The sequence below is a fragment of the Macrotis lagotis genome, chromosome 6, assembly GCF_037893015.1.
Source record: "Macrotis lagotis isolate mMagLag1 chromosome 6, bilby.v1.9.chrom.fasta, whole genome shotgun sequence".
Taxonomy (NCBI): domain Eukaryota; kingdom Metazoa; phylum Chordata; class Mammalia; order Peramelemorphia; family Peramelidae; genus Macrotis; species Macrotis lagotis.
In genome coordinates this window covers 58,222,190-59,172,189 of record NC_133663.1, presented here as the reverse complement: position 1 = coordinate 59,172,189, position 950,000 = coordinate 58,222,190, and the positions used below count along the sequence as shown (strand labels likewise).

Sequence of the window (950,000 nt, the reverse complement as noted above, 5' to 3'; positions counted from 1 at the left end):
TCTCTAAGGATTTTCCCTTAATAGTTAGCCTGTGGTTGTCTATTTGAATAGACAAGTGCTTCACTGGAATAAGAGGGGTCCCACTAAATTTGCACCCTTGTCCAAAACTGAAGGCAAAATTGTACTGTACATTGGTGTCCTGTTGAAAGTCATATTGAATGACTTTACACTGAATCACTAGCCAGGGTCTTCAAGACAGTGCTGATGGGCAAACATCCAGAGACTGAATTCAACCAAGTCCCCCCAAAGTCTGGGTTTTATCAGAATCTCCTGATCCTGAAAGAAAAAGGGGAAGAACAACTTCATTGAAGTTCTCATGAGATTTATAGAGTCCCCTTGCAGTCCCAGCTGGAGCAAGGACGTTTATATGTGTGTGAAAGCTTGTGTTTTTGTTTTGCTTTGTTTTGTTTTTAGTTTCTTAGCACTACCTTAACTTTCTGTGAGCCTCAAGACAATTCTGGTTTTATCAGCTTTGCTTTTGTTTTAATGGGACTACTTACAACCTAATTAAAATCTAAGTGAAGTAAGTTGGCTACCAGCTGCAAAGAAACCTTTACTAAGGGTGAACTGAAAAGCAAAAAACCAATTTCTTTGAAAGACAGTTCAAATAGGAGGGACTAGCAATAGACTGAAGACATGTTCAGTGAATTTGGAGGGGTCAGCTTCAGTTTACTATTCTGTAAAAAGGGAATGATAACAACAAAATCTCCTTCATAGACCTGTTGTTAGGATTAAATGAAATCACACATTTCAAGTATTTGTTAGCAATCATTACATGGATAAAGTCATCAAACAAAAAAACTCATTAGTAATAAAAATTCAAATTTCTGTAGCAAAGGTCTTTCACGAAGGCCTCCCTATGTCATGGATGTGACCATTGGTTCTCAAAGGCTAGGCCAGTAATAATATCAGTTTCTACCAAGTTATAAAGGCTTCAAGTAGAATCCACGTAATAGACTCTGCCTTTTGAACTAGGATACGTTTTATAGGATTGATTTATCAACAAGAGGTTGGCCATTGTCCGTTGTTGAGTTGTTTTAGTTTAGTTTTTTTTTTTAAGTCATGCAACCCATTTCTATGTTTTTAGGTTACAAAGCATTTTTCTCTCTGACCATTTTTAATCATAGTTAATGTGATCATCTTTTTCTTCCCCTATGATAGCAATCCCTTTCACATCATGACTTTCCCTATCAAAGTTTCAATAAGTCAGTATAAGAAATTAAGTGACAGCTAGGTGGTGCAGTGGATAGAACACTGACCCTGGAGTCAGGAGGACTGGGTTCAAATTTGGTCTCAGACACTTAACAATTACCTATGTGACCCTGGGCAAGTCACTTAACCCCAATGCCTTGCATAAAAGAAAAATTAAAAACAATTAATTTTAAAAAAGAAATTAAATGGGAATTTTGAAGGAGTTTTGCAGAAGCTGCAGAAGATGAGGAGACAACACCAGAGGAGAAAGAGGAGGAGAAGGAGAAAGAGGAGGAGGAGAAGAAATGTATTAAATATAAATATATATATATATGTATAAAAAAACACATTGTATAATATCAGTACATTTTATCTTTTAATACTGTAAATACTGTATAAAAGAAATAATTTAGACTTTCTCTTGTAAAAAAGAGGACCAAAAAATTTTATGCAGATTTTCCAGATTGCAGGGTAGCAGCATTACTTACCCCTAAAATGTCAAAGTCTAACTGTAGGTTGTAAACTCCTTGAGGGCAGAAAGTATATCTTATTCATCTTTGAATCAATCTACAAGGTAGATGGCATAACAGTTACTAGCCCAGTTTACAGATGAAAAATTAGAGAATGACCTAAAGTTATGAAATAAAGAAGGCTTGGTGCCAAGATTTGTGACAGAGAAGTCAAAGGTTTCCCCACTATAGACATTGCACAGACCCAAAACTCATACAAAATCAGTGTTAGGTTTTTAAATGGCAGAAATATTTTTCTTTTGGATCAGACTTATGATTTCATTAGTTTAGGAACTTTTTAACCACTGTACATTGGCATCTACTACAACATATGGTCTTATTGGGAGCACCAGGTGACTAGTTCAGAATCACTCAGCCAGTAAATATCAGAATCAATACATGAAGCCATGCCATCCTGGGTCTGAGGTGCTCTTGTTATCCACTGTGCCACACTGCCTCTCAGAGAGACAAAATGGTGGGAAATGACATTTGAATAAACCAAATTATTGTCAGGGGATCTCAGTGAGGTTCTGAGAAGGAACTCATATACTCAAAAGATCCTAAAATAGGCAATCGATTACTCATGCAAGCCATATACACAGCTCTCCAGACCTTCACTCCAAAGGCAAGCATGTTCATTGGAATGGGATAGACAATCCTTCTGTCTGCGTGTTGTAACTGGACAGATGCACAGGACTAAATGGGAGAGGAAGCTTACAGGCAATGGAACACTGGTGACCTGAACTATGATCCCTCCTGTTGATAACCAGGGCATTGTGATTAGGAAGGTTTGCTGACCTTGCATATATGGATTAGATAACACATGCTAAACAGATTATGTTCTGGAGAGCCTTACATTCTTGGCCTGAAGAAAGCTGATTAAAACAGTTATTGAGTACATAAGAAATTCCTGGTACATAGGCAGGGTCAATCAATGGTTAAACATGAAGTCACTTCTGGTGATAGGGATTAGGGATAGACCGGTCCTCCCAATTATTAGCAGGTTTTTGTATTTCTGCAGCAATTAGGAAACATAGCATCTAGATGCTGACATAAAGACAAAATGTCTGTTTCTCAAGTGCTGAAATGATCTGTGGCTATGGTCCAAGTTTCTTGATTAATTTAGGGCTACCAAATGAGGTCATTGATGTTTGAGTTTCCTCCATTTTTCCTGGTCCTTTCACTCATGTAATCGAAGAGGACATTACTCCTTAGAAGCTAGTCCATATCTCACACTTCTGTCACCCATCATACAACATAGCTACATCTCTTCCATGGGTCAACAAACCTGTGATTGATGGACTGAAGAAGTTGTATTTGACATCTTGTTCTCTGATTCTATTAATGGTTCATTTCTCTGAAGCTGGCTACTGACTATGGCCATGTACCTAATGAACACATGATATGAGAGTGGACATTTGTGCAACAAAAAGGCAGTGGGGTTGTTAAGGCAGACTGTCAAATTCAAGACTGTTGTTCTATTTTAGAAAAGGGAAGAAAGAACTCAATATGGTAGATGATTCAAATAGTGGCTTCCCATGGGCCAGGAAACAGTTTATTAGAAATAATCTCCACCCATACCCTTGAAAAAAATCTTCAACCTCTTGGAGTTGCCAACACTAACATAATAGTGCCTTGTAATTAATGGGCATGTATCAATAGTTGAATTCTTGAATTAAATTCTAACAAATTCAAAATTCAGAAAACATTTATTAATTGCCCACTATGTGTGCATTACTATGTTATTCATTGTGGGAAATACAAAAATTAATAAAGAAGGCATAATCCCTGTTCTAATGGAACTTTTTCAGGAGAGATGATATACACAAATAACTATAATTCAAGATATGATGAAAAAGGGGAAATATAAGATATGAAGTGTTAAGGGAATCCGGAAGGAAGACAAAGTACTTCTACTTTGAGCTGGAAGGAGATAGGCTAAAGGAGGCAGGAAAGCCATAAAAAATTAGCACATTTGAGTTAGTCCTTGTAGCAGCAGATGACTTTTTCCAAAAAAAGGAAAAAAAAAACTTTTGGAAAGCTTGACATCAACAAGCTGCATATCCTAAATTCAAATGGAATGAACACAAGGCTGGAAGTCATTGCAGAATCTTTGTCTGACCAGGCTTCTCCCAGGACTAAAGCTTTAGGTACCAGACCTTTTGTCAGGCTGGAGCAGGAGTTTAATGTGCATTACATGGACAACTTAGTTCTTGAATAGCTTAATCCTGGTCGACTGGAAGAAAGAAACTGGCAGTCAGTAGGAATTCAGTCAGGACCTTGGAGACCCAATTATCAGGTATTTCCAGAAAAATGCCAGATCCAATCTCACTTCTTAGAAGTATATAGGTCACACGACAGATGAAGTGCTGGACTCTGAGTAAGGAAGAGTCTTCTAATCTATATGACCATGAAGAAGTCACACAAAGAAAGAAGAAGGAGAAGGAGAAAGAGGAGGAGAAGGAGGAGGAGAAAAGAAGAAGGAAGAGAAGGAGAAGAAGGAGGAAGGGAAGGAAGAGGAAAGTACTTTGCTTATTTTTATTCATTTGATATTGTCCTCTCTGTAGGCCTCAGTTTTCTCATTCAGAAAATGGGTATAATACTAGCATCTGATTCATAGGATGATTGTGAGGAGCAAATACGCTATCTTAAGCAAAATATTTTACAAAAATTTAATCTACATGCAAATGCAAACTATCGTTTTATTCTTCCATTATGCTTGAGAGAGAATCCCTTGATGTGGCCCTCTATTATCACAGAACTCTTAAGGGTAGAAGACCCAGTCAAAATACTACAGGGTATTTCCTGCTATAACTAGAAAGCTCTCACCTTCTCCTGGATAACCTCTCCTCCCTCAGATTTCATACTACCTTCCTATGGTTCTGCTCCTTCCTCCCTGACCACTTTTCTTCCATCTTCTTTTTTGGATTTTGAATTATCAGTCATGATGCATAATGCCCCTAACAGAGATGGGAGGTCCTATTCTAGACTCTTTCCAGGTCCCATTCTAGTCCCTTCTTTTCTTTCTGTATTATCTCATTAGCTCCTATGGATTCAAGAATTTCATGCATGAAAACAACTACCAAATCTACATATCCAGTCTAATTCTCTCCTAATCTCCAGTCCCATATCACAAATTACCAACTGGACTTAATAATCACACTGAAGACTCATTAAGGATCTCAAACTGTCTAAAATACAACTCATTATCTTCTCTTCCCCATACCATTCCTCTTCTCAAGACTTCCTTATTACTATGAAAGTACCACTGTGTGTCTAGTCACCCATATGTGCAACTTGGGAGTCATCCTTTCTTCCTTGCTCTCTTACCCCATGAAATAGAATTAGCAGTCAAATCTTTTTTTTAATGCTAAGTTCAAAACATCTCTTGAGTGTCTCTTCACTCATGTGATCACCATCCTTGTTAAGTCTTACCTAGGCAATTTAATAGCCTCTTAATTGGTCTCTCAACTTCCAATTTCTCCCCCTTTCCAACTGATTCTCCCTATGTGTGCCCCAAAAGATATTCCTAAAGCTCAGTTCAGCTTCAGTCCCTCACTAAAAATACTCTAGACAAAGTACCAACTTGTCAGTGAGGCAGTTAAAACTGACTCTGTTCAACCCTTCCAGATTTTTTTCCATCATACTTGCCTTCATTTGCTCTCCATTCTAACCCAACTAGTCTTCTTGTTTCTCAGATTTGAAATTTCATCTATTGCTCCCACATCTTTGGACAGACTAACCACATGTGGTTAGTACAGATTCTACCACTTAGAATCCTTCTCTTCTTTTAAGTCTCAACTCAGGAGCCAAACTTCCACAAAGAAGCCTTTCTTGATCCCCAGTTGTTAGCAGCCCTATCTCCCTTATACATTTATTCATCGGTTTAAGTGCTTTTCCCCCAAGTAACCTCCTAAATGGTAAGAATTTTTTTTCACATATTCACTAAGTCTATACAATATTTTACATGTAGTAGACACTCAATGCTTATTGAATTAAATTAAAATGTATCGGGGAGGCTAGGTGGTGCAGTGGATAGAGCACCAGCCCTGGAGTCAGGAGTCAAACACTTAATAATGACCTAGCTGTGTGGCCTTGGGCAAGCCACTTAACCCCATTGCCTTGCAAAAAAAAAATTAAATGTATCCAAAAATTCAAAGGAAATATTGTACAATTTTTAATTAGTTCAAATGTATGAATTAAAGGATAGGGTAATGAGGAATAGAGTACATATTTATAAAGGCATTCAAGCATTTATCCCAACCTACCTATCAGATGGCAGGCTAGCTTCGAAGAAGGGTCTCTAAATTCTCATATCCCCAGCTATAAATATTATGTTGGTCTTTCTGACTCAGTTTCTCTATCTGTGAAATGGGAACACTCAAGTTATTTACTTCTCAAGCATCTCAGAGGAAAACTGCATGAAATCACAAGGCCATGCTCCCAAGAAAGGATTTGCACTCCTTAGGAAGCTGTGCTTTTGAAAAACAAAGTTTCACTGTTATCCTCTTCCACACAAGATGTAATTTACCTCAAATAAATTAGTACCTTCGTTCCGAGAGAGAGCATGTCTTATTAGCTTGGTTGAGCTGGGGAACAGAGCTCCCTATTATAAAATCCACAAAATCAAGCATAAAATTAAAAATAATATTAAATGAAGGCGCCTGGCTAAAAAAAATAATAATAAAAGGAGTCCAAAAAGCCCCAGAGGGTGCTCAAAGAAAGAATGAAGGTCTTCGTCTTCCCCAGACTGAAGTAATTTATTCTGAGACCATTTACCTAGGGACTTTTCCCTCCCATTACTCAGGGTCTGGCAAGGAAGAATCTTTAATGATACATCCAACCAGAAATGCCTTGGAAGGTGCTCCTAGTACTTCTGGACAATTCAACAAGAGGACAAGCTTAGGAGGAAGGAAACATTTGGCTGGTTTTTAATTTAAAAAAAAAAAGGAAAAGAAGAAATTTATTCCAGCTTCTATTACATGCAGCTTTGGTCAAAATAAAGCAGCTGCTTGAGCCTGATTTTTGAGAATTTCCATTGAAGCCAATCCATTTGTGTGTGTGTGTGTGTGTGTGTGTGTTTGTGTGTGTGTGTGTTTTCATCTGACTTCTCAGGCTGAAAACATATGTGTGTACCACTTGAGAAAGAATGCACATTTATTTTCTTCCCATTTTAATGTTTGAACGTGATTGTTGTCACCAGATGGGGAGGAGAAGCCAATGATTGGCCAGACTACATCTTCAGAGTTTATCAATCTGATTAAATAGAGAGGTGGGGCTCAGGGAGGAGAGAAGGTAGATTGTGCTCAAAATTCCATAAACCTAAAACTTGGAGTACAGAAAGAGTTTACTACAGTGGCTTCTTTTATTATAGTCTCTCCCCTGCCCTGTTATCCTGTTTTCTTTGATGTCTATTTTCTTTACATTGAAAACAAAAACATGACATTCCCATTATATTAGCAAGGTGTCCATGCCCCTATGCTGATTAGCCAAACGAAAGTATGTTGGCCCTGCAGTTACATTGGTGAGTCATGTGTCTGCTCAAGCAAGTTGTGAAACTTCTTTTGCCAAAGGTCTGTGAAATATGAAAGAATATAACCTGTTTAGTCGGGATCCTAGTTACCTGCCTAGGATATGACCTAGATAAATCTGCCTTTTTTTTTTTCTCAAGTTTTTCTTCTAGGTGTTTCTCACTAATCCCACCCAATTCAATGAAACCCAAAGCCTGTAGCAGATAAACTTTCCTTGAAATCCTGGATTGTTCCATAAAGCACACCCTTGGGTTTCTGGTCTTTTTCAGGGTAAATAATTGAACATGCCAGGTATCTTCAATCAGGAGACCTTCCTTATCTCTGTTGACATCATACCAGGTCCTGCCAGTGGTAGATAGGGCTTGCCATTCAGTGAGTTCACCCTATCTAAAAGATGAGTCAGGGAAATTGTTTGCCTCTGAAAGTAGATCAAATAGTCTACTCAAAATGAGGGGGGGAACCTCAACTAGCCCATCATCCATTAAGCTTAGGCTAAACTAGAAAAAAATGTCCTCAACTGGATGGACAATCATTAGACAGAAAAGTGTTTCAACATAGAGCAGTAGCTAAATTCATGACAGTCACCAGGAGAGAGATAGGAACTGGATCTGGGATTTCAATAATACTGTGAAACTCTAGAAGAGGAAATTCCCTCTCCTGATGCAAGTCAACACTCACAAAGTCTTAAAAAGTAGCCTATGACAGTAAGAGGTTTGGTGACCTGCCAGTATGTGTCAGAGATAGGACAGGAACTCAGGTTTATCCTGGCTCCTAGGTCAGGTTTCTAGCTACTTCCTCTATTCATGTCACAATCATCAAAAGGAGTCTTAATGGCCTTTGTAATTTTGCTACCTGTTTGAAGCTAAATATCAGCTTCATGATACTAGTTCATAAATTAGCTTTGAAAAGGATCTCTAAACTCTCACATACCCAGATATAAATAACATGTTGGTTACCCAAATTCTTCAGGGAGGCTTCATAGAGATCATCAAACTGACTTTCCTATAATATCATGTTATAGAATGTTAGATCGGAGAGACCTCACAGATCCTCTTGTCTAGCCTCCCCATTTTACAAATGAAAAAAGATAATATGGGAATATATGAACTGTCTATAGAAACATAGCCATTAGGTAGCATAGACAGATCTAGAACCTCAGGTTTTCTGACTTTCAGTTCTGTATTATATTCTAAATCATGTGACAGATGTGTTCATTCTCAATGAACACCTAAAAGAATAGAAAAATAATTGCAGTCATCATTCAACCATATTTTACCTGTTCACTTGGTATGCTTATGCTATGATGGGGGGTGGGGGAACTGCAGAATATGTGCCAGAGAAGATAGTAAAATTAGATGAATTTAGAAGCACGCATTAATACTGTGATTCAAAAAAGGTCTCCATTGGAGTGTTCCAAAGACCTAGACCCTGGATTGTTTCATATATTTTAACAATTGCATAAATGCAAAAATACTATTTTTATCAAATTCATGGAAGACATAAAACTGGAAAAGCTAGGTAAGGTGAAGTTATAGTTAAAACCCAAAGAAAACACTGGGCCAAATGAAAAAAGATTAAATTTAAGAGGAATAAGTCTCAAGTCAGCTGAGGTTCAAAGTATCAACTTCACAAGTGAAAATGGGGGAAGATTAGCAAGGTAGCGGCCCATCTGAAAACAATCTAAAGTGATAGTAGATCACAAATTCAACATTAGTCCTTGATGTGACCCTGCTGTAGCATTAAGTTCTAAATTGTCCAGGATAAAGGAGGTAATTTTCTTTGACGCTCATCAGACCACATTGGAGTTCATTGTATAAGGTTCTGCACACAACATTTTAGAATGGATGTTGATGAACTGAAAGGTGTTAACAGAAAAGCAAAGACAGTGAAGAGGCTCAAGTTCATGCCTTAAGAGAATCAGCTGAAGGAACTGAGAATGTTTAGCCTGGGGAAGAGGAGTCTCAGGTGATACACAATAGATAGCATGATAGCTATTGCCAGATATTTGAAGGGCTGTCACTTGGCTGAATGATTAAACTAGTTTTGCCCAGGCCCAAAGGGCAGGATTATGAGAAATGGGCGGATGTTTCAAAGAGGCAATTTTAGGCTTGACCTAAGAGAGGAAAAAAAGATTTTCTAGCATATAGAGCTACCCCCAAAGTAGCCTGGCCTGCTTTGGGAAATAACACATCCCCCTTCTCTTTCAATCAAAAGCTGATAGTCACTTATTGAGTGACTTGAAAGGGGTATTCTTGGTCTACTATGGATTGTTTTAGCCACCTCCATGTTCTCTTCCAATTCTAGTTTATTAGAGGAGGCAAAATAAGAGCTATGGTTTCAGAATGATTCTTGTTCAAGAATATATTAGTTGAGTAAAATTTAGTCAATCTTAGTAAATTCGTAAAAAACTTAGAAAAAATTAGAAAAAAATAGTAAAATTTAGACATTTGCATTTAGCTGAATAAGTGAAAGAACAAATAAATATATCTGAAAATCAGAACTAATAACTGGACCCATGATTTCACAGGGAAAAAAGAACTCCCTGGTGACCTCCTCTTCCAGTGCTGACCGTCACCTCCTCAACTCATAGTTTTAAAGAGCTGTCCAAGACACGAACATGTTCATTGCCATCCCTGGGGTAAATAGCCAATTCATAGCAGATGGGGGACTTGAACCTAGAGCTTCTTGGTTCTAAGACCAAAATACTATCCATCACACACACACTGTCTCTCTTCCCCTATAGTCTATCCCCCTATGTCTAAGAGATAGAAGTTTGGGGAAATTTACCATGAACAGCACACAAATAATTGAAACTGTTGCTGAGATGTAGAAGGACATGAAATACGTGTCCAGCAAAGAGTTCCAATAGAAGCAGGCAAAGCTATAGAACTATAAAACTATAGAAGAGGGAAAGTAAGAACAGGCCCAAGGTAAATGGTAGGAAGAAATGGGTTCCAAACTTATAACCTTTAATTTTTTTTTTTTTGGAGGGGGATAGTATTTGTAAATCTTTTTTTTTCCTACCAAGAAGGTGTGACATGTTTGTAGTCTCCATCTGAAATGAAGAAGTAAGATACTAAATACTCAAAAACTTCCTTTGTATGGTTCCTTTTTATCCTTCAATAAGTTTTGGCTTACACAAACCATTCAAAGGGATAACATCAAAGGATTATTTTATCAATTAGTGGAGGATAATAGACTCTGCTTGAAGTCTATCTGGTAAAGAAAAACTTTGTCAAGCTGAAAATTGAAGTTCAATCTGTTATTCTTGGCAATTAGCCCAAGAGAAATAGGAACTGGGGCAGAAGTCTGTTGGTCATACAGTCATCTGATCTAAGCCAGTTGCTATTAACGGATCACCTTATAGAATGATCAAATGAACTTTCATACACCTCTAACAATAGCATGCATTCCCACTCTCCCTGGACATCTCTTAAGTTGATATTCTATTTAATGCATAGCCCAGAGAGGAACAGGCTATAAGTAAGCTTATACAGGCATGCCTGCAAGTGTACTTACTCCAAGAGTTACTGGAATTTGGGATAATTAAGACTTTAGGTAGAAGGGGCTCAAGTTTCTACCTTTTATTGATGCTTTTACCCAGAATTCCAATCAAATTGGCAAAGAGTTCTTTCCTTTTCTTTGAATGGAAAAAACACAAAAGGATTCTGAGGGCCACTCAAAAAAATGATGAAGGCTAGGTGGCACAGTGGATAGAGCACTGACCCTGGAGTCAGGAGTACCTGGGTTCAAATCCAGTCTCAGACACTTAATAATTACCTAGCTGTGTGGCCTTGGGCAAGCCACTTAACCCCATTTGCCTTGCAAAAACCGGCGGGAAAAATGATGAAAAGCAGTCTTTTACTATACAGGGATTCTCATCCTGATGTCCAAGGTCTTCTGAGGCAGTGGCTTGCACTAAAACACCTAAGGACACCTCAGAAGCAAATCCTACCTAGTACTGATACTGATGCTTATATATGTGACATTAGGGAAAACCTTTAATGCATTTGGGTCTTAGTTTTCTCACTGTTAAAATGAGTTTGGACTAGATGGCTCCTTCTTGATTTATGATCCTTTGATCCTGGACAAGAGAAGGAAAGAGAAAGAGAAAGAGGGGGGAATATACATTCACTACATATTATTTCACCTAATACATAGAAATATTTTGATAGTCAAGTCATTTAAGTCATGTCTGACTCTTTACAACCAATTTGAATTCTCTTAGTGAAGATAATGGAATAGTATACCATTTCCTTCTCCAGCACATTTTACAGATGAGGCAAGCAAGGTGAAATGACTTGCCCAGGATCACACAGCTACTAAATGTCTAAGGCTAGATATAAACTCAGGATCATGAGTCTTCCTGATTCCAAACCTAACCACCTATCCACTGTACCACCTAAATGCTCACATAGAGACATAGAACTATCTCATTTTAATAATATAATCATTGGTCTTTACATAATACTTTAGAATTCACAAAGTACTTTGACAAGGCTATCTCATATAAGCCAGAACAACCCTGAGACTACAAGCACTATTATAGCCATTTTAAAAATGAGAACCCTAGGCTTAGAGAAGGTAATTGGAGGTCATGGAGACAGTCTCGGAAGTGGAATTCAAACCCAGTCCTTCTTTACTCCAAGTCAAGTCCTTTACTCACTAATCTAGGCTAGAAACCCCTCATTTCCCACTTAAAAAAGCTATATGACCCTTAACAAGTCATTTAACACTCTCAGTTTCAGTTTTCTCATATTTTAAGTGGGGATGTGGGTAGGAAAAGAAATAGTGAGATGCATTACTTAAATCAGGTAACTGAAAAAAAAGAGCTTCATAAATCTTAATATGTGCACAAATGTGCCTTATTTATTTTTTATTTGTTTTCCCCATTTCTCTACCCTAAAGCTAAAAAAAATGGAAACTTATATGGAATAAGTGAATTCAACTGGACAAATATTTAAGTATCTGGTATTTAAAGAATGCGTCTGCCTTCTCATACTCAACATACTCATATAATTCATTAAATATTGTAAATTGAACTGTTTGATTATAAAATTAAACAATAGCTAACATGTATATATACATGTATAAATATATATATATATATATATATATATATATATATATATATATATATACTTTGTAACCTTAAACTGTTTACATTACATTATCTCGTTTGATCTTTACAATTTCAGAAAAGGACTTGAGATAATTTTTTTCCTCATTTTATAGATTAGGAAACCAAAGGTCAGAAAAATTAAGTAATGGTACCATAGTTTATATCAAATCTGGTATTTGAGCGCAGTTCTTTATGAACACAGACACACTTACACATACATACACACACACACACACACACACACACATACAGAGCCAAGTGTAGCCTTCAAACCTCCATCCCCCCAATCCCTTGTTAATAACATACAAGATTCCTGAACAGACACAAGAGAGAACTTTGTTCAACTCTGATTATCAGTATCAAATGAGGTGTTTGTCACAGTCATGGAACATGTCCAGCAAAGAGTTCCAATAGAAAAGAAATTCTCAATAGAGGATGAGGTCATCCATACGCTTCTGATTATGTATGACATTGTGCTGATTATATCCAGCCTTGAGGCAATACAGAACCTCCTCAATGGACTTCACAATCTTTCAAAAGAGTGTGGCCTAATAATCCACATGGAAAGATCCAAGGGGAAGAAGAATGCTTCTTGTCAAGATAATGTGCAATTGAATAGACAGATCATAGAGGTGTTTCTACAGTAACTTCGATAGACATATCACAGATGAGGAGTGAATTGACCCAAGATGGAAAAGGAAGAACAAAATGTTCAGGATGCCTTTAGATTGACAGCACTTTCAAGGATCCCATACTACTCTCTGGAACAAAAACCCATATTTTCAACACAAATATTCTTCTGAAGGATCAAAATTTCAGGTGAGCCAAAGGACAATGGGAGTATGTGTGCAGAACAAATATAATCTTTAACATGTTATCAGCAATGACTTGCATCCAAGAATTGGAATAAAAATATCATCCTGGAGGTGTGAGATCAAAAAAAGAAATAGACCAGACATATCATATGAGAGGGGGACAATTGATAGTTTTTGTACTGCCCTGGTGATTATAAAATATGAAAAGAACTAGAGGAAATCTTTATCCCTCTAAGGTGGAACATTTAAGGAGATTTGATAATAGTTTACATTTAAATAGTGCTTTAAAATTTGCAAAGCATTTTACATATATATATGTATATATATATATATATATGTATATATATATATATATATATATATATATATATATATAGTCAAGTCTTCTTGGCTATATTTCCACCATCTTGCACATTTGTTCCCTTCTTTCTACTAATACAGTGGCTTTTTTGGGCCATTTAGGTCATCATCTCTTAGAATATTTCAATATCCTCCAAATTAGTCTCCCTGCTTTCAGTCTCTCTATTCCTCAAACTATTTTCTATAGAGATGCCAGATTGGTATTTCTAATACATGAATCGCAGAATTTGATAAATTGAGATGGACCTCAGCAGATATCTAGCCCAAGTTCTTGGAATCCCTACTGTAAAATAACCAACAAGTGGTCATCCAGTATCTGTCTGAAGACCCCTATCTGATGACTTTTTAATGCATTCCACTCTGCTTTTGGAGAGTTCTACTCAGGAATTTTTCCCCCTGACTTCAAGTTTAAAGTATCTTTTAACTTGGGGTTCAAGCTAAACTAGAGTCAAAGAGATCAAGTATGATCCCTTCTCCATAAGACAGGCTTGAAGGTAGATATAATCTCCCCTATTTTGAATCTTCTCCATGATAAAAACACCAAGTTCAACCAGTTCTCAAAAGATATAGATTCCAAGGTCATTCATTATCCTAATTACTGCCCTCTGGGACACCCTCTGACTTACCTACATTCCTCAAAGCCAGAAATGAAAGAAATATTTTCAGATGGGGTTTGATGAGGACAAAATACACTGGGACTATTACCTCCCTCCCCCATGCCTGAAAGCTAAATCCTTCTTAATATAACCCAAGATGGAATTAGTGTGATTTGTTGGGGTTTTGTTTTTGTTCTTTACTGTTATATCACCTTTACAAGTCACATTGAGCTTGCAATTCAGTCAATAGGGTTATAAAGATTGGGGCATGACTAAAACAATTGAATAACAAAATCAATGGATTCCTTTGTAATCCTATATATTTCATTTTATTCATCTTAAAAACATTCAACAGAGTCCTTAGGTTTTACCACATTGCCTAAAGAGTCCATGACACACAAAAGGATTAAGAACTCCTGGTCCAGATCAAGGAAAGCCTTGAATACCAAGCTTCTAAGAAGTTAGAATTTTATTCTGCAAACAATTGGGAGCCATTAAAAAGGGGTTTTTGGCAGAACAGTATGATCAGCTCTGTACTTTAGAGTTTAGACATCCCTTAAGTGGCAGAACTAGAACTCACACATCTTCCATCCCCAAGCAGAGAACTTTATACAACATTGGCCTCACTACAGCGTTAAATATATTCCCTCTTGTTTACTCAAAACCAGAAGTCAGGAAAACTCATTTCTTTCTTCATTCTCTTTTGGACTATTCCCTCAAACAAATCTCTAGATTGCTATTTGCCTCTGCCTTCATCACAAATTAGAGATGATTATACTTCCCTCCTCTTTGAGATCATAATAAAAATATTTGCAAGAAAATTTCTTGCTTGGTGGTGCAGGGAACAGAGAGGTGGGCCATCTTCCTGAGTTCAAATTCATCCTCAGACACCTAGAACCTATATGAACTTGAGCAAGTCACTTCACTCTGTATGCCTCAGATTCCTCATTTGTAAAATAAACTAGAGAAGGAAATGGCAAACCATTCTCATTTTTGCCAAGAAAACCCTACATGGGGTCACGAAGAGTCTGACAAGATTGAAAATAACTCAACAACAACAACAAATATAATGTCTATAGAAAACTTGGACATTATCTAGAAAAAGACACCTATTGTAGCCCTATGGTGGAAACTGCCCACTTGAGACACTTGAATGAAACCAAGATGCTTGAAAAATGCCTACTGGAACTTCTGTGCTCTTTCAAGATGAAGATTTGGTTACAGCTCTCACAGATGTGGTTTTTGAGGATTTCTGTCTCTGTCTCAGGGGGTAATGATCACTTGATGGAACAATTAAATCAAATTAGTCTTCATAATACAAGTTCCATGTGTGTGTTTTTTGCTTTGCCCCTTTTGCAATCCTTTAGACAATGCTAATTATCAGAATAAAGAAAGAAAAGACAGTAAAAGGTTTCTCATGACACTGATCAGACAAATTTGAGATCAGAAGGCAACTGGTTGCAGAAAACCAAGGTCAAATGCAAACAAAAGAAATCTAGCTAAAAAGGCAGAATAATGCCCTTTAGTCAATAACCTTAAGGACTGAATCTCTATTTAGTCTAGCCAGCATCTGCCGAAAATCTCCATGAAATGCCTCCAATAAATGAAACAATATTTATGACACATTTGGGCTAAATAGCTTGCAAAGAAACCAGCCCCATTTATTACCCAGTTGTGCAAGTTAGTGCCACACTTGTCTATATGCAGTCTTATAAGAATTGCAGATGTAGATTTTAAGAATAGGAAATTTCATTACTGTAATAGTGAAAGGAGAGAGAAGAGTTACTAGAATACAAGATAGGGACTCTGTCGCTGAGGAACAAGAAATTCATTTTTTTAGGGATACTTGAACACCAAAGACCAAGCATGATCAACGGCAAGATCAATGCAATACTGAAATGGTGAACTATCAAGTTTGGACTCCTTATATTCTCCCTGCTAAAGACAAGAACAGTCATAAAGAAAGGATTGGTCCTATAAGGAGCTGCTAATTGGTCCCATCTGCAAAGGCTACAGAATACAGGGACAAGTAGCATGGAACCAAGGAAGACATTACAAGACGATATTTTTTCCCACTAGAAGAATCATGAAGACAGGTTCAGGACAGCTACAGGGCTCCAACTATCTCAGCCTTCTTTTTCAAATTTCTGTATTCAGCATTTAAAACCTTTCACAATCTGGCTCCAGTCTGGCATTCCATAAAGATCACACATCACTCTCCTTCAGGCACTCTACATGCCAGTCAAACTGGTCTATTGGCTCTTGTTTGTATTAAAAAAAAATTTTTTTTAAATTGATTCCCTCCTCATCTCCATGCCTTTCCACAGGTCTGGAGTGCTTCTCTACCTTAACTGTTTTTAGAACTTTGAGCTCTTTTCAAGGTTCACTCCAAGTATTTCCACTCTTGAGACCTTTCCCATTCTGCCTCTCCCCCCAAAATTTGTTTTTAATTGCTCCCTGACTTTGAAATCATATGTATTTTGTGTGTGTGTGTGTTTATGGTGTGTGTAGTGTGTATGTGTCTCCTTGAAAACAAAGTTCATCTTCCTTTTGTTTTTGAATCCTCAACATCTCACAGTCTTGAAAACATAGTGTGTGCTAAATAAAAGCTCACTGGTTGACTGAATAATTGACTGCCAGTGCCAAAAACTGTTTTTCCCAAATAAAAGTTAAGGTAGGTATGGCTAGACAGCTATTAAGCTGGTGAGGGGGAGAGGGAAAGGGGAAGATGTGGAGTATTAATGGACTCCATATACAATGAGTCAATAATATGACCAAGAAATAAGCATTTAATTAGCATTACTTTAGTGAGCCAGGTACAAGCCAAGATACAAATACTATCTCATTTGTTAAGACAGCCTCAAAAAGCTCAGGTGATTTTAAGGTATGTTGAGAAGTAGATCCATCCAAGAATAAAGCAGCAGTAGTCCCATTGTGCTCTCTCTGCCCAGTTCGGATAGCTTGTTGAATATTGTATTCAGGTCTGTGCACTACATAATTGGAAGGGTATTGATAAGGGAGCAAATTTCTAGAGTATGGTAACCATGCTGATGAAGGACCTCAATTTCATGCTCTGTTGAGGATTGGTTAAAGGAACTAGAGATGTTTAGCTTAGAGACAGAGAAGGCTCACTGGATGGGGGTGGGGGGAAGAGACATGTTAGGTATCTTTAAGGACTGGAAGTTCAATGATAAATAGAGGGATTCTTCTTGATCCCAGATGGCAGAAGTACAAGCAGTGGGTGGCGATGGCAAAGCCACAAATTTAGGATAGATACAATGAAAAAGTTTCCAAAAATAAGAATAATATGAAATATGTTTACAATTTGCCTCAAGAAGTTAGAACATCCTCCCTTGCATAAGGTTTTTAAGAAAAAGCAAGGAAGACCACTTGTTGGGTGTTATATAGAAGAAATTCTTGGATGATAAGGGGTAGGGAACATCTGACTGACCTATGAAATCATTTAGTCTGGTTCTGCTACACAATTGCAAGCAGGACTCAAAATCCAATAAATCTAGGAGCCTTTGAGGGGTGAATTAATTAAATGTTTGATCAAATATAGCAGGCTAATTTTTAAGTTGATAATTTTGCATGACCCACAAATGATTTTATAAATATCCAAATAAAAAATAATAAATAAATAAATATCCAAATGACCCTTGGCAGAAAAAAAGATTCCCTACCCTTGGATTGGTTGATCTCTGAACACCTTCCAACTTTGCAATTTGGAGATTTTAGGATTCTTACCTTATTTTCATGAAGCATGACAATTCCCTCTGGTTAAGTCTCTTAATTTCTTGTGACCCAGACAATTCTGGCTAAGAATCCCAACATTGCAAAGTTGGAAGGCATTTCTGAGACCAATCATACCAAGGGTAGGAAACCTTTTTTTCTGCCAAGGGTCATTTGGCTATTTATTTATTTATTCATTTATATATAGGTATATATTTTAAGAATGAAATTGCAATCTAGATCAGTTTATTTGAATTCCAGCTCTGGAGTATTCACTTTTTTATATGGGCACCCAGAAAAGCTATCCCAGGTTTGAGATAACATCTGGGTAAGTAGTTATTCAAAATCATAGCTCAATAGTCCCCAATGACACCAACCCACCAAAGGAAACATTCATCTGAAGCAAAAGACATTTAATCAAACAACATTCAAAATAATTAACAAGCAGAAATTCCTTTGTGCATCCATGGGGGAATGCTTTCCCATGACTTAGTACTCCCAGTAGGAGAACACACAGGAAAAACATGTATAACCCAGAAACACACACATGGAAGGCATATATGGAGGAATCGCATATGGTCAAAGAATGTATCTGAAGAGGGACTTGCCAGGAGTCTATGTAACCAAGGTACATAAAGATGGTCTTAGATATCTGAGTAAACCAGCTTTTTTAATACAATTTTAATATATAGATATATTTTCATGTATACATACATTATATATATATATTTATATACTTTCAAAGTTTGTTGTCAGCAAGCATTTTTACTTTGCCTCTTTGTATACAGAATACATACAAAAACAATGAATGATACGTTGGGGATAGGAGAGTTACACCAATATTATTTTTGAACTTCATGCTTTATTTTGCTAAAACTAGAAGGCAAAGAGCAGATTTAGTTTTATAATTTGTGTCTAGTGTAGATTCCACATTGGAAAGAAACCACAGTATATTTTAGTTTAAGGAAGGGAGAAAAAATGTCATTTCACCATTTCTCATAATGCAAAACTGCTTCATGCATCACCCTGAAATTTATTTGGGAACACTTGGTTAGAAACAACTCTTGCACATTACTTATTCCTTGTGTCCTCCTAATTTACATAATATGCTGTGATGGGTTTGCCAGCTAATTCTGTAACTTGGGGAGAAGAGTGTGGCAATCCATGTTCATTAGAATTTTAGGTTATTTCCTTAAATATTCCCTCCCAGTTCATAGATGGATAAGTCAATCAAAAAAATAAGCATTTTCTGTTCCTTTACCAATGGCTCATTCTTTTTTTTTCAGTTTATATGGTAAAGCAATTACTGTATAATCCTGAGACCAAACCACAGCTTTGTGTTTGGGACTGTTCTGCTCTTGACCTACTTAGGAAAGAATTTCTAAGATGGATTAATACTGATATAGCTCTTGAAGTTTTTCAAATCACTTTCTTCACCACGACAAAAAAATGCAGTATAAGAATTATGATCCCCATTTTATAAGATGGGAAAATCGAGGCTCTGAGAGATTATGTGGAACATTCATAGGAACACATGAACAAGAAGCAAATGGAAGGACAGGGCTTGAAGGTGCCTCATCTGCCTTGGGCAAGGAAGAACCCATACCACTGAAACTACTGACTTACCAAAATAGGAATAGTAAAGTTTTCATTTGTCTTGGATATCACAGTCACTTTATCAGCTGGATAATTTTCAAAGGAAACTTCTATGTGCTCATTAGATCGAGGCTGAGTTTATATCCTCCATATATAATTATGAAAATTATGATGCTAATTCAGGTAAAGCCACAACTTGAAATAAAAATGTTTTATAGCGAAGTAACTTTTTCCCTTACTCAGCATCCCACAGCATGCAAATCAATCTCTTTTATTCCCTAATATTCCAGTTCCAAAGTGTATCTAGCATGTTATCTGCAAGACACTCAGAGGTCATGATGAAGACCTTAAGCATTACTTGGATATTTCAGTTGTAGCTCTTGATGTTTTTACCTCAGATTCATCCATAGTTGCCCCTGAGAAATTCAACACTGTAAAGACAGGGCCTTTTGTTTTATGGGCTCGGATAGAAAAACCAGTCACCATAAAAGGATGTGATACTTGAAGGATTTAAGTGAGTCATCAACATATCCCAGGGGACTAGGTCTGCCCAAACTCACTCTTAAGCCAGTTACTTAGAAGTTTACTTAGAAGACTTGATAGAAACCTATATTACATTCTGGATCTGTGTCTTTAAAACAAAGTGCTATCTCTAGATAAGATGTAGAAGTCTCTTCCCATCTCTTGGAAATATGTATGTTTCTCTAACATATAAGAGAGAAGTATCAATCTCTCTCCTCTTAATTTGTCTCCTATGCTAAAAAAAACAAATTCCACCCCCCCCCCCACTAAAAGTTGGTATTTTCATGAGGCATGACAATTCCCTCTGGATAAGTCCCTTAATTTCTTGTGACCCAGACAACTCTAAGACTATAAAGGTAGAGCAGTCATAGACCTTCGTAGGTAGAGGGAGTTTGACTGTTCCTTATACCAACGAAAGACTCCCAATATAAAACTCATTCACTTGAATATTTTCTGTCCTATTCAAATCTGTACAACTTCTCCAATTTCTGTTTGGAGTTTTTTTATTGATGTTCGCTATCCAGTTGCTATTTATGATGGTCTTTTGTGTAATCAACTTTTGATGGGAAGGAGTCAAACTGATAAATCTAAGCTAAGGATTAGTAGCAAATCAGGAAATGGCTTTTGTTCTGAACCAAACTCAGCAATATGTGAGGGAATAAATATATTTGTCTAGTCTGATACATCTTTGAAGATAAGCAAGGGAAGAAAACAAGTATCCAGTCACAGCCTTTTTCTCAAGGAGCAATTGCAGTCTCCCTTATAGATGAGTAAGGTAGATTTAGAGATATCTATCCAAGTCACCAATGAGTCACTCTTATACTTGTCAGCCCTCCTATCTTACATGCATACTCACACACACACACACACACACAAACACATATAACACAGTAATAGGAATTGATATGTATAGAAATAAGAAAATTACTAAATCACCAAGGTAGCTAGTACAAGGCTCTATAACATCCTAAGAACAATGTCAATTATGTTATGGAAAGGGAAATTCCTGAATTGAATCCACTAAATGAAAGTCCTAGAGCTGCCTACAATGCCATCCTATTCATGTAAAGGGAGAAATGAAAATTTGCTCCACTGACATGTCTCTTGAATCATAGGCTTATGAAGGGTAATAAAGACTATTCAACATTACCTTCCTTTTTACAAAAGAGATAGCTGACACCCTGAAGGTCTAAGACTGAAAAGGCACTGGAACCTAAATGGCTCCTAGTCTAATATGTCGTGCATATCACACCATCTTTCATTTTGTCTTCTTACATTAGCATTAGATTATTTTCTAATTGACTTATATGAACTCATCTTTGCAATTATACAGTAATTGTTTTACCATATAAACTGAAAAAAATGAATGAGTTATTGGTAGAAGAGCAAAAATTCCATAAGAGCATGAATTATGCCTTTTTTTTATAATGCATTCCATTTCCCATGTAACAAAACCAGGAACATGGCAAATAAATAAAAATGTTGGATGTTTGACTAAATGAATCTTCAGGGTCTTGAGTCTAGCTTTTAACCTAAAAGTTGGAGAATTAGAAAATGTATTTTTTATATTCCTTGAATTCTCAAGGAGTATCATCAGTCTAAAATCAGGACAAAGATAAGGAGAGTCCTTTTCAGAATGACTCTGTTCTTCAATGTTATAACTAAATCAAACTTCTAACCGCTTCAAAGAAGCTAATTTAGTTAGCGAATTGGTCCAATGATTCTGGAAATCAATTTAGAATAAATGATTCATGCCCTTTGACACAGTGACCGTTTCTGGACCTATATCCCAAGGACATCCCCTAGGAGAAAGAATAATTCTCTAGAGTAGTAAGTTATAATGACCATGTGTCATGAGACAAAACGAACAGGAAAAATTCAGAGAAGCAAGAGAGGACCTTTATGAAGTGATGTAGAAAGAAGAAAACAGAATCAAGAGAAGAAAAAAATCAATGATAATAAAATTACAAATTACAAAAGCAGTGGAACTATGATAAATTGTTGGTGGGCAATCTCTCTTCTGGAAACCTGATAAGGAAACAAATATACCTATCTCCTCTCAGCAGATAAGTGGGATCTACAAATGAGGAATTCAGTACACATTGTCAAATGCGGTTATTGTGTCACCTGGTTTGCTTAAATGTTTTTGATTCTTTTACTACAGGAGCTCAATGGGTCAGATCGAAAGTATTTAGGGAAAACTATGGCATAAATAAAAATAAATAAGATTCTATAGGAAAAAATTCCATTATAATAAACATGCTGCTACTATTATAGCTATTTTTTAGTTATTAGTCACTGAAATTTTTCTCTCATGTCTTTTCTCTGTCTCTTTGTGTCTCTCTGTCTCTGTCTCTCTCTCTCTCTCTCTCTCTCATTGTACCCTCTCCTGAAAAAAATAAATAAATATCAGGGAATAAAACTCCAGAGACCATGAGTCAGTAAATCAGAATTGTGTAAAATTTCATAGTGGAGACAGTAGTAAAATATTATCTATTCCAAAATAGACTTACTCTTGTGGGGGGAAAATCAGCACCATGCCTTCCTCTCCCGTAGAAGATGTTCTTCTCTTATATAATTCTCTTGTCAAAGTACTTCAAAAAAAGGGTGTCTTTTCCACCCCTAGTGAATTTACTTTTGATTGTGAGAGTGGCCAAATATCATGAATAAGTAAAAATTATTAGAGGAAAAAGTCATGACTGGAAAGACAATCAAAGTCATGAGGAAGAGTTTAAGGAGGATGGGAGGAAATGAGACAGATCTCTTGCAAGATCCATTGAATTTGGTCATGGCTAATAGTAAAATTTCTAACAATCAGAATTAGTATGTTCCCAAGTCATGGGCAGTAGCAATTTTTCCTATTTATCTAATAGCTGTTTATTTTATTCAGAAAAGAATCTTCTAATATTTATAATTAAGGGGTTGTTCTTAATGCATTTATTGCTTGGCATGGAGAAAACATTCGAAGTGACTAAGTATTCCAGTGTATTTGTATCACTACCTAGGTCACTTCCTCTTTCTGGGCCTCAGTTTCCTTACTTGTAAAATAAGGGCTTTGGAATACATGACCTCAAAAACTATTTCCAACTCAAAACCTATGGTCCTAGGACCTAGAAAGATAAGAGGCTGTGGTCAAATTGTGATTAAAAAATAATACTGTGTTGGAGAAGATGTGGGAAAACTGGGATCCTAATGCATTGTTAGTGGAGTTGTGAACTGATACAACCATTCTGCAGAGTAATTTGGAACTAAGTCCAAAGGACTATGAAATTGTGCACCACTTTCATTCAGCAATAATACTACTAAGTCTGTATACCAAAAAGATCACAAAAAAAGGAAAAGACCCATCTGCATAAAAATATTTTTAGCAGTTCTTTTTGTATTAGCAAAGAATTGGAAATTGAGGGAATGCCTATCAATTGGGGAATGGCTGAACAAGCTATAATATATGAATTTGAAGGAGTGCTATTATTCTGCAAGAAATCAGCAGCAGCCAGACTTTAGAAAGGACTGGAAAGACTAGCATGAACTGATGCTAAGAGAAGTAGGTACAACCAAGAGAACATTGTACACATTAAGAGTCACATTATGAGATGATCAACTGTGATGGACTCAGCTCCTCTCAACAGTTCAATGATCAAAGACAACCCTGAGGGACTTGTTAAAGAAAATTCAATCCATATCCAGAGGGGGAAAAAAGTATGGAGTCTGTATGCAGAGCAAAGCATAGTATATTCACTTTAAAATTTTTCCTATTTTTTTCTTTCTTTCTCATAGTCCCCCCCCCTTAGCTCTAACTCCTATTTTACAACATGACTAATATAGAAATTAAACACGATTGTACATGTGCAGCTAATAAAAACCAATTGTTTAAAGCCATAGGGAAGGGGAGAAAGGAGAGTGGTAGAAAAAAATGTGGAACTCAAAAAGCTTGCAAAAGATGGTTAAAAGGTAGAAAGGTAGAAAATTACCTTTGCTTGTAATTGGGAAAAAAATAAATAAAAATATTATGATTTTTAGACTGTAGTCAGAAGGTAGTAGTTGTACTATCAAAACGACTTAGGGTAGTTTAGGTATCACATTGAATAAAGCATTGAAATTGGAGTCAAGAAGTCCTGAGTTCAAATTTTACCTAAGAAATTTGCTAGTTGTGTAACTCCAAGTCACAACCTCTGCCTGCCTCAGTTTTTAATCTATCAAATAGGAAGCTTAATAGCATCGACCTCCCAGGATGGTTATGAGGATCAAATGAGTTAGTGTTTATAATGGGTCTTGCAAGGCTTTGAATGTTCTATAAATGCTAGCTGTTATTATTGTTATGACCTCAAAGCAGGAAAACTCCTTAGGAAACAATTATTCCAAACCGGATTTATAGCCTCTTGAATTTACAGAACTCTTTCCCTCAAGATGGTTAAAGTGCCTCATCTCTACCTGCAACTTTCCAGAAAGGCAGTTAGGACCCACATGTTATAATCCTCATTTTAGAGTAGAGCATCCATGTGCAATCACTAAGCCAAAAGCGGGTTAAGGCTAGAATTGATGGTTTCCTAAGTAGAATGCACGTTCTTTGAGGGCAGGGACAGACATATTTTGTAGTTGTGTCCTTAGCTGTAGATAATGGGTGCATGATATCTCCACCATGGCGCCTTGAACTTAGTAGGCATTCTACAAATGCTTACTGAAATAAAATGATTGTTCTGTTTTCTATCTGTGACCCCAACTTCTCTGGGCATGCCCATTTCTAACAAGGAGATGGCACTGAGCAACCTTTGGAAGATGACTCATTTTCCTTTCCTGGTAGCTTTAAAACTGGTAAAATAGAGACAATTGCTTTTTCAATTGCATTCCTTTTCATCATTTTTTTGACTAGAATCCTTTTCTGCCATTCTCTTTCTGCTCTGATCTTTTCAGCTGCTTTAATCTGCTGTGTCTAATATGGGTGCCATGAATTGAAATAGTAAATGGAAAAGGATTTTTCCTACTCTAATCCCCTTCTTTTATCCTAACCAAGAAAAAAAAAAAAACCTAGGAGTAGCTGTTTCTCTTCTCGATAGCGATATCCTTCTCAGTTTCAGGTACCAGAGGTCAGCCCCATGAGATCAGGAATTCAGACCATGGTTCCCTTGGAGTCAGGTTGGGTGGTGTAGAAGCCCTGAAAAGCCAGGATGCCTACTACTTGTGAGATTTTGAACTTGGACCTTGAACTGTGCTCTACAGGATCTGAACAAAGGTAAGAACATAATTTCCATCTAGTCCAGAATGAGATGGTACAAGGAAAGAAGATAACTACTTTGCCTTGTTGAGGGAGGAAGTTTTTTTTTATTTGTGATTATACATTCTGAAGTAAATATTCTTTTAAGAAGGTCAGGGTTTTAGATTTCATATAGATGTATGCATATGCACTATATAAAATATGCAATTAAAATATATGCATACATATAATATACATGTGATTCCACTTTATAACTTTCTGTCAGTTACACTGACAGTGCCATTTTATTCACAATAAACTGCAGACTGATTTCTAAAGAGAGTCAACTGCTGTAGATTAAACAATCTGAGAGGTGACCCAGGTTGGACTGGATACCAGGCTTAAAGAAATCCTCTCCATTCATTATTTCTGAATTTCTGAATGAAAACCCACTCTTTTATTTGTGAAGCTTTTGTCCTCTAATTTCTCTCTGTTATACCCCCCTTGGGGGGTGCACAGACAAAGAAAAAGAGAAAATACTGAGATGAGGAAGCTTAGGGAGAGAAAGGAGGACAGAAATTAAATCATGAATGTGTACTCCATCACCACCACTATAATAAAGACTTGGTTAAAGATATTTTGGCTGAAGAAAGACTCTCCATTAAAGAAGAGGAAGGAAGAATTCCCTCTTAGAATCTCCTGTTTTATTCAAAACTCAGATTCTACTCCTTCACTGACACAGAGTCTTTCTTAATACTCCAGTTGTTATAAATCTTTCATCCTTGAAATCACTTTGTATTGTTTTTTATTTACTTTCATATGTACCTATTAAACCCCCATCCCCAGTAGACAGCATTCTAAGAGCAGAAACATTTTCGGTTTTTCTCTTTTTCCCCTGGAGCCAAATACCCAGTAAGTATTTAAACATATCTGTTGAGAAAAGAATAATTGGAGAAAGATGATACTTGCAGATGACTTCATCATTAGTTTTTCTTTTCTAGGAGCTACTAATTTGATTATTAACAATTCTGCTTGGCTCCCTTAGTCTCAGCACACTTGGAGAGAGGGGTAGAAAAAAGAGTTCTTTTAATTCAGATCTCATTATGCCTAAGTAGCTAAATAAATCACATATTTCATCAAGTGCATTAATATTATTTTTTCACCAGGGATAAGTAAAGATCTGGTTCAGTTCACTAGATGTTCACTAGTGTCCAGAAAGGGTTAACAGTAGCTTCTACTTTTCCTTATAATCTCTCACACTTTTAATAATGGGAGAAAACTTCCAAATAAGGACAGCAGGTCTCCATTAAATATTTGTTGAGTTTCATTTCACTTCTCACTGTATGCACGTTTCCAATTCTCTCTCCCTGACTTTCTCTCTCTCTCTCTCTCTCTCTCTCTCTCTCCCCTTCCTTTTCTCTCTGTTTCCTCTTTCTTTCTGTCTGCCTCTCCTTCTATCTCTTTCTGTGTCTCTTTTCTTTTTCTGCCCCTCTTTTCTCTGTTTTTTCTGTCTCTCTGTCAAATTCTACCTCTTTTTCTCAGTTTCAGTTTCTCTGCATTGTTATCTTTATTTCTCATTAATTTTCTTTGTTTCTTTCCTTTGTTCTTTAGATTCTGATGTCCTTGCATTACTGAAAAAAAAAATGGTATTTGCAGACCTTAGACACATCTCATGTTTTCCTGTTACCTTGTGGGAAGAAGTAACCAACCTTTTTGCCTTTCATGATTCCCCCTTTGCTTCTGATTCCTCACTGAGATGCTGCTGCCTCTTCCCAGACCAAGCCCTTCTAACACTGTGATACTTGCAACAGAGGACTCTTGGACATAGTCCTTGGCTGGTTTCACCTCCTGAACCTACCTCTAGACAGAACTTTGAATAACAATATAGACTGCTTTCTCCTTTTAGTCACATCTTTTCCACTCCTTCAGAACTTTGTCCTTTCATATTCTTTGCCTTCTTTTCTTTATCAAAGCCTTCTCCCAAAAGACAAACCTGATGAAACTTAAATCCAATGAAGTGTTAATGATCGATATGCCATTATGGGTTACCTCCCTAAGGAGTTATCTATATTTTATCAGGGAGAAATGATGAATCCAAAAAAATTCATCTTTACATGTGGAATTTCACACATAAGTAAATAAGTGAGAGAAGTACATTTTGGGGTAGGAGGGCTATTTAAGAACCCCTAAAATTCTAGGATCTCATCCATTCCACCCATGTATAAATCAGTTTAAAGGATATGATCAAAGAGATATGCAAGAAGAAAATAAAATGGCATCTGATATTTTGCATGTGATTAATACAGGTTGATTGGTCACACAGATAAAGCAAGGGCTAACCAATGTTCAGCCACTATGCTCCATTGGGATGTCTACCATATGAAGAGAAAATAGGAAAAGTCTCAAGAATATTAGATGGACCCCTTATAGTAAGTTCATGGACAAAATCTTGTAGACAAAAATCATAGGCAAAAGACATGGAGGAAAAGCAGATGGATGAGCTGAGATCTGCATCATTGGTTAAGTGGGGTGGAAATCCCATCTCAGTGAGATCACAGACCCAAATGCAACTGTGGACATTTGAGTATTTTGATATTGTAAGAAAAAGAGTGGATGTCTCTCTCTTGATTTGACTAGTTTAGCTAACATTGACATTTTCATCAGTCATGTGAATAATTGGAGCAATGGGTGGAGGCTAGATCTGAAGCTCAGGAGAGCTGAATTCAAATATAGTCTATCACTTTGTAGCAGTGTGACCCAGAACAAGTCATATAACCTCGACTTGCCTTAGTTACCTCGTCTGAAAATGAGGATCACAAAGAAAATGTATATTACAAAAATTGTTATGGGGGTCAAATGAGAGAATAATTGTAAAGCACTTAACATAATGTTTAGCACAGAGTAAGTACTATAGAAATATTAGCTATAATTATTATTAATTAACACAATTTGAATAGTTTATCTTTCATAAACTGGTAACTCCATGTCAGAACCTTATACAAAAATATATCAATATAGTTCTCAGCATCTCTCATAATTCTATAAATGAGTGAAAATGAGTTATCAAAAAACTTTGATTTCCATTTTAGTATTTAGAGCTTCTTATAGGTCTCTAGTCACTGAAGAACTAATATTTCTTGGATGGCAATTATAGTCATAATCTCTAATCATGATCCAAATGATCTGAGTTGTTGAAATTAAAAAATAGACCTCCAAAAATGAATCCTTAGTCTATAGTGTACAGCTGCCAGATACTGGTGATTAGAGAATAAATGAATTAACTGGGCTTTTTGACCATTACAGAGAACAACAGAGGGCATCAGAATCATGGTGGTCACTGTTGTTTCTTAGGGATACTAGTTGATGAAGATGTCAAAACAAAGTGAAAAGGCAAGAGTATCATAAACTTGCCATTTTGGAAATGGGACCAGGAGAAGAGAATCTGTCTTCATATAAAGGAGGAAGTGAAGGGAGACTCAGTATGATGAATATAAAGAGATAATCAATAAGTATATTTAAATTCTAGATTCCAATAGATAAAGTCAGAAACATAGGACTGAGCACAGCTAGCCAAGTCACTTGGGGTGAGCTAGAAATAAATACAAGAAACCAAAGGCAATCTTAGTCAAAATTAAATTTCACAGATTAGATTAATTCTCCAAGTAAGGAGTTGGTGGTGATTACCTTCATTCTCCAAGAAAACCATGACATCAAGGAGTGATGCCATGACAAAAAAGTGATTTGGATTTGAGTGAGGGAGAGCTGTGCCAAGTCACCAGCCTCACTTTCTCCTCTAGAGCCATCTGGAACAAGTAGTCAGATATGGATCAGTATGATTGGAGATAGTTCTGGATGTGAGGCTATCAGTGTTAAGTGACTCATCCAAGGTCCCAAAGTTATTGAGTAACAAGGTGTCTGAGGCTGGATTTGAACTCCAGTTTTCCCAACTTCAAGGCCAGTACTCTAACCATTAAACCACCTGGCTGCCAAGGAGTTAGTAGATTTTTTTTTGACCAAGCATGAGGCTCTTGAGCATTTCAAACTTAAGGAGTTCATGTCCCTGAAAGTCTGGGTCCTAATATTTGTTTGCAAAGAGTGAGCCTTCTCAGGAGATAATTTAACCAAACTCAGTTCCTGAATGTTGGAAATAAAATTGTAATAGTTACCACCCACGTAACTCAGGAACAATATTGTGACTAATAAATTATTTTAAAGCATTCAGCAAATTAAAAATAATAGAGAAATCCTTAATAATCTTGTTTCAAGAGGCCAAGAAAACTCCAGTGATGAAAGTTCTTATTAAGCTCAAGTGAAACTTAGACTAATTAGATGGTAATCACAGTTAGCTAGCATGGTGAAAACACATTACAAATTCAAAACAATAAATAATCGATCTCAGCATTCAGTACTGTGTTGGCTTCTCCTCCTAGACATTGTAGTCTTTTTAAGTGAGGAACTATCTAAATACATTTTATTCAGCTTTCACATTTCTGATTAGCTTTGAAGCTTACAAATATCACCAAGTTCTTTCATGTAAGAAGAGTTGTGTCCTAACATGCTGAAATGTCTGTCAAACATTATGCTATTAAAATACTGCCTAGATAGTCCTTTTCTCCTCACTGACTAAAGACCAGAGCACACTCAGCAGAATCCTATTTGTTTTGATGTCAGACTCTTGGTCTATCAGTTAGGCTGCAGAGAGTTGCAGTTATGGTGTATGGCAGAGTGATGAAAGATGCTGCTTATTACTTGTTTGTTTGAGAATCATTTTGCTAATCAGATATGAGTGCATTCATTTGTGTTCATCTCTGAAACTTTTCCCCTTCTCTAAACTTCTCTTCACCAAAGATAGATGTTATAGATAGATAGATAGATAGAATGGATGATTGGAAGACTGGATGGAGATAATAAATAAATAAATAAATAAATAAATAAATAAATGAAGGCATGAATAAATGAATAAGTGAATGGCTATAACCTTTGCTATAAAAGTCTAGGTAAGACACCATGCATAATACATGAACCCACTTAATAAACTGTATTTATATTACTCTCATTAATAACAGCAGCTGTTTATAATAGAAATTTAAATGCAACAGAGCCACTAAGGCAGAAAAAATTATTTCCTGAAAAGACTGAAAAAACTACATATTTGCTTGTCTTCTGTTTTTTTTTCTTTTTCTTTTTTTTTTTTTTTTACAGAGAAATAGAGTGATAAATCTTTGGCAAAATAGCATAGGCCCTAAACCCATAGGAAAGGAAGAAAGAAATTGTAGCCTAGTTTGTTGGGCTACAATGGGATGCCTCTTTACTAATCCTCTGTGCCTCTAGGGATGCATGACCTGGATTATCTATATACAAGCTTGCTGATGAATTCAGTCTGGGCCTCCCCATATCTACACATCCTGTAGTATATAATAAGCAAAGCTACTGGTAGAACACCTCCCTCACAAAGTAATCTTCTTCCTGTGAATCTCCTCCATAGCCCAGTGAAAAATACTTACTGTTATAATGATGATGACGCAGGAGAAGATAAGAATGGAACAAATTACACACTGTAGAAGTGACTTATTGCTAGGACACATTTTTTGATACTCCTTGGATACATACATACAATTAGATGGCATGATGGAAAGAGTGTTTGACTTGGAGTCGAGAAGACCTGAATTTGACTCCTATCTCAGATATAACAGCTTGTACGATTCCTGGGCTAGTCACTATTTAACTGTTCTCAGTCTGTTTGCTCATCTGAAAATGGGGATATTAGTAGCTATTACCTCACTGGGTTGTAGAGAAGATAGATTGAGACACCTTATGTAAAGTGTTTTGGGAACTGTAAAGTTCTATCCAGTTAAGTTTCAAAGTGACTAATGAATCTCCTGAAAAAGTAATATTATATGAATTTACACTGCTGCATATTTACATTGTGCTAGAGTCAATGACCATATTTTATATAATCATAACTTTGAATAGAGCAAATTTGAGTACATTCAACCCCATCCAGGGATTCATTATTTCTTCTAATCAGAACCTAGTTGTATAAATGCTAATTATTATTATTATTATTATTATTGGTCAAGCTTTGCAAATTTTTTTTCTGTTGTCATCTATTTGTGGCAGTTATGATGCCTAGGAAAGTATAGTCACTAAACAAGAACAAATGATTATGGAGAAGTGGATCCACAGAATGCCTCCTGCATCTTGAGCAGATCACTTATTGGGAATTTATAAAAGGCAAGAGATAAAAATTGTCATATGGGATGAGAATGTGAAGAAGGATTGCAGTCTACATCACTGGAAGGAATAATCAATGCAGTCCTGGAACCATTGAAACATTGAAATAAAATTGCCTATTTCAGGGTAAGGAAAACATGTTGCACTTGAAGCAGAAGGAACTCAACATTACAAATTGAGATTCCCATTATATTTTCTTGTCTTTCCCCCTTTACATATCCTGAGCTAAAGATAGTTTCCTTTAGATGACTTTTTATATGTTAAATGTGTTGTATGATTGTAGCTAGGTGGTGTAGTGGATAGAACACTAGCCATGGAGTCAGGAGGACTCGAGTTCAAATCTAACCTCAGACATTTGACCCTTACTAGCTGTGTGACCTTGGGCAAATCACTTAACCCTGATTGCCTCAATTCCAGGGCCATTTCCAGTCATCCTGATGTATACCTGGACACTAGCCCCAGATGGCTCCAGAGGAGAAAACGAGACTTGGTGACTTAGCACCATACCCTCTCACTTAATTAAGTTCAGGAGAAGTATTCAATTGGGAGACCCTAATGCAAAGACAACTCCAACCTCAGAAATGTGACTAAAGAAAGAGAAAGCCCAGACCCGAGCTCAATACTTAATACAGATGAGATTCAATTATGGATCTTTCTCTTATGTTCTTTTGCTCATTTAAAAAAAAATTAGAACTTGCTCTGTATCTAGGTCTCCTTAGCTCCCATCCAAACAAACAAGGCATAGAATAGTCTTTAATCTAGTTAAAAAAAAAATAAAAGGTCTCATCCAAGTCTATAAATGGTCAAGATAACCCTCCTTCCCTCTCCAGTGAGCTCCACCTATAAAGTTCTCTGGACTTTAGCATTTCACCTCCCACTCCAATTTGAAAAAAGAATTCTGAATCACTAGAGTGAACTCTGTCCTGAACCTCTAGAGTCTACATAATACAACACAAATGGCAAGGTGCAAGTTCATCCTTTCTTGTCATGGCTTCTCTGTGCCTTACTATTGCTCCCTCTTTGTCCTAGATTCCTGGGTTCAGGAGACTAGGACCAGGAACTCTGCCTTTGATTCAGGAAGTTTATAGAAATTCATCAACATAGACATAAATAACATCTCTAGAGTCACATGATTCCCTGATATAATTACATAATCACACAATCTCAGGGTTAGAAGGAACCTCAAAGGCGTTGGAGTTTAAACCACACAAGATTTCCTGGCACCAATGATTCCATGAATGGGGCTCATTCTAAAAGATTCTTCCCTTTCTGACATCGTATTCAGGTTTTTTCCACCTTTCTGGTCTCCTTATTAAAAAAAAAAAAACTTGTCTGAAGTACAAGTCAGATGTCTGAATTGGATACAAATTCATCAGTCTTCTTAGATATGGGGTCCATGATGTGACTTAGGACAAAACAAAATAATATATACTTTATAAAGAAGTTAATCTTGTCAAGATTTCACACCTTTTAAGAAAACATCTCCATGCCAAAATAAAGTTCTTACTGGGAAACAAGGAGAACCCAGAATGGTGAGTTCACTCCCTTCATAGTTATCACTGGGCCTTGGAAAAACCCCATGTTTAGAATGGGACTTCAGAAGGAAAAAAAAGAGATAAAAAAGAGGGGGAAAGAGACAGTAGCATTGTTTAATAAGAAGATCTACTCATCTGGGAAAATCAGGAGACAGGGAAAGCATGGTAGAAAGCATTTGAGGGAAGATCAACAGAAGAAGAAATAGGGGACAGAGTATCTGGACATAGAGTTCAATAAACATTGCATCACTCACTAAACATGCATTAAGTTCTTGCTTTGTGTGCTAAGTGCTGGCATAGATATAATGGTGATGGCAAACTTTAATTTTCTATACATTTCTTAGACATGGAATAGTTAATGATTTCTTGACTTACCATAAAGACAATTTCAGTATTTGAAATGAGGAAGAATTAATAAAAAGAATTGTTATTTTTGGACCAATTCTCTCCAATGATGAATAACTAGTGATGAAAATGGAAATGATGATAAATTTCAGAGAAATGGACAACTCGGTCATATAATTTATGAAAGAAAAGGAAAATTAAGAGGAGGGTAGAATTTGGGAGAATTCATCAAATAATTCTATTTGGGATAGAATCTATTTCTGTTTTGGAGTTTGGAAACCTATGGAACATACAAGTGAGGAAGTAATTAGTTGGAAATGTGGAATCAACAGTCAAAAGAGGATAAGGGCTGGTATATAGATTCGGCAGTCTTCTGAATAATGATAATAGTTAATTCATTGGAATTGATGATACCAGAAAGTGTGGAAAATATGTTGAAATAAAAAGAATTGGGGGCGGAGCCAAGATGGGGACATGAAGGGATCCAGTCTTAGGAGCTCTCTGATAAAAACTCATAAACTAAGGACTCTAAACTTTCGAGAGACAGAACTCACAAAGGGACCCAGTGAGGCAGTTCTCCTACTCAGGGTAACCTGGAAAAGAGCAGAAAGGCTCTGCTCCCCGGGGCCAGAGGGGCGGTCAGCCAGAGGGGTGGCCTGCCAAAGCCAAAGAACTTCAGCCTCCCGGAGGCAGCCCCAGGGTGCTGGGAGCCTCAGCTCACAGCAGCGGGGGCGTCTCCTGAGCTGTACCCGGGGAGCACCAGCACAAAGTGGGGGAACAGTGGGGGACCTGTGCCAGAGAGAGCACGAGGAGCCCAGCCCTCAGGGCACACAGAAGCAGGCGGAGCCGGTAAGCAGGAGCCCCCAGGGCATGAGCCCATTGAGCTGAGGGAGGGGAGTGAAGAGAGACTGCAGAGCTCTGTCCTCTGCCCCTGGAACAGGACTCTGGAGCTCTGACCACATTCAGATCCTGATCGCAGTCTAGGCCCCCCCCCCCCCCCACCTCAGCCCAGTGGCAGAGAGGGCGCTTATGGTCATTCACAGACCAGGAGGGAAGACAGAACCTCACACACTGAGACCCTTGTGGGAGTGTCCCAAAAGCTCAGGAAGCACCCCCAAAAAACAGGCTTAGGCTGGGAAAATGAACAAAGAAACAAGAGGAAGACCATTGAGAAATATTTTGCAAATGAGCCCAAGAAGGATCAAAATACTCAGTCTGAAGATGAGGAAGCACAAGCTCCTGCATCTAAAGACTCCAAGAAAAACAGAAATTGGGCTCAAGCTATGATAGAGCTCAAAAAAGACTTTGAAAATCAAATGAGGGAGTTAGAAGAAAAACTGGGAAAAGAAAGAAGAGAGATGCAGGAAAAACATGAAAATGAAGTCAGCAGCTTAGTCAAGGAAATTCAAAAAAATGCTGAAGAAAATAGCATGCTAAAAAACAGCTTAGGTCAAATGGATAAAACAGTTCAAAAAGTTATTGAGGAGAAGAATGCTTTAAAAAGCAAAATTGGCCAGATGGAAAAAAGAGATAAGAAAACTCTCTGAGAAGAATAAATCCTTCAGACAAAGACTAGAATTCAGGGAGATTGATGAATTTACCAGAAATCAGGAATCAATACTTCAAAACCAAAAAAATGAAAAATTAGAAGAAAATGTGAAATATCTCACTGAAAAAACAACTGATATGGAAAACAGACTTAGGAAAGATAATTTGAAAATTATTGGAATACCTGAAAGTCATGATCAGGAAAAGAGCCTTGACATCATTTTCAAAGAATTACTACAGGAAAATTGCCCTGATATTCTAGAAGCAGAGGGCAAAATAGAAATGGAGAGAATCCACCGATCACCCCGAGAAAGAGATCCCAAAAAACCAACCCCCAGGAATATTATAGCCAAGTTCCAGAACTCCCAAGTCAAAGAGAAAATATTACAAGCAGCCAGAAGGACACAATTCAAGTATTGTGGAGCTGCAGTCAGGATCACACAGGACTTAGCAGCAGCTACATTGGAAGTTTGTAGGGCTTGGAATACAATATATCAGAAGGCAAAAGAGCTTAGAATGCAGCCAAGAATGAACTACCCAGCAAGGCTGAATGTCCTCTTCCAGGGGAAAAAGATGGACTTTCAGTGAACCAGGGGAATTTCAAAGGTTCCTTTTGGAATGGCCAGAGCTGAACAGAAGGTTTGATCTTCAGATACAGGACTCAGGTGAAGCATGGAGATTGGAGGAGAGGGGGGAAATATGAGGGACTTAATGAGGATGAACTGCATGTATAGAAAAATGATACTGATAATATTCATATGAACCATCTCAGTTAATAGAGCAGGTAGAGGGAGCTTTTATAGTTGAAGCACAGGAGAAAGCTGAATTCGAAGATAAAATATGGTGTAAAAATGGAGTTAATAATAAAAAAAGGGAAATGGAATGGGAGAAAGAAAAAGGAGAGGGGGAATAGTCCAAGCTATTTCACATAATAAGATTTTTTTTTATTACAATGAGCTATTGCAATGATATGGGAGGGAGGAGGCAAGGGGGAATGAGGGAACGTTTGCTCTCATCAGAGATGGCTAGGAGAGGAAACAGCAAATATACTCAATGGGGTATAGACAACTGGAGTAAGAAGGAGGGGGGAGCAGGGGGAAGAGGTGGGGATGTGAATAAAGGAGGAGAGGATGGACACTGGGGGGACAGTGGTCAGATATAACACATTTTCTTTTTTTACTTCTTGCAAGGGGCTGGGATTGGATGGCCTGTCCAGGACCATAGGGCCAGGTGGATGCTGGGCCTAAGGGGTGGTATGGGGGCTCAGGGCTTCTTGGCCCCAGGACCAGGGATCTGTCTGCTGTGCCACTCAGCTACCCTATAGCAGAGTCAGAGTGAAAGGAGAGAGAAAATATAGTACATAGTAGTGGAGAAATAAGAAAGGAGGGAGTTATAATCAACAATGGCAAGGTTGGAAAAATATGGAAGTAACTTTTGTGATGGACTTATCATAAAGAATGAGATCCACCCATGACAGAGTTGTTGGTGTTGGAACAAAGACTGAAGCACATTTTTTGTTATTATTATTTGGGGGAGGGTGCAGGGCAAGTGGGGCTGGATGGCCTGCCTGGGGCCACATAGCAGGGTGATCTTTGGCTGTCTGGGGCCAGATTCAGACCCAAGGTGCTCCTGGCTCAAGGGCCAATGCTCTGTCTGCCACCCAGCCACCCCTACTATTATTACTATTTTATTTTATTTTGGGTCTTTTTTTTTCTTTTTTTTGGTTTTTGCAGGGCAGTGGGGATCGGGTGGCTTGCATGTCACACGGCTGGGTGATTATTGGGTTTACAAGGCTGGATATGTACTCAGGTGCTTGTGGCTCCAGGGCTGGTGCTTTGTCCATTGCACCACCTGGCCATAGCTACAATTATTACTATTATTTTTTTTTATTTTAATTTTTTTCTCCCCCCTTTACTTTTTTGCCCAATCAAGTCTATCTATATTCATGGGGGAGGGGTATTTTGTTTACTTGTAAACAAGTATATTTTATTAATGTAAAGAAAAACATTTGTACAAAATGAGAATAAAAAATAAATTTAAAAAAAAAAGAAATAAAAAGAATTAAGGATAGCCTTAGGACAAAATCCTAAAGTCAATCCACGAATAGAGGATGGGAATTAGATAAGGAACCCCAGTTTTGTTATATGTTACATAATTTTATTTTATGTTATATGTCCTGTTCTTTAATAGCCTTGAAGGCCAGGACTATATTTTCTATCACTTTGGTCCACCCATTGCCTTACCCTTATCACTCCCTCATTCTCCCAACCCTCCCCACTTCTAGTAAGGTACTACACAAAGATGTCAGTCTATTAATAGTATTGATTTATTGATTCAAAGTAGGTGTTGTCCAGAACAGGGTGGAGAGCATAACAGTATAAGAATAATCATTTTCCAGTTCAACAACTCTGTTACTGATGCCATGTCTACCAGGAGATGAAGAACTGCTGGGATTTTGAAGAGATTTTTGCTATTAACCACTTTTAGTAGTCATTCATTCCTTTGTTTAATAAACATCTATTCAGATACTACTCTATACAGCAAAGTGGGAAAGATTTAAATTTTAGATAAGACTGTTCTGGAGTTCACATTCTATTAGTAGCATTAAGTGAGATGGTTTTTAACCCCACCCACTTAATCTTAGTACATTTATCAGGTGAGAACTTGTTTAGATTGAGTCAATCAGGTAGAGGTTGGAACAAGGTGTAAATACCTCTATTCACAATCAAATAAGGGGTGGCTAGGTGGTGCAGTGGATAAAGCACTGGCCTTGGAGTCAGGAGTACCTGGGTTCAAATCCGGTCACAGACACTTAATAATTACCTAGCTGTGTGGCCTTGGGCAAGCCTTGCAAAAAAAAAAAAAAACCTATAAAAACACCCCAATCAAATACTGTGGTTTTAGATAAAAGGTGAGAAGTCCTTTGATGAACTGGAGTGAAGTTGAAAGGAAGAGAAAGATAGGTCAACTCTTATGGGTTACCTAAAATTTATCTGAGTAGTTCAGAACCAAGAAATATGATCAAGTCGAGAGGAGAAGGTGGGAGGAGATCTGAATTCTCAGCTTTCATGTCTCAGTCTCTTCCAGTCCTCTTGACCAGAAGACCCAATGAACTTTGGAGGTTTAGAGGACTTCCCATCTTCCCATAGACATCCTAGCAGTATCCTCTGATTGGATAAAGATCAAAAACCAAGGCCTGACTAGATGCAGAATCACAGCTACACAAGAGTCCAAAGGAAAACCATATCATTTAAGAGAAGAACCTTGAGACTCCAACAAAAGTACTTCCAGTAAAAGAGACTCCAGCAAAATTTACCTTTTGCCACGTGTGTTCTTTAGGGTTGATCCCACTTTCCCCAGACATGCTATGTATTTGTGGAAAAGTATGTCATGTGTCACAGACTTCTTTGGGGGGTGGGGAGGAACAAGGAGCTATTTTGGACTAACTTTCCTTACTATACAACTTTATGGCCCTTCTAAGGATATTAGCTGACCAAATAATATCACCTGGTAATCATGGCAGGAAACACACACACCAGTGGCAGCCCATGATCTCTATATGACTTTAATAAAATACCTTCCAACCACTCAGGGTTAGCCAGAGAACCCTAAGGGGTGGTGTACTTGTATCCCAGGGACCAGCCTGCCAATACTGATAGGGGGTCAGAAAAGTACCTCCAGAGCATACATGTACTACATAAGAAAGAAGTATGGTTATAATATTCAGTATTATGTATGAAATGCATTAGGGAGAAGAAAAACAAAGTTTAGACAAATTCTCAGAGGAAAGGTTTCTGAGTTGGGCTTTAAGGGTTGAAATTCAGCAAGTAAAGATGAAGAGGGGAGGGGACAAATAAGGGGGAAGTATGCTTCAAATATTTGAGATAGGATAAACATAGGCACCAAGATGTAAAATTACAGGTCACATTTGTAGAGCAGGGATTCAGAGAGCAATGCAGTTTGATTGAAGCATAGAGCATATTCTAAGGAGTCATGGGAGATAATATAGAAAAAGTAGAATGTTCTCAGATTATGAAGAGTCTCAAATGTGAAGCAAAATAATTTGAACTTTAATCATTGGATTATGAATTTGAGGCAAGAAAGAATCTTACAGGTTATCTAGGTTCACTTCCACTTTTTATAGATGAGGAAACAATCTCCCAGAGAGGTTAGTGGTCAAACAAATGGGAAGCAGAGAGCTAAGGTTAGAACTGAGAATCTCTGAATTGAACTTCTGTACCCTTTCTGCTTTGCCACTGACAACAGGTAGTAGCTAAAGACATTTGAGTATAAGCGGAAAATGGGTTTTTCCCATAAGAGTATGAGGGGTTATTATTCCAACAGGGATCTAAACCAGTGTAGGAACAGAAGCAGAAGCAGTAAAACCTATTAAGAGACCACTGTGGTAATCCCGGTGAGTGATAAGAAGTGACTATACTCGGATTAATTAGCAGTAGCAGTAGAAAAGAGAGACCAGACACAACCAACCCTATTTATTGACTGGTGGAAATATTGACAGTTTCTCTTCTGGGGATGCAAGGTGTAATCATCTGAATTTTAAGTTGGATTTCAAATTTTGGTTCTCTCACTATACTAATTCCACATCCATGATTAAGTCATTTAGGTGCCCCCCCTTCCATCTACTTTGGCTGCATCTTGCACATACCATGGGGTTTTTTTTGTTTTTGTTTTTTACATATTATCTCCCACATTCAAATATAATCTCTTGAGGATAGGAACTATTTTAGTTTTGGGGGGTTGCTATTGTTGGTTTTTGTTCTTTTTTTGAATCCCCAGCACTTAACAGTGTCTGACATGTGGTGGATGTTTAATAAATGTGTGTGGTTGCTTTTTTTGATTGATTGACTGCTTGATTAGTAGTTAAGAAAATGAAGACATTTCCTCCATGTTATTCAGAGAACTTACTGTCTTCACATATAAAGGGCAAGAACCAGAGGGCCAAAGAGCTCCAAGAATGTTCCTCCCTGCTTCATAGCTCCCTATCTTAACAGGGGAGGCTGTCAGCAATAATATTTAAATCTATGAGTGAGGGAAAAAAACCATTAACTAAATGTCTCAGGTGCAAGATGAAACTTGTAGGACCTTTTGGCAAAACTTGAGGGATCTAATTCTAGTTCTCTCCAACTCTTTTTATGGAGGTGGAACAAACTGCTAACTATGCTGTCATCTGCTCCCCAAAGTCCAACCTCTTTTTTTTTAAAGTTGGTCACAAGCTCATGATACCTTCTAAGCAGTTCTGGGAACTTTATATTTTAAGGTGACCCCACTGGTTCAGTTTGTTCCCTGTCCCTGAGGTGTCAGGCATGTGAGCTTCACAGCCCGAAAAGTATGCCCTAGGCTGATGAGCATTTGAGCTCACTTATCTTCTGATATTCCTCACAGGATCGACAAGTATTTTCTTCTGCTATTATACCAAACTATCACTCAGAGAAAGAGATATTTTTAATCTCTTAGTGAATGACTATAATGGCAGCCACTCACCTTTGGGGAAGAGAGCTGAAGAAACTAAAAGATGGAAATAAAATGAGATCCAAGAAATGACACCGATACTTCAATGGCACAGTAGAAAAGGGTATGGATCCTCCAGTGTAATGAGGAAGTGAAAAGTACTGGCATCAGAACATCCAGCTAAGGAATCCCAGCTCTATCTTTCATTAACTGTGTAATCTTGGAAAAGTCTCAAATTCTTTGAGATTCAGTCTTCTCATATGTAAAATGAAAGGGTTGAATTAAACCTGTGGAGTCTCTGCCTCTAAATCAGAGACCTTCTATCACTAGGGTCAGTAAGAAAGCTCCTAGTATCTTAAATGTTTATTGATAAGATTGGGGGCAACTAGGTGGCACAGTGGATAGAGCACCAGCCCTGGAGTCAGGAGGACCTGAGTTCAAATGCAATCTCAGACACTTAATAATTACCTAGCTGTGTGGCCTTGGGCAAATCACTTAACCCCATTGCCTTGCAAAACAAACCAAAAAAAAGATTGTGGGCAGCTAGGTGGCACAGTGGATAGAGCACTAGCCTTGGAGTCAGGAGGATAGGAGTTTGAATCCAGTCTCAGACATTTGACTTATTTAGTTGTATGACCTTGGGCAAGTCATTTCTCCCTGACTGCCTCCCATGCAGGGTCATCTCCAGTAGTTCAATTCATATCTAGCCCCAGGTGGCTCTGGAGGAGAAAATGAGGTTGGTGACTTAGCACCTCACTTAAATCCAATTCATGTGCTTGTCATGGCATGTCCTTAATGTCCTAGCTTTCTTCAAAAATGAAGGACAAACATTATTGTCATTGATAAGACTGAGGACCCAAGTGATAGGAATGAAACAAAGGAAAATCTATAACATTCGGTTCCATAACTGAACAAATTGAGATGCATTAATATAATAGAGCATTTTTGAGACCCAAGAATTGAAAAATATGAGAGAAACATGAGACAGCGAAAAAAGCGAAACTAGGGGAACAGCATCTCACAATGACTACAATGACTACAATGACACAAATGAAGACAACACTCAGTAGCTGAATTCAAATTAAAGACTTATTTTGATTCCAGGAAAAGATGATGAGATTTTGTTTTGTCTAAATGATGAGGAAATGTATTTATTGGTAGATATAGACCATAATGAAATGGTTTTGTTTAAGTGATTTCTTTGTGACAAAGGGACAGGATGGGTGTTGGTAGGAAAGGAATTAGGACTATAAGGAAATGTTCCTGTTGTTTTATCAAAAAAGTAATCAATTAAATTAACTTTTTATAAAAAAAGTTTAAAGCAATTAGCATATTATCCAAATAGTCAATAAATAATTGATTTAAAATCCTTAGAAATACCTTCCAATCATATAAATATATCTAGCTATAAATATCTCTATTTATAGGTATATGTATGAATATATCTATATCATCTATATTTATAATAAATATCTATAGATATATGTATTGGTATACCTATATATTATATAGCTAGAGATGAAGAGAGATATTGAATTCTTATCAACAATATCAATATTTCAAAAGATTCATGTACTTTTTAGTGTGGACATTCCTTTCACACCTTAGAACAGTTATAGAAGAAACTAATCACTTATGTGTAACTATAAACAGGTAGTTGTAAAAATATACTGATATATCTATCATATCCATCATATCTGCCTATTATATCTATAGAATATGATCTATCATATTTACCAATAGATATCCATATGTACATAATCATAAGAGAGGGAGGAAGGGAGGAAGGGAGGAGGGGAGGGAGGAGGAAAAGAGGAAGGCATGAGGAATGGAGGGAGGAAGATAGATTATTGTTTCCTTCCATGACAACTCATGAAGACTATATACTAAGGTGTGGAAGGAATTTCATGGATTTTAAAATATTGATATTTAAAATATTGATACCTTTGAAAATAACTCAATGTCTCTCCATTCTTAGTTCCACTGCACATTTTAGTGGAGAACGAGTCAGAATGCCAAAAGGAAGAATCGATTATCTCCACTTTTCTAATACTTAAAATGCTTGCATATTAAAATTTATGATTATGTTGAAAATCCCATGAAGATATTTCTTGCTCAATAATGAGGTTATAATTTGCATTAAGGAAGTGAACATCCACACCAGTGATCACTGGAAGTACTGAAAGTTTTATTGTCTTATTGTCTTATATATATAGCATTGTATCACACACATATCATACAGCACATATAGGCTGTGTCACCTAGATGACATTTCAGCGCTTAAGGCAACTCCCTGAAACTTAGAAGTTGCAGAGAAGATGCTAACCAACATTAGTAGAGAAAGTTCCCAATGAATCACAGATCCAGTTTCTTTCCCTATTTTACAGTAATATATTATAGGATGAGCACCTCCACTCCCCACATCTACCTAGACAATCCTATAAAGAATTTATAGAGATAAGAAAGTTGGAACAAGGGTTAGTAAAAAGTCCCATTAATATATTGCTTTCTGGTTTCAACAGAATCACAGAATTTCACCATTGGGCAGGACCTCAGAGCCAATCAATTAGGAAGTATTGTTAAGCCCCTACTATAGCCAGGTATTGGGGGTGCAAAAGCAAAAATCAAGACCTTTATATCTCATTGGAAGTTATGACATGCATTTGTATATGCTATGTGCTGAATAAATCAAACTAAAATCAAGGTAGCTATGGAAACGAGGGCTTTGGGGGAGGTTCAGGAAAAGCTTCCTATGGAAGGGGATTGCTTATTTTAAGTCCAAAAGGAAATGAGGGATTCTATAAGGTGAAGATGTAAGCATTCCAAGCATGAAGGACAGCCAATCCAAATGCATGGAGACAAGAGATGAAAGTATCTCATGTGTGAAAGACAGGAAAAGCCAGAATATAGGAAGGAGACAAACATAATGAGATTAGAAAATACATTGGGGCAAGTTACAGAGAACCTTAAAAGTGAAGAGCCAAACCAGGTAATCCAACATATGTCAAATCAAATATATTTTCTAACACTTCACCTATCAATGATAAGTTGAAGACTTCCAAGGAAGGGACATCCATTAGCACTAGCATTTTGATGAACCTCCAATTGGTAGAAAGATTGTTTTTCCTTATATGAAGCTAATTCTGTCTCTTTGCAATTTCTAGGCATTGCTTCTCTTTCTGCCCTCTAGGGCCAACCAGAATGAGTCTTATTCCTTTTCAACTTGATGATCTATGAAGACAGTTCTCATATCTCTCACAATGTTTCTCTTCTCCAAGCTAAACATACTCAATTCTTTCAAATGTTTCTTAAATGGCAAAGTCTCCAAATCTCTCACCATCTCTGATATGAATACAAAATACTTTTGCCTAGCAATGGCATAAGATTGACAATGTAAGACTATTATTGAATCATTTAAAATAATTTAACTATTTTCAATGGAAATATTTCTAATATGTATTTGATACTTTCCTATCTTCTTAAATCGATCATGTCAAGCAGAGTTTTTAGCTTATTCTTGATGATTAGGAAATCAATCATTTATGCTACATATGATACAGAAATATCTATAGGACCCATTTCAGGGTCCATTGAATTATGCTCATTGGTATTTTCAATGGATTCTGGTTGATACAAATCACAGTGACTGGACCTTACAAGTAACATGGGTATATTCAAGACTGCTTCCAAAAGACCATAAGCCCATGCCTGTGCTTCTCAGAGTATCTTACTTCTAACAGCCTGGCCTCTACTTGTTTATTAGTGGACATGACATGTGCAGAGCAGTTTTCCTCCTACCCCTAAGACTGTGCTTTGCATTCTGAAGCATTTCATTGGTGGAGATGACTTTGGCATCAATTGTGCCACAACAGACATACCACAGACAATGTGATCCTTGCCCTCAAGAATTCTAACTGGAAGATCAAGAATTAAACAAATATAAAAGCTATAAGGATTACTTTGCAAGAGACATAAGTGAGTGGAAATTCAAAGTAAGTTTTTGTCTGTTTGCCTGGGATTCGTCTCAATAAGACATATCTGGGATATTAAATGCCCTTCAGTCATCCAGCCCACTTTGTCTATATAGACTCATATTCAGACAGTAGACTTGGAAATGAATCTGGGAAATATTGAAGTCTATTGTGAGGTGAACCCATCAAATTCAGACTGTGTGAGTTGAGTCTTGAGGATCTCTGGGTCATCAGGTACATCCCTTTATTTAAGAAATGCAAAAAAATAGCATTTTTATTAAGTAAGATCACAAAGAAAAATTAATTCTTAGTTAATATATGTTGCTGAATTCACCTAATTTGCTTCCTTCCTATTTTCCTCCTCTTTCTCACTCATTCAACTGACTAAATACCATAAATCAAACATAATTCCTAAAAAGTTGTGTTTATTTGATTTAGTGTTTAACTAATTAAAGGGTTCTGTTTCATCTTTCATGTTACTTTAAACCAACTGCATTCACTGAAAGAGAAAAATTTAGCTAATTAGAGAATTTTATATTTCATGTTCCATGTTATTTTAAAGCAACTGCACTCACTGAGAGAGAAAAATCTATTAGTTGTAATAAAAATATCATCGGAGACCTGGATTCCAGTCCTGACTTAGCTATAATTCAATTTAATTCAGATGCATTTATTTAAAATAATAATGATAATCATACATAAGTAATGCTTTCTCTAAGTACTTTATAATTATTGTCTCATTTGATCCTCACAACCATCTTATTGCTATTATTGTCATTTTACAGATGAGGAAATTGAGAACAACAGAGATGAAATGACTTGCTCAGGGTCACAAAGTGAATATCTGAGGCCAGATTTGAACTCATGTCTTCCTGTTTCTAGAACTAGCACTTGATCCACTATGCCACCTAGCCACAATATTTAAATACTTAGTATTATAAACTAAACTTTACTGGAGGAAAACCCCCTATAGGGAGTAGTCATTGAACCAAAATTTGAAGTGAACTAAATGAGTTATGTGACTTTGGACAAGTCATTTCCTCTCTCTGAGACTCAATTTCTTCTATAAAGTGAGCAAGAGGGTTGGATTTAATTTTTGAGCTCTCTTCCAATTTTAATGATTCAGTGACAGTTGTTGCCAAATTCCTGGTCACTGAAATAATTTGGGGAGTTCTGGTTTATTTGAAACCTTTGTGTACCATACTCAACACCAAAAAGAGATGAATATAAATAATATCTTTCATCACTGACCAAGCTATAGGAATCACACGTGGAAGAAGGCTGCAGTCTTTATTTATTCTCTCTTCCTCATCACAAATTGCCTAAACTATAACAAAAAAATTTGCCCTGAGTGACTAATAGTACACATTAAATCTGTGGCTGTTTAAAACTTAATCTCATTATCCCAGTCCTGAAGGTTCTACCTGAGTCTCCAGAAGCATGTTTGCCACTGTGTAGGAGAGCTGCAGGGCAGAGAGGACTTGGGCAGGTACCCACCACCAGCTGGCAACAAGATAAAAACCCAAAATTGTCTGTCCCAAACCTGGAGGTATTTCTACATTGCAAGAAGAGAACGGAAAACTGGCAGGTCAGGAAGAAATGGAGATGGAAACTGCAAAGATGAGATTAGACACCAGTTTTATATTTGGATTTCATGTTCATGTCAAGCAAATTCTTTCCAATCAAGCTTAGAGTTGGACTTCACCTTCCAGATGTTTTACTTCCTCATTTCAGTCTCACATCTTTATGTACTAATAGCTACATAAGGTTCCCTCTTTTTGAATAAGAATAACTCTAGACCTAACTTAAAGATTAGTACTTAAAGGTATGAAAATTGGTTATTTCCGCCCCCCCCCCAATCTACCAATGAGCAAACTGAGGCTCCCGAAGGTCATGGTCTACTCAGGTTCATGAAACTAGTAAGAGTTTGAGAAAGGATCTGAACTTGTCTTGATGACCCCAAATCCAAAGCTCTAGCCACTGTACCATGTAGTTGCTTTATTTTTATTTTCTCTTTCAAAGATCTCACTCTTCTCTTGATTCTGCATCTCAGTAGAGATTCAGAAGTTCAGAGTGAATGGGCCACAATGATTTTCCTTATCCTTGGTAAAAGTTGTCATCTACCAAAAAACCTAAGCTGATCAAGGAGCAATATGCTTGTGTCTCCTCATTCATCACCACATTCCTCTTATTTAAATACAAAGTCCAAAATAGCCTTAAAAATCTTCAACTATTTTTGTTGCTTCCGTTCTTCTTTTAGAATGTTATAGACCAAGTATTTCATTCCTATCCCACTTAGCTTGTGAAGTCAAAGTTGTTTACTTCTTTTATGTGAAGATTCTAAAGGCGAGGATAAATCATTCAATAGGCATTCTCCAAACATTTTCACTCTTCTGGATGATAGAGATAAAAGTCAAATGGTGAAACAGTTCAAGTTTTCCAAGTGTTTCAATCCTATTGGGGAGATAATATACATATATATATATATATATATATATATATATATATATATATATATATGTGTGTGTGTGTGTGTGTGTGTGTGTGTGTGTGTGTGTGTACATATATATATATATATATATATATATATTGGTGTTGAATCATTTCAGTTCCATCCAACTCTTTGTGACCACTTTTGTGGTTTTCTTGGAAAGGACACTAGAGTGATTTAACTATCTGGTCCAGCTAATTTTACAGATGGGGAAACTGATGCAAACAGGGTTAACTGACTTGCCCAGGGTCAGCTAGTAAATGTTTGTGGTCAAATTTGAATTCATGGAGATTAGTCTTCCTGATTCCAAGCCCAGTGCTCTATTCATTGAGTCACCTAGCTGCCTTAAGGACAATTTCAGATTTTGGAAGTGACAGAAAAGCTTCCTTGTAGAAGATAAAGGTTGAACTTTGTCACAAGGAAGTAAAAATTCAACAAGCTATAGACAAGAAGGGAATACATTCCCACCATGGCAAACAGTCAATACAAAGATGGGAAAGAGTTTTTCATGAGCAAGGAACTTCAACATCTAAATCACTGAATGTAGGAAGTGGAGCATTATATGATAGACTGATTATATAATTTTCCATATTGTTCCCTTCACTCCTTCTCATAAGGGTCAGGTGTCTATGACATAGATAAGATTAAACCAAGAAATTCAGTCATCATGATCATTTTCTATGTCTTCCCTGTACAGCTCATCAAGACACACGAAAGCTCTACCCCTACCTCATTGACATCCTCTGTGGAACTGGACAAACTGAATTCCACTCCCCTGTTTTGTTTTGCCCACTGATTTCCATGGCGAACCACTCTTTTCTTTCTTCTGTCATGTAACCAAAGTAGGACAACCACATTGAGTCTCAGAGTCCTGAAATTTAAAGGATACCAATAATATTAATCCTTTAGTAGTAGGAAAAACCACCTCATTAGCAAGAATAAGAAGCCAAAACAAAAAACTAACTTATGGAGGACTTTGTCTCATGGTCTCTATCTCCTCTCCACATGGCAAGGTATCCTGCAGGACTCTTTCCAATTCAGCTGAACTTGTTTTTAAAAATTAATTTGAAAGTATATTTGGTGCTGCATGCCTCAGATATTAAAAAAAAAACTATCTCTAAATCTGTTTTATTCCTTCAATTTTTTCTATATTTTAAACCTAAGATGGTACATTCAGATGATGGTACTATTAATAATGTCTGACAATGGAACAGACTAGATATGAAAGAATAGAACAGACTAGACAAGAATCAGAAATAATTGAACATAATAACCCAGTGTTCAATAAGCCCCCAAACATAAATTACATAGGAAAGAACTTCATATTTGACAAGAATTTCTAGGGAAACTGAAAAGACATCTGGCAGGAAGCAAGTTTTGACAAACATCTTCCATCTCATGCCTCAATAAACTCAATATGTTATCTGGGTATTAGAGATATACCATTAAAAAGTTAGAAGAACATAAGATCAGGTACCTTTCAGAAATCTGACTAGCAAGTGAATTCTTAATCTGGCAAAGAGAGAGGCAATTAGAAAAGATCAAATAGTAGTTTTGATTACATGGAATGGAAAAAGATTTTATGTGAATAATATAAAAGCAACTAAGATGAGAAGGGAAGTGGCTTACATCTGGGAAAATGGGACCCTTTATTTAGGGTCAGATATCCAAGATTTATAGGCAGATAATAGAAATACATAATACCACAAGTTATTCTCCCATAGAAAAAAATGATCACATAATAAGAATAGTTCTCAAAGCAAGAAAAACCAACATTTAATGACCATACAGAAGAATGTCCTATATCACTAATAAAATACAAATCAAAACAGCTCTGACATTCTACCTTACCCCCAGCAAACTGACAGAGATGATAAAAATAACGAGTCAGTTTTGCAAGCATTGTGAAAAGATGGGCACACTGCTGCATTGCTGTTGGACCTATGGATTGATCTGTTATGGAAAATAATTTGAAATTAAGTAAAGAAAAGGATCAAATGTCACCACCCTTTGGTCTATATATAACACTTCAAGGCATATACCCCAAGGAGGTGAATATAAAAATATTTATGGTAGCACTTTTTGTAGCAGTAGGGAACTAGGGAAAAGGGGAAATAGTTACCCCCTGATTGGGGAATGGTCAAACAAATTGTGCTAAATGATTGTAATAGAATATTACTGTGCTATAAGAAATTATGAACATGAAATTTCTTTTCTGGGTTCTCAGTAGCTGTGGTTGAAGCACCCATAGAAGCAAGTGCTGGTTCTACTTCCTAGCATGATAAATAAATGGGCTGTGACTACTACAGAGAATATGATCTGATGGGAGATTGTCACTACCAAGGCTTTGGGGCTTACCTGCCAGTTGCTGTCATTTGGTTAGGGCTTAGTGTGGCGATGAGAAAGATGGGCTCCTTTTCCAGAACGATTGCTCTTCTCAACAATGTCTGTGGGGCCTGGGCAGGAGACAGGAGATAAGTTAAATTACTGCATTCAGTTGATGGTATACATGGAAATTATTTAGAGGAAAGAATCTTTATAGCTTTTATTTCAAATGTTTTGTTTCTCAAGTAATAACATGTTATTGAGCTAGAAATCTTGTGGGTGTAGAACAAATAAATGATATGTATGTGAGAAACAGCATTATGTGGTAGATAAGGGACTAGTCTTAAAGTCAGAAAAACTGAGTTTAAGTCATTCTCTTAGACATCCAAGCCTATGGGAGTCACTTAAACCTTAGTGTTTCTAAAATCATAAATTCAGAGTTATTGATCTAAATTGGTACAGAGAGTGTTCACATTGGGAGTCACCTATATTGATGAAATCATAGTTCTACATAAATATTATATAAATATATAAAATATGCATATGTGCTAGACACTCTACTATATGCTTTTATATGCTGTAAGATACTCTATACATGCTACATTAAATGAGAGAGGAGAGAGAAAAAGAGAGAGTATGTATGTGGGAAGGGGCATAGAAAAAGATTTACAAAAAGACACTGAGAGTGAGATGGAAAGAGGTAATTTGTCATCTTATTAATAACTCCCAACACCCTTTTAAGTTTTCAGTTAATATGTTTAATCATGATAAGCATAAATACCCCCATCATCACCAATGATAATTATCATCATCAATACCAATATCATTGAAATGAAAGAATGAAAATAGTCCAAACTTTGGGATTCCCTCCTCTTGCTAGAGATTAAATAGACACAAGGATTAATATACTTAATGGAATCAGTACTTTTGATCTTACCTTTTAATAAGAAAATGGTAGGTGCATAAAAAATCCCTCAAGCAAATGCACTGTCCTTTGAAGTGGGAGGAAAGACCAAAAGAAGTACATTTTATTAGGAAATGTCCTTACTTTCTTATGTGACAGGTGGAGCTCCTCTTATGTTCAAGTAGGAAAGAGTGAGAGAAAAAGGACAATTCTGAGTAAGTTGCTGGTTTATCCTCATGCAACAATGATGAAGTTGTTATTTTGCTTTGTTGTGCAACACAAGGATAGGTGGTTTGAATAAAGGATTGAAAATGTAGAATGTCCTAATATCTCTGCAAAGATAATTTAAGATGCCAGTTGAATTATCAGAGCATACCACTATTTCAATACCTATCCTATTTTTTGCTTTAATTTTTTAATCTGAACATTTTTTTTTATTCTGAAGGTATCCTACGGAGGAAAATGTCAAAGGAAAGGTCCCACATACACCAAAATATTTATAGTAGAACTTTTTATAACATCAAAGAACTGGAAACAATAGAGGAAAAATAATATTTTCATAGACAGAATAGAAATTTTGCATTTGAAACACCAACTTTTTTGGACAACTTGTTTTGTTTATAAGTGTATGACAAATTCAATGTTCCTTTCAAAGTTGTCCTGCCTCATCTATGATTTCTTTTGAATTTCCTTCTTTCTTCTGTGCATTTTAAAATAAATACCTCAATGGTCCTCATTTCTATCTTTTCACTTTTAAACAGCCCTTTCACTTAAATGTTGTTGTACAGTCACATCTGACTTGTCATGACCCTATCTGGGGTTTTCTTAGCAAAGATACTGGTGCAGTTTGCTATTTTCTTCTCTACTGGAGGCCCTCTCCTCAAAATTAAAAAAAAAATCTTTGAAATGAATAAAACATGTCATGCAAAAGAAATCCATATATACATCACATTCAAAAGAAAATAATAATGTATGTAATTCTTCATCTTCAATCCATCACCCTTGTTTCATGATGTTCAATTAACCTGTTTAAAACAAAAACAAAACAATGCAGTTCAACTTAAATATTTATCAAGTGCCTAATATGTACAGGATATTCTACTAATTACTGGTGATGCAAAAACAGAATTCAAATAATTCTTGACCTCAGAAAACTCACATTCCAGTTGGTAGATAAAACAGAAACACCAGAAGAGGGGCAACAGGGCAGACTGGCTAGGGAATTGGACTTAGATTCTGGAAGACAGATTCAAATCCAGCCCTTATATATACCTTATCAATTCACTTAATTTCTCTCTGCCTCAATTTCCCTAAAAGCAAAATGAAGAAGAATTAGGTTTAATGACCTCTAAGGACTTTTCCAGCTGTAACATCTATGATATTAAGATAAGAGACTTGGCTATTCTAATCAAGTAAATAAACCAAGACAATTCCAAAAAACCCCATGAGGAAAAATACTAAACACTTCTAGGGAGAGAATGGATCAGATTTTATTTTTAACTTTATTTTTTCTTGGTTGTATGTGTATGCATGTGTGTTTGTAAGTTTTCTTTTGCAGCATAGCTAATATAGAAATGTATTTTGCATGATTTCACACATATAATTGATATCATATTGCTTGCCTTCTCTAGAGTGGGAAAATAGGAGGAAGAGTATAGAAATCAAAAAATAATTTTTAATCAATGTAAATGAATTTTATATGTAATTGAGAAATATTAAGTGAAAATAAATAAAAGTTATTTTTTTAAATAAGTAAATTCAAAAATAATTTAAAGACAGGAGAGTCAGGTCACAAACAACTATGGAAATCATGAAAGAATTGTTTTGGCATTGAGGTTTGAAAAAAGGTAGATATTTTGGGAGGCAGAAGTGAGAAAGGAAAAATTGAAGCCAGCGGTTATGCAGAAAAAGCAAAGGGGACAAAGCAAAGGCACAGAAATACTTCACCTGACCGATTGAATTTTTAAAAGAAAACTATTTGTCATATATATCAAGACTGTGATTTTCATTTTAGGTAATAAGTTTTTTAGCTAGAAGCTCATTGTTTTTTGCATGTTTTCTGAACTATTTTTTCAAAATCAATTTATAATATGTTATTATTTCCATTTTATTTATTTTATTTTTAATTAATGGAATGAAAAAGCATTTCTATAACATAGAACAGTAAAAAGATGATTTCTCATGAAATTACAAATCTTATTTTTGAATTTTTTGGAAGTATTCTATAAATAGGCTACAGGAGCAGTTTTTCCTTCTTACCTCATAACTATAAACTGATTTCTGATTGGCTTTGAGACTAAGGTAATCTCTTGAGAATGCAGGAAAAATATAGTCACATATTGTAACATACTTTTTCTGAGTTTTTCTACTCCTACCTCCCAACATTTCCAGTTCCATCCCCTAATATAATAACATCTGTCTATGATCTCTTCCATTCATGTCAAAAACAAGCATCTAGGGACAGCTAGGTGGCACAGTGGATAGAGCACCAGCCTGGAATCAGGAGGACCTGAGTTCAAATTTGACCTCAGACACTTAATAATTACCTAGCTGTGTGGCCTTGGGCAAGCCACATAACCCCCATTGCCTTATAAAAACCTAAAAAAAGTGTCTAAAAAGGTTTACTTCTACACTACACAAAGAATAGTAAGTCAGATGGAGTTTTATTTTTAGTTTTAAAAAAAGAAGGGGGGAGAGACTCATCATCTCTCTTCAAAGCATGTGTTCTGAGAGTTTCACTAGTGCTAATGATGACATCAGAGAGAAACCACAAATGTGGGTTATATTCAATTTACTACTTAACCAAGGTCATGATCAGAATCTGTAGGAATCTATAAAAATTGTATGAGAAAAATGCTCTCAAATTCTTAAGAAAACTTGCCAAGGCACCTTCAGCATCACTTTAAAGGAATAAGAAAGAAATGGAGGGGGGGAGTAGAAGAAAGCATTTCAAATGAATAAGAAACTAGGCAATGCTCATAGAACATGTCCAGTGACTCTGTCAAATCATGTTACAAAATATAGGGTTTACATAACTTTTCTACCATTTGTCTACTTCTCAGTAACTTGTCAGAGAACAGCCTTGACAACAACTTCTTGGAGGGACATACAGTTAAAAGCTCCAAGTGGTCAACCACCCTTTAGAAAGAAGATGGGTCATTCAGTCACATGCTTTGTTTAGCATCTCAGGCATCTTGTTCCTAGCTGTAACTCTTCACTAGCATAGCATTTGCTCCACAAGTTATAAACATTCTTGATATGGAACATTCTATATATATAACAGCTGGTTGTACATATCATCAGTCTCCCATTCCTACCTTCCTAAGATCATTAGTGCATAAATACATATTATTCCATCAAGTAACCAAACCACCCCAGGAAAGCATCTAATAGCCTCTTAGCTACCATGGTCCTTCTTCTCCCTCAGGATGATAATGGACACAACATTCTTCTGCCTTATCCTTTGTCTTTCATCATTCTCAGTCCTATTAATCTATTTCGGACATCTGTTCTTTTTTACAAATAACAATAATATTTATATAACACTCTGTTCCAGGCATTATACCAAGTACTTTACAATTATCTCATTTGACCCTTACAAAAACCACAGCATGTAGATAGTATTATTATCATCATTTTACAAATAAAAAAAAAAAACTGAGGCAGAAGTTAAGTAACTTGCCCAAGGTCACACCTGATAAGCATCTGAAGCTAGATTTATATTCCTAGCTTCTTCTAGTTGAGAATAACATATCCTTTTAATTTTTTTCTTTCTCTTATTTAAGTCTTGTCCAAAATATTAGGAAAATCTCCCTTTCTCTCGTTTCCTTTTCCTTTCTCTCTTAGTCTCCTCTCCTAGCTTTGTTCAGTTTGAGGGCTATAAAATAAGTCCTAGGAATACAAATTATAGCAGCAGCATATTTATATCAATGAAAAAGAAAAGCATAACGCCTGAAGTGAAGATAAGCTATAATAGAATAGCAAACCTATGTTCTTTCAAATGGCTCCAGAAGTTGTCTTTATAATAAAAGTTCCCTGGTTTTCAAATTAGGCCTCTGGTTTGGCTCCTTCATTTCACATAAGAAGCTCAGGGACCCAAAAGAGTAGAAACCCAAAATACAGCACTGCCTCTCTCCTAGCTTAGCCTCTTCTCATTTAACCTACTTTTTCCTTAATTAACAAGATTTTAAATGAAGAATTCTTTCTTATTTATTTGATTAGTTTTTGTTTCTGGCTGTTGACATCATTTTAGACTTGTTTGCTTCTCAATTGGCCAGCATTGCAGCAGTATTATGTTTTATTACTTTTCATTGCCAGTACACAATGCTTCAGTGACAAGGTAGGTTCAATAAGGTTTATTGGCTAAGTTTCTAACAGTTGCTATGGGGAAGCAAGTTACAAAAGATTTACAAAAGAACTCTCTGAACACAAATAGTTTGTAAACTGGGAACTGACTCTAGTCTAAGTATTTCATAGTAACAACACTACACACACACACACACACACATTCATTAATTTTAGTTGCATCTGACTCTTCATGACCCATTTGGGATTTTCTTGGTAAAGATACTGGCATGGTTTGCCATTTCCTTCCCAATTCATTTTACAGATAAGGAAACTGAGGTACACAGGGTTAAATGACTTGCCCAGGGTCACACAGATAGTCAATGTCTGAGGTAGGGTTGGAACTCAGGAAGATGAGTCTTCCTGACTCCAGGCCTGGAGTCCTGTCTATTGTACCACTTAGCTGCCATATATACTTACTCAAATTTGACATATTTCCCCAGTATTTCTGCCTTTTCTCCTACCCCTACACTTCCAAAGATGTAACTTTATAAATGCAAAATAACCAAGTCCTCAAATTTCAGAAATGAATGAGAGAGGATAATAGAAAACCCTCAGACAAATTTTCTATGAAGCCAAGTTTTTGTTAGAAATTGAATTAAAATAATCTTTTCAAGGGGAAACCAGGCTTCTTAATTCTTAATTCTCTTTCCTTTAGAATTCTTTTGCTTTGTTGAGTATCCTTTTGTTTTGTTGGATATCCTTTACCAACATAGTTAATCCTGTCATTTTTTTAGTTTAGCTTTACATTTGAGCCAGACAAGTGATAACATCCTGAAGAACAGAAGCTCCTTGAGGGCAAGAAAGATACCATTTTTGTCAATATGTTCCTTTGTACCTTGTACACAGTGTCTGCTGAATTAAACTGAATTAAATTCTAAATGCATGTACTCATTTCTGCTTCTCATTCATTAATTTAAAAACACTAAATATTGAAGATGCCTGCCTCCTTTTCCCCAACCTTCTGAAACATGAGGTTTCCTAATAGTTCATGTTTCTAAGTGCAATCTTTTTATCACAAATACTCTCTAAGGTAAATAATGGACATTTTTTTATCCCAATATTAAGAGATAAAGAAACTGATATCAGAGAGGAAAGTGAATTATTTCACAAGGGTTTTGTTGTTATTTGGTCAATTGGTCATATGCTACTCTTTATGATCCCATTTGGAGTTTTCTAGGAAGAGATACTGTGCTTTGCCATTTTCTTCACCAGTTCATTTTACAGAAGAACTAGGGAAGGCAGGGTTAAGTGACTTGCCCAGGGTCACACAGCTTTCTGAGCCCCCCTTTGATTTCAGGTTCCCCTGACTCTAGGGTCTAGGCAGTGGCAAAGCCTGTATTCAAACCCAGGTCTTCAAACTCACTACAACCAATCCCCTCACCAGCACTTCTTTGTATTTAGATACCCACTTTGGGAGGGTGTCTTCTGTTCAGGCAAGGGGTTGTGCTTTCATTGGAAGCTTTTATAAGACCAAGGATTTAGAAACATAAGGACCTTGGAGTTCCTCTGATCCAATTCCCTTATTTTACAGCACAAGAAACTGAGGCCCAGAGAAAGGAAGTGATTTACCCAGCATAATAAGAATAGGAAAAGATAGTTAGAAGTAGGGTTTGAAATCGGGTCTCCTCCTCACTTCAAATCTTGAGCTTCCTTTCTCAAACCCTTCACCAATTCTTTCGCCACTCAGCAAATTTCTCACAAAAGGCACATTTCTCTCTGAATTTAGCATTTACAACTCAGAAATTTCTAATGTCACAGATCAGGTAATAAAGGCAGAAAGTGCTGTTTGTCCTAGAATGATAAATGAAAGTGTCAACCTTTGTTCTAAATACTTGGAAGCAAATAGACAGGGCAAGGACCACTAGTGGAATCTGGGGGTAAGGAACTGTAGATACAAAATCAAATCTGAAGCTTATGTTTTACTGGACAGTTGAAGGGGATGTATGGTGGGAAGGAAAGGGAAGACAAGGAAAAGAAAGGGAAGGCAAGGCTAAGGAAGTAAGGAAGGAGAGGGAAGGGAAAGGAAGAAAGGAAAGAAAGGGAAGACTAGGCAAAGTAAAGGAAGGCAAGAGAAGGGAAGGGAAGGCAAGGGACAAGGGAAGGGAAAAAAAGGAGAAGAGAAGAAAGGGTGAGAAAGGGAGGAGAGACAGAAATTGAGTCAAGAGGGGGGAAAGATAGAAAAAGAGAGAAGGATAAAGTAAATCACTGAAAGTGAAAGAGGAAAGACAATAAGAGAGAGACAAATGGGGGGAGGGAGAGAGGGAGATATAGAGAGAGCGACAGAGAGAGAGAGAGAGAGAGAGAGAGAGAGAAACTAGCAAGTGGAGATAGGCTGGGGAAAGCCTTCGAGAGAAAGTGGTACCTGATTCTTAAGGAAATTTTAAAGAAACTTTAAAGGAAGTTAAGGATTCTCAAGGGCAGAGGTTAGCAGAAAGAGCATCACAGACATAGGGGACCACTTGTACAAAGGTGGGAATACAAGGCCACTTCTAAAGAACTGTCCCAGGCTCTTTTGACTGCCAACAATCACGGACTGTGGAGTAACAAGGATCATAGGTACATGTGCAGCTAAGACTATAATCCCTCTCTGGGCACAAGGTTTCCCTAGTTTACTGTCTAATTTATGACACTTGTAAAACTCTTGCTGACATTTTCAGGATAAAGAAAATAAGCCAAAATGACACTTTATTTAAGATGCATTTGGCAAGAGGAACAGTTCCTCGAGGAGAGTATCATAGATTTCAAATTAGAAGGAAACTTGGAGGTCATTTAGACCAATTCCTCCATTTTGCAAATGAAACAGTAGAGGGCTAGAAAAGTTAAGAGACTTTTCCAAGTTCATACAGTCAGTGAAATAGCAGAGCTAGGATTAGGTAGACCAAGAGAAAATAGTTTGCACTTTGGCTGTTCCCAATTTCTCAGCAGTGGTCCTACTCAAAATGAAGTTTTCGTAAGCCTTGCCTCTAACCTACCAACACCAGCTTGCAACACGACACCTTCCAGAACAATACACATGTTATTGAATACAGGTTTAACCTGAGTCTACCACAGGCTTCTTAAATAAGAAGACATTTTTGGGAAAACCAAGCTTCCCTCTTAAAATTCACTTCCATCTTTTAGGGAAACCACTGTTTATCTCTGCAAAGTGCAAGGCCATCTCCCTGAAAGACGGCCAAAGTTGACAACCAGTCACCAGTCTTTACTGGATCCATTTCCCCCCACCTCCTCTCTTAGCCTCATTATTCCCATTCCCAGGACAGATTAGAGTTTGGAAGTCTCTGAATGAATTCACAAGCATTCCAGTTTGTACTTTCAGAGACTGCTTACAAGTACAAGTATCAAATTTCACAGCCCCATGAAGAAGCTGGCAATGACTTCAAAGCCATTCTGAAGCATCTATTACTTTATTAAAGGAGGGCAATAATGAACTACAAAGTGCCAGCTTGTTCATGTTTTTTCCCTGTTCCTGTGTGTCATAGTAAATACCTCAGTCTTATATATTCCTTCCTTAAACACCAGCTTGTAGATTGACTCTAAAATTATAGATCTGACAGCATTTACAAATAAAAACTGAAACCCCAGTTAAGTTTGCAAAACTGCAGGAGCCATAGAGAGGTAGGAAAATCATGTGCTTCTTGTCGACTGGTCTCAGGTCCCATGCAAGCTATTTCCCAACCCTCTTCTGTCCTCAGCATCTTTCTCTAAAGGATTCAGGAACTGACAGGCAACTAGAGATAACTGATGCATTAGACAAGCAGCATCTTTTCCTAAACTCTTCCTTGAGTTCAGCACTGTGAGAATTTTGTAGAGATAAAGAAGTATAAGACAAGGTCCTTTCCTGTCTCTAATTAGTATCGTTCCTGTTACTATAGTGCCTGGAGGTTTTTCAAAATGTTTTTTTGACAGATAGCCCTTTGAGGTAGATACTTCTGTTTTATTGATAATGAAACTGAGGACCAGGAACATAAAAAGACTTTCCAAAGAGCACCAGCTAATAATCATCTGGATTCAAACTCAGATCCTCTGACTCTAAGACCAATGAAAGGAATTTTTTTTTAGTTTTTGCAAGGCAATAGGGTTAAGTGGCTTGCCCAAGGCCACACAGCTAGGTTATTATTAAGCGTCTGAGGCCGGATTTGAACTCAGCTACTCCTGACTCCAGGGCCGGTGCTCTATCCACTGTGCCACCTAGCCGCCCCCAATGAAAGGAATTTTAAAGAATATTTTATGTTTTTTAAAATATTGTCCATTCCCAAAGACCAAGTTCCCATTCAATTATATCTGTCCTGTTAACAAAGAAATGTGGTAAAGCAACTCAAGCCAACATATTGCCTACATCTAGTACCATATTCAGTCAGCAACTATAGGTCATCTACTCAAAGGGAGGAAATTCATTGTAGGTCCTCTTGCATTTATCAAAATCCTGATGCTTTCCCATGTGGTTTTACTTGAGAATATCTTAATCAATGCAAAAATTATTCTTTTGGTTTTCTTTGCTTCTCTCTATAATGGTTCAACAGGTTTTATTCACTGGTTATTAGAATATAAAAGTATGCCATCGTGTTTTTATATAACAATTCTTTTAACCATTTCAGATTTGATGGATACTTTCTCTCTCCAGTTTTCCAACCAGTAAGAAGAACTATTATAAATTAGTGTATTTGCTGGGGGGGGGGATGGTTGGGAAACCTATATATAAAACTTCTCATTTCATTTTTGGCTCCTGGAGTAAATTTTGACTCCTGGAATATAATTGGGTCAAGAATTAGCTACATCTTTATGTCTTTTCTAGTATAGTTATAAATTATTTTCCAGAAATCTTGGGCTAAGTCATAGCTCCACCAAAAATCCATTAATATTCTTCTACCCACCACCATCCAACATTTTCCTTTTCATATTTTTTGTCTTCTTTGCCAATATGTTGAGTTTGAGATGAAATCTCAGCATTACTTTTGTTTTCTCTCACTAACCAATATACTTTTAACTACTCTACCTCTCAAGAAAAATTAGTCTACTTCCCTTCTCACAGAATCACCTTCTTATGTGTAAAATGAGAGGTTTAGAAGAGATCTCAGGGGCAGCTGGGTGGTGCAGTGGATAAAGCACTGGCCTTGGAGTCAGGAGTACCTGGGTTCAAATCTGGTCTCAGACACTTAATAATGACCTAGCTGTGTGGCCTTGGGCAAGCCACTTAACCCTGTTTGCCTTGCAAAAAAAAAACCTAAAAAAAAAAATAGAATAGATCTCCAAAGATCCAGTTCTAGAAGCCTATGCCTATATTTGAGGAGGCATAATGATCTAAAGCAGAGGTGTCAAACTTCTGGTCACAACACTCCAGGGTGTTGCCCAATGAGATTAAAATGCAATTAGAAATTTTTTTAAAAATAAATGAAAATACAATGACAGAGATAATTTATGGTTTTCTATTGTTGATGTGCAACTCCCAAAGATCCCTATGCATAGTTTAGTGGCTTTTGTTTCTATTTTAATCTGACACTATTGATCTAAGTCATGTAAGATATAATAAAGGATAACAAAAAGAAAAAAAAAGACTAACTTAGTGAATAACACTGGGCAAATCATATCCCCACCTCCAAGTTTTAGTTTTCTAGCTATGAAATGAAGGTGTAAAACTATATGCCTTCCAAGGTTCCTTACAGCTTGAACATTTTTTTGATTCTAGCAGAGTAGGTAATTTAGTTCTAAATTGCACCAAATCTGCTCCGATTACCACAGGAGTTCAGCATGGTAATGGTATTCTGGGTGATCCCAGAAGTAACAACCTAAAAATTGAACAGCCATCCAAGAAACATTACTTGTATGTTTTTTAAAGAGCTGAAGCCTTACTGGATGATCCCTGGTTCTTTCCGGACCTAGGAAAAATCAGTCCTAGTTGGTGACCCCATTTCCCTTCCCTTTAATGTCTAAACTAGTTAGAGTAAGTCACACTAAGAAGAAACTTGACTTTTGGAGTTCAAGAATTCCCCCCTTTGGAGCTTAAAAAATTATCCAAAATCATTTTATCTCTTCTAATCTTCTACTTCTAATCTCCAGACCCCACAAAGATATCAGTATCACAGATTCTGAATTCTTTTTTTTCTTGACTACTGCTTTTCACATTTGTATGGAGAATATCACCATGGGACAGCATCTGCCAGGCTGAAAAAGTGACATGGGGTTACTCTAGGAAAAACAAGATACTGTCATGGAAAGAACACTGGTCTGGATATTGGAACAAGATTTGTTGAGCTCCCTGTATTTAAAAACTCAAAAATCTGTAGGTCACATTTATATAATAGGTTAAGCTTAAGCATGCAAGGACTCATTCACAACAACCCTGTAAAATGGATAGAATAAAGATTATTATCACTACCATCATGCCCATTTTATAGGTGAATTAAGTGAATAAGAATTTTTTTAAGCAATTACATAAGATCAAAGACCTAGAGATAGAAGGGACCTCAAATAGCCATAGAGTCCAACCATGACATTTGACAGATAAGAAAACTCAGCCCCAGGTTAGTTAAGTGGTTTTTTAAAGATCACAGAGGCAGAATTTTCAAGATTACCACATGGAAAATGGAGGCTCTTTCCACTGTACCATAATTGGCATGGGGGAAATGAATGAGGAAAGTGGCAGTTTTGCAGGTGAAATTCAACTTTAGGTGCAATTCAATAGAAGAAGAGGCAGCAGGTTCTCCCCCTCTCCATCCCCCCCACCCCTGACAAGCCCTATAGTACATGGGATGGGAGGAGGATGCTAAAGAATGAAGCAATATGATGTCCCACCTTGTGAGTCTCTGGGTCACAGCCCCAGCTGCCCGAGCTGTGGAGACCACACAAACAAAACTGATCTAAAAGTTAAAGATTAACAGAACTGATGCTAAAACCATTCATTCATCTTAAGAAAAGATATTTCTCAGAGTTCTGCCCAATCTAATGCAATGAGATGAATTCTAATCAATGAAAAAGAGCATCAGCTAAAGATTTTCTTGACAAAGTAGATTTAGAAGTCTACATCTCTAGTTTTGGTATTGACATCCAGATATCACTCTAAATACAGCTAGTAATAGTCAAGTGTCTGTGGTCAAATTTGAACTCAGGTCCTCCTGACTCTGGGGCCAGTATTCTATCCACTGTACCACCTCCCTGCTCAATAGCAACAATCTGGAGTCAAGAGGATCCTAGTGCAGAAGCTGGGATATAAATACAAGATGAAATCTGGCCTCAGACACTTGACACTGGTTGTGTGACCTTGGATAAGTCAATTAACCCTGATTGCTTCACATTCTGGGCCATTTCTATCTGGTCACTGGACCCAGATGGCTCAGAGGAGAAAGTGTGGCTGGTGACTTAGCACAGCCCCCCCTCACTCAAATCTAGTCCCCTTGATTGTCATGGCATCACCTCTCTGATGTCATGATTGTCTTTGAAAACAAAGGACAGGGGCAGCTAGGTGGTGCAGTGGATACAGCACCGGCCCTGGAGTCAGGAGTACCTGGGTTCAAATCCGGTCTCAGACACTTAATAATGACCTAGCTGTGTGGCCTTGGGCAAGTCACTTAACCCCGTTTGCCATTGCAAAAACCTAAAAAAAAAAAGAAAACAAAGGACAAATATCATCATCATAAATAAATAAATGAGACTCATTTTTTAACAGATATGAAAGAATTTAAAAGGTAACATAATATAGTAGACAGACATTAGATCTTAGAGTCAGAAAAATCTGACCTCAGGGTGAGTCCCTGACGCATAGGATATATGGTACCTTGGGCAAATCCCTCTTAACAACTGTAGGTGTTCTAAAAATAGTCATGGGTTGACTAATGGGTTGATTTAGAACCTATCTTCTATCTAGTGTTTTCTATTTGAAACCCTAATAGTTATGCTAAGAAATAGAACCAAAGGAATTGGCCCCAAAGAAAATTCTTTCAATTTCCTGTTAATTTAAATTCGATTTCAATTTCAATTCCATTTTCAGTTCCAAAATCCCTTTGGAAATCTTTGAGCTGGTATGGGTTCCTGATCTTAGCCAAAAATTTCCTTTAATTGTAAGAAACGGAAGCTAGTGGATTCCTTTCTTCCAGACACAACACTGGGCCTACATTGGTTTGGGGCCAAAGGCCCTTTTTTTTTTTTTAGGTTTTTGCAAGGCAAACGGAGTTAAGTGGCTTGCCCAAGGCCACACAGCTAGGTCATTATTAAGTGTCTGAGACCGGATTTGAACCCAGGTACTCCTGACTTCAAGGCCGGTGCTTTATCCACTACGCCACCTAGCCGCCCCTTCAAAGGCCTTTTCTTAAAGATCATTTTACTTCAACTCAGACATGACAGATTCTTTAGAAGTGTGGACCTGATTGCCCTCCAAAAAGCATAGCCAAGTCTACCCTGTCACTTCCCTTTGTCACCTTGGTCTAAGCCACCAAGAACTTGCTGAACTAGAGATTTAAAGTTTCAGTAGGAAAATCCTACTGTTCAATAAAAGAAGAGATAATACATGAAAAGCAGGTAAAGATTTCCATTGGGAGATTTCCAAAAAGCAAAAATAGTATTAAATTGACCCCAAAAGTAAATAAGATAAAAGATATAAAATGATTAGAACTCTTTTAAGTCAGTTATTCAATTATGGGAAAAAAACAACCAATATGAGAAAGTCAAAGAAACATGGAAAGACTTGTGTAAATTGTAAAGTAATAGTAAAGAAAGTACAATTAGAAAGTATCTAAGGCTATAAACTGTAGAGAAGAGGCTTATCTGCCTTGGTAAAGCTATCATATGCTGAGATTTCCCCATGCTGATGAAAGTTCTTATAAGAATTTACAAATATATACACACATACACATATGCACATATACATGTATGCATACATATTAAGTCCAGGGCAATAGAAATATGCATGTTTGGGATGAACCAGGTATCCTTTCTTACATACTTATTAGGAGGAATATGATATGATAAATTTGATCATTAAATTATTTATCACTTTATCATATTAATCAAATGAGATATTTATAAAGTGCTTAGCATAGTGCCTAACATACAGGAGGTACTAAATAAATGCTTACTCTCTCACCTTATTCACTTTAACTTTTTAAGAGACATTTAATAGGGGCAGCTAATAGGTGAGTAGATAGAGAGGGCTAGCCCTGGAGTCAGGAGGACCTGAATTCAAGTCAAGTCTAAGACTCTTGACACTTATAACTGTGTGATCCTAGGCAAGTCACTTAACCCCACTGCCTCACAAAAGGGGGGGGGGGAGATTCTAATAAATTTCTTTAAAAGAAAGAAAAATGGTTAAAAGCTTGGTCCATATGAAAGCATTAAATAAACGTGAGCTATTAAATCTTAGTGGTGTGGTCAAAGTGCTTGATTTTAAGCAGAAAGATTTAGGTTCAAATTCTGTCTCTTATTAGCTGTCTACATTTTGAATCCAAGCTATCTTTTCGGTCTCATTGTAATTTATTCCCTTTGAATGGAGCCAAAGTCACCTTCCCTTTTGTTCCCACATCTATGCTCTCTGTCACTCATCTTTACCTTTGCACTACCTATACCCATGCCTAGACTGTACTTTCTCCTCACCTCTGCTTCACAGAAAGCATCATTCCCTTGGTTATGGAGCTCAAGTCATAGCATCTATACTAAATCCTTGAAGATCCCCCCCTCCACTTGCAGATACTTCCCATCATAAATTATATTGTATTTCTTTTCTATTGAGTTGGTTATAGATAGGTTTTGCTTTTCCCCAATAGAATGCAAGCTCCCTAAGAGCAAGAAACATTTCATTCGGATGCCCGCCCCCCCAAGGGGGAGGGTAGTATCTCCATAGCTAGCACAGTACCTAACATATAGGAGAAGTCTATCACCTACTTGTTTAGGTGGTTGAGCAGACCATGTCACCTACTATTTCTTTCTTTCTTCTTTTTTTTTTTGGCAAGGCAATTCAAGTTAAATGACTTGCCCAGGATCACACAATTAGTAAGTGGCAAATGCCTGAGGCTGGATTTGAACTCAGGTCCTCCTGACTCCAGGGTCGGTGCTCTATCTATCCCTGTGGCCCCTAGCTGCCCTCACATTTCTGAGCCCCAATTTCCCTACTTTAAAATTCAGATGAAAAGTTAGTTGTGAAACTCTAGCATGTTGACAAAATGCTTTGTCAAATTGAAAGTACTAAATAAATGTCAGTTGCTATTTTCTCTAGAACCAAAGGATGACTTTCTAATGATGCAATCTGAGGCACTGCGGTATGAGGGTAAAAGATATTTTGGGTCTGAGGTTCTTTCCATGGCCCCTCTGACTGACCCACAGAGGGATCTACTCTATTTCTGTATATGTCAGATAAGTCATGACATCTAAGGCAGAAAAAAAAGACCCGTCTCTGCCAATACCTCATCATGTGACTCAAGGCAGGTCATTTAATCTCTCTTGATTTCCCTTTCCATATTTACAACATGAAAGGGCTGGTCTAGTTGTTATCAAAAGTCCCTTCCAGGTCCACAATACTACAATGTAGGGAATATACTCTCCTGTGCTGAAAGAGAAAGAGAAATTCTGGGACTTTTCCCTCTTTTGTCTGCTTTTTCCCATTAAAACCTCAATGCTTCCTCCTGGGTCTAGCCAGTCCCTGGAGCCCTAAAGAACCAAGTGTTACATCCGTACCTCTCCCTGGATGCCATCCTCATTAGTTTCAGCATCTCTTGCTTTCTAAAGATTCCAGCCGTCTTGGCTGGATCATCTTTATCTCACAACCATTTGGATTATTTCCCTGTAAGTGACTGCCATCTGTTTTTTTCCCCTTAATTGACTTACTGCAATTAAACAACTAAAGCAGTTTTCTTCTCAATGTACATCCTTTCCCTTCAATGTTTTTTAAAGATCATTTTCTCAGAAACTTCATCTATTTTGTTTCAGGGGTATGATCCAAAGAGAAGGATAGAAATAAATATTTATTAAGCACCAACTGTGTGCTAAGTCCTTTAAAAATATTATTTCATTTCTTCTATGAATACCTTGAAATATTGTGGCTGTTATTTTCTGTCTTTGACTTGCTTAGGGGATCACTGGGTTAAAAGATATGAATGGGTTAGCTATTTTTCTTATATAATTCCAAATAAATCCAAAATTCATCAGTATGCTTATCATCCCAGAGACCCTCCAACATTAACAAGTTTCCATTTCTTGGCATCTTTGCCAATCTGCATTTTATAAATTTAAAAAAAAAACTGTTTTAATTTACGGTTCTCCTGGGGGCAGCCAGGTGGTGCAGTGGATAGAATATCGACCCTGAAGTCAGGAGGACCTGAGTCCAAATACAGCCTCAAACACTTAATAATTACCTAGTTGTGTGACTTTGGGCAAGTCATTTAAACCCATTGCCTTAAATAAATAAAAATTTCTAAAAAAATTTTTTTTCTCCTTTAAAAAATCAATTATTTCATTTTGAAAGAGCAGAAAAGGTGCTTGGTCAATGTGAGCCACAGAGTAAAAAGAAGTAAATACAATGATGAAAAAACATGAAGAATTCATCAAAGACATATAGGAACACAAGAACATGGGTGTGAATATTAGCTTTGTCATTTACTACCTATGTGATGCTGAGCAAATCACTCCATCTTTCTGGGCCTCAGTTTCTTCATCTATAAAACTAAGACAGTGGATTAGATGAAGGATTTTTCCTATGTCGTCTATGATTTTATAATGTTTAAGCACTTTGTGTCAAGCACTATGAGGTCATTGAAGATGCACATCCAATGAATAAACCAATAACTACACATGAGAAATCAATATTCTTATGAGAAAAACACCAAATACATATTCAGAGTCAATTTAAAGAGAATAAATATATAGTAGTTAAATAAAGAATTTTTGAGGGAGGGTAGTAGTAGAAGTTGGGGCAATCTGGAAAGTCTTCAAGCAGATGGTGGTGCTTGGGGGTGCCTTGCCTGGAATGGACCTTTCAGGCTTGTAGTACTACAACAACCCATTGATGGCTCTTTCTGCTTCAAGTCTTCCCCACTGAAATCCATGCTCTATTCAGTCACCAAAGTGATTATCCTAAAAGCGGGTTTGAGCCTGTCACCTCCCTTCCCCCCAGCTCAGTAAACCACAGTGACTCCCCTATTATCTTGAGAATCAAATACAAAATGCTCTGGCATTCAAAGCCCTTCATAATTTCATAACCTGATCTTCTACCTGGCCAGTCCTCTCCCTACCTCATACTCTTTGAGGAAGCAACACTGTGACCTTGCTTTTTCATGAACAAGACATTCCATCTCTCCAGGCATTTTCTATAATTGTCCTTCATAAAGGACTTTTTCTCCTCAATTCTACTTTCCTTTAACGGAAACCTTTCTGAAACTGTCCTAATTCTAAAGACTTCTCTCTCCCACTTAACTTGTTTACAATTTGTGCAAATTTGCTTTTTTGTGTGTGTCACGCCCATTGAATTGTAATTCCCATGAGGGCAGGTTCTATCCTTTGCCTCTTTTTGCATCCCCAAGATTTAGGACAATGTCTGACACAATGGCACTTACAAATGTTTATTGATTAACTGAAGAAAGAGAGGGATTCTCTAAAGGGGAATTGAAAAAAAAAAGCAAATTGTAGGCATGGGTGAGGGCCAGTGCAGACACAAAGATGGAAACTGGAACTTTGTGAATGAAAAATGATTGTATGAAAAAGTTGACTGATTAGCTAAGTCATATGACAAGAGTGAGATGTATCTATATACCTATACACCCCACTGGTAGGGACTTGGTCAAAAGAATGTAGCCTAGCCTGGCATGATGACACAGGCCTGAAACCCCTGCTACGGGAAGAGGCTGAGGTCCTAAATCCAATCAGGTGTCTGAACTAAGACCAGTGCTAACTCAGAAGCAGAGGGTCACTGGACTGGTCAAGGAGGGGCCATCCGTGTGATCCATAGTGGGATCAATAGCCCCATGGGGGGGGGGGCTATTGTAACTTTGAGTTCAGAGAAGGGACCAAAGGGAAAGAGCAAGAGAGGGGTGAAGGGAGGGAAAGAGAGGGGGTAATGAGAGAAAGGAAGTGGGAGAGGGAGAAGAATAAAGGGAGACAAAGAGGAAGGAAGGGAAAAGGAGGAAGAGAGGGAAAACAGAGACGGGAAGAAGGCAAAGAGATAAAGGGATACAGAGACAGAGATGAGGAAAAGAGGACTCAGGGAAAAATTCCCTTGCAGTGAATTTAGGCTGCCATGAACCAAAGGTGAATAGAATAGCAGAGCAAAATGAGCCGTGATCTTTAGCCTCAGAGGGTTACCCACATTGATTAACAGACTGCAATTTACAAATAAAGAACATCAAAAAAAAAAAAGTTATCAGATAAATGTTTGATAAAAGATCAGTTGATGGCTAGAGCAAAAAAGAACCAGTGGGCAGCCTTATCTATTCCCCTGTATCTTCCCAATGTCAAGGAAAAAAAACCTTCATCATGTTGGGTGAACCTTTCTAGGAACAACCTTAGGGGATGGCATAGAAAAGAATCATATAAGATCAACTGGGTGGGTGGGTTGCAATTATCTTTGGAGGGAACTTCTGAATAATAGATGAGAACATAAATCCATTGTAGAATTTGCATGTTTACTATCATTGTGAAGACAAGAACTCTCCACACCAATTACATATTTAGAAGTCCCAACTGTCAGTCAATGGGCAAATAATATGTATTAAAGAAAACAAATTTTCATTAAACTGATTACTCAACATATCCATTAGTTTGGGAGAGTTTAGGTGAAGGGCACTCAAATTCATTCCTGTAAGAAGTATACAAAAGAAATTTGCCAATTCAAGTCAGCCAACCATATGACCAGTTTCTTAATCTCGAGATTGATATCTTCCATTTTACAAAATATTGACCCTTCTAAAGCCCAAACAGTAGATTAGACTGAGCAGTAGTAAAACTATAATTATAATTTATTATTTGCACTGCCAGAGGTATTGAATGCCAGAGAAACCCTCTCCCCTCTCCGCTCTCTGACCCAGCCCTTGACAAAGGACAGTGTGCTCTGGGAGACATCCAGTTTCAGACTGTGCTGCCAGATCAGGATCCCTTCCTCCTCCTTCATGCTTCCTCATGCCTCCCTCACCCATAACCCTCCTCCCCCTCCTTTTTAAATGGATAGAGCAGTCTTAAACTCATGATGACCTGGATTCATATACTGACATATACTGATTCTACATGACTTTACTAGTTGTGTGACCCTGGGCAAATCACTTAACCACTCTTGCCTCCTTTTACCTTAATTGTAAAATGGGCATAATAATAGCCCCTTTCTAGCACCGAGGATTGGCAAGAGGATAGAAAGAAACATTCATAAAGTACTTATTATGGGGATTAGTATATAGTAAACTCAATAAAAGCTTTTTCACTTCCCTCTCCCCTCCTTCTGCCAAGAATCCTTAAGACTAAATTGCAGAGCAGTTGAATAAATAGATTAGTAGAGAGAATTTCCCTGAGTTGGGCTGGGGGAGGGGGGGTAGAGTGTTGCGGCTCCCTATAGGGAGAAAAATCACAGATCCAGCCAGACCTCCCCCCCAAAAATGAAAAAATTATCCCTTTATAAAATGATTCTTCAATTCTCTGATCCTATGTGTGACTGACTTCTTAGAAATATTTTTCCTTGACTAAGGGAAAAGGGGAAGCCTCTCATTGTTTCTATACTTTTATTCTCTCCACCATACTACAATATCAAAAGAACACATGATGATAGTCATCACCTCCCTCCCTGGATCTCAGTTTTCTTACCTACAAAGGTGAGGGAGAAGGGCAGAGCTTCTTATTTCTCCAGACCCTTTAATCAATGAAATAATAGCCACTTCCACTTTCTTCATAATTTTCCTGCAAAGTAGGCTGTAAAAGGGATATTATCCCAGTTTGCAACTGACAAACTGAGACTATAGATATATTCATTGCTACTCCAAGCTCCCCTTACTAATAAGCAATGAAGTTAAGGTGATTTGCTTTTGCATCCTCTTAGAAGGTTTTTAGTAAAATTACCTTCAACAGATGTAAGCCCTGCTGCCTTCCTTATAGAACTGATGCCAAGGTCCCTGGTAATAACCTGGAGATTTTATTGCCTGACAGCCTTCTCTATGGTATTTGTACACCACATGGTTGTTGGGATTGTTGTTTAGACAAAAGCAAGGGCATTTACGTTACTATAGGTTGACTATAAAGGCAGGCTCTGGGGGTAGTTCAGAATGCTCTCTCCTCAAACCCTTTGATGATATCCAGAACCTTGGAACAGTAGACTGGACTGGCCAGTAGTAAAACTATAATTACAGTTTGTTATTTGCTCTTCCAGGGAGAGTGAATGGCAAAGAAACCCTCTCCCCTCTGCACTCTGACCCAGCCCTTGACAAAGGACAGTGTGCTCTGGGAGACATCTAGTTTCAGATTGTGCTGCCAGATCAGGATCCCTTCCTCCTTCCCCACACCTCCCCCACTTATTAAGGAACAGTCTTGTGGAGCCAAAAAATAAGGGTCACCTTTAATTTGCAGGTGCAGGAGACACTGCCTCCCAGCAGGCTTTTCAAATGTCTCTAATTGCTTAGGTAGCTCTCCATGATGCCTTCAATTTAACTTTCTTGATACATGCCAGAATTAAAGCACTGATTTCATAATCAACTCCCAAGGATAATAAGAAATCATTGGGAACATTTATGGGATGAATTAACTTTGACCCCGAAGACTTGATTCTTAAGATGTCCCTCTCTCTGACAGCTTCCTATCTAGCTTTGGGCTACCATATCATACAATGGAAGTATTTTTAGCTTTCTCTTTCATTTGATGCTAGAAATTTGTCAGGATTGGGCTCCCTGACTTTTTTTTTTAATTATTTATTTAAGGCAATAGGGTTGAGTGACTTGCCCAAGGTCATATAGCTAGGTCAAATTTGAACTCAGGTCCTCCTGAGTCCAGGACTGGTGCTCTATTCACTATGCCACCTAGCTGCCCCACTACCTGACTTTTGACCTGGATTCCTAAATTGATTTGTTTCAACCAGGTATAGATTATGTTCTTGCAGGAGCAACTCTGCCCCACCTGAACCTTCTGAAGTCACCTCTTTCAATCTGCAAGGATCAGCTGTTGTAAATAGAATGTTGCACTTGAAGATAGAAAAACCTGGATTCTGATGCCTCTAGTATTATTCATTAAGCTCAGATTCTCTATTTATAAAATGGGGCTACTAATACACCACCCATTTAACAGTAGCTATATGGCTCAAATAAGGAAAATATGTGGATATTACTATATAAAAAGAAACTAATATTGACCTAGCCCCTTAGAATACAAATGAATTTGTTGGGTCTTTGATAAAAGCGCTTTATACACCTTAGAGCAGGCTCAGGAAATGTCAGCCTGTGGGCGATAGGGTTCTTGAAATCATTTGGAATGGCACTGCCATGGCAAGTCAGTGGATCTCGAACTCAAAAAATCTAGGAGCTTTTTAGGGGGGCAAATTAATTAAATGTTTGATCAAATATAACAGGCTAATTTTTAAGTTGATAATTTTGTATGGTCCACAAATGATGTTATAAATATCCAAATGGCCCTTGGCAGAAAAAAAGGTTCCCTACCCTTGTCTCAAAGTCTTATGAATAATAAATAGTTTATATTTAACAAACTAATCATTGTTATACCATTTGATTTTTAATCCCCATATTTCCTCTTCTGCGCCCAAAAACCTATGAATTCATTGTAAAGAGAAAGCTTAGATGATGAAATTCTGTCTATCAATGGAGGTCAGCGCTTGAAACTAGTTAAGTGAGATCAAAAGGCTTAAGAAGAGGAGATTTGAACCTAGATCTTCCTGCTCCCAGGTTTAGCTCTGATTGACCAGGTCATACAATTTTAACTTGATAAATGTTGGTGAATGGAGGTTTATGATGAGGAAACGGGGGCACCATTAACTTATTCAGTCAAGGGTTTTTAACTTAGTTAACTTGCAGTCCAGGATTCCTACTTCTAACACCACAATCATCTGTCATACTCCATGATCTTTCTGTAGGAAATAAGTGTTTCCTTCCTGAGTATTATATATTATATACACAAAATATGGGAGGAGGGGAGCCAATTGTCCCCTTTAATTTCCTGATGGGATGCCAGTTAAGCATCTTTTCCTGTGTGAATTCAAGATGATATCCTCTCTGTTGCCTTGCTCTCTGAGAAGAATGCCTTTGGCCTGGCACTCAACCACATGGGCCTGGGGAAGCAGCCAACTATATAGTAAATAAGTCCATGAGTATTTATTAAGAATTACTTTCTGCCAGTGCTGGTACATTGCTAAACCACCTAGAGCTACTGCAGACTAAGAAGTACAGAAAAGTTGAGAAAGTTGTACTGAAAAACAAAATAAATCTCACATTTCCTTAAGAGCTTAAGATTAAGGGGAAGCTAGGTGGTATAGTAGATAGAGCACCATCCTTATAGCCAGGAGGTCCTGAGTTCAAATCCAGCCTCAGACACTTAATAATTATTTACCTGTGTGACTTTGGGCAAGTCACTTAATTCCATTGCTTTGTCAAAAAAAAAAAAAAAAAGAAGCCAAGACCTTAAGGTTTTGGATGACGTTTCAACCAGTGAGTTAGGTAAAACAAGTATGACCATTTTACAAATGAGGAAATTGAGGTACCATGAGATTGTGTTTTACACAGGGTTACATAGTCAGTAAATGTTGGAGATGAAGTTTGCTCTTCTAATGCCAATGCCATTTCCACTATACCATAAGACTTTCATTAGGATACGGTTTTGTGGTACAGTCAGTAGAAAAGCATTAGATTTTGACTTAGAGGACCCGAGATCATATCCTACCCTGCAACATGCTAACTTTGTGACCTCAGAATATTAAAATTAACCTTCCTGGGTCTCAGTTTCCTTATCTGAGTAAAATAAAGTCAATGAATAAGATGACCTTTGGGATTCCTTCCACTCCTAATTGATTCTGTTCTGGCCCATTTTGGCAGTGTTCCCTTCAGGAGCCCAATTTCATGAGGGAGAAGGAATGAAAGCATCTTTTCCCTTTATTTTGCCCTTTTCACAAGCACAGACGAGGACAATAAGAACCTTTACATGAGTTTGTTTATTATTATGCCTTCTTTAAAAAATAATAAAAAAAAAACTAATAGTTATTTCTCAACATAACTCCGCCTCCTTTAAAACAAAGGAAAACAGTTAAACAAAAGCCAATCTACACACTCACCCTATCTGACAATATCTACCAAGAGTAGGGAAGTAGTTTCATCACCTGATCTTTGGCCCTGAGATTGAATATTACAATTTATCAGATTTTTTTTTTACTATTTTTGAGCAACTAGGAAGCTAGGAAAAAGCAATGGGCATGAGGTTAGGAAGATGTTCAACTGCTGACTCAAATATTTACTTAGTCTTATGATCATAGGAAAGTTTTCTTTCAGTCTCAGTTTTCTTATCTGTAAAATGGAAGATGATAATAGCACCTACATTATCTTACAAATTTTTATACCATTATATGAATGATATTATTGTTGCCAGAAAATATCTGGCAGGATTTGTCAATTACCAGAAATGTTGTTCATGGAAAACTTTTTTTTAAATATGATTTGAGTTCAACAACTGTTGAAATATCTTAAAATTCTGAAATTCTGTGAATCCAAAATTCTCTGAATTCCTCAGATTCATTTTTCTTGCATTAATATTTCATTACCTTTACATGCTACAATTTTTTTTAGCCATTCCCCATTCTATTTCTTTAAGATAAATGTTTATAAGTGGGATTGTTGAGTCAAAGAATATGTATGAATAGTTTAGTGACTTTTCTGACATATTTCCAAAGTGCTTTCTGAATACTTGGACCAATGTACTATTGCAACAGTGCATTAGTGTGCCTGGTTTCCCATAGCCCCTCCAACATGGACTATTTCTACCTTTTATTATTTTTGGCATTTTCTGGCATCTGAAATAAAGTCTTAATGTTTTTAATTTATGTTTCTGTTTATTATTGATTGGGAACATTTTTATAAGTTGTTGACAACTTGCTGTTCCTCTTTTGAAAACTAACTCTTTCATGTGGTTATTAACCTACATGTGCTTATAAAAGCTGGAATTCCCCAGAAAACACATCCAGGGGCTCAGAGCTGAATTCATTTAGAGCAGTAACCGTAGTAGATATGGATAACATCTAACGAGGTTAACAACTTCATCCTTAGGTATTAATTTGGTATTTTGAAAAGTATATTAACTCCTTTGGGTCCCAGGGTTTCACTTAGCCTGAATCAGTAATTTTCAAAATGGTAACCTCATGACTTAGACAGAATTATTGTGAACATAATTTGCACAGAAGTAGTAGCCTACCCACCTTGGGAGTATCTTAACTATTGTTAATAAATAGCATTTGAGGTATTCTGCACTCATCCAATCACAAATATTCCCCCAACTTCCTCCTATTAAGACAATATCAAACCAAGCTGGGAAGAACATAGAAGTAAGGAATTTCAAATTGGAAGAAACCATATGGAGTCCAACCTCTTCATTCACACATGAGGTACATAAGATGAGAAGTAATTAAACCAGGACATAAAATCCAGATCTCCTGATTCACAGAGCTAAGGAAGCACCAGAGCTGAGATTGGGTCAATAAGAAAATTCATACTTCCGGCCAAGGTGGCGGAGAGAAGACAGGCACAATGCTAATCTCCTGATCTTCCTCCCCATATGTGATAGGAAACAAACATCTTAACAAGAAATTCACTTTTCTTAATCCAAGGGAAAGAAGACTTGAACTTAGAGGAAGAAGATCTAGATTGAAATGCAGGTTTTGTCATTACTGTCTGTGTCACCCTGAATAAATCATTCTCCCTCTCTAGATTTAGAGAGTGCAAAATAGGGGTGCTGCATTAGATGAGTTCTAAAGTCTCTTCACATGTTAAATTCATGACCAGGCACATCAAAATCATTGTTGTTCCATTAAGTCATAATCCAGAAATTTAATAATGTTGTTTCCATTTGAATAACTGTTCCTCATGTCTCCTGATAGAGCCCTCAAAAGATATCTTGTTGTCCCTTGCTGGGACAGGTAGCTAGAAAGAAGGTCATCAGTTGCCAGCATATAGAATCTGTGACCCTTCACCTCTGTTTTCTTCTCACCTCCCAAAGGTGGGTTTGCCAGAATATATTGGGAACAGGATCTATTCATTTTTCTTCAATATAAGGACAAAGAAGTCAAAGAGTGCAATTGACTTTGCCACATGAAGTCCATCCCTACTGTTTGGGTAAAATTAGGCTTTGAGAAAGAACCAGGAGAAATGTCGCAAGACTTGCTTAACAAATACTATTTGCTAATATTCTGATAATGTCAGGGCCTTTGGGGCCAAAGTTTGATGTGGTATAAAGAGCACTAGACTAGAAATCAGGAGACCTGCTATTATGACCTTGAACAAATTACTTGATGGACTTCATATCAGAGACACCTGGATTTGAATTATGCTTTTGAAGTATAGTAGCTGTGTGACCATGGCAAAATCACTTAATTCAGACTCTATAATGATACCTATAACCAACTTCTCCTATTAGAGATATGAGGGACTCAAGTGAGGTAATATATATAAAACATTATGAGAATCTTTAAGGGTCACATAATTATCAGCTATTATTATTTCTCATATACTAGTCTCAGTTTACTAATTTATTAAATTAGGGGGTTAGACTAAATAATCTTAGATATCCTTTCTAAGTCTAACATTCGGTATTTCCCACATGGATAGCTAAGAAAATATAAAGGAAAATAAAACCACATCATGCCTTTCATTTTACAGATGGGTTATGAGTTCTTTTCTCTAAAATAGAACATTTACATTTTCTTTTTTTTTAGTTTTTTTTTTTGCAAGGCAAATGGGGTTAAGTGGCTTGCCCAAGGCCACACAGTTAGGTAATTATTAAGTGTTTGAGACCAGATTTGAACCCAGGTACTCCTGACTCCAAGGCCGGTGCTTTATCCACTACACCACCTAGCCGCCCCATCCACATTTACGTTTTCTAAAAGCACATCTCTCTTTGAGAAAAATTATGCCTGCTTTTCTCCACTAAATGAATGTTGAACAACATTTCCACTCTTTATTCTAAGTGATAGACCGCTGTCTTTGAAGATACTTTTTGGACATCTATGCCAAAAATAGCTTTAGCAACTCCTGCATGCACCATCTTTGTGATGGACAGTCCTGATTTCATTTTAACCAAGTGTCCAGTGGCTCAGACCACCAACTTAAACATCAGGGAGGGACAAACAAAACTATATATCCTCTTCCTTCTTTTCTGAGCTTCAGAGGGATGGGAAAAAACTTCATGAGGTAAACACTCTGAATTCAACTGAAATAAACTGATTAAGAAGATGGAAAGAAAGCAAATGGTGAAAGAAAGGTGCTGATCAATTCTTGTAAGAGAAATTAATTTATGCAGTACCAGTTTTCTCTGGTAGCACAGGTGAGAAACCTCTTTTCAGTGAATATTTTCTAAAGTCATAGAACTGTTAAGAAAATGCATTTACAATTCATCAGGCTGTTAACTTTGTATTATTTACTTGGTTGATACTCGTTTCCTCTTTTAGACAATCTATCACTTTTAGAGGGGGGAAGATTTTAATTGGGAGGTGGGAGAAGGAGCTCAAAAGCCAAAACAGATCTTCATTCAGTGACTATGTTAATAATAAAAAATCTCAAGACTAAGTCCATCCATAGATCAAGGTTAACAGTTGCCTACAGAGGTTTCATAATGTTTTTGTCCTTCATTCTCAAAGAAGGCCATGACATCAGGGAGGTGATGCCATGACAAGCACATTAATTGAATCTGAATTAGGGGATGCTGTGCTAAATCATCAAGCTCACTTTCTCCTCCAGAACTATCTGGAACCCTCCTCTCAGCAGCAAACAGTCAGGTTAGCATTGCACATATATATTTTTGATAAACATGTTTACAGATTGCTCATTTTTGGCATGAGGAATTAGGATTATGGGAAAGAGATACAGAAGATATATGTTTTATAAAATGTTCATCAGATTCCGAAGGATTGAATTGTGTGTGTGTGTGTGTGTGTGTTTTGTTTTGCTTTTCTTCCTCTGGATGGGGATAACATTGTCCATAGTTGGTCTAATACAAGATGACCCTGGACGCAAGGCAATCAGGATTGGTGACAACAATTAGATGCACACTTCCTTCAGAAAGTGATCATTTGTCCTCTTGACCCTGTAACTTATGGTCCTCTATCATCCCCACACTAAAAGACACCCAACTCATTAAAGGATGCATTATTCAATTTTACTACTTCTGACTATGGAAGAATGTCCTCTAGGTTACCTATCACTTTCCATCCCTATGTAACTCTACCCAACCTTTTACTCAACTGAGTTGAATTTGTCCTAAGAACTAGAATTCTTTGTTATAGTGTCATTATGAAATAACATTTTCTGAACACTAAACTTTACCTTCTTCCCTGTCAGTTAATCATTATAAATTGATTATTATAATTCCAAAGAATAATGCTTGGTGATATTTGTGGCCAGTAAGCATTGTTCTAGGAGTCACGAGATCTGAGTTAGAGTATTGGTTCTACTATTCTTTTAATAATATATAAGAACCAGGAAAATACTGATTTCCTTTCCAAAGGGAAGGCTATGTAGAATGAGAAATAACTGTGTTGTAGGAGAGAAAACTCTTGGACTAAAAGGACTGAGTGGTTTTGCTCTAACATCATCATCATCTCATCATCATAAATATCTAGTATTTATTATAGAAATTTAAAGTTCGCAAAAACTTTGTATATATTTTTGGAGGCAATTGAGGTTAAGTGTCTTGACTAGGGTCATTCAGCTGGTGTCTGCAAACCAGATTTAAAATCAGGTCCTACTGATTAAAGAGCCAGTGCTCTAACCACTATACTATTTAGCTGTCTCACATTTTATACATAGCTTAACATTTATTCCTCATACAACCAGGGTGTAGGTACAATGATAACATTCTATGAGTGAGGGAAAACTAAGGCTGAGAGAGGTTAAGTGACTTGCCAAGGTCATAATGTTATACAGTTAATTCAATTCTCCCTGATTTCAAATCCAAAATTTCACCTTCTATGCCACCTAGCAAGTCCCTCTAAATAAGAATTTTGATACTGAGGGCAAACCCCAGGCAAACTGGGGCACAGGTAGCAAGAATCATACCCTCAAATCAACTCTGTGATTTAGAATGTGGAAATTCTACAAAAAATAAGACATATTCGACTGAGTAAGAGTTAGTTGCTAGAGTGGGGTAAGTAAGGCTGAAGTCTGCAAAAGCAGGAGGTCTGACTCAATATTTGATGTGAAACAGGGCAAGGCAGGCCAGGCCAGAGTAATTGCAGACCTTGGATGGAGATTGGGAGCCCAAACCCCTTTGCCTTACTGACTCATCCTTCTTCCAGAGTCAGTCTGGCAAGGTTTCTTTATGTTAAAGGACCTTCAGGAATATTTATCTAGGATAGAAACTAGTCCAGGGAGAGCTACATCTAATCCTTCTCCACAAAAGAAAGATCTACCCTACTTTAAATAATTCCAAGCAATGGAATTACGAATGTTTCACTGGTTATTGGTTCACATTTCTAACATATACACTCTAAGGTCATTTTCCTTATACCTTAATATTTCACCCTCTACAAAAATTCCTTTTTTTCATTTTTTTCCTTGGGGTGTGTAAATTCCCCTGGGTTCTCAAAGCCTCTGCCAACAGAATACAAGCTTTGGCAGATGATACCAAGGCAAAAATACTTTGAGCACAGTACACCATTCAAGTAGCTACCTAAGTGCTCCATAGAAATCCCTCATGGTGTAATAAAAGCCTATTTTAAGTTCATTAGAAATTAGGAAGAAATAGGAATCTAGTCATACCCATATCCTGGCAGCTAGGTAGCTCCATGGATAGAAGACTGACTTGGAATCAGTTCAAATACTAATTCCCACATGCCTTAGCTGCGTGAATTAGCATAAATCTAAGCAGTATGGGAACTCAAGAACTGGATCTGGAGTTAGGAAGACCTGAGTTCAAATGTTATTTTTTAAAATTTATTTATTTATTTTCATCCATATGCACATGTATATTTTTAAGTTACAAAATTTCCTTCCACCCTCCCTTCCCATCCTGCTCCTCTCAGCAGAGAACAGTCAGGTTAGCATTGTACATAATAGTTTTGATAAATATGTTTACAGATTAGTTATTTTTGGTATGAGGAATTAGGATTATGGGAAAGAGATACATGAGATAATTTTTATAAAATATTCATCAGATTCTGAGGGGTTATTGTATGTGTGTGTGTGTTTTGTTTTGTTTTGTTTTGTTTTTCTTCCTCTGGATAAGGATAATATTGTCCATAGCTGTTCTTACACAGTTGTCCTAGTTCTCTGAACTGCTGAGAGAAGCTGCTTCCATCAAGGTTGTTCATCTCACAATGGTGTTGTTGATGTGTACATTGTTGTCTTGTTTCTATTCCCTTCCTTCAGCATCAGATCCCATAAGTCATTCCATGCTTCTCTAGAGTCTGACCATTTATAGTTTCTTATAGAACAATAGTATTCCATAGTATTCATGTACCATAACTTGTTTAGTCATTCCCTAATTGATGGGAATCCACTCAATTTCCAATTCTTTGCCGCTACAAAAAGAGCTGCTATGAATATTTTGTAACATGTAGGACTTTCCCCATTTTTACAATTTCTTCTGGATAGAGTCCTAGAGTTGGAATTGCTGGGTCAAAGGGTATGAACTGTTTTATTGCTCTTTGGGCATAGTTCCATATTGCTCCCCAGAAAGGTTGGATCTGTTCACAACACCACCAGCAATGCATCAATGTCCCAATCCTCTCACAACCTCTCCAACATTGATCATCTTCTATTTTTCTCATCTTGGCCAATCTGAGAGGTGTGAGATGCTACCTCATTTTTGTCTGAGATTAGAATTACTTCCCCTGATATTTCAGCTGAGGCACAATATATTTTGCTCCAACATTTTTACCTTTACCCTGTGTGTATCTCTAGTATACAAGTGTGTCTCTTGTATACAACATATTGTAAGATTCAGGTTTTTAATTCATTCTGCTACCCACTTCCATTTTATGGGACAGTTCATCCTATTTACATTTACAATTAAGAATGCTAATTCTGTATTTTCTTCTATACCATCTTTTTCCATTTATATTTTTCTCTTTCCTTTTCTTATTTTCTCTTTCCTTTTCTTTCATTTCTCCTTACCAAAATTTTACTACCTTTACCCTTTGACTTTTAAAAAACTAACTTTGAAGAAGCAGCTAGGTGGTGCAGTGCTTAAATCATCGACCCTGGAGTCAGGAGAACCTGAGTTCAAATCTGACCTCAGACACTTAATAATAATTAATAATTACCTAGCTGTGTGACCCTGGGCAAGTCACTTAACCCCATTGCCTTAAATAATTTTTTTAGAAAAGAAAAAATAGCTTTCAGTTTATATATATATATATATATATATATATATATATATATATATATATATATATATATATATATATATATATATATGCTGAATTTTTCAGGGTAGTACATTTTGGGTTGTAATCCCAGGTTCTTTGCTCTCTGATATATGTTATCCCAGGTCTTCTGATCCTTCAGTGTTGTGACTGATAGGTCCTGTGTGAATCTGATTCTGTTTCCTTTATATTTGAATTGTTTTCTTTTTGCTGCTTGCAATATTCTCTCCTTTATTTGAGAGTTCTGGAATTTGGCTATAACAGCTCTTGGAGTTTTTATCCTGGGGTCTCTTTCTGGAGGAATTCTATGGATTATATTGTTATCTTGTTGTAGTAGTAGATTTTGACAGTTTTCCCTTATAATTTGCTGCATGATGTTTTCAGGTTCTTTTTTTTTTTTGATCTAGGCTTTCTCTAGTAGTCAGATAATTTGTAGATTGTCTCTCTTGATCCATTTTCCAGTACCTAAAATGTTTACATTTTCTTCAATTTTTTTCAGCCCTTTTATTTTGTTTGATGGAATGTTATAGTCTTGTAGATTCATTGGTTTCAATTTGTTCAGTTCTAATTTTTAGGTTTTATTTTCTTTAATTAGCTTTTGTGTTTCCTTTTCGAATTGGTTATTTTTACTTTTAATGAAGTTGATTTCTTTGGTCAATTTTTTATAATTTCCCTACATGACTCTCATTTCTTTTTTCCATTTTTCTTCTTCCTCTCTTCTTTGGTTTTTTAATTCTTTTTTAAACTCTTCAATGAACTTTTGTATATGAGTCCAATTTATAGATTGTTTTGATACTTCCTCTGTGAGTGATTTTTCACTGCTTTCTTCTTCAGACATGGCATTGTTATCATCTTTGTCTGTAAAGTAGTTTTCTATAGTGAGCACTCTTTTAGCTTTTTGCTCATCTTTGTTGTTTTAACCCTGCTTGTTTTGTTAGGTATAGGGAGTATAGATCCAAGTTGTTTTTTTGTTTTTGTTTTTGTTTTTTGCTGGGACTGGGGTCTGGTTCCTGGCTTGTTGTTGGCCAAGATGTTACCTATGTAGTCCAGGCCTTACCTTTGCAGAAGTTTTTCCCCTCCTTTATGTCTAGGTCCTGACTTAGCACTGGTTTGTTCCTGACCCAGTCCTGTTTTTTACCACACTGTTCTCAGGGTTTAAACTTTGTTTGGGGTTGTGATCCTCCTTGCTGATTTGCTATCTAGCTGCAGGACTTCTGCTGTTGTTAAGCTATTGGGACCTGGATTGCACTGTGGCTTAAAGCCTCCTGCTGGCTTTCCTGCTCCCCTGCCTCCTGGACTTTACTTCCCCTTTTCTCCTAAAGAGACAGATCTTCACTGAAGATCCTTCAAGATGTCTACGGTTGGAAACTTCTTTGAATTTTCTCTTTTTCTGGTTGGGATCTGTAGTGTGAATGTTAGAGTAGAGGCTTCATTTTATCTTTGTTAGCTTCATGCTACTATCATAGTTCCATCCTGAAAGACCTCCTGAGTTCAAATCTTAGCTATGAGATCCTGAACACACTTAAATCAGTTTGCCTCCATTTCCTTAACTATAAAATAAAAGCAACTACCTCACAGGAGTATTACAAGGATCAAATGATAAAATGTTTCTAAAACACTTAACACAATGTCTGTTGAATTGTAAGCATAAATGCTTATACTCCTTCCCTTCCTGTTTGATCCTGGGGCAACTCAGTCTCAGTTTCCTGTCCTGTAAATATATAGTGGTTCTCATCAAATGAGATAACGTAAAATGTTTCATAAACTTTAAAGCATGATAAAAATGGTAGCTATTATATAATTAAAGACTAATATAAAGTTATTTATTCCTTTGATAGAGTTTTTTGTTTTGCTCCTAAGGTTGGAATCTTTTTTAAACAAATAATTTTTATGACTTGTTTCAATGTTTATGACCTACTAAGGATCTCAGAGAAAGGACACATTCTATTAACATTTTTATTTGCAAACAGCTGCCAAAATATGGAATAAAAGTACCATTCTCAGATTAGTAGATAGTGTACTCCATCATCTTAGGTTCTGCTTATTAATGCTGTCATCATCTCCTTTTTTTTCTGCTCCTATGTATGGAATCATTTTGTGGACAGGGTCAAAATTTTTATGACTATTTCAAAAGTCTATTGGGGGGGCAGCTAGGTGGCACAGTGGATAGAGCACCAGCCCTAGAGTCAGGAGGACCTGAATTTAAATCCAGCCTCAGACACTTAATAATTACCTAGCTGTGTAGCTTTGGGCAAACCACTTAACCCCATTTGCCTTACAAAAACCTTTAAAAAGTCTATTTATTAAGAGTCTCAAAGAAAAGACACATCCTATTAGCATTTATTTTTTTGAAAATAGCTGCCAAAATTTGGAATAAAAACACAACTCTCAGATTAGTAAATAGTGTACTCTATCTTAGGGTTCTACTCATTAACATTGTTATCATCTGCCCTTCCTCATTGGATAATAGATCTAGGGTTGGATGGGACCTTGGAAGCCATCTATCCAAGCCCCTCATTATACAAAGAAAGAATCCAAAGCTCAGACACTGACTTGCCCAATGTCGTACAGGCAGCAAATGTCAAAAGTAGGATTTGAACACAGGTCTTCTAATTCCAGAATTAGTGTTCTTGTCACTAGACTGTGCTTCTTCCTGGATGGAGTTCAAAAGGAAATGGTCCTAGCATAAGTTTCAATCCCACTGTTAGGAACAAAGTTTGAATTTGGGTTTCCAAAGATATAAAGAACTCCCTACATCATTGCTAATTGGTGCGTTTTCTGAAATTTGGAGTCTTAGAGAAGGCTAATTTAGTGTCCAATGATGCATTCAGGGTAATAAGTATACATACCAGACAAGATGAACCAGTCTTCCAGGTTCTGAGGCCAGCACTTAATTCACCATCACAGTTGCCATCATTCTCTATTATTCTATGGGTTGCAGGTTGATAAGATAATTTCTATTTGTTATTGAATAAAAGTATTAGGAGATCAACTTCTGGAAGCTAACCGAAAGCATCTTTCATTAACAGATAGAATGATGAGATTGATGTGATCAAGTTCCCACATAGTTCTGAAACTTTTTCTGTTATTTATGTATATGTGTATGTATATATGCATTTATAGGTGGAGGTATGTGTATATAGAGTTACATACATATATGTGTGTATGTATATATATACAACTATATATATACACATAAACATGTATAGGTTGGTTATTATTATTATTATTATTATATTTGGTAAGGGTAGAACCTAGAAGTGGCAATAAAAAGTAAAGAATATTCTACGTCTCCCACCTCAACTAGTAAGGCAAGGTGAATGAGTGAAAGTACAGCCAGTGCTGGAAAGGGTGGTCTAGGAAGGCTTGTCTGACTATGGCTAATCAGGCAATATAAGCACAAAAGATTCTACCTCAGGTCAGGCACAAAGAGTCCACATGAAGATTCAGGATTCTCTAATTTTTCACTTCATGCATTTCTTTTGAGCTATTTCAGTTCTGCTTTGCTCATAGAACGCAAGTCCATTCTTTGATGTTGGCATGTCCTTTGCCTGTAATCCCTCCTGACAGGTAATTAATCCCAAAGTTCTTCAGAGAGAATGTCCTTATATCACTTCTTCTGATCGACATGTGAGCACTTGTGTCATGTGAGTACTTGTCTTATATGAGTTCTCTATAAAAATAGTCTTTTAGGCAGGTATACGTTTGGCATTCAAACTGTCCAATGCATTTGATAGGTATTTAAGAAATGTGTATTTAAATATACATTGGAGTTTGGACTTATATGTATGCATTGGATATATGTATTGTATATACATGTGCATAGATGTACATATGAATATATAGACATATCTATAGCTAGATTGATAAAGATCTGTATCTATCTATCCATCTATCAATATCTATATTACTTGAGTCTTACAAGATCTCTATGTTACAGGTTTCATGATCTCCATTTTAAAATTCCTCAGGGTCAGGGGGCAGAGCCAAGATGGTGACAGGAGAAGAACCTTTCATAGGTGTTCTCTCCAAAATATTTCAAAAGTTTTAAAATTATGACCCTAACTAAATTTTCAAGAGACAGAACCCACAGAAAGATCCAGTAAGGCAAATCTCCAGCCCAAGGTAACCTGGAAAATAGCAGGAAAAACTCTGATCCACAGGGTTAGAGGGGTGGCCCCACCAGAGTGAAGGAACTTTATCCTCCCAGAAGCAGCCCCAGGATGCCTGGGAGTCGTGACTCCCTGTACCAGAAGCAGTTTCATGACCTGCACCCCAGGGGAGCACTGGGCACAACTTGGAGGATCAGTGGGAAGACCCCTGCCAGGGCCAGCAGAAGCCCAGGCCCTCAGGGCAGTTGTTGAGGCATGGAGGCAGCAGCTGCAGCAGCACAGATCCAGGAAACAGAAGCAGGTGCCTCCAGGTAGATGCTCCCTGAGTGCCCAGCCCACCGAAGGTAAGAGAGTGGAGGGAGACTGCCAAGGTCTGTCCTCTGTCCCTGGAATAGGACTCTGGGGCTCTGACCACACTCAGATGCTGATCACAGACTAGACCCCTCCATAGATCAAGAACCCCAGCCCTGTGACAAAGGGGTGTGCTTGTGGTCATTCACAGACCAGGATAAGAGTTAAAGCTTCACAGACTGAGATCCTTCTGGGGGGCGGGGTATCCCAATAATATTCAAAAGCTCAGGAAGCAGCTCAAAACTATGCACAGTCTGGGGAAATGAGTAAACAAAGGAAAAAAAGAGGAATACTATTGACAAATACTTTGTCTATGATCCCAATACAGATCAAAATACTCAATCTGAAGATAAGAAGTACAAGCTTCTGCGACTCAAAGAAAAATAGTAGTTGGGTTCAGGCTATGACAAAACTCAAAAAAAGATTTTGAAAATCAAGGAAGGGGGGCAGCTAGGTGGCGTAGTGGATAAAGCACTGGCCTTGGAGTCAGGAGTACCTGGGTTCAAATCCAGTCTCAGACACTTAATAATTACCTAGCTGTGTGGCCTTGGGCAAGCCACTTAACCCCATTTGTCTAGCAAAAACCTAAAAAAAAAAATCAAGGAAGGGAGATAGATGAAAAATTGGGAAAAGGAATGGATGTAGGAAAAACATGAAAAAGAAGTCAGCAGTTTAGTCAAAGAGATCCCCCAAAAATGCTAAAAAAAAAATAACATATTAAAACCAAGCATAGGTCAAACAGATAAAACAGTTCAAAAAGTTATTGAGGAGAAGAATGCTTTAATAAGCAGAATTGGCCAAATAGAAAAAACAGATAAGTAAGCTTTCTGAGGAAAACAAATCCTTCAGATGTAGAATGGAGCTAATGGAAGTTGATGACTTTATGAGAAGTCAAGATACAATACTTCAACACCAAAAGAATGAAAAATTAGAAGAAAATGTGAAACATCTCATTGAAAAAACAACTGATCTGGAAAACAGATTCAGAAAAAATAATTTAAAAATTATTGGGATATCTGAAAGTCATGATCAGGAAAAGAGCCTTGACCTAATTTTTAAAGAATTCCTACAGGAAAATTGCCCTGACATCCTAGAAGCAGAGGGCAAAATAGAAATTGAGGGAATCCACTGATCTCCCCTGGGAAGAAATCCAAAAAAACAACCCCCAGGAATATTATAACCAAGTTCCAGAACTCCCAAATCAAAGAGAAACTATTACAAGCAGTCAGAAGGGCACAATTCAAATATCGTGGAGCTGCAGTCAGGATCACATAGGACTTAGCAGCAAGTACATTAAGGGCTCCTAGAGCTTGGAATGTAATATTCTGGAGGGCAAAAGAGCTTGGAATGCAACCAAGAATCAACTAGCCAGAAAAACTGAACATCCTCTTCCAGGGGGAAAGGTAGACTTTTAATGAACCAGGGGAATTTTAAATATTCCTGTTGAAATGACCAGACTTGAACAGAAAGTTTGACCTTCAAATATAGGACTCAAGTGAAGCATAGAGAGCAGAAGAGAAAGGTAAAATATGAGGGACTTAATGATAATGAACTGCATGTATTTCTGCATAGAAAAATGATACTGATAATACTTATATGAACCTTTTCATTTAATAAAGCAGGTAGAAGGAGCTTTTATAGATAAAGCACAGGAGAGAGCTGAATTTGAAGATATAATATATTGTAAAAATGGAGTCAATAGAAAAAAGGGAAATGTACTGGGAGTAAAAGAATGGAGAGGGGGAATAGGCTATGATATTTTGTATAAAAGATTTTTTTATTTTTTATTGTATTTTTGCAATGAGCTTTTGCAATGATATGGAAAGGGGGAAAGTGAGAGGGGATGAGGGAATCTTCACTCTCATCAGAAATGGCTCAGAGAAGAAACAGCATACGTACTCAATAGGGTATAGACATCTAGATTAAAAAGGAGAGAAAGAGGAAAGGGGGAAGGGGGATGTAGGTGATAGAGAAGAGGGTAGATCATAGGAGAGGATAGTCAGATATAACACATTTTCTTTTTTACTTCTTGCAAGGGGCTGGGATTGGGTGACCTGTCCAGGACCACAGGGCCAGGTGGTTGCTGAGTCTCAGGGGTAGTATGTGGACTTGGGACCTCTTGGTCCCAGGGCCAGTGCTCAGTCTGCTGTGCCACTCAGCTACCCTACAGCACATTTTATAAGAGGAACAGAGTGAAAGGAGAGAGAAAATATAATATATGGTAGGGAGGAGGAATGGATGGAGAAAATTACAATCAGCAACAGCAACACTGGAAAAATAGAAGTAACTTTTATGATGGACTTATGATAAAGAATGTGATCTACCTGAGACAGAGCTGATGGTATCAGAACACAGACTGAAACACATTTTTTTTTCTCTTTCCTTTACTATTTCTCATGAGGTTCTATATTTTTAGGGGGAATGGGGTATTATGTATATTCCTAAACAAGAATATTTAGTAATATATAAAAAAATCACTTGTACAAAAATATTCATAGCAGCTCTGTTTGTGGGGGCAAGGAATTGGAAAATGAATGAATGTCCATCAATTGGGGAATGGCTTAACAAAATGTGGTATATGTATGTGATAGAACACTATTGTTCTATTGGAAGCCAGGAGGGAGGGGGATTCAGGGAAGCCTGGAAAGCTTTACCTGAACTGATCCTGAGTGAGATGAGCATAACCAAAAGAACATTGTACATCCTAATAGCAACATGGGGGTGATGATCAACCTTAAAAGACTAGCTCATTCTATTAGTGCAACTATCAGGCACAATACTTCATTTTTATTCCTTAAGGATATGATTTCTCTCTCATCACATTCAACTTAGATCAATGTATATCATGGAAGCAATGTAAAGACTAACAGACTGCCTTCTGTGTGGGGGTGGGAGAGGGAAGAAAGATTAGGGGGGAAATAGTAAAAAAAATCAAAATAAAAAAAAATTCTCAGGGTCACCATGCTTATAGGTTCAATATTTGGTCTTTTCCTTTAGCAATGACCACTTACTTCATGTCATAAATTTGCCAATGGCAACAACTTTCTCTGTACAGTGCTCCTTTGGTCCTTGGCAAACATCTGTTTTCCCAAAGGCATTGCAATCCTGCTACTTGTGGCTCGCTGTCCTCATCTAATACGTCCATACATGCTCAAATGTTGCAAAATTGAGCAGTATTTCAATAACATGATTACCCCTGTATTAACTGCATAGGCCTTTATGGCCCCAGGATAAAGGGACCATTGCTGGCACAGTGAAAAACACACTGGTCTTAAAAGTCTAGAGATCATGGTTTCAGATTCTGCCAGAATACTATCTAGCTGTGTAAAGCCAGGTTGCTTTACCTCCTTCAACCTCATTATCCTTATTTGTAAAATGAAGTCTTCATGTCTGATCTATTCATTTTACAAATGAGGCAACTAAGGATTGAAATATAATTTTTAGTAACTCAAAAAGTAGCAAAACAAAAATGTCATTATATAATAATAATAATAATAATAATAATAATAATAATAATAATAAATTTAGTCCTTTCCTTACAATTATAGATTAGGTAGAAGATAAATAGTATTCATATTATTAGTCCTATTTTCCAGAAGGAGGAGCTAAAACTCAAAATAAATTAAGTGATTTGCCCATGGTTACAAAAGTGTATGAGCTAGGATTTGAACTGAAGCTTAGTGATAGCATGAGTGAGAGGGTGAATGCATAATAATGTCTTTAAAAATCCTCAATCCTTATCATCATAACTTTGCTTCTGAAATATTTACTTTTAAGGTTTCTTTCTGATCCAGTGACATGGATCTCTATGTGATCTCTTGCATTTTCATTGGCTATTCCCCATGCCCAGAATGATCTCCTTTCTCATGTAGTTTTCTGACTTTCCTGGTTTCCTTCAGGTTCAAATTAAATTTGTAGTCTGAAATTTCTTCTCCAGAAAGAAGTTATCAGTCTTTCTTAGTGCTAGTGTCTTCCCTCTGTTGATTTTTCCTGTTTATTCTGTAAATGACTTGCACGTATGTAATTGTTTTCATGTCTCTCCCATAAGACTGTGACCTCCTTGAGGGTATGGGCTTTTTTGCCTTCCTATGTATTTCCCAGAGCTTAGCACAGTGTTCTGTAATATATTAAGCTTTTAATAAATATTTATTGACTTACTGACTTCTGTATGCAGTCCACCACCACCCCAAAGTCCTAAAGGTTACCTAATACTTCCACTGTACCCTCTGGAATATCTGTTCCATAGGCAACAGACATGTTTTCATCTTAAATATTTTTCTTTCCCACTCCTTTCATCTTTTGACCTTCACTGAGACCTGATTCTCTGCTGATGACACAGCCTTCCTAAACCACCCTTTCCAGCACTGGCTGCCCTTTCACTCATTCTTGCCTCACTAGTTGAAGTGAAAGACATAGACTATTTTTTGCTTTTTATTGCCATTTATTATTTGCTTTTTATTATCCAGGTTCTACCCTTACCATTATCAATTAGTAGAAACCTCTCTTTCTCTGAGGTTCATGCAATCTAAATTTACAATCCAATCAAAATTCTGGTAGCTGTTATCTACAGACATCCAGGACATTCTTCCTCTTTCCTCAATGAGTGACCCACAATCTTTGCCTCCCCATCTTACTAGAGAATTTTAAAACATGTATATTTTTTAAATTCCTCAACTACTTCCCCATCTTCCATGTTTATTCCTCTAACCTATCTCAGTCACGCATCAAGATGACCACACTCCTGATCCTGCCATCTCCCACAAATGTACCATGTTCATGAACTCCAAAATTCACTTATCCTCCTATTTGACTGCTCTTTCTCAGTCTCCTTTGTTGGCTCTTCACTCATGTGCCCGGTAACTGTGGACATTCTAGAGAATTCTATGTTGGGTCCTCTTCTCTTTTTCCTTTATACTGTTTTACTTGGTGATCTCATCAGTTCCCCAAAATTAAATTATCATCTCTATAATGAAGATTATCAAATTTATTTATTTCATCCTAACACTCTGATGACCTTCTGTCTCACATCTCCAACTATTTATTAGACATCTTGAATTGAATATCCTATAGGCATTGTAAACTAGGTATATCCAAATTGAAATCCTTTTATTTCCCCATAAACTCTTCCCTGTTCCAAATTTCTCAATTATTGCCCTCTTAGTCCCTATATGATGTCTTTGACTATTCACTGTCTCTTGACACCCCTCCTATATCCAATCTGCTGCCAATGTCTGTAAATTTCACCTTCACAACATTTCTCAAATCTGTTCCGTTTTCTCCTCTCACATTGTCACTATATTGATTCATGCTTTCATTATATCATGACTGGATTATTGCAAAAATGAGTTGTATGGTCTCCCTGCCACAAATCTCTCCCCCCACTCCAGTATAAGCTCCATTCAACTATCAGTTTGAGTTTTCTGAACCATGGGTTTGAACACACAATAAATTACAGTGGCTCCCTATCACCATCAGGGTCAAGTATAACATTCTCTGTTTGATGTGATGTTCAAATCTCCACTTTCCAACCTTCTTATACTTCATTCTTTGTTCCTCAACAAAACACTCCATCTCCCAACTCTAGACATTTTCACTGACTGTCCCCCATGCCTGAAATGTTTTCCCTTGTCATATCCACCCCCTAGCTTCCATAGTTACCTTCAAATTCTAGATAAAAATTCCCCTAGATGAAAGCTTTTCCCAACCCATCTTAATTCTAGTATTATTTCTCAATAACTTAATATTTTTCCTACATGTAGTTTGTTTGCATATAACTATTTACATGTTGTTTTATCCATTTGACTATAAATTCTTTGAGGACAAGGACTGTCTTTTGCCTTTCTTTGTATCTCCAGAAATAAGCCGATTCCTTTCACATAGAACACATTTAATATTTGCTTTTTGTCTGAGTAGTGATTTCACAAGTGTGGACTCTGACTAAAAATGGAGATCTCAACCTTTTGGTGCCTCACTCAGAAACAGCTCTTTGTGATTTGCAACTGCTCAGGTCTTCTTCACTCTCATTCTGGTGAAGGGCATTTGTCAGTCATGGCTAGGCTGGTCATTGGATGACAGCCTGTCACCATGTACATTCTTGAAACATTCTTAGCTTGGCAGAACCTTCCTTTGCTAGTATAACCTTTCAAAATCTGGGGTCACCTCCACACCATCACGAAACATCAGATTAATTCTTTAGTGAAGGGTTATTTCAACAACTAAGAAGAGATCACTGGCTGTGGATCCAGTTTTCTCTATTAGCATTTTCTTATAGCAATTATTAAAATTTTACCTCAATCAACAGTTTTTGGATTTCTTTTATTACAATGTTTGTATAATAACTAAAAGTGAGAAAACCTCCATAATGTCTAAGACCTGGACAAAATGATAGAAAAAGTCTTAGTAACAATAAATTACTGGCAAAATCAATGCCTGCAAGTAATTGGAGTCAGAATAAAATATAATTAGAAAATGTTTAACAAAAAAGTAATAAAAAGTACAATACAGCATAAAAACCACTAATTTATAGTTTTCTATGTCAATATGCATTCCACAGATATCTATTGCTATTTAATTTTATATCACTGACTAATCTGATCCCTACATTTCATAAATGAGGTAACAGGTCCAGAGGTTATTTTCTTTTGCAAGGCAATGGGGCTAAATGACTTGCCCAAGGTCACACATCTAAGTAAGTATTAAGTGTCTGAGGTCAAATTTGAACTCAGTTCCTCCTGACTCTAAGGCCAGTGGCCTTTCCACTGCATAACCTAGCTGCCCCCTGCCCAGAGAGGTTAAGAAACTGGTCCAGGATAACAAAACTAGTAAAAATCTGAGGCAAGATCTGAATCTAGGTCTTCCTGACCCTACTGGGAAAGGCTTTTCAAAGTCTTTTATAGAGAAATTGAAGCTCAGAGTCTTGTCTAAGATCACACAGATATTAAGTAGAAAAGTAAAAAATTCAGTCCAGGTTCTCTGATTTCAAATCCATTATATCACACTTAATACATAAGTGTTATGGGCATTTATGAGGAAAAGAAAATCTACTGAAATCTGGAGTGTTCAGAAAGATTTCACTAGAGAAGATGAAAATTGAGCTAGTCATTGGGAGTTCGATAAGATCTGGCCAGGTTAAAGAGCATGGTTATAATTTAACCCATGAGGATTGAAAGTGACCTCCATTATTCATAAAATTAAATCCTTTAACTCACTCAAATTTTATTTTTATACTTTGTCAACTTCAAAAGAAGTCTATCATCTATTGAGGGTACTACCTAATAATGAATAAAATTTGATAGGGAAAACCTGCTGTTGATTACTTAAAACCCCAGAAGGATGGAAATTTTCTGATAGAAACTTAAAGCCCATGTTACAAAGAAAATCCCATGGATGCCCATGAATGATGTCCACAAGAAATCTTACCAAAGGGATGCTACCAGTCAAGATACATTGTTAATGATTAGAATCTATAATGGAGAGATAAATTATTGACCTAGAGAAAATTGATTAGCATTGATTCATTGAAATTCAACAAATATTTATTAAGAGTCAATTATACACAAAACACTGTGCTAGATGCTGGGATACAAAGACAAAATGATGGACTCCTAGCCATCACAGGAGTCTACATTCTATATTCAACCTGACTGGGGGGTGGGGGAGGAAAGAGAGCAGGAAATAATAATATGACTAGTATATATATAGTTAAGTAAAATAGAAGATAAGGACAGTTACTTTAAAAAGGGTGAAGAAAATCAGGGACTCACTGAAAGTTAAGGTAGGAAAAAACTTTAAGACCTTAGAATCATTAATTTACAGCTAGAAAAGATGTTAAAGTACATAGATTTTACAACTGGAAAGAACTTTTAAAGCCATCAAGTCTAACCTCCCTACTAACTAACTCTCCCTACAGAGAGAGAAACCAAGGCTCGTAGATTAATTATGTTGCCCAAAGTCTCTATATCCAATGATCCAACTCATCTAAACCACCTCATTTTATGGAGTAAAAAAATCAAAGGACTGGATAAGGCTGCTTATGCTATAGCCCCACAAACTGATGAATCTGTATGATTTTGTCTATTTCTGTAGGGAGACAGATGTATGGTCACATTTATCTTTCTTTGTATGTATATGGTACCTATTCTGTAGTGTTTACATTTATATAACATAATATGTATGTATTTTTAAGAAATCATCTTCATTGCAGTTTTATGCACATTTTAATGACCAAATTTTATTTTATAGAACCTTACCCAAAGGTCCCATTGGTTAATATGACCCTGAAGTCCAAAGAAGCCCAAGAGGCTTGTCCAGGGTCACACAGCTAGTTATTCAATTGTATTTGATTCAATAAACATTTATTAAGTGTTTGCCATATGCAAGTCACTTTGACAGAATAAAATGAAAGGGAAAAAAAAGAACACCCCTGACCTCAAGAATCTTACGTCCTTCTGGAAAGTCAGATTTCAAACCCAAGTTTCCACAGTCCGCTACTATTTCCATTATTGTTCACTATGTCTCTAGGATTCAATGGATTCTTCCATATAGAACATTCATTAGCTAAGTTATTTATGAACTATTCACATGATTGTGGATGTAAATTCATGGTGCTATTCAGAAGGTGACTATAAAACAGTGAGACAGATTCCCCAAACCTTATAAAAATTGATTTCATTTCTCAAACATGGGGAATAAGATATGGTTGGTTTTAGAAGTTTTAGATGTAAGTTTAGGCTCATGTCTGTTATGGAAAATAACAAAAATATAGGTCTTCTGTGTGCTTAGCACTAATGACTGAATGGCAAGATGCATTTTTTATTTAAATCAGGTAGAAGCTGGATAAAAGAAGCAATAAGAAAAACTCTCCCTTCTCAAGTGAACCATAAATCCCTATTTTCTCCTTGCCCTGTCTACTTTGCCCATCTTCCATATCTTTCTACAAGGTCCTTCATAGATACATACATATATACATACACATATACATACATATGTATATGTACACACACACACACACACACACACACACACATATATTTCAGAGCAATCTTTCCCCCAGATGAACTATCCACCTTTGTGCTTCTCTCTTCTAGTCTCATTAGTAACAGGGTCAGGGTATACAGAGTCCTCTCAGATTCTGGAATGGTCAAGATTTCACTGGTGGAAGTAGAAACAGCTAATAATTGAGGGTTAGATAAGATCTGGATAAGTTAAAGGGTAAAAAGGACAAAGGGCCAAAGACATATTTGTAGGGATATGAAGACTCCTCCCTCAAAAATTCTGTTAAGCTAGTCTGTCTATCTCAGCTACAGTTACTCCTCTGATCCTAGGAGCAGGAATTAGGGGAAAAGGTGGTGTGAGCATGAATTCCAAGAAAGACTTGGGGAACCTGAAGACTTTGTTTCTCAGGTCTCACATAACAATTATTGAATGGTCTTTAATTAGAGGATATAAGTTCAAATCTACCTTTCCTATGAAAAATAGGCTAGTCAAGTACCAGGAAAAAACCTTGTCAACTGCTCAAAGCACCCAACAGAAATACCCAGGTTTAAACCTGTAGACATCCTGCTATAAGTACACCAGAATCCTCAAGCTGAAAATTTGTCAGCCATTTTCAATAAAAAGAAGATCAAATAACATGAATAAAAAATAATTCTGGGCTCCTAAATTTCAGCACCTCAGAAGATCTATGATTCCTTGAGGGTGTTCACTTCCTCCACCAATGGAGATTACAATTGCTCCACACAGCAGATGATTTCATGAGTTGTGGTCATAACCTTCATTACCTGGTACCAAACTTTTGATGGTAAGCTTCTGGGAAAATAGCCAGGCTGGACCTCAGACAGTCCATCCCTCAAATCCTTTACAATTTGGTAGAATCTACCAGAAATGGCAAAGGTTTTGAGAACCCATGACCACATCCTCACCACAGTGAGGTAAATGCTGCTATGTCATTGTAGCCCCAACCAAAGTTGAAAGGACAAGAAAAAATTTAATAACCAAAAAAGGCAATGAAATGAAATTGTTAAGGGAAGCAAGATTCAGTTTTGAAGGTATCTTCCCAACTCCCAACTAGGAGAAAGCAATTTGTACTGCATTAAATCTTCCTGTGAAATATATTTTTAGATCCTAATGCAGATTACTTTAGTAGAGTAAGGGTTAGAGAAGAGAGTAACTATGGGGAATGTCCTCCTTCTGTCTGTATTCTGTGGTAGCAAAGGTCCCAGAGGTCAATATGTAAGATTAAAACAATATGGAGTGTGTAGGCACAATTTGGGGCTATCTGCAATGGAGAATACTATCTGTATCCAGAGAAAGAATTAAGGACTTTGAACAAAAACCAAAGATTATTATCCTTAATTTAAAAAAAAAACATCCATTACCTTGTTTTGTAATTTTGCTAGCTCATACTTTATTTTTCTTCCTTAAGGATATGATTTCTCTCTCATCACATTCAACTTAGATCATTGTGTGCCATGGAAACAATGCAAAGACTAACAGACTGCTTTCTGCAGGGGGGGTGGTGTAGAATCATGGAGCCAATTTAGTTCACCATTTCCATTTTATAGAGGAAGAACCCAAGGGTCATAAAAGTAAAGGTTCCTCAGTCACACAGTTGGCAGAGTCAACACTGGAATATGGGATTTCTGACTCCTGACTTATACCCTTTCAACTATAACTGAACCTCAAAGTTAAAGGTCTTGGTGTTTTTATTAAGATTACTATTGTAATAGAATTAAATATAAAAAGAAAGGACAAGGACTGTCCTTTGCCTCCTTTTTTATCCCTATTATTTAGTGTAGTGTCTAGTACATAGGAGGAGATTAATAAATATTTGATTGATTGTTTATTGATTCATTATTGATTTAACATACAAATAGTGCGGTATTTTCTAAGAGAATATAGTAAAAGGAAATGTTTTAATAAAGTATTGAAAAAATATTTGAACGAATAAGAAGTTTATGGTATTGTGAATAAAACCATCCTTGGAATTAGGGAGACCTAAGTTCTAACACATACCAGTTGTATGGCCTAGGGTAAGTCATTTAATTTCTCAGGGTCCCCAGGAAATTTTTTGAGTCTATAAATTGTCCAGTTATGGCACTGGTAGAGGATGTCCTTCACTGAAGTCTTCACATGGAACCTAAATTGGCTTTAACAATTAGAATGGGACTGAAACTAAATTTTATAGTACGTGCCATTTGGGAGAAGTAGGGAGGGAGAAGTAAGCAGGGGATGAGGGGGAGGAGAAAGGGCCTGGAGTTTACATGTGTGATTTCATCAGTATCAGTATTTAGATCGATCAATAATATATATATATATATGTATATATATATATATTCATATATACATAAATGTATATACATATATGTCACTTAACCCTGACTGCCTCCCATCCAGGGCCATCTCTAGTCATCTGGATTTATATCTAGCCACTAGACACAGATGTTTCCTGAGGAGAAAGTGAGGTTCGTGACTTAGCACAGCACCACCTCCCTTAAATCCAATTCACTTGCTTGTCATGACATTACTTTCCTGATGATACAGTCTTCTTTGAGAACAAAGGACTAGTATCATCATCATCATCATCATCATCATCATCATCTTCATATACTTAGATTGAGTTGTCTTTGGTTCACTCATGGCCACACACAGCAACATCCTGAAACCAAGTCTTCTTGATTCCAAATCCAGCCCACCATGTTGTGTGCATCACTCTCTCTTATGGCACATAGTTAGTGCATAATAAATTCCTTAATTGAACTGGATTGCTTTAGGAAGTTCATTCACATAAGTAGCTATTAGCTACTTGACTGGATAGCATATTTAGCCAGATGCTAGCTGAGCAACCAGAAGGCTGGATCTGGGGTCAAGGAAGACCCTCATTCACATCCTGTCTTAAATACTTATGAGCTGTTTCACACTAAGCAAGTCATTTAAGTTCTATGCCTGCATTTCCTAAACTAGAAAATGAAAGACTCAAGACCCTTCCAGCTCTTAGCTGATGTTCTATGAACTTTTTTGGCAAACCATAACCATTTGATATAGTCCTAATTGTCATATGTTTCAGAAGAGGCTACCCAATCCATTCAGGAAGGGGAAAGTTCGGCCAGTCCTTCCTTCCATTTAAAAAATGTGAATTGGAAAAGTAAAGTGCCTTCCTGTTTTCACATATAAGGGATGTGATTTTGTTGAAAAATAGTTGTGGGAAGTGATGGAAATGTAAAATGGGATAAAGTCTTTACAGTTAATCAAAAGACAAATATTCTGTCCATGAAAAATGCCTGACAATTCAAACTGATACATCTGCCTTGGATTTTTCATTTTGTATTTTTTTAACTCATTTCCACAAGAAAATAACAAGAAGTTACATTATCCAAGTGTCAGGGCACAGTTTCACAGCCAAACATCGTGATAAAATACTTCTTCAAATCCATTCCCAAAAGATTACGCAAGTTTTAAATACATCACCAATTACAGATGACAATTAGTCCAAACTACTGAAGGGCAACTTTAGAGAAAGGAATTGTGAAATGGTTTGGGAGGACTGCAGAAGGCACTAACCCAACTTTCTAAACAGCTATATTAGCCTAGAAGGGGCAGGTTCTTCCTCCCTTTAAATCCCATGGTCCTGTGATCTTTATAAAATTAGTAATACAGAACACAGATTTGGGGAGTCAGAGGTCAAAATCTATTAACTTCCATCAACCTCAGTCTTCTCATTTTAGGGAACTTTTGTCTGAGTCAAAATAAAACAAAAACCCATGTTATCCTATATTGGGGTGGGGGATAAATCCTAGTGACGTCCTGAATTGGGAAATATTTACTTACTATGCTTGTGGTAGGTGGTCATTAAATAAGTGAAATATAAAAGTGAAATAATCAAGGGATCATGGTTCTATAGTTGGTAAGAGTCTCAGAAGCTGACTAATCCATTCAACAGATGTGGAAACTGAGGTCCTCAGAGCTGAATTAATTTGCATGTAATTAGTAAACATCACAGGCAGGATTTGAACCTGATTCTATTCCAAAAATTTCACCTTTTTCCCACTGTGCAATACTGACCTCTAGAAGATTATATTCTGGGAAGAGATGATGGGGATAAATAGACATAAACTGTGCAATAAACAGGTTAGTTGAGAAGTGGCAATAGCAGCATAGGCCATCAAGAAAGGACTCTTGAAAGACATTGACTGCATATGAGCTAAGTCTTGAAAAGTCAACACTGACTTTTTAATGCCATCACAACTCAAAGGAGTTTGGAAACAAGTGGAAAACCCAATATCTTCATATATTTTTTTGGTTCTGAACTGATGAGGCACAGCTAGAATATTTTATACTGAGGGGTCAATTCAAAACTATAAGGATCAATTTCTGTTACTCTATTAGAGAAGCTAAACAGAAGTCTCATACACTATAATACTGTCTTTTGAGTACTATGCTTTGAAGTTATTCTTCAGGTATCACCATTGAATAAACTCTGAGGGTTTAAAAGATCCATATTTTACCAGATTCTGCAAGAGAGTAAAAATGCTGTTATAAAGTAGATCTAACATATATAAATCATGTTTGATACATTTGAGTATCTAGAACCCCTCAATAAAGGACCTTCTTCTCCATACTCACTGTTATCTTTAATAAAGTTGGATGATATATGGTTCCAATGCCATTTGAAATTTTCATCCAAACTTCACATAGTTTTTGTACATTAACACTTTCTTTAATCCTTTAATAGTTCTATTATCTCATCAATGGAGACATTACCTCCATATAAAAATTGATACCTTCTTGTCATATCTGATTATTGTCCTTGCCCTAGCACAAATGCTCCAGAAGACCAAGGGAACATGCAGGAAACCTTCCTGTAGACCTCTGAATACTAAGTGTATCAGTGAAGCATTTAGTGTCTCTATCATTTACTCTTGCTTCTGAGGGGAGGAGTCCACCTTCTTTCCTTGTCAGCTATGCCTTTGTCATCTTTTATCTGGCCTCTTGCATGCTCATCTCCATTGGTCATGTAAGTAGTAAGTTGCATCCTTCTTAGATCCACTGAGAGTTTCTCCATAGTCATTTGGTTCAATTAACACTACACAAACACATGCACTGAATCAAACCTATTCTGGCCCTTTGTCTAATTTCCTTTTAATTGCTTGGCACTTTTAAAAATTAAATTGTGCCATGGTCTTTCTAATTTACTTTTAATTACTTGGCCTTTTATTTGTTATTTATCCAGTTTTTACAGTGGTCTTGAGCCAAAAACTTTGAAGTGTTTGTTCTTGCACTTATTATTCTAAATCTTGTTTTCATTCTCATTTTCTTTGACCTTTGTGCAGGATTGGACATGTTTGGTTAACTCTTTCCTTGAAGTCTTGCCTTTGCCTTTGCCATTACTAGTCTCTTGAATTTACTTCTAAACTTGAGTTTACTCTTGAGTTTTACTGAGTTTACTCCCGTTTCCTTTTCCACCCTTCACGGGTTCTGCCCTCAGTTTATACTGTTCATTCCACCTAAAACACACACTCTACCCCCACTCTTAATTTCTTCCTGTTGAAATCTCACCCATCCATGGAGACCTAATTTAAAGATCCTGAAGCTACCTCTTGAAGAGTTCCCAGGCAGAAGTGAACTTTTTCTTCTCACTGCAACTCATGGCAACATTTGCACCTTCTTTGCATTCAACTTTGTATTACAATCTGTAAGCTCTTTGAAGTTAGGAACTGTCTTATTTTATCCTTTTTTTTCCAGTACACTGCACATGGTAGACCCTTGATACTTATTACATATTAATATTGAATACTGTACAAGCTGTTTGAGAAGTTCAGCACTTCAGATACTTTGCCATAAAAGGGGTGAACCTGTTACCCAGCCCCACAACCTCAGTGTTGGCCTCGATTGCTCTCATCCACTCTACATCTATATCCAATTTGCCACTGATTATTTCTACCTTTAAGTATCCTCTTTACTCAAACAACCTTAACTCTGGTGTAGACTTTCATCACCTTACTCCTAGACTGTGCCCCGTGTTCCTGCCAAGGCTCTCAAGTCTTTCCCTGGATCAATCCACCCTCCATTCTGTTGCCAATGTGATTTTTCCAAGGGGTGATCATGTCACTACTATCCAGGGACGGGGAGGGGGGGCCTTTACCACTGGGATCAAATAAGAATTGTTGTTGGATATTGAAAACCTTGTCCAAGTTGGTCCTTTTCAGTCTTTACTCCCTCCCCACCCTCTTAGTGAAATCTAGCTGTTCCTCAAGCAGGACACCTTTCCACAAGCTGTGCCCTCTCATAACTGGACAACAAACTCTCTCATCACCTGGGTTTCCTTGGTTGCTTTGAGATTCAGCTTAAATTCCACCTTCTGTAGACCCTTGACTACCTTTTACCTAATTTCCATTTGATAATAATGTGTGTCCTTTGTTATCAAAGTAGATCATGACATGCACATGAATTGGATTTGAATGGGAGGGTGCTGGGCTAAGTCACCAGCCTCACTTTCTCTTCTGGGGCCATCTGGGGCCATCTATGAATCAGAACTAGAAATGGCCCTGGAGAGGAGGCAGAGTTAAGTGACTTGCCCAAGGTCACTCTGCTAGTGCCTGAACCTGGATTTGAACTCAAATCCTCCTAAGGTTAGGCAATCTCCCCACTGTGAAATCTAGCTGCCCTGCTCTCCATTTATATCTTGTATTTATAGTTGTTTACATTTTTGTCCCTATTAGAAAGTGAATTCCCTTAAAGGCTGGGATTATATATTTTGCCTTTCTTTGTAATCTTTGTCATACTGGGATTATAGCAACTGCTTAATAAATTCTTATCAGCTGACCTGGATCTATTAACAAACTTATGAGAAAGTTCACTTATCAATCCCAAGTATTCTTTTCACCACCAACTACATCAATGAGGTCTCATGCCTTTCTTTTTCACTTTTGGAAAAGGGGTAGCAGTTTGGTATTGAGAGGAAGAAATGGATAAGGGGGTAGATTCTTTAGCTCATTTTCTCATGAAAAGATGAGAAATGGAAGGTTGAAGTTCTGAGAGTCAAAATGTTGAAAAAGGACTATTCCTTTGCAGGAACAGACTGATTAAAAAAAAAAGGATCAACAGTAGCCGTTAAATTTAATTCATTCACCTTGGTTTGCATTCTAAAGTAGAGCAGAGCATTTCAATCCCAAAGCTGCAAGATGAACTTATTTAGAAAAACCTTAGGGAACTAAAAAACTTTTTTAGCACAGGTGAACTAGGACCAAAAACAAAAGTGAAGAATAGAAATAAGCATTGGGAAAAACTTCATTAGTTGGGATCCTATAATTTTATATTCATGGGATAGGCTTAAGTTTATTCTTTGAGTAGAAAAAAAAGGTTTAAAAATTAAGTTTATGAAAGGGGGTTTTTGGAGGAAGGTAGATGTTTTGTTTTGTTTTTTTTCCAGAGGACAAATTGGTTTCTGGGTATCAAGTGTAGTGGTGATGTGGTGCTCCCTTTGGACTCAGAAGGCCTCAGTTTAAATGCTGGCTTTGCCACTGGTTCTCACACCTGTATGACATGGGAAAGTTACTTAACCATTCTGAGCTGCCTTACCAATAAAATGAAGGTGATAACCTCTAAAGGTCCTTCTAGCTCAACACTGACCATGCCATGAACTCCTTGATTTCAGAGAATACTTTTAAAAACAGATCCTGATTAAAAAAAAATAGTCCTATTCATCCAAAGTGTTGGCAACATTTTATTAACTATAGTTTGGGTTTATTATATGGACTTGGAATGAATTAAAAACAATTTTTAAAAAATATTCTATAAATCAGACCTAGAATTCAAGCACTTACTAAGCAAAGATACTGCAAAGAAAGAAGAAGCTCCTTAACAATTAAGGGCAACAAATGATTTAAGCACTGAGTCACTTGGAATTCTACAGTTAAATAATGAGTATGTTAATTATAATTGATTCTCATTTAAAGCCCTTAAAAGATTCTCTAAAACTTAGAACTCAGCTTCCTGGTCCCCTGATAGCACCATACTTGAAAGAAATAGCAAGACTTCTTTGAAAATATTCTGAAACAGGCTTTTCACTGCCAAATTAAGACAAATTAACAAACTTTTAACTTAACAACAATAAAGGTGGAACATACATTTAGACTGCTTCTGTGCTGTCTCGGAACCTTCCAAGTTGGCTTACAACTAGCATAAAAGATTATTGAATTGAACTGAATTCTATGCTGAAAACAGGCAGTTTATCTTCAAAACTTCTCTTAGACTCTGTTTATTTCCTAAGTCCTTTCTAGAAGTCCTGGCATTTTTAAAGTGGTCAACACAATAGGATGTTCTTGCTACCTAAAATAATCCTCAGAGGTTTTAGATAATAAAGTCACTCTGCGGGGATGAGGGTACGGTAAATCTAAATTATGGTAGTGACTTTAGAGCTACTCAAACTTCTACAAATGGATGTTTGGCCAGAGCACCAGAGGAAACCAAATGCTCAAGTGTGTCTTTTGGGGGGTTTTTGGTTTTTGCAAGGCATTGGGGTTAAGTGACTTGCCCAAGGTCACATAGCTAGGTCATTTTTTTTAAAGTGTCTGAGGTCACATTTGAACTCAGGTCCTACTGTAGACTCCAGGTCTGATGCTTTATCCACTGCTCAAGTGGGTCTTAAAGTAAGCTTGACTGGTTGTTTTTGATCTGTATTCTTTTACCAAAGACACTGAGAATCACTAACATTAACATCAGTGAATTCATTTCCACAGTTTTCTTTAATCAGGGATGAAGACACTACAGTTCTAAAGTACCAGACAGAATCTTAGAGACTAAATCAAGAAAAACAAAACAAAACAAAAAAAAAAACTTAAAATCAGAACACTACCAAAACCTTGAAAAGTGAAACACTTCTAAATGGAAATATACAACTGGCCTGGTACCCATGACATATATAGATATATGTAATATATATACACACACACACACAATACATTTTTCAATACACATCTATACAAGAGAATGTTTTGGTAGTAATACAGACCATGCCTTGGTCTCTTTGTACACAAGTGAAGTAGCACCACGGGTAGCACCTTCATAAGCTAATGAATTGAACTGTACAAACATTTTCAGTGAAAACATGTACCTTTTATTCTTCCCATCCTAAAGGCAGTCCCTGAGGCGTGAAGAAAGAATTGTGCCTTCAAGTAGCATTGTACTGAGGAAACAGGGCCTGCGCCTACCATAAATTACTAAGAACTGCGACACTACAAGTTGTTTGTGTATACAAGTGAAGACAGACTTGCCTAAAGTTATCTACAAATGTAGATTTTCTTGCTTTGCTCCATTTATGCTTTCACTGGGAGGATGCTTAACCCTTGGGAAGTGACTATAAGCGACATCTGGATTTATTGATAATTCCACATCATAGATGCCAGGTCAGCAACTTTGGCCAAGGCAATGCTTGTGCCATCCAGTATCACACACACACACACACTCACATACTCACACACTCACATGTACACACATTCACACATGCATGCACATGAATACATATTCCCCCTGGGGTGTGGAATCTTAATTTAAAAAAGAAATTAGACTGCAAATTCCTTAGTAGTAGAAACTTCTTAAATGATAGGGACTCAAGCATTTATTTTATATCTCCTACAGCACTTTGGATGTTGCTTTACCAGCTGATTACATTTTTCATCCATGTGTCAAAAAATTATGTCATTGGTATAGGATTTCCTGATGTAATAACTCCCTTCTCCTAAAGCAGATCACAACCTCTAGACTATAACTTAAAAGTCTCAGAGATATGTTTGAGGTCGAGGGAAGTTAAGTGACTGCCACATGGTCAAACAGGCAGTATCAGAGGTTGCTTCTAAAGTCAGCTCTTTCCTCTTGAATCCAAATTCAATTGCATATCCACTATATCCTGCTTTCTTCATCCATAGTATAGAAAATACCATTGCTTTGGGAATAAAGGCAATGTTATTGCTTGGAATGGATGTTCAAGTAGCAGGAGTGGCAGAAAATTACTACGTTCATCTCTGGTTGGTACTTTCTTATTTGCATACTGAAAAGGCAAAACTTCCACAACCAACCCCAAAAATGGCAGTCACTCTTCTCTTGGATTTGATAGCAATTTATAAGCCAGCAATGTTGCCTTAGCTTGATTTTTGTTATATTCTCGAAGCACTCCCCTCCTGCAACTTGCTGGGAGGTCACATTGGTCAAAGTCCACGTTTTTACATATGCCATCCCATCAGATTTGTCTATCCAAGATCATGGTCATAATTCCCATAATTCCCATAATGATAAATCTTATCATTTGATAGCTAATATTTATATAGTGCTTTATGGTTTGAAAAGTTTTTACATAGAGCACTCCAATCAATCTTGGCAACATCGCAAAATGAGTCTACTTTGATGTATTCTGTCACAAGGACCACGAACAGCCACTCACTTGATCATATTTTCTCATCTTTCACTGAGACTGTAGAAGGTGAACAGTTTTCACCTGTGTAAATAATCTAATTAAATAAGGTACATTATAATTAGGACACAATGACAAAAAGATAAAGTTTAGTAAAAACACTGAAAAGGCTCCTTGGTATTTCACAAAATGTTACAAAAGTTGAAATACTTGGGGAAAAGAAAGGCTTTATGTATTTGCTGTTAGGAAAATTTTAAATCAATGCATACTGAAATAAACCTAGATCTATTAAAAATAAAATTTAATGGAGATAAATGTAAAGTCTTATGCTAGGTTTCAAAAACAACTTTATAAGAACAATCCAAATAATAAAAGTTGTTGTGGAATAACAAACCAAACAAAAAAGATATAAACCAGGCCAGTGAAAAAAAAAGTCCTTGACCTTTAGGCAGGTATCAGCAAAAAGTCAGATATATAAAATCATTTCTGATTTATCCTCATTATCAAGAGGCTCATCAGTAAAGGAATTACTTCATTTTATCTGACTCTAGAACCAATTTGTTTTTTAACAAATGAGGGTATTGTCTTAAGTTGGAAACATACTCGATATTTCCAATCATTTTAATGTCTGTAGTTGAGCCTATAAGAATGAATGCTATAAAATGGCTGTAGGTGATATAAAAGAGGAACTATTTTGCTAACCAAAGAACATTAAAAATTCTTACTTTTAATTTCTTGTTTAATTCAAGTTTGACTCTTCAATTGGTTCTAAAACACTGAACCTAATCAATTACTTGAACCCAATCAAGACTCAGGCAGCTCAAAACGGCACCTGCATAGAATTGGGACTGAGATCTCTTCATTCCATTCAATCCTTCTAGCTTATACATAAGTCAAATAACAAAAGTTGTTTTTTTGCCTTCATCAAACTCAAAGTCCAGAAAAGGGGAAAAAAGTTAGTATCCCTTAAACATTTAACATTCAACCCTTTAATAAACCAAAGGCATAAAAAACTGGGAGAGGGAGATCTCTTTTTCAATATTTAATGTTCTGTTGAGTGTCAGTCAAAAACGTTGTGTCAATTCCACAAAGAGAAGTGCCTAAGGTAATAGATCCGTGAAAAGGTTAGGTTTCTTGAGCTGAAGGAAAAATAACTGGCTTTATAGGAAAACAGTAGGTGCTGACTTGGTTCATTGATTTCTCTCTTAACTACTTGAGTTCTTAATGGAAGAGAACAGGAAAGCTTGCTTTTGTTCTCTATACTATTAAAAAGATGAGTCAAAACAGGTGAATAATGCAAGTCAGCTCAATTATGGGAGTCTATTTTTTATAAAAAAAAATAGTAAGAAGTCTTTCATAGCAGGTTTTTCAAAATTAATAGAGAGAATTTCTACAAACAGTAATCATATTCAGTGAGGTCTTCAAAAATATTTAAATTGATGTTTATAATTACAGGCTTATTCATTTCAGCCACTGTTGAACATGCAAAGAACTGGGATCTGCGATGATAAATCAGAGTATAACAGCCTGTGAGACACATGCCATTCAGTTGATTGAACATTCACACAGGCTTTGGCAGCATGATGGGCTATTCATTTATCTCTTTCCTCCATCACTTCATTCCTCTACAAAAGAGTAGTGCATGAGTTCCCATCTAGTCAATGGCTGGGCAGTGGCTTCTATTATGCTCTTCTCCCTAGTGATTTCAAGTTTTAAGGAAATAAAAAATAGCTCATCCCCACAAAAAAATTGGGGCCCCCTGATACAGAACTGTTACTGACTTCAGAGGGAGCCTGTTTTCTAAGGTAAGTCACTAAAGTATTAGAAAGTTCACCAGTGAAAATATAAAAATCTGAAATTAGGCCTCTTACTTTAAAGGTAGATTCATTGTCATTTCTTTGATCAGACAAAAAATTCCCAGGATGTTTTTATGTCTCCCAAACAAGAAAAGGACAAACTGCTTTGGGACTGCTTTGATGCCCCATTAGTATTCCTTTAAGAATTCCTGGTTTACTCGTATTTTGTTAAATAATCACTAACAGGTCAGTTAGTGCCCTTTAAGCAAAATAGTCTAATTACATTCTTTTAAAAGCTTTACACTGAAAGGTCTCAGGAAACATGAGATAAAGGTCTTTAGTATAGTGAGATGTTGTCCTAGCTATCATAATACACCTTCTGGAATTTTAATTTCGTTTAGCAAGCACTCACTTGTCCTGCTGCCATTCTCAAGACAACATGGGAAATGAAATATTTGCATGTGTGCACAGAGGAAAAAAATCTGTGAGAATGGAGACAGCTTAGAGAAGGGGGAAAGGAAAAAAAAAAAGATAAACAGCATCTAGTTTATTACGCATAGAAAGAGATTTCCAGAATTTACAAACACCCACATTGTTCATTCCAAGGAGAGATTTAGATTTGATGGGATCACCAATGTTTCTTTTTTTCTTCTTCTTTTTTTTTTACAATATATACAATGGAAGACTTTGATTTCTTTTTTGTCATATTATTTTTTTCTGTGCACTTGCCGAGTTCAAGCTGACAGTTGCTATAGAAAATTTGTCTTCAGTTTAGTTAACATGGCCTACTATTGTATTATGAGAGAAGTATAAAATTGTGATTTCATTGTAAGGAACTCAGATCAACATCAGGTTTATGTTACAAGAAATATGATCAGTAAATATAGCTGTACAATCGAGGGTCATCTGTGGACCTAGGAATAATATTATATTATTTTCTGAATTACAATCTTCAAACAAGAATAGTACCCTACTCTATTCTCATTAGCCTTGTTTTAAGCAGTTTCCCCACTCTGTTTACAACAGAACATAGTGTACCTCAGTTCCACATCCAAAAAAAAGATGTGCTGTAGGAAAAAAAGTTACATTTTAATTAAAAAAATTACATATAGAAATCAAAACCTATGTTAAATATTTAATACTCTCCGACCAACATCAACAGTTTGGTATGAAATAATTTACAATGATGATCTGTCATACAGGATTTTCAGCAGCAAATGAAATTTAGCATACTGTGTAAATTTGCTAATAGTAAACCCAGTCTCATATGATATAGTGGTGGGCACATCAGTTCCTTGTGGCCAGCTAAGTCCTTGCGGTTGCCGATGAAGCGATGGAGACTCCTTGTTCTGATGTCACAGTGCTTTTTTTTTGCTTGGCACAACAGAGAATGTGCAGTTCAGTCAACGGACTCCTGAGGTTTGTGTTAAGTAAACAAACTGAACTGGGTGCATCGTACCATCTACAGAGGAAGAGGATGTGAGGTCCTAGTTGTGAGACATGAAACACTTGGCGTCTGATACCCATGAGTTAAGAAGGATTTGCTGAGGTTGTGTAGGTCATCATTCTGCAAGTGAGAAAAAGAAAAAGAAAAGAAAGTTATGATCACAGGCGGTGTTCACAATAATGATTATTTTAGAACATGAAGGAGGCCTATATAATGAACAATCAAAGGTCCCAGATACAATAAACACTGTGCTGCATCTCTAAAGAAAGCCTGTGGATCTTGACTTTAACTAAAATGTCAGAATCCAAAACAATTCTAAACTAAAGCAAATATTCAAGAGGCGAACAGATCAAGATGTGTTTCAATATACCAGCTAATGAGAGGTTTTAACTACTAACTGAGGCAATGTGTATGGCTACTGGGTAAAAATGCAATCCTGCATTATTTGGGGGCGGGGGATGAAATAATGCCATAAATATAAGTCTATCCTTGAGGAACATGTGGTGGACACAAGTTTTTGTTAAGAATCAAGTGAGAAACACAAATATGTAGCACTGCTTAATAGAAGAATTTGGGAGTGGTAGGCAAATCAAGAAAAACTTTAACAACAAGAGCCAAGATGGAAGCTCATTCAAATTTAATTTTATGATACAGTTCGAAGAAGTATCATTTAATTTATTTTGTTTGGTTTAAAGAAAAAAATTTATTTTCAGTTCCAAATTTTTTCCCTTGCCCATCATTAAGAATACAAAAATACAATGAGATATCATGGGATTGGGGGTGGGGCTAGGTGGCTCAGTAGATACAGAGTTTGGGTCTGGAATCAGGAAGACCCGAGTTCAAATCTAACTTCAGATACTTATTGACTATGGAACCTTGGGCAAAGTCCTCAACCCTGTTTGCCTCAGTTTCCTCATCTGGAAAATGAGCTAGAGAAGGAAATGGCAAACCACTCCAGTATCTTTGCCAAGAAAATGCCAAATGGAATCATAAAAAGTCAGACATGACTAAAAAAAACTGAACAACAATAATAAATAGTGGGATTTTTTTTTATTTTGGGTTTTTTATTTTTTTTATTTTCAGTTCCAAATTCTCTCTCTCTCCCTCTTTTGCCCAATGAGAAGGAAAGAAATATGATGACATACCATAAGATTTGGATATGGAAAGGGATGTTTGAGCATATCTATTTTAGAGATGAGGAAACTGAGACTCCAGGAAGAAGCAATATGTTTAAGATCACAAAGTGGTAAAGTGTTAAAAACTTATGGTCTGTGATCTTTTCACTGTACTACAATATATGCAATTCTAGAAGGCAATATTTACCAAAAAAGTGTCATTCATTCCCCTTCATATAGAATTGTGGTGAGACAGATTCCTTTTATAACCTGAGTCCTCAAAAAAAAATACTCTTAATGAACTCTCATCAACCATCCCAAGTCTGCCACTAAGTCTATAAGGAGATGCTAAATCCCTACGTCAGGAAAAGAAGGCAATGAAGAAGTTAACAATACTGGCCCCAGCTCTTACCCTCCCTGCCTTTTGCTCCATATCTCCTTTCTGAAGGGGGGTTTTGCTAATATTTACACTCTGGCTTTCAGGTAAGTCCAAACTCATGAAACTAAGATTATAGGTTTATATATGAGAAGAGTTCTGTATATTTTAAAATATGAACTCTGCTACTAAAAGATAGGCAAACAGTCTATTTTTCCCCATTTGCAAATAAAGATTTGCCATAGAGACACCAAGGTAAAAACTTTAAAAAGGCCTCCCTGTCCTGTGCCCATTAATTGCCAAGAAACAGAATTTACTTTGTGTGGTCCTCAAGTGAAAGGGAAGCCTATCTTTGCAAATGATGTGTGGTATGCTGGGAAACTCCCTGGAGAATTATCTCACAGATCTCTTATTTACTCTCAACTTTCTCCTGAACCCCACTAGCAGCCGCCTGGAATGTCCCTCCCAGAATATCTCCATGCAGCTTACTTCACAGAACTTCGAAGCGAGGGGCCTAAAATTAGACAGTAATGCCATACTTTATTACAGGACTGGTGACAAACAAAGAAATTGCTTAATTTAAACAGGGAAAGAGTGAAGGGTGCATAGTTTGCTTTGCATTTCATATCTGGCTCTCTTCCAAAAGAGCTGAATGAATAGCTCTGCAGAGGAACAAACTGTACCCGGTGAGCTGTGGGAACACACGCTCCAACCTGCACTGGTTGTACGGGAGATGAGGTTGGGGGGCCATCAGGGAGAGGAGGGAATGCAGGGCTTCACTGGATGTGTTGAAATTCACTGCTTTAAATACACTCAAGCAATTTCTGGCACGTAAGCTAAAATCACGGGAGATAAGAGGCAATCTGCTGCTTGTTATGGGACTACTTACACCTGAAAACAGCAAACTGCTCAAAGTGGTCTAAGGCCAAGCATGTCCTAATGCTCACTGGGAGCCAATGAATGTCAATGCTAATCAATGTCTGGGTTCTCCTATAATATAAGTCAAAAGATTTAAGGAAATCAGGGTTGGTTGAGCTTCAACTACTTTAAAATGCATTCTCCATCTTAACACATACAATTAAATTTTTCACTGTGTGGGTAGGGGGTGTGCATATATGTACCTAAACACACATATGATGTGATATATATATATATATATATATATGTAAATGTAAACTCAATCATAAGCATTTTAGTGTCTACTGTAACCAAGCATTGAACTAAGTCATTACCTTCTTTTTTTTTATTTCTAAAATTTAAATCTTAATTTGATTTCATTAAATTTTTATTTCTATTCCCAGCCAAAAAAAAAAGTTACATCATGGGGAGCCCACATCCCTAACATGCATTCCTCTACCAGGGATCCTGTGCCCCATTCACATCCTTGTCCCAAAGCACCCCTGTAGTAGGGGGAGAAGTCTAGAGTTCTTTACTGTGTACCATCAATAAAGTCACCATATTCAGTCAAAAACAAAATTTCTATTTCTAGACAAGAAACCCACTCTCCCAGTGTAAATCTATACTACAACATGGAATTTTTGTAAGAATATACTCCCCAATGCTTTGACCTTTGCTGCTGTGGTTGAACCAAATCTTTAGTCTTCCAGGTGATTCCTTTAATTGGGATAACATATAGTTAATATTAGGTTTCTAGGATGTTTATTAATTTACTTTCTTCATGGGATAATATCTTATACATGTGGGTGTCTGTACATATACCTATTTATACACGCACACATACATGAATACATGCATGCACTATCAAAACCTAGAAAACAAGTCACCAGGTACTGTATGGATATGCCTTCAAAATTTCCATGATTTAAAAAATACAGAAAGTATTAACTACACTAATCTCACAAGCCCAGATCTTTGGGCATAGTAAAATACAAGACATTTCCTTAGAGAGAAAAAAAATCAGGACAATTTCCCTTCCACCATTACCATTCCTGGGATCAATTCTTGCAAGTCATATCATCCTGAGACAACTTGTGAGTAAAGTAACAAAACACCCTCAATAGTTACAAGGTTTTGGGTGGGAAATTATTCTGAGATATTGTCATGTCCCCAGAACTACTGCATACTGCAATGTATTATCAATTTATTAATACCATTAATTACTATTAATTTCATGAAAATAAAATGCTTCAATGGTCAAGAAAGGGTCAGTCTTTTTGAAATGGGTCATTGAAACTTATGTATTATTACATTACCACATATGGTAAAAATTCACATATTACTAGACCATAGTTACTGAAGCCATTTTTCCAATGATGAGGGGGGCAAGAGGGAAGAGAGGGGAAAAAAAGAAATCAAAACAAACAACTTTGATTATGGAAAATGCAAGTATTTTTGCAGGACAAAAATCAATTTAACTAGAATAAAATAAAGCTGTCAGCTGCAGTGAAAAAAAAATCCTCAGAAAATATGTCTGATCAAGATCTGCTACCCAAAATATATAGTAAACTGATACAAATAGATCCATTTCCCAATAGGTGTGAAAGAACGTTGACAATTTTCAAAAAATAAATAAAAACTATTGACAATTATATAAAAATGTTCTGAATCTCTAAAAGTATTAGAAATGGAAATTAAAATGATTAAGATTTCACCTCATATTAATCTTACTGGAAAAGATGAAAAATGAGGAAAATGCTACATGTTGGAAGGACTGTGGGAAACCAGTTGTATTAACATACTGCTGGTAGAGCAGTCTCAGTTTTCTGAGAAAAGTCACAAGAAAGAAGACTTATATGAACTATTATAAAGTAGAAAGTGTAAGTTTGAGAACAATAATCATGATAAAGTAAAGAAAAAATTCACTGAAGAAGTGTTCAACAAAGGAACTATTGAGAGGAAATTTAGTGCAACCTATATCTCCCTCTTCTTGGCAGAGTAGTTGACTATAGTATGGATTGAGACACTTGGTTTTAGACACAGTCAGTAATATCTTGGTTTCTTTTGAATACTGATCTGTTACAAGAGAGAGATTTCATTGTTGGCAGAGGACAGGAAGAAGTGTCCCTGAGAAATAATAAAGATATAAAAAAAAAATCAATAACTTTTTTTTATAAAAGTGTATACAACTTCTGCTACTTTTCAAGTTGCTTCATTGTATAGGATTATTTTTGTTATCATGAAAGCAGCCAATATGATGTATGGTTATAAAACTGGTACAATACGTACCACCAAAGTAATCCATTTATTGAAGGGTGTGTTTACAACCCCTGAAATCTACTCACAATTTGTTTATCGATGTGCAATACAGCGGCACACATCTGATGAGTCCACTAGGAGTAATTTCTATTTTACTGAAGACAGGTAAAGAGTGGTAAAGCTGGTCAGCAGATACCATTAACATTGCCAGAAATACCACATTTCCTAGTCTAACTACACTTAAAAATTATTGCACTAATTAGTTTTTTCAATGGAGCTTACTATCTAAAATCTCACATACAGCACAATGAAAAAAATAATTCTACGAATTAAATTCAACTATTTGAAATAAAACAATGACAATCCAAAAAAAAAAAAAGAGTTAAGTCACTGAATATGGCAAATATAAACAAAGCAGAATCTAAGAACAAGAAAGATAACTATCCCAAAATAGTGTTATTTGTACCCTTTCAGATAAAAATTTTGGAAAGGGAGCCAGGTGGTATCATCATAGTGTTCATAGAGGACCGGGTCTGGAGACAAGAAGACTCATCTTCCCAAGTTCAAATCTGGCTTCCAGTACTAGTTGTGAGATCTTGAGGACCTGAATCTAGAGGACCTAACTTTAAATCTGATCTCTACACTTAATAACTGTGTGATCCAGGGCACCTGTTTGCCTCAGTTTCCTCATTTGCAAAATGAACTGGAAAAGGACATGGCAAACCATTCCACTATCTCTGTCAAGAAAATCCCAAAGAGTGGAACATGACTGAAAACAACTGAATAGCAACAAAAATTAGTACAGACACATTGATAAAACTAAAATCAAAATTCCTAAATGTGGTTTGTTGGTTCATTTATTTAAAATCACAGAAGACCACACTCCCCAAAGAATTGAATTTTAGGGCTGCCCAAAAGACAATGAAGAGCTGAACATAGTCTGGATGAGTCTGTTTGTAGCAAGAGAAAGGGCTAAGCAATGGATAGCCCTGTCATTCCATTGGTATTCTTGCAATGTCAAGAGAAATTAAAAAATCCTTAACACATTGGGTGGACCCCCTTTGAGGAACTTAACTAAAAATGAGCTCAAGTACTACAGGATATATTCATATAAATGGGATCACAGATAAGGTGCTTTTAAGTGTTTAATTCATTTACTAGTGAGTCTAAGATCATGGGTTCTTTCCACATGTCCCCCAGTTAGCTAGGCTATTGCTATATGAACACAGATCATGATTAAATCCTTCTAGCCATCTTATAAATGCATATCACACAAAGAGACTGGGTGAGAGAATGAGGATAGAGTAACAAAAAAAAAAGCATGTAATGGTAAATCTGCAAGGTCATCTCCACATAAAGACAATAATACCTTTTTATCCACTCACAGTTCAATAATTTGAATTATCATTTCTTTCAGAATTTAAACCTGCTTTGACATTCTACATCTGACCATCTGTCCTTAAGCATTTTTTAATGATTCAATACCTTCAAACTACAATCCTGGGTTCCTATTCATAGACACAGTTTTTTGAAATGGGTAGTCCACAGCTGCTGCTTCTATTTCCATGCCAATTCCATTCCTGAACCACCACAATCTGGTTTCCATTTTCACCAGTCCACTGAAACTTTCTCAAGGGTCATGACTGACCGCCTCTTAGATAAATCCAATAGCTTCCTCTTCATCTTTTGTGATCTCCCCACTGCCCTAAGCACTTAACTCCTTAGTACTACTCAAATCATAATTCTTCCCACTACACAATCTGGATATATTTATTAATTAGAGGGGGAAGGAGAGGCAACTAGGGTTAAGTGACCTGCCCAGGGTCACACAGTTATTAAGTGTCTGAGATCAGATTTAAACTCAGGTCCTTGAGATTCCAGGGCCAGTGCTCTATCCACTGCACCACCGAGCTCCCCTCTTAACTTTATCTTCTCCAAATTGTGGAACCTAAAAGCTAGGAGAAATCTCAGAATCCATATTTGATCAAGCCTTATCACAACATTCTCAACAAGTAGTTATTTAGCCTACTAGAGGATCTAACATAAAGAAATCCATTTTTTTTTCCTTAAGAGATTTTTTTTCTTTCCATTTTCCAACCTGGAAATAGGATCTGAAGGGATAGGACTAGATGACCTCAACAGTCCCTAACTCATTCTAATTTTGGATTGCTCTAATGATTAGGAAGAGTTTTTCCTTACATTGCTGGCATGCAAGCTCCTTTGAGAGTAGTAGGGATTGTTCTATTCTTTCTATTTCCAGCACCCATGACAGTGCCTAGCATATTAGAAATGCTTCATAAATGCTTGTTGGTTGGCCTGGCTCTTTCCATCTTCTACTCATTGAATTTAGTTATGCCTTGGAAGAAGAACAAGACTAGGTCTTCTCCAACATGGCGGCCCTTCAAATTCTAGAAATTAGAGACTATTTCCCCCTGAGATTTTTGTTTTCTTCAAATTAAGCAATCCAAGTTCCTTCCACTGAGTAAGATTTATGAGGCAAGTTTCTCTAACCCTCCCACTCAGCCTGGTTACCCACTATTATTCATGGGAACATGTCTACTCTCCATCCTTCCCAAAATATGGTGCCCAGGACTGAACTCATCACTCATTCTCAATTATCCCATTATTGTCAAAAGAACCAAACTCCTTGCAGAACTTAAAATGATCTCACCCCTTAAGTCATATCATCAGGCATTTATTATCATCGAATTTTTCTCATCATTTAAGCACTACACATATCTGAAAATAAATAGTGGATCTTAAACCAACAGGGGAGGCAGGGAAAACTACTAATATGATTTGATATTTATAAAGTGTTTATGGTTAATACAAACTATACCAAATATGAGACACTAAGCTAAAACAATAAAATATCCAAAAAGAAGAATTTAAATGTTATCAGAAATAAAGGTACCATGCCCTCTTTCTCTATTCTTTCAGACCCAACCAACCTGGCCAAATTCATCTAAAATTATATTTCATAATGATAAAATAATTTTAAAGATAATAAAAGATCAAACTTTTTATGATGTATGCACATTTTAAAACCACGATAAAAACGTTGATTTCTAAATGTGCTTTAATCTCACAAATGTGCTCTCTTAAAGAACAAGAGCTAAAGGTATTATCTATAAACAAATATGCCTATGCATAAATATATGCATATGGAGAGAAAGAGAATACATAAAAGTATCTTTTGTTTTAAACAAGCTCTTTTGTGGTATTAAAAAAGGGGGAGATTATGCCTAGATTCAAGTGTTGGTAGTCTAGCTAATTATAAAAATTCATAACAAGAAAAGATGAGAAAATGAGTTTTGGAAGCTCTAACTATAAGATATGGGGCACATCATGCCAGGAAGGAATCCCTCAGCTCTTAGCAGGAGTGAAATTGGAAAGTGGTCCGTGGCAGTGGATGACAGAACACAAGTCCAGAAGCTGCATACAGCAAATGCTATATGAACTTCCATACTAACCCCTTCTTCTAATAAAAGTTTTCATTTGATTCTATTTCAAGTGAGAGAGAGTACTAATAACTAGGAGATATATGAAGAAACTTTGATGGAAACTAGAGATTCTTATAAGGTGCAGTTTAGTGAGGGGGGGGTTTAAAATGCATGGGAGAGAGTTGGAATGCTATATTTTATGCTAGAATAGTAATAGGGAGCCACTGAAAAATTTCAAAGTGGGATGGGGGAGGATAATATCTAAATTCCCCAAATATCAATTTGGTAACTGTGTGGAGGACAGATTGCACCAGAGTGAAGACTGCTGCAATAAAAATCCATTTTTGTAACTAAAGTCACTAGGGAAAATAGTATTCATTTTAGAATCTACTTAGATAAAACACAGTCATTAAAAATGAAGAATAATAGCTTAAATGTTTACCAAGCACAGACAAGTCCAATGAATAGAAAGGATGTATAAGATTCCCCCTCCCCTTTTATTTGAGCTGAGAGCCTTTTTAGATCTTTTCCCTAACATCCAATAAAAATAAAGAGAATCTGAGATTATGACTAATTTAAGCCCTAACTACAGTAAACAATTTGTGACATACTCGTTCCTTTTCTAAAACCATTCTTAAAATACAACTATTAAAAAACAGAAGCAAAAGAATAGGTATTCTTATGAAAAATGAAGTTGGAGCTGAGCTAGCTAGAAGCAGCTAAAGAGATTTGCCACTTGAAGCTGAAAGGGGGGGGGGAAGTCATTTCAGCAAATGAAAAGAAACTTAACACACTTGAATAGGCTAAAGTTGGGCTGTTACTTGGCGACTTGGTGTCTTTGATGGCAAAGGGTAACCTCCTAGCAGAGCCAAAAGCTTTAATGGGGCTGCTTAAATAACACTTTTGCCTGATCCAAGTCACATGGGAAGGGGCTGAAACATGGCAAGGAGGCTAGCCAACATTTCAGAGCATTCATTGCCAAGGAAGAAAATGCAAGGAAAGCTGCCAACAAGGAGAAGGCACTCTCTCTCCTGTCCTTTTGTCCCAAGGAAAGACCTTCTGGCAGGACTGGTGTCTTCTTCAGACCACCAAAGAAGAAAGGTAAATGTAAATGGCAAGGCAGGAGCCAACGTCCACGGACGACACCAAGCCATCTGTCAGCTCCCTGGAAGGTCCAAAGGAGAGAAAGGATGCTGGTATTGTTGACTTGCTCTTTTCTACTGAAAAGTTTTTTGTTGATTTAAAAAAAAGGTTCAGAGAGAATTTATTTTTAAAAGGTTAGATGTCCTGTAAAGAAACGGAAGGGGGGTAAAACCCACTGATTAACCAGTAATTAATGGTAGCTGGATTAAGTAGATACTAGCAGCCTACAGTCATTCAGTCTGACTGGTTCTCAATCTATCTATTGACACTGAGTCACTATTAACCAAAAAGATTTGCCAAATGGGGCAACTATGGGAGTAAAATACGGGTGAGAAATAAAAGGAAGGCAAGAAGGGAATCAAACCAATCAAAAAACCAGTAATTATTAAGCATCTGCTATTTCAGGGATTCCAGGAAAACAAGGACAATGGACAATGAATGAAACAATCCTCACTTACACAGGGCAGGAGACAAATTCTACAGGGAGGGGACAAATATAAACATTTTACACACACATATTCAAATATATATAAAATAACTATCCAGCATAGTTAGGAAGGAGGGTCCTAGCTATTAGGGATGTCAGGAAGGGCTTCATGTAGAACATTGGAGTGGGGGTTGCAGTGCTGAGGGTGTTCCTAGTAAAGGGTGAAGAATGGACAGCAATTTGGATTTGGGGTGGCCTGTTCCTATTCCTCCACACCAAAGGACATTGGTCTGGGAGTCAGGAGACTAGGAGCCTTGTCTTAACTCAATCACCAGTTATGTTGCCTCTAGCAAGTCACTTTACCCCTGTGGGGATAAATTTTCTCATCTTCAAATTGGAAAACAGTTTGAAAGCTTAGTTCAATTCGACAAGCATTTCTTAGATACCTACTGTCTTAGGAAACTATAAGTGTCTTGAGGGCAGGGACTGTTTGGTCTTTGTTTTTAAATTCACAGTGACCTTACAGATGTTTTAATATAGATGTGCTGATTTGAACTGGGTAGGATTCAGCAAACAATTTCTCATATTCTTGCCAAATCTAACATTCTATGACAAAAAGTTGATACCCCAAATGTCTCCCAATTCTGGGAACACATAATTTCCCTCAAATGTGGATGAAATGAAGGTGAAGGATAAATGTGTATATGTTTGTAGGTGTACACATACACACACACACATAAAATTCAAGTGCAAATACTAAAAAGATAATTTTCATTTATAATTTTAATTTAAATAATTTAAAATGATATATATGTTGTGTAAAATTAGACACACCTTTTGTTTACTTTCATGTGTGTTGCAGAATTGGAAGAGATATTTTATATATACAGCCATACACATATATAAACACATGCAAGTTGGCTGTATATATGTAAATATTTTTATTATTTATATATTAAATATACACAATATACCCATTTTCTTGTTATCGTTCTTCAGTCATGTCCCACTCTTCATGATTCCATGGCTCACATAACATACCAGTCTCTTCTGTCTTCCTCTCTCTCACCAAGTCTGCTCAAATTCACATCCATTGCTTCCATGACACTAACTATCCAAACACACATACACACAAATATATCCATATATATGTATATGTGTATATATATATATATATATAAAGAAACACATACTATATGTGTATAACATTCACTATTGTTTTCATATGGAGATGCACACATGGAAGAATGTAATGTTTTCAATTTAATAGGTACAACCAAAATCTATTATATAGCATTATCCAATTCATTTGCAAATCAAGAAGACATCATTCTTCTTAAGTCACTGGTTCTCGTGGAGAATGAAGGCTGAACATTCAGTAGTAACTGAACGCTGGAATATTAAACTGAAAGGCTCTTAAAGAATATCTAGTATATCCCTTCGTCTTCACTCAGATTACAGTCACGGTAATAACAACAACAACAATAATAATGACGCAACACTGGCAACATCATCGAGCCTGTGCTTTAAGATTTATAAAGTATTTTATACAAATTATCTCCTCTGCTTGGTCCAGAGTCAAAACTAGAATTCTGATTTGCTAACTTCTTGGTCTACTCGGAGGTCCATACAATGCCCCACAGGTAAGTTATAACCTCTTGACCTGAGGTAACAACGCAAATGGTCCTTAGGGGTACACAGAGTATTTTCTACTACCTCTCATGCTGCCCCATCTTCCTCCCCTCCAAGGCCTGAGCTTCATGTTACACGTTTCTTAATTTTCACAAATGCACCCCATCCAACACAAACGTCTTAATTCTGATGCAGTGCCACACTGAGATTCAAAGTACAACCTCAAGGATAAGGTATAGAACGTGGACAACAGAATTCTCCATGCACGTGTCCCTTTTCTGATCTGGCCCACAAGGATCGATGAAGTTTACTTTCTTCCTTTGATAACAAATGGAGGTTTCTAGTAGTTGGCCTCTCACTGGAGCCCTCTCATAAATGATTTCAAGGAAAAAAGTGCTTCTTTATGCATCTAAGTCATCGTCTGGATACTCCATTGTTTCTTATCAACAATTCTTGGTGTTTCCTTAACAACACACAAAAACAGTTCACAAGACAAGTGTTTGAATAGGGGGTGCTAGGACTGCAGTGAGCTGAGGTAAGGATCATTAACATCACTGACATCACTATTGGCATCTGGAGAAAAGGGGAAACCTGTGTTTAATCTATTTCCTACTCACCACAAACTTTAGCTGGAGTCCCCTAAAATATGGTTTGTGGTTGACTTTATGGAAGAATTGGGTAATGCAAGAAAAATGTATTGAGCCCAATAAGTATCTTTAAAAGTTACTACAAGGTACCTTTGACAAGTGGTCTCTGTTTGACATCTGTTCCGGGATCCACATAGATAAGACTCATGTTGGGTCCAACTGGCAGAGTTTTCCTTTCCACAGGGCTTTGATTATTAGAAAAGCCAGTTTACAGATCCTAGTATTTTTGAGGCTTACTACAAGACTTTCCTCATTGTACATACTTAATTTACATCTCCTGGAAAACATAACTTTTAAAACCACAAGCTAAAGGTTTCAACCTTCATCTTCATTCCAGTCTTAAGGAGGAGGGGAGAAATAAAGGGGGATATCAAGGGAGAAATGTTGGAGGGAATATATGAGCCAGGGTTCTTGATGTTAAATAAATTATCCTAAAGATCAGGGTCGTCTAGACAATGAAAGAATGCTATCTCAAGCCAACTGAAATTTGTTTTAAAATGCATAGGGGGAACATAATTCAAAAATGCATGCATCCTAAAAATTCTAATTTTTTTCTTCTGAAACTATTTTAGATAAAGTACAAATGAGATTTATTAGCTGTGGGAAAAACACAACTGGACTACCTTAAGAAGAAGTCTGTAAAAACAATTTTCACTTTACCAATCCCTCCGTATCACTAAGGCCCAAGGGGGTGGGACCTGTCTAATTGGGTCAAGTTAATGATAAGCTATAATTTGGGGTACAGTGAAGTAGTTAACTATAAACTTACACTGCTTTTGTATTTTTACTGCTACAATTTTTAAAGTTGCTTTTAAAAAAATTATATAAAGTAATTGAGGAAGTTCAGCAACAACCAAAAAAAAAAAAAAAAAGACAAACAAAAACCCACAATGAAAATGCAAACAGAGTGATTTAATGGGACACCAAAATAGATCTGAGCCAAATCCAGTTCCATTCAAACCTTTGGAAAAACGCAAATTTCCAAACCACAACAAGACAACTTGTACCAGCTCTTCCCCAGTCTCTTTCTCCTCAGAGAATCACAGTAAGAAATATCTTATCTTGTGTTCTTATGGTACTTAAAAAATGATCAAAGAGAGAAGGGGAAAAAAAAAAACACCAGAAGCCAAAACAACTGAAAAAGGATCCACTAGCAGGAAACAACTCAACTGTAAGGGGGAACCTAGAAATCTGGGGGAACCTTAAAGGACGAAAGAGGAAATTCTTTTCAAAAGACAAGCAGACGAATATTACATACCCCAAAGAAAAGGCAATTACAAGTTAAGATCTAAAAGAATTGTACCATAGTACAATTTCATATTAAAAAGTTGCATACCCACAAAGGGAATATCATGAGGTGATATGTTAAATATTACGACAGATAGCATTAGTCTAGCTTGTAGGGACTTTAAAATTAATGCTTTCCACAGAAAACCTTTGAAAGACCACTTCTATCGTTTTCAAAGAAGAAATAAAAAACGTGAGGCCCTGCCCTTTGCAGTCTATCACTGACGTCATAACTCGGCAAAGAATGAAAGAATTCCCAAAGATTTCTTATGAATAGGCTTAAATGAATGTTCAGTGAGTTACTCATGCACTATTTCCAGGTTCCCAAGCAGAGCTAATAATATTTTGGGAGGAATTGGGTGTTTTGGGTGGGCTTTTTTTCAAATTCTCAAACGAAGAAACTGCACCAGAGGGGTAACATAGCCAAAGCTTGTATGACTAACTTTGTGAAAGACTGAAATTGCTGCCAGATGCAAGTCTAATTGTTCTCAGCTGGGGGAGTTCAAATGAAATCTGAAAGATGGACTGAAATCATTGATAATGTACTTATTGTTTACCCTCTAAGTCCTTTTGAGCAGACAAGGTCTAGAAATTTCAAGGTCCTTCCAAACTTTTTTTTTGAACTCCAGTCAGGAGGGAAAAGTCTCCCAATTTGTATCACTCCTTAACCTATGATTTGGTCCATACAAAAGTTCCTAGTTCTTCTCCAAGACTTATTTCCATTAGACTCCTGGAGATCCTTTTCCTCTACTAGCTGATGTCTAAGCTTTTCTTCTTTTATCTGAGAAACGGCATTCACTCAAAGGTCCCCTAATATCATTCTGAATTAAGCACTATCCTGCTTTTCTGGTGCTAAGTAGGTTGCCTGGCAGAACTTGAGGTACTCTGAGGACATCATCCTGGCTGCTGATGCCAAATGAGGCCATTTCCTTCTCTAGAATTTTCTCTTAAAGGAATATTTAGAAATGACCCTGAGATGATCCCAACCTGACTGGAATCACCTAAGGCATTTCTAGACCTCTAAGGTATACCACCCATGAGGTGTCCTTACATCCACCGACCAAAGTTGGCTGAGTTAAATTCACTGTTCCTATTAGGAGGATCTGTGATTTGCCAGACCTCTTTAACAACCGTTTCTAATCGTGGTGGAAATACAACTTGCTGAAAATAGCAATATCACTGAACTGGACAGATAAGAGTAATAATGATGACAATGATGCTTATAGAGCTTTCAGATTTATAAGGTGCCTTAAATAGGTTATCTCATTTGGACTTCACCTCGTAGCATCACCTTCCTGAGGTCACTGACCTCTTTGAGAATGAAGGGCAAACAGCAAGAAGGTGGGGTGCTACCGGTTTGTAAACTTATTTCACAGATAAGAAAACTGAGAAACAGATGAGAAATAACTCGTAGGACTTCCCCATGGACATACAACAGGTAAGTGTCAGAGATGAGGGAAGGTCAAATGAGGTCAATGACGCTTTTTCAGCAGGTTACTCCCAGCGTGATCGGTCATGAAGACTCTCATTCTAACGCACAGAGAGGCTGAAACTTGATCTGTACATTGTGGGAACTGAAAATTTTTTTCTAAATTAGAGAAATCTTAATGGGCTAACACAGAAAAATTAAAGGAGGGAGCACTCCCCTTAATATAAGAGATCTTAGGCTTATGTTTATATATTCATATGGAAATATGAGTGTACATAGAGATAATGACATATATATATATACAAACTTGTATGTATATATGTGTGTGTGTGTGTATACAAATATATATTTAATAGGCATAGGATAAAAAGGATGGGAAGAAGAGGAAAAAGCAAAAGGAAGAAAAAGGGAGGTAGGAAAAGGGAAGAGAGAGAAATCTATATACTTAGAAAGGTACCTAATTAAGGGAATTTGAAGATTCATAGTAGACTATGAGGGGAGAAAGAAGCTAGCTTGGCTTTATATTATTATCCTATTTAATATGATAAGTAATTTGATTATTTTTGCATTTTTGTTACGCTTTCTCCCTTTTTGTTCACACTGAAGGTAAGGAAAATAGAGTGTAAAGAAGGAATAGGTTGCCAAAAAATGGAAAAAAGAAAAAAAGGGAGTCATCAAAGCAGTTTTTAATGCATCAAAGAGAACAGAAAACAAGCAAGTAGGGTAGCTATGAAAGTTAAATGTTGACATTTACTTAAAATGAAAAGTTAGCTTGCTATAAGGAAGACTCAAGTTTTCAAATATAATCCTTTTTCTGTTCTATTTTGTACTTCAAAATATTGATTTGATTCGAGTATTTTTTAAACTATATGTGTGTGTGTGTATACACATATGCAAGCAAAAAAAATGAAATAAAATGAGAGGGCTGGCCTAAATAACTTCTAAAGTCCCTCCTAACTCTACAGCTAGGGTGCCATAAACTATCCATAATTAATTGCCCAACAGTAAAGAATATTAAAGATTAGATTCTGAACCTTCTCATTCCCATTAAGTGATTAGGGAAAACATCCTAAGATTTTCTTTTCTTCTTCCAGTGCCTTTGACTAAATCAAAGCATCAAGCTCAGGGAATCACAGAATTTTGGGTCAGAAGCAACTTCAAATGCCACTGAGGCCAACTCATCCTTGAAAAGGCATTTTAATGTACCCAACGAGGGTACATCCAGACTCTGCCAGAAGCCTTCTAATGAGGGAAAACTATTGTACAGTGGGATGATGACTCTTCAGAAAGTTTTGTCTCTCCTTACACATTTCCATCTATTGCCTCGATGGTCTGCTGAGATGTTAGGCACCGGGAATGTAAAGTAAAAAAAAAAAGTTCTAGACCTAAGGAAACTCACAAGCTATATGGGGGAAACAATATGTACAGACAGAAGTAAATACAAAGTCAGTTCAGGTACAGGAATAGCTGGAGAGATCAGGAAAGGCTCCATGTAGAGAGTATCACTTAAATGAACATTAATTAATTAATTAATTAAGTGGAGGCAGTGCATTAATATGCATTCCAGAGGGACAGCTAGTGGTGCAGTGGATAGAGCAGTGGCCCTGGAGTCAGGAGGACCCGAGTTCAAAGTCAGACTCAGGCACTTACCTAGCTGTGTGACCTTGGGCAAGTCATTTAACTTCACTGCCTTGCAAAAAAAACAAAAAATAAAAATAAAATGTATTCCAATCTTTGCAAGGACATGGAGACAGAAAATAGAATGTTATATGTAAGAAATCAGCAAGTAGTTCAATCTCACTGAACGGAAAAGGGAGACGGCAGTTTAGTTGTTATGGATTTTATATGACAAATGGAAGAGTTTGTATTTGATACTTGAAGAAATAAGGAGCTGTTTGAGTTTCTATGGGGAAACAAAAAGAGCACTGGACCTGGAGTCCAGAAAATTCATTCCCTTTTTTGATTGCTATGTGACAAAGCCTGTAGTCCATTAAAATCCTGATAGCTTTCACACAGGCTTCTGTCTAATCATCTTTCCTCCATGATGTTCTTATGAAGTTGATTTTTTTTAACTCAAGTATAAGATTTTACCAGATCCCTGGTAGATGCTTCACTTAATGAAGCAAAAAGGCTTTATGGGGAGGATGATTACATAAACAATGTCAAGGTTCATTGAATAAATACAGAAGCAAACCTAAGGGGACAAATTTCTTGTCTGTAATAAATGCTAACATGGGGAAGTAGAAATCTATGTGAGCCACGTAGGCTGCTGCTAACACCACACTTCTGTGATATGTATCCCTCTACCCCCCCAATAAATACATTTTCTGCTAATAAGAGTATTACAGGATTTAAAATACTGAAAAACTGACCACAGAAAGAATATAATGATTTCCAAATGGCTAATTCAAAGATATCCCAGATTAAGTAGCAATGGGATGGCCAGCAAAAGAAGATAAACTTTAAACTCAACCACGGAAACTGTTGGAACTATGTCACACAAAGAAAACAATAGCTGCTATTCTCTCTAGACTATAGCCCCAGACACTGACAAAATGAATTCAAAATACTACTTAACCACATAATTACACCATTACTATTGAACAGTGACAGGCTACAATTAGCACTTAATTAACAACCCTAAGATGAGCTTCGCTTAAACCAGGTTCAAAAATGTCTCAAGTTTTTTTCGGAACAATCAGGTCACAAATGGGTAATCTATTTGGCATGACCTGATTCTGCCTTCTTTCACCAGGAAAACAAAGTTGTGTTCCATGTTAATTCCCATTTTAAGGATAAAGGTTAGGGTTTCAGATCAGGTTCTAGTGTCCATCACTATGAATCGTTTTTAATTTATCTCTTCCTCCATAAATTTCCATTTGATAGTCTTACCACGTGCCATGTATGTTGGTCTAGGACAAAACACTTGACCTTCTCCAAGGGATCTATTAACAAAATACAAATGATGGAAATAAAGGAGAGAGAGGCACAGAATCTTTTACTACTGTCACTGCAACAAACCAGAATCATGGTCCTGTTCCTCCACTCCAAGTTTCTCCTCTGAAGAAACTAATCTAGACATTCTTCAAGATACCAGGACCCAGTCATTTTGGGCTTCTTGCCATCTTCTCTGCCATTTGACTCTCAGATCATTTCATAAAGAACATAATTCCTCCAAATCCAAATGCCCAGAAGTTACTCTCCTCTTCTCCCCTTCCACTCTGAATATATTTAACTTTTGAGACACCCCAGAGATGTATTCAAGGATGAGGCAATTCTCATCTCGGTCCTTAATATCTAATTGGTCTGACTATACTCATTCCAACTACCATTCAGCAGGATACTAAAGTCAAATCAATATAGGCATTCTATTATCTGCCCTGTCAATATGCCTATACCTTTTTCCTAAATCCTCTCCAGACTTCATCCCCTTTAACTTCTTACTTAAGAAAAATAACAGAATCAGTAGCACTACTGCTACTGTAAAAGTTCACAAAAAACTACTGCCCTATGGTTCCATTCATAATTGTGAGTTCCTGGGACTAAGTGCTTTTCCCCTGTTACTGCTCTTCCCCATCTTCCCATATATGATGACTTAACAGGTCTGGAAATTTAAAAAAACTTGAATAGATTTCAAGGTTCCCCAGAAAACCATCAAAAGGCTGTACTACCCTCTTCAATATTCTCTATTCTTACTTTCTTTTGGTGAAAACAAGACAAGTAAAGTGGAGTGGAGAAAGAAGGAAATGGACATGATAAGCTTAATTCATATTAGTTCTGAAAATTAAAAATCCAGTAATGTCTTAAAAGATAACTTATCTAACTCTTGACAAGTCTCAGCCGACAGAAACTGGTAGGAAAGCCACTGGTTCAAGCTCAAAGATGATGAAGATAAAAGAAAAAATGGCATTCTAAGCTCAATGAAATATATATATCCAGTCACTCACCATTTTCAAACAATACCACTGAGTTTTTCAATTTGACATTTTTATTCTTTCAAACAAGAACCAATGAACAAGTGAATTCTGATGCCAAAAAAAGATAAGATGATAAAATGAAAACAAAAAGCTAGAGAAATTAAACAATATATTTTCTTTAAAATGACTTTTTAAAAAACTCTTCTATATTGTTATCAAAAACATTAAAATATGAAAATATCCTTTTCTCCATTTATTTATGCAGTCAGTAATCACTCTTGGGGATAAAGAGGTTTCTTTCAACACTTTCTCTTCTACAAGATCTTAGCTGCCTGATAAGACAGAGGGAACTGAGAAGCCATCTAAGGCCAATTTATGCCATATTTGAACAAGAATCCCATCTATGGTATCCAATAGGTGGCCATTCAGCCTGTGACTGCAAACCTCCAGGAAGATAAAGAGAAGTCATTACCATCTGAGGTACCCAGTTCATTCCTCTTCTGGACAGATCTAATTATTAAGGTGCTTTATTTTTTTCCTATGTCAAGACTCAATATGCTTCTTACAACTTTTACCTTTCATTCCTAATTTCCTAGTTGTCTTTTCTAGGGTCATGGTCACTAACGCTACCCCTTTTCTTCTACATGGTCACCAGCCCTTCAAATACTTTCAAGTCAGAGTCTATCCCTCTCCAAGTTAAACATTCCCAGCTCTTTCCAATGATTCTTGAGAACAATTCCTTTCACCATCTTGCTTGTCCTTTGTCTGAGACATTCTCCAACTTATCACTAACCTTCCTAAAATGCGATACTTAGAATGGAACAAAGTCCTCTGAATGTGGGCCTCTCAGGGCAGAGTAAAAAACTGAAGCAAGAAAATTAATCCAAATGGAGTCATTTCTGTGCAGCAAAAGTAAGAAACTAGATTTGGAATTCAGGGACTAGAGTGAAAATCCCAGCCCAGCTACTTATTACTGGTGTAATCTAGAATGACTTCCATCTTTCTCTGGACTTATTACTGGTGTGATCTAGGGTAACTTCTATCATTCTCTTGCCTCACTATCAAATCAGGTGAAGCTAGATGGCTGATCTTTTCCAACCCTAAATCTATGACTCTATATTTTACTCTGTCAGTAAGTGTAGAATATACTTATTAAATGAAGCACTAATAAAATGAAGCATGGCAAACTGGAATTTGGTCCTATTTATCCAAGGGTAAGGGTACAGAGGTAGAAGAAGATGAGGGAAAAAGACAGGCACAAAGGCAAAGAAGAGGGACACACACCAGAGAGGAGGGGAAGGGAAGTTAAAAAATGAAACCTGGTAGAAATCACAGATATAATTCTTGCTAACTGTGCATTTCTGAAACAAGAAGAACAAACTAATGTTGTTTTAGACCTTGGCTACTCTAATAAACTTTTATCACAAGCACCCTTCAAGGTTACAAAAGTGATTTTTCCCAAAGCAAGTTCAGAACATGTCATTCCCCTAATCAATGAACTCTAATGGTTCTCTATTATAAACTCCAGAATAAAATGGTAACTCTTCTTTTGGGCATTTAAAGTATTTCAGTTCATCTTATGTTTCTTCTTTTCATGGTCTTTCTTACTGTTACTCCAGCACCCACTACTTTTTTAATATTAATAGCGATACCCTGATACCTATTATATATCACTTCCTCACGCCTACATTTTTAGAAAAAAATTTGTCCACATACACACCCCCTTCTAGATATTAGGAATGGGAATATGTGTGTGTGTGTGTGTGTGTGTGTGGTGTGTGTGATATACAGTGTCCAGTTAGTTGTTTTAGTCATGTCCACCTCTTTGTGCTCCCATTTGGGGGGTTTTCTTGGCAAAGATCAAAAATAAAGTCATAATTTAACAGTCAAGTAACAAATGACCTTGAAGAAAGGTTATCCCTTCATATACACTTCTCAACATGTAAAATAGGATTTAATTAGCATTCTCTGGATAAAGAACACTTTACTTAAAATCCCATCCCCTGAAGTACTCCTTAAATGTTACCCTTAAGGAAGAAGGATCATACTGGATTCTATTTTTGTCAATCCAATGACATATAATACAGAATAAAAATTATAAAAATATTTATGTCCTCCCTCCTTCCCCCGGTCACTAAACATAAGTATCACTTCATTTAAAATAACACAAAACCACAAAGTATTCATCTAGGATAGATTCCATTGTAAAAAAAAAAAAAGAGAGAGAGAGAAATCTCACAAGAAATCTGATATATTTCATTGCAATGGAACACTATTAAATTAAAGGCATTGCTAAGAGTTGTGATTGTGATTCTACTCCACAATACCTTGTCTTTGACACGCCAACCCTTTTTTTCTCTCTAAACTCTTGGATCTTTTTTGTGCCTTGGTTGATTTTAGTGAGTGTCTTGAAAATCTGGGAAGGCGTTGGAATATTTGAGGTGGTGAGTGGAGTGGACAGCTAATTGTCCTTTGAGTAAAGAGTTACGGTCCTCCTTTCCCTGTCTGTACTGCAAACAAAATGTGACCAAGTTTTTGTTATAAAATGATGATCAAATAGACCTGATGAAATATTTCTTGTTCTGGGTAAATTCTTTATAACAAACTCAACAATAAAATCTGGACCATCTGCCAAGATCTAGAAATAGTTTAATTTTACAGAGCTACAGTATCTTATACACAATAGATGATTAATAAATGTTTGTTGAACTGATGTAAATAAAATACTGGGTTTTTTTTTTTGGAAATAGAATGTCACTACTTGTATGGATCTCATGACATTCAACCAAAGATGCCATTTTGATGTCTTTATGGAATATTACAAATGACTATGAGAAACTCTTTCAACTACTGCATTATGCAAATTTCTAGCCTCCTCTGCAGTCTTTCTTGCTAATGAATATTGATACACATGCAGTGTTTTAGCTGTTTCCCAAGAAACTCCTCCAAGAGACAAAATTAGGAAAGACTTGCTAGAGTCCAGACCTATTGCTTTTATTAATTCCATATTGGATAACTGAGAAAAGTTAACAGGATCAAAAGGACCGTGGCCAGGTTGGCTTTTTGGAGAGCTTTCTAGAATGGCAAGTCTCCAGGACTTCTACCTGCTGAGTAGCTGAAGCCACTCATTGCCTCAGCTCTGGCCTCCAGGCTGGAACAAGCCATCTGCTAGCTTGGTGTCTTCCCAGGTCCCCAAGTCAAACTGACTGCTTCCAACACTGCTGTTCCAGCCACAATGACAAGATCCCCAAACCTATTCAGGATTTCCTTTTTTTCCTTAGAATTATAGAAAGCTAGACTTGGAAAAGACCTAATCTAACTCTTCTCGTTCTACTGATGAGTAAAGAGATGGGAAATGATTTGCTAAAGGTCAGTTATTCAATACTTCAAAAGAACTGAGATGGCAACTCACATAGACTACAATCCACCTCCTTAGTAAAGTAACCTTTTTTTCCACTATGGAGCCCCTTTGGCAGTGTAGTGAACCCTATGTATGGGTCCCTTCTCAGAATAATGTTTTTTAAATTACTAAAGAAAAGAGATCATCAATCATCAGTGAGAGATTAGTGAAAATATAGATTTTTTTTCCTCACCTAAGATCACTGACTCTCTAAAACTTATTCATAGACCCACGGTTAAGAATCCCTGCCTTACTGACCCAAGGTTAAGAATCCCTGCCTTACCGATTTCAGAAAAACCTGAAAAGACTGAGATGAACTGATGCTGAGCGAAGTCAGTAGAACCAGGAGAATGTACACATTGACAGCAACATTATGTGACAATCAACTATGATAGACTTAGCTGTTCTCAACAATAGAGAGATGAGACAATTTCAAAAGATTTGTGATGGAAAATGCCATCTACATGCAGAGAAAGAACCAGAGAATCTGAATGCTGAGTGAAGTATACTATTTTCACTTTTTAAAGTTTTTTTTCTTTCTTGTGGTTTCCCTTTTGTTCTGATTCTTCTTTTACAATATAACTAATAATAGGAAATATGTTTGACATGATTGTACATATTGACTGGGGAGAGGAGAGGAAAGGAAGAGAGAAAGAAAAATCTGAAATTCAAAATCTTACCAAAAACATGGATGCTGAAAACTATCTTTAGATGGAATTGGAAAAAAAATATACAAAAAGAAATCAAAATCAAAATCCCTGGGGGCAGCTAGGTGGTACAGCAGATAGAGCACTGGCCCTGGAATCAGGAGTACCTGAGTTCAAATGTGGCTTCAGACACTTAACAATTACCTAGCTTTGTGGCTGTGGGCAAGTCACTTAACCCCATTTGCCTTGCAAAAACCTAAAAAAAAACCAAAACAAAATAAAAATCCTTGCCTTAGAAATAGTTCTTAGAATGGCTTCATAAATTACAGAATGAAAAAATAAATTAAAAAATTTACAGAATTAGACATATTTTCCTTGACTTTATATATTTGCCAAAAGATTTTGTTTTTCTTTTTTTCTCAACTGAATAGGGAGAGTGATAAGAGAGAAGGGAACTAAGGATTTAAAAAAAACAGAAAAGAAAGGAGGGTCATTAAACATGCTTTTGAAATATAAAGAAGACAATTTCAGAAAAGGAAAGCCAACAAGGAATTTTAGGCAAGTAAGTTATCTTGGAAAGTAATATGTTGAGTTACCATATACTTGAAAAGAAAAGCAGGCAATATATGGACAGATCTGCGGTTTCCTGTACAATCCTAGCCTTTCAACTATGTAGAAGAAAGTTGTCCATTTAAGTTAATGTTCAGAATTTAACAAAACAACAACAAAAACAAAACAGGTTTTGTGTCCTGAAATCATGTCCATTGAGGCTTTTCTGAATTTAGGTTGATGTCCTCAGTTCATCATTTGGGTTTGTACCTGAAGCCTCTCCAACAACTCCTCATGCTCTACTCATTCTGACACCTAACTGTGTCATTTTACAGATGAAGAAACTAAGGTTTAAAGAAATTACTTACCTAACTCCCAAGTTTTCCAAATCCTCACTCCAAATCCATCACTTTTGAATGCACCAGGATATCCCCTCGTTCTGGGGGAATATTTTTATAGAGTCTATAGTAATGTATTTTAAAATTTAGTAGGATTAAGCTCAGGGAAAATAGAAGCACCAAAGGGTTTACCTAAATTGACCTTCTCTTGCCTGCATGGGTCAGTGAAGTAATACTCACCAGGCCTCTATGATAAGATTTCAAAATATTATTGGCCTGTGCCATAAATTTCTCTAGTGGGAAAAGATGAGTTCTAAAGTGATGAGAAATATAAGACTCCCTTGTGACCAGAAAGGCAGCCCTGGAAATTGAAACTATGGTTGGTGAACTCAAAGTCCTATTACTTGTAATACTACAATGAAAAGTGCAAACAATGAATTTACCTTGATGATTAGTTGTGATGTACACACTAGTAGTATGTCTATCTTGGCTAAAAGACTACCATTAATAAAAACCATTATTGGCAAGTTTACTGTTGAGTTTCCATTTAGTCATATATTTCCAAGGCTAGCTGCCATTATTATAACCCACAGTAAATAAAACTGTTTGTACTTGAAAAGTTTTGAGTTTCACAGAAAGGCTAAATTACTTTCATGGGATAACACCCTTATTTAAGAAAGATACTTTTAAATAGTTAACCTTGGAACTAGAAGACCAAAGAGAAACACTCTCTTTTCCTAAAAGTTCTTTCCTCACTATAGATTTAGAGAAATTTAAGTTAAAATGTCAAATATCAGACACCTGCAGTAAGGAGGCAGGGTTTCTAAACAAAAAGTTCTCATTATTGCATCAAAGCATAAACCCTAGAAACAAAAATTCTCTGAAGTGACATATGATTTTGTAATCACTTTCTTAAAACTACTTCTCAAAATTTTGTTGGTTAATACCCAATATTCAAGTAGTACAGTGGCTTTGTGGGAGAAATGAACTCTGGAGGTCTCTGACTAAAATTATTTATACATAAAAATAAAACTATATACACATAGACATAACCATTTACATAAGGGTAACTAGGTGGCAAAGTAGACAGGGCTGGAATCAGGATGACTCATCTTTATGAGTTCTAATCTGCCTTCAGACACTTCCTAGCTATGTGATCCTGGCCAAGTCACTTAATCTTGTTTGCCTCAGTTTCCTCATCTGTAAAATGAGCTGAAGAAAGAAGTGTCAACCCACTCAGTATCTTTGCCAAGAAAATCCCAAACATGGTCACAAAGAGTTGGACAGAATGACTGAAAAAATGACTAAACAGAAAGAGGGAGGGAGGGAGGGAGGGAGAGAGGGAGAGAGAAGGACAGAAAGAGAAGATGATAATGGTGAAGACGATGATAATGAACAGATATAAACAGATAAAACAGACGACAGACTGACAGATGGATAAAATATAGATGGAGAAAGGTAGTTAGATGCACAGGTAGATACAGTTGAAAGAAAGAAAAGGAAAGAAAAAGATGATATAGACTTATCAATAGATAAAGATATAGACTTATCAATAGATAAAGGACCTATGTCCTTTTCAGTCCTCTTTAATGTTCCTTAAGGGAAGGGACAGTCTTTTGCTTTCATTTATATTTTCACCATTTAGTATAAAGTTTCCATGTATAGTAAGCTTGTAGTCTTGTGGAAATTGGCCTAGAATTATAGATCACAAGGGACTTTAGAGACTATTTAATCCAATTTCTCTTATTTTTTTCAGATTAGTAAACTGAAGTTTCTAAAACAACTGGGCGGCTAGGTGGTGTAGTGGATAAAGCACCAACCTTGAATTCGGGAGTACCTGGGTTCAAATCTGATCTCAGACACTTAATTACCTAGCTGTGTGGCCTTGGGCAAGCCACTTAACCCCATTTGCCTTGCAAAAATCTAAAAAAAAAAAAAAGAAGATAAAACAACTTGCCTCAGGTTACTTAGGAAGTAAGTGACAGAGGCAGAATTTGAACCTTTCTACATGAGAAATTACACAGGGATCAACCTAGAGAGCAACAGATTGGTCAGTCTCCAAAGTCAGTAATAAACCAATAACAACATCCTTCAATTCTTTTAATAAGATTCGGCTTGAAAGTCAATGAAATTTTCCAACCAAAGAGAGACCCTACTTATTTTATGATCATCTGAGACCCTGAGATCTCTTAAGTTATTATCCCAGAGGTGTCATTTTACTATCCTAGAAAAAATTTTAAAAGGCAAGAAAAAAGGTGCTTATTTTGGTTTTAGGAAATAAATAGTTAATGAGGAACCAGAGTCACTAGGTAGATCTAGGACTCCAACAAGTTTCTCGCTACTTCAGAATACCCTCTCCTAAAATCACTGTTAGTAATACTAAGAATAAGAGTTTATTGAACACAAGGTAATTCTTTAAAGAGAACATTAAGGAAAAACCCACCCAGAAAGAGCTTTAAAGATTATTGAGAGGAGGAAAGACTTGTGGTAAACAGCATTTTTTTGTTTTGTTTTCATAGTGGAAAAACAAAAGGATTAAGGAAGGAATTGCTCAAGGAGGATGGGAAGATGGTAGCTGATGACAATCAGAACCCAGACCTACACAAGTTATTCTGCTTCTATGCCTTGGAAAGGCCAGCAAAAAAAAAAAAAAAAAAAAAAGATTTACTGAATATTGATACTCCAAATGTCTCTTATCATAAGAGACATCCAGCTGTCCTTGGTGATCTCAACAGAAGAGATGAACCATATCTCAGAGAAACAATTTGCATTTCCATTACCTCTGAGATTTACCAAGTACTTTCTCACAGTATCCAGTGCAAGTCAGTTATAAAAAATAGTATTAGTCCCAGTCTTTCAAATAAGCAAAGCCCAACTAGATGAAGTGACTTGTCTGGTATTAAAAAGATAACTACAAAATGGGATTTGAAAAAACTATATAGAAGGGATTGTTGACCCAATGTCATTAACCAATTAAAAGATCATAGCAAATGGGAAAGGAAGCACAGTTTAGGGCAAATGATAATTCAATTATTTTTTCGAGTCTACAAAAATATAGGAGAGTAAGTCTAATTGCTGAAAAAAAACCATTTAGAACATATCATTAAAGAGAGAATAAGTAAACATTTTGAAAAGGAAGCAATAGTCACAAAAAACCAGCATGGATTCATCAAGAATAGATCACGTCACACTAATTTTATTCCCAGTTTTGACTGAGTCCCTAGATTGGTAGAATTGGGGAATTTAGATTTTTGCAAAGTCTTTAACAAGGTATCACATATTCTTTTTGTAGATAAGATGAAGAGAGGTAGATCAGACAATAGTGCTAGTGGGTAGATTAGTGGACAGAAAGTGCTTTGTAGTTGGATTAGTCATGGTTTACTGTCAATTTGAAAGGTTCTAGTGGAATGTACCAGAGGTCTGAGCTTGGTCTGTACTATAGAATATTTGTTTGGTTTTTTTTAATCAGGGAATTAGATGAAGACATAAATAAAAAGGAAATGTGGAGCAATGGAAAATTTATTGAATTTAGATTCAGATGACCCAAATTAAAATCTCAGTTCTACCAGCTATATGGTGGTATCTTAGTTATGTGTCTTCTTTTCATCTGTATAATGAGGGCATCAGCTCTCTAAGGTTCTTTCTGTGTCTTGAGTCTATCTATGAACCAAGAACTATGCTTATCAAATCTGCAGATGACTCAAATCTGGGGGCAGAGCTGATATACTGAATGACATTCAAGATCCCAAAATACTTCAGCAGACTAGAATACTGTGCCAGAACTGAATTAAATGGGGATGAATGCAAACTCTTATATTTGAATTCAGAAAATCAACCTCCCTCCTACAAGACTGGGAAGATGTGGCTAGAGAAGAGTTTGTCTGGAAAAATGTAAAAATATTAATGCACTGAAAGCTCAAAATGTAGGTCAACTGGGTAATATGGAGTCAAGGAAAAACTTACAATTTTTTGTCAAATTTAGAGAAAATGGGCACCTAGAACTAGAAAGAGAAGTCCACTATACTCTGTCCTGATCAGACCAAGTTTGGTGTATACCGTTTGGTCCGTTTGGTCCCAGATACCACACATTAAGTAAAACATTAATGGGGCATTCTGAAAAGTATCCCAGAGGAATAGTATCCCAAAATAGAGAAGAATTCAGAAGTCACAATCAACTAAAGAAACTGGGGATAGCCTATTAATTAACCTAAAGAAAAGAAGACCAATTGGGGTCATGTAAGATTGGCCACAAGTACCTAATAGGTCATCCTATGAAAGAGCGATTTATCTTTGTCATCCCTGACTTTAAAAGAACTAATAACAATGAGTTAAAAACTTTTTTTTAAAAAAACAAAAATTTAGGTTTGATGTTAAAATAAAACTTTCTAATAATTAAAGTGATCCAAAAATATAGGGTTTTCTCCCTCCAATCTCCACCACCACCAATAATCTTTAAATAAAAGTTGGATGATCATTACTCAGTACTCTGTAGAGAGGATTCTTGTTAAGGTATGTGCTACACTATAGGGTCTCTCCTATCCATTCCAAAACTGAGATTCTTTTTTTAAAAAAAATTATTCATTTATTTTTCTTTCTTTAAGATTTTATTTTGAGTTTTACAATTTTCCCCCCAATCTCCACCCCCCCCCGAAAGGCAATCTATCTTTACATTGTTTCCATGGTATAAATTGATCTAAGTTAAGTTGAATGTGATGAGAAATCATATCCTTAAGAAAGAAAAATAAAGTATAAGAGATAGCACAATTACATAAGATAATGGGTTTTTTCCTAAATTAAAAGTAATTCTCCATTGCAGAGACCCTAAAATCGTCCCTGATTGCAAAACTGAGATTCTTTATGTACATGTATAAAAGAAATGAAGAATATGCCTTTAGAGATTGGGTTAGCACTATGTGGAATTGGAAACTAATATGTGCACCCCCCAAAAAACAAAAAAACCTCACCTGTCCCCAAAATACCTCCTAGACTAGTGTGTGTTAAATTCCCATGCTAGTCACTTCTTTGAGCTAAGATATAACCTGTCAAAAATAGAAATCAGTTACCTGGAAGCCAAGCACCCTACCTTATGCTCAACAATTGTCTCTTCATAATTAAGTCAGTATTGGTCATTAATATCTTAACCACACATTAATTTATCAGATGAAGTAACAAACTAGCTGCCTGCCATTCACTGCCAGAACCCCAAGACGCAGGCCAGATTTGATGGTGGACAGCAATGAGTGGGATCTGAAATAGAGGATACCACCCAGCTAAGCAGATCTATACAGGATGCCACAGAGAGACTCACTTTTAGCAGTCATTAGCATGCAGGAATAAAGTAGTTGCTATAATGGAAATGAGAAGCAAAAAATTGAAGGTGGTGGAGAAGTTACTGAAAGGAAAATGGAGGAATTCATTAAGCAAACTACACCATTCCTAATTATTTTAAAGGAGTGTAATTGATAGAAAACATAACACTTAAAATCAATTGATAACTTTGCATGACCTAACTTAGAAATACTGTATGATATTATCACTTCATTGTTAAAGTGTCTTGACATTAAAAAAGCTTTTTTTTCCCATTTATCTTTGAATTAAAATTTTAATACCTGACTACTTAAGTTATCCCTAAATAAAAGATATTTTTAAAACATTCTAACCTTAGATTTTTAGATTTAACCATTTGATTTCCTAAACTATCTACTCAAATCAAGGACTGAAGAGACAAAATCAAAAGTTCTCAAATCATGGTAAGATGAATACAAAAACCTTAGAAAAGAAGAACCCACATTAATGATTTCTTTATTTCTTCTCATTTGCATTTATAATAGTTCAATATATCTGTGATCTCTTCAATGTAAATACTGAGAAAATCAATCCTACATAGGGTTTTGCTCTTGACATTACACGGGATCCCAGGCGGCCCAATTGTAACTAAATTCCCACAAAGGTTTAACAATCCTATGTTAAGGCCCTTTTACATTCAAGGCATCAACCAAGGCACTGAAAACAAAAGACAAGAATTAAAAAGTCTTTGTCTTCAAGGAACCTAGAATCCACTGCTCCATGAATGGTATTGTTATTCAGTCACTGCAGTTTTGTCCAACTATTTGTGATCCCATTTGGGGTTTTCTTGGCAAAGAACCTGGAGTGGTTTGACATTTCATTCTCCAACTCATTTTACAGATGAGGAAACTGAGGCAAACAGGGTTAGGTGACTTGCCTAGGTTCACCCAGTTAGTTATTAAGTATCTTGGGCTAGATTTTATCTCACATCTTCCTTAATCCAGGTCTGGTATTCTAACCACTACCCCACCTAAATAATCATATGCGTGAATTGTACCTCAATTTTATTACACGAGTAAACTGCTTCATCTTCTGGTCATACACCTGGACATGTCTTATGCCACTTCATTTGAGCTACTCACCCCTCTAATTGTGTGGTGACCAATTAACTCATCATTTATCTTTTCATTGTTCTTTTAATGTACAAAAATGTTCATTCCTCACAGCTAATGATATAAGATTCAGGGTCTTTGAGCATCACTGTAAGGCTTTTTGTTTTAACCAGACTTGGGGATTTCATTCATATTGGGCTTAATTTTCTCTCAAAGGATATGAATTGGTAACTGCTCAGCAATTTAAGATTCTTAGAGAATTAACTGAGGCCTTAAACTCCAAACTAACTTCTCCAAATTTCATTGGTAAATCTCTAACTATATATATATCCCAATGACATCCAAAACTCTAAAGGTCTAAATCCAAATCTTAGCAGCTTTTCTGAATCTTCTTTTCCCTTTACTATTTTTGCTATGTCAGCAACACTTAAAGACAACTTACTTGGTATCTGGAACCTTGGGGTTCTCATAGTCCCTTCTTTGACCTTTACCTCATATATTTACTCAATCTCCAAATTCTGTTGATTCTACTTTTACAAGATGGTTCACATCTCACCCTTCCTTTCCATTTTCACAATGGCCATATTAAGGTCAGCATAATCATCCAGAGTATTGCAAAAACCCTCTCCCCTCTGCCTCACAAAATCCTGAGTTTCCTTCCATGTTAAAACCTATAGCAGTTGGTTCCCCACATCTTCCCCTGATTAGCCCCTCTTGTGAAATCACTTTGCACATATTTGCATTTATTTCCTTTGCAAGTTCTATACACTTCAGTAGAATAAAAACTTTTTTTTGTTGGGGTGTTTTGTTTTTTTTTTTTTTGCAAGGCAATGGGGTTAAATGGTTTGCCTAAGGCCACACCACTAGGTAATTAGAAGGTGTCTGAGGCCAGATTTGAACACAGGTACTCCTGACTCCAGGGCCAGTGCTCTATCCACTGTGTCACCTAGCCGCCCAATTAAAAACTCTTTGAAGCTAAAGACTTTAGTTTTTAATCTCAAAATATCTGGTGCCTAACAAGGAGCCTTATAAATTTAACCTTCACCTCTAATAACATTAATAGAACAGATTGCCATCAAAAATATAAAGGCACTGTAATAAATGATTAAAGTATCTTTCTATATAATAACTAAATATAAAAGCTCTGATTTAAAAAAGTATTACCAGCAGAGGATAAAAATAAGCAACTAAGACAAATAGATCCTAACATAAAACACCAATACAGCCTAAAAGTAAAGTATGAAGGTTGTCATTTATTGACCTTATAAAACACAAAACTTTTTCCACTCTAGATGACAGCTTACACTAGCTTGTTGCTTCAAATTCAAGGTCTGGTAAATGTGGGGATATTTATAACATGTGACTTTCCCTTCAGTCTCCCTTCTCTTTACATAGAAAGCCAAAACAAAACCATAAGAAGTATACTTATAAAATCATAAGCCATACACTATAATAGGTAAACAAAAGCCCTTTAACATCAGAGGCCACAAAAGAACAGAAGATTAAAAAGCAAATCATAAACAGCTGCATTTCCCCCACCAGTTGTTTACATTTCTTAGGCATCCACTCCTAAAAAATATTCCCTATGTAGATCAAAACATTCTGTACTTCAAGAAGGCTAAAACAATGACGTGATCTTTAAAATATTATACAGTTTACATATAAACAGAGTTCAGCTTATGCATATTATCCCGTTGGTAGTAACTAATTTGAAAGTGCTTAAAAAGGATGGCTCTATAATTAAGAATGTTAATTATCATCATCTACAGAAATATCTAACAACTTTAACCTTATTAAAAAAATAAAAGAAAGATTTCTATCTTGAAAATTATGTGCTTTCCTATATACTTGAGATGGTATGTAATCTGGGTAAAATTAGCTCAACCAAAACATAAACAAAATGCAAGTCACAATTTTTTTTTTCCAAATCAATCTAGACTAGAGTGGAATTTAAGTCAAAATGGTGACAAATCCTGCTTCTCTTCTCTATGTCTTTCTTCTTCTTTTCTTGCCATTCCCATAGCACATATGGGACTGTGTGGCCCCACCAAACTATAATAATGAAGACACTGCTGCTCCCTGCTACCCAATAGAAGATACCTTTAACCAGAGTTATCTTTAGTTCTTGTTTTGATGTATCAGAATACCAAACTCTAAAATAATAGGGTAATAAACTCAAATATAAAAATACAAATATATTTATAGTAGACATAGATTTCTGGAACCAATGTAGGATCTAAAATTTTTTTTATCTTCCTAGAGTAAGGAAAATTACAGTTTCATGTGATCCTGTCTTTTAATCTTTCTGGAATGTTTGTTTTATATTTAAAAAACCAAAAGTCTATTCAATACAAAAAGATATGTTATTTAAAAAAGAAGAAAGGCATTTTTCCATTTGGGTTTTGCCAATCCAGTCTTCCAAAATTGAACTCCCTCTGGAAAATTTCTCTGATTAATGACATCCCACTGTAACTACTTTTTTATTTTTAATCTCCAGATTACTTCTGTATTTTATGTTTCTTATTATGCTGATATGTAATTTTTTAGCATAATTATTCAGTTTCTGATTTAGAATGTAAGCTCCACTTAAGCTGAGTTTTCTTTACCCCTTTATTGTTATCTAATATAGAGTTTGACATACAGTGAGTCTCCAACAAGTTGATTGCTAACTTCTTTTCCACTAAAACTAATGAAAGTAACACCCTACTTTTCTGAGTATCACTTCATATTGATTAAAAAAACAGAAGTAAGAAAAATGGCATCTAGGCAGTCAGGAAAATGCCAGAATACTCATGTACATTTCTCATGTGGAAATCTTTTGGATGCTCATTCAAAGTTTACTCTAAACAGAATTCTAATAAGCTTGGTGATCTTGATTCCTAAGCCACAAAAGACAAAAAAAATGCAAAAGAGAAGTCAGTCTATTAATTAATAAGCATAATTAAGTAAATATATGTGCCAAAGAGAAGGGAGCTACTGGAGGTAGACAAAACAACAGGAATGAAAAGTAAGAGTTGACATACCAAGAAAACAAATGCAACCAAAGTAATCACACAACTCAAAAAGAAGTTAGTGTAAGACAACCACCCATATATACTTTAATGTATCCAAGGTCAGAAATAAATTAAGATCATAACCAAGAAGAGGTTAAGTTATGCTCAGTGGACACTATTTAAGAATAAAAGGAAATGAGTTATTAGTCAACTAGTTAAACAGTCCAAAGAAGGAGTCTCAAATCTGAGGGAAGGTGATTTTCTAACCAAATGGACTACTCTTAACTGCACATATGACATACTTTTATGATTAAAAAACCACTCACTGAGGTTTAAATTGGGAGGTACATGTTCTGTTGAAATTCCTCTAACCTTAAATGCCCTGACACACTAGTCTGAAAATTCTTCCCATGAATGATTCCTTACTCCACTCCTTTCTCATCAGCATGACATCCTTTCCTTTGATTCTTTTCAGCTAAGACAGTGATGATTCCACTACTTTATCTTGTCTTCCAATTTAATTCAATAAAATGTTGGGGTCCAAAGCAATTCTCCCTCTTGCCCAACTGAAGTTGGTATTAATATCTGAAATAAAAACACAGTTTTTCCAATCCGCAGTAGTGAACTGTGGATGTCATCAATATGATAAGCAAAAAAGTTAATGCCACCTTAGGCTTCATTAAGAGAAGCAAAGGATCCAGAACTAAGGGAAATGTTAGGTTCACTGGACTTTGCCTTGATCAGACAACATCTGGAGTAATGTAGGAGTACACTTAAAAAAAGGTAGTGACTGAATGTGGTTTGTTGAGAAGAGGGCAATTAGAGAGATCACAACTTGCCATCAAGATTTTGAAACTGTGGAGTTAAAATCTTGCTTATCAGAATACTTCCAAGTCAGTGTATTGGTGCTAACAAATGGAACAAAAGGGATTCCTGAATCCTCTAAAATTATAATTAAATGCAAGTAACATTAAAATTTAAGTATACTACCTTTCTGGTCGTGAAAAGATATTAAGTCAATTATCTTCCAAAAAAATAAAAAAGATAAATGTTTTCTGCAGCTCTGATTTTATCTTCTTTGTTCAAATGGGCTAAGAATGTATCACAATTCTAAATCTAAAGTTATTCTTTAAATGAACTACAATATTGAAATCTTTGTATAGCTTTCTTGTTATTTTATCATCAAAGTCACACAAAAACAATGCATCAGTTTAGCATCAGGTAACCCAAAGCTCTATTCTAGAAACAACAAAATTATGCAATCAGTTAAAGTTCATTAACATGCAGCCAATAGCAAGTTAACAATAAATCACATATACTGGTGATTAGACTCATGTAAAATGTGTTGGGAGTGCATTCAACACAGATATTCCCCTTGCAATGGGATTTTCATTTGAACTTTTTAGAACCCTTATCAACAAATTAACTTCTTTTACTTGATCTTCTCTTAACATTAACATGATAACAAACATTGCTTTGAATGGAAAATTATCAAGATGCTGTTTTCTTAAAAACTGTATTTGTTGAGAGGAGGAAAACAGGAAAGAAGAAAATTATAAGTTTCATGAGGACACGTACTTTTGTTTTTGACTTTGCATTCTTAACACCCAACACAGAACAGAGATTCTTAACTTGGAAATTAAGAACTTTTCCCCCCCTTTTATTAAAGATTTTATTTATTTTGAGTTTTACAATTTTCCCCCAGTCTTACATCCCTCCCCCATCCCCCCCACAGAAAGCAATTTGTCAGTCTTTACTTTGTTTCCATGTTTTACATTGATCCAAATTGAGTGTGATGAAAGAGAAATCATATCCTTAAGGAAGAAACAAAAAGTATAAGAGATAACAAGATCAGACAATAAGATATCTTTTTTTTTCCTGAAGGGAATAGTCCTTGAACTTTGTTCGATCTCCATGTTTCTTCCTCTGGATACAGATGGTATTCTCCATTGGAGACAGCTCAAAATTGTCCCTGATTGTTGCACTGATGGAATGAGCAAGTCCATCAAGGTTGATCATCACCCCCATGTTGCTGTTAGGGTGTACAGTGTTTTTCTGGTTCTGCTCATCTTGCTCAGCATCAGTTCAGGCAAATCTCTCCAGGCTTCCCTGAATTCTCATTCCCTTCTGGTTTCTAATAGGACAACAGTGTTCCATGACATACATATACCACAATTTGCTAAGCCATCCCCAAATTGAAGGACATTTACTTAGAAATCAAGAACTTTTAAAACATATTTTGTAAACTTTTTTTTTTTGATCTAGTTAGTTTCCTTTGCAAACTCATCATTTAAAAGTATTTTTTGGAAGAGTTCATGGGTTCAAACCCAACTACCAAAGGGGTTTATGATGAAAACAAGAAAAGGTCAAGAAGCCTTAGTCTAAATGAAAATATATTTTTACTTTATCTGGAGAACTTACTTATGGGGATTAATCTTGGACTTGGCAACTGGGAAAGCCAAAAACATGTACACTAAAATATAATATTATGCTGACTCTTTTGCTCTCCAATGTCCCTTTAAAATACCTTCATGTTCTTTGTCTAACCCCAGAGATTAAGAAAAAGATTACAAAGGGATCTACAGTTTCTTTTAAGAAACAGAATTAAGGTGGGCAAAAAAACCCATCTCTAAATTAATATTTAAATAGAAATTCTCAGACATTCTCCTACTTAGCTGAGTAGAACAGAAAATGAAGTCTAAAACTGATACTTTTAAATGGGTACCATTTTGAGGTTATATCCAAATCATGAAACTTGAATGCATCATTTGTATTTCATGTAACTTTAGCAAGTGATTATGGAATAAGAGAGGCTGTTGAAATTATAAATTCCACTTCTGTTTGGCCCCAGAGGATGACCCAGAGAGGCCCTCCAAAGCATGAGGGAAAAAAATATGCTTCTAGGATATAAAATTGCATAGTACAAGGAAAAAACCATTACACATGACTCAAAGTCAAACCAAGAATCACCACTATCAACAAATGGTTGATGTTGAGCATCTATGTGGTTTCTCAAACATATTCCAAAAAAATACAAATTCAAAACTCTGCAAAAAAAATGGGATTTTGGTAAATGCAGTTTTCTTTGAAACAAACAATGGCCAAACACAAAAAAATGGTTGTGGAGTCCAAAGCTATTGTGCTCAAAAAGCACATTCTTTTTTTTTTAACTTGTTAGATGTATCAGCTTGAAGTTCTTCAGCCTAAAGCTACAACAAGACTTTAAATATACATAATATTAACCATGGCAGCTGGTAAGCGTCCTGAAACAATAACCGCTGAACAGCAGCTGTAGCAAATCAAATTCGGAAACTCTGTAGCACCTCCTATATTTTGGTATGCACTGACATTTATTTCTGTACTCAAGTTGAATGGAGGTCACATGAGTAGAGAAGAATGGTTATGGCCAAGGCAAATACATCTTTCCAAACCCATTAAAGACTACAGAAAATGAATCTCTTAAAAGTCAGTCGTGGAGGAAGGATCAAGGTCAATCCTGCCACTAGTGATAGTATTTTTTTCCCCTCAGGATTGAAGAACAGTGAGGGATCTCAGAAGAAATTATAAAATATCAGTACTTGAGGAGTGCCATGTGTCACCAAACTAAGAAAATATGTTGAAATTCTTTGGCTAATACAAATATATTGGAACATCTGCATAGACTTGAATTGGATTTAATAGTCACGCAAAGAGGAAGCAAAATGATCCATGCTACATACAATTAACACTGCTCTGGCTTGATACTTTTTTTAAACAAATCAATTTAGAAATTGAATTAAAACCCTCAAAATCATAAGCACTGTTTTACCAAATGAGAAAATTTAAAAATAAACAAAAACCTTTATTTTGCTTTGCTAACATTTTGCATTTGGAAGCTTCTTCCTATTCCTTATGAAGGTGAAAATATATCTAAATAAATTATTTGGAAAATGGCAACTTGAGAAGTATTCTATGATTGACAAGCAGGATAGCATCCTCATTTATATTTGATTACAAATACAAAAGATCATAATTTTTTAAAAAATTCTCTTGCTCCCTAAAACTGTAACCTGTCATTTATACCCATGCCCATCTGGAATATCTTTATGTCAGAAATAAGCCTTCAACACACTTCTGCGGAAGTATGTGAGCACAGCTGGGATAGATTTTGGCACATATATATATACAGGAAGCATGCCTTATAAGCTACCCCTAATGACAAGCTCCTCCAAGTTGCATCTTTGTAAATATCAACAGATTCATAAAAAACTTTCTATTATGAAAGACAGTTAAGGATAAGACAATAATATATAATAATAACTAGAATTTAATGTTTACAAATCAACAATGATATATAATTATTTCATTCAATACATATTATTTCATTTAATCCTTACAATAAACCTCGGAAGGTAGCTGCATTATAATTCTAGTTTTAACAGACGAGGAAAATGAGGTATAGAGAGGTTAGAGGCTAGTAACGATCTGAGGTTGCATTTGAACTCAGGCCTGCATTACAAGCTGGAAAGTAGCTTGCCATTAGAAATGCCCCAGAAATTAAAGGTGTTGTCATTTATAAGACTTTTGCAGCAATTAATAAGGTTTTCCACACTGCTTCAATGAAAACTGATATTATCCATGTGGATTATAATGCTACAACTCCCAGCAACAAGGGGTTGTCATATGGATAAAATGTAGCAAGTGACATGAGAGCTATTATTTATTATATGTCAGCAGGAATATGGCTATGCTGTCAATCCTTGGTTACTTATACTAATGGAAAAGGACAGGTGTGGATAATTCAAAGTAGTAGCTAACAAAAAAATCATCTACATTTACTTAAATAACGTAATGGATGTGTTTGGAAGACTTGAGTTTTAATAGGGATATATTGGTAGACTGGTGAGCATTTCAAAGTAGACCCATCAAATGATCTACTTTGCTTCCCCTTATACCCATCCTTAAACACTTCCCAAATTCAATTTCTCTCAGCAGTTTATTCAATATTGGGACTAAACTATAACCACACTCAGCATAAAATAAAAGTCAATTAATCAATGAATATTTAATAAACACGGTCTTATATTCCAGTTACCCCCCACTACCAAAAAAAAAAGTTCTCCCCAATGGAATTTCTAATCCATGGGAGAGAAGAGAGGTCTCAAACTTCCAAGACTCAATGTTTATACTCTGCCAAACACAAATGAACTATATCTAAGATTAGTCAAAATTGAATGAGTATCATAACAAAAAAATTTAGGAACCATGAAACTCTAGAGTTTTTATAATTAACACTGCCAATGATTCAGTTTTGTGGAACTTCATCTTTCCAATTTTTTTAACCAAAAATCACATTTCACTATATTACATGGGCAGGGTGAACCTAATCAAAAGCAAATAAATAAAGGTTGTATCAATAAAGAAAGAAGGCTAGTGATAAGATCATGCCTTTAGACCTAGAGAGAAACTCAGAGATCATTTAGTCTCCATTTTACAGACAAGGAAATCCAAGTTAAGTGCAAAGACAAAGCCTGAACTCAAACCTTGGTGTTATGACTCCCAAGTCAATCAACCAACAAACATTTATTAAGTGCCTACTGTGTTTAGCCCTATAAATAAGAGAGTCAACAAAGCAAATTTGGGTCTTACAAGAGGAAAAGATTCTTGAAACTATTTAAAAGTGGAATGAGATGTCTTGGGAATTGATGAATTTTTGTTCATTGAGGGTCTTTGCAAAGACTGACCACTGTGGGGTTTGATGTAGAAGAAATTCTTCAATAGGTATGGGTTAGACTAGTTAAAATGAGCTCTGGGGTCACTTCTGACTGATTTTCTGTGAATTTCATTCTGCCTAGGAAATTCATTCCTAAGGGAAGCAGTGCTACTCTAAGACCTACTGCCACTCAGAAAAGCCCAGAACCACGCAATAAACGAAAGGAGACACTATCCATACAGTTCATGCTTACTGGGAAATATTTTTAAAATATAAATTATAGCCTTCAAAAGTTTCCATTGGTTGCAACAACTACTAATGCATTCTTTTCTCTTAGGAAAAAAAAAAACTAGATTCTTATCTGATTTAATTTGTGAATTCAATTAGGTAATTTTAATTCTCTTCTCTATGAATACTGATTTACCCCACCCCTATTAAAATACAGCATTCTAACCTGATGTCATCATCAAGCAAAGTTGAAATTATCACAGATGAAATGATATTGTTAATGAAACACAGGCACCAACCTCCAGAAGCTTCTACCTTGAAATATGCTAAGATCAACCCAAGGGACAGAAGTTCAAAAGTGTAATTCTCAAATCACAAAAATTATTTATTTAGGGAACTGGTGATATAATTTTAATAATAATAGAAATAACAACAACAATGATAATTGTGCAAAAAATAAATGTTAAAGTAAATGAAAAGCACCTTAACGGGTTTATAAAAACTTTTGCATACTTTACAAGAAAAGTGCTAAAACATGTGGACTACTAGAAAGTGAATTCTAGGCATTAACTCTAAAAAATGTAAATGTAGAAGATTCTAACTTCTACACCCAACATGCACTATTAGCAAATGGTTTGCTGCCAAAAGAACCATGAAATGTTAATTTTACAAAATAGTGTCTCCCAAGAATGAACTTCCCAAGGAAAGAATAAAATCAGAGAGCAATTCTATTGTTATCATTATCTTTCTTCAAATGCTTTTAGAACAAAGCAAGCAATTTTCTGAATGAAAAGATAAAAAGAGGAAAGTTTCAAAGGAACAAAATTCACTATGCATATCAAGTAAAGCAGAAGGGAGGGGATAAGGGGGGGGGGGATGTATTACTGAGTTCCTAGTTAGTTTCCACTTACCATTTCTAAACATTTCCCATACTGGTCTATTTTTAGTTTCTTTTTATTCAAATTACTACATTTTTGGGGTTTTCTTTTTATACCATCTTGTGGCTTCTGCAGTCCTAAAATTATGCAAAACTCTGAAAGTACTGTATTAAGTCTCCCTGAGAAGGCTACTGCCCAAGTTTATGCCAAAAATATAACAAACAAAACCCACAAAAAAAATGCCATGGATGCCACATCTCAGATTTTGGCGGTCACCCTTCAGAAAGCCACTAGAAAGAAGAATGAACTTACCAACACACAAATCTTAAGTTTGAATGGACTTTTTTCAAAGAAGAGCATATTTCTTCCAAATAGCACAATGAAAGCTTTAACAGTCATATATCCTTCATCAGATCTGCTCAATCCAATATTAAAAAAAAGATATCAAAATCTTTGTGGTTTTCTCTTACTCTTGGATTTTATGATATCAACCAATTTAGACCATTTTCTCATCTATATAAAGTGCCTATTATTCTTTTAAAAACCAAATAAAAAATCTTAAACTCTTAAGTTACACACACACACACACACACACACACACACACACACACACAAACCCTAATCCCACAAACAACTCATTCTTTGAAACAGCTATAAAACAATACCAAAAGCCCTTCATTACCCACTATGAATTATACTTCCTATTATTAGTCTTGGAATCACTGTGTTTTTTAATACAGTAATTTTTCCCTAGATAAAAATCAAAACTTGAACTTTAAGCAAGTTGCTTGTATCAGAAGACAAGAGTTAAAAAGTACTAAAATTAGAATGCCATTCTAACTCTCTTCATAGTTAAAAGAGGAAACCATGACATGGGTAACTATAAAGATCTGATAACCCAATCATGATATCTCTTTGGTTTATAGTAGAGTAGGGTTTTGTTTAAGCTAACATTAAAATCAGCTAATGTGAGGAAGGGTGGCCATGAACCATGCTTAAAAATTAAGAATAAAACCTTATCTTGAAGAATACTTAAAAGAGAGGATGTCCAGGAAGAATATTTAAAAAGTACTTTAGAATCATCAAATCTTAGAGTTGGAAGATCTCAAACCAATTTCCAAATTCCAACCTAATAAGTTTACTTATTTTGAAAAATATTCAATACAATAAACTATTAGTTGAAAACTATTTGGGCAGGATTTGACTTGTACTGAACTCTGGAATATGCATATCATTCAAGACAGGAAAGATGCACAATACACAAAAAAAATAATTAAAAAAACTCTTATTTGGAATATGGTTAGAAAACTGAAAATCACTTTTAGAATGGGGTCAGAGACATAATTTAGTGCAAAAACAATGAAGGTCCATTTCTCTCCCCCCAACAATCTCATCCTCCCTCCCTTCCTACCATAGTCTAAGACCTTCTTTCTGCTAAGTTCTATCACTGACATCAAACTGGACAATTAAGGGGGCAGGTGGAGGGTAGGAAGCCTAGTTCTCTGTAGATAATTCACCCAGTAGATAGGGTAGTTGTAGCTAACTCTAACAACAACTATAAAAGTCTGGTGAATATCTTATATAGGAAAATGGGAGATATGTTTCAGTCCATTTAAGTTCAAAATGATTCATTTTTTTTTTAAAAACTTGGTAGTTTCTCGCATGAAGTAATAAAGTGAGGGTCATACAATTAATTTCGTATCAGCCAATTGTCTTTCCTGAAGAAGAATAATTTACCAAAGCTACTGGTTATGCCTTTAAATTTCAGCCAATCCAATGAGGAATAATGTGATAGATAATTCAAAAGTTAGTCTGACATCAACACTGAAAACCAACTTAAAGTAAAGGGATATGCTCTATTGATTTTGCATTATTCTCATTGCATAATACTTTTGAGGAGCACAGCTCTTTAAAGGCAGAAATGTTTGGCTGCCTTTGTATCCTTAGGACCTTGAAACTTGGACAGTGAACTGTTGAATTGATGGGAAGCCATTGGCATTATTTTCATAAGTGGATCCCAAAGCAATTGATCGTGGGAAAAATCAAATAATTTATTTTGAAATCAAGATCAGATAGCAATGCACACATATCAGGGTGCAGAATAGGAAACTATCAGATGTCTAAGTGATTTTTCTACGAAATTAGGGGCATCAAGAGACACAAATTAACTGTCCCCTAAGGACACCAAGCAGTATGTATTTTATCACCAGCTGTAAAATATTGAATATGGGAAACCATCATTAAAAAAACCCTTATCTCTATCAACCTCATTTCATGTAATTTTGATGTTACATGCTTCAAATATATTTACCTTTAAATCCAACACTAAACAAGTTGCTATGTATGATGGGCAGCTACACTGGTAAAAATTCATGTCTTATTTCCATTACATAAAAGAGGTCAGGGACCTAGTACTCCATCGTTTAAAAGGAATGTTGGCAGACAATCTCACTTGTCCATCAAGAGTTGGTGAGGATGATACTGTAAACATTTAGATCCCATAGAGAGCATCTATCCAATGGCTGATGGATGATACAGGTCATTGGTATGCTTTAATATTTTAATCTCTGATGGTAGCTGACTAGAAACTATCCTAATACTTCTGATACCTTCACCTGTGAGAAGTTTATGAGAACAGAAACTGGGAACTTGCTCTAAGGTTCAGTCACTGTGACTTATCTATTGAGGCTTGGTTCATATTTACAGATGAGGTAGGGGAAAGTTGAATTTATCTAGGGATTTCCTTGAGGTCTCTGCAGATCATCTCCTGGACCTACCTTCAAGTCTGTTCGAATCAATCTGCTTCTCAGTCTGAGACCAACTCTGATACAGTTCCATAAACCTCCATAGTAGCTGCATGGAGCAAAGGAGATACCTCAAAGAAAGGCATCATATACCACAGACCTTTCTGACGCAAGTTTAGTTATCTAAATGTGAGACTTCTCCCAATGCCTCAAACCTGTGGGGAATTTCAGTTCTCACTCACTGTAGTATTGTAAAAACTTCTCTATCTTTCTAAGGAAAGGGAAGATGTTTCTCTATTTTTTCCCTTTTTTTGTTTGAAGGTAGCATCAGAGAACTATGAGATCTCTAGCAAGATTAGATTCCTTCAGCCCATCCACAAGACTAGAGAAGATGCTGCAGTAGGCTATGAATTAGAACCAACACATGCCCCACCACCACTTCCTATAAAAGCAATACCAAATATTAAAATTCATCGAACACTATTTCCCAGTTTAATGGGGAAAATAAACTTTTTTTTAAAGAAAATCTTCTAGTTATTTTTATATAGCTCATCTCTGGCATAATTTCCCTATACTTTTGAAAATGATAGCTAACCAGTGGCTCTGAAAGGTGGTTATAGAATCAAACTAATGAGATATAGTATAGGGGAGATTAAAAAATTAAAATAAAACTTCAGTTCCTGAAACATATAAACTTTCACAAGGTGCCAGTCCCTTAGTACCCAAGTGTTATCAGCAAGTCTAAATTTAGATTTCATACCCTAAAAACAACTCAATCTAAGAGTTCAAAAACAAATGCAATCTAAAACTAAGGACCAGGAGAGTAATAAGTTATTTCAGGTGATATGGAAGGGAGGGAAGAGAACTAAACAAAATCTAAGACTAAAGCCTAATTTGAATTTAATAGCTAGAATCTCAGAAAGAAAGATCCGATTCATTCTATAGAAAAGTAGTCCCAGGTTTCAAGTTAACCAGAGTAGAAAAATCAGTTATGTTAATTAAGATGCAGATTAAAGTAGCCATGGATTTGAGCTATTAGCTCATCGAAAGTCAGACATGACTGGGATGAAGCTCTACAAACGGAGTCCCAAGAAGTCCACACCCAGGACCTAGATGGACTGGTTTCTCAGCATGTATCTCAGGGGCTAGGATGACATAATGAGGCATGGCTAGAGATGAGGCCATCTTGTAGTAACCCCCTTACCAACCTATGTAGGGCTCTAATTAAGGGCTATGAGGAACTCTAACTATGAAGATTCATTCCAGATGTGGTTGGTTGGTTCATATCCAAGTATGTGACTTTGTAGCTGAGCTTATTAATATATCACCAAAAAAGGTATGGCTCAAAAGTTTGCAAGGAGAAAGTCTTTTCTTCCCTACCTTTCACACATGCAAAATGTTTCTAGAATGAATGACATGGAACTTCAAAGCTGGAAGAAATGTTAGACCCTCATCTGCTTAGAGGTAGGCATTTTGAGAAGTCATGGCAGATACAGTAGTCTTTTCAACAAGTACATTACTTAGTTGAACCTAGCCAATCAATTTTATTATTCCTTATGAACCTAAAAAGTAATAAACACAGAAATCATTTATGAAATCCATAGGGGAAAGGGCAGCCAATGAATAGACTAAGCTGTTTAAGTCTTTCTCCACCATGATGAGCTATAAGTTGTTTAGGAGAACTCCTCTAACCTCTAAATATAATGAAATCCCTAGTAGATGTCTCTCTGGCAATTACTAAACAAATCCAGTTGCTCTGAGAAGTTTACTAAGATCCTGAGATTACTTTTGGTTACCAGAGCTAACTAAATCACCAGAACTAAGCACACTTAGCCTGATCCATTCCCCCCATTACTGCCATAATACTGTATTACAATATCAGAGTCATTCTTAATCAATACCTTATATAGCTATGCTTGAAGACATAGCAAGACCCTAGAAAGTTGGCTGAGGATAAAAATGCTCTTATCTCAATATTATCACAAGTCATTAATATCCTCATTCAGAAACTGCTATACTTTAGTAATAATACTCTTAAAGTAATACTTATGTAATGGCATGCCACTTGGCAAGAGTAAGCCCTGAATTTCAGACTAGCAAAAAATCTCAAGATACCTATGGCTATGTATCAGTCAATAATACCACGAAAAATTTGATGCAGAATTCAACACTTCCACTAAAACATCCTATCTGGGAAGCTCACAATCTACCTGAGCTGAGGAACAGACAAATCAATGGTAATGATATCTAGGTAATCCAGATTGCTCTTTGAGAGACCAGAATCATACCCAATGTACAGAACTTACTGAAATGTGGACATGCTTGTGACAGACATCATACTGGATTTCCAAAGAATTTCATAAACACTGACATATGGCTGTGTTAACACACTAGAGACAATGCACATACTTGAAAATCTTCAACCCATCAACCTATTATTATGAAATCTAGATCCTTTTAACAAGGCTATCATTTAAATGGTAACACCATAGCTAATGGGAAAAGATTCACCCCAGTCATTATCTTTAGGTTAATTCAAATCCAAGATTCCAAGAAACAAGACAATCACCTTAGAATAAGTGCCAGGACAATCAAAAGAGAGGAGTTTGATATCTATCCTGATAGGTGAATAAATCTGGATAATTAACAAAAAGCATATGCTCCTACTGGGTGAAAAAAAAAATACAATCTATCATAGTCCTACTTCTTATGAAAGCATAGGGTTTAAGCCCTAAATCATATAAAATTTTAGTATTCATCTTTGCTTTTCTTGATAAAACCACTACTATTGTGCATTTATAACAAAATATTCACGTATGCAGGCTAAACATGGAAATTATTGTATATAGCCAAATATGGTTTAAATACATAGATCTGTAACTAGGGCAGGATGACTAGAGCTGTGCCTTGTGGGGTACTGAAATTTAGGAGGCACTTAGTTCAGTATGGAGAACCAACTGAACCTAGCAAGAACTATTCTTTAGCAAACATTATTAATGAGAACTTCTTCACACACACACACACACACACACACACACACACACACACACAAAGACACAGCAACAACATCAGCTGTCCCCCCAACATAGCCTCATGGTGTTCCAAAGTCTTTCCCCAATGGGGTCTTGTGTCTCTAAGTCCAAGGGATCTTTCTGAGGTCCAAAAGCTGTGCTTTTAAGTGCCTTTTGGAAGAAGACTCCCTCATGATGGCTCTGTTTGGAACACTGTAGGGTGGTGGAAGGAGCACAAGAAACCTAGTTCTACATCCACCACCAATTCAATAGGATACTGAACAAGATATCTGAGTTATCAGTTTCCTCATCTGCAAAATGAAGGAAATGCAAAAGGTACCTAATGTCTTTCCCAGTTCTAAAATTGCATACATTTTTGATAAATGTAAATAATGGGATATGTACCCATACATACAAACAATGGAACTTCACTATAACTTCTATTATTGAGAAGAATCTAATTTTTTAAAAAGTCTGCTTCATCTTCACAAGCATCCAACAACCCTTTAATAGGCCACTTTAATCCATAAAGAATTCCATCAGCCCATAACCATTTGTGTATGCTTGCTGTATTATTTTGCTCAAATACAGTTACAATACACCTTCACCAATATTAAAGTCCACCAAAGAGACCACCCATCTATAAGTCCAATAGGTCTAGCCTACATCGCAATCAAGAATAGCTAACTGCACCTGGTCACTACTAGCTCAATGCCCTTGAACAAATGCTCACCTAGAAATGGACCTCTACAACCTCCTCCATTGTTTCTGCTTAATTCTATCCTCCTCTTTTTGTCCTTCTTTCTGTTTCTAATAGTCAGGTATTAGAAGTAAATTATGACAAATGTGAACTGACTTTGAACTAAAATATAATAGTTACAGTTCTCATAGCTAATTGAATGAGTGCTAGACCCAGAAGAGAAGAACCAGCTGTAAATTTTGAGGGCAGCCACGTTGTACCATGCCCTGAATGACAGCCTCTGTTTTGACACTGAGAAATTTAAATCAGGAATAACCAACAAGAGCCCATATTTAAGGATTTTTTTTTCCTTCCTAAGGGTAAAAACATATGAACAAACACAAAAGCACAATACTATCAAAGTTACTCTAATTACAGTGAACATGCAAGAAGAAACAACATCTGGCCAACTTCCCCTTTCTCCCGGTTCTCTTCTCACACCCTTCCTTTCTTTTTCTTTGGGATTGGTCAGCTGTGCAGTTCAGATTTCTAAGACTAAATTTGAACAGCTGACCCAGATAGCCAAAGGAAATCAGCATCACTCTGGAATGTGATCTGATTTTTTACCTATTTCCTGTTGTGTCCCAAGTCCACATCAGGGCTCTCTCTTCTATCCTCTCTTCCAACGACCACCCAGTCACTGTAATGCCTAAACCTCAGAAGGGTTTAAGTAGCAAGAATTGTGCTAGCAGGAAATATCCCAGCAAACATTGACTGGCAAATGAATGATACTTTTATTTTCCATATTTAAAAAGTAATTAAATGCAGAGAAAGTACTTACTATCTCAACAAAAACTAATAAAACATAAATATGCTTTAAACTCTAGGTGTCTAATGTGTGCTTTTTGCTTAAAAAAAATCACACAATCCAAGTGAAATGTTTTGGGGAGGGTTCTCTTTGCCAAGCTATAAATACAACCCAGATCTCCAGGATTTGATAGTAAAACCTAGTCATTCTTCATGACAAGAATGTCTCCCTTCAATAGTGAACTTATGCATCTTTTCACACTAGAGTTACATAAATGAGACACTTAAGGAGAGAAAAAGAACTATCTGAAAAATAGTTTCAATCAGATGCAAAAAAAAAATCAAACCAACTGTATACATCCTGGTGTGTGTGGAGAAAGGAGATGAAGAATTCAAACAACTATGAACCTCCAAATTCCCAAATTTCCATCGGTTTATGCTGTATTACATAGAGATTAAACTATGCTTATGGGAGGTGGGGGAATTGGAAGTAGGAAAGTATCAGCAGACAGACACTTTTGCTCTATGTCTGACCAAACTGAGAGCAGTGGGAGGGAGATCTTAGTAGGAGAAGGAAAAGGTGGCACCAAGGTGCCAATGAAAATATTTTGCAGACTCAGAAATTTTTGGAAACACTCAGTAAGGCTGATTCTAAATAAAAAGATGTGTGTGTGTGCATGTGTGTGCGTACGTGCATAAGCTCATAAGAAGATCAGACTACTTAAAAAATAATCTATCACTTATCATCCTGAAGAGGAATATTAACCCTTGACTTCCTATGAATGGGGCCTTCTCAGAAAGGCTAAAAGCCATCATTGTCCACATAACCTCACATGTGAGGGGCACTTCCTAAAATAGAAGCTTTCAGGGCTTGAGCTCGCAGACAAGGCTGTTTCATAAATAGCCAAATATATGTACTCCAGGGGCTGCTAACACTCTTAATGCAAATAAAGTCCAATTGTGTCAATTCCCCTTGGATATCAGTGACTGGAGAACAGATTAAATTAAAACATCACACAGTGTCTATAGAGGATACCATCCACGTCTGCACTGAATGAATCCCACAATGCCATATGGTTTGCAAATGAATACGAGACATGAAGTATTACAAGCTATACTGAGGGCACCAGCAAGATACCATAATGTAGTGAAAGTAGAAGAATTTATCTACACCTTGACTAGCTGCATGACATTCCCCACTTTTTTAGGTTTTATATATTATCCTTCCCCAATTAGATCGTAAACTCTTTGAGGTAAGGGACAGTCTTTTGTTTCCCTGTCTTCCTTCCTTTCCATCCTTTCTTTCCTTCTTCCTTTCCTTTCTCCTATCTTTCCTTCTTTTCCTTCCTTGCTTTCTTTTCTTGCTTCCTTCTTCCCTTCCTTTTTTTTCCCCTTCTTTCCTTTCTTTCCTTCCTTCCTTCTTTTTTTTTCATTTGTATCCCCAGAGCTCAGGACACTGTGAGGCCCATAGTAGGTACTCAATTAATATTGACTACCTGTTGATTGTCCCTGGACAAGTTATATTGCCCTGCATTGTAAGTACCACTCTAAGAGCCAAGGTGCCAACCTGCATAGGCAGAAGGAATTTTCCCTACCCCAAACTAATGCAAACACAGGACTGGTTCCTTTCCCTATCCACCTTAAAAAGGTTGTTATGAAGAAATATTTTGAAAGCTATGTTTCCAGGGCCATAAACTGTGACCCATGAATAATAATAATATTTTTTACCTAGAGACTCACTTCAGTGAAAATAATGCATAACAACCGGCTTTGGCTTTTCTATTCTGAGTTTATTTCCCAGTAGCCTTCTCAATCAACAAGTACAGACAACAAGAGAGATTATAAGGGAATGTGCTTGAAAAATTACCGATGTAATCCAAAGTTAAATATATAGAGAAAGTAAAACCCATCCCTGGTTGTAATCTTTTATGATCTAGGCTGTAAAGAATCTTACTGCCAGATCTACAGGACAAGCTGAGACAGATATATATATATATATATATATATATATATATATATATATATATATATATATATACATATATATGTATTTTTTTTAATGAGCATCTGACTCTTCTGAAGGGAAGAGAAATGACATAGGATGCATATAGTTTTTGAAAGTTTGGGATTCTGTATAGATTTGCTTTCTACCCAGAATATTTCACTATCTAGGATGATCCACCTTCCTCTCTATCCCCATCACTACCATCCCAAAATCAGCCTCATTTATTATAAGTCAGGGAAAAGGGCAACAGAAACAGCTGGTGTAATAGAAGTGCCCTGAGGGCCTCAAGCCTCAGGAGACAGGGCTTTCACTGCAAGGCTCTGGCTCTCATTAAGTAGCTATGTGACCTGAGACAAGTTATTTAACCTCTATGGACTCAGTGTCCTCATCTGTAAAATGAAAGAGAGGGGTTTTCCAATTCCAACATTCAAACATTCCCTATGATTAATGAGAATTGGTAGATGCAAGTCACAGAGGTGAGTAAGGATTGTCCCAGAAGAAAAGAAGGGGAAAGAATCATACTATGTTCCTCCTTAATATTCATGCAGACAAAATATGATTAAAAATGAATGTACAGGTCAATCTTGAAGAAGAAAATGAGCAACAAAAGATCAAAATGTGGCCCTGTACTGATGTGCATGGTATGCCCTCAAATACTGGGTAAATGAATCCATGCCAGTGAATGCAGAGGCTTATTCACCATGTTCTAAGGAGGGAAATGCCCTCTGCCCCCAAGCCACATTATCAAAACTGGAATCTGCTCAGGACATACAGATATAGACCAAGTCAGTCTCTGGAGAACTCAAACATGAACTAGGTCCAGCTTTAGCAAATTAAAGAAGTGTTGATGTTCTGAAAAGAATATTCAAGAGACTGTGATCCCAGGCCTGACTTTGCCATTTGACCTTTGGTAAGGTCCTCATCTCACTGAGCCTCAGTTTCCTTACCTGTGATGTAAGGGCTTTGGACTAAATGATCTATGGAGGATGTGGGTACAATAAAAGAGGTATCCCCATACAGGGACCAGGACATAAATTTTCTATCATATAAGTCAGTGCTTGTTGGACATTCTTCTACTATAGTCATGCTCAATTATGAGCTCCACAACTGGAATATGGTGTGGAAAACTTCATGAAGGTTCCAGAGTAAGGCACAAAATTGATTAAAGGGTAGGGAAAATAAAGTCTATAAGTAGAAGCCACAAAACTTCTAATTATGAAGAGAGAGTTGAGGGGTTATCTTCAAATATTGAGGGGGCCAGCAAGTTATTTTCTGATGACTCAGGTTCCTCACTATAAATAAAATTATTTTACAGGGACATGATTAAAACAACAGTAGTAGCCACACCTGTGAAGAGCTGACATAAAACAAGACTTGGATACTACTGATCCTACAAGTGCCCCTATTCTTGTTTTCTTGAAAAAGTAACTGATGTCAACCTATTTGTGTTCATTTGCCTCTGACTCACATGAGGAGGCACATTTACACTATAGTTTTGTCTTTAATCAATCAATGGATCAGTCAACAAGTCCCTACTATGTTGCTGCTCCTAGGAGTGCCTAAAAGTGTGGATGCTGACATGTAGTTTCCTTCCAGTACCTTTAAGAAATATCTTAGACAACGCTTTAATCTTTAATGTCAAATAGAACCATGAATGGCTCTGTAAAATGTTTAAAACCATTAGTAAAAGAAAAAGTACACTCATCTCAACTCTTTCAAGGACTATGCTAGAAAGCAGACAGTCTCTGAGAACAAGGAATGAAAACTGCCATAAACTTTTACTTTCCTAAAACACTGGAGCCAGACTATTAGCCCAATATTTATTTTTAAAAAGAAAAGGGTAGTACAATAGATTTTGACTATTTGCTGAACTAGCAGTCACAATACTATTTTACTTCCTTATTTTTACAAAGTTTTGATTTCCTTTTAATTAGGGAAAAGAAGACCTAGTTTTAAGTTTCATTAACCTATTTTCCTAAGACAGTTGCAGGAAAAAAATGCTATTTGAAAATGTAAAAAGATATCTAATTTATAGACTCCAAAGGTTATTGTAGATATAGATATAAATAGATACCACACATATGTTAATATATAGGCACAGACGTCTATCTACCTATTGTTGTTGAGTCCTTTTCACTCATGTCCAATTCTTTTTGATTCCATTTAGGGTTTTCTCGACAAAGACCCAAGAGAGGTTTACCATTTCTTTCTCCAATTCATTTTACAAATGAGGAAATGGAGGCAATCAGGGCTAAGTGACTTGCCCATGATCACACAGTTAATTTCTGAGGTCAGATTTGAACTCTGGAAGATGTCATCCTGATTCCAAACCTAGTGCTCTATCCACTCTGCCATCCAACTGAAAAATGTGTGTTTGTAAGTATATGCATGCATACATAAGCATACATACATAAATATACATATAAATACATATGTTTATATATTAATATATTCAAATACATCATTTGTATATATTGTTTATTATCTTCTATATGTTATATGATGGAATATATTTATATTATAGATAAATATAAAACACACATGATATATATTCATTATGTTATATGCAATATATATATTTATAACATATATAAATATATAGTCAATTAACAATTTAATTTAAAATTTTAATGATTACCTACAATTTGCCAGGCAGTGAGGAAACAAATATAATAATTTTATAAAAAGTAAATTTCCCTTTACATTATGCTCAATGTCTGGCAATTATTTGGCAATTATTAAATTTTTAAAATTATACTGTTAATTGATTAACTTCTTTAAAAACTGGAGTTGATTCTAACTAATAATAGTTCATATTCATATAGTCTTTTCCATCTCAAAGTTGTATGACATACATCATCTCACACCTCACAACAATTCTGTGAAGGAGGTACAGTTAACCATCCCCAATGTTGAGAGATTGAAAAGCTACTCACAGTTTATATATGAGGCATATTTGAACCCAACTCTTCCTCACTGCAACTACTGTCATCCACCGAACTGAGGACAATTTAAAGTTTAGAGGCACAGAATAAAGTTCAATGAGCAACTCAGTGACTTTTCAGTGCTAAAATGCTGAATTAAAAAACAGTGATCTTGGGGACTTGTGTCCCCTAAGGTTAATGATATTTGACTGAATGCAGTTCTTTCCCAAAATACAACCAGACCCACACTATAGCTTAATCCTTCTCATTACAAGTCATGTTCAAATGGATTTTGACTGCAGCTGGTGTAGCTAATTCTAACAATAGGAATTCCGTAACTTTTGCCTTAAGACTAAGGTCCACTTTCTCAACTATCTATGGAAATGAGGAACAAGGAAAAAGCCTCAACTCTGGCTGCAATCCCCAGATCTCAATTTCACAATCACTTTTAACTTCTCTTGCTCAGCTGATGTTTTAGCAGAACTGGTAACAAAACTGACTGATTTGAATTTCACTTCTCCTCAGTCTAAGCTATGCTGGTGCAGGGGTGCTAATGAGCAATGGCATGCCCAAGAGGAAGACACAAGAGCCAGAGGAAGAAAATAGGGACCCAAGGGGCCCACACTATCCAGGGAGCTTAATAACTAGCTTCTGAATAACTAAGACTGCTAAAGTAAAACAATTATTTTTAGTAATTTTCTTACTGCTTTCGATTTTCGATTTCCTTAAATCCAAATGCAAATACTAAACTGTGACCTGAATCTGCAAAATGCAATTAATATCATAAGAATTATGCTAGCAGAATAAAAGCTGACAAGGTGCTATTTCAAGCAGAGAAATAAGCAAACCCCATCAAAACAAAGCAAAAAATGTGTCTATCTTCAAAAGACAGTGTCTTTGTGGAAAATAAACAGAAAAGGTTTTGAGATAAATCAGACACAGAATCATTGATCATTTATTCAGGTCCACAAATAACTAAGTTCTAATTAATTTTAACTGTGATTCATATTTGGTTAAAGAATATTGTAAGAAATCAACAGGTAACTTGCCATAGACTTTCAAAATCATTAATTCTGAATGTGTAAAATAAAAATATTGTTTAGGGAAAAGGAATCTGCTTAAGTTACTCAAAAATGGCAACAAAATAATCTCTTTCTACATTGCGATTATTTTTCTATACATGAGATTTTTTTCCTACACACTTCCTGATTAAAAAAAAATTCTTTTTCCCTCAAGTTTTGAAAATCATAGGAAAAAAGTTACAATGTCTAATATAGGAGTGGACTCAATACTTCAGAAAGGAAAACAAAAATGGGAAAAACCAAAATGGGCAAGGGTTAGGAGAGGAAGGGAGAAAACATTGAATACTGCCATTTTGTTTGGTCAGTTCAATAATCATACTGATTTTCATAGGATCAAAATTCATTAATGTGAAAGGGATTTCAGAGATGCCCTAGTCTAAATGCAAACTTGAACCTTCTATGATATTCTCAACGAGTGATTACCCAACTTTCATGAAAATCTAAAGTGATGAAACACTTACTATGCTTCCTTCCAAGGTAATCAATTATATTTATAGATAGCAGTAAATATCCATAAACTTTTAGAAGTTCTTCCTTGTAGTAGGCCCAAATCTTCCTCTCAGTAACCCCAGAGGTCTATTATAGAATCCTGTAGAATAAATTTAGTTAGTCCCTGGTTCCATAGAGCAACTCTTTAAATATCTAAAGATAATCAATACATTTCCCCCTTCTTTTCTCCAGACCAAAATCTTTCAATTCTCTCAACTAATCCTCCTGTGGCATGTTTTCTAATCTTCTTGGCATTCTAGTTGCTTCCTCTGACCATGTTCTTGAAAGTTGCCAATCTTTGCTGCTGTTGAGTCATTTCAGTTGTGTCCAACTCTTTGTGACCCCATTTGGGGTTTTTTCTTTGCAAAGAGACTAGAGTGGTCTGCCATTCCTTTTCCAGCTCATTTTACAACTTGCCCAGGATCACACAGAACTCACAAAGAAAAGTCTTCCTGACTCCAGGTCTGGTATTCTAACTACTGTGCCAACTAGCTACCCAACATGCCATATGTTTCCTCAGAGAGAATGCCCTAACCATTGGGAAACAGCACTCCAACAAGAAACCAAAGACATTGTGAAGAAATGTAGACCAGAAAAAGAAATGGGTCAGGTTGACCAAATGAAAAACACAAGTAGAAGAAAACATCAGAATCTCAAAATAGTGAAAGCAACAGAGAAAGGTCTCCAAACCTGAGTTCGAAGCAGACAGTTCATTCATGTGGGTCAATCACTTAATGACTCAGAAATTCCGTTTCCTCATCTATAGGGATAATCCTACTAATACTTCTTACTTCATAGGAATGATGTGAGGAAAGAACTTAGTGAACCTTGAAGTATTACATAAACACAAGTAATTATTATAAGGCAGAGCCTTCCTGGAGAATTTATGAGATAACAAAAATCAGCAGGAAGGACGATGACCTTGTACTGGGGAAAAGAGAACTCACAGTGATAAAATAACAGGGTCATCAAAGGGTCAGAATGAAAAAATATTTCACATCTTTAAAACTACCAATCTGTTAGCCAGGGGCTATAATGGAGTCAAAAGACCTGAATTCAAATGTGACCTAAGACACTTACTAGCTGTGTGACCTTAGACAATTCACTTAAAAAAAAAAAAAACTACATGCCTCAGTTTCCCCATCTGTAAAATGGAGACAATGATGGCACCCACCATCTCTCAAGATTGTTGTATCAAATAAGATAAAAGTAAAGCAGTCAGCAATAGTGCCTGGTTAGCATATATGTGAAATAGAGAGAGAAGCACTAAATACATGTTAATTATTATTAAGTTTATCATCCCCCTTACTCCTACTGCACAATCTCCTCAAAAAAGGGGGGTGGGGCTACAAATTGCCAACAATCTGGACCTATCACAAAACAGTAAATGAGAGAAATATGGCTCTGGGTAGTTTTTCTATTAATAGAAAAAAAAGTTAATTAATTGAAAGCAAACATACCACATTGTAGGCTCAAGGATATTTAAGCTGCCCCATTCAATTAGATCAGATTGAGTGGTTCAGAGTTTTTGTTGTGTATTTGATAATGCAAAGACATTACCAGAAATCTTGTCTAACAAAGCCTAGTGTGAGACAGACTTTGAAGACACAAAAACATTCCTCCAGTGAGCTTGGAGCCCAGAGGCTAAAAGTCCCAAACAGCCATTCATTCTTCCATCTTGAGACACATTCCTAACCCAGTTCAAAGAACTAGCTGCAAGCCTGCACACCTTCTAAAGGTCTTCCCCTGTAACAACTTGTGAGGGACAAAGGCTTGTGTTGCAAAGAAAAAATGTAAAGGTAGGGCTTTAGGAATGCTAAATCCAATAAGGAGGGTGCTTCCCATACTTCTGAGTGTAATTTTTTAATACACATCTGTTTAAAATTGAAATTCATCAATGAATGTGCAATTTTTAAATCCACTTCTAACAACTTCTAGGGTATTCTCAAAACAGGAATAAAATACTGTTAAAACTCAGTTGTTATCTATTTTAAAAGACAATACTTATGTAGCAAAATTTTGCTAAAGAGAATGGGCTGACTGTAATTGAAGAAAAAGGGTGCTCCAGATAAAGTAATGATGAGAAAATTGCATTGTGTGCTGGGAAAAATGAGAAAATTACAATTCAAAGAGAAACTCTCCAAATTCTCCAAAAGAAACCCAGAGAGATTCATCCTCTCCCTCAATCAGAAAGCTCCCTTGAAATTAGGCAACAGAAACATTGAAGGCATTTGACTATGATAAGATAAAAATGTCTAAGTAGGCTAGATCAAAGATTTATAAGTAATATACCACACACACATACACACATACACACACAAAACACATCTATTTGTTTTTCATAAGTAAATCTGTCTTATCAAAACCTAGACTTGCATTCAAAAGGAAAAAAATCCCTCCCTCAACCCTTACAAAGGTCTCTAACTCAAATGACCTTGCTTTTACTTGTGTCTCCCTTTTACATTTCAGACCTGGAAAGAGACCTTAAAAGAGCAGATCACAGGATCATTGATTAACTTAAGAGCTGAAAGGAACCTTACATTTCATTCAGATCTTCTAATAATAATTCATTCCTTCCAGCTTCTAAATCTAACATGTTATGATCTAGTTCAACCCCCTTCATTTTTTAGATGGAAGAAACTGAGGTCCAAAGAAGGTTGAATAATTTACCCAATGTTTATATAGATATTAGCCCCAGATTACAAGTTCTTTCTACTGAGTCAGGGTCTGACCTCCTGTATTCAGGCAGTTAGGGTGTTAATTAAGACCCAGGGTAATTGAGTTACATTAATCATGGATAGAAGAGTGGGGGGAAATGGTGAGGAAGAAAAATGGAAAAAATAGAAACCTAGTCTTCCTCTTGGTGTCTTCCACTAAAGCAATTTGGGTAGACTATAATGTTAAAGAAAAACACTGCTCTTCTAGTCAGAGGTTCTGAGTTTGACTTTTAATTTATGGGATCTTAACCTCTCTGGTTAAGTTCATCTATTATATGAGGGGTATAGATTAGATGATCTCTAAGGTTCCTTCTTTTAAAAAAAAATAATTGTTTTGAAGCCTCGAGATCCATTCTGCAATCAAAAATCATTGAAAGACTTTTCAAGGGGGAAAAAATCCATGCCAACAATAACTATGAAGAACTGCTCCAAATCACTAATAGAGAAATTAAAATTAAATTACCTCAAACCCATCAGAATAGCAAAGATGACCAAAAAAAAAGGGAAATGACAAATTCTGGAGGGGTTGTGGGACAGGCACATTAATCAAACGGGCACAGCTGGAAACGCTGTAAATTAGTACTGCTTATTCTGAACAACAATTTGAAACTATGGCCCCAATGTTACTAACTTGTGCATACCCTTTGATCCAGGGATGCCACTACAAGATCTATACACAGAGATTAGTGAGAGAGGAAATTGACCCATATCTACATAAAGATTTAGAGCAGCTCTTTTTGTCCTGGAAAATACCTGGAAACTAACAAGATGTCCCCAATTGGAGAATTGCTAAACAAATTATGGTACATGAATTTAAAGGAATAGTATTGTGCCATAAGAAATGCTATAACAGTTGGTTTCAGAGAAATCTGTAAAGACTTTTTTGAACTGATGCAAAGTGAAGGTAACTGAACCAGCAGAACAACTTTACTTTGTATCATAAACAAGAAGAATTTTAAAAGATTTAAGAGTTCTCAATCATGTCAAGAACCAACCACAATTCCAGAGAACCAGCCTGGGACACCTGGGGCTTCCATTCTGAGTGTTGTCAGCAGGCTGGTAGGGCAGAAAGGACAGGGTAGCAATGATGGGCAAAGCCAGTGCTCTCACTGGCTCCATCTGGGGGAAGCCAGATTCAGAATCAGTCCAGGGAGAGATAAGATGCTAAGAGGCATCATGAAATTCCAACACAAGGAGGATCATCTCTTCTAGTACTAGAAAAAAGCAGGGGTGAAGACTGGAATAAATATCCTAATAAAGTCCCTGAAATTGTGGAGAAGGCTCCTAAATGCCAGAGTCCCTGATCTGGACAAAGGAAAGCATCTGGTGCCCTGAGACCTTCACCATTGTCAACAGCATTATCCTACCTACAAGGACTGACTTCATGAGGACAATCATGCAAAAGACTATTCTTCTACAGAGTCTATAGTGATGAGGGTGTCTACGAGTAGAAGATGACATTGTAGGACAGAGTTGCTTTGACATGTCTTGGGGGGGGGAGTTTTTGACCTGTATGATCAAGAAATGGTGAGGAAACCCAACCTTCTTGCCTCTTCCCATCCTGCAAATTGGTCTTTGTTGTATTACATAGAAGTCTTGAGAATCTTAAGAATTTTTCAAATGTCTCTGTCCATGAAGGGGTTCCCAGTGTTCTTGCCCTGGAAGGTGGGAAACTCATTTAGATATCTTGGTAGAAGAGGTGTGGATGCTCTATACCCAAGTATTTAATTAAAATTGTTTTTATCATCCCTCCTTGGCAAATCTCTTCCATAGCCTACTATGGCCTTGATCCTCTCCACTATCCCTAAGTATCATTCTCAAGGGAAATATGACTAGAATTATAACCACTATTGCCTGCCTTATTTGGCTTCTTTCTATAGACTTCACAGAAAAAAATGGAATGTGGAGAACAAGGAGAGAATATTGGCTTCTCTATGTGTTTCAGGTAGGTGTTGAGTCAAGAACTTGCATCTCTTCCTGTCCTTCTAAATTGAGGGCCAGGCCTGGGGACCAAAGAGGAAATAAGAACCCTGAACTCCTTTCTACACCTTCCTGCCCAGTGGTCTCATGAAATGTCCCAGGGATGGAGAAATTACAAACAGAATGTGGCTCTGAATTCTGTGGATTCTGGAAAGGCGGGGTAGGTAGGCTATATCACTAAACTGATGTTATTGAAAATCTCTGTCCCAACCTCTTTCTCTGGTTATCTTTTAAATACAGAAAAATTAAACTTATCTGCCCTGGATTTAAGTAACCTTCAAACATTCCAACAATATGTTGGAAGTTTTTAAACACTACCATTCTGGGTATAAGGAGGAAAGATTTGGGAAATAGGGGGTAAGAGGAGAGCTCCCTACTAGCATTCTTACTCCTATATACACATAAATGGCTGATAAATACAACTCCTTTGCTCCATATTCATTCATTATTAACCAAAGCAGCTGGTTAGAAAGTTCTGGATCAAGATGTATTTAGTTGGTTTTGATTACTGTTTTCTCTTTTTGGAGAGAAGAGAAAAGGGTGTTGAGCACAGCCATTTAATCCCATCTTTGCTTTAATGAAAACCTGGTTCCCTCTCTCTAATGGGGAGACACCTCTCTTTGCCAATTTTTGTACTAGCTACAGGTTCCTGTGTAAATTAAGTTCTTGCTACTGGGGCAAGGAAATAAAATAATTGCACACTTAAAGATCAAAAAATAAAAATGAAACTATATAAAATGAAAGCACAGACATTATCAAGAAAGTATGATGTTCAACATGGGGGGTGATGATCAACCTTGATGTACTTGCTCATTCCATCAGGGACAATTTGGGGCTATCTGCGATGGAGAATACCATCTGTATCCAGAGAAAGAACTGTGGAGTTTGAACAAAGACCAAGGACTATTACCTTTAATTTGGGAAAAAAACTGATATCTTATTGTCTGATCCTGCCATCTCTTATATTTTATGTTTCTTCCTTAAGGATATCATTTCTCTTTCATCACATTCAATTTGGATCAATGTATACCATGGAAACAATGTAAAGACTGGCAAACTGTCTTCTGTGGGGTGGGGTGGGGGGAAGGAAGTAAGATTAGGGGGAAAATTGTAAAACTCAAAATAAATAAAATCTTTAAAAAAAGTTTAAAAGAAAGAAAGAAAGAAAATATACTGGTGGTTGTTGTCCTTAGTATAAAGAAGGGTGGGAAGATTGAGATGAGGTGAATCTCCATGAGGTCTTTCAGAAGATTTATTTAACAGTTGGATGTTTGACTAAATTTGCTGGGTTTACTAAGCTTCAAAGTCTGAGAAATAATAGCAAGATATAAAACTTACTGAAGACAAGAAAGTCCTATTTATATCTCTGTAAAAGGCTGTTAGAAACTCTTTGAGAAGATTATGTTGTTTTCTTTTGGGGTGGGGAGGAGGTATCAAAATGCAAGGCTTCCTGAATGCTTCAATCCATTCACAAAAAGAAAGACAGAGAGAAAGAGCAAAGAAGGAAGAGAGAAAGGATGAGAGGAAGAAAAAGGGAAGGAAGGGACAGAGACAGAGAGACAGAGAGTGGAAGGAAGAAAGAAAAAGAGAATGAGAGAAAAAGAAAGGAAGACAGAGAAAGAAGAGAAAGAGAAAGGAAAGAAGGGAGAAAGAGAAAAAGAGAATCTAACACAGTAAAGTCAAAAACCTTAGAGAAGGCTAGACTTGCAGCTGAAAAATGACAAAAGTTTAGAGTTCTCAGGGTTAGCATCTTTTTCTACTAAAAATAAAAATCAACCACCCATAGCCAAAAAAAAAAAAAAAAGGTCCTTGCAGATGCTAACTTTAGATTCAGGGGCTTCATTTGAGCATGAGAAAACTCATCAAACCAAAAAAAAAAAAATAATCTGCAAATGTTTGAATAAGTTCACATCTCTGATTTATAACATTTCTGAGTGATCTCACTACTTTTTCAAGTCAGGATAAGGAAAGTTCACAAAACCAGTAACAGTTCATATGTTTGTGTATTTTATGGTTTATAAATCCCTTTAAATGGAGTGGTCTCATTTGGCCTTCATGACTAGCCTGTGAGATAGGTAGTATGAGGAAATTGAGGTATTTTTCTCAAGGTCACAAGGTTTATAGGTGTTATGGTCAGACACACACACACACACACACACACACACACACACACACACAAACACACAGCCTGGGAAACTGTTTTACTATTTACTGGGTTACTTTCCAACATCCCAAATAGGGATAATCACCTAATAGGTACCAAATTAAAGACTTTTATTGATCTGATTACCATTAACACTTTCTCCATTAAAAAGAGTAGCTTCCTTTTCCAAAGAACGGGGAATTTTATAATGGGGAAGAAGGAGATTAAGAAGTGGAAGATGAAAGGGAAATAAGGTATACTACCTGTTCCAGTTCATTCAATCAACAAGCATCTAAAACACCATTCCCCATGATATACGAACATACCAAAGTCTATCTAAATTAAATTATAATAATCACTAGTTTAGAGTTTTAAGATTAATAAGGTACTTAATGTCAATCTATGACCTATCATTTTATCTACCACCTATCAAATATCACTCATCTATTATCCATCTTGTTTTCACCAAGATCTCTTATTTATGTTATCTGTATCAGCTACCATCTACCACCTCTAGCTATTTAGATGTATGTATGTATGTACGTATGTATGTATGTATGTATGTATATATTTGATCCAAAAACCTCCCTATGGAGATTGAGAAAAGATAAGTGATTTATCCAGGTGCACACAGGAAGCAAAAGAAGCAGGATTTATACCCAAGTCTTTCTTTGTGATTCCAATTCAGATACTTTTTCTACTCTGACACCTAGATGCCCACAAAGTATGTTTGGGAGGTGGGATGGGAAGACCCTGGCAGCTGAAAAGGATGCCCAAATGCCTCCACAACAAGATTTTATGTGAAAATTGGGGTTTTTTTGATACAACAATGGGGAGAATTGAGGCCCTAAACTCAGATACCCCCCCCACAGACATACTCTCTAGCTCTATGATTTATAACAAGTCACAATTTCCATGAGACTCAGTTTCTTCATTTGCAAAAAGAGTTAGATTAGATCAGAGACATTAAACACAGTTGCCTTACTTGCCAGTGAGACTAGAAGCAGATTAAATCATAATTGGGAAACCAGTGATCAAATAATTAAAAATACAAAACAACAAAGACAATGCTAATTTGTGGTTTTCTAAATTCCTATTCTATTTGAGCTGGACCTTTAAGGCTCCTTCTGGATCTGAACCTATGATCTTTTAAAGACAGTCTGAACTACCTGAAAGCAAAAAGTCCAATTGAAGAAAATGCAGGCTACAAAAGATATTTTTAAAATATTTTAAGTGAAAACAATGAGAAGCAATGATAAACTGCAAGCACCTCCTTTGATCACACCAGACAACACAACTAGCAGCTACTTAGGATTAAGTGATGCTTCAACAGTGTGACCCAGATGTGTCAAAGAAGATCAGAGGATGCCCATCACTGCCTTTGAGTTAACAAAACAAAACCAATGGAGAGTTGATGAAAGACTCTTTTACTCACCACAGCTTATAACCTTTTAGGTTCACTTCCCATGCTAAGAATAAACATATCTTAATTTATTATTTGTTAAGGCATTTCAGCACATATTAATACATTACCGAAACAGTTTGGTACAATACAATAAGGAACTGAAGATAGGACTAAAAAGAGGAGATTCACCCTCTGATTCATGACAGTCTTAGATGCATCTATGGATACAGGACAGAGTTTTGGTATTGCAAATATCATTTTAATTAAAAACAGAATATGAGATTTAAAAGCCTATAAAGTGGCCCTAAATCTAATTATTTCAAATTATGTTTTTTAAGTGACTGAATCATACTATATTTATCTAACAAAAAAAACCCAGAGATTTTAAGAGACAGATCATATATAAACCCTACACCAAGGCTTTCTTTTTTTTGAAGAACTCAAATGACCTAAGGCATATTATATAAAAAAAAAAAGTATTCCAATCTTTGTGAATTTAGTTGAAGACAAATATAATCATCTCTATGTGAATGACCAATCAAAAAGAAACTTCGATTCATTGCGTATGGTTGGCCAGAAACTATGCTAATCACTAGAGGTAGGAAGAAATAAATGAAAAAGTACCTGCCCTCGAGTGGGTTCCTGTCCTATAAGAGAGAAAGGAAAAGCAAAGAAGTGATGACTACAACAAGCCTACTTTTCTTTGACCTACTAAGATAGTTCTCTTTCATTTTCAAAAGGGATGCTTTTTTGGAAGGGGGAGGGGTAAGAATCCCAAACTATGATTTTCATTTATTTAGGGAACTCCTGGTAAACATTAAGTATATCCACCAATATAGACTGACAACTCATCTGTAAACTGTAGTCTTGCCTCTAGGCCTGAGAAGAGAAGTGCTTTCGGTATAATCATACAGCTAGTATTATATTCCATGATTTGAAAGCTTTAGGTCTCTAAAATCATTGCGGCTGTTGTTCAGACATGTCCGACTTCTTGTGATCCTGTTTGGGGTATTCTTGGCAAAGATACTGGCGCGGTTTACCATTTCCTTCTTCAGTTCATTTTGACAGATGAGGAAACTGGGGCAGAATCACGTGACTTGCCCAAGGTCCCACTGCTAGTAACTGTCTGAGAATGAATTTGCACAGGTCTTCCTGACTCTAGATTGGTGCTCTATTCACTGTCCAATATTAAAATAGAATTCAATAAAAATAAATCAAAGTGTTTTTTTCTCCTTCAGAATTTATCTGAAAATAAAAATGAAGGAAAAATTGTAAGGGCTGTTTCTTAAACTTGGGCATATCTATGAATCGAAAGATACAGAAACTATAGAAGAAAAATGCTTACTTTAAAAACAAAGTATTTTCATCAGAAAAAAGAATTTATAATACCCTTGTTTCTTCATGGGACCATTTATAGAAATCACTCCACTCTAGTAGCTATTATAAGAGAATGCCTCTTTTGAATGCAATTACCAAAAACTCTATAAAGTAGAAAAATAAACTGCTACCTTAACCAATATTTCATTTCTTGAAGGGCAAAGAAAGTAAGCAGGACAGTGATAGTTTTTCAGATTGTTAAGAGCACCATTAAACTGAATTGCCATTAAAACTGAAAAGGTAACATTTATATATTACAGAGCTAAGAAATTTATCTGATTACTACCATGGTTAGAGAAGGATTGGAAAAGGCTAAATCAATGAAGCAATGAATGAAAAAAGTCAATGGACTATTCTAATGATTTATGAAATTCTCCAGGTGCAAAGTACAGAAAGCTTAGAGTTCCAGAGTACAGCAAAAACTCAGTCCTCAGGAGAAAACTGGAAACACCATGCATAATCCAATGTAAACTGCTCAGAAAACCTAAAGAAGAAAATTTGAGACCAAACTACTTTAATCAGCGCAAGAAATGTTTAAATATTTTTTCCTAAACAGGAAAAACCAATCCATAGGATTTCTCAACAGAGAAAGAAACTGGACCTGTGATTTAAGTGACACAGAGAACTTCTGAATTAGGAAATTCTCTTACTATTTCAGGTTTTCACCTTTTTTTTTTTTTGCAACTTATAGGGGACTTGCCCTTATAGAGACATATGGACTAGTTGTGCCCAACCTATGATGGAGCCCTCTGAAATAAAATTAGTCTGATCAGCCACATTATACCTTGACCTAACTTTGTGAGGTCAGTTGGGTCTTCTTCAAGTAAGGACAACAACCCAGGGTCATATAGCAAGCATGTATCAAAGGAGTTTTGTTTTTCCAGGTTCCAAGGTTGTTTCTTCAATTCACCAAATCACTCAGGCGTAAAAATGCAAAGGCACAAGAAAGGCAGCTAGCCGGTGCAGTGGATAGACCCTCAGGAAGACTTGGGTTCAAATTCAGCATCAGATACTTACTAGCTATATGACGCCAACCAACTCATTTAATCTTTTTTACCTCATCTATCAAATGAACTAGAGAAAGAAATGGCAAATCTTTATCAAGAAAATCCTAAACGAAGCCAAGGAAAATTGGACACAACTGAACAACAACATAAATGCAAAAGCACCACATTAAGTGGGTGAAGCTTTTCAGATGCTTTCTTCTTGCCTGAATGTCTAACTAAATCTTATGGATGCTAAAATAGGACAAAATTAAACTGAACACCAAGATTAGTCATAATAAGAGTACATTCATGGCTGCACAACATGGTTGAAATATGGCATGCTCTAAGTGGTACCATCCAAGCTTCCACCAACAACCCCATGACTGACAGACCAGAATTCTTCTCAGGTGGATTGAAGAGAAGGATCTATTACTGAGTGTCAGGCCTCAAGTTTACCTATTAGAATCTGGACAATTTCTTTCCAAACATTAAAGATACCCAAGTATTCCCTAATTTATCGGGACCAACCAGGGAATAAGCTGAGGATCCTCCTTCAGGATCTATGTCTGGGTAATACAGTATCTATACCTCATAAATCTACAACTGGTGAAACAAGGGTTTTGTGATGTCCACTAGGCTAAACCCAATATACAAAAGGCATATCTTTTTATACCTGAATGTGCCTTTAAATCTGACCCAGTAAAGAAATAGTAGTAGTAGTTACCTCCTGAGAACTCGGGTTTCATTTTAGGACCTGATTAAGAGGATTTATCCACAAACAGAAAAACATCCTGGATAATTCCAAGTCCTGGCTTTTAAAGTCAATACCATGGACAGCATTTATTTATTCTTTGGACAATAGCGGTGGCGGGAGCTCCTAACTATTCATCCAAAAGTAGACTATCATATGAAAAAATGGTTTGGGGGAGGAAGAAGTTTAAGAATTGACAGTTATGGGATTTTATTTTTAAACCTTGAGAATTAGTCTAAACAGGGTTAGAGAGGTAATTTGTGGGTGACTTGAACTCTGTTGTTAAAGTTATTTTGAAATCAAAGGACTTCACATTCTGCTTGGAAGTTGCTCTAGGACATAACATTTTTTTTAATATAACATGCCAAATCATACACTGTTCCCTTATGATGTTTCAATCAGCACCCAAAGAAAAGCACTGCCTTCAGGACATATGGTTCAGTGCAGGAAGGGAACTCTGAGTTGAGCCAGTTGAAGCCAGAAAGGGAACAAAGGTCACACAAGTCAGTCCTGAGGAAAAGTGCTTCTTCCCCACATCCCCTTCTTTTCATCTTTCCTTTTTTTTGTTTAAGAGAGGAAGAGATCAGAAGAGATGATCATATATGAAGATGGCAAGTCTAGGTTTCATATTAGATATGTAATTTATGCAATTTGTGTCTATATTTCATATTATAACATGTAACCGCAACAAAATGCGACTAACTTTGAAAATCCATGTTATTAATTCAATAAATTAAATAACTTAAAACTATGCTAGACTGATTTAAAATTTATAATGACCTAACAAAATACTGAAGCTTTTGCAAATTTAAATGTCCATAGCTATTACCTCTTTAGCTCCCTAATTCATAGTTACTGGTTAGGATTCTTTTTAAACCTTTTGGAATTAGATATGGGCTTTTGGAAGGATGAGTCATTAGAGGAGAATGTCACAAAAGGCTTGAATTACTGTATCTGTATTTCTCTCATTGAATCCCTCCTTTTCCTTAGTAAGATTAAAACCCAAGGTTCCCTTGGAAACTGCCAGCCCAGCCCAGCCCAGCCCACTGCAGGCCAGCCCAGTCCTACATGAAATTTCCCCAGCACATGCAGTTAAGGAGACCTCCAAATAAGAGTCAAGGAAGAGACTGGTAAGAAAACAGCCCAGGCACCAGTTTAATTATCTTTAGCAATAGCAACAACAACCACAAGCATTTATTAGGAGCCTACTAGACCTCAAGAGCCATTTATTAAGCACCTTCTGTGAGCAGGGAAATGTGTTGGGTGCTGGGGATACCAAAAAAGGAGGGGGGAACATTTAAGGGCTTTTCCTTATTTTAAAACAAGAGGGCTCTATGTTTCTAGCCTGCCATCAAGCTGTTCTGATCTATTTTCCTTCCTGAGTTCAGGAGGAGGAGTAAATGCAAAGGGTTTACAAACCTTGGGGGAGGAAGGGAAGAAGGGGGTGCTCAATGTTTAAATCAACACAGTAGCTGGATCGTGGCTGGCTGACACCTCCTGGCCACTGGGGGAGACCCCCCCCCCCAAGGGAAAGGGCCTGGGTTGGCTAAAGTGGAGCCCCAGCTGCAGCCCTGCCTCCGTCCCCAGGGCCCCTTCCCCAAACCAAGTCACCACTGCCAGTTCTTCCATGCCTGGCCCTTGCCAGTCTTCACAGGCTGTGCCAGGCACCAGAGCCACTGTGCTCACCCTGCTGCCACCCAACCTCCCCCTAGAGCCTGGTCATCGGGGAACCCTGTCCACATCTGCCACCTCCGAAAAAGGTGGGTGACGGGGGTCTGGCAGAAAACTGAAACTAGGGAGCAGGGCAGGCGGGGTGCACAAAAAAGGGGAGAGGGGGCATTAGGAGTGCCCTGGGACGGGGGGGGGGGAACCCAAAAGCTCGGGGGAGGGCAAGAATTTGGGGTATGGAGGATCACCCAGGAGAAGTCTCGGGGATACATTAGACCACCTAAAATCCGCAAAAGAATAAAAGGTAGTGCCCTAAGTCAAAACAAAGGACCAAAAGGAAAGGAGGAGGAGGACAAAACAAGAACCCACATGGCTTGCCAGCAAATGGAGGTGGAGGGTGGGTTGGAAGCTGGATGGGGACCAAGTCCCGCCAAGGTCCCGCGGGCTCTTTTAGAGTCCGAGCCGACCGGCTAGCCCACAGGCAAGTAAAGGGAAGGCTCTGGGAATCCCCGGGGTTAGCCCAGAGACCCAGATTTCCCAGCTCCCCCAGATCTTCTGTTTTCCTCCCCTCGGATCCACGCCCATTCCTCTCTCCCCGCCTAGCTGAGCTCCCAACTCCTCCTTCTGAAGGTGAACAGCTTGACAAACAACCACCAGGGAAGGGGGGGAAGGAAGAGGGGGATGAAAAGGGGGGTCAACACTAAACAAAGGCGGGAGATCAGAGGATAAACTACACATGCTTCCCTTCCCCCCTTTCCTAAACTCAAAGGGATCCTCCCCCTACTAATCTCTAGTTCTTCCCATCTGTCTAAAACACTCCTCGCATTCTAACTTGTGTTCCTCTGAGTGGTCTCTAGCCCTCCTTTAGGTGGCCTGGAAGCTCCCGGAGGGCAGGACATCACCCAGAGAGTGGCACCTACTTAATCTTGTTGGCTGAAATGGGGAGTCTGCATCAGAAAGGAAAATCAGAACAGACCAAGAAACCAGAGAGAAGGAGAGAGGCAGTGAAAAGGGGGGCTGGGGGGGGGGGGGGAAGAGGAGAAGGAAAGGGAAAGAGAAGGTGGGGAATGAAAAAGGAAATAAAAGAGAAGGAAACAATTAACTAGTGCCTCCGGCCTCTCAGAGATCCACATTCCCCTTTGCCCAGGAAGTTTCAAGGGAGTTTTTTTTTTTTTTTTAACAAATGCAAAACTTAGCTCTAGGAGTGGCTGTCTAGCCATAGACTGATAGGATTCAGGTTTGTATCATGATAAGAAAAGTATCTCTTAACTGAACAATTGAAAACAGGCCTAAAGCAGACATTCCTCAAGAAAATGGGTCCCAATTTAATTTTAATAGCCCTCCCCAACCACACAGAGGCACTGTACAGACCCCATACTTCCATTTCACTAAGCAACACTGAGGAATTACCCTCCCCCCCACCCACACACACTCCTTATTCTGTGATTCTTTGGATTTGATTATCCCAAAGCATTATTTTTTCCTGAAAAGACAGGAGTGCCCATTTTAAGAACATCTCCTCTACTGGGAAGCAAAGGAAAGGTCACAATAGAAATTAACAGACTGGCCTAGAACTGGAAGCTTAAGGCAAAATAAAGAACAATATTTTATGAATGAATATACTTTGGAGAATCTCTTCCACCTAAGGTGAACACATATCTCTTTGGGAAGAATATTACTAAAGATCTATTTTCTTGCTCACTTTTTTGGCTCAATTACGGAGTAGCTATGAATAAATATGATGAAACAACATTTTTTTTTTACTTCTGTCTACTCTACCAGTGATTCATACTCCAAGGAATCTAATTTCAAAGAAACAGGACAGTTCTTCATTGATAAATTTAATTCCAAATATTTACACCCAAGACACCATAGCCCATCTGGGTCAAGCAAACACACTGAAAATAAACAAGTGAGCATCATTCTGCTGATGCATCCCAGAATCTAAAGTCTTGATTTGATGTCACTGCCCTTCTGTCAGTATGTTTTCATACATCTAAGACAAAACAATGATTGATGTGGGTCAAATATCTAAAGCCACCAGAATCAAGGAAATTGTCCCTTTAGAAATTAACTTACTTGCCTGACAAGGTCAGTACCAAAATTAAGACTTTATGAATGAACACGTACCCTTAAGAAAGAAAAGATAAAAAAAAAGTTTATCTTTGAAACACGAATAAGAAAGGATCACAAGATAACTAGTGCACCAGAATAAATTGTTTCCAAATGGTGAAAACTTCTTAGTAGCCAATTCTAAAAGTACAGCTATGACCACCATCCAGGCAACATACTCAAGGGAAGGAAAGGATAGGCAACAGTAATTTTATTTATTCTCAATACAATTTTAGCCATCACCTTTCAACATTTACTACTGAAACATCTATTCTCAAGCTTAGAGATCAACAGCAAAGGAAATGGACAGAAGACAGCATTTAATATAGTTCATTTGTGCTCTATGTAATGAAAAAAAAAATCACTTTAAAAACATCCCCTATGTTTTCTGACTTAACTCTCCTTCCTGTCAAACATCACAAACAGAAATAGCCTAAGTAATTTTAAATAAACTGGACGGCAGCCCCCAATAGATATTTCAGTCTCAGCACAGACATTTCCAAAAGCAGACTACTGTAATACAGACACACTGTAATGAACCTCCATAACTCTTCACTAATAATGGGTCCCAGTTGCATGCAGAGGATTACTACATATCCTGTCTGAAAAACAGTCATGCCTAAGAGATGATGTGTCTACGTGTGAATAATATCATTGGAATATTGATTCAGGAACAAAGAGAGATCTTATTTCTTTGCCCATTATTACTTCATTCTTAATAGTTTTTTTTAAAAAAATGAGATCAGAATTTTGTGATAAAAATCTTTTAAGGGCATTTTGAATGTGGTTTCCCATTTCTGATGCTTAGCATTCTGAAACAAGAGACCCCAGAGTCCCAAATTGACAAGACAACCTTGAATGTAAGTTAAATCAACCTCAGATGGAGTGGTAAGCCAATTCTTTAAAACTCAAGAAAATGTTATTTTGTAGCAAGATATCCACCCTCCTCCTCCTCCTCCTCCTCCCCACACTAACCCTGGGGGCCTGTCTGTGGATATTGTTTTTGTTCTTAAATACTGTTGCAATTACTGACAAAACAGACTAGGATCCTTCCTCTTACACATGCCTTAGACCTGGTGTTGTGTAAATATCCACATGTATACACATGTTCACACACGTGCTATATATTTGCATATATAGACATCTATAAACTTAGTTACCTGCATGTGTCACATTAAGTAGAGCCCTTAGTCTCCTGACAAAACAATGACAGGGGTTTTTCAAATATAGTTTGAGCTGTTATAGTCTAAGCTTTGCCCTTAGACTACTGTGATAATTGTGTCTGTCTCTCAAGTGTGTGTCTATGGTGTCTGTGTTTGTGTATGTCTGTGTGACTGTGTACGTCTATCTGTGTGTGTGTCTATGTGTCTGTGTGTCTGAGTGTGTCTATATGTCTATCTGTTGTGTATGTCTGACTGTGTCTGAGTGTATGTTTGTGTCTGTGTGTGTCTCTGAGCACGTGCCTGTCTGTTTTTGAGTGAATCTGTTTTGTCTGTGTCTGTGTCTGTGTGTGTGTGTGTGTGTGTCCCTCTGATCTCTGGGCAGGACCTGCAAGGTGCGGGGGGGGCGGGGGGGGAGAAGTAGGAAGAAGGGTGGCAGTCAGGGGCAGGTGGCATTTCTCTCTGGGACACTCACCTGCTGTGATTTTTCAGGAGGAGCTAGGGAAGGTCCTCAGGCTGCTTCTGAAAGCTGATGCTCGCATAGGCGTTTAGGTCCTCGCCAGAGCAGCCGTTGCCACTGGCCCCACCACTGCTGCCACAAGGCTGATGAGGAGGCTGCAGCAGAGGGGGACACTCCTGGGGCCGGTGATTAAAATCCTTGACCAAATCCAGGTCTATGTAGTTGAGTCCATTCTCTAAGCCGGCTGTGGCCCCCCCACTCCCTTGGGATGCCTCCTTCCTGCTGGGTGGGCCCCCTAGATCCCCAGGCTTTAGCCAGACATTTTCAAAGGAGGCAGAACTGTGGCGTTTGACATCTTCTCCGCTGCCAGGGGCCCCAGAGCCACCTGCGCCAGCGACCCCAAAGGGCAGAGCCACGTTGCTGCCCCGGGCAGAAGTAGGAGTAGAGGAAAAGGTCTCCGAGCTGTGCCGCCTCCGGCACCCTTGGGGGTCGGCCCGGATCACTTTGGCACTCTGGTTGCGGCCGGGGCTGAGGCTCACCCGGGTGAAGGCGCTGATCCCTCCGGGTCCCTTTGGACCCCCTAGCAGGGATGGGCGGCCAGCCAGCTCCGCCTGTCCTTGGTGCTGGGGGAGAGAAGGGGAGGGGGCCGTGAAAGAGGGGGAAGGGGCGGCAGCCGCGGCGGTGGCGGTGGGCACCCCGGACTCTTCGGAGGCCCCGCTGGTCTGCATGACCACATAACCTAGGGAGGCATCCGCGCAGCCCGGACAGGGCCCACCCACCTGCATGGTCACATAATCCTGGCTGCTGGGCACCACGCGGCTGGGCCTACACACGCCACCCACCCCGGCGGGCAGGGGGCAGGCCCTGCCGGCCTTGGCCACAAAGCCGTCTTGACAGGCGGGCCTCCGGGGAGGCCTCAGGTCCATGTTCATGTACTCCTCGGAGCCCGTGTCCTCCCCGCCCCGGGGGGCCGGCTGTCGCTGGGCCGGACACCTGACCGCGGGGGAGCAGAGGGAGGCCGCGGGGCCGCGGGGGTAGCCCGGCGGGTCACCCACAAACTCGATATTCACGTACTCTCCCGGGCTCTTGGGCTCCGGAGGCAGAAGGGGCTGCTGGGGCTGCTCCCGGGCCCTGGGTAAGGTGCTGGCCTTGGGGCCGTCCAGGGACAGCCTGGTGGGCCGAGCCAGGCGGTTCTTGGTCTGGGCCACCACGTCCACCTTGCGGGGCAGGTGCGGCTGCAGGGGCTGGTGGTGGTGGTGGTGGTGGCGGCCGTGGGCCCCCTCGTGGGCGCCGCCCCCTCCTCCGCCCAGGCTGTCGCCGGAGGACGAGTCGTCGGCCGGCACGGGGCAGAGGAGGCGGCCGGGGGCGCCGGCGAGGCGCAGGGGGTGCAGCCGGGGCCCGTCCTCCGGGTCCCCCCGGCGCTGCGGCGGCGGCGGCGGCGGCGGCGGCGGCGGCTGCGGGCTGTGCTTGAAGGACCTGGGCAGCGAGTAGAAGGAGTAGGCGGCCTTGGCCTGCGCGTCCTCGGCGCCGCAGCAGCAGCAGTCGGAGGGGCTGCCGGCGGCCGAGTCCCCGGCCGGGGACATGTTGATGTAGTCGCCGCCCTCCCCGGGGAGCTTGGGGTGGCCGGGCGGCGCGGGGTGGGGGCCGGCCAGCCCGTTCGTCCACAGCTTGGCGTAGGCGCCGGCGGGGGCCCCCGGGGCCGGGCCGGCGCCGTCGGGGGAGCAGCTGCCGCTGGGGGACATCATCATGTAGCCGTTGGGGTCCACGCGCTGCGCGTGGCGCCGGCCGGGGTGCAGGATCTGCTGGGGCGCCGACACGCTCTTGGGGCTCATGGGCATGTAGTCGGCGCCGCCCTTCCTGCCGCCGCCGCCGCCGGGCAGCGGGGCCACGCCGGGGGACATGGGCATGTAGCCGTCGTCCGTGGGGAGCGCGGGCGCGTCGGCGCGCGGGTGGGGGGCGGCCTCGGCGCGGGGGAGGTCCGGCCCCTCCTCGGGGTAGGGCCGGGTGGGCACGAAGGCGGAGTGGCGGCAGGCCGGGCGCGGCGGGTAGGGCGGCGCCATCTCCGTGTACTCCTGGATGGCGGCGGCGGCGGCGGCGGGCGGCGCGGGCGCCTTGTGCAGCGCGGCGGTGGGCGAGGTGCCCGCCGAGTGCGTTCTCTTGCGGAAGCCCTTGTCCAGCTCGGCCTCGTCCCCCGGGCCGGCCGGGCCGGGCGCGCGGGGCCCGCCGCGGGGCAGCGGCGCGCACAGCCCGTTGGGCGCCCGGCCGCCCGGGCCGCCCATGCAGATGTAGTCGCTCAGCTCCTCGTCCGGCCGCGCCGGCGGCGTGTGGCCCAGCGAGTCCGGCGTGACGCTGCGGAACGAGCCGCGGAAGTCGCCGGGGCTGGAGCCGTACTCGTCCGAGGACACGAAGCCGCCGTCGCTGGGCGAGCCGGACACCGAGGCGCTGGAGCGGCGCGGGAAGAGGCAGTCCGAGGTGGAGCCGTGGCCGCTGGTGCTGCTGGACGACAGGCTGACCGGGCTGGTGGCCGAGGGCGAGCGGCGCGCCGCGGGCATGGGGATGGAGCGGCTGTGGTGCAGCGGCGGGTGCAGGCGCGCGGGGCCGCCGCGCTGCCGCGGGCCGTGGCTGCGGCCGGCGCCCGGGCTCACGGGGCTGCCGTCCACCGAGGCGGGCCGCGACATGGTGCCCTCGCCGTCGCTGGAGGCGCGCACGCGGAACGAGCAGGGCCGGGCCCCGGCGGCCGCCGCCCCGGCCGGGGACGTGGCCGTGACGCTCTCGGTGCGGGAGCGGCGGCTCAGCCCCACCTGGCTGGGCGGCGGGTTGTTGAGGTGGTGGCGCCGCAGCGGCACGCTGATGGGGTTGGAGCAGCCCGACGACGACTGGCTCTTGCTGCGCGGCCGGAACTCCTCGCTCATGGCCCGCATGGCCTCCAGGATGGTCTCGTGCATGTTCTGCGCCACCACCGAGTCGTCCACCTGCATCCAGAACTCGCCGGGCCCGGTCACGGCCGAGCGCCCCACCTCGATGAAGAAGAAGTTCTCCGAGTGGCCGCAGCGCCGGATGTTCATGAGCTGCAGCACCACGGCGGCCGCCTCCGAGTTGAGCTTCACCAGGCTGATGGTCTTGCTGGTGAGGCACAGGCGGTAGATGCCGATCAGGTTCTTGGTCTGGCCCAGGCCCTTGGGCTTCAGGATCACCTGCCAGACCTCCCTGAAGGCGGGCCCGGGCGCCGCGTCGCCGTAGCCGCCGTCCTCGCCGGCCTCGCCGGGGCCCGGGCTGCCGCCGCCGCCGCCGCCGCCGCTGCCCGGGCCGCCCGGGCCGCCGGGGCCCGAGGCCTCGTGCGGCGCCGCCGGGTGGCCCTTGGCGCGGTTGTGCAGCTGCAGCAGCGCCTGGTACCAGCTCTCCTGCTCGGACTCGCTGTCGGCCGCCACGGCGAAGTGCTCGTCGCGCGTGTAGAGCGCGACCAGGTGCTTGTTCTTGGAGTCGGCGCGCTTGTTGATGTTGAAGCAGCTCTCCAGCGGGATGGAGCGCTTGGGCGCCCCGGACTTGTGGCGCCACTTCTTCTCGTTCTCGTAGTACTCCAGGCGCGCGGGGCCCCCGGCCTCGCTGGCGGCGCGCAGCACGAAGAAGCGCTTGTGCATGCTCTTGGGCTTCCGCAGGTAGCCCACCTTGCGCACGTCCGAGAAGCCGCCGCCGCCGCCGGGGCCCTCGGGAGGGCTGGCCATGCTGCGGCCGCGCGGAGCCGGCTCAGGGGCGGCCCGTGCCCTGGGGCCGGGAGCGCGGGGCCCGCTCAGCCGCCCCCCGGGAGGGGCGCGGGCGCATGGCCCGGATTCCTGCACGGGGAGGCGGGCCCGCGCCGCCCTGCGCCGCGCTCCTCCTCCGGCCGCCGCTCCCGGCCCTCCACTGGCGGCCGCGCTTCCCGAGGCAAATTAAATATCCTTGGGCCAGGGGAGGCGCGCCGCCGCCGAGCCCGAGCAGGCTGCGCCGCCCGCCTCTTCCTCCTCCTCCTCCTCCTCCTCCTCCTCCTCCGCGGCCCCGCCCCGCCGCCCCGGGCCCGCGGGCGGGAGGGAGGAGCCGGGCCGGCGCCCCCCCCGCGGCGCTGCGGAACCCCAACAAGCGCGGGGCCTCCCGCCCGGGCCGCACGTGACGGAGGGGCCGCGCCGGGGGCGCCCCGGAGCGGCGGCGCGCACACGTACCCACAAACACGCCCCCCACCCCGCGCGGGCCCCACTGAGCATGCCCGGCCCGCCCGCCCGCTGCCGAGCCCCGCGCGGGCCGGGGCCGAACCCCCCGGGGGGGGGCGAGGACCGCGGAGCCCCCCCCCCCCCACGCGCGCCGTGTCCGCCGGGGCTGGGGCCATGCTGCACTCGTGGGGGGCTGACAGGTGGGTCCCTCACCCACTCCCGTGAACCAGCCAGCTCACACGCACAAACACACGTATGTGAGCACAGGCACAAACATGCGCGTACGCCTGCCTAGCGTGTCACATAGTTGGGCAGCCCCGGCTCCAGGGCTGAAGGGAAACTTCGGGGCGGGGGTTCCTTCTTTTACACTGGGGAAAACTTCGGGGGGGTGCTTTTTACACTGGGGATATTTCGGGGGGGGTGCCTTCTTTTACATTTGGGGAAACTTCGGGGGGGGTGCCTTCTTTTACACTGGGGATACTTCGGGGGGGTGCCTTCTTTTACACTGGGGATACTTCGGGGGGGTGCCTGCCTTCTTTTCGGGGGGGTGCCTTCTTTTACACTGGGGATACTTCGGGGGGTGCCTTCTTTTACATTTGGGGAAAGGGCAAGATCCTTAGCAGGCGGGCGGCAGCCCATTCCGTATGCAGGTCCCGGGCTGCTGCACCGAAGGGGGGTCCTCGGCCGTGGCTCTTTAAAAAAAAAAGAAGCTCCATCTCACTCCGGACTGAGCCAAAGGGAGGGAGGGAGGGAGGAAGGGGCTAACAAAGATGCATGACAGTGCTGCAGTAAGGCCGGCCCTTCCAAGGTGGGCTTGTAGCTGTGGGGGCAGAAGGAGGACACGGATCCCTTCAGAACTCCAGGGACATCTCAGAACTGGTTTTCAATGGAAAACAACAAAATCAAGAAACCAATTGCATCAAAATGCAACATTACTCGCCCCAAAAATTGAAACTCCAGTTCAGATTAGGGAGCCCTGGACTAAATGATGCCTAAGATCCCTTCCAACTGGGTCTGCGATCCAGGCACGGAGAACAGGTGAGGACAACAATCGCTGCTCTCCTCCCTCGGGCCTTATACAAGTTCTCCCTCTTCCCTCCTCCTCGTCAAAATGATAGGCAGACACAGATGGGGAGGGTCTCCTCAAAGTTTCATGCCTTGGCCATAGCGCGAGAGGGTCTCTTCCGCTTTGTTTGGTTTGGTTTTGAAGGTAAGTAAAGGGGGTGCCAGATAGCTAGAGAGCAGACTTAATTAGGCTGCCATGAAAGGTTCAATCTCAGTATATGGTCCAGTTAATGAATAGCCAAAAGAGAGAAGGGAGCCCTGCAGCCGCTGATGCTGCGCAACCATAACACCAGGAAGCCGTGTAATAAACGCGTGGGTCCTTAATCACAGGGGAAATGGGAAGAAAGATTATGGATGATTACAAACTCATTACTACCCCTGTCTGCCATAAGCGAGGTCAGGAGCTGGGCTTGTCCAGACAGCCCAGTTGGAAAGCTGTTTACCTTCTCCAAGGTGTTTACCTTCTTCCTTATCACAAGTAAACGTGGCTCCGGAATTCTTTTTTATTTTTCTTTCCCTTCAGCTGACCTACAAACACAATGTAGCCTCTGCCCATCCACGTCACCTGAAGGAGCAGATCGAAATGATGCCCATCAGGAGAGGGCAAAGTCAGACTGATGCTTCATCCCCGCCCGCCCCCCACCCCCCACCCTCCTGCAGTCCTTTCTAGCCTCCAGCCCCAGTATTGATCTGCTCCGGTCCCTGCTCTCGCCAAGGCTTCCCTGAAATGTGGGATGCTCCTCACTGCGATTCCACTGACTCCAGCCAAGGAACTGAGCATGCTCAAGAGCTAAGGGAATTGGGGGGGGGGGGGAGTTTAAAAAAAACGGTCTGCAAGTCGGAAACCTTCCCCGAACACATGGGCTGCTGCTCCGGGAAGCCCGCTGATTGGTGGAGTTCCTTGTCTTTCAGTACACCGCAGGGTGGGGAGGTGGGAGAGAGGATCAGAGTTCCAAGGTAGGTTGAAATGCGTAGTAAAAAATAAAAAATAAAAAAAAAAGGAGGCAGACGCCATTCAGTGGTGTGTTATTTATAAACCGAGGGCTGTGAATCTCTGCAGTGTGGCAGCTCAAGTCTGGTGACTCGTGTTTTCTCCTTCCTCTCCTCTCCCCTTCCCTCCCCTCCCAGTCCTCTGTCTTCTCTAAACTCTATTCATCTGCAGCGTGCATCATACACACACACACACACACACACACACACACAGACACACACACACAATGACAGTCTGGTAACACTGGCACACGTGCCCACATCAGTAAGGATATACATAGGAAAAATTTGTTAAAGGGTGAAACACGTGTGTATACATACACACACACACACACACACACACACACACACACACACACACACACAGAGCCTCACAGCCTGTTAGCTGTAGTTCAATGGATTCACCAGATTCTAGGATTGGAGAATTGGGAGGGAAGGCTATCAAAGCAAGCCAAGTTACAAAGAATGCTTCTTGGACTCATAATGAGAATAAAAGCTATGTTTTTAGCAGTATGATAATACAGGGAGGCAGTGTTCATTGTAGGTCCAGTTAGAATGTCCATAGAACCAATCATTCAGACTGGTTTGTTGTGTATTTGTTTAAATGATTTTGAATAATTTTTTTAAATAGTCCTTATTGAGATCATAGTGATGCAGCATCTTCTCTCATCAAAAAAGGACATGGAGGGCATAACTTAATCTATACATATTCTGTTGGTGAAATTGATTCAGAACAAGGTATAGGAGAAAGATGGATGCTTCTGGAGTAAGGCTACATTCAAATCCTGCCTCTGAAGCATTCTGTGTCTGTGTCTGATCTATAAAATGAAATGGTTGACTTTAAGGTCTTTTCGATCTCTAGGTCTCTGATTCAGGCAGTCTCTATAACTTACACATATTTTTTTCCCTTGGCTATGATCTAAATAAAGCCCATCTTCCTTATAAATATAACTAGAAAGACTGAAAAACAAGATTTTGCCAATTCCTATTTGGTTTCAGCATTTATACATTTCATAAAAACAAGTTATGATCAACACAAATACCATGTTTGATATTCCTTACATTTCCTATTGATCGGTAGATATACAGATAACCAGATGGGAGGGAGGAAGGGAGAGAGAGAGAGAGAGAGAGAGAGAGAGAGAGACTGCTCAAGTCTGTTGTTAGAAAATCCCACTTAGGTAGGGCAAACAGTAGGAAATGTCAGCTGCAAATGCCTTTGAGTATTTATGTAACAAATAGCCCAAGTCAGAAATACAATAGGAAATCCTGTAGTGCATTAGAATAATGGGACAAGAAGAGTTCTGGAAATGCTAGTCTACTTTTACTCTATACTTTATAGGTCAGCAATGGGCAGCTAGGTGGCACAGTGAATAGCTCACTGGCCTTGGAGTCAGGAGAACAGGAGTTTGTATCCAGCCTCAGACAACTGACACTTTTTAGCCGTGTGACCTTGGGTGAATCACTTAACCCTGACTGCCTCACATCCAAGGCCATCTCCAGTAGTCCTGAATCACATCTGGTCACTGGATCCAGAGGGCTCTGGAGGAGAAAGTGAGGCTGGTAACTTAGCATAGCACTCAAATCCAATATATATGCTTATCCTGCCATGATCTCCCTGATGTGATCCTATAGATCTGGAAATAAGATGTTTTTTGTAGAATTTTACTGCAGTGTTTTCAAGCAATTAAATACACTTGCCCCAACCATTATATTCCAAATTCGATTTGTAGCTTACACAAGTGAAATAAGCACTTAGACAAGCGACCAGCCAATCACAAAAACATGAATTGCTCAATGCTGCCATCTATAGGGAAATTAAATATAACTCAATAGTCTATTCAATAACATGGTAAATCATCTAATCCCATTTTTAAAATTGAAGGCCAATCTACTTTTAAAAAAGATTTTTAAAAACTTATAAGTGAAGCAGATCATGATTAAGTCTTTGCTTTTGGATCCTTCTCTAAATTGTACTCCAGTTCTTCCAAATACTATGAACAAACTGTTCTTTTCATCTCCATTCTAATATTTAGGTCCATGTTATATTCCTTTATGTCCAAATCCATAATGACTTTGGTATTATGATCCATTCCTTAGTAGCTCTGGAGCTAAAACACTCCTTGTCTTTGCCAGTTTTCCTAGGGACTAGATACCTGCTCCAATTCACAGCTTCGTCATCTATTCCCAGAAGTCTCTGGAACCTTCCAAGATTTCACTAATTGCCTACTATCAGACTGCACTGGTCAGCAAATGGATGGAATGCATGAAGGAAGCATTGCACTCTGAGATCTTTAAAATCTGCTGCAGTCTTGGACCTGGGCACCTTGTGCTATCTACTCATTATGAAGATCCTTTCAGATTACTGGTCCTACCCCTGCCCTTATAGTTTGGAAATTCCAACTGACCTATACCATCACTAGGGCCTGACTATGTGGAGACTGGAGTCATGAAGGAGAGAGTAGCTCTCTAACTTTCAAGCCAGAGCACTCTTGAAATGGAGATTTTTATTCCCTTCTTCACTATCTCCCCACCTGGGACTGTGATCTCATAATATAACTGAACTTCCTGGTTGAGAAGGTAGCCTATAGGATTCAGAGTTGGAAAGTATCTAATGTATATATCTAGAGCTAGAATGGTCATTTAATGGCCCATTTAATCCAACCCTTTAATTTTATAGACGGGGAAACCCAACCAAGGCACAGGGAGGTCAAGTGTCAGATTGATTGTAAGCATCAGAGATGGGATTTGAGCCCAGGTTCTCCAGTCTCCAAAATCAGTGATCTTACATGGCAGGAAGATCATCTAATTCAAACTTTTTTTTCATTTTATCATTGAGGGAAATTGAGACCCAGAGACAGAAAATGACTTCCCAGTGTTGCATAGGAAAGAAGGAAGTACTGAGGATTGAGTCCAGGTTTCCTCACTCCAAATTCAGTCCTCTTTTTTTTTTTAGTTTTTTTTTTTTGCAAGGCAAGTGGGGTCAAGTGGCTTGCCCAAGGCCACACAGCCAGGTAATTATTAAGTGTCTGAGGCCGGATTTGAACCCAGGCACTCCTGACTCCAGGGCCGGTGCTTTATCCACTACACCACCTAGCCGCCCCCAGTCCTCTTTCTATTACACCAACATGGACTCTAACAAACCATTACAAGGTTACTGTTTAGCACCACCCCAGTTTCTGGATCCAACCAAAGATCCTAAAAACCCACAGACCAAACCCATCTTACTTCAAGTACAGAAATGATTTCACATATTGCCTTTTTTTTTTGCAAGGCAATGCGTTTAAGTGGCTTGCCCAAGGCTACACAGCTAGGTAATTATCAAGTGTCTGAGACTGGATTTGAACCCAGGTACTCCTGACTCCAGGGCTGGTGCTTTATCCACTGCGCCACCTAGCCACCCCCATATTGCCTTTTTTTGAGGTAAGCACATTTAAGTAATTTTCCAGGGTCACATACCTATTAAGTGTCTAAAGATGGATTTGAATTCAGAGCCTCCTGACTTCAAATTCAATATTCTATCCATTGTGCCACCAAACTGCCCCATTACTTTTTTTTAGGGTTTTTTTTTTTTTTAGCAAGGCAAATGGGATTAAGTGGCTTGTCCAAGGCCACACAGCTAGGTAATTATTAAGTGTCAGAGGCCGGATTTGAACACAGGTACTCCTGACTCCAGGGCCGGTGATCTATCCACTGTGCCACCTAGCTGCCCCCCCCCCCAATTGCTTTTTGATTTTAAAACAACCAAGCACAAGGGCAACTGGAGTAATTTGCCTGCTTCCTTCCCCCTGAACATTTTCATTTCCCCTTGCCATTTAAATCCTTTATCCTTTAATAATAATTATTATACTTTTTTAAAGCTACTAAAAGGAGGGGAATTAAAATTGAGTTGAGTTAAAACCCAGTTGGAAAGTTAGATTTGACACTGAGAATATATTAAATTGTTAAAGATTAATTATAAAGCCTAATAAAATTATGATGTGGAATAGAAATGAGTTAATTTGGAGACTTATTTGGTAATATGGACATAAAAAGATAATACGAACAAAAATCCCACTTAAGAATGGTATAAATATTCTTAGTTCCCATGTATGAGATAATAGATAACAAATCATCCTGACAAATATCACAAGGAGTTGCCTTAACTCTTTAAAAATTAATTTTGAGCTTAAGCTCCAAAATATCTTTAGCTAGGTACAGCTATGGCAGGCAACACAGCTGTGAGATCAACCTAACCTGATTAACGAAACTTCTAAATCTGTAGGCTATTACTTGCATTCATGCAAAAGAGATACCAGCCATCATGGCCCACATGTGGTAGACCCAGTAATAGCAGACTAAAGTCTCCCCCCCCTCCATCTTGAGTACTACTGATAGCTTAGATTTGAGGGTGATACCTTCACTCCTTAATTGCCCCCCACTTCCTTTTTAGGGCTCTGTATTTTTCCCAATTTCTCCTCTCCCTTAAATATCTGAACCCATTTTCCTGTGATCTGGATATCTGGAAATGTGGAGCTAGACATCTCTATCTCAGAGTAACTCAGACACTTTAAACTGAATAGACCCAAATCAAATCTGTCTTCCCCCTAAAATTTTCCTCTTCACTTGACTTTTCAATTTCTGTTAATGGCACCACTATTCTCTCATTTACTCAGATTCCTAATGTGAGTCATCTTTATTCCTTCTCCTCTTCAAACTATAATCTCATTAATTTTCAAGTCCTGTCAATATTGTCATCATCATTAAATATTCTTTCATCTTCTCTGTCCTTTCAATTCCTCAGTGCTATCAACCTAGTTCAGATTCTCATTCTCTGTCATCTGAGTTGTACTGGTCTCCTAATCAGTTCTCTCAACTCTAATCCACCTTGTACAACAATGCCAGGTTATTCTTCCTGATGAGCAAATATGAAGTTGTTGCCATACTACTCCAAAATCTTCCACATTTGCCTTTTGATTAATTTTTTAAAAGTCTTAATTCATAAAATACAAACCATTCCTCAATCGATAAATGCTCAAAGGACATGAACAGGCAGTTTTCAGACAAAGAAATCAAAGTTATCTATAGTCATATAAAAATGCTCTAAATCACTATTGATTAAAGAAATATATATTAAAACTCTGAAGTACTAACTCACACTTATTAGATTGACCAATATAACAAAAAAAAAAAGAAAATATTGAATGTTGGAGAGGATGTGAGAAAACTGGAATACTAATACTCTATTGGTGGAGTTGTGAACTGATCCATTCATTCTGAAGAGCAATTTGGAACTATGCCCGAAATGCTATAAAACTGCATAAACCCTCTGATCCAACAATATCACTTCTAGGTCTACATCCCAAAGTCATCCAATAAAAAGGAAAGGGGCCTATTTGTAGAAAAAAAAAATTATAGCAGTTTCTTTTGTGGTGGTTAAAAATTAGAAATCAAAGGTATGTCCATAAATTGGGGAATAGTTAAACACTATGTATGGTTAAACAAATGGTTAAACAAAGACTGTATATGATTATAATGGAATATGATTGTGCTATAAGAAATGACAAGCAAGATGATTTCAGAAAAATCTGGAAATGTTTACATGAACTGATGCATCGTGAATTGAACAGATTCAAGAACATAATAGCAATATGGTTTCATGAAGAACTCTGAATGACTTAGCTGTTCTCAGCAAGCAATACAGTGATCTAAGACAATCCTAAACAATCAGTGATAAAGCATGCTTTCTGTCTGCAGAGAAAGAACTGGTATTGATTGAATTCAGACTGAAGCCTGCTATTTTTCACTTGTTTTCTTTCATTTTTCTTTTACTGAAGTCTTCTTAATTAAAATGTTTAATATGGAAATAATTTATAATAATTGCACATATATATATATATATCCTATATCAATTGTTTATCTCAGGAAGTAGAGAGGAAATGCAAGGAGGGAGAGAATTTAGAACTTTAAATAATACTTAAAATTTAAAAGAAAGTTAATATGGGGATATGGTTTTAAAAGTTTTCCCACGTTCTTTAGTCTGGTGTTCAAACTTCTCTGTGTTTTGGCACCATTCTACTGTTATAACCTTATTTTTCCCCTCCCCACTCCCCAATCCCATTCCATTTCACATACTTAAGAAGAACTGAATACAAGCATATGAATATGTTGTTAGTGGAGCTATGGATTGGTTCTTCTTTCTGGAAAATTATTTGAAATTATGTTAGTAAAGTCACTAAACTCTCCATTATGTCTAGTCACTAGGTGATAAAGGAAGATCCAACTACTCACATAAGAAAAAGGTCTATTTTAGATACATAGATAGTAGATGGAGATAGAGATAGCAAAATATTTATATCAGTGATTCTCCTGATGGTAAAGATATTGATCCAAAGTGGATGACAATCCACTGGGGAATAATTAAATAAACTATGGTTTATGAACAAAATGAAATATCATTGCATTTGAAGAAGTGATGAATATGATGAACCCAGAAAAGCTTAATTGCTATTTCTAAATTGATAATTCTCAAATCTGCCCCAATTTCTCTGAGATTTACCTCCAGTCTCACTTCTCCAACTTTTAGACATCTAAAGCTGGATGTTCAGTAGACATATTAAACTCAACATGACCAAAACAGAATTCATTATTTTTCCACCTAAACTTATTCCCTTTTATTGTAGAAGGCATCACCATCCTTTCAGCCCATCAGCCTCCTCACTATCTCTCAACCCCCCCCCCCATATCCAAGCTGTTACCAAGGCTCATTGATTTAATTTTTGCATCATTTTTCCAATACATCCCCTTCTTTCCTCTGATGCTGCCACCATCTGATATATTCCCTCAAGACCTCAAGCCTGGATTATTGCAATAGCCTGATGTGAGTCTGCCTTACTTAAGTCTCTCTAGACTCAGTCACCAAAATGCTTTTCCTAAAATGATGTCTAGGGGTGGCTAAGTGGAGCAGTGGATAAAGCACCGGCCTTGGAGTCAGAAGTACCTGGGTTCAAATCCGGTCTTAGACACTTAATAATTACCTAGCTGCACAGCCTTGGGCAAGCCACTTAACCCCATTTGCCTTGCAAAAAAAAAAAACCCTAAAAAAACCCTAAAAAAACCCCTAAAATATGTCTAATCATGTCACACACAAATACCCACCCTTTACAACCTATTTATTAAATTCCAACTGTTGCCTCCAGCAGCAAATGCAAGATACTCTATTTGACATTCAAAGCCTCTTTGTAACCTAGCCTCCTCTTACCTTTCCAGTGGTATTACACCTTATTCTTCTCTTTGATCCAGTGACACCAGCCCTCCAGGCTCTTCCACAAACTAGACAGCCCATCTCCCATCTCTTAAGCATTTCTCTGGCTGTCTCCCATGCCTGGAATACTCTCCCTCCTCTGCTTGAATACTGACCTCCCTAGTTTCCTTTCAGTCTCAATTAAAATTCCACCTTGCACAATATGCCTTTCTCAACCCTCCTCTCTTCTAATTATTTCTTGTTTATTCTACAAATGGCTTGTTTTTTTATGTATTTGTTTGCATGTTGTCTCCTTTGCTAGGGTGTAAGCTCCTTGGGGTCATGCCTCTTTTTGTATCCCTTTTGCTTAATATATTTCCTGGAACATATTAGGTTGTTAATAAATGTTAATTAGTTATTGATTGATCGAACAGTTGCAAAATGAAGAAAAACCAAAAATGCAATTAATAGAATAGCCACAAATAATGGAAGAGAAAAGAACATTGAAAGATATGGATATGAGAATTAGCCAATGAACAATCTTGATCCCAGAGAAGTGGTGGTGAAACAGATGGCTTTCCAAAAGGAAAGAATGGACTTTAAGTGAAGAATGGGCTATAGAGTAACAGATATTGCCAATTTTAGTCTGTCTCCATTACTTATACTTCTTTGCTACCAGGGGGAATTCTAGTTCTTAGTGGGATTCTCTGGGGAAGAAAAAGCAAGATTTTTCTTAAAGCAATGAAACATTTATACAAATATATTTTTAAAATTTTAAAGAAAAACATTAAGCTGAAACAAAAACTTTCAACAAAGTAATTGCTTTCTATATTATCAGAGCTCTAAATCTAGGATTCTGTTATGCAAAGATTTATCTCATTTACAATAAAAATTTAATTGTTGCTTGCAAAAAAAAAATTGAATCTATTCCTAAATCATACAGGATTCTCTAAAACGAATAGACATGATGCCTTCACTGCTTTTTCCAAATTTTTACTTTTCTTGCTACAAAGCAGAAATGAAGCAGTAGCTTTAATTAATAGAAAACACTATTAGCATTGTCCTCTACAAGGCCATTTTCTTCTCCATTTTCTAATTGATTATTTTTTTCCCTCTTATATTTTCCATCTATTACAAAATGGCAGTTTATCTACCACTTTGGCTAAAGTCTTTAAATTTTTCTTAGTTCCCCTTAGAAAGGTCCTTTAGCTGCTTTCTCTATGAAGAAGACCAAACGTTTTATCAGAGAAATGATATATGGAAAGTTTAGCATTCTTTGAGTCTCTACTGGCAGCTTTTTCTAGTTTCATGACCATAAAATTGTTCTTATAATGTATTTGACCCCATTTAAAATTTGGGAATCCTATGCTTCCACTTTCAGTTCATTATTTCCTCAGAATTACTGAAACATAGAAACATTGACACCCTGTAGAAAGGGGCATACACTGCAAGATCCTAAGACACAACTTGAAAAGAGACAGCACCAGAAAAAAAAATCAAAGGATCATAAGTTTAGAGGTCTAGGGAACCCTAGAGATCATCTAGCCTAGTTTCACAGATAAGGAAGTGAGACCCATAGAGGTTAACCCAAGCTCACTTAGGCAGTAACTCTCCAATGTGAACTCAAAACACACTGTCTTTAAATTCAGTACTCTTTGCTCTATTGTTCACTGATTCATCCTCAAATTAGCTCTGAGGATTCATGACTGATAATATATCCTTTCTTTGAAATCTGGAAGAGTAGGGTATTATAGATCATGGATTTGACACTAACAGTTGTTTAAACTCTAAGTTTTTTGTTTCTTCCTTCATAAAGTAAGAATTATATGTATAAATTCAAAATTTAGTCTCCCAGACCCAACACATGCTGACAAGTTGAGTATCTAAAACAATTTTCATCTTAGAGTTTGGAGATAGCCCTGAAACGCTGGAGGATATTTGTCTGCTGTCAAAATTTATGACAATCAGAGGAATTAATTCTCTAATTCTAGCAAATATTCAGCCAGTTTCTAGAAAGGGTTATTTATCTAAAGTGATAGGTATATAAGGCACCTAAACAAATACAAAGGGGGGAAATGACAATTCAAATCTTCAAGGTAAGGCAATCATTTGGTACAACTAAAATCACTAAATAAATCTGAGTTATTACTAATATTATGGGAACATGTAAAGAATTAGGGCAAAAATTCTCACCTCATAACTATCCAATAATTTCATAGTTAAGTCCCAGAGAATTGCCTAAGGCAAACAGAGACTTGGTCAGGATGACAAAGTTAATAAATTTCAGAAGTGAGATTTGATTCTAGATTTGTTAAGTCCAATACTCTATCCATCACCCCACCCCATAATATTTCCATCATATTTTGGTTATTTTTGCTATTATTATTATTAGCAGCACATAAATATTTTTGTGGTTGTTGTTCAGTCATTCCAATTGAATTTGACTATGTGACACCATTTATGGTGTTCCTGGCAGAGAGTAGTTTGCCATTTCCTTCACCAGATCATTTTATAAATGAGGAAACTGAAGCAAACAGGATTAAGTGACTTGCCCAGGATCACACAGCTAGTGTTTGAGGCCATATTTCAATTCAGGAAGATATCCCAACTCCAGATGCAGTGCCCTATCCACTGAACTATCTAGCTACTCTAAGATGTAAATATAATATATATAACAATTGTATTTTTCTCATCTTTTTGAATGGAGTTCAGCTAGAAGCAGTCCTAAGAAAAGTAATTATCCTGAAATTACTCTTTTACTGTTCTATGGATTATTGCAAAGTTGGAAAAATAACTTATTTTTTTATAAAAAAATAAAAATATTTGGATGTAAAATTATTTTTGGTCAGCTCACTGAAAACACCTTTAGGAAAACTCTGGTAGCAGATAGAACAATACCAATGTTACATACTTCATCCAATTTTGGTACAAATATAGGCAGACTGTAAATTCCATCCCCCCTTTTTTTATACCAAGTTGCATGTCCCTCACTTGGATAATAGCCCCATTCTACTCTGGGGTAGCTAGAATCTTGTCTGGAGTCAGGAAGACTCAAGTTCAAATCTGACCCTCAGATCCTTATCAGATGTGTGATCCTGATCAAGTCACAACCTTGTTTGCCTCAGTTTCCACAATAAAATGAGTTGGATAAGGAAATGGAAAACCACTCCAGTCTCTTTCCCAAGAAAACTCCAAATGAGGTCATGGAGAGTTCAGGAGTATTTTGCTATGGCAACTACTATTAAGACATAATTCATAAGTTGTTTTTAAGGATCAATGTTTTACCTGAGTGATTACTGACAACAATTTGATCTATAATAACCCCCTGATTATTTTTATTGATTAAATTCTTTAGGTTATTTTTAAGGTTTATATTTGTAGTTGTAGATTTGTCATATGTTATTATAAGAAAGATAGCAAACTTCTGATGGATAATTCTAGTCACTAGGTCATGTTAGACATTCCATTTATAACCTGCCACAATAGCCTGCATCATTTCTTCTACTTCCTTGAATAGTATATATTGATCTCTAAATGTGGACTTCCATAGGATACCCTTGAATAATTTTAGCAGTGATAATGTGATTCTGAATTAACATCATAAATTCCTCAATTTCTGTAAAAAATTTAAATAATGCAGCTATTTATTTGTTTAGATTTTTTTGGTTTGTTTTGTTTTGCTGACTTATATTTGCCTGAGTTTATATAGATATCACTCATGAAGGGCCTTTTGATTCCACTCTTGCATCTTAGCTAGTTTATAGCCTTCATTTCATGGTAAAGGACTTTTGCTTTTATTAGACAAATCAATGGCACGGACACATATTCATCTTGCTATTTGTAACATGATTGTTCAATTACATGCTTTGCTATTCTTTAAAAGTATTCTTATAGGATTTTTAAAATCTTAAATAGCATATACTGTGAGAATGTCTGCAAATCCTCCTTTTTGACAAGGAGCTGCTTTGAAGTTATGGGTCCTCTGTTTCATGGACAGATCATGGGTTTCAATGATATCAAAGGCAGGAGAAAAGAATAAATGTACAAAATATTTATAAAAACTCTTTCCTTGGTTGAAATTGGGAAGCAATTGGAAACTGAAAAGGTGCCTATCAATGAGAAAATGACCAAACAAGTTAGGGTTTTTAAAGGTGGTAGGGTATATGATTGCAAATACTATGTGCTATTAAAGATATTGAAGGGGATGGTTTCAAAGAAACCTGGGAAAACTTGTATGAATTGATGTAAAGTGAAGTAAACAGACTAGGAAAATAATTTACACAATAGCTATAATATTTTAAAGACAAACAACTTTTAAATACTTAAAAATTGATTACTCAGTCAATCAACAAATATTTGTTAAGCATCTGCATTCCAGGGATACTAAGGGTTGAGGATCAAAGAGGCAAAAGACAGTCCTTGACCATCTGAGTCAATCTGAGACTACATGCACACAAATACATACATATATATATATACACACACACATATATGTGTGTGTGTATACAGAGCAAGCTACAAAAACAGGATAAATAGATTAGTAAAAGAGGGAAAGCACTGGGATTAAGAAGAGTTAGAGAAGACTTCCTGTAGAAAATGGGATTTTAGTTGGGACTTAAAGGAATACAGGGAGCTCAGAGGTCAAGCAAAGGTAGGAGAACATACCAGGAATGAGAGATAGTAAGAGAAAATGTTCAGAACCAAAATATGGAGTGACCTGATTTGTGTTTTAGGAAAATCACTTTAGTGACTGAATGGAAGATGGCCTGAAATGGGAAAAGACTTGAAGCAGGCTATTACAGTAATCCAGAGTGACTGGCTGTGTCAGAGAAGAAAATGAGGGAAAATTTAGAGATATTGTAAAGATGAAATTGGCAGGCCTTGGCAAGAGTTTAGCTATGGTGGGTAAGAGGTAGTGAGGAATCCAGGAAGACTCCCAATCTTGTGAACCTAAGGGAATGGGAGAATGGTGTTACCCTCTACAAGAACAGGGAAAGTAGGAGGGGAAGAAGCTTTAGGGGGAAAATATTGAGTTCTAATTCAGACATGCTAAGTCTCAGATGTCTACTGGACATCCAGTTAAAGATATCTGTAAGGCAGTTGAAGATGCACCAACCACAGTTCAGAACACTCACAATAAAGTATGCTATTCATCTCCTGTACTCAAAATACAGATTGGTACATTTTGGGGAGGGGGTAAAAGGGAAAAAACTGCTGCTAATGTAAGAATTTGTTTTGCTTGACTTTATGTGTTTATCACACGTTTTTTTTTCCCCTGCTTTCTCAGCGAGTGAAGAACAAGGTTGGGAAGGAGAAAATTCAGCTGAAAATTAAATAAAATAAAAAATTTTAAATGCATATAGGTTTTTATTGAGATATTTTCCAAATATGTTCTGGTAAATTTTCAGTTCCAAAATTGTATATTAAGAATTGTATAGCATAGGTGTTAATTGATTTAAATGTGTTTTTCCAGTTGAGGTTTGATTTTAGGTGCCAGTAAGTCTCCTAATATTTTCAGCCACAGCCTTTACATTAATAACTCTACTTCAATTCAAAATCTTAGCTGCAGAAGATCAATATATTCATTTGTTTCTTGACATTCTTAACAAATAATAAACAAAGTGAGCATATCTCTATATAAAATAAAACCGAAAAAGATTTGCATATGAAAATAGGAAACTATCATTCATAAGTTTCTTTTCTGGTTAAGTATATTTAAAACTTCATCATATAACATTTATAGTTTGTTCTGCTATATGTATTTTCTTCCATTCTTTTCATTTTTTTTCAATTTTTCAATTTTCTATTTAAAGTATTGGGTGTCAAATTTTTTGTCCTTCCCTTTCTTCCTTCCCTGAGATGATGAGCAATCAGATCTAGGTTATTTATGTGCAATTATGTAAAACATTTCTATATCAGTACTTTTGTACAAGAAGTCTCAAATAAAAATATGAAAGAAATAAAATTAAAAATAGCATGTTTCAGTCTGTATTTCATCAATATTATTTCTTTCTTTGGAGGCACTTATTAGCTTCATCATTAGCCCTTTGAGATTATCTTGGATCATTCTATTGTTAAGAATTGCTAAATCATTCACAGTTCTCCATTTGAACAATATTGCTATTATTGTGTATGACATTCTCCTGGTTCTATTCACTTCACTTTGAATCAGTTAATGTTAGTCTTTCAGAAATCATCCTGCTTATCATTTTTTATAGCACTTCTTATATTCCATTACAATCATGTACCATAACTTTGTTTGGTCATTCCCCAATTGACAGATATCCCTTTGCTTTCTGATCTTTAGCCACCACAAAAAGAGCTGTTATAAATATTTTTGTACAAATGAATCCTTTTCCTGTTTTTTTTGGATGGCTTTCAGACATAGACCTAGCAGTGAGATTGATGGATTAGAGGGTATGCACAGTGTTATAGCTCTTTAGGTCTAGTTCTTGATCTTTGGAGTCAAGCTTGAGGTCTTCAATCTCTATCTTTCCTGGGAATACATTAACAATTTTACATTTACTGAGACCAAATTATATTTTTTTAAAAAAATCATTAGGGAATGATTCCATTATATGTAGCTATTTAACATGATTTTTGTTAGAATTGATGTCATCTATGCATACCAAGTGACCAATAAAATATTTCAAACCATCTGCCTCTTTTGTGTGAAAGCAATACTTAGTTCTATTTAGGAGAGATGAGAATAGTTTTAACATGAACCAAAACCAAAATAGGCTTCTTGAATGATACTAAATTTTGTATCAATTGTCCTTAATATTTTAGAACCATCGGATCCTATATTAAAAGCTGGATTACAGAGACTCTCTAACCCAACTCCAAAATTTTTAATGCAGTATTAAAGCCAGAAAATGTAAATAACTTAATCAAGATCATGTTGCTAATAAATATCTGAGACTAAGTTTGAACCTGGGTCTTCCTGAATCCGCATCAAAAGTTACCCCATGCATTATTTATTAATGAATTATTAAGTCATTAATTAATTCAGCATTAATCTATTCATTGTGTCATATCACCTCATTATTGTATTGATGGAGTTTTTAAAATAGAAAATAGTTTTCCTTGTAGACATTAAATAATGCTTCATGTCTTTATAATATGTGAACAAGCTGTGAGTATGCAATTGAATCAAGTTTTGTGATGATAAAGACAATACAAAAGTTACAGGGAATTTTTGAATTCCTAAACATCTCCTTTTTAAAATTATCTGAGATATTTTTTAAACAATAATATTTTGTTTTAGATAAAATTGATTATGTTTAATAAGCGTCAAATCGGTAATAAATTGATTTTATTCCCCTGTGGGTTTTTTGGGTATATCTTTTGTGGTCCTTAATCAATTTATAGCTTTTATATAAAAATTTTTAGATTATGTGTGTGTGTGAAGTGTGAGGGAAAGAGCAAGAGAGAGGCAGAGGCAGAGAAATAGAGAGAGAGAGAAACAGACACATATATACAGAAAGAGAGAGAGAGAGAGAGAGAGAGAGAGAGAGAGAGAGAGAGAGAGTTTGAACTACAAAAATTAAAATTAAAATCCAGCCTCAGATGCTTACTAGCTGGACTTTGGGTTACTCACTTAACCTCTGTTTGCCTCAATTCACTAGAGAAGGAAATGGCAAATTCCAGTATATTTGCCAAGAAAATCCCATGGACAGTATTGGTAGGCTGTGGAGAGTCAAACACAACAAAAGTAGTGAACAACAATAAATGTCTTAGAATTATAGAATCATAGATTTAGAGCAAGAAGGGACCTTAGAGATCATGTCCACCCCACCTCCTATTTTATAGATGAACCCCCAGAGAGACTGATTCAGCCCCAAGTCTGAATCCCTGAACTTTTGCCCTTTTTATTTTCCTTTTCAACAACTTACTCTCTTGACTTCAAAGAATGTGTTTTGCCAATCAACACGTAACTATGATCAGACAAAAGTGTGTATAATAGATGACAAAGTAATGGATCAATCAATCAATGCCTGTCTAGCCACTAGGACCAGCTAATCTTTCGCAGTACCCAGGCCAGCTTCTCTGGAGAGCCTCCAAGGTCAGCAGGAACTATGGTTTGGGGTTAGATAATTTTCTAACCACATAAAGCTAATTTCAAATAATATTAATAAATAATAAAGTATTTTCCCTACAACTTCTACTATCAAACTCAAAAAGGGATTTTTGAATTCTAAATATACCATCTCCTTTCCAAAATTATCTGAGATATTTTTAAACAATAATATTTTGTTTTAGAGTTTTTGTTAAGTGAAGATTTCCAGTTGCCTTGAATTCTTTGACTTTTCTTACTTCAGAGTTTCATAATTCCTCAATTTTATTTTTTACTTCATCAAATCTAGGCTTGGGGATAAAGTTACTTCTTACAATTGCCCTGCATTTGATATCAGTACATTGTTGTGAGATCTTAAACTTAGGGTGCCATGAACTAGAGAACTGTAAAAAAGCCTTTGTCTATCTTCGATGAGATCTATTTCCAGTTTTATTATGAAATAATACTGACACCTAATGAGAGTGCTCTTTTCAGTCCATTTTATATGCACTCCTATTTTATGCACATTATGCATTGCCATTTGCTTGGAAAGATTTTTCAGCAACTAGGGTATTGGAATTTCTGATTGGTTCAGGTTTAGTTTGCCTTCTTGTGGTACCAAAGTAGGAAGGAATAGTCCTCACTCTCTTCTCTTCTATGACAAGATGAAGATCATAAAGATTTCACATACAGTTTGCCTCCAATTCTATGACATCCCATCTCAAAGGAGCAATGGCATCTCACTAATTGGGGTGCTAAGTCATTGTGAGGAAAAATAGGAACCACAGTCACTTTCTGTCTTGTAGAAATGATCCCTCCCACCAGCTGGTATCTCACGGGGAAAGTCCTCAATCACTGTTGAATAAGATGTAATGTACAAGGAGATGATAAAGCAGATGAACATCAGTTGTTGAAATAGCTGTTTGCTGTTTTTCGATAAGAGGATGTTAGGGGAGGCTAGGTGGCTAAGTGAATAGAGCACCAGCCCTGGAGTCAAGAGGACTCGAGTTAAAATCCAGCCTCAGACACTTAATAATTATCTAGCTGTGTGACCTTGGAAAAGTCACTTAACCCTATTGCCTTGCAAAAGTCTAAAAAAAAGGACCTTGCATCCCTGTTTAAAGGGTTATCATAGTACTGTCATTTTGGCTAAATGGCCTTCTTTAACAACTGTAAAAATATTTGATTATTTCCCTTGTCTTCTACCCTTGAACTGGGAATATTTTCTCATTCTGACTACAAACTCTGACAGAAGCATGGCAAATCTGACTCTGAACTTTCAATTCATTGCCCTTAATTCTGCCTTTTAGAATCAAGTTAATCTCTCTTCTCCAGGTTGCTCTTCTTGCTCCCTAATTCTGCCTACTAATCAGTCTGATTAAGTTTTCTGTGCGATCCCATTAGATCAGACTTTCTTGAGGAAGAATCCTCTTTCATTAATAACCAGATACCCTTTTAGCTATCTTGGGATATATATTTATTTGCCCAATTAGCATCTTCTGAAGAAAAATCTGATCCTTTTTGAAGATTTTGAAGAAAATAGGATCATTCTTCAGTGAATAATACAATCATTTTTACCCCAAAATGTATTTTGGTGAAACCTTTAAGGCTATGAATAACTTTTTTCACTTAAGTCTCTGACTGGACCAATGTTTTACCTAGAAACTCTTGAATCCATCTCATCACAGTTAACATTTGTTAATTTTGTTTTTCTTGAAGCAAATGGAATTTACTTTAACATAAACTATTATATATCTTACCCATCCACCTCAGAATATTTCATTTTAATGAATTGGATCCTTGTGGGACAAGGATGATGTGCAAAAGGAAGACCCTAATTTAGCTTTTCATTTAGATTAAAATTTGAAACCCAAGTTTGAATGAATGAATCCTCCATATCCCTAAAAATCAAAAGCAATTTAAGAAGTAAAAAAATGTTTTATTACCTACAGAAAAATGATTCCTTTTTCTACAAAAGATGTTTGCTGCCAGCTGTCCTGGAGTGGCTTGGAGAGTCTGAGACTATTAGGCAAAACTAGGTCTTTCTGGATCTCATACCTCAAATTCTGTCTGGAAGTAGTACAGGGAACTGCTTGTGCTTAAGTAAACTTGGCTTTTATTTCCCCAAAAAAATTTGAGCAAGAAATGTAAATGATAGCTTTGCTCACTTTTAGTTGAAGAAAGCTACAAAGATGAATATGACTTACAGAGTGAGAGAATGACCCTATGATCAGAGTCTATGGGCACATTTCCAAAATGAGAAAAAAATCTAAAACCCCCTAAAAATTAAAACCCTAATTCATTATTTTTGCTTGATGTCTTCTAATTCTCACCCCAAATCATTTTCCCATTATTAAAATTGAAAATTATTTTGGGGTAAAATCATTTTTCTATAATTTTATATATGTATTAAAATGATTAGTCTTGAAAACTTCCTCAATACCAAATCAGAATTTTTATTTTCCTATACCATAAATGAATTAAAAAGAAATTTACATTCAAAGGATGAATATTGCCAAACTCAATTTTAAGTGACAGTTACAAATAAGCCTTCTGAAAATTAAATGCTTTCATGTAATCATGTCAACTAACAAAAAAATGCCTTCATAATTAATGTGAAATGTCAAGTTATTCACCAGAAGACAATATTCACATCCCAAGGCCCATAGTCTTAGTGAATTTTCCACGAAATGATGAAATCATAAGGGAAAAGATGGGCTTAATGTTGCTATTGGACAATATTCATTCAAAAGAAGACAGTCCTATACAATAAAATAGGATAAATCCATTTATATGGAATCCTCTAGGAATGAATCTTTCTTAGATAATCAAATTTTCTGGAAACATGATTGTTTACTGAAAAAAAAACCCAGAAGAACACTTTTAAAAATGTATTACTTCTTGCCTTCTTAGAAAGCATAATATAATCTTTTCTTGATGACTCAGTCATCATGGTGAATCAATTACTATACTGAGCTGCAAATTCAGTGATATAAGTCCTTGGAAGCTGTTGAAGCCAATAAAAACTCAGATTGTTGATCATTTTCCATTCCTGTGTCTGCTTTTTTTGGTTTATTTTCTTGTCTTCTTTCTTTCAGAAATAAAAATAACTAACATCTATATAGAGCAAGTTAAGATTTGCAAAGCACTTTATAAATACTATTTTTTTTGTTCTCATAAATAGCCCTTAAGAAATAGGTCCTCTCCCCCCCCCAACTCCAAAAGCCAGAAAATTATAACTAGCCAAAATTCAGAGGGGCAGAACCCACAAAAAGACTGAGTGATACATTTTCCCTGTTCAATATAACTTAGAAGTTCTGCAGGAAAGGTGTGTTTCACCAGGACTGGGGGTTGGAAAAAAAAAGCTGTGGCTGCAGCACAGCACAGCACAGCCCAGCCCAGAGATCACTGGCAACAGCTTGAAGGGGCAGTGAGAGAACTCTGCTGCACCTGAATGAGTGTGAAGTGAGGAGCAACCGGCTGCAGAACCTGCAGTGAGAATTTGGAGAAAGCAGCCTGAACTCCCTAGAGGCAGTAAGGGAAGACTGCAGAGATTTCTCTGCTCTCCCTCAGGGTAGGACTCTGAGGCTAGCCTACACACTGATCCGGGTTTCAGTTTGGACTTCCAAACAAAGTAGCCAAGCTGGATCCCTCCTTATAGCTCCAGGGCAGAGGGAAGTATGGGGGCCATCTACATAGCAAAGCACAGGCAAGAGAGCATAAGACCTTGGAGGAATAAAGTTCCCAGTTGGGGTGTCCTCCCCCCAAAAAAATCCCAAAGTCTTGGAAGTGCTGTCTTGGGTTGAAGAAATGAGTAAACATCAGAAAAAGAAGAATCTGACCATAGAGAATTACTTTAGTCCCATGGAAGATCAAAATACATAACTCAGATGATGACAAAATTGAAGCTCCATATCCAAAACCTCCAAGAGAAATATAAAATGAGCTCAGACTATGAATGAGCTCAAAAAAGACTTTGAAAAGCAATTAAAGAGGGGCGGCTAGGTGGCGTAGTGGATAAAGCACAAGCCCTGGAGTCAGGAGTACCTGGGTTCAAATCCAGTCTCAGACACTTAATAATTACCTAGCTGTGTGGCCTTGGGCAAGCCACTTAACCCCATTTGCCTTGCAAAAACCTAAAAAAAAGCAATAAAGGAGATGGAGGAAAAATTGGGAAGAGAAATGAGAGCAATGCAGAAAAAAATCATGAAAACCAAATCAACAGCTTGGCGAAAGATATACAAAAAAATACTGAAGAAAACAATGTGTTAAAAACCAGTTTAGGCCTAATGGAAAAAGCAAAACAAAAAGCAAATGAGGAAAAGAATGCCTTAAAAAAGCAGAATTGGTCAGCTGGAAAAGGAGATAAACTCTCTGAAGAAAATAATTCCTTCAAATGCACAATGGAACTAAAGGAAGCTGATGACTTTACAAGAAATCAGGAAGAAATACAACTTCCACAAAAGCCAAAAATTAGAAGAAAATATGAAATATCTCATTGGAAAAACAACCAACCTCAAAGACAGATCTAGAAGAAATAATTTAAAAGTTATTGGGATATCTGAAAGCCACAATCAGGAGAAGAGCCTAGACTTCATTTTTCAAGAAATAATACAGTAAAATTGCCCTGAGATCCTAGAAGCAGCAAGTAAAATAGAAATCAAGAGAATTCACTGGTCACCCCCTGAAAGGGATCCCAAAAGAAAACTTGCAAGAATATTATAGTCAAATTCCAAAAGTCCCAAATCAAAGAGAAAATTCTAAAAGCTGCCAGAAACAAACAACAAACAATTCAACTACCAAGACTCCATAGTCAGGATTACACAGGATCTGTCAGCATCTACCTTAAGGGCTCATAGGGATTGGAATACAATATTCCCAAAGGCAAAAGATCTTGGTTTACAACTGAGAATCAACTACCCAGCAAAACTGAATATCCTCTTTCAGGGGAAAAGAGGAATTTCAATGAAACAGGGGACTTTCAAACTTTCCTATTGAAACAACCAGAGTTGATCAGAAAGTTTGATCTCCAAGTACAGGATGCTGGTGAACATAGAGGGGGTGGAAGAGAGGAACTAACTATAAGGAACTTAATGATATTGAACTGTTTGTGTTCCTTTATGGGAAGAAGATATTGATAACTCATATGAGCTTTCTCATATATAAGAGCTGTTAGAAGGAACATATATATATATATATATAGATAGGACATAGGAAGGAGCAGAATATAATGGTATAATATAGTAAAAAGATGGAGTCAATGGGTGATAATGGAAAGTACTGGGAGGAAGGGAAAGGAGATGGAGAAGAAGCTAAGAAATTTCACATGAGAGTCAAGATAAAGCTTTTTCAATGGAGTGGAAAAGGGGAAGGCAAGGGGAAATGAGTGAGCCTTCATTCATACCAGAGATGACTCAGAGAGGAAATAACATACACACTTAATAGGGTGAGGAAATCTATCTTAACCTAGAGAAAAATGAGAAGAAAGGTATGGGATAAGGGGGAATGGGGGAATAGGTTATAGAAGAGAGGGAAAGGGGCAGCTAGGTGGTGCAGTGGATAGAGCACTGGCCTTGGAGTGAGGGGTACCTGAATTCAAATCTGACCTCAGAAACTTAATAATTACCTAGCTGTGTGGCCTTGGGCAAGCCACTTAACCCCATTTGTCTTGCAAAAACCTTAAAAAAAAAGAGAAGATTGAGGGAGAGGGTACTCAGATTCAACACACTTTTGGACAGGGCCAGGATGAAAGGAGAGAGAAAATAGAATAAATGAGAGTGGGGAGAAATAGAGTGGAAGTACAGCTAGTAATAGCAACTGTGGGGAAAATATTGAAGCAACTGCTCTGGTGACTTATAATAAAGAAAGTAACCCAGAGTCAGAGCCATTGGAATCTGAATACAGACTGAAGTGCATTTTTTCCCCTCTCTATTCATGAGATTTCTCATCTTCTTGGTGGGGAGGGGGTTTATGTTTACTCTTATGTTTACTCTTATAACACATTCAGTGTACATCAATGTAAAGACTATCAGACAGTCTTCTGTGGGGGATGGAGGGAAGGGAGGGTGGGGGAAAATTGTAAAATTCAAAACCTTTCAAAAATTATAGGTACATACTACTATTGTATATAATTGTAAAACAAATAAAATGTTATCAAATTAAAAAAAGAATAGGGGAAAATTGTAAAACTCAAAATAAATAAAATCTTTCTTTAAAAAAAATGAAGGACAGGGGCAGCTAGGTGTTGCAGTGTAGACAGAGCACTGGCCCTGGAGTCAGGAGGACCTGAGTTTAAATTTGACCTCAGACACTTAAAAATTACCTAGCTGTGTGACCTTGGGCAAGTCACTTAATTCCCACTGTCTTGCAAAATAAATAAAAAGAATGAAGGACAATTTTTTTTTCAGAAGGAATGCATCATAAAGATAAAACCCCTTCAAGGTACAGTTACTACAACAATCTTCTACTCCTGTAGATGGAGTATGTTCCTTTAATTACAAAAGCAAAACCCTTTTAATCTTTTATGTTCTAGGTGTTGATTTTTTTTTTGTCCAGGTGGACCAAGATTCTTATTGTCCTTCCTTGTCAATGATAGCATTCCTTTCTGTCAGTAAACTTGTCAATCATTTTAGACTCTGGGAAGAAAGCGAGCATCACTTCACTATTCCTGGCTTGGGAAATTTTCCCTTGGATGAGCTCTTTCTCTTTCAGTTTGGGTTCTTTCAGTTTGGTGGAATTTCCAGTCCCAGTGGCAAAGTTCCTTTCCTCTATATTGTCTGATAATATAGTTTCCTATATATACTTTCTCTGACTTTTCTTTTATTATGATTTGAATAAATGAGCTTCTTTGCTAAAAAAAAAAAGAAACTGAGGCTGAGAATATTTAAGTGACTTGCCCAGGGCCATGCAGTTAATTTTTTTATTTGCTTGTTTGTTTTAATTGAAATTTTATTTTACTTTTGCAATTACATGTAATAGTAGTTAACATTCATTCATTTGCAAATTTATGAGTTCCACATTTTTTCTATCACCCTCCCTTCTTTCCTCCTTCCCCATGGTGACTAACAGTCTGGTAAAAGTTGTATATGTACATTTGTGTTTAATATATTTATATATTAGTCATTCTATGAAAGAGGAATTAGAACTAAGAGGAAAGGAAAAAAACCATGAGAAAGAAAGGAAAATCATAAGAGAAGCTTTTTAAAAAGTGAACATAGTATGCATTCAGATTCTGTGGGGTTTTTTTTCTCTGAATGTGCATGACATTGTCCACAACAGGTCTCTCAGGGTTGTCCTTGATCTCTGAACTGCAGAGAAGAGCTGCATCCATCATGGTTGATCAATGCACACTGTTGTTGTCAAGTGTACAATGTTTTCTTAGTTCTGCTCCCTGCACTCAGCATCAGTTCATGTAATTCTTTCCATGCTTCTCTGAAATCTCTTCTCATTATACTCTATGACATTCATATACCACAATTTGTTCAATCATTCCCTAAGTGATGGGCATCCCCTCAATTTCCAATTCTTTCCTACTACAAAAAGAGTTGCCAGAAATATTTTTGAACATGTGAGATATTTCCCATTTTTTATGATTTCTTTTGGATATAGGCCTAGTATTGGTATTGCTGGATCAAAAGGTCTGATCAAATCTACTGCTCTTTGGGCATAATTCCAGATTGCTCTCCAGAAATGCTAGATCAATACATGCCAACAATGCATCCCAATTTTACCAGATCCCCTCTGACATTGATTATTTTCTTTTTTTTTGTCATCTTAGCCAATCTGATAGGTGTGAGGCAGTAATTCATAGTTGTTTTAATTTGCATTTCTCTAATCAATAACAATTTGGAACATTTCTATATAAAGCTTTAATTTCTTCTTCTGAAAACTGCCTGTTCATATCCATTTGGCTGGGCAATGACATGACCTCATAAATTTGATTCAATTCTCCATATATTTTGGAAATGAATCCTTTATCAGCAACATTAGCTTTGAAAATGATTTCCTAGCTTTCTATTTTCCTTCAAATTTTGGCAGCATTGGTTTTATTGGTGCAAAAACTTTTCAATTTAATATAGTCAAAATTAACTATTTTGCAATTTATAATGTTCTCTATTTCTTGTTTAGTCATAAATTTCTCCCCTTTTCCTTTGGCCAGGCAATTGGGCTAAGTAACTTGCTCAGGATCACACAGCTAGGTAATTATTAAGTTTGAGGTCACATTTGAACTCAGGTCCTCCTGATGCCAGTGCCAGTGTTCTATACAATGCACCACCTAGCTGCCCCAATTTCTCCGTATTTCATAGATCTGAAAGAGTATTTCTTGATCTCTAATTTGATCTATGGTATTGCCCTTTCTGTGTAAATCTTATACCCATTTTGATCTTATTTTGGTATAAGTGTGAGCTATGTGTCTATGCCTAGTTTTTGTCATACTATTTTCCAGTTTTCCCAGCAGTTTTTGTCAAATAGCCCAGAAATTAAAGTCTTTGGGTTTTTCAAACAGTAGACTACCATAGTAATTTGCTACAGTTTCTTTTATACCTACTTTAATCACTGGTCCATTATTCTATTTCTTAACCAATACCAAGAAGCTTTGATTACTGCCATTTTATAATACAGTTTTTAGATCTGGTACCTCCTTCCTTTTCATTTTTTTTCATCAATTCCTTTGATATTCTTGGCCATTTGTTGCTCCAGATGAATTTTGTTACTATTTTTCTAACTCTGTAAAATAGTTTTTTTGGTACTTTGATTGGTATGACACTGAGTAAATAATTTAATTTTGGTATAATTGTCACTTTTATCATATTAGTTCAGCTTAACCATGAGCAATTGATGCTTTTTTTCCAATTGTTTACATCTGACTTTATGTGAAAAGTATTTTTTCTTTCCGGATTTTTTGCAAGGCTGTGGGGTTAAGTGGCTTGCCCAAGGCCACACAGCTAGGTAATTATTAAGTGTCTGAGGCCACATTTGAACTCAGGTACTCCTGACTCTAGGGCCGGTGCTCTATCCACTGTGACACCTAGCTGCCCCATGTATGAAAAAGTATTTTGTAATTTTGTAATTGTGTTCATAATTTCTGGGTTTGTCTTGGGAGGTAGATTCCCAAATATTTTATATTGTCTATAGTTACTTTGGAATTTTTCTTTCTATCTCTTGCCTTTGAGCTTTAGTGTCCTTATATAGAAATATTGATGATTTTTATGGGTTTGTATGCTACCTTGCTGAAGTTGTTAATTATTTCAAGTAGTTTTAAATTGATTTTCTGGGATACTCTTAAGTATACCATCATATTGTCTGCAAAGAGTGAAAGTTTTGCTTCCTCACTAACAATTCTAATTCCTTCAATTTTTTTCTTTTCTTATTGCTAAAATTAAGATTTCTCATACTATATTGAATAGTAGTAATGATAATGGGCAGTCTTATTTCATCCCTGATCTTACTGAAAATGCAGATAGTTTATCCCCTTTACATATAATGTTTGTTTATGGTTTTTAGATGGATACTATTTATTATTTTAAGGAAAACTTCATTTACTCCTATATTCTCTACTGTTTTCAGTAGGAATGGGTACATGCAATTAATAATGAAGTAGGATTTGAACTCAGATCTTCCTGATTCCAGGTTCAGCACCCTATCTGCTCTGCCACCTGATGGTAACCTAACAGTGAGTTAGCTAGCTATCATTTTTGATGTCTTTGGAATATTTATTTGCAATAACTCTCTCAGTCTTTTTAATCTGCTGCTGCTAATTTACATGATTCCAAAACATAAATAAACATACTTCTAAGAATAAAGTATACTCTCAGACTGTCCAATATGATGAGAAAGGACAATGATCAGTGTTGGAAAGGATGTGGGAAATCTGGGACACTAATACATTGTTGGTAGAGCTGTGAACTCATCCAACCTTTCTTGAGAGCAATTTGGAATTATGCCCAATGTGCAACAAAAATGTGCATACCCTTTGATCCAGAAATACCACTACTGGGTCTATACCCTGAAGAGATTATGAAAAAGGGTAAAAATATCACTTGTACAAAAATATTCATGGCAGCCCTGTTTGTGGTGGCAAAGAATTAAAAAGTGAGTGAATATCCTTCAATTGGGGAATAGCTTAACAAACTGTGTTATATGTATGTGATGGAACACTATTGTTCTATTAGAAACCAGGAGGGATGGGAATTCAGGGAAGCCCGGAAAGATTTACATGAACTAATGCTGAAGCAAGATGAGCAGAATCAGAAAAACATTGTACACCCTAACAGCAACATGGGAGTGATGTTCAACCTTGATGGACTCGCTCATTCCATCAGTGCAACAATCGGGCACAATTTTGGGGGTATCTGTAATGGAGAATACCATCTGTATCCAGGGAAAGAATTGTGGAGTTTGAACAAAGACCAAAGACTATTACCTTAAATTTAAAAAAAATCTTATTATGCAATTTTGCTATCTCTTTTACTTTATGTTTCTTTCTTAAGGATATGATTTCTCTCTCATCACATTCGATTTGGATCAGTGTACAACATGGAAACAATGTAAAGACTAAAAGACTGCCTTCTGTGGGGGATGGGGAGGGAAGCAAGATTAGGGGAAAAATTGCAAATTTCAAAATAAATAAAATCTTAAAAAAAGAATAAAGTATTATTTGGAAGTGATATCTGCCTCATATAATTTCAAAGCATTCCTTTTAAGCATTTATAAAATTATAATTTCTATTGTATTTACCTGTCAGCTCCCTTAATACCCATTTTAAACTAAATATTTTAAAAGCAGGAATCACATTTTATTTACCTTTTTATGCCCCACAGCAAACTATCATGATAATAACATATGGTAAGTAGATGGTATAAATGTGCTTAAGGAGTAAATGAATGAATGAATTTATGGCTCCTCCATATTGTCTTCTTTTCAGTTTGTTGACTGTGTTTCAGGGAGGCATTTAAGGTGGACCTAAATTCAGACCTCTCAGTTAAGTTCCATGTTAGAAGAGTAACTCTTGGGTCATTTGACAATCAACAAAAGGAAAGTTTAGCTCTTGCACAGAAAGAATATTCAACAAAGACATAACAGCATTTGAGTGGACTCAGACTCTTCCTTGTCTCCATGTAGAGACAGGTGGTTGGTAGGACTCCAAGGGTCTTGGAAGACCCACTAAAGACTCAATCTCTTTGTGGACAGGTCTTTTATGTCCTTGTGTTGATGTCATAATCATAATATAACAGGCTACTTGGAAGTTACATCAAGGGAGATACAACTTGAATCTTAGTCCCCTGGACCAAACATGTCTCAAGAATAGCTCAATTTTGTCTTCTTTCAGAGAAAAACTAGTCTAACTTGCATGGGGAAGAAATTAAGATATTTATCCTATCATATTCCACTCCTTAGCTACAGGCTTCTTCCAGTCTTTCAGAGAAGCCATCACTCAAATGACTTTAGGCTTGTTACTAAGCACCCTTGACTTCTTGTATTTAAGAACTCTATTATAAGAGTAAATGAAAAACTAAATTGGAAACATAGCAAAAACAAAATAAGTAAAACAATGTAGCAGCTCCCTGAAGGAATAACTAAATCCAGGAAGGGTCCCAGGAAGGACAAAGTTCTTCATCCATGAGATGGATAATGCCAGTCGGTCTCTCAATGGAAAAATGTGATAATAGATAGAAGAATCCCAGGAAGCATCAGAGCTATGATAAAGATGATGTAAAATCAACTGTCATGATCCAAAGTCAGGGAGAATTTCACAGTAAGATCAGAGAGAATCTGTCCCACCTGGGCAGGAAGGTAGAGTGGACAAAGAAGACATTACCTCATTAGAGGCCTGCCAAGATCTGCCCTTCTTCTTTCGTGGGGGCTAGCTAGACACTTTAATCTCCCCCTTGCTGACAGAAATGAAGTCCCCTCACAATAATATCATCCCTCAATCCTCCAATTTGGGAGCGAGGGGAATTTTATAATGATCACTAGGTTTTTGAACTGGCAGCAATTTGGAGGGGTTCAATGAGTTTGACAGTTCAGTAAACAATGGGCTGACAGTGGACCTCATTTAGTCCCCATTCGTATCAGTACCCACTCTTCTACCTCTAGGAACTTCCCCACTAACCCCCACTTCTGGGCCCCAGCCACCATTGCCCACATCTGTGTCTACTTTCCCCCATACTGGGACCTGTGACTCTGCTCTCCAATATTTGGGGAGCACTAAGGGAGAGTGCCTTTCATCTGAGTTTTGCAATGGTATCTCCTAATTCATAGTCTGGGTATGAGAGTGGAAACTTTAAACCGATGCAGTCTTGCCTAACTTTAGCAAACTGTTGAAAACTGGCACGTTGATTCATATTCTCTGTTCCCTAAATTTCTCTCTGATGCTAGAGAGAATTAAGTATCATACTTTCAATTGCTTTTCCGAATGACTTGTACAACCAAATCACAACAAATTGCATGAGGCATAATTCCTTTTGACTAATAATAATAATAATCAGAGTTCTAACAACTTTTTCAGAACAGTTGTTAGACAATCCTTAAACTCTGTGTATCTGTCTTAATTAGTTGGGATTCACTGTTGAGGTCCCTTATGTTGCCCTTCAATATTAGCTATATCTGCATACAATCAAAGAACTGAGAAACTGTTTTTCCCCTAGCTGCCTTATTATTTCCAAAAAAGCCATTCAAAATGAAGTGTTTTCTTCCCCCATTCACATATACTTATATTATTCCCTTTAAAGGGGAAGGTCTTCTTTCAGTAATCTTCCCCTAGATGAATTTGGTGATAATGACCATTAACTTCTAGTCCCAAGAAGGGTAGAACATAACTCTAATGCATTTGCCCTTTAAGGATGATCAGATTTCTTTCCTCTCCCTAACAGCTTACTCTAATATCTACTGAGCCAATTGTTCTATATTTCTCTTTTCCTTTGAGAAGACTGACCACACCTAAAGAGTCCTTTCCACAGGATGAAACTGTCAAATCTCATCACTTTATCATTCTTATTTGTAATACCTTTCGCCCATTGTCAAGTGTGATGTGAGTGAGCCACAATGGCATCTTGTCCTAATTATTATGATAAATTCTAGAGATGGGTCTGATTCAGACCACTATCTTGGTTGTTCTGGTTTTATATTGGAACAAAATAAGGCGCCCATGGAGTCATTCAACGGTTAACAAAAGGAAGTTAATGGAAACACATTTGGTCATCATCTTGGAATGTGGTGACTTATATGATTTTTGGTATATCTGCCCTATCTGAAAGGTCCAAACGTCATATGGATGGACCCTTCGGTGCTTAAGTGACCAGGAAGTCATGTCAACATGGAGAGAGGATACCAGGAAGCTGCAGAACTAAGCTTGATCCTTCATACACTGAGGCAATCAAATCCTGGGGATAGCTCTGATACCTTTCAGGGCAAAACAATCCTAACTTTCATGGGGAAAGGACTAGGATAATCCTCCTATAACACATTAATTGAGTTATCATAACATTTTATACTGGAATTTTTTTGGTAATTGAATAGAATTATTAGTATGTAATCTCACCTTTTGAAAACATCTCAATTCAACTCTAATTTATCATCATTATTGGAAATAACTTATAAATTTTATACTGAAACACCAACAAAAATTTAAGAATAACATTTTATAGGAATTCCTATACCAAAAAATCCATGCTCTCTAAGATACATGGAATCTAAAGCTATCAAAATATAGAACCCCACATCAAAATTATGTGGTAATGCAAGTCACTTCCCTTTCCTGTTGTCCTATTGGCTTCTGCAGCTGTACCTAAGATGCTTTGGGATTACAGAAGATGAGTTACATCTTAATACTTTTCTTCAATAACAAAAAGTAGTTATTTTTGCCCAGTTGCGCAACATTGTGTGCCAGACATTGAACAAAAAAGAATAGAAGTGTGACTCTGAGCAAATGCTTTCATTTGCCAGAGCCTTGGTTTCTGTTACTGTAAAATGGGGAGAGTAAAATGGAGTTATTTGTACTACCTGCTTCTCAAGGTTGTTGTAAATCTCCAAGCACTACAGAAATATGAGCTATTATTATTCCCCTCTGGTTGTCAGTGGTTTAGAATATAAAGGCAGCTTTCATAACATTTCTCAATAGCAGTTCCATGAAAAATTGAAAACTTGGAATAAACATGAAGAAAAATTTTATCACTACCATAAAAATAGAAGTGGTAAAAATTCATGTAATTAACATTTTCCCCAAACAACCCCCAATAATCAATGCTCATATACTCATAATACTCCCCACAGCTGCCAAAACCCAGAAAAACTGTAATTAGGAAGTATTTAGCAAAATAAATAAAATACAATAGACATAATGTTGATGCTTGCCTTTCCAACTCAACATGTAGCTTATTGGAACCCTCATGTACAGTGTAGTTGCCTGGTTTCTACTTGACTTTGACAACAATGTTCTGGAGCCCCAAAACTTTATGTAAGGACACACATTTAACATGCATTTCTGTGTTGTCCCAATTGTCTACTCTTGGAACAATACAAACTGATAATGCAAAATACTTTTTTTTTTTTTTAGCAGGGCAGAGTATTTCAGTAGCATTCTAGGGATTTTCATCCATACTATTCAAGGTTTTGGAAAATATATCCTCATTAGATTATAAGCTCCATTCATCTAAATTTGCTATCTCCCTCAGCACCTAGTATAATGTTCTATACAGAGTAGATGTTTAATAAATATTTGTTGGATTAATTTGTATTACTTCCTAATCATTGTATAACTGAGTTTCAATTTCCTAGTGGAAAAATGTAACATATAGTTGACAGAATATTATGCATAGATTTTAAAGGATTTGTGAACTTGAATGGAGAAAAATTGCACATTTTCTCTAATCTTTGGATGAAATTTATATTTACTTCAATTACATTCTTGAGATATGAGATGACAACCCTCCCCGCCACAACCCACCTTTTCAGGATGGGTTGTTATTACACATTTTAAGATTCTTGATTTTTCCTTTTTTTTCTATCTGTTGTGTTTCTTTTTTCTCTATTTTTTTGTTTTGTAATATTAATATATGAAATGACTCTGGGAAAGAATACTAGTGAAAACTATGATGATATAGAAGTGGAAGAGGCCAATGAAAACTCATTTTAAAAAAATAATATTCCTTTAAGAAGGGGTTCAAAGGTTTCACCAGATTACCAAAGGGGGTTCTGTCAAAAAAAGTTAAAAACTCAGACAATCGTAGATAAGATTTCATTTTCTTCCAAACTCTATGATCCTATGATCTTGTAAATAACAAAGTCCCTTTTAAATATTTTAAATTTTATACATTGAGAACTAGGAAGACCCTCTTGTGTCATCAACATGGCAATTAAAGATCATATATAGTAAATACTTAGAAAATAATAAATAAGATAATACCTTTTCTAGATCATTTTTTATAACCAGAGGGTTATAGTCTCCCTCCATATAAAATATTCTCTATATTTCCTCCTCAAGATTCATCATATACTGTAGAAAAATCATGCAATTCAAGAACTGTCATTATGTGTAGTAGATATATCTAAAAGTTATCTTTTTTCAATACCCATGGAGATAATAGACTTTAAATATTTCTCATCTCTTCCTTAATATATTTTCCATATAAATTTAACTGAGCTCCATACCTTTTTTATTATAATATTATCCTTCAGAAGTGAAAATGAAGGTCAACACTTTGGTTGGAAGTTATGGCAGGGGAGGAAAAAGAGAAAGGATGATTACAGTTTAGAAATCCATTCTTGCAAGAATAGTCAGCCCTCTGTGATACTACAGTCTGCATAATCATGCTGATGACCCAGCTATTGACTTGCAGGTATGGTTGCATGTGACAAGGCAGACCAGTTTAATCTGAGAGGTGAATTCAATAATGGAATGCTGACTTGCAGTCTGTAGTGCCTCTGATTAAGGGTCATCACATCTGGTACCTGATTTTATGTCAGTAGCTGACCTTTTTTTCACCTTATTCTCTGAGGATCTCCTAACTCAGTATTCCTAAGGATATTATACAGTATCATCTTGCTGACTTCGACTAGGCAGTGACAAATTTAATGTCACTTCACCTTTGCTAAGAGTAAATTCAAGACCCATTTCTGTGTCCAGAAGCCCAACATCTTATTTGAATACTCTAAAGGAAGAGTCTCATTGCATTAGTCAGAACTGGAAACAAATGATGAGAAAGACAAGGTTAAACAAGGACTTCACCATTCCAGGTTGTACAATGTTTGATCAGAATTAAAGAAGAATGGAAGCTGGGACCTTTCACAATTATTAGGAATAAGAATCATATCCTAAAAGAATTACAGACATTCACAAAAGAAAATAGATCATTTTGATTATATAAAATTAACAAAGATTTTTAAATGTACAAAATCAATGTATCTAGAATAAGAAGAGAAATGAAAAAAAGGTGAAATGATTTCTATAAAGTACCTCTGATTTTATAGTCTAGTATCTATAAGAAAGAACCTGATATTTAACAAAAATGCATATATGTACATGCATACACACATACATATATATGTATAAAATACAAGTGTTTAAGAACAAGAGCCATTCCTCGATAAAAGATATACATATTTTGGAAAGAAAAAAATGCAAATAAACAGCAACCCCATGAAAGATTCTTTCAAGTCACTAAATGGTATATAAGTCAATGAACAAGCATTTATCAATTGCCTCTGGTTTGCCAAGTACTATGACAGACAGCATAATGGGCAGAAGGCTACCCTTACAATCAAGAAGAACTTAGTTTGGGGCAGCTAGATGACACAGTGGATAGAACACTGGCTCTGGAGTCAGGAGTACCTGAGTTCAAATTCGGCCTCAGACACTTAATAATTACCAAGCTGTGTGGCCTTGGGCAAGCCACTTAACCCCACTGCCTTGCCAAAAAACCCCTAAAAAACAAAAATAAAAATAATAATAAAAAAAGAACTTTGTTCAATTTGCTACTGCCACATATTAGTGGTATGACCCCAGGCAAATCCCTGAACCTCCTCATGATCCTAGTCAACTCTTTAAGACCATGAATTACAAAAAAAACTGTCAATCAGCATTAGTAGAAGATGTGCCTTACACCAATGAAATGGAAGATCTAGATTTACAGCAACCACTTAGGTCCTTCAAAGTGACAATGATGACAAAAGTTACAGCTAGATTCTGATTAGTGTCAACAAAGAATCCACTAGAAGTGGTTGCATTATTTGAATATACACTGCAGATTTTCACTGGACTGGAAGCAGTGACTGATTTTTATATAATTATAATTAGAAGTATATGAATTTGAATACATGAGAGAATTTCTGGAAATACATTATGTACATAGTGGGAATGCTATAGAAAGACAAACATATCAATAAACTGTTGCTGACATCAGAAAGCTGAACCAATCTTTGACTTAGTAATTGAGTTCTGGGGAGTTGCTTAAAGCCTGCAGAGTAAAGTTACTTGTCTAAGGTAACACAGACAGTGTTTTGCCTAGGTCTTTCTGATTCCAAATCTAGCATGCTGCCTCTGAGTGAATTATACATATACAACTTTTCCTATTTTTTACTATTTTAACATTTCCTATGATTTTACTTAGAAATCTTAGAACTTTTTACTTCACACAAAATTAAAGTTCTACTATCATCAATTAAGACAACAAAGTAAATTGAGACAATTTCATTATTTAATAGTGTTTTCTATTTTTTCTTACCATATGCCTATTTGGTATGACTGGGGTGGGGGAAGAAATGTGATAAAAAGATAACATCTCTAAGAGCCTATTAGTTTAGTTAGGCATTTAGAATAACTGCTCTATAATAAGAACATCTCAATATGTTTCAGGCTATACCTACAGATGTGCACTCATTTTAGGAACATTTTACATGATTTTGAATTTAATAATCAAATAAGTTAGAAATGCTTTCATTTTATAGGATCCTTTATGATAATTGATTTTATCAGAACCTTTCCTAATATATATATATATATATATATATATACGTGTATTATGATTTAATCCTTTTTAAAATGGACACATTCAATTTTTCAGGAATACCTTGATTTTATCCTAGTTAACATGCATTCCATTATAAAGAGAGTGATTTGGACTACAGAGTCTCTAAGGTCCCTTTCAATTCTAAAATCCTATGAATTGGACAGATGTGATCTCCAGTTTTTATAGCTGCCTCTAGTCTCTTCTTCTCTCCATCTCATCCTACATATGGTTGCCAAAATAATCTTCCTAACATACAGATATTAGCATATCTCGTACTTAAAAACCTCCAATGATGATTCCCTTTTGACTCTACTATAAAATTGAAACTCCTTAGTCTGGCATTTAAGCCCATCTGCAATCTGGCTCCAGACTACCTTCCCTGCCTTACTTCACATTTCTCCCCTTCATCCTTTCTACATTCCAGCCAAACTGAACCACCAGCTGTTCCCTAAACTTGGCATTTCATTTTCAACCTCTACATTTACCCAGACTACCTGCCTATGGCTGGAATGAACTCTGTCCTTGTTTCTGCTCTTTATGATCTTCTCCTACCTCAGGATTAATATCCTCCCTCAAAAGGGATACCTCTTCTAATTTGTTTTTTTTAATATATGGACTTACCTTCTACATTAAAATGGAACTTCCTTGGAAATTGAAATAATTTCATTCATTATATTCATATCCCAAGAGTTTAGCATACAGTAGGTATATAATAAATGCCTACTGATTGGTTGGTTCATATCAACTGAAAATATTTTCTTCTAATGCACAATTTTCTTCTCATTGACACACAACAAAATCTAGCTTTTGTTAACATTTATCCATGTAAATGCTAGTGTCCTCCTAATTAAACTACAGGTACCTTAAAGACAGGAACTATGTTATTTGTCATCTTTGGATCACTGCTTTTTTTAAATTGTGCATCTAATTCAATGCCTTAAAGTAGTAACTTCTTAATAAATGATTTTTTTTCATTCAGGCATTTATTCAACAACAAAAACTTAGTTAGCATGTACTACATGCCAGCCATTACTAGGCAATGGGAATATAAAAATTAAAAAATGGCATTTGGAAACATATCTAATTAGGGGGTTGTTATATCTACTCATTTACATATACATAGGATAGATTTTGATAAGGGGAAAGAAGAGAAGCAGATGAAGTATTATAAGGAAATTTAAGGAAGAAATAATAGATTGCTCTGGTTTTAATAAAGTTTTGTTTGTGTACTGCTAAGTGAGAGCCACTGGAAATTAGAAATTTCCAGATGTCATTTAGTATTACATCTATCTATATTCATTTATGATACCCTATACACAGGTTGCTAGTTCAACATGTGTAAAAACTATAGTTCATGAACACCACCAACATATTTCTTTTATCAACTAATCAAAAATTATTAAAGTAAAATATATTTGATTAAATAACATAACAAAATAAGTGATGATGATGATTTTCATCCCCACACTCCTGCATTCTTTGACAGATTATCAAACCACTAGAAGGACAAGAATGAGAGGCAATTCTCTGGGAATCCATGCCTCGAATACTTCTGCTTGTTCCCCTGGAGAGCAGCTAATGTCCTTTGGTAAGATCATCAGGTAAATTATTTTCTTTCTTGATCTTAGATTTTTTGCTTATCTTCCGGTATTTCCCATGAGCTACTATTTGCTACTATTTTGAAGTGATTGCTACTCTCTACTGCCATCTTTTGGTATTCAGCTGTTATATATAGTCTTTTCTTCTCTCAGGACAAGGGGTACACCAGCTCTTTTAGCTCACAGTCCCAGGAGTTATTTCAGCACTTTTGTGATGTGAACATCAGCCATATAGCTGTATCAGGTCTTGTATCTAGAGAAAACTTTAGGTATTGTAGTCTACCTCTTGAACTGAAGTCTTCTGCTGTCATATAATAGATTTGAATTAAAGTCAGAAAAAAAATACTTTTGAACTACTATCCTACTCTAGTCAACCTGACCTATGTCTTGTCACTGGATTCCAATAACTCTAGAATAGAGAATGAGGCTGATGACTTTGCATAGCCCTGTCGCAGTTGAATCCAATTCAGTTGCAAGTCAAGACATCACTTTCCTGATGTCATTGGCTCTCTTCAAGAATGAAGGACAAACAACAACTCGTGGATGCCAAACTTGTTCCCTGAAAAGTTCTCCTGAGAGTCCCATTCAACAAATCTATAGAGGAACAGAGTAGAGCCTTGGTGACAATGTTCTTTTGAAGCTTCATGATATCCCATCTATGTTCAATAAAATTATCTTGGAAGCAAGACTGAAAGTTTGGGTGGAGCTGATGGAGTAACCTTCACCCTGCTTTCCCCTAGCAACTAAAAATTTCCACTAGAGATCTGGCAACCTTTGTCCTACTTTCCCCCCAAGCAGCCAAAATCACTGTATTTCCTGCCCAAGTTTTTATGATTTGTTAGAGTCTGAGAATGCCAGCAAAAAAAGGGAACAGCTGTGTATTGAAGGTAATGAAGTTCTACAGCTGCTCACAGCTGCCTGTATACTTTGAGCATATACAGAAAGCATCACCATATACCTAGGCACTGGAGTTAGAAGCATGATAGAAGAAACTAACCCTTGTGTGAGAGAAAGAAGAAACAGAGTGAACTAACAAAATGATTGAGTTGGAGTGGTAAATGAGTTGGGGGGAGAGAACAATATAATCAAGCAGGGACTCAAAAGAAATGGAGTCTGCTAAACCCTTCTCTTATCCCTCTAATGGTCTGATTACCTGTCAAAGATATTAGTATAGTGCCTTGGTGCAAGGAGAGTGAGAATCATCATTGTTGTTTAAATTATTTTATATTTTAAATTATTTTCCAACATTCCCTTGGACTCTATGATATTTTAGTTTCAAAATGTAAGATTATCATGTTCTAATGTATTTTTATTTATTTTGTTAAATATTTCCCAATTACATTTAAATTTGTTTCCAGCAGCTCCTGGGAGTGTTGAGGGCTACAATATGGCCACCTGTTTCTCACCTTAATGTAAAGCAGAGTTATTTTAGCATGTGCAAAAGACTGTTGAAAATGTTAGCAGTTGGGAGGGGGATGTTAAGAAGAATGAGTAAATTTGTGTTCATAACAAAGAAAATATGTGGATTAGAAGTAATCTTATGTACCAGCAAGAAAAAGGATTGAGACCAGGTGTGATGTGTGTTATGGTTAAGGTCTGTATCTCTAGGAAGCCAGTACAAATGTGAGTTCCTATGGCAGGTGAGTTGCCTTCTTTGTCCTGGGGCTTCCCCCACATTGCAGTATCATTGCTGGGAAGCTATGACAAGAAGCCTGGATAGCTGCTGTATCACACAGTATATGAATAACAAGTTTCTGAGTTATCAGTCATCTCCACAAGGGGAGATTGTGCCAAGAGAGTCACAAAGGGAAATGACAGCATGGGGTGTGAGTGAGAACAGGGCTTCTGAATGATGGATTCCCTAACAATGATCATGACTTTTGTCTTTTTTTTTTATTACCTTAGAGGCTATTTTAAACTCAATTTGTTTTGAGAATTATTTGATCACAAAGACTGACATTTCATGCTCAGACTTGTTTTACCCAGATCCCCTGGGGTGCCTATACTACAGTTCTTGGGCAGAATTCAGTCTAATTCAGCAAAAGTATAACCCAGTGCCCATTAATTAAGCAAAAATCTGACTCAAATTTCTTCCAAGGCTACACAAAGTGCCAAGTTGATGTGAAGCAGATCCAGTATTTTGGAATATTATTGGGGTAAATAATTTGCAGAGAATGTTATTTTACAGGAAGGAAAGATAAGTGTTTACCAGGAAAAATCATCAAAAATAAAAGTTATTGTATTTCCAAATAAAAGATGACTGATATTTGTTTAAAAGTCTATTTCAAATATTTTTAAAATAGCAAATCATACAAAAGAGTCTAATAGAGAGCAAACCATAAGCTATTGTCTTTTTATACTTCACATATTAAACCTGTATTTTTGTAAGAAATATAAATAAAATCATATGAATTATTTCTCTACTTAGACCAAACAAAACCCAGCAACCAAGAAAGTGATCCCAGAGGGTTCTAGATTACAAAAAGATAGGGGACCATTCTACCTTGTAGACTGGAAGACATGGGCAGAACTGGGAATAGGTTATAGATAGCCATGGCCCAAAAGTGGTCCAGAAATTCCATCAACGGTAACAACAGAAATAATTATTACCATTATCTAATGGGATGAGGGAATGAGGTGAAGGAAAAATATCATCAGCAAAGGATAGAGCAGAGTACTGGCCATGGTACTGATAGTGACTGGCACTCAGCTATTTTTTTTTTATGTGAGTTTCTCTGGAAAAGTATACCTGGAACATTTACAACTACTGAGAGCTTCAGGGGCTTTGACTAACTAGTGGGCACCAATTCAGAGCCAGCATGGACATCCTACCCATTGTAAGTTATATATATGTTAGAGCAATGTTTCCTAATCTAAATTATGACCCATGACCATTAAATACTGAAATTCCCTACCCAGAATTCAAATAGAATCCTAGATTTTGAGTTAGAAGGAGTTCGATGACCATCTAGTTCAAATCCCCCAGTTTAAAGATGGCAAAGCTGAGGCTTTTAAAGGTTAAATAGTTTTTGCAGCTTTGTTTTAGGATAATCTTATGGAATAAAGGTGAGAAGTTGGCAAAGAGAGAATAAGAATGCTGAGAAAGAACCAGCATAGACAATAAGGAGGCACCAGATGTTTAAAGTTATAGATTTTAAAAGGACATTTGATTGTTGAAATTTGTATCCTAATAAAATGGGATAATAGCAATGTATCACTTGAAGGATCATAAGATTTTGTTTTAGGGTTTTTTTTTTTTTTTTGCAAGGCAATGGGGTTAAGTGGCTTGCCCAAAGTCATACAACTAGGTAATTATTAAGTGTCTGAGGCTAGATTTGAACTCAGGCTCCTCACTCCAGGGCCAGTGCTCCACTGTGCCACCTAACTGCCCCTAGGATCATAAGATTTAAATTTTTGGGGGGGCCTTCAGAGATCACTCTAGCTTGATTTTGTTACTTTACTAATGAAGAAACTGATGCAGAGAAGTTATTTGCTCAAGAGGTGACTCAGGTCCATCAAAATTCTTTCAATTATACATCTTACTCTATCTCTTTGTGTTTGTCTCCCTTGTCATTTCTTCTCTCTTTTGTTTTTTCTCCCTCCCTCCTCTCTTTCTATCTCTGTTTCAATCTCTCCTTCTTCTTCTTCTTCTTCTTCTTCTTCTTCTTCTTCTTCTTCTTCTTCTTCTTCTCTCTCCTTCTTTCCTCCCTCTATTTATAGAAAAATTCTGAACCTCAATATTTTTTTATCTCACTCAAGAGAAATAACTTTGAGAGCTAACAGTCATTCTAAACTGCTAATTGAATAGTGCTTCAACTAATAACAAGAACAGGCAAAAAATCTCTCTCTAACTTCTGAAGTATATATAGAAAATTCCAGCACATTCAAACTAAAAAAAAAGCTCCATGAGAAAATTCCACTCTCTCTAAAGAAAAAAAACAATATACCATCTGACCCCTTGGTAATCACTCTAGCCTGAGAGTAGAATATACAGATCTCACGACATTAAGACTGAAGGACTGAATCTTGAGATATTGTCAGGGGTGGGGGGAAATCTTCAATGGGCAAAATTTTTCTGATCTATTTGTGGGTATATCTGTGTCATATTCTTTATATATATTGCATAAATCATACTTTTTGTTGATATGTTCATTACAAAAATCTTTTCCCATTCCTCAATTTTTTGTATTCTAATGATATTGATTTCATTCAAATAGAACTTTTTAGTTGTTTTTATTTTAGGTTTTTGCAAGGCAAATGGGTTAAGTGGCTTGCCCAAGGCCACACAGCTAGGTAATTATTAAATGTCTGAGGCCATATTTGAACTCAGGTACTCCTGACTCCAAGGCCAGTGCTCTATCCACTGTGCCACCTAGCCGCCCCAACTTTTTAGTTTAATATAAACAAAATCACTTTTTTTTCCTCTTATGCTTGATTAAGATTTTCCACTTTGCCATATTTTTAAAGGGAATTTCCTCCCATTCTCCTCGAATTTCTTTATGTAATGATTTTCACACACACACACACACACACACTCACACCATGTAACTTATTTTTAGGTTTATTTCAATGTATGGTGCAAAATGCTGAACTAAGCCCATTTTCTGCCCAACAGTTTTCCAATGTTCTCAATAGCTCCTATTGAATGAGAATTTCTTCCCCCAGTAGATTTTTTTAACTTGCTAGATTACAATATTCACTTATGTCTAGGTTTTGCTCATCTATTCTGTTCCACTGATTTTCTTTTTTTTTTATTTTTAAACTACTACTACTACTAGATTTCCCCCCCATGAATTCTGCTTTATGCTATGATTTTGAAGCCCATTTCATTTTTTAAAAAATCTTCATGATGAGGAAACTTTTTCACCTTCTAAGATCAGTTGTAAATTCCTCTCTATGCTTTGAAGACTTTTACAATCTGTTCCCTATCTATATTTTTGCATTTATTATCATTACTCTCTTTCATGCTTTCTATCATTCAAGGAAACTGGCCTTTTTAATATTCCTCATTAATGTCATTCTATATCCCAAGTACATCCATGTAATACCATTTCTCCTCAACTTGTACTCTAAAAATCACGAATTTCCTTCAAAGCTCAGTTCAGACAGTACTTCTTACATGAAACTTTTTCTGATCCAACTAGCCAATTCTGCTATGTGCCTTTCCTACAAAATTACTTTGCATGAATTTTGCATATACTTATATATGCACATGTTATATTCCTAATAGTGTTTCAAAGTTCTTGAAGGAAGAGATTATTTCTTTCTGTGAATTCTAGCACTAAGACCCCTAGGTGACATATAGGTAATTAATAAACAAAAGTGTATTGATTGGTTGACAAGAAAAACTGACAGTTACACTGTGACATGGTCTTGGAGAGTCAAGGATATTGCTCAAGTCATTTTCTTTTCTCCAAGGTCAGATCACTATTATATCATTTTGTCTTATCTTCCTTTAATAGCACATAAATAATAATATATTATTTGTAGCATCCCAAGGTGTCCCATTCAGTCATTCATCCACATGCAACATTTTGTGATTCACTTAAAGTTATTCCAGGTTTGAGGTACAGTGAAAAGTCAACATCTATGTTAAACTCCCAAGTCTTCTTTAACATGTTTCTATTACAAGCATCCAAAGGGCTCAATACTGCAAAACAAAGGATATAAAATTAAATATAACAAAATAAATGACAAGATAAATGACTACTATAGTATAGCAAATTAATGACTCCTCCTCTATACTCATGGACCACGTTCCCATAGGTTACCACACCACCAGTGGGAAAACTTCCAATGTCCTTTGGTCATACCATAAGGAGAACTGTTCATTCTACTGACCTACTCTGTGCTTTCAACTTCTTGACTTCCATTACAATGTAGTCTCTTCTACTTGGGAGATCTTTTAACTGAAAGCCTCAGGGAATATTTTCAACTCTTTTCTGATTTAGACTCCAGTCCTAATCATTCAGAGAAGTCTTTAGACATTATCTTTTGAACTGAACTCTTATTGCCATTGGGACTTGAGGAACCAAAATTTCTAGACTTGGATGGGATCTCACCTGGCCATTTATTCCAAACCATACCTACTCATTCTCACATACATTTAAATAGGTATCCAGATTCAACTTGAAGATTTTTATTAATGGGAAAAAAAAACACTACCTCCTGAGACCTCCCATTATCTTTTTTTTAGGCTACTCTATCTGATAAGTTTTTCCTGCTTCAAGTCTAAATTTGCCTCACTGCAAATTCTACCCCTTGTTCCTGGTTCTCCTTCTTGTGACCAAACAGAACAAATTCAATTTCTTCTCACATGAAAACTCTTCAAATACTTGAAGACAGCTATGGTACACCCCCATTCCACCCAATTTTCTTTACTGCAGGATAAACATGCCCAATTCCTTCAAAATTGACAAATCTCATAATTGTATTGTCTGCTTTAGTCTTTCTTTTCTGAAATTCAATCCTGCATTTATAACTACTTGCTGTGTATCTTCACAAGGATGTGCCATATGGGAAGAAAAGAAGAAAAAAGGAAAAAGAAAGAGAAGAAGGTAGAAGGCAAGAAGGAGGAGGAGGAAAACATTAACACAGACAGGAGAAACAGGAATAGAGAGAACTGGGAGACAATAATATTGCAAAGGTGTGGTGGATAGAGCACTTGACTTAGTGTCAGGAAGACTCCTCTGCCTGCATTCAAATCCAACCTCAGACCCTACTAGCTGTGTGACCCTGGGGAAGTCACTTAACACTATTTGTTTCAATTTCCTCATCTGTAAAATGAACTGGAGAAGGAAATGGCAAATGATTCCAGTATCTTTGCCAAGAAAACCCCAGAGTTAAACATGACTGAACCACAAGTAAACAAAAATCCAGAGATGAGAAAGTAGAAGTTTAACAGAATCAAATGCAGCAATATCATTAAGAATAATGAGAATCGAGGTCATTAGATTTGTTAATTAAGAAATACCTGATGACTTTCAAAGAGAGCAGTTTCAGTTCAGGGATGATAACAATCAGGCTGAAGAATATTTAGACAAGGAGTAGACAAAAACAGAAGGAGGCATGGAATGTGATAGATTTTTAAGGAATTTGACTGCAAGGGCAGATAAAAGAATAACCAACAGAGATGGTGAGATCCAATGAGCTATTTTTCAGGATGAAATTTGGATATGTAGAATCCTGTCTAGAATATCCTACTGTTAAGTCCCTTCACCTTTGAAAGGATGAAATTATCAAATCAAAAAGCTACTCTGCTTTAGAAGAGAAAGTGTTCCAACAGATGTCTGGATAATTAAAATCTCCTTTAACTACTGTATCATGTTTCTGTGCCAGCCTCATAAGCTGTTTCCTGAACTCCTCATCTAGTTTCTTTTTCTGTACACGTGGCCTGCGATGCATTCCAGTGACAAAAACACTTCTGTTTCTTCGTTTATTGACCCTTTGCCCGTTGCCATACTGCCTCACTTTGGTTCCTGGTTTTCCTCACATTACCAGATCTTCTTAATATACCACAATAAGGTTAAAAATAATGAGAATTGAGTTCATTAGATTTGGCAATTAAGAAATACCTGATGACTTTCAAAGAGAGCAGTTACAGTTCAGGGATTCTTCCTCGGACCCCCTGTTACTTTTGACAAGTCAAACCAAACCAGAACCATATTCCAAACATAGACTTTATCCTGTCGGCCTCCATTATACCACTGAGGTCAAATTTGCATCCTTTTGTTGGGATCTCGGGTCTCAACTACTGTTTTTCTTCTGTCATTTTTACTTCTTTCAATGGTTCTTTGCTAGATGGATATACACAGGCAGTTTTCTTCCTTTTTTTCTCTTTGTTTTAAAGCCTTTTTGATTAGACTTGAAAGACCACAGGCAAATGCATTCTTACCGGTCTTTGGGGAGTTCATTCCATCCCTGTCATTTTTAGCTGTGATCTAAATTTTAGCTATGGTAAGAATATTCTTTTTAAGGACTATCATATTTCTTATTGCCATTGTGAGTCCCTGCAAATCATCCCAGAACTGAAAGGAAATGGGTGGAATGTATGAAGCTGGTAATCTTTATCCAACTTCCCAACCCCCACCCCCCAACAACCAAATAAATTACTGCTCTGTGGTGGAGTTGATGACCTTTGTCCTACTTCATAATAGGAGTGAAGTCCCTATTTCCCTATATGTTTGCTGAAGACTTTTCTTTAACTTTGGAATATTCTAGTACAACTTTTCTGTATTGTCTTTTCATATTTTTGTGGAATATTTTTATTATTGTGTGAATATTCTGGTATACATATGTAAGTTTTCAAAGTATTTTACTAATATTTGATATTTGACCATTTAAACTGGATGGAATGATTTCAGATTGATAATTCCTTCTTTAAAAAATTGATGGAAATTAATATTTGTCATAGGTGGCACAGTGGATAGAATGCTGGGCCTGGAGTCAGGAAGACTCAGCTTCCTGTGTTCAATACCAATCTCAGACAACATGTGTCCCTGGGTAAGTCACTTATTTGCTTCACTTTATTCATCTGCAAAATGGTCTGGAGAAGGAAATGGCAAATCATTCTAGTATCTTTGCCCCAAATGGGCTCACAAAGAATCAAACATAATGGAATAGCAATAACAACAATATATTTCATGCTCTGGCATCTACCTAAAATCTGGCAGCTCCATAACTGAACAAAGAAGTAACACCAGAGAATTGTTCAAAAAATGTTTTTCACTTATATTTACCACTGTAGCATAAATACTGTCTAGATTTCCCAATTTGTAGATATTTCTCTATTAGGGAATTCTCTAAACATAAAACTCCTTTATGTAAAATCAGCTGTATTCATTATTGTTATTTTTAATTGACACAGATCATTCCAAGAAGAATTGTCTGCATTTGTATCCTCAGAACAAAATTCTCTCTGGTTCCAGGCTGGTATAACAGAGATAGCCCTGGTCTAGAGCCAAGAAATTTTGTTCCAGTCTGATCCTATATATGATGCTCTTTGGCCCTATTCCCTCTCGATCTTTTAACCCTTCCAAGTTATATTAAAATATATATAGGGAGGGACCTGATAACCAATCAATTACATGGAGTGATTGATGCCAATTTGATAATACATTCCCAGTCATGTACTTCAATCAGCCCTTGACTGTAGTTGATACTCAAGGACAAGTGATTTCCTTAATGGTGGAGTTCTCTCTCCTAATGCAGATGGTGACCTATCTATAACTTCTATTTTTAGGAAATCAAAGGAGTAACTTATCCATAACCACACAGCAAGAATCTGGATGGCAATTCTGATAATCTTGAATCCAAGAATTCTATCCACTGGTCCCATTTACTGGAATGTATAAAATGAGATGATTGTACTATATGGCATCTGAGATCTTTCTAGAAGTCAAAGTGTCTTTGCCATTTACTTCCTGTGTGACCTTGAGAAAGTCCCTTATCCATCTTGGACCCCAGTTTATTCAGTTGTAAAATGAGAGGGCTGTACTAAATTATTTTTGAGGGATGGTATACTAGTGATGGAGGTCTTTAATTATCCAGGCATATACTGGAGCTCTCTGTCCCATTGGAGCAACCCCAAGAACTTCTTGACTTATGAATATTTTCATCCTTCAAAACTACCCTTCCCAGAATCCTGGTCTGCATTTGATTCTAACTAACAAGGTAGGGGAAAGGGCATTGTGGTGGGAAAGATGGTAACCTTGAGCTATCATATTCATGTTTGGCATAAAGGAGAGAAAATCTGGCATAGTATAATTTCTTAGATTTAAGGAAAGCAGGCTTCAAAAGGCTCAGAGTAAAGATTAAAATGATGTCAGGAATACTAAGGCTTAAAGAGAGGTCAGGCTGACAATAACACCAATATCTACCAAAGTTCTCACCTCCCCCAAATGAGTTAAGCTAGATTTCCTCTAAAAGTCAACATATCTGGAACTTAATTGGGAAGGGAGGGGGAACTCTACCCTACTAAATGAAACTTTCTGGTAGCCTCTGACTATGTTGTAACTCACTGATAATGTGAAGGAATAAATATTCAAATATATTTACAACGGACCTTTCAGACTTGGAGAGATGTCCCAAGATTTTGTGAGTCATCAAGTCCTGCTCTGACCAGAACTTTTTCCATATGGAAATGGAGAGAGTAGGGCATTTCTGGTCAAGGTAAGCCCTACTATTCTTCACTATATGATGCAAAGTAAGTCATTTCAATGATCTTTAGGATGTTCATCCCAACATCAAATCTGAACCAAGAACCCTACCTAACAATATGATGTGGTGTGGATATGATGGCCTTATGACTCATATTTTTGTTGTGTTGGGGAAAGTACTACAAAGAAGGAGTTTGGGGTAGTTGAATAGCTGGATACAACCCACTGTAAATGTCTTTCTGGTAATTTGTACAAAAGTCTTCTGTATGAGAACAACTCCTGTTCATACAGATTGATGACTTCTTTGGGTGCCAGAGGTGGGGCTGTCAGGGAAAATTCTGAAAAACAAATAAAAATGTACATGTATACACATACACACACACACAAAATAAAAAAGTTAAGTATTCTCTCCTTTATGTTAACTATCTTGTAGAAACTGGACTATCAGCATAATATCACTGGAAGGTAATTGACCCAGATCATTCAGCAATTGGACATAACCCTCTCAACTTTGAAGTACCAGACAACGAAGACCAAAGGGTACCTAATGAATTTAGAGACCAAAAAGAAGCTCTGTTGATGGGCATGAGGATTAACAGGTCACAGCCAGGAGATGGAAGTACATATAACAAACTGTTCACTTTCCCCATGAAACCCAGAGGTTTCACTGAATCCCAATGAGATCAGAGTGATAATAGAAGAGAATAAAAGCAAATCGAGAAAGAGAACCAGGAAACTTGGTTCGGGTCCTATCCTATATATGCTGTTCTTTTAACCCTTTCATCAATGATGAAATACCTTTCATCACTGGTTAAAAAAAGAAGCCTCATACTTATTATTCTGGGGAGCAGGGTGATTTCCTCCACTGAGGGAGAAAGGAACCACTGCCAAGGAACTGGTTGTAAGAGAAGGTTGTAAGAGAAGTTCAAAGACCAATCTGATGAATCACTGGAAAATTGTTCCTGAGAGCACAGTCTAATATGGAGCCAGGGCTGAGACACTCTGCAGGAGAGCTTCAGAGACTTAGGGAGCTCTCTGAGTTATTACTGTTACTGATTCAGTAAATCAATTAGAAGCTCCAGATGAAGACTGCCCTTTGACTCTATTTAGGTGTGAGATGAGGAGTTGCTCCTATCTGGCCCCAGAAAGATGAATTCACATGTTACCTGGTCCCAGGATGGGGACCTCCTAGAGAAGGGGTGAAGTTCCTGAAGGAAATGAACTTGATAGATTGGATCAATGTGAGCTGCCACACACACACACGTACACCTGCTACACCCTATGATGGGCAGACATCCTCGGCAATTAGATCCTACCTTCTGAATGGAATCCTAGCCAAAGGGCTTCAGACATCAGCTACAGGTCTCACCTGCCACAAAACCATACAAGTGTGGTCTGATTAACTAGTGAAATTTGAGCAGGGATTCAGGACAGCTGTGGCTTAGACAATACTTCTGTCAGTGCAAACAGGCATTCAGGGAATGGGCAATAGGAGGAGGAAACCCAGAGTTTATACCCTGCTAAGTGGGAAGAATATGAGAACACATTCTGTACTTGTGGTTTCTAAAATACAAGTTTGGTAAGAAAACAATTGATAGCAAGTCTATGGAGGTAATAATGAGACTGTTCAGGGAAATTCATCAACAGGAATACTCATCTTCTGTCCTACATAAAATAGTCTTTTAAAAATCTCTGCTCCATTTAAATCATATGGAAAGCATGGAAAGATTATCATGGTTTCTATGCAGTTTGTTTCATCAGCCTCTATACAGGTTATCATGAGCAAGGTCAAAATGATTGCCTAAATCATCCCATGGAGTTAACAACAAACAATTCTGAGTCATCCGGGTTGGGAATGGGAAGGGCTGGGTTGGAAAGAGATTTCTGCTCAGAAAAAGAAATTAAAGAAACAATAAATGAGCTTCCAAAAGGGGAAAAATGCAGGATCAGATAGGTCTACAAACTGAATTGTAACCACATACAAAGAACAAGAATTTTTTTTATTATATAAATTTTTAATAGGAAAAAAACATCTTTTCCATTTGTTTCTATGCTGCATATGTGACAGGCTAAATGGCACAGTGTATAGAGCAAATCAAGAGGTCTTAAATTCAAATCTGACCTCAGGCACTTACTTGCTGTGTGACCTTGGGCAAGTCACTTAACTCTGATTGCCTCATATTCAGGACCACCTCCAGTTGTCCTGATTCATATCTGGTCACTGGACCCAGACGTTTCCACAGGAGAAAGTGAGGCTGGTGACTCTGTACATCCCCCTTCACTCAAAAACAACTCCTATTTATCATTGCCTCTCCTGATAATATGGTCTTTGAGATAGAAGGACAAAGAGGCAGCTAGGTGGCCCAGTGGATAGAGTACCAGCCCTGGAGTCAGAAGGACCTGAGTTCAGATCTGGCCTTCAGACACTTAATAGTTACCCAGCTGTATGATCTTGGGCAAGTTACTTAACCCCATTGCCTCAAATAAATTAAATTAAATTAAAAATTTTTTTTAAAAAAGAGAATGAAGGATAAACAACAATAAATGATGTTTGAATCTAAACCAAGAAGAGAAAAGGCATGGAAAAAAATTATAGACAAATGTCTTTAATGTATATTAATGCAAAAAAGGTAGTCAAATATTATCAAATAAGCTACAACAACATATTAACAAGATAGTAACAAGATAATATGGGTTTCTACTTGAACTTCAGAGTTGTTTCAATATGAGGAAGATTTAAATATAATAACACAAGTGATAAAACTACATGATCATATCAGTAGATGCTGAAAGGACTTTTGACAAAATCCAATACCTGTTTCTATTTAAAACTTTAAAATTCATAAGAATAAATGGACCTTTCCTTGATGTGATAAATATCTCTCTAAAGCTAAGAAAAAAACTTAATATATTGAAGAAAAGTTAAAGGCTTTTCCAGTAAGATCCAATATCAAGCCAAGATGTCCATTATCATCATTAGTATTTCACAGTGCAAAAAATGTAAACTATAGCAATAAGACAAGGAAAAAGATAAGAAACTATGCATGTACAAACTCTGCTATAATAGCTATTAATTAGAGAAAAACAACTTGGAAAGACTTTAGAACTCTGAGCCATAATTATAAAACATAAGTCCAAAAAAACAATAAAGATAAAAGATGTTATTTCCATCTTTCCAGAGAAGTGAGCATGGAGAAAAAGACAAAGAGTTTTTGGACAAATCCATGTTGAGCTTTGCCAGATAGGGCATATATGCAATACTAGCCTTATCTTTCAAAATTTAAATGTTTTAATATTTTAAATTTACCAAAATTAATTAAATTATAAATATTAATTTTAGAATTTTATTTAATCAAGTGTGGGACAAAAGGGATGGTAAAAAATGAATTTAAAAATTTAAAGATACTTCTTTTTAATGATGGAGATGAAGGAATTCTTTATTGTTCTGTTATGTTGGCTTTCTTTTCAATATTCTATGTTGTCAGTGAGAAAAGCAAATGACATCTGGCACCTTATGGTGGACTAGAGGGAGCTGAACAAATTCATCCCTCCTATTTCTCTCATTACAGCTGTTCCTGATGGTCTGACCTCATCAAGACCATAGACCAGATATAACAAATAAAAGGTTAGTGGAATGAGGTTATTGACCTCTCTAATGACTTTTTCTCTATTCCTGTGGCTAAGAAGGTTCAGGTTCACAAGTACAAGAATAAGAAGACATGGATGAATAGTTTTTCTAAAAGATCTTAGGATTTTGGTAAACCACAGGCACAATATGAGTCAGTGGCATTATGTAGCAGCCAAAAATAATGAATGTGCTATTTAGCTTGTTTGGAAAGGCTTGTTATTCTTTCTGGGAATAGAGAGATGATGCGCTCTCTCTATTCTGATTGTTAGACCTTAATAAAAATTATGTTTGTCTTTTGTCCTCAAAGATGACCATGACATCAGGGAAGAAATGCCATGACAAGCAAATGAAATGGATTTGAGTGAGGAGATCCAGTGACCAGATGTGAACTAGGATGACTGGAAATGGCCCTGGATGCAAGACAATCAGGGTTAAGTGGCTTGTGTTAGGACACTGATGAGCTAGAGAATGTTCAGAGGAAGACAACTAAAATGGTCAAGCAATGGTCCATAGATCATGACATATTAGGAGCAGTTGAAGGAACTGGGCATGTCTAGTTTAGGTAAAAGAAATCTCAGTGAAGACTTACGAGCTATCTTCAGATATATGGACTGTCTTATGGAGGTGTGATAAGACTTGCTCTATTTGGCCCCAGAGAGAAGTACTTGGACGCATGCATGGAAATGGCAAGAAGGTAAATTTAGACTTCATAAATAAGAAAAACGTCCTAATGATCAGAGCTGTCAAAAGATTAAATGAATTGCCTAGAAGTTTTCAAAGGTCTTTAAGCAGAGACTGAGTGACCACTAGCTGGGAATGTTGTAATGACTCTAGCCACTGAGTCACCTCATTCCCCCATCCTATCATGTATAGCTTAGGCTAGATGGTCACAGAGATCCCTTCCAAGTCTCAATTACTGTGATTCTCTCCCTTTCATCTTTCGATCTAGTAGTCTATGAAAATACATGGTTTTGAGACCCGAACAGTACTTTTCTCCCAGCAATTCTCTGAAGCAGCTACAATAGGTATTATTAATCCCTTCATACAGATGTGGAAGAAGAGAAGTTAAGTGATTTGCCCTCAGACATGTAACTAGAAAATGTTGGAGCCATGTATATGAAATATCTTGCAGCTTCTACTCAGTAGTTGCTTACCAAGGGACAAGTCACCTGGCTGACCCATTCTCCTCATCTGCAAAATGACAGAAATAATATTTGCCTTAGCAACCTCACAGGGCTGTTGTGAGGACAAAAATTTTCAAACTTCAAATTCTAATATGTGTGAGCTACCAAATGGATATGTCACATCTTGGGGCAGCCAGGTGGCCCAGTGAATAGACCTCTGGCCTTGGAGTCAGGGAGTTTGAATCTGACCTCAGACATGTGATTCTTTGTTTTTCTTTTTTTGAAAGATTTTCTTTATTTTTGAGTTTTGCAAATATTCCCCCATTCTTGCTTCCCTCCCCCGCAGAAGGCATTCTGTTATTCTTTACATTGGTTCCATGTTATACATTGATCTCAGTTGAATGTGATGACAGAGAAATCATATTCTTAAGGAAGAAAAATAAAGTATGAGATAGTAAAATTACATAATAATAATATAACTTCCCCCCCCCCCCCAATTTGATGGTAATAGTGTTTGGTCGTTGTTCAAAGCCCATAATTCTTTCTCTGGATACAGATGGTATTCTACATTGCAGATAGCCCAAAATTGTCCCTGGTTATTGCACTGAAGGGATGAGCAAGTCCATCAAGGTTGATCATTGCCCCCATCTTGCTGTTAGGGTATACAATGTTTTTCTGGTTCTGCTCATCTTACTCAGCAGTAGTTCATGCAAATCTTTCCAGGCTTCCCTGAATTCCCATCCCTCTTGGTTTCTAATAGAACAATAGTGTTCCATGACACACACACACACACACACACACACACACACACACACACACACATATATATATATATATATATATCACAGTTTGTTAAGCCAATCCGCATTTGAAGTACATTCACTTAATTTCTAATTCTTTGCCACCACAAACAGGGCTGCTATAAATATTTTTGTACAAGTGATGTTCTTACCCTTTTTCATAATCACTTCAGGGTATAGACCCAGTAGTGGTATTGCTGGGTCAAAGGGTATGCACATTTTTGTTGCCCTTTGTGCATAATCCCAAATTGCTCTCCAGAAACATTGGATGAGTTCACAGCTCCACCAACAATGTATTAGTGTCCCAGATTTCCCACAACCCTTCCAACATTGATCATTGTCCTTTCTGATCATATTAACCAGTCTGAGAGATGTGAGGTGGTATCTCAAGAGATGCTATAAGTTGCATTTCTCTAATAAGTAATGATTTGGAGCAATTTTTCATATGACTATGGATTGCTTTGATCTCCTCATCTGTAAATTGCCTTTGCATATCATTTGTACATTTGTCAATTGGGGAATGGCTTTTTTTTTTGAAAATTTGACTCAGTTCTCTGTATATTTTAGAAATGAGTCCTTTGTCAGAAATACTAGTTGCAAAAATTGTTTCCCAATTTACATTTCTTTTGATCTTGGTTACAGTGGCTTTGTCTTATGCAAAAGCTTTGTAATTTAATGTAGTCAAAATTAGCTAGTTTGTTTTTTAATGATGTTCTCCATCTCTTTCTTGGTCATAAACTGTTTCCCTTTCCATAGATCTGGCAGGTAAACTACTCCTTGATCTTCTAGTTTGCTTTTAATACTGTTTATGTCTAAATCCTGTGTGCATTTGGATCTTGGTATAGTGTGTGAGGTGTTTATTGGTCTAATCCAAGTTTCTGCCATACTAACTTCCAATTTTCCCAACAGTTTTTTTTAATCAAAGAGAGAGTTTTTATCCCAATATCTGGACTCTTTGGGTTTATCAAACAGCAGATTACTATAATCATTTCCTGCTGTTGCACCTAGTCTATTCCACTGATCCATGACTCTGTTTCTTAGCCAATACCAGACAGTTTTGAGGACTGATGCTTAATAAAATAATTTTAGATCTGATAAGGTTAAGCTGCCTTCTTCTGCACTTTTTTTTATTGAATCCCTGGAAATTCTTGACTTTTTATTTCTCCATATAAATTTACTTACAACTTTTTCTAACTCATTAATTTTTGGAATTTTGATTAGTAGGGCACTAAACAAGTAGTCTAGTTTTGGTAGAATTGTCATTTTTATTATATTATCTTGACCTATCCATGAACAGTTGTTTGCCCAGGTATATAAATCTGATTTTGTGTGAGAAGTGTTTTGTAATTGTTTTCAAAAAGTTTTTGAGTCTGCCTTGGCAGGTAGACTCCCAGGTATTTTATTTGGTCTGAGGTTACTTTGAATGGGATTTCTCTTTCTAGCTCTTTCTGCTGCATCTTGCTGCAGATATGTGATTCTTAATTGCTATATGACTTTGGGCAAGTCACTTAACCCTGATTGCCTCACATCCAGGGCCATCTCCAGTCATCCTGATTCATATCTGACCACTGAACCCAGATGACTGGAGGAAGAAAGTGAGGCTGTTGACTTAGCACAGCCCCCCCTCACTCAAATCCAGTTCACGTGCTTATCATGGTATCACCTCCCTGATGTTGTGCCTTTTTTGAAAATGAAGATCAAACACTACCATCTCACATCTTAATGTTTTAATTTTTTAATCAATAGACCATAAAATTATCCCTATTTCATTAGTTTTGTAAGTTAAATATGAACACTTAAAACAAACAAGTCATCATTTTATGTTAGAATCATTTCACTTGATTCCATGTCATTTATGGAGCCTATTTTTACTTTAGGAAGTTTTTCCTTATTAAAGATTTTATAAATATCCTTTTATTGTATAGTATTAACTGGTGACTGTTAACTAAAATTGGAAGTGCCTTTACAGATGTCCCATTGTTCTGATGTTTATGGGAACACGGGGAAATTTTTCTTTCTTTTTATTTGCTTTTTTCCTCTAAAGCACTAAGCCCTAAATCAGTAGTTTCTTCTTAAAATGTTTCAAATAGCATATTTTGACATCTGTGATGCTACATTTTTAATATCAGCTAAAATGCAGTTGTTTCATAGACTAAACTGTACAATTTTCATTTAAACTTTACAAATTCATTTCCTAGATGCCATTTAAAGATGTACGCCATCCTTTCAAATTACAATTGCTTAAATATGGCAGAATGCATTATGACAGATAGATGTCCTATGGAAAAAATTCATTGAGATATTGAGTCTTTTTTAAAAAACCAGTTGTGAAGGATTGGAGGTGGGTGAGGGGTGCAGGCAGAGAGGATGCATATAAAAAGATTTTACAAAGAATATGAGAACAAATGCTTTTTATTTCCTTTTGGGAAAATATATTTCAGTTAACATTAATAACTGTAACTTGTCATTACATTACTTCAGCTATAAATGTCAGCAGTTCAATAAATAACTTTATGGTAGAAGTTTATAGGCCAATGATGTGGGCTAAAACTTGAAAAAGAAATAACCTCGAGATGAGATTTTTCAAAACAAAAGCCAGTCTGTTGAATTCAAAGAAAAAAAAAGATGTGAAAAACAATGGATATAGACTATTGCATATAATGACAGAAATTATTAAAATGCTTGCTTATTTTACAGAATTGCTTTTTTTAAGAAAGTTTTTTTTAAATCTGAGCAAGAAGTATAATCTGAAATGGAGATATAAAAATTTTTAAAAGGCAGACAAAATATTTTTCTGTATTACTTTTATGATGTTAGTGCATTTTTGTTTTTAGCAGGTAAATCAGCCTAGCTGAAATAGTAGGGCACCCTAAGGAACAGATGGTTTAGAGCATGACAGCCAAATCAAACTACCACCACCACCTAGACCACTCACTATCTCCTCTCAGATGAGAAGAGATGGTCTAGTATCTTGATCCCACAAACCTTTGTGAAAGCAATGCTGCCAAACTACTGCTGGCAACCATCTTCCTGGGAAGCCCATGGAATGAAGCCTGGAAATTGTTTCTGTATGTACTACTGCAAAATCTTTTGAAGATCTAGAAAGAAAACTCTTGCTACCTAAGCCAACTGGTTCAACATCAGAAACTAAAGTGACCTTATCAGTACAAAGGCTTTGCCATTTGATTTGCTGCTGCATTCTAAGAAGCATTGGATCCTTTCCAGCTAAAATCTTCCAAATGCCTCAATAGTCTCATTAGGATGTGAACTCCTTGAGAGCATAGTTTCTTTTATATCTTCATCTTTAAGGTTTAGCATAGTTTTCTTGTACATAGGAAATGTTTAATAAATACTTCATTCATTCATTCATTTATTCTTTGTGCAGATTAGCTAGGTGGTGCAGTGGATAGAGGACTGATCTTGAAGTCAGGAGGATTGGAGTTCAAATCCAGCCTCTGACACTTGCCACCTATTAGCTATGTGATCTTGCCAAATCATTTAACCCTGATTGTCTTGAATCCTCCCATTGTCATGGCATCACCTCCCTGAGGTCCTGGTCTTCTTCAAGAATGAAGGACAGATAGTATCATTCTCTTAGCCTCCTGGCTTCTTTGACTTCCTTGAAATTCAGCTAAAATCTCACCTTCTGCAAGAAGCCTTTTTTTTTTAATGTTGATGCATTCCCTCTGAGATTACTTATGATTTATCCCGCATATATCATGTTTTTACATAGATTGCATTTTTGTTTCTCCTCTTTTAGAGTATTGACTTCTTGCGAGCAGGGATTATTTTATTTTGTCTTTCTAAGAGCACTTATCACAATATTTAACATTTGGTAAGCACTTAATAATTACTTGTTGACTAACTCAATTTTGGAGACCATGAAGGGCATCTAGAGGCAGCCGACAATCAGCATGGAGAGGAAACCAAGACTAAGTCAGTATGAGGATAAACTGATACAGTTGTCCATGTTTAGTCTAGGGAAGAGAAGACTTATGGGAACATCGAGACTGAGAGGAATGTCATCTGCCAGGTGGACAAATATAGAAACAATGAGTAAAAACTACAGAAGAGAATTTGATATAAGGAGAAAAATTTCCAAAGATTTGGAGCTATATAAAAGTGCAATGGGCTTCCTAGGTAGATAGTAGTGGATCTCCATACAATAAAAATCTTCAAAGTAAAGCTTGACGACCAATAGATGGGGATGTTATAAAGTGGATTTGTGTTCAGATGTAAGTTGAATTATGGTGCTCCATCAATTCATTTTAATAATAATTTATTAAATACCCCCTATGAAGGCACTGTGAATAAAAAGACAGAAGCTTAGGGATCTTGCTTTCTACTTCCATTCTTCCAACTGTGAAGTAATTCAATTCCAACTATTGTATAATCTAGCCTCTGATACATACTAGCTGTGTGACCCTGGGTAAGTCACTGAACCCTTGACTGTCAAATGAAATGGAGAAGGAAATGGTAAACCACTCGTATCTTTGCCAAGAAAACCCCCAAATGGAATCATAAGAGTTGGACACAATTAAAACAATAGAAAAACAACAACAAACTATTATCTTACCCAAAAGTAAGGGATGGAGCAGTTCAAAGATTTCTTCAGACCTATATTAGCCTATCACCCTGGTTTATGTCTCCCCTTACTTCTACATGGCCTTCTTGAAAATAACCTCTTGGGGTGGCTAGGTTGTGCAGTGGATAGAGCACTGGCTCTGGAGTCAGGAGTACCTGAGTTCAAATCCAGCCTCAGACACTTAATAATTACCCAGCTGTGTGGTCTTGGGCAAGCCACTTAACCCTATTGCTTTGCAAAAACCTAAAAAAAATATAAAAAAAGAATAACCTCTTGCTCTGATTGTTGAGTCCTTCCCCAAAATTTCTATTTGAGAAAGGACCAGGCATGTGCTACTAAATGCTTCTAAAAAGACAGGAACCATTTTTAAATTTAATTTTCTTTATTAACATTTTTCTCCTTAACCACTTGCTCTGATTGATGAGTTCTTTCCCAGAATTTCTTTATGAGAAAGAACTAAGCATAAGTTAGTAATTATCCCATCCATTTAAAAGTAATTAGTTTTGTTAGGTAAGACCACTTGTTGATTGAATCAATCAACCTGAAAACCTAGGGTGAATAGGATCTGAAATTTATATGAAAGAAAGGAGCTTTTTCTAAACCACAGAAAGATTATGAGTGTCTGAAAATGGAGAGAATGGAGCAAATGTGGGGGAAACTCTGAATAAGGAAAGACTGAACTGAGGTGAGATTCCCCTTCTGCACTCTACCCAAAGAGATAATCAATAAACCAAAAAAACAAAAGGAAGTCATCAAAAGTGATCAGCTCATTAAAAATACATGATATATAATATTATATATGACATAACATAACATAACATAACATAACAACATAACATAACATAATATAATAAATATAATAATATAAATATCATTTGTGGAAAGGAACAAGAATTGTCTTCTCTTATCTCTTCCTTGAGACGAAGCTTTTTTTCTTCATAATTTCACATTTAGTTTTGCTTTATGGCTTGTTCTTTCAGTGACTTACCCAGGATCACACAGCTAGTAACCCTGATTTTCTCACATCCAGGGCCATCTCCAGTCATCTTAATTCATATCTGATCACTAGACCCAGATGGCTCTAGAGGGGAAAGTGAGGCTGATGACTTACACAGACCCCCTCCCTCAAATCCAATTCAGATGCTTGTCATGGTCTTCTTTGAGAACAAGGACAAACATCATCATCATCAAGCATTTTTCAAGTATATGGTATGTATCAGGCATTGCGCTGCCTGTTGGGTATACAAAAAGAGGTTAAAAATCAAATCGATTTTGTTTTCATTTCTTTGCTACAATAAAAAGTGCTGCTATAAAGTTGTTGGTGTATATGGGGACTTTCTTTTTGCTGATGACTTTTTTGGGATATTTGGTCAGTAGCAGACTCTCTGAGTCAATAGATTTGGACATTTTAGCCATTTTATTTACAAAATTTCACATGGCTCTGTCAACTATACTCTAGTGTCTGCCTTTCCCTGACCTTCTCAACATTAACTAATCAAATCTTTTGTCAATCTTCCCATTTACTCGATGTGACCTCAAACCTCAAGATTGTTTTGATTTTGATTTTTCTTATTATTAGTGATTTAGAGCATTCTTTCATATACTTAATAGTTTGAAATCATTCTTTTGAGAATTATTTTTTATAACCTGTTATAAATAATAGTCATTTTATTACAAATGACTGTTATATAATCATTATAACATATTATAATATATACATATACAAATATATACATATACAAATACATATGTATTTGTTATTGTTGTTTTAGGTTTTTGCAAGGCAAATGGGGTTAAGTGGCTTGCCCAAGACCACACAGCTAGGCAATTATTAAATGTCTGAGGCTGGATTTGAACTCAGGTACTCCTGACTCCAGGACAGGTACTCTATCCACTGCACCACCTAGCCTCCCCCAAACATATGAATTTGTATACAATGCACAAATATATGCACATATATATACAAATATATAATCTATATTTGTTATAATAGACATTATTCTTCTATAATATTCTTGTGTATTAATCCTTCCATTTGTTCTTTGGCATTAATGAACAAGCAAGATGCTGACTGCTCTTTATCATAGCATTGAAGATATTCAGACTCTGAAAGAGATCCAATTGAAATTTAAATGGGATTTGAACTAGATTTCCACAATAAGAACTGTAAAAGATCCAGTCCATTCACTGCATGATAGAGTAGAGCAGGTAAGGTCATATAGGACAGTAGACCAATTTTATAGCCTCTAAAATGTGCAAGAGATTTTCACTGACATTGCTTGGAGTTTCACAATTACCTAAGAATAGAATTTGCTCCTGTCTATAATTAACTTTTGCATGATGTTCTTTTGTTAAGAATGTGTGATTTGTAGACCTGCTTAAGATCACCTTTGCATTTGATGTATTATAAGAATAAGAAAGATGATGCAATTATAGCAAAGGGCAGTGACTTGTAGAATTCAGAAGAAAGATGAGATTCTTCTTAATTGAATTGAGGAATATATTTTTTTGGTAAGGAAGAGATGGGATATATAGGAGATTCCTTGATTTTTTTTTTAGGAAGCAGCTTTTGTTTTCAAAAGAAAATATTTTAAAAACTCATATTAGCAACTTATACTCTGGGAACTTAAATTTATACCTTATTTTTTCAACTCCATTCTCTTTCAAAGTCTCTTGAAATCAAGAAGGATAGTTTATCTGGCTTGTGCTTTTGGAATTATATACAATTTTCATGTTTTATGACATTTATTTGGAATTTGTGGCAAATATAGTCAGAAGACCTGAGAGACAATTGCCTCATCTTTGCTTTAATTTCAGTGTTCAAATTGAGGCATAGTTAAAGAGGAGAGAAAATAATTCTAAATGGTTTTGTATCATTGACATCAATTAGAAACCTCCCTGATTCTTTAATCCAAAATGCTAAAATGCAAGCTGGAGTAGTTACTGAGAAGACAATATGGTGTGGTAGACAGTATACAAGGTTTTAGAGTCAAGAAAACATGAGTTATTTTTCCAATACACAATAATAAATATGATTTAAATTCATAAGACTAGAGCAGCCTTTGCCTTAGAAAAAAATAGGTCAATCTCATCCGTGCCAGTAACCTCAATAAATAAAACAGCATAAAACCAATAGCATGTCCTAGGAGCAACCGTGTTAATCAAATGGGAGTCCTTCTAAGAAAAGGAACATATTTACCTTGGTTATCTGAATATAGACCATCCAGGAGATAACTTTTTGTATGGGAAAATAAATATTTAAGAAGGCACCTACAACTCTATGTAAAACTGGCTACAAATTAGCAAACTGAAATTTAAGTTAAAATAACAATAGCCATTTGGTTCAAATTGCAGGACACCGAGTTCCTTCACATGGAAATGATAAAAAAGAGGAAGACAGTCTCAGTCTAGCTTACAAAAGTCTTCAGGGCCACAGGTGATCTTGTATCTCAAGCATAACCTACCAGCTGAGACAGAGATAAAAACAATTTGCCACTCCTCCGAGTCTGTGGGTACAAAAGTCCAGAGTTCACTTCATAATCTGCCTTAGACTCTGATACCCCCGTGGCACTCATTGTTCTAATAATTTCTTTTCTTAGAGAAATCACAAATCCTTTCTATTTTATAGCAAGGCTGTTCCCAGGGGTCTTATCTGCTTCAAGGAAAAGATCCCATGTCTTCTCTTTCTACACACACACACACACAATGGCTGTTTGTACGCAGGGTGAACAGGATCTGAGATTTATATTTAAGAAAGGAGCTTTTTCTAAGCCACAGAAAGATTATAAGTGTCTGAAAATGGAGAGAATGGAGCAAATTGGGGGAAAATGAGTGAGGAAAGACTGAACTGTAGCAGCGAGGGGAGATTTCCCCTTCTGCTACTTTCTTACTCTACCCAGAGAGATAACCATTATAGATTTCAATGGAATAGAATATTAAGATGAATATAATTTTAAAATGTTATTGAGTTCATTAGATTGTCGAAGGAGTCCGTGACTTAAAAAAAGTTAAAAAGTCCCTGATCTAGATCAACCTTCCTCCCCGCCTAGTTTTTACAAATGGGTAAACTGAGGCTCAGAGAGGAAAAGGGTCCTACAGGTAGTAGAGCCTGGGGTCCAGCCCTCCTCCAGAGTAACCCCAACCACGTGCGCCTGGCCGTTTGCGAAAACAGACTCTCAACCTGGGCTCCGCGGCCCAGGACCGGCTCCAGTTCGCTGGGATGACGTAGTCTCCTTCCCCGCCCCTCCCCGCCCCCCACTCCGGCCTGGGCGGAAGGTGAAACTGAAAGAGGCTGAAATCGACGAGCTCCGCCCCTCGCGGGGCGGGGCTCGGAGCTCAACGGGCGCGATCATTGGCCAGAAGGCGCTCGAGGGGGCGGGGGACCGGCCCTGGGCTCCGCCTGGTGGGCGGCACCGGCGGAGACGGGTCCGCCCACCCTCCCGCCCGGCAGCGAATGAAAAGAGAAGCCTTGTGGGAAAGCCCCGCCCTGCGGCGTGGTGATGCGAGTGCGTGCGAGGAGACGTGAGGACGCACGCGTGCCACAGAGCGTGCCCCCGAGGAAGCGTGAGTCCCTTCTGGCTTTTCCTTCCTTCCCCCAATCCGGAGGCTTTCTTCTTCCTTCGCAGTTTCCTGGGATCTGGGGTTTGGGGGCCCTCGTGGCCAGGAAGTGGGGCGGGGCTGGGTCTCTAGGCAGGTGAGCTGCTGGATGCTGGGAGTTCCCCCCAGGTGAGTTTGAGATGTGGGGGGGGGGCCTCCCAGACCCATCTCCGCCCCCCCCTCGAGGTAGCACAGAAAAGCTCAGAATATTCCCAAATAATCAGTCATGGTGCTGAATAAAGAAAAAGGAACAGAAAACTTTCTAAAGTGCTGTCGAAATCACTTTTTCTTAGAACTCTCCAAAATACTCTCAATTCCGGAAAAAGTTTATTCACTTGTGTGATGAAGAATCCACAGGCAACGAGGAGTTGTGGAATCAGGGACTAACTTGGTCCTGGCTCTGCATTCAGGATCTGGGTTCTGATCTTGCCTCTGATGCTTCATTAACTTCCCTGAATCTCTCCTTCCTCAATTTTATTTTTATTATTTTTTTAGGTTTTTGCTAGGCGATGGGGTTAAGTGGCTTGCCCAAGGCCACACAGCTAGATAATTATTTAGTATTTAAGTGGGATTTGAACTCACGTACTTATGACACCAGGGCCGGTGGATTGGATGTTTTTTTGTTCCTTTCCAGCTGTAGATATATGAGCTTATGGCCTGGATTCAAAATTGGGTTATTTTATCTGTGACCACAGTTCAGATGCTTATCGCTGAGTCTCTTTGGACTAAGTTTGAAAGGAGGTTGGGCCCACAGGTGTAGGAACCCTTCCTCAAGAAATCTCAAGTCTTTTGTCAATGCTTGTGAAAACAAGCTTCATTATTTAGAGTGCTGAAGTTTTCCAGCCATCCAAAACTTTCATTTAATCAACTCAAAATATCCAAAGCATTTGAAAAGAAAATTTAAGGGGAAAAAAAGTGTACACTTCCTTGATTCTACTCCCTAAATTTCAATAGTATACGGAACATTATTCAGCCTCAGTATGTTGAATTGATTTGAATATTTTCTGTTGCAATACTTTGAAATCCTCTGGACCTTTAACTTGCAATAGAACTCATTGTCTCTTTAGGGACCTATGCTGAAGTGAGAGAGAGCTGGGTTCCTTTTTTTTTTCCTTTAAACTGGCAGTTTTTCTTTTCTTTGGTCTGGGGAGTAGAAACAGATTCACAAAATTTGCATCCATGTATTTATTGGATCCAGGATTGTCCCAAAAATTGTAGAGAAGTTTTAAGTTTTAAAAGATCAAAATTCAATACGAATTTTGGGATGCTGTATATTGAATCATAGAAATTACTATTGTCATTTAATGATGAGACTACTGGGATTTGAATAATGTAAGATGCAGGGTTAAATGCATTTTAGAGGCATCATGGTTCAGAGAGGTAGAAGACGGGTTTGAATCTTGCCTTTACGTTTTACTTCTTTACTGCCTGTGTGACATTAACTTCCTTGGGCCTTATTTTCTTCATCTAAAATGAGAAGGATGGAGAAAGTGACCCCTGAGATCCCTAGCAATTTTATATCCCTAATCCTGTAATCTGTTAGCTGGTAGTTATTGGAAGAAGTATTAGAGCCAGGTCTGTCTTGATTCCACATCCAGGATCCTTACTACAACACTGGTAACCTTACTTGACATTTGTGCTCAAAGTTTGAGTGACTTCTTAAAGAGATTTGTTGCATTGCTTAGAGACCTTTTTTGTTTCTGGTTTCTCACCTGTTATAAACATTGCTGGATAAATGACCTTCTGATGAAACTTAGCATGATAGTACACACATATATTTCAATGGTATTACTGACCAATTTTTATAAATTAGTTCATTTTGTTTATGTCCCCTTCACTTTCTGATTGATTCACCTCTCCCCTCCTCCTCCACCTATTCAGACATCTCTTGTAACCTAGCTTGAGAACGAAGAAAAAAGTTCAGAAAAATCAATCAATAGAAAAAAACTTTTTAAAAAAAGAAAAAATCAGTCAACATATCAACTGTGTCTTATAGGCAAGGCTCAATGTCTATCATCCTTGGACAAAGAGAGGAAAATGCAGTTTTTCTTTAAAATAAATTTTTATTGATACTTTCTTATTTTTATTGTGGTGGCTGAAAGATGAAATAAGTGAGGAAACAAAGCTTTAAGCTTCAGAGCAAATTGATTTATTAGGCAATTAATGACAATTGCCCAACAAATTGGGACCAGTTGGGTCTCAACAATTAATTAAAACTAATTGAAAGAAAATCAGAATAAAGTATTAGGCAATCTGATTTCTTATTGGAGGAAAAATTGAAGACTTCTTAAGTTGGAAGGGAGAGAGTGAACAGAAAGAATTCTGAAATCAGGAAAAGGCATGGCCCAGTCCCTCCCCCCATAATCAATAAACAGTCAAAGGAACATGAAGATAGTAACTGATCAGAATGGAGCTCCTTTTCAGGTAAGATATGTGTGTTGTTTGGGGGATATACAGCCTGGGTTTCTGATTATCATCTTCCTGAGTTGAGTCTTTCAGCAGCAGGAAGAGATGGTCCAGTTTCCCACAGTCACCTAGGACCCGATTCAAACAATATAATCAAGTTTTCTCACAAGACAGGAATTGGACTAGACTATAATTGAATTGAGCTAGCTTCAGAATTGAGTCACAAGATTGATTGAGTGTGTTTTGCTCATTTGCCACAATTACCATCCCCTCAATTCCCTCTTTATATCACCTATATTTCCTGTAAAATGGAGAGGGGGGAGGGGAACCCCATTAGTTCAGCCCAACTGATACATCAAAAACAACAACTGACACATGCAATTTTTCACATATAGTACCTCTGAGCAAAGAAGATAGTGAACTGACTTCTTCTACTTTCTCTTTGGGCCCAAACATGGTTTACATCAGTAGTGTCAAACTCAAATGGACTATATGCAAGGATCCCAGCAGGCTGCATATTGACACCAAAAAACCACATATTAACATTAGCTGGGTTTGATTGTATTTCTATTTATTTAATTAATTATTCCCAATTACATTTTAAATCTGGTTAGTGCTACATGCCTTTAACATCACTGGTTTAGATTGTCTTTTTTCCATTTGCAGTATTGTAAATTTATATTATTTTCCTTTGCTGATTTGTCTTCATGTCTCTGACTTCTTCATAATCATTGTTTCTTACCAGTCATATCCCATTGTGATTTTTAATAACAGTTAAATTGATATATCATTGTTAAGGGTAACTAATGATGTAGGTGACCTCATGAAAGAAGATTTTCCCCCAAAAGTGATTATTGTGCTTTTTTGCTTTTATAACCTTTAGAGGTATGTGATTGATCATAAATAGGAGGGAGACTTGGCATTATATAACTAATCTAATACTAGATATTGGATACTACAATGTTACTAATGAACTTATGAATATGAGTTTACTTTGAGTATAGTATCACTTAAAGCTTTGTGGTCTTGACCTTCAGTTGCAATGTCTCCTGCTTATTGTATTCTAAAATGAGCGCTTTCTCATCATGTAAAGCTTATTTTTCAAAAATTTATTATGTGGCACTAAAGAAATGGTCCAAACCTCCTCTTCTCCAATCCTGTCACTTCCTTCACCCATACTCCTTGCTTAAAATAAGGAGCTTGCCTTGATTTTAGAACCAGATGAAAGGTCAGAATGAGACATTTCTTATATAAAGGATGTATTCCTTGAAAAATAAAAATCCATGTCTGGGAGCTAAATACCATATTCATTCCAATCACCAGGGTAACAACAGTGACCCCCACATATTGTTTTGGGAAATGGGTGGGAATCCAAGGTCAGGGAAGTCAGTGTTTTGAATACCAAATGTTGAATTGACAGGGAATTGGTCTCTTAACTCATAGATGATCAAAGGGGCCTCACTAAAATTTTGACTGAAATTGGTGTGAGTGATTTGATCAGTGTCAGAAGCTCCTGTTGCCCTCAGTTCTTATTTTTCAGTATGGATGCTAAATAACAGCTTGCAGCCTGTTCCATGTTTCACCAGCAAAAGGAGAATTCTATGCAAATTTATGAGCTCTAATCTAAATTGTTTCCCTTTTTTGTGAGTTGTGACAGCTGTATGGTTCTTAAAAGCTATTTAGTATTGCAACTGGCTGCTATTTAGCATTACAAATGACTCAGGAATAATAATAAAAAAAACATGGAAATACAGTACTTGGCTTTACTGGTTCCAAATTTTTTTGTTGTGTGAAACAGCTGGTTTGTGTTCATGTTTATGATGTTTTTAAATAGTTGATTTTTAATTAATAAACATTTAGCACATTTAGCTATCATACAGGAAATGCTTTGAAATGCCTATTATTAATTATTAATAATATTTAATTATTTAAATTAATTAGTATTTTTATTGAGAGGCAGAATGGTGTAATAGATAGAGGGTAAGTCTTGACATCATGAAAACCTTTGTTTAAGTTTGCCTCTCTAGATTAGTTGTATGGCCCTGGACAAGTCACTTAACCTCTCAGTGACACTCTAAAATGTAGATGAGTCTATGTAGGTAGGTAGGTAGAGGAGTCTTCACACTAGAGCTATCCATACTCCTTCCATTCCCAGATTTCACTGATTTTTATTGTTGATGTTGTAGTTATAGTTAATTTATTTTTCCATTTTTGGAAGGTTCACTGGGGAGAGCTCAAGTTACCCTTTATTCTGCCAATTCCATTGTACTCTGTTGTAGTAGAGTTAAAGTCCCATGAATGATTTTGATAGTATCCAACACATAGGGCATATTTGATTGCTCATGCTTTTGAGACACTGCCATATTGTTGGTAATAAACCTTTGCAGGTTCATACAATGACATTTTTTAGCTTGTATGACTCCCAGAAGTCAGTAACAAAATTTTGGTATTTTGAGCAGGTTGCATTATATAATATACAACATTATGTGTGGGTATATATATAATCATATATATCGTATATTTTAAGTTATGATATATCATGCATATATATATATGTATTTGCATTTCAAGAAATCTATACTTCTATAACTATGAGGGAGATTATAAGGGTAAAGCATGATGCCACCCATGATCCTGAGGCAGCTAGTTGGTAGGAGCAGAAACTAGCTGCCTTGGAGTCAGGAAGACCTGAATTTGAATCCTGACCCAGGCATTTACTAGCTGATTTCCCCGGGGCAAGTCACTTAGCCTCAGTTTCTTCATTTTCCCAACGAGGATAATACTAGTAATTATTTCACAAGGCTGTGGTGAAGATCACATGAAATAATTGTAAAGTGTTTCACCAGAGTTTTAAGAGCTATTTTAAAATGCTGCATTTAAAATAGTTATTAAGATTATTGAAGTTATAAGAGAAATTTTCATTAGCCATGTGTTACCATGAAAAGGCAAAGGTGATGATTTGCGATTTTTGGGGGGAGGGGAGGGGGGTTTGGTGAGGCAGTTGAGGTTAAGTGACTTGCCCAAGATCTCACAGCTAGTAAGTATCAAGTGTCTGAGGTGGTATTTTGAACGGGGGCCAGTGCTTTGTCCACTGTGTTACTTAGCTGTCCCTTGTTTGTGTTCTTTAACAGTGATTCTGCAAAGGTTCATCTCCTTTATAGTTGACCATTTGGGCTTGCCTGTAGATGTCTTATCAGAACGAGGTTTTAAAAGGCAAAAAGTAAAATGAAAATTACAAAGGAAATTATCAAAATATGTTTAAAGAAAAGAATCCACAAATCTCAGATTAAACAGCTGTGATCTAAAAAATTACTTATGATTACATAGAAAGATTTGCAATTATGAGTGACTCACAATAAGTTTTATGACATCACCTTCTGAAGATCTGGGCTGAAACTTCCTCCACCCCACCCCCCACCCCCGTCTTCAGGCAATTATTTGAAACATCATCATCATCATGATTTGGCAAATAATCTAAACTTAAAATTTAGGAGACATCATTGGATGTCCTAGTGACTTAGTAGTCTTGCATTTGCCATGATGTTTATTGCTCCTATGAAAAAAAACATTGTGCAGTCCTATTCTGCTTTATATGAAGGCTTACCAGGAGAGGACAGCCTTGGTTTCCTTACTTGAAGATCTTTTTAATTTGTGCTACAGTATACCAAGGGATTTTCTGAAATATTCCCTGGGGAAAGATCCCAGAATTTTAAAGGTTCATTTTGTGGTCATTGATTAATCAAGCCACTTTGGTAATGATCATTATCTTTAATTAAGCTTGATAGTCAAAATCAACTCTTTCACTTTAGAGAGAAAGTGCTGGGGTTTTGGACCATACATATGATTCTTTTCCTTCATTGTTAGAGGTAAGTATGTTTTTGTTGTTCAGTTATGCAGTCTCATCCAATTATTTTTGACCCTGTGGACCATAACACTCAAATTCATGGGGTTTTCTTGGCAAAGATACCGAAGTGGTTGCCATTTCCTTCTCCAGTGGATTAAGGTAAACAGAGGTTAAGTGAGTTGCCCAGGGTCTCATGGCTGGATTTGACTCAGACCTTCCTAACTCCAGATCTAGTACTCTATCTACTGAACTACTTACTTCTGTCAAAGGTAAGTAAACCATGATACCATTCGTAGAATTTTGTGTCGATATTCTCTCTCTCCCTTCCTCCCCCCCTTTTGCCTCTCTCCCAACCTCATCATTGCAGAAATTTGCATATTCTACCAGATCATCTTCTAAATGGTACTGTTAAATCATTTTTTTTAGGAATGATGCGCTTCTCTCTACTCTTGACTGGGGGCCTCTGAGGCTGTCTAGTTTCTTGACTCCATGAATTTGAATTGATATAAAGGGCATTGTTGGGCCTTTCTAATTCAGAATTTTCATCTTTTTGATGGAGATAATATCTCTTATCTCACGGGATGGAGAGGATCAAATGATAGAACATAGGTAAAGCAATATAAGTGCTGGCTATTACAAGCAAAAATTCCTCCTTCAGTAAAGAAGGAATTTGGGATATATTATTGGAAGCTCAGCCATTCCCCCCCCCCCCCCTTTTTTTCCTTCTTGCTTTTGTAGGAAATTTAGAGTTGAGACTATGGAGGAACTAGGAGATTTGGTCATGTGATTGCTTGCGTATTATTTATAAAATTGACTCAGTGATCATGGAAGCATCATCAATAACCTCTTCCTACTTTTTAGACTGTTTAGACCCTTGGGAATTTGCATGAGTAACTTAGGGAACTTGACGGTATGTGTAGTGGAAAGCATTGGACTAAGGGTGTGTGGATAGTAATAAGCTAGAGAAGTTCCAGAGGAGGTAGTGAAGATGATAATGTTCTGTGAATCCATGGGATCTTTTGAAAAATCTGTGAGTCATTAGTTTGGGAACTTCCCACTGACATGTAGATGTCTTCTTTGCACAAAGACCTCCAGTGAGAGGCAGGCCTACTACCTCCCGAATTAGTCCGTTCCATTTTGGATAGCCATAGTCATTGGGACGTTTTTCTGGAAACCAAACCTAAATTTTCCTTCTTGCAATTCTTACCCTTCCAGTTTTTTTTTTTCTCTTTGGAGCCAAATGGAGTAAATTTTAATCCTTCCTTCATATGATGTTATTTAAAATATTTGAAGATTAACCCTTATCCTCTGATCTTTAATCTTTTCTTCCTTGGGCTAAATATTCCTGCTTTTCTTTCTTAGAATTTCCTGGCATGTACCAGGCCCCTGACAATTTTTATTGCCTGTCTCTGGACAAAATCAACAAGCATTTATTAAATTCCTGATCACTGTATGAGGCACTATGGATAGAAAGACCAAAAAAATGAAACCGTCTCTTCTGTCAAGGACCTTCATTCCTTTAGGGAAGACACCATGTCCACATTAAGTATCTGAGTAGGGGTATGGATTTAAGTATTAACTAGTGTCAACTTGTAACTTGCCCAGGGAGGTAGGAGGAGAACCTCTGAGCCTTGAAAACCCAGAGAAGACAGAATATGTATCCATGATAAGATAAAAGGAATAGACAGCTTATCAATATTAAACTATGGGATCCAGAATGGAACGTAATTCTCTAGATATGACCTAACCAGGGTTCTTTATTGTTGTTGATGTGTAATCTTGTGAGTTTAGGGAACTCCTGATAAGGAAATGTTATCTATCACCACAGATTTAGCATTTTATAGTCATGAAGAGTTTTCACTGAGAGATGTGTTTATGCTCATATAGCCAGTGTGTGTTGTAGGTTATGCTTGGAGCTAAGTCTCACTCAGGACCCAACATTCTCTCTATTATGACAGGTTCTCTGTCCACAATGGGAGCATAATCTTACTATACTTGGAAGCTTCTCAGTGTATCTCAAAATTAATTAATTTAGATTTTTGTTGTTTTGGGGGGGGGGAAGATAGGAAGAGAGTCTCCCTAAAAATAAAGGTAACAACAGCAACAATTACAGTAATAGCATTTACATATATATATATATATATAATATATGTATATATATATATATATATATATATACTTTAAGCAAATATTATCTCATTTAATCTACACACAACCACGGTAGGTGGTATTTACCATTGTTATCCTGCTTTTACCGATGAGGAAACTTAGGCATGTTGAACTTAAGGGACATGTCTGCTAAGCTCACAAAGTAAATGTCTAAATCAGAATTTGAATTCAGTCTTTCTGACTTCAGGTGTAGCCCTCTAGTCATCCACTGTACCATCTACTATCCTTATCATAATGTTTTTTAAATTGAATTTCAGTTTGATTCAACACAAATTTATTTAGCCCCTTTCTGTGTGAAATGTACTTCACTATTATTAGTTCATTTGATCCTCACAACAACCCTGGGACTGGTGGGTACTCTTATTTCAAATGTGGAGAATGATACAAACAAAGCTTAAGCGATTTGCTTAGGATCACACAACGAGTAAAGTATTTGAGGTTTGAACGAGAGCAATGCAGTCCTCTCAAAACCTCAGACCTTCAGACAGACTGGTTCCTCCAATATGTATATGTGAAGTGGGCTTTTTTCGACTTAAGTGTAAGACTTTAAATTTATTTTGGTTTAGTTGAGTCTGACTTTGTGTGACCCTATTTGGAGTTTTCTTGGCAAAGATACTGGAGTAATTTGACATTTATTTTTTTTTAGGTTTTTTTTTTCCAAGGCAATGGGATTAAGTGGTTTGCCCAAGGCCACACAGCTGGGTAATTATTAAGTGTCTGAGGCTTGGATTTGAACTCAGGTACTCCTGACTCCGGGACCAGTGCTCAATCCACTGTGCCACCTAGCCACCCCCAACATCTCCTTCTCTAGCTTATATGATAGTCAAGGAAACTGAGGCAAACAAGGCAAATGACTTTTTCAGGGTCACATGGTATCTGACTCTGAATTTGAACTCAGGAGAATAAGTCATCCTGATTTCAGACCCAACAGTTTTATCTACTATGCTACCTAATTTCCACTTAGGGGCTATTAAAGTTCATCTTTTTAGGTTTTAACCCAACAAGAATTTTTGGCATCTTGGCTATTAATTGAATGTACAAGCAATCTTCCCCAGTTCTTTGTCATTTTCAGATGGCATAAGCAACTTTTTAACCTTTTAATCATTGGCCAAATCGATAAACCATACATGGCCAAAATTGGATGTTTGAGATCATTTGCAAGTTGAAATAGAATGATTTGAGACCACTTTGTCAATTTTGACTGTTCAACCAATTTCATTTCATTCTGTTCTCATCTAACCCACATCTCTGTCTTTCCACAAATGTAGCATGAGGTATTGTATGCTTTTATGTTATGACATATTTTAATACTTTTGCTTGTAATTAGGTAAACTATGTCGATACATGCTACTCCTCACATGAGTTTCCAGTTCCCTCCACTACCCTTTCCTTATTATGTTTTTAGAATAAATTATAGCCGTCCAGAGCCCAAGTCTAGCCAAGAGTCTCCTCTCCCAAAAGGTCAAAATTTGTCTCTCTATTTGAGGATCTCCCATGCATCTTGCTTGTTGTCTAGATTTTATATATGATATGTGTCCCTTGAGGACATGTTTTTCTCCTTGGATCCAGTCTCTTGTTATTTTTGAACATCTCTGCAGTTGTTCTTTCTACACCGTGGCTACTCTAGTTGGAATCTGGTATGGTGGATAGATGTAGACAGTTTTTCTCCTTCCTTTTGCTACCTGCTCTTTTCAGTTGACTAACTTTCCATTTATTAGACACTGCATTTTTCTTTCTCCCCCCTTCCCTATCTAATTTGGACTAGATGTAGTGGGAATATGCAACCACAGCTACTGAGAAGAATTTCATATGCTTTAATGAGGCCTTGTGAATACTTGTCCAGAGGATAATATGAATGGTGGAGTTGCATGTTTTCATTGATTTTGGGGAAAGGATATAAGGAAGTTGGGTGCAGGATAGACTTGAATGTTGAATTTCTTAAATCAGCATGAAGCCCATGATCTAGGGAGGTTGCCCTCACTGATCCCTGTGTGGCTTCAGTGTTAAGGACTTAGAACCTTGAGGACTGTCACTCTGAAAACTTTAATGAGCACTCATTACACTAAAACCTGTGTCCTGTGAGCATCGGAGCCAGCTTGTGATTGATACAGGAAATCATCAATGGTGATGGACAGAAATTAAACTTGGCACTAATTCACCTGGCTGTGGAACAAAATTTGAGATTATCTACAAACTTCAGCAGTTACATTTTTCAGTCATTATTTTTCATGTATAAAGGTGATTTTAATAATTTCTGTTAAGCATGCATCACTTTAAAAAATAGTGGAGGGCATATGAATTTTGGAAAACTGACACCACTGTTTTCAAAATGGAAACTCATTAAATTCCCAAAGTACTTCCAGATAATACTGACAGCAACTCTAGAGTTTGAAAAGTGGGGGGTTTTGTGTGCAAAGTTTATTTTAATTAAAAATTAAAATTGAAAATTCCCTCCTCCATCCTCCTAACAATTTTACATGTGTGCATTTTTTAATCCCACTTATTCATTTAATATTTATATATGGAATTTAGGGGAAATGGTGATTAGTTATTTTTTACAGAAAAATTTTTGTTATTTTTAAAACTTCAATATGATTCTTATTTTCATTCATTTTCAAGTTGACTAAAAAAGCATAATTTCCCCCTATTACTTGATAATAGAATAGTACAACTTATCTAATTTATGATTGACCACTAATTATAAAAGTAACATTTGCAGTAGATCAAATAGTGAAATATTACCCAAATAGTCTAAAAATTACATAAATGAGGAGTACTTTCCTATAAGATATGAGTTCAGCTCAGATTCTAGACTCTGAAAGTTGTTTATATTTTCATCTCTTGCTTTTTTTGTTTGCTGTGAACAGATACAACTCAGTGGTGGTGTCTACTTTGTAAAGTCTTTTATGTTTTGACCTCGGAGTAGCCTGGAAGGTAATAAAGCTGGGGAGGATGACTCTTTTTTTTCTTTTCTTTCTAAGTGAAAAAAATTAAATGCTATTTAAGATGTTTGATTAACAAGAAACTGCTCTGTATAAATTAATTGCTGCTTTAATGATGTCACAGCCTTGTCTATTCTTATTAGTCAGTTAATTGACCAGAAGCCTCAAAGCTTATTGTAACTGACAGTCATCTGACCTTCTAGACTATATTCAAATGACACACGTACAGTGAATGTAAATGTAGCTTGTTCATCGTTTGTATAGTTTCTCGGGTACTTGATTTGGCTTTCTCCTTTTTAACTCCTACAGCCTTTTCCTTTAAAATTTATGGTTTGGAATTTTTCGCTTTATTTCTTTCACTAAATAAACTCCATGATAGGATGAAAGAAAAATATTGTTCTCTTAACCCATTTAAACCACTACTGGCTAATACTAGTATATTTAGGGTTTGTAAACTAGTAAGCACATAGCAGTGAAAATGTATTTAAAAAGCATTTACTAATTTTTTTTACTTTGTACCAAATATTTTGACAAGCACTAATAATAATAATAATCATCATCATCATCATCATCCTTTATTTTGGAAGAAGATCATTACATCAGGGAGAAGTTGCTATGACAAGCACATGAACTGGATTTGAGTGGGGGGGAGGGCTGTGCTAAGTCACCAACTTCACTTTCTCTTCCAGAACCATCTGGGTCCAGTAGTAGCCAGATGTGGGGCAGGATGACTGGAGATGATCCTGAATGCGAGGCAATTAAGATTAAAGATAATTGGGGCATAATACATTTTTATATGTTTGCACATCACCCATAACACCCTTAGTCCCTTTAAAAAATGAAGGACAACCCAACAAAAATAACTTGTTTGCTTAAGTTGAAGAGGGAGATTTCACAAGAAAAAGTTTCTATGTTTAGGTCACTTAAGGAAGAGAATTCTCTATCTTTTAATAGTTCAGGTGGTATTTTCAAGGGAACTCTTAATAAGGAAAGAGAATACAGTTAGTGACTTGAGCTGGGGAAGGATGTTCTCAAGTATAGAGAACCCAGTAGAGTAGGTTGAGTATTTTTCTTTGGAAGGAGTGAAATGAGAGATTTGTCAGACATGCCTAATGAGGACCACTCAAAGGATAATTAAAATCCTTACCCCAGAGCCTGGAAAAAGGGAAAGGAGATTGGGTTGAAGAAGTGAAAAGATCAAGTAATCTTAAAGGTTAACTTATAGAAAGTCAATCAATGAGAAAGGAGCTTGTGGTGTGGTTAGTTTAATACAAGTATTTTTGGAGCCTCTGTTGTGTTTAGTGGTCTATTTTACATGTTGAGAATTACCAGAGTCCCTGCCCCCAAGGAGGTTACATTCTTGAAACCAAATAAACCTAGTCTTTCTGGAGATCTCCAAGTGGTGGTTATGTGAGTACTTATCATTCCTGCTATGAGATTTTTCAGAGGTAAATATAACACAGTATTGTGCTTAAAGATTTTATTTATTTTGAGTTTTACACTTTTCCCCCTAATCTTACTTCCCTCCCCCCACCCCTGAAGGCAACTTGTCAGTCTATATATTGTTTCCATGGTATACATTGATCCAAATTGAATTATACACAGTATTATGAGTAAGGATGTGCTATTTATAGAGTTTTGTGGGGGAATCAAGAAAGGTTGGACAGGAGAGAGACAGTGAAAGGGAAAATCATTTGAGACTGTGACTGTAATGAAGATAAGATATTAAATTTGAAGAATGTCTATGAGGCCAATTTGGTCTGAACATTCAGTATGTGTAAGGTATTAATGTAAAACATATATGGTAATTTGGAGCTTGAATTATGGATAACCTTAAATACCAGACTAAAGATTCTCTATTTAATCCCAGAGATTGTCCTAGGGAGCCAGTGAAGGGCTTTTTTGTGTGTTTTTTAAGCAGAGACTTGAAATGGTCACACTTCCAGAAGCTAAGTAGGAAGATCTGTTAAGAGGTGATGACACAAGATAGGCAGGTAGGTGGTGTGGTGGATAGAGCACCTGTTTTGCAGTCAGGAGGACCTAGGTTCAAATCTAGCCTCAGATGCATAATACTTACTAGCTTTGTGACCTGGCAAGTCACTTAATCCCAAATGTTATACACACACACACACACACATGTCCAAATGAGAGGTAATAAAGGCTTGTAGTAGAGGGGACAAAGATGCAAGAGAAGTCATATAGGAAATTTGACCTTAGTAACTAAATAAAGTAAGTGAGAGGAAAGGAAAAAGAGAGGGATGACTCCAGAGGGACGTTAGTGATTTCTTAGTCCATCTGGATCTTTTTAGATATCAGACCCTAGACAGAGCAAGTACTTTGCCTCAGGATCCACAGCTAGTAAGTTGTAGAGACTAGAAGTGAACCCAGATCCTTTAGCCCTAAACCCCTTGTTCATTCCCATTTTATCTATAGAACTGGCTAGTTTCTGGATTAAAGCAGAGAGGTTTTTATTAACAGGGAAAGTGAAGATTTGGGGGATCTCACTTTATTTTGAGGGCTTTTCAATTTATAGTTTAATATTTTAATTAACAAAAATACATTTCTTCCTTCTCCTCTCACTCAGAAAACAAAGCCCTTGTAACAAATATTGAGTTACACAAAATGAATTCATTAGTTGACCATGTCCAAAAATATATTTCCCCATTCTGCATCATCATCTTCCTTCTATCAGGAGGTGAGTACCATGTTTCAATCACTGATGACATATCTATATTATGGCCATCTGAGCCCCTCCAGTCTCTGTCTGAAGACCTCCGAGGAGGAAGAATCTGCCATCTCTGAAGTAGCCCTTTCTACTTAGGGATAGGAAATTTTTCTTCTGACCCTCCACAATCCCCCCCCCCCCCCCAGTTACAGTCTACCATCTGTCCAAAACTGAACAATTCTAATCTTTTTTTCCATGAAAACAGCTTCCAGCTCTCCTTTTCTCAGCCCTGCCTTTGTCTTAAGGGCCGAACATCCCTATTTACTTAAGTTGTGACATAGACTCAAGGTCCTTCACTATCAGGATGTCTATATCTGTTTATCAATATTTTTCTTAAACTAAGACCTGGAACAAAACTTCAGTTGTGGTCTGACTACAAAGGAGAGATCACTGAATCTGGAGTCAATAAGTATGACTGTTTTCAAACTACCTGGACTTCACTTTTCTGTATAAAAAAAAGAATTACTTGAAATATATATCCCTAGAGATCTTTTTTTTGCCCTAGTTTTGAGGTGAATTCACTGTGAGCAGTCTTTTCCCCCCTTTTCTGCCTCTTTTAATGCAACCCAAGATCTTTTAGGCCTTTTTTGACTGACACCATATTACTGACTCACACTGAGCATGCACACCCCCAAATCGCAGATAAAATGTTCTGTACCCCCTATGATAGGGAAACTGAACAGAGGGTGACTAATGGGAATGGAAGGTGGAGAGACGCTGCACAAGTTGGTTCTGGGAGATTGAAAGCAAGGGAAAGAAGACCTGAAATTATGGATAACATGCTCAGTGAACCCCTCCCAGAGGGGCAGTATAATCACATTGGACCTTCACCTATTAGAATGCATAGAGAGAACCCAGGAAGCATTTGGCTAGAGAGTAATGACTGAATTAACAACAAAATTCGAGTTTAAGTTATTTTTTAGCTAGAATTCAATAATATCTTCCCAAGGGATTTTGTCCATTCTCTGAAAGAATATGCTAATCCATCAATTTAATGCTAATGATACTCAGTATATGATGCTTCTAACATTGTCAAAGTTCAGACACCATAGAGATCCTTATGAGATGGGAGGGCATTTGAAGGGAAAGAAAGCAGAGTTGTAGAGAAATTGTAACTTAAGGTAATAGAGTTTTTTTTTAATGATTGAGCCCTAATTTGAATCTGTGGCTTCCATCTCTTGGTTTCGACTCTTCCCACATGGACCTCAGACCTAAGATAAGGAATGGAAGGGCTCTCTATGATAAGGCGTATACAATGCACATAGGCAGCAGTGATCACAGTTTAGAAGACTAGGAACCAGGAATTTTTATTTAAGACTGGCATGGGGACCCCTCCCCCAACAGTGCTCTCAGTTTACCTTTAGTGACTCAAGTGACACTGGAAGTGAGTCTTCTTCCAAGGAAAGGTGAGTATGCTCATGGACTTTGATTTTTAAAAAATGAGTAGGGAGACCAGGTGATTGTTTGACTCATTCTATTTGTGAAACTTTTGCGAGAGAAGAATATGTTTCTTTAGTTTAGAGTGGCATCCTTTTGTGTGGGGTAGAAAAATGGTCTTTTTTTTTCATTTTCCATTTTCACTCATGGAACACATGAACATGCTATTTGGATTTATATGAATATTTATAGGAGGAAGGCAACAAACTCTTGTCTAATAACCCAAAGGTGAACCACTGTAGGATGAGACCTATTTTTTGGATGTAACAAATATGGAAATTTGTTTTGCTTAATTATGCATATTTATTGCAAACCCTTGCAGCTCTGCATTGGTGGAGGAGCCTCCTCACTGAGGATTCCTTGTCCACTCCAGTTCAAATAAAAAAATGCCTTTAATAACCTTGTGTCTTAGATTGTAAATTGCTCTAAACCATAAACTTCTAGGGTATAGATAGGCAAATTTCAGCTTGGCTGACTATCACCTATTTTTGTTTTATCTGAAAATGAAAAATGTATTTTACATTTTAAAATAAAGTTTTATTATATTTAGAAATGTAAAAGTTATTCCCAGATTCATGAGCATCTCAAAAGAAAAAAAAAGATAGGGTTTCACTTTCAGATGTAGTTTGATGATTTTTCTGCTTTCGAGGACTGAGAAATGCAGTATCATCTATAGATTCCATGTTGAGATAAAAGATGCCAGATCTATATGCACTTCCTCCAAAATATCCTTGGAACTAGAAATCCAAACCAGTACAAAGCCATGAAAGGTATTTAAATTGTCATTGAGTGAGGAAGCTTCCCATGTCATACTGTAACATCCTGCCAATTTTGGTTTTCTGTCTTGTCCTGAAGAATCAATCATGAAGTTAATCAGTGGGGAGTTTGGGAGAAAATTTGGTCATTTCTCTTTAGATTTTCAATTCAATTAATGCTTATTGTGCTTAAGATACACTAGCTAGGTGATGGGAATACAGTCAAGTAGCAAACAGTATCTGCCCCTAGGGAACATAATTATGTTCTTTTGGAGTGGGGAGGTAGTAGGAGACAATATAACATTTTTTCTTTTTTTATTATATAAATATTTTATTTGTTTTCCAATTATATACAATAGTAGTTTCTACCTATCATTTTTGGGTAAGGTTTTGAATTTTACACATTTTCACTCACTCTCCCTTCCCTTCCCCATCCCCCCACAGAAGGCAACTTGATAATCTTTACTTTGTTTCTATGCTATACATTGATCAAAATTGAATGTGTTGAGAGAAAAATCATATCCTTGAGGAAAAAGTAAAATATCAGAGATAGCAAAATTATATACTATATAGGACTTTTTTTTTTTTAAATTGAAGGTAATAGCCTTTGGTCTTTATTTAAACTTAAGTTCTTTCTCTGGATACAGATGGTATTCTTCATCACAGATACCCTAAAATTGTCCCACTTGATGGAACAAGCAAGTCCATTAAGGTTGATAATCACTCCCACGTTGCTGTTAGGTTGTACAATGTTCTTTTGGTTTTGCTCATCTCGCTCAGCATCAGTTCATGTATATCTTTCCAGGCATCTCTGAATTTCCATCCCTCCTGATTTCTAATAGAAAATAGTGTTCCATAATGTACATGTACCACAGTTTGTTCAGCCATTCCCCAATTGATGGACATTCACTTAATTTACAGTTCTTTGCCACCACAATAGAACTGCTACGAATATTTTTATACAAATGATGTTTTTACCCTTTCTCATGATCTCTTTGGAATATAGACCCAGGGGTAATATTGCTGAATCAAAGGGTATGCACATTTTTATTGCCCTTTGGGTATAATTCCATATTGCTCTCCAGAAAGGTTGGATGAGTTCACAGCTCCACCAACAATGCATTAGAGTCCCAGATTTCCCATATTCCTTCCAACATTGATCATTGTCCTTTCTGGTCATATTGGCCAGTCTGAGAGATGTGAAGTGGTATCTCAGAGATGCTTTAATTTGCATTTCTCTAATCAGTAATGATTTAGAGTAATTTTTTCATATGACTGTATCGCTTTGATTTCCTCATTTGTAATTGCCTTTGCATATTCTTTGAGCATTTGTCAATTGGGGAATGGCTTGGTTTTTTATTTTATTTTTTTTATGTTTTTAGATTTTTTTGCATGGTAATGGGGTTAAGTGGCTTGCCCAAGGTCACACAGCTTGGTAATTATTAAGTGTCTGAGGTCAATTTGAACTCAGGCTCTTCAGTGCTCTAACCACTGTGCCACCTAGCCACCCTGATGGCTTTTTTTTAAATATATTTAACTCAGTTCTCTATATATTTTGGTATTTTTTTTTTTAGCTTTTTTTGCAAGGCAAATGGGGTTAAGTGGCTTGCCCAAAGCCACACAGCGAGGTAATTATTAAGTGTCTGAGACCGGATTTGAACCCAGGTACTCCTGACTCCAGGGCCGGTGCTTTATCCACTACACCACCTAGCCACCCCTCTCTCTTTATATTTTGGAAATGAGTCCTTTGTCAAAAATACTAGTTGTCAAAATTGTTACTCAATTTACTACATGTCTTTTTGATTTTAGTTACAGTGTGTTTTGTTTGTTCAAAAGCTTTTTAATTTAATGTAATCAAAATTATCCAGTTTGTTTTTAATGACGTTCTCTATTTCGTCTTTGGTCATAAACTCCTTTCCTTTCCATAGATCTGACCGGTAAACTATTCCTTGATCTCCCAGTTTGCTTAAAATGACAGTATAACACTTGAGAAGATAATATGTAATTATCCTGCATAATTTCTATTAACAAGTGGGGAATTGGGAAAGGTCCTGTATATAGATGACATTTGAGCTTTACTTTGAAGGATGCTAGGTACAAAGTGAAAGGTTAATGCTGAAACCACTTTGCAAAGGTAAAAACATAGTCTTTTAAAAAAACAGAAATAAAAAATTATTCCATTTCTGAGTGACCTTTCTTCCTTCCTCAAAAGCCAGGAATGATAGTTTATCCTCTAAAATGTATCAACACAGGATTTTTTTCACATTTGGCCTCATAGGAAACACCAACATAAGAAAAATGATAGACTGTGCTGGGCTGTGGCTCTGAAATGCTATTCATTTTAAACACAAAGTTCTTTCAACAATCTCAAACATTCTTCTCCCAGCCTCTACAGTGTTTGTTAAAAGGCTAGTGAGACTTGAGACAATGACAAACTTATTTCGTTTCTCTTCCATTGATTTCCCAAACACGCCACAACCTCCAAAATGTACAAATTTTCAAACTGGACTTGAAGTGAACATTTGTCTTAAATAGAGCCTGCCACATGGATGCATTTTTTGTCACCTACTCAAAATAAATGGAAAGTTTCAGAAGTTTCCATAAGGGAAATACGTTGGGTTCCCCTATGAAAGTAACAAAGGCTGCCTTAGCATTCCAAGAATTTTGTTTTTGTTTATTTTTTACTCATCCACTGAAGAGCATTTTAAAAATCTGAACAGCAGGAAAAATTCTTGGGTAGACTGATTGAAGGAAGGCTGCTTCCACTTCTATAGTAAGTTATGGTTAAAGACCCTGCTTCAATTAATAACTTTCTCTAAAGAATTTTGTTGATGTAACCTATTTCCTGTTACTGGACAGGTGATTCTTTCCCTGAAGACCTTGCAAATTAAAGCAATTGTTTCAAACCCCTTTCTGCTGCTATTTCTGCTGCCACTCCTTCTATTAGAGGTAGCTGATCATTAACAAAGTGGACCTTTCTCTTCCATGATTATACAATCCATAGGAAGGCCATAAGATACCTCTGCTTTGGTGATTGATAAGTGTTATAGGAGGGGAGAGCAATGAGGATTATATTGACCTGAGATGGCCTCATGGAGGAGTGGGAACTTGTACTGGGTCTTGAAGGATGGCCAAGATTTAATCAGCAGACAGTAAAAAGGGAAAGTATCCCAGATAGAGAGACAAGGGAAGAGATGGTGTAAGTATAGTAATGAGCTTTGAGCAGAGGTCATATCTTAATTTGCATCTCTTCCAACAATTGCTTAATAAATGGTTGTGAAAGAATTAATTAATTTTCTACAGAGAGAAAAGTAACACATGGAATAATTTAATATTCATGAAATGAAGAGTAAGGCTAGTTAGAAATTCTTAGGATATTACTTTGGGGTGGTAAGGAGTTGTAAATTTTAAAAATTTTAGATCCCAAAGGAAACATTTCTGAAATATTATCCTTATCCTATTAGGAACTTTCTCATCTTTCATACATGTCTACTTTTTTTTAATTCTCAATGCTTCCACCCTCTACTCTTATTGCATTTGTTGTTGTGAATAGGTGTGTGTGTGTGTGTGTGTGTGTATTATATTTCCTATGCTATACTGGTAAACTCCACCAGGCCAGAGATCATGTCAGTTTGTATCTGCTTAATAAATGGTCATGCTATAATTAGTTAATTATACAGGAAAAATAGAATTGACACTTGAAATAATTGATTTAGCAATATTTTCTGAACTTAGTCTGTGTATATGTATATATATATCAGATATTATATCTATATATAAGAATATTAAAATGAAAAGCGATCTTGTCCTTGACCTCAAGGAGATTATGGTTGACTAGGTAAGATATGACATGTATGATAAGATTGGGATTATATCTCAATTTTATTAATATTAGGGAACTCCCAGGTCAAAAAACTTCCTATATCAATGTAGGCCACCTTCTTCCCAGCAGTCTTAGACAATTGACTAGAGCTTGCCCAGGCTCAAAGTCATTATGTGTCTGGAGGAGGACTTGTCTCCAGGCCTCCTTGGGACTTTGAGCTCAGCTCTCTTACTTGGTCATGTTGTCTCTCTGTTATGTGCACTACAAAGCAGAACTGGTCAGGACAAAGAAGAGATCCGACAAAATGCTAAAAAAGATATTTGAGAAGTAAAGGGAACAAAGAAGGTTTTTTTTTTTTGGATTATGTAAAATTACCTGACCTGGACCCTGAAGGAAGAAAAAAGATTTTATGAGACTGAGGTAAAGAAAATATATATTGTAAGCATGAGGGATGACTTTCATGAATTCATAGAGGCAGTTTGGCTGGAGTGTAGAATGTGTGGAAGGGGAGTCATGTGAATCAAAGGGGGAAAAACCCAGATGCTTTGCTAACAAGCTCGGATTTTTCTTCTATATGGTAAAATGGCTAACACTCTAAGGCAATTCATGGTGAATACCAGGCAGTCCAATATGAGCTACTTTGAATAGATACCCTCTAAAACCTCATAGTCAAAGATTTTTAAAATTTGAATATTACAGGGAATCTAGGAGAATCCACTTTGAGGAGAAGAAAAGTTAGAATAAGTAAGGAAAAAATTCTTATGAAAGTGGTCATCTTAGAGTGTTATAGGGAATTTGGGAGAATCCACTCAGAGAATAAGGGAAGTTAGAATAAATAGGGAAAAAATCATGAAAGCTGTCCTTTGAAGGACAGATTTGACTATTGGAGAGGAAGGATATTTCAGGCAGATGAATGAAGATCCAGAGGCAATAATGAGTGCCTTACTTGATATATAGAGAGTAGAATTTGTTGTGAAGTATAGGGGGAGATTGATTAAGGATGATCCATATGAAGCAAATATTAAGTGCCTTCTGCTTTGGGCAAACCTGAAAGTCAGAAGTAGGAACATAGGAGGTTCTGCCCAGTAAATATGAGGGGGGAAGGAGTTGTATGACCTTTGGCAAGTTGCTTAACCACAATTTTCTTGCCTTATATTATGGGTAATACATATTTACTACCCACCTCAGGATTGTTGTAAAGGAAATGTTTTGTACGCTTTAAAAGTCATATATCAACCAGAACTATTAATATTATTTGTGATTATTCCTAAGGGTAGGCATGAAGAGGTAAAATTTGCAATAGCTACTTCAATGACAGAATTATAAAAAATAGCAAGAACAGTAGATCATTTTAAAGTACTGAAGCTAAGAAAGTAGAATATAATCATTTTGAAGTGGTAATTATTTTAAAAAAATGTATCACTGAGCTACAATTTAGCAGTGAATATTTTAGGGTTTTAAACCATGAGACCTTTTGGACAGCCCATGACATATGTAGGGGAAAGAATCCTTTAAGAATCCACTTCTCATTCAGGATGAATGAATGAAAATAAATGGGAAAAAAAAGTTTATTAGTTTCTTCCAGCATATCAAGGCTGCAGGAAAACAGAGCACAAGACCTTTGTGTGTTATCTGGGAGGCATGAAAATTGTGCCTCTTTTGTTCTAAAATTGTATGGTTTTGGTCCCCTGGAGGCTTAAGTCTTCCCTTAACAAATGGGACATGACTTATCACAAAATAAATACTTGTTCACTGACATAGGAAGTGGAATTTCCTGGAATTAAAGTGTGCATATTTTTTTAAAGTATGAAGTGGTAATCATTGAACAACTTGTGGCATAGGATTGTGATGGAATATTACTGTGCTATAAGAAATGATAAGCTCCATAGAAAGACTTGGCATGAAATAATGAAGAGTAAAATGATTAGAACAAGAGAATTTTGTATACAATAACAGCAACATTATTTTAAGAACAACTAAGCAAATAGATTATTTTGACTAATATAAATACCCATTTGATTTACTAGTAGTCAATTCTATATAGTCAATTATTCATAGTCAATACTAATTTGACTATTATAAATTAACTATAAAGGTCATATGAAGAAAGTTGCCATCTGTGCCTAGCAAAAGGACTGATAAATAGAAACATATAGAATAATTTTACAAATGTATACCTGTGTCCAATGGTAGCCACCTCTAGATGGGTATGGGGAGGAAAGGGGAAAAAATTATATGATTATTAAGTATAAAGTTGTACGTAACAGATTTGGCAATTTCTTGTGCAGTCATTTTTTTATTATACTATATTATGGAAATGCTCATTCCATAAATGAAAAATAAAATAAATTTTTTTAAAAACCATGAAGGATGAGAATGTTATCAAGGAGATTTATAGTGGGGGGGGGATAAAAGATGGATTAATCTGACGTCCAGATTGATCTCATGACTAGCTCATCTTCACTGATCCATTGTTATCCATGCAGTATAAAGCACTTTCAAGAATATTGGGTATTTGGGGCGGAGTGGTGGATTCTGGAGGGAATAGACACATTTTAGATTTCTTTTAGCAAAAGTTTGACTTTTGGTCTTGTGCTCTCTTCATTATTTCATGATGTCTTTCTAGGAGATGAACTTTATAATAATGGAGACAATAATCAACACTCAATTCTGTATTGAACTTTCAGGTTTTCAAATCTATGAGGTATAGGTAGTGCCAGAGTTTATCCTTATTTTACCTGTGATAATAAACCACAAAAAACCCCTGACATTTAAATAGCACATGAATCTCTAAATATTTTGCAAAAATTTCATTTGGTGATCACTTTAACTCTTGAGGAAGGTAAATTGAGGTTTGGAGAAGGTCAGCCACTTGAGAAGATTAAGCAACTTGTCTGTGACCATATAACGTGTAATTGGGGGAACTGATCTTCAACCAGGCCTCTTTATTAGTCTCCCTGCTCTTTCTGCTACACTATACTATATTATTTATATTATATTATACTAATTTTATACAAAACTTCCCCAAGGTTTAAGGCTCATTTTCTTTTCCCTGAACTGTGATACAAGCTGTACTGTCCTAAGAAATGATTATCAAATCCTGAATTGACAATTTCTTCACTGATTCTGCTTCTTACCTTAGGCATGGATTTTCATTGTTCAGATAATTTAATCACATGGAATCATTTTCCTTATTTAATTTAAACTCCTATGTGCAAACACACTCATATACTTCCCCCCCTTTCTCTTTCCCCATAGTACCAGGTTAATTTTCCCTTAATTACCTTTTTAAAAAAATTTCCTTATTAACTTTTAAATGTATAAAATAGAAATTATTTTTACTTTAGTGAAAACATTTGACATTTTTCTTTATCTGGTATGTCTTTCCAGACCTTAATTGCCCTTAGTTTTATTGGTTGGGTCACCAAACCATGTTAAGGCTATTTTATAAGAATTCTCTTTTTTAGGAGCCTTTTATTCATCCCCTGGAATCATCATCTTTTGGAGTCATAGATTTAGGCAGCCCAATTTTTGTGATTCAAGTCTATTAGTTTTTTCTTTCTGCTGTCCTATGCTGACCTCTTAGTCTTCATTTTTTTAAGTTTAAAGTCTGAGTATAAGCTAAACTTTGCTATCCTTCTCTGCCCTAGTCTTAACTCACTGGCCCTCAGAAATTCAACGAGTATTTCTTTGGCACATTTTTTTTCCCCAGTAATATATTAGATACTATGAAACCCAATATTTCAATATTCAGAGAAGGGATGGGTGGTTGTTCTAATTACCTGGGCTAGGATTGGAGGGTAGAGAACAAAAGGTAAGACCATGGACAGTGGGGGAGACAATCAAAAGTCTGACCTCACTGAAGAAGACAGATCTGTCAGAAGTTGGAAAAAAGAAAAGTTAGTTGGTTGGTTACATGGGAAGTTTAGTGAAAATTATTTGGGTAAAGATGAAGAAAGCAGAAATAGAAACTAACTATTATCATTATATTATGGTCCACTTGGACTTAAAAAAGGATGGATGGAAAGATGAGAAATGTGGGTAACAATCTGACACAGTGATGGGAGATTTATTTTCTCATTTGCTGGACCTCTCTTTTAGCCAAAAATAGAGGTAACTAATTGACTTGCCTTAATGATAATTCCATCCTTCTGAAAGGAAACAAGGAAAATGTCTTGTCTACATCTGATTCTCACCAAGGAGAGGAAGTGTTTTCTGGAGTGAATATGGGTATCTTGAAGGGGGAAGACTACTCCCCACTAGAATTTGTCAAAGAGAAAGAGAGGAAAACCAGAAAAAGTCTGGCATGTACAATTGTTTATGGGAAACAGATTTCAAAGAATTTAAAGGAAGGATGTGGTAGGATCAAATTGTCTAAACTTCTACAACCCACATAAGGCCCAGGAGGGATGAAGAACTCAAGAAATTCTGAAGATGCCGAGATTCAAGTTCAGTGAGGAAGTGTGGGATCTGAAAAGGCAATATTAATGCACAAGAAATTCATCAACCAATTTAAAATTTTAGAAAGATAAAGATAAGATGGAACTAGGACAGATAAAAGAGAATGAATTTTAAAACATGCCTTCCAAGAGTGTCATTGCTAAAGCTTAGATTGAGGAGATTCTTCTTTGGATATAGATTGGAAGAGACAGCCTGGGAGGTTTCCTTCTTGTTCTTAGATTGTGGAATTTTATAATGGGTAGCCATAAAGCTATGAGAAGAGCCTTGAACTTTAGCAGATGAGGGGGTTATGGTATAAAAATCCTAGAATATTAAAGCTATCAGAAATCTCCAGCAAGCTAGCCTCATTTTATAGACAAAGAAGGCGTCTGGGGAAGGTGAATGAATACCTTGGAATCCAAAGCAGAGTAATAATATGGAGGGAAAAAAATTTGTTTGAAACTAAAACATTAGTCTATAATGTGGATTATAGGAGGGAGAAATTAGAGCCAGAAAGATAAGATAGTTGATAAGGTAATGGTTGGCAGCAGGAAATCACTCCTACTTTAACTCCTTGAAAGATGGTGTTGGGAAGACACATCTGTCTCTCTTCCCACGAAAACCTAAAATTATTATAACTCATGGGATCAAAGGTTCAGTTGTAGAAGGTCTGTTAAAAATCACCTAGTTAAGCCCAATCTAACATATGAAGAAAATAGGTCTGTTATACAGGCAAAACGAATTATATAAAATCAAAGAACTAATCACCACAATATCAGGACTTAGAGTGGATCCTCTGGCTCCAAATTGCTTGTTTTTGTTATGACTTAATTGACTTTTTTACTGTAGTTTGCAGTTAGCCATTTTGCATGTGTATTTCAAATGATATTAATATTATTTATTGACTTAATGATTGTATTTCATTGCTCATTTTTTTCTACGTGTCCATTGTGTCTCATGTTACTGTTGTCCATCTTAGATAAGTTTCTAGAAATTAGAGACTTCTGTTTAATAACTCCCTTTTTCTGAATATCCATGCCAAAGCTCAATTAAGCTTTCCTAGTCTGTACTTCTTTATTTGGAGACAAGAGAAGGGAGGATATAAGGAAGAGAAGATATAAGGAATAAGAACATCTGCTAAAGTTCAAGGCTCTTCTCATAGCTTTATGGCTACCCATTATAAAATCTACAATCTAAGAACAAGAAGGAAACAATCCCAGGCTGTCTCTTCCAATCTATATCCAAAGAAGAATCTCCTCAATATAAGTTTTAGCAATGACACTCTGGGGAGACATGTTTTAAAATTTATTCTCTTCTATCTGTCCTAATTCCATCTTATTTTTATCTTTCTAAAATTTTAAGTTGGCTGATGAATTTCTTGTGCATTAATACTGCCTTTTTAGATTCCCACACTTCTTCACTGAACTTGAATCTTGGCATCTTCAGAATTTCTTGAGTTTTTCATCCCTCCTGAGCCTTATGTGGGTTGTGGAACCCTGATATTGCTGATATTTTCAGAAATTCTCTTCTTGATAGCCAGGTACAAGAATCTGTCCATCTTGCTTTATGGAGGTGGTCTATTATTGCAGTCACTCATAGACCCAGAGTTTGATTTATTTTTAAACAAACAAGTAAAAAAAACACTTCACCATTTTTTAAAGGGAGGGGGTGTTAATGATGACTAGGGGATCATAGGATTAATGAAAGGCTCACTGGGGCAGATGGGAGGCCTTCCAGGCAGAAAACAGCTCCCTCCCTCCCCCCGATTTCTTTTGGAGCATAGCCAAAGTTGGAGGTACCTCAATTAACGGGCTGCCTCAATCTCTGAAATGTAATTACTGAAAGCTTTACAGTATTCATAGAAATCTCATGCCCCCTTAACCTCTGACACTCTTGTATCCCAATCTTCATTTCTTATTCATGAAATCTGTTTGCATTCAGTTGATTTCTACTTTTCCCATCTATTTTTTGCTTTGAGTATCAAGCAAAACAAGAAACCCTCCCCGATTTCCCTGGGTTTTAACTTTTAATGTAGCTCGTCAGGTCATAGTGGTTTAGGAGCCAGGAGACCGTTTTTCATGTATAACTTGTCATTGTAGAATTATCATGCTTTGGCTAATGGAAACAAGAAGGCAATTCCATATTGTACCCCCAGGACTCTCTACCTAATAACCTTCTTGGGTATATTAGACCTTGTGGTCAATTGAATGCATTGTGGTGGTATATAGCCATGTTATGCGCAGTTACATCAAATGCATTAGATCTATTATTTTAAATGTATAATTTCTATGGACACATTCCCATAGCCCTCTCTATATAGATACATTTTCTCATTTTCTTTGTAGCCTATGAAATACTTACAAGCCATACAAAGCAATAAATTATGAAACCCTTAAACATAATTTTGAAATGGGGAGGCAATTTTCTTTTCAAGAATTGAGTTTAAAAACTCATGCATTTTTCACCAAACTCACATACCCCTTATTGTATACCATTTTCTCCTAAGAAAATTTCATAAGTTTTCATCCTTTATGGAAGGATCTTTTAGGGTCCCAGGAGGGCAAAAAAAATGCCTTAGAAATAGTGGTTTCTGTGGAAAGACTATTCAAAGCTGCTTTCAACTTGAGACAGTTCTGTTGTCAGTTTGGGATGGAAGAACCATATGCAAGTTAAGCTTCTTTCTGGTGACTGTTGTTTGGTAGAGATTTACAGAGATTCTTCAACCTGCTTCTGAGTTCAGAAGAAACAAACTGGCTTAAATTCTCTGTAATAATAAGGCCTAGAGACAGGGAGAAGAAAGCAGAGGATGCAAAGAGAGAGAACAGAGACAGACCAAATGCTGTGATCAGAGTGTATTTTGGATAAATGAATAAGCCAGTTAAATGCCCCAAGCTGTTGTTCAGCTTGTTCCTTTTAGAAGCTAGGAATGTTTTGTACCTAATGTACCATTGGCTACTGTTTTTTTAAATCGCTCCTTTTGTTCTGATCACTTAAAGCACCTCAGTCTTGTTCCCTTCAAAATGAAATGTCTGTCTTTATTGTATTTCCCATGTAATTTGTTTGGGTAAAGGCATTTTCAAAGTATAAAACTTGCCAATGTTCCTTGTCTGTGTGTGCCCACCCATCCTATGGGCACAGTCTAGGAATCAGGAGAAGCCAGAACTAAAGTCCTAGAATGTGTGACCCTGGATGAGTCAGTCAGATGTCTCCTTACTTAGTGCATTGGGAATGAATAATTCATGTAAGATTATCATGATGATTGAATGAGCAAGGAGGATAAGAACAGGATTTATAAGTTTCCTGTAAGTAGGGAACTTCTTTACCTCTTCTTATTCTTTCATCTTCTCCTCCATCTTCTTTTCTTCTTCATCTTTGTTTTCTTCTTTCTTCTTCTTCTCCTTTCCCTTTTTCTTCTTTTCTTCTCTTCCTTCTTTTCCTTTTTTCTCTTCTTCCTTTTCCTTGTTCTTCTCTTTCTCATTCTTTTCCTTTTTTCTTCTTTCCCTTTTTCTTCTTCTTTCCCCCTTTCTTCTTTCCCTTTTCCTCCACCTCCTCCTTCTTCTTCCTTCTCCTCCTCCTCTTCCTTTTCTTCCTTTTCCTTCTCCCACTTCTCCTTCAGCTTCTTTTTCTGCAGCTTCTGCTGCTTCTTTTGCTTCTGATTGTTCATTTTCTGGTGCTATTACTTCTTCTCTTCCTCCTTCTCTGCCTTCTTTCCCTGAAAAAAATGTTTACTGTTTTAATTGAGTGATTATAGAACTTCAGTGCTATGAAGATATAAGTTAGTATTGTCATTTTAGGTTAGGGTAATGCTGGAGCTCCTGGTTATGAGTTTCACCAGTAAGATTTCTTTCTTCTCAGTTCCATCTCTGATAAGGAAAATGAGTTTTGACTTGGTTTTTTGAAAAAGGGGAAAAGTAAATTTAAACTGTCATTTTGTTGGGTATTTACAGGGAATAGCAAGTTGTACATACTGGATTTGCAGTTTCATGTGTAATCACCTCTTATTATGTTATGGAAATGTTTATTTTATTCCAAAAATTAAAAATAAAAAATTATTTAAAAAAGAAACATTTTCTAGCCACATTTTCTTTTTCCAGGCTCATATATAAGTAGAGAACTGGGAGGGAAGTTTTGAATACATTCTCTTTTTTTTTTTTTTTTTTTTTTTTGCTGATGGAAGTTGAGCGAGTATGCCAAAATTTTCCCCTTAAAAAAATAGTAATTATATTTTGTGTTGTTATTGTAACCATGCTTATTTGCTTTTAAGGCTGGTTGGGGCCTTTCATATGTTTAAGTTATATTGGCAGCATCTTATTTATTTTCCAAAATACCATCTTAAATAGAATAGTTTGGGGGAAAAATTGTCCACTTTGTTAGCATTGTGCTCAGTTCTGTGACCTGGGCTTTTTCATCCTGGGATGTTCTTTTCTAAATAGCTGCATTAAATAATAGGTTTTATTGGCTCTTAAAGTGCATCTAGTCCATCTTCCTCACTCACTACCCCACCCTTTTTAATAGGTGAAGAAACTGAGGTACAGAGAGCTACAAGTCAGTCTAGATGAAATTTGAAATTAGGTTTTCTGATTCCAGATCCTGTATTATTTTTGCCATGCCCCAGAACACCAAATGTTTTACTATAATTCTTTTCATATCTTGAGAGTGTCAATGTAGCATGCATTGATCACAGTGTCCTAATCTGTAGGGTTAATTTAACTCTTCCTCCTCCCCACCTTTGAGGCTTAATAAGGTCACACACAATAAATAGCAGAAGCAGGATTCAAACTATTGTTTTTCTGATTAATGCCAGTGCTTCCCTCACCAAGTAGTGTGCTCCTCAAGTTTTCCATCTTCTTTATATGTGTAAGATGTCTAATTATATAAAAATAAAGAATTTAAAACATCAGCAGGGCCATTTTGTTTTGCCTGGACATAGCAAGTGGAGTAGCTGGGTGGCACAGGAGATAGAGTTCAGGGCTTGGAGTCAAGAAATTTGTTTGTTCAGTTGTTTTCAGTTGTGTCTGACTCTTCATGACTCCAATTGGGTTTTCTTAGCAAAAATGCTGCAGTGGTTTGATATTTTCTTCTGCAGCTCATTTTACAGATGAAGAAATGGAGGCAAACAGGCAGGGTTACGTGACTTGCCCAGGGTCACAGCTGAGGATTCTGTGCTCTGAGCAAAGCAGAATTGAAGCAACCCCAAGAAAATATGAGATGTGCAAGTTTCGAGAACTCAGGCAGTTGTTCACATGGACTATTTGTGTTTGTCCTGTAGTAGGGCATTCTAAACTTTATTGATCTGATCAGCCACAATTGAACACACTGTAACTTGTGTCTAAGGTAGCAATGTCATTTTAGTTCTCTTCTATAATGAAGGAAAAGAACCAACCAATCAGTTTGGATGCTTAAAGGATCAAGTCCACCAGAAACTATGGATCATCTTTCACCTTTGTACCTACTAATTTGTACTGTGCGTAGTGCCTCAACAGATGCTTGCCCATTCATTTGAACCAGGCAGGATTATCTCTTTCTCCCCATGAACATTTTTTAAATTGGCAGGGATACAGTTTGAAATGGAAATGACCAAAGACTTAAGAACAGTTGTAAAATAAAATAATAAATATGTTGCTAATAGAATGAATTAGCTATGTCTTAAATATAGGAGAATAAACCTTCTCCATTTGCTTCATAAGAAACACAATTTAAGAGAATTTCTTAGTGAATGGTTTTGTTTGTTTACTCATTTGAAAAAACTGAGCCAGGTAGGCTGCTCAGGATATAGTGAAAGGTGCTGGATCTAGATGCATTGGAGGAGAGGGAGAAATATTTATTCTATTTATAATGTAAAGTTATTTACTTGTTTTCATTGTGTACAAATCCTTGTGACCCTATTAGGGATTTTCATGGCAAAAATACTGGAGTAGTTTGCCACTTTTCTTCTCCAGTTCATTTTATTGATGAGAAGACTGAGGCAAACAGGGTTAAGTGAATTGCCCAGGGTCACAGAGCTAGTGAGTATCTAAGGTTGGCTTTGAACTCAGGTCTCCCTGACTCCTGAACTAATGTTCTGTCTATTCATTTTTCGATCTAACTGCCTCAGCCTTACTACTTTGCATTTTTGTGTACTTTGACCTCTCACTGCTGCAACTTCTCATGTATAAAAAGATAATTATTCTATTAACTATTAGGAAATTATCTATTGTTCCATTTTAATTAGATTCCAATTTAATATGATTACCCCCTTCCTCCCCCCAATTAAATTTATGTGTGTTTTCAAAACTTTTGAGATGAAAAAGTTACTTTGCTCAGTTACTGTGGTGCAGGGAATACTTGTTAGCTGAGTGATCCTGGGCAAGTCACTTAACCCTGTTTGCCTCAGTTTCCTCATCTATAGAATGAGCTTGAGAAGGAACTGGGAAACCACTCCAGTATATTTGCTAAGAAAACCCCAAAAAGGGTCACAGAGAGTCATATACAACTGAACCTTTGATTTGTTTTGGAATCTTTTAGTATGAAAATTCTTTCCACCAATACAATTTACTAATATAATTTGCTTCTGTAAAATCCCAGAATCTTGTACATTTGAAAGGATTTCTTAGCATATCTATTATAACCTATCTCAAAAGGAATCCCTTCTATAACATCCTAGATGGTTTTTCTGCCCCTACTTGACCACCCAACTCTAGTGAGGAACAATTCACTGCCTCCTCTGACAGCCTACTTGGTTTTCAAACAGCTTGGTTCTTTGGAAGTTTTTCCTGGTTGGTTGGTTCTTGTCCTTCATTCTGGAAGAGGACCAAAATGACATCACTATGTTAGCGATGTTCTTGATATTTCCGATAGGGATATCTTGACACCCCTCAATTCACTTTGCAACTTTCCCCCAGGATTCCTGGTTCTGCCCTCTGGTACCAAACAGAACAAGCCTACTTCCTATTCTCCATGGTATCCTTTGAGATGCTTGAAGATGGCCACCATGTTTCCCCTGAAATTCTTTCTTTTCCAGATTAAATATCCCAATCTCCTTTACCCTATCCACTTATTCTAGGGACTGAAGTCCTTTCACCATCCTAGTTGCTCTCCCTAGCATTCTGTCCAGTTTATCAAAGCCCTTCTTAAAATCTGGCCCCACAAATGACCACAGTAATTCTGGTGTGGTCAAATCAACGCTGCACGAAGAACTATCATCTTCTTGTCCAGAAGCCTTGAAGAATGTTTCCCTTTCTTCTTGGGCCAACTTTTCCCATTTTGATTCATGGGATTTTTAATCTTTCTGAACACTTTGAAATTTATTCTCCCCAGATCTAGGGCACATGTCAGACTTTGTCGGGTTTGCTCTTCTCTATTAAAAAACTCTTAAGAAGGAGTAGTCACTTCTCACCAAGGGGACATTGCCATCATTTCCATTCCAAGCCAGTTCCTCCAGAACAGAATTTGTCTTTGTTGGTTCCTTCAGCTTGTGAATGATGAACTTCTCATTAAGGCAAGTCAAGAAGTTAATAGATTCTTTGCATCTAGTAGAGGGAGTGCACCAACAAATGGCTGAATAACTGAAGCTCACTTCCCTCCTTCTTTATTGGACCAGCCAGGTTTATTGCTGTTTTTCGATTTCCTCCTCTATTTCTGGTACTTAGCAGAGTTCTTCACATAGTACGTACTTAATAAACATTGATTGATTTCCTTTTTCTGACCAAATAGTATATTCTTTATTGACAAAATTACTTCTGTTCTCACTCATAGACCAAATAATTGAACATTTATTTGAGTGCCTTCTCTTTGGTTGGTGCTTCAGATATAAAGACCAAGAAATTCAGCCCTCAAGAATCTTAAATTCTTTCAGAGGAAAAAACATGCATACTTATAAATAAATAAATAATGAAATCAATACCATCTTCACCCAAATGCTCTCCACAGTGCTTCTCCTCTTGAAGGGATTTCCTTTTATGGTAGAATGTACATTATTACATTGTAAGTCCTTGAGAAGGCAGGGATTTTTTTTTGTGTCTCTTTCTTAGCCACTAATAATAATCACTTCAATGCTTATTGACTGACTAACCTTATTATGATGACTCATGGCCACTTTTCCTTATCTTGTTTCTTTGAATGAAGTAGGTTATTTGTCAGTATGAGTTTCATCCCATCATGTCTCAGTGATACCTCAGAGCTCCTTGTTTCAGTGACTTTAAGAATTCTTTGTTGTATTAGGAATTTTTTTTTCTTGTCTTTGACCCTAATTTTGGACATTTATGTTTAGATATTTGAGATCGTGGATTTTTATTACTGCCTACTTTCATAGATATTATCTCCTGTGAATTCAGGGTCTTTAAATATTATTTGTGTGTGTGTGTGTGTGTGTGTGTGTGTGTGAGAGAGAGAGAGAGAGAGAGAGAGAGAGAGAGAGAGAGAGAGAGAGAGAGATATTTTAGTTGCTTGGGGAACTGAAAGGTTAAATGAGTCACACAGCTATGAAGTAGCACTTGAACCCAGGTTTTAACTGATGCTAAGATGGCCCTCTATCCATTGTGCTATGCTTCTCTCTCCTTTTCTAAGGTCTTCTACAGAGAGTTTTCATTCATACTGAATGTCTGAAATGTAAAAATTGAGATATTTTTATTCTCTTGCTAAATGATAATATTGAAATATTTGTTGTGTTCACTAAGAGCTGAAAATCACTCCCATTCATCCCTCCTTCCCTTTCTACTTGAGCTTTCTCCCCTGAGACCCATCCAGTTTCCAAGTTATAAACTTCCTTTCTCATGTTGGTTCTAGCCACTTAGGTTTTATTACATTCCCGTTTAATTTTTAATTTCTCATTAAAGTAAATATGGCTCATTTTCCGATCAGTATTCCTAGAAGCTCTCCATTTCTCTCTGACACAGTGTTGGCCAGCAGGCATAACGAAAAAGTGATGCTTTTCTGGGAGATTTTGGCAAGAAAGCTCATCCATAGACTCACAAAGGACACAGAGGTGTCTGTTTCTGTGGAAGGCTCCCCATGTTTTAGATAACTGCCTGTAGGACTTAGGTTTTGGGATGTGAGGAAAGGATGCCCATAGCCTGCTTAAAAATCAAGTTTTGCTTCCTGGAAAGTCTTTTTAAATTACAAATAAAATACTTAATGACTGAAGGAACAAAGCTTTTTATACTTTTTATGTTTTCAACCAATCACAATGGATATCCATTCTACAAGAATTTCAGCATTTATTAATCACCTACAGTGATTAAGAGAGACAGCTAGGTGATGCAGTGGATCTATAGTACCAGGCTTGGAGTCAGGAAGACTCATTTTCCTGAATTCAAATCTGGTATCCGATATTTTCTAGTTGTGTACCCCCTGACAAGTCACTTCACCCTGTTTGCCTCAGTTTCCTCATCTAAAAATTGAGCTGGAGTAGGCAGTGGAAACCATTCTAGTATCGTTGCCAAGAAAACCCCCAAATGGGATCACAAAGAGTTGGACACAACTGCAAAACAACTCAACAAATTGTGCTAATTGAGCACTATTATTGTACAAGGAGATGTTAAAAAAGATTTAAAAAACTCAAAAAACCCCTGCCCTTAAGTACCATATTATGTATCCAGATAAATAGATATTAAGAAAATCTCAAGTAATACAGAACAATTTAAAAAGGGAACAAACATGAATGAGTAGGGGAAAAGAGGGAGATTTAGAGAGCTCTTAGTGGGAGGTGGCTCAAAGTGTATGCACTATAGCTTTTGGTCATTTAGCCTCATTTTTCTGGTCTGCAAATAGGGCTAATAACACCTGAATTATGTATCTCACAAATTTGCAATAGGGTTGAATTGATAGAAAGTATATGAATTACCTTGTAAACCATAAACCATTATATACACCCCAGCTGTTATTATTTTATATATTAACTTAGATATCCCTTTAAAAAATAAAACAAAACCAAACAACCCTTTGCATCCTGTTTGGGAGTCTGGGTGGAGAGTCTGGGGAGATAGGGAATAAAGTGGACATCTCATTATTTCCCAAAGCTGTGGCCCCAAGCTACAAATTGTTAGATCAATCATTACTTTTGTGGTCCTAGTTCTGAAGAGATTATTCTGTCTATCACCCTCTGATTGACTGTTCTAACATAGTTTTTACACACAGCAATGTTCTCTGAGGATTTTCATGAATTTGACAAGCCAGGCAGAATATTAATTTCCCATTCAATGAACCTATGCACAGCTGGGCTGTGACTGGCTAGTCCGATGAGTTAGAGCCCTATACTAATGAGGTTGCAGTTATAGCATCATGCAAACCATTATGTGGGCCACTTTGCTCTGTCCCCTGATCCCAGACTCACTGGTTTAGCCCCAAGCAGCCATCATATTCCCTTGGTTGTGATGATGTCTGGGCCTAGAAAAATAGGGATGGAATTGTATTAATCCATATTTAGTTATGCAAAAAACTCCAATAACCCTACCATCCTGGGGCGTAGAGGTACTGAAGCAGGCTATGATTCTTGCTATATTTGAGAAACTTTATTCCATTACCTGTGTGGAGGAAAGACTGAAGGGGAAGGGGGTGGGAGGGGAGACAGAAAGAGAGGAGGAACAGGAGGAGGAGAAGGTGTCAAGAGAGAAAATTCTAGGACAAGATTATTTGTAAGAAAAAAACATTTTGTAAACTTTAAAAGTGCTCTAGAGTCATTCTGAAAAATGAGAGATGGAATAAGAGGTCAGAATTTGGGAATCATCTGCTTTAAGGAATTCGTTGTAACTGTGACAGTGAATGCATTTTCTTAAAGAAATGTTCAACTAGGGGAGATGTTTATAGTTGAAGGCTCAGCCAGAATAGAACAGTGAGGACTGGACAGAACTATTAGTGGAGAACTTTTGTTGGGGAAATAGGACCAATCAATCAGTGAGTATTTATTAAGCCTTACTTTGTGCCAGCTCCTGTTTTAGAATATGTAGATAAAATCATGAAAGTTGGGTCTCATTTCTTATTAAAAAGAGGCAGTAAATTAAGTGAAATTATGGGTTTTTCAGATGGAATACTCTTGGAGATCGAATGGAGAGAGATCAATTTTGACAGCAATAAACAATTTGGTGGGTACTTTCAGGAGGAGCAGTGGTGTAATGAGAAGTATGGGATTTGGGTTCTTGTTCTTACACTTAGAGACTGTATGTGGCCTTGTCATTTTCTCTTTCTGCGGTGAGGCCTCTGTCTTCTCATCTGTATAATGGACTAGTTCATCTCTAAGGGCCTTTTCTGGACTCTGATCTGTGGTACCCCATGAGCTTAGCCACAGGTGTCTTTATAGGGATGTACCTTCCCAGTGAGAGTAGATTTTTTTTTCATGTCCTTTATCTACAATGGTATTTGCCTTTTACCTTTTTAAAAAAAATTGCCTTTTTTTGTTACTATCTTCCTTTCCACCTCCCCTTTACCTACCAAAAAAAAAGAAGAAAAGATAATATCCCCAAAAATGTCTGTATTCCTCTGCATGTCTAGTCCATCAGCTCTTTCTGTGCATTCTGTATTTAGTCCTCTGGAACTGTGGATGGTCCTTATGCTGCTCAGAGTTCCCAAATCTTTCAGAATTTTTTGCTTTTACAGTATCATCATCATAGTATACCTTTTTTTTTTTTATTCTTCACCTTTTATTTTTATTTTGTTTGTTTTTTTCATTTTGGAAGCAAATAGAGTTAAGTGACTTGCCCAGGGTCACACTGATAGTAAGTGTCTGAGGCCAAATTTGAATTCAGACTTCTGAATCTAGGGCTGCTGCTTTATCCATTGTACCTGGCATCAGTTTAAAAGGAGATTCAGTATCCCTTACCATCTCCCAGGATTGTTTTGAGCTTTAAATGAAGAAATAATGTGTAGAAAGTGCTTTGCAAATTGTAAATCACTCTATAAATGCAATTTTATTATTGTTATTGGTGTTAGTATGATGCTGGTCCTCATTTTTATAGAATTGTTTCTATTTTACCTTTCTTTGACAATTTTAGATAAAAAATTATTCCCTCATCCATTCCTCCTTTGTATTTGTTTCTACTTGTACCCCTTTATTATAGGAGATAGGCTCCACTTTCCTTGCTTTGTTCCCTTTTTCTCCTCTATTGTATTCCAACCCTGACTCTAACTTTCCTCTGTTTTTAAGATTATTAAAACATTACAATTGGCTGTCTTGGCCAGAGAAGTCTGAAAGACTGTTGTTTACTTTTGTCCTACTTCCTATAAGCAAAAGTTCTTTTAAAACTTTTTCATATGTTTTTTTTTCTTTAAGGCTACTAATATTTTTTTTGAAAACAGTAATAAATGTTACTTTTTTAAATAAAGGGCTTTATAGCAAAGAATCTGTTGAATTTTTTTCTTAAAGTGGAAGAATTTTACCACTACTTAATCAACTTCAGCCCAGTCCCTTCATTTTACAGTCAAAAAAATTGAAAGCTCCAGAAACTGATTTCCTAAAATGGTCCAGCTGAGTAGATTAGTAACATAGCCAGACTTAAAATACCCCTTTCCCCCTCATTTCATGGTGACTTACTTTAATTAGTAATTGCTTGCATTGTTCAAGACACTTTGATATAAAGGAAACAATTTCTCTCCTTCTGGAGCTTACATTCTCTTGGATTGAAATAACATTTATATGAAGAAGTGGAAGGTAAGCTTATTCCAGGCATGGGGGCTAATGAATGCTTTTTGAAAAATGGCAGAGACTAAAGATATAGAGTCATGACTTACTTTCATAATCTGGGCCTAAGTTTTCTTGTTTGTAAAATTAGGGGGTTTAGACTATGACTTCTAAGACTCTAAGGCAATCAATCAGTCAGGTGTTAAACATCCAACTAGATGATGTAGTGGATGGAGCTCCAGACTTGCAAGCAGGAAGACTTGTCTACCTAAATTCAAATATGACTTCAGATCCTTATTAGCTGTTTGATCCTGGACAAGACACTTAATCCTGTTTACCTCAATTTCCTCATGTAGAAAATGAGTTGGAGAGGAAAATAGCAAAACACCGCAGCATCTTTCCCAAGAAAACCCCAAATGGAATTACAAAGATTCGGACAACTAAACATCCAATTTATCCATTAAATTACAATCTTTTGATTTGATTTTAGTAAACCCATTTCTCTTAAATGCAATAATGTCTCACTGTCTTCAACCTCTGATTGTTGTTTGTCCTTCATTCTGGAATATCATATCAGGAGATGATGCCATGACATGCTTGTGAATTGGACTTTGCCACCCTCACTTTGTTCTCCAGAGCCACATATGAATCAGGACCACTGGAATTATCTGTGGGAACTTTTTTCTGTCTGTTTCTATCTTGGACTTTCTAACTTGTACTGTGAGAATATCTACAACTTCTCTTATCTCCTTCCTTCTTACTTCTCCTTCCTAGGGTTCCCCCTGCACGTTGGTTTTTTCCTCATGTTGACTTTGTCTTATTCTCTGGAGTACTATCCATGGTTTGTGTGAACTGGATGATCTGAATTCCTATCTTGATCCAGATCCAGTGTCCCGGGTGTTTTCTGAGCAGGCAGTTTAGCTCAATCGGAGAGAGCTGCTTGTCCTAGATTCTGGCTCTTGGATTCCATCTGTTGACCATTTATAGCATTACCCCATCTGGGCAACAGGCTGACCTTCTGGACTGATTGGTTTGGGGTCTAAGGCCCTAATGGAGTAAGGCTTTTTTGTTCATTGTGGAAGGGATTCTAGGTGTCATGAAGACTATCTCCCTTCTCAGTGCATTAATCCCTTATATGATTCTTCATATAAAGGGAAGAATCGAGCCCTAATTTATGGTCAGAAAACCTATTTTAGTTTAGACTGTCTCTAGACAATCTTCCTATCCTTTCTGCACAAAATTCCACTTAATATAATCAAAAGGAATGACCAACCATCCACCAATATTGTCTCCCATCTCTGTTTGCCTAAACTGTTCCTCATCTCTATCTAACAAAATCTTTATTAACTTTCAAGGTGCCCACTCTTCAGTGAAGTCATTCAAGAGTCTTGCCTACCTCCACTCCCACCCCAGTTCCCTCCCTCAAATTACTTTAGAACTGGAAAGGACCTTTAGAAACCCAGTTCAACCTCCTCCATAATTTACATGAATTAAAAACAACTGCTCCGAGGCAGATGGGGGGAGAAACACCAAATAGCAATTTGTGTGAGGGAAAAAAAAAGTCCAGTTTTAGTTCATTGCACTTCAGCAGTGTGGTTTTGCCAATGAAAGCAATAACAATAACAAGGTTAACTTGATCTTAAGCAGGACTATAATATTCAGAAAAAATCGAGGTAAGAAATAAGTGATAATCTGTTTTTTATTGGTCATATTTTGAATATGGGTGGCAGTGGATGCTTTGACCTAAAGTCAAAGGAAATGGATCTACAATCAAGGATTAAACATTTGCCAAGTCCCAGGGTTAAAAATAGGGTTAGACCAGCAAAACAAAACACATAAAATAACGAACTCCAGATCCATGGAATATTTAGAAATCAAGGGTGAGTGACAGCAAAAAGGGACTGGAAGGAATCTTTCAATGCTTTAGTCTTCTTGATCTGTACAGTAGTGTGTATGCTCTGTTACCCACCCTCTGTATAAACTTGAAAGTTGCCATGATTTTGTTTTCTGGTGTTTACTGAGTGATAATAGAATTGAATTGAACCAGCCCCCCCTTTCCCTTCTCCCCCCCACCCCAGTTGATTTTGCCCATTTATTCTAGCTCTGCCTTCTGGGATTGAATAGGATATGTCCAATTCTCTTTCCTAAATTCTTTAAATGTTTGAACACAACTCAGGTGACTTCTCGAATTTTCTCTTTTCCAGTCTGCATATACCTAGATCTTTCAACTATTCCTCCCCAAGTTTACTGCCAGGGCTCCTCACCAGCTGTGATCCACCTTCCAGTGGGCCCACAATAATAGATGACCCCACATGAAATCCATATTCATTTTATGGGAAGCTAAAGTCCAGGAAAGTTAAGCTCCCTGAGGGCAGGGATCGTCTTTTGCCTCTTTTTATGTCTCCAACACTTAGCACTGTGCTTTGCCCAGGCAGTTAGATGACTTGGTGGATAAGGACTATCACCAGTCCTGATTCATATCTGGACTCTGGACCCATATGACTCTGGAGGGGAAAGTGAGGTCAGGAGCTTACCACAGTATGCTTCTCACTCAAATCCAATTCACTTGCATGTCACGATAGCATCTTTCTGATGTACTTGTCTTCTTCGAAAATTAAGGACAAACATCATCATTGTGCCTCGCATACAGTGGGCCAATAAACGTTGATTGGTTAAATGATTTGCCCATTCTGGATTTGAAACCAGCTCCTCTAACTTCAAATGTGGCCCTTCTCTTCATTATGCTACTGCCTTACTGGTGCAGGATGATAAGAATCAAGAAGTTTAAAGCATTAAATAATTCCTTCCAGGCACTTCTTGCTGTCACTAATCATCTATTCCCAAATACTCTATGGATCTGGAGTTCATTATTTTGTATGCTGTGTTTTACTGGCCATTCCCTGCTTTTATCACTCGGACTCAGCAAATGTTTCCTTTATCTTTGGCTATAGATCCATTTCCTTTGACTTCAAGGTATGACTTATCCCAAAATAGAAGGTTTCTTGATTCCTGCCTTGTAGCTCTCTTATTTCAAGTGCTATATTTATATCAGTACAGCCTAAGCTCAGCAGCCAGATGGTATGGTGAATAGAGTGCCAGACCTGAAGTCAGGAAGATGAATCTGAAGTTCAAATCTGGTTTTAGACACTTAACTACCTGTGTGACCATGGCCAAGTCCCTTCACCCAGTTTGCCTAAATTTCTTTATCTGTAAAATAAACTGGAAAAGGAAATGGCAAGCCACTCAATTCCAAATGATTTCACAAAGAATAGAACACAACTAAATAACAAAGGTCATCAAGTTAGCTTTTGTTGTTGTTAATTTAGTTCAGTTGTTCAATAATTTTGAAATGAAGCACTGAATTATTATTAAGTTTCATCTTGTTAGATTCAGCTCATTGTTCTAGTAATCTTTTGAGATCTTTTGGGATCCTGATTCTGTCATGTAGTTTTCCTTGTGGTAGACCTCTAAAGGACATCTCTTCAAGTTGATCTCAATTAGTAACATCAATCTGACTATCATAACATCTAGGCCACATTTCAACATCTCGTTCACAAAACACTGGAAAAGACCAATAAATGTTTTAATGAAATCTTCCATGCTTTATCTTCACTATTGACCTTTTCTTACCCTACCAGCAGCCAATGTCCTTACAAAAGTATTTTGTACTTATTCTTTATCTACTTAAAGATAGGCTTATTTTCTCCCAGATAGACTTCAAACTTCTTGAAAGCAGGAACTGTTCCATTTTTATTTTATATCGTCATCATTCTAATTTTCTGTATGTTAGATGTTTCATAGTCCAGTCTTTCCTTGGTTTTCTAGTCTGTGATTTTATAATATAGGAAACTCCCATTACTAATGTAGATTGCTTAACTGAACAGATTTTGAGAGATTAAGTGATTTACCAAGGGTTACCTAGGCAATGTATGCCAGAGAAAGGGGTTGTGAGCCCAGGTTTTCCTGACTCAAAGGACTTTCTTCATCCATTATACTATGAAGCTTTGGTGTTATTACCAGTTCTATTACATGGTCAAAATGGGAAAAGAAATGAGTCTGAGGTTTTTCTAATGACTGTGAATCACTACAGGGGTGTCTCAGGGGATCTGTATAGAAAAGTAGTTTAAAACTGCTTTTTAAGTATTTTTTTCCTTTAACAATACATTGATGGATCTAGTGATCTCATTAATGTAAGTATTCCCTTTAACAATTCAGAGTGCATCCCATCTATGCCTTCTCATCTCATCTGAGAATATAGACCCCATTCCTTGTAAATCCTTCATTTTAACCAATACATTTGGGAAAAACTCTGACTAATTCTCCTGAAACTGGGTAAATGGCAATGGATCAGAACTTTTCCTTGTTGGCAGGGACATTTATATTTTTATGTTTGTTTGAAAATATAGTGAATAAAATAATAGCATTCAAAGTGGTTAAACCTTAATTAATTATTTTTATATACACACTGCATCAACTGGTAAGTTGAAACAAAATATAAGAAATGCATTATCAAGGTACAAATTACTGCCTTCTTTCTCCACTCTCAAGCATTTTCAGGTCACTGATTAGCTTATTTTAATTCTTTCACCAAGATAATGTAAACAACTATACATCTAAATCTTTTCTCATTGTCAATGACTAGGTCATACTAAAATTTAAAAATATATCAAGCTGCTTTTCCCCTATGTCTTTCTAAATTATTTTTAAATGATACAGTGAAGAGAGGAGAGAGACCTGGAGCCAGGAAAATTTTGAGTTCAAAGCCAGACTTAGATGTTTACTAGCTCTGAATGAACCTGAGCAGATCACTTAACCTCTGTAGTCATCCTGATTTATATTTCGTCATTGGACCCAAATGACTTGGGAAGAGAAAGTGAGACTGATGACTTAGCACAGCACTTCCCTCACTCAAATCCAGTTCATGTGCATGTCATGGCATCATCAGGACAATCAGGGTGGCTAGGTGGCGCAGTGGATAAAGCACCAGCCCTGGAGTCAGGAGGACCTGAGTTCAAATCCAGCCTCAGACACTTAATAATTACCTAAGCTGTGTGGCCTTGGGCAAGCCACTTAACCCCATTTGCCTTACAAAAACCTTAAAAAAAAAAGATTACTGGTAGACAAAAAATCCTCATAACATATATATATATATATATATATATATATATATATATATATATGTATAGCCAAGCAAAACGTATTCCTATACTAGACATGTTGAAGAAGTGTTATCAACAGAGGATTTTGAAATACTGTAGAAGTGACCCCATCTACACCATTTTAATGAACTGTTGGTTGTTGATTTTTGATTTTTTTAATGAAATTTTTACTTGTGTAACTGAAAAGACTTTGTAGCTCTCTACTCCATGGTCTTTTTTTTTTTTTATACAAGTGACTGAAAAGCTTTCAAATATATCCAGAATATACAAGAAGTCACATTTTTGGCCAGTGCTTCTTAAGGAACTGTTTTTTTTCTTGACATTGATTATGTTCTATTAGCAGGGAATCCAATAGAATTCTTCTATGTTATATGATAATAAGATTTATAAAGCACTTTATGTTTGTTTTCTTAAGATCCTTAAGACAAGTGATGTGGAATGAAAGTATTGCTGTTGTTTCCATTTTACAGATAAGAAACTCTTGAAACTGAGTTACAGTTAAAAATGGGACAACCCAGGTCTTCCTGACACGAGTTCATGTTTTCTTGATTACAAAGTTGAGTACTCCATCTGCTATGCCATCCAGTTGCCTTTTTCATTTTCATTTAAAAAGAAATACAGTCTTCCTTACATGTTGATAATTTCTCTTGTCATCATCAACAGCAGGAAATTGTCATTAACGATTTCCCCCAGTATTGGTTTCAAAAATATGTTTTTTACAAATATTATCCAATGAACATCTTTAATTATTTTGTTGCTTTATTAGCTTGCAATGGAAAAGAAGATTTTTGGTTTCTTAGCTAACTGATAACAAAGATCTACAGTCAAATGGATAATTCCCTTTCCATTGTATATCAATCTATTATTCCCACTGTATTAAATAATTTGTAAATAGAATTACTTGACTTTTTATATATAATTTCTCAAACATAATTTTGATCTTACTAGTCTGTTCAGGCAGCTCTAATGTTTATCATGTTGAATGATACTTTTTACAGTTAACAAATTCTCAATTGCTTATTTCCATAATGCAAACTAAGTCTCTGACTAGAGACATCAGTTTGCCTCTACTTTTGAAAAGTAGCAAATTTTCTCTGGGGGAAAAATAAGTCTTAGCAACCTAGTCACTGGTTACACTTTCAGTGTATTTCAGTCTTATTAAGTTACACACTAAAGTATTTATACAAAGCAACTCTAGTGGCCTTTTGACTTCTTCAAAAATAGACTTGTGAATATCAGTGATAAATAGAATGGATTATTTTTCTGGATTTGGACTTTTTAACTTTGTGTTTCTTTATTTCTGCCATTGAAAACTGTTTCTTGTCTTTGCTTATTAGTCTTAGCTTCTTGAGTGAATTTCTTCATCAAGCTTGTGATATATTTATCAATGATGAAAAAATAATTTTACTTTAAAAACTCAAGACAATTAAAACTTAAAGAAATTGAATTTGAGTTTACTCCTTTAAAATATGTTTATCTAGGACTATTCTTGAGTTTTTTCAGTCTTCCAAAATTTTCAGGGTTTTGTTTTATTTTTTGAAAGCAGCTTTTTAATTTACTTAACAAAATGAATGACAAGTAGAAACATAATATTATGATACTTTTAAATTCCCACACAAAGACTGTTTAACTTTGAATTTGTTGTACATTGCACTGTACCATGTCCCATGTCCCATGATATTAACTGCATTCTGAATCTATATTATAGTCAAAAATAGCTTGTAATTTTAGCCATTGTGTCCTGCCCTCCCCAATTTTGAAAGCTATACAAAGTAGGCCTTTCTCTGGTTATGTACATCAATAGCATTTTAGCTTCTTACCAGGATTTGAAACAACCTGTAATTCTTTTCTTTTTACTTAATAGTATTTTTTCCAATTACATATAAAAATAATTTTCAACACTCATTTTTTTAAGATTTTGAATTCCACATTTTTCTCCCTTTTTCCCTTTTATCTCCCCTTCCCAAGAGAGCAAGTTATCTGATATGGGTTATACATGTACAATCATGTTAAACATTTCTATATTAGTCACACAGCCTGTAATTATTTTTTTTTTAAATGAGCACACACGTGGAGCATTAAAAGAAGGTTGGGTATGGAGAAGCTGCAATTCTTTTACCTGATAAAATTATAGCTCAGGATTTAGGCTACAATTTTGTCACTAAATCTTACCTTCTTCCAGAGATTCCCTTTTCCTTTCCTCAAAAGAAAGAAAGCAGGGAAGAAATAAATTAAAGAGGCTATTAAAAAAGACATTATACTAGGATACCTTTGGAGTTGGAGGATTGGATTCAAATTTTGCCTCTGATGATTACTACCTCTGTGGCCTTGTTGCTCGTTTTCTTTAGCTGTTAAAGGAGGGCTAGTTGTCTTCTAAGGACCCTTACAACTCCAAATCCTTGATTCCATCAGATGTCTACTCGTATCAAGTCCTACTATTTCAGGAATGGTTCTTTAATCCTTGAGTACTCACTTTGTTATTCTTTTCTATTTTTAACTTTACCAGAGGTGATAGTGTGGAGATTTTTCTTCACCTGGTTTCTAACCAAGGACTTTCCTCGAAGAAGGAACTTAACAGAAAAATATATTTCCATAAATATTTCCCAGGCTTGGTTCCTGAGAGTCCCTTTCTGCTCTGGGCTAGCATTATTCCAGTTTTCATATCTTATCAAGATATATTCTATTTCCATTTCTGGGAAAACCTAACAGTCCAGTAGACTTTTTCTCTTGGGAGAAGAGACAGCATTGAGAGCCATAAATGACTTTAGATCAGTCTTGTAGATCATCTTTCTGACCCATATCTGCAAAATGAAGAGATGGTTATAGAATTCTTGATTCTGTGAATTGGGAAGGGTATGGCATCAGAATCTAAGATCAAACTAGAAATTCATATTTGTTCACTATACATTGTTTTAACTTATATTTCAATTTTATTTCAGATATAACTGCTAGTGGGCTCCTTTTGGATTTTGAAAATCAGATATTTTGCTTCCATTGAGTTAGTCTTCTGAACTTTTAAGCATCATGCAGCGGAGGTCAAGAGGAATTCATCAAGGCCTGCTTTTACTTTTTTTTCAAATCATGCAAGTTGGGTTCACTAATATCCCTCCTGTCACTCTGGCATGTATGGCCCTCAACATCTGGCTTTTTCTCAACCCCGCAAAACCTATCTATGGGCTTTGCCTAAGTGTAGAATCATGTTATGAGAAAAAAGATTGGGAGCGCCTGCTACTTTCTCCTTTCCACCATGCAGATGACTGGCATTTATATTTCAACATGGTGTCCTTGTTGTGGAAAGGACTTATATTGGAAAAAAGACTAGGAAATATTTGGTTTGCCTACATCATAGCAGTTTTCTCCTTGCTCACTGGTGTGATCTACCTGGCAATAGAATATACTATTTCAGAACTTCTGGACCAACCTGACTACAAAATCTACTGTGCTGTTGGTTTCTCAGGTAAGGCAGGATAATCTTTGGGACAGCATTTATGAAGATCCTCAGGGAGGAGTGAAGGATTGTATCCTTTCACTTAGTGTGTGTTCTCCATGGGTGTTGGTGACCTAATTACTCTCTAGGAAGGACATCGGGAAGGTAGAACATTCTGTGCAGAAACCAGAAATGGTGGAAGTCCTTGAGTCTCTCCCATATGAGGATTGCTGGAAGGAACTGGGTATGTTTAGTCTAAAAAAAATAATAATAATTGGGTTCAGGTATTTGCAGGACTGACATGGAGAAGAGGGAATTCAAGTTGATCTTCTTATGCCCAGAAGCAGTGACTAGGAGGTACAGAGAAGAAAATTTGGGATCAGGAAAAATTTCCCAACAGTTAGAGTTGTCCAAAAGTGAGAATGAATGAATGAATAAATGAATGAATGAATGAAGATATATATTAAGCACCTACTCTTGGTCAAGATTGTGCCAAACACTGGGTTAAAAAAGAAAAGTAGTTCTTGATCTCAAGCCTTCAGTGGAGAAACTACTTAGATCTAGACACATAGATAGACATATAGCTATGGATAAGGATAAAGAGTAGAGGGAGGGGGCAGTTAGGTGGCAGGCCCTGGAGTCGGGAGGACCTGAGTTCAAATCCAGCCTCAGACACTTAATGATTGCCTAGCTGTGTGACCTTGGGCAAGTCTTTTGACCCTATTGCCTTAAATAAATAAAAATTTTTTTTTTAAAAAGGGTAGAGGTGGTTAGGGAAGGCACTGTAATGTGAAGATGACAATAGATAATGACTGGGCCATAGGGGTAGTAAATTGAAAATAGCCCATCTATGAGGGACTAGATGACTGGGGTAGAGGAGAAACTAACCAGAGGAGGAGACAGCCAAAAAGGTGGGAATGAAGTGAAATATGTCATGGAACATTTGATGAAAGAGTGATTCAAGAAACCCATTGAAAAATAAAGTCATTTTTTTTTTACCTCCCACCCCCTGTATTCAGGAAAAACTAAAGCAGAGAAGATTACAGTGAGACCTTTGTGGTGAGAGAGAGAGGTGATGAATGGGTGGGATACCTTCTAACTTTGATATTCTCTGATACAGAGAGAGAGTCATGAGTGACCATTATCCTAGAGAAGGGAAAGAAACCCAGTATGGTAGTCAAGGTCAGGAGTCAGGAGACTTGGGGTCATGTACCCAATTTTATCACTCACCTTGGTGAGACTCCTGACTAATTCACTTAGCCTCATTTTTCTCATCTGTAAAGTAAGGTTGAACTAGATGGTCTTGAAGGTCCCTGCCAGAGGTGACATGCTACAATTCTAGGAGAAAGGCAGAGCATTGTTCACAGTGATGAATCTAAATTAAGGCTAAGAGGAACATAGTAGTTTTTTCTTCTGTTCTTCCCCCTGTGACTACCACTGTTACATTGATATTAGGCCATTAGAAAGTGGTTTGGTGCTGAGTGAAAGGTCAGAATCCCAGAAGTCTACTTTGGGTTATTAACAAATGGTGTTGGAATGGTAGGAGAGCTAATTTATGCCAGTGGCATTCATAGAAAATTCAACCATAGGAATCATTAGATTTTGGTGTTGAATTGCTTGTAATGGAAATTTTTTCAAAAACTATTGAGTATTCCTTTGACCAACTCTTGTTTCCAACCATCTCCCTTTTTTTAAATATAGATTTTTCTTGTGTTGAAATTGTTAGCAAGATTTCAATTCTGTATTTTAAGATTTAGAGAATAGATTGAAGGAGGACCAGAAAGCACAAGAATGTTGAAGACAATCAATTCCTTTTTCCTCCGACTCTATTTACCCTGAATATCTCTTCTTTCTCTGAGCCCTTATAACATATTAAGTCTGAGAAGTACTTTCTGATGAAATAATAATAATATAAATAAAAATCCTAACAGTGATTATCATTCATACAATACTTTTAAGGTTCACAAAGAGCTTCTCATGTGCTATATAATTTAATTTTCAAATACAGATGAGGAAATTGAAACTATGAGAGGATAAATGATTACCCAGAGTAATATAGGAAGTAAGAATCTGAAATAGGATTTGAATCTAGACCTACCTAATTTCAGGCCCAGGGTTGTAAAATCTGTTATGCCATTGTCATCCCTCTTCTAGTTGAAGTCAGGAAGAGAGTATGGTGTGGACTTAAGAGCTCATGGGTAACACCTTAAGTGTTTTTTTTTGCAAGGCAATGGAGTTAAGTGACTTGTCCAAGGTCACACAGCTAAGTGTCTGAGGTCGAATTTGAATTCAGGACCTCCTGACTCCAGGGCCAGTGCTACCTAGCTACCTCTCATTAGTAACACTAATTAGTAACTTCTGAATTGAATTAGTTAGAGGAATAATTTCATTGAAACATTGTCTTTCTTCCAAAAGCTAGCTTGACAAGTTTAGGGGAAATAATCGTTCCTAGCACTAAGTTGTAGACCTTTTTTTTGCTTTGAATTTGTTTTGTTTATATAATTGTGATGCCATTTGTGTGGTGTGCTTTTTCTTTTTTAAAAGATAATATATGTATTTCTTTTTTTAGGAGTTTTATTTGCCTTGAAAGTTCTTAACAACAGTTATAACCCTGGAGGACACACGAATGTTATGGGCATATACGTACCCATCAAGTATGCCTGCTGGGTAGAACTGGTGATGATTCATATACTCTCTCCAAAGTAAGTGTTACTTTTTTTTTTTTTTTGAGAATCAAAATGGAGGAGCTCAATTTGGATTGTGAAATGCTTCAGGAGAAATGGGGTTAACTCCTAATTCAGTTGTTGGAAAGTGTTAAAATAGTTGCCACTAGTGATGGTAGTGATGAGAAGCCTCACTGAATGTTTGAGCTATAAGGGACTTTATTGGTTGTACAGTACAGCCTTATTGTTTTTACAGATGAAAAAGCTGAAACTTAGAGAGATTCAGTGGGTTATACTGAGTTACACAACTAGAGACAGAGCCAGGGTTAGAATCCAGAATCTATTGGCACAATACCACGATACTCTTTTGTTTTTGTTTATTTTGTGTTATTAAGGCTATTTGAGATGATTCCATCTTAGCCATCACGACTTATTATCGAACTATGAATTGGTTAGCCAACAAGCATTTCTTAATGGGTTAGTGAGGTGGCACAGTAGAGTCAAGATCTGAGCTCAGATGCAGTTTCAGATGCTTTCTAGCTGAGTGACCCTGAGCGAGATGCCTAATCTCTCTTAGTCTTAGTTTCCTCATTTGTGAAATGGGCATCTCTCTTAAGGAACTGTCAAGTGAATTAGATGAGATGGTGTTTCTAAAATGCTATGTAAATCCTCTCATCATTAATTATTATTATCTTATTATGTACCAGACATTTTACTGGAAGTAAAAAAGACAAAAGTAAAACAGTCTGTGCCCTCAAGGTACTTAACATTTTACTGGGAAGGACAACTTTCCCAACAAATTATATGTTTGTGCCAAATATTTTGAGAGGGTTCAATATTACTAAGAAAGTAGATTCGTTTTTGTTGTAAGCACCCTGCAACATTGCTTGAGAAAGAGAGGAGACACTGGGATAAAGGAGAAGAAATAAGGGATTAAAGAAGAAATTATGGGAAAGGGAATTGATCATGAGATTATAGATATATAGAGCATTCAGGGACCCTGAAAGACTTCTTGTTCAATCCAAAGAAATTGAGCTGGGTCATCCAACTTCAAATCCAGTTCTCTTTCCCCTGTATCTTACTGCCTTTCAACATTTCTTCTTGAGTGGGGGATTTTTATACATTTAATAAGAATATGTTTACCTTTATTTGAGAATATTCTTTCTTTGCAGGTCTGGCAGGCTGAGATTGTATAGTTTTCTTAGTCTTCAGTCTCTCTTTAGTGCTGATTTCTGAAATTGGACAGCCATCATTTGAAATGTATTGTTCTCCAGTGGCACTTTAGCTAAGAGAGCATAACAGAATCATCAAAGTTTTCCCTTTAAAAAAAGTCCAATAATGTCTGACCTTTTATCATTTGAATAGTTCTTTCTCACCTTGTCACACCAAAGGGCCTCTGACGGGTTTGATCTAACTGGGGATGGAAAGCACAGGCTTTCTCCAGAGACACTTAGAGATGACAGTCTCCAGCTAATATTCATATGCAAATTGGTTTTCTTGGCACTTGAACTTTGAGATCACGTCGTGAATCTATTGAACAGCAAGGTCCTTTAGCATTCTTACGACACTATTTCTGAGGAATTCTACCATACTGCTTTCTTGTCATTAAAAAGGCAAGGCCTTGTTTTAAGTGGTATGGCCACTCTATGGGGAAAGACTTGACATACCAAGCAGGGAAATGATGTCAAATTTCTCTTCCTTCAGGTTTGCAAGAGCAGTGCTTTGGATTTTCAAGAATAGGGGCTTTGAACGATAACTTTGTATATTCAGACATCTGCATATGTATGTGAACACATGAAGTCTGAGGAAAACAATGGACAAGGGCAGGGGGTTGGGAGTAGCTGACAACAATCCAGTGGGAACATGAGAACGAAAAACTTTTTCTGCTTTGTTTTTTGGTTTTTATCCCAGTAACCAAAATTTTCATTAGACATAGTCTATTTCTTTATATTAGAGGTGGCCTTTGTCAAGAGAATCGGTGGCCTGCCCTTTGGAAGCAAAGGATTTCCTTCTGACATAAATATGCTAGCAGAATGCTGACCTGAAGAACGCAGGGCTAAGGTCAGGTTGTTTTCCGTGCTGCTGGCTTTACCAGGCCTGCTAACTGCCATTTCAAATGGTCAACCATTAGCCCTGCTAAGGGATATGAAAGCCATTAGACAGGTTATTGTGACAGGCCTATATCCTATCATTAACTTGTGTTCTGCCCTCTGAAGTCATAGTGTGTAGAAATACTGTCTTTTATTTAAATAAGATGTATTGTACTTAACAGAATGCCCTCAGTGTACATTACTTCAGGAGAAGTTTCACTAGATTATAGAGGGAAAAAATGCTTTTCATTTTCCCGGAGATTTGTGATCACTGTGAGATAAAGCACCTACTATATGCCAGGGACCAGGTGTACAGAAAGACAAAGGAAAACAACACACTCATCCCAAGAACTGAACATGCTGTGGGGGAGAAACAGCATATTACCACAGATGAGGGCCAGGACAGTCCAGTCTGATGTATAGATAGAGGACAGGAGTTCTTAATCTGGGGTGGAGTGGGGTTAGGGTGTGGGGTCTATGAATTTGGGGAAAATGACATTTCACAACAATTCTGTTCCTTTGTAATTCTACATAGTTTATTTTCTACTTTTAGAAGCATCTTTTTGAAAAGGGTTGCATAGGCTTCAGAAGGCTGCTGAGGGGTCTAGAATTCACAGAAAAGATTCAAAACCCTTGGTGCAGCAGAAAGGGCACTGAAGACCCCGGACTTTGGGCAAGTCCCCCAGTCTTCTTGTTCCTCGGTTGAGGGTTATGTAGCATTAAGGTTTCTTTTCATCCTAAACTCTGTGGCTCCTGAGGAGAAAGAGGATTGCTAAGGACCTGAGCTTGGTGAGGTGAGGGGTGCTGAGGAGGCAGCTTCTGGACAACTTCATTCTCTCCCTTCCCCATCATTCTGGACATGCCCATGAATTAGAAGACAGGAATGTCATAGGATTAACAATTCACAATCAACCAGGTTGGTTACCTGGTTGGGGGATATGGGAATTATCTTATTTGATCCTCACAACTTTCCTTTTAGGCATATTGGGTAAATATTACTAATTGTATTCTGGACTAGACCAGACTCAGGTTAAATCCAAGGACAGAAGACACTTTGTAGGTTATCTAATGTTTAACTAAAAGATTTTTTCCCCTAATGGCTGCAAGAGACAACCCTCCTTTGTCTCCATATGGAAATGGAAGTTCTGACTCACTTCTTTGGTATCATTCCATATAGCTAGTCTGAGGGACATAGATTCCTGATGGACTAGACTTGTTATGTTCCAAGCAATCCAGAAGCTTCAGCAACTTGAATGAGCCCTGCCCCTTTTGAAACAATCAAGGTTCAGGTATGGCTTTCCTACCTGTCAAGGAAAAACTAGCCCAGTTCACACATCAAGGACTCTAGTCAGTGTGGCTCCTACCACAGGCCTGTCTGGCAGATGAGGAAACTAATATTCAGAGAGGTTGTGGCTTTCTCAAAATAACACAGCAAACTTGTTGATAGAACTCAGACTTCCTGTCTCCTAGCCCAGTACCCTTACCACAGTATCGCATACCAGCATCATATAAACACTCAGAGTGTTCATAGGAAAAAAAAAATAACACTTATTCAGCTTATCCACAAACAGGCCCCTGAAAGACCTCATCATTTCTAAGTCTTCCCTTTGGACTCCATATTGTGCTTTCTTCAAATTGGTGGTATATAACTTTAGCGACCATGTATCTCTTTTTTATGCCCCTGATGATAATTAGAGGATTGTTGGGCAAAATCCCCCTTCCCATAACACTTAGCACTTTTCCTTGAAACAATCTTATGAATTGGGCAACTTGAATATTTTCAACCCCACAGTACGCATGAGGAAACCGAAGCCCAGGGTGTATAGGGGGCTTGCTGAGGCCACATATAGCTAGTGGTAGAGCCTGGATTGGAATCTGGGAATAGCTTCTATGGGTCCAGTGTTCTTTCTCCTACATTATTGCTACCTCACACATTACTATGATTGATCACTTCTGAGACCGTAGACCGCTTGGCGGCATTATAATTGGGATGTTGCTGATTTGTAACGAGCAATTGAACTTTGGCCCTCCTCAAAAAGTATTTGCTGAATGAATGAATGATTGGATTAGCTTTTAAAGTGAATTGCTTCCATCATTATAAAAGTAAGTGATAAAACCTGCTGGCACTTATGGGTTATAACTGAATGATGTGAATTCCGTATTCTCTTATATTTCTCCTATGTGACCATAGGAATGTTCTTTAACTTTTTTTTTTTTAAAGATCAAATGGAGCTAATAACATAGCTCTCTGCATCTTAAAGTCTTAAAGAATTCTACAGTAAGAGAACAAACCTTGGTTCCAAAACTGCAGAATATTTTCTTTGCTTGAATCTGCCTTCCAATGGGCTCCAGTGAAAAGGGAAAGTTTTAGATTCATTGATGTCTCAGACATGTTAAAATAGAGTGAAAATTTACACTGGAAAGAATAAAGACAGAGTTTTTATCCCAATAGCTGGACTCTTTGGGTTTATCAAACATCAGATTACTATAATCATTTCCTGCCATTGCACCTAGTCTAGTCCACTGATCAACCACACTATTTCTTAGCCAATAGCAGAAATTTTGATGACTGATGCTTTATAATATGGATCTGGTAAGGCTAAGCCACCTGAAGAAGGAGAGTTTCTAAGCCCTTTCCAACTTGGAACAACTTTGGGCTTAAATTCAACCCAATTTTGTTGACTCTGGATCCAATGAACTTTCTACTGTACCATAGAGATAGTTTCCTCCCTCCCTTCCTTCTCCCTCCTTTCTTCCCCCCCCTTCCCTGATTCATCCTTCTCTCCTCCCTCCCTCCCTTTTTTCCTTCCTCTTCCTTTCCTCCCTTTAATTCTGGGAATTCAAGCTTGGGAAAAATCCTAGGTAAGCTACTTCCATGCTACCATAAAGCCTTGCAAATAGGACTTTCATAGAGGGTTCAGAAATGAAATAGCATTGTAAATAAGTCTCTCTGAAGCTCTAGGTTGGTGGGTACTAAGGGTAATAATGAGTGATGCTTCAAGGAGGGCAACTTGTTCCCATTGAGAGGTCAATCTAGAGACAATTGACACTTAGTATTCTGATCAAATTCCTGGTCACCTTCTCTAGAGCTTCCTGAGAGATAGAGTGAGTACGATTGCTCTGCCCTTGGACAGAAATCTGTGGTCACAAACATGGGCAAAAAGCAAACTGCCATACATTTACCCATCAGTTAGCATACATTTATGGAGCATCTACTGATTATTGAGCATCTTCTCATTTATTGAGCCTACACTAGTTACTTAGCATATAAATACGAAATTGAGATCATCCCTGACCACAAGGATCTTACATTCAGAGTACAGAAATCAATCGGAATATCCTTGCCTTCAAGGAGTTTATGTTCTAATTTATAAACAGGAAGTAGTCTAAAAGAAGGCTAGATCACTGTATCATGTTGGGACCAGGTGGGGGCTGGTGAGGGCAAGAAAAGCAGGTGGACCAGATGAATGTAGTTAGTTCTCATGGAAAGCAAAACCACCTAGAGGAAGAAGACCTAGTATATTGGGCAAACCCTTTATTGAGGACCAATGGAAGAAGGTGGATATAGAACCATACTGGGTGAGAAGGAAAGCTCAGACTCTTCATTTTATGTATGAACTAAGGTCCAGAGGAAAAAAGTGACTTATCCAAGTTCTCATGGATTTCAGGGGTCAAAGGAGGATCTCAAACCCAGTTTTATTTACTCCAGATCCAGTGAACTTTCAACTGTATCACACAGTACAGGGATATTGTTTCCCCCCCTCCCCACCTTAGAAGAGGGAAATTCCCTCCCCAGTGCACCTTCTCAGTGACTTATAGACCCAGTTGCCTAAGTTGTTGAGAGTTCTCAGTTCTTTAAATGATCTACCCAGAATCCGTACCAGCTAGTAAGGATCACAGGTGCCTCTGAGGTCAGCTCTGTCTCCACGCTGACAGAGCAGGCACTTAATAAATGCTTGTTGATTAATTGATGGAAGGGATACCCACATGGGTGAAATTACAGAACCATCAAAATCTACCTATTCAAGAGACTGCACAAATGGGGTGCCAAAAAAGGTAGGTACATGTGTGGGAGCGGGTTTTAATGATGCTTTAAATCATTACTGGGTGAATATTTGTGTGATCATTAACTTCTTCCACCTTTGCATTCACATTCTTTCATAAGCACTAAATTAGAATGATTTCAAAATAAGTTTTAATTTAGTAACAGGAGGACAATATTGCCTCTTGTAATTGGACAGACCTGCTGTGACTCTGTTTGGAAATACATACGTCATTAATAGAGTCGAATTAAAGCCCTATTGATTTAGGAAACTTTGTTATTGGGTACAAGGACCAAAACCAAAATGGAGGTCTTTTTGAGTAAATAAGCTAGGAAATTTGTTACTTAAGGCATGTTTTACCTCCAGTAAAGGAGGCAAACCCTCTGTGGAAATAGGGTAGCAGCTGTTTTTTCCTATGGACCACAGTGCTGACTTGAAACCAGGATTTGCTACATAGGCTTCAACTAATTGGCTGTCATACTGTGATGTAATTGTGGGTGTGTAGATGATAACACCTACCTAATCTCTGCTTCAACTAAGAGTACTGTTAATGATCAATAATTGGGTTGTGGTGACAGGTGTGGATCTGTCATATAATGATGACTATAGGTTATTTTAAGGAGATTAAATGAATGTTAAAAAAAATCATTTGTCCTTGCTTAGAAATGATGCTAATAAGCGTGGCTAATTAAAATGTAGAGCCAGTGTATTTTGTGAGGAATGTGATTCATTTTTAATCATAAAACCAAGTGCTAAATGTAGCAATTATTTTGACTTGCCTTTTTTCCTCTTACTAATATTTTTTCATTAAAAAACGATAATGAAGCTGGTGAAGTTCAGTTATTTCCCTTTGGAGTATTTAGGACTTTGCACTTTGGCCTCCTTAGAAGTGTCTCTGGGAGAAACTGTTGTAGACATGTGTTATACAATTAAATATTCTTTCTCCTAATAAGATGAAAAATCGGATCTCTAGGGATTTTCTTACTGAATCCTTCCCATTTCAGTGCAGAAAAGAATCTAGTTAGCCCTTTTATATATTTGCCTATTTTTTTTTGCCTACTCCTTTGAAATATTAAATGATTTTGGTTTAAAAATCATGAGAGTCAGAACTGTTTGCTATTTTAATTTAGCTTTGGTTCAGATTATGTAGAATTAAGAAGGTCTGTACTGTGAAGTCTCATCATTAGTTCATCAATTATTCTCCAGGAAGCAGCTGAGAACCAGCTACAGTGTGAATGGTACTATTAGAAGGTGGTTTCCCATTAGCTATCTTAGAAAGAAAACAATAAAGCTCCAATTTATCTCTTGTTAGATGGCCCTTATATTCCCTTCTGAATTCAGGAGGCCAGAATTTTACTTTCCAAGGCATTTTATGACTTTGAGGTCAAATAAATAATACTTTTTTTAAAAAAAAAAAAAAAAAAACAAATCTTTTCTGTTATTATAGAGCTATTGTCATCTTGAAAGAGATAAATGGTAGCCATGAATTTTTGAACAAGCTCATTTTAAACTGTAAATTAACACTACTTGACTTAACCAAGAGATATTATTTCTCATTCAAAATTCAATAAAAATTTTCTATTTTTTGCATTGTTTTTAAAGAGTGATTTGAATTTAGCTTTTTTCTCTTCTCTCTTTTCTCACAAGCTAGAAGTTTGTAATGGGTTTGTTGTCATTGGTAGTTGATGGTATCAAGAATTTAAATATACCATTAGTGACTAGTAAACTTTATAGGAGATTGAAATGCCCTTTTAAGTATTTTTTGAAAATAGTACTTTTTTAATTTTAAAAATGCAGTGGCCCTATTTATTGGCATGTTTTTCTCATAAAGTAAGAGCACAATTAAGATTTTTACGATTCAAAAGACATTTTCTACAGTTTTTTTAAAAAATGAAAGTTACTTAGTTAAAAAATATTCATTTTCTAATGCATCCAAAGTGACCAAGTACATTTTTGTTTGTTTTGCTTTTGCCAAGGGAAATCTCCATTACTGTAGTAATTGCTTGAAGAAAATTGTACCTGTTTTTTTTTAAAGAGAATTTGAAGAAAGGTCTCCACATACAGGGTTTAGGGGAAGGTTCCCAACATATTGGGAAAGTTATTATTTGGGGACAGAACTCCTTGAGTGATTGTAGACCATGTGATTGATTATCTTTGGAAACGAGAGTCACAATTCCCCCCCACACATTTCTTTGTTTCATTGTGTCGTTTCAGTTAATTTTGACTCTCCGTGATCCTATTTGGCATTTTCTTGGCAAAAATACTGGGATGGTTTGCCATTTCCTTCTCCAACTCATTTTACAGATGAGGAAACTGAGGCAACCAGAGTTAAGTGAGTTGCCCAGGTTCACATAACTAGTAAGTGTCTGAGTCCAGATTTGAATTCAGGTCTTCCTGAATCTAGGCGAGCTCTCAGTTCCCTTTGTCAGAAAGATTTTGTGAAGCATTAGTTGGTAAATATACTCGGCAACTTGCTAATGAAAGACTGTGTTTGTGTATAGGATCTGCTTTCATTGCACATATTTTTATAGATCCTGAAGATGCTGTTGACAAACAGTATTTTAAAAACTGTCAGGTGTATGTGTGTGTTTTTGAGATGAGTGTTAAATAATTCAGTACTGTGTGCAGTGGGGAGAAAAATGACTTTATCAAGTAGGAATGCTCTTTTATACCAAAAATGCAATGAAAAGCTTGAATTGGAAGTGGGGTAGCATCTGTTCCCTTTTTTTAGTTATGACCGGCATTGTATTGATGGAAAACTGTCTGACCTGTGCTCCCCCTAGATTAGCTGAGGGCAATTTAAATATAGAGGTGATATGTGTTCTCTTTCTGGAATGAGCCTGCTCCCTAGCACTGGTCTAAGGTAATGGGATAGACCAGTCCTATGTTTGGGGCCGGCGTCTTGAGCTCCGTTACAAGATTCATTGACCCATCCTTATTCCTGCCTCCTTATGTGTGCCACTGAATCCAGAGTGAGGGGAAGAGCAAAATGGGACAGACACCTTTGCAGGAAGGTGTGGAGGATGACTCTCCATAATCTTTTGACTTCTCAGAGGTTTGACTATCTAAGTCAAACAGGTAATGAGCTCATTTATTGTGGACTGAGTTACATAAATGGGAGATACCCCAAAATTAAAAAACCTACCCAGATCTGGAGGAACATTCAGACTAATCACAAGCAAGAAATCAGGAGGATTGGGAGGAAACCTGGCTACGAATCGTATGTAATTGCTCTCTTTTCTTTTACCCCTCCTATTTGACAAGTCTCTGCACATGAAAAATGGTGTGTTGACGTGAAAATGCATTTATATGAAATAGCTAAGTGTATAGTACAAATGACACTATCACTCAATCTTGAATCCTTTGCAGACAGGCATTCATCTCCCCTCCGCCCCCCCACCTGAAACTACTCTCTCCAAGGTCTCCAGTGAGCTCAGGTGCCAAATCCAATGAATGGCCTTCTCTGGGGCCTTACCCCACCCTGACCTTTTGGTAACATTACATTCTGTAAACCCATTCCTTCTTTCCTAATATTCTCTCTGCCCTTGGCTTCAGGATCGCTTGGGGGAGAGGCGGGGTGGTGGTGGCAGCAGGGGGACTTTTTCTTTTCTTCTTTCCCCTTCGCTTTTTTATTTTAAATTTTCTAAATCTAAATTTTAAATAATCATAAGTTAAAATTTTAGAATCAGTCTGACTTCTTTTATTTGTAATTTTCCTTTAAGAAATGGACTTGATAAATGTCAACAAACATTTCCATATACAAAGAACAGAAAAGAGGATTGAAGACTCTCCATATATACATATATATATAATCACACACATGTATGTATGAAATGTTTCCAGTGTATATTTTTTCTAATATTACAAATTTCACTTGATAATACCATTACTGCTTTGTTATTCCATGTCCCCTTCAGAATTTCCCTTCTACTCTTTTATTTATTTTTAATGATTCATTGATGTTTTCTTTTTTAGTATGACTATCATTACTACCTTTTCCTCTCCTAACCTCAGTCCCCAAAAGCTCTTTTTCTCTCTCTCTCTCTCTCTCTCTCTCTCTCTCTCTCTCTCTCTCACTCTCACTCTCACTCTCACTCTCACTCTCTCTCATGGTATACCACAAATAGTTGTATTTTCTGTGTCTAAAAACATTTGTCCCATTTTGCAGTTTTAGTCCATCACCTCTTTGCCATATCCCTTGCCATACCAAAGTGAGAATTACCCAAAGCTTTGTCCTCATAATTTTATTTTTAATTTCTCTTGCTTCTTTTCTTTAGTGAACTCTCTCATGTCATCTGTTATCACGTGTAACTCCTGCCAGCATACTAAACTTAGCATGTCCAAAACTGAACCCTTCCCTCCCCCAACACCCCTCTTTTCAGCTTACTCATTTCACTGATGGTTTCATGGTCCTCTGTCTTCTAGGCTTGAAAAATTTCATTCATCTTTAATTCTTCCCAGTCCTATGCTATTCCAATCCTATCAGTTATTAAGAGTCTACCTATATATTATATATTATATATTATATATATATCTTAAATTATTATTTAGATTATCTTTATTATCTATTTTATTTATCTATATTATCTATATTATTTAAATATCTTAAATATATTTAAATATCTTAAATTAAGATATAAATCTTATATCTTAAATTCTATAGTCTACCTATACAGTATATCTTATACAGTTTCCTCATCTTCATTAATACTGTCACTATTACTCATTCAGAACCTCATCATTTCTTTTAAATTAAAAAGGTTTTATGTCTTTTTTAACATTTATGGTTTTTAGTCACTTTTGAATATCCTCCCCATCATCATCATCATCATCATCATCACCATCATCACCACCATCATCACCACCACCACCACCCCTAGCGCCTTGGCCAACCCAATGAGACTTCCTTATAACAAAAATATTTAAACCAAACTATCCCTGAAGCTATGAGTGACAGTTGATACTGCATTCCATATCCCTAGTCCCCTTCTTTTCCAAAACAAAAGAGAGAGGAAAATTTTCTTACCTATTCTTTGGGACCAAGATTGGTCATTGAAATTATACAGCATGTGGAATTATTGTAATATTATTTTTTATTGTGTCTATGGTTTTCTTCATCCTGATCCCTTTGCTCAACTTCAGTGCTCACAAATTTTCCTATGTTTCTCTAAATTCCTCCATTCATCATTTCTTATGGTATAACAATATTAGATTTTATAAATATGTAAAGATATATACATATAAAAACATACTTATACACTGTACATATCACAATATGTATAGCCATCTCTTAATTGATTGGTACTGACTTTGTTTCTGATTTTTGCTACCACAAAAGTTATTTTGCTGTACATGGGACTTTTTCTTGTGTTTCTATGACTTCTTGTGGTATATGTCCATTGATAGGTTCTCTTGGTTGAAGGATATGGTCAAAACTTACTTTTCTTGAACAATTCCTAATTGATTTGTTTTTTTCTTTTTTTTGATTGGTTGGTTTGTTTCATAGCTTCACTTATAATGTTTTAGGGTTTCTGTGTTTCTCCAGCCCATCCAGTATCAGATATTCCTGCTTTTATAATCTTTGTCAATTTGCTGGATATGAGGGGAAACCTTAAAATTAATTTGCATTTCTCTTATTATTAATGATTTGGAATAGTCATGCATATAGTTGTTTATAGTTTGTAGTTCTTTCATTAAAAAGCTCTAGTTGTCTTTGGACTCCTTATCAAAGAAGAAATTCACTACCTCTAGCCTGAACTGCTATAATAATGTTCAAACTAGTCTTCCTCCAGTTTTTTCTTCTCTCACATTCAGCTTTCTTTGTCAAAATAATATTTATACAAACAGATAGGAGAATACCATTTTATCTGCTCAGAAATCCTCAATGACTCCCAACATCTCGACTTGGCATTAAAAGTCCCTCTGTAATCTGCTTTTTTCCTTTTCCAGACAAATTTTACTCTATTCTGTCTCACATATTCTTTGTTCTACTCATTCTGTCTCACGTGTTTTTTGTTCTACTCGAGTAGTGTAACTCACTTGATCTGCCACCATCCTGACTGCTAGTTGACTCCCTTCTCCTTTCTCTCTGACTTTCAGAGTCTTTCTCATTCAGAGTCAGCTCAGGTACCATTTCTTTTTATCAAGACCTCAAGGGTCACCTAAAATTTAACCTTATACCTAGACAACAATCTTGTCTCTATCATCCCTGAAAAATGACCTTCAAGGAGAGGGAACCCCCTCCCTCTGGAAGTAAACCATTCTTCATTTGTATAGCTCTACTTGTCAGGAAGTAGTTTCTTCTTTTTTAAAATTTTATATTTACTTTTCTCATTTGTTTGTTTTTCTTTTTGCTCTAAATTTGCTTTTCTAAAATTTCCACCCTTTGCTCTGGGGCCCAAGCAGAGCAAGTGTCTGCCAAATCATTCACATACAAATTATTATGTCTTGCATCGTTTCTTCTCCAGGCTAAGTATCCCCATTATTAAGATGAAGCTTGCCCTAGCTGAGAGCAAATGATCTTTCAAATTCCCTTATAGCAATTTGCCTAGAGTTTTCCTTCTCTGTTATCATATTCTAACAATGTGACACATCTCTATGTATGAATTAGATTCCTTCATTATATTCTTTAAAGTTTCCTAAGAACAAAAGATAATTAGGGTTTTTGTCTGTTTGGTCTGCAAATATCTCAAACATATAGTATTTAAAAATCATTTTGAATTGAAATTTTTTGTCTTTAATAGTTTTTTATTTAGGTAGTATTTCCAATTATATTAAAAAATTAACAGTAAATTTAATTAGAGAAAAGAGCAGGTGTAAAAGCATTGTATGTCAGGAAGAGAACATGGGAGAATTACATGCCAAGGCAAGAGATAATGGATGAACAGCCCAACTGCTCTCCTCTGATATGATATGGATTCCAGAAGAAATTGAGGAAGACCTCCTGTGGTCAGCCGGCTCTCCTATGGTGAATTTAGGAAAGGACATGGCTAACAGGTGCAACAGGGTAGGCAGGCATGAATGAATTGGGAGGTAACGTCATCTTTGGGATCACAGATCTGTTGAAGGATTTAAGTATTAGGTGATTTGCTTATCACTGTAATAGACCCAGTATAAAACAATCTGTCTTCTGTGAAGGATTATATAAACATCCTTGGGTTTTTCTCAACATTTCCTGATGGTAGTAGCATTAAACAATAACACCAGTCATATTCAGGGGCTACCCAAATCATCAATTAAGGTTTCGCAGAGTTTACAAGATCAAGTGTAGTTTCCTTCTTGGCAAAACTTGGTTCACACGCTCTGGGTCTAAGTCCCAAAGAAACAAGATCCTTTCCATAGAGATATGGGAAATGGTTACAGTCACATCCACACAGATTATAGCATTGTAGTTGTATGTGGAAAGCATGGGAACACCTGTTTTGGCATATTAACTTTAAAGCCTTCTGCCTCGCTTCTGCAGTTTTATAGATCTGCCCAGAGAAACTATAAAAGTTCATTTAAAATTCACAAAATTCCAATTGGGTTGTCTCTGGGGCACCCCACATATTGCTATGGAGTGTCTGGGGCATGCTGATTATATACTGTTTAATGGACTTTACATTAATTATATGTTGATTGCTCTAGAAGACACCAGGGTGGCTGGGCCTCTGATCTTCTCAGGCCCCTGGTGGTTCTGTTCTGGTCTAGGTAAACTTTATGCTCTGCTGATGAGAGTTGCATTCTTAGTGTTCATCTTTCTGAGATACGTCATTAAAGCCCTTCACTATTTTCTCATGGTGGATGTAAATTCACTTTTGATCTAGATTTCATAGTTTCTGCACAATGGTCTTATTAGTTCACTTTTCCAAGGTTTGTAGAAAAATAAGAGAATGGAATGAAAGAGAAGGAAAGAAAAAAAAATCAAAGGCAATTAAAGAAGGTGTTTGGGGACTGGGGGTGGGGAAAATGACCAAATGAACCTTTCAGACATCAATTGATTAATAAGCATTTATTAAACTTTTCTGTGGACTAGCAATTCTGATAAGAACTGGGGAGACAGATATAAATATTTGTCCTTGCCCTTCAGGTTCATTCTTTCTCCCCTGATTTTACAGATCAAGAAACTGGAGAGAAGGGGAAACTTTCCTCTATGTCCCTTCTAGTTCTCAATCTATCACTAATATGTCTCTGACATTGGATATATCTAGGCTTTATTAGATGCTGAAGAGTCAAGACACCAGTGCAGCTAGGTGATGCCAAGTACATAGTATCCTGGAGTCAGGAAGACCAGAGCTGTGTGATCCTGAGCAAGTCACTCAGCCTCTGTTTGCCTCAGTTTTCCAGAGTTGTGACGAGTTAAAAATGACATAGAATTTGTAAAGCATTTTTCATAGTGTCTGGCACTATATATATATATATATATATATATATATATATATATATATATACATATATATATGTATATATATATATATACACACACATACATATATATATATATATGCTTATTTGAATAATATTGTAATTTGGATAAAACTAATCCAATTTTTGGTGACTCGTTTTGCAACATTGTTTCCAATCTGGTTGGGGCAAAAGGTGGGCTGTGTGCAATTGGGAATCATTAGATGGCCAGAGTAGGCAGATAGATATTGATTGATCCATTGCCATGTCATCTGTTGCATACATTTTTGTCTGATCACAGCATGGTCACTTGAATCACAGTCTTTGAAGGCAATATAGGAAGTCATTCAACGGGGGTGGGGTTGGGGGGAATGGGCAGAAATAGTTAAAAGATTCAGACTTGTTATGCTAAATGCATTTGATATCTTTCCTATATCCAGAGTCCTTATAGAGCACTTGTTTAGTGCCTACAGATGTTTCTAGATATAGCCTAATATGACACAAACCATTTTTCTCCATTTGATTTTTAAATCCTTTAAAAAAAATTCTTAACTTTGAAAACACCTAATAAATCTAGCATTCCTGTGGTAGAAAGATTATCCATGAAACTGGTAAATCTATTCTATATGACTTGCTATTTTTTAAAGTATAAAATAATTTTAACATGTAACTTTCTTGTCTGTGATTCATTATGGCATTTTTCTTTTTATTTACAAAAGATTTTCAATAATACTCTTCTTTATTTTTTTCCATTTTTTAAATTTCTTATCCTTATATATCACCTTTTCCAAACTGGAAAAATAAAAGACAAATGAAATTCTTATTTGAAAATATATGCATGCATGCATATATACATAGTAAAGTAAAACAAACTCCCACAATAGCCATGTCTAGGAATCTGTGTCTTATTTTGCATCCTAAGACTGTCACTGCCCCATCAGGAAGTAAGCAACATGCTTCATCTTTGGTCCTCGAATTGTGGTTAGTTATTGATCAGAATTGCTAAATCTTTCAAAGTTATTTGTCTTTGCACTGTTTTTCATTTTGTAAATTGTCCTCATTTCTGCTTATTTCACTCTACATCAATTCACATAAGTCCTGCCAGGTTTCTCTGAAGCTGTCCTTTTCATCATTTCTTAGGGAACAGTTGTATTCTATTATATTTGTATACCATAATTTGTTAGGTCATTCCTTAGTAGATAGTCACCCCTTCATTTCTGGTCTTTGCCACTTCAAAAAATGAGGCTATAATTTTTTTTGTACAGATGCATTCTTTTCTTCTTTCTTTGATCTCTATGAGATTCACTTAAAGCATTTTGCTAACGGTTGCTCATTTCATCAGCTCATCATAGAACAATGAATAGGTTGCTGTCCATTTTTCTAGACATGTGTGAATGGAACTGTGTTTCAGTCATCTTAGCCTCTTGTGTTGGTGGTGGTGGTTTCAAGGACTTGGGTTGTTATTAATATGACTTTTGTTGTTTAATCCTAAAATAACCAAAATCTTTGATTTAAAGCAAGAAGGGTCTTCAGAGATCATGCTGTCCACTATCCATTTTTTATTGTTACTGTAGTGTGTCCTTTGTTCTTGAAGAGGGCCATGATTTGCAAGGGAATTGCATTTGAGGGCATTAGAAAAATTAAGATTCAGTCACAAGCCTGAATCCCTGCACTATTTTTGCCTATCTTCTCTTCTTTTCAACAATTTACTATTTTGCTTTTAAAGATTATGATTCAGCCATTATCTCTGAGGGTGATCAGACAAAAGAGTGTATAATAAGTGACTCAGCATTGGACCCATCACTCCTGTCTACTCATTATAATTGGCTAATGTCTCACAGTACCTGAGATCTTAGCATTAATAGTCCAGAGCTGAGATTTGAGCCCAAATGCAGCATTCTTTATAATATTACACTACCTCTCCATAAATCATGCTAACAAAACTGCATGTCCAAGACTTTGAGCCTTGTAGAATTATTGTGGAATGTTAGAGGAATTCTAGAGGAATGTTAGTTTTTCAGATAACTGAAAGATGATCTTTCCCAAGATCTTCCTTTTACAGATGAAGAGGCTGAGATCCAGAGAGGGTAAAATGACTTGCCCACAGTTATGCAGCTAGTATGTATCATAGACATGATTTGAATCCGCATCTTTTCTAGAGTTACACAGCTAGATGGTGACTCAGTGAGTAGGAGCACTGGGCCTGGAGTCAGGAAGACCAGAGCTCAAATTTGGACCTGGATGATTACTAGCTGAGTGACCCTTGGCAAGTCACTTCACCTCTGTTTGCCTCAGTTTCCTCATCTGTAAAATAGGGATAATAAAGCACCTACCTTCTAGGCTTATTGTGAGGATCAAATGAGATTAAAAAATTTGTAAAATGCTTTGTGCAATGTCTGGCTATGTAAATGTTAGCAATCATCATTATTGCTGTTGTTACCATTACTATCAAAATTTGAATCCAGATCTTTTCTGACTAAATCTATTATACCTACCTTGCTTCCTGGGATAATAGGGATAGGGTGGTAAGTCTGTGAATGAGCCATGGTTTAAAAGAAAAAAAAAGAGAGAACTGCCTGCCCCCAAATATCTTTGGTATACTGGCATGATGTATTTCCTGCCTTTTAGAGACAAAAGTATTGATTTTAGTCATTTCTTTCTTGTATTCCCTCAGCATAATATAAATACATGACCTGGGAGGGGTGACATTTTACTTTGTCCTCCGGCTTTGTTTGAAGTAGAAAAAGTAAAAGCCCTTTTGTAAGATACTTACTTAGGGCTCAAGAATCTCTAGCAAATTCCCTGCTTGTGAAAATTCTTCCCTTGACTGAATTTTTTCACCTCCTAACAGTAGCACATGGCAATGTTGTGCCAGACTCGATCCAACTTCTCTTTCATTCCATATTAACTTTCTAGAAGTGATGTGAAAAATAGTCGTTCATGTGGCATCTAAAAATGTTTGTTGTCTCTAGTAATAACAGATGGCCGAATAGTTTTCACATGCTGGGCTGCATTTCTTATACCACAATGCAATATGGAAACCATCATTGGTTCTTTCAAATGCTCTCACTTTCCATGTGCAAGACAGTTGTCCTGGATGAGAATATGCCAGGTGAGGCTGTTGCTGATTTCTTGGACTCTATCCTTGGAACTGTAGCAGGAATGGCCAGATTATAATGAATGCCTTTGTTTTATAGTAGCTGTTAGTGGCATCCCCTTGTTTTAAAGGGAGATTGTGTTTAGATGCTTGATGATCTCATTTATGTCCCCAGTAAGTCATTAAATAAGTGATTAAATACTCAGAAGTATACCACAGGGATGTGGAGTCCCTGGTGAGTCATACCAGAAAGGCTGTTTTCCCCCTAAAGAATTTCACTGAATCTTTAACATCTGTTTCAAAATTAAATGGTTGACTTTATTGTTCATTCTTGATGTTGTTTTATTTACCTATCGCTTTCATTTTGTTTGGGGGAAGGGAGAATTTAATACCAGAAAGTACAAAGAAATAAAAGAGCTTTATTCAGTGTGAGTGAAAGGCCTTCCTCTGGGTGTTACTTTTGAATAATTGTATGTGCTTCAAATTTTTCTAATCCAAAGAAAACATGTTAGATGCCCCCACTGGTATGAACACATGCACAAAGATATATAGCTATATACATATATATGTACACACATACATATATGTGTGTAAACACATGTATATATGTGTATATTTTTATACAATTTTTTTTCTGTTTCTAGTAATAGCTATATTTTTGAGTCCAGATCCTGTTTTTGCTAACTTTTTTGGTATTTAATATACACTTAAAGAGCCAACTTCTATCACATTTCCTACCCTAGTAGATCAGTACATCTGTTCCTTTCAGTGGAAAGGATGACAGCTCATCTATACCCTCTTATTTTCTGGGACTCCTGTTCATGCTCACCCACCAAATGTTCTGGATACCTTTTTTTTTTACATGCCATAGTTTTGCTTAGAAGCCCAGAGTCCAGTGATTCTCTTTTGCTCTTCCCAGGTGCTGGTCCCCCTAGCTAGTCTTACATCTCTGATGATCCCCTTTATACCCTTTTCCATATATAATCCTTCATTAGTAATATATTCTAGCATATTCACACATAGCAGCCACTTCCTCATTGTCCTATTGGTGACATGCAATTTTAATTCTTTAACATTCACAGTCTGTAGTATTCCTTCTAAAACTTGCAGCCAGATCTGTTCACCAGAAGGAAGACTTAATGTTCACATGCTGCTTCTTTGTTTCAGGGAGAAGGGGGGTAATTCCTAGTAGGATGCAATTTTCCAAAGGTAATCCAAGTCATAGTCTTCCTCCTACTCAATTCTGTCTCAGTTATTATTTTCCTCCAGTACCTCTCTACCCACCATGCCAGGTAGCCTGATTACTTCCATTTCTTAAGGTTTTTAAAAGGTTTCTCACCCACTCAACTTATAAGGTAATGCATGTTGTCAGCCTCCTTTTACCAAGGAAGAAGTTGAGGTTGAGATGGATCAAGCAATTTTCTCGGTCATATCTCTGTTAAGTAAGCATGGTTGAGAATTTTGATCCCAACTCTCCAACTCCCGAGGGAGCAGATTTCTATTCACTGGAGCTTTCTGCCTTCCAAGATTGTGGACCCATTCCCAGTTTCTTCCAGTGTTGCTATGATCACCATTCTCTAAACTATCAAACTCTTGGTATTTCTTATGACTTTAGTCCACAACCAGGACTTGGAGTTGTTCCTAGGTTTTGCCTAGGATCCTGAAGCTGCAACCCTTTCTATCTGACTGAAAAGACCCTTTTAGGTCTTGCCTCAACTGAACTGAATGATTAGCATTCTTCTGTTGATAACTTTGATAGGAATGAGTTATGAAAAGCACAATAAACCACTTCCAGTTAACTGCCCAGGCCTTTTACCTTATCCTCTTCTCTTTGTATATTAAGGGCTCCATTCTTAATGAGGTCATTTATCCTGCATAAGCAATGGGATTGTCTCCTGGCAATACATTCTCCACTCTGGGCTGAGCTGAAGAAGGGCAGCCTCTTCAAACTGCTGAAAGAATTAGCCTTTTAACTGGGGAGGGGCAGTGGGGGGAACCTTTGTAGCTTGTCATAGCTTTTATTCACATCTCTAGTTTCTGATTTCTAAAGATGTCACTAATGAGAGAAGGAACAGTTTACATAACTACAGGACTCAACTTGGCTTATAATCCCTTAGTAATAGTGAATATTAACCCATGGTAGGAGGTTGAGAGAAAATGCTGATTTGGGAGTTTTGCTTGGGTTTGGTTTTGATGGCTGCATTTAACCCACAGTTAAGTAAAAATACAAAAGGGGATTAAGAGGAATTGATGGCTCATGATTTTCTTAATATATTTGTAAATCTCATCCAGCTCATTGCAGATAATTTGCCTGTTAATATCTCCTTATTTCAAACTTGTTCTTATTAGATGTGCACACTGCTCAAGGCCTAACTAGTGCTCTTTGCACATATATAAGTAGAATAATTCTAGACTAAGGGGTATAATTTGACCACTAATGAGAAAGACCCTTTACATCAAAATATTCCTATTGACCTATTGTCTGTTATTGGGGACTCAGAGTTGTCCTTTAAAAAACTTCAAAAGGAAAAGAGAGACACTGAGCTATTTCCTGTCCTATTTTCAAATTTTAAAAACCCATTCACAGAAAGGAAGAAGTTTTAGAGGTGGCAATTCAGTCCAATTGGTACCTGAAGAGTAACCTCTTCTATCATACAGACATGACTGTCAAGTGGTTGGCTGTCTCTTATCTTCAGCTTCAGCTTAAATAACTCAGACTTGTCCTTTAAAAAACTTCAGATTATGAGTTTTGAGGGAAGGATAAGAGAGACATTAGAACCTGGCTTCTGGATTTCCCAGAAATGTTTTATGATTTCTTATAACCAGGCATGGTGGAGAGGCATCCCTTTACAGTCTTTCACAGATCTTTCTAGAACTCAACATCTAGAGCGTCCTTTAGTTTGAAAAAGTCTTTTATGTACAAAAATAGTTATAGCAGCTTCTTTTGTGGTGGCAAAGAACTGGAAACTGTGGGGGTGCCTATCCACTGGGGAACAGCTGAGCAAATTCAGGTTTGTGAAAGTAATTGAAATGAAAAAGAAATAAACTCTGCCCTGGTGAAACCATATAAGGAGTATGCTTTCATTTCTGGATCCTATATTTAGCCAGGACATTGATACACTAGAGGTAGCCCACAAAAAGACATCTGAGATGATAAAGGACCTTGAGTCCATGCAATACAAATATCACTGGAAGAGACTGAATATTATTAGTTTGAAGAAGAGATGATTCCTAGGGAATGTGATAGCCATCCTCAAGAATTTAAGGATTGTCTAGTGAAAGAATGGCTTGTATCTCTTTGGCATCAGAGGGCAAAACTCAAGAACATTAAGTGAAAATTACAAAAAAAAAAACCCAAACAAACAAATTTGGGCTTGTACCTGGTCTTCCTTAATGGTTAAAGATATTCACAAGTAGAATTATATGCTTTAGGAGGAAATGGGTTCTCACATCATTGGGTGATCACTTTTTTCTAATTTTTTATTTAATGTTCTGCCTTTCACCCCTCCCTGAAATGATAAGCAATCAGATATAGGATACATATTATGTAAAGCATATCCATAATAGTGCATATTTTGTGCAAGAAGACTGGAATAAATGAAAATGAAAAATAGCATGTGGCAGTCTCTATTCTTTCTGGATAGTCTGTTTCATCATTAGTTCTTTAGGATTGCCTTGGATCGTGGCATTGCTGAGACTTAGATGAGCCATTCACAGTTCCTTGAGTTGTGTTGCTGTTACTTTGTACGACACTCCCCTAGTTCTGTTCACTTCACTATGCATCAATTCATGTAAGTCTTTCTAAAATTGTGCTGTTTGTCCTATCTTAGAGCCCAATAATGGTTCATTACAATCATAGACCACAACTTGTTTAGCCATTCCCAATTGATGGAAACCCTTTTGATTTCCAATTTTTATCCACCTCAAAAAGAGCTGCTATAAGTGCTTTTTTGAATGGTGACCATTTTTTTGTATTTGTTCTCATAAAGATTCTTTTGAGGGATGGGTTGGTTTAGAAGGCTACTTACCATGACCTTCCTAAAATGTGTAACCCAGATTCAGTTTACTTAAGGCAGAATTCAGTAGGACTGTAGTTCTTTATTGTAATGCAGTTTCTTGCCATATCACACTGATGACTCATATTGAGTTTTCAGTCAATTCAAACATCAGGATTCTTTTTTAGTTAATTTTTTTAAACTTGTGTAAGATTTTGTATTTATACTAATTAAAATTTCCCCCGATTAAATGTGAACCAACATGCTACTAGCCTGTTGAGGTCGTTTTAGTTCCTGGCTTTCTGATATCCTACCCTCTTTGTGCCAGCTTACAGATTGGTATAATCATGACATCAAATTTGTTAGCCATCCTTGATAAATAATAGTAGTTTAACTGGTTATCTTCTTAGATGGCTTTCATGAACTGGTATGTTCTGCTAAATAAAAATTGCCCCTTCAAAATGAACAAACTCACTTTGGTTCAATTTGGTGGACCACTTGATGGACCAACCTATATCATTGTTGCTGTACTGAAACCTGGCCAGCCTTTTGGTCCTCTGACTAGGGTGTCAGGGCCACCTCTTTCTATTTATGAAGTATTAGAGTAGGATATCAATGGAATCATTACATTTTAATGGGACAACTGAGTCAAATTTCCTTCCATTTTTTAATTTAAGGCAATGGGGTTAAGTGACTTTCCCAAGGTCATACAGCTAGGCAATTCTTAAGTATCTGAGGCCAGATTTAAACCTCAGGTACTCTTGGCTCCAGGGCTGGTGCTCTATCCACTGTGCCACCTAGCTGTGCTGGTGCTCTATCCACTGTGCCACCTAGCTGCCCTGAGTCAAATTTCTAATGGCACCTGAAGAGCAGTCTTTGCTGGGAGGCTTTGGGGAAATAGATGTGGGGAATGGGTCAAACCTGGATGGTTGACTCCAGGGAGGCAAGGGCATCTGGGTACTGGAAGTTTGAAAGGGGAAAGTTCAAGAGAAACCAAAAGAATAAATAAGACACTGAAAGGGAAAACCAATAAGGGACACCTATGGCAAAATCTGATACTGTATAATTTTTTCCTAGCCCTGACCCTACACATATGAGAAACACATCCAAATATTATATGTCGATAATCTTATCTCCCTTCTATTCTTTATTACATTCCTTTCTGCTCTTTACCTAGACGTTAATACCATTAATAATCTAAGTTTGGTTCTAATTTTTTGGCTTTCTATAGAAAACTATATAATTTAAGAAAATGAAGTTTCAAATTAATAATTTTGGAGATTAATCTAACCTGATTTCATTATTATTTTCTTCAACTAGATGAAGGATTTTTAAAAATAAGTTAATGAAAGGGACAAAAAAAACCCCTACTTAAATCTGATTAGTATCTTTCCCTATAGTTTGTCATGTTTGATGCTAAAATAGTATTTATTCAGAGTCCCTTTGCAGTCTAAATTTTTATAATACTTTTCTAGAATACAAAGTTTTCAAAATCACTCACCTACTTATCACCTTGTTTCAAATGTTCAAATTTATTTAAGGGAAGGGGAGGAATGGAAAAATCATAGATAGCTAAGTTACCCATCCTAACCTTGTTGGTGAGAGGGAGGGATTGTTATGAATTGGCAGGCATGATGAATCTGGTTTTTTTTTTTTATTGTAAAGCACTAACTTGAATTCAGTAATAGAGTTAAAAACCATATCTGATGTACCTTGTAACTGTCCTTCATAAAAAATTATTAAAATCATAAAAACATAAAAAGTGCAGAAGAAATATTTCCTTTCCATAAACAAACCAAGTGCTTTATCTTAGAGACAGGATCTCTTCACATCTCCCTACGAGAATATGTTTCTGTCCCATACTGGTCCTTAGACGGCTGGTCTGATACCTTGTTATTTAGTCTTTTCCAGTCATATCTGACTCTGAGGTTTTCTTTGCAGAAATACTGTAATGGTTTGCCATTCCTTCTCCAGCTCAATTTCCAGATGAGGAAACTGAGGCAAATAGGGTAAAATGACATGCTCAGGGGCACAGGTTTAGTCCTTGATATATATATATGACCTGGGCAGAGTATGCTGTGACACTGTCTTTTTTTCAGGCCTGTCCATGAGTTCCTAATTATATCTATGTTTTCAGAAAAACAACTAAACTTTTTTTTTTTTGCATTCATAAATCAATAGGGCATGAGAATAGGTCTGATCAGGAATGTTCTCAAATGGATTTTTTCCCCCAAATTAGCATTGGTATCCTGGACCCCCACAATATATCCTCTTCTTGATCAGGAATGAGTACCCTTATTTGGGAAAAACCCAATATCGGATTATCCAACAAAGCACTTGTCAACTGAGTTGCTATTCCTGCTTCCTCTGTAGTACACAGAATGATGCAATGGTCCAGATATTTGGCCTGATTTTGCAAGGAAGGAAGAAATAATTTTCTTACCCTTTGGAAGAACAGTATCTCACAAGACATTGGGTATCTTTCTGTGTACTAAAGGACTTAATTTGCTAAATGATTACCAGTGGGGTGAGAAAAAGTCAGTGTCCCTTAACAGATGATTATTGTTATTTCTTTCTCGTTGCTAAGATCAGTCTACTTATCCTCTTCCCTCTGTTCCTCCTTGCCACCCTTCCAGATATTCAATTTTGGTGGCTCTCATATTCCTCATCTTTCTTTTTGTACTTTTATTTGAAGTCATTTTTAAGCCCCTAGTTCAGACAGTCAGATCTTTTAAATTGTTGAAATGGAATAATTATGCATAAAGTCTTTATGTTTGAAGATGACCTAAGACTCTCTTTTACCAGCTTGGTTTCTCTGCCATTGATGGCTTTCTCTGTTCTCTTTAAGCAGAGCTTATAACTTCAGCTTCTAAAAAGTTAAGAAATTAATTTTGTTAAATTGTAGCAAACTTTGATTTCTACATGTGGTTCAAGATGAAGTCTTCGGTTTGCTTATGAAAAGGAAAATATTCCTTCTGCATTTTTTACATTGATGTGATGTTAATAATTTTCTATGAAGGGTAGTTACATGGTACATCAGATATTCATATTTTTACTCTATTATTGAATTTAAGTTAAATGCTTTACAATATAAAAATAAACACCAATCCTGGTTGCTTCTCCACATCCGCCAATTCATAACAACTCCATCCTCTCATTTAACTTTTCTTTTCTGAAAATAGTATTGGGGTTTCATCCAGCTCAAACAAACACTTTATTAAATTCCTCTGGAAAAGCTGAGGGCCAAAAAATACCAGGTTCATGCTGTTCCCCTTAGGAAGTGATGTGCTAAGTGTGTGATCCCAAAGCTCTTTCACTTAAGTGGTTTATGTATTTAACAAAAAGAACACATCTCTTTACTGAATCATTAGGTATACTGTGGGAGGTATGTATTAAGTTTTAACAAATGCTTTGTAATTTGTTCATATATTTGAAGAACTGATTTATGTGTCCAGGAGTTTGTTTTTTGAACCGTGAAGATTTGCCCAGATAATAGAACAAATATCAATTTGCCAAGCTTCTAGATTATCTACCCCCTTTCTCCTGCTTCTGAAAACTTCTTGTCCTATTTCTCTCTAAATTAAGCTTCTTCTCTGTTGACTGAATTGTTCCTTAGCACAAAGACCTTGGCATTCCCATAGGTATTGTTCCTTTTGTCACATTCAACATCTGGTAAAAACAACTTTAAGAATCCTTCATATACTGTTTCAGATACTATGAGAAAGCCTGTGGGTGGGAGCTTATTCCATTCCACTGTTCAGAGGGTGGTAGAACTTTAGCCCTAGGATGGATTTTAAAGATCAGCTAGAATAATCCCTTCCTTTTCAGGTGAGGAAACTGAGGCATGGTAAATGGAACAGTTTGTGTAAAGTTGTATAAGAACTAGAGCAAAATGAAGCTTCAAACCTCAGATCTGCTCTTTCTACCTCACAGTTACATTTGTTGACTTTATGTATTCTGAAATTTATCAATCATTCATTTAGTAAACATTTATTAAGAACCAGCTGTTATGGTGTGTTCCAAAGGTATTTAGCCTCTCTGGTATGAGGTCAGACATTGAAAACATCCCTTGTATCCCAGGACATTTTCAGTTGTCCTAACTTTTGTTCTGCCACTAGACTTTGATGACTCTGGAAGAGAGAGCAAGGTTGATGACTTTGTGAAACTTTTTCTAACCTAAATCCAATTTATGATCGAGTCAAGACATCACCCCATGATGTCATTGGTCCTGATAAGGACCAATAAAAAAGGAAGAACAAACAATAACATTAGGAGCCTACTATGTCTCAGGCCCTGTGCTAAAGCACCAGGATACAAGGAAAGGTAAAAGACAATCCCTGCCCTCAAGAACCTTACCACCTACTGAAAAATGTGAGAAATGTCTTGTAATTTTGTATTGTAAATTGAATGGTGAGACTGGTAGCATGGTGTTCAGTAGAAAGCCCTGTGTTTGAAGTAAGGGAAAAAATGTAAATAAATAAATAAAACATATTAAAACACACAAGTATGGGGTGGGGGGGGGAGAGAGAGAGAATGAGAATGAATATGAATCTGGGTTTGAATCCTTGGATGAGTCTCTTGGAGCTTCACTTTTCTTATCTGTAAAATGAAGGACTTGTACCACCTGACACCCTAAGGGTCCTTCCCACTGTAAATTTACAATTCTGTAACCCAATGTGGTCCTGCATAGCACCAACCTTCAGAAAACCCTCAAAGTACTAAGATATTTATAAGCCCTATTATCTACCTTGACTGTTCTTGTGATCAAAATGAGCTTCAAGCAGTCCAAACAGACTTCCTAGAAACCTGCTGCTATCAGATTTCCTGTCTAGCTGGGGCCACCTAAATTAAATTATGGTATTCCCTGTGATTATGATCCCCCTTTTGTATTTTTTCTACCACCACACAAACTCACTGTCAAAATTTACCTTCCTTTGTTGGTGCAAAAGCATTAGATTTTTAAGCCACATCCAAGGTCACAGAATCATAGAATTTGAGTTTCAAAGAATTTGAAGGTCAAATAGCCCATTCCTCCTTATTTCAAAGTTAAAGAAACTGTGAGGCCTCCTATAATTAAGTGACTCACACAAGGTCATGCCAAAAATAACTGGCAAGACCAGAATTCTAAACCCTATCTTCAAACTTCAGTTCATTATTTGTTTTTTTTTTCCCAGACTGAACACAACAATGTAGTTTTTTAAACCTACATGTGCTTGTACTCTCAATCCAAACTCATGAGCCTGCTCACTCATTCTTCAGAGTATGCCCCACTTCTCTTTCTTCTCCCCTCCCTCTTTCCTTGTCTCTTTGGCTCTCATGGTTACCAATAAAGCAAGGTTCCCTTTGGTTTGGTTTACAGGTGTAAATCACACGTCTCTGCTCTGGCTCTAGATCAGACTTGTGATTCTTCATTTACCCTGAATTAGGACTATCCTCATTCTTTTGGTGATTCCCTCAGTGAATTTCCTCGCATTGGCCTCCCCTCTCCAGTTCAGAGTTTAGGAAATTATCTAGGAAGCTTCTGTACCCTCACTTCCCTTTTCCTCTTTTCTTCCCTTTGCCTGGTATTATGTTCGTCTCTGATTTTCAAGCTATTTCTAGGTGAATTATCTTTAAACAGGTGGTGGACAATGTTTTCTTTATATTAAATCATTCTGACATCTGATTTGATTTCTCCAAATAGTTCTTTTCTGATTTTTCTTCTTTTTAATTACTCCTCCCACTCTTCCATTCCTGATTTCTACTAATCAATGATCACTATTTTTTAAGTGGCAATACAAAGACAAAAAATGAAACAGCCCCTGTACTGTAGAGTCTTTCATTCTATTTAGGGAAACATCTAGGTAAATACAACATAATGCTCATTCAATACTAGGTAATGGGTAGGGGAATGGAGGGAGGGCTACAGCTTGTGGATAGAGTCAGGGAAAGAATCCTGGAGAATTCTTATTCCATTCAGCTGAACTTTGAAAGGAATCATGAATTCCAACAGACATAAGGGAGGAGAAAGCTAAAGTGGAAGTATAAGAATATATAATTATTATTTATAATTACATAAGAAATATAAAGAGAGTGCCTGTACTCATAGGAACAGATGGAATGTTGTGTTTGAGCAACAATCAATTGATCACTTTGGCTGAAATATGTAGGGTGGATAATAGGGAATTATGTGTCATAAACCTCGAGATGTAAGTTGAAACCAGATTGTGAAGTGTTTTGAGCATCCCCCTTTCATCTTCAAGGCAATATGGAGCCACTGGAGGTTTTTTTGAGCAGGCAAGAGACAGAGGCAAGCTTTGATTTAGGAAGATCACTTGGGCAGCTATTTGGAGGCTAGATAAAAGAGAGGAGAGACTTGGGGCTGGAAAACTAATCATCACTAAGAGGTGATGAGGGCCTCAACAGGGTATCAAGGATGGTAACTCTGGTAGGAAAAAAAAGGAGCTTGGGAGCTTGGAAGCAGAAACAATGAGATTTGGCAACTGATTGGATAAATGCAATGAGGGGAATGGAAAATTGAAGCTAGCTCTGAGGTTGTGAACAGTAATTAGAAGAAAAGTGATAGCCTAAACAGAAATAGAGACATTCGGAAAAAGGGTGGATTTCAAGGAAAAAGATAAGTGATCTTTTGTGGACATGTTGGGAATTGATGTCCTTGGACTGTTTTGCAGTATATATAATTGACAGTGATACTGGACTGGAATTCAGGAGAATTCCCATATATTTTAGGGCTAAATAGTTGGATGTGAGAGACATTATCACAAATATGACCAATCAGTCCCTGAGAGCTGATGAGATGACTGAGAAGAACAGTGAGAGAAAAGAAGAGTGCCCTGGTGGAAGCAATGGGGTAATGCCCACTGGTAGAAGGAGAGACATATATGATGATAGAAGGAATCTGAGGAGTGGCCAGCCAGGTAGAAAAGGGAGCCAGGTAGAAAGAGAGCCAAGAGAAAGCATTTTTCCCCCTGAGAATCCAGGAAATAGAGAATATTCTAAATGAAATGTTATTCAGCAGCAGTGTTGCTAGACTGGGTGACAGAGACACCAGAAGCTCCTGCCTCTCCATTGCCCTCTTGCTTATTTATGGATTCTGATAACATTCCTAAACGCTCCTCTTCCATGTTCAATAAGTTCATGTACTGGGAAAGAGGTGGAGTATACCTGTAGTAATTTGGGAGTTAGAGTGATTGAAGAAACCTCAGTTGATCAGGACTTGGGAGCTTCTCTGCATTTTTAACCTTTTCTTGTCTCTCTTGTACACAGAATTGGACCTTCTGGTAAGTGTGATCACAAGTATCACTGGTGTGCTGTTTGATAGCATGGTCAGAAACATTTTTATTTTTAATTCTTCCATTTATTTTTAGCTATTGTTATGTTTGTTTGAAAATTTTTTATTCATCAAGTATATATTAAGTTCTATAGATGCTCTTACATTGAGAATAATTGCTCAATTATGAGATGTCATGATGGCTGAGAAATCATAGTGATGGACATAGGATGTCCATAATAATCATAATAATGTTGATATTTTACTGATTTTGTCCTTATGAAAATATTGTGGAATAGAAAACAATTGTATTTCATAGATATGTTTATGAAATAAGCAGAGGAACCTTTACAGTTGATGCTGTGAGAACTCTTCAGAGATGCTTGTCCTTTTTTTCACTATTCTTGACTATTTCATTTATGTTTCTATTTCTTCTCCAAACATATTTGAAGTATGGACAAAAGCCATGATTGGCATGGTGTGGTTAGGTGATTGGACTGAAGACTTAGAAAGCTATTGAAGGATTGGGAGATGGTTTTCACACAAGATACTGTGAAGAGCTAGTCAAATGCTACTTTGGTGGCCAAGACCAGTCAAACTGTTGCAATTATTCCATCTTTCCCAAAGCTACTGTTTGAATATTTTTGAGAGCAGAGAAGGTTGGGGAACCATTAAGAGAGGCTTATATGAATGTAAATTTTATTTGGGAAATAAAATTAAAATCTTTTGAACTCTGGAAACCTGAATTGTAGTGGGTTATGCTGATCAGATGGTATCTGAGAGAGAAAGGTGTTTAAGGAGGGATCACCCTGTTTATATCTGGAGAAGGAAGGAAGGTAAGAAGGAGGGATGGAGGAAAAGGAAAGAAGAAAGGAGAAAGGAAAACAGAAAGGAAAGAGGAAGAAAAGGAAAGAAAAAAAGAAAAGGAAAAAGGAAAGGAAAGGAAAAGAAAGAAAAGGGAAGGAAGAAAAATGGAAGAAAGGAAAGGCAGAAAAAAGGGAGGAAAGAAGAAAGAAAGGGGAAAGGAGGAAAAAGAAGGAATAAATGAAAGGGAAATTTTGAAAACTTACTGTAAAGCAATGGCATATTTGAAGTATGTTACAAAGATGAAATTGAAAGATTTGGCAACATATTGGGAGATCTGGTATGAGTAAGGGGGAATGGGAGACAGACAGACAGACACACACACACACACACACAGGTGTGTGTGTGTCTCGAATGACTCAAGTGCAGACACTGTGGCTTGCTTAGGGTCCCATAGGCAGCATGTATCAGAGGAAGGGACTTGGCTTGGAAGAACCCAGGAGGAAATATAAATGTCTTATCAAACCACCCAAGTTTCAATATCATTTCCAGTTTTAAATTGTAGCGAAGGCCTGGCAGATGCAGCCCCAGCCTGGTTTCCCTTTGGGAGAGGGGATAGAAAGCCACATGCTGCTGCTTTTTTTTTTCTTTCCACTGGATGCGCTCCACTCAGAACTCCCTGATGCTCCCATTTGTAGCACTCATCAGTGCTTAGAAAACAAATAGCTCAGCCCTCCCTCCCATTGGCGGGTTGGCGCGGCGCTGAACCCAGAGCCCAGCAAACTGACAGCATGTGACTGCAGGGAGAGGGCAAACTGGATGGGGATGAAAGCTCCCCGATGGAGTGGAGCAGACTTGTATTTTTATCTCTGCTGAAGGATCCCCATCTCTCCCTCCCCCTTCCTGCCTCCCGTCCATGGGCCCCTCTCCCCCCTCCTGGCTTGACCTGGGTGTTTCCATTTCAGCAAGTTCTGATTCATTCATCTGGCCTTAAAAAAAAAACAGCAGAAAGGTGGGAAGGGTTGGTCCTGGGCCTGCGGATGGGGGGCCTGGTGGAGTGTCATGGTGGTGGTGGTGGGGCTGAGAGAAGATACGGTGCATCTAACGAGCAGCAGCGCCAAGGCTCACCAAGGATTTCCTTTGCTCCTAGGACATCCTTTGCTGGGCATCTGGCTGGGATTCTCGTGGGCCTCCTGTACACGCTGGGGCCTCTGAAGACCATCATGGAAGCATGTGCAGGTGCAGAGCCAAACCCCTTGGGGCCCCCAGACCCGATGCTCCAGAGGGAGCCTGAGCAGCCCTGCCCCTCTCCTTGTGACCCCAGCCAGCACAAAGATAAAAGCAGCCCAGGCTGTTTGCTGCTGCTTCAGCAGTTAAGGAGGAAGGCTGAGCTTCAGTTTTGACTTTTAAGGCTCCTACTTTTCAGGAAAAGGGATTCTTAGCTTTAGAGCTCCCTGAGGAACCTCTGAGATGTCTTGGAACGTGGCAAATGTTGAGGGTCTTTAAATCAGCCCATTTTAGGGACTGCTCTAAGGACGGGTCCTGGACTTGGGATTTCATTGGGAGGAGGCACTCCTGGGTGAGGAAGTTCTTCCTTTTGTCAGCTCAGGCGATGCCCTGGTTAAACTCTGGACTTGATCCAGGATGAGAGTTAGAATCCAGTCTCAGACATCCGACTCTAAATAGCTGATTGCTGTGCATCCAGGGCCATCTCCAGTTGTCCAGATTCATATCTGGCCACTGGGACCCAGATGGCTCTGGAGAAGAAAGTGAGGCTGATATTGTGAGTGAACTAACATCCCCCTCACTCAAATAGAGTTCGTGTGCTTGTCATGGCATCACCTCCTTGATGCATGCCGTGGTCGTCTTCAAAAATGAAGGATAAATATTATCAGGTCCAACTTAATCATCTTAAAGAATTACCTGAAACTGTTAGGTGACTCACAGGGCTGGAGTTAGGAGGACCCGAGTTCTAATTTGGCTTCAGAAACTTGTTACTAGCTGTGTGAACTTGGGCAAGTCATTTAATCCCATTTCCTGGCAAAAAAACCAAAACAACTGCCATGTTTTTTTTTCCCAAAAAAATTCTATCACAGTAATCCAAAATCCAACACAGTTGGCTTTCTTTTGGGGGGCGGAGGTATTTCTGCAAGATGATGGGGTTAAGTGACTTGCCGAAGGTCACACAGTTAAAGTAAGTATTAAGTGTCTGAGGTCAGATTTGAACTCAGTTCCTTCTGACCCCAGGGCTGGTGCTCTATTCACTGTGCCATCTGGCTTGCCCCGTAGCTGACTTTCCATCCCCTTTTCAGGTCAGACTTGTACATGGCCGATTTGTGTAATATTAAAGAGAAGCCATGTGGTATAGGGGCTAGAGAGTAAGCCTGGAAGCAGAGGGATTGCCCAGGCTTGTCATGAGGATTAAATAAGAATGTATGCACTTTGGAAATATTATTTTATTTAATCCTCATGATAATCCTGGGCAGTAGGTGTGATAATCATCTCCATTGTATAATTGAGGAAACTGTGGCAAACAGGTTGAATACTTGACCAGGGTCACCCAACTCGAAAGGGAACTTAGGTCTTCCTGACCCTAGGATCAGTGCTCTATAGTAGGAGTTGAAAGCAGATATCAATTACTTCTGCTTCCACAAATACTTGTGTTTACAGCATTTAAAGTTGACTTGAGACTAGTTTACTTTTTCTTGATCCATAAATAGCTAGTTTCCATAGGTTTTGTTTATAATCATTTACAAAAAGTATTCATAAAAGCAGAATATTTTCAAACCATCCATTTTCTCCTTTATTGTTGGATTGAATTCCCTTTGCTCAGAGGCCTTGCAGCCCACCATGCTATATCCAGGGAGTCAATGCTTGCTTGTTGCAGTATTGAAACATGCATATTTGGGGAAAGTCAAGTGAATATTGTTTGATAAAAGTGCTGTCCATCTTTATTTTCTTTGAGAGGAGATGTGATTAATGGAAATTCCTTAAGAAGTTTTATTTTCTGAAAGCTTCGATTGCAAAAGAGATCTGGTTCCTCAGTAGTATATGCATTGTTTTAATATGGATTTTTGTGACTGAGGGATTTATGTGCAGGGATGCTAAATCTAGATTTTTTTTCTTTTCAAATATTCAGACTTTTAACCAATTTTAATGTTTAGGTTTTTTCCTTAAAAGTTTTCAGATTTTCTCTAGTCTAATTTATGTAACTCATCTTGGTATTCTAAGTTTGAAAGATAAAAAGAATCGCAAAGACCATCTTACCCAACTCTACTTTAGAGATTAAGAATTTGAGGCATAGAGAAGCCACACTTGTATTAAATAGCAAAACTAGAACTCAGAAATAACACCCACCCCCCAAAAAATAGACATTAGTAGTAGCATCAAAAATTTATTTCTCTAAAGTTGATGAATCTGCAAACACTTAGGAGAAAAACAGTGAATCAAGTGTCAGAAGATCTGGATTGGAATGAGCAGTTTAATATGTCTGTGACAATGGATAAGTCACATATACAGGTCTCAATTTTCTTGGTCTGGCCCTCTCATCTTATTGCTAAGAAAACCTGAGATCTGAAGAAATTAAGTAACTAACCCAAAGTCACACCAATAGGGTTAGGATGGAATTTGAATTCACCTCTTTGACTATGAACTTTATCTTGTATCATTTATTCATTGTAGAAAGAGGGAATTTTAATAGATGATTTTAATAGAGTATTTCCAGATGAGCCTTTATTAGGTACTTACTATATGTGCCAAGGTACTGTGAATAACTGGAAAAAAAAACAAGTAAGAGTTAAAAGAAAGACAATCTTCATGCTCAAAAAATTTGCATTCCTTTAATTAGGGAAGATAGTGCAAAAAAAAGGAAGTGAAAAGTATTGGTGAAGGTACCCATTGAAGGACTAGGGAGAGGAGTACAAATGAATTAAATGAAAGGATGATATGAGTTAACCTATGTAAAGCACTTTTTTATGCTCAGTTTTTAGAACTCTGAGACCCAATTTTGGGTTTTCTTGGCGAAGATGCTTGAATGGTTTGCCATTTCCTTCTCCAGTTCATTTTCCAGATGAGGAAACTAAGGCAAACAGGGTTAAGTGACATACTCAAGGGCACATAATTAGTGTCTGAGGTCAGATTTGAACTTAGATAGATGAGTCTTCCTGACTCCAGGTCTGCCACTGTACATTGTGGCACCATCCAGCTAGTAAAGCACAAAGGAATTAATAAATTAATAAATTAATAAATATACATTTTTTTATTTGCACTATGATAGGTGCTTAATAAATACTTAAAAAAACCATATAAAGCACTTTGCAAACCTAAAAATGCCACGTGAATGCTAGCTGTTGTAGTCATTAGGCCAGACTGGTCTGGATTGAAATAAGTCAATTGGAGGTCCACCATCCTCAATTGGAGGATCAAGGAGAAACTTAACAATTGGAAGAAGACATTTAGGATAAGGACTTATTCCTGCTACCATCTATAGACAACATAATGATGCCAATTCTGCAAGAAATGAATTGTATAAGGGAGAAAATAAACCTTTCTTTTTTTCCTGGAAAAGTCAAAGACATTATAAAAAATTTGCAGTTTACCCCAAATATCAGCAAAATGATTATACTTTTAAATTGTGCTTTTTAAAAAAAAAATTCAACTTAGCTATCATTGCCAAATAGAAATATTTTGATATATGAGGAAGAACAAAATACAATCATCTCTATGAAATGAGAAATGTCTATCACTTAACAGTGTTTTTTTTAAAAAGCAGGTATTAAACTGATAATAAAATTATTCTAATTTACTTATATCTTATATTTTTATTTGCTGAATATATTTAATATGAGTATAATTTATAAAGTATAAAAATCTCTTGCCTTTTTTAAATTTTTCTTGATTTAGGCATATTCTCCTTCAACACCCATTACCCAAGACAGCAACATTACTTTGATAATTCTGGTAAGTACTTTATGAAAATGGTTTCATCCATGGTTTTTAAAATGTCTTTTATGTAATTTCATCTATGTGGGACTCTTTGCTATCAAAGGAGATTAATTAGGGCTAAACAATTTTCCCTTGGTTACTTAGCCAGGAATTGTCAGAGATTAGACTTGAACCCAGGTCTTCCCCAGCTCCAAATCTAGCACCCTATTCAGTATACTGTAATACCTATTATTGATTATTCTATTTTTAATGCATCAATGTATTATTTCATTATTATTATCAAGGTATTGTTTTATTAATATATTTTAATATAACTGTTTCATTCATTAGAATTTATTTTTATTTATTTTATTTATTGAGAAATAAAATAGTTTCCTCCTTTACAGTACAACTAGAATGTCTCATTGCATCCTAGAGATAACTATGACTTCTGAAAAGCTCTTTCAGGAAAGCTCAAAATCTGTCTGATCCTATTCCATTGAGGAGATTGCAAATATAGTCCCATTGATGACCTTTGTGTCCATGCTCCTAGATGCAGAGTTGCTCATTCCTAACTTGACCATAGGGTGTGTGTGTGGGGTGTCCCCAACAACCCTAAAGCAGTTCTCACTGATGTTGGAAGAGTGAATGCTTGTTCTAGTGAAATCTGAGATCTTTGAAGGGTTGACACAAAGAATGCCTACTTCAGTCTCCATTTTTAAATAATGATGATGGTGATAATGATAGAAATAATACTCTATTCTAATGTGGGACTCAAAACTCTTTCAGACATATGATAGAGTGTTTCATCTGTCCCTGAAGAGAAGCTATAAATAAGATAATCCCATTTTAAAAGAGGATATGGACTAGGAAGGGAAGTTGCCAATAGGGATAGTGGACCTTAGGCATGAAAAAATGTGTAGGACATGTCACCGGCATGGCAGAGTTCAAGCTAGAGCATGGGACATCTCGTTCCTAGTCCAGATATCTTGCTATTTAGCTCATACTTCTGAGTGTTAGGGACTTTCTTCAATAAAACAAGACTAACACATTTTCTAAATATCAAAACCATACTGAGAGGGTACCTCTGAAATAAGTGATTTTTAGATGGGATGAACAGAAAGCATTGTTTCCTCTCCCTACTTTTCCAGTAAATAGGTGGGGCAGAGTGCCGGCTTCAAGTATATATATAGGTCAAGGGCTGGGTGTCCCACATTCCAGCTACCCCAGGGAGCACAGGGGTAACTGGAGCATTGCCAGATGACGTGCTAGGGAAGCAGCAAACTTGGGAAGTACTCTATGTACTTTGCATGCATGCTAATTTAGAACAGCTATAGAGTTCAAAATAAAGCTATGGACTTATTTTAAAGAGCCATTCCAAAGAATCCACTCTTTAAAATAAACCTATATTTTGATCTACATATCCAAATCTACTCCCTTTTCTTCATTTGATCATAAAGTATTGAAGATCTTTTTTTAATCCTTAAGTCAATTATACTTATCAAGTGACCACTGAAGAGACAAGGTAGAATGGTGACCCATATCACCTTTATATTTTATATAAATTTATTTTTTATAATTATATATAAATTTATAATTTAATTGGTGATATAGAGCCAACGCATAACAAAGAAACAATCCTGGGCAAATACTATGATGCCTTTGCTTAATGGACTACAGAATAATGAAAATTGACTTATTCTAGGGATAGTTAGTGAGGAATAGGTGAGAAAGAGCAATGAGAGTGGAATGTGTATAGGACATGTGGAAGGAAGCAAAGTTTTTTGTGTTTCGAAAATTGATGATATTGAAAATTTTAAAAAGAGAAGACATTATAGCTTTATTTCAGGATTAAAAAAAATATGGAATAGGATGTATTCTGCTTGGCCCCAGGTGGCAGAACTAGAAGCAATGTGTAGAAATGATAAATAAGCTTTTTAAAGCTTCCCCCCCCTTTTCAATTAATAAGCATCATCCTTTCCTCTCCACCCTGGTCTTCTCCCTCCTTTAGGGTGACAACAGGCTGCCTCTCTGATAACTAAGCCATTAACTTAACCTGACAGAATTGGGAAAAGAGTAACTTTCCTTAAACAGTCAAGTCACAAGCTATCCCACCCCCACATAAAATAGATGTGTGTGCATGTATGTGTGTATGTACTTATATAGTTAGGTGCAACTGGTGGTTCAGTGGATAGAACACTGGCTCTGGAGTCAGGAGAATCAGAGTTTGGATCCAGCCTTAGACTTTTACCAACTATGTGACATTGGGCAAGTCACTTAACCCTGATTGCCTTGCATCCAGGGCCATCTCCAGTCATCCTGATTCACATCTGGCCACTGGATCCAGATGGCTCTGGAGGAGAAAGTGAAGCTTGTAACTTAGCACAGCATCCCCTCATTCAAATCCAATTCATGTGCTTGTCGTGGCATCATTCCCTGATTTGGGGGCAGCTAGGTGGTGCAGTGGATAGAGCCTTGGCATCACCTCCATGATGTCATGGTTTTCTTCAAAAATGAAGGAGAAACATTATTATTATTACATATATAGTCAATCATACCAAATTCTTCCACAGCTCATATCTAAAAACAATCATCTCAATTTGCATCTTGAATCTTTCACCTCTCCATCAGGAGGTAGATGGTATGATTCATCTTTAGTTATCATGTTGGATTAATGCTTTGATCAATTTGTTTATCTTTATAGGATTGTTGTTGGATCAATTCACTACACTGTGGCTCAGTGTATACAGTACATCTTCCCAGACTTCTCTAAAGCTTCCTCTAATGTCATTTTCATTGGTATAGTGGTATTCTCTTCCATTCATAGACCATCATTTGTTTATCTGTTCTCCAGCCAATAACATGATGGGGAGAATGATTGTAATTTTTAATTGTCCTTTCATATGATTAACTTATTCATCATAATCAAATAAAAATACTTCAGCATATCAGGAAGACTAACATAAAGGAGTGTATGTATAACAGGTTGCCTTTCAAGGTAAAGTTCTATCCCTTCCTGGAGTTCTTAAAACAATGGCAGACAACCACTCACTGAGCATGTGATAAAGGAGGTCTTCAGTTCAGATAATATAGAGTAGATTATCTTTGGATCTCCTTCCAGCTCTGGTAACCCATGGACTGTGATAATTATCTTGTTTGCCCATTGAATTTTTTATCAGTTTTCTAGCTCTGCTGATAGGATTGTCTCAGCCACTAAGAAAATGTTATTGAAGAGACTGGTGCGTGATCACCAATCATGTTCACACTGTATGATGTTAAAGACTGTTCTACTGGTTTGCTGCCTGTGTTGGTAGAGGCTTATCTTTTTATATATACTGATGTTTGTGATTTATTAAAACCAAGACCATAGGGCATTTTTGGGGGCAATGGATAGGACAGAATATTTTATAAAACTGACAGAGACAAAAGCTTTTTTTTTTCTTTAACACTGTTCTGTCAGTGTTAAATCAGAAAGACTGTGTGTTCACAGCTTATTTCTGGTTGTGATAGTCAGGGTGACAGCAGGTTTGCTTCGCTGCATTTACATTACCTCTGGTAACTAGGCACTTTAAACTTAACCTAGCAGAATTAAGAAAAGAGTAATTCTATAAATAGTCAATTCATAAGTTATTGCAGTTGGTGACTGGAAAAGGAAAAAATGAGATTGGGCCTCACCATTATAACTTTGAGAAAGTAATATTATAGCCTGAAAACTCTATTTGCAAAATAGCAAAAGATGTAGGAGAGATAGTTATGGGGAAGGGTCAGGAATGGAAAGATAAATCTGGGATTCATCAATGTGAGGGTTATAATCAAGGGCATGGGAATGGATGAGATCACCCAGGGCGTAGATAGGAAGAATCATCCTTGAAAGAATCATCCTTGAAAATATGTAGTAGCCCTAACCTCCCTTGGCATAGAACACTGATCTTTCGCTAACATTACAGTCAAAATGTTCTTGATTTCAAAAATCCAATTTCAAAAAGAAAAAAAAAAGAAAAATCCAATCTTAATCTCAAATGTTTTCTGTGGCTATGTCCCCTATTCAATTCAAAAAACATTTTAAGTCCTATTATGAGTAAGAACCTATATGAGGTACTCAGGGCTACAAAGATAAAAATTGTGTAGACGCTACCTTTAATGTGTCCATTTTCTATTGGGGACAATATATTATGTACAAAAATAAAATACAGCATGGGTAATAAAGGGAACAAAAGGCTGTAAATCAGGGAAGGTGTCCCTTGGAGGAGGTATTTGAACCAAGCTTTGGACAGAAGATAGGCATGCTGAAAGAGAAAGATGAGTATTGCATGTATATTCCAGACATGGAATGGAAGCCAGAGGAGAGATGTTAGATTTGTGGGAACACCCAGTAGTCATCTTTGGCTATAATGGAATTTGTGGAAAGAGTAGTAATATGAAACAAAGTACTCTAGTTATCCTAGTTTCGAAACTAGAAGAGATTTTAGAGATCATCTAGCCAGATTTTTGGAGCTCATAACACAGTGCCTGGCTTGGAGCAGGTCTTTAATTAGTGCCGGTTAATTGATTGATCGGAGGACCTTTATTAAGTTTGTATTTTAATGCTAGAAGCCATAGGGAGCTATGAAAGTTTCTGTTTTGTTTTGTCTTCATCAGAGGATTGACACAGTTCGATTTGGTGCCTTAGGAAAATTGCTCTGACAGCTAAGTAAAGAATGGATTGGAAATGGGAAATACAGGGAAACCAAGTTAGAAGCTTATGCAATACTTCAGTCAGGAGGTGACAAAGATGCCAAAAAGACTGGTAACATAGTATAGATGGAGAAAAGGGACGTGATAAAGATAGAAGTGATGGGTATTGGCAGCCAGTATCTACAGGGGCAGGAGGAAGATCAGAGGATCACAGAATCAGATCTAGAAGGGACTATAGCATCTACTGAGTCCACATCCACTACTCTCCCCTTCAAATTATAGATAAAGTGAGATACAGAGAAATTAAGTGGCCCAGGGTCACACGCAACTAGTAAGTCATTACGGTTTTGCTTACTCTTGAGTCCAATATGTGCCTACTTTTCCATACTGTATCTAAAAATATCAAAGACTAGGCAGTTTCATATTTGGATGACTGAGAGGAAAGTGATACCCTTAACAGAAATAGGGAAATTCACAGAAGGGGCCAGTTTTGATGGAAAGATGATGAGTTCCATTCTAGAAAGGTTGAGTTTGAGATGCTCTTCAGGAAATTGGAAATTAAGGACTATATTTCAGGAGAAAAATTAGGGCTAATGTAGAGATATGGCATGTTTAGCCTCGGAGAAGACTATTCACGGGGTAGAGGAAGACATGGTAACTGTCTTCAAGTATTTGAAGTGAAAGACTTTGTGTGTAGGAGAGATAGAGAAACAAATTGTTTTATTTGGCCCTGGTTATCTATTAAGGCTTCTGTGCTCCCATTTTTTTGTGATATCACTGAACTCCTGTAGGGCTTAAAAATAAAGTAGGCAATACTTATTTATTTGTAGTTTCCTCCAAGTTTCCGTTATCTTTTTTTTTTTCCTCCTCACATACTGGATTTTAAATTGCTTTGAGCATTTAAATCCAATGCCCTTTGTCATCCTGTATAGCACCTAACATAGTGACGAGCACACAATAGGCCTGCCCCAGTAAGGAAGACCCAGTAGCAGTGGGTGACAAAAGAAGCACTGCCATCTGGGCATGGTTCCTCACCATCATAGCTATCCTCAAAATCAAAATGACCACCTTGGCAGATGGTGGCTTCCTTCTCTTTGTCAATCTGTAGACAGAAGCCAATGACTACTTTCAGGCATGTTCTGATGAAGGTACCTTTCTCATATGAATTGGACCAGATAGATTGCTATCTTAGGGACTGTTGTTAGGGCCTGTTGTGTGTGGGAACACTGTAAACTCTCATCACCTGGTGTCCTTGAGCACCAGATTTACTAAGTGCCACAGGAATGGCTTAGAGACTGGAAAGGTATTTAAGCACTGGTATTTCGGTAAATAAACAGAGCACTTGGAGATCTTGAAGGAGTACTTGTCTCCCTTGTGACCCTTGTCTCCCACCCCTCCAATGCTTGCCTAGGGAAGATTAAGGGAGTCCAGAAAAGGACTCAACATAAGAGTCCAGGAAAGGGACGCAACATGGTATCCCAACTGGGACTCATCACATTGGCCTCCAAACTGGGACTCAACAACTCAGATCTCTTCCAGATCTCAGATTCTGCAACTCTGTATCTTAGAATAATTATTTGAGAGCTGGGTGGAAAATGGGTTGGAGGGAGACCAATTAGGAGGATGTTGTAGATAAAATTTATAAGTTTGAATGGAATGGCCAATAGAGATCCAGCCTCAGTACCAGGAAGAAATGAGTTCAAGTGTTTTATATATATATATATATATATATATATATATATATATATATATATATATATATATATATATATATATATATATATATATATATATATGTGTGTGTGTGTGTGTGTGTGTGTGTGTGTGTATGTAGTGGGGTTGGACTAAATAATTCCTACCATCTTTAAAATCCTGTGATCCTCAACTCAGAAACCTACTTACTCATTGCCTGCTCGCTCTCTCTCTCTCTCTCTCTCCCCCCATATATACATACGTGTGTGTGTGTGTGTATACATATATATGTATGTGTGTGTGTGTGTGTATATATATCTTTAGGTTGTGTGAGACCCTGGGTCAGTCACTGAATCACTCTCAGTCTCTAGGCAGCTTTATAAGATTAGAAGTTTTAGGGAAGATGACAATTGGCCTTAGTATGGGAAGTTTCCTCTCTTGTTCTCTTTGTCAAGGAAATCACACAGGAAGACCCTCTCCCTTAATAGCAAAATAACACTTGTCTCAGAGTCATTTCTATGAAATCTATTGAGGACACAGCCTGGTCTTTTTTTTTTTAATTTCTCTTATATTTCTCCTGAGCTGTCTTTTCCATATCTGTGTTAGTTCCATCTCAGTAAGTTGTTTATCTGTGAGTCTTTCCCCTCTCTAATTGCTTCAGAGTACAACTGCCACACTAGTATTTCTTAAACACATTTTCATTTGGACTCTGTCTACATGGGGAAAGAGTCCTGGCTATATCAAGCATCAGAGGACCTGGTTCTGGGTTCCAAATGTCATTTACCTATACAACTTATGGACAAGATTTTAACTTTCCAGCTGTAAAATGGGGGAAGGGGGTGGGGTTGGACTGAATAATTCCTACCATCTTTAAAATCCTGTGATCTTCAACTTAGAATCCTACTATTCATTGCTTTCTACATCCCTGCCAGTTTTCCGAGTTTTTCCACCATTTGGATTTGTCTCATTTACCCCAATTTTCTCTCTCATTCCTCCCAAACTTGTATCTTTTGCCTAGTTTAAGCTAGTCTCATTCTCATCTATTGCATACACCAAGCATTGCCAATTCTATATGCTTGTCTTAGTTTCATTCATTAATTTAAAAAAACTCCAAAAAACATTGATTAGCTTCATTTGTACTAGGCTCTGTGCTAAGACAAAGAATAAAAGACAAAGAAAACAAATAAAACATAAAAAAAAAAATCCTTTCCCTCATGTCATACTCATTCTATAAGAGGAAAAACAATAAATTAATAAGAGAAGGTGACTGTCACATTTGTACTAAGCAATTTTCAGTGGGGGAGGGGGAGTGAGGAGGGATCATCTGGAGGGGCAGGGGCACCTGTTCTGAAAGAAATGAGAAATTATATCAAGAAGAGGTGAAGCTGTACAGAGGGCATTTGAGGCATGGGGAACAGATTATACAAATCTTAAGGCTAAGAAACAAATGGAATGTGGAATTCTTTGAGTCAGTAGGCCAGTTTGGCTGGAATTTAGGATACATAAGGTGATCTGTGAGCCATATTGTGAAGGACTTTAAACTCCAGAGGAGTTGGTATTTTATTTTAGAGACAGAAGGGAAGCCACTGAAATTCATGGAACAGTGGTGACATAGATAGGTGACAGGGAATAGACCGATGCCTTAGGAATATCAATATAGTAGCCAAGTGTAGGCATATGGATTTGAGAAGGAAGGGATTGGTGGCAGAGACTTTGCCAATTTTTCTCCATTTTCTTCATCAAGCTATTTCTTTATTAAGGCTTTCTTGATCCCATTTATTTGTGACATCACTGAACTCCTGTAGGACTTAAAAACGAAGCAGGCAACCACACACTTATTTGTGGTTTCCTCAAAGTTTCCAATATCTTTTTTTCCCCTTCACATACTGGATTTAAAACTGTTTTGAACATTTAAATCCAATGCCCTTTTTGGCTTCCTGAATTGCACCTAACATAGTGAGGAGCACATAGTAGGCCTGCCCCAAACATTTGATTTAAACTGGTTTTTTTGTAGGAGCCCCAGGAAAGGAGAAGCAATTTCCTTCAGAATCTGGGTACAGCTACATTTCTGGTAAAATTCCAGTAGAGCTCACCATAATGAATCTCTATGAAGGTAGGCCATATTAACCCAAATTTGCCATCGTTGTAGCTCATTTTGGCTCTGATATGGCTACAGCAGAGCTAAGTCTCAATGGCACACTGAGAGTTAAGTAAGTTAAGTAAGAAGATGACTATCACATTTGTACTTAAGTAAGTTACTCTTAGCAAGAAGTTCATGGAAGAAGACACATCCAACTTAAGTCTTCTCACAACTGCTTTGGGCTTAGATTGTTGAGATTTACATTGATGGAATTTATATAGTTTAAGGAGAGATTGAGGCTGATGACTCTCTTCTCCTAGAGAAGATAGTGAGGCAGAGCTATCCAAAGTCAATTCACTTACAAGTCAAGACATTGCCCTCCTGATGTAATTGGTCCTCTTTGAGCCTCCTTCCTTCCTTCCCTCCCTCCCTCTCCTTTCTCATCCTGTCCATGTATTCATACCCTTATCTGTGGATGCTCTATCTAAAGGAATATAAGTTTTGATCGCTAAAACCTCATAAGATATCTTGGGGTTTTTAGGGTCATATTTTTCTTCTTCTTTCTTATTTATTTTATCATTAAAAAAAAGAACTGGGACAATTTAACCTATGTGGTTTCATTTATGATTTTTTGAAATATAGCACTGGAAAACCAGATCTTGATAAAGCCTATTGAAATTCAGATAGAGCTATTTGACCTTGTCTTAAACCCTAATCACTCTGGCTTTCACTAATTGATCTACAAAGGTTCCAGCACAAACCTCCCTTGGTCCCTGTTTGGGTTTTGGTGGCTCACAATGAGTGAAAGTAGCAATAGTTTTTGTCCTGGCCAGAAACCCCAAGGGTCTTCCCTTCCCAGTTTGATTTTTTTTTAAGTAGGCCACCTTTTCCCTCATTTCTTAACCAGCCTTAATTCACTGAATGGGTATTGTCTCAGACAATCTGAGACCTGTGAAAGACCTTAGCTTAAAAAGGCCAAAGTCTCCATTGCATCTAGGGTCATCTCCACTCATCCTGATCTGTATCTTGCCAAGGGACTCAGTTAACCTTGGAAGAGAGGTGAGGCTGATGACATATTTCTGCCTCATTTAATCCAATTCACTTGCAAGTCAAGACATCTCCCTCTTCTTAACATTGTCTTCTTTGAGAACAAAGGATAAACAACAAACTATAAGATCATCTAGAGACCATAAGACACCTAGGCATCGCAGGTTGTCCTGAGTTCAAATTTGGTTTCACCACACTTATTAGCTGGACAAGTCACTTGAGATCTTTCTGATTCAGTTTCCTCATATCATAATAAATTACCATAATTATAATAGCACCCATCTCCCAATTTTGTGATGTAGATACAGTGATCAAGTAGTTCGATGCTGGACCTGGAGTCAGTAAGATTCACCTTGAGTTCAGATCCAATCCCAGATACTTCCTAAACTGTATGACCCTGGACAAGACACAACCCAGTTTCCTCATCTGTAAAAGGAATGGAGAAGGAAATGACAAATTTTCAAGGAAACCCCAAATGGGGGTCACAAAGTCAGTCACAACTGATAAGACTGAACAACAATAGCAACTCTCCCAGGATTTAAGTTAAAATGAGGTATTTTCAAAATGCTTTGTCAGTCGTAAAGCATATATCAATTCTAGGTAGAATTATTATTTAGAGTGCTTTTTAGAATTGTAGTTAGTAGAACATAGGGATTTTTATACTTTGGTCTTTCATACACTGGTCTGGATCCAGAGAACCACCATCATTTCTGTAAAGCCTAAACAATAACCTTGAAAACAATAATAGAAAAGATTTTGGCCTACTTCAACTGGCCTGTTTTGTGTTTTAATGGAATCACTGTGTTTTGACTTTGGAAAGCATCTCAGAGTTTATCTCAACCTAATTCTATCTAGGAACCTTCATTTTCTCCTAGGAAAATTTGAACCTCATGTTAAGATGTGTGAGCAATGGGGTTCATCCACATTGCCTTTCACATCGTTTTTGAAGTCAGTATTTGTGAGTTCCTTAATGGGGAAATGTAAAGATTCCTCCACCAGCAGCTGTGAACTGATTCAACCTTTCTGGAGAGCAATTTGAAATTATACCCAAAAGGCAATAAAAATGAGCCTACCCCTTTGATCCAGCAATACCACTACTGGGTCTACAACCTGAAGAGATCATGTAAAAGGGTAAAAATATCATTTGTACAAAAATATTCATAGTAGCCCTGTTTGTAATAGCAAAGAATTGGAAATCGAAGGGATTTCCATCAATTGGGGGAATGGCTGAAGAAATTGTGGCATATGTACATTATGGAACCTCATTGTTCTATTAGAAATCAGTGTGTGGGATTAAAAATTCACTTAGAAATATAGAGACTCTGAGCAAAAAAAAAGTTTATTTTGGCTTTTCTCAAGAAAAGGGCACACTCCAAATCTCTCAAAAGTAGTGAAGATCAAGGAGCTGCCCCAAATTGATAGTCAAGCAAGATTATATGGTCTAACACGATTCCCTCCTCCTTCCTATTGTTCCTATGTGTCGACTCATTGGTTAGTCTTCAGTTACTGTCTGGCTACTTGTGAAAATCTACCCCAGCAACAAAGAAAAGAATGAAAGATTTTCATAAAATATTACCTCACCATCCAGATGGTGAGAATAACCTTCAGGATTATAACTATTTTATTGAAGTAATGTAACTTGTCACGGAATGCAAGGTTTAGAAACAGTCTACTTATCATCAAAAAAGAGGACTCTTATGGGCTTCTTCGGAATGCAAGGTTTTTCTCACAGGAACAGCTACTGTTCTCCCAGTTAAGATAGTTTTATCATCAAATAGGTGACTAACTAAAAATGCAAGGTCTCTCTGGAAATATTCCACAATTTCGCCCTCTAACAGATTGGGAGGGTGCCTGGCTTGGAATGCAAGGTCTCTCTCCCTCTTTCTTCTAAGAGTAGTCTAAGAGTAATAGTTTGTCATTGTTTTAATGATTTTTAACCCTGGAAGGCCTTCACTGGGAATATTAACTGTTAAGAGAGAATATTCTACTCATCAGGAGGGATAGGATTTCAGAGAAGCCTGGAAGGATTTACATGAACTGATGCTGAGCCAGATGAGCAGAACCAGAAGAGCATTGTACACCCTAACAGCAACATGGGGTTGATGGCCAACCTTAGTGAACTTGCTCATTCCTTCAGTGCAACAATCAGGGGCAATTTTAGGGTATCTGTGATGGAGAATACCATCTGTATCCAGAGAAAGAACTGTGAAGTTTAAACAAAGACCAAACTACTTCCTTCAATTTTTTTTTTTTTAAAAAAGAGGTGTCTTATGTACTACGTAATTTTGCTATCTCATTTTATTTTTTCCTCAAGAATATGATTTGTCTCTCAACACATTCAATTTTTGATTATTGTATATCATGGAAACAATGTAAAGATTATCAGGTTGCCTTCTGTGGGGGGGGAAGGGATGGGAGGGTAGAGGAAAAATTGTAAAATTCAAAACTACAAAAAATGATAGGTAGAAACTATTGTATATAATTGAAAAAATAAAATATTTATTAAAAAATAGATTCCCCCCACCAGTGCAGATCCAGAGCTTGGCTGTAATGTATTACCTTGGAGAGTTGCATGGGAGGAATTGTGTGCGTTTTTAATATACTCTGTATCAGAGACGGGACTGAAACTCAGGTCTCTCCTGATGCCAGCACCACCCTCTCCACCTACTACCATGCTGCTTGTCATATAGTAGGCAATTAAGAACTGTCTGATCACCATCCATTTAGATTGAGTTCTTTGAACTCAAGGATTATCTTTTGCCTCCTTTTGTTTCACTAGTACTTAGCACAGTATCTTAATATTGAATGATTGATTGATCTCAAATCAATTCATGTTCTTGATTCTTTTCATGTTGAGTATAAGGATAGCTCTTGGCCCTGTAGAATCATTGTAGAGTTCTTTTTATGTCTAATGTGACAGAAGAATGTCTCCCCCCCCATCTATATTGTCAATTTTTAGATCATACAACTCTAGAGGGTATTGATTAGGTTTGTTTGTTTTGTTACCTTTCCTGCTCCCTGGGAATGGCTACAAAGAGAAGGACGAGTATATGAAAATGATGCTATACATGAGCCAGGAAGGAATTAAGATTTCAGACTCAGAGAGGGGAGGTGACTGGTTCTAGGGTCACCAAACTCATTTGATAGCAGAGCTAAGAGAATATTGCATGGGTGGTGCAGTGGATAGAGCTAGACCTGTGTTTCAATCTAACTGTGTGACCCTGGGCAAGTCACTTAACTGTTTTTGCCTCATTTTCTTGAGCTGTAAAATGAGTTGGAGAAGGAAATGGCAAGCCACTCAAGTCTCTTTGCCAAGAAAATCCCAAATGGTGTTATGAAAAGTTGGACATGACTGAAATGATCACACAATAAAAAAAAAAAAGACTAAAAAAGCTTGAGTCATTTGGTTTGTAGTACAGTCTTTAAGAGCCCTGGCTATGCAGTTGGGGGACCTAGATTTAAATTCTTCCTCTAGTGTTTTCTACCATGTGACTTTTGTTCTCAGTTTCATCTTCTGTAAAATGGGGGGGGGAATAGACTGAATAACTGAGACCCCTTCTAGTTGTAGCTTGATGATTCAGTGATCCATGTTTTTGCCTCTTAGTCTGGATTCTTTGGAAGAAGTCAAGATTTCCAAAGGCTGATTTAGCTCTAAATTGATGCATTTTAGTGACTCGCCTGTCGCCTGACCAGTCTGTAAAATGGGAACCTCCTTCATAAGTCTTTTCCATGGAAGATGCTCAGAATCCACAAACTAGATCATTAACAGGGCAAAAAAAAAATGTTCTTTGGAACATTTTTTTCCAGATCCTTCTCTACCCCCAAAGAATAATCACAAGATTTGCATTCTTTCATATGATTCGGGTACAGATACTCTGTGACCATGGGAAAATCACTTAACCTCTCTGATCTTCACGGTCTTCATACTTAATATGAAGAATTTGGACCAAATGATTGGCAGAGTCCCTTCCAGTTCTAATTCCAGGAAAGAATTTTAGCTTTGCAGAAAGAAATATATTATGAAGCTGAGAGTTCATGTCAGCAACCAGCTGAGGAACATTTAAGAGTGAATCTTTCATAAGTATGAACTTAATGTTAATGTGACCATGCCCAGCTAAGTAAGGCTTTATAAGCCAATGAACCTCATGAATGTTTAAAAATCTGTGACCAATTTTTCTAATCTTGGTATTGTTTCTTGATCTCCTTTGCCATGAAAATCTAGTATGTCTATAAGGAACAGATGGAAAGCTAATGGAATAATGATAACCAGAATTTCTTTTATCAAAGTGCCAAAGTATATAGCTATGAAAGATTGTTCAACTAGGTTTGGTTTTTAAATATAATTTAAATGTATTTCTCTTAAGTGTTTGAATGTTGGAGTTTTGCAGGAATGTAAATTATATCTGTATAAAAAGAAAGCTAATTGGACCATTAAGAGAAAGTACTGGGTACCCAAAGGCCCCTTCTCTTTGTTGCACATGTCATTGAGATTCTCAGGGTTATTGATGACTCAGATATAATACCTTTAATCACACAAGTCTTTGACTTACAGTGCTGCAAGTCCCCTTCAGCCCTCCCTCCTTTGTCTGACAAGTACCAAAATTAGGTTTTGTAGTATTCAGATGTTCAGACTTGTAGACTATATTTCAGTTAGGCATTGGCTGGGATGTTTGAATGAGAAATCACATGAAGAAAAAGACATTTTCTAAATCAAGAAAATGTTCCCTCAAATCAATGTAAATGTGTATGACAGATAGATTATAAAGATATAAGACTCAGTAATCAGAGGCACTCAGGCATTTTAGATTTTAATTTTAACTGAATGTTAAACAATAATCCCCCCCAAAAGAGCCCCCTGCTCCAATGACACAAAAATTCCCAAAATGCATCAGAAAGAACTTTTTATGAGAGAATGAGTTTTTATAGGAGGGTAAGACTAGTAGTAACTACCCATTATGCTTTTTCTAGTCATTATCATAATGATGAGGATGAGGATGATGTTATTGTTCTTTAATTGTTTCAGTCATGTCTGACTTGACTCTCTGTGAATCAATTTGGAGTTTTCTTGGCTAAGATACTGGGAGTGGTTTGCCATTTCTTTTCTGGCTTATTTTACAGATGAGGAAACTGAGGCAAACCGTTACGTGACTTGCCCAAGGTCACACAGACGGTATGTGTCTGAGGCTGGATATGAACTCAGGTCTTTTTGACTCCAGACCTGGCGCTCTCTCCACTGTGTGCCAAGATGCACCTAAATGGTAATAATTGATATTGATATAGAACTTGAAGACTTTCAAAACAGCACAAATTGCCTCAATTTCATCCTCACAATTAACATTTATACAGATTTGGATACTGAGGTTCAGAGAGTTTCAATGACTTCCCCGTGACTACACAGGTAGGAAGTGCCCTCCAAGTATAAGACTTTTTCCTACTGTACCACAATGGCTAAGGGGTCATTAGAGAAGGAGGTTTCATCTCTTTCTGTCCAAGGAACAACTAGACTTCCTTTAGTAAATTCATATTCCTGTTGGTAAGCATTTTGTCTTTTTTCAGGGCTAACTTATATACTGCTTATTTATTCTGAATTGAATGTTAATTTTTTTACAGCACTGACCATCATGGAAGGGTCTGTAATTTTAGGGTGAAATGTGAAAATTGATATTCGATCTGTTGAGAAAAGAATCATTATTTCATTCAACAACCGTTGTTAAATGTTCACTGTGTATAAAAGTCTGTGGGCTGGACATCATTATGAATGTAAATAGAACATGGGTTCAGAAGTCATTAGTAAGAGCAATAATACAAACCCTAATAAATAGCAGACATTTACAGGTAAAGGTAGCTATCCTAAGTGCAGAAGGAGTTCACAGTGGGCCACTGATTATCTATCCCATTCACTTATTTTTGGCTGTAGATCATGTTTCCCACTGGTGGTTGGAGAAGCCCAGGCCTCCCTGGTGGTTCCTTTGCCTGAAGGTCAATTTGTGGAGGATTGCAAATTTAAAAATTATGTCCAGATCCTTCTACTTCCCCATTCTGTTATGATGACTTAGAAAATGGAATTCATTTTAGCCCTCCCTTTCTTAAATAATAGTAACTGTAACACTTTGCATTTGAGGATGAAAAAGAAATTTAAGTTGTTTAAGATGGAGTAAAGCCTCCCTAATTAGGATAAGTGGAGGCAGTTTGGCTAAATTAAGATCACAGTATAACAGATGTGGGGCTGGAAGGAATCTCAGAGGCCATCAAGTCTAGGCCCCTTATATCCTCATGAATGAAAACAGGTAGCAAGTGTTATAGGTGGAATTTGAACCCAAGCCATCAGACTCCAAGAAGCTAGTGTTCATTTCAATTAATTAACTAAAATGACACTGTAATATCTTCTTAAAGAATGACAAATTTGTTGTTTCAAGGCTATATTTTTAATTGGGCTGCTAGAATATTGCCTAAAAGGGGTCTTTTTTTTTTTTAATTTAAGGAAAGCAGTATGTGACATAATGGATAGAGTGATAACCTTGGAGTGAGGCACATTGGGCACTTAACAGCTTAGCTTTATGATAGGTTATTTGACTTCTCAGTTTCAGTTTCCCCATCTTAAAAATGGGGACATTTTTGATGGAGGATAAAACACGTGGTGAGGAGAAAATGATACCTTAGAGTCCATGCTTTGTAAACTAATACAGGTCAATATGAATATTAACTGCTATTTGTCATTATTCATTTATATTAGGTTGACTTAAGCAAGTGTAATTTATGCTCTTGGATACTTCTTTAATACTAAATGTATCAAGCAATTATTTAATAGATTAGAGAATATGACAGTAACTGCCCTTTCTTCCTCTTCAACCAACTGGTCTGTTTACTGTTCCCTATATAAGAGATATCTCCCCACTTTTTACCTCTGTACAAACCATTGCTCAGGCCTGAAATGTTTTTTCTCTTCATCTATACTTCTTGGAACTTATTTTGTGATAGACAAAGCTTTTCTAACTATCTTGTTCATCACAGAGAGCCTATGAGTTAGGTAATATGGAATCAGGAGGTCACAAAGCCTCACTGAGTATCATTTTAGTCCATTCCCTTCCTCCATGCAGCTCTGCATTAAAATCTTTCCAAACTTTTCTTAATTTTATTTTCACTAAAGTATCCCAATGTTCTACACCCATATATTACTCTCCCATCCTTCCAAATCCAATTTAAACTAATTTCTTCCAATTCAACCTTCAATAAATGGGGGGTGGGAACATAGTAAATGCAGGTATCTCTCATTGTGTTATGTATTTCCAAGTTTTAACACTGTTAGGACCCCTTTAAAATCAGAAAATATTCTTACTGACAAGATGGAATAATGTCACACATAAGATTAGCAATGGTTTCTATATTTTCTTTTCATCTTAAAACTATAGTGAAGCTGGATCTAAACCTCACTTCTGACCTTGAAAAGACAGCTTTGGGCAATTCAATCTTCTTTAAGTTTCAGTTTCCATAAAATGAATATAATCATAGGCATAGTACTTTATCATCAGATAAGATTAATATATGTAAAACTCTTTGTTCTCTGCATCGGCACATTTTTTAATTTGTTTATTTGGATTCCTAAAGGCTATAGTGGATATCAAGAGAACTTTTTCAATCAACAACCTTACCAAGAGATCCCAAGGAACTATGACATCTATACAGCAGGACTGACTGAAGAGGAGCAGCTACAAAGAGCTCTCCATGATAGCATCCGTGACCGAGGTAAGAATCCCGTGGCCTTGCTTGTTTTCAACTATGGATCACATGGTGAGGTAATGTCTGCACAAGGACTGTTTTGCAGAGAAGCAACCCTAAAATAGTTTGTAAAAAGCATATGTAGGTGAAGAAATGTGTGCAGAATGTGATTACAGGGAATGTGGTGTGATGCCATATTGCCACCAACCTAATCTAATAAAGTGCTAGACTATGTATGTACGTATTGTTAACATTGTTCCTTTTATAGGTCTGCCCAACTCAATTACTTTGACAACAATAAAGTCAGGAAACTTCCAAAAACAAGTCTTCTTAAGGACCTGCAATGGTTTCACAGTGAAAGCACATTGCTGTAAAATAAGTTGTGTATCATTCTTCAACCTTTCTTCTTGACTATTCTTATTAGGACTTTATTGCTGATTTCGTCCTTATTACTTCTAACATCATAGGACAGCTTGGCATAGCTCTAGAGCACCTAAAGTTACTTCACAACTCTAATGAAGACATTGGAATTGGATGTTAGGGAAAGCTGCTTAGATAAACAGGTGTATTGGTGGGGGCGGTACAGCCAATCAGTTGATGTGGCCATCTAAGGAACTCTCTGATGACCTTGTGCTTAAAAAAAAAAATGGGTAAAAAGTATGGACACAAGAATAGGTGAAAACAGCTCCTAGTAGGCAGGCACTATTTCCTTTTGATTTGGTATTCCAATTTCCTGGCACATACTAGAAATTTTATAATTGCTTGTTGATTGATTAACTTTAATCTCAGACAGACATACTTAGCCATTTAAAGATGATTGTCACATCCATAAAATTACCTTTTCTCCTGGCTACATATTCTGGACAAGATCCTTGACCTCTCTGAGCTTCAGATTCATTTGTAAAGTAGGGGTGATAAAGCTTGCAATAATACCTCCTAGCAAGTTGGGAAGATCAAATGGTATATTATTCATATATATATATATAAAGGATTTTATAAACCATAAAGAACAATGTAATTGTAATTTAAGAAGTTTTTGTTTGACTATAACCTCATTATAAATTTCATGTTCTTCCTGTGTTGTTATATTTCTGTAGCTTATCTTGAGCCATCAGTTTCGTTTCACAGAAAACAAATCATTATAAAGAAGTTTTATTTCCTTTTTGACATCTCCATTGATAAGATGACATTATACCAATAGACATGAAATGTGAGTCTGTTGATAAACATTTTTTGGGTGTCTCTTATATGCCAGCCATTGTGCTAAGATAGGTAGGCAGATGGATAGATAGACAGAGATAGAATTATATAAAAGGTAGATGTAGATAATTATATAAAAAGGTAGATAGATGTAGATTATATAAAAGGTAGATAACAGAATTGTAAGATAGATTGATGGATGGATGGATGGATGGATGGATGGATGGATGGATAGAGATAAAAGTAGGTAAATATAGATAATTATATAAAAGGTAGGTAGATGTAGATAATTATATATAAGAAGTAGAGATAGAAAGAAAATTATATGAAAGGTCGGTAGAGAAAATTATATAAATGATAAGAGAATTGTATAAAAGGCAAGTAGATACAATTATGTAAAAAGTAGATAAATAGATGGGTAACTATATAAAAAGTAGACATATTTATATAAAAGGTAGATGGATAGAGAGAATTATATAAAAGGTAGGTAGATAAATTAATAAAAGATAGATGTAGAGATGGATAGCTAGAGATAGAATTGTACAAAGGGTAGGTAGATACAGATACTTATATGAAAGGTAGATGGGTAGATAGAGAGAGGGACAGCTAGGTGGTGCAGTGGATAGAGTACTATCCCTGGAGTCAGGAGGACCTGAGTTCAAATGTGGCTTCAGACACATAATACTTGCCTAGCTGTGTGACCTTGGGCAAGTCACTTAACCCCATTGCCTTACCAAAACCAAAAAAAAAAAGATTCCAGTTCAAGCATTATCTTCTCCAGGGAGTCTGTCCTAGATACTAGAATCAGTCATTTAAGATTACTTCCTGCATATTTATTTTGTACAAACACACAGACACATAATCAGGGGAAAAATATATATATACATACACACACACACACACACACACATATATATACATATGCACACACAGAGACATGCATGTACACATTATAATACATATACACATTTATTTAATTGAACATCCATTGAAGCATAAACTGCTTGAGGGCAGTGACTTTTTTTGTATCCACAGAGCCTAGCCCAGTACCTAACCCTTAGTCAACACTTCACAGGTGCTTATTGATTGGTTATTTGTTGATTATTGACTATGAATTCCTTGGAGGGAGAGCTCTGTAGTAGCATCACATTGACTTCTCTTCTGAATCCTATGATAGTTACCATATTTTTTCCTATAATGAAAGGAGGTATAGTATTAAATTTGAAGAGGAGATACAGTTGAGAAAGTACTCTTATTTATCAGCTCAAAGGTTTTGATAAGAGTTTTAATCTGAAGCAAAAACTAATGAGGTGAACTTTTATTTGGGATAAATGTAAAATTCCGAAATTTATTTTTAAAACTGCACTGTAAATAAAAATAAAAATCAGCTGTAAAAAGCACTTGTTGGAGAAGACCCAATTTAACAGTAATGCATTAGATAAGACAACATGGCCTAGAGGGAAATGTACTTGAACTTGTAGTCATGTGAGATCTAGTTTCAATTTTGTCTCTAAAACTTACTTCTTGTGTGGCCCTGGACAAGATCCTTGACCTCTCTGTGCTTCAGTTTCATCTGTAAAGTAGGGGTGATAAAGCTTGAACTAATACCTCCTAATAAGTTGGGAAGATCAAGTGGTATATCATTCATGTATATATAAAGGACTCTATAAGTCATAAAGCACAATGTATTTGTCATTTAAGAAGTTTTTGTTTGACTATAACCTCATTATAAATCAATTGTGTGATATGACTGCCAGTCGCAGAGTTCCTCTTCATTAATAGAGTCATAATGTCCCACCAAGGGGAGATAATAGATTGTAAACAGGTTCTAGATGTCTTACATTAAGGAGACATAGATGGAGTTTTTCCAGAAGAAAGGGATGAGGGAGATAAGACAAGTTAAAAATCAGGTTCTTTAGGAAATGTTAATAAAATCATTAATAATGAAGGTCATCAGGACTAAAAGCCTTCATTTTCCAGATGAAGAAATTGACCCAGATGTGTACAGTGACTTGCCCAAAGTCACATGGGTACTTAGAACTAGGATTCAAACTCAGCTCCTCTGACTCCACATCCATTATGTTTGGCTTTGAAGAAGAAGAAATGAATAATGCTTAATCTGGAAAGTAGTTGGACTTGGATTGAAGTCCTTCTTCTGATCCATTAGCTACATGACCCTAAACAAGTCATTTTAGATAATTCTCTAAATACTACCTACCAAACTTCAACCCTGGAGGTGTTAATCTGCAAAGGTAGATGGCATTTTCACATATGGAGTACTCTTAATTTCATAATGAATGAGGAGATCATAGGTCCTGTTCTCATTTCTCACTCTCTGCAAAGATATACTAACCACCCCCTTCTCCTCAAAAAATAAACAAACAAACAAGCTTAAGGTGTTTCATTGTCGAAAATTCTGTTATCACAAATTAAAATCTAGAAATTGATTTTATTATCTTGCATGTTATTTTTGTCAAATGGTGAACAGATTTGTTTTCAAATCAAGTCAAAGCAACTGATATTTTAATTTGTTCCATTGGAGATAAATGATGCTTAGCAGGTTAAGGAGTCAGACAGTGCTGAGTAGACATATTTGTACGGATTGACAAGTACCCTTTGAACACCTGTCATGGTGAAAATGAATCCTGATTCTTGGAATAGGATTATTGACAAAGCATTTATCTTCCCTCCTGGGCAACAGAGTAGATAAAGTGCCAGACCTACCTGGAGTCAGTTGAGAAGAACTGAGTTCAAATCCAACCTCAGACTCTTTATTAGCTGTGTGAACCTATGAGCCTGGGAAAATCATTTATCCACTGTGTGCCTCAGTTTCTTATCTGTAAAAGAGACATAATAATTTCACCTACCACACAGGATTGTTGAAGATCAAATGAGATAATATTGGTAAAGCATTTAACAGTGTCTGGTTCAGGGTAAGAGCTGTATAAATGAGTATATAGATAGATAGATAGATATAAATATAGATATAGCTTGTTCCTTCTCTCTACTTTTCTTCCCTTTTTATCAAAATACCTACTCAAATCCAGAACTTAATTTACCAAATAATGAAGAATACCTCAGTTTTTCAGAGTGGCTTTTCTTCTGAACTGCATTTTCATGAAAAAATTACAATGAATGATGATGACATTGATATAGCACTTCATAATCACAGAATCTTATTTGACCCTTATCATAATCCTTACACAAATTTTTTTTATCTTTGTCCTATATAAGAGGTAATTAAGTCTCAGAGAAGCTGAGGAATTGTCTAAGATTATGCAGCATCACTAAGTGGAAGGTTCATAGTTCCAGTTGAAATCTTTGGACTTCAGGGTCAATGTTCTTTTCACTAACTCTTTATGAAATAGTTAAAAGACTTGGAAAAAAACTGAAAAAGAGATAACATTTTTTCAGCTGCCAAAGATTGAGACTAAGAGGAGAGAAAGTGAAGAGGTAATTTTTTTTAACTACAGTGCCCCATTTTCAATAAGTCTTTCATTTGCTTAGAGGAAATTTTGGTTTTTGATTTTACTAGTCAACCTTTAATTTCATCATTCCCGCTGGGTTTGCCCTTACCCTGCAGACTGTATTATTTTGTATCCTCAGTAAATTGAGTTTATAGCTTCCCTGCCAGGAAAGTACACACTGCTTGCTATTCTGTTGGATGGGCTGGGGTTGGAGTTGGGGGCAAGAAGAGAAGGTGTGTGTGTCAAAATACCTTTTGTAATTGTAAATTATGCCTTTTCCTAGATTATAAAAACCTGTAGTTAAAGACTTCCTTGAAATAACACAGGTAATAAAATAGTATAGAGTCTTTTAAAAACAGACTGATTAGTTAAATTAAAAGCATATATAAAGATCTTCCATGTCTAAGGCATACTGCCTCATGGTTCTAGATCATGTGCAGCCCTAGTCTAGTGAGTAACTTATCTTTCATTGCCATCAAAAACCAAAAGGGAGTTATTGGGAATGGAGCCATGGAGTCATTGAATCCATGCATTAACAGCACTCACCCAATTGCTGATCTCAATGCCTATCCTCCCATTGACCACGACAACCCAGGAAGCAAGGTTTTACTATCCATTTTTTTGAGAACAACCTTTAAAGGTGGTGATACCAATTTCCATACTATGCTGGTGTTCAATAGGAAAGTGTATGTTATTGACCTAGTGATGCCACTAATAGGCCTATTACCCCCCCCCAAAAAAAAAAGATCCAGGGACAAGGAAAATGAAACATCTGTGCAAAAAATAATTTAAATACTTTTTATAATAGCAAAGGGGGTGGTCGCCAGCTGGGGAACAAGTTCTAGTATAGAAATGTAATGAAATATTGTGTGTGTATGCTGCATTAAGAGTTAATAAAAAGAGATAATTGTAATGAGACTTTGGTGGAACTGATGAAGAATGAAAGGAGCAGACCAAAAGGACAATACTACAATAAGAATAGCCTTCTAAAAGCAAACAACTCTAAAAGACTTAAGAATTATCAACTCAGGGCCAGCTAGGAGGTGCAGTGGATAAAGCCTGGACCCTGGAGTCAGGAGGACCTGAGTTCAAATATGTCCTCAAACACTTAATAATAGTTTAGCTGTGTGACCTTGGGCAAGTCACTTAACCCCATTGCCTTGCCAAAAAAAACCCCCACAATCCCAGGGCCGCACTGATGAAGGACACTAACCGTCTCCTGCCTGCCTTGGGCAGGCAACAAGTAGGTCAATTGAGCAAGACCACAGAGTGCTAGAATGTGCCTGGAGAGGTGGGCTGGAGGCCAATGAGGAGAGGCTTTAAATGATGAGCTTAAGAATGTGTATTTAGTCAATGGGCACAGAATGAAACACATATTTTTTGGACATTACCACTCTGGGAATTTGTTTTACTTCACTATGAGTATTGTTGCAAAGATTTTTTTGTTGTTTTTTAATTTCCCCATTGCAGGAGAGGGGCTAGTAGTGGGAGAGATGTTTTTATTCATTGAAAAGAAAATTAATTGAAAAATGAAAAATAAAAAAATGTTTCCTAGCAGAAAAGAATTTGTCTAGGGAAAGAAAGCCATTTTAATGGGATAACAAGTAGGAAGGGTGTGCAAGACTAATAGAGTGTGTACCCTAGATAGTCAGTGAGTATTTATTTAGCACACAATATGGTCTTCTGTGTATGGAACAGTGGGCCAAACTCTATTTTCACTTTTGTCTTTGTTCGTCATTTCTTAGCAAGTGGCCTAATACCAGGTGTGGATATTTTTGTTATTATCTGTCCCTCATTCTCAAAGAGAACCAATTATATCATGAAGTAATGTGTGGACTTGCATGTGAATTGGATTTAAGTGAGAGAGCTGCATGAAGTCATTGAATGGCCAATAGTAACCACTTAATTAATCAATTAATTAAACAACTTAATACATGTTTATTGAATGGTTGAGAGTGAGGCAGAAGAAGGAAAGTGTGGTTTACTTTAACTGGTGACAGATTTGGTGCCTCTTATCACCTCGTATCTTTCTCCTTAAGTTTAAAAAAAAATTACACACACACACACACACACACACACACAGACACAAACACACTCATGACCTCTTTTGTAGCAATGGGTATAAATCAGAATATAAGCTCCTTCAGGACAAGGACTCTTATCATTATTGTCATAGTACCTAATTTCCTTAATGAAATCTGTTGCCTTAGATTGTACATGGGCTTAGAAACTGCATTTGGAGGTAAAAGTAGTAAGGGTACCAGGTTCTAATAAATTAGGTACCAGGAAAACCTTTATCAATCTAAGCATAGAGTTATTTTTCAATTAAGTTTCTTGTAGTACACATTTAGGAAGCATTATCTGTTTATGATCTTACTTTTGCATTGTGATATTTTCTGTTTGTTTGAAACCCTTCAGCCTAAGTCTTGGAGCTTTTGGAAGCCAGAGTAACATTGTAGGTGCCAGATTTGATGTTGCGTAGGACCATCCTCTAACACAAGCCATGCTGAGGAGTAGGTAGATTTTCAGAGTAGGTAGATTTTCAGACTTGGAGGAAGGAAGACCAAAATGCAGATCCCACCTCTCTCACTAACTGCTCATGTGGACAAACTTCATTCATTCCATTCAACATTTAACATATATATATATATATATATATATATATATATATATATATATATATATATATATATATATAATCTTTCCCTAGATACTATGCATAAATAAATGAGTAAATGAATGAGCAATGAGGCATTTAATCTGGTAGATATTACAAAAGCTAGACAACAAGAAAGCAGTCTTTGGATTCAAACTTACTACATTTCTTGGGAGAAATGACATGCATACTGATATTTAAATGCAAAGTAGAAATTGCTACCCTTCATACAATGCTTTAAGGTCTGCATGATGCTTTTTGTTTGTCATTTTATCAAGGTCTCATATATGAAATAAATGCAAATTAATTCCTTGGATTGAGTGGAGATGGCACTAGCTACTACAGAGATGACAAAAGGCCTTCCAAGAAGTGACAAGAAGGAAAGGAGAGGACGACAGCCTAGGCAAATGAGTAGGGATAGGAGATGGGGGCCTTGGGCAGGCAACAAGTAGGTCAATTGAGCAAGACCACAGAGTGCTAGAATGTGCCTGGAGAGGTGGGCTGGAGGCCAATGAGGAGAGGCTTTAAATGATGAGCTTAAGAATGTGTATTTAGTCAATGAAATAATTTTATCCTCTGGTGTGAGCAGTGGTGTGATGTGGTCAGGCCTGTATTAGTATTTGATTTGGTTTGGTTTGGTCTGGGCTTGTGATTTAATCAGGGGAGGGAAATTCCCTTTACCAATATAGACAAGCATCGTTCCTGCAAGTTATCATCTTAGAGAGACCTGTCTGACACCCTGAGAGACTGACCTAGGGTGGCACACAGTCAGAATATGTCAGAAGAGGAACTTAAACCCATGTCTTTGGACCTGGAGACCTGCTCTCTGTCTGCTATACCAGGTTGCCCCAGAATTTAGGAAGATTAATCATTTACTCTCTCTGACACCAAGATTTTTCTTCTGTAAAATAGAAATAATGGTAAACTCCTATAGTTCTCATGAGAATCCACATCAGATACTATGTGAACTGTGCTTTATAAACCTGAAAGTGTTTAAAGTTGTCAGCCACCACCAACCCCTCCTCATTGTCATTATTTCTAAGACAGTTCTTTTTTGGTAAAAAACACTGATTTCAAGTGGATTAAGCATTTAATGCTTCTTTTAAAACAATCTCCTCTCCTGTTGGCAATCTCAGCTTTTATAAACATGTGTCCAAAAGACAGCTGATGCCCCCATCACCAGGAGAATGGTCCTGGATAAGTGCCATCTTTTTTTTTTTAATCCAAAGGCAGATGCCCACTTATAACACAAGCTCGAGGTTTTTGCTTCCTTTGTGTTGAATAATGCACTCCTTTTGTGAGTACAAGGGTAGCCTGCCACCCAGGTCCAACTGGAAGCAAGGCCATTTTCTACCCCGGTCTGCCTGCCCAACATGCTTGATGTGATTAATGCCGGAAATCCTTTTTGACACATGGAGTAACTAGTGATTCTCGTCAACCCTTTTCAGAATGCTCAGTGGGCACAGAATCATATTACATAGACCATTCTTGAAATCCCACATTTGTATACCCTTGCTACTTCCATTCATTTTTTAGATTCTGATGGAAGAAAGGACCTAGTTTATCAAAACACTATTCTCTCTCCTCCTTATTTCTCTCCCTCCTTTGTCTTCTTCTCTTCCTCGTTCTTCCTCTCCTCTTTTCTCCCTTTTTTCTCTCTCCCTCCCTTCTTCCATCTCTTCCCTGTAAGCTGCCACCAAAGCTCTTTTAGAAACTGAACCTAATTTTTGATACTATAATAATAGTATCATGTGAATTTTCAGATGAAATATTTGAATTTTTAATAGAACTTTCTGTTATGATACATGTATTTTTAATTAATATTTTCCCAAAATTATCAAATAGAGATAAATCAAATTTTAAGTCCCATAGAAAATAAGTTTAATGTGACCTATTATGTTTAGTATGGATAGAAATTGGCATTCGTAGTTGAATTAAGAATATTTTGAATACTTTGGAGGGTTATGTTTATGTTACTTAAGGCTACTGTGTGGTACTGTGGAAGGATCTGTGACTTAAGAGTTAGGAAATCTATATGTTAGCTCATCATGGATTAGTTTAACTGGTTAACAAACTCTGTGCATTGGCAGGAAAATTAGTCTTTGGGCTTCTTGTTTCTTTATCTTCAAAATGAGGAGTCAATCTAAATAGTCCTTGAGATCCCTTCTTAGGGCAAGATTCTATGAGTATAATCCATAGGGTAGGTAGAAAGTAGGTGGGTGTAATGAGGAGATGATAGGAAGAGTATCAAGGATTGTTGGCAGGACTCTCAGGAATCTTGGGTATGGGTTCTCATTTCCTCTTGGAAACCTTAAGGTTGGTCTAGATTTTTGCAGCACTAAGGTCATTTTCTACAAGACCAGTCAGTACACATTGCATCACTTACATAACCCAGCATCTCAATAGTTTGTATGTTGCCAGCAGACTCAAATCTTATTCCATTATAAACTTGTACTGAGCTTAGTTGGCCCACATTAAACATGCTGCCATTAACAGTTTCTGCCAAATGGAAATAGCCTTGTCTGGCCTGGCTTGGTTAATAGAAGTGGTATAGTCCAAGCCCAAAATGTTCTGCTAATTCTGTGGGACCGCTTCATTTTTTTTTTCTTTAGCTATTTAATGATGCTTAGCTTCCCCCAGGAAAACATCTCCTCAATAGAAAAAGCACCACCTGTCAGATAGATTTACTATAGGCAATATCAAAAGCAGACCAACTCATACATCCTGAGGACGATTTCTTGAATTGTTACTCTACTTAATGAATAGTTGACAGGCTACAAAATATGTTCTCCCCTATTTCTACTTGGACATATATGTGATTTATGACTTCTTAAATATATATTTTAGATGTACATATATTTCATAATCTTTTATATTTGTAGGAATGTAAATTTGAAACTGGAAGAAATCTTTGAGGTTATTTAGTCCCATCTTAAAAGATGAATAAATTGTTGTCCAGGATTAGGAAAGAGGAAATGACTAAACTAATTTGCAGATCCAGGTCTTCCGCCTCCAGCTCAGTGTTTTACTCTGCTATCTCATTTTGGGGTATCAATGTGTGCAGAGATTGTTGTTGTTCTTTGTTCTGGGAAAGGACCGTGACATCAGAAAGGTTATGCCATGACACAGAAGTGAATTGGATTTAAGCGAGGGGGACTGTGCAAAGTCACTAGTCGCACTTTCTCCTCCAGAGTCATTCCAAGACCAATGGCAGGACAGATCTGGATAACCGTAAGTGGCCCTGGATGCAGTAGAAGACCTAGGCCTTTTTTGAACTAAGGTCTCTAACAGCTTTCAGTTTGCCTGAGGCAAAACCCATTCATTGAGTGAGGCTAGGCAAGAATTGAGGCAAAGAATAACTTCTACTGCCTCATCAAAAAAGAATCAACCTGGTAGGGAAGACCCTCAGGGTTTCTGGTTAAAACAGAATGTGCAAAAGAATTATACATTTTGGGGCATGTACTATTTGTAAGTATATGCAAGTTATGTATGATACATGTATATGGTTGGATTGCTGCATTGATATGTGACAGAGTGGCAAGGATGATGGATGGGAGGGCTTGAGCTTGGCTAGGAGAAGGACCATCTCCTTATCAGAAACAGAAGAAAGGTAGAGAGAGTGGGGGGGGGGGGGTTGAGGCCAAGAGAAAGAGGGAGAAAAGGGAATTCAAAGAGAATGGCCTCAAGTTTTCTCATCATATAAATAGTCAGGTTTCTAAACAACTCTTTAAGACTATAGATTGTGGAACAGTTTCAGATCAACACTGGGAAAGGAAATTCTCTTCATCAATGGAATTACAGGTTCAGACCCAGACCAGTTTTTTTCAGTCAAATATATGTAGTTTTCTTTATAAAAGCCAGTGACCTGTAGGTTTGATAAGATTCTGGTTGATTTGAAGTCCCCATAAAGAGATTGCTGTCTATGACAGGATCCCAACTGGAGGGAAAACATTAAATCTAAAAATAAAAAGCAATCCCAAAAGTGCTTTGTACTGAGTATTACAAATTTTAGTGATTATTTGTTAATTATTAATAATAAATAGTTTGGTAAATGTTAATATATAATAGTAGTATACAATAAATGTTTAATGAACAAATATATGTTGTATTAATTCAGATGTTCATATGAAATTCTTAAAAACATAGATTTAGTGCCAAAAGAGCCCTTGGAAGAAATATATCCCAAGTTGCCTGTATTTCAAATGAAAAAAAACCAAGACCCAGAGTGACTTACCCAAAGACACATTTTGATATCAGTCTTCTTATCTCAAGTACTCTTTCCCTTATACTGAACACTTGATCATCTCCTGACAAGTTCTAATAGCTTTAATGGAAACAAAATCTTTAGTAGTAAAAGTATGAAGTAGTAAAAGTAGTAAAAGTATGAAGAGAATCCTAATTAATGGAAGCAGATTGTAGTGGAAAAAACATGGGATTCTTTTGGAAGATCTGAGTTCAAATCATAGCTTAGGCAATCTTGGACAAGATGCTCAGTTTCTGGGGGGCTACCCTCAGCAAAATTAAGAATCACAGAGTTTTTAATTAAAAATTCTTTGATAAATTTGGTAAATTTTAATAGCCATCATACAGAATCCCTATTTCCCTTTCTAGTCTTGGTCTGCTTGTATTCTTCATAGTCTTGAATTCTTGGGAGGAGGAGGAGCAAAGGGGTATCAGTGAACTGGAGTGAGAATGATTTTCTTCCAGAATTCCTTCCATCTACTGCCATTTTGGCAGGTTACCATATAGACAAGAGCAATTTCCATAAAATGACTACTCTAAGAGTATTTAATCAGGACTATGCTTCATATTATTAGTTGGGGGATGGGGGTGGTGAAGATGAGGGAGATGAGAGGATGATGCAGAGAAGTACTCAAATCCTACTGTATCTTGAATAAATTTATGGTAGCCAGCACATCTCTGTTATTTGGCTATGTAAATATAATGGAATGAGCCCCAAAGAAACAGCAGTAGGCAGCTGCCTGCACTGTGTGTCTCCTCAGACCCTGACACAAGACACAGGATACATTTACAGTGCTAATGAGCAATTAGGATGTTCTTCCTTGTCAATTAGCTTGAAGAATAATGAGACTGAATGAGCACTGTCCTTTTTAAAGGAAGCATGTCATTCTCTGCTGTTTACAATTACATGGCTCCGAAACAGCTACTTAAGATGAGTAAGAATTCAGTTGTGCCTTGGAAACAGATGGATGAGAGACAGACAGACAGGTACCATTTGAAAGTTGGAATTTCCTGGATTTCTTTCCCCTTCGGTTGTAATGACATCTCAACTCTTGCTTTCGCTGTAACTGTCTTCACGATTTACAGATGGGAAGTATTTGTAGCTAACATCTTCTCCCTCTCTTTTTTCTTATTCCCACTATTTGGCGATGTCTGGCACATGATACTCACTCCATAAATATTTGATTGACCAATTGATTATTGATTGCTGAACGGATGCATAAGTATATGTTTTGGCTTCCCAGAATTAGCGTTCTACCTGCTTGCCTAAGCAATCTGGGGGATTTCTGCGAAATCAAAGACAATAAAATAGATGGATGGTTGTCATACAGAGACTTTAAAAATCCATATGACAACTTGCAAAGACAGAAATTTGGACTCTTAGACCAGTAATCATAGTAAAATTAGGCTCAGGATACAATGAGCTAACATTAACAAGCACTCTTTCTTAGAGCTTAATTACATTTGTAGCTTTTACCTTTATCTTGAAACAGTGCCATGGGCCCCACACTTAATTCATAAATATTAAACTGATTTTAAATCGTTTTTACCAGAGTCAGAGAGAGCGATGAAGCTGCTGAAAGTAATCCAAGAATCCACTTTTTGAGAGGTTTATGAAATGGGTCTCCTGAAATGCCAGACCTAAACGATGGTGACATTTATATTTAATAACATTTACAAGATGTATTGCATGCTTTCTTCAAAATTATTTTTGCTGATTTATCTTTCATTTTTGAAGTCTAGCTTCCTGGCTTTCCCTTTCTCTCAAAGATGTCAGAGACCAGCCCATTTTAAAGCCCTATTCCCACCTAAGCTTTTCTATTGACTGACTAGGCCAGTATATAGAGAGAAGCAAACAGTTTTCCAATATGGCTTGGCCTTTTTAGGGCTCTGAAGCATCTTAATATTTTCCCCCTCCACTTTCTATCTGATAAACAATTTAAAAAAATCCCATTGGGGCCTTTATAATTCATTTTGATTTTTTTACTGGTATTCTCTTCTAGAGTGTCTCTCTGAATCGAGTCTTACATTCTGATCTGTATTGACCTTTTAAACCAGAGCCGATTGACTTCCAGATTTCAGAACAGCACAATTTATTTTATGGTGTATGTATACTAAGACACAAACAACCTCCGAGTTTAGTTTTCTTTAGTTATAGAATGGCGATAGTAATAAATGTTGTAATACACATTTGTAAGCTAAAGTATTAAGTAAATAGCATTATTAGTAATCTTATTATCATGTTGTTGACCACCTAATAGATGTTTTCATTCAATTGACCAAGGTCACAGTGATGGTGATCCATCCAGAATCCAGGCTTTACATTTACTCATGCAATTGAATTGTTGATATTGTAACAGGAGCCCTGGACCTGGAGTCTTCCCGGTTTAGTACCCAATTGGCAATGGGACCTTGGACAACTCCATTCAAGAAACATTTATAGGGTTTCTATTCTGCCCAAGACACTGTTCATTCATCCACTCATTTTTCATTCATTTATTTATTGGTTCATTTATCCATTTATTTATTTATTTAGGTGATGGAGAATTATGTAGTATATTCTCAGTAAGTTCTGTTTTCTGTTATTGCAGCATTGTAAAAATTACATTTAGAGAGAATAATCTTCCAGTGCTCACACAGTAAGGCTTGAGGGATCACCTTGTTGGAGAAGGAGCTCTTATGTATGAAAGAGAAAGAGAGATGAGTTTCAATGAAAATCATTCACTATGACTATTGCCAAGAATTACATCTGAAGAACCAACAAGGTTGGCTTTTTGCCCCAAGGTCAAGTTCCTTTTTTTTTTGAAAGGCAAATGGGGTTAAGTGACTTGCCCAAGGCCACACAGCTAGGTAATTATTAAATGTCTGAGGCCGGATTTGAACTCATGTACTCCTGACTCTATCCACTGTGCCACCTAGCCACCCCAAGACACTCCTTCTTATTGAAATTAGTTTTTGTTCTAAGCAGATTTCCTTCACTTAAGTTTTATTTCAAGGATGACTATATTCTAAGTTAACCCGACCTTACTGTCTGCTTTCCAAACAATTCATCATTTCAATATCCCCCTGAAAAAAACTTCTACTAGTTATTAAATTTAAGTTATCATTTGTTAGAAAACAGGTTGGTTGATTGCTTTTATCATTTTCCATTCAGTTGTTTGGCTATCTTAATTTTGATGAATAATTATTCCCATCTCTCCTGTTCTGCAAAGAGAAACATGTTATATTCTCTGTTCTCTTTTCTTTGTAAATGTCAGTGATTATAGGTGTTAAGATTAGTATTGATGGCTTGATTGGATAGTATTTATTGACATCAGAAAGGTGATGTCATGACTTGCAAGTTAATGGTATTTGGGGGTGTCCCCCCACCAAATGATGCTAAGCAGTCACCAGCCTCACTTTCCCCTCCAGAGGCATCTGGGTCCAGTGGCCAGATTTGGATAGGGATGATTGAAGATGGCCCCCAGGTGTTTTTATTGAGTGTGTCCTATTGATTACTAGAATATATTTAGATCTGGCAGGTTGTAAACTAATGAACCTCAGTCTCAATGACAGGATCTATCAAACCTCTCCAGGCTTCACATTTCACAATGCTATGCTGAAAATTCATTTATGAAATTCATTCAACCAGGCAGTTTGGGTTAGCCAGTCAATAGGCATTTATTGAATGTTGTGTACCGGGCAAAAACTTGCCCCTCAGAGAGCTCCCACTGTAATGGGGAAGATAATAAATAATTAGCTAAGTATGCATAGCATCTATACAGAGTAGATGGAAAGTCATCTCAGGGGGAAGGCAGCAGTGACCTCAGGGAACTGGAATGCCTCTGATAAATGGTGGGATTTGAGTTGAGACTTGATGCTAGAGTTGGGGGGCAGCCAGGGATCTTTTTGTGATAGATTTTTCCAATTATGTCATTGGAATCCTTTTGCATATTATTTTCTTGGCTCTACCTATATCACTTTGCATTAGATTGTGTAAATTTTGACATCCTTTTCTGCGTCATTGCATTTGTGGTTTCTTACAATCTAGTAATATTTCCTTACATTTACAGACCATGAATTAGGGCACAGCAATATTGTAAATAAATGTAAAGAGGCAGAAATGGTAAACACATCCTTTATAAATCATAATAGTAAATGGAGTTCTAGAAATATGATTTAGAGAGAGAGAGAGAGAGAGACCATGGTAATAAATATAGTATGATATGCATTTCATACTATATTTATGGAATATAGAATGATATATATATATATATACCAAAAAAAAGAGAATGAGAGACTATAATAATAAATATTGGCAGTCAGTCAGTTTTTTTAAGCGCCTACTATGTTCCAGTGCTAAAGTTAAAAAGACAAAAGAAAAGTCCCTCTTCTTAAGGAGCTTACATTCTAATGGAAGAAATAACATAGACAAGGAAGATATATGCAGAATAAATTGGAGATAAGTAAGATGCTCGCATGAAGGGGGATTTAGGAAAGAAGCATGTTGTATCAAGCACTTCATAATTATTTTCTCAATTGATTCTCATAACAACCCTGGGGGGGGGTCGGTGTTATTATCATTATCCCCATTTTACAGGTGAGGAAACTGAGACAGACAGAGGTTAAGTGACTTACCCAAGGTCAAGTTATGCATCTGAGGCCAGATTTTGACTCAGGTCTTCCAGTTTCTAGACCCAGAGCACTGTCCTGTTTTTTTTCAGTTCTTTATCTCCTCTGTAAGTAAAAGGATTATCATCACCATTTAAATTATCTTGACTATTTTTTCCTCCTCCTCCTCCTCCTCCTATCAAAAACGTCAGTGTTCCATAATTTTTGTTGCTACTTATTTTTTAAAGTATGCAATTATTTTTATCGATAGCTTGATTTTTTTAAATCCCATTTATTTGTAAGTACAAAAGTGTACCAATAGTATTAACATGGTATTAAGCTATTAAAGCCTGTCAGATATCCCTATCCTTCCTCCTTCCCCTACCCAGTGCAATTCTTGCAACAAAGAATAAAAAAGAAAGAAGGGGTGTATGTGTATTTGTGTGTGTGAATCATGTCAAAAAAGCTAACCAGCACATCCCCTGAGAATGTCAGAAGCATTGATCCACACCCCTAGTTCTATACCTCTGCCAAAATATAAGGAAGGTGTATTTCTCTCTTCATTTCTTCAGGGCCAAGTTTGCTCATTAGAATTAGACTTTGTTTCCATTTTTTTTGCAGTTATTATTTCCAATTACATGATTGCTGTCATTCTTACATAGTTATTTTAAAGTTAAAATGATGACTGGACTGATAGCTCAAAAAGAGAAATTAGATAATCCCCAAAGAATGTAATTTATTTAGTGCTTCTTTAAATAAATTTGAAAAAGAAATAGGTTTGCTACCCAGTAGATCTGAGTTGGGACCTCAGAAGCTGTGTAATCTAGGAATCTCATCTCTATAGTGCTCTCCACAGGTGAATATTCAGCCTTTCTCTGAAGACCTCCAATGTCTGGGAACTCACTCCTGCCAGGGGCATCTCATTTCAGTTTTAGACCATTCTAATTGTTAGGAAGTTTTTCTTTTTATTGAGCAGGTCTGCCCCCCAGCAGGACCCCTCAGTAGGACTCCTTAGTTCCAGATCTGATCCCTGGGGCCTAGCAAACTGTGGCTAATCCTTCTTCCACATGACAACCCTTCGATCATTTGGAGACAGCAATCATATATGCTGTAAATTGTCAGCTGAAATATCCCCTCTAAAGTCCACTCCTTTCTATATTCAAGAAAATTGGAATGTTGGAAGGCAAGGGGATTCAAGAGTTCATTTATTGCACTCATTCAAAAGAGGAATCTTCACTACATCTCCTTTTTAACAGATGCTTGTCTGTTCTCCACTGGAAAGGTTTTAGGAATAGGAATCATTGACAGGACTTTGGGAGGGAAAGTAACTATATGTGTATATGTATATGTGTGTATATTATTTGTACATATATACACATGTATGTGTATGCACATATATATCTAAACACATGTACAGACACTGTATGTGTGTAGATAGATAAGAGTAGATAGGTGAAAGATAAACAGATTATAGATTATAGTAGATAAATAGATGAATAGATAGATACAGGTAAGAAATAAATAGATGAGAAAGACATAATAAGTGGATAATAGGGAAATAGGTGAGAAACATAAATGTAGATGCTGGCAGATAAATGATAGAAGATATATATAAATGGATGGATGCATGTATAAAATGGACAGATGGATGAAACAATAGAAGAGATGAATAGACAGATATAGATAAGAGATAGTAAAGGGATAATAGAAAGGTGAGTAGTTAGAAGAGAGAAATTGGAGAGATAGACATAGATTAGATATAGTTGAAAAGAGATAAATAGATGAGAGATAGTTAGATATAGTTAGATAAAGGAATGAACCTTTAATTTCATTGAGAGAGGAAACCTTCAAATGAGGAATATCCTCCTTCCAGTGCAAGTCAATACCTCCTCTGCAACTTTAAATCACTTGCCCAGAATTCCACAACCTCTCACATAGTCTCTTTGTCCACTGTGCTACACTCCCCTCTGTGCCCACCTCATCCCCCCAACCCCTTGATTATATGAAATGTATTTTGTGTTTTTTGGCAAGGCAATGGGGTTAAGTGTCTTGCCCATGGCCACACAGCTAGGTAATTATTAAGTGTCTGAGGCTGGATTTGAACTCAGGTCCTCCTGACTCCAGGGCCCAGTGCTCTATCCACTGCTCCACCTAGCTGCCCCATATGAAATGTATTTTGGAACTGAAGCAATCATTTTCTAGATTTTCTCATTCTTGGACCAAACACAAGCCCATTTTCTCTTCCATGTGACATTGAAATGTGTGCAGACAACTGCCCACTCATCCAAATCACTTGTCTTCTAGGCTAAACAAGCCCAGTTCCTTCAGCAGATCCTTATGAGAAGTGAAATCCAGTCCTCTCTCCGGTCTGATCAGTGACCTCTGTACATGATTCAGTTTGATGGTGACCTTCAGAAAAAGTGTCCAGAACTGAATGTTATATTCCAGATATGGTCTATCTTCTCAGCCAGTAAACACTGAGCAAGTGTTTACCACATGTTCAGCCCCTGTGCTTAGCAGCTTGGATATAAATATTAAAAAAAAAAAAAACTAGTATAACAGCTGCCCTCAAGGTTCTTACAGTCTAATAGGGGAAAGAGCACCCTAAAGAAAACTGAAAAGGGAGAGGAAGAAGAGGTTCCTGGTGAGGTGGGGAATTACAAAGACCAAAGAGATGCAGTCCAGCAGAGAGTAAAGAAATGGCTGTCCAGGCGGCCCCCTTAAATGAAGAGATTCTCCATGCCTCTTTCCATTCGGAGGATGTGAGTCATCTCACTCATCCTGTCCACAAGACCCTCTGGGAAAATCAGAAAAGCTTCTTCTGAAGCATCATCCTGTTCTACTAATAAAGTGATAACCTTATCAGGAAATAAGGCTAAGTGTGGCACGATATGTTCTTGATGAACCCATGCTAGCTCTTAGTGATCCCTGCTTCCATTTCTCAGTGATCAAAAATGTTCTTGAAATGTTGCTGGGAATCAAAATCAAGTTTCTTTGCATAGAATTAAGTTCGATGAGGCAAGGAATGGAGTGATGATTAATGTAACAAACTCCAAAAGAGTCAAAAGTGAAGAACAACGATGTAGAGAAGAGTCGGTCTTAGTAGCAAGCAGAATCACCTCAACATCCAGTCGTGGCACAAAGGAAGAAGGAATTGATAAAGAACTAAAGAGATTTTTGAGGTTGGAGAAAAGGGAGTGAGGGATGGATGGAAGCGAGAAAACTCATGACAAATTAATATGCTGTTATTAAACAAAAGGTGAGATTTATGATTGAGAAAGGAGATAGTAATTGTAGTAGAATTAGGGATTTAAGAAGAAGAGTTATAGTAGGGAACCAGTAAGAGATGAATAAAGGTGATTGTGCAGCATAAAGGACCCAGATGAGATGAAAGAACATCCCTTTGTAATGCTCCCAGTAGCATGGCTTTTGTGCCTCCCTCCATCAGTATCCAGTTGGTAAAAAAGCAATGGACTCTAGCCTTCTAGCTCCTTGACGATGAATTTTTTTAAACTATTAAGCCACATTGAATGAGAAGGTCATCATGGAAGGACAGCAACTCACCACCTACTCATCACTATAGCAAGAAATATTATTTCAATCTATTCATACATTTCAAATTTTATAAGGCTCATGAAGCTGATGGACAGGAGGAGCTGCAGATTCATACTGTTAGAGCTTCTCTCCATTAGCATGGATAATTGACAGCTGCTGATATTGCAGGACCAAGTCACTACAGTATGTTCTTTTTTGAAGAAAATGTTACAGTAATTGGATGAATATAAATGATATGTTAAGTACCTTGTCCTTGAATTATTTTCATAATTCTGGTGAATATATTCTTTCCTGAAGCTTCTTTTCCTCTTGTAGATTCATTCAGAAGCTATTTCTAATGTTAGTGATTTCAAAAAAAATTTAGTTTATTTTGAAAGCTCTGTGTATTTTTCAAAATTAGAACAAAAAGTAAGGCAAAGTCCTTAGACTGACCTAAGACCAAAGAATTACAATTTCAAATGCATTTAATGAAAGATTATGAAGTGCTTAGACTAGTATTTTTTCAGTGTATCCATATTTGATTTGATTTGATTTTGAGATATCCTAAAAGTTCCCTATTATTAGGCATTTCTTTTTGCAACTGACCATGTTTCATAAAATGGACCCTGTGCTAGTAAACCATTTCCATTGCTTTTGTTAGTAGAGTTCTCTTTCATTGTGGAGATATGTACTCTTGAATGAAAGCCTGGAGAAAAGGAAAACAATCATGGCTTTTGTTACTGTATAGATACCTGAAAATTGAGTTGTATCAGCATCATGATCACTTAGTGCGCTGAAATGTGTTAGATTAACACTGCTCACTTGAGAAAACCAATATGAACTTTCTAAGTCAGTCGACTTTCTTACTCTGACTACAAATTGATGGACAGAGTAGATGACTCCCTACCCCAAAGTGAACTGATCTTTTTGCCTTTCAATAAAGATGATAGTTGCTGGGTCTGTAGCATTTTAATGTTTACAGAGTAGATTACCAACATCATCTGAACGTCTGTTCGTGCTTATTGTGAACTGTAATGTCATTCGGCTATCTGTTGACCACCTTTCAAAGGTTTTTGACATTTTGGCTATTTTTCAGTTCAACGACGTTTTGTAAAGGTATTTATGTTAGCCTAGTAGTGGACCGAAGCTGAAGTAAGGCACGTGCCCTGGCATAGTGAACTTCACTGTCTTGTAGATCAGGGTTGTCCAGTTTTGCTTTTAAAAGTTTTTATTGAAACAATAAACAATATATTTTGACGTGCCATTTTAGTGAGAGCTCTGCTGTAGTTAGGCATCATTAACTAAAGCATTTAGTAAACCTACCAGGGATTGTATTTTGGACAGCCCTGTTGTAGATGATCCTAAATAGTTCCCTGAATTTAAATGATCTGAGAAATAATATTAAAAATGATGATAATGAATTGTATAGTAATGTAAGGCTTATATTACTTGTATCCCTTGGGTAATTGCTATTATTATCCTGATTTTATAAGTGAAGAAACAAAGGCACATAGAGGTTAAGTGATTTACCCAAGGTCATGTAACTAACTAGTTAAGTGTGAGGAGCTACATTTGAATTCATGTCTTAATGACTTCAAGTTCATCTCTTCCTACTCTGCCTCTTGAATATTTTAAAAAGAAACTAGGGGAAAAAAAGGAAATTAGAGATTCCTAAGGGATAGAAGTGAGGTGAGAGTGCATGGAGCTAAGGTAGACTATGAAGTGTCATTTGTGAGGAATAGTAATAAAGCTACTTTGTCTAAGCTATGGTCTAAGGGAATGAAGAAGTTGGGGCTGGATTGTGCAGGGCTTTAAAGATGGTGAGGGAGTAGAGAGGTAAATAGATGGAAGGCTATGTATATGTGTATAGTATGGGAAATTTGTTAAAAAAAAAACTACAATGAGATTTCCACAGTAGAGTTGGATAGGATTGAAATCAGGCCCTAAGGAGGATAGGACTGACATAGATGTCTATGGTAGTGGTAGCCAGGAAAGACCTTTCTGGTGGAAGCAATCTATGGCCTGAATAAGAATCCCCATGAATGGAGGGATGGGACACTATTTCTATGCCCTTATCTCCATTTGATAGATGAGGAAATTGGAACTCAGAGAGGTGAACTTGCTTACTGTCACTCAACTGACCCCAGTGTTAGAGGTGAGATTTGAATGCGGGTCCCTTTTGGGTTGATGTCCCACACTTTCCCTACTGCCTCTGCATTTATCATCACATTGAACATCCTGCCTTTCATAGGAAAGATCATTAAACTCACTTCAAAGAAAATAGCTCCCAACATTTTTTTTAGGTAATGACATTTCTGGCTAGTTGGATCAGTCAGCAAACAAGAACATCTGTCCATTGAGGCAGATCAAAATAGGAATCACATTGGTCTATGTCAGACATCTTTCTAATTTTTCAGCAAAGGGAATGGGGTGGGGGTCTGCAAACCCAAGCTTATTTTGCCCAGCAGTTCCTCAATTTTTAAGCCCATATGTATTTTGAAGGAAATTTAATCCATATGTTTCTGAGTCACTTGTGCTTAAGTCATTAAAATGTTATTTCCTAAATGTAATTTTATGTTTGAAGCACTTTTCAAAATATATTTTTAGTAAATTTTCATTTTTCATAATATTCAATCTTTCAGGATTTTGTGCCTGTGCGTGTGTGTGGTTTTTTTTTTTTAATGATCTATTTAAATACACAGTAGATAATCTTAACACACATCCTGTGGTGAGACACAAAGAAAATCCCAAAAGCTGGGGGAGGGCCCCCCAACCACTGGGGGTGGGGATCACTTCCAAGGGAGTCAGTTTCTATTCTCAAAAGTTCACAGCTGCTGCTTCTCATTTATTCCTTTATTACATCCCGGCTGTAGTTAACCTGGCCCTTTTCCATCGGGGATGAGGACGGCTAGAGAAGGGATCAGGGGCAGGCCACCCCCTCCGAGGACATGTGTCCATGAAAAGTGGAGGGATTGTTGAGGGCTGAAGCCTCCCTCCTGCCTGCCATTGACTGATGAGAGCATCAGGGCTACTTTTAGAATGCTTGCAGGATGGGGAGTGAAAAATTCTCAGCAAGTAGAGTCTGTCAATCTTTTTTTGTGTTCCTGAACCCCATCTGGTGAATCCTATGGCCCCCCCTTAAAATAAAATGTAGAGGATTACCAAGGGAACCAATTATATTAAAATACAGTTAATGTGGGTATGTCTTTTTTATATGGAGATATACATAGGCACATGCATGTGTTCATAGGCATATATTACATGTGGACACATGTGTGCATTGTGGAAAATTATACATGTGTATACTCCTGATTACATAGCTACATTGGATCCAAATAAGTCTTTTTATTGGTCCCTAGAGTTCCCCATAGCAAATGAAGGTTTTACTCAGTGCAGAGACTTTGAGCATTCAACTGGCTCTCAAAGCTGACAGAGACACTTGGTGAATGGTGGAGATGGGTCTGTGCTCTGAGCACTAGGCAAGGCTCAAGACCTTCCCTCTATTGATATCATCTCTATCTTGCATCTTCTTGGTGGTTGTCTCTCCTGTTAGTCCGGGAGCTGCTTGAGGACAGAGACCTTATTTTTGTCTTCTCTATATTCCCAATGCAGAGTAAGTCATGGTTTAGTTTATTTACTGATGGACTGGTTTGTAGCAGGTTTATAGTTCCCAGGTTTCCTATGAGACTGATATAGGTAAAGCAAGTGTTATTGGCTCTTTTATAGGTAAGGAATTAAAATTCAGCAAAGTTAAGGATCTGCTCATAGCCAGTGAGAGTTCAAACCTGGACCCAGCATCAGAGATTTTGTCAAACTTTCTTTCACAACATCCCATGGTGTAGTATGAAATAAATTGACAAAGGTCAGATAGATGGAGCTGATATTCAGGGAGGCTGTGGCGGACCTTTTAAAGACCACCCAGGACACCCCTGGTAGAGCTGAGAGGACTCAGGAGCTCTGTTTTCCAAGACCATCCCTTCTAGCTTCTTTCCAAACTTACTTCTCTGTGCCAGCTCCTTTTCTCTGATAATATGATTGCATTACAAGAATAATCGGATATTAGGAATATAGTTCTTGGCAGTTCTCAGAATTGTCTTATGATCAGCCATAGTCTCAGCCAGAGTCACAATTAAGCGTCCATTTTAAAGAAAAATATTTACTCCAGAAGGCTTCAGGCATATGGGATCATTTTAGTTATGGATGCTCCAAAGTTCTGGAATATTCTGTTCATTTAAAGGAAAGGGGCCCTTTTGGTAGAGTTTTAGGGAGTCTGGTATTAACCAACCCCAGGCATTTCTAGACTATGCTTTTATTTTAGTAAGATTTTTATTTTATTCACAAAGAGTCTTTTTGCTTTCTGAACATGTCTTCCATTTTTGACACTTAATAACATTGGTAACACTTTTAGGTCACTCATTCAATCTTTCTGAGCCTCCATTCTCTCATTTATAAAGTAGGAACAATAATACTTCTTCATGGGTTTGTTGTGAGGAAATGAAGCATACTGCAAATCACAAATGCTACATAAAATGTGAGCAGTTATTATTCCGGAATCCCCAATTTTCTGGAGAAATTAAGCCAGGAACCTATTTTGTTGGCAAGAGAAAAATAAGGAAATAGCACAAATTGTTGAGGGAGATCTCACTCCTATTAGGCAGGTACTATTCTGCCTAATGATAGAACAGGTAAGCATCAGGAAAGTAGGAGAGATACAGAAAAATTGATTTCCAACAGGAAATTCACCTATTCCACTCCCTCTTCCTCTACTTCTCTCTTCCCCAATACCTCTCTGCAGTCCTCTGTAGGGCTACTGGAATGAGAAAGGTTGGTTTTCACCTCCTTCTGAACTATCAGAACTAGCCCATAACCTAGATTATACCTTGCAAATGTCTATGAAGAGTATTCCTTAGAGACTCAAAATTTCTAAGCTTAGGCAAGGGTGGAAGATCCCTCCTTCTCTCCTTTATGCTTGTCATATGATCCATTCACATTCTTTTCCTAGACCTCCATCTATCTGATGATATGCTTTGTGCCATTTTTCTTGTGAATTTCCTTATTGACTGCCCTCGATTCAATCCCATCACCTACCTCTTCATTGGCCTTCAATCTGAATTATCTCTGGGGACAGTGGTCGATGCCTTGTTAGCCAATATTAAAAATCATCTTCTTCAAAATGTCCTTAAGTGCCTTCCTGTCTTTCCTCCAAATTCATCTGGGCCCATTATCTTCAGTTGGCTATATGGAGGAAGCCTAAGTAGATGTCTCAAAAGAGAAAGAGAGGGGAGGAGGGAACAATGGGAGAAAGTGGGGGAAGGAGATCTGAAATTTTTTTGCAGACTCTATCCTTGAAATAAAGATCAACATGCATCTGCCAGATATTGTGCTCACTGTTTTTTATAAATATTATTTTATTTGATCCTCACAGCAATAAAACTGAGGCAAATAGAGGTTAAATGACTTGACCAGGGCCACGCAGCTAGTAAGTGTCTGAGACCCAACTTAAGCCTATGCCTTCCTAACTCCAGACCTGTTGCTCCATCCCTCACTATGGGTCAGACAAAAAACACCCCTTCACCTGAAGGAAATCACAGTCTAATGGGGAAGGGGAGATAACATGTAAATTACTAATTACCTAGTTATTTATACATTAGTTATATATGTGATACCTGCATATGTACATTATATATATATTCATTTATTTATTTGCTTGTGTATGTTTATTTGTGTATATATGTGTTTTATGTATACAATATATTGCATGTTTTATTGTACATATCTTATATTGTACATGGATGTTAGATTTATGCAGAATTAATGAAAATAATCTAAAAGGGAAAGGCCTTAGCAACTGTGGAAAGACCAGAAAGGCTTCTAGAAAAAAATCAGGATTTGAACTGGGTCTTGAAGGAGCTAGGGAAGCTATGAGCCAGAAGTAAAGGGTTACAATATTCCAGAAATGAAAGATGGCCCACAAAGTAGAAGATGGAGGTCAAATTTCAAAGTAGTGCAAGAAGGCTCATGTAATTATATCATGTCAGGAAGTAATAGATTAAAAAGCAAGAAAAGTAGGTCCATGCCAGTTTAAGCAGAGCTTTTTATTTTTTTTTAAATTAAATCTTTTTTTACCTTCAGTTCTAAATTCCCCCACCTCTTCTAATCATTGAGAAAACAAGAAAAGCCAAAGCTATTTCATAACAATCAAGCAAAGCAAATTCTCACACTGGCCATACCCAAAAGAGAAAGAAAGCTTCCATTTGCCCTCTTAAGTCCATTACCTCTTTCTCTGGAGGACATAGCTTTTTGAAGAACTTTAAATGACAAATAGCAGGCTTTGTATTTGAGCCTGGAGGTATGGAGACACCACAGTTCACTGAGCAAGGAGATGACATGGTGAGACCAATCATTTAGACAAGTCACCTTGGCAGCTGAGTAGAGGATGGATTGGAATGAATTCCCTGAGCTAGGGAAACTAGAAAGAAGGCTCCTATAGAAGTGATGGAACCTGAGTTAGACTTTTGACTGAGTGGGGAAAGGGTAATGTATATGTGATTTTGATAAGGGAGAATAAAACAGATTTTGCAATAAACTGGATGCATAGGGTGAGTGAGAGTTGAGTAGACATTAATTCTGAAATTCACTGTCATTCAAAGAATGGTAGTACTCTCAACAGTAACAGGAATTTGGAAGGGAGGCAAGAAGGTTGGTAAATGGGTGAGTAAATCACTAGGCTTAGTAGCCCCTTTACCCTGTTTTAGTGATATTAGATAGCATAATTTTGTAGTGAATCTGGTTGGCATACTTTTGTGATGTCTTCCAGGTCTATTAGCAACACATGAATAGCAAAAGAGGCAGATGTTGGGAATAGTCTAGGATTGTCCTTGTCAAGGTAGAGATGATCAACAATCGGACAAGATGGGATGAGAAAATAGATGGTAGATGGTAATGTAGAACCCAATTATATCATCAGTAAGTCAAAATATGGAAGAGGGAAGAGGGTAGCTAGAGCAGGGATGATGGTCTGGGGGAAAAAACTGAGAAGTAGAAGGAATGGAGGTACTGGTGATGGCAAACAGTGGGGTGAGGAGTTATAAAGAAAAAGAAGGATGCATTGATAAAAGCTTATGGTCAGATAAAGGAATCTCAGAGTTTGTGAACGTGAAAGTGAAACATTTCTGCATTATAGTAAAGTCAAGAGAATTAACATCTGTGTAGCTGACGAGGGGTGGATGAATAGGCCGGGGGATTGAGTAGGTTGAGAAATTGAAACAGGGAATTTGAGGGGATCTTTGTATATGTGTTGAAGTCCCATTAGTACATACATTCAGTAGGTCAAGGAACTGGGATTTTAGAGTATTTGAGAGGTTCTTAAGTATATACATTGAAGTTTCCTAGTATGAGGGCAGGAGATGGAGAGAAGAACCAAACACTGATCTCACTGAGGAAAAAGAATGTCTTGGAGGTCTGTAAATAACAACCATCAGGATCTGAATTGTTTGATAAATTTGGAATAGCCTGACTCTTAAAAGGAGGAAATTGCTTAGTGAAGGTTGACAAAAGAAGGTTCGCAATAGGGATCAAATTTCTCTATTATGAACATTGAATGGGGGTATAAAAGAAAAAGTGGCAAGTGAATCCATGTCATCTGGAGGATACTATTTCTCAGTGAATGTAAGAAGATTTAAGGGTAAAAAAAAGAAAAAGTTGTAGATTTAAAGATTTAATGGATGTACAGAGGGCAAGAGAAAGAGAGGAAGATACTATTGAATGTATATATGGGAGTGGGGAGGTGGGTGCATGTGGGGGAATGTGGAGAGAGGAGAGAAGGAGAAAGGAGAGAAGAGGTGGATAAGCATGAGGAAATGGTTAGTAGAGGATTGGAAGTGGGCTTTGTACACTGGAAGCCAGAAGTCAAAGATCTTTGAGACAGTGTGAATATAAAAGGATGGAGGTTATGTAAACTATTTAGTAGCAAGTTCAGACACAGTATCACTAGTGAGGGAAAAGTTTCTTGAGGGAAGCATAAAATCCTAAATCCTTCCTTGATATTCAGCCTCCTGGCAGATGGAAATATTGTTCTATGGGACCCAAGATTGTCACCATTAATGCCATATTCTATTATTGACATGGATTTGAATTAATCAAGTATCCAATCTTTAAATCATCTTCCCAAGTCTGAAAGTCTTTGGGGCTATAATTAAAAAACTTAAAACTTTCAAGAATTTTGGCTCTGTTGGAAACTCCAAACCTTTCCATTTTGAAATGAGTTACATAGACCTTGTGAATCTAAAATTGAACTTTTGGCCTGGTTTACTGGATGCCAGAATGAATGTGATATCTTGTACCAAATCTGTGAGTCGTTGAATGGCCCTCGGGAAACTTCAGTCTGAGAACTGAATTCATGCTGCTGCTGCTTCTTGTTAGAAGTTAACCCCTAAGACTCCTTTTTTAAAGAAATTTTGCGCTCAATTGAGTGAGTACTTTCTTTTCACTTGAGAGCCTTTAAAAGGTAGGACCAATTCAACTTTTCATGTGGTCTTTCATGTGCATATCTCTGGGTGCTGTGCCCCAAACTCGGCAGCCAGCCAACTAATGCACTTTTTCATCCAAGTTTAAATTTTAGCCAGCACTGTATGTTGTAACTGCTTGAGTCAACAGCTGGGACCCAGTCTTGTCAGCCTTCTATATACTGTCGAGGGTGGTTTGCTGTCAACTGTTGGGCTTAAATTAGGTTTGAAGTTGGCTGAGCCATTTGGTCACTATTGAACCAGGTGGGAGACAAGTCAATTGAGGAACACAGAATTCTTTGATGGAAGGTGAAACGCCTGCCAAATGTACGTCTGAGTATTTGTGGCCCAACTTCAAAGACTAATAGAACTTTTCTAACCAAGTCATGTTATTTGCAATATATAGCTTGACTGATAGTGCTTTGTGGGAGGCTGAGCAATTTTAGAGTTGATGTTTTGGTTTTTTTTTTTATTCGAAAGTATAATGAAAGAATTTATTACTCTTGTGGTAGAAAGAAGAGTCAGTGGAGTTTGCATCAAGGGAGACCTGGGTTCTAGATCTGTACTTTCCTTGTGATTTGAAGTAAATTACTTCAACCAAAAAGAATTGAACCCTATTTTTCCTAGCACACAATACAAGGTGGTATCATACAGTCCTATGGCAATTTTATTTTTTAATTTTTTACAGTTATCAAATTATTCCTACTTTTAAAAAATTAATTCAGTTTTCATATTACCTTTTTTTAAATTTGAGGTTCCAGATTATTTCCCTCCCTTCAGTTCCTCCCCCACCCATTGTGAAGGCAAGCAATATGATAGCCATTATACACGTGAAGTCATACAAAACAAAAATATATTTCCACATTAGCTGTATTGGGGGGAAGAGCAAGAATAATAGGAAAATGAAAAAAGTATAATTCAATTTTCACTCAGAGTTCATAGCATAGGTTAATAAAGCAGTCTAGACAAGAACTGAAGGTCTGAACTTGGGTGGTACCAAGAGATGACAACACTGTGATGCTGTGAGAACTGAGATGAATTCTCACTAGGAACAGAGTTTAGAAAGGTCATATAGTTCATTCCATTCCTTGAAGTATCAATAATCCATCCCAGATCATCCTTGGAAGTTTCAAGATTTTGAGTGACTAGGAATGCATTGCTTCTCCACCCCAGGAAGGTTTGGGGTATGATGTCTCTTTTATCAAACTGGTCTTTAGGTCTGCCATTTTGAGGTCAACCCTCATGTCCCCTTTAAATCATTTCTTCTTCAAGCTCTAATAGTACAGTCAGTGTTCAGTTTTGAGTTGGGATTCTAGATTCTAACCCTGGCCTTGCCTTTTGCTACCAGTGTAACCCCAGGAAAGTAATTTCATCTCTCTGACTCTGTTTTCTCATATGCTAAATGAGTGTCAAATTATTTATATCCCTTATCTTAGCAATTTTGAAAAAGAGGAGAAAAAGTCAATTCATGAAATTGAAAAGCTCTTTTAATGACCCCCCAAACTTCTCCTAGGAACAAGGACTGGTCTTTTTGGCACCAGTACTAAAGTTGTATTGCAGCTAGTCACAAAAGTTGGAAATCTCTTAAATTATGTGAACCGGGGCAGCTAGGTGGCATAGTGGATAAAGCACCGGCCTTGGAGTCAGGTGTACCTGGGTTCAGATCCGGTCTCAGACACTTAATAATTACCTAGCTGTGTGGCCTTGGGCAAGCCACTTAACTCCATTTGCCTTGCAAAAAAAAAAAAAAGAAGAAATTATGTGAACCACCCAAAACCAGTGCATGAGAGGTACTTGGTGGGGATGAGCAGTGTGTAGTATGTAACAATAAGGAACTTGGAAGAAGTGGAGGAAAGACTTTGTGAGGGAAGGGTGTGAATGAAAAAGATGGGCATGTAACTAGACCTGGGTGTAATGGGCATCCAGTTAGAGTGCTGTCCTTCTGATATCAAGAGGAAAAGGTCCTTAGCATGTTGAGTGGACTTCTGTGACAAATTCAGGAGAGGGACACAAGAATCACACAGATAGTCAGACATCATAGCTGGAGATATACCATGCTAGAGGAATAAAACATTGGAATATTTGATTTGTTCACTCATTTTCCAATTTTAACCAATTCTTCATGACCTCATTTAGAGTTTTCTTGGCAAAGATATTAGAGTGGTTTGCCATTTCCTTCTGTAGTTCATTTTTAGATGAGGCAACTGAAACAAACAGGGTTAAGTGATCTGCCCTGGAGTCAGGAAGACCTGAATTTATATCCATCCTGACTCTTACTTAGCTATATGACCCAAGGAAAGTCAACTAAGCCCATTTGCCTCGATTTCCTCATCTGCAAAATGAACTGGAGAAGGAAGTGGTAAACTACTTCAGTCTCTTTGCCAAGAAAACCCCAGACAGGATCATAGAGAGTAAAACATGACTGAAATAACTCAACAACTACAGAATGGCTTACAATTTTGAATGTGACTTTTCCAGTGCTATTGTTGTATTAATGCATCCTGAGATTACCTTATCCTTTTTTAATGTCATGGCATACTTGAATTATCTTGAGCTTCTAGCTTACAACCAGTCCCTCAGATTTTCTTTATATGAACTCTTTTCCAGTTGTGAATCTCTGTACTTGTGCAATTGACTTTTTAGTTTGGGGTAGATTTTTTTTTTGCAAGGCAATGGGGTTAAGTGATTTGTACAAGGTCACACAGCTAGGTAATTATTAAGTAACTGAGGTCAGATTTGAACTCAGGTTCTCCTGACTCCAGGGCCGATGCTTTATCTGCTGCACCACCTAGCTGCCCCCATGCAATTGACTTTTGAATGCAATTATTAGATTTTATACTTATTGACTACTGAAATTTTATCTTGCTTAATTCAGTAGAAAGGACACTGGAATTATATAGCAGCCCTGTTTGTGGTGGCAAAGAATTGGAAATTGAGGAGTGTCCATCACTTGGGGAAATGGTTGAATAAATTGTGGTGTATGTATGTTATGGAACATTATTGTTCTATTAGAAACCAAGAGGGATGGAAATTCAGAGAAACCTGGAAGGATTTGCATGAAGTGATGATGAGCAGAACCAGAACATTGTACACCCTAACAGCAGCATGGGAGTAATGTTTTTTTAAGGTTTTTGCAAGGCAGATGGATTTAAGTGGCTTGCCCAAGGCCACACAGCTAGGTAATTATTAAGTGTCTGAGACCAGATTTGAACCCAGGTACTTCTGACTCCAAGGCTGGTGCTTTATCCACTATGCCACCTAGCCGCCCCTAATGATCAGTCTTAATGGAACTTGCTTATTCCATCAGTACAACAATCAGGCACAATTATAGGGTATATGGGATGGAGAATACTATCTGTATCCAAAGAAAGAATTGTGGAGTTTAAACAAAAACCAAAGACTATTACCTTTAATTTTTTAAAAAAAAGTTATCATCTTATGAAATGTTGCTCTCATATTTTATTTTTTATCTCTCAACACATTCAATTTTGATTAATGTATAACATGGCAACAGTGTAAAGACAGACTGCCTTCTGTGGGGGGGGGGGAGAGGGAAGGGAGATTGGGGAAAAATTGTAAATCAAAAACAATAAAAAAAGAGAGAGTACTTCAAAAAAAAAACCACACTGGAATTAGACCCTAGTTCTAACCCTGGCTCCTTGATTCTCAGTTGTTTTCCACTACTCTCCCTATATCAGTATAGATTATGAGACCATAGTTGAATGTGACCCTAGAAGTCATCTGCTCCATTCCCTTCATTTTACATGTAAGGACACCAAAGTCTTGAGGTTGTCACTTACCCAAGTTTACAGGGTAATAAATGGCAGGGCCCTAATTCAAACCCAAATCCTCCAGCTCCAAATCTCTTTTGCGTTCTGTTCTACCTTGCTGCAACATGATGAAATTCTAAAGATAATGTGCTGACAAACCTGCCTTCTATCACTATGTCCCAGACCAAGGGTAGATCATCTTCAACTAGATATTTTATCTAAAAGGAGAAGAGGAATCATGGAAGAGATCCGTGTGTATTGTTTCCACTGAGGCAGATCAAACCTCTCCTCATACTTTCCTTAATAGATGAATCTTCACAACGAAGCACTTTCCACAATTCAGAGGCTATGCCCACAGTGTCTTTCATCCAAACAAACCTGGTAGCCTTCCTAAGCCTTCCAGAGCTTCGGGTTCAGCTGTTCGTGCTTTCAGGATCCCCAGGATTATCTTTTCTCCACACCATGGTATTGCCTTGGAGTAGGTCTCGGGGACAAGGACATTTCTGCCTTTACAATTTGGCAAGCTGATTCATTAAGGTTATTGAAGTCCCCTTGCAGGCAGAAAACTATTTTGTAATAGTCCCTGTTTGACATTCTGGTGAGAAAGGTGAATGAGGATAAACTAGCATGAATCTTATATTTCGTTTTTCTGCCTTGGTTGGCAGCAGATGGCTCACCTGGCCTCTTGGTATTTATCCTTGAGGGCAGGAACTGTATCTTCTGTATGTTTGGTGCGCTCCTAGGTAAGGTCTCTGGAACAGTGTGGGTACTCAGTCCATGCCAAGTGATCTTGGATAACACTGTTTATCTTGTAATCCCTTTCTACTATTAAAAATAATGAGTCCAAGGATAGATTTTCCTAAGATTCAGATAGAGTAACCTTGGGGTTTATCATTTTGTTCTTTTCTTTCTTTTTCTCCTATTTTCTTTTAAATGGTGTCTACTAATTATGAAAATGAGGTCCTTTTGGTAAAAAGTACAGCTAGGGACCTGGCCTCTATTTTTCTGTCCTTCCTTCAGTCTTGCCTAAAGTAATCTTTGTTATTCTGGACATTGCCTTGCTATGTCAAGAATAAACTATGTCCTCTTGCCTTTTCTATTTTTTTGTTGTGTAGGACAATCATAGAGTCCTAGGATGGGAGAGTTGAAGGGAACCATAGAAATCATCCAGTCATCTCATTTTTTCAAGGAAGTAAACTGAGGCCCAGAAAGGTGAAGAAATAGTTTCCCTTAAGTTACACTAAGTTACAGAGCCTGTTAAGAAACCAGATCTTCTTAAGTCCCACCATCCCTCTGTAGCATGAAAGGTATTTGACCTCCCAACTTGGATTCTTTTTTTTTTTTTAGCATGTTAATGTAGTCTTGGCCTAATAACTACCTCCTTTCTTCCCTTGTAAACATAAAGATAAAGTATATTTTTTTGCTTTGATTTTCAGCCTTTCCCGCCCTCTGTGTGTCCAAAATAGTTGGCTGGAATTCATGAGAATGCTATGTCTTCAGATGTTTATAATCTGAAAAAATCCCTTATGGTTTTTATAATAAAACTCCTTGAATGTCAGTATTTTTTTATGTTGGAAAAGCATACCAAGTTCACAATACAGCAATTACAATGTAATGCATTATGTATAATTTGTACCATGCCCAGGAGCAATTTGTGAACTCTGAAATACTGTCCTGGCACTCCAGCATAATTAGCAGGATCAAACATCGTTAGTAAAAGAATTGCAGGATATGTCTTCAGAGGTAAATAACAGTCAGGAAGGAGGTTTAAGTTTCGATAGAGGTAGGTCGACCCATATGGTGCAGGTGGGACTTGCTTCATCAGACCCTCACATCAGTCAGATACTTGGATGCCTTCATCAATCATCTGGGGGGCACAGAACCTTTTAGGCTTGACTGGCCTTGCTTTAACAGCAGGAATCACCCCATTGTTGAGAGGTTGGGAGTTTTATCTATGAAATTTAACAGCGCTGTATTTATGGGGCTTCCTTCTAAAACTACCATCATAAACATGAAAAATGTACATTTTTTTTCCTTCTTGAAGCTGAATAATGTAATTTTATAAGGGAAGGATTGGCACATCAAATGAAAAGTAGTTTCTGTGTGTGTGTATGTGTTGGATTTTTTTTTTAATCTCATTTTTCTACACAGTATTTAAAGCTATGTATGACTCATGGAAATGTGTCCTATTTAGAATAGTCATTGGTTCGCAGCTCTAGATGCAACTTTGCCCCTCCTCATTTTTTTTCTATACCAGGATAGATGCATGAAAATAACATCTTGGCCTCTTTACATTTCCGGCTTCATATACTGCCTTTCTGATCAAAGTAATAAGCCTCTCGGTGTTATTATTAACTTAAATATCTGATGACTCTGCCCTTTTCCAAACTCAAGCTTTCTGTCTCTGTCTCTCTCTCACTCCTCTCATTTTCTCTTTCTCTTCTTTCTCTGTATATATAAAACATATCTATATAAACATGCCTACATATATATATATATGGAGATAGGCATAAATATTATATCTAGATCTAAACAAATATAGAGATATACCTAGATATAGATGTCTATGTCTAGATATAGTTATATAAACATTGAAATAGAGACTTAGAAACCTATTTTTGTATGTTTTTGCCTATATCTCTATGTATTGGATACATGTTTATAGATAGGTAAGAGACAACAGAATGGTACAATGGATAGAGCACTCAGCATGAAATCAGAAAGACTCATCTTCTTAAGTTCAAATCCAGCCTCAGACACTTGCTATCTGTGTGACCTTGAGATAGTCACTTAACCCTTTATGCCTTGGTTTCTTCCTCTGTAAAGTGAGCTGGAGAAGGAAATGGCAAACCACTGTAGTAGAGATACCCCAAATAGAGAAAACCCCAAATAGGGTCATGAAGAGTCCAATTCATCTGAAATGACTGAACAACAACAAAAATTCCCAGTCCTTTTTATAGTACCTTGCAGATAAGTAATGTTTATTGATTGAGGCACATGCAGGTAACCCTCTTCATTTGAATTCCAATATTCACTGATTCCCCCATATTGTGTCCTCCAGTGGTGACCCTAGTTTTTTCTGAGTCCCTTCACTGAGGAACCACTTTAAAATGAAGATTTAGAGAGTGGGTGTCGGAGGTTGTAGGCTTCTGATTGGTGCTGTGTCCATTGGCAATTCCAGTAGGTTCTAGAGACCAGTAACCTGGTGGAGTAGGCAGGAAGCACCAGAAAACACCATTTCTACCCTGCCTTGTACATGATCTCCCCCTCTAAGCCTCACCCATAGTCTAGGAGGAAATGTTTAGTCCCTATTTCAAAATGCATATGATCATAGGAAAAGTTTAAGAATAATTACTGGTCATTCACTATCAGTAAACTGTCACTATATTAAATGTAAGGCATTTAAAGAAAGGCAAAAGACAGTTCCTGCCTTCAAGGAGCTCATAATCTAGGGACACATAGTGCCAGTTAGTTGCCTTTGTTAGAGTAAGTTGGAGGTCAACATGAATGACCTGGAAGGTTTGATTTCAAAGTATTGGGGTTGAATGGTAAAAGAGGACGAGAAGTGGGGTGGGGGGAAGAGATGTGGGACCAGTTGAGGTCAATCTTGTATTCTTTCATGCCCTTTTACTTGTAGTTCTTGTTCCCTACTCTCAAGGACTCCTAGAAACCTAGCCCTGGACTACTTTCCTTTCCTCTAATAATCCCTGTACATGCACAAGACTAAGGGTGTGTGTGTGTGTGTGTGTGTGTGTGTGTGTGTGTGTGTGTAGATTGAAGAAGAAAGTGAAAGATGGATAAATATAAATATCTGTGTTTACAGATAGAGATAGATTTTCTTCCAAGGACTTAGGATAGAAACAATTCTTCTCAGCAGTAGTTCTTAGGAAGCAAAGCTCTCAGCCATAGAATATAAACATGTCCTTAGAATGTTAACTTCTCTGATAGACTATAAGCTCCTTGTTTTGTTTTGTTTTTGTCTATGGATTTTTCCCCTACCCACCCCAAACTTTGCACATTGACTCCCACTTAGTAGGAAACTTAATAAATATTTATTGATTGATCAAAGAAAGACATATCTGCTTACTCAAGATTCTGGATGGTTTTTTTTGCCTTTAATGACCAAAGACTTTTAGTTCTCTGACTAAATTCCTTGCTTTTGCTAGGAATTGCCTTAGACAATTGTATCCTTTCAGCATGCACATAAATTTGTTGTTAGAAGTAAGTATATTTTCTCTTATGATTTCAAAAGAGTGTAGGGTAGTCAGACCTGGGTTCAAATCCTTGCTCTTCCATTTGGTACCTGTGTGTTCAGTCATCTTTCAGTTATGTCCAATTCTTCATGACCCCATTTGAGATTTTCTTGGCAAAGATAATAGAGTGGCATGCCAGTTTCCTTCTACAACCCTTTTGACAGATAAGGAAACTGAGGCAAATAGACTTATGTGACTTGCCCAGGGTTATTCAGCTAGTCACTGTCTAAGGCCAATTTTGAACTCAGGTCTTCCTGACTCTAGCTTGGTACTCTATCCACTGTACCCCCCTTCCTCCCACCAACTTCTCTATCAATTCGTTTGTAAAATGATGATGTCAGCCTGGTTCAGCTTGGTGATTTTTAAAGCCCTGTCCAGCCCATAAAACCTCTGATTGAATGAACCAATCACTTGAGGTGGGACTTTCTTATTTCTTTAATCATCTTGGGACAAAGTTGCAAGAATATCATCTCTCCCATTAGCTGAAACTTCTTGAGAAGAGGGTCCATCTTTTACCTTTCTTTGTATCCCCCAAGTACCTAGGCCAGAGCAAGCCCTTAATAAAGCCTTGTTGACTTACTGTTCTTCTACCAGTTGGTGGGCCAACACTAGCAGTCAGACACCTGTCCTAGAAGAAGTAAAAGAATCCATTTTTAGGATTACAAAGAAAAAGCAAAGTCTGTGCTCACTATCCACTTAACAATCCAAGGCTATGTAGAAAACATTTTTAGGGCATAACATTTTAAAGACTTAAACTAGCTTGAACTTGCTTATTTATTCAAGGCTAGCTAGAGAAATTGGGGGCAGCTTAGGACAATGGGAAACTCATTTGACAGATTCAAAATAATAAAAACAACAACAACTTATGTTGACAGAGAACTGTAGAGTTGGCAGATCATCTTCCCCACAACTGTCAGGCTCCAGTTCAAGTCTACAAACATTGATCTAGTATCTGCAAAGTCCAAGACCTAGCTGTGATAGGAGCCAAAACACCAAGGTAAAAACATGCCAGTCCCTGCACTCAGACCACCCATAGAAACCCCAGAGGTTTCCTCTTGGCCTCCGGCATCTCTGGTTTAAGTTCTCAAGATGACTCCCATACTTTCCTCCTACCATCCTCATACTTTCTTCCTCTCTTCAGACTACATTCCACTCCTCCAGTCTAATGGATGACCTCCCATTTCCCACCTCACTGTCTTTCCCCTGACAGTCCCTCCCTCCTACATGCTTTTCCTCCCTCTGCTTCCCAACTTCTCTAACTTCTTACATTTCTCAAGTCAAATTCTACCTTTTCCCAGTCTATCCCAGCTGCTAATGTCCATCTACATGATATATATATGTATATGGTATTGACATGTCATCTTTCCCATAAGACTGTGAGCTCCTTGGGGGAGAAAAGGAATTTTGAGGGGCTTTTTTTGTATCTCCATCACTTAGCATAGAACTTTTTGATTGATTTATAGCCCTCCAGAAGCATTCAGCTTACTAGAAAGATGCAATAAAAGAATAAATAGTTAAATAGTCAATCAAAAGTATATTATGTTTCTGAAGTTATGCAAGGCTCTGGGATACAAAAACAATCATGATGAAACACTTTAAAAAAATTTTTTTAAGGCAATCTGAATTAAGTGACTTGCCCCAGACATGCAATTAGTAAATTTTGAGACTGGATTTGAACTCAGATCCTTCCTGATTTTAGGGCCATTGCTCTATCTACTGCACTACCTAGCACCACCTTGCCTTACAAGAGCTTATAGTTTCTCAGGGTAGATAATGTGTCTGAATACTGACAGACATATAAATTCAGAGGTGGGGGAAGAGACAGAGACAGAGAGAGACAGAGAGGAGGGGGAGAGAAGGGGGGTAGAGACACAGAGAGTCAGAGAGAGAGAGAGAGAGAGAGAGAGAGAGAGTGTGTGTGTGTGTGTGTGTATGCATGCATGCATGCAGGTACATCATGTGAGGCACTGTAGAAGATACCAGGAATACAAATACAAAGAATGAAACAGTCTTTACCATACCAGTTGAATGGAGAAGATGAGCACTTGTAAATTAAAGATAAACAAATTAAAAGAGAACAAATAAAAATAAACTTAAGGGAGTGAGGAAGAGGAGCTAACAGTAAAGGCATTTGACAAAGGATCCATAAGAAGATGGCACTGGAACTGTGTCTTAAAGGAAAAGGGGGATTCTGTTAGATGGAGATGAAGAATCCCATTCTAAAGAGGGAAATGGCCAATGGAAAGGCTTATGGCATGTCTAGATACCAAGAAGACCAATTTGGTTGTATTGAAGCATGGGGGAGGAGAAGGGATGTATAATGAGGCTTGAAAGGTGGGTTGAAAGGAATCCCAGTGTAAAGGACTTTAAATCCTAATTAGATGAGTTTATACTTTATCACATAGGCAAATAGAAGCCACCAAAGTTAACTTGAGTTAAGCTAAGCTGATGGTACAAGAAGAATCTTATTTAAGAAAAGTCACTAGCAGTATACAATGATTTGAAGGAGGGAGGTCAACTGGGAGAGGTCTGCTGTACTCTTGGGATGAAGTCTTGAACGAAGTTATACAAATAGAGAGGAGGATTGGGGTAGATATGGGGGAGTCCAGAAATGGCATAATGTGGCAACTGACGAGGTGAGAGAAAATAGAATTGAGCTTAACAGTAAGGTTTTAGACCTGGGAACCGAGAAGTGGATGGTACTTTCAGCATAAACCACTTAAATCAGTACAGTTTGAGGAGGGAGGGACTAGACTGTTGGAATCAGGGGAGTAGAAAGTGGGATTTAAGCCAAGTCTTGAAGGACAGAAGTCATTCTAAAAGGAGAAGTGAAGAGGAAGTGTGCATCAAGCAAGAGGAAAAGACTATGCAAAAAGCATGGAAATGAGGGATAAAATGTCATGAGAAAAGAACCAGTTAGACCAGTTTCAATGGATCATAAAATGAGGCAATAGGAGTGATGTGAAATAAAACTGGAAAAGTAGAAGATAAGTAAATTATTATTATTAAAATAATAAAGAATAGTTAGAAGAAGGGAACTTATTGCTGAATCAGGAAATCAGGAGAGGGCTCATTTAAGAAATGGTGCCTCAGTTGAAAGAAATGAGTTATTTCAAGAGGTAGAGAATACATTTTATATCTGGGAGCCATCTGTAAAAAGTTTCTTAGGAGAACAGGATATCCTATTTGGGAAGACAGTATGATTGGAATAGAGAGAATGTGAAGGTTGACAGTGTGAGACAAGACTGAAAATCTAGGTGGAAGACCTAGAAGCTTCTTTCCAGAGGCAGTAGGGAGTGACTGATTTGGGGGAAGAGGTGAATAGCATGGTAAGAGCTGTTTTAGGAGTTTGACTATCTGGAATGTCATCCTGTCTTTGCCTATTTGGCTATTTTTTAATTCATTTTTTTCAATTAATGAAAATCCAACTTCTCCCCTTTCCACTTAAATAGAAAGAAAAATGAAACTCTTTTGACAAATATTTATAGTCAAGCAAAACAATTTCTTGAATTCACCTTGTCCACAACAAGTAAGAAGGAGAAAAAAAGCAAAAAATGAAGGGGGAAAAAGATGGACATAGAATAAATAGGGTAGTTGAATTTCATCCTCTGCAAACTTTCCTGTTCTTTTTCTCTCTCTCTGAGCTTCAATTTGTAAAATTGAGAAGGAGGGAATGGATTTATATGATCTCCAAGGTTCTTTTACATCTAACTTTCTGTGATTCTATCCTCCACACCTACATGTAGCATTTTAAAAGTCCAACTTTTATCTTACCTTTCCAGTCTGGACTCCGAGTCCATCATTTTTCTTAAATTGGAAAGTAGGGAGCACAGCATGCTTCATCAAAACTCCTTTAAAATCATGGTTGTTCATTATATTGATTCTTTTAGAGTATTGTTGAAGTGTTCTCCTGTTCTGCTCACCTTCCTTCTGTATTGGTTCAAGCAAATCTTAACTAAGTTTCCCTGAAACTATCCCTCCCCATCAAATCCATATAGCATAATTTGTTCAGCCACTCCCAATGGATGGCTACCTCTAAGTTTGTCATTTTTTTGCCATTTCAAAAAGAGCTGGTATAAATATTTTGTATCTGTGGATCCTTTCTTGTTTCTTTAGTCTCTTTATAGTAGAGACCTAGTGTAGTGGTAGTGCTATGTCAAAAGGAATGCATACTCTAATAATTTGGGGGGGGGGGGATGGGGCGGGAGGGAGGTAGTTCCAAATTGCTTTCTAGAATAGTCAGACTAGTACATGAATATATTTTCCCATAGCCCTTCCAGCTATTGTCATTTTTCTTTTTTTGTTCAGTTTTATAATTCTGATTGATGTAAGCTGGAATCTATTAGTTGTTTTAATTTACATTTCTCTCATTGTTAGTGATTCAGAGTACTTTTTTAAAAGATCAATTTATTTTTCCAACTTTATGTAAAGATAGCTTTCAACAATTTTTATACGGTTTTGAGTTCCACATTTTTCTCCCTCCCTTCCTTCCCTCCTCCTCCCCCTGACAGAAAGAAATTTAATATAAGTTATTCATGTTAAACATATACTATGACAAACATATTTCCATATTAATCATGTTGTGAAAGAAGAATCAGAACAAAAATGAAAAAATCAAAGGCAAATTATAAAAATTGAAAATAGGAAGCTTTGGTCTGCATTCAGATCAGAGTATTTTTTCATATAGCCATAAGGTAACTTCTGTAAACTCTCCTGTTGCCTTTATTTCTCTTGAGTTTCAGTTTGTAAAAATTGGGGAGGAGGGAATGGATTATGTAATCTCTAGGGTCCCCTTTGCCTCTTAACTTTCTGTGATTCTACCCTCTACTTTTTTATTTACTTATTTGTTTCTTTGTTGATTTATTTATTTTTAGATTTTGCAAGGCAATGGGGTTAAGTGGCTTGCCCAAGGCCACACAGCTAGGTAATTATTAAGTGTCTGAGGTCAGATTTAAACCCAGGTACTCCTGACTCCAAGGCTGGTGGTGCTCTATCCACTGTACCACCTAGCCGCTCCCTACCCTCTTCTTTTTAATGGCATCTTCAGAACATTTTAAAAGCTCAACCTTTAATAATGCAGTATCCTTATTACCAAACCCCAGCATGCACCCACATCTTTCCAAAGAAGCTGAGTGAGCAATGTACTCATCCACCCTTATTATCTAAATTGTCTGCTCTCCAAGGTAAACAGGATTCTACTTGGTGTGTCTCTAACACTATCTTAACTGTGAATTCAAAGACAAATAAAATTTAGTGAGACATTGCCTTTTCTAGACCTGTGGTACTTTTTGTTGTTGCTCTTGTTGTTCGTCCTTCATTCTTGGAGGATCTTGACATTAGCGAGATGATGCCATAATATGCAAGTGAATTGGATTCGAGTTGGGGTGGCAGAAGGGGTGCTGTGCAAAGTCACCAACATCACTTTCTCCTCTGGAGCCATCTGGGTCTAGTGTTAAGATATGTCAGGATCATTGGAGATGACTCCAGAAACAGTGGAAGACCTTGTTCTTTTTAAGCTAAGGTCTTGAATGGTCTCACATGAATGAGGCAATACCCATTAGTGATTGAGGCTAGGTGGCACAGTGGATAAAGCACCGGCCCTGGAGTACCTGGATTCAAATCCAGTTTCAGACACTTAATAATTACCTAGCTGTGTGGCCTTAGGCAAACCACTTAACCCCATTTGCCTTGCAAAAAAAAAAAAAAAAACCCTAAAGAAAAAAAAAGAAATGAAGCAAAGAATGTCAACATTTATCTAGTCAAAAAAAAAATCAGTCTCGGGCGGAAGATCTCTGGGTCAGTACAGAAACAATTGATATTTACATTCACTCTGAGCCAGTCAAGACCCAGACAGTGACTAAATGGGACTTGACTTGGGACCCATTATTGGTTACTAGACAGTGTATCTTCTAGGATATGAACTCTAGCTGGCAGTTGAGACACTTTGTCTGGACTTGACCCCTTGGAAATGATCCCTTTCTTGGCATGACATAGTCAGGTCCAGAACATGATATGGTCAGGTCCAGAACACTGAGGTCCTTTCTCAAGGTGAACAGTTCAGCGTTCATGCTCTGCTGCAGAGAGTGCAGCTCTGATGGACTGGCCATGTAGTTTGAAATTCAAATGTACTTTTATTTAAAAGACTTTATGGAGAACTCATGTGGAGGTCAGAAGAAGTGATGTAAGGTCACTCAAGTTCTCTCTGAAGAACTTTGTAAGTGATTGTATGACATGGGAGACACTGGCAGTGGATACCCAGTATGGTGTGTCTGCATCAAAGAAGATGCTGTGATCTATGGGCAAAACTGAGTTGCAGTTACTCAAGAGAAATGTGAGATGTATAGATTGCATAGATTTGGAGACATCCAACTTTTCATATGAACTATTTATGGCTGACCTGTGGTAGAGCCTACTGAACTCATACTGGTCACATTCAGACATCATGTACCTGACCCCATCATAGTGATTTCATTTTGATCCTGTTTGAGCATGAAGGACAACAACCAACCAACAGCTAGGCTTGACTCCTTAATAACTAGTTAAATGGGAGTCTCACCTCCCTTGAAATGGGGAGGAATAACTTTAAGTATAGAAAAATGCAAGGATGGAGTTAGGAAATACATAGCACCCATTACTTATGCTGATGCTGCCAACTTGTTCTGCTCCACTCTTATTCTCTTTCAAAGGTGCTTCCTGCCCTATTCTCATCCATCTTTTCTCCTCTTTACGTTTTTACTTCAAAAATATTTCTTCCCAGCCTTCTTCACTTTTTCTAATCTAATATCACCCCAGATTTTGCCACCAATAATAATAATTATTATTGTCATCATTTCTATTATTACTTTTAATCATTATAGCTAGTATTTATATACTATTTTACGGTTTGCAAAGTGCACTACAAATACAAACTCATTTAATCTTCAACAATTCCAGGAAGTAGTAATAATTAATAAATAATATTAATAAAGTGCTTTAAGGTTTGCAAAGAACATTATTTTCTCCTCACAACAGCATTGTTACCAAGTTGCTATTGTTATCACCATTTTATATTTGAAGAAACTGAAGCAAAGTTAAATGACTTACCTAGAGTCACACAGCTTTGTGATTCCAGATGTAGTGTTGTACCAACCCTTGTTGACTACTGCTCATGTCATCTTCCTCTGGGAGATAATTTTCTTTCATGTAGTTGATACTTATATAGAAATTAAAGTTTACATAGAGATGAAAGGTAGATTGCATGTCTAAGGAACAGCAAGAAGAACCAATTTGATTAGCCTTAGCAAAAAACAAACAAACAAACAAAAAGCATTGGGGAGGGAATTAGTTCCCATTGGAATAGTGTTATAAGTGGGTCATCAAATGTAATTACAGCCAGATTTCACAACTCTAAAGTAGGATTTGTTTCTAATGAACTATTAATAATATTATTGCAAAAAGATTTTGGTTTAGACACACTCTTAGATGAAGATAAATCTGTAACGTTGAAGAGATTTCAGCATTTGTCTGTTGAATACTTTGGATGATTGTGGGAGAATTATGGTTTCATTTGTTTTTCTATAATTTCAGGAAATTCAATCTCTACTTTATACCTGCTGGTATTCTTGGATTATCTGTTTGAAATTCAACATGATTCCCTCCACCCCCCCCCCCCCCAGAAATGGCATGGTAACTTACAGCCTGGCTCTCACACCAGCCTTCAAAAAATAAAAATAAAAACCAAAAAAGTTCACTTAACTTTATATAACATACCTCAATTGCCATTATCACTATTGAACTTGATCACTATGTGCAAAAATATTTCTATGAGAAATATGTGTATATTATTCAGTTTGGGATAGCAAGAATACATTTACTCTCTCCTTCTGTGTCATTACCCCCCCCCCCGCCCACTACTTCCAAGCAAAAAGCTGGAATTTGGGGCTATAGATCTGTTTTTGTTTTTGCAAAGCTATGGTGTTAAGTGACTTGCCCAAGGTCACACAGCTAGGTAATTATTAAGTGTCTGAGGTCAGATTTGAATGCCTTTCATAACAGCCATGAAGCTGTTCCCAGGGACTATAGATTCTTAAATCATGGATCTAGGACTGAAAACAACCTCAGAAGCCAAGGCTGTCCTTTTAGAGATTTTATTTTCCCTTCTTTCCTTCCCTTAACTTCTGTTCTATGGTGGCAATTAGAAACAAGGCCTGATGCTAAAAGAATGGGAGAGGAATTCTTCCATCCTACTATCCTCCTATCCATCACATATCCCTTCTATCTTCTCCTCCCCTGGTGCCTTATCTTCCTCCTTTTCGTTCCTCCTTTCATTCTTCCTACCTTCCTCCTGTTCCTCCTCCTCCTCCTCCTCCCTTCTCCTCCTTCCCCTTCTTCCTCTTTCCTTTCCTCCTCTTCCTCCTCCTTCCCTTCTTCCTTCCTCCCTCCACCTTCCTCCTTCCTTTTTTCTTCCCCTTCCTTACTTCCTCCTTTTCTTCCTTTTGCCACCTCCTCCCTTCCTCCTCCCATCTCCTTCTCTTCTTCCTCCTTCTTTTCTCCTCCTCCCTCTCTCTCCTTTCTCCTTCTCTCCTCTTCTTCCTCCCTCTCTTCTTCTTCTCCTTTCTCCTCCTCCTCTCCCTCCCTTAAGGGCAGCTGCTGAAGCCACTTGGTGGAGGTGGTATGTGAGAGAAGCTCAGAAGCCAGGATTCATCGAGACCCAAGGATAGATAGGAGCAGTGCCTTACAAAGCACCAAACATATTACTCAGTTCAGAAAGGATGGTCTCTCCCTGGGTTAGTGGCTCAGGTGACCATGTCTTCAACCCAAGTCTCAGAAATCTGGGCCGAGTCCCACATCACTCCTCAATGATTACAAGGAGCTCTTAGATCTTTGGAGAGGCTTCTATTCAGCCTCAGATTCCAGAAGCCAACATATGGTGAGTGATGGGGAACTTTGCCTGTCTCTTTGGAGAGGGTAAAAGGTTCAATCCCTGATGACATTCCAGTGAAGCTTCCCACCAGGACCAACAAGCTCCCTAGTTGGGTGTTAGAAGTGCATAAATTCAATCCCCCACCATGTTGAGCTCCCTGCCAGGCAGGCCAGCCTCTGGGGGTATTTGCAATCAGCTGATGCTTGAGCCTGGCACCACAGAGCACAGAGCATGTTTAGCCTTCTTTTCCTTCATTATTATCATGCTATCTTGTTCTCAGATGATACCGTTCGCCTTGGCCTTGCTGATTGGTTTACCCTCTGATACCCCACAGTGATATCCTAGAATGTTCCCTGGAATGGTTTGTCTCTGTCTGGCTGCACCTGCAAAAGAAGACGTCAAGGGGCTTTCAATTCTTCAGGAAGACATTGAACTGGGGTGTTTTTTTTCCCTTAGATTACAAGGACTTTAGGGATGTTTCCCCCTAGGTCAGGGATGCTTTGGACAGATAGCAGTATCTCTACTTAGAGCTTGGAACAAGCCATTCTTCCCTTATTTTAGAGAATAAATTCAACAGAAGAGGTTGAGATAATCATTTTTCTGTTCCCTAAGTGATCCCTCCAATCCTCCAAAAGAAGTGTTGACTTTCTGATTTGGAAGGGACCTTGTTAGCTCCCCAGTCCAACCTGTACCTGAAAAAGAAATCCCATTATAATTCTTACTGGCTCAGCCTTAGCAGGATTCATTCTGAGACAATCACTGTTCTTTCAAGCTTTTATCACTTCCTGCCCCTGGACAGGGTGGGAGGGTCCTGGCCCAGGAGGGGGATGGGAGGGAAATGGAAAATCATCAGTGAGTTGAAGGGACTACTTGGGGATGCCATATTCCCATCCTCTCTGAGAAGATACCTGCTTCTTGGGAACAAGGTTGGAGAGAATTCTCCAGAATGCTACGAGAAATGGGAAGACATTTTATCTTGAGATGAGATGTCTCCCTCTAAGATAAAGGACACAAATTTGGCAGAACCATGCCAGTGGGGAATTCCCAGTGAACCAGCATGAGTCTGAGAGGGCACCTGCCCCTATCACTATTCTACCTGTTGATCAGAGGAATGTCAAGTGAAGATGGGCCAGTGGTTGCTGCCCATGGATGTAGCTCCATGAATCAAGAGAGAGAAGAAAAGGCTAGTGCTTTGGAGAGAAGATACACTGATGGTTCAGGATCATAGCTGCCTTTCCCAGCCCAGTATAGTTTTCCCTAGAAGGAAGAATTTGATTCTTGTTCATAACATTCAAATAGGAAGCCTAGAAATCTGAATCTGGTCCCCTGACTCTCCCTAACTCTCAATTTCTTCCTGTAAGATAAGACCAGCAAGTCCATAGTTGGCACCTCCTGTCCCCAAAGGTGTTGAAGGCTTTGATTGGTCCCTCCACCCCTTGCACCCTTCATACCATGGGCCAGATGATCTTCCAGGGTCCCTAAAAGCTCAAAACTCTCTGGTTCTATACCTCATCCTATAGTAAGGCTTTGTATAATGCATTAATCATAAAACAGGTGAGCTAAAATTTCATCCCTAGGTCCACGGTTTTAAATGCCATTGACAAGTCAAGTTGTCTCTCCATTGGTTCCAAGAAATGATTACCAATTGGAAATTGGGCATTAGAAACCTAGTCAAAAGAGAATTAACACAAAATGCAGATATCCAGCTATAGGGAACTCTGCTTCTGGGAAACCTCCTCTAGAAAAGAAAGGTCGGAGCTTAGATGGCAAGGATCTTGTGGTTTGGGAGAATACGATGGGACCACGCATCACCTGTCAGAGGATGCTGTTCAAGCCACTTGTAGACCCCCTACCTCTTGACAGGCCACAGGCCCCCCAGCCAGAAGGAACAGAGGGTCTTCCTACAGATCCCTAGGCCCAGAGGAAGTAAAAGAGGCAGAACCTGCTGAAGCCACCCCCTGCCAACATTGCAGCATCAAAGAGCCCGGCCCCACCAGGACGGAAGCAGCCAATTCATTTAAGGTTATCAGCCAAGTAATTAAGGGGAAAGGGGAAAAAAAAGAAAGGGGGAAAAAAAAAACTTCCCTGGCAGGAAATGTCAAGTTAATGCTAGAGGCATTGATGGATTTCCTGGATTCTTTGCACTAACAGCTATCCCCCAGAGCCCCACCTATGTAAATGAGCACAGGCTGAGGCCCCGAGAAGAAGTGGGTTGAGCCTCCCCAGAAGCCTCTTTGATAGACCCCATCATAGAAGAAATGATATGAAATTTAAGAGCAAGATCACCCTCTGGTATCCTGAAACTGGGAAGACTGGGAGAAATATACAAAGAGGGAAGAGTTTTAGAGGGGAATTGGTACAAAGAGGGTCCTTTGAGAATACATCATAGAAACACTTTAATTGCAGTCAATTGATTTTTTAAATTGTTTTTTGAAAAATCAATAATCATTTGTTAAAATCAGTAACCAATCAAGGTTCAATAAAGGAGCAGCAGTGGCAGGGTTGGGGCATGGGTGTTAGGCTGCTGTTAGGTTTCTAATTGAGAGCTGGAATCATAGAGAGTCTTCAGATACTTCTAGAAGGAGCCCCCCAACCCAACCAGTTAGAGTATATAAGAGGAAGTCTAAGACGTAGATCTAGCTCTGAATCCTGAGTAGTTATTTTGTGTGTTGGGGAGTGGGGGGGGGGGGTCTAGCTCTGTATTTATGTCTCCAGTGAACTTTCCCTTTACTCTGCTGTAGGGAAACCTGACGTGACATAGAAACTGCTAGATGCTGGCAAATAGTCCCTGGGTATCGGACCAACTAGACAATAAACAACCTCATAATATCCAGTGCAGCAGCTTCCGTAGAGCCCATCTGTTTCAAAATAACCCGAATTCTGCTTACTGTGCGGAATGCTTTGTTGACGGGAATTTGTCCTAGTTTCTTTCAGCAATGTGCTCTGCAAGGCTTTGCTTCCATCTGCTGGAAGATGCAAACAGAGAGAGGGCCTGGAATTCAAACTCTGGGGAGCTTGGAGGCCTACTATGTGCATAGCATTGGGGGTGAAGAATAAAGAGAAAGATAGAGACAGATGAAGAGGGGGGAGATATAGAGAAACGGTGAGGGAGGAAGAAGGAAATGGGGGAGGGAGAGATTGAGTAATGGAGACAGATAAAAGTCAGAAACAGAGACATGGAGAGAGGGGAGTAACAATGAGGGAGCAAAATGGATAGAATATGGAGGGGACAGAGAGAGACAGAAATGGAATGGGGAGAAAGAAGACCAAGAGAGGAAAGAGTGAGAGAGAAGAAAAGGAAAGATTGAGAAAGATATTGAGAGAGGAGAGAGATTGAGAAAGAAGGTTGTTGAGAGAGAGAGAGGAGGAGATTGTGAGAGATATTTAGAGAAAGGTAGGAAAGAGAGCATGAGAGATGGAGAGAGATAAAGAGGGAGATTGAGAGAGGAACTAGAGAGTGAGAGACAGAGAACAAGCATAAGAGTGAGAATGTCCAATTACTTTTGCAGGCTCAGACATGTACAGGTTGGTTGAGGGTGAGAGGCAAAGAAGAGATTCAGACAAAGGAAATAATCTTGGGAAATCTGAGGAGGGCAGGGATGTTGATTTAGGGAAGGATTATAGATCTAACCAGAAGAAACCTCAGAGGGCACTGATGCCAGGGGTGTCAAACATTTCCAAGTGTGGCTGAAACCAGATTAATTTATAATTGGGAAATATTTAATGAAATTAAGAAAAATATAAGAAAATGTGGATAATACTCCATTTAAAAAACTTAAGCCATTAGGCAGCTATCAAAAACCCTTATATGTGGATTGGCATCTCCCATTTCTATTTGAGTGTGACAGCACTGATCTAAACCACCACCCTGATTTTAGAGGTGAGGAAACTGGAGCCCAGAGAAACTGTCCCTTTGGTGTTAAAGATCTCCAAAAAAGAAGGTTTCTGAGCATTATTGATAGCCCTGAAGGGGATGTATGTGGTGTGTATTCATGCATTCATACATTTTATGTGCTTGGGAGTGATGTAGAAAAATCACGTAGCACTAGGGTTCTACTGATACCGGGGGCTGATCAGGTAAAGTAGCTGTAACAACCAAGTGATGTTTCTCTTTCAGTCCTCTCAACAACCTTAGAAAATAGGTGCTATAGGTATCAGTTCTCCCATTTTACAGATGGAAAAATTGAGGCTCAGAGATTGCGCATCACACCACTACCAAGTGACAGACAGAATTTGAAACCAGGGTTTCTCAATACCATTCCCCCCCTTTTTTCTAATGTAAAATTAGCTTTTGTCTTACATTCCTTTATTCTCCCAGGCCATGCCATTTATTCCTTCTAAGATCATCCCAAGCTTATTTTTTAATTGGGAGAAATTTCCAGGACAGAAGAACTCACAAAGAGAAAAAGCAGTCTTTTGAAGCTAACCATGATGTCTTTGTAACTTCCTGACACACCAGACAGATGTGATGGATTCAGCCAGGGCAACTTTGGACCGTTGACCAAAGACAATCTTTTTGCTAGAACAAGGAACATTGGAACTTGCCCCAAAGCATTGCTAATTGACAGTTCCTTAGCCAGAGCTCTACCCTGAACACACTTGTCTTATACAGCTCAGAAACCTTTCTCCAAAATACACATCACCCCCTTTGCTAAAATTTAATGACCAGTGGGTTTTTACAAAGATGCAAGGAAGTTGCAAAGGAATACTCTAGAATGCTATATTTACAAAATACATTCATTTTCACCTAGAAGTATGGGATTATGTTTCCTGTTGAAAATTTATTTCTTGGGGCAGCTAGGTGTCGCAGTGGATAGAGCACTGGCCTTGGAGTCAGGAGTACCTGAGTTCAAATCCGGCCTCAGACACTTAATAATTACCTAGCCATGTCACCTTGGGCAAGCGACTTAACCCCATTGCCTTGCAAAAAAAAAAAAAGGAAGAAAAGAAAAGAAATTTACTTCTCTCCTTACATAAACAAACTGTTCAGATCTTAGCTTGTATTTAGAGGTGGGAGCTCATCACCCACTTCTCTCCCCAAGTAGTTGTTACAGCAAAAATGTTCATTTTGATCTAAATGGTCCTGAACATTGTTGGGGGCTCTTAAAACAAATCAGAAGAGTTAGGAAGTCATAGGATTTCACATGATACTGGGAAAACCTTAAAGGGTCTGGGATATAATCCCCTTATTTAAGGTTAAGATTGAGAAACAGGCCTAGAGAGGGCAAGTTATCTAAATAATAGCACTTGACCTCCTAGGGTTGTCTGAACCTCAAATGAGATAACATCTATAGAGGGCTAGCTATGGAACTTCTGTCATCGAAGCAGTCATTGGCTTAGCTACTGTTTAGTTTGAAAGGAGGAAAAAGGCTCCAAAATGATTGATGTAGTTATCTTAATCAACAAATTGGTCTTGATTAATCTGGCTCTTTAAGAGATCCCACAGAAGTAATTGCCTAAAAAGCCAGTGGTCATGGGTGCTCTCTTAATGTGTGCAGCTCTCTTTATTTCTCCTTTTTCAACTTTTGACCCCCCCCCCCCATCAAGGCTTCAAACAGATCTAGAAGGTCAAGTTGCCTGTGTTCTCTCATTTTCTTTCAGGCACTGCTAACTTGGGTTCTGTGGAGTTTTGTTGTTGCTGTTATTATATTAGTTTGGTAACCATATTTCAGTATACGTGATTCCCTTTGCAATTCCATATATTTTATTTTATTCTTTTAAAAACATCATTCTGAGAAAAGAGCATCCATAGGCTACATCAGACACTGCCTCAAAGGGTTAGAATAAATTAAAAGTACTTGGTAAAACTTAAGAGCTCTTTAAAATGCTAACTGCTCTTAAAATTTTTAAAGGGTACAGAATACAAAAAGAGCAAGACCCCTTGAATTTTAAGTGGTTTCTCCTTTGTAAATTATAATAAAGTGTTGATACACATGATGATTAGGGTTCCTTTTGAGTGAGGTGCCGTGGCTCATTGTATAAAACTCATTCTTACTGAATTATTCAAGAAATGAGTTCCTTCTTACTATTACCAAAAATTCCCTTTTCTTTCTCAAAAAGTCAACTTTATGGTTGGTTCCAAGTTCTTATGTTGACTATTTTTTTTTTGTCTTTGTCAGTGAAACAAAAGATTTGACACTAATCCCTTTAGGGAGTTTTTTAAATGTTTTTTTTCTCTGCTATCCATGGAATTCAATCAAAGTAACAACCTTGGAAGAGAGAGACAGAATTTGAATCATCCACTGCCTTTATTCAACAATAGCAAGCCCAAAGGATGGTGGTGATTTATTTGGATGCTTATCTGGCAAAAAGAAGAAGAAGAAAAAGGAAAAGAAATAGACATTTAAGCCACCTCATTTGAGGAGAAGGTGGAATGCCCTCTGAACTCATTTTGGTATGATTTCACTGTTCAGTGCAGAGCTATTGTCAGGTCATAGATGAGGGCTGTGGCTCCTAGCCAATCAAATACCTTTGCCGGGCTGATAGGGGCAGCCAGTGGAATTGAAACTTGTCAGCCTCTAAATCTGCTAGCTCTTTTTAGCAATTCTTATCAGGGTGGAATTGCCTCTGCCCCTTGGAAGGAGAATAGGAAGGTCGGTTGTTGCATTATACATCAGGCTGGAGATCTGGAGCATCTTTGATAAAGTACTAGGAACAGATGGAATGAGTCAGTAGATCTTCCTATCCAACTTCCGTTGGGATGATTGAGCTAAATCATTTTAATCTGGAGTCGTGTTCCTGGGGGTCCTTCAAAGCCAGTTCCATTCTTCTCTGAGTCAGACTGGATTTGTTCCAGACCCTGCATTTTGCAGCTGTCCATCACAGTCTCATGATATTGGTACTTCACCCCCCCCCCCATTTCCACAAACCTATAAAACATTCTTGGGCAACATGTCAAGCCTCTGTAAAGAACTCCATGTGGTGTAGGGTGAAAAGCTAGAAGAGTAATCAGACAGTCTGAGCTAAGAGTCCCACCTCTGCCCCCTTTTTGATGACTTTTGGCAAGTTATTAGCCCCCTGGGCTCCAGTCCTCTGTCTTTTATACTCACCTGTTTGCCTGGAATTGGGAAGAACTGAGTTCAAATCTGACCTCAACCTCTTACCGGCTATGTGACTCTGGGCAAGTCACTTAACCCCCCCCCCCCCAGCCTGTTTCTTTATCTATATGATGAATTGAAGAAGGAAATGACAAACCACTCCAGTATTTTTGCCAAGAAAAGTTGGGGGTCACAAAGAATCAGACATGGCTCTTAAATTCCCAATTCCAAGCCTGGTACTCTTACCTATTGTGCCACTTGGCTGTACTCTCAAAAACATGAGAAATAACTATTAAAGTCTAATCACCTCATTTTACAGAGGATTCTTTTTTCCATATACACAGTTTTGACATTCTTATTTTTTTTCAAGCAAGATTAGATCCATTTTAATGAAAAGCATCAACCTTAAAAAAAGGATCAGTGATAGGTTCCATCTTCTGCTTTGAATGGGGTCCCTTGGTCTCTGGACAAAATACTTGCTGATGCTAACAGTAACACCATATATTCTAACAGAAGTCACTTTACCGGTCTTTCTCAAATAAAATGTTTCTCACTTAAAGTGCTGATCAGAGAATTTTAAAAAGTCTGGTTCTAGAATCCTGTGAGAAGATACCTGAATTCCACAAGCCCAAACTCCCCTTCCCCCATATCCCTATCTAAAGAATTCCTGTGTTTCACAGAGAAGAAGGCTAGATCCTGGGGTGTTGGTGAAGGAACCAAAAAGAAAGAAGGGAATAAAAAGGGGCAAGAGGGTCAAACTGGCTCCCAGCAGCCTTGTACCTCTCCAGTACCCAACAACCGTTCAGGAATCAGTGTTGATAGACTAACTGACAAGAAGGCACCCGAAAAACAAGGTGTTGACGTACATCAAATTTACAATTCCCTGGGAAGGAGCAGAGGTCAAAATTCAACTGAGAATATTCAAAGCAAAAAGAAAGCAGAAAGACCAACTCAGTGTCCAGATATGAAGTAATCCAGACTCCACACATCATGCCTAGCTTTCCTAGGAGCACAGAAGGACACGGATGTTGAATTTACTCAACTACCCCCCAGCATAGAAAATAAACACATGGAGAATAAACCAGCATGTGCAATGCGATAAAGTATTACTCAGCAATGATAAGTCAGAATCAGACTAAAGAGACAGTTAACAACTGTTGGAGATTGGAATCTCAAGAAGAGGATGCCTTTGCATCTTATTGCATTCTTTTCATTTAATCCTCATATTCATCAAGTCCTCCCCTGTCTGTCTTTCTCTTTCGTGCTCTTTCCAAGTACTGTAGGCGTTATTAGCTGCATTTTACAAATAAAGAAATTGAGGCTCAGACACAACCTCAGAATGACTTGTCCATGATCACAAGGCTATTAGACAGCAGAGTTCTTTCTTGAACTAGGATCATAGATTTAGATTAGCAAGGGGCTTGAGCAGTCAGCAGCTAGGCGACACAGCAGATAGAGTGTGAGTTTGGAGTCAGGAAGTCCTGTGTTCAAATCCTACCTCAGACATTTACTAGCTATGTGACTCTGGGCAAGATTCTTAAGAGCTCATACTATGTACAATGTGGTAAATCCCAAGAGGAAAGACCCTCCTTCCTTCCTTCCATTACTAAAGATAGATACAAGGGAGTATGACAGGTTGAATAGAGTACTGGCCTTGCAATCAAGATGACCTGGGTTTGTTTGTCTGCTGCCCTACATATGCTATCTGTTTGACAAGAAACAAACCTCTTATCTATCCACTCATTGACTCTCTTTCAAGGCCACTCTTTAAAACTGCAATACTTAGATGAGAGAGGGAGTTACCTTAACAGGAGTTTTCACATCAATGAAGTCACAGATCCAAGCCAAAAAACCCAAAAATGATGATCAGTCTATTTTATATCTTTAAAAAAGAACAGCCCCCTCTCTGCTTACTGTACATAGGATGGATCTGTCTGCTCTTTTGACTGGCTTCATGGCTTGCTTTTGTATTGCTTAGTGTATCCTTAGGGCATTTATTTTGTCTACCCAGCCTTTACTCCCCTTCCCAATCAGCCATGCCAGTCTAAACAACCGTCTTCTTCTTCATCAGTCTTCCCCTCGATACCATCATCTTCTCAAAGCCTTGTAGCCCAAAAGGTAACTAACTCCTTGGGTAACTCTACAGTCTGCCCTTTTGTCCTTCCCATTTCAGAGAAATAGTTTTTTCAACGCCCTTTGTTTTCAGAGCAAGCTGAAGTAAAGGCCAGAGTACAATGTGGGCCCCTCTGGGACCTTGCAGTCTACTTCAGCTGCATGAACTCATTCCCTGTGACTCTCTGGAGTGAGGTTGCCACGTTGAACTTGCTTCTGAATCTGCTCACAGCCAGTTGTGAGTTCCACAAACATCTGGAATGGGTTGCCACATGTTGAACCACAAGAACCAGTGCGATTGAAAATATTTAGTTGTTGGTTGTTATTAAAAACAACTGTTAAAAAAGTCAGCAGAAGGAGAATCTGGATGTCATCATATTCTAAATGAAATAACATAGGATGTTGACCATACCATTTGCAGGTGTATCTGGAACTCCTAAACCATTGATAAGTATCCTATACAGAGGAGGGGCTGCTATGGGAAGAGTACTTAAGTTCACAGAATAGGGACATTTTCATCCTTGTATTCTTCCTAACACCTCTCATATTCCTCTGTACATAGAAGGTGCTTGATGCAGCCTCTTGAGATACTTTTGATCTTAATCCTTCAGTAAATCTCTGGACCCAAGATCCATGTCTTCTTATTCTATGCAGCTCTCCTCAAGGTCTTTCTTTGGATCATAGATCTAAATCTAGAAGGGACCTTCAGAGTTATCTAGTCCAAACGTAAGAACTCTGATCACTTTAATGATCAACCATCATCAGAGGACTGATGATGAAGGGTACTACTTAGTTCCTGACAAATAAATGGTAGATAAGGAATAAAGTATATTTTTCAGGCCTAGTCAAAAAAAAAAAGATTTTTTTAATGTTATCTGGTCCAACTTCTTCATTTTACAGGTGAGGAAACTGAGACCTAGAAAGGTTCATTCACTTGACCAAAGTCATAGACGTAATAAGTTGCAGAGGCAAGATTTGAACTCAGGTCCAGGTCTCTGTAGAGAGGATACACCCAACCAGCTGTAAGCCTCCCTCTAAAGTTTGTTTTTCACCTATCATGGGTGCCATGGCAACCATTTGGCAAACATTTAGTAGACACCTCTTATATGTTGGGGATACAGGGACCAAGCCCCAGGAGTTTGTGTTCTCAAGACAATTTTTTTCCACTAGGGGATGGAGGTGGGGGGAAGGCAGGGAAGATGACAAATGTCTTCACAAATAAATCCAAAGTAATTTGAAAAACGAGAGAATTCACAATTGTGGAGAAGAGGGAAGTCTTCATGGAGGATGTGGTATTTGATCTGTACCTTGAGATGAGGCAAGGGGGTCATATCATTCATGAATAACAACAGCCTTTGGTCAGTGCTCCAAAATACAAGTGGAATATTAGGGATCCTTGAGTAATGGACAGAACATAGATTATATCAAAGGAGAAGGCTGAAAAGGTGAACTAGAACCCAACTAGAGAAGACTTTAAACACCATGCTTAGGCATTCCTATTATATCCTGGAGGTAGTAGGGAGCCACTAGAGGACTTTGAGCAGAGGAAGAGGCATGCTTGGACCTGATACTTAGAAGCTGGAGATCAGATAGAAGCTGCTTATTGTGGTCCAGGTGAAAGGCGATGAGGGCCTGCCCTATGATGGTGCACGTATGAGTGGAAGGAGGTGGAAAGAGACAAGAGATGTGGAGTTTTGATTCATCAGGATGGGGAGGCAACAGATGGAAGAGGGGAACAAGGGGAAAGTCAGGGACTAATTACTCTTGTCTTAAATCTGGGTGGTGCATCAGAGCATAATTCTATCTACAGAAATAAGAAAATTAGGGTTTGGGTGAGGGAAGTCATGGCTGCCTCTGGAAGGAGTGGACCCCCTTCTCCCCACCCCAATCTCTGCATCTCCCCCCGTTCCCTGCCCCCTTCTCCTCCCCTTACTCTCCCACCATTAAAGGCTTCCTTTCAGGGAGATGGCCAGGTGACCACTCCCAGATACCAGTCTATAAAATCTCTTCCACTGGATATTCTAGTATTACAGAAAACCTTGAATGCCAGATTGAGGAGTTCAGACAGTATTCTATAGGGAGTGGAAAGTCATCTGGATTGCTCTTTTTACTTGGAAAATGACTCTATGATTCTAACAGTATCCCATGCACTTGCCTCCCCCTGGAAAAGATGGGAGGCATTTTATTAGATTAGATGGCTAGCTCCTTAAAGGAAGGGGGACATCTGAACTCCTCTCACAGTGCTTGATGCACCCTTCAACAACAAATAGTGATCCCTTAGTAAGTGAGGTTGCCATAAGCAGCTTTAGAAAGGGTTCAACCACCCTGGACCAACAAAAGCTCTTTTGATACCTGTTTGTCAAAGCAAGGGAGGCTTCCAGTTGTTATTTTAGGAATGAAAAAGGCCACATGATATCTTGCAAACATCCTGCCTGCATTCCTCATTTGCCAGTTGGAATGTTCTGATCAATACATGAGCACAGCATCCTAGCATATGGTCCAAGGTCCCCCTGTGGATGCTTATGCAATTCAAGAAGGTGGAGGTTGGGAAAGCCGGGGCGAGGGGACACCAGAGGAAAGGGAAGCCTCTGAAGAGGGAGGGGGGAGAAAGAAGAGGAGGAAGAGGAAAAAAGGGGGGAGGGAGACACCCAAGAACATAGGGAAAGCTGTGTGTTTCTTCTGCCCGCTGGAAACTCACATCTGACTTTAACATAAGTGAATCCGAAGCTCAAAATAAATTACCCTCAGGTCTAGAATAGTGTAATGTTCTGACAATTACAGATACTTTTTAAAAACGTTTTTCAAATTCCGTTTTTAAGTCCTTCACCTTCCTCGCCACCACCTACACACCCTTATTGTGGCATATTTGACTCCTTTACCTACCTGCCCTGAGACAGCCTACCTTGGCTGACTGACCTGAAGCAGCTTGGTGATACAATGACTAGAACCCTAGGATTGACGTGAGGAAGGGCTGAATTTGAATTCTTCACCAGACCAGCTATGGGACCGACAAGTTAGTTTACCTTTGTGGACCTCAGTTTCCTCATTTGTAAATAGAAGGTTTTACCTTGATGACCGGAGTCATGATAAGTTAACCCTAGCTCCCAATGTTTTACTGTTGTTTCAGTTTCCAGGTATATACATTCGATGATAAGTATCCAAGGGTTGCCATGGGGTGATCTAATTTTCATTTTCCTTTCTTTTTTTTTTTAATTGCAGTTGATGTTCACAGCAGTCCCCCTCCCTATGGATTCAATATTTCTCCAGAAGATGAAATGAGAAGGCAAAGACTCAGAAGATTTGACCATCATTGAAATTACCCAACATCTTGTGAATCATCAGTCCAGTTTCCTAAGTGTCAACCACCTTGATTCATTCCAGAAACCTCCAGTTTATTCTGAAGAAAACCAAAGCTCTTTTCTTTAAACACTCTCCCAACTTGAATGACTCATTCAACAGACCTTGCAAGTTCAGAGTCACATCTTTCACTGGCTCTCTTCAACTCCAGGATAAATTAAATACTACTGGCAGCTTTGTGAAAAGGGCTTGCATCTTGGTGACTTCAATATCAGCTGCATCCTCTGAAGGGTGCACCACCGCCACTGTCCATTGGAAGGCTCTTAGAGTTTGTGACCTTTCATTTCACTTTCCCCTATTCAGGAAGATCAATCCCCTCATCCTGGACAGTGGACCTGATCTTGGAGGTGGACAGAAGGATGGCTCCATCCTCATCTTCCTGGCAGGCAGACCACCTTAATGACTCTGGTGGAGTGGAGAACCACCTTGACTTCCGACTTCCCATTCTCCCCAGGCATCTTTGGATGGCTGTGATGTTCACTTTGTGGTTCCTTTGTTTGTCAGTGTTGCTATTGTTTTACAACACATTGCATTGAAAAGTCTCAGGAAGAACTTGGGGGCAGGGATACACATATTAACCATTATGAGAGACCAGCATTTTGTATCTATCAACTCTGCCTCAAGTATAAATCTGTCTAAGTTATCTGAATACCCTCAGGGAATTAAGAATTGAAAAGTCCTTTTTAGAGCAATGTTATCTTGTAAAATTGAAACACTCCTGATTCAGGCACCATAACTAGCTCCACATTCAGCCGTCTTGGCACCCTCCCCCACCCAAGCGGATATCTGTCAATTAGCATCATCTCCATTTTGAAGCTATACTTGTGCTAATGCTATCAGCTGCCTCAAAGACAAAAGTCAGGGGAACACTGATGTGATCTTAGAGATGGTTTTAATAAAAGTTGGAAGCAGGTGTCCCCAAAGAGAATTTTCCCAGTTTGGGTTTAATGTTGGGCTCTAGCTTCTTGAGACAGAAAATATCTCTCCATTTGTGTCCCGGGTGGTGCTGAGAGATAGGGAGACATGGTGGGTAGGCAGTAGGGTTCAAGGACAGGAACAGGAAGACTGGGGCTTGATCCTACCGGGGTTACACACACGCTCTTGGAGGGCAAAGACTTGTCATCTTCAATGCCTACCACAGGGGGGCTTGGCAAAGGTTTGTTAAATGAATCGAGTAGATGTATGAACATGGACAACTCACTGAACTTCTCGAATCTTTTCCTTTTCCTGTAAAAATGGCAATACCTTTAGTACCTATCTCACAGGGCTGTTGTGAGGTTAAAATGATTGTAAAGCCCTTTGTAAGCTTTAATGTGCTAATTTAAATTTATATTATTACCCTAATCTCTGACAGATCAATAGAGGATCAGTTGAGTTCCTTTACCACATATATGTATACATGTATATAGGTATTACATGTCTGTTCTTATGCACATATATATAACATGTGTGTATAAAAACTTAAGAGTAGAGTTTGCTTACAATATTAGGTACATTTGTGCCTTAGCTTCACATGATCTTTTCAACTGAGAAAAAGGAGTCTAATAACTTTGCTGCAGAATTGGGAGGAGGGTGAATAAGTGATTACTTCTTTCCTTCCATTGAAAATATTTGTTGTTTAACACAATAATATGTCTAATGTACAAGGACATAGGGCCTGAATTTTTGATAATAAGAAACTGGGGAAGCAGGGGCTAATTAATCCCCAATATCACCCTCTTCTCCCCAAATGAAAACAAATGTAAGACAAGAATGTTGACTGCCATTATGACTGCTTTATTTTTATCTTCTCAAAATAACCATCTTTTAAAAATCATAGTTATTATAGTTATTTACTTAAGCCAGAATACCTCTCTAGTGCTAAGGCATATGATTTTGTGTATTATTTTTATTTTCATCCTGAACTCTGGGTTAGGAGAGAATGTATGGCCAGCAATATGATACAGAAACCTTAATAGATTACATGGATTACCTAATAGATTACCTAATAGATTACCTTTCCCAACCTGACACCCTTATACACTTGATCTGTGATTTGACAATAGGATTTGAGTCCTCAAATTGCCTACTGGTTAGTAGCCCCATTTTAACTCACACCAGCCTTTACTTCCCTCCTTAGAACAACTTTGAAAAAATGATATTATTTGTTCAGAATGACTTTGAGTATTCCACACGGAAGCAATGCCAAAGAGAAATGTGTACCTTTTTTTTCCCTTTTTTTAAACAATGGCTCCTCTTTGAATACAAAGTAGTGTTGGCACCATGCTAAGTTGTCCTAGACCAAAGGTGGGTATTTCTACTGTCAGTCAGTGGCATTTCTTGTGTCTTTTTCCAGCATTCACCAAAGCAGATGCCTTGAGGCATAAGAGAATGACCCCAGCAACTGAGAGACAAAGAGGTTGTCCTAGACTAGGCCTTTCTACTTCTACTGTTGGTTTCCTGGGAGGACTTTTTGAATATTATAGGAAATGGTAGCCAGGACTGTTGTAGTGCCCTTTCCTTTCCTTTCTGTGCCATCACATTACATCACATCAAGCCCTTATAATGGCCACTTGAACTATTGTTCGGTCTCTCCCAGTTCCATTCTTGCCACCCTCATTTGTCTCCCTTCATCCTAAAACACTGCCTGTCATGTCACCCTGCTACCCACAAAACCTTTAATAACTTCTCATTATTTGGAAAGATATATTATTCAGGGTCAGATTGTATTCAGCTGACTAGTCAGGACTTTCTCATATAGAATATTTATGTGCCTATCTGATAGAATATATATAAATGTGTCATATATATATACACACATAAGATATGGATATATAGATATGCACAAGCACATACATATGATATATACACATACATAGAGAATACACACACACACACACTCACACATACACATACCTTTTTTATCTTCGTCACCCTCCCTCACGATGCCTCTTTGAAAACAAAGGACATGTCCCCTTGAATGGGACATGAGCACACTCCACTCCTCCTCCTCTTCCCCCCACCCTGGCTTTCTTTTTTTTTTATTTTCTTTTTTGTTTTTTGCAAGGCAGTGGGGTTAAGTGACTTGCCCAAGGTCACACAGCTAGGAAATTATTAAGCATCTGATTTCAGATTTGAACTCAGGACCTCCTGACTCCAGGGCCGGTGCTCTATCCACTGTGCCACCTAGCTGCTCCCCTGGATTTCTTTTTATATTATTCTCTCCAGTTAGACTGTCCTCTCCTTCCTCTGTATGTGATGTCTTATTTGTTCTTTGAAGTCTGAATCAGTCTCACTTCTTCCACTGAACTTTTCCTGCCTTTTAACTCCCACCCACAGCACTCTCTCCCTTCCCTAATTTTACGTTAAATTTTTTAAAAATCCTGTATTATTATTATTTTGACACTTAGCATATGTGGTTTTATAGCACTGATTTCTTATATAACTGTGCCTTGTCTCCATATTTAGATTGTAAGCTTCTTGAGGGCAGGAACCATGTTAGACTTCCTTTTGTCCTCCAGTGTTCAGCCAATAGAGGTTCATTAAATGTCTTTGAAAAGAAGTGAAAATATTCAGTTTTGTAGTCAACAGAAAGATAAATAAAAACAAGTGAGCCCAGTTTCTTCCTGGTATATGTTCTTTTCTCTCCAGCACCATGTGGAGAAGGGGCAGGCACGCACACCACATCAGGATACACATTCCCATCTGACATTACAAGTAATTTTGGCTTCAGCTTCAGTGTGTGAATAATTCACACATCTCATTTACAACAACATGTGGAGAGAAGCCTTGGCTCATGGGAAAAGGGAGTATCAGAGCTATTCCAGAATCTTCAGGAATTGATTAGTCAGCCGAAGTAGCATCACCTTTCTTCAAGTGCTTCTGATCTGAACCCAGAAATCCCATTCATACCAATGAGAGGTTCACTCAAGAAGTATCAGATTTGGTAGCATCTCCTTGTTTCTAGGAGTTTAAGCTTCATGTGGCATTTTCCTACTGAAATGGCATTTGATGACAACATGGTGAGCTCTTGCAGGGTAGGGAACCAACCCAGTCAAGTTGCCACGTTGCTTAGGGAGACAATTTCCAACTTGGTTTCATCAGAAAACTCTGTGTGTATGTGCACATGCATGAATATAATTTAATCAAGAAAGAGTGATGGTTTAATTTAGACTGTTTATCTTCATTGTCTTTCCTCCTTATGAGAACAGAAAATTAGAACAGAAAATCTGCAATATAGTTGGTAATTCCCAGAGGTCTGAAGACATTCGGAGAAGTTGGAGGTCATGGAAATAGTCCAAGAACCAAAGCAGCAGCTGTCCATGCATGAAACATCTGGCTACTCTAGCAACAATACTCACAAAGGGTGTGAGCCTTGGGCAAACTGGAATTTTTTCCTGCCATTAAAAGTTGTGAGCACAAGTTGCATGGACACTTGCTCCACTGGTTGAGAAGGAGTCCATGGATTGTATTCTATGCCATTCACTGGGGAATTACCACAGTAGTGAGATCATGGATACACATAGATGTAAGTCTCCCCATCTTGCCTTGTAAAATGTTAATCTCCCAAAGGTGAGAAAAGTGTTGGGGCTTTTTCCTGCCTTGATCAAAATTGCCTAACAAATTACTTAAATTTCATGGACCTAAAATTATCAGAGAAGGAGTGGTAAAATGCAACATATACTTCAAACAATGTTCATTAAGAGCTCACTGAGTGGTTGGTATTATGTTGGCTGCTATGGGACTACCACACTTTGATAAGACATAATCCCTGTCTTCATGTATACAAAGTCTAGAAAAAAAATCTTAGATATTCATATGGATGGATAGAGAGATGAACTTGGAATTTCATTGGCATAGAGAACTCCATAGATGAGGAAACCTTTCACCAATCAGACCAGTACTTTCTCTTCAATACATAGTCTTATTTGCCTAGAGCCCTGAGAGGTCTTGCCCAGAGTCACATAACTAGCAGGTATGTAAGACTGCACTTGAACCCAAGACCCTCTTTCTCTACTACACCATGCTGTCCCTTATATGAATAGCTTGAAATTATCCAATAAATTCATTAATAATAGGTTTAAGAAGCCAATGTCCTCTAGAGCTTCTCACAGATTGGTACCAAGTTCTGAGTATATGGCAGCCTGTCAGGTGGGACATCTAGACATTCCCGCCTCTGCACAAGTAGCCACCCTTTTGCTTTTTTCTCTACTCCAGCATACACTGATATCAGAATAACGGCAACCCTATACTCTGGCCTGGCCTCTACCTCTGGGAAGCATTTTGGATTATGCCATTAGCTCTTGATAGTTCCCAGAGTTCTCCCCTATAATCTCGTGGATTTGGTTAACTTCTCTGAAGTCTGCCTGTTTCATTTTGAATTTTCCCAAGCCTTGCACATTTAATTGGAGCCTGGTACTCAGGTAATGTTCATATTATTTTTTGAAAGATTTGTATTTTTTAAGGAATTTGCATTTTTAAAATTTATTAAATAATGATCATAAAGGTCATTCTTTTTATTGCTCAAGTTAAAGAAGCTTAAACTCTATTGTCCTTTTTAACCACAATAAATTAAACTTGGATTCCCTTTAAATTAGCAAGTAAAGCCTTATTTTAAATATATATATACCTTGAAAAAGGCTCTTTTAAATCAAACCCTGTTCTTCACCCTGGACAGAGAACATTTTCAGTTTTAGAGTCTAGGCCAAAAAAAAAATAAAATAAATTTTCAACTCCCCAATCCCTGTACTTTGGTATAAAGGATGGAAGGTAGAGTTTAAGACTTTGTGGCCTTAAAGGGCATCCTTTTCAAATTATAACTCCTTATCTACCATATGGCATCCAGAGCTCCAGGACCACAGACTCTAAACTGGGCCACAAAAAAACAAAATGGCCAGGGGAATCAGGTGTGGAATTTGGAGCTACTTAACTTGTGATCCATGAACTTGTTTTTAATGTTTCTTGAAAAATAATGTATTTCCTTTGTAATCCTATTTTTATGTATTTTATAATTTTATTCTGAGCAGGGATGCAAGGGCTTCACTAGATTGCAAAGGGGTTCAGGCCACAACAACAAAACGAAGAGACCAAAGCCTAGTGGATATTTCACTGACCTGGCTGCAGAGGAGTGGGGGACCCCAGGGCATCAGGAGGAGGAGAGTAGAGTGCCACCTTTACCCAGAAGGAGTAAGGCTCCACTGAAACCTGGGAAGGCCTTGATAAAGGGACCCAAGTGTCCAGAGAAATCGCCTTTTTCCTGTTAGTTCATGGTTGTATAGAAGTTGATGGAGATGGGTATAACAGTGGGGCTAGCTATAGTACCTGAGTCCCAGAACCTTGGAAAGCCACCCCAACCTCTGGTAGACTTTGGATTCCCAGTCATCCTCACTGTGGCTTAGAGGATAGGCACAACTTGGATGGGTAAATACCCAATTCAGGCAGAATCTGGTTTTTAGACTTTGAAATTCTTTTCACTCCATCAAATTCAAAAAGGAACCACTTGAGGTGGAAATAATGAATACAATTGAGGGAAACAATTCATCCAGTGTAGCAGGTCACACATTCCTTCTTGTAAACAGTCTAACCTGCCTGTGAAGTATTGCAGTGGGCAGCTAGCTAGATGAATTTTGTAGGGCACAGAGAATAGACCACTGGCCCTGGAGTCAGGAGGACCTGAGTTCAAATCCAACCTCACACTTAATAATTGCCTAGTTGTGTGACCTTGGGCAAGTCATTCAACCCCATTGTCTTAAATAAATAAAAAAATGTTAAGTAAAAAGAAATATTGTGCAGGCAACTTGGGGAGCTGTGTAGTATTTTTGTGACTCACTTAAGTACCCAGCATAGAAATTGCTATAATTACAACTTATTTATTAGGAGAACAGATTTTGACTTAAGAACTCGACACAAATTGTTAGCATTCACAGAACTACCAACTGAACTTTTCCTTAATAATTGCCCTTCCTTTGTCCACCTCCTACCCCGAATACCAATGCAAGAATACAGCTAGTTAGTATACCCCCCCAATATTTATTTATTATTGATTTGGGATTTTCAGTTCTTATGCCAATGAAGAACAAATACGCAATCATTGAGAATGATGCCCACCCTCTGAACAGATATTAAATGAAAAATTGAAATGATGATAAAAGCCATAATTGTAGATGTGCCACCTAACGATCAATATGGTATCTATTTGACCTTTGGCATCTGTATTCCACAGCCAAAGAATAGGGGGCCATATGTGAGTGACTTGACTTCAGGCTAGCCTTGGCAGTGATGTGACTTTTAGAAGTGTTGGGCAATTAATTGCAAGGCAGCTTTGGGAGATTGGAGTTGCATTCTTTTGGGGGTTCTTATTGGCTATAAGATTCATGAGACTTTGCAAAAAAGCAGCCAGGGGCAGCTAAATTTTCTTTATGGACCCTTGAACAACTCTAATCCAACATGGCAGGCCAAGACAACTCTAGATAAGAGTACACCTGCCTTGGGATGGATCCACACCACTGACCAAAGTAAGCCAGGTTTCATGGATCCTCCCAACATCTGACTCAAATGGAGAATTCACGATTACCACACAGTGCAGGAATCCAGAGTGCCCCAATCCATCTAGAATGGGGGTTCTTAATTTCTTGGTGACCTGGACCCCTTAGGCAGTCTGGTGAAGTCTATGGATCCTTTTTCAGGATGTTTTAAATATATTTTTTTTTAGGTTTTTTTTTTTTTTTGCAAGGCAAATGGGGTTAAGTGGCTTGCCCAAGGCCACACAGCTAGGTAATTATTAAGTGTCTAAGACCAGATTTGAACCCAGGTACTCCTGACTCCAAGGCCGGTGCTTTATCCACTACGCCACCTAGCCGCCCCTAAATATAATATTATAGTAATAAATATATAAAACTAAATAGGAATATAAAGAAAATGAATCATATTAAAATAGTTATCAATATTTTATTAAAAATATAGACATCATATATAATATATATAACAAATTATAATGTATTTTGAATATATAAATTATATGTTATATATATTTATGTGATAAAATATAATATATATATATATATATATATATATATATATATATATATATTCTACATCAGGAATTCACAACCTGCAAACTGTGAACTAGGTTTTAAAACAAAGTTTCTAGGTTATGAATTCCTGATGCAGAACTTCCTGGAATCAGTTAAACCCGAGTTCAAAAATGACCTCAGACACTTACCAACTAAATGACCCTGGGCAAATCACTTAATGTCTGCCTCAGTTTCCTCAACTATAAATTGGGATTCATAATAGTATCTACCTCAAGGCTTCTTGTGAGGATGAGATAACAATTGTATCATGAACACAAAATAAATGTTGCCTGTTATATTAGACTGGAGATAACTTTAGACAGAAGTTGGAGATTCCATTATGAAAAACTGTTGAGCAATGTGGATAGAGTGCCAGACCCGGAGTCAGGAAGATCTGAGTTCAAATTGTTCTCAGATGCAAAAGTGTATGATCCTGGGTAAGTCACTTAACCCTGTTTGCTTCATTTTCCTTTAAACAGGAGATAATGACTCCTACTTCCTAAGAGTATATAGGGAGGGTCAAATGAATAATTGTATAGTGTTTAGCCCAGAATAAGCTCCATATAAATGTTAGCTATTTGTAAAATAGGAGAATCCATTATTAAAACTACTGGAGGGGCGGCTAGGTGGCACAGTGGATAGGGCACCGGCCCTGGAGTCAGGAGTACCTGAGTTCAAATCCGACCTCAGACACTTAATAATTTCCTAGCTGTGTGACCTTGGGCAAGCCACTTAATCCCAGTGCCTTGCAAAAACCTAAAAAAAAAAAACAAAACTACTGGGGTTGGAGGAAAAAAGTCAAGAACTAATAACTGTATTTTGAGAGTCCACTAATGTCCAGCTGAGCTATCCCAGGTAAGTACCACAATGAATATAAATACAAAAGAAATCCTGATTCTGGAGCTTGCTTAGATGGGTGACCTTGGCCACTTCTGGGGGGTTCTTCTGAGGAAAGAGTTTTGCCAACATTAAACTCTGTGAAATGGTAAGACCTAATCATGAAACACAACCTCTTGCCTCTGAGGAACTGTCTGGGTGATAAGTAGACTGAGCAACCATTGAAAGATGTTTTGAAATTCCATCTTTTTGCTCATCCAATAAAAGGTGACACCATCTTCCCTGTTCCTCCAATGAAAGAGGCTGATTTTTTCTCCCCCATTGACTTCTCACAGATGAAATCTTCTCTCTTAACCATTTGAAGAGCTAGGTGAAAGGTGAATGACTCATTTTGGCTTGGGAGGAATATATGTGAGCAGACAGACCAGAGTTGTTTTTGGAGACCATCGGAATATTTTATACAAGACAAGGCAGGCTGCTAGATGGAAATACAACAACTTTCACCGTCAATTGTTGAATTTTATCACCGAGAAGACATTATGTGTTAAGAGATTTTCTAATTTTACAGCCACAAGTTAGAGAAAGTGATACAATTTATTGCACATAGTCTGCATTCCTCCTCATGAATCATTAAATATTTAAGCACTATAAAAATTCAAACATTTCAAGTGTGTGCACCAGTCAGCCTTGGTGTTTTTAAATACATTATGCAGAGTGCTGAACCTTGAACAGCAACGTCGGTTGCAAAATACAAATTTCAATTCATATTTTGTTCAGTTCTCTGTAGAACCTTATGATGCTCTCACCATGGGGAATGGCAGTCATCTTTCCAGCAGAGTGACTTTGAGAATTGAAATCCAATATAACAGAATGCTAAAAAGCTTTTTACAAGAGGGGAGGGGGGAGAAGAGAAAGGGGCAAAATTTTTAAAAAGATATCAATAAAACTTAATTTGAAAAAGTTAAGCCACTAAGGAAAGAGAATAAGTATAAGGGAATTAGTAAAAGGAACTCCAATAATGCATAACGACCTTTACCTGGGGAATATTTTCAAGATGGTTGAAAATCACAAGTTTTTGTTTGGTTTAAGAAATTGAAGCTGATTTTGAAGAATAAGGTAAATATTAAGATAATGGTGCTTTGAATGATTCCAGTGACACTGATCCAGGCAGACTACAGAGCAAATTGTCTGCTGATTTAAGACTTTATTATTATGTAGAAGTAGAAGTAAATAGAATGTTGTAAAGCCAATGGGAAAATGTTTGACTTCACATGTGACATGCCAATATTTCTCTGTTTATCCCACACTTATAAGAACAATTGGCTCATAAAAGACCATATATAAGCACTCTGAAGGTCTTTTAAGCGGCTTGTCATTTGGCAAGGGGCGAATGATTTATGAAATTAAGTTCTCTCTCTATCTCTATATATGCATGTGTGTGTGTGTATGTATGTGTATGTGTGTGTGTATTCACACAGATTCCTTGACAGCAAAAAATATTGGGATAAGGTAAGGGCAAAGGTCAATTACAAATCTCTTAATTGACATTGAATTCTGGGTCCTCTAAATGTTTGTTGGGTTGACCAGCCATGGAAAAAAAAATGATACTATTAAAACATATAAAAGTTTGCTAGTTCTGTTTTTAGACAGTTGGGAATATAAATTCTGCAAGCTTTTCCTATAAACCAAAAAAAGACCTCAAAACTAGAATGCCATATTCCATGTTTCCATTTTTGATTTTAGGTATCTAAGTCCATCCATCCCTAATCCCTAAACATAGTGATCTTTCTCCTTTTCTTGCAGTTTCATTTTGTACAAACTTCTCTTCAGTTCTTCAGAATGTATTTCGCTCCTTACTTTTGTGGGTACTTTTCTCTTTTAGGGCAGCTAGGTGGTAAAGTGGATAGGGCACTGGCCCTGGACTCAGGAGGGCAGGAGTTCAAATCTTGCCTCAGACACTTGACATTTTCTAGCTGTGTGACCTTGGACATGCACTTAACCCTGACTTCCTTAAATCCTGGGCCATCTCCTGTCATTCTGATTCAAATCTAATCACTGAACCCAGAGGGTTCTGGAGGAGAAAGTGAGGCTGGTGCCTTCATTCATGTGCTTATCAAGGCATCACCTTCCTGCTATCATGGACTTCTTCGATAATGGATAAACATCACTTTTCTCTTTCGAATAATTTAAACTCCAATTTTGGGGAGTGTTATTGCCTCATGAATCAGTGGTTGTTTTTCTCTAGATTTCAGATTGAGCTTTCTTTTTGGTTCCTCAAAAGTCTTGAGACTATACTTTGTTGTTGTGGTAGGCCTTTTTTTAGAAATGGAAATTCATTACTATTTTAGGATTTTAGTATTGGGATGCTGAATTCTCAGAGAAGTAAAGAATGGATCTTTTGGAATGCAGATGGCTACACTTAAAAATTAAGACAAAGATGTGTTCTGAATTTTTAATGAAAATATCAATCTGTCCAATGTCAAAGTGCTGATTTGCCATACTATACAAATATGACATCTGATAATTAGAAATTTTGCAAAAAGAATTTAACATACAACCAAAACATACATACATACATACATACATACATACATACATACATACATACATAAATATCTATAGTGGATAGCAGAATGTGGCTGTCTTTCCTTTATTAATATTTGTGTCTTTTCAGTGGTATGACCTTGGCCAAAGTGAATATGCTTACTTCAGCTTAATTAAGCCAAACTTTAATTTTCTCTCCATAATGATGGCTCTGTCATTTATCCATCTTAGATACCACTAATGTACATAGAGAGAAAAGTATCGATTATAAGATTCAAAGGAAATGGACAGTCTTTCCTGGAAAGGGTGAGGAGATGTTTTAATACATAGTGCCCTTACTTTCTACCCATCACATCCTACCCCCCATGTGTGGCATCCCCATTTGCATGCCCACTCTTCAGGACAGACCATATCCCTTGCTTGCAAGATAATCCGGTTTGGAAGTTTGGTAGATTAGGGAGTCCATTTTCATGGATCTGTCTTAATATTCATTAACAACTTTTAGGGGTTTAATCCCTTATTGAATATACATATCTTTTTTTCATAATTGCTACTTTTCAAAAGGGATATCAGAGTAGGCATATCTCTTCTCAGGAAAAAATGCAAATGAGAAGGTAATGGTTTATGTTTCTCTGATGTTTTTATGCAAATGTGATATGTTTCTGGGATCCTGTGACTGTGAGTCTTCCTAGCCTGATTGTTTCACCTTGGAAGTGAACTGTTAACACTGGTGGTCTGGTTTCTTGGTATTTTTGGATCATGGTTTCATGACATTTTTAAATTGCTTGAACAATTCTATGATAATGTGAAGAAAACCTGGTACAATTTTTAAAAATAATTTTCATTTTCTGGCTCTGTTGGGCTACATTTTTTTTCCTCTAAAAGTCATCCATTGGCATTCTGTGCTGTGGGAACAACTTGTTTCAATTGCTGAAGATTTTATGAAACCATGAAAGAAGTTTCTGATTAAGAGAATGCACAATCAGGCTATTTGTGATTTCTTTACCTTACTATAAAGGAGCATTCATGGTCAATAAAGCCAGATCTTAGAAGATGATAAACAATATTTGGGCTCTACCTAAATGGAAAGCTCCAGCCAAATCCTAGCTTTTCCTTGTTCTGGACTCAACTAAGAAACAGATTACAACCCTGTTAGGAGAACCATGTTTAAATCAAGGATTATTTGAAAAATTAAATCCCTGTAATAAAGCACCATTAGAATCTTTTAACCCAACTCCCTTCCTCTCCCTAGGAAGTCTCTCTGTCTGAGTCATCAGCAGGGTGAAGCTGTGCGGCTCCTTAGCTATACTTCATGCAGACCTGGCATCTGCTGATTCTTTGGCGTTGTGCCTGTCCTTGTTTTAAGGTGTCTGGCAAAGGAGACAAGGAGAGCAGCAAGTCTGGTGGCACCGTGGTTAGCCAGAAGCTGTATTCATTAGCGAAAAAATGACAAGTCCCCTGCCGTCCTTGGCACTCGATGAATGGCGCTGCTCTGAAATCTTCAAGGCAGCTTCCAGGTGATGTGAGGGACTGGCCTCCTCCCTGATCCCCAGCCCCTGTGTGCTAAATAGACAACAAAGAGAACCGACAAATAGGTGGCAAAAAGAGGGAATGAAAAGAGTGAACACTGGAGACCAGGAGCAGCCTGATCTAACCTAGGGAGGAAGCAGCTTCTTCTCCCACCAGATTATACCGAGAACAAAAGATCTCGGGAAAGAAGAATTGTTCAACCTGAGGAAGGAGGACCAGTTTAGAAAAAGGCAATACAAGCTCCTTTCAGGAGCCCTGCCAAAGAAAACAACAAGAAAAAAACAACCTGTTTTTTTACACAAATTTTTACACAAAATTGCTGTCTATCTCAATAAACCATGGCTCATAAGATCTTTCTTGACTCGTCTTATAGCCTATAACCTTGCTTAAACCCAACTACAACCCCTCTGTAAATATTTCCTGTTTCTCCTGTATATAGCTTCTTTGCACATATTTGCTTGCATGTTGTCTTTCTGAATCCTTAGCCCTTAGCACAGTGGAGACACCTAATAAATATTTATTGATTGATTACTGATTCTGATATTTCAGATGAAAATCCTGGGATAAAGGGACTATAGAAGAGCTTTACAAAATCATAAGCATTGTAGGGTCTATTAACTTACCATTAGGAATGAATACCCTATCCAAAGGCTCCTCCAGGTGGGTGGGCACGGAGGGATTGCTTGACCTTGGCTGTGCACAGCCATAGCCTGAGCCGGGGCCTCACACACTGTGCATCGGCTGATGAAGGCTTGTATCTCCTCTTCAGAGACGGGCATCATGGGTAGAGGAGCAGCACTTGATAGCCAATAGGATTTGTCATTCCTTCTGGCATAATGGCAGACTTGGTTAATGTTGCAATAGGCAAATGGCATGGTGCTGAACATTGGAAGGCAGGATCCAGCAAGACCTAGGAATAAGGAGAAGATTCCGATGCTCTTTCTCTTGTGAGCATTCCTAGCATGTTATGTAATGAGGAACCCAGGGCACCCAGGTGGTAGAGCGCATAGAGCACTCACCCTAGAGTCAGGAGAACCTGCGTTCAAATCTGACCTCAGACACTTAATAATTACCTAGCTTTGTGACCTTGAGCAAGCCACTTAACCCCATTGCTTTGTAAAAAAGCAATAAATAAATAAATAAATAAATGAATGAATGAATGAATAAATAAATAAATAAATAGAAAGCAATGAAGAACCCAAAGGGATTATTTCTGGCATAGTTATGGCTCTTGACTAGGAGACATAATTCTAGAGGGTAATGAAACGGTGGTGTAAGACCCACGGCTCCTTTTCTAATATCTTAACCTTAAAGATTTAAACTTGGAACTCACATTTAATATTCTAGTGACCCGGGTGAAGTATGGACAAGACATATGAAATCAATTCATGTTCTTCTTTGTCTTTGTCCATAGATCGATTGAATATCGGAAATGCTAAAAATTATTTCTTTGAACCATGTTCTATTTTGCAAAATACTATTAACAAATACTAAGAAACTATCATGCTTCATCCTCACATTAAAGCACTGAGATATGATTAAAATATTGCCAATTTAGCTCAAAATTTGTCTCTTGTGTGACCATATAAGGTATTACCTTCATTGGGTACACTATCTTAATGCACATCTTTTCAAGAAGCAATTTTCTATTTTATTTTTTTTTATTTTTGCAGGGCAATGGAGTTAAATGACTTGCCCAGTTCACACAACTTAGTAAATATTAAGTGTCTGAAGATGGATATGAACTCAGGTCCTCCTGACTCCAGGGCCATTTGCTCCACCCTCTGCATCACCTAGCTGCCCCCTATTTTAAATAGAATACTTTATATTTATAAGCATAATATTACTATTTTCAAATATGCTAGAATGGCATTTGATAGCACTTGTCCATAGGATTTGCCATTTCTTCTAGGATGAAAAACAAGTTATGAAAGAGAAGGGAAAGAAAAGAAAAAATAATCTTATAAAAAGAAATCTAAGAAATGAAAGTTTACAAAATATACAAATATTCAACTAAGAGTTTAAAATGTTTTATTATAGTAAATATCTAAATTAATTTATATTGATTCTTATAAAATTTATATATATATATATATATATATATATATATATATATATCCATAGATTCAAATAAAACATTGTGTATTTAGATTCTGCTATAAAGACTCACCTAAATCTTGGTTATGTGCTTTTTCCTGTCCTTCCATATACAACAGACTATATCCAGTCCACAGTTTGGGCATTCCTTCAGGACAAGAGGGTTCTTTGTCTGTCTGACTATGGAGAACCAGTAGGAATCCATTAAGGAATCTAGTTCCAGAACCTTTGGGTCCTGGATCCCCAATCGGGCCAGGGGGACCTTGTAGTATAAAGAAAAAAAAAATAAAGACACCCTAGGTTGGTTAAACAAGTAATGGCTGTTTCATTGGTGTATATAGTTAATGCTACCGTAATTCATGATCATGATCATTATCTCCCACCCATCTTGATCTCTGAGTCTTTGATTCACACTCAAGTCAAGACATTACCCTAAATGATGTCATTGGTCTTCTTTGAGAACAATGGATGAACAATAACCAAAATAGTAATGATTTTTAACCTTTCAGTGTTGTTTCAACTAATGTCTTACCTTTTATGACAAACCTTTCCCAGTCCTCTGTGATGCTGATGCCTTCCCTATCTATATCTTATTTGTAGTTGTTTGCAGTGTCTCCCCTGCCCCACTCTCTATTAAACTGTTAAGTTTTTTTGAGGGGAACTTACCTTTCTTGATATATCTACAATAATAAATGCTATTGTCTTGACTTTGGCATTATATTGAACTCTATTGTCCCCTCCTCAGAATAATGTTTTTAAAATCATCAAATAAAGCACATTGGATTACAAAGAAAACCAATTATCTTTAAATAAAGTTATCATAAAAAATGCTTTTAAAAGTTCACAACCCCAAGTAAAGAATCCCTGTCCCATAACAAAATTGTTCTCCAATCCAGCTCACTGAAGATGCCCAACTAGATAATTGGTCATTATTTTAAGAGCTCCTATTTTATGTGGGACTTCCTGAGAATGGGAACTTTGTTCATATCAATGTTTAGTTATTTAGTCCTGTCCTCTTCATGACCCTCTGTGGGATGTTCTTGGCAAAGAAACCAAACCAGAGTGATTTGCCATTTCCTTCCCCCACTCATTTACACATGAAGAAATTGAAGCAAAAAGGGTTAAGTGACTTGCCTAGGGACACACAACTAGTAAAGTGTCTGAGACCAGATTTGAACTCAGGAAAATGAGTCTTCCTGACTCCAGATTGGCACTCTATCCATTGCCTCAGGAATTTTTAAAATATCAGGAATAGGGAATACTTGGTGATTCTGTGGTCATTCTAATGACTTTCTTGCTTTCAGGAAAATAGAGTTAGAGAAGCTATTCAAATTCAATCTGCAACCCTAATCCCAAATATCCCAAAGGGTATCACTGTATTTTATTTGTATTATTTTTGCTTCTTATACAGATTCTGCCTCCCAAATAAGCTCACGTCTAAATGGTCCATTGTCTTTTACAAAATCATTTCTTCATAGTGACTCTGTAAGCCTGGGAGTTCCAACACTGCTATCCCCATTTCATGTTTGAAGAAAATGAGGCTTAGAGTGTTTAGAAAACTTGTCCATCATATAGCAAGAAAGTGGCTGAACCAGGACTGAAACCCAGGTTTTCTTGTCCATTGAAACCACCAATGGTAGTGGTTTGGTATGATAAAACACCAAACATACACACACACACACACACACACACACACACACACACACACACACATTTATTTTGGGTCTAGGCCCAGGATTTCATTAGTATATTCCTGCCACTGATGCCAACTGGCAACTACTTTGTAATTTAAAATCTTAAAGAGCTCATGGAGCACTGAGAAGTTGAATGATTTTCTAAGGTCATGTAGCTAATACATGGTCATATCTGTTGAACTCAAAGAGACCTAGAGGTCCCAACTCCCTTATTTTAGATATGGGGAAACTGAGGCCCAGGAATGTTGAGTATCTTGCCTAAGGTCATCCTGCTAGTGGTCATCAAAGATAGAATTTGAACTCAGGTCTTCTAACTTACTTAAGAGCTCCTGCTCCTATCACAAAAACCATATCACAGGAACACAACTTTTCTTTACTCTTAAAGGCTAACCCTCTATTTGCTATATTTTGCTGCACTATATTAATAAGAATAAAATATGGAAACTAAAACAGTTGACTTAGATCATAATCATACAATTATCTTTTGGGGGGGAAGCACAGTAAACACCTCATGTTTCATAATTTAGAAGCTTTTTTCCCCAATTTTCACTATATATATATATTTTTTCATTCTGACTCAGAAAAGAATACTGTATTCTATGATTATTCCAAGAAATATTTTAATACTTAAGAAAAAAGTTGAGATGCTAATAAGTACTGGGAACTGGAAGCTAGAGGGATTGAGAAAGACTTGGAGAATGACTGATAGTGACCACTTCTTCAGCATCACTTTCCAATAGATTTGGTCATATTTCTTAGGGTATGTCACTGCAACCAATGCCAGATGAATTGGCTTTTTAATTATCTGGTAAAATTAAAGAGTGACAGAGGTTGAAGATAGTCATATCTCCAGCCTTGCTAATTGGCAGAGAGTTTGGAAAACATTGCACTGGATTCAGGGAATCCTTTGACAAGACTTCATGATAGTTTAACATCAAGTAAAATTCAGGGAGGTCTGGGCTTGTTTTGTTATTGAAACCTGGCTCCCCTTCTATCAATCAAGTTAGAAAAATCCAGCCCTGGAAAGCTTCTTGGATTTTAAGAGATTGATAATCTGGCTCAGATAATTCAGATTTACAAGGCTCATGGTCAAGTGGGTCTTACCTGGTGGACCTCTACAGCCTTTTTCTCCTGGATCTCCTTTATGTCCAGGGGGTCCTGGAGGTCCAGGTTCACCATCCAATCCTCTTTGGCCATCCACACCACACTCGCCTTTGGGTCCTGTATAGTAATTCATATAGTTTAGTCTCTATATATACTGTCTCACATAAAGTTCAGAAGTCCTAACCTTCTATGGTCCTGGGCACCTAAGATAACACTACTTAAGTCTGGTATTTTCTCATGTAAACTTTAATAAGAAAATCCCAGTAACCCATTTCTGTGTCCCCTCCCCCCACTTTATCTATTAGACTTTTAGCCAGTTCAACTTCAATGCAACTTTCTCTGAAAAATCTTTTTTTTAAAATAAATCCACTTTTATTTTTTAATTAAAATCACCTTATGATACAGTTCATCTGCCCTTGTTGTGTGAATTAAATAAAAAATTCTATCATTTTAAATAAAATACATAGTTGTTTAAAAAAATCAAAAGACCCAAATACTAGAGCTAAGAATTTTAGAAGCAAATATTTAAGTGAACTGGATATTCATGAAAACACCTTTCACTTCAATTGCCTGACAGCTGGAATTGTTTCTTTTTTGTCTTTATAATCCTAATATTTAGGAAAACCCCTTGCACAAAGCAAGCAATTAATTATTTCTTACTGAATGGAATTATTTAAATAAGATGGTTAAAATGTCAAAATTGTTGTTAATCATAGATATTAATAATATTTCAAATGCCTGAAGAAGAATTTAAATAATATGCCATTTAAATTATTTATTGACTTTCAGTCCTTAAGCAAAAAACAAAACAAAACATGCAACTAGTCATTGTTGGTTAATCCCATTCCTTAAAATATATTGAATCATGGGTTTTCTGTGTGAATAAAAAAATACTTTTAGCAAATATGTCCTGAGGTTTAAAAAGTTAGTATTGTTCTGTTCCTCTGTTCCTCTGTGTGTTTCTATATCTCTATCTCTCTGTCACTATCTCTGTCTCCCTCAGTGTGTGTATTTGTTTCTCTTTGTCTCACCTACCGTTCTCTCTCTGTCTCAGTTTGTCTGTGTATCTTTGTCTCTTTTTCTGTCTGTCTGTCTCTCTGCCTCTGTGTTTCTGTCTCCACTCTGTTTCTGTCTGTCTGTCTGTATCTATCTCTTTCTCTCTGTGTCTCTCTCTGTCTGTTTTTCCCCCTTCTCCCTTCCTTTTCAAGTAATTAGTTCAAGTAAGTCGCCACTACACTTCTACTTTGATACCTTATCTTGGCATAGGTTCCTAGAAGCTATGTCAGAGATGTTCAAAATCTATAGGAAAACCCCTGGACAGAGGAGCCGCAATGCCCTCAGAGAAAAGGGCTGGATTTCATCAAGTACAACTAATGTCTTCATATGTGTGAATAAATGAAAAATAGTTTTTTTCTTGATGATCCCACATAAGGTCTTGCTGTTGACTTCACTGTTTCAAAACTGGAATGTCCCCCTTTATATTTCCAAAAAGCAAATCCTAGTAAGGCACACAATGATGTAATGATCTGGGCTAGTTGTTCTGTCTTTCAACTTCCTCCATTAAATCTTTCATAATAGCCTCGCACTCTTGCACCCTCACAAGAAATTTGTCTTGTGCTCACTCACTCACTCAATCAGTAAGCATTTTTAAAACATTTATTATTTGCCAGATACTTTTGTACTCATCACATAAAATGAGTGTTCTAACTTTCTGACTAACTCTGCAAGATCAAATCCTATCTAAACAATGAATCTCCTTTGGGATCAATGTATGTGCACATGGCAGGTGATTAATAAGTGTTTGGTGAATGAATTAAAATAAATGGAGATTAAGGATTGGCGTCATCGAGCACGTGGATAAGTTAATGTCACAAAGCTGAATTAGGGAAGGTCTGTCCTAATTTTTAAAAAAGAACAAGAGCATAAATTCTATAAATATAGGGCTGGTGAAGCAAACCACTCTTACATATATCTAAGTAGCCAGATGACACAGTAGAGTACTGGATCTGGAATTGGGAAGACCTGAGTTCAAATGTGATCTTAAACATTAGTTATGTGACCCTGGATAAGTCATTTAACCCCTATAAAATGGGAATAAAAATAGCACCTTCCTTCCAGGATTGTTGTGAGGATAAAGTGAAATAACATTTGTAAAGTACTTTGCAGACCTTAAGTTGCTATGTTAATACTATTACTATTAATACTACCACCACCACCACCATTACTAATACTATTAACTGCAACTACTTTTCCTACCAGCCCCACCACCACTACAGCTACTACCATTACTATTACAACCACCACCACCACCACCACTACTACCACTACTATTATTATTACCACAATCCCTATTACCACTACTATTATTCTTATAATTTCCATTACTACTACTACTACTGCTGCTGCTGCTGCTTCTGCTGTTGCTACTACTACTACTGCTGCTGCTGCTGCTACTACTACTACTCTTACTACAACTACTACTACTACCACCACCACTACTACTGCTGCTGCTTCTGCTGTTGCTACTGCTACTACCACCACTACTACTACTACTACTACTACTACTACTACTACTACTACTACTACTACGACTATTCTCTTCCTCTGAAATTTGGAATTTCCTCTTATTTTCCTTATTTCTCTGACTTATTTTGGGGATGTTTAGTATCTCCTACTGGGTTACATTAGTTTCCTCTTTTGTCATATAATGCCTTATATGGTAATGTGCCCCCTTAATAAAATTAGAAGATTATTTCTTTATCCTCTCCCCTTGTTAATAAACATGGTTAAAAAAACCATTTCCCTCACCTAGATTATAGGAAGATCTATTCTATTCAACTTAATTCAATGAGCATTTCCTCCATGCCCATTAATTGCCAAGTACTGACTTAGGTGATGGAGACAGGCTAGGGACAATGTCCCCACCTGTGATTTCATAAGCACAGAGAACTCTCAACTCTCAAGTGAAGAAATTCCCTCTGCTCATGTACTTCATTGCATTCTCTGTAACTTCTACACTTGTAGGGTTGACCAGAGCCCTAAAAAGTTATGTAATTTGTCGAGGGTCATAAAGTCAATGAGCCAGAGGTGGGTCTCAAATCCAGTTCTTCTCGACTGCCAGAGTCGATTTTCTACATCAGTTTTTTCTACTAGCAATTCAGATGCCAAGATCCCTCAAGAAGTTTACATTTGCTGGGAAGAAACAACATATGTGAATATAAGTATACATAACATATTATCATAGTAAAGAAATAGGAATTTGGGGAACACTGGGAGGTGGAGCACCTAAAACTGGAATGAACAATTAAGGTAAAAATGGTGCTTGATCTAAACCTTAAAGGAAGCTAGAGATTCTTCAAAGTGGGGGAGATAAAAGAAGGCATTTCAGGTAAAGGCAAAGAGTTGGGAGATGTATGGGAATAGCAAATAAGGTCATTTTAGCTGCACAAACATAATATAAAATTTCCATTCAGTTCAAGACTCGGGGGGGGGGAGGGGAGAGGAGGTTCCCTGTAGGTTATCCAAGAATTGATGTTTTTGTGTTGCGCGACCCATGATACCTTGAGAGCCTGCATGTTTCTGGATCAGGTGCCTGAGCCTGGAGAGTCCAAGAGGGGAGTGGGCTTGACCCATCTCCCTATTTTATTGCAGAAGCAGCAGGTGAGCTTTCTGGTATATATGTTTGAAGAGCTCATTTTCTATGGAGTTGGGGAAAAGTTCCCACACCAGATGTTATAATGTGGGCTTTGTTCCCTTCAGGGAAAGAGAAAGAAATTGTCAGACTGAGGATGTTGCCTTAGAGACAGGGGAAAGTTTCCAGTTCATCCGAATTGTATGCTGAGCTCTAATTTACACTGTATTGACGAGATCTGGATGGGATGGGGTTTTTTAATAGAGTGAAATAACATTTAGCAGCCATCCTCTGTGACATGCGATTATCTTCTTTGAAAGAGTCGAGTGGCCTGGCTTGAAAAAAGGCAAAAACAAACAAGAGAGCTGCCAGGATCCAGGAGCTTATCCGAAAGCAGCTATCTATTCAAAATAAGAGCAGTCAGATTCTTTCACCATAGGAGCAGATAACCCAGCTTCTCTGGCCACCTAGGAATTAGGGAAGATGAGTGGGATATTATTGTTCCCAGATTCAAAGGATCAGTCAATCAGTCAGTATTTCTTAAGCATCCATGTGCCTCCCACTAAGGGTAGCTAGATGGTATTGTAGATAGATTGCTGGGTCTGGAATCTGGAAGACCTGAGTTCAAATCTGATCCTCGACAGTTACTAGCTGTATGATCTTGGATGAATATTACTTCTATTTGCCTCAGTTTCCTCATTTGTAAAATGAGGATAATAATAGCAGTGACCTCAAGGTTGCTATGAGGATCAAATGAGATGATAATTATAAAATACTTAGAATATTGGCACATAGGTACTACATAAAAATATTATTATTAAATATACATTAAATAAAACAAATATACATTAAAAATACAAAATATTAGCATTTTGAATAAAGTTTCTATGTCACAGATCTCTAAATAGTCCTTCAAATCTAATCTGGCACATACTAAGTTTTACGTAAATGTTAGCTACATGTGCCATTAGTGTGTTGAGTCTTGGGGGATATAGTCCCCAAGGAGCTAGTGTCCTTAAAGAACTTACATTCTATTGGGGAGAGAAGATATGTATGTGTATACAAACACACACACACACACACGTATTATATATTCAATGAGTATTTCCTCCATGCCCATTAACTTTCAAGTACTGAATTAGGTGGAGATAGGATAAGGGCAAGGACCCCCATACATAAGAATATTCAAATAGGTATTAAGCCTTTTTTGGGGAGGAGGGTCTAGGGGTTTAAGGGGAGAACTTTCAGTTAAGCTAAATTATAAAGGATATTTGGGGTTCTTTGAGATAGGAATGAGATGGCATAATTGAGGCATTGGGGAAAGCCACAACAAATATGCAAAGATGAGAGAACTGTCACATATGATGAACAAAACAGATTTAGTGCCAGACAGGACTTCAGAGGTCCGTTTCTCTCATTTTACAGATGAGCAATTTGAAGTCAAGAGTTCACATGACTTGCCCAAGGACGCTCAGATGGAAGATATGGGATCTGAATGCAGAACTTTGAACTCCACAGCCATTGCTTTTCCCACTCTACTATGAAATCTGGAAGAAGGCATCCATGATGGTACATAATTTGAAAGCATTAAGAAAAAAAAAGAAAACTCAAATTGAATACCCTTGTTATAAAGACCATACCTGACCCCAGAGAAAAGAAGGGAAAAATGTTCCTTTTTTTCCTCTGCTGAGGTAGGGAATTATGGGCATAGAACTTCAATATATATATATATATTGCCAGACTCAGTAAATATGTTGGTTAATTTTGTCTGCTTTTTTTTCCACTTTTTTAATTCTTTTTTTATTTAATTTTTTTAACAATAGATTGCTTCTTGGGTGGGGCAAATTGAAGGGATATATTTGTAAAGTTATATCCAGAATATGAATATCATTTTAAAAGCATTAAGTATTTTCAGCATATAAAATAAAGCAGTTATGCTTTGGAACCATATACAATGTATATTAATAAAAAAAATAAGAACCTCAGAAATTCCTCTGATGAAATGGGAAGTATAAATTATATACTGAATACAGGGACTGCTTAAGGAGAAAGATTGTGGCTTCAAAATCAGAAAGTTACAAGGAGAGGAGAATTCCAAGAAAAGAAAAAAACAAAGCAGAATAACTTTTGGCTCAATTGCCAGTACTGTGTGTTGGAAAAGGAAGCTACTTTAATAACCTTCCAATTATCTATGTCCATGGATGGGCAATATGGTGCAGATAGTTTAGATGGGGGGAGGGAAGGGACAAAAAAATGCAACAACAATAAAAAAAATCCCAAGGGTTCCAATGAATGAAAAGAAACTGGATGCTTCCCAAATATTGCAGAGGCTCCAACAGAGAGAGGCATCTCCTGATGATCCCAGCTTAGCCACTTGGGGTGGTGGGAAGATGAGAGAAACAGGTGCTATAGAACTGAGCTACATTTCCAATGACGTTGGCTCGGGACCAGATCGAGCCAAAGGCACAGCTGTGCTTCAGGGGAAGTTGAAGCGGAAATGGCCTTGGTGCCATTTGGGTAATTCACACGTGGATTATTAGGAGGCGGCTGTGCTGTGAAAATTAGTCTGAGGAGGCCAGTAACCTCTGAATTAATCACCTCGAACTCCCTCATTGTTTCCTCCATGTCTGTGAGGCAGGAGGAAATTAAAGCAAGCAGGACCACTTGGGAGATGATAGTCCCAGAGAAATCATTGAGCTTCAAGATGAAGTTGGGGAAACTACTATGGAAGCAACTATTTTACAGATTTCAAGATTATATAAAATATACATATATATGTGGACACATACATATCTATTCTTCACTCAACACTGAAGCATCTTATTTAATACACAGCCTACTCTCCTATCCCAATCCTTATATTCTAGAACAGGATTGAAAACCAGAAAGGAAAATCATCAAGTCTTAACTTCTACTTCCTCAGTGGACCCCTTGAGGACAGGGGTATTGATATTTCTTTTTTTTTTTTTTTGTCTTTGTTTCCCTGGTTCTGAGCACACAAGTGCTTTTTCCATTGTAGGCACTTAATAAACACTTGTTAAATGAAATTGAATTTAATTTTCCTCTCTGTCCCTTCCCATTGCTCATTTTTTATTCCATACTTCCTCAGTAATTTATTTAAAATGAATTTCAAAGTCTAAATAAAGTTCAGTGTTGTTGGTTTTTCTCAAAATCAAATCAGCAGATATATATATATATATATATACATATATATATATATATATATATATATATATATGAAGAGAGAGAGAGAGAGAGAGAGAGAGAGAGAGAGAGAGAGAGAGAGAGAGAGAAAACGAACGAGAACCTACTATGTCCAAAGTACAATAATGCTGGAGGTTCTGGTGAATGCTATAGTATATAAGAAATATTCTTTTCTCTTGAGCTTGATATCTAGTTGCAAAGATAATATTTGAGCATTTGACAGTTTAAACAACAGAACAGGTTTAAATAACAGTTCAAAGTAAGAGTAGAAGAGATGCCACAAGACGATACCTGTACCTAGGCATAATAATGATAATGATAACAATAATAATACCTTATAGAGGTATTATATAATCTAATAATATATTATAGAGCACTGAACGTGTAGGCTGGGCCTGCACTGGAGCCAAGAAGACTAGATTACTATCTCATCTCAAATACTCACTAGTTTTGTGACTCTGAGGAGGAGAATGATGATGAGGGTGATGATGACAGTTGGGTCTGGAATTAAGAAGACCTAACATGCAAACTCACCTAAAATACTCACTACCTTTATGACCCTGGCCTATAATGATGATGATGATAACAATAGTAACACCAAAATCATTTTATCTGATATATCATGAACTATTCTTTTTTTTACAAGGCAATGAGGTTAAGTGGCTTGCCCAAGGCCACACCGCTAGGGAATTATTAAGTGTCTGAGGCTGGATTTGAACTGAGGTACTCCTGACTCCAAGGATAGTACTCTATCCACTGCACCACCTAGCCACCCCTATCATGAACTACTCTAAATGCTTTACAGTTATCTCATTTGTTCCCCACAACAACTCTGGGAGGAAGATGCTATTATTCTTCTTATTTTACAGATGAGGAAACTGAACTAGGCAGAGATTAAGTGATTTACTCAGGCTTCCACGGGCTAGATTGATTCCAGGGCTCTAACCACTGTACTATCAAATACTCACTTTCATAAAACAAAGGGATTGGGTCAATGGCCTTTTCAATCCTTTCTAGCTTTGAATCCATGATCCTATGTAGCACTTTATAAATACAAAATATTTTGCATACATCATTCCATTTGACTCCCACAATGACCCTGGAAGATAGGTATATTAAAATTCATGTTTTCCACATGGGGAAACCAAGGTTGCAGTAGTCAAGTTATTCTCCCAAGATTATGGATCTGGTAAGCATCTGAAGTAGGATTCAAATTTTGGTCTTTCTGATGCCAAGTCTAGTGCTCTACCTAGTGGACCACCCCACTGCCTCATCCTATGATTACTTCAAAGCTCAACCCTTTGTTTCTCCGTTTCCAATTGATACAGTGCAATCATGAGGAGTCTTCGAATCAGAAATACCTGGTGAGCCTGGAGGACCTTGTTGCCCTGGGGACCCCATCTTCCCTTCTGGTCCTCTTGGGCCGGGAACTCCTGGGAGTCCTGGGATTTTGGGGCAGGAAGAAGTATCTGCTGGTGGACCAGGTTCACCTGAAAAATGGGGGGTAAAACTCATGAAGCCACATACAAATGAACATTGTCTCGTTATCAAGGAGTAAACCACTGATATCAGATTTGAATTTAATTAGAAGAGCATTCCACATTTCATGTCGGACAAGCCTGCCTAATGGATTTAGATGTGTGCGGTATTTCAGGGAGGGGGGGACTTTAGAGCTACAAGATTTTGGCGACCCTCAGAGCATGCCCCACAACTCCCTACTTTTCACGGTGGCGCCAGCTGCAAGAGGCAGAGAGCTGGCTCAAATGTCTTCCTAATGCATTACTGTAAAATCGAATCTGGTGTGTCCGCATGGTTTAATTTATCCTGATGGGTGAGAATTTCAAGATCTCTCAAGGCTCAAATTGTTTCTTTTCAGTTACATTTAGACTATCTTTTTTTTAAAACTTCCTTCTACCACTTAAGATTCCTAAGGGGTAACAATGTTGGTGTGTACCGGATACAGATATATGGACCTACATAGATAGATATGACTGTATGTATATGGTTTGATTTTTCTTTGTTTTGAGGAATAACTTTTTATGTTTTTGATAGTTTAAAATAGAATCCATTTATTAATAAGACAGATGTATCACACAATGTATCATAGTAGCCTTTAAATGACACATTGATACAAGGCAGCTTTTTTTTAATCCATTAGTTGTACAGTAACTTGGTTAATTTAGTCTTTGTTATTAGGACAATAAATACCTACTTCTAAGACAGGTCTTGCAAGACAATCAGAAGACCTAAATTTTAGTCCCATCCCCAGCCCTTCTTGATTTACTTTGGGGAAATCATCAACTTTCTTCCAGTTTCCCATTCTATAAAATTAGGGTAATACTGTGTCCTTTGCTTACCTCATAGGATCATTATGAGAATCAACTAAAAGATGGGAAAGGGATTTAAAAACCCTTGTGGAAGGTATAACATAAATATTATTCAGACATTATCAAGACTAATTATTATTAAAATTTAAGACAAGGGTCAGATGTAATAGCACTATCTATGACCCCTAACTGCCAGGAAGGCTGAGGCTGGTAGATTGTTTGAATTTAGGAGTTTTGAGAAGCAGCAAATAAAACTAATGCTGATTAGGTATCTGTAGGAAATCCAGCACCAATTTGATGAGTTCCAGGAAAAGGAGGACCAGGCTGCCTAAGAAGAAGTAAAATTGCCCAGATTGGAAACAGAGTATGTTAAAGCTTCAGTGCCAATCAATGATGGTATAAGACCCATAAGTGGCCACTATGCTTCAGCATGGGTAAGACAGATCCAGTTAGGAAAGAAAGAAGGAAGGATGAAAGAGAAAAAAGAGAGAAAGAGAGGGAAGGAAGGAAGGAAGGAAGGAAGGAAGGAAGGAAGGAAGGAAGGAAGGAAGGGAAGGAAAGAGAGGTAGAGAAAGGAAGGAAGGGAGGAAGGGAAAGGAAGAAAATAGGGGAAAGGAAAGAAAGGGAAAGGAAGAAAACGGGAAAGGAAAGAAAGAAATGAAAGAAAGAGGAAGGAAGGAAAGAGGGAAGAAGGAAAGGATAGAGGGAGGAAAGAAAAAGGAAAGAACAAAAGAAAGAGGACTAGCAAGGAAGAAAGGTAATTTATAGGTAGATAAATATACCTATCTGGATAGACAGGTAGGTAGGTAGGTAAGTAGATAGATAGACAGATAGCTGATAGATGGATTATGGATAGATAGATAATGGACAGATAGATTGATGGAGGATAGATAGATGAATGATGGATAGATGGATGATGGAGAGAGAGAGAGAGAGAGAGAGAGAGAGAGAGAGAGAGAGAGAGAGAGAGAGAGAGAGAGAATAAATAATAAAATATAGGAAGGGAAGATCCAGACATGTGATTTCATCAGTCTAGAGAGTTCCTTCCATGAATATCCAGTGATGAAGGTCAGCAACTTCTCTGTTGTCAATTTATAATCTTAGAGAGTTGACTGTGGTACTGGAGGTCCCCAAGATCACAGTCAGTTTTTGTCAGAGACAGGGATTGATGAGAGGCCTTCCTTGATTTTCATACTAGCCCTATATCCATTACCCCACAGTGTCTCTCATCTCTTTAATCAAGCATGACATCCTAATAAACCTAAGCTAGGTGGCGCAGTGGATAGAACATGGGCCCTGGAGTCAAGAGGACCTGAGTTTAAATTTGACCTCAGAAACTTGATGTGTTACTTTGGGAAAGTCACTTAAGTCCACTGTCACCCACCAAGAAACTAATTACCTGGTGATGATGGTAGAGATACAAGGAAATGGTAATGAATGTGAGCCTGGTTCAAAGTATTATTCCCTCCTACCTATATGCCATTGAGCTAGTCATTGACTTTTTCAGACCCTTAGTTTCCTTCTCTTTCAAAGATGGGGTTGGTTTAAGCCCAAAGGTTCCTTCCAGCTCTAAATCCTTTTCTTCTAAGACCTTAGCACATAAATATTCCACTTAGCACCTTTCTTAGGTCTTATTTGACCCAGGATAGTTTCTAAAGTCACACATTGTCCAAAAAGCACAAAATGTTTAATAGGACTGTGAAAAATGGATTCAAATTTGTGAGTCTGGTAGTCAAATACCAAGGAAGCTCCTGAAGTCTTGCCAATCTTCAAGAAAACTTAGAAATTTAACCCCTTGTAAAATGTGCTACAATCTTTCACCACAAAGAATACAAGCAGACTGTGCTTTTATGTGGTTTGGATGGATAGTTTACACTCTGGGCCACTTCCATGATAGTTAATTTGAGAAATGCTCATATAAACATTTCATATTTGCCTTTCAAGTACATAGAGGACAGGAAGATTTCATTGTGACCAATATTCATGGGACCAAATAGAACCAACATAAACATAATTTTCTTTTCTTTTGTAAAGAAATACTCTATTAAAGGAGTTAAGGATAGCTGAGAGAATATTTAAAAATCTTTTGTCTTTATAAGGTATAAAGTGAATAAATAAAAAAATCAAAAAAAGTTTTAAAATACTAAAGTAGTTGCCAGTTTTCACAAATTAAATAAAAGAGAGGAAAAGCTTGTCATAAATCCTTAAAAGACCTTAAAGGATATTCTTTCCAAGTTGGTGATATTGTTTATTTTAGGGATGCTCTGATTAGTGCTATTGAAGAGACTAAAAGAACATCCGTTCCTATGTAAGGTAGAATTTAGCTCAAAGCCATAGTCTCATAATTCTCATTCAAAATTATATAAGTTGGATATATATCTCTGCCCACTTGACAACCTATAATGAGACTCCCTGTGATGACATTATAATATAAAGTTGCTATATTGGTAAATAGCCTGAAGCCATTAAAATCTGTTATAATTTCAGCAGCTCATTGACAAAGACAACCTTCAAGTGTAGTTCATAAGCAGAGAATGAAGACTAAAACAGAGTATAGAAACTAGAAAACCAAGGGACCAAATGTACCCCATGCAGAATATCGCTCACCTTGGCAACCTGGAGAAGTCAAACACCACAACCCAGATCATGCAGGATGTTTTCATGCATCATGAAAGAGAATTTAGGTTGATGAATTAGAACACATTAGCAACAAATATCCATGAATTTGTTTGAGAATCTTCCATTTGGGACAACATTTATGACAAAAGACATCACATTAACTACATCATTTAACTTAAAAAAAAGAAAAATGTTATTGGCAGTAATCAAAAGTCCTTTAATTGTTATGGTTGCTAAAACTTCTGAAATTGGAGAAGTAGCAAATTTTAAAAATTTAAAAAAATTTAAAAATAAAATAAAAATAAAAAATTTAAAAGACCACAATTATTATACACATTCTGAAGAGTTCATAAAGTGGTCTAACATCTCCAAGGACCAAAGGAATTCAGAAATGAATAGTTATTGGACATGGTACTTCTGGACATCTCAAATGTGTCTTCCATTTTGTCCTCTCTCCTGATTTATTCTGATCCTATTTCAGCAAATTCGAAAGCCTATTTCTTTAAAGAATACAAATATATTTCATCCCTAAACAATTCTCATAATCCCTAAATGAAAAAAATCTAGAAAAGTTGATAGAGATATACAGTAGGACAGCATTATTAAAATCCGCATAAGCAATGAACAATAATATAATTAATTAAAACTAATTCCTTAGCAGAGATGGGTCTTTATGCTAAGAATATATACTAATTTTAAATAAATATGAAAGTATCTAAAATATAACATTACTATTCAAGTTATACACATACATGCTTTCTTTATGAATTTTCTATGTTGTATAGGAAAACATATCCTGTTTAACTATTTGCCAATTCTGTGAATTTCTTTTTTTTTATTTTAAAGATTATTTAGAGTTTTATAATTTTTCCCCTAATCTTACTTCCCTCTCCTCGCCCCCCACAGAAGGCAATTTCCCCATCTTTACATTGTTTCCATGGTATACATTGATCCAAACTGAATGTGATGAGAGAGAAATCATATCCTTAAGGAAGAAACATAAAGTATAAGAGATAACAAGATCAGACAATAAGATATCAGTTTTTTTCCTAAATTAAAGGTAATAGTCTTTGGTCTTTGTTCAAACTCCACAGTTTTTTCTCTGGATACAGATAGTATTCTCCATTGCAGACAGCCATGAATTGTCCCTGATTGTTGCGCTGATGGAACAAGCAAGTCCATCAAGGTTAATCATCACCCCCATGTTGCTGTTAGGGTGTACCAGTTCTGTGAATTTCTGCAGACCAACCTTCCATGTCTTGCTTTCCTCATCTTTCTGTTCCCTCAAGGTTCTGTCTAGGTGCAGTTTTGTTCAGCCTTCCCCAGTCTACCACAGTCAAAAGCATTTGCATGTATTTAAGTTTCTTAGAGAACTTTATCTAAATCTTCTCTATTCCTATAAAATTTCATTTTGTATGATATTTAAGTTTGTGGCCTATCTTACCCATCATCCATGCCCTCCTTAACCCAATAGATGATAGTTTCCTAGAGGGAATTTTTTTTTATTTTTCATCTTTAAATGTGTCAAACCTAGTATTCTGGCAAATACTAATAAACAAATAAATAAATAAATAAACAAGTAAACAAACAAACAAATAAATAAAAATAAATATCTATTGAATTTAATGGATTTCATCTTTTGATGGGACTCAAATCAGCATTCATTAAGGGCTTATTAATATGTTAGGCATCATGTTAAACTCTGGGAATACAAAGAACGGCAAAAACAGAATGCCTGTCCTCAATGAGCTCATATTTAATAGGGACGAAACATACAAACAATTCCAAACATCCAAGATATATAAGAATAGATGGAAGGTAATCCCAGAGCAAGACTAGCAGTTAGATATTTGTAAATACATGGGTATACCAGGCATGAGGATTAGAGAATTTAATATGAAATGTAATACTTATAACTAGAAGAGATATCATTTTTAAGACATTTAATTTGTTTGCTAGTGATTTTAGAACAAGAAACTATTATCATAAACAAAAGTTTCCATGTCTGAGCTGTTCTCAGGAAACAAATAGACATTATGATGCTAATTTACCTGGAGGACCAGGGGGGCCAGGTTTCCCAGGAGGTCCTTGCAAACCTTTATCTCCAGGTGGCCCAGGAAATCCAGGTGGGCCTATAGGTCCAGGGCTCCCCATTGGTCCTACAAGGAATGTGACAATCAGCAAATCCAAACAAGATAAATAAAATAAATATCAACTTTAATTACTAAAAATCAATCTACAAATCTAACATAAGTTTCTTCTAGGGGAAGAGACGACTAGATTTTCCGATGAAATTAGTTGGATTCTCTGAGTGATGGAGAGACTGCAATAAATCAGAAGGACAAAGGATGATTTAGTCACCAAGACAGAATAAATTGAAAGAACAAGCCAGGGATATTCAAATAGGAGAAAAGGGAAATAATAAAGAATGTGGGGACAACTAGAATGAGAATGTGTTTGTGGACTGATGATCACAGAAAACATTGTGGGATTTTATAGGCAATAGTGCTCTGAGAAATCTGTCATCAAGGCTACTGCCAATTGACTTCAAGAAGCTGCTCTTATGTGATGATCTTAAACCAATTTAAAAATTTAGCAAAAATATGATATATTTACAAAAATATCAAGAAAAGTTGATAGAGATAAAGGATGGGACAATAAAATATGACACCTAACGTTCAAATTGTATAATGTAAAGCATAGCAAGATAAAAATTGTTATTATAGGAATTCTGCATAAATGATGGGAATTCTAGATTACCATTTTATTAATACAGAGTTATCCAACTCAGAGTACCTGGTGGTACTATTTTTTGATGGACTATATCAATCAGTTGCAGATTCTAAATCCTAAAGATTCTACTGCTATGATAATACTGCCTTTCTTCTTTTGCTCTGTATTATGGCTATTTGCTGTGGATAGAGTGTTGAGCCTTGAGTCAGGAAGACCTTATTTTAAATCTGGTCTCAGACATTTACTAGCTGGGAGATCCTAGACAGGTTACTTAACCCTGTTTGCCTCATCTGTAAAATGAACTAGAGAAGGAAATGGCAAATCACTCCAATATCATTGCCAAGAAAACTCCAAATGGGGTCACAGAGAGTCTGACATCACTAAAAATATTCAACAGTAACAAAAATGGTTGTTTGAGTGTTTTTTTCTTAATCTTTCTTACTTAAAACCAAGCATTTCATAAGCAGTAATCATGACTAACTCATCTCTGTATCCATTTCAATATATTAATTATATAAAGTCTTCCACTGAATATTAAATTATATTGATTTAATTGAATTCAATGAGTTTAATACCTCATTTCTTTTTCTCAAAAAGTAAATCAATAAAGAAAAGAAAAAATATTTTCCCTGAATTTTTACAGTGTTTTATACTTGATTCAGTTTTCAAATTTAATCATTTATAGAATTATGAATACTTTTTCAATGATATGCTGGTTTCTTTGATTTCTATATTAAAGAGATTTTTCACACACAAAAAAGCAACTATGGGCTGATTATATAGCAAGAGCTGAAGAGTGACTGATGTACAACTCACAAATTCCATGGAACCCACACAGTGTAAAAAAATATGAAGAGGGCCCTTAGTGCATATGTAAATGAGGAAGAATTAATATGTTTTCCTTTGGAGAGAATATTCACATCAATGTGATTCCAATACATTGGAGTATTAAAATCAATTATTTCTAATGATTTCATATTTTCCCCAACATACTGATGTTTACTAGTAATTCTGGGATACTGTAAATAGTCAAAATGTGATTTGAGCCAACTTTAACCAGCATATTAAACTCCCTAGAATACTCAAAAATTCTGATGAACTTAATTTACTTCTGTAAACCATATTAATTCTTTCCCTATTAAAGTAGTATTCAGCACCTTGGGACCTCAGACTAAGAGTCCAAAGATCTGATTTTAGTACCGGTTCTAGATTAATTAGCTATATGATTTGGATAACTTGTTTAGCTTCTCTAAGTTCTCGTCTTTGTAATATGATACTACATGATTTATGAGGGTCATTTCAATTTTTAAAATATGAGAAATCTAATAATGTAATGAAACATGGAGTTTCTAAAATATTAAAAGTGAAGTAATCAATAAATAAAATAAATATAGCTTTAAATGATGAGGGGAAAATAATCCAATCTTTTTTTCAGTCATGTCCAACTCTTTCTAAGCCCATTTTAGGCTTTCTTGGCAAAGATACTGGAGTAGTTTTTCATTTCCTTCTCCAGTTTCTTGATAGACGAGGAAACTGAGGCAAACAGGATTAAGTGGTTTTGTGTGTGTGTGTGTGTGTATATATATATATATATATATATATATATATATATATACATATATATGAATTATAATGTCTGGGACCAATTCTGAACCCAGAAAAATGACTTCCTGTCTCTAGGACTCCCTCTCTATCCACTGTACTACCTAGTTGTAGCCAAATAAGCCTACTGCATGATGTTTGTTTTTTTTTAAATAAAGCAAATGGAAGTAGTTTTAAGGGCACAAATTGGTTATTAAACATCTACTTTTCCTCCATGCTTGGTTCTGCCAACTTATAATACAATAAATTCAATACTTTCTCAGAATTCTTACGATTAATTCCTATATACAAATAAATACTTGAAGCCCAAGCTAGGGAACTAAAAAAGAATAAAGTTTTGGGATTTGGGGATTTCATTGACACAAAAAATCCTGGTGAGGAAACTCCATATACTAATATGAGTTGGCTCTTGCTCTGTGATTTAAAGATCTAGAGAATTGTTAAGATGAAATTTAATGGCATTTTAGAAAGAATAATGTTTATTCATACCTTTCTGGCCATCTTTTCCTTTACATCCTGGAAAGCCTTTGGTTCCTGGAGGTCCTGGTGCACCTGGTGGTCCAGGTGGACCTGGTTGACCATGGTCACCTGGATCTCCTTTCAGGTGATCAATATGGCATGGAGGACCTGGTGGTCCAGGTGAACCTGACCAGGGAGAGTAAGCAAAATGTTCTTTGAACCAACTATAAAACAACATTTTAAACAGCATCTTAAGGAAATTAATTTGATGAACTTTGAACAACAAGAAGAAGAAATTAGTGGGCAAAGTCCATTTATTGGTAATGACAGAGAGACTTTCCTCATTGCTGTGACTGAAAAATAATTGAGAATTTTTTTTTTATTTTAAGGTAACACAAATCTAATCAAAAGCTCACACTCTTTAATTTTAGAATAAACATTCTTTGAATTTGGTTTGGATTGGGATTTCATTGTCCTACAATATATACAAATATACTATATATGTATATATATATATATATATATATATATATATGTATTCAAAAGTTACTGAGAATGAATGTCCAATCCTTATTTTTTATTCAAATCTAAAAACATATACCAGAGTTTGGAAATTTGAACCCAAATTCTATTCCTGATTGGCAACTGACAGACATAAACAAATTAATTCTTCTCTTTGTAATTTAATTTTTCACATTGTGAAATATAAAGAATAAAATTTGATTGTTTCATTTCTTAAGCACATCGAGAAGGGAAAAGTTTCAGAAGAACTTGGAAGACTTATATGAACTGATACAAAGTGAAGTGAGAACCAGATTACTACTTAGTCTTGCAAAATTGCTTGGAACACAAAGAAGTTAAGTAACTTATAAATATGGAGACAGAGGCTTGTGGAATGATACAAAGAGCACTGAGATTTGATATAAGGAGAATTAGATTCTATTTTGGCTAATTAAGCAGAAGACCTGAGCTCAAATTTGCCTCAGATACTCGATGTATGATTCTTTCCCAACCCTTCTTAATTCTAGCACCTATCCTGCTATTTATTTCTCATTTGCCCTGTATATAGCTTACTTTGTATATATTTGTTTGCATGATCTCCTCAATTAGAATGAAGGTTCCTTAAGGGCAGGGATTATCCTTTGTCTCCTTTCGTATGCCACTCCCCACTGATTAGGACAGTGCCTGACATGTAATAGGCATTTAGTAAATCAATTGCTTGATTGATCCCGAGCAGGTCTTGTAACCTTCATCTGCTTAGGTTTTCCCATCTCTAAAACAGGGATAATAATAGTACTTTTCTCCCAGGATTGTTATGAGAATAAAATGATAGAATGTCTGCAAAGTATATTGTACACCTTAAAGCTATTATTTATTATTATTATTATTATCATCATCATCATTATTAGAGGCAGCTGGGTGGTTCAGTAGATGGAGCATTGGGCTTGGAATCAAGAAGGCCTAAGTTCAACTCTGAACTCAAACACTTAATTAATAGTGTGACTCTAGGCAAGTCACTTAACAGCTTGCCTTGGTTTCTTCATCAGTCAAATGAGTTGCAGAATGAAATGACAAACCAATCCAAAATCTTTGCCAAAAAATCCCAAATGGGGATCACAAAAAGTTGGACTCAACTGAAACAACTGACAACAATTTAAAAAATTATCTAATTTACCATAAAAAAAACAATCTGGGGAGGGGGAACTCTCAGGGTTGGGAGTCAGAACATAAAACATTTGCTATTTACACTCATTCTAAGTCATCAGAACCTAAACTATGAGTCACAGAAGCTTGGACTAGGGGCTACTATTGGTCATTCAATGAAGATCAGTGATTTGGATAAGATTACATAGCATCAGAGGGCCCTTCTAGGCCTGTCTATTGTCCTAAGAGTAAGCAGATTGTGCGTAACAGAATCATAAAGACAGGAAGAAAACTGGAGATGGGCATGGTAGGAAAAGACTACTTGATCTTCTGACTCCCCCAATCCACCCTCTTCCTTTAGGTCCAAGACAGTGCTTCTACTTGAGGTGGGGGCCTTCAGACTTGGACTTCTAGGCAATTCTGGGGATTTACATGCACCTTTTGGATGAAAAGTCACTTGCTGAAAGAGTTCTGTTTCATTCCCTCCTTTCAAAAAATGTAAGGTTGTCATATTGTAAACTAAGTGTCAGAGATGGGGAAATCAGCTGCAGTTAATGGGGGAAGGGGGATACCATGTATACATTCTCCCAAATTTTTTAAGTGGGAGGTCAAAACTTTTCAAAGATCATACTTGGTCAGTAAATTCGTATCATAAGTTTCTGCCACCAGAACTATAATTCTGTACTTGCAGGTATTCTTCCCAGCATTAGAAAATGATTATTATTCACACATTTAAGAAAATTAATAGACTAGTTTATTATTAATGTTGGAGCCCACAATTCTGATGATACCTGTTGGTCCATCGGGGCCAGGGGGACCTTTATCTCCCTGAGGACCAGGGGGAAGAATTCCATCTTCTGGAGTTTTTCCCATAGGACCAGGTAGTCCAGGCAATCCTGGTCTCCCTAAGGAAGTAGATTTTATGTTAATATAGTAAAATGCTAACCCATGAGAATGTCAGGCATTTTGGAAGAGAGAGAGAGAGACAGAAACAGAGATGATATGGAGATATGAACAGAGGTGGGGGAGAAGAGAAACAAAGAGGGGGAAAAGAAGGAGAGAAGGAAAAAGTGAGACTGAGAAAGTTGGGGAGAGATGAAAGCAGAGACAGAGATAGAGGAGAGAGATAGAAACAAAGAAAAACTGAGAGAAGAGAGGAGAGAGGAGGGGAAGGGGAGGGGTAGAGAGAGTAAGAGATAGACAGAGACAGACATAGGGAAATAGAGTCAGAGAGACAGAGATAGATAAAATCAGAGAGAGAGAGAGAGAGAGAGAGAGAGAGAGAGAGAGAGAGAGAGAATAAATTCAGAATCTTACCTGGAGGACCTAGGGGACCCCTGTCTCCAGCAAGACCTGGACAAGAAGCTCCAGGTCTGCCAGGTTCCCCTTTCTTCCCTTTTGGTCCGGGCAGTCCCATTTGGCCTGGTGGACCTACTTCATGTGAGCCTTTATACAGAAACAAAACAAAACAAAATGGCATGAACAGAGTATCATAGTTTCTTTTTTAAAAAAAGAGATTTTTTTCTCCCTGGTATCCTAATTTGTTGTGCCTATGATAATTAGAAAGTCAAATTGTAGTCTAATACATATATAAGCATATGTATCTGAGTGTGAAGAGACACAGGGAAAAAGAGACAGAAGAAGAGAAAAAAGACAGGAGGGAAGAGAGAAGGAGGAAGGGAGAGAAAGAGAGACAAAAAGAAACAGAAGGAGAGAGAGAGAGAGAGAGAGAGAGAGAGAGATAAAACAGGCAAAATTATTGACATGCCTGGAGAATCAACAGCCAGATTTTTAATAAGCTCCATTAGTTCTTTATAATCTCCAAGACATTGGTCTACTAATGGTCATTCAGCTCTCCTGTTTGACAGTTAAAATTCCTCACACCTTGGCTCCCACCTTGCTTTAATTAACTTACCATCTATGGCCTACTCTGTGATCTACGTCAAGATAAGCCTTCTTGCTGCTCATCATATAGGGTTCCACGGCTTCTGGACCTTTGAATTTACACTGACTCTCTCCCATTCCTGGAAAGCTCTCCCTTCTCACTACCATCCTTCAGAATTGCTTGCTTCCCTCAAGCCTCAGCTAAAAGGATGCCTTCTCTAGGAGGCCATTCCTGGTGTCTCCAGCTGGTAGTATCTCCTCCCCCAAATCATCTTATATCTCTTTTGTCTATATCTTGACCAGTGTTGTGAGGATAAAGTATGATAAAATTTGTAAAACATTTAGGCTAGTGCTTGATACATAGTTGGCAATTTTATCAATTATTGTCATCATCATCATCATCTCCTTGTCATCATTCTCATCATTACTTATGCATTGCTCCCTCAAACTGGACTTTTAAGCTCTTTAAGAAAAACGACTTTCACTTTCATCCTTGTCTTTCCAGGGTCTAGTATTCAGTAGTCATTTAATAAGTGCTTGTTGATTGACTGCTTCTCAGTTCAACCTCTCAGGCTCTTGTTCCTCATTATGGACCTGGATGGGACTTGTGCTTTCACAGGTAGAGAAGTCTCCTGGTGAGAAAGTTCCATCTCCTGATGGAGTCCAGCCCATTGTCTACAACTTTAGTCTTAGAGAGTTGTCTGGGATAACGAAAAATTGAGAGATTTGCCCAGGGTCATGTGACCAGTTAGTACGTGTTAGAAGGAGGGCCTGTACTGTTGCATCTCCCTATTCAATATATATTATTATACCTATGTATTGTGAAAACAGAGAAGTAAAATTTTTTAAATTGGTGAGGGCAAAAATTTCCTTTAGGGGAACCTCAACAGACTAGTAAGAAAATTATTTTTTTTCCAGAAGGACATGAATTTTATCAAATAACAAGAGAGAGTTGTATATGTTTGTACACATGGTAAGGGCCAAGAGTGAATAACAGAATCACATTTGGCACCAGCATGATGGTCTCACTTTTAGGAGTGATCAGATCTCTAAAATTGGTTCTGGCAATCCTGACTTGCTTGATTTTATCTCCTTCCTTCCTTCCTTCCTTCCTTCCTTCCTTCCTTCCTTCCTTCCTTCCTTTCTTTCTTTTTTCTTTCCTTTCCTTTCCTCTTCCTTTCTCTCTCTTTCTCTTTTTCTTTCTCCCTTTCTTATTTCCTTTCCTTTCTTTTTTCTTTTTCTTTTTTCTTCTCTTTCTTTTTTCCTTGTTTCTCTTTCTCTCTTTCTTTTTTTATGAAAAACATCTTTCCATTAATCAAAAGCAGAGTTCTGGAATAATGGAAAAAGTTGAAACAAAGATACTTGAGGTGAGTTTTGTAACAGTATTCATAGACACGTAAGTGTGTGTATGTGTGTGTGAGAGACAGACAGACAGAGACAGAGGAGAGAGAGAGAGAGAGAGAGAGACAGAGAGAGAGAGAGACAGAGAGACAGAGAATCAGAGAGACGACAACAGAGAGAGACAGAGTCAGAGACAAAGACAGAGACAGAGACAGACAAGACAGAGAGAATATTAAAGTACAGAAAGTACAGGTTTACCAGCCATCATTTGTTGCCACTACTTGGGATGGGGAGGAAAAGATTGCAAAGACTCTAAGTGGATGCACATATCTTAAAAGAACTACTTCATTTCAAGGCAAAACAAAACAAAACAAAACAATACAACCTCCCCAACTCCTATTTATCTGTTTTTCATGAAATTTTGAAATCTGGTTTTATTTAAATAATTTTATACTGAGCAGCTGGGGTAGGAAATAAATCTCAAAAAGGTACTAATAACATACAGCTTCAAGTTGGACTGAACTTTTCCAAATTCATAGCTAATGAGTGTTTTTTTAATACTCCCTCATGCAGGTCATTTGCAATATCCCCCTATAATTATTTCTGGCACAATCAAATGATTAACTTAAGCCATTATGTTATTTAGTCTAATGATGAACAGTTTCATTTGTCTTTGTGTCCTTATAGCTAGCATAATGCCTTGCCTATAATTGTTACTTAATATAGACTCACTGTATTAAATTTAATATACATCAAATACAGGGCATTGTTCTATATTGCTCATAATTATGGATTGTTGTTTTTTTCTTACCTGAACTACCCTTTGATCCTTTCTGACCCTTGAGTCCAGGCAAGCCATTCAATCCTGGAAGTCCTGAGGAACCTTCAAAGCAGAAGAATCTTTGTTAAGAGTAAATAATTAGGTACTAGTGAATGATAACTAAACAAGCACAATTTACAAAAACATACCCAGTTAGGTCAACAATCTTAACATTACCCCCAAAGGGCTAGGGTTATACCTATTATTCTTTGAGGTCTGAGTCAATGAGTATTTTGATTTAACACAGCTTGAAGTTCATCTGGCCCTTTGAAACCTCTAACTAGATATCCTCAAATGCAACGCCCCAAGCAGATCTCAATATTTTTTCCCTGCAACCTATCAATCTTTTGAATTTCTGTATTTCTGGATGGATGCCACTGTCTTTCTAGTCACCCCAGGTTCCAAACCTTGGAGTCATTCAATACATCTCTTTCTATCAGTTCCCATATCCAAATCAGTCGCCAACACTTGTCGATTCTGCCTGCAAAGGATCTCTCATATCTACTCTTTTCTTCATGACTCAGCCACTGCCCTTATTCAGGCTTCTTGGCACTCTCCTCATGAATTGCAATGGCCTTCAAATTAGTCGCTTTGCCTCATCTCACCCCATTCCAATTCATCCTTCACACAGCTGACAAAGTAATAATATTAAATCACAGTTCTGACCATGTCCCTCCCTTTATCAGTAGCTTTCTAGTAATTTATTATTGCTATGATAAAACACATACTTCATCTACTTGTCTTTTAAAGCCTTTCACAGCCTGGTTTTAATCTACCTTTCCAAGTTTATTTTGCATTCTTCTCCTTCAAAAACTTTGTGGTTCAGTCATACTGATCTTTCGGCTGTTCCTCACACACTACATTTTACCTCCTGTCTCTGGATGCTTGTACAAACCATACTCCAAGTTTGAGATGCATTTTTCCCTTACCTTTGCTTCCAAGAATCCTTAGTTTCTTCCAAAGTTTAGCTCATGGGGCAGCTAGGTGGCACAGTGGATAGAGTACTAGCCCTGGAGTCAGGAGGACCTGAGTTCAAATCCAGCCTCAGACACTTAATAATTGCCTAGCTGTATGACCTTGGGCAAGTCACTTCAAAACCCCATTACCATAACTAAAAATGAACAGAGGTTAGCTCAGAAGTTGCCTCTTCGGGGTAGCTAGGTGGCATAGTGGATAAAGCACCGGCCCTGAAGTCAGGAGGACCTGAGTTCAAATGCGGCCTCAGACACTTAGTAATTACCTAGCTGTGTGGCCTTGGGCAAGCCACTTAACCACATTGCCTTGCAAAAACCTTAAAAAAAAAAGAACTTGCCTCTTCCATAAGGTCTTCTTTGCTTTCCCAGATACTATTGTCTCCTTACTAGAATTTCATATATTCGATATGTATGAGTGTGTGTGTGTGAGTGTGTGCAGCACTACATTAAACACATATTGTCTTCCCCAAAAGAATGTCAACAATCTTTCTAACAAATCAGTCAACAAACATTTATTAAACACTACTATGTTAGTCACTTGAATATGTATACATATAATGAAACAATGCCTACTCACAGATCTTCCTGCTTCTTCATATTGGGGGAGACAAGTATACATAGAAAGTAGTAAAGTGAATAAATACAAATAAGAACAGAGTATTTGCGTACAAGGTATTTTGGACAGGTGGATCAGGAAAGACTTCATACAGAAGATGGTGCTTAAGCTGCATCATAAAGAAAGAGAGGGAATTCTATAAGGTAGAGGAAAGGATGGAGCATATCCCAGTCATGTGAGATGGTCATTCCTAAGATACTGAGATGGAGGGTCATGTGCAAGGAAAAAAGAAAAGACACAATTCCGGAGGAGTCATGGACAGAGAATTTGGGCAAAATTGAGAAGAGTTTTTCCTGTTATCTTAGAATAGACCACTGTGATTGAATGTGGGAAGTCAAATGGTCAGATCTGAATCTAAGAAAAATTGTTTTCGTGACAGTAGAAGATAGATTGGAGTAGGGAGAGAGTTGAGGCAGGGAGGCTAGTTTCAAGGCTGTGGCAATAATCTAGGCAAGAGGTGACAAGTGACTGACTTAAGGTGGGAGTGAAAAGGAAGGATCAAATAGATACAAATGAGATATTGTGGAAGTAGAAATAGAAATGTCAGGTATTGTGAGACCGGATATGTGGGATGGTATAGAGGAATGATTCAAAGATAATAATACCAAGAGAAGACATGCCTTTGACAGAAACAATACATTTTTGAATTGTACATAGTTGAAAAACAACCAAATAGGGTTATATTGGGGTAGTTAATGAACTTAATTTTGGACATGATGAGTTTGTCTCCTAGGACATCCCATTTGAAATGTCCAATAAGGTGATTTGGAATTGAATTTCAAGGTAAGAAATGGTCCTAGAAAAATAAATCTCTAAGATATTTGCACAAAGCTGATAGTCCTTAGGAACTGATGAAGTTTACAGAGAGACAGAGAGAGAGAGAGAGAGAGAGAGAGAGAGAGAGAGAGAGAGAGAGAGAGAGAGAGAGAGAGTGAGTTTACAGGGAAAAGAACTACCCCCCCAGTCATCAATAAGGCATGATAGGGGGGCAGCTAGGTGGTGCAGTAGATAGAGCACCAACCCTGGAGTCAGGAGTACCTCAGTTCAAATCTGACCTCAGATGCTTAATTGCCTAGCTATATGACCTTAGGCAAGTCACTTAACCCCATTGCCTTAAATAAGTAAAATTTTTAAAAATACCTAAATAAGGCATGATGATGAGCATGCAAAGGAGACATAGAAGAAACAGATATATCCAGTGGAGATCCAGAAGAGAATTGTCTCATTGAAACTGAGAGAGGAAAGGTATCTAGGACAAGAGGAGAAAACAACAGTGTCAAATGTAGCAGATTGGTTAAAAAAAAGGATAAGGATTGAGAAAAATACCATCACACCTTGCAATTAAAAGATTACTGATAATTTTGTTGTGGTGGTGAGATCTGAATTCTTTGTTGATTAGTGAGATCTGAATTCTTATTCAAAAGAGTAAAGAATTAAAGAAAGAAAAAGTAGTGAAGCAGCATGTATAAACATGCTTTTTGAAGGAGTGTATTTCAGAAAGAAGAGACAAAAGTTTTAGGAAATAGTAGATTCTTGCAAAGGTCTTCTAATTTTTAAAGAATGGGTGAGAGAAGGAAACGGTGAGAGGCTGAATATTTATTGGAGGGTTTTTTGGCAATCTTTTAGAGAACACAAGAGTGAATAGAATCAGCAATACATGGAGGGAAGTTGACTTTGACAAGAAGAAGGGGTTCATTATTGCTGGGGACCTGGGGAAGGTAGGTGAGGTTGAGAATTATTAAGGGGTTTTAAGATAAAGAGAATGAGAAAAAAATGAAGTTCATGTCTAATGACCTCTGTTTTATCAGAAAAATAGCTCAGGTCTTGACTGACACCACCTCTACCAGTCTTCTCTCTCCTCTGATTGGAACAGGGCAAGGTGAAGGACCAAAATCTTTCTAATGCCTTCCTTTCAGAGGACAAAAACTGGTCTCTCAGATCTCTCCATACTGTATCTGCTCTATCTGGTTTCAACTATATGGAATAAGCTCTCTTTCCACCAGTAACTCTGATTTTCCCTTGTTTTCCTACCTCCTTTTGTGTATTGTATCTCACTATTAGATTGTAAGTGTCCTGAGGGCAGGAATACCTTCTTTTCATTAATTATATCAGTAAGCACTTAAAACAAAATCAGGCCCATGTTGTTGCTGAGTTATTGTCAGTCATATCTGTGACTCCATTTGAAGTAATCTTGGCAAACATATTGGAACAGGTTGACATTTCCTTCTCTAGCTAATTTTTCAGAAGAAACTGAGGTAAATAGGGTTAAGTGACATGCCCAGGGTCACATAGCCAGTAGTATCTGAAGTCAAATTTGAACTCAGACTCTCCTGACTCCAGAGATATGTCTGGAAGATAGCAGATACTTATATTTATTGGATTATTGAATTGGATATATATGATTATTGTCCATTTATTAAAGCAGAACCTCCATGAACTTGCTATAGAGTACTGTTAACCCAATTCTCATTAAATTTATACCTGAAAACATAAAACTTTTTTCATTAAAAACATTCTATAACTCATCTTGGTCTTGAATTAGTCTAATTTAGCCCGGTTTTCCTAGAAACAACACTCTTTCTAGGGTCAGAAGGCCGAAATCCCACCTTTCACAGCTAACTGCCTGGGTGACTTTGGGCAAATTATTTAACCTCAATGGGACTTGGTTTCCTCATCTGTAAAATTGGAGGGTTGAACTAAATGGCCTATGAGGTCCTTTCCAGCTCTAAATCTATGATCCAGTCCTTATGGAAGTGGAATTTCTAATCAATATTTCTAATTCACCCATTCTTTAAGCCCTTTGATGGTACTCTTCTCTAATTTCAGATTTCCAGTCCTCATTCTTATTTATGAAATAGTTTAGAAAGTTGAACCAAAGGAACATGCAGACCTTCTTTATCTGCCAAACTTGGAAATTTATTGTCATTTTTCTAATATAATTATCCATTTTTCCCCTTTTGGAAAACGCATTGCTCTTTCAAAGTGTTTTGATCTTCCCTTTATCCACAAAGATTGATGGCTAGGTTTACTTGGCTTACTGGGGAATTTCTGGTCCCTTTGCCAGCAATCCATTGTAATATCAACACATCTAACTCTTGGATTGCCACAGTCTCAGACTCTGACCACAGTTGAACTGGCTGACCCATATTTGACCCACTGTTATCTATTTATATTGAACTGTTACATCTATATAGTGTTTGAACTGTTTTATTTTGTTAGGGATTTCTCTGTTTAAAAAAAAGCAACTGAGAACCCTATTAATCAGGTTAACTAAAGTCTGAAAGTTATTCATTTATAAAATACTCAGTAGGATCTAACTTGAGGAATAATTAGGTGACCCCAAAAAGCACTCACCTCAATAATAAGAAACTCCCCTGCTCACCTCTACTATCAGTCCCAGTGTTCTTGAGGTTCCCTGAACACAGGTCTTTGGGGAACCTACATGCCAATTCTCTCATGCTTATCAATGGATGCCAAATTTGAAGACAACCTCCATTTCAGACACAAAAACAGAAGCAGTCTATGCTAACCATTTGCCCATTTGTGGCATTCTTTCCATTGTGATTGTAGTTTGAAAAAAGCAACTTATTTCTAAACAAGTCTCTGTGGGGAAAAAATCCAGAAAAGGCAGATTACATCCCCAGGTCTTGGAGGCAGGATACTCCTGTCCTGATTTTGCCACAAGTCCATGGTTGTCTTAGCTATAGAGGTAGGTCTCTATTTCCTCATATATGAGGGAGCCAGACAAGAGCACCTTTAAAGACTCCTACTACTTGGGAAACTGATGCTAGATCTAAATAGGTTCACCAACAGAGTTTGTAGAGTACCTATTTTGTGTAAAGAATTGTATTAGGTCCAGAAAGAGCACAAAATGAAACACGTCCCAATTAATGCAAAACAGGAATTGCTCTCATGTATTTGAATTCCCATTATGCAAAGTCAAAATTGTATAAAAATTTGGAAACAGGTTTCATTCCAAGGGAACTCTGTAGTCTAAATGAGAGTAGCATGAGCACTTTAGGGGGAATCTCTTTTGGGGGCTACTTAGGACCTTGCTGGAATAATGATACCTGTCCTCAGGGAGGTTATAGTCTACTTGAAAATATTTACCTTAATAGAGAATTTTATTGTGACATGGAAATAGAAGATCTTTTATCTGGTCAATATATACATAGTACTATGTGTTTCCTGATGGGAAGACATATTAGGGCACTTTATGTTGAGCAGGATATTTTCTAGATTACTCTGAACAAAGAAACAGTCTGGCATGCTTCACTACATGCTTCACTGTCAGCCTGAACAGGGATTCTTATGCATTTCAGTATGACAGTCTACTGAAGTCTATGAATCCCTTCTCAGAATCATATTTTTTAAAGTATTTTAAAATGCTTAGAATTTCAAAATCCTAAAAAATAAAAATAATAAATAATAATAAAACACTTAAGATTTCCAAAATACTTAGGAATACAAAAGAAAACAATTAGATTGAAATTGGGTACCAAAATATTTTAAAAACAAGTTCCTTGGGGCAGCTAGGTGGCACAGTGTATAGCACACCCACCCTGGAGTCAGGAGGAACTCAGACACTTAATAATTACCTAGCTATGTGATCTTGGGCAAGTCACCTAACCCCATTTCCTTGCAATCCCCCCCCCCAAAAAAAAACAAGTTCCCAAAGCTCCAAGTGGAGAACCCTTGATCAACAGGAATTTGCCTCTGATTTTCTAATCTCCAAAGGTGAGTGGTTGGTAACTATGTTGTGATACTTTGTGTTTACCAAATATCTTTTTCTCCTATTAGGAATATATATAGCAGATACAGTCAATTAAAATTTTAAAAATTGTCCATTTTTACAACTGAAATTGAAATCTGAATGAACAAAACTATGACTCAAAATTTATATGGTTTGCTCTATTAGAAATCCAGTTCAGCTCCTAGATTATTCAAGTCAGTTCTCAGAGCTTGTTTGTAACATAGTTCTAATATCATAAATTTAGTTGCTCAGATAAAAATGTTTCTGCCAGAATGTACCTGATTTTTATATCATAGGGTGATGAACTACAACAATGGAGATTGTCTTATTGCAAGACACAAGAGACTTTCCAGTGGGAAAAATTTATTCCATTGCAGACAACCATTTGCTGTTGGTAGAGTGACAGTGTCCCTGCATGGCCAGAAGGCTATACTGCAATGCTTGCCTGGGTGTGTCTGTATCAGACTTCTTTCCATTGCTTCTCTCCTTCCTAAGTTCCATCATTTATGTCATCATGTCTTGGAGTGTTTGGGACAACAACTTTTTAGACTATTTTTCTTAGAGAAAATGAACCCAAGGCTATGGCAGTATCAATTGTTTTTTGCAATGTAATTGTGAGTGAATTAATTCAGGAGCAAAAATAGCTGCTCTGAATGCAATATCCATTTTTGTTCTTTATTTTGCTTTGGATTTTATATACGTGTGTGAGTGTGTGTGAGTATGTGTGTGTGTGTGTGTGTGTGTGTGTGTGTGTGTGTGTGTATTATGAAGAAGGCTTTATTTTTTTCTTTTTTATTGTTCTTTTGGATCGGGGAGGAAAGTGGGATGGAGAGAATAAATGCTTGTTAATGAGAAAAAATGATAAAAATTAAATTTAAAAAGAAAAAAATGAATGAGTCACCTCATCTAGCTACAGTAATACTGACATCTAGAAACATGGAATATTCTAAAATTATTCTGGTCATTCCTGGAATAAACTAAATATGATGACAAGGTCTCTGATCACTTAAAAGAAAACCCTAGCATATTAGGGAACAAGGAGGCAAAGTATTATAAAAATACTTCAGAAATTAATGATAGAAGTCAATTATAACCAGTCACTTCCCAACTTACCCTTTCAAACAAAGAGATATTACTTCAAAGGCAAACTGCATCAAGTATATGGAAGAAAGGAAGAAAGGAAATAAAGAAGGAAGTAAAGAAGGAATAATGGAGAGGAAAGGAGAGGAAAGAAAAGGAAGGAAGGAAGGAAGGAAGGAAGGAAGGAAGGAAGGAAGGAAGGAAGGAAGGAAGGAAGGAAGGAAGGAAGGAAGGAAAGAAGGAAGGAAGGAAGGAAGGAAGGAAGGAAGGAAGGAAGGAAGGAAGGAAGGAAGGAAGGAAGGAAGGAAGGAAAGAAGGAAGGTCTTTATTGAAAAGCTAGTTGTTATGAAATTGACCAAGCTTCACCTTAGATTTTTTTTCTTTTTTGCTTTAGAACCCACATGAAACAATCTCACCAACAAAAAGACTGGACTGCACATTTTAAAAATTCATTGATACTGAGAATAGAGAAGGGAAGGAACCTAGCTGAGACATTAGTGATGAAAATGTCTGGGAAAACATGAAAGAATGTAGTTCTGGGACCTCAGATCCACCCCACCCCCACATGCACACATACTCCCCAAGTTATCTAATAGTATACACATTACACAAGAGCAGTCTAGTCCAAGTTCCCAGAATAATGATTTCCATTTGTAGCAGCCAAAGTATGCAAAGGTAAGCCATGCTTTCTGAAGCATAATTATAAAGAAACTTTCAGAGGATTAAAAGAAGAGTCAAAAAAGTATGAGGGAAATGAATTCTGATAAGAATTTTTCAGTGGGTGAGAAGAATAATCCTAGAAGAGGGGACCCTCACACTTTCATAAAGAATTACTTCTCATGTCTCTAAATCTTGTGATCACTACACAGAGAGGTATTATTGACATTAAAACCTGGGAGTGATGGGAGAATTTTTTGGGGGGGGGGGGGAGAGAAAAGGTCTCCACCTTTCCCTATTTTCCCAACATGGGAATCCCAGAACCCTCAAAACAAAGCATGGGCACAAATTCAAAGATATATAGATAAAGTTCTGAGATCTATTGCTTAAGAAGTGAGAACACAAAGCTCAAATTTATTGTACACTCCTAGCAAAACCCTGCAACAAATAAGATATTTTAAAAACCCTTTCTCTATGTGATAAAGGTAGCTCAGAATAATGAACAAAGAGGTAGTCTTTAGTCACAAGACCCGGATTCAAGTCCTATCTTTGACTCCTGCCAGTCATGTGATTACAGGTAATTACCATAACTTCTTCATATCCTCAGCATGAATTACCAGCATTCTAGTCGCTTGCATCAGGGCATGGAGTTTCCATACCAGGAAATCCCATACCAATGAAATCCCATGGCTGTTTCCTTCTCTTCCCTCCCCAAATCTAGAGATCTGTGTTTTTATCTATGTACTCCCCATATTAATCTTCTGAACATGCAACACTAATCACACATCATTTCACTCCTCAAAAACCTCTGATGCATTCAAATATTTTCCACTAAGAAATGCCTGACCACCTTGGTCCAGTGCCACCTAAAGACCCTCTGTAGTTTTGGGGTTCCATTCAATATTGTTTTTAAAAAATCTGTTCAATAAGCTGCCTGGAATAATGCACCATTGTCAAAAAGCCCCTAATTCAAATTTTCTTCTTCTTACTACTTCCTCAACCATGACAATTTGTGTTTAGAATTGTATGAAACCTTATAAATTATCTAATCTGGTCCCTTCACCTTACAGATGAGGAAACTGAGGTCAAGTACAAACTCACACAAGTACCAGGTGGCACAGCTGGAATTCAAATTGGATTCTCCTGACTTAAAATCCATCAAACTGAGGTGTGCACCTGAAGTAAGTTATTGAAAGGTGATGATTTGTTGTCAGAGGGAATCATAGATCTGGAACTGACATATTTTTAGATATAGCAAAAGAAGAAAAGCATTTATTAAGCACCTACTGTACTATTCTAATTTTACAATTATTATCTCATTTGATCCTCACAATAATTCTTAGAGGCAGGTGCAGTTATTTTTTTTAACAGATTTTTACAGATTTTACAGATGAGGAAACCAAGGCAGATAGCATTTAGGTGATTTCCCCAGAGTCACACAGCTAAGTGACTCTCTGAGTCTACATTTGAATTCTGGTCTTCCTGACTTCAAGCTCAGCGTATATATTCTGTGTCACTTAGGCTGCATAAGGTAAATAAAGACAGAATTTAGAGGGTAGCAGTGATCATCAGTTTTATCAAAGACTCAAAGAGATGACCACAGCCTACCACCCAAAAGCTAGCAGCTCCCTTAAACATTAACTAGGGAAACAAAAGAATTCTTTAGACATTTAAAAGGAAATAAAAAGGAAATTAGACCTGAGCATATTCCAGGGGAATAGATGAATTTTATTCTGGGTATTCATTGTCAAGGCAGGTTCATCTCTGGAAGGAGTTATGCATGCGTGGGCAGATAGGAGGAGATAAGCAGACAGGAAATCATTTCCCCAATGCCTGGGTTTCCATGATTCTTTATCACTTACCTTTCATTCCCTTGGGTCCTGGTGGTCCTGGATCTCCTCTGACCCCTGGGGGCCCTGGGTCACCTGCTTCGCCTGGATAGCCTTTCAACCCAGGAATCCCTGGAGGACCTGATAATAAAAGAGGCATTTCTTTCAGAAATAGATGTTCCATAAGTAAAAGCATTAAATGCATATAAGGGTAATTTACTGATAACCAGAACTATTGCTAGCTAGCTCCAGAAGTTCATTTATTACTTTTTCCTATTTCTGTGAAGAATTTATAGCCATGACGGATGCTTTGGATAATTGTAGTTTTCACTCTAGGAGTCAACCTATGGGCCACTTGTATGGACCAGACCAGATCAAAATGTAATTGGAAAATATATGGCAAAATAAATAAAAATACAATAAAACATAGATAATATTGCATTTTAAAACTAAGTCAATATGCAACTTGAAGGGATCCATAATATGAATTAGTGGTCTCCATTCTATTTGAGCTTGATACCACTGGTTTTGTTTCATTTTTTTTATTATTTCCTCTGTCTTTGACTTGTCAAGAGGAAAATAAAGTCAAGTGAAATATATGAGTATCTCATCTGATATATATTCATGTGAAGATAGCATGTTGACTCTTACAGGGTGCTCTATATCATTATTGAATCCCTCCCCACAAACACACACACACACACACACACACACACACACACACACACACACACGGATCTTTTTGCATAAATAAATAGCCAAGTATGTTTTCAAGCTACCTGGAAATCCTGGTAGTCCTGGGGATCCAGGGGATCCTTCCCTTCCTGGTGGTCCACTAGACCCTGGAGGGCCTGGAAAACCTGGATCTCCTTGCTCGCCAAAATATCCTTAAAGAAAGATGAATTAGGCTGAGTGATTGTGTCACACCATTGAGTCTTCATACCATCCACGTTTATGACATTTTTGATAGTTATGACTCTTTTTTTTTAAGTATTGTGTTCAGCCCCTATCTGAAACATCACTATTATATTAACCCCAACAATTTTTTTTCAATTTTTTTCCAGCCTCTGTCGGAAAAATTTCTGACCATATCATTCCCTTACCAAGTATCTATAGATCTTGTCTATATCTATAGTTTGTCTCAATTTGATATTAAGCACCCTTCACTAGAGACTTGGTTCCAAGATAATGTACTTTGCATTTTATTACGCTCAGAAATGTCCTTTCAAAAGACGGGGTGATCTTTCCTTGTAACTATATAATGCTTATAGGAGAAGGCAAGTACTGAAAGGGGAACATCGTGGTAGTGGAAATGTATGGGTAGCAGCTAGTTGAGGAATCGGCATCATGATAGTCAGGGGAGGATTTCGAGGCCCTGGGTCCAGAACGCTATTGTAGGGAAGAAGTAAGCTTCCACATATCAGTGACCTGGGACAAAGTCCTGTATTCCTATCCCAGTCCAAGGAGAAACGTCGTGAAACTTCATAGAGATAAACATTAGAAACTGCAAATTGGGATCTTAGATGCAGGTCCAATGTCTGGCAGAATGGAAGGCAAGTCTCATACTCAGCGTGTGGGAAATATGAACTTCATCAAATATTACATGATTCTAGTACTATAAGCCTTTAGCCTCAGAATCATGGAATCCAGAAGGAATCTCAGCAACCATGAAGACCAAATCATACAAGAGAGAAAGCCCTCATAGCAGGAGTGATCATCCAGCCTCCAGCTTCTGTCTGAAGACCTCCAAGGAGGGACAACCCAGCACTGCTCCAAGTAATCTGTTCCATTTGGGTACAATGCTAATTGTTAGGGAGGTTTTACCAACATTTTATCTAAATTTACTTCTTTTCTATTGGTATTGCAGCTTTGATCTGCTCCCTTTGATCCTCACAATAATTCTTTGAGGAAGGTACATTTATAATATCTGAATATAATATATATAAACATAAATATATATAAATATAATATAATAACTGAACAAGTATAAGCTAGTCTATAGTCTAGTCTACATCTATATCCTATTTAAATCCTTGAAGACAGATAAGTTGTGCCTTCTGAGTTTTCCTTTCTCCAAGTCAAACACGCCAATTTTCCTCAATCATTCTTACATGACATGGGTTCAAGGTCTTTCATCATCCTGACTACTCTCCTCCGGACTCTCTCCAGCTTCTTAACATTCTGCTTAAACTGTGGTCACCAGAAAGGAACAGAATACTCCACATACAGTTCAAGATGGGCAGACTACAGTGAGACTGTCACTTCTCTATTCCTAGAAGCTCTATCTTACTTAAAGGCAGCCCAAGATCATATTGATTCTCTTGGTCACAGTATTCCACTACTGACTCCTATAGAGAGTGTGCACCGATTAAACTCCCAGAATAGCAACAGGCCTTTCCATGCCTCCTCCATTTTATTCTTGAGACATAAATTTTTTTTGCACCCAAGTACAAGACTTTATATTTATCCCTAGTGTGTTTCACCTTTGTAGATTTGACCCAATGCTTGAATTTCTTAAGATCTTTTGGATTTTTGGATCTTTCTGTATTTTGACTTCAGATCCTTTATCATTATTATGACCCTGGGGCTGAATACTTGGTGATATTTTTAACTTTCTGCATTATGGTTATAGGACCATTTGTCAACACTGAACTTTTAATATCTTTCTTAAATCAATTTTTGCCAGAAAATATCACAAGATACACAGTTGTTCAAGCCAGAGGCAGATGATACATAGGCTGCAGGTTTTTACATACAGTATGACTTGGTTGGCCTTTTGATCTTTCATTTTTGAAAATTCATGTAGAAAGAAAAGAGAAAAAAATTCTTAATTTTTCTTCACAGATAATTTTTTGCTCTGAAGTGTTTTCTACATTTCCTACATAATGAAAGGAATCACAATCGTTCAAAGAAACACTTTAGCATAAATGCTCAAAAGTTAACTGCTACAAGATCTCTTCACTTTTATAAAAGAATCCATTGATCAGAGAACTGGCTTTAGTCCTAGCTTTACCAGTAACTAACTTGCTGTTACAAACTGGGGCAAATTATTTGAATTTTCTGGTCCTCAGTATCTCCTTCTATAAAAGATGTTTGAAAGACCAAATAGTCTCCAATGTTTTTCCAACTCTATGATTCTTGGTTCTTCATTTATATTAGATAATAACATAGGCAATTGATTTATTTTCCACTTAAAAAGATATTTTTTTAAATGAAGGAACTGGAATCAATGACAAGTGTATGGCTTTTATGATTTCTAGTTACATTAATTGCTTCCCTGAGGTCTTGTTTTACTGTTGTGTGAATCTAGTATAAGGTAAGTTCATCCATCAATCAAAATAAACTAATAAACCTTTATTGAACTTCTTTTATGTGTAAGGTACTGTAAGAAGTGCAGGAAAAATGTGAGCATCCTGCAACTCAAGGAAATTACAACATGATTGACTAGATAAGACACACACATATGAAAAGATTAACAATATAAATGTTAATAACAGTAAAGCAGTGAAGTATCTCAAAAATCTCCATATCTTTACCCCTCCAGACCAAGGGAAAAAGTAGTTATGCTGCTTTCTGAAAGATTTTTTTTTTAAAATAATGTTTGTCCTTCATTTTTCAAAGAAGACCACAACATCAGAGAGGTGATGCCATGACAAGCACTCAAATTGGATTTGAGTGAGGGGGGTGCTGTGCTAAGTCACCAGTCTCACTTTTTCCTCCAGAAGCATCTGGATCCAGTGGCCAGATACGAATCAGGATAACTGGAGATGGCCCTGGATGCAAGACAATCAGGGTTAAGTGACTTGCCCAAGGTCACACAGCTAGTAAGAGTCAAGTGTCTGAGGCTATATTTGAACTCCTGATCTCCTAACTCCAAGGTCAGTGTTCTAAACACTGCGTACCACCTAGCCAAGCAGATGCTTCTGTTCCCTTTCCTTTCTTAGGGATAAATATTCCTTGACCTAGACATCCACTTTTTCTTAAAAGTTAATTTTATATGATACTTCTCTTGTGTCATGTCATTTTCAGAACTTCTTTCCTGGGGATGGAAGGTGGGGGTCAGTGTCTAGAAACTACGCATTGATGGAAGAATGTGGTTCAGGCTTATGGGTGTTTTGCTTGTTCTCCTTCACTCTCAAAGAGGACCAAAATGGTAGACCGTGATGTTTTTGACTAAGCCTACTTTTGTCTTCTTTGGGGTAAATATTCTAATTATTCTTGTTCTTGCCTTTCATTTACTGCTTGCTTCATATTTGGGAATCAGTAGTATCATTGCAACCAATTCTTTGTTGATGGGAAGCACACTGGTAGTGGCTTAGATGCTACAATGACAAATTGTTATGTCTCTCCTGTCTCCCCAAGGTACAAATTAGAGTTGCCCCCTAACTACCTAACAATATGAGTTGTAGCTGTGGCCTTAGCCAACCCTCACTCTGTGAAGACTCTAGCTCTATATGCATGAGTACAGATTCAGTTGTTGCCCAGTCTAGAGGGAGAGAGAAAGGAGTACTTAGGGTTACATAGGGGCCACATCTAGGCTGCTCTAGAAGCGATGACATACAAAGACTGGTTGAAGGACTAGTATGGAGGAAACAATGTGGAGCAGTGAAAAGGGAACCAGATATACTGGTATTGAATTTAGGCACTGACATTTACTAATTATAGGACCACAGGCAGGTCACCTAACCTTCTCATTTTGACCCATAGGCCACTTTAAAAATCTCAAAATGCTCTAAAAAGTGAGGCATTATTTTCATTGTTGAGAAGAGTTAGGGCCCATAATAGTCTCCAAATATCTAAAGGAATGTGGCATGGAAGAAGGATTAGAATATTCTGATTGACTCCGAAAGGCAAATTGGGAGTAATGAGATGGTGTTGACAAAGGGTTGAAAATCTAGATTAAGCCAAGAAAACTTGTCTCTTGACAGAGAGATTTCAAAGCAGAATGGGCTGCTTTAGGGGACGGTGAGCCTAAATCACCAAAAGTCTTTCAACTGAATATTATGTACTAGATTCTTGTTTAACGACTAGAAGACCCTTATAATTCTGAGGTTCTGTGATTCTATTCTGTCCTGTCCTGTCCCGTCCCATCCCATCCCACCCCACCCCAGCCAATCCTGTCCTGTTGTGTTCTATATAGATCCATTTACTGATGACATATAATCTTTAGGACATCGTTAAATGATGGGAAAGACTGAAGATAATTTGGGCAGAGCATATTAAAAGAAAATTTAAAAAAAGGAAAGCTGCTATATTTCTTAGAATTTATCTATAAATCCAAAGAAATCCTGTGCATATGTTTGCTTCCCCACCCCCAAACTCAGAAAGAAAATTAGTCTTTACCTGGACATCCAGGGATACCTGGATCTCCCTTTGGTCCAGGTGGTCCAAACAGACTTGCTGCATCACCTTGATTTCCTATAGATGATAAAATAAATTCATTACATGTATTTGGATTTGGAAGGAAAAGTTTGTTTTTTCTTATACAAAAGCAAAACAGCTTATGAAATTATAAATAATTTATGTGTATTTCTTCAAATATTTCATGGTACATTTTTAGAATCTTCTGTCTAAATACTTGTGCCAAGATACTATTAGAAGTTTAATCTTTGTCACAATCTCATCATTCATAAAAATCATAGGAAGACCGCAATTTATTTGATGTATTTGTGATTTTCTCCAACTTTCCTAAAATTTTCTAATTTAATTTTTTCAGCAGTCACTTTGTGGCATAATACTAATTAGATATATGTGTGATGTGTTGTATGTTTACATGTGTGCACATGAAAATACACATATATGTATGCATTGCAGGCATTATACATATTTAGAAATACTAAGTATTAGGTTTAATTAGGTTTGAATTATATTATTTAAGGAAATGTGTGTAATATGTTATTTAAACATACATATATACCCATACATGTATGCATAAACACACATTGTGTATAATTAGAAATATGTAATGCTAGGCTTAATATAGACAGCTACATAGCAAACACAAGAGACATATTCTGAGCTATAAGCAAGGAATCATGGCTTTTCATGCCTGCCAAAAAGTTCACAAAGATATGCTTTGTTCAATATCCTCACATAGGGAAACATATATATATATACTCACAGAGGCACATACAAATTCATATACTTATATAGAGTCATTCATATTCATCTGCTCATTTATTTACTCATTGAGCAAACATTTATGAAATGTCTTCTTTGTGTCAGACATGTGGTAGGGCATGAGGACTTAAATAAAAGATAGCCTAGTGCCTGCCCTCTAGGAGCTTACCTTCTAATGAGTGAGAAAAAGGGTAGGGAGAGTCTATTTAGTGAAAGTCTTAGACAATTTCATGGAGCTGAAAATAGCCCAACTTTCCACTTGAAATGTGAATATTCTATCACTGGATTTCCAAAATAGTAGATACAATATAAATGTGTGTATTGTGTGCGAACATACGTACATGCATGTATATATCTTCATATACATGTATGTATAAATATTGTGTTATGGGAGCATAGCTCACATAGTTCCAAAATATTTAAAAACACAGAAACTCACATAGTGAGTAGGAAGGGAGGGAGAGAAGACAGATTTGCTTTTAGTAGGGTAAGAATTGAAATAAGCTGAGAAGAGTTGGAATTAATGAGACTACACCGGCAAGACAACTGTCTGTTGTAGTATTCATTTTACAAACATCCAAAAGCTTTGTGTGGTTTGCAAATGAAGATTGATAAATATTAGGAGATAGAATACAATAATCTTTTCTCTTAGTGTATCACTAAATTTAATATATCTGAGAGAAGAGCACTCCACTGCTTACTTTCATATTTGTATCATCTAATTTATTTATTTTTAAAATCTCCTTTCATCTTATTATACAGAATGCTCTAAATAGTCTAAATAAATAGGGAAGTACAGAATTCAATGAACATTGAAGCTCTATTCCCAGAAAATACCTTTAGGTCCTCTTTCCCCATGAGGTCCTGGAAGTCCAGGCAAGCCTGGAAAGCCCAGCTCACCCTAAAAAATAAAGTTATATTTTAAGGGTTAAAAACTCATATAAATATCCCATGTCCATGTTTATAATGACAGCTCTATAGATGGCATATTATCTTAAAAGTATTCACACTACATAGGATCATAGATTCTAGATTGGAAAAGACCTTAGAAATTGCAATATCCAACTCTCTGATTTTATAGATGAGGAAATTGAGGCACAAAAAGGGTAAAAATGTGTCTCATTCATAAAGCTTGTAAATACCTGAGATATCATTTGAATCCAGATCTTACAAACTCTAGGTCCAATGTTTCCTCCCCAAATTCTTGCTACATTGGCCTAGAATCGAATCTGGTCCTCTCACCTAGTAGGTGAGATTTACCAATGACTCAGCAATGATCCATTTTCCTTCTTGTATCATTACCAGTACAAGATTGCAATGCTTTACATTTGCATAAAATGTAAAACAATTATAGCTAGGCTTGATGTAGTTAACCAGCTAATTAATATAATTAGCTCATACAAATCTGAGAGATAAAATTTCCTTTAAATTCACTTAGATAGTAAAACAGTAGTATCTTTGTGTAATTTGATCTGTAAACTTGTAGAAGAATGAATGTATAAGTCATGAGGTTGATTCAGTCTTAGGTTTTTTGGGTTTTGTTTTTTTTTGCTTTTTGCAAGGCAGTGGGGGTTAAGTGACTTGCCCAAGGTCACACAGCTAGATAATTATCAAGTGTCTGAGACTGCATTTGAATGCAGGTCCTCCTGACTCCAGGGCTGGTGCTCTATCCACTGTACCACCTAGCTGTCCCCTCAATCTTGGTTTTGAATTTTTTTAAATGGTAATTAATCTAAGAGACATTCCCCAATTGAAATATGGTAAGAAGATATGAATAACCAGACACTTTTCAGAGGAAAAAAACCCAGTCTATCAATACACATGAAAAAAATCAGAGAAATGAAAATTAAAGCAGGTCTGAATTTTCATCTGACATTTATCAGATTCACAAAGATGTGAAAAAAAGGAAAAAGATAAATTTTGGAGGAGTTATGGGGAAATGGCACATGAATGCACTGTTGGTAGAGTATGAATTGATCTAGCAATTTAAAAAAAATTTTTTTTTGATTTAGCAACTTTAGAAAGCAATTTGAAACCATGTCCAAAAAGTCACTAAACTGTAGTCCATTGACTCAGTACTATCTTGTCTAAGTTTATAACCCAAAGAGATCTGTGAAAGAGGAAAAGACCTCACATGTGTAGAATTATTTATAGTGGCTATTTACACAATAAAAGGCAAAGAATCAGAAACTGAAAGAGAGAAAAGCTGAACAAATCAAGATTGGATTAGAATTCTATTGTGTCATAAAAAATGAAGAAAGGGAGATTTCAGAGAAACCTGGAAAAATGTTTATCAACTGAAGAAGAGTGAAATGAGCAGAACAAAGAGAACAATTTGTACAATACCAACAAAAATGTAAAGACAAACAACTTTGAAAACTTTAAGAGTTCTGAGCAATGCAATGACCAATCGTGATCTCATAAGACTAATGAACAAGCCTGCTGCCTACTTACTGACAGCAAGATATTAGACTCAAGATATAGAATGAGACAGATGTCTTTGACATGGCCAATGTAGAAACTTGTTCTGCTTGCTAGTACATTTATAAAATATAAAATTTTATATTTTCTCTTTTTCATAGGGAAAGGGAATAGGAGAAAGAGAAAAATGCTTGTTAATTGAAAAAATAAAAAAGATAAGCCCATCAGCTCACTTTGCATATCTTTTCTATATATCTTGATCTGGTACATTATCTAGAAAATTTCAAAAACTGCTTTCATCAAGTATAATCCAGTCTTTCAGTTGTACTGTCTGGAATAATCTGAAAATCCTCTGGTTTCCTGGGCCTAGACTTTCTTACAACCATCTGCTTTATTCTCTAGACCAACCCCATCTATGTAATTTGAAATTTTCCTTGATAGAAATGTCTAGCTTCCTGTACCTGACCATGACAGTAGAACTGGTAGACCAGTCAGACATTGTTGAATAAGATTCTAACCCAAAGAATCTCTAGCCCTCTTAGACTTTGGAAAGCATCCCTATTTTGTAGGATTAACTTAAATGTGCCCGTTTTGGCCTGGGGAAAGGATAGCTAGCCATTCTAGAAAGCAATTTGGAACTATGTCCAAAAAGCCAGATATCATTCTTCTTGAATAATCACTTATCCTTTCCTCTTCTTGCCTTGGCCTCATCGTATCCCCCTAACTCTTCTAATGGTTAAACCTAAGAAATTTAGGATGCATCCTGCTAGCCATCCAGAGATCCAGGTGTAACCAGGTGTATCCTTGTCTCTCAGGTAACAGGAATCCTGGTATTTTTTGTTCCCACTTCCTTTTCTACACTCTTATTTCCCTCCTAACTCCCTTGCTTGTCTCAAGTTAAGTCATAAGAGATTCCTTTATGTGAGTTGAAACAAGTCCAAAAGGGGCCCATTTATTTTAGCATTGCTGAATTGTATCTTACATGAAAATTCCTAATTCCTTCCAAAGCAGAGACAATAGATAGTGATGCTATTCTCCCTTACTCCCAAGAGATGATTCTTTTCATGACCAAAAAAATCAGTATATGTCTTTATTATATAAAGTATGTTATTAGATACTCAAACAACTAGAAACCAGCTTTTCGGATATTCCTAGTACCAAGGAAATAATTAGCAGATACTATATTATAATAGTATAATACTATAATAGAGTAATTGAGTTATAATAGTGATGCCAAGAGAATTGCAGTCTACTAATCCTTCTCTGTGACTGTGGATTTTATCTTTTTAACAATTTTTTTTCCTGGTTGGGTGAAGGAAAAACTAATTCTAATGATTTTGCATGTTCATTTATACTCCTTTGCAACTTAGAAAAAAGAGCTAAGAAAAGACATCTAAGATGACATGAGTTAAATTCTGCCAAATTGAAAGGTCCTTCTCCCTCAGGATGGCAGTTAAAGCACTTCTAGATTCTCCTCCCAAGTCCTCATTTTATGGAATAGTTTACCTGATCTCCTGGAATACCTGGAAAACCAATTATTCCTCTGGGTCCTTGAGGTCCTGGGAGACCTGGAGGTCCTGGAAGTCCTGGATGGCCATCTTTGCCAGGTTCTCCTTTTTGAAATCCAGGTAGACCATCCCTTCCTGGAAATCCTTTCATCCCTGGGATGCCAGGCATCCCTTTATCTCCTGAAGATACATGAGAAGATTAGAGTGTGTTCAAATACCACCAGCATCTGAACTGGAAGAGGTCCTAAGAATCACCTTAGTTAGTAAGTCAGTGAAAAAAGATTGATCAAGTGCTTCCAATGTTCCCACCATTGTATTAAACACTGAAGTAGGGGAAATGACCGACTCTCACAAAGTTCACAGTCTACTGGAGAAGACAAATGTACAGATGAAGTTGTATAAACAAGATAAAGACAGAAAAAATTCAAGATCATCAACAAAGAGAAGTCACTATTATTAAGGCAGATGGGGAGAAGTTTCATGAAGAAGGTGAGATTTTTAGTTGGGCCTTGAAGAAAGTCATGGAAGGCAGGAGACAGAGATGAAGAGAGACAGAATCCAGGCATAGCCCACAAAAGCTTGTTGACTGATTAATTTCCCTCAGGCTCAGTTTTCTTATCTGTAAAAAGGGAGACTTGGACAAGGTGACCTTCAAGGTTCCTTGAAGCTACAGATTTATGATCCTTTGATCCTCACATTTTTGAGGCTACCAAATTGAACCCCCATTTTTTCAGGTCAGTGAATGGAAATCCAGAAAGTTGACTCAATTGTTAATGACAGAATTGAGACTCTTCTGAGTCTTCTTTGTATTGCATACCACTATCTCTTAAGTTTTCAGCTTAAAATTAAGTTTCAGAAACTAAAAGACAATTTTGCCATAAATATCACCCACACCCATCAAAGTTTACAATTTTACAGATTTGCTAGCTATTTTTTTAACAGCAGCTCCAAAAGGTATGCATGAAAGGACTAATGACAAGGAAGAAGACAGACACACTTGGAATGAGTGTCCATGCCTCACCATCGACTCCAGTTCTGAATTTACTGAATTAAAAGTTCACATGGGATATAGGAGAAAAAATTGTCAGTTAAGTTCTAAGAATAGAGAAATGAAGCACTAAAAACATGTGACTTGATTAATTATCATTTACTTTTATAGAGAGTGGGCTTTCTGGATTCAAACATAAAGCCAACATCACCAGGAAATGGTTATGGATTCAATATTTCTTGTTAGCCATGTAAATTCCAGAATATTTGCCAAAGTCAAGCAAATAAACTTATCTTTCTTACCTTTTTCTCCTGGGAATCCATATCCACCAGGTGGCCCAGGTTCCCCTTTTTCCCCTTTTCTGGGAATTATGGAACTGTCCCCTTGATCTCCTGGATACCCTTTTTCTCCTTAAAGAATCAATAAAATGCATAAGTAAATAAAAGCAAGATCTTTGACTCAAAATATTTTATTACTCTCCAATCATATCCCCATTACTAACTACAGTGATTATATTTATTAGTCTGTTTTGTTTAGTTTTATGTATTTATACTGGTAGAGGGAAAACGATTGCTACTTCTATTACAACAGATTTGGAAATAGTTTTTCAACAGTCAGTAGAGCTACAGAGATTCTGTTTGGTCTGTAAAATCTGAATTTTCCTGGCTCACATTTACCAGTTCCACGTCTTCTTCCTAGTTATTTTCATCATACTGTTTTCCTTATCACTGGGTTAAGAGAAAGGTTGCTTAATTGTGTCCAGCAAAATACACCCTGGAGTTCCCCATAAACACAGATTCCCATGACGACCAAACAAAAAAGAGAGGAGAAAAAAGAAACAGTGAAAAAAACCTGGTTTTCATTAATCGTGCCCTAAGCATGAACCAGAGTTTGTCTTTTTGGTGGGAAATATCTCCTTGATATTAAGTGGGTGACTCATTGGCTAATAAGACATGAAATTATAATAAACCTGAGCAACTAAAATAATAATTTAAAATCAAATATTTGTTATTGTTTGTCAGGTCTGTTCAACTATTCATGATCCCATTTGGGGTTTTCTTGGCAAAGATACTAGAGTAGTTTGCCATTTCCTCCTCCAGTTCATTTTATAGATGAGGAAACTGAGGAAAATAGGGTTAAGTGATTTGCCCAGGGTCACATAGCTTGTAAATGTCTGAAGTCACATTCGAACTCAGAAACATGATTCTTCCTGACGTCAGAGTGATGTTCTATGGCACCACTTAGCTGCCCCAAATAAAACACATAGATAATAAAATGAATTCATTGTTTCTGGGTTTTTTCCCCTTAAGAACTTTCTCTCAATGTTGGGGTTAAACTCAGATGTCCAAGAATCTTCATGACACCAGACTCTCCACCTGTTGCAAATCCAACATGACTCCCCAAACTACTGTAACTGTAAATGTTTAATAAATAAAAATACTATATAACATAGATGGTAGTAACTTGTAGTTTTCTAGTTTACAACTACACAAAGATCCATTTCTATAGGAGTCTGAACCCACTGCCTAAGCAAGTAAATGAAATATGAAAATTAAATAATTAATACATGTAAGTTATGGCTTTATGAGAGGTGCCTGGGGTTCAGAAAAGTTAAGTAACTTGCCCATGATTACACAACAAGGTCAAAGAGGAAGATGAGTTCTTAGTCCAAGTCCATTTCTCTTTCACCTCTTATAGATATTTCAACTAAAATGTTAAGAGCTACTTCTCATAATAAAGGTAGAAAACATAGTGGATAGAGTGGCTATGGTACCTGCCCTTGGAAACTGAAGATGGGAGTTCAAATCTTGATTCAGATGCCTATCAGCCATGTAACCCTGGATAAGTCCCTGGCTCTTTTGAACATTAGGTTCTTCATTGTAAAATGGGGTGAGTGCATTTATTTCACAGGGCTCTTGTGTAGATTAAATGATAATATACATATATATATATATATGTATGTATAAATGTCCTTTATAAACATTAAAGAATTATAAACATGGTAGATATTATTGACTATAGATATATGTAAGAAGACAGGTACATAAAGAGAAAATTTAAAATTCAGACAAGACATTCTGAAATCAAAATCAGGAATCATAGAGGAAGCCAAAATTAAGAGTCTAACTCTGATAAACTTAAATAGGGAAATGAATTTATGACTTCAGGGTATAGACTATGGTGAGGAAACTCCATCCAGATTTACAGCATCAACTACTTCAGTTTATAATGTTGTCAAAAGCACTGAGAGGTTGTGAGTTGCCCAATATCATAGAGTCATTATTAATCAGAGGTAATACTTGAACCCAGGACCTCCTGGCTTTCAGGACATACCATGTTACCTCTGTGGAAGAGACTGAAGTACAAATGCAAAACATTTACCTTTCAAACCCGGCTCTCCTGGTTCTCCTGGAAGGCCACAATAACCCTCTTCTCCAGGGTCACCCTTTCTTCCTGGAAGTCCTGGCTGCCCTTCCCTTCCTCTCTCTCCTGGAAAACCTGGGATACCTGGCAGACCTTGGGCCCCTAGGAGTGTTCCATGGCAAGGAAAAGAAAACATGGATTTTATTAAAATATTTTTGAAAAAGATTCTATTAAGAGAGATCAAATAATAACCAAAGAATGGGGGAGGGAGAGCAATAACTTGAGAAGGTAGCAAAGAATGAACTATACCTACAAATAAAGTTAGTTAGACTCAAAACAGAAACAAGACTTTGACTGACTTGAATTTTATTAATCACAAGCAAAGAATGGCCTTTTTTCCATGACAGACCTGGGCAAAAAGAACATTTTTGTATCCATTAGAATGTAAGCTCCTTCAGGATAGGGGTCATACTTTGAATTTTACTGCATCCCTACTATTTAGCAGGGTGCCTCTCAAAAACTAACTGTCGAAAATAAATTTTGGGACTGTGTCTTCTTATCTCACCCAGTCTAGAAGTTCAGTGGTCATTCAAATGTCCAATCCCAATGCTAATCTGCATGGAATCTTTGAGCTACCTTGTTTTTCTAATCTGGAATGCATGTCAGAAACTCACAATATTTAGTGTAATGACCCAAAGGACTCTATCACTACTCAGAGAACTCAGAACTTTCAAAGTCAAGCTTCAGACTCCCTCGGAGCAATGAACTGAGTCACACTCTGACTCTGTCTGTCCTGATTTTTGTTAGGTGTCCAGGAAGATATTGTGAAAAAGAAGAATGTTTCACCAGCCATAGCTTTCCATATTTTCAGAGATCCTGAGCAATTTTCTAGGAAAGTCATTTTCATTCTATTATGTTAGTCTCTTGGGTACATAAGTGCCTATCAGAGGAGCAAAGGGAAAGGGGTTTCTTATTCATGTTTATTTCCCATTACCCTTCTTCCTCTTCCAACACTAACAACCTCAATGCATTTAATAAAGACTGTGTATAATTAACTTGACTATAATTCCTTACTACCCACATATCACATATGAAATTTTTTATGCCAAATTCTCATTCCAGAGTTTATGATAAGGGAGATCATCTATGATTTCCCTCTAATGTTGTCCAAGGAATCTCATTCTGTGTTCTTAGAACGAAGTCATCCTTTGACCTACAAGTGGCTCCAGCACTTTTACTTTGAGCATCTTAAAGTCTCTTATCCCACTCAAATGAATGTGAGACCCATAGGAGGAGGTAAAATTGCAGAGATAGAAGAAAGGAGGAAAGAGAAAGGGAATGGTACACCAAATTTGGGGGGAAAATTGAATCTGTTTAGATGAAAAATATGTGTAACATTTGGTCATGGAATTCAAAATCACTGCTGTTTATAAAATCTAAAAAACTTGAAGAAAATAAATAAATCCTACCTTTTGGGCCTTGGGAACCTGGTGAACCATTAACTCCATAGTGGCCTGGATCCCCTTGTGGTCCTGGAGGTCCAGGTAAACCTGGTAGTCCTGGGGATCCTGGGAGACCTTTCATTCCAGCTGGTCCAGGAGGACCTCGATCTCCTTGGTGACCTTTCAAGCCATCAAGCCCTGATGAAAACCACAGTCTGGTCAAATTTATAGGAGAATTATATACCAGAACACTTAATCTTCTTTTTTTTTTAATGTATAAGCAGAAAAGATTGCAATACACCTTAAATTATGCCTCTACAATATGAGAACTCTCCTAGGCTAGATGCCAACAGGTCCTGAACATTTGATAAAGATTGCTAACATGTGCTGATCCAAAGAACAAAATTCATAATTAAGACCAATATCATTGCTCAGAGGGATAAACAAAGATGACCAAGAGGAGGATTTTGAAAGAGGGAAAGGAAATTGGATAGGGAAACAGTGAACTATTCATAACAGGCAAATAACTAGAACACAAAAAAGGAAGAAAACTTTCCAATTGCTTGCTGGCTGTGTGGAGGGTGGAGTAATCCCATTTCACATAAAATCTCAGAAGGTCATTGTGGAAACTTGAAGAGCACTAGAAGTCAGAATGATCATAGGACTGGTCATGGGTTTCTTGTGTTAACAGATGAGGAAATGGAGGACTGGAGAGGTGAAGTCACCAAACTGAAGTCATATAAGCTAATATCAGGGACCTAATTTTGAATTCGTGGTTCTGAACACCAGTACCAGTACTCAGTCCACCACACTCTGTTAGCCTGCCTTAAGTCTCTCTAACTCTCCCATCATGGTGGATAGGGTTATTATAGAATAGAATCTTGGAAGATTCGGCAAAGATCCAATTAGTGTAACTAATAAATCCAATAAAGTGGTCACATGTATTCAAATTTACACTATTTTAAGTTATGATATAGAAAATATGGTCAGTGGTTCCAGCTTAATGGAAATATATGTGGTGTGAATTTGAATAATTTAACCACTTCATAAGATTCATTATATATGATGATAACTTAATCCAAACATCCTTCCATAGCCACCACTCATCAATATATATTGGGGATAGATTTATGATAGAGAGATATGTGTTAGCAGAATGTAAGTTCTTTGAGAGCAAGGAATATCATAGTTTTGTGTTGGTATAAGGCCTGATACATCATGGATGCTTAAGAAATGCCTGCAAATATATTATTGCTTTGATTTGTAAATGGATTTCATTTTTTCACATAAAATGAGCTGACCAACTTGGTCTGAATTCTATTATATTATCTTCCCATTTTTGAATAGTTTCTACTTTGAAAGATATTCTCATCTGCTTAACTTCTCTGACACTTTTTTTTATTCATTTCTTTTCATTGTCCAACTTCTATTTAATCCCATGATTCCAGTATTTCCATTTTACCCACATTGTGACATAACTGTTTCAGCATATTTTCCCCCAGAATTATAGCAGTAGGAAAAAAAGATGAAATTGTATTCTCTATTACTACAAAATATTTTGAACAAAGGACAATGAAGACTGCGAACTCCTTAAGCGCGGAAATCACATCTATTTTTTAAAAAATCTATGATATCTAGAAAAGTGTTGCAGATCCTCAATAACACTTTGTTATTGAAGAAGAGGGAGAATCAGTATGAATTTTGCCCACCTGCCTGTAAATTTCCCTCGACCTGAATCCCTAAGAAGGGAACGTGCCTGAGGAAAGAGGGGGTCCACTGGAGACAGCAATTGAGCCCACTGTATAGCTGGGTCACCTCTGCCCAGATGGGTTCAGTATGCTTCTGTCTTAGTAGTTGTATAAGATGTCAGCAGCTAAAAGAACAATTCAGGAAGGGGATGTTAGGGAGCTGTTTCTCCCTCCAGAAGAGTCTTGCTAAAATTCTCTGTTTAGTAAACAAATGTAATCAGGACATCTATCCCTTTGATTGATAAATGGGTAAAGGTATCTAAAGGAGGAAATAAAGTGAAGAAGCAGATATGGCAGGGATATGGTCAATGCAAATCTGCAGATATTTGTTAATTTCCCACCAAAGCCAAGGTATTTCCTTAGGAACAGATCTCAAGGAACAGATTAGGATAAAATATAAAAAGCAAATATTTGTGATACAAGACTGACTATGATATTGTGAAGGAGATTCAGGTATAGTGTTATGAGAAATCTAAAGAGAGAAATCTGAATAAGTTTGGTGCAGGATTGTTGGAAGGGCCAGGGAAGTATTTTTTTAAAAGATTTTATTTATTTTGAGTTTTACAATTTTTCCCCTAATCTTACTTCCCTCCTCCTACCCCACACAGAAGGCAATTTGTCAGTCTTTACATTGTTTCCATGGTATATATTGTTCCAAACTGAGTGTGATGAGAGAGAAATCATATCCTTAAGGAAGAAACATAAAGTGTTTCTGACAAAGGACACATTTCTAAAATATACAGAGAACTGAGTCATATTTTTTAGCCATTCTCTAATTGACAAATGGTCAAAGGATATACAAAGGCAATTTACAGATGAGGAGATCAAAGCAATCCATAGTCATATGAAAAATTGCTCTAAATCATTACTTATTAGAGAAATTTAAGCTTCTCTGAGGTACCACCTCACACCTCTCAGACTGGTCAATATGACCAGATAATGATCATTGTTGAAAGGGTTGTGGGAAATCTGGGATACTATCACATTGTTGTGTGAGAGAAATTTGGAACTACACCCAAAGGACAGCAAAAATGTGCATCCCCTTTGATCCACCACTGGGTCTATACCTAAAGAGATGATGAAAGAAGGGAGTATTTTTAAAAGAGGAGGCACCTAAACGTGAAGGGACACAGGAGAGGGCAGGACAAAAAAAAAAAAAAAGGAGAAATTAAGTTGGAAAGCAGGTATAGAAGACACTAATATGAAATTTAGCTAGAATGTATGGAAATGGGAGAAGGAAGAATGAGGACAGGGGTAAATCAAATTTGCCTAAAAATGGTCCTATTTCTTAATGGTGACTACCTTGTCTATTTATTATATTCTTTTGTAAAAGAGAAATACCTCTTAGTTTATCAGTTCAAAGTCTGAAGGATGAAAGCAAGGCCTCTCAGCAAGGTTCCCCAAATGGATTTTTGCCATCATTCACTTACCTGGAATACCTGGTGACCCAGGGAGTCCAGGTTGCCCTGGCAACCCTGGAAAGCCTTGGCATCCATGGCCTGGTGGACCTGGTTTACCGGGAGGCCCAACATTTCCTTCTCTGCCTGTAAGTCCTTTGATGCCTGGGAATCCTGGAACACCAGTTGTCCCTACAATGACAAAATGCTTTCCATAATGTAAAATTCTTTATATTAATCTATCTATCTATCTATCTATCTATGTATATATATAAAATACCTGAGATATACTGTTATTTTGCTTTGCTTCCCACTATTGTATGACTTTGGGAAGTTAATTCTCTGGGCCTCAGTTTCCTCCTCCACAAAATAGGAACTCTAATACCAGTAGTTCCTAACTCACAGGGTTATGCTATAAATGAGATTAAAATATGCAAAAATAATAACCAGCATTTGCATTTATTTATTTTGATCTCCTACAGTAGACTGTGAGCTCCCTCAAGGCACAGACTGTCTTGCCTCTTTTTGTATCTATAGAGCTTAGCCAAAAATGCCTGCCACTGACCTAAAGTCTGGCAGTAACCATTGATTGAATGATTGATCTTCATTTTATAAATAGGTAAACTGAGGCAGACAGAAGTGGGGTGTGTTTGGTTTTTTAGTGGCTTGTCCAAGGTCACACAGTTAATAAATTGTCTTAAACATAATTTAAACTCAGATTTCCTTGATCCAAAGTCTACCGCTCAATTAACTCGGAGTGTCTCCAACCAGCTCTCTTCAGAGAAGATTTGGTTATTTATTAAGTGTACTGAACATTGTGCTTAGTGCTGAGGATACAAGTAGAAAGACTAATAATCACCACTCATTAAGAGCCCTCATTCCAAGATTAGAGGAGGATAATAAACACATATTCTTATATACACATTTATAGATACATTATTATATGTTATATAGCTATATGTATGTATGTATTTATGTATGTATGTATGTATGTATTAGATTTTGACTATAACGTGTTCAGTGAGCAATGTATCTTAGAACTTCACCCTATCTTCCTTCAGCTATGAAAGGAGAATCTTTTTTTTTTTTAGAGAATCTTTTTTTTTTTTTTAGGTTTTTGCAAGGCAAACGGGGTTAAGTGGCTTGCCCAAGGCCGCACAGCTGGGTAATTATTAAGTGTCTGAGGTCGGATTTGAGCTCAGGTACTCCTGACTCCAGGGCCAGTGCTCTATCCACTGTGCCACCTAGCCACCCCAAAAGGTGAGTCTTTTGTCTTATTTGGCCTTTTATCAAACCTTCTCTACAATACTGTTCTTTTTGCCACTCTCATACTCTCTTCTTCCTTCCCCTAGTACACCTCCTTTCTTAATTAGAATATAAATTCTCCAAAGGCAGTGATTATCTTGCTGGATTTTTTAGTTTATAACAGTATCTGGCACAAGAAAGCCACTAAATTAATTCTTTAGCTAATTGAAACTATTCTAGATCTATTTATCTATAAAAGTAATTTAGAAAAATATTGAGTATCAAAATGCATAAGGGTAAAACTGTCTTGATCTATACGCAATAGATTACTCAAAGCTTATCCCCAATATGTTCAGTGACAAATCCCAACATCCTATTATGCCCAAAGATCTGCCATCACCTCCATCACCACTACCATCACTACCACCACCAAAAGCTGTATGTACCTCTAGATCCAGGAAATCCTGGCTTGCCTCTGAGTCCTTTAAGCCCAGGCAATCCTGGAGGGCCTACATTTCCTGGAAGCCCTGGCAGGCCATAAACTGAATCGCCTGGCATTCCTTTTGGCCCATTGATTCCTGGTAATCCTGGAGGACCTGGAGGACCAATAGGGGCCAATCCTTTTTCACCTTCAGGACCTGGTTCTCCAGGGTCACCTCGAAAACCTATTTAATAAAAGTAAATGTTACTTAATAAAATATGAAGAACTAACATATTGTGATAAGGCTAAGGAGCCTTCAAAACTTTTTGCTCATGTGGTGAGGCTCTTCTTTTCATTAGATTCAGGTAAGGAAGTTGTTTTCTAGTAAGGATTTTCTAGTAAAAGTTTTCTAATTGCTTTCACATAAAAATCATTAATATTTCTCTGTCCTGTTCCATGTTCTGATGATAAAATGTTTACCTTGTACTGGATTAATTTTTTAAATCTTAAATGAGCAAAGAATTTTTTCACATTTCACATTTCAAATAGAAGGAACCTTGGTAATTATGTTCCTATTCTACTGTAACAGAGAGTCAGCATTTCATATCTTAAAAAACCCTAATATGTTAAAATTAGCCTTCACATATTTATTGAAGTATATTCCCACAGAAGGAAAAACACGTTTTCACTTACCAGGTGGTCCTGGTATTTCTGATATTCCTGGTTTGCCTTGTTGGCCTTTCTGCCCATCAAACCCAGGTAGCCCAGCTTCACCTGGGGGGCCTGGAAATCCCTTAGGACCTAAAGAAAAAAAGAACAATGAACCCCAAACCTTTCTGGGGAAAAAAGAAAAACTCCAAACCACAGGAACTTTTTTCCCTTCCCTTCCTTTTTTTCCCCTTTCCTTTCCTTTTCCCCCTTCCTATTATGTACTAATTAAGAGTAGTTTATATATTAAAACTTTAATTTCTAGAGATTAAAAGATTTGACCAATCTTTCTTATGATTTTTTTCTATAAAACTAGACCAGATTTATCAAACTAAGGCAATTGGGAAATGTTTAACAAAATAAATAAAAATACAATACAACAGAGATAATGGTAATTTGTGGTTTCTACATCAACATAAGGCTCACGGGGATCCTGCCTTTTTGAGATCAATACTATTAGACTAGACTGTTTCCCCAGTGAATGACTTTTATGAAATCTCATAACAAAAGGATTCAAATTCAATGCTTTTATTAAAGATCCTACTTTATGAAATCCTTCATCATATCTCCCTATGTACAGTCTTAAGCTTAAATTAAATGAACTTTTCCCTTCCAGAGCATCTCTCATATGGGGAGGGGGAAAAGGGAGTTGGTTGCAGTTATTTTGTAGATTGGGAAAACATCTAGGAAGGCAAGTCTGACTGGGAAACTGATGCTAAATTTCCTTAGTGAAACAGAACCTAGCCTTGTCCCCAAATTCCCTAGAGTCAGGGATTGTGCTTCATGTCTGTTGTGATTAATGATAGGTAACTTCTCTATGAAGAATGGATTGTAAATTCTGGCTTATATTTTGAGTAGGGGTAGGTTCAAGTAAGAACAATGATGACAACAACAAAATCAACTGCTGTTCATTTCTTTCAGGGATAAGCTCCCAAAAAGATGGTGTTTTTGTTTTCGTTTCATCATAATGGCAGCACCAGTCCCATGTATACACGATAACCCAGCAATCAGTAAGATAAAAAATTTGGGCAGTCACTGGAGAAATTGTATTGTCTACAGGACACTAAGCAATTGCTGTGAGTGGTCTTTTCCAATAGATTGAACTACCAGGGCAAGGTCGGAGAATCAAAGAGCAGGACAATATGTCATCAACTTTCACACTTCCTTCCAAATTTCCTCCATTGTGGGGAAAGGTCAAATTCAAGGTTCATATTAGTGTCTGTAGGAAAAAAAGCTTAGATGGTCTGATTAATTATAGGAACATACAAACAAAAAACTCAGGAGCTACATTTATGAATTTAATGTGTAGTCTTGGCAATCTTAACTTTCAACTACCAGTTTTTTTGCAGGTAACTGTGAAATCTCTTTTTCTAATCTCTTTAGTCATAACTAGACCATCTCAACTAGGTGGCATGAGTGATATAATATTAGATTTGGAATCTGGAAGACCTGTGAACTCTGAATCCTGCCCCCATACTCTTACTACCATTGTGGCCTTTGATGTTAACTTCTCTCTACCTCAGTGCTCCCAACTGTAAAATGGGGGCAATAACAGCTTCCTCAAAGGGTTATTGTGAGGATCAGAAGAGATCACATATGTAGAGCACATTTCAAAGCTCTACCAACTCTTATCTTCTCATGGGATATAGATAGACACTTCAAAGGCAACTTGCAACAATCAGACATATTAGTTTTCACTTTGAATTTGTTTGCCTCTGAACTCACTGACAGAGTAGGAACTTTTTCTTGTTAAGAAGGACTGTAATTTTCATTGGTATAGGGGAACTCCCACTGAGGAAACTGCTTTAATTGATACAGATCTGTACCCCTTCTATAATTTATAATCTTGGAAAATTCCCAGGGGAACCAAGAGATTAAATGGCCTTCCTGAAGTCACACAGCTCTTATATGTAAGAGATGGATCTATGACCTCAGATCCTCCTGCTTCAAGGTCATCTCTTTTCCTCATACTCTATTCATTATATGCCATTAGTTGCCCTGAGATTAGAAAGTCATTGCTACACCCAGTATTTCTTAACATCCAATATTTTAGTCATCCCATCAGATTTTTACTATCTATTATATCACATGACTTTTCAGGTCCTTAATGAATGTTGAAATTCAGCAGTACAATAATCCAGACAGTTTTAAAAAACTTGTCATAGAAAATGCTATCCATATCCAGAGAAGGAGCTGTGGAGTTTTTTTATTATCTTCAATTATTAAAAATTGCTTTATGTATTATGTAACTTTTTTCTCTAGTGTTTTCTTTCTTCTGTTTGGATCTAATTCTTCTCTTACAGCATGTTCAATATTGATCTTTGTTAAGCATGATTATAAATGTAGAACCTATATCAGATTGCTTTCTTTTGGGGGAGTTAAAAAAACCTCTCAAAAAATGATTGGTAAAAACTACCATTACATGTAGTTGCAAAAACAAATAATTAACATACCTAACTATTAAAAAGTGAATGTTGAAATTGACTCAATGGAAAGGAAAAATCATTTCAGATGAATCATGAACTAGCCCATCAATGAGAATTTGTTAAATATTTCCCACGCACCAAGCACTATGTTGGATCTGAAGGTCAAATCAAGCCTTTTTATAAGTGACTGACTTTTCAGATATCCTTAACAGAAGAATTGAGGCTCTTAGGAAACTAGGATATCAAAAATCTATTTATAATTTAGGGCAGTTAGGTAATGAGTAGACAAAGCATCATATCTAGTTTCCCTTCTTGCTTACAAACCACTTCCCTCACTATGGAAAGTAGACTCTCTTGGTCTCTCCACAATTGTTCTTGCCTCTCTATTCAGTCATGAACTCCACAGACTAAGTTCAGCCCAGGTAATATTATTTATTATTAATTTTTAAAATTTTGTGGGGAATAAGGATATAGGTGAATGGTATGCTAGTAAATTTTAACAACCAGCTCTCCCCCACCCCAAATTTTTTTCAAGTATGCACAACAGGTTACTGTTTTATTTAACTTAATTTTGCATTCACATTTTCCTATGACTTTCTGAAGTCTAGACAATCAACAAAACAATAAATTAATCCCTGATTTATGGTAAATGATAATTTCACAAAATTTAATAAGTGGATCTCTGGAGTCAGGATAAGCTGATAACTATTGATTCCTGCTCTGAAGACCTCAAAATTGCATCCCCTATTGCAATCCCAAGGAGTTTCTTATTTAAGATATAATCTGAATAAGTTGTTCGGATGTCTTCTAAGCAGTTTCAAATTGACAATTCATCCTATTTAGTTTTACAACAGGGAGATGAGAGGGGTGTTTCAAGTGATATACTTACCTGGAGCACCTGGAACACCTGGAGCTCCAGGGCTCCCTGGATAGGGGGAAGGACAAGGATAGGTGTCACCTGAATGGAAAGAAAATAGACACTTTCAAATACTGGGTGTTTGGGGAAAAAAATCTAAGTGGCTCTGGTACTGAAGTATTAAAGTTGATGTCACTGAACTGTTGAAGTTCTTTCATATATAGCCAGGCTACATGGGAAGCCGAGAGGAAAAGTAATTCCAGATTTGAAGGGAAACTCCAAGTTGCTTAAGTGGTTTTGGGGCAGAATCTTTGACACTGAGTTCGAGAAGATGCTGGCTTGAAACTTGATTTTTCAAGATCAAAACATTTACAGACACACCAGGGAAGGGTCAGAAGTGTTTTATGACAAGATGAAATATTTCTTTCTCTTCCCTGATACTTATAAATATTCTTTTAAGAAATACATGTGTTTCTAATAACATATTTAATATACCATCTGAAACTCTGATAAGATGGGGTGTATATTAGAATTTATTCGTCCAGACACTTGAATTATCATACCAATTCTGACACTAATTGAATGTGGGACTTTGGTCTTGTCATTTCACTTTTCTCCATATGCAAAAGGAGGTTGGATTAGATGATCTCCAAGGTATTTTTCAGTTTTGACAGTCACAGAATCACAAACTTAGAAGTAGAAGGGGCCTTAGAAGCTGTTTAGTTCAATCCCCCAGTGGTTTGTTCAAGATCATAGAGATAAAGGATTCTTACTTGGGTCCTCTGATTCCAAATCTATTACTCACTCCAAGCAAATTGGAATTATAGGAGAAGTTATGTCAATGGGCAATGCTGATTCCAGAATGAATGACCTCTCCATTGCAATGGAAATAATAAAGTAAGATGCTGTACCCTGCCAAGTCAAGATATTTCACTGTATGGGTAAAAAAAGAATATGTAGGATGCCAAATTTGGACGGCTTCCAGATATTTATTCCAAGCTAGTGGCATTGTGATTAAACTCCAAATTAAAAAACAGGAGCATTATTTTATCTTCTGAAGGCCCAGGAGAAAAAAGAATGGAAACTAAAAACATGAACAAATAAAATGAAAACAATAATATCTATAGAAAAGTCCTTTTTCTAGCCCCTACCTTAATGTCTCCAGTATTTTGATCCAAATGTCTGAGGTCACTTCAGCACTATTGTTTGGAAATCAAATAAATGTCAAGATCTGTATTCAAATGGCATTGTTTGTCCATCATTAGAAAGCCTCTGAATGACTTTCTGAATGATAGCTAAGTTTTAGATGAAATACTAGAGTCTGATTAGAACACTCAGGAATATCTCAAAAGATTGTATGGAATAGAGGATAACATTCTGAAATCTCAGATCTTTAATTTTAAAATATTCAAGTTATCTAGATGCAAAGGAATGAACAGACCATTTGGACCCATCAAACAAAGACCACAAAAAAGACTAGTTGACTTTTTCAAGTTTGTTCTACGAATTGGTTGTGATTTCTTGGTTTCATTACTGATTATAATTCTGCCAAGAAATTCTTGAATGTCTTTTGGGGAACTTTAAGCCTCAAATTCTGCTTGTCACTAGCTCTGGCATGAGTTGGTTTTTGGGGGAATAAGATCACTCATCAGTTTTTTTTACTTTTTTCCCATATGTCATTATTTAAATTTACCTTTCTGGCCCTTGGAACCTGTTGCTCCTCTCATACCAGGATGGCCAGGGCTTCCTGGTCCACCTCTCACCCCTTCTGGGCCAGGAAATCCAAGTCCTGGAGGTCCCATTGCTCCCATCTTCCCAGGAGATCCTGGTGTTCCAGGAGATCCTTCCGCACCTGGAATTGCTCCGCCACGACTGCCCTGGGAATATTTCCATCATCAGTAAATTCAATCTCTTTTTTGGTAATGTCCCCATTAGTTTTTTTTTAAAATGCTTATTACATAAATTTTCATCTTGTATTAATTTAATCAGAACAACTTTCCACGCAACTATATTCAAGTCCAATATGACTGCTTGAAAGACTGAACTTGTCTCTAAACCCATCAGTTTGATCACATCTGGTTTAGGAGAGAGGATAATTCAATTGACAACTGGTTTTCATCATTCATTTTTGTAATTAAAGATGAATAATGACAACCAGAGGAATTTGTTTATTATTGATTTGTAACAATATTGTAATATTCAGTGCATAATCATTTTATTATTGAAATTTAGTCTTATGTATTTATAATACTTTATGGTTTTGAGATTATTTCTCATCAATTATCTCATTTGAACCCTGTAATATTAGAGTAGGCATTGGTATTCCTGCTTTACAAATTTGGAAACAGGTTTTTACCTTATGCTCATCAAATTGGCAAAGATGATAAAAATTAACACACATAGTAGATTGTTGGAAGGATCATGGGAAGGCAAGTCCACTAATAAAATGTTTGTTGAGTTGTGAAATGTTCAAACAATTTTGAAAACCAAATTGATATTGCGAAGATTTTTAACCATTCATACCCAGCCATTGAACATGTACTCCTCAGAGAGGTCATTCTTCTTTCAAATTCACATAAATGTCAAAGCATTTATTCAAACCACTTTGTCTTCCATGAAAAGCCTTCTAAACTAACTTCTTGGATGATAGGTAAATTTCAGATATAATGCTAGGTATTTATGATTAGAACACCAGGAGTATCCCAAAGAACTATATATAGAAGAGAGAATAATATTTTGAAATCTCAGAAAGTTCTACAAATAACAAAATATTCAGAGAATATATTCTTTGTCACAGTGAACACTGGAAAGAAAAAAGGACCTATAGACTGGAGGGGTATTTGAACCAATTACAGTTGCATATTAATGTAATGCAAAATGATGCTGTCGTAGGAAATTGTGAAAATAGAAATCCAGAAAAACACAAGAAGATTTAACTGAAATTAGAGTTTAAAGAAAGCATAATCAAGAGAACAATATAGATATAGTAATTTAAATGATAATACTCAAGAGCGGTATAATGAACATTTCCAGTTCTATAAAAGAGATAAAGAGATATAAAGGAAGAGGCTACAGATATTAAATATGATACATTCCATTAGTTCAGATGGTTGTACTGGTTGACTTTTCTTTGTTACAAGGAAAGGTAAAATGGTATGGAGGAAATGAGGTTGCTAAAGAGATTGTTAAAATGCTGTTAAAAATAAAATTGACAATAAAACCAATTTTTTCTTTAGTTTTCAGTATCTTCCTATTACCTCTAGGGTAAAATAGCAACTCTTCAACTGGGAGTTTTAAACCCTTCACAATCTGGCTCCATCTTACTTTCTATAATGGGTCCCTTTTTCAGTTCACCTAAATTTGGCAACTGTACTACCTCTTAAATCATGAGAGCCTACCTGAGAAGCCTCTATGCAAAATAATTCCTATTTTAATTGTTCTTTAAAATCCTTTCAGGAGGAATTAAACACTCAAAAGAACATATGGTCAAACTTGAAATCCAAGCTTACTACATATTGGACACTGTGCTAAGCACTGGAGATATAAAGAAGGGCAAAGATGAGTCCCGTCCTCCAGAAATTCTCAGTACAATGGAAGAGACAACAACAAACAACTATGTGCCAACAAACTAATTACAGAATAAATAAGAAATGGCTAGCAGAGGAAAGGCATTAGAATGAAGCAATATTGGGGAAAGTTTCCTGGAGAAGCTGCAATTTTTTAACGTTTTTGTCTTTCATTCTCTAAGAAAACCATGATATCAGGGAGGTGATGCTATGACATGCACATGAACTGGATTTGAGCCATCTGGGTCCAGTGGTCAGATATGAATCAGGATGACTAGAGATGGCCCTGGATGTGAGGTAATCAGGCTTAAGTGACTTGCCCTAGATCACACAGCTAGTAAGTGTCTGAGGTCAGATTTGAACTTAAGTCTTCCTGACTTCAGGGCTGGTGTACTACCTACTGTCCCAATTTGGTTCAGATATGAAAGGAATCAAGAACCAAATAAGGAGGAAGAGCATTCCAAACAGAGCCAAGAGATGGGGTATCTTTTTTATGGAATGGCAAGGAGGCTGATGTCACAGCATCAAAGAATCCTTGGCAGGAGTAGAGTGTAAGAAACTTGGGAAGGTAGGGATCTGGGAGAGTCTAGATTATGAAAGGTTTTGAATGCCAAACAATTTCATATTTGATCCTATAATAGAATTCTTTTGTTGTAGAGAAGAGGGATTAACTTTCTTTTTATTAATTATGTCTCCTGTGCCAAAAGAACAACAGGCACAGTGCCTGTTACATAGAGCACATTTCATAAATATTTATTGGATTATTGGATTGAATTAATCCTAGAGATGATAGAGAACCACTAGAGATTATTAGAATTGGGGGGGGGGGTAGCATAAATGGACCTGAACTTTACAAAAATCCTCTAGTGACTATATGAAGAAAGGAATGGAAGAAGGAGAGACTTGAGGCAGACAGACCATTCAATCAGCAGTCTATTGTAATAATCTAGGCAAGAGATGATGAAAACCTGAACAAAGATGGTGGCAGTATTATCAGAGGAGAGAAGGGGGCATATCTGAAAGGTGGTACAAGGTACAATCAAAAGACCTTGGTAACAGATTGGATATGGGGGGATAAAAGATAGTGATGGGTTGAGTGAATGGAGATTGGAAGAATGTAACAGGGAAGTTGGAAGGGGAGAGAATTTAAAGGAAAAGATAATGAGTTTATTTGGAGGCATGCTGAATTTAAAATATCTGCTGTACATACAATTTGAGATATCTGAAAAGCAGTTGGAGATATAAGACTAAAGGTGCTTTTGGATCATAATAATAAAGAAAATGTTTCTTTCTCTTTCCTACTTTTCATTTGCTTCTGGATTTAAGCTATGGATATTTTGCTTTCCTCCCCCCAAATACCATTTTTTCACATTCTGATTTGCCTAGCTACATGTTCCTGATTACTAGGAACCAAAATATTGAATGGAGTCCCTAACATTATATTGCTGAACTAGTATTCAGGCAGGTCTCTGCTGTTAACTTTTCCCCAGAAAATATTTCACAAAGAACTGCAGGGAAAAAAGAAAACTCTTTCTATTTTATAGTCATTTTTTTCTCCTATAGGCAGCTATGTGTCAGAAATGATAGATTGCTAAACTTGGAGTCATAAAGACTTGAATTCAAAATACATTCTCAGATTTTCCCTTGTTGTGTGACCCTGGACAAGTCACTTAAACTTTGTCTCAGTTTCCTCAAATGTAAAATAACAGCATTGACCTTCTAGGGGTGTTATGAAGCTCAAATATATAATATTTGTAAAGAAGTGCCTGCCACTATGACTGCTATATATTAGTGACTTAACAAATGCTTTTTTTAGGAGCAGCAGTATGAAACAATTTTGTGACTGACAGCTAACCCCATGTCCTGTGTTCTTTTAATCATTAAAACATTTGGGGAAATGAGTAAATATTCCAAACATTTTCTCTTTCATTTATTAAGTCTCAGCAATCTTCTTCAATCTAAGAAGGATGTTCTTAACCTGGAGTCTTGTGAACTTGATGTTTAACAATCTTTTTGTAAATTAATATGAATATAATTGGTTTCCTTTGTAATCTGTATTTTATTTTATACATTTGAAAACTTGATTTTGAAAAGAATCCATAGCCTTCACCAGACTGCCCAAGGATCCAGGCCACAAAAAAGGTTAAGAACACTGTAAGACAATCACTTGGAGGAAAAAAAAAATAACATCCAGAAGGAGAAGCCCTGATCCTCACATAGAATGGAGATTAGTGAACTATATGAAAAGCCATAGCTTGCTTCTCATTTTTGAGGACAAAACCGAGGTCTGTGTTTTCAAGAAGAAATGCATATTCACATCATTCTAACTTTGTGTAACTCAATAATTGATGCTCCCTTTCCATAAAAATCATATTGTTATGCTTAAGAGATTTTTTTCCTTCTTTTCCTCTGGAGACAATGTAAGGGCAAAATCCTAATTCTGGGGAGATTGTGATAGAAAGAACCTATATATGAATAAGAATGAACATACTCTGTTTTTGAATTGAGATACTGTTCTATAAAATTAGCCTATCCCAAAGTACAAAAAAAGCATCTCTCTACCAATTGTTAAGATGAATTGATTTCTTTTTCTTTTTTTGCAAGGCAATGGGGTAAGTGGCTTGCCCAAGACCACACAGCTAGGTAATTATTAAGTGTCTGAGGCTGGATTTGAACTCAGGTACTCCTGACTCCAGGGTGGGTGTTCTATCCACTACACCACCTAGCCGCCCCATGAATTGATTTCTTATTAAGTATTTAGTTGTTGAACACTTGGTTTGTAATGGTTTCAATGTGGTCTGGTAAGTGTATGAGTTTAGTTAGGAAATCATTTGTATTAGAGTAAGCAAATATACATGTATATTTATTTATGTTCTGCGCCTATTAAAATGTCCCAAGAATATTTGGTCCATCATTAACCAAGTTTTCCTAAGGTTTTAAGGTTCCTATCTGTATCTTGTGTAAGACCATTGGACCCAAAATATCCTTCCAAAAAATTTGATGTCAGATACATATATTTTTGACTGAGATAGCTCATTTTTTTGATGTGTTTGACTTGTCACAAGCTCATAGATTTATAAACATTCTCTAAGTGGTGTGGGACACTGTCTAATCACCCCTACCTCTAAACCCCTAATATAGTTTTCCAAGCTTATTTCACATTATTCCTTTTCATATTTACTGTTTTTTAGACAAACTGGCCTCTTTGCTTTGTTCCTGAGGTCAGCTTTCCATCTCCTTCCTCCATCCTTTCAAAAGCTATCCACCCCCATTGGTTTCCATTTTCTCCTCTGCCTCTTGGAATCCTTAACGTCCCATAAGTTTTAGTTGAGGTGTCTAAATGAAATTTTTCTTGATATCCCTAGTTCATGCTCACTCTCTCACATTATTGATCTTACATGCTGTACCTCCAAGTAGAATGCAGAAAATCTTTTATATTTTTTGTCTTTGTACCATCCCCAGGTTGACATAGCAAATACTCAGTATAAAATGTTGTCTGAATTGAGTTTTTCAATTGAATTTTTCTATCATCAAATACAGAAATTCCAAGCAATTTTAATGTTATCCACCCACATCATTTTGCCTGTTCCTCACTATAACCAAAGACATGTCTTTGTAAGTTAGTTGACTCATATTTGGGGTTCTGTTTATATCCATGGAAAACTGACTGTAGCTTCCAGGGATTGAACCCATGACCTTGGCTTCATTTACGTCATTTGCCAACAAAATGGGCTAAGCAGCCATAAGCTACCATCAATGAGAGCATTGTGGATGAAAGAACTACACAGGGGAATGAATACCAGGGCAATTCTGCTGAGAGAGTGGGCAGAAAAGACTGTTATAAATGATCGGCCAGACATGGTTTCAAACCATCTCTCATTTAATGATTTATTTGGAAATTATGCATCCTTATATAATGATGAATTGAAATATTGCCCTCGTATATACTTGTGTGTGTGTGTGTGTGTGTGTGTGTGTGTATAAAACTTGTGAACTTACTATTATTTGTTTATTATATAGCAAACTACCAAGAAGAAAGTTCACTTGTGATCACATAAGCTAAGAAAAATAAAGTAATGGAAAAAGTTTCACATACTGGAAGACCTGCTTCTCCTCTTTCTCCATCCAGTCCATTCTGACCAGGAACCCCTCCTTGCCCTGGATAGCCAGGAAGCCCATCATGTCCTTTTTCTCCTTTTCTTCCTAAGAAAAGAAAAATAAGATACTACAACCTTTAAATAAGTTTTGGGAAAAATGAAAAACAGAAAAATAACCAAGAAATCCATGTTATACTTTTTTTTTCCTAATTTTACTTAAATTCTACATTTTCTTCTACTAAAATAAGTCTTCATCAATAAAGTTTGAGATCTGTAGAATGGAATAACATTGGGATTTTGGAAACCTTCACCTGCGCTAGCAAGCTACTGAGTGAAAAACCAATTGCTAATTATCAGTGAACCATAAGACAACTGTAGTTTTGTGGCAAGAACATTCATTTTAGAGATCTAGTCATAAATTCCCATTTTGGAACTTTATGATCTTGGAAAAGTCACATTCTCTCTGAAATGCAGTTTCCGCAGAGGGATTGTAACACTCATGTTTCCCACCTAATAAAGACAGGCCTTTGTAAGATAATTGACAAGTATTTGGAGTTCTGTTTATATCCATGGAATAGGATCAAATTAGATGCTATGAATTGCTACATAGGGATAGTGTTATTATTTTTTTCCTTCTTTCTCTATGGACTAATATTGAGGGATAGATTCAAACCTCATCAAAATCAAGTCAGTTCATCTTTAGTCCCTTCTAACTTGCTTTTCCTCTGCCAGCTGAGGAATATTCTACTTTACTATTCTCACGTACGCTGTGTCCACATGTAGCTCTTTGATTGAAGGTCCAAAGGCCCTACACTATAGTGACTCACTCACCTACACCTGCTCCCTCCAGGTAATATTTCAAAACTAAACACCACCCTCCTTCCCTTCTCTCCAGTCAATTCCCCCACCACCACCACTATTTCAGAGCTTTGCACTTTCTTCTTTTGGAAAACAAAATCTTGAACAAAATAATTTACTCTAAGTTCAATGTGTTTTCCTCTTTCAAGGACAGCTTAGCTACCAGTGAATACTGAAGGGTACAATGATTTAACCCAAAGTAAAAATTTTCTAACGGTAGACTTTCAGACACTATAGCAAAGATATAAAATTAGGGCAGAGAAATGATAAGGCAAATGTGAGTAGATATAGGCAACTCGCTGGCCATTAGTAAGACTGGTAAAGGAATATTATTTGATATGGTTGCTCTGGGAAAAATCTATACTCTATACAACCTATTTCTATCTTTTTAAGGTGCCTTAGGTATGCACCAAGGACTCTCAATAGAAAGAGGGTCAACATCAAATAAAAGGTCAACATCCACCTAAGAAAAAAAGCACTAAGGACACAAGGAAGAAGAGAAAGATTGGGAAGGATCAAAGAAATGCAAAACCAGCTGAAGGAAAGGATGGGCCCAGGAGGATTAAAGGGAACTTGCTGGAAAAAAGAGTGATGGATAGCCCAGGAGCAAGGAAGCAGAAAATAGGGTTGTTCAGGTCCAGGTTAAACATCTCAGTTCCAAGAGATCACAGAGCCCCAGAAGAAACGAAAACAGAGATCCCTTGCTACCAAGGAACCAAAAGAAAACTTCACCCTTCCAAAGGAAGCACAAATTCTCTCTAAACTCTGTAATGAGTGGTAAAACCCTTCCATATGCATGCATATGTATAAATATATATATATATATATATAATGTCTGTATATAATATTCATGCATGTATGTGTGCATTTATATAAATATAATATTCATGTGTGTGTATATATACACATATGCCTTATAAGACTGTTTTAAGGATGCAATGTGATAATGTATGTAAAGTACTTTACAAACTGCTATATAAATGTGAGCCTGTTGTTACATATACATGATAATATGGATTATCTCTTATTAGAAGATAGAAATTATTTCTGTGCCCTGATTCCAGTATTAAAATGGATTTCAATCAAACTTAATCAATGCTAGGCAGGGGAAAGGAATCTTTTCATCAGTTCAGTAAAATGAGGATCCAAATGCTGGACAGTTATTTATTTTAGCGAGTAAAAGAATTGAGTTAGGAGGACTCACCATATACCCAAAGTCTATGAGGAAACCAGCAAGTAGGTTAGAGATCTTGACTATCCTAATTACTATGAAAAGTTATTTACAGTCGCACAGGAACCTTAGGAGATGAAGAACAGAAAGAGGTTTTGATAGTTTCCTTCGAAGCCCCCACCATTAAAGTCATCATGGTCCATAAGCACACATTGAAAACCTCCTCAATGGATGGAACCATGCTAAAGTTTGACTTATCCATAAACAGGATGAAGGTGCAGATGAATCACACAAAACTAGAAGCGTAATTGATTCATGCAATATTTTCAAAGTGAAATAAATCTTTTAAAAAAGTTGAATTTACCTTTGATTCTTGCTATAACCATATCACCCTTTTCTCCTTTAGCACCAGTTAGGCCCGGGGTACCAGGTATTCCCTTTTGAGAAAAAGAAAAAAGTGAGTTTGTAGATAAAGAGCAAATAATGGCTCCCATTGATGCTTCAGTCAGAGTTAACACTCAGTCAAAAAAACCAACAAACATTTATTAAATGCCTACTATTATGAGCCAGTGCTAAGTACCAGGGATTCAAAAACAGAAATGAAAAGTCTCTGCCCTCAAGGAGCTTTCATTCTATTAGAGGTGATAACTTATAAGTAAGTGGGTTTGGGAGGAAATAAATTAATTCTGTCTTCGATGTGTATTGTTCGATGTGTATGGAACATCACATTGGAAATATCCAGAAGAGTGTTGGTAATATGGAAAAAAGAGAAAGAGACTAGGATCTGAAGGTAATCTATAGAGAAATAAAAGTGGAAACTCATGGAAGCTACAAAAATCACTGATAAAGAGGGTGGAGAGAAGAGAAGAAAAGAGATCTTGGGACAGAATCTTGGTATATACCCAGTTAAGGGGTGGAAGATGTGTGATGAATCAGCAGAGGAGACAAAGGAAACAGTCAGCCAAGAAGGAGGAGAACCAAAAAGAAAGTAGAGTCATGAAAACCCAAGAGAGGACATCCTGGGGAAGAGAAGGCTCAATTGCAACAAACACTACAAACATCAGGAAAGTTGAGTTATGAGCTCAATGGATTTGCAATTAAAAAATCACTGATTATTTTGGAGAGAGTAGCTTTCTTTAAGTGATGATGTGGGAAATCAGATTGCAAGGAGTTGAGAAAAAAAGAGGAGAATTATGCACACAATGTAAATATCTTTTTCTAGGAGTTTGAGAAAGGAAAGAGAGATCTAGAAAGTTAGTTTGCTAGGGTATAGCAAAAGGTTGCTAAAGATGGGGGAGATCTGGGCTTGCTTATAGGTAACAGCAAGAAGTGGATATGGAGAGGTTAATGGGGATGAAGGGGGTGAAGGTGTGGAGAGAAATTCAGAGGAAATAGCATCCTATTTCCAGGATACCATTATAAAGGTTGGCAGAGACTGTAGTAAAACAGAAGAAAATGGGGAATTATATCTTGGGGGGGGGGGTTGAGATTACAGTAGAGGAGAAAAGAAAGCACGTAAGGTTTCCCTATTTTCTTTGTAAAGAAGCTAATTCCTCTGCTGAGACATCAGTGTGGGGGGAATTTTAGAACAGCTGCCAAGGACAATTTGATAGAAAGTCAATTAAGGAAGAATATAAGAATTTTCTTACTTCAATGAGGAGCCAGTTAAGATTAGAGAACATAAATTGGTGATGAAGCCAATCAACATTATTGCAATCAAAATTGCATGAGGAAAGTGGAAGCGGCAGATGATGGGATAATCCAGGGTTGGAATTTGACAAGACATATGGAATTTGTCATTAAGGAGTTTGTCAGTAGGACAAAGGGCAAGGCCATGAAAGCAGTGGTTAGCTATAGGGTCAAGATTGGGAAGGGAGGAAAGTGTTGAGAGAACACCAGGAGAACATTGAAGGATGGAGAGACCATAGGGCAAAGTGAAGGAATGAGAGTTTAGGAAGAATGAGACGCAGGCGGTTATAGGCAGAAAAATTTCTGGTTCTTGGTCATGGAACTCCCCCTAGAGGTTTACTAGGGTGACAACATTCCTAATATCATCAATCTGCAGTATTTGTTTACTTTATCTGGAGATTCATTTTCTACAATTTCCACCATGCTAATTCTCTCCCTTATGTTGCCATCTGATGCTTTGGGTTAGATGATCACCCCTATGCAGATGACTCTCAGATCGATATAACCAGTACCTATCTATCCCCAGAATTAGTGTACTAAATTTCCTGGTGCCCAGATAATGTAAATCACATTGAACTCATCATGTCCCAAACAGTTGGGATTTCCCTCCTATGTCTTGTCATCCTCACACCAATCTTTTCAGGACTTTCTTTTTCACATAACTGACCTTCACCCTCACTGGGTTAAAGTTAAACTAGATGGCTAACTATTTCTATATCTCATAGACAGAGGCTGTTCCCCTATGCCTGAAGCACACATCCTTCAGAGCTCAGCAAAGAAGCCGCATCCCATTGTGGCTTGATTTCCTCCAGAGGAAAGAGTCTTCTCTCTTCTAAGTTTCCAAATACACTTGATCTGAATCAAGCAAGCTAGCAATCAGCAGTACTTACTAAGAACCTACCATATGTAATATATGCAGGTTACAGATAATCAGTAAGCATTGAATAAGCATCTATGAGAAGGAAGGAGGAAGGAAGGAGGGAAGGGAGGAAGGAAGGAAGGAAGGAAGGAAGGAAGGAAGGAAGGAAGGAAGGAAGGTAGGAAGGAAGAGGGGAAGGAAGGAAGGGAAGGAGGGAAGGAGGGAAGGAAGGAAGGAAGGAAGGAAGGAAGGAAGGAAGGAAGGAAGGAAGGAAGGAAGGAAGGAAGGAAGGAAGGAAGGAAGGAAGGAAGGAAGGAAGGAAGGAAGGAAGGAAGGAAGGAAGGAAGGAAGGAAGAAGGGAAATGAGGAAAGAAAAAAGAAAGGAAAGAATGTGGGAAGGAAAGGAGGGAGGGGAGGTAGAAGAGAGGGAAGGAAGGGAGGAGGGATGAAGGTGAGAAAGAAGGGAGAAGGAAAAAAGGAGGAAAGGAAGGGAGGAGGGAAGAAAGAAAGGAGGGAAGGTCAGAGAGGGGGAGGGGGAGGAAAGGAAGGGAGAAAGGAAGGAAGTAGGGAGGGAAGGAAGGAAGGAGGAAAGGAGGAAAGGAAGAAAGGAATGAAGGAAGGAGGGAGGGAAGGAAGGAAAGAATGAATGAAGGAAGGAAGGAAGGAAGGAAGGAAGGAAGGAGGAAGGGAAAGGAGGAAAGTAAGAGAGGAGGGAAGAAAGAAAGGAGAGAAGGTCAGAGAGAGGGAAGAAAGAAGAGAAGGAGGGAAGGAAGAAAAGAGGAAGGAAGGAGGTAGGAAAGGTAGGGTGGGATAAGGAAAGAAAGAGGGAGGGAAGGAAGGAGGGAAAGAAGGGAGGAGGGAAGGGGACGGAAAGAAGGAGGGAAGGAGGGAAGGAAGGAAGAAAAGAAAGAAAGAATCTTTCATAGCCAGGTGCTGACAGTAACAAAAAGTGACAACTGACAGTCTGATAATGAAAGAAGAGAAAAAGGAAAACTCTAAAAGGCATGCAAACATACCAACTATAGGGTAGCCTGGGGCAAACAGCTCTATATTCCCTAAGGATGGCATATTATAAGCATAATAACAGACATTTATAATGATATACCTCAGTTCCAAAGAAAAGGTTAAACCATTTTGTATCCTCTGTTTCCCAGGACAGTATAGTGTGTAATATGCATTGGAACATATACTAAACTCATGCTGTAGACATTTCCTCATTAATCATAGGCATACTCTATAACCTCTGTGACCTTTCCAGTTTTGGATAGAGTCTGGACCTATGCTTTCATTGGTAAAGGGAACTTCCAGGTGAGGAAACTCTTTCTATTAAGATGCAATTGGAACCCTGCTATAAAGTCTTAGAAGTTGTGTAGAGCATTGGGAAATTAAGTGACTTGCCCAGAACCACCAAGTCAACATAGGTCAGAGATGAAACATAAACCCAGATCTTCTTACCTTGGAAGTCAGTTCTCTATTCTTTTTGCCAAGTTGTCCCTCCATTTGAAAGCCCAAACGAACTAATTCTCATTGCTCCTAGAAAGTGTGTATAAATCCATTCCCCTATGGTTTCACTCACCATTTTTGTAATTTTCCAAGCTACACTATCCCTCCATGGTCACTCCCTTATTTGTGTTGCTTCCCTATATTCTCTGATGGAAAGGACACTTGAATCTGCATCTCTGGGACTTAGGACAGTGCTTGGAAAATTATAATTACTTAAATGGTTTTTCATTCATTTATTCACTCAAAAGAAAAACATTTTAATGCTTTCATTATATGGAACTTGTATGGAACACTCCATGCCTTAATATGACTAGAGAAATGTATTTTTCTATTGGCAAAGCCATGAGTTGTTGTTATGATTCCAAGTCCATGTTTCTCTGGCTTTTCAGGCTATGAGATCAAGTTTAAAAGATGACTAACAAATAACAATACTCTTCATGTGATGGAAAGACGGCTTTAATGCAGAATTTCTCCATCTGTTAAATAAGGAGGTGAGATTAAATGATGTCTTACTATACTTCAAACTCTGGCATTCTAATCTTTCTAATCAAGTCTGAATTGCTTCTTCCATACAAATGGAAGGTCATATGACACTATAAAAGGAGCAATTTATAAAGGGGTCTTTGTGTCTTAAAAGAATGCATGCAATTTCAGATGCTAAACAGTATTATGGAGTCAAAATATCTCAGAGTTGGAAGAAAACATGGGTCATCTAGTCTAGTTATACCCTAAAAACAAAGTCCCTCTCCAACATATTGGACAAGGGTCTATCCAATTTTTGTTTGAACATATCCAAAGAAAAGAAATGTACCCTCTCCCAAGGTGTTCACTTTAGGGAAAAAAAACTTTAGTGATAAAGAAACTTTTCCCTCTATCTAGTCAATTTTCCCTCATCCAGCCCACTGATTTTGCCCCATAGTATCAAATAGAAAAAAGTGTAATTCATCTTTTCCCATGATGACCCTTTCAAGGGACTCAGTTTCACTGAGTCTCATCTTCTTCAAATTTAACAGATCCTTTAATGAATCCACATGAAATCATTGCTTTCCTCTTGTTGCCCTCTATCTTAGTGGGAATTAAAGCCCAAATTTAAAAGCTGTTATGACCTGGTTATTTTAGATGTCAGGTCACAAACTTCTTTATCTGACAATGAAGAAATGCTTTACTTCTGAAGTAAAACTTCATTAGGAATACTTCGTGGACAATAAAACCACAAAGCTTTTATAAATGAAAAAGTACTGTATACTTCTTTGCAACCTAGAGAGCAGCAAGGATATGGATTAGGAGTGTAAATAGGAGATTGTACATGGAAGAGGGAGGCCCAGCATTGTATGTAGTAGGTGTTTTAATCCATGTACCTACAAGGGATCTGTGGATAGATTTCAAGAGATCTATTTTTATTATTATTAATACTATTATTACTCTTTTATTTTCACTAACATCTACCTGAAGTTTAGCATTCTTTATAAAACAGTATTCTGGCAATGAGTCCATTGATTTCATCAGACTTCCAAAAGGGTGCATCCACACAAAAAAGTCTCAATGCCCCTTACTACAGCTTTGGAGCCAGGAGAAGTCAGTTTGGACCCTAGCTTCATCACTTATTAATTATATAACTGTCACTTAACCAAGAGGAGTCTCCATTTCCTTCTTTGCAAAATGGGGATGACAAGAAAATACTGCACTTCCCATAATTGCTGTAAGGGAAAGTCCTTTATAAGCCCTAAAACATGATAAGAAAAATGTGAATTAAGGAGATAAAGAGTCTCAGTTTTTGTGGATTGATGTGGGAGTGGGGAACTGGGTTTTCCTATCTCTCTCAGACTGAAAGTACCTAGGCCACTTTTGGTCCCCAAACCACTGCTAATCAGCATGGAAAGCTTCTCTGTTTCCAGCCTCTGTTTCCAATAGACCCATTCTAAATTCATTAGACATGAGAACAAATTGTGACCCATTAGGAAAAAAAGTTTATCTGTGATAACTATACCTAAATTAATTAATAATCTCTCCAAATTTTTAATAACTGATAGCCTCAGTATGATGTGCAAATCAGAAAGAAATACAATGAAACTTGGTATCTTTAATATGAATTGCATTGGTTAGTGTTACTCACTGGAGGTCCTGGGGATCCTTGAGGACCAGGAAAACCTGGGTCACCTTTTTCTCCTACTCTTCCAGGTAGACCCATTTCTCCTTTCCTACCCTGAAGACCATGTGGCCCTGGAGTACCTGGAAGGCCCATGGGACCTGGGCAACATGAACACAGCCCTTCATTTCCTATTTAAAACAAACAAATAAAGCTTTGATTAACTATGGGATAAACATTGAAATTCCATGTTTCGATGTTTCAATAAAAAATTGAAAATTGAAAGGAGTTAACAATGATGAAAAAACTAGACCCCAAGCAAAACTTCAAAACATAAAATACAGAGGGAAAAGGGAATATATAAGATGGAGGGAAAGGTTAGTCATTAGAAAATCAACCTTAAACTTGGAAAGGAGGTAGCGAAGGAAAGATTAAAAGAGAGGGAAAGACAGGGTAATAATTTGAAACAAATATAGAAAGAAAAGTCTAAGAGAATAGTATAAAGGAAAAGAAACAATCAACCTCAATAACTGTAAATGTTTGTTTTTCAGTTGTTTCAGTCATGTCTAACTTTTCATGACTCCATTTGGGATTTTCTTGAAAAAGATACATTATATAGAGGATGAAACAAAAATAAACGGAATTAAGTGATGAGTCCATGATCCCACAGCTTCTAAGCATCTGAGGCCAGATTTGAACTCAGGAAGATGAGTCTATTTGAGTGCAGATCCATTAATCTATCCACTGAACCACCTAGCTTCCTTAACTGTAAATGTAATTAACTCACTCATGAAATGGAAATGGCTGGAAGACTACACTAGAAAGCAAAATCCAACCGTATGTTGACTATAAGAACATCCTTGAAATGTAAAGGGTGACACAAAGTTCAAATAATACATTGGAGAAAAAAATCTATTTTGTCTGTGCCGAATACCAAAAAGTAAGGATGCTAATTATGAAATTATGATTTTAGGCATAGGAGAGAGAGAGGAGAGAGAGAGAGAGAGAGAGAGATCTAATTAAACAAGCTAAATAAGAAAATTACATTTTGTTAAAAGCACCATAGAAAATCAATTTATTTAAATATTTTACATATATAAATTTGAGTGCATAGCTTATGAGCACTTGAAGTAAAAATTAGGTGAATTGCAAGGAAAAATAAACAATAAAAGTATCATAATGAAGATACCATAATTTATCCTTCTCTAACCAAAAAACAGAAAGAAAAGAAGTTAACAACATGAATAAAAATTCAGAAAAAGTAAGTGTGATATACATCTGAAGATTCTTGAAGGCAGGAAAAAGTAATAAAACTGTGAGAACTATGATCACTAGAATGACCATTCATGATACCAAAGGACCAGTGATGAAACATGCTAACTCTTCAGAAAGATGATAGATTTAGGGTGCAGAATGAGACACACACACACACACACACAGATATTTATGCATAGTTACCTGAAAAAAACTTTATTCTGCATATTTGTTTAAAAAAATAGCTATTTTTTATTTTCTTTATCAATAATATGAAAAATGAGGGAGAGAAAATAGATTTTTATTTACTAGAAAAACAGAGATGGGGTGCTACGAATATCAAATGTTGCATGATTAGGTAATTGCATTATAAGTTTTATTTAGTTGTTTTACTTTGTTATAAGAGATCTCACATGAAGTGGAAATAATCTGCAAATATTTGTAGTGTTAAAACAAATATATCAATAAAAATGAAAAAAATTAAAAGTAAGTTTTGAATGTGAAAAAAACTGGACTAGAAGAATGGGTTGTAGTCCACCACTAATTACCTTTTTGGCTATAGACAAATTCCTTTACCTCATAAAAATAAATACAATCTCTGATAGAAAAGGGACTGCAGACCATTTAATCTGACCTATTACTCATAGACTAAGTATGCCATCTACAAAAATTCTCAACAAGTGGTTATGTAACTTTCTTTTGAAGAACTCAAGGGAACCTTGACTTCTGAGCCAATCTATTTCATTATTGGATCCTCTGATCATTAGGAGGTCTTCTAGTATCCATCCTAAATCCAATCTCCTCATTTCACAGATAAGGAAACTGGTTCAGAGAAGGTTAAATGACTTGCCTAAGTTCAAAAAGTTGGAATTTGAACCCAAAATCTCAGATTCCCCACTCAGCAATTTTTCCAATGCATCACGATCCTAATACTTTATGTTGTTTGTTTGGTTTTAATTTTATGCCAAAGATATGCATTAAGAGTAAAATTGTTATATGTTGGTCAAGGTTCTTCCAAGTCTTAAATTTTAGCCATTGTTCATTTAGAACCACAGAGTAGGATAAGTAGCTAGAATGTTAGACAGAGTCATAAAGACCTATGGTTAAATCCTGTCTCTGAAATTCATTTGCTGTGTAACCCCAAATTTGTCACTTAAATTCTAAGTCTAAATAGATTCTCCAGGATGCAATCTGTGTTGATAGTATGCTCCCAGACATATGAAATCACAGAAATTTTGCTTAATCTATAAATGCATCAATTACTCATTAATGTGCCCATAGTTACATCTAGGGTAGCTAGATGGCACAGTAGATAGAGTGCCAGCCTTGAAGTCAGGAGGACCTGGGTTCAGATTCAACCTCAGATGCTTGCTGTGTGACCCTGGGCAAGTCACTTAACCCTGATTGCCTCACATCCAGGGTCATCTGCAGTTGTCCTGATTCATATTTGGCCACTGGACCCAGATGGTTCTGGAGGAGAGTATGAGACTGGTGACTTAGCATAGCACCCCCTCACTCAAACTCAGTTCATGTGAATGTCATGGCATCACCTCCCTGATGTCATGATCTTCTTCCAGGACAAAGGACAAACATCATTGGTTACTTGAACTAAACATAAGTAAAGATACCTGGCAGTTCAAACCAAGGAAATATGGGACCCTTGTCCCAACTAAAGAATTTAAGAGAGGATGAGTAAGTCTGTGAAATAAAATCCTGACTGGGGCCCATCTCCTCTTCTCCAGCTGGTCCCTGGAATCCAACTGGTCTAAGAGAGAGAAGGTGGCAATTTTTGTGGTAACACTCTCTCCAGGTGATAGGCTCTTTCCAAATGTGTGTGTCTCCTTTAGTCTTTGTTGTCTGATGAATTTTATTCATACCAGATGCTGATAAAGGCTTGTGAATACACATGGGCTAAAGAATGTCTAGAATTGGAAGCAAATGCTAAATTGTACGCCCTGTCTGTGAAAGGTTTTACCTTCTGCACCTTCAAAGTTATCTGGGAAATTGAAGGAAGCTGAGCATGGCAAATCATTTTTTTTCTTGAAATTCAATTCTTGATGTAGACTTACCTTTTTCTCCTTTTGTGCCTTTTCTTCCTGGGGGTCCTGACTGACCTTTCATTCCCTGTGGTCCAGGAGGGCCAATGTTACAATGCATGACTTGATGGGGGAAAGGAAATGTAAAATGTTTATAAATCTTTCAGGAAATAAAAGATACTGATTATCTTCTAATTTCTCTATCCTTCTTTATCCATCTTTCCATGTGTGTCAATCTGTCTTTTTGCATGCTTATCTCTCTTCTTCTGTCTCTTTTCCTCATTCTATTCAAATTTCTCCATCATCTTCCTCTTCCTCCATATATTTTCTTTTCTCTTTATATATACAATATATATATATATATATATATATATATATATATATATATATATATATCTGTCCCTTCCTTCACCTCTCTCCTGTCTGTATGTCTGTCTCATTTACTCCATTTGCCTGTCTTCATATCCATCTCTCTTTCTCCATCTAGCTATCTTATTTATCTGTTTTGACTGATCTATCTTTCCACATCTGTTTGTTTCTTCCTTTCTCCATCTGTCTTTCCCTTTCACAGAATTTTGCAATCTGCATCTTTCTACCTCTTTCTCTTCATCTGTCTTGTTCCCTGTCTCTCTTAATCTGTCTACCTTTTTTATTTGTCTCTCTCACCTCTGTCTACCTGCTTCTCTCATTTTTTTTAAAGGTTTTGCAAGGCAAATGGGGTTAAGTGCTTGCCCAAGGCCACACAGCTAGGTAATTATTAAGTGTCTGAGGCTGGATTTGAACTCAGGTACTCCTGACTCCAGGGTCGGTGCTCTATCCACTGCACCACCTAGCTGCCCCCATCTCTCATTTATCTCTCCTCCTTCCTCGATTATCTCTCTTTCTACCATTTTCTCTTTCCTTTTCTCTTTCTCAAGATATTTCTGCTTAATCTTTCATTCTCTGTCTCTTTATCTCTCTCTCTTTGCTCTTTGAGTCATTTCTTAAAAACTGAAAAAGCATGGACATTGAGGTTCAGCAAATGGTTTAATGTTCTTTCACAAAAGTTGAAAAAGTTGAACTTTGAAAAATCCATTTTTGTCATTGTATCAGATATTAGAAATGAAAAATTAAAATTTTCAATCAATATTTTGTTAGCTAGGCATCACCAAAATAAAATTTAGTTTATAGATGTCATTTATAAATTTGGTTTATAGATTAAAGCTGTCTTATCTGATTTTAAAATAGAAGTAACAAAAACAACAAACTTCATAAGATTGTTGAAATCATTCAACAATGATTTTTTTATAAATCATTTTTATATTTTATAATTTTATATTTTATAAATATATTATATTTTATAAATAATTTTACCAGTGTAGATACTAAATAACATATATACAATGTCCATTGTACCATCTGATCCAGGTTGACCTGGCTGCCCCGGGATTCCTGGTATTCCTGGGTGTCCTGGAGTCCCTGGTTTTCCTGTAGGAGAATCACCTCTTGCAGGAATTCCAGCTTCACCTTGAAGGCCTTGAAGACCTGGCAGCCCCGGAGGCCCAGGGGGTCCTGTTATTCCTGCAAATGAAATCAAGAATTGTGCAACATATATACTTAGATCATGCAATCTGAGACAATTTTAACATGTAAAATATACGAAATAACTGTTTAGTGAGTAAAGATTCAAAATGAAACACATGACTTTTTGGTAATAAAAAGTATATTTTTACTTTATACAAGAATGTTTTGAAAAGGTTATTTCATTATTTTTGAAGGTAAACTAAAAATACTATGACTTCATTCAAATAAATGTTAATGGAGGGAGAAGGTTGAAATTCAGGTGTAAACAGTAAAGCTTTGTTCCTACTTTTTCTCCAATTTTGGAATTATTGGAGAGGGGGGGATATAAGATGTCTAATTTAATTTAACCCATGTAATAATGGGAGAAAACACAGTGTGATGTAATAGAGAGAGGATCAGTTTAGAATTTAGGAACGACTGGGTTCAAGTTCTGTCTTTGACACATACTAACTCTGTGGCCTTGGGCAAAGTATTTATCCTTCAGCTACCCCAGAGAACTCTCCAAGATTTTAAATTACAAAATTGTCAGTGTGCTTCAGTATAGGAGATTTTGACACTCAAAGTTTCCAACACAGAGAAAATCACAGCTCAAGGCCAAAGAAATATAAATAAATAATGAAAGCAATCAAATATCTAAAATATCTTTTTAAAGACATTGGTAAATGACTGAATAAATAGATCAATAAAGAACAAAAACAGCAACAACAATATTAGCTCACATTTATATAGCACTTCGGGATTTTCAAAAGCACTTTGCAAATCTTATTTTAAGCTCACAACCACCCAGGGATGTAGGTGCTAACATTATTTTCTTTTTGTAAATGAAACCTCACACAGAGTGCTTAAATAATTTGCTCGGGGTTATTCATCTAGTAAATGTCTAAAGTTGGATTTGAACTCAGGACTTCTTGACTATAGCTATAGCTGCATTTGCTACTTAGGAGCCCACATTCAAAGTAATTAGAATTATAGTTGGGCAGGAACAATGTTGGTTGGCAAAAATGGTGGAGTGGGCATTCCAGTGAGTGACATGATTTGAGCAAGGAAAGGGGAAGGAAGGGATGGGGTATGTTAGCTAGAGGCAAAGAGAGAAGCTTGGAATGTAGCTTAGGGCAAGATTATGGAGAATCTTGAATGCCATATTAAGGAATTTATACTTTAAATAATAGACAGCCTTTGAAGTTTTGGGGGAGAGAATGACATAATCAAAGTTACGTGTATCATCGAAACTCAGAATTTAGCAGCAGAAGCATGTATATCTCAGGAGATATCAGAATTTTCTGTATAGTCTATAAAGAGTTCATTTTATAGCCTGGCAGTCCCATTTCTGACAATCCTGGCTGTGTGACCCTAGACCTATCTTTGCTCTAGGCAGTTCTCTAAGACTGATTGATTGATGGTGGGCCTTCTTAATCAAAGAGGACAATAGAGTCACATACACATTATGTTTATTGGGGTGAGGGGAGTGTTTACAAAGACATCTTTCTCATTGCCTCTTCTAGGGAGTTTGCTCACTTGGAAGTTCCCCATACCAATAAAATCACAAGTCCACTCTTATTCTTTAATTTTTAATGAAAATTTAAAAATGTACATTTTAATTACATAAAATAATGTTACCTTATTTTAAATTGCTCCACCCTGGGTTCTAATCTCTTTCTATAATCTACGTCATGGACAATCCTCTTAGCAAACTGAATCATGATTCAACTGGATCAAAATCTAACAGGAATTCTGCTGTTTAGTATTCAAGGTTATCCAGAAAGGGTGGGACTGCTTAACCGGGGCTTGAATCTGATATCAGCATCAAGTTCACAGAAAATATCAACAGTGTGAAATAAAAGGCACTAAGATTAGGCAAGTGGAGTATTGTCTGAAGTTTCTCTCCTGCATATATCTATTTGCTCAAAAGTCTCCCCATTTTTCTAGTCGTTGGTATACTCTGATGCTAGAATTCCAAGTCTAACCCGCACCACTGCCACAAGGCTTTTCCTCCTTATCCTTTAAACATGAGCATGAACTGATGGAGAAGCATCCAAAGAATACTCAGTCTCTTAGCTAATGAGATGGATTTCTAGATAAATTAGAGCTCATCTAATACAGTCTAATAGGGTGGCCTCTTACCTCATAAGAGCCAAAAGATTCCATGCTAACTTCCAAATTAAACAAACACAATCATTCCCTGACATCAAGAGAATTTAAGTGACTTGTCTAAGATCATAGAGAAATAAAAAACCTGGCAGGATGTGAACTCAGGTCTTGGGATTTCATTTAAGTGACTTATCTAAGATCATAGAGAAATAAAAAGCCTGGCAGGATGTGAACTCAGGTCTTGGGATTTCACATGCAGCATTCTTTCTCCACTGAAATCATCTGGTGCTATCATATGATAAGAACCTACTCTTGCAATTCTTTGAGCATAGTCCTTGTACCCCTGAGATCCTTCCTGGAGGATCCATGAGATAAATACTATTTTCACTATAATATTAAAATGTTAGATGCCTATTAAAATTTTTTTCCAACTATATATCTGTATGAGGCCAAATTTTCTTCAACCAAAAGAGCACATTTCAAAAGACTGAATGCAGAAGCAGATCTGAGAGAGCAGTTGCCTTCTATAAATTTAGTCATACGAGCAGCTAGGTGGTGTAATGGATAGAGCACTAACCCTGGAGTCAGGAAGACCTGAGTTCAAATTTGACCTCAGACAATTAATAATTACCTAGTTGTGTGACCTTGGTCAAGTCACCTAACCCTATTGCCTTGCAACTCCCCCCAAAAAACAACAGACAAAAAAAGTGATTTGCAAAAATACATAAAATGAGGCCATTCTTCTCACCCATTTTGTGTTTTGGAAAATATTATCATTTTTCATTAAAATGTATTTTATACTAGCATATAATGAACTGAATATCATTTTTAAATAAATATTTTAAAATCTTAATGTTTTTAAATTTCTAATAGTATAGATTGATATACCTCATCTAAACAAAAGCTCTCAATAATGTTTAAGAGTGTAAGGATCCTGAAACCAAAAAGGTTGAAAAAAGCTTGCCAATCAACATTTGCCTTCTTGTATATACAATTGTAGGGTGTACAGAGATCCCTTACTCATTTTGACTTGTCCTTTGTGGAATATCTCAAACAAGCAAGGTAGAAAAATTTAATAGACATGGGGTCATTCAACTAAAGACTACATGACAAAGTGTACCCATAAGAGGGGTTTTAAACAATTTCAGTATCAGCTATTAGCAAAATTATGAAACAGGTAAAGTGTTTCTTTGATACCTAACATTTAGAGCACCTTCCCTCTAACCTGATGTCTCCAGACTCAATATTTTCTTCCTTTTCTATGTCTCAGTCGTATTCTTAGATGGTTTCGACTAAATGTAACTTATAAATTGTTAATTAAAAGCAGCTAAAGGTATGAACCATGAGAGAGGTGTTTGCCTTTCAAAGGGGAATCTTAATTATCAGCAGCTAGATGGTACAGTGGATAGATGACTGAAGTCATGAAGATTCATTTTTCTGATCTGGTCTCAGGCACTAAGATCACAATTAGATGTGTGATCCTGGACAAGTCAGTTTTTCATCTATAAAATGAGCTGAAGAAGAAAATGGCAATCACTCTGGTATCTTTGAAAGTAAAACCCTAGGGGTGGCTAGGTGGCGCAGTGGATAAAGCACCGGCCTTGGAGTCAGGAGTACCTGGGTTCAAATCTGGTCTCAGACACTTAATAATGACCTAGCTGTGTGGCCTTGGGCAAGCCACTTAACCCCATTTGCCTTGCAAAAACCTAAAAAAAGAAAGAAAGTAAAACCCTAAATGGGATCATGAAGAGCCAGAAATGCTTGAACAGCAACAAAACTTTACTATAGGGAAACAGAGACAGTGGTGTAAGAAGCAATTCCAATGGGGAGAATCTACCTCAACGTGTAGAAAATGTGGATCAAACATTACAAAGTTCTCTTACTCCAGATCCAGGGTTCTTCCCCTGCCCTAGACTATCTCCCCATTTTTTTTCGTTGTTGGTGTACTCTGATGCCAGGATTCCAAGTCTTGGAGCACTCTAACCCATACCTCTGCTGCAAATTTGCCCAGTATATATTCTTTTCTCAAGAATGATTTTGGGGCATTTCTCCTACTTCATAATCCACAACCTGTCATTACCACATCTAAACATTGGCCCATTCTCATCCTAAAAGTTTAAATCATTTTTATCATGGTGTAGATTTATATTGAATACTCAACCTTTTCTGGAAAAAAAGAAATTTTTATAGAAAAGGGGTGAATTCTTACCCATTCTGTCTTCCCCTGGTCTGCCAGAGGGTCCCGATGGACCAGGCAGACCCATTGACCCCTTTTCTCCATAAGGTCCTGGGAATCCTGGGTCCCCTGGAGGTCCTGTTTAAAAAACATGGAAAATAGATCATGTTTCACAAACAGAGTTAAAATGTTTAACCCTGAAATTTGTGCTGCTTTGTCATCTTTCCCAAGATGAAAATGGGATGGCTTAGTGCAAATCCACTTGTTTAAGGGAGAGTTTGAACTTTGGAAACTCAGAACTTCATTTATTACCTACATATCCACCTTTTGAAGACCACTTTCTTCATACTAATAGATGAACAGTCCAAGTGTGGCACAATTACACACAGATTATTAAAAGACCTAGGAGAAGGCTTCCAACCTGCTATTTAAATATCTTAAGGGAGAATTTATAAGAAAGCACAGAGAAGTTATACAGGATGAAAAAATATGATGGTCTTTGTATACATCATTGTCTGTAGTACCCTCCTCAGGTCTATTGAAATAAGGAATAACAGATATATTTACTTTGGCTGCTTCTCCTCAAGGCATAATAACCTTGGGGGAGCATAACATCAAGGCTACTTTTGTGTTGCAATGAATAAATGTAACAAATTAATTTATTTTTATATAATAATTGTCCAGGGCATGATAGGTCACTAGAAGTACTCAGTTATATCTCTCTCTGTAGGTAATTATAGGTTCAGGGTCATTTACATAGTTAGCCAAGACAGAGTCACAAGGTCAATGAGACAGATTCTTCTCCTGTCATATATTCCCAATGCCATTTATAGAGTAACTGAAGGCAGCACAAACCTTTGCATGAAACAGGTGGAGTTACCAAAACACCTGGTGGTCCTGGCTTCCCACGCTCTCCAGGATCTCCCTGAAATCATTCATTCATTCATTCACTTTTTTCCAAAATATTGATAATTTTCTCATTATAAGGGCTTTCAAATTAAAAAATAATGATAATAAAGATTATATGATAGCAAGAAAATAAATAGCCCCTGGTGGAATCTTAGAAATAACAACAATGCTTTCAAAACGTGGAATCCATAATTGCATCAGTTTGGGGAATTCCCAAGGAGTAAATTTCTTTCACTGATGCAAATTGATATCTCATTTGTGTTGTATAGTCTTAATGAGTTGCTTGGGGCATTGGGAGGCTGCGACTTGTCCAGAGTCACATAGCTAGTATGTGTCAAAGGCAGGATGTGAACCTGATTCTTCCTGAAACCCTGGCCAGCCCTCAGTCTACAATATCACTCTGCTTATCTACAACATCACCCTGCTGTACCCCTATTGGATGGGGGGGAACCATCTCAAAGGTTTAAGTTAGACTTACCTAGATGTTTTTAAACTTTCCCATTTGGTAAATTAGAAAGCCAGGGATTAATTATAACCTAATATCCCAGTACTAATACTTAACAATAACCTTATAGATTATTCATTGAGCAAGAAGACCTGGCCATAGATTGTCCTTGGGCAATAAAGGTCACCATATTCCTTTTATCTTAACCACTACAACTAAGCCTATGTTGGGGGGACTAAAGCAACCATATGATCCTTTCTAGGTTATCTATCACTAATTGTATGACCTTAGGCAAATTGCTTAAGGTCTCTAAGTCATAGCTTCCTCATCCTTCGAATGAATGAACTCCTATATTCTAAGCCAATGATTGAGCTCCACAATTTCTTCCAACTCTAAAATGCCATGTCATCTCCTTCATTTTAATTTTCAATTAGATAATTAAATTAGTCAGACAATATGTTTGACTTATTATGTATTGAGGTCTTTGCTAGGTGATAGGGAGAGTCAGAAAGAGAATACTTGGTGAGGCTGCCTGGATTAGGGAATAGAGAGCCTACCTCAGAGTCAGGAAGACCTGGGTTCAAGTCTTGCCTCTGACATATTGGCTGTGTGACTCTGGACAAGTCATTGAACGTCTCAGTGGCTCAGACAAGTCTCTAAGATTATAAGCTGCAGAATGGCTGTTAACCTATGTTGGTAGAAGAACATTTCTTCATCAGTAGCTCCTATACTTGAGAAATCACAGGTCTAGACCACAGAAATAAATAAAATCACCCTCACAAAATATTTGAAAGGAACATGTTTGACCCTTCAAGAAGAATATTTCTCTATCTTTAACAAAAGCCTTAAAAGAATGTTCTTTAAAATACATTATTAAATAAGGAAACCATTGTAAAAATCAAAACCCTTAAAAATATTGGTTCAAAACTACTGTTGAATGTGGTTGGAAAAAAATAAAATATTTAAAATAGGAAATAAATAAATAGTTAAATAAGGAAACCCATTTTACTTTTCAGAAATCGTATTTCTGAAATATTTCTAGACATGCATTCAAAAGCACTGTGGGAGTTAGAAAATTAAGAGTCTCAGCCCATTAGGAATCCTCATTATATTACCTTAGTGCCAGAAACTCCAAATTGCCCACGGACACCAATTGCTCCAGGTTCTCCCTAAAAACAACCACGGACAGGTCTTTGTAAAATCTGATTCAATGAGAGGACAGTTTGTTTAAATTCATGTCTGATGTCAGTGTGTGCTGCCCATTTTAATGAGTGTGTGATATCGTTTTGCAATTTGAGGTTATAGTTTCCATTGATTTGATAGCGCTAGCATTTCTATCTATAAACAGAACATGCATATCACACACGGAAATGTCCTCTTTCCTAATTACATGTACATTTCTTTTGTGGCACAATTTTGATCTGCAAGTATATCCAGGAAGTCATACATTGGAAAAAAGATTGAATTCCATTTTGCATAAATTGTTTGCTATTTTGATGTTTTTACCTTTACTCCTGGAAAACCTGGAAGTCCATGGGAACCAGGGCCACCCTTGGAGATTCAAACACACACATAGGCACACATGTATACATACACACAAAAAATAAGCAGAAATGTGAGTGAACCAGTTATCTTTCCTTGCTTCATGATAGTTGTGAATATTAGGATTTCATCTATGTAGCTATGTTTGCCAAGGTAGCCTGAAAGAAAGGTACTAATAAATATAAAACTGATTCTGTTTCTGTATATCATTTTTGTTGGACTCCAATTAAACTACTCTCAATAATCACCCAAATGTCAGTCTTTTATACTGGATGCCATTATTCAGAGCACCCCAACTGTGTATTCCACTTGATTTTTGTCAATTTAATAATAATTACACTCAAGTATCTTGGAAACAGATGCCTTATAATTTGCTCTGAAAGAGTCTGGCATCATTTAGGGAGAGGCAATGCAAGTCACCATGGCACTCAGGCCTCATTAAGCTCCCTCCTTAAATCTAGAGTAAAGGGACAATCCAATTCCTATGCCAACTGAAGCTTGGCCTTGGTGTTGACAGTATCAATGGAGGTGCTAATTAGTAAAACTGGTGCGTTGATCTTTTTGGCTTTCTGCCTCAGTTTTTTCTAGCTGGTCCCCTAAGATTGACATTTCATTTTACCCGAAAAGCTTTAAGTAACAATTCAAAGTATTGTTAGGTTGGCACCAAAGTGGTCAGAAAATGACCAGTAATCCCCAGTATTTTTTTTAATCATTTACTCTTCTTTGTCTTATTTTAAGTATAAACATTAGAACTAATTTTCCAGTAAATGTTGAGTATCTTTCAACTTTTCTTATCAAAGCACTATTTTCTGTATTTTCCTAAACATTCCTTATAATTAGCCTAAAATCTTCTATAAAATATGAAAAAGAAATACTACATAGATAGATTAGGAAGATTAAAAAATTTATGCTGACCCATCAGGAAGGGTTAGAAAGAGAAATTCCATTTAAATACAGATAATATAAATATTTGAGACTCTATCTGCCAAGATAAACTCAGGAACTACATGAACACAATGCCAAAATATTTTTCATGCAAATAAAGATAGATCTAAACAAGTGGAGAAATATAAATTGCTCATTGATAGTCTGAGTCAATATAATAAAAATGACAACTCTACCTAAATTATTTATTCTGTGCCATGTCAATCAAACTGCTCAAAATTGTATTATAGAGCAAGAAAAAATAATAACAAAATTCATCTGGAAGAATAAAAGATTAAGAATATTAAATGAATCAATGAAAAAAATGTGAATGAAGGCAGCCTAGCCTTATCAGATTTTCAACTATATTACCATGTGGTAATCATCAAAACAATCTGTACTGGCTAAGAAAGAGAGTGGTAAATCAGTGGAATAGAATATATATATATATATATATATATATATATATATATATATAATACACAATAGTAAATAATCATAGTAATTTGGTGTTTGATAAATCTAAAGATCCAAACCTTTAGGGTAAGAACTCACCATTTTAAAAATTGCTGAGAAAATTAGAAAGCAATTTTGCATTATGAGGCATAGATCACATCTGATTCTGTATACCAAGATAAGGTCAATATGGACAAATGTTTTAAATATAAGAAGTAATATAAATAAATTGGGGGCATGAGAAAAATTTATCTGTCAGATCTATGAATAAAAGAATAATTCATGATCAAATAATAGATAAAATGAATCACAGAAAACAAAATGGATATTTTTTATTACATGAAATTAAAAGGCATTTGTGCAAATAAAACTAATGCTGCCAAAATGAAAATGAAAACAGGATGCTGGGGGGGGGGAGGATTTTTGATAGACACTATTTTCTGGATGGCAGAATTCTGGATACCATTTTCTTTATGGATCCCAGGAAGTTTGTTGGATAAAGGTTTCATTTCTCAAATATATAGTGAATTCAACCAAATTTACAAAAATAAGAATCATTCCTCAGTTGATAAATGATCAAAAAATAAGAACAGGCAACTTTCAGAAGAAGAAATCAAAGATATCAATAGTCAAATGAAAAAAAAAATTCTCACAATCTCTACTGATTGGAGAAATGCAAATTAAGACAACTCTGATATCTGACCTTACCCTTATTAGATTGGCTAACATAACAAAAATGGAAAATGACAAATTCTGGAAGGAATATGAAATTCTTAGGACACCAATGCACTTTTGATGGAGCTGTGAACTAGTCCAGTCAGAGAACAGTTTGGAACAATGCCCAAAAGGGGTATAAAACTGTGAATATATTTGACCCAGCAATACCACTATTAGGTATGTAGCCAAATGAGATCAATGAAAAGGGAATTGGACCTATTTGTACAAAAATATTTATACCAGTTCTTTTTGTAGTAGCAAAAAAAAATGGAAATCAAAGGTATGCCCATCAATTGAGAAATGGCCAAATAAGCTGTAATATATGATTGTGATGGAAAACTATTGTGCTATAAGAAATGAAAAGCAGGGTAATTCCAGAAAAACCAAGAAGACCTATATAAACCTATGCAAAGTGGAGTTCATTGTACATACTGTGAATGAAGGCAGCCTGGCAGTATCAGATTTTGAAGTATAGTAACTACCATGTGGTAATCATCAAAACAATGATCCAAGATAATTCCAAAGGACCCATGATGAAAAAGACTATCCACCTCTAGAGAGAGAACTGGTGAACTCTGTTGAATCACACTTGTTTTAAACTTTATTTTTTCTTGGGGATTTTATCTGTTTTCTTTTGTTACATGTCTAATATGGAAATATGTGTTACATGACTTCACATGTATAATAAATATCAAATTGATTGTTTCTCAAAGGAAAAGGAGAGACAAGAGGGAAGAATTAGGAATTTAAAGTTTTTTTCAAATGAGTGTTAAAATTTTTTATATGTAATTGGGAAATATTTAATGAGAACAATAAAAAAAATCTTTAAAAATCATTAATTTTGAATAATTCTTACCCGAGGTCCTGGGAATCCAGAAATACCCTTTTCACCCTTCATCCCAATACCAGGCTCACCCTTTACGTGGTGACGTTTTGGAGATATACGTGAAACATAAAGATGAAGCATACAATTTTCAGGAATATATAAAAAAGAGACATGTCAGTGTTGACAAAAACAACATAAAGATGACTTAGACAATCACTAGAAAAATGAGAATCTATGTGATTATAGTAATCATTCAACTGTATAGTAGCATACTTACAATCATCATTACTATTTACATGTAAAGGAATGAGAAATAACAGAGTGAAAGAAAGATATCATGTAATTTTTTAAAAAGAGAGAGAGGAAAACCTACCTTGGCTCCATATGGTCCAGGGGGACCAATTATTCCAGGCATTCCTTTTATGCCCTAAAAAATTACAAAGGTTAAACTCTGACTTATTTTTATTCCTTAAAGATTGAATTTCAACTTATTTGACAAAATAAAATGCAACCTCCTTGGAGGAAGTTATTTCTCTATTTTCATGAATTTCCAATGCCTCAAGCCCTGTCTGGGATGAATTATGTACTTAATAAATGCTTATTAAATTGAATTGGACTAAATTGAACTTAAAAGGAGATTTATTCTTTTATCAATTCTGTTTTTTCTGTTTTTAAAAATAAAGAGCTTTATTTCAGACTGATTCATATATAGAATTCATAGGCTAATTACAAAAGAAGTAGGAACATTGACATTGGTACTATCTTTTAGAGATTATCCAGAACAAAATAATGTGGTCTGCCTAAACATGACAGTTGCTGGACAATCTAGATGTGGAGCCTCTGAGAATGGAGTGACCCTATTTGAAGAAAGGAATATAATTTAATGGGGGGCTTGAAAACAGCAACATATTTTGAAAATAACAGTTGCAACAGCAAATGGTGAATTTTTGCTGGTTTTTTCCCCTTAATATTCACAAAATGTGGACTAGACATTTTAACATAGCCCTGTGAAATGGAAACACTGTGAATAAAGTATTATAGGAAAGGTATTATAGTATCACATTCCCATTTATTTTGATGCTGTTATGTAGCAAAAGGAGTCTTAGATTTCAATATACATACTTTTTCTCCTTTAACAAGACATGAACCAGGAGGCCCCACCAGTAAGGTTGGTCCTGGAGCCCCTCGAAGACCAACTTCACCCTATAAAAATAAAATGATACCAAGACAATCAGAAGGTTTAGTATCCAGAGATGGCAGATTAATCTGTGAGTCATGGGACAACACTAAAATTTAGAATCATAGTTCATGGAATTAATTGGAAATAAGTATCAGAACAATTTATAATACAATTTTTAATAATTCACTTTAAATTCTGCTAATTCCATAGACAAAACTTAAAGATGATTACAAAACTTTTTCTTACTTATAGGGACATGCATTTGGAGATTACTTTCTGGTGATAGTGATGACCAAGGTGTTGCTTCAGCCACTCTCTCAATCTTTATCTCTCTCTCTTTTCTTTCCTCTCTCTGTCTCTGTCTCTGTCTTTCTGTCTCTCTGTCTCTTTCCCTCTCTCTTCTTGCTCTTTCCTCTCTCTCTCTCTCTCTCTCTCTCTCTCTCTCTCTCTCTCTCTCTCTCTCTCTCTCTCTCTCTCAGATCTATACTTGAACAGTGACTGGATAGCAAAATGGATGCTGCTCAGGTGCCTCCTGAATGCAAACTATTCTTACCGGATCTCCAACTTGGCCTTTGACTCCAACACCTGGATTACCCTAAAAGAAAGAAAAACAAGAAATTAACGTTTTCATAAAAATTTAAATGCAATTTTTTTACCTAATTATTTGGTTTATTGGAGTCTATTAAAAGTTTTTGAGATGCCCACCAGCAAGAAGGTTAAAGGGAACACAAATAGTTAGTTACACCTGTATATTGGTGTTCTATTCAGAAATTCCTTGGTTTATATATTCCTACCTGATCACCTGGTCTCCCAGGGCGACCTGGAGGTCCCTAAAAAGGCAACCACAAGCAGAAAACAAATCAGCTGCTCTAAATTCTAAGACATTCTTCCGTTTGTTCTCTTTATGTGATGACTTAAGCAGTCCCTTAATTTCAGTTCAATGATATAAAAATATAAATTTTTTTATTTTTGATACATGAAGACATAGCTTTCCAATAATGATGATGATGGTCTTGTATTCATCTGGTGACAATTTCTCTCACTCCCCACTATGCTCAACAATATTACTGTTAGCTAACAATAATAATTATAGTGCAAAAACAAGTCATATTTATATTATACTTTAAGGATTAAATATGCTTTTCTGTTTTACATCAACCCTTAGTGATCCATCCTCTGATGACAAATGGGAAAACTGAGGTTCTCAGAAGGTTAGTGACTGATCATGTGGCTCATAAGTGAAGGGGATAGATAGCACTTGAACCCATAGTACACTCAGTGTAGTATTCTATCACCACGTGCTAACTTTAATTTTTTTGATTGCTAGAGGGAATTTTTATACATTATTTCTTTTTCTTTTTTAATATTAACTAGAAAAACATTACCAAACATGAATATTGACAGTGACGTTCCATCTGACCAGAGCTGAAGTTATAGATAGTCACTGGGGTATAGATTTTGACAAAGAAATAAATTTCATTTTGAGAGAAAAAGAATATTATCAACAATAGTGTGATACTTACTCTAGAACCTGGTATCCCTGGAAATCCGATTTCACCCACTGATCCATTTGCCCCTCGGGGTCCCTGTGCATGAGATAAAACAACCCATTTGTTTACTCAAATCTCTATCATCACAAATCCTGCATACAGTCCTAGCAGATTTAAAAATTCTCTTTATCTCCTGAAAGCCTTATAGGCTTCATTTTCATCAGCAAGTGTGGAAATCTTTTGACTTCTAATCTCACTCAACCTCAGGATACAGGTCAGAAATTTACACGCTCAGGGTCTATATGCCCTTTCCTCAACTGAAACAATAGTTCTTGACCCATAAGTGTCCTCTTTGGATAAATTCTGTCTCTATATTTGGGAATTTTTAGAAAAAATAGATAGTCTTTTTTTAAAAAACAGTTTGGAATTACTTGTTTAAAACACTAACATGATGCCACATATTCAATTGCTACATGTTTAATATATTATAAAAATAACAATATTTACTTAATTTTTATCACTCTCCTTATTGCTGTGGACATCTCCCAGCAGGGAAATTCTCTTCACTGAAACAACCCAGCAACTCATATATAATATATACTATTAAAAAATTATACAAAGCACTGAGAAAAGGAGTAAAGTACTTGACCAAGTCACATATCTATGAGTATGAGACAAATCTTGAACCAAGGTCTTTCAAATATCAAAGATGACTCTATTGACTATGCTATGATGCTTCTATATCATTTCATATATTAAAAAATGTGTTAACACAGCTTTAGACCTGACTCTGGGGACCTGGACCATTATTGAATATCTTCGGCAAGCTAATACACACACACACACACACACACATACACACACCTGAGAGGGATATAGATATGTGTCTATATAATACACATACAAACATATGTGAATACATATGTATAGGTAAATATGAGAGATATTGTATATATGCAGTGTATGTACATATACATAAAAATGCAAATATATTCATATGTTGTGTGTATTATAAAGGGGATGGGACACACATCTATATCTATATCTGTATCTGTATCTATATCTATATCTCTGTATCTGTATCTATATCTATATCTATAGCATCTATATCTATCTATATCTATATCTATATCTATATCTATATCTATCTATCTATATCTATATCTATATCTATATCTATATCTATCTATCTATCTATATGAAATAGGGTTAGGGACAGGACATCTGTTTTTATGGTCTTGGAAACTTTTGGTGAAGAAACTACTTCTACCAATACCATTTGGTGCTTTCTCAGTCTAAGTGAAATCAAGTTTGAATAGCAATGGAGTCACTGAGCCATACAAAAAGATCCCTGCGGGTACATATTGAGTTAAAAAATATCACATATTAACAATATTAATGTTTTATTTCATTTTTGTTAAATATTTCCCAATGATATCATTTTTGGTTATTTTTTTGCAAGGCAACACAGCTAAGTATTAAATGTCTGAAGCTGGATCTAAACTCAGGTCTCCCTGACTCCAGAGTTGGTGCACTATTCAATGATGTCTTAATCTGATTTGGGGGGCCTTGCTCAGTGTATGTATATACAAATGGAACCCATGGATCACATATTTGACACTTCTGGCCTCTAACACTGAGAGTTTAACTTTACACATTGATCCTTGACTTACTGATGGTCATATAGCTAGTATGCATCAGAGAGAGGTGTTGAACCCAGATCTTGCTAGTTTTGAGTCTAGTTAACTCACACTTTCTTTCATAATTGAGAAATACTAGGATGTTGAAATGAAAGTTTATGTTTTTTTCAAATGAAAGGACTTTTTAGGTCATCTAGTTCAATTCCTTCAATTTATAAATGAAAGAATTGAGACACAGAAAAATTAAGAGACTTACCTATTGTCCCATAGATAACAAATGACAAAGCTGAGACTCAAAACCAGATCCAAATCTGTTTTTTTCCCAATTTCCCACTTACTTTTCCCAAATTCTCCCACTGCTTCTCAATATGGGGAAGGCAGGGAGAAAGAATTGTTTGTTCACATCAGACAATTTGCACACCTCAAACAATTTAATAGTCTAAAGAATCATTATTATCTCTTTGCAAATATGATTTAATATTTGTTTTAAGGTCACACTGAGTTACCTACACAAATGAATGATCAATGACAAAAGTCAAATCATCCTTCCCTGCCTAATAAAAGATTTACATAAATCTGAGAAAGTAAATTCTGTTAGGAAGCCATATCAAAAGCAGATCATTAGAAGAGCAACCTGGTCCTGCTTTCAACCTCATAATCATTTATAAATAAGAGGTACTATGAGGTTGCCCTATTTCAGGAAGTCAAGGTCAGAGTAAGAACAACACATCAGTCAATTCTTGATCATACTAATGGGGAACAGTAACAATATTTGGATAATTCAAAATAATGTAACAGAAATTCTTTTCTTTTTTTTAACCAGGATCAGCAATGTATTGTTGTGGGTTTTTTTTTTACTTATCCAGAAATTTTACTTTATATTTAAAATATGTTAAAATTATCCTAAATTCATTGAGGTCAAATGTCAAATGTTCACAGGGGACCAACCCAAGGTAAACTGATTGTCAAATCAAATTTAGCCCCTGATTAAAGTTTTGCTTTGGAAAAATCCAGCAAGCAGATAATTCCTAAGATGATAAAGAATTGACTTCACACTTTGATCAAGAAGGGCATGAAAACATAGACTCCATAGGAAAGACTTACAGGTAAGCCCGGAGGTCCTGGATCACCCCGATCTCCCTGTAATGAAGGAATCAATTCATTGGTAAAAATAAATAAAACTGATGGCACATTTTCTCGGAGTATAATGCTTCAAGACAATGTTGAAGGACTTTTGATGAAAAATGCTATTTTCAGAGAAAGGATGGATGAGTCTGAATGCAAACTGAAGCATACTTTTTCTTCAATTTATTTTTCTTGATTTTTTTGTCTGTTTTCTTTCACAACATTACTAATTTGAAAATATATTTTGCATTACTGCACATGTATAAAATCAAATAGCTTGTCTTTTCAATTTGAGGATCGACATGGAGAAAACTTGGAACTCAAAAAAAATTTTTTAATGAATGTTAAAAATTGTTTTATATGTAATTGGGAAAAGTGGACTATTAAAAAACGGATGGCAACAATAAACTGAGGAACATTATAGTGCAATACCTCAAAGATTCATGATTTTGTCAGTGTTGACACAGATCATAACCTAGATGATGGGCACATGCACAAAGATATGTATAGCACAAAGCCCCACCCTCATCAGAAAGGTCAGTTAAAAGAAGATCTGGAAAAGAACATGAGATTCTTATTTATGGACACATGAGGGAGTTGCTGAAATTTTTATTTATTTATTTATCCCTTAAATAATGAGCAGAAATCTCTTTGCACTGAAGCCTCGAAGTGTTATCCCTACTTTAGGATATTCTGTTCTTCCTCTAATTATACTCTCTCCCCAATCTCCCTACCTCCCCATACCCCTGATTTAATATAGAATCTTAGAAAGTTGCCTGAGGCTCCAAGAGGTTAAAAGACTTGCTTATAATTGTACAGCTATTAAGTTTTGGTGTGAAAATATGAACCTAGATCTCCAATTTTTAATCACTAAAACCTTTCTACCTTCAATTCTTCCCTTTGACTAGAAAGATAACTTGTGAGACTAGTACACATTTGGGATCAGATCAGTACATTTCTAAGCCCATGTTGAACTTATAGTTATTCTGTATCTACCCATATATGTTCCATCATATTCTGATGGAAGCTTTCTGAAGGCAGGGATGGTTTACCTTTTGTACTTGGATCTCTTAAGGTTTAGCAATTTGTTGATTGATTATCAATCATTCTGGACTGCTTTATTTTTTTATTTTTATTTTTATTTTTTGGGTTTTTGTAAGGCAATGGGTTAAGTGGCTTGCCCAAGGCCACACAGCTAGGTAATTATTAAGTGTCTGAGGTCACATTTGAACTCAGGTACTCCTGACTCCAGGGCCATTGTTCCACCTAGCTGTCCCAGCTGCTTTATTTTTTGATGTTAATATTGGCTTAATGTCAAGGTTCTTGAAAAATTTTAGGAGCATAAATTTCCCACTCTTGCACAATATCTTGCAAATAATAGATGCTTGATACATATTCATCAAACCGAATTAGTTTTTTTTATTTCTGAGTTTAAATACCAGTAAGATCATTTCCATAAATTAAAAGAAGATTCTCTCTGAAACTGTGAAATCTCATTTTATACCACTGACTTTTTAACAGATAAAATAAATTCTACAGTTTACTTTTAAAACTGCCCTTCTTATCTATGATACTTTCCAAACCTCTTTCTACTCTCTTCTGTTCATTTCTCAGGGAAGCTCTATACTCTTGTTGCCTTTGAACATAAAACCTTGCAGGCTTTCCATTTCTCTGGCCAGTCTCTGGTTCTGATGGGATGAAGCTTTGTATTGGTTCTAGCTTTGCTGGAGACCCATTTCCCATTGTCAATGGACTTCTAGATAACCTTTTCTGCAGTTCTAGGGTGAAAGAAAGCCACTGTAGCTTCTCATCAATTAAATTATCATTTGCAATTGCTTAAATACTTAAAAAGCCACATACACAAATGGCATATGAGTCATGCTAACTAACAGTCACTGTTCTGGTAGATAATTTTATAGCAATATTCTTGTACCTAAAGTGTAGAAGTATATCTTTATAATAATATGAAAATACCTCTATCTGCGCAGACATGTGTTAACACACAGTTGCTTGGTTTTGCCCCTACTTACTATTTCTGGTCTCCTTAGAACACGACAGCCTCAATTATCCAAGTATGGGAATTTATAATGACTTCATTAAATAATTAGAATTAATCACATGCATTATCACTTTTACAATTCAACTCCAGAATACTCACCGGGAGGCCTTTAATAGCATCTGAAATATACACTGAATTTCCTTTTTCTCCTTCTGGTCCTGGAAGACCCTGAAATTCAAATATTTGTTTAGGAAGAAAAGTACAACATTATTAGAATGCATTCTAATTCATGCTTATTATTATGTTGCTTTTGATGTTGAAGTTTTTTGGTCATATCTGACTCTTTGTGACCCCATTTGGAGTTTTCTTAGCAAAGATACAAAATAGTTTGCCATTTCCTTCTCCTCCTCATTTTACAGATGAGGAAACTGAGGCAAATAGACTTACGTGACTTGCCCAGGGTCACTAGTAAGTGTCCAAGGCCAGATTTGAACTTAGGAAGATGAGTCTTCTGGATTTCAGATTTGGAACTGCATCCACCATAGCTGCCCAGTTACTGTTGATTACTAAGGCCTAACTAGTATATCCAAGTTCAATGTTTCATTTGGCTTCTTTGTTCCCTAAGTTGTATCATTACTTTTAACTATATCCAGTGCTTCTGAAACATATAGTTGATATCTATCAGAAATTTGGATTAAATCCTAAAAGTTAATGAATAAAATAAAACACTAACTACTGATATTGATAGCTATAAATAAATTATCAAATAAACTGAATTGCATCTATTTCCAAATAATAAAATACATGGGCAGGAGTGGCCTCTCTATCATTGATCATGTAATAAACATGCCAGGAATGGAATAGGAATAGGAATAGATTTCAAGCTGGAAGGAGCTTTAATAAACTCTGAGTCCAAACCTCACATTCTACAGTTGAGGAAATCCAGACCCTTAATTATTAAGAGACAATATGCAGGGTCATCTAAATAGTAAGTTATCTAAGGGGAAGGGGGGATTTGAATTCAGTTCCCCCTAACTCCAAACTAAGAATTCTACAACATGCTCTGTGCACTTAGCATAGGACGGAATGGTAAAAAAAAATTATTCTTCCAATGCTGAATATCTATGCCTTGATCAAGTTGTGACCTCCATCTGTAAAATGAAGGGATTGAACCACAGGACCTCTTGGGTGCTGCCACAGTCTAGAACTATAGTCAATGCAGATGGTGTGGAGAAAGAAAAATTGAGAAGCTTTCCAATGAAGGGGTGAGTGGGAGTCTTGCTCTCTAAAAAGAAAACTCAGTTTTTATCATGAAAGCTATATTTGAGTTTTGTGCTTGACTTGGCTCTATTGAGGCCAGGGACAAAATCAAAAGTCAGCTATAGTTCTGAAGCAAGAAAGGCTTACTAGAAACAATCTAAGTCTATGATGATTTATCAGGGAGAGATGAAGATGCCACAAGAAATCATATTAAAAGACTGAAGTATCTCTGGTCTTTATAAGGAGGAAGGAGAAAATAAAAAAGAAGAAAGGTCAGGAAAAAATGAGTGAATTCCTTGGTAGACCTCTATTTAAGGCAAACCTTAGTCCTAAGAAGAAAGGGTTACAAAGGATGGGTCTTTGGTTCAAGCCCAAGATGTTTGAGGAAGAATAAGTTCATGGACAAACTGAGATCTTGGACTTTGCTGATAATAATCTAGTTTAATGACTCTTAGTGATCTCAATGAAAAGGGAGTTATTTGTGGCATGCTTAGGGTGATTGGTCCAGCAATTAAATGACTCATGGCTTTGGGTATTTTTTACTTTGGTAACTTTTAACCTGGAAATATTTATACTCATTAGAGGAGATAAAGGAGTCTTTCATCATTATCAGGAATTTTTTATTTAGTGATCACCTGAGGACATGCAGGTTAGGACAATGAGCCATATTCCATTGATTTAAAGATCATGAGATCAATGATGTCACCTCAATGCATAGGGATCATAGGATGCTAAAGTTGAAAGAGATCAGGGATATCATAAAATCCATTCCTCACATTTTACAAATCAGAAAACTGGACCCTAGAGAGACAAAAGGACTGGTCATAATCAGAGGTAAGCAGAAAGAAGGCCAGAATTTGATTGCAGGCGGTAGTATGGAGTAGTGGACATAGCAAAAACACTAGAGTCAGGAAGACCTGGGTTCATAGCCTATCTCAGATGCTTCCTAGCTCTACAACCCTGGACAAGTCATTTTACCTCTGCTGCCTCGATTTTCTCATCTGTGGAATGAAGGCATTGGACTCTATGGCATCCAGGGTCCAATGATGCTTTTTGATCCAATAATGTCAAAAATCAATTATCTTTGCACTATACCACATTAGCTCTTAACAAAGGTTGCTTGCTCAACTGTACCAATGCTGAAGGAAGTGTGTGGTATTAACATCATTCATGTTTCAAGAGATTTAAAAGAAATCAATTTTTTTTCTTTAAGTTTTAAAACTTTATTTAAGAAGATTCCTCTATGAAAATGTAGGGCAAACTTCTAGTCCCCACCTATACATGTCATAGAGTCCTTGATCATTTCTAGAATGAGAGAGAGAGAGAGAAAGAGAGAGAGAGAGAGAGAGAGAGAGAGAGAGAGAGAGAGAGAAGAAAGATAGATGATAAATAGTGGAGTAATTAGATAGATGGTAGATAAATATATTAGTAGATAGCTAGTTAGACAACTAGTTGATGTAGTTGTACATTTTATATACATATGTATTCAAATACATGCATTCATATACATATCTCTTTTACTTTTTAATCACTTTTCACTTCAAGGTTCCCAGAGTATATTTTATAAAAGTCAAGGACTTTCAAGTTGTAAACTAAAGTCTACAGAGCTGACAAATTACAGACTTGTATGCATATCTATCTGCTAAACTTAAAAGGTTTGCTCTTGGAGGGCATACTCATTCTAATGTCAAATGTAAGCAATGTCTTACAGCTGGACCTTCTGGTCCTGGCACTCCTCTCTCTCCTTGAAACCCTGGATCTCCTCTTGAACCATTGCAGCCATCAATCCCAGGTTTGCCTCTTGACCCTGGAGGTCCAGGATAGCCCTGTGGAAAAAAATAACATATATATATATATATATATATATATATATATATATATATATATATATATATATATATATATATGATATGTTTATAAATTGCAAATATATTCTTAGCATTTGAACAAAATAGTTCACATGACTGGGTACCCAAATAGGAAATTGTCCATTGTTCAGACATTCTCTCTTTTTTATTAGGTGTTGTTGTCAAATCATAACATCCTGCCATATCAAGTGATATAGTGATTTCTCATTTTTGAAAACATCATTTAACCTGTTTGAAAACCTAGGGATCCAAATGCATCATTTTCATTCTCCCAGCTATCACACTTCCTTTTTCAGTGTGTTAGCTAAAATTTGCAAGTCATTATATTTCTCCTCTACATATGGATATAAAGAAAAGTAAGGCATTGTCTTAGGTTTGGATTAAATCTGTAAGTATGACTTAAATGAATTTCATTTTTTTAAATGAGGATTTTTCAAAGATTACTTACAGGTATGCCATCCAAACCTGGGAAACCAGGCACTCCTGTTGGCCCCTAAAAATATCAGAAAGCACAATCAACATAAAGTATCCTCCATGATTAGAATATCAAGTTAATTTAATGAAATAATAAACCATGGGCTAAAAAAAGGTTTCATTGTATTATTTATTTGATTTTTAATACTAAGAAATATAATTTTTAATGCTTTTGTAATTAAAATGGCATTTAGATGACCAGGAGAAAATATTACATCTTAAATTTATAAAACAAGTTTAACCTTATCTCCTTTATCTCCTACTGGTCCAGGAAGTCCACTGTCACCTTTCATTCCTTTCTCTCCTGGCAATCCAATGGGTCCCGGAGGTCCTAAATCTCCAATAGGGCCTTGGGGTCCTAAAGGTCCAGGTTGGCCCTGAAAAGAAGAGAAGGTAGGGTTCTGAAGTAACTGGCTCTAATCTGAAGAAATGTTTCCCTGGACTGTTATCATTCTGCAAGAAATTGTAAGTAAAGGAATATTTTGACTTAATGGAAATACAAATGATACAGCACATGCAGAAGTCTCACAAGACCTTACTCTGCTTATTTTTTATAGTATTTATATATTTAGTTATAGGCTGATACTTCCTCTCTTCCTTCACTAAGTCCTGTAAAATTGATTCCTCAATTCCGAGACTATGGCAGCAAGACATAAACTCTGGAAAGTCCTACCAAAGCTGGAAAAGTTTAAAGTATTGGTCTGATAATAGATCCTTGTCATCCAAAGGATTTTCTAGATCTTTTGGGGAAGATTCATCTCCAAAAGTTTGACCACACACACACACACACACACATTAATATATTCATACATATACATACATACATATAGAAAACATTTACATGTGTATTATATTAAGGTACAAAAAGGGGTTACAAATTGTGGCAGTGGAGAAATCAAACATCCTTTAAGCATCAAATAAAATATTCCTTCTCTTTAGAATATCAAAGAACTAAAAGGAAAAGTTTCCTTCCCTATAACAAGTAAAGCAAAAGAAGAAAAATTGCCTGGATGAATCTTTTTAATTCAAATGGCACATAACTTTACAATTGGGGGAATGGGAGTGGGAGTGGGAAGAGGACAGTGTTTACTTTTCTTAACTTCCTTTGCCTGATTCTTCATTTAGATCAGATTCTGTTTCATACACTCAGAAGGACAAAAACCGCACTTATTATGTGTATGATCTTGGACAAGTCAATTCACTTTTCTAATTTAATGAGAATAGTAATACATCCCCTATAAAAATGAATGCTGAACTTGAAATTTTATATTCAGAACAGATACTTCAGTTAATTCTTCTGCCACATCTGAAATGAGCCAGAACTCTGGCATGGAAGAACGAGAAATCACAGAAGAAAGAAAAAAGATTCTCTGTGTCTTCTTTGACATGAGAGCACTGAATGCCACAACTATTGTGGTCTTATAGAGGAAGTGTACACTGAATAAAAGGGAAATGAAAAATCCTTTGTCAGACTTACTCTTATCATTGACTAAGAGTGTAAAGAGCAAAATTTCTGGTCATATATAAATCTGTGACACTCTGACTCTGTTTCCTTTTCAAATTTGGGGCATCCTTTTAAAGGGAGTTACTTTTCCTTCTTTCTATAAGTCCACAAAGGAAGCATTGAGAAGGTCAGCCAGTCAATAAGCAATTTTAAGTACGTACAATGTGCTGAGCACTGACCAATTATATCAAACTATTTCCCTCTTTTTGCCCTCATCAACCCAAACAAACAATAATATTCAATCAGAAAAACCATGAGCATTTAGAAATTTCAGGAGGAAAAAGTTTGTTTTTCCCTGCCTATTTATTTGATTTCAATGAATACCCCCAAAGATCTGATACCTCTAACAAGGGTGGTTTTGATAACCTTGGGCTTCTCTCCCAGTTCTTATAGCTCAATGGTGCTTTTAAAAACTGTTTTCTTTCCTACTGGAGATCTCTAACTAAATTTCCCAATTCCAATTTTGATCTTGTATGTATAAATTTTCCTCCTTTTTGAGCCAAATTTTCATCAAATAAAAATACATGGAAAATTGGCAAGATGAAGGTAGGCCTTTGTGAATATTAGAACTTGCTCAATAAATTAAAAATATATCTCAACAGGGCATGATGGCACATGCTTGTTATTTCTGTTAGAGGGAAAACTAAGATTGGTATTTGACATTGCAAGCTTTCTGTTATGGAGGGGCTAAAGTTGGCCGGTATCTAAACTAGGTCCAGTAATAATATGGCAAGTCCCCAGATGTGGGGTGGGGCTGGGGTTCTACCAGGTCCAAGGAGGAATGAATTCATCCAGGTTATAAATGAAGTGGATCAAAGCCTCTGTGCCTCAAGAACAAGAGTGGGAGGGGCTGCTACCTTTTCAGATTGGAGAAGACAGAGAAGAGCAACAGAACAACCATCTCTTCAAACCTAGTGTCTTAAAGGAAATTTGGGGGAAAAAAGCAAAAAAGTGGGTGGGGGCAGCTAGGTGGCACAGTGGATAGAGCACTGGCCCTGGAGTCAGCAGGACCTGAGTTCAAATTTTTTCTCAGATATTTGACATTTACTAGTTAAGTGATCCCGAACAACTGACTTAACCCCTTTGCCTCATGCAAAAAATAAATGAATGAATGAATGAATAAAAGATAAATAAGTGAAAATTAAAAATAAAGGAAATTTGTAGCATTCAATTATAGACATAGAGGTTAGAATATAATTGCATTCAAGAAGTGTAGTCTGGCATGGAGGATGGAGCACTGAACTTTGGGGAAAGGCCTGGATTCAAATCCTGATTATATATACTATATGATCATAATCAACTCCAAAGGACAGGGACTAATCAATCCTCAGGTTTTCATCAAGCACTTAGTACTTACCTATCACTGTGGGTGTATACTAAACACTGGAGAGTGCAAGAAAAAAAACAAATATTATCCCTTCTTTCAAAGAGCTTATAATTTAATGTGGGCAACAACATACACATCAATGTACATAATCTGAGAAGACAAAGAAGATGGAAGCCTTAGAGGAGAAAATACAGGAATCTGGAGGACACCAGGAAAGAAGAGGGCACTTGGGATTCTAAGAAAAAATGAGGAAAGAGCATGACAGGTATGGGAGAAGAGCTGGAAAAAAGCATAAAGACAAAAACTGGAGTCTCTTGTGTAAGGAATAGCAAGGAGATCAGTATGGTGAGACTACAGAAGGGAGTGACATGTGAACAGACTGGAAAGCAAGGAAGGAAGGAGGTTATAAGGCTTCTAATACCATCTACATGGAGTTTTGTCAAAAAAAATTGCTTTGTAAACCTTAAAAGGCTAAAGAAATGTGAGCTACATTTACAGAAATTAGGTCTTGCATTTCTTAATTTACTGTAAATACTGTAGAAAAAGAAATAGAAAATACCTATGAAAAATAATTCACTTACACTTAGTTACTCCTGACTACTAAGGAAAAACAAACTCCTTAATTTTTTTTCTTTAAATTCAAAAGACAGGAAATGTGGTACAGTTGCATTAAGAAAGACTTGGATTGGGGCAGCTAGGTGGTGCAGTGGATAGAGCACCAGCCCTGGAGTCAGGAGTACCTGAGTTCAAATCTTGTCTCAGACACTTAATAATTACCTAGCTGTGTGGCCTTGGGCAAGCCACATAACCCCATTTGCCTTGCAAAAAACTAAAAAAAAAAAGACTTGGATTGGAGACCTCAGACTTCAGCCTCCTGTTCTCAGATTTAGATAAATCTAATCATTAAAAAAAACAAGAAGGAAGTTAAGGAGGTAAACAGATTGTCAGAAAACCTAGATATGATAGACCTATGGAGGAAATTGAATGGGGATAGAAAGGAATACACTTTTTTTTTTCCTGCAGTACATGGCACTTACACAAAAATTGACCATGTACTAAGGCATAAAATCCTACTGATTAATTGCAGAAAGGCTTAACTAGTGAATACATCTTTCTCAGATCATAATGCAATAAAAATCATGTGCAATATTGGGCCAGGGAGATATAGACCCAGAACTAATTGGAAACTAAATAGCCTCATTTTAAAGAATGAGTGGATCAAGCAACAAATTATAGAATGAATAAATTATTTCATCCTAGATAATGACAATAATGAAACAACATACCAAACCTGTGGGATACAATTTGACAATCTAAGTGAAATGGATGAATATTTACAAAAATATAAGTTGCCCAAATCAGATGAAGAGGATATTAAAAACCTAAATAACCCCATCTCAGAAAAAGAAATTCAACAAGCCATTATTGAACTCCCTAAGAAAAAAATCTCCAGAGCCTGATGGATTCACAAGTGAATTCTATCAAATATTTAAGGAAAAATTGGTTCCAGTTCTATATAAATTCTTTGGGAAAATAGTTGAAGATGGAACTCTGCCTAACTCTTTCTATGATACCAATGTGGTACTGATACCTAAACCAGGAAGAGTTAAAACAGAAAGAAAACTATAGACCTATCTCCCTGATGAATATAGATACAAAAATCTTAAATATAATCTTAGCAAAACGATTACAAGTTATCACTAGGATAATACATTATGATCAAGTAGGATTTATCCCAGGAATGCAAAGTTGATTCAATTTTAGGAAAACTGTTAGTATAATTAATTATATCAATAACAAATCTAACAGAAATTATATGATCATATTAATAGATGCTGAAAAAGCTTTTGACAAAATACAACACCCATTCCTACTAAAAACACTAGAGAGTGTAGGAATAAATGAATTATTCCTCAGAATAATAAGCAGTATCTATCTGAAACCATCAGCAAACATTATATGCAACGGAGATAGGCTAGAGGCATTCCCAATAAGATTGGGGATGAAACAAGGATGCCCATTATCACTACTATTCAATATCGTATTAGAAATGTTAGCTTCAGCAATAAGAAAAGAAAAAGAAATTGAAGGAATTAGAATTAGGAAGGAAGAAACAAAACTTTTCACTCTTTGCAGATGACATGATGTTATATACCTAGAGAATCCCAAAAATTCACCTAAAAAACTACTAGAAATAATTAGCAACTTCAGCAAAGTAGCAGGATATAAAATAAACCCTCATCCTCAACATTTCTATATATGACTAACAAGATATAGCAGAAAGAGCTAGAAAGAGAAATCCCATTCAATGTAATCTCAGACAATATAAAATACCTGGGAGTCTATTTGCCAAGGCAGAATCAAAAACTTTTTGAAAACCATTACAAAGCACTTCTCACACAAATAAAATCATATTTAAATAACTGGGCAAACATGAACTGTTCATGGATAGGCCGAGCTAATATAATAAAAATGACAATTCTACCAAAACTAAACTACTTGTTTAGTGCCCTACCAATCAAAATTCCAAAAAAATTACTGTAATAAGTTAGAAAAAGTTATAAGCAAAGTTATATGGAAACATAAAAAGTCAAGAATTTCCAGGAATTCAATGAAAAAAGTACAAAAGAAGGTGGTTTAATCTTACAATCTGAAATTATATTATAAAGCATCAGCCATCAAAACTGTCTGGTATTGGCTTAGAAAAAGAGTGGTGGACCAGTGGAATAGACTACGTGCAATAGCAGGACATGATTATAGTAATCTGCTGTTTGATAAACTCAAAGAGTCCAGCTATTGGGATAAAAACTCTCTCTTCAATAAAAACTGTTGGGAAAGGGGCAGCTAGGTGGCGCAGTGGATAAAGCACCGGCCCTGGAGTCAGGAGTACCTGGGTTCAAATCTGGTCTCAGACACTTAATAATTACCTAGCTGTGTGGCCTTGGGCAAGCCACTTAACCCCATTTGCCTTGCAAAAACTAAAAAAAAAAACTGTTGGGAAAATTGGAAGTTAGTATGGAAGAAACTTAGATTAGACCAACACCTCATACCCTATAGCAAGATAAGATCAAAATGAATACAGGATTTAGACATAAAAAACAATATTATAAGCAAACTAGAAGATCAAGGACTAGTGTACTTGTCAGATCTATGGAAAGGGAAGCAGTTTATGACCAAGGAAGAGATGGAAAACATCATTAAAAACAAATTAGATAATTTTAATTACATTAAATTAAAAAACTTTTGCACAGACAAAACCACTGTAACCAAGATCAAAAGAAATGTAGTAAATTTGGAAACAATTTTTATAGCTAGTATTTCTGACAGAGGACTCATTTCTAAAATATACAGAGAACTGAGTCAAACTTAAAAAAAAAAACCAAGCCATTCCCCAATTGACAAATGGTCAAAGGATATGCAAAGGCAATTTACAGATGAGGAAATCAAAGCAATCCATAGCCATATGCAAAATTGCTCTAAATCGGTACTTATTAGAGAAATGCAAATTAAAACATCTCTGAGATACTACCTCACACCTCTCAGACTGGCCAATATGATCAGAAAGGACTATGATCAATGTTGGAAGGGATGTGGGAAATCTGGAACACTAATACATTGTTGGTGAAGCTGTAAACTCATCCATCCTTTCTGGAGAGCAATTTGGAATCATCTCCAAAGGGCAACAAAAATGTGCTTACCCTTTGACACAGCAATATCACTACTGGGCCTATACCCTGAAGAGATTATGAAAAAGGGTTAAAAACATCGCTTGTACAAAAATATTCATAGCAGCCCTGTTTGGGGGCCAAAGAAATGGAAAATGAGTGAATGTCCTTCAGTTGGGGAATGGCTTAACAAACTGTGGTATATGTATGTCGTGGAACACTATTGTTCTATTAGAAACCAGGAGGGATGGGAATTCAGGGAAGCCTGGAGGGATTTGCATGAACTGATGCTGAGTGAGAGGAGTAGAACCAGAAAAATATTGTACACCCTAACAGCAACATGGGGGTGATGATCAACCTTGATGAACTTGCTCATTCCATCAGTGCAACAACCAGGGACAATTTTGGGGTATCTGCAATGGAGAATAACCATCTGTATCCAGAGAAAGAATTGTGGACTTTGAACAAAGACCAAAGACTATTACCATCAAATTAGGAGGAAAAAAGTTATATTATTATTATGTAATTTTACTATCTCTTATACTCTATTTTCCTTCTTTAAAGATATGATTTCTCTCTCATCACATTCTTCTGAGATCAATGTATACCATGGAAACAATGTAAAGAGTAACAGAATGCCTTCTGTGGGGGGTGGTGGGAGGGAAGCAAGATTAGGGGAAAATTGGAAAGCTCAAAATAAATAAATTCTTTCTAAAGAGAAAAAATATAGCATATCTTGAGATAAATTTTTTATAACAAAAATAAATAAATGTCCCACTACAAAATAAAAGAAATCCTACCTTTCACCTAGGTATGATATTTTAGACTCTTAAATCTCTCTGTGCCCCAAGTAATGAACCTATGAATTGTAGAAAAATTGTGCATTGATAGAGAAAATTTCCTCATCCAGAATTCCCCATATTGATAAAAAATTCAAAAGTTAACTTTTTTTTGTTATGTGCTGTATGTCCTTTAGACAAATACCCAATTTATACCATGACTCCCCAAATTCCTGCTACGGAAATCGTATCCTTTGTATAAAACATTGAACTTTAGGATAACAGATCTAAAATTACAACCAAAAAGTAATACTTAAAATGTAATGAAAATTTAGACAGAAATGGTGCATTAATATTTTCTTAAATTTCTTCCTTAGAGGATTTCATTTTACATATTTAGTGCTTAATGAATGAGGGAAAAGGGGAGGGAGAAGAAGATAGGGGAAGAGAGAAAGAAAGGGAGTGAGGAAGAGGGAGAAAGAGAAGGTGAGGGAAAGGGAGAGGATGAGAGAGTGAGAAAGAGAGAGAGAAAAAAAAGGAGAGGAAGAAGAGAGAATAAAAGAGAGGGAGAGAGAAAGGAAAGGGCTGAGGAAGAGAGAGAGAGAGAGAGAGAAAGAATCATCTAGGGTCTTAATTTAAATTCAGTACAACAATAAACAGGTAGAATTTTTGCACAAAACTCCTGAAACTTGACCTTTTGAGGATCCAGGCAAACAATTATTACATAGAAAGTCAAAAGTTCCAACACCACTTTGGAAATTTGAATAATATGGTTCCAAGTAAAGTTCTCTACTTTTTCTCAGACTCCTACTTTCTCTACTAGAAGGTAAATTAGTAAGGAAGACAAATGGTAGGGGTGGCTAGGTGGCCCAGTGGATAGAGTACCAGCCCTGGAGTCAGGAGGACCTGAGTTCAGAATTGACCTCAGACATGTAATCATTACCTAGCTGTGTGACCTTGGGCAAGTCACTTAACCTCATTTTCTTAAATTTAAAAAATTTTTAAAAAGACAAATGGTAAAATAAATAAGTTGAGGGTTTGGGTACAATTTAATCATTTTCAATGAAGGTCCAGCATTGATGTCTCATTATAGAATGGAGTGGACCCTGGGTCTTTGAAGCATAGTTGCTGACACATGGCAGATGTTTAAGACATGCTTGTGCTGGCTTAGGTGAGCCCAGTGCAAGTTTGTTAGGTTTATCCTAAGGGGAAAATATCTGAGTGTGGACCAAGCAAGAAACCAGGCATCTGCTGTCCAAGAACCAGCTGACTAAGAAGATCTAGAGGTGGGGCAGCTCGGTGGCATAGTGGATAGTGCACTGGCCCTGGAGCCAGGAGGAGTTGATTTCAAATTGGGCCTCAAACACTAATAATTGCCTAGCTCTGTGACCTTGGGTAAGTCATTCTTAACCCCATTGCCTTAAATAAATAAAAAAAATTTTTAAAAAGATCTAGATTGTGCATCACCAGAGTTGGCCCTCAGAGCAAGAGGACCATCTGCAAAAAGAAAGAATATCATCTGCAACATTTTGCCAGAAAATCCTGTTGATTTTTTAAAAAATTTGAGCTAATTCTCATATACATCCTTCCCTCTTCAGCCTACTTGCCAGCCCTCGTATGGATCTCACAGTTATCCTTCCTCTATCAATAACTTCCACCCTCCTTGATTCCAACCTCTTCCCCTCCAATCTACCTTGCATACCTCACTGCAAAGTCAATCTTCCTTCGACATCACAAACATCTCATTGTTTTCCACCACCACCATCATCATCATCATCATCACAATATTAATATAATATTTGCTAGATCTCAGGCACTGTGCTAACTGCTTTATAAATCTTATTCCATTTGATCTTCACAACCCTAGAAGGTATTATTTATTAGTGTTCACATTTTACAGTTGAGGAAACTGAGGTGGAGAATTTATGTATTCCATATCTCCCTCTTCCCTATTGCATTAAGCCTAAATCCACTTCCAATTTTCGAAATTCTTCAGACAATGACTCCTCACTCCTAATGGACCTTATTTGCCACAGCTTCTGAACATACCCTTTCTGCTAAAGGTCTTGCCTTCATTTCCACTTTTGGGTATTTCCTGATGTTACTTCCTTCACTTGGAATTATCTGCTTTATTTTGCCTATCCACATTCTGCACACTTTCTTAGACCCAGATTAAGTCCTTCTACACACCTATAGCTTTCTTTAACCCCTTGAACCTTCATTAATTTTCATCACTCTCCCTTCCTACCTTCCTTCCTCCCTTCCTTCCTCCTTCCCTTCTTCCCTTTTTCTCCTCCTTCCTTTCTTCCTTATTTCCTTCCTTTCTTCCTTCCTTCCCTCTTTCTCTTTTTCTCTTTCCTTCTCTTCCTTCCTTTTATCCTGACCCCATCCCTAGCATTAATTCCTTCCTCCTTTCCTCCTCCCCAGCATTAATTCTTTCTTCCTTTCCTCTCTCTCATTCCCTTCTTCCCTTCCCTTCCCTCCCTTTCCTCTCTTCCTAGCCTCCCTCACTTCCTTCCTTCCCTCCTTTCCCCTTTCCTTCTGCTTTCCCCTTCCCCTTCCCCTTCCCCTTCCCCTTTTCATTCCCTTTCCCTTCCCCATTATTAGTGCAACAGTCACAGTTCCCCTCCTTCGACCTGCTTTGGTCCAGATGGCCCTTCCTTGGGTGCCCTGGTGGTCTCGTACCCAATCGACATAGCCCACAGAAGTTCAGAAATCTGGACTTTAAGAGATGAGCCAGGCTCTAGATCACCACATCACACCAGATCCCCTCATTGATTCTCCCTTCTGGCCAGCCATTACACTTGTGATCTATGCCACAAAACGGATCACTTAAAGGAGGTCCACTGCAGTGGGGAAAGAATGAGATTTGGAATGAGATGATTTTCTTTCCAATTCTAATTCACATCTGTGGGATTTTTGAACAAATCACTTTCTCTCTTGGGACTTTAGCTTGTCAAAGGAGGGCTAGATAATGGAATGCTTGTGACTTCTACCAGCTCTAAAGGCTGAGAGATCCTAGAGTATGCTGTCTTGTGTTGAATACTTTTTATTGTTACAGATAATGATGATGCTAATAATGATAGATATCAGCTCCTTAAGCATAGAGACTTACTTTTTTATATATATTTATATTCTCCACCACACCCACCATTACAGGTTCTTGAACATCATAGACTTACTATAAATATTAATTAACTGGTTAATTAATTGATTAAGAGATATCATTAAAAAAATCAGAATTCTTGGGGCTTTTGAAGGGTTTTTAAGGCTGCTTGGTTGTGACTAAGTCAGAGAGCCACTGGGTGTCACTGTTACTTCACCAAACAACAAAGAGGACTGCAATTTAGCAAGATTTGGAAAGTCAATTAACTTTTGAATATTCAGTCATTATTTATAGGTAAAGATCTATGTGAGGGACTGTGGTAATAAAAGGAACCAGGTCCAGCGGATCGAGTTCTGAATCTAGAGTCAGGAGGAACTGAATTCAAAATTGACCTTAGCTACTGAAGAGTTGCATTAATCTAAAAATGTTATTTAACTTCTGTCTGCTTCAATTCCCTCAACTGTAAAATGGAGTTAATGATAGCTCCTACCCCCCAGGATTGTTTTTGAGGATCAAATGAGATAATAATTATAAAGCATTTAATGTAGTGGTACAGTGGAAAGAGTGCCAGGCCTAGAATTAGGAAAACTCAGCTTTGTGAGTTCAAATGTAGACTCAAATACTTACTAGCTTTGTGATTCTGGGCAAGTCACTTCACCCTGTGACTCAGTTTCCTTATCCATAAAATGAGCTGAAGAACAGGGCAGTTAGTTGGTACAGAGGATAGAGGACCAATCCTGAAGTTCAAATCTGACCTCAGACCCTTAACAATTACCTAACTGTATGACCTTGGGTAAGTCATTTAACCCCATTGCCTCTCAAAAACTAAATAATAATAATAATAATAATAATAATGAGCTGGAAAAGGAAATGACAAAATATTCCAGTAATTTGTCAAGAAAGCCGAGTCAAAAAAATTGGATGACTGAGAATGACTTAACAGTAATAAAATTATTGATACTGTTATGAGTTCCCTTTAGAAATAAACCCAATCATTCATCCAGATGTAAAAATTTTTTAAAAGCACAAATTTTAAAATATAAAAGAAAGTACTATGTTAGTCCTCAAAGAATTTACAGTAAAATGAGAGAGACAAAATCAATCTTTGGAAAGTCCCCTTGATATACTTCCCTCCATCCCTGTACCTAAAAATCAAGATACTGACACTTGAACAACAATCACATGAGAAAACTCCATGGACTTTGGTGAATGCAGGTATTTGATACTATGGTTGTATCTTTGAGTACCTTATATTCAAGTACCCAAGAGTGAAGTCAATCACTCTTCTTTACATACCTATGACATACCTTATACATACCTTTACATATTTATAGTTATTGGCAGTCTATAAAGTCCATGAGATCAGAGACCACTGATATTGCAAACCTTTTCTTCTCCCCCAGCACCTTTTTCAGTTTTCCTACAAATACTGGTACTTGATGCATGTTTGTTTGGAGGGGGAGGGGGGAGGCAGATGAATTAATTGCATTTTGAAGGATAAAAATAAGTGTAAGGTTTGTTATCTGCTCTCCAAGGGCTTAGACTATAGTAGAATTGAATTTATAAAGGAACAAAATTAGACTGAATTTAAATAAGAAAAAAAACCTAAAAATGAGACCTTTACAAAAGTAGAATGTGCTGCTTGACCATTGTTAAAAATCTGGATGTCCAGGAATGATGACTTGGGGAGTGGCTGAGACTGGTGGATTGTATTAGCTCTGTTTCTGAGCTGTAGTGGGGCTAAAGCAATATGGCAAGCAATATATACCAATTTGGTGAGCCTCCCAGGCTTTGGAGGATCTCTTAGCTGTCTGAGGAGGGGAAAACTGGCCCAGGTGGGCATAATTGATAAGCCTTGGGGTTGTGCCCATGAGTGACACTGTATTGCCAGCCTGGGCAAGATATGGAGATCTATTCTCAAAAAAAGAAAATGAAAGGAGTTGAATGATTATTTATTAGAAATACTGTTAGATGTAATTTTTAATCAAGTAGAGTTGAATTAGACTGCCTCTAAGGGCCTTATTTTGTTAAGAATTAGGTCTGAGATTCAGTGATATCAATCCTACATTGGTTGAGTGACTATGAGATGAAGACAGATTGGCTCATTCTTCTTTGGCTAGAAATCCCCACTGGTCACTAAAGTGAGATGTGAAAGTCTGTAATCTAGCCTACATCCCAGCTCCTGAGTAAACTGTATGTGGAACACATTTGACTTCGGTTCAAAGGTCCAGTTTCTATTCACTAGGCCATTAATCCTAGCCAAAAAATGAATTTCCCATTAAAGAGAGATTATTTACTTAACAAAAAGCTCAAGGTAGGTAGGGAAAGGATTTGAAGTAGTTCTCTTTCTATCCAGATACCCCCACACTCCTGCCATACTTACCTCCATTTTATCTTTACTAATTAAAAATATCTCCCATTTGCAGAGCATCACACCAGCAATAGAGAGAAAAAAATCTAGATAAAGTACAAGGTTTGCCCTCAAGGAGCTTATAGACTGGTAGGGAGATTAAATAGAATCACAATTATTGTAAGACATTGTTTTAGAAAGATATGTATCAGATTTCTAGGTGAATTACTGGGGAGAAAGCTAAAGGGAGTTACTTTTATGACGCAAGAAATGGACAGTTGAATGATTACCAATATCAGATTACTTGCTATCCTCTGGAGATGGGAGGGGAGAGTGGAAGGGAGAAAACTTCACAAAAATGAATGTTGAAAACTATCTTTAAATATAATTGAAAAACTAAATTTAAATTTAAGTTCAAATTCAAATTAAAAAAAGTATTGGGCAGTTGAATATCTCATCCTCTCCCTTGGTCTTAGCTAATGGTCTCTCAAGACTTTGCTAGAAGCTAACTGGTTAAGTTAATTGTTGCTAATTGTTCATTGTAATTGCTAATTTCAATTGTCAATTATTCTTTGCAGTTAATTATTAATAGTCAAGCAATGAAATCTATTTGCAAATCAAACAATTAAATAATGTCTATTGAGTATATACCCTGTACAGACCACATTGGAAGGGTCAGTACTATGAGTATCACATTTTGGTAAGGCCATTTCTAATTTGGAGAATGTCCACAGGAAGGTGACCACCATGGTGGGAAGAATATAAAATTCACACCATGTGAGAACTGGTTAAAGGAACTAGGGACATTTAGTCTGGAGGAGATAATGTAAAAGAGACTTTATAGCTGTCTTCAAGTATTTGAAGTACTGTCAGATGAAAGAGAAATTACTTATTCTCCTTGGACCCAAGGAATAGAACTAAGAAAAATGAATTGCTATCGAAGAAAGGAAGATTTAGTTTTGATATAAGAAAAAAACCTTCCAACAATTATTGTTCAGTTATGTCTGACTCTTCTCTATCCTATTTGGGGTTTTCTTGACAAAGACACTGGAGAGATTTGCCATTTCCTTCTCTAGTTTATTTTACAGAAGAGGAAATTGAGGCAAACAGGGTTTAAGTGATTTGCACAGGGGTACACAACTAGGAAGTGACTGAGAACAAATTTGAAGTCAGGAATATGAGTCTTCCTGACTCACGGCCCACTACTCTATCCTTTGTTCCATCTAACTGCCATTCTAATAATTAGTCAAAGAGGTCATCCTCTTATAGGAGGGATTTTTCCTCTACTTGAAAACTTTAAGAAAGATTTAGAATAAAGGGAATCCTTTGTCAGACACCAAGGGTCTAGATGTTTCTTATCCTCCCTACCTACAGTGAAATTTGGTAGTTATATGATTTTGTGATTCTCTCCTTGATCCTGTACTTACAGCCTTAATTCAGGTGAAATTCTAAACTCAGTCTATAGTCCAAAGCTATAGTGAGCATGATTCCCTCACCTCATATCCAGACATTAGGACTTCAGTACCCTACAACTCTATTTTACTTTATAATTTTGGAGAGGTTTTCTTTTTAAACAGATATGACCTTATTTAACCCTTCTAAAAAAATCCCATGAAAAACCATTATCTTATTATGTAATTTTACTATTTCACATTTTATTTTTCTTTCTTAAGGATTTGATTTCTCTGTCATCACATTGAACTGAGATCAATGTATACCATGGAAACAATGTAAAGACTACCAGAATGTCTTCTGTGGGGGATGGGGGGAGAGAAGCAAGAATGGGGGGAAAATTGTAAAACTCAAAATAAATAAAATCTTTCTAAAAAAAAATCCCATGACAGGGGCGGCTAGGTGGCGTAGTGGATAAAACACTGGCCTTGGAGTCAGGAGTACCTGGGTTCAAATCCGGTCTCAGACACTTAATAATTACCTAGCTGTGTGGCCTTGGGCAAGCCACTTAACCCCATTTGCCTTGCAAAAACCTAAAAAAAAAAATCCCATGAGTTAGGCAGAGCAAGTATTAAGATCTCCCTTTGGCTGATAAGGATACTGAGTTTAAGAGGTTGGTTCACTTCAGGTCATAAGACTAGCAAGTTATAGAACCAGGTCTAAGAGCCTGGGTTCCACATTGCCTTGCTTGTCTTTGTCCCCTTCTGAACTTCTTTCCGCTCTTTTCTGTGTATTTTTGGATCTGGTTCTCCTCCCATTACACACTTAAAGTAGCTTGATATGAGTTCAGAATGACCTACCTGGTTTGAGAGTAAATAATGAAAAGAGGTCAAGAAAGTCATGCCAAGCCACTAGGCTGTGGTACAGTAAAATTAACCCATGAAGACCTTCATTCTTACTCAGTGTCTACTATATGCAGGGTCCTATGGGGTACAAAGTTACAAAAACACAATCATTCCCTTCAAGGGTGTTTTTCCCAGGTCCTAACCCACTAATCTTTACTTAATTTTAGTTCTTAAACAGCCATTTACATTCCACACTGACATAGGGAAGTCAGACTTCAAAAGAGTAAATGAGATCTACCTCAAAGAATTGTCCAGAACTTTTTAGAACACACCTTCCTGTAAGAATGTGGAATATTTTTCTTGTTAGTATTCTAACCAAATTGAAACAACAGGGAGATTAATCCCCCCGCCCCAGTGGAATTTCAGAGCTTCAATCTCAGAAGCAATATTCATTAGATTTTTTTAAAAGAATTTTTAAAGAAAAAGATTACCAAAAAAGAAAAAGGAAAGAGGTTACATGCAGAGAACAGAATTTTTTTCCAAGATACTTCTCCCCATTTCTGGCCATTTTCCTCTTTTTCTTTCCCATGAATTTGTATTCTGAATCAAAACCTTCAAAATCTAGATGAACAAGGGACCCTTTAGGAAAATAACTAAGAGTGCTCAGCTAGAATGGATGTATAGTATGGAGTGAAATGTAAAAAAACATTGTGGCTTTACTGAAATTTGGGGGGTGGTTTTACATGAAATCATATTCCAAACTTCCTTCTTCATTGGGATGATGGAAGTAAAACTATTTCTGAGCCTGTTACATTAAGAAACTGGTTTTCTCTTTTCAGAAAATTTTCCTTCATATTCTCTGATTGCTAGATTAAAAACATGTGATTTGTTTTCAGGTATGAGACAGTTATACATATATATATTATAACTTGCCCTGCATAACAATTTTTTTCATATCAGAATAATGTGAAAAATAGGGAAATCAATATTTTTATTGCCCTTATCCAAATTTTAAATTTTCCTAGAAATCAAATTCATGGAAGGTTGCTGAAGTGTTCCCCCACTAGAATACAAGACTTTTGGAGGCAGGGATTGTTTTTCTATTTGTATTTATATTCCCTTATAAAGGGGAAAAACATATTTATATATGTATATGCATATATTCATACATGTGTGCATAAATGTATATGAATTTATAATCCTTTGTGGCAAGCCATCTAATGTTTGTTGACTTGTCTTAGAAGATGGGCACTGTGACGGATCGGATTATTTGGCTCTTCATGCCTACCTGCATAATGCCCTGATTACAATGGAAAATGGTCTTCAAGATGGCATGTATCCTCATTATTGAAAGTTATAATAAAAATGATCTAACTTCCAGTTCCCCAAATTCCCAGCCAGGAATTGAAGAATACCTGGTTATCAACTTTGTTGTTTCAAAATGCCACTTACTTTATCCAAGTTAACTGTTTGATCACTCACCCTAGATCCTTTTTCAGGAAAACACTGACAGATTGAACAATCTCGTCCTCCACAAGGTCCAGAGTACTTCTTTCCACCCTGAAAGTTAAAAAGAATATATTGTTTAGTAAGATAGTTTAATTTGGAATGAAAGGACATGAAACTATTTGAGCTAACTCATTGGAATTTGCTCAATTTTCCTTTTATCTTTCAGGTCTTAATACTGAATCAATCATACATACTGATCATCTAATGAAGATTTATTAATCACCTACATTGCCACACATTGCTAGGCACTGAGCATTCCAAGACAAAAACAAGGAATTCCTACTTCAAGGAATTTGTATTCAACTTAATTCAATATATATACTTATAAGTAAATGCAATTCACATAAAAAGAAAATATAATATTGGGGGGGGCTCTTTAGTAGGAGGGTGAATCAGGAAAAGAAATGTGGGAAATGATGCTTGGGCTGAACCAACTAGGAAAAAGGCAAGGGATTCTAAGAAGAGGGAATACATCCTATAACTGGAGGCTAGCTTATACGAAGGCACAGATGTGGAAATGAAATAATAATAACAGTAATAATAAATAGCAGCTACCATTTAAGCAATACTATAAGGTTTGCAAAATATTTTACAAATATCTCGTTTTATCTTCACAATAACCCTGGAAGGTAGGTGTTATTATCCTCATTTTATAAATGAGGAAAATGAATCAGCTAAAGGTTAAGTGACCTGCCCAGGGTCACACAATTGGTACCTATCTGAGGACAGATTTGAATATATATCTCCTGGACTCCAAGTCCATCAATCACTCCATTCACTGTGCCACCTAGTTTTGAAATATGGTGAAGAGGTGGTAATCCAGTTGGGCTGAAATGATGAAGTGATAATAATATTTAATAAAGTCTGAAGTCAAATTGTGATGGGCATGAAATATCAAAAAGAGAAGTTAGAATTTTATCCAACAGGTAATTGCTACTGGCATTTGCTAACTAGGAGAGTGATAAGTCAAACTTAGGACATGGGAAAATAATTTAGGCTTCTGTGTTAAAGGGGAGAGAAGAGAAAAAAGAGTGACTTGAGAAATGGAATAGAGTAATAGTACAGAAAAGAGAGAGAAGTAAGCAGAGTCCTAAGGACAGTTTAGGGCAAGGAAAGGTAGAAATAAAATGGAAAATATCACCATGGAAGACTCCTGAAGGCAACTTGTCACCACATGCATGATTGAGATCCATCTTACTTATAGATTGAATTATATAATAATATAAGGGATACATACTATGGTTTGAAAGGCATGTGAAAAATTCTTCCTGTTCTCAGTCTTCTTCAGAAACCTTTTCCCTGACTTCAAAACTAGTGGCTTACAACTGATGCCTCATTTCTATTGTATTACAAATTCAGTCCTTGGGCCTAAGACCTCCTGCATATCAAGATGCAAAGGCCACTCACAGAGACAAAAAATAATTACAAAAAAAAAGCAAAAAATAATGATAATTTAAATTAAATGTTTAAATTTATATTTGAATTTAAATGGTGAATAAGTTTATCACCATCTTTTCAATGTGGCAGATAACAAAAGATTTGATAATGTCAAGAAAGAAAGCCATAGCATTAGATTTGTGAATACTCAACAAAGTAAAAAGGAATTCTTACTAGCAATTTGACTTGTCCTCATTAGGGACAAACATTACCAAAGATTTTAACCTTAAGGAAAAACAAAATAGAATTAGGTTGAGACACATATTTTTAATTTAAGGGGCAATGGGGTTAAGTGACTTGCACAAGGTCACACAGCTGGGCAATTAATAAGTGTCTAAGGTCAAATATGAACTCAAGTCCTCCTGACTCCAGGGCTGGTGCTCTATCCACTGTGCCACCTAGCTGCCCCAAGGGAGACATTTATTGATAATTCTCTAAGTTGTAATCATCTACTTGTCTATATGGGGGGAGCAGGGCTAGCCAGAAAACTAGACACCAATCCCTTCCCCAAACCCCCCCACCCATGGCCATCTACCCTTGACTTAATAGCCTTGTCCATCTGGAGGTATGATCTGAAATGTAGGACCCCCAGCATAGGATGGGGGGGATGAAGGAGCAATGTGTGAAAAAAAGGTACAGGGAACACAGGAAGGGGTGTGTGAGGGTTTGGGGGAAGGAAGACATTCCAACAAAAGGAGAGTTTAAAAGACAGTCATCTCTTAGCACCTTGTTCATATGTTAATTGGCTTGATTACCAAGAGCTAGTTTGATATCTTTGATTGAACTTCTCCAAAATCCCTCTGTTCCCTAGTTTGATCAAAAGGAGGCATTATGAAATAGGGGAATTGCTAGTCCCTGTTAAAGAAATATGTTTAAAATTTATTCACTTTTTTTCTATAAAGATATGATGTAAAAACATGAACTATATGCTCAAACAAAAATAATATTCTTTCATCATAGGCCCAATATACTGTCACCACCAAGAGAAATAAATAGAACCTTTTCCCTTAGATTTTCATTGCTGTGTCCTAAACTCCTCCTCAATACTTTTCTTCCATTGTAAATTATCAGAATATCAAAACTCAGTCATCCATTAAGAATACAAGTCTTACCTTGAACCATTAAAAGTACAAGACTTAATTTGTTATTTTGAGAGGAATATCAAAGAAATCATGTGTGTGTGTGTGTGTGTGTGTGTGTGTGTGTGTGTGTGTGTGCAAATTACAAATAGATCTCAGAGTTCCAGAACTGAGCTCTGTCCAGCTACCTGGGTAGGCAAGTTCTCATTCTCAGGCCCTAAAGGAAGCAGGGTGACTTTGGTAACTACTTCTCCAGCCACAACTCTGGAGACACTTTTCTAAAGCAATGTTGCTCCATCAACTCCAGGCCTCATTTCCTTTCCACTCACCTACTTCCTCTGCCACATATGATACTCAGGGCAGTTAGGTGGTGAAATGGACAGATTGATTTGCCTGAAGTCATTAAAACTCATCTTCTGGGACACCTAGGTGGAGCAGTGGATAGAGCACTGGCCCTGGAGTCAGTAGAACCTGAGCTCAAATCTGGCCTCAAACATTTAAAATTAACTAGCTGGGTGATCTTGGGTAATTCACTTAACCCCTCCATTGCCTTACCAAAAAAAAAAAAAAAAAAGATGAATCTTCCTGGGGTAGCTAGGTTTTGCCTTGCAAAATAAAAAAAAATACTCATCTTTCTGAATTCAAATGTGGCTACAGACTCCTACCGGCTGTGTGACCCTGGATCAGTCACTTAACCCTGCTTGCTTCAGTTTCTTCATCTGTAAATGAACTGGAGAAGGAAATGGTAAAACCATTCCAGTATCTTTGCCAAGAAAACTTCAAAATTTCTTTCAAAACATATTTCTTCTTTCATATCTAGATAGCTAACTCATCTGACCTACTCGCCATTTTTCTCTTTTCTGCTTACCCTCTTCCAAAGACAGCAGTTTACCAAATATACTTTTAAAAGCCAAAAACATTTAAATAAATTAGCTGACTAATAGTTCAAAGGAAATAAACATACTTTTGAAGAGGTGAGCTACTCAACTCAGAAGTCTGGTATTCCACATACTAGGGAGATGACTTGAATGTGGCAATAACAAAAAGGGTGGTGAGAAAACATTCTGAACACAAATTTCAGTACTTTAAATCATTCTATCTAAGGATCAATCCTTGCCTAATATTAGTGTAAAATGGGCTTCCTGACCTCTTTATTTTTTTAAGGTTCATGTTTTGAAACCTAAAGCTGTGCTAAAATATTGTGGGAAGAATTGGAAATGGGGGGGAAGAAGAAGAAGAAGTAAGAAAGAAGTCATAAAACCTAAGAAGATTCAAATTTTAATCCCTGTTCTAACTACCAACCTTTAAACTGTGATTTTTGTGCAAAGTGCTGCTCCTGTAACAATGGAAAGTAGCTGATTTGTCATCAAAGGCTCAGCTATTTTTTAAATGTGCTGTCTTGGGCAAATCATTTTACCTTAGTCATCCTCATTCAGTTTCCCTGAAAAAAATTCTCAACTAAGTGGCTGAGCTATCAGTTTGGATAAAGGAAACATTGAAGTTGACAAATAGGGGTGGGGATAGGATTGGATGATCTCTGAGGTCCCCCTTAGATCTATGACAATGATGCTATGATCTCTGTCCTTCAGTTTCCTCATCTATAATATAAAAATTTAAAACAGATTACCTCTAAATTTTCTTCTAGAAATACCATCCCATACTTCTGTCAATTGGCTATTACCAGCTTCCAATGGGTAGCCAGATGGCACTGGCCCTGGAGTCAGGAGGCCAGGAGTTCAAATCCAGCCTTAGACACTTGACTCTTACCATTTTTATGACTTGGGGCAAGTCATTTAACCCTGATTGCCCTGCATCCAGGGCCATCTCTGGTTGTCCTGATTCTTATCTGGTCACTAGCCCCAAATGGTTCTGGAGGAGAAAGTGAGGCTGGTGACATAGCCCAGCATCCCCTCACTCAAATCCAACTCATGAGCTTGTCATGGCATCATTCCCTGATATCATGGTCTTCTTCAAGCATGATGGTCAAACATCTATCCATTACCAGCTCCCAACAATGAAAATCATTCCTCCACCTGAATACACACATATGCATGTGTGTGTACATACATACATACATACAAATACATAGAAACATAAACAAATCTTTTTTTTTAAGACAATTGGGGTTAAGTGATTTGCCCATGGTCAAACAGCTAATAAGTATCTGAGGCCAGAGTTTTAGAGTAGGTATCAATCCACTGTACCATCTAGCTGCCCCAAATATCTCCAGTCTCAAAGTCACTACTCATATTTCTTTCAATGGAAAAAAAAAGTGGTTGAAGAAAATGAAAAAAATTCTATTTAAGTATTATTCAGTAAGGCTACATATTTAAACAAACTATATATTTAAAGATACTTAAGTGAAGATGTTTTCACAAATTAGATAATTTAAATAAAAATGTATTGAAAACTTCCCCAAAATGCCCTAAAATCCCAAGAAACTTGTTATCTACAAATGTAGAATCATTAAGTTCAAAGTCAGTAGAAACTTATGATAAGGGTTTTTTTTTTTTTTAATGTTTCTAACCAAACCATGACTGCAAACAAGTTTGTAGGTAATCTGAACACTTGGGTCATTTGAGGTTGGAATACCCATTACTAAGTGTTCGGTGAAATCTCTAACAGGACAATGGATACACATCCACATTGATCATACCGGAAAAAGTGTTTCTTTTTACTTCTATTCTCAATGAGAGATTTGTGGCAGATGATTCTTTTGTTACATTTCAAGGAAGTGGGCACTTAAAAGGGTGATAGTGCCTACTAAAGATAGGTGAACATGTTTGCAACAGTCTACAGAAACAAAAAAACAGATGATGATAGAATTGAGATTTAAAACTGTTTCAAGTGAAAATGTAAACTTATAGGTCTCCCAGGCCCACCACCTCATTGCATAGACTTGTATAAGGAAGCAGAATCAATATTCAAATACAGTTTCTCTGACTATAATCCTTAAATATTTTTCTTGCTTTATAAATGCCAAATAGAATACCATTGTAACAATAAAGTGAATTCTTAAGGAGAGATCTCTTCTTCTAAGTAGAATAATGTCTGGATGGATGGATTATATTTTTTGCTTTATCTGTTTACATGATTTCAATAGTTTGAATAGCTACCTATCAGTGTGGAAACTTCCTTAACAAATACTGTTTAGGAATTGGTTCATAGTTAATAGTTTTAGGGAATTTCTCAGGATCACTGAGAGGTGAGTAATTTGTCTAAGATCACATAGTCAGTAGGTATCAGAGACAATCTGTAAACTCATCTCTTCCTGTTTCCCAAGCCAAATTTCTAGCCACTGTACCACAATCCCTTTCATGGTATATATTTTAGAAATAACTAAGCTATTGAGTTAGGCAAATAAAGTTTTAAAAATATAAACAAAACTCATCTAGATTACAGTATAGTCTGATAGTCTCAAAGGCAAACATCTCAGAATCCTAGGTAAAGAATAGGGATGGTTCACTTAACCTGAAGTATTTAAAGATATAATTAGAGGCAATGAGATATGTATGACTTAAGATTCCATTTAAGTTCAAGTTTCCTCATCTGTAAAATGGGAAGAATATTTGTACAATTTACCTTTGTAAATAGTTGTGGAGAAAGCACTCAGTAAAACTCATAAAAGTCATTCCAAAAGTTACTAATTTGTCCCAAATTTGTATCATTCTTTTTTAAAATCTGACTTTTATACAATGTTTCTTGTCTTATTTTGCGACACCATTGGATGTCAGTATTTTCTATGACAATATAAGGGGAAACAGGATGAAGGAAATTTTGGTTGGAAAGTTACAGTCATTAGTTATAAAGGCATATGGGGCTGGGGTAGGGGGTGTGGGGAACAGAACAAGAGGTTTTATAAGCCCAAGAAATGAACTTGATTCATGAGACAGGAGAGGAAAAGGAAAACATTTAGCACTGGGGAAAATGGAATAAGAAGAAAAGTGGAATAAGAAGCAATATGGAGGGAATCATAGCACAGTCAGTATGTATAACATTTTAGAAATTCCCTTGCTCTTAGATCTGTTCTCTTTCAAATTACTTTCCCATTTTACAGATGAGACATAAGTATGAAAGATTAAATAACTTCCTCATAGTCCTATAACATTTGGTGGCAGAGTGGGAATAGGACCAAGGACCTCTATTTCCTATTTAAAAAATGTTTTCCCCTATATCACACTGCAAAGAGAAGAAAAGGAGTAAACTTCTATTTTGTTTTACTTTCTGAGTACTTTGTAAAATTAACAAAAATGTATATTATATATATATATAAAATCAAGAGGCAGAGAATAATCTCTAATCAGTGTACTTACCCCATAAACTTGTTGTATAGAAAAGAGAATAATTACAAGTGACCTAATAAAAAGAAAAATCCAGTTTAGTTTACATTGTTGATTCTGATGCAGAACAAAATAGAAATAAATAATAAAGCTGAGTTTATAGGAGCATCTCCTCATCTCTAATAGATTAATTGTCACTAAATGTTCAAGAAGGAGCAATTCTTAGAGCTGGCTCTTGGCCACTCACCACATCTATGACCTCTTCCATTTCTGCCTTGGGTTTATAGAATTTTGCCAGGTCTCACTGTAGACCATATAATATAAAGGATATGATTCCTATCCTCCACGATTGTGTTTGAAAAACTAGACAAATGAATGTGAAACAAGTGGGGTAGAATTGAACACAACAGCTAAAAAATTTAGCTAAAAGCTAAATTATATAGGTTCAACCCTTTAGTACTGCTCAAATAAAGAGGACTGATGTATCCAGAGAAAGCTTCAGAGGGAAGTGGAGGAATGGGTTGGGGGATAGCTTAGGTCAAGTTTTGAAAGCTAAATAAAAGAAAAATGGGATGACATTCCAGACAAGAGGGGGAAAAAAACCATAGTGCAAGAGTATGAATTGGAAGTTTGGGGGGAGGGAGAGAAGGAGGGAGAGAATGAGACTTGACTTGTTAGACAATGGGGAATTATTTTAAGTTTTTAGTAAGAGATTGATATGAAAAAAGAAGTTCATGCACCTGTACTTTAGCAAATATTACTGTGACATAAGAAAAGATGACTGAAGATTTCTAAGAAGGCACAGAAAGACTTATGAACTGACACAGAATGAAATCAGCAGAACCAAGAAACAAAAATACAATGATTAAGTAGGATAAACAGAAGGGGGAGGGGCAGCTAGAGCACCGGCCCTGGAGTCAGGAGTCCCTGAGTTCAAATTCGACCTCAGACACTTAATGATTACCTAGCTGTGTGGCCTTGGGCAAGCCACTTAACCCCATTGCCTAGCAACACCCCCCCCCAAAAAAAAAACAGAAGGGGAGAGGAGAGAAGAGAATCTGAATGTTCAAATGGAAGGAAAACTGCCCCTTTTCCTATTGGCAGAGGTGTATACTGTATAGTTGTGAGATATACCCTATATCAACAGGCATGTCATGCTTTGATTGCTTTTGCTGGACTGGGTTTTTTTAACCTTTAAAAAAACAAAGGCAAGGCTCACTGGATAGGAGTGGGAAGAAAAGATATATTGAAAATAGTGGTGATATAAAATAAATAAGAGCAATAAAACAAAAATGATTTCAAAATGACATACATTTATAAACCTTATATGGTTAAGAAAATGCTTTTACTCCCATAGTCTCCATTTCATCCCATAAAAACCTTTGAAATAGTCTAAGGATTTTAGATACGATGAAACTCAGCTGAAAGGGACCAGAGAAATCAACTAGTATGACCCCTTTGGTTCACAAATGAGTTAAGAGAGGTTCAGAATTTACCCCAAATTTCCAACACAGCAAAAGTCATCACTGGGATTTGAAACCATGCTATCTGATTGTTAGACCAAAGTGCTTAAGTAACTTATTCAAAGACTCTCCTCCTTTTTTTTCTGGCCAATCATATTTTCTCTCTTTCCTTCAAAGTCTTTTGTCTTGAATGAACATTCTTCCCCCCCCCCCCCAAAGCAATCACCTTGAGTTGATAAGCTCAATTTAAATCAATGAAGGCAAAGGAGAATTTAAAATATGTATCCATTTGAAATTCATGACTCATATATTGAAAAACTAGGGGTCTAATGGAGCAACATGATTTTCTGTCCTATGGGTTTTTTTTTATTTAGATGTATTCTTTATAGGGAGCTTTTTATCTTAAAATAAAGTCTTGTAATTTCACATCTGGTTCATTTGGAATAAATAGCAATTTACAAAAGGACTAAGCTGGCTTTGGCCTCTACCCACCATCAAATCAAAGCACAGACATAGGAGGTCTACAGAGAGAGGGTGATATCACACAGCTATGTGATTATTAAGTGTCTGAGGTCAGATTTGAACTGCAGTGCAGGGCCAGTGCTTTATCCCCTGCACTACCTAGCTGCTCCAAAGCTAGACAGTCTTTTGTTGTGCCTCTTGTGAATAGGATTTATTTCCTGATGTGGGAGCCCAAATTACTGACATTTAAAGTCCTGTCTAAGTTAGATTTACTTAGTTTTCTTTTTTAGGTTTTTTGCAAGGCAAATGGGGGTTAAGTAGCTTGCCCAAGGTCACACAGCTAGGTAATTATTAAGTGTCTGAGGCCAGATTTGATCTCAGGTACTCCTGACACCAGGGTGTGCTCTATCCACTGTGCCACCTAGCTGCCCCTACTTAGTTTTTTCAAAGGACCCCCTTATCCCTCTTCTCCAGCAAAAATTTTATGATTTATCTAATTTTCATAATTTTTTATAATTACTTAACTTTCACATTGTGCCATTGCATTTAATTGGTCAGGTTAGGCCTCACACCAGCATGATGATACGTATTGTGTTAACTACTTTATCTATGAAGGAAATGTCACATTGAGGAGATACACAAATTATTCTCCAGTCAGAGGAAATTATAGGTAGAATTGCAATTCCAACTCCAATTTTAACAAATGTAAAATACTTCAAAAAACTTAAAGGGTTTCACATATATATATATATGTGTGTGTATATATAATATACACACATACAAACATATATACATATAAATATACATACATGAATAATTCTTTATATATGCATGTATATATATATATATGGCAAGTGTTCATGTTATTATTATTTTTGTATTCCTTAGTGATTTTTGTCTCCTGAGTCAGGCTCCATTTTAACTGATGACCATATTGCTTTTAATTAATATTTCAAAGGGAAAAAAGGTCTGTCCAGGATTTAAAAGATAAAAAGCCTTTTCACCACAGTGTCAATAAAGTATTTGTAAGTTAACTTAATCTTATAGGATTCAGTTTTACAAAAGTAGAAAGAATGCAAGTTATCTCTATAATAATGCTCAAATTTCAGAGAATGCAACAAATGAACATAGATGGGCACAGGCATGATACTTACCAAGCACCCATTACAAATTGCTGAAGCCATCTGCAAGGACACTTCATTAATGCCATTCGCAACCAATTATTTCCCATTCAGGTCTTCAGTTTCCAGAAAGTTCCTTAGTCAGTTTTTCTTTCCATTGGCAAGACTCTTGTCTTTAAGAGATAACCTATCTTGTCCTGCTTTGAAATCTGTATATATTAAAAAGAAATTTTCCCTTGACTACAGTATACTTATTGATTGATTATTCATTATTTCATTATTAACATTATAATGAACAAAAGATCCTTCTGAGGACAGATTCAATACACAGCCTTTTTGAAGAATTACCTTATCATCTTTCTCTGGGATATTTAAATTGAATAAAAATTATTGGGAGAAATCACACTCATGCTTCTCTTTTTTAAAACGTGAACCCATCAAGTACCAGAACTAGAAAGAACTTCAGAGGTCTAGCCAACCTCTTCCCCCTACCCTATAGGTAGAACAACCTAGGCCTAGAGAAGTAAAATAACTTGCCTAAGGTTATGCAAATAATTCGTGATAGAGTATCTATAAAAATATATGTGGCTGTGTGACCTTGGGCAAGTTACTTAAGTGCCTTAAATGCCTTAAGTGACTCCATTGCCTTAAATAAGTTAAAAACAATTAAAAAATAAACTTAAAAAAGAAAAGTATATCTATATACATATATATATATAAAATGTGCATTTTGTGTGAATTATATATGTATATATACATGTGTTTATGTATTATATGTAGGGACATATATATATATATATGAATTTTGTATATGTGTGTGTATGTATATATATATGGGGGGGAGGTACAGAAAGAGAAAGGGATCAAAATATCACCCACACTAAGCCAGTGTTTTAGTTTGCCAACTTTTTTTTTGTGAAATTCTCCTCATCATTTTCTATTGCCTGGGAGTAATTTTCTTTCCCTTTGGAAAATTCAGTGAAACCCCACCATTCAGCAGGCATTCCTTAAATGCCTACCAAGTTCTAGGTACCCTTCTAGATGCTGGAGATACAGTGAAAGAAATCAAATAGTTCCAACCCTCAGAGAATTTACAGCCCATAGAGTATATACCAATGTATGCATATCAGGGCTTTTGACCAAACTCACAGGAGACTAACTGTATAGTTTTAGGAAGAAGTAAACTGTTATTTGTTCATTCTTGAAGAAGTCCAATGAAATCAGAAAGATGATGTCATTGTTACTACTGGAAAGTTAAGGTGATTTTGACCATCCAATTCACTTTCCCATCCCATCTTTGAAGAAATAAAGGATTTGCTGGTAGTCAATAGGAGAATTGCAAAAGTAAAGACTTGAGAACTGAGAAAGTAGAAGAAAATTGGGAGACAGGAGAGGCAGATATGGTTGTAGGCAGAAAGAGGCTACCCAAACCTAGAAGTGGGCAGCTGTTAAGTTCTAAGAGCATTTTAGAGAATGACAAGAATCTATAGCCCTAGAGTAGTAAGACTCAGCCAAAGGGAGCTGGGGTGGAGGACAGAGATACAGACAAAACAAGATAGAGTCAGAGAGAAAGAGACAGAAACAGAGACAAAGACAGCCACTGAGACAGACAGACAGAGAGACATAGATAGACAGAAACAAGAGACAGAGGAGAGAGACGGAGACAGAAGAGACAGAGAAAAAAAACAGACACAGAGAAAGATGTAGAAAGAAACACAGTGGGAGAAAGAGAAAGGCAGAGGGGAGAGAGACAGAGACAAAGGGAAGGAGAGGTTCAAACTGAACCTGAGGGCTTCTAGGCTGGTTGAGGACAATAGACTAAGTGGAAGAGAGGGATACTGATAGGATTGCTGGTGTTTGGGTAGATCAGGATGAGAAAAAGTCTCATGCAGAAGGTGGTACTTGAGTTAAATTTTAAAGGAAAATAGAGAGGTTCTTAGAGGAGGAGAGGAGGAGGAAATGCATCCCAAGCTTGAGATACAATCTGTGCAAAAAGCAGAGGCTGGAGATCAAGTAAGGCTAGTTTGGCTGGACTAATGACTACATAAAGGGGAATGATGTAAAATTAGCTGGAAAGATAAATTAAGGGACTTTATATTTTATTAGTCAAGGAAAAGTGTATATATGTATAGGTGCATATAAATACATACACACATACCTACATGCCTATATATTAAACACTACATATATACTATATATCTATACAAATATGTAAATATGTGGAAGTATGCTAAAAATTAAATTTAATGACTCATCCTTCAGTTTAAATGATTGAAAAAGGTAAACATTTAGAACCTTCGTCTCTCAAGATGAAAACTGAAACATGTTGATGAGAAGTTGCAAAAAAGCTATTTTTAAATTTCTGGATAAAATCATGGTAAACTAACTCAATGCTGTATTGACGAGAGACTAGTTTTCCAAATAAGTGGCAGAACAACATTCCAGGAGATAGTTTCCAAATGAACCTGACCAGAAATTAAGTTGTTTGGCAAACTTCTGTTGGGATCAGGTAGACAGATTACTGATCTTTTCCATCCACAGATATTTGACTATAAACATTTTTGGGTCTCAAATAGGATTAACAATTATGCTTGAAGTAAGAATCAATAATTTCATGTGAATTTAATATGTTGGAGGTGAAAAAGAAATATGTTAATCACTTCTTTGTTCACTGTCCTAAATGAAAAGCTGACATTGTATATTGAAAGAGAAATCGACTGCAGTTGACGGTTGTAATTTTTAAACAAAATGATATAATTGATGGTTAGTACTTTTTAAAATAGACATATGGTTCTAAATTTGAAAAAATGGAGTCCTATTTGTTATTGTTATTGTCTAATAGTCAACTATGATGTCTAATCATTGCTTTTGCCAGTCACACTGGGATATGGGATGTCTAAGAGTCTTAAATGAATGCAAGATTCTGAGCCTCAATTTCTTCATTTGTCAAATGTGGATGATAAGAACACCTCTCTCGTGAAGTCATTTTAAGAATCAGACAAGTTTATGTGTATTAGATACTTTGTAAACCATCAAGTGCTACACAAATATTAACTATATAGCACTTGCCACCTACTAGCTACGTGACCTTGGGCAAGTCACTTAACCTTGATTGCCCTGCATCCAGGGCTAACTCCAGTTGTCCTGATTCATATTTAGCTGCTAGACCCAGATGACTCTGGAGAAGAAAGTGAGGCTGGTGACAGCACACTATCCCCTCCCTCAAATCCAATTCATGTTCTTGTCATGGCATTCCCTCTGTGATGTCATGGTATTCTTTGAAAAATGAAGGACAGGGGGTGGCTAGGTGGTGCAGTGAACAGAGCATGGGCTCTGGAGTCAGGAGTACCTGGGTTCAAATGTGACCTCAGACACTTAATAATTACCTAGCCGTGTGGCTTGGGCAAGCCACTTAACCCCATTGCCTTGCAAAAACCTAAAAAAAAAAGGACAAACATTTTACTAGGAAAGGGGATTCAAATATTCTAAAAGAATCTTTAGTCAATGGAATATAGTTGGATTTAGACTAATTTTTCCCTATCTCTTGTAAGATTTAAATAAAATAATGTCTATAAAGTTCTTTGCAAGCCCTCCAGCACTATATTATCATGAGTTATTTTTATTATGTCATTATAATCCTGTTTGCCTAAGTTTTTCTCACCTGCAAAGTAGAGAATATTAGCACCTACTTCTCAGGGTTGTTGTGAGAATGAAATGAAATAATTGTAAAGCGTTTAGAAAACTTCCTGGCACATAATGAGCATAATATTAAGTTAGTTATTATTATGGTTGTTATTAACTATTATTCTAATGGGTGATTTGTTTCCCTTATACCTGATTGCCTGTCTCCTTAAACAGGCTCACTTTGCTCTTAGATCTCTGCAGTACACAGAATAATTGAGTTTGCAGTGGGTTGACTGTTGGTATTTCTCATAGGAGCAACTACTATAAAGGAGCAAAATCACCAATCAATAGTAATGGGTCTTTTCCCTACCAAAATAATATTAAGTGGCACTAATGATCCATTCAAGTACTGATCTTTTTTTTCCAATAATAATTTTTCACTTTCAAGAGGAAAATTTCCAGCTCGAGTAAATTGACTAAATGTTCCTTTCATTTTAATTTTCTTAGATTAGAACCATTTTAAGATAGCCCTTTGAAAAATTTTGTTCCCTTAGGAAATCTGAGAGGTGATCTGAATGCTTATTTGCAGCCCTCTGGTCCCTTTTCCATCCAAGTTAGCAGTTCTGGACTCAGTCTTGACCAAGAAACTTCATCTGGGAGACTGAGTCTATCAACAAGATAGCTGCTTTATGAGCTTTTGGAAATCTTATCACTTCCTGACCACCCAGGAATTTCCCCTCTTGCTTTTCAAAATCACATTTCACTGGTTTTGTTTTTTTTTGTTTATTTGTTTTTGTCTCTAGCTTCTTATGAGACTATAGCTTTCAGTCATTTTCATTGGGTCAATTTTCATGAACATCTCAGTGCTAACTGGATCAATCAAATAGCATGCATTTATTAATCATCTACTAAACTGTGCTAAGGATTTCCTTTTTCTAAGTCTATGTCATACTGTATATTTATAGAATATATAAGCAATAAATGTGGGGTACTTTTGTGAAAAACTCTACATCAGGGGGAATCATCAAAGGTTTCTGGTAGAAACTGGAGCTGAATCCCAAAGGTAACCAGAGATCCTAAAAGGAAGAGGCAAGGAGGGAGATCCAAACCACCAAGGCCAAGACTTAAAGACAGGAAACATTGTCTCTAGTGAAGAAAAGCAGAACTGCTTTTCATAGAGCACATGAGAAGGGAAGAAACATTTATTGTGCCTCCTATGTAGCATATACTTTACAAATATTTTCTCATTTCATTTATAAAAACTCTGGAAGTTAAGTGCTATTATTATTCCCCTTTAATAGATGAAGAAACTAAGGCAAACAGAAGTCAAGTAACTGCCTGAGATCATTCTAAGGTTGGATTTGAACTCTGGTCTTCCTGCCTCCAGAACCCAGCATTCCACACATTCAATGAACTAGATACCTGAGGGAGAAGGAAGCATAATATGTAAAAATAATGGAAATGTGAGAAGAGACTAGAATGTGAAGAAGTTTGAATACCAAAGACAGGAGTTTGCAGAGATAATAGGGAGCCAAAAAAGTTTCATAAGTGAGGGTATGAAACGTCAAGTTCAGACCTGTGCTTTAGGAAAATAACTTTGTTGGGCAAGTAGATAATGGATTGGAACATGGAAAGAAGACTGGAAGCAAGGAGGTCAGATAGAAGGTTTTTGTAGTTATTCAAACAAAAAAAATTACTAAGGCTTGAACTACCTGTAAGAGTAGAGAGAAAAGGATCTGTTCAAAAGAAGCTACAGAGACGGAAATGGCAAAATTTGGCAATTGATTGATTCCCTGGGGTTCAAGGATTACACTGAGGTTATGAACATAGGTGAATGGAAGGATGGGAGGTGTCCTTTCCAGGTATGTGGAAGTTTGGAAAAGGAGGAAAAGAGAAGGAGTTTTGTATTAGACATGAAGAATTTGGAATGCCTGTGGTATCCAACCAACAGCTCACGATTTGGAACTAGATTTAGAATTGGAAGGGATTTAACTTTGAGCATAGTACACCTTTTAGCAATTAACTTGTTTGGTCTTTTTAGAAAGGGTTTTAAAAGGTTGATTTTTTTTTAAATCAACACATTCCATAATCAAATCATTTTATCCTAATTTTTTAAACCTCCAATATTATAAAGGTCTGATGCAATTCATGGAAAAGTCAGGATTACTAGCATTACTTTGCTTTTCTTGGAGGTAACTAGGGGATTCGTGCACAGAGAGCTGGCCCTAGAGTCTGGAAGACCTGAATTCAAATCAGGTCCTAGATATTTAATAACTGTGTGACCCTGGAAAAGTGCCTTTATCTCTGTCTCAGTTTCCCATCTATAAAATGGGGACAACAATAGCAACTACTTCCAGGGGTTGTTATGAGGATTAAGTGATATTTGTAAAATATTTAAGATCTCATAGGTGATTAATAAATGCATATTCCCTTTCCTTCACCCTACCCCCAAAGCATATATAAAAATGTATGAAATGTTAACATCAAAAATAAAGTATGAATTAGTAAATAATGTAAAATTTATTTTCCAAAGTGCTTTTTAAGATGTATATATATATATATGAAATTCTTTTTCAATTATGTTAGTGTGTGTAAGTTTATACAAATTCCAAGACATTCATAATATAACACATTTTAGATCAGATTATAAAAGGCAGCATGGAAATCACTAAATTTGGAGTCATACATCCTGGGTTAAAATTCTACAACCATTTACTACTTGTGACTTGGGCCAGTTATTTTACCACTGAGGGGATTGGACCAGATGCCCTCTATGATTCTTTCCAGTTCAAAATCTATGATCCCATAATCTTATGAACTAAGATTCAAAGTGACTAATCCAATATCTCACCATTAGTAAATAGTAAAGCTAGGATCCAAACTCAGGTCCTTTGACTCCAAATTTAGTCCAATCATAGCTTGGACCTGAATATTCCCCATGTGCTTAATCTGTCTCTGGAATATTTCTCAAGTCCTCTGCATGATTAGCAGTTATACAGTACAATTTATACTATTTTTTCTTTGTTATTTCAAACATTATTTTTAATATTCATTAATTTTTTGAGTTTCTACTCCTAATTCTCTCCTTCCCACCTGCCCTTCTTCCACCTATCAATAAGGCAAGAAATATGATGTTATGAAATCATGTAAAAACATTTTTCCCATTAGTCACATTATAATCAAAAAGTGAAAAAATAGTGAAATAAATTTTTAACAGCAGAGAGAGAGAGAGAGAAAGAGAGAGAGAGAGAGAGAGAGAGAGAGAGAGAGAAAGAAATCCCATACTCTTTAGATGGTCTTTAGTACCCTTCAGTCAAGGCTGGATAATTGAGGTCAATTTTTTCCAAGGTGAAATGGAATGAAAGTCATAAGATCTGCGTTCTAACTGCCCTTCTTAACTATATGATGCCAAGATTACCATTAAAATTCTCCGAGCCTGAGTTTCTTCCTTTGTAAAATAGATCTGGGACTGCAGTGGATGATCTCTTGGGTTTTTTGCATCTCTAAATCTATGACCCTCTCTTTACTCCTCCTAGGTGACACACTATTCAATTATGGTCCTTCAGATATCATGGCATGGTGCTCTGTATTCATAGCTGTATAGCATCATCTAAAGAAGCATGAGATTGAAAATATATGTCTGTGCATAAGGGAGCAATTTAGAATGGAGGAAAGACTTGCTCTCATTTCCCAATTGCTGTTGTCTTAAGCCACTATGAAATTCACAGAAGAAGCAAATCAGCCAAAGATGTTAAAATAAATATTTATTTGCTTAATGTGAAGGTCATAAAGGAAGGTTTGTCTTACTTCAAGATACCTAAAGGTGTGGAGGAGGAGGTGTGATTAGAAAAGTGGACTGGAATACAACTGGATATATGGTGGGCTCCCAATCATCTGAGATAAAGATTCAACAGGATCTCTGCAGGGGAGGGGAGATTTGAAACTTAACCAGCAGCTCAGAGTCCAAACCTTCGAGTATGATGATTATGAGATATAAATAAATGGTCTGATAAACATGCAGGAGTTCATTTGAGGATCTAGTCCCTCCTCCCACCTTAGTGATGGGGCATCTGAGTTGACTCCATGCAAGCTCTGCTCAAGAAAAAGGCCAAGTGCACATATTTGACATGTGAACACCAATTAGCTAAGGAATTAGAAGATTCCTACCATAGGAAGTCCTTGGAAAGGTCAGGGTTGTGGGAGAAAGTAAGAGGAAGAGACATATCAAGAAAAGATAAGCCCAAATAATGAGGAAATTTGTCTGAATCCAGTCAACTAGTTCTTTTCCTGCCAATTCAATTCTGGACCCAATTCATTACCCCTCTATATAACCTTTCTATATATTCCATATCTCATCATCTGCATTATATATCCATGTGGATTTTCCCATGTGGATTATTAGTCTGAATACTCTTGAGCATTTTGATATCTCAAGATGAAGTCCAGTTTATTCTAGGGTCTTAATGAAAATGTGACATTACTATTATTTACAGACATGAGCATCTGAAGGATTTTACCATCTTCCATTTGGCTCATCACCTCTAACAAATCTCTATCTCAGTCAATCATAGATTCAGAGCTTCACGATAGCTCAGAAACCACCTCGTTCAGGTCTTCTTATCTCGTTTTACAAATGTGGAAACTAAGGCTGTCCCAGAGATGCTAAGTGACTTAGACTTGTCATATGAACAACAGTAACAGTCAAGATTTGTTTTTAGGAATTTTGTCTCAAAATCCAGGTATTATACCTTAATTGATAGTGATAATCAAAATTATCACTGTGGTCTATCTCTCAAGAAATTGTTTGCTCTTTCCATATATGGATATATACATATATATATATATGTGTGTGTGTGTGTGTGTGTGTGTGTGTGTGTGTGTGTATGCATGAATATACTATATGTGATTGTAGATATGTAGAGATATAAATGTATATAAAATATGGTATTAGAAAAAATCTTTTAAGATTTTACTTTGCTCCACTCAAATATTTTTAAAATCATCAACAAAGATAGTGAAAATTTGTCTTCATACCTTTCAGCCAATTCATTGTTTGGTATTTTTCCTCAATCAAAAAAATTGACAATGGATTTATCTATGACTTAAAATTTTGTGAACCTAAAGGGGTGGCTAGGTGGCACAGTGGATAGAGTACTGGCCCTGGAATCAGGAGTACCTGAGTTCAAATCCAGCTTCAGACACTGAATAATTACCCACCTGTGTGACCTTGGGAAAGTCACTTAACCCCATTACCTTGCCAAAAAAATATCTAGAAAAAAAAGATATGACCCTAAGAAAGAAGCAGGGAGGTGGAGTCAAGATGATGAAGTAAAGGTAGAAATGATCCCAAACAAATATTTCACACAAACAAGATTCAGATAGAAATGAGATTTAGGTGAAGGAGTATTTTTTAATCTAATAAGAAAGATTGGCCCTACCTACCTGAAGCATCTTCTTCCTTAAGGAGTTCTCTAACATCCCTATCTGACTGACAGACACTTTGCTTTTCAATTTTGCCATCTTAGGGAACCAGATGAAGCAAACACAGATGTAGGAGTATCTGGTCTGCATCATCCAAGTGTTTTCTTACGCAGGGTGTGCACAACTAGGGCATTTAGGGACACTGCTCCCTTTCTAGAATACCCAGACTCCAAATGGAATAGCTCCCTTTAGATGACAAAAGAATGTAGCAATAAAATAAAGCTAATCTGAATTTTCCAGAATAATAGTTCACTATCAATGCTGATATCAGACAAGCATTCCAGTATGGTGACTTCATAATACATTTTTTAGAGGAAGGGTTTCAGAGAAGAAAACCCCAAGTTCAAATTTAGTAGTGCCAAGATATATGGATAGTAATGTTTAGACTGAATTAAGGAAAAAAAGTAGAGCTTAAAATGTTCAATACTTTACCTTAGGGAAATTAATTTGTAGTAATTAATATAATATAAATATTAATTAATGCTTACATTTATTAATTGAGAAAACCGAGGATAGTAAGGATACAGAAAAACTTTCCACAAATGACTGCCTACTTATTGGCAAAGGTTGAACTCTGATGTTTCAGTTCCAAAGATGCTGGTCTTGCTTTTAATTTTGAATGAACTTTTTGTGATATATAGCCAAAATGGTTTCTGAAGGTGGGTAAAATTATATATAGCTATATCGTATATGCCTTATCTAATAGGTATCAATAGATTCCAAGAAAATGGAAATTTATTTCAAGAAAGATCATCCAAAAGTGTTCATTTCGTTTTGGTTTTGAGCAATTAGAAGTTTCTATAGAAGGCTTCCGAGTTAGAATCTCTGTTCTTGATGTATCAACAGAACAGACCAAAGGCTTCTTTTACTTAGAAGCAGCATGGGGAAAAGTGCTCATTTTGAAACAGGAGGACCTGGTTTGAATCCCTACTCTGCTATGAGACCGGGGATAAGGCATTCCCCTTGCCTGGTACCTGATTTTCTTCTCTGTAAGAGGAGAGATTTATGCTAGATAAATGTTAAGACAAAACTAAAGTCTAGTTCTTCTCTACAGGACTGCCCCTACTCCCCCCCCCCCACCAGAACACTTGGATACAATTCAGCTAGGTTAAGATAAAACTCAAGGACAACCTTGAAGGCGTAATGGAGAGATATGTATGAGAAGTGCTGAGTGAGGTTGTTCCTAGACTGGGGATATGTGAGAAGTGGTTCAAGAACTCAGAGATGGTGTCTCGGGGTATCCCTACCCCAAACCGCCTTCCTGAAGTAGAACTGCTTCAAGCCTTCAACCATCACCACCACTATTGGGAACTAGACTGTGTCTCTACCTCTGCCCTAGAAGCAGCTCCTGCTTCCAAGTATGTTCCAGGGACATGCAAGATTCAGTTTTCATGAAGGAATGTACTTGTTAAATGATAATCCACTATCAAACATTTAATATATTTTTACATTAGATCTCACAATGTTCGTGCCAGGGGTCATCAAAGTGGGTGTTCCATTAACAGAAGAAACTAAAATAAAGAAGGGGCAATGTTCATGGTGAAACTATGAGAATGGGCAGATTCCCCTGTATGTACTCTGGTCCTGTCAAAATGACCTTCAGATTATTCCTTCCACATGGTGTTCTGTCTGGGTCTATGATTTGGCACAGGCTGTTCTCCAGTCCTGGAATGACCTCCCTCCTCACCTCTGCCTCATCGAATCCCTGGAGCTCTCTCCTGCAGGAGTTTTTTCCTCCCCAGCTCTTAGTACATTCTCTTCTCTAGCCCTGAATTTATATTGTCTATAAGTATATTTGATATGTGCCTTTTTTGTAAATGTCGGTTCATTCAATAAAATATAGTTTAAAACATGTTATATTTTATTTAACATAACAATATGTAGGTGATGTAATATAAAATTATATATTACTATATCATATATGCCTTATATAATATATTGTAATAGATATCAATATATCACATATATAACATGTTATCAGTAATAAATTAATAATAATAGTTATATATAATATATTATAAAATGGGATAGAAAATATTTGTATAACATAATATATATTATAATATGTTATATATGATACATATATAACATTATTTATATAATCAAATATCTACTATAAGCTTTTCTCAATAAAATATAAGTTTATAATATAAGAAATATAATACAATGTAATATAAGAAATATAAAGTTGAGGGCAAAATTCATTTTTATCTTTGTTTGTCTAGTTTCTCATTCATAGCAGAAACTTGATGAATGTTGGTTGATTATATTGGCTACCATTAGGTGACTTTACAAAACAAATAAAATGGCACAATTAAACATTTTTGTTCTATTCCATTATAAATGAATATTTTTCCTATTTATAGATACAGTGGAAATAAAGTAGACCTTTTCTCCCTCTCCCCTCCCCCACCTCCAACTAAAGCTTTATTCTTCATGCATGCTCATGATGGGAGGGATTTAGAATAGCCTAAGCTCAGGTTCATTCTATCAGTTGTAAAGACTGTGACTCCAGGCCCAAGGACTGGCTGAATGTCCCTCTTCTTAAGGGTCTGACTAGTAGTCATGTGTAGAGAAGTTGATCATCATTGGTCAGAGAGGTATACATTTTTTAACCATAGAAATAATTAAAGTTTTTTTTTACCAAATGATTGTGAGCCTAATGTAATTTACCCACCCATGAAACTGTGTATTGCTGGATTCCTGGAATATTGAAATGGGGACCAAGGAAGCCTGGGTTTGAGAATCAGTTCTGCCAACTAATTAGCTGTGAACAAGTCACAAGGTCACTATTGGTTTTATAAAAATGACAATTAGGTAGTATATAAGATTCCTTCAAACATTAGCATTTTGCAATTGTCTGTTAATATTAAACATTTTTAAAAAGTAAGAAGCAAATGAAACTTTTTCAAAATTATCAAATTTAAGGGAATTTAAGTATCTTATTCCATTTACACATATTATATTATGTGCTAGAATCACAAGCAAATCTAAATAAATTTGGATCTAGTTAGCCATTGTGAATCCAATACAGTGGAAACTTGCATTTGCCATTCATAGTTTAAATGCACTTAATCAGCATTAGGATGAACTGTAATCCAGTGGGTGCTGGAAGCAGAGCCTAAGAATTCAATCCTTGAAGCCTGTGTAACCCCAACTCTCTTCACCCTTCTCTCTCAGTCCTTCATAATGAAGGCTAGATGACCTCCTGGGTCCTTTCTACCCCCTAAATCCATGATTCCATGATTCTCACATATAACAGTAACATAATAAATGTTCTCAATGATTATACCAAAGCATTATGGGATCTTGAAGTATTTCTGATTCAGAAAAAAATGTTTTATTTTAAACTCTGTATCTATGTGTGCATGTGGATGTGTGTGTGTGAGAGAGAGAGATTTCAATGCCAATGCCATTTCCACTAAGACAGATTGGCAATTTATATTTAACTCACAGTTTTATAGAGGTTCCTGAGTGCATTGAGAAGGTAAGGATCACACAATCCATGAATCAGAGACAGGACTGGAAATCAGATGCCGAGGCTCAGCCTCCATTCTAATCATTCTGATTCTCTACCTTACCATTATTTTGTTGGAGCATTTTTAGTCCTGTTGACTCTGCAACTCCTTTTAAGGTTTTCTTGGCAAAGACACTGGAGTGGTTTTCAATTTCCTTCTCATTTTACAGACGAGAAAAATTGAGGTAAACAGGATTAAGTGACTTGCCCAGGGTCACATAACTATGAGATCAGATTGGAACCCATGAAGGTAAGTAAGTCTTCCTGATTCCAAACCCAGTGCTCTTTCCACTGCACTACCTCACTATCCAATAGTAACATTTTAAAGTTTAATTATATTTTTACTTTACTTATTTGTATCTTTTCAAAATAAAATAGTCCCAACTATGCTAGAACAAGTAGTTTGTGATGTCATTAATTTATGATGTCATTTTCCCCACTGAATCTTAGATTTTATCCTAACACAACTAATACCTGTGAACAGTTAGACAGTACTTCCTTGGAATAATCTTCATAGTTAGATAACCACATTATTTTCTAATGGATGAAATGCTATTCTGTAGAGTCACACTGCTTTCAAAAGTATTATTTTACTAGTTTATAAAAGGAACTGGATTTCAAGGAGGACTTGTGTAGGTTTCATTTCTTTATAGTAAGCCCATCAGAGCCAATAGATTTGACTCTGATTTTGTAAAAGGAAAAAAAAGGGGGGATGGTTAAAAATTCCAATATATATTGAAGCATAAAAAGTGTCAAAAATATTTATTTACAAATAACAAATTTTCACTTTGTTATCTTTCTGCCATGTCACACTCAAATTAAGTATTTTCTGCTCTTTGCAAGGTAAAAAAAATTGTCACTTGATTCATCTACTTCTCCAAATTTACACAACCAAAAGAAAATAGAAAAATCAAAATTAGTAACATTTTGGTCACTCAACAATCCTATGGGAAAGATCGATATGATCTGAAGAGCTGAGGGGCAAAAGAGTATGAAAATATATTCCTTGTTTTCTAGTTTATGAGGAGGAGTCATTGTCTGATTAGAGAGATGCTGATTGCAGTTAGGAGTTGAGAGTGACAGGGTTACTTGTACATGATTGAAGCAGTCTTAAGAGCTACTGCTGCATAGTGCCTACATTCCACAAAGTGGAATTACCAACCTCTAGTATAATCTTAATGATTCATATTTTTATATTACAATCTTTTTCTTTTTAGGTTTTTGCAAGGCAATGGGGTTAAGTAACTTGCCCAAGGCCACACAGCTAGGTAATTATTAAGTGTCTGAGGCCAGATTTGAACTCAGGTACTCCTGACTCCAGGGCCCGTGATCTATCCACTGCACCACCTAGTCGCCCCTATAATACAATCTTAATGCTATAATGAAAGATTTCAATTATAAGTTATTTTTAATTTCTGGTCTCTCTGCAGTAAACAGAACTTACTTCTGCTCCAAATAAAATCGATCACAAAGTCAATTCTGATTCTTCCAAGTAACCCTACCTCTGGCAAAATCAAGTTTTAACCCAAATCTGGAAACCTTTCAGAATGCCTCATTCATAAAATCAAAGTCCATTCTGTGGGACTTTAAATTTTGTGTCCTCCCCCCCACAGGAAGTAACATCACCATACATTTTAATGGCAGCTAACTTAAGAGTATTAGAATACTATCCAATTTCTTGAAGAGAGCACCTGCTGTTCTATCTCATAGGAAAGGCAGGAAAAGTCACACTGGTGACTGTATCCCAAAATAAACTAAGAATGAGCACTTCTATGACAACTTTACTTCTGTGAGTTGTTTATAACATCCCTGGAGTGTTTTGATTTCCTGATAAAGGAGCTTGTGCTCAATTTTTGTTGTTCAGTTGTATCCAAATGTTCATTACCCTATTTGGGGTTTTCTTGGAAAAGATACTGAAGTGGTTTGTCATTCTTTTCTCCAGCTCATTACAAATGAGAAAAAGGAGACAGAGAATTAAGTAATTTTACAAGGGTCACACGGCTAATAAATGTCAAAGCTCAAATCTGGAGGGTGTTTTTTTCAAAATACATTTTCCTCATCTACCTTGATCCTAATGGAAAGCAAATAATGATGTCTTTCCCAAAGAAAATCGCCAGTCACATAGCTCTGACCTGACTCCAGATCCAAGGGCTCTATCCACGGTACCACCTGACTGACTTGATGTTCAATAGATGTCACATTTTCTCTAATTCCATAAGTGATGCTGACAAGGTCCCTATACCTGTCATAGAACTGCTTGAAATATGCCTGTAAGATGAGAGAAGCCCAAGTACAACTTACTTTATCCAGGCTCTGGGAAAATTTCAGATGCAATTAAGAAAAATGACTTGGTAAAACTCTAAGTTCAATGACATACTAAACTCCCTATTTAAACAGGATCTAGTACATGGTACTGCTTAATAAATCCTTGGTGACAGATTTATACAACATAGTCCATAAATGGATTATAGGGATTACCTAATATTCTGGTTATTATAGATGACTTGGACATTCACTAAAATGTTCTTGAAAAGCATTTGCACATTTTTTTTTCAAAATATATTTTCCTCATCTACCTTGATCCTAATGGAAAGCAAATAGTGATGTCTTTCCCAAAGAAAATTGCCAGCCACATACCTCTGACTTGATGCTGAAATTCAACTCTCGAGGAAGTTAACAAATAAAAACAGTCATCTGCAGACTCTTCCCACCTAAAGTTACAGGCATATTAATGGATACTGCAAATGCATCCAAAGCCTCAATTTGGCCCAACTCTTGTAGCAAGGTTGGAGATTTTGTTTTCCACCTAGCATTTCCGCAGATAAGATTCAGCATGAAAAGCCACCTCAAAGCTGCAGAGAAAGGGATGAGCTCTCTTTCCGTTTAGCTATTGGCATTTCAGTGCCAGGGCTCCGGAGAAGGCATGCCAAAAGGAGGTCAGAGGCTGAGCCAGCTCCGGATCCCTCTGCCAGGTCGGTAATTCTACCCCCCAAAGAAATCAACATACAAACCAGGGGGGCATCCAGTGGAAGACTGGCAGACTGGCACTAGAATCAAAAAGTCTCTGTCACTCCCTCTCCCCCCACCCCAGCCCCAGTGCATTACCCCAAGTGCTCCCGCGCCCTTAGGTGGCTTTTCGCCTTCACCATTTCCTCCACAGGTGTCCCCTCAGCTGCAGCGCCCCCAAACCCTGGAGCTTGCCAAGAGGCCTGGCATCTCCCTGGCTGGGAAAGCCCCAGCTCGTACCTCCAGCTGGTGCTGCCCGCTGCTCCCGGAGCTGCCCTGCCGCTTCCGCTGCCACAGCCTCAGGGATCCTGCGCATAGCTTCTACCACCACTTCGCCCCTAAACTGGGTGTGGATTTCCTGATCCCCTCAAAATCCGTTCGCGACAAGTTCCCTTCACCGGGGCTGGGGGGGATCAGGGGAGCTGAAAAGATGAGAAAGCCCAAACGGAGCACCAACTCGCAAAGGGTCAATGCGCCCGGGATCCCGGTGACCACTCCCTCCACCCCAACCGCCGCAGCCACCTCCTCCCCTAAAACGGCCCCCACCCCTGCCCAGAGGGTGGGAGCCTCGGAGTTTGGGCTGCCCAGAACCAGGGGACCATGACCTTCCCTGGGCCGTTAGCACCTGCCCGAATTCTGCTCCCTTGTGGTCCCCTGGAGGGCAGGGCAGGGCAGGGCAGGGCAGGGCTGCCCACCCATCCCGGGTAGGGGGAGAGCCCCGGGAAAGGCTGAGGGCGGGACCTGTGCTGCGCTTCTTCCCACCCAGGGAGGGTGCCCAAGGCCTCTGTAGGAATCCAGGAGGTGGGGAGAGGACTGGTCTGCGGGGTTGGGTCTCTGTCTGAGGGGGAGAGGGAGCGCTCAGTCCCCGCCCTGCACCATCAGCCCGACGTCTCCAGCCCGAGATCCCCCAAAGTGAGTGAAGAGCCAGGGCGGGGTGTGAAGGGATGGGGAGCGGAGCCTGAGAAGCGGCGAGAGGGTCCGCGGTCCTGGGGCGCTCAGCCATGGGCCCTGGGGTGCTGCCAGTGTTGCTGCTGACTAGGCTCCTGTTGCTGCTGCTCCTTGTGGCGGCTCCCACTGTGGGCAAGGTGAGTCAGGGGCTGCATAGTTACCCTCCCCACCCCCACCCCATCCCCATCGCCTCCCCGAGCCCTTCTGGCTCCCTTCCAAGGGCATCAACCCAGTTGGATGCGCCCGGTATCAGCTAGATTGGACTGGGGGGAGGACTGCAGGTCCTGCGGGTGGCTGCTCCTGTGTGGGAATGGAGCTGTCCAGCCTAGGGTCGTGGGGTGGGTGATGGAAGCAGAAGACCGCTGGTCGTGTAAGTAAGACGTTATGTGTTACCTGGTCAGAGGACCGAGGATTTATAAAGAAGCCAACAATGCTGTAAATAAATCTGGTGGGGAAGTTCCTCTTCCCTATATAGAAATAAAAAGGTCGGTTTTCTCAAATTCATTTGTAAAAAGAAAGTACTTGTGTGGATCAAAAATAAAGTTGTTTCGAAAAGCTCCAGTACTGAATTGAGTGTAAGTTGGCTCAGAGTTGGGAGTCAGCCTGACTTCGGGTCCCAGTTCTGCAAGGAATCCATTTTCCACAAACACTTGTGCAATCCTTTCAATGGGCCAGGTACTTAACCGAGACGGAAAAATGACAGTCCTCGCCCTCATGAAGTTTACAAGCTAATCAGAAGGACAGGACACATGCACAAGTATGCAAAACGGAGTCAAATGTGAGCGGGGCAAAGCATTTCAATTTTTACAAAGTGCTTTTCTCACTACCGCCCTCTGAGATGCGTGATAGGGTAGCCTCCTTTTACAGATGAAGAAACTGAGGTCTAAAGACGTGATGAGGCTTCTTGTCCATGTTCACCAACTAGTCAACTGAAGGTAGAAATAAAAATTCAATTCTGATTTCAAGTCCTAGAATCACATATTGTAGCAACACTGCATCAGATTCAGGCAAGGTGAGAGGAAAATTTGAGAAGGGTGAGAGAACTCTTCCAGCTGAGGTTTAATGGATGTCTTTCTGAGCTCACCAGAAGAAAAACGGGGGGGGGGGACCCTAGAAATTATAAATAAGGAATTAGGACATGTACCTTTCAGACATGAGCAACAGTCTTCATGAATGCACTGAGACGGGGTCAGTTAGTAGTCAAGGCTGATTGTAACATGGCCTCTAAAAGAAAGAACTGGAAAATAAGAGTGAAGGGGTATAAGAAGCTGATTATAGAGAGCCTCATTTCCTGCCATATAATAAGCACTTAATAATGTTTCTTCCATTTGTCTATCTGTCTTTGAAGTTCTGAACTTAGGTGGTAGCAAGTGAGTTGAGATGAGGTGATGAATATAGATTTGATAGCTATTATACATATTTTTAATATTTACTTCCTGTTCCAAATTCTCTCCGTTCCTCAGATTCATCTTCCTTTCATTAAGAAGGCAAGAAATAAGGTACTCATTATACATATGAAGTCATACAAAACATATTTCCATAGTAGCCATGTTACAAAAATAAAGCAAGAAAAATAAAGAAAATGAAAGAAAATATTCTCCAATTGGCACTCAGAGTCCATCATTTCTCTCTTTGTGGGTGGGTAACATTTTTTATAATGAGTCCTTGGGATTTATCTTGGATCAATGTATTGATCAGAATAGCTAAGTTTGTCTCAGCTAATAATCCTTACATTATTGCTTTTACTATATTCAATGGTCTTCTGGTTCTGCTCCCTTCACTTTGCATCAACACATATAAGTGTTCCCAGGTTTTTCTGGGATAGAGGTAGAAATCATTGAAAATTGCAACTGGTTGGGGGGGGAGGGGCAGAGCCAAGATGGCAACAAGAGAGAATCATCTCTTAGGCGCTGTCTCATAAAACTTATAAACTAAGAACTTTAACTAAATTTTCGAGAGACAGAATCCACAGAGGGACCCAGTGAGGCAGTTCTTCTACTCAAGCTAACCTGGAAAAGAGCAGAAAGGCTCTGCTTCCCAGGGTTGGAGGGACGGCCCACCAGAGGGGTGCCCCCCCCCAGAGCGAAAGAACTTCAGCCTCCTGGAGGCATCCCCAGGGCACTGGGAGCCACAGCTCACAGCAGTGGGGGAGTTTCCTGACCTATGCCCCGGGGAGCACCGGGCACAACTTGGGGGGACAGTGGGGGACCTCTGCCAGAGCAAGCACAAGAAGCCCAGCCCTCAGGGCACACAGTGAGCAGCATGGCCAGATTCATGAACAGGAAGTAGAAGTCCGTAAGCAGGAGCCCCCAGGGCATGAGTGCACTGAGCCAGGGGAGGGAGTGGAGAGAGACTGCCAGGCTCTGTCCTCTGTCCCTGGAACAGGATGCTAGGATTCTGACCACATTCAGATCCTGATCACAGTCTAGGCCCCCTCATAGAACAGCAGGGACGCCCTTCACCTCAGCCCCATGGCGGGGCGGGGCACTTATGGTCATTCACAGACCAAGAGGGAGGAGAGAGCCTCATACACTGAGATCCTTGTGGGAGTGTTCCAAAAGCTCAGGAAGCACCCCAAAACCAGGCTCAGGCCAAGAAAATGAGTAAGAGTAAAAAGAGAAACACCATTGAGAAATACTTTGCCTGTAAGCCCAAGAAGGATCGAAACACTCAGTCTGAAGATGAGGAAGCAAGCTTCTGCATCTAAAGACTCCAAGAAAAACAGAAATTGGGCTCAGGCTATGACAGAGCTCAAAAAAGACTTTGAAAATCAAATGAGGGAGATAGAAGAAAAAGTGGGAAAAGAAATGAGAGAGATGCAAGAAAAACATGAAAATGAAGTCAGCAGCTTAGTCAAGGAAATCCAAAAAAATGCTGAAGAAAATAGCACGCTAAAAACCAGCTTAAGTCAAATGGATAAAACAGTTCAAAAAGTTATTGAGGAGAAGAATGTTTTTAAAAAGCAGAATTGGCCAGATGGAAAAAGAAATAAGAAAGCTCTCTGAGGAAAACAAATCCTTCAGACAAAGAATAAAACTCAGGGAGATTGATGAATTTGTGAGAAATCAGGACTCAATACTTCAAAACCAAAAGAAAGGAAACAAATGTGAAACATCTCATTGAAAAAACAACTGATATGGAAAACAGATTTAGAAAAGATGATTTAAAAATTATTGAAATAACTGAAAGTCATGATCAGGAAAAGAGCCTTGACATCATCTTCAAAGTATTACTACATGAAAATTGCCCTGATATCCTAGAAACAGAGGGCAAAATAGAAATGGAAAGAATCCACCAATCTCCCCGAGAAAGAGACAAAAAACAACCCCCAGGAATATTACAGCCAAGTTCCAAAACTCCCAAGTCAAAGAGAAAATATTACAAGCAGCCAGAAAGACACAATTCAAATATCGCAGAGCTGCAGTCAGAATCTCAACAGGACTTAACAGCAAGTACATTGGAAGCTCTTAGTACTTAGAATATAATATATCAGAAGGCAGAAGAGCTTAGAATGCAACCGAGAATCAATTACCCAGCAAAAATAAATGTCCTCTCCCAGGGAAAAAGATGGACTTTCAATGAATCAGGGGAATTTCAAATGTTCCTGTTGGAATGGCCAGAGATGAACAGAAGGTTTGATCTTCAGATACAGGACTCGGGTGAAGCATAGAGACTGGAGGAGAAGGGGAAAATATGAGGGACTTAATGATAATGAACTGCATGAATTCCTGTATAGAAAAATGACACTGATAATACTCATATGAACCTTCTCAATTAACAGAGCAGGTAGAAGGAGCTTTTATAGATGAAGCACAGGAGAAAGTTGAATTTGAAGATAAATATAGTGTAAAAATAGAGTCAATAGAAAAACGGGAAATGTAATGGGAGAAAGAAAAAGGAGAGGGGGAATAGGCCAAGATATTTCATATAATAAGATTTTTCTTTATTACAATGAGCTATTGCAATGGATATGGAAGGGGAGAGGCAAGTGGGAATGAGGGAATCTTCGCTCTCATCAGAGGTGGCTAGGAGAGGAAACAGCATATATATACTCAATGGGGTACAGACATCTGGAGTAAGAAGGAGGGGGGAGCAGGGGGAAGGGGTGGGGATGTGAATAAAGGAGGAGAGGATGGACCATGGGGGGAGAGTGGTCACATATAACACATTTTCTTTTTTACTTCTTGCAAGTGGCTGGTATTGGAAGGCCTGTCCAGGACCATAGGGCCAGGTGGATTCTGGGCCTAAGGGGTGGTATGGGGGCTCAGGGCTTCTTGGCCCCAGGACCAGGGATCTGTCTGCTGCGCCATTCAGCTACCCTACAGCAGAGTCAGAGTGAAAGGAGAGAGAAAATATAGTACATGGTAGTGGAGAAATATGAAAGGAGGGAGTTGCGCTCAGCAATGGCAATGGTGGAAAAATATGGCAGTAACTTTTGTGATGGACTTATCATAAAGAATGTGATCCACCTGTGACAGAATTGATGGTGTTGGAACACAGACTAAAGCACATTTTTTATTATTATTATTTGGGGGGGCAGGGCAAATGGGGATGGGTGGCCTACCTGGGACCGCATAGTGAGGTGATCGTTGGGTATCTGAGGTCGGATTCGGACCCGGGTGCTTCTGGCTCAAGGGCCAGTGCTCTGGCTGTCACCTGGCCGCCCCTACTATTATTACTATTTTATTTTATTTTGGGTCTTTTTTTTTTTGGTTTTTGCAGGGCAGTGGGGCTGGGGTGGCTTGCATGTCACACAACAGGGTGATTGTTGGGTCTATAGGGCCGGATTTGGGCTGCGGTGCTCCTGGCTCCAGGGCTGGTGCTCAGCCCACTGTGCCACCTGGCCATTCTTACAATTACTACTATTTTTTTAATTTTAATTTTACTTTTTTCTCTCCCCTTTACTTTATCTCTCAAGCGAGTCTATATTTTTTTGGGGGGAGGGGGTATTTTGTTTACTCTTAAACAAGAATATTTTAGTAATGTATAAAAAACATTATTTGAACAAAATAAGAATAAATAAATTTTAAAAAATTGCAACTGAGGGAATGTGAGGGTGGATGATAAGGAAGAAACCAAGATTATATGAATATATTTAGGTGACTAGGATAATGGTGCATTAATAGAAATAGGTACATTAAGAGGAGGAATTGTTATAGCAGGAAAATTGACAAGTTTAGTTTTGTACATGTTGAGTTTGAGGTACTTATGTGGTATGCAGGTAGAGATACCCAGTAAACAGTTGAATAAAGTCAACAGTTCAAGAAAGAAAATGAGGTTGAATAATTTGTAGGTATAATGTTAAACAGTCACTTCTCTGTGCCTCAGTTGCTTTATTTGTCAAGTGCAGGAACAAATACCTATCTTAACTACCTCTCATAGTTGTGAGAATTCAAGGTCAGTGAAAAGTTAAAAACACCTTAAAGAAATAAGTATTGCGATGAATTTGGGGATGATATCTGGATACATTCAGTTTATATCTCTGAAGTAAGCAGAGTTCTTAGGAATTTCATTGAGACAACCCTGGAAAGTGATAGACCCCATGAATGTTAATGTGACTCATTCAGAATTTTGTTTATGAACTAACCATTCATTGTTTTGGATCCTGTTATTTATTTGTATATAGAAGGCACTCAATAAATGTTGACTGGTGACTGTTGGATGATCATGCAGGTGCTTTGAACACAAATAGACTTTGGTTACGTAGAATTCAAGCCCTATACCCCTAGCTCCAGGGATGGCCTCATTAAAGCCTCTTGGCAATATGGAAAAAACTATAGACACCCTCATCTGTTATGATCTAGCCTTGACATTCCAAAATTTAGCTAAGGCACTGCCAAGAAACATACAGGAAAAATGTGCCAGGGCCATACCCAGTCTGCTTTTGACCCTGTCAAATTGTCCTGTCAAGGAGAGGGAATAAACTATATTTCAGGTAAATCACTATGGAGTAGCATGCAGGAGGAGGGGAGGAAGTTATGACTTTAAAATTGTGTTTAAAGATTATCCTTAAGATAGTGGTACTCTGTAATTATTAACCTCTATTTGTTCTAATTTCCAGTTATACTATGAAATGTCCTTGTTTCTTTTAAATCTCATGTTTAATGTGCTCTACTGAGGCTTGATGAATTTGCTTGCCATCACAATCAGTTCAAATTCAGATCTGTTCCCCTGCCTGAAAAACATTACAGACAACTCAAAAGCAAAGAATTGTTTCATTCCTTTACACCTACTCAAGTATCTAGACTAAAAAGACATCTGAATAATAACACTTGTCCTTTTCTATGTAGTGAAAAAGATAAAAACATGAAGTCTTAACATTTCTCAAAGCAAGGTGGCTATATTCCAACAGAGACTGGAAAATTGCTTGTCTGGGAAGTTGTAGTCTGAATTCATCCTTGAATAGGGTTTCAATTAGGTAATCTCTAAGATCCTCTCCAGTTCTTAAGATTCCCTAGGAGTCTAGTGGTGTTTCTGAAACATAGTGTACTCAACTTTAGACCACCCACAGAATTCCTGCAAAGTTGCCAACAGAGCATCCCCACCCATACCTTCTGTGTGCTTTGACCAGTTGAGCATGGACTTGACTCTGTAAAACTTTTCCTGGGTTACCATAGAGGTGACGACAACAATAAGAATAGGAGACAGTTCTATAGTATTTTCAAGGTTAGCAAAGCATTATGCACACATTGTACTATTTGACTTCTCTGGAGTTAAGGTTGACCAGGGAAGGTGTAGAGGGGAAAAGAGAGTTTTGCTACCCCAGGTGTCCAGATAGGATTAGAAGGTCAGGTCCTGGTGCTTATATAAGTACTGGCTTAGTCCTCTCCTTTTTCACCTCATCACTCCAGATAAGGTAAGAGAATGGGAGAATAGGAAAATGGGAGGGAGGTAGAATGACAGCTGGGGAATAAGCTCACAAAAATTCAGTGATGGCTAGGGTGTGGAGACCTTAGAGCTGGGAGTCTATAAAGTTGTTTTTAAAGACTATTTTGGTAATCAAAAAAATAATTGTGATAATTCAATAAATTACTTTCTTTTGTAAAACTATGGATTTCATTTTATCCACTTAAAAATTCCATTCTGAGAAAGGGTCAATAGTCATCACCAGACTGCCAAAGGATATTAGTCCATGACACAAACACACACAAACCTAAAAACCACTGTCATAGAGCAACCTCTTCTCCTCTGATTTCTGGGTCATGTAAATTATCTAATCTTACACATTAAATATTTGTGAAATTCAATTACTTGAGGAAAGAAATGGACCAGCCTCAAGCAAAATTTCCAAGCAGTTGAAGTTTTTCTTGAATGTCATTTCATTTAGCTCCCATTCTGTGTCTCTCCCACTGTCCCTTATCCTTCCTCTGCCCCAGATATTCCAGTAACTTCATATTATTCTCTTATTACATTTCTCAACTTGGATAGCTATTTAGATGGATAGCTATTTAGATGGATAGCTATTTAGATGGATAGATAGATAGATAGATAGATAGATAGATAGATAGATAGATAGATTGATATTGGATGGACAGATGAATGGATAGATGAATACAGAGGAGATAGATATAGATAAGTATATTGGTAGATAGATGAAGATAAATATATAATTGGATAGATAGATGGATGATAGATTTGTAGAGATATATGTAGATATATTCATGTCTATATCATAATAATAGTTTTTATATTACATATTAAAGTTTACAAAGTGTTATGTATATCTTCCTTCATAATAACTAATAACATCACCATTTTATAGATGAAGAAACTCAGATAGATGTTAAGTAACTTGTCTACTATTATATAGCCAGTAAATGTCTAAGGCTATATTTGAACTCAGGCCCTTCTGACTCCAAGTTAACGAATCTATCCATTGAGCCACCTAGGTGACTAGTAGTATGTTCCATTGAATATAAGGGCCTTTCCTTAAATAATTAGATGTGAATAGCTTCTTCAGTCCCCTTTGAAGCTTCCACCTTAAGGTCCAACATAGCTTCTTAATGACTGATTATATAGTGGTACAGTAAAGAGAGTATTGGACCTGGAGTCTGGAAGACCTGAGTTCAAATTCTGAGACTTATTAACTATGTGACCCTGAATAAGTCACATAAAACATTATCTGCCTCAGTTTCCCTATCTAAAAAAATAGAAATAACAATAATAGCACTTACCTCCCATGATTGGATAAAATGAGATATTTGTTAAGTATTTTGCAAACCATAAAATACTAAGTAAATTCTATCATCGATGATAATGATGATGATGCGATGGTGAAAGTGTACCTGATTTAGTCTAACTGATAGAAGACTTGGCTGAACTGACTCTTGTTCCCATCCTTAAAATAGAGATTGCCTACAATGTTAGTATGAGGCATTATTGTGACTTAGCCAACATTACAGGGCCTTTAATAAACTAGTTAACTTTTGTCCCAAGTATTGTCTCTCCCTAGCTACTTCCCAAGATGAAGATTATCCTCACTACTGACCCTAATCTCAGGCTGCTGTAGAGTAGCTACCTCAAGACCAAGGGAACCCTTCCATGGAAACTATGGTGGCATCAGAATAGGTGAACTCTCTGCAGATATGGGTCTAGAGAAAATTGTGAAAATTCTCTTGGGCTTCATTCACCACTTCCATTATCAATGACACTTCCATTATCAATGAATACTTAATGCAATAATAACTGCATGTCATTATTTAATTAAGTTGTTTTAAATATATAATTCAACTTTGCAGTTGATGGCTCATATAGTTTGTGAAATTACCTGAATTATACTCTCAGTTTTTCTGCCTTATCTATGTAACCCTGCCTATCCCTCCATGCCTGGAATGTTCTATCTACACCCTCACCTTTCCCACTTAGAATTCCTGACTTACTTTAAAACCCAAATGAAATGCCATCTTCTTTCTGCAAGAGGTCTTTCCCAGACCCTCAATCACTAGAGCTTTCACCAAGAAAGCTACCTTGCATCTATTCCATATGTATCTTATATTTATTTACATATTGCCCCTTTAATTAGAAAGTAAATTCCTTAAAAGGAGGGTTTTTTTTGGCTTTTCCTTGAGTCCTAATAGACCTTAGCAAAATAAACAAACAAATGCCCAATAAATATTTGATAAATGATTGAATAAACGTTGATTCATTAAATGTTGGATGTTGTTTTTATGGTGGATCTTTAAAAAAAGAACTTTACATACATTATCACATTTGATCCTCCCTACAACCCTATATGGAAAATAGTACAACTATTATAAATGGGAAGACAGTCTTGAGAAGGAAAGTCACTTTTCTAAAATTTCACAGTTTAAAAGGGCAGAATTCTGTTTCAAACTCAGATCTTTCTATGTCAAAGAACTATGTTTTTCCCATGATATCTCCTGCTTTTCTATGCTTTGATCATCTTGTTTTTTGTTATAGTTGCCTGGAATATATTTTTCCCCATAAACTCCAAGTCTTATTGGATTCAGTAGCTAAGGTGGTGTCCTATAGGCAGGAACTGAAATAGGGAAAAGACCTGTGATTTCAATCATCTGAGGAATTCGAGGATAAGGATGAGGAAGCTCCCTTTACTTGATAGGCATCTTTTTCTATAACTTGGAGTTTCAGAGTTGTTTAGAATAGTATTCTAAAGAGGTTGAATGACTTTCCCAGGGTCCCACAGTCAGGATGAGATGAAGGCAGGGCTTGAATTATCCATTAAGTCTATCTGTACATAGTAGAAACTTAATATGTATTGATTTAAACTGAATGTCTCCTGTGATCTGCCTGAATTGGTTTATCTAGACTGCAAGTGGAAAATAATGTAGAAAATGTAGGCATTTAGAGCTCATATAGTTCATATAGTTCAAATCCTTTATTTTACATATGGAAGCAGCATATTATAGTTTAAAAATAACATTGGAGTAGTAGAAAATAGCCAAATTTTCCTACTTACTTGTTAGGTGATCACTCATTTTCTGAGTCTATTATCTCTTCTACAAAATGGGGAATATCATGGGACCATGAACTCCCAGGGACGGTTTGAGGTTCAAAAGAGTTTCGGTGAGAGTGATCTGAAAGCTGTGAAGTACTGCACAAATATCCGGGATCCTTTCAATTTTACAAACATTCATGAAGCTCTGCCTGGGCTAAACTTAGCCTGAGGAGGCATACAAGGAGAGAGAGAGACAGACAGACAGACAGACAGACAGACAGACACAGAGAGAGCCAGAGACAGAGAGAGAGAGACAGAGAGAGATACAGAGAGAGAGACTGAGAGTCAAGGGAGAAACAGACAAAGACAAAGAAGAAAGACACAGATTAAAAAGAAGCAGAATGGCAGTGAGAGAGAGAGAGAGAGAGAGAGAGAGAGAGAGAGAGAGAGAGAGAGAGAGAGAGAGAGAGAGATCACTGACCAAGAGGATCAGGAAGGGTCTTATTTGGGAAAGCAGTACCTCAGCAGGACTCGGAAGTAAGTTAGAACTTTTACAGATCAAAAACAGATTGTTCCAGACACCTGGGACTTCTTGGGCAAAGGTACCGAATTCGAAGACAAGCATGAGTCCAAGAGCGATGTTTGTGGAGATGTTTTTCTATTCATTTAATTCCTCCATTAATTGTGACATAATATCAACTTCCTGGAATGTATTAGGGAGTTTCTTCTTTTCAAAAATATTATTCAGAACATTCTTTGCTGCTGGTATTTTCTAATAACACCATTTGAAAATGTCAGCAGAAAGGACATCCTCCTCCTCCCCTGTCCTTGTCCTCATGCAAAAATGATCAGCTTGCTTATCTGAGACTAGAGCATCTAAATATTGTTGAAATTCTTTCACCTATCTCTTTACTTAAGAAGCAACTTGCCAAAAACTTCCACTAAAAAGTTCATTAAAATCCAAAAAAACCCATTTTTTTGGCATGCTATTCTCTCCAAATGCTTTTTCCCTTGCATCTAAAAGGAATGATGAAAGGGACTCTGTTTAAAGGTGATAAGGGAGAGAGTGGTTCTAGTGTCATAAATGTGCAAATGGATGCATCCCTTTCAAAGTGAATAACATTTGACCAGAGGGCATTCCCTAATGATTCTCTGATCATGTTTGTCCTTCATTTTTGAAGAAGACCATGACATCAGGGAGGTGATCCATGACAAGCAAGTGAATTGGATTTGAGTGAGGGAGTGTTGTGCTAAGTCCCCAGCCTCACTTTTTTCTCCAGAGTCATCTGGGTCCAGTAGCCAGACATGAATCAGGACAACTGCAGATGGTCCTGGATGTGAGGCAAGCAGGGTTAGGTGACTTCTGTGGTCAGATTTGAGCTCCCATTCTCTTGATTTCAAGGCCAGTGCTCTATCCACTGCACCACCTAGCTGCCCTTCTCTGATTATTACTTATTACTAAGTATTATTACTTAGAGGCAAGATTATGCCTCTTATTATAGGACTGATCCTTTGTTGGCCTATAACCAACAGACATTATTAGGCATCTACTATGTGCCAATAATTATATGAATCACTAGGGAGATAAAGATAAAAGTGAAGCATTCTAATGGGGTAGACAAGGTACATATATGGCATTTTATTGCACTATGTCTTATTACCCTTCACAGACATTGCTTTTGAAAAAAATTCATTGAAGGTTTGTGTCAACTCTACATGAAGCAGAAGAACTATTTTCCCCTCAGTATATGGTCACACTGTATCTCTGAGACTTTGGTAATTCTTTCAATATTTCCAATTTTGTCACTGTTATTATAAGGCAATCTGTGGTCATTGTTCTTTGATGTTACTACACTAATTGTTTGAGGGAGTCAGGAACTGTACCCACAGGAGAGGGTGAACTTAATCATTAAATAGTATGTGTGTTCTAGCTGCTCTATACATGGACTGCTCCCCTATCTCTCTCCCCCTCTCCTTGGGTGTCCCTATTTCCTGAGTGACAGCACTATTTAAATTGTCAACTAATAGCCCTACAAAGATCTCCAAGCATTCAAATGAAACAATCAGTTAATGTGGCCAAATTCATTGTTGTCTCATAGAAAGAAAGAAAGAAAGAAAGAAAGAAAGAAAGAAAGAAAGAAAGAAAGAAAGGAAGGAAGGAAGGAAGAAAGAAAGAAAGAAAGAAAGGAAGGAAGGAAGGAAGGAAGGAAGGAAGGAAGGAAGGAAGGAAGGAAGGAAGGAAGGAAGGAAGGAAGGAAGGAAGACCTTCAATGTAAATAGGAATTTCACTGAGGAGGCACTTACAGTTTTGGGGGTGAGCATTTTAAATTAAAAAATGGTTTTCAAGGTAGTGGGTTCTGAGAAGCAAAAGTGAGCAGGGAATTCATTTCAGGTATGGCAGAAGGGGTCGAGGAGGATGATCTGTGTGAAGATGGAGGCAAGAAATGGAATGTTGTGAGTGAGGAACAGCAAGGAGATCATTTCGGCTGAACAAATGTGAATGGAAGCAAAATATAATAAACCCCGGGAGGGTGAGCTGGAGTCCAGGGCTTTAAATGTCAGAGGAGTTGCTATTTGATCCTAAAGGTAATAGGAAATCACTGGAGTTTATTAGTAGAACTGCATCCTATTCACCACTTACTTCTACTGAAACTAGTTAACACCCACCTACTCAGTCCCTATGTCAGGTGTGTCCAACTGCCCATTTGTGTCACATAGCAAGGAAATGAAGGACCAGGTGAATGCATGCTCAGTGTTTATATTGAAAATGGCTTGTTCTTATTTTTTGCTTAAAATATAAATGTGTCATTATTATACACATTTTTTATTATTATCATTTTTAAGTTTTTGCCCAAGGTTACACAGCTAGGTAATTTAGTGTCTGAGGCCAAATTTGAATCCAGGATCTCCTAACTCCAAGGCCTGTGCTCTAGTCACTGCACCTCCTAGCTGCCCCACATTTTTTATTATTATAATTTATTGTTATTTTATTAATATACTAATTGGTAATTTGGGTTACATAAATAAATAATAAATTCTATATGACAAGATTTTGGGGTGTGATGCGACCCAGACTAACTAAAAAGGTTGAATGCCTGTGCCCTATATCATCCTATATGAGTGTCTTAAGTCTACTTCCTGCTATATAATTCGTGTGAACAATTGGTGTCTAAATACCTTTTTTTTAAACTGGATTTGAGATTTCATGGTGTTGGATGCACCCAGAGAAGAACTCTCTTCAAATATGAACACCTTCTCTGCAGTTGTCCAACACCCTGGGAAAGGAAGCAACGTGCCCATTTTTACATAGGCAGTATATATATATATATGTATATATATATATATATATATATATATATATATATATCAGAGACAGGATGGGAACCCAAGTCTTATGTGACTCCAGGGTTGGGTTTCTAAATCACTCTGCCTTTTATCATTATCTGATCTGACAGTAAATACATCCTTGCTCCCGTAGCCTTAAGTAGTCCTATTATGAAGTCCAACATGCCTCTGGGCTAGCAATAGCTTGATTGAGTCTAGTCTTTATCTAAACCCTAGAATGATCACAGATCAGGGGCTCTAAAGGTGTATTTGAATATTTATTTAGTATTAGTAGATCCTATGAGGCAATCTCACCTCTCTGTTCTCTGCAACACCACCTACCACCTTTCCTCAACTACTAGGTAGTAGTTACTCTCTTTTCTTTTTCAATTAATCAGCCAATTATATATCATTTCACATATATATATAATTATTAATTGTCTGAGGTAGAATTTGAACTCAGGTCCTGCTGTCCAGGCTGATGCTCTATCCACTGTGTAACCTAAAACATTTTTCAACCAACCTCTAAACTTTCCACAGAGATTTCTTGTATTCAAGTCCTATTGGCAAGGAAATAGTTACGGCCTCAAAGGTTTCAGGATACCAAGAGGCAGGAACTGGTTTTGCCCCACTTTTTGTATCCTTAGTACTTACAAAAGTACCTAAAACATAGGAGGAGCTTAATAAATGTTTATTGATTGATTGAGAGATCCTTTATAGAGAATTTATTTAAGGAAATAAACAAGAATTGAATAAGATGCATGGGTTGCCATCTGCCCCAGGGGAGAGTGTCCACACTAATGAAAATCATAATAAATATCACATCGAGCATTTGATGAAACAAAACTCACATTCTAATAAATAAGAATATTATATAACAATGATGTCTTTTTGTATTTAAAATAAAATGTGTTTTTCAAAGGATAGAAGGAAATAGGTATCAGAGATCAAGGCAAGATTAAAAAAAAAATCGAAGCTTAAACAGGCTATTGGGAACCAGTATGGACCAGACCAGGAGGTCAAAAATTCAGTAACATCACATCAGCAACACCCAGACCTGATTCCTTAGCAGAGGCCCCAAGCAGGAAGGAAGCTTGTTAACTAAGAGTAGCCAGAGTCAGAACCATGATATGGCAAGGCTCGGTGAGAGTAAGTGAAGCATATTATGGAGCCAATTAGGAAGCTGACTTGACTGAAGTCAGGAGATGGGAGGCCAAAAGTTTTGTTTCAAAAGCAAATCAATTTGATTCCTAATCTTTTTTTCATTGTTCAAACTAGAATAGAATCAGAAGCCCTTTCAAATGAGTTCTAGGATCCCATCCAACTCTAATACCTAATGATTCTACGCTGAATGCAAAACTTCAGTCATGTTGAATTGAGTCAAGATCAGAATGGGTAGAACACAAAAGAAAAGTTGATTGTTGAAGGGTTGAATCTTCCCAACAAATATGACAAAGAATAATAATTGGAAAATCTAACTGCACTCTCTGACTCTTGCCTAGCTGACCAGTTTTAATCCAATCCATTGCTGACTCATGTCTTTTGGATAGTGTAGGGGCAACTAGGTGACATGGTGGATAAAGTACTGGCCTTGGAATCAGGAGGACCTGAGTCAAATCGGATCTCAAACACTTAATATGTACTTAGCTGTATGACCTTGGGCAATTCACTTAACCCCATATGTCTTATGAAAAGAAGAGAAAAGAAAAGAAAAGAAAAGAAAAGAAAAGAAAAGAAAAGAAAAGAAAAGAAAAGAAAAGAAAAGAAAAGAAAAGAAAAGAAAAGAAAAGAAAGAAGAGAAGAGAAGAGAAGAGAAGAGAAGAGAAGAGAAGAGAAGAGAAAAGAAAAGAAAAGAAAAGAAAAGAAAAGAAAAGAAAAGAAAAGAAAAGAAAAGAAAAGAAAAGAAAAGAAAAGAAAAGAAAAGAAAAGAAAAGAAAAGAAGAGAAGAGAAGAGAAAAGAAAAGAAGAGAAAAGAAAAGAAAAGAAAAGAACCTGTGTGATAACTATCTGACTAGATAATCTTTGTCTGGCTTATTGATATTTTTATCTCAATGGGCATGTTTTGTTCTCACATTAATAATAATTTCTTAAATGCTTTTTTCTCCTGAAATATGATAAATGGTATTAATCTTAAATGCAAAATCAAATCCTGAGAGTCATTAAACTTCATACCTGGAATCAGGTAAAGCTAATCTATTTTATTTTTTTTTTAACAGTTCACCTCTTTGTCTAGTGTCAAATGAGATTATTATACAAAATCAGAACTAAAAATTCAGTGGCTAGGGCAGCTAGGTGGCGCAGTGGATAGAGCACCGGCCCTGGTACTCCTGATGGAGTACCTGAGTTCAAATCCGACCTCAGACACTTAATAATTACCTAGCTGTGTGGCCTTGGGCAAGCCACTTAACCCCATTTGCCCTGCAAAAAAAAAAAAACCTACAAAAAAAATTCATTGGCTGGTTTAGAGAAAAGGTTGCCCCCCAAATATATCAAAGAAAATAATAATTAGTTGTTTTGGTCAAAGTTAGAGTTATAAATTTAACCTATTTATTCCTTCCTTTATCCTTCCCAGTCTATGAATTCTTAGCCCTAATTTTGCCTAGACTGTTGATATTAAGGTAGTTTTTTTTAAATGAAGTCTATCAACCAAATTGCAAAAATAACCTTTTGACCATGTGTAATGTAGGATTGGTTATTTATTAAACTGCAGGTGGGTGGTTTGTGATGTTTTATTATATAATCCATAACAGTGAACCCAGTTATTTATGGTGTGGCTTTAATGAAATAGAAGTTCACAGGTTCGGTTTCTTCACGGACTAGTTAGTAACTTTCTGGTTCAGTTTGTTCTGTGTGTCTGACCCAAGATAGCTGTCCTCCTGCCATACTATCGGTCACAAGAGAAACAGGGTAGACCATCCCAGATACCATTCAAGAATCTGACTCAAAGGGGAGGTCCTACTAATGTGTGGTCCAGTGGGCAGTGCAAAGGGACCATTTTTAAATTTTTATTTACCCTACAGTAATCACCAAAAGCAGCTTGCCATGGTAGTCAAGGGAGCATTCATCATTTTTGATGGGGATATTTCCAGATCAGAAATAAAATCCTGCTCTTTCAGACCTTTCCGGAGGGAAGTGGAATGAAAGGATAGTCAAACTGGTTTTAAAAAAACTTTCATTGTAGGGACAGCTAAGTGGTCCAGTGACTAAAGGATTGGCCCTGGAGTCAGGAAGACTTGAGTTCAAATCTTATCTCAGACAAGTGATACCTACTAGCTCTGTGACCTTGGGCAAATCACTTAACCACATTGCCTTGCCACCCTGCACTCAAAAAAATTCTCTCACTGTGGGGTTCACAAAATACCTGCCTTATGTTAGCCCTTCAACACATAGTTCTTATACTTTAAAGCAATGTGGCAAACTGCCTCACTTGTACTGAACCAGATTAAAATGCAATTAGGAAAAGTTTAACAAAATAAATAAAAATCAAATCCAGTATAGGTAAAAGTTAATTTTTGGTTTTCTAAATGAGTATGTACCTGGCAGGTATCTATTTCTATTTGAGACTGACACTGCTATTTTAAAGGATCTAATGTGATCTGTGGTATACCTGGATTATATAATAGTTTATAAGCAAGCCATGTAACAAAGAATCTCTATAATAATAGCAATAATATTTAATATTTTTATAGTGATTTAAGATTTGTAAAACACTTTTTTACAGTTCTTGGGATAATAATCTCATATGGGTCCAACTAATTCAGGATAAGGAGGTGAGGGTAGAATAGTAAAGTCCAGATCCTTTGGTCCTCCTGGGCTTTGATTTTTAACATTTCTAGCTTGTTTAGATGAAGGGACTAGATGGGATCCTCAGAAGGGTGAGAACTCTCATTTCTTCAAGAGGCAAACTGCTCAGGAAATTCCCTTCTCTTTTTAGAAGGTCACTCCCTAAACTTCTGAAACCAGTATTATTCTTAAGATAAGTTTCAAAGCTAAGACTGCTCCAAGAAATTTCCCTTCATTGACTGAAGGCCAGATTTTGGAATGGTGCAGCCTAGGAAATCAAATTCTCTACCCTTTCTGTATAGGAGAATACAGTTCAGAAATATCATCCATGAACTCCCCTCTTTGGTCATAGGCCCACAATATGTATGTTGTTGCCATTGTGAGTTAGTAGAAAATCTATCATTGCCAAGAATGTCCACTATCAAGAACTTTCTTTTCAGGTCAGTTTATTAGAAGAAATTTCCTTGGGGATTGGGGGAAATGGATGCTTGCCAACATAAGCCCTTCTATACACATTCCCAAACTACTCCAGTCTGATTTCTAAACGAGGTTAAAAAAAATAAAAGAAAAAGTACAAAGCTAAGGGAATTTAGGAATCTCTTTTATAGGCTAGTAAAGAGGGGTGACTCCTTGATCTAGAATCCATTCACCCCTAAACTCTAGGCAATCATCTTGGATACAGCCTCTGTCTCGGAAACCCAATCAGAAGCCATCCTTGATCCTCTCAGCAAATCCCCAAAGGACATGGCCCATATCCTGGATGGGGAAGTGTTTATCAATGTCCCAAACAAAAAGTTTACCTCTTAGTGATTGTGGTTGGTCCTTTGCTCTCAAAGACCATTACATCAGGGAGGGTGATGCCGTGACAAGCAAGTGAATTGGATTTGAGTTGGGGGGGCTGTGTTAAATCCCCAGTGAGGGTAGTAGTAGCTATCTGGGTCCAGTGGCCAGATATGAATCAAGATTGGGGATGGTATGTGAAGTATTTGGGGTTACATGACTTGCCCAAGGTCACACAGCTAGTAAGTGTCTGCATGCTGTCTCCCTTATCTGACTGTGAGCATCTTGAGAACTATCTTTTGTTTTTCTTTGTATCCAGGGTTCTTGTAATCATCTTGTAATCATAGTAGGCACTTCAGAAGTATTTATTGACTGACATTGTTATGTTCAAAGTACTGAATTCAGTTGTATGGGAAAGATAAAGCTGAATAAGATGGGCCTGCAATCAAGTAGACTCTTGCCTATGTAGGCAAGTAGATAGACTTCAACAAATGAGGAGGCTGGACTAGATATCATCTAAGTGGTGAAATGAATGGAGTATTGGACCTGGACTTGGATTCTGTAAGAATTCAAGTTCAAATTCTTGCTCAGATACTCATTAGCTGGACAAAGCTTTAAACGTTGTCTACCTCACTATGTTAAATGGAAATAATATTAGCAGCTAGCTATCCAGGGGATAAAGTGAGATTTAAAAAAATAAAGTATTTTACAAATCTTGGAGTACTAAATAAATACATTTATTTGTTAACAGATGAGAAAACCGGTCCAGGCTGGTGGGCAGACCTTGGCCACGATAGCCAAGTTGGGATTTGAATATGGTGCCTCCACTTCCCAATGCAGTGTTCTTTCCCACTGTTCCATACACACTGCCTTCTTTTAGGTCATTCCTAGGCAGAAACATTAAGCATGGAGGTGTAACAGTCTGTGTGCAGAAACCAGACCTTTTATTTACTGTGTACTTGCCTACCTTGGGTGGACCCAGCCCCATGGGGAGAAAAACTTGATTCAAGATTTTAAAACAATAAGGGTCATTTTAAACATTAAGATGGAATAACAAGGAGCGTAGAACAAAAATAGATTTTTAAAAAGGGATGAGTTTAATACATGCTGAAGAATCTGATGAACACTGATTTTGTGAATTATGCTGTCATTTACTATTTTATAAAATAAATGGACTAGTAGATACAAACACATAAGGATTATCTCCTACTGGAGACAGGACAACCAGCCCCTGCTCAAGGTCCTTCTCAGACATTAGCTGTGTGGCCTTAGACAAGTCACTTTGCCTCTCAGTACTCCCTCTCTAAAACTCTTTAAAATTTGCAGAACAGGTTCTGGTATGTCCATTGGTAGATTGGTAGATCAATAGATGCTGGCTCTCTTCCACAGAGATCCATCTTCCCCAGTTCATCTTAATGCCATTGCCTTTCCTCTCTTAAATATTTTCTATTCATCCTGTGTATAACTTGCTTTGTAAATATTTGTTTGCACATTGCCTTTTCCATTATGTTGCAATTGTTTTGAGGGCAAGGACTATCTTTTGTCTCTTTTTGTATCCTCAGTTCTGGCATTTTCTTTATTGTTATTACTATTGTTATTGTTTGGTCATTTAGTTGCCTGACTTTATGACCCCATTTGAGGTCTTCTTGGCAAAGATACTGGAATGGTTTGCCATTTTCAGCTCATTTTATGCATGAGGAAACTGAGGCAAACAGGGTGAAGTGACTTGCCCAGGGTCACCCAACTAATAAGAGTCTGAGATCAGATTTGAACTCAGGTCCTCTTGACTGGAGGTCTGGCACTCTATCCACTGTACCTCCTAGCTACCCACCTGGTCCATAATAGGGGTTTAATAAATATTTATGGATGGAGTGATTTATCAATGAAATCATAGGTCAGATCCTACCCCCCCAAATAATAATTATTATTTGTCATTCCCTGGAGAAATAATTTAAATTTCTAAATAAGATTTGAACCACAAACTTGGAAAACACCTGCAAGAGCAACTAATGAATCTAGCCTCCTCCTTTTATAGACTCAAAAAAGGAAAATTCCTTTCCCAATTGACATAGATGATAAGGGTGGAGCTATGAGGAGAAGGCGAGTTAACAACTTAATGTTCTGGGCTTTTTCCATTACAATTTGGGTTAGTATTCAGGTAAGGTAAAGTCCTGTAACACATACCTAGAATTTTTAATGTGGAAAACAGACCAGTAATTCTAGTTTTATGACCATAGAATTTAGGTTGGAAGAGATCTTAGAGATGATCTAGTCCAATGTTCTCTTTTTACACAAAAGGAAAATAAAATCATATTATATATACATATATATATGTGTATATACACATATATATGTATATACATATATATAATGACTGAGGACGACTAACTTATCCAAGGAAGCAAGACTTCAATGTACATACTCTGATTCCAAATTCAGTACTCTTTCCTCTACACAGAAATATCAAGTGTATGGCCTTTATCACTCCTGAGGGTAACCCAAACAGATCAAAATGCAATTGAGAAATAGTTAATAAAACCTATAAGAACATGTTAAAACATCTCTAGCTGGAGCACTAGAAGATTTGAATTCAAATCCTACCTCATATGGTTGACACCTGTGTGACCCTGGGTAAGTCACTTAACTCCAACTACCTTAAAAAAAACAGTTAGAACTTTGATAATATCAGGACAGTTGATTCTCATTGCTCACAGTAGTAATTTCCTACAAAGTCACTGCCAATATTGAATTCGGAAATACTGAACATTGCTCTTAGGGAAAATATGGGATATGTCAGCACTTTGCAGAGCAGCTTCACATATAGACTGGACAAGTTCCGTTTCCTTCTTCCTTAACAATGAACTCACAGTCAATAACTTTTTAACTCACTACTGAACAAAGCTTATCAGGTATATCAGAGCTAGTTAGGAATACTAGGGGGCAGCTAGGTGATCAGTGATTAGAGCACTGCCTCTGGAATCAGGAGGACCTGAGTTCAAATCTGATCTCAGACACTTAACACTTACTTAGCTGTGTGACCTTGGGCAAGTCACTTAACCCCTTTGCCTTGCAAAAATCCAAAAATCAGGGGCAGCTAGGTGGTGCAGTGAATAGAGCCCCAGCCCTGGAGTCAGGAGTATCTGAGTTCAAATCCAGCCTCAGACACTTAATAATTACTTGTCACTTGACCCCATTGTTTTGTAAAAACCTTTAAAAAAAAAATCTAAAAATCATAACAAAAAGCAAAAAAAAGTGAAAAATATACTAGACTGCAAAAAGAATACTTGTTTATATGAAAGAGCCAAAAAAATGAGTCAGTATGTGACCTTGTTCAACCTCAACTGAAAACATGACCAATAGGTGACAAATTTTCCACATATCTCTGAATGACCAAGAAAGTAGGTGAGCCAGCAGGTAATCTCAAAAAATACAGAATGTGAGAGTAATAAATGTATGTTTTTCTTTTTTTATATTTTTTAAGGCAATGGGGTTAAGTGACTTGCCCAAGTTCATACAGCTAGGCAACTATTAAGTGTCTGAAGCTGGATTTGAACTCAGATACTCCTGACTCTAGGGCTGATGCTCTATCCACTGCGCCACCTAGCTGCCCCATGCTTTTCTCGTTTAATATATGACAGCTAAGTGACCTATTTGCTAGCTTTATGACCCCTGGGCAAGTCACTTGACAAAGTTTGCCTTATTTTCCTCAACTGTAAGATGAGCTGAAGAAGGAAATGGCAAACCATTCCTGTATCTTTGCATGGAAATCCCTAAATGGGGTCATGAAGAGTCCTTCATGATTGAAATGACTCAATAACAAGAAGCCAATATGCACCCTGCAAAGATCTTTATGTACCGTTTTTTAGGGTCATGAAAAGTTGGAAAGACTGAATAATAACAAAATTTTAGCATGGAATATGAGATATGGTATGACCCAAAGAAAAAACATTTCCTGCTTTCACAGAAAATAATTTTGAATCAAAGCACTATTCGATCTAAATCTTGATTTCTCTATTAAGTTATTGTAGTTTGGGGGAGGGAGGGGGAAAGCAATGACTTTATTTTTATATTAAAATTTAGCATGTATTAGTATTTGTGGGTTAACAGAGATTTGTGAGATGTAGAATTGCCTTACTAAGACATTTCATTCTAATTTAGTATGTAAACATACATTAAAAACATTTCAACCAGAGAAAAGTACAGTGGGGCCCTTCTCAGAGTCCAGAGATCTGCTCTCTTGAGCTAACCTTAACACAAAATACTTTTATGTAATGAAAGCCACTGCGATATCCGGTCAGCTATTTTTAAAGTCTTTCTCTGCCATGCCATGAATCTCAGAGCCAGAAACATCTCAAAGGTCACATCGTCTAACCAGTACCTGAGCAAACAGCTTTGATACAGTCCAAGTGAGGCAATTCCGTCTTATTCCTGGTTTAGTTATTTTTTTGGGTACCATATCTACTGCCATTTTCATTGTTTGGCAGCAGTTCTTTTTAGTCTTTTCAGAGCTCTATATAGATTTAAGGAGTCTGGGAATTTGGAAGGGAAGAAAAATTACACTTTTCCCCTAATATAATTGGTTTCCTTTGTCATTCTATGTGTTTTATTTTATATATTTTTTACAAATTTGTTATGAGAAAGGTACTGCAGATTTCATCATATTCACTAAGGTGTCCACTACACACACACACACAAAAGCACTACTGTTAGAACGGGCATAATGAAATCTCTAAGTCTCCTTTTGGCCTATAATTCCATGATTCTATAGAAACATTGGTCAGGAATATAACTCCCCACATTCTAGTTTTGAGGCATAGCCAAAATATGCTATAACAGTGCACTTAAATGAAATGAGAGAAAAAATATAAAGTTATAGTTTATATACCGAATTGTACATGATTCAGTAATTTGTTTCACATCAGTATAATCAGGGGAAAAATGGTTCCACTATTAACTGCAAGTTTAAAAATGTTTCATTTGGTATCAGATTGGAAGAATCCTGTCATTTTGGGTCAATCTCTTGAGTAAATTTCAAGACCACAAAATGTGGATGAAGCATTTGTTTCTGAACTAGGCTTCCCAACCAAATACAATATCAAGAAATGAAACCGACTTTAAAAAGACATCCTTGGAAGGAGAGTTTAAACGCTCTCTGCTCCAGTTACATAATGGTGTAGTTACAGAAAAATTGCTGCAGTATGTCTAGAGATCGGAAACAGAGGACTAGGGGGAGTCAGCAAATCGGAAATATCAGATTTCAAGGTCTAATAATTCAGCTTGGAGACAGATGCAGTTAAGACTTTACCCTATCACCTTTAACTGTGAGAATCTCCAGGCAAATTCAACTTGAGAATTCTATCCCTGGTCACAAGGAGTCTTGGCTCCCCTCATGAAATCTCCTTTTAATCTAATAGAGACTCTTATTTTCTCTTCATTATTTTAATAACTACTTCTTGAAGACTGGTGCCATGTTTTTGCCTTTCTTGGTATCCCTCTGCTTAAGGCAGTGCCTATTAGATAGTTTGTGCTTAATAAATACTTCATGATTGACTGACTAAATATATAGGCTTTATATAAAGAATGATATTTCCCAAGGGAAACCTGTGAGAAATGACCAGAACCCAGACAAGTTAAGGAGAGCTGTGGGGCCCGAGTTCAAATTCTTTCCTTGCTACTTACTACCAATGGGATTGTGGATAAGTCACTTAAGCACTGTGCACCTCAATTTTCTCCTTGGTAAAATGTGGGAATTGGGCTCTATGACCTCTAAGGTCCTTAACAGTTAGTGATATATGAACTAGGGATTTCCCAAATAAAATCAAGTTGAATATGAAATGCAATGTTTTTCTTATTGTGATTTGAGTTTTCAAGATAAAAGAAAGACATTGTTCAGCATCTATGTTGTTATTGAGTCCTTTCAGTCATTTCTGACTCTCCATGACCCCATTTAGGAATTTCTGGACAAAGCTATTGTAATGGTTTGCCATTTCCTTCTACAATATTTTTTTCCTTCAATTATTATTATTTTTTAAAGTTTTTGCAAGGTAATGGGGTTAAGTGGCTTGCCCAAGGCCACACAGCCAGGTAATTAGTAAGTGTCTGAGGCCGGATTTGAACTCAGGTACTCCTAATTGCAGGGTATCTCTATCCACTGCACCACCTAGCCGCCCCTCCTTCAATTTCTTTACTCATTTTTAAGTCATTTCCAACTCTGGGGTTTTCTTATCAAAGAAAACTGACTTTGGGTTTGGTCACTTTGAGTGAAAATCTCAAATGGGGTGAAATGTTTGGTGGTAAATGCTATTTTTTTCTCTAATATCTATAACAGAGAGGAAACTGAGGCAAGTGATTTGCTCAGGGTTACACAGCTAGTGTCTAATAACATATTTGAAATCACAAAGATCAGTCTCTGCAAAGGCAAAGAAAATTAAAAATCCCTACTTAAGGGGGCAGCTAGTGGGTAGAGCACCAGATCTAGCCTCAGACACTTAATGATTCCCTAGTTGTGTGACCTTGGGCAAATCACTTCACCCCATTGCCTTAAATAAATAAAAATTTAAAAAAAATTTAAATTCCTTCTCACTCAGAAATCATAAATCTATCTGTGTATTTATCATTTCTACTTCCTGTTAACCTTCATGGACATATTTTAGGAGCAAGAGAATGGGGGTTTTTGTATCCAGGTAACTACATCTTATATGTGGCAGGGCTTGCTTTCTGGTCTCCAGTGTATCATTCAGAAGTAAAATATCCTTGATTAACAGGTAGCAATTTAATTAATCAAAAAAGACCTTTCCTGCAGAGGTCAGTAGTCTGTGGTATTTTGGACTGAGACCAGGTGAGGCCTTTGGAAATAATGTAAAGTAGGCAAAGTTTGTCCTTGCTTGGCTTTCTGCTGCCTCTCCTATCATTCCTTAGATGGACCAGTTACTTTCTGTTTTTCAAAGTACAGTGCACACCTATCTCACAGGATTTGTCTGATTTGATGAAGACAATTTGTCAGATATGATCATCTCCATTTTTATAGGTGAAGAAACCAAAACCTATAAACCGGAGAAGATGGCAAGGTGACAAAGGTAATTTAATGGCAGAGCCAAGGGGCAGCAGCTAAGTGGAATCGTGATAAAGTGGATAGTCAGGAGAACCTGAGTCTTACTAGCTATGTGACCCTGGGCAAGTGACTAAACCTTTGTGCCTCAATTTCCTCATCTGTAAAATTGGGGTAATAATGAATAACATCTACCTCCCACAGGTTGTTGTGAGGATAAATAAGATAATATTGGTAAAGTGCTTTACAAAATTTTAAGTATCATATAAGTGTGAAGAAAAAAATTCCTGATTTCCATTACTTCACTGTGGTGACTCTCATTCAACAAACATTTACTGGCTGATGATTTGACACAACCCTCCCTCATTTAAGTCCAATTCACTTGCATATCATGGCATTACATCCATGATGTCATGGTTCCCTCACCTCAAAGGTGTATGATTTGCAGATACTTTGCTTTACTTCATTAGCCCCCCACAGCTGCCCAATGAGATAGACAGGGCTGGTAACTGTCATTATTTTGATGATGCAGAAAAGTACGCCCAGGTAGGTGAAGGGACCAAATCCAAAGCCCAGTTTGTATTGGAATGGAGAATTACAACCTAGAATCCTATCTTTTGACTACTGGTAGAGGAAAAGGGAAGGGATTAAGCATTTCTAAACACTAAGTGACTTTGCAAATATGAGAGTATTACTGTATTCTTTCCAATAGATTACACCACTTTCCCTATGAGTATCATATAGAATGTTGGCCCAGAATTCAGAGGGTCTGAGTTCAAATCCATCTCAGACACTTACTAGCTGTGTGACCCTGGACAAGGTGGGGGGGACACAAAGAGAGACAGAGAGACTGATAGAGGCAAAAGAAATAAAGAAAGAAAAATGGAGACAGAGACAGAATCAGAGAGAGAGAACAGCAAAGAGACAGATAGAGACAAAGAGAAAAAGAGACAGAAAGTCAGAATGAGAAGCAGAGAGACACACAGACATAGATACAGGAATTGTAAAATACAAAGAGAAAAGACACTTTGAGGGGGACTTTGAGGGAAAACTTGCAGAAGGTAGGATTTGAGTAAATGAGAAACTAAGAGATAGAGGTCATGAGAGAGATCATGTCAGTCATGGGGACAGTCAGTGAAAGAATTAAAGAAAAAGGCCAGAGACTGGAGTAATGTTGCTCGCTGTTGCAGAATGATTTTTCCAACTTATTTTCCAAATGAATTTACGTTTGAATAAAAGTCATCGGAAAAACACTGGAATGGAAAGGGAAAACCTAGATGTTAGCCCAGGCTCTTCCAACTCCATGTAACCAGGGACAAGTTAAAGGACTTCTCTCAGTTTCCATTTCTTCATTTGTAAAATGGGTATCAGACTAGATGGTCTATAAGGCTCCTTCCAGCTCCAAACTTTGAAGATTCTATTCTTTGTCTTGTCTACAGAACATAGAATAAACAATGCTGTTTGGATATTTTAAAGTTAGAATTTGAGTCTTTGGCTCAATGACTTGATAAATAAATGACTTGATAGTTAATCTCAACCTGAAAATGAAGCCAGTCTTAAGCTCGCTATGAGATAATGATATCCTATTTTTAAGATGACTCTTTTGTTTATGTGATTAAAGAAAAGTAGATAGAGAAATGGGAATTTGATACGAAGTTTCAAAGAAATTAATTTTTTTTGTCAATTCTACCTCATTTAAGAGTTAAATGTCAACTTCCCAGTGGTGAAATGGAGATGTTGAAAGGGGTTTTCATTGGCCTGCAGATGGATCAGATTTCTGAATGGGGGGTTGAGGGTGGGAAGGAATGAGTAGGAGAGCTCTATAAATTGCTGAAGAGATGTGGCTTGTGTAAAGGTAAGGGAATACATGGAACCAAATCCCTTACCACCAGACAGTGGGAGAAGTTGACATGGCCATTAGTTAAACCGTGCTTGTTTGGTAAAGAGATATTGCCTTCTCCTCTCTTTCTGAACAGGTTTAATTCAATCCTTAGCTTATCATCTATGTGGGCCATCTTCTGTAATTGATATAGGGAAAAGAATTGTCTTTATGATTATAACCACTGGTTTCATGCCTTGGTGTCTTACTTTGTTTTCCTGCCTCCAGCTTTAACCCTGTAGGTATAGAGTTCTGAGAACATTCTAAACCTTTCTCCACAGAAATTATGTTCCTCAAGTGGTACTTTCATTTTTCATTTCATATCAGAATATGTATAGTGCATGTAGTATATTTCATTTCATTATATTTGCAAAGTACTTCGAATGAATATGAAATATAGTCTCATAAAATGGGCTAAAAACATTAAATACATTTGAAATGAAATATATTCAGATATTTCTCAGAGTGAATTACTGATCTTATAGCAACTAATGCTGACAATTATATAAATAGAAGTAGTGAGGTGATCTAGGAAGACCCGAGCTCAAATTCAACCTCAGACATTTGTCTCACCAAAAAAAGAAATGTAAATATTTTTTGAATCATTTCAAGCATATTTTGGGTATTATCACATGCTTCATGCCATTTCATCCAGAGGTGATATTTCATAAAGAAATTAAAGGAATGGAATTATGGGTTTTGGAACTGGCTAAACAGCTACTTCTGTGTCAGTTTCTTACTTGCGATGATAATTTGTTGAATTGAGGGAGAAATGTTAGCTATAATTTGCCTGAAATGTAGCACAAGATTCAATAGCAAAATGAGGAAATACGGTCTAGATCTTCCTGCTATTGAATAGTTACAGAAAGTTGAATGATCCTATTCAGAACCTAATTATCAATAGATGGAGGTCTATTTAGTAGTACATAAACAATTTTCCTTTATGATCAGTTTTCAGTTCATTGATTGATATTTTCATGAGTCACCTGCCAAAACACGAGTCAAAGAACCTCACCAATCTGGGTAGCAATAGACAGTTGTTCTTTTTGTGTGTTTATTTTATTTTATTTTTCCAGTTATATGTCATGAAAGTGTTTCAGCATTCATCCATTTGCTTATTTATACATTATGTATTTTGTGACCATCCTCCCTTCCTACTCCCCTCCTCTTAGTAGCGAACAGTGAGGTAAAAGTTATTCACTGATGTCTGTGTTTAACATGTTTGCATATTATCATTTTATGTATGAGGAATTAAGAGAAAAGAAAGAAAATTGTGGGATAGAAAGAAAAAATAAGAGAAGTATTTAAAAAGTGAATATAGTTATCCATTCAGATTCTGTAGGTTGTTTTTTTAATTTCCGGGGGTTGGGGCTTCCCCCTCTGAATGTGGATGGCCTTGTCCATATTAGGTCTCTCAGGGTTGTCCTAGCTCTCTGCACTTCTGAGAGGAACTACAGCCACATCAGGGTTGATCAACTCACACTGCCGTAAGTGTGGTTCTGCTCCCTTTGTTCAGCATCAGTTTCTATAATTCTTTCCATGTTTCACTAGAGTCCAACTATCTGTGATTTCTTATAGAACAATAGTACTCCATAGCATTCATATATACCATAACTTGTTCATCTGTTCCCCAACTGATGGGCATCTCATCAATTTACAACTCTTTGCCACTACAAAAAGTACTGTTACATATTTCGAACATATGGAACTTTTCCCATTTTATGATTTCTTCTGGCTATAGTCAAAGGGTATGATCAATTCTATTGCTCTTTGGGCATAGTACTATGCAATAAACAGTTCTTAAGCAATTATATCAGAATTCAAAATGATCTTGATAAGTTATAAAAGTAGTCAAATAAAAACAGCATGAAGCTTAGTAAGGCAAAAAGCATAAATTCTTACTGTGGTACTTGATATTTTAATGCCTATTCATATATACATACATATATGAATATCCCTTCACTATGGATATTCCCTCCCCATTCATTAATTTTCTCAATTTCCACCATACCTTTACTGAATCTCAACAGAGTTCTCACTGCTGCCATGGTAAACCTTTTATTCTTCCCTGATTGACTCTCAACTACATTTCTCAAAAAAAAGGTTGTTCTAGACCCTTTCTTCTCCCTCAAGTCCCTAGTGACACCCTCTCTTCTCCCTCTTAGCTAAGGATCTTGTCTTCTACTTACTAAAAAAAAATCAAGACTCTCCATTTGGGCTTTCTCTTTTCCCTGATTTCACACTGCAGGATTTTACATTCATCCTCCTCTTTTTTGTGAGTGTCTTAGAAAGAAGTGGCTATTCTCTTTGCAATCACTCTATTTGTGTCTTTGATCAACTCTCCTCCCACTTCCATCCCTCTCTTGCACACACATCCCTCCAATCTTTCATCTCTATTTATCTCCTGGCTCCTTCTCTGCTACCTACAAATATGTCCAGGGATCTCCACCTTTAAAAGTAGATCACTTGGCCTTACAATTCCTCCAGGTCATCCTGTTTCCTTTTCCCGCTTTTCATAGCCACACCTTTAGAAAAAGCTCTTTACTCTCTGCTTCATCTATTACTTGAAATTTAGTTTCTAAACCCACCATTGTACTGAAACTGCTCTCTTCATTGCCTTTTCTTGTCATTTTTCATTTCTTAGCTTTGAACACTATTGACCATTTGCTTTTCTTAGACAATCTATCCTCAGTTTCCATAATACAGTTACTCTCCTGGTTTTCCTCCTAGCTATCTGATTATTTCTCCTTAGTTTCCTACCCCCCCCCCCTTAATTATTTCCCCTAAAATTTTGGTGCCCTCTTCTCTCTCTCTCTCTCTCTCTCTCTCTCTCTCTCTCTCTCTCTCTCTCTCTCTCTCTCTCACACACACACACACACACACACACACACACACACACACACACACATATACTCTCTCTCATCTCATCAGTTACTTTGAATTCAATTATCTCTATCCAAATTGCTCCTTCATCTATAATTCAACCCTCATTCCTATCCTTAATGCCATACCTACAACACCATTTGATCCTTAGCCATCCCATGGTTATCCTTTAGCATTCCAATGCAGCATATCTGGAATGAGACTTTTTCAAACCTCTCCAATCCTGCTCCTGAAGGGACCCCCACCCTTCCAGTTTCCAAAGTTCACCATCTTACACTCATGTTCAGTTCTTCACTTTCCCTGCTGAGATAACTAATCATTTGCCAAGTCTTAGTAGTTCTGATTTTACTACACCTCTGTCATCAGTCCCTGGCTCTCCATTTACCAGCCAGTACCCATGTTCAGGTACACATTGCCTCTTTTCCAGGAGGTTTTTGCAATAGTCTTCTGGATGATGTCTCCACCTGGAGTCTCTCCCATCTGTCCTCCACAAAGCAACTAAAAAGGTTTTCCTAAAACTTGAGTCTGACACCTTTGCCCAGTAAACTTCAGTAAACTAATCAGTAAACTAAATTAGTAAACTAATTCCCTCTAGGTTACAACACTAAGCTTAACATTCATTTAAATCTCTGCCCAGGTGGGCCCAACCTACCTTTCCCAACACCTAGCCTTTCCCCTTATTCCCCTTTGTCCTCACCCACTCTACATGCTAGCCAAGCCTATCTTACTGTTACTAGACCTTTGCATGCTATGAACCATATCCATTTCTTTGCAAAACCTGTGTCTGAAAGACTACATTCCCCTCTTTCAGAAAGCTTAGCTTCTTTCTACATGCCACTCTGACACCATCTCTTATGGGTGTCTCCATGGGGGTAAGTTTTCTCCCTCTTAAGGTGAATTTAAACTCACTGCTTTGTAAGGAACTTGAACTTCTTTTATTATTTTTATTATTTTTTTTTTTAGCTTTTGCAAGGCAATGGGGTTAGGTGGCCATACAGCTAGGTAATTATTAAGTGTCTGAGGCCGAATTTGAACTCAGGTTCTCCTGACTCCAGGGCCAGTGGAACTTGAACTTCTTAAAGGAAGGATTTTTTATTTTTGTTTTCATATGCCCAGTATCTGGCAACACTTGTCTAAAGTAGATCTTTAAGAAATGCTTATTGAACTGAATTGAATTGAACCAAAGAAGAGAAAGGCAAATTATGCTTCCTAAGAGAAAAAAGATCTAATGGTCTTAGTGGTTAACAAGATGTATCAAGTTCAGTAGGACAGAACCATAGTATTAAAGACAAGCATAATTTGGGGATTTGGAAGTATGCAATTGCAATTATCTCATTGTTCTCAACCCTAAGTATCCATCTGCCAGAGTTGTGAATCCAGTCCTGGACCATCAACTAAAGAGACATAGAGTGATTCACAAGAAGTCATATGAAGATGTTCAAAGGATCTCAAAATAGGTAAATAGTAAAGATTAAGGGAAGTGAGAGGATAGGGAAGAGAAAGCTGAAAGGTGATGGTATTAACTTTCCAACTAAATAAAAGTCTCTTTCATAGTAGATAGTAAATCACTGTTTTTATTCTCTACTTTATTCTCTGTTTATATTCTCTATTATCTCTCTATTTTTATTCTCTATTTTATTCTCTATTCTGGAAGACAGAATAAGATTGGTTAGGTCAGCATGAGGAATTTAAATTCAGCAAAGGGAGGAATTAAATATCATTGTGGATTGTTAAACCCTGGAGTGGGTTATTGAAGGAGACTGGGAAATCTCTTGTTCTGGAAGTCTTTAAAATTCAAAATGCTTTTGTCTATGTCTATGTTTTTAAGGCAGAGTGGTAATCTTTGCCCTACTATTGCTCTGGATGTCTTGTACTCTCCTATTGCAGCTTTTGCTATTGAGGTCAAAGGGTCCTGCCTCACAAATAATCCACATCCTGAGTCTTGACGAAGAGTGATCCTGATATTTCTGGAATCTCCTGAGATTCCTATGACTCAAAGACCTTGAATTTACTAGGAGGCCTGAGTTTCCTTCATAAGTGCCAATGGGAGGGTGTTGCAAGGCAATGGGGTTAAGTGACTTGCCCAAGGTCACACAGCTAGGTAATTATTAAGTGTCTGAGGTCATATTTGAACTCAGAGCCAGTGCTGCTTCTACTGTGCCACCTAGTTGCCCCTCCAATCCGATTTAACAATAAAACGGAATGGCAGAATTTGAGCTGGCAGGGACTTTGAAGTCTTCTCTAGTTCAAATCTTCCCTGAAAAGGAGTCTTCTTCTCTATGATGTCTCCAACCATACGGCCATCCAGACACTAGGGAATGGGGACATTCTGCCTCCCATGAGGGACTGTCCTTCTTTATGATGGCTCTAATCAGAGGTTTAACTGTGGAGTAGGTAACTTCAGTTGAGGATGGGTGTGTGCAAAGGACAGTCTCTCCTTCCCCAGACTGAATATAGATAGAGTGAAATGGGGCAGAGGTAGGCTGGGAAATGTGGTAATTTGGGAAAGACAGACCTTGGAGGGAAGGCACTATCTTTTTTTTTTTCTAATTTTATTTAAGACTATGGGGTTCAGTGACTTGCCCAAGGTCACACAGCTAGGTCATTATTAAATATCTGGAACTCAGGTCCTCTTGACTCCAAGGCCAGTACTCTATCCACTGTGCCACCTAGCTGCCCCCAGGAAGGCACTATCTTGATAAGACCCAAGGAGAGATAGTCTAGGTGAGGAACCAGGGGTCATGGGACAATCTGTGAAGGAGGTACAACCCTCCAGACAGCAATGCCTTGGGGCAAGGGTCTGGTCACTCTGTGATGGCTAGGATTCTAGCTCTAACTATAAGGGAATTTTTCCTTGTATGAAACTGGAATTTGCCTCTCTGTAACTTTCACTGATTGTTCCTGGTTCTGCCTATTGGAGCCAAGCAAAACAAACGGAATCCTTCTTCCACATGAAAGAACTCCAAATACTTAAATATTGTGTTTATGCTTCCCTTTCTTTCTCCAGGCTAAATATGCCCAATTCCTTCAACCTACCCTCCTATGACATGGTCTTTAATCTCTTTATCACTCTAGATTAACTTCCAGAATTTATTGGTGTCCTTCCTAAATTGTGGTGCCTAGAACTAGAGCATCTGCTCAGAACAGAGCATGGGAGGACTGTTACCTTCCTACTTTGGGGCACTATGCACCAGTTATTGCAGTCCAAGATCATGGCAAAACTTTTGGACTGGGGCGGCTAGGTGGCACAGTGGATAGAGCACCAGCCCTGGAGTTAGGAGTACCTGGGTTCAAATCCGGTCTCAGACACTTAATGATTACCTAGCTGTGTGGCCTTGGGCAAACCACAACCCCATTGCCTTACAGCAACCAAAAAAACCCCAAACCTTTTGGACTGTAACATCACATGGTTGATCCTTATTGAGAGGGTAGTTCCCTAAAACCTGTTAAGTTTGTTTTTTAGGGGGTAGGGGAAAGGGGAGAAACTAACCATACCTCCTCTATATAGTATATTTCATTAATTAAAATGAAAAACTTTCTATTTATCACAGTGTCAAGCATACAAGCTTAAATAAACTCTTACTGATGATTAACTTTTACATTTCATCTTATAGATTCAAAACATTGTTCTATCTAGATGATGAAGTTTTCTTTTAATCTTGACTCCATCTTATAATATCTTCATTATCTCTCCCAGCTTTGTGTAAAACATAATATCTATGCCTTTATCCAAGACATTGATAAAATGTTCTGTACAGAATCACTAATGAATTCTTGGGGTACTAGTGACCTTCCAGGTTGACACTAATGGATTAAATACTATCCTTTCAATCAATCAATTCACTAACTATCAATCTACCAAATTATTTTCTAGCTCACATCTTTGAGGAAAGCAGAATAAACTGAGAAGCTTTGCTTGGCTGCAGGTACATTATGTATATGAGATTCCTCTGACCTAGTGGCTTATTTACCCTATTGAAAAACTGGAAATAAGGTGAGTCTGGTTTAACCTATGCCTGAAGGAGTCATGTGACTCATTGTGAATGCAGCTTTCTCTGCTAAATTCTCATGTGCTATCCATTTATGTTCTGGAACTGTATCAGGAATTATAGTCAAACTCATAGAGAACACTTTGAGACTATTATGCTCTTTCTTATTTTGAAAACTGGGGAAATATTTTGCCTATTTCCAATTGTGTGAAACCTTTCTCATTCTTCACAATTTTTCAAACCTCATTTAATAGCCCCTCATCAATTCTTTTCTTCAGTTTTCTTCAGTTCATCCATATCTGATGGCTTAAATTCATTGAGGGATGTTTATCTCTTCCCTTATCTTGTGTAACAACTACCTTGTTAGCCCTTTTTATACTATCTTCCCTAGTCCAAATCATTATTCTTAGTAGAGAAATTTTTCAGTGGTCCTAGGATCTTTCTTTCCCTCCCCTATCCCTAACAGTAAAGTTTATAACCCAGCTACACTTTTTTATCCTTACCACTCTTGTGCTCCCTAAGTCATCCACAGAGGTCTGTCCATCATTCTTGGGGACTTTCTCTAAATCTTTTAATATAATGTGACTCATGCTGAATGAAAGCTGTTGCTCATGTGTCATGACTTTCTCTTACTGCATGGCTAGATCACTTCCTTTCTCAATCATACATCTCCTAGACAATCTATTTTATTTCACTTCTGATGTTAACTCATCACTGGTAATAGGTATACCCTACATACACCCAGCTCTAGTCATTCTTTTGCCCTTGCAGTAGATACTATAACATCACAAGAACATTTATATTAAGAACAAGGGATTTTGTTTCCTTGAGAAACTTGGGGTGGCTAAATGAATTTCCCAAAGGCCATTCCACCAAAACTCTTCCTTCTATGCAATTTATTGTCCAGACTCTGAATCTATTAGATAGACAAGCCATAAGCAGTGAGATCCTGTATTTATCCTTTTTCCAACCTTTTTGAAATCTGCCCTTCCAGAATATGTCATAGGAGGCTCCTGAGGGAGTTTTCTTTTTTCCCCCTAAGGATTTGATGCCCTGACTGACCAAACTGTCCTTGATCTGGAATTAGCACATCTCTATCAACACCTTCATGCAAACAGAATTAAAAACTTGAAGGTCTCCGGTGAATATCTCATCTTCCGCTCCAGCCTTACTTCTTTACATCTATGTTATCTTCTCCGACATTTATAGCAATAAGGAGAGAAGAGCTGTTGTGTGTGATATTCAGCTGATGATCAACCACAAGCAATTACTTACATGAGTTAATTATAGCTACATCTTTTTCCTAGAATATATTAGGGTGGTTCCCATATGTCTGAGTCATTTCCTTATATAAGTACAAATTCAGTCTAATTGGTATTTGCAAATTGAAGCTGTCATTCTAAATTATTGATAAGAGTAACTCAGGAGAACAATGCCATGCCTTAGATCTCCATGCTCCAATATGTATGAATGCAAATGCTCAGCAATACACATAAAACAACATCTTAGTTTAATATTTAAAAGAAACTGCACTCTGGGTGAGTTAGTCATCCTTATTTATTGCACACACACTTATATATGATTTTGTGAGTTGTTTTGGTCCCCAGATCTTTTTTCCTGGGGACCAACTTTTCCATAATGATTTTGTTGAACTTTGCCATGCCTCAGAGAGCTTGTGCAACCTTTGAGAATCATGGGATCACATCCACTTTTGAGTTAAGTAAGGATGGTGCTCTTGTGATAGAAAACAATTAAATTAAATGTTATTGGTTTCATCATTATGATAATTATTAACAATAGCTCAGTCTTATATAGTGCTTTAAGATTTTGCAAGAAGCTCTCCATAAATTATCTCATTTGATCCAATTCTAAACCATAACACTATAAAATTGTGACTTATTTTGCACAGCGTTTAGATGAGAAGGGATGCTTTTCTCATTGTATTTAATTAAAAGTCAAAAATGATGGAAGTAGTTTTCCAAAAAAGAGATTTGACCCAAATAGTTTATTGCTGAGGGCTTGAGATGCTATCTTGCTTAGTGTATTTTCAGAGAAGAAAGAACAAATATTCAAAGTCTAAATAAACCACCCAGAATTTATTAATCCCTACATAGTAGTAACAACAACAAAGAAATATTTGGTATTAACTAAGCACTCTACTTCAAGTTTATGAGTTGTTTTAAATCCTGAATTTTTCCTCTCAGCACTTCCTAGCAGGGAAAGTTTCCATTGCTGGTAAAATTTTAACAGTGGTTAAGAGTTGACATGATCTCAATTGCCAAGTGCTTCAGAATTAAGAAAGTTTTTTTTTTACAAGTAAAATTCAAGAAACCAAAATAATATGGAATAATAAAACATTTTTGTTTGTCTTCAAATCAGTAGTATTGAATCAGTTAAAAACAGATGGAAAAGCAAGGAAGAATGGAAGCAGTGTGTGTTTTTAGACAGGTGAGATGAATTTCATTAGGCTGTGAAATCCCTGGTGTATGGGATTTAAGAGAAACAAACAGTCCATTCTAAAATCTGTGAAACACCAGTTCAGTTCAGAGACAAGCCCAAGACAATACCTCCATCTTATCTGGGAGTGTCTTTTCAACTATTTATGAATTAAAAACAAGATAGAAGTGAAATGTTCTGAATGAAAGTCGAACTGTTAAGCATCGAGGCTGTGTGTGTGTTTCTTCCATTCTTCCTTTCCAAGAGGACTCAAAAATGAGAAAAGGGCCCAATTATTTGGAGCCTGCTTAACTAATTGTATCCATCAGAAAATGGGATAGACTGGATCTCAATGGGTCCTCTCTTTGATATATTCAGACATTATATTATATTGTATTATTTCCTAAAGTACTGAATGAAGCCTTTTAATTACTATCACTAATCATTAACCTGAAAGCTGGTAAATAAAATTCAAATGTCTTGAGGCTTCACAAACTCTTTTAATAAGGTGATTTTATGGTTAGCAATGCAAAATAAAGAAGTATGGTTTATTCTTTATTTCCTCTTGCAAATGTCTAAAGATTATTCAAATTGGTTATAATATAGAAATGTTTATAAATATAATTATAAAATATATATTAACTTGGTCTTGCCTTGCTTCAGTATAATTATAAAATATAGAAATAAATATAAACTAATTTTAATGTATATAAATATCAAATAAATGAGAATAATTTCAGACTCCAGGATTTGAGATTGACAAAGGTCAACTTATTTCTGCTTCCATGCTACTGTAGGGTTTGCATTTTCTGACATTTTCTTGGTAGACACTCAGACTACTCAGAGATGATCCAAAAAGCCATAGAGAGTCACACAGGAATTGCAACACATTATAAACTGCAATTATTATAAATAAGGAATCATACAGGGCAGGTGGTATATGGTTGTTGTTCTTGAACACCAAATAGGATATATGGTTTTTGTTTTCACAAAGGACCAACATGACATCACTACACTGGAGTTAAGGTATAGTGTTAATGATTGTGGATGATCAGATCACTATGAGCTTGGAAGGTTCTACCATAGCTTGGGCACAAATAGTCCATATGAACATTTAGTATATGAACATCTCTCATTTCTTTTGAGCTATTGCAGTTTGCTTATAGACTATAGCACCTTCTTTGTGGGTCCACCAAACTGGGCAGTCCTGTGCCAGTGTCTCTCCTGTATCATGATCAATTCTAAAGTTCTCCAGAAAGACCTTGAGAATGTCCTTGTACCACTTCTTCTGACTCCTTGTGAGTGCTTGCCTTGTGTGATTTTTCTATAAAATAATCTTTTAGGTAAATGCATGTTTGGTATTCCAACAACGTGGTCAGTTCATCAGAATTGTACTCTGCAGTAGAGTTTGAATGCTTGGCATTCAAGAACCAGGGTCCTTATCCTGTCAGGTGATCTTCAGAATCTTCCTAAATGGAAGGAACATACCTTCTTGGCATGGTTCTGATAGACTGTCCAGATTTCACAGACATATAACAATTCAGTTAATACAACAGTTCTGTAGACTTTCCCTCTCACACTTTCCTTCAGAGTGACTATGCACACATCAACCTCATCATCTACATCCCTGGAAAGTATACTGCCAATGTAAGTGCAATTTTTCCGCAGCATTTAAAATTTCTCCATTTACTGTAAGCAATGGTTTCACACTTGGAGAATGTGGTTTTGACTGGTGGAGCACTTCTTTTCTTGGTGTTAAATTAGTACAAATGGCAGAGAATCATTCCATAGTCTGTTGCATCTCAACCTCAGAGGTGGCATTGAATACACAATTATCTGCAAGCAAAAAGTCAGAACTGACCCAAAACCAAATTGTAACACATTGCAAATAAGGAATCATACAGAAAAAGTGATATATGGTTGCTATTCTTGCATGACATACATTGTTGTTAACCAACTCTTCCTCCACTTTAGTCTCAGCTTGTAGTTTTTTCCAAGTTAAATAATTTATCATCAGTTCAATAGCTAACCTTGATGCCATTTTTGTCCTTCTTGGAGGCATCCCACAGCATCACTGAAAATATCATACTAAAACACATGATAGCAAGCACATAACTCTGCTTTGCTCCATTGGTAACTGATATAGCATGAGAGCATTATCTATTATCCAGAACCCATGTAAACATGTGGTCATAAAACTGATGAACAATATTAATGAACTTCTCTGGGCAAGCAAATTTTACCTCAAAATTAGCATCAAGGAAATGTATGAATGCAAAAAAGAACATCAAGATCAACAAGCCCCAGTGGACCCAAGACTCAGTGGATGTGCCTATGCTAAGCTGATACTGGGGAATATCACAAAAAAAGCAAAGAAGTCTGATTAGATACCCTGTGGAAAACTTATAAAAAGAAATGGACAGGAATTACCCAGAATGGGCAGCATGGATGGGTTGCTATACGCTTTATTGGAGAGAGTACCCACATTGTTGAAATCACAGGTCCATTTGAAATATTTTCATGCATTCTTATCTGAAGAGCAGGGGCTGACCTTCATTGGTAGAGGGAGTTCCTAACCAATAAAATTGCAGGTTTAGTCCAAAAAAAAAGAATTCAATGTACTTACCTCACAGGGTTGTAAGGTTCAAAGGAAATAAAGCATAAGAAATGCTGCATAACCACAAAGAACTGTGAGTTATTACAATTATGTCCAACATCATCACTCTCCTACTTGAATTTACTCCTCTAGCAGAGTGTCTAGATTCCCAAAGACGTCTGGTACATTCTTACCTCCATATGGTTTTTTTAAAACTAGAACTCACCACCCATCCTTCAACTTCTAAAACCTTGTCCTCTCCACCCATCTGAATTCTACTCTTCCAAGGTTCAACTCAGGATTCCACTTTTTTGAAGCTTTTCATGATCTCATCAGGCTCCAGTAAACATATTCCTTCTCTCTCCCTCTTATTCTCTTTTTCTCTCCCCTTCCTCCCTCTCTCTCCCTCCTCTGTCTTTTTCTGCTTCTCTCTCCTTGCCTTCCTCTCTTCCTCTCTCTCCCTTTCCTTTTCTATTTCTCTCTCCTTGCTTTCTTCCCTTTCCTCCCTCTCTCGCTCTCCAGTCTCTGTTTTCTGTCTCTCTTATCTCTCTCTGTCTCTGTCTCTCTCCCCCTCATTATTTCTTTCTTCTTCCCTTCCCTTTCTCTTTCCCCATTCTTTCTTTTTCTATTTCTCTCTCCTTTTCTCCTTTTTCTCCCTCCCCCTTTCTTTCTCTTTTGTCTTTCTCTGTTTCTGTCTCTGTCTCTTTCTCTCTGTTTCTGTCTCTCCCCTTCTCTCTTTTTCTATTTCTTTCTCTTTTCCTTCTACTCTTCTCCCCTCTCTCCCCTTTCTTTTTTCTTTTTTCTCTTCTATTTCTCCCTCCTTCCTTTCCTCTTTCTCTTTCTCTTTTGTTCTCAGTTTCTCTTTGTTTTTCTCTCTGTCTCTGTGTCTCTGTCTGTCTGTCTCTCTCCCCTTCTCTATTTTTTCTATTTCTCTCCTTTCTTTCCTCCCTTTTTCTTCCTCACTCCCTCTCTTTCTCTTTTTGTCATTCAGTTTCTTTCCTGTCTCTCTCACACACATAAGCACATATGCAGAAATTCTGGAACACTTGTAGTACTTAACTTATCATGCCCTACTTTGAATGGTTAATTATCTTTTCCAATGAATATTTACAGTCTCTAACTAGATTTGTGAGTGTCTTGAGAAAAAGGACCTTTTTGGATTCACTAGCATAATACTTTTATATAGTAGGTGTCAGATAAATATTAGTTGATTGAAAAATAAATGGACTGATTTAGATCTATCCTAAATTAGGTCTTAAAGGGGACCTAATTACTGGACATGATCTTGCTTCTTGTTTCAATATCTCAAAATAGGATCATAGCAGCCGCTTTTCTCCTTCCCCACTCTATTATGACTAGATGCTATAGGGACGTGATTGAACTGCTTCCAGAGCAACTCAAAGCTTATGGCAAACTGGTGGAACTCCAGAACCAATTAACAGTTGTAGACTTGAACAGGAACCCCTTACCTTTTGTGAGTTATAATAATTAGGGCTGCATAAAGTTCATAGGATTACAAAGGAAACTAATATCTCAAAATTAAAGATATCATTTTTCTTTCTCCATCCAAGTTCATAGTTCCTCTGCAATTTATCCAGGCGTGCATAGACCTCAGGTTAAGAGTCTCTGGCTCTACAACATTCATCTGAGGAGGAACTATTTGGGTGCTACATTATCTGCTGAATAGTAGGCTCTTACTGAATGCTCACTAAAGTGACTAGAGGTCACCTTCCTTCCATTAGCCCCTATGACACCAATTTTTGGTCCAGAAACCTGGACAAATGGACCTAGGCCAGTGTTTACTCATCCTCTGCTGTAAGCTCCTAGATTGTCCTGCTGGTCTGCCCTAAAGAAGTCATTCAGCTGTCATACTTTAGCATAGTGTTTGTCACATAGTGGGTCCTTAATAAATGTTATTTATAGATCAGCTTGCTCGACAGTCTCAGTCAACAGCATTTGATGGGCACCCCCAAGGTATAGAGCTCCGCATTGTGGGCAGCAAGACAAGACACAGACAATACTGCCCTTGTTGACTGATTAGTGTCTGGAGATCTGGGGGAGGAGAAAGAAAAAACCTTCAAGGCCTTTGACTCAAACAGAACACTCCATTCAGAGTAACCTCGGTCACTTATAAATAATCCCACTTAGGCTAAAGCTTCAGAGTTGCCTCCAGAGTACAGAAATGCACAAACATCCAGATTATCTCCCTTCATCCTGGCTAATCTCTTGTGATAGCTCAGCTTCTCTCTGAGGGAAATCAGGGTTAGCACTCTGTGTTTGTGTGTGTGTGTGTGTGTGTGTGTGTGTGTGTGTGATTTGTTGTGTTTCTCAGCTATGGTCCCATAGCTACAGTAGGGTCTGAAGCACAAAGCACTAGCAGAAGAATCAATAGATTTGCCCTCAATTTTCTGCCAGAAACTTGTTAGTGAGGAGAAGCAAGGAATTTAATACTTCATTAGGAAAATGGAGTAAAACACTTAGCTATGTGACTGGGGTCCAATCAGTAAAAAAAGAAAGATAATATTCCCTATAGATAACTGAGGGTTATTCTGGGGCTCAGATGAGATACTGTCTTTCTGTGTGTGTGTGTGTGTGTGTGTGTGTGTATGGCACAATGTGTTTGAATGGGGCAATGGGGTTGAATGGGGCCAGTCTGTGTGAATGGGGCAATTTGTATGAATGGGATAGTCCTTACTGAGAAAGATTTAGATCATGTCACCTGAAATATAACAACTACAGACAAAAAAAAAACCAAACCCTAAGCTTTCATGGTTACTCCATGATAGGGTATTCACCATTGAGCCTGGCAAGGCCCAGCAACATGGAGGGACCTTGTCATACTTTAGTTGTTGTATACATTTCAGAGTCTTAAGACATCATGTGAAAAGTTTTCAAAAGGATCTTGAGCTCCTTGGGGGGGGGGGGGTAGATTTAAAATAAACCCAGAAAGTTTTGTACTGTACAAAGAACGCATTCCTTGGGGGCAAATCACCCACAGACTCCTGATTATCTTCCTGAAGAGAGCATCCCATCTGAAGTATGCTCCTTGTTTTGTACAAACTCATCAAGATGAATAATGTCATACATGAATTCCCTTTCATATGTCAGGGAAAAGTAAATGTGTTGTGGTCAACTCATTCATCTTTCTAAAAAGCCAGCAACCCTGTCCTCAAAGAAAAAGAAACATCAATTGAACACTAACAATAAAAAATGAACAAATAATCTGGGGGAGAGGAAGAGTTCAGCATGGAACTAGACTTAACAAGCATTGAATAACCCTTATAAACAGACCTGAATTGGAATCACCAACATTTCATACATCTATACTTTTACCTGCAATAATATGTGTTCTTCAGATTGCCTTCTTTTGGGGTGAGGGGGAAGGAAGATTAGGGGAAAAATTGTAAAACTCAAAATAAATAAAATCTTAAAGAGAAAAAAAATATGTATTCATAGGCATTTGATATAAAATAAGCTGTTGGACAAGTCATTGGCCTCTATGTAAATCATCCATAAAATGAAGAGGTTGGTGAGCTGTTCTTGAAGCCTGTAAATTTGATTTTCAAAATGTTAGTTCTATTTCAATGTAACTGATTTCCTTGGAAATCCTTTTTGTCTTATTTTGTGCATTTGCAAACATTCTTCTGAGAAAGGATTTTGTTCATACTTTTCACCAGACTGTTGCCTACTGAAACCATGACATTATAAAGGTTAACACTCTTTAGACTAAACGGTTTCTAGGGTTCTTTACAGTTCAAACTCTATGACCCTAAGTGTCTAAAAATCATATAAACTTCCCAGGATTAACATAGCATATGAGGGCAGCTAAGTGGCGCAGTGGATAGAGCACCAGCCTTGAAGTCAGTAGTACCTAAGTTCAAATCCGGTCTCAGACACTTAATAATTACCTAGCTGTGTGGCCTTGGGCAAGCCACTTAACCCTTAAGCCTTGCAAAAAAACTAAAACTAAAACTAAAAACTAAAAAAAAAACCAATACAGCATGTGAAATAGCAAACATCTTTAACATCACTATTGAAAATATATCTATAATGTAACTATTAGCAAATGAAGGCAATAATAATATCTCAAACTCTGAGGATTCTGAACCCACTGATTAGGCTTGACACATACTTTTCATTTCATGATATAATTAAATATTAATAACAGAGAAGTATACTTGACAAAAGAATTAAACTTGGTCCCTGAAAAGAGATTTCATAATCTCACCCAGACAGATATGAACAGAGTGCAGTGTAACATTTTGTTTGGGCAAGCGAATGTGATAAGTTTATGGAATTTAACACATTTAGAAATTTCTTAGAATTTCAGTCTAGAAGGTATCTTAGAGATGATAAAACCCAACCTTTTCATTTTATAAAAAAGGAAATCAAGGCATAGGAAAAGGAATTAACCAAGATAATATAGGAAATAAGAAAAAGAGATGAAGGTAGAACCCATATCCTCTGACATAAAATCTAATGTGCTCTCCATTCCAAACATTTATTAAACACCTACTATTGAGAAGCATTATGGTAAATGCTGAAGATTTATATAAAGAAAGGTAGAAAGAGTCCCAGATCTCAAGCAGCTCACTGTCTTTTGGGGGAAACAATAGGCAATAGGCAAACAATGCACAGTAAATGGACATTAAACTCAGAGGGAAGATTCTAATATTAAGAATGACCAAGAAAGGGAGAATATGGGACTTTAGCTGAGACTTGAAGGAATTTGAAGAAACCAGGAGCAGAGAAAGAGAGACCAAGAGAATTCTAGGCAGGATGGATAACCTAAAAAGAATCTGGAGTCCTGAGGGTCTTTTGTAGAAAATAGCAAATAAATCAGTGTATGTAGAGAATGCAGAGGGGATCAAGATAAAAAACTAGAAAGATAGGAAGAACCAGATTATGAAGGGGCAGCAAGATGGTGCTGTAGGACACTGAGTCCGGAATCTGGAAGGTTCACTTTAGTGAGTTCAAATGCTATCTGAGACACTTATTAGTTGTGTGAGCCTGGGCAAGTCACTTAACTATGTTTTCCTCAATTTTCTAATCATGAACTCGAGAAGGAAATGGCAAACTACTCTAGGAATTTTGCCAAGAAAGAGTCACAGAGAATTGGACATAACTGAAACAACTGAAGCACAATAAGTTTAAGAAGAGCTTTAAAAGCCAAACAGAGAATTTTATATTTGATCCAGAAAATAAGGAAGAACTTTATTGAATAAGGAGAAAAAGTTATCAGATATATGCTTTTAAAAAATCTATTTGGCAGGAGGGATTTCAGTTGGGAAAAGAACTGAGACAGAGAAACCAACCAGTCTGATATTTTGATGTCCAGGAATAAAGGGATGAGGACTTAGTTTATTAAACAAGGACTAATTATGTTGGTGAGCATAGATACACAAAAATAATGTGTGGCTCAGCTGATTTTTTTTTCTTGCCAGCTGTCTGAACAGTTGATATAGAGGACTCTATTTACCTGCCATCAATCTGGCTCCAGTGATCAGTATCAATTGGGAAGGTTGTCTATATAGAGAGATTGGACTCTAAAGCCCATTTCAATCCAAGTATTGACTGTACATGGGTTTTTCAACCTAAGTTTTTAAAATTAGGCATGAGAAATTAGTCAAATATGAGCTTCCTGTATTCACTGGACAGATAGAATTGTTCTTATAGAGTCTACTTTTCATAGATTTTCTTAGTGTGATATCTACTTATCAATTTATTCTTAGTGTTACTTCAATCACAAACTGTGATTTTACTGTTTGATTCAATTGGAAAAAATTTACCAAGTACCTACTTCGTCTCTGGTATACAGCTAAGTTCTGGGGTCAAAGACCAAAAAACCCCAACAATAATCCCTGGCTTCAGGGAGTTTACCTTCTATCTGAGGGAAAACTGTATGTACAGAGATAAATTAAATAACATCAGGAGCTTGAGGAAATCACTAAATCGTAGGAAAGAGGTTTGTGGGCAGGAAAGGTTGATGGTAGAATGGGGTTCTTGAGCTGAGTCCTATAGAGAGCTAAGAGTTATAAGAGTTGGAGGAGACAACATTCCTGACTTGAGGGGTAACCTAAATTAAAACACAGACACAAGAGCTCAAATGTCATGCTGAAGGAAGACCAGTTAGATCAGAGTAGTATTTTCAATTTTTCATAATTAAATCCTTGGATTTTTTAGATTCTAATATCTGAACAGAATTGTGGTTTGGTATGTTTTGGTTTTGCTTGTTAGACATTAATAAGGATTTCACTTAGGACTATAAACTTTGATCTGGAAAAAATTCGAGAGGCCATTTAATTCAACCTCCTCATTTCGCAAATGAAGAAACCAAGGTCCTGTAACTACACAGGTAATCAGTTGAACAGAAGGTATTTTAACTTCTGCTCTCTAATGCCAAAGTCAAAGTTTTCCCCTGTCCCATGACTTACATGCTGGCTTAGTGTAGCTACCCTTTCTCAGTTTATTATTACAAATGGAGTTTTGCTAATTTCCAAGTCTGTTTTGGTTTTGCATTTTTGTATTAAAAATTAAGCAATGTGCCTCATTGCCTTCTTTGGGTTGGGTATACAATGGGCTTTTCAAGCTCTGAATACTAATTTCATTATGAATTAGATACTACTTATGAAAAAAAATTTAATGTTTCTAATATTTGTACCTTGAATATTTAAAGCAACAACTGATTCCTTTGTAACATAGTCAACTGGACACTAACTATTTACTTTTATGTCCACTAAGAAGTGGCCTGAATTCTAGAGAGGTATATTTATAACCCATGGACACTGGAGAGTCACACTGTCTGGTTTAAGAACATTTTTATCACCTTCACCTAAGTGCTCCAGACAGTTTAATTTATCAGTTCCACCAAAAATGAGAAGTAGGTCTGGAAGTATTTGTTTTCCTACTGATTCATTCCTGAAACCCACATCAGTGTTTTACTTTTGCTTAAGTGCTTTGGAACAGAGAGCTAAAGTGAAAAAGAGAGATAAACATGACCCAAACCTCAGTTCACATAGTAACACATTTTTATCTTTTATTTTTATTGGATGAGCCTAGCAACCTATTCATTCCTTCTCTTCTTTCAGTTATTAGATGGTGAAGGCAGAGTCCTTCTTCCTAGCACTACTTCCTAGACAGACAGACTTATAAACCCCTCCAGCCCTAGTGATAGATGTCATTTTTATTGTCTATACAGAATCATACTCCTCATATATCTCCTGTGATCTGAGATCATCACTAGGGTTCAATTCCTATTATTCATAAAAATGACCTTGGGTCAGCAAGAAAATCACTAAGTTTAGCACACACATCCCTGATTTTATTTAAAGCAAAAAAATATTTTATAAAGATTTCTATTTGATATATTTGGAAATGAAGGTGATAACAAAAACAAAAAAAATCAAAACTTTTTTTAATTAAAAAAATTAAATCACTTGGTATAGTGACTGAATATAATAGGTGCCCAATGACTGTTATCCACTCACCTTTCCTCATCCCAAATGGTAACAATAGAAAGTCTGGGGAGTCAAAAGCTACTTTAGCTATCTAGAAAATGAATCCATGATTCAGATTCTTCAATTCCCATCAAGATTCACCTTTTACCAAGACTGCTTCTAATCCCCTATCTGAGAAATAACTTTACATTTACTTTGAATCTGGAATATATTTATTTGTGTATGTGTTTGCTCATCATATAAACTTCTTAAATCAGGCAAAGATTCTTTTGTTTATTGTGTTGGAGGCAGGACAGAAACCCTATCTTGGCCCCATGATGAATCTCATCAGTTAACCCACCTCTAGAATATTATTTCTCTTTGTGATGTCCTTCTTTGTCTCAAAGCTAGTGAATATAAATGAGTTATTCTGATTTAATAAATCTAGCCTTTCTTTAGTAGAAACACAGGATACAATCCCATCAGGATTGTGCATTTTAAGTGTCTATATACATTTTATTCTCTGATTCATTGAGACACTCTCTCAAATTTACACATAAGCCTTCTTCCTCTACCTACATCCCATAAGTAATAACATAGTTTTTTTTCATCTGACATGATGTTTTTTTTAAATAAATACATTCTTTTTCAATCATCCCAACTTAATTAACCTTGTCTTCAAGGTCCTTCTAACTGGCACCTCTCTACTATATGTATTTAACTCGAATCAACCTTCCATTTGTAGTCACTCAACACCTTCTTGACTCTGTTCCAAAATCTATACTGTTTGCTACACCAGGAATGTGTCTTCTTTCTATCTTTTGGAAATCCTACTTATTCCTTAAGTTCTCAAGTTCTTGTATTATTTTGGTAAAGTATTTCATGTGGTCTATCTCCTTTGCTTAATTAGAAACTGGATTTAGAACTCACATTTCACAATTTGCTTATATCTAGATTAGACCCTTATCTGTATTTGTTGTAGCTATTTGCATGAGTGTCATATTCCATTGTAGACTATAACCTACAGGAGGGCAGGGACTCTGTGATATATAAGCATCTTAGCATCAGACTCAGTGTTTTATATATAGGTGATGTTTTAAAAATGTATTTATAAATGATTTCAATAGCTAAATCCATGACAAAGGAAGAAGGAAGGAAGGAAGGAAGGAAGGAAGGAAGGAAGGAAGGAAGGAAGGAAGGAAGGAAGGAAGGAAGGAAGGAGGGAGGGAGGGAGGGAGGGAGGGAGGGAAGGAAGGAAGGAAGGAAGGAAGGAAGGAAGGAAGGAAGGAAGGAAGGAAGGAAGGAAGGAAGGAAGGAAGGAAGGAAGGAAGGGAGGGAGGGAGGGAGGGAGGGAGGAAGGGAGGAGAAAGATTCTGTTATTGTGCCCATTTTACTAAAGCAAACAGAGGCTAAGTGACTTTCTGGGAGTCACATAGTATCTGAGAGCAAATATCAATTCTTCTCAGATTTGACCCAGAAAAATGTTGGTATTTCTCAAGAATTATTTCATTTCATGAAAAATGAGGGTTTGCTGTACAATTTCATGATGGCTCATTTTTATGGGTTCTTATTTTTCATGAAAACAACAAATGATAAAAGTTATCAACCCATTACTCAACTATTGTTATGTGGAGAGTGGTGAGTGTGATTTATGGTTTCAGCAAAATAGAAAAATTCATAATTCCATAATGAAGAAAATTAATTCTTTTGAAATAATTTATGGTTGAATTTGAAGCAATCTGTGTTGAAGTAACTTTTGTTGGCCAACAATCTTCAGACTTGACATCATTTAATTAGTTTCTTTGGGGGTAAGTCAAGGACATTTAGAAACACTGAAGCAAAGCATCATGCCTGACAATATTTGGATTACTTGGTTATCCATGCAAACATTTCTGCAAATGAACACAGGCATAGGTAGTATCTGGGGCACCCCCTGTCACCTGTGGATTTCCCAGAAAAGCTACCCAGGTAGTTGGTAAGTCTTCATCCATTGAAACCATAGCTCATGAACCCCCAGCATTGTGTTTACTTTAGTAACTCAACCAGAGAACACAATTAGTTCACAGGAAAGGCATTTAATAAAATAAAAAAGTAAGAAAGATGGCAATAGAACATTCCACCAAAAAACAAACTGGAGGCACAGTCTCTCACAAATAAATTTAACTTTTCCACTCAACTAGAAAACACAATTCAAAATGAAAGCCTTCACGAAATGGAAAAATAAAAAATATGGCAATATAAACTTTCCCCCACAGCCTGAGGCACAGTATCCCACAAATGAGAGACCCTCAATAGAAGGTGGGTAGGAATAGAAACCACATATACACTCATGAGGGATACCTGTGGCCAGAAGACCTCTGTGATAGCTCACAGAAGGATGAATAACTCTTGCCTTCTTTGATGGAGGGTTGCCAATGTCCTAAGGTGAGGTCCTACTTTGCTGGTGATAACAGGTATCTCCTGTTCCTTCTGGTTCTTTACCTTCATTGGGTTATTCTCTGCTGACACCTACTGGACCTCACCCAGAGTCTTCAAGTGAGATGCCACCCTTTCTCCAGATGAGAAGGAATTTGTTCTACCATTTTCTTTTTTCAATTTATAACCCAGAGGTTAAATTTCACCTCCTAGTGAAAAAAAGTACTCATTCATGAAAACCTTAGGAATATGTGGCTTTCCCTCAATAAGAAGAGAGTGTTCATTTCCAGTGGTCTAAGCCAGGGTTTAAACTCTTTACCAATTAGTCAATTAGAGACACCAGACATTATCTTCTGAACTCTCTTCTCTGGATAGTAAAATCAGGGTATTTGTCTAAAGCCCCTATCTGACTTGGGATTAGAAAGCCCCCTTTAAAACCCTATTGTTGATATTTATACAACAAACTACAAAAGTTTAGGGGGGTCTGGGGTATCTTAGATACTCTATGCCTCCAGGATTTTCTGTCTCATGATGAAAAATGCCAAAACAAAAAGGCTAGATGGAGTTGCTGTAAGATTATCTTCCCCTACCTCAAATTCCCTCTTCTAAATTCTTGTCTTTTATATGCCAGCAATATGACTAGTAGTAATAAACCTTCCAGGTTCGGAGGTTTCATTCATTACTAAGAAGGGAAGATGCATCAGATCCTAAAGAGAACAAAGAATAAAACCCATACCACCTGATCTCTTGTCCCAGCTGTGCCCGTTAGTAACTGTGTGACTTTGAGCAAGGCCCTTAACTGCCGTACTATGAGAAACTTGAACTAAGTATTTATAGTCTTTCCCAACACTGAAACCTATTAAATGCTGCAACCAGCAGCTTTCAATACTTGTAGTTTTAGATGGGATTATTTAAGGTATAATATTGAAATACCAAACCCTATGTATGATGGTTAATAAGGAAATAGAGAAATGATCCTCTTATTTATATATGAAATGACCATTTGCCCTGATAAATAGTTTGGGAAGGGGGACTGAATTCATGATTTCACTGGTATAGAAAATTCTCATGGTGTATTCCATTTGAAATATTGAAGTAATTCAAGCAAAAGAATGAAATAATAATGAAAATTTATCAGTTTAAACAATGGTCTGACACTTATGGACTTCTATAAGTAGCTGGGTGGCATTAATAAATAGAGGTTTTGGAAATTGTTTTCAGTTACGTTTAATTCTTCACGACCTGATTTAGGGTTTTTCTTGACAGAGATACTAAAGTGGTTTGCCATTTCCTTCTCCAACTCATTTTATAGATGAGGAAACTAAGGCAAACAGAATTGAGTGACTTGCCCAGGGTCACTTGGTGGTGTCTGAGGCCATATTTGAACTCAGAAAGATGAGTCCTCCTTACTTCAGGACCAGCATTCTATCTACAGTAGCTGCTCCAAGTCAGGAAGACAAGTTCAAATTCTGACACTGGCTATATGATTCTAGATACGTAACTTAATTGTGTTTAACCTCAGTTTCCTCACCTGTAAAAGGTGGATAATAATAATACTCACCCTAGAGGGTCGTGGTGAGTGTGAATTGAGATAACAGATCAAGGGCTTTGTAAACCTTAAAGGGATACATAAATTGTATGTATTATTACCAACAGACTGATATAAACATTTATTAAGCACTTACTATATGCTATATTAAATACTATGGATAATAATGATAAGCAAAAAAGAAAGATAGGCTCTGCCCTCAAGAAGTTTATATTTTAATGGAGTACTAAGGGTATGTTATACTCTATAGAGACAATTATTAAATTTTCAGAGAGATTTTTAATACCCCAGAAATCGACAAACAAAAATTAGACTTTATTTGTTTTAATTGATTATCTAGATTTAAGAAAGTGGTGGAGAAATGATTAATAATTTAAACCATAAAGTATATAGCCCCAGTTATTAAACATTTTACCAGCACACTCCTGAGACAACAGATAAAAAGAGTCCTAATACTGCCTAATAAAATGAGTTTCGATTGTGTGTGGTAAATGTTTCTATTATATTCTGCAGGATTTCTCATAATTTAGTTTATATTTCAGAATTATGAGAAACTTCCTTTATTTTTGTCCTTAATTTTTAGAGATTATGCCCCATCGAGTTTCTACATCTTCCCATCTGTTGATGTTATTCTTTGTTTTTCTACTTTTTATTTCTTCTTTCTCATTCTTTCTAATGTGTCCTTCCTTGTTTGTAACTCTTACTTTTTCTGCAAATTACTCTTTTTTTTTTCATCATTCTATCTAAATCCTCCCTATTTTCTTCTCCCTTCATTTATCGTAGCTAAGGTTTTTCTAAGTTTTTTCTTCAGTCTTATTCTCAAAGCACATTTATATGATATCAAACATCTGGAAGCTAAAAGTTCAGTTAATCATTTGAGTGTTTGAAATAACCAGATGCTTCATTTCACATAGAAAGAGTCCAGGTTTCCTCACTTGTCTTCTGCTATCTCTCATTTCCTCGGTCATTCTTTTATTTACATATGTATAAATGAATAACTCTTCAGTATAACAGGCAAGGGGTGTTACTACTGACAAATTCACATTTTTGCCTTCTTTTTTTAGGTTCTTTCTTTGTTCTATTAATATAATGGCTTACTTTCTTGAGCTCCTTTTGTGTATTAAGTTTTATGTCCTAAAATATATGTTTTATTTAAGCAGGAAAAAATCCAAAAGAATTATAATTATTTCCCCAAGTGTTTAATGGTAATATATAATATACACATGCATCTATATATACATATATATATTCATTTACATGTATGATACATGATCATCAATGTGGGTATATGAGTATTCCCTCCAAATCACCCATTCTGTATTTCTTGGTCCAGTGCAAGCCTTGCCTGTGTCCTCACATAAGATAATCCCCCAAGAAATATGCTTAACAGTTAAATTGATCTAAATAGACATTCACTGTGCAAATTAAAGCACTGTCCTAAGCACCAAGCACCATAACATCAAATAAGTTATGTGAGGGGAGATCTAACAAAAGAGTTAAATGTATTTAGATGAATTCTAATAAATGGTGGAGGAGGAGGAGGTGCAAAGGAAAACACGGGGTCAAATCCTTGATCTGCTTTTTTACTACCTATTTGTTGATGGGTAAGAGAGTCCCTCTGTGGGCTTCATTTTCTTCAATTATGTAATAAGAGAATGGGATCAGATGGTCTAAGAGACCTCAAAGCTCCAGAGACAGACCAAAGGAACACCCAAACCCCATAGAACTATGAGTGCTTTTTTCCCCTTGGATTTTCCTTTATTTGTTTTCTTTTCAATGAAACCATAACTAAATTACTAGAATTTACATAGTGGAGGAAAGATTTTTTTTTAAGATTAAACTAAATCACTTATTAAAGGAAGCAAAGTAGTTAAAATGAATTAATAGGAATTTAAATTTAAGGAAATAAAACATTGCATATATTACACTTTCATACAATTTTTCTAGCTTTAGGACAATTTTTAAATTTTCATTTCTCTTAGAAGTAGTACTAGGAGAGGCGGCTAGGTGGTGCAGTGGACAGAGCACCGGCCCTGGAGTCAGGAGTACCTGAGTTCAAATCCAGCCTCAGACACTTAATAACTACCTAGCTGTGTGGCCTTCGGCAAGTCACTTAACCCGTTCTCTTACACAAACTAAAAAAAAAAAAGTACTGTTAGGGCTTAGCCTATATTCACACTTCTAAGTAGGGTTACATTAAGGGCAGCTAGGTGGTGTAGTGGATAGAGAACTGGCCCTGGATTCAGGAAGTCCAGTTCAAATATGGCCTCAGACATTTGACTCTTACTAATTGTGTGACTTTGGGCAAGTCACTTAACACTGATTGCCATATATTCAGAATCATATCTAGCTTTCCTGATTCATATCTGACCGCTGGATTTGGATGACTTTGGGGGAGAAAGTGAGGTTGTTGCTTGCTATGGTCTTCAAAAATGAGGGGCAAACAACAATACACACACACACACACACACACACAAACACACACACACACACACATATATACAAATATATGTGGGCGCATTTTACAGATCCATGTATGGTATATGAGTGTGTGTACACATACATGCATGTATCCTATATGCATAGGATTACAAAAGGAAAGTATAATGAACTACAGTTATCTCTCTAATTAAATAGATATATAGATAATTATATTAATTTGATTATAGTTTCTGTTATAATTCTGTGATTTTATTTTATTCATTTTTAAAAACATGATTATAAGAAGTCTGTAGCTTTCGCCAGATTACCAAAGGGAATTTCTGGCAGAAAAAGTAGTTAAGAATCTCAGTTCTAGATCCAAGGGCTCTCACTGATGCTTTCAACAAAAAATTTTTCTAAGTACAGAGTCTGGAACTAGCCCATATGAGTAGCTTGAAAGTGAGCATGGTCCCATCCTCCTCACAAAAATCTCCCATTTACCTAGTTAGTATCTGAATTTTCTACTTTTTGAATTTTTTTTTTTTGGAGTCAAAGCATTGGTTCTAGAAAGACCTCAAATAAAAATGTAGTTACCTGGAAAGGGTTGCAAATAAACATACTAGTACATCTTTTTTAAAATTTTTATTTATTTAAGGCAATGGGATTGAGTGACTTGCCCAAGGTCACACACCTAGGTAATTACTAAGTATTTGAGTCAGATCCTTCTGACTCCAGGGCTGGTGGTCTATCCATTGCACCACCTAGCTTCCTCCCCCAGACTTGTACTTCTTAACTCGATCAGGTTAACCAGTTTCACTTAGCAAATACTGGGGGAAACAGACAGCAAACTGATAGGATAGTAAGAAGGGAAGGGGCTGAGAAAAGTATAGAGAGTAAAGGCACTTCCTAGGAAGTCAAGTAGGAAGGTCTTGGCCTGTGAAGTTATCAGAAATGAAGAGAGGACTAATGAAATGAAATTGGGATGAGGGGCTCAAAAATGAGCTTTGTCTAGGGACTGCTGCTCCCAAGTTATTTTAAAGAAGGGTACAGAGAAGAACCCCCATGCTCACAGTTTGTATAGCCACCCTAATCATCAGTTGCAGTACCTATATGATTCAATGAAATTGTATAGAACAAATTTTTTTTAAAAAATTCATTAATTTTTAGGGATTTTTAAATTTATATTACCTAATGCATCCTTCCTCCCAGAAAGCCAAAGAATTTTAAAAAAAATAGAAAAACTATTTATGACTAACATATTGGGAAAAAAAGTTCCTTTCTCCCAGTTCTTCAAAGAAGTAGTGGCATAGTGGATAGAGCACTGGCCCTGGAGTCAGGAGTACCTGAGTTCAAATCCAGTTTCAGACACTTAATAATTACCTAGCTGTGTGACCTTGGGTAAGCCACTTAACCCCATTGCCTTGCCAAAAAAACCCTCTAAAAATAAAGATAAAAAGTAAAATACTTTATCATCTCTCTGCTTTGTTGTTGTTTCCCATTACATTGTTGTAGTCATTACATATATTGTTTTCCTGGAATAATAATTTATTAATTTTCATGTTTAGCTTGTAGTACAAAGACTTTTCCACAAAAGATTCTTAATAAATGTTTATTGAATTTAACTAATGGTGCATGAAGCAGATGGGGGCAAACAAGGATTGTATTTCAACATTCTTTATGAGAAAACAAAGATTTAGACATTGTCCATGAATAGACAGTAAATCAGTTTCTTGCATTTATTCTCTATCCATTCAATGACTGATCTTTTAATGACTTTCTTTGCCCATGGGGCAGACTGAGGACTCTGTAAATTCTCTGAAAGGGGAAGCATCCAAGGACATAGCTAGACAAGCTGTGATGCCAGAAATAGGATCATACAGACTCAGAAATGTGCCCATACCTAGTTGGAGATCTCTGTATATATGGTAGCAGCATTGTCATCCCCCTTTTCTGAACACTATGTTTGTATTGTTGTGGTCTAAGGTCACACTAGCTTTTTTGGCAATTACATCACACTATGGACTTATATTGTGTTTATATTGTGCTTTTTTTCTGGTCAAAGATTTTTCTTACCCATGTCTCAAACTTTACATTTTTTCTTGATAGGTTTCATCTTATTAAATGTATTAGTCTGACTCAATCTTAAGGTCATAGATTTGAAACTTAAAAGAACCATACAGATCATCTGGCTCAATTGTCTCACTTCACAGAAAGAAACTGAGACCCAGAGAGAAGTGATTTGCCCAAGTATTCACAGGTAGCAAATGACATAGTTAGGATTTGAACCTAGGTTTTCTCCCTCAAATGTAGCACTCCTACTATGCTACATTACCTGCAATCTAATATATCCCTCTCAGGTTCATGCCATTTCCAATTTTTATATGCAGGATATCTATATCTTTACCAAGGTTAACAATAAAATAGTCAGCAGAATAAGGTTAGGCATAGAAAACTGGCAGTTCTCCACCAGAGACCTTTCTCCAGGTTTCTCTTGCTCTATTAACTTGCAGTCCAAAGATCATTGAGCTACTTCCTAGTCCAATTGATTGTACTTTCACCTAATTTCACATCTCTCCAGAAAATCAGCTTCATAAATGCAATATGGAGGTGGGTGGAGAAGGAATTTGTCCATAGGTAGCTGATCTGAAAAAAAATCTAGATGTTTAAATGAATTGAAAACTTATATTGCTGATTCAGAATGATAAACTTTTAATCTAATGCAATCTAAGATTATAAACCATACAAAAGCATAGTGTCTTTCTCATGGGACTTTGGTCAGATCCTATCATAACTGGAGGATTATTGTTTTCAGTCTGGATGCCACTATTCTAGGAAGGACAATTGACAAGCTAGAGAAAGTCCAGTAGAAGGGGTCAGAGTGGTGAAAGACCTTGAGGTGATGCTCTCTGTGAGGACTGGTTGAAAAACTAGGTATTTCCTGGAGAAGAAAAAACAAAAATGGGAAAAAGGAGGTGTGATAGGTTCTTCCTCACTAAAGAATCTTTTAACAAAACCTGGACTTGTCAAAGATTTCAAAATTAGATACTCAGAGTGGAAGACATCACATCTAGACCAATACTTACCAGAAAAACTTTCCTGTTCACACATGTGATTTTGTATTTGTGTGTGTATGTGTTTGTAGGAGTAGAGAATTCTGATGTGAAATTCTTCTTGGATCACTATACCCAAGGTTCACGGTTGGTTGCTTAACAAAGGATTAGGAGAGGAATGCACAGCCTAGGAATGTGCTCAGGACAACCTTTTGAGGCTAGCTGGCACTATGCATGCTCTCCTTACTCAGCTTTTTCTTTTCACTGTTTATGTTGCTTTAAGCTATTGGTGGGCAGAGAGGCCAGCCAAGTCCATGTCAATAGAATATCCAGATTGGCTTTGGACAGTACCAACTTCCCTTATGATGAATTGGGCTTGAGACAGATAAAATAGAAGGGAACTAGAACAAGGAACACTTTTTTTGGCATCAATAGGTAAAATTGGCTATAGAGTTATTTAAAACAGAAATATTTATCAAGTGCATGCTACGTATCAACACTGTATCAGGTGTTTGGCACATAAAAACAAAAATTAAACAGCAGCTAATATTCTATTGAGGGCAGGGGACACATAGAGACATAAATAAATACAAAATATGTACCAAACATTTAAAAAAAATGACTGGGGGAGGGTGGGGGGGGGAGAAAATGTCCTAGTCATTGGAGACATCAGGATAGGAATTTTCAGGGAGGAAGCACTTGAATTGACCTTGAAAGGTAGATACTGACACCTTAAGGCAGAGGTGAACAGGGAGTTCATTCCAAGATGAATAACCTATAAAAGGCAAAGTCAAGAATTTCAGATAAAGAAAACAGTAATGAGACCAGATGGATGGGAAAGTGGAATGTGCAAAGAAGAAGATGACACTAGAAAGGTAGTTTGGAAACAGATGGAGAGAGGCTTTAAAAGACAAATGAATGAGCTTTTTTATCTCAGAGAAAGGAAAAAATGGAGCAGAAAAATGAGATGGTCTGACCCATTACTTGAGGAAAATCTGATTGATAGCCATGGAGGACATCTGATAGAATATTCTTTCTGCTCAAAGAACCCAGAGATATCTCCAAGCAAGGATGAGATACAACAGGAAAAGGAAAGAGAAGAGTCTCAACCTCACTGATGGTTTGGGTTTCCCTACAATGTTAGTTTTTCATACAATCAAGCTATGTTGTCTCTTTGTAGTTTCCATAACAATTAGCTGGAATTCTTGAGTCTTTAGTCCCTTCCTAGGCTTACTTGGTCAACACTTTTTTCCCTTTTCAATCCTTTGGTGAATTACAGTGCTACAACTAGCCTCTCCTTTCAAATTCCGCACCCCCAATATCCCATCACCAATCATACATAGCTAGACCAAACCCCAACCTTTTTCCTCCTATTCACATGGGACTGAATGACCCTGAAGAAAGTCATTCACAGTGCTAACTATATCTACTACAAATTTATATTATCTAATGGCAACCAAGTGCTTCTCTCTTCAAGCCTCTCAGATCATACCCTACCTTTAATCCTTTATGGGTTATGGACATCATAGATGTCCAACCTTTTAGCTCTTCTGTGTCTCATTGCCCAACAAAACCTTGCCAAGAACCACATATAGTATTTAATATTTATTTTTTACTACAATGTAACCCATATTACCAATGTAATAATTAGAATAGAATAGAATAGAATAGAATAGAATAGAATAGAATAGAATAGAATAGAATAGAATAGAATTAATATAATAATAAAACATAGCAATGCCACATGAATGGTTTGTGAGGGCTGCAGGTAGCCCATGGGCCCATGAGTTGGATATGCCAACATAAAGACTTTACTGGAAAAAGTTAAGCCATTTTCCAAGATCCACTTCCATTCCCTTTCTTCTTATCTATAATAGTGATAGTGAGAATGATAAGAATTAGAGTTTATATAGTGCTTTAATGTTTGAATAGTATTTTAAATGTGTAATCCCATTTGATCACATCACTTTGATATCACTCCACCCACTATCTCCTCACTCACTTTAGTCTCTGATAAAGAGGAGGCCTTTCTCTTTCCCAAAGATAACCCCCGGCATTCATCTCCGATTCTATTCCTTCCTATATTTACCAGAATTATTAAATCTATTATTAAATTATTATTAATTATTAATTAATTATTAAATCCACTCACTTTAATAGGTAACCATTGATTCCTTCTTTGTGTCTTATAAACATACTCAACACTTCTCCTTCCTTAAAAAAAAAAGAACAAAACTCTCACTAGCCGGGACTGTCTTCAATAGCTGGGATCCTGTACCTCTCCCCTCCTTCTCCATTAACCTCCCTGAAAAGCTCTCCATACTCAGTGCTTCTACCTTTTTTCCACTTTTCTTCGATCTGGTTTGCAAGCTTATCATTCAACTGCTCTCTTAATTGACAAAACTGATGACCTCTTCTCAGTCTTCATCCTTCATCCTTCCAAACCTCTCTGCCGCACTGGACACTGCTGACCACCCTCGCCCTGCTCTCTTTTCGTTCTCCTTCCTATCTGTTCATGTCTCAGTTTTCTTTTCTGGATCTTCATCTGTGTTATGTCCCCTAATTGTGGGTGTCTCCTAAGGCTCTGTCTTTTCCTTTTCCTTTTCTTTCTATTATCTGTCACTTGCTGATATCAGCTCCCATTAATTCAAATATCTCTATAGAGAACTCCAGATCAATAGAACCAGCCCTAGACTTTTCTTGGTTTGTAACAACAAAGCACTGTCTCTTGTACATTTGAAACTAAATGGGGGTGGCTAGGTGGTGCAGTGCATAGAGCACCGGCCCTGGAGTCAGGAGTATCTGGGTTCAAATCCAGTCTCAAACACTTACTAATTTCCTAGCTGTGTGGCCTTGGGCAAGCCACTTAACCCCATTTGCCTTGCAAAAACCTGAAAAAAAAAAGAAACTAAATGGTCTGTAGAGTTCTCAAAGGTAGCGAGCCCAAAGAAGAACTCATGATCTTTTCCCCTAAACTCACTCCTCTTCTGAATTTCCCTACTGCAGTCTAGGTTACCACCATCCTTCCCATGATCCAGGCTCTTAACTTCTGGTCACCTTTGACTACTCATTCTCACTCACTCAACATTATCTATAATGAGCTGTCAAATCTTATTTTATCTCCACTATTTCTCTCACTCATTATCCCTTCTTTCCATTGATATAGCCACTCCTCAGTCCTCATCACCTTTCTTCTGAACTACTGTGACAGCTTTCTGTTTGATCTCTCTGTCTCTCCCCAGTGCAATTTATCCTCCACCCAATGATTTTCCTAAAATTCACATCTGACTATGTCACCTTCCATTAAATAAACTTCCATGGTTACCTATTACCTCTAAGATCACATATGAACTCTTTGGTCATTTAAGGATCCTTACAATCAGGCCTCTTCCTCTATTTCTAGTCTTCTTACATACACTCTATAGTTAAATCAAATTGGCTTTTCTACACACTTTATTCTCTGTCTCCTATTGGAGATGGGTTTTGGAAAATCAAATGGAGATAATATTTGTAAGACATTTAGCAATGACAAACAGTAGGCATTTAATAAATGCTTCCTCCATCTCCCTCTGTCACTTAGAAGCCCTGGATTCCTGCCAGACTCAGCCCAAATGGAACCTTCAATAGTATCTCCCAGGCCCCATAGCTATTGGTGATTTTCCTTTGAAATTATTTTTCAACTACTCTGTATATATTTTGTGAGTAACTTTGTATACTTTTACATAAGGATAAATATATGGCATGATTCCAATAGTTTCTTCAGTGGCATCATTATGAGGAAAAAAATTTACCTTAAAAGTTCAGTCTTTGGGCCAGCTTAGACACTTAATAATTACCTAGCTGTGTGACCTTGGGCAAGCCACTTAATCCTATTGCCTTGCAAAACAAAAAACCCCAAAAGTTCAGTCTTCCATGTTAAATTCCTAAATGAACAAACAGAAATATTAAATTAAAAGAAGGAAAAGTCTTGAACCAAGGAGAGCAATATGGAAGATATTATGATAGTTTAGCTGAGAAATATTAATGGTCTTAACTAGGCTAGTGGTGGCAATGTAGAGGCAGTGACAGAGGCACTGACTCATCCTGGAGTCAGAAGACCTGATTCAGACATTTATTAACTATGTAAACCTAGGCAAATCACTTATTCTGTTTGCCTCACTTTCCTCTACTATGAAATGAGTATAACATGAGCACCTGTCACACAGGATTGTTGTGCAAATTAAATAAAATCACAATTCCTGGGACATAGTAGGAGTTACATAAATGTATATTCTCTCCTTTCCCTTTCCCAATGGACAAAAAAGAGATGTTGTAAGAGCAGAAATGACATGACTTAACAGGAATTGGAAACCTGTAGTCACAATATCTTAAAAGTGGATTCTTAGTTTGCTAAGCACATCAGCAAAAGTATACATGTTCTCATTGATTAATATTTTAATGAAAAAGTTATACCTATATGTTGCTTGCATGTATGCTTGGGTTCACATATGTACCATGAAACAGGTGTTTATAGGTAAATAGGTAGTGAATAAAATGATTGATTTTTCAGTGGGAATTTATCTCCTATTCAGAATTATGGCACATCAAGAAATGTGTGGTTGTACTGGGTCATGTGGGGATATAGGGAGAGCTTGAATAATTAAACCTCGTAAAATAGGAAAAAAAAGATGAGTAAAAAGCACAATTTATTCCAGATTGTGAACTATCAATGAAAGTAAGAACTAAGAACCAGAGTTTCTAGACCTCATCAGCACATTTACTTACATTTGGTGGGTATGTTTTATTCAGTAAGGAAATGTGATTAAGTGACTTGCCCAAGGTCACACAGTTAAGTAAGTATTAAATGTCTGAGGCTGGATTTGAACTCCAGGGCCGATGCATTCACTGTGCCACCTGCCTATACGGCACCATAGATAGAGCACTGGCCTTGGAGTCAGAAAGCTGGGAGTTTGAATCCAATCTCAGCCATTTACTGTATGACCTTAGGCACATCATTCAACCTTGACTGCCTCACATTCCAGGCTATCTCCAGTCATCCTGACTCATATCTGGCCACTGGATTCAGACTTAGCACAGCATCTTACTCAAATCCAATTCATGTGCTTGTGATGGCATCACCTCCCTGAAGCCATGGTTTTCTTCAAGAATGAAGGACAAGGGACAGCTAGGTGGTGCAATGGATAGAGCACTGGAACTGTAGTCAGGAGTACCTGAGTTCAAATCCAGCCTCAGACACAATAATTACCTAGCTGTGTGGCCTTGGGTAGCCACTTAACCCCATTGCCTTGCAAAAACCTAAAATAAAATAAATAGAATTATCAGGAGACCTTCACTATAGGAGATAGCATAGTAGAGAGGGGAAAAAACCCATTGATTTTAAGATCAAAAGTCCTGGGTTCAAATCCTGCCTGCCTCATAATTACTACCTAATGCCCTTGGGCAAAGTTATTTCACTCCTCTGGACCCCATATTCTTTATCTGTAAAATGAAAAGGTTGAACTGAATGCCCTCTGAAGTTCCTCCAGATTGAGATCTATAAATCCTTGATCTATAAGGAATGATTTCTTCTGTATTCTCCATTGAACCTCTTCCATGATAGGAACAAATACCTATAGTAAGTAGATATCTCTCCATTTCATGTTCCCCTTGAATTTATTATCATAAGGTCATGGAGCATAGAGAATCTAAGGATAAAGTTATAACTATTGTCACACTTTTCAGGGAAGTTTGAATAATTTTAATACATGCAGTGTATATATGTAAATATGTAAATGTATGTATATAAATATGTAAATGTTCAGACTGATTTTGAACTTAGTGCTTCAGACTCCAGTTCAGTGCTCTCTGTACTTGAAAGGAGCCTAGAATTCTAGCTCTAATCCTGATCTCTTCTTTGAAAACACCCTCAAACATGAGCATATCATTCTTAGGTTTTGTAGAGAAGGAAAAGTTAACTTAAAAGCTAATAGCTAGCAATATTTTTCCCCTTGCTTTTTCTAGTAGTCATAGTATCCATGACTTTTTCCAAGCATATAGTAGCTTTCCCTCTTTCAGATAACATAAAAAAAAATCCTTTGAAACCCTCAAAACTGTTGTCACCAGCACAGACTTTCTCAATACAAAGATGTATGGATCTAAAATATAAATGTAAACTCCATGCTCTAAAAGAGTATCAAAGTATCAATTGTGTTTCACAAATGGATCAAAAAAAATGAGACTTTAATGAACATCAATATATCATCTCAAATCAGTTCAAAAAATTTTAATAATCTAGAACATAAGGAATTTTAGTGATTCTATTTCCCAAAAATAATATAAATATTTTTAAATTTTATTTTTATTTTCATTTCTAAATTCTCTTTCCATTTTATCTTCCACTCATTGAGTAGGCAAAAAATGATGCATATTTAACATAATATGCAAATATATTTCTCCATTAGTCATGTCCACTCCCCAAGAAAAAATAAAAGAAAATAATGCTCATTCTCCTCTTGAGTTCATCAGTTCTCTATCTGAAGGTGGATAACATTTTTCATCATGAGTCTTTTGGAGTTGTGATGTATCATTGTGTTACTGAGCAAAGTTATTAAGGCTACCACAGTTGATTGTCTTTATACTATTTCTGTTGCTATGTGCATTGTTCTGGTTCTGCTTACTTTGATTTGTATCAGTTCACATAAATCTTCCAAGATCTTTCTAGAATTATCCTCTTATAGTACAAAAGAATTGTATCATATTCATACACCATGACTTGTTTAACCATTTTCCAATTGTTGGTTTCCCAATTGTTAGTTTTCAATTCTTTACTACTACAAAAAGAGCTGTTATAAATATTTTTGTACATATGAATTCTTGTCGTTTTTCTTTGATATCCTTGGAATACAGATCTAGTAGTGATATTGCTGCACTAAAGGTCCTTTGAGTTTAGTTTTATAAACCTTTGAGCTTGGTTACAAATTGTTCTCCAGAATAGTTGGACTAATTCACAGCTCCAACAGCAAAGTATATTAGTGTGCCTATTTCCCACATTTCCTTAAGCATTTATCATTTTCCTTTTCTATCTTCTTAGTCTAACAAATTGGTGCCAGGTAATACCTGAGGGTTGTTTTAGTTTTCATTTCTCTAATTACTAGTGATTTAGATCATTTTTTCATATAACTGCTGTTGATTTTGGTTTCTTCCTCTGATAACTGTCTATTCATATCATTTGGCCACTTAACAATTGGAGAATGGTTTTTTTTTGTTAAGTATTTACCATTTATTCTTTTTACTTTTGCTTTTGCACCATTTTTTTAGGTTTTTGCCAGGCAAACAGGGTTAAGTGGCTTGCCCAAGGCCACACAGCTAGGTAATTGTGTCTGAGACCGGATTTGAACCCAGGTACTCCTGACTCCAAGGCCGGTGCTTTATCCACTACGCCACCTAGCTGCCCCCCCCATTTATTCTTTATTTAACTTATTTGCACACATTTATTTGCTTATTGTCTCCTGCATAAGACTGTGGGCTCTTTGATGGCAGGGATTGTCATTTATTGCTTTGTATTCTCAGTACTTAGTACAGTGCTGATGCTTACTGACTGATCAGAATTATTCTATTGTGCACGGTTCTATAGCTGTTCATGAACACACCAGCAATGACTATTCAACCTTCTGTGCAGAGGCACATGTGAATGAAGATGAGGATGAGCATGATGAAACACAAGATTCAAGATGCCTATTCCATTAGTTGGTGCTGCATTCCCTAGAACTAATAGTTAGATCTGCAAATGTAACAATATTTTTAAACTATATATATATATATATATATATATATATATATATATATACATATAAATATATATATTAATGTATATGTCTAGGAAAAAATTTGTGTGTGTGTTGTGTGTGTGTGTGTGTGTGTGTGTGTATGTGTGTGTGTGTGTGTAGGAATGAAAAGTCAGAATATCAAGGAAATTATTGAAAATAAAACTTGAATGAAGAGAGCTTAGTAGTACCAAATCTCAAGCAATATTATAAAATACTAATCATCAAAACATTTTGGTATTAGTTAAGAATTAGGGTAGTTGACCAATGGAATAGATTAGATACAATATGCAGAAGCAGATGAGCACAGTAATCTAGTGTTGGATAAGTTAAAGTTTCCCTACTGGGGAAAGAAATAGTTATTTGACAAAAACTGCTGGGAAAACTGAAAAGTAGACTAATAGAAACTAAGCATAAGAATACTATTTCAAAGTACATCCTAAGAGAAAACTCAAAATAGGTACATTATTTAGTCATAAAGGGTGATATAATCAATTTAAGGAAGCATGGAAGAAATTACTTGTCAGATCTATGAATAGGGGAAGAATTTATGACAAAATGAGAGAGAGGTTCATGGAAAGTAAAATGGTAAATTTTAATTACAAAAATTTTTGCACAAACAAAATCAATGAAGCCAAAATTAGAAGAAAAGCAAGAAACTGGGGAGGGGGATTTATGTTTCTCTGATAAAGGTATAATTTATTAAACGCATAGGGAATTAAACCAAATAATTTCCTTGATATTCTGACCCTTCATTCCTACACACACACACACACACACACACACACACACACACACACACACATAACACACACAAAATTTTCCTAGACATATACATATATATATATAGTCTAAAAAATATTGAGTTACATTTGCAGATCTAACTATTAGTTCTGGGGAATGCAGCACCAACTAATGGAATAGGCATCTTGAATCTTGTGTTTCATCATGCTCATCCTCATCTCCATTCACATGTGCCTCTGCACAGAAAGTTGAATAGTCATTGCTGGTGTGTTCATGAACAGCTATAGAATCGTGCACAATAGAATAATTCTGATCAGTCAGTAAGTATCAACACTGTGCTAAGTACTGAGAATACAAAGCAATAAATGACAATCCCTGCCATCAAAGAGCCCACAGTCTTATGCAGGAGACAATAAGCAAATAAATGTGTACAAATAAGTTAAATAAAGAATAAATGGGGGGGGGCAGCTAGGTGGCGTAGTGGATAAAGCACCGGCCTTGGAGTCAGGAGTACCTGGGTTCAAATCTGGTCTCAGACACAATTACCTAGCTGTGTGGCCTTGGGCAAGTCACTGAACCCCGTTTGCCTTGCAAAAACCTAAAAAAATGGTGCAAAAGCAAAAGTAAAAAGAATAAATGGTAAATACTTAACAAAATAAAGGTTTTAGAGTTGAGAGATTGGTAAAGATTTCCTTCAGAAAATGAGATCTGAATTGAGTCTTAAAAACAACCCCAAAAAGCTTGGAGATGGAAGAGAGGAGGAAAAGTGTTTCAGGCATTGGGGACAGCAGTGCAAAGGCTCAGAGATGGGGAATCCAAAGGAGACCAGTGGAAATAGATTATAGAATACTTGGAGAGGAGTAAAAGAAGAGGTTTTCTTCCAAAAGAAAAGCCCAGTGATAAACAAAGTCTGACCTCAAGTTCAAAGCAGAATAGAGAGGGAAGATCTAGGTCAAAATACACTGAAGGAGGGCACTTCTTGGGGTGAAGCCAAGATGGCAGGGAGAAGCTAGGAAGCACCCTGAGCTTTTCCCAAAAATGAATTTAAATGAAGCCTCTAAACAGACTCTAAAGTACAGAACCCACAGAATACATTGGAAGAAAGTACTGAGGCTTAGACACAAATATCTTGCCAAGAGGACATAAGGATGTGGGGAAATCTGAATTCATAGAACCCAGAACTATAATTCTTGTCTTATTTGCTATGATACACTCCTTTTTAAAGACTATGCCTCCATTTATTATTCATTTTGTACATTCTGGTAATATTAAAAAAACATTTTTGTTTTCAAGAGTCAGTATTTAAGGGATGGATGGACAAAGGAAAATATTGGCATATGCCACAAATTGAAGATAATAAGCAATAAATTCATAAGACAATTTAGCAAAACAGATTAAAAATGTGTTGATTATAAATGAAAGTGTCAACTAATTTCTTTGTCCCTGGAATGAGATGAATGAAAAATCAAATATAAGTCATTTCACTATGGTCCTGAACCTAGAAGAATTAAAAAAAAACAATCAATAACAATCTTAAAAAGTGAAATATAAAAAAATCCCAATTATTTAGCCAGTTCTTATCTATTAGAGGTATTTATTAATATCTAGTCTTTGGCATGACTACACTGTCCAAAAGCACAAAATTCAGATACAGATGGAAAAATTACAAAGAATTCTTTACATATTTCATTTACATAACATCCAGATCTTTGGAAACATGATCTATCAATTTATAGAATTAAATAATATTTATAAAGTGTTTAACTTTCACTTAGCTGGTTCAATATAAATGTTTATTCCCTTCCTTTCCCTTATTCAGATATAAGAAGAGGATGAATGAGAAAAGTTCTGAAAATAACTGCATTTTTCTTCTTCTATTCTATAAATTAAAGCAAATGAGTTTAATTTTTCATATATATATATATATAGTGTCCCAAAAGTTTTCATGTGGTTGTAAGTTTTAATAGTCTAAGTATGTATATGCAAGTATATATGTTCATACACCTATATTTGTTTAGACACGTATTATTCATATCCGTAAATACAAACAGAAAGTATCTCCGATTGCTTTGTGTTCATTCCTGGTTAGTGTCTTCCTCTGTTGCTGCAGATCCTAGAGAGTTAACCTATCATAAAAGTCAGCAGATGTCCCAAAGTACATTGAGTGTCTAGTAAGACAAAACAAAAATGTATTTCATCTCCCCACAATCTAAGGTTAGAGAGATGTTTACTTTGTTTTGAGAAACACCAACCCTGTGGACCATCATTTCTGAGCCTTGGACAGATTTCAGGAAAACCAAAGCCCTTTCCCAAGAGTTCTGAGGAGACATCAGAGAAGAGAAATTCCTCTGATAGAAGAAAAAGAGTGTTGTTGGCTTTGTTTTTGTGAACGATTTGGCTAGTAAAGAAAACAACTGGGACCCAAAGGCTGCTCCCCTGCTCTCCTCTCCCAATCCCCTTTGAAGGTATTTCCATTTTCTTAAACCAAGTTATGTGGTCCAGAACAAAAAAATGTTTAATGTTCTTTCAATCAATCAAGAAATAATTACCAAATTATTTGGCATGCAGCCAGACACCCGAGATATGGTCATTCAAATCCTTTGTGCAACACAGGTATCTGTTATATAAAGATTAAAAATAAAAACTGTCCCTTCCTTCAGGTAGCTTTCATTCTATCAAGGAAGACATAAGGTCTGTTTAAAAGTATGGATGAAATAAAAACAAGATAACAGGGGAATGGAGCTATACCTCAGACCTATCAGATTAACTAAAATGGCAAAAGAGGAAAATAATAAATTTTGGAGGAGATGTGGGAAAACTAAGACACAAATGCACTTTTGGTGGAATTGTGAACTGATCCAATCATTCTGTAGAGCAATTTGTAATCATATCCAAAGGGCTATAAAACTGTGCCCTTTGATCCAGCAAAACCACTACTAGAATGGTATCCAAGAGAATTTTTTGTTTGTTTATTTGTTTATTTTTTTAGGTTTTTGCAAGTCAGTGGGGTTTAAGTGGCTTGCCCAAGGCCACACAGCTAGGTAATTATTGAGTGTCTGAGGCCGGATTTGAACTCAGGTACTCCTGACTCCAGGGCCAGTGCTCTATCCACTGTGCCACCTAGCCACCCTCGAGAATTTTTTTTAAAAATAAAAAGAACTTATTTGTACAAAAATATTTATAGCAGCTCTTCTTGTGGTGGCTAATTAAAAACCGAGGAGATTCCTAGCAATTGAGGAACAGCTGAATCAACTGTGGTTTATGATTGTAATGGAATATTATTTTGCTAAAAGAAATGGTGAGTTGATAGGTGGTAGCCAGGTGGTGTAGTGGATAGAGCACTGGAGCATCTCCATTTACCTATTTTTTAAATAATATTTTATTTTTTCCCAATTACATGTTAAAACAATTTTTTTACAATTTATTTTTAAGTTTTGAGCTTCAAATTCTCTCCCTCCTCCCCTTTCTTCCTCCTTGAGGAGGTAAGCAATTTGATATAGGTTATGGAGTCAGGAGGACCCGAATTCAAATTCGACCTCAGATACTTAATATTTACTAGCTGTATGACCTTGGGCAAGTCATTCTTAATCCCATTGCCTTAATAAAATTAAAAAATAAGAAATGACAAGTTAGATGATTTCAGAAAAACCTAGATTTACATGAATTGATACAAAGTGAAGTGAGCAGAACCAGGAGAACCTTGTTCAGAGTGACAGCAATAGGGTATGATAGAAATCTGTGACTTAGCTATTCACAGCAATACCATCCTTAGCAGTAACATGATCTTAGACAATCAATCCCTAAGAACTCACAATGAAGAGAAAGAATACTTAGAAAAACTGCAGCATATTATTTTTCTTCCCTTGTTCTCTTTTTTCTTCCTTTCTTCTTTGCTTCCTTCTTTCCTTTTTCTCTTTCCTTCTATCCTTTTATTTCATTCTTCTGTCCTTTCTTTTCTTCCTTTCTTGTTTGCATCTTCTTATAGAAAATGACTAATATGGAAATATTTTACAAAATTGCAAATGTGTAACCTATTTCAAATTGCTTACCTCCTCAAGGAGGAAGAAAGGGGAGGAGGGAGAGAATTTGAAGCTCAAAATTTAAAAATAAATTGTTAAAAATTGGTTTAACATGTAATTGGGAAAAAAAATAAAATATTATTTTAAAAAATCGGTAAATGGAGATGAGCACCTAGAATCATCAGAAAAGGCCTTGTGTGGTTAAGTTGCACTTGAAAAATCAACCTACAAACCTAATTAAACACCTACTGTTTTTGTTTGTCCTTCATTCTCAAAGGCCATAAAATCAGGGAGGTGATGTCTTGACAAGCACATGAATTGGATTTGAGAGAGGGGGTTGCTGTGTTAAATCACCAGCCTTACTTTCTCCTCTGAAGCCATCTGAGTCCAGGGGCCGGATATGAATCAGGATGACTGGAGATGGCCCTGGATGCAAGACAATCAGTATTAAATTATTTGCCCAAGGTCACATAGTTAGTAAGTGACAAGTGTCTGAGGTTGGATTCGCACTCCCATCCTCCTGACTCCAAGGCCAGCACTCTATCCATTGTATCTATCCAGCTGCTCAAGTGTCAGATGAAGCAGCTAGGTGGCTTAGTGGATAGAGTGCTGGGTCTGGAGTCAGGAAAACCTGCATTCAAATCTGACTTCAAAAACTTAACTGGTTTTGTAACAGCAGAAAAATCAATTAAACTTCTCCTTACCTAAATCCACTAAAGAAGGAAATGGCAAACCACTCTGGTATCTTTGCCAAGAAAAATCCTTGGCCAGTATTGGCCTGCTAGGGTTCACAGAGTCACAAGTCAGACATGATTGAACAACTGAATCTCTGGCCCCAGATATGCAAGAACAAAAAATAAAACAATCCCTGCTTTCAAGGAGTTTATTTCCTACAGAATATATGCCCGAAAGGTAAATTTGGAGGGGGGGAAGGAGGACGGTTCTAACTACGATCTGAACTTAGAAGAAAACTAAGAATTCTAAGTGCTTAATAAGCAGGCCTGTGGGATAAAGCAAGGCCAGTTTATTTGAACCATGAGCTGGGGAGGAATGTTTAATAAGGCAGAAAAGGTGGATTGTGAAGGGCTTTAAAAGCCAACTAAAGCATTTTGAGTCAAAGGAAAAAACAACAATGATTGAACTGGATTCATTTTGTCCTACTCATTGTGATTCATCAAATAACATGGAATTCTGTCCTCGTTTTTAAACAAAACTCCTTTCTTTCCCCATAGGGCTGTTTCTGTACAGACAAGGGTCCCTGCTTCTGTAATGGCATCAAAGGTGATAAGGTAAGAACAGGACAGTAACGAGCACTTCCCTTCCCTAAACTCATCACACCCCATTCATAGCATCCAAAAAGAGCCAGGTCCATTCGTTTTCTAAGCGCTGTGATTTGAATGTATCCAAACAGAAACATTAACCTGAAAGAGTGCCTTGTTCAAGTTCTTGGCTGGCTGGCCTAAATACCAGCGGTTAAATTGTAACTCTTTGGGTGGTGAGAGAGGGGCAGATAATTAGTAAAGTGACGTTCCAGAGGATGTTCCGATCATGTATGCACTGGCTACAATCTTACAGAACAAAAGAGGACAACTGAAAACCATTTAGGTCAAGTGGAAACCACCATGGTTTATTAGATGGACGATGAATAAACGGGGAAAAGGGCCAGTGTCTATGTCATGATCTCCACCTCCACCTAGTGGGAGACTAGGGCATCTGAACCACAATTGCTTCTGTGAGATTCAAATGAGAACCAATTTTGCAAGGATTTCGAGATTACCATGTACAAAGCATTGCACTAGGAAAGGAATCTGATTGCAAGAATAAAGAAAGGAATGCAGCAAAGATCTTACCAATTCAAACTCCATTAATGTGCCATTTGTGATGATTCAGACATGCTCCATAGTTCTCTGGAAAGAAAGTTGAATTAGGGGTCAAGAGGAACTAGATTCAAATCTTGGTTCTGCCATTTTCTATCTGTGAAACCTTGACAAAGAGAAACATTTGACCTTTCTAGTTTTTTATTTCTTCAACTGTAAAAGGAAGGAGCTGGACGAAATGACCTTAAAGATATTTTCCATCTCTAAACCTTTGAATTGGGTTGGACTCTTAGTTTTTCTACTTACTTACTTGTATTGCCTTAGATTATTTCCCTTTACATTTCTGGAACACATTGCTTCATCTGTAAAATGAGATGTGAACTGGAAGACCTCAAAGGTCCTTCCAGTCCCAATTCTATGCTCCAATATAAATTTTTCAATCTTTTCCCCTCTAGATGCATCACTAGTTTCTAAAATCTCTTTCCCCAAATGTGAATGTGCCCTCCACTGAGACAGAGGAAAACCCTCCCATACTTTAGAATGGATAGGTCTTCATGAGTTGCTTGTGGACAAACTTTTGGAGCTGAGAATTCCCAAATTGGGTTTGGTGGATTCTTCCAGGAAAGTGCTGCACATTTAATGCTTAATACATATTTTTGATTGTTTAAGAGGCAGACACAAAGTCAGAGTTGCAGAGCCCTTGACACTTGTCACTTGCAAAAGCTTGCAATGTGCTGACTCAAACTTTCAGAAGCCAGAGTAAGCTCAATGCTGACATGGAAAGCCAGGATGGGATTTAGTGGAGGATACCTATGGATGGTACCAAGAATTTGATGTAAAGGTTTGATGGGGGAATCTTTCAAAAAACTGCAAAAAATGAATTTTTAAAAATATTTCAGAAGCATTAATTGCCTGCAAACAAATATCACAGTAACCCCAGATCATTCATATACATGTGTTTATAAACATACATATATGTTTATGCATACATATATGCATATATCCTTGGCTATAATTATCTCAACATTTATATCTTTATGTATATGTATACATATATCTATTATATATCTTCTTATGTGTTTAGACATGTGCATATGTTTATATGTATATTACTTGTAAACATATGTATGTATATATGCTTATATAATGCTTATTTCATCAGGTCACTTAGTATTAGTCCATTTGTACCTAAAAAATAATAAAATTTCATTTCTTTATAATCATTTTAGCAATCTGACTTTTTGGTAAATCCTGGGTATGGAGGTGGGAACCTGGGAGTATAAATGGGGTGAGTGATCTAGTTAAATGAACAAATATACCAAAAAAGGAATAGCAAAGTGAGAAATTTGGGGGTGTTTGTGTTTCACAAAAGTGTAAAGAAAGAATTGTTTGTTCATTTACATTACAAAGAACTGGAGTCTTTGTTGCTTATGGGCAGGTAGATGAGTTAAGACAAAAGATTTAGTTTCAATCTGATCAAAACCTGAGATTAGGTCAGGTCTGACCCACCTACTTCTGAGTTAACCTAGGGTCTGCATCCTTCTCCTTCAAGGAAGTAGCTGTTCTTGCTTATTAGTATAATGAATAGGGCAGAGAAAACTTGAGGCCAAATATATCAATTAGATTGTGACCTCAGCCAATGATTGGCACAAAGGGGGAGAAACAAAGCCTTTCAAAGTGCATCTAACACCTAGTGGTTCTAGATTTCAAAGACCCTCTCCCCTTGAGACAGGTGTTCCATTTATTAAGATGTCTTCATAAAAAAAATTTTAATCACTCTGAACTAAGAATTCACGAGCCATTTATTATATTAGGAATTAAGGCTAGAAAAACAGGTTTGAGGACAGATCACAGATGACCTAAAATTTTGAACTTTTGAAAATTAAAAATTCAGACATTTTTTCCAAATAGCTTAACGACTCTATTCCTATCTGGTCCCACGTATTGATCTATTATCCTTATTGACACTCCTTACTATCAAATCTTTTTTTTTCCTACTACTGATTTACTGCCTAATCAAATGACAGATTAATATGGCCATTCACTGGCAGAGCAAAAGGTAGTAAAGCCCACAATGGGAATGTTATATGATGTATATTTCTGCCATAGTTTTTGCCCCTTATCTAAGATTCTTCTTAAAGACATGTTTTATTTTCTGTTGAAGGTTTTGTTTGGTTTTTTTCTCCTTTATTTGATTCCCTTATCCCCTTTTGATTTCCTCACTGCTTAGCGTTTGCATCACTCAGCTCTGAACTTTCAGAAACAGGAATCTTTCAAAGGCATAAGTGTTGGGGCAAGGGTAGGGGAGTATTGGGAGGAGAGCCAAAGCTTGGGCATTGAATGAATTTCCCAAGGCACTTTTCTTACAATAACCCTTTCAGATAGTCCATGATTTGTATCCCAATTTTACAGATTAAAAAAGCCCTCAGGCTTCAAGGTAAAAAACTCATCAGACATCAACTAATTGATGAGAATCAGAACCAGGATCTGACCCAGATCTCCTGTCCCAAAGATCAGTACTCACAGTCCAAAGATTCACATCTGAAAGGGAATTTTGAGACCATATAGACTCAACTCTTCTCCTGCTCCCAATTCCCCATCCTGCTTATTTTACAGAGAAGAAATTGAAACTCAAAGTGGTTAAGTGATTTAATGTAGATCAATAACCAAGACATGAATTGAGTACAAGTCCTCCCATTCCAAATCCAAAGTTCTTTCAGTTGTCTTACAGTCTACTCTCTCAATCATACCTTGTTGTCACTACAAATCTTCGTGAAAGACTGAAATCTTATGGTAGCTACAAGTTCATTATCTGCTACTGGCTATTTATGGTTATTTCCACTTCTCTACACACACACAGACACACAGATACACACAACACACACACACACACACACACACACACACACATACACTTAATATTTCATTGTGAAAGCATGCAGGAAAATGATAGTTGCTTAGTAATTAATTCCAACTTGACTTGTACTGACACTGTTGTTTTGTACAGGGTGAGAAAGGCTTTCCTGGTTGTCCTGGTACTCCCGGACAGAAAGGACTACCTGGTCCAGAAGGTATACCTGGACCTCAGGGACCCAAGGTAACTTATCATCCAAGTTTGTATATCTTATACTTTCTGATGGTGTACAGGTTCAGCAATTATGGGACCTCACCAACTCTATAGGTAATGGGGAATAAATGGAGCAACATAGCTTTAAGACTCAGCAGCATAGAGTTCTGTCAAACTGAGTTGATTTGTTTCCCTTCTGATTACCTCTCCTCCCTTTGTTCAACCCTAGCATGACTTCCATTGGCATTTGACACTATCTTAGTTGCTGGATATATCAGCAATTTGACTGTCAATTTGCTTCCATTGGACGATCCTTTATAGGTTGGTATTACATTCTTTAACCTTTGGATTAAAGGATTGACTTTTGGGTAAAGGACCAGGAACTGGACTAATTTAGAATCTAGGATTATCTACTAGACCTAGAACCAGTCATTTCCCCAAGTCTCACCTTGTTTTCTTTCCTTCTTATTTGATTATGAGTCTACACTTGTTATATGGGATTGGTAATCTGTAGAAAAACGGTTGGGGAAAACCCTTTTTTAGCAAAACTACCAGCACCAGGTTATTGATGATTAATGTTCATAGACTCTTGTTTGAAATATTACATCTAAAATCTCAATTTAAAAATGGGGGGGGTAAAATAAAGAAAGTAGCCAACTTGGTCACTATGATTCTGGCAGGATTAAAAAGAAAGCCCAGTAATACAGTGTTCTGGGCCTGACTCAGACTAGTCCTGTGTTTACAGCTTGGGATTGGAATGAAATGAAATGAAGCATTCATAGTCTATATCTATTTTTAAACAATTTTTTTTCTGAATTTAGTGAACACCAAAAAGAGATGCGGATAGAGGGGTTTAACCTATACAAAGTAGAAAAGGGAAAAAAAGGATTATACATAAAACCACAAATTTCTATTACTTTTCAAAGTATATAATAAATATTATCATCAAAGATGTCCTGATTGTCTATATTTCCTTCTAAACTTATTCTTATTCCATTTTGTGAATTTTAAATAGACTTTCATGAACCTCCTTTATCTATCTTCATTTTTTAATGGGGATACAAATAAATTAAAGCAGAGCTAAATATAGACTGTCTTTCCTACAATGGACATTAGCCAGAAGGAAGCCTGCAATGATTAATCTCATTAATCACAAGAATCCTTGGTCCTCATACAGCACTAGTTGCAACCTTGATGAACAGAAAGAAAAATGTTCATCTGCTGAGTGAGTATTTTAAAGGCGGAATGGTCCATAACCTTAAAAAAGATTGTTCTCCTTTATCTTATTCTGTCTCCACATGGTAATAATTTTTTAGTCATCCTTTGAAATCCTTTCCAGGATTCTCATTCCCATTTCTACCAGAAAGAAAATAGGGAATAGCTAGCCCAATGTAGGGCTCTGGGACACTGTCTCCAATTTAGTTGGGGTTTTTTTGGTTTTAGCAAGTAATGGAGTTAAATGACTTGCCCATGGGCACCCAGCTGGGTAATTATTAAGTGTCTGGGGACAGATTTGAACTCAGGTCACCCTGACTCCAGGGTCACACCTAGCTGTCCCTGTCTCCAACTAATAATGTAGTTTTGGTTTTTCAAACTTATCTCTCCTTTCAGCATTTTGTCTCTCTCCCCACATCTACCCTGTTATCTCTCTCTCATTTCAAATATCTTCTTCCAGGGCCAGGGCCAGGGCAGGCATGGTCTGAGCATGTCTTCTTCCACCCTGGTGGGCCTCCATTCCACAGGTGGTTGAGTAGGAACTGCAACTGCTTCCTTTCCCATGAGATTTGTGTCTCATTGCTGCTGTTTCCTTTTTCAGTGTTTCTATCAGAGATGTCAATGTTAACTAAAATAATACTTCTGAGCACACAGTGTTGATTTGGGGATATGTGCTGTCTTAGATACTCCAGACATTTCAGGATTAATCCAGGGAACAACGTATTCATGAAGGCTATGCTTTAAAGCAGGTCACCAAGAACAGGGACCTTTGAGACAAGAGCAGATAAATTAAATATGAGGAGAAAAATTACCAAAGTCACAAGCTTTTTAGAAGTACTTGAAAGTTTGAGAAAATGTATAACAGGAAGAGAAAACATGAGGACCACATATCTTCCCCAAAGAATAACCCAAATAGGAATTTTTTGGTGGGGGACTGTGGGGTTGAGAATAGAACAGAATGTGAATCTTTTTGAGAATTTGGGAGCAGTTTTGAGCCCTGTCTTCCATATAAGTAAGAAAAGACAGGCTTTAGCCTTGGCGGTCTAATCTAATCTAAGAAGACTATGTTAACAGCTTTTTCTTCCTTGCATGATGGAAAATATGAAAAGTCACTGAAACATTGTTTCTGTGTTGTAGCTCCCTGACTCCCTTCTCCCCCAAAGCAGGCCCCCTCTAAAGTTGGATTTCAGCATTAATTCTTAATTCTTCACAGTGTTAACAATGAAGATTCATCTCTGATCTATACAGTTCTCTACATTTGTGGCATATTTTATTATTAAGCTGGACAAGTTGGACATGTAAAGGCTACTATTTCCAATTGCCGCAATCATCTTTATATTGAATCTCCTTCTGCTTTAGTAGTTAATTAGCTGATTGATCTCTTTTAGATGGGGCTTTACTTTTCCCCTTCCAAGTTAATATTCTATCTCTACATTGTTTTGTGAGAAAATGGATTACAAGACACTGTTAATGATGAGATAAAATGGGAGGTAAAACAGTGTTAGCAATTTGGAGGTCACTAATGTATGCAGGTATCAATATTATGCAATTTACTTATTATTGTATAATATATTTATTTTCTTTCTTTTACTCTTTTTTTTTTAGCTTTTTGCAAGGCAAATGGGGTTAAGTGGCTTGCCCAAGGCCACACAGCTAGGTAATTATTAAGTGTCTGTCTTTTACTCTTTAATATGGATCTAGGGCTCTCCAGGACTTCCAGGCTGTATTGGCTCCAAAGGCACAAGGGTCAGTATTATAATCCATTCACATTAATTTTATCACATGCTATATTTTGAACATTTAAACAATATTTCCTCCCTTTTTTTTCATGTATCAATAGGGAATGACAGGATTGCCAGGTTTTCCAGGTCCTCCAGGACTTCCTGTAAGTAATGAGGAAATGTGTGTTTCTTTTTTTTTATGGTATCACAAGCCATGGCAGGGGGGCGGTGGGCGGGGGATGTCATAGCTTTAAAACTAGAAGAGACCTTAAACCATTTTGGCTATTATCATTATTTATTCAACTCTTTCATTTTACAGCTGAGGAAATGGAAGAGGGAGTGACTTGTCTGAGATAACACAGGGGTAAGGGGTAAAGCTGAGATATGAACCTCGTCTTCTGATTCAAAATCTGATACTCTTTGGCCACACTGCTTTTCTTAAATTTCTCTGATGAGTGATTGAAATAATTATATATGAAATATTAGAGGAGTCAGACTCATTGAACTTTCTGCAAATAAGTCGCAAAATAAGCAACCAGATTACAATATATACAATATAGTCATGAAATGCTTGACATAAACAAACAAACAAACAAATAAATAAATAGAGATTAAAAAGAAGAATTTATCAATATGTACCCTACAGGGATTTCTATTTGAATTTGATACAATTTATCCATATGGATATACTACACACACACACACACACACACACACACACACACACACACACACACATATATATATATGAATTTCAGAGTAAGTTTTATCTGTATAAGTATATATCTAAAAGCCATTTTGAATTCAGTTATATTGCAATGATATGAATAGAAATGCAGGTCTGTGACATAGTGAATAGAGTATTGGATGTGGAGTCAGGAAGATATGCGTTCAAATTCTACACGATCCTGAGCATGGCGCTAAACCTCTTTCAATCTCCATTTCCTCATCTGTACAACAAGGATAATGATACCCAATAATTCATATGGCTGTTTTGAGGAGATAGTAAGATAGTTTTAATTTGTGATTGTAACTTGTAAAACTTAAGGCACTATAAATATTAGTTATTATTTCATCATTACTCCTGAGATGTGACAAACTACATAAAGGTAAAGCCTGTTAAATCTATTCCATAACATAGGGGTTCATTCTGGCCCTGGAATCCCTTCACCTGTATTATAAAATTGTTCCACTGAATTTGGAATGGTTATTTAGAGAGTTAATTTAAATAACCCATTCTATATCAGACCAACAACATCTCCATAAATAAATATAACAAAATGTTATGTCGTCTTTTTTTAATTAACCCAGTTTGCTTCTAGTGTTCTTCAGGACCACATAGCACATGCAATTTGCACTAAAGTATTACTCAGATTTGCACTAAAGTCCTACTTTCATTGATAGGAATGAAAGGAAACTAGAGACCATCTAGTCCTAGACCTTTACTTTTACAGATGAAGAAGAGAGGGATGAAATGCCTTGCCCAAGGTTACACAGGTAGTAAGTGGAAGAGATCAGATTTGAAGCAAGGAGGGAAAGGAGGCATCCAGGTCAAAGAGTGATATAAGGTCAAAATTATGAATCAGCTAATTATTAAAGCTAATTACTTGTCCACCTTTTGCAAGATGTCAATACTTAGCAAATTATAATCTTTCAATTTTTGTCCTCTCTCTCTCTTTTTTTCAGGGCACACCTGGTCATACTGGTCCTTATGGACCCCCTGGTCTACCGGGATGCAATGGCACTAAGGTAGAGGGGAAAAGAAAAATAATAAAGCTGAAAGAGTATATGGGTTTTCCTTAGAACATCTTAGCCAAATATACATGTAGGAATGAACTGAGTATGCACGAGATTTGGACCCAGATAATATTCCCTATTCTCCAATACTTTCATGTTATCATCTAGGGTAGCTAATCAGGTTTGACTTCAGAAAGATAAAGAACCAGGTGTCCAAGTGGTCAGCTTCGTCTGCAGCTGTGAAGCATCATTAATCACCCAGCTGTGGTAGCCTAAGCTATACTCAGGATGAAGAATGACTGCATACCAAGTCCAACCAATCACACAGCTCTTCATCCCTTTTCCCCAGAGCATGGCCTCAGATGGAGAGGGATGACCTAATTATTCAAGTTTCAAGTAATCAGCAATTTGAAATTTCTTGGCACAATTAGGCTTTTGGAAACCATGAACAATTTGAGAACAAGTAGATTCTAATCTCATTTTCAAATGATATAATGGATTTCTGGCTCTCAGTTTCCTGACCCACAAATAGCTATAAGGACTCCTGAGTGCTTGTCTAGGGTGGCCATTGCCTTACTGAAAGAGAAGGGGAAGGGAAGGGACAAAGGAAATGCCTGCATAAGCTTTTCTAGTGAGGTTGGACAACAAGTAAGAAGAATGATCAACTTTGTATACTTTTCAGGGTGAGCAAGGATTTACAGGACTCCCAGGGACGCCAGGTCATCCAGGATTACCGGTAGGTTCTACTTTGCAACCCCTACCATGGAAATGAAGTAGGGGGAAAGAATCCATCTTCTTCTCTTCAGGTGATATAAGGAAAAGCTCAGAGGCTTTTTCTGTTTGCCGCTAGGAAAGAATCACAGCTAATGAGACTGTGAGAAAAGGGAAAGAGAACCTTAGCTGTACACTGACAGGTGCATAGCTTTGCCATCATGACTAGCAATTGTTGAAATTTAATTGCAAAGATAAGTATGATGGTATCTTAGGATAACTTATTGGCAACAATTTACGGGTATAAAACACTCTAATGATCAATGGAACAGTATAGAAGGTTGGGTGGGTTTGGGGGGGATAAGGGAAGACTGAATTACAGCTGAGACTGAAATTCACTATGCCAGGGTCCCACTGTGCCAGGCTTGATGGATAGTAGAATGGCAGAATTTCAAAGTTGGAAGGGTCCTCAATGACCACCTAATCCACCAGTCCTGGAAAGCTGGTTCTTGTCCTTTGTTATTGAAGAAGACCAAAATGACATCACTATGTTTGAGACAAATTACAGTGTCTGTTCAGTCCAATACAAGCTTGGAATGCTTTACCACAGGTTGGGCACAAATAATCCATGTGAACGCCTGGGGTGGGTACTCTAATCTTATGGATACCATATTTCCTTGGAGCTGCTTCAATTCTGCCTTCCTCACAGAGTGCAGCCCTCTCACTAAAGAAGGCATGCCATGCTGGCAGTCCTATGCCAGTGTCTTCCATGCTGCAAAATCCCTGAAAAAAAAGTCTGCTCTATGTCACCCTAAAGACACTGTAATCCATGTTCTGCTTGAAGACCATCAAGGGAAAGGCTAGCACTTCCTAAAGCAGACCATTGCTCTTTAAGAAGTTATTTCTAATAAAAAGACTAAATTTGTCCTTTTTTGTGTCTACTCATTGCTTTTTGTCCTGCTCCCTGAGACAAGAACATCAAATCTGGGGTTTTTTTTTTTCATTTGATTTTTAATGACTTGAATATAACTATTATGTCTCCCTAAGACTTCTCTAATCTAACACTCCAAGTTCTTTCCATGGATTTTCATATGATCCGAGGCTCTTCACCATCCTGGTTATCTTCCTCTGACTCATTAAGGTTGCTATAAGCACACTGAAAACTACAGAGCTCTGCAAAGGAATCACCAAATCCCCACTGGCCTTTTTATTAATGATTACTCCAGGTTAAAGATTCTTTGTCCTTGACATATATAACAGGAGCAAAATAAGTTAATAACTTGCTTTATTGAGAAAGTTCTGCTACAGAATGTCAGTGGAGAAGGAATGGTTGGGGAGGTTGAGGGAAAGAGGGCTGAAACCAAACAGTACGTGGCCATATTTCCCTCTTTCAGTATATCTGAATGGAGGGAGTTGAGATGAGGTATTTCTTGATAGAGTGAAAAATAGCATGATGTGTCTAAGTGGGCAAGAACCCTTGAACAGTCAATAGAAGAATCAAATGTCTGCTCTTGTCTCAGAGACTTCTCATGGACAGCCAAAGGAAGTCCATAAGAATCAAAGTATGGTACATGAATCTCTGACCATTTGACCTCTACAGCACTTATACAGAATGAATGTCACTATTTATTGTTATACATAGACTGAATTGTTTTCTCATTGTTTCATCTGTCAGTCTCACCTTCTCAGGTAGGTCATTTGAGGCTAGGGACCATATCTAGCCCTTTTTTATCTCTCCCAAAGCCATAGAGTCAAGTATCAAATCTTCATTATCTTGTGAAGCAACTTCTAGGACCTTAGACTTATCTTGCCTATTATCTTGACTTTGTATGAACACACACAGAGACTATATAATTTAAATCTTAATGAAATTCCATTTCCACCACCTACAAACTGTGTAACCTCGCTCTGACAAGTCACAACCTCTGTGATCCTCAGTTTCTTCATCTATCCTAGATGATAATTTAAGATTTCTTCTAGATCCCCCTTTATCTCTATATTTCTGTCTTTTAGAGTTGGAGATCCTGAACTCAGATCCCAGCTCCGTTTCTTAATACTAATGTGATCTTGGATAAATCTTTTCCTTTTGTTCCTTGGTTTTCTCATTTCTGAAATGAGGAATTTGAGCCACTGAAGTGCTGTCCAGTTTTAAAGTTAGACTCCTAAGTAGCTCTTCACTGGATCTTTTCCAATGTGCTCCACTTTACCCCTCATTCATTTGTCCTCCAAACTTTAGCCCTATTTCCTTATATTGATTGGTTAAGATGGGGACTATGAGAGTCTCAGGTAACAATTATTGCTTCTCTTACTATGAGAACTTCCCACTCCACTATTTATTTCTGCAAATTATCCTCTCAACCCTCAATTCCTAGATGTCAATTTTCTTATTGAGTTGAATTGTTTTTCAGTCGTGTCTGACTTTTCATGATCCGATTTAGGGTTTTCTTGGTAGAGATACTGAGTTGGTTTGCTGTTTCCTTCTCCAACTCATTTTACAGATGAGGAAACTGAGGTAGGATCAGACAGCTAGTAAAATATGAGACCAGATCTGAACTCGGGAAGATGAGTCTTCCTGATTTCAGGCCTGCTACCCTATCCACTGTGCCACTTACCTGCTCATGTTACGTTATAGCCTCAAATTATGAAAATCTCCATACTAGCCATGGTGAACCCTGAACTTTAGAAAAAAATCACAAAAAATTCTTTGGTCACTTTTATTCTAGTACTTTAAGTAAATTAAATTTGTACCTTAAAAAAATCAGAGTATTATGCTAATTAAGAGTAATGCCTTTTACACAGTGGATAGAGTACCAGCCCTGGAGTCAGGAGTACCTGGGTTCAAATCTTGTCTCAGACACTTAATAATTACCAACTATGTGGCCTTGGGCAAGCCACTTTACCCCATTTGCCTTGCAAAATTAAAAAAAAAAGAGTAATGTCTTTTAAACATATCCACAATGAAGTCATTACACTAATATTAGCTCAACTTTTTTAGCCTTCTCACATCTTATGGGACTTGGTGTTTCATATTGAAGTAACATGTTTCATGTTGAAATAACAATTTGCTTTGGGGATACACAGGCCTACTGTTCTGCTGGAGCAGGAGTTCAAAACAAATATACCTTGAACATTAAGAGTCCACCATTTTTTTTAGGTTTTTTTTTTTTGCAAGGCAAATGGGGTTAAGTGGCTTGCCCAAGGCCACACAGCTAGGTCATTATTAAGTGTCTGAGACCAGATTTGAACCCAGGTACTCCTGACTCCAAGGCCAGTGCTTTATCCACTGCGCCACCTAGCCACCCCATCACCATTTCTTAAGTAACACTTTGTGTTAGATACCTGCCATAAGATATTTATTTAATGATCCTTGAATCTTCATTAACTGCCATTTTAGCATTAGAATTACTAAATTTGAAAACTTTGAAATAAATCATTGGATTTCATTGGCCTTCATGGTCTTCCCTCTATTTTTCAAAAGAGTGGGGGGGGGGGAATTCCTTATTTACATTCTATTTCATTAATTTACTATTATTTTTTCCTAGGGTATCACTGGATTAAAAGGAGAAAAAGTAAGTCATTTGTAGAATGTTGTCATTAATTACTTGTTGGTCAGCAAGTATCCAAATTAAAAATTATAAAAATACTTGCAATGGAGGAATATATTTAGATCTAAGTAAGATTTCATGAATACAAATGCCATTAAAACATAACCCAACATAATTTGGGCAGGTTTTTTGTACCTATAGAATAAAAGAGATTATTTCATTATTTCTTTCTATAGATATGCCATAACAAATATCATTTTAATCCATTGAGGTAGAATAATCCAATAGAAAAAGCACTGAGCTGATGGCCAGGTGCATAAAGTACAAGTGACAGGTGTGGCTGGGTCAGAAGGAGCCATACTGGACCCTGTCTATGACATTCAAGCATATTGGCACCAACCAAAGACAGGGCAAGGAAAGACACTACAATAAAAAGACTGAAAATATTGGGCAATCAAGTTGAATTGGGCAGTTGAGTTTCTAGTGCTCCTTGAAGTATGACTTCCTCATTCTGTTTTAGATGTTCTCAAATATGAATTATCTGAGTGACAACCAGTTCCTCTGACTCTTCTCAGGGCTTTGGATCACAGCTACACAGAAATCCTCACAATCAGGAGACCAGCCTTTCTTTTCAATTTGTTCCTGCTTCCTCATAGCTTCTCCTGCATAGACAGCCCAACCCTAACTTTAATTTCCTGACTTGGGATTTTTCTCTATCATCAGCTTCTTTCAATCCCATGACCCCTTAAAATCTAGGTTGAACTCTATCATTAAATGTATAACCTTACAGACCTATTTAAGCTCTTTCTTCACTTCCCCACCAGTAAAACCACAGTACCTAAAGGAAGGTAAAACAATTCAAAAATAAAATGCTAGATAAGTTCATTGCTATCTGTAAAGAAAATCAGCTACTTACAATGGCTTTGGATTTATTTTAATGTAGATAATTGTGTTTATGCTTGCATTACCTACTTCATTTTGTGAGTATGGGTATAGTCCTTTGGAAACTCTAAGACAGGATCTAGGATGTTCCCAAAACCAGTAAAGTTTAAAACAACATTGAGACCTTTGAGATAATACAAATGATGATGATGATGACCACATTGATGATGATGGTGATGACGATGACGATGAAAAAGATGATAGCTAGAATTAATATAGCACTTTAAGGTTTTCAGAGTGATATATAAACATGTATGGGTATATGTGCATCTCTCTGTATCAACATAAATATCACATTTGATACTCATATTGGGGTAAGGTACTATTAGTCTTATTTTTAAGACTAGGAAAATGAATCAGAGAGATTAAGAGACTTGACTTAAATAGTATACATGAAGCAGGATCTATGTCATCTGTCATGATTACTACTATTATTCACCAGTATCCCTACAATGAAATGTTCTTATATTTGGAACAGTATGACTGAATAAAAAATAATGAGTTATAAAAATATTAAATTTCATTGGATTTAATGGATTTCCCTCATTTTCAAGGGAGCCCCGCCTTGGATAGAAGGTATTGGAAATGGTGGACGAGGTGACCCTGGGTTACCAGGAATCCCAGGACATCAGGTACAGAGAATTTTAGGCAGAGAGCAGACTCATTTTTGTTGCCTTCTGCAATGCTAATATAACAAATACTTTTTATTTCATTAAAAACATATTTCATTCAACATTGATTCGTTAATTCATATTCACCAATGTACCTTGCACATGAAATTCTCTCTTCTTAAGAATCATTTAAAAATTTTGTAACAGGCTAGTAGTTGATTCAATAAAACTCAACATACATTTAATGAAAACTTACTCCATACCATACATTTGCTAGGCACTGGGTACCCAAAACCAAAAATAAAATAGTTCTTACCCACAAGAAGCTTACACTCTACAAGGGAAAAGTCACATATACACAAATAAGCATGTGTATGTCACGTCTACACATATGTATAAATACATTGTATGTGTGTGTGTATATATAAAACAAGATACATGATAGAGAGATGATAGATGATAGACACAGACAGATAGATGAGAGAGAGAGAGAGAGAGAGAGAGAGAGAGAGAGAGAGAGAGAAAGCATTAAAAACTGTGATGATCTGGAAAGACCTCCTGAGGGAGCTAGCTCCTAAACTGTGTTTTCAATGGAGCTAGGGATTCTCCAGGGTGAAAATGAAGGAGGGGAGCAAAGATAGAATATCACCTACAAAGAAGGAAAAGTAAGCCAATTTGACTGGAATACAGAGAGCGTCAGGAGGACTGATGTCAGATGAGATCATCAGGGAGCCAGATCATAAAAGACTAAATATTAAACAGATTTTGCCACATAGTCACTTGAGCTTCTTGAGAAGAGAAATGCCATGGTCAGATGCTCATTTTAAGAATTTCAATTTTGCAACTTTTGTAGTGTCATGAAACCTCTTTGGCAGTTGGGGTAAAGGATACAGATCCATTCTCAGAATCATAATTTTATATACATACACAAAATAACTTTTAAAATAAGTTCATAAATCTCCATTTAGGAACCCCCATCTGAGATTATTAAGTGAGAGAAGGTGCTGACCTACATTGGTAGAGGGAATGTCCTCATCCAGGGAGTTCCCTAAACCAATATCATCACATCCATAGCATTATATGACACTTAAGTCATGTAAATAGATCCCTAATGGATTGAGGCAGAACTGTAGATCAATGGTCTCTGCAGATATTCAGCCTAGGATGTATATTAATTAATTCCTGTATCATCACAAACTAATGAATTGCTTAACTCCTCTCCACCCTAACCAGTACTGGTTACCAACCACAGTCTTCAAAACACCTAGTTGGGAGAAGATAGACATACCATTTTGTCTTCTCAATATATCAGCACAGTGGTGAGTTCATAGAATCCTTACATAAGAGAAGTCTACCTGAATTACCTCCAGAGTTATAGTTGTGCCCTTCCCTAAATACCAAAGACTCACTAGGATCAACTGTTCTCTCTAGTTAGACTAATTTTCTCCAGAGATAAAAGAATTGCAACCAGTCTTACTGCTATGATTAGCAGAGAATACCTTATCTTGTTCTATAATTCTACAACTATATAGAGACTGATAGGGAGTGGCTAGAAAAAATTAATTGATGGGAACTCGGTGGGCTTTGTGTAAAATGTGAGACTTGAGCAGCATTATGAAGGAAGAATAAAAGGAAAAAAGCCCCATTTCAGGTAATGACATAAGCAAAGGCTGCGGAACCTGTTGAAACAAGTAGTTTACCTATGTGAGATGGAGGTATAATTGTGTATAAGATGGGTTATCTAAATTCCAGATGAAAGACAGTGCCGAATGGCAGATGGCCTTGAATTGATGATTAGGAGTTTTAAATTGATTCCATTCAACCGATGAGATCCGACATACAACACTTGAGGACATTCTTGCTCTTCTGTGTTGACAGATTCAAGAGATGAATGATAAGAAGCAAGAAGGCTATGAAGAATGGGGGAATGCAATATGATATCCTAAAAATTAGACCATAAAGAGGGGTAAAGTGAGACTATATAGATGCAATGTGGTTAATAAAACACAAAGGAATCTATCTATATATCTGTAGACATTCCCCTTCATTCTGGGTTACTGATAATCTATTTCACATGGTTAAAGAGTCTCTATTTGGGTGGGATGATCTATTAGATATGATGTATTCTTTAAAATATTGCAATAAATTAATTTGTGAAATTAGTGCTTCTCTTTATAATAACTAGGTGAGAATTTATTCTTATTCATGCTTTTTAAAAGGGTTTGCCTGGCCCCCCAGGGTTTCCTGGACCAGTTGGACCACAAGGACCCCCAGGATTCTTGGTGAGTAAGATATATATATATATATATATATATATATATATATATATATATTTATATATATATCACACATCTATATGTGATATATACATACATATATTGTATACACAAAATACATGTATGCATACTTGCATATATGCACATATATGAATTACAGACACACTTATAATATCATATTAAAGATGATTATGGGTATTAATTTGAGAACTTGTGGATACAGATAATTTGTGTCTGCCTGAATAAGTTGTTCTTCTATTGACAAAATATTCCTTAGCAACATTAGCAAAATTTTTTTCCATTTTTTAATTTTAATTTATTTATCATTCATTATCTTCCAGGGTTTTCCAGGAGAGATGGGACCTCCAGGACCAAAGGTAGATCAAAATTCACAGGTGGAATAGCTTACATCAGAGATCCCTAGCTAGGGGATTTGAATTACCTAGTAAATCTCAGAGTCAATCCTCATTGATCCTCAATCCACAAGTTAGGTGCCCTCTCCTGGAGCTTCAAAGGAATTTCCAGGAAGGAAGAAGAGGGACTGGGAGGGTTTCCCCCAACGCAAATCACCTATCAAGTTTTGGAGGAAATCAAATATAGTTTCTCATCAGGAAAGAGTTGGGCATCAGCAACCTGACCTAGACATTTTCTGGAAAAACCACTGTACTGTATTTCGTATCAGCTAATAGATTTGAACACTATGCTACTGCCAAAGAAAGACTAGTTTCATCTTTTCTGTGTGTGTGTGTGTGTGTGTGTGTGTGTGTGTGTGTATGTGTGTGTGCACGCGCACACATCTTTAAATTTAATTTGCATTATTAACATTTTCTCCAAAACTCTTGTTCTCCCTTTGTTTTTATGGAATCTTTATTTTCACCTTACTGAAAGAATACAGCTACAACTAGGCCAGGGCATCTGGGACTTTGCCCCAAGGGCATCAGAATTTAGAAAGCACTAACACTGAGCATCTTCAGCATCATCAGAGAAACAAGCCTAGCACCTATTTAGCAAGTATGATCAGTTAACATCAGAAGTAATGGATGTCCCAATTTGTGGATCCTTAAGAGAAATCCTAAAGAACAGCTTCCTCTCTCATTGCGTATCTGCATCTTCTCAGCATTTTGGAGTCATAATGAGTTTCCTGAATTTGAAAGTATTGGTGTAGTGAATAGGGAGCATAGGGGTAGTTAAGTGGTGCATTGGATAGAACAGCAGTCCTGGAGTCAGAAGGATCTGAGTTCAAATGTGGCCTCTGATACTTGATTCCTACTAACTGTGTGACCTTGGGCAAGTCATTTAATCCCATTGCCCCACAAAGAACAAAAAAAAAGAGAGAGAATATGCCTCCATGTCAGGAAGATTGGGGTTCAAGTCAAGTCTTTGACAGATTCTGATCCTGGGGGAAGCACTTATCCTCCCAATAATTGGAGCAGACTTTGAGCTGTGCTAGCATAGAGAATTTTTCACCTGGGAGCTCCTTTAATGAACAATCAATATACCAATGAATTCACAGGTTCAGTGCCATGAACAAGTTTCACATCATGAGATAGTAAATTGATTTTCTAAAGCATTTAGGACTGCTTGCACTAGATACCAAAATTTCTAGTTATTCTTCTGAAAGAACACTAAATTTAGAGTCAGTGGACCTGAGTTTGAATTCTGACTTTGCTTTTTATTATCTATGTGACTTTGGACAAATCATGTCCTCTTGCTGGGCCTGAATTTCTTCTTTTGTAAAACAATAGTGATAGACTAGATGATCTCTTAACTTCCTTTAGGTTGGACACCCTATGCCACTATGATCATGACGGTAAATAGAGAATAGCCATTCTCACATTCATTAATTTTGTTCCTTTCTATAGTTCTATGGTGAAACGTAATCATTTGTTATTAAGAGCCCCTGACCCTTCATAAACTTTGGTCTAATGTGAAATTAAATGGTACCAGATAGGAATTTCAAAGACAATGTAATGGTCAAGGACTTTTGAAATCCAAACCCAGTCTCTCTGACAGCACAAAGAATGGAAGATGTCATGCGTGTTCCAACTCACAAATCCAACTAAGTGGTGGACTAAGGGACCAGGTATCCTAACTCCCTCCACCTCCAGTGTTCTTTTCACTGTAGTTCTGTCTCCTAGGTCAGCTGTGTCATGAAATAAATTGCTTAAATCCCTCTCTATTTCATTTCTGTGTCTTTAGACTAAGACCATTTTCCTCTCAAGTATTGTCTGAAAAAAATCTTTTATCAGTCTAAAATTCAAGTTCAAATATGAACATTCAGTGCAAAAGATTAAATAAATGAAATGTAAATTTTTTCATATATAAAGACTTTTAATAATCTTTTTATTTTTCCATAGGGTCACATGGGTGTTAAAGGCATCGGAGAAAAGGGAGATCGGGTAATTAAAAATGCTATTTCTATATATTTGGGAAAATAACTTAAGAACTGTTGTGTAAAAATTCACGGTTGTTAGAAAAATGACATTTATAGTAAATTTACTTGACATGTCTCAGGTCACTTTTTGGTTAATCTTAACATGGGAAGTAAGTGCGCAGATAGAGAAGTGGCTTTCTTCTATGATAGTTCATCTAAGGAATCTAGTTGTTTTGTTCCTGTCATTTATTTGTTTGTCCTTTTAGGGTACAAAAGGGTTAACAGGACCCCCTGGACCACCAGGAGCCGTTATTGTGACATTGACTGGACCAGAAAACCTAACGGTAATGCTCCAACAGTATTTGAGATTTACCTTCTTCTAGATCTGGGGCCTGCTATGCCTACATTCAATACCCCTTGGAAAGGGAAGGGATGATAAATCGGCACCCACACCCAATCCAAATTTCCCTTAATCCAGCTCACTGGCCTTGTCCCTTCATCTGCCCATGATTCACAGTTCAGGAATGGAAGACTAGGGAAGAGCAGAGAGATTTATGTGGTGAGGGTGGGGATGATAACTATGACAGCAATGTTCTGGTGGCAGGTTATATTAAGTCCCCAGATTTCTGCTCATAGTGCCCTAAGTTTTGCATCTCTTTTTGCAGTTGTCAGACAGACAAAGGTCAGAGTTTGTCACAAGAATAGACTTCAGGAATTTTGCTCTTCACAAATGTAGTTTAGTTTTTCAATTTTGAAAGAGTTATTTCATTTTTGTCAATAATTAAAATAAATTCTACATCCAATACAGCTTTTGCAAACCAAGGGGTACAAAGGGTCTTTTTTCTTAAATTTACTCAGGACAGATCTGCCTCAAACCAAACTAAATAGCAAGCTGATGATTAAAAATTCAAACTTACCAAACAGACAATTAGGAAATAACATTTTGACATTCAACAATAAGAAAAATATGAAAAATTATGAAAGAATTCAGGTTTCCTTTGAAATAAGATTATCAAATGAGATTATATATATATGAAATGTTTTGCAAACCTTGAAATCTATATAAATTTGAGCTAGGACATGGGGGAGGCAGAGCCAAGATGGCGACATGAAGGGATCGAGTCTTAGGCGCTCTCTGATAAAAATTCATCAGCTAAGGACTCTAATTAAACTATCGAGAGACAGAACCCACAAAGGGACCCAGTGAGGCAGTTCTCCTACTCAAGGTAACCTGGAAAAGAGCAGAAAGGCTCTGCTCCCGGGGGGCAGAGGGGCAGCCCACCAGAGGGGTGGCCCACCAGAGCCAAAGAACTTCAGCCTCCCGGAGGCAGCCCCAGGGCGCTGGGAGCCGAGGCTCACAGCAGGGGAGTCTCCTGAGCTGCACCCCGGGGAGCACCAAGCACAAAGTGGGGGAACAGCAGGGGACCTCTGCCAGAGCGAGCACGTGGAGCCCAGCCCTCAGGGCACACAGCCAGAAGCTTGGTCTTTCTGCAGCCCAGATCCAGGAACAGAAGCAGGAGGAGCCCTAAGCAGGAGCCCCCAGGGCATGAGCCCATTGAGCTGAGGGAGGGGAGTGAAGAGAGAGAGAGACTGCGGAGCTCTGTCCTCTGCCCCTGGAACAGGACTCTGGGGCTCTGACCACATTCAGATCCTGATCCCAGTCTAAGACCCCCATAGAACAGCAGGGCCCCCCCCCACCTCAGCCCCGTGGCAGAGCGGGGCGCTTATGGTCATTCACAGATCAGGAGGGAGGACAGAGCCTCACACACTGAGACCCTTGTGGGAGTGTCCCAAAAGCTCAGGAAGCACCCCAAAACCAGGCCCAGGCTGGGAAAATGAGCAAGCAGAGAAACAAAAGGAAGACTATTGAGAAATATTTTGCAAATGAGCCCAAGAAGGATCAAAATACTCAGTCTGAAGATGAGGAAGCACAAGCTCCTGCACCTAAAGACCAAGAAAAACAGAAATTGGGCTCAGGCTATGACAGAGCTCAAAAAAGACTTTGAAAATCAAATGAGGGAGTTGGAAGAAAAACTGGGAAAAGAAAGGAGAGAGATGCAGGAAAAACATGAAAATGAAGTCAGCAGCTTAGTCAAGGAAATCCAAAAAAATGCTGAAGAAAATAGCATGCTAAAAAACAGCTTAGTTCAAATGGATAAAACAGTTCAAAAAGTTGAGGAGAAGAATGCCAGATGGAAAAAGAGATAAGAAAACACTCTGAGGAGAACAAATCCTTCAGACAAAGAATAGAATTCAGGGAGATTGATGAATTTACCAGAAATCAGGAAACAATACTTCAAAACCAAAATAATGAAAAATTAGAAGAAAATGTGAAATATCTCATTGAAAAAACAACTGATATGGAAAACAGACTTAGGAAAGGTAATTTAAAAATTATTGGAATACCTGAAAGTCATGATCAGGAAAAGAACCTTGACATCATTTTCAAAGAATTACTACAGGAAAATTGCCCTGATATTGTAGAAGCAGAGGGCAAAATAGAAATGGAGAGAATCCACCGATCCCCTGGAGAAAGAGATCCCAAAAAACCAACCCCCAGGAATATTATAGCCAAATTCCAGAACTCCCAAGTCAAAGAGAAAATATTACAAGCAGCCAGAAGGACACAGTTCAAATATCGTGGAGCTGCAGTCAGGATCACACAGGACTTAGCAGCAACTACATTGGAAGCTAGTAGGGCTTGGAATATAATATGCCAGAAGGCAAAAGAGTTTAGAATGCAGCCAAGAATGAACTACCCAGCAAGGCTGAATGTCCTCTTCCAAGGAAAAAGATGGATTTTCAATGAACCAGGGGAATTTCAAATGTTCCTTTTGCAATGGCCAGAGCCGAACAGAAGGTTTGATCTTCAGATACAGGACTCAGGTGAAGCATGGAAATTGGAGGAGGGGGGGGAATATGAGGGACTTGATGAGGATGAACTGCATATATAGAAAAATGATACTGATAATATTCATATGAACCATCTCAGTTAATAGAGCAGGTAGAGGGAGCTTTTATAGTTGAAGCACAGGAGAAAGCAGAATTCGAAGATAAAATATGGTGTAAAAATGGAGTCAATAGGAAAAAAAGGGAAATGGAATGGGAGAAAGAAAAAGGAGAGGGGGAATAGTACAAGATATTTCACATAATAAGATTTTTTTTATTACAATGAGCTATTGCAATGATATGGAAGTGGGGAGGCAAGGGGGAATGAGGGAACCTTTGCTCTCATCAGAGGTGGCTAGGAGAGGAAACAGCAAATATACTCAATGGGGTATAGACAACTTGGAGTAAGAAGGAGGGGGGAGCAGGGCGAAGGGGTGGGGATGTGAATAAAGGAGGAGAGGATGGACCATGGGGGGACAATGGTCAGATATAACACATTTTCTTTTTTACTTCTTGCAAGGGGCTGGTATTGGAAGGCCTGTCCAGGACCATGGGGCCAGGTGGATTCTGGGCCTAAGGGGTGGTATGGGGGCTCAGGGCTTCTTGGCCCCAGGACCAGGGATCTGTCTGCTGTGCCATTCAGCGACCCTACAGCAGAGTCAGAGTGAAAGGAGAGAGAAAATATAGTACATGGTAGTGGAGAAATAAGAAAGGAGGGAGTTGCGATCAGCAATGACAATGTTAGAAAAATATGGAAGTAACTTTTGTGATGGACTTATCATAAAGAATGTGATCCACCCATGACAGAGTTGTTGGTGTTGGAACAAAGAGTGAAGCACATTTTTTGTTATTATTTGGGGGGAGGGTACAGGGCAAGTGAGGCTGGATAGCCTGCCTGGGGCCACATAGCAGGGTGATCTTTGGGTGTCTGGGGCCGGATTCGGGCCCAGGTGCTCCTGACTCAAGGGCCAATGCTCTGTCTGCCACCCAGCCACCCCTATTATTATTACTATTTCATTCTATTTTGGGTCTTTTTTTTCCCTTCTTTTTGGTTTTTGCAGGGCAATGGGGATCCGGTGGCTTGCATGTCACACGGCTGTGTGATTGTTGGGTTTACGAGGCTGGATATGGACTTGGGTGCTTGTGGCTCCAGGGTTGGTGTTTCGTCCATTGTGCCACCTGGCCATACCTACAATTATTACTATTATTTTTTTAATTTTAATTTTTTTCTCTCCCCTTTACTTTTTTTGCCCAAGCAAGTCTATCTACATTCATGGGGGGAAGTGTATTTTGTTTACTTGTAAACAAGGATATTTTATTAATGTAAAAAAAAAACATTTGTACAAAATGAGAATAAAAAATAAATTTAAAAAAATTTGAGCAATTAATTTGTTCTTCTGTTCCCCAATCAATGGATATTTACTTTGTTTCCAGTTTTGTGACCCCACAAAAAGAGCTTCTCAATTATTTTTATTCATATTGGTTCTTTTCCTCTTTTTTGATCTTTTTGTGAATAAAGATCTAGTAATGAAATAGTTTAGTAACTTTGGGGATATTATTCCTAATTGCTTTCCAGAATTGTATACCAACTCAGAGCATTTAATGCATTTTCCCACAGACCTTCCAATACTTGTCATTTTTCTTTTTTTTTCAAACATCAGATACGATGGGTATGATATGGAACTGTGGTGTTGCTTTAATTTGCATTTCTCTGATTATTAGTAGTTTGGTCCATTTTTTTCACATGAACACCTAACTTCACATAAAATAGGGGATGCTCCTGAAAAGTTGTTTTCAATCTATTTTCTTTTTTTTGCAAGGCAATAGGGTTAAGTGATTTGTCCAAGGTCTCACAGCTAGGTAATTATTAAATGTCTGGGGTCAGATTTGAACTCAGGTCCTCCTGAATCCAGGGCCAGTGCTCTATCTACTGTGCCACCTAGCTGCCATTCAATCTATTTTTAAAAATTAATTGAATTTGATTTTATGTTCTCTAGAATAACTTATTGTTGAAGAAAACTTAAAATGAATCCTTTCTAAAAATGTAGATTTCTTATGTATGTTAATAATCACTAGCTAATGTAACAGTTTTCCTTATAATGGGTTTTCTTATAATGAGGAACATTAGAGAACCAGATTCCTTGCAACTTTAAATGTCTAATTAATTATAACATCACTTGATGAGTATAAAAAACACTCTGAATATTTTATTTGATAGGACTACAAAGGGGATAAAGGAGACAAAGGATCAGTGGGTGAACCAGGGCCCCCAGGACCAAAGGCAAGTTATCAACAAACATTACTTCTGGAACATGTAACATAATATTTTACTGCATGTTTATGGGTGAGAAATTTTAAACCCCTGATATAACATAAAATACTGACTCATAATTTTATTTGATCCCTAATATTAACAAAAAACCCTATATTATATTAATCTATAATAAAGTTTATATCACAATATTAACTTTAATAATATTTACCTTTATTATTTTAGAGATAAATGTTATTTTAGAGATCAATATAACATAATAATTAATTATAATAATAAAGGCAGATAATAAATAATTTTTCATGAACATGAACAATTTGGTAAGACATTTAACCTTGATGGTAAGATAGTAGTAAGAATTGCAAGTCATCATATATCATATGTCCTATGTACTAGAGCCTGTGGACACAAACCATTATACTTCCCTACCTTTTCATTCTTCCATTTCATCTTTTTATGCTATTCTCTCTTTCCACACATAAGTCCATATGATACTGATCTTGGATTATTTCTAATCTTTGGCTTAACAACCAGTTCTTTTCTCCAATGTTCTATCATAGATTATATGTTAATCTTTATTCCATATGGTACATTAAGGCTGCATAATCAATAAATTGGTCTGGAATTCCAGATTTAGTTCAACACCCTCATGTTACAGATGAGGAAACTGAAGACAAGGAGGTCAAATTATTTGTCCAGTGTCCCCCACTAGGAAAATACAATGTCACCTCTCCTTTTTCCTCTTCTGTGTGTTTTTAAAAAACTTGTACTTCCAACCAATGAATCAACAACATTCAATAAGGGCATTGCTTTAAGACCTGAGCATACAAAGAAAAAGTTGAGACATTCCCTGTTTTTGAGAAATTCATATTCCAATTGGTGAGACAAAAATAAGCATGACTGCGCATACATAAATATAGAGGTACCTTTAGAGATAGAGGCTGCAACAGCAGAGTGCTGGTGGTGGTTGTTCAATCTGGAGCCAGATCATCACCAGAACGTTGACTATTTATGGGCCCTTCTAGCTCTATGATCCTCTAAATATAAAGGCAGTAAGTAAATAAAATCAATCAGAATGGGAAAAGAGATATAGCCTCCTCTCTGAACTACTTCCCCAACTCTCACTTAGCAAGATCAGTCTTTAGATGGCACTGAGTTCCATCATATCTCTAGATTTAGCCCTGAGATTTCTAATACTGTTGCTCATAAACCCCTATTAGAGCTTTTAAAAAAAGGAATCTATTAAAGTGATATAATAAAAACAGTTGATATATAATGCTCCCCTCCTCTCCCCAACCAGTACACAGTCTTCTGCCAAATGTGATGACTGGAAAAAGTGAGCTTAAATGTAAATCACAAAGATAGTGAGGTAAATGTTTAGGAAAGACCTATAGCATGTCTTAGGGCTGGAAGTCCTTTTCTCCTTTTTTGGAGTCCTCAAGAAGTTCCCTTTATATGTAGGTCTTCTTTGAGGTCCAAGGACTTTCCCTTTTCAGCAACCAGAATTCTTTTTATCACAAGGAAGTATCATATTTCCTGAAGTTTCTCCTTACTTGGGTGGCTATATTCCTGCACCACTTTTTAGTCCATGTTGTCCTTAATGGTTGACTCATCTCTCTCTATTGCTCTATTCTCCCCCATGATGTAGTCAATTGAAGGGAATAAAAAGAGTAGAGAGAACATTAGCTTTAGACTTCCCCATGCTCTTCCCACCAAGAACAATACCCTCTCAGGGGCTTTTTTGAGATTACTATCATCAACATTAAACTGAAATCTTCTACCTCTGGGTTGGACCCTTCTGGACTAATTTCATTGATGAGAAATGCTATCTTAAACATAGGTGCAAAGTCCATAGGTGATTGGTCTGAGCCAATCAAACTACTTTCTTTCTTAACCAGATCAAACTGATTCACGCTACTTAAATAGATCAAAGGGTTTTACCCATTGAAAACTTCATTGTGTGTGTGTGTGTGTGTGTATGTGTGTGTGTATATATATATATGCTGGTTGTAGTGGCTGAGAAACCCTATCCTTACAAAAGAATATATAAACCTTGTATTTCTCCAATACAGGGGCTACCTGGAGAATCTTATGGATCTGAAAAAGGTGTTCCTGGAGACCCTGGTCCTCAGGTAAGTGATGCTCTTTCCCTAATGGAATGTGTGAATAGGTGCTAGAGCAATTTTGGATTCTACTTTGAAAAACCAACTCTATACACATGCACACATGCATGCATGTGCATATAATAAATATATCTATACATATATGCATACACACATGTAACTGCGTGCTTATGCTTATTACTTGTATACACACATGTATCTACCTATGTGAATATGTGTATATAAACATATAATTTATAAACATATTAGAAACTAGGCATAAGATTTTATCATAAAATGCTTTTACACAGTAAAAGATCATAAAAGTAATCATTAGCTTTATATATTTGCAATCTATTTATGGGGCAAACTGAACTATTGGATTGTAGGAGAAATGGAATACGCTAAATCCTCAACTCTTATCAGTCACTTATATGTGATATTGAAATGGATTTCAATTCATTCACATAGAGATAAAAGTCTGTTGTTCTCAGAGTTCATAACATTTAAATTAAAAAAAAATAAAGTAAATTGAGGAGACCTAGCTCAGATGCAGACTCACACCTTTCTTGGGAGCAAGAAAACAATGAAGCCTCTTAATAGGAAAAGCTTTTCTTTTAGAAACTGACCTTGGTGTAGGAGGAGAATGTCTTCTTTTAAACTTCTAGCTATTGACTATAAGGGAAACAGCAAAGAGAAATCATATGTCACATTTTCTGCTTTTATGGAAAAAGTATTTGGATGTTTTCACTTTTTTTAATTTAGGGAAAACCTGGGAAGGATGGCGCCCCTGGTTTCCCTGGACTTCCAGTAAGTATTTTATTTTTCATTATTCCCTCATGGTTAAAGTTTCTGTGTCTTCCACAAGAAGCCTTTACCTCAATTATGACCTGTTTTGCTTTGTCTGAAAATTCTAAATTTACAGTGTACTCTGGTGTAGGAAATAAGAGTGATGAGTCTAGAGACAGGGAGATTGGGCTCTGCCTCCTACTTTGGACATTTAGGGGACTATGGGCAAATTACTTCAGCTCTAAGTATGCCTCTTTACCTGGAAAATGGGCACAATACCATTGGTGGTACCCACCTCCAGGGTTATTGCAAGGTTTACATAAAATAATGAGCAGAAACACTTTGAAAACTTTAAAATGCTATATTTGTGCTATTTTTTACTATAGAGAAATGGAGTAATCTAGTGGTTAGATCACTGGACTTGGTGTCAGGAAGATCTGAATTCACCCAGATTCCACCTCTGAAATTAGCTGTGTGACCATGAGCAAGTCACTTCCCTTCTCAGTGTTTCAGAAGACAAGGACCTTTCCTCTGTTTACTTTTTGTATCCTCAGAACTTAGAACAGCATTAAATACACAGCCAGGGCTTAATGCTTGCTGAATTTAATTGAATCTACTAAGTCAAGAGTGGGTTATTAGCCACATTGGAAGGAATTTCCAAACTTAATGTTCTCTTTGCTGATATTTGAGAACCTTCCTGTACTCCATAAATCAATAATAAAGTTTATCATGAAAAAAACTATTCCTGGCAATCAATTCAATTCAACAAATGCTGATTAAGCATCTATGACAGTCTTATTTTGAAGTCATCCTTCTGTGCAATCTAACATGAATGCATTTTAATTTTTTTTAACCAACAGCATTTTAAAATGTTTACACTGGATATAGGAGAAACTGGTGAACTTCTTTAAATTTTCTTCTATTCTTTCCCTTAGGGAACTAAGGGTGAAAAGGGTTTCCCTGGATTAACTGGTGAAACTGGTGTTAAGGTAATCCTCTCCTTAGTATCCTGTGACTTTATCCTCTTTTAATTTAATCAGATTTGGGGAAACTGGGCACAAGATACAATTATCATGTCTTATTGGGGTTTCCAGTTTCCTGGAACAATTTAACCTTTGGGTTTAAACTCTGTGCAACATCCAAAGAAAACTTAACTAACAAAGACTATTATTTTTTTTTTGAGGAAGTAGGGCATTGCACTTTGAATATTCTAATTATGTCACTAGCATTCATTGGTTTAGTTGATAATTACATCAATTTTTTTTAATACAGGGATTTAAAGGAGATGTGGGCTTACCAGGATTTCATGGTCCAGTAAGTTTGAATGAAGTTGTTTGATAGCATGTAGAACTGATCACCTCAAGACACTGAGCTCTGACTCAGAAATTCTGATAACTGTTTAAGAAATTCACGGTATGGGAGCAGCTAGGTGGCGCAGTGGATAGAGCACTAACCCTAGAATCAGGAGGACCTGGGTTCAAATACAACCTCAGACACTCAATAATTTCCTAGCCATGTGACCTTGGGCAAGTCACTTAACCCCATTTCTTTGCAAAAAATTCTTTAAAAAAGAAAGAAAGAAATTCTCAGTGTAGTATTTACCTTTGAAACATCCCAGGAAGATCCTGTTTTTGTTGTTACTAAGAACAAAGTTGATCCCCATCTTGATGTTCAGAGAGACAGTAGCAACTTACACCCTTAGACTAAGGGACTTCCTCTCTTTATATAACCAATCAGTTAATCAAAAAGCATTAATTAAGGCACAGTGGTATAGTAGAGAATGCATTGGACTTGGAGTTACAAAGATCTGGATTCAAATCCCACCTCAGGTATTGAGTATGGACATTACTTAAGTCTCTGTGTCATGCCCAGCTTATCTTCAAAGTGGAGGAGTTGTACTCAAGTTCCTCTCAGATCTTTACCAGCTCTGCATCCACAGTATTACTGGCCATGCATACCATATTATAACTAGAAATTATGGCTCCTATTAAAAGCAGATCAGGGGATGTGGAAACATTGGTGAAAGATCTCAGCATTAGGGACCCTAAAGCACAAAGGTGGAAGACATAGAAACCCAAAGATCCCTTAAGCTGCTGCAAGAGATGAGGGGAAGCAAGGTGAAATCTATCATGTGGAGAGGTTCACTTGTGGGGTGGGAAGGCTAAAGAATCACATTTAAGCAGATGGGTGGAGATTAGGGCTCATGGATGTTAGGACTAGGCACTGTGTGACAGGTTTCCTCTCTGCTAATATAAATACCAGACTATAAGTGGCTCATACAAAAGCTAGCTTGGGCAGCCCATGGTCTGTAATCGCTAACTCCTAGGCAGAGGAGGTAGAAGATAGAGAGGGAAGAAACAAAAAAGGGGTAGGATGATAAGGGATGTTGGCAGAATTTATCTAAGGTATGCCAGATTAGCTACAACATTGAACATAAAAAGCATTGATAACTGGCTGGTTGGTTCTTGTCCTTCGTTATTGAAGAAGACCGAATGACATCACCATGTTTGAGACAAATCACAGTGTGTCCTAGCATGGCCGATCAGACCAATACAAGCTTGGCATGCTCTACCACAGGTTGGGCACAAATAGTCCATGTGAACACTTGAGGTGGTTATTCTAAACTTATGGATGTCATATTTCCTTTGAACTGCTTCCATTCTGCCTTCCTCATACAGTACAGCACCCTCACCAATAAGGGCACCCCATGCTGGGCAGTCCTGTGCCGGTGTCTCCCAAGCTGTTCTTCAATGAGACCTTCAAGGTGTCTCAGTATCACTCCTGACTCCTTTGAGGGAACTTGCCCTGTGTGAGTTATCCATAAAATAGTTTTTTTGACAAGTGTACATCTGGCATTCTAATAACATGTTCAGCCCATTGTAGTTGCACTCAATAGTTACCTGGGGCCAAATGAGAGAGCAGGCAATCAGTAAGCATTTATTATCTGCTTCCCTTGTTAGACACTGTGATATGCCCAGGGGATTCAAGGCAAGGCAGAGTTAGAGGCAGTCACACTATAGGTGCAAGAGTGATGGTATGAGACCAATGGAGGATGGAGAGGTGTAAGAGACAATAAACCCTTGGATGCTTGAGCATCCTGGGACAATTCCCTGCTGACCCCATCCTAATTATGGTTCTGACCCCAAAACAACCACAAAAAGGAATAATGTGATTTTGAGAGTGGCCATGAAATATTGTCATCCCACAACGGAGCTGTATTTTCACCAATTCTCTTCTTAGAAGTACAAATCTGTGACAAGAAGGCATTAGTCTGGGGTGGCTAGGTGGCGCAGTGGATAAAGCACTGGCCTTGGAGTCAGGAATACCTGGGTTCAAATCCGGTCTCAGACACTTAATAATGACCTAGCTGTGTGGCCTTGGACAAGCCACTTAACCCCATTTGCCTTGCAAAAAAACCTTAAAAAAAAAAAAGAAGGCATTAGTCTGCTGACCCCATGAAAGACTATATTCATGTCAACTTGCAAATAGAATTCTTAATTATATATAACATAGATATAAAGGACAATTATTAATATCAAGAGGGCACTTTGGCCCCAAATTTCACCTGTTAACTAGTGTGAAATTCTCGCATGCATATATTAAGATCATATGTAATTTGTATGTCTCAGATAACCTATGACTTCTGACAAATTCTGAAAATTTCATTGATCAAGATCACAAAAGACACTAGAATGAATACTTGACATCATTATGTTGTCCATTGAAAGTTTTCAGTGAGGTTCTAGAAAAACTTTTCTTTTTAAACTTTTTCATGCCTTTCTATTTTAAGACAGAATATTACAAAGGATACCTGGAGAAAGGCAATGATGGAGCTCCTGGTCCTCCAGGACCCAAAGGAGCACAGGGTCCACATGGTAAGAGGAATTTTCTTAAGGCATTCTCTCACTGCCAGATCCATTCATTTTGATGCATTATTGAAAAATTCCAAGAGTTCTGTTGTCTGCCACTTAAAAAGAAGGATATTCAAACTTGACACTTCCAAGAGATGATGACGATGATAAAATTCCATTATCACTTTTATGTCCCAACATGTCTACAATATCAAAGTTTACCTCACAGGATTGTTGTAAGAATGGATGAAATACAGACATCCACTGCCCCACTTAACAGCTTGTAATTTGTAACCACAGCTACCATAGTCCTTCATGGTTCAGTAAAGTTCCCTTCACACATATTTCAATTCTTTACAATTATCACATGAAAGGATTTTATTCCCTGACTAGTTATCCCAAAATTTATCTCTCTATATTAGTGGGGTTCAAGTCTTTTTTTAGTCTCTTTAATCTTGCCTACATGAAGTTCATAGTGGTTAAAGAAAAGGGAGTAAGAAACAAAAAAGACACAAAAAATATTTGAGTAATTAACCAGAAGAACTAAACTTTAAGACTACCTCAAATGACCAAGCATCCATTGACACAGTGCATTTTTTAATCCACAAGGCAAAGGAAATAATAGATAAGAGAAAGAAAAATTGTATTTGAAAGTGAAATTAGAGTATATAATCATTTATATATAAAATAGATTATGCAGGACAGAGAAATTATAGTGAAATTATTTTTAAAATTTTGTGTCCATTGATGTTTCTGGTCATTTTAGTAAAATGTCTTACAATTTTGTCAATTAAAGGAGGCAGTTGGGTGGTACAGTGGATAGAGCACTGATCCTGGATTCAGAAGGACCTGAGTTCAAATCCAGCCTCAGATACTTAATAGTCACCTATGTGACCTTGAGCAAGTCACTTTAATCCCATTGCCTTAAATAAATAAAAAAAATTTAAAAACTTCTCAAGTTATTTAAATTATATGTAGTATAGGAAATAAGCCCTGGATTTGAGTTAGAAAACCTTAGTTTGCATCTCAGTTCTGTTGCTTCCCACTTATTCAGCCTTCAGCAAGTCATTTTATGTCCCTGGGACTTAGTTTCCTCATTTATAAAATGAGGGTATTGATCTGGATGGCCTCTAAAGTTCTTATAGCTCTAAATCCTAATTATGCTATGCTTTCCTTTGGGGGGAGAGGGGTAAGAGAGGAAGAGGGAGGGAGGTTGGGCATTTATGTCTTTTAAAAAAATGTTTAATCCTGTCCATAGGACCCAGAGGTCCACCAGGAGATGTTGGTAGACCTGGTATGTATGCATTTTTTAAAATATATGCAATAATAATATTTTACAAAGGCATAATATATGTGTAATATAGGTGTATATAATACACATAATATATGTATATACATATGTAATATATCTAATCCATATACATTAAATATACATGTATGTATATATAATATATTCAATAAAAATATACACAATAATAATGCTTTTAAAAACCCCATAATGTTGGGGTAGCTAGGTAGTACAGTGGATAGAGTATCAGCCCTACAGTCAGAGGATCTGAGTTCAAATCCAGGCTCAGACACTTGATAATAATTACCCAACTAAGTGACCTTGGGCAAGTCATTTAACCCCATTGCCTTACAAAAACAAAACAAAACATAATCTTCACATTAAACCAGATTACATTAAAGTTATATCTGTCTTTGTGGGACATTAGATATTTCCTGGCTTCACCTAAGATATTTCTTCTACCTCTTTTCTAATTATCTGAGATGTAAATGAAAGGAATGATGGGAACTAATATGGTGGAATGATGAATCTTTTTTGGCCAATCAGTTTGGATTAAAGTATTCATTAGAATTTTCATGGGCCTTTAAAATGCTAATGAATAATTTTTAAGTCCTGGATTATAAGTGAAGTGACTTTTCTTGGACACAAAACAGGGGTAATTAGACAAAGACTGAATTTTGAAGGAACAAAATAACAAAAAATAATTTACCTGAAATGTTTTTGGAGATAACTTTACTAGCTTAAAATATTTTGTTTTTTTTTTTCTACTTAGGAGCATCAAGACCAGGTCTTAGAGGTACTCCAGGATCTCCAGGAATCAAAGGAAGTAAAGGAGAGAGAGGACCACCTGGCAGGAACATAATGGGTGCTCCTGGCCTTCCTGGATTCCCAGGCACACCGGGTTACAAAGGATTACCTGGTCTTCCAGGACCACCAGGTCAAAATGTCTCCTTCCCATATCCCCTGAATTGTTGGCAGTTTGTTCTTGTAACAGATTTATACATGCAGTGATAATGGATTGTAATCCTGCTCTGAAAACATGAATTTTGAAGTCTCATTTTTGCTCCTATTCCAAATCCTTTATTGGTGAAGTGGGGAGGATTAAGTGATGTGTTTTCAGAGGGATAATCAGATCATTATTATCCCGACAAAGCCACTCAAAGTATTGTACTTATCAGTAGGGATATATGATATCAAGAACCTAAACTTAGTACAACAATCTCATTAATTCTGTGATTCTGGAAAAGTCATTTACTTTTTTTGGAGTTCATTTTTCTTAACTGTAAAATGAGGAGATTGGACCTTAAAGGTCCTTTCCATCTCTTTGTCTATGATACTATGAACTCAATAAATAACAGAGTCTGAATTCTGGCTCTCTCAACTATCATCCATATGACCTGGTGCAAGTCACTTACTTCCCTGTCATCACTAGGTCTTTCCTGATCCCTCACCAGACCAGGGTTCTTTCTACTACTCTAATAGTTTATATCAATTTCAGGATGATGTACCAACCTCAGAGCAGTTTTTGACCTGCAGAACCAATAAGAATACAAAGATTTTGGAAGAACCATTGAACTAATCAGAAAATAATTTCCAATTTCCAATTCCCAATCTACAAATGTAGAGTTATGAAGCTGATGGCATAGAGCTCAGGATCAGAATCCTGGAATCAGGAAAACCTGAATTTAAATCCAGTCTCAGACACTTAGTATCTTTGTGACCCTGGAACAGTCACTTAACTGTATCAGATGGTTCTGGAATCATCTCATTTTCGTGGAATCATCTCCCCTGAAATCATGGTCCTCTTTGAGAATGAAGTACAAACATCAAACATTAATTTAAATGATGATATTCTAAAGGTAAAGTTCTTGTCCAATGATTCATGAGTTCATATGTTATTAGAAATCTCTAAAATAAGATAATATTTATAAAATACTCTGCAATTCCTTAATTGCTATATAAATGTTGACTGTTATCTCTGGGATAGAATACAAATTCTTCAGTCAGACATTTAATGTCTTCCATGTCTTACTTTTCCTATCATTCTGCCTTACTACTTTTCACGTCTCCTATATTCCAAATAAACTGGTTTTCTTTCCCTTCTTCCACTATGCAATTGGGAAAGTAAATGACTCACTCATTTCCATCATACCAACATACATGAGTGACTTCATTCTCAAATAAAAGAATTATGGGTTAGATACATGTTACTTAATGTATAAAACTGAGGTTCGTAGAAAATAGTTTACAAGAATATACAACAGCTTTAAAGTTATCTTTCAAATTTTTTCAACAGGTAAAGTAACTTTTCAGGATGGTCCTCCAGGAGACCATGGTGATCCAGGTCACTTGGGGTCTCCAGGGATGCCTGGGCCCCATGGGCCCAAAGGTTAGTGAGCCTATCAATAATGTCATGCTTTAAAATAATCTATATTTTACCTCATAAGTTAACAATTCACAAAAATTAAGGAATTAAGTTTTTAAACTCTTTATTCTTTTAAAGATTTTTTTTTTCAAAAATAAATTAGCTGGGGCTGTTAGGTGGTACAGTAGATAGAGCTGGACAGAGCTGAATCTGATCACAAATCTGGCCTCAGAGTATTAGTTGTGTGAGACCCCGGGCAAGTCACTTAACCCTGATTGCATCCCCCCCAAAAAAATTAATTTAAAATGCCTTATTGCAGGCAGCTAGGTGGCACAGTGAATAGAGCACCAGCCCTGGAGTTGGGAGGTTCAAATCCGGCCTCAGACACCAATTACCTAGCTGCATGACCTTGGGCAAGTCACTTAACCTCATTCATTGCCTTGCAAAAAAACCTAAAAACGGTCTCATTAGTTTTATGTGTAACTGTAACTAGAAAACTGAAATAATGCCCACAAGAATCCTTATAGACTCTTAACTTTATTTCTTAGGCCAGATGACAAACACTAAAGGGTTAAGCAGATTTTCCAACTCTTTTCAATGCCCAAACTTAGGAAAACTAGCATTAGGTTCTTATTCTTCTTCATTTCCTTGTCTACCCCAGGCAGATAGAAAAGGAAGGAATTATCAGTAATTTTCACGTTAAATGTTTTGCAAAACAAACAAAAGACAAATTTTCTGTCTACATGGAAATAAAAAGGTAGACCACATGGGTTCATGATTAATAGAATAATCCATCCTCTCACTCTAGGAGAAACAGGACTGCTGTGTACACAATGTACTTATATTCCAGGACCCCCAGGTCTGCCAGGTTTGCCTGGATTAGATGGTGAAAAAGGAGCTAAAGGTAAGTGATATTTGGATTTGTTATTCCCTTTCCCATGGAAGGCTGGCTTACTTGGCAAAGAGGGATTTTGACATCTTAGATGCACTAGGATGATCTGAGTGGACTGGGAAGGGTTAGCATAAGTGCCCATTGCACAGATGCCAATGTGGAAACATTTTCTTCATTGGCATTCAAAAAGGGTCCTACTTGGAAGCTGTGGAGACTTGGGGCATAAATCCCATCCAAATTCACCTCAGTGCTGTGGAATTCTGGGGTATACGTAGCAGAAGTGGATATGTGAGTGGGGCTTGGTGAACATCAGTTGAGTTTAAGTGTTCAGTGACCTTTTGGGGAGGGGAAAGTTCCTGAATTCCTGTCCTGGCTTCTGTCAAAATTGGTTCTGGTTTCTGGGTAGGGGAGTAGATATTCCTGAGTGGTGGCCAGCACTGTCATTGGTCAAGGGGCCCCAGGTTGAAAAGTGCTTAAATACCCAACTGAGGTGTTCCTCACTCCAAGTAATCTGATGAAAACAACTTTATATTGGAATTTGGGTATTCTTGATAACTTGTGAAAAGAAAGATCCAAAAGAAACAAAATACTCTCTCTCTCTCTCTCTCTCTCTCTCTCTCTCTCTCTCTCTCTCTCTCTCTCTCTCTGAATTCTTTTGTACAGCACTATTGACGACAATAACATAGAAACAAATTAAATAACAATTTTTTTTAGATGATGCCTGAAAAGAACAGCTGCTTTTTATAAGTCTTATTAACTCAATTCTTTAACCACTTAATAAATATTCATTACTTGATTGATTTGCAGGGGGGGAAGGACCTGATGGTTTAAAAGGAAGCCCGGGATCTCCAGGAAATACGGGTCTACCAGGCTTTCCAGTAAGAACACAGTTATGAATTGTTTAAACATTTTGGTTCAATTACTTTTTAATATGCTGCTTCCGACTCATTTCGATAGATCAAAACTCATCACGAGGGTGGCCCTTTAGGAATACTTCGTACAGCTCTTGTTTTTCCCTCATCCCCGGCCTCAAGGTCTCGGAACATTTGAACTTGAGCCAAGTCTAGGGTCTGAATACAGTCCTCGATTCTCTAGCAAGCTTCAGGTAAAGAACTTTGAACAAAGAGCAAGTTTATCACGCAAAGGATACAAAAAGAACTGCTATCTAAACCCACAGTCAGTGATGAAGTATTCCCCCACAGGGTACCCACCCCCTACTTGTGTAGGAATCTACACAAGTGTTCCTGACTAATAGGACTAGCCTGAGGTCTCGTTTCCCCAAGTGGCTAATGGCCTCAAAGCTGATAAGCAACTCTGCCCCCTAAGACCCAGAGATAAAGAGATTTGCCCATCATCACTGACCTAGTAAAAGTATAGGCCAGGGAAAGGCAAGGCCTGACTCTGGCATCCGTTTTGCATTGCTGTGGGGTTGCCACCACTTCTTTGAAGTAGGACACGTTATAGCTCTTTCAGAATAAGGTAGTGCCAGCCATAGTGACTTTTGAGAAATTAATATTTTCAGTTCTTTTGCTAGTCAGACCTTATCCTCTCTGTCTAGTTAGATTATTGAATTTCATTAATTTCTTTCCCATCTCAAGAAGTTAATCTCTCTCTCTCTCTCTCTCTCTCTCTCTCTCTCTCTCTCTCTCCCTCCCTCCCTCCCTGTCTCTCTCTGTCTCTATCTCTGTCTCTGTCTCTGTCTCTGTCTCTCTCTGTCTGTCTGTCTGTCTCTCTCTCTCTCTGTCTCTCTCTGTCTTTTTTTACTTTCTCTGTCTTTCTCTCTGTTATTCTATGTGTCTCTCTCTGTCACTATCTCTCTTTCTGCTCTATCTCTATCTCTCAGTCTTCACTCTCTCTCTCTCTCTCTCTCTCTCTCTCTCTCTCTCTCTCTCTATATATATATATATATATATATATATATATATATATATATATATATATATCTGTCTTTCTCTGTGAATCTATCTGTCCCTTTCTGTGTATATGTCTCTGTCTCTGTCTCTATTTCTCTCTCTCTCTCCTCCCCCCCCCCGGCTCCCCCTTACACACACACACACACACACACACACACACACACACACAATCAGCTCTTTCTGTTGAGTCATTTTAATGCTGGAAAAACTATCATTTCTTTCCTCACACATTTCCCTTCTCATTTCCCCTGCCCTTGCAGCCTGACTCTATTCTCAGGTGGAAAGGAAAAACTGCTGGCCACTCCTAGCAATAGCCAAGGTTCATTATACCCCATTACTTTTAAAAGCAAAGGTCCATCAATTCTATTACCTTATACACACAGGTAACCAGGTATCAGTTCTTTCTGATTGTGCGTTTAGCCTTTATAATGGCTGAAGTCTTTATTCCAACTTTCACTCACAGTAAAGAGTCGGGTCCCCTAGAACAAAACTATATCTTCCCCTCATTGTTCTAGTGGTACTGCCAGAGAAGTTGGGATCTTCTCTATTTCTATGGTTTTCCCCAATATTGATGGTTAGCGATTAAAACTTCAGGATCATTTAACTAATTAACAACCATTAGATTTTACAAAGGGATATATAAACTGACAAAATATAAAAAGAACAGATGTTACAACACCTAGAGACAAAATCTCTCCTATAAAATCTTAGTTTCTAGGGGAAACTTGAAGCAATTTCTTCAAAGCATAATCATGGATTGGAACAAAAGAAAACATATGGGGAGTAGGGGAAAGATGCTTTTGCTATGCCCTTTCTAAATCTTTTGAGTGCGCCTCCAATCCTCCATTATCTCAGGATAATGCCAGGGATTTCTGGTGAGGGGAGGAGGAGGAAAAGATGTATCTCACCTATACTTCACCTCTGATCTCTAAGGGTTGAGCAGAATAAGTATGCTCGCTGCCTCTATGCCTTCCCTCATTACATGTCCCTGGATGATGCTTTGGGGCTAACTGAAATGTGGATTCGACTTTAGTAAGAGATGGGAATATCAGTTATTGACTGGCCCAGATATTTGGACAAAAGTCCCTACCTACTGTGCCAACCAACCACTCTTTATATCAATACCCTTTGCTTGAAGTGAACGGCCAGGAATCCTCACTATTGCTCTCTGAAATAGCAATCATAGGATCCTAGAGATTGGGGACCCTAATCAACTAAAAGAAGATAGGATGTACTTTTCTTGAATGAGAGTTAAAAGCTATCGAAGTTCAATCACAGCCTCTTTGTACTGAATATCAATCATTGTGATTATTACATTAACAAAATTTTTTCAATTACTTTTTGTTATCCAACAAAAAGCATATCAGTCACATGAGCATCATTTGCCTTATTAACAAGTTGACCATTAAGTGATATTATTTTTAATCATAGTAACTCATGAAATAAGAGAATTCAATGATAAAAACCTTGATGTCTTCCTCAAAATGGAAAGGTTTTAATATTTTTATGTAAAAATTGGATTCAAATCCCCTTGCTAGGTATGTAAAACTGGAAAGTCACTTTATTCCTCCCAGGCTGTTTACCCACCTGTAAAATGTAGGTAATAATAGTATTGACCTCATAGGGTTGTTAGTAGATGAGATAACATATGTAAATGATCTCTGGGAACCCAAAAATTCACTATCAATGCATGCTACTATTTTATGTATTTAAGATTAATACAAGGCTAATTTCATAAAAATGAGAATGAGATTTCTTTCTTATTCTTACTAGGGATTCCCAGGTCCTCCTGGTGATCATGGACCAAAGGGAGAAAAAGGTGAAACATCATATGAAGGAGAAACAGGGGATCAAGGGGACCCAGGGATGAGAGGAGACCCTGGAAAAAAGGGTTCAGATGGAATTCCTGGAAAACCTGGGACAAAAGGTTTACCTGGCCCCAAAGGAGAACCGGTTGGTACATAGTAATGATGTTCCTTATTTTTGAAATGAAGCTTCTGTTAAATTAAAAAGTATCTTCTAAGGAGAGAAAACAACTAAGACTAATTCACGTATATGTGAAGAAAGTTCCCATTATAATTCATTAGTACTAGTAATAAAGTATTACAATAAGAAAACAAATACAAAGGTTATGGCATTAACTTAAATAACCAGGCCTCCATTAAAATCTTACATCAATTCCTCTTTGCATTGTTGATACTGGGTCCTTAATGCTTGTGTCACTGGAGAACTAGCTCTGAAAGAGCTTATCTGTCTGGAAAGGCTTCAAGTACCAGGACCAGTGATAGACTGCCTGGTTGTGTTGAAGATTCAGTTTCAGAGCCAAATTCAAAGGGGCTCATCACTGGAAAGCTGACCATTAGGACGTTTTCAGCCACAGTAACTCATGAAACATGGAAGAAGAAGCCAGGGATAAGATCTCAGATCCTTCAAGAACCAAAGAGAGAACTTTATGCTTTATGAGAACCTTTAATTCTGTACACTCATGATGGATAGTCTAGAATTTTAAGCTGTTTTTGCAGGACTTGCAAATCTTGGAAATTCCTGAAATATTCATTTACAGATAGAAGCAAAAGTAAGTCGATGTATTTAGATAAGAGTAAGTTTACGAACCACAGAAAACAAAAATGAGCTCAAAAGAGTTTCATAAATACTTTGCCAATTGGTTGAGTTCTCCCCCTCTAGCAACGTGAAGAATTCCCAATGTAGAAACATTCTCCACTATTAAAGATCAGCTCTGATTTCTAGTCTTAGCTGTCCAGAACACTAAGAGAGTAAATGACTTGCTCATGGTCACTAAGACGGTATGCGCTAAAAGAAGAACATGGACTCTTATCTTCTTGGCTTCCAGGTCAGTCAGGATATCACCCACTTCTCGTGTTCAGACTGGCATATATTCACCCATTTTATGACAAAAATCATAGAGGTATCCTGATAGTTTTGATGCAGTGAAACATCACTACAAATAGCAGCTGACTAGTGATGGTGGCACCTTGTTGAAGTGGAACTTTATCCCAAATAAATTTTACCTTCCTTGATGAAAAGATTAAGGTCATCGAGGAAACAGTGATGTCATTGAAACTCTAGGACTCATGGGATAGATCAGTTGGGTCAACTATGGATCATGAGACACCAACACTTACCCACTATCTTGTATTTATTTTGCATATCACATATATAAATATATAATGCACATGTGCATATCATATATATACATATTTATGTATGCATCATACATGGGTGTACATATGTATACATACATATATATGTATATACAGTCTGATAAGAATATGAGCACCTTGGAGACAGGGTCTATTTCATTGTTTTGCTTTTATATTCCCAATGATTGCAGTAGCTAACACTTACCATATGTTTACCAAATACTTGTTAATCGATTGATTGAAGGCACAAAGATGACCTAGATTCTTGGAAGCTGATCAGTAAAGAATAGTGTCGGATCTTATCATGCCTCAGATATGATCTCAGCAAGAGATTAAAAACCAAAAAGATGAAGATCCAAGAAATCAGCTAGCTAAATGTGTTGAGATATATCACCAGAAGGTTGGCCAGGTGATGAATTTTTTGGACCATGGCAAAATCATGAAACTATATACTAAGTCAGCAAGGGGTTATGATTGGCACCAGTGAAGTAAGTAATCACATTAATAAATTGGGAAGTGAACTTCTACATTCAATAGCAACTATTGTAAATTTGATATTCCCTTAAAGTCTAATTGACTTATCATAAAGATTCTGTTATACATTGCTAATTATGGCAAATCTTTAGTCTACAAGAAGGTAATGAGTTCTTACTATGTGCTAGGAACTGTGCTAAGTACTAAGAATAAAAAACAAATAGAAAGAGGAGCTTCCATTCTAATGAGGAAGACAACATCTAAAAGAAAGCTGAAAGAAGCTGAAAAGGGTGGGGGAGAGCAAGGTATATGGGGAGGAAATATGGGAGAGCAAGTCCAGAGGGCAGCCTAGAGAGCAACCAGAGAGGACTGGCCTGGGTCCCTCCTTAAATGGAGGTTCTAGGACGAGTCATTCAATCACAGGGAAAGTCAAAGGAGCAGAGGGTACTTCCACTTTATCTGTAAAAAAATCATTTAACAGTAAACGTCTGCTATCTCATACTTTATTTTTCTTCCTTAAGGATATGATTTCTCTCTCATCATATTGAATTTGGATCAATGTAGAATGTGAAAATAGAACACCTTCTTTGGGGGGTGGGGGAGGGAAGCAAGAATGGGGGAAAAATTGTAAAACTTAAAATGAATAAAATCTTTCTTAAAAATGTATATAGTTTAACAAATAAACTACACAAAAATTTTACAAAAATAAATTTTATGAATAGCTTTCCAAAATAAAAAAAAACAGTAAATGTCAACCAGTTATATTTTCTTCCCATAGGTTGTGAATGGTGAAAAAGGGGATAAAGGTTTTCCAGGAAATCCTGGTGACCCTGGGCCCCCAGGACCCATGGGACCAGCTGGACCATCCAACTATGGACCACCAGGAAAACCTGGACCAAAGGGAGCTACAGGTGTACCTGGATTTCCTGGACCACCTGGAGGTGAAGGTTGGTGAGCTTTATAGCCAGTCTAATTTATTTCCATGTACAGTGGATTTTTAGTTCTTCAAGCTTTTAATCTCAGAAACAATAATAATAATAATAATAATAGCTAGTATTAATACAGAGCTATAAGGTTTGAAAAGCACTTTACATTTGTGATTTCATTTGATCCTCATTACCCTGTAATGTAGACATTATTATTATTATTATTAAATCTATTTTATAGATGAGGAAACTGAGGCTGGAATAGTTTAAGTGACTTGCCCAGGGTCACACAACAAATAAGGGTCTGAGATAGGTTTGAATACAGGTTTTCCTGACACTTTCTCCATTGAACTACATTTAATAAATCCTAAGTAATACTAGGCATGGAATATGTATAATTTTGGAAAGATAATCTCTGGGTTATACTGAAAAAAAGTAATTGATCTTTTGCTACTAAACAATTTAAACATAGTTAAAACATATAAAGACACTGTATTATTAATTTAACAATAACAAATTTTAGAGTAGACTCTCAGTGAGAGATGGAAATTAAGTTGACTAAACCTGAAGAGGAAGCAAAGTCAGTTGATGGGTTGTGATTCTTGCCCTACTCTACTCTTAATCATACTTCTGTAATGGAGATTCAGTGCTACAAATCTGTTCTTTTTGGAGACTTAATAAACTTAAAGGAACACTTAAACTTACAAGTCAACTTATCTAAAATAGCTAACAGTTAGCCATGGGTAAGCAGCAATATTCCATTGAACTAATACAGCTAAGGTTTGGAAAGGATGGGTTACCTTAAGTGCATGTATGTATAGTCAGGCGAAAATACCCAAACAAGCTTTAGGAATTAGGGGACAATTTCCTCCTTTTTAATTTATTTTTGTGGTATATTCATGCTACAATTCCCCCCCTTGCATTTTTTGTTTTATTTTATTTTATTTTGTTGTTGCTGGGCAATGCAGTCCAGAAGAGCAAAAAGGTTGAATCCCCCTGAGCTAAACAATTAAGCAAACTAATTATCAAAGTGCCCAAACAAGCCTTAGGAATTAATCAGCAATTTCTTCCCTTTCAATTTATTTTATCAGCTAAACAATCAAGCAAACAAATTTTTAAAAAGGAAAGAAAAAGAAAGGGAGGGAAGGAAGAAGGGAAACTGTGTCCATATTAATAAAATTGTAGCTTTCAGGAATAAGTACATGAGATAGTCCTGAAGTATATGTCAGATCAGGCATAGTGTTTTCAGCTAGAGAGTGAGGAGGGTATAGTTAAGGAAAGTCACTGATTAACTGGGTCAAGAGGCTAACAATAAGGATGGAAGGACCTTGAAGAGCTCCCATATAAGAATCAGTTGAAGGAAATGGTTATATTTAACCAGAAAAGAGGAGACTGAGCAAAAATCCTATTTTTAATATAAATTATTTACGGAATATTTCACTTTCCTAAAATATTTTACAATCTAGGTTCTTTTCCTTCACATCATGTTTTTGCTTTTGATATATGAAATAGGTGTTACCTGGTTAACCTAATTAGCTATAATATATACTTCTCTCTCTCTCTCTCTCTCTCTCTCTCTCTCTCTATCTATCTATCTATCTATCTATCTATCTATATATATATATATATATATATGTGTGTGTGTATATATATATATATACAAAGTCTATAATTAACTATAGCCTAATGTGCTAGGTATAATTTAACAAAGGAGCTATTACATACAAGGAATGGGTTTTGGCATTAAAACAAATGTAATTGAATAATTCTCTTCAAACATTCTGCCACTTAACAAATTAAAAATCTTTCATTAAAGATTAAGCTTAATTCTACATTTCCTGATTTCAAAATACAAGTTTATTTCATAAGGTCTGCAAATTCCATATTTAGTGATTATGTTTTCTAAGGGCCCATTAGCCTAAACTGACTTTAAGACCTATGAGAAACAGAAATTATGTTTACTTTCTCTTTATGCATTTCTGAATTGCTTATAATAGTATTTTTCCTAATTCCAAGAAAATGTACCTGTTCCATTTTTATAATCATACCTTTTTTTAAAGGTCCTAAAGGAGAACCAGGCATAGCAGAACCAGTACCTGGCCCTCCAGGACCTCCTGGATTACCAGGATTACCTGGTGTCCGAGGCACAACTGGTAAGTGTTTCTTCTTCCAAGTAAAATAGAATTAGAGTACATTCTGAGTTCCCTGACAAGGGAAGCTTAGTAATAAAACCTAGTTAAGTCCAATTATGAGAAATCATTATCCAGTTTAAAAAAGAGGAGGGGGCAACTAGGTAGCACAGTGATAGAGCACCGGCCCTGGAGTCAGGAGTACCTGAGTTCAAATCTGACCTCAGACACTTAATAATTACCTAGCTGTGTAGCCTTGGGCGAGTCACCTAACTACATTTGCCTTGTAAAAACCTTAAAAAAAAAAAAGAGGGCGGAGGGGAAGAGCAGGGATTTGTTGTCTGTCCTCTGAAATGACTGTAACTGTAATGTTTATGACTGCTGAGCTCATTCTGTTCCAGTAACCATAATGAAAGCTCTAAGATAGTTAAAATCACTTCAGAGCTTCCCCAAAAGAAAAGACTCTCTAAAGGTTATCAGGGAATTATAAATTTAAAAAATGTATAACTGCCTTGGACCTCAGTTTCTTTTTTATTAAACTGAGAAACCTTCTTTAGGATTATATTCTAGAACTTAATTATCTTTTTTTTTAATATGGAGAGTCTATATAGGTTCAAAATGCTGGTTTGAAAAGCATACATATACATATATCCATATACTAATTTTAAAAGTTTTTATGCATACAAGTTACACATATAGAATATGTATGATATAGATATTTAATATAGAAGATATATGATTTAATATAGAAGTATATACAAGATATTCATATGAATATATCTTAAAAGTATATGTTTTAGATTTGACTATATATATATATATATATATATATATATATATAAGCTTTTTCAAAAGTCTTAGTGCAGTTTTAAACTTCAATAGCTTAGGAAAATAAAGCTTTGATATCCTAAAACTTCACTAAGATTTTTTGGAATAGCTTGCATATATATTTTTTAAACCAGAATTTTGAACCTTTATAGAAGCTCTGTTTCAAAAAAGAAATTAAGACAGAAAAATTACAGATATAAATTAGATTTAAACATTATACTTTTTATATTATAAAATTATATTGTATTTTATATTATATAACATGTAAGATATTATGAATTTATATTCAAGTTATTTATATTATAATTATATATTATATATGTATATCATTATATATAAGTTGATTATGTTCTAATCATTTATATTATATCTGAATTATACAATTTCTTTTTCATATATATGTACTCTCTGTATCTATTTCTCTTGAAGATAAAGATTCCATAAAGGTTCATTTTCACACTCACACACAGTCCTGAATGAGAGAAAAAGGAGGAAAAAAAGAGGGAGGGAGAGAGAGAATACATATTAAACTTTTCAGATTTTAATGGTAAGTCCTTTGGCAAGCATAGGAGAATTGATTATTGGATTAGTTTAATTTTTATCAGAAAAGCACTCTTCAAGTACAGTTAAAACAATCAATAAGCATCCTCTAGGTGCCCCGCATTGGAGATGCAAGAATATAGAATAATACGGGCCCTGTTATCAAGGACCTTACATTCCAACAGAAAAGGCAATGGAGAAATCATAAGTATAGAGTAAGGAGAAAGCATAAATATATGCAAAGTTTGTAGATAGAAACATACATACATACATATATAGATCTATGTGTACAGGTGTGTACGCACACACACACACACACACACACAGAGCAGGCAGGGAGTGCGCTAAAAGTGGAATAAGGTAAGTTGAGAATGGGGAGGTTCTCACACACACATGGGATGACCAGCACAAAGATCTGGAGGGAACATATGGCATTGCAAATGAGAGAAACATTAAGTGACTTTGAAGAGTGTAATCTATAATGGCATGGGAGAGATATCTTGGGGACTGTTGTGAAGGGCTAGGGAGGCACTGGAGGAGGATGAGTGGTGGAGTACCATGGTTAGAACTATACTTAAGGAAAGTCACTTGGGTTGCTGCATGGTGGATGTTCTGAAGAGGGAACCAACTTGAGTCAGGGAGACCAGTTAGGAAACTGGAATAATCTAGATGAGAGCTGATGAGAGTCTGAACCCAAAGGGAACAGAAATGAGAGTAAATTGATTCTGTAAGGTAGAAACAACAAGATTTGACAACTGATTAGAGGTGTGGATGAGAGAGGGAGGAATCTAAGATGGCAGTGAATGATAACCTGAGAATCTGGTGGTGCATTTGCCAAGAAACAAGAAAGTTTTGAAGCTGATGAAACAAAGGTCTTTTTGTGTTGTTTTGGTTTGGTTTGGTTTTCTTCTTCTAGGAAATCCAGGGTCCATGGGACCAAGAGGTAACCCCGGTCCTCCTGGATCTGATGGAGAAGCAGGGTTGCCAGGAATTGGAGTTCCGGGGCCTCCTGGACAAAAGGGTAAATACTAAATTTCAATAAAAATTTATTATTTTCTCCCCTAATAAAATAAGTAACAGTGTTAGTTGATGTTTGAGGCCTGCTTAGTATGATTGGCAACAGACACAAATGTCTACCATGTGAGGACCTTATCTTATCTCAAGCCACAGCAGACTCTAGAGTAAACCATTTCACAGAATATGGCCTTAAATATATTTAACCATTCTACAGAGAAACAAGCATGAACTAAAATCTTTTAGTTTCCTTATCCCATTCCTTTTTAGTCTTATATAGCCTAGACTATTCTTTACTGTCTTCATAGATTTCCCCTTTGTATAAGTTTTTAAATGCTTAAGGATCTAACTGAAAATCACAGAAATAATAAAAGGCTGAATATTATATGTTTGATTTTAATAAATAAAAGTATAGCCTATGATAATCCATAATATTATAATATAATTATTCATTAATGATATAAGTTAATAATATATGACTTCCATGATACATAAGATATAATATATACATATATATAATAAACCTCTACCACTCACCCAGTGCTCTAAAATGTAGATAAGTGATTTAGTTTAAAAAGGATTTTTCTTTTTCTCATTTCACAATAAATATTCCAAAAGAAATGCAGGTGGCATTGTACTTTCAACCAGCAGCTATAGGGTCCATTCTAAGAAATCAGAAGAATTTCTGAGTCACACTTTTCTGAAATAACATCTAAAAACTCTCAGCTCCAATGTTAGCAGGTATACTCCTAATAGGATTTGAGAGTCTTTCCTATATAGATTGATTTGTCCTTTCGGTTTTATATTAAAATATTGATCATAAATAAACACTTCGCAAATGTGAGAATTCTCATTCTAGTGCTCTACTAAAACCTTAAAGTTGAAGCTAAGTCTTAACTCAGGGGTAGTATAACTCTTCCTGCAGATTTCTAAACCAAAAGCCTACTCCAGTTTTCTGTGCATGTCTTTCTCACCAGTGTTTTAATGAATAGATTCTTAGGTTATAAGCTTATGTGCTTGCCCAGTTAGTTGTTCTAGAGCCCGGCCTCTGAAACAAGAGTTTGAAGTGGCTTACAGTCCTCCTGTCATTAGTATTCCTCCATCCTATGTCGCTGGGATCTGCTTATAACCATAGCATATTACTGAAACCTAAATTCACCTCATACTTGGGTTCTCAATAGCTACCTAGGTTTGAAGTAGCATCTATTTACAGACACGCACACAGAGACAGACATACACAAACACCTGCACCCCCCAAATAATACTTCTTTTACCAGACCAATCAGAAGACACAATAACCAAATAGCATAATGATACATAAGAAAATACCAATATTTCCCTCCAAACACACACACACACACACACACACACACACACACAGACAAGGGTACACACTCCTACATCAATCTTCTCATATGCCTAGTGAAAGAAGGAAAACTCTTAGACAATACCCATAGACACCTATATAAAAAAGAATCTACGAAGACAGTATGGGATAGTCGAGTCTAAATAAGGATAAGAAGAAATAGGATAATGCAGTTAAAAGAGAGTGCGTGTCCATAATAAACATGTGTGACCTAAAGCAACTCATATTACAAAGGCTATATCCCAGCTGGAATCCCTATAATGCAGCTTCTCTCTCTCTCTCTCTCTCTCTCTCTCTCTCTCTCTCTCTCTCTCTCTCTCTCTCTCTCTCATTCTTTTTCTTTCTCTCTTTCATTCTTTCTTTCTTGTTTGCTTGCTTGCTTGCTTTGCTATTTGATTAACAGTTTGGGTCCCTCTTCTGATCTTCCACTCAGTTGTATCTTCTCTATATTCTAATACTTTGCCCTGGCCCTTTGCTACTTTCTGCCGGGTCATATGCTGGACTTTTGATGAACTAAAACTAGCCTTTGGTCTCTCACCCAAAAGCAGGTGGGAGTGTGGAAGTGTGTCTGCTTTTTTAGTACATAGCTCTTGGGCTATTTCAACTCTGTGAACCAGATCTGCAACCATACCTTGCCAGCCAGAAGAAACCTTTACATGTAGATTGTCTATCTTTTAGGTTTCTTGGCTTCTACTTGTGCTGCAACTCTCTGAGTTCAGTCTACTATTTAATAGGAAGTAAATAAATTGCTTTCAATTCCTATCACACCTTTGATCACTAATTTATATCCATGCAATTCACTATAAGAGCTTCCTTTAGTAAAAATTTAGAGTCAATGGAACACAAATTTGGTCCTATCTTCCTGTGGACATCAAATGTTTTCCCTACATAAAGATTTCAAAGTGTTGATGACAACTGTAGAAGATCGTTAAGATAACAAGACTCACCGTCATTAGACCCATTTTTCTCCATTAATTGGAACTAAATATGAACCCTAAATCAGTTGAAGCTTAATCCATTTTGATCCCGAAGCATTAATTTGGAAAACTGTTGCATCAAAATGCTAAATCTACTTAAAAAATTAAAGCACAGGGGCAACTAGGTGGTGTGGTAGATAGAGCACCAGTCCTGGAGTCAGGAGAACCTGAGTTCAAATCTGGCCTTGGACACTTAAAACTTACCTAGCTGTGTGACCTTGGGCAAGTTACTCAACTCCACTGCCTTGTGAAAATAAAAAAAAATTAAAATATGGAACATTATTTTTGATGATTTTTTCTCCCCAGGGGAAACCAGCATAAGTTTATCCAAAGGACAAAAGAAGAAATAATAAACTCAATGATTTAGCTATTAAATTTTCTGGACAGCAGAATTGTAGAAGTAAAAAAAATTTTTAAAGTTATTTTTCTGCTTGTTTTATAGGAGACAGAGGTTTTCCAGGAGCCAAAGGATCACCAGGTTGTCCAGGAGAAATGGGGAAACCTGGGTCACCTGGAATACCAGGGCTCCCGGGACCAAAGGTCTGAATCACAACTCAATTTAATCAGGGTGCAGGTTAAGGTTGTTATATATATATATATATATATATATATATATATATATATATATATATATATACACATATATATATATCCGTATATGCATATATATACGGATATATATATATGTATATATATATATATATATATATATCACTAGATTCAGATCTGTTAAAAGAGAGGGGCAGAAACTGTTGTTGTTTTTGCTGTTTGTTTCTTAAGCTCTACAAATTCATCTTTTCTGCAAAACACACTTTTGAGCAAGTATTTTGAATAGTCTGTAATTTGTTGTTCAGTCACTCCCTGACTCCATTTGAAGGGTTTTCTTGCCAATGATACTGGAATGTTTGTCATTTCCTTTTTCAGCTCATTTGACAGATGAAGAAATTGAGGTAAACAGGGTTAAGTGACTTGTCCAAGGTCACCAGTTAGTAACTGTCTGAGGCTGAATTTGAACTCAGGAAGATGATTCTTTCTGACTCCAAGTCTGGCACTCTGTGCTATGCTACCTAGCTGGTTTAGTGAATGACATAAAGTTTTAAAAAAGACAAGTCATTAAATAGTTTTACTTGTAGAAATAAAAAGAAATCTATATTTCATCTAGTTACTAGAATCTTCATATTAATTCCTTTTTGTGGGGATTTTTATTTTTCTATTTTTTTAACCAATTTTATTTTTATTTTTTTGAATTTTACAATTTTCCTCCCAATCTCACTTCCCTTCCCCCACCCCACAGAAGGCAGTCTGATGGTCTTTACATTATTTCCATGCTATACATTGATCAAAATTAAATGTATTGAGAGAAAAATCATATCTTTAAGGAAAAAATAAAATATAAGATAGAAAACTTATATAATACATAAGATAACTTTTTTTTAAAAAAATTAAAGGTGATAGTCTTTGGTCTTTGTTTAAACTCCACAATTCTTTGTTTGGATATAGATGGTCTAATTCCTTTTTTAAGAAAAAAAAACCTGTCTGTTTATGTGCAGTATAATGTTTTGAGTTTTTTTAAGTTCCTTTAAAATCAGCTTAATCTGATTTTAAATTGTCACTAATATTTTTTAGAACCTGCGTCAATTGGTTTAATGATTAGTGTTTGGTCTTAATGAGGCCTTGATCCCAGATTTAGTTTCTCAAGACTTTTTAAGTATGAAAACAAGAAGCATTCTTGTGCATAGCCATAAATTTGTACCTAAAAATTCTGTCCAGTCATCTCACAAGTAGAAGGAGCTGGTCACAGGCTGGAATATTCTCTTGTGAAAGATTAATATCCTTGACTTCAAATTATAGGAAACAATGAAAAGAACCCTGGTCTTTGATGTTGACTAGTTGTGTTTTCCCTGACAAAGTTAATTAACATCTCTGAGCCTCAATTTTCCCATCTATAAAATGGTGATAATAATATTGATGCTCCCTGCTAGTTATTGTGAGCAATCATTGAACCATAAAGTTGAAAATGTAGGCCATAAATCCAGAACCACTGTTGCAGAAATATCTCAAGTTAGGTAAGACTGATGGTAGATCAGAAGCTTAGAGGAAGAGTAGGACAGACATACTTTATTACCATAAAAATAAATAGATAATTGACAGTCTTTCCACTGTACCATCAGAGGCTTGCCTTGAAATAGTTACATGTATTTTTTATTTAATTTAAATTTTTTTTTTATTCCAACTACGTGCCAAAAGCAAGTTTCAACATTTACTTCCAAAACCTTGAGTTCCAAATTCTCTCCCCTCCTTCCACCCCACTCCCCACATGAATAAAACAAGTTAAGGGGCAACTAGGTGGCACAGTGGATAGAGCACCAACCTTGGAGTCAGGAGTACCTGGGTTCAAATCTGACCTCAGACACTTCATAATTACCTAGCCATGTGGCCTTGGGTAAGCCACTTAACCCTATTTGCCTTGAAAAATCTAAAACAAAAAACAAGCAAGTTAAGGGGCAACTAGGTGGCGCAGTGGATAGAGCACCAGCCCTGGAGTCAGGAGTACCTGAGTTCAAATCCAGCCTTAGACATTTAATATTACGGAGCTATGTGACCCTGGGCAAGTCACTTAACCCCATTGCCTTGCAAACAAACCCAAACACACACACACACACACACACACACACACACACACACACACACACACACACAAAATGGAAAGCAAGCTATTTGGTATAGTTAAAAATATATAGCCATGAAACACAATATTATGAAAGTCATCAACAGTTTTGAGGAAAAAATAAAAGGCAAAAACAGACCCTGCCTTCAAGATGGCATCCATAAATTTAAAAGGGCAATATGAATGTTAAACTCATTATTGTTGATAAAGTCATTGTTATCTCTGATGCAAATAGAGCAAATACGCATTTAATTAAGCCATTTTCAGGCTACATAGCATTTAATGATACCAACTTTTTAATAAAAGGCAGCAAGACATAATAAGAAAAACATAAACGTGAGCATTGAAAAAGAGGATTCCAATCCTGACTCCTCCACTAAAGCTGTGTCACCTTGAATAAGTCCTTTAACTTCTCTGTATCTAAAATGCACTCTCCATTTGTAAAATTAGAGGGTTAAATGAGATAGTCCCTAAGTACCTTTTATGTTCTATACAATTTATTACATAATAAAAACAACTGCCTCAAAAAAATAGTGTGACTTAAAAATTAAAAAGAGCAATTCCCTTCCTTCTCAAGTAGTATGACAAAAAAAGCCCCTTGCTATCTTCTAGTCAAAAAAGGAAAGGTCCACAAGTTATGCTTGGTGGGGGGCGGGGGGGTCTCTAAATATCTGTCTTACTTGCAAAACAAAAGCATACAGTAGTTGTAAGCTCAAGTAGGATTATGGGGAAAGCATGAGGCAATGACTGGATCCCCACTGTGGAAATGAAGCCAAACCCTAAAAACCATTCTCCATGCCTGGACAACCCTCGGGAAACTTGCCTGGAGCAAAGAAGAAAAGCATTCTTTAATCTACTGTCCAAGACAAGTTCATGTGGGTTGGGGGGGGGGAGCAGAAAACATACCGAGGGACATGGCAAATCCATCCCCGTCATAAAAGGAGCTCACTCTGGATTAGAGAGAAATAGAACTGGGAGAAGATGCACACCATCTCCTCACTTACTAATTTGTGCTGATTCTTAGTTATATAATTAATTAATGCTAAAATAATATAATAATAATGTAAAATAATGCAAATAAATTGATAGTAAATTCAACTTAGCATTAGGGCTGCTGTTGAAGTTCAGATACTATAGTGCCCTATAAATTTTGGTGTCCTGAGGCAAGATGATGTTCACTCTAAACTCAGTTGTAGCTCGGAGGTAGAGTCTGACATTCACCTTACCTGGTCCTGTCCTAAAAATCTAAAAACACCCTCAATGTCTAATCCATCATTCTGAATACAGGAACACCCCTAAATCTTGGATTTAGAGTGTATGGCTTCCCATATTCTTTGTGAAAATCTTAAGCCAACATGGGTTTAACTCTTCAACCTAGTGTGACTCCTGTGATAAAAACAAAGTCTGACTCTTTGCTACCTTAAAATGAATTCTCTTAGATATTAAAGTGAAATGTGTGGAGATCTATCTCTTCCTCTGACTTTGAAGTTGGATAACGACAGCAGGAAAGGGAATGGTAGAAAAAAATGAAGAAACTGAAATAGCAGCTATAGAGGTTAGCTGATCAGAAAGCGAGGCTTGACATTACGCCTTCCAAAAGAAATAGTTCTAGATTTAGAAATCAGAGGATCTGAGGGCAGATCTGCCTCTGCTACTTATTACCTGTTCAACCTTGGACAACTTAACTTCATATACGAATCTCTGAAAAATGAGGGTGCATAGCCTGTCCACATTATATGATCCTGGCTAGCTTGAAAACCGAATTAACTGCTATGTCTAATAAGTGTGTTAGAGTAGGAAATGGGAAATTCAGGGGTCATTTTTCTATTTTGTCTTTTAAAAAAGAAAAGAGAGTAGAATCAAATGACCTCTATGTTCCTCTTAATTCTAAGTTTCTTTGAATTTAAGTAAACAAAAAATTTTAAATGTGAAGTTCTGCATGGCAGAGTGAGATTTGGAGGGAGAAGACCTGGGTTCAAATTCTGACCTGCTATTTTTAAAAATATTTTTAATTTATTCTGTTATTTATATTATTATGTTTAAATTATATATAAATTGTAAATGTTTATAATGCTAATTGTAATAATATTTTCTCAATTACATGTAAAGACAATTGTTACAAATTGTGTGTTTTTGTGCAAGTTATAATTTCATAGATTTAGAAGGGAATGCACCTTTTCTGCCATAGGCCTCTCTTCCTGATTCCTGAAAGTCCCACATGGCCCACCATATTTAGACAGCCCCAGTCAGGTCTAAATTTCCTGTAGATCCTGTAGAATATCCTGCAATCCTCTTTGGTGCTCCCTCCCCCAACGCATCCTTCCTTTTCAGTTCTGGAACCATAATTAAATCAATACTATATAGGGGACAGGGCATAATCTATTACCCTATGGCTCTATTCCCCATCTCTTTCTAAATCAAAAGACCCAGACTCAGACACCACGTATTATTATATGTGTCATCTCCCCTTAACCATATAAGCTTCTTGAAGTCCGGGGCTATCCATGTTTATATTTGTATCACTGCTGCTTAACATAGATACATACAATAAACACTATTCATTCATTCATTCATTCAATCAAACATTCAATATAGTCCAAATCCCTCACTTTACAAGAGGAGAAGCCTGAGGTTCAGGGTCAAGCGATTAGTTCAATGTGAGAAAAGCAGATATTGGTAAGGCTGATCCTCTGACCCACCCCAACACTATTCCCTTTTTTTTCAGTCTCTTGAAGTTTCTATATCTCTTCAACCTATTGATTATATATGATTTTTCTGTGCTATAGGGAGATCCAGGGACAGCAATGCCTGGAAAACCAGGAATCACTGGTTTTCAAGGAGAAAAAGGAAGTTCAGGGGAAAATGGAGAACCTGGACTCCCTGGACTTCCAGGCTCTCCAGGACCCCCAGGAAAGGAAGGACCTCCTGGGCCACCAGGTACTTGGCTTGGTTATTTGCAATCATACTAGGGCTGCACTAACATAAAGGAAAATCATATTTGTTAGGTTCTACGGGTGGGTGGAGAAGGACATGTGAGAAAGAAAGCCACTCTTGGAGAATTTAGAAAAATTCTAGTTCTAGTTCCCAAATTTACTCGACTATTTCCATTGCCATCCCCTATGCTTTTACTATTTATCAGGTTTTGGTAGATGTGAGAGAGAGAAGGTTGTTGTTGCTGCTGTTGAAAGTCAGTATGGGGTAATATTGGCAGTCCTGAATTCAGATAAAAGGGGTCTGAGTTTTAATAAAGAACTGTGTTGCCCATGTGGGAACCCATTCCCACCTCTGAATCTCAGTTTCTTCATATGCAATATCATGTTACTTATGTTAATTTTTCCTTAAGATTGTTGAGAAATTCTACCATAGAGAAAGCATAGGCACCCCCCCCAGCACATATTTTATTCTTTCTCTGTAATTTCAACAGTTTAGGGAATTTCAGATGTGCCAACACCTAATGATTTTGATTGCTAAATATTCTGTAGCTTAGAGTCTTACAGAAATGCTTGAGGAATTGAGAAACTAATTTTCCCACAGTCACAAACTAGCGGGTATCAGAGTTAGACTTTGTATACATCCAGATCTCTATCCTCTGGAACTCCAAGGCCTGTCCTGGATCTACAAAGTTGGACTGAAGAATGCTTTATGATGTAAGCATTATGCAAGTTTTTTATCTTTTATTTTTATTTCACTGATTCAGAGATGTGATGGGCTTCATGGCATAGTTCCTGAATCCACCCATGCTCAGCACAACTTTTCTATGACTTAGGAGACTGACTTTGTAGTTACATTGCCAAGGGGATAACCATTTAGAATTAGTATCACTGCAGCTAACAACACTGATTCTTAGAGGACAGACTCAATTACCACCCAAGGACTTGACAACTTGGAAGAAAAGGCTCAGGCTTAAACTCTATTGGCAAAGCTTTCTATGGTCATCTCTGCAATATAATAGGGCATCTTAGAAAGTCTATGATCTCTAGCTGTGTGACCTTGGGCAAGTCACTTAACCCCATTGCCTTGCAAAAAAAGAAAAGAAAACAAAAGACTATGATCCATGTCATTCTTCTTTAAAACAACATATTCTTTCTTGCCTTATGACAGTTTCTTAGATCTTTTATTCTTTCAGAAGAGGGGAAGTCAGAAAGAACTAGGGACTGGACTTGTGATTTCATTGATACAGAAACTCTAATAATGCAGGTGGGCACCTCCTCTGAAAATTATAAACTTAGAGGTTTGTATATATCTATCTTTAAGAGGTTAAGATACCAGCCCAGGGTCACAAAAGGAGTATATGTCAGAGGCAGGACTTGAATCCCGGTCTTCCTGTCTCCAAGCCCAGCTTTCTATCCATTAAACTACCCTGCATCTTATTCCTAATTAAAGAGACTATTGAAGTTCCAATTACTTTAGGAAATCCCCACATTAAATGGATTAGTCTAGATCAGAAATAAGTATAATTTTCTTTCTAGTATTTTCTAAAAAGTTACTTCCCTAAGTTTTTCCCTGCATGGCAGGGACAAAACAAATAAAAATTTACTGTAGTGACAATAATCATGAATGAATTTTATCTTTTGTCCAGATTATAACATACAGTCAGATGGACAATCTATAGAGCTCATCTAATATGTATATATATATATATATATTAGTAATATGTCTGTAGTTAATAAAATGTGCGCATAGATCTATATTTATGTATATATGCATATATATGGATCTATCTACATACATAACACATGTAGAATACATATTAAAATGAGCACTGAGTTAAATATGTGTATGTATTTGTGCATATTACATACACACAATGTTTCTTCTTGGACACATACTAAATATAAATAGACAATAAGTTGAACCCAGAACTAGAATAGAAGTTTGTTCTGAATTACCTCTGGAACAGTACAGTTTAATAACCTCAAACTTCTCCCTAAAACAAACCTTTTTCTCTTTTATATTCCAATATTCTACAGTATAGCTGTGGGTCATGGAATACCTCAGTCTTCAGAGAATTAAAAAATATCATTCAATGAACTATGGAGAGCTGCATTGCTAAATGTGAACAAGTTTCAATATTTTGAAGAGAAATTCAAAGATCTCTAATAGTTATCAAATAAATATATGATCTAGAAAGACAAGCTGATCACACTGGGAAAGGGAGGGGGATAACTTATGGACATCCTAGGGCTCTGTAAGTATACTCAACATGTCAAGAGAAAGGTCCCCAGAATATTGAATAGACCTTTTGTGGACAAATGAATTTGAAGACTATGGGCAACTGTTGCAGAGAATGGGCAGTCATAGATGGACTGTGAACTGCATTACTGGGGGGGGGGAGTTCTATGTTGATGAAATCACAGAATTCTTTGAGTATCAGAAAAAGTGCACACACCAATGAGATCAAAGATCTACTCAAAGTTTCATAGTGACTTCTTATAGCCCAGGTGATTATGTTTGTCCATTTCTCTTTTCCAGGAGAACCTGGTCTTCCTGGACCTCCAGGATATGATGGGATTCCAGGAATCTGTTTACCAGGTGCCAAAGGAACCCAAGGACTTCCAGGTTTAAATGGACTAAAAGGGCCACAAGGTAGATATACTACTGTGTCAAACACTAAAATGGCAGATGATGTGGACTAAAATATGAAGCTTGGCTTATAGTAACTGAAAATAAATGAATATCCACCACAACTATGCAGGAATTAAAGTCACCCCACATAATGGAGAGCTTGAATTTTCTTTTGCTGAGTTTGTCATCTGTGTTTCTGCTTTTGATTTGGACAAGTTACTGAAACTATTTGGTGCTCAGTTTCCTTTTAGCTATTCAGTACAGTCCACTAAATACAGATTCCTTAACATAATAACAGCATCAACACAGTGATAAAAATCTTGGTAAAAAATACTGGCAAAAAATATTATGCTTGCTGATTGTTCTAGTTCCCAAATTTACTTGACTATTTCCATTGTCATCCCCTATGCTTTCACTATTTATCAGGTTTTGGTAGATGTGGAAGAAGGAAGGTTGTTGCTGCTGTTGAAAGTCAGTATGGTGTAATATTGGCAGTCCTGAATTCAGATAAAAGGGGTCTGAGTTTTAATAAAGAACTGTGTTGCCCATGTGGGAACCCATTCCCACCTCTGAATCTCAGTTTCTTCATATGCAATATCATGTTATTTATGTTAATTATTCCTTAAGATTGTTGAGAAAAGCTATTTTTGAACATTAAAATAGGCATATGAATTGAAGTTATTGATGTTTTTGGTTTTGTTTTTGAAGGAGACAGAGGCTTGGAAGGTCCTAAAGGGGACCCAGGGATACCCGGCTTAGACAGGTCTGGATCCCCAGGAGAACCTGGGCCACCAGGACTTCCAGGTCATCAAGGGGATAAAGGGCTTGTAGGTGCAGCAGGATATCCAGGAGCTCCAGGACACCCAGGCCCACCAGGTAGTATATATACATTTTTAAATTATGAGATATCTATTCTGAACTATTTGTTAGAAGGGTTAGAGGTTGATGTCAATAAAATGTAATAATTTATTCTTAACTTGCATTTATTGAGGGTCTTTCTTTGGTTTCCTAAGGATATAAGCATTTTTCTGTTCTCCTCTAGAGAAAACTAAGGAATGGCATCTTTGCTCCAAACTGGATCAATATTCTTTAGCCATTCCAAAAATATATTTAGTACCAAGGTTGGAAAACAGGACCTTTGGCTTACTATTTGACAAATAAGTTTCTTTTCACCACTTACAGAAAACTCTCCTTTGACTCTTTTTTTAGTGCCTCTGTTTTCTAACTGTTAAATCTCTCTTCATAATTTTCTTGCATCACTCTAATTTCTTTTCTCAGTTTCTCCTCTACTACTCTTGTCTCTTTAACCCTTCTAATAATTCTTGTTGGGCTTGTGTCCATTAGCATCTTTCTATAAGGTTGTGCTTTTGGCTGTTTTCACATTGTTGTCTAGTGAATTTGTGTCTTGGTCATCCTGCTACTTAGTAATTTTTTAAGGTCAAGTTCTTTTTTGTTGTTGTTGTTGCTTGCTCATTTTTTAGCCTATTTTTTGTCTTTGAACTTTATGTTAAAGTTGGGTTCTGTTCATCTGCAGATGAGAAGGCATTGTCCCATGTTTTAAGACTTTCCTCACTGCTTTCAAAGCTAGTTCTAGGAAAGTCTTCAAGTTTTAAGTACTTCTAAGGTGGTGTGATCTGGGGAGAAGTATGGTTACTGCTCTTCTGGTTGGTGCATTGGTATTCACCCAGTAAGAACCCCCCTACTCTCCTGTAGCTGCAAGTGGTAGTGTTCTTCTTGGTCCTGAAACTGTGAACAGATCCCCTGAAACCAAAAGCATTCGTACACTCCTCTCTGCCTTGGAAGAACTGCCACCAAAGTACCTATCACCCCTATGTCTGACTGCAAGTGCTCCTCTCCATCCTTGAACTGCAACCTAGAACTGGATATAAACAATATATAGCCCCCCAATCAGTGTCAACTGCACCCAATGCCAGCAAAGGGTCCCTCGTAATCTCTTTCTGATCAGTTGTCTGACCCTAAAACTATCTCTGGACTAAGAGCTCCCAAATTGCTGCCACCATTTTCACAGTCACCTTCAAAGTCCATAGCTGGTGCTGCTCCAACCTTGATGTCTCAGACCTATCCTGCCAATCTTCTACATTGTCTTAGGCTGGAAAAATGTCTCACTGAGCTTTTGTTGGCTCTGCCTCTCTTAAGTTTGATTTGAGAAATTATTTCAGTTATTTGGAGAGGAATGTTAGGAGAGTTATGTTGGGTTGCTGCCTCTACTTCACCATCTTGGTTCCATTCTAATCCATTTTCATCCTTTGACTCAATATCTGTTTCTATTTTAGATTGTCTTTTCCGGTACTTTGGCTGATTTTCCTACTATTAAGCAACAAAAGATATTTGATTCAAATATGTGATTTTCTTGTTTTGATAATCCAAAACATCTATGTTGCTTCAATTCCATAGGCCAAAAGGGAGAAGTTGGCATGATGGGTTATCCTGGAAGAACTGGGGCTCCTGGGATTCCAGGGAACCCAGGTACCCCAGGACATAAGGGTAAGTTATATCAGGAAAGATATGCATAATGTAGTGGAAAGACATTGAATCTGAATTCAAAAAACCTCGGTTTGATTTCTGATTATATTTCTTGATAGCTATCAATTTTTCATCTGTAAAATGAGAATAATAATAATAATAATAATACCTATTTTAGTAAACCTAGCTCCAAGAGGGGCCATGAGCATCAAGTGAGAAAATGTAAGTAAAACATCTTGTCAAATCTAAAGCATTATATAAATGTCAGCTGTGATTACATATGTTATTATCTATTTTCAGCATTTAGCGTGATATGTTATGTTTGGATCTTTAGGAAAGACACCAAGACACATGTTCATTTCAGTGCAAAAGTTTTGAAAATAATGCATTTCATCATACTTTTTTTCTGTTTTCTATTTTTGCCCTTCCCCCTCCCCCCACATATCATTTATTCTGTAACCCAAAAAAATTTGTGGATGCTCTGGGAAAGTTTTTAGCCTTGTATTCCACTTTAATTCATAGTAGTTTGGGTTTTACATCTGTTCCTAGATTATTGCTGGATTGATATGTGTGTGTATGTGTGTGTTTAATGAAATGGAGGTCATTAATATGAGTGATCCAGTGATTTATATCACAACTATTCATGCTTTCTCGTAATATAATATTTCACTATCTTTCAAATCCTCTATAGAGAAACTACCCTGAAAATCTTCCCATGCTTAACTGTCTTATAGATACCAATGGACCAGTCAGCCTGCTCAAATCTTGCCTAATATTAACACTACATGAACAATTCAATTTTTCCTTTTAAAAAACCTAATTATTTATATTTTTCAACTAAAATAAAAACATTTTTATTAATATGTCCCTACTACTACTCCCACCTTTCACTGAGCCTAAACAAACAAAATTCAATCCTCAAAATATGAAGCCTTTAATACATGCAGTTACATAGTCTGATAAGGCAAATTCCTATATTAGTCATGTCTAAAAATGTTTTTTCCACATTTCACCTATCAGGAGGTGAATGATATGCTTCATATTCATTCCCTCAAATTTGTGACTTATTGTTCTGAATAGAGTTCTGAAGTCTTTAAATGTTGTTTCTCTTTATAATGTTGTTTATTTGTATAAATTGTTCTCCTAGTGCTGCTCCTTGTTCTGCATCAGTTCATAAGTGTGACCAGTTTCCTTTGAAACTGCCCATTTCATCATTTCTTATAGCACAATAGTATTCACATCCTACAATGTTTTTAACCATTCCACAATAGAAAGCCACCCCTTAATTTTCCATTTTAACTCCCACAAAAAGAGCAGTTATGTTAGATAGATAGATAGATGGATAGATAGATAGATAGATAGATAGATAGATAGATAGATAGATAGATGGATAGATGGATAAATAGATAGAAAGATCGATCCACATGTGTTTATATAATATATATACATATTTGTATAATTTTCCTCATTCTTTGATGTGTTTGAGGTTATAGTGGGTCATCCATTAAGAAAGGTTTGCTAACTATGTGAACCTAGTTCCAAATTGCTTTCTAGAATGGCTGAACCAATTCATAGAAAAGTATAACAATGTACCTATTTCCTATCATCCCTTCAACAATTGTACTTTTCCTCTTTTGCCATCTGCCAGTCTGATAGTGAGGAGGTGACACTTCACAGTTGTTTTAATTACATTTCTCTAATTATTATTTGAAGCATTTTTTCATATAATTGATATATATATATAGATATATATTAGATAACAGACCTTTACCAGAAAAATTTATGGTTTTTTCATTGTAATTTTCTGTTACCAAGATGTTTTTCACTCAGATATTTCCCTTACAATTTTTGCATTAGATTTGTTTTGCAAAAGCTTTTAATTTCATATAATCAAAATTCTAAATTTTATCTCATGTGATTCTTCCTATTATTTGATCATAAATTCTTCCCTTATCCATATTCTAATCTGTTTACATGTTTGTTTATATCTAAGTCACATATCCACTGGAAGTTATCTTCCTGTATAGTATGCCAACTATACATATATATATATATATATCATATATAATATATGTCATATATAATACATATATTTCATGTATAATATGAAATTATATAATTTTTCCAGTTATATATACCTTAGACAACATGAAATTTTTTTTAATAATGCTGTGTGCGTTTGAGTGCTATCCTGACATTATGGCATTATGACATTTAAGACAGCTCTTATTTTACTGAGTCAAATTCTTGAAGTAAACAAAGTAAGATGTTGCATCCTTTATATCTGAGTCAGTTGTATGATGCTGTCCATATGTGCATCTATAATTCTTATAAAAATTTTATAACAATAATAAAGCAGGAATATGGACCAGTAGTTGCAGTTAACATTTCCATTGCCTTTTGTTTGGGGTAAGATATCATCCATAATCTTTCCCAAGATTTTATAACAAAATCATAATCAAAAACAAATGTTATTGCTGCTCTTTTTAGGTAGCTTTGGAATCCCAGGAAGGAAGGGGAAGAAAGGACTTCCTGGTGCAAAGGGAGAAAGAGGTAATAAAGGAAATCGAGGTCCATCAATGATATCAGCTGATGTTGGGGAGAAAGGGGAACCAGGACCAGAAGGTAAGGAGAGTTCTTGCATCTAAAACACTTTTTTGGCTATATGTGTGTTTCTGAGCATTTTTGTGCTTCTGTGCGTTCACAGTGTACCAGGATAAAATTATATTTATAATCTCCAATACTTCAGCTCTTTTGGTGAGAAAGTAGGCTGTAATTAAAACTTTATTTTAGTCTTCTAGACAGTCCTGGAGAGCACTGGGACTGGATTCTGCTACATAGACACTCCCAGATTTTGTCTGTAACAGATAATGTCTACATGTTGTCATTTTGAAAAGTTATCTACAATCACTATGTACACTTAACAATTAGCTAATTGCCTTGTAGCTTGGAACTCACATATATTCAATTTGGCATTCAATTAGGTTTTTTGGTTTTTGTTTTTTTTTTAGGTTTTTCAAGGCAAAGGGGTTAAGTGACTTGCCCAAGGCCACACAACTAGGTAATAATTAAGTGTCTGAGGCCAGATTTGAACTCAGGTACTCCTGACTCCAGGGCCGGTGTTCTATCCACTGCACCACCTAGCCACCCCATTCAATTAGTTTTATAATAGAAAGAAAGGTGAAAAAACAATTGAGGCAAGATGAACAAAAAAGGCCTAGACTGTATTTTTTTTTGTCAAACTTTAATCAAATGTACACAGAAAGCAAAAAGAAAATATTAATATGCCATATGAATTAAAACTAAGACCAAGTACCTTCTCCCTCTGTAAGATCCCTCCTTACTGGGGTTCCTTTCTTTGATTGGGCTGTTCCTCTCAGATGATGCAGTTTAGGGAAAGGTCAGTCATAGTCCTTGCTCTGGACTTTCTCCATCTCTCGTCTGGAAGATAGTGAGTTCTTAATAAAGGCTTGTTGACTTGTTCGTTTTATCTGAGGAGGAATAAAAGCTCATTTAAATTCATATTCTTTAAGAAATAAAGATCTAACAAAATCTCTATTACTTGCTGACAAACTATCATTCTCTTGTTAAAACACAGAAATGAATTTAGGAAAAAAGCTATCATAAAGAAGTACTTTTATTTTAAAAGAAAATTAGAAAACAGAGGTATTTTTTAGGAACCTTTCTTATTTTCATTTTAACCCAGAAAATTCATGATCATTAGATTTACAAAATCCTGGACTGCATTTCACTTTTAGCTGGAAAAAATAACTTCTTATGAAATAATACTATCATGCTGTCATGTTTTAAAAAACTGTTAATTCACTATTTCAAGGAATATTACAAACTTTCAAGTAATATTACAGACATTCAAGTAATGTTACAAACATTCAAGTAATGATACAAAGTAATTACTGACACAATTACAACAAGCAGATCTAACGTATTTTAAACAGTTTTATTTTGATTGATTGAGTCTGCTTTGGCAGACAAACCTATAACTACTGTCATGGATTATTTCTATGATTTTGTTAGCATTCTGTAAGCCTTTTATAAGGAAATCCCAATACCATTTCCGTTACTATGTAAGATATATTTTGACCTAATATTTAGGCCCCTGTACCCTCATATTTCAGTATCTCATTTAATTCAAACCTTTTACAGAGCATGATGTAAAATATATGCATATTTCTAAGAAAAATATTATGTCTACCTGCATAGTATAGTGGGAAAAATTATGAAAACTGGAGTCAAGAGAATTGTTTGAATTACACCTGGGACTTTCTGCCTATATGACAGTGGACATGCTATTTAACTTGCATATCGATCTCTTTATCTATAAAATGGGAACAATACATTTGGTATTTTCATCATAGGACTGATATGAGAATGAAATAAGTGTTGATAATCAGGAGTCTATAGCTTCCCCTCACGTAGTAAGTCTCAGCATTTCTAGTACAAAATATATGATCTGGTTCTTCCTGGTGGTTGAGCCTCTAATGGTTGATCCTCTTGAGTAAGGGCATATCCAACTGGAGGCTTCTGTTGATTCCTTTATGATCTCACTCCCTTTCCACATGATCCCTATCAGTGATACCAAAGAACGCTATTGGGCATGGAAGGAAGGCAATTCAGTAGGGGAGAGAGAGAGAGAGAGAGAGAGAGAGAGAGAGAGAGAGAGAGAAATTCTTTTCTGTTCCATCAGCTCTTTGGACTTCCATTGAGTGGCTTAGTGACCAATTCTCTTTACATAGTCCATGACTATGAGAGTGAAAGGAACAGGAATGGAATGAAAGAGGGGAGAAAGATGAAAATTTCCATTTCCACACATGCAGTTCAAGAGAGAACTGTTCTATTACTTTTTAAAATGTTTTATAAAAAGCACTATATAAATAAAATGCAGTCTGGGTCCTTCTCTCCCATCCCACCTAGAAAGGCAGTTTGGGTCTCCAGAGTGTATCTAACTACCTCTTCCTTCAGCATTTGAGTTGGTAATCCTGAAACGTTGGGGAATTTTTCTAACACTAAAACTCATGTGCCCCTATTGATATGCTGGCCCTAATGAGTATCAATATATCAAATGGGTAGTCAGTATTAATTTGCTCTTAGAAATAGGTATTTACTAAGATGGCATAGTAAGAACAATTGATAAAATTGCATATAGAGCAGCTAGGTGGCACAGTGGATAGAGCACTGGCTCTGGAGTCAAGAGGACCTGAGTTCAAATTTGACCTCAAACACTTAATAATTACCTAGCTGTGTGACCTTGGGCAAGTCACTTAACCCCATTGCTTTGCAAGAAAACAAAAAAAATGACCACATATGCATATACATTCATTGATATGTATATATATATATATATAAATATTTCTGGTGTGTTTTTATAATATTATTTATTTTAAAATGTTATATTTATTGGAAAGTTTCATTTCTTTTCTAATCATGCAACATTTATTTAACAAATACTATGAGCTAGACATTATGGAGAATATGAGAAAATACAAGAGCCTGACCTGATCCTGAGGACTTGCAATCTAACTGGTTTACTGGATGCACACATGTACATTTTGACTCTGATGGCTTTTGTGATGAAGAACAGAGAAGTAACAGCGGGAGAAATGAAATACACATAAAAATTAGGAAAGGAAGGCAGAAATGAGAAGAGATGAAAAGGATCATGAGTCAGAAAATCAGAGCAACTAATAGAGGGGGCAGAACTAAATGAAAAAAGTAAAGTAAAAGTAAAATATAAAGTGGTAGACAATTACTTGGTAAGGAAAAAAAGAAAATATCTGCTATCTGAGCTGTTTTGAGTTTATAAATTCAGATTCCTGGGTCTCATTTTTATGGGTTCTAATTTTAAGGCTTCTATATCTCTGGGTCACTATGGCACATGAAAATGGAAAGTCCACTTTGTGGGGCTGATTGAATTATTTTAGTTAAAAGTAAACTACCAAGAATTGAATGCAGGTAAAGAAAATAAAGCTTAGGTGATTCTATCATGGACACAATAGTAATCAGCAAAGCTGTTAAGTTAATTTGAAACAAAAAGCCTATGAACCTGAAGAACACACTTATTTTATTATTATTTTTACCCTAGGGTCTTTGGGAGGTCTTGGACAGAAAGGAGAGAAAGGTGTTCCAGGTCTAGCAGGATCACAAGGCCATGATGGAATGCCTGGCAGACCAGGGCTACCAGGTATGGTAGAATCATAGAAACTCTATTTTAAACTTAAAAGTAACTAGAGGAAAAAATACTAACATGGACCTCAAAGGACTTAAACCTGGTGCCGAAGTTGGTTAAACTGTTCTGGTATAAACAAGTTCTCTTACAGCAAGGCTTCTTAAGCCACATTGTAAACTTCTTTGACAAACTGTTCTGATAACTGTATTTCAATTCCATATATTTTATGTTATGCATTTAAAAAAATATTGAGAAGGGATCTAAATTCTTCACAATACTGCCAAAAGGAGCCAACACACATACACACACACACACACACACACACACACACACACACACACACATATACACACCCTTTCTGTTATGAACTTTTATCTTGAGACTTCAATTTCTCCAAGAATTGTTTTAATGAAATCTGATCCCAAAGATGCTCTTATTGAAAGTCAAAAGGAGAGATTCAGTATTCCAACAAATCGATTCTAAACTAACCTTACTGGGAACCATTTTAAGATGCTCTATGTTTAATCTATATTTATAGCAAATTTTGAGTATGATAAAAATACTGTAGTTTCTAACAGATCTGCACTATTTCCTCAAAAATTATAATTTAAAATGACAAATTTGTTACAAATTTAATATTTATCAAATTACTGTTCAATCATCACTCCCCCAAATAGATACTAAGTGGTATTTCAGGTTTTTATCATAATTTTTCTTTTTTTAAAAAAAAATTAAGCACACAAGGGGCAGCTAGGTGGCACAGTGGCTAAAGCACTGGCCTTGGAGTCAGGAGTATCTGGGTTCAAATCCAGTCTCAGACACTTAATAATTACCTAGCTGTGTGGCCTTGGGCAAGCTGCTTAACCCCATTTGCCTTGCAAAAATCTAAAAAAAAATTAAGCACACAAAATAAGTTTAATAAAAGCTAAGGTAGCTTCCTACTTTCTGTAAAAATAAATAGTAATATGTACTCCATTAACTGTAATACTGTCATATAATAAAATTCTAGGATTATATTTTGTCTTGAATACACAAAAATAGAGTGACAGATTATGGTGGTAAATGTATATGATAGCAAAAAGTCTTCAATTTCTGTTAGCACTGGTCTCAGAATTATTGTTCTTTGATCATTGAGAAAGATGTAGCAGTAAAGGGACAGGACTCTGGGTTTCAGTCATTTCCAGTCATGGCTCTTGATGCAAATTTTGTAATGAATATTTATTTTCAATTAAGGACTCAGAGGAGATCCTGGCACCATGGGTCATCCTGGAGAACCAGGACCACCTGGAGGACCTGGAAATATGGGGCACATGGGAATGCCAGGTGAGTCATGAATCCATTTGATAAGAGCCTCCCCTTTAGGGTCATGATGGGTCAGAAATCTTATTGAATCTCATTTCATCCACTAGTCATCTGGAAGCTATCTGTTCAGTCAAAGAGACAATAATACAAGTCTACTTCAAAACAAAAATAATTAAGGGATGGATAATTAAATATTTATGAATTCCAGACAGTAGTCATTGTATGACTACAATGCTTTCATGATTGTTATATTAGTCCCAGAATTCAGAAGAGCTAAAACCTTTGGGGATGACTTCTCAAGCCTGGAATGGAGTCAGTAAATAACCCATTGTTCATGAATGCCATCTGAAATTTGTTTCTTTGCTCAAGGCCCAAAGGGGAAAAAGGGCACTGCAGGCCACCCAGGTGTAACTGGCAGACCAGGGCTCCCTGGTATTGAAGGCATGAAAGGAGAGAAAGGAGAACCAGGTTATGCAAAGGATGCACAGCCAGGACCTCCAGGGCCAAAGGTATGGACATGCTGGCTATAGGTATATGATGATTATTTTAATACCTGTTGATTAAATGATATCAAGTTTTAACTTGGGTATTTGAAGATGAGATAAATAATATATCTTTTCCAGTGTCTTATTCAGATGAAAAAGAACAAATAATTGCTTAGCCAAGGGGGACATTATGATTGCTTAATTTGGTAGTTAATGAGGTTTTGGTGCTAGCTCCACAAATAAGACTGTTTACAGTAGCTGTCACACAATTGTAATTCTTTCTATCATTCATTTTGTAGTTTCAACTTTCATGGGTACTGAATTGTCCCTTCCAATTTGAGTGGGGGCAAGTTAGTGCTTCTCTTCTATAAAATTAAGATGTAATTACATACCTAATTGCCTTTTACTTAAAAAAAAGTTTATTGAACAAGCTAAATTTAAGCAACTCCTAAACAGCCATCAGATTAGACACAAATGAAACTGTAAGGCACAAACAAGAATCTATCTTAGCTAAATTGGGAGTTTTAGGACATATGCTCCTCTTTATAACTCATCTTTCAAATTGGATTCCAAGAATTTCCTCCCTGAGTCTCAAAGCTCTGGAAAACATTCTCCATCACACACACACACACACACACACATGCTTGGTTCCCCTTACATACACCTCCACCTTAACTTACATTTTTAATAACCTTATGGAATTTGAATACTAATAGCTAATATTTATTCTATACTTAAAAGTTTGCAAAGTGATTTCTGTCTGTCACCTCATTTTCTGTCTAGCTTCTCCTTTATCTATTAAGACACTGTCTCCAATTTAGATATATTTTCTAATTCTGTTTTCAATTTCTGAATCACCATAAAAGCAAAGTTATAAGAAATAAGGATAGCCGTAGGAGGGAGAAGCTATCATACTAACATAGGATCATAGATCTAGAGTTGAAGGGGACCTTAGAAATCATCTAGTGCAACCCCCCTTCATTTTACAAATGAGAAAACTGAGGCCTGGGAAAGATAAATGACTTAGCCAACCGGCAGAAACCTCAATCTAAGACATTCTGACTCCAAGCCTAGGGGTCTTTTCACTACTCTGCATTTCATGTCATTTCTTTCCTGGAGCATTGGAATCTAAATCACTACCCCTTCACCAATCAGAATCCTGATGTTTTTGTAAACAGTATTTCAGAAGAGTGTGTCAGAGCAGAGTATACTTCCCAAATCTTCTCATGCACAGAAGCTATTTTACTTACTTTGTAAAATCACATGACTTTAATAGTCTTCTCATTTATTTTAGATTACTTACAGAACTATTTATTTTTAAAGATAAAGAATTAAAACTCAACATTCCTTCAACATTTCAAAAGATCTGTGATCAATGATATGGGTACTCCTGTGAAATCAATTGATCAATTATTAAGTATCTTCTATGTGTTGGCCACTGTGTTAAATGCTGGTAATAGAGACAAAAATGGAAACGTCTATGCCCTCAAGTAGCTTGCATTCTTTTGGGAGAGAGAACATATATAAAATAGATATTTGGGAGACAATAGCAGCTAGGTGATGAGGAAAAATTTCTTGAAGAAAGTGGTAAATGAATTGAGTTAGGAAGGAAAACTGGGAGTCTATGAGGTGGAGATAAGAGGGTACATTGCAGGAGGACCCAGACTGGGCCTATACATAGAGACAGGAAATGCCCTGATATGTGAAAGGGTGAGAGAAAAGGCCAAGAGAAGACCTGAAGGGGAACAGTGAATGACAGTCCTAGAATAGGATGAACCAAGTGGTGATAGGCTTTAATGCCTCACAGAGGAGCTGACATTTGATCTAGAAGCAGCAGGAGGTCATCATGCACAGGTCACAACCTGCCCAACTGCCTAGGTGAGAAAGTTTCCTTAGTGATAAAATTAGAGTTAGGACTAAAAACAAAATGCTGTATCATTGTGACATGGTAATTCAGCAGGAATAAGTTTTATATAACTGCTCTTGTCCTTATCTGGATAGAAAATAGAATCTTAATGCAATGTAAACATGGAGGGGGGGCATATTTCTTAGGTCTAGAAAGCATTGTCTGATTTAAATTGTTTTATGGGCTGAGAATAATAAATCACAAGATTGATACAATACAGTAAGCTTTTATTTCCAGAGTTAAAGCATCTCAAAAATCTTGAAATATTAAATATATTTATTTGGTTGTACTTTATACAGCTACTATTTGAAATATCTAAAACTAGTTTATAAAAGAAGCACTTTTTATTAATAGAAGGAAATACCATTTTTTAAAAATATAGTTTCAATAGCATTTAAATTTAATTATGATTATTTACTCTACATAAATAAAAATTTAATCTTTAGGGGGAGCCAGGACCCCCAGGTTCCTTAGGCAAAAAAGGAGGAAGAGGTCCACCAGGCCCACCTGGCCCAGTAGGTCCTGCTGGAACTGAAGGAAACCAGGGAAGTTCTGGAAACCATGGTCTTCCAGGTAAGAGCCTTGATTTAACCTAAATGAAATTTAGTAACATTTCATACAGAACTAAAAATTTATCTTTTTTATACTTTTAATTTATTTTTCTAATTACATACAAAGGTAGTTTTCAACAATAATCCATTTTCATGTTTATGAGTTTCACATTTTTTTCTGCCATCCTTATTTCCCTCACCTCCCTCCATAGTAGCAAACAATCTGGTAAAAGTTTCTATAGGCATATCTTTTGATGATTTGCAGAAAGCCTTATATTCAACAAAGAGTGAACCAATTACATTCTTCCCTCTAAAATCAGATCTTAAAATTGGATCCTTTTCTCAAATTGTATTCCAATCTTTCATTTTTGTCTTTGTTCACTAGTTCTTTATCACATTGTCTGATATATCATTGACACTTAATAAGGTTTGTTGAATTGAAGTGAGTTGAATTGGGGCTGCTAGGTGGCGCAGTGGATAGAGTCAAGAGTACCTGAGTTCAAATCCGGTCTCAGATACTTAATAATTACCTAGCTGTGTGGCCTTGGGCAAGCCACTTAACCCCATTTGCCTTGCAAAAACCTAAAAAAAGTGAGTTTAATTTGACTCAAATTATCAAGATTTACATTACTGGAGAAGAAATGAAATATGCAGGGAAAGCATTACCATATTGATTGTCCAATAACAAGTACAGGACTTCTTCAGTGGAATCTTCGAATCACGACTATACCAGTGGAACTACAAATGGAGCAGGGAGTGGCTCAGGTGTTGGATAACAGGTAGAAAGTGCCCAAGAGACAAACATTCATCCATTGATTCCCGTGCCATTCAGGGACATCATGTCCTGCTTGGTATTTTGGAGACTTATTCCATGCTGGTCCCTTTGAACCCTCTGTTTTTACCCCCTTTATTTGCCAACTCCTACATAACTCTCTGGATCCATTTAACCACAGTGAATTATTTGTCATATACCAGTATTTTGTATACACAACCATTTGGATCAAAGCTTGGAGTGAGTTCTCTTGTCCAGAGCAGGTTCTCTATCTCCAAGACTGCTCATAAGCAGCTAGGTGACGGAAGGGAGGAGGTGCTGGAGTTGAGTCAAGAAGATCTGAGTTTGAGTTCTGCCTTAGACTTCTACTGGCTGTATGACCCTGGGCTAGTCCCTTCACTTCTGTTTGGTCCAATTTCCTCTGACATATGATGGTGATAATAGCATGTACCTCAAAGGTTGTTATGAGGGTCAAATGAAATGACGTGTTTTATGTAGTATGTAAACCTTAAAGGATTATATAAAAATGTTAACTATTTTATTATTGTTATGGTTGTCACCAACACAACAAGCCATAGCTTGCAACTGTCAAGGGCAAAGCCTTTTGCCATAGAAATATTTAAAAACTAGAAAGATGATACATGGATGATGACACACTAGGCCTGGAGTTGGGAGGACCTGAGTTCAGATCCTACCTTAGATACTTACTGACTCAAACACAACCGACCCTAGGCAAATCATTTAATCCTGATTATCTCCAAAGAAACAAACAAACAAACAAATCAAAGGGATTTGAGGAACCATCAAGTCCAATCCTTTCATTTTATGGTTGAGGCACTGAAAAGTTGGGTGCTTTGCTAAAGTCACACAGCTAATAAGTACCTGAGTGAGATAGAATTTGAACCCAAGACTTCTTGACTTCAAGTCCAGTACTCTGTCCACAAATTCATAATGTCTCATGAATACCTACATCAACAACTGCACTACACCAATCTGTTCATAAGCATTTATTAAGTACTCGCTATGTGGCGGATGCTATGTAAGTGCTGAGGATACCAAGAAAGAAAGACAAAAGACAGTGTAATGGTGGAGACAGCACGTGAGAACTATGTACAGTTAGTGAGATATGAGGGAGATAACCAACAGAGAGAAGTCCCTAGGATTAAGAGAGACTGGGAATGGCTTCTTGAAGTTGATATTTCAACTGGGACTTGAAGGAAGTTAGGGAAGCCAGGAGAAGGAGGTAAGCAAGGAGAGAATTACAGGTATGGGGGATAATCAATAGAGATGTTATGGATCCAGGGGGGCTGGCCAGTTGGGCAATTTACCCATCACTACCCATGTTCCAGTAGTCTTCCCCTTGACCTAGCGGGGTAATTTGAGGAAAAAGGAAAAGAAGCCATCCTGCAAGTAGCTAGATGAAAAGACAATATGGCATAATTAAGCACATGTCTTGCCAACAGAGGAAGTGTCGACCCAGAACTGTGATCGACAGCAGATGACAGTCAAGGTATTTGGATTATGGACCAGACAACGGCTGAGCCAGGTACAAGTCAAGAAGAGCAGAAATAGGGGTGGCTAGGTGGCACAATGGATAGAGCACCAGCCCTGGAGTCAGGAGGACCTGAGTTCAAATCTGGCCTCAGATACTTAATAATTACCTAGCTGTGTGGCCTTGGGCAAGCCACTTAATCCCATTTGCATTGCAAAGACCTTAAAAAAAAGAGCAGAAATAGAGACCCAATGTCCCTTTCTTTACTTCCTCCAAGGAGAAGTCGCCTTTCCCTTTTTACTCATCATTTCTTCTTTTTCCACTATCCTTTTTTGGCTGCTTCAACAGATATTGAGAATTTGAATTCTTCATTTAATTTTTTATGTTAATTAATTAATAAGCATTTAATGAAGCATTGTCTTTGTGCTTTGGGTCATTCTTCTGAGTACTGGACTGTGAAAGGCCTGCAGAAGATACTATTTGAGTATAGAATTGCAAAAAAGCCAGGTATCCCAAAAGGAGGAGTTAGAGTTTTCCAGGCATGGGGACAGCTGATGCAAATACACATAGGCAGGAAATGCTGGGTCATATATGAGGAACAAAATATGCCTAGACCACAGGGTAAAGAGAGAGGGAGTAATGCATTAGAAGACTGGAAAAACTGGAAGGGTCCTGACTGTGAATAGCATGAAATCTCAAAGAGTTTTCTATTCGATCCTACAATAGGGAGTCACTAAAGTTCAAATCAGAATTGAGCTTTAGGAAAATAATTTATCTATTTAACTGGTAAATTGTTTTGTTTTTAAATTTATTTTTTTAAAATTGGTCACAAATCTAAGTTGTTTATATTGGTTATTGAATTGTGCAGAAATGGATAGAGGATAGAGGTAGATAATAACTTTTAAAGGACCCCTCTTAGATGGTTTCAGAAAAACCTGGTGAAACTTGTATGAATTGATGCAAAGCAAAGAGCAGAACCAGAGCATGGTCACAGTAACAGCAACATTGATTTTGGTTTTGTTTTTTTTTTGCAAGGCAGTGGGGGTTAAGTGACTTGCCCAAGGTCACAAAGCTAGGTTATTATTAAATGTCTGATGTCAGATTTGAACTCAGGTCCTCCTGACTCCAGGGCTGGTGCTTTATCCACTGTGCCACCTAGCTGCCCCATAACAGCAAATATTGATAATGATGAACAACCATGAAAGACTTAGCTACTATGATCAATACAATACTCTAATACAATTCTGAAGGACTCATGAGGATAAATTCTATCTACCTCCAGAGAAAGAACTGATGAAATATGAGTGCAAGCAAGCATATTTTTTCACTTTATTCCTCTTGCATTTCTTTTTGCAACATAGCTAATATGGCTTATGTGATTTTACATGTATAATTGACACCACATTGCTTGCCTTCTCAGTGGGTGGTGAAGGAACAGAAGGGAGGAAGAGAATTAGAAACACAACATTTCTAAAAAACTAATGTCAAAAAATAATAAATGTATTTTATAAGTATGGGAGAAAATAAAAAGACCCTCTCCTGAAGTGACATGAGATTCTCACCACTATTGTATCTCTGGGAAGCTTTTGAATATAAGGAATTAGACCTGATTGTCTTCCTGAAGACGAAATACCTAGTCCTTTTGAGAAACTGGCAGAGTGAGTTATAACAGGTTCATAATTTTCCAGTTTAGATAACCCTTCTTACTAAGCACCTGACCTATGTGCTACCACCTAAAATTGGCCTACCTCAAGCCCAAACCACATAGATAGAAGTCTTGTCAATCAGACAGGAAGGCAATCAATAGGCAAACAACAGACATTTATTAAGCCATAACTATGAGCTGGGAAAACAAACACAAGCAAAAGAAAAGACAGGCTCCATTCTCAAGGAATTGACATTCTAATGGATAAAGTCAACACACAAAAGGAAGCTAAGAAGTGGGGAGAGGTACAGTAGAGACAGCAAAGTACCTGCAAGAAGGCTTGGAAAGTCAAAAGAAGAACCAGGAAGATAAAAAATATCGACCAACCCAGACCTCTCCCTAAAATAAAGGCCCAGAAGAAGAATGGTGAAGGGAGAAGGGGGCCAGCAAGGGAGAAAGCTGCAGAGACAAATGGATGCTCCATGGTGAGAAGCAATCGAGGATAAATAATGAAGTCTGGAAAAGAAGAAGCAAAGCCAGCAGAATAATGAAGTATTAAATGGGCACTATACCAATATCAATTAATGGAGATAAACAAAAATTATGTAGCCCAAGAAATTCTTGACTCACAGTGCCAATCTACAAAACATAGCAGATTGACAATAAGAGTCCAACGAGAGAAACCAGACTCTTGAAATGGGCATTCTTTCTGGGAGAGGAAATAAACCCATTTCTCAGTAGTATTGATGAGAGGGAAAGAAGGGATTACAGAATGGATACTGTCTCTCCCATAAATAGATACCGACTCAGGTGAATAAGGTCTAATGTTGTGACTTCTATGGTATTTTGCTTAACTCTCCTAGGCTGAATTTTCTCTCTAGCCCAGTTTGGGACTGACATTTTATAAATTATGCCTAACCTTCTAGATTTATTTACCCTGGTGCATCCTTGGGTTGACATTGTAATGGCATCCTGCTGACATTTCTGAATTTTAGCTCAAATTCCAACCTTACCCTACCAGGCAGGTTTTCCCTTTCATAGCCTGGTGATTGATGCCAAATGCCGACCCAAGTAAGCCCTCTTCTCATTGGGGAAGGGACCCAACTATCACTGCCCAAACTGAGCAAATCTAGAGGCACTATGGTCTAACTTGTAACAGTGTGTGTATTTTTTAAGTTTAGGGTTTAACCTTTAGCTTTGTTTCTGGCTGGCACAATATTTTAATTTCAAATTTTGATTTTATTCTAATGCTTATAAAAAACAAGTATGAGATACAGCATGGTAAAGGGAGAAAAAGTCCCAGCTCTGGGGTCAGATGGCCTGGGTTCTGATTCCACCTAAGATACTGCATTTGTGACTTTGAGCACATCAATTAACTCCCCTAGGCTTATATTTTTCATTTGTAAAATGAGGTTGGGCTAAATATCTCTAAGGTCCCTCCTGGGTCTAAAACTGAAAGCTCAAACTAACAAAAAAAAAATTAGGTGATTTTTCCAGATACATTTTAATGGTAATGTTTTATGCCATTTTTATCAAAGTTGGAAAAGTTCAGTACTTTTGTTCCTAAAACTGATGTTAGGACTACTTTCGTGGTTTAATAGCAGACACTGAAGATACTAACAAAATTATGTCAAATTATATATTCAGAAATTATCTAACACAAACAGGAATACATAAGGGATCCGTATAGGCTACATTTTAAAATCAGTTTAAAATGTAACATCTGTTTTGTGGTATTTTTATTTGTTTTGTTAAATAGTTCCCTGTTACATTTTAATCTGGTTGGGTGTGCATTGAGGAATGTTGTGGTACCTGTTTAATATCTCTGGCCTAAGAGAACTTCTTGCTATTAATAAGTCAATTTTCTATGAGTTATTATGAGCTTGGAAATAAATCTCAGGGTTAAATCTTTCAAGAGAGACTTTGTTATGCATATTGGTACAACCTGAGTGTTAAACAAGAATCTACTCCAATTGTAGCATCTTGTTAAGTAATTGGGGAGATGGGGAGGTGGGACAGTGGGGAGATGGAGCAAAGAGCATGAGGAGATTGTCTCTATCATTTTGACCTCCATTAAAATATCTGTAATATTTTATTAAATCTTTATTTGTTTACAGGACAGCCTGGACCTGCTGGTGATTTGGGATTTAAAGGATGCAAAGGTTTCCCTGGTACTCCTGGAAAGAAAGGACCTCCAGGTTTCATTTGTAGTTTTTCTATAATCTCTTCTTAGACCACTGTTGTATGATGACAGAGGTAGAAAATTTTGAGGACAAGTGTTTTTTTTTCTAAAGTCAGAATCTCTGTCTACCTAATTATGACTGTTTCATTAATTACTTATCTATCTCTGCCTTAGAATTTTGGAGAGTGGTACCCATTATTTAATTTAAGATTCAGAAAAAAATGAATTAAACTGTACTCAATATACACACTTGAGTAAAATCCCCATCAGAACAGAAATTCCAACATGATGATCTTCATGGAAATATTCACTTATTTATAGTGATTATATTTAATATAGAATTAACATTCATACATTTAAAGTTCTTTATAATTAGGGTTTTTTTTAAACAATCAGGCTTAAGTGACTTGCCCAGGATCATATAGTCAATAAGTTTCTGAGGTCACATTTGAATTCATATCTGAATCCTGCCTCAAAGTCTGTGTTCTATCCACTGAACCACCTAGCTGCATCTTGAACAATTAGTCTTTTAAAACAAACAAATGAAAAAATCTCAAACCATTTCCTTGTCTTTGAGAATATGTATGAATAAGAAGGAAATATATTTTCTTTTTGGTGGGTGTGTCCTTTTTCTAGGTCTTCCAGGAGACCCAGGGCCCCCAGGACCAATGGGAGAAAAAGGTAGACAAGGTGGGGATGCATTTCCTGGTCCAGCAGGAGAAAAAGGAGAGCTAGGTATGACTTTCATGTTACCTCAAATCCATTTTTTTCACTGCTGAAAAACGTTATTATTGTAATTAAATAATTTCCAACTTCTAGAATATAAGCTCTCTGAGAGCATTGGCTGTTTTTCTTTTTTTGTCTTTATATCCACCTAGCACAGTTTAAATACATAAAATTGTAATATATTACCACCCTCGAACTTAGCTAACCAATGGAAAGAGTAGAAAAACAGAAAATTAGGTAGCTGACCTGGAGCTGCAGACATGGGGAAAGGCTCAGATCAGAAGTACCTCAAGAATCATGGCCTCATATCTCACTCCTAGCCTCTCAGAAGAGCTGAAGTTCCCCAACTGCCTAGATTTCTCTATATGCATCATGTCTACAGAATGTGGTCACAATTTCTGCAAAGAATGCATTTTCTGTCATCTTCATAGGATTTCTGGGGGCAGTTTTAAATGAGTGCTAGATAATTTCTCTTGTGAGGACTCTCCAGTCCAATAGAGAAGCACTGGCACAGTCCAAATTGCTTAAAACCTCACTTGATGGAGAGCGTGAATTAGAGAAGAGATCAAGACAACACTCCATGGGGGAACCAGACTAGATCCTGAAACTGCCCACCCTGGAATCATCTTATCCTCAGATTCTTAAAAGGCAAGAGAAAGAGAAATATGGGAGAAGATGCAGAGATCTGATCTATGTGATGCTGTTCTAACAACTCAGAACTTCACGTCTAGGAGACATAGGAAGGTGACAGTGGGAAATAGTTCTGCCTGGGGATGCCGGTCTTTGTAAGACCTCTAAAAGTAGAACTGGAGAGGTTTCACCATCCCTTTTCCTATCTACTTAGGCTTTTGAGTCTAGTAAAAAAATAAGTTTATGATTTACTTCATGCCTAGGATCAACTTTCTTTAAAAAAGAAGCTCTACAAAGCGGACATCTTTTTTAGATTATGAGGTAGGAGACATACCAAAATCTATATATTCACTGACCACATTTTAGGGCTGCTCTGGCCTATTATTTTCCACTGGCTTCTACTGTTATGAGTTAAAAATCTTCTATTGATCAATATCAAATGAGACTGAAGAAAGCTCAGAGTATGACTGTGATCATGCTACGTGCCTGGTGAGACTCTGCATTGCAGTGAAAAACCCAGGAGATTTTTTCCTGTATTTTGATATAGCTTATTTTGAGAGAGGTGAGAAATTTGTCTTATTTTGAAATTTTCAGGCAATGTACTGCATACTAGGGAGAAATCAATATAAGATATATTGATGGTTCACAAAGGAGTGCTTAATAAATTGTGTGAATGTGCTTAATGAATTGTGTGAATTTAGAAACTGTGAGAAATGAAGAGACTGATTTCCAAAAGATATGGGTAGAAAGAATGACATACCAAAAAAAAATCAAAAGGATAATGAAATTATAAAAATCAAACAGAACTCAAATAGACATTAAAAAAACCTTACTTCTTGATGGAGGTGGGAGGTTCACAAGTATTATATACTGCACATATTTGTTGGATTTTTTTCAATTTATTGATCAGTTATGCTGATTTTTTCTCTCTAAAAACAAACAAATCACTTTTTGTCATTTGAGTAATTCTCAGGGAGGGGAAAGGAAATACATATGATCTGTGGTGATTTAAAAAACAGAAGACATCAATGAAAATTTTTTAAAGGACATGAAAAAGTTTACTTGAACTAATGCAAAATTTCCAGTAAGCAAAACCAGAAAAACCAATTTATTTCCTTACCTCAATATTAAAAAAAAATTTTGAAGACTTTTATAAATTAATTAAAAATGAAATGAATGGAACCAAAGGAACAAATCTATACAATAAGAATAATACTATAAACAAACAACTCTGAAAGCCATACAGACTATGATCAATATAATGACTATCTGTGATGCCAGAGGACTTACAGTGAAACATGATATCCATTAATGTGATCTAGAATTATATATACATATTTGTATTCAACTATTGTGAGAATTTGTATTTTATTGTGCCTGTTTTTATAATAAATATCCCCCCAACAAAAGAAGCAGTTAGATTTTCTTCTCATGCAATGCTAAAATGAATCACATGGATATAATGAAGTTAATATCCAGAAATTTTTTCCCAGGTCTGTTAGGGGCACTTCCAGGCCCAAGAGGTCTTCCTGGATTAGAAGGTAAGAGGTTCTTCTCCCCTAAATCTCATTTCCTATATTTTCAAGAAATAGCCTCTAATTGTATATACCTGATAAATTCTTGGGAGGCAGGGGAAATAGGAAAGGATTCTAGACCTGACATTTCATTGGTACAGGAAAACATCTAAAAGAGAAACTCTGCCACCTAATCACAGAGGAACTCAGCTGTAATTTATAGTTTTGATAATTTCCTGGTAGCATGAAGAGGTTATTTGACCTGATCATGTTCACTCAGCTGGACTGCATCAGGATCAAGTCTTCTAAATATTAAGGTCACCATTCTACATTATTATACTAGCCTATGGGTTGTCTTACGCTGATAATGCTCAAATCAAAAAATTCTGAACAGAAATAATGGACAATTGAATCCCATGTATTCAATTATCAATTATCTTTACTATTACACCATATAAAAATTTAGAACTATGATTTTACTATTAGCCTTATTAAAAGAATGGGAGATTGGTTTAGCATGGCTTGTTCATACATTTGTTAGGCCTAAGTCTATGCTAGATGTCGTAGGAGATACAAAGATAAGTAGGATATATATATATATAGTCCCTGCCCTAAGAGAGTGTTTAGAATTGAAGAACTTTAATAATCTGAGTCTGCAGAACACAAATTACTAGTTATATTTCAGGCTGCTGCTGCCCACTAATATAGAATCATTTTAGTTAATGAAGAAACTGAGATCTAAATATTAGTTGTCTAGACAAGATGAGAAAAACCATGGTCTCATCCAATATTTTACCAACATGAACATATAAAACTTAACAAAGGTTCCTGGACATCTTGCAGACTGAACATTGTCCAGATTCATTATTGTTATTATCTGTAGAGCATCAAGGATCTTCTAACTTATTAAGCCCATACCTTGTACCACCAGACTGTTTCTCCCTCTCTTTGATCTCTTGGTACAATACAAAGATATAATGCATTAGGTAGGAAAAGGCTATGTTTTGATATAGATATAGATATAAATATAAGTAGAGAGGAGAGGGAGAGGGAGAGGGAGAGGGAGAGGGAGAGGGAGAGGGAGAGTTCTTGACTGGTAGTCAGGACTCAATGACTCAGGTATGAGTCCAACTGTACCTCAGACTAGCTGGGTCACCTTGGGTAAGACACTTCACCTCCTCCTAGATCAATTTCCTCATCTGTAAATGAAGAAATCCAAGATTTCTCCCAGGTTCAGTCTTTTGACCAATAAATCAACAAGCATGCTGGTTATGTGCATGATGCTGAGGATTTCACAAAAGTGAAAGGCCCTTCCTTACAGAAAAATTGAGGGGATAGAAAGAAAAGGTGCAAATCTCTATATATTAGTACATGGTAGACTAAAGGATCAGAGAAGGTTTCCTATCAAAGGTGATCCTTGAGCTGAGTTGAGGGATTCAAAGAGACATAGCTGAGGAAAGACTATATACAGCATTGTGAATAGCCTGTACAAGTGCATCATACTGGAAGGGGAAATATCATATATGATGAATAGCAAGAAGATCAATGTGGTTGGACTGGTTTGTGTGCAGAATAATGATGCCTAAGGGCTCAAAAAGTATATGGAAGCCAAATGGTTAAGGGATTTGAATGCTGAACAGAGTTTATATATGATCCCAGAGGTTATCATGACTCACAGGAGTTTACTGAGTCCCTAGGGAGAGACCTACACTTTAGGAAAGTTGCTTTTGCAGGTATCTGGAGGATGATCTGAAAAGAGGGGAGAATTTAAACAGAGAACCCAATTTTATACATAATTAAATCACTTCTTGATGGTAGCTATTATGCAATCATAACTAGAAGAACATTCTGAAAATCAACCACTCCTTCTCTACAGGAGCCAAAGGAAATGAAGGAAGACCAGGGTTACCAGGCATCTGTGGTATAAAAGGTGTGATGGGAGATGTGGGACCAGTAGGTCCCATAGGCATGACAGGACCTCCAGGGCCACCAGGTTTTCCTGGCAGACTGATTCCAGGCCAAAAAGGAAATCAAGGTCCTCCAGGCTTGAGAGGAAGTGCAGGTATTTGTTTATACTTCTAAATATTTAGAGGAAAAAACACAATGCAGAGATGATGTTTTACCCTGGAGTTTCCCAAATACTTTCATACTGGGGGAAAATTATATCATTATCCTGATTTCATATTGGGGAAAAATCACATAACTACCCTGATTGAACCCAATAACTCTACAATATGGCTATATATGATTTCACTTGGTGATCTTCAACAGCATGAATTCAATAATCATTTTGTACTGATTGTCAGATTTACATATTCAGCTCTGACCTCTGCTGACCTTCAGATACACATCTCCAGCAACCTAGTTGACATTTCAAATTGGATGTCCTGTATTCATCTTAAACTCAACAAGTCCAAAAGGGAACTCATTATCTTCCCTCAATTTTTATATAAGGATTGGGAATCCTCTCTCTTATCCCACTCAAACTCAGACAATTCTCTAAACCACATCTCCTAAAAAGGGAGTGCATTCTGCCTTTGGAAATGCCTATGGAGATTTTTTAAATTAAACAGAATTTCCTCCTCTAAAATATATATATATATATATATATATGTATATATACATATATATACCAATTCTTCATATCAATTTGCTTTCAATACCTGTTCATAAGATTTATTAAATCTAATGGAAACCTGCAAATGAAACCAGAAAGCCAGAAATGTTTTGCTATCATTTCAGTCGATGCACAGTGAGTGGTATTTTTTCAAATATTACCATAAATGAATGATCAAGAATTATTTCTCATTAAAGACAATACTCTTTTTGCTGTCTCATCACTAATGCTGTAAAAACATATAATCAGATAGTTTTAGTTTTTATAAATAAAAACTTGCAAAATAGTAAATAAATTGTACCTGATAGAAAAAAAAAGCTTGAATGAAAGAATGTAGGAGATATGACCTTAACTTTCATTTAAAAAAATGAAAAGCCCTAATAACAGTAACAGTCCTTTTTCCATGCTTTATTTGGGCATGGAAATGACCCTAGTTTCTTGAAGATGATATTAAAGGAATACAAACTACAGCAAGTCCTAGGAGTTAGAAGGGCTTCAAATATGGACCCAACTGGATACTGTATATACCTGTTGTCTGATAGCCATAAAATTTCATTACCAGATTAGAGAAAATATGACAATTTCTTGGTTGTAGAAAATTTATTTTATCTGCTGTCATAAAGGGGAGATTCCTATCTACCATAGTGAAGAGAATATTCATACTAATGAAACCATAGATTAATGAACTGTGGAACATGCAGGCTTTCTACAATAAAGAGGCAAATGGAGAGCTTTTTTATATTGACAATCAAGTTTTCTATAGGAAATTAATTTAGCTCTCAAAGTATGTATAGTAGTCACTGATATTACTGAAAACTGACTTTGGATAATACTGACAGACTATGTGTAAATTTAGGTGATCCTGGCCCCCCAGGCCCACCTTGTGAATACACATTAGGAATAAAAGGAGAAAAAGGTTTTCCAGGAGAACAAGGTCCAACAGGTCAACCAGGAACCATAGGAGACCCTGGACCCCCTGGGCATATGGTAAGACAAGAAAATTATATTCAGTGGGTTTTTGTTCCTTTCATATTTTGGACACAAAAGTATTTGAATCAACTGAGTAGAGGAAGCAAGGGAATTGATCTGGGGACCACCTCTAGTTCTTTTGAGTCCTATGTAAAGGAAATAAATGTTTCAAAATGTTCACAGAATTAAAGAAAAGTTGAATACAGATCCTAATAATTAAGCTGAATACATTATCAAGCCATGCTCACCATCTTTCCACAATACCTGTCCCTTCCTACTTTTACTCTCTTTGTCCTCAGAATCAGACATAGCAAAAACTTCAGAATCATCTTTGTTCCTTATTCCATCCAATTATCAAATCCTATCAATTCTATCTCCTAAAAATCCCTTCCAACCTTCCTCACCATTTTCACTACCAGCTCCTTAATTTAGACCTTCACTTAAAGGAATGAAGAGAATCCCTTCTCCTCTTCTTGTCTTGGCTTTCCCTTTCTAGAGTTAAGTCTTACCTGATCTCCCTTAATGTGAGTGCCTTAGCTCTGATTATTTTCTATTTATATTGGATATTTGTTTGTAATATCACTTGTGTGTTGTCTCTCTTTCATTAGATTGTGAGCTCCTTGAGAGCAGGGGATGTCTTTTTATTCTATATTCTTTCTATATTCCCCCAGAACTTAGTAAAAAGCAAGGGCCTAATAATATTTTCTTCACTAAAATGATGCCTTTTCAGATTCTATGATCATTTTTCCAAATTGGACTACTCAATACTCCCTGATCTACTCCTGTCCTTTCCCAAAGTTGTATTTGATCTTCTGTTATCTATGATCAATAGACATTCCCCTGTGCCCAACTTTCTCTTCATGTTAATCATCTTCATCCTTTAAGACCCCAAAATCCATCTTATTTCTTCCATGAAGCTTTCCCTGAACACCAGAGATGAAGGAAATACCTCTTTGAATGTCTCATAGTACTTCATCTGGACATTTCCCAAGCATTTATATTTCATGCTGTCTTATTGTGTTAGATAATAATTGTATTTAGAATGTATAACAATTTATAATACAATACATATGTAATATACATAATTTAGAATATATAATTATTATTTATGTATAAGTAAGCTTAGTTATGGAGGAAGAGTTGGCATGATTGTGTACTGAATGCAGCCTCTGAGGCTGAGATGCAACAGAATATGCATTGATCCTATGCCACTTGCACCAATTTTGGCCTGACAATTAATAACAAGAAAACAGAGTTTCTTCACTAACTAGAACTATACCTTCCATACTGGAACCATCAGTTACAACAAATGGAGAAATTTTGAATTTTACCTTGGCAATATACTTTCCAGGGATGTACATATAGATGATGAGGTTCTGAAGGAAAATGCAAAAGAGAAGAGATATTAGGTTTCCTATCAAGCTGAAGATCTACAGAGCTGCTGTGATAAATTCATTGCTGTATGTCTGTGAAACCTAGATAATATACCAGGGCCATGCCAGGAAACTGAATCGCTTCTATTTGAATTGTCTTAGGAAGATCTGGAGATCTTCTGACAAGGTAAGATACTGGATGCTGAATTCCTTTCTTGGACTGAACTGTCAATCATTCAAACTCTACCATGGAGAGAGTAACTTTGACGGGCTGGCTACATTGTTTGAATACCAAGGAAACAGATGCCTAAAAGAATATTTTATGCAGAGCTCACGCAAGAAAAAACACTCACATGTAGACCAGAAGAAGTGATGCAAGACACTCTCAGGATCTCTGAAGAACCTTGGAATCCATTGTGAGACATGGGATCCACTGGCACAGGACCACCCACCAGGGCATGCCTTCATCAGAGAAGTGCTATGCTCTATGAGCAAAGTAGAATTGCAATAGCTCCAAAGAAACAAGAGATGTATGAATACAGAGACATTTCCACTCCTAATGTTTCGTACAGACTCTGTGTCTGACCTATAATAGAGACTTCTGAGCTCATCCTGGTCTGATCAGTCATTCAGACACACTGACCCTCACATAGCGATTTCATTTTGGTACTCTTTGAACACAAAGGACAACTTTGTAACCAACCAAATTTGTGTGTGTGTGTGTGTGTGTGTGTGTGTGTGTGTGTGTGTGTGTGTGTGTGTATTATATATATATACTCAAAATCCAATAAATCAAGTACCTTTTTTAGGGGTAATTAATTAAATGTTTGACCAAATATAGCCCATGAACAGTGTTATAAATATCCAAATGACCCTTAGCAGGAAAAAAGGTTTCCCACTCCTGCTTTAGTCCCTCAAAATGATATTTACTCCAGTACCAACTGTAGGGGTTAGTATAGCTGTTCTTTGGATATTTTTCTTACTGCCATTGCTTCTTCCTCATACATACCCTGAATACTGTGATGATGGAACCAAAAGTGGTACCTCCACCATTTTTGATGGAGAAAAGAGTTTGTTAAATAAATCATAACGGACCTTTTCCATTTTTCATTTGCTTATTGTCTTCTGAATGATAACATACTTAAATGTCTTATGATCAGGGATCATTAAGCTTTCTATCACTTTTCCTCTTTAGTCACTTGCAAATACGAAGCATTTTATAAAATGTTTGTTGATTTGAAATAAAAATACTTCAAATGTTATCTACTTTACACTAGCCTCCCATCCATACAACATAATAATCCTCCTTTACAACTTCCCAGAAAGGTGATGTTTTTTTAGCCTCTGAATCATCATTTCTAGTGTTTAGAGTTCAGTACTTTCTGTGTTATCCAATTAAACCTTGGAATAGTTCCAATTATTAGAAAATTCTTCCTTATATTAAGCTAAAATCAATTTGGCAGCTGTGAGAGATGGAAACTTCAGCCAGGGAGAACAATTATAAAACTAAAGCAATAATTTAAGTATGGGGTGATAAGGACCTGAACTAGAATGGTGGTTGTGTGAAAAGAAGTAGAAGAAGGAATGGCAAAATTTGACAAATTCCTAGATATGGGTAGTGTTGAGGGAGACACAGATGTTGTGGACCTAGGTAACCAGAAGAATGGAATAACGAGATCTCTGCTTGACATACTAAATTTGTGATTCCTTGGGAACTTCAGTTGAAAATGTCCAATAAATAGTTGGTAGTGTGGGTCTAGGGCTCAAAAGAGACAAGGACTAGATATATTTATATAGAAAGCTGGATAATGGTGATCTAGAAATGTTTATGGAACCCATGGAAGCTGTTGAGGTCACCAAGTGAAAGGAAGAACAGAGAGAGAGAAAAGAAATCCCAGGACACTCTTAGAGAATACTTATAGTTAATAGATGTGATAGTGTCATAGTTAAAAAGTATGACTTGAAGATCGAGCAAAGGAGACTGAGAAGACAAAAGAACCAAGAGAGAATAATGCCTCAAAAGGCCAGAGGAGAATTGATGCAGGAGAAAGTAGTGAACAATGTTAAATGTTATTGAAAGACTGTGTGACCTTGGGCAAGTCACTTAACACTATTGCCTTGCAAAAACCAAAAAGAAAGAAAAAAAAGAAATTGAAAGACCAATAAAAATGAGGATTGAGAGGAGACATAATAGCACATTTCACTGTATTATCATTCAGTTCATTCTGTTCCAACTTATCAAGTATATCATGAAAGATTTTGCCATGTGCTTGGTTAAAATAAGGGCATATCATTTCCTAAGTCTCCTGATCTACTACTAACTTAGTAACCCTATCACAAAAGAAAATTAGTTTTTATTCATTTATTCCCAAAACATTAAGTGGTTAAAATGCACCATGTGCTGTTTCTTTGAGAACCTACAATGTACTATGCAAAGTGTTGGGAGAGATTTTAAAAAAGATTAATACAGTATAATTATTTCAGGCAAGAATTTTATAAACTGGGGCGGCTGGGTGGCCCAGTGGAAAAAGCACTGGCCCTGGAGTCAGGAGTACCTGAGTTCAAATTCGGTGTCAGACACTTAACAATTACCTAGCTGTGTGGCCTTGGGCAAGCCACTTAACCCCATTTGCCTTGCAAAAACCTAAAAAAAAAAAGAATTTTATAATTTAGGAAATATTTTCATAACCTAATACAGGAAGTAATAATCATGGTGAACTCATCTTGGCTTCTAGTAATCACCACTTCATTTTCTCAGTTCTTATAATCTATTTTATCATCTATGCTGGATCTGTCAAGGACCAACAGTAAAATCATGTTTGAAAATTAAAGACATTTCACAGGATCATAATAATTTTTTTTTGCAAGGCAAACGGGGTTAAATGGCCTGCCCAAGGCCACACAGCTAGGTAATTGTTAAGTGTCTGAGACCGGATTTGAACCCAGGTACTCCTGACTCCAGGGCCGGTGCTTTATCCACTATGCCACCTAGCCGCCCCTGGGATCATCATAATTTGAACTGGAAGTGACTTTATAAAGCTCTCTAGTGTAAACCCCCTATTTTACATGAGGAAACTGAGGTCCAGAAAGATTAAATTTCCTGGAGGAAAATGGGCAGAGCTGGAATTTGAATTTCAGGCTTACAGCTTCTTTCCTTGCTCAAGTCCTTATCTTTATCAGTCCTGAGTTTTTGTTGTTTCCTAACCATGACTGTTGTACCCTTTCCAATAGGAGGATCATTCTCCTGAATAGAGAAGCAAAATGACAGCTGAGAAATTCTACCTCATCACTACTCAGATGAACATTATATCATTTCTCCTAAGAAGTTGGCCTCTTTATGGCTCAAACGTAGCTTTAAAAAGCTTTTAAAATTATTGTCCATTAGCTTTTTGTTTTTGCAAATCTCATCTCATTATTTCCAACCAGTAACATTTTTCCAGGATTAATTTTAGCTATATAGTAAAAGAAATCGAATAATTATTACTTTGATTTAAAGCCCCTTTAGGAACTTCTTGTTCCAATCTAAGCAACTTGGTGGTTTGGTATCTCTTAGACTACTTCTTTCTGTGACTTTTAAATGGCATCCTAATGCATCTAGAATCAAAAGTAAATTCCTCTATTTAGCTTTTAAAGCATTTCACAAATTTGTCCCAACTTATTTTCCATATTCATTATTCATTATTACCTTGCCTCTCATGCCCTGAAATTCAGTGAACAATCTTCTCTGGTCCCCCCAAAAGATACTCCATATCTTTTCATGAATTGTCTTTCATATCTAGTATTTACTCCATCTGCCCCTCTACCTCACTGAAACCCTCTTTTCCTTCAGGAGGCAGCTCAACAATAAAACAACAAATATTTTAGGGCACTTTTTATGTGCTAGGTGTCAAAGATACATATATAAGATTGCATTCATTCAACATCGACTATCATATCTGTTTCCAGACTTCAGGAAACAAGATGCCCTTCTCAGGTTAAGCACATGATCTCCAATTTCATCACCAAGCTGCTAACTCATCTTGACTGATAGCATCTCCCTTAGCATCCTCTTCTCTTTGACCAGAGGGCTAACAGATGGAGTACCAAACTCCACTCAATGCCTTTCTTTAGAGAAGGGAGAACCTGGACTAGTGATCTCACTCCATTCTAAATTTGCTGCCTTGCCTGTTTTGTTCAAGTCTAAGGAATAAAAGATGGGGCAGCTAAGTGGTAGATGGAGCCCTGGGCCTGGAGTCAGGAAAACCTGAATTCAAATTTAGCCACAGATATGTACTAGCAGTATGACTCTGGGTAAGTCATTTAACCCTATTTGTTTTAGATTCCTCATTTGTAAATGATCAGAAGAAGAGGCAAACTACTCCAGTATCTTTGTCAATAAAACCTCAAATGGGGTCACAAAGAGTCAGATGCTTCAACAACAGCAAAGGGAACAAGATACTCCTACCTGGTACCCCCTGTTATCTCCTCCCCCACTGCTGTCCTGCCTCCTTTTGTGTATGGTCTCCCCTCCTCCACCTTAGACTGTAAGCTCCTTAAGGGCAGGACTATCTTTTTATTAATTGTAGCTCCAACACTTAGCACATGGTAAGCACTTAATAATGAATGTTTTTTTTTTTGGATTGGATTAATTCTAATGGGAGAGAAAAGCACATACAAAATTAATAAATACAAATGTAAGTAAATCAATTAATTGTAAAGTGGTACAGGCAGTTGCAGAGAATTAGGCAGGGTTTCATATGGAGGATGATGTTTAACCTGTATCTTCAAGGAATAGCAGGGATTTCCAACCTTTTAGCTCTTCTGGGTCACATCACCCCACATAAATTAGAATTATGCAATCCTTGACAAGTTTGGGTTGGGTGATATGGTTTGGGAGAGCTAAAACGGGGGGCAGCTAGGTAGCACAGTGGATAGAGCACTGGTCCTGGAGTCAGGAGGACCTGAGTTCAAATCCAGCCTCAGACACTTAATAATTACCTAGCTATGGGACCTTGGGCAAATCACTTAACCCTATTGCCTTGCAAAAACCAAAAAAAACCCCAAAAAACAAAAGAGCTAAAACATTGGACATCCCTGGAATAGAGGAGCTATGAAGTGGAGAAGTGGAGATAAGAAAAGGTATTCTCGTCATGTGGTGTAACCAAAGATATGAAGACAAGAGATGAAGTATTATGAAGAAAAGACCAATGTCTACATGAGAATGGTGGAAGAGTAGTCATGTCCAATGATTCTGGAAAGCTAGGTTGGGACTAGATTGTATAGAATTTTAAAAGCTAAATATGAATTCTATATTGTCCTAGGAATAGTAGGAAGCCAATGGAATGAACTGAATAGAGGAATGACATGGTCCCATCTGTCTGAGGTTGTAATAATCTGGGTGAGACGTGATGAAGCCTTGGAGGAAGGTGAAGCTATGGAAGTTGAGATGGATGTGAGGGAAATGGAGTCAGAAACAGTAAGATCTGGCGACTGACTAGCTAAATGGAGTGAAGGAAAGTAAGGCAGCAAGTACAACACCAAGATCACAAATCTGGGAAGCTGGAAGGATGGGGGTGCCTTTGACAGGAACCCATTAAACCTTTCCTGATCCCTCAATGGCTAATTGCCCCCTCTCAAACGATCTGGTGTCAAATGGCTTTGAATTTATTTGTATTTGTTCTGTATGTACTTATACATGTCTTTGTCATCTCATCCTTAGAGTATAAGTTCTGTAGGAGCAGGGATTATTGCATTTATTATATTTGTCTCACCAGTGTCTGGCATATAGTAGGTACTTAATTCTTTGTGATTGATTCATTGATCATACTTGCCCAATCATTCCCCAAAATTGGTAATATCCCTAGTTTCCTTCCTCTTCAAAGTTTCTCATATTTCCTACCTCCTCATACTTACACAATACAAACTAATGCTCCTGTTGGCTTGGTAGGAATAGATCTTGGACATTATCATTCCACCTAGTATGTCACCAACACAAATTGTCATTTTTAATCACCTGTCTGCTTTCATCTTCAAAGTGTCCACATCCAAAAAGTTATCTCTATTTCAGTATTTCAGAAAATACTGTATTTTAATGAAATTACATTAAACATACTGCATTACACTAATACATTGAAATTACAAAAAAATTAATTTTGTTGCTGAAAGACCCCTGCCTCTGGAATATGTATGAAGAGCCAAGGAACTTGAAATAGATAAATTATGTCCCAACTCTGACAAACTTTCTCAATATAATATTGTGTTTCTTACTATCTACATCAAGAAGAAATTTTTCTGGACAACAATATAATGTAGTAACTTCTGCATTTCTCTTGTTTTAAATTACAGGGGATTCCAGGCACCCCAGGTCTTCCAGGTTTTAAAGGTGATCCTGGATTTCAAGGATTTCCTGGCATGGCAGGTACTTGTCTAATTGTTCTCTGCACTCCTTTGGGGGAACAAACACAATCTCCAAATATAGTCTGATGACAAAATTGCCCAGGTTCAAAGCCTCGATGAAGGGAAATGTACACACACCATGGGAAGAAAAATAAAAACACTATTGAAAGTTTCAGAAAATAGACATGGAATCTTTCATCGATAGCATGACTTTTAAATGGGGTTGTAAGGTAATACATTTGTCTTAATGATCTTGTCTTATCTAGTTAATTCCCATGGTATTTTCTTTATAAATCAAAAAAGTTTTTGCCACATAAAATAGAAATATTAATTAATAAGTTCATCCAATTTGAATGGAGCCAAAAAAAGTTAATTGTAGAAAACAAGAACAGATGATATAAGGCTGATCTTTATGCTGATTCTTTAATGCAACAAATTAGCCAAAAGTCAGAGTACAAGGTCCTAAAAAGCTTTGCTAGACTAGAGAGGCAAGACCTATAACGAATTCTTAGCACCAACTTCTTCCCTCTGAGTTTAGAAAAGATTGTAGAAATTATAGAAGGTGCCCACTTTGAGGCTTGTTGAGGCTGAAGGGCCCAATACTCAAATTCCATCTCTAAGAATTTCTAGACTAAGGAAAAGTCACAACCTCTGTGAGCCTCATTTTTCACACCTGTAGAATGGAGATGATCATCCCATTTTCATTAATATCACATAGTATAATAATATTAAGTAACTTAGTGAGTGAAGATTGTTGTAAAGATTAGATGAGGTAGTGAATGTACTTGATACAAATACTGCCAGTTGTGTAGAATGAAGGCAGTTGTTTTCTTCCCTAAGCTCCTAGAGTAAGACACTGATTCTTCCAGTGAGTCCCATAAAATATTACTACTCTTTTGTATTATTTTTTGTTTGGGAATTTTTATTACAAAAGTTATAGACAACTGAACATTTCATTGAGATGACAACTTTCTGAGCAATGACCAATTCATCTTCACTATTAATGTTAAATTCTTATTGTGTTTTTTTTTCCTTTGCCTCACTCCCACCCCAAGAGACCATGTGGTATAGATGTGAGAAAACTCACCTCAGATCTAGAAAGTCCCAGGTTCTGGTTCTGCTTCTGACTCAGAACTAGGTACTGTGACTTTGGGCAGAGGTATCAAGCTTCCAATGTGGACCTACCTACAACATTCCATGGTAACCAGATTAGAGTATCCTTAGGAAATATTTACTAACATGAATACAAGTGAAATAAAACATAGATAATGTCATGTTTTAAACTAAACCAACACACAACACACAGCAGGGATTCTTACATATGGATTATTGGCCCCCAATTCTATTTGAGTTTGACACCACTGCTCTAAACAAACTCTCTAAGATTATAAATTTCAAAGTAAGTGCCACCTTTTTTTTTTTGGTAGCAATCACCTCACTTAGGAAGTCTCTATTCCAGCAAAATCATGGGTCCATTCCCTATCTTTTTGTCACTCAAGATGTGTATTTATTTCCTGAAAATTACATTCTTTAACTTACAGTTAATGCCTTAATGCCTATATTTTTCATGGTGTCAAACTCAAACAGAAATGAGGGGCATTAAATGTACATAAGAATTCCTGAACCTACATTTTAACTTAGAAAATCACATTATTAGTGCTCTATTATATTTTTATTTATTTTATTAAATATTTCTCAATTATACTTTAATCTGGTTTGACAGGCCTGTTTGACATCTTGGCTCCAGACTCAGGAATTTTCTTGTCTTCCTTTTATGTATTTCGAAGGCTAGAAATGAAACTGTAGTTCAGGTAAAAAGCAGACAGGGTTTACACTTACCCTCAAGGATAATGGAAAAAAAGATGCCCTGTCCTATATATAAAATCACTAAAAATCCTACAGTGACTTTAAGAACATCAATAACCATAATATTTAAATGCTGTCCCTCACCAGAAGAATGCTTTAGTAAACTTTTAATGACGCTTAACTTCATAATGCCTCTACTCTAAAATTTAATGAAACTAAATTGGTTTCTAAATTCAGAAAATTAGTCATTAAGAAGACTTGCCCTACAAAATGTTATTTTTGTTGCCTCTTCTACTTTGTGCATTTGTTTACAGCCTGGTCACGCATGTCATCAAATGACAATTTTAAAAAGCTATGTCTGGTTTAGGATAATTAGATCACATCACCACCATCTTATTCTGAAGTCATACCTCAAGCAGGATTCATAATTAATAGTTCTAATCTTAACCTCTATGTCTCTAATCTATAGTCTCTAGAACATGAAACCTATTTTGGTTTTTTCATATTTCTATTAATATATTTTGATATGGTTTCCTTTGAAATTCCTATATATATATTTATGGTTTTGGTTTTGGTTTTTTGCAAGGCAAAGGAATTAAGTGACTTACTAAGTAAGTATTAAGTGTCTGAGGTTGGATTTGAACTCAAGTCCTCCTGATTCCAGGGCCAGTGCTCTATCTATTGTAACACCCAGCTGCTCCCTATTTTATATATTTAAAATTATGATTTGTAGGTTTCATAGGCTTCACAAGACTGCCCAAATAGTCCATGACACAAAAAAGTTGAGAATCTGATTAGAATATATCACTAACCCAAAGGTAGAGGTGAGTTGAAGCCAATCCCTAAAGTATAATGACTATATGATTACTATATATTTTGTTTTTCCTATAGGAGAAAAGGGCAATCTAGGACCTCCAGGACCAACTGGGGCTCCAGGGTCAATCGGGCCAAAAGGACCACCTGGTAAAAAAAAATTGTACTTTATGTAGATAACAGAATATTTCTAAAGGTAATAAATCACCTTTTTAATATGTTTATGTTAATAGGTCAACCTGGAAGCCCTGGAACAGCTAAAGTTATATCTCTACCAGGGAGTCCAGGGCCTCCTGGACAACCTGGAGAACCAGGAATGCAGGGAGAACCAGGACCACATGGAGCAGAAGGACCTCCAGGTTGGGAATCAGATATATTAACGTGAATCACTGAAAAGTTATTCTATAACATAATTGTTGATATTGACAACTTTGCAAACGGAGATAACATCAGAATTAGTCAACGATCTGCTGTTTTCTGACTGTAATTTTGGTGTGTCATTTCAATATCTGGGGCTTCAACTGCCCCCTTGGTAAGAGGTTGACTAGCTGATCCAGCATTATTTAAATTATTCATCTATGACCAAGATTATGGTTTAAGCTTTTCAAACAATAACTGTGGGAGGTTGAAAGGTATGAGTATTACTATTCCCATTTTACAGACTCAGAAGATGATACAGATTGAGTAAGTGATTTGCCAAAGCAAATGAATACCAGAGTCAGGAATCAAACTCATCTCCTACTGACTCCAAACTATTATCTATTATACTATTAAATCTATATACTCTTCTGTTTCCCAACATAAAACATAATAGTCATTTGTTTTGAGGTTAAACAATACTAATTTAGACAGTGGTCTGTAATGATAAATCCAGTGGTCTAGCTTGGTGTACAGCGTATTGGTACCTAAAAGATATTGATGCTATGTTGATCTGTTATAGAATACATCCTTAGAAAAATCAGTTGACTTGTGTATGTTTTCTAAATAAATAAATGTTGTGAATGTTTGTCCTGATCTCTGTATTTCTTGATATAAGTCACTAAATGCATGAGTCCTTAATACAGTAGAATCTCTATAAAAGGAGGATATTAAGCAATAAATATCCATAGTGTAGGGATAAGGCCTTCATTACTTTGCCCAACTTCTGAGGAAGCTCTATCTATGAAAATTGGCATTTATTTCTAAATCTTAGGTGAACTGCCCAGGATTACACAACATAGCCAGTTTTTATGTGGTAGAGACAGGTCTTATATCCAGGTCTTTTTGGCCTCAAAGCCAGTTTTCTTTTACACAAAACCACAACTGTGTGCTCTCTCATGAGCTCTCTCTCATGTGTGTGTGTGTGTGTGTGTGTGTGTGTGTCTCACTCTCTCTTACTCTATTCTCTTTTATCTCTCTCTCTCTTCTTCTTCTTCTTCTTCTTCTTCTCTCTCTCTTTCTCTCTCTCTCTCTCACTCTCTTTATTGCATGCCACAGCTTAGGGATGCTGAGCTGGAGTAAAGCAGACTGGGGAGGGAGAATTGTAATAACCTGTCTTCAGGTTCTTGAAAAGTTCTCAGAGCAATTAAAAAAAAAAAGTTCTCAGAGCAGCTAGGTGGTACAGTGGATAGAGCACCAGCCCTGAAGTCAGGAAGACCTGAGTTCAAATTCAACCTCACACACTTAGTAATTACCTACCTTTATGACCTTGGGCAAGTCACTTAACCCCACTGCCTTGCAAAAAACCCAAACAAAGAAACAAAGAAAAGTTCTCAATTGAAAAAAGAATTAGACTTGTTAACCTTGATTCTCTGAGGCAGACTTGGGGCAGTGGGTGGAAGCTGCAAGAAATAAAAGATCCTCCTTTACCAGATGTGATCTAGCACTTATTAGTTTGGTTACAGAGAGAATTCTTTTCCTCGTGTGGGTTGGACTAGATGGTCTGTAAAAGTTATTTCTAATACTAAAATTCTGTGATCCTGTGAAAAGGAGAATAATAATGCTTATACCATCTATTTTACAGGTTTATTGTAAAGAAGGAATTTGACAATCAATAAAATACAATATAAATGAAACTGAAGCAGAGTGGTTAAGACTTGCCCAGGGTCACCCAGCTAGTCCATGTCTGAAGACAGATTCAAACTCAGGTCTTCCTGACCCCCAGGGCCAGCACTCCAACTACTATTTTCCCATGTATGAGAACAATGGTTGATTGTTGCTTTTATTTTGCTTTTCCACATGTAACAATGCAATTATTCAATGTTTGGTGCTGAATAGGACCTCAAGGACCAAAAGGTCAACCAGGGAGACCTGGAAAGCCAGGAACTCCTGGACCAGTCGGAGAAAAAGGCAACAAAGGATCTAAAGGAGAAACTGGTAAATACATCTATACTTATTTTCTCAACAAAATTAGGCTTGCAAAGTCACATATAAGAGAAATAAGTACTATATTGAGTTTGACAAGAGGCTGTGTAATTTTAAGATAATATGGGATTTCTTCATATACCCTTTCTCTTTAAGTGCTGGGGAAAATGGTCAAGAGACACAGAAAAGAAATGTAGGAATTGGGGGATGGAACAATCTTCTCATCTATTCCATAATCCTACATGGTTCAGTCTCCAAAACCAGAAGACAGGAAGGGAAAGGCAAAGGGAATAAGCACCTACTATATTATAGGAATACTGAACACTTCACAAATATTATCTCACTGGGAACCTCACAATAACTCTATAAGATAGGTGCTATTTTCATTCTCCATTTTACAGTTGAGGAAACTAAGAGGTTAAAAGACTTGCCCAAGGTCACATAAGCCAGTAAATTCCTGAGACTAGATTTGATCTCAGATCTTCCCCACTCCAGGTCTAGCTTTCAATTTACTCTGTAGCCTGCTAGCTCCCTCTAAGACAGAACACAAAAGAAATCCTACAAAGTGATTGATATTGTTTTATTGAACAGATCAGTTTCTAACAAGTCAGGTATAATATGCTGGAACATTGATATTTTAATATAATAAGGTTCGTTCTTGCCTTTTAGGTTTATAGATCTGTCACTAGAGGAAAACCAGCCATAAAACTAGAAAAAGAGTAAAGATATATTGCTGGAGGAGCATCTTGATATTTATAAGAATGATTACTTTTAACTAAAACACAGACCCATTTCCTACCTTAGTTGTTCCACTGACATCTTGGACTTGAACAAGAATGAATTGTTTGACATACTCTATTCGGTTTTCAAAATCTGTTTGTCAGTGATCAATCTGGATTAAATATTCCCTGCTGTCAAAGCTGTGTGAAAATAATCTGTGTATCCATGTTGGAAATTGATCAGTTGTTCATTTTTGTTGTGACTTGGGCAAGTCATTTTTCATATGTGCTGTGTTCTATTAAAAGCACCAGAACATTTTTCACATCATTAAATTTTTTAAATGAAGAAAAAAATGTAAACATTCCTCCTATTTTCTAATATAAATGCCCAAATCTAAAAGATATAATAGAGACTAAAGTTCAAATTTGAAAAAATTGAAATATAGGGCTAACAATATATCTTGCTAATTGTTGGATCTGGAGTAATCCAAAGTACCCTGGAAATATAGATTTTGTATGAGTATACAGATAGATGGTTTAGGACCAGTATGTTGCCCTAATTTGAAAATATGAATGACCAATTTTTTTCCACAATTGTTAAATGCATAAAAATAGGGAACATTTCTAAAATTTTACTATTTCTATTCCCAGAAAAATAACAAAAAAAAATCATTATACTCTATATATCAGAATTACAATGTACATTCCAAGTATTGTGTGCAATAAAATTTAATAAATAGAAAGATCAACTAATATATAGAGAGAAACAGATATTAGGCCATATGTGAAAACTGCCCCAACTCAGAGAAATATTTAAGGCTATTGAAACTCATTAAACTGGTTAGTTCTGATAAAAAAAAAAAAAACAAGTAAAATACTCCTCTCCCCAAGTAGAAACTTTTTCTTACATTTTTTATCTAACTTTCTGATTCTCCAAATTTAAATTCTTGAAGTTAGAATATCTCATGGGCATTCTGTACCATTTTATTTTGCTTACCTCTTTAACTCAAATCACAGAATTTTGGCATCCCTCTTTCTCTGTAATCTTTGATCATTCTTCATTCATCAGCACCCTCTTCTTCCCTTCAAACATGTCCCCAGCATAAAAAAAAAAAATTTCCTTGACCTTGCCATTCCCTCAAGCCTGAATTTCCATCTAATTGTCCCAAAGGTATCTCAAACTGAGGTCTAAAACACAATTCTCTTTCTTTTTTAGAAATGTATAATTCTTATGGATAGAGTTTGTTTTTATGTTGCTTTCATTTTGGAACATATCCCCCCACCTCCCCCTTCCTTACTTGGTGTTTTTTTAACAAAGAAGAAAAAGATAATAAACAGATCAGCAAAACTAATCATCACATTAATCAAGTCTACTGGTATAAAACATTGTTCCATTAGCTTACATAGCCAGTCAGCTCTGCGAAAGAGAGAAAAGGAAATGTATTTTCTCATCTCTTCTCTGAGGAAAAGCAGTCTTTATAATTACACAGGCTTTGATATGTGTGTGTGTGTGTGTGTTTTCCATTTATATAATGCAATTTGCTTTCTTGGTTCTGCTTAATTCACTTTGTGCAACTCATCTAAATCTTCCCATCATCCTCAGAATTTCTTTTATCATGTCTTCCAGTATAGTAATACTCAGCCATTCCCCAATCAACTAACAATGTGCAGGGATTATGTTAAGTGCTGTGGATAGGTAAGACAAAAATGAATTGTTCACTGCCTCTATCTTCTTCCTGGTTCTTTACAACAAAAGGAGCTCCTATGAATAATTTGGTGAATACTGGAACAGTCTGTCTTTAGTCTCCTCAGAATATCTGTATAATAATGGGATCTCTGTGTCAAAGAAAATAGTTATCTGAAGTATAAGGAGTCCAGCTAAAAATTGTTATTCCAAAAGAGAAAGCTTTAAAAAAAATTTATTGATTCTCACAAGGGAAGGAGAACATCTGAGCATGAAACAATATCTCAGAGTTTTTTTGATCTGCATTTTTCCTTTTAGTAGTGATTTGAAGCATTTTTCTATAACAACTAATGATTTTCAGTTCTTTTGAAAAAGGTTTATTAATAGCCCTTGGTACATTTCCATTTTATAATTTCTGTTAATTGCCTTTAAGTCTTGGACACTAGACTCTTAATCAGAAATATTTGGTACTAAGATTTTTTTTCTCAGTCTACTGCTTTCTTTCTTACCCGAGTTACATTAATTTTGACCATATAAAAGCTTTCCAAGATCATGTAATCAAAATTATTTTTGAGATCACCTCTATACTTTGATCTAAGAATTCATCTCCTAGACAGCATGAAAGGCAACTAACAGATTTTGTTTTTAAAGCATGATTTTAATATTCATATTTAATATTTAATATTCAGATGTATCCATTTTGAACTTATTATGGTATCTAGACTTGACCAAAACCTCATTTACACAAAACTTCTATCCACTTGTTGCAGATAGGAGTTGCAGATAGCTCTAGTCTATCAAACACTGGGTTATTTTTTTAATCATCATTCACCTGAAATCCACTTCTCTTCTTACCACCCCTATTGTTGTTGAGGGTTCCTCGGATTGCCTCTCTTCCTTCTTACCCTCCAAGCCTCCCTCATCTGCTCTTCATCCACAGCACCTCTTGCATCTGGGGCCTTCTAATCACTCACACTATCTTACCCTTGTTCAGACTCATTATCTCTCCTCTGAAATTCTCCTCATCCCAGAGGCCCTTCCCACTCCATTTTATCCTCTACATGGAGGCGATAGTGAGATCTTTCTGCACAGATCTGATCATGAAACTTCACTATCCAATAACCCCAATGGCTCCCTAATGTCTATAGAACAAAAGACAAACTCTCTTGTTTGACATTTAAAGCCTTTCATAATCCAGGTTCAATGTGTCCTTACTGTTTTATCCTACACAGCCGTACCTCTCCCACTCTATCAGGGCTACCCGGCTACTGACTATTCCCTAACCATAGCATCACACTTTCCATCTCAATACCTGTGTATAGAAGGCTCTCCTAACCCTGGAATTTCTTTACCGCTTCGCATCCCTATCTTCTATCATAACTCAGCTCCAGGTGCACCTCTGGACGAGTCCCTTTAGTAGCAGTACCCTTCTTAATCCTAAATCACATGTTTTGTATTAGTTTATCAGACTCTATGTGGGCACACACACACACACACACACACACACACACACAAGAACAGAAGCTCCTTGAGGACAGGGCTTCACTTTTATCTTTGCCTAGCATCTATAGCAATCTGAGACATGTTGCTTTAAGAAATTGTTGCTGAATTTAGCTGTTCAAATGCAGGTACCCTCAGAATTGTTTGGCTAATATAGAACTCTTTCAAAATGTCTTGAAGTTTTAATTGATTCTGTTCTAAGATCTATGATATTTGATTCATTTAATAAATATTTTAGGGCTTACAATATATAGGGTGCTGGTTACCCACATACTGGCAGGGATTCAAATATGATTAAGAAATTTTGTTTTTTAGAAGATTTTCAGTTTATTAGGAGGAGATAATGCATGAAAACAAAGAATGACAACATAAAACAACTAAAGATACTGTTTGGTCAAATAAAAAAAAGGAATTCCCACACTCATTTCATTCAATCATTCATTCATTCTTTATTGGAGCATCCTTATATATAAGGATCAGATAGGCAGTGCAGAAGATACAGCACTGGACCTGAAGTCAGGAAGATCTGAGTTCAAATCTAGTATCAAACATTTAGCAGCTTTGTGACCATAAGCAAATCACTTAATTTCTTAGCCTCAGTTTCCTCATATGCAAAATGATGATAATAATAACATCTTGTGAGGATCAAATGAAATAATAATTATATAAGATATATCAAAGTATCTGGCATAATATAATTAGTCGCTACAGCTCTTATTACAGCATTTCCATGTGTATATATAGGCCCTAACAGATACACAAGAATACTTCACTGAACAATATTGAGTAATAGGTTTGGAATTTAGTGATGGTGGGATTTACTTTTCAGTAATTTTTTGTTCATAATTCCTCTAACATTTAAGTATACAATTTTAAGGACCACCTGGATCACCTGGATTGCCTGGATTAAAAGGAAAACCTGGAAACTTTGGACCCCCCGCCACTGGCCCATTCATCAAGGCCTTTATCTTCACCCGTCACAGTCAATCAACAGAGATCCCTTCTTGTCCCGCAGGAACGGTGCCCCTTTATAGTGGCTACTCTCTTCTCTTTGTGCAGGGAAATGAACAAGCTTATGGACAAGACCTTGGTAATGTCTCAGATCTAGTTTAAATGATTTATTTCATAAAAGTGAAAACTTTGTATTATGTAGAGTAGTTGCTTCAGAAGTTGGACATTAAACCAATGCAAATCACAGACAAACAGATGTTGAAGTAAAATAAAACTCTTTACTCAAATGGCTTTCTATCTCCACTTTAGAAAAGTTATAGTATCTATTTTTAGGAAAGAGAAAAGTGAAAAAATGTGAGTTTAAAAATGAATTCAAGAATGATGGTGCTAACCATCCAATAAGAAAACAGTTTAGTTTCCTTATTTTCTTGAAATATGGAAGTGGCTGAATCTAGCAAAACTTTTTCACTTGTGACTTATTTTAAGTTCTGCCCACACCTATCCTACATTATCTCCCAAATTTCTTATGAAGTTTACTTCCAATATTTATTTTTAGCTCAGAGAACAAATAAAGCATTGATCTATCTGTAATCCCAGAATAACTGTTGGAGAAATCCTGCCAAGAATTCATCCCACTCATTCCAAATAGTTTTGAATTAAAACATCTGCCTGCCTTTAAGTCTTAAATGTGTTATATTTTCAAGAGTCCAGAGAGCAATGAATATTGATATACTAAGGATACATGATTTCATTGGAGTGGATATTCCCAAAACCAGTCTGGGTCATAGTTCTTTTAATTGGCAGAGGACAGTTTTCCTGAGTTTCTATGGCTGAAAATAATGATCATTTGGAAATCAACCTTATAGTGATAAATCTCCCAAACTGATCTAGGCTTATTCCTATCAATAAACATGTTGTCTACTCTGTCACAAGGTTTTTGCAGCTAGGCGATGCAGTGGATAGAGCACTGGCTCTGGAGTCAGGAAGACCTGAGTTCAAATTCAGCTTCAGACACTTAATAATTACCTATGTGACCTTGGGCAAGTCACTTAACCCCACTGCCTTGCAAAAAACAAACAAAAAAAGAACCTTTGCAGCTTGGAAGGACCTGTCATCTTGGTCTGGCTCTTCACTGGTACAGAGTTTGAGAAGCCAGGATCATTTTCATGCCCTGAAGTGTGTGATTTTAGAAATCTAAATGCATAATAAAAAAATAAAACAAAAACAAACATGTTTTTTTGAATTGTTATATGAACAGACTTTCAGTATGACAGTTTGAGATGATATTATTTATAGGACTGATAATGTACCATTATCTAGTTTTCCTCCAAGTACTTTAGATCATGCCTTATTTACGAGAGATATTAAATTAATTTATTTAAATTAATTTCACAACTGGTAAAGATACACAATTCTGTGTTTTTCAGGAACTCTTGGTAGCTGCCTACAACGCTTTACTACAATGCCATTTTTATTTTGTGATACCAATGATGTGTGCAATTATGCTTCCCGAAACGACTATTCATACTGGCTGTCCACAACAGCACAGATGCCAATGAATATGGCCCCCATAACTGGCCGAGCTTTGGAGCCTTATATTAGCAGGTACAAAATTTCTTTCCTCTTTGATTGATAAAATAAAGAAAATTTAGTTTAGTGGTGTTTCAATGTTCTATGTAGGACGCAGTTTATGATGATTATAATGTCAGAAAAGAGTGGTATTTGCCACATTATATGTTTTGTTACAGATGTACAGTCTGTGAAGGTCCTGCCATGGCCATAGCAGTGCACAGTCAAACGACAGACATCCCTCTTTGTCCTGATGGCTGGATTTCTCTTTGGAAAGGATTTTCTTTTGTCATGGTAAGGGAAAATCATAGTAGGTATTATTTTCAGCCACCTAATAAGTTAATACTGTGCAGAATAATCAGGTTAGCACCTGGAAATGATCCCTTCTAATACTCCTGTTTTCACAGTATACAAGTGCAGGCTCAGAAGGCTCTGGGCAAGCACTGGCATCCCCTGGTTCCTGCCTGGAAGATTTCCGAGCCAATCCATTTATAGAATGTCACGGCAGGGGAACCTGCAACTACTATTCAAATTCTTATAGTTTCTGGTTGGCTTCATTAAATCCAAGACGAATGTTCAGGTAAATATTCAAATACAAACCTTGTGTAGAGACTCAATAGAATTACTCCAAGGTTACCTGAAGCAGCATTTCATTTTGTTTTCAAAATAAATTTTTGGGATACCTTTCAATATCATCTAAATGTATTCATTCCTTTACCCCTCCAAGAAAGCCATCCCATATGAGAAAGAATTTTAAAAATTAAGAAAAGAGGAGCAGCTAAGTGATGTAGTGAATAGAGCACTGACCCTGGAGTCAGGAGGACCTGAGTTCAAATCCAGTCTCAGACACTTACTAGCCATATGACCCTAGGCAAGTCACTTAACTCAAATGTCAATAAATAAATAAGAAAATAAGGAATAAAAAATGTCAGCAAAATTGATTAAAGTATAGAAATGGGGGTGGCTAGGTGGTACAGGGGTGGCTAGGTGGTGCAGTGGATAGAGCACTGGCCCTGGAGTCAGGAGTACCTGAGTTCAAATCCGGCCTCAGACACTTAATAATTACCTAGCTGTATGGCCTTGGGCAAGCCACTTAACCCCATTTGCCTTGCAAAAAAAAAAACATAAAAAAGTATAGAAATAAAAAAAAATCTGAAAATTCATGCAATTTTCCATATCTGGGGTGCTTATGGTTCTGCTAAGGAGAAGGTAAAGGGTGTCTTTTCATGTCTCCTTTTTGGACCTCTGTAATTTGGCAACATTAATTTCCAGTTGGTTTGTGATAGTTGTTTCCAATTACATAACTATAGTCATTTATGTTATTTTCTTTGCTGTTAATTACTGAAATGTATCAGTTTACGTCAATCTTTCCAAGCTTCTCTGTACTCATCACAGTTGCTTCTTTACAGTACAGTAATATTCCATTACATGTACCACAATTGATATAGCCATTCTCTAATCAATGGATATTTACTTTGTTGCCAATATTTTGATAGCAGCATTTCGATATTACTAAAGCCTTTGTAATTATCATGCACAGTATTCATTGACTAGAAAGATGTAAACTGTTTTAGGCAGGGGACAGAGGGTTAAACCTAGAACCAGGCTGGGAAACCCAAGTTTAAATATAGATTTATGACATCAGCTATATGACTTTGGGCAAGTCACCAAAACTAAATCTGTCTCAGATTCTTTATCTATAAAAAAGGATGAAGATATCTTCTTTCAAGAGAAGGGGAGAAAGGGGGAGAGTAAGAAAAATGTGGAACTCAAAACCTTACCAAAAAATTATCTTTAGGGGGTGGCTAAGTCACACAATGGATAGGGAGCACTAGCCCTGGAGTCAGGAGTACCTGAGTTCAAATGTGACCTCAGACAGTTAATAATTACCTAGCTGTGTGGCCTTGGGCAAGCCATTGCCTAAAAAACCTAAAAAAAAATTATCTTTGCATGTAGTTGGAAAAAATAGATAAAATAAATTATGAATAGTAGCACCCACCTCCCATATTTGAGTTGAGGATAAAATGAGATAATATTTGCAAAGCACTTCTAAGACCTTAAAATACTGCACAAATGCAAGCTAGTAATATTATTTACACAATGATCTGATAACTCTGAGAAGGAAATTGGTATGATATGATCTAGAATATGAGATTTTAAAAATTGGGATGGAAATGCTCTATTCAAAACAAAGTTAGGACTAATAATTAAATCATCTTTTCTGCTTGTATGCTCCTAGCAAGAAGGGAGTCATTCACAGGCGAGCAACTCGCTCCTATCTCCACATCTTTCAAATATCTGTCTTATGTTCCCTCACAAAATGTCATCTCTTCTTATCTAGATTATAGTCATTACAAAATTATGATACTATTGGAATATATAATGAGATTGTTGCAGTAGACTATATATTATTTGGTCTCCCTACTTCAGCTTTCTTCCCAACCTGAACCATCATCCACACAGCTACCAAAGTGATTTTTCTAACCAGCACATCTAGCCAGGCTACCTCCTAACTTGGCTTCCTGCTACCTCTATTTTCAAATAGAATCCCCACTTTCTGGCATTTTTAGCTCTTCACCACTTTTCCAATCTTTTTAAACATTACTCCCCTCCAAGAATTCTCTGGTCCAACCATAATTGTCAACTTGTTGCCTATCTCCCAAGCTCATGCCTTTCTATTGGTGATCCTTTATGCCTGTAATGATCTTTCTCCACATCTCTGACTCTGGGAGTCCCTAATTAACCCCAACCTCCCCCACCCCTTCCTTCAAGAGCCCTTTCTGGATCTGCCAGCTGTTAGTGCTCTTTCTCCCAGACCAACTCCAGCATTTATCTATAGTTTCTATACTTATACATGTTCATGCCATCTTCCTCATGAGTGCATCTAAGATACTTAAGGGCAGTTATTGCTTTACCTTTTTTCTCCATATCCTCAGAGCTTAGCACAGTGACTAGGATAAAGTGAGTACTCAATATTGGTTCACTGATACCCTTATACCCACAGAGACATGATCATTTACTCTATTCCACCAGATAGCCATTATCAATATTTATATTCTTTTCTGAATCAAGGACTTCCTGGTACTGAATTAATAAGTCAACAAGTTAAATAATCAGTGAGAAAAGTCAAAGATTTATTTGTTCTAATTCCTGCCCTCAAATAACTCTCTGAGCTTGAGCGATTATTTTGTTGTTTTTTTAATTAAAAATAGGATAACTTACACTTAATATCCTGCTACAGTCATTGGAAAGATCAACATGTCAATATAAAGCACTTATAAAACATGTATAACAATATTAATCTTCACTAATTGAAATAATATAGATTCATTTAAGAGTTGTTAGCATATATATATATATATGAAAATTTGAACTTAAATGAAAATAAATCCATACAACAGTAAAGTTTCACTATAGGTTTCCTTTAAAGAGAGTTCCCTTTAAAGCAGGGAGGGGAATATCCAGCCCAAGGGCTGTCTAAGGCTTGCAGAATCATTTGGTCTGATCCAGCCATGGCAACCTCAGACTAATTTGTAAGTTGATCATTTTTTATGACTTGCAAATAATGTTATAAATATTCAAATGGTCCTTGGTAGAAGAAAACTTCCCTTTCTTTACTGTTTCTAATGTACAAAAGAATGCAAACATATTATTTGGGTTTTTTCCTCAAAAATTCTATTTCAATAAAATATGTGAGTTCTTTTTATCTATTTTGATCACAGTACATTTGTCTATTAAAAGGTAATAAATGTCAATGATATACCAGGCACTGTAATCCTGTTGAAAAAGTGAGCTTGTGAGTCTTTTGTCGTATCTAAACTGGCAGTCTAATGCCTGGTAATTTCAATTAGATTAACTTAAATATATTTTTATTTAATACTTTTTCCCTCAGAAAACCTATTCCATCCACAGTGAAAGCCGGAGAGCTAGAGAGTATAATCAGCCGCTGTCAAGTCTGCATGAAGAGAAGAGACTGACAAAATCAGAGAAAATAAAACTGCCTCCTAAGCAAAGAATAGTCATCTTTCAAAGCCAAGATCTGACAAACATCAGTAGAGCTGTGCTACTAGAGAAACTGCTTTGAAGAATAACATTGCTGAGCTCTGCCACCAGATTATACACAAGAGCATCCCTCTTGTCTTTAAACCTCTTCTGGCTTAAATTTCCAAATCAATGGTGACTGAGATGAAGTTAAAGACCCCAGATCACATGGAGAGAGGGAGTGGGGGTCAAAATGATCCCAAAGCTCCTTTACCTTTACATCATGCCCTCCAAGACTCCAGGGAAAGAGTTCGATCTTGGTTCCTCAAGGACACTTGGAAGATTGCTTAATAAGTAAAAGTATCTTGGACAGAACTTGGCTCGCACTCCTTAAATAGGCTACAGCTGAGAATAGAAATGACCCTGCTCAGGAGATACATGTTTTCTGAGTCCAGTTCAAGAACTCACACCTTCCATCAACAGAGACTGATGCTGACTCAAGAGAGGAACCAAATGACTAAAATTTAAAAGTATATCGACTCATTAGATATCTCATTGTAACACTTCCCCAGCTAAATATACAAAAATGCCTTATTACCATAAAGTGCTATATAAATTTAAGCTATCAAATTATCATTCAAAGTAGTCAAAATTCTCACCTTATAAGTACAGATTTAAAAGACTATTGTTCCATCCACCACTTCCTTTCACACTTCCTCCATTAAATACAGGTACTCCCAATTTCACTCTCTGTCAACTCTGGAATTATCAAGGTTACCCATGACCAGAAAGGAGGTAGGCCAATTGGCTAGTCACAATTGATAGCCTATGTGCTGCAGGAACATAGATGAAATAGTAAAATAGTCCAAAGTCTTTTAGGACAAACAATAGGATGAGAAGATGTAGAGAAGGAGTAATTTGTAGTGGTAATGAAAAAACTCATAATGGATAAAACTGTGGTTCTCAATGAAATATCCCTATATGTGCCAATATTCTATTACCTAATCAATCTTGCCCAAATAGGCATCTTTTGATGCAGTTTTACATTCTTCTCACAATAAGTAGATTTATTTCCTTGTTGGTCTTATTATAAAATCTTATCATATGTAAAAAGTAATTTATTAAATTAGCTGGCAATGCACATATAATTTTTAAAAACAGGTGCTTGGACGAGCTTCAAATGCTTTGCATATATAAACATAATTCTTTTGATATCTGCTTATGATCACAAAAGAGACTCATGAAGACTCATGGCTGAGACTCATGAAGAATCTCATGTACCCCACATTTTTTGCTTTCTGCTACATTACAGATATCTAAAAATTCAATAGGCAAGAGAAAAGCATTTAACACTGACTGCCCTGACTTCAATTTGATCTTGGAAATCTTGGAGGAGAGGCTCTTCAAACTGGAGGAAAGCCCTACTTCCATGTTCTATTAGACCCAAGACCCTGTCAACCCATCAAATCAGTGCTCCTATTTTGTGCCATACTCTCACTGACCTACCTCATGCCAAACCCCAAGCTGGGAGAAGAAAAAACAACAACAGAAAAATAGTTTTGATAAGACAGAGAGGCATTGATTGCAGGAAGACCTGAATGCAGGTTCTGAGACCTAGAGCCAATCCCTTAACTTGTCAAGTGTTCTAGGAAACTCTCCAGCTTCCAGAGATGCCAACTGCATTGATACCTTGAATTAATGAAATCACAGGTTCAGTCACCATCCCTAACATGATTTTTCTTTATTTTTTTCCAATTACATGTAAAGATAGCTTTCAGCATTCATTCTTGTAAGCTTTTGAGTTCCAAATTTTTCTCCCTCCCTACCTTCTCCTTTACTCATTACAGTGAGTAATCCAATATAGATTAGACATGTATAATTATGTTAAACATATTTCCATATTAGTCATGTTGTAAAAGAATAATCAGAACAAAAGGGAAAAAAAAACCTATGAGGGCACCTTCTTTAATTCGTTTAGAATCAATCCTTTTAATGCGTTCCATTTTATCTCTGGAAAAATATTTCAATAAAGACAAAATATCAAACTTTTCATAATTCTGTGACTATATATTTCAAAATTTCCAAGAACAAATGAATGCTTCTTATTAGTTTATTTGATAAACTATCTCACTTTAAAATAGAGAAATCAAATGATAACACTGAAATACACTGGGAATTTCAAAAGCCTTAGGTACAGTTTTTATTTTATTTTATTTATTTAAGGCAATAGGGTTAAGTGATTTGTCCAAGTTCCCAGAGCTAAACAGTTTTTAAGTGTCTGAGTTCAGATTGGAACTCAGGTCTTCCTAACTCCAGGGCTGGTGTGCCCCACCCAGCTGCCCCCTTAGGCACAGTTTTAAGCTACTAAGGCTTTTAAGACTTAACATTGAACTAAGACTTTCAGTATATACATATACTAAGACTGTTTTTGCTAATATCTCTGTATATTTTCAAGTTAAATACAGTTGTGTGGGATAAGAACTACAGGAATCAAGAATCCAGAGTGAGTCAGAGAACAGGAAAGGGTCTTTTATTTTTCTTTAAAGAAAAAAGGATACAACCCGTATTGCAAGTAGCATCAGCCAAGGAGTGTTCAGAATGGAAGCATACAGGCCTCTTTTTTAAAAAAAAATTTTTTTTTAGGTTTTTTTGCAAGGCAATGGGGTCAAGTGGCTTGCCCAAGGCCACACAGCTAGCTAATTATTAAGTGTCTGAGGTCGGATTTGAACTCAGGTACTCCTGACTCCGGGGCCGGTGCTCTATCCACTGCTCCACCTAGCCACCCCCAGGCCTCTTTTTATAATAATAATAATAATAATAATAATAATCCTGCCTCTAAATTCTGTCTTATCCCACCATTGACTGATAAGACAAGTTCATAATTTTTTACTAATACTACCCATCCACTGCAAAGCAAATTCAATCCTCATTATGCTAATTATTCATAACTAATCTCTAGCCTACTAGAAATAGTTTTCATCTTGTGATTGGGTTAGAATGATCTGTTCTCACCCCCACCCCCAGTGTTGACGTGCAGAGTCATATACTTGTGATGCAGCCCCCCAACAAGCCCACAGGCCAGATCCTTTAGTGGCTTCTATGTGCAAAATAAAAGTATTCAGTATTCCACTGGAAAAAAAAAAAGAAATAGTTTTCAATCCCTTAATACCATAATTATTCATAGCTAATCTGTACCCTATTAACAAGTGATGTTTTACAAAACTTCATTATACATTTCCTCTAACCAAATTTGGAGACATCCAATTAGAAAGAGAGCCATGGGCAGGGAGGTGCACAATAGATAGAGCACAGGCCCCGGAGTCAGGAGTACCTGAGTTCAAATCTGACTTCAGATATTTAATAATTGCCTAGCTGTGTGACCTTGAGCAAGTAACTTAACCCTATTACCTTAAATACAAAAATTTTTAAGAGAGTCAGTCCAATTCTTCTTAAAATTACCACATTTTCCAAGAATCATTATACTATGGCAACCAAATAATTTGGGTTGTTTTTTTTTTTGCAAGGCAATGGGGTTAAGTGGCTTGCCCAAGGCCACACAGCTAGGTAATTATTAAGTCTCTGAGATCAGATTTGAACTCAGGTACTCCTGACTCTGGGGCCAGTGCTCTATCCACTGTACCACCTCACCACCCCAACCAAATAGTTTTAACTTCCAAGGAAAGAGTAAAGCTAAGACAAGAGTGTATTCAAGAGGAAGCTTTACCTAAAGTCACTCTCACAATTGTGATGAGGAAACTTTACTGAAGGCCATCTCTCACACACTGAAGTTTGAAAACTAATTTGGTTTACAAATCTATTGTCACAGATTTTGAAGATAGAAGATTACAGAGGTTGTCTATGGACCCATCTTTTTACTTTAGAGATGAGGAAGCAAAGTCTAGGAGAAGGTAAATTACCACAGCTAATTTATTTCAAGAGCCAGAAACCAAATCTTTCTATTTCCAGTCCAGTGCTCTTTGAGTATAGCTGAACTACAAATGGGATCCTAGTCAAAAATTGGTCTTAATACACTCAGGTCATTTGCCTAAATTGTGTACTAGGTAATTTTGTATTTATGATATTTCACTTTCCATTATCTCATTATTTGTGACTTTTAAAAAATGTATTTTTAGAATAATTTAGTTTTGTATATTAATCTTGAATCATGAATAATCTCTTTACCTCTGTGGTTTCAAATTGGGATTTAGCAATCTGTTCAAAGATTTCCCAGAGGTCTATTTTTTAAAAGAATAAACATTTCAAATTATTTTCCAAATTAAATGAAGTAACAATTCTTGATAGAATTTTCAAAATTAAACTAACAATGAATTTTTCCATACGTCAAATGTTATGTTACAGCTCAATGTCATTTAGCAATAGTTATATAAGAAATGAAGTCTTTTTTAAACATTTAATGTTTTTGTGTCTTACGAATGATTAACATTATTGTACTATATAAAATATTTTAGCAAATATAAATAAAATGGAATATTTTGCTTTTTAACATTATATTGATGCTAACCTATAATCTAAAAGTTAAATTAATATTTAATCTAAAATGCCAAATCAATTATTGCTTTAATTTTTAAAATACTAGTTTAAAAAGCATATTTTACAGATCTTCATATTTACAGAATTGATAAAGTAGGTTATTGTTTTGTTTCATAAGATGCAAACCTAAAACAAAGAATTTTTACACATTAGATGGAAGTGTGGAGGAAAGAGATAGTTATCTTGGTCATAACAAAGGGTTTCAAACAAAAGACAAAATTTTTGCTAAAATAATTTACTTTTGCCAGACCACATCTTTGCACATACCTATCCCATTCCTAGTCTAGTCTTATCCAACATCTCAACCAACTGAAATAGCAAGCTGCCTTCAAGGTCTCCCCAGCTTCTCCATGAAATGAATTATGATCTCCATGGTCAAAAGGAATTTCTTATCCCCTTAAATTTTTCAATTACTCCATTTGGATTTGTCATATATCTTGTATTAAAGTGATCTGCATACAACATGATCCAATTTGTCTTATTTGACTATTAACTCCTCCTTTCACCTTTAGCTCCCCAGTATTTAGCATGGAGGAAGAATTTCACCCTTGATACCTCACTTGATTACCTAACAAACTGACCTCCTAGTTCATCACCTTCAACCATGAAGTTCATGATCTCCATCTTCATTGAACTTCAGCTTCTCATGAAAATAGTCTTCCCCTAAACTTAGCCAGATCCTGACAAAGATCTGAAATCCCATTTCTCATCACATTCTTCTCCTTTTTACCTCTTACTGACTCACACTTCCACTTCCTAAATGGGTTCTCTCCTTTCACTGAAATCCCCAATACCCGTTTTCCATATCTATTACTTCTGGTTTGTTTTTGATTCCTTCCTGCTTCCAGATCTTGACTTGTTCTTGATCCATGACTATAGGAACACCTTTCAAACAGTTTGTAGAACGGGTTCCTACAGTTTAGGTTGTAGAGGAAGCATAGCAAGATATAACAGAAAGAACCTTTATTTTGGAATCAGAAGACCTGGAATCAAATCATGCTATGTAGATTCACAGGTGCTTTAGATTACTTCCACTATCTTTGATTCTACTCATGTGCTGTCGAACAACACTGGAGAAAGTCACAGAACTGAGCTGGCTTGGTCCTCAACCAAGCCTTCACTGAGGCAAGTAGATATTTTTTGTCATTCCTCACAACATGGTTCTCCGTCTCCCCATCCTCTTGACTGAGAACCCAGCCTAATATTTCACTGAGAAAATTGAGGTCATTCATAAAGAACCCCCACTCCTCTCTTTTTTCCATATCACTGAGAAGCTTCCTAAAATTATCTTTTCCTTTACTGTTGTCTCACAGGAAAAAGCTGCCCTTCTCTCCACTAAGGGAAATCATTCTATAGGTGCAAGAGCCCCCTTCTACACCATTTTCTCCAAAAGATGTCCCCTCTCTATCGACCTCACTTTCTCACTAATCTTTGGTGTCTTCTTGTCCACTGTTGTTTCCCTACTCTCTACAAATTTGTTCATGTTTCCTAATCTTCAAAATCCCTCACCTGATTGATCCATTCATCCCCATTTGGTGTCCTATATTTTTCTTTCAGAACTAAATTTCTATAATTTGTGTCTTTGCCTCCTTTCCTGTTGCTCTTTTCCTAACTTTCTGTGGCTTGGCTTTTGAACCTCATTCAAATGAAAGTGGTCTCTCCAAAATCACCAGTGATTAATGTAACTTAACTTAATCATCAAAGGGAATGATTTTGTTCTATTCTCATCCTTTTTCACCTTATGCTGTTGCTCACTCTCTTTGTGATATATCTTCTCTGGAGGTTTTCATGACCTTGCTTTTTCTTGGTACTATATCTGCATGACCACTCCTTAGTTTCAAACAGGTCACTCCAACTAAATGTAATGATTCTAAATTTGTCCAGTCCCAACCCTGACCTCTAGCCTTACTCTACAAATGCCTATTGGACTCCTCAAACATCTTAAATTCATATATGCAAAACCCAATTTTTTATCTTTTCCCAGTGCCCCCCCTTCTAAACTTCCCTATAGATGTTAAAGATAGCAATACCCTCCCAGTAACTGATTTTCAATTAGGTATTCTCTTTGCCTCACTCTCAGCTTCTCCCAATCCAACCTGTTGCTAAAGTCCCATCAGTTTTACCTTCACAATGTCTCTCATATACACACCTCTTTTTCCTCTTAATACTTTGACCATCTTGGTGGAGGCCTCTTATCACCTCACACCTGGATTAATGCAAATGCCTACTGGTTAGTCCAACTCCAACTCATCCTCCACTCATTTGTCAATAAGTTTCCTAAAGTACGAATCCGACTGTGTCATTCTTGCTATTTAATAAACTTGGTGGCTCCCTATTACCTCTAGGAACAAATAAAATATCCTTCATAATCTGATCTCTTCCTACCTTTCCTATCTTTTTAAGCCTTACTTTCCTCAACCTACTATATGCCAGTGACACCAGCCTCCTTGCAATTCATCACTCACTACATTTTATTTCCAAACTTCAGATATTATCACTGGCTATTCCTCGTTTCTGAAATTCCCTTCTCATCTCTATCTCCAGGTTTGCCTACCATCCTTCAAGACCCAGATTTTCTATAAGAATCCTTTCCTGATTCTCCTGAATGCTTGTGTCCTCACATGTGTTATCTCTAATTTATCCTGTTTGTAGCTTATTTGTGCTCAATTATTTGTATGTTATCCTCCCTTATTTCACTGTGAGCTCCTAGAGAGCAGGGATTGCCTTTTAGTCTTCTTTACAGTCCCAGAACGCAGTCTGATGTCTGGCACACAGAAGAAACTTAATGTTTTTTGATTTGACTTTCTCTCAGACAGGCTAAACACATTGTGTCTTGGAATTAGATTTTAGAATTTTGATTCAAGGCTTAAAACACATGAATGAGGGTTTCTTGACCAAGGATGAAGTGTACCTAAGAAGAGATGGTGAGCCTTTAAGTGGGGACACTCTGGACTAGGCCAAAGGGAAGCAGGGGCTGGAGCTCTCTTCCGATCAATTCCAAAGATGAAGCTGCTGCTACTTAGCCTGCCTATATTGATCACTTGTGGTCTAATTTCCCCTACTAGGGGAGATCTGATGCATCGGAAGTCAATGATCGAGAAAATCACTAAGAAATCAGTCTTCAATTATGTCGAATATGGCTGCTACTGTGGCTGGGGAGGCCAAGGACAGCCCCTGGATGCCACAGATAGGTGTTGCCAAATTCATGACTGCTGTTACACCAAGCTAGAAAACCATAAATGTTCCCCCAAATCGAACTGGTATGACTTTAGCATCAAGAAAGGACGAATCCACTGTGTTGGCAAGACCTGGTGTGAGAGGAAGACTTGCCAGTGTGACAAAAAGATTGCCTTCTGTCTCCGCAAAGTGATGAAATCATACCACTCCAAGTACCGATGGTATAAAAAGAGTAACTGCAAGAGTCCTACACCCTCCTGCTCATCTGTGAAGGCCTAATCTGGTTCCTTCAGATGCCAAACGCCTCCTGCTGAAGGAGAGATACTTCTCTTTGATGAAATGATGGAGGAATGAGGAGGTTGTGTCAGAGACGACTGGCTCCTGAACATCAGGGACAAAGGAGTTTTTTGGAAGAACCTTCATAGACTAAGAGTTGTAGAAAGATTCTTATTGTGTTCATTCTTGTGTCAGAAGCAGAGCCAGCTCTCTCCTGGACTTCTAGCAAGGCCAGCATCCAGATAAGTAGATTGATAAAATAAATTATTAGATGGATGAAAATAAAACAAGAGATGGTGAAAGTATACTCACATAGATCATTAAACTAGATACAATGGAGAATGGTAGGCATAACTTAAGAAAAATCAGTACAGAAAAAACAAAAAATAAATAAAACAATGGTCTCAGTTGCTGCTATTTAAATGTATAAAAATATGAATAATAATTATGGTGACCTAGAAATTATAATGTGCAGAAGCAAATCAATCTTCAGAGATCTAGGTTGGGAGTTGTTGATTTTGGATCTATGAGTAGAATATGTAGTTTATTTAAAAGAAACAGAATAGGGGCAGCTAGGTGGTGCAGTGGATAGAGCACCGGCCCTGGAGTCAGGAGGACCTGAGTTCAAATCCAACCTCAGACACTTAATAATTACCTAGCTGTGAGGCCCTGGGCAAGCCACTTAACCCCACTGCCTTGCAAAAAACCTAAAATAAAAAGTATAAAAGAAACAGAATATATAAAATTGGTGGTAGTAGAGGAGGTTGGAGTTTGGGTTGAGCAGAAAAGAATTCATGATACCAGAGATATGCAGGCTATATTATATCTTATATTATATGTTATTTATACTTGAGCATATAGCAAGCAGGCTGGTCCTTTAAGAGACAAGAATGAAGAGAACCAAAGAAGTAAGGTTTATAAGAGGAAACAAGGTGTGGTTTAAATTACCTAGAGATAAGATTCTGGGCACAATGTTGTGAAAAAACTCAGACCTCTCAACATCCCTTGTGTAGACTTCAATCCTCCCTTCTGGGTTGAGATGATTCTGTTCAGGTCGGAGGCACGATGGTCCAGACATTGCAAAACTTTGTGACCACATGCAGCGTGTGAGATTGTTGTTACAGATAGAAGGCAAGTTTTTCATGGATATTAGAAAAACATAATAGCTTTTTGTGGGCAGAAAATCAGAATGAAAAAGTACAAGGTAAAATATTTTGTCGATGTAATACTTTTTATTACTTTACATATTTCACAGCATCAGGAAGATTAAATATTAAGAGAATATGTATTTTATATATAATATATATATTAATTATGTATAATTTACATATTGCAAATTTATGTCTTATATATAGTATATATTTTGATTGTAATATTGGCTCGGATCAAGTACACATCTTCGGTTAATGAAGCAGTGCCATGGAGCTTTCACAGAGCAGAGGGAGGCTGGGTGGCGCGGGGGGGGGGGGGGAGCCCCACTCCCCGGGCGGGCGGGGGGGGGACCCCCACTCCCCGGGCGGCAGGGGGAGCCCCACCCCCCGGGCGGGCGGGAGGGGGGAGCCCCACTCCCCGGGCGGGGGGAGCCCCAGTCCCCGGGCGGGCGGGGGGAGCCCCAGTCCCCGGGCGGGCGGGCAGGAGGAGCCCCACTCCCCGGGCGGCAGGGGGAGCCCCAGTCCCCGGGCGGCCCCGGCCCGCGCTTGGCACCCGGCGGAGGAAGCTCCCGGCCGCCTCGTCAGTTTCAGCGCCCGCCCTCGGAAACTGACCAGACCCAGGCCGGTCCAGGCCGGTCCGGGCCAGTTCGGGCCGGTCCGGGCCGGCCGCGGGGGCGGGGGCGGGGGCGGGGGCGGGGGCGCCCCGAGTCGGACTGAGCACGAGGCCGGGCCTGCGGGGCCGGGGGGTGTTTAACGAAGGCTCGGCCAGAGTCCAGGCACCCAGCAGGCGCTGCGCTCACGCTCCCCGGACGCCGGCGCGGGCGCCGCTCATGGCGGAAGCCTCAGCCGCCCGCCGTCTTTAACGCGGCGGTTCCGACGAGGGCACGCGGCGTCGCCCGCGACAAACATGTCGTCGGGCGTCAGGCGCCGGCGCTTCCGCCCGGCTCGGGTCACCTGACCGCTCGGGTCACCTGACCGCGCCGGCCGCGGCTACGGCTCCTCTAAGGGGCCAGCCCCGGCCGTTCTCTCCTCTCGCCGGAGCCGCTGCGGGGGCGCCCGGCCCGACTGCCCGTCCGCGGCGCCTTCGTGCGCCCGGCCAACGGCCCTAGAGAGCGCTCGGCCCGAGCCGGCCGGCGGCGGAGCCCCGGCGGCGACTTCACCAGCGGGCCCGGGTGAGTGTGCGCCCCCTCCTCGCCCGCCGCGGCCCGGGGCCCGGGGCCCCGCGGAGGGGCGGGCTCGGCGCCGAGGGCGGGGGCTGGGCCCGGCCTGCCCGGCCTTCGCGGCCTCGCGCCCGGCCTGGGCCGCGCGTGACCTTGAGCGCGCTCCGGGCGCCGGTGGGGGCGGGGCCGACCTCGCCCGTGACCCCGGGGCCGCCCCCCCCAGCCGGGGAGCGGGGACTTGGGGGGCCTCGGTGGCCCTGGGGTTGCGCTTCCTCCGAGCCCGACGGGTCTGGGGGATCCCAGACTTAGCTCTCAGTGACCCTTTGTTTAAAATTTTAATTAAAGATTTTATTTTGCGTTTTACAGTTTTCCCCCATCTTACTTCCTCCCCCCACCCCCCACAGAAGGCAGTTTGTCAGTTTCTCTCAGTTACTCGTTTTTTGTTTGTTTCATTTTTTAGGTTTTTGCACGGCTAAGTGACTTGCCCAAGGCCACCCCGCTAGGTCATTATTAAGTGTCTGAGGTCGGATTTGAACCCGGGTCCTCCTGACTCCATCCACTGCGCCACCTCGGTTACTCTCGAAATGCTATTGCTTTTCTGGTGTACAAAGCTCTTTGGGGCTGTATTTCACACAAATCTGGATACTTTTCTAAAAGCATCCTGCTTGCCATTTGTCATAATATTAACATTCCATCACAATCACACACCACCACCATTCCCCGCTCCCATTTCCTATTCTGTGCCATTGTGGATTTTGAGGATGTTTTAGTGTATTTGATAATATACTAACTTCTCTTTTCTGTTTCTTGACTGGCTTTTTAAAAAATGGATACTTCTCGACGTTGTGATTATTTGTTGAGAATTGCTGGTTTCCATAATATTTAAGATTACTTATTAATTTGTAGTTTGTTTCTTGACTGACTTAAAAACAGGTGCTTCTCAACATTCTGGTTCTGTGTTGAGAATTGCTCATCTCTACAATATCTTAACATAATCAACTTATGTTCCTTGTTTATTGACCGACTTCTTAAAAACAATGTAACAAGAGTTCTCAGCTAGAATGATGTAACTTAATAGGAAAACCATGTATAATCAATTTTTGTTTTACTTGAGCAGTGGAGACACAGCAGAATTGAAATCGAGTGAAAATGCCCCCCTTTTACTTTGGGAACCGTGATACAAATATAAACTCAAACATGTCTTTTGTTTTCAGTTTCTTTGAGCTCAAATTAAGTGTAAGAAACTTTGCTCTTTCAGAAACCATCCTTTCAAATGTGAGTCTTATTTTTTAATCCTAATGAAAGAAATACTGTAAAAAAGAGGTGTGCTTATTGGAAAACATTACTGTGGAATACAAACTCCCATTGTTGCCTAAGACATCTTAAGCATCCAGTCTGGTTACCAATCAGTGAATGTTTATTAAGACCCCAGCTTGATCTTTTTTGAGCACTGGGGATGGACTCCCAGACCAACAGGGACCAACTCCCTTCTCTTTGCATATATGAACCTTCCCTATCCTTCCATGGCCCTAGACTGTAGTGGAAACCCCCTTATGCCTTTCATTCAGCCCCATCTACACTCTTTGGTTTTACCTCCTGCCCCTCTTCCTGTACTCTGTTCTCACCGGACCACACTGCTCTTTAATTCCATTTCCTTCCACTTGCTAGAGTCTTTAGTTCTCCCATCTCTGCCTGCCTGAATCCTTCCCTTTTTTCCCAAAGTCCACCCCAGGCTCTGCCTTTCCTAAGCATCCTCTCTGTTATCCAGCAGCTGAAGATATTCAGAGAACTTTAATTATCACTTCCATCTTTGTGAGGTTGATACCTTGTGGCTCCGAGAGGTCTTTTGATTGTCCCAGAGTCACACAGCTGTCTCAGGTGGGATAGGAACCCAGACTTTCTGACACCCAGGTCCTACACTGTTCCTCCTTGATCCCCTAGGAGAAAGCATTTTCTTCTCCTCTTAAATTTTTCATAGCACTTTTTCTGGAATTCCTGTTGGCACTGATCCCATTCTGCCAAACATCATAGCTATCTGTGTACTTAGCATTTCTCCCTTAAATTGTCGACTCAAGGGCAGGAGCTGGATCAGGTTTCTTCTCTATTCTATCACTGCCTGGTTCATGCAGAGCCTTCTCTGGTGTGGGCTTGGGGAGGCAGCCTCACACCTTTGGTGCTCCGGAGCCAGGATCACCTCAGGGGTCTGTAGAAATTTAGGCAAGTCACCTCACCATGCTGGGCCTCAGGTTCATCTGTAAAGTGGGGGGAGGGGCAGGGGGAACAACTGACCTGATGGCTCTGAATTCCTTTCTAGCTCCAGCTCTAGGATCCCTGAATCCCCTGAAATATTTGGAGAATTGGATTGGGTATTTGTTGATTTTTGTCTTTAGGTGTGACAGGAGAAAGTGAATGACTAAAAAAAGTCCAGTGAGTGGTATTAAAAAAAGATTGTTAGTGATCATGTGGCTCAACAGGCCTGTTGGGCAGTCACTTCACTGCACTTGGATCTGTGATCGTCCTGGTATGGGCACCAAACTCATGTAAATGGCAGCCCATCTGCAGTTTCTCATTCTCTATATTTTTAGTCCAGGTCTTTCCATGTAGGCTCTGCCCTAGTGGATGGAGATCTTCCTCTGAATCTTTTAATATTTTGTGGCTAGCAGTGCCACCCTCAGACTCTGTTATCTCTCAGTGTTGACTTCCTCTGCTGGTCATCCATGTCCTCAAGGATCTTTTATGTCACTTCTGGGGATGAGAAACTGTTAGCTACAGACTGCAATTTGCCTTGCCCTCTGTGAAGTTTGTTCTTTGGGCAACCCAGCAATTTTGTTTCTCTCAGTCAAGATTGTTGTGTTCTGTGTTTTGTAGCCATATAAAGTTGCCTGTGTCTCTGAGAGGTTGAGTTTGATTGCTCTATAGTTGGACAATTAGTTTGTGTTAGAGCAAAACTTGTTTGTCCAGTTTCAAGACTGGACCTTCAATCCTCTTTTGCATGCTGCCTCACCAAGAGAATCACCAAAGTTGTTCTCATGAGGCTGGATTTAGAGAATGGAAGATTTGGGGTTTAGTCCTTTCTATTATGTAGACTAGCTTTGTGTTCCTGAGCATGTCATTTGACTCTGCGGAGCCACAGTTTTCTTATCTGTAAAATGGAGAAGAATGGTTGCTAATAATTAAATGAGTTGTTAAGTCCATCATTCAGTCAAATATTTATTAAGCACCTACTATACCAGCCACTGTGCTAAGCTCTGGCAAAAAAAAAAAAGACAGTATTTGTTCTCAAGAAACTCAGTCTAATAGGGAAGACTCTGTTAATGACATTGTTAACATCTATTGGAATCTGCAAGCAGGGTCTTTTTGGAAAGCAAAACATAATTTGCCAAATATTATAGAATCAAAGATTGAAAGCCAGAATGAGCCCTGGAGATGATTTAATCTAGCCCCCTTGTTTTATAGATGAGAAACTTAAGGACCAGAGAGATAATCCAATCTGTAGCCTCCATGTTCACTTCTAGTCCTGATTTCCTTCCCCAATGCCTTTCTAAGCAAGAGGCATGACTATCCATGACTGAGCTATAAACAGGCAGCCTTCATCTATTGGAATGTGACTATTTTATAAAACCTCTCAAATTAGAGTGTTCCAAAGAGAAAATCCTCTTGCCTTTGATTACATACATTGCTGTTCTTAACATGGAGAATAATAAATGGAAGAAGCTAAATCTTTTAACTGTGCTTCACTTGCTGACAAATATTAGTCTCCTCCACTACACTCTTTATTTTTTCCATCTGCCTTATTTTCTTAGATTATAAACTTGTCACTACATTAGGAACAATCTCAGAATTCATCTTTTATTTTGCTGGTGTTTCATTATCAGATAAAGAACACTCTAATAACAAATGGGAACTTATTTGTTCTGTTTTCGGGGTGGGGGCGTCATTATCTCTATTACATTGCTTTGCACAAAGATATTAAGTGTTTGTTAAATTGTTTATTGGTAGGGGCTGCTAGGTGGCACAGTGGATAAAGCACCAGCCCTGGAGTCAGGAGTGCCTGGATTCAAATCCGGTCTCAGACACTTAATAATTACCTAGCTGTGTGGCCTTGGGCAAGCCACTTAACTCCATTTGCCTTGCAAAAACCTAAACAAACAAACAAACAAACAAAAATTGTTTATTGATGAATCTGAGACTTGGAACCATTGAAAATTTTTATTTTCTCCAGTGACCCCTAAGTCCTTGGATTTGGAATGTTGTCAGCTAACACAAGCTTGTGTTATATTTGGCTACTTTGTTTTTCTAGGGAAAAGAAGCAGCAAGTACAGCACATCCTAGTTGAAACAAGTTCAAGGATTTGCTATGAAGCACAGAAGCAGATAGTGCATAATCAGGCCATAATTGGACTACTTTTGTAAGTAAGAAAATCTTGTCTTCCCCTTTAAGGACTGTTTCTTAGTACTGTAAGCAGTGATGTCAAACTCAAATAGAACTGGATCCCATTGGGATGCATATTGACTTAGATAAACACATGTTAACATCTATAGTGTAGTGTGTTTTTATTTATTTTGTTAAATATTTCCAAATTACATTGCAGTCTGGTTCTGGGCCCTGGGTATTGTCACCCTTGGCCAGACTGGTCACAGATTTGACATCTCTTGAGGTGAACTATCTAGATCCAGCACCTTGAACATTTTTGAGAAGGAGAATAAAAGAAAATGAGGCTAGATTTTTTTTCCTTTGTTCTTTTGAGATAGAGAAACATTTTCAAAGCAAGAACCTTTTTTTTTTAATATTTGCTTCATCTTCTGATTCTGGGACTTATATTTAAAAGATAATCTTATAGGTTTCACTGTCATTGACTTTCGTATGTAAAGTCTTCAGAGAATCTCATTTTGCTGTTTTTGGAAGATTCTACAGAGATCAAACTGCTTCCTCAAATGTCCAATTTCAGAGTATGATGTAAAATACTTTTTAAAAATTATTTAATGCCTTTAGAATTCTTTTGAACCACTTAATTTCCCCACTCTCATTTAAGCTCTTTAATGGAATTTTACCTTTTGCCTCAAAAATTTTCATTAGCATCACTAATATTTCTTCAGGAGAATGTTAAGAAATTTTTCAGATACTGAAAAACTTCAATGAGAAACATTACTTTTTAATTAAAATTAAAAATAAATTGATATAAATAATTTAATTTAACTAATAGCATGAATAAATAAATATAAATAATATAAATATAAATAATTAAAATAAATTTCATTAAAATAAAAGCCCAAAACTATAGATTAACAATATTTTTCTGAAAATTTAATGTGGACAAAGTTATTTTGGAGACAAGGAATTCTCATTTAAACCTATACACATTTGTTAAGTACTTCCTTAATATATAAGACCTACTTTCAATCCTTGTGTTTCACACAATAGCTTTACAACAGCTGTATCATGTATAGACTGCCTCCCTCTTAACATCAGTGTGCAGATGGGGAATTCTCTAGATGAAATCACAGATCCGAACTATGCCCTATGCTGACTGCTGGGGACCCAGAGATAAAAGGAAATAGGCCCTGTCCATCAGCACAGTCTAAGAAAGGGAGGGAGGAGCAGGAAAAAGGTAATTGCTCTGTTAGCTCCATAAGGTAAGACTTGATAACAAAGGGGACTCCTTGAAGGAAGACAAAAAAGAAAAAAAACGGGAGCAGGGGTGAAGCTGATGCAGATATACTAAGGCCAAAGGTGCCCATCAAATTTGGGGCACAGTTAGGCTAGTATGGTTAGAATGTAGAATATGTGAAGAGAGGAGGACTGTGAGGGGAAACTACAGAAGTCTGGTAGAGGACTTGCACTGGTAGCCTAAGGAATTGGCCATGAGGAGGATGAGCCATGATCAGACCTATACTTTTGGAAGATTGCTTTGAGAGCAAAGATGGATTGCAGAGGGGGGAGAGAGCTTGAAAGTTATAGGGCTGGTTAGGAGACTTTTATAGAGATGCGGCAAAACCTGATAGAAACCTAAATTAAAGTTGTGGCAGAGTGAGTGGAGTAGATGAGGATGAACCAACAAGGGAAAGTATTGAACAAAGTTCAGAAATGAATTTCTGAGTGGGAGACAATGGGCACAAATAACTCCCAGGTTACAATCTTGGTGACCAGGAGGGGTGCCTGTATGTTTAACAGAAGACAAACAGAATATACAAATGTCCCTTTGGATGTTTGAAAGGAGTAAAGGTTGAGGGGGAAGAGAAGATGAGTTCTGTTAATGATTCATTGATGAAATGCTACCTGAAGTTCAGATAGAGAGGTCCAGCAGGCATTTCAAGATATTATCTAGCGTTTGGCAAGCTCCAGTTTGAAGAGATGTGGGAGCCGTGAGGTCACCAAGAAAGAATAGAAAAGAGAAAAAGGACCTGGGACAGTGGGGTGGGAAAGTAGAGAGCTATCTGGAGAATGAGAGAGAGAAAGAAGGAAACAGCCAGACATCCATATAAAGGACCAAGAGACAGAAAAAAATCCAGCAAAACAGGTAGGAAGAAAGCTAGGAGGAAGAAGTTTCCAAGCAGTAACCAGTTTAACAGTGAGGAGACCAGAGAGGATCACTGGCCCTGATAATGAAGAGTCTGCATTGATGGAAAACAAAAAGTGAGCAAGTGGAGCCCGTGGAGATAGTGAACAGGGTCTGGGGAGGGCTTTTAAGGTGGAAGTGCTGAAAGATTGGGGAGCAGTCTTCTGAAGCAAATGGCAGAAAGAAAGTTAGGCTCCCTCCTACCAAGGAGGGCTGGAACACAGGGGAGAACCGCCTGCAAGAGGAGTGTTGGGGACCGTGGGAGCCTTGGCCAATGAGTGACCAGGCCGGCCAAGAGGGGCCCGGAAGCCCAGGGAAGCATCCAGTTAGCCAATGTATGGAAACTTCCAGAGGCATATATAAAAAGTATATACTTTTTCTTTTTCCTCTTTATAAAATAGTAAATTTGCTTAAAATTATCTTTATGATCTCTGAAATGTGGAAATAAATCCCTAAAGTAAAGCTTCAAGAGTATGTTTGAGTCCAAATAAGACTTTTAAGCCATGTTTATTTTAACTTATGGATTGCTTGTGGAAATGAAATGCTAAAATGCTGATTTCTTCTTTCTGTTTTACAGCTGGCAGTGCCCGTGCTCTTATGTACAGCTCCAAAAATTCAAAAAAAATCAGATCTGTAGGGGAATTGTGTAAAGTAAACTAAGCTACAGGCTAGTAAAATTTGAATAGACCTTGTAAAGGTGCCCAGACACTTGCAAAATGAGTAAACGATCAAGCAGTAACAGCCCTCTAGGAAGGTTAGTGGAGTTCTGTTAAGCTAGCCACCACGGGATGGGGTGAAGATGGACTGGCTTTAAAGCTGACCTACTGCTGCTGTTTTTGCACCCTGAGATTGGCATTGTTCATTTGCCCCCCCCCCCCCAAGGCACCGCATTCCAATGCATTTTCCTCTGAGCATGGATGTCCTGCCAATTTAGGATGAACTTCTATCATTTTGTTCTGTCTTTCTTCTAGAAGGCATGTCATGTACTTTTACTCCATATAATATATAGCCTAAATTGTAAAAATCATAACCCTTCAAAAGATTATAAATTGGTAAGATTTCCTTGATCACAAATTCTCTCCATGAAGTGTATAATATCATATACCTTAATAAACATCAAATATTACTTATTCAGCAGATTTGCATTTTGTGAGATTTAGGAGGCCATACTTTCCTTTTTAGTAAACTCTGAATAACTGCTTTCCTGATAAAAAAAAAAAAGTGAGATTACTTTGAAGAAAGGTATTGTGCATGCCTAAAAGCAGTTTTCCAATTTAATCTTTTAAAAAGCTTAGCAGTTTCTCCTCCTACCTCTGTGGGGAAACTGATTCTGGGGAAGAGGAAGGAGGAATTTCTTAAATTTTTGTACCTTTAAAAAGCGCATGGTTTTTTTTTTTGTTAATGCAGCAAAAGCACTGGGGGAAGGTACATTTCTGTAATGTTCATATCTTTCTTTTTTTCTACATTAAGGCCCAAACTGGAGGCTTTCCTTAATAACAAGTCAAGTGGCTTTTTATTAGGAAACCATTTTTTGTGACTTTATATTGTACATGTTCATATAATTAAAATATCCTTTTAGGAATTCTCTTCCTTGTGTTCTTTTTTTTAATCTACTAATTGCACTCAGAAGAGGGGAACAAGGCTTATCACTAATTCCTGGCTTTTAAAAAAATGTTCTTTATCTAGGATGAGTGGGGCAGCATTTCCTTCTCCCACAGCTGACATGGCAGAAATAAATCGTATTCAATATGAGATGGAATACACTGAAGGGATCAGCCAACGAATGAGGGTCCCAGAAAAATTAAAAGTCGCTCCTCCACCTTCGGATTTGGACACAGGGTTCCAAGAAGGAGTCCCAAATGCTAGTGTTACGATGCAGGTTCCAGAGAGAATTGTTATAGCAGGTATGTTGGTACTTGGCTGGGAAACTGACTGATGGACTCTCATCTTTTCTATGCAGCCCAGCAGGGGACGTTTTATAAGGTTTTTGATTTTTAAGAAAATAACTTTTTAGGGAAAAGTCTTTCCTCCAATTTAGAGCAAATTAAAGAGGTAGCCACCCTCCTAAAGATTCTTGGACCTTGCCATCAGCTCTTTAGCTGTATCTCTTCTATGTGTTAGCTTTTTTCCTCTAATTATTGTATGAGCTCCTTGAAAACAAGGGACTGTCTACTTTTGTTCTCTCCTTTCTGATCCAAAGATTATTCTCCTTTATAGAGAACACGGAAGCAGAAATATGAAGGCAGCTCTGCCTTCTTTCTGTTTTCAGGAACCATTATTCCCCTCCAACTCTGTTGGCTTCTTTTGTTCTCTTCTACTTAAAGCTTTTTTTAAAAAATCCCTTTTTTGTAATTCTTAGCTTTCTTTTCTTACATCCACTTTTCTGAGTTTTAACTTTAACACCCAGATACTTATTATGGAATTGTCTTACTTGCATCTGAATCTATTTTTTTTTTTAATTTTTTAATTTTATTTATTCAAGGCAATGGGATTAAATGACTTGACTAAGGTCACATAGATTTGCAATTGTTAAGTGTCTGAGGATGGATATTGACTTAGGTCCTCCTGACTTCAGGGCTGGTGCTCTGGCCTCTGTGCTACCTAGCTACCCTCGAATCTATTTTTTTTTATTACGACTTTTGAAAATGCAGGTTAATTATGGACTTTAAAATTTTTTTTCTTAATATTTGATTTAAAATTGTTACCCCAGCTACATGCAAAAGCAAATTTCAACATTTGCTTCCAAAACTGTGAATTTCAAATTCTCTCCATTCCCCCTACCCCCATTATGAAAGCAAGTTATTTGGAGTAGATTAAAAATGTGTAGCCAAGAAACACATTGCTGTAGTAGTCATGTTGTAAAAGTAAAAATAATCCCTACCCCTAGCCCCAAAGAAAGAGAAACTTCAAGAAAAATAAAGTAGGGGGGGCGGAGAAGTATGCTTCAGTATTTATTCAAGCACATCAGCTCTTTGGGTGGATCACTTTATCACAAGTCCATCAGTGAAATTCCTCTGTTATTTTTTCCCACAGTTGCTATTGCTAGCTGTATTTCCCTCCATCCTATTCCCCCATTCCCATTTAGTCTATTCTCTCCTTTCACCCTGTCCTTCCTCAAAAGTGTGTTGTATCTGACTACCTTCTCCCACAATCTTCCCTCTCTTCTATTACCTATATCCCCACCCTTCCCTTCCCCTGTCCCCCTTTCTCCCATCCCTTTTCTCTTCTGTTTTCCTCTAAGGTAAGATAGATTTCTATGTCCAAATGTTATTTCCTCTCTGAACCACTTCTGGTGAGAGTAAAGGCTCACTTCCCTTCACCTTCTCCCATTCCACTCCATTGCAAAAGCTTTTTCTTGCCTCTTTTATGTGAAATAGATTAGCCCATTCTACCTCTCCTTTCCCTATCTCCCAGTTCATTCCTTTCTCGTCCATTGATTCATTTCCTTCATATTCAGCTCCCTCCTGTGCCTTGTCTATATATGTTCCTTCTAATTACTCTTATAAATGAGAAGGTTCATGAGTTATCAGTATCATCTTAGCATGCAGGAATATATGCAGTTCAACATCATTAAATTCATAAGTTGGCGTAGGGGATAAAGCACTGGCCCTGGAGTGAGGAGTACCTGGATTCAAATCTGGTCTCAGACACTTAATAATTACCTAGCTGTGTGGCCTTAGGCAAGCCACTTAACCCCATTTGCCTTGCAAAAACCTAAAAAAAAAATTCATCATAATTTGCCCTGCCTGTCCACCTTCTCTATGCTTCATCTGAGTCCTATATTTGGAAATTAAGCTTTCTGTTCATCTCTGGTAATTTCATCAAGAAAGTTCCCTGTTTCATTGAATATCCATCTTTTCCACTGAAAGAGGATATTCAGTTTTGCCAAGTAGTTGATTCTCATTTGTTGTCCAAGCTCTTTTGCCTTCCAGAATATCATATTCAAAACCTTATGAACCTTTAATGTAGATGCTGCTAAATCTTGTGTTATCCTGATTGTGGCTCCACAATATTTGAATTGTCTTTCTGGCAGCTTGTAATTTTTTTTCTCCTTGACTTGGGTGTTCTGTAATGTGACTGCAATATTCCCGGAAGTTTTCATTTTGGGATCTCTTTCAGGATTTGATTGGTTGTTTCCCTCAGTTTCTGTTTTACCTTCTGCTTCTAGGATATTGGGGCATTTTCGTGGAAAATTTCTTGAAAAATGATATTTTATTGTTTCTTGATTTCTCACAAAATCATCAGTTTCCCTTACCTCCTTTCTACATTTTAAGGAATTATTTTCTTCAGAGAGCTTTTACATTTCCTTTTCCACCTGACCAATTCTGCTTTCTTTAAGGTATTCTTCTCCCCATTAACCTAAACTGGTTTTGTTTTTTGCAAGACAATGGGGTTAAGTGGTCCTCCTGACTCCAGGGCTGGTGCTCTATTCACTGCCCCACCTAGCTGTCCTTCAATATTTTTTTTTTGTATCTCCTTCACTGAGCTACTGACTTGGTTTTCATGATTTTCCCTCATCACACTCATTTCTCTTCCCAATTTTTCCTGTACCTCCTTTACTTGATTTTCAAAATCTTTTTTTTTGAGCTCTTCCTTGGCCTGAGACCAATTCCTATTTTTCTTGGAGGTTTTGGATATGGAAGCTTGAACTTTGTCATCTTCTGAATGTGTATTTTGAACCCTCCATGGAACCAAAGTATCTATCTATGGTCAGATTCTTTTTCTTCTGTTGTTTACTCATTTCCCATCCTAGACTGGAGATTTTAGCTCTTTGTTAAGCTGGAACTTTGCTTCCAGGTTGGAGGACACTCTGTCCCAAACTTTTAAGGGTTTTTGCAGTTGTTTTCAGGGACACCCCCTCACCACCCCACCCAGGACCTCAATTCTTCCAACATCTTATAAGAGACTCTGACTGCTCTCTTGGCCTGTGCTCTGGTTTGTGATGACCACAACCACTCCCCCCTGCCCTGGAGCCATGAGGAGGGTCCCCAATCCACTATGGCAATATGAGCTGACTGCCCCCAGGATCTGAGTATGGGCAAAGCAGCAGAGTCCTGCCCCAGGACTAGCAAAGAGATCCCTGCAATCTCCTGTGACTTCCTTTATCATCCCTGGGCTAGAGCACTCTGGAAACACCTGCTAGGGGGCTCCCCAGGCTTGCTTTTGGTTCCCAGGTGGACCTGTGCTGAGGCCTGGCCTGGCCTGGGCTCTGCTCTCTGGTGTGGCAGTTTTCCTGCTGACTTTTCCAGTTGTCCTTGGCAATCCTTGGGCTAAAAAGTCTGGAAAACGCCCTGGTGCCATGAACCCAGGAGCCCCCGCAGATGTCCCGAGGGCTGTTCCTGGATGACTAGAGCCAGTTCTTTCTGTGTGGCCTGGGCTGCACTGGGGGGCCTTTCTAACCCTAGTTGTCTTGGTTTGGAAAATTGTTTCCATTCAGTCTTTTTGTGGGTTCTGCCACTCTAGAATATAGTTAGTCATTATTTACTGCCTCTACCCTGCTTTCTTGGTTCCACCCTCCTGGACACCCTTTTAAACGACTCTCCTCCTCAAAAGTCATTTTCTAAAATTTCTCCTTATTCCTGAGAGGACTGATACAGACATGTTAGTCCATGACATCCTAAAACCCTCCTCTCTAAATGTACAATGGGTAGCTGGGCTTTCCTCCACTTTTTCTGTCACAAATTCTAAGAGAGGGCAGCTAGGTGGTGCAGTGGATAGAATGCCAGCCCTGGAGTTAGGAGGACCTAAGTTCAAATGCGGCCTCAGACACTTAATACCTCTAGCTATGTGATCTTGGGTAAGTCACTTAACCCCATTGCCGTGCAGAATACACGCACACACACACACACACACACACACACACACACACACACACAAAGTTAGAGGAGACTCTTCTCCCAAGGTTGTCTCCAACCAACTGTCAAGACCTTCTGGTGAGTGAGAAGAGAGGGAATCAGTTTAAAAAGATGCCAGTTCACTTTTGTAAAAGAGAACTTCAACCTTTATCCAGATAATTGAATTGTCCCATCACTACTGCAGTAAGTCTTGGTCTTAGACTTGTGGTCTGTCTCCCCAATTCTTAATCCCTTTACTATTTCTAGGTGGTCTGTAGGATAGTCAAATTAGAATATTGCTTCTCTTTTTGTTTCATTTACCTTCACACAAATGCTTCTTAATATATTTCTAGGTTTTTTCCACATGATCTTATCTTCTTATATTATTTTGTCTTCATCCCCCCCTTTTCTACCTGTCTTCTGTCTTTTGAACAACATATATCATGCCAAAGCCATAATTTAGTCATAGTTCTTGTCCCACCAAATCTTAGTGATGTGTCTATGAGGTCAAATGTTCCTCGTATTGTTTGTATTTGATATTTTTTTGCCAGTACTTTATTCATTTGTGTACAGATTTTTGAGGCCATAGATTTTGGTACTAAATTCCTTTCTTAGATTTTTGTCTGCATTGAACCTCCAAGCATCTCTACTGTCTTTTTTTTTTTTTTTTTTTAGGTTTTTGCAAGACAAATGGGGTTAAGTGGCTTGCCCAAGGCCACACAGCTAGGTAATTATTAAGTGACTGAGACCGGATTTGAACCCAGGTACTCCTGAATCCAGGGCCGGTGCTTTATCCACTACACCACCTAGCCGCCCGTCTTTTTATATTATAGCCATCCTGTGACATATATATGTATATGTACATACATACATATATATATGTGTATGTATATGTAGAGAGCGAGAGAGCTTGGTGAACCTACTTAAGTAATTTTTACCCCTTACATTTTAAATTAGATTTAGCATAACTCCAAGCAAGTAAATTTTTTAATTAAAGACAAAAAATTTTCTAGTTTTTTTAGCATTATCAGATTTTTTCCCATACTTTTTCCCTTACTTCCTGAATAGAACATTCCTTATTATTCCTCATCTGCACAAATAGGAAAGGGAAGTTTAATTCCTTAAGTTGAATGTTAGATTTGATGGTTCTGGAGGGATAAAGTGACTTCCTTAAGGTGAAAATATAGCTTAGTGAGAATTGAAAATGCCATAGATATTTTTGAAGAACTTGTTGTTCCCATCCAAGGGACTAGATGGATATTGTGCCAGGCAGACACATATATAAAGACCCTGACCCTACTCTGAAGCTTTTTAGTCTCCCTAGATGGTGTTTTCTGAGGCACAGTGACAGAGTATTCAACTTTTTTTTTTATCATTTTCTCAGTTTGCATTATTTTAGTCACTGTGATTTTTGTTTTCTGATTCTACTTTAAGTCATAGAAGTCTTTCCATGTTTTTCTGAATTCCTCATATTTATTCAGTCTTACATATGGTAATATTTTATCACATTCACCCATCTTGGTTTGTTTAACCATTCTCCAATTGATGGATATTTAGTTTCCAGTTATTGGATACGACAAAAAATACTACTATGAATGTTTTGGTGAACAAGAAATCCTAATTCTGTTTTTTAAAATGGGCTTTTTTTTTTTTAGGTTTTTGCAAGGCAAACGGGGTTAAGTGGCTTGACCAAGGCCACACAGCTAGGTAATTATTAAGTGTCTGAGACCAGATTTGAACCCAGGTACTCCTGACTCCAGGGCCAGTGCTTTATCCACTACGCCACCTAGCCACCCCCATAAAATGGGCTTTTTAAAAATGTCTTGTGCATTATACGTCTTCATAATTATCCCACGTATCCCTCCTCCTTCCCCCTCTCAGAAAGTAATACCACATGACAAATGGAATTTTTAAGGGAAGATTAAAAAAAATAAGACTAAATGATCGATACAAGGTTTGAAAACATGCTCCCACCTTTGTGAAGAGATGGATTGGGACTGTCTTCTCACATCTTTTCTTTTGAGTCCTGTTTGACCTTCATAATTATTTTGCATTTGCTTTTGACTTCCTGATGTGGAATTACTATTTCCATTTATAGTAATAATTGAATTGTTTTCTTGGCTCTGCTCACTTCACTCTGCATCAGTTCATCTAGATCTTTCTAAGTTTCTCTGTATTCATCACAAATGCCATTTCTTAAAGCACAGTAATGTTCCATTATTTATGTACCACAATCATTTTAGCCTTTCCTTAATCTTTAAGCATTAAGTACCTACTATGGGCCAGACTATTGTGCTAAGCACTGGTGCCACTGTAAATATTTTTACTGTATTTGGAAACTTTCTTCCTTCCAATAGTTAATTCTCTCATCAACCTCCTTGGGATGTGTCTGGTAATGTATGACAGCTTGTCAGGTGTGTTTGTAACTACAACTTGTTAATCCTATATTTTAAATTGCAATCTAAAAATCTAATTGCAGTTCTCAGACAATTTTCTTAGCCAACTGTTTTCTTACCAAATCTGTCTTTCTTGCCTGAAACCTTTGCCTTAAGGCAGAGCACTAATAGAAAAAAAAAACTAATGATACTTCCTTTTGAAGTCTTTTTATTTTCTTGCTCTAGACTTTATAATCTCTTGAATTTTTTTCTTGGCATGCAGTTTGTTCCTATATGAGTACTCAGAAGCAAGAATTAGTCATCCCGTTTGTTAATGTTACTCATGTCTCTGTTACTTCTTTGAGCTGTACCTCAGGAATATGTTTGAGGGTGGTTACCAAGGTGGGGTGTACAAATCCAAGTCTGTCTTGACCCAAGCCTTGTCACTGTTGAGACTCTGAAAAAGTCATGTAACCCTTCCCTCCCCCTCCACTGCCAACCTTTGTTGAGTCGTCTCTTAAATGAGATGCTTGGACTGAATAGCTTCCATATCCATCATCACTCGTTCTATTTCCTCCAGATTTGAATGGATAATCTCCTAGTGCTTGCATCTCCCTGACTTGGAAGACAAGTAAAAGAACCTGAGATCTGTTTCTTCAAGTTTTTCCATGGTTCTTCTCTTTTTCTTCTGTGTTCTTTCCACATTTCTGACATAAGACAGGATTCCCTCATTCCTTTTCAGATTCTTTTATCTTTCATATTGAAATTCTACTTCCATTTTTTTAATAAAAGAGATGCCTGATTCTCCCGAGTAACCTGTAGAATATTAAAGTGTTTTTTCCTGCTCCTTTTTATCCTTTTCTAGGAGAAAAATCATCATATGAGTACCAAATACAGACTATCATACTAGTGGTTTCCCAGGAAAATTGTTGGGAAAAGGCTGTCACCATCTCTCCCCTTTGTTTTGTGTCTTAACACTTTGATAGCCACAAGTCTAGTGGAAAGGATGCTGACCTACAAAACAAGGGGGCTGGCCTAGATGCCATCTGAGATTTCTTTTAGGTCTAGATCTATGATTTTATAATTCTTTTTCTCCTTAACACTTGACTATCCCAAGTCCTTGTTACCTCAGTTTACCTTGGTATTCTGCTCATCCTCTAGTCCTTCCCATCCAGCTCCAGTTCATTTTATGTTCTGCTTTAGAGGGTCCTGCTCAAATCTTCCCAAATTTCTCTTCTCCAGATCAAAACTATTACCTTTAGTTCCAGACCCTTTGGTTTGTTTTCTGTGCCATCAATGCCTAATAAAGTTAGTGCCTTGTACAGGGTAAAGTAGAAAGGGACTTGGAGTCAGGGGTTCGAATTTTTTTTCATTTAATTTCCTACCTGTGTAACCTTAGGCAATTTCCTGGACCTCAATTGGCTCACTTGTCATATGAGGGGATGGAATAGATAATTTCTGGGTCCCTTCCTAATATCCAAACCTGGAAGTAAATACTAGCTTGTTTTTAATAATAATAACATTTGTACAGTGCTTTATGATTTGCAAGGTGCCTTACAGACATATTATTTGGTCCTTATAACAACCTTGGGAGGTAGGTGCCATTATTTCCATTTTATAGATCTGGAAACTGAGGCAGGTCGAGGTTAAGTGATTTACCCTGGGTCCCTAAGCTGGTCATTCGGATCCATCACTATCGACTTCTCCACTTGGCTGCCTCTGTAGAGGTGTACCCTCTGTGGTTTCACTGCATTCTAAGAATAATTCTCTTCTTTATATATGAAGAGAGTAGTACTGAAGCAACATGAGTGGACCAGACCATGCACTTCTCTCATGTTAAAAACAGCATTTTTAAGTTTTTAGTTCCACATTCTATCCCTCCCTATTCTCCCTCCTCTCTGCCTCCCTGAGAGGATAAACAACCAGATACAGGTTATACATGTGCAATCAAGTAAAATGTTTCCATAGTAGTTACTTTGTACAAGAAGACTCAAATGAAAATTTTAAAAAAGAATGAAAGAAATAAAATTAAAAATGGCATGCTTCCATTCAGACAATATCAGTTCTTTCTCTAGAGATAGAGAATACTTCTCAGTAGTCCTTTGGGTTTGTCTTGGATCATTGTGTTTCTCAGAAGAGCTATGTCATTCACAGTCCTTCGACCACTATTGCTGTTGGACTGTGCAATGTTCTTCTGGTTCTGTTCACTTTCCTATGCATCAGTTGATGTAAGTCTTTCCAGAATTTTCTGAAATCATTCTGCCATGCCAGGTCTTTGAGCACAGTCATGTACCACAACTCGTTTATCCATTTCCCCAATTGATGGGCATTCTCCCAGTTTCCAATTCTTAGCCATTACTAGAAGAGTTATAAAGAGATAAAAATATTTTTGTACAAATTGGTTCTTTTCCCTTTTTTTGGATTTCTATAGGATATAGACCTAGCAGTGGTATTGCTGGATTAAAGGGTATGAATAGTTTTATGCCGTTTGGTTCTAAGTACCAGTAGCAATTGTTTAAAAAAAGAAATTCCTGAGCCCACAAGAGCTTCACACCAAAGAGCTCATGCTATGTTCATTCCTTAATTTGAAAATTTGCAAAAGGAGAGCTCTTAGTAATAAAGAAAGACAAGCATGATTTCATTGCTGTGTCTACCTGCAAAGGTGGGGCAGGAGGAATGGGAGGCAAGGGGGTGAGCAGTCATGACCTTTTGGACAAGAAAATAATGTAGTCATATCATTTCCCTCTAATGGGGTTGGTGGTGGTGGTGGTGGTAAAAGTACTATTAGGATCAGTTTTCTTGCTTTCAAAAATAGCTATTAATGGAGAAGGGTGAAATTGGGTAGAACAAACCATTCTCTTCATTCTCTGGGAAAATATATGTTAATTGCAACTAGGTGGTGCACTGGATAGAGCACTGACCCTGGGGTCAGGAGGACCTGAGTTCAAATCCGACCTCAAACACTTAATAATTGCCTAGCTGTGTGACCTTGGGCAAGTTACTTAACCCCATTGCCTTAAATAAATAAAAACAATTTTTAAAGAAGAAACTACCCATTCACACATCCACCACCTATGCTCATAAGAATTGATCACCTTTTTAAAGCAGGTATTAATGTGTTTTAGTGCATATAGGTTAGCATAATGGTTATCAATTAAAACCATTTTAAAAATGGTTTTGCTATTAGAATATGGTTGAAATTTTTTCTGTTCTATTATATCTGATTAGTTTTTTTATTGTTTATTTTATATTTCTTGGCTTTTTCTTTATAAAATAAATTTGCATGTGGTTTTATTTGAGATTGATTAAAATTCACTTGATTGTAATTTTAAAATTAATAATCTAGAATTTTAGTAAAAGCTTTTTAAAAGATCTTGACCATGAAGATATTTGCACTATTACTTGGGAGTCAAAGTAATAAACTGTAAGGAACTAACTGATTTTTGTTTAGAAGCCACATTTCAGTAAACATTGCTTTGTACCAGGGCAAACAAAACAGCCCCTTCTCTCGAGGAACTTGCAGTCTATCATAGGAAAGCCTAGATGGAAGAGGGAGCAGTCCTGAGGAGTGTAGCCAGGTTGGAAGGGAGGAGCTGATGGAATTCTTCCTTCTCCATAGAGGAAGGATTGGTGCAGAGAGGCCCTGGCCTCCAGTCAGTGAGTCCAGGGCAGCAATGGAGGGGGGGGGGGGGGGTTGGGAGTTTGGAAGATGGGGAAATTTGCCACCTATTTATTTTAGTGAAAAGGTGATTTTAAAATCTATCCCCTCTAGGTAATAATGAAGACATTTCATTTTCAAGACCAGCAGATCTTGACCTTATCCAGTCAACCCCCTTTAAACCCTTGGCATTAAAAACCCCACCCCGTGTTCTGACACTCAGTGAGAGACCACTTGATTTTCTGGACTTAGAAAGGCCCATCCCTCCAACTCCTCAAAATGAAGATGTAAGTAGTTTTCTTCTCAAAATTCTTGAAACAAAACAGAAAGAAGATTGTGGGGATGGGGATGTGGTTAAGAAATAATGATTCAAGTCAGACCATCATTCTCATGACCTTTGCTCACCAACACAGGACACTATTCTGTACTCTGACATAGATGCATAACTATAGGGCATAATGCTGATGCTTCTTAAATCTAATCACTTTACCTTTCAGGAAAAGTCACATTTGGAGGAAGAACTCAGCCTTCAGGTGGGTGGTGAGGAAGGACTTGATTAAAATGTGAGATTCAAGAGTTATAAAATGGTGATGGTAGGCTATTATGACATTTCATTGTTGAGTCCACCAACAAAGGAGGGGCAGGAGAATGGGAGGTTGGGGGTAAGCAGGTTTGCACCTTTTGGGTGAGGGAAAAAAGATGTAGTCATATCATTTCTCTGTAATGAGGTTGGCGGTGGTGAAAGTACTATGGAGATCAGTTTTCTTGCTTTCAAAACTAGCTGTAACAGAGAGAGATGAAATAGGGTAGAGAGCAAACCATTCTATTCATTTTCTTAATATCATCCTCTTCCAAGGAGATATTTTGTCCCTGTGGATAAAATAACCTGATATGGATCAGCCCAGAAAAGTTGTCTCAGTTCCCCTTTTGACTTGACATTGGATTGCTAGCTTTGCAATAGACCTTCTGCCTCTGGGGAACCACCTCCCCATTGAAGTTTTCTGGAACTTCTGTTTTCTCAGTATGTCATGATTCGAAGGCACAGGCAAGATCAGCATACAGAAGTCGTGAAAGATGTAGATAGTCCCACTTTTAGCAGTGATTCTGCTTGCTTCCTTTTCCTCCTACATTTACATTCATTTGATTCCACATTAAAGTTTTTAAGATCCCAGTGGCAAATAGCTTTTACTAGTGATGGTTTTTAATGTCTTAAATTTTATTGAAAAGTGATGGGAGCTTCTTAAATGATTATAAGTCACAGAACTAATCATTTGTACAAAAGAATATTCTCCAAATTGACCTTACAATCAATCATAGATGGCAATTTTAATATTAAATGCAAATTTGATTTCTAAAGTTTTTCCCACTTTTTTTAATGTCTCATTAAGCCATATCAAAATAACATATATATTGTGCCTACCTGATTCTCCCTACCCTTCCTGCTTAAGCCCACATTTCTCCTGTATACCAACCAAATTTCCAATTAGGGTTAAGAAAACTTGAAATATCCCTTAGTGATAGCAATACTCTTAAAGGAACTCTGAAGCAATGAGGAAGGCTGCGATGTCAAACTAACTCAGTATAGTGCAAAAAAAGTATAAAAAGACTTTAATATTCTTAAATTCATCTGTTTCTTGATTAAGACATGTTAGGTAATTTACCAAGTCTGATATGAAATGAAAAGTTTTTTTGATGATTTGGTATTTAACTTAGACTTGGAGTCTTTGTCTCTAAATTCTGTGCTATTTTTTAAATCAGAATTTTTTCCTATGTTTGACCAAATTAAAACCTGAGGTCTTTAAAGCAAAATTATCATTTTAGACAAATAATTATTCTACCCAGACCAGATGTTTAAACCCTACAGAGAAATTAGGAGAGAATGTTTGCCTAGTCCAACCACCACATAAGTTTTTTTAAAAATACAAAATATGCTTGCCTTCTACTTTAAAGTTAACTGCACTTGGCATACTAGCTTCTAGGATTTTTCTTTTGGCATAAATAGCAGTTAAAAGTTGTTTGTGACAAGTCTAAAAAGATAATTGTTCATTTTAAGTCCTTTTAGATGATTCAGCTTTGCTGACAATTTGATGGTTTCAATATTTGATAGTTTGAGTTTGAAGTTTTAAAAACCAATTTTAGCTTCCCTTAGTTCCCCCAACAATTAAAATAGATGTCTTGATTATGTCTGTTTCAACTGGGGATTTGATTATTTTGCTGGATAAACATTAGGAAATAAGGACCTATTGGGGGTTCAGTTTCCAAAACTACACTGAGACTTAACCAACTTTTAGTTTCTGACTTTATTTTCAAAATAAAAACATTTAGTGATGATCCCAGTATACACATGATTTCCCGAAAAGTTCTTGTTAAATGAATTTACATGAATGGAGCAGTATCCATTATATTGTGGAAGATGGCCTTTTGAAATAAATGTACAATGGTTCTTTCTATAAAGGAAATAATCTCCCCTTAATTTGTGGCCTTGTAAAATGTTGAGATTTTTGTGTTTTCTTTCTTATCATTTTCTGTTGCTTTGCAAACACTTTGAGGGTGTCTTTCTTTGATTATAATTTTATTCTAAATAGGTAATTTTTAGAATTGACTAAGAAGTTTTGTTTTGAGATACACAAACATATATTGAAAATATGTTGTCCTCCCTCAATTCTCCCACTTCCCCCTTCTCTTTTTATTATTTAGCAAATCCGTACAGCTGGCAGGCTGAAAAGAGAGAGGTCCATGAGTGAAAATGCTGTACGACAAAATGGACAATTGGTCAGAAACGATTCCATGTGAGTAGCGCCCTATCCCCAACCCTGCCCCCAACTTACTGCCCCATTGTGACAACTGTCTCTCTGTCCCCTCCATTTACCTTTCCTTAACACTTGTTTCTAATTGCATCCCTGAGTGTGTGGCTAGTGATGATTTCTTTTACTTTTGGTAGCCAAATGTCAGTTGAAAACATTTTCTTTAATATCCTTTTTGATATTTTAAATATGTTGTAATATCTTTATTTGTGTGTGTGATTTGCTCAATTGGGAATCATTTGCAAAGTATAACTTAAATGGATGAACCTTTTTTGATTCATTTAACTAGTTCTGAGACATTTTTTATCTAGCACATTGTGTTTTTAATACCTGAAAAGTGATGAAACTCAGCCAGGAATTTACCTACTTTCAAATTTAATATGTATGTGATCTCTTTTTAAGGGTTTTCATGCTAAGTGAACTGTGATAGGCAAAAACACTTTTGAAAGTAAATGTCTTTAAAAAAAAAAGAAAGTAAATGTCTTTATTCTCGCAACATAATTAACACTTTCTCACCAATGACTCCTTGGAGCTTAAGGACACAGTTACAAAGAAATAGAAGCATAATCTTTAAAGAATTTTTTTTTGTTTTTTCCATTTTGCTTTCTGAGTTGGGAAAATCTCAACCTGACTCCTATCTTAAAGTAGAAATGAACACATTATAATAGGCATACTTTAGAATTTTTATGAAACAAAAAGACCTTTACACTTTTGTGGAATCTTTTTTTTGTTTGTTTTGTTTTGTTTTTTTCAGGGCAGTGGGTTGTGATTTGCCCAAGGTCACACAGCTAGGTAATTATTAAGTGTTTGAGGTCGGATTTGAACTCAGATCCTCCTGACTCCAGGGTCGGTGCTCTATCCACCACACCACCTAGCTGCCCCTACACTTTTAAAAATAATTAAATACCAAGATTTTTTTTTGATGATATTTTTTTTATAGAATTTTACAGGATCCTCACTAATTTTTTAAAATTAAAAAAAATTATCACATGCATAATGTGTTCCCTGTTAAGTGTGGTGGCAGAACAGCTCTCAGTATCAAGCTCTCCATATCATTAAGGAGACAGAGGGTTTCACTAAGGAGTAATACAAAACAAGAGAAAGTTAAGAGTGTGCTGTAAGATGGCAGGGAAGCTGGATAGGGCAGGTTTGATATAGAAAGGGAATCCTCAGTACTGGATTTTGTTAACCTTATTTTTACTTCACATTAGATAGAATTCTCATGAGAAAGTTACTTGAAATTGCAATTAAATTTTGAAACTAAGCATTCATTTGCTTTGTTCAAAGTGTATTCTTTTGCTTAGGGAAAGGGAATGAAGCAACCACTAAAATTCCTTTGCTAAATTTATTATCTTTTAATATGTGTGGCCTTTTTTATATAGTGAAAACACAAATTCAAATAACTGAAGAGATGATTTATCCACCATCAGTTATAAATGATCATAAGTTATAGCAGATCAGGCAAGATACATAAAGATTTTCTATGTATCCCAAAGGATTTACACAAACCATATTTAAGGATTCTAGATACTTTATTTAAAATATGAGAATAACCATATATTTTGGCAGTTTTAGTTAACATAATAGATTTTTATTTATTTATTTATTTATTTTGTTTGTTTGTTTATTTATTTATTTATTTATTATTAGCTAAATCAAGAACCTGAGTTTCAAAACATTTATAAAAGGGGACAGAGAATTTTTAGTAAACTCTATAACATAATATAAGCTCTATTCTCTATAAACTCTTTATTGTCATCTCAAACCAAAAAAAGTGAATAACCATGTTGTAGAACTTAACCTATTTCAATCAATTAAATTTCATCATACAGAGCTAAATAATTGAGGAATATAACACGGTATGTTTTTCAGAGTAGATAAACTATTAACACCATTGTGTCTTTTCATTGTTTTAGCTGTCTTTAATGAGCTATCATTTCTTAGAACAGTTAACGTGCTGCTAGTTTAATCTTAAAACTGTATTATATTACAACAAATAAGGCTTCAAATCACACAACTGGAGATTTTTCAGATTTTTTAATTCTGTGTTGTGGACTCCCAACTTTTCAGCTTGGTGTTTCTAACAGTAAAGTATTTTAGTTAACCTCAGTATTTTCTCATGTCAATAGTAATGGTACCTTTCAATTTCTTTCCTGATGTCTATCATTCCTAACACATTCTGAATATGATGACATTTTTAATTTTTATGCTTAGAATAAATGGATAATTTTAGATTGTTTTTATTAGGTTTAATCATAGCTTCAAAGTAGTACATAAATGTTAAATGTTTGCTTGTAAATAAGTCCTAAATGGAATTTTGTGTATTAAGCGCTCTACATGTCACATGTATGTTAATGTGATGAGGCAGGAACAGTGATAGTATAAAAATTGATTTGCCTCTTCCAAATTTTATTAATTCTTAATATATAACTTTAGTTTTTCCTCACCAAATGAAAATAGATATAATTGTGTATTTATGTTTTGTCTTCACTTATATTACTTTTCCCTCTCTTTGACATCATTTAGAATGGGAGTAGAATGAGCAGGAGGCTGAAAACTTACGTTCTTTCAAGGCTAAATTCTTTGTTTTTAAGAAGCAATAGAAAGTGCTTACTATGTCCAGCCATCAATGCAAAAGTGGATTCTGAATAATAATATTTATATTTTAGTTATTTTGGGTATTTACAAAGATGAATGTGTAAAAGAAGCATAATTATTATTTAAGGTGGCTCAGATCAGATTCTGCCCCAAGAAATAAAATTTCAAGGTTCCAGACATCGCTTTCAGCCCCGGAATACACGTAAGATTTTTATCTGATCTGCTCTTTGCAAGTAGGAAGTGTTTTAATTCTGTAGGTTTGTAATACTAATTTGTTTTACAAAATGATTAGCACATAATGCCTTAATTCTCTTACTGCTTGTCTCTGGAATACCTCCATTAAAGGTTTCTCAAACAGTGTCATCAGACATATGATGATATGTCAGATATGCATTTGTGTGTGTGTGTGTGTGTGTGTGTGTGTGTGTGTGTGTGTGTGTACACACAGGGACATACCTAGATGGACACACACACACACATTTGCAAATATATGCGTTCTGAACTAAAATTAACCTAGAGCAATAATTCTTAGTCTTACTTGAGCTACAGTGCAGTATATTTTCAAAAACAGCCTCCTTAAAGTACCATTTGATGAATCTTTAGCATGAGCCAAAATGAAGCTTTGTTTTGGAATTTGTTTTTAAAATTTCATGATTCTTTGAGTTAATTAGATGCTCCTAATATGGTTGAGAATCATTGACCTAGAATCTACTGCATGACCCCTGTCATTGCTTTGATGCGTGAGGATTGAAGGACTGTTGGAGTTCTTTAGTGTCAGGAGAAGCAGATGACAACATCACACAGTGGGTGGGTGGGTAGGTGGATCTATTGGGTTCTGGGTTCTTCTCAATCACATTCTGAGAATCACTTGTTCTGCCTGACATAGACCTCAAAAAGGGTTTTTTCCTGTTTTTGACAACTTAAGAAATAACAAGGAAATTTATCATTCATCTGAAAATTTGAATGTTTTCCCTTTGATTGTTTTTACGCACAAATTGTCAGAAAAAGACCAACATCTCACCAAAGAGGATTAATTTCAAAAATTGAGGAATATCATTTCTCATAGAAAACCTTGGGGGGAAAAGGCAATTGACTTTAGACTCATTTTTTGGTAATGAACTTACACATATTAATGCCAAATCTGCTTATTATCTTCTAACATTGTTTAGCCCAATACATGTGTAGTAGATTATTCTGCAATGCTAAAGTAGATAAAGTACCAGTAAAATAACAAGATTGACACTACCCTTAATGCTTTCTTTAAAGTTTTTCTAACTTGCAAACAAATTTAAATGAAACTTCAAGTGGAATGTTACTAAACATTAGTTTGAAATTAATGGTATTTGTTCATTTGAGTAGTTAGTTATGTTCTGCCTTGTCTACAGAGTAATATCTGGGTGATGATAACTTTTCTGCTACTTCTGTTATGAAATGTTTTGGTTTGGTTTTTAACTTTTTTTTTTTTAAGAGTACCTGCCTTTTCTTTCTTTTATTAAGCAGAATAGATCTTGAATGCCAACAGAAATTTTTCATTGACTTAAGGGTAATCTTTATATTGATGGTCCTTCTGATTCTGATAACCTCCATGCATTACTCATTCATTTTATTTGTCCCAGAATTTTCTTGTTATTTGTGAAAAGGGGTCAGTTCTTGAGGTTCAAAACTAAAAAATTTTTCTCAGAGTGAATATACAGGGAAGAATGAATGTTCTTAGAGCAATAAAATTTTAAGTTAAAGATTTTATCTTAATTCTTCAATTGACTTCCAAAAAATAAATGCATTTATTATGACTAGAACAGTCTGAGCTTTTATCTTGCATAGACTCCTCTCAGCAGTAGCAGTTGATGTGACAGTATTCCCTTTTTCTTTTTTGAATTTTCAGTTGTTGATTTTCAGTTTATCAGAAACTAAAATAAGTTTGACATTTTCAATTTAAATGAAATTAAAGGTCATAATAAATTTATTTTTTTTTTGACAATATGAGAAAGAAATATGAGAGAGAAAGACCTGAATTCAAATCTACCTCCACATATTAGTGTTGGCTTTGGACCAGGGGCAAGTCACTTAACTTCTCAGTGCTCCTGGCAACTTTTTAAGATAGGATGTTTCAGAGAAGGTACTGACCTATTTAAAAGTTGAGCACAGTTCTTTTACTGATGATTTCACAAGTCCAGTCCTTATCTCTGTAGGTGTTAAGACATTTTCTTTAATCCCCATTAAGAAGTAAATAATATTATCAATGAAGTACTTTGAGAGGAAATGGTAGTGAGGTTATTCTTGATAACATTTATAAAGACACTAGCCTTCATCTATCATCTCTAAGTAGTTTCTCTCAAGTTTTATTTTTAAAACTATACTATAATCCAAGAAGCCTTAAGTCTTCAGAACTTGAATAAACTTTTCTTTATTGTCAGTTCTGACTCAAGATTTATCTTTCAGGAAATGATTTTCATTTACTCTCTAGAGATCATTAAATTCCAAGGGACCAAAAGCATCTGGGTCAAAGGTTCAACTTATCGTCATTTTTTTTTTATTATTTTGTTCTTGGACATCATGTACAAAAATGATTTAAACTTTTAAAACTAAAATATGTTGTATGAATGTATGTGCACACAGAGATAGACATATCTACAAATGTAAATAATTCTGTTAATATGTAAATCAAATTTATGTATCTGACTCAGAGATTAATATAATATTTAGAAAAGTATTAGCAAAAGTCATAAACTTCACAGTGCAGTCATTGATAATTATCCCTGGCTGGTGCTGCAGGGTAACTGTTAAGCTAGACAAACTTTTTTTTTTTGGCAAGGCAGTGGGGTTAAGTGATTTGCCCAAGGTCACACAGCTAAGTATTAAGTGTCTGAGGTCATATTTGAACTCAGGTCCTCCTGACTCCAGGGCCGGTGCTGTATCCACTGTGCCACCTAACTGCCCCTAGACTAACTTTTCAATAACTTGAAGGATATGAGGTGGAACATTTGTTTCAGATTATTTGTTTTATTTTCTCTCTTTGCCTCTAGGTTCCAGTGGCATTCCTCTACTATGAACTCACAACCAGGTTTCCTACTGTTAGCTCTTCAGGCATTCTCTGTCTTACCTAGAATTATTATTACTGCTTACTTCCCAGGCCATTTTGCTTCTGGATCTTCAGGTCTTACCTTTCTCAGTCAGTTTATTGACTGTTACAGAGACTGCTGTCCCACAATTCAGGATGGCTTTTGCTATATACCCACTATCATCATGTAAGCACATTCCTAAAATGAGCAATTTGATAGACTGACTGTAGGAGCCTGAGTAAGTCATCTGAGGAAAAGAGAGTTTCAATTTTCAAGATATAAAATGTCCTTGGCTCTAATGTAGATTCCTAAATTTGTTGGGGTTTTCAAACAATGTCACAATTTATCTTTTAACCTTGACAATATTTGTCTCAGCCCCTTCTAATGTAACAAAGGAATAAATGGAACAAGTGGCTCCTTGCTTAATAAAGTATTAATACTTTATAATTAGCATCTGAAATACTCAAAAATTCTTCAGAGTTTCTATAGGTTTGGTTCAAGACTCCAAAATTCTCTTTAATTACCTCATTCATCTTGCAAGTTCATTAAAAATTCTTATCACATCTAGAAATCTGACATAAGGCAAAAGAAACAAAACATCTTTATTTTACTTCATCCATTGTTAATTGGTATCATTGATCCTGTCATCATTCTTTGATGCCAGCACATAAAGCATATACTAATCTTGTCATAAAGGCAAAATGTGTAATATTCACTTCTCTTGGGTGTCATAATTCTGCTTTTGCATAGTCATGAATAACTAGCCCAGGCAATGAGGTGCCATATCTGTATATTATTCCAGTATCTAATACTGAAGTGAATATGTTCCAAAACTATTAAGGTTACTAAAAAGCCCTTTCCAATCTTAGAAGAGTTTATTTGGCATGTTCCCAAATATAATAGTTGTTCAAATGTACTCAGCTTTGAGGAGACTTTGGAGATGGAGCCAAAGAAAGTGAATTTCATGCTAAATGTGAATAAAAGATTCAAAGTATTCTTCATACTCAGAAGTAGTAATGGACCATCGTTTTCCTAATTTTAAAAGCATTCTTGGCCTCCAAAGATTAAGTAGTGCTGCCTTGTTTAGAAAAAGATAAAGGTTCTTATTTCTTTCTCGTTTGTTTTTTTCTGTTTCATTTGTGCATATGAGCATGGACAAATAAGTAATCACAATGCTTTTCTTCAGTTTTATAGGACTTAGACCTTTACATTCATCTTTTTATTTTTTTTAACAATTGATTTCCTGAAAAAATGACTTCCAGATGAATTAACAATTTCCTTTCTCTTTAAATGGAAGGTTCATGAATTAACATGTTACTGCATAGCCTTTTGATATTCATGTGCTTGAACTTTGTCATCTGCATATTATAATTCTTTTTGAGTCTTCTAATTATCCGGGAGATATACATTTTGCTTACTTAGACATGTGTTTATTTCAGGCTGAATACCAGGTAAAATGAAAATGCCTCCAAGGCAGGGGGAAGCCCCATTGGAACTGATCTCTGCTCTTCTATGTTCTCTTTCATATTGATGCAGTTGGATTACTTTTGTATTTTGGTACAAAAACTACCATTCTTGTTTGACATCTAGTCTTGAAATTTTTTTCTTCAGCAAAATATTTTATCTTATTAAGTTTTGGGGGTTGATAGTGATTTTATCTGTTGAAACTGGAGGGTGGGGAACTGGTAAAGAAAAATGAAGTATATATAAATGTTTGGGGAAGATATTTAACCAAAGTTTTGTTCAAATCTGACTCCAGTATTTTTCTCTTCATTTGCTGTGCTTGTATACACAGTGTGACACCATCACAACAACAGGCCCGTGTCTGTCCTCCCCATATGTTACCCGAAGATGGATCTAATCTTTACTCTGCTCGGGGCATTTTGTCGTTTATCCAGTCTTCTACTCGTAGGGCTTACCAGCAGGTCTTGGATGTGCTGGATGAAAATCGCAGGTGATTGGCCATCAGTGACTCTGCCAGCTTTACTACTTTGTTTTTTATTATCATTATTTCTATTTTTTTGGCTTCTTGTTGGTGGAGTGTGGTGTCTTTTGTGTTTTCTTCTGTATAGCTTCTTTCTAACTAGCAGTGGATGAAATAGCTTGTTTTGCTTTCCTTTGCTTTCAGTGTTCTTAACTTATTGTCCAAAATTCACATTTCTTGAGGTCATGTTATCTAATTCGTACACTTGGTAAAGTATGATAGTGAGCTTCTAACTGTAGCAACTGAATGGCATTTTTAAAGTTTTAGTTTACTTATTCTGGATACTTGGGATTGGATATGTCAAGAGATGACTAGTCATTGTTATTTATATAAATAAAATTGACCTTTGCAGGCTCCTAGAATTTATTGTACAAAGGGCCCTCAGACAGGATCTAGTTATAGGTATTGGACTTATACAGGTGAGGAACTGAGACACTCACACTTGAAGTGGTTTCCTCATGTCATCATATTGCAAAGCCAGCATTGGAGGCTGGGCCTTGTGGTTGAAGCCACTGTTCTTTCTATAACATACTCAAACACATTTATCCAAAGTAATGTCAGTCAGATTTTGTCTTATAGTATCATTTTATGTAGGAGATATTTAGGCTTTTTCTGTCTAGTCACAGAGATGTGATAGAAAGCATCTGGGATATATATATATACATAGGCTCATGGTCTTATTGACAAAACTCTAGGAAATTTTTACACAGATAATAAATATTGACTTCTTTTAAAATTTGAGTATTGGGGTGGCTAGGTGGCGCAGTGGATAAAGCACCAGCCCTGGAGTCAGGAGTACCTGGGTTCAAGTCTGGTCTCAGACACTTAATAATTACCTAGCTGTGTGGCCTTGGGCAAGCCACTTAACCCCATTTGCCTTGCAAAAAAAAACCTAAAAAAAGAAAAAAAATTGAGTTTTAATCGCAGCCTTATAGCTATCTTATTTGTTTTTACTCCTTCTTATGTAAGACATGTTACTGTAGGTAGCAAAATTTAATCTTGGGTTTTTTTCCTTTATCTTACTTGAATGGTGCCTTAGATTACAAAGCCCATACTTCTTTGTACTGGTTGTGACCACATTTAAAGCTCTCTTGAGAGTATTTCTTTAAAAGCATTTAAGAATGCCTTTGGGGTAATATTTTTCATGCCAGTTTTTTGCTGATTCTCTTTTTCTGGGAGATGGGAAGTCAAAGGAAATGATGAGTTCATTAGGTAAGTCCTATGGTAAAGTCTTTATTGATGCAAATCAGCTATGACTCCACCATTTAGTCTTATAGAGTTGCTTGTGAGTAGTGAAACCAATTTATTCCTTCCAGGTTTCTGTCAGAGGTGGGCTTTGAACCCAGTCCTGACTTTGAGGCCAAGCTCTTTATCCATTAGTGAAGTGGCATCGTTTCTTTGATAAAAGCTCACAGTTATGTAGAGCTTTGGGTTTGCCCTGTGAACATGTGCTTTTGAAGCTTGTCATACAGCATCTTCAGTAGAAGAATAAGCAATTTGTGTAGTTTTCTAGACTATAGATGCTGTAGCAGGAAAGCAAGCTTGTTAATATTGTAACTACAATTTTAACTATTTTATGAAGACCTGACAGCCTAACTGGTCTTTACTTTAAAAGAGCTATTATTCGTTGGTCCCGTTCATAAGAGATCATATGTAAAAAACGAGTATGATTCAATATGGCTTGTTGAGGAAAGATGTTGCCATTGTGCACACATCCATGAAGGCAGTGGCAGACCTATTGGTTTAATCAAGTAGCAGGATATCTTGTCCATAATTCTCAACCTTTGGAAATGCAGCTCTGGGATCTCATCCCTTCTTATTAGAGGAATGCCAGACTGGGTCTGTAGACTATACAATGATTCTGGAGTCTGTTGATGAATTGGGATTTTCTCTTTTACAATCTGGAAGTCCTGGAACTTTTCTAGAGTCATTCTGTTTCCTGATAGGAATTTTCTTAAACTTAAAATGACACAGAACTGCAGGCTATCTAGTCTCACATATCTGACATAGTCTAAAATTCTCTAATTTTAGGGACATGAGCCAAAGGTACTCAAGGCTAGTTTTTAACATGTTCACTGAGTGTGAATATTTTTCTCTAGCCTATAGTTACTCCATAACTCTCTGTCAGGACTTTTACTATTTCTTTTCTTGGAAAGTACTAAATTCCAGTATAATAAATGCTGTTATAATGACTATTAACAAATACTAAAAAAAAAAAATTTCCAAGTTCCAGAACCCTAATTATATTAAATTATAATAAAATTCCAGCTTGATGAAATACTTGGGATATTTCTTAAAAAGATCCTGGAAAGTATGACTAAAGCAGTAATAACCTATCTATTTATTAGATAAAAAGAATTTACATGAGGTTCACTGATGCTATATCAGAATTCTTAACAAGACTTCAGTTGAATTTGCCTATTATGTAAATCACTTTAAGCCCTTTGTGAATTTTTAGATATTGTAAATTTTGTTATTTTAAAGTTGTCTTTCTAGGCAAAAAAAAACCTCTTAATCTTCCCTTAATTATTTGAAGCACCACCAGTATGTATAATATAGATAACTTTTAATTATTCATGAATTAATTCTATTGATAGTGATGCTATCTGGTCTCCTAGACACATCACAAGATCTCATTCTAAGTATACAGTCTCAATGGATGGTTTCTTTAGGAAAGGTTTTATATTGTATTCCAATCTCTTAGATTCTGTGTATTGGATAAGCTTTATTCATAGATATCAGCAACAAATAAAATTCCTCTTATAAAAACCTCATAGCATGATTTCTTAGAAATTGGAAAATAGGAATGTGAAATTTGGATAATTATTTACCTGCATGATTACAAATTAATGCTGCTTATATGGTTAAAATGACTTTTTTTTTTTTTTGGTTATTCTGTAGGATAACAGTTTTCCTTTGTTGATTTTTGCTCTTGGGTATCTTTTAACTTTGGTCCTATCTCCTTCAGAAAGAACGTTTTTAAGTGAGCTATGGCAATTGTATTATTGAGTTTCTGGGTTTCATTTTTTTTTTCCAATCAGCTTTTCTGTCTGCTTTGTTATAATTGTACCATACTGACTTGGCATAATTGTCTTTTTTTTTTTTTAATTAAAAGGACACTGATTTTTTTTATTTTAAAATTAACTATTTAAATTTGTCACTGATTACTTCTTTTGCATTTCAGAATGGACAGTGAAAATAGGTCAGTTTTGCTTTGCCTCTTGAGTTTGTAATTGTACAATGAAAATTCAGGTCATTAAAAAGAAAAATTCTGGAAGCATTTATTCACATCAGTTTAGTAAATAAGATATTTATAACTATTTGACAGTGTCCCTTTAATATTTACTATTATTATGCATTTGGTAATCAATGAAATAACATAATTTATTCTAAAAAATGCATTGTCACACAAATTAAAGTGAATTTTGAATTATTTTAGGTAGGTTGAAATGTTTTCCATTTTGATGTTCTCCTGGCACTCGAGCTCATTTTGTTTTAGAAATCTTGACCTACGAATCTTGGAATTTTAGCATGCGGAAATAAGGTACATGTATTAAGGGCCACCAAGTTAGAATTCAATTTAAATTATGTGACTTACACATTAACTAATAGAGGAATGCATCATCATCTCCATTTCATATGTTTGATGGTGGGTCATCAGCTTATAATTTTTAATTGTTTAAAGAATGTGTTTACACATGCATCCTTATATATGTGTATATATATGTATATATATATGTATATACCCACATGCATACACCTATATCTTTATTTATTATAGAAAATATTCATAGATATTTATTCTACTTGACTGATAGGACATATCAGCTTTGTCATGAAGTGTTATCATAAGAGTATTTATTCAATACCCTAAGTACCCATTGAGCCACTTGTTAGAAATACTCTTTTATACGAAGATTTATGTGGAGCTGGTGAATAATTTCCACATTATTCCTCCATGTTCCCAGAGAGGTGGTTGATATGCACATCAAAACCAGTAACCCCAGGACCCAAGGGCCATTTTGGCTTAATCCTTTATCAGACCAAAAACATGTTGGGCTGTTATCTTTTACTTAAGTCAATGGTTATAAGGAATACTTGCTGATGACCACAGTACATTCACAAATCTAGTTACTTGTATATACAATTTGAAGTAAACTAACAACACCTAACTTGTCTTTGGAATACAAATAAGTACTGAAGCAATTTTGTCATGAGAGTGGTATAATAGTTTTTTTCAAAATGTCCATCCAATGTAAAAATTATTGATATTTTAAAGAATCTCATTTTAATAAAACAATATTATTTAAACCGTAGTAAAAAGGTATTGTATTGGTGAACAGCCATAAAGTGTATCTATGGTGTTTCTTTGCCCCAAATAATTTTTTTTAAATGCACACATACACATACACACACACACACGATATATGTACACACATATATTTGGATTATATAATTGTACCTCTGTAAAATTATTTTTCTCTGCAATACCAGCAATTTATATTGCTATTTAAAAGAAACATATTGACCCAAATAATCTTTGCAATAGGACTGAATGACCACAGATGTTTTTATTCTACTACTGTACTAGGCAGTGTATTTTTAACAATATAGGTTTTTAACTTTGTACTATCCATTTTGCCAGTTGCCACAGTAGATAGTTGATTATTCTAGTTATGGTTAGCATTAGGAAAAAATTATTCAACCTCAAAATCTACCTTAGAAGGAAACTAGAATTTCAGTGGTTCATAAGAGAAAATGGGTGCGTGTGTGTGTTTTTGTAACTCTTCTAGATGCCTTTCTAATTTTCCTTTATATTATAATTACCAGTTTGAGAAGACAAAATGAAATGCGATGTGAAAGGTAACCTTTGGCTTCTTGGCTGTGCAATATAGAACGGAAATCTTTGTGGCGGAAGTAACTCTTTCATACTATTCACGTGGCAGATATGTTGGAATAGAAGTATGCTTTCAAATCTCAAACCTTCATCTGTTGTCGTAACTTGAAGAACAACAGTGACTTCTGCTAACATTTATTAACAAATGTAATCATATTCTGAATGGTGTTTTAGTTAAAATTTTGATGAGAATTGTACCAGTTTAAAATAGTTCAGAAATTTTTAAGATCTAATTTTTATTTCTCCTTTAACTAACAAAATGCAAGTTTCACGAGCCTCCCCAAAAGTACTTTAGCATTTCCACTGGGTTGCTAGCCTAGGATAGATACCTTTGTGCAGCCTTTAACAAAAAACAAGTGTTAAGATTGTTGGGTTATTAGGTCACCTTTGAGGAGAATGAATTACACTGTGACCCAAAACACTGTGAATCTTGTTAACTTTTGGAGGACACAACTCCAAAAGATTTTAAAATATTATTATGGATAAGAAATATAGTATCATACAGCACCTAATAGTAACTGGAAATAAATTGCATCAACAATGAAAATAGGAATTTTTCTTCTACTCTCCTCTTTCCCTTCTGTGTCAGTAAACTTTGCAGACTACTTTTGGGAGAATTGCTTAAGTTTTAATTTGGTGGGAAAGGCATGAATCCTTGTGTGAGTGGTGAGCTCTGATCCCAGCCAGCGGCAGGGCAGTGCCTTCAGCCCTGAGCTCACTTCCCCACACAGTTTTCCTCTGCACCTTATTTAGCCTTCATTGTCAGCAGCCCTGTATGTCAGTCCTGGTTGTCTCTGGAGACTAAACTTCAGTTATGGAGTTCTGCATGCTGCCTCACCTGCTCCTGCTCAGCTTCTAAAACTTGCCATCCCTTGACGTGGGACCTTTTTTGCTCCAGAACTGAGGGATGTATCTCTGCTCTTGAAAGTGAAGATCTTTTATACTTAGTGGGCTGTTTTGTTTTTTTTAAATAATAATCCCCCAAAAGGGTGGAGTGGAGGGAGCCATGGGAGACATTAGTCCATTAAAAATTGCAATTCTGATTCAACAAAGTTGTACTGATTGGAATCAAATGAGCAACCATGATCATGCAGGTGCAGCTAATTGGTCCTGAGACATTTTTGAAGTTTCTCATGATTAAAAAAAGAAATTCCATAGGACTTTTTGATAAATTTTTCCCTTGAGTTTCATTAAACTTATATTGTGAATACTGTCTTGTCACAGCAGCATTTCTGTTATCTAAGGGTTTTTTTTATCAATTTAGTTTTATTTGATGAGAAATATAAAAAAGGAAGGCATTTAAAATATAAACTTGTTTAAAATTACTTTAGGTAACATTATATTGTATTGAAACATTATACAATATAATTGAATATATTTGACATTTCTCTTTGTCCTGTTTTTTCCCCACATTTGTGTTTTTCATTACTTCCTCTGTGTTTCCTGATCTGTCTCGTGCCTACTTCCTGCAAAACCCTGCTTTAGGCCAGTGTTACGTGGGGGTTCCGCGGCTGCCACCTCTAACCCTCATCATGACATCAGGTAAACTGGGTGTCCTTATTGAGCCTTTTAGCCAATCAAGGATAAGTAAATAGTTTATTAAAGTTTTGTCTCTATCAATCTGGAATTTCAAGTACATTAATTGTTGAATTTTCCAATATACTTTGGATTCCTTTGGTTTTCACCTTTATGATTTGGTCAGTTCCTAAAAGAAATGCTTGTACTTGTAACTTGTACTTGAACTAGTAATATTCTGTGGATCAGGAAATTTCTTTAGCTCTACAATCAAAGCCTGAGAAAGGCTACTTATTTTTTTTTAATGGCACAGGAAAAAGATAGTCATAGACTCATAGCATGGCAGGAAAAAAGTCTTGAAGAGACCTTGGATGTCATTTCAACCAAGATTTCTTAACCTGGTATCCTTGAACTTTTTTTTAAATTATATTTTGACAGTTGTATCTCAGTGTTTCTTATACTTTCAGTGTGTCTCATTTAGATTATTTAATAATCTTCCGTGTATAATTTTTGCATTTAAAAATATTATTATGAGTAAGTCTTAGAGGATCCACCAGACTGCCAAAGAAATCCATGATACAAAAAAGATTAAAAACCACTCATCTAAATCAAATCCATCATTTCATAGATGAAATATGTCAACAAAAAGGAGTTACCTAAAGTTACATATAGGGTTAATTGCAGAGCTATTGCTCAAACTCTTCTTCTGATGACCAGTCTTTCTACTATACTACATTGCTTCTCTCAAGTCCTGATTTATGTGCATCTGATTGTTAATGTATGTGCATTATTGCACATTACTGATATTTCCTTATCAGCTGAGTTTTGGTTCTTAACTGCATCAGGTCTCTAAGGAATCATTTTTAATTTGTTGAGATAGATAAATAAAATAAATTAATTTTTATAAGATAAAATTAAAAATAAAAGTTGATAATCTAATTAAGCTTTAAAAAAATGACTTCGTTTTTAATTTCTTGATTTGGCTGTTCCATGTATAATTCATATATTCCCTCCCACTGATGGACTTTTACAAATAGCTTTACCTTTTGTCATTGGCCCTCTACATCTGTGTTCAAATCCAATATTCAAATACATCAGGGACTCGGTGATCTCATGAATATAAATATTCCCTTTAGTAATGCAGATCACATCCTGTTTGCCTGCCCATCCTGTCTTCCCTATACCAATAAGCACAGATGCTGCTCAAAAATAAATGTGGGGAAGCATCAGGGACACCAAAGCAAAATAGCCTTTGCTGTATATTCTCCTGGAGGGACCAAGACATCCCCCCTTCTCAATGGGGAACTGGTTGCAGAAGTATTCAAAAATGGGTCATCATTGGACCACCAGTGACTACTTGACTTTTTCTTTTTACTAAGGTAATTAAATTCATGACAATTTCTTCATTTTTGTTCTATGATCACTTTGTCTTTCCCTACAAATATTTTCAAACTGTTAGCCAAAACTGTGTTTTGACTCTGTTTTCTTAAAATTTTCAATTTCAAGTCATACAAGACTCAATTTAAAAGGTAAGGTATTTTTGAAAACCAGGAAGTTTTTAACCTGTAGTCTGTGAGTTTATTAATATTTTAATAAGTATTTCAGTATGATGGGGTATCCTTTGTAAAATCCTATGCATCTTATTCTGTGCATTTAAGGAACAATCAGTATTCATTAGCTTTCCCAGACTGCTGTGACCAAAAAGACTAAACATGTCTGTTCGTTGCACATTTCATTGAGATATGTCAGTTGTTTTTCACTTGCTTAGATTTCTTTGACAAGGTAAACTTAGTTTAGTTTTTCAGTTATGTCCAACTCTCTGTGAGTCCATTTGGGATTTTCTTGGCAAAGATACTGGAGTGGTTTGTCATTTCCTCTTCCAGCTCATTTTATAGATGAGAAAACTACAGTTAAGAGTTAAGTGACTTTCCCAAGGTCACACAGCTAGTAAATGTCTAAGGCCAGATTTGAACTCATGAAGATGAGCCTTTCTCTCTTCATGTTTAGCATTCTATCTACTACACCAGCTAGTCGTCCCCAAACTCTTACTTGTTTTGGCAAAGCTTAGAAAATGTAGTACCTCTTTTTCATTTGTAATTGGCTATTTCTGTTTTGCAGATGTAACTTTTTTTTTAATTGTGTAATATGTGCCTGATTTGTATTATCTAGGGACTTTTCAGGAATTTTTGTATATTAGTTTACCCATATCTTGTTTTTTCCAAATCCTACTTCACGATCACATAATATAGAGAATAATATAGTATTGATGATACTGGAATGTAGAAGAAATATGAAGCAGTATGTATTTGGAGCCCATTTTTCCCGTGTTTGGTATTCTTTGATTGCCCCTGGTAAACTAGGGAATGTCAGGGTCTGTGTTCCCCAGGTCAAAGCTAGTGTTCTACTTAACCCTGACCCCTTGTACCTCTCTTGTCCTTCTAGTTCAGCCTCTTCACTTGATAGGGGCAACAAAAGCTCCTGGCAAACTCCCTCCCAGTGCAAAAATAAAATCTGTGTTCAAAAAAATTCTCAGATGTGTCCAAAATTGATTTTGCAAAACTTAGGGAGTTGTTCAGTTTGCTTGTATTACTCATGGAGTTGTCAGAGTCCAGGATTAATTTTGGAAAGGACCTTCCATAATCATAATATCTGACCTTTCTAGAGAGTTTTCAAGTTCCCAGAGCATTTGCCATCATGATTGTGTTACCTCTCAGAATTGTCCTGTGCAGGAAATAGTCCAAATATTATTAATATTTTTTTTTTGCAGATAAAGAAATTCAGAGGGCCTAAATGACTTACTTGCCCCTGATAAGATAACTAGCCAGTGCCAGGGTCTGGATTCAAATCCCCAACCCCTCCTAAGGCTAGCTCTCTTCTCTGCTTCCTCCAAATGGCCTGGCAGCTCTGTCATCCAGCTAGGTTCATTAGCTGAGGCCTCCACTTCTAGGTCCAGGGCTAAACTTGTTAGTTAATAATGTAGGGAACTCCCAGGTGAGCAAACTCCCTCTGCCGAGTGTTGCTTGGCAGCTTCTCTCCAACTGCTGGTCTCAAGAGATTTGCCTAAAAAACTCAGGTACATTGACTTGTCCAAGTTCGCATAAGCCAGTATGCAGGACTGAAACCCAGGCCCTCCTAGCTTCAAGACCAGCTTTTTTTTTTCCCACCAGGATACATGACCTCTAATACACTTGGTATCTTAATCACTAAGGTTAAGTAAGATAAAATGTATGATAAAAATTGTATTGTGTTCCCTATATCCAACACACTGAGGTAAGAAAGTACATTTTAGGAGGATTTTTCACCAATAAGATCTGAAGCAAAACAAGATTTGACCCAGTTATCTGGGAAAGTCAGTTAATCAGAACAAAAAGTCTCTTTAATTTTTCCAAGTAAATGAAGTTTATTATACAGGGAAAAAATGCCAACAAAATTCCATTTAAAGTAGTAACTCAGGTTTTTATTTTGTTTTGCATTTCCCTCCAAAAATCATTACTCATCTGGACATGGTTTTTTTCTTTTTGTTGTTGTTTTGTTGGGGTTTTGGTTTGTTTGTTTTGTAATCAGGACATATTTTAAAAGTCAGGCTGTTTACTACTCATTTCTGTATTTTATTTTTGGAATGGCAAGCTATTTGTCTCCTATCAATATCATTTAATTTAATGCCATTGGTTCCTAAGGAATATCATTCACTTAAAATTTTCATCTTTCTGTATCTTTGAGGAGGAAATTTCTACATTTATTCCTGAGCATTAATACATGCCATGCCAGGATTTGTCTGCATTGCCCTTCTTATAAGGTCCTGTGACCTTAGGGCAGTTTGAAGTGTTAGCTTACAATTTTGAGGCTTTCACAGCTTCAGACTCATTCAGATTTTTGGGACACCATAAATCTGCTCATATACTAAAGTCAGACAAGTAACTTTGCATCTCCATTTGGGACATGAAAAAAAAAGAATTAGTCTATGAAGGGAAACTGCTCCTATTGGGGGAGAATACAGCAGATGAATCTCTAGGAAGGAAGAGAAGAGGCAGGTGGCAGAGAATGATTGGAGAAATGATAGTTCTGCATTATATGAGCATGATTGACACACAAATAAAGAATATGTTTGTTTAAACTAAGGAGTTAATACCCATTAAGATACAAGTTATTTTTTACCTGGAAGTAGACAGAATAGGGCTGCTATTATTATTATCATTATTATTATCATTATCATTATCATTATTATTATCAGTTTCTATGCCTGCCTCTCACTGGTAATTATGAATGGAAGTGAAAATTTGCAAATAGCCCCATATCTTGAGTTTCAAGAGGTTTCACAAATCTTTTTCAGTCTGGGTCTCTTTGGCATCAGACTAAATTCCATTTGTCTCCCCTCTGTCTCTGAGGTCTCATAACTTTTAATCTGGATCAGTGCTTCTTTCTGTTTACAGGTACCTCTTCTTTTTTTTCTCGTGCCCCATCCCTGTCATCTAGATAGCTGCCAACCTAAACTCCTTTGGCATTTCATCATATTGGCCTCCATCCATAACACCAGATGGTGAAGTTCTTTTCTCGGCATTATAAAGTCCATTGCATGTCTTTGGTACTTTGTTAATAATATTTTCTTTTACATTCCTAAATTCTCTCTGTTACTTCTCTACCAGATACGGTATTTCAACTTTGGATACAACAATCGAAGGAACACCAGATGATGTGACTGTTGTAGATGCTGCCTCTCTAAGACGTCAGGTATTTGAAAAACACTAGTTAAGATGTCCTGGGTAATAGATTTGATAAGTGTGTATGCTCTGATTTGAGATGATAGATGTGTGGGCATTTCCTTAATTCCCAATAGCTTTATAATTGGATGCATCATCCTATCTACCTCCATAACCAGTAAACATGTGAGGAAATATGGGTAAATTATGTAGTTTTTCTGCACAAAGTAGTATAGTGAAAGTGATCCCAGAATTTGAAATCATTGAGCCCAAGTTCAAATCTTGGCTCAGATATTTACAACTGCACAACCCTAGGCAAATCATTTTGTCCTCTTTAGATATCTTGTTCCAGATCTGTAAAGTGAAATGGGGAGGGGCAGCTAGGTGGTGCAATGGATAGAGCACCAGCCCTGGAGTCAGGAGGACCTGAGTTCAAATGTGGCCTCAGACACTTAATAATTACCTAGCTGTGTGGCCTTGGGCAAGCCACTTAACCCCATTGCTTTACCAAAAAAAAAAAATGAAATGGGGAATCAATGACTTCTAAGATCTATTCTTACTCTTAAGTCTGAATTCATTAAGAATAAGTTAAGGCAGCTAGTTGATGGAACATGGACTAGAGTCCTGAAGACCTGAGTTCAAATCCAGTCTCAGATACTTACAAGCTGTATGACTCTGGGAAAGTCCTTTGACTCCTGTTTGCTTCAGTTCCCCCTCTGTAAAATGGGAACACCCTGGAAAAGGAAATGGCAAACCACACCAGTATCTTTGCCATGAAATCCTGTGGCCACTACTTGCTACAGTCCTTGGGATCACAGAGTCAGACAAGACAATGAATGAAAAACAGCAAAGAATAAGTAATGTTCGACAACTTAGTGTAGTGGGTATGGGGCTAGTCTGAGAATCAGGAAGACCTGCTATGTGACCCTGAGTAAGTCATTTAACCTCTATGCCCCATGTAGCAACCAAAGGCTCTTTAGTTACGGTGCCCAGCTAGGTGGCACAGTGGACAGAGCACCAGAACCTGGAGTCAGGAGGACCCAAGTTCAAATCTGTCCTCAGACACTTGAAACTTACTAGCTATGTGACCTTGGACAAGTCACTTAACTGATTGCCACACATCCAGGGCCATCTCCAAATATCCAGATTCCTATTTGGCCACTGGATCCAGATGATACTAAAGAAGAAAGGGGACTGGTAACTTAGCAGCCCACCTCACTCATATCTAATTCATGTGCTTGTCATGGCATCGCTTCTCTGATGTCATGGTTTTCTTCAAGAACAAAGGACAAATGTCACCATCATTGTCAAGCTTCTCAATTTGGCATTTAAAATCCTTCACAATTTGACTCTAACCTATTTCTCCAGCCTCTTTCTACCTTACATTCTATAGTCTAACCAAAAATATATATATATATATATATATATGTATGTATATATGTGTGTGTGTATATATATATATATATATACATATTTATATTTATACATATGTTGGAAAAATGTGGTGGGTGGAATAAAGCAGTTTAACTTTATAATAAATAAAATCCTGGATTTAAAAGTAGAAGGAACCTCAGAGTTCACTTATTGTCACCTCATTTAACAGATGAGGAAATTAAGGTCCAGATTAACTAAACCTCCCCAAGAGGGAGGTAGCTTGGATTTCAATTGAGTTTCTCTGGCTCTACATCCAACATACTCTCTGCTGTACACTATTATCTCCTTAGAATGTGACACCTTTATTTGTATCAGCTTGGGGTTGCAACCATTCCCTAAACCATTAAGAAGCTCAAGGGGGGGCCAGCTAGGTGGCACAGTGGATAGAGCACCTGCCCTGTAGTCAGGAGGACCTGAGTTCAAATGCGGCCTCAGACACTTAATAATTACCTAGCTGTGTGGCCTTGGGCAAGTTACTTAACCCCATTTGCCTTGCAAAAACCTAAAAAAAACCCCAAAAAACTCAAACAATTAGGCAAGCAGGGTAGAAGAGGAGGTTCAAATAATGCTAGAGTTAGAAGGGACCTTTGAAAGCATCTAGCCCAAAAGGGTTTGGCAGTGTTTATGGAGTGACTTTTGGGGATATATTTTTTAAAAATAGGAAATGTCACTGTAGAAAATATGCATAGAATAAATCTACTTAGTGTTTGTGACAAACATTTTATGGCATCATCATTATAGTACTTTGTAAAACAATTTAAATATGTCATGCACTAATACACTTTTGGGATTTTTCTTAATTAGATAATCAAACTTAATCGCCGTCTCCAACTTCTGGAAGAAGAAAACAAAGAACGTGCAAAAAGGGAGATGGTCATGTATTCGATTACTGTAGCTTTCTGGCTGCTTAATAGCTGGCTTTGGTTTCGCCGCTAGAGGTAACCTCAGCTCTTTAACATACTTGTCATAACAGCTAGAAATATAAAGCATTTGCAAACTTCTTTGTTTCTGTCTCTGCATTGTATGCCGTTTGATAATCCATGCACTGAAAATGTATATCTTTGGGAAAGAACAAAGGACCTAGAATTACAGAACTGAAAGGACATCCTATTGTTAGGTTGAATTTATTTTTAATGATATTTGTAGTAACACCTACTTAAAATAACCTCCCTTTGCATGTTTTGTAAATAGGTCTAAATTTGTTTTTGAAAGTATTTGCTTCTCTTGCCTACATGAGAACATGAGAATTCACTAATTCTCTAGGTAGGAGAAAGGGCTTATAAAATGGATTTGCAAAAGTATCTGTAAAAAAGAGTAGTGTCTGTTTTTTTGTCCTGTGTTTGAAACACTGTTAATTAAAATCATTTGTAATTAGACACTTTTGCATCAGCTTCCCTTTAGCAGACCTGAACACTTTGAACATTGCAGCCTGGTGCCAGATTCAAGTCACATAATATTTTCCTTAGTATCTCCATTAAGCACATGTACAGAATAAATGAAAGGAATTCTTGCTAACATTTTGGCAGATTATCCAGGGGTGTGTGTGATATGTATTTTCTTATTTTAGTCTTAATTTTGCAGATGTTTTTCTATGAAATACATTTTTAAGTAAGTCCATGTGTGTGTGAGTGATTTAAAAGATTACGGAAAAGGTACCAATGTAGTGTATTTAATAAAGTGTCAAACTAAAGCAATGATTGTCTTTTGAAAAATTTTATTTCTTCACATTTTTACTGTGAATGTATATGTGGTATATAGGATGTCCAATCATGTCTTTTGAGCCTCTGGATGGAACAATTGATTTATTGATGGTAGTAGAAATCTATGTACTTATTTTCCTTTCTCTTAGAATCTTCAAACCAGTAGATGAGGATGACACTAGCATAATGAATGATTTTATTTTTATGTCTATAAAACAGCTTACATTAAGAAGTCTCTTGTTTTTGTATCTTCCTTCCACTGTAGAGTGTGGCCCCAAGATCCTTAATCTCAGAGTGCAGAACACCATTGAATCCTGTTCCTGGGAGTCTTCAGTTATGAGAATACTCACTCTGCAACTTTTTCTTTTTTTAATTCAGAGACTGATGTAATCCCCATATTCTCGAAAAATCAGTGAACTTGGAGGCCAACAAAAGAAGCTCCCTCCTGACATTTTAAGTGTTTTCCTTACAAACAATGAAATTGGGATCAGTTAGTGCATGGAAAGTCTAGATGAGGAACGAGGAACCTTAAAGTTTTGAAGCACTTGCCTTTTCAAAGAAAAGAAATCAGTTGACAGGGGTTCTTACCCTGGTGTAATACAAAGTTCATGGTCAGAAAATTGTCCACTGTCAGTTGTCTATGATTGCATCACATGACTTATGTTTCAGAGATAGGGATGAATGATTCATTGGAATATCAACTAACCTCATGTTAACAAACCCAGTCTCAATTTGGGTCTGCAACAAAAAGAAATTATATAAACTGCTGAGTGTTTTGTCAGTAAAAAGGAGAAACTTTTCTCTCCTCAGTACACATAGTATTTTGATGCACTATAGCCAGCTAAGCCAAAAGGAAGAGGACTGGGATGGGAGTTCTGATCCTAAAGATTTTTATTTCATTATTTGGAACATAAATAATTAATTTCAGTGGAAGATCATTCTCTTCCTCTGGAAGTAGTCTAAGAATTACTGAAGATTGGTCATCATTATATTCTGTTAGTGTGAAGGTGTGCCTCTCTTACTGTGTATCTCAGGCTTCTACTTGTACCCGTTCTTGATGTCCTTTAGAGTAAGGAACCTGTGCCTAGGAGATTGAAGACAAGACTTGAGAATCCTGTGAGCTGGACTTCATTCTCCAGGTTCTGAACTGTATCATACCCTGTGCTGGACTCAACCAGTTAGGATTCTCCAGGCATTTGATGTTGTCATATATGCCAGCTAGTATGCTTTTGTGCAGCAAGCAGCCCTTTGTATCATGTTTGTTCCATACCAGGAAAAGTCACTGCTGCTTCTCATCAGACAGGATGGAATAAGCCAATCTATAATCTCACAATGCAAGTTCCGTTTTTTTTGATTGTTTTGTGTATAAACAGTTCAATTATGTAAGCAAGCCTCAGTGAGGAAACTATTTGGAATTCTAATTCCTCTGAACAGAATAAAAGTATGAGATCATGAATTCCATATTCATGAAATTCAAGGAAAGTATTCAGTCTTTTTCAGCCCTTTAGACCCCATTCTTGGCAAAGATACTGGAGTGGTTTACTCTTTCCTTCAGCTCATTTATAGATGAGGGAACTAAGGCACACAGGATTAAGCCCAATTCTTCATGACTCCAATTGGGGCCTTCTTGGCAGAGATACTGTAGTGGTTTGCCATTTCCCCCACCAGCTCATTTTACATATGAGATAACTAAGGCAAACAAGCTTAAGTGACTTGCCAGGATCACACAGCTAGTAAGTTTCTGAGGCCAGATTTGAACTCAGGAAGAAGAATCCTGACTCCCAAGTCAACCATTCTACTCTGAAAATGAAATATGTCCTATTTTTTACTTCCATGGCCTCTCTACAATGAGAAAGGAGACAGGGAGAAAAATCCTAGTGATAGATGGAATTTAACAGTCCCTGTGAGTCGTTGGTAGTGTAGTTGCTTTGTAAGGTGGTTATGCTTTTAACATGTTTCCACTTAAAATGTTAGATCCTGATTTTTGTCAGTTTATACACAGAAAGAAATTTCCCTAAGTTCTGTTTTGAAGAATGAAATTGTAGAGAGTGTATTTTCAGGATAACTTCCCCCCCCCCCCCAATAAAGCAATCCCCTCCTGTCATTCAATATTTTTGGGTGTCTTTGGCATTAAAATTGAACCAATTTGATGGGCATCAAGTGGAAGGCTAAACTGAATGTTCTTCATATAATATTTAGGTTAATAAGTATTTAATATATATTTATGAAATATTTGGGTATTCCAGAAGGTACAAAAGAAGTGATGTGAACTTTGTCCTCAAGGAACCAACAGTCTAATAAACATGGTTAGAAAAAGTCAAAACAAAGTCTAATTAGATAGATATATATGCAGCTATTAAGGAAATAGTAATAAGATAAAATTTTGTGCCATAACATGTGACACAATAATATTGCACAGTCTTAATCCTTTGGAAAAACAGAAAGAATGAGATTATGTAAAATGAAGCCATGAGATCACCTTGAAGGATGGATAGGATTTAAATAAGGAAGAGACAGTGTGATAGGTCATAGCATTATGAATCATTGCTTTGAGAAGTAGAAGGCATAGTTTTAGGCTATGTACAAGAAATGACTGAATGAAGTACTCATTAAGTTATCTACTTAAAAGCTGAACTACAAAATCTTTTATTCATTTTATCTTTTTTGCTCTGAAAAAATGACCTTTAGACCAAGCTTAGGAAATCTGCTTAGAAACTCCACAGAGCTACCATAGGAAATATTAAAAAAGGAGACAACCTTTTTTAAGGGAAATAGTAGAATTGGCCGTTAGATTAGAGTCATTCCTGAAGCTAGAAGGGAAACACACTTTCAAAAAAAGTGAGAAGCCTCTGGTGAAGTGGAGATGTGGTAACTCAGGATTGTTACCCAGGTTCAAGAATCTCCCAACCCTAGATTTCATGTTCCTTAAACTAGGATTCTTTTGCTAGGTACTTCAATTGGACAAATGTCTTTAAATGCTTTTTCTCTCATTTCCTTGAGTCTCTGAAGCAAAAACTGCCCTGGCATTTAACCAAAGAGAACAGTAGGCTCTCAATGCCTGTATATTATCAGGACATTCAGGAAAGTTCTGGCACCAAAATCTATGTTAAAATTGCCCAATTAGGGGACAGCTAGGTGGTGCAGTGGATAAAGCACTGACCCTGGAGTTAGGAGTACCTGGGTTCAAATCTGGTCTCAGATACTGAATAATTACCTAGCTGTGTGGCCTTGGGCAAGCCACTTAACCCCATTTGCCTTGCAAAAACCTAAAAAAAAATGATTTACAAATTCTTAATGATGCTTTTTGTTATAGCAGTGATGTAGGGAAAATATATAAGTTGTTGAGTTTTTATAAGACTTTGCATTCAGGCAGAACATTTATTTAATTTTTTGCATTTTCATATAAAAACAATTTTAACATTCTTTTTTTAAAAATAAAACATTTTGGATTCCATATCCCTCCCTCCCTTCCCTGCTCCACTCATTGAGAAAGGAAACAATCTGACATAGGTTATCCACATGCATACACATACATATACACCTAAAAAAAAAAGTATCTTTGATCTGCATTCAGGGCTCTACCATTTCTTTGGAGATGGACATCACCTTTCATCATAGATCCTACCTAATAATGTTAGATCATTGTATTGCTGAGAATAAGCAATTCAAAGTAGATCGCCATATAGTATTGCTGTTAATATGCACAATGTTCTGGTTCTAAGCAGAACATTTTTAAAAAGTAAAATTCTAGGAGAGATCATATTGAAAATATTAACAGAATCTCTTAGTTTATTCAATAAATATACTACATTTCTTTTTTTTAAACAATCACACAAAAATCATTTTTGGAAAGTTTTGAAAATGAAACAAAATGACTTAAAAATGACATTTAGATCAGTTTCATGTGGTTGACTAATGTCCCAACATTGCTATCTAAAGGGTTATATTTTCCCTTTAAATTGAAAATATCTTGCAAGGAATTGTCTATATCATTACCATGTTTGTGGACTTTTCTGCTTAGAAACTCCACAGAGGCAGCCAAGCAGCCCAATCACTATCTGACTGATACTGAATAAGATTTCAAGAAGCCCAACTAAAAGTAAACCAACAAACACTGTTAAGTGAATAGTCTTATGCTTGTTTTCTTCAGTGCTAGGGATGAAACTATCAGTACTGTTATCGATGCTAGAATTGTCAGAGAGACCCGGCTGACAGGTAGGATTGAACATCCACTCTAGGTTGAATGATTCCTGCATTTGATCAGGATAGTTACTGGGAAAATAAAAGAGACATCAGAAATGTCAGAAGCAGAAAATAATGATAAACATGAAACAAGGACTTTGATGTACATGTATAGAATCTGACAAAATTGTGGTTGATATATTGTGTTCTTTGGCCATTATATGTATAACCCAAGATTAGTAAAGCCAATTTTGTGCAAAGCTGCCTCACTCTCATTTCTCATCTTGAACAAGAGTCAAAAAGCAATGCCTTTTTCATTAAAAGCCATTTAAAAATAGGTCTGGTTAAAGTGCTTTTCTTTTTAAATTAAACATGGCCGTGGGGACAGCTAGTTGCACAGTGGATAGAGCACTGGCCCTGGAGTCAGGAGGATCTGAGTTCAAATTTGACCTCAGATGCTTAATAATTACCTAGCTGTGTGGCCTTGGGCAAGCCACTTAACCCCATTGCCTTAAATAAATAAAAAATTTTAATAACCAAAACAAAACTCAGAATTGTGAAAGAACAAAAGCTTTTAGTCTTAAAAACATTCTTGTTGAGAGGAAAAGGTCCATGTTCATTTAAAAGTTGGCTATTCTTTCCTACAGCTGGCTTTCAACCCAAGTAAGCTGTTGTTAAGCATATCAATATATGAAATAGAACCTTTACACCAGTGGTCAACCAATTAACAATGTGTACATGAGGATTATTAACAGGATTGCCTAGATAGGACTGGAAATATGCATCACTGAGAAAAATATTTGCTTTTATTCATAATTGTCATTGACCAAAAACTGGAAAAGTATTGTTAGAGTATTGTTTTATATTTATTTTAAAAAAGTGGTAATGATTGTGGAAGAAATTGTATCAATGGCTGCTTGATCAGCAAATAGAGAAATAAATTCTGCCCATCTTCTAAGTGAAATAGATTAGGTAGTGAAATAAAGCTATACCTTGTTTTATTGTGCTTCATTGCACTTTGCAGATACCGTGCTTTTTATAGCTCAAAGATTTGTGGCAACCCTGCATTGATCCAAGGCCTTTGGCTCTGTTTTTCTAAAAGCCTGTGCTCAAATCATGTATCTGTGTCACCTTTTAGTACTTCTAACTATATTTCAGACTTTATTATTGTAATCTGTTACAGTGATCAGTGATATTTGATGTCACTACTGTATTTTGGGGGGGACTCTGTGAACCAGTCCCATGTAAGACAATGAACTTAAGAGATAAATGTATATGTTCTGACTGTTTCATCAATCAGCTGTTTCTCTGTCTCCCTCTCTCCCCACCCCCCCCACTTCCCTATTCCCTGAGACATAACAACAATATTGAAGTTAGACTAATTAATATCCCTACAATGGCCTCGTAAGTGTTCAAGTGAAAGGAAAAGTCAATATATGAAGTAAACTTTGTTGTCTTACTTGATGAAATTACCACAATCACCACAGATCAATCAGCCATCATCATGGAGGCCTTTCACCAGTAAAAAGATTACAACTTGCTGAAGGGTAGGTGTGGTGGTTAGCATTTAATATGACTATAGTATAGTATAAGCATAATTTTTGTATGTACTGAGAAGCCAAAAAAATTGTGACTTGCTTTATTGCAATATTTGCTTGTGGTCTGGAACTGAAGCTTTAATATCTCCGATGTCTGTAGATAAAGATCAATATTATTTCCTCTTAGTAACCAGACTTATACCTGGGTTCTGGCACGAGCTTATGTGCCAGTCTAGAATAAAATTTGTGCATTTTTAACATCCATGAATATTGTCAAGGATACAGGATGACTTAAGTGGATAGAGAATCAGCTTTAAGGTTAGGAAGCTCTGGGTTCCTGTCCTAAGTCTAGTGTAGCACTGGGTAAGTCATTTGCCCTTGCAGTGTTCCAGAACACTAAAGCCTTAAAAGATACAATATTTGCGAATACTCATTGGTGGCAAAAAGTTACCCCCTGGGAATTCTTGACACCACTGACAACACAGTTCTGATAAAAAGATTCTTTTCAGAGAACTCATTCTGAACACATTGGTCCCTTTTCCTGTATTAGGTTGGTGTGTCATTTATTATATCAGATCCCTCTCTACACTCTACATGTCAGTACTTTGATCAAGAAAAGCCACCTGAGTTAGTGCCACACTATTTTCATTCCATTTTGCTTTAAGATAAGGAAATGTAAAATTGGATTAAATTTTGGTTACTCACGTTAAGTTTTTCAGTGAAAATTCACAGCTCACTGTGCTGTTGCCATTGTAGTTGCAAATAAGCGGTCCTTCCAAAAGAGCCAGTACAGACACCAGAACACAGTATAAAGCACCAACAATAGTGACCAGGCTCAAAAATGATGTCAGAATCATCTGCAGGGGAAAAATAAGTCATCTTATTACTTATCTAGTCCAAAACAATATCCAGAAGTTCCACCAAAAACATCCACATCAACTCCTCTCCATGAGGTATTGATGAACTTGTCACTAGCAAGGCCTGGTTGAATCATCGCAATTCTTCAGGTCAGATAGCTCTTTGAATATATCAATTAAACTTCCCATAATCCATGGGGCCATCACAATTCATCCCTCAAGTCTGCTACACAAACCTATGCCAAACTCTAGGATTCTACCTGCTCTAGCTTTTCTACCTCTATGAACCGAGGTTAAGTTATTCAGAAATGATTTCTGTACATTTGTTATGAAGAGATCGTTACTGTGCAAAGACTAGCAAAATAAAAAAAAAACACTTTCTAATGACAGGAATTCTGAAAAGGTGAGGTTCTAAGAGCTTTGCTTTCATTAGTTCCCACAAGACAAAGGCTGGGGTTAGCTATTGCTGCCATTTTGAATAGTCTTGTCCGGTAGATTGCAAGTGAGTATAAGAGCTAGATTTGGAGTCAGAAAGAACCGAGTTGACCCTGGGTAAGTAGGTTAATTCCTCTTAAGTCTTCTCATTTGTATAGGGGGGATAATAAAAAGTCCCTACCTCAAAAGGTTCTGAAGATAAAATGAGGTAAGTACAGATCTGTGTAACCCCTAGGGTTTATATGAATGTCAGCTATTACTATGTGGGTCTGCCTAGTAGCAATCTAGACTGATACCAGACAAAAATAGTCTTCTATAGATTGCAATTAATAGTTGTCAAAAAAAAGGATTATCAGAAGCTTAGAAAATCTACCTTTTTTCATTAGAATAAGATGTATGTTTCTATTTAATTATATATCAGTTTACAGAAGCAAAATAAAAACTCTTGTATGGTGATATTCAGCTTATAAGAAGTATGTATTCTCTGGGAAGGAATACAAAAATAATACAGCAGAATCCACATGGTTTCCAATCAATGTACCTTTGGGATTGACTAAATGTATCACATTAGCTGATAAAGGCACTTCTAAATGTGCAAAAGAAAGGCCCTCCAAAATTGTGGCTGAGCAGTCAACATTGTGATCAGCTGGGCTACACAGGTGGGGGTATGCTGCTAATAAGTGGGATTGATGATTCAATTAACTTGTTGCAATAGTCTCTTCTTCAGTCCCCTGATCCAGTGCATTGCCCTCTATGATACAGTTCAACATGACTTAACATTTCTTATGGAATAGCCTACACTGCTTAGCTGAATGCACAGCTTTTGGGGATACAAATGGAAAAACATGCATTTTCAGCTGAAAGTCAGATGGAAATGACTTTTTGGGTTTCACAGACCAGCAGATGGGAATGCATCTTTAACATCATTTACACTGGCAAAATCACATCTGTTGATGATTTTGAACCATCTGACAGTGCTGAAGACTTTGATGTGAAGAACTTTGTTTTCTGGGTCTCCATTTGCTGTGGATGCCTGTGTTCAAGTACTCCTTGATCTGTCCCCAGCTCACCTTTTCTGTCTCTCACTACTTGAAGTCTTGACTTTTTCTGTGAACAGGCACTGCACTTTCTTGCCTCACTGAATGTTTCCTCTACATAGAATGAACTTAGAAAACTAAGAAAAGCAAACTTCCAAAAAGTGATTCCTTTATGGAATATCCCTCTTCTCATTCCATTTTTTCCCTAAAGTCTAACACTAAGTCTAACTAGGTTTGCTTATGTATAATTTTGTAATGATTTTTCCCCATGTAAAAAATTATATATTCTTATATTTAGGGAAAAGTGCCTAATAAAAACCAATATACTGCTTAGACCTTTTCTGTTTTTCCATTCTCTCCACGACTGTCTCACGCCCTTTCCTCTTGGATAATTGCTTAATGACATCCTTACCCTCATTTCTGGAACACAGCGGTATTAAGCTAGTTTACTTATATTCACTGTGTAATCTCAAACACTTGAAAATATGGTGTACCTTTTCATTGGGAATAAGTTATCAGTAACCACTAACTAGGCCAGGTTGTTGTAATAATCTATAGGTGTTGGGATGAGTATAGCTAAGTAAAAGGATTTGTCTGAAATATTCAGGATAGAGTATGGAAATAGATTATTTCAAGACATCAGAATTTATAAGCAAATAAAATTTTGGAGAACATTGTATTAAATCCCCCATTGGATGATTTATAGGAAAAAAAACTTAAAAATTACAAGTGTTTAAAAATATCTGAAGAAGGATACATGTGCAGAGTAGTGAAATGGTGCAGTAGATAGAACTCCAGACTTGGACTCTGAAAAATGCTCCTGAGTTCAAATCTAGTCTCAGATACTTACTAGCTGTATGATCCTGGGCACATCACTTATTTGTCTCAATTTATATATTAGTAAAATGAACTGGATTTTTTAAAATAGCGGCCTACTCTAGTCTCTTTACCAAGAAAACCCCAAATGGACTTTACACAGAGTTGAATATGACTCAAAATGACTGAACAACAATTTCCCTGGCTTGGATAATATTTTGAATTAATTTTCTGTCATGTAGTTTTACTAGTATGTAAGGGGGATTTTGCGGGGGGGAGGAGGTTTGGCTGCCTTTTCTAGAGTATTTACATTCTATTTTATTTTCACTTCTAGAGCAGTCTTTTTAGAACTGATTCACAGGAAAATTGAAGTTTCCAAAATGACATGTTTGAAGTTGTTGGCAGCAAAAACACTTTCATCCAAGGGTACTTGTTTTATGAGACTACCCCAACCTTAATCTCACTTTAAAGCATTTCTTGGAGCCCATAGGTCAGTCTCCAATTAGTCCAAAAAGAGAGAGACTGAGAATGGTTGATATCTATTGGACATTATTTTTTTTTTCCCACAGAAAACTGATTCTGTCCCTTTTATTCCTATCATGAAAGGAAAGGGTGCCTCATCAAAGCAAAGCACCCTAAGGAAGAGAAAGGAGGTGGTCTGTGCCAAGCAAGTCATCATTTGAACCATCTTCCTCTCAGAACCCAATGGGGAGAGGGCCTAAACCAAGAGCCTTGGGAGTAGCAGAACCCCCGACCCCAGACCTCTAGCCTGAGCTCCACAGTCATCCTGGAAGGGAACAATCATTTTTGAAAAGAGGACTGCTCTCCTTGACCAACTGCCACTATTAGGCGGGTCAACTCACTAGCCCCAGAGTTAGCAATTCCCCCTGGATACTGTTCACAGCCATCATCCCAAGAAACAACTTCTGTGGAGACAAATGACTGCGACTGTTTCTGCAGCTGCTGAACAACTACCGAAGACCTGGAAAGAAAATTACACCAAAGCCTGGCAAAGCATTGTCAAATATCTAGCATCAGAAATGGATGATTATCAGTAGAAATGGCATTAAAGATGCATTACCACAGGATCTTTCCATATGACTGGAAGCTGAAAACCTCTGTTTGTCTCCCCTTCGCCCCTTTAGAACAAGAATACCTTGAGAGAAGGGATTGTCTTAATTGTCTATTTTTATCCTCAACACACAGTTGTTGGTACATAGTAGTTGTTTAATAAATGCTTTTGCATTCATTGTCCTCTTGTTTTTAGGGAAGGAAGGGCCCTGGAACACCTGGACTCAGGCTGAGGACTAAGAATGCATAGTTGTTTGGAATAAGACTGTTTAGCCTTTTTGATTGAAACACAATTATGTTTGCTTCAAGTCTTATTGTGGTTGGGGTATCTCACTGAAGATGGTGGTTATCACTTTGGCTTTAACCTTGTAAGGAGGCCCTGAGATCTCTGATCTTACCTAAATCAAAGAGAATTTGTATTATAATTCAACCTAGTCTTATCTATTGTTCTGATTTATTTAAAACAAGCCATTTTGTCCCTTATCTATAGTTGGACTTTCATTTTTGTTCTTTTTTGACTGTCCTTTGTGTCTGTCAGAGAAATTTTGATTTTTTAAACTGACATTTTTCACAGGCTATAATACACAACTCAAAACATGAATGTAAAATTTAACAAAATGCAATAAAATCACACAAAAAATGGCCTTACCTCGATGACTCACATAAACATGTTAAACCAACTTTAATTTCGAAACTTTAGAATTAGCAAAGCTAGCCAGTTTGAGGAGCACTTAAATGAAGGGGAGAAATCTTTTTTAAAAATCATAGTAAATAACATCTCTGTAGTACTCTGAATTTTTTCATTAAGAGTACCAGTGATGTAAACTCAGTATATTTTCACTTATGAAGCTCTAGTGATAGCCATTGGAATCAGTTCTGTTCCTTGAACATCCCATACTTACTCCTAATCTGTTGTTGCAGCACCCCCTTTTTCTTGCAGTCAGAGACATTACAGTGGCTGGAACGACCTGGAAATTACATCAACAGGAAAAGATGAGTGTTATTATTTCTCAGCAAATGAATAGTAATGACCCTAAAGTTGTGTTGCTTTTTTTAAATCATGAGTTGTGGGAAGTGGGAAATAAGTATTGTCCATTTAAACTTGTCAATCCAGTTATACTTTTCTGGCCACTAGATGGCCTATGAATTACACACATAACTTACATACACATAGAATTTTAACATTTTTTTATTTTTTAAATTTTTAGAGGGTTTTTTAATAGAGATAGTTTTCAACATTCATTTTTGATCATCTCACAATGTTGCTATTACTGTGTACAATGTTTTCTTGGGTCTACTCACTTCACTTAGCATCATCTTTAGACAGAAAAATATTATGCCAAATAATATTTTCTTCTGTGCTGACCATGTACATCCTTAGGGCATCAGATTTCCATCCCATTGTTATTGTCAGGGATTACAAAGGCAAAATGCATTTTTCCAACTTTAAAAATATTGCCTTTTCATGATAAGATTGGATGATGAAATGGAAGGGATGCAACTCCTCTCTGCTTTCAGATATGCAATTAGGTTTTGAAAGATCTGTTGGGATTTGTTATTTTGATAATAATTCTTTTCCACTTAAAATTCATCATCCTTCCCAAAGAATGAACTAGGAAGCATTTCATGGGAAGAAGATGAAATAAATTATTGAATTTTTATTCCTGGGCTTTCAAGTATCCTAAATTTGGGGCTAATAAGGAAACTGGATTGAGATTAGAAGTGAAATCAGACTTTTTCTTGTTCCAAGGAGAGAGGAAAGGAAGTGTGAAGATTGATGAGTGAAATGAAGAACCATAATGGAAAGGAGTGGAAATGTCTGGAAAGATACATTAGATTATAAAAGGCCCTTAAATGCCAGGCTAAGTAGTTTATATTTTATCCTTTTGGCAATGGAAAACAAGGGGAATGACATGATCAGACTTATACATTAGGGAAATGATTTGAGTATTGGTGCTGACTTTAAACCTGAAACATGAGCAGAAATCTAATTCCATCTCTTCCCTGAACCCTTTCTGAAAAACTGAAGTCATCACCACAATGATTTATCCACACCAAAAGAGAGAAAGAGTAGTGTCTTATCAATAACCAATTCAAAATTCCTTCCCATTTCATCCACTCCAATCCAAGAGTAAACAATATTCTCATAATTATTCTTTATGATGATGTACAGGAGAATTTTGTGGCCTTCAGAATATTGTATAATTTAAGGTACAAATAAATAGAAAGTGAAATTCGAGGACACATATATTTGGTTAATGTGATTTAAGATAGAAAAGTACCTCTGGGTAAGTAAGAGATACAAGAAAGGATTAAGTCAATTAACACAATAGTGTATTTATTTAGTCTTATATAGTAAGCCTAGAAGCAATGAAGAAAAATGTAAGAATGTGTAAAAGTCTGAGTGTAAAAAAAAGTCAAAGTCCTCCTTCCATGGAGAACAGGAAACTTGCTAGCTTATTGTTCTGATGGCACAGACATCCTGGAGAGGAGAATCTCATGTATATTGGAATTCCATAGCATCTAAGACTCAAACATCCTGAGTTAGGTTAAACCATTCCTTTCTCCCTGGGGGACTTCAGGGAAAGGAACTGTACCATACGCTAAGATTTCATTGGCTACTACTAATCATCCTGTGGTCTTTTTTCCTAATTCCTATAAAAATGCTCCTCAAGATTCTTAATTGGGGTTCAGCTGTTTAACTGAATCGTTCCTGAGTGTTTTTTTTTGTAAGCAAGGATTTTTAATAAACACTTATGTTAGACTAATTTGTTTGTCTTTATTAAGACCAAATACTGCAAGGTTTTTCTTAGCAATTAAATATAACATCTGCCAAGCTGGCAGATATTCTAACAGTACCTGAGACATAAAAATCAAAGCTCTGAAACTGCTTCCTTAATCTCAAAGACAGTGCCTAAAGCACTCATCTTTCTTATTCCTGCCTTGTACTATTACCTTATTTCATTCTCAACCATCCTAAAATTCCTCCTTGTACTTCCTTTTGTGAACAGTGAATTTTGCCCTTTTAAAAAACAAATATAAATAGATGTAGATAGATATAATTGATTTATTTTACTTGGTCTTTAAGAACAGAATTAAGGAATTGGTAGAAAAATTATAGTCACCTTTCAGATGGACACAAAGAAAACTTTCTTTTAATCAGAATAAATTAACAATTGTAAAAAGTGAAGCCCAACTTTATGGGAGTCCTATTTGTAAAAGATGAACCTTTTATTTAAAAACAGATAAAGATCTGAATGCAAAACTGTCAGTTTAAGAATTGCTTGTCTTCCAAATCCCATCAAAATTGCACCTACTTGGAAGGGAGGATTCCCTTGCTTTGTGTAGGTCTTTAGCATAATTGATAGGGTAGGGTGATCCCTTTACTGAGTCACCCCTGCCCTATTCTGAGTTGATTGGACAAAACAGAATGACTTTTCAGATTCTGCCTTATGATAGTCAAAACCTATAAAAACTCAGCTCAGGACTCTATTTTTGGGAATTTGGTTCTCTAGCTAGACCTTCTATATATGACTGCATAATCAGCAAACAAATATCAATAAAGGTGTATCTTAAGCTAATTCTGTTTTTCTCTTAAGGCGAAACTCTGGATTTGTCCCTTATTAAGACAAGTTCCAAAGTTAACATATATTTAACTCTTTTGGTGCTTAAATTTTTTTTTTTCCTTTTGTCCCAACATTGAATATTTTGGGCCATATTTGGGTCAAAATACAAATTTCACAAGGGATCAATTATAGTTGTAGTTTGTATTGGTTTCTTCCTAACTAATCTATAAATGAATCTAAAACAATAAAATTATTATTTTTATTAATAAAACTTGCAGAAAGCAAGTATTTTTTCATCTTAATGTGTTCCCTCACAGAAAGAGTTTATTATTTTTAAAGTCAAAATTCACGGAGGACCCTTCCTTACTTCTTAGCACTTTTAATCCATCAATGGAAAATAGCAAATGAACTAATGGCAAACACAATTTCCATTTTCTTGCATCCTATGTCAACTAAAATTTGACTTTTGCTTGTTTGACAAGTCTGACAGTATTTGGTTTTGTCTAGAATACTTAACAGCACTCTTTCCAGAACAGCAGAATATATCATGTTGATATAGTCACAAATATAGTTTTCCTTTTTTCCCTTGAGACACAGCAAAGTAGTAACCTTTAGACATCACTCACAGCCTCTCCTCCTACTACTCTGCACTGGAACTAAATGAGACACCCCATCTCCATCTCTTGAGTATTTTCAGTGACTGGCACCAAATTTGGAAAGCTCTTCCTCCACATCTCTGCTGCCCAGCTTCTTTCAAGTCCAAGCTAAACCCCTCTCTCCTTTCTATGGGAGGCTTTTTCTGATCCCTTTTAATTCTAGTGCTTTCTCTTTGTTGATTATCTCCAATTATTCTAAGTATAGCTTATTTTGTACAAAGTTGTGTGTATGATGTCTCCCCCATAAGACTGAAGTAGGGGAAATATTGGACAGAATTATGTTTTATATTTATTAATCTGTATCCTCTATCCTGACCATATATTTCCCTTACCCCCATCCCATTTTTTAAGTTATTGAGACTGTGGTCTATGAACTTTTCATACCTTACCCTTCCCTGGGAAGAACTCCTTCAGATACAAAAGCCCTATCAACCTCAAAGAATGAAGTCTTTGACCTACCACCCTTCATCTACATATTCCTAACTACCTCAATCTCTGCTTTCTGAGTTACCCACCCAGACCTGTATCTCCCTAGGTCCTTCTTAAAAAGTTCACTTACTTCTCAGTTGAGTTGCTCATCCTCCTTTGGAGGACCCCAGTCTGGGGGTCTATAATTCCCTGTATAACCTCTTGCTCCTAGACTTTTCTTACCACTCATCCTTTCATGTAGGTTTAGATTGGTTAGATCACTTAGGGATCAGTGGTTTCCTGCTTTTACATTGGTCTTTCTTTCTCTTTAGTTCTGTTAACTACAGAAATACTTAAAAAAAAACTTTTTTTGTTCCCTAAAATTCCTTCTGGAACATTGTAATCCTAACAGCAACATGGAAGTGAAGATCAACCTTAATGGACTTGCTTGTACCAACAGGACAACCATCAGGCACAAATTTGGGATGTATGAGAATGCCATCTGTATCCTAAGGAAGAACTGTGGAATTTGAACAAAGACCAAAGATATTACCTTTAATTTAAAAACAAAAGTTATCCTATTATGTAATTCTGCTATATCTCATACTTTATGTTTCTTCCTTAAGGATATGATTTCTTTCTCATTGCATTCAACTTAGATCAATGCATACCATAGAAATAATGTAAAGACTAACAAACTGCCTTGTGCGTGTGTGTTGGGAGGGAGCAAGATTAGGGGGAAAATTGTAAAATTCAAAATAAATAAAATCTTTCAAAAAATACAATAAAATTCCTTCTGGGTCAAAGTCAGCCTTTACATAAATTCTTTCATGAATTTTAATTATTATTGTAAGTACTTATCATGTTGACTTTTAAAATTGTCTTAAAATATTTATTATTTGATATCTGATTTTGAAGTATTTCTATTAGTTAAAAACTGTTATTAAGTATAAATTTACTTATATAAAGTAGTCCATTGTTTTTTACATGTACTTTTCTGAAGCTAAAATCTTAAGATATTTTTAATACAGGAGGTTGTGGGAAATATGAAAGTATATGATGATTAATTTCCTATTCAGAAGCTCAGCTAAGGTACATGACTAATAAGTGCATAATTAATTTTACTCAGTAATTGTGGTTTCCATAAGAACATAGGGTCATGTCTGTTAAAGATTTCGATAAGTAATTCAGTAATTAAAAGTATAAGTTAATGTTTTACCTAAAATATAATTATATGATATATTACATAATAATATTAAATGCATTATTTTCTATTAATAACTCTAATCTGGAAAGTGATCTGATTTTCCAAATTGCTCATCAAAACCCCGCAATAATATACTTGGATCTATATAAGAACCATGATTTAGTTTATGATAGGCAATTATATCTTTCGATGTGTCTATTTTCTAGATCAAGAAGTATTTGATGAGTGAAAACCCACTTTGTATCCAGCACTATGAGAGTTATAGAAGTGTCTGAAATAGTCCAAGAGCTGAAAAAAATTATAGTCTTTCTGGGGAGGCAAGTTTTATACATGAAAAATACATGGCATAATTAGATTCTATAGGCATCAAGATCGCACTGCTTTGGATAGAGTGCTAGGCCTGGAATTCTGAGTTCGAATGTGTCCCCAGGACAATCACTAGCTGTGAGACCCTGGCAAGTCACTGAACTCTGCCTCAGTTTCCTCATCTGTAAAATGAGCTGGAGAAAGAAATGGCAAACCATTCCTGGATCTTTGCCAAGAAAAACCCCCAAAGTGGGTCATGAAGAATCAAATAGGACTAAAATGACAGAACATTAGATTCCATATGATGATTAAATGCTAGATTTTCTTGTTTACAGTGCCTTACATGTGGTAGACATTTAATAAATGTGTCTGTATAGTAATGTTATATTTTCTAATGCTCTATAGAAGAGAAAAATCAGTGTGTATTGGATTATGGTTCTCATGTCAGAATAAAGTACAAACGATTTAAATATGCACATGCTGCTCCATCTCCCTATTCCAAATTTTTTCATAGATGCCTCCATCTTTAGAATTCAGTTCCTCCTCATCTTTGTCTCCTGACTCGCTTCTCCTCCTTCAAATCTCAGTTACAAGAAGCCTTTCTCAGTTCTTAATCTTAGTGTCTGTTCTCTGAAACCACTCCCCACTTTATCCTGTCTGTAGCTTGTTGGCACATAATTTGCATGTTATCATTCTCCCATTAAATTATGAGCTCCTTGAGAACAGGGATTGTTTTTTCTGTTTTTGTTATTTTGCTTTTCTTTGTATTCCCATTAACTTAGCACAAAGTCATATAGTAGAGACTTAATAAATTCTAGTTAACTGATTCTTACTTTCCATGCTACTCAGGTGTGTGTATGTGAATTTGTGTGTGTGTGCATACATATATATATATATATATATATATATATATATATATATATGTATTTGTGTGTGTGTGTATTTATAATTTTGATTTTCCATTTGTTTTACAGACTCCTTTAATCTCAAGAGTTAGAAAAAATTTCAAGGGATCACCGTGTCCAATTTAGATCTGGGTATCTCTGATGATAGAGAACCTATGGTAGCTCAGTATACCTCTGGAGAACTCTGTTAGGATTTTTTTTTTGGTTGTGATAATGAAATGTAGTCTCTTTGCTTAGCTCTCTTCTTCCTCAGACAAAATCCAAACCTACTTTCACGTTGTTGGCAAATAGCCTAACAAATCTTTTTTCCATGCCATATTCTCAACAATTTTTCTTCTTGAGGTCAAACGCATATTCCCAGTTTCTTCAACCCTGTTCTTGTGTGGAATACTTATGGTTGTCATTCTGACTAGGTATGTTTCAATCCATCATAGTGACCACTAGAATTTGTTAGACAAGATGGGCACACAGTGGATATTTGTCAAAGAGCTCTTCATATTTCTGGGTTCATCCCTTCTAGGCTTCCTTTGTCTTTGTCTCCTAATCTATCCTTTATCTTTCTGCCACCCAACTGTCACTCAATTGCCCCAAACCCTTTATTAGCTAATAACATTTAAACCTCTTAGCCTAGCATTTAAGGTACTTCAGAAATTGGCAGGATCTTATTTTTTCAAACCTACTTACAAACTTATTCTGCCAGTAAAAAGTGACAATTCACCATTCTACACATACTTCTTATATGTATCCTCTTCTCTGTTCATGTTATTCTCTGTCTGACATGTTCTCTGACATTTTGAAATCCTACCTAACCTCTAAAGTTCATTTTTTTTCAACAAGACTTGAGTGTCCATTATGAGTTGGACATTGCTCTAAATGTCAGGGATACTAAGATGGTGCTATGCTTTTTTTTAATACATTCTGAAAATAAACTTGCATCATGTTTTCAGAAGGTGTCCCTATCCTGATTTATAGGGAATTATTAATTCATTTCAAAAAGCATTTTCTGAATAGTTTACATGTAAAAAACCACTATGAAATAAAAAGCTAAAAAGACACAAATACCTTTAACTCAAGGAGCTTACATTCTACTGGTGAGGTACATGTGCACAGAGAAATAGATATAATTGAGTAGAAAGGGAGCACTACTGGTGAAGATCAGGGATTCTTGGAGGAAGTCATATGAAACCTGAACTTTGAAAGAAAATCACACTCTGAAGAGATGAGGGGTGTTTGTATTCCAGGTTTGTAGGAGAGTATATTTAAATTCATGGTAGTGTGAGATGAAATGTTAAATTTGGGGGAACAGCTAGAGGTCCAAGTTTTATGGGCTGAACAAATTCTGGAACTCAGAGCCTTTTCAACTTAAAGATTAGATTAGAATGGATTTATGATGAAGACCTTTTTGAAGACTTTGAAAGAATGAACCTTATTTTTGTAATATTATGAAAAACTTTCATCAGTCTACTCATCTTGGAGAAATCTTCCTGAAATAGAAATATCACTATCCAGTTCTCAGGACCAGGAAAATAGAGTTTAAGGCTCATGATATTTGTATTCTGCTGCTACTATTGTTGTTGCTGTTGTTTGTCCTTGTTCTCAAAGAGGATTGTGACATCAGGGAGGTAATGCCATGACATTCAAGTGACTTGGATTTAAGTGAGGGAGGACCATGCAAAACCTCCAACCTCACTTGTTCTCACAATTACTTCTTTGTCATAAGCTCCAATCTAATATTTTGATATTTATGTACAAAACACGTAATGTGCCCTGACTTTGAAACCATCAGTTAATTTTTATTAGCAATAAATTATTCTAAATTCATCCTAGAGTCTAGATATCTCACGCACAGTTGTCGGCAGAGCTACGTTTACAAGCTGGCATTTACGAGTCTTTTTTTCAAAGGTCATCTGTCATTTTATCTCCACTGGCTAAATTATAATCACAAAGCATCTAGGAATGTGAAGAGCAGAAAGATTAATGCCTATAGAGTAGTGAGGAAAATAACCTTGGCTTTCTGTTCTACATTCCAGTGATGAAGAAGTAGGGGCAATCCCCCCCCTAAAAGATTTGCAGGGAAAAGAACGGGAAATGTAACATGATAGGGAGAGAGAAGGCACAAAGAGGTTTCTTGAGGCTAGGATAAACCAGAGCATATTTGTAGGCAATAGGGGAGAGAATGAAGCTGAAAATGAGGGAAGTAATAGAGAAGACAAGCTTCCGGAGCAGATCAAAGGCAAAAGGAAAAGAGTTATTCATAGAAAAGACTCAGGGACCTCTTTCTTAGAGATTGGAAGAAAGGATGAGAGGGTGAGTAGAGATGCAAGGAGGCTTTGAGGGATTGAGTATGAAGGAAGAAGGCCTCAGTTTTCAATGATGCCTCAGTGATGACTTCCATTTTCTTAGTAAATCAGGAGGTTAGGCCAGTCACTAGTGGTGAGGGGAAAGGGTAACAGAAGGCTATAAGAAAAATAATGTATAGAATAATCACGCCACAGAGTGGGACTGTTGTTTGTTCTTCTTTCTTGTAGAGGACCATGATGTAAGGGAGGTAATGCCGTGACATGCAAGTGAACTGAATTTAAGTGGGGGGGGGGGGCAGCAGCTAGGTGGCACAGTGGATAAAGCACTGGCCCTGGAGTCAAGAGGATTTAAGTGAGGAAGGGCTGTGCAAAGTTGCCAGCCTCACTTCTCCAGGGTCATCTGGGTCTGGTAACCAGATATGAATCAGGACAACTGGATATGAGCTAGAGAATAATTCAAGGAAAAAATAATGTGGCAACATGTCCACTTGAGATTAGATGACAAGAATTTTTAGTGACCCCAAATACTATGGTGACTTTCTCCAACAGTGTGATGGAATGTGAATGGTTCTGGGCAAGGAGGTCAAAGATGGAGGCAAGGAGTCAAAGATAGTTGGATTTTTAATTATCTATTAGTTCCTGACTAGGAAAGAAATAAAGTGAGACCAGTATAAGGTGGTAGTAAATTGCTATAGAGAAAAATTAAGTTTTGCAAGAGTGAAGCAGAAGAGAGTTGGAAGGACTAAGAAAATATTCAAAGATTCAAAAGATGAAGATGACAGTTATAGGGAGAATGAGATCTAAGAACTTGCTATCTCTCTGGTAACTGAGGTAGAACAAAAATGTAAGTCATAAGAGCCAAAAATCAATGAACAGGAAGAGCAGGTGACACAGTGGATAGACCCAGGAGTCAGGAGGACCTGAGTTCAAATTTGATCTCAGACACTTTACTCTTACTAGCTGGGTGACCTTGGGCAAGTCACTTAAGCTTGCTTGTCTTGAATCCAGGGCCATCTCCAATTGTCCTGATCCATATCTGGCTATTGGACCCAGATTGCTCTGGAGGAGGAAGTGAGGCTGGTGACTTAGCAAAATGCCCCCCCCACCCTGAGTCAAATCCAATTCACTTCCTTGCCATGGCAAACCTCCCCTGATGTCATGGCCTTCTTTGAGAACAAAGGACAAGCATCATCATTCATCATCATCATCATCATCATGTAAACATATTTATGAAAGGATTGAGTTAGAAAGACTGAATCAGATACCAAATTCCTTGAGAGAACTAAGTTGGTTTGGAGGCCATAGGCTATTACATGATGTTGATGAGCAGCAAGAAGGGAGGATCTAACTGAATGGAAAAACAAGGCAAAATTTTAAAAAATTTGAGTGATTGTAGCAAAGAGAAGATCTGGAAATAGTGAAAAATATGCCAGTTTCTTTCCAGAACTGGAGAGGATGACCTGGGTTATAATATATTCTGATGAAGCTGGCGCTCTGTGAGCTTAAGAAGATGGAAAGAACATGAAAAGAAGAGGTCAAGGATGAATCAAAGTCTATTAATAATATAAGAGGGCTTCCAGAGGGCAAGATAAAAAAGGAGGTCAGAGGTAAGAATGGGAGCAGGGAATCCAACCCTTGGCACAGTACTTGATGCATAGTAACTATTTCATGAATACTTCTGATTCACTGACAATTTTAGAATTGAGCTAAATATAGATGAGAATATAGTGTTCCCAGGATTTGGGAAAGGAGGATATGGAAATGTGTGACCCACAGGAATGGGAGAGTTCCAGTTGGTTGGAGCTTAATCTTTCCAGGGTTCTATGATGGTAGATAACCTATGATGATATTGCGTAGCATTGGTATAGGGACCTGGAGGCAAAGTCTAGGTCAATTGACCAGGGATGAGGCACATACAAACTATATCCAACATGTGAAATATGCAACCTGCTTTGTACTAGTCTTATTTTCTGAGGCCAAGATCCCTGACCATCTTTAAGGCTTTGCCTGAAGTTTCATCCCTATAGGACCTATCTGTGGTGTTGACTTTGGTAAAAGGAGAAATTGTAGACTTGTATACTACATTGATCTGACTGCTTCTGAAGTATTACATTCAGTTCTGGGCACCATATTTTAGGAAGGACATTACTGAATTAGAATGCATTCAGAAAAAAGGTGACTAAAAGAATAAGACCATGCACCATGAGGACTATTTGAAAGAATTGATAATGTTTAGCTTGATGAAAAGATGGCGTGATGATGGTCTTTCAAGTACTTGAAGTGTTGTCACTATTTTTTATTTCTTCTTCTTGAGCTCAGAGAACAATTAGGGGAAGTTATAAAGAGGCAAATTTCAGCATAAGGTAAAGAAAAATGTCCAATTAATGAGTAGCATTGAGAGATAGTTGATTAATTATCATTTGAGGTCTTCAAATGCAGGTTTGCATGACCACTTGTCAGGGATGTTGCAGCCCCAACTATAATTTAAATAATCTCTTTGGATCTTCTGGATTAAGAAATTAAGGAATTCTAATTGTATGTCTAGTGGGAGATGAGGTTGGAATTTGAATCTATTAACAACTCTGTTGTTGTTCAGCCTTTCAATAGTTTCCTACTCTTCTTGGCCCCATTTGGAGTTTTCTTGGCAGACTTGAGTGGTTTGCCATTTCCATCTCCACTTCATTTTATAGATGAGGAATTGAAAAGGGTTCAGGCAAACAGAGTTTGCCCAGAGTCATGCAGCTAGTGACTTTCTGAGACCAGACTTGAACTCAGGAAGATGTCCAGGCTCCCTACTCTATCACCACCTAGCTGCCAGTAATAAACCTAGAAAATGATTAAAGCAAATGTTATCCCCATGATTAAAGGACCTTAATTCTGTTAAATTTTCCATTTAAAGAAACTTTTTTTAAAAAGTTGCCCTGGATTGGGGAGAGAGGGAAGAAGGAAAATACAGCTCTTTTTGAGTTTTTATTTCAGTGTTTATTTCTGAGGCAGTTTGTGACTAGTGCTGTATGCCTGTGGGCTAAATTGTTGCTAAGGGGATCTTTTCAACAAGTAAAGTTGAGTTTTATGTGCCCATTAGTTTAACAGAGTGTACTCAGCATCAGTTTCTGAACTGAAGTTTTCTATATCACTGAGATGGAAAGAAAACCTTCTATGCCTAGAAAGAATAGACTTGGGGGACTTTATGGCTCACACTGGTACCATGTCATTAAGTAATTATTACCTTCTGCTTTGTCCATATGGTAGAAGAGTTGGGGTGGGGTTTTTTGGTTGTTGGGTTTATTTCTTTTTTAATTTTTTTGCAGATCTGAAGACATATTAGTTAGCCCTTAAGCTCAGAGTCCAAGAAAGGTGTTAGCATGGATAGAAAGGTCACCTGCAGTTATGATTGTACAAGACTTCTGAAGGGAATTGTGATGCTAAATTGAGGTAATAGCACTTCATAAACCCAAGGAACCTGATTCATAAGCATGAAACAAATTAATCAAAGTCTGAGACCAAAATTAGACTAAGCTGTAACTTGTAAGAGTTAATGATTAGTGAATGAAATATATCATTGTACCTTGGACTTCTCATTAAAAAGTTAGCTGTACATTTGGTTTCTTAAACAAGATTATAAAATATACCAAAGGCTATAAAAACTGTGCATATCCTTTGACCCAGTAATACCATTACTAGGACTGTATTCTAGAGATAAAAATAAACAAATCGAGGGACTTATTGATATGAAATTATTTAGAGCAGTTCTTTTTGTGGTGACAAGGATCTGGAAATTTAGAGGTTGCCCATCTGTTGAATGGATGAAGGAGTTATGGTATATAATGGTGTTGGAATACTTATTGTGTTATAAGAAATGACAAACAGGAAGGTTTCAGAAAAACCTGACAAGACTTATATGTACTCATGTGAAATGAAGTGAAAAGAACCAGGAGGCCATTATACAAAATAACAGTAGTAGCATAAGGATGAGCAGCTGTGAAAGACAGTGATTCAAGGCAATCATTCAAGACCATTCCAAAGGACTCATGATGAAAAATGCTATCCACCTCCAGAAAGAGAACTGATGAATTCTGAGTACAGATTAAAGCATACTTTTTTCACTTCTTTTAAAAGAATTTTATTTTGTTTGTTTCCTTTACAACATGGATAATAAGGAAATAAGTTTTAAATGACTTCACATTTATAATCAATAATAAAAAGTTTGCCTTCTTGAAGGGGGGGAAGGTGGGAAGGAGAGAGGGAATCTAGAACTCAAAAAATTTTTTTAAATAGTTAAAAATGTTACATTTACATATATATACATACAAATACATACATATATTTACATGTATATAACAAAGAATAAATGAATTTTAAAAAATTTATATTTAATCAGGAATAGCAAAATAAACTAAAATAATAAATTAAAAATTGGGGGAAATAAAAATGATGACAAAAGAAAGATCAAGTTTAAAAATGATTTAAAAAAAGAGAAAGGTTGATTATATCTTCATTCTAAGATATCAATAATGTCAATGGAAAAAGACTAAAGGTTTCAAATATCACTGTCACATTAAAGTCAATGTACTCTAATTTCAATCATGGTAGCTAAGAAGGAACTAAAAAAGCCTGCTCACCTGATGCTAGACATGAAATCTGATGCTAAAATCAGGTGAGACTTAAGTCAAATGGCAATCTAGTCCCAATCCCTTTATTTTATATATGTAATGCTAGGGTGCCCCTGGCTTCTTCTGTTCTTATTAAGTCAAGCACCCGAATTATATAGCAAAATAACAGGTCCAATTTATAATCTGATGGGTAGACTAAAGTCTTTGGTTGGTATTGATTTTGTTTTTGAGAGTGCAATTATGAAACATATGAATGACTCATGACTGTGCTGACAGACCAACAGCACATGGACATGCAGATAGAGTAGATGGAGTGAGATCAAAACAGAAACTCAACTACAGACTGGGGCTTTGACTTGTCCAACTTGTGTTGGAAAGAGTGTCCTCATGATGCAAGCCAATAGACACAAGGAAATATACTTGCCAGGATTGACCTCAGGTGATTATATGGGTTAAAACTAGTTTTTTGGGGTCACAGTTCATAACAGAATAATGATAGACACTGAAAAATAGGTGCCTAGGAATGGGAATAGGGATGATTCAACTGGTGATTATTTCTGTACTCTTTTTACCCCAGTCCTAAAATCATATAATACTTTCTTACTTCAAGAGAATCATGAAAATCCTACCAATCTATGTGGATCTAGGCTATTCTTCTACCTAGAAAATGTGTTATATAGGAATAAGAAAAATACAGTTCAGAGAAGAAAATTACTTACTCAAGGGCACATAAGGTAATAAACAGCAGAACCCAAGGTAATAAATAGTAGGGACAAAATTTGAACTCAGGTCCTCTGACTTTATATCCAGGGCTCCTTCTGGACCAAATGATCAAAGTTAGATAGAATTTATATTCCTCTCAATGTCTTTGTAGACTCAGATATCCATATAAACTAAAATTTCTCGTGTGTCCTGGGTTGTATGGAAAATGAATGATATTCTCTGACCATTTCTGGTCATGTGAGAACTTTGGGGCTGCTTCTCATCATTTTGGGGACTGCTGAAAAGATTTGGAGTTTTAGAATGATATGTAAAATCCTGAGAGGTCTCCTGGTCAACCAGATAACAGGGTAGGGTACAACATCTATTAAAAGAAACTGCTTCTGGTTTGACCTCTTTGACTACAACTCTCCTAATAAAATGTGAATCCAGTGAGAGTCAGAGGAAAGACAGCATCATTTTCTATCTCAGTATCATGGTATCTACTGCCAAAGAACCTCCTATGATGCCGAATGTGACTTGTGATTGTAGGATGAAAATGGAAACAAGAGCTTCATTACTCTATTTCAAATAATACTATTTGAGACCAACCATGATTCCAGAATCAACCCCAGACCAAATCAACAAGCATTCATTAAACCCTGTGGAAGGATCAATGATGAAGCCTGCTGCCACCTCCCCACCTCCCAGTAGACCATAGGATTCAGAACAACATATTTATCTTTTGGCCATGGCCAATACAAGGATTCATTTGGTCTTACTGTGAATATTTGTTACAAAGGATTTGATTTTCTTTTTTCCCCCAATGGAGAGGATGAGAAGGGAAGAAAATCAATTTTTCTTCATTGAAAAAATAAAATATAATTTTAAAAAACTCATTGACCATTCAGTATATATAGCATATATAACATATATAACATATAGCATATAATGCATATAGCATTCTTCTCAGCAAGGAATTTGGATGAAGTTCCAGATTTATGATGTCATGATCCAAATTTAAATAGTTTTGGTTTTCCAATCAATGTTCTTCCTTTCTCACCATTATAAATTCAGTGTCCTTACTTATGCTCACCCAAAGAGACTTTAGGATTTGGGGAGGACTAGGGTTCATAGTGTAACCCTTGATTCTTGTTTTTAAAATCAAACATCGTTATCAAACTGATAGGTGTGGAGTAATTAAAAATTTTGGAAAACCTGATCATTCAACTATGAACCCCTTTAAGATGGGGACTGTCTTTCCCTTACTTTATATCCTCAAAGCTTACCACAATCTATGGCATGCAGTACATACTTTATAAATGCCAACAACCCTGTGAGATAGATCACTTGGGAATTATTCATTCCATTTTAAAGATAGTACTCACCAGCACACCTGCTCCTATGATTCCAGGGTACCACCACTCATAGCACGATATGGGGTTTTGTTCATCTTGTTGAAACTTGTAAAAAGCTAGTGGTGTTATGTTGAGAACCACTGCCAACAGCAACAGAACCATCAAGCTAAATCCATTGCAGGACGTATAGCCTTCACAGCAAGTCATTTTTCCCACCTGGTTCAAATGAGCTCAGTCTAGTAATAATGTGGCAATGTTTAGTGAACACCTGTCTGTCCTCACCTTTTTATCCTGTATTTCCTAGTTAAAGGTACAGGAAATATGAATTACGTAAAATAATTCAAAGTCCACTGAGTTTTGGTGAAATGATTCAACCATTCCAGAAAGCAACTTGGAACTCTGCCCAAGGGTTATAAATTGTGCATACCCTTTGATCCACCTATACTACTTCTATGTCTATAACTCAAAGACATCCCAAAAAAGGGGGATAGGACCTATTTGAACAAAACTATAGTAGAATTTTTTTGTGGTAACAAAGAATTGGAAATCAAAGGGATGTCCATCAGTTGGGAAAATAACTAAATAATCTGATATGTGATTGTAATAAAATATTATTGTGTTAAAAAAACACAGGATGCTTTCATAAAAACCAGAAAAAACTTAGATGAACTGATGCATAGTGAAGTGAACAGAACCAGAAGAATGTTGTTCACAGTAATAGAAATATTGTTCAATCAAGAACTGTGAATGACTTAGCTATTCTAGTAATACGATGATCAAGATGATCCCAAAGGACTAATGCTGAAACATACTATCTATCTCCAGAGAAAGACCTGATAATGATTAAATACAAAATAAAGTATGATATTTTTCACTTTTTTTGTTTGAGTCTTCTTGTACAAAATGACTAATTTAGAAATGTTTTACAAAATTGTTCATGTATACTCTACATCTGATTGCTTGCTGTCTCAGGGAGGAAGAAGGGGAGGGGAGGAAAGAAGGGATAAAATTTGGAACTCAAAACTTCAAGCAAAAATGTTTTAAAAAATTTTTGTTTGTAGATCAATATTACATACAATAAAGGGAAGAGAGAATGATTAACAAATGGAAGGGGTGGGAATTAGACAGAGGAAAACATAGTTCCCTTGTAACAAATGTTGACATTACAGAGAAACATCAAAGAAACTAAATGTTGGTCCTAGGACATTTTCTTATCTTGGAGATACTTATAAAATATTGCTAAGAAACTAAGAGTATCTCCATAACCTGTGGTTTATTTTATTTTCTATATTTACCACCTCCAGTTAGTTGATATCCTTAATATCTTTGATCCAGAAGGCTTGCTAGTGAAATATATTAAAAGTTTCTTAAAAAAGGTGAGAAATAATTTCTAGAAGGAAAAAAACCTACAAATCTATTCAATCCTAATGGGCATTTATTAAGTTCTTCTGCTCAAAGCTGACATGTTACCTGACTCCCATCAGCAGAACTGATTGACACTTGTGTAATTTTCTGATATATTCTAATCTGTCTATATTATCCAAATTCTGTTCAATGTTTTGCTTGGATAAATGGATTTCCTTGCTATCTGCTGTTTTTGATGGTCTTTGGATATCTCCTTACGTACATGTTCATTGATGCTGGACTAGAGATTCATCTTAAGCTCGCCATTTATAAATACAACACCTTAAGAAGAACATGGGGAGCTTAAGAGGCATCTAGTGGACAGAGAGATGACTTCCATAGAAAGACCTTGGTTCAGGTACCATCCCTGGCTATGAGGTACTCAACTGATCATTTAGCCTTTAGGGGTTTGAAGGGTTTCAGTCTTTCTAAGACTCAAAATGGTCAAAAGTGCAACAAAAAAATTAATGGGACAAGATTACTTATCTGGGATTCTCCTCTATTACTAAAATGGGAAGTCCAATCTATATGTATTCCTAGTAGTCCTCACGATTTAAATGTACACTGTGGCAAAATCTTTGATAAAATAAGCATTACCCAGAATTCTCCCTTTGGTTGCTACACTGACCTTTACTTCTTGAAGGCAGGTAGAGTTCATTTCACCTATCCCCCAGAGTTCTCCAGTACATTTAAAGGTATTAGGGGAGGGAGGCATGTAGGATCTCTGCCATTGGTTCCATCTCTAATTAAAAAGATGGTTTCACATCACCCCAGTTCCATTTAGTCAACAATCAGACCAGATTTTACAAAGGAGTGTTTACTTCAAAAGGTTTAATTACAACTATATAGATTTTTCTGCCCTAACATATGGGGCTTAATATTTCCTCCTTCACTACTTCAGTCTCTGGGGAGGAGAAGGGGATTAGGTTCTTGATTCAATTTCTGTAGAAGACATTCCCAGTTCCAAGTCCAAAATGGTCCTTGAGTTCAACTCACAGGCATTCTGGCCTCTCTAGGCTTCCCTGCCAGACTGACTGACTGACTGCAACATCCCTCCTGAAATCCTGGCTCCAAAGTCACCATGGCTTGAACTAAGTACAGTGGAAATTACTGCTGGAATCTGTAACTGAAAATAAGAGCAGAGACTGTAGAGGGCTTTGAGATAAGACAAATCAGAGGGTGGGATGGGGAAAAGATTCCCTCCAAGTTTGCTTCCATTTCTAAACTATGACTCAGCTGGAGGTATCAGGAAATGTAAAGACAAATCCCAGTCTGGCCAGTTTTAAAGACATAGCCAACTGAGGGAAATTATATATGTTTAATCTCATTCTAGGAAAATATAGATTTACAGGGCCTCTCCATGGAAGTAATGCTCTAATCCAGGACAAGCCCCTTACAAGCAAATGCTAATTTTCATTTTTAGATCTGTTTATAGATATATTTGTTTTGTGTAAACTCTGACAAGACACATCTCAGTTTCCCTTTTTGTAAGGATAAGATTCCTTTTATCTCTAATAATCTGTGATTCTTTGAATCTGGTTCAAGTAAAAATCACCCCCACAATGAATAATGCAGATAGCAGCTAGCTGCTTTAGAATAACCAGGACTAAATTCATTCCACACCAAAAGTTATCTGGATAGTATTGCTATTGTCCATTCAGGAATAATACATGGACTTCCAAAGGTAAATAATAAGAAAATAAAGCAAATGGGAAAAGGTGAGGTAGACAAAATAGTTTCCTGTTTTGTTTCTAAACAAGATGATGGTGGGGGTATTAGAGTTGTTAAAATGTTACATGAACTTTCAGATAAGATTTCTATATTATGAGTTTATTTAACTTTTTCTCTGTTATGAGACCTCTCACAAAGTGGAAGTAAAAAGACAATGAAGGTCAAAAGCAAAAGCTGAATCTGGGTCCTCTAAATCCAGCCATTACTTTTCCCATTGTATACTGCCTCCTAGGCCTAAGATGACCTTAGAAGCAATTTCCACTTCTGAAATATTATTCTCCCATAAATCCCTTCAACATTGTAGTGGAAAGAAAGAAGTGTAAGCATTCAAAAACTAAAAGCTCTCTTCTATTCTCAACCATGCATCCCCACCCCGGCCCCCCAAGAAACCACATTCAGTCAGGGGGAGAGAGAGTCTAAGGGCTCTCAGGTACTTTACTATTCTAGCTTAGACTTACAAGGAGAAAAAGACTCAACATTCAAATCTTGGGACAAGGACTACCAAAAATAGCAACAATAGATAATTCCAGGAAGTCTGGACTATTAGATCATATTTGTCCTAAAATGTCTCCGTAACACAAACTGTATAAAATGTAATTAAATTTCCTGACTAAGCTTGGACCTGGTCAGAGGTGATAAAGATAGTAGTGTAGTAGCAGGAAGAAAAAAATGGACTATGACCCTAGAGAAATCCAGACCAACCAACCGAGACCTCCAGATATCATGATGTTCTTTTCTTCCTTGTAGAACTTCCTTTTTAAGATTCTTCCCCCCTCCCCCAAGCCTTTCCTGATCTCTCTGCATTTTCCTTCCTCAAATAATCACTAGACTAGTTATCTGTTTACATCCTTTTTCCTCAAGAGTAGAATGCAAATTCTTTTAAGGGACAGTTTGTATATTGTCTCTGAGGCCTTGAATACATTAGACTCTTAAAAATGACTTCCAGAATTCAGTTTAATGAGATGGGCACCCAAAATTCCAAAGGATTGTTGATGAAGCATCTCCTGACTAAAAGGTGATGGGCTCCAAAAGTAGAATGGAATAATAGAAATAGAAATAGCAATAATGGGACTTGTCAAATGTATGTATTATTTACCTGGACTATGTTTGCCACAAGGATTATTTTTTCTTTTTTATCTGAAGGGGAGAGGATAACTATAGCTTATATTATTGGGAAAATGAAGAAAAAGAAGAGAGGATCAGTGAAACTTTGTTTTTTAATGCTCAAAAGGAAACTTAAGCAGGACAGCTTTGAAAATAACATGGTGGGGGTGGCTAGGTGGTACAGTGGATAGAGCACCGGCCCTGGAGTCAGGAGGACCTGAGTTCAAATGTGACCTCAGAGATTTAATAATGATCTAGCTGTGTGGCCTTGGGCAGGCCACTTAACCCCATTGCCTTGCAAAAAAAACCTAAAAAAAAAAAACCATGTTGAATTTATTATATAAATTCCCTTTTGAATAAAAAAAAAGCTACATATGATAGAGATTTGAGGTTTCACATAAAATAAATTTTACTATTCTTTGTATATGAAAATAATTAATTTTGTGTGTAAGTTCATTTTTTTTTAATTTAAAGAAATGTTTATTGGATTGGATTTGAGGGAACAAGCTCTCTCAGAATGGGCAAATCTTTTAGGCAATTCTAAACCATGTCTAAGTCTATCAGTCTAAAAGGCAAGTTTGTCACATCTTTAGAAAAAAGAAGAAATTTTACTGTTTCCCAAGTTTCTTTGAGTTGGGTACACTATTAAGAGTAAAAGGCTGGTATTTCTTAAAAATCCTCTATCAGTCTCACAGAAGATAGTAAAGGATGGATCAAAAGAAAGTTAGTGACAACTTTTTAGGACATCTGATACATTATGCTATTATGGGCAGGTCCCTACTGCTACACATCTGGCTCACAAAGACTTACATTGTTTATGTATTTATCAGATGACAGTTCTGCTTCTCCATTCCTATGTAACACTCAATAGTTTCCTGACTGATAAACACACCTTTAACATGACTTCACATTATATGGAATTCCCAACAGAGATAATTGTTAGAGTGGTTGCTTCTAAACTAGCTATTATTTCCTCCTAAAGGTAAACAATGTTTAGATAAATGGATAAATAGATAAAAACTCGCTTTTTACATACCATTCAGTAGAAATATGGCAGCAACGGGAACCTACCAGCTCTTTTCTCATCTTTTTTTTTTTTTTTTTTTGCAAGGCAAATGGGGTTAAGTGGCCTGCCCAAGGCCACACAGCTAGGTCATTATTAAGTGTCTGAGACTGGATTTGAACCCAGGTACTCCTGACTCCAGGGCCTGTGCTTTATCCACTACGCGCCACCTTAGCCGCCCCATTTTCTCATCTTTCTAATACATTTTTCTTCCCTTATATACTAAAATTGAAAGTAGATCTTACCCAGAAGATGGAAAATGAATTTAGTGAATTTAGAATGGAAATATCAAATGGTCACCAAGAACATTTCTGTAGTACAAGGACTTACGTGAAAGAGAAAAGAATAGAGAGAGGACTTGGAAATCAAGGTAAGAACATAGATGTTCCAGAAGTAAAGGAAGGTTAAGGACTTCCAAAAGGGAATGAAGAACCTTCAATTTGCCTTTATCCAATTAGTAATAAATATTCTACTAATTATATTTATGGAATATCTAAGTATACAATATGGAAGTGATTAATCAACTTTTCTAGCCCTTGGCCTATGGTGAATTTTTCCAGAGTTTCTAATCCAAGGCCTATCTACTTCTATTTAGAAGTGTTCAAATACTTACAATTATCATTCCCTTTGTTATAAAGATTTTTTCTCATTATTTCACTTCATTCTTAGATTTTAAAAAATTACAACACCAAAAAGTCCACAGAAATTTCATTCTGCCTCTGTCAGTAATTCTAGCTGACTTACCAAGGTTTCAATTTCCAATGACCCCTCTTCGTCCTCATATCTTGACCCTAGTGATTTTCCATTTTCTTCCCCTTCCTGTGCTAGGTTGGAGTCAGGGAAAGCTACATTTCAAATCCTCCATCAAATCCTAAACACTCAACTAATCACTCAACTTCTCAGTCTCTGCTTCCTCATCTGTAAAACTGGGATAGACAGTCCCTACCTTTCATATTCTGTGCTATGCAAGTTTTCAATGCTTTGTAAATATTATCCATTTTTATTATAATTATTTTCATGTTAATATCATTATTCTCAAGTAGTCTTTAACTATTGGTAGATAACTTTCAGCTGAGAAAATTCTATTTATATGTGAGATAACTGACTAAAGAATCCTTCTCATTCTCCATCCTATTCTATGACCACCAATGACCAGTCATATTGAGCAAATCTCCAGTTGTTTGAGCTTGCTTGGTCAGTAAATCTTCAGCCTTGATTCAGTCACACAAGTTTCTTCATGGTGAACTTCACCACTTGGCTATTGTGACAAGTAAAAGATGAAATAACTGAGAAAAATGAGATTCACTCTTCTAAGTATATTGATTATTAAGTAATGCATGCCAATTGCCTAACAAAAAGGGACAAGTTGTCCTCAGCTTAGGCCTGGACCCCAAATAGGGAAAGGGGTGGGAAAACACTCATACATTGAAAACAATTATACAAATAAGGCCAATCCATTAAAAGGAAACAAAACACTAGGTAATTTGATTTCTAAATGGAAAAAAGAATAGGGAGTTTCCAGTAGGAGAGTGAACAGGTGCAGTTTCTTGGAATCAGAAAAAGAGATGTCCCACTGCCCACATGTGACTGTAAACAAAACAGAAGAAAATAGAAACAGTAACTGATGATCAGTATGAGACCAATTTGCAGGTAAAATTTATGGATTGCTTGAGATGTACACTTGTGAGAAAACTCCTTGTTTCATCCTTTGGATCTGAACTGTATTTCTGGTCAATATAACCTATTCCTTGGCTAAAGGTTTCTAAGCAGCAGGGAGAATTGGTCCAGGTTCCTAGACAAGCAGGGTTAGGTTCAAACAATACAGTAAGGTGTTCTCCTGATTTTCACGATTGAATAAACTTTTCTCATTGGACTAGTTCCTTTAATTAAATAGAAATAAACTAGCCCCATCATAAGATAGAGTCTGTGTGGTTCACTCAATAACCACAATTAACCACTTGCTGTCCCTAACCCCTCAATTCCCTCAGTATCTTGCCTGCTTCAATATTTCCAAAGCTGAACTCATCATCTACTCCCTGAAACCTATCCCTTTACCAAATGCCTTTATTTTTGTTAGCAGCAGCAGCATCTTTTCCAGACACCTCTTCTGGGTGTCTTCTTTAACACTTCCTTCTCTCTCATCCACTACCTCTGGTTCACTGACAAATTATGTGAATCCTTTCTCTGAAATCTCTCTTATCTCTATCCTCTTCTTTTTTATTTCTCCTGTAGCTACGTTCATTAATTCTTAATTTGGCATTAATCTGGCAAAGTATACTAACCTTGTAACTGACCAGTCACTGGACCCCTTTATCATCTTTCTAGTAGTGTTCTACTCCAATCATTCAATCATATCATTTTAAATCATCCTAAAACTGCTCAAAACCTGCAGTGGCTCCCCAGTGCTTACAGAATAGAGCACCAACTTCTCACACTTGTATTCAAAGTACCCCAGAGAACTACTATAATCTGCGTTTTCAATCTTATAATATTTCCATATACTGGCTCCAGACATACTATATTACCTGTCTTCTCTGGTTATGTTCTTGCTCTCTCCCACCTCACATTTGGAAAGGATTTCCTTGTATCTCTTTAAGATGCTACATGAGTGTATTTTTTTTACCTATACCTGTGATTTCATTGGAGTAGGAAATTCTCAATGAAAAAAATTCTCTAGGGCAGGTAAGTAGTACAGTGGATAAAGCATCAGCCCTGAAGTCGGAAGGACTTGAGTTCAAATGAGGTCTAGATGTTTACTATCTGTGTGATCCTGGGTAAGTCACTTAACCCCTTTTCCTCACCAGAAAGAAAGAAAGAAAGAAAGAAAGAAAGAAAGAAAGAAAGAAAGAAAGAATTCTTTCTACCAATCTCTATAACTTCTAGTCATAGAGAATGAGGCCCTGAGTGTTTTGCCCAGAGTCATATAACTGCTTTTATTCAGAGGCAGGATGTGAAAGCAGAGCTTCATAAACAGAGGCCAGCTTTTACTTCTCTATTGCCTTCAATTAGAAATGCACTTTCCCCTTTCAAATCTTTCCTAATATTTTGAATTGCTCATTGGAACTTATGTTCTAATTTGTTTTATGGTTATTTGCTGTACTAATACTAAATCTATTATAATTCTGTTATATTAAGATTTTCAAAGCTGGTTTTAGCTTTCAGGTTTACAAACAGCATAGTAATAAATGAACTTTTGAAATAGAACCCTTTTGAAAGCTCATCATAGTCATTTGTGAGTTATGTTTACACAAGTTTGCCTAAATTTTAGGCAAATTTGCTTTAAAAAATCACCACTAACTAATTCAGTGAGAAAACTTGTGAATTCAAAAATTCACAGAACCATAGGAGAAATCAAAATACAACTATAGTATGCTAACTACTATAAGATTGCTTTACCTAATTAGCATTAATGACATTCTTTGAAATCTTTGTGATATTTAACATTATTAGGTTACGTTTCCAGTTGGCATCCCTGAAACTATTTCCCAGGATTCTCCAGACAAAAGAGTACTTCTGAAGTCTTAAAGTATTCAAAATTAGAATCTTGTGGAAGAGAGCTAAACTTAGAGTCTATCAATTTTGACCTATCAAGTCATCTATTCAAGTTAGTTAAAGATAATGGAGATATAATTGCTCTTAAAGGAAAAAGTCTAAACTAAGAAGACCCCTTTCTTTTTACTTCAATTTAATCTATTGGAAATTCCTAACAAGAACTCTGGAGTCCCTTTTAGCTCCATGTAAACAATACATCTTCTTATGCCTATCCTTGCCTAAACACAATCTTGCTGTTTGCTGAAGCTCTGAAAGGTAAAGATTAAACGTGTTTGCTGAGCTCCAAGTCTTACTTAGTCAAGTGAAGCCAGAGTGTTAAATCAAAAGGTTAATAGCGCCAGCTCCTGCACAGATGCATTAGGGAATTAGCAGCGGAATATGAAATTTAAAACTTCCCTCTTCCCCTAAATACCTTTTACTCATGTGCCAATGCCTGAAATTTCACCTTTAGAGATTTAATTTATTCTGTTACAAGATTGTCCTCTTATCAAAAAGGAGGTGACCAACTGGAAGTATGTTTTGAGGCAGAAATTGTGAAGAGAGGTTGAAGGCAGTTGGCTCTGGGGTTGAAAGGGATGTAAAAAAAATAAATGTGGCACAAAAACAGAAGCTGTGAGATCACTATAGACAAATTTTACACTCTTCCTAATTTTGGTTTCTTGGTAATAGTCAAAGGAAAATGATAAAGAGACCCTGAGCATTAACCAAATTGTCATTAATTTAAAAAAATGCTCAAGAATAGAGTTAAATAAAATTCATTCAAGGAAATAGGAGAGAAAGAATATCAGGGACAAAAAAATTAATTTCTAATGAAATAATGAATAAGGCATTTCCTACTATGTTTAAAGCAGTAATTATTAAAAACTAGTTGAAAAAACTAGTTGGTTCATTTTTTAAAAAAATAGAAAAATAGATTAGTACTACTAACTAAAGAAACACTATTAAGAAGTAGCTGAATAAAGCAACTTGGTGTTTGAGAAAGCCAGGATTGCAGACTCCTTGGGGAAGTTAGATAAGACTTTCTGGGGAGACTGAAAGGTAATTTGACAGAAACTTGGCTGGACCAGCATCTTAACATTATATGTCAAAATAAACTTCTATACTGCTATATAACTTAAAATAAAAGATCAGATCACTTACAAAAAAAACCCCATCAACTTGGTTAGAGGCTAGGTGGCACAGTGGATAGGGCACCGGCCCTGGAGTCAGGAGTACCTGAGTTCTTCAAATCCAGGCTCAGATACTTAATAACTGCTTAGCTGTGTGACCTTGGGCAAGTCACCTAACCCCATTACCTTGCAAAAATATCCCCCCAAAACAAAAAAAAAATCAACTCAAGTAACTTAAATTTTCTCTAGCCCAGTTTTCTTATCTGTAAAATGAATATAATACTACCTGTCTCCCAGGATCAAATGAGATACTTGTAGAGTCAGTCCAACACAACATTTAAAGAGTTATGAGAGTAATAGCTACCATATACAGTTCTTTGATTTTACAAAGTGCTTCACAAATATCATCTCATTTGATCCTCATGATAATACTGAGTGACTTGACCAGGGCCACACAATCAGTACATGCCTGAGGCAGGACTTGAACTTAAATCTTCTTGATTCCAAGTCCAGGTCTCCACCAACCCTGCCACCTTGCTGCTGAGGTAAATAAATACTAGCAACTATATTTCCTCTTCTGTTCTTTTTGTATTTCAGAATGATTGTTTATTGATTATTAATAGGATCCTTATAACTATAAAAAAACCAACAATAGAAGGCAATACCTATGACTTGAAGGATATTCATGATCAAACAAGGTATTGAAAAGATCTGAGGGGATGCGGAGCCAAGATAGTGACAAGAACGGAGCCTGTTTTAGGTGCTCTCTCATAAAACTCACAAGCTAAGGACTCTAACTAAATTTTCGAGAGACAGAACCCAATGGGGCAGTTCTACTCAAGGTAACCTAGAAAAGAGCAGAAAGGCTCTGCTCCCAGGGGTCGGAGGGGCGGCCCGCCAGAGGGGTGGCCCACCAGAGTGAAGGAACTTCAGCCTCCAGAGGCAGCCCCAGGGCACTAGGAGGTGATACTCACAGCAGGGGGGGAGGGGGAGTTTCCTGACTACACCCTGGGGAACACCAGGCACAAATTGGGGGAACAGCGGGTGGAGCACATGGCCGCAGGTGGAGCAGGTAAGCAGGAGATTCCCCGGGCATGAGCCCATTGAACCTAGGGAGGGGAGTGAAGAGAGAGAGACTGCAGAGCTCTGCCCCTGAAATAAGAGCACATTCAGATCCTCATCGCAGTCTAGGCCCCCCATAGAACAGCAGGGCCCCCCCCCCCCACCTCAGCCCTGTGGCAGAGGGGGCGCATATGGTCATTCACAGAGCAGGAGAGAGGACAGAGCCTCACACACTGAGACCCTTGTGGGGGTGTCCCAAAAGCTCAGGAAGCACCCCAAAACCAGGCTCAGGCTGGGAAAATGAGCAAGCAGAGAAAAAAAAGGAATACCAGGCTATGACAGAGCTCAAAAAAGACTTTGAAAATCAAATGAGGGAGTTAGAAGAAAAACTGGGAAAAGAAAGGAGAGAGATGCAGGAAAAACATGAAAATGAAGTCAGCAGCCTAGTCAAGGAAATCCAAAAAAATGCTGAAGAAAATTGCATGCTAAAAACAAGCTTAGGTCAAATGGATAAGACAGTTCAAAAAGTTATTGAGGAAAAGAATGCTTTAAAGAGCAAAATTGGCCAGATGGAGAAAAAGAGATAAGAAAACTTTCTGAGGAGAACAAATCCTTCAGGCAAAGAATAGAATTCAGGGAGACTGATGAATTTACCAGAAATCAGGAATCAATACTTCAAAACCCCAAAAAATGAAAAGTTAGAAGAAAATGTGAAATATCTCATTGAAAAAACAACTGATATGGAAAACAGACTTAGGAAAGATAATTTTAAAATTATTGGAATACCTGAAAGTCATGATCAGGAAAAGAGCCTTGACATCATTTTCAAAGAATTACTACAGGAAAATTGCCCTGATATTCTAGAAGCAGAGGGCAAAATAGAAATGGAGAGAATCCACCAATCCCCCCAAGAAAGAGATCCCAAAAAACCAACCCCCAGGAATATTATAGCCAAGTTCCAGAACTCCCAAGTCAAAGAGAAAATATTACAAGCAGCCAGGACACAGTTCAAATATCATGGAGCTGCAGTCAGGATCACACAAGACCTAATTAGCAGCAACTACATTGGAAGCTCATAGGGCTTGAAATATAATATACCGGAAGGCAAAAGAGCTTAGAATGCAGCCAAGAATCAACTACCCAGCAAGGCTGAATGTCCTCTTCCAAGGAAAAAGATGGACTTTCAATGAACCAGGGGAATTTCAAATGTTCCTGTTGGAATGGCACGAGCTGAACAGAAGGTTTGATCTTCAAATACAGGACTTAGGTGAGGCATAGAGATTGGAGGAGAAGGGGAAAATATGAGGGACTTGATGATGAACTGCATGTATTCCTGCATAGAAAAATGACACTGATAATACTCATATGAACCTTCTCAGTTAATAGAGCAGGTAGAAGGAGCTTTTATAGTTGAAGCACAGGAGAAAGCTGAATTTGAAGATAAAATATGGTGTAAAAATGGAGTCAATAGAAAAAAGGTAAATGTAATGGGAGAAAGAAAAAGGAGAGGGGGAATAGGCCAAGATATTTCATATAATAAGATTTTTCTTTATTACAATGAGCTATTGCAATGATATGGAAGGAGGGAAGGCAAGGGGGAAAGAGAGAATCTTTGCTCTCATCAGAGGTGAGTAGGAGAGGAAACAGCATATATACTCAATGGGGTATAGACATCTGGAGTAAGAAGGAGGGGAGAGCAGGGGGAAGGGGGGGGGATGTGAATGAAGGAGGAGAGGATGGACCATGGGGGGAGAGTGGTCAGATATAACACATTTTCTTTTTTACTTCTTGCAAGGGGCTGGGATTGGATGACCTGTCCAGGACCATAAGGCCAGGTGGATGCTGGGCCTAAGGGGTGGTACGGGGGCTCAGGGCTTCTTGGCCCCAGGACCAGGGATCTGTCTGCTGTACCATTCAGCGACCCTACAGCAGAATCAGAGTGAAAGGAGAGAGAAAGTATAGTACATGGTAGTGGAGAAATAAGAAAGGAGGGAGTTGCAATCAGCAATGGCAACAGTGGAAAAATATGGAAGTAATTTTTGTCATGGACTTATCATAAAGAATGTGATCCGCCAGCGACAGAGTTGTTGGTGTTGGAACAAAGACTCAAGCACATTTTTTATTATTATTATTTTTGGGGGGGTGCAGGGCAGATGGGGCTGGGTGGCCTGCCTGGGGCCACATAGCAGGGTGATCTTTGGGTGTCTGAGGCCAAATTTGGACCCAGGTGCTCCTGGATCAAGGGCCCATGCTCTGTCCACTGCTCAGCCATGCCTACTATTATTACTATTTTATTTTATTTGGGGTCTTTTTTTTCCCTTTTTTTTGGTTTTTGAAGGACAGTGGGGTTCAGGTGGCTTGCATGTCACACGGCTGGGTGATTGTTGGGTATATGGGGCCAGATGTGGGCGTGGGTGCTCGTGGCTCCAGGGCTGGTGCTCTATCCATTGCACCACCTGACCATACCTACAATTATTACTATTATTTTTTTAATTTTAATTTTTTTCTCTCTCCTTTACTTTATTGCTCAAGCAAGTCTATATTTATGGGGGGAGGGGGTATTTATTTACTCTTAAACAAGAATACTTTATTAATGTAAAAAACATTATTTGTACAAAATGAGAATAAATATTAAAGAAAAAATGGTTAAAAAATAAAATGAATTGTCAAAAAAATTAATTAAAGGCAAAAAAAGAAAAGATCACAAAATTTTTTATGATTTTGATTGTACTAACTTAAGAATATTTTGCACTAACAAAATTAATATGACTATAATTAAAAGAGAAGATATCAATTGGGAAAAAACTTTGCATCAAAGCTATCTATGGAAATGATACATATACATATATATATATATATATATATATATATATATATAGAGAGAGAGAGAGAGAGAGAGAGAGAGAGAGAGAGAGATCAATGGTTCTTAAAATGGGTCCTAAAGGTCAAGGCTATTTTATATTAGTACTATGATTCTTTAATCCCTAATAAGACAAATAACTGTAGATATAATTAACATAAACAGAGTTTTCAATAATTCTTAAGGGTATAAAATATGGTATAAAAAATATGGAAAAAGAACTTGAGTAAGTAAGTAAGAGTAAGTAAGAAAAAGACCTTGAGTAAGAACCAGTTCAAAGGATTTCAGTTATCATTAGAAGTGTAAATTATCAGCCACAATAAAGAGTCACATCATATCCAATAAAATGGCAAGAACATAAAAACTACAAATAGTGTCGGAGGGACTGTGGAAAGAGAGGTAGATGAACAAAGTGCAACAATGAACTGCTTAAATGATTTTTGGCTTGAAAAGTTATTAAATTGCGTGTACTCTGACCCAGTGATACCACTAGAGTACAGACCTGAGAGAGATCAAAGAAAGAAAATTATGAGCATATTAAAACACTCATATGATAGCAGCAGTTTCTTTTGTAGGAAAAAAACAACAGAGAAAGCAGATGTTTATCAAATGGGAATTAACAAGATAAAGTATGGAATGGGTTATATTTATACCATAAATGATAGATAAGAGGAATTCAGAGAAATTTGAGAAAATTTATTTAAACTGAAATAGAACAAAGTAAGCACTACTTTTTTTTAAGTTTCATTGAAGATGACAAATTTTGTTTTGTTTTTCTTTTGTAGTTCTTAAAGATTTTATTTATTTTGAGTTTTACAATTTTTCCCCTAATCTTACTTCCTTCTCCCCCCCCCCACAGAAGGCAATTTGCCAGTCTTTACTGTTAATGTATACATGGTATAAATTGATCCAAATTGAATGTGATGAGAGAGAAATCATGTCCTTAAGGAAGAAGCATAAAGTATAAGAGATAGCAAGATCAGACAATAAGATATCAGGGTTTTTTCCTAAATTAAAGTTAATAGGGGGAGGCTAGGTGGCGTAGTGGATAAAGCACCGGCCTTGGAGTCAGGAGTACCTGGGTTCAAATCTGGTCTCAGACACTTAATACCTAGCTGTGTGGCCTTGGGCAAGCCACTTAATCCCATTGCCTTGCAAAAAAAAAAAAAACCTAAAAAAAATAAATAAATAAATTAAAGTTAATAGTACTTGGTCTTTGTTCAAGATCCACAGTCCTTTCTCTGGATACAGATAGCGTTTTCCAAAGCAGACAGCCCCAAATTGTCCCTGATTGTTGCACTGATGGAATGAGCAAGTCCATCAAGTTTGATCATCACCTCCATGTTGCTGTTAGGTTCTTCTGGTTCTGCTCATCTCACAAAGTAAGCACCACTAATAGAACTGTGTAAGTAATGACCACAAAGATGTGAAAGAAAACAAAAAGTCATCAGAAAGCAGATAGATTCAATGACTGATGGTGAATTGAGAGACTGCATAAAACATATCTCCTTTCTCTTCATAGAGATTTGTGGCCCTACAGACTAGAAAGAAGTATATGTTGTCAGACTGCTCCATAAGTTAATTTGTTTACTTTAGTTTATAATGATAGATTGGAAAAAGGTTACTGGATATTTGCCACAAAGTAAAATATTTTTTAAAAAAATGTAGTGATAAGGGGGCGGCTAGGTGGCACAGTAGATAGAGTACCAGTGCTGGAATCAGGAGGACCCAAGTTCAAATCTAGCCTCAGACACTTTAATAATTGCCTAGCTGTATGACCTTTAGCAAGTCACTTAAACTCATTGCCTTAAATTTAAAATTTTTTTTAAAAGTACTGTGACAGTCATCTTAAAGTGACCTTCCATTATTCTATATCTTATCTTATCTTAAAATGTAAGCTATTAGCAATATAATAATTTTTTTTTCTGATACAGAATCATGCCTATACAGTTAAGTACTTTTCAAAAGTATTTTTGTCTAATAGTTTTTATACTCTGATCTCTTTTTATTGTAAGTGCAATGGAAGAGAATGTATAGCCATCAGTTGTTGAGTCAATTTTACTTGAATTTCTGCTTTACACATTCATTAGTAATTGCCAATGTAGTTTCTTGTAACAAGGAAGACATTGAAGAAGGGTAGAGAATAGAAAACTAATTGAAGATTTGGGACACAATCATTAGTCTCATTCTTCAAAATCAAAATATAGGTGAGCTTCTCACAATAGCAAGAAAAAGCTAACAGTAATTTTTCAGGTTTCTCAATTTGGGGCAGGTTTTAAGCTATTAAAAATTTCCAGAACTTGAAATCTTACCAAAAAATGAATGTTGAAAACTTTGCATGTAGTTATAATAATAAATTAATTAATTTAAATTTAAAAAGAATAAAAAGTAAATTGTAACATCTCATTACAAATCTCACTGGATCTGATTCAAAAGAATTCCTTCTGAACTTATGTGGGGCTCTATCTTCCCAGATAGATACTACTGAGATCTGTCACCCTCTCCTAAACTGATAAGAGATAGACACATAGTATACCCTTTGATCCAGCAATACCAATACTAGTTCTATACCCCAAAGAGATCATAAAAAAAAACCAGCAAAAGTGTCATATGTTCAAAAATATATATATAGCAACTCCTTTTGTAGTGGCAAAGAATTGGAAATTGAGGGGATAATCATCAATTGGGGAATGATTGAACAATTTATGATATATGAATGTTATGGAGTTCTATTGGTCTGTAGGAAATAATGAGCAGTCAGACTTTAGAGAAGCATGGAAAGATTTGCATGAAGTCTAGTTGAGTGAAGTGAATAGAACCAGAAGAAAATTGTATATACATTAACAACATTGTGACATGATCAACTGTGATGGATGCAGCTTCTCTCAACAGTTCAAAGATCAAGGACAATCCTGAGAGATTTACTATGTTTTTGTTTTGTTTTTTAGTTTTTTGCAATGCAATAGGGTTAAGTGACTTGCCGAAGGTCATATAGCTAGGTAATTATTAAGTGTCTGATGTCGAATTTGAACTCAGGTCCTTCCTGACTCCAGGGCCAGTGCTCTATTCACTGCACCACCTAGCTGCCATGAGATTTACTATGAACAATGCCATCCACATCCAGAGAAAAAATTGTGGAGTCTGAAGGCAGAGCAAAACATACTGTGTACACTTTTTAAAAGCTTCTTTTATGTTTTTCCTTTCTTCCTCATGATTTTTTCTTTCCCCAATTCCTCTTTTACAACAGGGTTAATATGGAAATATGTTAACCATGATTGTACATGTACAACTTTTACCAGGTTGTTGGCCACTGTGGGAAGGGGGAAGGGAAGAGAAGGTGTTAGCAAAATGTGGAACTCATAAACTTGCAAATGGATGAATGTTGAAAACTACCTTTGCAGGTATTGGGGAAAATAAAATAAAATTTCAATAAAGGAAGAGATAGACACATATCCTGTGCTTTTAATACCATCTATCCAGATATTATTAGCAACTCCTTTAACTCCTTTACCTCAGTCACATATAGGAATGATCACACATCAAATCTGATCATTCTTTATCTATAAATATTCTACTTGCTTAATTAGAAACTGATATTCCCATCAAAGCGAGCCATAGTAATATGAAAAATTGCTCTAAATCACTACTTATTAGAGAAATGCAATTAAAGCATCTCATACCTCTCAGACTGGCCAATATGACCAGCAAGGAAAGTGATCAATGTTGGAAGGCATGTGGGAAATCTGGGACACTAATACATTGTTGGTGGAGCTATGAACTCATCTAACCTTTCTGGAGAACAATTTGGAATAATGCCCAAAGGGCAACAAAAATGTGTATACCCTTTGATCTAGTAATACCATTACTGGGTCTATACCCTGAAGAGATGATGAAAAAGGGTAAAAATATCACTTGTACAAAAATATTCATAGCAGCCCTGTTTGTGGTGGCAAAAAATTGGAAATTAAGTGAATGTCCTTCAATTGGGGAATGGCTTAGCAAACTGTGGTCTATGTATGTCATGGAACACTATTGTTCTATTAGAAAGCAGGAGGGATGGGAATTTAGGAAACCTGGAAGAATTTGCATGAACTGATGCTAAGCGAGATGAGCAGAACCGGAACATTGTATACCCTAACACCAACATGAGGGTGATGATCAACCTTAATGGATTTGCTCATTCCATCGGTGCAACAATCAGGCATAATTTTGGGGTATCTGCATTGGAGAATACTATCTGTATACTTACCTTCAATTTAAAAAAAAACCTGTAACCTTATTATGTAATTTTGCTATCTATTATCCTTTATGTTTCTTCCTTAAAGATATGATTTCTCTCTCATTACATTCAACTTAGATCAATGTATATCATGGAAACAATGTAAAGACTAACAGAGTGCCTTCTGTAGGGGGGGGAGGGAAACAAAATTAGGGGGGAAATTGTAAAATTCAAAATAAATAAATTAAAAAAAAAGAAACTGACATTCCCTTATCTGACTTGAACCTATCATCCCATCTCATCTTATCTAAACCTATTCTTCATCCTAGTCCAGACCTCCTATGCTCCATTTCTCAGTATTTTCTTAGGTCACTAATTCTGCTCTGGCTTTACTTGCTAATCCCTTTTTAGTTTTTTGGTTTTATTAATTAAAATTTTCTTTTTTATTATGAATATGATAAGCATCTTTGTGAACATTTCATATATATATATATATATATGTATATGAAGAACGGAAAAAAGGGTTGTCTACTGGTAATTTTACGTCACCTATATTTTCCTCCTTCTCTGACTCTCTTGTTTCTTCTTTGAAGCTTTATTACTCATATCACACCCTCTAACTGTGGGTACATTTCCATTTCCAAGGTTTTCTAGTTTTTATTCTCTTCACTCTCTATATTATCTTGGTAAACTTAACATCTCTCATGAGTTGAATTTTTATCTCTATGCCTATAATTCACAGATCTATATAGCAAGTTAGGATTTCCCCTGAGTTTCGGTCCCATATCTTTAATTGACTATTGCATATTTCAAACTGGATGTCCCAGAGAGCTCTCAGATCCAAAATCTGAACTCATTATTCTTTTCCCCATAAAACTTCTCTCTTCTAAACTATGCCTGACAAAGGCACCATCATGCTTTCAGTCTCCCAGGTTCATATTATCAGTATTACTCTTGACTTCTCAATCTACCTCACCACACAAATTTAATCAATTGCCAAATCCTGCAGTTTGCTGCATGTCTTGTAGAAAGACTCCTTCTCTACATTCACAAAACTATCACCTTAGCTCAAGTCCTCATCATCCCTCTGGACTTCAAATTTTTCTTCCTGCCAAAAGTCTCTCCCCACTCTAGTCCATCCTACATCCTATTTCTGCCAATTAATTTTCCTTAAGAACAGATCTAACCATATCACACTCCCCCATTGAATCAACTCTAGTGATTCTTGTTTGCCTCTAGAATCAACTATAAAAATTCCTCTGTTTAGATTTTAAAGTCCTTCATAACCTTGCTCCTGAATAATCTATTTTTCCAGCCTCTTTGAACTTTCCTTCTCTTTCACCTAAGATCTAGCCAATCTCTCTTTTACTCTGTTCCTCACACAGGATACTCTATCCACTCCATTCTTTTGTATCAATCATGGCCATGCCTGGAAGGCACTGTTTTTATTATCTACCAGTTCATAGCATCCCTTTCTTCCTTAAGACAACCTTCTAGGGGCGGCTAGGTGGCCCAGTGGATAAAGCACCAGCCCTGGAGTCAGGAGTACCTGAGTTCAAATTCGGCCTCAGACACTTAATAGTTACCTAGCTATGTGGCCTTAGGCAAGACACTTAACCCCATTGCCTTGCAAAACACTAAACAAAAAAAAAAACAAAAAAAACCAGACAATCTTCTCCATGAGTGGTGTCAAATTTAAATGGAAACCATGATATGATACATAAAGATCTTGAGGCTACATATTCACTTTGAAAATCACTTATGGGGGCAGCTAGGTGGTGCAATGGATAGAGCACGGGCCCTGGAGTCAGGAGTACCTAAGTTCAAAGCCAGCCTCAGACATTTAATTTACCTAGCTGTGTGGCCTTGGGCAAGCCACTTTAACCCCATTGCCTTGCAAAATCCTAAGAAAGACAGACAGACAGACAGACAGAAAGAAAGAAAGAAAGAAAGAAAGAAAGAAAGAGTCACTTATGATATCTATGTTCAATTGTATTTTTTTCATGAAATATTACCCAATAATATTTTTTTTTGTTTCTGCCACACTCATGAGCATCATAGGCTACAATGAGTCCCTCTGGTGAATTATTTGATGACTTTGTTCTATATGAAAATTTTCTAGACCATTTCCCCCAACCCTCACATACTAGTGCCTTTCCTCATAAACTAATTTGTATCTAATTGCTTTGTACTTATTCTTTCTATATTTACTCTGCATGCATTTACAGAAGGCTTGATTGTCTGCCCAATTAGGTTGCAAGTTTCTTGTGAGTAGACTTTGGTCCAACTTTGTATACTCAGAACTATTACACACGACAGATAAGAAATTCTTATTGATTAAAACTCAGGGTAAAGTCAAAGGCAGCTAGGTGGTACAGTGGACAGAACACCAACCCTGAAATCAGGAATTCAAATCTAGCCTCAAATTCTTACTAACTTATGACCCTGGAAAAATCACTTAACCCTGTATACTTCAATTTCCTCATCTGTAAAATGATCTGGAGGAGGAATTAACAAAAACCTCCAGTCTCTTTCCCAGGAAAACTACAAATGAGGTCAATAGAGAGTCAGATATGACTGAAACGACTAAATAACTACAACAAAAGTTGATTTCCATCCCAGCTATCCTTTAAGTTTAAATAATGAGCGTGTTTCAATTTGTGAAACGGGCCTGGTACAGTAGCTGACACAGAGTCGATACTTAAAAAAATAAAAACTTGTTGAATTGAACTGCAATTTTATCATTAAATTCATTTAAAGTGACTGGAATGTTGAAAAAGATCCTGCCAAGTATGCTCTAGCCACAAGATGGCAATCTTTCCCAAACTGTAATGCCATAGGGAAAGGGGGACTCATTTTTTATACAAATCTGAATTTGAGAATTTTTTGCTTTAGCCCCAGATCTGAGGGAATAAATAGTGTGAGGGCAGCAGAATTACTTTAATACCCACCTAAAGGTATGAAAATTTAGAACTAGATGAATGAGCTCTAGAAGGACCTTAAGGAAGAACGTATTGAAATGGAAAGAGCACCAGCCTTTGGGCTCTAGAAATTTAGCTCTAAATCTGTGAGCAAATCAGATCTTCTTTCTGAGCTGTAATTTCCTTACCTACAAAATGGAAATATTGATTTCTATCAGCATAGAAATCCTGGAAGAGGTGAGCAGGACCTCAAAGGTCATCTAATCCAAACTACCCCTGAAAAAAGATGTCAACAAAATGCCACTCAGCCTTTCCTTAAAGAGCCTCTGGTTTTTTGTTTTGTTTTGGGTTTTTTGCAAGGCAATGGGGTTAAGTGACTTGACCAAGGTCACACAGCTAGGTAAACTTTTAAGTGTCTGAGGTTACATCTGAACTCAGGTCCTCCTAACTCCAGGTCCAGCGCTCTAACCACTGTACCACCTAGCTCGCCCTGACTGTTTTTCCTTAAAGCAAGCCTAAATTTGCCTACAAATTCTACTTACTGGTCCTAGTTCTGCAGAAGCCCATAGAACAAGTCTAATCCTTTTTTCATACAACTGCCTTTCAAATACTCAAAAATTGCTTTCATGATCTCCCTTAAATCTCTCTTCTTTGCTTAACATTTCTTCTAATTCAGAAACTCTGCCCATTAGAACTGTGAACTTTATACTTGCATATGTAGAAATACACACATATATTATACAACTATCTATGGGTATACATATGTGTATGCATGCATATATATGGTATATACAATAATTATACTTCACTATATTTGATTCCCTTTGTAATCTGATATATCTTATTCTATATATTATTCTGAGAAGAGATTCAGATTTCACCAGATTTGTTCATGCCACAAAAAAGATGAAGAAACCCTGCTTTAAAAATAATCTTCTTAATAACAAAGTTTTGGGGGCAGCTGGTGGCACAGTAGATAGATCACCAGCCCTGGAGTCAGGAGGACCTAAACTGAAATCTGACCTCAGACACTTAATAATTGCCTAGCTGTATGGCCTTGGGCAAATCATTTAACCCCATTGCCTTAAATATTTTTAAAAAAAGGTCTTTCACAAACTTAATTATCGACTATATCCTTTATCCATATTATCTATGTCCTTCCTAAAATGTGGACCCCCAGTGAGCTACAATCCCTTAAGATCTTTGCTCATTTATCCTTCATAATTTCCAAGAACACCCATACATAGTTCATATGAAAATACAACTTTCACAGGTTTATATAATACAAGGGTTCTAACTGACCCAGGTAAAATGAGTGTCCTCTTTAGTTGGTGAAAATACCCTTCTACTCTAAAAAAAATACTGAATACAAAAAAGATAGTCCTTGATATCTGGGTTTCTGGACAATAGTTATTTTTTTCAATGGCACTGTCTCTGCTGCAAAGCAGGACAACAGCTAAAATTGTCTCTCTGATCTGAATCTCAGGGTTTTCCCCCAATTCTGAACCCAGGAAAGGACAAACTGAAATTTTCAAAGGGTCAAATTCCTAATAACATACAGATTGTTCTTTAGAGAAGCAACATCAGGTCTGATAAAAGGTGCACATTTGGACCCAGAACATCTCCAACAATGAGAAAGGCATCTTTTTTTTTTAGGGTTACTATCTGGTTCAAGTTATCCAAATGATTCAGGAATTAGGGTTCCTCCCTGGGTGCCAGAACAACCTTTACCCTATAATTAAGGATATGATAGGGTTAAAAGGAATGTTTGGATTATGGCAGTTAATGCAGAATCAATCTTTGATTTAGTTTCCTTATTATTTATTTCATTGATATTTGAGTTAACATAATAAAATGAATTATATATATCTCTGTGGCAAGCCCTATAGGTCAACATATATTTCTAAACTAGAACTTGGGGCCATATTTTTTTATAATAATCTATCTACTTTCCCTCAGTGCTGAATTGACCACATTATCCAGAGGGTTTTCTTGGCAAAGATATTGGAGTGGTTTGCCTTTTCTTTCTATGATGAGAAAACTAAAGGCAAATGGGGTTAAGTGACTTATCCAGTAAGTGTCTGAGGCCAGATGATTCCAGGCTTGGGACTCCATCCACTATGGCAATACCTATTGTCTTCTTTACCATTGACTCTTTTAAAACTTAATAAGCATATTAATAATTTTCCATAGAGGAAATATATCAAATCTTAGAATACACGAGCTCAGACAATTAAAGTCCTATTTTAACTCTTTTCTTTGTGCTTATTGCTATGGCAAGTGGACTCGCTTACTGGCTGTGGAACCCATAGCACTGAGCAAGGTCTGCCCAAGAGTTCTGATTGCAGGGTTTTGAGACAAATGCAGTTCGTTGAAAAGGCCTGGAGAGGAATAGCAGAACGAGCTTCCTAGCTGTGACATGATACACAAGCTGTGGAGTGCCTTAATCAAACAACCAGACTGTAAGTACAAGCTGGTCTCTCCCTTCTGAAGTTGGCCACATGTTACCCATGCTGAACATTCCTCCTACATGTGTATTCATGCAACTCCTATGCCTTTGCTTCACACACAGATTTTTATGGGGAAAAAAAGATATTTTTTTTTAGGGTTTTTTTTTTGCAAGGCAAATGGGGGTTAAGTGGCTTGCCCAAGACCACACAGCTAGGTAATTATTAAGTGTCTAAGACCGGATTTGAAACCAGGTACTCCTGACTCCAAGGCCAGTACTTTATCTACTAGGCCACCTAGCCGCACCCCCCCCAAAAAAAAAGATATTTCAAGGAAGCCATCAGAACACAAAAATGTTTTTCCTTATCATTGACTTTGGAAGAAAAATGCAGCCAGACTATGGGATATCAAGAGCAATACATATTTCTCAAGTGGTTTAAGTTTTGAAAAGTACTTTCCTCATAAAAAACACACACACACACACACACACACAAGTTGGGCATAACAAGCATCATTCTCATTTGACAGAAAGAAAACTGAGATTCAGAATTTCTGACTTACCCATAAACACCTAGCTTATAAATATCTGAGTTGGTAGGTCAACTTATTGCTACCAATTTTAAGTCCAGTTCAAAACATCATCCTTGCCCTTGATTAAATTTTCTCTTCCCACCTCACTGAGAGGGCCCACAATGCATTATTGAATTGGAGCCTTTAAAATTCCACATTGCTTAATTTGCTGTTATTTAGACATTTCAGTTGTATCCAATTCTTTGTGACCCCATTTGGGATTTTCTTGGCAAAGATACTGCAGCAGTTTGCCATTTTATTTTCTAGTTCATTTGTCAGATGAGGAAACTGAGGCAAATAGGGTTAAGGGACTTACCCAGGGTCACATAGATAATAAATATCAGAAGACAAATTTGAATTCATGAAGATGAGTCCTTCTGACCCCAGACCCATCTCTTGACCCAATCTGTTCTACCATCTAGCTGCCCTTTTCTAAACTCAGGAGGAATTTAAAAAGCTGTGTTTAAAAAGGGCATGAGAATTACATGCAGATACAAGAAGCATGCTAAGATTTAGTTTCCTGTGGTAACAATAAGAAAAAAACAATATTCTTTGAATTTATTGCATTTTGCTTTGTCTCTCAATTTGGTGAGCAAAGCAAATTCTATCAGCTATATTCCCAGTCTGTCATCACAATGACTGTTGCCAGGTTTTTTCATCCTATTCATCAAACATGTTTTTCTATCTCTATCCTTCCTGTCAGGAAAAGTTCATTCCTCACTTTTGTTTTTAGGCCTCAGGAGAATTGAGTCTTGCTTTGGATTTTTTAAAGGGCTTTATTTCATGAAAATTAAAATAAAATAAGGTCTGGGGTCTTTTCCTTGTATGCCAGACGAGAACATATTTTTATTCTTATTTCCAGAGCTCAATGAACCACAAACTCTGTCCAGTTAAAATCCTGCCAGTGGCAAATTGCCTTCTGTGGGGGGTGGGGGGAAGTAAGAATAGGGGGAAAATTGTAAAACTCAAAATAAATAAAATCTTTAAAAAACAAAAATAAAATCATGCTAGATTATAGATAAATACATCAGTTAAACTCAGCCTTTAAAAATGTGTTATGTTAATAAATATACTGGGAACACTTTAGATAGGAGTTCTTAATCTGGTTAGATTTCAGAGGATCTGTGAATTTGTTTTTACATAAAAAACTGATATCTATATTTTGATATTGTTTCCATTGTTATCCTATGTTTTTTTTATTTTATGTCTTTAAAAACATTATTCTGAAATAGGATTCCATAGACTTTATCAGACTGCCAGAGAAATCCATGACCCACAAAAAGGTTAAGAACCACTGACTTCAGATGAGATAAATACCTAGAAACTTCTTAGGTAACCAATTCTCATTTCATTGACTCCATGTTAATTTTTATCAAAGCCATTCATAGGAGAGAGTCAGATTCAAAGCTACCTGGTAAAGTAGACTTCTCCTTTGATCCTTTAGGAGGTTTGAGAAGAGGAAATGAGTTCCATTGCTAATTGATTGACCTAGGGGGTGGGGAGATGGGGTGAGGAGGAAGATACTAACATCTTTCAAATTCTTCTTCTGCCTGTATTGAGTGGGATCCCTCCTTATAATTACGCCTACAAACTGGCTTTGAGCTGCTCAAATACAAGAACCTGTGGTTTGGCAAGCATTCTGCAAATCTCTCCTTTCCAAGCCTTAATGTAGAAACACCCCCACCAATTTTTTGACAGCTCCTTGTAGTTCAATTATTTGTCAGATTGAAATGCTTTATTTACGCATTGAGAAGGATTTTTAGTAACCAGCAAGCCGCCAAATGTGTCATTTACTAGCGAAATGCCTCCTGTTCTAAAAAACATCAAGCTGTGCCCAAGTCGAGGGAGTTGGAGGGAAATTTAGGAGAGAGATCTTTTGTTTGGATATAGTCAAGGTTCCATGGGGAGCTCTGGCTTTCTAGAACTCTCTGGGAACATGTTCTTCTTACTCCTCATACCTCCCATGGATTTTATATATAATATACTCATACACACACATTATAAATATATATATATATCTGTACATGTATGAAATTTATTATGTAATATATTGCTCTGTTTATAATTTATATTTAAATATATGTTAAATAGATAGATGACAGAAAGATAGATGGAAAGATGGATAGATGGATTGATGGATGGATAGATGGAGAGACAGATAGATAGATAGATAGATAGATAGATAGATAGATAGATAGATGATGAATCCAGGCACTTTAAAAAAATCTGGATATGCAATTTCATTGATGCTGGGAACCACTAGTGAGGAAATGCCCTCCACCAAAGCAGATTTGAAAATCACTCAATCATATTAATAAACATGCATTATTAATTATTTACATGGTAGCCATTGACCTAGGCTCATGTAACTTATAATCTAGTAGAGGGAGATCAATCATGTACATAAATGAGTATTTAACAAGTTAAAATATGACAGAAAGGTTTCCACAGATATACCTATACATCCTAGTTTAAATTCACTTGACAGGCTATTTGGCCTGATAGTCTCAATCATTCCTTCCCAGAGAGTGAAAGAAAAGATCTAGAGAGAAGGGAGAAAGAAAATCATCAACAACATATAAGTGTCTTTCTCATTTAGAATGATAGAACAAAAAGCTGGAAGCCACCCCAAAGACCATCTAGTTCAACTGTTTCATTTTGCAAGTGAGGAAACTGAGGTCTAAAGTTAAATCATTTGCCTAAAGTCACACATAGGCAAAGGTATACTCATAGATGCTTAACAATTGCCTCTCTCCTTTAAAAATGTAGCCATGACACACTTTTAAATTTAATGTGCATTATATTTTTTCCATCTCTTTTTCTTAAGTCTAGACAGTTAGCAAAACAAATCACGTTCCATCGAAGATGCTCACACTGGAGATTTAACAAGTGGCTCTCTCCAAAGCCCATCTGAGCTGATTCCAGTAAACACCTGAATGAACACAAGGATGATTCTCTGACTCCAAAGTCAATGTAAAATGTATCTCTTGGGAACAAATTGTTCCCATCCACCCATTCTCTGGGGTGGGGGATGTTTTCACAGGCTTGGGGAAAGTATCCTTATAACTCCCTGATGGATTTGAGACCTGTAGGTTGCCCTCAACCTGGTTTAGCCCATCTGAGTGCTTGCAGCTTCTAGGAGGACTTAAGCTTGGTCAGACCTTGAAGATGCCAAGATCATCCACTGCATCCTGGGCCAGTGCCAGTCATCCTGACTTTTGTCTTGCCAGTGGACTAAGAAGGCTCTGGAAGAAAGAGTGAGGCTGATGGAGGGAGAAAGAGGGACTTGGAGAAAATTTAAGGAGAAAGATGTTATCCTGGGAGAACCTCACAGAAAGGCTCTCAAACCACAGAAAATATTTCACTCCCCCAAAACCCATGGGCTAAGCAATTCTTTGAGTCTGGTAATCTGATTCCAAAGGATCAACACTGGACCTAGCTTGCCCTACACTCGTCTGAGTCCGAATAAACAATTTCCAAGCTCTAGTATTATTGATTTCTTTCCATGATTCATGATATAAAATATAATGCAATTTAAAATTTGAAAATCTATAAGTGATATTTATTCAGGTTGATCCCAAAGGATAAGACCTGCTGATAATTCTTTATTCAAAACCTGTCTGTTACCAGTGGGCAGCTAGTGTGGGTGAAATGTGGAGTCATAAATAACTCTTATATTAATATCAACAGAGCTGAAAGGGAAATGTCAATGGGTAATAGCATTTCAAATAAGGGCAAATTCTTTATTCAACCAATTTTATTACTTTTCTATTGTAGCACTTCCTGGATTTGAATTATGGTGAACTTTTGCCCTTATTTGTTGATGTTGATAAACGTTTCCTGCATGGTGAACTTTGCTCCAGATCTTCATGTGAAAGAAAGAAGGAATGTAGGATTAAACATTTATTAATGCTTACCATGTTCCAAGTTCATATGCTAAGCAGTGGAAATAGTCTCTGCCCTCAAGGAGCCTCCATTCCAATGGAGGGAGATGACACACAAAGGGTGTTGAAAATGAAAACATTCAAATGATACCTAGAATGAACCTAGTGACCCAAAGTATCGTAATTCTGACCCACATTACTGACATCTTTTTTTTTTTGTAGGTTTTTGTAAGGCAAACGGGGTTAAGTGGCTTGCCCAAGGCCACACAGCTAGGTAATTATTAAGTGTCTGAGACTGGGTATGAATCCAGGTACTCCTGACTCCAGGGCTGGTGCTTTATCCACTACACCACCTAGCCACCACAACATATTACTGACATCTTCCCAAGAATGTAAGTGACCTTGAAAGGAACTTATCATTTATGGAGCCTAGGTTGAACCTGAAAGCACCTTCATCTCCCTTCCCAGGGAGCCCAATCTTCAAAGTAGTTTGGACAAGTAATTAAAGAAGCAAGAGTATTTGGGGGAACACCATAAGCCAGGCCTTACTGGGTTCCTTTCACCAGAAGGATGAGGGGCCTTTCAAAATCATTTGTGCCATTGATGACTGGTTGAAGGAACTGTTTATATTTATACTAAGTAAAGCTTAAGGAGAAATAGCTTTCTTCCAGAACTGAAATGGAAGTGTCCTTCAGATTCTTATTGGGTGGATGACCCTAGGCAAGTTATTTAATATATATGGTCCTCGGTTTCCTCATCTGAAAAGTAAAAGGGTTACACCAATTGTCCTCTATGGCCTCTTTCAGCTTAAAATATGATTTTCTATAAATCTCCAAGATTAGTTATACCCAGGTTTACAATAAAGGTAAATAGATTTATTCAGTGAAATAAGGAATGCATTTGCCCTTCTAGGCTCCAGAGGACCAAACTAGGAGGAAAGTTGCAAAAATGATGGATTTATTTTTGATATAAGGAAATTTTTCCTAACAAGTGGTAAAACATTCAAAAGGGGAATAGGTTGCCATGGGGTAGGGAGAGAGAAATGAGTTTTAACTCACTGGAGAGCTTTTTTTTTTTAATTATTTAAAATGTTTTTTAAATTAAAAATTAATTTTTTCTTCCTTTTACTATATCTCCCCTTTCTTATTGAAATAGAAATGGAAAAAACCAAGCATTGTAATAAATACATCTAGTCAAGTAAAACAAATTTTGATATTGACAAGACAGCTTAAATCACACCAAGACTTTTGGGATAGCCTACATACAATCTCCTTTGGCATTCTAGAAGTCCTTCTTCCTGCCAGACTGTAAACGTTTGTTTTTTTTAATCAATCCTCTGGAATCACGACATTGATTAGAATTCTTACAGCTTTCAGAGTTATTTTTACTCACTAGGAGGTCTTCGGTTGTTGTCCTTCATTCTCAAAGAAGACCAAGATGACATCACTATATTGGGATCAAGGTACAGTGTGTCTGACTGTGGCTGATCAAACCAATACAAGCTCAGAAGGCTCTGCCACAGATTAGGCACAACTGGTACTCAGGAGCATTTAGAGTGGAGATGTCTCTAAATCTGCACATCTCACATTTTGTTTGCGTTACTGCAATTAACTGGTAATTAGCTAATTAATAACTGGTAGAAAGTAGCTACGTTGGGGGGTCTTTAATCAACAGCTGAATGACCACTAATTTGGTATGTTGTAAAAAAAGACTATTATACAGGTTCAAATTAGATTAGTTGACCTCTGAGGCCATTTCTAGTTTTAAGATTCTTTCATTCTATGACTCCCAGCAAAGCCAAAAATAATTCCTGGAGGACAGGATACCCCTTGGGATACAGGACCACCATAGCCAAGCATGAGACCTTCCTCTTTCTTCCCAGAAATCAGTCTATGCCCTGCCAAGCAGTCTTTTGGTTCCTTAATCCATTACAAAATATTTCCATCGATACCATTTTGAAAATTCTCTCTGGCATCTGAGACACAGCACAGTGTAATGTCACCTTACCTTTCAAACCTTAGCTCATACTTCTTCTGGTGGGGATTTGCTTTCAGTATGAAGTTGGACCAGTTGGCCTCTGCAGACCCTCCCAACTTCAAATTCTATTTTTCTGGGATTCTACCCTTCATGTACTCCACATTCCTGACCATTGGAACTGCTCTTTGCATTTAAGGTGACATCAGATATGATCTTCTATCTCAGGACCTCAAAGCATTCTAGAAATGAACTATCATCTGCAGGGTCCCAGACAGCACATGTCCTGCTGATTCCCTTTCCAGATGATGGAATCCCAACAGAAGACAGTAACACACTTAGGACAAAATTCCTATATTCTATACAAATGTAGCTTTAATTCTTCCCTGAAGGTAGTCCCATTACCCAGAAAGTTCTCTGTCCAAATGTGCTGTGACTATGATTTGTACTGGACCTGGGAATTCATTAGGATATGGAACTCCTGCCCAGGAAACTTCCCTTATCAATGTCAATCAGCTCCTTCTTTGCAACTTTTAATCTTAGAAAATTGTGTAAGAGTATGAGACATTAAGGGTATCCAGTGAGGGGTAGATATAGTGGCAAGGGTCAAGAGACTCTTGAGCTCAATTCTTCATAACTCTGAAATCACTTCTCTATTATATTATACTAATTTATTATTATTAGTAGTAACAGTAGTAATAATATTACATGTTTTTCTTTCATTTCCCTCATACCCATCACTTTTGTTTAGAATGTATAAAGAATGTAAGCATACAGTTTAATTCTAGTGGATCTTGATTGTTTTTCTCATTGCAGCCCTAGAGTGGTAAAAATTCTGATCCTTTCCTCCTGTGCCAACTTGCTCCTTTATTATCCTCCTGGTATCCCCTGCCCTGACTTCCCTTAAGTGCCAAAACAGATCACGAAGATTGATAGTAATACCTTTAAACAGAAGCTACTGATTCATATCTAAAAACCACCCCTTTCTAAAATTGGGTTATTCCCTATTTGAAGCTACAATTAAGAATGAGTTCCCCTCATGCAAAGTAGATTAGTTCATTTGTTGGAAGAATTGGTAAGTTTCTCCAGAACCTCTGTTTTAAATTGGCCCAGGCTAATTGGCTCCTACCCTCTGGACTATGCCCATTTACTGTGCTCCCTTTCTTTTCTCCTTCCCTACCCTTGCTATGCATTATCTTTCACCATTAGAATATAAGCTCCTTGAGAACAGAAATTGTCAGTCTTTTTGCTCTAAATGATATGCCTATTTATAGTGATATTAGATGCTAATTGATCTGATTAGACTTAAAATCTTGGCTACTCTTTTCTTGAGCCATGGACTGCCATTGCCACTAGAGATTGTGGGACAGAGGAGTAAAATCCTCTTCTATCTACTTCTTGATGGAACTGTCTCAAAATATTATGCAATCCCCTAAAGAGGGGAAGAGAGAGACATAGCTTTTCTATTCATTTTTTTAAGGTTTTTGCAAGGCAATGGGGTTAAGTGGCTTGCCCAAGGCCACACAGCTAGGTAATTAAGTGTCTGAGGTCAGATTTGAACTCAGGTACTCCTGACTCCAGGGACAGTGCTCTATCCACTGCACCACCTAGCCGCCCCTTTTCTATTAATTCTTGATGTAGGCTACTACTGGGGTATGAGCAGCTAAATGGTTCTGGGCCTGGATATATATAGGTGCTGGTCCTGGAGTGAGAAAGACCTATCTTTCTGAGTTCAAATCCAGTTTTAGACATTTACTAAGGAATTTGGCTGACCCTGGGCAAGTTACTGAACCCTGTTTGCCTCAGTTTCCTCATTTGTCAAATGAGCTGGAGAAGGAAAGGGCAAAACACTCCACTATCTTTGCTAAGAAAACCCCAAATGGAAACACAAAGAATCAGACACAACTGAAAAATGACTGAACAATATTATGGGCTATGGGGTGTATGAAAGGTCCTTCTATGAGTGCCTCTCCCATGATGTTCAGTGGCTAATATAACCCCATATTCCCTGGGCCTAGGTCAGTCAGAGTGTAGGTCCTTTGGCAGAGGCCCAGAGCACATGTCCAGCTCCATGGGGAGTGCTATAGACCACTCCCCATTGTACTAGTATAACCCCCTTCACTGATTTTAACTTCTGCTTTCTGTTTTGGACAGATTGTCATAAGATTGATCAAATCTACTTACTGTTTGAATCTCTTGTGTCTCATAGAGAGTGTGAGGTAACTACCACAAAAGTACCCAATAAGCACCAGGCTTTTAGTCAGAAGAACCAGATACTAGATTTGGGTCTACCTTTTATTAGCCCTGCAACTTTGAGAAGGTCGTTCCAGGAGCCTCAGTGACCTTATCCACAAAATGGGGATGATCATACATAAAGATGTGAAGAAGTTAAGTGAAAAGCATTGTGTCTAATACATTGTTGGTGGAGCTGTGAACTCATCCAACCTTTCTGGAGAGCAGTCTGGAACTATGCCCAAAGGGCAACAAAAATGTGTATACCCTTTGATCCAGCAATACCACTACTGGGTCTATACCCTGAAGAGATGATGATGAAAAAGTGTAAAAACATCACTTGTACAAAAATATTCATAGCAGCTCTGTTTGTGGTGGCAAAGAATTGGAAATTAAGTAAATGTCCTTCAATTGGGGAATGGCTTAGCAAACTGTGGTATATGTATGTGATGGAACACTATTGTTCTATTAGAAACCAGGAGGGATGGGAATTCAGGGAAACTTGTAGGGATTTGCATTAACTGATGCTGATTGAGATGAGCAGAACCAGAAGAACATTGTACATCCTAACAGCATCATGGGGTGATGATCAACCTTGATGGACTTGCTTATTCCACCAGTGCAACAATCAGGGACAATTTGGGGCTGTCTAGGATAGAGAATACCATCTGTATCCAGAGAACAAATTGTGGAATTTGAACAAAGACCTTTAATTTAGGAAAAAAAAACTGATTTTTGCCTGATCTTGCTTTCTCTTATACTTTATGTTTCTTCCTTCAGGATATGATTTTTCTCTCATCACATTCAATTTGGATCAATGTATACCATGGAAACAATGTAAAGACTGGCAAATGGTCTTCTGTTGGCAGGGGGAGGGAAGTAAGATTACTTGTAAATTGTAAAACTGTAAAACTCAAAATAAATAAAATCTTTAAAAAAAAAAGAAACTGTTGAAAGAAACTTGTGGAATCACAGATACCATTGCAAAGATTGATTTCCAATCCCATGTCTGATACTGACTAGTCCATTTGGCCAGGAACAATTTGCTCAATCTCTATAAAAACTTCTATAAATCTGAGTTTTCTTATCTCAAATAGGGTAATTGCATCTCAAATAAAATAACTGACTAATGAGCTTTACAAACTTTGGGAAAAAAATCATTGTGTCAACCTCAAAGAAATATAAAATGTGATTTTTTTTGTTATCCTATACCTCAAAGTTTTTCCTTCCAACAAGGGAGAACCTGATCAGATACCAAGGCCCAGAACTTCTCTTATTACAAACACCTTTTGTTGCAAAACAAGGACCTACATCAAGGGGTGGTTGGGCAAATTCTCAATCTTGTTTCAGCCTCCATACCCCTTAGGCTTCAGCAAACCTTCTTATACCATTTAACATGAAAGGTAATAAATTTTAGAGTTAACTATGTATAGGTACCTAAAAAAAATTTTTTAATAGGATAATATAGTTCTTTGCCAAACATTACTTGCATTTTCTTGATAAGCTTCTCAGAACTATTGAGGAGGTCCAGAAATTGATTGACTAGGGGCAGCTAGGTAGCACAGGAGTCATTGGTCCTAGAGTTAGGAAGACCTGAGTTCAAAATTAGCAACCTAGCTGCATGACCCTGGGCAAGTCACTTAAAAAAATAAGTTGACTTTCCCTGTGGCTATGTTTTTATTTCTTATTTACACAGTAACTTAGAACCCTAGATCTAATCTCCTCCTTGAACTAAAATTTGGAATTTGGAAACCTAGGGGTCTTGACCATACAACTGAATGGAGATCCATCCATGTCTTCTATGACCTAGGCTCTGTCTCACTTTGCTCCAGCTCTTCCTATTCCCTAATCGAATGGCTTCAGCAGGAAGTTCTTTTCTCTGACCTTCCTTCTTCAGTCTCTACTAAAGCGTGTGTTCTAGGGTGTGGGAGTGTGGTTCTAGGATCCTGGTTATGGTGATGGTCTCTCCTCTCAACCACAAACCTGACCTGCCTAGAAATTGTGTGCCTAGGTCTGAGAGGCACCATCTGGAACAGAGAAAAACAAAAAACAAAAAACAAACCTCAGAACCTGTTCCAGTAGAATTAATATAAGGACAATCCCAGCAAGAAACAGTGACCCACATATCAGGCAGCTTTTGTCTCCAACCCTTTCGCCAAAGGTTTGTTTGCCTTTTTGGTTAAAGAATGAATCTCAGAGCTATGATCCGACCATATTTGACATATTGGTTAGAATAGTTAATTCTTTGTGCTTTCTGATTGCATGTGATGAAAGCTTATGAACGATATTTTTAGTAAAAAATTGCTGAACTGTTATGGCACATAATTTGTGATTTTTCAGCATGTCCATTTCAAAAATAGTGATAAGAGGTTCTGCAGTTCTCACTTATACAGATGTTATTCAAACCAGTTGTCAGTCAGATACCAGGAACTTCTGGAAAACACCAAGAACTCAGATGAGATACACTTATCTGTCAGCTGCATCTGTGCAAAAGTGAGAATATGTACTACAGATATTCCTAGTAATATTGACAAAAAAAGAGAGAGAGAGAGAGAGATGGTTTCTGTTTCTGAGTAAGCAATATCCACAATATAGAGAACTTAAAAGCTCCTTTTTAAATTGAGAGGCTCCAGGTGCGGCTAAGTGGTGCAGTGGACAGAACACTAGCCCTGGAGTCAGGAGGACCTGAGTTCAAATGTGACCTCAGACACTTAATAATTACCTAGCTGTATTGGGCTTGGGCAAGCCACTTAACCCCATTTGCCTTACAAAAACCTAAAAAAAAAATTGAGAGGCTCCATGAATTACATGCTATGTATATGACAACATAGTCAAATATAAGGGCAAATGAAAAGAAAACTGACAGAAATAGATCAAATAATAATGGGCAACGAGATAGCCCAGTGGGTATAGTACTGGGCTTGGAGACAGGAAGATCTGAGTTCAAATATGGCCCAAGACACTGTGGGTCCCTGAGCAAGTCACTTAACCTTTGTTTACCTTAGTCTATGGAAGAAGGAAACGGCTAATCATTCCAAAGGATCTTTGCCAAGAAAACCCCAAATGGTGTCACAAAGAATTGAACATGATGGCAAAATAACTGAACAACAACTATGAGTGCTAATCTCATCAAATCCTCACAGAAATGCTGGGAGATGCTATTATTATATTCATTTTACAGTTGAGAAAATTGTGAAAAATGGAGGTCAAATGACTTAGCCAGGATTATGTAATGAGTAAATATTTGAGGCTGGTTATTGGAAGTAAAGTCAAGAGAGGAAGCATGGAACCTAGGTTCACAATATTTCTATTCATTTCCTGTGGGTCTTTGGGCAAATGACAAAATATTGCTGGGCCTCCTAGTGATCTCTGAGGTTCTTTCATGTTCTGATGTTTGTCTTCATTCTCAAAGAAGATTGTGACTCCAGGGAGGTGATGACATGTAAAAATGACAAAAGCTGGGCAAAGTTATCAATCTCAACTTTCTCCTCAGGAGTCATCTGAGTCTAGTGGCCAGGCATGGATAGGAATGACACAAGATGGCCCTGTTGCAGTGGGAGATATAGTTCTTTTCCAGGTCACAGTTTGACTAATAACCATCCAGTGATTAAGGTCAGAAAAGAGAGAGATAAGAAAAGAAACCAAGAATGATCACTTTCAAAAGTAAAACCTGGGATCCTAACACCCTCAGGGTTTTGCAGTGAGTAAGGCAGGTAAGAAAGAAAAGGAAGCAAATAATCTCTTTTGCATAGTTGAAAAGAAGGGGAGGAAAAATCAATCTGAGGGTAAAGACCCTCAGAATTTCTGACCAAAACAAAAACAATTGCTATTTACATTTACTCCAAATCAATTAGGGCCCAAATTCATTGCTGGCCCATCAAGGAGATCTAGGGTGGGTAGCTAGGTGGCACAGTAGATAGAGCATTGGTCCTGAAGTCAAGAGGAATTGAGTGCAAATATGTTACCCAAATCATTTCCCAACTGCATAGGTCTGTCTGTGCTAATCCTCTGATCAAAAATTATCAAGGCTCCCAAATGGGTCCAAGATAAAATACCCAAGCTTTAATCTGGCATGTTAGGTCTTCTTCAGTTTTATATAGGATTTCTCTTTCCAGCTTTATTTGGGATATTTTCTAAGCATATTCTTGTCTGCCTGACACTCTGTGTGACCTTGGGCAAGTCACTTAACCCTAGAGGTGCCCCCCCCCAAAAAAAAGGAGAGCCAGAGTGATTTGATTTGTAAACTCCAAAGAAATCTTACCAGGTAAAGCTTTGCAAGATTTCATGTTTTAAAGAGCTGTGGGTTCAACTAAAGGGGCAGGGGGGAGGTGGTCCTACCTTCAAGGAGCTCATATTAAAATGGAGGAGACAGCAGGTAAATATTTAGATCTTGTTGCTTAATCTTTTTCAGTAGCATCCAATTCTTCATGTCCCCATTTGGGGTTTTCTTAGTAAACATTCTGAAGTGGTTGTGGTTTTCCATTTCCTTCTCTATTTCATTTTACAGTTAAGGTAACTGAGACAAAGGGAGAAATGACTTGCCTAGGGTCACATAGCTAATAAAGTCTGAGACCAAATTTGAATTCACATTTTTCCAACTCCTTGGCTGGTGTTCTATCTACTGTGTAATCCACCTGCCCTATTTAGATCTATACAAGATATAGAGAGAGTAGATTAAGGTCATCCTTAAGGGAAGTTGATCTGAAACCTTGCCATTTGGCTGCTAGAAATAAAATAATAGTTTTTTTAAAATTTAATACACATCTGTAATCAGGTCATTTCTTTCTTATGATCATGTAATACTTGGGAAATGTTGACATTTTAAAATGTCCAAAAATATGCTTTAAAATATGTGTTTTTTAGGGGAAAGAATAATGTCTGGGGCTTTTTTGAAGCAGCATGAATTGAATGGAACCACACAAAGCTGGTTGTAGACAATTAAACTGTTGAAAAATAGATGAGATTGGATGACATGCAATGGAGAGAGTGAACTTGTATTAGTTCAGTGACAACATATTGAATTTCATGCATCTGGCTGAAGCAAGGGAAAACCTGCTGGATGCTTTGGCTTGTTACCTAACTACTTCATTCACAAAACAATAACCTGATATTTCAATAATCACTTTTAAAATAGCATCATTTTGAAGAATTTTTACATGGTTTGAATTTTTAAAATTTATCTCCATTAATTGAGCATAAGCCATTGCTATCCTTCCCTATGATGTAAGAACCTTTCAAAATAAAATGTCCCCAAATTCTAGCGAAATTTTGAAAAGCTTGATTAATGAGAACTCAAGGAAAAGGAATGTGTTTTTGGAAAATAAGCAGCACTCTTTTTCTGGGAAAAAGGAAGAAATTGGAAGGAAATAAGTTTGGAAGCATGGACAAATTCAAAATAGGAATTTCTCAGATACTTGGCTTTGTCAAAGTATAATAATTTCTCAAAACTATAATCCTGGTTAGAAGACTGATTTCTTTAAAAAATAATCAGCCTTAATATCAGTCACCTTGTTATAACTAGTAAGAAATTAAGACTCCTAGGTATCTTACCCTTCAGTAATTACAAACTTAGGAGGACAATGATTAGGATGCTGGGAGACTTGTCCTGCCAGAAAAGACAAGATAATACTGTACAAGGATGATAGTCTTTGAGGAGCAGTTTGGGGCAGAGATATTGTGTAACTTTAATGATTAGACCACAAAAGAGGTTAATAATTTTCCCTATTCTCTCTTTTAGTATAAAACTCTTTTTCAGTCCAAGTGTGGTCATTTTCTGAAATGACCTCTAGCTTAAGATTTAGAGGTAAGATCTTAGAGAATAGTACTTAAAAATGTCTAACATTTTCTCTTATTTTATTTTAACCCTATATTTTTAAGATTTTTACAGCTAGGTTTAACAGTTTCTAGTTTCATCTAAACCAGTAATTGATGGTGTGTTCTTTTTTGTGTCATCTGTAAAATGGAGGGGAGGGGCAAGTATGTGTGAATTATATGGATTCTAAAGTTTATTTCAGCTCTCAGATTTTATCATTTAGATTCCTATTATCTATAATCAGAGGTAAGCAAACTATTTCCCAAGGGCCAAATCCAGCCTTTGGTAAAAACCATTCAATACCCTGACCATAATTTATGGACCCCTTCACAACTGAGGTACAAAAATCTTGGATCTTGTCAAATAGTCATTAAAACAATACAACAAACCAACTCTGTCATGGCCCCACTATTGAGCTTACTATGGCAAGAAAATGGACTAATCCATTTCAGAAAGATTTTCAAAAATAAATATTAAAGTAATGTCTACTCTAGATAAAAATTAGTTAATGAAAAAATAAGCTAATCAAAAACAAATATGTATAAATGTGTATATATGTTTACATATATACATTAGTATGTATATATAATGCTAGTTAAGTGCTTTACATAATAATTCACATCAATCTTGGAAGGTAGAGGCTATTTTTATTGCCATTTTACCATTAAAGAAGTTGAGACAAATAGAAGTGAAATGACTGGTCCAAGGCCACACACCTACAAAGTAACTAAAATCGTGTGTATGTACACCTATATACACATATGTAAATATAAATATATAATGTAGACATACATGTAAATATAAGTATGTGTCTATAAAAAGTTTTATTTAGTAAAATCTTTGATATCTCTAATAGAGGTTTGGATGAGTCTGAGCAAGTCACTTAATTGCTATTTGGCTCAGTTTAACCCATCTCTAAAATGGAGATAATAATAGTAGCTACCTCCCTGGGTTGCTGTGAGGATCAAATGAGATAATAATTGCAACATGCTTATCACATTATTTGGCACATGGTAGGCATTCCATAAATGTTGCTGTTTGTTATATTGTTCAGTCATGACTGACTCTTTGTGATGCCATGGATCACACTGTCCATGGAAATTTTTTTTGGCAAAAATACTGGAGTAATGTGTTATTTCCCTACCTAGCAAATTAAAGCAAAAGGTTAAGTGACTTGCCCAGGTTCACACAGCTTATGTCTGAGACCTCATTTGAACTCAGGTCTTCCAGACTCCAGGCCCAGCATTGTAGATCTACTTAACTACCTAGCTAACATATAGATATTAGCTGTTATGATTAAATGACATTCTAGATTTATAACATTCACAGGGCCACTCTAATTATGAATTTAGTTTTGAATGTTCTTTAGGAGAAGAATATGATTTTAATGGACTGTGAGACTTCCATTAGAATCATTTCCTTTCTCCTTAACCTTCTGGGTTCCTCTAACACTGAGCATTAGCTATCTCAAGTCTTCTGGCAAGTCTTGGGTAGGTATTTCTATTCAATCCTGAGAAGTCTATTCTGGGATCTTTGTTTCTATTGTTATTCTTTAGAATAGGTGTGGGCAAATTGTAGGGATCTATTGATTTCAAGCTGTCCCACACTTGGGAAAGTCACATGCTTTCAATTTTCTGCAAGCTTTGAGATTACCTTTAAGATTTTCATATGTATTCAAGGAATGAAATTGCCAGTTTCAGAAGATAACACCTTTTCTTTTGTTAATAAGAAGATGGTCTTAGGGTCTATCTTTGAGGGCAGGGATTGTTCTTCTTTTGTAAAAATAGCAGTGAAGCTGACATATAAGTGGGTGTATACATAGATACTTAGATACATTTTATATCTATCTATCTATCTATCTATCTATCTATCTATCTATCTTTAAAGATTGCAGAGTGCTCTGTGTTCATTCTCTCATTTGAATCTCACATTACAGCCTTATGAGACATGTACTATGGCTAGTTCATATTTTATTGTTTCCTTTCAGAAAGTTTGTCCTGGGTCCCCTAACTAGTTAGTGTCAGAATTGGAGTGTGAACCTGGGTTTTCCTAACTTCTGCCTTATCCACTACATTCCTGAATCAAATTCAATTAATCAACAAATATTCATTAAGCACCAACCAAAAGCCAGGCACTGAGGATTTTTATATGAAAAGTCCCTGCCCTGAAGGAATTTGTACTCTACTAAAAGGATGACTCATATCAAGATTAGATAGCCAAGGGAAGGGAGTTTTGATTTAGATAGTTCAGTGAAGTTAAACTCAAACTTGTGGACTACATGATGATCAGGAAAATTTTATACAGTAACATTTTATTTATTTGGTCATTTCAGTCACATCAATTGTGGGTGAGCCTATCTGAGGGTTTTCTTTTTTTTTTAGGTTGTTTTTTTTTTTTGCAAGGCAAATGGGGTTAAGTGGCTTGCCCAAAGCCACACAGCTAGGTAATTATTAAGTGTCTGAGGCTGGACTTGAACCCAGGTACTCCTGACTTCAAGGTCGGTGCTTTATCCACTGTGCCACCTAGCCGCCCCCTGAGGGTTTTCTTGACAAAGATACTGAAGTGATTTGTCATTTCCTTCACCAATGTTTTATACAAATATATACAAATATTCCTCCAAACATTGCTGATAAAACTCTGATATCTAACATATGTAGAGAATTAACACAAATTACAAATACTTATTTTACAAATAAATAAGGAAATGGAGACAAATAGGGTTAAGTGACTTGTCCAGGGATTACTCATCTAAGAATTGAACTCCAGGAAGCTAGGTGGCACAGTGGATAGAGCACCGGCCTTGGAGTCAGGAGTACCTGGGTTGAAATCTGACCTCAGACACTTAATAATTACTTAGCTGTGTGATCTTGGGCAACTCACTTAATCACATTACTTTGCAAAAAACAAAAACAAAGAATTGAACTCAAAAAGATGAGTTCAGCAAAACCTAGGAGCCAAGTAAGGACTGACTCTCAACAGAGTTGAGTTGTGTTTTATTAATGATAGAATAAAAGATCTCTACTGATCTTCATATGTCAATAAGTGAATAGACAGGTAATCAGAATTGTTAATTCACTGTATTCTATCATTCTCCTATTGAGATATATGCTCTTAACTGTTAGTAGGATCATCTGTATGTCTGACAGTCAGGAATGGCCCCTTCCAACAGATCTAGCAAGCAATACATGTGCCAGTGATGAATAAACCAAAGAAGGTGCTTACATTTGAGGCTGCAACTACTATTTATAGAGCCTGTTGTTCTGGAAGGTAATGCTTTGGCTCAAAGAAAGTCATTCCTGCTTGCTATATATCAAGCCTACTCAGCTGCCCCTGTTGCTGGGCAGCACATATTGTACTTTATTTTTCTTTTTAAGCTGTGCTTTAAAAGCTTTTCGAGTATCCTGCTGTTCTCCATTTCCCACATATGTTCAGCCCAGCAGAGCTATGTTGCAATCAGAATTGTTTTGAGAATCTCAGTGGCTCCAGTGGTGGTCCATTTTATATTGAGCAGGGTTACTAGGTAACCCTAATAGAACTGCTAAAAACTAATTTAATTTCAACTTTATAAAACCTGACATGGTCAATGTAAAGAAAGAAACACCAACAAGTTCCTGACAAATCAAACATACTCCGATTGTCTAAAAGTAATGAAATATATTCAAAGGAGACCCTTCGTTTCTAGGACAAATCATTTTCTGATGTCAGAAAGGTTCATCCTTTCTATAAACAGGAGAAACAAAAAAAACCAGCAAGATTAAACATAAAATCCAGCAAACATATGGAAATTAAAAGCAAGACAAATAGCAATTTTAAAAAACATTCATAATGAACTTTTAATCCACAAGTACTTTGACCAGAAAGGCAGCTGAAAAAAAAAGTGGGGGAAGGGGAGAGGATCAGATCAGAGTTTAGACAAAGGGTATCCATAGATTCTTCTATTTAAAGTATTTTGAAATAAAAGGAAATCTTAAAAGAAAATCTATAACAAATCAAACAACTATGACTTTGTATAGCTAGAAAAAGTAATAACAAAATTCATTAGGAAGAATGTTTCTGGAATTTCAAGGGAAAATATTACCAGAAAGTATGAATGAAGAAGGTATCATACTTCTGCATTTCAACAGTATTTCAAAGCAGTAATTATAAAAATTATGTGGTACTAGTTAGGAAAAAAAGTGAAAGGGGTGAAACAAGCATGATTTAAAAAAAAAATCAAACTGGGGAACCCAGTCTTCAGTAAATCCAAGAATATAAAACACTTGGGGAAGAGGGGAAGGAACCTATTTCTCAAGAAATGCTGAGAAAATTGGAAGCAGTTTGACAAAAAAATAAGTTTTGACCAGCATCTTATAACACGTTACAATAAGTTCTAAAGGAATATGAAACTTAAATATAAAAGTCAAACACAAAAACAAGTAAAAGAAAATGAAAGGAGATATATTTCATGACTTTAGCCACAGGGAATAAAGGAATAGAGGAGTTTGCTAAAGATAAAAATAAACAATTTCATTTAATTAAGTTGAAAGGCTATTAAAGAAAATATATTTTCAAAAGGGATATTGTCATTTGGAGGAATATTTGTATAAAACATTGCTGATAAAACTCTGATATCTAACATATGTAGAGAATTAACACAAATATCTAACTAAAAATCATTTCCCAATAGATATAATGGTGAATCAAAACAATTTTCAGAAGAAGAAGCGTAGACTATTAGAGCAAAGGAAGATTGCTCCAAATCACTAATAAGAGAAGTACAAATTAAAAGTTTTACCTTACATCTACCCAATTGGTAAAGATAACTGAATATGTAAATAAATAGTCAGTATTGAGGTATTGAGGAAAGACAGACACATAAGCATATTCTCCACTGACGGTTCAAGATATGCTCTACATATGGGCTCCCCTTCTATCTTCCTATCTATCAATAGAATGGAAACTTCTTGGGGGCAGCTAGGTGGAACAATGGATAGAGCACCAGACCTGGAGTCAGGAGGACCTGGATTCAAACCCTACCTCAGATACTTAATAATTACCTATGTGATCTTGGGCAAATCACTTAACCTCATTGCCTTAAATTTTAAAAACTTAAATTTAAAATAAAATGTAAACTTCTTGAGGGCAGACACTGTAGAGTTTGTTGTTGGGTTTTTGGTATTTGTATGTCTAGCACTTTAGCAGAGTGGATTTTATATATATATATATATTATATATATATATATATATATATATATATATATATATGTATTTGGGTTGGGTTTTTTTACAAGGCAATGGGGGTTAAGTGACTTGCCCAAGGTCACACAGTTAGACCATCATTAAGGGTTTGAGGTCAGATTTGAACTCAGTTGTTCTTTCCACTGTACCACCTAGCTTCCCCAGAGTAGATGGTATATAATAAATACTTAAAATATATTCTTTTGGGAGCAGCTAGGTGGTACAGTGATAGAGCAATGGCCTTGGAGTCAGGAGACCTGAGTTCACATTCAGCCTCAGACACTTAATTGCCCAGCTGTATGACCTTGGGCAAGTCACTTAACCCCATTGCCTTAAATAAATTAAATATAAGCACACACACACACACACACACACACACACTTTCTTTCTCTGTCTCTGTCTCTCTCCATACACCTACTTCACCCTGCCATAACCACTAGGTTCTCTCCTAGACTCCCTTCTCTCTCTCTTTTATTTCTCCTTGATGATCTCATTAGTTCATTTCAATTATGGATTCAATCATCATCTTGAAACAAGTAGAAACAAGATAACATTGTATATAGTAACAACAACATTACTTTAAGAATAACTTTGAATGACTAAGTCATTTTGACTATTATAAATACCCAAATTAACTACAAGGACATGTCTGTGTATCCAGAGAAATAACTGATAGAATTTTGTATAGAATGGTGTTACACACACACACACACACACACACACACACACACACACACACACACATATATATGTATGTATTTGTAATGAAAGGTATTTCTAGAGTGAGGGGGTAGGGAGGGAAAAAAGAGAAAATTACATGATAACTTTATCATGTATCATTTTTTTCTGTGCTTACATGCTATAGAAATGCTTATTTTATTTCTTAAATTCAGAATAAAATAAATAAATTTTTGAAAAGAAAAGAAATTAGCAACAGATTGCTTGCAGGGAAAGGGAGAATAAGAGAGAGGGAAGAGTTGAACATGTTATATTTAACATGTTATATTTAAGATGACTATGAAATATCTAGTTCAAGATGACCATCTGTCCTGGCAATTAGAGATAGCAGTCTGGAAGTTAGGAAAGAGATCAGGATTGAATTAATCAATGTGAAAATCATCTTGATAAAAATGATAATTGAATTCATTGGAACTGTTAAAAATCACCAGGTAAATAGTACAGAGTGAAAAGAGAAGCCCCAAGGGTCAGCATGTCTAGATCTCATCATCATCATCATTCCCCCATTAAACTTTTTTTTTTGCAAAGCAATGGGGTTAAGTGACTTGCTCAAGGTCACACAGCTAGGTAATTATTGTCTGAGGCCACATTTGAACTCAGGTCCTCCTGACTCCAGCACTGGTGCTCTATCCACTGCACCAACTAGCTACTCCCCATTCAAACTTCTTTACTAATATCAAAGATATCCCCATTCTCCAAGTCACCTAGGCTTCCAATCTAGATGTTATCCTTTACTCCTCACTTGCATCTTCCCCATCCCATCTGTTGCTAAGTTCTATCCATTTTAATTTAATAATATCTTTCATATATGTCTCCTTCTATCCTCTGACACTGCCAACACCCTGGTACAAGCTCTGAACTATTGCAATAGGCTGCTGGTTGGTCTCCCTTATTCAATTCTTTCTCCACTACAGTACATCCTTCATTTAGCTGAAAAACTGTTAATCCTAAAGTACATGTCTGACAATATCATGCTCCCCTGTTCTACAAACTTTTGCAGTTCCCTGGGGCCTCCAGAATCTAGTATAAAACTCTCTTGGACCCTTAAATATCTCTGTGATCTGGCTACTTTCTCCCTTTCCAATCTTCTTAAACCATTCAACCCTCCATATACTCTGAAATCCAATGACACTGATCTCCTTATTGTTCCTTATACCATATTTCATTTTCCATCTCCATAAATCTTCACCATCTGTCTTTCATGTATGGAATTCTCTCTCTCTCTCTCTCTCTCTCTCTCTGTTTTTGCAAGACAATGGGGTTAAGTGACTTGCACAAGATCACACAGCTAAGTAAATATTAAGTGTCTGAGAGCAGATTTGAACTCATGTCCTCCTGCTCCAGGGTCGGTGTTCTATCCACTGGGCCACCTAGCTATCCCAATTCATCCCCCCTTTATCTCTACTTCTGAGGTTTTGTGGCTTCCTTTAAGTCTAAGCTAAAGTTGTAACCTTTTAAAAAACCCTTTATTGATCCCCCTTAATGCTAGTGCCTTTCCTCTGAAGATTATCTTCAATTTATCATAAATTGAAGATAATTATTCTCAAACTCTTCAACAATGTCACTCTCTAGCACTACCTAACCTTTCCATTTGGCTTTATGGAATATTTTTCTTTCATCTAGAATCTTCCCCTTTGACACCTTTTCCATCTTTTGGCTGAGACTTGGCTCCCTCTGGATGGTACAGCCTCCTAGGTCTCCCTTTCAGGACTGGTTGCACCTTCACTACTCCTCTCAAATCACTGATTGAAGTAGGGAAGTTTCATACTTCTTGCTCCCCATTAACATTTCCAGGCCCTTTCTCTACCACAATCACTCAGTGGCCTTTTCTCCTTTGAGGTTCATTCAATCCCTGTCTACCACCCAATCAAAATTCTGATAGCTACTAACCCCTAGAATATGTCTTTTCTTTCCTCAATGAACTCAATGCCTGGCTCACAGTCTTTCTCTCCTCAGAGTCCTCAAACACTCTAACCTCATAGTTCCTCAATTTACTCGTTTCCCCTGACCTACTCCTCCACCCTACCTCAGCTACCCATAGAAGTAATCTTACCCTTGATCTTGCCATCACCCATAAATGCGTTACTTCCATGTTCATAAACCTAAAAATTCCTTTAATCTGATTACAATCTGTTATTCCACCTCTCCCACTACCTTGTAACATTCCCTGTGATCTCCAGACCTTCAGTTCTTTCCCAGATCATCCCCCCATGCACTAGCAATATTCTCCTTTTCAAATCCTGAGTCCTATATTTTCCTTTTCTCAAGTCCTTTGCTAAGATTTTTTATTGCAAATATTGCCTTGATAAGCCTCAGTCTTTGATTATATATTCCCCATATTTGCTACCCTCTCTCCTACTTGTACAGTTTTAAGGGAAGATCATGAGAAACCACACAGCTGTGCAGATGGTGATCCCTTATCATATCTGCTTAGTTGACTTTACTCTCCCATTCATCACAGAGCTTTTCCCAAATTTATGAATCCCTCCTATAGCCTTCAATGACTCCCTTTCCCCTGAGAACTTCATCTCATGTTTCAAAGAAAAAAAAATGAAGCTATCTGACAAATGCTTCCTGTTTCCCACTTCTCAATTCACATCACTCAGACATCTTCTGACACTATCTTGTCATTCATCCCTGTCTCATATGAAGAGGTAGTCCTTCTCCTTGCCTAGAAAAAGCCCTCTGCCTACACAAGTTTACATTCAATTTTTTTTCTTTAGGTTTTTGCAAGGCAAATGGGATTAAGTGGCTTGGCCAAGGCCACACAGCTAGGTAATTATTAAGGGTCTGAGACCGGATTTGAACCCAGATACTCCTGACTCCAGGGCCGGTTCTTTATCCACTGCCCCACCTAGCCGCCCCCATTCAATTTAATCTTTCCCAACCTACTTTTGTAGTATTCTTTTTTACTCACTTGTTTTCAGTCCTTCCCTTTCTATTGTTTCCTTCCCTTTTCTGTTTAAACCTCTTGAGAAGGCTATCTACAAGCAATGCTTGTGCTTCCTTCTCACTCCCTAGACAGTCTGACCTCCTCATTCAACGACAGCTCTTTCTCCAAAGTTACCAAAGATCTCTTGATTACAGAATTGAATGTTTTGCTCTCAGCCTTCTTGACCCCTCAGCAGCCTAGGACTCTGCTGATCATCTCCTTCTCTTTAATACTCTTACCTTGCTAGGTTTTTGCCTGTCTTACTGCTCTTTTTCTGTCTCCTTTGCTGGATCTTCATCCAGGTCATATCTGCTCACCAGAATCCCCAAATCCTGAACCCTCTTTTCTTTCTATACTCTTTCACTAATTGATCTTATCAGCAACCAGGGATTCAATTATCATCTCTATGCTGATAAGTCTCAGATTTACTTAGCTAGGTCTTCTCTCTGAATTTCCATACTCTCAACTCCAATTGCCTATTAGGCATCCCAAACTGTTGTCTCATAGACATTAAACATAACATGTGCAGAACTGAACTCATTATCTTTTCTTTCAACTCTTCCCTTTTCTGATCTAATTATTACTGTGGGGGCCACCATCCTCCCTGGATTTCTGTCTCAAAAGCTAAGTATCATCCTTGACTTTTCACTCTCTCTCATCCTTCATATTCGACCTATTTTGTTTTTTACCTTTGTAATATCTCTATGTCTCCTCCTCTACTCTGACATTGCCACTATTCTGGTACAGGTCCTCATCATCTCATGCCTGGACTATGCTGGTTGGTCTCCCCGCTTCGAATATTCCCCGCTCTTGTCCATCATCCACTCAGTTGTTAATCATCCAAATGATTAGATCTGACCTTATTCAATAATCTCCAATGACCCCCTCTCATGTCCACAATGAAATATATCATTTCTGTTTGGTTTTAAAGTCCTTCATAACCTGGTCTCCTTCTACCTTTTCAATGCTGTTGTACTTTTCTGACCCCCCATGTACTCTGAGACCCAGGGTCACTGACATCTTTGATGTTCCTCTGATGGGACACTACATCTCCCCATACCCAGGCATTCCTTATGTCTGGGGATATGCCTGGAATACTCTTCTTCCTCATTTCTACCCCCCCCCTTCCTTTCCTGACCTTTAAAGGAAGCTAAAAACCTTGCCTTCTTCAAGAGCCTTCTCTGATCCCTCTTGACAGTACTTGCTCTCTGTTCATCAACTCCAATTTATACTGCATAAATCTTTTTTGTATGTAGTTTATTTACAAGTTATCTTCCCCTTTAGAATGTGATTTCTTTGAGGACAAGGACTCTCTTTTGCCTTCTTGTTGTGTCCAACTCTTCATGACCTCATATTTTTTTTCTCTTTCTTTTGGATACAGATCTAGTAGTGGTATTCCTAGGTTATAGGGTAGGCACAGTTGTATAGCCCTTTGGGCACGGTCCCAAATTACTCTCCAGAATTGTTGGATTAGTTCACAACTCTACCAGCAATACATTAGTATCCCAATTTTCCCACATCCTTTCTAATATTTTTCATTTTCTTTTTTTACCTTATTGACCAATCTGATAGGTGTGAGATGGTTCCACAGAATTGTTTTCATTTTTATTTCACTAACCAATGATTTTTAGTATTTTTTCATATGACTAAAGATAATTTTAATTTCTTCCTTTGAAAACTGCCTGTTTGTATCCTTTGATCATTTATCAGTTAAGGAGTGATTTGCATTTTTACAAATTTGACTCAATTCTTTATATATTTGAGAAATGAGGCCTTTATCAGAGAAACGTTGTAAAAAAAATTTCCCCGAGTTTTCTGCTTTCCTTTCTAATCTTGGCTACCTTAGTTTTGTTTGTGCAAATTTTTAACAATTTAATGTAATCAAAACATTCCCTGATACTGTCTCTTGTTTGATCATATAGTCTTCACTTATTCATAGATCTGACAGGTAAACTATTCCATACTCCCCTAATCGGCTTATGGTATCACCATTTATATCTAAATTATGTAATCCACTCTGCTATACACTTCTGGTAAAATCTCGATTAGGATAACTAGAAATGTGGTGGGAGACCTTGGCTTTTTGAAGCTAAGGTCTTTTCCAAGGCTCAGTTTGACTGAGGCAACACCTATTCAGTGATTAAGGCTAGGGAAGAAATGAGATAAAGAACTGGGTATAAAAATAGTTTTTCTCTCCAAGGGTGACATGATATCATTCTCAGTCCATCATTGTAATATTCCCTTTCTCATTAATTATTAACCAATCAGAGTTGATTGAACACCTGCTCTTCCATGGACATATAAAATGTGAACCCACTGCCATTAGGCATCTTTCCTCTAAGAGAGGTCAAAGATCATCCTTTTATTAGTAAACACTTTTTTTTTAGTTTTTTGCAAGGCAAATGGGGTTAAGTAGCTTGCCCAAGGCCACACAGCTTAGGTAATTATTAAGTGTCTGAGACTGGATTTGAACCCAGGTACTCCTGACTCCAGGGTTGGTGCTTTATGCACTGTGCCACCTAGCCGCTCCAATAAACACTCTTTTAAAGGAACTTATTGAATTCCATAAGTACTTACTAGGGAAAGGCTCCAGATTAGGTTCAGGGGCATGAAATTAGAAAAAAGTGAAACAAAATAAAATGGGCCCTGGCCTCAAGGACCTCATGTTTAATTGGGATCTATACACAAAGAAATAAAAACAAAGAATATATAGATCTAGGAGCAGCTAGGTGGTACAGTGATTAAAGCACCAAACCTACAGTAAGGAAAGTCTTAGTTCAAATTCAGCCTCAGACACTGACAAACTGTATGACCCCAAGCAAGTCACCTAAGTTTGCTTCTTATTTCTTCTTCTATAAAATTATCTGGTTAAGGAAATGGCAAGTCATCTAATATCTTTGTTAAGAAAACCCCAAATAAAGAGTTGGACATAACTGAAACAATTCAACAGCAGCAACAACATCAAAATACAAAATTTCAAGAGGGAAAGAGTATTGACTACAGGAGGGATCAAGAAAAACCTCGGTTCAGATATAGTACCTGAGCTATGTCTAAAAAGAGTTGGGATTCAAGAAATGAAGAGAAAGTATATTTTTGTCAAGAAAAAGCATACAGGTATAGGAGCAAGAGACAGTTTATTACATCTATAATATAAGAAAGTAGGACAATATATGCTCTAATCATTTAGATATTGTTTTTTTGTTTTATTCAATAAGGCAGAATTTCTTCTGAATGAAGAAAATATGTTATCCCTAAAAGCAAGATTTAGAAGAGGAAAAAAAAAAAGAAAGTTATAGAGTAATGTTATCCCACACCTCAAGAATAGAACTAGATTGGCAGCATCCCAAATCATTTTTTCCTTTACCTCCAGAGATGGCTTTGGGAAATCTCAAAATATAGTGCAAATATACTTTATATCTATGTCTTAACAAATCTAGATTATAAAGATCTCCTGATCCCTCATTGTAACAATGTATATTGAGCATAAAGCATTCTTTATTCTATTCTATTCTATTCTTGTATGGCAAAGAATTGGAAATTAAGGGAATGTCCATCAATTGAGGAATGAATGAACAAGTTATGGTATATGAATGCTATGTATCACTATTTTTCTATAAGAAATCATGAATGGGGGCGGCTAGGTGGCACAGTGGATAAAGCACCGGCCTTGGAGTCAGGAGTATCTGGGTTCAAATTGGGTCTCAGACACTTATAATTACCTAGCTGTGTGGCCTTGGGCAAGCCACTTAACCCCATTTGCTTTGCAAAAACCTAAAAAAAAAAAAAGAAATCGTGAATGATTGAACTCTAGAGAAGCATGAAGCCAGTTACAGGAACTGATTCTGAGCAAAGAGAGCAGAATCAAGAGAACATTGTACACATTAATGACATTGTGAGTTGATCAACCTTGATAGAAGCAGCTCCTCTCAGAAGTTCAGAGAGCTGGGACAATCTTAGGAGGTCTGCTATGGACAATGCTATCCACATTCAGAGAAAGAAAAACAAAACAAAATAAAAACCCTAAGGAATCTGAATGAACACTACATTCACTTTTTAAAAATTTCTTTTATGCTTTTCTTTGCTATCTCAGGGTTTTCTTTCTTTTCCCTTACTCCTAATTCTTCATAAAGAAAATGAGTAACCTGTAAAGATGATGGGAAAGAGCACAATATTCTCCAGACTGTCACTGGGGGGAGGGTGGTTGGAAGGAAGGGTGGAAGAAAATTATGTAATTTAAAAATATGCATATACATATGGATAAATGTTGAAAAATTTTCATAGCATGTAATTGGAAAAATAAAATAAAATATCAATTGAAAAAAAAATAAAACCTTTTTTGAGCTCTTCTTTAAAAATGTATTCTTTATTGTATCATAGAAAATGATTCATAGTATCACCATGCCGGTTGAACATTCCTTGGAATGGAAAATATTCCAGTGAGTTGTAACTTTCAATCCAGAGATTTATGTATCCATTCTTATGGTACTATTCTGAGGACTTATGCTTACCTTGGAAGGAAAATGCATTTGACTTCATTAGACCAAAAAAAAAAGAAAGATGAAGAAAAATGAAATACCTTTTCACAATGTAAGGACTAACAAACTGCCTTCTGTGGTGGGAAGGGGGACCAAGATTATGGGGGAAAATTGTAAAATTGTAAAATTCAAAATAAATAAAATCTTTCTTAAAAAAAGAAATACCTGGGGGGGGGGGGGGGTTAGGTGGTGTAGAGGATAGAGCACTGGCCTTGGAGTCAGGAGTACCTGAGTTCAAGTCCAGCCTCAGACACTTAATAATTACCTAGCTGTGTGGCCTTGGGCAAGCCACTTAACCCCATCACCTTGCAAAAAAAAAAACTAAACTAAAAAAAAGAAATACCTTTCCAATATTCCTTTTAATCTCACTTTCATCCTGGGTACATATATAAATTTATAACTTCATGGTATTACCCTGATACCTTGGATTCCCACCCAGAAGGAAGAAGGTTAAGGTTGTTAAAAGGTAACTTTTCTTATTATATCTGTACCAAACAAATAACTCATGATAGGCTGGAAGGACAAAAAACTATTGTTGTTTGGTTGGATTTTTTTTTTTTTGCCCTTACATGTTGTGGCTTTACTTCCTTGTTGTATCCCCAGTTTTAGGAGCTCCTCTGCTCCTGTTCTTCCCTAATATCAAATTCACCCTTCTATCCTTAGAGGTCAGGTCCCAGACTTCTCAAACTTGGGGTTCCTGATAAGGGAACCAAAGATTGGCACTTCTCTTGAAATTCTCTCTGTCTCTAGAAGATGGGATTCATAAACTACCTTCATTTAGCCCCATGGTTCTCCTCTCCCAGAGATACAAGATGAGAGCATCTACCACCGCCATCTATTTCTTCTTGGACTGGCTTGGAACACTGAGTCCAGAAACTCAGAATAGAGAAACTCTCTTCTCCTCTCTGGCTGGGTGGAAGAGAACAATGCAATTACTGTGTGTTCGCTCCAAGACAGCCCCTCCATCCCATTCATGGTTCCATTCTCAACTCTACTACTCTCTGGTGTGTCTTTCACAAAGAGGGGATAATGCAAAAAGGGCAAGAAATGGCAAAAGTCTACAATGAAGCCCCTTTGATATTCCACCACAGTGGGGGGTATCTATCTGTATCTATCCAAGACCACTGATTTATCCCCACTTGATGTGAAAACTTCAAAGTATTAAAGAAAATTCACTAAATTGTACAGGAACTCCCTTGATCAAATCCCTCCATTAAACAAAGGAACATTTATTAAGGCTGTAATATTATGCTAGGTATTGTACTAAGCACTTTACAAGTATTTTCACATTTGATCCTCTCCACAATCCTGGGTGGAGGGAAATTTTATTATACCCTTTTTGCAGTAGAAGAAACTGAGGCAAGAGAGGTGATACAGTTAGTATGTGAGGTCATTTTTGAACTCAGGTCTTTCAAAGCAGTGAAGTAGATAGCTTAGTGAATAGTGTGTTGAGCTTAAAGTCAAGAAGACCTGAGTTCAAATCTTGCCTCAGTCACTCACTAGCTATGTGACCCTGCACAAGTCATTTAACTTCTACTTGCCTTACTCCACTGGAGGAGGAAATGGAAAACCACTCCAGTGGATATCTCTACCAAGAAAAGTTCATACAAAGAATCTGATACAACTGAATGACTGAACAACCTCACTGATTCCAGGCTTTGTCACCCAGCTGCCTCTTAACAGCTAAGAAAAAGATCCTATTTTGTACACAGACTCTGAACTATCTCCTAGGTAATTCTCTAGGGATATCTTCCCTGAGCCCCTGCTGCTTAAGTCACATAAACACCAAAAAAAGATCAGACAGAGCTCATTAGGAATGAAAGACAATAATGATGGAACCTCAGTGACAAAACTGGCTAGATGGCCTGGGATCCCCTCCAGTCTAGACTTAGGTTTTGCTACTCTTCCTATGACCTTTATTCAACTTTGCTCAAGTGAACCGACAAATATATATTAGTTCAACAGTGTGGAAAATTTCCATCTCCCATCTGGATTCAAAAATGAAGATTCATCACTCAAATTCTCAGCTTTCTAGAAAGCCATGACTGCTTCAAAGGTTTAGAAAAAGGTACTTAAGGGACTCAGCATTATTTGTATTATCTTGGATAATGGTATCAGAGAGTTTAATTCTAACTGGGACCCTTCATGGATATCCTCTACTTGAAGTACTTTGAAAATTGAAATTAAACTGGGATTCTTACTAACTTTCTCAGGTGAGAGAACTCTGCTTGAATCAGAATGAGTGTGGAGTGAGGAGCACCAGCCGCAGAACCTGCAGCAAGAATCTGGGGAAACCAGCCTGTACCTCCAGAGCACAGCCCACAGACAGTAAGGGGGTCAGAGGAGAATGCAGAAAATCTCTGTTCTCCCTGGGGCAGGACTCTGCTGTTTGCCCACATGCAGATTCAGGTTTCAGTTTGACCATCCATACTAAGATAGTAGGGGTCCTCCTCACAGCTGCAGGGCAGAGGGGAGTGCCTGTGGTCTTTTACATATCAAAGCACAGGCAAGAGAGCATAAGTCCTTGGAGGAATAAAGGTCCCAGTGGGGTGTTCCAAAATACCCCCCAAAGCTGTGTCCCAATAATACTCAAAAGCTCAGGAAGCACCCCCAAACCAGGCACCTGCTGGAGAAATGAGTAAAGAGAGAAAAAAGAGGAACACCATTGAGAAATTCTTTGTCTATGATCCCAATAAGGATCAAAATACTCAATCTGAAGATGAGAAAGTACAAGCTCCTGCATCTAAAGACTCCAAGAAAAATGAAAGTTGGGCTCATGCTAATATAAAAGAAGAATTGAGAAAAAGAAATGAGAGAGATGTAGGAAAAACATGGAAAAGAAATCAACAGCTTAGTAAAGGAGATCCAGAAAATGCTGAAGAAAATAACATGTTAAAAACCAGCATAGAAGGGGCGGCAGTGGATAGAGCACCAGCCCTGGAGTCAGGAGTATCTGAGTTCAAATTCAACCTCAGATACTTAATAATTACCTAGATGTGTGGCCTTGGGTAAGCCACTTAACCCCATTGCCTTGCAAAAAAAAAAAGCTAAAAACAAAGCCAGTATAGGTCAAATGGATAAAACCATTTGAAAAGTTATTGAGAAGAATGCTTTAAAAAGCAGAATTGGCCAGATGGAAAAAGAGATAAGAAAGCTCTCTAAAGAAAACAAATCATTCAGATGTAGAATGGAACTAAAGGAAGCTGATGACTTTACGAGAAGTCAAGACACAATACTTCAACACCAAACAAATGAAAAATTAGAAGAAAATGTGACACATCTCATTAAAAGAACAACTGATTTGGAAAACAGATTCAGGAAAGATAATTTTAAAATTATTGGGATGCATAAAAGTCATGATCAGGAAAAGAGCCTTGACCTCATTTTTAAAGAAATCCTACAGGAAAATTGACCTGATATCCTAGAAGCAGAGGGCAAAAATAGAAACTGAGAGAATCCACCAATCTCCCCTGGAAAGAGATCCAAAAAAAATCAACCCCCAGGAATATTATAGCCAAGTTCCAGAACTCCCAAGTCAAAGTGAAAATATTACAAGCAGCCAGAAGGACACAATTCAAATATTGTGGAGCTGCAGTCAGGATCACGCAGGACTTAGCAGCAACTTCATTAAGGGCTTCTAGGGCTTGGAATATAATATTCTAGAAGGCAAAAGAGCTTGGAATGTAACTGAGAATCAACTACCCAGGAAAAATGAACATCCTCTTCCAGGGGAAAAGATGGACTTTCAATGAACCAGGGGAATTTCAAATGTTCCTGTTGAAACAACCAGAGCTGAACAGAAAGTTTGACCTTCAAATACAGGACTCAGGTGAAGCATAGAGAATGGAGCAGAAGGGTAAAATATGAGAGACTTAATGATGATGAACTGCATGTATTCCTGCATAGAAAAATGATACTGATAATACTTATATGAAACTTCTCATTTAATAGAGCAGGTAGAAGGAGCTTTTATAGATAAAGCACAGGAGAGAGTTGAATTTGAAGATATAGTGTGGTATAAAAATGGAGTCAATGACTCAAAAGGAAATGAACTAGGAATAAGAGAAAGGAGAGGTGGAATAGACTAAGATATTACTTATAAAATTATATATACATATATATGTATATATATATATATATATATATATATATATATATATATATATATATATATATATATAGTGTGGACTGAGAAGCACCAGCCATATATATATATATATATATATATTACAATGAGCTTTTGCAATGATATAGAAATGATATAGAAGGGGGAAGGCAAGGAATAATGAGGGAACCTTCACTCTCATCAGAAATGGCTCAGAGAGGAAATAGTCTACAAACTCAATACAGTATAGACATCTAGAATAAAAAGGAGAGAAGGGGGAAGGGGGAAGGAGGGGATGTGGGTGATAGAGGAGAGGGTAGATCATAGGGGAGAATAGTCAGATACAACACATTTTCTTTTTTAATTTCTTGCAAGGGGCTGGGATTGGGTAGCCTGTCTGAGACCACAGAATAAGTGGTTATTGGGTCTCAGGGGTGGTATGTGGGCTTGGAGCCTCTTGGCCCCAGGGCCAGTGATCAGTCTGCTGTGCCGCTCAGCTACCCTACAGTACATTTTAGAAGAGGGACAGAGTGAAAGGAAAGAGAAAACAAAGTATATGGTAGTGAGAAGGAATGGATGGAGGGGAATTACAATCAGCAACAGCAACAGTGGTAAAATATGGAAGCAACTTTTATGATGGATTTATCATAAAGAATATGATCCACCCAAGACAGAGCTGATGGTATCAGAACACAGACTGAAACACAATTTTTTCTCTTTCCTTTATTTGTCATAAGAGTCTATAGTTTGGGGGGTGGGGTATTATGTTTGCTCTTAAACAAGAGTATTTTAGTAATTATTAAAAAAATCACTTGTACAAAAATATTCATAGCAGCTCTGTTCGTGGTAGCAAAGAATTGGAAATTAAGTAAATATCCTTCAACTGGGGAATGGCTTAACAAAATGTGGTATATGTATGTGATGTAACACTATTGTTCTATTAGAAATCAGGAGGGATGGGAATTCAGGAAAGCCTGGAGGGATTTGCATGAACTGATGCTGAGTGAGATGAGCAGAACCAGAAAAACATTGTACATCCTAACAGCAACATGGGGGTGATGGTCAACCTTGATGGAGTTGCTCATTCCATTAGTGCAACAATCAGGCACAATACTTTACTTTTCTTCCTTAAGGATATGATTTCTCTCTCATCACATTCAACTTAGATCAATGTATACCATGGAAACAATGCAAAGAATAACAGACTGACTTCTGTGGGGGGTTGGGGGGAGGGAAGTAAGATTAGGGGGGGAAATTGAAAAAATTCAAAATAATTAAAAAAATAACTTTTTCAAGTCCTGAAAAATAATGCCATAAATTACATTCACAGGGGGGCAGCTAGGTGGTACAGTGGATAGACCACCAGTCCTGGAGTCAGGAGGACCTGAATTCAAATCCAGCCTCAGACACTTAAAAAATTACCTAGCTGTGTGCCCTTGGGCAACTCACATAACCCCATTGCCTTGCAAAAAACATTAAATTCACAGGTCCAGAATTCAAAACATGCCTGGATATTAGGAATGAATATGGTATTGCTCTGAATCAACCTAACTGTGACCATGTTTTCTGCAGGCAATAGAGCATTTCTATAGGTTGTCCTAATGCAAAGTATTTTTTAGTTCTAAATGGGCTTTTCCTTACAAGCATTTTATAATTTTGACATTATCTCCATCATGCAACTGATAGAATATTAGAACTGGAAGGAGTCATCTAAATTGCCAGATTTTATAAAGGAAGAGATTGAGGACCAGGGAAACACAATCATGAAAAGAGTTTGTGTAAGAGTTGGGAGTAGGACCCAAGGGTCTACACTCATGGCCTAGGGGACTGGCTATGGCATTCCAGCTTGCTGACTATCCCAGTAGACAAGGGTCACTCCAAAGGATAGAACACTGGTCCTGGAGTCAGAAAAACCGAGTTCAAATCTGACCTCAGATACTTGACTCTTACTAGTTGTGTGACCTTGGGCAAGACACTTAATTGCCTCACATCCAGAGTCATCTCCAGTCCTGATTCACATCTGGCCACTGGACCCAGATGACTTTGGAGGAGAAAGTGAGGCTGGTGATTTAGCTAGCCTCCCTCACTCAATGAATGTGCTTGTCATGGTCCTCTTTGAGAATGAAGGTCAAATACCAACAACAGGATGAAAACAATATTAAAAAGAAAAAAAAGGTAGAGTGAGAGTTGGAGGAGAGAAGAAACATGCATATATAGAGCTCCTCCTAGGTATCAAACACTCAGGTTCACAAATATTATCTCATTTAATCCTCACAACAATCCTGGGAATTAGGTGCTGTTGTTATCCTCATTCTTATAGATGAGGAAGCTGAGGCAGATGTCAGTTAAGTGACTTGCCCAGGATCACATAGCTAGTAAGTGTCTGAGGCTGGATTTTAGCTCAGTTCTTTCTGACTCCAGACCCAGGGCTTTACTCACTGCAGTGCTCAGCTGTCTGTCCTGGGCATCCAACATTACACAGTCTCCATCCTTCACAATCATCTGCCCAAGATGAAGTGTTAGAACCTTTCTCTGGGGCCTCTGTCTTCCTCCAGTGATGGATTTGATGATCTAATGGATCTCTTCCCTGTTTCACTCCTCTCTACCTATGACAGCATAATCAATACCTTAATATCCAAAAACATTTTGAGAAAATAATGGGAAGAGGACTCAGTCCTTTTGAAGAAAGCTGTTTGTTAGTTTGTACCAAACATACTCTTGCAGTATCCTTAAAAAGAGAGAGAGAAAATTTATTCAAGCCCAAAATGAAGTCCACTTTACAGTAATGTGAACACAAAGCATGAGTGTATTAGTCATAAATAATCATTATTGAATCACAGCATCTTATGACTAGAAGGGGTGTTAGGAATCACAGAGAGAGCCACTCCCTCATGGTAAAGATGAGGAAATTGTAGCCCTGGAGATAGAGCAACAGTTATTCATGGTGGCCCATCTATTTAATGACAAAGCTAGGATCCAAATAAGATGTATATCCAGGTCTGTTTTCTAAGCTGAGTAGTTTATAGACATATATTTTCATATTGCAAGAGAGTTTTAAAAATCTAAGGGAAGTCTACATATTTAATGCACTTTGACAATAGAAAATCTCATTTCTTTTTAACAGGAAACAGTTAGATCAGAAGCCTTTACTAAATGTTTCTTAGTATAGACTTGTCAACTGTTTGCTTATATATCCATATATATATAATGTAACATAAACATACATATTTACACACATATTATAATAATGTTATAATGTAATAAATACACACATACACACACATATCACTGTGTATCAGTGTTTTTGACTGACATGCTGGCTGCCTAGCCAACCTTTGTCTGCCTCAGGAATGATAATAATAGCAGCTACCATCCAGGAGGATAAAATGAAATAATATGTCTGGTCCACATGTAAAGAAAGGGTGTGAAGAAAGGTAAAGAAAGGCAGGAATCTATCATATAATCAGCTCTCTTGCTGTCACTGGCTTCTGTTTGTGCAAGTGTGTAGGCGTTTCCTCCTTTTCATTATCCCTGCTTATCAGTAGTCATACCTTATAAATATTTGTCATGCCTTGAAAGCAGTAGGCCACAGAAAACTTGAGAAATGGTCTCCCTGCCCCCCTCTTTCTCCCTTCTTTTGTCAAAAACCCTATAAACTGGCCATTTCACATTTAGAAATGGAAAAAACCCTCTTCCATCCACCCCTCCAGCTGAGTCAGGTTACAGCTTCCATAGAGATGTTCAAATTATGCTGCAATTGACCTTTTGGAAAAGGATAGGAAACAAAAATGAAAAAGTTCATTCCAAAGATCAATGATAGTTTACATTTAAAGTAACTAAAACACATTGGCTATTTTTTTACTCCCTTTTCTCTTCCCCCCCAAAATATATTTCTAATTAATAAACACTTTTTGAAAGTCTTTTATTTCCTTTCTCTGAATGGGAATTAGATTTGATTAATTGTCTATGCCTGATCTTCTTCTTCCACTTTCAAAGAATTGAATTTTGGGCACTCTTTCCCTTGCAAAGCCTTTCTAGGGTGCTTGCCAGTTTCAGATTAGTGTTCCCTTTGCAGAACCAGAGAAACTTCTAGAAACTATATCCTCAATGAAAAGATATCGCCCAATTCTATGTTCTGTAAACTTTGCAGTCCTCAATGTTGAACAATAGCCAATGTCGGTTAGTAAACCACTCTATCTTGCTTGGGTTGAACATGTGACTCGAGAGAGGGACTTTGTCAGTCTTGAACAGACAAGGGATGTTCTTTGACCTACTCTTTAGTGGCTAGACTATTCCAAAGGCAATTTGCTTAGTTGGCTTGTAGGATAATCCACTCTTATCTTAGTGAAGACAAGGCAGGGGCAATAACTAAAGAGCTTTCTTTTTTAAAAAAGGGGTGGTGGTGGATAGTTTTTTTAAGATCACTAAAATTTCCCTCTCAGAGAGTCATCTCACATAGTAGAAAATATTTTTAAAGAAAAAATCAGTAGAAGTGATTAATGCATTGAAAAAAGTCTGAAAATGTGTACACTGTACCACACCCATCAGCCTCACCCTTTTGCAAAGGAGTTTGGTGGGAGTTCCTTTCATATCTCTTATTTTGAGCCATGGAAAAATTTTATTTTAGAGTCTTTGAGTGGGACATGTCAGTGAATCTAAGCAGTTATTTTCAGACTTTGGAAATTCACTTTTTTTAAAAACTACCTTGCATTTTAAAGTTTCAGAGATTTCAGAGAGAAAAGTGAAAATGTCTTTACTTTTTTCTCTTTCTTTTTTTTCCCCATTCAGGCACTAGAATCTATAATACAGCAAAGGGTGTCTGGGTAAGAACACTGCAGGAAGTATTTCTAAGTACATTTAATTTCTTTAGAAACAAAAACACTTTCTGAAATGCTTGTGCAGATGTGCTCTAAGACAAACCCAATCTGCTGCCATAATATTTTTATTGGGTCAGATCCCTTCTTGTAAGGCTAGCAGTCCCAGTTTTCTGGCCAACAGTGTGCAGAGGGAATAGGTCTTGGTGAGTCAGCCCTTCCTTGCTATGTACTCCACAGTCTCCCTGTACCAACCCATGTGGTTAGCATTTAAATTCAAATGTGCATCCTATGTGAAAAGTTAATCTCTTAGGATGATAGCTATTCAAGGTGAATATGCTTTGCTGTCTTAGTATATACCCCTGGGCCTGGCATTTCATTAATATTCCACAGAGCGTATATCAATAAAGCTTTTAAGACTCCTAATCATGTGCACTAATCATAGCATTCAAAATTAGAGTTGTCATAGAGTAGTTACTGTATAGAGTTATGGGCTATTCCAAATGAAACAACAACCACAACAAAATTTTTCCCCTCACAATTCAAGAAGCCCCCCTTGCCTCCAAGATGCCAAGCATTCTATAAGTTACTAGAGAAAACAAAAACCCAAACAACCCCTGCCCTCCATGATCCAACTAGTGAGAGTTATAATCTACTTTGAAAACATAGATGAAGTCATTTACTCTTAAAAGGTTTTTTTTGGGGGGGGGGTTAGTATTTTAAAAACTCTGTTAGAAGTTATTTAGTGCTAATAGCTTTTTATAGTTTTACTCATTTAAAAACAAGACTTTTAGCTGGAGGAAAAACATTCTCCCTGTCATTCTCTTGTACTCCATCACAAACACAGGAAATGGAGAGGTCTGATGAATTCCACAAAGCATGTTTCAAAAATTCCTATGATTCTAGGTCATTAGGCCCAGCATCTAGGCATGATTGGTCATTTTTGTTCCCACCCCTTTACTAACGAAATACTGATTATCTCACAGGCCAACTTGGCAAATGCTATTTTGGAATAGTCCAATCCTATCAAAGAGGAGAAATTAGATATACTGTGTTGATTCAGAATACATTAAGCAAGAGAATTGGGATTACCTGCTTATACATTACAAAATATACAATGTATATTACCAGTTTATACAAAGAAATCAAGAGTCTAGTAAATGGTGACAAGTACAATATTGGGGGGTTGGTGGTCAGGTGGGTGAGGGACTGAGAAGGAGGGTGGGTAGGGAAACTTCTCTGGGTGGAGAAAGGCTGTGGTAATATACTTGGAAAGTTATTTATGTATCTGATAAATAGATTGGATTTTCTTTTGCTGGTCCCTCCCTGCTTTCATCATTCCTAGTTCACTGCCTTGTTTTGGTGGAGGGGCTTACAAAATTTAATGAAACATTGAGTTCTACCTTGAAGGCTTATCCAACACAGAACAGGTCTTAGTGAAGAGTTCTGATAAAAGGTGAAATACTGGAGAAGGAAATGGCAAACCACTCCAGTCTCTTTGCCAAGAAACCTCATGGACAGTATGAGAATGATAAAAGAGGTGACACGGGAAGATGAGTCCCCCAACTTGGAATGTGGCCATCATACTACTGAGAAAAATTAGAGAACAACTACAAGTAGTTCTAGAATTAATGAAGTGACTGGGTCAAAGCCAAAAGGAAATATTGCATAAGAACCTGAAATGTAAGATTTGTGAACCAAGATAAACTGGATATAGTCAAATAGAAGATGGAGAGATCAAACATTCACATAGGTGGAAATAGGGTGAATTTAGTTCAGATGATCATTACATATGCTACTGTGAGCAAGAATCCTTTAGAAGATATGGAATGGTCTTTGTGGTCACTAAAAGAGTGAGAAAAGCAGTAATGAGAATATAATCTCAAAAATGAAAGAATGATATCTGTGTGAATCTAAGAAAAACTGTTTGATACTGAAGCAATACAAGTCTGTGTTCAAACCACTGATGCCAAAAAGATCAAAGTTGATCAGTTCTATGAAGACCCACATCTTCTAGAAATAACGTTTGCATCCACATAATGTTGCATCCATTTGGAATGTCAAAATAGGAAATTGGAATAGCAAGCAAGTTTGGAGTAAAAAATGAAGCAGGGCAGGGTTTAATAGAGTTTTGTCAAGCTAACTCATTGGTTATAGCAAACACTCTTTTTCAACAACCCAAAAGGTGACTTTACACACAGACATCACCAAATGGTCAATATTGTAATCAGATTGATTGTATATTTTGTAGCCAAAGGTGAAAAAACTCTATATTGTCAATTAAAACAAGACTGGGAACTGACTATGGCTCAGTTCAAGAGATTCTTATTGCAAAATTCAGACATAAAATTAAAGAAAGTTTGGAAAATTATCAGACCATATGCATATGACCTAAATAGCATCCATTATGAATACAAAGTGGAAGTGATGAATATATTGAAGGGAATAGATCTAGCAAAAAGAATGCCCAAAGATAGAGATTTGCAATATTGTACAAGAGGTAATAAAAAAAGTTTCTAAAGAAAAAAAAGAGCAAGAAAAAAGCTTTATAAAAAGCTGAGAAAAAGAATGAAAATGAAAAGTAAAAGAGAAAGGGAAAGATATATTTAAAATTCCAGACAATAGCAAGGAGAGCTAAGATTTTCTTAAATCAGCAATGCAAAGAGATAGAAGAAAATAGAATGGGAAAGACGAGATGTCTCTTCAAGAAAATTAGAGATATTAAGGGAATCTTTCATGCAAAAAAATGAGAATAATAGAAGACAAAAAATGGTGGGGTCTTAAGAGAGGTGGCAAGAATATACAGAATTATACAAGAAAAACTTAACATACTTGATAACCTGATGAAGTGGTTACTGATCCAGAGTCAGACATCCTAGAGAATGAAGTCAAATGGGCATTGCTAACAGTAAGATCAGTGGAGATGAAGAATTTCAGCTGAACTATTTAAAATCATAAAAGATAATGCTTTTGAGTACTGCATTTGGTATGTCAGCATATTTATAAAACTCCAGTGGATTAGAAAAGATGTTTAATGTTCTAATCCCAAAGAAGAGCAATGTTTAAAATACCAAACAATTGCACTCATTTGACACATCAGTAAGGTCATGCTTAAGATGCTACAAGTCATGCTTCAGCAACATATTAGCTGAGAAGTATTAGAAGAGCAAACTCATTCCCAAAGAGGCAGAGGAATTAGAGATCAAACTGCCAATATTCACTGGATTATGGAGAAAACTAGGAAGTTCCAGAAAAACATCTACTTCTATTTTGTTGTCTACACTAAAGCCTTTGACTGTGGATCACAAAAAAAAAAGTGGCAAGTTCTCAGAAATGGGAGTACTAGGTCATCTTACTTGTCTCCTAAGAAACTGGTGCGTGGATCAAGATGTACCAGGTAAAAACCAATCGTGAACAACTGGTTTGTTTAATATTGGAAAAGGAATACAACAGGGCTATAAATTTTCACCTAATTTAGTTAACTTATATGGAGAATACATCATGTGAAATGCCTGGCTAGATGAACTGAAAACCAGAATTAAGGTTGCTGGGAGAAATAACAGCAATCTTAGATGTGGAGAAGTTTACCACTCTGATGGCAGAAGGTGGAGAAGAATTAAGAAGTCTCTTGATGAAAGAGGAGAATATAAAAATTGATTTGAAACAACATTAAAAAAAACTCATGGAAACTGGTCCCATCACTTCCTGGCAAATAGAGTGAGAAAAAAAATGGAAGCAGAATCAGATTTTATATTCTTGAATTCAAAGATCACTGCAGATGGCAACTGTAGACATGAAATTAAAATATGCTTGTTCTTCAAAGGAAAGCTATAGCAATTCTGGACAGTATGTTAAAGAGCAGAGATATCACCTTTCTAATAAAAGCCTATATATATATAATCAGTTTTTCTAGTTAGCAATATGTGTCTGTGAGAGCTAGATCTGGAGAGTTAGGTCCTAAAGAATTGGTGCTATTGTATTGCAATGTTGGAGAAGACTTTCGAGAATCTCTTGAACAGCAAGGTTGATTGATATTTATCTTTCATTCTTAAAGCTCTTGATAATGGGAAGGTGATGCCATGGCATACAAGTAAATTAGATTTGACTGAGTTGATGTTATACAAAGTCACCAGTCTCACTTTTTTCTCCAGGGTCATCTATGTCCAGAGGCCAGATATGGATCAGGAAAACTGGAGATGAGCCTGGATGCAGTGGGAGACCTTGGACTTTTTAAAAGTTAGTTAGTTTCCTGGTCACAGTTTCCCTTTCAGTCATTAAGGTTAGGTAAGAGAGAGATGAGAATTAGAAGCCCAAAAATACCGCTTCCATACAACAATTAAAAAATTAATTTGGGAGAGTAAGACCCTCAGGATTTTTCAGAGATTAAGAAGAGCTGCTTTTTCATAGTGCCCCTCCTCCCCATAAAAAGTCAATCTGGGAAGGGAAGACCTTAAGGGTTTCTGACCAAAACAGAAATAATTGCTCTTTACATTCACCCTGAACTAATCAGAGTCCAAATGAGTAGGCTTAGTCTGAAACCCATTGTTGACCAGTCAAGGAGAGCCAGGGTGATTTGGGGCTTGTAAATCAAGGAGATCAGATTAGTCAATACTTAAAGAGATTAATTCAAGCTATTCACTGGAAGGTCAGATACTGAAGCCGAAACTTAAATATTTTGGTTAAGGCAGAAGATGAGGAAAAAGTGTCTAGGAAGTAATGAACATGAGCTTGGACAGACTTTGGGAGCTAGTAGAGGACAGAGAACATTGGAAGATAGAGGGCTTGACAGGTTATAGTTCATGGGGTCATGAGGATTGGATATGACTGAATGACTGAACAACCAACAACAACCCTTCTCTCAGTCTCTATCTCACCCGAAAGTTTTCCTACAATATTAACCATGAACTTAAGTAAAGCTTTACCTAAGCCTCTTCATTTCATTTCTTTCCTTTTCTTCCTTCCTACATAAATTAGAATCTTAAAGTTTACAGAAGACCTTAGAAGTTCCTTTGTTTAACCTTTCATTCCCTGAAGGAATGCCTTCTTCAACAAACTTAACAGGTGGTTAAATCCTTCAAATCTGAGTTGTCTCCTTTATTTATTCATTCATTCATTCATTTATTATTTAATTATTTATTTATTTATTTATTTATTTATTTATTTTTGCAAGGCAATGGGGTTAAGTGGCTTGCCCAAGGCCACACAGCTAGGTAATTATTAAATCTCTGAGGTTGGATTTGAACTCAGGTACTCCTGACTCCAGGGTGGGTGGTCTAACCACTGTACCACCCAGCAACCCTGAGTTTTCTCCTTCTTCAAATTACCTTGCTTTATAGTTAACTCTGTAACTGTTAAATCTCCTCAAAAGAATGTAAGCTTCCTTAGGCAGAGTGTGTTTTATTTTTGTCTTCAAACTCCAGTGCAGGAAGCATTCAATAAGTGTTTAGTGGATTGAATTGGATTGGATTGTCCTGAAAAAGAGATTTGGGGGTTTGAGAGTCATTAATTCCAAAATGTAAGATATAATTAGACTAGATATCATCTAGGTTTTTTTCCAACTTAGAAATCTGTGAAATGGCTAACAATTATTGACCACCTTTACTAAAGGCAAAAAATAATAGATGGCCAAAGTTGAAGAATGAAGGCATTATATTAGCAATCATTAATTGAATGCTCATTTTTAGACCCTGAGAGATTTTTTTAAGAGTAAAACTATCTCATTTTTCTTAGGTAATTTTGATGTAAATATATATGAAGGAAGGAGAATTGGTTGGATAACTTTCCAAGGTTCTCCTTTTTATCTGGTTCTATATATCTTTATGTATATATATCTTTCTTGACACAAAAGTCCAGAGAACTTTTTTTCCTCCTAGAGCAGCAACATCTACATCTTCTAATAACTCATCCCTCTAGTCACTAATTATTTCATTCTCTAGCACAGGAAATGGTTGAGTATTTTTTTTAGGGTTTGTTTGTTTTTTTTTGCAAGGCAATGGGTAGCTTGCCCGAGGCCACACAGCTAGGTAATTATTAAGTGTCTGAGGGTGGATTTGAACTCAGGTACTCCTGTCTCCAGGGCCGGTGCTCTATTCACTGTGCCACCTAGCCACTCTGGTTGAGTATTTTTGATTCTAATGCATTTACATACTCTGTGCAATCTGTTCTTGGGCAAATTTCAAGTTCAGTTTTGATTATTATTGACAATAAAATATGACTTCATGATGCTTATATTCTTTCTTTCTTAATCTCAACATAAGAGTACTAGATGCTGGGGAATAGAAAAATAACAATGAAGATAGTTCTTCCTATGTAAAATCTACCTGAGAGGGAGAGAATGGTAAGGTAAGATGTATATATATATATATATATATATATATATATAGAGAGAGAGAGCACTAATAATCATTTGCATTGGACTTGGCACCTGAGTTGAATCTCAAAGGAAACATAAGAAATCTAAAGAGACCAAAGTGAGGATTTCAGGTATAAGAGAGAGCTTCTACAAAGTAGGAATCTGATACCTACAAAGGCAGCCTATTCCAAGGTTGGATAAACTTAAAGGTTATCTAGTCTTGGGGTGGCTAGGTGGCACAGTGGATAGAGCACTGGCCCTGGAGTCAGGAGTACCTGAATTCAAATCCAGCCTCAGACACTTAGTAATTACCACCTAGCTGTATGGTCTTGGCTAAGCCACTTAACCTCATTTGCCTTGCAAAAAAAAAAACCTAAAAAAATTTTCTAGTCTGACTGATTGTACAGATAAGGAAACAGAGAAAAGAGAAGGGACTTGTCATATAGGTAGAAGGATCTGAATGTGGGTCCTTAGAATTCCAAATCCATTGCTCTCTCCACTGCATTAAGTGAACACAGTTCTCATGTTCCCTCCTAAATCTTCTGTTCTCCAGACTAAACATCACCAGGACCTTCATTTGATCCTCATATGGACTCAAGGCCTTTCACCATCTTAGTTGCCAATCTTTGGATACTCTTCCTGAAACATGTACTCTAGAAATTAATACAGTCTTTTCAGATTTATTGCCAGCTCACTTCTCCTTCACAGTTCCCAAAGAGACAATGAGCAGCATAGATGAACAATGCAAACATTTTTGCTGAAGTTTTTATATTGAAAGTATCTTTACTAGTCCTGCTCTGGGTCTGAATTTATTCATCTACAATTAAGGGGAATAGAGCAGTGATCACTAAGGTCCCTTCCTGCACTAATGTTCCATTTTTCCAAAGGAGACCTATCACAAAGACATTAAGTTTTAAGTTAGCTAATAAGTTAATAATATAATACATTATCCAACTATATCGTCCCATACTACTTTGTTAAAGAGCCTCCCAGAGATTTCTCTTGATCAAGCATATAAAGAAACTGTCTTTGCAAATAACCAACCCATACTGGAAGGTATGACTCAAGTGCCCCACCTCAAAGGTCAACTTGTGGGAAAAGGACCTTGTTTCTGTGAAGAACAATGATGACTGTAAACAATGAAATAGAACATTTTTGATGATTTTTTCTTTTGTGGATGGAGTAGAATTTATTGACTTCTTCACATTTAAAAAAATTAAAATAGATTTTATTTTGTTTTTATATTATCTAAATTTACCTTGTCCCAAAGAGTCATTTTTTTAATAATGGAAGATTTTGAAGATTTATCCAAACTAATAAATACATCAAAAAAGCTGATATTTTATGTAATTTTCCACATTCAGGGACTCTGACCCATTTCTCCCCAACCTCTGCAAAGGAGAAAGGAAAATTGTCATATCATATCTCTTATTGTATATACTTTTGTAATATTCATCTTCAATTGATGTGGCAATTTTTCTTTCCATTTTCATTGCTGTAATCATTTAATATATTTTCTTGGCTCTACCTACTTCATTTTACATCAGTTCATGTATGTCTTTCCATATTTCTCTATTTTCTTTATGGTTATCATTTCTCATAGAATTGTAATATTCCATTACATTCATGGTCTACATTTTATTTAGACATTCCCTAATCACTTGACATTTACTTTTGCTACCTCAAAAAATGCAGCTATAAATGTTTTGGGGTTTAGACTTTTTCTTTTTATCAGTGACTATCTTGGTCTTTATGGTACCAATGGAGTCTCAGAATCAGAGTATAGATATTTTAGTTACTTATTTGTATAATTCTAAATTGTTGTCCAGAATGGCTGTACCAATTCATAGTTCTCCAAAACATGTATGAGTTTGGCTGCCATTTCATAACCCCTCTGATAATGACAATTTCCATCTTTTTTCGTCTATGTAAATTTTCCAGGTGTAAAATGAAACAGGGTTAATTTGATGACAGATGTTACTTCTCATGGATATCAATTATTCTGAAGATTAGATATTAAGATATAATGGGAAGAGTGGTAGATTTGAAGTTACAGACCTCTGTTAAAAAATCATTGCTATAATGGGATCCATTTAAAACTGCTGAGGCTCAAGGAATCTTTTTTTGACCTCTCTACTAAATTAGAGATGACTGGAAGTAACTACTTGACATAATTGATTGTAGCAGGAACAAGTTTGGATGTAAACAATTCTCTGTCTTCCTAATAACACAGAAAGTTTCTTCCCTGGGCTTTAAAAGTTTTTTTTTTTTTTTTTTTAGTGAGAACATGCTACAATGAAAAAGTGATAGATTTGTAGTTGAAGTATGCTGGGGTTTGACTTCTGGCTCTGCCACAATCTCTGTGATCTTGGATGACTACCCCAAGCTCTTCAGACCTCAGTTCCCTTATTTAAAGTGGGAGGGTTGTAGTGAGTGACTTTCAAGGTCCCTTCTAGCTCCAGATCTATGCTCATAAGTCCATGCTTTAATGGTTTTTGTGCTGAGGCTTTGTTTGGTTGAGATGAAGAGAGCATCTTCTTCTCTCTCCTTTATAAACCTCTTTCCCCCTTCTCTCTATTCCACCTCCCTCCACTATCTGAGTTTAAACTTTGATCTCCACCATGTTAAGTCTAGTTTGGGAATCTCCAAAGTTTGGTGCTGCCAAGGAAAAACTAAAATGGTACCATCTGTCTGCCTTGCCTTTCCTGCTGTCATTTTAGGGCAGGGCTAGAGCTTCCATCGAAATAGTGCTACAACAGAAAGTGTCTGCTTTGCAATTGTTGTCTGAGACAGCATTGAATCCACTGTATAATGACTTCACTTTCATGAAGAATCAGTGATTCTATTTACCTATTTATTTTCCCCTATTTATTTAATAAATCACTACCTGGCTGAAACAGCACTAGTTTTTTTTTTTTTAAAAAAAGAATGAATTCTTAATTCTCCTTTGAGTAGAATCAGTATAGCAGGGGTCTATTTTGCCTTTAAAATTCTAGCAAACCCTTTTTTTTTCTGAGAACTAGACAAGATTTTCTTCACAACGAGCCTATCTGCTTTTAAATAGATGAGAAATGCATTCTATTTTCAGTAATTGGAAGAAATTCGAGTTCCATTTCAAGAAACTTGAATGGGACATTTTCTCTTTGGTGTGGTTTCCTATTTTCTATGCTATGTGCTCACTCTGTGAGACCAAGGCTCTCTGTCACAGGAGGTGTCTTGGTTCCAGTGTCTGCTTTCTGGCAGATGGCCCTGAAATGGAAATACCCCACTGAGTGAAGCGAGGAAGAGGAGGAGGAGGAGGGGGAGGCCCATTGTGGGGCTTCCTTGTTAGAATCCTTTGCCGATAGCTGCCCATGGAGCTTTAGCATCTCTCTGCTGTTAGCTCATATGTATTGAGCATCCATTTACTCTAACCCTGGAGAGGAAGCAGAAATGTTCACACAGCCCTGTCTTCAGGTTTCATTGAGACAAACCTGCTTGAAACAACTTGGGAAGAATTAGTTGAAGCTGTTTTGTTGTGGTTTCTTTCCTGTGATCCACTTAAGCCTTGATTTAATCCACTGGACTCCCAGGGACCAGGCGGAGATTTTGTGGAGCCCCTAGTTTGAGCCTAGTTCTGTATTAGGAGTTGAGAAGGCTATGGACCCCATTTTAAAATTTAGCAGGGGAGACAAATCAAGATACATGAATCAGCATGAGAACCATCAGTTTAGTTTCCAGCCAGATAGGATGCAAGTCTGCAGCTGATTCACAGCAGAGGAATAGGGTTTTTTTCCTTAGCATCAACCAGGAAAAGATGGTTAGTTTACCACTTATGCGTTTCACAGTATCAGCACCTAGAAAAAGAGTTCTGAACTTGGGGTCTTAGGAAAGGGTCCTTAAATTGGGGTCTGTAAGCTTGTTTTTTTTAAAAAAGTAATAACTATATTTCAATGTCATTGATTTTATTTTAATCTTATGTCTTTTATGCATTTAAGAATTTTGTCATGAGCAAATTTCATTCTATGGCTTTGTCAGATGGACAGAGGGTAACGAGATTTAAAAAAAAGATGAAGAATTCCTATTCTAATTGTAAAAAATAAAGGTTAAAACCCCACATGGATAAAATTATTTATAGCAGCTCTTTTTGTGATGGGAAAGAATTGGAAATGAAGGGGATGCTTATCAGTAGGGGAATATGAACAAATTATGGTATATGGATGTGATGGAGTACTAGTGTTATGTAAGAAATCATGAGTGGATGGACTTCAGAAAAACTTGGAAAGACTTTTATAAACTGATGCTGAACCAATAGCACGTTATATGATGATCAATTATGTTGGACTTAGCTCTCCTCAGCAGTACAATGACTGATGACAATTCTAAAAGATTTGTGATGGAAATTGCTATCTATATCCAGAGAAAAAGCTATGGAGTCTGAAAGCACACACACTATTTTCACTTTTTAAAACTTATGATTTTTCTTTCTCATGATTTTTTCCCTTTAGTTATGAGTATACTTTCACAATATGACTAATATGAAAATGGTTTGTACAAGTAAAACTTTGCTTTTCATGTGGAAGGGGAAAAGAAGCTTGCAAAAATGAATGTTGAAAACCATCTTTGCATAATGAAAAAAGCAAAATAACATTAAAAGAAAAAGGATCTCTTCTCTAGAATCTATGTTTCTTAAAGAGCACAATCTCCATGTGTACCATGCACATCTTCTGAATGAACAACTTCTTAAAGTCTGCAGTAACCACATTTTTGTTTCCAGGAAGTATGCACTGACTGTTTTCTTACTGTCCTTTTCTCCTCTTGCCTTTTTTTTTTGGTCTCACTGCTTCTTGAAAATTAATGACCTGGAAGCCAAGTTATAAATAATCAAACCAGAATGAGACCATCAAAATCATAAAAAAAATTATTTTTAAAAAAAGCCACCATGGTTTTTTTTTTTGCAAAACTTTAAATGCTGAGCCTACATATTTACTATATGAAATCTGCTTTAGAGTTAAAAATGAGCATCTTGGGCAAGTTAATGATGCTTATATTACTTTCTTTTGTAATACCTGAACTGCTCATAAAAATTAACATTGTTTTTTTGGCCAAGAGCCTAAAAGGAGTTGTCCTGTGGTTAGGAAAGAATGTTAATAGAAAGGGAAAATGCACCCCACAGCATTATTACTCTCATTCCATAGGCTTCTTATGCTTTTTGTCAGTAGATGTATCATTATTGTCAATCTAAACTAACTCAAGTTAGTTTTAGACGTTATGAGGTCTGAAGTGAGGATTGATTAGAAGAGTACTGAGGGAGGATGGTGCACCTCTGCACTCCAAATGCCCAACTTCTTCTGATTGTGATGGAGTCCAGGATTTGAGGGAAATTATGCTTGGTTCAGGAAAAGAGGAAGAGAAGACAACGGAATGGAGAAAGAGAAGCTTGTTATTGACTGGGGAAAGAAGGAAGTTTCAGTGTTGGGTCAGAAGGAGGATCATTCATTTTCACTCCATTCAAACATGCAAGTTTATCAGTGGAGTGACTCAACTCACCAACACAGATCTACCATCCCACCACCTCAGAACCACTCAATCTGAGGAAGACATTAGAAAAAAGTCTCCTTGCATTTCCCATTGGAAGAAAGGACTGGCTACCACCTAACAGTAGAACCTCAGGGGCTATTCTCATTCTCTTCTTTCTACTAAATGGATGACAAGACAGTTGCTGCTCCTTTCTCATAGTGGGCAGAGATAGCTGAGGATGAGTTGGCACCTAGTTCCCTAGGGCCTCAGCAAAGAAGAGTCTGCATCATTCTGCAATTAGGTGGGTCTAATGGAAGAAACAAAAACTTAGGCAACTTTTTTTTAAATTTGGAGGGGTCTTAAACCTTTGCTGTTGGCATTCTCCTTCCAAAGTCTGCATGTTGCATCATGGGCTGTTATTGTCAGGAATACTTTGGTGTTTAACAAAGGAGTTGATCAGCTAGGAGGCAAACTTGACTTTTATTTATTATTTATTCATTCATTCATTTATTTGGTTATTTTTAAGATGAATAGTTATTTTTATTGTTTTCACTTAGATATCATAGTCATTGCATATATTCCTTTTCTGTTTTAATTTTTTTTTTTTGGCAAACATTTTTAAAAGTTAAGCATACCTAGGTTAATTAACATCGAACCCCATGTCACTGAGAAGTTGTACTATCTCTACCTGTCAACTCTGCCTAAAATCTCATAGGAACTTTATACTTTGAATATGTTTTCCTCCCATGGAAACCAGTCCCAGAGCAACAATGATGGAAGTTATTAGTGTTCCTTTATTTCAATGTTTACACGGATACAGGCAGGATATAGTCAGGAACTTATCCAGTCTTTGTTTGAAGACCTCAAGAGAGATAGAGCTCGAGATCTTTCAAAACACTTGATACCATTTTTTGGATAGATCTAGGAGAGTACTGAGGGTGAAGGATGGCACACCTCTGCACTCCAAAGTCCTAACATCTTCTGATTATGATGGAGTTCAGGAACTGAGGGAAATTGTGCTTGATTTTTTTCCATTAGGTCTAAACCTGTCCCTTTGCGGCTTCTACTTAATCTTCTTAGATCTGTTCTCTAGTATCAAAAAGAACATCTATTCCACCTCTCAGGGAAAAGTCTTTCAAATATTTAGGCTCACAAATATGTCACAAATATGACAGGTTTACAAATCTACCAGTCTAGAAGAGACCTCAGAAGTCTTTTGGACTGATCTCTTCATTTTATAGATGAGAATCCTTGGGACCAGGGAGGCTGAGTATTTTTAAGACAGTCATCACTTTCCCATGTTCCTTTTTCCTTAAAGGTCTTCAGCTCTTTCAAATTATTTTCATATGACATGAACTTGAGCTCCTTTACCATACTAGTTGTTCTCCAGTTGGCTTATCTGTGTCTTTTCTAAAATGTAGTATCCAGAACTGAACACAATAACCCAGTTATATTCTGACCAAAACGGTTGAGATGCATGTTGAACTCTTGTATTCAAATTGCTGGATGCTATGTTGTCCTTAATTCAAACTAAATTTGTATTAGCTTTCTTGGCTTCTGCATTGGACTGTTTCCTTAGGTTGAACTTTCCAGTAGTCATCTAGAATCCCAGATGACCTGTTGTTGAGCTGGTCTTGCCCTAGCCTATGTGAATCTATGTCACTCAGTGTTTTGTCCTTATTCAATTTTATCCTATTTTATTCAGCCCCAGGAAAACCTTGACTAACTGAAAGATAAGTATTCTCAGTTAGGATGAGGAAGACTAGGGTTGTTAGGTGGGTGGTATAGGAGATAGAATACCAGCTTGAAAGTCAGAAGCACCTGAGTTTGAATCCTGACCTTAAATACTAAATGTTAAATACTAGAACAAGGTCACTACCTCGGGCAAGTCACTTAACCCTGATTGCCTCACACCCAGACAAATATTCATATCTCTGAAGGAGAAACCAAGGCTGGTGATTCATATCTCTGGAGGAGAAACCAAGGCTGGTGATTCACTTGCTTGTCATGGCATCCCCTTCCTGATGTCATGGTCTTCTTTGAGAACAAAGGACAAACATCATCATTAGATTTAGTCAAATGTTTTCACTTAGTAATAATAATAGTAGCATTTATTGCATACTTTTAGATTTTCCTAGTGCTCTGAAAATATTAACTGATTTGGTCCCCACAACACTAGGAGCTAGATGCTATTATTTATCTCCATTTTACAGATGATGAAACCAAGGCAGACAGAAGTAAAATGATAGATACTAGATTCATGAGACAAAATTAGAATTGGTTGTTTTTAACCCTTAAGTTTAGTTTTCTGTCCCTTGAACCACTTCCCTAGCTGCCTCGCATTAAAGATCTTTGGGAATTCTATCTATCAAGTCATGTGCTAGTTATTTCTCTCAGTTTTCTATCATCTGAAAAGCTGAGGAGTCTACCATCCAAGTCATCGATCAAAATGCAGTAGGGTCAAGAACAGACCCTTGGGACACTCTACTGGAAATCTCCTTCCAAGGTCGAATGGAACCACTGATAATTAGCCAGTTGTGAACAAACCTAACTGCATTCTGTATCTCTCCTTCCTTCCCACAGTAACGACATGAGAACATTTGTTAACTACTTTGCTAAACCTGGAAAGACTTGCATGAACTGATGCTGGGCAAAGCAAGCAAAATGAAACACAACATTGTGAGATGATCAATTGTGATACTTAGCTCTTCTCAGTAGTAGAACTTCTCAGCAGTACAATGATCCAAGACAAAAGACTTTGGATGGAAAATACCACCCAGATCCAAAGAATGATGGCATCTGAATATGGATCAAAACATAACATTTTCCATTTTTTAAAATTTGTTTTATATTTTATATTTTTCCCTCTTATAAGTTTCTTCCCCTCTTTTGATTCTTCTTTCACAACATGATTAATATGGAAATGTGATATGTTTAACATGACTACATTGTATAACCTCTATCAGATTACTCACTGTCAAGGGAAGGGGTTGTGGAAAAGGAGGGAGAGAAATGTGAAACCTGAAATTTTACAAAATATGAATGTTGAAAGCTATCTTTGCATGCCATTAGAGAAAAAGATAAAGGGAAAAAAACTTTGCAAAAATCTAATTTACTGATATCTACTGCATTCCCCTTATCTACCAATTGTCTTATCCTGTCAAAAACAAAAAACAAAACAACAAGCAAATAAGGCTAGGCTGGCATGCATCCATCCCATGGAATCAATATAGTATTCTCTTTATGGTTAATGAAATAGGTATTTGTCTTGAAATTAGTTGTTGAGTCAACAAATATTGATTAAGCACTTACTGCAAAGAAAAGGGAAAATAAAGTTCCTATTCTTACATTCTATTGTAATTCTAAAAAAATATAATTCTACCTATGAGATATATACAAGGCAAATGGAAGAATGAAGTGGAGCAAAATGACTGTGAAGGTCATTCCTGGGAAGGTGAGATTTGAGATGCATCTTGAAGGAAGCCAGAGAAGCAGGGAGGTAGAGGGATGAGGAAGGGAGAGCATTTCAGATATGGGAGTCACCCTACTTGCAGATGGTTGGAGTTGGGAGACCGACTGTCTTAGATGCGGAAACTGCAGTGACTTGCCCAATGTCATCCAAACACCTGGGCATTGTATTACAACTCTGTGTTTTCAGAACATTTTCCTTTCTCTGTCTCTGCCACAAAAAAACCCAAAAGTCACGTAGCTTTTTGCATAAATAGCTGCTTGCAACTGTTGTAAGCCCTGGTAGCTTGTTGCAAAGCTTTGTCACATTCTAAATTGTAAAACCATCATTTGTGAAGAAATCCAGAGGGTAGGCTCCTTGAAGGCAGGCCCTGCCTTTTTTTACTTTTGCCTCTCTGGTAGTGCCCAGAGAAGACATTAAGAAAGCTTAGCTGAATTGAGATTTTGTGGGTTGGTATGAAATTGGAGATGTCTCTGTGTTAGCTACCTGTGGAGTTGAATACCTAGTTATAGTTAAATTCTTTAATTTGACACATTACAAGTTTTGCTCTTTTCTTTTTAACTAAAGGTGGCATTTTGGATGACAAGGTATATGTTCAATCATTTCTCTTTTTTTCTTTTTTCTTTTAGGTTTTTGCAAGGCAAATGAGGTTAAGTGGCTTTCCCAAGGCCACACAGCTAGGTAATTATTAGGTGACTGAAACTGGGTTTGAATCAGGTACTCCTGACTCCAGGGCAGGTGCTCTATCCATCGTGCCACTTAGCTGCCCCAAATTTTGTTCAATCATTTCCACCAGGAGCTCAGGACTTCAACTTCAGTGAACATGTATAAGGCACTTTTTGTGTTCAGAGCACTGTCCTAGGTGCTAGGTTGTTGGGAAGACCCACCATGATGAAATGAGGGCCTTTTCTGATCATCATGGGGCCCCCCAATCTACAATGGAGGGCAAGTATCTGGAGAGCTTTCTAGTGGAAGAAACACTGTATTTGCTTTGGTTGGCCCCAGGGGATAGAGATTAGAGCAGTGCAGGAAAACTACAGTAGGACTGACTTTAGTTTAATAAAAGAAACAACTTCTTAACACAGTTGCAGAAAAATGGAATAGGTTGCTTTGGGAAGTAATGAATTTCTGCTTCTCGGATGTATTGAAGTCATGGACTTGTCAAGTAAGTTATAGAGGCATTTCCTATTTAGAAATTCCTATTCCTTATTCAGATTGGATGAGATAGGTGTCCTCAGGTTCCTTCAAAATCTGAAATGCTATGACAGATGGCAAGTGCTTAAGAGAGGCAAACCGGATGCTTTGTAAGGTCTTTCTGATCAATGGAAGACCAGGAAAGGCTTCTAGGAAGATAGGAAGATATGGCATTTAAGTCTGGCCTTAGAGGACCTGTAGGATTGCAACAGGTGGAGAATGTGATAGGGGAGGCACATAGGGAGCAGCATGAGTAAAGGTATGAAAGAAGGAAATCATAGGGGAGACTGAAAAGAGAAGTGGCTCTTAATTTGTCAGGGACCTTGGAGGCCAGATTGAGTTTAAATCAAAGTCAGGAGCTGATGGTAGACCAATGACACAACAGATCTATGTAATGAAGGGGAGATTAGTTTGGCAGTAATTAGAAAAACACTGAGTAGTAGAGAGCAAGGAATGAAAGGGGAAGAGAATCAGCATTTAAATCACTTGCCAGAAGCTGTGCTAAGAGCTTAGACAAGTTAGGAAGATCAGGTAAGAGGTTGCTGCAATGGCTTTTAGGGAATTGGTATTGGGGCGGCTAGGTGGCTCAGTGGATAGAGCACCTGCCCTGGAGTCAGGAGGACCTGAGTTCAAATTCAGCCTCACTTAGTTAGCTGTGTGGCCTTGGACAAGCCACTTAACTCCCTTGCCTTGCAAAAACCTAAAAAGGAAGGGAATTGGTATTGATCCTGGTGAGGAGGAAAAATGATAGAACTTCTCACTTGTTATGTCTGTGTGTGTGTGTGTGTGTGTGTGTGTGTGTGTGTGTGTGTGTGTGTATGGAAATCAAAGGTAACAGAGATGACTTGTATATGGTGCCAGGTTTACAGACTGTAAATTCTTTTGTTTGTTTGTTTGTTTTTTGCAAGGCAATGGGGTTAAGTCACACAGCTAGGTAAGTATTGTGTATCTGAGGCTGAACTTGAACTCAGGTCCTCCTGACTCCAGGGCCCTTGTTCTATCCACTAGGCCAGCTAGCTGCCCCTACAGACTGTCAATTTTAAGCAAATGATGTTTGTGCTTCTCAAAGGTCAAGGCATCAGGGAGGTGTTACGGCGATGAGCAAGAGAACTGGATTGGAGTGAGAGGGTGCTGAGTTGAGTCCCCAGCCTCAGTTTCTCCTTCAGAATCATCTGGGTCCAGTGGCCGGACATGAATGAGGACGACTGGAGCTGGCCCTGGGTGTGAGGCAATCAGAGTGAAGCCACTTGCCCAAGGCCACACAACTACTAAGTGTCTGAGTCTGGGTTCGAACTATGGAGAAAGGAAGGGAAGGAGGGAGGAAAGAAAGAAAAAAAAGGGAGTAAAAAAAGAAAAGGGAGGGAGAGAGGGAAGGGGGAAAGAAGGAAGAGAAGGGGAGAGAAAGGAGGGAGGGGTGAGGGAAGGAGAGAGGAGGGAGGCAGGTAGAGAGGGGACAGGGGGAAGGGAAGAAGGGAGGGGGAGAGAGGGAAGGAAGAGAAGGGGGAGGGAGGAGGGGGAAGGGAAGTGGGGAGGAAGAGGAGGGAATGAGAAGGGGAGGGAGGAGGAAGGGAGGGAGGGAGGAGGGAGGAGGGGGAAGGGAAGTGGGGAGGAAGAGGAGGGAATGAGAAGGGGAGGGAGGAAGGGAGGGAGGAGGGAGGAGGGGGAAGGGAAGTGGGGAGGAAGAGGAGGGAATGAGAAGGGGAGGGAGGAGGAAGGGAGGGAGGGAGGAGGGAGGAGGGGGAAGGGAAGTGGGGAGGAAGAGGAGGGAATGAGAAGGGGAGGGAGGAAGGGAGGAGGGGAAGGGAAGAAGGGAGGGGGGAGAGGGAAGGAAGAGAAGGGGGAGAGAAAGGAGGGAGGGGTGAGGGAAGGAGAGAGGAGGGAGGCAGGTAGAGAGGGGACAGGGGGAAGGGAAGAAGGGAGGGGGAGAGAGGGAAGGAAGAGAAGGGGGAGGGAGGAGGGGGAAGGGAAGCGGGGAGGAAGAGGAGGGAATGAGAAGGGGAGGGAGGAGGGAGGAGGGGGAAGGGAAGTGGGGAGGAAGAGGAGGGAATGAGAAGGGGAGGGAGGAGGGAGGGAGGAGGGGGAAGGGAAGTGGGGAGGAAGAGGAGGGAATGAAAAGGGGAGGGAGGAGGAAGGGAGGGAGGGAGGAGGGGGAAGGGAAGTGGGGAGGAAGAGGAGGGAATGAGAAGGGGAGGGAGGAGGAAGGGAGGGAGGGAGGAGGGAGGAGGGGGAAGGGAAGTGGGGAGGAAGAGGAGGGAATGAGAAGGGGAGGGAGGAGGGAGGGAGGAGGGAGGAGGGGGAAGGGAAGTGGGGAGGAAGAGGAGGGAATGAGAAGGGGAGGGAGGAGGAAGGGAGGAAGGAAGGGAGAGGAGGGGGAAGGGAAGTGGGGAGGAAGAGGAGGGAATGAGAAGGGGAGGGAGGAGGGAGGAGGGGGAAGGGAAGCGGGGAGGAAGAGGAGGGAATGAGAAGGGGAGGGAGGAGGGAGGAGGGGGAAGGGAAGTGGGGAGGAAGAGGAGGGAATGAGAAGGGGAGGGAGGAGGAGGGAGGAGGGGGAAGGGAAGTGGGGAGGAAGAGGAGGGAATGAGAAGGGGAGGGAGGAGGAAGGGAGGGAGGGAGGAGGGAGGAGGGGGAAGGGAAGTGGGGAGGAAGAGGAGGGAATGAGAAGGGGGGGGGAGGGAGGAGGGAGGAGGGGGAAGGGAAGTGGGGAGGAAGAGGAGGGAATGAGAAGGGGAGGGAGGGAGGGAGGAGGGAAGGGAAGAAGGGAGGGGGAGAGAAAGGAGGAGGGAGGGAGGGAGGAGAGGAGGAGGGGAGGGGGGCGGACTCACTAGAAGGACGACAGACAGACAGACGGACGGCCGCCGCCGGGCGGGGCGCTGCCGGGGTCTCCTCCTGGGCGGGGGTCTCGGCCCCGCCCCGCCCCGCCCGCCCCTCCCCCACGGGCCCCGGGCTCGGGCCGGACGTTCGGCGGCGTTCTCGGGCGGGGCGGGGGCGGGGCCGCGGGGCGGGGCGGGGCGGGCGGCACGCCCCCTGGCGGCACGCCCCGGCGGCGCGGCGCGGCGCGGCGCTGCGGTGAGTCCTCCGGGCCCGAGGGGGGCGCAGGCGGCGTGCGGCCCGCGGCGCGCCGGGGCGGGCCTCCTCTTGGCCCTCGCCTCGCCTCGCCTCGCCTCGTCTCCTCCGGCGGCGTCGGGAAGGTGGCGGCGGCGGCGGCCGGAGCGGCGGCGGCGCGGGGGCGGCGGGCGCTAGGGGCCGGGGCGGCGGCGGCGGCGGCGGTCCGAGCGGCCGGCTTGCGGCGGGGCGGCGCGGGGGCCGGGGCCGGGGCCGGGGCCGGAGCGCCGCCCCGCGCCGGGGCCATGGCGGCCAGCGCCAAGCGGAAGCAGGAGGAGAAGCACCTGAAGATGCTGCGGGACATGACGGGGCTGGCGCACAACCGCAAGTGCTTCGACTGCGACCAGCGCGGCCCCACCTACGTGAACATGACCGTGGGCTCCTTCGTCTGCACCTCGTGCTCCGGCAGCCTGTGAGTGGGGCCGCCTGCCGGGGGGCGGCCCGGGACCCCGGCCGGGGGGGGGGGGGGGCTGAGGCGGCGGGGCCGGCGGGAGGGCCCCTCCCCCACCCCGGCGGTGACAGCCGCCCCGCCCCGGGGCCCCCCCCGCCAGCCCGCACCCCCGAGCACCCCCAAACTCGTGTCCGAGGGAGCCGCGCCCCGCTGCCACTCGTCTGACCGAGCGGTTTGGGGGGCCGGGGGGCTCTCAACCGGCCCATGACCGGCTTCGGGGGGCGCCCGGCACATTCGCCCAAGATTGAATGTTTTCAGTTTTTATAAATCAGCACTTTTTTTGTGTGTCTTTACTTGTGGGTGGAAAAACTGAATTCAGAAAGAATCCCGATTTTGAGTGGGAAGGGGCTTTGAAGCCCATCTTCCTCATTTTACAGATGAAGACATTGAGGCCGAGAGCCGGGACGTGGCCGCTAGGCTGAGGTGTCTGAACGATATCTTGGGAATTCAACCCAGATCCCTGTTTCTCTCAGCTGCCGGCCAGCTGCGTGACCTTTGCCCGCTAGTGGCTTTCCTCTAGTTGCCTGCCCTGTCCTCTGTAAAATGAAGATAATCATAGCACCCATGTTCTAGGTTGATGTGAGAATTAAATGAGACATAATCATAAAGAACTTGGCAAACCTTAAGTCAGCCTTTCAATGCTTCTTCTTATTAAACCCCTTAAAATAGGTTTAAGGGATGCCTCAGACCACCAGAGAGGGAGGTTTATAGTTAGGTATGGATTTTTTTTTTTAGTTTTTTTTGCAAGGCAGTGGGGTTCAGTGGCTTGCCCAAGGCCACCCAGCTAGGTCATTATTAAGTGTCTGAGACTGGATTTGAACCCAGGTCCTCCTGACTCCAGGGCCGGTGCTTTACCCACTGCGCCACCTAGCCTCCCCGTTAGGTATGCTTTTTACCTGAAACTCACATAGAACTGGTACAGTGTATTGAATAAATAAATTTAAGCATGTGGTTATTTATCTCATCATGTTCATAAGAATTTAAAATATGTCATAGAAATTGCTTTTTGTACTTAGAGAGATAGGAATTATAAACTGTTTTACAAAAATTTGATTTTAATATCTCTTCTAAATTTTTTTTTTATCAAGTATGGCACAATTTCTGCTAATATAAGAGTACATGAACTAGTGTGAACCGCCAGGCGAAATACATGTAATGAAACTTTTTAAACATAGTTTCTTTTTCCTGTAGGTGAACTTCTATAACCCATTATTTTATCTGCTGCTTTAGATTGTAGTAATATTTGGTGTGGGAATTTCCAGTTGAAACTTTTATAGACCATTACTCCCACCTTTGTACTTATCTTCTATTGAGCAGAGCAAGAGAAAGTCATGAAACTGCTGACTGGATCCACTGCAAATGTACTTTATCAAAGCTCAGTTGGGTCCTCACTGATGCAGGGCTGTACTTGATTCTTCTTAGAGCTAAAACTTCTGTCTTCCGGTCTCCATATCGCCTCTTCCACTTACTCTTTCAGTTGATGATCTCACCTCAGCATACTAGACACATACAAAAATAACAGTTCCATATTCAGTGACTAAGTCCTTATAGACCCCCATCTGCTTCCACCTTTTCTAGACGACTGACTTTACTGTCACCTCTCTATTTATCAATTAATCATCTTGAATAATTCTGAATTTCTATTTTACTGTTTCCTTCCCTATTACCTATGAACATACCCATGCTTCCTTAATTCCTCCCTTTGTTTTAATTAGGATCCTATCCCTCTTCCTCAGCTAAATTCCTTGACAAATCTTTGTTTGCTGAATTCTCCCATTTCTTCTCTTGTTCTGTTAAGCCTTCTGACTTCATCATTTTTCTAAAGCTGCTTTCCCCAGAGGTATTGATGATCTGTTTATTGCCAAATCTAATGGTCTTTTCTCAGTCCCAATTCCTCCTGTCTTCTCTGCAGCATTTGATGCTCGATATCACCTCCTCCTGGACACATTCAGCATTTTCATAACCTAGTTCTAGCTTGATGGTCTTGTTGCATGCCTGACTGCCTGACTGGCTGATCCTTTTGAGCCTTCTTGTTCAATGTACTCTCAGCCTCAGACCTACGTCCTTTCCTCTTATCCCTTTAAACTGTGGTACTTAGGGATCTCATTCTGTTTATAGTAATGATTCCTAGATGTGTGTGTGTGTGTGTGTGTGTGTGTATGTGTAACCAGCTCTATTCTCTTCTGACCTTCAACTCTGCTTTAACTGCAGCCCAGTCTATGTTTTAGACTGGATGTCCTATGGGTATCCCAAACACATGTCCAAACTCAGGATTCTTGATGTCCTATGGGTATCCCAAACACATGTCCAAACTCAGGATTCTTTTGTCATGATTATTGAGGACACCACCATCCTTCTGTCTATCTTGACAACTTCTACATCTTTCCCTGTGGGGGTTTTTTTGTTTTAGTTTTTTTTTTGCAAGGCAAAGGGGGTTAAGTGGCTTGCCCAAGGCCACACAGCTAAGTAATTATTAATTGTCTGAGACCAGATTTGAACCCAGGTACTTCTGACTCCAAGGCCAGTGCTTTATCCACTACACTACCTAGCCGCCCTTCCCTTTCTATTCTTAAAACTACCACATATATCAGTGCAGTCCCTCATAACCTCTTTCCTCCTATTGTAACAACTTTCTGATTGGCTTTCCAGTTTCAAGCCTCTTCCCACCTGCTCTGTCAGGTTTTTCTTAAATCACTAATGTCATCCCTTACATAGTAAAATGTAGTGGTGCTCCCTTGTATTGAACAGCATTCTTTGTTGGTCATGGAAACTTCTGATATCCTAGATCCATCCTAGCTTTCCCATTTCCCCCCATCTTCTCCACATTCATTACCATCCACCTCTCCTAGTCTGTTCCCACTTCCTCACCCATTCTCCACATCTTTCACCAATTACCTTGAAATGCACTCTGTTCTCCTGGTCTCCTTAGAATCCCCTGTTCTTTTCAAGATTCAGCTCATGCCACTTTCGACAGGAGACCTTTCCATCTTTGACTGGATTTTACAGGGATCCATATAGATCTGTGTTGTTTTTCCTCATCAGGATGTCAGCTTCTTAGGACAAAGCCTGTTTTTTTCTTTTGCATCCTCAGCACTTGACATCGTATCTTGATATGTTTGTCATTTGAAGAGTTAGAGAAGCTAAAAAAAGAACTAAGAGAAGCTAAACAGTTTGGGGGACTGGGGGGGGAAATCAGTTTAAATTACAAGCAGTAATAGAAAGGAAGGCATAGTGATAATTGTTAAGTTTATTTTAAGAGGAGGATTAAAATTTTATTTTTAAACATGATTGAGAGAGAGAGAGAGAGAGAGAGAGAGAGAGAGAGAGAGAGAGAGAAGTGGATAGAAAGAGATATGACCTCAGAATACCTGGGTTCAAGTCTCACCTTCTGACAATAACACTGGCCTTGGGTAAGTCAGTCACACTTTCAGCACTGGGCCTGGAATCAGGAAGAACTGAGTTCAAATGTGGCCTAAAACACTATTCACTTAATCTCTGCCTTGGTTTCCTCATCTGTAAAATGGGAATAACACCAGCATCTACTTTGCATTGTTGCTAATTCCCTTCCCTTCTCAGTGTAACTTCTATAAGTTGTAGACAAGGTGTTTATTATCCCTGCATTGATGGAAGGTGTTTGTTGCTTCATACATTTGACTGAAAGAAAGATAAAAGAGAATATAAGCTCGCACTGGGTTTCTTACTTGCTTATTTAAAAGAAATCTGCTTTGATATAGTAAAATGTTATCCTGAAGCCTACTTTCTCTAATACGCTGCCTTCCATGTATGCATTAAATTTTTCCAGCTTCCTTAAGTTATAATGGTAGAAATAACCTTGTTCTATAACCCTCTGATATTAAATTAAAGAGGAAGTTGTTTATTTGCCAAAGATGTTTTGCTACAATGATAGAGATTCAATACAGAGTTCAAGGTGAAGTATTTCCTTTGAATGGTGAGGTTCCAGATGTTCTCTACCCTGATGATGAAGACATGTTTGAGTATATAATGTAAATTCTCTTGGAAAAGATCTGTAACCACTCAAAAGTAAAACTAAGTGGATGAGAAATGTCTGTTGTCCAGATTTTGAAATGTTTAGTTAAATGGATGCCTTAGAGTTCCTCTCTTCCCTACCTCCTTCCCTCTCTCTTCCATCTTCTTCCTCCCTTCCTCTCCCTTCTTTCGAAGATCTTGCAGATGCATTACAAGCTGGACTCAGAATTAAGTAGGAGAAATTGAATTGCCTGTGGGAAACTGCAGAGCTTCATTAATGACCTCACACTTTTCTCAGAAGCAAAGATCTATTTAAAAAAAAAAACAATGTCTTTTACAAAATAAATTATTTTCTTTAAAAAAAAAACTTGCATTTTCCAGTGTAGTTGAAATCCCATTTCAGAGACTATCCCTTTTAATAAAAAATAAAAAGAAATTAGACAGTTCTGCCAGAGTAAACTCAAGTTTCATATTGTGCCAAGTATTTCTCTTCTATTGTTATCTATCTCTGCAATGAAGGGAGTCAGAAGTATCTTCTTTGACCCTAACTCGGACATCTTAATTTTACAACAATTAGTTTTGATTGTTTTGTTCTTCTCTCCATTTTGTAAAGTATTTTATAGTTTTGCTTTTATTTTGCACTCTCTCTTCTATTTTTCCTATTTGTAATTTCTTATAGATAATATTACATTCATATATTATGGCACTCTTCCCATTATTCCCATTTGCCCATCTTTTTAATGTCAATATTCTACTAGTGTTGCTGTATGGCTATAAGTCATGAAATTAAAAATACTTATCACATCAGAATTAACAAAGAATAGATATTGGAGATGGAGGGCTGAGAACAGGTCACAACATTTATTTTTAAGAAAAAAATTTTTTTTCCCAATTACATGTAAAGATAATTTTCAACATTCATTTTTTGGTAAGATCTTGAGTTCTGCATTTTTCTCCCTTTCTTCCCTTTCCCCTCCCCATGACAAAATGATGATATAGATTATATTTGTACAGTCGTGTAAAACATTTCTACATTCATTATGTGGCTACAACATATTTTAATAAATAAAGAACTTAAAGAAGAAAAAAGTAAAGGATGATCTCCAGGGGTGCTTGATGGAAAAAGATGTTCTGTTCAGTTGGCTGGAGCCAAGGATTATGGGAATGTGGGGAAAGCCCCTTGTCCTTGATTGGACCCCATGGCTCCATTTTTGGAAGAACTTGACTGAAAGTGAGATGATGATCCCAGAAAGTGGGATGATGATCAGTGGAAACTAGCCACATCGCTGTGAATAGAAATAGATTTGAGTAGTGTTTGAATAAGTGGATGTTGAGTTTGGCAGAAAGTTGGGATATGAAAAGTGGTGAACAATTACAGCTGGAGTTCCCCAGCTCAGAGGGAGAGTGGGAAAAGGGCTTGGAGGGCACCTCTTTTCATCTTGCTTTCCAGATGAAGCAACAGATTGTTGAGGTTTCTCAGTCCTGTCCAACTCATCATGACCCCATTTAGGGTTTTCTTGGCAAAGACCAGAGTAGTTGGCCATTTCCTTCAACTCCTTCCTCAATTATGAGGACATTGAGGTAAATTGGGTTAAATGTCTTAACCAGGGTCTCACAGGTAGGACTGTTGCTGCCAGATTTGAAGTCAGGAAGGCAAATCTTCCCAACTCCCTGCGGGGGGTGCTATCCCCTGCACCGAGGCAGTGGGTTAGTCTTCATATTTCAGACATTTTCAAAAGTCTGATAAGGTCTTGTTTTACTTTTAGCTAAAATAGAAAGTGTTGAATTATTTATTCATTCTATTCCAAATCATTCTGACTTTCTTAGGCGAATTTTCTATAAAATAACAGAAAAAGTTATTATAATCTAGCCAGATGGTGGATGAAAGGCAGACTAGACTAGATTTGCCTTAGTGCTGAAGGCCCAGTCTTAGGGCCTGTGGAATGCTGGGGGATTCTGTGTGTGGCCAAGGGGGCAACTATGAACATGGCCACTAATTGAGTAAAAAGGAAGGAACCAACCAGCTAATCTTTGTTAATGACTTCCTTTGTGTCAAGCACTGAGGATCCAAATTAAATAAAGAAGAAATTCCTGGTTGCCAAGAGGCCAAGGTCTAGTTGGGGAGACAGCTTGGAGATGTACCAACTGGTTACCAACAGAATGAATGTAGATCATCATTGGAGGGAAGGCCTGCCTGGGTCATTGGGAGGAGGAGAAAAGGTTTCTTGTAAAAGATGGAATTTTAGCTGCGATTTGATAGAAGCCAGGAGCCTTGAGTATTAGGAGAGATAGGATTCCAGGCTTGGGAGACAGCCAATAAAAATAGCTGTAGTTGGAGCATCTTAATCTAGAAAAAGTAAGGTGGACATGTCAGTGAATAACAACTGTGGTTTGTGTGGAGGGAGGAGTAAGATTGGAAGGGTCCAGATTAGGAAGGGCTCGTAAAGCCAAACAGAAAATTTATATTTGATCTTGTAGACAGTAGGGAGTGAGGAGACCCTTGAAGCAGGCAACCTCATCCGCCCGCGCGCCCGCGTATGTGTGTGTATGTGTGTGTGTGTGTGTGTGTGTGTGTATGTGTATGTGTGTGTTTGTGTGTGTTGTGTGTGTGTGTGTTTGTGTGTGTTATGTGTGTGTCTACAGTGTCAGGAGAGGGGACATATTCAAGAGATGCTCAGAAGGGAGACAGGACTTGCAACAAATGACATGGAGAAAATGAGAAAGTAAAGAGTTGAGAAGGTCTCGTGGTGGGGAGTCTGGGAGATTGGGGACTAGATATCAGGGATAGAAAGTTAAACTCTCCTTAATGCTCTTAGGGGCAATCATGAAAGGCCTTAGGTAAAAGGTGAGACAGGACTCAGGGATTCTAGGAGGTGGTGAGGGGGCTGGAATGGAGGACAGATTTCCTTATGGTTAGTGAACTTGGATAAAGAACAAGTATTACCTCTTCAAGAATGGGATATACTGAACTAAACTCATTTTTTAAAACAGTATTAATTATTTAGACTAGGAGAGTATTGCTGTGATTAGAGGACTCAGGTATTTTGTAATCAGGAAGACCTTGGTTTAAATTCTTCCCTATTTTATATTGGTTTAGTGGTGATGGGCAAATCACTTAAACTTTCAGCCTTTCTGGAAACTTTTTAAACTATTTAGTTTTCAATAGAAAGTGCCCCCCTCCTTACCGTCTCTTCCCCATCAACCCTCTAAAAAAAAAAACCCACAGGTCCAAACCAAAAGTAGAAAGTTATTTCAGGGTATGCAACTTATCCTAGATTTTAGCAAATCATTTAAAGAAGTTTCTCACGCCTTTTTTTTTGTGGAAAAGTTGAAAAGATATGTGCTCACTAATAAAATTAGATTGTGAACAAGTAGAATTTCCATACTCAAAGAGTAATCATTAATGGTTCAATGTCACATTGGTAGTTTCAGAGAAGTCTGGGAAGACTTCTGCTTGTTTGATTTTTTTTTTTTGGTTTTTTTGCAAGGCAATGGGATTAAGTGACTTGCCCAAGGCCACACAGCTAGGTAATTAAGTGAGGCCAGATTTGAACTCCAGGGTTGGTGCTCTATCCACTGAACCACTTAGCAGCCCCTCAGTAATTTAGATTAAAATTAGTATCTGGTTTTTAATGAATACAGAACTGAGAAAAATAGCAAACTTGTAGTAAGCAAACAGAGAAAGGTGTCTAATGAGAAGAAATAATAAGAAATTTAATTGGGATAAGTATAAAATTTTATCTTTGGCTTAAAAAAAAGCGAAGCATCTCCTTGGATGCCCTTGTTCCTCCTTCCTGCCACCCCACCATATCCTCTCCCCTCTCTTTTTCAACTCTCTTGTATGTGTTGTCTTCCTCCATTTGATTATAAGCTCTTTGAAGGTTTATTTTTTTCTCCTTATTTGTATTTTTCAACTCTTCAGTACCTTATTTGGCACTTGGCCTGTTGACTGACTTATTGATCATTCAGTGAAAGAGCATTTATTAAACCTACTATGTGAAATGCCTAAATGTCAGGCCCTTAAATAAGATAGCTTAGAACAGGGATTCCTAGCTAGGAACTCCTTTTGCAGTCTGCAGCCTATAACCGTTCTTTCCCAGAACAATGTTAAATTAAGGAAATTATAAACTTCTCTTAGAGACTAGTGAAAATAAAGATAACTTTTTTTTCCATTGAAGTTCACAAACAGATGCCAGATAAAGAACTCCCTGTCTTTGAAGGAATTTCAGCTCCCTTTCAGCATTCATATTTTATGATTCCAAAATATACATTGATCGGGAGAGGAAATCATTATTTTAATTTTTTTTGGAATTAGAAACTAAAGCTTTTATAGAAATGAACTGTAGACACTTCATAAGACTTAAAGCTTCATATAAGTGTTGATATGCCTTTAATTTGAAAACATAGTTTATTATTACATAATTGTAGAAAGAGGTAGCCTAGGGATAGAAGTTGAAGAGCTGGCTTTGGAGTCAGGTTCAAGATCTGCCTTCAGGACACAGACTGTAGAGAAAAAGAAAATATAAGAATGCTTATAATTAGAATGTTTATATAACACAGTAAGCTATATTAGCCTGCCTGGGTTTAATATCTTTTGTAGTTAGGTGAGTTTTAGAAAAATGGCAATGTTAAGCTTTTTAGTTGTATTTATTCAGATTGTTTTATTGGCTATTTTAAAGTTTCAATTTTAGCCTAATACGTACAGTAGTTTAGCACTTACCCTTATACTTTATAAGACTACTACAATGAACCCATATGTCTCTGGAGAGAACATGACTTAGCACAGTATCCCCCTCACTCAAATCCCCAGTTCATGTGCTTGTCATGGCGTCATCTCCCTGATGATGTGACCTTCTTTGAAAATGAAGGACAGGGGCAGCTAGGTAGCATGGTGGATAGAGTACCAGTCTTGGAGTCAGGAGGACCTGAGTTCAAATATGGCCTCAGACACTTAATAATTGCCTAGCCGTGTGGCCTTGGGCAAGTCACTCAAAACCCCATTGCCTTAAAATAAATAAAAATTTAAAAAAATGAAGGATAGAACATTAACATTTTCATAAGTATTAAAGGATTGTCCCTTTTACTTTAGATTTCAAATGTATAATTTTTATACATTAACATAGGTGTTGAATCCTCCATTAAAATTGCCTTTCGATGCCTCATCTTAGCATGCAGATTACCCAGACTTCTTGAAGGGTATTACAAAAGAGTGTAAAGTCTGGCAGATTATACTTTTGAATACAGATCAAAGGTCCATATTGATGTGACACAATGTATGTCTCTTGTCACAAGAAGAATTAAATATAATTTTTTGAGAGGTTCACTGTGAGGTTGGCTGGAGGATGATACATATTTTACATGAACTCTGAAAGATTATATGCAAAGTCATAAGGGGGAGTAGTTATAGCAGCCTGTATTAAGGAAGGACTCCTCACATTGACAAAATGTGCATTAAATATTTAAGTTTAGTTTAAAATGGATGAATTAACTACATTATTTGTCAAATTTGAAATTATATCAGTCTTAATAACCACAAACTTTAACTGTTTAGTAAAGTGTTTTTTAAATTGATCAGCTAGCCTATTGCTTCATAGGACATAAATGATTAATAAAATAATAAGTGGAATAGACTTTCTGTTCTACTTAGCATAAATTGTTGTTTTGTTGGGAGAAAAGACTATTTACAAGGCTGTTGTAGGCTACTACCAACCATATAGAATGAATTTCATTTGTTCTGTAGTTGTATCTGAATGGTAGTGACTAGTACTGAAACTCTTAGTTTTCTTATATCCCAACATTTTTGTTTTCATTCTATTACTTTGAAAGTTTTTAGAACAAGTTAGTGGACATAAGATTATTTCTTTGCACAAATGTAATTAACTTTTTTCCTCAGTGTTTTTATTCTATAAATTGAGATCAAGAATTTTGGGATCCTTCTTAAATATTTGCAGCTTATAAAAATTATTTCTTGTCCAGCAGTTTTCACTTGATAATTATGACTAATTTTATCCTAGTAAAAGTGCTTTACAACCATTTACTTCATATGATAACAAAACTGGGCCTTGCCAAAAAAGAAAGGTAGGGGGAGAATATTATGTACTTTCAGGAATGTATATTCTTGATTGTTTACTATAATTACCAAGAAGGAGTTTCTGATGAATAATAAATATTGAGAAGAATAATACTATAAATGATTTCTTTGAGTTGCTATAACAGAAATGGGATTATGGTATAAAATGCTTAATTATCTAATTTGGAATCTTTGGCATTTTCATTTCAATAACTTTTATTATCTTATTATACCCCACCCCTCACTGACACATTTTCTAGATGGAAAAATTGACATTAGGAGTAAGTTGCAAATCTTGTATTCTGTTGTAGTGTGGTGGTGTGGTGGTGGTGGTGGGTTTTGGAGAGGGGGAAGAGACCTAGTATTTATTTTTGAAGTGTGAGCTATGTATTTGCCAGGTACAGAGCTAAGGGCTTTACAGATGTGATCTCTTTGAATCCTCCCAAAAGCTTTGGGAAGTAAGAGCTGTGATTATCCCCATTTTTTATAGTAAAGGGAATGAAGACAAATAAAAATGACTTACACAGGGTTGCACTGTTAATTAAATAAGCAAGAATCTGACACCAGCTTTTAACTTAGGTCTTCTCCTTTGTCCTCTGCACCACCTGCCTCCCTGTTATCAGTGTTTTAATTAATTTTGACACCTGGGAAATTTTTTCTAATTTGTTTATTTATTTTTGAATTTTATAATTTTTCTCCTACTCTCACTTCCCTCCTCCACTACCCCACAGAAGGCAGTCTGATAGTTTTTACATTGTTTCCATGCTATATATATTGATCAAAATTGAATGTGTTGAGAGAGAAATCATATCCTTAAGGCAAAAAAAACAAATCATGAAATAGCAAGATAACATAATAAGTTAACATTTTGTTTTTTTTTTTTAAATTAAAGGTAATAGTCTTTGATCTTTGTTTAAACTCTACAGTTCATTCTCTGGATACAGATGGTATTCTCCATTGCAGATACCCCAAAATTGTCTGACAGAAAATTTTTAACAAATCACAGACTTTAAGAAGGATGAAGATTCTAAAAGAAGTTTGTTCTGATTTGGCTGACTCTCAGACAAATTGGTATACTATATTAAAAGAGAAAAAGGAGGGTAATGCAGGGATAGAGAAGAGCTGAAGAATATTTGCTTGCAATTAAAGAAATTCTCTGTAGATTTATCTCATTTCTAAGCATAAATGACACTTTCCATATCAGTATTTTAAGGTTGGGAATAGTGGCAATAAAGCCTACCTTTTCTTAATATTTACCTTACCTCTAGAAAGGAGAGGATAAGATAGTCAGTTTTAACTTGGAGTATCAGAAAGAGGTTCTTACCAATCTTACTGAATTGGAATGAATAATCTTGACCCATTGATGTTTGAAGTTATTTTCTGAGGCACTGAAAGCTATGGAAACAATATTGTGTTTCTCATGAGCCAAATTACTTTAAAAATAGCTGAATTTTTTAAAGACCAGAATTGATGAACTGAATCATATATAGTACATTGGACAAAACTGTTTTTGCCTGACTTTTAGGAAAAAGGTACAAAAGGGAAGGACTGAAAAAATGGTACCTGTTGAAATTTAGTATGGAAAAATTAATCTAGTTGGTAACGACAATATTCTATTCTTATACCTTCTGGGAAAAAGCTACCACATTTGCCCAAGATAGAGAGGTTTATCTTTTTTAGTCTTTGTTTAATATTATAGACTGAGAAGTGGTATTAAATATTTCTAATGGTTTCATCAATTCCTTTTAAAAGGCACGTCACTTTTATTAGGTAAATTCATGAAAACTACATTGATAGACCAGTGGTTGAAATGGTTAGGTTAGCCCCCAGAATGCACACTTTCAAGAAATCTTTGTGTTAATGATTCAGGCCAGTTGCACTTGCATATAATTACATAGGTGAAATGATTAGTTTTGTATTATGGATCAAATTCTCTTGGTCATAGTTCCATATTGCTCTCCACAATGGTTGGTTCAGTTCACAATTCTACCAACAGTTTGTTAATGTCCCAATCCTCCCACAAACTCTCAAACATCGATCTTTTTTAGCCAATCTGATAGACGTGAGATGGAACCTCATAGTTGTTTTAATTTGCATTTCTCTAATCAGTAATGATTTGGAACATTTTTATATGATTATATATAACTTTAATTTCTTCATTTGAAAACTGTTCATATTCTTTGGCCAATTATCAATTGGGGAATATCTTGTAACTTTATAAATTTGTAATTCTCTATGTATTTCAGAAATGAGATCTTTATCAGAACCTCTAGCTGTGAAAATTATTTCCCAGTTTTCTGTTTTCCTTCCAAGTTTGGCAGCATTGGTTTCATTGGAGCAAAAAACTTGTAAATTTAATATAGTCACAATCATGCATTTTGTAATTTAAAACATTCTCTCTTTCTTGGTCATAAATTTCTCTCCTTTCCATAAACCTGGCAAATAGAATATTTCTTGGTCTGTTAATTGGTCTATGGTGTCGCACTTTATGTCTAAATTCTTATTTATTTTTAATTTAAGGCAGTGAGGTTAAATGATTTGCCTAAGGTCACACAACTAGGCAATTATTAAGTGTCTGAGGCTGGATTTGAACTCAGGTCCTCCTGACTCCAGGGCCAGTGCTCTAGCCACTATACCACCTGGCTGCCCTTTATGTCTAAATTCTTTACCCATTTTGACTTTATTTTGCTATAGAGTCTGAGATATGGGTCACTACAAATCAAATTCTTATAAGTTCATTTAAATTAAATTTTGGTACAACAAATTCCTAACTAGTTCCTTTTTCTTTTTTCTCTCCCCACCCCCCATTACATGCAAAGGTAGTTTTTTCAGCAGTCATCCTTCTGTAAACTTTTTGAGTTCCACATTTTTCTACCACCTTCCCTTTCCTCCCCTTTCCCTATGGGAGCAAACAATCTGATATAGGTTACACATGTGCAATCATGTTTCACATATTTTCATATTAGTCATTAGTCAAAGAATTAGAACTAAAGGATGCAAAACTTGAAAAAGAAAAAAATAAAAGAAATTTTTAAAAGTGAACATAGCATGCTTTACTTTGCATTCAAATTCCATAGATTTTTCTCAAGATATGGATGGTATTTTCCTTAACAGGTCCTTCAAGCTTCTCCTTGACCATTGAACTGCTGAGAGTTGATCATCTCACAGAGTTGGTAGTGTGTATAATGTTCTCTTGGTGCTGTTCACTTCACTCAGCATCTTAACTAGTTATTTTTTTTTAAAAAAGTATAATTATAAAATTTAGAAGTTTATATAAAAAAAGAAATATTTTAGGACATCTGTTTTACAGAAACTTAGTGAAAAATTTTCATTGTTAGAACTTGCCATCTGTGACCTCAGAAAGTGTAAAGGATAAATGAGTATTAATATTACGGACTTGGTCATTTTGGGTGACACATTTTATAAAGGATGTTGATAACTGGAAAGCATCTAGAAGATGATAACTAGGATAGCATAATGAAGCCTTTGGGTTCTCATGAAAATTGTTTGAAGGAACTGGGAATATTTACTCTGGAGAAGGCAAATAAGTGTTTCTATGGGACACAGTTGTATGTGTGTGCACAAACACACAGCATGATAACTGACTTTACATATTTGAAGGACTTTATTTAGAAGAAGAATTGGACATCTGATTGGTCCCAGAAATAGTAGCTGTAAATTGACAAGAAACAAAAAGATTGATTTAAAGGAAAAAATAAACAGATCTGTCCAAAAGTGAAATGGACTGCTATGGAAGATAGTACATTCTCTTTTACTTGAGACGTTCAGGTAATCCTTTTTGATATATTCTGGATGAAATAATGTTTCCTAAGATACTCTATTGCAGTAATACCTCAATGATAACATGTTTATATAATGCTTTTAAAGTTTGTCAAAACCAAAAGTAAATATACTATATACCATTTTATGTTCATAAAGAATCTGTTGAGAGGAAATAGGACTGATGCTGGAAAACCTGGTTGAGAGAATTATTATTTAAAGGAATATTTTCCAGTAATCAAAGGATGTGTGATCTCATGACTATAAGTTCTCTCCAGTAATTCAGGTGCCACCTAAAGTTTCAGGGGCTTTCCTTAATTGCTTTTGACATCTTGTGATGATGTTTGTCCTTCATTATCAAACATCAGGGAGGTGATGCTTTGACAGGCAGATTTGGTGAGGGAGCTGTGCTAAGTTCCTTCTCACTTTCTCCTCCAGACCATCTGAGTCCAGTGGCCAGATATGGATCCAGAACCACTGGAGATGGTCCTGGGTGGGCTGATATCATGAGGATACCAGTGAAGAATTATACCTATGTACCTGTCATCCTTTGCCCTATATCACCCATCTCTTCCTGTTACACGTTTTCATGATGACATCTTTTACATTTTTCTTTGATGTTCTTTCTTGGTTAGGTGTTTCCAGCCTGCTTATACACACCATAAACCTTACTGTGATGATTCATTTTTTATTCTTTGAGAACCATTGTATTCTATAGGTTACTGTTATATAGCAATACCCTGAAAATGTTGAAGGAACTTTGCAGTTTGCCATTGTTGATCTTGTTTTAGTTCCAAGGCCTAGCTTCTACATCAGTCTTATCTGTCCCAGTTTGTGTGTACCCACCATGATGGACAAATTCTCTATGTTATCATCCAAATGTGTTTCTTAATCTAGGTAGTAGATATTCTCATCCAGTTGATATTTCCTGCGAAGATAGTCTGCCCAAACTCTTTTGAATATTATTCTGGGAGACTCTGCAAGGCCCCAGTCCTTGATACAGCCAGCATAGTGCCACCCATAGACTTGGAGCAATTGGTGACCAGCTAAGGCTCTTTGGTTCATGCCCAGCACACTCAGGAAAAACATCTTTGATTAGCATTCATCTCTTTGTTTATGACTTGTCTGATCTTTATGTTCCAAGAGTCACTGAATAGTTTATTTCTGCTGTCTTTCAGACAATTTTGAGTGATTTTGATATGTGGATGGGAGGAAACATCTTTCTAGAGGTGAAAGGGAGGTGTGAGAAAGCATTGTTTTGGATGCTTTACTCCTTTTTTTCCTTTGTGATTGAGGGTGCTCTCTGGACCTGTCGCCTTATCCATGAAATGAGTAGATTTGAATGGTTTCTAAAGGTAGTTTTAGGGAAAAAAAACCCTGAAGAAGCCAAAGATTCCTGATAGAAATGAGAACCTGAAATATTAATTTGGAAGAATTGATTGCTTTTAAGAAGCAAGAGACATTTGTAATATCAGTATTCATCGATGGGAAGTTAACTGTAAAAATTTAATTCCCTCCACGTTTACAATTGACTTCAAGTTTTGGTCCAGGCATGGAGAGATGTTGTTCTGTTCTTAAAAAACAGATTTTAATCAGGTCCAAGTATTTAGTCAGCTAGACTGTTTGTTAATGAGGACTAACCTAGCTATACTCCAGAGGTTAGTGACAAGATGATTTTATTTTTTTAGTTACAAGGATGAAAGAAAGTGCTTTATTAAGGTATGGGGGTTTTGATATATTTATATTGGTAGAAGGGGGATTTCTTATGAGGATGAAATTATGGATACCTGAATTAAGTAGAGAATTATTTATAGTTTTTTTCCTCTTACATTTTAAAAAAGATTAATCTACACAGGCAACTTCTGCCTTATAAACCCATATACTCCTGGCTTGTTAGGAATTGGCTACCTCTCATTTTCAACATCTCCTAGGGAGAGGAGAAAGAGAATGATTGATTGTTATGGGGGGGAAAAACAACTTAAGAGACTGAATTCTAAGTTGAAGAAATAAAAAAAGCGGGGCAAGTATATGGATTCTAACCTTGGGGTAGCCAGGTAAGGCTAGCTCTTGCTTATGTAATGGTACTCTCCCCCCCCCCCCCCTTTGTGTATTTCAGAATTTTTTCTCACTCTATTTCCCTGCCAGAAATTTTATCAAGAAGAGGTGTTTTTTTTTGGACTAACATGAAATCTTTAAAAAAAAGACTTAAGACATTAGCACTGTGAATTTGTTCAATTAGATTATTTTCCCTTTATGTTTTAGTTTGTTTACTTGCAGCAAGGGATGAGAATTGGGGGAGAAACAGGTTTATTTTGGAGTGTGGAGAACTTTGAGTTATTGGACATGTCTAGGTGGATAGGAATGTTGAGGACAGTGTTTGGCAACTGAGAACTCAGGATGGCAACTGAGAACTCAGATAGGAGTAGAAATAGTTAGGAAACAGACAAACTTGCCCATTCTGCACCTTAGAAAGCAAAAGACATTCTCTTATTCTTCATTCTTTAATTTCCATGCTCCTGTTCTCAGGATTCAGGTTAGTATGATTATTATTAATTAGCATAGGTTTAGCTATTATGACTTGTGTATATTAATATTATTTTTATGGGATAATTCATTCTTAGTTCCAAACAAATGAACTTTCCCAATTCAAGTAGTTTGTACTTTATGAAATACATGTGCTGCATTATAAAGTTTATTTTATTGGTTTTCTGTATGGAAATGTCTTGACAATTAAAAACTAAGTCACTGATTCCATTATATTGTTACATAAGACACTTATATGCAATGGTGTGCTGGCAAATGTTTAACAATCTCTGGAAAAATATGTAGGAAGCACGTTGGGTTTAAACTACTTGAATATAACGCTTTTCCCCCCATTGATTTAAATATAGACAATTAACAACAACAGATTGAGCCTTGATTTATAGCATATGCTGATTTTTTTTTTGCTACAAGGTAGTGGGGTTAAGTGACTTGTCCAAGGTCATACAACTAGTCAAGTGTCTGAGGCTGCATTTGAACTCAGATCATCCTGACTCTAGGGCCGATGCCCTATCCACTGTGCCATGTAGCTGCCCCATATTTGCTGATTTCTAATATATAAATGTGCTCAATGAAAAATTTAACAGTTGACTTATTTCAAGCACATTCCAGCATTCCTGTTTGTATGATATTATAAAAACTTTCCTTCATAAAAAATAGAAATCTTTTAAACCTTAACATCTACACTTTGGGGCACCTACAAAATGTGAATAACTAATGGATGATTTTTTTCTTCCTGAATTATATGAGAGATTGCAGGAGAAGGATTTGATTTTCTGTTATTAGTGCCAGATCCCTAATGTTAATATCTATTCCCTTACTCCCCCTCCCCACCCCCCCCTCCCAGAGTTGTACAGAGTATGTGAAGGATTGAGAGTAGAAATATGGGGCTATGAGAGTTCTGACAACTTTATGGTGTCACTAAGTTTACTGCTTTTTTTGGGGGGGGTGAGGAATAGGAGATCTAAAGGATGGGAGGGGCGGTGTCTGCTGGCCATATTTATGGCTATGAGGTAATATAATTGGTGATCAGTATGGTATGATAGTAAGAGCATGAAAATTTTGATGCCTTGAAACTTATTGGTGGAAGTTTGGGTATTTGAAACTTTTGTATAAATATTATAACATTTTCTGCCCTCTTAAACTGATGCTAAGAGGCCAAAATACCTAGGCTTATTTTTTGTTCTTTATCTTTTTATAAGCTGTGAGATTTCATCAAGTTTGACTACTTCTAAATGAATTTTAGTATAATCTAAGATTGTTACCTTAGCTGACTTTTGAATCTTTTCTAAAATCTTAATCATTAAGCTTAGGTCATTCTTTTTTTTAAGGTTTTTTTTTTTCCGAGGCAAATGGGGTTAAAGTGGCTTGCCCAAGGCCACACAGCTAGGTAATTATCAAGTGTCTGAGACCGGATTTGAATCCAGGTACTCCTGACCCCAAGGCCCGTGCTTTATCCACTACACCACCTAGCTGCCCCAACTTAGGTCATTCTTAAAGTTATCCTTAAAGTATTATTTACTACTAAAGTATTATTTTGATCACAATGTTTTTCTGTTTTCTGAATTCTCTAAGTTGTTGGTTAGTATAATTAAATCTGCCTACCCCCACCCCCCCTTCCCCACCCAAGTTCCCTTGCAGCTGACTTAGAACTGCTACCGACCAGGGGAATCCAACTGTTCTAAGTGTCAGATGGAGCTCTAGGGAACATACTCACAGCAAAGCAGTACAATCCAGTGAGTAGCACACTGACATTGTCCTAGTGTTGAAGCCACTGCCAGTCAAGTCTGAGAAGGTCTGAGAGGAAAGCTGAGTTGACATAAAGTTCACTGATGTGTTGTTCAAATGTTTGCCAAAAGACCGTTTTATGGAGAAATCACACAAAGCAAGTGCTCACAGGGATTAGAAGTGATCCAGGGAATTCCTGAGGGTCTTTCTTAAAAACTCTGGAACTGATTGTGCAGCATGGGAGACACTGGCACAGGACCATCCTCATGGAGTGCCCTCATCAGAGGGTGCTGCTCTCTATGAGCAAGACAGAATGGAAGCATCTGAAAGGAAATCTGAGATGAACACTCGAAGTGTTCATGTGGACTGACCTGTAATAGAGCATTCTGAGTTCATTTTATTCTGATCAACCATAGTGTAGCTCATCCCTAACATAGTGATGTCATTTTGGTCTTCTCTGATAAGGAAGGACAAGAACCAACCAGTCCATTGAGAGGCAGGTTAGGATTTATTGCATTTTGTTGCCAAATATCACATGCTGGTGCTTGCCTGGCATTTGTGGATGAGCTGTGGTGCAGCAGTCAGACTATCTCCAGTTGTCCTGTCAACTGTCAATCAGACAGTGGGGTGAAACAATTTTCCGTTAAAGGCAAGTAAGAAAGATGCCTTGCATAGCATGCCCCTTGTGCAACTCACAATTTTAATCACTTGATTGGTTGGTGTGGTCTTCTTCCACACCAAGTGACTAGTAGTTACAATTAAATCGGCCTGCAAATTTTATATTCCTATTTGATAATAGGGCATGTTCTATATAAATCATAACATTTTTGAGCTAGAAAGGGCCCTTAGAGATAATTTTAATTCATGACTCATATTTTGCACATATTTTCTCTGAATTGGGAAAATCTTTATTTCTGTAAATACCTCTAAACCTTATTACTAAATGGATCAGTTTTGTTAGTTGGGAAATGAGATATTTGTATTACCAAGCTCAAGCCAGGCTCTTTCTAACAGGATCTTTTAGAAAGCACAAAAAATTTTCGGTTACATAAATTAACTCTGTGACTTTACTGGAATTACTCCACTTATTTTTACCTTATTTTTATCCTATAATGGGATATTTTACCAATGCATACACTTTCTGTGGTGACACAGGTGAGAGAATATATGTGAAAGTTTTTAGAAGCAACTCTGCCTCTAAATTTGCCCAAGTTCCTTTTGAAGTGGAGAGGTTGTATTAGATAAAGTGGGAAGGGATTTTAGAGGTAAACAATTTGTTAATTTGTTAATCAATTATAAGAACTTTTTTTCCCTTCAGGCATTTGTGGTAAGTTGCCAGTCACTAGCAGACCTCCAAATTGCCCTCTCTTCCAGTGTGGCCCATTATTTTCAAATGATTTGAGTTTTAGGGAATCCTTTTGGACTCTTTCTAAGGATCTCCTCATCTTCTTTTTCCATAAACTAGGAAATAAAAACAACATTTTCTTTTCTTTATGAGTTGCTAATCAGCCACATTAAAGATTGCTTGGGCAAAGAACTGGGAAAGTTTCAAAGATCAAAGAACAGTAGCAAGCAGTCTTGGAATCAGAGAGAGACGGACAGAATTGTAGGTCTGCCATTCACTCTTGGTGTGTTTCCTGTACTAGACAGTCTTTGAGCATTGTCTTGTGGTCCTTCCCTTTCATAAACTACGTTGGGGGCTGGGCAACTTTAGGCATGCCATATTAGAGTTTGAGTTGCTTTCCATTTCATATCTTGGTGGGGTTAGCTGTGCTTTCCGTGTGAGATGCCCATATTCATTTGTGCAGACCTGCTTTGGGTCACCTTCACTATTTTGGATTCATCAGTAGGCTGACTATTAATGCATACCTACCTGAATGTGAAGAATTTACACCAGAGCCTGAGATTAGTCCAGGATGTAATTTTGAAGTTATTTCAGAGGGCAATTTTGCATAGATATTTCAGTGTTCTTTTTAACACTGAAATATAGTTATTAGGGGGTTAATATAGATTCCTTTAATAGTTTTGGATGAGATTTTCATAAATTGTTGATAGTGTTACTAGGTAGTTTAGTTTTTGGTGTGCAGTATATGCTTGATTATGAGATGAAATAACTTTGAAGATTAGCTTTTATAATAAATATTCTTATTTAAGATTTTCTGGCTATTTGGACATTTTAATAGATTTTATGGGTTTTTTTTGTTAATTTTTAATGAATATTTGTTATAACAGTCATAACCACACGCCTAACATCATATATGAAACTTTAGAAAGATATCAACAAACTGAAAGTAACTAATGCTACATATTACTTTTGGTATTATCATATTATTATTTTTATTTTAAAAGGAAAACTCTTTAAAAAGCAGTGAAGTGTAATATTTGTAGTGTAGTATAGTGAACTGGACCTGGAATTTGGAATATTCAAGTTCAAATCCAGGCTCAGATATTTACTAACTATATGACCCTAGGCAAGTCTCTTAGCCTCTGCCTCAATTCTCTCAACTATAAAATGTAGATAATAATAGCCCCTACCTCCCAGGATTGTTGTAAGGATCAATTGAGATAATTGTAAAGTGCTGGCACTTAGTAAACTCTACATAAATATCAGCTATTTATCATCATCATCATTATTTGTTATTAAAACACAATTAGTGCTAGTATTTTGGGGCTTTTTTTATTTTTCATTTGTCTTTTTATTTGGTATTACATTTTAAAATTGATAAAATTAAATCATTTGCTAAACTTAATATATTTTTCTATTGTATTTTCAAATTAATATTTAGTTTAAACTTATTTAAAATAAACAATTCATTTCTTCCCACTCCTATCATTGGAGCATTTTTTTTTTTAGATTTTTACAAGGCAAATGGGGTTAAGTGGCTTGCCCCAGGTCACACAGCTAGGTAATTATTAAGTGTCTGAGGTTGGAATTGAACTCAGGTACTCCTGACTCTCCAGGGCCAGTGCTCTATCCACTGTGCCACCTAGCTGCACCCAACCACTCCCATGATTGGAAAAGAAAAACAAAACCCTTTTAACAAATATAATTCAGTAAAAAACTTTTGCATCAACCATGTCCAAAATTGTATGTCTCATTCTGCACCATTGCCTACATCATCTGTACCTACACCATCTACATCAGAGTTCTTCACTTCTCTGTCAGATAGTAAGCAACATGAATAGGCTGATACTACAAAGAGATAAAAGAAAGAAAAAAGGTCCTTTAGAGTACTAGTATAGTGAATAAAGTTTGTATATTACCAGTATTTTGAATAGTTTCTATACATTTCTATATTCTATAATCTGAAACTCATTCAAATTGATGATACTTGTTCCAAAACTTGACTTATGTAGTTTGTTGCCCATAGTAGGCAATGTATGTTTTTTAAAAAATAAAATGTTTAAACATTTTATCTTTTAGGCGAGGTTTAAATCCACCACATAGGGTGAAGTCCATCTCTATGACGACATTCACACAACAGGAAATTGAATTTCTCCAAAAACATGGAAATGAGGTAAGTGCTTTTAAAGTTGTTAGTTGTTTTGTTTGCAACTGATACTTGGTTTATCATGAGTTATTTTTTGTAATGATTTTAAAATTTATTAAAAGTACATAAAGTGTAATTCAGGACATTTAAGATCTTATATATGAATATTATACCTAAAAGATTGATAAGTATAAAACTGTACATATCCTTTGATCCAATAGTACACAATTAGGTCAGCATCCTAAAGAGATCATAAAAAAAGGGAAAAGCCCATCCATTCAAACATATTTATGGTAACTTTTTTGTTGGCAAAGAATTGAAAATTGAGGGTATGCCCAACTAATTGGTAAATGACCGAACAGTTTGTGGTATATAAAATTTCTATAAGAAAATGATGAGCAGGTGGAGTTCTGAAAAATCTGGAAAGACTTGAATGAGCTGATGCTGAGTGAAATGAGCAGAACCAGGAGAACATTGTACATGGTAATAGCAACATTATGTGATGATCAACTATGTTAGACTTAACTCTTTTCAGAAATACAGTGATCAAAGACAATTCCAAAAAATGGAAAATTCAGTTCACATCCAGAAAAAGAACTATGATGTGAATATAGACCAAATTTGTTTGCTGTTTTACTTTTATACTTTCTTGTTTTCCTCTTCTTTTTTTCTTTTGTTTTTTGATTTTTCTTTCACAATATTAGTGTGAAAATGTTTAACATGAGTGTATATGTATATGTATAACCTCTATCAGATTATTTGTTTTTATGGAAGGAGGAAAAGGAGACAGGGAGAATGATTTCAACTCAAAACTTACAAAAATGAATGTTGAAAACTTATCTTTTGTTGTAATGTGAAAACAATAAATACTATTAAGTGCAAAAAAAATAAAATAAGGTCCCTTCCAGCTCTATATCTGTGAACCTAGAGATCACATATCTATCACGTATGTATTCTTCTTATGTGGTATTATCCCCATTCTTTCTAATGTGTCATACTACCTCCCTTTCTAGCTATGTGATCTTGAGTAGGTCAACTAAAACTCCTGAGTCTCTTCCTCTTTTCAAAATGAGATTATTTAAAGCATCTAATTCACAGAATGATTATAGGCTAGTATGTAAAATACAGAAATAATAAAAAATAATATATATATATACATATATATAAATATAATACATGTACATAATAGATATAAATAGTATATAAAGCATAGGTATATAGTTTCCTTGCATAGACAGGCACTACAGAATTGATAACTTGAATTTTGGTGTTGGAGAAGACTTGAGTTCCTTAGACAAAGATCAAATCAGTCAATACTGATATAGATTATTCACTGGAAGCCAAAAACTGAGTTGGAAGCTTCAATACTTTGGCCACATAAGGAGAAGATGGAACTTACTGGAAAAGACTCTGCTGTTGAGAAAAATTGAAGACACAGGAGAAGGGGATGGTAGAGGATGAAATGGATAGATAGTGTTATGGAAATAATGAACATGAACTTGGGACAGACTTTGGGAGAGGATAGAGAGACTGGCATGCTAGCGTCCATGGAGACATGAAGAGTTGGACACAACTGAACAATTAAATAGAAACAAAATAGTTTATACTACATCAAGGATTTATTTTTTATTTTTTGCAAGGCAATGGGGTTAAGTGGCTTGCCCAAGGCCACACAGCTAGGTAATTATTAAGTGTCTAAGGCTGGATTTGAACTCAAGTACTCCTGATCCAGGGTCGGTGCTCTATCCACTGCACCACCTAGCAGCCCCCAACAAAATAGTTTATGAACACCTTAAAGGACTATATAATTGTCAACTGTTGGTATTATCAATTCATTCAATTATTTATTGTTCAATTTAGGCATTATTTGATAGATTATTATTATTAAATAAAGAGATGTATCTGTTGCATTTAATAGATTATTATTAAACAAACAAAAAGGGTATTGCCTTTTGGGTGTAATTCCAGATTATTTTCCAGAATGGTCAGATGAGTTTACAACTCCACCAACGATGCATCAGTGTCCCAGTTTTCCCACATCCCCTCCAACACTGATCTCCTTTTTGGTCTTATTGATCAGTTTGAGAGGTGTGAGGTGGTACCTCAGAGTTGTTTTAATTTGCCTTTTTCTAATCAGTAATGATGATTTGGAACATGTTTTTAATTGCTTCATCTGAGAATTGCCTTTTCATATCTTTTGACCATTTATCAATTGGGCAATGACTGACTTGTATTATAAATTTGACACAGTTCTGTTTTACAAATGAGTCCTTTATCAGAAACAAAGCTCTTAATGGGCGTAGCTTGCCACCCGCTCAGGTCTTACTAGCTCTTTAGCATTGTGTTCCTTTATGGCTCTGTGTTATAAGAGGAGCCTTAATGAGTTGGTGTAGGAAAGAGAAACTTAGACACAAGGGAAAGGTTTGAAGGTTGTCATGGAAGATGGAATAGACTTGATGTGCTTAGTGCCAGAGACCCCATTGAGGGTCATTCTGTGTGCTGAGTGCAGGGCAGAGAATTATTACAAGAAATAGGGTCCCTGCCCTCAGGGAGTGGACCATCTAAAGGCAGAGCTGCAGACCCAGGAGGAGGCCACGGGGGAGGAAAAGTGATGATCTCATTGTCTGACTTGGTCAGATCATAACTATAATGTTATGTTCAATTCTAAGTACAACATTTTCTCCCCACTTATTTTATTTTTCAATTACATACAAAGGGAGTTTTCGACATTCATCCATCCTCAAGGTTGTGAGTTGCTCATTTTTCTACCAACCTCCCTTCCCTTACCCCCTCTCCATGGCAGCAAACAATCTGGTAAAAGTTATACATGTACAATTGTTTTTAACATATTTCCATATTAGTCAAATTGTGAAAGAGGAATTTGAACTAAGGGGGAAAAAAGCCATGAGAAAGAATGGAAAAAACATAAAAGAAATTTTTAAAAATTGAGCATGGTATATGTTTTGTTCTGCCTGAAGACTCCCCAGATTTTTGGATGATATCACAGGTCTCTCAGGATTGCCCTGATCCCTCAACTGCTGAGAGGAGCTCCATCCATCATGGTTAATCATTTCAAATTGTTGTTGTTTGTTCTCTTGATTTCCTCTCATCTCTCATCATCAGTTCATGCAAGTCTTCCTATACTAAGCACAATGTTTTATGAAAAATACTTAGAACTAGAGAGAGCAGGATGGTGAGGAAGGGGTGACCAGACTTTTACCATAATAACATTTAGCCTGGAGAATAGAAGACTTGGGCATGAGATACCCTATCAGTAGTTCTATATGTGGAAATAGACCTGTATTCATTTAAGAAATTTTTATTAACTTATTATGTACTTAGATAAGTGCTGGGTGAATTAAAAAAACCTAAAAGACAGTTCCTGCTCTTCAAGGAGGGCTCACAGTCTAAAAACAATCCTAACTCATAGGATCTATAGCACATCATTTGCCTCTAAAATTTCCTCATCAATAAAATATGACTGATATTATACTGTTTCTTTTGTGAGTAAAGATTTGCAAAATTTAATTATTATATAAATATATCTTATTGTTAGGGGCATTGGTTATAGAATCTTGGGACTGTATTACTACTCATAAGACCTTTCCTTAAACTCTCTTTGCCTCAGTTTCTTCATCTGGATTAGATGAATTCTAAGATCTTTTCCATTTGTAAATTTTTGACAGTGGAAAATGGTTTAGATTTATTTCCCTCAAACATCCTTGATTCTTCCCTAATGCCCCCCAATCCCAAAATTTCCCTTCATATCTCCCAACTAGGAAGTGGGAAATTTTAGAGAGTCAGATTTAGGCTAGATGGAAAAAAAAGGAAAAAAAGATGAGGAGGTGGCAACATGCTTCACTAAAAGTCTCCTAATAAATGCTACAGTAATTCAAATTATTGTTGATGTTGGAAGAGATCAGGTCATAGTTGGAGGAGATAGTCTATGATGTCCTTTCACTGTCACATCCTTTGAAAATTATTGTAGAATCAGCTTAAAGGATGGAGATAGGGAGACAAGAGACAAAAAGACCTGCCAGAATGATGATGATGATGATGATGATGATGATGATGCTGCTGCTGATGTTTGTCCCTCTTTCTTGAAGAAGACTTCAGGGTAGTTTTACTATGACAAGCAAATGAATTGTGATATCCTGAAGACAGAATCTGCAGGAGAGAGAGAGAAAACCTTGAAAGGGGCATTTGTATGATGGTATTGCTGGTCAATGGATATATATATATCCATTGACCAGCTATATACATACATATATATATATATACACATATATGTGTGTGTGTGTGTGTGTGTGTGTGTGTGTGTGTATGTCGAGCATAGTCAGTCTTAAGTAGGAACCATATATGTATTTGAGATACAGCAAGGTACAGTAGAAAATGTGCTGGACTGGGACAGATGAGAGATGCTTGGAGGTTCTATATAAAATCCTGCCTTGCTCTACACCACTAAGTTTGTATCCCAAAGAGGTCAAAGAAAAAGAAATTGTGTAAAAATATTTTATATCAGCTCTTTTTTGTGGTGGCAAATCTCAGAGATGCCCAACATTTGGAAAATAGCTAAACAAGTTGTGGCATGTGATTGGAATATTTTCTTATTGATGATAAAGAAGAGCAGGATGGTTTCAGAAAATTTAGGGAAGACTTAATAAACAATGCGAAGTGACCTGAGGAGAACCAGGAGAACACTGCACATAGTAACAGTAATGTCATAATGATGATCAACTGTGGAACACTCATGACAATGATAGAAACAACTCCAAAGACATCATGATGAAGAACTCTAGCACCTCCTGAGAGAGAAGTGATGAACTTTTGAGTGCAAACTGAAGCATACTTTTGTTACTTTCTCTGTTTTTGTTAGTTTAGGGTGTATTTTCTTTTGCAGCATAGCTAAAATGGAAATCATCGATATCATATTGCTTTGCCTTCTCTAGAGGTGGAAGATGAAAGATATGAGAGAGGGAGTGAATTTATAACTGTTTATTAGTGTCTATATAAAAATTTTTTTGAAACAAAGACAAATCCTGAGAATCTACTGTGTATATGTGAACTTCTAAATGACTTGAGAAACAAGGAAGACAAGTGTGGCAGCATTGCAGTCCAGCTAAAGGAGAGCTACGGCTTGGAGAGCTAAGCTTATATAAGACTTTACTCAAACAGAGGATTTCTAACCTATGAAAGATAGAGAATCACTGACCATCATACTTAAACATTGGGGTGGCTCTGTATGTGTCTTTTATAGGAACCTGTGTCAAACTATAGAACTCAGAGATCCCAGAGTTCAAATCTCTTTTTTCTTTTTTTAAAGCAAATAAAGGCAATAAAGAACACATTAATTAACTAGTTATGTGGTGGAAAAGCCCAGATTGAAGCCCAGATCTGTCCTCTTCATTCAGATAACTACAATCCTAGCTCAGACTCTCATGGCATCTCTTGATGGCTGGAATTGCCTCCTTATCAGTCATCCCCCCATAGTCTTAAAGCACAGTCCTGCCCTCCAACTTCCCTTATTCAAGAAGCTGATAAAAGGAATCTTAATTCCTCTTCTAATCTTAGCCCTCCAAGCCAATGATCTCCTTTAGCTGGTCTGCCTTGTCATCATCCTGGTCTCTTTGAGGGCCCCCATAAACATGTTCCAGGTCTCACCTTGGGAGTTCTTCAGCCTCACAGAGACTCCAGCTGCTTCCAGAGCATCCATGACCACTGAGCATCCTGCTTTCCCAAGGGACTGTTTTATTTTTGTTTTTTTTTTTTTTATCCCCAGTGCTTTAGCATAGGGTCTACTATTTAACAGAAACAGAAGAAATAGAAACAGAAAAGATAGCAGAGGTCCAGGTCTCCCCTGATCTCAAAAAAATAACAAATCAGAGTAATAAGCAGATAAATTATATATTGATGAAGAAAGATATTCTGTAGTAACAACTCTAGGTGTTTGCTTAGCAATGAGGAATAAAAACCTCCCTTGGCAGTACTTTCCTGGGTTCGCTCCATCACCCTAGGGACGGCCTTTAACCTCTCTGAATCTCAGTTTCCTTGGGGGCTTAATAGAACCTATCTCATAGGAGTATTATAGGGATAAAATCAGATTCTATATTTACAATACTTCGCAAAACTGCCTATGGAAATGTGAGGTATTATGTTCTATTCTTTTCTCATAACCACAATTAAGATAGTCTTTGTTTAATTATAAGGGATTGTATGTGTGACAAGTTTAATAAACTAAGGTTATCATCAGGTTCTACAAATAGTATAATTTTCTTTTAGTTTACACAGTTTTTAAACAGAATTAAAAGGTAGGAAAGGAAGGAAAAATAAAAATCAGTTTTAGCACAATCTGCAAAATGTACCATCCTACGCCTTGAACACATATAGCAGTCCCAGCAGGCATTCAAAGCACAAGTCAAAAGCTCATTGTTTCTTTCTTCTTAGAGTATGACCTGTCACACTTTGTGTTTACTGGCAATTATTTTTTGTTGTAGCAATATCCAAAATTTTATATTACTAATGTACTGTAATTATATTATAAAGGAGTCAGGATAGCACAGTGAACAGATTGGAATCAAGAGTTGTCAGAATCAAGTTCTGACACTCTTCTCTGTGATTATGAGACAATTCAGTTAAACCCCAAGGTGACCCTAAGCAATTTTTTAAGAGTTAAGCATCAAGGAAATCGGTAGCCTTCTTTCCCCAATGAAATCTCAGATCCAGACAATAGGACTATTTAGAAGATAATAATTGGGGGGGGGACGTCAATAAATCTTGTTATATTTTAGTTAGTTTTTGAAATAGATTACCATAATATCAATCTTTCATGTATATATTCAAATTCTTTATTATTTTTATTATCTTTAACATTTGATATTAATCAAAACATGCCTCTTCAACATTCCTAACTTTCTTCTTCAGCTCACTCTGACCAGTCAACAATTATTATGTTCCTACTATGCTATACTCTGGAGATACAAATGCAAAGAATGATATAGTTTCCCAGACATCTGTTTGGAGAAGATAAGTAATGCATATAAAAACATGCAGAATAAATGTAAAGAAAAATTTTAAATGAGGCAGTCATATATGTTAATATATAACAGGGGTTTTTAACTTAGAGTCCATGTGAATTTGTTTTTAAAAATTTTTTAAACTATTTTTCTATATAATTGTCTTCCTATAATTTTGTATTTTAATACATTTGAAAACATTTTGCTGAGTAATCTATAGACTCCATTGGCCTTCAAGAGAGGTCTGTGACACACAAAAGGTGGAGTCCCTCATAGATATTAGACAAATCGAGAGCCTTTTCTTAGAAGAGAGGGAATTGTGAGGTGATTGATGGAGTAGATCCTAGGAATGAGGGGACACCAGGTAACTGCAATGACTGAGATGAAGTGACATGAGAAAAATAGCAAGAAGTCTCATTTGGATGGATCATGAAATGCAGGAAGGGAAGTAATGTATCGTGATAGAGGAAAGTGGATTGGAGCCAGATTTCAAAAGTCAGTGGAAATTGATCCCATGAACAAGAGGGAGTCTCTAGTATTGATTTTATTAACATGTTTAGTCTATTAATTGCAGGAGTGCTTTTTTGATATTCTGGTATGTTTAAAAGAATAAAAAACTCTGCAAAACTAAAAATATTAAAAATGGTCATGGGGAGAGAGTATTTTTATTCATAAGGTTCATAGCAGAAACCTTTTAATTAGGTATTCATTTTGATGATGTGGGTCAGAGTTGAATTCAAGAGGAAAAAAAAATCTCGATGACTGAGAAATGAGTGTGTCTAGTGAATCAGATATTGATTGAATTTCTAGAGTATCACAAAGATGTCATGACTTCCATTGTTCTTTTTTGGATGTTCCAGAAGGTATCTGAATTCTTCTTGAGTTGAGCCACCTCATCCTTCAGCTTCTGTTTGAGAATGTGGTTAGTTTCTGGGCATTCAAAGTGTAGGGCAGATTTTAGAGGACTTTAATCTCAGTACCCTATAATCACCTTGGTCTCAGTTAAGATCATAACTTAATCTATAACCTAATTAGTATGTCCCTTAAGTTTGACTACTTCACAGACACTTAGTATCAGTTTATCTTCCTTTTGGTTCTCAGTCATTGCCAGTTCCCGTTTCTGAATTCATCTCCTTGAGGGGAAATACCTCCCCAATCTCTCTATCTCACACATCTCAAAACATTCTCATGTTTCCCTAGGACCCAGCCTTGGTAATGTTTGAGTAAATGAAATACAGTAGAATTGAATTCATTTCCAATCACGCTCTGCTTTGGCAGGCTGCTTGGTTTCAAAGTGACAGAGATTGGGATATCCACTGGCTTGAAAAGCTATGACAGTAGGACTATCTGGTCTTTTCTTCCAGTATGGGTCATAATAAATTTGAAGATATTCACATTGCTGTGTACCAGGTTGAGATGATTTATTCTCTTTCTGTGAACTCCTATAGTGACTACCTCAATCTTAGATCTGGAAATAATATGGTAATCTTTCTTTTATCTGTTAAAATTTTAGAAGTTTGGAAAAATGTACTTGTCTTCAAGGATTTTCTCAACAGGGGCAAAGTTATCACAAAGACCCTTTGTAATATGTTAGCTATACTGATTTGTCCAGTACCCACAACAGTAATCTTATTTTTCTACAGTTCTTACAGGGCTGCTGCCTCCTTTTCTGTATCTGATGTAACTTTTTTTTTTTAGGTTTTTTGCAAGGCAAATGGGGTTAAGTGGCTTGCCCAGGCTACACAGCTAGGTAATTATTAGGTGTCTGCTGAGGCCGGATTTGAACCCAGGTACTCCGGACTCCAGGGCTAGTGCCACCTAGCCGCCCCGTGTAACCTTTTCTTTAAGAGTAGCAGTGTTCTGCTTGAAGAGGGGCCGAAATCGTCTGTGATAAAATTTTTTCGAAATAGAAGGTATCAGCTGTCTTTCTCTTTAGGAGAGCTACAAGAACCACTGTCCTTTTGAGTAGAGATGAGACACAATTAGAATCTGTACTTTTGGGAAAATCATGGTTTTAGCTGTGTTGCAGAATTGAAATTGAGTCAGATCCCTTCTATGTACTATGTACTGTGTGAAGTGCTGGGTACAAAGTCAAAAAAGGGCTCCTGCTCTGAAGGAGTTGGCCTTCTTATTGGGTAGGCAATGTGTAAACAACTGTGTACAGGATACAAAATCTCAAGCTGGGGGTGGGGCAGGGTTAAGGAAGGCTTCTTGTGAAAAGGCGAGATTTTAGCTGAGTTTGGAAAGAAGCCAGGAAGTGAGGATGAGAAGGAAGAGCATTCCAGACCTGGGAACAGCCAGGGAGAATGCCCATAGCAAAGAAATCAGGATTACATGACGGCAGCATGTGTGGGAAGGGTCTTAAGTCAGGAAGGGTTTCAAAAACCACCAGTTTGGCTATTAGGGAGCCCCCGAATTTGCTGGGATAGAGTTGACTAGGTCAGATTTGCATTTTAGGAAGAAGGTTTTGGGAGATGGATTAGAGGGGTAAGCTTTTTAAAGTGCTATTTCAAAATCGGAATGCTATTTCAAAAGTTTAGGGAGGGGCGGCTAGGTGGCACAGTGGATAGAGCACTGGCCCTGGAGTCAGGAAGACCTGAGTTCAAATGTGGCAGTCATAGTTTTGGCAAGTAAAAGATCATTGGTAACTTGGACTGAACCTTTTCAGTTGATGATGTTGGCAGCCATTAAACAGAGGATCAAGACAATGAGAGGAAAGGAAGTGGATTCACTCCATAAAAAATGGAATTCTCAAGTTTAACCAAGCAGGGCAAGAAGGATTTGAGACTATAGATAGTGAGGATGCATAAGGCAAGTGAGAGTTTTTGTTTTGTTTGGTTTCTAAGTAAGAGGGAGACCCGCAAAGGACAGAGACTTGATGAAGGGAGAAAGAAACTGTTTGAGTAGTCTAGAATGATGTTTAGGAGGGCCTGGATAATAAAGGTGGAGGCTGTTAGGAGTTGAGAGCAGGAATTGGAGATAATGCTGTATTGACAGAGAAATGGCAGTTTATGGAATAAGAGGAAATGAGGAGATGAGAGATAGCTCTGAGAGTAGTCAAAAAGAGAATCTCTTAGGAGGAAGTAGTTTTCAACAGTTTGATACTGGAGAGCCAGGAAAGGTTTTCTGGCCATTAGATTTGGCAAATAAGAAATTTGGCACCAATTTGGTAGTCCCACCCTCTAAACTATTTAGTGTTTTCCCTCTGAGATTACAATTTTATGTATCTTATATAAAATTTTTACAATAGAGATTGTTACTTCAAAGGTATAGTAAGAACAAAGAGTACTTCCCCCCAATATCTCATGGACACAATCTTCCCCATCCCAACTTCATTTTGAGGAGAGTTGACTCAAATATAGTTTAGCACATACATCAAATTGGTGTCCAACCTAGAGAGAGAAGAGATCCTTGCCTCAGCAACCAAAAGCCTGGGACTTGAAGGGTGGGCTGAGGGTACTTCTTGCTTCTTGATGCTGGGAAGCTTGCTCACTTGATCTCTTGACCTTTCAAAGCTCAGAAGATCAAAAGTTTCATTTGGACCAATATCCCTCCCTGGATGCAGAACCAACAAAACACCATCAGATCACTTGAAGAAACAGCACATTTGTTTTTCATGTTGTTTTCCCCATTAGAGTGGAGCTTCTTGAGGAGAAGGACTAGATTTTTTTTGTTTGCTTTGGTTTTTGACCTTTTGGTATCTAGCACAATACACTGCCTACCAGATGTAATTCATGCTCCTTGATTGCTTATTTGCTTCATATCAGTTGAAAAATGTAAAGTGAACTTCAGAGAAGGAGTGAGGGTGGCAAAGGGAACATCTCTAAGGAACAGTGGTGAGGAAGGATTTCATTTCAAGACTTTGTGATTGGGAGGAGCTGCTGATCAAGGAAGGTTTGGGTATTGACCAGGGATGCAGTGTCTTTTGGGCAAAGCCGGGTTTTGATGAGAGCAAGTAGATGAATCTAAAAAGAAGGGGCATTTGGAATTCTCATGAGCTTTGTGCAAAACTGGGGGAGAACGGGACGTGTTGTGTTGTGTTGGGATGGGATTGGGTGAGGTGGAAGGTGAGGAGATTGAGGATGAAAGAATGGGTTGTGGGGGTCGAAGAGAAATTGCTTTCATGTAGCCAGTGATTAAGTAGCACAGATAAGAGTAACAAGTTGTGGGAGTTTGCTGCCATAAGGATAGTAGTGAGTGGGTGGCGCATGAATTGTGATCATAGTCTTGATGGAAGGCTTGCTACTTGGCAAAAGGCCTTGACTATAAAGCTTCTGCTGGCTCTTGTTTTTCTGCCCTAAGGGCAAGTAAGAGGGATGAGGTGAGCTGTGGTGGTGGTGTCTGTACAGACTGTCATACTCTGCCTTGATTTCACCACTGTTTTATCCTAACCTTCCATCATTCCATCTCTCAGTGCCTTGCTCCTTCCAAATCTGTACTTCTTCCTCCTCATCCTACTCCAGATCACTTCCAAGTTTCAGGATTTTCATGCAGCTGTCAGATGTAGTTTTGTCTGTTCTTCAGGATAGTATGATCTAGGGAGAAGGAAGTTGGCCTCTTTCTCCTGGCCAGTGCTATTGTCTGTGAGCAACCACAAAGCATTCTTTTCATCTTGAAACTGTGCTTGGGGTTCCCACTCCCCTGTTGCCACAAGTACTGATGTGCTAATACTTGCCCAGGGATTGAGCCCATACAGTAACCTGAACTCATCTAAGAGTCCTGTTCCCAGTGCTCACAAAGGGACTCCTGTAATCTCTTTACCATCTGTGGCCTGAAAGCTCCAGAAGCTTCTGCTGCCCCCAAGACCTATTGCTAGCTTCCCGAGGTGTTGCCTGCCTTGGACCCTTACCTCAGTGTGACACTTTTCCTGCCGACTTTTTAAGTTGTCTTGTGCTGGAAAATTGTTTCATCCTGTTTTTGTGTGTGTGTGTGTGTGATTTCTGCTGCTCCAAAATTTATTTTGAAGCATTATTTCCACATGTGTCCTTCTTCTCCATTCCCAGAGAACCATTCATTTTAACTAAGTTTAAAAGAAAAAAAGAAAATGTGATCTTCAGTTCAACTATCCAACATCAAATGAATCTGATGGCATATGCAGTATTCTACAGCCATCATTTCTCATCTCTTCAGTTGAAGGAATGGAACTTTTCTCATGCCTTCTTTGGAGTCAAGTTTGCTATTATATTATTTTCTAGTTGCTTTACTTTCTATCAGTTCATAAGTCTTTCCAGAATTTCTCCATATTTATTTCTTCCTGTCCAGTAATATTCTATTCATAGAAAAGTTTAGTTAGTTATAATTCATTGACTTTTTTCTTTTCTTTTCATAAGTTTGACTTTTTTAAGCTCCTTTTTTTTGTTTCTATTAGAAATGCTAATATAAATATTTCGGTGTTAGGTGGGATTTTTAGTTCTTTTGTTTTATGGGATGTTCAGGAAGATTAGCGCTGCTCATCTATCTTTGATGTCCGCCTATCAGCCAGCTCTGATTTGTGGCTCCAAGAAGCTGCAGCTTGCGCAGCACCAGGCTAGTAAAAATCTTCTTGTTCAAGATGAGGGTAACTGACACACCTCCAGCCTGTCCTTGATTTAGCCTGCTTGCCTGCCCAAGCATGCGCACTTCTGGTGGAATTGTTCCAGTGATCTTGTGGTAGCTGAAGAAGGCACTGTGGAGCTCTTACAGTATAGCTTGGTCAGACATTGAAGATGCCGAGGTCATCCACTGCATTGCAGGCTTTCATTGAAGGCCTCCTGACTTTGTCTTACTGCTGGTCAAGAGAAGTGATTCATGGACATGCTTAAGGTTTCTCCTAAGAACTTTGGAATCAGTTGTGACACACTGGAAGTACTGTCCAGCATGCTATTCCTTCATAGCCTGAAGCAAAGCAAAATTCCAGAACTCAAAAGAAAAGGTGAGATGCCCAAATTTAGAGACAACTACATTCCAAATGTTCATATGTACTATTTGTGCCTGACTTGTGATAGAGCCTTCAGAACTCAATTTGGCTGATCAGCTACAGTCGAACATAGTGATATCTTTTTGGTTCTCTTTGAGTATGAAGGATAGTTGATACCATCAGTTGCCTCAGATGGTAAGGGTGGATGATTAGATGGTAAGAACTCTCAACTACTGACACAATTCAAGTATATCTCCAAGGCTGTAGTTTTAGTTTAAGCCAAGTAGCTGATGAATGGATATCAGTAATTAGTCTCGGGATCAAATAATATGAATTTTAAACATTTTTTCCAATTTCCTATAAAAAATACCATTCTTTTTTGAAAATTTTAGTTCTTTCCTCCTGCCCCTTCTCATTGAGAAGGTAAGGAATTTGATAAAGGTTACATGTACAGTCATGCAAAACTTTTCCATATTAGTTGTGTTGTGAAAGCAAATACCCCCCCCCAAAAAAAAACAAAACAAGACAAAATCCCAATATGTATACACAAAAATAAAAAAGTTTGCTTTGATCTGTATTCAGACTCCATTATTTCTTTTTCTGGAGGTGGATAACAATTTTCATCATATGTCCTTGTCTTTGATCTTTGTATTGTTGAGAATAGCTAAGTCAGTCACTGTTGATCATTGTATGATACTGATGTCAAAACATAGTGTTCAACTGTTTCTGCTCATTTTACTTGCATCAGTTTATGTAAGTCTTCTCAGGTGTTTCTGAAAATGTCTTTGGAGCACAGTAGTATTCCATTACAATTGTATATCACAACTTGTTCAACTGTTCCCCAATTGATGGACATTGTAATTTTTAATTCTTTGCCTCAGCAAAAAGAGCTGATATCAGCATTTTTATACATATAGCTCCTTTTTTTTTGAGACATAGAGTCCCCAAAATATCTTTGGGATTCATACCTAGTAAGTAGTATTGCTAGATTAAAGGGTATGTACAGTTTTATAGTCCTTGGGGCACAGTTATAAAATCTGATAGGTGTGAAGTGGTTCTGTGGAATTGTTTTAATTTTCATTTCTCTAATAGTGATTTAGAGCATGTTTTTCATGACTAGATAGCTTTGACTACTTCATCTGAAGATTGCCTTTCATATCCTTCGACCATTTATCAATTAAGGAATGATTCATTAGAAATTTGACTCATCTCTCTGTATTTGAGAAATGGAACTTTGATCAGAAAAATTTGTTATAAAAATATTTTCTCCTATTTTTCTGCTTTCCTTATAATCTTGATTTTAATCTAATTGATTTTGTTTGTCCAAAAACATTTTAATTTAATGTTATCAAAATTCTCCTTTTTTTCATTCCATAATGCTCTCTTGTTCATAATTTTTTCTCTTATCCATAGATCTGACTGGCAAAATATTGCATGCCCCGCCTTTTTTGTTTATACTATATTACCCTATATATCTAAATCATGTACTCATTTTGACCTATCTTGGTGTAGTGTGAAATGTTGGTCTGTATCTAATTTCTGTCAAACAACTTTTCAGTTTCCCCAGCCTCCCCCTCCTCGAATAAGTGAGTTCTTTTCCCCAAAGCAAGATCATTGCATTTATCACATACTTTATTATTAAGGAAATACCTGCAATTTATTTTATGCACAGTCTACTGATGCATCACTCTTTCTTGACTTGTACTAAATTGCTTTGATGATTACCACCACTTTGTTATATGGTTTAAGATCTGGTACAGCTTAGGCCAACTTCCTTCACATTTCTCTTTTCATTAATTTCCTTGATATTTCTTGACCATTTGTTCTTCCAAGTGAATTTTTATTATTTTTTGACCTTGTAAAATAATCTTTGCTTGTTGTCATTTTTATTATGTTGATATGACCCTACTCATGAATAATTACATTTTTCCAGTGGTTCGGCTCTGACATTGTGTTTATATGATTCCTGAGTTTCTTGATTGGTGGATTCCCAAGTATTTATATTGTCTACAGTTATTTTGATTGGAATTTCTCTTACCTCTTGGAAATATATAGAAATACTAATGATTTATATGGATATCTTTTACATTTTGCTGTTTTGCTAAAGTTAATTATTTCAACAAGTTTTTTAAGTTGATTTTCTCGAATTCTCCAATTTTTCCATTTGTCATTTACAGAGTGATAATTTGGTTTTCCTCATTGCCTATTCCAGTTTCTTCAATTTCTTTTCCCTCTTATTGCTACAGCTGATATTTCTAGTTTAATATCGAATAATACTGTAGTCAGTTGTATTAATGGACATCTTTGCTTTACTTCTGATTTTATTGGGAAAACTTCAATTGGGAAAACTTCAAGTTTATTCCCATTACAAATAATGCTTGCTGATAATTTTAGATAAATGCAACATATTATTTTTGTTCGTTTGTTTTTCGTGGGCAGGCAATGGCATTAAGTGATTTGCCCAGGACCAGACAGCTAGTAAGTGTCAAGTATCTTAAGCTGAATTTGAACTCAGGTCTTCCTGATTCCAGGACTAGTGCTTTATCCTCTGCGCCACCTAGCTGCCTCTATGCTTCATATCATTTTAAGGAAAACTTTGTAGAATGAATGTTTTTAGTACAATCATTGTTATTGGAACCATATTCGAAGGCTAAGCAATAGATGAGTCAGATTGCTATTGTTTTGGGGGTTTTTTTAGGTTTCTGCAAGGCAAATGGGGTTAAGTGGCTTGCCCAAGGCCACCCAACTAGGTCATTAAGTGTCTGAGGTTGGATTTGAGCTCAGGTACTCCTGACTCCAGGGCTGATGCTCTATCCACTGCATCACCTAGCTGCCCCAGATTGCTATTGTTAATAGTTAATTCATAATTATTCTCATCATTAGATGAAAAAACTGATACAGAAGTTCCAGAATGGCAGATAATGTAAAATTTACATGTAATTTTGTTATACTTAATAAAGTTATTATACTTAGGAAGAAATGATCTGGCTGAACAGTTTCCTAATTTTGCCATCCAACTTTTTTATTTTTTGCTTTTAGCTCTATATTGGAAATTGGCAGTCATTTCTCAGCAAAAAATTGCAAAACATTAGCCTTGTTTAGTTGACTCTTCTCAAGTTTATTTTGTAATGTTATCCTTGGAGATTGATACTGGGAATAAGTAACAGCATTTTTGTTTGGAAAGCTTTATAGTAGATGAGCACAATTCTGGATGTAATGTCAAGTAAAAAAAAGATTTAAGCTAATAACCTTGACTATATTAAAAAGATTGGTGACTTTGTTTTGAGACTGTTTATTTCTTGCCTCAGGTAAGAGCTATTTATGACCCAGCCTCACTGCTGATCAGCATGGGAGCCTTGATTTGTTGTGTTTCTCACCTAGATAGATAGGTTGCCCATACTTAAACCACCTGACATATATCCCCTTCTCTTGGGGGCTTACCTTCTTGGTGTCAGACTTGGTGCAGATAGATTGAATCCATTCTGCAGTTTAGTGATCCAGGATCTAGTGATCTACCCACCTCAGCCACCTTGCTTTTTCTGCTTTTACACTGCAACCACTATGGTGCAAGCTCTTATGACCTTACACCTGGATTATATTGCAAATAAACTGCTTCTTGATCATCCCTGCCTCAGGTCTCCCCACTCTAATCTATATTCCACTTAGCCCTCAAATTGATCTTGTTACATCATCTTATGTCCTCACATCCTCCATTTTTTTTTTTTTTTTGGCTAGGCATTTTCTCTGACAAAACCTCCTTTCCTAAGGTTAGTTTTCTTGCTCTCTTTATGTCTACCTCTTGACTTCCCTTAACTCCTAGCTAAAATCTTTTCTTTTAGAAGGTTTTCCTTACCCTACCATTGCATTTCCTCCTGGCTTTATTGATGAGATCTTAAAGATTTGTCTCAATAGCCTGGAAAAATTTTAATGTTGGCTTTCCCCAGGGTATTGTGGTATTCTGTTCTCCTGCTTAATAAGACAAAGGGGGCCATATCTAATATGAACTGTCATTTCTAATACAGCTATGAAATGAATATTTTTAGTGCTACAAGAAAGGATTTTAGTTGAGACTTAAGGAAGTCAGTAGGCAGACATAAAGAGAGAAAGAGAACTAACTTGGGACCCATATGAGTGTGCTTTATAAACATTAAAGTGCCATATAATGCTAGCAGATTTTGTTTTCCTTGTGGTAACTTGCGCAGTATGAGACAATAGGTATTTGACAAACATTTTGAATCAATTTCAGAAATACTTAAGCAACTTCCCAGGATAAGGGAAGACTGGGAAGAGGAGAGTTATTGTGATAGCTTTGTTCAGTTATTTTGTATCTTTGGTGGAACAGAAAACAACTTACTCCTTGGGTCTCTAAAAGGCAGAACTGAGCCTAATGGATAGAAATTTTGACTTATTATTTATATTATTATATTTATATTATTATTATATTTGACTTATTACAAGAAGAAAGTTTTTTTAAATCTTTTATTTATTTATTTATTTTGGATTTTGCAATTTTCCCCCAATCTCGCTTCCCTTCTCCCCACCCCCCACAGAAGGCAGTCTGTTAGACTTCACGTTGTTTCCATGGTATATATTGATCTAAGTTGAATGTGATGAGAGAGAAGTCATATCCTTAAGGAAGAAAAATAAAGTATAAGAGATAGCAAAATTACATAACAAGATAACCATTTTTTTTTAAATTAAAGGTAATAGTCTTTGGTCTTTGTTCAAACTCCACAATTCTTTCTCTGGATACAGATGATATTCTCCATCACAGATACCCCAAAATTATGCCTAGTTGTTGCACTGATGGAATGAGCGAGTCCATTAAGGTTGAACATCACCCCCATGTTGCTGTTAGGGTATACAGGTTTTTTCTGGTTCTGCTCATCTCACTCAGCATCAGTTCATGTAAATCCCTCCAAGCTTCCCTGAATTCCCATCCCTCCTGTTTCTAATATAACAAGTGTTCCATGACATACATATACCACAGTTTGTTAAACCATTCCCCAATCAAAGGACATTTACTTGATTTCAAATTCTTTGCCACCACAAACAGGGCTGCTATGAATATTTTTGTACAAGTGATGATTTTACCCTTTTTTTCATCATCTCTTCAGGGTATAGACCCAGTAGTGGTATTGCTGGATCAAAGGGTATGCACATTTTTGTTGCCCTTTGGGTATAATTCCAATTTGCTCTACAAGAAGAATTTTTGAAGAAATAGAACTTCCTTGAGGCAGCTAGGTGGCACAGTGGATAGAGCACCAGCCTTGGAGTCAGGAGTACCTGGGTTCAAATCCGGTCTCAGACACTTAATAATTACCTAGCTGTGTGGCCTTGGGCAAGCCACTTAACCCCATTTGCCTTGCAAAAACCTAAAAAAAAATAAAACTTCCTAATAGAGCTACATTATGAAGTGAAGATATTATAGTTTGGATCCCTTTATTTTGTAGAGAAATAGATTAAATGACCTGTAAAGTTTCTTTAGTTCTGAAATTCTATGAATATTTAGCATGGACATTACAGAATTTCAGAGACTGAAGGGACCTTAGTAACTCTCTGGTCTAACCATACTTGGAGGAAAAATAATTCCTATAACAGCATACCTGAAAAGAGGTCATCAGTCTCTGCCAGGATATCCATAACATCTGAAGATAGCCCCTTCCACTTTTTTTAATCTAAATGTTTGGAGATTATTTCTTATTTTAAATCTCTTTATACCACCATTGTGCTCTTTGCAGCCAAAAAGAATAAAATAAGTTTACTAGTAAATGAGTTCTTTGTAAAAAAAAAAAAGCGTTTATTTTAACTGGGAGCATGAAGAAAAAACAAATGTATATTCTGTATTTGATTTCAGTATTTCCCTTCCATTTGGTAATACTTCCAAATACTTGAAGAAAAGCTATCAGGAGAATTACTACCCTCCCAAAGTCTTTTCTTCTTTTGACTAAATATCCCGAGTTCCTTCATGTGATCCTCATATGACATGAATTCATGTCCCTTCCCCATCCTATTTGCTTTCTGCTGACTGTTCTCCATTTTAGTAAATCCTAAAATCATTTCATCATCCTTCCTAAAATGTATTGTCCAGAAATTGAATACAGTACTCCAGAAATGTGCTGTATGGTACCTCTTTAGTCTTGAAAACTTCAAGATTATAGTTGGAACCTTATTAATGGCTCAGTCATATTCCTTATGGGATTTTAAAAGTAATACTTAGATTATTTAATTGGTCTGACCAGCAAGGTCTTGGTAAGTTGTTATTAAAATTGTAATGATGGATTAGCTTTGATGCTAAAGAAATAAAGGAATATTTGCTATCTCTAATGTGTCTTTTATGTAAAGACTCTAATTGCTTTAGAATTATCTGCATTTAGAATATGTATTTGTTTTCAAAAACTAATCTAGGACAAATTTATAATATTATTCAGAAGCAGGTTTGGTGATTTGGGGAGGTTAGGTGGCACAGTAGATAGAGCACTGGCCCTGGAATCAGGAGTACCTGAGTTCAAATCCGGCCTCAGACATTTAATAATTACCTAACTGTGTGGCCTTGGGCAAGCCACTTAACCCCATTTGCCTTGCAAAAAAAACAAAACAAAAAGAAAAAAAAGCAGGTTTGGTGATGAAACAGAATTTTTAGAAATAATATTTAACTAAAGTATAACATTCTTTAGCTAAAATGTCAATTCTTTTTACAGCTGTTTAGTTTTGTACTACATAGTATTTGCTACAATGGTAACTACTATTTCATGAAAAGATCAGCTGACTAATTACTGTTAGCCAGAGGATCTGAGAGCAAGTTGACATTCCTAGATGAACTTTTAAGATTTACAAAGCATTTGACATATAATTTCTCATTTGATCCTTTGAATATTCTGTGTGCTAACTACTTGAGGTATTTATTTCTATTTTACAGATGAGAAATTGATGCTTAGAAAGATTTAGTGATTTCCTCGTAGATATACAACTTGTATATGTTTGGTCTTCAAACCCAAGAATTCTCTGATTCTATATCTAGGTGATGGTGGTTGTTTTTAATCATATTGAGGGTAGGGTGTCGTTTTGTTCTTCCAGACTTTAAGAAGTAAACAGGAAAAGCTGTTTTTTTCTATGACTGTGATTCTGACTTTTGACCATATTTCACTTTATTTCTGACATATCTATTGACTTAGAGATTGCAAATAAGCTGCTTTATATTTTTACTTTGTATACTTAATTTGGCTTTAAAAATGGAGCTTACCTAAATCTTTAACTAAATCTGCCTTCCAAAAGCTTTCTGCTCCTTTGCTATACTTGAGAAAAAAGAGAACCAAACTATTATTTCTTATCCATTTTTGTTCATCCTCTCCTTGCCATGAATAAGGAAGAAAGTAACCTGAGCAGGCATCCTACTATGAAGTGTTTTCCATTGCATTGATAGGGCTCCATAAGCATTTATTTTCATAATAGCCTAGGTATCTTTAAATTATATAAGAAAAGATTTTTATAAATTTGAAAGTAACATTTAGCATTAAAATTCCACCAGTATTTCTTTCATTGTTTTCAGAATTGTATCAGGATTAAAATGTGTGAAGGTACTATTCTAGACATGAAGAATACAAAAATAAATGAGATGTAACTGTGATAGCGATTAGAAAATAAATGCAAATCTTGAGGTCCATGCTCCAACACTACTGCGGTACAGTAATTCCACTTTAGGCAGGAGAGGGGGAGTGCTTCTGGGAAAACTGGAAGGAATTGGATTAAAATTGGATCTTGAAGGGTAGAATTACAATAGAAAGAATTTTGGATGGAGTGAGAGAATTAATTCAAGTATTGGAGACTGCAGATGAGCAGAGGCCTTGAAGTGCAAAGTAGGATGAAAATGAGGGATGCAGCGAAAGGTAGTCTAATTGGAAACGAGTAGAGAAATAGGTTAAATTAAGTCTAAAAAGATAGATTTGAATCAGAAATGGAATAAAGAAAACTTGGGATACTCCCATTTCAGGATTAGAAGAGAAAGAATAGCTATTGATGAAACATGAAATAGACTCATGGAAAGAAAGAAGTGGGGCCGGGAGTAAGCATTTATTAAGGTCCTGCTTAGGTGCCTGCCAAGGGCTTTCCACATGGTATCTCATTTGATATCATAGAAAGCAAGAGCAGCGAGTCTCAAGGAAGGTAGTTTAGTATACTGCAGAATTTAAGGAGAGTAATGACTGGGGAATAAAGTCCACTGACTCTTTGACTATTCTGAAAAGGAGAGAGCAAAGAAATCAGAGCCTAAACTTAATGATGAACAAATTAGAGATATTGAGAAGAAGGAAATTTACAAGATTTGATCATTGATTGTGAATGTGAAAAGGGAGCATCAAAGATGGAACCGAATGTAGGGGCTGTTATTAAATTTAGAATTAAAAGAAGAGATGATTCTAGAGTTTGAGTCTAGGCCCTTGGAAGAGGATTTTGGTATCATTAATAAAACCTTGGAGTGATAGTGACTTTACTGGTTTGGGAAAACTCTTAGGTAGAAGATGAACTCTGAGAATGTGGTATCTTAAAATCCAAAGGAAGAAGCAGTAGATAGAACAAGCAGTAATTAAAAATGCAGCTTAGGGGTGGCTAGGTGGCGCAGTAGATAGAGCACTGGCTCTGGAGTCAGGAGTACCTGAGTTCAAATCCGGCCTCAGACACTTAATAATTACCTAGCTGTTGTGGCTTTGGGCAAGCCACTTAACCCCATTTGCCTTGCAAAAAACCTAAAAAAAAAAATTGCAGCTTCTGTGTGCCTGACACTGTGTAAGCACTTTACAACTATTATCTCATTTGAGTTGGTAATGGGAGATGATTACAAATATGAATGAATAAAAACCATTTATTAAGCCCTTATTATGTGCTAAGATTTAAGAATACAAATATAAAAAAGCAATGGTTGTCTCTTGATCTATTGGAACTTCCTTTTAATTGAAGGAGAAAATAATTTTAGTCAGGCTTCATAGCCAGGGAAGGGTTTTTATAGCCAGAGGGAGAGGATTTATAGGATAGTTGGTTAGCATGCCATTTTCTGATATAAAAGAGAGACCAAAAGACTAAAAATTTCTGTAGTCTAAAAACAGTTGTTTCTTTGCCATGTAGAGAGATGATAATCAAGGATAACACTGGTTTAGAATACGACCTCATTTATAAAATATCAGAAAATGTAGAGCGAGATTAGCAGTATTACCTTTGAAAACAAAAACAAAAAAACTTGGAAGCAAAGTTTATAGAAAAATTGGCATGAAATCCAAACAAATCACATCATCTCAAGAATGTTCATGAAAGAAAACTAACAAAGGGATGTGAGCAAGCAAGATGACTCTTGGTCTCCCAGAGCTTTCATTCTGTGTTGCTAGAGTTGAGGATTGATGTGGAAATACCTAAGAGTAGAGTTGGGGCTCTTATAGGAAAAGGCAGAAGCTTACTTATCCAAGCTTGAGGACCTGGAAGCAGAGGGGTCATGATGGAGGTGGAAGTAATAGAATGAAATAAGTCAAACAATTTTTTGCAATAAATAAGAAATATATCAGGATCATGTATTCTCTATACTTTTATTGTATGGCTTTTAAAGATATCTGCTAAGAAAATTGTTTTTGAAATTCTGCTTCCTATTTTCTTCAAGATGCCATTGACAATATTTAGACAGGTCTTCAGAAAGATTATGAAAATGAGCAGTTATAGATGATAGAATTATTGTTTTAGAATTGGAAGGGACCTTAAAGATCTATTCTTCATTACCTATTTTGGATATTAGTGTCATTCTTGATCTTGCAGTGTTTTCAGTATTGTGTACTGATTTTCTTAATATGTTTATTTATTGTTGTATGACCTAGCGTTTTTTCCTAATTTCATCATCAGTACCATTTAAATTTTGTTCTAAAATCCATTAGGGACTGAAGTGTTAAGGAACCACCAGATTTAGATCCTAATGTTAATGATGAATCATTAAATAAATGCACCTTTTTTTAAGTTTTCTATTTGTTTTCCTTTGAGTTTAATGCTTTTAGGATTATGTGACATTTTTTTCCCCTCAAGTCTTCTCTTTTTTTAAATTCCACTACTTTTTTTCTGTTTTATGATGTAAATACCACTTGTAATCTTTTACCTTCTGCCTCCGCTGTGTTTTGTTGTATTTTATATCATTGACTTTAATGCAACTTTGCATTACATTACTGGCTATCAAAATACAAATGGTGATCTTTCTCATTCACGTTCTGCACAGCCCTTCCTTTACCTTTTCCCCACCAGGTTAATATTTTTCTGTCCTTATCTAATTAATTACTTAGAACTACTCATCCAAGATATAACCAGTCTGGAAGCTTAGCTTTACATCCCACCTATGTTATTAACTAGTAGTTTCACCATGGATTAATAGTTTAACCTCTTGTTAATTGAGAGTTTAGCTTAGAACTTTAAAGCTGGAAAGGATCTTGAAATAATTTGGCCCAGTATTAATATACCAGATTAAAGTATATTATCCTTATTTTTTTAGAGGAAGATTATAAGGGCTTGATTTTTTTAAAAAAAATTTATTTGTGTATATATGTTTTACGTCATCAAAATGCCCTCCAATATATCCCTCCTTTTCCCAGAGAGCCAAACCATATAACAAATATTTTTGATGACAAAAAAAAATTAAGGAAAAAATTTTAAAAATTATCAATACATTGAAAAAGTAATGAATCACACTTGTTTCTGTCTCCAAAGTGGGGGGGGTGTGTCTTTTTATATTGTTTCTTTGGAGCCATACTTGCTTTTTTAAATTTGTAACAGTCACTTTCTCCTCTCAAGCCATTTGTGTCTAGTGGCCAGATATGAATCATGACAACTGGAGGTGATACTGGATATGAAGTAATCAGGGTTAAGTGTCTTGTCCAGGTCACACAGCTAGTCAATGTCAAGTGTCTGAGACTGGGATTCGAATTCCTGTCCTGACTTCAAGTCCAATACTCTACACTTTGCCACCTAGTGGCCCTTTATATATGGTATACGCCATAAAGAGATTTTTCTTGTCAGTGACTGTGAGGGTGGGAGTGGAAATTCTGGGCAAAAGAACCTGGACATTTTAATCCTTTTATTTACATAATTTCAAACTACTTCTAAACCACATCACCTCTAACATGAACCATTCATATTTTTTGATTTCTTTGCCAATTAGGCAAGGTATTATAGCCATGATTTATTTCTTGGGTTCCGTTCTGTCCTGTGAAGAATCATGACTCAGACTCAGGAATGCAGATTTTGGAAAGAAAATAGAGATTTATTAAAGGAAGTTACAGCATATTAAGAAAGGGTAGAAAAATTAGAAAGAGAATTGGCCAGGCCAGCTGACCAGGGTTCAGCAGGAGATTGGAAGGTCACAACTTTCCTAACCCCCCTCTCTCCTCCTTAAATTCTCTCCCAGAATCCATGGGAGGGGGGTGGTGACCTGGAAATGACCAGCCTTTTGGGGAGGGATCTCTTTTGGGTGGTCTTCCAGGACCTGTGCTCCTTGGCTGCCCCACCAAAAAACAATGCCATCCTAATCAAGTTGAAGGTCAGACCTTCAGGTGTGGAAGGACTAGGAAGATTCCCTTTACTATGCAAACAAAAGATATACAAAGTTTGTCTCCAACTGATCTCATCACTCCCCATCTCAGGTTTCTCTGCATCAGTATAAGATGAAGCTTCAGTGTTGTTTTGATCTGCAATTCTCTTATTAAACTGCTGGTAGTCTTTCATGTGATTGCAGTTCTTTAGAGAACTATTTGTTCATGTCCTTTGACCCCTTTTCTTCTAGGGAATGACTTTAATGTATGTGTGTGTGTGTGTGTGTGTGTGTGTGTGTATATATATATATATATATATATATATATATATATATATCATATTTCCTGATAAGAATTTGATATTCAAGATACATAAACAATTAACATACACATAAACATGCACGTGTATTTTGTATTTTAAAATTTAATACAAAGATTTTTAAATCTTTTTTGACATGCTAATAAGTGTCAACTTTGAGTAAAATAAATACTTTTTTTTAATTTAAGGCAATAGGGGTTAAATGACTTGGCCAAGGTCACACAGCTAGGCAATTATTATATGTCTGAGGTTGGATTTGAACTCTGGTCCTCCTGCCTCCAGGGCTGGTGCTCTAACTGCTGTGCGACTAACTGCCCCTTGTGTAAAAAATTTTCAGCTTCGTGTAATTAGTTATCTATTTTAGTTTTTGTAATTGCCTCATTCTCTTGTTTGCTTAAGAATATATATCCCATATTTCCTAATTTTTAATGGTATGATAATTAAGATTACATACATTTGAATTTTATCAAATAGAGAACTTTCCCTTATTTTTCTTTTTCAAGTGTATATAATATATATCTATTGGGTTCCATTGTTTTTAATTTTTCTTTGTCATATCTTTTCTATTGATAAACCTTAATTTCTGATGCCTTCTGCCTTATGATAGTTATATATATGTTTGTATTCTGTATCTATATACATATGCTAATATAGCAGTATTATTCTATTTTTGCCTCTCTTTTCATTGTTTCCCTTTTTTCAAATTCTATTATTTTTCCAAATGTATTTTGTAATTTTTTTTGAATTAAGTAAAATATCAGTTATGCCATTTAAAAAAATTATTAGTTTAGCCCATCAAAGAACATTGAACCTTCCTCCAATTATATTTTGTTTTAATAAGTTGTACTTTGTTTCTTTAAGGAGAACCTTGTATTGAATGTATATTTGTGTTTTGTATGCTTTTTAGTAGATGCCCAAATTTCTTAATGCATTTTGTCTTTATTTGGAATGAAATATCATTGCTTCTTAATTTGGTCATAATTATGTATTTTGAGTATTTATTTTGCAACATTCTTAACTGAACTTTTAATCTTAAAATAATTAATATTAGTATCCCAGATATGGTGAAGGGACTTGCTTAGACAACTATCTAGTTAGTAACAGAAGAGAAACAAAAATTAAACTTTTTCTGCTTTCTTAGTTCATTTCTTTTTCTATAGTACCATAATCAGTTACTTGTTCAGAGAATTCCTTTTTTACTAATAAGAATTTGGTAGTGAATATACATTTAAAGTTGTATCTTTTTCTTGGTTCTTGTGAATCGTAGAAGCAATATTAAGTTATGAGCTTTTTTCTCTGATTTCTATTTCGGGTAACATTTAAGTTACTTGGTCATTAAGCAGGTTGAAAGAATGAGCACTTAAAAGTATTTAAAATCCCATAAGTTCCCACCAGATAATTTAATTATGTTTTATTAAAAGAGATACAATGCTTCAGTTATTGAGTGTTTGCTTTATAACATTTATGATTCCCTTATGAAATTTTGCCAATAAAATTAATAGAATTTTTCTTTTCTTTTCACAGGTTTGTAAACAAATTTGGCTAGGATTATTTGATGATAGATCTTCAGCAATTCCAGACTTTAGGGATCCACAAAAAGTGAAAGAGTTTCTACAAGAAAAATATGAAAAGAAAAGATGGTAAGTGAATATTATTTTACTACTTCAAATGATATGTGATTTCATCAGAGTGGATGCTTGCTACTATGCCCAAATAAATGTTGTTATGAGGTGCTTTGGCTAATGTTTTGATGATAAGCCTTTCTGAACTAGACCTTGAGAATAAATACATGGTTTCAAGTTCAATGCTGACTTCAAACCTGTAACCTTTCAGTTTAGATAGGAACAGTCAAGAATTATTTGCCTTATTTTTCTCCAAACTGGTAGCATGGTCCTTGTCAGCTGTTATTGTAGATGACCGCTATTTCTGTAGATTCCATACTCTTGGAATCTAGAGCATGCTCTTTTGCCTCTAGTCAAAGGAGCTGTTTCTTTTCTTTAACTTTGGATGAACTACTTCCTTTTCTAATCTACTTTCAGGTTGTCTTTTAAATTGCAAACTCCCTACCTACTTCATTGTTCCTTATCTTAGAATTTAGGGTTTAACAAAAGATCATGTAGTCCAACCCATTACTGAAGAATGAATCCTTATTGTAGTATTATTCCCAACAGGCTCACTTTGAAGACCATTTTGAGATTGAAGTCCTCAGGTCCTTTCTGGGACCAAAACCAAGGATTATCATTCTTTTGTATGGCAGCCCTTCATATACTTGAAGTCTACTATGTCTCTCTCTAATTTTTTTCCTTTTTTAGTTGCTTCCCCCATTTTTTTAATTGAGCCTGATATAACATTGTAATTTCTCTTTCCTTCCTTCTCTCTATGCATATACTCTGATTTCTCAGTGTTCTTTATAAATAGGACCCAAAATTCAAAATGGTTCTCTGTGTGGTCTTTAACCAGGGCTGATAATCTCTCCTTTTTTGAAAATTATACATCTGTTGATGCAGCCTTAGTTCATGTTTGTGTGGGTTGGGTGGGGGTTTTTTCTCTTACACCGTATTATTGACTCACAGAGCTTGTCATTACTAATCTTTTTCAGTTGGACTGTTAACTTCTGAAAAATGATTTTTGGCCTCTTGTCCCTGGTGAACAATTTCTATTCCCATTAGACAGTTTAAACTTGGCATGACATTGTAGTCTGTTGAGGTCTTTTTGGATCACTATTTCATCATCCAAGTTACCACTTGTTATTATCCCATCTTGTTATTATCCCAAACTATCTTTTTTCATGTCTTTCAAGTTTATGAATAAAAATATTGAATGAAATAGAAAAGTCAGATTCTTTGAGTATTCACTGTTGATCTTCCTCTAAATTCACATTATTGTATTGCATCCTTCAGCCAACTCTGAATTGTTCTCATTGTATCAATCCAACCCATCCATTAAAGTTGTCCTGAAATCTAGTTGTACTATATCTAGATTATTTTCATCTCTTTTTGTCTGGTGACACTGTCAGAAAAAGAAAATGAAGTTGGTCTGGTGTAGCTAGTTCTGAAAGAACCTGTGTTGACTTGAAGAGACCATTGCTTTCCTTTCTAAAATGTTTAGAAGCTTACTCTTTTAAAATGAATTCAATTATTTTAGCAGTTAGATACAGATTTTTCTAGCTTGTTTGAAGAATCAACAATTTTCTTTTTTTTTTCATCTAGTGACATTTTTACCCTTCTTAAGCCAAAACCAGTTCCTCTGTGATTGACCACTATTGATTTAGTGTCAGTCTTGGTATTTGTCCTTCATTCTTGAAGAAGACCATGACATCAGGGGAGGTGATGCCGTGACAAGCACATGAATTGGATTTGAGTGAGGGTTACTGTGCAAACTCAACAGCCTTGCTTTCTCCTCCAGAACTATCTGGGTCCAGTGGCCAGATATGAATCTGAATGACTGGAGATGAACCTGGATGAGAAGTAGTCAGAGTTAAGTGACTTGCCCAAGGTCACACTGCTAGTAAGTAGCAAGTATCTGAGGCTGCATTTGAAATCCCAGCTTCCTGACTCTGAGGTCATTGTTCTATCCACTGCACCACCTAGCTGCCCTAATGTCAGCCTTAGAACCCAACTGTTTTTTATTCTCTCAGTGCTCATCAGCTATAGACTTCTGATTTGGTGGTAGAACTTGAGGAATTATCAACAATTTAGGCCCTACTCAGATTCTTGATTGTGAAATGGAAATGATTAATCCTCAAAAGCCCCATCAACAGAAGGCAAATCTCAAGGTAAAGTGTACATAGCTAATACTATACTTGGGAAGCCTTTGGTGAAATCTGACAAAGTATAGAAAAATTCATCACCTAGGTAGCCCACTTGGTGATGAATTATTTGGCCATGTCAATCACAAAAGGAAAATAATAAGTAGACCCCACTTTCTCCTATGTCCCCATTCTGCTTCTGTAGTGACAATATCAATATTGGGAAAAGAGGACAAAGGGTACTAAAATCACATCCTATTTATTTTTTTCCAATTACATGCAAGGTTAATTTTTATCATACATTTTTTTTTTTGCAAGGCAAATGGGGTTAAGCGGCTTGCCCAAGGCCACACAGCCAGGTAATTATTAAGTGTCTGAGACCAGATTTGAACCCAGGTACTCCTGACTCCAAGGCCAGTGCTTTATCCACTGTGCCACCTAGCTGCCCCTCATCATTCATCCTTTTACAAAGCTTTTGAGTTCCATACTTTTCCACCCCCTTCCCTTCCCACCATAACATTCATATACCATAACTTGTTCAGTCATTCCCCAATCAATTTCCAGTTCTTTACCACTTCAAAAAGAATTGCTATGACTATTTTAGAACATGTGGGACTTTTACTATTTTTTATGATTTCTTTCCAATATGGACTTAATATTGATATTGGCTGGGTCAAAAGTATGATCAATTTTATTGCTTTTGGGGCATAGTTCCAAGTTGTGCTCCAGCATGGTTGGATCAGTTCACAACTCCACCAACAATGTATTAATGTCCCAATCCTCCCACAACCTTTACTACATTGATCATTTTCCCTTTTTGTCCTCTTTGGCAATCTGATAAGTGTGAGGTGGAGCATCTTAGTTGTTTTAATATTTGTATTCTCTAATCAGTAATGATTTGGAGCATTTGTCATGTGATTTATGTATAGCTTTAATTTCTTCATTTGAAAACTGTCCATATAAATTGGATGTAATTCTCTATACATTTCTGAAATGAGACCTTTATTAGAACCTCTAGCTGTAGAAATTGTTTCCCAGCCTTCTGTTTTCTGTCTAATTTGGAAGCATTGGTTTTATTAGTGCAAAAACCTTTTAAATTTAATATAGTCAAAATCATCCATTTTGTAATTTATAATGTACTCTTTTTCTTGTTTGGTTATAAATTTTTCCCCTTTCCATAGATCTGACAGTGTAATTCTTGATCAATTAATTGATCAATGGTATCACCTTTTATATCTAAATTCTATCCCCATTTTGACCAGGTGTAAGAGATGAGTCCGTGCCTAGTTTTTGCAATACTGTTTTCTAGTTTTTCCAACAATTTTTGTCAAATAGTGAGTTCTTATCCCAGAGGCTGATGTCTTTGGGTTTGTCAAACAGTAGAGTTTTGTAGTCATTTACTATTTCTTTTGAACCTATTCTAAGCCACTGATCCATTTCTCTATTTCTTAATAACCAGTACCAGACAGTTTTGATGACTACTACTTTATATTAGTTTTAGATCTGGTATGCTTATCATTTCTTACAGAACAGTGTTCCATAACATTCATATACCATATGAATAGTTCAGCCATTCCCCAATCAGTGGGCATGCTATAAATATTTTTGCCCATGTAGGTCCTTTTCCCTTTTTGTGTTCTCTTTGGGATATACACTTAGCAGTGATACTACTGGATCGGAGGGTATGTGCTGCTTTATAGTCCTTTGGGCAGAATTCCAAATTGCTCTCCAGAATGGTTAAATCAATTCACAACTCCACCAGCAGTGCATTAGTGTCCCAGTTTTCTCACATCCTCTCCAGCATTGATTATTTTCCTTTTTTTATTTTGTCATTTTAGTCAATCTGATATGATAATGTACTCTTTTTCTTTCTTGGTCATAAAATTTTCCCCTTTCCATAGATCTGACAATCAATATTGATTAGAGCATTTTTTCATAAGACTATAGATAGTTTTAATTTCTTTGTCTGAAAACTACCTGTTCGTATCCTTTGCCCATTTATCAGTTGGTGAATGACTTGTATTCTTTTAAATTCACACAGTTCTCAAAATATTTTTGAAATGAGTCCTTTATTAGAAACAGTAACTGTAAAAATCATTTCCTGTCTTTCTTCATTTCTTCTAATCTTGGTTGCATTGGGTTTATTTGCACTAAAAATTTTTAATGTAATTGAAGTGTTTTGCAATTTGTTATAGTTCTCTCTCTTTCCATATATCTTACAGCTAGACTATTCCTTGTTCTCCTAATTGATTTATAATATCACCCTTTATGTCTAAGTCCATTATCCATTTAAAAACCAACTGCAAATATTAAGATAACTTATGTTATATATTGAGCTCATTGTTTCAGTAGTTTGTGAGTGAACGTACATTGGGAGGTATTGAATGGTATCAGTTTTAACTCTTTTCTTATAAATCAGGCTATATGACAAAGATGTTAATAGCACAGTGAAAAGATGGCTCATAAACTTCCCTTTGAAGGGCAAATAAAAGTTGTCAGTTTTATTGTTGTTTCTGAAGGCAGCAAGAAGTATTATTGCAGAGGAAAATTGATTATTTTACTTTGCAGTACTCAAGTTTTTGCAAAAAGATCACAATGAAGAAAAAAAATAGATGATGGACAAAAACTCAACATTAACATAGACTTATCATTTTAAAAAATGTTTAGTATATATAGCTCAACTACTACATTGAGGAAATCAAGGAACTTAGGTACTGCCTGATCTAACAAACATTTGATTTCCTTACCAGAGAGACCTGGTGGCAACACCACCAGTTTAGGATATAAACTCATTTATTAAATTATTTGGAAGCTGGAAGATTATGAACTGTCTCATTATGAATAATGTGAAGCAGTGGAAGGAAAAACTTGCCAAGAGACTTAGCCAAATCATCCCAAAGGTATATAAGGATAATACAAAGGAGGAGAGCAAGCGTATGGAATATGGATAAGATTTGTAATCATTTTTCTAACATTCTTTTTTTTAGTAGCATGTTCATAAAGATATCATAAACATGGAAGGTTTGTCAAAGCTTAAGAATGATAGATTCTTTTATGACTTTCTAGCATATAACTTTATCTGGAACATGGCAAATGTTTCTTCATTCATGTGACATGACAGTAAAAAAAATCTTAATTTTTACTAATCATTGTGCTTAGCTTGACTGTTCACCAAACTTTTGACTGTTTGCAAAAAATTAATTTATTTCAGAAAATAAAAGATTTTCTACAATTGGGGTAGTATTAGCCAATAAGCACTAATTAAAAATCTGCTGTGTGCTCTCATGGGAGATAAACAAGCAACTATAAATATATATGTTACATGTAGAGCAAAAAGAAAGTAATTAACAGAAAAAAAGGCACCTGAATTAAGAGGGATTGGGAAAGGCTTTGGTAGAAGAGTATGTGCCTAGTAATGATGTGGAAGAAGATTGAAAAATGGGTGGGTGTGGGTGTGTCTCTGTGTGTGGTCTGTGTGTTGTCTGTGTCTACATACACACACAATAGGGCCTGTTCCAGAGAAGTGGAACCTATTGTACATAGTTCATAATTCTCTGAACCACTATACCAGTTCATATCTCTTTTTCTATAAATCCTCCATAGATCATCTATACAATACACCAGAGACCTTCCTTCTTCCAATAACATTTTTACTGTTCTGTGGGTACCAGTGCAGCCTTCACATTGTCTTATGGCTATCTCTCATCCTCACTAGCCAACCAAACTCTAGGTTTAATTTCGTGAGTATTATCTTTTATACAGCATCTTGTGTGCAAGTCTTCACTAATAGTATGCTGCAGCTCACTTCTACCCATTAGGTGTCTCTCCATTTCCCTTTTGGTCTTTTTAGATATTGTGGTGTTCTACATCATAGGGAGAATGTTGGCATTAAAAAATGAGTTAAGTACTTATTAGAGAGAGAGATAGCAGGGATTTTTAACCACAAAGGACAGACAAGAAATAGAATGATAACAAATCAAATAAAAGTTTTCTGATAATGGGGGAGATGTGCATATTTTAGGTAGTAGAGAGAATGAGTGACTAGACAGGGAGAAAATATTAAAAAGTGATAAAGGGGAGATGCAGAAGGAGATTGGATGGAATGGGATCACATATACAGTGGGACAGTTTTCCTTGGTAAAGGAATGGGGCCAATCTCATTGTGTGAGAGGGGTCAGTGGAGGAGGAGAGAGAGGGGTAGAAGTGCTAATAAAAGGATTGCCTTGCTACTGTGAGGGCATAGTAGAGGTTTTATAACAGGATTTGCATGCTTTTCTTCACCTTGATTCAGCAGCATGTGTAAGGGTGAAAGTGATTGAAGGCTGAGGCTTGACAAAGTCTAACTGCAGTATGTTAAGGGGGCCAGTGACTCAAGCAAAAAGGACAGGGTAGAATTACACTGATTCACCAAGGAATCAAGATGGGGAAGAGAAGAATAGCTGGTGCAAGGGAGATGACCTGGGAAAGAATGGAGTGGCTGAAGAATTGGAGGCCATGAGGTAGATGGAGAGTGTGCAGTTAAGGGAAAGCAGAGGGGGAGAGGTGGAAAGCCAATGTGCGATTTCAGAATTTTGGAACATGGAGCCGGAGGAAGACAAGATCATGGGTATGAGTCTTGTGACTAGGGGCTGGGAAAATGAGAAACTGAGAGGTTAGGGTATTTGAGGAATAGTATGTATATTGAATTCTCCTTTTTGAGGGTAGAAGTGGAATGAAGGGGAAAATTGTACCACTTATTAGAACTCTTTGAGGAAGGAAGGAGGGCTACCAACCTTCAGGTCTTTAAGACAAAAACTACCAATGTTTTGATCAGGTGATTGATGAGAGAACTTGAGTGATAGAAGTAAAAGGGAACCCCAACATGACAGTGTATTCTAACTCCTTGCATCAGAGAATGAACAAAAGTAAAATTAATGTAACTCTTAAGGTAATAGAAATTATTATGATTTTAATTATGGCAGCCAGTAGTAGAAAAATAATGAAAGTATCTTCCTCACCTAAATTAATCACTTTAAACACTTATTTTTAATATATATAAAGCTCCCAGTTTTGGGCCTCTTTCTGTTTTCTCTCCCACAACTTACTATTCCTATGTTGATGAGTCACAGGTTTGCCTTTCTGTCCCCAAACTCTCTGCTGACTTCCTATCTTGAGTCTCCCAATTGCCCTTAACTCCAATTACTCTTAGACATATTGAATTTCTCGTCCAGTAGACATCTTAAACTCAAATATCCACCAGAGTCAGACAGTATCAGAAGAGAGAAAAGGGTGTATTCAAAAGATGTTGTAAACTCTGCTGGCCTTGGCAACAGGGTGAAAGAAATGGAAGAGTCTAGGATGACTCCTGGGTTGTGAGCCTGAGGGACTCTGAGGATGGTGTTGCCCTCAAAAGTAATGGGTATTTAGGAGGGAGGAAGATTAGAGGGAAAAAATTCATTATTTCTTTCTTCCCAATTACTCCCTGATTCTCACCAGTCCTGAGACAGGAAATGGAGCTTCCTGTGCTCAGAAATCAAGTAGGACTTGCATTCTCCAACCCTCAGTGCCAATCTCTCGGTTCTCCTTTGCCATATGGCCAACCTCCCTCTTTATCTGATCTTATATTTCGTAATTAGTAAGTCATTGCCAGCAACATCCTGGTGTGTCTACGTAGAATCAGGAAGATCCCCAGCCCGATCCTGCCTCAGGTGCTACCGCTGTAACCACAACTGGACCTCAGTTTCCTCTTGTTTACAGGGGCTTGAAGTCTGACCTCTGGAGTCCCTTTGAGCTCTAAAGCTGTGATCCCGTAGTAGGGACCATACTACCTTCTAAGTTCTTAAAGATTGTGGAGGAGGATGTGTCCTGAAATCACATCAACACAGAAAGATGGTTTAAAAATGTGAGATTTTGTGTTGAAGATTTTCCAAATACAGTCTAGCCTCCTGTCCAGTCCTGGGCTCAACTTACTGTCCATTTTTAGTTTCTCTCCAAGGTTGAAACATGTGCAAACAGACACTCACATACACATGCAAATGCACACATGCAGACATGCATTCACATGTGCACACGTACAGGCACAGATACATACACACACATTGACTCAGTACAATCTGCATTGTGTCATATGTACTTAGAAGTATTAGGAAGATTTCACTGAA

At 37.1% G+C, this 950,000-nt stretch overlaps 8 protein-coding genes and 1 long non-coding RNA gene across 38 annotated transcripts in view; 5 read left to right on the top strand and 4 right to left on the bottom strand.

Annotated features, from left to right (window-relative positions):
• Window positions 1–105,041: 105,041 nt before the first annotated feature.
• Window positions 105,042–181,121, bottom strand: IRS1 (insulin receptor substrate 1). Its single transcript, XM_074191258.1, has 2 exons — window positions 177,163–181,121; window positions 105,042–107,072 (listed from the first exon to the last, which is right to left on the bottom strand). The coding sequence occupies exon 1, from the start codon at window positions 180,867–180,869 to the stop codon at window positions 177,186–177,188; it is 3,684 nt and encodes a 1,227-aa protein (XP_074047359.1). The 5' UTR covers window positions 180,870–181,121; the 3' UTR covers window positions 105,042–107,072; window positions 177,163–177,185.
• A 61,747-nt stretch (window positions 181,122–242,868) lies between these two features.
• Window positions 242,869–404,567, top strand: RHBDD1 (rhomboid domain containing 1). Of its 10 annotated transcripts, XM_074191251.1 has the most exons (9): window positions 243,305–249,426; window positions 254,441–254,507; window positions 285,914–285,999; window positions 288,383–288,900; window positions 291,440–291,572; window positions 322,365–322,453; window positions 326,117–326,173; window positions 343,236–343,373; window positions 400,833–404,567. In XM_074191251.1, the coding sequence occupies exons 4-9, from the start codon at window positions 288,468–288,470 to the stop codon at window positions 400,925–400,927; spliced, it is 945 nt and encodes a 314-aa protein (XP_074047352.1). In that variant the 5' UTR covers window positions 243,305–249,426; window positions 254,441–254,507; window positions 285,914–285,999; window positions 288,383–288,467; the 3' UTR covers window positions 400,928–404,567. The 10 variants fall into 10 exon arrangements, with proteins under 10 accessions (XP_074047351.1, XP_074047354.1, XP_074047357.1 ...); XM_074191250.1 differs by lacking the exons at window positions 243,305–249,426; window positions 254,441–254,507 and adding an exon at window positions 242,869–243,121; XM_074191249.1 differs by lacking the exon at window positions 254,441–254,507.
• Window positions 380,072–387,193, bottom strand: LOC141490877 (uncharacterized). The gene is made up of 3 exons (XR_012469380.1): window positions 386,646–387,193; window positions 383,337–383,492; window positions 380,072–380,190 (listed from the first exon to the last, which is right to left on the bottom strand). It is a non-coding gene; the product is annotated as an uncharacterized LOC141490877 (long non-coding RNA).
• A 4,563-nt stretch (window positions 404,568–409,130) lies between the features above and the next one.
• Window positions 409,131–559,312, bottom strand: COL4A4 (collagen type IV alpha 4 chain). 3 transcript variants are annotated; one of them, XM_074191244.1, is made up of 48 exons: window positions 558,633–559,312; window positions 542,798–542,973; window positions 539,752–539,794; window positions 532,896–532,973; window positions 516,688–516,822; window positions 516,420–516,464; window positions 515,813–515,929; window positions 513,003–513,071; window positions 510,824–510,859; window positions 508,113–508,175; window positions 507,384–507,419; window positions 507,143–507,184; window positions 506,532–506,612; window positions 505,783–505,836; window positions 505,440–505,499; window positions 502,451–502,495; window positions 502,060–502,113; window positions 500,446–500,515; window positions 499,624–499,728; window positions 495,159–495,323; window positions 493,797–493,886; window positions 490,501–490,664; window positions 484,701–484,773; window positions 482,307–482,413; window positions 476,338–476,521; window positions 474,678–474,746; window positions 471,348–471,455; window positions 470,680–470,898; window positions 469,022–469,180; window positions 465,871–466,041; window positions 464,420–464,563; window positions 462,340–462,447; window positions 461,048–461,229; window positions 457,958–458,021; window positions 456,344–456,418; window positions 451,780–451,887; window positions 451,034–451,141; window positions 441,083–441,154; window positions 438,364–438,492; window positions 437,838–437,951; window positions 435,433–435,588; window positions 432,660–432,767; window positions 430,597–430,605; window positions 427,024–427,152; window positions 418,828–418,944; window positions 416,103–416,291; window positions 414,556–414,842; window positions 409,131–413,965 (listed from the first exon to the last, which is right to left on the bottom strand). In XM_074191244.1, exons 2-48 carry the CDS (start codon window positions 542,872–542,874, stop codon window positions 413,702–413,704), a joined length of 5,082 nt encoding a protein of 1,693 aa, XP_074047345.1. In that variant the 5' UTR covers window positions 542,875–542,973; window positions 558,633–559,312; the 3' UTR covers window positions 409,131–413,701. The 3 variants fall into 3 exon arrangements, with proteins under 3 accessions (XP_074047345.1, XP_074047346.1, XP_074047347.1); XM_074191245.1 differs by lacking the exon at window positions 558,633–559,312 and adding an exon at window positions 558,024–558,457; XM_074191246.1 differs by lacking the exon at window positions 539,752–539,794.
• COL4A3 (collagen type IV alpha 3 chain) lies at window positions 559,148–738,386 on the top strand. Its single transcript, XM_074191247.1, has 52 exons — window positions 559,148–559,477; window positions 628,643–628,699; window positions 632,235–632,324; window positions 635,211–635,255; window positions 635,350–635,394; window positions 636,917–636,979; window positions 637,650–637,703; window positions 641,221–641,247; window positions 642,720–642,797; window positions 644,996–645,058; window positions 645,394–645,429; window positions 647,410–647,451; window positions 647,693–647,770; window positions 652,534–652,596; window positions 654,660–654,719; window positions 655,455–655,499; window positions 656,414–656,467; window positions 656,751–656,792; window positions 659,269–659,353; window positions 660,588–660,623; window positions 661,390–661,554; window positions 662,914–663,006; window positions 663,791–663,886; window positions 664,682–664,752; window positions 667,561–667,740; window positions 670,201–670,369; window positions 672,409–672,501; window positions 674,762–674,866; window positions 677,645–677,742; window positions 682,657–682,807; window positions 685,343–685,456; window positions 686,144–686,311; window positions 687,851–687,940; window positions 690,410–690,544; window positions 694,020–694,118; window positions 695,337–695,426; window positions 695,775–695,914; window positions 698,243–698,369; window positions 704,374–704,454; window positions 705,075–705,173; window positions 707,288–707,335; window positions 709,185–709,370; window positions 710,782–710,912; window positions 718,592–718,664; window positions 721,340–721,411; window positions 721,495–721,620; window positions 723,518–723,616; window positions 728,385–728,597; window positions 729,886–730,063; window positions 730,207–730,321; window positions 730,435–730,607; window positions 733,920–738,386. Exons 1-52 carry the CDS (start codon window positions 559,394–559,396, stop codon window positions 734,002–734,004), a joined length of 5,010 nt encoding a protein of 1,669 aa, XP_074047348.1. The 5' UTR covers window positions 559,148–559,393; the 3' UTR covers window positions 734,005–738,386.
• Window positions 738,387–741,382: 2,996 nt separating this feature from the next.
• Window positions 741,383–742,452, top strand: LOC141491653 (phospholipase A2 nigroviriditoxin basic subunit B-like). The gene has a single exon (XM_074192540.1). The coding sequence runs from the start codon at window positions 741,563–741,565 to the stop codon at window positions 742,013–742,015; it is 453 nt and encodes a 150-aa protein (XP_074048641.1). The 5' UTR covers window positions 741,383–741,562; the 3' UTR covers window positions 742,016–742,452.
• Window positions 742,453–744,122: 1,670 nt separating this feature from the next.
• On the top strand, window positions 744,123–796,554 carry MFF (mitochondrial fission factor). 15 transcript variants are annotated; one of them, XM_074191227.1, is made up of 15 exons: window positions 744,123–744,335; window positions 748,624–748,731; window positions 751,457–751,633; window positions 752,566–752,783; window positions 762,861–763,033; window positions 763,244–763,279; window positions 765,444–765,535; window positions 768,276–768,350; window positions 773,003–773,161; window positions 776,376–776,393; window positions 778,022–778,054; window positions 779,574–779,630; window positions 784,247–784,331; window positions 786,539–786,672; window positions 787,700–796,553. In XM_074191227.1, the coding sequence occupies exons 3-14, from the start codon at window positions 751,596–751,598 to the stop codon at window positions 786,668–786,670; spliced, it is 1,116 nt and encodes a 371-aa protein (XP_074047328.1). In that variant the 5' UTR covers window positions 744,123–744,335; window positions 748,624–748,731; window positions 751,457–751,595; the 3' UTR covers window positions 786,671–786,672; window positions 787,700–796,553. The 15 variants fall into 15 exon arrangements, with proteins under 15 accessions (XP_074047328.1, XP_074047330.1, XP_074047329.1 ...); XM_074191229.1 differs by lacking the exon at window positions 776,376–776,393; XM_074191228.1 differs by lacking the exon at window positions 787,700–796,553 and having other exon boundaries at window positions 786,539–787,424.
• On the bottom strand, window positions 791,360–871,583 carry TM4SF20 (transmembrane 4 L six family member 20). Of its 2 annotated transcripts, XM_074191242.1 has the most exons (4): window positions 813,419–813,595; window positions 798,273–798,338; window positions 793,860–794,011; window positions 791,360–791,706 (listed from the first exon to the last, which is right to left on the bottom strand). In XM_074191242.1, the coding sequence occupies exons 1-4, from the start codon at window positions 813,593–813,595 to the stop codon at window positions 791,427–791,429; spliced, it is 675 nt and encodes a 224-aa protein (XP_074047343.1). In that variant the 3' UTR covers window positions 791,360–791,426. The 2 variants fall into 2 exon arrangements, 1 of the variants encoding a protein (XP_074047343.1); XR_012469378.1 differs by lacking the exons at window positions 791,360–791,706; window positions 793,860–794,011; window positions 813,419–813,595 and adding exons at window positions 865,527–865,664; window positions 871,300–871,583 and having other exon boundaries at window positions 798,264–798,338.
• A 21,898-nt stretch (window positions 871,584–893,481) lies between these two features.
• The window catches only part of AGFG1 (ArfGAP with FG repeats 1), a 124,932-nt gene continuing 68,413 nt past the window's right edge, over window positions 893,482–950,000 (top strand). For 2 of the 4 annotated variants that reach the window (XM_074191226.1, XM_074191225.1), the window contains exons 1-3: window positions 893,483–893,702; window positions 915,272–915,365; window positions 941,637–941,752. In XM_074191226.1, coding sequence (XP_074047327.1) covers window positions 893,536–893,702; window positions 915,272–915,365; window positions 941,637–941,752 — 377 coding nt within the window. In that variant the 5' untranslated portion in view covers window positions 893,483–893,535. Of the gene's footprint in view, window positions 893,703–915,271; window positions 915,366–941,636; window positions 941,753–950,000 lie in introns of all 4 variants that reach the window. The other 2 variants (XM_074191223.1, XM_074191224.1) reach the window with 2 other exon arrangements.

What these genes read in the sequence shown, in the direction of transcription:
- COL4A4 (XM_074191244.1), bottom strand. Translation starts at nt 542,874, where the DNA reads ATGGGAAATAATTGGTTGCGAATGGCATTAATGAAGTGTCCTTGCAGA. An exon ending in AGGTCAACCTGGATCAGATG is followed by an intron (nt 493,887 to 495,158) that starts GTACAATGGACA and finishes TCCCCCATCAAG; the next exon opens with TCATGCATTGTAACATTGGC. An exon ending in AGGTTCCCAAGGCCCAAAAG is followed by an intron (nt 464,564 to 465,870) that starts GTAGGATTTATT and finishes GAACACTCCTAG; the next exon opens with GGGCCCAAGGTCTGCCAGGT.
- TM4SF20 (XM_074191242.1), bottom strand. Translation starts at nt 813,595, where the DNA reads ATGACTTGCTGTGAAGGCTATACGTCCTGCAATGGATTTAGCTTGATG. An exon ending in TCATAGGAGCAGGTGTGCTG is followed by an intron (nt 798,339 to 813,418) that starts GTGAGTACTATC and finishes TGTAATTTCCAG; the next exon opens with GTCGTTCCAGCCACTGTAAT. An exon ending in TTTTCACTGAAAAACTTAAC is followed by an intron (nt 791,707 to 793,859) that starts GTGAGTAACCAA and finishes TTATTTTCCCAG; the next exon opens with TAACTATCCTGATCAAATGC.
- MFF (XM_074191227.1), top strand. Translation starts at nt 751,596, where the DNA reads ATGAGTAAACGATCAAGCAGTAACAGCCCTCTAGGAAG. An exon ending in CAACTCCTCAAAATGAAGAT is followed by an intron (nt 763,034 to 763,243) that starts GTAAGTAGTTTT and finishes TTTACCTTTCAG; the next exon opens with GAAAAGTCACATTTGGAGGA. An exon ending in CTTTCAGCCCCGGAATACAC is followed by an intron (nt 768,351 to 773,002) that starts GTAAGATTTTTA and finishes TTGTATACACAG; the next exon opens with TGTGACACCATCACAACAAC.
- IRS1 (XM_074191258.1), bottom strand. Translation starts at nt 180,869, where the DNA reads ATGGCCAGCCCTCCCGAGGGCCCCGGCGGCGGCGGCGGCTTCTCGGAC.
- LOC141491653 (XM_074192540.1), top strand. Translation starts at nt 741,563, where the DNA reads ATGAAGCTGCTGCTACTTAGCCTGCCTATATTGATCACTTGTGGTCTA.
- COL4A3 (XM_074191247.1), top strand. Translation starts at nt 559,394, where the DNA reads ATGGGCCCTGGGGTGCTGCCAGTGTTGCTGCTGACTAGGCTCCTGTTG. An exon ending in CAGGACCTCCAGGGCCAAAG is followed by an intron (nt 695,915 to 698,242) that starts GTATGGACATGC and finishes TTTAATCTTTAG; the next exon opens with GGGGAGCCAGGACCCCCAGG. An exon ending in AATCCAAGACGAATGTTCAG is followed by an intron (nt 730,608 to 733,919) that starts GTAAATATTCAA and finishes TTTTTCCCTCAG; the next exon opens with AAAACCTATTCCATCCACAG.
- RHBDD1 (XM_074191253.1), top strand. Translation starts at nt 288,468, where the DNA reads ATGCAGCGGAGGTCAAGAGGAATTCATCAAGGCCTGCTTTTACTTTTT. An exon ending in ATTCATATACTCTCTCCAAA is followed by an intron (nt 291,573 to 322,364) that starts GTAAGTGTTACT and finishes CTTTGCTCCTAG; the next exon opens with GACATCCTTTGCTGGGCATC. An exon ending in TGATAGCATCCGTGACCGAG is followed by an intron (nt 343,374 to 400,832) that starts GTAAGAATCCCG and finishes TTTTAATTGCAG; the next exon opens with TTGATGTTCACAGCAGTCCC.